Raw genomic sequence first — 886,068 nt, 5'->3', positions numbered from 1 at the left:
CACATGTGAGGAGAAAGTTGTCAGATCTTTAACATCACCAACGAAAAGCCTCATTGTATGGACAGCAAGTCCATAACACAGGAGGTGTGGACGCTCATTTATCAACAAAGCCTAAGCAACTTTCATATTAGCCGTGTTGTTGGTCACAACCGTAATAACTTTCCATGGAGCCAATTCATTGATTATATTTTCAAACTGGTCAGTTGTATATTGGGCTAGGTGGTGATCCTCAGTTGTGCACTGAAATGAGTAAAGCACTGGTTGTGGAGTTGTTACCATGACATTGACGACACCCTCATTGTGAATTTTTCTCCACCCATCACACACTAGAAGCATGTGAGAAGCTTGCACAATATGGACACCAACTTATTTTTCACATCGTCCACTTTGCCATTCAGAACTCTTCCTGCAAGCAGTTTCCTACTTAGTACTTAAACTGGATGCAACTTATGACAAAATTCTAGCATATAAGGATATGACTATATAACACGGTGTATGGCTGGCATAAATCCCTCTAGCAAACATATGATCAGGTTCATTATTCTGATCATGGGACATGCTATCCAAAAACCTAATACCAATATGATGAACATCTGAAGACTTTCCAGGAGTGGGAGTTTTCAGGGCTGATGCAGATGGAGTGGAAAAATTATGATTAGAAGATGAAGAAATGGAATTAGCTTCACTTTCATTGTCACTCATATCACTATCTTCATCAAGAGATTCTGTGCTTCATGATGCTGCTGCTGAAGATGAAGGAGAATGCACAGAAGAAAAAATTTGGTGCAGACCAGTTTTCCGTTTCTTGCTGTTTGACTCCAATAATCTATCTTTGACAACAGCTGGACACGTCACAAGAATCCAACACACGTTTCTTCATTCTATCTTCATGTGTCACATACTCACAAGAACAGAACTTGCACTTATCTTTTAACAGTTTTTCTATGTTCCTGGCTAGTAAAAATTTCCATACAAATGATTTTGGCTTTCCCTGACTCTGTATAATTTATTATGTCACTGTTATTAATATCTTACTGCTTCTGGAATGGTCTCTAGATTATGAAGTATCTCTTGTATTTCAATCAACCAGTAGCCATTCATTCACTTTTATTTCTAACTGCTGCTGTTCCAGAAGATTTCAGCCAATCATGTTTTTGGGTTTGCTGCCTCCTTCCTCCCAGGACCCTTTCAAACTCCCAGATCCCATGCAGAGTGAGGGCAGAGGTAGTCCCTCCTCCCTTCAGCAAACTCAGTGGACTCATAAGCAACACCAGGAGAAAGAACAGTGCAGGAAGGGAGAAGCCACTACAGAGATGTGATGTCACACACCCCTCATTAGCACAGACATTTTCATATCATCATCAAGGTTTGGCTGGGGATATGTGTTTGTGAGGGGCTATGAAGGGGGGTTTTGTACAGAAGGGGAGGCATGTTTATTAAGGGAGAGGCTTAATGGCTGTGCATCTTTTCTATTTGTATTGGGGAGAAAGTTTCTCCTCTCCCTCCCCAACTCCCTTCTGAGTTAATTTCTGTATGTTTATCTAGTCAGTTTAGATTGTAAACTCTTCAGGGCAGAGACTGTGGCTGGTATTTTGTAAACCACCATGTTCACTGATGACCTAGTATATAAATAAATATATACATATGTAAAATGTTTGTTCTAGAAGATTCAAGCCATTAAAGATGCTCAGCTTTCAGTTAGTTCATCTTTTCCACCTGAAAGATGTCATTAGCATGTAGTAAAGTGAGTGATCGACACATTTAAGTAGGCTTACTAACAGATGGGACCATGAGGCAATCAAAAAGCTAGACTACTGTCTACATCAGGGTATTCTTGCTGGAATATTTGACAATATTTGACCATTGTGAAATAATAGGTGATCAGTTGACCTGCTTGCCAAGTCTTAATTGGTATTGCCCAAATCACTAAGGTTTGATAAAAGAAGTCCATTCTTTTCTCAGATACAGAAATGAAATTCTCATTCATGCCAATGTAAACATCTACAAGAGGAAAAGGATTATCCTGAAAAATAGACACAGCTATTGTAGTAACAATACTACAAGAAGAGTAAACAAAAAAGCCTTACATTTGCTGCTGAGGAAAATTTTCAATTAATTTAAGAACATATGGTTGTATCTATTAGACGTGGTTTTTTTTAAATTTACTGTAACGTTTAAGAAGAGTTAAAATTCCATGAAAGACAGTAGAAAGACAAGGTGGGGGAGGTAATATCTTCTATTGGACCACCTTCTGTTGGTAAGAGAGACAAGCTTTTACACAATAAGCTCCAATAAAAGCTATTATTTCACCCACCTTGTCTCTCTAATATCCTGGAACTGACATGGCTACAACATTGTATACATGAAAGATAGTAGTCAAATATAGTACAGAGGTAATCTAGAGCATAAACGTAGCCATAGTAGAGCATCTGAACTATTCAGTTTAGTTCTATATATTTATATTAGAATGCCATTCAAAGACACAAAAAGCAGCAGTAAATTTAGAGTTTCACGAAGTCCAAACCAGACTGCTCTCATCTGGAGATAAATCTACCATCGGATAACGACGTGAAGTAAAAAGTCCAAGAAGTGATGGAAATGAGTATACACTCCCACAGAATCATAAAAACAGCATCTAGATTCTACACCTATAGGCAGATGCAGGGCCGGGTCCAGGGTGCAGTGGTCAAGAGGCAAGGAGCGGGGTGAGGCCATGGAAGGGAGCTTGGGGCAATGAGCAGGGGAGGCACCGGGGGTGGGGAGCCCAGGGAGGCAGCAGGGCCCAGGAGCAATGAATCATAGAATATCAGGGTTGGAAGGGACCTCAGGAGGTCATCTAGTCCAACCCCCTGCTCAAAGCAGGACCAATCCCCAACTAGATCATCCCAGCCAGGGCTTTGTCAAGCCTGACCTTAAAAATATCTAAGGAAGGAGACTCCACCACCTCCCTAGGTAACGCATTCTAGTGTTTCACCACCCTCCTAGTGAAAAAGTTTTTCCTAATATCCAACCTAAACCTCCCCCACTGCAACTTGAGACCATTACTCCTTGCTCTGTCATCAGCTACCACTGAGAACAGTCTAGATCCATCCTCTTTGGAACCCCCTTTCAGGTAGTTGAAAGCAGCTATCAAATCCCCCCTCATTCTTCTCTTCCGTAGACTAAACATCCCCAATTCCCTCAGCCTCTCCTCATAAGTCATGTGTTCCAGTCCCCTAATCATTTTTGTTGCCCTCCGCTGGACACTTTCCAATTTTTCCACATCCTTCTTGTAGTATGGGGCCCAAAACTGGACACAGTACTCCAGATGAGGCCTCACCAATGTCGAATAGAGGGGAACGATCACGTCCCTCGATCTGCTGGCTATGCCCCTACTTATACATCCCAAAATGCCATTGGCCTTCTTGGCAACAAGGGCACACTGTTGACTCATATCCAGTTTCTTGTCCACTGTAACCCCTAGGTCCTTTTCTGCAGAACTGCTGCCGAGCCATTGGGTCCCTAGGCTGTAGGGGTGCATGGGGTTCTTCTGTCCTAAGTGCAGGACTCTGCACTTGTCCTTGTTGAACCTCATCAGATTTCTTTTGGCCCAATCCTCTAATTTGTCTAGGGCCCTCTGTATCCTATCCCTGCCCTCCAGCGTATCTACCTCTCCTCCCAGTTTAGTGTCATCTGCAAACTTGCTGAGGGTGCAATCCACACCATCCTCCAGATCATTTATGAAGATATTGAACAAAACCGGCCTGAGGACCGACACTTCGGGCACTCCACTTGATACCGGCTGCCAACTAGACATGGAGTCATTGATTACTACCCCTTGAGCCCGACAATCTAGCCAGCTTTCTATCCACCTTATAGTCCATTCATCCAGCCCATACTTCTTTAACTTGCTGACAAGAATACTGTGGGAGACCATGTCAAAAGCTTTGCTAAAGTCAAGGAACAATACATCCACCGCTTTCCCCTCGTCCACAGAGCCAGTTATCTCGTCATAGAAGGCAATTAGATTAGTCAGGCATGACTTGCCCTTGGTGAATCCATGCTGACTGTTCCTGATCACTTTCCTCTCCTCTAAGGGCTTCAGAATTGATTCCTTGAGGACCTGCTCCATGATTTTTCCAGGGACTGAGGTGAGGCTGACTGGCCTGTAGTTCCCAGGATCCTCCTTCTTCCCTTTTTTAAAGATGGGCACTACATTAGTCTTTTTCCAGTTGTCCGGAACTTCCCCGGATCGCCATGAGTTTTCAAAGATAATGGCCAATGGCTCTGCAATCACATCCGCCAACTCCTTTAGCACTCTCGGATGCAGCGCATCCGGCTCCATGGACTTGTGCACGTCCAGCTTTTTTAAATAGTCCCGAACCACTTCTTTCTCCCCAGAGGTCTGGTCACCTCCTCCCCATGCTGTGCTGCCCAGTGCAGTAGTCTGGGAGCTGACCTTGTTTGTGAAGACAGAGGCAAAAAAAGCACTGAGTACATTCGCTTTTTCCACATCCTCTATCACTAGGTTGCCTCCCTCATTCAGTAAGGGGCCCACACTTTCCTTGACTTTCTTCTTGTTGCTAACATACCTGAAGAAACCCTTCTTGTTACTTTTAACATCTCTTGCTAGCTGCAACTCCAGGTGTGATTTGACCTTCCTGATTTCACTCCTGCATGCCCGAGCAATATTTTTATACTCTTCCCTGGTCATTTGTCCAATCTTCCACTTCTTGTAAGCTTCTTTTTTGTGTTTAAGATCAGCAAGGATTTCACTGTTAAGCCAAGCTGGGCGCCTGCCATATTTACTATTCTTTCTACACATCGGGATGGTTTGTCCCTGTAACCTCAATAAGGATTCTTTAAAATACAGCCAGCTCTCCTGGACTCCTTTCCCCCTCATGTTATTCTCCCAGGGGATCCTGCCCATCAGTTCCCGGAGGGAGTCAAAGTCTGCTTTTCTGAAGTCCAGGATCCGTATTCTGCTGCTCTCCTTTCTTCCCTGTGTCAGGATCCTGAACTCGACCATCTCATGGTCACTGCCTCCCAGGTTCCCATCCACTTTAGCTTCCCCTACTAATTCTTCCCGGTTTGTGAGCAGCAGGTCAAGAAGAGCTCTGCCCCTAGTTGGTTCCTCCAGCACTTGCACCAGGAAATTGTCCCCTACCCTTTCCAAAAGCTTCCTGGATTGTCTGTGCACTGCTATATTGCTCTCCCAGCAGATATCAGGGTGATTGAAGTCTCCCATGAGAACCAGGGCCTGCGATCTAGTAACTTCTGTGAGTTGCCGGAAGAAAGCCTCGTCCACCTCATCCCCCTGGTCCGGTGGTCTATAGCAGACTCCCACCACGACATCACCCTTGTTGCTCACACTTCTAAACTTAATCCAGAGACACTCAGGTTTTTCTGCAGTTTCATACTTTAGCTCTAAGCAGTCAAACTGCTCCCTTACATACAGTGCAACTCCCCCACCTTTTCTGCCCTGCCTGTCCTTCCTGAACAGTTTATATCCATCCATGACAGTACTCCAGTCATGTGAGTTATCCCACCAAGTCTCTGTTATTCCAATCACATCATAATTCCTTGACTGAATTCCCTTGAATTCCAATGGCGAGCCCAAGGGGTCCATGGGCACCAAAATACAAGTTAGCCCAGCGTGCCATTTTTCCTAAGGGCCGGCCCTGGATAGATGGTCAGATCCAGCCACTTCTGAAATCTAACATGTTAAGGAATACAAACCAAACTGTTTAAATTCAAATATTTAAAGGACATACCAGAAATGGAAAGAGGTTATGACACACACACACCCTTCCTTCTGTCCCACAAATTGTTGGATATGTTGGGTGGTGGGTATTTTAGGTTATGCAGCATAAATAAACCAAGGCCTGATTTTCCTCTCAGTTAGGGTCTGAGCCACAGCTCACTGCAACCAGTAGGTCTTTTTACTGATTTCAGTGGGCTTTGGATCTGACTAAAATGGAGTTATTTGGGATTTACACCATTGTATGTGAAATCACAAGCTCTTTGGGGGAGGGGGGGACACTGTCTTCTTATTCTGGGTTTGTACAGGTTCCAACACAATGGAGTCCTGGTTAATGACTGGGGCTTGTAGGCACTACAATAACAGAAATAAACAATAATTAATAAGTTTGCCCTGAGACTTATTGAAGGCTGCATGTGTGTGGTGGGATAGTAGGGATGGGAAAAGAAGTTTGCAAAAGTTTGCCACTAGAGAGAGCACAACATTTGCCAGGAAAAATTTTAAAGAATGTAACTTACTCACGGAGGACATAAATAAATAAATAATAAAAATAAAAATTAACCTTTAATGTGAGGGTTATCAAGTTCCAATATGGTACATTCTGGAATGCTTTCAAAACTCTACGTTCATGCAAAGTGTCATAGAATACAGGCTTGGTTTTGGACATTGGCTTGAGAGGATGACAAAGTCTAAGCATCAGGTTTCAAATGCTATACATAGATTCCTTGGTGCTACATGTTTAAATCCCAATAGGGCTATCTTAGATCTTCATCTTTCTTGATTACCGTGCACTTTACTTTGTGGGTGGGCCCTTTGGTCTCACATGCTTTGCATGAGCTCTGATGATCATCCGGCAATTTCTGGAAGAATGGGGTTTTCCCCCATATCTTTGGCCAACCTTCCCCCTCCTTTCATATTGTCAAGCAGCAACCTGTTTTGGGGAGTAGGTCCATACAATATCACAAAGAATAGAACCCAGTTTTTTGGTATAATCATGGCAAATAGTAACCTACCTTTCCTGGATACGACACGGTAAAGGTACTGAGCCTGTAAAGAGTTAACACGTTCCACTGGTCACATGACTGCTTGGGGCAGTGTACAAAAGGAAAGAGAAAGCAAGGTCAAAGGAGGAGGATGTCCTCTCCACTCTTGGCTGGCTAAAGTGAGGAAATCCTCTGGAGTATATTGCCCGGTGTTCTCCGTTAATTTGCTTTTGTCTCTACAACAAATGGGTGGCAATTAAGAATGCCCCATTATAAGACTGATTCTGATCCCCAAGAGTGGCCTCTCCAACACATCCTCCTGTCTTCAGAGGGTCAGGAAGAGGGAAGCAGTCATCATCATCAGCCTCTCCCCACAAACACTCCCTGGAATTTTGCCTTTTAGCGCATACCACCTCCTGCTTTTCTTACTTCCCATGTGAGCAAATCGGCTGTCATTTACAAAGAAAGCAATTACATTTCAAAAGTAACTTTTGGCAAATACTGCTTATCTGGAAGACAGATTAAAGATAAATCCAACTATCATTATCACTTCAAAAACCCAGTTGGGCATTAGACACACAAATGTGCTCTAGTTAATTATTAAATGCTATAGTAAAAAAACATGGAGCATTCAATCAAAACACCGTTTAGTTTAGCGTAGATTCCTCGTATAATAAACAGCGTTACCCTGAACACGTCCCAAAAAAGCACTGTATTTTTTTTTAAATAAAGCTTTTATTTCATAAAATATAAATAGTCCAAATAAAACTGAATATAGTGGTCTCCATTAAGCAATTATTCTTCATTGCTGCCTTAAAAAACAAACAACAACAAAACAGAAGTGACACAAGCCAACATTAGTTCAACTAAGCAACTGCATTCAACTTCATCATACTCAAGGACAAAACCTCCGTGGTATTCGACATTGCTTTGCAAATAGAACCCTTATTGCAGAAAGCTGTCCCAGCGTCATAAAAATGTCATCTAGCATCTGCCTGCATATCATGTGCACCCATCCATAATACACACACAATTTACTTTATACAAGCAGCTTAGACATCTATTAAGAACATAACATATTTGAAAGCTACATGTTCAAACCTTATACGGTTGCTATAAAATGCTCCAGCAAACATATTATGCAGAACTCTGTTCGTCTCTTTACAAAAAGTAACAGAATCACAGTAAAATAATTCTTGACAGTCAGAGTCCAGAGAAAAATAATCAACAGATACCAGTACAGCTGTAATAAGTACATTGGTAGGTCTTCCCTGTGAAATGAACATGTTTTGCTTTGAGTATTAAAATTCATGCTTTTATAAAGGAAGATGAGACTCTGCTCAGGTACAACCCCTCCTCCCCACTGTTGGTTGAGCTTTAAAAGTCCCTAACAAAAACACTCAGGGTTCACTTTTTAATACTCTTGATGCAGGGAGCTGGGATTTACTGGCAACTGGATGACTCTGACCATTACAGCCAAGGAGTTAATAAATCTAAAGAAGGGAATTTATAATTCACTTGCTTAGATTTTTCCCCTAAATAAAATGCAAAAGCTTAAACTCTACAAATAATGATGAAGCCTGCATCTGAAATTACAATTTTACCAGCATGCATGCAAAATAAGTACTTTGGCACTTATATAACACATTTCTCTAACGATCTCAATGCGTTAAGTGTCATTATCCCCATTATATATGAGGAAGTTGAGGCAAACATAGTTTACATGACTTACCCAAGGTCACACAGTGAATCACAGTGGGTAAGTGAGAATAGAATCCAGCTTTCCTGCCTTCCACTCCCATGCCCTATTTGCTAGACCAGTGTGTTTTCTGCTACCGCCTTGTGTAGGAGTAGGCACTACGGGGCAAATTGTTAGCTGGTATAAAGTGACTGCTCCACTGAATGGAGCTATGGCAATTTACACCAGCTGTGAATCTGCCCCTCTGTGTATATGCGAACATGTTGCCCCCTGCTGGCCAGCTGGAGCTTACCAAAGGTATTTCTATAGCTGACAAGTACAGATCTTCCTTTAGCTCAGGTACAAGAATCTCATGTTTATAAAGCTAGATGGCCTGTCTTCCAGCCCTGTCTCTGCAGCTGGGTTTCTACTGCAAAGAGGTGGCAATTAAAGTTGCAACTATGTTCCCATAAGATTAATTTTGATCTTCATAACAGCAAGGAAAAATCCTCATACTTTCACATTTTTTAATGTCAGCTAGAATATTTTCTGAAAACGTTGATTAAGTATGGCTCAAAAATGGCTCATTTGTGACTTTTTTTGCAAGTGTTTCTCTACCTGCCTAATTAAATCACATTACAGCACAACACTGGAAATATGGGTAGATTTTGACATTGGCTCATACAGGAGGCAGTTTTAAAGGGCAGAAATAATAAAATGTTTAAGAAATTGCCATCATTTGAAAACTAGATGAGATTCTCTGTCAATGAAGCTTCTGGAGAAAAAAAAAACATAGCAACAGAGAACATTTTTGCTGCTAGCTTCCAAGAATCAGACAGGGATAATTTTCAGAAGCAAGAGAAAACTGGATCTCATAAAAGACTTGTCCTTCTTCATTCCCCACCCAAATGCCCCTTTGGTCTATGAAAAATGTGCACTTATCCATCCGCCAAATGGAGTAACTGAGGAACGGAGAGCTTGAGTAAACTGCGCAAAGTGAATTAGTCAGACAGGAGAAGCTGGCTCAGAGAGTTTAAATGACTTGGTAAAGATTCATATAAGAGGTTTAAACGCAGAGACAGGAACAGAATCCTGGCGTACAAGGTGGAAGAAAGACCCATACCTTACTCGCTAAACCACAAAGCCTCTTATAGAAATTACTTCAAATGTCTGTATCTAGAGTCCAATCCTATGGAGTCCCACTGAAGGCACTGAAGACACCTAACTGGAAGTAAATAGGACTGCCTACACACCACCAGGCCAACATACAACTGTCTAAAAGTCTGTGTTCTAACGTTTTTCGTCTGCATTGTGGTCAGGTCAGCAGTCATAGAATCATATTAACAAACTCATCATGAGGTAGTGCAGTGGTTCTCAAACTTTTGTACTGGTGACCCCTTTCACACAGCAAGCCTATGAGTGCGATCCTCTTATACATTAAAAACACATTTTTATATTTAACACTATTATAAATGCTGGAGGCAAAGCAGGATTTGGGGATGGAGGCTGACAGCTCGCAATCCCCTATGTAATAACCTTGTGACCCCCTGAGGTGTCATGACCTCCAGTTTGAGAACCCCTGAAGTAATGGCTTGAGCCCACAATGACTTCAGAGAGGCTCCACACAGGTACAAAGACCGTCTGCACAGAGCTTGTCAGGATTGAGCACCTTCAGATGAATGAGCCTGAGGACTAGCCAGGCTGATTAATGAGCTCAGCTGGATTGCGGTCAGACCACCTGATTGGCTGAAGAGAGCCAGCAGGCCTGCTTTTAGCTCACCAGCAGGTCACTGGTTGCTCAACGCTAGGCCTGCTGCTGTGATTGCTCAGGATCCAGCCTTGCTCCAGCTTACATCCCCTTCCTTGGTCCTGACTCCCATCTCTGAGTCTTGGCTCTGGTTCCTGACTCCTGATTCTGGCTCTGGTTCCTGGCTCCTGACTTTGACTCCAACCCTTGGCCCCCAGTTACAGTTCCTGCTCCCATAGTCCAGTTTTAAACAGGGAGCCAGACGGCCAGCACCTGGACCCCTGAGAAATCTCTGCAGGATTAGAGCCATCATGAGTACGGTGATTCTCTAACACGGTTCTATAACAACTATATTGTCCTGTCTACAGTTCAAATCATGCCAGATAACCACAATGGGCACTTACACAGTATCCTGAAAGTTCATATGACAAAAAGCACTTCACACTGTATAAATCGTGAAAGGAATTTGAAAGGTTTTAATAATTAAAATGGGCATTTTTATTAATAAAGTGTCCTTTCCCTTTCCCTAAGCATTTGGGGTTCAGCATCAACAAGTTAAAAATAAATAGCCAGTATGTAGTATTCCCTCACTTATACTGCATTTGTGTATAAAAGAACCACACATTTTTCTTCATGAAAAAAATGTACACATGAAAGTAGCAATCAGTATTGTCATCAGTCTGACATTTCATATCTTTATAATGATCTTGGGAACAACACATTCTGGCAAACGAACAACATATAAGGTTTGCAGACAAACATGAAGAGATATGGGATAAGTAATCTGAATTTTAAAATACATATTTTATTATGGCACAAACATTTTAATATTAAATACATGTACAGTCTTTCTGTATTACAATCTGAGCTCTCAAGATAAAATAATCCATCCTGAAAACAGATTCAGTTTTGATTAATATAGCAATAATATTTCTTTTCCCTTCTACAACACCTTTTATCAGAGATTTTCAAAGTATTTGATGGGACCAATCCTGCATGCAAAACTCAGGCCATTTATGGGAGTTTTGCCTCAGTAAGGATGATATTATTATTATGCACTCATTTAAACTTGCCTATCACTGTCAGCTTTCAAATTGCCTTACAAGGAGTCTGAAATGTAGGAAAGTTTAAGGGAAAAAATATGGCAGCTCATAATGACAGAGTAGGCAAGAAGCAATACTTTGGAAGCTGGTCTCCAATCACTACAAAAACACCTGTAAATACCAATTTAAGGTCATATCCTGCAGTCATTAATCGGGCAAATGTAGTGTAAAATTCCTATTGAGCAATTAAGGATTGCAGGATCAGACCCTTAGCTGTTTAACTTTTATTACAATTCAGTAATGCTCCGTTTTTAGGGGAAGTGGATATAATCTGCAATGTAACTATGTCCATGGAATGCTGAACAAGACACCTTCTTCTTGGAGAAAACCAAGAAAGCAAAAAATAGCACCTTCCTTGGAGTTCATTTTGATTCCATGTCTTCATCCACAAACTCAACTAGTGGAGCATGTCTGCTGGCCTGAGAGCCTTCCTGGTAATTAACCTTCTTTATTATTCCTGCCTTTGGAGCCCTTATGGTATGCTGCATAAAAACAAGTGCATAGATAAATCAATAGAATATTTTAAAAATTTCTTTCTTGTTTTAATAACAACTCCATCTTAGTACAATCAACCATATAAATACTGAGCAGAGGTGAGATTAGATCAAATCAACATTTGCCACTTCTTTTGATACATTTCATTCTTTTAAAATGTTATTTTTGTTCCTGAAAGAACCTCATTTTCAAGTTACTTTGGTCTTTCCTCTTCAATATTTAACTGGAGAAGAAAACAAAACACTATTTGGGGTTACATTTTGAAGCACAGCTATTTCCATCTTGTTTTGCTTCATTGTTCCTTTCTAAAAATAAATTAGATATCTGTTAAAAGAACTCAATTTTAGTCCAACAATGTTAACCATTTAACAGGTCAGTTCCTTTGAAAGGACTCTGCTGATGTATTTAATATATTTTTCTTTGGTGGATAGGAAATGTTTTTATTTAACAGATCTTAGGCTATCTTAAGATGTGATTACCAGCTGCTTACACACCAAGTCCAAATTTGGCTCATATTATTATATCATGTTAATTTTCCATTGTATCTTTTGTTGCACTGATAGTTTCTAAATAGGATTAGTCTAATAATCCAAACAACAAATAATTTTTTATATCTTAGCAAGGATTCATTTAAATTAACTTCTTTTATTTTTAAAAAAGAAAAGGAGTACTTGTGGCACCTTAGAGACTAACAAATTTATTTGAGCATAAGCTTTCGTGAGCCACAGCTCACTTCATTGGATGCATTCAGTTTTTTCCACTGAATGCATCCGATGAAGTGAGCTGTAGCTCACGAAAGCTTATGCTCAAATAAATTTCTTAGTCTCTAAGGTGCCATAAGTACTCCTTTTCTTTTTGCAAATACAGACTAACACGGCTGCTACTCTGAAACCTCTTTCTATTTTTGCAATTTACCTGTTTATTTTAAATAGGACCACAAAAATGTAGGTAAATTGTCAATGAAAGACACAGAGAGCCACATATGTAACACGGATACCAATGTTACAACCACCCAGAGATACACAATTACCAAAATAAGTTTTAATAATTTTAAATATGAATTAATTTTCTCAGCATGCAGGATTTTACACAACGTTATCAAAATTTATAAATTATTTCAAACACTAGCTTAAATCTGTTCCATTATTTAGTTCAGCTCCCATACACTGCACTGTAAAAATAAATCCAAACCCAACCAGCTCAAACTACAGAAACTGGGATAGTGCTGGCAATTTTAGCCAATGCCAAGAAATGTAACAAAACATGATAGAACATCCCACATACTGCTACATTTCATGTTGACTCTTACAAAGAATCTTTAGTCTACTCTCTGTAAAGCTTTATGTAAACAATAATCAACAGGATTACACACAAGAAAACGCTGGGTATATATTTAGAGAGAGAATCACTGCTTGCTGAATTTCAGCATAAAGCAACTGTAGGTAATAATATCATGTGTTTAAATCACGGTGAGAGAAAATAAAGTAAAACATCCAGATTATGAAAGATGGTTTTGTATTGAAAATAATGGACGATTGATTTCTGAGGCATTTAAAGAGCTAACAAAATGAACATTTACAAAAATTACAGATAAAAATATTCTTTGATAATAATGTACCAGTAAACATAATTCTCTGAAATCCAGTCAGATAATGTATTAGTTTTTCAATATTTCAAGTGGTGTTGATGACGAAACAAGACTGAATTGTACAATATTCCAATAAACCAACCCTGGATTCATTTCAGGACCACTGGAGTTTGTTCGTTTTTCTTCTCAGTAATTAAACCCTTTTAATGTCACTCACCTCCATTTTCATAGCTATCATAATCATTAGTGGGTCTCCAGCTTGTACCTTGTCCCCTGCTTTCACAAATATCTACAAATTCAAAGCAAGCAAGGATTGAAAAATCATGTATGTCCATACAATCAAAATCACTTGGACAGGATTTCTACCTGGATATCTGGCTAGCAAAAGAGGTGAAAGTTTCCTTCAGAGAAAAGCTAAAGGAGAGCTGAATAATAAAGGCATCTTCTAGACTGATCCTTTTCAGTAGGCTTATCTGCCATGAGGGAATAGATCAGAGAGCCTCCAAGGTTTCAGCTGTAGGGACATGTGGCTGAAAAGCCATATTAAAAGGAAGAAATTTAATTAAAAATGGCAAGTTTAGCCAAATACTTAGAATTTTAAAAGCGTTCTTCCTGTGTTCTGTAGAAACAAGACCAGGAAGTCTAGAAAACATCTGTACAGGTGAACAAACCGAGGAATTTTCCCCAACTGGAAGGAGCCAGGGCAGCCTCAGGACTGACATGCTTCCCCTACCGCAGAACCTATTAGAACCTGGCTATGTAGGAGACGTTCAAAAAGGTTTCCTTTTCCCTCCCCATCCCACATTTCGCAAAAAGAAAAGGAGTACTTGTGGCACCTTAGAGACTAACCAATTTATTTGAGCATAAGCTTTCGTGAGCTACAGCTCACTTCATCGGATGCATACTGTGGAAACTGCAGAAGACAAATAAATGCTCAAATAAATTGGTTAGTCTCTAAGGGCCACAAGTACCCCTTTTCTTTTTGCGAATACAGACTAACACGGCTGTTACTCTGAAACATCCCACATTTGTAACAATCACCTTTTCAATTGTCCCAGTCATAGGTGCTACAGCACCTCCTTGAGTTCCTGTTGCACTCGCTCCAGATAAGTATTTAGGTATTGGAAGCCCAATTTGTGCACTGCCTTTCTACAGAAAAGTAAATAAATCAAGATTGAGTTAATGTCATAACACATTACAACTGGTACAAACCTTGATTTATGTTTATAGTGACAGAAGTTAATAAATTTGTTACTAAGTAATTAAGTAGTTTGTTTATTCATGTGGATTTCACATGACATTTATCACAAAGTAATTTTAATTTCCTTTAATGACGTTTACTGGAAAAAACGGACCAGCATTACCATGGAAGCTGGGACATTTCTTCTTCATAAGTACTACTGCTAATGCAATGCAGAGAATGCCAAAGTAAATTGTCATGTTAATCTCAATTTATTTTTCAAGGCTAAATTGGAGTTCTCCTCCTCCAGCTCCATCTTGATTACTTTTATTTTTCATTATTTTATTTTAAAAATGAAGTACATTACAATTATAAATTAATGATAATTAATTATAGTTATAAATCTAGCAAGGATCTGAAGATTATGGGTTGCTATAAAAATTTGAAATAGTGACACATCTCACCCCCTAAATTTAAGATCACCTGTCTAAGTCCACAACACTCCATTTCACACTCCTGCTTACCCCCCTCAGCTGGGATTTTAAATCTCAGATGATGAAAAAGAAACTTTACCAGTGAGAAGAGGCAAATAGTGTTGTCCAAAATGACCAGCTTAGATTTACAAACACTCCCGTTTACTGTACATCTCAGGTAAGTCGAATCTCCCTCATTAGAAATGTCTCCGGAAACATGGAAAGCTTTATCTTTTATCTGAAAAACAGTTGTTCCTGTTAAAAGATGTTATAGGCACAGAGCCTAACTGTAATTTTGTAACCAATCAGCGGCACAATTACCTTAATGGGTTACAAGCAACATAGTTCAATTTGTGTCCGCAAAGGAGTTTTTCTCCCATTCTCAGTTTGTGCGGCTATACCTACTATGCTGCATAACTGGGTTTGTATCAGTGCATTGTGGAAAATGGGGGAAGCTATCTCCATTGGGTTTCAGCAGTGGAAAATGCCCAGTGCTTCAGTACTCAGGGCTAAGAAGAAAGAATGGCCAAACTGATTATACAGGCAGGATAAGGCCGTTCTGTCTGTATTGTATGACCCAGTAAGCCTAAATGCTATGCTGTAGTCATAAAAAGGAGCATTTATAGTCATAGAAATTAAATGTTACAGTATTAGCAAATATCTAAACCCTGTTGCTGATGATTGAATATAACACTGCATTCTCTCTTTAGAATAGTATTTCCAGGACAAAAATCATTGTTATAAATGGACATGATAGTAAACATTTGCATTCAAGTGTTAACATATATATTTAAATGTCCTTAGTCACACCAGTGTGATGTGGATAATATTCAGTTATATTCTACCATGTAGTTTTTTCCCTGTGTTTTGTTTTGATTTTTAAGGGTTTTCCTCACAGTAAGCACAGATTAATTTCTTCAGTAACTCTAGAGAACCTAAGCGCTCGTGACCCTATTATCTCCCAGGTGACATAAAGGGACAAAGGCTTGCTTAACATATACATGGTTAATTTCTTGGGAAAAAAAGTTTCACAAGAAATTGCTAGAAAGAAATCCTAGTTTATGAAGAATGATTTGTATGCTGAATGAACTACCCTTGGGAAGGGATACAAGTTACTCTCCATAGTAAGTACCATTCGTCGTTGTCGTTCCCCCTTCTCCCGCCCACGCTGATGGGTAGCTCTGCCAAAGTTAGATAAGCAAGAAGACAAAAACGAAGGTTGCACTTGAAGGAGGAATACTGATAATGGAGGTTCTGAGGAGAACTCCTGGATTAGGGAAAATTTCACAGACAAAACTTCTAAACGAATTTACGGAAGCACTGTAGAATCAGACTCTCAAATTGGATAATTTATGCCTAGAAGTCTTTGGTCATTAATGACAATCCAGCCAAGGTTGATAGTAACCCAAAGTAGTTACCATATGATGGCTGTTTGATATTCCACGTGAGTAAGATGATGGTCTCAGTCCAATTCCAAATGGACAGGTGTCCCGATTAAATAACCCTCCACTCCTACAGGAAATAAGTAGCGCCACTGCTGGGAATCACAGCAGAAAGGTTAGAGATTGGTTCAGTCTCCACAGCCTGTTCAATCTGGTGCCCCTCCTCTTCCTAAGTGATCGTTCCGCAACAGGGGTGAGACAGCATGGGGAATCTTACAGTACTTCTAGCATGCTATCCCTGTTCTGTACATAGAGGATTTAACTTTTCAGAGATGCTAATCCTGTACTTTTCCAGTATGCTAAAGATGAAAAATTGTATACATGAAAATATTTATTGGTTAACAATAGTTTCTCTCAGTCTTGTTCTTATGTTAATTGCATTAAAATTAACTTCTTGAGCCAAGAGATCACACTTGTTCAAGGCCTAGATGTGCAGAGGTATTGGAAATGGACATAAAAATGAACATATACTGTTCTCATTCCATAGGTTTTACTTTCTTTAAATCCTTAACCTGGACTCAGCAATTTGCTGTTCTAATATTAGGTTATTAATTATTCAAGGAACTTGGCTTAGCTGCCTCCATTTGTATTAAAGATCATGCTATAGAACAGAAGCAGTCTGTAAGATGTTCCACGAGCCTTGAGAATCTATCATGTCTAAAGAGTGAAAAAGAGAACACACACTTGTTTCAGTGTTCGCTTGTGATAAAACCATGTAAGAATGGCTTAAATTTTGCCTCAATTTACTGCCTTGATTTTGTATGCCCCAAATCATGTCATAGACCTGAGACCTGAACAACACTCCCCGTCCCCCCACACCCCTCCATATTAAACCAGTCTTGGGTAAAACTCAGGGAGTTCACCACTAAAATTGAAAAAAAAAAAACAATGTTCTGCTGCTGATAAAGCACTCCCACCTCAGGAATGTCCCTAACGAGAGTTATAACCATCAAGGTTGCAAAGTAGACATACCCAGCACTAGGAAATTAGGAAGGATACAGAAAGAGACTCAATAAACGGTAAAACAAGCTCTAACCAGTGTTTTTATGCTGTCTGCATAAACAGAGAAGGTCACAACTAAGTTACAATTTGGGCCTGAAAGATACAAATGTAAAAAACTTGGGCAACAAGGACGACACCTAGGTGCCAGTATGGAATTGGTTAAATATTTTGTTATTTAGGAGTGCGGGATAATGTGGTAGGATTAGTAAATCTGAAGGAGGTACCGACTTTTACCTATATAATGTATATAAAGAACAATGCTCTTTGGGAACCATTTCTGGACAGCAGTTCAACATCAAGCTGCTGGAACTCTGACCTCTGCACGACCGTGACGTGTAGAGGCATTGCTGGGAACCCCCAGATGAATGGATCCTGACTGGCTATCGGGTGAAATTTGTCTGTATATTGGGAGTGGTGACCATTAGCGATTCACTTGATATACGTGATCTGTGTGTGCTGCTAATAAATAGGTATTTAGAGCACAACTGTGCAAGGCTCTTTCCCTGGGAAAAGCGTCCACAGACCCATAGAGCCCTGTGGGCAGGGGCAGGTACTTAAATTGACCAGGTTTCTTCCTGAGCCCCATGCGTAAGGATAAGTACCTTACACCCTGAGCCCTTGGAAGGGAAAGGGTGGGGGTGCCTAAATTGACTAGGTCACGCCTCGAGCCCTCGGTAGAGTATAGGCGGTGTGCCCTAAAATGAGCAGTAACAATGTGAACTCTTCTTGATTATGAGGGGTGGTGGTGAGGGAGGGGTGAAATGTTGGCATTTCAAAATACTCAACAATGATAGAGTGTTATCACGTGGATTCTTAAAATGTGTGGTCTTGAGATACAGAATCCACTAAATAACCCTTCTGTGCACCCTAAAATAAGGTTGACCGAGTGGCTATCCCACTATGATTATGAACTTGAAGACTATGTCATACAGCATATGCAAAAGGGCCAAACCTAACTTTGAATGCTTTGCAACCTTAATAATGTTCTTTAACAGCACAGGAATGGTGAGACTCAGGAATCTTGGATTACATTCCAGACTCTAGAGATGATTTTGCTCTAGTGGGCACTGACTCTTCTGCCCCATTTTCTCTAATCTTTCCTTGTCCCACTTCCTTAACCCCAGCTCCTTGTCCTATTCTCCTTGCCAACCCTGTCCCAGTCTCCAGTTATCATGTTTCTCATTGCAGTCCCAGTCTCCTTCGCTGAACGTCCTTCTCTGGACTCCCTGTCCTACTCTGCTCTCCTCCAACCTTTTTTGTCCAGACATTCCTAGTTCCCCTCTGCCCCTCATCAAATCTGTCTCTCTCCTGCACCCTTCCAGTCTCACCCACTCATGTTCTCCACCCCCCACTGATTTGATTCCCAGGCCCAATCTCTCTGCCGCGCTCCTCATCCAACCTCAGCGTCCCCTCCCCAGATCCTTGTCCCAATCTCTTTTCCCAGCCAGTCCCAGTTTCAAAGATCATAAAGCCAGAAAGGACCATAGTGGTTATCTCGTCTGACCTCCCTGAATTAATTGCTATTTGAACTAGAGCATATTTTTTAGAAAAACATCCAATCTTGATTTTAAAATTTCCAGTGATGGAGAATGCATCACAACCCTTGGTAACTTGTTCTAATGGTTAATTATCCTCACTGTTAAAAATTTGAGTCTTATTTCTCATCTGAATTTGCCTAGCTTCAAGTTCCAGCCATTGGATCTCGTTATATATTTGTGTGATAGACTGAAGAGCCCTGTGACTGTGATCAAATCCCCCTTAATCTTCTCTTTGATAAACTAAATAGAGTGAGCTTCTTGAGCCTTTTACTGAGGCACGTTTTCTAAACCTTTATTTATTCTCATGGCTTCTCTCCCATCACGTTCCAGCTTCTTGTCAAAACTGTCTCAGCTTCCCTCTATCTTCTTCCCTCCCACCCCACTGGTTCTCAGTCAAAGTTTCCTTGCCCAGCCAGTCCCAATCTCCCTCTCAGCCCCCCTCTGATTTAAGCATACACCTACAGGCTCCCAGTACGCACTCACCATTTCCCTTCCTTGCTCCTAGTCTCAGTCTCCTTCCTCAGCCAGTCCCAGTTTCCCTCTCCCATCCCATCAGCCTCCAGTCCCAGTCTTCCCCGACCCCACAACACCAGGCTCCTTGTTCCCATTTTCTCTCCACCAGTTCAGCTCTTGCTCCCTGTGCATTCAAATGAGGCAGTTTCCTCCCGCACACTGCTTGGGCCCAGCAGAGGAGGTCATTGAAAGCACAGGACAGACAGGTTCCTTGCTTTCCATTCAGCTGCCTGGACCTGCCATTGCAGGGAAAATGCTACTTAGCCCTAGACAGAAACTTCAGGGAATTTAGTTGCGAAAACATAAGAAGTCTCTACTGAGCATGTGCTATCCAAAGGTTTTTCAAAGGTTTATAATTTGGCCAAATTTGTTTGGATTTTTGTTAGGATGGCAAAAGGTACATTTCTGACACAGGCCTCCCCTCCGCCACATATCAAGTCCCTGCTACAAAGCATGGGGGAGAGAGAGTATTCGAAGATAAGACTGACAGACAACATGTTTTTCCTTAGCCTCATCCTCAGAAATCACAATCATTTTGGCTGAAACATTAAAAAAAAAATATATATATAAGCATGAGGCAGACACCCGACATGGAAAATTTCAGACCAAACATATAAGTCTGGCACAGTTAAAAGCAACTGAAAAAAGGATTTTATAATGAAAAGTGTTGGGCAACATTAATAATAGGTGATGCAGCCAGCCTATATCTAATAAGAGACATACAGTAAATTAACTTTACTCATCATTATGATGAGATCAGTTACTAAAGAGTATGAGAAAACAGAACTTTACCTGCATGTTATATGAACCGTCATGATTGTAATCTATAGTTATGTCCACATCTGTTTAATAAAATATTTAAAAAAAAAATAACAAGATTTACTTGACTTAGAGAAAAATTAAACTTAAAAACAGAGTTCAGAGCATCTTTTTCAACATAAATATAAATTTCCAAATGAGAAGGCCAACCAAAACTGTTAGACTAGCTCAGCAAACCTCGTAGAAGGTTGTCCTGACATTTAGAGCAAAATTTTCAAAGCTGGGTGCCTAACCCTAGGTTCCTAAATTCATATTTAGATACCTGAATAAACTGACTAGTGTTTCAAAGGTGCTGACCATCCATAACCCAGTGAAGTCAGTGGGAGTTGCAGGTGCTTAAGTCCTAAGAAAATTCGATCCTTTACTGAGGTGTCTAAATATGGATTTAGAATCCTAAATTTAGGGACACTTTTAAAAAAATCTGGCCAGTGTCTCCAGGAATCTGAGTGTGGAATTAACCATTATCTTTAAAAACGCTGACTGGAGTATGTGATCTTTATGGGTTTCCCCTCCCCAATCAATCTTAAATAAACTTTTTTCCTACATCTGTTTGCTCTTCCCTCTTCCAAATCTTTACAACTTTGTGTGTGTGTGCATGTTGAAATAAGCAGGTTACCCACAGCTAGTCACTTACTGTTTTCACCATCTAGGAGAGTCAGTTTTCTGGTGTAGGATATATTTATTCTTCTGCCACTGCTGGATGCAAACGGTGAGAATTTATCTAGAAGGCCAAGTACACAAACAGTTGATGCTGCATTTACTGTATTACAAATAAAGCACATAAGAACGCTTAGCACTTACGTAGTGTTTTATATCTTCAAATCACTTTATTAACATTTATTATTAATTATGATGATGATGATGTTATTGTTATTAAATATTTATGTTGCACCAAAAGGCCTGAAGCAGGCTGGGGCTCCATTGTCAGTTACTGTATAAATATATAGTAAATGACAGTCCCTGGTCCAATTAGCTTACAATCTGTAAGATAAGACATAATAAATGGATGAGGGACAGAAGTAGACTTGAGGGTAGGAGGTGGTGATTTAACAAAAAATGGTGGCATAGCACACACTAGGTGCATGTGCAATTCTTAGTCAATCATCAAACAGCAATCACAATTTGCTACCTGTCTAGCCATTATCAGCCATTTTAATCCTCTAATGTATAACTGTAAATATTCTTCTCTTCTTAGAGAGATGAAAACAGACTTCAGAGGTCACTTAAGTCAATAGAAGTCCTTCCATTGATTTCGGTGGGTGTTAGATAAGCTGTAAGTGACTTTAAAAATTCTCATGGTCACAATGGAAGAGCGAGGAATACAGTGCAGGAGTTCTTAGCTTCTAGTGCCATGCTCAATCCACTACACCATTTTGCCTCTCCATATCCTGTCTGGGATCCAGTTAGTGTTTTAATCTGAAAATCCTAGGGTTGGGTGAAGAAACAGTATCGCTGGACATTGAAAAGACTCTGAGCTAGCCCTCCTCACTGGAGAGAAATCTGCAGAAATTTTGAAGATGACAGGAACGAAGTGGAAACAACACACAAATGCAAATGGAGAGTTGTGTGTTTCTATCTGAAATACATTAGAACATTCCCTTTTTACCTAGTGAAGAACACATGCATCACAATGGTGTTATGTTTAACCTCTGTCACCTAAAGAAAGCTATCTCCTGCCCTTTCAGTGGATGGTAGTAACCAGATGTCAGGAGATTAAACAATGAAACAGTGCGGCAAAATGCGAGTGCAAAATTAATGAAGTGGACAAAAGCTCCGATTTCTGTCTCATCCCCTCAAAGAAAAAATAAACTAAAGGAAAGGGAAAAAATGATCTTACCACCAGACTGAACTCTAAAAGCATCGGTTATCATTTTCTCTCTCAGTATGAGTCCCAGAGCAGCCTGACACAAAATTTCATTTGGGGTGGCCTGTTTGGCTGGAAACAGTTCATCATGGTATTGAGAAATGAAATTGGTGTGCACGTTTCCAGCCTCAAACTGTGGGTGTCCTGACAGGCTTAGTAAGAAATCAATATTGGTGCTTAGTCCTACGATCTGTCAAGAAAAAGAAAGACAAGGTGGGTGAGATAATATCTTTTGTTGGACCAACTTCTGTTGGTGAAAGAGAAGCTTTCGAGCTCCATAAAGCTTTTCTTCAGGTCTGTAGAGCTTGAAAGCCTGTCTCTTTCTCCAACAGAAGTTGGTCCATTTAAAGATATTACCTCACTCACCTTGTGTGTCTCATATCCTCGGACCAACAGAGCTACAACAACACTGCGCAAAAAAACAGAACAAAAAAAAGCCCCCCCCCCCCCCATTCCCAAATGAAAATGAAGAGCTGCTAGCGGACCTACAGCTGTCTGCTCCACTGATACCGAAAATGTCTTCTTAAAAAGTGACATCAGTGCAGCACAGCCCTGACAAGAGAAAGAGTAAACATTCCAATTGGTATATATCCCATTCTTTAAGAAACTATCACCTTGGAAGAACAAAGGTAGGATTTTCACTTTTGGCCTAATTCTTCCTTCACTGAAGTCAACAGGAGTTTAACCTCTCATGTTAATGGGAGCAGACCGAGGTCAGCGCTGAATGCTTTTGGAAACCCTACCTCAAGTGTTTAACAAGACATAGTCAACTTGAAATGCAGTCAATTAAAGAGTTAAAAGTCTTTCAGGTGCTACACCCGCACCCGACTCCCACCATTTTTAAAATAATTATTAGATTCTCTCTCTTCTGTTGCTGTGCAAAAGACCCACTCAAACAACAGAGGAAACTGATTAGTCTGGGGAAATTACTGAAGCTGATTTGTTACAATGTGCTGTCAAATGTATAGACTAGATGAACTTAGAAAACAAAACAAAAAACCAAACAAACGTAGAAAAATGTATTTCTCTGATCTCTGTCAGTTATAATAATCTTCTGCGTTACTTCTAACAATAGCAGACAAAACATTTTCAGATGCATGATTTTTAAGTTGATTGTGTCCCTTATTTTTATATCAGTCAATGTAAATAAACTATGCACTGCAACTGGCTTCACTTTAAGGCAAACCTTTTGCATTAGAAATGCTATCTGCATTCTTCATTCTGGTTTGTTTTGCTATGTTAAATAAGTAATAGTAAAATTTTAAATACTGAACAATCCTTTATAATTTAAGGAGTTACTATTAGACAAGGGCCTGAACTAGATGACAATAGCCAAATTTTTTGAATTTTGAAAATGTGCAGACTGGAGTTTAAAACACTACAGTTTGGGCTCACTTCTTCAATGGACCCAAACTGGAACATCATAAGAGCGGCCATACTGGGTCAGACCAAAGGTCCATCTAGCCCAGTATCTTGTCTTCCGACAATGGCCAATGCCAGAGGCCCCAGAGGGAATGAACAGAACAGGTAATCATCAAGTGATCCATCCCCTGTCGCTCATTCCCAGCTTCTGGCAAACAGAGGCTAGGGACACCATCCCTGCCCATCCTGGCTAATAGCCATTGATGGACCTATCCTCCATGAATTTATCTAGTTCTTCTTTGAACCCTGTTATAGTCTTGGCCTTCACAACATCCTCTGGCAAGGAGCTCCACAGGTTGACTGTGCGTTGTGTGAAAAAATACTTCCTTTTGTTTATTTTAAACCTGCTGCCTATTAATTTCATTTGGTGACTCCTAATTCTTGTGTTATCAGGAGGAGGAAATAACACTTCCTTATTTGCTTTCTCCACACTAGTCATGATTTTATAGACCTCAATCATATCCCCCCTTAATTGTCTCTTTTCCAAGCTGAAAAGTCCCAGTCTTATTAATCTCTCCTTACACACCAGCCATTTCATACCCCTAATCATTTTTGTTGCCCTTTTCTGAACCTTTTCTGATTCCAATATATCTTTCTTGAGATGGGGCGACCACATCTGCATGCAGTATTCAAGATGTGGGTGTACTATGAATTTATATAGAGGCAATATGATATTTCTGTCTTATTATCTATGCCTTTCTTAATGATGCCCAACATTCTGTTCACTTTTTTGACTGCCACTGCACATTGAACGGATGTTTTCAGAGAACTATCCACAATGACTCCAAGATCTCTTTATTGAGTGGTAACAGCTAATTTAGATCCCATCATTTTATATGTATAGCTGGGATTAGGTTTTCCAATATGCATCACTTTGCATTTATCAACATTGAATTTCATCTGCCATTTTGTTGCCCAGTCACCCAGTTTTGAGAGATCCTTCTGTAGCTTTTCACAGTCTGCCTGGGACTTAACTATCTTGAGTAGTTTTGTATCATCTGCAAATTTTGCCACCTCACTGTTTACCCCTTTTCCCAGATCATTTATGAATATGTTAAATACGACTGGTCCCATTACAGACCCCTGGCGGACACCATTATTTACCTCTCTCCATTCTGAAAACTAACCATTTATTCCTACCATTTGTTTCCTATCTTTTAACCAGTTACCAATCCATGAGAGGACCCTCCCCCTTATCCCATGACTGCTTATTTTGCTTAAGAGCTTTTGGTGAGGGACCTTGCAAAAGGCTTTCTGAAAATCTAAGTATACTCTATGCACTGGATCCCCCTTGTCCACATGCTTGTTGACCCGCTCAGAGAATTCTAGTATATTGTTCAGACATGCTTTCCCTTTACAGAAACCATGTTGACTCTTCCCCGACAAATTATGTTTATCTCTGTGTCTGATAATTTTGTTCTTTACTATAGTTTCAACCAGTTGGCCTGGTACTGAAATCAAGCTTACCAACCAGGGTCACCTCTGTAGCCCTTTTTAAAAATTGGCATGACATTAGTTATCCTCCAATCATTTGGTACAGAAGCTGATTTAAATGATAGGTTACAGACTACAGTTAGTAGTCCTGCAGTTTTACATTTCAGTTCCTTCCGAACTCTTGGGTGAATACCAGCTGGTCCTGGTGACTTCTTATTGTTTAATTTATCAATTTGTTCCAAAACCTCCTCTAATGACACCTCAATCTGGGACAGTTCCTCAGATTTGTCATCTAAAAAGAATGGCTCAGGTTTGGGAATCTCCCTCTTATCTTCAGCCATGAAGAACGATGCAAAGAGGTCATTTAGTTTCTCTGCAATGGCCTTATTGTCCTTGAGTGGACCTTTAGCATCTTGGTTGTCCAGTGGCCCCACTGGTTGTTTAGCAGGCTTCCTGCTTCTGATGTACTTAAAAAATTTTTTGCTATTACTTTTTGAGTCTTTGGCTAGCTGGTCTTCAAAATTCTTTTTTGACCTTCCTAAGTATATTTTTACACGTCATTTGCCAGAGTTTATGTTCCATTCTATTTTCCTCACTAGGATTTAACTTCTACTTTTTAAAGGGTGCCTTTTTGTCTCTCACTGCTTTTATTACTTTGTTGTTTAGTCATGGTGGCTCTTTTTTGGTTCTCCTACTATGTTTTTTAATTTGGGGTGTACATTTAAGTTGAGCATCTATTATGGTGTCTCTAAAAAGTTTCCATGCAGCTTCCAGGGATTTTACTTTTGGTGCTGTACCTTTTCTGTTTAACTAACCTCCTCATTTTTGTGTAGTTCCCCTCTCTGAAATTAAATGCTAGAGTGTTGGGCCTCTGTGGTGTTTTCCACACCACAGGGATGTTAAATTTAATTATATTATGGTCACTATTACCAAGCGGTCCAGCTATATTCACCTCTTGTACCTGATCCTGTGCTCCACTTAGGACTAAATCAAAAATTGCCTCTCTTCTTGTGGGTTCCAGGACTAGCTGTTCCAAGAAGCAGTCATTTAAGGTGTCGAGAAACTGTATCTCTGCATCCCGTCCTGAAGTGACATGTACCCAGTCAATATGGGGATAGTTGAAAACCCCCATTATTGTTTGGTTCATTTAAGATTTTTACTTCATTTGATTCTATGCTTTATTTCACATATAGTGCTACACCCCCACCAGCATGACCTGTTCTGTCCTTCCAATATATTTTGTGCCCTGGTATTACTGTGTCCCATTGATTATCCTCATTCCACCAAGATTCAATCAGAACGAAGACACCACCAAATCTAAGGAAAGTTCAGATCCAAAACAGAACTTCACAGCTCAGGCCTGTCTTTGCTTACTACACTGATATAAATGGTGTAGCAAATTAGGAAAAATATAGCTAACAGTGTACAAAGTAATTAAGTAAAGAAATACATTGAAACAGAATTGGCTGTAGCTACATTAAACCCTTTCAAAAACAGCCATTTTTGCTTCTGTAATAGCATTTTGCTACTATAGTAATAGGAGCAGTGTAAACAGCTTATGTAGAGACTTGGAATCATACCGGGGTTCCTTATACTATTATTTGTATTTCTGTCACAGCCAGGATCCCATTGTGCTAGGCACTGAACAAACACAGAACAAAAGGATACTTACATTGTACTGATGAAGGCTGTACCGCAACTTTCTCAATGCTGCTTGGCGATCCTCAGCCCAAACAACTAACTTCGCAATCATTGGATCATAATGCACAGAAACCTCATCACCTAAAGTATAAATATATAGGAAATGATTTCTAAGGACACTGACACACACCTTCACATAGATATGTCTGATGCTATGCTTTATATGGTAATATTATCACTATAGTAGCAACATCCACTGACAGACCCAGTGGCCAGTGCTCTGCAATGGCCATGTAGGAGACAAGTTTGATTTATGGACCAATCTCTCAATTCCAAGGGCAGCCTGAGTTTGAAATGTTACAGAGGTGTCACTATTCAACATCAACCTTCTTTGCTGAATTAAAGTATAGTATTGACAAACTTTGAAAGAAATCCAATCTGCCTATCCCGTAAGGGTAATAACTGGAGTGGGAAGATGATGATGAGATATTTAGGGATCCAACTGAGATATGGTGGAATCCTCAGGGAGAGGAATTCTGTACTGTTTTATAATTATGACAATATCCTCTGGTCTCAAGCTAAGCACAAGATTAAAAAACCGCAGCCAGAGGGAACTTGCTTGAGAGCACATTTGTAATGAGCTGTTCTTTTAAACAGACATTTTCAGTTAATACTGTCTTCAAATTTTACCTTGTCTGACCCCGGTTTCTATCCTGGTAAAACTGTCAGGTGGTGGTGTAGACAAGTGGAGTAAAGGTCCAGCCCCTGGCATGAAGTTATTATTAGGATCTTCAGCATATATCCTGGCTTCAAATGCATGGCCACTGAGTTCAATTTCTTCCTGCATTAGGGGAATTTTCTCTCCTGCTGCAACCTGTAAGTAGTACAGTAATTTTCCATTCACCTGGGAGCAACCCGAACAGGTTGGATCAGAGCACTAGCACATGGATGCAGATATCTTGTGTGTACAGACACACAAACTTTTGATTGTAGCAAATAACAGATGGAAACTAAATAAGATATAAAGTTATACATATACAATCTGCACAAAGGCAAGGTACTGTTCACAACCATACAATAAGAACAACTGTCAACTTCAACGTAAGACAATAGGTCAAGGAGCTACAAAAAACACCAAGTCAGGTGGTTTAGCTGTCCTGGCTCTTGAATAAACATGGCTGAGAAAGGATTGCAATACATTGATCATTTTTGCCTTGTTTCAGACCTAGGTTTTTTCCATGACCAATATATCTTACACTTTGATGTATCAGTTGTCCAACCAGGGAATACAATGGCTGCAATATCAAGTAAGAAGAGACTTTTACATTGCAACCAACTTAAAAAACATTCATACACAAAACAATGTAGTTCACTACCCATTTTCTGTATTTCCTATTTCAAATGTGTGTATTTGGATAACAATTTACTCCTGCAACTCAGCGTCTTGTTGATCCAGAGAGAACGTCATAATCCTATGTTTGTGATATCAGTCTATTGTCCAGGAATGAGAGCAATGCCACAAATTCTATATTGTTATCTGACAGCAGGATCAAAGAGAGGGAGAAGATGGACTGGGGAAGAAGGAGGACCCTTCTTCTGAACACAAGTAACCTCACAAGTGATGAGAAACAAGTGATGGGTGAATAGATTTAGGTTTAATTCTGATAAATGTTGAACTATTCCTTCCTCTCTCCCCAGGAAGAAAGTCACAATTTAAAGGATTTTGAAAGACAATTATTTCCAAAGTTCTATAACTGTAAGATGATCTTACAACATTCCACAAAACTGAAGCACAATGAAAAATGCTTTTTCTTCCTCTTACTGCAATGGTTCAATTAAAAAAAGGTGAGCCTATAAAGCACTGAACAATAAAAGCCTGCTCATCTGGAAAACAAGATTTTATTAGGGAGAAGAAAATCCTTCTAAGTGGCTAGAAAAATTTGCTAGTTGCCACCATTGCTAGAATCTAGTCAATCATTCCCTTCGTTCATATACTCTACTCTGTACACAAGCTTAAGAAAAGGTTTCACAGGAGGCGTTTCTAATTACACAGGATTTTTAAACTAATCGGTTAACAGGGACCATGTTATTCCCTCAAAAGAAATCGGGATAGAAAGCTAGAAAAGTAAGGGAAAATACACTAGTTTCAGGGTAAATCCAGGAAGCATTTTAAGGGTAAAATGCCATGGAGAAATCTGTAGCAGGGTCATGGTAACCAGCCAGCAAGGACAACCACAATCAGACCCCTCTCCCCACACTGGTCTCAAAAGCACACACAATTTCCACCCACAAGGGGGAAGTAAACGCCTGACGATCCAAGTTGTAGGTATTTACTCCCCCTAAGAGGAGAACAGAGATTTGTGCCCTACTCTGCCTCCCACTATTGAACTCTGTGGAGAGGACTTTTTACTGTGAGGAGGACTGTGTGGGGATTCTATTGAAAGCCTTTCCACAATGCTCCTTTATTAAATGGGGAGGGAGGGAGGGTGCTGTGGAGCAATAGGAATCACTCCCAACCATGGAAGTGAGAGATCAGCATCCTGCACACAATAATGGTGAGCATTACCGCACTAGACCACTAGACAGACACCATCCATCCCTGCTACCCTTACAATTAAAATTAGTTATCCCTTACCCTAAGCTGCCACTCCACCAAGTCAGTCCCTGTGATCATCTCAGTAACTGGGTGCTCCACTTGCAGCCTGGTGTTCATCTCCATAAAGTAGAAATTATGTTGAGAGTCCATAATAAATTCCACGGTTCCTGAAATATTTAATAAGCAGACATTTCACTGAGACAGAAAGGCTTTCTACTGGGTGGCCATCTAAAGACATTTAGTGATTTGCAGCTGGACAAAAATGTTTTGACAAAACTGGAGAGGTGTGTTAATGGTCTGGGCATCAGGTCTGAAACATCTAAATTGCCTGAAACCACTGGATCAAATCTCAGCACACCTTTATTATCCCAAGACATTCTGTGCTGGTGCACTGCCACTCTTCTCTCCAGAAGCAGCTGCATTTCAGTAGTGGTGTGTGTATGATATTTATAAAGTACTTCAGGAACCTTCAGGAAGAACTGTCCTATGCTAATTTAAAAGACTTCCCTTCCAAAGAATATCTTGAAAAGAATCAGAGGTGTTAATATTTTTCTAAACTGATTTTCATCTAGTAAATATACTAGAAAATACAGCTGTTTTCCATGGGATTATTTTTAGAGAAGGCCCAGAAGTTTGAACACTGACATTTTGTTGTTTGCAAGGTGAATGATAAAACACTTTGCCCACGTAATCTGATGTGCATTCAAATTATTCACCTTCAAATATTAAACTATTTGGCTGACTTATTCACTTTCAGACTTCTTAGCTTTTCCTCTTTTGTAATCCTACACCACTCTGGACAGGGGGTTCATACTAAGTTTTGCTATCTTGGAACTTATTTACTATGTGACAACTACATGAAAGTTAAAAAAAAAAAATGCTACAAGTGTGTATCATACTCCAGAACAAGAAAATGTCATTTGACTTGAGGCTCAAGGCTCTATTAACTTAAGAGGCAGGCACGAGGAGGAAGTTAAACGTGACGTACCTGCTCCCACGTAGTTCACAGCTTTAGCTGCTTTGACAGCAGCTTCTCCAAGTTTCCTTCTCACTTCAGGCTCAATTTCTGGCTGTGAATGTAATGATAAAAAGAGATTACACATTACTGAGAGCCTCACAGATATCATGCCTACTGTATGCGCATACTATGCCATCTTTAAAAAAACTGCAGTAAAATCCTGAACCATATTATATTTAAAATCTTTGCTTCCTGACCCAAGGAGCAATCAGCTTATGTCCTAAAACTTGAAGGTAGAGAATCTTTGATAAATTGACAGAAATAAATATAACATGCAAAATGTTGGACAATTATAGGTTAAGTGGGAGTTTTTTCCCTTCTTCTGAAGCATCAAGTACTGGCCACTTCCCAAAGTAGGATACCAAGCTAGATGGCACAATGGTTTAATTCACTAGAGTAAGATCCTACGTTCTAACCTTCGGTTTTGTCTCTGGAGCTCAAAAACCAAATAAAATAAAATGCAAAAAGGTTCTGAGATTTATTTATTTAAGTAGCCGAATGGACACTGATGTAGAAAGCAGACAGATGTGTACAAAAAATTCAAAATCATATTACTTTATCAACTCCATTTAGGAACCCTCCACTTACCCCAGGAGCTTCTTCAATGATTTTCTGGTGTCTTCTCTGCACACTGCAATCTCTTTCAAACAAATAGACTGCATTGCCATGCTGGTCACCAAACACCTGGACTTCAACATGCCTGTTTCACAGTAACAAATGTTTCAATGCATTTTACTAAAGATCGCTAAGGCCTCTATTTTGCAATCCGTTTCACTGAGGCAGACACTTGCACAGCACGCCATTGACTTCAATAGGGTTCCATACAGCTATAAGGGCCTGCCCTCTTGGATCCAGTTGCAGATCAGCATGATTCTGTTAACTGATTCGTGAAACATATTATACCTCCTAAAGCCACAAGTTCAAATGAGATTTTGAACTTTATGATCATTGTATTGAAACTTCATGAGTTTGAGAAAAAAAATATTTAGAGTCCACTACTTCTGTATTAGTTTTTGGTCAGTCTAATCTCCTGGTACCTTCAGCTGAAAGTATTTATATGTATACCTACTACATGTTCAACAAGGTGTATGCCAAGAATACTACTGCTTTGCAATCTATAACACCTTGTATCTGTATATGTCAAAAGAGCTTTATGAAAGCTAATGAGCTCAGTTTACAGCATAAATGGAAATGAAGTATTATCATCCCCATTGTACAGACTGAGGCGAGAGATTAAGTGACTTGTCTGAGTACATACAGGACATCTGAGGTAGATTATGGTTCTCTTTCTGACTCCTATTTCTGTGCCTTAAGCACTACTACACATTGTTTCCTTTAGACCTAAAAGAATGGTAACGTCAGAAGGCTGATGTACCAACTAGGCATGTCATTGCCATAACATATACAGTATATGATATCTAGGTCTCTCTCCACAACACCACCATTAGGATGCTGCAAATATGTCACCAAGACAGCCAGATTTGTTATAAATTATCATTCAAAGTCACTGTCATCCACTTCACACTTTGTAAAATTAATAATTCTGCCCTATTTTTATGCAAGTGCAGAAAGTGTGCAATACTGTATAAGACACAAATTATCCCATCTTGCATAAAAATGTTGTACTATTTTTTAAAAATATTTTTAGTATTAAAAATATAATCCACTTTTCTCACCTTGGATTGTCTACAAATTTTTCTATCAGCACGGCATCATCATTGAAAGACTTCTTTGCTTCTCTCCTGGCTGATTCTAGTTGGTCCAAGAACTCCTTTTCTGACTGAGCAATTCTCATACCCTAAGATACAACATAAGGTTGTCTAAATATCTACTAAAGAACAAGTAAATCACAGTTAAAAAAAATCTCCACCAGTGGGAAATCTGGCGAATGATTAAAAACAAACAATTAAAATATGTGTTTACCAATAAAATAATTCTATTCCTTCTTATGAATCAATAGAATTATTTACTAACTTCCAAACAGTTAATCTTTGCAAATCCCACAGAAAATAAAAGTGTCACTAAAGCTATAACTTAAAGATAATGTTGTTGCCCTGGTGTAAAGTACAGAACTCAATTTGACTTTTGGATCTCATGCTGAGATTTCATCGCTGGCAGACAGAAAACACTGTTTTTCTTAACAAAATATGTACATTTGTTATGGAAATCATTGAGAGAAACCTGGAGCTCCACCATGAAACTTTTATGCAGGTTCTTTTCGCGTTTCATCAGGGAGGTCATCAGGTAATAAATAATAGCTACACTGAAGGTATCAGGTAATAAATAATAGATACACTGAAGGTATCCAGGTATTTCTAAGAATCTATTTATGCAACATTCACAAACTTAAAACCACCATTAAAAAAAATAATCACAACAGAGGCTGTCATTAAACAATGATTGACTCTCATACAACTTCACCTGTACAACACAATCGGCCAAATGTTTTGCTAGTGTATACTGCCGGAGCTCCATTTAAGTCAATGGAGCTCTACCAGTTTATACAAGCAACTTGGCCCGATTGACCGAATAAAAGGAAAGCACAATGAAAGAATTCACAATGCTGTGCTGGACATTATTTTATTAACTTCAAATTAAAATAACTTGCTTCCAGTTACCTTACCGATAAGATTCCTTTTATAGAATTCAGTTACACAAAACAGAAGGGAGGCTGTAGCAGTAATGGACATGTATTAATAGCATTAACTGCAGTCAGGTGAAACGAGTTTGCATGAGTTTTCCTTACCTTTCCTCCACCCCCACGAACTGCTTTAATCATTACTGGATACCCAATTCTCCGGGCATGTTCCTTTAGACATTCGTCAGACTGATCTTCACCATGATAACCTTCAATGACAGGAACCCCAGCAGCAGACATTATAGCCTTGGAGGTGCTTCAAAAAAATATTTTTTTTATATTTAAAATGGCAACGATAATAGCTGTTTCTTACAAGAGGCCTCTGATCTGTAAACACTGCACGCATGCTTAACTTTATGCACGTGACTACTTCCATTTACCTCAATGGGACTACTCAGATGAATAAAGTTATGCTGGTGCATAAATGTCTTTCGGATAGGGACCCTAATTTGGTGTAGTTCAGCATCCACATAATTTTTTTTAGTCTTAGGAGCATAAGAGGAACAGGAATAGAAAATATTCACATAACACTAATTAAATCACACAGTACATTAATACACATTGTAAAATGATCCTCTATGCAGGTACCAAATTAATTCAGATAATGTGTTTTATGCTTGATTAATAATGTTGATTTATTTGTCAAAGGGTTAGTGATTAAGCAGCCCTTAATTTCCATCATTCTATTTATATCTCATGCTCTGGCAAATTTTCCTTTGGCCCAAGAATGTGGCATAGGCTTCTCTTCCCATCAACACCATTCAAGAACAGCTACACGTCACTGCAGAATCACAAGATGCTTCCTTCCACCACCATTGAGAGACTCTGAGTAGAGCTCCCACAGTGCTTCCAACCCTTTTTGACCCAAAGTGTAAAGATCTGGGTATTGAACCTAGGTCCTTCCGTAGGAATATGCAAAGCACTAATCCTAGAGGATCCTAGACCAGCCTATGCATGTAATTATTAAAATCTTACTAACTGAAGAATCTTGATTGTTCCTATATTTATATTCATCCCAGAACTATGAAAAGTTTGAAGCATTATACAATAGGTTATATAGAAAAATCAACAAAAATGTAAGGAGCAAAACAGCTAAGTAAAAAATCTTCATTAATAATGAAGACAAATCCACTAAACTGTAAGTTACACATTGAAATGAGTAAAAAATCAGAAACAGATACCTCTTAATACCCATATCTCTGATAGCAGATGAAGGAGGGCCTATGAAGATGATTCCCTCTTGTTTGCACAGCTCGGCAAACTCTGTGTTTTCTGAGAGGAAACCATACCCTGGATGAATAGCCTAAAACAGAAAGAAGGTTACCAGCCTACTTTACACCATGTAACCCGTATCACCCTAAAACTACAGGTTTATATAGAAGGCTTTGTGGGGGGAGGGAGGGAGGGAAACATGGGATGGAAGATACCATGGATAAAAAACATCAGTAACCAGGAATACAATTAAGAAAAACTAAAGGGTGGGTAGGTAGGTCGGTCGAGCAATTAAGTAATGGGTGATCAGTAATAATAAGAAGACTAGCAATTAATGGTTAATTTGAAGGAAACTTTTTATGTTGCTTCGTTCTTCTGTGGCTTTGTGCATGCTGTCTATTTAGCACTTGATCCTGCAAACAGTTACATCCATGAGTATAGTTAGGCCAGGCAGAATTTGATTTTTTAAAAATAATTTTAATGGATAATATCAATGTTTATTTTTAAGCATGTTTTTCTGTTTTATCAATTTAAATGTTCACAGTTGCAAGAAATTATAGAGGGGTGTCACGCAAGAGGGTGAGTCAGACCACTTTTTAATGATCGTAGACGTTGATTTCAAAAAGTTGAAATTTATAACCATTAAAACAAATTGTCAACATGACATCAAAATAAATAAATATCAGTAAATAACAGTAAATATCCTTAAATCAAATTCTAATAGGTTCTCAAGCAGCATTTTTCTTACTTTGCCTAGCTATAAATTTCAATTATTATTGACAGAAAAAATTTTTTTTTGTCAGTTTTTATGTGTTTGGTGAAATTGATGTTTACTGACATTTACCGATAAAAATCTGATCCCTCCAAGCCTAAGTATAGTTAGTCCTATGCAGAGTCCCCCTGATGTCAGTGGAACTCTGCTCAGAAGTAAATATATCTACAGGAATAATTAAATTGTGGGACCAAGCCTTTAGATTATAATTTCAGCAATCTGGAACAGGGAGTGGTTTTATTACTTGGGCCCAATCCTGCAAATATTTCCAGAGGAGAGTAATATTACTTATGTAAGTAGTCCCATTGAGTAAAGCAAACTAGGTATGTTTTGAGCTTCAAGTCCTATGTAAAGGGCTTACAACACTTTATGCTGCTTGGATAACATTTTCAAAAGTGCCTGATTGACCAGGGTGCCTAAGTCTCATTTTCAAAAATGACTTCAGGATTTAGGAGCCTAAGTCTTATTGATGTCACTTTTGAAAATAAAACATCAGTATTTTTGAAGGTGTTACCTTATATAAATAAAATAATATCTCATGCATATAAGCTTTGATCAAAGCAGACAACCTTTAATTTAAAATGTCATTATTTTAACTATAAAAAGAAAGCATCTTAAACCTACATTGTGAGGTGAAAGATACAATAAGCTGAGAACAGACACAAAGAGGATAATACTATGGCATGTGTTGTTTAGAACAAAACAACCTGCACCTTACATAAGAACGGCCATACTGGGTCAGAAAAAAGGTCCAACTAGCCCAGTATCCTGTCTTCCGACAGTGGCCAAGGCCAGGTGCTTCAGCGGGAATGAACAGAATAGGTAATCATCAGGTGATCCATCTCCTGTCAGCCATTCCCAGCTTCTGGCAAACAGAGGCTAAGGACACCTTATATGAATAAACATTTAGGGCACTTTCCTCAGCAATTTTATCTTTACTTTTTAACTCAAACCCAAAGGTTAAATTAGAAATTGAATTTTCCCATGTACTCAGAGGAACCCTTTAACTGTTCTTAAAAGGAGAAATACAGTTTTTCATAGGGAAGCCACAGTATAAGGCAGGCCTAATCAAAGTGCATAATTTAGGAGGGGCAGCGTAGTTATATTTACCTGTGCTGTTGATATTTTGGCCACTCGTATTATTTTTTCCATAGCTAAGTAGCTCTGCTGAGAGGCAGCCGGACCAATGAAATATGCTTCATCTGCCTATTGTAAAAGAAATATACATTACTATTGGATCAGGTATTAGACAACTGAAAAGCAAATTTAAACCTTAATTCGGGGGCCCATTTTATCATTTATAAAAATGCTAACAAACAATTTAAACTGTTTGCTCTTCAGAAAGGAACTCAAATGGATGAACTTAATTTTGTCATTTTTTATAGAAATAGAGACAACTGGCCACTAACCTGGACCTTTCTTGATTTTAGAAAGCGAAATTCTCTGCTGTTTTGTGATGTATTCAGAGGCCTAGAATAAAACTCAACATATTTTTCTTTGTGATTCACGCAGAATTTGAATCTAGGTCTTCAGAAGTGAAGCGCACTAGTCCACTGACACCTCTTTTGGTATTGATATCATTTAAGAAAACTCTTCCCCATACAATTTCATTTTCATTTAATAATTAAAGGCTTGATCCTGCAAACTTATGCATGCAAGTAACTTTATTCATCTAAGCAGCCTCATTTAAGTCAATGGAACTACTCATATGAATAAAATTACTTGTGTGCGTAAGTGTTTGCAGGATTGGGCCTTACATTTTTAACTAGTATACTTCACCATTGCGACATGCATGGAATTCTTGTCTGCATCACTGTAAACTGCTACAGACTTCACACCCATCTTTCTGGCCGTCCGCATCACCCTGCATGCAATTTCTCCTCGGTTTGCAATGAGGACCTTCTCTATGTTTCTTCTTTCTATTTAAAGAAGCAAAGTCAGGTTTTACACATATATGACCAATCTATACCTTTCCATGTTACATGATATGAAAATACTGTCACAGTTTAAATTATATTACAAACTTCTATTACAATCTTTAGTATATTATTTAAATACTTCATTGTTATTTTTTAAAAAAAATGACTGGCTATTACATGGATTTTGTACCCTTTGTATCTAAAAGAGTCTCTGAGGAAAGAAAATTACAAACATAAATATGACTAAAGGCAAACGAAATTCCTTAAAATCTTCATGACATTTCCAGGTGCTTCTCATTAGATCTAATATATGGAGTATTTCTTGGGAAATTTACTCAATTGAGCACTTATAAAATAAACTCTGACTTTCTAATTTTTCCTATAACTGATGTTCTTGAGTTAATTTCAATGTTATTAATGTTATTAACATATTTACAGCATATATGGATAAAGAAAATAGCGTAATACCTGTTGTTGAAGCAAATTTCAGGCATCTTTGTCCCCAAATCAATTTTCTGCACAAAATAGTAAACAAATAGAATTATAATAAAGAAAAAACATTAAAGTAGGGTATAACTGCGCTATTTGTATTCTTGGGTGCAGCAAGGTTACTACTAATACAGTTTTGAATTTTTTGATCACTTAGTATTTATATAGTACTGTCAGCATATATGAAGTTGTGTGCCAAACATAAAACAAGTCCCTCCTCAAATGAAGTTACATGCACAATAGATCACAATCCAATCAAAACAAAAACAGAGTGCTAAGAGGCATTAAGACTGGAATACTTTGAGGAATAGATTTTTTTAAAACCTTTTAAAGGACAGTGTGGTCAAAATGTGGTTATTAAACAGGAGGTGTTTCAAGGTACACAGCACCATGTTCAAGAATGTATGAAGTCCACAGAAAAAAGGTGAGGTGGAAAGTGGTGGTGGACTCAAGAGAGATGTTGCCAAGAGCGAAGAAAGAAATACAAGCAGGATAGAGTTATCAGAACTTTGGATCAAATACAGAAGTAGTTAGCAAGGCAAATTAGAGATATTTAGGTAGAGAATGTTATATGGGCAGAGAGACATTTTAAGTAGTACACTTAAGTGTTTTAATTAGCACATAAATTAAAATTTAGATTGGATCACTGGCAACAAAGTGAAAGAGACACACTTGGAACAGATTACTAGATCCTGGTGGTTCAACTTGGGCAGTGAGTTTAAGACATAACTTTGGTTAATAATCCATGCATTTGCTAAACCACATCAGCTAAGGGAAATGAACAAAATTTTGGCAATCCCCTCTGCATGTAATCAGAAACAGTGCAGAAAAGATATTCAGCCTCCAATCACAGACTCATAGAATCATAGACTTTAAGGTCAGATGGGACCATTATGATCATCTAGTCTGACCTCCTGCACAACGCAGGCCACAGAATCTCACCCACCCACTCCTGTAACAAACCCCTAATCTACGTCTGAGCTATTGAAGTCCTCAACTCATGGTTTAAAGACTTCAAGGTGCAGAGAATCCTCCAGCAAGCGACCCGTGCCCCACGCTACAGAGGAAGGCAAAAAACTCCCAGGGCCTCTGCCAATCTGCCCTGAAGGAAAATTCCTTCCCAACCCCAAATATGGCGATCAGCTAAACCCTGAGCATGTGGGCAAGACTCACCAGCCAGACATCCAGGAAAGAATTCTCTGTAGTAACTCAGATCCCACCCCATCTAACATCCCATCACAGGCCAATGGGCATATTTACCGCTAATAGTCAAAGATCAGTTAATTGCCAAAATTAGGCTATCCCATCATATCATCTCCTCCATAAATTTATCAAGCTTAGTCTTGAAGACAGATATGTCTTTTGCCCCCTCTGCTCCCCTTGGAAGGCTGTTCCAGAACTTAACTCCTCTGATGGTTAGAAACCTTCATCTAATTTCAAGTTTAAAGTTCCTGATGGCCAGTTTATATCCATTTGATCTCGTGTCCACATTGGTACTGAGCTTAAATAATTCCTCTCCCTCTCTGGTATTTATCCCTCTGATATATTTATAGAGAGGAATCATATCTCCCCTCAGCCTTCTTTTGGTTAGGCTAAACAAGCCAAGCTCTTTGAGTCTCCTTTCCTAAGACAGGTTTTCCATTCCTCGGATCATCCTAGTAGCCCTTCTCTGTACCTGTTCCAGTTTGAATTCATCTTCTTAAACATGGGAGACCAGAACTGCACACAGTATTCCAGGTGAGGTCTCACCAGTGCCTTGTATAACAGTACTAACATCTCCTTATCTCTACTGGAAATACCTCGCCTGACGCATCCCAAGACCGCATTAGCTTTTTTCATGGCCATATCACATTGGCGGCTGTGATCAACCAATATTCTGAGGTCTTTCTCCTCCTCTGTTACTTCCAAGAAATGCGTCCCCAGCTTATAACAAAAATTCTTGTTATTAATCCCTAAATGCATGACCTTGCACTTTTCACTGTTAAATTTCATCCTATTACTATTACTCCAGTTTACAAGGTTATCCAGATCTTCCTGTATGATAGTCCTTCTCTGAATTGGCAATACCTCCCAGCTTTGTGTCATCCGCAAACTTTATTAGCACATTCCCACTTTTTGTGCCAAGGTCAGTCATAAAAAGATTAAATAAGATTGGTCCCAAAACCGATCCCTGAGGAACTCCACTGGTAACCTCCCTCCAGCCTGACAGTTCACCTTTCAACGTGACCCGTTGTAGTCTCCCCTTTAAGCAGTTCCTTATCCACCTTTCAATTTTCATGTTGATCCCCATCTTTTCCAATTTACCTAATAATTCCCCATGTGGAACCATATAAAATGCCTTACTGAAACGGAGGTAAATTAGATCCACTGCATTTCCTTTGTCTAAAAAATCTGTTACCTTCTCAAAGAAAGAAAAGGAGTACTTGTGGCACCTTAGAGACTAACAAATTTATCTGAGCATAAGCTTTCGTGAGCTACAGCTCACTTCATCGGATGCATGCAGTGGAAAATACAGCAGGGAGATTTTATATACACAGAGAACATGAAACAATTGGTGTTACCATACACACTGTAATGAGAGTGATCAGGTAAGGTGAGCTATTACCAGCAGGAGGGCGGGGGGAAAACCAAAAAACCCCACCTTTTGTAGTGATAATCAAGCAGTTGACAAGTACGTGTGAGGAACAGTGCGGGGGGAATAAACATGGGGAAATAGTTTTACTTTGTGTAATGACACATCCACTCCCAGTCTTTATTCAAGCATAATTTAATGGTGTCCAGTTTGCAAATTAATTCCAAATCAGCAGTCTCTTGTTGGAGTCTGTCTTTGAAGTTTTTTTGTTGTAGTATTGTGACTTTTAGGTCTGTAATCGAGTGACCAGAGAGATTGAAGTGTTCTCCGACTGGTTTTTGAATGTTATAATTCTTGACGTCTGATTTGTGTCCATTTATTCTTTTACATAGAGACCGTCCAGTCTGGCCAACGTACACGGCAGAGGAACATTGCTGGCACATGATGGCATATATCACATTGGTAGATGTGCAGGTGAACAAGCCTCTGATAGTGTGGCTAATGTGATTAGGCCCTATGATGGTGTCCCCTGAATAGATATGTGGACACAGTTGGCAACGGGCTTTGTTGCAAGGATAGGTTCCTGGGTTAGTGGTTGTGTTGTGTGGTATGTGGTTGCTGGTGAGTATTTGCTTCAGGTTGGGGGGCTGTCTGTAAGACAGGACTGGCCTGTCTCCCAAGATCTGCGAGAGTGATGGGTTGTCCTTCAGGATAGGTTGTAGATCCTTGATGATGCGCTGGAGAGGTTTTGGTTGCTGGTGAGTATTTGCTTCAGGTTGGGGGGCTGTCTGTAAGACAGGACTGGCCTGTCTCCCAAGATCTGCGAGAGTGATGGGTTGTCCTTCAGGATAGGTTGTAGATCCTTGATGATGCGCTGGAGAGGTTTTAGTTGGGGGCTGAAGGTCACGGCAAGTGGACTTCTGTTATTTTCTTTGTTGGGCCCGTCCTGTAGCAGGTAACTTCTGGGTACTCTTCTGGCTCTGTCAATCTGTTTCTTCACTTCAGCAGGTGGGTACTGTAGTTGTAAGAACGCTTGATAGAGCTCTTGTAGGTGTTTGTCTCTGTCTGAGGGGTTGGAGCAAATGCGTTTGTATCGTAGAGCTTGGCTGTAGACAATGGATCATGTGGTGTGGTCTGGATGAAAGCTGGAGGCATGTAGGTAAGTATAGCGGTCAGTAGGTTTCCGGTATAGGGTAGTGTTTATGTGACCATTGCTTATTAGCAACCTGGTCCAGGCTGAGGTTGATGGTGGGATGGAAATTGTTGAAATCATGGTGGAATTCCGTAAGGGCTTCTTTTCCATGGGTCAAGATGATGAAGATGTCATCAATGTAGTTCAAGTAGAGTAGGGGCATTAGGCGATGAGAGCTGAGGAAGCGTTATTCTAAGTCAGCCATAAAAATGTTGGCATACTGTGGGGCCATGCGGGTAACCATAGCAGTGCTGCTGATTTGAAGGTATACATTGTCCCCAAATGTGAAACAGTTATGGGTGAGGACAAAGTCATAAAGTTCACCCACCAGGTTTGCCGTGACATTATCGGGGATGCTGTTCCTGATGGCTTGTAGTCCATCTTTGTGTGGAATGTTGGTGTAGAGGGCTTCTACATCCACAGTGGCTAGAATGGTGTTTTCAGGAAGCTCACCGATGGATTGTAGTTTCCGCAGGAAGTCAGTGGTGTCTCGAAGATAGCTAGGAGTGCTGGTAGCGTAGGGCCTGAGGAGGGAATCTACATAGCCAGACAATCCTGCTGTCAGGGTGCCAATGCTTGAGATGATGTGGCGTCCAGGATTTCCAGGTTTATGGGTCTTGGGTAGCAGATAGAATACCCCTGCTCAGGGTTCTAGGGGTGTGTCTGTGTGGATTTGCTATTGTGCTTTTTCAGGGAGTTTCTTGAGCAGATGGTGTAGTTTCTTTGGTAACCCTCAGTGGGATCAGAGGGTAATGGCTTGTAGAATGTGGTGTTGGAGAGCTGCCTAGCAGCCTCTTGTTCATATTCCGACCTATTCATGATGACGAGGGCACCTCCTTTGTCAGCCTTTTTGATTATGATGTCAGAGTTGTTTCTGAGGCTGTGGACGGCACTGTGTTCTGCACAGCTAAGGTTATGGGGCAAGTGATGCTGCTTGTCCACAATTTCAGCCCGTGCACGTCGGCGGAAGCACTTTATGTAGAGGTCCAGTCTATTGTTTCGACATTCAGGAGGAGTCCACCCAGAATCCTTCTTTCTGTAGTGTTGGGAGGAAGGTCTCTGTGGGTTAGTATGCTGTTCAGAGGTGTGTTGGAAATATTCCTTGAGTCAGAGACATCGAAAATAGGATTCTAGGTCACCACAGAACTGTATCATCATCAGGGGGTGGAGGGGCAGAAGGAAAGGCCCTGAGATAGGACAGATTCTTCTGCTGGGCTAAGAGTATAGCTGGATAGATTAACAATATTGCTGGGTGGGTTAAGGGAACCACTGTTGTGGCCCCTTGTGACATGTAGTAGTTTAGATAGTTTAGTGTCCCTTTTCTTTTGTAGAGAAGCAAAGTGTGTGTTGTAAATGGCTTGTCTAGTTTTTGTAAAGTCCAGCCATGAGGAAGTTTGTGTGGAAGGCTGGTTTTTTATGAGAGTATCCAGTTTTGAGAGCTCATTCTTAATCTTTCCCTCTTTGCTGTAGAGGATGTTGATCAGGTGGTTCCGCAGTTTCTTTGAAAGTGTGTGGCACAATCTGTCAGCATAGTCTGTGTGGTCTGTAGATTGTAACCCATTGTTTCGTGTTCTCTGTGTATGTAAAATCTCCCTACTGTATTTTCCACTGCATGCATCCGATGAAGTGAGCTGTAGCTTACAAAAGCTTATGCTCAAATAAAATTGTTAGTCTCTAAGGTGCCACAAGTACGCCCTTTCTTTTTGCGGATACAGACTAACACGGCTGCTACTCTGAAACTTCTCAAAGCAGATCAGGTTGGTTTGGCGTGATCTACCTTTTGTCCCAATTACCACTGATCTCAATATCCTTAACTACTTTCTCTTTCAAAATTTTTTCCAAGACCTTGCATGCTACAGATGTCAAACTAACAGGCCTGTAGTTATCTGGATCACTTTTTTTTCCCTTTCTTAAAAATAGTAACTATGTTAGCAATTCTCCAGTCATATGGTACAACCCATGAGTTTACAGATTCATTAAAAATTCTTGCTAATGGCGCTTGCAATTTCGTGTGCCAGTTCCTTTAATATTCTTGGATTAAGAGTATCTCAGCCCCTCAATTTAGTCCCATTAACCTGTTCGAGTTTGGCTTCTATCTTGGACGTGGTAATATCTACCACCATATCCTCATTCCCATTTGTCATCCTACCATTATCCCTAAGATCCTCATTAAAGACTGAAGCAAAGCATATGTTTAGATATTGGGCCATGCCTAGATTATCCTTAACCTCCACTCCATCCTCAGTGTTTAGCAGTCCCACTTCTTCTTTCTTTGTTTTCTTATTTATATGACTATAGAACCTTTTACTATTGGTTTTAATTCCCTTTGCAAGGTCCAACTCTACATGGCTTTTGGCCTCTCTCACTTTATCCCTACATGTTCTGACCTCAATAAGGTATCTTTCCTTGCTAATCCCTCCCATCTTCCACTCCTTATAGGCTTTCTGCTTTTTCTTTATCACCTCTCTGAGATGCTTGCTCATCCAGCTTGGTCTACAACTCCTGCCTATGAATTTTTTCCCCATTTCTTGGGATGCAGGCTTCTGATAGTTTCTGCAGCTTTGACTTGAAGTAATTCCAGGCCTCCTCTGCCTTTAGATCCACAAGTTCTTCAGTCCAATCCACTTCCCTAACTAATTTCCTTGATTTTTAAAGTTAGCCCTTTTGAAATCAAAAACCCTAGTCACAGATCTATTTTTATTCTTCCATTTAGTTTTAACTGAATTAGCTCATAATCGCTCGAACCAAGGTTGTCCCCTACAACCATTTCTTCTATCTGGTCCTCACTACTCGCCAAAACCAAATCTAAAATGGCATCCCCTCTTGTTGGTTCAATGGTTGAGTCTGGATGAGATGGATAGAAACCATTGCTTAGAATATGTCTACACAGCAACTAGACACCCGTGGCTGGCCCGTGTCCAGACTCAGGCTCACGGAACTCGGGCTCACGGAACTCGGGCTGTGGGCTATTTCATTGCTGTGTAGATGTCTGGGCTCAGGCCTGGGCTCTAGGACCTGGTGAGATGGGAGAGCCCCAGAGCTCAGGCTCCAGCCTGAGCCTGGAAGTCTGTAAAGCAATGCAACAGCCCCGTAGCCCAAGCCCTAGTTGGCTGGCAGAAGCCAGTTGCAGGTTTTTATTTGCTGTGTAGACATACCCTTAAGGTACCACTATGAGATATGTCTTAGTAATAACCCAAAAGAGATACAAAAGTAATCACTGGGGGTGGGTTCTAAAACTAAGCTTGATGTTTTATGTTTTCTTTTATGCGACCTGTTAAACTGTACCTAGTGGATGAACTGTACAGGGTTTGGAAAAAATCATCTTTGGTGAGGGGATTATTTGTCTTCACCAAAGAGAGCAAATGTTAATGTTTTATTGAAATGTATCATCTGTGGGCCTAATGGGCACATTACATACATTCAAAAAATAAAATACTTCTCTATATGAAACCCCCAATTTAATCAGTGTCCCATTTTATCAGCTGAAGAAAGTGAGAACGGAAAGACGCTAACAAGAACTCACTACACCACCGCCAACGTATGTGCTAGAACAACATGGTCACATGAACTACCTTCAGTTTTCTGCATGCACCTCCCTTTCCACAGTCAAACACACTTTTTAATGCAAAAGTCTGTTTTATTACCCTGTTATGTCCCATGTCCTGTCTACACGACAGCTGGAGGGCCTACATTCCAGTTCCAGGAGACATCTTCAGGCTAGCTTGGGTCAAACCAGGGCACCAGAAATAGAAGTTTCAGAGTAGCAGCCGTGTTAGTCTGTATTTGCAAAAGGAAAAGGAGGACTTGCGGCACCTCAGTGACTAACAAATTTATTTGAGCATAAGCTTTCGTGAGCTACAGCTCACTTCATCGGACGCATTCCTTTTCCACTCCATACGGCTAAATTCAGTGCCTTGCATAATGACAGGTTTCAGAGTAGCAGCCGCGTTAGTCTGTATTCTCAAAAACAAAAGGAGTACTTGTGGCACCTTAGAGACTAACACATTTATCTGAGCATAAGCTTTCGTGAGCGACAGCTCACTTGAAGTGTAGCCCTGCTGAAGCCAGCAGCAGGAGCTAGCCAGCACGCCAATGGAGTCTGATGCCATCCAAGACCCTAGGTACGTACTCAGGGTGGCTGGTCCCTCCTGACCCTGCAGCTACGCTTCCATTTTCAGCCCACGAGTTTGATCAGAGCTGGCCTGGGTAGGTCTCCTCCAGGTGGAACTTACACCCGCGACTACTTGCCTCTGCAGCCCCGAGCACCACTGGGCCCTGGCTCTTTACTGGGTTTCTTGGGCGCGACCACATAACGCAGCCGCACAGACCTTCTCACTGACCGGGTCTGCACCACTGCCGCGGTCATGCCCGGGGGGCCCGACCCCACATCGATACCGGGGTCAGGGGGCGCTGCAGGGCCAGGCCCTGGCCGCAGCCCGCCACCTGTCCGGAGCGCTCGGCAAGCACCCAGCGGCGGGGAGGCCTCCCCCGAGGGGACGCGGACAGAGCCGGAGCCCAGGGAGGGGGACTCCCGGCGGGGCAGCGTTCAGCTCTGGCCCGGCGGGCTGGGGGCGGGCCGCCCACCTGCCTTGTGGGTCCCGAGCCACGGTTGGGGGAGAGGGAGGGCAAAGGGCAGCCCCCGGGTACTACGCTGCTCCGGGCCGGGGCCGGGACGCCGGAGCCGGGACCCAGGGGCCATCCCCCGCGCCCCGCACTCACTGGTGCTGCAGCGCCCACAGGCACCGGCGGCCCCGCTCGGTCACCAGCACCGTGGCCGCCATGTCTGCGCGGGGACGGGAGCCGAGCGGGGTCAGACGAGAGCAGTTGGCACGCGCAACGGGCGCGGGGGCGGGCCCGTGTCTGCCAGCGCCGGGGGCGGGGCGCACAGGGCCGCTGGCCAGTGGCTGAGCGTGGGGAGGGGGCGGGGCCTTGGAGTAGCTGGGGGCCCGTCCTGGGCAGGGAGAGGAGAGGGGGCCCTCTGGTTTCCAAGTCCCATGGAGCCTGAGGTGGCTCAATTTGATGCATCCCAGAGCCATGCATTGCTCCCCAGGGGCCCAGCCCCCCCTAGCTCCAGGCACCCCCAGGCTGGCAGCTGGAGTCCGAACGAGGGACTGAACTCCAGGGCTGGCCTTGATGGGTGGAAACCCAGCCAGCCCCAGTACCTGAGAGCCCAGAGAGCGGCTGACCCATGCTAAGGGCTGGGTTCCCCAAAGAGATCAGTGCTCCATTAGGAACCAAACTACGTGGGTGGTGGGAGCTGAGCCATTTGGAAAATCTGGCTGTGGGTGCTGAGCCCTGGAAACCTGCCCCTGCTCAATCACCTTTTTCTGCAGAAAAGGACCTGGGGATAACAGGGGACAAGAAGCTGGATATGAGTCAGCAGTGTGCCCTTGTTGCCACGAAGGCTAATGGCATTTTGGACTGCATTAGTAGGAGCACTGCCAGCAGATCGAAGGAAGTGATTTCCCCCCTCTATTCGGCACTGGTGAGGCCACATCTGGAGTATTGCGTCCAGTTTTGGGTCCCCCCACTACAGAAAGGATGTGGACAATTGGAGAGATTCCAGCGGAGGGCAACAAAAATGATTAGGGGGCTGGGATACATGACTTATGAGGAGAGGCTGAGGGAAGTGGGCTTGTTTAGTCTGCAGAAGAGAAGAGTGAGGGGGGATTTGATAGCTGCTTTCAGCTACCTGAAGGGGGCTTCCAAAGAGGATGGAGTTAGGCTGTTCTCAGTGGTGGCAGATGGCAGAACAAGGAGCAATGGTCTCAGGTTGCAGTGGGGGAGGTCTTGGTTGGATATAAGGAAACACTATTTCACTAGGAGGGTGGTGAAGCACTGGAATGGGTTACCTAGGGAGGTGGTGGAATCTCCATCCTTAGAGGTTTTTAACGCCTGGCTTGACACAGCCCTGGCTGGGATGATTTAGTTGGGGTTGGTCCTGCTTTGAGCAGGGGATTGGACTGGATGACCTCCTGAGGTCTCTTTCAACCCTAATCGTCTATGATTCTAATGCTTTCAGATTTGGAGAGAGTTCAGACCCATTCTTGGTCCAAATTGCAGCCCTGACCCCGTTTCTCTATTAAACACTAGATTTTCTGCAGCGAAAACTAGGCCTTGGTGCCAGGCTATAAAGGATCTCTGTACCATTTGGCTCTTCTGAGTGCCATCAGACAGATCAGCATTAAATACTCTGCCACATCTAAGGTAATTTTTTCCCACACCATAAAGAGCACATTTGTTTTTCTCAGTTACTTGCTATGGGTAATTCACCTGTAGTTTCCGTGAGCATCTGAAATACATCCAAAATCTCTACCTTCCTAGTATTTATTTATATTGCAGTAGTGCTCAAAATACATTAGGTGCTCTCCAAACACAGAGGAAGATGGACCCTGACCCAAAGAGCATACCTGCCATTAACTAACTTCTGATTATTTTTAAACCAGACATAATGGCACTAAAACACCTAGTTGTTCAGGTTTCTGCTGTAATAATTTGCATTGTGGGTGATCCAGGGAAGCTGCATCAGCTATGGGAATTTTTATGGTCCCTCAGACAGGCCCCAAAAGGAGGACCAGAGCACTGGCTATGTAGCTGGGATTATTTAACCAATCTATCTGTCAAGGCTGTTAATTTTGAGCATACATTTATTTTATTCTCTTTAAAACACAGTGCTTTGTACTACATTATATTGCCTTAGAAAATCCTAAAACAGATCTTTCAACATGTTTTTAATTTGCTTCTGAACACCAGAGGGCAGCATTTTATGAAGTTTACCATAAGTGGGTTTTATCCCATGAAAGTTTATGCCCAAATAAATTGGTTAGTCTCTAAGGTGCCACAAGGACTCCTCCTTGTTTTTTCCTATATAGACTAACATGGCTACCACTCTGAAACAAGTTAAATATGTATTACAAAGCCCAAGTTATAGGTGAGTGAAGTACGGTATATATTTTTAATCATAAAAATAATGTCAATGGCAGGCTAGTTTATTTTGCATTTCTTTGCTGCATGGTTTACTTAATGCATCATCACAGCATGTGTTTAAGTTATAACAAAATCAAGTGAGACCAAGTATTATGGGGCATGGCTGCTCCATGACAACCCCAGCTGGCACTGCGTGCCTCAGTTTCCTTCCCTGAGGTTGATCTTCTCCGTTTTCCAGAAACTGGTTTGTGCTGCAGATGTGGCTTAGCCCTCTGGCCAAGGGATACTTCTAGGGAAGCAAAAGTCCATCTAAAGAGTCCCAGGCAAACAAAAAAGGTTCCTCTGCCCTTCAGGGCTTTTCTTCAGCCTGCCTTCTGTGCCCTGTTCCCAGCCCCTGTTTGGCTACCTTGAAAGTCTTTTTCCCTGTTCTGGTATAGAGCCCTGGATCCCCAGGCATAACTGACCTCCTTTAGACCCTGCCACGGAGCCTTCCATTGGAGGCTACCTACTCCCTATAGTTCCACACCCAGACTGATCTTTCTCAGTTCTTTTATGAGGCCCAAATAAGAACATAAGAATGGCCATACTCGGTCAGACCAGTGGTCCATCCCACTTAGCATCCTGTCTTCCAATGGTGGCCGGTGCTAGATGCTTCAGATAGAGTGAACAGAACAGGACAGTTTATCAAGTGATCCACCCCTTTCTCATCTAGTCCCAACTTCTACCAGACAGAAGTTTAGGGACCGCTAGAGCATGGGGTTGTGTGCCTGACCATTTTGGCTAATAGCCATTGATGGACCTACCCTCCATGAACTTCTCATTCTTTTTTTAACCTAGTTATACTTTTGGCCTTCACAACATCCCCTGGCAATGAGTTCCACAGACTGGCTGTGCATTGGGTGAAGAGGTACTTCCGTATGTTTGTTTTAAATGTGCTGCCTATTAATTTCACTGAGTGATCCCCGCTTCTTGTGTTATGTGAAGGGGTAAACACTTTTTCCACGCCATTCAAAATTTTATAGGACTCTATCATATCTCCCCTCAGTCATCTCTTTCCCAAGTGAACAGTCCCAGTCTTTTTAATTTCTCCTCATATGGGAGTTGTTTCATGCCCCTAATCATTTTTGTTGCCCTTCTCCGTACTTATTTCCATTTCTAATACATCTTTTTGAGATGGGGTGACCAGAATTGCATGCAGTATTCAAGGTGTAGGCACAGTGTGGATTTATAAGTGCAGTGGTTCCCAAACTTGGTTCGCGGCTTGTTCAGGGTAAGGCCCTGGTGGGCCACGAGATGCTTTGTTTACCTTGAGCGTCCACAGGTACAGCCGCTTGCAGCTCCCAGTGGCCGCGGTTCGCCATTCCCGGCTAATGGGAGCTGCAGGAAACAGCGCGGACCAGGCCACCGCTTCCCGCAGTCCCCGTTGGCCAGGAACGGCGAACTGCAGCCGCTGCAAGCAGCTGTACCTGTGGACGCTCCAGGTAAACAAAGTGTCTTGCGACCCGCCAGAGGCTTACCCTGAACAAGCCATGAACCAAGTTTGGGAACCACTGATACAGTGGATATTTTCTGTCTTATTATCTATCCCTTTCCTTATGATTCCTAACATTCTGTAAGCTTTTTTGACTGCCGCTGCACATTGAGCAGATGTTTTCAGAGAACTATCCATGATGATTCCAAGATCTCTTTCTGGAGTGGTAATAGCTAATTGAGACACCCTCATTTTTTATGTATAGCTGGGATTAAGTTTTCCTCTGTGCATTACTTTGCATTTATCAACATTAAATTTCATCTGCCATTTTGTTGCCCAGTCAACCAGTTTTGTGAGATTCCTTTGTTACTCTTCACAGTCAACGTAACTCTGTTGAATAGTTTTGTATGATCCGCAAACTTTGCTACCCTTCTGTTTTCCCCCTTTTCAAGCTCATTTATGAATATGTTGAACAGAACTAGTCCCAGTACAGATCTCTGGGGGAACCCTGCTATTTTCCTCTCTCCACTGTGAAAACAGACTGTTTATTCCCATCCTTTGTTTCCTATATTTTAACCAGTAATTGAGCCATGAAAGAACCTTCCCTCTTATCCCATGACTCCTTCCTTCCTTAAGAGCATCTGGTGTGGGACCTTGTCAAAGGCTTTCTGAAAGTCCAGGTACACTATATCCACTGGATCACCTTTGTTCTCGTATTTGTTGGTAACCTCAATTCTAATAGAATTCTAATAGAGTGGTGAGGCATGATTTCCCTTTACAAAAACCATGTGGACTCTTTCCCAACATATTGTGTTCATCTATATGTCTGATAATTCTGTTCTTTAATATAGTTTCAACCAATTTGCCTGGTACTGACGTTGGGCTTACCGGCCTGTAATTGAGACGATTGTTTCGGGAGCCGTTTACAATTGACACATCAGTTTGGGACAATTCCTCAGATTTATCATCTACAAAGAATGCCTCAGGTGTGGCAATCTCCCTCACAGCCTCTGCAGTGAAGACCAATGAAAAGCATTCATTTAGCGTCTCTGCAACAGTGCTAAGTGCTCCTTAAGCAACTTGATCATCCAATGGCCACAGTCATTGTTTGACAGGCGTCCTGCCTCTGATGTACTTTAAAAAAAATTCCTATTAGTTAGCGTGTCTTTTGCTAGTTGCTCTTCAAATTCATTTTTGGCCTGCTTAATTATACTTTTATACCTGACTTGCCAGAGTTATGTTCCTTTCGCTTTTCCTCAGTAGGATTGGCCTTCCAATTTTTAAAGGATGGCTTTTTGTCTCTGTCTCTTTTACACTGTTTCGCCATGGGTGCTGGTTTTTTGGACCTCTTCCTGTTTTTTTTTTTTTTTTATTTGCAGTATACATATGAGTTTGAGCCTTTGTTATGGTGTTTTTAGAAAGTTTCCATACAGCTGGCAAGAAATTCGCTCTTGTGATGTTTGTTCTTTTAATTTCCATTTAAAAGCATCCCCATTTTTGTGTTGTTCCCCTTTTAAAAGTTAAATGCTACTGTGGTCAGTCTCTTTGGTATTTCCCCCCCCTACAAGGATGTTAAATGTAATTACATTATGGTCACTATTACTGAGCGGTTCAGCTATATTCACCTCTTGGACCAGCTCTTATGTGTCACTTAGGACTAAATCAAGAATTGTCTCTCCCTTGGTGGGTTCCAGGACTAGCACCTGGCACTGGCTACTGTCGGAAGACAGGTTACTGGGCTAGATGGACCTTTGGTCTGACCCAGTATGGCTGTTCTTATGTTCTTATGCTCCAAGCAGAAGTCATTAATAGCTTAAAGTCTCAGTTAAGCTGTCACCTGACCCTCCTTAGTCCTGCCCCATGAGGCTGGAAGCAGCTAATTAATTATGGCACAGGTGTGGCTGGCCCCAGCTCCCCTTAAAGGAGGCAGTCTCCCTGAGACCCCAAGAAATTGTGCATGTACTGAAGTTGAAAGTGGAAAATAGTAAAATTACAGTACATTGTAAATAATTTTTAAACACCCGCAGTGTGCTTACCACTGTATATGACACAGATAAGGACATAGTTGCAGAACCAAGGGCTTTACAATCTAGATAGATTGGGAGAATTAAGAGGGGAAAAAAAGTCTGGCATATTTAGAGAGTTGGATAAGATTAAAGATAAGGAAAGTCCAAATACTAGTCCCCTCTTTCCACACACACGTTAATATGTGTAGACTGTGAGCAGCATAGTCCATTTGAACTTTGAATACATTTTCCTTAAGAAGAGGAGAGATACTAAAACTTGTCATGTCATGACAGAGTGGACAGCATTAGAACTATTAAAATATTGGACAGCCCCATATGCATTATACGTTAGAAATTAAAGGGAAATAGGAAAGTCCCTGCAAAGATGTGTGCCAAAACCACATTTCTGTGTCCCTGATCTGTAGGGACTTTGATTTTCATGTTAAAAGCTTCGTGTTTTTCCACAACCTTATAGTGTTCTTTGTGAATGTCAGGAGAGTAAAATGCAACCTATTCATTTTTATGTCAGTCAGCCTCACCTCAGTCCCTGGAAAAATCATGGAGCAGGTCCTCAAAGAATCAATCCTGAAGCACTTACATGAGAGGAAAGTGATCAGGAACAGTCAGCATGGATTCACCAAGGGAAGGTCATGCCTGACTAATCTAATCGCCTTTTATGATGAGATTACTGGTTCTGTGGATGAAGGGAAAGCAGTGGATGTATTGTTTCTTGACTTTAGCAAAGCTTTTGACACTGTCTCCCACAGTATTCTTGTCAGCAAGTTAAGGAAGTATGGGCTAGATGAATGCACTATAAGGTGGGTAGAAAGCTGGCTAGATTGTCGGGCTCAACGGGTAGTGATAAATGGCTCCATGTCTAGTTGGCAGCCGGTGTCAAGTGGAGTGCCCCAGGGGTCGGTCCTGGGGCCGGTTTTGTTCAATATCTTCATAAATGATCTGGAGGATGGTGTGGATTGCACTCTCAGCAAATTTGCAGATGATACTAAACTGGGAGGAGTGGTAGATACGCTGGAGGGGAGGGATAGGATACAGAAGGACCTAGACAAATTGGAGGATTGGGCCAAAAGAAATCTGATGAGGTTCAATAAGGATAAGTGCAGGGTCCTGCACTTAGGATGGAAGAATCCAATGCACCGCTACAGACTAGGGACCGAATGGCTAGGCAGCAGTTCTGCGGAAAAGGACCTAGGGGTGACAGTGGACGAGAAGCTGGATATGAGTCAACAGTGTGCCCTTGTTGCCAAGAAGGCCAATGGCATTTTGGGATGTATAAGTAGGGGCATAGCGAGCAGATCGAGGGACGTGATCGTTCCCCTCTATTCGACACTGGTGAGGCCTCATCTGGAGTACTGTGTCCAGTTTTGGGCCCCACACTACAAGAAGGATGTGGATAAATTGGAGAGAGTCCAGCGAAGGGCAACAAAAATGATTAGGGGTCTAGAGCACATGACTTATGAGGAGAGGCTGAGGGAGCTGGGATTGTTTAGTCTGCAGAAGAGAAGAATGAGGGGGGATTTGATAGCTGCTTTCAACTACCTGAAAGGGGGTTCCAAAGAGGATGGCTCTAGACTGTTCTCAATGGTAGCAGATGACAGAACGAGGAGTAATGGTCTCAAGTTGCAATGGGGGAGGTTTAGATTGGATATTAGGAAAAACTTTTTCACTAAGAGGGTGGTGAAACACTGGAATGCGTTACCTAGGGAGGTGGTAGAATCTCCTTCCTTAGAGGTTTTTAAGGTCAGGCTTGACAAAGCCCTGGCTGGGATGATTTAACTGGGAATTGGTCCTGCTTCGAGCAGGGGGTTGGACTAGATGACCTTCTGGGGTCCCTTCCAACCCTGATATTCTATGATTCTATGATTCTATGATTTTTATTTTTTAAATAAACAGTGAAGTTAGCATCTGAACAGATGGGACAACAACATGTTTTAGCATGCACAGGTGTGAGGATCAGGAAGTTACCATGAGGTATGGTGAAGGAAGGGGCCAGTAGAGAAAGGGAAGTGTGGGCTCTTGGGTGTTTTGTGGCTGGCTGGGAAAGTACTGCTACCAACAGAGTTGTTCCTGTGGCCCAACATGCCTGCAGCAAAAGTACGTCGCTGCATCATTGACAATGATCTGCAGAGACTGCTGACCAGAGGAAGGCTGAGAGTAAGAAAGTGGGGACCCACAAGAAATCCTTTATGTAATCTCTTTTGGCATAGACCATATTTCTTGTACATTAGCATAATGATTTTTTGTTATATGATTAAATACAAATCCATTCTTCAAGTATTCATCTGTGTGGATCCCACTGTATGTATGCATGCATGCCATGTGCATGAGATTGAAATCTTTGCACAGCTGTGTCCATTGGACCTGTGTTCTGTATGTCTCCCCTCCCCAGCCGTGGGCTTAAACCATGCATCAATACCCTGTCCCTGCCCATGGCAGCAAGAAAGAACCAGGCTGTGTCTGCTTGCTACCCTTCACACATTCACCAAACCTAGTTTTATCTAGCTAGGTAAAACACTAGATTCTCCCCCCTCCCCCCCGCCACCTCTTTAACAAAAAAAACCCCAAACCCTTATTTTTCTCTCAGTACTCTGCACCAAAACCACTTACCTGACAGATCTGAAGCATTTGGGCTTCAATCCTGTCTGTTTTTTGACAGCCTCATTCTTCTTACAGGTGATCATAGCCCTTGTTTAGTTGCTTCAGCGAGAGCCATGTGCCTGACTGTTGCTCCATCTGCCATTTGTTCTCCTTAAAATAAGGAAAATCTAGAGACATCCGGCTAACATATTATTTGGAGCAACCTAAAAGGACTACTTCAGACTCAGAAGAACAGGCAGCAAACTCCCAGATGGGAGCTTCTACCTCTAAATCCCAGTTTGTCAGCATCCTCGGCTGCTGAGAAGTGACTCCAAAGACCAGGAGCGGTAAGAAGTTTGATCTGGCATCTACAGGCCATGAAGCAGCCACCAAAGACAGCTCAGCACTGATAGTTGCCCAAAGACAAGGTAGATCAGAGCACTAGATCATATATGGTTACTGGCACCAATCTTCCTTCCCTAAAAATGGGAAATTCGAGAGGCTTAAGAAGAACTATTCACCTTCACTTTCCTTCAGAGAACTGAGCACAAAGCCCTCTCTTACTACAGGGATAAGTACTACTAGTCCAACTTCTGGCTCAGCACTGAAGGGCCCGAAGAATATCCTGGGCCCTGCGTCCAGTACAGATTTGTCAACCCTGAAAATGGCAGTTTGGACACTCGGGCTGGCACCAACAATCAAGCACTAATGGTTCTGGCTGACTTATTGCTGTTGGAAGTTACCTCCCCTAGTACCTTCATCCGGCACTGACTCCAACATCTAAGTTTATAGTACTCACATTACCTCACAGATTGGCACTGCCATTAGAGGAGATCTATTCCTCCTCCCACTCTCCTGACCAAATCATCTCCCCTCATGGCCATGGCTCAGCAGTCTGTCTTGGGATGGCCTTGCCAGGCAATCTGAAGGCCTAGAGGTCAAATTACAGTCTGCCATCCCCTAATGCTTCCCAGGTTCCCCTGGTCAGGCAGAGCTGCAGAGGAAAAGGGGTAGGGGCATCCCAGCCCAGGACCCTAGGGGAAAGGGGGAAAGGGAATCGCTAGCTGGTACAACTGCCCAGCTTCCCCTGGGCCACTTCCTCCCCAGCCCATTCTCCCCTGAGTTTGGGGCATAGTCATGGCACTCAGATTCCCTCTCAGCAGAGGATCGCGCCTTCAGCCTCAATATTTAAAACAGTCAGTTGGGTCTTCCCAGCTCGCTTTCCAGTGTCCACTTGCTCCCCCTTAGAAGGGATGAAGAAAAAGGGGGTCAGGCCTTGGCTGCCCAGTTGGGACTTACCCAATCCAGGGTCTTCCCCTGTAAATTCCTCTGTCCTAGAGGCTTCAACTAGCCTATCCTTCCCAGTCGTCCTGCTTGCCTCTCAGACTCTCCTTTTAAGCAGGCCCACCATTTGGAGCATGCTTTGCAGCTGCTGAGGGGCAGGGCCTTCTTGGCCCAGTACTGCCCCATTACTCTTTGAGTTTTAGTGAGGGGTCTGTAAACCCCATCACAATGTAACACAGCACTCAACAGATACAACAAATTCACAAAACACACATATTTAAAATGGCTGAAAACAATCTTTATTACAGAAACTCCAACAGTAGAAAAGTACAGCACATACATGATTTTCATAACTAGGTAATTATGTTGGGACCCATTGACAATGGCAGGATAACAGTTAAGGAGATAAGTCAATAAGCTAATGGTGTCTGTATTCTCAAGAAGTGCATTTAAATCTCCCACCCCTCTCCTTGCAGCACTTTGCAGCCAATTTTTATATTGGGCTTTATTTGCTCTTTGTGAAGGAAATAAAGCTTTGCATTATAATCTTATTGGCTTTTTGGCTAAGAACAAGTATGATCTTGGTATAATATGTGATATGCCCTTTCTTGTTAGGTTGTATCTTGCATTTGCAGTAGGATGTAGTACATGATCTAGACTGTGATTTTTAGTTGGAGCCTAAGGGAGTTAGGGATTTTAGCAGGGTGTTTTTGTATCTAGTTTCTATGATCCAACATTGTGTGCGAGATGTTGAAGAGGTGGACTTTGGCAAGGAACAACTATGGCAAGGAGAAGCGGGGCCACTCGGTTAGGGAGCATTGTCAGCACTGATGATCCGTTCAGATGAGAAAAAGCAAATAGTAGAAGAAACGGATGGGGTTAAGAGTGGTATTAGTGTCACTGCATGTCCAATATACAGAATATTATATGGTCAATTCTTAAAAATCTCACTGCATGTTACTCCTGTGCAATCCTACTTTGTATGGAATGTTTCCTCAAACAGAACATTTAGCAACAAAACCCTGCAACCAAGAGCCACTAAATCTGTAGATTTCCCCCCCCTGAAGCTGGAAGCTCCTAAGAACAGCATATGAACAATTTCTCAGAAGATAAGCCACGCACCAAATATTAAGCTAAATTCTGGCAGGAAATGAGCATAAGTGCCTGCCAAAAAATTGCATGCAGCAACTCAAGCAGCAAGTTTGCTGCCTACTCTTACTCCCCATAACACTCAAGGCAACACTTCCTGACCAAGCAGTTGCCCCTACCTACATCTCTACTGCCATTTGTTCGTGCTTCTTGAAAACATCTGTTCCTGGGATTGGGTAGATTGGGTGTTACTGCTTGTCAGAGAATGGGTTCACATTGAGGGCCAGATCCTCAGCAACTGTAAAGCAGTGAAGGTCCATTGACTCCTCAGCTGGTGTAAAAATCACTGTATCTGCACTGGCTTTTTAGTTTGTATAAATGGCCATAGTGTCAATGGCTTCAATGACGCTTTGCTGATTTACACCAGCTATGGATCTGGCCCTGTGGCTGCATTTGCATTGTACACTTCATCAGTGCCAGTTGGTACAAATCTATCATTTTACTCATTGCAAGGAAAAGGATTGCATTTAACTTTTTTTTTTAAATAAAAAAGACCCTTCCCCCCCCCAACACGGAAAAAAACTAAGATAAACATAAATTCAAACATTATTCACCACTAACAGTTTGATTTATAACTCTAGTCCAAAGTATGCAATAGAATGTATTTATTTTGCATCATCCATAAAAATGGCACAGGGCACTGCACAATGAAACACAGTTAAATGATCAGTAATCAAGACTAGTTAAAGCAAGAGTAAATAGGTCTCTCTTCAACTGGGTATCAAATGTTAAAAGACTGAATAGTAACAGAGTTTCCCAGGCAAGGAGCATAACAAGAAAATGCTCTGGTTCCTATTGATACAAGATTAAAAACAGGACAGACGAGGAAACCCAACATTTGAGATTCTAACAAATGGCTAGGAACATACAAGAAAGGAGATCAGTTAAGTATACTGGGCTGCAGCTATTCATGGCTTTAACTGTGAATAAAACAAACACATTTTATACATGCATAACTTTACAAGGACCCAGTCAGAAAGGTTTACAGCCTGATCCTGTGAGCTGCTGTGCTCCGTCAGCAGCCGTCAGGATTATGCCCTTAAAATGCCAGTAACATGCTGGGAGAGTAATGGTTACATTGCATGTTCTTTGTAAATTCAGTTTTCAAATTTATGCTCTTCCGTATAGTAACCCATTTCCTACGTATGCTTCATAAACTGTGTTGTAAAAACAACAGTTGAATTTAAATAGGCCACTGAAAATCCTCTTTCTGAACACAAGTGAACTCTGAAACCTGTATTAAACCTGTTCCCCTTCTTCTCAGTTGCAGGTAGCTCAATAAACTGACCAGGTACTTGATTTCATAACTAGATACACATACTCTGGCATTTTACATTGTTCTAACAGTGTTATTAGAAGGAAAATTATGGCAGACTTGAAATTCTAAAATCTTTTCATGAAATGATTCTCATTATTTATATGAAGTTATTTTGATCCACTAGATTCTCTGGTACGCAGACGATTTACGCTTAAGGCAGACCATATAGAGGATGAGTGCCAGGATGCCGGCGATAAAGATCACGAAGAAGCCAATCGCAGGAAAAATGATGTTGAAGTCAGCTGCACACTCCTCCACTAGAAGGGGAAAAAATATGTTAGGTAAAATTTAGTGATGCTGACACTGACTGAATCTGTCAGCCCTTCATGAAGTGATCTTTGAATAGTGGAACATTAGAATCATTTGATCAGTTGTAGTCGTTTGAAAGGACCATATCTCTTCTGCTTATTACGCTACTTTACAATGATATCCAAGTACCTCTCCTTTTGCTGACTGGTTTTAAATTTAGTTTGATGCTTTTGTGGACTTAAGGGTGCTGCGAAATGGTCTTTCATTTTTACAGGCAAACCAAGAGAACATTTTTGGTAATGAACAGTTACTTTCATAGTCAGATTTTAAGGTCAGAATGAATCATGATGATCGTCTAGTCTGACCTCCTGCGTAACACAGGCCAGCCCCACATCACAGCATCCATGTGGAGGGAATTTTTCTCCCTTAATGTGTAAGTGAGTAAGCAATTAATGGTTTAACTAAGCAGTAGTAAAATATCAAAACAACTTTTAAACTTTAAACAAAATGGGCCAGATAGTGATTTGAATTACCCTGGTGCAAATCCAGAGTGAGTCCACTGCAGTAAATGAAGTTACTCCAGATTTGTGCTATTACTTAACTGATATAAAATTTTGGCCCAATGTTATCTATTTATTATTGCATTTTTTTCAAACTAAACTAAGTGATCAGGAATTCCTTATACAGCACGTTGTTCTAGACTCCCATCCTGCAGTCCTTATCCAGGCAAAACTCCCACTCACAGCAGAACGTAGCTCATTACCGTTATTAATAGGGAGGGTTTTCACTGTTCTCTTATTTTATACTGCTCTCTCATTTTAAAATATTTTCATATTTAATTTCTCCTCACTTTGATGTATTTTGTCACAGTGGGTTAGGTTTTTTGGTTTTTGTATGTTTGTCTTTTTAACTTTGTAAATCTTTTGTAAGATGAAGATTTAAATCAACCAAAAACCCTCACTTTAAAATCATCTCAAAATCAATTACTGTATATATCTCTCAATCACATGATTAGTAGGAAACAGAGACCAAAGCATTCCATACAGCATGCTTTAAAATTAAGCCAAATTATTTCCATGTGCAGATCCAGCACCTCAGTTTACAAGCATGAGATTCATCCTTGTGCAGAGGGCCTACACACCATTTAAGTCCCACAAGAACCTTCAAAATGTAGCTTAAGTGTGTCTTCATTTGTTCATAGACCTTTGTGGGCCTTCTGCAGTTGACACCATTTAATATTAAATATTCACCAATGGTGTGTTTTTAATAACCCTAGTGTCTTCCTATACTTAGAATAGGAGAAAGCACAGTATCATCATTACCTCAGCATGGCAATTGTTGAGTTTTGTGGCAATCACTGTAACTATTCTGAATAGGAAGTGATTTTATTCAGGAGCTCCCAAGAGAAAACGTCTTAAATATTGGTCTCATTGGATCCCCGAGCCCACCTGAACTCACCCCTGCCTTAACCTACACATACACAGTAGAGTCTCATGACACTACCCCATGTTTTCTGCCCTTCTGTATTAGATCTCTCTATGCTGTATTGTGACATGGGGTTAATACTGACATGCTTTTTATAGCCACAGATGGCTCATTCTATCCCCCTGGAGCTGACATTTTAAAAGAAATCCACTGTCTTAGATATATTTCTTTTTCCTTTTTATGTTTTTTTAAAAAATGGAAATAAAGCTCCCAAGAAAATAGAAAATTATCCAGCATTTAAAATGTGCCTCTGGAGTGGGCATCAAAGCAGTCTGATCTGTCTGTGAAAGTGCTACAGCACTAATATGTATATCACATTGCCACAGCAGGACCTGTCACTCTGTTTAGCCAATGGAATTAGTAGGAAAGAGCAGAGACTAATATAATACTAGCCCTAATGCTCATAGGGTGAGTGTGCACATTTTTGTAGAGGGGAGCAGAGGCAACCTGTCCAACCATGATGATTCTTGTCATAGAATCATTGAATATCAGGGTTGGAAGGGGTCCTCAGGAGTGCATCTAGTCCAAGCCCCTGCTCAAAGCAGGACCAATCCCCCTTCTGCACATGTGGCTTCCCATAAGAGCATCACCAAGCACTGGTTCTACAGAATCTCCTGTGAATACAGACTTAGTCCTGTGAGAGAGAGTGTCTTACATGCCCAATAGTTGACCATCTCCTTAGACCCTAACAGCATATCCCTAAACTCATCCATTTATCATTTGTTCTGTCTTCTAAGCATCCATAATTTTGTTGGCTCTTTTTCAGGAACACAATAGATCTTAAGTGTTACCTCTTGAACATATTGCATTCTAGCTTTAAACACATGGCCTCATCCCATTTAAAAATATAGCTCTTTGACTATAGATTTGACAACTGGAAGCCAAGATTCCCAAGGCCTCTATACTTGCTACGCACATTTTGAAGTGTGTGGGCAATTCAGATGCGTTCATATCCTCTATTTGGCTTTCTTCTGGAAATTAGCCCGAAGGCAAGTACAATGAAAAACAATCCCAGGATGCTCAGGCCCAATGCAATAGGGATTGTTCTCCTGTTTCTGTCAAGAGAGCATTCTTCCTCTGCAATCAAAGTTAGAATATAGAGTATGCATTAGATCAAAACAACACACTCCAACAACTTCTGCTTTATCACATACACACACGCAAAAAAAATCTGTTGATATACATTTAGGGCTTGAACCTTTGGAGTACTCCATGCATACAGTGCCAGATTAAAAATAATGAGCAAGACTGGTATCTGACATGAAGGAGAACCTCTGCTGTGCAGCTTTCGGTTACTCCTGCCTAATAGTCTGCCTGGTGCAAAGGTTGCGGATCTCTCGAGACATCTAGATAGACTTACGTAGTGCTAGGGAGGAGCTGGTGGTCATGGTACATGTAGGTACCAATGACACAGGGAGGGATAGGAGAGAGGTCCTGGAGGCCTAATTTAGGCTGCTAGGTAAGAGATTGAAGTCCAGGACCTCCATGGTAGTAATCTCTGAAATGCTTCCCGTTCCACGTGCATGGCCAGTTAGACAGGCAGAACTGCAGGGTCTCCTAGATTCATTAGGAACTGGGGAAACTTTGGGGAAAGGGGGAGCCTATACAGGAAGGATGGGCTCCACCTAAAGCAAAATGGAACCAGATTGCGGGCGCTTAACATTAAAAAGGTCCTAGAGCAGTTTTTAAACTAAGGGCTGGGGGAAAGCCGACAGGTGTGGAGGAGCACAGGGTTTGGACAGAGACATCCCTTAGGGAGGATCTATTAATGGAGATTCTCTATGTCCTAGAAGGAGGAGAGGATGGAAGATGATAAAATACAGGTAGGATCTGTTGAGAAACAGTCAAATGAAAAAAAGTCCCATTCAATTACATCATGTAATGGCAGACAGCTAAAAAGTAGCAAGTTTTAAAAGTGCTTATATAGCAATGCTAGAAGTCTAAATAATAAGATGAATGAACTAGAGTGCCTCATATTAAATTAGGATATTGATATAATAGGCATCACAGAAACTTGGTAGAATGAGGATAATCAATGGGACACAGTAATACCAGGGTACAAAATATATTGGAAGGTCAGAACAGGTCGTGCTGGTGGGGGAGTGGCACTATATGTGAAAGAAAGCATAGAATCAAATGAAGTAAAAATCTTAAATGAACCAAACTGTACCATAGAATCTCTATGGATAGTAATTCCATGGTCTAATCATAAGAATATAGCAGTAGGAATACATACAGACCACCTGACCAGGATAGTAATAGGAACTGAAGTGCTCTGGGAGATTAGAGAAGCTATTAAAATAAAAAACTCAGTAATAATGGGGGATTTCAACTATCCCCATATTGACTGGGTACATGTCACCTCAGGACGGGATGCAGAGATACAGTTTCTCGACACCTCAAATGGCTGCTTATTGGAACAGCTAGTCATGGAACCCACAAGAGGAGAGACAATTCTTGATTTAGTCCTAAGTGGAGCACAGGATCTGGTCCAAGAGGTGAGTATAGCTGGACCACTTGGTAATAGTGACCATAATATAATTAACTTTAACATCCCTGTGGCGGGGAAAACACCACAGCAGTCCAACACTGTAGCATTTAATTTCAGAAAGGGGAACTACACAAAGATGAGGAGGTTAGTTAAACAGAAATTAAAAGGTACAGCGCCAAAGGTGAAATCCCTGCAAGCTGCATGGAAGCTTTTTAATAGAGGGTCAACTTAATAGAGTTAAGTATATAACTTAACTCACCATAGAGGGTCAACTTAAATGTATACCCCAAATTAAAAAACATAGTAAGAGAACCAAAAAAAGTGCCACCGTGGCTAAACAACAAAGTAAAAGAAGCAGTGAGTGGCAAAAAGGCAAGTTAAATCCTAGTGAGGAAAATAGAAAGGAGCATAAACTTTGGCAAATGAAGTGTAAAAAATATAATTAGGAAGACCAAAAAAGAATTTGAAGAACAACTAGCCAAAGACTCAAAAAATAATAGCAAAATTTTTTTTAGTACATCAGAAGCAGGAAGCCTGCTAAACAACCAGTGGGGCCACTGGACGATCGAGATGCTAAAGGAGCACTCAAGGACGGTAAGGCCATTGCGGAGAAACTCAATTAATTCTTTACATCGGTCTTCACAGCTGAGTATATGAGGGAGATTCCCAAACCTGAGCCATTCATTTTAGGTGACAAATCTGAGGAACTGTCCCAGATTGAGGTGTCATTAGAGGAGGTTTTGGAACAAATTGATAAACTAAACAGTAATAAGTCACCAGGACCAGATGGTATTCACCCACTAGTTCTGAAGGAACTGAAAAGTGAAACTGCGGAACTACTAACTTTACTCTGTAAGCTATCATTTAAATCAGCTTCTGGACCAAATGAGTGGAGGATAGCTAATGTGACGCCAATTTTTAAAATGGGCCCCAGAGGTGATCCCGGCAATTACAGGGTGGTAAACTTGACTTCATACCAGGCAAACTTGTTGAAACTATAGTAAACAAAATTGTCTGACACATGGATGTACATAATTTGTTGGGGAAGAGTCAACATGTTTTTTGTAAAGGGAAAGCATACCTCAGCAATCTACGAGAATTCTCTGAGCGGGTCAACAAGCATGTGGACAAGGGGGATCCAGTGGATATAATGTATTTAAATTTTCAGAAAGCCTTTGAGAAGGTCCCTCACCAGGGGCTCTTAAGCAAAGTAAGCTGTCATGGTATAAGAGGGAAGGTCCTGTCATGGATTGGTAACTGGTTAAAAGATAGGAAACAAAGGGGAGGAATAAATGGTCAGTTTTCAGAATGGAGAGAGGTAAATAGTGGTGTCCACCAGGGATCTGTACTGGGACCAGTCCTATTCAACATATTCCTAAATGATCTGGGAAAAGGGATAAACAGCGAGGTGGCAAAATGCGCAAATGATACAAAACTACTCAATATAATTTAGTCCCAGGCAGATTGCGAAAAGCTACAGAAGGATCTCTCAAAACTGGGTGACTGGGCAACAAAATGGCAGATGAAATTCAATGTTGATAAATGCAAAGTAATGCACATTGGAAAACATAATGTCAACTATACATATAAACTAATGGGGTCTAAATTAGCTGTTACCACTCAAGAAAGAGATCTTGGAGTCATTGTGGATAGTTCTCTGAAAACATCTGTTCAATGTGCAGCAGCAGTCAAAAAAGTGAGCAGAATGTTGGGCATCATTAAGAAAGGCATAGATAATAAGACAGAAATATCATATTGCCTCTATATAAATTCATAGTACACCCACATCTTGAATACTGCGTGCAGATGAGGTCGCCCCCCTCTCAAAAAAGATATATTGGAATTGGAAAAGGTTCAGAAAAGGGCAACAAAAATGATTAAGGGTATGGAACGGCTTCCATGTGAGGAGAGATCAATAAGACTGGGATTTTTCAGCTTGGAAAAGAGACAACTAAGGCGGTATATGATAGTGGTCTATAAAATTATGACTGGTGTGGAGAAAACAAATAAGGAAGTGTTATTTACTCCTTCTCATAACACAAGAATTAGGAGTCACCAAATGAAGTTAATAGGCAGCAGGTTTAAAACAAACAAAAGGAAGTATTTCTTCCCACAATGCACAGTCAACCTATGGAACTCTTTGCCAGAAGATGTTGTGAAGGCCAAGACTGTAACAGGGTTCAAAAAAGAACTAGATAAATTCATGGAGGATAGGTTCATCAATGGCTATTAGCCAGGATGGACGGGATGGTATCCCTAGTCTCTGTTTGCCAGAAGCTGGGAATGAGCAACAGGGAATGGATCAGTTGATGATTACCTGTTCTGTTCATTCCCTCTGGGTCATCCGGCAATTGGCCACTGTCAGAAGGCCTCTTATGTGATGCTTTGAGTACAGTAGTTTCCTCTGATCAATTAAATCCTTTACATATGATCACGAATCATCACAGCTCAGCAGCCAATCCAGTTTACACCCAAAATATGCTAGTGTCCAAGTAACTTTCTTCCACTGTGAATTATGCCTAGTACCTTGGGCACAGCAGGAAGGAAAGATGTTGACTGTCCTCCAAGAAAGATAAAAGTCTCTCCATGTCTATGACATACAATACTAAATCACAGAGTGTTAGTAAAACTGTATGATTCTTTTTCCTGCTGTTAATCTTATCTTCAATTCTTTTTAACCTCCTGGTAATAGTGTCTGCATTGCTACAGGCTTTGGTGAGCTGTGGCTTGGTTTAATCTTCTCAGCAGAGGGGAATCTTTACACCAGCAACGTATAACTAATCTGGAGCATATTCTGGAGTATAAAATGTCATCTATAATTCCAGAACTACCACACTGCTTATCCCACTCCTGATCCAGTTCTTACCTGATCCTGTTGGTGGACTAGCTCGGTGGTTTCATCTGGTGCTGGGTGCCACTTTTTTTAAAAGTAAGCCTTTGGTGAATTCAGGACTGTATTAAAGCTACGCAGCTGCTGTAATCTACATTCAAACTCTCCACAAGTCTGCGGATGTCTGGATCAGGGATGTTGGTTTGGGGGCAACTCTGGGTTGTGAGCACTGAGAACTATTTCCAGTATATGGAAGTGTGATTCAAAAGTAACTTTTAGGGGTTTCCAAACAAACCAGAACAGGCCAAACTCCTCCCTAATGTAACTCCATTGTGGCTTATACAAAATCATAAGTATCTTGAAACCCACTGTCACTGCTGCTGGTGTTTTCTTTCTTCCTTTTTTTTTTTAAAGATAAGCAAATCTGATGCAATGGAAGTGAAACTGCACTGTCTCAGAGACGGAACGTAAGAAGGCAATTTGTGTGGCTGCTTTATAGAGCCAGCTTTCACTGGGGATTTTTCATGCATCATCTGCATATAGAACAGTATGTAACTTTCTCATAACTGTTTCTTAGCCATTGGGGGAATTCTTTTAACCGAAGCTACCTGCCTTCTGGCCTTTTGGCTAAGATCCAATATAACATCATTTTGGAGATGTCCTTGATTAGCAGGCTATCTCCTGTTATAGGGAGACAGACTATGTGATCTAATGGGCCTTTTCCATGTGTTACCACTGGAAATGGGGCCATACCAAAATCCCAGGTCTGAATAAACCTCTTTATTCTTTTGGGAAGTTCAGATCTGAATTTGGAGACCAACTATGATCCACATCAGCTCAGTTTTGTTGTATGGAAAAAACCTTTGTCAGAATGTGTTTACATTAAAACAAATGCCAACTAAATCTTGCAAATTCAGCTTTAATTTTAAGAACTTTTAAAAATACGTTTTTTGGGGGGGAGGGGAAACGTGAAGAAGATTATGTCTCAGGGAACTGCAGGAGGTCTATGGAGAACCCAGTATAGTAAATGTAGTGAAGTCCCAATCACTTCATTGGACCGGGCATGTTGTTAGGATGATGGAAGACACAACCAAACAAGGCATTTCTTGGAAGGACATCCTTGTGGTGTCCAACCTCATGGCTAATAAGGAGAAGATGGAGGGATAACAGTGAGCAAAGTCTAAGAGCTTTTAATGTGAATTACCCTCAACTGGAAAAATATGCCCTTGACAGAAAGGGATAGGGACAAATTTTGAGAGTGGCCAAGGTCCTCCATAGTCTACAGAGCCAGGAAGCAGTAGTAGAGAAAAACACACAGTTTCCCACTGTATTACCTTCTATGCATAATGAGAAGTACTAGCCTGCCTGGAGGAGGAAGAGGAGGAGCTGAAATGCTGAACTAACAAAGGAAGAACAACAATTTAGTTTTAACAGAGTCAAAAGAGAAAATTAGACAGGGAAGGGGAATCAAGGAAATGATCTTTTGAAAGCAAGTAGAACATCAGAGGGTAAAGGAAGAGCTATGCGCCTTTTCTTTTAATGTGTGTAAATGGCAGGAGAAATGAGAAATCTGCTTGACTGCTTAGGTTTGGGTATGGTGCCATTATCATAGAATATTAGCACCTTATACAAATTAAAAGCAAAAGACAATAGTGATCATCCTTTCTCTTTCTTCTGAGTGGGTAGCACTAAGCTACTCGACTGGTTTGTGTTTGCATGTCTGTATACAAGAGGAGCTTGTTCAAGGAAAGCCAACTTGAAGAGATGAGCTTTGCATTTAGTGCTGAATATAGGCAGGCTGGTGGTCATTCTTGCTGGACCTTTTCTGATAGTGAGTTCTATAGTCTCTAGGTCAAGACCTACTAAAAGTTCCATCTCCTGCATGCCACAGGTGTTCCCTACTGGATGGCAGTTTCATCATTCCAGTGAAGTGGAGCTGTTGTGGGAAATCGTGGTTCTAAAGGGATAGATGTTCTCCGAGGTAGCTAGTCCCAGAGACAGCTTTGACAACAGAGACCTTGAAATGGACTCTGTATACAATGGGTAGGAGGACAGGAAGCCAATGCAATGGTTGTAAATACATTTCTAGTAGCATTGGGAAAGCAAGAGGAGGTGGGGTATAGAACAGTCTCTGAGAGACAGGTAGGGTCAAGGATGGTGAATTTTTAAGGATGAAGGGAAATAGAGCATGTTTATAGGCAGAGGGAAAGGAGCCAAAAGTCAAAGAGAGGCTTTCTGCTTCATGCCCTGGCCTGAAGTATGAGTGGGAGAGACTGATGATACCAACAGCTGGCAGGTGGAAGCACTGGGGAAGCAGTTTGCCTTAGAGAGCCATTACTTTACATTGATTTTCCACATATTTAACAGAGCCACCATATCTCCAGTCTGCCAGCCGACAGTAAGAAAAGCCTCCTGGCTACATTAATAACATTGAAATGCTATCCAGTTGCAAATCTTTAGCTCCTGGAGCCACAAAATAAGCCTGAATGAGCTAACTCTCTAACATACCTTTCCCAAACTGGTTACCAACAATGGCAAAGGCTTGGAGTTGGGTGTTAACAGTGAGCAGCTGGAAGTTGTCTGCCAGGTTCACCATCTGTTTGCTGAGACACTTAAATGAATTCCCCACCGTAGCTGTAAACAGCTGCTTGCTTGTAACATTATGCCATGAACCTGGAGGCCACAAAGAGAGAGAGAGACAAATTGGAAGAGACAATAAGTCTATGGAAACATTTCTGAGGTTGAGTGGTGGCTGATTCTGAAGAGCCTTTGTTCCACAATGCTTTGGGAGGGCAGTAGCCACTTCTATGGGTGCATATTGGAACAGTCTTTGTGTCACAATGTTTATCAGGCCCAAAGATGTTTTTTAATGGCTGCTTTAATGAGCAGACCTTGGGAAGATGAGAGTTTGGGATGGGTTTGGAAAAGCACACAACAATTCACATGCTTCTTCAAACCTTACCTGAAATTCTCTGTGAAAATTGGCACTGAGGGTAGCCCTAGATAGGCATGTCCTTTGGGCCTGCTCCTTCTTTCCCTTTTGGTGTTATTAATCAGAAGTAGCTCCATTAAAGTCAATGGAATTCTCATACGTGAGAAGAGAATCGAGCACATAAGCTCAGATCCTGAAAGGCATGTTGGCACCTAACTCCCATTTAAATAAATACCTTTGAGGATCTGGGCCATAGTCTCCAGCGCTATCAGGACACCCCTGCTTGAGTGATTACTTTAGTTTCATTCTTTTTCTGTTGGCCAGAGAATAACAAGCATGAATCACAAGACTAATGAATAACATGTGGGTCAAAACATATGTAAAATTAATAATAAGGAAAATATATAATGATGGTGCAGGATTCATCACTTTGACTAAATAGCATTCTCTCTAGAATTGTTTTCCATGAGTTAGCACTTCAGATGTCACTCATTTATGGTAAAGCTGTCAGCACCAGGCCTGTGTGAGAAAGAGAAAAACTTGGGTCTGTTGTGAAGATGGGTCAGAGACAAAATTACAGATCTTGACACCAAGAGTTATTAAAAAAGAGACTGGGTTAGGATCCAAATTTTACAATTGGTTCTTATATTTATACTGGGCCAAACCAACATGCCTGACATGACCACTCCTACACTTTGGGGTGTTTGGAAGCTGTATCCAGATCTGAATTTCTGTGGTGTGTGTGCTTGTTTTTGGTTTATAAGTCACAACATTTCTGGTTTACAAGTGACAAAGTTTCTCTCTGGGTGCAGATACAAAACTTTCCCAAAGCTGAGTAGTATTTGGGTTTGGACCCTTCTCCAGTCTATATCAAGGACAGTTGAGAGGTATATGAATGAGTTGGAGACACAAGTAGGAAAAAATAATTGTGATGAGTTAACTGCAACTTACTCACATCTTTTTGATTTTTAAACCATAAAAGTTTAGGTAGAGGCTAATTTGAAAGAGTGACTAAAATACAGTCACCTATCAGCAAAATCATGGCTCTTAAGCTAAGGCAGCCTAAATCCACCCTCAGATATGTAGACCCCAGATATGTAGAAAACTGAAAATAACTGATAAGAAAAAAATCACAACAAAATTAAATCAAGAATGGTTTGGAAATGAAATTAACACTGCGAATATAAAATACACAAACACTTACCCACGGAGGGTATCTTTAAGCTGGCCTCAACTGTACTGATGTAATAGACTCTATCTTTCTGCAAAATAACAAATGAATATCGTTAGCTGCCATTGCGCCTTAATGTTTGTGAAATATAATACACTGTATACTGCAGAACAGGGAAGACAAACCCAGCAAAATGGACTCACGGAGGATATGAGAAGAAATAGTTATTGTCTTGCTAAACAAAGCAGGTGTTTTGTGGAAGAAACTTAAATTCCATTGCCCTGTGGTGCTTCGAGATTATTATTAATTTTCCAGATGCTTTACAAAAGCAAAAAGTCACAGGGCCAGGTTATCATCTGGTGTAATTTCAATTCTATTGATTTCAATGGAGCTGTGCTGATTTATAGTGATTGAGAGTCTGGCTAACAGTCCCGGCCCTGAAGAGTTTAGATTCAAATTTGACACAACCCATTGAAGGTCATTAAAAATAAACCGAGGGTGAACGAGGAAAAATGGGCTAAGGTAGCAATGACGAGATCACACAATTATTCAAGATGGGAACATATCAAAAAAATCCTCCCATCAGATCCTGAGACTCAACGCCCTCAGCCATAGGGACTTTATTTTAACATTCTGGTGCCGAAGTCTGGTACAAGCACCCTGCCATATACACTGCAGCTAATGCTCAGTTCAGTTTAAGTGGATCATGTGGGTGTGATTTGCAGGTGTTGTATGTGAGTATAAGCCATATATTTTCATATGCAGTGTTGTTGTAACTGTGTTGGGCTCAGGATATTAGAGACAAGATAGGTGAGGTAATATTTTTTATTGGACCAACTTTCGTTGGTAAGAGAGACAAGCTTTAGAGCTTACACAGAGCTGGCCTGAAGAAGAGCTGTGTAAGCACCAAAGCTCGTCTCTCCCACCAACAGAAGTTGGTCCAATAAAAGATATTACCTCACTCACCTTGTGTCTACACATTCCCCTGTCATTTGTGGTAATCGCATGTAGGTGAGGGTTCAGCAAGTTTTTCTATTACACAAGTTAATAGGCACACGATGAGACCTTTTATTTTTCTACCCAGGTTCTGCTTTTATACTTGGAGGGAGAATCTCCACACTGCTGTCTCTAGTTGAATTTATGTATGACTTACACAGAGCTGAATGGTGGCTTTAAATCAGTCTCACGGCAGCAGCTCCTGGATTCAAGGTGCTTGGGCCAGGAAGATGTCTGCAACAATTTGTGCATTTCTACTGTGAGTAGAGATCTCCTTTTTCCAGTTTGGGTTTTGCTTACCTTCCATTCAGTGTAACAACAATTTCAGGTAGAAGCACATCGCAAAACAAGAGAGGAAACTGTAACAGGAATGTTCCTTTCTGTAACTTCTGTAATTGCTCACACCTCCCACAAGGCCAGCTTGATTTCACAGGCTTGCAGCTTTGTGGAGTGGAAAATACCTGATATCGTGACAGCTGACTGTGGTATTTTCAGCTGTCCATCCTGCATGGGTATTGCACTAAAGCCTGGTGGAGTGTGATTGATTGCTCTGCCCTGGAACCCTCACGGAAATGAGAGTTGTATCTTATGAGGCTATTCCCAAGGAGCAATATTTTAAATGATAGAAATACAAGTTTCAGGTTTAGAATTTGGACCTCCTCTTGCAGCCCTGCTGCGAGGCTGAATTACTAGTGGCTTCAGCTACAGCTCTGTATGGAAGGACTGGAGGGTTAGACTGCTGGATAATTGCCAGCTGGCAACTATTCTCCTCTTGTGCTTTTCCTTCTCGAAGTAAGGAGAGTCTTAAGGCTCACAGGTTTCAACAACAATAATAGAAAATGTGTGAAACTCCATAGTCAGAAAAAGAGGAAAAATTATACCATTGCTCTTTCTATAGCACTGAAGATTTCAAGCCCTTTACAAATGCCATTTACACCTCATAACACCTTTGTGAGGGAAATATTAGAATGCCTATTTTACAGATGGTTAAACCAAGGTATAAGAGGGCTAATGATTTGCACAAGATCACACAGCAAACCTAGGAATGTTGACTCCTAGTGTCCCACTCTAATCACTATACTCCAGTGAGAAGCAGTTGTCAGTGAAGTTCCTGACAGACAAGTGTCCATATCACAAATAAGTTGCCATCTCCATTAGCAACCTTGCATTCTGTCCAGACATGGGACCAATTCTACTCTGAGGAATAAAACATCTGTTCTTACTGAGCATATGGTTGGTACATTACAGGCCTTCCTGTTTTCAAACCCTGTGCAAGGACACCTGCATGTGGGTTCATAGAAGCAGCTACTCATTTATCTGTCATCACATTTCAGCACTGCAGACATGTGACTTGAGGGTTTGATTCTGCTCTCGGTTACACACTGATGCAAATCAGGAGTGACTGGAGCTATACAAGCATAAAATAGGGTGACCAAACAGCAAGTGTGAAAAATCGGGATGGGGTGGGGGGTAATAGGAGCCTATATAAGAAAAAGACCCCAAAATCAGGACTGTCCCAATAAAATCGGGACATCTGATCACCCTAGCATAAAACCAGTTTGCCTGTGACCAGAATCAGTCCTTGAGAGTCTGAAGGTTGACTGTACCAGACTGAAACTGTAGCAAACTGAGTTCTGAACAGCTCATATTTCAAAGCCCTGACACCCTTGTGAAAGCTTATCTTTAAGTGAAGGATAGATTGTGCAATGCTGTGCCATTAATCTCATTGTTCTGAGGGTGAGAGCATGCACTACTCCCAAGGTTTCATATCAGTATCCTTAGTGCTGCTGCTCCAGCTGACGCTTATATGTACTTGAATCACAGGACTTGGTCTAAGGATCCTTGCAGGGTAGGAATGCAGCTCTCTGAGTGCAAGGAGAACACATCCAAAACAAGCACTTAAAATATTAACCGATCCTTTATTTTCAAACATTTACTTTGTATATTTTCCTTTGCCTCACATTTATTCCTCTTTCCTCTGCAGTTTTAGAAATCTGTCTCCAGTCAACCAAGGGAGATGGTTATTCACCAGAATCTAATATCGTCACATTAGCCAAATATTAACAACTTTGGGCAGGACCCGTAGATAGTATAAACTGGCATTGCTCACTCCAATGTCTCCAACAGACCTATGCCAATTTACACCAGTTGAGGATCTGGCCCTTTGTCCAAAGGTTAATTGTGAATGTTGGATGGATTAACCACTTGCATGTTCCCTAACACAGCTGTTGCTAACGGGGGCCTACGATGATTTCCCTGACCAGTGTGGAGGACAGAGATATTCTGTCCTGGAAGACTGATTGAACCAAAATCAAGGTTTTGGTTTTACCCATTTAATAGGTAAGGATCAGCTATGAAGCTCAGACCCAAACCCAAATGTTTCCAAAGTTCAGGTGTGTTCAGATTTGGGCCCCTCTTCATGTAACAATCTTGTGGGTTTGTGAAATTAAATCACAGAGGCAGTTGATGATGTTTCAGTTTTATTACAGTCTCTTTTCCATTTTAAAGACCTTTTGTCGACTGCCTTGTCCATTGCATTCATAGTACAAACTTCTCTTTGTAGCACTTCTGGTGTCACGGCACAATCCCTGTTAGCCATCATAGAATCTATTCCCTCTGCACACCAAAACCCTAGGCATGGGTGTCCCACATAAACCAGAGTCCCTTGTCTCTTTAATTGAGGGCCCAGTGCCAGATTCCTAACATGCACACAGATGTATTTATTCAGAATAACATGGTCACTAACATGCCATACTGTATTCTACATAGATGTTTGGAATAGAGATGGCCCCAAACTAAACCCCGGACCCAAACACCTCTGAAGTTTGGTGGTGGAGGAAATCTCTTGCAAATGTCTCCTCTCTTTATAATGGGCCAAACCAAAAATTCATGTATAAAAAGCCCCATATTTTGAGCTGTGTGAAATCCACATCCAGGTTTTGAGTGATACCCTGTTGTAATATCAATACTTCGCCCTTCTCTAGTGCCTTCAACCAGAGGATCTCAGAGCACTTTACTGACAATAATTTATTGAGCATCAGAACACCCTGTGAAGTCTTTGCAGCTGGAGAAAATGAGGAACAGGGAGATGAAATGACTTGCCCATGATCATGCAATGAGTCATTGAGTGTGCTGGCTACAGAACTGAGGAATTGAATCCCAATTCCCCAGCTCTGACCTCTGCCTTGCTGTAAAAAATTAGAGTGCAACAATTACCTTTACAAAGGTGAAGCTTATAAAGCCTCCGTTAAAAGTTAAGTTCAGATTTGATTGCAGATTTCCACAGCTTCCAGATGTTTGTGTGATGCTGGGATCAATATTGAAGTATCCCTTCTTCTGCTGTGGAGACAAAAAAAAAAAAATTCCAGTGTAGCTCAGTTAGAGACAAAACAAACAAAAAAAAGAAATACACAGACACTTAAGAGCTTTCTGAAATCGAATCGATGAGTCTGGATCAATAGCCTTGTGGTTGACTACTATGCAAGAGACCTTGGGCTGCATTATCCAGTCTGATCTCGTACTTCCAGGGACTTAGCACTGCAGATTGCGCTGCGTGTCCCTAACATCATTTCTGCAGACCTGAACTCTAATCTGATTTGGGTCCCTTTAAGGCTGAGAACACTTCAATCTAACCCTCTGTCGACCTTTCTCACATAATAAAACAATGCATCGCCATCTGGTAAGGAGATATCCTGGAGCAGAATAGGTCTGCAGGTTAGAAACAAGGTCCTTTAGTGGTGTGAGGCGCTATGCTTAGCTTTGGACCATAGTGAGTAACATATACTTTCATCTGCACTTAGCAGTCATCACATTTAAACAACATTTAGAATCAAAATGAAAACATCCAGGTTTATAATAGTAAGGATTAAAAACACAAAACAAGAAACCATTTGCTTTGGAAAGGATATAAATTCCAATGCTTCATGGTATAATCCAAACCTCTACCTAATGGAAATTAGGACAACCTTTTCCATATGGGCAGGTTATTCTGTAACCAACTAGTATGGGGTTTCTTGCATCTTCTTCTGAAGCATATGGCACTGGTCACTGCCTGAACCATTGGTCTGATCCTCCTGGCAATTCCTATGATTCTACAATATCAAAGAGCCCAAATCAAAGACTTCCATCTTTGAAACACTAATTGATAATTTCTCATCTCTCTTATGACTCTCCAGTTTAAGCATCTTTTTAAAACAACTCAGATTGTAACTCACTCACAATTCTGGGAAACAGGTACACTTCTTACACTGATGTCTAATTTTGCGGCATGTGATAATTGATGGGAATTGCTTTGAAGGAGGCAGGATAAACTCAAACTAATGAAGAAAGATTGGTACAAGCCTCAGATCATGTATCTCTTTAATGCTAATGAATATTGCATCTCACCGTCTTAGAATTTTGAACAATCAGCTCCAATCCCATTGATGCTTTAATGCAGTTCACACTTCCATTGGAAACATTGTAGGCTCCAGTAGTGGGTGATGATGTATTAGGTGCAAGGGTGGGCCCCACAGTGGCTGTCGTAGCGGGTCTGGTTGTTTGATTCCCTGGATGAATGGTTGTCATGTTGGTTCTGGCTGTGGTTTTTGCTGCTGTATGAGTTGTTTGTTTAGTTGGCTGCGTGGTGGTCTTTACAGCTGTCTTCTTGCTTGTTGCTGTCGTTGTTACTGCTAGGGCTGTAGTTTGATTGGTTGGTGATGTGGGCTTTGCAGTTGTCTTCTTAGCTGCAGCTGTAGTTGCTACCCTTGAGTGGGTTGTTTGGTTGGCTGGCAGTGTGGTTTTCTCAGTTCTCTGGATGGTTGTCTTGTTAGATGTTTGTCCTGTAGTTGTTACTCTTACATGGGTTGTAGTTTCATTGGTCGGCAGTGGGGGCTTTGCAGTTGTTTTCTTACCTGCTACTGTAGTTGTTAATATTAGATGGGTCACCTTGCTGGTCAGCTGGGTGCTGTTTTCTCTTGCTTGCGTTGTCATGTTAGGGGCCGATGCTGTTGTTACTGGATTATGGTTTGTTGTTTGGGTGGCAGTGACTACAGATGTTCTTTGGCTTAATGGGGTAGTTATAATATTACTTGTCCTGCTGGAGAAAAGTGTGGTGACTGCATGGCTGGAAGAAGTTATCTGATATGGGGAAACTGACTGAGCAGAAGTAGTTCTCTGTAGGAACAAAGTAGATTGTGGGGTTGATTTGAGCTCCATCTCGTAATTCCCCACATCAGCATAGCAGGATAAAAATGCTGCAAAGGAGTAAACAGGTCATTAGACTAGTAACCTTCATTGCTTATAACCTGTTGATATCTACAGTATCCCTCTGGTTTTGTAATAAGAAGTCTGATATTTTTTGATTCCTCCTGTCACCCCATTTATAATGCAAGAAACAGAGCTGCCGTTCTGTAGAACAACTCCTGTTAAAGAATCCTTTTATAACAATACCCTAGTCTGTTATATTGTTGCTAACTGGAGAGTTATGCAGCTTGGCACATTGGGACATTTCATTCTGAAGCGTGACGCAATGGGGAGCAAATAAACACCATTAAAATAGTCACAGGACAAACTCTCAGCACCACGGGTTTGCTGGGTGCTAAAGATCTGGGATTTTGATCCTCATTGCAGCCTTTTTCTAGGGAGGCGATGGGTTTAGCTGAATAAGTAATGCGAGGGGAAACAAGAAAAGAATAAAGGTATTTTTCAGGTAGGTCCGGTCTTTTTATCAAGGAAGAGGGAAGGAATCTGTAGAAGGTATGGATTTTCATAGCATTCATCTCATAACAATCTGTAGAAGGTACAGATTTTCATAGTAATCATCTCATAACATTTTGAAAGCTGCGGTTATTTGTGTAGTCCTATTAGTGTGGAGAGAATGAGGGAAGGGCATTTGCTCCATTGCACCAGCTGGTCCCTTTGGACCCACTGGGAAGGCAGTGGGGACCGGAAAGCCCAGATTTAGTTCGTGCGCTTGGTTGTTGCTATTGCTGGCTGCTCTGGGGGAAGGATCCTGAGGGTGCGGGACTTCCAGGGTCCTCCCTCTGCAAGCTGCCTTTGTCTGGAAGGTGGATGGGGAGGCCACTGAGGCTGGTGCCCCAGGCAGGTACCTCTTGTCCTGCTTCAACACAGAAATAACCTCCCCTCTGACTGTACAGCCCCGTAGTTGTCACCTACCACCACACACTAGAATCCATATGGGTATCATCAAACAACTGCAACCCATAGTCGATGGGGACCCATCCTGAAAAAAGTCTTTCCTGAACCTCCTTTTCTGGCCTTCAAACAACCCTCCAGCCTCTCCAAGCTCATCCTCAGAAGCAAGCTCCCCACAGACAAGGACCCACCAATGCAAAGTAGCACCACACCCAGATGCAACAGACGCCAGAACAACAGATGCAACACCTGCAGACATATCTCCACTGCTACAATGATCAACACCCTCCCATAGCACACCTTCCAAGATCCATGGATCTTATACATGCCTATCACCACATGTGGTGTACCTCATCCAGTGCACTAAATGTCCCAATAACAACCTCGGGGATGAAACCAGACAATCACTACACCCTCAAATGAACTCATGCAGGAAAATGATAAAAGACAAAAACACCATCTCACCTGTGGGTGAACACTTCTCACAAAGTGATCACTCTATAGCTGACCTATCAGTCCCCATCCTCAAAGGAAACCTGCACGACACGTTCAAATGACGAGCCTGGGAGTGTAAATTCATTACTCTGCTAGACACTGAAAATCATGGACTGAATAGAGACACTGGATTTATGGCTTATTACAACAACCTGTAACCCACTAACAACCCCCACAACCTGATTTCTCCCGCCCCCACCCTTACTTTCCTCCCTATGACTGGAGGGGTGTTAATGGGCCACGTCACCTTGAATGGTCCCTTGAAATATGTGCTAACTACTTATGCTAACCCATCTATAGTTAACAGTACTGTAAGTAGCATAACTACTTATTCTAAACCTTGTATTTAGCAGTGACACTTTGAATTAGGCCATGTCCATACTAGCGAGTTTACAGCAGCACAGCTGTACCCATGCAGCTGCGCCACTGTAAGATCACTCGTGTAGCTGCTCTACGCTGACAGGAGAGAGCTCTCCTGTTGACATAATAAAACCACCTCCATGAGCAGCAGTAGCTATGTCAGTGGGAGGAGCGCTCCCGCCGACATAGTGCTGTGCACACTACCACCTATGCTGGCATAATTTATGTCACTCAGGGGGGTGGAATAGTCACACCCCAGGGAGACATACGTTTTGCCAACATAAGTGGTAGTGTAGACATGGCTTTAGTTTCCCAGACCTGAGGAAGAGCTCTCTGAGGCTCGAAAGCATTTCTCTCTCACCAATGGAAGTTGGTGCAATAAAGCTATTACCTCACGCTCACCATTGTCTCACCAGTACCATAGGCAGCCTACAGTGTGCACTGGGAAGAGGGATTTTATTATCCCTAGATGGGGCATGCTGGCCAAGGACAACAGAAAAGGTTAATTTCATCAACATAGCACTCCACCTCTGATCAGGGCTCACTTTAGGAGGAGGATGGCAGGATCAGACAGGACACCTTAATGGTCAGCCATGTAGCCGCCAGTGTTGGGGTCCAGCAGACAGACTACAGAAGCTTTGGTCCTGGCAGAGTGCCTCTCTATTCCCAACCCCTTGCCATCTGCCTCTTCCCCCCCCTTTTTTTAACTGCTTAACAGACTGGGTCTGGGCAGGTCCAGCACAACTCCAGTGCAACAGGTGAAATGTCTGTGAGAGACAAAGTCCCGAGGAATGAGTGCAAACAATGTGTCTATACTGGGCAGCCTACACTCAAAAAGGGAAGTGGTGCACTGGGAGATCCAAAGAGGGATCCCAAGGAAGGATCAGGCCTCTAAAGTAGCTCTCCTTCAAGAGAAACAAGGTTCAAAGTCTAATGTTATGTTGCTTTTTAGTAAATATCTAAAAAGATTCAAAGGAGCAACAATTTTTCTCATGGGATGAGATTTCAGACTTTGTAACATTTACAGAAAGTTTATATTGTGCCTCTTGCAGAACTTATGAGTTTGCTACAATCTCACCACTTGTGCACCCACTCCACGCGCACAAAAAAAGCTCTTCAGCTCCTAAATCTACACAAGCAATTTAAAAAAGTACTTTCTGAAGTATGAAAGGGTTGTGAGTATAACTGTGTGTGTGTGTGTGTGTAGGGGTGGGGGAAGAGGACAGGCACTGTAAAAACAAAGGCAAGTTAAGAGAAGTCATAAGTGTCCTGCCCAATTATATATTCCCTGAAGTGCAACAAATCCAGGAAGTAGGTGAAGTGTTTTCCCTTCTTGTTTAGGTGAAATTGCAGAACAGAAATCGCTTCCCCATTACTGGGAGAGCAGATACCCTTAGGTCCAAAATGATTCATGTTCCAGGCAAAGCATGTGGTCTATGAGTGAAGATCTTCACTAAGTTAGCTGAGAAGTTTATTTTAACTTAGTCCATCTGGAGGAGCCATATATAAGAATCTGCACCCAAATTATACAAAAGATGGGATTTGAGATTCAGATTCTAGGTTAAATCAAGCCTAGAGGAAGGTTCAAATTAATTGGTGCTGGAATCTCATAAACTGTTCTTATGTTTGTTTGTTTGCCCAAAATGGCAGAACATCTGATCTTTCAAAATGTCCACCATCATAGGATATATCCAAACTGGATCCAGAAAATAAGACCTTTTTGGTTTTGGATCCAGTCTCGAACCAAAACAATTGGAGTGGATCCAGATATATGGGACTGATTCTGACCCCACTGCTACCCCCCAAAAAATAATTGTGCAGAGGGGTGAGGGTTGTGAATTATATGCTCCAGATCAGCCTTGCCTCTAATCTTGACCTGTTTTCATTTCAGTGTTGAAAGGACTATATTTCACTTTAGTTCTAACTATTACTATAACCTGAAAATACAATTCAATACAATAGAAGGGCCACATCTAGTTAGCATGACTGACATCTCAGATAATAAATATTTGTTATCAGTAGTGATCTAATTATGACAACATGCTTTTATAGTCATATTTGAACTTATCTTCCCAGTTCAGATTCTCCCAGACTTTAATTTATTGCTTTCACAGCAGTTGTATTATCCCCTTGCTTATGGTCATATTGACCATGGCCCATAGAGAGCAAATGCAGTTGCTTCGTTCTGTCTACTGTGATGGGGCAAGGCAGTATGACTGCAGGAAAGTAGTGAGAAACAGGTATGTTAGCCCCAGGCTAAACAAATCCCTGTTACCATGGGAACCAAATGGCAGTTGCTCCAGGTTAATCAAGACACCTGGGGCCAATTAAGATCCTTCTAGAAAGCAGCAGAGACAGCTAGGTTGATTGGGACACCTGAAGTCAATGAAGGGCTGCCTGGAACTAGTTAAAAGCCTCCCAGTTAGTCAGCTAGAGGCGTGTGTCAGGAGCTGTAGGAGGAAGCTGTGCTGCTGGAGAAACTGGGCAGGACAAACACTATCAGGCACAATGAAGGAGGCCCTGAGGTAAGGGTGAAGTGGAATTGGGGGCTGCTGTGGGGAAGTGGCCTAGGGAATTGTACTCGTCCTGTTTCAAAAAGTCAGCTACCAATAGCTGCTACTATTAGGGTCCCTGGGCTGGAACCCAGAGTAGAGGGCAGGCCCGGGCTCCCTCCCCCACTCTCCCCGATTAATCACAGAGACTGTGAGACAACAGAGACTGCGTGAGGTAGGGTTGCTTCTTTCCACCTCCCTGGCTGTCTTATGATGAAAATGGCTCAGTAGGCTGTGACCTTGCCTCTAGAGAGAGAAGGGCTACGTGGAGGGTCACAGTGAGCCTCTGAGGCTAGCGTAATCCACCTGGAAGTGCAGGACCCACTGAGACAAGGTCAGAGCTTTGTCACAACTGGTATCAGGGGTGGGATCAATTGTTCACAGTGTGGCGGAAGAAAGAGGTTAAAAAAAAGTGCACTGGGGTTTTGGGGTTGTTTTGTTTTTACCACAATGGAGGAGGTGGTGAGAGCTCTGGTACAAGCCATGGCAGCCCAGCAGGAGGGTTCAGGTGATGATGCAACAGGAATCTATGCGGCTATGCAGGAAACCAACCAATTATTAGTGGGCCAGGCGACCCAAGATCTCGCCCTCCTGCGAGAGGTAGTAGACCAGCTGAAGATCCTCACCACCCAGGCCCAGGAGTCTGATGGGACGCGAACCCTGAGGGCCACTAGTTGTTTGCCAAAGATGACGACAGAAAATGACGTAGAGGCATATCTCCTCTCATTCAAAAGGATTGCTCAGCATGAGGCGTGGCTCTAGGATCAGTGGGCCAACATTCTTGCCCCTTTTTGTGCGGAGAGGCCCAGAAGGCCTACTTTGATCTGCCTGCCAAGGACGCTGCTGACTATCCCCAGCTGAAGACAGAGATCCTAGCATGATCAGGGGTGACAGCAGCAGTACGGGCCCAGAGGTTCCATGAGTGGAAATACCAGGAGAACAAACTTCTGAGGTCCCAGCTATTTGATCTCATACACCTCGCGCAGAAGTGGTTAGAGCCCAAGGCGTGCAGCCAGAAGGAGATTTTGGAGACTTTGGTCATGGACCATTACATGCGGGGACTGTTGCCAGATCTCTGCAAATGGGTAGGCCAGAACGATCCGTCCACCTACGACGAAATGATCACACTGGTAGAAAGACAGATGACAGCCAGGGAATTGACCCGACTACCCAAGGAAGGCCCCTTACGAAGCAAGCACCAAACCCCAACCCTGGAAGATTGGGTGGCCAAACCTCCGGGGAGCTCTAGGTGGAAGAAGAGGGGGGATGAAAAACAGCTGGGAACCCAGAAGGAAGGGAATGGCCTGAATGGGGGAAACCCTGGGGCTAAACCCCCTAACCCACGTGATAGGGGAGTGACTAGAAGCAATTATAGATGTTATGCATGTGGGGAGTGGGGACACATAGCAGCACAGTGTCCCAGCACCGAGGAGCTTACACAATGTAACTTGGGGGATTGGGAAGTTCTGTGCTTCCTTATCTACCTCACAGGGGTCACATTAGCCCTGCATAACTACACCAGGCCTGTGAGAATAAATGGGGTGGAGACTACAGCGCCTGTGGACTCTGGGAGTGTTATCACCCTCATATCGGGTAAGCTGGTAAAAAGTAGCCAGCTGCTACAGGCCAAACGCATAGCAGTGACATGCATACATGAGGCCGTGAGCCATTACCCCACCATCCTGGTGGGGATGGAGGTTCAGGGGAACCCCACAGTGGGTGTAGTTCCTAAACTCCCGAATTCTGTAGTCATTGGAAGGGACTATCCAGGGTTTGATAATTTACTTCCCCCGGAGAGGCTAGAGGGAGGAGGGGACCCTTAGGGCAGCAACTCATCGCTGGGGGAATGTCAACCTCCAATGTTTTCTGAGATTTCTCAGGATCTGTCCCAGCTCCCAGAAAGACCTGGAAGACCAAAAACGAGAGGAAGGCCGCAAAGGACTTGGGAACCTGGATCCTGACCCAGGGCCAGAAGAACGCCCTAGTAGGCAGATGGACACAGGCAGCAGAAAGCGAAACTTCCACCGCGGAAGGTGAGCCAGAGGCCGGCCCCAGCCGTGACGGCGGCGAGTCACTGGAAGAAGCAGGAGCCAGCCCCTGGGACCTCGGGCAGGTTAAACCCGGAAGAGAGACTTTTGGGCAGGCCCAGGTGGAGGACACCAGGTATGATAACACCAGGAGAGAGGTGGCCGAGATCGATGGGATACCTGTGGATGGGAAGGTCTGGGGACCAGGACCTTACTTTATAGTGAAGAAAGATCTCCTGTACCGGGTTGTGCAAATGCAGGAGCAAGAGACACAGCAACTTCTGGCGCCACAAAAACATCAAAAAGCTATACTGAGCCTCTCCTACAGTCACCTTTTTGGAGGACACCTAGGGATAGAGAAAACCCAGGCACAGATCCTGCGGAGGGTCTTCTGGGCAGGAGTACATGAAGATGTCCAGTGGTACTGCACCTCCTGTCTGGAGTGTCAGCTGCATAGCCCACACCCACACGTGAGGGCCCCTTTGATACCTCTTCCAATAATAGAGGTACCTTTTGAACGAATAGTCATGGATTTGGTAGGGCCCCTAGAGAAGACAGCTCAGGGCCACCAACATGTACTTGTTGTCCTGGACTATGCAACCCGGAAGCCGCCCCCTATGCAACACGGCTTCCAAGACAATAGCTAAGGAGCTAGTACAGATCTTTGCCTGGGTTGGACTACCCAAGAAGATCTTGACCGATCAAGGGACACCTTTTGTGTCCAAGCTGCTGAAAGATCTCTGTTCATTGCTTCACATACAAGCCCTACAGACGTCTGTATACTACCCGCAAACCGATGGCCTTGTGGAAAGGTTCAATAGGACCCTCAAGGTCATGATTAGGAAAGTGGTAAGCCGGGATGGGAAAGATTGGGATACACTACTGCCTTACCTCATGTTCGCCATCCGGGATGTCCTGCAAGCCTCCATCGGCTTTTCTCCATTTGAACTACTATACGGGCGCCACCCCTAGGGCATATTGGATATAGCCAGAGAAGCCTGGGAAGAGGAACCAAATCCCAGAAGGAACATAGTCGAGCATGTACTGCAGATGAGAGATCGTATAGCCCAAGTTACGCCCATTGTACGGGAATATTTGGAGAAAGCACAGGAGGCCCAACAAACCCATTACAATCACCAAGCAAAGGTTTGACAGTTCCGACCAGATGATGGTACTGGTACCCACAGCAGATAGTAAACTTTTGGCCCAGTGGCAGGGACCCTACGAAGTGGTTAAAGCCGTGGGGGAAGTGAACTATAAGGTGTGGCAGCCAGGCCGCCGGAAACCAGAGCAAATTTACCACATCAATCTTCTAAAACCTTGGCACGACCGAGAGGCATGCTTAGTCACCCAGGAGGCCCTTCCCCAAGTGGATAACCTACACGAGCAAGTGAGGATATCACCCAACTTGATGCCTAACCAAAAGGTCCAGGCAGCTGACATGATCAACCACAACCGAAACATGTTCTCTACGAAACCAGAGTGGATGACCGAGACCTATCACCATATCTGCACGATCCCCGGAACCAAAGGAACATTGAGACCCTACTGAATCCCAGCAGCCAAAAGAGAAGAGATCAAGGCCAAAGTGAAGAAGATGTTAGAATTAGGGGTCATTGAAGAATCTCACAGCCAGTGGTCCAGTCCAATTGTACTAGTGCCCAAACCTGACGGTACCACAAGATTCTGTATTGACTTTCGCCGACTGAATGAAATATCCGAATTCGATGCATACCCCAGACCACGCATCGACAAACTGGTTGACCGACTGGATAGTGCCCGGTTCCTGACTACCCTGGATTTGACAAAAGGGTATTGGCAGATTCCCCTGACCAAAGAAGCTAAGGAGAAGACAGCATTCTCCACCCCAGAGGGGCTATTCCAGTACACTGTCCTCCCTTTCGGGCTACATGGGGCCCTGGCCACATTCCAGTGCCTCATGGATAAGCTGCTGCACCCCCATATTAGTTACGCAGCTGCATACCTAGATGATGTCATCATCCATACACCAGACTGGGTAACCCACTTGGCGAAAGTTGAGGCAGTACTGCGCACCTTAAGACGGGCTGGCCTCACTGCTAATCCTGCTAAATGCACCATAGGGCTAGCAGAGGCTAAGTACCTGGGGTATACTGTAGGAAGGGGCATAGTGAAGCCCCAAATGAATAAGCTAGAGGCAATTCAAAACTGGCCCTGGCCAACCTGGAAGAAGCAGGTCTGCGTGTTCCTAGGCGTAGTAGAGTATTACCGACGTTTTATTCCCCACTTTGCCACTAGGGCAAGTCCCCAAACGGACCTGGTAAAGGCCCAAAGTCAAGAAATGGTGAAGTGGACTGACTCTGCAGAGGGGGCGTTCACAGCCCTTCAGACAGCCCTCTGTAATGACCCCATACTCATAGCTCCAGACTTTAACAAGGAATTTATTTTACAAACAGATGCTTCTGAGGTGGGGTTGGGGGCTGTTCTGTCACAAATGGTGGGAAAAGAGAAACACCCGATCCTCTACCTAAGCAGAAAGCTTCTCCCAAGAGAACAGAAATACTCAGTAGTCGAAAGAGAATGCCTTGCTGTCAAATGGGCCATGGAGACACTGCATTATTACCTCTTAGGCCGGCAATTTACTCTTGTGATGGACCATGCACCCCTCCAGTGGATGCAGCAGAATAAAGAAAAGAACGCAGGGGTCACCAGGTGGTTCTTTTCCCTACAACCATTCCAGTTCCGCATATGGCACAGGCCTGGAAGCCACCACGGCAAGGCTGCTGGCCTGTCACGAGTACACTGCCTGGTGCCCCATGTTGCCCAACTCTATGATGTTGAGCAGAGGGGAGGGATATGTGATGGGGCAAGGCCAGATGACTATAGGAAAATAGTGAGAAACAGGTTTGTGAGCCCCAGGCGAAACAAATCCCTGTTACCATGGTAACCAAATGGCAGTTGCTCCAGGTTAATCAAGACACCTGGGGCCAATTAAGATCCTTCTAGAAAGCAGTGGAGACAGATGCGTTGATTGGGACACCTGATGCCAATCAAGGGCTGGCTGGAACTAATTAAAAGCCTCCCAGTTAGTCAGTTAGGGGGGCATATCAGGAGCTGTAGGAGGAAGCTGTGCTGCTGGAGAAACTGGGCAGGACAAACCCTATCAGGCACAATGAAGGAGGCCCTGAGATAAGGGTGAAGTAGAAGTTGAGGAAGTGGGGGCTGCTGTGGGGAAGCGGCCCAGGGAATTGTACTTGTCCTGTTTCAAAAAGTCAGCTACCAATAGCTGCTACTATTAGGGTTCCTGGGCTGGAGCACAGAGTAGAGGGCGGGTCCGGGGTCCCCCCGATTAATCACGGAGATTGTGAGACAACAGAAACTGTGCGAGAGAGGGTTGCTTCTTCCCACCTCCCTGGCTGTCTTATGATGAAAATGGATCAGTTGGCTGTGACCCTTGCCTCTAGAGAGAGAAGGGCTACGTGGAGGGTCACAGTGAGCCTCTGAGGCTAGTGTAAATCCGCCTGGAACTGTGGGTCCCACTGAGACAAGGTCAGAGCTGTGCGGTTTGGTGCATTAGGCAACAAAAATAGAAAAGAGGAAGCTGTAAGTTAACTTGTTTTCTTTAAGGTTGTGAAATAGCCTTAAATTTAAATTAATGTAGATAGAGAAGACACAACAAGAGTTCAGTACTGCTCAGCTTTTGGTACACAAAACAATTTCAATACCCATTTTGATAATATTTTCAATTTAAAATTCAGAGGAAAAAATTAAGAGGCAGGAAATTTTTCATAGAAAATGAAATCTTTCAAAATATGTTTTCCATCAAAATGTCATTTTTTATTAAAAATATTTCCTTTGAAAAATTTCAACCAGCTCCTCTAGTGAGGTTGGTAGGTTAGAAAAGCAAAAATGAAGCCATCACTTGATGGGTCTCTACATGGCCAGTCCTGGTCACTAACAAACCCCGAAATCTCTCCACCAGCCTAACGTCCATAACCAGTCCACAGTGGGGGCGGGTTTTTTCGTGTCTCTCAGTCAGAGTGTTGCTACTCTTGCACATTCAGGTGGCTCGCTCCATCTTCTGAAAAGACGTTTGGACGAGCGAGCTTCATCCCAGAAAACATGTCCCATTGCTTGTTGGGATTGCTCTCCAGATGTGGGTTTCACAGCATTCTCTGGGCCTGTTCCAGTGCCCAATAAAGCTGACCAAGTGCCCTTGGAAGGTGGCATCCACTGGATGTCCATTGCAGAAGAAGAAAGGGCCAAGCATAGGAATGCCTACCCACCCCTTCTTTGAGCCCCAGCCTTCCTCTGAAATGGTTTTGTTATACCCCTTCTCCAGGGCAAAGCTGACTGATAGAGATGTTGCTATTAACCAGGGGGACTTACACCTGTTCTAGAATCCCTGTAACAGCTATTCTGGCACAAGAAGCCATTATGCAATGATGAATCAGGCCTATGTCTCTTTCCATTGCTCCATAACACTTCAGAACATCTGCACCTGTATTTCCCGTCAGTGATCCAGCAAGGTCACCCACTCTTAGGCTTCCAGCTTCCCCATTGCCTTTCTTGGGTGGAGTCCCTCCCTTTCTGACCAGGGTATCTTCCAGCAGCATAGTTCCCTGCCTTCACGGTGTTGTTCCCAGCACAGCCAGGCTGCCCAGGCAGGCCCACTTGCTTTCTCTTCAGAGACAGTTAACAGGTGTAATTGCTACAGTTATAAGTTACCACACAGGTCTTTCTCAGCAAGCCTACTTAATTCTTAAGGTAGAAAGCACTACAGAAAAAACACATTCAAAACAATAAAAGAACCCATACGCATGCTAATAAGCTCACCAGAGTTCACCCTATAGTGGACACTGGCAGGAGCAGTTCTTCAACCCCCGCATGCTAGGGGTTTCCTTGTGGTTACGAGTTCATCACAGCTCCAGCTCAGAACAAGCACACCCAGTCTTATGGGCCTCAGTAGGCCCAGTCCTTCTAACCCTTCTCGAAGGATTGGAGCCCTCCATGAACCAGGGGTCCTGTCCATTGGCTGGATCAGGAAGAAGGCCCTGAGCTTGTATAAAATCAGCCTATTTACATCTAAAACTCCTTTCTTGGTCTGTTGGTCTCTGGAGAATCCAGTTTGAACTACCCGGGTGTGTGTGGCTTCAGTGGGCTGATAATGGAGGAAGTACATTACCATCCCCCTTCTACTGGGAGTTACATGTAATGCCACAACACAGACACAACTGCATTTTTAATACGATGTACCCCAAAGGTAATAACCCTAATTCAATCAGGTGTGACTCAATTCAATATACAGCAGTTTATCTTAGTTCTATAAGACATATTCCGGATATTGTCCGTCTGTCACAGTCCCCATCTCATTTTTGTGTCAGAATGACTCAAAGCTGTATATAAACTCGCTGCTGCTTCTTTAGACGCTCAGCACCTCAGCAGTTCATTTTTTGAAAACTTTTAACTTTTTTAAAGCGTCTCTTTCCACCTTGGCTGATGTACGATTCAGTTCGTGAGAGTTGCAGACCTTGAGAACTGCATTTTTTTTTTTTTACCCTGCAGTCCTTTCCACTTTAATAGAGCTCAAGTGTTCTGACATCGAAGGAACAGGGCAGTTTTCGAAGTTCCTTTTTACTAATCCAGGTTTGAAATCTCCATTTTCATGCACTGATGGAAGAGAAGACAGCCACTGATTCAGGCTGCGATTGTCACTGCCACCAAAGGAATTTAGACACCCAATTTTCATGAATGTCAGTGGAGACTGTGTATCCGAAGCCCCTTGAAAATCTCAACCTTTGTTCCTTTAAGACAATATCCCATGTTTTTAGAGCAATCTGAGCCCCTTCTACGCTCTTCTCCCCTACCCGTTCCCCCTGATCCCCCCTTCCTTTCCCTTATCTTTCTGTTTAAGATACCTCTTCCTAAGTAAACTCCTCCCACCAGCCCCCCTGCCAAAAGTGTGGGACTAACATGACATTTGTTTCCCTCACCCTGTGTCTGGCTGGTCTATTTAAATTGTGAGATCTTTGGAGCAGGGACTGTTTGCTACTCTGTTTGTACAGTGCCTAGCACAATGAGGCCCTGATCTTGCTTGACCCTTAGGCCCTACCATAGTAAACCTGATTAATAATAATAATAGCTATAGGGTGAGGCAATAAAGAAACTGGCCAATATATTTTTCTCTCATCCAAATCCCTTTGCCCAGCTTTACACTCAGAGACACTAACTGCTCAGTGGCCACTCAGGGTTTTCCCTTTTTATGCTGTACCCAATACATGGCTGCTTGTAAGTGATGGACTGGTAATAGGGACAAACATAAGGCCTGATCCAGCATTTATTGCAGTCCATGGAACTATTCCCATTGGTTCCAGCTGGCTTTGGATCAAGGCCTTCAGGAAGTGGGAATCCACCTAATTTAGTTGTTTTATAAAGGGTCAGATCCAGTGGGAGCTTTTCAGGCCCCCCAAACACTGGATCAGGCCCCCAGCCCTTGACTCCAGGCTTCCCTTCCCCCAGCCCCACACAGAGAAATTTTACTCTGCAGACTTTTCAAAAACTCATACAGAATTTCTAAAAGGGAGAATCTGAAATAGAAAAAGATCCTCGGAAGCAGCTTCCCTCTGCTTAAAGGCAGCACAACATTATCAGTTCATTTCATTTCCCCCCGTCTCGTTCTGCTCTCCATTACAGTGACATAAATTCAGAGCAACTCCTGTGGACTCCAGCGGAACTATTCCAGATATACCCCAGGACACCAGAAAGCAGAATTTGCCCAGGTTGATTACTGAAGTTGCTGTTCGTACAATTGATCTGATGTTTCCCCTGCTGAGCGTATTGCTGTGGTTAATGCTGCTCTGGGAAAGATTTTTGACTGTATTCTTATAAGCTTCCTGCACATTAGGTGCGAATAATCCGTGCAGAACGACACGGCAGAGCCACCAAGCCATTATTCAAAGGCCAGATAGTTTCATCTATTTCCTCAATTGATATTTCTTAGTTAATGCGGGTATTAAGAGATGTCTTAATATTTTGGGCCACATCCTCAACTGGTGTAAATCAGTGTAGCTCCACTGACTTCAGAGGAGTGGTGCTAATTTACACTAGCTCAGGATCTAGCCCTTTGACTTTTATTTAGATTAATCCCATGTAACTGTTTTCCCCTCGCTCCTGTCCTGTACCAGATAGATTAATGTCTCTCCATTAACTGGGCATTAGCCGTTTTAGGTGCCCAGCATGGTCTTTATCTAACTCTTGTAACTCTAATATTTTCCGTGAGCTCCATAGGTTTGTTTGGGGATCTCTTTAACTGAAATCATCTGCTTCTTATTAATGCATTTACCTTACCTACCATAAGCTCAGGGTTACTTTCAACACAGAATGCAAGGAAAAATATCTAAAGCAAAAACTCAGAACAGTGGCTGCACCAAAGCTTAAGCTATAACCATATTTACTAGCACATTTCTGAGCAATGGGAACATATTAATTGCATCATTATTTATAGAAGCAAATTTGTTCTCCATGTGTTAATCTGTTATTAAAAATAATGTTTTTAATGCAAAGAAACACAAACTTGCAATGACCAGAGGTCGCATTTGATGTTATAAAGCACTAGGAAGGCTATAACTCACCACAGGCAACGTTTAGCAGCACCACCTCCAGAGCACGCCTGCCCATGGTGGAGGCAGGATCGAGGCTAGCTGCAGTTGTGGGGTAAGGTGCTGCTCTTCCTCTTTGTAGAGCTGAAAGGTAAGGAACAAATGCCTGCCCAAAAGGCAGATCAATTTCAAACTGTGCAGACACCACTAAGTCACATAAACAGAGAGAGGGGGTGGAGCAGGGAGGAGCCAGTGTCTTCTCAGTGTTAAGCCACCACAGAGGAAAAGGTTGATGATGGCTGGAAAGTGAAAACAGGAAGGACTGGTGTTTTAAGCAAGGTGTTTCATTCCCGCCCTGCAGCCCATCAAGTGGGTAGCAAGAGCTTACGCAGAGTGGCTTAATGTTGTCCCTAGGTTTCCAGCTTCTAGGTATGGCTATTTGATGCTGTCTTTGAAGGCTGCAGTTTTAATGATTGAAAATACTGAGCATTAAATGGGGAACAGAGAGAGAAAGTTATTTTGCCCCAGTGTGTGGTTAAAAAAAAATTGGGGAGGGGGAGGTAAATTCTTTATTTAAATTTAGTACTGGGAGAGGTAGAGATTTGCACACTTACAGTGCACTGAATGGGGCAGGTGCAAGAAGCCAGGTCCATCCACCTCCACCCAGACAGAGCCCAGCGAGAATGAGCAGAGGGGCGGGCAAAGCCTACGGGCTGGCTAGCAGTTCTTGAGCACTATGGGCAATGCTGACTAGCGTACCCAATTGTGCTCCATGATCTCAGTGAGGTGTGACCACCTGGGCTGAACATGGCCAGCAGGGTCAAGAGCACGGCCAGGTCCCTCAACACATAGTAATGACATGTCGAGATGTCCTAATACTTCATTCTGACAACCATTCCATGACTGGAAGTTAGCCTAGTATGCAAGCTGCTAGAATGAGGAGCAGACTGCTGGAGTTCTGCAGATAAGAGCACCCCGTACCGGTGTGTGTCTGCATTTATTTCCACGGGACTCAAGACATGCCATATGCTTGGAGTGGTGCATGCTGCACCTTTCATCAGCAGGATAAGGGGTACTATTTATTGTGATCTCCCAGCAATCCCCAAGGCATATGCCTGCATCTGCTCATTGTGGGGAGAATGCTTTCTAGAAGACCACCTGGTCTCTTGAGCCCCAAACCCTCCCACTAACGCCCCAGAGAAGATAGGGGTCCCTCAGGAGCTAACCCTTTGCAAATACTGTGAACCAGAAAGAACAGGACTGGAATTTACAGAAGTAGTCTCGATTCCAAAACAGTGCCGGTATGTTTCCCACGTCTCTGTCAGACCTGGGGATGGATCTTTCCCCTTCTCAGAAGAGGTGCCATTGCATAGAGCAAAATGTCAGGACTGTGAAAACGCAGCAAAGCAAAAATTGATTCATCCCCATACGTGTGTGCAGCCTGTCACCTGAGGCTATTTATGTCCTAAAGGGCCCCCTGATCCTAGAAATGGTCGGAACAGAATGTGAAAACAGAAGCTGCAAGAGAATTTCCAGGCACAAAGGGGCTTGTTGACAATCAGCCAATCAATGGCTTAGCTGGGACTAGAACCCAGGCATCCTTTTGGCTTCTAGTCCTTTGCTCTAAGCAGGTGACAACACATCATCATTAATGGCACACATTTTAATGAAGTGCACATTATAAATGACATTGCACTAAGAAATGCTTCTGCCACATTAGTAGCTGCAGCATTCAGGGCCTGGTTCACCTCTGAGTAACCTCCGTGGTGACTTCTGATTTACACTAGCATAACTCAGAGGAGAATCAGGTCCTCCGTATACAATAGGAGAATTTAACCATCAACATTTGCATAAGATGATATGCTAATTTCACCATCGATGTACTTATAAACTGCTACTGCCCTCTAGCAACACAGACCCCACCCCCAGTTCTATTCAGGGACTCTGGAATAATACCTGTGCCCCCCATATAAATCTTTGCCAGGGAGGGCTTTAAAACTAAGCTATATTTCCAACTCCTACTGTGTTATTAACAATAGAGCTGCCACCCTCTACTGGCCTATGGGCTGTATTGCAGAGAACACACTCACTGAAAGAGGTTAACATTTATTTCTTGGTTGGTTTAATTTTTAAACAGGCTGTTTAATGCTCTCTCTCTCTCTCTTTCTCTCATACACCTTATTTTTACTTATTTAGTTGCATTCAGATTTATAAAAACAACCCACCACATAGTCTCTGGGCACATGATCAAAAGTTTCAAACAACAGAGCGTCACGTCACTTGCTGACAAATATCAACCCAGGAAAACTCACCACAAAATACCGCTCAGTTCGTTCTTTACAACTGCCTCCCTCACCTCCACGCTGCACCCTCAGACAATCCTTTGAGGAGAGAGATGAGCTATACCTCGACTCTGAGGCTCTGTGGGACCAAAATGGAGGCAAATCCTAGACCAGCGGGACCTTCACTGGAAAGTCTGTCTCCACACCTGCAACGTTCATGTGTATGGTCTGATGGCTCAGGCTCCTCAGCTGAGCTCAAGCATCAGGTTGGAGCACAGGGTGAAAGAGAGTCTCAGAGGTAGACAGGGCCCCAACCTGTACAGGTTTTATCAGTCTATTAACACTGTGAATCACGCCCATGTGTAGATACGGAGCCAGGGCAGTTTTTGGAGAACAAGGGTAAAAGTGCTCCATACACAGCTATCACTGCACTCGTCCTTCTTACCCAGAGCAGGGCAAAGGCTTCTGGGAAGTGGGGAATAGGGAGGGGAAGCCACAAAACAGGCCCCTAAACCTCACACCGGTAAGGAAAAGGACAAGGAGGAAAATGGCGGAACAGAGGGAGAAATAGAAGAGAAAAATAGCCAGAAAATAGAGAGTGTGAGGGATATGGTGTTGCCTGTGATAATTTATGACTTGTATATGTTGGTCTGGGTTTTGCTGAATGTATATTTTGAGTGAATTCAATAGTAGGATTGCCAAGGAGTGCACCAGGAAGGGGGAAGGGAATCCAGATATATGCTGCACAGCAAACACTGGAGGGAGGATGCCAGAGCCGATCGCTTTGGTGCTCTGGTGTGACCCCCCTGCTAGGATTGCCAGACAGGCTTCCTCAGGAAGGAGTCAGTACCTCTGAAGAGCGGAAATCAAAGATTCAGGAAGGTGTAAAGAGACACAAACTCCCTTAAGGCCAGAGACATAGGTTTTTGAGACTAAGAACCCACAGCCGGTTGTGTGGGTTCTGGGGGAAGTTAGACCTACTGGGGTCCCCATCAGGAGGATGGTTAGACTCTTGGTAAGACAGACGTGTGTTGTTTTAAAATCCTTTTGCTCTTATGTTTTATTTTGTTCCTACTGTGAAGATTAAACAATACCTTAGTCTTGATTTGAGACGGCCGGCTGATCACTTTATGCTCCGCTGGCCAGCAACTCCCAAAGGGAAGAACCACGGGTACCTAACCCAGTCAGACTGGCTGGGTAAGCAAGGAAGATAAACATGATACGGCAATCCTGGGCCCAGTCTAAAAAAGTGAGAGAATTGCTTGATTCCACCACAGGAGAGCAAAGCTATGAGGCCTGAGAAAGTGCACTCAGACAGACCCAGAGGGGTCGCCATCTCTCAACTGTGACAGATAGTCACAGCTCTGCCTAGGGCACCTAGAAAGGGAAGACCCATCCAACCATCCAGCCCAAGGTGGGCTCCACCAGAAAAGGTGAGTGCAGAGGTTCCATGCCTCTCCACTGCTCGATACTGTGGCTGGACCCCTTTAACTTCTAGGTTCTTTTCTGCCCTGAGAATCCCTTGTTTTGTGGTGAGGGGGGTGAATGAGTGGGAGATGGCTGACAAGCAAATCTCTTGGATAATCAGTATCTTCTTTCCTTTCAGTCACGGCAGCATTCAATCGTTTCAACCTTCTCCAGAGCAGAAGAGACATTGCTTTCCCTCTCTCTAATTAGAAGGGTTAACTGAGCAAGGCGGCCGGGGGCAATTCAGACAAAGTTGGGGAGTGAGGCTAGCATCTCTCAGTAAAGGCAGATTGCTCACCGAATGGATGTTCCTTCACTCCAGTGTAATCAAGAGAGGGACCAAATCTTTCAGGGACTTCCAGACCATTTGCTGCCATAAGCCCCCAAGTAGGTCAGCAATAGCTACTGTAAGGACTCACAAGCACAACAAGAAGGAGTCAGCTGGAAAAGCTGAGGGTTTATTTGAGGCATGCAGCTGAAGGAGGCAGAAAAGTGGATAGAAAACTCTAGCAATGGGGGAGGGAGGGGAATCTTTGGAACTGAATGAGCCCCGTTTTCCTTTGACTGACACCAGAATAGAACGGGTAACTCTACTAGGTCCCTGTATCAGCGGGTAGCCATGTTAGTCTGGATCTGTAAAAGCGGCAAAGAGTCCTGTGGCACCTTATAGACTAACAGACATATTGGAGCATAAGCTTTCATGGGTGAATACCCACTTCTTCAGATGCATGCCTAGGTCCCTGTGTGACCCTAGGCACCCCTATACTCACACCCTGCATGCTACAGGAATGGTTATTGTACAAAACACGCCTTGTGAGGTATCATTTGAAAACTAATGACACACTGGTCAGTAACGTCATTGTGAAACGTGTTTAACAAAGCGGTATGTGAAATTATGGTTACTCACTGATACAACGCTTTAAAGTCTTGACTAAAAGGTGCTTAACCCAGGCTCATCCAGGGGAGTTGGTAAACGAGTTTCCTCCAGATAAAGGAGGCAGGCCAATGCCTCAAACCAAGTGTGGCCCAAATTCAGTGGGCTATTCTTTTGTATTGGAGGTTGCAGCAGGAAGAGATAATTTGCATAGTCGCACCCACTAGTGCAGAGAAATCACCGTGAACCTTTATCTCCCAAACCTCATTGTTCCTTACTCAGCATGAACTAGTGACCTTTCTCTGGTGTACTGCCCAGAAAAATCTATTCTAAAGGCTCACCGAATTATAAAGAGAGGTGGAGCAAACCCCTAAGTGATCCTTCACTTAAGGAGACAAAGAAACCAAGCAATTTGATCTCTGTGCTCGGTCATCGCCAGGCTGGGCAATACAAAGCTGAAAAGGAGACTGTGGGTGAGAGAAACCATCTTGAACAAAGACTAATTTGATAGATTAAGTTTTAGACTTTTAGCTGCGTGTTTTCACTTCTGTTTGCTTGTAACCATCTCTACCTTTTATTTCTTTACCTTGGTATCACTTAATCCAGGCTCTTTTATTAATAAACTTGATTTGCTTTCATTATAAATCATCAGTGCTGGGTCAGATCAGTGCTAAAGTGTGTACTTCTAGTAAGCTGATAGGCTGGTATGTTTTACTGACTCTGTAGAGGCAGCAGACCTAACACTTTGTCTGTGTGGATCCAGTGAGAGGGACTGGTCCCCATAGTAGGAAGATTTGAGGGCTGGAAGGGTACCAAGGTCGGCCTGCAAGGCATAACCAAGTTGGGCAAAGGCAGGGTGAGGCTTGTGGACTGCTGGCAGGATGCTGGGGTCAGCGCTCTGGATCAAAGCTGCACAGCCAGAGGACACCTGTGGTTACCAGAGGGTGACTTGACTGAACCCCTTACTGGTCTGGGTAAACCCCATAATGGAGTTACACTAGGTGTGAGATGAGAAAATTTTGGCTCATACAATCTGGGATGTGCTCTGAAATTTTGGCAAAACATATTCCGGGTTTAGTTTGCTTAATAAATTCTGACAGTTTGTGCATTTTACCTCCCTGTCCTTTTGCAGAGTTACCCCATGCAGTTGGCTCAGGCTGTGTAGATAGCTTGCAAACACACAATTAAAGGGCAAATTATACACTGCAAATACATTGCTTAGGGCCCGTTTATAAATGTGTTGGGGAACCCAGCTACAATATGGGTTTGTTCCATGATCTGGTTACAGTCTTAGCTTACATGAGTCTTAACCATGCTGTCGAACCCTAGGTAAAGCCTTGGACTTCTCTAAGCGTTTAACATGATTCAGGGACACGATTAAGGGAGATCTGTAAAGGAAAAATGGTTTCATATCTTTTGTGGCCAAATATGTGATGGCCATAACTAAGGCTAAATTCAACATAAGCATGAATTTTTCAGCTGTGTAGATGGGATCTTACGAAGCCCCTCTCATTTAAAATGAATGACAAGCTCATTTTTCTCCTTATATTACACAGAAATACCAACTTCACAGAGTGTTTTGTACTACAGTATTTATACTTTTTATAAAGACCAAACAAAGTGTGGTTTTACACAGTTCAGAATGGCCTATTTACAGCAATTCCAGATTCACACACTTGGTGGTTGTGGGTTATAAATTCATACATTCTGTCGTGACTGGGATGTGGGGGGAAGGGGAGACAGGCAAGTTATCGAGCGAGTTCTGTGCTTTTTCCCTGTCTGATTATCACAATATACAAATACATCATCATCACCATGGAAAATATGTGAGCATTACGAACCGTACCAATTCTCAGCTGGGCAGCAGAAATCTTAGTAGCAACTTTCCACTCCAGCTGCTGGTGGACCTATACAATCTGGCTGCTTTAAATGCTTCCGATCATCTAACAGCAAATCAGACCCAAAGCACTTTTTTTTTTTTTTTTTTTTTTAAAGGAAGCTCCTGACCTTCCTGCCACCCAAGCCTGTTTGAAATCTCAAAGGCTGGCTACTAAAATGGTTAAGCAAGCGGACACCAACCACACAAATCTCGATTCCCGCTGGCAAGGGAAGCCACCGTTAGAACATCGTTGGACAACCATGATTTACTACTGTGTGTCAAGACTGTGGGCCCGCATCTCTACTCCATAAAACTAGTGGAGGCTGAGGCCTGGTTATTTTTATAGCATAGACTGGGCCTGAGACCTTGAGAGTGGAAGCCAGGGCTTAATTTGTGCTAGGGCTTGCCAGGGCTGAGCACCTCTAGGCTTGGCAGTTCATAGCCCTGGCACCTCTAGGCTTGCCGCATCAGTTTAGAATATAAAAAAAAATTGATTGAGCCCCTAATTGCTTGAGCCCTGGCACCTCTTTCCTTTCAAATTAAGCACTGGTTGAAGCCTGTTAGCAACCACCATTTTTAAACACCCTGGCAGCTACCAAACCTTCTCCAAACAGTGTAAACATGTCATGAGACTGTGATTTAGGGCTCATCTACTCAACAAATTGTCGTCAGCTTAAACTTTGACTCCTCATAAAACAAAAGCATTTGAACTTTATTATAAAACCCCAGCAATACAGAACTCAGTCAAAGGTTGATACGACAATGTAAAAACCAGCCATCTCAGGGTACCCAGCTACAACACAGCAATGGCCAAAATGGATAAAATATGGTCTGAGCTTGTAAAGTGGGTGGGACAGGACCAAACAAGAAGCCTTGGGCTCTTGATAGCAAGGGTCACGGACACAGCTAAAACACTGTTGAAGGCTTGCTAGGCAGCAAGAGCATCAAGCATCTAAGCTGTATCTGTGGCCAGCTGCGTTCTAACCAGCCCCCAACCACGACTGAAACCTGAGTGCTGTATCCAATTCACACAGCCACATGGTAGTGAATGATTCTCTCCCTCTTCAGTATGTTCATGGTATCAGCGTGACCTACAGACCTTGGTCAAACCAGGACAAACTTTGTTTGAAAAAAAGTGTCAGAAATATGCAGAAACTGTTATTAAAAAAAGGTGGTGGGGGGGAAGTAGTTAAAATCCAAACTATAATTTTGCAGCTGTTGTTGCCATGGTGCACTGAAGGAAAAGAAAACCTGTCCCCCCACTAGCCCCAGGGTGCCCAAGTAGGACCCAGGCAGGATGTTATGCGAGTGCTCCTTGAACATAAAGGGGTGTATGTGTGGGGGGAGACAGCTATCAAATCTGTTGTTGCTTCAGTCACTGCCCAAGAGGGCACAGGTGTCCAGCCTGGGTTCAGGGCCAGGGGTCCCCCCACCTTAGGTGCACCTGCTGGCACCCAGCTGCAGGGCTGAGTGAGGGAAGACTGTAAGCTGACACCTTCTGCACATAACAAAATGTCATCACCCCATTTTACAGATGGGGAAACAGAGGCACTGAGGGGCTAAGGGATTTGGCCCAAGTTAACACTGGAAGAGGCAGAGGCAGGAACAGAACCCAAAGGATTCCTGATTTCCTGTCCTCTAAAGATAGACCCCACTGGCTCCCACTCCTGGAAGACGGATATTTTATCAACAACAATAATGTCAAATCCTAGCCTTTCCTCCAGAGAGATTCCAAAGGGCAATGTTTGGCCTTTCCACAAGTCAACAATAACTGTACAAATAAATCTTAGATTTGGCAATTTCATATAAGCCCCCTCCACGTGAACATGCAATAAAAACTCTCTCCCCGCACTGTTTGGGGAAAGGTGGGGGTAAGAGAGAAGCACTGTTACCAGACAGTGCATACACTACTGACAATAACAAGGATGTCTCAGTGAAGTTATTCTGTGGGGAAGAAAATGACTTCACTCTGAGAAAATTTCATTATATTGGGGACTGGAGGGACTTGACTTTGCCTTCAAGTCGCTCACATGACTTCAGTGGACTTCAGCAGGAGTTGTGTGTGCTTGTTCCTCAGGGCAATACTGGGCCTGAATGTCATTTAGTGTAAATGAGATCTATCCCCAGGACAACATGGGCCAAATCCTTATCTCAGTGCAGCAGCACTGACTTCAGTAAAAGAGGGAAGGCTCTGTCCCACTGAATCGTGTTTCCTCTAGACAGAAATCAGCAAAATAGAAAGCAGCACAAATCAAAGGAGTTAGGTATTTGGAGGCTGGATGAGAAACTTGGTGTTCTAAGCCAGCATCCATTCTGTTTGGTACCGCAGTCAAACTCATCATTAAACCAATACGCTCTCTAGGGCTCCAATTCAGCAAGGTATAATTAAGCCTGTGCCTTAATTTTATCTTTGCTGGGACTATTCACGTGCTTCAGTGCTTTGCTGTATCATGGTAATTGCGCCATCATCCCCCTCCAAAACCTCCACGATACAAAGAAAAACACTTGTGTCCCTGCAATGAAACCATAGTTTAAAGCATTATTCATTCATCATCGTATTTTGCCCATGGTACAATTCGTAATGAGTGCTTTGCTTTTGGTTTGGCCTTTTCTCCCTTTTCAGTGCTATGATAGCCTTTAATTTATACGGGGCATCACTAATCATGGTACAGAGAAGGTCTCGTTTAGTCAAAATCAATCACTGATTTTTGAGCTCTCTAGCATAATTTCTTTCAGGCCAGTCTTTTTCTGTTTTCACAGTCCTAGGTCAATATTTATGTTTGCAAAACTTAAGGTACTAGCAGCTTTGTGGGATCTAAAACTCCCATTTTGCATCAAATTGCCGCCATGCAAATGCCATCAGACCTGCTCTGAAAGAGCTAATGATTTCTGTAGGAATTTTATGGATCTCCACGATATCCTTATGCTGCAGAGATTTGGTACAGTCCTTAATAAAATGTCCTGGAAAGAAGCATATAACGATAACACTTTATCTACTCCTCAGAGCTTCTAAAGCCCACCTGCCCATTTGCAAATGCCGAAGTATAGTCTGATACCATATGGGGATGAACCGTACCTAGTCCAAAGTCCAGCACACAAAGAAAGTGTACAGCATGCAGTCTACTCAAATGTAGAACGTTAAATGGCATTCAACAGAATTATCAGCACCAAATATGGAGGGATGTGATCCAAAACCAACAGACTGGGGGAAAGAATTTGTTTATACTGCAAAAAGACCTCAAAATGTCACAATAGTTGCCATATCTTGGTTCCTGCCTCAGTCTGAATCGCCACCTCTTAGTCAAGTCTCCTCCAAAGATCTTGTAAACAGAAGGCCATTCACTGAGAGGAAGCAGTCACACCATCGCTGTGCTAAGCTTCACTGATTCGGGACTTGTATTTCCCCCACCACTACCCTGCAGTTTTCTGTTCCTGTTAATGATCAGTTAGAAATGACTGAACACATCATTTTCTATCCAGTGGAGTTAAGGGAGGCAGCGGAAGGCACAGCAGCAGAGCCAAATGAACAGAAACAATCCAGGACATTCCCATGGTGGAGCAGTAACTGGTGACCATGTTCTTCTGAAGTAACCCAACGTCCAAGCCATGTCGCCACAAGGTGAGTGCATAGTAACTTTTCACTCTGCTGTCGACCTAATTTAGGCCACATCCTATCCAATGATTCAATAAACAATGCGAGAAGCATTTTTTCTGTTCAATACTGAAGATGATTTTGATGCCGTTTGAATTTTTAATGCTCCTTCAGTTTTCCAGCTCATGCCTTGGACCTAGCAGCTTTCCTGTCAATGAGGTTGGAATGAATTCTGAAGCTCAGAGCTTGTGGGAAAGGTGACTTGATCCAGCATCCACCAAAACAAACAAAGAAGAGGAAGGAGTCCTGAGGAAAACCTGTCCTGCAGTTCAACTCCCAGCCCTCTGTTCTGCCGTTAAGCTTCTGGCCAGCTCACTTTCCTTCATTTCAGTGTCTGCCAGGGCCATGCTGCATGTATCATTGTACACTTCTGAAAAACAAACACACACAGGTTGTCACTACAGGGATATCTCAAGGACTTGTAAGCTACAATATGGAGGTTTGCTATTAATAACCCAGAGTACGCAGCAGTAAAATAAAATTGAAAAAAACCTAATCTCAACCCTCATGCTTCATGGCACTAGCTGATCATCAGGTAGGGTCAGGAAGGAATTCCCTTGAACAACTGGTTTGGTACATCATGTGTTTTTGGTTTTCTTCTGGAGCATTGGTTATAAGTTAGTGTCAGTGGCAGGACATTGGTCTAGGTGGAACACTGATTCATTAGGTTCCAGCTTTAACTACCATGTGTGTCTCTTAAACTGCAGCAAGAAATTCTTGTTAATTTTCAAAAGTGCTTTCCTAAATCATAGCAAATTGAAAAACAACAACGAAACCATCATTAGCTCTCACCTTCAGATCTCAAGTAAATGGATCATGACAGGTTCTGCTCTCAGTTACACTTTGTTTCCAATGCAAGATGTAACTGAAGGCAGATTTCAGACTGATATTTATAAAGAGGGGCCAAAATTGTAATGTTAAACCGGATTTTCAGAGGGTGCTCAGATGCAACTCGCTAAATCCAATCACTGCCCTATGGTTTGGGTTTTGGGTCAGATCCGAAACTGGAAAAGGACTATTTCTAGTTCTGGTTTGACTGAAATCTCACCAGGACAGCCCTTCTTGAAAAAACGTTAGCCCAAGGTGGTGGAAATATTGTGAGAGCACCTGCTCCGCAACAACAGCTCATGAGATTTTGATGTCATCAAATCCAAACCTGAACCATAGCCCTGATCGTGGGTTTGAACCTTGAACTCCAACTGGGACTGAAATGCCACCTCTAGCCCTGCTCCAGTGAGACAGTTAGATTGAAGACATATCGTACTGTCATGTGTATGTTTGATCAGGTGCCAAAGTGCCTTTTCATTAAACAAAAACGGAAACTCCAGGAGCTTTTAAAACCCCATTAGAAACTCTTTATTACCTGCATTGTTCTTCCTAAGGATACTGTTACTATCGCCTTCTGCTGGCTGTAACATACTGGAAGGAACCCAATCGCTTTTCTCAGAAGCCAGCTTCTTTACTAACCTGGAAATTCAGAGTGAGCAGTCAATGCATTTCCCCACCTCCCTTCCCACTGGTACAGTTCTTCATGAAAATGCACGTTATAGGGGTAACTCCTCAGCTACGGCCAAAGAACAGCAGGGGTGGGAGGTGTAGATTGCTAGGGTGGCGATGTAAAGCTCACCTTAGCACTCCCCCAGTTCTGGGGCAGCTGTGCACGGGGCGAGCAGCCTGAGGGTGTGACTGTGCTACAGGGTCTCTGAATCTGCTCACTGCAAAGACACACACTGTGTGGCAATGAAGCTCCAGATCTGGCCAATGTTTTTGAGATGGTGGGACAAATTCAGAGGCGTCTCCAGGAGGTGTCTAAGATAAGGTATCTGACAACTTTGTCTTCCCCTTCAGTCTGAATGTGACACTGACTAAGCCCCCCTTGGCTGTATTTACTCAGACTCACACCTGACTCCGAACATGAAACTTACTCCCACCCCATCACCTACACATCACCCCTGACTTTGGCCCCCTGAGTCTGGCTGTCAGGTAGCCTAACGGAGTCTAAATGAGTGTAACTCCCACATTCAAGGACTAGTCAAAGGAGAGTGTGGCAGGAAAGGGACCTACTAGGACAGGGCAAGAAGTCAATTATAGGGGGCCACGCTATGACTTACACCATATCCCAGCCTCTTGGCATGCAAGTTACACCCGTTTAGAATTCCCGACAGTCATTCATCCGTAAGCAGGTAGAAGGAAGTCTTAAGGGCGTCCAAGTCTCAGGGAGCCTAGTGCTCTTTCTACACCATGCGCTAGGGATGTGATTCCCAGCTTGCGTAGATGGTCTCGCGCGAAGCTCGGCGTGCCACGTAAGTTCAGGCGGGTTGGTACTCAGGGCAGTAGCCTGTGCCATGGCCACACTGCTATTTTTAGTATCCTCACTTGATGAGAGCTAAGGCGAGTACGTCTGGTGAGCTGGGGATCACGCCCGTAGCTCGCAGTGCAGAGGCAGCCTAAATGACTGCAAGGGAATCTAACTTATCCCACCTTGCACGTCACCTTTGACCAATGGACTTGCACTGATGTAAGTGAGAGCAGGATGCAGCCACTGGTATATTTTCCTCTGTTCCCAAGGGTGCGCCTCACCCCTGCCAGAGGCCCAACTATTTCCCATCCCCTCTGTTTTCATGTCTCTCTCCACCCAAGCGTCATGTCCAGCCACTACTGGTCAAAGGGGACTAGGTGGGACCGGCCAGGGTCACTGCACTTGAGTCACGCAGCATGACTGCGGAGCGATTGGAGGAGCCTCTCCTGTCACACTGCGGTGAATCAGAAAAGTTACTAGTAGATTAGATTATTAAACTGTGGGGGTATTCGTAGTGACCCCTTTGTTAAAGCTGGGCTCTGATCCATAGAATCCAGAGCCAGAGGGGACCATTGCGATCATCCAGTCTGACCTGCAAACACAGGCCAGAGAACTTCCCCCAAGTAATTCCTAGAGCAGATCTTTTAGAAAAACATCAAACCCTGATTTAAAAATGGCGAGTGATGGAGAACCCACCACAACCCTTGGTAAGTTGTTACAGGGATTAATTACCCTTTCACTCTTGAAGCAGGACTAAAACCCCTCTGTTTTGTACTTTGCTGGTTGAATTTAGACTCCACATCTGACACAGTAACTTTTCAAATACATGTTAACCTCATCCTACCCTCAATACACAGCTGATCCAGAGAGGGGCTGAGCCCAGTGGACAGAAGAAATTCTTGACTTCAAGAGGAGCTGCAGGTGCTAGGCATACAATGGTCCCATTGGTATAAGTGTACAATGGTGCCAATGTATCTCCTTGGTGCAAATGGGTTATGTGCATGTATCACAGAGAGAATATATCCCTTGTACATAATAACCCATCTTTAGGCCATGTTAGACTCTGCCACAGACCGTACAATGTGGCGTTCTCTCTATTTTCTATAGGTTTCCTCCTGCTTTGGGTTTCGTTTCTGCAAATGTTTTCAGATCCTTCTAATTAGCTTTTCCACCTCCTACATGTGGTTACAGCTGTCCTAGCTGCAACTTTCTCTTTTGTACTTACCATTGTCCATTTTCTCCTTCCTGTACAAAATGCACTAAATCTCCATTTTCTAGAGTGAGAGACTCTGGAAAACAGGTTTCATAACTTCCTTCTACCCGTAAAAGATTGGACCCCTAAAACCAATGAGACAATACAGCATATAGTTACCATGAAGGGAGGAAACAAAAGAGAGAGACTTTCTGGTTAACATACTGAGCTAGGCTTTGCAGAGATTTATTCTTCTGGGAATGTCGTAGCTTTTTCATTCTTTTATTTTTGGTCAGCGCGTGAGGTTAGTGATATTCAGGTATCAGTGCAGGACTCACCTGCCTATTCAAACTCAAATTAATAAATCAGCCATCATTCTGACAGTGGGTTTCTGTTTGATTTTACGGAGTCATCAGTTTGGGTGATCCAGATGTGTTTGAATTTACTTATTTTAAAGGGAATGTGAAGTTCCCAGATGCTACAGAAAGAGGCGCTGTAGAAGAGCCCAAACGAATGAATAAACTTGTACTGCAGTTAAGGGCTTCTTTCTCCATTCCTGTGTTTGCTTCTGCTCTCAGTGACGCTGGTGTATATCAGGAGTAAGGCCCATTGACGTCAATGGACCAGTACAAAGATGGTATAAGTAAAAATGGAATCAGCACCCCTCACCCCTTTATTTATGGGGTTTATAGCGGGGCTGAGATGATTCATAGAATCATAGAAGATTAGGGTTGGAAGATATCTTAGGAGGTCATCTAGTCCCACCCCCTGCTCAAAGCAGGACCAATCCCCAACTAAATCATCCCAGCCAGGGCTTTGTCAAGCCGGGCCTTAAAAACCTCTAAAGATGGAGATTTCACCACCTCCTTAGGGAACCCATTCCAGTGCTTCACCACCCTCCTAATAAAACAGTTTTTTCCTAATATCCAACCTAGACCTCCCGCACTGCAACTTGAGACCATTGCTCCTTGTGCTGTCATCTGGTACCACTGAGAACAGCCTAACTCCATCCTCTTTGGAACCCCCCTTCAGGTAGTTGAAGGTTGCTATCAAATCCCCCTTCACTCTTCTGCAGACTAAATAAGCCCAGTTCCCTCAGCCTCTCCTCATAAGTCATGTGCCCCAGCCCCCTGATCATTTTCGTTGCCCACCGCTGGACTCTCTCTAATTTGGCCACATCCCTTCTGTAGTGGGGGGCCCAAAACTGGACGCAGTACTCCAGATGTGGCCTCACCAGTGCCACCTATAGGATGAGACTGACAATATCTGAGCTTGGGTGTAATATTAATGACAACATATTGTTCCAGTCATTGGCATGATTTCTCACTTTGGAGAAAAGCAAAATAACGGTTGGTTTTAGACCCTTCTGAGTTTTGGGAACCAAAAAAGGCGTAGGGATGAGGGGAAGGGACTATGCTATTTCCCCCTGTTTCTGTATCTAATGTATTTAAACATAATTTAAATCAGGAGGTTAAAAGTGAGTGAGACTTTCTGTGATTCTGGCTGGCAAAACAACCTAGGGAAGAATTCAATGCATCCCAAAGCAATGCCTGGGCATGTCAGTATGTTTACAGAGCTCTGGTGCTACCAGTACTGTGAAATATTAGAAGTGCAAGCTGGATGGGCATTCTGGGCACTGCTAAATCTTATACCTACATACAGTAGCCTAGCCTTAGATCTTAAGGTTCTTGAAAACCTAAGATGGTCTCAAACCAACACCAAGAATGTGTGAACTACCCTGAACTTCAGGGAGATCTGCACCCTGTTCCAGTTCTGAACTTTTGCCCCCATCCTAGAACCAAACCAAGCCCCCTAATTAAAACACCCCATAACTTCGGAAATGCATGGATCAAAACGCTGCAGTTTATGCCCATTCCAGGCTAGGCTTACAATGAGATGGGAGTGAAAAAAATTACATTGTTAGGATTGGCCTCTTCCTCCATGTCAGAAGAGTTGGAGAGTTCATCCGTGCTGGATGGGATGGCTTCGAAATCCTCAAAGGTGTCTAGCGAGGGCATCTGCCTGCTGGGCCAACCTTTGCAAAGGAAATGAAACAGCAGGATTTAACTACAGGGCATTTGCTCTTAGAGGACTCAAACATTTAAATAGGCAGTTCATAGATTCCCTCCCCCCCTGCCCCTGCTATATTACATATGTATTTCACATTGCTAAATATCTTCAGTTTAAGAATCACAGAATGTAGGAGACAAGGAGCAGAGAATTATGGCAAATGGTGACTTTGCAAAGCCACTGTGGGTTTTTCAGTAGCCTTTCAGGTGCGCTGGGTCTGTTTCAGTTTTCAAGCTTCTAGCTCACCTCCCTGTATGTCTAGTATTTGAGGCCAAAGGCTTTTGAATAACAGTTCACCCAACCCCAGCCTTCAGCTGATCTTATGCCCAAACAGCTTCCAAAAATTGGCACGTATGCCAAAGGCAGAAGTTGTGAGGGAGGGGAAGGAGTTAGAACAACAGGGGGAACAAGTCTTTTGACACAGCACTGATACAAACAGAGTTCAGGAGTCAAGAAGAGATGGTCTGATTTACATGCCTAATGTGAATAAATCTTTTTGACCGATCAGGGTAGTGGATATCTTATATCAGACAAAATCAACTGGTTCCTCTTGCTGTTATACATGGCAGTAAATAAACTGTAATGTCATAGGAGAGAAAAATGTGTAACAGCAACAAATCTGCAGCCACCTAGGATTTCACTGCTGTCATCATGGTGCACACAGCCACTTGGAACCTCACAGCTTTGGTGAGGATTGGACTCAGCTCTTCCTCTGTGCAAGCCACTAATCGTTCAGGTTGTGACGCAGCAGGGAGTGGGGAGTGTTGACCTCGGAATGTTGCAGGGGAGGTTTTCTGGGACTGTCTGCATTGGGGATGGGAGACTTTCCTTGAGGGAAGATACCTGAGCATGTAACATGAGAGCCCAGGAGGGGGGTTGGGGCCAGGTGACACCTTCTGCCCAGGAAACTGGACAAAGGCTGGAGCAGGAACCAGTGGGAGGCAGGTGAGACGGCTGGAGGGGGTTTCAGTTTGGAGCTGGCTGGGGAAACGGAGGGAGCCCCAGGGCAGGGATATGAGCTCCCTTACCCCTCCCCCCCCCACCGAAGGACTTGACTGAGGGGTCCTGGTTGTACCTACAAGCTCTGGTTGGGACTGTGTTCCTGTCATCCAATAAACCTTCCGTTTTACTGGCTGGCTGAGCGTCACAGTGAATTGCAGGAAGTGGGGATGTAGGGCCCTGACTCCCCTACACTCCGTGACACAGGTAAAGGAGAATCTCTGTTAGCAATACAGAGCCTGTGACACACAGCTGAGCCATTCTAATGCCTTCCAGCGCAACCCTCACAAATGGCAAGATGTTGCACCAGGGAAGTGAGCACTAATGTGGAATGCTCCAGCACGCTGCAATTTTTTTTTATTAATAAAAAAGGTGACTTGCTTTTCATTGCAAACTGTGGTGCAAAGGGAGAGAAGCTGCCACACAGAACCACAATGCATGGGTTTATACGTATCGAAGAAAAACGGCCAGCGTTCAGGCTAACATTCATGAGACTTACAGTAGGACCAAGTGAACAGATTCGCTGCCTCTCCCTCCCCCCCACCTCAGCTTTTGCCCAAAACTTGAACCTGAACTGAATGACTCTTTCTTGAAACAGTTTCACCTTTCTCTCTGCTATTCATCTGCATGCACCCATGGAAGCAGAAGTGACCTGATCCTGTCAGATGGGATTCTCTTGGGCTCCCTCCAACACTGCCATAGGAAGAAATACCAGGGATCTAATGTGAGAGGCAGATTTCCAGCCCAGACACAACCGTCTCGTCTTAGTGCCCTCGGACACGCAACGGGGTGTCAAGGTGCCGCGTTATTTTATATCCCAAGAGGAATCCACCTTCCCTCCCCCAGGAAGCTCTTGGGATGTACATGCTGGTGTGGTAAATCTGCCACTCTGGGACAGGGTGTAATGTGCCCCCTGCTTGGCCAACTCTGAGGGCTGGTGCGGAGGAGTGGGCGGGGCCATGGACACCCCCTTTCAGACAGGTGTGGAGTATGTGCTTATTAAGAAGAAGCAGGGACACGACTCTTCACAAGGGCACTGGGCAGCCTCTGAACAGGTGCATGCTGGGGGAGAGGTGGAAGAACCCACGCAGGGGCCCAGCAGACATTTCCTTCATGTTAACAGAGCCAAGAAGTGCAGGTAGCTTGGATGCGGATTCAAACTTTTTACAGCTTGCTCCTGTTGAACACAAATTAGTCCCATGGCAAAGACAAGATGCAAAGTCAGATGCTCTCACAATATACTTATGCACGACCCAGCCATGTATGCACGCTCTAGAGCAAAGGTTGGTTTAAAACAATACAAACCCAGAACCACGGTTTTTTTATTTATATGTTACTGAAAAAAATCCCCTTTCCCCCAAAATAGGTGGCAAATGTGGGGGGAGGAGGGAAAGGCGAAAGGAAGGTAAAGGAATGGGAGGGAACACCAGAGCGATATCTCAATTTCCATCTGTTAGAGATTAATCAAAGCATCCTAAAAAGTTAGACCAAATCTTTTCACATTTGTCTGAAGTCCCTCTTCTTCCAGATGTTACTGGCTCTTTAGCTGCCAGGTCAGCCAAGGCGTTGTGCCAAGCTTCTAACCCTGGAGATAGTCTGTTCTTCCATCATTCTAAGCAATAACCACAGTTTGGCTAGAAGCACTGCTCTGCAGAACCAAGCTTAGAGAGATATTTTAAAATGGAGAGTGGTCTGACTTAGAACAATTCAGGAAGGTACATCAGAGGCCTTGCTGACATGGGAAAGTTTTACTAGTTATTCCGATATAGTTACACCAATATAACCCCCAGGTGGATACTCTTTTTCCAATATAAGAGTGGCTTTTTGGGTTTTGCTTAAACCCCTTCCTGAGCTAAATAAACTAAACTATTGATTTAAATTCACACATTTAGATTATAGCAAAAAACCTACAACATTCCTGGGCAGACTAGTGGTGATCTCATGCCATTGTCATTCACAGCCAAGAGTCAAGATATTCACTGTAATACTTAAAGGCTTCCCAGCAATAAAGAGTCCTACAACAACTCCATCACCTGGTCCATCCTTTTCTCTGCTAATTTTCATTGCAATGACAGGATTTCAGAGACGGCCCATGTTCAGTACGTTTTCATACGCTGCAGAGATGCTATAAAATAACACAGGCCAGATTCTGAACTTACCAGAGTTAATTAAAAATAGTTATTCTGAATCCACTAAATAAAATCAGAGTCCGGTCCATTATTTCTACATTCTGCAGTGACCTAGGCTTATGGTTACATTTCTTTCAAAGGAAATAATGTTTCCTTTAAAAAAAAATGGAGAGAGAAAATAGTGAGGACTTCGCTTAAGGTAAAGACCGTTTAACATAGTCATAAATATCCTCAGATTTACATGAAGCACTGTGAACATTTTAATTCTGTTTACCTGTCTGTGAAGCAGATCTAGGAACTGGTCTTGTGATGGAACTGGCATTACATTTAGTCTGGGCTAAGATGGTGTTCTCAAAAGCATCTGTGATAGGAAGTAGAAGTTTGTCACTTACTGAGATTCTTCTTAAAAGTGAAAAACTGAACATGGACCCACTACCAAGTGTATTCCTTTACTGCCGAAAAAAAAGCAAGTTTGATCTCTTGAACGCAAACACTGCTGCAATCACATCGGCATTCCACTAAAACACAGATGCAATGTGAGATGTGCAGAGAGCAAACAGAACAAACCAAAGAGAAATGTGGATGTCATTTATTGACTGAAAAATAATTGTCAGGTGAATGGTGCAGTATTCCATTCCTCCAAAGTTTCCTTATTTTCCCCCGTAACATACTGTCCTTGCAGCATTTGCAATACTTCTGTAGCTCCTAGAGTTTGTTTTGGCTGGTTTTCAATGACCATCCAAATGACGACTAATAAAAACCATAAATTGTTCCTCCTGACCAAGAATGAATGAAATAATTCCTAATCAATGCAAATTGGTTGGGGAGGTTTAGGGTTTTTCACAGCAAAATCAATCCCTTAATGTTACCAATTGTATCTCACTTGGATCTTTGGAAGCAGCAGCATCCACAAGTAAAGATGTGACAATGGTCATGGTTTCATGTTAAGAGAGATGGGATATGCTACTCAGTAGGGGATCAGGATGATCCTGCACTCAGGAGCTGGAGTCACCAGGGAGAAGAAAACTGAACAACCCCCTTTTCATCTGTGCCCTGAACCACAGCCCCCTGACTGTACGCAGGACTGTTTCCTCCATCCTCTGAAGTCCAGCTTCCTCTGCTGGGGTTCATAAGGCAGCTGGCCCCGAATATCGGATTGGTTCCATCACTGACCAGCCACTCACCCCTTGCCTATGCAGATTTCTGCAAAGCAGCACAGATGAAGGAAGCGTTCTGCAGTTTACCTCTCCTTGGATAGCCCTGGCTCATGAGTCCTCCCTATACCCTGACTCTATGACCTAGCTTTGTCACAGCCAACCACTGACCATTAAAAGGGGACACTGTGCCATGCAAGCATGTGCTGTTCCAAGTACGTGGTGGTGAATCCCACCCTGAATTGTGAACCGGTTAGCATCCTTTGTTCAATTCAGATCTGTCTCTCCCCAGTGGAAGAATATGCTGCAGGTAATAGTCTTAAACTCTGCTTGAATGAAATGAAACACTGCACCTTTAATGGACAAAAATGCCTGCGTCTAGCCTTCTCTCTATGCAGCATGCACAAACCCCCTGCTACCATTACAAGTGTGATGTCTGGGGAGAGTGGAAAGGGACAGGGATGGCCAAACTAGAATTTGCAGGTCAAATGCAGCGTAGGGATTATCGAATGGTGTCAGTGCCGCTCTCCTCTTCAATGTGACGGTGCAGCTCAGTGAGACTTTTTATTAAAACTAAGGCAGGATGTCATTGACCCCACTTAATGCCAATTAAGTGCCATTCCCTTGATACGGTGTCAGAAGGGTTCCCATCTGGGCAGCACTGCAGTTAATTTCTCCTACTTTGGATCGATGAGATGAAGAAGGACCCAAATGGGATCCAGATTCTGCTTCTGAATAACTCTCAGCCCCCACCAAGTCAGCGGGCTCTGACCCTTATAGAGAAAGAAAACAGCCACAAAATCCAGATTTGGCACTGGGTCCGGATTCTGGAACTTCACTGCCTTCCCAAAGGGAGTTTGGACCTGGGGCTTTGATTCAGGCCCATCCCTAAATGAGATTCTTTAAACATAGCTCAACTAATGAGGTGACAAGCATAAACTGAGACACTAAACTCATAAATCCTTGTGGATTTTAATGTAATCTACCACCAATGATGAAGAGATATGGATGGTATCAATGAACTATGGAGAAGAATTCCATGCATGATGCCAATACTTGTACCTTCAAACCCCAGAGGAGTTGGATCACTCTTTATTTCATGTCTCTTGACTTTAACTGCAGAACCCAGGGGACCTGTGTGAAGTTTGCAGATGCACAAGATTATAAATGTAGTTAGAAGTACAACTTTTTTCCCCATTATCTGTTTGTGAGAAACATGATCTGGAATTACTGGAACTGACCAGTGTAAAGAGCGTAGGATAATGCATTTACTAAACAAAACAAACAAAATCCAAAAAAACCAAAACAACCCACTAAGCAATTCTGGAAAAGGGGAAGAAAAATACTTTTGTGATATGCACTAAGAAAAAACCCCCTCTTGCAACTTTGATCATTTACAGTTTAAGTAAAATTGAGAAAAAGTAACTGGCCCCAACTTTTATAGACTTTCATCTCCCGTTTGTCCAGCAGGTGGCACTAGGCCATTCAAATGTCTCAGGGAAGACACAGCTTTGAGAACCACCTCAGCAGGGCTCTGCCTTGGATCAGTGAATGTACCAGAGGTATACTCTTGAATAAGAGAGGATGCCATTGTATTCTGGGTTGCAGGGTGCCCCTTGCAAGTTGATTTACTGATAGTCATCCCGTGCCCTGCTTCACATCCCCAAGGTGAAATGATGTGATGGGGTTAGTCTGTTAACAGGGAGGATAAGAGAACAATGGCAAGTAATGGCCCTTGAATGAGCAAGTGAGAATCTTGACTGGCTCTGTACTTGGGTAAGGGCAAGGCAAAGTTTATGCTTTGGGCATGTCACCCAAAATCTTTCCTTAAAGTACCTGACAGCAATAAAATATGTAATTGAAAATCATTGACTCTGCCTTGCATCTCTTAAAATCATTCAGAATCAGGTTTCATTTCTCACCTTCCGGCCAAGAAACCTGCCCACCAATCTTGTTTTGATTAAAATCTCCATTATGATTTTTGGATTGGAAACTCTCACAATGCAATTGATATTTCATTATAATTTATACACATTTTCTTCAATAAGCCAGTCCACAAAACAATGCCAGGGATATGATGTCCCCTCTCTGCTCCTCTGTGCAGCTATGGCTTCCCATTTCCTCTCTTACTTAGTCACACTGTATATCACACCAGCCTACCCACAGCTAAAATGGCAATCAGGCATCTCTCTCCGGAGCCAAAGTCCGAATGAGGATAACAGATGAAAAGCTCTTTCTCCACACCATGTCCATTACATCCAGAGCATCACTAACACAGGTTTCAGGAGCGCATCATCTCTTTGCTCAGGCAATGGCTTAGCTCATATTCTTCAATGCAACTCAAAGCCAACTGTGCTAAGAATAAGGGGCTTGATCCCATGTAGAGCTAAGCAAGTAAAATTTACTTGCTTAGCTCTAAATTTTACTAAATGAATTTAGCTACTTTTTCTGTTTGTGAATTGCCCGCAAACAGCTTAAAGTTTGCTCCAGTTTCTTCGTTAGCTCTGAGTACTTTCTGCAAATAGCTCTTGGCCTATAAATTGTTCTGGAGTGCTGTGTTGTGAGGACTGCGTGACGAATGCACACACAGATCTCATGGTGATATGCTTCAGTTTCCTCACTGTTGGATGAACATGACTCTTACAATCATGTGTCTTGTGCAAACCCTTGCATTTGTGAGCTCAAAACTGACCACTTCCATTCATATTTTCTATTATCCAAGTCTGCTGTTTCTATGAACATTCCTGCCAGGGAATGTGTCCGATAGACTAGTCACAGGAAGAAAACGCAAATCGGGTGCAGACTCAGGCAAAGCAAATTCAATTTCTGTGAATATTGGTGGGACTTGTTTGAGGTATATTCATCCAGATAGACCATGAAGTCGACAACAAAACTCCCATTGATTTCAATGGAAAGGGGATCAGGTTCCATATGCATGCAAATGTTTCAGATACATAGGCCCAGCTGGGCCTCTCTCTCTCTGCAGATGACATATTCTGGCCCTGATCACTCTCCCTCTGCAGCCCTCTGCATATATCAGACTTGAGCCTGATGTATAGGCTTATCCCTTAAACATAAGTGTTTGGCAGTAGATGTATCACAGTCAGCGTGAAGAGGAACCAGGCTCGCCTAGCAGGCAGTATGACAGTACCTTTGGTCAGAGCAGATGTGGTGACCGTGGTGCTGATGGAGGAGGCTAGGGAAAAGCGACGGGTAACTTCTCTCTCTTTAGATTCTGGATCTGGGAGAACAGAGAGATGCAGGGCAAGGCAGGGTTAGAGGTTAGTAAGCAGAGGAGGTTATACAGGTCCAAAGCAAAGCAGCAGCTGAAAAAGGGTAAGAAGGTCAGTTGCCAAGAAATGTACAATCTCGTAAGTGACATGCATAGAAAAATATATTTTTAAAACATTTACCGTTACACCATCCTTAAGATATTGCAGGGGGGAACCAGCACCAATTAATACCTTAGCACCAAACTAGGGTGAGTACAATTGCAAACCACACAGAGATGAACAGGACAGTTAAAATGGCACAGTTTAATTGATGGGTTATGTGGATTTTTAAAAGAAAAATACTGGAACTGTTCTGCGATGACTGGTTTACTGGTGGCTGAAAAACACTGACAAATAAACACTTCTGGGCTAGGGCCCAGGTTCGGTAAGGTATTTAGCGACTCATTGATACTCAGCGGGTGTAAATCAACATGACTCCACTGAAGGCCAGGAAGTTTCATTGATTTACATCAGCTCAGGATCTGGAGCCCTGGATCTTTTCTTTCAAGGAGCCAAATTCAGTTCTGGAGAGAGGACACAACTTGCACAGATTTCGATGTGAGCTGTCTCCACCTCCTCCAGCTGACTTTGTCTTAAAGTATTTTATAAAAGAGACCCGTGGACTAATTAACTGCCAGCTCCAGAAGGCAGGTGGCATTTCTAAACGTATTGAAAACCCACAAACACTTGTTAAAGGCTTGATCCTGCGAACAAGTAGGCCTGGGAGTAACTTCGATGACACTGACTTCAATGGGACCACACTATGAGAAAATTTGCTCACTTCTGTGTGTTTCTGGATTGGGTCCTTGGGCCCTGATCCTCCAAACACGCAAGCACACAAGTAACTTGACTCAGATGAGTAGTCGCATCGATATCAATTGGACACAACCCATATGAGTAAAGCTAAACATGTGCGTAAAATCTTGATTCAGCAAAACTTTAAAGGCATGTGATTTACTTTAATGGCACATGGCCTCAATGGGACTTAGCATTCGAACAGGGCTAAAATGTTCTGTTGGAACTTTTTTCCATGAGAGGTTTTGTGAAAAAAAATCTATTTTCATCCAAAACCTGAACACGTGCTATTTTCAGATGTTTGTCAAAACCCCCAAAACACTCAAAGAAAAATTTAAATGAAAACAAAACTGTTTTATTTGCACTGAAATTTTCCATAGATTCTAAGGCAGGATCATGGCCGAAGCGTTCGCAGGATTGCAATTGTATTTCAGAGACCTTTTTGTTCCAGGATTCAGCAACTGAGAAAATCGGTCCCCCAAATCTTCTGAGGATCAAAAGGGAAGGAGTCCCTGGCTTTTCTGTTGCTATCCTACTCCTAGGACTAGAAGAACACTGGGGTGCAGTACATTTTATGGTGGTTTCCGACTTACAATGTTCTGAATATCTCAGTGTGCTCTACAGAACTACGGTACTGTAGAGATTTAGTAGTGATCTAAAAAAAAAAAAAACTTTCACTTTCCTTTCTTTTTGTATTTCCCCATTTCAGTGTCCAGACACTAGAGGCTTTTCTATGCCCTCATTTCTATTTGACAAACCTCACTTCTCACTGCGTCTTTCCCCTGGGACAGAAATTAGCATGGCTGGCGTAACAACTACAGCTTCTGTAGCACCTTTTCATGCCAAAACATCTTATGAGGGACACTAGCACAATCACAGAATCACAGAATATCAGGGTTGGAAGGGACCTCAGGAGGTCATCTAGTCCAGCCCCCTGCTCAGAGCAGAACCAATCCCCAACTAAATCATCCCAGCCAGGGCTTTGTCAAGCCTGACCTTAAAAACCTCAAAGGAAGGAGATTCCACCACCTCCCTAGGTAACGCATTCCAGTGCTTCACCACCCTCCTAGTGAAAAAGTTTTTCCTAATATCCAACCTAAACCTCCCCCACTGCAACTTGAGACCATTACTCCTTGTTCTGCTATCTGCTACCACTGAGAACAGTCTAGATCCATCCTCTTTGGAACCCCCTTTCAGGTAGTTGAAAGCAGCTATCAAATCCCCCCTCATTCTTCTCTTCTGCAGACTAAACAATCCCAGTTCCCTCAGCCTCTCCTCATAAGTCAAGTGTTCCAGTCCCCTAATCATTTTTGTTGCCCTCCGCTGGACACTTTCCAATTTTCCCACATCCTTCTTGTAGTGTGGGGCCCAAAACTGGACACAGTACTCCAGATGAGGCCTCACCAATGTTGAATAGAGGGGAATGATCACGTCCCTCGATCTGCTGGCAATGCCCCTACTTATACAGCTCAAAATGCCGTTAGCCTTCTTGGCAACAAGGGCACACTGTTGACTCATATCCAGCTTCTCGTCCACTGTAACCCCTAGGTCCTTTTCTGCAGAACTGCTGCCTAGCCATTCGGTCCCTAGTCTGTAGCGGTGCATGGGATTCTTCCATCCTAAGTGCCGGACTCTGCACTTGTCCTTGTTAAACCTCATCAGATTTCTTTTGGCCCAATCCTCTAATTTGTCTAGGTCCCTCTATATCCTATCCCTACCCTCCAGCGTATCTACCACTCCTCCCAGTTTAGTGTCATCTGCAAATTTGCTGAGGGTGCAGTCCACGCCATCTTCCTAATCTATCATTAAGGAAGATATTGAACAAAACTGGCCCCAGGACCGACCCTTGGGGCACTCCACTTGATACCGGCTGCCAACAATGGAGGACATCATAGCTGTTCAGTGAAAAGCTTAATGCAGCCTTAACTACTGTGGTGTTGCTACTGATGCCTCCGTAACATGATTGGAAATTTTACGCTTCTGAGATTATTATATGAATTTACTTGTAAAAGCACAAACACACTGTTCTGTGTCGGAGCATACACCTTTCTACACCCACTTATAATCCTGAAGAAACACAACAGGCCAAATTCTGCTGTCAGTTGCAACACATAATTATAATTGAATTACTCCAGATTTATGCTGCTGTAACTGAGAACAGAATTTGGCCTAGTATTTAGCGTGGCCAGATGCAATTAAAATTCCACTTTCCATTCATGGTCTTAGATCTTCTTTAGTATTTCCTTTTTTCAGGATACTGATGGTGACTTTTTTTCTCATCCAGGCTCCAGCACCCCTGCAGATACATGCTAGATGACTTTAAAAGATCAGGGAGATGATTGACTTCAGGGGCAGTTTTGAGGGTGGCAGGAAAGCAGAACTGGGACCTAGAGAGGTCAATGCCAAGATACCTACTTGCTTCTAAATAGGACTTTTTCCTTCCATGAGCTATGCAACCTGGCGAGAGTTGTTCAGAAAAGGTGTCTGCACAGTAGCCGCAGTGCTTGTATTGCCCAGGTCAAATCCATTGAGCAACCCCAGTATAGTCTTGTCACTGTTATTGATTATACCCCCTCTTCTAATGTGTACTGTATCTTGATGAGTCATTCTTTATAGTACTAGCAGGAGCAAAAAAAACCCTGTCACTAAACAGCGAAATGACAGTGTTCTGCAGGATATTGCATATTGCAGTTACTACCATGGGCTTCGTCCATGCCAAGAGAGGATCAAATCTCGCTCCCCTGAGCGCACAGAACAGAACAACAAACTGAAATCAATAAACACAGGCATGATGTAGCATGTTTTAGATGTGTCAAAAGAATCATAAGTCAGAACCAGATCCTGCAAGTCAACGATTTGAGGGTGCTTAGCATTTAAAAAGAGTGGACCCTAAATCAACAATAGTTTGAGTAATGCCCATGCTCCACAGGGATAGCACCGTAAGTATTTCAGTATTCTCCTTTGCCTGGAAAGAGAATAGAAGGAGAAGACAGATCCCACAAGGACTGAGATGATTGCAGACAGAAGAGGGGAAAAGGCCCAAACCAAAACCAAGGGTTCAAAAAGCCCCAAACTGAATTGCAGTCTGAACCTGAATCTGATTTTGACTTTTGCAAATGTTTCTGTAATTGACCAAACCAAATCTGAAAACTGCCAGCCCCTGGAGTCAAAATCCAGAACTGGATTTTGCAGCTTAGACCCTCTCTCTTTAGTGCTGCCTTATGTTAGCTGAAAGGACTTTGGGGCTACTTTGGTTTTTGGTGTGTTCTCCTCTGCTATGTCACTTTTTAAATGTAATGCTTCCGCTTTGCCTCTTTCTATTCAATGACATTTTCCTCTCCTGATGCGTCCACTCTCCACTATCCTACACTGACCTTTGGCCTCGTGGTGCACTTGGAAAGAAAATGTCACTTATCAGAGCAGGAGAAAAGCAAAAAACATCAAACAGTCAGAGGTTCTGTGGCCTGCAATGTGCAGGAGATCAGACTAGACGATCATGATGGTCCCGTCTGATCTTTAAGTCTATGAGTCATTTCAGAAAACTGCTTGCAAATTTTATTGCCCGTTTTCACTGTCCAAATTACTTCCTCTTCTTCCTGCTGGCATAATGGCCCCAGAAGCATGCAGCACTTTCCTTCCAGGGACCTTAAACACTGTCCAAACATTCATGAGTCAAGATTCACTATACCCCATTTCACAGATGAAGAAACGGAGGAACAGAGAGGTGAAGGAATAATTTCCAGATCTCCTGATTACCAGTCCCCTGACATAACCACTAGACCATGCTTTCTTAACCACTGACCACAGTTTCTTACAGAGCCTAAGTGATCTCACAAATGAAAGTTTAACACGTTACACCAGAAAGCAAAACATTGCTGGGTGGCTGGGTGTTCCCCACTCAAGAAGCGGTGGAAAAAGTTATTGTTGGGTGTGTGTGTGTTTGTTCTGTGATTTAATAGACTCTTTCACGATTAGGCTCCTGTGAGAGGCCTGAATGCAAAAATGAACATTTCGCATCTCGTCAGTTACGCTTTCCATCACCACACTAAAGACACAAACTTTGTCGATACTGCCATAGGAGCAATTTTGTAAAAAAGGATTGACCAGAGGAGCGTGTGCATGCGTTTGGATGGGATGCAGCAGCACCTTAGGAGGTAGTGAGGGATGGCACCATGGAATGGAGAGAACATCATGGGATTGTACACAGGAGACAGATGGCTGGAGACTGAATGCTGCATGGGGTGATTTTACCTTTAGGTGGAGCTCTGCGGTTGGAAAGACCTTGTAATGTGAATCGCTTTCTAGCAAGAGCTGAGCACTCAAGGTTAAGGCTGGTGGAAGCATCAGCTAGGAGAGAGAGGCAGAGGGAAAAGAAATAAGACAGGAAGGGTCACCCTTTCAGCTTATGGGAAAGAAAAGGGTAGAGCTGGATGACAAGCAAAAAAAAAAAAAAAAAAAATCCTTTAGATTAAGTCCAAGCTTGTGCAACAGCTGAAGAGGTGACATGAAGCCAGGTAAATTAAACTAGCTGGGCCAAGCTGATCCCTGGTATAAATCAACTGAGTTGCACCAGGGATGATTTTGGCTTGCTGAATTTCCATGGAGAGTAAAAACAAAAAACTGGGGAGGAATGTGGCTATTTGAAAAGGAAAATAAATACAGTTTAGCAGCAAGCTAATTAAACACATAACCTGGTGCCTTGTGCCGTGAAAAAGTGTCGCTGTGATTTTAATAGGCAGCAGCTCCTGGCTCCAGTGGGAAATAAGAGATGAGGCATTATCATGCAGCAAAAATATTGACAATGAGTATTTGTCGCCTCAACCCACTAGGCCACTGCTGTGGTATTTCACTTGGAAGTCTAAATCGGTTACTCAGATGCTTCGTGTGATTTAAGCCTTACCTGCTGACATCTTTCCAACAGCCTCCATGCAATTCAGCTGGCATACAATGATGCACTGTATCACTTGATTAGCTGGGATATCTTCTATGCATTCACATGCCCTTAAAACTAACAAACCAATCCCCTACCTGAATAAACAGTCAAGCTCCCTGATAATTACATTTACTTGGAGAAGTCACAATCACCCACACATATTAGTAAAAGAAATGGACCTGAACCCAGGTCCCAGATCCAAACACAACTGCCAAACTTTGCATGTCTTCTATCTGTATAATGGACATGTCACACAGGAAAGTCTATGGCAGAGCAAGGGCTATAAACCAGGTCTCCTCACTCCAGGTCCTGTGTTTTGACCACTTGACCATACAGGCCCTCTGCCTTACACTGTCACTATTTCACTGCCAATTGATTTCACCAAGGAGAAGCAAATGGAGACCTCAAGTACCAAGGAAACACAGAGAGACAATGCATCCAGACAATATCCAGACTGACAAGCAACAGACACACTGTGATTCCAAAGAAAAGCACATCCCATCACTTCCTGGTTTGCAGACAAGCTGCTACACAAAGGGAACGATACATAAGAGAGAGAGAGAGAGAGAGAGTGTGTGTGTGTGTGTACGTACTAGCATTTTGCAAGGAATATAAAAGGAATAGGTTCTAAAGATGCCAAGAACAGGGAAAATAAGGTTTTTGTACATTCAATCCTTTTAAAGCAAGGGACATTTGTTCATGGCATTTGGTCACTAAGGAGTCACAAGGAAAATTGTAAGATGTGTGTGTGTCTGGGGGTTTCACCCTAATTTTAAAGTGTTTATTAATGTGGGGAAAAGGAGAAAGAAATCAAATACTTAACTTCAAGTCATATCTCTGCACAGATGGGTGCACTAGGACATTTTGACCACAAGTTCCCATTGTTTCCCAGTGTTCTATGTTGCTTAGAAGTTGGGCTTCAAGTTGTACATGTTGTACCACCCTGAGTTGCCTCGAGACCTTCACTTTCTTCTGCAGCCACAGTGAGTTGCAACAGGCCAGGTTCCCATACTGAATGCATCCTCTTGAGCAGCTGATTTCGGCACTTCTGCTTGCGGAAGTCGTTTGGGCTACAGTGTGTGTGTGTGTGTGTGTGTGTGTGTGTGTGTGTGTGTGTGTGTGTGTGTGTGTGTGTGTGTGTGTGTCTAGATGTAGGACTAGAGTTTTCAACAAGTCAGGTGCACAGATGTATGCCTATTTTGCAAATATCACAACCGCACATGCAAATCAGGTAACTGCCTGCAGAAACTACTATATTCATCTATTTGCATGCACAAGTATATGATGTTTGGATACAACTGCATGGACAAATTAAATGCCCATTGTACATATGCCTGATTTAAAAATCAGGTCTATGCATAACTCCTAGACTTGAAAGGGTTAGATTTTTATTGGTAAATGTTGACCAATGAAAAAAATATTTCCATTGATAATAATCAAGATTCACAATTAGGTAAAGTAAGAAAAATGCAGCTTGAGAACTTATTAGAGACTGTCATTAAATAATTATGGTCTGAACCCTGTTAGCTGACAGTCCCCGGCTAAATAATCAGTCAGTTATCTTCTGAAGTTTACTTTAGCTTACACTGGGATTTTAAAAAATAACCATGGACATAATTGACTAAGTTCCGACTGTAAGTTTTGTAAAACCTTGTTTTCAATGTTAAGCTTGATTCATCCCAACAGTTTGAAGAATCCAGAGCTGGGTGTACAGAGATATAAATATCAGCGCCATGGGATAACATTCCACAGTGCCGCGGAACCCCTACCTCTCTTTTGTCTAGTGCTGGGACTGGAGTTTCTGCTCCTGTCGTTAGATGTTTCCCGGTTTGATGGCTCAGATTTATTTTCATACACGCTTGATGACTTCCTGCTATATCTTTGGGCAAAAGAAACAAAACCATTATTAGGTTATCACACGGTGACTGAAGGCACCACTTTTATGTTAATGTCATCCTCAGCGGGCTACCATGGTGTTGTAGCTATGGCATAACCAATAATTCCATCCCCTTGTTCCCCACACACATAACTTGAGCACTGACTCCAGCCTTTCGTGTTACATCCTGTTGGAGGGAAACATTAATCAGAGATGGAGTGCGACTGGAACCTCAGATCAGAACCAGTTCAAATTTGGGGTGAGGGGTTGGTTTGGATAGAAATCCCTAGATCCAAACCCACCCCTATGCTTTTGGTGAGTCAGCTCCCAAACTAGAAGGGACCCATTTCTGGCTCAGATCGTGGCCAGAATCATTCTTGACAGATTTTGGCACAAAATGGTGGAAAACTCAGGGAAGCAGCCAATCTTGTGAGATTTCCACCATTCTGGGCCAAAATTTCATCAAAAGCAGCTCAGGAGATTCTGGTGCCACTGACTGCAAGATCAGGTTCTGATTTGGCCTGTGAAGCCAAACCCTGAATACCAAGACCAAACCTAATCCAGATCTGGATCCAAATCACCCCTTCTCACCCTATTAACTTCTGCAAGCGACAGCAGAGGGGCACGGGTGTCATGATTTTTTAAGAGTGTTTATTAGTAGCAGAATGAGAATTCTGCTGAAAGAACAGAGCATTTGGTTACAAGAGGGTTCCCCTCTCTACCCTATGCTCCCTGCTAGGACACTTTCTTTCCCAACAGTGGCCAGTCCCAGCTGCTCTGGAGGATGGTGCAGTGGCCTTAAGAGTGCACAATTCTAGAATAACCTGCCCCTAGGAAAGTTTCTAAATGACCATGTCAGTTCAGTGTTGGCTTACTCTGTGATACATGAGGGGTTAGACCACTTCTACACGTCTTATCCCCCCAATGTAGCTGTAGATATTCTCATTATCCTCACTATGATTTTTGTAATCCTACTAAGGGCTTCGCCCCAATGATGTCTAGCAACATCACATGCCATCTGCATGCCTCAACTTTCCTTTCCATAAAATGGGGATGATAATAATTACCCACCTTACAGGACCTTTGGGAAACATAGCGCTTTCCAAATATCTGCGCTTTAGGACCCACACAGAAGGCACAAAGTGTTATTTTATACCCCTATGCTTTTGAACTATTGGAGATAAAGTGAATTTATTTCCTAAACTGCAGAGCATTCTGAAACCCACTCTTTTATTTAGAACATCTGACCTGCTTTCTATGGAATATCACCCAAGGTTTATGAATCTCTTTGGACTAAATTTGAATCTGTTCTTGAAACTAGATGTTGGGGATTATTTTTAAAATCATCAAGGGAACAAATCCAAAACATACTGACATTTTTGCATTGTTCTCTTCTAACAGTTTCTCTCTTGTTATGCTGAGATAAGCTGTAAATGTGCAGCTGATATAGGAAGAGGCTACCTAATGAGTCCCCTCTGACAGTGGGAAAGAGATCAGCGAAAATTTTATTAAAGCGAATGTTCAAATTATATAATATACAGGTTGAGAAAAGAGTGTTTCTACATCTGGGTATAGTGCTTAGATTATCCACAAATACAAAGTTTGTTTTTAAAGTCATAAGATACACATAGTGAATAATCAGCAATAACCCAAATTTAGGTGAATGAATTTAAGAATGCAGTTTAGATATTGAGCATCCAAGTATTTGGGTACATTACTCATGAAAAAAGTTATACAGAGAGGTTGGTGGCTGAAAGCAAAATATATCAACAAGTGAAGATTGTCCCTCAGTAACTGAGAATTTAGGATAGGTTGTTCATTTAGAAAAAACAGTCCACCAAGAAAGTATTTGAGTTACTTTCCCGACTGCGCTTACTACAGCACTTATGTCTCCAAACTTCATCTCCAGGAAAATAAAATAGTGTTTCAAAGGAGAGATGCTTGGTTTGTGTAGCCACTTGTCTTCATGTACAGTATATGTATACATGGATATATGACTAAATTGTTTGCAAATAAGCAGAAAATGAAAATAGTAATTCACTTATAGTTAAACATTTAAAGTTATGGCCCATTTAAGTTTTGTAAACTGAAATAGATATAAAAATACATAAAGGGATTGTTTCACCATCACTGAAATGTCATACCTCTTGGATGAAACACCTACTTAACAATGCACAAAAGCAGCACATAATTGTCCAGGGTAGGAACTGAAGCTGTGGGGTGAATTTAGATAAGCAGAATTTAAATGAGCAGAGTTGCAATTTAGCCAAGACACCAAGGTTAACACCATTCCTCTTGCAAAAAGTGCCCTGCGATCTTTAATTACCACAAGCATCCAGGATAGTGGTTTTGCAAGTCTTCTGAAAGAGCTGTTACAGCATTTGACTACAATCTTGAAGGTTGCAGGTTTGAGTCTCACATGATCCCATGCTGAAAGGCCACCTCCAATTCACTCAGAAGCTATAGGGCTACATCAGGTTAGGGAAGTCACAGGCAGGTGGATGCGATACTGGTCACGTCACTCCCTGTACTGGTAGCTGTGAAACTGATGTTCCTTCACTGTGTCAGCCCGATGAGCCGCTGCCTTGGGGAACTCTGACTTTGACTACTTCCTGCTGAACACTGAGTTTTCCTATGAGGTCTCTGCTCCAAATACTGACCCAGCCCAACCCGGCTTTATCTTGTGGAATCACAGCACAAAGTGGGTGTGGCTGCTTATGACTAGATGAAAGAAAGCATACTGCATAACAACACAGAGATGGCATCATCCAGTCAGACTTCTCTGATGTTGCAATGAAGGTTTACTGTGTTACTGTAAAGAACATAACAGCTGTTACATTTTATGTGTGAGCAACCCAGGATGGACTGTATTTCCATGGATGAAACAGTCTAATGAATTAATTAGTTTCTAGCCACAGCTGGGGCACTGGTGATACTGGTTGCTCTTCCGACGATACTGTTGCTGAATTGGAATTAACCAGTGCATCTTTTCCAATCACACGTTGCTCAGGCTTGTCACAGTCATAGGGAGATCATCCTCTACATGGGAGCATGTCACAGGGTGTGTCTGTCCTCTGAATCCATGCCTCCTTACCTCTGGGTCCACCCATGAAAATCCATGGAACCCCGACCATGCAGAATAGCTATTTATGGACATCAGCAGGCTCAGGGAAAGGTTCACTCCTTCTCTTCTGTTGGCTTAGGACATTTTGTACCCTAATTCCTGTGTCTTTAATCCCACTGAGCCACATAGTAGAGAGGATCATGGTCTCCTTGGTTAGGATAGCTGGTGGGGCAGATTGTGTCAGTGTTCCTTCATAAAGGCCTCTCCTTCGCCCCACTGCCCATATTAGCAATCACCATGCACGGGCCTTGCACTGTTGTGACAGTTTGGACAAAAGGTGTTTTGTCCAACATCCTCTTTCCCTAGGTAGTCAAGACAGTAAGATCCTCATTTTTCCTTCTGTTTAATCTGCTGTAGGTTAAACTAACATATGCAGCCAGTGGTTCCTCGAGTTAATTAACCATTGGCTGTACTATTATACCTAGTATTTCTGCTTTGGAAACTCAAGCATTTTACATTGCCATGTCACAGGGTTAAATATCTGGCTTGGTTTGATAAATTCTTCTGGTTGCATTTTACTTTCATTGGAATTGTTTTCTCTTTCTGTCCTCTGGACAATTTTACCCAGAGATCTTCACCCTCATTAAACCTCATTAAAGTCCATGATCCTTTTCAATGGGTCAATTTCAATTGACCCTGCTGCTGATCAAATTCATGGGTGCCTGTGGTTCCTTTGGAAAAGCAAATTCCAGTCTGTTAAGTGCATTTTGCTTTGAGATTATGGGTTTGTACAAACGCAAAATCTTTGTCTGCATTTATGTGGGTTGAAGACAGTGAAGAAGACAATGCTATGCCTGGGAAGCAACAGAGCACATTCATAATTCATCTGCACCTAAAGTTACTGAGACTGGAAAAGGTAAAAGATATTCTGATATCAATGCTTGGCAGGTCACCATTCAGTCTGTGATTACCTGGTTGAGTTGGAGGAATTCATCGGTGCATGGTAGACACTCTCTGTGATTCTTTGGTGTAGCTGGCTTGCTTCTGTTAGAGAAAGAAAAAAAAAATAGTTCCAAATTGCACTGATCATTTCCTTTTTGTGGACACATAAGAGAACATGGCAAAGAAGACTGGACTCAGGTGTTGAATTAATAATAACTAGAGAAGGATCCAAATCAGATCCCTGGATCCAAATACACCTGAAATGTGCTGCTCAGGTGAAAATCTTCAAGTTAAAACACAGGACACAATATTTTGGGAGCATCACTAATGAGTTAGAGAATCAGTGAGATACTGCTTGTATCATGGCTTAAACCCAAGGAAATTTTGATAAAACAGGCAGCAAGGGTGGGTCTACCTCAGTGACACAGATAACCCACTATACTAGCCCTGTATGGCTCAGCCCAGATTCCCTGTAGTATGTCCTATGGAACATAAGTTTTCAGACCACCACTTGAACACCTCCTCTCCACTCATGTCTTCACAGCACTATTCAACATTTTTTAGGGGGTCTGCAAATGAAAAAAGATTGAAAACCACTGTGCTCGAGGCTTCAATTATTTATAATTTCTGCCTCCCTCTGCATGCAGTACAGTTGGAGTCACAGTAAGGAAGGCAGCCTGGTTTACAGATGGAGCAGGGAGGAATGTGAGAAAAAGGCACCCATAATATATATTGTAAAACCTCTCTATGCTATTTCTAAAAGACTCTTTTTCTGTAAGATACATGGCGCAAACAGAATGCATGTGCCACCAAGGCACTCACTTGGGATAACCTGCATCCCTCACTCTTGGCTTCACCACTCACGCGTGAATCCACCCCAAACTCATACCAGTGAAACTTTTATAGCATACTGCATTCACACACCCCCTCTTTTAGAGTTTCTTTGCAAGCTACTTTTCACTGCTGAGTTCATCCATTTTCTTGGCCAATTTTTTTTTTTACCTGATTTTATCTCATTGCTGTGGCATGTTTAATGCAGGTTAAAGGACAGGTGCCGGAACTAGGTGTACTGCTGCACCCCCTGGCTTGAGGTGGTTTCTGGCATATACAGGGTTTACAGTTTGGTTCAATGGCTATCAGCACCACCCCCACTCTACAAATTGTTCCAGCGCTCCTGGGTTAAAGGCAACGGTTCCTAAGGAAGAATTATATAAGACCTCACTGTACAGTCTGCATTGCCCATAGAATCACAAAGCCTAACATATTAATGCTTCTTTATATATATATATATATATATCTCTTAGGTACTTAAATGGGCCATTACCACAGTATTTGAGCACCTCACAATCTTTCCTGTATTCATCTTCACAACACCCTGAGAGATCAGGAAGTGCTACTACTCCCATTTTAGAGATGGGAAACAGGCCCAGAGAGATTAAGTCACTCACCCAAGGTGACACAGGAAGTCTGTGGTGAAGCAGGGAATTGAACTGGGATCACCTTTATCTTAGACTAGCACCTTACCTACTGGACTATCCTCCCTCTCATTTTCATGTTTTATGAGCAAGGCAAAAGACTGATGCTCACTAGTTTAAAAAGGGTCAAACTTCAGTCATGTGTTTCACTTACAAACAATTATGCTGATTTTCAACATATTGGACCTGCTCTTGCGGATTTCATTTGGCAGCACGTACCCGTTCAATAACCCATTTTAGCTGCCCCCTGTTGAATGTCAGATACAGAGTCAATGCAACATCACGAAGATCACACACTATGTCCTACCTCTGCATGCTTCCAGTTGTCCTGTCAGGACTTTTCTAATCTCAGAAATCCAGATGTTTTTCAACTCAACGGAAGATGCCTATAAACAGAGGAAAGGTGCAAAGCAGATATAGTTCAATGACATTGGCAATCCTACTGCTGCTTTAACCTAAAATTTACTTTTAGCCCTTCCTTGTGAGAAACCTCTATGACCAGAACTGGGACCAAAAAAGCGTAGGGCACTTTACAAAATGAAAAATTACATTGGATCTAAAAGTTCCCATCATTATTTTTCTATCTGGACTCCCGAGTCATTTTCCATCATTTTATTTTCTTTTTCATCCACACCAAAGTCATGACAAATTTCCTCAAAGATAAAGGTGATGTTAGAACTTCATGAGCAGCATGACAGGGCAGGCTCAGAATCACTGTTGCTCTAGTAATGTGAAAAGAAAAGGAGGACTAGTGGCACCTTAGAGACTAACCAATTTATTTGAGCATGAGCTTTCGTGAGCTACAGCTCACTTCATTGGATGAAGTGAGTGAGCTGTAGCTCACGAAAGCTCATGCTCAAATAAATTGGTTAGTCTCTAAGGTGCCACTAGTCCTCCTTTTCTTTTTGCGAATACAGACTAACACGGCTGCTACTCTGAAATCTAGTAATGTGCTTATTCTGAGAAAGGGAGTAACATTAAAATCACAATCTAGTTTCCTTCATATTCTCTCTGTCTCCACCGCTAAAGGAAATTACAACGTTGTTAAAGGAAACATGGCTGGAAGGAAGCAAACTCCTTTAGAGAAACCATTGTCTTTACCTGAATGATATAGACCTCTTCTCGGCCATTATACCAGATCTCAAACTTCTTGTTATCACCCTTTACATTTTCTGTGATGCCAACAGTACTCATCTGTTTCAAAATAAAAAAGGAAAACCAGGAACTTAATGTTAACTTACTTTTAAATTATATCCCCTCTGAAGGGCACTATAAAAAGGACCTGTCCTATTCTGGATACCTTTACAGAGTGCATAAAATATGTTCGAATTATTTTTTAATCAACATAAAATTCACCATTGCATCCTTTTGCATCATTGCGTCATGCCCTGGCTGGGATGATTTAATTGGGGATCGGTCCTGCTTTGAGCAGGGGGTTGGACTAGACCTCCTGAGGTCCCTTCCAACCCTGATACTCTGAAACCTATGATTCTATGATTCTTTTAACTGTCAGTATTTCTCACTAACAGATTACAGAAAAGCACTCAGTAGCTGCACATTTGTTAAATTCAAATTTTGACCCTGTGAGGTGCTGATCACTGTGGTCCCCATCCAGCAAAGAACTTAAGCACGTGAATGGTCCCAGCGACTCCATCATCAAATGTAAGTGCTTTGCTGGATCAGGACCTTGCAGATCACACCCCAGGGCTCTGTGAAATGATCTCTCTTCCTGTGTGCAGGCCTGTTAACTTCAGTGGTGTTCCATGCCAATGCAGGACTCAGCCTGCACAAATCTTATTGGGGAACTGGGGCCTAAGATGCTTGTGGTAAGGACTTGAGTGCTGAGCACCCACAACTCCCTTAGCTTCCATGTTCAGCATCTCTATGGATTAAGCCCTAAGGCTGCAGCTTGGCAAATCATATCATGTAAGAACCTGGAGGCCAAAAAAAGGATTTAGGGCAAAACTGTAATACTTTTGATAGTTTCCAAACACATGAGGACAAAAGACTGAAAATATCAACACAACAAAGCTAATGTCTATAATTCTATAAAACTCTTATATTGTATTTCTCATCTCCCAGATCATCAGGTTAGATACAGAGTCTGTATTACACACTGCACTAGTGCAGTCAGCTATATACTGTAGGTGTTTTCTATAAAAGGTTACCTCCGATATTCCTGTTTTTACACGTGTTCAGACTGTATTATTTGACAAGTCGAATGCAATGATAGAAAGCAAGGCCATATTTTAAAACATATACACAGGGGAACACAGCTAAAGTTGGGTGATGAACCTTAACTCTGCATTACCTGACTTCTGAGTGCTTGGTTGCTCAACCTTAACTAGACTGTTGTCTAGCAAGTAAAGGCCTACTTGGGTGCCCTTACTACTGTAGGACTGGGTGCTTGTTTTTAATAGTGTATATACAGCAAAGCTAGCGGCTCTCCACCTCTGCCCCTCAGCATGGGGAGGGAAAATTCTTTATACGTAGGCTTGTAAGGATTCAATTTTTATCACTAAGTGTTAGTAAATATCGATTTCACTGGCCACATACAAACGGCTGAAAAAACATTTCCATGAACAATCATCAAAATTTACAGATAAGCCTTTGCCTGACAAACATTTGATTTAAGGATATTTACTTTTGTATATTTTGACATGTGATGGGGACAATTTGTGTTTTAATGGTTATAAAGCTTTAACTTTTTGAATCTCAATGTCTGTTATCATGAAATAATTATTAGCTGCCCTCCCCCAATTTTGAGCAACTGAAACATTGAAATAGATAAAAATCTTTAAAAATGCTTAAAATACACACTGATATGATCTGTCAAAATCATAAAAAATAAAAAGAGAATTCTGCCAAGTGCACTTATAGGGACGAGGCCCTCCACCTACAGATCCAAAGAGCAGGAGCTCGCTCACATGCTATAACATAACGCCAAATTGGAATTCTTATCCAATCTTAGATACAATAAACACATACTCTATTACTTTTATGTTTTTGAACAGCTGATGCCTTCATAAACAGACATGATTAATGGCTGGTGTATTGCAACGTCACACACGCTGAGCCAAATGTTGTCCCAGATGTTGCCAACTGAAGTCCAAAGGATCACACCATTGTACAGTACTTGATGGGAGAATTTGACCCCCAGTAGTGTAACTAATGTTAATAAACAATGTCAGGATTCAGGCGTTGGCACATCACCCCAGGAGTCATTTCAAGAGTCAACAAGTTTTTTGGGATTCGTTTGTAGATATTTTTGTAACAGAATATAGGTTGGAGTTCACAAGCCCAGTCCTGCTCCACTGCTAAAATCCACATCCACATTCACATCCACTCCACATCAAAATCCAGTGCTAAAACTAGAGCATGATGGGGCCCTCTATCTAGAACAATGAGACATGGACCCCAAACCTGCTTATCCCTGCTCCTCTCTATAGGACGTAGCCAGTGCAGAACACCTGAGGCTTCACTCTGTACTGAGCTAACAAACTTCCCCTGGAATCTGGGGCCCTTTCTGCTACAGAAATAATGGAGTTCAGATGAAAATTCAGATCCAGATTTCAAAAGCTTCCAGGGTTGTGGGTGATACACCAAATCATTAAGAGAGGGGTCCATTAAAAAATTCAGAGCCAGACCTGGTTTTGGATTTCGAAGACGCCTGAAGTTCCAGGTTCATTGGCCCATCTCCAACAGATGTTTCACCCAATTAAAAATAAGACCATTCCCAGAGCTGCTGCCTTATTCAACTTGCCTCAATAGAAAAGGTCTTTCATACTTCTAATCTTGTCTTTAAAACGTCCACCTCCATGCTATTTTAAACTTGCTTCAATAGTGGATATATACCTCACCTCTCCTTCTGTACCATGCCCATTACCTTTAAAGAATTCTTAAAGCTGTATGAAGGAGACTTCTCATGGCCGTCTGTGTTTTCGTCCCGTTTCTTGCAGAAGAGCAGGATCTTTGTGTAGAGAAAGAGGTGTCTCTGCATCGGTTTGAACCTAGCCAAGTCCTTCACCTTGCTATGGCCCTTCTTGTGATCAGTCCAGACGTTGAAGGAGCCCTGCATCAGCAGCTTACCAAGCTCATGCACGTCTCCCTGTCGCACAAGAGTGGGGAAAAGAAGGGTTTTCACGTGGGTGACATTCAAACCAGAAAAACGTAGGGCAGACTCATTTTCCCCACTGTTTAAATCAAAGGATTGATGGGTGTGACTAGGGAACCAAAGGTGCCCATTGGGGGCCACAGCACTGGGCTATCTAGGGCGCTTGGGCTCAGCATGCAGCCAGGGCTAAGGAGTCAGCTGAGTGCTTCACTGACCAGCTCTACTCCCCAGCTATAATATCTGCGGCTCATAGTGGGGTTCACAAGCCCAATACTGGGCACAGGCATAAGGGACAGGAGCATCTTCCCTGCTTACAGGTGATCAGACTGACCACACCCCAACATAGCTGCCAGAACGGCCAGTCATGGAGACATGCATGCACAGCTGCGACCAATAAAGAAAACAAGCCCAGCTACACAGGAGGGAGAACAGAATGGGATAGCAGAGGGGGAAGGTTCCCAGGCCAGGTTGCCCGTAAGACACTGACACAGAGACAAAGGAGGCCTGCAAGCCCTGGAGTTTAAGGGCTGATAGACTCAATTTAGGTTAAGAATTTAAGGATTGGTCTAACTGTAGGTGCATTAAAGGGGAGCAGTCAGGAGAAAGCTGGGGCCCCTAGAGAGATTCCCCCAGGATCAGTTGACAGGCTCCCTCACTTATCCATTCCCCCTGCCATTTTCCATGCCCACAATATCTACGTCGCACCCCTCCCAATTAAGACAATCAACTCCGGCCTCTCTGAGGGATTTCTTCAGCTCTGCCAGACTGGGGCTCCTGTCTGATGACCCAGAGGAGCTTTATGAGAGGGAGAAGCTGCCTCTATCAAAAACTGGCAACCTGGGCTTCAATGTCCCGCCCCTCCAGAGCAGCGTTAAGGGGCCTTAGGGCTTGTCTACACTACCCTGCAGTGTGGACCATCAGGGGACTGAACAGCAGCGTGCCTCCAAGCATTGCACAGTAACTCACCTGTGTGGATGCCGCAGGCGCAAACTAAAAGGTTCCTAGCTCGCGTTAACGTAACCCTGTTTGAAGAGGACTGTTAACGCGAACTAGGAACCTTTCAGTCCATGCCCACTGCAGCCACGAAGGGAAGTTACAGGGTAGCGCTACGGTGTGCATTGCTATTCCTACCCATAGTCTGAACTGCGGGACAGTGTAGATGCATCATTAGTGTCCAGTAATTTAAGCATGAGCCTGCGCCGTGGGCGACCGCAGTCCAGTTCCTGCTCTGCCACAGACATCCAGGCTGACCTGGGGATGTCAGGTACGGCCAGATGTGTAAAGGTTTTCACCTGCCTATCTGCATCTCTAGGCACCTAGAGTCTGGCCCTTAGTCTCTCTGTGCCTCAGTTCCCCATCTATAGCATGGGGGATAAAAGCCCTGCCCCATCTCAGAGGGGTGTGCGAGGATAAATACATTAAAGATTGAGAGGTGCTCAGATACTATGGGGATGGGCACCAGACACGTACCAGAGAGAGTGAGAATAAGCATCAGACCTTCTGCTTTAAGAGCCTGATCCAAAGCCCACTGATGTCAATGGGGGAGTATTTGTATCAACTGTAATTGAGTTTGGATCAGACTTTAAGAGCAAAAGACATGTATAAAATATGTTAGTCCTAAAGAGTGTAGGAGTAAAATGGGTGAAAGGAGTGTCAAAGCTATGTGTTAATGGACATTAAGAAGCAGAGAAGGACCCAGTTATATCTGCAAACTATTTTATAAGAAGTAATTTGTATCTGGTTTCAGAGGGGTAGCCGTGTTAGTCTGTATCAGCAAAAACAACAAGGAGTCCTTGTGGCACCTTCGAGACTAACAAATTTCATGGCTAACACCCAGGAAAGCTTATGACCAAATAAATTTGTTAGTCTCTAAGGTGCCACAAGGACTCCTCGTTGTTTTTTTTAAAATTTGTATCTGTGATACAGGATTATAGAACAAGCAATGATTACTTTGACAAGGGTAAGTTTTGGCCCCAATCCTAAAACTTGTACAGGGAGTCCATTGCAGGATCGGGGTAATGGAGGTGCTTAATTTTTGGCAACACTGATCATGGGTGCCAAGAGAGAGGCGATATCTGAGACTTCTTGGGCCAATCCCACTGAGGGTTTCAAATATCAGGACAGAGACCTTGAACTCTGTGTCTTCAATGGGGAGCCAATGCAGAGAGGGGAGCACAGGGCAAAGTGTTCATGGGCACCTGTGTTGTTCAGCAGATGGACTGTGCCCAACGGAGTTTGTTTGGGGTGCATGGTTTCATTCTGAAATGCAATTATTTCCTGATATTACAGGACATTGTGTCTCTTGTTTATGGAAGATTGGAGCTATGTTTGAACTACCATTGCATCTCACTGCCATGCAGAGAGTATACTTAATCTGTAGGGTCAAGTTTTTATGCAAAGGCAATCCAGTAACAAGAAATGCTTTTGAACATTTCTGTGCTCCCAACCATCACCCCACAAGTAATCCTTCCATGATGGCTTCCTAATAGATGTTTAGATTCCAGCACCTTCTTACACCGGAGTTCTGCCCCTCAGCTCTGCACATGCAAATCACCAAAAAGTAGAATAACCTACACAAGTCAAGGGCTCAAACCTGTTGCTCTACTGGGATAATGACACCCTCAAAAAGTATGTTACGCCAACTAGGCATGTCTATCACACCTGTTGCTTGAAGAGTCCCATCCCAAACTGGGGAGCAGTTTGACTAGAGGTGGGAGGTGTCGGCCCTGCAGTTCTCATTAGTTATCATAGCCTACTATCTGAAAAGGGCGTATTGGGAATGAATTTACTGAGCGCAATTTATTCCATACCTTATCTCCAATAAATGTCAACACAGATCTTGTATGTCTACGTTGTGGCCATTGTGGTTGGCTACCTGTGAGACTTTACACACCATTTTTAGCTCGCTCAAGGAAGCGAACACAAGTATTCTAGCCCTCAGGGATAGCGTGTGGGTTTGGTGCAATTCCCTGCAAGAGTTTGGGGCAAATTCACAAAGTGGAGGTGTGAAAGAGGCGTTAGTTGAATTCACAGTGGTAAATCTGACATGAGATTCAGAGGCAAGAATATGCAAATTAGATTGTGTCCCCACAATTCATGTGTGTGGGGAGGTAATCTTTCCATTCACAGATTGTGCCAGTATCAGGGAAGGGACGTCAGCTGCCCGTGCAGTAGCCCCCCATCCCTACCCTTCCACACTCTGCAGCATTTTATGGAGTAAAGAAAAATATTGTACATGTAAAGGTGGTAGAGGGGATTTCAGGAGATAGAATGTTAGTACCTAAATTTAAATGAGGCTAAAACAGTAAAAATGCCAATCCCCCTCTTTTCAGGCTGGACCAGAAGTACTGTGCAAACTGGAGAAGTAATCCGAAATGCTGTTCCCATGAGATTGCCAATCCAGTTTTGCAGACCCACGGGGTTCTGATAGATTGTATAAGCATCTGAACTTTTGGGTGCTCATCCAACCCAAACATGTGAACCTGGTGAGGTTCAGCCATTGCTCCTATGGTTTGGGGAGCCTTTCACAAGCCAATACCCTGAGACATGGGACATTGTAGGAGAATCTCCTCCCGCCTCGAAAAGTGAAGAGTAAAATACAAGAACTCAAGGAAATCCCTGTCTTTTACACCAACACAACTAAAATCTTCGTTCTTTCAATAGTATATATAGTAGACAAATGCAGCAGATTCAACAGTGTCACAATTCCAAGCAGGTGTCACTGCAGTCACCAAGAACTGCTGTAGGGATTTGAGAGGGTTGTAACTTCAAAAAGTTACAATGAAAAATAACCAACTCAGTTTGAGCAGCGGCCTCAGGTCAAATCTGGCCCCCAAATTAAGATTTTGTTAAAGGTTTTGCAAAAGCTGAAGCCAGTAGAGATGTGTCCAGTTTGTTTATTTTACTGCAATGGAAACAGCTTTTCACAAATCCAAAAATGTTCCCAGGCAGTGTTTGCATCCTGAACTTCCAGTAATGTGTTATTAAAGTGAGTGGGAGCTTTGCAATCAAGTCCATAGTGTATGAAAACCTGAAAGTGAAATTTACTATTCAAAAGTAAAACTGACTAGGTCAGTTGTCATTTTCTATTTCAGAGACATACAAAAAGGAAATAAACAGCATAAACGATAAAAAAAATCATTTTACCATTCAATTTTAATAATCTAAGGTGTTATTAATAACATTGTTTAAGTATATATGGACAAGATCTTCTGCTGGAGTTAACTGGTAGCTCCACTGAAGAGATGGCCTCAGAATCCAGCCCTATATATTTAATTATTATATGAATGATGAATCTGATAGTGTCCCTTTAAATCTTAAAACAAAATTAGAATGATGGGAAAGATGTAAGTCCCCTTCTGTAGGCTGCTGTCACAGATTATATAGCTCTTCCAATGAAGATTCAAAAGTTATGTAATATATTTATTTGTCCAGTCAGAATAGGATTCAGTATTGAAACCCATTTTAAAATCACCCTTTCAGTTTGCAAAGCAAAGACACATAACAAAACATCAGATCTGCGGCTGGAGAAATGTTATAATTAACAAACTCATGCAGAGGTAGTTTTTCAATCAACAAATCTGAATACATTGGGGATCTCCAGTGCCAGTAATGTAAATATAAATTACCCTAGAAAACTTCAACTTACATACAGCAGGGGGAGGGGCAATTCCCATTTTGTTACTCATGTCAATGTTGTTTTTCAGCCCAAAGATGCATACTACAATCCAGTAATTAGAAACTATTCCTATTCTAATTGCTCAACAATGAGCCCAGATCTGTTAATCAACTGATATTGGGTGAAATTCACCCATGCACAGGGCCACGCAAGGCATCACTGAAGTCCTTCAGGCTTTGAGGGCTTATGTGGGACTTAAATAGTGCATGGGCTTTGTGCCGGTCCTTTGTACAGTGGGAGAATTTGACCCATTGGAAGAGACATTATTATATAGCGTACGTGTTTGCTACTATTGTAACAAATCCATGGCAAGGTAGAACTTCACTATTGTTGCTTCACCTCCCACGCCATGGCCAACTTAAAACTTCTTTGCAACCGCAGGCTTGGCACTCAGATCCTCCTGTTCCACAAGCATTTGCTCCACTACATAAGCTAAAGGAGCATCTCCATTAGGCGTTTACAGGACATTATCTATGACACACAGCTGGGCAGTTCTAATTCCATCCCGTAAAGAGCAGCATTGACGGTAGTGTTTTCTATGTACTAGCTAATTCATTACAATACTGTATCATCTAGCGCTCTTAGCTACCAGATACAGATATAATTGGTGATATATTATGAATCACAGAATCCTAGAAATTAGAAATTGTTAAAGGCGTGTTCGGAACCTCGTCCATCCCGTCGCACAATGAAAGATTACTTTTCCGATCCAGACATTCCAGCATATTCTCCAGTGTTTTGTCCCATTATACATGACACTAATAGGCTTTCCACAACTTCCTTTTGGAGACTATTCCACAACTCAACACAGCTTCCTGTTTTTCCAGATATTCAGCCTAAATTTTACTTTAATGTCCATCCCATTATTCCTACTTTATAAATTGCTTGAACCAGACTAAATAAATTCTTCCTTAGTGTTTACATCCTTCTGATATTTCTAAATGGTGAGCACATCCCCATCAGTCCACACAGTTCTAACAATGCATTATTTAAAGTTGTTCTTTTAACAGTCATTCTTTTCTCCAGCGGTAATCACTGCTACCTCTTAATCAGTGACTCATTTCTCTTTGTAAATTAGGGCCACATTCATCCCTGGTGTAACTCAGCTGACTTCAGTGCAGTTACCACTGATTCGCACTGCTACTATTGTTATCATCAATATATTTGAGGCAATAGGGCCTCCAGCTATAAGTGTAGGCTTCTATTGCCCAATTTATACACCAACCAGCTTTTCCTGGCCCATAGCTAGTGCCCTGGGATTTTGGGGGGTCTGTACTGGGGTCACATACAGCTTTCAATCACTACCTTATTCTGGACCAGTCAAGTCTGCATCTTCCCATTTACAAATGTCAGTGTCAAACCCATTGCTCAAAAGAGCTGCATCCTGCTGTCACATCCACCTACTCCCACCCCCTGCACACGTTGCTCAGTTGAAATTTGGTCATTTATGTTTGATCACTGCTACATCTCATCCTGTGTCTTTCTGTCAGAGACTTGTCACCTGGGCAGGCTCTGAGTTAGAGATCAGAAATCTGGACTCCTGCAACCTGCAATAGTGGTGCGTATGTCATGACTGGAGCTGGCAGGAACATCCACAACTAGGGTACAAATAATAAATAATAATAATACCTCATATCCCGTGATGGCTATTTGATGCATGGAATCATTCACTGACTTGATGATATCAAGCATTGTGGCCAGCGCCTCTTCCAGTTCAGCGGTGCCTTCGGAATTCTTGCTGCATTTCAGCATTTCCTATTTAAACAATGAAGACAGCCATATCAAGGAACATCTCAGAAGTCCATATCCTTGATCAGAGAGCTATGACAAGACCACTTCACATGCTGAACACACAGAGGAGTGCAGTTATAGGAGTGGCAGGAGAGTCTCTTTAACGATCATCAGAAATAGACCTTTTAAGCTTTTGGACATTTGTAAGTTTCATGGATTCATTTATGACCAGACAGGGCCATTGTGATCATCTAATCTGATCTCCGGCTTTAACACAAATCATAGAATTTCACTAAGTGGTTCCTGCATCAAGCCCATAACTTCTGACTGAGCTAGAGCATTTCTTTTAGAGAGACACCCAGTCTTTATTTAAAGACTGCAGGCGATGGGGAATCCACCATATCCCTAGGTAGACTGTTCCAATTATTACCCTCACTGTGAAAAACATGCATCTAATCTTTAGTCTGAATTTGTCTAGCGTCAGCTTCCAGACACTGGATCTTGCCTTTGTCTGCTACATTAAGGAACTCTCTCTATTATCAGTAATCACTTCCATCAATGTATTTGCAGACCATGACCAAATCACCTCTCAATCTTTTTCTTGATAAACTAAAGCCTGGTCTAAACTAGGGGTGGGAGGGCAAGCTAAGTTGGTCTAAGTTACGTAACTTCAGCTACGAAAATAGCATAGCTGAAATCGACATCCTTAGAGCTACTTACCGCGGTGTCTTCACTGCGATAGGTCGACTGCTGCCACTCCCCTGTCGACTCCATCTACGCTTCTCACTCCGGTGGAGTACCGGAGTCGACGGGAGAGTGCTTGTCGGTTGATTTATCGTGTCTTAGCTAGACGTGATAAATCGACCCCCAGTGGATCGATCACTCCGGAGGTAAGAGTAGACATGCCCTAAGTAGGTTGAGCTTCGTTAGTCTCTAACTAGAAGGCTAGTTTTCCAGACATTGAATTTTTAGGAGGAGCAGGGAAGATGCAGAGAAATCTTCCAGCTCACTTAAACCCTACCTGCACCCCAACTATTGACCAACCCACATATGAAAACTTGAAATGTCTGTTTAAAGGATGATCACTTCAAAAGGACAACGTTAATCTCCAATCAAAAATGCATTAAAATTGTACTTTAAAAATGGGCTCATTCTCTGAGATAAGTGATCTCCCCTCTGTATGTCCCCAGCATGGGGAATGAGGGGCAAAGTCCTAGGCCTGCTGGGGAACAGGTGGCCAAAAATCAGGAAAACAAAATTTAATTAAAAGGCCAAAATGTGCAGTCTCGCCATGTATGGATCTTCTGCTTTGGACCCCAAATATCTAGAGTACACATTGCTCACTGGGTCCCATAGAAGCACCTCTCCTCACTCCTGTCTTTCATTCTCTAGTCACTGGTTATCCCTGAAGAGTTCTAAGGAAAGTTTGGGGCTTAATTCTCTTCTCACTTATTTACTACAGTTACATCTCTGTAAAAGCTGAGAGGAGAATCAGGCCTTTTGATTTTAAATTGAGCCTTCTCCCATATCAACTCTTTGCTCTTGTACATGGTGGAATCTGTAACCGTGAGACTGACGTCATTTATTCCAGTTTTGCACCAGTGCAACTCCATTGCAATTAGTGGAGTTATTCCTGATTTACACTCATCTGAGATCAGAATCAGGCCCTCTCTGTCTTCACTCAAAGTGCCTAAGAAAGAAAAAGTCGAATACATCGAGCATTTAAAAAGATTTTTTTTAAATTGGCAGGGTCAATACTGACTTGAAGCTCAAAGGTGCTGGAGGCTCTTAACTCCACTGAGGGTCCGCAGCAGCCACTCAGCAGCCCATAGGATTGAGTTGATAAAGCATAATTGTTGTATCTCATGTTGCTTGGGGGATTCACCTATTAACCTGTTGGGTTCCAGGAATATGTTTTTTGGTTACCAAGTGATGAGACAAAAGTTTCAGTGACTTACCTTAATTCTAGTGACCCACAACAAGCTCAGGCAGGTGCTTGTCTGGTAACTATTCACTGGTCTTTATGAATGTATTATCACTATGACATGAGCACTTGGTTGGGTAACTGTAGGCTTCATTTCAGAAGCACAAACAGCAAGGCTACACAATGGAATGTCACAATAGTTGTCTGCACTAAATATTATACCAGTAAACAAACAGCACTTCCAGTGAGTTCATCCAACTTGCCAACTATAAAGTCAGCAAGAGTACAGTCCATGCTGTATCTACTAAAGCAAATGGGAATAAAGCTGAGAGCTGACATGCCACTGGGAAGTCCCCCTACCAAAACCATGCCCTCATTGTTACTTCTGAAAATCCGCCCCCTCCCTGCTAATTTGTGTTTACTAAGTAGGAGACAGACTCCTTCACCACAGCTGTGTGAACCTTCACCCGGTTTAGTTACAAACCTAAAATTCAGGCCAGACTTGTGAACCTTTTGCCAAAACAGGGTCCAATTTCAGCCAAGCTGGGCCAAGTCTCAGGTGAGCAGAAGTCAAGTTGTGTGTAATATGGAGCTACCTTTTAGGTGGAAACCACACAACAGTCAGTTGTTTCACCTAGTTTTGATTCAAAATTTGGCAAAGATAAGCCACAGGTGCAAAGGCTTGAACTGGAATCCCCCTCTGTGGTTTTGGTTCAGGCTCATGTCTACTTTCCAAACTGGAGCAAAATGCAGCTGAAATTGTTCAAACCCAGAAACTCCAAGTGAAAAGGAAACTGAAGAAAGGGGTTCACACAAATCCCAACCTGCTGACATCATATGGCGCTGCCTTTAAATACGTGGCTGTCCATGCCTCAGAGGGAAAGAGCAAGATGCACTTTGTGTTACCTGTTGTGGAATCCCTACTATTATGAGCAATCTCTACGACCATCATCTCGTTAGGAGGCTGCCATTTAAAACTAGCTAAACTGACTGAAACCAAATCGAGTTTAAAAAAAACCCCGTGATCCAGGAGCTAAAAGCTGATCTGCCCATTGGTCACCAAGACTTGCTTCCTATGCATTGCCTCTTCCTTACTATCCATTTCTAATTGTGAAAGGTTCTCCGGAATCACCCTCCTGCCCTAAGTGCCCTCCTTCCCCACCCTCAGAGAAGCTCCTTTCCAAAGGGGCTTAGCATGCTACTTCTATGGAGCACTCAGAATTCTTTTTGTGTTTAGTGTCCTTCCAAATATACTGTGAGGTGTGTACAGAACTGGTCTGACCTGATTTGATCCCAATGGCTGTGCCTGTTCTGTTTGAGAACTGTACTCCTTGATCTAATCTCACTTTTGCTTACTTGCACATTTCAAATTAAAAAGAGAGCACAGTTTCTTCTTCTTCTACTGGAGACCTTGAACATTTCTTTTAAATTCTCTCCCTCCCTTTTACTATTACAGTTCCTGGAAGCACCTGAGTCAAATTTACTGCTGGAATAAGCAGGTACAACTCTATGAGAGTCAATGAAGTTGCACCACAGTGCAATCTGGCCCACTTACTGTACAGAGGATTCTTCATTCTACGTATCCTAGGGTTTCCTAGGTAGCCCATCACCTTGACAGTTAGATGCTGCACAGGTAAATGATTGGCCAGATATTCAGATGACATAAACTGGTATCACTTCATTGACTTCAATGGAGCTATGTCCTTTTGGACCAACTGAGACCCTGCTCTAGGTAATATACTAAATTCCATAGTGGACTTCATAACACTAATTAGCATTTTTTGTAGTTAAAATGCTTCATAACATCAACCAATTAACCCTCAAAACACCCTGGTAAAGGAGGTGAGAAAATATTATCCCCATTTTAGAGATGAAGTGATGGAAACAGAAATTAAGACCAAAATTTTCAAAAGGGGACACTGGTCTTGGAGCTTCAACTTTGGACCTGAATTTCAAACGTGCTAATTACCCACAACTTCAGCTGTTGTCAAATGTGAGCTGCGGATGTTTACCACGTCTGATAATTAGGGCCAATCTGCCCCAAGTTGGGCCCTGAAAAAGGGAAAACACCCAAAACGATGTCCTTTTGGGAATTTTGGTTGGGGTAATTTATTCACAGAGAGGAAGTTCAGTAAGTGTGAAATCCTGGTCGCATTGAAGTCAAAGGGAGTTTGGCCCCTGATTAGAACACAGCTTGCTGTGAAGGCCTGCACTCAGGTGGCTAGACCTTACTTCTCTCCAATTAAAGGCTCCTGTAAACTCTAATTAAAGAACTAGATCATTTCTATTCTGTTGTGAAAAACTGAAAAGTGACCTTATTGTTTATAGTGAAGCAGTGCTGAATCCAGAACCGTGCTGCACTATGTACGCTCCAGTCTTCAGTGGTCTTCAGCGCCTGTTTTTGGGCATGATCCTATAAAGTACCTTTAACTGTCGCTGACTTTAGTGAGAGTTGACAGCAAGATCAGGCTTTTATTTTGGTTCAACAAAGAGTCCTTACATTGACTATGCTTGTTCATCTACCTGGTCAACTTAACATTGCAAAAGTATTTATTTAAGGTGTCGCCTTTAAGTGGGCACTGCTGTGTAATTCCTTACCCAAAACAGACAACCAATAGGCATGTCAAAGTGCAGCAACAATCAATTGCCTTGTCACAGAGAATGTCCTTTAGTTTTATTTACCTTTAAAAGCAACTGGTACTTTGTGATCCTCTGGACTGGCTTTAAGAGATAAGCATCGAGTGAGAGTTTATGATCCAGTTTACGCTGGCATTCCTGTAAGAGACAAAAGAGGAGGAAATCATACTACAACTCTTAGAAATAGAACAGGGGTACAAAGCCTGGAACTAAGGTTTAAGATCATTTGAGATTGAATCTGTTGATTCAACAAGACATATATTCTGTTCCTCGCACACCAGATTTCACTAGCCAATTTACAAAGGGACTTTCCCAGCTGTTCTGTGTACAATACAAACATCTCTGAATGAGAGCCAAGGTCTGGATTCAGACTAGATGATGCTGAAATCCTGCAAGATCTTCTTGCGAGATTTCAATAAACCTGGTTCTGTGAAAAAGGTCCCTTCTGGTACTAGATCTGACCTGGAACCAAAACCGAAGAGACAGGTTCATATCCAGGCATTCCATCTACCAGTCTATTGAGTCTCTGAGACACTATTAATTGACATGGATGCCAAGTGCCTCCCAGAATTATAAAGTGTATACATAGATATATTTTCCTCTATAACTTTTTTTAATGTACATGTATACAGAAACTTTCTAAAGAGAGATGGATGGGAAAAGGAGTTCCAACAGATTTGCATTGCCAGTCTGTAACTAAACTCTACCTGAAAGAAGAGGCTATCTCCACATTGTCTCCAGAGGGCTTCAGATCTTAGCTTGTTCTGACAGTATTTTTCATATACTTGGAGATCCTCTTTCTGCAACAAAAAGAAAAGCTTACATAACTCAGGAGGAAACAATTCATTGAATGTTGATCATTAACCAGATCTCCTCTACATCTTCTATTCCAAATACATGAGATCGAACCAGTTCCTGGTAATAAGTCTCTATGTAAAAACCTGTTGTATAAACTATTTTTACTCTTTCAGATTTCATTACACTAGCAAGATTAGCTTGGATGGATTGCTTGGGATAAGGAAGCTACAGCGTGGGGGATGGGCGCATGATTGGACATGATGGGCGCAAGATTGGACAAATGACCAGGGAAGAGTATAAAAATATTGCTCGGACATGCAGGAGTGAAATCAGGAAGGCCAAATCACACCTGGAGGTGCAGCTAGCAAGAGATGTTAAGAGTAACAAGAAGGGTTTCTTCAGGTATGTTAGCAACAAGAAGAAAGTCAAGGAAAGTGTGGGCCCCTTACTGAATGAGGGAGGCAACCTAGTGACAGAGAATGTGGAAAAAGCTAATGTACTCAATGCTTTTTTTGTCTCTGTCTTCACGAACAAGGTAAGCTCCCAGACTACTGCACTGGGCAGCACATCATGGGGAGGAGGTGACCAGTCCTCTGTGGAGAAAGAAGAGGTTCAGGACTATTTAGAAAAGCTGGACGAGCACAAATCCATGGGGCCAGATGCGCTGCATCCGAGAGTGCTGAAAGAGTTGGCGGATGTGATTGCAGAGCCATTGGCCATTATCTTTGAAAACTCATGGCGATTGGGGGAGGTCCTGGACGACTGGAAAAAGGCTAATGTAGTGCCCATCTTTAAAAAAGGGAAGAAGTAGGATCCGGGGAACTACAGGCCAGTCAGCCTAACCTCAGTCCCTGGAATAATCATGGAGCAGGTCCTCAAGGAATCAATTCTGAAGCACTTAGAGGAGAGGAAAGTGATCAGGAACAGTCAGCATGGATTCATCAAGGGCAAGTCATGCCTGACTAATCTAATTGCCTTCTCTGATGAGATAACTGGCTCTGTGGAAGAGGGGAAAGCAGTGGACATATTACTCCTTGACTTTAGCAAAGCTTTTGACACGGTCTCCCACACTTTTCTTGCCAGCAAGTTAAAGAAGTATGGGCTGGATGAATGGACTATAAGGTGGATAGAAAGCTGGCTAGACTGTCGGGCTCAACAGGTAGTGATCAATGGCTCCATGTCTAGTTGGCAGCCGGTATCAAGTGGAGTGCCCCAAGGGTCGGTCCTGGGGCCGGTTTTGTTCAATATCTTCATAAATGATCTGGAGGATGGTGTAGATTGCATCCTCAGCAAGTTTGCAGATGACACTAAACTGGGAGGAGAGGTAGATATGCTGGAGGATAGGGATAGGATACAGAGGACCCTAGACAAATTAGAGGATTGGGCCAAAAGAAATCTGATGAGGTTCAACAAGGACAAGTGCAGAGTCCTGCACTTAGGACGGAAGAATCCCATGCACCGCTACAGACTAGGGACCGAATGGCTAGACAGCAGTTCTGCAGAAAAGGACCTAGGGGTTACAGTGGACGAGAAGCTGGATATGAGTCAACAGTGTGCCCTTGTTGCCAAGAAGGCTAACGGCATTTTGGGCTGTATAAGTAGGGGCATTGCCAGCAGATCGAGGGACGTGATCGTTCCCCTCTATTCGACATTTGTGAGGCCTCATCTGGAGCACTGTGTCCAGTTTTGGGCCCCACACTACAAGAAGGATGTGGGAAAATTGGAAAGAGCCCAGCGGAGGGCAACAAAAATGATTAGGGGACTGGAACACATGACTTATGAGGAGAGGCTGAGGGAACTGGGATTGTTTAGTCGGTAGAAGAGAAGAATGAGGGGGGATTTGATAGCTGCTTTCAACAACATGAAAGGGAGTTCCAAAGAGGATGGATCTAGATTGTTCCAGTGGTAGCAGATAGCAGAACAAGGAGTAATGGTCTCAAGTTGCAGTGGGGGAGGTTTAGGTTGGATATTAGGAAAAACTTTTTCAGTAGGAGGGTGGTGAAGCACTGGGATGCGTTACCTAGGGAGGTGGTGGAATCTCCTTCCTTTGAAGTTTTTAAGGTCAGGCTTGACAAAGGCCTGGCTGAGATGATTTAGTTGGGGTTGGTCCTGCTTTGAGCAGGGGGTTGGACTAGATGACCTCCTGAGGTCCCTTCCAACCCTAATATTCTATGATTCTATGAGTACTTAGAATAAAGGGCTGGGAGTTGAGAAATGTCAGTTCAATTCCTGGCTCTGCCACAGTCAGACTGTGTGTGACTTTGGGCAAGCCAACTAGGCCCACATTTTCTCAAGTGGCCACTAAATTTGGCTTCCTCAATTTTTGGGTTCTGAACCTGAGACAGCTGCCACATGAGCACCCACAGCTCCCACTGACTTCACCTGTGAAAAAACTGACCCTGTGAGTCTCACATTGGGCACCCAAAACTGCCTTTCATGAGTGGACATTTCTGAAAACGCTGCCTTGAATTCATGAAAGTTTGTGGCATGCTTTGAGATCTTTGGAAGTGCAAGTATTACCATTATTTGATACAAACCTAACAATCTTGGCCAAGATTTTCAAAAGCAACTAGTAATTTTGGGTGTCTCTATTTTTGGATCCTTAACTTGATGCACCTGAAAGGGGCCTGATTTTTAGAGGGCAGGTGTTCAGTACTTTCTGAAAAATTAGGCTCCCTTATGTTCTCTCAAGTGGGGCATCCGAAACCACTGCACACTTTTGCAAATCTTGACCAACTTTTCTATAAGTCCCTAAAAGGGAATTACCATGACCTGAGTGACGATCTAAATGAACTAAGCAGCAACGTCTGAACACTGCAGGAAATCTAACAAGAGTTTAGTTTAAATCCATAAGGGGGCTTTTCTTATCAAGAAACTTTTCCCTAGTCAGCCTTCAGAATTCTCTACCCTGAATGGTGCTGGAAGAATCCATCCTCCTGGGATTCAATGCGGGAAAAGTTCGATAATTACTTGGACAGCAATGTTATTTTGCAGTATACAAGGGATTAGATAATCAGTAATGCAAATTCATATATGCAATGCATGTAGTTCAATGGACTGGCACATAACAATACTTAGTATTTTTCTAGGGCTTTACATATTCACTGAGGTAAGTAATTCTTTCCCAACGTCACACGAGGCTAGGTCTCCATGACAAACTTTTGCTGTTGCCAGTTATGTTTGCATAAAACAGTTGCAGTTATTATATCATCTGTGAACATGCAAACTTGGCTCCTTGGGTCAGCGCTGTGCATAGTCCCCAGGAGTGCTTATTCCGATGCACAGCGTAGTGCACCATGGGTAGGTACCCCAGTGTGCAACTCTCCACCACCCAGTGCTCTGTCTGTTGGAAAGCTTTACCAGCACTTTGTGGGGCAAAAACGAGTCGTGCAGGGGTGATTCGGACTGCAGAGTCAAGTTCCCACCTTACAAACTTTCTGTAGCCCCTAATACCATCTCTACCCCATAATTTTGGCTCCTAATGTTAAGATCCCACAAACCCTTGTGGGACTGGTCACTGTCTGCCATCTCTAACCAGTGGTGGATTAGCCACTGGGCCCATGCCCAGTGGCCCTGGCCAACTGGGGAGCCCTGGAAAATATCTGCCACCGGGTGGCAGCAGCCCGGAGCCCTGGCCAAGTGGGCGGGGCAGGGGAAGCCCCCATGCCCTGACCCTACTCCCTGGCAGCAGAGCAGGGCAGGAAGAGGCGGGGCGGAGCAGGGGCGGGAAGAAGAGAAGTGGGGGCAGGGACTTGGGGGAAGGGGTGGAGTGGGGGCGGGGCCGCAGGCGGAAGGGTTGGAGAGGGGCTCCAAGGCCAGAGGAAACTTTAATCCGCAATTTCGCCTCTGTCTCTAACAGAAGCTTGGAGCCTGCAGAGCTCCGCATTATTGTCATGAGCATTGCAATCACAGGACACACAATCCTGCAGTATTTGCAGGCTGCAAGAAACGCCAGATCAGTGGGGAACATGATGATTTCCTGGAGGGCAGATTACTGTGGGACACAGTGAGAACCACTACGAAGTTGTTAGTGGTGCTCACAGAGCAGCTGCAAATGGTGGAGCACCACTTCTGGGCCCAAGAACAAGCACTGACAGATGGGACCACATCATAATGCAGGCTTGGGATGATGAGCAGTGGCCAAGAAACTTTCAGATGGACAAGGCCACATTCCTGGATCTGTGTGCCAAGCTTGCGCCAGACAACCAGGGCAGGGACACCAAAATGAGAGCTGAACTGACAGTGGAGAAGCAAGTGGTGATCACACCATGGACACCTGCAATGCTGGATTGCTACCTGTCAGTGGGAAATCATTTTGGAGTTGGAAAATCCACTGCTGGGGCAATTGTCACACAAGTGTGCAGGGCCATTAATCATCTACTACTCTGAAGGACTGTAATTCTCAGCAACATGCAGGACAGGGTGGATGGATTTGCAGCAATGGAGTTCCCAAACTGCAGTGGAGCAATAGATGGCATGCACATCCCTATTTTGGCACCAGCGTACCTTCCCACAGAGTACATCCAACAGAAAGGACTACTTTCCTATGGTTATGCAAGCATCACTGCTCTATGGGATGGTGGTGAGGTCTCCTCTTAGTACGGCACGTCACTTCTGATATGCCTGCCGCAGTTCCTTCACCTTCAAGCCGTACCGCCACTGATCCCTGTGACACCCCTTCTCCTGCATCTCCCAGGCAATCCGCTCGTAGATGTCCTCATTTCTATGGCTGGTCCGTAGCTGTGCTTGCAGAGCCTCACCTCTCCACAAGACCAGGAGATCCAATATCTCCTGCCTACTCCAGGCCGGAGTGTGTCTGGAGTGTGCAACCGGCATGGCCGGCTGGGCAGTTGCACACAACCGTGGAGAGCTGCTAGGTGCTTGCCAAGATGGACAATCAGGAAAAGGTATTTCAAAAATTCACAGGGTTTTAAAGGTGGGGGGTCTTCTGGTCTCCCTGACCACTAGCCAGTGGAGTTCATAACTGTGACCAGAGCAGTCAGTATAGGGCACTGCTGGAGGACTGTTAGGGTCAACATAGGTCACTCATTGTCTACATCCATGCTGCACTGACCTCAGAACATGGACCATGGCTCCATGCCGCTCAGGGAGGTGCTGTTACTATGTCAGTGTAATGGCGAGCCATGGTCCATTGATGGCCGACAAATTTAAGTGTAGACCATGCACAACTAAGTCAATGCAAGGCAGGTTACATCAACCTCACTTTGTAGCATAGACAGAGGCAGAAGCAGGAGTAAAATGCAGGAATTCCTGGCTCTCTGTCCTGTACTTAGTCCACTAGACAATGCTGCCTCTTTGGGGTTGGCAAGGAATTTCTCTCCAAGGAATAGTTTTTGGCAGGGATGTTGTGGGATTGTCACCTTTTAAGCTGGGATCACCCATTAGGCTCAGATACAAAGGGGATGGGAGAGGACTGGGGAAGGCCAATGCCACCCTTCACTACGTTTCTACGATTATGCAATTGCAACCAAAGCAATATTAGTGGTGTAATTTCAAAGTGAGGTGCAAACTTTCCTTTGCCTGAACAGGATTGTTTATGTATGTTGCCATGGAGGGAATGTGGCAGTGGGTAGAGAACACAGAACTGAAAGGAATCAGAAAGGGTAATCAAGCGTGACTACTTGCCCTTTGCCTAAAGAAAACAGATACGCTTCAGTGAGGGAGATGGTGATGGTCAATTCAAAAGCAGCAGCAGAGGGACAAACAAAACAAAACAAAACTGTGTTCAAACTGGAGAAAGAAGGGAAAGCAATCATTAACCTACCACTCACTTACCCTGATGTAGCAGCCCTCTGTGTAAACATCATACACAGCGCTGCACAAATCAAGGGGACACCAGCTCAGACAAATGTTCTGTGTCCTTAAAACTAGCCTTTCATTATGGCAAGGACTGAGAGTCGCATAGTCAGAAACGGAATTCCACAGGGGAATAATTAGGGCTGGGCTATCGATTCAGAGCCAGATCTTGAGCATCTCAAAGTTCAGGAATGTTCAGCTCCAGGGTTTCCAACCCTAGATCTGCCTATATATTTACATCATGGTCACCACTGTTGTATCTGTAAGCCTTTGCTCTTCTATGGTGCTTCCTATCCAAGGATTTCAACGCGCTTTACAAACATTCTTTAGATTTAGTGTGTTCAGGGCACATATGCACAACTCCAGTTAACTTTATTGGCAGCTGATGAGTGCCTGTATGTGAGGTAGGAATTTGGCCCTTAATGTATCACTCAAGGTGCCCTGAGGTTCAGCAGCTGACACAAACCTTTCAAACAGCTTCATTTTCTGTGCTTCCTCTCCCAGATAAGATAACCAACTGCCTACTGCAACTGCTGGTTCCTCTTAAATGCTCCTCTTGCTAGGGTTGGTAATACTGTCAGGAAGGACGTAGTCACGCCAGGTTCTGGGCATCTCCTGCAAAGAGCTGAGATTCCCACTTGATCCGACTTCCCTCCATTCCCACCTGATCTTCCCAGGGTCAGGCTCTAAGGATTCACCTACACTATGTGTCTTTAACGAAGTAGTGGCATGGCTGGCTCTAAACACGTGTCCAAACATGGTTACCACGCAGCAGTAACAACAGCAGTTCATTATGTTTCACCCCTTCCAGAGGTTCTGGCTGGCACATGATTGCTGAATGGCTCACACTCTTTTGTTTTGGGTTTTTCTGCAGTACAGACAGAGCCCTCACCATGTCTGTGGCTCGGGAATCCCTCCATCCTCCCAGCTATCTTTACGGTAAGATATCTATCATATGATAAGCATACCCTTACACATTAGAGGAATCCCACTGACTTTAACAGCGTCCACTGTCCCATGTCCTATTGATACTGCTCTGTGGGATCAATCCTGCAAGGTGTTAAGCACTCTGGCCCTAATCCAGCAAAGCACTCCAGTACATGCTTAACTCTAAGCATTTGAGTATCCCCATCCCAGACTTAAAATTAAGCACATGTTGAAATGGTTTGATAGGTCAGGGTCAGAGTGATCAGCACCGGACAGGTGCATGTCTCTGGGGCATTCTATCCCAGGCTGGCCTACTGTGGGACCATAGGCACCAACTTCTCCTGGCGCCGGTGGGTGCTCGACACCCCCCGCTCCCGACCCTGCCCCGACTCTACCCCTGCCCTGCCCCCATTCCAACCCCTTCCCCAAAGTCCCCACCCTAACTCCGCCCCCTCCCTGCCCCTACTGGACCCCTTCCCCAAATCCCTGCCCTGGCCCTGCCTCCTCCCCTGAACACGCAGCATTCCCGCTCCTCCCCACTCCCTCCCACAGCTTGTTACGCTGCAAAACAGCTGTTTTGAGACGGCAAGCACTTTGAGGAGAAGTGGGGACACGGCACACTCAGGGGAGGAGATGGAGGTGAGGTGAGCTGGGGTGGGGCGGGGACTTAGAGACTAACCAATTTATTTGAGCATAAGCTTTCGTGAGCTACAGCTCACTTCATCGGATGCTGTAGCTCACGAAAGCTTATGCTCAAATAAATTGGTTAGTCTCTAAGATGCCACAGGTCCTCCTTTTCTTTTTGCCCATCCAATAAAACCAACAACAGGCTGTATTCTAATCATACACTCATTGGGCTCGATCTGCTACTGTTTGGCTCTTGCTGGAGCTCCACTTTTCCGAGTGGGGCTTCACCAGTGTAAAGCTGGAATAAGTCATCGGTGAATCAGCACGTTGTTTACTGGGCATGGATTATGAACAGTCTAAATAATCTGCAATCAACACTTTATGAACAGCACCTGTTGTGGTTTATTTGTCTGTAAAATGCCATGACAGTGTCATATAAGTATGATTTCAGGGGGAATAAAGAATGGTAGCTGGCACGTTGAACGAATCTAATGAACTCTTTACCTGATTGAAACCTCAGTTCTTTACATACACTAGCTACCCATAATTCGGGCCCTAGTCCTGCTCCCTTTGAAGGCATTGTGAGTTTTCCCATTGATTTCAGTAGGTGCAGAATCAGACCTTATGTATGGTTTCACATATGGCAGGTGTCTCAAACACGCGGCCCGCGGGGTTATTTTCTGCGGCCCCGCCAGCTCCCCGCAGCACCCCCAGCATTTACCTAGAGGGGTTCTGGCCTGGCGCGCACTGCGGGCAGGGCAGGCTCCCTTCCTGCCCTGCCCCTGCACCGCTCCGAGAAGAGGCCGGGACCTGGGGCAGGGGGTGTGGGGCACAGGGGTCTGTGTGTTGCCCTGGCCGCTCTTCCAGGTACCTCCCCCGAAGCTCCCATTGGCTGCGGTTCCCCATTCCCGGCCAATGGGAGCTTCGGGGGAGATACCTGAAGGAGCGGCCAGGACAACACACAGACCCCTGTGTGTCCCCCCCGACCCCAGGCCCCGGCCGCTTCCCAGCGCAGCGCGGCGCAGGGGCAGGGCAGACAGGCAGGGAGGGACCCGCCCCCCGAACCCGTGCTGCAGCCGAACCCCCTGCCCTGAGCCGCCTGCTGCATCCCACACCCCTCCTGCACCCTGACCCCCTGCCTTAAGCCCCCTGCTGCACCCCTCCTGCAACCCAACCCCCTGCCCTGAGCCCCCTGCTGCACCCCACACCCCGACCCCCTGCCCTGAGCCCCCTGCTGCACCCTGCACCCCTCCTGCAACCCAACCCCCTGCCCTGAGCCCCCTGCTGCACCCCACACCCCAACCTCCTGCCCTGAGCCCCCTGCTGCACCCCGCAACCTGACCCCCTCCCCACCCTGCACCCCGACCCCCTGCCCTGAGCCCCCTGATGCACCCCACGCCCCTCCTGCACCCCAACCCCCTGCTGCTCCCTGCATACCTCCTGCACCCCCTGGAGGCAGGCAGGGGGCATAGTTGGGGTGGGAATTTCAGGGAAGGGGTTGGAATGGGGGCAGGGAAGGGGTGGGAAGAGGCAGGGCCTCACGGAAGGGGTGGAGTGGGGGCGGGGCCGGGGCAGCGGTGGGGGTGGTGGTCAGTGGTGCGGCCCTCGGGCCAATGTACTAGTCCTCATGTGGCCCACTTGGTCATTTGAGTTTGAGACCCCTGCTGTAGCTCTTGAAAGTCCAGCTAGTCTAAAAGCAATGTCTAACACATGATGCTAATTTTCCCAATATAGCCTGGAGAACACTGGTCCCAGATAAGGAAACTGCTTTGAAAGGCAAAATCTTGTCATGGTTTTCAACCCCTTTTTCTTGGTCAAACCCTCTATTTTTAATAAACTAACATGTTTTAAGACCAGTGTGTCTTAATCACGTTAACTACTTTTTAGTTTCCTTGGAGTAGAAGGCAGGCTGTTTTCCCACACACATAATTCCTGATTACTGTGTAAGGCCATGCACGTCAGCCTTAAATATTCAGTAAACAGCAGTTAGTGGCTTGTTAAAGAAAAATTAACAGTCAGATGTCTTTAGGAACATCAATAATTCATCACACACAGTTTTGCCTGATAGACCCCGATAACAAAGGAAAAGGAAAACCCAGCTGACAACGTTGTGACACAGCTGGAGCGTGTCACAATCTTTTGTGGTTAATAGATGACAGTCACTTTCACAAGCTTCCTGGTCTGAACACAGTACCCTGGTTTTGTGAGTTTGTCAGAGCAAGAAAGTGTTCAGGAGGAAACCGGCAAAGTAACTTTTTGGAATAACTGCACTGCAAGCACCACCAGCTTCTGATGTGTCACTTACAACAATAAGGCTGTGCTAAATCATGCAGGACTTGGGAAAGCTGGCAGGGGAGCTGGAATTACAGGTCGTTACCCACAAGGAGCCATTTTCTTAACTTGCTCTTCACCTTAGCGTGTAAGTCAAGCAAAGGCAGACGTGGCTATATGAATGCTGGGCTGCCCAGTGCAAAGAAACAGCACTGCCTGGTAACCTTGGACTTTCCAGTGAGTGGGGCTCACTCCACAGGCTTAAACAATCAGTTACCACCACAATACAAAAGTACAGGAGACCCCTGCTGATGGGTAGATTCCTTGTTTATTCAGGTGGAATATTGTGTACAGTTCTGGTCACGCGTGTTCAAGAAAGATGAATTCAAACTGGAACAGATGCAGAGAAAGGCTAGTGGGATGATCAAGGCAATGGAGAGCCTATGTGTATGTCTACTCTGCAATTACAAATCCGCGGCTGGTCCATGCCAGCTCACTCAGCTCACGGGGCTCAGGCTGTGGGGCTGTTTCATTGCAGTGTAGACTTCCAAGCTACGGCTGGAGGCCAGGCTCTAGGCCCCTGCATGGTGGCAGGATCCCAGAGCTTGGGCTGCAGCCTGAGCTGTAATGGCTACACTGTAATCAAACAGTAGTCCAAGCCCAAGCCCTGCGAGCCCGAGTCAGCTGGTATGGGCCAGCCACATGGTTTTAATTGCAGTGTAGACATAGCTTAAAAGAGGTTGGCTTGGTTAGCCTAGCAAAACAAAGGCTGAGAAGGGCTATGATTGCTCTCTGTAAATACATCAGAGGGTTAAACAGCAGGGAGGGTGAAGAGCTATTTAAGTCATCATGAATACAATTAGAAGGAGGTTTCTAACCATCAGAGGAGAGAAACTCTGGAATAGCTTCCCAAAAGGAGTAGTGGAAGCAAATAACCTAAATAGCTTGATAAATTTGTGAATGGGATTATAGGATGGGGTTGTCTCCGATAACAGGGGACTGGACTCTGTGATCCAAGAGGTCTCTTCCAGTCCTACATTCCTAAAGATTGCTGAATTCTGTGAACAAGGAAGAACCCAGTCTCATCTAAATTAGTGGTAAAACTCCCATTGACTTCAAAGGGAGCAAGCCACAGACCTGATACAGTTCCACTGCCTCAGGGAGGAGGCAGGATTCCAGGGGTGGCCCTAGGGGGATGAGCTTCCTGTACCCTGTGGAGCTCAACATCTCTGAGCTTGACGGGATAGGGCCTGGGTGGAGCCAGAGGATCTGCTGCTGAGCCATTCTCTTACCTGTGGTGGGGCTGTGTTTGGGGCTATTGTGACCAGGGAGTTGCCTGGGGCCAGTGTCAGGATCCCTTCCAAGGCAACCAAAAGGCTCCAATTTAAAAATCTACATTAATTAACAGCATCAATCTTTTCTAGACTCGGGCTCAATCCAGCAGCATTTAGTCACGTGAGTGTGCCTCATTCACACAAGCAGTTCCATGGATGCGAATGGGATCATTCAGGCGAGTGTGGGCCAAGCCACTTGTGTACGCAAGTGCTGTAGGACCAGACTCTTGGTTTTATACAAACCCACTGTTTACTTACTCTTTTTAAAAAGCACCGACCGAGAAGCTCAGGGTTCTCAATGCAATTTTCCAGCTCCTTAAGGAAAATTCTGAGAGGGAGAGAGGAAAGGCATTTCCAAGAGATCAATACATTTACATGGTGGGGGGGATATGACACTCTTGAACCCCCATATTCACCACTGTGATATGATTAAGTGTTTTGTACAAAGTATGCCCTTGTGAGGTAAAGTCACAATTTGCTGAAACTCATTGTTCTGTCAACATAAGTATATCACCATTGTATATGAAATTATAAGATTTTGCTATATGGTTGTTACTGAAATATGTTGTGTGTCTGGGAGACATCCACAGCTAGCTCTCCTGTGGCAACAAGGGAGGTGGCTCACACTCAGATGGGTGTTAAGCGACCATCACCTGCCATTGACCAGCCAGGGAATTGTAAACAAGAGATTTACAATTCAATAAGAGACAGTTGCTCAAGCGCTACACAATGGGGATTGCTTAAGTCTGTGACTCAGCAAGGTATCAGGACATGTGATGCTTGACTCCATGTTTGAGCCAGTATTTTTCTAGGCACATGAACTGAGTATAAAATAAGGGATAGTGGCATCATGAGCCCACCTTTCTCCTCCCCCACCTATTCTGAAGGCAACAAGAACATTTGGAAGAAAAATCTGTGAACTGGGGAGATTTGTCCCAGGCTGAGCAGGGAATTCAGCCTGTGTATTAAGAACTGTGAACCGCTTACAACACGTAGTGGGGTGAAAACTGCTTGATTCCAATCTTGCTTAGTCTGATAAAGTTTAGGATTTAGACTGTGATTTTATCTTTTATTTCTTATGTAACCAACTCTGTCCTCTACACCTCACACTTATAATCACTTAAAAGCTACCTTTCTGTAGTTAATAAACTAATTTTAATGTTTCAACTTTACCAGTGAGTTTGTCTAAAGTGCTTGGGGAATCTGCTCAGATTACAAAGGCTGGTGCATGTCCACTATCCTTTGCAGAAGTGGTGAACTAATTAATGAGCTTGCATTTTTCAAGAGAAGGTCTTGAGCAGTGTAAGATGGTACATTTCTGGGGTGTAAGGCTGGGGGGATTTGTTGGTGTTTCCCTGTGTATAGTTCATGAGTGACTTAGAGAGCATTCAGGCAATTTAGCTGTATGTTGTTGGCTGAGTGATCACAGTACCTGAAGGGATTTTCTGCTTGTCACGAGCATAGCATTGCAAGAGACAGCCCAGGCTGGAGAGTTAAGGGGGCACAGCCGTCCCACAGTTCCAGGTTGTAACCGGGGCTCTGTCACAGGAGGCCCCATCTAAATCTAGAAATAGGTGCTGTGGTTCCCTCGCAAAGGAGATTGGTGAAAAACCATGAGGTCCCTGATCCAACTACTGGAGATATACATTATTGCGGGTGTGGCGGGGGAGGGGTCCTTTGGAGAAATGGGGCCCTCTTCAGAGTTTCGTGTCTGAATCAGACAGTTGTTGGACCATGCTTTAATCTGCTAGTGATGGGGTTATGACCTGTCTGGGTCCCATAGCCATTGGGGGTCCAGTTCCAGTTGGGTGGCCCAACCTTCTGCTTCTCAGTTGGTTCTGAGGGGATGTAGGAGCAGACAGGTAGAGGGCAAAGGGGTGCAGAACACATGCAGTTGATCTCAGTAATCCATCAGGGCCAAAATGCTGTATATGAAAGCAAGAGTGGGAGTTTAGGGCCAGATCCAAAGCCCACTGAAGTCAGTGGGAGTCTTTTCACTGACTTTGATAGACTGTAAATCAGGCCTTTAAGTGTGGGGAGAGACAAGGCTTAGGGGAAGGCTGAATGCCTCTTTCCTGCTTGAACCCCAGAAAGGGAAGAACTTTCATTTTAAAAACTAACGGATAAAGCTGGAAAACATAAGGACTTTTACTGGCATAATTATTATACCTTGGAAAATGGGAGGGACTTTTCTTGTTTTGTTCATCCAGCTGTTACACCTTACGCATACCTCCTCTATGCAAGGGAATTTTGAAATCCCTGCTGTTGTTAATGTCAGTTCTGCTGCACTGGGGTTAGCAACAGTAGGAAATTTTTAATACGTTTCCTCAATCTCCTGAAAGGACATTGAACATACTTTAATCTTGTCTATTAAATTAGTGTTTTCAGCACAAAATCAGCTGCACTGATTGCTGACAACAGATGTCAGCAACTGGTATACTTCCCAGTGTAGACAAGGATTTTGGAGGGAGCATCCATAGATGAACATTTGACAGATGTAAACACCTAGCAAGGAGTGCAACAAATCAGATTATAGCTACTAGTAATGAGAAAACATAAAGACAGGAAAAATTAGGCTGAATATTAGGAAAAATTTCCTGACAGCAGAGGAAATTTAGAGTCTTATCTAATAAAAGGCTGCAGGATTTGGTTCAACATCTATTATGTTCCAAGGAAAGGGGTAAAAGACTTCTCACAAGGGACATTTAAAACTACTGAAGTTAGGACAAACCACATTACATGCATAACAGGGTACAAGCCTACACTGACAAGGAAATTAATTAGATGACCCCAGGGGTCTTTTACATTGTGCATGATTCTACAGTGGGAGGTGCACACACAGGTAAGGTGAGGACTACATTTCTTGGCTGCTTATTTGTGGGAGAGATAAAGCATTGTATGTAATAGCTTATTCATGAAAGTGTAGATTACTAGACAGTAAGCACGTGCCTGTTGTGGAATTCATAGATTTCCGGGAGGTTGCCAAAAAGAACTTCCTTTTTGTTCTGAAGAGCCGACGGGATCAGGTGAATTAAGTCAGGATTGTCCATTTCTGAAGCATAGCCCTGTGGAGAGTGAAAAAACAATAGGCCAATTTTCACCAGGAAAAAGAAATACTGTGCTTGATCCACTGAGACATTTAATATGGTGATACTGTCGCTAGGTACTGCTCATAATTGCACAGTCTGACTCAGATCCTGTTTTCTCTTTGTTTTCTAAGTACGGCAGGGGTCAAATTGAGCTGGTTCATGGTGGCTTCCCATACCAGCACTTCTCTGGTGGCCCATCAGTTCCTGTTGATTTTAAGTTTCCATTGAGTACCTCAGAGTCATGATGATACTGCTCCAACCCTGACCAGAGGCGGGGCTGAGTCTACAGATAGAATGAAACAACAGTTCTGAGAGTACATCTGTGCTTCGAGCTGGAGGTGTAATTTCCTCTTTGAGGAAACAAACCTAGGTTAGCTGTGATCAAGTTAGTACACTAAAAACAGAAGTGTAGCTGCAGCGGTGGGAGCAGCACGAGGGGCTAGCCACCCAAATGTGATCCCATCCAAGATGCCAGGTACGTACCTGGGCAGCTAGCCCCTCCTGCCACTGTGATTGCCATGGCTACACTTCTATTTTTAGTGTGCTAGCTCGATCAAAGCTAGCAAAGGTATGTCTCCTTGAGCTGGAAAATACCTCCAGCTCGAAGTGTAGATAAAACCTAAAAGTCAAAAGTTGACCCTGCCCTGTGGGAAGGGAAGGCCTTAAGCATAACAGGGTCCTTATAGTTCTGCTGCACAGGGATCTCCACACAGGAGGGTTATGTTTGTTGGGGTTTATTTGGATTTTTACAAACTATACGAGAAGAGCACTCTGGGAGCACTTGACAGGCTTTTAAAAATACACTACTAAACCAGTAAACAGACCCGTCAATTCCCCCAGCTCAAATCAAATAAAGAAGTAACAAGATAGGGTATGTCTACACTACCCGCCGGATCGGCGGGCAGCGATCGAACCAACGGGGATTGATTTATCACGTCTAGTCTAGACGCTATAAATCGACCCCTGAACGCTCTCCCGTCGACTCCTGTACTCCACCACCGCGAGAGGCGCAGGTAGAGTCGACGGGGGGAGCGGCAGCAGTCGACTCACCACGGTGAAGACACCACGGTAAGTCAATCTAAGTACGTCGACTTCAGCTATGTTATTCATGTAGCTGAAGTTGCGTAACTTAGGTTGATTCCCCCCACCCCCCAGTGTAGACCAGGGCATAGGTATGAAAGAAGTTAGTCAATCCCACACACAGTTCCCACACAGCCACCACCACCAGCCCTACCCAACCCCTATTTTCTCACAGACGCTGGAGAACAGGTGGGCCTTTCAGTGCACTCTGAAGGCCGCCAAACTCAGGCTGTTACAGACCTAAGGAAGACGTGAGTTCCAAAGGGGCAAGGGTCTGAGGCTCTAGTAGACAACAGCCAGCCAGCTGCCCTGCTGAGAAGTAGCCAGTACGTAGATCTGCCACTGTACATGGATCACAGACCCAAGCCCCACACAGAGGGAGCACACAGGGGCTTTAATAATAGCTAGGGTCCATGTCTTGAATTAGCACCAGAAGAATGGCTATATGCCTAGACACTGGATTGGGGGAAGGAGTTTTTTCCTCTCAGCCATACTTAGATCATCTGTGCAAAGATCATTTACTTAAGTTTGGCGCAATGAAGTTTAGCATTTGGTCCTATGACAGGTGTGAATTACCCCCATTCATCTCAACGGAGATGGTTTTGTAAGAGAGATGCTCTAGTTCTCAAGGAATTATTCTGGGGAAGTTCTATGGCACGTGTTATACATAGGCTTGTAAGGATTAGATTTTATCAGTAAATGTCAGTAAACATCGGTTTCACTGTACACATAACAACAACAAATATTTCCCTCAATAATAATCGAAATTTACAAATATGCCAAGTCAGAAAAATGCTGCTTGAGAATTTATTAGTTAAAATCCAGTGATTTAGACTTTTGAATTGGGCTTGGTACAAACGTACTAGCAAATGAATAGTACACAAAAAAGTACGATCTGTTGATTTAAGTAACGTCCTTGGTATATTCTGACATGTGACATTGACAATTTGTGTTTCAATGGTTTATGAGACTCTAACTTTTTGAATCTCAGTGTCTACTGTCATTAAATAACTGCCTGAACCACCCATAATTTCGTGCAACTCTGAACATTTAAATAGATAAAAATCTAAAAAAATGCTTAAAAATAAACAATATTATCCATCAAAATTATTTAAAAAAAAATCAAATTCATAGAATCATAAAATATCAGGGTTGGAAGGGACCTCAGGAGGTCATCTAGTCCAACCCCCTGCTCAAAGCAGGACCAATCCTCCAACTAAATCATCCCAGCCAGGGCTTTGTCAAGCCTGACCTTAAAAACCTCTAAGGAAGGAGATTCCACCACCTCCTTAGGTAACCCATTCCAGTTCTTCACCACCCTCCTACTGAAAAAGTTTTTCCTAATATCCAACCTAAACCTCCCCCACTGCAACTTGAGACCATTACTCCTCGTTCTGTCATCTGCTACCACTGAGAATAGTCTAGACCCATCCTCTTTGGAACCCCCTTTCAGGTAGTTGAAAGCAGCTATCAAACCCCCCTCATTCTTCTCTTCCGCAGACTAAACAATCCCAGTTCCCTCAGCTTCTCCTCACAAGTCATGTGCTCCAGCCCTCTAATCATTTTTGTTGCCCTCCGCTGGACTCTTTCCAATTTTTCCACATCCTTCTTGTAGTGTGGGGCCCAAAACTGGACACAGTACTCTAGATGAGGCCTCACCAATGCCGAATAGAGGGGAATGATCCTATAAATCCTCTACATTTTTCCTATAAATTCCTCCAACCCTAGTTATATGGAAGGTCAGAGCTGATAATCACAATGTTCTTTCTGGCGCTGGAATCTATAAAAAAAAACCCCAGGATGTAGACTCTGAAGCCTGATCGTGATGTTTCCAAGTTAACATTGTTAACTATTTCACTGCTGATCCTTTTATGAGAAACATCCTGCTCCCTGGTTTTTGGGGCAGAACTTGAATAGGGCACCACACCTGCCCCCCTATCCTAACTCCTGAAGTAAAATACGTAGAATAGCCTTAATTCTTCACCTTCTTGACTGAAGTGCCTTATAATGGAAAACCTGTGCCTTCTAAACAAGGAATGGGCATTGTGAGTGCTCGGCACCTCACACAGAGTGTCCTATAAAGGGTAAAAAAATCACTGCAAAGAGCAAGCTTATTATTCATTCATTAATAACTCAGAAGATAAATACTGGAAGTTTGCACAGAAGCATTCACCTTACCTCTATTATACTTTGAAGTTCTTCTACATAAACCCGCTCTGTTTCTATAAGTTCATTTATTATGTGGCTAAAAGAAAAAGAGAGAAAGATGGTTATAATAGTTACCAATATTGCAAAGCACAAAATATCTGTTCCTTTTATATCACCACCTCAGGGCTATCCACAAATAATCTATGACACCAAGGGTTACCCTGCTCTCGCTCTTCAACACAGATAAGCAGATAAGCTTAGAAGGGCCAAGTATCCCATTGGGTTGGTATATTTCTCCAACTCAGTTTTAATTTCTCCTCTGCTTAAAATGCATCTTGATTATTTCTGTCACTTTTAGATCTATCTGGGTCACCCTGAGGTCGCTCTGGTGGGGAGGGGAGGAAAAGAGAATTCCTCTGATAGTTTCAGCAATAACATGTTAATAGGAAATAATACAGAGGACTTTGTCTTCCTCGGTTAGGCTTATTTAATTTCTGTTTTGTTTCCATGTTATAAAATAAGAAGAGAAACTAATGATGTTTTCCCCCCAATGCACATGGAACCAATTACGTCAACATGAGTTTGTAATGCAGACATGGCTTCAAGGCACTTGTGGTGTTAACTGAGAGGGAGCTAGAGGAGGTCAGCACTTTATATACCCTACACCCTCCCACCAACCATAGCTGACTTTGCCTAGTTTACCTTGCAGGAAAACAACAATGCTCTGTTTCCATTCTGTTTATTTCAGAGCGACCACGAACATGCGTTAGATATCCTACCGTAAAAACACATCTCTTTTTTAATCCATGAAGACATACCCTTTAGCCTGGAGTACCTTTGCTGCTGGCTGCCATTGGCATTTTACGTACTGTGTTGATTTGACCTTGTGTTGCTATCTCTGAGGTATTAAAAAAAAAATCAAAACAAAACAGGACACCTGGGATAATCCTGAGCCCACACAACTGGACAGCTGGCACTCTGTACCAAGCAACCCTACAGATTTCCCAGGACAGCTACCTCAAAAAGGGGATGATCCTGGCTCAGGTGGCAACCCTAATTTCACCTGCTCTGAAGAGGATTAGATCACAATGCTTGGAATGGTGCTGGCCCATCTACACTAGGCCTCCCAACACTGAGGACATTAGTGGGGTTGAACCAGTGTTAGCAATACTGGGACTTTTTTTTCCAAATTTCACTAGTATATAGTCAAGGTTTATAGTGGTTGGCACAAATAGGGCAAATAAGATACAAAATACACTGTGACTCTCACGTTACTCAGATTGTAAAGAAAGCATAACTGGATTTTTTTCCAAATAAACCCATATTGTCACAGTCAGGTCGTGGGCAGCCAGACCTAGTAGTCAGAGCCAGCGTCTGCGGTCACAAGACTGGAGTCAGCTGGGTCAGGATGCCAGGAGGCTCAGATACCAGCTTCCTCCTTTCCCCAGGGGTGCTCAACCACGGCTCAGCTCCAGGCCCCACCCCTACTCCACCCCTTCCCCCAAGGCCCTACCCCCTCCCTGCTTCTTCCCACCCCTACCCCTCCTCTTCCCGCCCAGTTCCATCCCCTCCCCTGAGCACACCCCGTCCCTGCTCCTTCCCCTCCCCCCAGCACCTCCTGCATGCCGTGGAACAGCTGATCGCTGGAGGCGCTGGGCGGGAAGGGGAGGAACTGATCAGTGGGGCCACCGGTGGGTGGGAGGCACTGGGGGAGATGGGGGGATCTGGCTGCCAGTGGGTGCTAAGCACCCTGGAGCATCCATGGAGTCGGCGCCTAGGGACAAACTGTAGGTCAGAACCACAGCTCAGATGCCAGGAGTCACACCAGGAAATCAAGCAGCGGGAGCGAGAAGCACAAGGCACACAGTCCAGAACAGCGTGGAGCCCAGCTGTTCAGAGAGCTTCCTCTTTCTGCTGCTGGATTAAGTAGGGCCAGCACGCCAACCAAGGTCTCCGGGACTCCACCAATAGGGCTGCAGGGGCGGAGCATCAAACGGGGGCTGAGCGTGATGGGGCCCAGGTAAGCAAGCATCAGCAGGCTGCCAGATGGAAGGTTGGAGCATGTCTGCTCCTGAACACCCAGGTTCGAGACCCAGAGGTCATGACACGTATGAGTAACCAGTTCTATCTGAGCAACCCCATACGTGTAATAGCTTCATTGCTGCCTCTAAGAGACCTGGACATGCTCAATATACCAGTTCCAGCCATGCTGAAGTGCCAGAGGGAAACTGGCATTTAAATAAGACAACTCATTACTCACACCTGATCAGATATGGAAACTGGAAATTATTAACATATCTTTTTACTTCTGCTTCAGTTCTGAAAGTGTTCAGCGTTTGTAGGTTTATTATCTGTTCTGATAGATTATGCGGGCAATGTTATGACAACCATGCTGCACTCCAATGCCACCTTTAATACTGCAATCTCATCCTCCATATGGTGGTCTCTTGATCATGTTTGTTTGCTATTACTGGTATTAATAAAAAGCTTCATTTAAAAAACCCAACACTGCAATGGAGTTCAGCAGAGTTCAATAAGCAAAGATTGGGAATTGAGCCACTTGATCTTCTACACACAGTGTGGATCATCTGGCCCAAAATCCTGCAGTGCATGGGAAGTAATGGGCCACCTCTTCTAATCTTGTTCAGTGCCTATGATAGCAGCTGCAGGGCAAGTCTCAACCGGCTGCATGCTGGGGTTCAAATTACATCCCTCCCTTATAAAGATATACTACAGAAGTGATACTCAGCTCTCAAAGGTCCAGGAGCAAAACTAGCAACAAACATTACCCAAAAGAGCCACACTAGTGGGAATTCATTGTTTCATTTATTCTAGTACTATGTATTCATATGTAAACACTATGACAGGGGAATATTTAGTTTATATATATATTATTCTCACAGCAAAAATGACTGACCAAGTATTATTATTTTATCAACTACAATTGGTTAACAACATTGTAAAAGCATCCTGATTGGTTAATAATTAAATCACACAGTGTTTTAATATCGTGTGCTGCAAAGAGCTGCAGGAGATGCATTAAAGAGCCACCTGCAGCTTGCGAACCTCAGGCTGAGTATCACTGTATTACCATATTCTACTGTGATGGTATAAAATACCCCATTTTAGAACAGGGATACTTCTGTGTTCTGAGTGATTACTGTAGAATATGGGAGTAATGGTTTATAAAGGGTTCTTCAGGCCTGTGTAGCTTTTCCTGAGTGCACGCTCCTTTTGACTTGAGCCAGGCACTCTGTGACAGGCTTCTGCTTTTAGTGCCAAGTTTTGCCTCAAGATATACACATAAACCTCCAGCGGACTTCACTTGGAGCTGCACACACAGAGCTGAGTGCGGTATTTGGACCAAGAAGTGTTTTAAGAACATAGTGTGACTTGCTTTACTTACTAGTTGCGACAAATAAAGCTGTTTCTGGTTACTCTGCATCTTTCTTTTAGTGCAAGCAGTTACTGTCATTCACCTTGATGTTTTGCTAGCTTTTTAATGTTGCAAATGATAATAAAATTAGAAAGAAATAATGAAGACAGAATATGGATAGGTCTTGGAGACAACCATTGAAGACAAGTCCAAGCCACAGGCTAGTAAACCTAATTAATCTAAATGATAAGTCTCAGAGGACCAGTTAAAATTCAGCTAAGGTTACTAGTGGCTAAAAGCTGTTACCATCTGATGGCTGTTTGGTGGCCTATTTGAAAGGAGTTGGGTAGTCCCTGTTTAGTTCACACTGAACCAGCACCACATTTGGCACCCTGGCTAGCAGTCTCAGCGGAGAAGCTAAGGATTAAATTGTCCATGAAGACTGAACAAGTAATACGGCCTGGGAAGAAATGCACACACACATGATGTGCATGGATAAATGCATGTGCAAGCCCCATATCTGCATGAGCAAAATGGTGCTTGCATATGCAAACTCCTATTAAAATGCACATTCACACAGTTTGTACAAAACTGTGGGTTTTGCACATCCAACCACACACATGAATGTGTTTTTTGTGGGCACACTTTAGAGGCCAAGATCCAGGAACTGTTCTTTTACATTTGTGTACATCTAGAGAAACTTCATAAAGTCAGCAGAATTATGCCGTGTTTATTTTAGTGGTCTTTTGATAGCAGAATTTGAACGCAAGTTTTTGAAACATGTCCCCACAAAATCAGATTTTTGAAATATCATTTCTGAATCAGTTTCTAAGACTAACTCATTTTAAAGAAACCTCCAATTCTCTCCACTTCTCTCTCTCGCTCTCTCTTTTAGGGAAGGCCTAAAAACAGAATAAAAAGTCACTACATGCTAAAGAGAAAATCAAGGGCCTGGGTCTGTGCAGCAGCATTGGGAGCTTCAGGGGTTTTATTTAATATTCACAATATAGATTTTTAAAGAACTGTTGCATTGTGTAAAGATATCAGTGCATAAATGTGTCATTTGAGAAGCTGGATAAGGTCATCACAGATGACCCTTATGTATTTGCATACGGCGTGCAGTGATGCTGATTTACCTGAAAACAGGGTGCAGATTTTCCATACATCGTTTGCCCTCTTACAGAGCAGGTTTTACCAGGTCTGAATCTGAAGCTGATGCAGACACTTAGTTTACAAGTGAATCTGAAAAGCAAATTATTCGTCTGCTGGTTTCCTAGTAACCTGCCGTGATAGACAAACAATAGTAGAGTGCCTTTCAAAGGCACAAATTAGAAGAGTCCAACCAGGAAAGGAAGCCTTTAAAACATGTTATTGTCTGACTATGTATAAACGGTTGCATATGGTTTGAAAAGCTTGACTCTTTTCTGGATCATAATTTACGTAGAGATTGTCAGCTCTTAACTTCATTCTTTTGAATATTCACTGTATGAACCCAGATTTTTTTACATTTACCTATTAATTTCCCTCTAATCTTGTTTGGAGCGTAATCTCCAGGCAGAGCATTTAAAGCTACAATTCTTCACACGACGAAACAGTTGCATTAGTGGAGATTCTGCAGGGATGCCTGGGATACGTCCATTAAAATTCCGGGGACCTCACAGAATCTGACAGACTTTTCTTTAATTAGATTTAATGTTATTACTTTTATTTAATTCTATAGGTGAAACATACACGCAGATTTATTACAAATAATAAATACTTTAATATTCACAGTGCTATACACAACTTATTTAACGAATCTTTACATCACCCCATAAGAGACGAGGTCGGTGAGGTAATGTTTTATTGGACCAACTTCTCCACTTTGGGAGGGAGAAGTGAAAGGGTATTTTTTGGCTCGCTCCTGGCTGCCCAACTCCTCGGGCAGCTGCCTCTCCATGCTGCCCTACTTCGAGGAGAGACCAGAAACATAGATGACTGTCCTTTCTCCTTCAAAGACAGGTAAAGTGAATACCATGTAGGTTACTCTATGTGTGCTCTTCATGCACAGATATCAATAGGCATTCTCCATTAGAGGAGAGATTTTCCTTGTTCGCTCAGCCAAAATTTCCCACTCTCTCCACTGCAGAGCTGTATGGTCAATCCCGGAAGTCGACATGTTTAAGTGGTTTTGTGGGCATTATATATAGTCCATGGGAGTCTCTCCATTGTCTTCAATGGGACTTTGTGATTGTCACACACACAGGTGTTGGTGGTAAGAGCTAGTGGTCGGAGCAGGAGTCTAGGCTAATGCTAAAAGCAGAACCAGAGAAGAGAACTAGAGCTGTAGTCAGGAGGCAAGCCAATGCTTGAAGCCATGAGTCAGGAGCCAGAACAAAACCAAAGGGCGGAGCTGGAGGCGTGGTCAGGAGACAGAACCAGGAGTTAGGAATCAGGAGTTCAGAGGCAGTCAGGGATTAGGGCTGGAGCAGAGCAGGCAAGGGGGGAGCAAGGGTGGACAGGAAGCAGGTCTGGTTCAGCTGCGGGCATGGAACGCATTGAGCAGCCACTGTGCAGCTGTTGCTACAGGGCTTAAATGATGATCTCTTAACTCTTCTGATCAACCAGGGAGCACCTGCAGGTTTATTGGGCCCAGACAACCTCACTGGGTTGCTAGTCAACTGAGCCCAGAGGCAACTGAGTTCCTGACAGTGATCAGCATTTCTTTATTTCATCTTCTTTATTTTTCCATTACGGTCTTTCAGATCTTCGCTGTCTGGTCTGCTTAAACCTTCAATTAAATATATAATCTTCAATGATAAAGGCTTGATTATGTCCCTATGCAATAAAAACAGCCTTACTATGTCAGACCAATGGTCCATTTAGCCCAATATCCTGTCTCCAACAGTGGCCAGCACCAGAGCTTCAGAGGGCATGTATAGAACAGGGCAATTTTTGGAGGGATTGCTCCGTCATCCCTTCTTGACTTCTGGCAGTCAAACAGTTAAGGTCACCCCAAGCATGGTCCCTGATCGTCTTGGCTAATACCCACAGATGGACCTATCTTCCTGAACTTATCTAGTTCTTTTTTGAACCCACTTATACATTTGGCCATCATAACATCCCCTGGCAGTGAGCTCCACAGGTTAATTGTACGTTATGTAAAAAATACTTCCTCTTGTTTGTGTTCAACCTGCTGCCTATTTATTTCATTGGATGTCCCTGGTTTTTGTCTTTTGGGAAAAGGTAAATAACACTTCTCTATTCACATTTCCATACTATTCATGATTTTACAGAGCTCTATCATATCCCTCATTAATGCCTCTTTTCTAAACCAGACAGTCCTCATCTTTTTAGTTTCTCCTCTTAGGGAAGCCATTTCATACTCTTGATCATCTTTGTTGCCCAGTTCCACTATATCCTTTTTAAGATGGAGCAACCAGAACTGGACACAGTACTCAATGGTGAGGGCCCACCACTGATTTGTAAAGAGGGATTATGATATTTTCTGTTTTATTATCTATCTCTTTCCTAATTCTTCCTAGCATTCTGCTAATTTTTTTGCCTGCCGCTGCACATTGACCTGAAGTTTTCGGAGAACTCCCCATGATGATTCCAAGGTCTCTTTTTTGAGTGGTAACAGCTAATCTAGAACTCATCATTATATATGTGTAATTGGGATTATTTTTTCCAATGTAAGAACTGTGTAGGGGACAGGCAACTCCGCACTGTTCCCTTTCACTTAACATTCTTCTGCTATTTCTTCCATCGTGGTTTGGCCTTGTAAATAAATCCTATACTGATAATCCTCTCTGACTGCACAATTTAAGAGAGTTCACTCTTGGCCTTTTGAACTCACATTAAAGGTGCATCTGTTAGTCCTCATTAGCTGGGACAAAGAGGAGGGTGTCTGAATCATACCTCGGCACCTAGGGCATTCCCATGTTTTAAATTTAAAATAATCCAGTGAGCACACTCTCTGGTGTTGTAAACTGGAGAGTCCATAACAATTTCAGCCTACAAGATAAAGGCCATCCTCAAGCAGGGGTGTGGTGGGGAGGTGTCTGGGAAAGAAGTCTGTGACAACTGGGTATGCAGTGTGCACTCAGAGGTTTATTTAGGAGGAGTGGGTTACCAGTGAATAGCTCAGTCACCTTCACTATTCAGCTAACAAGGCAGGTCCACTGAAACCAATCATGCATTTACTGATCATTTGTTCTAGAGTTTCCCATATAAATACATTGTTTTTCTTCATCAGAGCAGCGATAAACAGGATTAAATAGAGCTGATGCTTTCTCTCTTTTGCTATCCAAAGGCTCCATTGGTTGTCACCAGACTGGACTCAGAGGCTACATGCATTACCGCCTGCTTATACAGGATTTGACACTGAAGGCACTAGTTACAGTACGTATAAACAAGCTCTGGCATGGAACAATGTGAAGTCCCAAAAGGAGGATTTGGGAAATTCTTGTTGTTTATTCACAGGACAAATGAACCATTCAGTTTACTTGGACAAGTTTATTGGTAGAGATGTCATCCAAGGACTTGAACCTTTACGGAGAAGGAGAGACATCATGTGCTTCAGCAGAGAGCTAGAGAATAATCTCATACCCGGGAGTCCTTACTTTGTTAAATTCTCTACATAGTGCATCCTAGTCCACTTTCGGAACCGGAGAATCAAAAAATCTGCAAATTGAACTTATCTCCACTGGGGTCAGGAATGCCCAAATTTTATTCCCAGCTCTGACACTGACTCCCTTTGCAACCTTGCACAAGTCTCTTAACTTCACTTTGTCTCGATTGCCCCATTGGCATTATCTGGTTGTGTTAGAGCTGCTTAGTCCTCAGCCCTCAAGAAGCAGATGGGTAGAGCATCAGCATGCCGGGCGAAGTCCATTGTGCAGTCGTAGATATGTGCAATTTGAAGATGAAAAGTGGGAGCACAGCTGGGCCAATATTGAATGTTTAGCTTTAGCGTTAGGTTTTAAATGCTGAAAATGTCAGGATGCAGACATCGCCAGAACAGGGCATATAAGGCCACACCATTTGAACTGGCCTTATCCATCATCTCTGAATTGTCCCCTCAGTTATGCAGGGAGTTTTTCATATGGAAGCATATATCAAGTAGACAAGCATGAATGACAATCCATTCAACATGTGGTTTACATAATAGGGCCGAGGAAAGCTTACTTCAGCACAATAGATATTTAAAGTCAATAAGTAGGACTTTTGATATAATTTCCCCCCTGACTTTCACTAATTAATTACTAAATGCTCAACTACCACAGTGGTGTGTGTGGGTTAGATAGTCAGAAAATATTTTTATCACCACTATACAGATGGAAAAACTGAGGTAAAGAGGTTAACAGACCAAGATCACAGTGTCAGAATCAGGATTAGGACTTGGTAGTTCCTGGCTCCCCATCCTCTTTTCAGGTGATGTAGTTAATTTGGTTGCTTATTACCAAACTATTTGTTGGTTAAGTCAGCTAATTATGAGATATAAAACAGTTCCCTGTGGCCAGGTATTTTGAGAGCACTATATGTGGGGCTACTTCTTATATGCAAAGGGATCCAGTCTCTTTGGAAAAGGCAAAGCACGGAGTGTAAAAAAAGTGGCACCTGTGGTGAGATTCAACTACAACCGAGATATATTTCTTCTCATTCGAGTTTCAGGCGCAGCCATGTGTATATCTGTCAATATAATGCTGCAGTTCATCAGGAACTGTCTGTACTGAATAGACATCATTCTTCAACAAAATCTCTTTCTGTCATTTGGGAAGAGGAATAAGTCCCAGAGAAAGATCTTCAGAAATTCTCTTGGTATTGACACCTCCTCATCAATTATTGGGAGTGGACCACATCCACCCTAACTGAATTGGCTTTCAGCATTGGTTCTCCACTTGTAAGTTAACTCCCTTCTCTTCATGTGGCATATAATACAGCCAGACTCACCCGGCGGCGCCTCCTGCTGTTTGTCCTTGGGAATTAGCTCGTCAGCCTCTGGAGCACCCTCTGCTGTCCTGTGATCCACCTTACCGCTGGCCCCAGTCCCTCCCAGGACCCGGTGCCTCCTCCCACTGGGGTGCTGCCCCCTGGCAGTAAACCCCAACAATCCCTGAGGGTCTCCCCTCCCTGGGGAACCCCCACCCATTACCCCCACCTCGCCTCAGTCTTGGCTACTGCCAGTCATCGCTTAGCCCCGCTCCCCGGGGCAAACTGCAGTGTACCACTCTGCAGTGTACCACATCACAGGTGAGGGGGTTTGGACGTGCTGCCTCTCTCTACCCATGGGCTGCCCCCTTGCAACCACAGTACCTAACAGGTCCTAATCTAGGCCTCGCAGCCTGGGGGTTTCCAGGCCAGAACTCTCCTGCTCCCAAGGCCTTTCCCCCTCAGCCCTGCTCCAATCTCAGGTTCCTGCAGCCAGTCGCTTCCCTCTCTGAACACAGAGAGAGACTCTGGCTAAGCGTCAGCCTAGCAACCCCTCTATAGGCCCAGCTGTGGCCTCACTGGGGCATGGCCCAGCTGCGGCCATTTCCCCAATCAGCCGAGTTTCTCTTGCCCTCAGCCCTGGCTCTCTCCCAGGGCTGGCTTTTAAGCCCCACAGGGCAGGAGCGAGTAACCACCCCGCTACAGACAATATATATTTATGCGTGTATCTGTCATTTTCACTCCATGCATCTGAAGAAGTGGGTTTTTTACCCACGAAAGCTTATGCCCAAATAAATCTGTTAGTCTTTAAGGTGTCACCGGACTCCTAGAAACTTTCTGTGTCTATAATTACAAGATACCAAAGTCAAAGTTCCACTTGAATGAATTTGTTAGTAGTCATGAAGATCTTTTACCCCTGTTTAAGGAGAAGATTATGTGGGACTGATCCATGACACAAGTGTCTCTTGAACGTTGGACAGTGGACAGTGTTTTTGAACTAGGAAATGAACTATTAGCACGAGGAGAGAATGCCAAACATCCCTCCTAAAAGCAACTATCTTGGTGGCAATTAATACTTGTAAACTGCTTTGAAAATTGAAAGTGCTAATTTTATTGGCCTTGATTCTGCTCCCACTGAAGACAATAAGGGCAAGTCTCCACTACAAAATTAAGTCGACCTAAGTTATGTTGATGTACAGCCCCTGCGGTTTTACATGTTCATGCTACGCTCCTTGTGTCAGCGGTGCACACCGTCACCAGGAGCTCTTGCTCCAATTTAACTGCCAGCGTGAGGCATGGTGGGATGATTTCTGAAAGGCAGCCACAGTTTGTGTAAGCAATGCAGCGTCTACAACGACCTAACGACATCAACTTAAGTGCTCTACTTCTCGCGGCTTACATTGACCTAACTCTGTAGTGTAGACCAGGCCTATGATTTTTGCCATACTACTGCACATAAGAAAGAAATCCCTCTGTGAAAGCTTTGACCTCATTAAACTTAATTTGCATCTCAGGATTGGAAACAGGGAGTCAAACTGTTAAAAACTTTGGTTCAATTCCGGGTCGGGTTTATCAATATTTCTTAACTCTCCCGTTCAGTTTCAGTTCAGACACTAAGTTGTTGGGTAACCAGTACATCCACTTTGAACCAGTTCAGATAAATTTCCTGGAGATTAATGTCTCGTGCTCTTATGTTTGCATTATAACTCCTAGAAAAAGAATACAATGATAAAGATTTCTTTCATTGCAGAAAAATTATTCACTTTTTAAACAAGGTATTTGCACGCATTGCATCCTCCAGAATTCTGTCAGTCATATTTGCCTGCTAAGGTGACAAAATGAATTTCAGCCCAGAAAATGCCCTATCTACTCTGACTTGCATAGCAGGAACAAACACTCAGCAGGAAGCAGGAGCAGAGAAGAGTCGAAGAGGGGAGGGAGGCGTTCTAGGAGGTTTCGGGCAGTCCTCCACCTGGGATTAAAAGGCAGGTGAACTACTAATCCCAGAACCACTCTCTCCCCATCTTCTCATCTCATCCAATGACTTCCTAGGAAGTGTAGTCTCTGTCCCTCTCTCTCCAGGATTGGAACAGAGAGACACCCTGCCACAGCATCCCCAAGGCCCCACCTTAGCGCCTCATTATTGAACCTCTTATTTTGAATCAGTTACCAGTTTTTGTATTTTTGGGTTCAGTTCCAGTTCGGGTTGAATACAACTGAGAGGTTTTCCGTTCTGGTTCAGTTCCAGTTCACTCAAAAAACCTCTCTGAACCAGTTTCAGGGTAAGGTTCGGGTTCAGTTCGACTCCCCAACTGGAAACCTGAGACCACTTTGTTTTGATCCTGTTAAGAGCTCTAGATGCTGAGATTTTTAACACTCCACTTGTTGATGATCCCCTGAGAGAAAGAATGGACATTCATTTTTAGGACCAAAGCTGGTGGATGTTGTCGTGTTATGGAGTATTTCCAGTAAACCACTAAGTTACCACTTTAACCTTTTTTTTCCCTCCGGCCCAACTCCATCCCACTGGTAACATTCATTTTGGCTATTTCTGTTTCTGTTGCACGGGACTTCCTTCCTTTCAATCTTTTGTCTCCCACTCTTTCTTGTTCAGCTCTCAGTTCCAATTGCCGCTGTTGAAGCCTCTTTTCTTTAAAAGTCAAAATTTTGGTTTTTACCGTGAGTCAACAACATGATACTGTTGCAGAGAGGAAAAAAAGCAAACACCATTCAAGGGTGCATGAGCAGAAGTCTCGTAAGCAAGACACGAGAAATTATTCTTTCATCTACTCAGCACTGATAAGCCCTCAGCTGGAATACCATGTCCATTACTGGGCAGCACACTTAGGGAAAGATGTGGAGAAGCTGGAGAAAGTCCAGAGAAGCAAAAAAATATAAGGTCTGGAAGACATGACCTATGAGGAAAGATGGAAAACATTGGGTTTGTTTAATCTGGAAAAGAGAAGACTGATACCAGACTTTAACCATGTAAAAGGCTGTTATAAAGAGGAGGGTGATAAATTGTTCTCCTTATCCACCAAGGACTGAACAACTAGTCCTGGGCTGAAATTGCAGCAAGGGAGGCTTAGGTTGGACATTAGAAAGAAAAAAAAACTTTCTCACTGAAAGGGTAGTTAAACTCTGGAACAAATTACCTAGGGAGGCCGTAGAATCTCAATCTGTCAGTCACTAAAGGATTATAAGAACAGGTTAGGCAAACACCTGTCAGGGATGGTCTAAATAATATTTAGTCCTACCTCAGTGCAGGGGACTGGTCCCTTCCAGTCCAGCCTAGCTACGATTTGATTTGATTTTTTAAATCTTTAATGCTAAAGTACTTCCTTAGTACTAATGCCTATGGTTTCATTCTTGTTAATAAAAATAGATTTAATGGGGCATCTGCAGTCTTGCAAGCACAGCGTCTCCTATTCAGCTGTTCCAACTGCTAAACCTATAAGGACTGGCCTCTTTCCATGAACTGTCAATATAAAAATCAAGCCTATATTTTACCTTTTCAAAAACATTTCCTAAAAGCTGTTCCTTTCTACTAGACAGGTGTGGAATGTCCATCTTTGTTGTCTGTTTCTGGCTTTACACTGGTAATGGAGACAGGTATGCTATATGATCAAATTTATTGACTTCCAGTGGTGAGTTACATTTGCTCTTTTCTAACCAACTAGTTGGCTATATTCCATTCTGAGGGGATTCCATACAGATACAGGGATCTGTGCCAGCAAATCCTGATGCAGAAACAAGGCCTGTGAATGGCATCAAGACAACTAGAAAATACGTCAGTGGGATTGCACACAGGTGCAGCCAACACCGGCTACAGATGGCAGATCTGCTTTGGCATCTGAGCAGGCCACTACAGAGGAAGCTGGTTTGAGAGTAAGTAGTGATTGTGTGATCAGAAACCAGGTGAGGCTTGGAGACAGCAGTTGGTAATTCATTGTGTTAGTTTGTAGCTATTTGAATTTTTTTTTAAAGGGAAGATGTCGGTGGATACTGATTCCTGCCATGTGACAGGGGTACCGGCCTTTGTAACCTGCCCCAATCAGGTGACAAAGTGGATTTGTCTTTTAACAGCACTCCTGTAAGACATGCTTTCATTACAAATAGTGGTGTTTTTAATAATGTAAAAAGGGCCATGGTGTGTATTCTTTAAACAGGATTCATAAAAGCCAGTCTATGCTGGCAAAAAGAAAAGGAGGACTTGTGGCACCTTAGAGACTAACAAATTTATTTGAGCATAAGCTTTCGTGAGCTACAGCTCACTTCATCGGAGGCATTCAGTGGAAAATACAGTGGGGAGATTTATATACATAGAGAACATGAAACAGTGAGTGTTACCATACACACTGTAACCAGAGTGATCACTTAAGGTGAGCTATTACCAGCAGGAGAGCGGGGGGGGGGGACCTTTTGTAGTGATAATCAAGGTGGGCCATTTCCAGCAGTTCACAAGAATGTCTGAGGAACAGTGGGGGGTGGGGGAGAATAAACAGCAAACAGGGAAAGATTAAGAATGAGCTCTCAAAACTGGATACTCTCATAAAAAACCAACCTTCCACACAAACTTCCTCGTGGCTGGACTTTACAAAAACTAGACAAGCCATTTACAACACACACTTTGCTTCTCTACAAAAGAAAAAGGACACTAAACTATCTAAACTACTACATGCCACAAGAGGCCACAACAGTGGTTCCCTTAACCCACCCAGCAATATTGTTAATCTATCCAACTATCTTAGCCCAGCAGAAGAATCTGTCCTATCTCGGGGCCTCTCCTTCTGCCCCTCCACCCCCATGAACACGATACAGTTCTGTGGTGACCTAGAATCCTATTTTCGACATCTCCGACTCAAGGAATATTTCCAACACACCTCTGAACAACATACTAACCCACAGAGACCTTCCTACCTAGACTACAGAAAGAAGGATTCTGGGTGGACTCCTCCTGAAGGTCGAAACAACAGACTGGACTTCTACATAGAGTGCTTCCGCCGACGTGCACGGGCTGAAATTGTGGAAAAGCAGCATCACTTGCCCCATAACCTCAGCTGTGCAGAACACAATGCCATCCACAGCCTCAGAAACAACTCTGACATCAAAATCAAAAAGGCTGACAAAGGAGGTGCTGTCATCATCATGAATAGGTCGGAATATGAACAAGAGGCTGCTAGGCAGCTCTCCAACACCACTTTCTACAAGCCATTACCCTCTGATCCCACTGAGGGTTACCAAAAGAAACTACACTATTTGCTCAAGAAACTCCCTGAAAAAGCATAAGAACAAATCTGCACAGACAGACCCCTGGAACCCCGACCTGGGGTATTCTATCTGCTACCCAAGATCCATAAACCTGGAAATCCTGGGCACCCCATCATCTCAGGCATTGGCACCATGACAGCAGGATTGTCTGGCTATGTAGACTCCCTCCTCAGGCCCTACGCCACCAGCACTCCCAGCTATCTTCGAGACACCACTGACTTCCTGAGGAAACTACAATCCATCGGTGATCTTCCTGAAAACACCATCCTGGCCACTATGGATGTAGAAGCCCTCTACACCAACGTTCCACACAAAGATGGACTACAAGCCATCAGGAACAGTATCCCCGATAATGTCACGGCAAACCTGGTGGCTGAACTCTGTGACTTTGTCCTCACCCACAACTGTTTCACATTTGGGGACAATGTATACCTTCAAATCAGCGGCACTGCTATGGGTACCCGCATGGCCCCACAATATGCCAACATTTTTATGGCTGACTTAGAACAACGCTTCCTCAGCTCTCGTCCCCTAATGCCCCTACTCTACTTGCGCTACATTGATGACATCTTCATCATCTGGACACAAGGAAAAGAAGCCCTTGAGGAATTCCACCATGATTTCAACAATTTCCATCCCACCATCAACCTCAGCCTGGACCAGTCCACACAAAAGATCCACTTCCTGAACACTACGGTGCTAATAAGCGATGGTCACATAAACACCACCCTATACTGGAAACCTACTGGCCGCTATTCCTACCTACATGCCTCCAGCTTTCATCCAGACCACACCACACGATCCATTGTCTACAGCCAAGCTCTACGATACAACCGCATTTGCTCCAACCCCTCAGACAGAGACAAACACCTACAAGATCTCTATCAAGCATTCTTACAACCACAGTACCCACCTGCTGAAGTGAAGAAACAGATTGACAGAGCCTGAAGCAAATACTCACCAGCAACCACATACCACACAACAGAACCACTAACCCAGGAACCTATCCTTGCAACAAAGCCCGTTGCCAACTGTGTTCACATATCTATTCAGGGGACACCATCATAGGGCCTAATCACATCAGCCACACTATCAGAGGCTCGTTCACCTGCACATCTACCAATGTGATATATGTCATCATGTGCCAGCAATGCCCCTCTGCCATGTACATTGGCCAAACTGGACAGTCTCTACGTAAAAGAATAAATGGACACAAATCAGACATCAAGAATTATAACATTCAAAAACCAGTCGGAGAACACTTCAATCTCTCTGGTCACTCGATTACAGACCTAAAAGTGGCAATTCTTCAACAAAAAAACTTCAAAAACAGATTCCAACAAGAGACTGCTGAATTGGAATTAATTTGCAAACTGGATACAATTAATTTAGGCTTGAATAAAGACTGGGAGTGGATGGGTCATTACACAAAGTAAAACTATTTCCCCATGTTTATTCCTCCCCCCCCCGCCACTGTTCCTCAGACGTTCTTGTCAACTGCTGGAAATGGCCCACCTTGATTATCACTACAAAAGGCTCTTTCCCCTCCGCTCTCCTGGTGGTAATAGCTCACCTTAAGTGATCTCTCTCATTACAAAAAGAAAAAAGAAAAGGAGTACTTGTGGCACCTTAGAGACTAACCAGTTTATTTGAGCATGAGCTTTCGTGAGCTACAGCTCACTTCATCGGATGCATAGCATATTGTGGAAATGCATCCGATGAAGTGAGCTGTAGCTCACGAAAGCTCATGCTCAAATAAACTGGTTAGTCTCTAAGGTGCCACAAGTACTCCTTTTCTTTTTTCTTTTTGCGAATACAGACTAACACGGCTGTTACTCTGAAATCTCTCATTACAGTGTGTATGGTAACACCCATTGTTTCATGTTCTCTATGTATATAAATCTCCCCACTGTATTTTGCACTGAATGCCTCCGATGAAGTGAGCTGTAGCTCACGAAAGCTTATGCTCAAATAAATTTGTTAGTCTCTAAGGTGCCACAAGTACTCCTTTTCTTTTTGCGAATACAAACTAACACGGCTGCTACTCTGAAACCAGTCTATGTTGGGTGGTTTGTGCCGAACAGACTATCCTGGCAACATTCTATAGGGGGATCCTCTTTTAATTCTCAGTTTGTACAGTGCCTAGCACAATGGGGTCCTGTCTATGACTATGGCAATAGAAATAACAATAATTGTTCCAAGAGGAAGCTAGTGTATATGCACACCCAGTGACACACATTGCTATCCAGCAAACCCAAACCGTGCCAGAAGAGTGACTTGTTAAGATTAATTTATGTTTGATTAAAGCATCACTAGTTGCTATTTGTGTAGGCAGAAGCTATATAAATAGCAACATTAAGTCCAAATGTCAGCTCAAACAAGTGAACAATCCCATCTATGGACACAGAAATGCTCAGCTCGAAGAGAGGGTGCTGAGAAATACTGGCGTCTATCCCAACTTCAAGATTTTATTTATGTCCTTGGATAAAATCAATTGATCCAATGCACCCCCTGCTGCCTCTATCCCCACAGTCTGCCCCCTTCAGCCTTCTCCAGCCGGTCCATCCTTGTGCAAAGTTTCCCCTGCCTGTCCTATCTTGCACTGTATTCCCCCAGCCTGCTTCCTTTGTTACCCTTGGGCTCTTCACCCCCGCCAGCCAGTCCTTTGTACAGCTAATTGTTTTCTCTTCCTGCTCCTGGCTTCCCATTCCAGGCTGGCGGGGTGCCAGCCGGAGGAGCACTGAGAACAGAGGAGACAGTCTCCCTGTCCCCGCTGCTGGCACCACCGCATGTCCAGAGAGGAGAAGCAGTAATCGCAGGGTACCTGCAGCCCCGCCACGTGGGTGAGATCCCAGCAGGGCTGCAGGAATGAGTGATGGAATGGCTGACAAAGGCACAAGTGTCCTGCCCACTGCATGGTGCCTGTCAGCTCACCTTCCATGCCAGCATTAGGGTCCATATTTGCAGATCCCTCTGCAGGACTGGGGCCTATAAATGCAGGATTGTTTTACGAAACAGTTCAGTGAATATGTAAGACACAGAAAACCTACAACATTCTAGAAAGATGTGAAAAGATTTTTTTTTTAAAAGATCAAGCATTCAGTTCATCATTCTTCATTTCTCATTGCTAAACTGCTTGATGGAAAACTATGCCGATGAACAAAAACCCATTTTAGAAGGCAGAAAACTGAATACCCAGACTTTCAAAAGGGTCTAGTGATGTTGGATGCATAAATTTCTGGCTACAGGCCCAGATTAAGGCATAAGTAGATGCCTAGAACCCCAGTATCTGGGATCAAGTGTCTTCAGACTCTCAGCTTTCGTTAAAAAAGGAGAAAAAGGTACAAGTTTCTAGTGTTTACTGTTGCAAATAAACTAGCCACAACTGAAATGTGAATTGAACATAACGTAGTGATGTTTCCTGAGTCTGAAGCCAGCCTGAATCAACAGTTCTGAGAAATACCCCATTCATCTTAATAGTTTCTTAACTGTGAAGCCTCCTACCCTGGGGGAAACCCCTGGCAACAGCACACTAGTGGAGGACTCCGTATGTGTATGTGTATGTATGTGAGAGCCCTCACTGTCACAACCCTATCTTAACTCTGGTGTAGAAAGGTCAGAAAAAGCCCTGACATACGAAGTCCTCTCCTAGGTTGCATGAATCCTCTCTCCTTCAAGACAGATCTCAGCCCCCCTGAAGACAGGTAGAGGTAGTCCACGGTCTCATAAGACATAGCCCAGTGCTCTATGCACTGGATCATCCTGCCCCTAGAATGCCAAAAAAAAAACCCATAGAGGGGTAGGAATGTCCATAAACTTCAACGCATGGGTTTTTTCCCCCAACTGGGAGGATCTCCTACTTGTTTCTTTTGGGGAGGGGATGAGAATACTTTGTGTCCTCCCTAGAAATAAAGATTTAATGGCAATTACGAGGCCTCCCTTTTGGGATACCCATGAAAGCCATATACCATCAACTCAGAGGTCCGAACCCTCCACCTAACTGCCTGGGCTGGCTGCTCCTCCCCCTGCTGCCTGGCCTACTCAGGAACTGTGCAGTCCCTGCTGTCAGCTGCTCCTGAAATCCCACTCAGAGGGAGTTTTATTGCCAACCCTTTCTGCCTTATGAAGTCTAAACCATATAGGATCTTCCATGGGATTAAAGCAGGGTGACCAGATGTCCTGTTTTTATAGGGATAGTCCGTTTTTTGGGACTTTTTCTTATATAGGCACCTATTATCCCCCCACCCCCATCCCGTTTTTTCACCATTGCTATCTGGTCACCCTAGATTAAAGGCAAGGGTGGGATATGCCACAGAAGTGCAGTGTCCGCACATCCTTTGATGGAGCTGATCTGGCTTCCCTCTGAATATAGTAGCCCAGGGGACCCTTGCATCCTTTGTTAGTATCTTGTCCCACAGTGCTGAGTACATAGTTAAGGTTACAAGACCCTTTCTATTCTGAATCGTAATTCTGACTCTACATGAGGGACCAAAACCAACCTCCTGATTGGTCTGAAATTCCTCATACTTATGGTGGTAGTGTGTTGGAGGTGATTTTTTTGTGGGTGCTTCCTTGTTGAAAATCTGAAGTGAATTCCCTGAGCCAGTTTTCAATGCCAGAGCTCTGGCTTTTGCAGGAAATGTCTGGCAATTATTTGTCCACACTTAACCTGAACTTGTCACGGATGCTTCTGCCAGGTCACGCACAGTGAAGGTTTCCATTCCCTTGTAGTCATGGCAATGGTGTTATCCTATTTATCAATTAGCCTCAGTGAGGAGGAAAGCTGAGGGAGGCTGGTGGTTGAGGGGATTTCCTCAGACTAGGTCAGTCTAATGAACAACTGCTCCATTTAAGAAAAGGGAGTTTTGATAAAAGTGAAAGCTTGGGAGAGGAGGGGGGGTTTAACAAAACAAAAAAGCCTAAACATTTCAAATTGCTACAAAAGAATTAGCAAAAGAAAAACCATAAGCAGGTGACATGGGGTGTACAACAAACTACATGAGTAGAAAATAGTGTCGAACATAAGGGTTAAGGCTTTAATCACACTTATGACAGAAACTTAGGGCCAATTTCAAAAGGTCCTGGTTAAGATGACGTTGCTGGCACGTCAGTGAGGGGGTGTGAGTGTGAGAGGATCTAATGCTATTCTAGTTGATATCGGTTCCATGCCACTTTCATCAGATAGTATCTCACCTCCTCCCAGTAGTGTATTAAATCAGTATTTCTCAATGACCAGTCCATGGTATCAAAAAGGTTGAGAAACACTGCATTAAATGAGGTGACTAACATCTGTAACATGTGGTTTGTTCTCTCTCCCATCCTGTCCCCAGGGGAAGAACTGTGTGCGCAGTGTAGGGCTTTGTTAGGGTTTTGTTTTGTGGGGGTTTTTTTAAGTACATGCTGCTCTGTGTTTATGTTAAGCTATATCTACCTGGCGCAGCTTTCAGCGCTAACACCTTGCCGAAAGGCACGCAGTGTAGCCACTCTTTGTTGGCAGGAGAAGGCTCTCCTGCCGACAAAATAAAACCATCCCCCAACGAGGGGCAGTAGCTTTGCTGGTGGGAGAGCGACAAAAGTTTTACCGATGAAAGTGCAGTGTAGCCATAGCTTTAGACAAGGAAGGTCGGAGAAGTGCACCTTCCACTTGGAACGAAAGGTGCTGAGGAGTGTGACCCTGAGAAAGCTTTGTCTCCTGCACAGATGAGTTTTATTATTATAGTAGACGGTTCCACTGTACCTGAGGAGCGGCGTTGTCAATCACAGTCTTTATCCCAGAGCTTTAGGCAATCTGTTAGATACCCTGGGCCAAGGGCCAGTGAGTGCCCTGAAGATAAGGACTAAATCCTTGAACTCAACTCAATAATCTCTAGGAGTCCAAAGATGTAATGTACATGCCATGAAGGGTGTAGCAGCAGGAAAATAACTAATAATAGGAGGTGCAAAGTTGTTCATTGAAGTAGGCAGAGTGCTCACTTTATTTTAACTGATCCCTTCTTCTTGGCATGTAAATTACAGCAGCTTAGATACATAAGCGATGTCCACTTGCTGACATATAGTTTAGGCCACTTTTCACATCACCTGAATTTAGCCCTCAGAATTTAGCAGCAAGCTTAGCCCTGGTCTACACTACAGGGTTAGGTCGAATTTAGCCGCGTTAGGTCGATTTTATAATGAATGCGTCTAAACAAGCAACCCTGTTCCGTCGACGTAAAGGGCTCTTAAAATCGACTTCTGTACTCCTCCCTGGTGAAGGGCGTAGTGCTAAAATCAACCTTGCTGGGTTGAATTTGGGGTAGTATGGCCGCAAATCGACGTTATTGGCCACCGGGAGCTATCCCAGAGTGCTCCAATGTGACTGCTCTGGACATCACTTTCAACTCCGATGCACTAGCCCGGTACACAGGAAAAGCCCCAGGAACTTTTGAATTTCATTTCCTGTTTGGTCAGTGTGACGAGCTCAGCAGCACAGGTGACCATGCAGTCCCCCCAGAATCGCAAACGAGCTCCAGCATGGAGCGAACAGGAGACACTGGATCTGATTGCTGTATGGGGAGAAGAATCTGTGCAGGCCAAACTCCGATCAAAAAGAAGAAATGCTAATATATATGCTAAAATCGCACAGGGCATGATGGACAGAGGCTACAACAGGGACACACAGCAGTGCCGCGTGAAAATCAAGGAGCTCAGGCAAGCCTACCAAAAGACAAAGGAGGCAAACGGTCGCTCTGGGTCAGAGCCCCATACATGCCGCTTCTAAGATTAGCTGCATGGCATTCCAGGGTGAGACCCTACCACTACCCCAATGCTGTCCGTGGACACCTGCAAGGGGGAGTCTCATGCAACATGGAGGAGGATTTTGTGGATGAGGAAGAGGAGCAGAATGCGCAGCAGGCAAGTGGTGAATCCGTTCTCCCCAGCAGCCAGGACCTTTTCATCACCCAGGAGCCAATACCCTTCCAAGGAGGGATCCCCGACCCTGAAGGTGGAGAAGGCACCTCTGGTGAGTGCACATTTGTAACTACAGTACAGGCGTTAAAAGCAATAGTGTTTAATGTTTGATTTGCCCTGAAGATTTGGGATGCATTCGCGGCCAGTACAGCTTCTGGAAAAGTCTGCTAACGTGTCTGGGGATGGAGCGGGAATCCTCCAGGGACATCTCCGTGAAGCTCTCCTGGAGGTACTCTGAAAGCCTTTGCAGAACTTTTCTGGGGAGGGCTGCCTTATTTTGTCCTCCATGGTAGGACACTTTACCATGCCAAGCCAGTAGCAAGTAGTCTGGAATCATTGCAGCACAAAACATGGCAGTGAATGGTCCTGGGTGTTTTGGTCACATTCAAGCAACATTCGGTCTTTATCTTTCTATGTTAGCCTCAGGAGAGTGATATCATTCATGGTCATCTGGTTGAAATAAGGGAATTTTTGTAAGGGAACAGTAAAAGGACCCTGTTCATGCTGGGCTGTTTGCACTTGGCTAAAAGGGATCATTCCATAGCCACGCAGCAGGGGAAGAGGTGAAGGGATCATCCCAAATAGCCACGTGGAGGGGTGGGGGGAGGTGTGTGCTGCACATCCACCCGCAAACCACAGCCCCTCCTTTTAAATGACAAACCCAACCGGCATTGCTTGCTGTGGGAAAGGAGGACGCTGCAGTTTGAAAACATTCCCACATGTTATGAAGGCGTTAGAAGCCAAACCCGCGTACCCTTTTGCTTACCATGGCTTCCTGGAAACCAAATTCTGTTGCCCAGCCGTGTGTGATGTGTCACCATAGCGGCAGGCACTCAATATAAAAGGCAAAATGCGACCTTGTATCTAAAGCACGTGCTGTCTGCTGTGAATTGCTTGATTCACTGTGAAAGAGTCTCCCTTTTGTTCTCAGAAATGTATCATCTTAAATTTTACTCTCTCTTTTTATCCCCCTTCAGGTGCAAATGTTTCTATGCTCTCCCTGTCATCTCCATCCCTGAAGTTATCGCAGATTAGAAGGCGAAAAAAATGCACTCGCAATGACATGTTTTCCGAGCTCATGCAGTCCTCCCGCACTGATAGGGCACAGCTGAATGCATGGAGGCATTCAGTGGCAGAGTCCAGGAAAGCATTAAGTGAGCACGATGAGAAGAGGCAGGATGCAATGCTGAGGCTAATGGGGGAACAAACGGACATACTCAGGCATCTGGTGGAGCTGCAGGAAAGCCAACAAGAGCATAGACCGCCGCTGCATCCACTGTACAACCACCTGCCCTCCTCCCCAAGTTCCATATCCTCCTCACCCAGACGCCCAAGAACCCGGGGGGAGGCTCCAGGCACCCAGCCACTCCACTCCAGAGGATGGCCCAAGCAACAGAAGGCTGTCATTCAAACAGTTTTGATTAGTAGTGTGGCTACAATAAGCAATGTGCCCTTGTACTTCCCTCCTCCCCCACCCCACCCAACCCTACCCGGGCTACCTTATCAGTTATCTCCCTTTTTTTTAATTAATAAAGAAAGAATGCACGGTTTCAAAACAATAGTGACTTTATTTCCTTTGCCAGCTGTGATCAAAGGGGGGAGGGTGGTTGGCTTACAGGGAATTAAAATCAACAAAGGGGGTGGGTTTGCATCAAGGAGAAACACACACAATTGTCACACCGTTGCCTGGCCAGTCATGAAACTGGTTTTCAAAGCCTCTCTGATGTGCAGCGCGCATACCTGTGCTCTTCTAATCACCCTGGTGTCTGGATGTTCAAAATTGGCAGCCAGGCAATTTGCCTCAACCTCCCAGCCTGCCATAAATGTCTCCCCCTTACTCTCACAGATATTATGGAGCACACAGCAAGCAGCAATAACAATGGGAATGTTGGTTGCGCTGAGGTCTGACCTAGTTAGCAAACAGCGCCAGCGAGCTTTTAAATGTGCAAAGGCACATTCTACCACCATTCTGCACTTGCTCAGCCTGTAGTTGAACTGCTCCTTACTACTGTCCAGGGTGCTTGTGTATGGCTTCATGAGCCATGGGAGCAAGGGGTAGGCTGGGTCTCCAAAGATAACTATTGGCATTTCAACATCCCCAACAGTAATTTTCTGGTCTGGAAAGTAAGTCCCTTCTTGCAGCTGCTCAAACAGCCTGCAGTTCCTAAAGATGTGAGCATCATACACCTTTCCTGGCCATCCCACGTTGATGTCAGTGAAACGCCCCTTGTGATCCACCAGTGCTTGCAGCACTATTGAGAAGTACCCCTTGCAGTATATATACTGGTTGGCAAGGTGGTCCAGTGCCAAGATAGGGATATGTGTTCCGTCTATCGCCCCACCACAGTTAGGGAAACCCATTGCAGCAAAGCCATCCACTATGACCTGCACATTTCCCAGAGTCACTATCCTTGATAGCAGAACGTCAGTGATTGCGTGGGCTACTTGAATCACAGAGGTCCCCACAGTAGATTTGCCCACTCCAAATTGATTCCCGACTGACCGGTAGCAGTTAGGCATTGCAAGCTTCCACAGGGCTATCGCCACTCACTTCTCAACTGTCAGGGCAGCTCTCATCTTTCAGGGTGGGGGAAAGCAACTCACAGAGTTCCAGGAAAGTGGCCTTACGCATGCAAAAGTTTCACAGCCATGGGGAATCATCCCATACCTGCAACACGATGCGGTCCCACCAGTCTGTGCTTGTTTGCCAGGCCCAGAATCGGCATTCCACTGTATCAACCAGTCCCACTGCCGCCATGATGTCCCAATTGCCACATCCCGTGCTTTCAGGAACATCTGTGTCCATGTTCTCCTCACAGTTGTCCTCGTGCTGCCGTCTCTTAGCCAGGTTCTGCACATACTGCAGTATAATGTGCGAGGTGTTTACAATGCTTGCAACAGCAGCAGTGAGCTGAGCGGGCTCCATGCTTGCCGTGCGTCTGCACGGGTAACCCAGGAAAAAAGGCGCAAAATGATTGTCTGCAGTTGCTTTCATGGAGGGAGGGAGGGAGAGAGGGAAGGGAGACTGACAACACGTACCCAAAACCACCCGCGACAATGTTTTTGCCCCATCAGGCATTGGGAGCTTAACCCAGAATTCCAATGGGCAGCGGAGACTGTGGGAACTGTGGGATAGCTTCCCACAGTGCACCACTCCGTGAGTCGATGCTAACCACAGTCGTGAGGACGCACTCCACCGACTTAGTGCGCTTAGTGGGAACATACACAATTGACAGTATAAAATCGATTTCTAAAAATCGACTTCTATAAAATCAACCTCATTTCATAGTGTAGACATACCCTTAGCTAAAGAGGAAAAGGCATCGTTTGTCAAGGCTGCAAAGGTATAAGAGGAGTGAAGATTTCTTAATCTTGGAAGATTACTTGAACCAAGCCACCTACTCTACAAAGTTAAGGTCCACCGTGGATCTGGAAGAATAAGAACACCACAAAGGTCAGGAAGCCTGACTTACCAGGCTCAGAGGGAGTGACAGATTTAACACAAGACTTGTCTACATGTTTTATGAGACATCTGCAACCGTTGCACTGCCAGCAGTGCAGCTCGGGGGAGTAGCAGTGGGAGGACTCAGGCTGTCACTGGCATTTTTATCTTTTATTTAGATAGCATGAGATTAAAAACACTGCTACACCGTCTACTCTAGTTTACCAAACACTGCTGTCAGTAGTGGAGCTGCATCAGGGGGAGATTTCATAATCATGTCTTGTGCAGACACAGATAGTGTGCCTAAGCTATAGCCAGCAGAGAAAGGGTTGCTGCTGCTATGTGTGTGTGTGTGTGTGTGTGTTTAAGCTTGAAAGCTTCTCTCTTTCACCAGCAGAGGCTGGCCCCATAAAAAAATATTACCTCACCCACCTTGTCTCTCTAATATCCTGGGACCAACACGGCTATTATAACACTGCATCTTTGTTGGAGAGATAGAGTTAAAACCTTAGTGAAATCTAGTGGGTGTCTGCTGGCTGGGTGAAGTACGCTTTACCGGAGAACAGTATTATAATTGATGCATGGCAAATAATGAACTGAAGCCTAAGGGAGAAGAGAAATATTTGATGTGTGAAATAAAGTTGATGAGTCTCTGAAAAGGAAATACAGTGTTCTAACCGTTAGATGGCTCATCTCTTCCCAACCCAACCTGGTATGTCCCTGGTTATTGAGTAGCTCCTTAAATCAAGGAACTGAATTCAATAGTGAGGTTCATAATGATGCACTTTATTGATCATTGTGTGTGGATGGGACATTCCACTCCCCAGGCAGCATATCCCCTACATACTGGGTACTTGGTGAGGTGACGTGTAAACCAAACATTTCAGGGACACAGATTAAAACATAAACTTCTTTTACTGTGGTCCTAGTCTCTTGGTGTGACTTCCGCAAACAAACAGATTGTCTGATTCTCTGATGTTTGCATGGCAGGCTGCATTCCACAGTGTGCAAGGACGGACCTAGCTACAGCACATTTGCACTAAAGATGGGCTGAGGAATTTCGGAAGTGTTTCAAAATAACCCTGTTGTCCAGTAGAAAACAGGTACCAGAGTTAACAGCAGAAGTGACAGCTTGTTCTGGATATCGTGATTGGGTAAGATGGTCTGAATAGGAAATATCATGTATGGTGAGACCATCAGTGTCATCCATTGTTCAGACTGCAAACTTTTTTGGGTAACAATTTTGTTGCCTTATGAGCATCTAGTACATTCTGGGTGCTACCACAATGCCAATAAATAAATACTACCACCTCCTCTGTGAATGGAAATTCACCCTCACAACTACCCAGAACTACTTGAAAATGTCAGTAAGAATGTAGTCCCATTTTGTTATTGTATACCCATCTCTGTCTGACTCGAGATCTCCCAAACTTGCAACACATACTTCACTTCAAAGGTTTTCCTAACCCATTAGGCTGTAATTAGAGTTGGGAATGCTGGAGTCAATCTGCCTGACAAGCAAGCTTATCTGAAAACAAAACAAAAAAATCTGTACCAAAGCTTGCAGGTTTAGGAGAGACTACGGAGAGCAGGCAATAATCTGAATATACTATATTCGGCTGTGGATTTCAAAGTCTCTCCTGCTGGCTGGACTTTGACAGAGTCTCATGAAAGAAGATAGATCTTCAGGTCAAACAACAAAGCACATAGTGCTCTTTTTACATTAGATCTAGATTCCAAGTCTTTATTCTCAACCAGCTGGATTTTCACAGGACAGGATGGTAGATATAAAAACAGTACTTTTAGGGCTCAACTCAGAAGCCTCTGTCTCCAACATTCAATCATCCCTTTCCCAAAGAAAAAAATCACCTTAAATCTAACCAGATTCAAATCAGTATTGTATGACAGTGTAAACCTCATTGCTCCAGATCCTCCTCCCAGATTTGCATGCTGGGGGTGGGGGTGGGGGGAACCCCTACACAGGGACCTCACTTCTTCCAGGTAGAAGAGGGGGCTCAGCTATCTCTGGCTCAAGCCTAGCTTCTCTCTCCTCTAATACAAAGTTCATAGTGAACACTGTGGTGACTATCACAAGTATTGGACCATAATGCTTTCATTGGTCCCTTGCACTAAATAGGCCTTTTTTGGCACTGGTCCAGGCTTAAATTTAGCAATTCCCAGAACTAAGATCAGTGCAACTTTGCAATCAATGATTCAGAATGAAAACATGACACAACTGTCTCAGTCTAAAAACAGACCTTTTCTCCCCCCCCCCCCCCCCCCGGTGGGAGAATTCTGTCCAATTCACTCATTCCAGCACTCAAAGTTCAGAAATAATACTTTGCCATTTCCATAGGACTGTACCACTATTGAGTTATATGAAGCCTCACATACCTTCTTGTGTGGTAGATCCGTGTTATGAAAGATGGACCTGATCCAAAATCCATTCATTTGAGCATCTCTGAATTTAGAGGAAGTTCCATTTTAAATGCAGATCCAAATTTTGCAGCTGGCCCCTCACTACACTTAAGAGTAAAAGTATGACTAAAGATGAACCTGACCAAAAATCCTGGATCTCAATACTCCACGGGTTTGACTCTGGATATAAACAAACTTCAGGCCCCTCTCTGTTATCTCCGTTTAATAAATGGGGAAGAATAGAGAGATTACGTGAATTGCTTGAGGACACACAATAAGACAACGGGAGAGGTGAGAATAGTACACAGAAGTCTTGTGTCTCCCAGAACTTATTTTGAAAAGCAATAATTATGCTGATGGCAGGATATGCCACCATACGGTGCTGAGCTTGTCCCTTGCCCAATAACACTTCTTTACAATGCTCCAGTCTGAGTCATTATTCAATAGTAAAGGAATGTATTGGGCTGAACTAATGATGTGATTGAAATTTATCAACAGAGGCGATCCCAAAATTCCCCAAATACAAACTATACACACATATGTATGTATAAACACAGTTACAACCTGCATTACAGGTGTTGCTATGCTCAAAATAAATCGATTCACAGGCCAGAATGATGGCCAATCAGCAGCACTACTAATATGTAGAAAAGCGAAGTTCAGAGCCTAGGTGAGATCTTGCCAATAGAAGTTGCGACCTAAGTAAAAGCAGCATATTCAGAAGCAGGTAAGCTACAAACCTCTTCAGTAGCAACCTGTGAAACATGGTTAGAAAGGGTTAAACATCCTGCAAAATAAATAACCCTCAAAAGACATGTGGGGAGATAATGTTTGTGGGTTTGAGTATTTACATATGTATGAGTAGGGTTGGCAATGGAGTCAACAGTCCCTGTCTATGCTGTATTCTGATAATTCAAAACTCAAAAGAACATCCAATCATTTAAATGAATTGTGAACATGGGATATCTCAGTATTCATCTCTCTTTGAAATGTATTGTGAATGCTGGAGGAACAAGCAAGTGGCCTTAGGTTAATTCGCATAGCTAGATACCGGTGATGGACCTCCTTCAAAGTTATCCTAATTACCTTTTGTTCCCTGAGGAACTCCAACTTGTCAAAAGACATGAAATTGTATAAGAGATCCTTGGGTCCTGATTCTGTCATCTCAGATCTGCTTTGGCTTCATCAGGGGAAGTTTGAGTTGCAAGACTGAGGTCCCAGTTATGCTGGTACGCCCTGAATATGATATTTGGACATCGGACTATAACCTATTAACTGAATTCTAAAGGAACTCTTTGCAACTACAAAGCTCACCATATCTGGTATGAATCTTAACCTCAATGGACTGAACTCATGTCTGTATGTATATTGATCTTTTAACCGTACTCTCTCTCTCTCTCTTTTGTTTTTTTAAAATAAATTTTAGTTTAGTTAAAAAGAATTGGCTGTAGCGTGTATTTGGATAAGATCTGAAACATTCATTAACCTGGGAGGTGATGTGTCCGATCCTTTGGGATTGGTAGAACCTTTTCTTTCATATGATGAAATAAGATTTTCAGAAATCATCATATTTGACTTAGGTACCTGGCTGGCAGCCTGCGGCTGGATCACTTTAAGGGAACTGTGTTGTTTGGATTTCTGAGTAACCAGTGCGGTAATAAAGAAGCTGTTTTATGCTGGCTTGCTACATCTAAGTATTGGAATATCCACCAGCTTTATGGGGATTGTCTGCCCCATTCTTTGCAGTTCACCCTAATTGAGTGACCATAGCTGGCCCCCACTAGGACCCTGGTCACACCACCCTTAGGAGAATCATGGCAGTGCTGGAAGTCCTTGCAGTCAATACAAAAAATGAATGTGACCTCCACTTGCCCTGTCCTCTTTCAAAAATCTTTCACTACACATTTGAATAGCTCAGTGGATGCTCTATTTAAAATATATTTTCCATGGCGCACACATCCTGAATAATTCAATGTATTAAGTACGCAAAGCTGGGAGTGTGTCTAGTTGCTAGAATGAGAACTGGGGGTCAGAACGCTTGGGTTCTAGTCCCAGTTGCGTGTCTGACTTCTTTGTATTTTTACTTCCTTTCTTATTGCGGAAGCATTACAGGATGAAATGTGCCTGGAAGAAGGGCCAGACTGTTGACATTTCAGAAGTTCTGTCTGTCTTGGGAAAACTCAGTCTGCCTGAATCGTCAACTTTTTGTTTGTCACACTGACCCTGTCAAGGTTCCTTCCCCACTCTGAACTCTAGGGTACAGATGTGGGGACCTGCATGAAAACCCCCTAAGCTTATTTTTACCAGCTTAGGTTAACACTTCCCCAAGGTACAAACTATTTTACCTTTTGCCCTTGGACTTTATTGCTGCCACCACCAAGCGTCTAACAAATATATAACTGGGAAAGAGACCGCTTGGAAATATCTTTCCCCCCAAAATCCTCCCCAAACCCTACACCCCCTTTCCTGGGGAAGGCTTGATAAAAATCCTCACCAATTTGCATAGGTGAACACAGACCCAAACCCTTGGATCTTAAGAACAATGAAAAAGCAATCAGGTTCCTAAAAGAAGAATTTTAATTGAAGAAAAAAAGTAAAAGAATCACCTCTGTAAAATCAGAATGGTAAATACCTTAAAGGGTAATCAGATTCAAAACATAGAGAATCCCTCTAGGCAAAACCTTAAGTTACAAAAAGTCACAAAAACAGGAATCTACATTCCATTCAGCACAGCTTATTTTATCAGCAATTTAAACAAAACAGAATCTAACGCATATCTAGGTAGGTTTCAGAGTAGCAGCCGTGTTAGTCTGTATTCGCAAAAAAAAAAGGAGTACTTGTGGCACCTTAGAGACTAACAAATTTATTTGAGCTACAGCTCACTTCATTGGATGCATTCAGTGGAAAATACAGTGGGGAGATTTATATACATAGAGAACATGGAACAATGGGTGTTACCATACACACTGTAAAGAGAGTGATCACTTAAGATGAGCTATTACCACCAGGAGTGCGGGGGGGAGGAAGGGAAGAAAACCTTTTATAGTGATAATCAAGGTAGGCCATTTCCAGCAGTTGACAAGAACGTCTGAGGAACAGTGGGGAGTGGGAGAGAATAAACATGGGGAAATAGTTTTACTTTGTGTAATGACCCATCCACTCCCAGTCTCTATTCAAGCCTAAGTTAATTGTATCCAGTTTGCAAATTAATTCCAATTCAGTAGTTTCTTGTTGGAGTCTGTTTTTGAAGTTTTTTTGTTGAAGAATTGCCACTTTTAGGTCTGTAATCGAGTGACCAGAGAGATTGAAGTGTTCTCCGACTGGTTTTTGAATGTTATAATTCTTGATGTCTGATTTGTGTCCATTTATTCTTTTACGTAGAGACTGTCCAGTTTGACCAATGTACATGGCAGAGGGGCATTGCTGGCACATGATGGCATATATCACATTGGTAGATGTGCAGGTGAACGAGCCTCTGACAGTGTGGCTGATGTGATTAGGCCCTATGATGGTGCCCCCTGAATAGATATGTGCACACAGTTGGCAACGGGCTTTGTTGCAAGGATAGGTTCCTGGGTGAGTAGTTCTGTTGTGTGGTTGCTGGTGAGTATTTGCTTCAGGCTGGGGGGCTGTCTGTAAACAAGGACTGGCCTGTCTCCCAAGATCTGTGAGAGTGATGGGTCGTCCTTCAGGATAGGTTGTAGATCCTTGATGATGCGTTGGAGAGGTTTTAGTTGGGGGCTGAAGGTGACGGCTAGTGGTGTTCTGTTATTTTCTTTGTTGGGCCTGTCCTGTAGTAGGTGACTTCTGGGAACTCTTCTGGCTCTGTCAATCTGTTTCTTCACTTCAGCAGGTGGGTATTGTAGTTGTAAGAATGCTTGATAGAGATCTTGTAGGTGTTTGTCTCTGTCTGAGGGGTTGAAGCAAATGCGGTTGTATCGTAGAGCTTGGCTGTAGACAATGGATCGTGTGGTGTGGTCTGGATGAAAGCTGGAGGCATGTAGGTAGGAATAGCGGTCAGTAGGTTTCCAGGGTGGTGTTTATGTGACCATCGCTTATTAGCACCGTAGTGTTCAGGAAGTGGATCTTTTGTGTGGACTGGTCCAGGCTGAGGTTGATGGTGGGATGGAAATTGTTGAAATCATGGTGGAATTCCTCAAGGGCTTCTTTTCCTTGTGTCCAGATGATGAAGATGTCATCAATGTAGCGCAAGTAGAGTAGGGGCATTAGGGGACGAGAGCTGAGGAAGCGTTGTTCTAAGTCAGCCATAAAAATGTTGGCATATTGTGGGGCCATGCGGGTACCCATAGCAGTGCCGCTGATTTGAAGGTATACATTGTCCCCAAATGTGAAATATAGAGGACTTTTATACAAGGAAACTCTTTCTGGTGGACACCAGGAAGACTGGCATCCTCAGAGAAAGTTGGTAGTTCCAACTAAGTACCGAGTCAAGCTCTTGAGCTTAGCCCACGATCATCCTAGTGGCCATGCTGGGGTGAACAGGACCAAAGAGCGTTTGGGGAGGTCATTCGACTGTGAGGGAATGGGCAAGGATGTTTCTACCTATGTCCGGTCTTATGAGATATGCCAAAAAGTGGGAAAACCCCAAGACCAGGTCAAAGCCCCTCTCCAGCCACTCCCCATCATTGAAGTTCCACTTCAGCGAGTAGCTGTGAATATTCTGGGTCCTTTTCCGAAAAAGACACCCAGAGGAAAGCAGTACATACTGACTTTCATGGATTTTGCCACCCGATGGCCAGAAGCAGTAGCTCTAAGCAACACCAGGGCTAAAAGTGTGTGCCAGGCACTAGCAGACATTTTTGCCAGGGTAGGTTGGCCCTCCAACATCCTCACAGATGCAGGAACTAATTTCCTGGCAGGAACTATGGAAAGCCTTTGGGAAGCTCATGGGGTAAATCACTTGGTTGCCACTCCTTACCACCATCAAACAAATGGCATGGTGGAGAAGTTTAATGGAACTTTGGGGGCCATGATACGTAAATTCGTACATGAGTACTCCAATGATTGGGACCTACTGTTGCAGCAGTTGCTCTTTGCCTACAGAGCTGTACCAGATCCCAGTTTAGGGTTTTCACCATTTAACTTGTATATGGCCGTGAGGTTAAGGGGCCATTACAGTTGGTGAAGCAGCAATGGGAGGGATTTACATCTTCTCCGGGAACTAACACTCTGGACTTTGTAACCAACCTACAAAACACCCTCCAAACCTGTCTAGACCTTGCTAAAGAAAACCTACAGGATGCTCAAAAAGAGCAAAAAGCCTGGTGTGACAAACATGCTAGAGAGCGTTCCTTCAAAGTAGGGGACCAGGTCATGGTCTTAAAGACGCTCCAGGCCCATAAAATGGAAGCGTTGTGAGCGCCTGGGAGCTGTTAATTATCTCATAGCATTCCCCACCTCAAACCGAAAGCCTACGGTGTACCATATTAATTCTCTAAAGCCCTTTTATTCCAGAGAATTAAAGGTTTGTCAGTTTATAGCCCAGGGAGGAGATGACGCTGAGTGGCCTGAAGGTGTCTACTACGAAGGGAAAAGTGCTGGAGGTGTGGAAGAGGTGAACCTCTCAATGACCCTTGGGCGTATGCAGCGACAGCAGATCAAGGAGCTGTGCACTAGCTACGCGCCGACGTTCTCAGCCACCCCAGGACTGACTGAACGGGCATACCACTCCATTGACACAGGTAATGCTCACCCAATTAAAGTCTAACCTTACCGGGTGTCTCCTCAAGCTAAAACTGCTGTAGAACAGGAGATCCAGGATATGTTACAGATGGGTGTAATCCGCCCCTCTGGCAGTGCATGGGCATCTCCAGTGGTTCTAGTTCCCAAACCAGATGGGGAGATACGTTTTTGCATGGACTACCATAAGCTAAATGCTGTAACTCGCCCAGACAACTATCCAATCCCACGCACAGATGAACTATTAGAGAAACTGGGACGGGCCCAGTTCATCTCTACCTTGGACTTAACCAAGGGGTACTGGCAGGTACTGCTAGATGAATCCGCCAAGGAAAGGTCAGCCTTCAGCACACATGTCAGGCTGTATGAATTTAATTTACTCCCTTTCGGGCTGCGGAATGCATCCACCACCTTCCAAAGACTTGTAGATGGTCTCCTAGTGGGATTAGGAGAATATGCAGTCGCCTACCTTGACGATGTGGCCATATTTTCGGATTCCTGGGCAGAACACCTGGAACATCTACAAAAAGTCCTTGAGCGCATAAGGGAGGCAGGACTAACTGTTAAGGCTAAGAAGTGTCAAATAGGCCTCAACAGAGTGACTTACCTTGGACACCAGGTGGGTCAAGGAACTATCAACCCCCTACAGGCCAAAGTGGATGCTATCCAAAAGTGGCCTGTCCCAAGGTCAAAGAAACAGGTTCAATCCTTCTTAGGCTTGGCCGGTTATTAAGGCGATTTGTACCGCAATACAGCCAAATCGCCGCCCCACTGACAGACCTAACCAAAAAGAAACAGCCAAATGCCATTCAGTGGACCGAAGAGTGTCAGAAGGCCTTTAACCTGCTTAAAGCGACACTCATGTCTGACCCTGTACCAAGGGCCCCAGACTTTGACAAACCATTCCTAGTAACCACTGATGCGTCCGAGCGTGGTGTGGGAGCAGTTTTTAATGCAGGAAGGACCGGATCAAGAATTCCACCCTGTAGCGTTTCTCAGCAAGAAGCTGTCTGAGAGGGAAAGCAACTGGTCAGTCAGTGCAAAAGAATGTTACGCCATTGTCTACGCTCTGGAAAAGCTACGCCCATATGTTTGCGGACAGCGTTTCCACCTGCAAACCGACCATGCTGCGCTACAGTGGCTTCACACCGCCACGGGAAATAACAAAAAACTTATTCAGTGGAGTTTAGCTCTCCAAGATTTTGATTTCAACATCCAACACATCTCAGGAGCTTCTAACAAAGTGGCTGATGCACTCTCCCGTGAAAGTTTCCCAGAATCAACTGGTTAAAATCATCCTTGAGATATGGAAAATACTGTTAGTCTTTATATACTTGGTAGTATATTTAGAGGTGTATGTGTCTTATTAACTCTGTTTTTTCCAAGAGCTCCAGGAAGAAATCCCAGCCAGCGTTTCACCCTATCTGTGATTTGGGGGGGCGTGTCATAAATATAAAGGGAAGGGTAAACACCTTTAAAATCCCTCCTGGCCAGAGGAAAAACCCTTTCACCTGTAAAGGGTTAACAAGCTAGGATAACCTCGCTGGCACCTGACCACAATGATCAATGAGGAGACAAGATACTTTCAAAGCTGGAGGAGGGGAGAAACAAAGGGTCTGGGTCTGTCGGGGTGATGCTTTTGCCAGGGACAGAACAGGAATGGAGTCTTAGAACTTAGTAAGTAATCCAGCTAGATATGCGTTCGATTACGATTTCTTTAAATGCCTGAGAAAATAAGCTGCGCTGAATGGAATGTATATTCCTGTTTTTGTGTCTTTTTGTAACTTAAGGTTTTGCCTAGAGGGATTCTCTGTGTTTTGAATCTAATTACCCTTTAAGGTATTACCATCCTGATTTTACAGAGGTGGTTCTTTTACTTTTTCTTCTATTAAAATTCTTCTTTTAAGAAACTGAATGCTTTTTTTCATTGTTCTTAAGATCCAAGGGTTTGGGTCTGGGGTCACCTATGCAAATTGATGAGGATTTTTATCAAACCTTCCTCAGAAAAAAGGGGTTAAGATTTGGGAGGATTTTGGGGGGAAAGACGTTTCCAAACGAACTCTTTCCTAATAATAATAATACCGGTGTTAGACATTTGGTGGTGGCAGCAAAAGTCCAAGGGCAAAGGGTAAAATAGTTTGTACCGTGGGGAAGTTTTAACCTAAGCTGGTAAAAGTAAGCTTAGTCGGTTTTCATGCAGGTCCCCACATCTGTACCCTAGCGTTCAATGATATATGCCATCATGTGCCAGCAATGCCCCTCTGCCATGTACATTGGTCAAACTGGACAGTCTCTATGTAAAAGAATAAATGGACACAAATCAGACGTCAAGAATTATAACATTCAAAAACCAGTCGGAGAACACTTCAATCTCTCTGGTCACTCGATTACAGACCTAAAAGTGGCAATTCTTCAACAAAAAAACTTCAAAAACAGACTCCAACGAGAAACTGCTGAATTGGAATTAATTTGCAAACTGGATACAAGTAACTTAGGCTTGAATAGAGACTGGGAGTGGATGGGTCATTACACAAAGTAAAACTATTTCCCCATGTTTATTCTCCCCCACCCCCCACTGTTCCTTGTCAACTGCTGGAAATGGCCCACCTTGATTATCACTACAAAAGGTTTTCTTCCCTCCTTCCCCCCCGCTCTCCTGCTGGTAATAGCTCATCTTAAGTGATCACTCTCGTTACAGTGTGTATGGTAACACCCATTGTTCCATGTTCTCTATGTATATAAATCTCCCCACTGTATTTTCCACTGAATGCATCCGATGAAGTGAGCTGTAGCTCACGAAAGCTTATGCTCAAATAAATTTGTTAGTCTCTAAGGTGCCACAAGTCCTCCATATCTAGCTAGATTACTTACTAAGTTCTAAGACTCCATTCCTTTCCTGTTCCCGGCAAAAGCCTCACACAGACAGAGAGAGACCTTTGTTTCTCCCCCCCCCTCTAGCTTTGAAAGTATCTTGTCTCCACATTGGTCATTTTGGTCAGGTGCCAGTGAGGTTATCCTAGCTTCTTCACCCTTTACAGGTGAAAGGGTTTTTCCTCTGGCCAGGAGGGATTTTAAAGGTGTTTACCCTTCCCTTTATATTTATGACAGACCCATTAAAAAAAAAAGGCTATACATAGAAGTGATTAATGTTGATGACTTCATACTAAGGCCCTGAGGGAAGCTGCATGCCATATACCTGACTTGTCACTGAGAGTGTAAAAAGCGAACGATGAAAAGAGTGAGCTTTAAGAACTGCCTTTGACAGCACTTTGTGTATAGTCAGTTTCATTTTGCCTTGCATCATTTACTTATGCAGTTTATCCCTTTGCTGAAAATAATAAACATAAACAGGGGAATAGAAAACTCTTTATAAATATGTTTTAAAAGAAATTAACAAAAAAAAATCAGAACATAAACTACAAAGGTTGCTCTGTCAGGAACTGAAATTTTTAAAAATGAGTCATTTTCAAAATATTCCAGTTGACCATGTCCCTTTCAATTTTTTAAAAGGAATCAAACCTGTAGACTAACCTAGTTTACCATTAGATGTTGGCATAGGTTCCGAAAGGGAGACCATGCTTAAAAAAAAAAATCTCTGGAGTCCTTTGTCATTAAAAAAGGGGAAATTCGGAGGAATATGGAGGATCAGAGAGACAAATATGAAAATTTAGGCCACCCCAGCTCTAACCATTTCAAATTGGGAACTAAACTAAACTAAATATTAGTTTTGGGAAGTTGTTGCTTCATAATTAAGTCAGCAAGTTTGTCAAAATAGGTCAGTGAATTAGTTATGTGCTTTTTGTAGAATGACATCAAAAACACTCTATTTTTTTTCATTTCAATGTTGTCATATTGAGTACTTCCAGACCACTCCTCTGACCAACTCAGTTCCCCTGTCATAAATATCATATATGAACTGCAAAATACTACAGTAATGCAACATTACGGTAATACAGTTGGACTAAGTCCAGAAATACACATATTTAGGTTCCTACATTAACTTGGTCACATTGCACACTTATAGTGCCAGAGCTTCAGGCCCATTAAATTACTTTGCCACCCTCATGGTGCAAAACCAATCTTAACAGGAGCTTTGCAAGCCAGTGGAGGATTTCCCCCTTTGTTAGGGATGTAGGACTGCTGCAGTGACTTTTACATTCTTCCCTCCCAGCCCTGGGTGTAGGGAGCCTTATTATGCAATGTTGTAGTTGGGATTACGAGTAGCAATTAGAAATGAGTCACACTGTTTTCACAGTTGAAAATTCCAGCTTACTGTTTTAATTTATTCTCAGTTTACCTATTTAAATGGAAGCTGAAAATAGGACAAATTGGTGTCCCTGGCGAAACTACTGATCTGAAACTTTTCAGAAATCTATCACCAAGCAAAACCACGTTCCACAAGGAAAGGAAACAGAGGAGGCGATAGTCCAAACCTATGAATCCGCCCATTAAGGAAGAGAAATGAAAAATGAAGGAAAGACTTTCTAAAAATCTTAGATAACCAAACCTATGAACTCTGACAGAAATCACAAAAAGTAAATTGGTGGGGGTAGAGGGATAGGAAAAGTGTATTTTAAATTATTTATAGATTTTTCTCTATTACTGTTATTTAAACATCACTTAGATAGCATGGTAAAATTACACAGCACTTTACAAACAAGTTCCCTGGCAGAGAGAGTTAGCCATTACAAAGAATCACATTTTGTATTGCTACAGGATCAGACAGAAGAAAAAAGTGTCTGGGAAGGAGAATACAAAGCCCTAGTAATATTAAGAAACACAGCAGAAGGAAAAAAAAAACCAAGTGAAAGGTCCTTTAAGCCTTTAAAGATTTCCCTGAATAAAATCCACCAAAGGAAAGCAACATAATTTAGCAGGCTGGAAAAGGAAATCTCACCCTGGTTCTGCCCCTACCTTGCTGTGTATCCTTGGCATGACAATTAACATTCCTAGTTGGCTCCATTTCCCTATCTGTAACATGAAGATATCACTTATTTCACAGACGTGTTGTTGAGATTGTAAAGGTATATGAGCACTAAGGATTTATTATGATCAGAATGAAAATCTCTATTAAGTTGCTGATGCTGTCAGGTATTATTCACATTCCGTCAGGTATTATTCACATCATAGTCATGTGAAAGAAATAAAGGTAGGCTAATAAGCCTGTGCTCTTATATCTTGGCATTTAATAGCACATCTCAAATTGCCACATCTACTTCCTTTTCAGAAGCACCTGGCACAGTTTTATAGAGATGACTTATGAGGAGAGGCTGAGGGAACTGGGATTGTTTAGTCTGCAGAAGAGAAGAATGAGGGGGGATTTGATAGCTACTTTCAACTACCTGAGAGGTGGTTCCAGAGAGGATGGTTCTAGACTATTCTCAGTGGTAGAAGAGGACAGGACAAGGAGTAATGGTCTCAAGTTGCAGTGGGGGAGGTTTAGGTTGGATATTAGGAAAAACTTTTTCACCAAGAGGGTGGTGAAACACTGGAATGTGTTTCCTAGGGAGGTGGTAGAATCTCCTTCCTTAGAAGTTTTTAAGGTCAGGCTTGACAAAGCCCTGGCTGGGATGATTTAATTGGGGATTGGTCCTGCTTTGAGCAGGGGGTTGGACTAGATGACCTCCTGAGGTCCCTTCCAACCCTGATATTCTATGATTCTATGAGACAGTTTAACTTCATCCCAATGAGTTATTTCCCCTATGTATTTTTCCTTTGTGAGAAAATTTGGGTCAGATCTTGTAGTGCCTTTTTTAAAAACAAAAACCAGTCTCATGGCTTTATAAAAAAAATCACATCTGAAACATTTACATGTATTTTTCTTTCTTTAAAGCAATTAATCCAAATCAATCATTGTCTGAGATTGATTTAACTCTGATCTACAAGAATTAAAAGCAATACCCTCAGGTCAATTTAAATTTAGTTTTTTGTAAAAACCAGAGGGTCAATTTCAAAAGTGCTTGGCACCTACTGTTAGCAGCAGCTGGCGCCTTTGAAAATGATGCCCAGGAAAGATCAACAGAAATATTTTCATGGGTTTTTAAAAATCAGTTTTAAAACAGTTTTTCTAAACACTCCTCTCCCTCTGAATTTGCAACCCAAACATTGCAGCACCATGCTGGTGCACAAAAGCCAGAATAAGTTAAACTGGTTTCCTTGTCTAATAAGAGGAATGCGATAAACCAGCCCCACCAACGGCAAGTTAAGGAATCTGATTGTCAAAGTCTTACCATGTAAATGATCTAATGTATGGTCACTTACACAAGGAAAGCCAATTTTCCCATATGTTTTTAACCTTGAAAGGGAACATTTTATCTTTTAGAGTTCTTTCCTGCTTGCCAAAATTGCTAAAGAGCATAAGGGCAGGGGCACAGGAATAATTGTGATAGTGGGGGTGCTGAAAGCCATTTAACCAAACTATATATAATGGAAACCAGTTCAAGCCAGGGTGTGTGGCAGCACCCCTAGTCCCAGCACCTATGTAAGGGGTGAAACAGCTTTACCCCCTCTCCTGAAAAGTACTTTAGGAAAGCACCTGGAGGACCAAGCAGGAGAATCCCAGCATTGCAAACACTGAGGGGTCTGTGAGAAGAGCAAAGGGATTTGTGTAACGCCACAGGAACCACAGCTCCATGCTGGGACTGCGATATTTTGGAAGAAAGAGATACTGTCATCTAAATTCTTGCGGCTTGCTTTCTGGAGCAAGCTGATTGGCTAATGACCTCACTGATCGTATATGCTGGATCTCTGTGCGAAGTGAACGAGCCAGACTGGCTGAGGATGGTTAAGAGGGCAGGGAGCCCGGGATTTTTGCTGTTCGGTTTTCTATTTGATCGGGAAAGGAGAGGGGGGGGAAGCTAATATCCAGCTTTGCTGATTGAAGGTAGCTGACTCCGTGTCGGGTAAGTGTCTTTCTCTCTCTCTCTATGAAGTTTGCTTGGTTTATGAAAGTGATCTTATTTTTAAAGTCCACCTAGAAAACATTTCGCCTTTGTTTAAAGCGATCACTGTTCGTTTTAAAACGCTGGTTTTCATTGAAAACCAATATCTGAAACTAACTTGAACGCACACTTTAAACTTTTACTTTTTGGGCGTTTTCATGTTCTGAGTCAAACCGTTCTACAACTCGCTTGTTCCAAGCGTTTCCTTTTAAAACTCCTCTTGTTCTTAACTTCGCAGTGAATATCTGAGTTAAAAAAAGCGTGCTCGCTCCACATTTTAAACTACTTCTTGCAGCACGTTCTGCTCGAATTACTGGGTTCAGTTTAGAGTGAATCTACTCGAACTTTATTTGGTATGGACTGCTAAAGGAGAGATGTAATAGACTAGAAGTTAGCTAATCAGACCGGCCTGTTGCTCTTCATTGGTGATCATCTAAACACCCTTCTAAAACAAACAAACAAATTTTCTATGGCCCCCTTGTGGATCCCCCCCCCCTTCCATGGAGGGAAAGCTTGCAGCTCGACAGAGAAACAAGCCATTCAAAGTGGCGGTGGAGTATGAAAATCCCTTGTTTCCTCCCTCCTGAATCCTTCTCAGCCTCCTAGCTCTTCTGATTATTTCTGCTGTTAAAAACTTCAGCGGCTGTTCCTACGTCTACCCAGTAAAACAAGCAAATCCGGCTCAGAGAGTTTCTTTGCTGCTAGGTAGATTGCAAAATACAACCTCCCATCTGAGCACGGCTGAAATCCTCCTAGTAAACAGGCAACAGTTTCTCTCGGAGAGAGACTCTCCTACCCAGAGACTGTTGTATTCCTTGAATCTTTAGAAATCTGTGTCTTTTTCCCGCTTGGAGGGGTGGACAAAAGAATCCTGCCTCTCAACTTTAGATCAAAGTAAAGCATTAAAGTGGCACTGCAATAAGGCTAAGGAAACTTTTTGTCCTTGCACGTGAACGGACACCTGATTTTGCAGCCTGAATACAGTTTCCATTGTGCGTTGTGGATATATGTGTCCCCTAGCCGAGAGGGAGGGCGTTCCCACAGTAACTTCCTTTGTTTTTTCAGAGAAAAAGGAACCGTGCCCCTGGCTGGCCACGTGGTTGCAATTTGTTCTCTACTGCTCTCTACCGATGCTGAGCGCACACCCAGAGCTAGCTCGGCAGCCTTGGTCACCACATCCAATACTTCCTTGATTGCAAAGTGTGCTCATCTTCCCAGGGATGAAACCAATGTGGTTGCTACAGAAGCTACTGTAAAAGCCTGTAGAACTTAAGGGAGTGATATATCTTTCTAGAGGGGTTTTCCTACCACCCCATATAATTTCAGAGCAGGGATACTGTTGAAAATTTTTTCAGACTTTCCCTCTAGAGTGGAGCAGACAAGGCTGAATGAAACTCAGCAGCAGCTCCCGCCAGAGTTGCAAGGACTGGGATTTTACGTGGAAATAGGTGGTGCCCCTTCATACGACCTCTAGATCTTGTTCACGACCTCTGGACAAGGCTTGGAGTTCATGGCTTCAGATTAGGGGTGGGGGAATTTGGGGGATGTGGATCAGAAAGTGTGGCGGGGCAGCACAGGCTTCTGCTAGCCTTGAATTCTTGCAGCCCTCTTTGGTCTGGGCCAATAGAAAATGGTGGGAGTTGTGGAGTATCTTTCTTAAATCCTAATCTGCATTGGGTCTTTGTGGGTTGGAACTTGCAGGAAGGCTGCTTACAATTCCTTGGGGACTTGAACCAGTCAATGTTGTTTCATACAGCTTCCCCCTCTGCTCCGTGAAATCCTGACTGAAATGGCTGACAGGCGCCGAGTGCGAGCAGGGCCCCTGTGAAAGAAAGGGGTGCCCTAAGAAGCTGTGGAGGCTTTGTTTTGTTCTTGGGACTTGAAAGGAGTGCAGGCAGACTGTGGGACCTACGAGTTTTTGGAGAGTCTAACCTCTGCCTTCTATCCCCCTGGGATGGCCAAGAGTTAGGTTTCCTTGTAATCCTATGGCTAGTGGGTGAGGAAACTAGTCAATTTTTAAACCCCCTAGGCCTGATTCTCTTAGGCCTTGCATTTCATGGAGTTAATTTACACCTGTGCAAAGTGGTTGTAAAAAGCTACTATTTTGAGTTAGCCACACACAGCAGTGGAGGATTGGGACCAGTGAGCTTTCTGCCCCTAATGGGCTTTTCCCATGTACAAGAACATGTTAGTTTTGTGACTACAGTACCCTTTGTCAGATGATGCAGTCCCTCCTAGCAGCAGTGTGTGTAAGTGCCCAAATCCATTGCAATTGCTTGAGGGGGAGGGAGTTTCTTCTGTCCTATCATCTCTAATGTTTTGTATTTTTTTTTCCCCATCCCCACCGATCTTTTTTTCTCATTGCAGTTGGAAAGGGTCATCCTAGAAAATGAAGGAGCAAACTTCTAAAATTCAAAATTATTTGCTCCTGTGAGGTGTTTTTTTAATATGCATAGAAATGCTAGCCCATACATGGGGGAACAAAAGGCAGCTAAAACCTCACTGATGTGACAAACCAGATGGATAGCATGGTTTCACGGTGAGCACAGAAAAACCTCAAAGTTCATGACTGGTGTCTGTCTGGAGACAAGTTTTCTGCCAGGCTGGACTGATTTCAGTGTGAAGTTTGGAGGTGTTTCTGCTATTAAAAAAAATCTTAGTTACAAAGACACTGTTGAAGACAACTAAAGTGAACAAAAATAAATAAATAAAACTCTGCACCCATAACTTTCAGTGGTTGTACCTACTGCTTAGTAAGGTAGAAAATCTAATTTTGAGCCTCTTTTAGTGGAACAGAGATGTGAATTAACTGTGCTGTCTTAAATTGCTGTAGAAATGTTTGTTAGAAGCAAGATGTTTGGTGCCAAATGCTGGCCACTGTGGTAGTCAGGTCACGCTATCTGAACCTGGCCAAACTGGACTAATGACTATGGGGGAAAAAAGTCAGAACATTAATTACCCAAAGGCCGGGGAGGAGTATGTGGAAATTCCTGAATTTTAGTGTCTGAAATACTGTAAACAGTGAGCTACTGCATCTATTGTTTTGTTCTACAGCAACCAAAGCATGTAAAGTTCTTTACATATGAAAACAAGTGAGATCCATGCCCTAAAGAACTTGCAATCTAAATACTGATCCTAATTGAGGGCTTCATCTGGCACCTGTCAAAAACATCGAGTTTGATAACACTGAGCTTTTTCTTAAAACCTCCCACTGTTGCATTGTCCCTGGGGTGGCCAAAACTACTACCTCCATGGATGGTAATGCAGGTGGAACTAATGCACTTGAGCTGCAAAGAAAAGGTAAGTGTAGCAAGGCTTTGGTATCCCTGAGGCCTTGTGTACGCTGCCACTTTGCAGCCCTGCAACTTTCTCCCTCACGGGGTGTGGAAAAATACCCACTCCCCCTCGAGTGCTGCAAGTTTCAGCTCTGTAAAGTGGCAGTGTCGACCATGCCCCAGTGCTGGGAGCCGCTCCCCTTGTGGGGGTGGATTTTGTTTTTTGTTTTTCAGTGCTGGGAGAGCTCTCTCCTAGTGTTGATACCGCGACTACACGGCCGCGGTAGCGCTTTAACGTTACTAGCGAAGACATACCCAGAGTATCTTGCTATCTACTTACATGGCCTACATAATTGTAGTGTCTCTCCAGTAGCTAGGAGTAATCCTGTGGAGGACTCTTGAATGAGACACCTCAAACTCAACTCTGTATTCAATGGGGAGTCAGTGCAGAAAATCTAGATTGGGTGTTGGAGATGTGTTCACTAAGCAAATGGGCTGCTGCATCTTGTACCATGTGTTTGGCTTTGCTCTGAGTTACTATAACAAAGTCCAGTGCTCACATGAGGACATAGATCACTGTGGCCACATCAGTGTCTGACAGGATGTGGGGGTAATTTTCTGGTTGCTGGCAGAAGGAAGTGAGTGCCAGATGAAAGTCGATGCCCAATTAGTGATGGAAGAGTCCTAAAAGCAGCAGTTCCCAAATCTTGTCCTTGCATGACCTCATTTTCAGATGTATTGCTTCCTGCGATCCCACGCCACATGGAGGATGCTATTTTACTTTACAAAATGGCATCCTTTGCACAGCATGACCTTATGGTGCATGCGAGGTCACGCTTACATGAAGATCACCATGGATAAAATGGCATCTTCCATACTCAGGATTGCCACAACCCCATCTGCTAAGGAAGTGACCCCATTTGGGGTTGCAACTCAGTGTGGGAACTGCCTTCCAAGAGCTGCAGATTGACCTAACAGCCTGAGGACACTTTTCCTCAAGTAGGGAATGTTCTAGAAAAGGCAGATTTTTGTGACGCATTTCCCTCTTACCAGCATCACCTCAGTCTTCCTATCCTATCTACATTTTTAGACCTATTGTGTGGCATAACATTCGAGTGTGTTGTGGCATCTAGTCCTTGGGGCACGTATACTAGTCCAGTCTGTCAACTTCCCCGGGTCAGGCTTGGTTGGCTAGTAGGTCCTTCAAATACTGACTTCTTTACAAAAACTTGGACAAAACAGGATTGTTCTTGTGAAATTGCCAGGGACGCTAAAACATGCTCTGAAAACATTCTGGACTTGGAAGGTGGACCATGCATCCCTATCAGTCACCTTGTGCTCAGCAATAGCCCCCACGCCATCTTTAACACTAAGTCCTATTTTGCTAAGGCTGTGGTAGAGGGAGATGTCCCTTCACCAGTGGCATCTTTAACTTTCCCAGGGATGGCTGGGACATGGGCAGAAGAGATTTAGATCAAACTACTGCATTGCCTTAATTTTTTAAGACACTTACTCAATCTGGGACTTCAGTCTGAAAAACCTGTCTCCCCATGTGTTCTGTTCAGTTCGCTTCTGTTCCCAGATAGTTTTCACAAGATGTTGCACAGGTGAGGCTATCATGAATTACCTTTTAAAAAAATGTAAGGTCCCTTGTTACTTGCGTTACTCCTCTTATTTGCTAAAGAACTGCCAATTATCCCACAGTTAATCAAAGGGAAGATTTTTTTTTTTTCTCCAAAGTAAAAATTGTTGTCCACATCTGACAATGTTTTTACTAGCTGCCTGCACTGGTGCCTACATATTACAATGATGGGTGCAGTATTTATACTTCTACAAACTAGACTAAGGGCATATACAGCAACTAATTTGTCATCAGATTACTGATTCATATGGGAGTGACTAACTTCCCAATGCTGGTATAGCTGCCTTAGTGTTAAGACTTGTCACTTGGTCTCGAGTAAATTACATATACTTGAATACATCATTGTTTGATGTTAAGTTTTAATTTGCCAACCTGACTCTCTCATAATGCACATCTGTTCTTGTTTAATCCTCCTCCCCTTCCTGCTGCCTGTCTCCTTCATGCCTTTCCCTTCCCCCATTCTGTATCCTTTGGCTCTCTCATCCTTGTCCCTTTCTCTCCTGCGGCTTATATTTAGTGCTCACTTCCCTGCTGCTTCTCTGCCAACTTCCCTTTTCCATTCAAATCCTTTTTTAATACATTTTCCACTAAACCTTCCCATAGTTATTCTCTTCCCCGCCCCCCCCCCCCCATCCTAAAGCAGTGCCAGTATCAACTCTTCCTGTGTATTCTGTAGCTTATTGTCTGTCTGACTTGAATTCAGAACTGCCGGTTTGTTCAGCTCCGTACAAACCTGAAGGGAGCCATAGCTCTTACTCCAAAGAGCTCACAGTCTGTCTCTAACTAATGCCTGTAGCCACAAAAATACTGTCTTCCTCTGTCCTTCACTAGCGCTCCAATTAGCAGCTCTCTAATGTAGTAATGGGAATCTAAATGCTGTGACAGAATAAGCCCGATTCAGAATGAAGTCCAGGAGGTTATTAATTTACACAGTTACGAGCTATTTCACTGTATTAGTGAAGATCATGAAGTCTCCAAAAAAACTCCCATTATTTGTGTATGTGTATAAGAATAGTGTGCGTTTGTCTCTCCTTACCTTGTGCTAGGAAAGCTCTAAGGGCTTTTTGTAATTAGGCTCAATTCAGGAAATTCAACTAACACATACTGTACAGCCAACTGCTTTATAGGGCACCACCAAGCAATAAACTGTTTGCTACCCATTAGAAATAATGGGAATACTGTGGCAAGCTGGAGATGATGAGTGCCAAAACAGGAATTGTAGAATGATGCCTTGAGACACTTTGCTGTCTTGGCTGCTCTGTCCTGGGCCTGTTCTGTTTTTTGTTCTTAGTATCGCACTCATCTACTTGTAGGTGGTACTGTCTTTGTTTGTTTTTAATATTAGGTCTACCTGTCTTGCAGAAAGGACTGGGTGAAATGGGGAATTTTGCAGCAAATTGGGGCTGTATTAAGAGAATTCACCGCACCGAACCTGCAGGTAGGCTGCTAGAAAGCCCCTGCAAATATGCTATTCCACTTTATAGGGTGGAATACTGTCTGCAACTCCTCCTTACCCCTTGTGAGGTAGGTGCAGTCTACTTGGTCACAAAACCTGTGACACCTGCCCCATGGAACGCTCTCCATTCTGGCCAATTTTGGATAAGCATAGAGACCACATTAGGTGTGGAGCCCTCTCTGCACAGCTACTCAACCTGTACCCCTTATAGGGAACTCAACTGGTGTGGAGGGCCTTGTTTGAGCCTTTGTAGTTGTCTGAATGTCATTGACATGAGAAGCAAAGAAGTCTGAGGAATTGCTGAACTAAATGGGCCAACACGCTTCTGCCGCTCCGTAGAGATTTGGCTGGTCACATGGTGTTGGCTCTGCTTGATACCAGCTGCCTCTGCAAGTGTCTGGGCACTTCACTGCAGTAAAGAGCCTAGGGTCCTGTAGAAACAGCTGGAAATGAGAGCCACCCTAGCTGCTACATAGGAGAAAACAAAATGGACTATGATTATGCCCTGTAGGTACCAGCCTCCAGTGTGGGAAGCGTATATGGGGTAGGCAGCAGAGAAGCATATATAAGGGTGCAGGAAGAGGGAGATGAGATGACATCGGCAGTATAACCCCTTTCTAAGAAGGACACAGGGCTATTGTAAGAGCTAAATGCAGATTAGTAGTAATTTCTATGCAAATAACTGCCATGGCTGATACAGGCACATATGTAATGGTCTGATCTTCTGTGTTGAGCTCTTTCCCTGTACAGCTCAACTAACGGATTTTTTTATTTTTTGGGTTTTTTTCCCCAGCTGTTCATAATTCATTTCCCCCTTCTCTCTCCACTATTCCTTTCCCCAAAAAACTGAGACTTCCCCCCCCCGCCCCCATGCTTTTCCTTCTGCAGCACTTGCTTTTAATGCTGTCTGCACTTATGCAATTCATGCTTCAGAGTAACAGCCATGTTAGTCTGTATTCGCAAAAAGAAAAGGAGTACTTGTGGCACCTTAGAGACTAACCAATTTATTTGAGCATAAGCTTTCGTGAGCTACAGCTCACTTCATCAGATGCTGCTATAGATCCCACACGCACCTCCATTATACGTGTCCCAGTTCAAGGCAGCACCTACATTTCCCCCTCAGTGGGGAATAATTCTCTTACTCCCTTCTGACCAGAGTATTTCCAGGCTACACATTTCCCTGCCTTCCCTGTGTTCTTTCCAGCAGACAGGCTGCCCAAGCACATGTGCCTGCTGTCTCTTCAGAGACTGGTAACAGAGTGATTGCCAATGTTAAAAGCACCACACCGGTTTTTCTATGCAAGCCCATTTTTTGCTTAAGGTAAAAGCACAACAGAGAAAACACTTTAAAATCAATGAAAGAACCTACATGCATGCTAATAAACTTGCCAGAGTTCACCCTAAGGTGTATTCTGGCAGGAGCAGTCAGTCAGCCCTTACTCTAGGGGTTTCCTTGTAGTTACAAGTTCATCACGATATCAGCTCAGAGCAAGCGCCTGTCTTATGGGGCCTCAGGAGGCCCAGTCTTTCCAACCTATCCTAAGATTTGAGGTGCTCTGTGGACCAGGGGTCTTATCTGTTGGATCAGGAAGAAGGCCATGAGCTTAATTAAAACCAGGCTATTTACCCAAAAATCCTTTCTTTGTCTTTGGTCCTTGGAATATTCAGTCTGAACTAGTGTATATGCATATCTCTCCGAAGGAGCGGCTTCAAAGGATTGATAAAAGAAGTACATTAGCATCCCCTTCCTACCAGAGAAGGTACCTACACAGCTGTATTTTTAATACACTGTACCCCAAAGGTATTGACTTAAATTCAATATAGTGTATCTCAGTTCCATAAGCTTTGTTCAGGATATTGTCAGTCTGTCCCAGGAGCGACCTGTAAAATACAGCCTGCCTCATGGAGTGTTGTTAGGTTTCATGAGTCAGGGTTTGTAAAAACACTTGGAGATCCATGGACAAAAGGAGCTACAGGAGTGATTTGGTGCGTTATTTATGTCTGTAGTCAGCGATCACATACTGGTCTGCTTGTGAGTGACCACTTAATATAGGGCACATCTTAAAGTGGAATGTGTAGGGTGAGGCCAAATGAAAGAGGAAATGATGGGAGGAAAATTACGTATAGGTGGTGTCTGCCTATGACTACTGCAGATAGCTGGGTAGAATTAACCTTTTCTCTGTGGGCGGCACCATATGTTTGAGCCTGCAGTAAAGTCCTAATCTTGTGGTCACTCTGTAGTCAATATTATGACTGTTCTGAAGGATAAAGTTAGGACAGTTAGGCTTTTGTACAGTCCTCCCAGAAAGAACTGAAGATGCAGCAACAGGTGTAATCAACAATAAGAAGGAATTTGAAGGGAATGAGAACAAGAACATAGTCTAGTTAATGTGCTTAGCTAGACAGAATTAAGAGTTAATCAACCCAATCTAAAATATAACATAAGATAAAGATCAGAAGGCCCTGCTGGCCATCTACCTAGCTGGACTGTATACACAGTTGCAGCTGTAGCAAAAAGAAAAGGAGTACTTGTGGCACCTTAGAGACTAACCAATTTATTTGAGCATAAGCTTTCGTGAGCTACAGCATGCATCTGATGAAGTGAGCTGTAGCTCACGAAAGCTTATGCTCAAATAAATTGGTTAGTCTCTAAGGTGCCACAAGTACTCCCTTTCTTTTTGCGAACACAGACTAACACGGCTGTTACTCTGAAAGCTGTAGCAACTTGATTCTCACGCCAGCTTCCTTGTTTTGTGTTCCAAAGGAACAGCCTGTGTGCGTACTTCCTTTACGGTGCTCTGCCAAGAGTGAATCCACACCACCAGACACAGCTGCCTGTAACTCTGGTGTATGTTGTGTGATGTAACCATCAGAGAGTAGAGTGACATGCTTTAGGAAATTCAAGAGCCTGGAGCTCTTCTAGTTTTCACGGTTGGATTAAAACTTACTGGGGATCAGAGCTACCTAATTAAATATTAATTTTTTTTTTCAGTTTATTTTTTTGACTAACATTTGAGCTATACAAAATTTACACTCTGACCTGCGATAGCTATTTAAAAACAAAGTCAACCAACAACCTGCTTGTTTTTGGTCATCTCCTTATGTCCCTAGAGAAAGACTTGCCCATTTTTCCAGTACACCTCCAGGTAGTTGTTTGCCACTTCTCAGAGAAACTCTCTGGGTTCTCATTGTTCAGTCTCCTGCAGATCACTGTGCCTGTATTCTACTCTGTTCAGGTCTGGTTTAGAATGTTCTGCATTGGTGGCACCCAGCCCACTGATCAAGTTCAGGAGCAAACATAGCTATGTAATGAAATAAACTGTCTGTATTTGCATTCTAATCGAGAAAATAAAGTATGTGGCACCTGTGATAGCAGCAGAGACTCCTCCTATGCTGCTGTCTCTTCACATGAGATCTCGGGTGGTTTGGTGCTGTGCACCAGAATGCTGCTCTGTGCAGGATTGGGGGGATTGCTCCCCACAAAGGATAACTAACTACAAAGACAAACAAGCTTGCCCCCAACCTTCCCCTAGCTTATTTCTTTGAATTGCTGACCCAGAGCTGGGTGGGGTGAGGGGGTCCATATGTGGATCAACACTGGTTCCGGTGCTGAACCAAAACAGGTGACAAGGTGCTGGTAAACTTTATGTACATAAATCCCATCTGACTGCAGCAAAAAAATTAAAGAAAACAAGATTCCATTGAAAGGCAGCTAAACCAATCTCCATACTTCAGCTGGATCCATATTCAATTCTTAAATTCCTGGAAGCCTCCTCTCTACATTGGTGTTTTAGCATAGAAAAGGTCTATGGTTCACATTTAAAAAAAAAAAAAAAAAAAGCTGGTCTTATGGTTTACAGATCTATAGCCCATGGACTGGAATAGAAATCACTTAAGCACATTATTTCCATAAATCTAACAAATCTAGTTAGGGACAAAAACACATGTTTAGATCATTAAGGACATCCTCAATTATGTTGCTGCCGCCAGCCTTTGTGCAAGTTTTGGGGTTGGGGAATGGTGGCCTTTTCTATGTTAGGGAACTTCACAGCTGCTATGAAGCTTGCTATTGCAGATGGGCACAATTTGCAGGTGGAATGGTAGGAACCTTTCTTTTTATTTCCATCTCACTGTGGGCTTTGGGCCTGATTCTTTACCGCGATGTTTAGTCACTCCTACCTGTATGATGTAGTTGTGAAATGCTCTCAAATATGAATTCTTCATGCAAACTGATCTGCTTGCATGTGTAATAAGGTTCCACGCTAATAGTGGTGTCTGGAACCAGCTGTGCCCAGATGTAAATGACTACATGGGGTGCAACGCAAAAGAGAATCAGTCTCCAGTGTAATTCAGGCGTGTCATATTATACCTCTATCTGTAAAACGGAGATAACAATACTTGCCTAATTTATGAGGGTGATGCAACTTAATTTTTTAATTAATCACTAGCAAATTCTTTAAAACCACAAATATTTTATACATAAGATATGCAAAGATTGTAAAGTGATGTTGTCATCCTCTCTAGGACCAAAACCCATCCTCTGAAATTTTAAAGTTGCCTTTTTTTTTGTTGGTTTTTATTTATGTAAACAAAATGAATCACTTACATCTCCCAAAATAACTAGAAAGGACAGTGCGAGTGTGGTCTCATCAACTTTGAAGTGCAAAAAAACCTTCTAAAACTTCACATCGGTAACTAGCACAAAAGTGGGCAAGGGGACTTAACTGAAAATATACTTCTACTTTTTTCGCTTCCAATACAAATACTGAATTTTGCTTCTAACCTTTCCCCCAAATTTGTATGTTCAATCACCGAACCAAATTTTGTACTGATGCAGGCTCTCTTGTCCTTGACCCCACCTCATTAGCTTCAACCATGTCCCACTTGTGTTAAGATGGGGCATAACTACTTTGTTTCAATTTTTTTGAACCCAGAACTACATTTATCTCTAGGATAAAAAGACTTGTCATCACTAAAGTTGGAGTTATATTAGCTTATGTTAAGGTTGAATGTGGTCCTCTCGATAGATATTTGACTGCTTAATCCTGTTTTAAATATTTTTCCTGCTGGGAACCTGATCACCTTTTATGTGCAATGATATTCCACCCTGTTGAATAGATTCCTGTTGGTGCAAGTGCTGACTTATTTACTATGAAAATTTGAAGTGTGTCTGTCTCTCTAAAGGTGACACACACCTCTATGAAGCAGGAAAAACTGAACACTATTTCTTTATGATGGGGATCTTTTTTCCCCTCTTTCATTAGAAATTCAGGTCCAGTCTAATATGGAAGACTCCATGCATGGCTTTTACACTAGTAAACTTAAGTGTAACTTCAACAGTAGTGTAGGTGCATGCTGGTAACAAACGTCTACACCCTGTGCCTATTCATTACTGCTTCTACTGGTGGAGTTGCATGGGCTGCAGTAAGGTCTAATTGACGCAGTAGTTGCCAGCCAGTGGCCTATCCCCACCAGGACTCCCATTATTGTTCGTATAACCAAAACTGAATTGGTATTAGCTACCATGAGAAACTTATGAAAAACGTTATCTACCCTACATCCCTGCAGTAAAAGCAAATTCAGATTCCTAGTGTATACAAGACTGTACTAATTTCTTTGAAAGTTGTATACTAGTGGTATTGGAATAAAAATATGAATGTTTAATTCTTCCACTCTTGTATTGCTAATTTTGTAAGAGTTTGCTCTGAGATTCCACTTGTATTTTATGGTAATACCTAGCAGATGACCTCCACTGTAGAAGGGAAAATCAGCAGTTTAGTCAAGTTGTAACAAACATGGCTGGCTTTTGGCTTTTCAGTTTTTCCTCTTTCTGTCTCGTGACAAACTTGACTCCCCTACTGCTATCTTGTCCTGCAATGGTTTGTCTCTTTTACATTGTGTATATTTGAAATAACTTTTCTAAAAAATTGTACCATCCTCAGCATCAGTATGGCCTCCCACCCAGCAGCTTCCTGAGCTATGCAGTAGTTCAGCTGTTCCTATTCCAAAGTAAACAGGAGGTGATGGACCAGGCTTGAAAATGAGCATAGGGTTTAAAAACTAGAACTAGGCCTCCTAGCTTTGTTTTGGAACACACAAAATTACCACAGGGTCTGTCTCCATTCAGCCTGCTTTGGTCTTGTAAGCAGACAAGGTAAAACTTTAGTATATATTAAGTCCTTCTACCTAGCTCTTGGAAGAAAATATGTATAGCTTTGAAGGAATGTGGTTGCAGGGAAACCTGCTGCCAAGGCTAGCAGCTGGAACTCTAAATATGTTGTTGTTTCTGTTCTGAGGAGCAGATGCTTGTTTTAACTGACAACATCCTGGCTCAAAAAGGGAAGAAATGAAAACTTTTTTTTCTTTTCTCTTCTCCCTAGTAGAGGATACTTAGGCTTGTCAAGCCTGGCCTGCCATCTTATCTTCAAATTAACATTTTTGTATGCAGTGTAGTTGTAGCCATGTCTGTTCCAGGATATTCGACAGACATGGTGGGTGAGGTAAATCTTTTTATTGGACCAACTTCTGTTGGTGAGAGAGACCGGCTTTGGAGCTACACAGAGCTCTTCAGGTCCCAGACCTGAAGCACTGCAATATCTGAGTTTAAATACAAACAATTCCTTTTTTTTTTTTTTTTTTTTTTGGGGGGGGGGGGTGAAACTCTGTTAAAGAACTTAAAGTTGTAGAAATACTTAAAGCTGAAGTCTTGCCAAAATTGGAAAGTTTGCTTTTAAACTGTGTTTTTGTTAAATTAGTACAAACCCCTGTGTTGACATTCTTCTTTAATTTTGAGTGGCTTACATCAGTTGGAGTGGTTTATTGACTGAAGCTAAACTAAAAATAAGCCTGGCTTAAACCAAAATAAGGCTGTCTACACAGCCTCTGTGCTAGTTTAGCTTCACCTTAACAATATAAGAACGTGGGGTTTTTTTTTGTTTTTTTTTAAGTGTACAGAACACATTAAGGAGCACTTCAGAGACTGTAAGCAGGAAGCGTACCCCAGTCATGCTTCAAGACTAGTCTTTTTTGCCATTCAACAGGGATAGAGACTTACTAGACCTATTGTAAGGGACATTAGGGGTTTTTTTGTTTTTGTTTTACGGTAAGGCACTTAATGTTTAAATGTTAGGCCATATTTTACTCAATACACATGCAAGGCATATGATTTATGGCTAAAGCAATGCCTTGCTGTGCCTCACTGCCACAGACCTGTAACGTAACCCCCCCGCCCCTCCCAACCAAAGAAACCCCACCCTCGTTTACTGATAAGTCTGCAATGTTGCTTCAGTATAGGCTACCAGGTTGCAGCTTAACATGGCTTGGTCTCCAGTCTTTATTGAGGACCAGTGACTGATGGGTTTTGAAGAACTGTTTAACTAGAACACTACAGTAGTATTTCTGGCTATTGAAACATTTGAAAAGGCGCTTTGTGCATGTGGCTCTGTAAACTCCCAAGTTGGTGGGGGGGGGGGGGGGGGGAGAAAGTAGGGAAAGGAAACAGCTGTTTATGTGTTTAGTTAGAGCATAAAAACATATGTGAAAATATTTTATGTGATTATCCACTCAAATTCATGGGTGTCTGTTCAAAAGCATCTAAGCCCACATGTTTCAAATGCAACTCACTCAAGTTCTCCTAGGGAGAGGATATTTATCTTGCTTTATTCAGAGATCAGGCATGTTAAATGCCAATGCTACATTCAAATAAAGCGACATAATATTCTTTTTAAGCAGGTAAAGAGTGTTGTCCTTACAGTTTGTGAAGCCTCAATCTGATGGTTCAGGAAGTGGTCCAAGGTGATAAGTTCTTCACCTACAGGCCATGCCAGGCAGAGAGAGAAACAGCTGTGCCAGTGAACGACTATGAACCAACAAAAGTGTAGGAGACAAAGTATTGCCTTGTACTGCATATGCTGAAGGCCAGTGCTGTGTTTGTGCTCAAAATTATTTATAGAGCTCCATGTTATTGGCACTTCACAGAAAAGGTCCCTGACCTGAATGACTCTGTGGTCTTACGATCTAAACCAGGTTACATGGGGATGCAACAAAAAGTTAGTGGCAACAGAGCTTGTCTTGTTTCCACAATGTGTGGTCGGTGTCTTTGCTTTATCTTTCTAATGCTTTCTTGAGGGGAGGATGGGCATTTTCTTGAGGCCTCCATGGAAACTTTGGGGTGTGTGTGTGTGTGTGTGTTAGACTTCCTTTGAAGGAAAGGGCCTGGTGGAAGAAGGCTGTGTAGCAAGAAGGCTGAAGAGCACAAAGGGGTAAGGAAGTGAAGGAAACTCCAGTTTTTGGTTATTGTGGAAACCATAGTTTGGCCATGTGGCATACTTACCATACATGTTAATGGTCCCTCTCTCCTCTGCAGAACCCCCAGTGTAGACACAACTAAGCTGACAGAGCTAATGTTGTTCAGGGAGGTGGTGCTACTGTGGGCTGGCCTACGCTAGAAAACAAGATTGACACCGCTACATCACTCAGGGGTATGCAAAATCCACACTCCTGAGCAACATAGCTGAATTGTCCTAAGTCCCTGCCTAGACAGAGCTAGGTCAACAGAAGAATTCTTCCATTGACCTAGCTACTGCCTCTTGGGGAGGTAGACTTACTACAGTGATGGCCCCCCCCCTTCACTGTAGTAATTGTCTACACTGAAGTGCTGCAATGGCACAGCTGCAGTGCTTTAAATGTAGACCTAGCCTATATCCGCAGAAGAATTCCTCCTATCCACATAGGCAGCGTCTACACTAGGAGGCCACGCCACCATAGGCTCTCTAGTGTAGATGTTACAAAGTGTCAAGATGCGTGACCAAAAAAGTCTCTAGTTGCTTGGGCAAATCTTGGTATTTTTGTTTCTTTCAAATCAGGTAAGTGTACTTGAACTATCTGACTTATGCATGCAGAGCCTACTTCTGGAGGCAAACCTTGCATATTGGATTTTGAAGATGGATTAAATTGTCTTTTTAAGCCAAATTTTCAAATACCATAATAGCATATGTGGTCCAATAACAGCAAATATACAGAGCTGAGTTTTCTCTTGAAGCCATCATTTAGCATCCCCTGGCACTCGAATGTTGTTAATGCAATACTGCACGTTGGTTGGTTGGTTTTGTTTTTTAGGGAGCTTTTTAAAAAAAAAATAAAATCAAACCTCACTACATTCCACATACAGAAGAAATGATAAATGAGTACTGAAACTAAACTGGAAAAGAAGAAGGGCGTGGCTTTTTTATTTTTTTTTTTCCTTTGGCCACATCACCAGCTGTGTGCAGTGCATACTTTACAGGAAGATATAAAGTTATGATCCTACCTCAGTAAAACAGATGCACCAAAAGTAACACTAAGGGGATGTGGGAAGTAATGGGCCTTCAAGATCTTCATGGCTGATCTCAAATATACAGAGATCAAGGGGAGGGAGGACACATGGCTTAGTGGTAGGGTGACCAGATAGCAAGTGTGAAAAATCGAGACGGGGGTGGGGTGTAATAAGAACCTATATAAGAAAAAGCTCCAAATATCGGGACTGTCCCTATAAAATCGGGACATCTGGTGACCCTGCTTGATGGGGGAAGGAGGAGCTAAGAGGCAGAAAAAGAACAGAGGTAGGAGTGAACCAGGTTGGGCAAGATCTTGTAGACAAAAATGTGAGCAGCAAAGGTAAGCTAATGAGGCCTTATCTTTATTGGGGGAGGGGAAAGTGTGTGCTTACCTCCTGTTACCCAGCTCCATGTAAAATCCTAGTGACGAGTGCACTTTGTAGCATTAGTTGGTTGAGATAAACACTATGGGGGAGCCTAGGGTTCACCTCAAGCTGCTGCTAACAACTTGAGACCACTACAAACTAGGATTTTCCCATGTGTTGTGTTAGGTCTGACCTTATGTGTTAGCCCACACATGGTAACTATTGCTCCCTAGTGAACACGTACTGAGAGGTTTTGAAGAGGGGCTTGTAGGGAGCGTGGGGTGGGAACGATGGAAGCATTCTAGACTGATTTTTAAAAGGGAGCAAGGATTGACTAAAAGCTGGCAAAGAAAGCACCGGAAGTTGTGCTGAAAAATAATCAAAAGCCTGGACAAATATCCCCTTCAGTGCTCATAAGGAAGAGCAGACCGATCCGAGAGCTGACTACTCCATACAAATTCTACCTCTACTGACTCAGGTTAAACACGCAGTGATCTGTACAGTAGATGACCTGTGCAAAGCTTTTGCTTCAAAACCTGCAGTATAAAATGGCATAAGTGACTACAAGGTGACAGACCAAACGTGTGAGTGTGAGAGAGAGTGGGGTGGGGGGTGTAATTTATCGCTGGAATGCTCCAGGGAATAGGTGCATGCAAGGTTTCTGGATAGCGTAATTGTGTTAAAAAGAGCTTTGAAGCTGAGGAAAAGAATAGCTTGGCAGCTACATAGCTTAAACAGATAGATCGACAACACACTGTTTTTGTTTCCTTTAGAAGATGATGTATCTATTTTTCATAACTTTCCACAGATAAAACTGCCTTAAACAGTTAGCTTGTTCAGATGTGGAAAATCTGTGGCAGATCATCTAAACTTTGCAGCAGCATGCAAGAAAGTGAAACTCCTGTGTGTTTAGTGTCACTCTGCTTGTAATGCTGGCTGCCACAGAGCCTGTATCTGCAATCCAGAAGGGACTATAAAGACTGCATGGCAAATACAATTGGAATAGAAAACACTGTCTCTAGGAACTTGAAGGGGTGGGGACTAAATCCTGCTCTCAACAACACCTGTGCAGTCCCCCGTTGCGTTCAGTTGGGATAATTAACAGAATTTGTCCCTTGATGATTTAAAGTGACCCTTGATTACTCCTGATCTTACGAATTTTCAGGGTGATACATTAAGTATAGATGTAGCTTACCTTAGTATCACTATAATGGCCATATGTTTATAGCAAATGTTCTACATTTTTATGTGTTTTATGCTTTGCTCTCGAGTGCTTTTGCAACTTTGGTTGTGTGGGGGTCGTAGTGGGGGGTGTAGTTTTATTTATTTATTTTTTTTGTTGGTTTTTTTTTTTCCCCCCAATCACCTTGGTTAAAGCAGGAATTCAGTGTTGAAGATGGAACAGAATAAAAGTATCCAGGGCTTTGGGGTGAGGAAATGTGCTAACTAACCAAATGTATACAAAAATGACAGGGTGGGAGACCCAACAGAAAAATCTGAGGACCATGATCTGTGCCCAGACTCTCCTCCCATCTGTTAAGGAGGCTACCGGTTTATCTGAGTGCCAACCCAGGACTCTGCTGGGGCATGTATGCTCTCTAATAGTCATACCAGCCTTTGGAAAGTAGGGTTGTGTTTTCAAGCTTTTCTCTGCAACCACAAGGGCTAGAAACTTTTTTTTTTTTTTTTTTTTTTTTTAAATGACCGCTGAGACTCTTATGGTAACCACTTGACTCCATGAACTGGAATTTTAAGAAAAAATGCTAAATAAGAGACTTTGTTAGAGTTCTGAAAAACAGCAGTGAAACCCATCTGCTGCTGCTTGGCAAAGCTGTGAGAAAGAGGAGCGGAGACACTGGGGCTGTCTGCAGTCAGCAGATTTAAACTGATAGATTATATTTGTGGTAAGGAAATATGCTCCTGTCCTGGAAGAGCTGACTCTGCCTATATTCCCCTGAGAACAGAAATATTCAACATTTTTCCCCCCCCCCTTCATATAAACACAGTCTCTTAAATTATCTGGAACAGGATGAAATGTGTTAACCTTTCACCCATAGCAAATCTTGTGTAGACTTGACAAAGGAGAACATTGTTTTGACTTGATGGTACTTGGGTAGAAAATGGCTCTTTTGGAAAATGACGCAAGCTAGTCTATGACAAAATGGAGAGGAAGAAAGAGGGAGGGAGGGGAAGGAAAAAAAAAACAAACCACACCACAAACAAAATACACGCAACAACTTCTTAGTGGAGAATGGATAATTGAATATAATCTTACCTCCTGGAATCTCACTGTCAATACAAATAAGACAAAAGGTGCTTATAAAAGTTCATATCCAAGTCGGATCCTCATCCTGCAAATATTTACTCCCAGGAGCAGTCCCACTGAAGTCATGGGGCTGTGTATGGCCTATATAAATACGTGAGATTTTAAGGGACCAGATGTCCATTTCAGGCTAATGTGACTTAAAGCTAAAATGTCAAACCTACATGTACCTAAAGTTAAGCTAGTAATGTCCTATTCTGAGCTTCAGATACAAGTCTGAAAACTTTTTTGCTCTTGGATCCTAAACTTGCTACAATTTAAAAGTGAGTTCAGCTGGGAGCATAAGCGGGCTCTGCAGGCCCTGAACTGATAAATTGCTAACTCATAAGATGAACATGGTTATAGGAAACTATCATTCTCTTCTGCTCTCCCTCCCATGCCTATGCATTTACTACATTGTTCATCTCTCTGCTGCCCATCCCACTTCTCCCCAAAGTAGGTTTGCTTTGCACTGTGATCAATTGGTCTGACATCCTCAATGTTTAATGAGAGGTTTAGAGAACACACAACTGTAATTTTTACAGTGTAACTGACCTCACACTTGGTAAAGCAACCCCCCATCCTTTCATGTATTATACGTGCTCCTGTATATTCACTCCATGCATTCGATGAAGTGGGTTCTAGCCCATGAAAGCTTATGCCCAAATAAATTTTAGTCTCTAAGGTGCCACAAGGACTCCTCGTTGTTTTTGCTGATACAGACTAACACAGCTACCACTCTGAAACATGTAATTTGATTGTGCAACAACAGCTTTTATCTTCTCTAAATTGCACAAATGTGCTACAGCCATTCAGAGAATACATGCAGTACTACAAACAATAGCTTCTGAAACCTTGCATTATTGTATAATGCCATAATCAAAAGCAACTTAAGTGGGCCTGGCCACTTCTAGATGTTTTTTAACAAATGATCGTATTCCATTATGAGGCAGCCAGAGCTACTTCAAGAACATGGTCAGCACCCTGGAGGGTGAGGAGGGGAAAACAAATGCACTACCATAGGTGCTGGAACTAGGGCTGCTGCCGTACCCCCTGGCTTGAAGTGATTTCCGTTCTATACAAGGTTAACGGTTTTTGGTTCAATGGTTCTCGGCACCCCCGCTATACAAATTGTTCCAGTTCCCTACAAATCCTAATCTGTATTTTAGAAATGCTGCCCTGTGAGTTGATGGTGTTTGCATCACACTGTCCCCTGGGGTGGAATAGGAAGTTGACAGTTCCTATTGCTCTTATCGTGCACAAAAGATCTCAATCCCTTAACACGTTAAAGGGATGTGGCCACTTACGTGCATCTAGCTGTTTAGTTCTGAGAACAAAAGGAGCAGTATAGCCTCCCGGATTCTCTTATTGCACTTTTACGTGGGTATGTCTACTGTGCAATCAGAGGCCAGATTGCAGCTGAGGTAGGCCTAATCTAGCTAGCACTGCCCAAAAACACAACAAAACAGTGGGACATGGCAGCATAGACTTCAGCATGGACTACATGAGCATGCCTGGAATCCTGGTTACATACTTGCATTCCTAGTGTGTGCCGCCATGTTGTGTCGTCTGCTGTTTTTACTGAGCTAGTTAAAGCTAGTGGGGGCTGTGCCTACCCAAACTGCCAACAGTAGTGTAGACCTACTCCCTGAGGACCTGTTGTAAAAGTCTGGTGGGCCAGTACCAGAATCCCTGCATAAATGTGTCAAGTGTACATTTAAATAGGGGCATGGCTTAAATCACTCCTGGAATACTTGCTATTGGTATACTCTGCTCATAAAAGTGTATGTATGGGTTAGAACAAGCCAGGGAAGGAGGGAGAGGTGAATTCTGATCAAATGTCAAATCACACAGGGAAGTATTTCTTCCAAATGGTCCTGCTAATTTTCTTCCAGACTGGCTAGTCTCAGAAGACTTCCCCTCCCCACACTGGGGGTGGGGGTGGGGGAGAAAAGCAGAAATGCCAGGAGTTTCTGAACAGGAAGAACAGCACTGGTATGGGGGCTTGCTCAGTTAAAAGATGATTTTCACAAAACCTTTAGCGTGGTGAGAAAGGAAGCTTGCAAAAGTCAGCCCACGCTCACAAGGACCCAGCATTGTCTTGGTCTTCTATGAAAGGTTCTGCTTTTTCACAGACTACTGGAAACAACTTTAGTGAAAAGTTAGAGACCATGTCATAAAGGGAAAGGTAACCACCTTTCTGTCCACTGTGCGAGAAAATCTCTCCTGGCCAGAGGCAAAACCCTTTCACCTGTAACCTCGCTGGCACCTGACCAAAATGACCCATGAGGAGACAAGTTACTTTCAAAGCTTGGGGGAGGAAACAAAGGGTCAGGCTGTGTGTGTGTGATGCTTTTGCCGGAAACAGATCAGGAATGCAGCTCAGAACTCCTGTAAAAAGTTAGTAAGTAATCTAGCTAGAAATGCATTAGATTTATTTTGTTTAATGGCTGGTAAAATAGCTGTGCTGAATGGAATGTATATTCCTGCTTTTGTGTCTTTTTGTAACTTAAGGTTTTGCCTAGAGGGATTCTCTATGTTTTGAATCTGATTACCCTGTAAGGTATTTACCATCCTGATTTTTACAGAGGTGATTTTTACTTTTTTCTTTAATTAAAAGTGTTCTTTTAAGAACCTGATTGCTTTCTCATTATTCTTAAGATCCAAGGGTTTGGGTCTGTGTTCACCTGTACAAATTGGTGAGGATTTTTATCAAGCCTTCCCTAGGAAAGGGGGTGTAGGGCTTGGGGGGATATTTTGGGGGGAAGACGTCTCCAAGTGGGCTTTCTCCATGTTCTTGTGTTTTAACACGCTTGGTGGTGGCAGCATAGGGTTCAAGGACAAGGCAAAGTTTTTGTACCTTGAGGAAGTTTTTAACCTAAGCTGGTAAGAATAAGCTTAGGGGATCTTTCATGCAGGTCCCCACATCTGTACCCTAGAGTTCAGAGTGGGGAAGGAACCTTGACAGAGACCACTTGTGGTAAGCTCTCCCTGGAGCCTCCACCACCGAGTCCTGTCCCCCCATTTCCCCTCCCCACCCCACCCCACCCCAGCAACCCAACCCCCTGCCACAGCCCTGATCTCCCTCCTGCCCTCCAAACCCCTTGATCCAAGCACAGAGCCCCCTCATGTACCCCAAGCCCCTCATTCCCCAGTCCCACCCCAGAGCCCACACCCCTAGCCAGAGACCTCACCCCCCCCCCCCGCCCCGGTGCACCAACAGCCTGCCCCACCCTGATCCCCCCTCCCGCCCTCCAAACCCATTGGTCCTAGCCCAGAGCACCCTCCTGGACCCCAAACCCCTCACCTCCTCACACATCCCTACCCCCAATTTTGTGAGCACTCATGGCCCGCCATACAATTTCCATGCCATGATGTAGCCCTCAAGCCAAAAAGTTTACCCACCCCTGCACTAGGCATTGCAAATCCTTTTCAGTGAAATAAACAGAGTAACACTAAGAACAAATCTCTAACATCTACTGAAAGGTGCTACTCTTGTGTGGGACGGGGTGAAAGTACATTAGTCTGGTTATAGCTGCTAGCCCCCTGTTATCTTGAGTAATATTTTTATGAGCTGGGTGAAACATTAAGGGTTGGGTTTTTTTTTGTTTTTTGTTTTTTAACAAACCTCAGTGAGATTGATTTGGTGTGAACTCACCTTCAGTTAACATAACTGTAAGTATAGGCCCCCACCTAAGACACAAGAGGTGTATGAACCAACCCAGGAATTTTTGGCTGAGTATTATTTTGGGCAGCTGTGTGTGTGCGGGGGGGAAGGGAGATCACACAGAAACTGAGAACAGACAAGATCTTGAGACAGATATGTCTCTGTCCAGCAGCAGCCTGTAAGCAGTGTGACCCTTTGAGTGTGGAGCTGGCTAAAGAGGCTTGGGGGCTGTAAGAAGAAAAGCCATTTCTTGGTTCCCTCTGCATTCAGAGACCCAGGATTTTGTACCTTCCTTGTAAATAAGCAGGATTGCATTAAGGAAAATACCAGATTACTTCCAGCTGCTCATGTTGCAAAGGGGCAACAATATAATACAAAAAAAGCTATACTCTCATGTGGTAGTAATAGTCCTACTTGAGAGAGAAAATATCGTTGTTCCTCTTTCAACCCTCAAGTCAACTTCCTTCCTAAGCAAAATGTGAATTCTCCATCTTGGAGTCCTTTTTCTTTGAGCTTTTAATAGAAATTTAAAGAATTACAACCCATCCTTCATGGGGACGCCATCCTGAAAGAAATCTTTCTCGACACACCTCTTCTGGCCTTTAAACAACCCCCCAAGCTCATAAGGAAGCTCCCTGCAGACTAGACAGAACATGACAACTCAAAGCAGCACCAGACCCTGCCACAACAACAGATGCAGAACTTGCAGATCTATCTCCACTGCTACAATGATCAATACCTCCCACAATAGTTTTCAAGATTCCTGGTTCCTATGCATGCCTATCACAACACATGGTCTACCTCTCCAGTGCATCAAATGCCCCACAACAACGAGGATGACACCAGACCATCACTATGCTTATGCATGAACTTTCCCAGAAAAATTATTAAAAAAACACCTTATGACCCATGGGCAAACACTTTTCACAAAGCAATCACTCTACATGTGTCCTTGTGCAGGGTTCCTTTGTGAACAACACCTTCAAAAGATGAGCCTGGGAACTTAAATTCATAACTCTGCTGGATGCTAAAAATCATGGACTTAACAGAGACACTGGTTTTATGGCTCATTACAAAATTTGTAACTTATGAACTCCTCTGTAGTCATAGGACAAAGTAGGATTAATTGCCCACTTCTCTTTAAGTAGTCTCCTGCAACATGTTATGTTTAACAATCTGTCCCACCTTTATTTGACTGTAACACTCTGATTACTTTTTCCAGACCTGAGGAGGAGCTCTGTGAAGCTTGACAGCTTGCTTCTTCTGCCAACAAAAGTTGGTCCAATGAAAGATATTACCTCACCCACCTTGTCTCTCTAATAGAAATCAGGTTTCTTCTTCCGTGTTGCACACGTTAGTTTATAGGGTACATGATTCATGAGTGCTATACTATTGGAAAATTCTCTTTAAGAATACTGAAGCATATTTGGGAACCTGCATGGTCATTCTCAGGATAGGAAATGAAATGGACAATAAATGCTCTTCTCTGAAGCGGGACTGACTTAATGGTTTTAACTAATCCTTGCAAAGTGTACCCAGATACTGCAATAGAGCTCTATAAATTCCAGTGCTAATCTGCGTCATCTGCTAAATAAACTTTGCTAGTATCCCTTATTCAGTTTTTGCTAGCAGCGAAGGACTGCCCTGTATGTACACTCTGATTTGATGGAGGAATTTTGTGTTAGAAGGGGGACATTGTTAAACCCGAATAAAGGTAAATCTCACCATGGATATACCCAAGATAATCTCTCTGATAGCAACAGTAATTCGACTCTGTATAATCCAGTGAGGCAAAGTTGTATCTCTTATAGGTAGAACTAATGTGTTTGTATAACGCACACAAAAGCAAAGGAGCGGGGGGGGGGGGAAGAGAAGCAAACTCTGGAGGTGGGAGGGTATAACTCCTCCTCCTCTTTCCCTCTTTCTTTCTTTCTCAGAAGGTCTTTATTCTCTGTGCTTTAAATTCACTCATGCACTAGCGGTGTTCAGTGTACACATTTGTGTAGTACTGCATAGTATTAATGATTCTCAACTAGCTCGGCTGCTGTAGCCTAGGAAGTTCATAATTGGAACCACCAAGTTCTAATTGCTCTTATGTGAATGCCTTGGTTCCTGCAGAATGGGTGTAAATGGAAGTATTTTCTAGCCTAAAGGATTAAACAAAATATCCCTTTCATCAGCGAGAGAAGGGGGAGAGGAAGAGGAAGTGACTTTGCAATCAGTGTAGCAAAGGACAAGATGATGTGTTCAACATTGTCAGCTACTTATGACTAAACCCTGACCTAATTGGATTTAATTATAAAACTTACTGTAGTTTACTGTACATGGTCTCGAAATCAAGAAAATACTTAGTTAAAAATATAGTTTGTACGCAACCTTGGCATTCCTAGGTGCTGTTTAGTGGTTCTGCAGTACCAAGCAGGTGGCTAATCTCTACAAGTATTTTCTCTCCTTCAAAACACGTTTTATGCCCTTTTACCACAAAATTATTTCCTTCTTAATTTCTTCCAAATATCGACTCACTTGGAAACTTTTCCTGCTGAGGTAACTATTTTACTTGTCATGATTATGGTATTCTCAGTTATTACAATGATAGTTCTTTTGATTACACAGCAAATTTTGTAGCTCCTTTTCATCCCACTGCATCCTAGAGTCCCTTGCAAACAAAGTATAAAGTTTTTTATATCCTTTTACCTTCACTTGACAATCAGCCATATATGAATGCCCCCCCCCCCGGAAATGAATGCAAACAAACAAACCCCACTTATTATTGAAACTTCAGGGAAAACTGTAGTTATTGTAGGAAGAACACAGTTCGTCTACCTCAGGGGTCAGCAACCTGTGGCACATATGCCAAAGGCAGCATGCAAGCTGATTTTTAGTAACACTCTGCTGCCAGCCGGGGTCCCAGCTGTCTGGGGCCGGCAGCCCAGGACAAGCGGCTGGGGCCGGCGGCCCCTAGCATGTGAAACCTCTAAATTACAGTAAGTAAATGAAGACTTGGCACACCACTTCTCAACGGTTGCCCACCCCTGGTCCACCTGGAGTTCAAGCAAGAAGATTTTGGTTTCACACATCAGCCTGGGCATCTCCAGCAACAGAATTCTTCCTAGCCCTACATCCAATGCTGAAGAATGATGGTTCTCTAGTTCTAGAGGACAAAAGCAAATCTCTTGGTGAGTTTCATATCCTAAGCATTCTGAGACTTTCCACAAAGTAATAAGTTTAGCAGTAGCATAGTAAGATCTAACTCTGATCATTCTGGACCACTTAATTGGTTAACTCCATTGATATCGGGAAAACAATTCTAGAGCATGGTTCTGCCTTCTCCATGGATAAGGTCTACCAATGTAGGCAGGGAATTTGCAGGAGCATCTCAGATTGATCATGCTGCTTTTCATCTCACTAGAGAGCTTGTCACCAACTGTCTCCCTTAATTCAGAGGGATGGGAATTAATACATTTTTCCCAGTAGTGAATCAGCTTGGTTTTATTTTCTGGGTAGTGGGGGAGAAGTGAGACCAGCTCCAAAAGAACAACGTCTGTACTTATATGTTACAGAAAGTCATGATACTGTTTTGGTCTCGTCAGGCACCTGGACCCAGAACAATAGTGGCTCAGAGGGTACTGTTACTATCCCTGAGAGGCTGTGAGTTTGATTTCTAAACTTGGTTTGCACCTGTAGCTTTGTTGGAAGCGGCATCCCCATTGGATATAAGTACTGCCTTCCCTCCTATAGGCTTGGAGGTACTTCCCTTCCATCATGGCTTCTCTGGGGGCATGGATCAGCATTCACTAAGAAGATGACTACTCTGTTAATTAGCCAGAGGAGATGACTGGCTCCATAGTGTCCCCATATTGGCTAACATAGCTCAAGACCTGAACTCTGATCCACTACAGCACTGAGCTGCCCAAGAATCTAAACTGAAGTTGATCTATATTATAGCAAGAGTAGTCTTGAAAATTCTACTACTGTGAGAACTAAACCTACCTCTCTTGTTCATAGAAAATACAAATGTGGGAGGGTCACCCATCTGCAAGAAAAGGATTAAACTCAGCCCCTCCACAGTATACCTTCTGCCCTACTAGCTTCTTAGGAGCTAGGTTATGGGACTTCTAATAGGGTGCTGCCCCTGGGTTTTCATGTGGCTCTGGTTAGTAGGCATCTGCAGCTTGACCCGTTAGCTTTCTGAGAAGCTGTTTTGTCTATTCAATTCCAGAGCCTCCTGACTATTGTGAGGGGGATGGGAGGGAGGGAGAAGCTTCTGCTATTCTACCAGGTCCCTATCTACTTTTTGTGGGGTGGGTCTTCCACCTTCAGTTAATGTTGGTTTGAAATTGAAATGTTAGTGTTTTAAATATGAAATTGACTTTGACAGTTCTTTGTTTGCAGGTGGTCCGTTTCACCATCTCTTTTCAGACCTAAATAGTGGTACTTTCAGGCTGCTTCTTTGTAAACAGACACTAAACTGCTGAAATTGATAAGGCAATGCAATTGGCTCAAAGGTTATTTGGGTCACTGTTTATGAAAACTTAAACTCTACTGGAAATGGCTACTTGAATTTCCCGTATTCACCAGAAGATCTTCTCACTGGTACATAAATTGTTCGAGCTATGGCTTAATTTTTAGATTATTGCACAGTAAGTTAACACTATTTCCAAGAAGTAAAATAACTATCTACTTAAGCTATTTAGGATTACATGCCACTTCCCGCCCCCCCCCCCCCCCGGGGGAAGAGGGACGTGGGCAAAGGATTTTTACATTACAAAAATCTAATCCTGTCACTATGATGATAGTTGCAGTATATGTCAACAAGAAATTTTACATTCAGCCTGCATATTAATAGGCTGAGAATAGTTGAGGGGGAAGATGGCTTTCTCACTAGCTGGCAAAATTTTGCACACTATACCGCACGCTTTATCAGGGTAGAAAACAATTTTACAAATGACTTATTGCTACATTACAGAAACCACTTCTTCCCTGCTTTCCCCCTCCTGCACCCCCCTTCTCCCCAACAAAAAAACACAACCAACCACCTCCATTCCAGGGCTTAAATTCTTTGAGTATTTCCTGGATCCTCTCCCTGTGTGCTCCCCCTCCCCCACCCCATGCTATAAAAACTCCAGGATGGCTTAAAATATTTAGTGGAGCTCTGCTCTGGACAGCTCCATCTGAGTTTAAGCCCTGGCTCATTTAATATCTGGATTTCAGTAACCCTCCAGCTTCTCATGTGCATTCTGCTTACCAACTGAAACAAGAGTAAGCCTTGCAATGGCATTCTGTTGTAGAGAGTTGCTGAGTTTTTAACTCAGTGGAGGTGCATTGTGTAACTTATGTATCCAAAATAAAAAGGGTTTAAACTGATGCTATAAAAAGTGCTGATTGGTTTAGTTATCAGACTGCTCATACAGCTGTTTTGTTGTGCACCACAGTCTGCAAGCCTTAGTTCTATCATCCCATGATATCATTTAGCAACCTGGCCTTTCCATCAGAAACTAAGCCAGGGAATTATACCAAGTTTTGCTCTAGCTAAGAGGCAAGTGACTGTCTACACTGTTCCAGAGTAACAGCCGTGTTAGTCTGTATTCGCAAAAAGGAGTACTTGTGGCACCTTAGAGACTAACCAATTTCTTTGAGCATAAGCTTTCGTGAGCTACAGCTCACTTCATCGGATGCATACTGTGGAAAGTGTAGAAGATCTTTTTATACACATAAAGCATGAAAAAATACCTCCTCCCACCCCACTCTCCAGCTTATCTGAAGTGACCACTCTCCTTACAATGTGTATGATGATCAAGGTGGGCCATTTCCAGCACAAATCCAGGGTTTAACAAGAACGTCGGGGGGGGGGGGGGGTGTAGGAAAAACAAGGGGAAATAGGTTACCTTGCATAATGACTTAGCCACTCCCAGTCTCTATTCAAGCCTAAGTTAATTGTATCCAATTTGCAAATGAATTCCAATTCAACAGTTTCTCGCTGGAGTCTGGATTTGAAGTTTTTTTTGTTGTAATATAGCAACTTTCATGTTGGTAATCGCGTGACCAGAGAGATTGAAGTGTTCTCCGACTGGTTTATGAATGTTATAATTCTTGACATCTGATTTGTGTCCATTTATTCTTTTACATAGAGACTGTCCAGTCTGACCAATGTACATGGCAGAGCGGCATTGCTAGCACATGATGGCATATATCACATTGGTGGATGTGCAGGTGAACGAGCCTCTGATAGTGTGGCTGATGTTATTAGGCCCTGTGATGGTGTCCCCTGAATAGATATGTGGGCACAGTCGGCAACGGGCTTTGTTGCAAGGATAGGTTCCTGGGTTAGTGGTTCTGTTGTGTGGTATGTGGTTGCTGGTGAGTATTTGCTTCAGGTTGTGGGGCTGTCTGTAGGCAAGGACTGGCCTGTCCACCTTGATTATCATACACATTGTTAAGGAGAGTGGTCACTTTAGATAAGCTATTACCAGCAGGAGAGTGGGGTGGGAGGAGGTATTTTTTCATGCTTTATGTGTATAAAAGGATCTTCTACACTTTCCACAGTATGCATCCGATGAAGTGAGCTGTAGCTCACGAAAGCTTATGCTCAAAGAAATTGGTTAGTCTCTAAGGTGCCACAAGTACTCCTTTTCTTTTTGTCTACACTGTGGTGTCTGTTTGGTCAGCTGAGGGCTTGAAAGCTTAGATGCAAAATACATGCGTACCAGGTAAAGCACGCTTGCAGGAATAGAAATAATTAGCTCAGTTTTAAGAGGCTGCGTTTGTGATGTGATTTGGTTGGTGTGGAGTCTTTCCTCTTTGAGATTAATTTAGTTAGAACTGGTAAATCTTAATGGAATGAACACACACTCTTTGCTGGATGGCTAGGTAGATTGATTTATCTAATGCAGGGGTTCTCAGACTTTTGTACTGGTGACCCCTTTCACACAGCAAGCCTCTGAGTGCAACACCCCCCCTCCATATATTAAAAAAAAAAGGTGTTTTTAATGTATAACACCATTATAAATGCTGGAGGCAAAGCAGGATTTGGGGTGGAGGCTGACAGCTCGTAGCTCCCCTCCCTATGTAATAGGGGTTCTCCCTAGTGGTGAGAACCCCTGATCTAATGGTTAGCCTCTATTTGTTTGATATCTGTGGTGAGGAACAAGAACTACATACCTACTCAGCCTCTGCTTTCTTTGTTAGATGGTAGAGAGACAGTGTTTCGTTTTGTTTTGTTTTTTTATGGAGAGAAAAAAATATTTCATTCAGCTGGGGAGGGAGAGCAGGCAAGCTTACTGTGCTTTAAAACCTTATTAAAGGAACAGCAGTGTTTGACACCAGTGGCAACTACTAAATTGTTTTCAAAAACTTTTTATAGTTGAAGACTGGAGATGCATAAGCTCAAAAATGAAAAAAAGCTACATCCACGTGTGGAAAGGGGGTGCCTGATGGATCTTTAGGAGGCGGGTAGAGTGCTTGCAAAGGTAGCACCTCTCCAGCCCAGAACTCTACTATAACAGGCCAGTTCGTGCCTCCTACCAGGTGTGTAGGGCGCCAGGTAGCGGAGAGCCCCTTGGGGCAAGCCCTATCTGTGAGTAGGGCTGGCTTGGCAGGTTTAGGACCCCCCCCCCCCCCCAAAAAAAAAAAGGAGGCCTAGGTCTTGAATGCCGTGATAGGGTTTGGATAATACCTGTAACATGCCTTGCACGTTTCAGATTACAAGCCTGCGCAGCCCTTGCCTCATTCTTCCATCAGCCCAAGAATTGCGTCCCACCCCTTCCTCTCACTTACTACAATGCCGGGTGTTGCCCCCGCCCTAGGGCGCGACAGGCAGGCGCCGCCCCCGCCCGGAGCTGGGGGCCACATCCCTGCGGGAGCACGGGACACTTCACCCCTTGATACTACCGGGGGGGGGTCAGCTTCAGGGATCCGCGGCCCTGGCACAGGCAGCGCCCCGGGGAGCCCTGCGCGGGGAAGGAGGGCTGTGCACGGCCCCCCCCCCCCCGTCCGCCCGCCCGCCCCTCACAGATGGGCTCCGGACCCCCCGCTTCGCGGAAACGCTGTCCCCTGTGGTGCGGCAGGGGAGGCAGCGGCACCGGAAACGCCCCCTCCCCACCCGAAGCGCCCCTCCCCGCCCGAGCGGAGGTAACGGCGGGGCGGCGGCGAGGAGGAGGAGGCGGCGGCGGCGGCGGCGGGGCCGTGGCCGAGCGCCCCGTCCCGCGGGGAACTGCAGCGCGAGCCGCCGCCTCAGCGGCGCCCCTTTCCCGCGCTCTGCCTGGCCCTGAGGGGAGGGGGCTGCCCCGCGCCCATCACATAGTGGAGGCGGGGGCAGGCTGTCCCGCCTCTCTGTGTCTTTCCCCCCCCCCCCCGCTTTTCCCTCAGCCCTGTGCGGGGCTGGGGGTTGCCGGCCCAGGGGTGTTCCCAAACAGGCACCATGCCCCGTGCCACCTCAGCCCTGGGGCTCCCTCCCAGCACCGGGGCCTGCAGTCGCCGCCCGCTGGACTGGTGCCCCCCAGGGCTGGCTGGGACCCTGCCTGCCTTGGGCCCAAAAGCCGCTGCTGGGGCTGTTAACCCCTATATGTCCTCAGTGGAGGCGGGGGGGGAGAATAGACAAGGGTCAGGAGTGTTTAGCACCCTGCTCTGACCAAGATTTAACGCCCCGCCCCTCCCGTGTCTGAGGGGTAGCGTTGCTGTCTGTGCCTGTTTTAAACAAAACAAAACACAACCCCTGGCTTGATTCAAGCTGGATAAAGTAACCAGGCAGAAGCCTAAGGGCATGCTCTGCATGCAGATGGTAGCAAAGAACTCCGGTATTTTAAGGAGTTAACTGTATAAAGACCATCTGTATTCCAACATCTCACGCCCCCTCCCCCCCCCCCCCAACAGTTGCTAACCTAAAAGTCACATTTCTGTCTGAATCTTTTTTACCCTTCTATTGTTGAGAACTCTTGTAAAATTACTGTAAGTGAAGGATTAGAGAGGAAATCTTCCCATTCCCCACGTTTACTTTGTGCATTTGACCCTGCTTTTGACAGCAATTTCGCTGTCCCCCCCCCCCCCATGTAATCAAATCAGTTTTTCTTCTTTTTAAGAGACCCATGTAACCAACAGTGAGAAGCTACACAGGGATAGAGGTAAGAATGAGACCTGTATAGAGACTGGAAGTGGGGGAATGTGACTCTTTTTTCTCTTTTCCCCCATAAAAGTCTCTGGGAACTGATCAGCTTTCTAGGTAAGGATAGCTCTTTTTAGAAACCCTCCATGTGTATCATTTTTACTTTCTCTTACCTTTTTCATTTTTATGACAGTTCAATGTATGTAGAGGGTGGTTCTCCCTGCTCTAGATGTACACAAAGACTAAGTGGCTTTCCACTAATAACTTACTCTCAAAAAGAACAATTGAATCTGCATATATAATTGCTTTTAGGTTAATATAGCTCCTTACTAAAACAGTTTTGTTTCTTTCCCCTTCCCACCTTTGATAGATCTCCACCTCTCTGAAGCAAAGGAGTGTGTAAGAAAACATCAGCTTGGAAGTGTACAGTTTATTTCAGCTAAAGATGGTGCAGAAGAAAAAATCTGCTCTGCAGGTGTTGTCCTTTAAACGCTTCTGCATTCTTTCACTCCTAGCAAAATGGCTTTTAGATGACTTGTGAAATCTGTGCACATAGCTGACATTACAAGGATACTGTACAAAAGGCAACATGCGTTCCAATGGACATCTCTTGTGAAAAGGAGTTTCTATGCTTTCAAATGAAAAGAACACCACCCTAAATACACTGATCCTTAACTGGAACAAGTATTAAAGGGACTGCATCAGAATGTTTGTTAGTGCCAGGAAAGTCAAAAAATGCCAGTTTGTGCAGATACTTGCCACTTGCTTTGTATTGTCTCTCATGATTTTCTGGACACCACTTGATAATCATATTGTGAGCCATATGAAGTCCTATTCTTACAGATACCTCATAAATAGCTACAACTTCGTGAATAATAGCCTGTCCGTTAGCAGGGACAACTTGGACAGGGTAGCAAGATACCAGTATTTGATCAACCACAAGGAGAAATGTCAACAGCAAGAGGTCCTCCTTCTATTGTTTGTAAAGACTTCTCCAGAAAACCGGTATCGGCGAGATGCAATTCGACAAACCTGGGGTAATGAGAAATATGTACATTCTCATCTTAATGCCAACATTAAAACTGTTTTTGCTTTAGGACGACCAACAGATCATATGCAGAGAGCACAGATGCAAAGAAAACTTCTAAAGGAAGACCAGAAGTATAATGATTTGATCCAACAAGACTTCTTGGATACTTTTCACAATCTTACCCTTAAGTTACTTTTGCAGTTTGGATGGGTGAATGCATACTGCCCACATGCCAAGTTCATTATGTCTGCAGATGATGATATTTTTATTCACATGCCAAATCTTGTTGCATATCTCCAAAGTCTAGTGGAAATTGGTATTCAAGATGTCTGGATTGGGCGTGTCCATCGTGGAGCTCCTCCCGTGAGAGATAAGACTAGCAAATACTATGTTCCATATGAAATGTACCAGTGGCCTTCTTATCCTGACTACACAGCTGGAGCCGCATATGTAGTATCAAGTGATGTAGCAGCTAAAGTATATGAGGCTTCACAGACCCTTAATACAAGTCTTTATATAGATGATGTTTTCATGGGTCTCTGTGCCAATAAAATGGGAATTGTACCACAATATCATGTATTCTTTTCTGGGGAAGGAAAGGCTCCATATCATCCCTGCATCTATAACAAAATGATAACCTCCCATGGACATGTGGCAGACCTTCATCACCTTTGGAAGCAGGCAACAGATCCAAAAGTCAAAAGCTTTTCCTCTAGATTTTTGGGTAGACTATATTGCAAAATAGTTAACATTATGCTTCTTTGCAAACTACACTATGAGGACACGTATCCCTGTTCAGCTGCATTTTCCTAATACTTGAATATCTGCATAGAGATTCACTGAGCCAAAATGGAGTGACAACTTTTAACTGTTTATCCAATATATACATAAGTAAGCATGAAAAGAGGTAAGATTAAAATGTGAAATAGATCCCAAATTATTCTGCTCAGGAACTTTATCAGAATATCTCTCTATTGCTGTATTAGTTTCCACATACTTCACCCTGTATTTTTACACTCGTTTTCAAGGGATTTAAGTCTTGAATAGATATTAACTGATTTCATTTTTTTAGATATTGAAAAGTAATTGAACTTGGGAGTACAGAATTTGTCAATAACCCTTGTTAATTACATTCTTCCATTTGAAAATGAGTATGTAAATTAAGGCACATTGTTTCAAGGCAATGACTTGCAGTTGATGCGCTACTTAAACATCCATAAATAGCCCTTTCCAAACAAAAGGAAATGATAGTTCTGGTACCATGAGTAGAAGAGTAGGATGGCAATTTAAAGTCTGAGTAAACTAGTCAAATGGTCACCATTTCTGTATACAGTTCAGCAAAATGACTCTTTAAAAATCAAAATAATCCACAAATGGTACTAGAGGTGAAAGCTTGCTAAAACATTTTGTTCTCTTGAGGTTACGTAAATCCTGCACAACATTTGGGTGGGGGGAAATGGCATTCACACTGTCCTTCTAACTGGTGCTTTCAGGTAATACACGAGCTCTGTTTAGAACAGGAATTTACAGGAAGGTACATTAATAACTTCTGCAACACTACTTCAACTACAGCAACATTTTGAAAATTAAGTAACTTTTTTTAAATCTGAAAACGCTTTCTGAAGTGGTATTTTTAAACACTCCAGTCAGTCATTAGTAAACTAAGAGCATGTGTATTGAGTATGGCCTTCCAGTTGTCTCTTTCAAAAATACACTTCTGTCTCCCTGGTTAATTTTCAAGAGGGAAGACAAGTTAAACTTCTCCATTAAATAACTCAAGGGAAGTCTGTCATAACGTAGTTAGTTCAGATTATTCAAAAAGTTGAAGAAGCCAAATTTGTGCAACATGAGCACTAACAGAGAAAGATGTGAGGAGCTGAAAGTAAGGGTAGACTGCACAAAGAAGGGATAGGGTGAAATATTGATTGTAACAGGTAAAGATGCAACATTTATTAAGAGAATTACAAAGAATCCACTAAATTGTCCTCTTTTAATCTAATTGGTTTCAAGCACAGATCTTTGTCTTATGGCCATGTGAAGAAGTCCGTGTCAAAATAGAAAATCTGTATCTTTCTCTTTAACCAAATCTATTGCATATGTTACTCTTGCCTCTTTAACATGAGCAAAAAGCTTAACCTTCAGTTTACAAAGGCTAGAAGTAGGTGCTATTAAAACCCTGACCACCACCACCACTGTTTGTAACCTGATAGTTCATAACCATGTCCAAAACCTCTAAAACTGAGCTCTGGGAGAAGGACTCAATGCTCTTCTTATCAGTCTGGTTGTAACAATGTTTCCGTGTACTTTGTGGACAACTATTTGTTAGTAACTCTAGTAGCCAAAGCCACAGTAGCTGTTTGGATACTGATAGATGTAGATGCAAGTGGTGTTTGTCTCTTATTTTGAGAGCTGTTTGACATTGGTATGAGTTCCAATGTGAACAGGGTCATAAAATCACTTCACTTCAGAATGCTTGAATTCAAATCTTCATCCAGTGGCATAGCAGCAGAAATGCAAAACAAAGGCTGGAAATGACAATGAGTCTGTCACTTTTTAAGTGGAACTTTGTCATGTTCTAGGAGGTGGACTCTTCAACTCCAAGAGAGGTGCTACTTGCTTTCTAAGAGAATATCCACACTAGCCTTTTTCCCTAAATTTCCCAGCACTGACAGACCAACAATGCTGTAGATGACCATGTGGGAGCACTAAAGTAGACCAGTCACCATATTTAACTCTAGCTTTGCTCAGGGCAGGTCTAGATGATATGCTCATTTACAATGCAGGCAGCTGTGTGCACCTTCTTGTTTAAGCTAGTGCTCGCTCTATTGCCACCATCTGTAGGGCTGCATCAGTGGTTGTACACAGGCATCTTGCAGGAGGGGGGAAAGGCTAGTGTCAACAAGATCCAGGAGAGAACTTCTGTCAGCTGGTTATTGGAGCATGATTGATATTTGCCTCTATGCAAGCTACTCTTACTCTTCCAACTGGGATAAGAGCTTGATATCTACTAGAATGAGTAATCATACAGATTAAGTGTTTCTCCAGAGTGAAGGGGTAAGGAAACCACTGGACTGACCATAGTTGGATCCAGGTGTTGACTATACAGAGAAACCTACAAAGCAAGACTTAGTCTATTACCACCAATGCAAAAGTGATGGCTGTAAAATGAGAAATTTATCCTATCCTGCTGGATAATGTTAGATAATTCTTCAGCTCTAAAATGTTTACAGCAAAACAAATCCAGTTAATCCATGCTCTTAAGAGGTTGACTTATACTACTCAAAACTAGTTTTGCTTAACCAATGTTGAAGTTAAATGGCAAAATAACTAAAATATTACAAGTTATAGATCTAAATTTCTGAGAAATCTAAAAATACATTGCACTGTGGAAATACTTTTATAACTGTTGGAAACGTTTTTGATTGCACTAGCCACTTTGAATTGACAATAACCTGTGGCAGAAATGACCTGATAGAAATCCCAGCTAGTATAAAATAGTTTAAATGCAGTATGCTTCTAGAGTATACAATTAAGACCCCAATCCTGCAAGCAAATGTAGAGATTAACTTGACTCACTTGAGTAAAGTTAAGCATATACTTACTTGTTTGCAAAACTGGGGCTTAAATTAGCATCTATAACTTGTAATTTTACTTTACTTTAAAACTTAATCTGCCATTGGGTGAAAAGATCAGTGTCCCTCTTGACCATTGAAATGCTTTTGTTTACAGCCGGTCTGTTTTGTTAGGAATATTCCTTATCTTAAAAAGGACTTTGTTTGTAATTTGGCTTTGTATTATGATGTTTTGCTGCATATTAAGAGAAAGGGTTTATAAATTTGAAGAAAATATGATGGCACTCCTTTCAAAGAATGGAGAAGCTAGAAAATTTCTTAACCTTTTGGCTCTAAACATTGACTTAAAATTTGTACTCCTTCATTTAGGTTTTTTTTGTTTTGAGAGAGAGGCATGTCAGTGCTCCAATGCAGGGCTTTCATGTTTTATTTTCACAATTAAAACATGCACCAGCCTGAATGGTCACTTCTTCTCAATTAGCAGTTTTGACATTGTTGCACAAAATGTTTAATGCTGAAATTGTTTTTACCTGTTTGTTTGGTTTGCATCAAGTTTCCTTTGATATTACTAATTTTTATACAAATATTTATTCTTGAAACTTTTTGCTCTATCACAAAAGACAATTGTTTTTGTAAAAATTTTCTGTTTAGAATAAACAGGTTTTGTGTAGTGTTTTGTTTTTAAGCTGGTAAACCTTTTTGGCTTTCAGAATTGCCCTTCTTGTACCTGACATCCTCAGCTTCCGTGCTTTAAAACTGAATTCTGAATACACCGTTTAGTCCCTTCTTGAGAGAAGACCTGAACCCCACATTAGTATGTGCTGGGTTTTATTGTTGTTTTTGTCTTTTTCTCTGTTTAATGTGTCGGCCTTTTTAACTTCTCCTTTTGGCTTGTCATCTCTGATGGAACACACATCTTTTTGCTCACCCCTGAGATCCCATGTTGCATTTACCTGTCTTCCACTGGAGGACTCTGTGGAAGACTCCCTTAATGATCCAGTGATTTGGGCTTTGTGTTTCTTGTTAACTGACAAGTGGGATTGCTGTTCAGTTTACAATAAGTTCCCTCCCTAAGATCTGAAAGCTCCCCCAGCTTGCTTTCCAACATTAACTTTTTCTACAACTTTCTTTTATGGAACTCCTCAAATAGTTGCTTTATTTTAAAGCCACACAGAGACCTTCAGTAAGAGAGGAACAAATGAATGTTCATATTTGGCAGATGACTGTTGTTCCTCCCAAATGGAAGTTTTAGGCGTCAGTGAGGTAGGTTCTTCAACTCCAGGAGCAGTGCTATTTGCATTCTAAGAGAATGTCTCTGTTAGCCTTATTGGGAACAGATAGAGTTAAAGATCCACATTACTGCTAACCTTAAAGTGGTATCCCTCTCAATACTAGGAACAAAATTAAGTTAGTTTTGAAAATTCTTTAAAATTGCTGTTCATGGAACTAGTTTAGAGTATCCACACTACTGCTTTGTTAAAAATCTCTGCTGCTCTAACTTATTAAATCTATATTCAAGACTGCTACTTGTCTTCTAGAGGCTTGAAGATTTTAATATTAGTTTTAAGAGATGTCAATATTTTTAACTCACTACCTTTTTTTTAAAAAATCATTTTTATTTGATAAAACTCCCATTGACTTCTGTGGAAGTTAGGAGCCTAAATACCTTTTGAGGATCTGGGCCTGTGTCCTGAAGCGTTTTTTGGGGGGGAAAAAAGCTTTAAATTTTTTCCCCCCTAATCCACCTGTTGATAAGGATCTTTTTAGTTTTGACATGCATTTTAGTTTCTCCTTTGCTAATGGATTATATACTGGAAAACTGACATTGCATTTGACACCATTTTGTATATAAATTAAACGAAAAGAAAATGTTTTTAACTTGAGGTGTTACAAGTAATAATAGTAAAGGCAAAATTCAGCCAGAAACATGGCTCTTCAAGTTGAACATCTCACATTCACCACAGATAACTTTCAGTCATACAACAGTGTTAAATCCATATTACTTGTGGATTGGGTTTGCAAATCTGGCCTTGAGGAGAGAAAATCACTGAGAAAACAATCTCTTCTACAGTTCTGACTTGCGCCCATCCCCAAGATAAGCATCTGACTAGGAGCTACGAACTTGGAAATGACATCAGTTAATACAGGTTCATTTCAAATAAACAAATAACCCTTACACCTTTTAAAATCTGCTGCCTTTATAATGGTATGGGCTTCAAGAACAGTGCATCTTCAGCACCTGCAATATTATGTACATGCAAATCTAGGCTTTATTTCCTACGCTCTCTTGTAAAAACTTTTGTATTGAATAGTAGCATTTTTAACAGAAGTGACCGTGTGAGGTAGTAATAAAATGCGCACATACAGTAGAGAGGATTGAAAAATGGATAGGGAATATAAACCTGACTGTCTCCAATAAAGTTTCAATTCAGCACACCCACTTAATGTTTCACAAGAAACATACTAAAATTACTTTTCAGATTAAATATTTACCTGTTTTTTTTAAATCTCTCACAAATCTAGATTAATTGCTATGAATTGCCATTAGACAATTTTGTATGAAGATCTAGAAGATATATGGACAATGAAGAGTCAAGGAACTACACCAAGAGGAAAACAGAGGGAAGGAGGGCTGGATCAGCTGAATTTTTTTTTATCCTAGATTTAATGAAAGTAATTCTATTTCACATAGAACTATTTGGTGTTTTTTTTTTTTTACTGTCTCCGTGTGGTTTGTGTTCAGGATCATGCACTCAAACTTAATTCCAAATTTATTTCACAAGTCTTCCTAAAATTTAGAGACCGCAAGCCATTACCGTATGCACTTAAAAAAAAAAAAAAAAAAAAAAAGCCACATACCTTTAACGTTTCCTGGTCTCTCACAATCTTCTCTTGCTAAGGAGTTATTTAAGCCCATGATACTTTAAGATATTTGTATGTAAACTTCTTGATGATGAATATGCAAGCTCATTCTTAGTTAAGACCACAAGTGCCATTTTATATAAATAATAATCCTAATTTTAAATTTAACTGATAAATGCAAAATGAGCCTCCTTTATTTACAAAAATATACTCTCCCTCATACCTTGGTTTTGATGACTTTTCTTGGGCAGAATCCCAAATGTGTTTTAATATGGTGGGTGACTGACTGTCCTAATGAATGATAAATCTAGTCTTAGAGAAAACACGTACTTTTGAGAGATGTACTATCCCTGAATAAAAAAACCTGCCTTCTATTAAGGCAAAAGAAAAACATTACTTTATGTCACTAACAAGACTCCTCTGCATCCTTACCTCCTCCTAGTGGAAAGATTCTCCTCACTTTCACTCATCACCAGGACTCTGCTGGACCCACCTTGACTGGCTTCATGCATCACTTCAATCTGAATTAAAAATAAATTTTAAAAATTAAATGGTTGCAATTTGCTGACTGAAGGCTTGCCTTTGTTGCTTTTTAAAAAGCAAAAAAGGCAGAATTTGACACTATATATATTTTAGTAAATCAATTGACAGCTTATATATTTAACAACTTTGACTTCAATAATGTATGAGTTTTTTGTTTTGTTTTTTTTTTTTTTATTTAAAGCTAATTTCTTACATTTTCTAGAACATTTTATAACCATATGTATTACCTGTTTTGGCTCTGAATTTTTCCATTTATCCTATTGTGAGGAAAACTACTCTTGATAACAGAGACATTCTTGGCTTCTTATAAAGTTTTTATAATCTTCATTCTTAGCTCATAACATATGAGATCAATGTTGTTCTTATATCGGGAGCAACTCTTCATACTTATCTGCCTTGAATAGGAATATCACAAACTTAATTCAGTATTTTATGGTTGCTTAGCATGTTATTAGGCATGGTGGGGTTTTTGTCTTGCCTGAATGACGTTCCCATTCTTTAACTGAATGCAGTTTAGTTTGTCTTCAGATTTCAAAATTTATATACAATGCAGTACAGTAAATTCCAAGGAATTATGGGGTTTCTTGTTTAGAATCGTTTTGCCATTCTTTTGATGATGATGATGATGATTGATGATATTATTTCAGAGGCTTCTAACACCTTGGATTTATAAAACAGGAAAGGGTGGATACTGAAATTACCCATGGTTAAGCATTGCACTGTCAATGATCTTTCAGTATTTAACACCATGAAGTAGCTTTTATACAGTGTAGATAAATATCAAAATACTTTTTACACAAAATAGCTTGGTAATTCTCTCATTGGCTTCAGTGGAAGCCTGGGGTTCTCTGTCCTTTTCTGGTTCTGAAGACATGGGCCAAAACTTGCTTACCTTACTCTCAAAAGTAATCCCCCTTAAACTGAGTGGGACTACTCCTCCTGTGAGCAGAATTTGCTCTTTCAGTAGTGTCTTCAATGAAATTCATTCTAGTAATTTAATCTCCATCTTTAGAGGTTTTTAAGGCCCAGCTTGACAAAGTCCTGGCTGGGATGATTTATTTGGGGTTGGTCCTCCTTTGAACAGAGGGTTGGACTAGATGGCCTCCTGACATCTCTTCCAACCCTAATCTTCTTTGATTTTATGGTCCCTGCCCTGAAGAGCTACCTTACTAACTAACTGAGATGAGAGAAAATAGGACAGCAGTTCAGGTAAGGGAATGTTTGGGAAGACCACTAAAGGAAAAGTTTAGGAAGATGTGTATGTTAAGGAGCCACTCAGAGGGGGACCATGTACTTAGCAAACAAAAAGTGATGCCTTATGGATATAGAGGATCACAGGAGAGGGCATGAAGCTGAGGCGAGGGAAAGGACTGGAAAAAACAGATGGCTGTCAGCAGAGTAATAGTTAATTGTACTTGTATATTGAGCTAGATTCAGGGAGAAGGAATCTTCCCTTTGCTTAGTATCCAGCTTTTTAAAATTATGTCTGGTCAGGAGTGGGAGAAAGCTCCTTGATGCAAATGAACTTACTACTAGTGCCTTTCACCTTTGAAAAAGTGAGGTCATAGTGGTGAGCCATACTTTTGCCTGCCAAGTAATGGTCTGGGGAAAAAGAAAACAAGAACTAATCCAGGGGTCGGCAACCTGCGGCATGCATGCCAAAGGTGGAACGCGAGCCGATTTTTTTTTTTTTTTTTTAACTGGCATGCTGCTGCCAGCCAGGGTCCCGGCTGCCGGCCCTGCTCAGCCTGCTGCCTGCCTGGGTGAACGGAACCCCAGGCCAGTAACAGGCTGAGCAGGGCCAGCGGGTGGGACCCTGGCTGGCAGGAGCTGGCGGACGGAACCCCAGGCCGGCAGCAGGCTGAGCGGTGCTGGCGACCCCGACCCTGGCTGGCAGGAGCTAGTGGAACCCCAGACCGACAGCGGGTGAGCCACTGACGGTCTGGGGTTTTGTCCGCCACCCAGCTCAGCCCGCTGATGGTCTGGGGTACCGGCCACCAGCCCCTTGCCAGCCAGGGTCCTGGCCATTGGCCCTGCTCCGCCTGCTGCCGGCCTGGGATACTGGCCCCGCTCACCTCGCTACTTGTCTGGGGTTCCAGCCGCCTGACCCCCTGCCAGCTGGGGTCTGGGCCTCCACCCTGCTCAGCCTTCCTGCCGGCTTGGGGTACCAGCAGCCAGCCCAGGGCTCTGCTCCTGGCCTGGGCCCAGCGTTCTGCAGCCCTTATCAAAAATGACACTACAATTAGCTTAAAAACTTAAACTTTGTATATTACAGTAATCGTTAAATTATAATAATACATAGGTTTGATTAAACAAAGTAGTTGTACTTATGTGCCTGTGCTTAATTGGTGTTTTCGATCATTTACCTTCTAAAAAAAATCTCTCATGTCGTGCACCCCCAGGAGGGGCGTCATGCACCCCGAGGTTAAGAACCACTGCACTAAACTAATAAGATGTGCATTTTAATTTAATTTTAAATGAAGCTACTTAAACATTTTAAAAACCTTGTTTACTTTACATATAACAATAGTTTAGAGATATAATATAAAAACTTAGAGAGACCTTCTAAAAACGTTAAAATGTATTACCAGCACACACAACCTTACATTAGAATGAATAAATGAAGACTTGGCACACCACTTCTGAAAGGCTGCTGACCCCTGAACTAATCCAACAACTAACACCCCATGAATGTGAATAATGCCACTTCCTAGGAGCATTGCAACAATGCAGCTGCATGACTACTCTAGTAAGTGTCCAATAAGAAGTTGCAGTTTGTGGGTGCAGCAGGAAAGAAAGTTTTGAAATACTATATATCTGGAAGGCAGATCAGAGGCAAGAATGGACTTAAGAAGAAAAAGTCAGTTAGAATGACATTCAGAAGTTAGTCATTTTCCTCTAGTTACAAAACAACGGCGTGCTAGTGTCACCTCTTGCCTCACTAATAAAACTACTTTTAGATTTTTCAGAGATGGATGTATACACAGTCCAAAGTACAAAGAAACATTGCCTAATATGGAGAAATGGGACAACTGTGATTAGACTCACCCTTTTAGGGGCCAGGCTCAAAACAAGATGAACACCACCAGCAGCCCTCTCCTGCTTTTCCACTGCCTTCTGAACCCTAGATGTCCTTGTGATTTTCCTCTTCCCCTGACCCGCCTCCATACTTTTTAGGTAGAGTCCAACAATTAATGGAGAAGAAGATCATCAAAGAAGGTAAACATTAAATTGAAAAGTCCTTACCTCCCAGTAGGCAGAGCTTTGTACAGGCAACTTTGGGCTAGTTGTGTATAGAGTGGGTTTATATTGACAATTTTGATTCTTTAATTGCCATGTAAAATCTGAAGTGAAGCCTAAGGATGTTGCTTAGCTGTATGATGTCTTAGGACAAAGTAAAGATAGACATGGACTAGTCCACATAGCTTGTTGAATCCAGTACTAGTGGAATCTACAGCAGAAAGGAGCCACCTTTCTAACGCATTTGGAGGGATGGTAGTTTTTCTAGATTTTAGTTTGAACAGGCAAGTAAGCATGCCTGCTGCTGGGTTCAATCAGGCTCTGACATTCTCTTAAGTATAAGGTGAGAAATTTTAGCTGAGTTATTTATTCAATGAGTACCCAAAAGTGTGCGAGGTACAATACTGACAAACTAAACACCATCTCTGCTCCAAGCAGATTGCAATCTCAGAAGCAAAAGGACACTGAGGGAAGACCAAACATAGGAGAAGGGCACTATAAGGGAATGGGTCAGTGTTACAAAGCTATGATTAAGTGACTGGTGGTGCATATATCTTAATATTTTTTGTAAATTTGTAGATGGCTTTGCACTTTTTTGACCTTCTTTTGCCATGCAGCAGCAGGTATTGGATTAGTTTGTTATTTTTGAAAAGTATTTAATGAGTAAATTTATCTCGGAGGGGGACTCCACTTGATATGTCTCATTGTTTAATTTTTATCTCTGGAAGGGGCTTGGATACCACCGTGATGAGTGCAATATGAGAACCTGACTAGAACAGAACACCAGTTTTACGGGGTGAATTTTACTAAGGTGACGTCAGAGTAAGATTCCCACTTTAGGCAAAAAGCTATAGTATGATACCTGAGAGCTAAGAGATACAAGGTGAGTGAGGTAATATCTTTTACTGGACTAACTTCTGTTGATGAGAGAGACAAGCGTTTGAGCCACACACAGCCCTTCTTCAGGGCCCAACACCGCTGAAACTACAGTACATACCTGTGAGCTAATGCATTGTAATATGGGAGGGGTATTCAAGATGCACATGCAATACACATATAGCCAGATATATTTTTTTTCCCTAAAGGAATTTCAGCTTTCACCAGAATGCTTATGCTCATAAAATCCAGTATGAAACTGATGTAGAACACATGAGAGTGGGTGGTAGGGTATTTTACCCTGTGTATTTTAAGAGTTTTTGTTGCACCATACAGTGATATCACCTTGCATTCTGTCACAATAGAGACTGTTTCAAAAACAAAGATGCTCCTACCTTAATTCCGCCTTTAGTCTTCTTAACACTTTTCTTTTTTGATAATTCTACCTCAGAGATAGACTTTGGTGGACAGGGACTTTCTGCTGATCTCCTATTGGTAGCTGAGGGAATCAATAGAAACTAACATTAGAAAACTTGTGCTAGCATGCCTAAATCCTAGTTTCTATTGAAATCAATGGGAAAAGTTCCAATGACTTCCCCTGGGGACTAAGATCTGGCCTTTAGTAAACTGGGCAACAGCAAGTAGTTTTAGCTTCCAGCATTATGCATAGTATTAGGGGGAATAAATCAGAGCATTGTCTTAGGTGAGCTGTTAATAATTGTAAAAGCACAAGAATAAAAACACCTGACTTAACTATCCACACACAACAGAACTGCTAGTCAGTTCCAGTCACCAGAGAATTCCCAACTATTTTAAGAGTTATTTTTGGCATGGAAGTGGAAGGGAATCTTGTTCAATTGGGTACAGTAGAATTGGTCCCAAAAAGACCTGAATACTTTAACAGGTTTTCAGTGCTTAGCAGTAAGACTATTAGTTTTCTTTTGCACTCAAAGTACAGTAACTCCTCACTTAACGTTGTAGTTATGTTCCTGAAAAATGCGACTTCAAGCAAAATGTTATGTGAATCTAATTTCTCCATAAATATTAATAGGGGGGGGGGTTAGGTTCCAGGGAAACTTTCACCAGACAAAAGATTAGAGAGAGAGAGAGAGAGTGTGCGCGCATGCACGTGCACACACACAATATAAGTTTTAAACAAACAATTTAATACTGTACAGAGCAATGATGATTGTGAAGCTTGGTTGAGGTGGTGAAGTCAGAGGGTGGGATATTTCCTGGGCACTGCCTTACTGCTAAATGATGAACTAGTACTCAGCTGAGCCCTCAAGGGTTAACACATTGTTAATGTAGCCTCACACTTTACAAAGCAGCACAAATGGAAGGAGGGGAGACAGCATGGCAGACAGAAACACACATTGTGTGTGAGGAGAGAGAGAGATGCACATTGCCCCTTTAAGTACGCTGACCCCACTCTAAGCACATTGCCTTTTTAAGTAGATCAGCAAGTTGAGGCAGCAGCTGCTGCCAGCAAGCTCCCTCTGTCCTGAGCCCTGTCCAGTCTCATCCTCTCCCCCCCCCCTCCACCCCCCTGCTCTATGGAGATGGGGTAAGCAGGGGGGCGGGGGACACCCTGACATTAGCCCTCCTCTTTTCCTCCCTACCCGTACAGCAAGTAGGAGGATCCCAGGAGCAGCTCCAAGGAAGCAGGGGGAGGGACAGCTGAACTGCCGGCAATTGATAGCCTGCTGGGCAGCTGCCCAGCAGGCTATCAAACTTAGGGGGGGCTGCTGGTCCATCCTGGTTCCAAGCCCCCACCAGCTCGCTCCAACAGGCTGTTCTTTCTGCAAGCAGTGGACAAAGCAAGCAGCAGCCAAACAACATTATAAGGGTGCATTGCACAACTTTAAATGAGCATGTTCGCTAATTGATCAACAACAAAACAACGTTAATCGGGATGACTTTAAGTGAGGAGTTACTGTATCTATGCACTAGTGAATGACCGCAGTTACCACAGCTGCTATGCCAATCAAAATGTATTTCTTTTACCGTGCACTTGGAAAAAACACGGTTTAGTGGAGTGGAGATTGTGGTCTCTAAACACTGAGCATTTAGCAGTTTGACAAGAGACTCTGTTGTGTTAAGCTGCTTTAGTTTGGCTCACAGTGAGTGAAGCTGCCAATGAGCCAACTGATGCAACGGGCAAATCATCTGCAGCCCTTGAACTGTCTCTCCTCTGGCTGCCATCTAAAAGACAACGTGTTAGAATGTGCTGAGGGAAGGAGATTCCCTAATACACATGACCCCAGTGTGCAATTATTCCTGTAGTTTAATAGTAATAAAATAAAACTAGACAAAGAAGTAACTCCTCTGTCACATAGCAAATGAAAGTGCATTTAAAAATGTAAGGTAAACATTAGTCATGTTTTCAGCACATTGATAAAGGCAAAGTTACATGTACTGTTAGAAATAAATCTGGATATCAGATGAAATGCTTCAAGGAAGTCTGTGTCAGGCAGCAAAGGCCAAACTTGCTCCTATTCTATTATGCAGCCCTTTTATTGTTTGTTCTGGGGAAATTTCTAGTTAATTCACCTGAAGTCCATCAGAAAAAATAAAAGCCATTTTTTTTTTTTTGGATGTATTCACTAATTTTGAGCACCTCCATATGTGGGTTCTCAAAAATTAAACTAATTATGCATCATGCCAGTAGGCCTGGCTTGACATCCATACTTAAGCGGGAGGCCTAGTTTGTTGGACAACAGGATTAGGGAGGTACCTAGGTCAGCAGGCCAAAAATGGAATGTTTGTGCTAAGATAAGTAAAGGGGTCAGTAAGCTAAAAGACAGAATGCCTGAGCTAGCTAATATAAGAACACCTCCCAGGGAACCATTTACAGTACTAAGAACAAGATAACAATGGGCAAGAGAAGCTGGGGGCGTAAAGATGAGATAAAGAGTAAAGCCAAACATGCACAGCCTATGGACAGAGCATGATATACAGGGAGTGGTTCTTGCAAAGTAACCAAGCCAATCCCAAAACATGCGATGCAATATATACAGAAACGCCCTTTCTTTGTATAACTTTGGATGTGGGGTCTATACCCTGTTCCCACCCGCTACGTTTGAGGTTGATCAACTCAACATAGCTTTGATATATGCCAAATAAAGGAAACTGAATGATGAGGCAGGAGTCTGAGTTCTGGGGGAACTAAGTGGAAAAGGTCTTAAAGGCTACTTCAACAATGTTGAGAGATGTTATGGACCCACAGCTCTCACTGACACCTGCCCATCCTTCTTTGTGGGAGGCTCATGGCAGATAGCCCTGGATGGAGAGGGCACACCATAATGAAATCAGTAAAGAGAAGACCTGACATGTCTTTCATTTTTCATAAATTTATAGACGTCAGGATGACCCCACCCAATTATGCAGTCAGACAGAAGGATATTGTGTCTATCCTAGAAATGTATCAAAATAAGATGAGTATTTCTTCTATCTGTATGTGCTGCCTTTCCCCTTACCCAACTGCATGGTCACTGCAATTAGCAACAAAACTTGAAATGGTCTCTCCCTTCACTTCTCTTTGCAACTCCTCACCCTGCATCCTGGCCCAAAACATACAAAGAATTTCAAGTGTACTTCTCGCGAATTTAATTATTTACACATAAAGATCTGACAAATGTCCTGCATAGAACAATTGAAGCCATTACCATGACTACAAAACAACTGAGTTGTACAGGTCCCATGACTGAGTTGAAATCCAACCACTGGGTGCTGTTTGGTTCTCCAGTAGCTCCTTATTATGAGGTAGATGGGGGAATCTTATTTGGTTTTGAGTACCATTTCCAAAAGCTGCATTCTCCAGCCTTGGAGAAAGACTAGTATATGGAAACAGCTGCTCCCTTGGGGAGGTGGTATAATTTCACTTAGAAAATGGTATAATTTTTTTTTGAGCAGGAGGAAAAATTATAAAGATTTAGTAGTAGTTAGTAATAAATAAATAAATTCCCCTCAATTTTGAAAAGACCTCCCAAAATTTTTCATTTTATTTGAAATTTTTTGTGAATACCTTCTCTCTTTTGCCCCTTCCCTCCCCCCCCCCCCCCGCCAGTTTCAGGTGTTCCCCATCCCTTTTCTTTCACATTTATTCACTTTTCTTGCAGTTGAAAAGTGCAGAGAGAGAGTGTGTGTGTTTTGTTGAAATTAAACACATTTTGAAAAATTTTGTGGACAAATCAAATGTTTCAAAAAAACCAAAACTTTTGTGAGAAAATCCTAGGAGTTTTATCAACAAGCCATTTCGTGTCCCAAAAAAAGCTTGATGGGAAAACATTTCAACTAGCAGCTTGGCTAAAATAGTTTAGAACCCTGTTCATGTTGAACTTTCCCCCTACCTGAACCAGTGGTTTAGTCATCTGGATTGCTCTGGAAGGCCTGCTCATTTTCTAAAGTTCTGTGTACTAAACATGCAAGAGCAGGATTCAAACGAGAGGAAACAATGATATGAAACATAAGACCTTTGCCTAAAGCAGCACTGCTGGTAATATCAGCTACACTGATATTGGCTAATCATCACTCTGAAGGCTAGAGAATACTCCTGTAAAAGTCCAAGCTAATAAGAAAATGCAATCAGCGAGGAGGAAGAAAAATCAATAATTCTTTTGATGTCTTGACCATGACTTGAAGATTTGGATGGCTCCAGTTGATTCAGATACACATGCCTTGGATGAGTTCCTAAAAAGCCTAACCACAGCTTGGTCTCCGACCCAGCAAATCCTAGGGAATCAGTATTTTTAACTCAGTAGTTGCTTTACCAATATAGTTTGCATTTCAGATGGTGGTCGTAGATAGAAATAAATAGAAGAAAGAAGTCCACACCATAAGCTAAAAACCAGCCCCCTGAATTTCAGGGAGGGGTTTCAGATTAGATCTTGCATTCTATCCTCATGGGCAAATTTAATTTCCACAGACTGGGGATTTAGTAAATTTACTATTGTTTTTTCCATTCCAGTTTTAAGTGTCCCATGCATCTTGGACTGCATATAAAGAGAAGTCTCAAAAGGGGGAACAGTGGAAGCCTCTTGTTTGTGCTGATCCACTGCATGGGAGTGAATTTCACCCAGGGCAAGGTGCTAGCACCCACATCCTCAAAAGTCTTAAGGCACCTCACTCCTATTGAAATCAATAGGCACCTAAACACCTTTGAGGATCTGGGCCTAGATGCCCTAATACAGAATGTCTTTTCTACCTCTAGCAAGGAGTACAGAATGAGGCCCCTCCTAAAAGTATCCTTCTGTAAGAAAAGAGACCAATCAGTTTCTCAGGGCTTGTCTACGTTACCCGCTGGATCGACGGGCAGTGATCAATCCAGCGGGGGTTGATCTATCGCGTCTAGTCTAGGTGCGATAAATCGAGCACGCTCTCGTAGACTCTGGTGCTTCACCAGGGCGAGAGGCGCAGACAGAGTCGACGGGAGAGCGCCAACCGTCTACTTACCGCAGTGAAGACACCATGGTAAGTAGATCTAAGTACGTCGACCTCAGCTACATTATTCACATAGCTGAAGTTGTGTAACTTAGATCAATTCTCCCCCCTTCCCCCCAGGCCTCAGTCATTGCCATATGCAATTGCCACAAAAATGAAAGCCTCTTTTCTTCCTCTCCTCTGTACAGAAATATTGTGGGCTGTAAGAAGCTGGTGGTTTCCCACAGAGGCACTAATGGAATTCACATATTCCTACATCAGATAATCTCTCTTTATTTTGCAGGATGTATTTGTTTTATCCTCACTCCAGATGTTATTCATTAGTGAATGAGTGTTCTGTATGAGTAAGTGTAAGGGGTGCCAAAAAGGATCCAATGAGCAGTCAGCTATATATAGATGAGATGTAGTTTGTTTAGGTTTTATTACTAAAATGACCGAAAGGGGTTCACGTGTGCTTCCTCAAATTAACTCAGAGTTCAAAGCTGCCTGGAGTATGAGTCAACTTATTTGTCACTGGTGCATAATACAGATATTATAATATTGGACAGCACCCAGCTGATCCAATATTTTGTTTTATCCGCATTGTTCAATGTGCGGCCCTCGGTCTTATTTCTGGAACATTATTCAAACCCTCCTCTGAAGACAGAATTATTTATTTCCTCATGGGCTTTTCAATGGTGCTGCTCACTATAGAATATGAGTGCTTCACAAACAGTGTATTTTCACATAATACCATCCCCTCACCTCACAGGTATAATCTTCATTTTACTTATGGGGACCTGAGGCAAAGAGATTAAGAGCAAGCATCCACTAATTTTGGGTGTCAAATGTGAGACGCCTAAGACCTGATTTTTTCAGAGTACTTAGAATTATATCATACTCTATATGTTCAAAAGCACAGGCAACCTTAATGATGGGATTTCCTAATTTTTGAGTGCTTGACTTTGCAACATTGTAATGTTCTTCTAATGTAGTGTTTTGTGTGTAGGTTCTTAGGTTTTTAAAAAAGCAAACTGAAAAAAACAAAATAGTCTATCATATGGAATCACATTTACACCCACATAGGACCTTGGTTGGTTGGAACATTTAGGCCCATTACACATACTTTGTTAGTTCAAGTGGCAGAACAACCCATAGCAGTAGTAGGTTGTTGTCCTCTGTACGTTTCACCAAAGGAGGCGGATGACACACGCACTTTGTCAGCAAATATCTCTGAAACTCACTGGCAGGAAGGAATACAAATTTTAGGAGAATTCAACTTCCAATTCTAGCAAGTCTCTGCTGAATGGGTGTAAACTGAGATTTTTTTCAAAGGCTTATAACTTGTAGACAAATTTTGGACATTTTTTAAAAACAGGAAGAGCACAAAGCACTTCCCGAATGCCCGGGCAAGCCTCTTGCCTAATTTCAAGCCCTTGATCCAAAGTGCAGAGGTGCCTGAGCTTCTCAACTAAATGGTTGTAAAATTGTTTTAACCTGGGCAAACCAATATATCTTCCCTGAATCTCATTCAGGAAATGGCCAAACCCTTTTTGTTGAAACTTTCCAAAATAATTTAGCATGAGGCAGACACCCTGTAGGGAAAACTTCAGCCCAAATGTTCAAAGTTTAGCAGCGTTATAAGCAACTGAAAACAGGGTCTTATAATGGGAAGGATCGGGCAACATTAACTGTGGACAGCACTAACAGCTCCACCTATAATACTTTGTAGCTCAGTAGGTTCCTTCCCAAAGTGCTTTACAATTGGTGTGCCAGATTGATCACAACAGCTTGACCACACTAGCCCTATGCCAGTTTACATCAGCTGAGGATCTGGTCCTCTATTTACAGGAATTCCATCAAACACTGTAGTGCAGCCAGCAAAAATTTACCCAACGTATCGGCAACTCAGAAATTGAGTTAATTGGAGCACAGAACGAGCCCATTAATTTTCTTGTCAGGTTGCATCTCTTTCTTCCCAACATGCATGCAGGGATGAATTCTGCCCTCAGTAACTCCCGTGAAACCCTCAATGGAAGTTAACCTCAACGGGGAGTAAACCAAGCTAACCTCAGAGTAACATGTATCTTTATGTAGCATTAAAATAGAAAACTCAAAAAGATTTACAGGGAAATCTGTCTGAAGTGACCACCCAAAGGGCTGTTGCCTCCTTGAGGTTGGTCTATAAGTAAAGCGTGAGCAAATTTCCACAGGCAAACCTCTCCCTCAAGAACAAGAGGACCGGACATGTTTTGTCGTGAACATCATGTCCGTTCCACTCATTGTTTTTATTGTTTTATTAAGTAGGTACAGGCGTTTGGGCCAGCCCGATGCCCACGTATAGTTGGTAGATCAATTTGTGAAATGAGATGCTTCAGAATGAAAGAGGGTATGAATTTAAATATTAAGATTTTGTCCCTGATTCTGCAGTCCAGCGGAGGAATACTTGGCGCAAGTCCGGGGGGGAAGGGGAGGCAGTTTTGAGCCACCTTTCCATGCTCTACCCTCTCCTGAAGGCTTCCCTAAGCTATGCCTCCTGCCAACAGCCCCCAGAAGCAAGGAGTGTGTGCGTGTGTGTATGGGGGAAATGTCACAATAAAATTCCCAGGAGCATTTCATGAATGACCCCCAGCACCACCACTTATGCCCTTTCTTTGAGCATTCTGCATTGGGTGAATTTCTCCTTTTGTCCCTTTCCTTGGAGAATCAGAGTGGGGAACATAGTCAGCATTTTGCTCTGGAAACAGGGACTATCTTTCCAGAGAGTTGGCAGGTGAGAAACATCTCTGGATTTTTTTTCCCTGCACAGGGGAACTCAGATAATAGTCACCGTGTGGCCCTTCTGTGGTCTAGTTAGATATGCAGGTTATAGCACACGAGCCTTACTTTCAGGCCCCCAGCAGCTATTACTCACATCGTATTTATTCACCTGCCTCCTTATTTGCATAGAAATTATATCTAGGAATGCAGTAGCTTCCTGTTGACATAATCTGCTTTGCCTGTGATCAGGAAGATTCAGGAACCTGAAACAATGATGAGTTACAATATCTGCCATAAACAGCACTGGCAGCCTCTCTTCCTTCTTCCCCAATTGGTGCTCAGTAAATCCTTCCAGTACCAAGGCCCCATCCCTGCAATGTGATCCCATGAACCCTCATTGACCTGAGCTGAACTTCACAGAGGTGCATGGGTCTGCCCACATAGATCAGATTGTTGGACCGTTAATTCAGAGAAAAACAGTCAGCTATTATATTGGCTTAAAGAAAAGACCTACATTTGAAGTAGTGTGCCTGGTAGTACTGATCCTCTTAATATGTAGAAAGGATGTTAGGGAAAGCCCAAGAGAGGACAGTTGGAAGAGACACGGGATATGAGGGAGATCCCACACCGGAGCCATTCTTTTTAGGTGACGAGTCTGAGGAACTGTCCCAGACTGAGGTGTCGATGGAGGAAGTTTTGGAACAGATTGATAAACAGTAATCAATTGCCAGGACCAGATGGGATTCACCCAAGAGTTCTGAAGCAACTCAAATATGAAATTGCAGAACTATTCATTGTGATATGTAACCTATTGCTTAAATCAGCCTCTGTACCAGATAACTGGAGGATACCTAATGTAATGCTGTTTTTTTAAAAAACGCTCCAGAGGTGACCCTGGCAATTATAGGCCACTAAGCCTAACTTCAGTACCAGGCAAATTGGATGAAACTATAGTAAAAACAGAATTATCAGACACACAGATGACCGTGATATGTAGGGAGAAAGTCAACCCAGCTTTTGTGAAGGGAAATCATGACTCACAAATCTATTGGAATTATTTGAGGGAGTCAACAAGCATGTGGACAAGGGGGATCCAGTGGATATAGTGTACTTTGACTTTCAGAAAGCCTTTGACATGGTCCCACCCCAAAGGCTCTTAAGCAAAGTAAGCAGTCATGGGATAAGCGGGAAGATGTTCTCATGGATCATTAACTGGTTAAAAGATAGGAAACAAAGGGTTGGAATAAATTGGCAGTTTTCACTGTGGAGAGAAATAAATAGTGGGGTCCTTCAGGGCTCTGTACTGGTACCAGTGCTGTTAAATATATTCATAAATGATCTGGAAAAGGGGGTAATCAGTAAGGTGACAAAATTTGCAGATGATACAAAATTACTCAAGATAGTTAAGTCCGAAACTGACTGCGAAGAGTTACGGGGGGATCTCATAACTCTGGGTGACTGGACAACAGAAAAACAATGCTGATAAGTGCAAGGTAACTCATATTGGAAAACATAATCCCCAAAATGAGGAGGTCTAAATTAGCTATTATCACTCAAGAAAGAGATCTTGGAGTCATCAGGGATAGTTCTCTGAAAACATCTGCTCAATGTACAGTAGCAGTCAAAAAAGCTAACAATGTTATAAACCATTAGGAAAGGGATAGCTAATAAGACAGAAAATATCATAAAGCCACTACATAAATCCATGGTATGCCCACACCTTGACTACTGCATGCAATTCTGGTTATGCCATCTCAAAAAAGTTGTTATAATTGGAAAAAATACAGAGAAGTGCCAACAAAAATGGTTAGGGGTCTAGACAACTTCTATACGAGGAGAGATTAAAAAGACCGGGACTGTTCATCTTAGAAAAAGACAACGGAGGGTGGATATGATAGAGGTCTATAAAATCGTGACTGGTGTGGAGAAAGTGAATAAGGAAGTGTTATTTACCCCTTCACATAACAAAAGAACCAGAGGTCACCCAATGAAATTAATAGGCAGCAGGCTTAAAACAAGAATAAAGAAGTACTTCTTCACACAATGCACAATCAACCTGTGGAACTCATTGCTAGGGGATGTTGTGAAGGCCAAAAGTATAACTGGGTTCAAAAAAGAATTAGATAAATTCATGGAGGATAGGTCCATCAATGATTATTAGTCAAGATGGTCAGGGATGCAACCCCATGCTCTGGGTGTCTCTAAACCTCCAGCTGTCAGAAGCTGGGAGTGGACAACAGGGGATAGATAACTTGATAATTGCCCTGTTCATTGCCTCTGAAGCATCTGGCAGCATACTGGATACTGGGTTAGATGGACTATTGGTCTGACTCAGTATGGCCATTCTTATGTTCTTGTCTTCAAGGCAGTGTGGTCACAACTAAGGCTCAGGAGTCAAAACATCTCTGTTCTATTCTCAGTTCTACCACAGACTCACTGTGTAAACTTGAGTGAGTGATTTAACTTCTCTGTGCTCAAAGAAGTCAATGATACCTAACTAACAGGGATGTTGTAATGTTGGTGAAGTGCTCTGGGATTCTGAGATGAAAGTCAGTTCAGAAATCCAATGAATGACATTTTATACATTGAGCAACTGTTGGAGAAGACGGTACCATTTTAAAAACTAAATTGTCACTTTCTGGCCAGGGTAGTCTAACTGTGTTATTTCCTTTTCCAAGCCCAGGAAATACTGCAGAAAGTCAAATACTGGTACATGGGCAAGTTTTATTTTTATGGCACCCACTCTGGGTCAGTACTATTTAGAGACAGAGCATCAGTATTAATTATTTGCCTTACCAATAAATCATTGAATATCAATCTTTGGTTTGACCTGTCAGGCTTATCTGTTGAAACATTCTTAGGCTTTTGTCTACAATTACCGGGGGTTCAACGCATGGCGATCAATGCATCGGCAGTCGATTTAGCGGGTCTAGTAAATTGACTGCAGATCGCTTTCCTGTCGACTCCTGTACTCCACCTGGACGAGAAGTGCAAGGAGAGTCGATGGGAGAGCGTCTCCAGTTGACATCACGTAGTGTGGACATCGTGGTAAGTAGATCTAAGCAGTGGTGAGCTGGAGCCGGTTCGCTAGAAATGGTTGTTAGATTTAGAAGCCCTTTTAGAACCGGTTGTTCCTCAAGGGACAACAGGTTCTAAAAGGGCTTCTAAATTTAACCGGCCAAAAGTGGCACCTTAGGCGCCGACTCCACGGGTGCTCCAGCCCTGGGGCACCCAAAGGAAAATTTGGTGGGTGCAGAGCACCCACCGGCAGCTCCCTGTCCCACCGCTGGCCCCAGCTCGCCTCCAGCTCCTCCCCTGAACGCACCACCCCGCTCTGCTTCTCCGCTTCCCCAGGCTTCCCGCGAATCAGCTGTTTGCGCCAGAAGCTGGGGCAGGCTGAGAAGCAGGCCGTGGTTTCCCGCTCAGGCCCAGGGAGGCGGAGGTGAGCTGGGGCGGGGGGGCGCAAGGAGGGCCGCCTGCGCCACAGCAGGTAACCCTGGGGGAGGGGGCTGGCCCAAAGGGGAACCGCTCCCCGCCCCAGCTCACCTCTGCCACCCTCGGCCTCAGCGGGAAGCCACAGCCTGCTTCTCAGCCCTCCAGGCTTCCCGCCGAACAGCTGATTCGCTGGAAGCTGGGGGAGGGGGCGGAGAAGCAGAGTGGGGCGGTGGGTTCAGGGGAGGAGGCGGAGGTGAGGTGAGCTGGGGCCGGGCGCAGGGCACGGAGCAGCCGGTGGGTGCTCACCCACCAAATTTTCCCCGTGGGTGCTCCAGCCCCGGAGCACCCAGGGAGTCGGCGCCTAAGGCGCCACTTTTGATGTGATCAGTGGGGGAGCGGCCGCTCCCCCTGCTCCCCCCCAGCTACGCTCCCCTGCCCCTAGGAGCCAGAGGGACCTGCTGGATGCTTCCTGGGAGCTGCCCCAGGTAAGCACCGCCAGGACTCCCCACCTCGCCCCCCGGCAGGTGCCTCTGGCTCTTAGGGGTGGGGTGGGCACCCACTACGGTGGCCCACGAGACCCTCCTGCCCAGTTCTGGGGGCAGTCAGGGTACAGGGGAGGGGGGTGGATGGGGCAGGGGTCCTGGGGGGGCATCAAGGAACGCAGGGGGGTTGGATGGGGCAGGAGTCCCAGGGGGCAGGGGTGGGCAACGACCCCCTCGTGGGGTGAGGAGGGAACCCATTGTTAAGATTTTGGCAGCTCATCACTGGATCTAAGTATGTCGACTTCAACTACGTTATTCACGTTGCTGAAGTTGCGTAACTTTTAGATCGATTTCCCCCAGTAGTGTAGATAAGGCCTTAGTAAGCTAATCATTAATACACACTGTATACTGCAATCTAGGTATTTAACTGGCTCTGATCACTGTAGTATATGAGCATAATCATCTGAGTAGCACTACTCTGGTCCAGTATGAGGGAGGTGGTAGTGTGACTTTCAGGACCAGTGAACACTGTACATCTCCCCAGTATATCGCAGTTCTAGAAATATTTATAAATAACCTGGGCTTGCTAACCATTTGCAACAATATGCACAGGGTTCAAAAGTCATCCGTATATCATTCTGTCTAATCAGTTGTACTTTGAGCTCTAACATAAAATTCACAGAACCACATTCTAGAATCAGTTAGGCTTTCTGCGTAAAGAACTGATGGGATCAGATGGCCTTCATGAACAAAGGATCCAGATTATTTAAAGGGTTGTAATTTACACCGCCTGCAAAGCAAATATGTGCTTTGTTATCTATATTTATTTCCCTCTGCTTCACAGTACATCTGAAATAGTATAAAATTGTAGAGTTTGTGTGCGCTCTGGAAATGACTATAAGGTGCTGATACGTAGGGAGTAAAATTGCATCTTGGTCTACACTACAGAGTCAGGTTGATAAGGCAGTTTACCCCAACCTAATTATGTCAGCGTACACGCTAGAGGCTGGCTCCGGCTGATGTAAGTGCCGTACTACAGCGACATAATAACTGCATCTCCACGAGAGGCGTAGGGCTTTGCCGATGGAGTTAGGGTGACGCAGTATTGTTGTAGTCACTGCATTACTTACATTGGCTGTTGGCTCTCATTCTTGTCAATTGCATGGCTATATCCTAGAGCTAAATTCTCCCAGCAGGGAGCCCTGATACTGCCTGGAGGCTCCTGGCTCCCCACTCCCACCGCCTCCCCAGGATCTCAGCTCCCCGCTGCCAGAAGCCTGGCTGCCCCCCTCACGCCCAGGCTCTCGGCTCTCCGTCACAGCCAGGCTCCCAGTGGGAATCCTCAGTACAGCTGCCAGGCTCCCCACAAGGAGAGGGGAGCCAGGACCCTCCAGGCAGCAGCCCGTCTGCCAGCCGGGAGTGGGGAGCCTGGACAGCAGCTGGGCTGGGAGTCGGGAGCTGGAGGGCAGCTGGGCTCCAAGTGCCAGCCTAGCTGGTAGTGGGGAACCCAGGAGCAGCTGGGCTCTAGGTGGAGCTCCCCATCTGCCCTAGTTACAGCCCGGCTTTCTTGTCAATTTCACGGCTCCAGCATGTAGCGGTGAAATTGACAAAAATGACAGCCAACAGCCAATGTAAGTAATGCAGTAGTCTACACGGACACTGCGTCATCCTAACTCCACCAACATAAACCCTACGCCTCTCGTGGAGGTGGAGTAGGGCACTTACATCTGTGGGAGCCAGTCTGTAACGTGTATGCTGCCATAATTAGGTTGACATAAACTGCCTTACATCGACTTACCTCTGTAGTGTATACCAAGCCTTAATTTACACTTTTAAGGCTCTTTGCTAAAGACTTAGGGTATGTCTTCACTACCCGCCAGATCAGCGGCCAGCGATCAATCCAGAGGGGGATCGATTTATCGTGTCTAGTCTAAACGCGATAAATCAATCCCCGAGCGCTCTCCCGTCGACTCCTGTACTCCACCACCACAAGAGGCACAGGTAGAGTCGACGGGGAAGCGGCAACAGTCGACTCACCGCCGTGAAGACACCACGGTAAGTCGATCTAAGTACATCGACTTCAGCTATCTTATTCACGTTGCTGAAGTTGCGTAACTTAGATCGATCCCCTGCCCCTAGTGTAGACCAGGGCTAAGATTTCATTTTTATAATATAGTGAGGTTCCTCTTTAAAGGGCCCAAAGGGTGGCTCTGTTAAAAAGAGGGTCCTATGAGACACAAACTAAGTGATTTTGAGTCGACTTAAGCTATGCCTTCACTGCAAAAAAATTTTAAAAAATACCTTTGCTCTTTTTAATTGAGATAGCTAACTCGAGTCAGCTCCGTCACTGCAGATCCTAGTGGAGACAAGGCAGAGGTAGTTTTTACCTCAAGATGACTACCCCAGATGAGGAGTAGAGGATTATACAGAAGAAACAGGAGTAGAAAATACTCCATGTGAGTGATGCACAGGAGTTAAGGTTGTACCTTAACGTTTGCATTGTCTGACTCTGGGTTAGTGTGATTTTAAAGCTAAGAATTTACAGTCAATTTTACAAGCAGAAATGCATGTGAATAATTTGCACACACTCAATGAACAATTAGACATCTGTGGTTACTTGGAAGGAAGAATAAAGAGTAGATGATGAGTCCTTCTGAGGGACAGACCATCCCTGGTGGGGGCTTAACTAAAAGAAAGAAACTTTCCAAGAATGCGGAGAGTGCCAGAGTGAGAATAATTTAAGACTGACTCACTGCTCTGTGCACTTGGTAAGTGTCCCCATGTGAGCCAAAGTGGTGAGATAATTGGTTAAGTACCAGGTGATGATCTTCATCTGAGTAGGGAAGGAAATAGACTTCTAGGATGGAGGCTGGCACAACTGATTAAGAGAGCTTTAAACTAGGAATTTGGGGGAGATGGTTGGGAGATGTCCAGGTAATCTCCACGCCGGATTTTAGCATTGAGAGGGAAGAAAATGAAATAAGAAAGGATACAGCTGTGGGTAGGAGAATGTATATAAGGAGGAAGGGCAGTGTGGAGACCAGTCTAATAGGTTATACTGGCTGTAGAATGACCGTGCCTAATAGGGTACAGAACGTGAGCGAGGCCAAACAGCAAAAATGAAGATGTTTGTACACCCATGCGAGGAGCCTAGGTAACAAAATGGAGGAACTAGAGCTACTGGTGCAGGAAGTGAAACCAGATATTATCGGGATAACAGAAACATGGTGGAATAGTAGTCATGACTGGGCTACAGGTATCGAAGGGTATGTGCTGTTTAGGAAAGACCAAAATAAAGGTAAAGGTGGTGGAGTAGCATTGTCTATCAATGATGAGGTAGAATGTAAAGAAATAAGAAGCGATGGAATGGATAAGACAGAGTCCGTCTGGGCAAAAATTACACTGGGGAAGAAAACTATCAGAGCCTCCCCTGGGATAGTGCTTGGGGTGTGCTATAGACCGCCAGGATCTCATTTGGATATGGATAGTGCCCTTTTTAATGTTTTTAATAAAGTAAATACTAATGGAAACTGCATGATCATGGGAGACTTTAACTTCCCAGATATAGACTGGAGGACGAGTGCTAGTAATAATAATAGGGCTCAGATTTTCCTAGATGCGATAGCTGATGGATTCCTTCATAAGTAGTTGCTGAACTGACTAGAGGGGATGCCATTTTAGATTTGGTTTTGGTGAGTAGTGAGGACCTCATAGAAGAAATGGTTGTAGGGGATAATCTTGGTTCAAGTGATCATGAGCTAATTCAGTTCAAACTGAACGGAAGGATTAATAAAAATAAATCTGCAACTAGGGTTTTTGATTTCAAAAGGGCTGACTTTCAAAAATTAAGGAAATTAGTTAGGGAAGTGGATTGGACTGAAGAACTTATGGATCTAGGCCTGGGATTACTTTAAATCAAAGCTGCAGAAGCTATAGGAAGCCTGCATCCCAAGAAAGGGGAAAAAATTCATAGGCAGGAGTTGTAGACCAAGCTGGATGAGCAAGCATCTCAGAGAGGTGATTAAGAAAAAGCAGAAAGCATATAGGGAGTGGAAGATGGAAGGGATCAGCAAGGAAAGCTACCTTATTGAGGTCAGAACATGTAGGGATAAAGTGAGACAGGCTAAAAGTCAAGTAGAGTTGGACCTTGCAAAGAGAATTAAAACCAATAGTAAAAGGTTCTATAGCCATATAAATAAGAAGAAAAAAAAGAAAGAAGAAGTGGGACCGCTAAACACTCAGGATGGAGTGGAGGTCAAGGATAATCTAGGCATAGCCCAATATCTAAACAAACACTTTGCCTCAGTCTTGAATAAGGCTAAAGAGGATCTTAGGGATAATGGTAGCATGACAAATGGGAATGAGGATATGGAGGTAGATATTACCATATCTGAGGTCGAAGCGAAACTCAAACAGCTTAATGGGACTAAATCAGGGGGCCCAGATAATCTTCATCCAAGAATATTAAAGGAATTGGCACCCAAAATTGCAAGCCCATTAGCAAGAATTTTTAACGAATCTGTAAACTCAGGGGTTGTACCGTACGATTGGAGAATTGCTAACATAGTTCCCATTTTTAAGAAAGGGAAAAAAAGTGATCTGGGTAACTACAGGCCTGTTAGTTTGACATCTGTAGTATGCAAGGAAAAATTTTGGAAAAATTGGAAAAATTTTGAAGGAGAAAGTAGTTAAGGACATTGAAGTCAATGGTAAATGGGACAAAATACAACATGGTTTTACAAACGGTAGATCATGCCAAACCAACCTGATCTCCTTCTTTGAGAAAGTAACAGATTTTTTAGACAAAAGAAAGCAGTGGATCTAATTTACCTAGATTTCAGTAAGGCGTTTGATACTGTGCCACATGTGGAATTATTAGTTAAATTGGAAAAGATGGGGATCAATATGAAAATTGAAAGGTGGATAAGGAATAGGTTAAAGGGGAGACTACAATGGGTCCTACTAAAAGGTGAACTGTCAGGCTGTAGGGCGGTTGCCAGTGGAGTTCCTCAGGGATCAGTTTTGGGACCAATCTTCTTATTACTGACCTCGGCGCAAAAAGTGGGAGTGTGCTAATAAAGTTTGCGGATGATACAAAGCTGGGAGGTATTGCCAATTTAGAGAAGGACAGGGATATCATACAGGAGGATCTGGATGACCTTGTAAACTGGAGTAATAGTAACACGATGAAATGTAATAGTGAGAAGTGTAAGGTTATACATTTAGGGATTAATAACAAGAATTTTAGTTATAAGCTGGGGACGCATCAATTAGAAGTAACGGAGGAGGAGAAGGACCTTGGAATATTGGTTGATCATAGGATTACTATGAACCGTCAATGTGATATGGCCGTGAAAAAAGCTAATGCAGTCTTGGGATGCATCAGGCGAGGTATTTCCAGTAGAGATAAGGAGGTTTTAGTACCGTTATACAAGGCACTGGTGAGACCTCACCTGTAATACTGTGTGCAGTTCTGGTCTCCCAGGTTTAAGAAGGATGAATTCAAACTGGAACAGGTACAGAGAAGGGCTACTAGGATGATCCGAGGAATGGAAAACTTGTCTTATGAAAGGAGACTCAAGGAGCTTGGCTTGTTTAGCCTAACTAAAAGAAGGTTGAGGGGAGATACGATTGCTCTCTATAAATATATCAGAGGGATAAACACCAGAGAGGGAGAGGAATTATTTAAGCTCAGTACCAATGTGAACACAAGAACAAATGGATATAAACTGGTCATTGGGAAGTTTAGACTTGAAATGAGACGAAGGTTTCTAACCATCAGAGGAGTGAAGTTTTGGAATAGCCTTCCAAGGGAAGCAGTGGGGGCAAAAGATCTATCTGGCTTTAAGATTAAACTCGGTAAGTTTATGGAGGAGATGGTATGATGGGATAACATGGTTTTGGTAATTAATTGATCTTTAAATATTCATGGTAAATAGGCCTAATGGCCTGTGATGGGATGTTAGCTGGGGTGGGATCTGAGTTACCCAGGAAAGAATTTTCTGTAGTATCTGGCTGGTGAATCTTGCTCATAGGCTCAGGGTTTAGCTGATCGCCATATTTGGGGTCGGGAAGGAATTTTCCTCCATGGCAGATTGGAAGAGGCCCTGGAGGTTTTTCGCCTTCCTCTGTAGCATGGGGCACGGGTCACTTACTGGAGGATTCTCTGCTCCTTGAAGTCTTTAAACTACGATTTGAGGATTTCAATAGCACAGATATAGGTGTGAGGTTATTTTTGTAGGAGTGGTGGGTGAAATTCTGTGGCCCGCGCTGTGCAGGAGGTCAGACTAGATGATCAGAATTGTCCCTTCTGACCTTAGTATCTATGACTCTATGAAACTAAGTGGACTCAGCTCGTCAGCTGAGGATGGTTAAAAGGGAGACAGGAAGAGATAAGAGAGGGGTAGGCTGATAGGGAAGCCCAGAGAAGCTCAGGATCTCAGGGAGATGAGAGCTCTCCCACCTTCTCCTCTGGGTCTGGGAGAAGGTAAAAGCCATAGGCTGTGGGGAACAAGCCCTTGTTTAGCATGTTGTAAATAAAACACATGGTGTTGAACTTGTCACTGGAGCACGCGAGGATTGTGTGCCACATGGAGTGCAGTGTGAGGTAACCCTGCCCTCTGACAGGGAGTTGTAGGGTGACAAGATGTCCCAATTTTATAGGGACAGTCCTGATTTTGGGGTCTTTTTCTTATATAGGCTCCTGTCACCCCCCCATCCCCTGAACTGATTTTTCACCTTTGCTGTCTGGTCACCCTAGGGAGTTGGAAGTTTTCTTGGTAGATCCGTAACCCGATTCGCCCTTACCTACCTCTGCATGTGCATGAATATTTCACATCTGATTCTGAAGCCTGGGCTCACGATGCTTGCACTGAATTGCAAGCGTAAGCTTTCATTTTGGTTATAGGACTGAACAGAACGGTGAGAACAGAATTGGTGTCTCCCCGAAAATCTTCTCTCTGAGGCTTACCTAATGGTGCCGGTCTGGTGCTCTTAGGTGATGCGCGCTTGGGGGAGGACTCAGGATGCGGGGCGACAGGTTGTACCGGCCGAGTCTGCTTGGCTGCCAGCTTCTTCAAACTCACTTGCCTCTTGTCAAACATTTCTTGCACGTCTTCTAATTTTTGTAGAACTTTTTGGGCATTGGCCTGTAGGCAGAACAGATGTGGAATAGATGTCATTCACAGATGGACAGAACACTAGGATGGGATCCTTGCACCCCAACCTCAGAACAACAGCATTAGGCGGTAGCATACCCTGCATTCGGTCTTAGAATAGTGCAGCAGCTGCTCTCTGCAGGCACTGTACTCCCACTGAGTACCTCCCTCTACACACTCCCTGACACAGGCTTTGGGGTGCTACCCCGAAGGGACTCCTTGTGTGATTAAAGACTACTCGTATGAGGAAAGGCCATTGCTCCAAGTGTCCACATTTGGGAATAGTTTGCTATCATAGATCTCCTTTCGCATTTCCATCTGAACCGAAGCCATGAGAGAATATGTGAAGTGTGTATTTTGAAATTCACTGCTGGTTTGTAGGCAGTTTAAATGGGCAGTGTAAAAATTCAACAAGCGTTACCTTTATTTCAGGGGTTAGAATCATGTCGAACTGGTTGTAGAATTCCTTAGGGTTAGACAACTGATGTTCCTTAGCGGTTCCCAGGAATTTCTCTATGTCACACAGCGCAGTTTCGGCTCCCTCTTGTGATTGGCACTTGTCCACAGCTTGAGACGCTAAGAGGTAGATTCCAGCTTCACACCATTGCCTGGCCTTTAGAAGAAAACAGAGCTATTAGGACTTTGCAATAATGGCACAGTCTGAGGCTTCAACGCTGCTGCTTCTTGCCCACTATTTGAACAGAAATAACACTCTTCAATACCACCAACATACCCATGTTGGTACAACAGCGTCAAGGCTGTGAGCAGTTCTCAAGATGCACTGTGCATTAAAAACAAGGCGCCACAGTAAAGTCTATGGGGCCAAATATGACCCAGGGTAACCCCACTGACTCAGCACTGTGCTTCAATGGAGTTGCATGCCAGCACAGAATTGGACTCACTGTATTGAATTTAAACAAAAGCAAGAAAGTCTAGTGTCTGTCATTCTATCATTAATCCACTTTGTTGTGCTACTCACTGGAGGGGTCTCAGGACAGTTCCTTCAGCAACCCACCTTCACAACAGGCTAGGCAGAGGATAAATTGACACTCAACTCTGATTCCCTCCTTACCGGCTTTAAAATATTGCACTACAGATGATGACTTCATTTTAAAAAATAAATGAATGGCCTTCCATTTTTGTAAACAGCAGAACAACGTTAAAAAATAGATTCTTTTTCAGCTAGCTACCCCAAAACATGTCTGCGATACTGTCAACATAGCCAGATGTCTCCTGTCACAAAACCAACATCCTATCTTTACTGCTGCAAAAACACTAAGTTATTGTGCAAAAGAAAAGAAACTGCCCTGGGGCTTAAGTCATGCACCAAGTTGCAAGCCAAATTGATTTTAAAGCGACAGAGTCAAATGTTTGCATTATAAATTCGCTGTTTCAAGACAACAGCTAAACCTTCACAGGCTAACTGTACCGTTCCTTGAGACATCAGATTGTGTCCTGTAACTCTGTCTGAGTAGCTATTCTGTACTCTGTGTTACTTGAAAAATACCTTGAAGCAATTAGACATACTCTTCTGTCCGATGAGTCACTGGCAGCTGAAACAACAAGGAGTCCAGTGGCACCTTAAAGATTAGTCTGTTAGTCTTTAAGGTGCCACCGAACTTGTTGTTGTTTTTGTAGATACAGACTAACACGGCTACCCCCTGATACTGGGAGCTGAGAAAGCAGGGCATGTGGGAAGATCCAACCCACAGCTTGTATGTAAAGTAGGACAGAGGATAGCTATTTTTTTCTTGATAGTGATTTATGCTAATAGAGTAAATAGCTGATATAGTAGGTAGACTCTGCTGGCTGAGGGGTTTCCATTCACTTAGAACAAGTCATCCATGAAACAACAGATTGGATTTGACAAGCACAGTGTTTAATCGCCCGATGCACTTCAGTTCCAAGGGATACTCCCACTCTGCAGGGCACATGCCTATGGCTGCACACGCAGTGAGGCCCCAGCGCCTTCTTGTGCTTGGCACTTCTCCAGGGTGCGTCTTGGCTTGCCACCCACATGTGTAATTGGCTAAGGCATGGTAGGAGCTAAGTGCACTGAGCAGGAGGCAGTGACTTGGATAAGTTCCCAGCTTTTCCTCAGGAATCTCTTTCTGGATGAAGCCTAGATCTTCTTTTTCTGCATTCCCAATCACCAATAGCAATTTGTCCCATTAATAATCAGTAAATAATTTGCACATATACCTTTCACTTGCAGGCCTCAAAGCCCTTTACAAAGGCAGATAAGTACAGGACCCCAAAGTCACACAGGGGCAGAGCTGGAAATAGAAGCCAGGTGTCCTGTCACCCAGCACTGTGGTCAGTCCATCTGACCACAGCTGTCCTCATCAAATGGAAACAGGAATATCCTTAAGTATATTAACTGTGCCCTGTACCTGAGCCCAGATCTGCAAACAATCTCTAAATTTACAGATCCATCCTGTGAGGTGCTGATCACATCCTGTGACATGCTGAGCACCCTCACCTCCCATCATATTATAGATGTAAAGAGCAGCCCGCCACAATTCACTGTCACACCCCACTGACTTCAATGAGGTTGTTGGCCCAACATAGGAACTAAGAATAATCTGCCCAGATAGTAAAGGGTGGTTACAGTATTTGCTTCAAATCTCCCTTGGCACTAGCACAAGATAGAGTAAATGGATTCGTAAGGAAGGCCAGAGGGTTTCATTAGCGCCGTCTCACTTTGTTTAACATTCAGTTCAGATAAGTACCTATGAGTCCAGATAGAGAACTGAACCTTATCTGAACTCCCCAAACCTCTTGGGTCTGTAAAGCTGGGCTAGGAATCTCACAAATAGGTTTTCTGGTAATTCTTGCCTCAAATCCGGCTGAAAATACCACAAGACCAGTCACTTTCTCATGGCATTTGAGCATTTTCCCATCCCAGCCAGGTCATGGAAGTGTAGAGAAGCTTGAAAACAAAAGAATGTAACAAGCAGCGAACTGATCATTGGCAAGCCCCAGCTGAGGCTTGGTCCACGTTTTAGGTTTAGCTGACTTCTTATTTTACCTCAAGCCCTTGTTTTAACGCTCCTAACTGTATAATTCAGGGAAACCACTGTTCTCTTTTATGCTACCCATTCTCTCTCCCCTTTCTGAGGCGGATACCACGACTGGTTTCCCGCAGCTGTGCCTAGTAGCTGATTGGGGGAAAACGGTGAACATGCTTTTCTCTAACCCCAAATATGTGATCCCTTAACCAGTTATTTTTTCATGAAGCATTACTAGTGCTTTCCTATAGGAAGACTTGCTCACCTTGTCTAACTGCTTATGCAGCTCAAGGGACTTTCCCAAAATATCGTATTTCTTCTTGGTCTCATTGGTAAAGTCATCACAGATACGCCTTAGTTCAACACACTTTGGCCTAATGGAGTCGACTGCATAATGGTTGTTTTGGATGAGCTGGTCTCCATGCAGAGCTAGTGCCTGGGCCTTTTCCAAAGGTTCCTGCACAATTAACATGAAGAAATGAAAAACCATCACACTGTAAAGGATGAGCCTAGTCTAGATGACTCCTCTATAATTTCTGATGAAGCCTAGAGCTGCAGGTTGGTTCATTAAATAATTTGCACATATACCTTTCACCTGCAGGCCTCAAAGCCCTTCACAAAGACAGATAGGTACAGGACCCTAAAGTCACACATGGGCAGAGCTGGAAATAGAAACCAGGTGTCCTGTCACCCAGCATAATCATTCTTTTGGCTGACACCTTGTATTGTTTCACACCTGCCTTGAAGACTGACTTCGTGATCTGTGAGGCTGGCTTATTTCCTTTGCCTTGCAGATGTGTAGCTGACTCTGTAGGCTAAATCCAGAAGTCAGTCTAAGGGACTCTCAGTTGCTGTAATTTATGCCATAGGCACCGACTTTCTAATGTGCCAGGAGATGCTCCTCGGCTCCACCCAAGGCCCCACCCCGCCCTGCCTTTTCCCACCCCCACTCCACCCCTGCCCTGCCTCTTACCACCCCCACTCCTCCCTGTCCCCAAGCACACCCCACCCTCGCTCCTCCCCCCAGCACCCCCTGCACACTACCAGAACAGCTGACTGCAGTGGGCGGGAGGCGCTGGGGCGAGGGAGAGGTGCTGATCGGCAGGGCCGCCAGCGGGTGGGTGGTGCTGGGGGGAGGGGGAGGTGCTGATGGGGGGGCTGCCGGTGGGTGCTAAACACCCACCATTTTTTTTCCGTGGGTGCTCCAGCCCTGGAGCACCCACGGAGTCGGCGCCTATGATTTAGGTCTTCTTCTCCCTCCTCACTGTGTACATTACACCAATTCAGACTCAATGGGCTATGCTCAGAGGTGATGTTTAAGAGGTGCAAATTGTACATCAGTATGTGTGGTATAATAAATTGCATATCGAGGAGAGTGAGAAGAAGGTGCAAGCTATGCCAGTTTGGACTCATTTACTTCCACAGCAGAACCAGGAAGAAAATCCAAGTCTACTGGATCTCAGCTGCACGCTTTAGACACAAATCATCTTGTGCTTTTGCAACTGTTCATGTGAATTTGATGTTATTTAACTGATTCATTTGTTTGATGTTTCCTAATGACGGCAAACCTAGTGATCATCACAGCTGACTGATGGAGTTATAAAGCCAAAAGATCTGGAAAAGAAAGGTTGTTTAATGCATGCTGAATCCCTTGCTGGAAATAGCTGCTCAGACAATACTGACTTCTAGTAAAACAACATTGAAAGATGTCTAACTGGAGACTCTTTCAAACTTTGCTCACCCTGTGCTTTCAAGGTCCAAGAGATCAACCCGAACCAAGACCCCAGATCCAAACCCTCCTGAGCTTTATCAGTGATTGAATTCCAAAAGCAGATTTTGCAAGTGGCCCCTATATTTATCATGGACCAAATCAAACTGCCAGATCTGAACACCCTAGGAGGTTGGAGTAGTCGACATCTGGATCCAAACTTTAAAAGGCTGAGCTCATGCCCCTTTGTAAACATACCAACTCAATAGTATGTGACTGCAGTTTCTGGTGGTGTCGCACAGAACAGTAAGTGTGGTGTGTGGACAAAGTTCTACAAGTGACTAATAGTAGCAATCTACAATAACTGAAACATGAAGTCCAGTAAAGTGCAAACCTGTCCTTTCTCTTCCAGTTGTTTCCGTTCCTTTAGGAGGTGCTCCACTCGAGTCACACTGTCTCCAATATCCGTGAAACCAGCTTGCGCTTCCATCAGATTATCCAGTTCCAGTTTTACCTACAAGAAACACAAACAGCCTCATATTATAACATCCGCAGCCTCCTAGGACTTTATGGCGGTCACTATGCTGCACGCCATGGGCACTCAGAACTTCATGGTGACGGCAGTGATAGAACTCAATCCTCCTGCTCCACAACCACCCGCCCCTGTAAGGGAGAAAATTCATGAGTTGCTAGCAGGGCTGTCCTTAGGATTTATGGGGCCCTATCCAGTATTATTATTAAACTGGTGCCCCTCTGACTGACGGCAGCCCGGGCTCGCATGTGTATTTTATATAAGGGTGGTCTTTTGAAGGATTTATTTAAAAAACTGTGTGTCTGAAGATCCAAGCATTTAAGGCTAAAGATGAATACTCAGATTGTGCATCTAAAAATCTACGCAAGGAATTTTTAGAGATGTGATTTTATAATCTTCAGAAATCTTCACACTAATGAAATATTTTTAAAGCAAATTTTAAACTAAGGTCCTGTAGACTAACATGTTCTGAGTAAATATTACAGTAATGCACAACTGGTTTTGTCAGTAAATTCAGAAACTGAGGGCTTGTCTACACTGCGAAGTTGTCGACAAAACTTTTGTCTTTCACAGGTACTTAAAAAAGCCCCCCAGCAAAAGACAAAAGTTTTGCCGATGCAAGTGGCAGTGTGAACGCAGCTTTGTCGGCAGGAGCACTCTCCTGCCGACAAAGCTAACGCCGCTCATGGGGCTGGAAGTATTTTGTTGGCAAAAGTGCCAACAAAGTACCGAAAAAAGTGTTGACACAACCTTGTCGCTAAAAGCTGCGTGGTGTAGACAAGCCCTGACAGTATATACCTGGGGGTTGGCAAATGCCTGTTTAAATGGCTTCGTTACCACTTTAATGGCTCTTTAACAGTTTAAATGTTGTGCTAATAGGTCTCGTAGGCTAGAAGGCTTTTTCACTTTAAAAAAAAAAAAAAAAGAAACCAGTAGGCGAACACTTCAACCTCTCTGGCCACTCAGTAAAAGACTTAAGGGTGGCAATTTTGCAACAGAAAAGCTTCAAAAACAGACTCCAAGAAGAAACTGCTGAGCTTGAATTAATATGCAAACTAGATATTATTAACTTGGGTTTGAATAGAGACTGGGAGTGGCTGGGTCATCACACATATTGAATCTATTTCCCTATGTTAAGTATCCTCACACCTTTTTGTCAACTGTCTAAATGGGCCATCTTGATTACAAAAGTTTTTTTCTCCTGCTGATAATAGCTCATCTTAACTAATTAGCCTCTCACAGTTTGTATGGCAATTTCCAACTTATCTGTATGTATATATATTCCTTCTTACTATATGTTCCATTCTATGCATCCGATGAAGTGAGCTGTAGCTCACGAAAGCTTATGCTCTAATAAATTTGTTAGGCTCTAAGGTGCCACAAGTACTCCTGTTCTTTTCACTTTTAAGTACTAGATCCCCTCGGGAGGAAGACTCACCAGACTGCAGCAGCCAGCTGTGGTGGGAGCCTGCAGGAAGGGTCAGATTAGAACAGGGATAGGAAGAGGCAGGACGGTGGACACTAAGACCCAGGGGTGCTCAAATTTTCAGGTGCCCTGCGCAGCTGCCTGTGCTTAAGGATGGCCCTGGTTGTTAGCAGTCCAGGGCCTATGATAAAAAGAAACTAAGCAATTCTTAGTCCTTCCAGTAGAGGATGGTGGGAGACACACTACCCAGTTGGCTGTGCAGCATTACCATGTTACTCAATCATTTAGTGAATACGTACGAGGACCCTATAAGGATGGAGCAGCTTCCACTTGAGACTTGCTTAGTATCTGGCTTCTAATGGCTTAGCCAGATCAAAACGCTCTTTTGGATCGCCTGGTGGAGCTTCCTGCTCATTCCTTCCCCCCCAGCATTTTTTAATCAAAATACAATTTTGACAGAAGTTTTCTTGCCCGCTCTGTCCACACATACTCGGTCCAATCTGTGGCTGAAGGCCTCTGGTAACTGATGACCTCCACCCTGGACTATGGCCAACATTTGGCAGAGATGGGTCGAGCCTAAAATCAATCGGGTATTTCAAAGGATTATTGGGGTCTTTAATGAACCTACTCCGATAATTTTCAGTGTGCTTATGTAGCAGGGGAGTTTGGCAGGCTTTTGCTGAACTGGGATCTGAAGCCCCTCTTTCAGTGCACCAGATTAATGAGTGGCTTGGATTCAATGGTAAAAGTCACATACGATGAACAGGCAAACATAGTCTACTCCCATCTGTACCTGCTAGAGATGCTTGCATCCTTCCCTGGACTGACTCTTCTTCCCATACTAGCATCTGTTTCTCAGACAGTCTTCCTCCCCACACATCTATCCCATCTGCCAAGGCATTCTTTTTGCTCCTTTGTCTGGGCTCTCATCCTCCACCTAACACTGAGCCTTTGAGCTACTTTCTAAATGGAAAAGCTGCTCTACGCCATGGCAGAGGAGTGCAACCGGCTATGCACAACACAGTCCACCTGCCATTCTGTTCTTGTTGCCTTACTGAGTTGGGGCCACTCAAATTTAAGGGTGTGGAACCTAAGCATTCTGCATTAATCCACCTCTAGTTGTACAATTAAGGCCTTACTCAAAGCCTATTGAAGTCCATAGAAAGAATTCTATGGATTTCAGTGGGCTTTGGATCAGCTCCTTATCAAACATCAATTCCTTCAAGATGCTAATACTTTGCATGAGGCTACCCAATAATTCTACCAAGAAGTGTATCGTTCTAATTCTTCCTTTCTTACTGTGGCTTATTGAGATACCATGTGACATTTGATAACTGGTTGGAGTTTCATTTTAGAATATGTGGTTCCTATTTCATTATGAAGATGTCTTTTTTTGATGAACAATATACACTGATTAGAATAGCTATCTGGAAACGTTTGAGATGATTTACCAGAAAAGAAAGTCTATATTTAAGAAATAAGTAAAATACCTCTCTGAAATCATGTTCAAAGTGTCGGAGCTGCAGGCACTGTTCCAGTTTTAGGTGATGTTTGGACCAAAATTGATCAAAAGCCTTTTCTGTTTCATCCAACTGAGCCAATAACCTGTTAAGAAATTAATTGGAGAGTGAAAATCACTTGATATTTATGAGTACGTTGTTGTTTAGTGAGCTAGTTATGCAGCGAAGGTGAAATTCAACCAGGTGTTTAGGGATTACAGAAGGTGTCTTCAAAGCAGAGCAGACAGACAGGGAGAGGTTGGGGACTCTTCATCACACATATGAGGCAGAGCTGGGCTTCACGCTGATTCTGGAGAAGCAATGTGGAACGGAGTTTCGCAGTGGGCTAGAGGAGGAGGAGGAGACCAATGAGTCTGTGACTACATGTATTCAGTGGCCATAAACCCTTACAGAGGGGATGCACAGGGGTTGCAGTCCCTCTTGCTGGGCTGGAGTAGCAACTGCAGAGCTGTTCCATGCACTGTGTGTGGGCTTGGGGGTGAATTCTCTCTCCCTCCTAGTTTCCACTTAGTTCTTCAACAAAGTTAATTTATTCCACCTTTGTGCAAAGTGTGTAAATTTCACTCATTCACTTAAAGAATGTTTAAAGTAGGCGCCTATAGCCTGTCATTCCAGACTCGTCCATCAAGTCCAATATCTTACCTGTGGCAGTGAACTATTCCTAGGGCAAGTACTATAGGTTAACATAGTTGGTCAGCTGTGCAATGCTGTAGGAGGGGAGCGGTGTGAAAAACTTCCTTCCCCTGATGCAATCAACTGATGCTCTACGCATGCAATTTGCCCCCTGTTTTAGCATGAAACTTTGACTAGTACTAATGTGCTCTGCTTATATATTATTGTTCTTTTGGCTTTTGCATCAAGTGCCTGTAATTTCCAAAGGTTGGTTGTTGACCACACTAACAACTTGAGAGGTGAGCAGAAGTCAATTGAAAATTCCCTAACCATCTTTTGCCCACAGCCCAGCATAAACCAGTTGTTTAAAGGTCACACTAAAGGAGACTTCAAACAATAGTCCCTGACACTGAGGTAGAACAGCTACAAACCAAGGTACAAAGAGCTTATACAGAGCAATTGGCAAGTCAGCAAGCAAGTCAGCGGGTGTTTTGACAGACGCTTCAGTGGGAACCAAGATTTGTCCCTATGTATTTAATGTAACCGGAAGGATAAACTGAAACGCAAGGAAACAAGTTCCATGCACTGTTCTACCCGCTCTCAGAAGGAATGCTGGATATATTTCCCATAGGCACAGTTTGACTCTGTTATGGCTCGCTCTCTCAGAACACAATCCCTCAGCTGCAGAAAAACCTAGGCATAACTGGCATTTCACAGCACTTGCTAGTTTCCAGTGCTATCCCAGACAACACTGCTTCACCCCAATTGGGACAAGCTGAAGTGTCTGCATGATGTTTAGTGCTTCACTTCCATTGCAGCACGGTGTGTATTACAAGCTGCTGCACAGTGACTGTCAGCTCCATGACACTAAACAGAGTCCTTTGTGGGGAACAGGGAGGACATATCCATCTTGACTGAAGCTGTGGATGAGGCGCATTGCAGATTCTTCCATACCCCTTGTGATGTTGTATAGAAGGGAAGGTGACCATCTACACTAATATGGTCACCGCTGTTGCAAAATTGTGGTAAATCTTAGCCAAACTATGCCTTGTAAGGTATCACTGGAAAAGTTGTAATCTGCTAAGTATTATTATCCTGTTTAGATGTGTGTATCATCATTGTACGTGACGTTATGAAACTTTGCTGCGTGTTTGTAACTCAAACTTGTCGTGAGTCTGGGAAACACCCCCAGGTTAGCCCTTCAGAAACAACAAAAGGAGCTGCGAATGTGAGCCTCTGCATGTTGTTTCAGAGTCTACAGCCTAAGCAGTACATAGCACGCAAAAGGTGCAAACAAAATTTGCAATTCATATGAAGAACTGGTGGCCCAGCATGTACATCATGTAGTTGCTTAACTCTGTAACGCAGCCAGGATTTTCCAGGAGAGGGGTCAACATATAAAAGACAAGAACAAAAGGTGCCCCCCTAGATCTTTCCCCCCACATCTCTGGACTGATGAACTTTGACAAATTTTTGAACAAAGGATTGAGGTCCCCCATACTATTTGGGCAAATCCAGAGATATAAAAATCTATCAGATATAACATCCCTGTTAGCATTTTGGATTTACAAGCTTGAATTCACCTGTAATGTAACTCACCCACTTTAAACCTCTGCTTAACTCTCATTTCTTTTCTTAGCTAATAAACTTGACTTAGTTACTGAAGTAATTGGCTGGCAGTGTTGTCTTTGGTGAGATCCTGAGCATCTGGTGACCTGGGGTGAGTGACCGATCCTTTGGGATTGGAAGAACCTAATGTGTGGTGATTTTTGGTTTTAATAATCTGTCACCACAGAAGTCCAGTTTATCTGGGTGATAATATAGGATGGAGTGCCTAAGGGGACTGCCAGTGGCTTCCTGGTGAACTAGTATAGTAGTCCAGAAACACACGTTTGTTGCTGGCTTGTGTGGCAGAGCACTGACCTTGTCCCTGTGGGTCCCGCGCTTTCAGGCAGTTTATGCTAGCTTCAGAGGCTCACTGCAACCCTCCATGTAGCCCTTCTCTCTCTAGGGCCAGGGATGCAGTCTACTGAGCCATAAGCCAGCAATGGAGGTTGGTGAGAGAACTCCCACAGTCTCTGTTGCTCCTACGGCCTCATGCCAAAACAGTTTAGCCTCCTGTCCTGACAGGGGCCTGTCTTCCCCTCCCAGAAGGTGTTTCTGTAGTGGTGGGTTGGGGGGAACCCGGGCCCGCCTTCTACTCCGGGTCCCGGCCCAGGGGCCCTAATGGTAGCAGCTCGTGGCAGCCAACCTTTTACTGTCAGAGTTGCTACATTTCCCTGGGCCACTTCCCCACAGCTCTCCTGCTTCTCCCTTCTTCACCCTTACCTTAGGGCTCCCTTACCAATGACTTGAGGGTGTCTTCATTAACCAGCCCTTCAGCCACACTTCCTCGCCTCTGGCTCCCTAGCTCCCCTCTGCCTGACTGGAGTGAGGCCTTTTATATTATCAGAGGGGCCTTAATTAGAGTCAGGTGGTCACATTAGCTTAATGGCCTCACCTGACTCTTTGCAGGTTAATTGGAGTCAGGTGTTCTCATTAGCATGGAGCAGACCCTGCTCTGGTCAGTCAGGGAACAGAAAACGGTTAATCCAGTGGCCAGTATATCTGCCTTCTGCTACTCTGCTGTACTTAACTGGCCTGGGTCTATCACACTTGGTTAAAGCTAATTATAGAATATACCACCAGTTTGGGAGCATCTGCCCAGTTTGGACAGTCTGACCGGAGATGGCTCTCTCAGCCAAGACCCGTTCCAGACACCGGTGACATCCCGGTTTAAGGGGAGCTCCTCCATCCACTGAACACTCCCACCAACACACACATACACATTCTGTTTGAACATGTATGCAGGAATGCACCACTCCCACCTGGATTAGGAGAGTGTGTGCGTGGGTGGGAGGGAGGGGGAGAGAAAGACTGCACATCAAGTCTTGGGCCTTGTAGTCAATAACCTCACCAAACAGGACGGAGGAGGCTCAAGGTTTCTTTGAACTGCCCTGTTAGTTTCACCAGTTAATGGCTCCTACCTAGACCTTCCTCACACCAAACATGCAGTAGCATATTTCTATAAACTCACTGTGAATTAATGATTAAAAAAACAATTACCTATAAAGAATTATTCAAATTATTCAAATTGAATTCAAATTAGGATTCAAATCACATTTGCATGTTTCAGGTCAGTTAGCAACCTGGAGGATGTAATCCCAATTCACCAACCTTTCCACCGTCGCTACATTTTCGAGCTCATCTGGACTGAGTTTGCTGGCGGAGCTCCGCGTGACTGGCTCTCTAATACACGTCAGTAGTGTGGCCCCCTGCTTCACAGCTAGTTTCAGCTCATCCTGGAGAGAGACAGGCAAACACACACACACACACACACACACACACACACACACACACCAGTTCAAATAAGGTTTTACCAAATACCAGGTTAAGTCGTTATTTTTCTCTCTCAAAGGAGAAGCACTGCCATTGCCAGTGGAGGGTATTTTTGCGGGGATTGAACATTGGAACAAAGCAGGGGTGCTTGACAAGAAAGCTGCATTTAGTGACCTGCCTAGAATCGAAGAGATGCAGCCTGACTTGATCAGTGCCAACAATGATTTTGGTGTCTCTTGAGGGACAGAATAATTCTAGAATTTTCTGGGTTTGTGACTGGCCAAAATTCTCCTTCCGTCATAGAGTTTAAGGCCAGAAGGGACCACTACATCATCTCGTCTGCCCTCCTATATATCACAGGGCACTAACACCGCTCAGCACCCACACACTAACCCCAACCATCAGAATTAGACCGAAGTATTGCAGACCACGGAAGACTAGATTATTCTGTGCCATAGGCAGAGACTAGGTGGGATTTTGGGTGCACCAGTGCTCAAGACCCCCAAAATGGCTGGAAAATGATTAAATGAGATATACCTGGATAATCCTGGCAAGTGACCCATGCTGCAGAGAAAGGTGGAACCCCTCCCTGCCTCCCAGGATCACTGCCAATCTGTCCTGGGGGGGGAAATTCCTTCCTAACCTCACATATGGCAACCATCAGATTAGTTACGATTGCTAACCTTGCCCATCTATAATCTGTTGTTATCCCCAGTAATCAACAGGTGTTACCTTCCTTTACCCAAATTCTTTTGCCCATTTATAAACAGTTAAAAAAATACCAAGAATGGACTCTCAATAATTTTGGAAATCAAACCCTGGTCTCAATTTACCAAAAAAAGGGCCCTACCACAAGTGGGCCCACTCACAAAAATGTAATCTCTGTTAAAAATTCTCCACAAAATGCATAAAAATATAACAGAGGTAAACCAGTTTATCATTTGGGTTCGGCCATTTCTGTTGTTTTGTTTAACATTTTCTCTTCCTTTCTTCAATAGTAAAATAGGTATGGTTAATAAGTGCAGTTATTATGCTTGGCTTTGATCGTGGTGTTCCCCAAGGTAAGTGAAAAAACCCTACCACTAAAATAGTAGAAGTCACAACGCAAAGTTGGCTGTAAAAAAGGAAACAATCAGTAAGAGCTGCCCTTCTGTTTCTAAACTAAATATTTTTAGTAATTCTGAAAATATAATTTCTTGGCATCCAATTGAAAACGACCCCTTTCGGACTTGTAGTTTAGACAGTTTACAGGGCCGGAAAATGTCACCATTGAGATATCCCAGCACACAATGGAACTCTGCTGAACAACATGGCAAGAAAATCCTCCAAATATTAATGATTAAACTTGTTGAACTGGAGATATTTATGAAGTCATTGGGAGGTGAACTATCTGCTTCAATTACCTTTGGAAATAACCAAACAATCATTCATTTTCTGATATCGCTGTAAAACATATCTGAGAAGTTTTCAAAATAAATCACTTTTAAAATGTATAGTATGTACCTTCTAAAAATGAAACCTACATCTATCTCTGAGTTGTGAAGAATATGTATTAAGGTTCTAACAACCAACAAGAATTCACTTTTATGTAGAAATCCATGATTAAATCGAGTCTTCCTGACTAGTGATTTAAATCATGATTTAAATCAATTTGATTTAAATCAAATCCACCCTGAGCACTGCCCTAACCTCACAGGGGGTCTGTGAGGATAAACACATTAAAGATTGTGAGGCGCTCAAGTACTGTGGTAATGGAGCCCAGATAAGTACCCAAGGTGGATGGTAAATAGAGGCACTAAGTGAGCAGTTGTTTAAAGTTTGTTTTGACCAGAGATTAAAAGGAGGTTGATTCAGAATCACCAGTGGCCTTGTGCAATTTGCGGCTGTGGCTTGGTTTGAATGATAGCATGCTCCTTTTGTGTGGGATGGCACGGTAAGGAACTAGAGCTCTGAAATGCATTTTAAAGTCTTGTGAGGATTTCCGTGAAATAGCCTTTGCTACTTTTGCATACGTTTTTGTCTCACTGGGCTTCATTCTCACTCTCGGGCTGCACAAAGGAAAGTCGCCTTCATTTTAAATTGTTGGAGGTGACAGAAGTTGTATTCAATGCTAACTGAACGGAGCAGGAGGGAGCTGATGCAATAGCTATTTGACAACACTAAAGGGAGCTCAGGGAAGGAGTCCAGGAAGGGGGAATAGCAAGATGGCAGAGAGCTGCTTCATCTTTTTTTGTGAATTAATAAAAATTCAATTTTGTATTAGTGCTTCCCTCCTTCAGACAAAATTTTAATAATAGATCTTCCTCCTCCGGTTATGTGTATGAATTAGTTTCGCTGACGCAATCTGCCTCCACTTTCTGCGGCAAAGCTCCTGAGACACTGAGTTACCTTACTTGGCATGCTCCCGTCTTTAATTATCCCCAGAATAAGGGTCTGATCCAAATCCCACTGAAATCAGTGGAAGTCTTTCCATTGACTTCACTGGGCTGTGAATCAGGCCCTATGCTTTCACTGGGGTTGCCCCCTTTCTAATGGCTGGTGACTGGACCCTCGAGGCCCCATCCCTGCCCTGCCTCTTCCTCCACGGCTCCACCCCCTTCTCCGCCTCTTCCCCCAAAGTCCCGCCCCGGCACACCGTGAGTCGCACAAGCAGCCTGGCCCTGGAGATGGCAGCGGCAGCTGCTGCACTGCCTCCTTCCTTCTGCTTAGGGTTGCCACCTTTTCCACAGATTAAAAAAAAACCAGCCAAACATCAGGGCTTGTCAAATGGCACCCGGACACACCAGCCAAAACCCAGACTGTCCGGGTGAAAACCAGATGGGTGGCAACCTGAGCTTTCATCAATCTATTCCATGCTAACTTCACGACTGATTTCAGAATGCTGAACTTCCAAGGCTGCCAAGAGGAAGGCAATGCAATTCAGCAGAGGGCCCTCACTTCAGTTCACTCAAACAGCTATTTAGCATCCTTCTAGTACAGTTACCTCTGCCAGAGCCATCTCAACAGCACACTGACTAATTAAGGTCTGCTCCTGCTTCTGCAGAAGTCAATGGCAAAGCTCCCATTGATTTCAGTGGAGCACCGTCTGGCCCTACTACGCTGCTGTTGTGTCCCAGCCAAAGGACAGAATAGATCCAAGTGAAAAAGCACGATATCCAGTTCCCTAATTTCAACCATTCCTATTAACTAGTTTCTGTCTGTTCAGTGCTTTGAAAAGCTAAAGCGCTGTCTAAATCTACATGCCATTATGAGCCCTTAAACAAACATGCAAGGGAAGGACAAAGAAAAACTGTGGAAAATATAGAGGAGTGAATTCGGTGGCAGGAGTGGCGTCAGGGAGAGAGACTCCTGTTAATCCTATTCTATCAAGAACACTGCTTTGAAGTCAGCTGCATCTGCCCAAGATCCTATCAGAATCTCCTGAAAGGTGTGGTACTGGCAGTCCAGTGGATGCAGCTGCAAAACCCAAAAGCACACAATGGACCTGTCCAACAGCTGAAAAATCCACTCAGAATGCAAGAGCTGAAATGCAGCGAGAGAATGATTCTGTTCAACTCCACGGAGAGAAAGGATCTCACTGAATTTTAAGGCAACCCCCAACAACATGTGTGGCCTGGAAGACAGGGATTTAGGTTCCCAAGAATTCCCACCAGCAAGTGGACTTCATGGCTTGCCGGAAGAGTGCAATAACATGGTTTGCAATAACAGCCACACCCCTGTTGTTTTAACTTTTGTGCATTGATGCGCAGGGAGGGTGTTTCAACCCTTATTGATGCAACTCTGGCAACCATTCAGAAACATTCAAGTGCCATCCAATTCCCAGTCGGCGTTGCCCAGCTAAACTTCAGGCTCAGCAGAGATGCAGCACAAACATTCACAGCTGCAGCCTGCACTCGTCTGCGCTGAAAACTCTTGTTCAGTGTACAATAGAACAAGAATAATTAGTAATAGTCTACACTTACGTATACGTGTTTTAACTCTACAGATCACACACCCATTACAAAGCCTCTGGGTGCATTCACAGCTTAGATCCCCTCAACATGCAGAGGCTTCAAGGATCCCAAAGCACTTTACAAATGGATCAGATCATACCATGTGCTGAGAGTCATCATTGCACGCTGAAATCAATGGGTGTTGAAGGCACATGGGATTGTGTCCTTTATACACATAGCCCCACTGATATGCAGCTACCTAGGGGATAGGACAGCAGCTGGTGTGCTTCATCTTATAAGGGAGAAGGGATGTTTTGGGCCCAAGATACCAGGGAGAAAACTCTATTCTTAAGAAATCTACCATGGGATTTTTAGGGTATGTTTACACTGCAGTGTAAGCCCAGGAGTTGAACTCAGGCTCAAGCCTAGCCCCCCTTACATCCACCCATAAATCGCTCTAACACAAGGCTCAGATCCAGGGTCCCAGGACCCTACATGGGTGGAGGATCTGAGCCTGAGTCAAGCTGGAACCCTGGGTTCAAGTCCTATTGCTTTGCAGTGTAGACACAGCTCCCCTGGACTCACACTCTGGGAGTCCACCAAAAGCATCCCACAATCCCACAGGTCGACCTTCTTTGTCCTCTGGACAGTCAAGTTTTCCCACACTGCACCACGAACTAAGGGCTAGAGTGGCCACATTTGGGGAGGAGTTCTGGGATACGGGTGGTTGGACTCGGGCTGCATAATATACTGTAGATGCTGGAACCCAGGGTTCAGCAATTCCTAATCTGGGGTTACAAATGAGTGTAGCTGCTCAAGCCCTAGCTTAACAAACCCCAGGTCTGCTAATCTGAGTTCCAACAACGTTGGACATATATTGTACTATAGACATACCCTTTGTATGAGTACACACAGCAAACAAGACCTTGTTTTTTAAGTTCTCTTCTGGAACACACACACACTCCGAAGAAGGTAGGAGGGCTCAGATGACATTGTCAGGATGTGACTGTGTGTTTTGAGGGGCCTCATCTGTATCAGCCTTTTTGGGGGAACTCTCCGCCTCTGGCACTAACCCTGGTGTTAATAACAATGGCCGTGCTGGAGTAGAGAAGCACTAGTACTTTCTACCTCCACGTCATCTACACCTGCTCTGAGCTGCCAGGTTTCCTGAAAGAAGCTAGCATAGCCAGGGAGCGTAGGTATTTCACACCCGAGTCTTAGACCACTCCGCCATAACGTGGTTAGTGAGATTGCTAATGCCAGGCCCTGCCGTCTGAAAGGAACGAGGCAAAACCGACTTTTAGAGCCAATCTACAGCACAAGGAAAAACTCGTACCCACTCTGCCTCCAAACAACACAGGAAAAGCCAGTTCTCTACCAGGCAACCCCAAAAAGTCAGGACTCTTGTTCTAGCTCATCTATCGCCCGGCCTCTAGCATTAATTTAATGCCAGCTTCTGTAGCTTCCTAAAGTGCGTTAGGTAATTACTAGTTGTGTGGCAAGTGGAAAAAAAAAATGGCACTTTATTTTTCACTCCTCCCTGGAGCAAGCCAAGGCTGAATCAATGCAGAGAGCAAACCTGCTCTTGGGAAATCCTACATTGAACCAAGTGGCAAGGCTGTCACGCAGCATTACTCACCTTCAGCTTGTCGTGGTGCTGTGTGTGGGAGGAGAGGAGTTCCTCCGTGCACTGCACATCGTTGGGAAGCTCAGTCTCTGCCAGGTTCGTTCCAAAGGTCTGTAGCATCTGTGCTGTCGTTTTCACCGTCATGGCAAAGTTCTCAATGGCCTGGAAAGGCAGCAGCATTATACGGCATCACAAGCTGGTTATTTCACAGTTCAACAGTATTTCTTAGTGGATGGTACCATGCTTTGAAGCGGTGAATGTGACATACTGGTAAAGGGTGTCACGTCTCCCCCTAGTGCAGGGGTTCTCAAACTGTGGGTCTGGACCCCATTTTAATGGGGTTGCCAAGGCTGGTGTTGGCCATGGGCCCCAGCAAGTCTGTAGCCAAAGTGCAAGCTCCACCACCCAGGCCTGAAGCTAAAGCCAAAGGCCCACCACCCAGGCTAAGGTTACATGCCCCCCACCCAGGGCAGACGCCCTTGGGCTTGAGCATTGGCCCCCCGGCCCATGGAGGAGCTCAGGCGGTAGGGCTCAGGTGGGCTCGGTCTTCGGTCCCCCCTCCTGGGGTCGTGTAGTAATTTTTGTTGTCAGAAGGGGGTCACGGTGCAATGAAGTTTGAGAACCGCTGCTCTAGTGGATGGTCCACTATGGGATAACAGGTTAATACTGCTACTAGCTAATGGAGTTAGTCCTTTAGCTCAAGCTGTAGAGTTCGGTGCTGCGGTGCTGAAGATCCCAGGTGCAAGTCCTGCTGACAAGCCAGGCAGCGCATCATTATATGGGGTAGATCAACAATTACAATCACTTCCATTTCCCTGCTGGAGAAATTCCCAGAGCTAATGTGGCTTGCCCAAAGCCACAGGGGGTCGGTGTGGGAGCCAAGATTAGAATTTAAAGAATCCTGGCTCACAGTCCTGTGTGAATATTGGAATACTGGCATATTCTGCAATGTTGAAAACATTTATGTAAGGCCTTGTCTAGGCTGAGGGGACACTGAGGTACTCAGCAAAGCTTTTTCCGGTTAACGTTTTTATAGTCAGATCCTCACTGAGGGAGAATATCCGTCTACATCTCACGTATCAGGATGTACAAATCCAGAATGCCCATCTGTACTTGAAGCAATATTCCACAGTCATCCCCTTCCATTCCTTTGCCCATATTGCAATGGTCCCCAAACTTTTCATGGTCGCGCCCCTTACCTCGGCCACGCCCACACACAGCTGGGACCAGAAGCGGGGCTGTGGCTCCTGGGGGGAGAGGGGCATGGACAGGGGCAACCGGGCTGAGGCTGGGGCCTCAGCTGAGGATGGATCTACAGCTGGGAGCAGAGCTGTGGCCGGGGGCAGGGCTGGGGCCGGGAATGGAAGCCATCACCGGGCCACGGTTGGGGGCCATGGCTGGGGGTGGGGTTGAGGCCCTGGCCGGGAGCGGAGCTGCAGATGAAGGCGGAGAGGGACTAGCTGATGCTCCCTCTCTACCTGCCCTTAGGGGCTAGCCTGGGCCCTGCAGCATGCCCTGAATGTTCCTCCATGCCCCCGTAGGGGGGCGTGCCCCACAGTTTGGGGACCACTGCCATATCATTATTGAAAACTTAACACAACTTTGAGTATTGTTGCCTCTGTATTGAAGTATTGAATGCTTCTACACAACTATTTCTCACAACCAAATTGAGACGGATCAATTTTTATTTTATTATTATTTTTTTTAAGATGAAAGTGAGAGTTATGAAGGCTATGGAAAGAAGCATGCGAACCCTTCAAACCACTCACTCCTATACTAGTCTTCCAGGGTGAAATACTTTGATCAAACTCATCCACTGTGACAAGAAGCTTTTTATCTTGCATCAAGTAGCTGCATGAGATTTTTTTCTTCATGTTACAAGAGCCCTGCCCTACTTTATTTAGGCACATGCAGAGATTGCGTTCCTTATAGCTGCTAGCGATTGTTTTCTCTGTCCCAAATGTTTACACTTGGACCAAGCTAGCTGCAACTGTGCTCAGGAAGTTGTCAAGGCCAGTTATGCAATGCATAGGTGGTGGCTGCTCGCTTGATTGCTGTGAGATTCCCCGTTCTGGTGAAGGCTGAAATTCTAGATTAACAACTCTGCTAGCGGCATGCTATGTGCTCAGTGTAAAACAAATATTGGGAGACTGCTACAAACGGGGCAGAGAAAAATTTTAACCAATAAACCCTGCCCCCCCCAACCCCCCCGACACAGTTTCTATACCACATACACACCCAGCTTAGCATCTTCTGTCCATAATGCACAATGCAAACTTTCCTTTAGCTAATTTGTTTTTAAACTGAATGATGTAGCAAGTTTGTGACCGTTTGCAAAGCCCACAAATAATCCACGTTTCACCCTCTCCTGAAGGGAGAGCAACTTCTGGTCTTTCGTAAAGGTATCTCTTCAGCACAGTTGAGACTCGGGGCCTGTTTCACTTCTTACTTAGGGTGAAATCCTGGTCCCACTGATAGGTTTCAGAGTAGCAGCCGTGTTAGTCTGTATTCGCAAAAAGAAAAGGAGTACTTGTGGCACTTAGAGACTAACCAATTTATTTGAGCATAAGCTTTCGTGAGCTACAGCTCACTTCATCGGATGCATTCAGTGGAAAATACAGTGGGGAGATTTATATCCATAGAGAACATGAAACAATGGGTGTTACCATACACACTGTAACCAGAGTGATCACTTAAGGTGAGCTATTACCAGCAGGAGAGCGGGGGGGGGAGAGGGAGGAGAGGGAGGGAACTGTTGTAGTGATAATCAAGGTGGGCCATTTCCAGCAGTTGACAAGAACGTCTGAGGAAAACTATTTCCCGTTGTTTATTCCCCCTCACCCCCCCGCCATTGTTCCTCAGATGTTCTTGTCAACTGCTGGAAATGGCCCACCTTGATTATCACTACAAAAGGTCCCCCCCACCCGCTCTCGTGCTGGTAATAGCTCACCTGAAGTGATCACTCTCGTTACAGTGTGTATGGTAACACCCACTGTTTCATGTTCTCTGTGTCTATAAATCTCCCCACTGTATTTTCCACTGAATGCGTCCGATGAAGTGAGCTGTAGCTCACGAAAGCTTATGCTCAAATAAATTGGTTAGTCTCTAAGGTGCCACAAGTACTCCTTGGTCCCACTGATGTCAGTGATAAAACTCCCATTGACGTCAATCGGGGCAGGAGGATCTCATTCTTACACTGGTGCATAGGCGCTGACACCAGGGCTATTAAATTGAGGGGTATTAAAAATAGTGGTGCTGAGCACCCATCATCAGCCCCCTCGATTCAGCTCCTCCCCCTCCCACCCAGCGCCTCCTGCCCACTGTGGATCAGCTGTTCAGCGGTGTGCAAGAGGCGCTGTGGGGGAGGGGGCATAACAGGGCAGAGCAGAGGCAGGGCGGGGGATTGAGGGAAGGGGTGGAGTAGGGGCGGGGCCTGTGGTGGAGCGGGGGTCCAGCACCCCCCAGCAACTCATAAAGACGGCGCCTATGCACTGGTGTAAGGCAGGAGTGACTCTGATGAAGTCAGTGAAGATACAAAGGTTGGGTGCCAGGATAACAACTTGTCTACACAAGGAAGTTATTCCAGAATAACTAGGATATGAATTTAAAGCACAGAATAGCTATTGCAGAATAGCTATTCTGGTCAATTTCCCCACGTAGACAAACCCATAAGAGAATGGAAAATCAGTCTGTATGGCTAGAAAACAAGATCATCATTACTTCAAGGGGAGGGGGAAAAGCTCAGCTTCATAAGGGCAGTAAAATGCACACCATGATATTAAAGTCACATGGGAATTTAGCAAACCAAGTACCTTTTCTCAGTATGGAGGTGTGACACAGAGGTCCCCTGGTGGTTCACTACTCTGTCAGCAACTCTTTGCAGGCCTGACATGCTCACTACACCTAACACACCGTTGTCATGATATTTATCCAAAAGGTAGCATCACTGGAAAACTCATAACTCAACGATTATTAACATTCTTATGTGATGTACGTATGGCAAATCCACAAAGGACTTGTTATGCTGGAAAGATGGGACCAAAATGTGCTTAAACCAACCATGTCCAGAAGAGTTGATAATCAGTTTTTCTCCAGAGGAAGGAAAGAGGCCAACACCTCAAGCCAGGTGTGGCCAAATTCAGTGGGCTATTCATTTGTGTGGGTTGCAGGAACAGATCATTTGCACTGTAAAAATTACCACTTTGGGGGAGTCGACAGCATGGAGTCTACACCAGACAGCGTGGGGACCTCACACAACAGGGAAAAGGAGCCTTGTCTTGGCTACCTTTTCACAGACTACATTTCAAAGGTTTACTGCACTATAAAAAGAAAGGGGAGAGAAACCCACAGTTATCCATTACTGGGCAGATACAAGAGGCCAGAGCTCTTGTACATCTGAGAAAAGGGGATCCTTCAACCCAGGGGGTTGAAGTCTCTGGGAACTGAATATAGGTGAGAAAGCTGCTTAGGTAAAGACTATAACTGGCTGAAATTAAGTTCCAGTCACAGAAGTGGGTTTTTTACCCATGAAAGCTTATGCCCAAATAAATCTGTTAGTCTTTAAGGTGCCACCGGACTCCTCGTTGTTTTTGTGGATACAGACTAACACGGCTACCCCTCTGATACTTAGTCACAGAAGTGTATTTTTGGTTTTGTTTGTAACCATTTGTCTCTTTATCCCTTGTACCTGAACTCACTTTTTTTACTGAATAAACTTGTTTTATGTTTTATCTAAACCAAGCAAGTGCTTTGACTGCACTGAAGTGATTATTAAAGCCAGTCAAGATAACAAGCTGCAGTGTCTGTCTCTTTAAAGGAGAAGCAAATGTAATTGCTTCTGCACGTGTCCCAGGAGAGAGCTGGACACTGCAGGGAGACAGATTTGGAGAAATTCAGGACTGGGGGGAGTGTTGGAGTCACTCTTCAAACAGTAACTGGGCTGTGGAAGCCAGGGTGTGATCTGTATGCTTGTCTGCTGGCTGTTGGTGTCTAGGTTGTGAGCCACAGCTGCACAGCACTGAAGGCACCCAGAGCTGCAGGGCAGGCAGTGACACAATCCTTTACTGGTCTGGACTGAGCCCCAGAATGTCATAGCAGGCGACATGAAAGTCCCATAAAAAAGCAGGAAGCATGAACAGCTGGAAGTCACTCTGTGTAAGAAAATCATGCCCTTCGCTGTGTGGTTTGTCATAAGGAAGTAGCCAGAAATATTCAGAGACATTTCTTCTGAGAGTTTTAAGCCTGCGTTGGTGGTCAATTACAGAGTTTGGCCAAAACCAGCCACTCAGCTCAGAACACTTCCCGACATAGGGTTTAGTTCCACACATCCCCAAAGGTCCCAATCCTACAAGCAGATCTGCCCAGATGGACCTCGGCACTGCTCACAGCCCCAGTGAAATCAATCCCTTTCCAGATCAGGGCCCAACTCTGCATCTTGCTCCTTTCTGCATAAGAAGATGAATGAACACCTTGGGTCTTAACAGTCCTGAATTTGAGATAAGGTCTTTGCAGCTGCCATCCTTTCCAAGACAATAACTTATTCGTGTGTATGGATGATTAGCCACTGAAATACATTAATCAACCCAAGAGGGGGGATTAAACATCTAAGCAAGTAACAAATTCTTTCAGGGTCAATAGAAGAGAAAAGTCTTTCTTTGTGCCTTCCAGTTCCAATTATTACTGCCATACAGTTCTTTGGTTATCGAAGAAATGAGACCCACTCTGTCATGCATTTTTACATAGTGAAGAAATGAAAACAAAGGAAAATATACTCCTGGGGGAATTCTGCGTCATTGCACATGCACAGAATTCATGGCCTCCACAGATTTCTTTGCTTCCCCGCAGAAAAATGACTTATGATGGGGAAGTAAAGGGAAGCTGCAAGAGCGATCATGCGCCCCTCCCCAGCAGTGCAGACAGGTCGGTTTGGGCACCCAGAGCAGCTCGTGGAGACATAAATCACCACCGGAATGGGGGGGCTGGGCAGTCATGTATGTGAGAGAGAGAGAGAAAGAGAGATTCTGTCCGTCTCGCTCACTACTGCGGTATGCTTAGCGTGGAGGGGCAGAGCTTTGGGGTGTTTCTGAGGAGGTAGGTGTGGGGCAGGCTCTATCCTCTCAGGCAGAGCAGAATGTAGCAGCCTGCCTGCTTAGTGAATTGTTCCCATTGTTCTTAGTGAATTCCCCCAGGAGTATAAAACAGGTGTAAAAAAATCTAAGGCTCCTTTACATTGTCAGAGTGGTGTAAAGGAGCCTTATTGTAAAGGACAGTATGGTCTTATAAATGCTTATGGTGCTTTAGCGATTAGAACTGGTCTACATTTTTGGACTGAAAATAATTCCTATCAAAATGTGCTCCATGAACTGTTTGCTCCTGACCTCTCTGGAGATGGTCAGTAGCCAATATAAATTGTGAGTTTGAGTCCCCAGCCCTCGCTTGCTCTTCAGTTGCCGATGATGTAACACTGAGCATATGGCTGCATATATTTGTTGACTAATAATAGAAGTAAAGAGGCAATACTAGCTACATTACTATTAGACAAAGGGGATTTGGGGATTTCCTCCAATGCTCCCCTCTTCCATTCTCCATCCATTGTACTGTAGGTTTAAATAAATTACCAAAATAATTGAAAGCAGCGTGATTATATTGCATTATTTTAACAAATAAAATATGCAGAATTTTAAAATATTGTGCGCAGAATTTTTAATTTTTTTATTCTGAATTTTTAATTTTGGCACAGAATTCCCCCAGGAGTAAAAATAAAATCCAGTGGCTTCAGTGCTTTTTTCCTCACAAACACAGGAATATTTGATTCTCATTAAAGTGAGGTTCTTAGGCTCTGACTCAGCAAAGCACTTAAGTACATGCTTAACGTTAACCATGTGCTGAAGTCTCATTGCTTTGCTGCATAGAGATGCTGTATTGAATTGGGGTCCTACTACAGAGAAGCATTTGGATGTAAGCTTCACAGACCAGTCTTGCCAAGCCCCTACAAGATTTTGGGAGGGTCTTTTCTCCCTCCATTGTGTAGTGGATTTGGGTGAGTAGATTCCATTAAGCTCTAATAAAAGTCACAGGCCTAACTTTAACTGGAGAATCATCCGTTAATATTTAAGTAGAAATCATCACCTGGAGACTTCAGGATGCAGAATGGAATGAATACAAGACACAATACTCACAGTTCGATGGTGTATCCATTGACTGTGGCCATATTCCAGGGTTCCCCCTAACTCCCGGGTTAGCTGACTTTTGTCAATATAGCCATGTAGATCAGAAACAGAATTTAACATGATGATCTGCAATGATGAATCCAAACACAATGTATTAATTAAGAGAGATAACACTGCAGTTTAGATCCTTCCTCCTAGGTTCCCTATTCAGCTTATATGTGTATGGCCAAATTCCATGCTGACTTCGACCCTGGGCAGTTTCAACAAAACCAATAATTTATCATTATTTATAATATACATTTGCACTTTCATCTGAGCACCCCTGTGATATATAGATAAATATTATTTATTTTACAGACAGGGAAATCAAGGGACGGGGAGGTCATACAAGTATGCCAAGGGGCGTGCTGAGACTAGACCCCGAAGGTCTGATTCTCCTCTCATTTACACCAAATTTACACCACTGTAACTCCACTAAGTTCAGTGAAGTTACTCCTCATATATCCTGGTGTCATGAGTCCTGATTCTTATTTCCCTGCTCTAACCCTTACATGAGCTACCTTCCCAGCAAACCTGAAAAACTAGAACTGCATAATGAAAGAAAGGCAGATTTGTATTAAGCTTCAGATTCATGGATTTCATAGACTTCAAGGCCAGAAGGGACCACTGTGATCACCTAGTCTGACCTCCTGTAAAACACAGCCCACAGAACTTCCCCCACAATAATTCCCATGACATATCTTTAAGAACATAGACCATAAAGCGCGAACTTTACACTGGGTGCGGGCTGACTTTCATACAGCAGGTTGAGAAAGACAGTTTCCTTTACCTTAGCCAATAAAACATAATCAGCCACAGGTCAGAAACGCATTCAAATGCAAATGAAGGCTAATCAGTAGAGGCGGCTTTGGCATGGAGAGAAGCACTTAAGAAAGGTAACAGATTAAGGACTGGGGAAACTGAAGTCCTCCTCATACAGAGCATACACAATGTGTCAATAAAGTTTCTCCTCCGTGTCCCTGTCCCAACACGCTGCCACATGGACAGAGCATCTGGGCAGAGAGTAACTCAGTCTTCCTTCACATTTGATTCTTGGCTTCTCTGCTAATGTTGCTAACAGGACTCAAGGCCACTAGGAACTCAAGTAAGATCTTCTGGTTGTAGGCCTACAAACTGCCAGCAGCTAGCAAAGTCAGCCAGTCACTATGGTACCAGCCTGGGCCAAATTCAGACCAGAGACTCCATAAAAATCTCTGAAAAATCTCCATAACCCATTTCTAATCCTGTGAACCAACCAGTCCCCTGGCAATGCTTTATTTGACACTTTTACACCTATTGGTAGTTATGCCCTTAAAACCCTCAGATGATGGATAATGTTATTTGGATAAGCCAATTAGAATGGACTCATTCAGCAAATCCTCAGTCATTAATTTTGGCAGAGTGTTTATTTCAGGCCGGTGGATCTGACCACTCAGAGCAGAAAGGGAACTGGAATGTCAAAGACCATTTTTATTGCTACAGGCTGGAGGGAAACAGGTAGTGGGAGTGGCCACTGGGTATAAATGTCCCTTGCAGAAATTGATATGTTAGACTCCTATAGAACATTCCATCTAAGGATCTGAAAGTGGGTTACAAACGTTAATGGATCTGCACAATGGCCTTATGAGGTAGGTAGCTAGCTAGTAGGTATCATTATTACTCCTATTTTACAGAGAGATTAGGTGGCTGATTTTCAGGCATCCTGATTGCCCACAACTCCATCTGAAGTCAATGGGAGATGCTCAGCATCGCTGAAGGTCATGTCCTAAATGACTCACACTGTAAAGAACTGGGAATGGAACTCAAGTCTCCTGACTCCCAGCCCTCTGTGTTAACAAAGGAAGTATGATGTAGGGACTAAAAACACAGGAGTGGGAAACTGGAGTTCTGGGTTTTATCCCTGCCACTGCTCTGCTGTGTGACCTTGGGCAAGTCACTTAACCCCTCTGTGCCTCTGTTTCCCAAGCTATACAGTGGAGATAACAAGAGCATGCTCAGGGCATGATCCTGAAATTGACTCACTGTGGATGGACGCTTGCACCTGTTTGGAGATAAATGCAGGATCATGGCCTCAGGAACTCTGTTAACTGGCACTTTATACATTCAATAGATTAGATTAGATTAGATTAGATTAGATTAGATTAGATGCTGCAAACAGGTTGTAAGGTTTAATTCACCAATCCTTGAGTGCTTTGGGATCCTCAGGCTCCTGGACCCTTGTCATAAATATAAAGGGATGGGTAAACACCTTTAAAATCCCTCCTGGCCAGAGGAAAAACCCTTTCACCTGTAAAGGGTTAAAAAGCTAGGATAACCTCACTGGCACCTCACCAAAATGACCAATGAGGAGACAAATATTTTCAAAGCAGGAGAAACAAAGGCTCTCTCTGTCTGTGTGATGCTTTTGCCGGGAACAGAAAAGGAATGGAGTCTTAGAACTTAGTAAAAAGAAAAGGAGTACTTGTGGTACCTTAGAGACTAACCAATTTATTTGAGCATAAGCTTTCGTGAGCTACAGCTCACTTTATGCGTTAGATTCTGTTCTGTTTAAATGGCTGATAAAATAGCTGTGCTGAATGGAATGTATATTCCTGTTTTTGTGTCTTTTTGTAACTTAAGGTTTTGCCTAGAGGGATTCTCTATGTTTTGAATCTGATTACCCTGTAAGGTATTTACCATCCTGATTTTACAGAGGTGATTCTTTTACTTTTTTTCTTCAAAATTCTAAAATTTTTCTTCTAAAAATTCTTCTTTTAAGAATCTGATTGCTTTTTCATTGTTCTTAAGATCCAAGGGTTTGGGTCTGTGTTCACCTATGCAAATTGGTGAGGATTTTTATCAAGCCTTCCCCAGGAAAGGGGGTGCAGGGTTTGGGGAGGATTTTGGGGGGAAAGACGTTTCCAAGCGGGCTCTTTCCTGGTTATATATCTGTTAAGATGCTTGGTGGTGGCAGCAAAATAAGTCCAAGGGCAAAAGGTAAAATAGTTTGTACCTTGGGGAAGTTTTAACCTAAGCTGGTAAAAATAAGCTTAGGGGGTTTTCATGCAGGTCCCCACATCTATACCGTAGAAGTCAGAGTGGGGAAGGAACCTTGACAATCCTGAACTCAAGGATCCTGCCATAGTCAACTTTGTGCATAGTGTGATGTCCTGGGATGTTTCACCCACCCAAATGAAACACATTAAAATGAAGCCACTGCATCCGATGAAGTGAGCTGTAGCTCACGAAAGCTTATGCTCAAATAAATTTGTTAGTCTCAAAGGTGCCATAAGTCCTCCTTTTCTTTTTACATTAAAAAGAGTAAAGTCAAAAGAAAAGCTATGCACAGAATGTTCGTCCAGAGCCTCCTTTGTGATGTTGCAAGTCAGGAGGCTCACAGAGACTAGCTCAGTTTGGATTAGCATCAGCCTGGAGCGTGAAGTCTGTGAGCTGATTGGGAACTGCAAGTCACTTTAGAAATGTCAGTCTGAACGGCTTTGCTGCAGAGTTCCCCCCTCCAGACTCCCTGCTGACTTGGTGACAGAGATCTGCTGCTCCAGTCTTCTACTGACATCACCATGGAACACTGGCATGTACTTTGAACAAGTGGGAAGGGTTTTAAAACCCTGATACACTTGTCAACACTGGGCCAACAGCAAAGCTGTTAATGTAGCCAGGCAGAGTGCCAGCCCAGAGCCAGGTAAATCATGCAGTAGTGGGTCCTTGAAACTACAAGAGCAGGAGTGGGTGATACCAGTCAGCTCTGTGTTCTTGGGGAACCAGGGCACAGTATCTAGCCTGTCTGACTCATGAAAGATACCCCTCCCCCAGCCTCTGCTTGAACCAAAACCGATCAGAGAAAAGACTTGCAGAGAGCAGTGAAGGGCGGTGGGAGTGTCAAGGTTCCTCCCCCACTCTGAACTCTAGGGTACAGATGTGGGGACCTGCATGAAAAACCTCCTAAGCTTATCTTTACCAGCTTAGGTCAAAACTTCCCCAAGGTACAAAATATTCCACCCTTTTGTCCTTGGATTGGCCGCTACCACCACCAAACAAATACTGGTTACTGGGGAAGAGCTGTTTGGACACGTCTTTCCCCCCAAAATACTTCCCCAAAACCTTGCACCCCACTTCCTGGACAAGGTTTGGTAAAAAGCCTCACCAATTTGCCTAGGTGACTACAGACCCAGACCCTTGGATCTTAAGAACAATGAACAATCCTCCCAACACTTGCACCCTCCCTTTCCTGGGAAATGTTGGATAAAAAGCCTCACCAATTTGCATAGGTGACCACAGACCCAAACCCCTGGATCTGAGAACAATGAAAAAGCATTCAGTTTTCTTACAAGAAGACTTTTAATAAAAATAGAAGTAATTAGAAATAAGAAATCCCCCCTGTAAAATCAGGATGGTAAATACCTTACAGGGTAATTAGATTCAAAACATAGAGAACCCCTCTAGGCAAAAACCTTAAGTTACAAAAAAGATACACAGACAGAAATAGTTATTCTATTCAGCACAATTCTTTTCTCAGCCATTTAAAGAAATCATAATCTAACACGTACCTAGCTAGATTACTTACTAAAAGTTCTAAGGCTTCATTCCTGGTCTATCTCCGGCAAAGACAAAATGTAGACAGACACACAAACCCTTTGTTTCTCTCCCTCCTCCAAGCTTTTGAAAGTATCTTGTCTCCTCATTGGTCATTTTGGTCAGGTGCCAGCGAGGTTACCTTTAGCTTCTTAACCCTTTACAGGTGAGAGGAGATTTCCTCTGGCCAGGAGGGATTTTAAAGGGGTTTACCCTTCCCTTTCTATTTATGACACGCCCCCCAAATCTCAGCTAGGGTGAAACACTGGCTGGGATTTCTTCCTGGAGCTCTAGGAAAACAGAGTTAATAAGACACATGCATCTCTAAATATACTACCAAGTACATAAAGACTAACAATATTTTCCACATCTCAAGGACGATTTTAACCAGTTGATTCTGGGAAACTTTCACGTGAGAGTGCATCAGCCACTTTGTTAGAAGCTCCTGAGATGTGTTGGATGTCGAAATCAAAATCTTGGAGAGCTAAACTCCACCGAAGAAGTTTTTTGTTAGTTTCTTTGACGGTGTGAAGCCACTTCAGTGCAGCATGGTCGGTTTGCAGGTGGAAACGCCGTCCCCAAACATATGGGCGTAGCTTTTCCAGAGCGTAGACAATGGCGTAACATTCTTTTTCAGTGATTGACCAGTTGCTTTCCCTCTCAGACAGTTTTTTGCTGAGAAACACTACAGGGTGGAATTCTTGATCAGGTCCTTTCTGCATTAAAACTGCTCCCACACCACGCTCGGACGCATCTGTGGTTACTAGGAACGGTTTGTCAAAGTCTGGGGCCCTTAGTACAGGGTCAGACATGAGTGTCGCTTTAAGCTTGTTAAAGGCCTTCTGACACTTTTCGGTCCACTGCACAGCATTTGGCTGTTTCTTTTTGGTTAGGTCTGTCAGTGGGGCGGCGATTTGGCTGTAGTGCGGTACAAATCGTCTGTAATAACCGGCCAAGCCTAAAAAGGATTGAACCTGTTTCTTTGACTTTGGGACAGGCCACTTTTGGATAGCATCCACTTTGGCCTGTAGGGGGCTGATAGTTCCTTGACCCACCTGGTGTCCAAGGTAAGTCACTCTGTTTAGGCCTATTTGACACTTCTTAGCCTTAACAGTTAGTCCTGCCTCCCTTATGCGCTCAAGGACTTTTTGTAGATGTTCCAGGTGGTCTGCCCAGGAATCCGAAAATATGGCCACATCGTCAAGGTAGGCGACTGCATATTCTCCTAATCCCGCTAGGAGACCATCTACAAGTCTTTGGAAGGTGGCGGGTGCATTTCGCAGCCCGAAAGGGAGTACATTAAATTCATACAGCCCGAGATGTGTGGTGAAGGCTGACCTTTCCTTGGCAGATTCATCTAGCGGTACCTGCCAGTACCCCTTGGTTAAGTCCAAGGTAGAGATGAACTGGGCCCGTCCCAGTTTCTCTAATAGTTCATCTGTGCGTGGCATTGGATAGTTGTCTGGGCGAGTTACAGCATTTAGCTTACGGTAGTCCACGCAAAAACGTATTTCCCCATCTGGTTTGGGAACTAGAACCACTGGAGATGCCCATGCACTTTCAGAGGGGCGGATTACACCCATCTGTAACATATCCTGGATCTCCCGTTCTATAGCAGTTTTAGCTTGAGGAGACACTCGGTAAGGTTGGACTCTAATTGGGCGAGCATTACCTGTGTCAATGGAGTGGTATGCCCGTTCAGTCAGTCCTGGGGTGGCTGAGAACGTTGGCGCGTAGCTAGTGCACAGCTCCTGGATCTGCTGTCGCTGCATACGCCCAAGGGTCATGGAGAGGTTCACCTCTTCCACACCACCAGCACATTTCCCTTCGTAGTAGACACCTTCAGGCCACTCAGCGTCGTCTCCTCCCTGGGCTGTAAACTGACAAACCTTTAATTCTCTGGAATAAAAGGGCTTTAGAGAATTAATATGGTACACCTTAGGCTTTCGGTTGAAGGTGGGGAATGCTATGAGATAATTAACAGCTCCCAGGCGCTCCTGGACCGTGAATGGCCCTTCCCACGATGCTTCCATTTTATGGGCCTGGAGCGCCTTTAAGACCATGACCTGGTCCCCTACTTTGAAGGAACGCTCTCTGGCATGTTTATCATACCAGGCTTTTTGCTCTTTTTGAGCATCCTGTAAGTTTTCTTTAGCAAGGGCTAAAGAGGTTCGGAGGGTGTTTTGTAGGTTGGTTACAAAGTCCAGAATGTTAGTTCCTGGAGAAGGTGTAAATCCCTCCCATTGCTGCTTCACCAACTGCAATGGCCCCTTAACCTCACGGCCATATACAAGTTCAAATGGGGAAAACCCTAAACTGGGGTGTGGTACAGCTCTGTAGGCAAAGAGCAACTGCTGCAACACTAGGTCCCAATCATTGGAGTGCTCATTTACGAATTTACGTATCATGGCCCCCAAAGTTCCATTAAACTTCTCCACCATGCCATTTGTTTGATGGTGGTAAGGAGTGGCAACCAAGTGATTTACCCCATGAGCTTCCCAAAGGTTTTTCATAGTTCCTGCCAGGAAATTAGTCCCTGCATCTGTGAGGATGTCGGAGGGCCAACCTACCCTGGCAAAAATGTCTGCTAGTGCCTGGCACACACTTTTAGCCCTGGTGTTGCTTAGAGCTACTGCTTCCGGCCATCGGGTGGCAAAATCCATGAAAGTCAGTATGTACTGCTTTCCTCTGGGTGTCTTTTTCGGAAAAGGACCCAGAATATCCACAGCTACTCGCTGAAATGGAACTTCAATGATGGGGAGTAGCTGGAGAGGGGCTTTGACCTGGTCTTGGGGCTTTCCCACTCTTTGGCACACCTCACAAGACTGGACATAGGTAGAAACATCCTTGCCCATTCCCTCCCAGTGGAATGACCCCCCCAAACGGTCTTTGGTCCGGTTCACCCCAGCATGACCACTAGGGTGATCATGGGCTAAGCTCAAGAGCTTGGCCCGGTATTTAGTTGGAACTACCAACTGTCTCTGAGGATGCCAGTCTTCCTGGTGTCCACCAGAAAGAGTTTCCTTGTATAAAAGTCCTCTTTCTACAACAAACCTGGATCGATTAGAAGAGCTGAGAGGCGGTGGGTTGCTCCGTGCCGCCGTCCAAGCTCTCTGGAGGCTTTCATCTGCTTCCTGTTCGGTCTGGAACTGTTCCCTCGATGCTGGAGACATCAGTTCCTCATTGGATTGTGGACCTAGGCTTGGTCCCTCTGGAAGCGATATAGGGGATGGAGCTGTTTCTGTTGACTGTGAACCGCTCTCCGCTGGTGCACTATGTTGGGGTTCAGGCTCCGGCTGAGCCTCTTGTGTCGGGTTATCGGCTGCTGCCAGTTCAGGGTCGGTGGGGCCCTCTGGTGTTGAGGTTGCAAGTACTGGATTCAGTGCTGACAATGGGTCTGGTGTTGGTTGTTCGGCTGGTTCCGGTTCTGGGACTGGTTCCGTCTGGGTCTCTGGGACTGGATCCACTACTGCTGTTGCAGACATTGGTCTGGGGTCCGGGTCCATCACCTCTGACCGGGTCCTGATAGAAGTTTCCGGAACAGAGCTAGGCCTCACGGCTTGTTTAGCCTGGCTGCGGGTGACCGTTCCCACCCTCTTGGCCTGCTTCACATGATTGGCCAAGTCTTCCCCCAACAGCATGGGGATGGGATAATCATCATAGACTGCAAAAGTCCACATTCCTGACCAGCCCTTGTACTGGACAGGCAACTTGGCTGTAGGCAAATCGAAAGAGTTGGACTTGAAGGGTTGAATCGTCACTTGGATCTCTGGGTTGATTAAATTGAGGTCCACTATGGAAGCATGGATAGCTGACACTTGTGCTCCGGTGTCCCTCCACGCGGTGACCTTCTTCCCGCCCACACTCACAGTTTCCCTCCGCTCCAAGGGTATCTGGGAGGTATCTGGGCCTGTGGACCTCTGGTGCGATTCCGGTGCAATGAACTGTAATCTGTTGGGGTTCTTGGGGCAGTTGGCCTTTACATGCCCCAGCTCGTTACATTTAAAACATCGTCCAGCTGACGGGTCACTGGGGCGAGGAGGGTTGCTGGAGAACGGGGTGGTGGGACGATAAGGGGTCTGGAGGGTTCTTTGGGAGGTAGGTGGGGCTTTGGGTGGCCCCCGGTAATAGGGTGTGGTCTGGGGTTGTCCCTTCTGGTCTCCGCTCCAACTGCGACCAGTTTTCTTCTTCTCTGCCACCTCCACCCATCTGGCTCCAATCTCTCCTGCCTCGATTACAGTTTTGGGCTTCCCATCTAGGATGTATCTTTCTATTTCCTCAGGAACACCCTCTAAGAATTGTTCCATTTGCATTAGGAAGGGCAAATTTACTGGAGATTCAACACTTGCTCCGGATATCCAGGCATCCCAATGTTTCACAATGTGGTAGGCATGTCGGGTAAATGACACGTCTGGTTTCCACCTTAGGGCTCTGAACCTCCGACGAGACTGCTCGGGTGTTATCCCCATTCTGACTCTCGCCTTGGATTTAAACAGTTCATACTTGTTCATGTGTTCTTTAGGCATTTCAGCTGCCACCTCAGCTAAGGGTCCACTGAGCTGCGGCCTCAGCTCTACCATGTATTGGTCAGTAGAGATGTTGTACCCAAGGCAGGCCCTTTCGAAGTTTTCTAAGAAGGCCTCAGTATCATCACCTGCCTTGTAGGTGGGGAACTTTCTGGGATGGGGAGTGGTACCTGGAGAAGGATTGCTAGGGTTTGTTGGTATATTCTGCTGAGCCTTTACCTTCTCCATCTCCAGTGCATGCTTCCTCTCTTTTTCCTTCTCCTCCTCCACATGCTTCCTCTCTTTTTCCTTCTCCTCCTCCACATGCTTCCTCTCTTTTTCCTTCTCCTCCTCCACATGCTTCCTTGCCTCCATTTCCCTCCTGTGGGCAGCCTCCTGTACCTCCTTTTCCAGCTGCATGAGTTCTATCTGTCTTTCATGTTCCTTTTGTTTTTCCTCAGCCTGAAATCTGGCTAATTCCATCTTTTGTTGTGCTGTGGATTCTGTCATCCTAACCTCTCTGTTTTTAACTAACTTTACACCCGAGGCTTAGAAATAAACAAACAAAACTTGGCTGTAAAATTTTGCTGTGCTGGAATAGAATACCTATTCTCTGATAGTGATTGTCAGCCTACAGAAAAAGACAATTCCCTTGTCTCTGCTCTGGGCCCAAATCAAAGCAAAAACTTCCAACTACTTTGAAACCTGTTTACCCAGCCCAAAGAAAAAACAAGTTTCCTTTTTAAACTTGTGCTCCTTGTAAAAAATCAAAATCCAAAAAAAAAAAACCTGCCACTTTTGTCTCCAGGCAAATGGGTAGAACACCCCTCCTTCTATTTACTTTTAGGGAAACAAAAAACTCTGGGTTGGAAGACTGTGAATTTCCCTGCAGGAGTTAAGTACCCTGCCTCCAGGCAAAGAAAACCTGCAATTCACAAAGATAATCCCCTTTTGTCTCTGCTTGGCCACAAAGCAGAGAAAAACAAGCTGCTTTCAGTTTCAGCTGCTTCTGGACTTCCTTTTTTTTTAAATCTGTATTTCTAGTTCAAAAAAATCTCAACTGGATCTCAAAATGATTTCAGGTTAATCCCACCACTCTGCCACCATGTCAAGGTTCCTCCCCCACTCTGAACTCTAGGGTACAGATGTGGGGACCTGCATGAAAAACCTCCTAAGCTTATCTTTACCAGCTTAGGTCAAAACTTCCCCAAGGTACAAAATATTCCACCCTTTTGTCCTTGGATTGGCCGCTACCACCACCAAACAAATACTGGTTACTGGGGAAGAGCTGTTTGGACACGTCTTTCCCCCCAAAATACTTCCCCAAAACCTTGCACCCCACTTCCTGGACAAGGTTTGGTAAAAAGCCTCACCAATTTGCCTAGGTGACTACAGACCCAGACCCTTGGATCTTAAGAACAATGAACAATCCTCCCAACACTTGCACCCTCCCTTTCCTGGGAAATGTTGGATAAAAAGCCTCACCAATTTGCATAGGTGACCACAGACCCAAACCCCTGGATCTGAGAACAATGAAAAAGCATTCAGTTTTCTTACAAGAAGACTTTTAATAAAAATAGAAGTAATTAGAAATAAGAAATCCCCCCTGTAAAATCAGGATGGTAAATACCTTACAGGGTAATTAGATTCAAAACATAGAGAACCCCTCTAGGCAAAAACCTTAAGTTACAAAAAAGATACACAGACAGAAATAGTTATTCTATTCAGCACAATTCTTTTCTCAGCCATTTAAAGAAATCATAATCTAACACATACCTAGCTAGATTACTTACTAAAAGTTCTAAGGCTTCATTCCTGGTCTATCTCCGGCAAAGACAAAATGTAGACAGACACACAAACCCTTTGTTTCTCTCCCTCCTCCAAGCTTTTGAAAGTATCTTGTCTCCTCATTGGTCATTTTGGTCAGGTGCCAGCGAGGTTACCTTTAGCTTCTTAACCCTTTACAGGTGAGAGGAGATTTCCTCTGGCCAGGAGGGATTTTAAAGGGGTTTACCCTTCCCTTTCTATTTATGACAGGGAGACACACCTAGACCCTTCCTGACAAGGGTGACAAGATTAAGGCAACTCCTTTAGCCTCATCTGCATCGAAGATGGGACAGGGAGACATCTCCATTAGCATACAGAAAGGAGAACAGAGATTCCAAGGCAGGAACTGCACTGAACTCTGGGACCAGAAAAGCAGGGAAGCACTGCATCCTGGGGGATCTCTGCTCCAGATGTTAATGAACCTATGCCTGCACACACCCAGCTCAGCACTTATCAGACCAATTCTAGTAATAAATCCCTGATTGATATCCAAAATACTGAAGCAGCCTAATTGCATTGTGAGCTCCCTGGAAGAAACACCACCCATAGCTAGGAGCGATCAGCCCTTTTTGTCTAATCTAAAAAAAACCCTTGAGTCATCAGTTTACCCATAAACAGATCTAGTGTTCTCCCTTGAACCATTGTTGTTTCTGTACAAAAACCCCTACCTATGTTCAAGTACGTGTTCCGATGCATGGATCCAACTCTGCATCAGGTCCACTGAGATTTCATCTTCTCCTGACTGATCGTGCTGGGGGATCTGCCTGTCTCCAGCACTCAGGACTCTGAGCTACCACCATCACCTGGGAATCCTGACCAGTTCAAGCCTCAGAGAATGGGTGAGATGCCATCTCTCTCTCTCTCTCTCTCTCTCTCTCTCTGTTTTCTTTTCTACCTCAGGTATAACTTTCTAACCCTGACTTGTTTGATCAGGTATAGTTTTCTATATATGACTTTTGTAACCTTTAATAATGTAACTATTAAGTTGGTTTAGGCTCTCCTTGTGTGGTTATCACTATTATTCAATAAATAACTTTTATGGTTAAGCTGGTTGCTTCTCTGTCTCTCTCTCTCTCTCTCTCTCACTCTCTCTGAACTTTCTCTTTTGTGTTTTTAGCTTCCCCATTTACTCTGCAGCAATGCTTCTTTTACCTAAGCTAAAGATCCCTGTAGCACCCACAAATACTGTGGGGTTTGCTCATCAAGTGGGTTACTACTAGTACCATGGTGACGTGAAAGTGGGGATAGGGACATGCTGAACCTGGGACATACAAGAGTGGCAGCTTGGAAGTGCAGCTCAACCCAGTCAGCTGAGTCCAGGGTATATAAGGGGGGTGGCTTGAAAGTGTTGCTTGGCTCAGCTTATTGAAGCCAGGGGCATATAAGGGGGGCAGCTTGAAAGTGATGATTGGCCCGGTCTGCTCAGACTTGCTCTGTTAATATGTGTGTGTGCGCGTGCGTTCATCTGGTTCTGGGGCTGGAGGAACCCAGCCCTGGGGAACCTAGGTCCTGCAGGATAGCTCCATTGGGAGGGGACTTGCAGAAGGGAGAAGTAGAGCCCCACACGAAAACAAGTGACACAAGCAGTACATTAATAAAATTACAGAACACCCCCCCCCCAAAGAGTAACCGTAATAAATGAGTGGACCCCAAAGTAACGGGGAAATCTGGTAACATGGGAGCCATCCAGCATTCTAGGGATCCAGTCCTATAATGCTCTAAACAACCCCAATTCCCACTGTCTTCAATCAGACAGCATGAAGAGGCCACCATGGCTGGTGTTGAGGAGGCAGGACAGGAGGAGAGTGTAGTAGCTTAGGTTAGAGATTACTGGGCCTGGATAAGACGATGAAGATGGGGTGGGAGGGGCATATTTTTGAGGCAAAACCATCAGTATTTAGTGCTGGGGTCTATGTGAACGGAGTCAAATTACACCGAGGTTGCAAAGCTGGGGAAGTGGGAAGTTTGTAGAATTGGCAGCTGCATGGACATAAATCAGTGTCTCCTAATGGACTGAGTATGCTGTAAAGGCAACTTCACTTTATTGAGCTTCAGTATTCAGCAGCCAGAACGAAGGGTCATTTAGCTGCACCTCCTGCCATGGAAGATCCTGGAGCTCCTTCCTGAATTCAGCTCAGTGTCCTGAACTGGCTCAGCTCATATAAACCCCGGCATAATCCAATATTGCTAAATTATGCCTGGGAAACAAGCCATGGTTCCCACCCAGCCAAATACTGGTTTAACTTGGCACACCAATTTTATTAAACATATTTGCATACTGTATGTTTGTACCGTTACGTTTTGCAGCATATTTTGTTTCAGCCTCTACTAGCGCTCCCAGTCTAACCCTAACTCAGCTGCCTCTCTGCAGAGGAAATGCACCCCCTATGAGCTGCATGGTGAAACTACTGTTGCCAGCCCAATGTCTTTCTTTAATTTATACAAATCTCCAAACAGTTGAAAGGCGAAGGGACAAGTAGTGTGACCTGGTGGGTAGGGCAACTGGGTTCTTTTCCTGGATCCGACACCGATTCACTGTGCGATCGCAAGCAGGACACTTGGGAGGAAGTTGTTTAAAAAAGTCTCCACTAATTTTGGGCACCCAACCTGAGACACCTTGGTCCTTATTTTCAAAGATGACGGACACACGTAGCTCCCCCCAGACTTCAGTCTGAGCTGTGGGTGCTCAGCACTTCCGAAAATCAGGCCCCTCCCCCCCAGCCCCCGGTGTCTGAAGCTGGGCACCCAAATCTAAAATCAATGAAAGTTGTAGAAAATGTAGGCCATAAGTGCTCTGTGTCTCAGTTTCTCCATCTGTAAACCAGCTACATCATCCTTATATTATGATACCAATAATAATGAGTAACTCAGTGCCCCATCCTGTGAGCACCCTGAACTCCCAGACGTCAAAGTTCTTAACTCTTGATTTCAACCACCACCCAGCATTTGAAGTGGAATCTTTATGTTTCTCTTAAAAGATTCAGTGAGTATGAAGGAGACTGAACTGTTGGCAAATTCTAATTCTGTAGCAAACCCTTCCCCGTCGGGGCAGGGACATCTGATGCAGCAGCTGCTGTGGAAATATCTTGCAGCTAATTGAGGATAAGAGCACGTGTTCTGTCAATCTTGCAGGGTGTGATGGGAACACTTTTCATCTTTAAATTGACACTGGAATAAAAGATAGGTATTTGTATTGGTTTTAGGACTATAATTCACCAACACAAACCTGCACCACTGCCGTCAGCGGGAGAAGGACCAGGCCAAAATATTTCAGTGAAAACTATGGCTCTAAGCTGCTGTCCACGTTGGAGTGGAGATGAGGGAAGCTTGCCCGCTAGACATCATTCCCACAGGCTTTGTGATTGGCTGAGGTAGGCACCAGGTACCCACTCACACAGTGGGAATGCAGCACCCTCCACTCCATCCAGTTAGAGGATGCAGTGTGCGCTCTCTCTGTGGGAACCCTGCTCCGTTGGTCTGGACTGAGCCACTTTCAACCCACCCTTCCAAGTCCCATTTAGAAATCCGGAGACGGTGTTGGGGCTAGATTCCACCAGTCCTCATGTACCAGTAACCCACTGGTGCGTATACGTTTACAAGTCCCCTTCCTCTGTGCCCAATCCGTGGAGGATCTGAGTCTGTTACAGCCACTGTTACAAAGTCTCGGCTCATAAACTCAAGCTCTAGCAACTCTTGGTGTTAGCTCTGGAGGTCCCCGGTTCAATCCCCAGCGTGGTGGCCAGTATGGCAGCTGTCACACTTGCCCCTGCACCTGAGCTACAAAGGGGAACAAAGACTATATCTACCCCAACCCCCTTGCACATCTATACAGGGCATGGCACAGCCCAGCCCACAATGAACACACAAGAAAGGCTACGCTTTAGTCACAGAAGTCACAGAATCCATGACTTCCAAAGACCTCCGGGACTTCAGCCCTAGCGGCTGGGAGCTGCAGGGTTCCGCAGCTTCCCGCAGCAGCAGGGAGCTGTGAGGTACTCCCGCCGCGTAAGGCAGTGATGCCCCCAAGCTCCCAGCTGCCGCGGGCGGGGGGGGTGTACCCCGGGGTTCCTGGCCCCCACCAGCGGCATGGGGGACCCCCGCAGCTCCCCACCTGCCGGCAGCAACACGGGGGACCCCCAGAGCTCTCCCCCCTGTCGCCGGTGGCGGCAGGGGATCCCCGCAGCTCCCCACCCGTCGCCGCCGGCAGCAGACGATCCCCACAGCTCCCTGTCTGTCGCCAGCAGGGGATCCCTGCAGCTCCCTGCCCACTGTCGGTGGCAGGGGGATTCCCACAGCTCCCTGCCCGCTGCCACGTGTCCCAGGGGGATTTCTGCGGCTCCCAACGCCACTGCGGGAGGCAGAGGACCCTGCAGCTCCTAGCCACAGCTGGGGCGGGAGGGGCTGGAAGCTCCCAGCCCCATGGCATCTGCTCAGCCCCTTCCCCTTTTATCATGGATATCTTTAGTAAAAGTCAGGGACAGGTCACGGGCTTCCGTGAATTTTTCTTTATTACCCGTGACCTGTCCGTGACTTTTACTAAAAATATCCGTGACAAAATCTTAGCCTTACACATAAGCAATAACCGTTCTGCTCCTGCTCATAATGAGGTCAGTGGATGTTTGCCACTATGCAATCGGGCCCAGACACGGAGCTATCAGCCAGACCTAGCAATTAATGGGGACAAGGTGGGTTCTTTTGCCAATCAATTTAAACCAAAAGTCCCATGTAAAACAATTAAATAAAATAATGATGAAAGCTCCCTGTAAAATCGTTATTACTTACTTAGTGGGTTCAGCAGTGTACAGAATATGAATTAAAACAATATGAAATAATAATAACTATCATACATTTCTATTTAGAAGAGACCCCCCCTATCCAAAGGCAAATACACAATTAGGAACAAATCTGAAAGAGGCTTAGGCAAAATGGTTTAATATGTAAACCCCAGAGCTGGCACAGAATTGACTACGTGCATCACATTATACTACACTCCACACACCCCACCCCAACTACACACATTTAACATACAATGAAGGAGATGAATAAACATGGCTTGGGTTGTGGGGAGGGCTGAGAGCCCAAGAGTCATTATAAACAGATAGAATGGCATGCAAACACAACAGGGACTCTGACAAATTGTTAGTGGATGAGAAGGCCTATGGGAAAGTACTGACTACAGGGGAAATATAATAACCCGTTGTGACGGGGTCCAGCTGGCCTTCACAGTCCCTTAAAGGAGACCCCCACACCCTGACTACACCCCGTCCCAGGAAACAGCAATGTGTCAGGAAAGGAGCAGCGAAGGTTGGTCCTTCAGGCCTGCCTAGAGAGGACTCGCTGAAGCGGGCACCTCGAAAACTACACAGAGAGGGTTGTTCATGGGATAGCAGGACAGTCCCTGGCTGGGACCGGAGGAGCAGGGAAGGATGCTTCTTTCCAGCCAAAGGAACCTGTGAATTAGCCAGGGTTATCTCTGGCTACACTTGCATAGCTGGGTTTGCAGGTAGAGAGGGAGCTGGGAACCGTGGCCCTGAACTAAGGGTGAAGGATAAAGGGGCCAGGTGGGAAGAAGTCTAGGGAAGTAGAAGCAATGAACTGAATTGAGCAGTATGTAGCTGCTGGTATAGGGTCCCTGAGTTGGAACCCAGAGTAGTGGGCAGGCCCAGGTTCCCACACCGGCAAAGTGGCATAAACCCAGAGAAGGGGGGGCGGGGAACAGGCCCAACCCACACCCTGAGAAGGGAACAGGGCTCATTTGGAAGCCCGAGCAAAGGCCTGAATTTCAAGGGCACACAGCCAGGGCTGAAGACCCTGGTGTGGGCAGATAGACTCTTGCTGAACTCTTTGCTACCCAAAAGGAGCTTATTTGACTCCATGACCTGGCCGGAGGGCTAAGCCACTGAAATGCGCCAGGGCGCACCAGGAGTGGGAAAAGGCCTGCAGTACTGCACGCAGCCACAAGGAGGCACCCCTTGACACCCTTCTAGGAAAAAAAAAAACTATTCTACAGTATTCACCCCAAATCACCCAGTATCTGGACCATTTTTGTAGTACTTGCTTTTATAAAGGAGCACTTGTAAAACAGTACAAGAGTATTTATCAGGACAGGAGATTTTATAAGGGTTTTAAGATGATGGACTGCTTTGCTGATGGTGCCATCAATATCTTTTACCTGACTTAATATACAAGGTCTCTGGCATTTATGACTTAATGGCAACAAAACCGAAAGCCTGGGTCTGCTGTGAAAAGTGATTCCATAACCATGATATTGTGGCCTTCCAGGCTGATTCATTATCAAGGATTTCTGAATCAAATGTTCTCCATTTACAAGCGCACAGACAACGATTTGTTGTAGCTTGCAGCTCTGCAAACTCTGCCTGGGATCTGAGAGTCAGGCTGGTTTCTTTCCTTCTCACGCATCGTGACCTGTAATAAAGGTTCTACAGGTCAAATCAGGCTCTGGGAGACACATGGGCAAGCCAACTGAAGACAGTGGTGTTGCAAAAGTAAAACCTGCTGGAACGTACACAGATCTGTGGGTGATCCATGAGATGGAACAGAACCCAGCTTACTCTCTCTCAGCTGCATTAGCTCTGCAGAACTAAAAATTAATTCTCATCACTTGAGTGAGACGATGACTCTGAATTTACTCTGGGAGCAGCTCCATGAAGGAAAAGGGTGTTATTTCTACACAGTTACATTTCAGAGCAAGACTGCACTTTGATGTGAAGTCATGTCCATTTATCATCTTATGGCAGCTCCCATGGCTTCTCATGGTTAACTTATTGGTATTATTGTGACTGACGGTAGCAGAATCAACAAACACTATTTAAACAAACCAATGCAAAGGTTATAACTCATTTACCCTCCCCTCCCCAATATGTGAATCTATCCCTGACGCAAAAAAAGGGAACAAAGAACCCATTTGATCAAGACAACGGGGTTAATTTGAAACACCCTTCCCACATCATGGCTTGTTTGATCTTGTCTGAGTTTCTTCTGGGGCTTTTAATAATTGACATACGCTCAGGCCTGCTTTTTGGTGCATGGAGCCCTGATTGCCAGCGCAATTAAACTGTAACAACAGGGTTAAAAGAGAAGTTGGCTGACACTCAGCAACAGAAGACACAGAAACAAAGAGAACACGGGGACAAAAAGTGCATGCTTACCGGTACCTTCATTTTAAAGTCATCTCGATAGAGTTTAATGCCGATGTCAGCGATTGTCCTTTGAATAAAGCGGGAGGGCCGCAGGACAAACACCAGCTGCAGGTTCCCTGGAAATGCTCCCTGGAAAGAACATACAAGTGTTACAGGGCAAAGCAATTAAACCTCATGCCCACAAAGGAGCCCAGGGTCATTTTGGTTACCTTCTGACTCAGAAATTCCTCAGGAAGCAAGCAAAAGCGGGGGGGATGTAATGATTCTGGAGCTGCCCAGACTGCATGGCTGTCATCTGTTCTGTTCACCATGCTCCTGGCCCATCGCCGACTGAAGTCAATGGAGTGACTCCCACTGGCTTCAGTGGGCTTTGGATCAAGCAGCACAACTAGATATGACCAGATGGGCAGTTAATGGGGACACAACTCAAAATCTTCTGCATCAAAGAACACAGACCTTTGCAGGCCACTTGAACTAAAGGAGAATCTCCCTTAAGCTACGATAATATCAGGGCTTCTCGCCTCTTTAGGCTGCAGCCACTAGAGGGCGACATAATCACACACATTTGAGCAGGGCTGGCGTTCCATTTAGTACCACAGTGGTTCTCAATCTTTCTGGGCGTAGGGCCCATTTGGAAACCTAGATGGCCTGTTGCAACCCAGTAAATCGCTTTAGCACAAAAAAATCTGGCTTACTAAATATTTCTTACCGACAATACATAACACACACTAATGCAATAAGTACACGGTGAGTACCATAGTGGCTGCTCCTGTCCTGCTGGGCGTGACCTCCAGGGTCGCAGCACCACTCAGGTTTGGCCCAGCCCACCTGACCGGGGGCTAGCCAGGCCAAATCCGTGTGAGTTGCATAATGCCTTGCCCACTCAGCTGACACCCCCACACCCCTATCATCACGATTGAGGGGCAGCTGGTCCAAACCGCTGCCATTCTGTACACCAGGTTGCAATGCCCAGAGCAGAGAGCCAAGCCCAGCCACCCCTCAGGACTGGCACCACTGCTGTGGGATAAGTGTGGGCAGGCTCTGCAAATCCTTCCCAGGGTCTCTGGACCTCACCTCACCCCCTCCCAGAGCCTCCCACCCCTCAGGGACAGACTTGACACAAACCCAGGCTTCCTGTGCAACCCTTTGATACCTTCTGATGACCCAGCTTTGGCCCACAGACAGAGAAACCTTGCAATATAGATGGAGGGTGACATATGCACATTACAGGACCAGATTTACCCTTCATATCTTGAAAAGATTTTATTTATCCCCCAGAGTTTGTTCAGATAGGTACACAACACCTTCCCCAGACATGTGGTGATATTCATTTGCTATGACATTTGTCTGTGTCACGTGGTCCTCCGGAGACCATGGGGGCAGCTGAACAGAGCAAGGAATGGAAAATATCTGTTTGAGATTCTACATCCCCAGGAATTAACTTAAGTCAAACTCAGACACCCAGCTAGTCTAAACTCTAATTCTACAGGAGTTAGAATTCAGTATTGCACAGAAGCATGCCCAGTCAGTATACAGTGCATGTTATATAAATACGTATATTCATCTGCTGCTCTTGTCAGTGCCAGCAACAACTTTCTTAAATCTGACCCTCTCAAGTGAAAGCAGAAGCAGCATTAAAGAGTTTCTACCAGATCTGCTGTCAAGAAAACACGAGCCATTAGAGACATCTCCAGTGGGCCCCTTTGCCATTCCCAGTACCACAGGGACGATCTGTTACCTCTTTCATCTTGAGCAGCCCACTTTAAATCATTACAATTTGTCACACCGTCATCCCAGCGAATGGCCTCGCATTCTAATTTAGCAAGACACAAGGCGGCCGCATTCATTATTACAGGCTAATCCACCTTTGCCGGTTAACGTGCGAGTTTGGCACAGATCTCCAGGGTGGGGAAGATGCTGCATGAACAGCTAAAAAGGCATGCAGGAGATCGTTCACTGTGCTGAAGGGGCAGCGGAGAGTTCTAATTTCTGGAAGGCAAAAAGTAAACACAAACGCCGGGCACTTACTGCTATCCGTGTCAGGGATGCCTTTACTGCACTCCATTTGTCCCGTCGTCTGTCTATAACGATGATGAATCCAATACTGGCAGCCTCCAGACTGCAAAATAGATGAAACAGGGGTGCCGGGTTACATGGAGGTAGACCATGTAATGGTGCTTTGGCACAACCCAGCCCCCTCCGTGTCATAGTCCAAGCCCATGATTAAAACACAATGTACAGCAGAGAGCGTGAATAATCGGCAGATTTGCAAGTGCAGGCAAGCCAGCAAATTTCCTCTTTCCAGCACCAGGTTAGCAGCCTCCACAAAACATGAATATTTTATCCATTATATCTCTTGGCTGCCTTGCTACTGGCTGCCAAAATTCTGTGATGTGAACAGTTTAGGATCACATATTGCTTTGTACTGGGACTGAAGCGGAAGGACAGATCTTCCTTGCTTTGCAGAATAATTCAAGTTATTAGATACCTATCCTCACTCTTAGGCATTTTGCATCATTTTCCTAAGATGCTGATGACTGACAAGTGCACTTATCTCTCACAAGGAGTGGAATTTACCCTTCCCCTCAGGATGCCCAAATAATTAGGGGGACAAAGCGGGAGTTAAGGAGATTGGAGTCTCACACCCACCCAACTCACAGGCAGGCCATGGGGCTGCAAGCCACTTAATGGATGTTATGTCAGCATACAGGCTAGAATTGTGGCTACAGTCCCTACAAACGGGTGCTGAGCTACTAAATGCGTGGAATTGCCGATCTGCCTATTCAGGGCCAGCACGGAGCCCCCCTCTGTGAGGTGCAGGCTCGCCCTGTATTCCTGGGGGGCTGCTACTCTCACCCTGCCGGCCAAGAGAGCTCCGGGACTCCTTGAGCAGTGTGGAGACTTTTCAGTGGGTGAGCGAGTTTCCCCTGCAATGCATAGACAGCACTTCCCCCCTTGTCACAAGCCAACAGTCTTACTGAAGAATCATGACAGATCTGGGGCACAAACCAGACAGGACTGAAACAAACAAGGCAGCCGCTTACAATCTGGTCAATAATGCGCTCCAAGGAATGGCTCAATATTAAAGGCGCCGCTCAGATTCCACCAGTCACACCCCCCCACACACTTAGAGTCAATTAATTTGTTTTACTGGGGAAAGGTGCCAGATAAATTTGTCCCAGAGACTGAAATCTTCTCGTCTAGTCCAAGACTGAGCGCAGCATGGGAGGCGGAAGTGAAAGTTTCCTCACACCAGCATGCCTCAGTTGTGTCCTGGAGAGATCATGACCTGGCGGGACCACTCATAGGCATGAACGGGTACACGTGTTAGTGATCGTGTTCGCGATTCGCGCTAGGATGAATGGGAAGAGAAAGAGCTTATTACCCTGCTCCAAAGAGCATTTCAATCAAAGGGCCAAACGCTGCCTGGCCCTTGTACAAGTGCAGGGCTCACCTGATTCCCCTTTGCATGATCCATGCTCTGGAGAGCCCAAAGGCTGCTCCCACCCTGCTCTGCTGGCACTGTGTGGCTCCCTCAGGGAATCAGGGAGCGATGGGCAGGAGGCAGGTTACAGGGGCCAGTCTTGTGGGTGGTTTTATGATGGCCTGACTTACCACCACCCCACCTCCGTCACATAAGTCACCAAAGAGCCATCGGATGGTAATGATTTTGAACCACAACCTATCCAGTGCAGGATGCAAACCAGCAGTCTGGAAGCAAAAGTGCCATGCATAGTTATGATGCTGTATAAGTGATCATCGCTAGGATTAATACTAAACCCCAGGAAGGATCCCTGAGCGACCTCGTCCCCCAGATCAATTGCTTTTACTGCTATCCTCTGATGAGAGTTAGGGCATTCAAAGGCCAGAAAACCTTTTTTTTTAAAAATGGCAAGGTTTTCTTTTCTCTTTAAATAAGTCAATGAACAGTCTGAACATCTGTTAATGCAGAGGAAGGGAGCGGCTGTAGCAATTATTGAGGTACCTCTTGCCTCTCACATGCAATAAAAATACTTCCCAATTGTTTCTTGTCAGTAGCTCGCCAGGTCTTCCAAGAAAGACTCTGGTGTGCATTTGCTTTAGAGCAGAAGAGAAGCACCGCTGACAATTTCTTTGTTGTTAAATTGTTACTGGAAGGCGTGTGGGGGAACTAACCCCAGATCTGCGCACTGATGCTGTTTGATCTTACCAAACCCTTCAGCCAACTGGGACTAGAAACCCCTGTAACAGTCAGTCAGTCAGTCCCGATACGTTTGGGCAAATCATCTATCAACTTCCAGCTGGAACGCGACGTACAGTGTCTATGCACGGGCACCCTGTCAGATCAGATGGAGAGGTGCAAGGATGTGTGGTTTGACCCAGTCTCTCCGCCACAATGATTGATGCTGCTGCACCACAGATGGAAAGCCAGGAAACTGGGTTACAGTACTAACATCTGGCAAGCTCTCTGGCCCGAGTGTATTGAACGCCTCCACAGCGGAAAGGGAGAAGTTGGAGGTGAGCATGTGGGGAGTGACAAGGCCAACAAAAAAGTTTGGAAAGTTATAGTAACTTCAGGTGAGGGAAGGTTTCCAGGGATACGTCCGACACTACAGCAGGAGAAGAGGCCCCTTCAGCAGCACTGTTCATAGAATACCCTCATTAGCACAATTTCTGCTTGAATTAGAAACACTGTAACACACTTGACCTGCGGAAAGGCCTCTTCACATGATTTCAATTACTTCCTCCTTTGTGTGTTTAATGCACATTAATTTTTTCTCCTTTGTTTAGTGGCATGTGGAGAAACACTCACGTCACTGTGAAAAGGAAACAAATCCCCAAATAACTGCTCAGTGCAACCCATCTAGGTGCTGCACAGAACATATGCAATTACTTATTGATCTCACACACACCGAGGGGCCAAAACTCTGATCTTTCATCTTAGAAAACCACACACCTCTACTGGAACGTGTGTAGGGAGATCCTCCTTAGCTTGCTGCCGTAGCTTGGTCCTTTATTATTCCTGCCACTCAAGGGCACCATCGCAGACTCACTGGCATACACATAGCTAATACATGGAAGCTGCAAACTGAACAAACTTGAAGTCCTTCTCTTTCATTATAAAGGGGAACTGAGAAGCCTTTTAGACGATAACAAATTTTAGCTGACCTGGGCTGGATTCAATCCACTGGCCTAGTGATTAAGATATCTATAAATTGACCCTTATTGATCCATCCCAGATCCATTTAGTAGACCAGCAACGTGGTTTGTTAAAGATAAGCCAATATTCATTAACAAACATTTTAAATTCTTCTGAAAACAAACACCCAGGCTGAGGCTAACCTGAAATGCAGACATTTGATGTTCCTGGTGCTAAATGCTGTCAAAACACAATGCTCACCAAAACAACCCCGGCAGCCTCAGATATTCATTCGTTTCAAACACTGACACGTATGGACTCAGTCTTCTAAGGAATGGAGCCTAGTTCTTTCTCCATCCGTTTTTGATATGAAAATTGAAACGAGTAAATACAAGAAGGCTCTTGTGACGTTTAGGTCCCTCTGTTCAGACCGAGGGAGAGGACCAGGGTTGGACACACATATATGAGGAGGGATCAAAAAGATTGGGACTGCTCAATTTAGAAAAGAGATGACTTGGGGGAATATGGCAGAGCTTTGTAAAATCATGAAAGCTGTGGAGAAAGTGAACAGAATCATAGAAGATCAGGGTTGGAAGAGACCTCAGGAGGTCATCTAGTCCAACCCCCTGCTCAGAGCAGGACCAACCCCAACTAAATCATCCCAGCCAAAGCTTTGTCAAGCCAGGCCTTAAAAACCTCTAAAGAGGGAGATTCCACCACCTCCCTAGGTAACCCATTCCAGTGCTTCACCACCCTTCAATAAGGAAGTGTTATTTACCCCTTCACATAACACAAGAACCAGGAGTCACCCAATAAAATTAATAGGGAGCAGATTTAAAATAAACAAAAGAAAGTGCTTCTGCACACACAATACAATTAACCTGTGGAACTCATTGCCATGGGACGTTGTCAAGGCCAAAAGTCTAACTGGTTTCAAGTTCACGGAGCAAGGGCCATCAATGGCTATCAGCCAAGATGGTCAGTGACGCAACTCCATGTTCTGGGTTTTCCTAAACCTTCCCCTGCCAGAGGCTGGGACTGGACGACAGGGGATGGATCACTCAATAATTGCCCTGTTCTGTTCATTCCCTCTGAAGCACCTGGTACTGGATACTGTCACAAGACAGGATACTGGGTTAGATGGACCATTATGGCCCAGTATGGCCGTCCTTTGTTTACCAGAGCAGCTCAAATAACTAAAATGTTTATTTGTGAATAACTATGCAATTAAAACAATGCCATAACTCACAATCAGGATTATTTATAATGTATTATTCTAACCAGTATTGATATGTATAATAGGTCTATTAATAAAACACTGAGATTTTGGCATTTAAGTCAATGCAACTTGCGTTACTAAGAAATTAAGGATATTCTCCCCTCAATATGTACATTTTTAGAGGCCCTTAGAAAATCTAGCCCTGCAAAGTGCAGGATATTTTTCTGCCTAGAAAGATGTGCTAAAGCCATGTACCAGGATGTTATTTCAGAGAAATCAAATGGCTCTATCCCAAAGAAACAGAAACAATATACCATTGCCATCAGCATCACATTCTGTCTTCCCAGTTTAGCTTCACTTAGCCAGCTCGCAATACCTGTACATCCTTCAGGCACCAACAATTCTAACTTGACACACAGAGCCAATTTCATATCTGGGGTAACTCCACTGAAACGAGTGATTTACAACAAAATGTTTGAAAAGTGGACGTGTCTTTGTGGAAGTTACCAAAATGCTAATGTTGGAATAAAACATTTTATTAAGCAGTCCTGCTTAGACTGACAGAAATGAGAGACAAAGCAGATAGCAATGAATGAAACTTGCGATTGCCATATTTCTACAAGAAAGCTCGCAGGTCACACGTACTGAATTGTGCCATTACCGAAATAGGAGCTGGTTTGGGAAATTCAGTAAAGGATTTCTATAAACGTGAGCGTAATTGTACTTTACATCCATTAGTGTAAATGAGAATCAGGCCACCCAGTGTTCTGTTTAGCTAGTGACTGTGATGTAGATCATTTGCCTCCATGTCCTGTTTACACTGTGTGAGAAGAAACAGGGGTGAAAATGGAGAAGACTGGTAAGTTAGCATGATCCAGAAGAGGAAGGAAAGGGGGGAGGTGGGGAAGATTAGAAACCAAATGCTGCAGGGAAAGCAGAGCAGAGTAAAACAGCATGGAGGAAAAATTGAGGCATCGTGTGCCTAGCTCAAGGTCATCACCGCAGACCCTTGCAAAGCAGTGACGTGGTTAAGATGGCAGAAGCTACTGACAGGGATGCAGGCCGGTAACCTTGGTTACTACTGATGTATGAAAAGCAATGAGGGTCTGATGAGAGAGGTAAGGTTTGGATGTCGCTGGGGGGGGGCAGTGATTTAAAATGATACTTGACAAAGGCATGTGGGCCATAGCATAGAGTCAGAGACGTGCTATATAACCTTGCATTTAACCTAAGTGTTCAGGACAATATCACCTGTCTTCAGCAAGATGATACAATGATACTTATATTTCTTAGGGTATGTTGACAATATATTTCTTATTTGTAGTAAGCCAGGGGCAGATTGAGAGTCTTAACTTAGCCAGGGAAATAGAGACAGTGTCACCAAATGATATCATTTCAATTTAGTACACACAAATAGAAACCTGCGTAAGGTGTCAGTGGCACTTGGCATTGAGCGATGAGGGCAGGAAATCAGGAGTTTGAGGAAGAAAATGAGGCAAAATAATAGTATTTACATGGGCAGAACATCCAGTAAACAGATCCCCACTCTCAAAAAGGTGGTTAAGAAAAGCTCACACTGGACTTTCTTAATATCTCTACCTCCCATGTCATAGAAGTGCACTGGACAGACTGATTCATTTGAAAGAGAGATTTGAAGCATACAGTACATGACAGGTAATATCAAACTTGCCTCCGAAGTAAATGAGCACACGTTGAGCCCTGTGAAGCCTGGATTTCCGCTATCTAAGAGACTCCCCATCTCTCTGTGCAATATCCCAACACACAAGATCAGCAGAGGCACTCCTGCTGACAGTCCTGAGATTTGAACTCTGGTGAGCCCTCGGTTCTAGAAGACACTTCCCTTCAGGCTATGACTACATTGCAAAAAACACATTCCCCGTGGCAGCAAGTCTCAGGGTATGTCTACACTACAAAATTAGGTCGAATTTATAGAAGTCGGTTTTTTAGAAATCGGTTTTATATATTCGAGTGTTTGTGTCCCCACAGAAAATGCTCTAAGTGCATTAAGTGCATTAACTCGGCGGAGCGCTTCCACAGTACCGAGGCAAGCATCGACTTCCGGAGTGTTGCACTGTGGGTAGCTATCCCACAGTTCCCGCAGTCTCCGCTGCCCATTGGAATTCTGGGTTGAGATCCCAATGCCTGATGGGGCTAAAACATTGTCGCGGGTGGTTCTGGGTACATATTGTCAGGCCCCCGTTCCCTCCCTCCCTCCGTGAAAGCAGCAGCAGACAATCGTTTCGCGCCTTTTTTCTTGAGTTACCTGTGCAGACGCCATACCACCGCAAGCATGGAGCCCGCTCAGGTAACCGTCACCGTATGTCTCCTGGGTGCTGGCAGACGTGGTACTGCATTGCTACACAGCAGCAGCAACCCCTTGCCTTGTGGCAGCAGACGGTGAGGTAGGACTGGTAGCCGTCATCGTCATGTCCGAGGTGCTCCTGGCCACGTCGACCAGGAGCACCTGGGCAGACATGGGTGCAGGGACTACATTAGAAGTGACTTGACCAGGTCATTCTCTTTAGTCCTGCAGTCAGTCCTATTGAACCATCTTATGGTGAGCAGGCAGGTAATACGGATTGCTAGCAGTCCTACTGTACCATCTTCTGCTAGGCAGGCAAGAGATGAGGATGGCTAGCAGTCCTACTGCACCATCTTCTGCCGAGCAGCCATGAGATGTGGATGGCTTGCAGTCCTTCTGCACCGTCTGCTGCCAGCCAAAGATGTAAAAGATAGATGGAGTGGATCAAAACAAGAAATAGACCAGATTTGTTTTGTACTCATTTGCTTCCCCCCCTCCCCTGTCTAGGGGACTCATTCCTCTAGGTCACACTGCAGTCACCCACAGAGAAGGTGCAGCGAGGTAAATCTAGGCATGTATCAATCAGAGGCCAGACCAACCCGCTTGTTCCAATAAGAACAATTACTTAGGTGCACCATTTCTTATTGGAACCCTCCGTGAACTCCTGCCTGAAATACTCCTTGATGTAAAGCCACCCCCTTTGTTGATTTTAGCTCCCGGAAGCCAACCCTGTAAGCCGTGTCGTCAGTCGCCCCTCCCTCCGTCAGAGCAACGGCAGACAATCGTTCCGCGCCTTTTTTCTGTGCGGACGCCATACCAAGGCAAGCATGGAGGCCGCTCAGCTCACTTTGGCAATTAGGAGCACATTAAACACCACATGCATTATCCAGCAGTATATGCAGCACCAGAACCTGGCAGAGCGATACCGGGCGAGGAGGCGACATCAGCGCGGTCACGTGAGTGATCAGGACATGGACACAGACTTCTCTCAAAGCACAGGCCCTGCCAATGCATGCATCCTGGTGCTAATGGGGCAGGTTCATGCTGTGGAACGCCGATTCTGGGCTCGGGAAACAAGAACAGACTGGTGGGACCGCATAGTGTTGCAGGTCTGGGACGATTCCCAGTGGCTGCGGAACTTTTGCATGCGTAAGGGCACTTTCATGGAACTTTGTGACTTGCTTTCCCCTGCCCTGAAGCGCATGAATACCAAGATGAGAGCAGCCCTCACAGTTGAGGAGCGAGTGGCGATAGCCCTGTGGAAGCTTGCAATGTCAGACAGCTACCGGTCAGTCGGGAATCAATTTGGAGTGGCCAAATCTACTGTGGGGGCTGCTGTGATGCAACTAGCCCACGCAATCAAAGATCTGCTGATATCAAGGGTAGTGACCCTGGGAAATGTGCAGGTCATAGTGGATGGCTTTGCTGCAATGGGATTCCCTAACTGTGGTGGGGCCATAGACAGAACCCATATCCCTATCTTGGCACTGGAGCACCAAGCCGCCGAGTACGTAAACCGCAAGGGGTACTTTTCAATAGTGCTGCAAGCTCTGGTGGATCACAAGGGACGTTTCACCAACATCAACGTGGGATGGCCGGGAAAGGTACATGACACTCGTATCTTCAGGAACTCTGGTCTGTTTCAAAAGCTGCAGGAAGGGACTTTATTCCCAGACCAGAAAATAACTGTTGGGGATGTTGAAATGCCTATATGTATCCTTGGGGACCCAGCCTACCCCTTAATGCCATGGCTCATGAAGCCATACACAGGCAGCCTGGACAGTAGTTAGGAGCTGTTCAACTACAGGCTGAGCAAGTGCAGAATGGTGGCAGAATGTGCATTTGGAAGTTTAAAGGCGCGCTGGCGCAGTTTACTGACTCGCTTAGACCTCAGCGAAACCAATATTCCCACTGTTATTACTGCTTGCTGTGCGCTCCACGATATCTGTGAGAGTAAGGGGGAGACATTTATGGCGGCGTGGGAGGTTGAGGCAAATCGCCTGGCTGCTGGTTACGCGCAGCCAGACACCAGGGCGGTTAGAAGAGCACAGGAGGGCGCGGTGCACATCAGAGAAGCTTTGAAAACCAGTTTCATGACTGGCCAGGCTACGGTGTGAAAGTTCTGTTTGTTTCTCCTTGATGAAACCCCCCACCCCTTGGTTCACTCTACTTCCCTGTAAGCTAACCACCCTCCCCTCCTCCCTTCGATCACCGCTTGCAGAGGCAATAAAGTCATTGTTGCTTCACATTCATGCATTCTTTATTCATTCATCACACAAATAGGGGGATGACTACCAAGGTAGCCCAGGAGGGGTGGTGGAGGAGGGAAGGAAAATGCCACACAGCACTTTAAAAGTTTACAACTTTAAAATTTATTGAATGCCAGTCTTCTGTTTTTTGGGCAATCCTCTGTGGTGGAGTGGCTGGTTGGCCGGAGGCCCCCCCACCGCGTTCTTGGGCGTCTGAGTGAGGAGGCTATGGAACTTGGGGAGGAGGGCGGTTGGTTACACAGGGGCTGTAGTGGCAGTCTGTGCTCCAGCTGCCTTTGCTGCAGCTCAACCATACACTGGAGCATACTGGTTTGATCCTCCAGCAGCCTCAGCATTGAATCCTGCCTCCTCTCATCATGCTGCCGCCACATTTGAGCTTCAGCCCTGTCTTCAGCCCGCCACTTACTCTCTTCAGCCCACCACCTCTCCTCCCGGTCATTTTGTGCTTTCCTGCACTCTGACATTATTTGCCTCCACGCATTCGTCTGTGCTCTGTCAGTGTGGGAGGACAACATGAGCTCAGAGAACATTTCATCACAAGTGCGTTTTTTTTTTCTTTCTAATCTTCACTAGCCTCTGGGAAGGAGAAGATCCTGTGATCATTGAAACACATGCAGCTGGTGGAGAAAAAAAAAAGGGACAGCGGTATTTAAAGAGACACATTTTATAAAACAGTGGCTACACTCTTTCAGGGTAAACCTTGCTGTTAACATTACATACATAGCACATGTGCTTTCGTTACAAGGTCGCATTTTGCCTCCCCCCACCGCGTGGCTACCCCCTCAACCCTCCCCCCTCCCTGTGGCTAACAGCGGGGAACATTTCTGTTCAGCCACAGGCAAACAGCCCAGCAGGAATGGGCACCTCTGAGTGTCCCCTGAAGAAAAGCACCCTATTTCAACCAGGTGTCCATGAATGATATCTCACTCTCCTGAGGATAACACAGAGAGATAAAGAACGGATGTTGTTTGAACGCCAGCAAACATACACTGCAATGCTTTGTTGTACAATGATTCCCGAGTACGTGTTACTGGCCTGGAGTGGTAAAGTGTCCTACCATGGAGGACGCAATAAGGCTGCCCTCCCCAGAAACCTTTCGCAAAGGCTTTGGGAGTACATCCAGGAGAGCAGCGAATGCCAGGGCAGAGTAATCCTTTCACATGCTTGCTTTTAAACCATGTACAGTATTTTAAAAGGTACACTCACCGGAGGTCCCTTCTCCGCCTGCCGGGTCCAGGAGGCAGCCTTGGGTGGGTTCAGTGGGTACTGGCTCCAGGTCCAGGTGAGAAACAGTTCCTGGCTGTCGGGAAAACTGGTTTCTCCGCTTGCTTGCTGTGAGCTATCTACAACCTCATCATCATCATCATCATCATCATCTTTTTGTCCCCAAAACCTGCTTCCGTGTTGCCTCCATCTCCATTGAAGGAGTCAAACAACACGGCTGGGGTAGTGGTGGCTGAACCCCCTAAAATGGCATGCAGCTCATCATAGAAGCGGCATGTTTGGGGCTCTGACCCGGAGCGCCCATTCGCCTCTCTGGTTTTCTGGTAGGCTTGCCTCAGCTCCTTAAGTTTCACGCAGCACTGCTTCAGGTCCCTGTTATGGCCTCTGTCCTTCATGCCCTGGGAGATTTTGACAAAGGTTTTGGCATTTCGAAAACTGGAACGGAGTTCTGATAGCACGGATTCCTCTCCCCATACAGCGATCAGATCCCGTACCTCCCGTTCAGTCCATGCTGGAGCTCTTTTGCGATTCTGGGACTCCATCATGGTCACCTCTGCTGATGAGCTCTGCATGGTCACCTGCAGCTTGCCATGCTGGCCAAACAGGAAATGAGATTCAAAAGTTCGCGGTTCTTTTCCTGTCTACCTGGCCAGTGCATGTGAATTGAGAGTGCTGTCCAGAGCGGTCACAATGGAGCACTCTGGGATAGGTCCCGGAGGCCAATACCATCGAATAGTGTCCACAGTACCCCAAATTTGACCTGGCAAGGCCGATTTAAGCGCTAATCCACTTGTCAGGGGTGGAGTAAGGAAATCGATTTTAAGAGCCCTTTAAGTCGAAAAAAAGGGCTTCATCGTGTGGACGGGTGCAGGTTTACATCGATTTAACGCTGCTAAATTCGACCTAAAGTCCTAGTGTAGACGAGGGCTCAGAGCCTGAGTTAACTGACTTGGGCTTGTGCTACAGAGCTAAAAATAGCAGTGTAGACTTCACGCTGGAGCCTGGGCTCTGAGACTCAAGACCAGGGGTTTGTTTTTTCTTGTTTTGGGTTTGGTTTTTGGTGTTTTGAGGTGTAGACCTACCCTAAGAGTCCGAGAGTTGCCAGGTTTGAGGATCCATTAGAAAAGGTGCAAGGCTCATCTGTTCATTGAAGCATCTGGCTGATCTGGGCTAAAAGGGAATTCTGGGTATGGACTGAAGTGGTTAAGAAGGGACTTTCTACTGACGCTCTTTATTCCAGATAGTGGGTTGGGAGGCGGGTGTAACCCACGCCCACTCATTATGGCTCTCTGTCCCCCTCTAGTGGTGGTGGGGTCATACATAGAGGTTAAAGAGCCTGCTACAGCCTTTGCTAGGAAATGGGGGTGTCTCAGTTCAGGCCGTAGCATCTCACACTTGGAAGTTCCAGGTTCATTTCCTACTGCTAACAACCCACCTGGGGCAAGGCATTACATGTGTGACAATGAATGATGTAAACGTGCCCAGAGGCTTGCAAGGTGAGCACATACTTATAAATAATTACACTGTGCCAGTACACACATACACACACCCCTTTTGCATGTTCTATACACAGTAAGTGTTACAGAAGTACAGTAATGCACGGGGGGATTTAGAAAGTCATATAGGATTAGTTATGCCATCTCCCTGATTGGAAGGAGTATTTCATCGGGGGGAGGGATAGCCCAGTGGTTTGAGCATTGGCCTGCTAAACCCAGGGTTGTGAGTTCAATCCTTAAGGGGGCCATTTGGGGCAAAAATTGGGGATTGGTCCTGCTCTGAGCAGAGGGTTGGACTAGATGACCTCCTGAGGTCCCTTCCAACCCTGATATTCTATGATTTTACTTTGGTGATCACAAACCTTCTCTGCCGGATTAACACGGAACTGCTACTGAATTCTGCAGGACACACAGAAACTGACTGTAGCGAAGCGACGACTCATCAGCGCAGCACCTCCTGCTGGTCATCTTGGGAATTAGCTCTTTTTCAGCCTCAGAATGCCCTCTGCCGGCCGGTGTCTCGCCTGCCTCAGGCCCCGAGTCCCTGCCAGACCCCCAGTGCCCCTTTCCCTGGGGGTTCTGCCCAGCAGTACCCCCACGCTCTGGGTCTCCCCTCCAAGGGGAACCCCCGATCCTCTAAACCCAACTTGCCGCAGTGGCTACTGCCAGTCATCATCTAGTCCCCCATTCACTGGGGCAGACTGCAGTCTGTAATGGTCACTCATCACTGGCAAGGGGTTAGGACCAGCTGCCTTTGCCTATACCCAGGCTGCACCTTTGTGCCCCAGTACCTTTGTAGGCCTTCACCAAAGCCTACAGCCTGGGGGTTTACCAGTCTGGAGCTCCCCGGCTCCTCTTGCCCTTCCCCAGCACTGCTCTACTTCAGGTACCTTGCTCTCAGGCAGCTAGCCCTTCCCACCCCAGGGCTGGAGTGAGACTCTCCCAGCTCCTGGCCCACAGCCCTCTTATCAGGGCCAGCTGGGGCCTGACTGAGCTGGCCACGCCTGTGGTCAGCTACTCACTCAGCTGCTCTCACTGCTTTTCCCAGCCACAGCCCTCTTATCAGGGCCAACTTTTATCTTGGAGTGGGGCAGCTGCCCCACTACGCTGACCTGCAAAGGCAGACCCTCCTCCTCTGCCTGGAATGGATACCGATCCATCCTTATCTTCTGCTCTGCGGCAATGACGCATTTTATATGCTGAATTCTCGACAAGCAGAATGTATTTCTTTTCAAAAGGCACCGTACACTAGCTGGTGGAACCATACGTAACCTTCCCCACAATCTAACAGCCTATGCCCCTCTTCCTGGTCGAATTGTTTTCTATCTAGATGTCTCCCTTGACTTTGACAGCAAAATGAAAAACAATCTATTACCAATGTTATAACATTTACAGCAAGATTGTTCTAGTGTGTATAGCCGCACTATTGTAGTTTATTGTGTAAAGACCGTACTAGAGCCCTCTGCTACTCACTCTCTGCTGGGAAATAGGGAAAGACAGTTGCTGCGGGTGAATTAACAAACTGCAGAGTAGCAAGGCTCTGCAGTGCACCAGTCTCGCCCCTGGCAGTTCCCACCTTCTGTAATCTTGCCATAAAGCACACATCCAGAGTCAGAGCTCTGGTTCTTCCTCTGTTGTGTGTGAAGAAGAGGGCAGGGCCGCCTGGGGGAAGCCTGCGCTGTATCTGTTGTGTGTGGGTGAAATTCACCCCTGTGCGGAAAACCTGCTCCAGGCCTATGCACGACTGAAGTGGGACTTAAGTCGTACGTAGGCCGTGAGCTGGTCTTTTGCACAGGGGTGAGTTCCATGCTGGATGACTAGCGGCCCTGGTTCTGCAGGGCCACCAGACTGCAACCTCTCAGAAGTTCTAAATCAGTGAACACAAAGTAAAGCAGTGATCCACTCGGGAAGTGAAACTGCAGGGAGACAGCAGGCCTTTGTGCTTTGGCTCACCTGGGAATGCTGGTTAAATACGTCAGAACGTTCAGAAAATCCTCGTCGGGTATATCGCTGAACCCCGCATACTCTGGGAAAGTTATAATGGGTGCCCCGTCCTTCCCTCTGCCTCCTGCAAATAAGAGAAGTTTTCAAGAGGTTAGAAACGTCCTGAGAGCAGAGGATCAGCCAATGCACAGTGTGTCATGAAACGTTAGCATGTTCCTCACTGAGAAGAGGTGTAACCCTGTGGATAAGGCTCCAGACTGGGACACAGGAGATCTGGGGACAGATTCTCAGTTTGTATAAATCAATGTAGCTCCATTATGCCAATTTACACCAGCTTAGAATCTGGCCCATTGGGTCTGTTCCTGGCTCTGCCACTGAATGGTTATATGACCTTGGTCAAGTCACTTCACAGCTCTGCCTCTGTTTCAAGTGATCATTTGTGAAGTTTTCAGGATTCACAGATACCTGCAGTCTTGGTTGGTGACTGTAAGCTCCTTGGGGTCTCCCTATGTATTTGTGCAGTACCTAGAATAATGGGATGTGGATGCTGAACCTGACTAGGGCCTCAGAATGCTAAATATTAAATAATATTTGAATAATAAAATTCCAGGAACAAACCAAGCTTTGGGGCTTTCATTCACAAAAATACTCAAAGAGGGGTGCTTTAAACTAATCAACAAGTTTTGCTTACTATCTATCCATCCCTTTATTAATTGCTCAATCAACACACACACCCACCCACTCCTCCTTGTACAGGCCCAGGCCTGCCTGAGGAACCTCCAGATCACACTTCATGCCTGGCTCCCGTCTCTAGGATGGGCTGATCCAAACCCAGGATCCAACCTCCCCCCAAATTTTAGGGAAGTCTGGGTGGAGATCTCAGCTTTGTGGCTCATGTCCATCTCTGGTTTTCCTGTTACATTACTCAGCTCAATGGGGAATTAAGCCACTAATATAGTGACGTACATAGCGTAGGATAGTAACTTAGCAATCAGGCTTGTCACTCTTCTGAAGGGCCTAGTGTCCACTGCACAAAGCATGAATCCCCAGGTCAGTCCCCAAACCCGGTTTCCAGATTAGCAGCTCTGCAGCTGTGCGGAGGAATAAGGATTTAATCCAAAACCCATTAAAGTTAATGGGATTCTTTCAACTGACTTCAATTGGTGCGGAATAAGAGCTTAAGTGAAAGTACAGACAAACAGGATGGCAATAAGTAAGGGAGTGAGAACGTTCAGGGTTTTTACTGAAGGTGTCCCATCCTATAATTGCAGCTAAGGATCTTCAGTGAGTCCCTCCCCTCCCTCTGCCCATCTCGATAAAATCAGCTATTTGGTCCTGACTGCAAACCCAGTAAAGGGTTAAACCCTACAGCACTCCTTCCTATCTCCCTGAGACAAGGAAAGATCTGCCTCAGCCAGGATTGTGCTCCACATCGCTCCTGCCTAAAGGTAAATGCTGTGGCCTTCTCCTTGGGGAGTTTCCAGGGAATTATCCCTCTGGGGCAGGGCTTGCCAAACCCTATGCATTCTGTGGAAGAGTCCCCATCATCCTCCCACAGCTCCTGCCTCCATGTTGCCCTACAGGCCCCCCTCTCTCCCCAACTTGGCAGTCTGGCCCCTAGAGGAGCCAAGCTGTCTTTAGCTGCAGTCACAGAGGGGAGCTGCAGCCAGCGGTTAATACATCGCCACCCAGAAACTGGCGTGAGCAACAGAGGGCGGGAAGTTCTTTGCGCTTCCCCATCCTGCCTTGGCCCAGCCCCCAAAGTGCAGCAGGTTTTATCTAGGGGATCAGTGCCCCCATGGGCAGCGGGAATCATAGACTGGGGGAGGCTGTGCCTCCCCAAATTGCCAGGCATGGCCCCACCCCCAGGGCGCCCCTCCTGCTTCCTGCCTGCTCTATGCATGGCGGTGAGGCTCCAGTCCCCCTGTGCAGCGGCCCCAGCTTGAGCTGGGACCATGCCATCTGCCCTCCCGCGCTGGGGGCTTGGGCCACATGCCCTCCCTGCGCTCCAGGGCTGGGGCCACGCCGCCCGCCCTTCTGGCACTCCGGGGCAGGGGAGGCTAGCCTAGGGTGTGGGCCAGTAGCTGCAGGGGGAGGGGCCCCCTCCGGCAGTGGGAATGTGTGGAAGGGGCATGGCCTTGGGCTGAAGGGGCGGGGCTGGGGGCTAGCCTCCCCCAGCCTGCGGTTCACACGCTGCCCACGAGTGCCCCCTTCACGGCGGACAAGCTGTGGAGGGGTATCTGTGGGACGCTGGAGAGAGAGGAAGTTTGACCTCACTCCTCTGTTTGGGGAAGGAAGAGATCTGCCCTCAGGGTGGGGGAGGGCATCCTGGAAGTGGCCCATTTTACATCATGTTTAGTTTCAGAAAGAGCTCAGGCTATTTCTGTCTGCCATACTTGCCACTAGGTTGCCAGGTACATGCCCCTGCTCCATGTCCTTCTCACGTAGGCTGGCCCCACACTTTGGCTTGAAACTATGGGACAGATCCTCAGCCAGCATAAACCAGCCTCATTCCATTGGCTTCCACGGAGATGCACTACACCAGTGGAGGATCTCGCCCCCTTTAAGACAATATTGAATGAGAAAGTGACTGAGTTTGAATGCACCCTCATTTGTCCCACCAGTGATCCCCATCCAGGCCAGCTTCTCAACACATTAACTGTTTCATTAACATAACACTGTGACGCTGGCAGACCAGGTGTCAGCTTATGCCACAGCCCCAGGCCAATTCAGGTGTATCAGTACAGATCAAAGTGATTGTTAAATGTATAAGAGTGTATTTGGTGTTTAAACTTCATAAAAACTAGAGGGATGTTACATGCATTGTTTTCACTTATCTGTATCCCCTTTATAATGCAGTAGCAAACACTGACATTGTGTTAACCCTGTAACTAAATAACCCATAAACCGAGAAAGAAGCCTTCAGGAATGCAAATGAAGAACTTTAATAGAAAAGTGCTAATTTCAAAGCACAGGGTCATTGTGTGTGATGATCGGAGGTTAAAGATTAAAAACGCATTCCTCATTCTCTGTCATCAAAGGAAAAGCCCACGTGGGTAGAGATATGGTCATCTTTTTTCTGTGAGAAGAAGCTGGATTCAAGGAAAGATCCTGCATCTCGGGACTGTGTGGACTCTTACAGGGAAATATACCAAAATGAGCTGTAGCTCACAAAAGCTTATGCTCTAATAAATTTGTTAGTCTCTAAGGTGCCACAAGTCCTCCTTTTCTAAATGCAAAGCAGATGATCATAATGGTCCCTTCTGACCTAAATATCCATGAATCTATGAATCCCCAGAGACAGTCTGGATACCCTGAAGAGACTTTTGGGAAACTGGCAATTTATTAGATCACTGTCACCATTTGGAATGACAAACTATGGCTTACTGTGCATATATTTTACCTGCTTTAACCTCTCAAAAACTCTCATTTCCTTTTCTTAGCTAATAAACCTTTAGTTAGTTACTAGAAAATTGGCTGCCAACGTTGTCTTTGGTGTAAGATCTAGCGTGCCAGTTGATCTGGGGTAAGTGACTGGTCTCTTGGGACTGGAAGCAACCTGAATGTGATGGGATTTTTGGTATAAGCGAAGCTTTATTATAAAGTCCAGTTTGTCTGACTGGCAAGATAGACTGGAGAGTCTAAGGGGACTGTCTGTGACTTCATGGTAAGACTGGCTCAGTGAAATCTAATTACAGAACACACCATCAGTTTGGGGTATCTGCCCTGTTTTCTGACAGTCTGGCCTGAGGTAGGCACTCACAGTCATAAGCCACTCCAGAGAGCCTGACAAATGCTTCCTCTTGTCTCCCCAAGTCAGTCTCCGGGAGTTCTGCATAAAAGCAGTTTTTCAGTCTAGATGCTTGGCAAAGGGGTGGCTTTGTTAGGACATTCTCAAATGTTGACCTCTTTTTGCTCCCTTCTAATCCATAGGATCATTTTAGTTACAGATGGAAAAGACCACCTACTGTATTAACTCATCCAGTAGACGCTTCCTGCCACGGGAGAATACAGTCCCACAGCTATTAAACTGGATCTCAGCCAGACAGCAAGCAAAAGTGATTATTATCAGTGCTGCACTGAACTTACTTATAGGCCACGGACTTCACATTAACCCTGGTTGATGGCAAACCTCAGTTCCCTGCTGGTTCCATCACATCCAATTTATCTGTAGGCAGCAGTGGGCTGGAATATGTCACCATCCACAATTAATCAGACTTTTCCCTGGGCAGATTGTTGCTGCAATCTGCACTGATCCAGATTCTGTTCATGGGCTTGCTTATGAGGCTGAAGCGCATCAAACCACTGGGTGCTTAGTTGCAGAGAGAATATATAGTGACATCTTGTGGGCAAGACGGGTAATGTCATAGGAAATCCAACACACTTCATAGGGTGACCAGGGGTCCCGTTTTCGACTGGAACGCCTGGTCGAAAAGGGACCCTGGCGGCTCCGGTCAGCACTGCCGACTGGCTAAGGCAGGGCTAAGGCAGGCTAATCCCTACCTGTCCGGGGGCACCGCACGGCGCTCCGGAAGTGGCCAGCAAGTCTGGCTCCTAGGCAGGGGGCCTCAGGTGTCTGCACACTGCCTCCATCCTGAGCACCAGCTCCATGCGCCCAATGGCCTGAGCACCCCCCTGCACCCCAAGCCCCTCATCCCCAGCCCCACCCCAAAGCCCGTACGCCCTTCTGCACCCCAAGCCCCAGCTCTGAGCCTCCCCAAACCCACAGCCCCCTCCTGCACCCCAGAGCCTGCACCCCCAGCCCAGAGCCCTCACCCCCCCTGCACCTCAACCCCCTGCCCCAGCCTAGAGCCCCCCCACACACACACACCCTGAACCCCTCATCCCTGGCCCTCACCCCTCCCACACCCCGATCCCCTGCCTCAACCTGCAGCCCCCTCCCACATTTCGTATCCCTCAGCCCCACCCCCCAGCCTGGAGCCCCCTCCTGCACCCCAAACCACTCATCCCCAGCCCCACCCCAAAGCCCGTACGCCCTTCTGCACCCCAAGCCCCAGCTCTGAGCCTCCCCAAACCCACAGCCCCCTCCTGCACCCCAGAGCCTGCACCCCCAGCCCAGAGCCCTCACCCCCCCACACCTCAACCCCCTGCCCCAGCCTAGAGCCCCCCCACACACACACACCCTGAACCCCTCATCCCTGGCCCTCACCCCTCCCACACCCCGATCCCCTGCCTCAACCTGCAGCCCCCTCCCACATTCCGTATCCCTCAGCCCCACCCCCCAGCCTGGACCCCCTCCTGCACCCCAAACCCCTCATCCCCGGCCCCACCCCAGAGCCTGTATCCCCAGCTGGAGCCCTCACCCCCTCCCACACCCCAACTCCCTGCCCAGAGCCCCCTCCCGCAACCAGAACCCCTCATTTCTGGCCCCACTCCAGAACGCACACCCCATTTAGAGCACTCACCCCCTTCCACACCCCAACCCCCTGCCCCAGCCCAGCGAAAGTGAGTGAGGGTGGAGGAGAGCAAGCCACCGAGGGAGGGGGAATGTAGTGAGCGGAGGCAGGGCCTCAGGGAACGGGCGGGACTAGGGTGTTTGGTTTTGTGCCAATAGAAAGTTGGCAACCCTATTCATTGCTTCTCTAGGCCAAGCTCACTGCACATCTCAGGGGTCCTGGTACCCCTCCATCAATCCCCACCCCAAGCTTTCTTGTTCCACCCTCCTCAGTCGATTTTATTTTAGCCCCACAGCTGCTCAAGGGTTCGTCTACTCTTGAAAGGTATTTTGGATTAAAGTAGGATGTGAATTTAAAGTGCAATAGCTATTCTGGTTAATTTCCCATTGTAGACAAGCCCTAATCTGCACCTGCTCCAACAACCCCACCCCCCGAAGGAGTTTGGTCATCTGAGGATCAGTGCAGTGCATGGGCAGTCAAGCCAACATTATCTTTTCCTCAGCCACATCTCTGCCAGGGGCAGCAAGGTGGTGGGGAGATAGAGCCGACGTAGCAAGGTCTGTGCTACTAGAGGATTTCTTTACATAAGGGAAATCCAGTTAAACCAGCTTCAAAGTGTGTGCGCAAAGCAGAATTAATGAGGCCAAGGAATTTGGCCCATCGCCTGAAGAGGTCATCCATGCTTCTGAGATGGGGAAAAGGACATCATAAAGTTATCTCAGGAGACAACCATGTGGCCTAGCAATCTGAGCAGAGGACTAAGAGCCAGGAATTCCTGGGTTCTGAAAAGGACTCTGAAACCAACGCTCTGTGATCACCTAGCATCTCTCTGCCTCGATCTCCTTTTCTCTGAAAAGGGGATGACACCACTTACTGGTGCATAGGAGTGTTTGGAGAATTCATGGATTAAGTAATATGTGGAGAAGAAGGAAAACTGAAATCTGCACTCGGATGCTTCCCTGCACTGAAACCAGTGAGATTGCTCAGGTGTAAGTGAGGACAGATTTGGGACCAGAAAATGCTAAGCATTATTATTATGCTGGAAGACTCAGAACATCAGGCATACGATGTGACAACTGGCAGTGGAAACACATGAAAAATGGTCTGCCTCAGCCTCACCCATATCTGAATCAGCAATAGCTTCTGGGGAGATGGATTACAAGGAAAAATCCTGCTGTCAGTTTATTTAACGAGCTAATGACGGGGAGGGAAGCTCATTACACACAAGAAGAGCTTGCAAAGCGCCCTCTGTTTCTGGCAGACGATTTCCAGCCATCTCAAAATGCCGGGACTGTCAATTTCTTTTTTTAAATTATACTAGGCCTTGCTGCAGTGTTCGCTGTGTTCACATTTTTATGCTAATTTCTGCAGATTCTGAACGGGCCAACTGCAACCTTTCTAGGGAGCCATGGGGAGGGCTTATGTTAATGTGATTTGTCCTGAAGACAGGGGCACAACCAGAATTTTGCTAAGAAGTGGGCCCAGTTTACTAGACCAGCTGCCCCAAATTTGAGTGGCGTTGCAGCCCTGTGCCCCAGGTTGCAATGCCCCTCACTGAAACCGGGCCTGGCCACTCCTCTGTCCTGATGGGGTGGGGGTCCCCCCACCCAAATTTGAACAAGTAGCATTGCGTCCTGGCAGACAGAGTCACAACACTACACAAATTTGTTCCAGGCAGCCCTTTGTTGTCCAGTCAGGGGCCCAGGCACCCATGACTAAAGTCACTGGGAGGGCTGAGGACATGAATTAAAAACCAATGGGACCATCATGAGCCAGATCCTACTGTCCTTACTCAGGCAAAATTTCCACTGAAGATCTACTGGCATGAGGACTGAGTGAGTGCTGTGGAATTCGGCCCAAAGCAGGCTAAGTACATTCTATGGATTGGTGCACAGCACCTCCCAGTACTTCATTCTAACATCACTTATACCGGGGTGAATCCAGAGTGACTCCACGTGGTGTGAAATTCTGCCCTGCACTTCCAGGAAGTGCAGCGCAAAAGACGCAGCCCAAGAAACGGGGAGCAAAGGTGGCCTGTAGCCGCTTTTGCTCCCTCTGGCTTCTGGGCTATTCCGGTGGCTGACATGGCCATCCAGCCCAAGTTAGAGAGGCCCCCAGCTGCTCAGATCTATGACAGCAGATACAGAATCTCTAGCAGCATTGCACCCTTTGGGCCTGCCCCCACCGCACCCCAACACTGGCGCTTGTGAGGTGGAACAGCTTAGGGTTGATTCCAGCTGGACCTGCACCTAAGGGACTGCTCTCCCTGTCCCTTATGAGACCTTTATGCTCTGTGCATTGCTGGAGCGAGGAGTTTGTCCCAGAGTGGACAAACAAAGGGCTATAGAGCGCAGCTGTGAAGCCAGAGCGCCCACAGCTCTCTCACCCTTTGAATGAGTGCAGCCAGGAGTTAAAGTACTGGTGTGTAGGGTGGTGCACAGCTTCCCCCCCAGCCCCTCCTTAAAAGCTGACAGGAGCTCGGTCTCGTCTCCCGGGCTTGGACACCCTCAGAGCTCCCCATCCTGTTTGCATCTCTTAACAACTGGGTGCAGATTGCGCTGGCCTGTGGCCGCAGCCGGCTCACCCCAGTGCCCATATGGGCACAGTACCCGCGTGCCCCCTTGGAACTGTGCCCAGCCCCTGTGCACCTGGGCAGAGCTGATGAAAACTGAGTCCCATGCACTGGTCAAAAGAATTAACCCCCCAAGCTAAATAAATAAGTCAGAGCCAGCATCCAGGAGCTGAGCTGGGGCAGGGGGGAAGGTTGTTGGTGAGGAGAGCAAGGGGAGTATTCCTGAGTGGTTGAAGGCGAGGTTGAGAGGAGCGAGGGGGTGCACGGCAGACCAGGACAAGGCGGGAGGCTGTTCCCGGGATAGGGGGCAGCACAACTGAGGCAGGAAGCCAAGAAGGAGAAAGCGTCACGGGACTGAGAAGAGCAAAGGTGAAGAGCGCGGGCCACCGAGGTCAGCAGGGGCTGGGATGTCGGGCGGCGAGGGGGAGTAGCGAGAGTTTAATGTGAAATGACACCAGGGAAGGCAATGAAAGGCTGGCACATCGGGAGGGAGGCAATGTGTTCTGGGCTGCCCCCACGTGATGCCCACACGTGGCAGCCCCTGTCACGCCTGCCCACAGCTCAGCTGGAATTTCGCGCACCCTGCTGACCTGGGTGTAGGCAGAAGCTGCAGCTCCCTCTGTTGCCCACTGGGTGCCAAGGTGGAGCGTGGCTAAGAGCCACCAAGCCCCGTGGCTGCCTCCCCGCGGCTGCTGCTGGATCCAAGTGGGCAAGGGCAGCTGGCAAGAGCAGCGGCAAGACCAGCTGGCCCAGCTAGCAAGGCAGGTGGTGAGGGGCCTCAACACTAGCCTGCAGCAGGAGCCCAGTCCGACTCCACACCCCAGTCCCTGAAAGAAATCCCAGCCGGACTCCTGAACCCCCTCTGCCACGCAGCTGGACCCCAGACCTCTGCCCCTCAGAGAGATCCCAGACAGCTCCCAGACCCCTGTTCTCCAGAGACACCTCCCTCAAGCGCCAGATTCCAGCTAGCACATCCCTCCAAGACAGACCCCAGCTCCCCTCCCAGACAGCACTCCCACCCAACCCCCACAGCACCCGGGCACCGCAGCATCCCCCAACACGCTCCAGCGCCCACCAACTCAAGCACCGCAAAACCCCACCCAGCAATCCCAGGCCCTCTCGCCCCCAGCGCCTCCTCCACCCCTACCGGCCCATGCCTCGTATTTTCTAAGTTTTACGCAGCTCCACGTCCGACCCTCGCCACTGCTTGGGGAAGGGTGTATTCGACAGAAACGGAAATTTACGGTCACAGGCAGCTTCTGTGCAGATATGCAAATTAGCTGACTGGATCATTTGCATTAAACGGCACACGTGTCGCTCGGCAGCCCTGAATGCGCTTGGAGGAGCGTGAGAGGGCGATTTCAGCAGCAGCATTTGGAATGGATTGGAGGGAAGGGAAGGAAGTGGTCACAGTAACCTACATGAGAGTTCGCGAGACTTAGCTGGCACAGATAACACTCCTCTCAGCCCTTCATCTTGCCCCCCGCCTTACACCTTCGTTCCCATTTCCTCCAGCTCTACCATTCTCTCTCTATGCCCCAGGCCTCTCTCCTGACTTCTCCCTTTGCGGTGTGGATTAGGGGGACAGTGAGGAAAGAGGCAAAATGAAAGGAAAAAATCAGGAAGCTGAAGTGTGAACATAGGAGGGAGGAAAGAACTGCTGGAGCAGCCAGTCTGAGGGACAGGAGGGGGTTGAGCCATCAGCACTGGAAAATCAGATGATTCCTAGTGTTTGGTTTATACTGGGTTTGGAAGATGTAGCAACAGAGATATAGGGGTAAAGTGTGAACTCCCACGTCACAGATGACCGAGGTGGATGAGCCCGCCCCGTCTCCGTGCCAATGCAGGCTTGTTCCCCGTTGCCTGTGATGAGCAGGGGGGTGTGTGACGATGTGACGCAGCAGGGAGGGGGGAGTGTTGACCTGGGAATGTGCCCTGGGGATGGGAGACCTGAGAGCCTGTCACCTGAGCCAGGAGGGGGAGGGGGAGGTAACACCTCTGCCCAGGAATGTGGACGGAGGCTGCAGCAGGGAACCTGCTCGGTGGGTTTAGTTTTCAGTTTGGGGCTGGGTGGAGGAACACAGGGAACCCCAGGGCTGGGGTCTAAGCTCCCTGCTCCCCCAGAAGGACTTCACTGAGGGGTCCTGGGTGTACCCACAAGCTCTGTTTTGGACTGTGTTCCTGTTGTCCAATAAACCTTCTGTTTTACTGGCTGGCTGAGAGTCTCAGTGAATCCCAGGAAGAGGGGTGCAGGGCCTGGACTCCCCCACACTCCGTGACAACTGGTGGCAGCGGTGGGATCTACTGCACCCCGTGAACGGCGCTTCCTGCAGTAAGTGACTGGGGAACAGTAAAACGAAGGGGGATTGACGGGGACCAGGCGTGCTGAAGATTCAGAGAGAGACGGTTTCAGGGGGCGGTTAACCCCTGGGAGTGTGTGACCAGAGAGAAGGACTTTTGCAGTAACAGGGTCCCCCGGGGGATTGCAGCGAGCGGTCCCAGGGGCGGAGGAGTCTGCAGCTCGACCCTGGCAAAGAGGTGGTGACCTCAAGAAGGACTGGCACACTAGGGGCTTTTCCTGGAAACCGTGGACAGCTGTCCGGCCTGCGAGTGGCCAGCCGGGAGATGTACGCTAAACGCCTTAAGAGCGACCTGGTGGAGCTGTGCAGGCAGAGGGGGCTGCGCGTCGGGAGGTCCACCAAGGAACAGCTGATTGCCCAGCTGGAGGAGAGGGATCGCTTGGATGACCCGATCCCTGTCCCTGAGGGAAGCCGCCCGGCGGACGCAGCGTGGGCCCTGGGGCCTGACCAGGCTGGGAGGGGTCAGACTGCTGCCCAGGACACCCCGAGACCCTTCCTACCTATGCCTGGGGGAGGGGTTGTGGGAAGCCCAATGAATACCGAGGGCCCCCTGACCCCAGCAGCCAGCAGGGGATCCTCCCAGCGGAGCTCCCCATCCCTGGAGCGGATGCGGCGGGAATGGGAGAGGGAGAGGAAAATGAGGGAGCTGGAGGATCATGAAAAACAACGTCAACATGAGGAGAAACAACGTCAACATGAGCAGGAGGAGAAGGAGAGGGAGCGTCAGGAGAAGGAGAGGGAGCGTCAGGAGAAGGAGAGGGAGCGTCAGCATGAGCAGGAGGAGAAGGAGAGGGAGCGTCAGGAGAAGGAGAGGGAACGTCAACATGAGCAGCAGGAGAAGGAGAAACAAAGACAGCATGAACTGGAGCTGGCCAGGCTGAGGAGCAGTGGGGCCCCGGATGCGGTGAGTGAGGGGGGACCCAAGACTGCAAGGAGCTTTGATAAGTGCTTCCTGGCCCAGCGGAAGGAGGGGGAGGACATAGATAGCTTCCTGACGGCCTTTGAGAATGCCTGCGAGCTGCACAGGGTTGACCCTGCAGACAGGCTCCAGTTCCTCACCCCCTTACTGGACCCCAAAGCCGTGGAGGTCTACAGCCGGATGACAGGGGCAGAGGCAGGGGACTATGAACTGTTCAAACAGGCCCTGCTCCGTGAGTTTGGGCTGACCCCCGAGATGTACCGGAGAAGGTTCCGGAGTCAGCGTAAAACGCCTGAGGTCACCTACCTACAACTGGTCAACAGGATGCAGGGATATGCCCGCAAGTGGACAGCGGGGGCCCAAACTAAAGAGGACCTGCTTGACCTGTTTGTACTGGAGCACCTGTATGAACAGTGCCCTTCCGACCTGAGGCTGTGGCTGGTGGACAAAAAGCTCGCGAACCCCCAGCATGCAGGGCAGCTGGCCGACGAGTTTGTGAACAGTCGGTCAGGGGGTAGCCGGGAGGAGTCCCAAAAGAACAGGCCCCCCCCGATGCAGAGAGAGAGTCACCAGGGGGCCTCCCAGCGGGGAAATAGGGAGAACCCCCTCCAAAGGGGAACGCCTGGTGTCGGGCCCCTCCGACCCGTTCGAGGGGACCAACGTGACCTGAGCTGCTATCACTGTGGCCAGAGAGGCCACGTACGGGCCCAGTGCCCCGGGCTCAGGGACAAACTGAGCAGACCCAACCTACCCAGGGTTAACTGGGTAGGGACTCAGCTGGACGAGGGGCAGGCGACCCAGGAAAGGGGGGCTACCAGTTTGCCACCTGCTCAGGAGGGAAGAGTACCCCCAGCCAGCCCCGCCCGAGGGCTGGAGGCTCTGGACTCAGGGTGCTCGGTTTACAGGGTGGGTGCGGGGCTGTCCCTCCGGAGAGAGTGCCTTGTTCCCCTGGAGGTGGATGGGAGGAAGGTCAATGGATACTGGGATACGGGCGCGGAGGTGACGCTGGCCCGGCCCGAGGTGGTGGCCCCAGATCGGGTGGTGCCCAACACCTACCTGACCCTGACGGGGGTGGGCGGGACCCCATTTAAGGTGCCCGTGGCAAGGGTACACCTGAAATGGGGGACCAAGGAGGGCCCCAAGGATGTGGGGGTACACCACCATTTGCCCACTGAAGTTTTGATGGGGGGAGACCTAGAGGACTGGCCAAGCGACCCCCAGACCGCCCTGGTTGTGACCCGTAGCCAGAGCCGGCGAGGGGCACTGCGACCTGACCCTGGGGAGGGTACCACACTGGAGGCGCGAGACCCTACTCGGGTGGGGAGGGAGCGCCGAGGGGCACGGCTCAGAGAGGCTGCGGCCTCAGACCTGGCCACGGAGGGGGAACCGGGCCCCATCCCTTCCCCAGCCGCTGAGTTCCAGGCCGAGTTGAGGAAAGATCCCTCCTTGCAGAAGCTCAGGGACCTGGCCGACCTCAGTGAGGGACGGACCATGAGGAGAGGCTGCCAGGAGAGGTTCCTGTGGGAGAAGGGGTTCCTGTACCGAGAATGGGCTCCCCCAGGGGAAGGGGAGTCCTGTGGGATCAGGAGGCAGCTGGTGGTCCCCCAGAAGTACCGCCGCAAGCTCCTGTCCCTGGCCCATGACATCCCCCTCGCAGGGCACCAGGGAATCCGGCGCACCCGGCAGAGGTTGCTACAGAACTTTTACTGGCCCGGGGTCTTTACCACCGTCCGGCAGTATTGCCGATCCTGTGACCCCTGTCAGAGGGTGGGGAAGGCCCGGGACAAGGGGAAAGCGGCGTTGAGACCTTTGCCCATCATAGAGGAGCCTTTCCAGAAGGTGGCCATGGACATCGTGGGGCCTCTCAGCAAGACGACCCGGTCGGGGAAGAAATACATTCTGGTGGTGGTAGATTTCGCCACCCGCTACCCCGAGGCAGTGCCCTTAGCTTCCATTGAAGCAGACACCGTGGCAGATGCGCTCCTGACCATTTTCAGCCGAGTGGGGTTCCCCAGGGAAGTCTTGACAGACCAAGGCTCCAACTTCATGTCGGCCCTGCTCCGGTGCTTGTGGGAGAAATGTGGGGTCCGGCATGACTGGGCCTCAGCGTATCACCCCCAGTCCAATGGGCTGGTGGAGAGGTTTAACGGGACGCTAAAGATGATGCTGAAAACCTTTATGAACCAGCACCCGCAGGATTGGGACAAGTATTTACCTCACCTGCTGTTCGCGTACAGGGAGGTGCCCCAGGAGTCTACCGGATTTTCGCCTTTCGAACTGTTATATGGAAGGAGGGTGAGGGGCCCCCTGGACCTGATGAGAGACGAGTGGGAGGGGAAGGCCACTCCCGATGGAGAGTCAGTGGTGGAGTATGTCCTGACCTTCCGAGAGAGACTGGCTGAACTCATGGGCCTGGCCAGGGAGAATCTGGCCAGAGCCCAGAGGAAGCAGAAGGTCTGGTATGACCGCACGGCGCGGGCCCGGGCCTACGCCACCGGGGATCAGGTGATGGTTCTCACCCCCGTGAGAAAGAACAAACTACAGGCCGCCTGGGAGGGCCCGTTCAAGGTCGTCAAGCAGCTCAATGAGGTAAACTATGTGGTGGAGCTGTCGAACCGGGCCCACCACCGCCGGGTGTACCATGTGAATATGATGAAGCCATATTATGCCAGGGGGAATGTGGTGTTAGCTGTGTGTGGTCAGTGGGAGGAGCAGGGAGATGACCCTTTAGTAGATCTATTCCCTGGGACCAGAGCTGGTTCCCCCCTGGAAACAATCCCCCTCTCGGATCAGCTCACCCCTGCCCAGCAAGCTGAGGTCAGGGGGGTGCTGCATCCGTACTGACAGCTGTTTTCCAACCAGCCTGGACGCACTAATCTGACTGTCCACCGGGTGCAGACAGGGTCGCACCCGCCGATAAGATGCTCCCCCTTCCGAGTCACAGGGAAAACTGCTCAGGACCTGGAAAGAGAGGTCCGGGACATGCTGGCTTTGGGAGTGATCCAGCCATCGGCCAGCCCTTGGGCCTCGCCGGTGGTGCTGGTCCCCAAAAAGGATGGGTCAGTCCGGTTCTGTGTGGACTATCGGAAGCTCAATGCCATCACTGTATCGGATGCCTACCCCATGCCCAGGCCGGACGAGCTCCTAGACAAGCTGGGAGGAGCTCGGTACCTTACCACCATGGACCTTACAAAGGGCTACTGGCAAGTGCCGCTGGATGCAGATGCCCGGCTGAAATCGGCCTTTATCACCCCTCTGGGGCTCTATGAGTTTCTGACCCTGCCTTTCGGCCTCAAGGGAGCGCCGGCCACCTTCCAGCGCCTGGTGGACCAGCTCCTGAGGGGGATGGAGAGTTTTGCCGTGGCATATATTGACGACATCTGTGTCTTTAGCCAGACCTGGGAGGACCACGTGTCCCAGGTTAGACAAGTGCTGGACCGACTCCAGGGGGCTGGGCTGACTGTCAAAGCGGAGAAGTGCAAGGTGGGGATGGCTGAAGTATCTTACCTGGGCCATCGGGTGGGGAGCGGCCGCCTAAAGCCGGAACCGGCCAAGGTGGAGGTGATCAGAGACTGGCCCGCTCCCCACACCAAAAAGCAGGTCCAAGCCTTTATTGGGATGGCAGGATACTACCGAAGATTTGTGCCCCACTTTAGCGCCATAGCCACCCCCATCACTGAGCTATGCAAGAAGGGGAAGCCAGACAAGGTGGTCTGGACCGAGCAGTGCCAGGAGGCTTTCCGGGCGCTGAAGGAGGCTCTGGTCAGTGGCCCAGTTCTAGCAAACCCAGACTTTGACAAGCCCTTTGTGGTGTTCACCGACGCCTCCGACACGGGACTGGGGGCGGTGTTAATGCAGGAGGATGAAAAGGGGGAGAGACACCCCATCGTGTACCTGAGCAAGAAGTTGCTACCCCGGGAGCGACACTACGCGGCCATCGAGAAGGAGTGCCTGGCCATGGTGTGGGCCCTCAAGAAACTAGAGCCCTATCTCTTCGGGCGACACTTCACCGTCTACACCGACCACTCTCCCCTGACCTGGCTGCACCAGATGAAAGGAGCCAACGCCAAGCTCCTGAGGTGGAGCCTGCTCCTGCAGGATTACGACATGGACGTGGTCCACGTGAAGGGAAGTGCCAACCTGATAGCGGATGCGCTGTCCCGGAGAGGGGGACCCGAACTTCCCCAGGTCACTGGTCACAGTGACCCCGCTCCGTTCAGTCTCGAAGGGGGGAGAGATGTGACGATGTGACGCAGCAGGGAGGGGGGAGTGTTGACCTGGGAATGTGCCCTGGGGATGGGAGACCTGAGAGCCTGTCACCTGAGCCAGGAGGGGGAGGGGGAGGTAACACCTCTGCCCAGGAATGTGGACGGAGGCTGCAGCAGGGAACCTGCTCGGTGGGTTTAGTTTTCAGTTTGGGGCTGGGTGGAGGAACACAGGGAACCCCAGGGCTGGGGTCTAAGCTCCCTGCTCCCCCAGAAGGACTTCACTGAGGGGTCCTGGGTGTACCCACAAGCTCTGTTTTGGACTGTGTTCCTGTTGTCCAATAAACCTTCTGTTTTACTGGCTGGCTGAGAGTCTCAGTGAATCCCAGGAAGAGGGGTGCAGGGCCTGGACTCCCCCACACTCCGTGACAGGGTGATGAGAGCAGCAGTGTCACGCGAGCAAAGGCAGAAGAAAGATTTTTCCATTTTGTACTTCTCTAAAAATGAACCCACATTATGAACGAGGAACGAATGAAGGGGCTGCGGCCCGCAGGAGGGCTGGATGCCGCTCGTACTGGAACTGGGAGGCAGTCCTTGGAGTTACACCGGTGTAAACGTAAAGGGAGATTAGAATTGGGCCCCCAGAAACCTCAGCACCGCCACTGATCAGCTGGGATACTCACCTGAACCTTGGAAACCCCTCCCCCGTCTACCCCAGAATATCCAGAGGCTGAACATTCTCCATCCGACATTCGAAAACATTCGGCTCGCCCGACCCTAGGGACAGATTACAATTTATTTTCTGGGTGCTGGGTTTTTAGAAATGCTCACAACTCCCATTTAGGCCCCTCGCTCAGGGCCAGATTTTCAAAGATGCTTAGCAGCCAGCAACACCCATTGGGACACTTAGTGGCCAGGATTTTAAAAGAGCTCCTTCCACGAAACTGCGCCCAAAGGCGCTGAGCCCTTTTGCAAACAAACCGGCCTGTTTTGGTGACTAAATGGAAGCCAAGAAGTTTTGATAATCCAGCCCGAGTCAAGTCAGCGGGATCCCGCACAAGAAATGAACCTGTTTCATAGACCAACCCTTTGTGCTACTAGTTCAAAAGCTTCCCTATTAATCTTGCTGCCACCTACAGGCAAACGCTCAGCCTGCCGCTCTGCCATACACACAAACTCCAAGTCGACGGCAGAGTTGGAAGTGACTCAGTTGCTCAACAGGACAGTGAGAAGGTGCTAACTTGTCTGTCCAGGGTTGTTTCACCTGCTTTTGCATTGTCTTGTACACTGGGACTGAGATTTGGATGCCTGACTGCCATTAAAATGAATGGCAATTGGGCATCCAAATTCCCTACGTTGCTTTGAAACTCCCAACTGAAGCATTCTGCCCCAAGCTTATTATACACACTAAAGCCTTCACCGTCCACCACTGTGCTCAGAAGTCCTGAATGAGCAACTGCAACATATACGGCAGAGATAAACAGAAGATCCCTGAGCAGAACCTCCAACACCCTGTGCTACCCTCAGGCAAAGTCCAAGGATTAATTTCATGAAGTCACATGCTACCTTTAGGGCATCCGCGGGACGCACCCTCATTAGCTGGAGCTCATTCTTTCCCTAGAGGTTATTGCCCCACAGGACTTGGCACAGATGTGGGATCAAAGCCCTGCCTGGTGGAGAGCCACAAGGAATGGATGTAGTGACAACAAATACTTAGTGCTTACATAGTTATTGGCACCATCCTGGCACTTAACACACATTGACAGAAATTCCCATGAGGCAGGTAGGCCTCACTAGCCTGATTTTACAGTGGGGGAAAAGGGAGGGAGAGAGGTGACATGCACAAAGCCCTAGTAAAAAAGGGGCAGTCCTATCTAAGGTGCTTATATGGTGTCCGTTACCACAGTATCTGAGCACCTCACAACCTGTTTAATGTAAATATTCTCACAACACACCTGGGTGGGTTTTGGAGTTGATGGGTGCTGGAGTGTGTCTGGAGATGCTGAGGTATCTGGAGTAGAGGCGTGGGTGCTGGGGTGAGAGTGCTGGCTGCTAGAGGGGTTGGGATGTCTGGGACTCCTGTTCATCTCCAGTTTGCAGACAGGGAACAGGGCACAGAGTCTACGTGACTTGTGCAGGGTTACAAAGGCAGTCTACAGCAGAGCAAATCTGAGGTTAAGGGCTCTAACCGCTGGACCCTCCTTCCTCCATGCTCAGACCACTGGACCATCCCTTTCTCTGACATGCATATAACCAGCTTGTCCACAATCCGGCAAAGTGTCACTGGAGCCCAGAGGAGGACTTCAAGAAGACAGCAGGGAGAATTAAGGAAAATCAGAGAATCAGCACTTCCACTTCTCAGCCCCCAGCTGAGAGGCACAACCCTAACCTGCTGCATTCCCTTCACTTAGGTTTCCTGGATTCTCTTGTATAGAGACTGCCAGGTCTGCTGAACTGTGCTGAATGTTTTCCCAGGCTTGAAGAAGAGCACTGTGGACCTGGAAACAGCCTCTCTCTCACCAGCTGAAGTGGGTCCAATAAAAGACATTACCGCACCCACCTTGTCTCTCTGAACGACGTGGTAATTCTTTGGTGCTCACCAAATGAGGACCGGGTTGAGGCTATTTCCATTTTTCTTAGCCATCATTAAGTCATCATTTGTGGATTGTAGTGTTTTCCATCTGTGATGGACAGGGCCCTGACCCCCAGTTTCACTCCCACATTGTAACATAGCCAAGAGATAGCCTTCAACAGACACACCAACTTTTTGTCTCTCTAACTCGTCACTTTAGCACCTCAATCATTGGTGACGCTGCAAAACAGCTGGTTTTCAGACTTTTAGTGTCAAACTAATGTGTCAAACAAAGCCTTTGCAACCAGTTAATTCGACATAGCATGCATCTTTTTATTCAAGGGTTATTATTCAGTTTGTGCGTCAATTACATGGACACTGTCAGCATAAAAAAAAAAAATCCTGGATAGGATTCTCCCCTACAATGCATCTTGTGTCATTTACAACTGTGCAAACGGAGTGTAAAAAGGTGCCATCCAGACATGGTAGCATTTTATACACTCACATTGCACTGGCATAAACAACTGTGCAAGGTGCAAATCAGTGGAAAAAACAGTATGTATAAAACACAAATGTCCCAGCTGGGTTACTAGACAAGAACAGGTTTCAGAGTAGCAGCCATGTTAGTCTGTATTCGCAAAAAGAAAAGGAGGACTTGTGGCACCGTAGAGACTAACAAATTTATTTGAGCATAAGCTTTCGTGAGCTACAGCTCACTTTCCACTGAATGCATCCGATGAAGTGTTCATAGAAAATTCTGTGTCTGCCAGTGCACATTATGGGTGATTCCTTAGATTAAATTGTTCGGTGTCCAGACTCCTTCAAGCTTATGCTCAAATAAATGTTAGTCTCTAAGGTGCCACAAGTACTCCTTTTCTTTAGACAAGAACAGAGACTGTTAAGTAACTAACTAATTTTTAAATCTAATTTGCAAACACTTCATATGCTCCTTGTTTGCTTCTTGCCTTTACTACTGGACTAGTCAGTTTCAGATTCTCATCCACTAGCACAATGTAGTGATGTTTGGGCTGCAAACAGGAAAGGGGAAGGTTTGTTTGTTTAAAACACTAGTTCTACTGGAAATTAATTAAAACATGCATGGGAACATTTGTATTGGTCTGAGATTTTGTTGAAGCGTATTCTTACAAAACCTAAATTTGGGGCTATAGGTGACCTGACAATGTTCCTTTCAGATTCTGAATTCATATCACAGAATGGGCACTTTTCAATTTGGCAACTACAAGACTGCACAAGGCAACAAGAAAATAGCGATTAAAAAAAAAAAATCCCAACACTCAGCTCTAACCCCTTTTCCCTTCACTCAGCCAAAAATCATAGACTAAAGATGAGCAAGAAAGTAAACAAACTTGCTTTGCATTAGCCAGCTCTGTCTATTTTAAGGCGTAATCCTTCTTCCATTGAAGTCGAATGGAGTGTTGCCATTGATTTCAATGGAAGCAGACTGGGCCCTTACCTAGGTTTGCTAAGAAAATGGAACTCTGCTAATACACTTCGTGACACTTTCTCTAAGGAGCTTGTGATTTATTAACAGGCTCTGTTATTGTCAGAACTGACAGACTGGATTCTTCTCTGACAGTAATTACAGATAATTACAACATGTGAAACAGCAGATCAAACAGAAGGAGGGCAGCAACAGTCTTTCTTTTAAACAGCATATTTGCACAGCACGTTATTAATCTATCTGCATTTCAGGAACAGATCTTACCAGTGGTCCTCCATTCTAATGCACACCTGCTTTCATCTAAGAATAGCCAGCATTTTTGTACCACCGAACTTTCTGTAATCGGTCCTCCAAAATCAGTGGAGCAAATGCAGCACTCTCATAATCTATCACATAAAAGTGCAAAAAGTTTATCTGTGTTGTTCCTGCTGTAATCACATAATGAAAGTGTTGTTTTTGAAAGAAGGAAATCATAGAATCATAGAATGGAGGGTAGTGGCTTATAATCAGGAATTTAGCCATGTGAACTTGTGCTCCCATCAGATCTCACAAGCTAAGAGTGGTCGGGTCAAGCTCTGGGATAGGAGACCACCAAGGCATCACTACATGGTGCACGAAGTGGCGTAGGTGCTTCATTACGTGGCACTCTGCAGTCCTTTTCCATAACTGCTGAGTCCCAGACAAGGCTTGTTACACTCTTCCTGGCATACGCCATACAAACTTTGTTAGTCTGGCAGCCAGAGAGCACTACAGGGTCTGTTTCCAGCGGCTTCAGTAAACAGTCTCCCTTTCATTCATTACCGTTAAGGGTTTGTCTGAACGGTGCATTAGTCCATGCTGCAGAGGTGCAAATTCTAGTGCGCACGAGCGTGTCGCACACGAACTGACATGACTCAGTGTTCCCTCATGCACATTAAAGTAGTCCTGTTTGAAATGGGCCTACATTAACATGCACTAGGGAACTCTGGGTCTGCACTGGCCAGATACTGCACAACACCCTGGCATGCAGTAGAATTTACATCCCTCTAGTGTGGACTAACACATTGTACAGACAAGTCTTTGGTCCTGAATCTCCTGTGCCATGTAATCAACACAAAACCCTCTTGTTAGTCAATGGATAACTGCTCCCATCTGCTCAGAGCCCAGACGAGAGCCAGGTCTCACTTGTGTGTGTTTTGGAGTTGTATGGGGACGGGAAAGACTGGAGTATATCCATACGAAGATGGCTCAGCAAAGGCACAGGGAGCAGCTGAATGTCACAAAGAGTCAGGGTCATAGCAGGTAACAGAAACTAGGAATGCTGGTCTCCCAGTCCTCTGCTCTAACCCCTGGACTTTCCTATTTGGATGCCCCTGTGTTTTAGATGCAGTTGCTGAAGCCAAAGTAATGCATAGCCAAAAAGTTGACATTATACCATATATACGGTCAAGAACTCAGATTGCATAAACTTCAGCTGGCCTTCCGACACACTTTTATGCTGCAGACCAAACACATCTTGTGTTGCCAAGACTGTGCAGAAGACCTCTGTAAGGAAATGGTCAGGACTTTTTTTGCAAGACGTGCAAGACTTCAAGTATTAAAGGCTTTCCTTGGCTCTTCAACACTGATGCTAGGTTGATGGAAGAAATCTTCTGTCACCCTGAGCTACCCCCTCCGGGGGAGGTGGATTATCTACACTGCCAGAAGAACCCTTTCCGTTGGCGTAGGTAGCGTCTACACCAGCGGTTCTCAACCCATGGCCACTTGCAGCCCAATCAGCACACAGCGGCGGCCCATGTGACACCCTCAGGGCCATAGAGGTAGTATATATATACTGTATGGATGCAGCCCACATAATACATAGAGAGCTGCATATGCGGCCCACAATGGTAAATAGGTTGAGAACCACTGGTCTATACTGAAGCAATGGCTCTAGTATTTGAAGTGTAGACATACCCTGAGATGACAGAAGCCTGTGAAATATGATAGGCATAGACGGAATGATGGCCCTAAAGTTTAATAATCAGTGGGCGGATGGGCTGGCTGGATTGAGCACGGGATTAATTTGGGGGTGACATTTGTATTTCAAGGTGCCACTTCTGACCACAATCAAAAGCAGAAGTCCTAAAATAGTCCAAGGAACGTTGTACCTGCTGAACTGGACCTGCCTGCGTATGTTTGTGTTCATGTCACCCCTAGTGGCTGCTCCTACAAAGGGATATATAAGACTATACCCTCACTGGTATAAATCACCATAGACCCTGGGACTTCAATCGAGATAGACCCATTCATATGAGCTGCGGACCTGACCCATAAGGCCGGAGGCTACTACAGGTAATGGAGAGATTCTCTTTTAGTGCGAAAGACAGAAGTCTGCAATTTTGGGGTAGGTCTGAATTCTTTCCCTGCTGATGGCTATTCAGCCAAGGAATTGGTACACCAGAGCATTTGGAATCAGGAAATACTGTAAACCTCAGGAGATTTCCGGTCTGAAAGCAGCCAAACGTCAAAACTCTGAACCATTTGTGGTTCCCCTATCACCAATGAAAAGCAGCACGATGGTAGGAAAAAATGGATGGAACTGCTCAAAACCCAAATGAGGTCACCTAAGTGAGAATTACTTTAACACCAGAATGGGGGGAAAAGAACTCTCAGACCTGTTTTCACTGGATGAAAAACAATCTCTTGGCGGGATGAAAAGGAGGATTGCATTTACAGAGAGAAATGCACGTTTGAGAATCAGGCCACTTTTATCTAGGTGCCTACATGTGGATTTGAGAACCTGGCCCTGGCCACCCAGGTTTGAAAATGTTGGTGTAAGTGTCAAATCCTTGCAAAGAAAACCTACAAGCTATGAACCAGGCATAATCTGATGTCTGTATGAATCTTCTGACAGTTCTGTAACAATGGCTTGGAGCAGTGTGAACTGCCTAATTTATCTCATTGGGGTGCTGCTGACTCTAGAATTTAATGAGGATAGTTGATAAGTGATCTGCAAATGGATGAGTTTCTGACTTTTTGTTATGATCATGGAAGAAAACCTGGAAAACGCTCACCCATCCCCATGTTATTGTGTTTGTTGTGAACGGTCACACACTAATTGAAGAACTGGTGTGGTGGACCTTTAACAAAGGTATCCTTTCTCCAAAATGCTCAGTAGTTGTTTGAGTTAGATAGCGGTTAAACAAAAAACCTTCCATGATTTAAAAGAGTCTGGCTTAAAAATCCTTCCCACTTTCAGTTGCTCCCAAGAACAAAGGAATGAAGTTGAATCTTAGAATTGATTTCTGCTGAAGGGGCAGAAAAAGGCATCGCTTGCTCTGACTGGTCTAGCTGGGTAAGAAATATTTGAAATGTATTCCGACACCGGCTGAGTACCTCCTCCACCGCTCTTGGCCCTGCCCCAAAGGGTGTGGTGCAGCTAGGGTGACCAGGTGTCCGGTTTTCGACTGGAATGCCTGGTCGAAAAGGGACCTTGGTGGCTCCGCTCAGCACCACCGAGCGGGCCATTAGAAGTCCGGTCGGCAGTGCTGCAGAGCTAAGGCAGGTTAGTCCCTATCTGTCCTGGCTCCGCGCTGCACCCCGGAAGCGGCCAGCAGCTCTGGCTTCCAGGTGGGGGGCCATGGGGCTCCACATGCTGCCCCCGCCCTCTGCACCAGCTCCACACTCCCATTGGCCGGGAACCGTGGACAATGGGAGCTGCGGGGGCAGTGTCTGCGGGCACGAGCAGAGCACAGAGACGCCTACTGTACCTCCGCCTAAGAGCCGGACCCGCTGGCTGCTTCCGGGGCGTGCAGCGCAGTCTGCCTCAGACCCGCTGCGCTGGTGACCAGGAGCTGCCTGAGGTAAGCCCGCCCCCCAACCCCGAGCCCCAACCCCCTACCCCAGAGCCCCGCCTGTAACCCAAACCCTTCATTCCCTGGCCCCATCCCAGAGCCTGCATCCCCAGCCCAGAGCCTGTACCCCATTCCCCTGACCAGCCCTGACCCCCCCAAACCTGGAGCCCCCTCCTACACCCCAAACTCTTCATCCCCAGCCTCACCCTAGAGCCTGCACCCCAAGATGGAGCCCTCACCCCCCCCCGCACGCCAACCCCTTGCCCTAGCCCAGAGGACCCCCTGCCGCACACCCTGAACCCCTCTGCCCCAGCCCCCAGCCTGGAACCCCCTCCTGCACCCCAAACCCCTCATCTCCAGCCCCACCCGAGAACCTGCAACCTCAGCCGGAGCCCTCCCTCCCTCCCGCATCCCAACCCCCTGGCCCCTGCCCCAGCCCCGTGAAAGTGAGTCACCGTGGGGAGAGCAAGCCACAGAGGGAGGGGGAATGTAGTGAATGGGGGGCAGGGCCTCGGGAAAGGAGCGGGGCTAGGGTGTTCAGTTTTGTGCGATTAGAAAGTTGGCCACCCTAGGTGCAGAGCAGAGCAGAGCTGAGACCAGCTGAGGGCCCGCTGCATAGGAATGGCTTGTCAGACCCATTTCCTTGTAGGCTCAGAGCAGTCACTGATTCATGGGCAGGAGCACCGTGGGACTGACCTGGGTGGACTAAGTTCACTCTTGCAGTTGCTGTGTCAGTGTTTGTCATCTGCTCTGACACTGCAATAGGAGACAATACGGAGCTTGGAGCAACTGAAATCGCCTTCGGGGTGTGGGGGTGAATGCAGGCACTTTTATGTGGGATAGGAGGGAAGGTCCTCTCATGGACCAGTAACTGGTTTGCCAGAAGCTGGGAATGGACAGAGGACGGATCACTGATGGCCTGTTCTGTTCATTCCCTCTGGGGCACCTGGCATTGGCCACTGTTGGAAGACAGGATACTGGGCTAGAACAGGGGTGGGCAAACTACGGCCCAGGGTCTGCATCCGGCCCTTCAGACATTTTAATCTGGCCCTCAAACTCCTGCCAGAGAGCGGGGTCCCGGGCTTGCCCCGCGCCCCCTATGCCGTAGCTCCACACGGCTCCCGGAAGCAGCAGCATGTCCCCCCTCCAGCTCCTACGCGTAGGGGCAGTCAGGGGGATCTGCACACTGCCCCCGCCCCAAGCACCACCCCCGCAGCTCCCGTTGGCTGCCCTCCGAACCCCTCGGTCCCACCCTCCTGCACCCCAGAGCCCACACCCCAGCTGGAGCCCTTACCCCCTCCTGCACCCCAACCCCCAATTTCATGAACATTCATGGCCCGCCATACAATGTCCATACCCAGCTGTGGCCCTTGGGCCAAAAAGTTTGCCACCCCTGGGCTCGATGGACCATTGCTCTGACTCAGTATGGCTGTTCTTGTGGGTGTGTGTTGTGTAGTTTGTTAGGCATGATAGGGGGATGCCACAGTATTGGCAACACCAGAATGAGCGAATGCAGAAGAGGAGCGAAGGCGCCAGTTCGCTCTCCACGCCGTCCTCGGCCTGCCTGCGGACTGAAGATAGTCATCAATGGTGGTTGTCAGATGAACACTGGGAGTCAGACAGAAACCCTCTGAACCAGCCCCTCTCCCATGGAGATAAGATCGAATCGTCACTCAACGACACCATTTAAATCATGAGCAAAACCCAAAGGCTGGAGTGAGGAGAATGGTTTAAAAAAGCCACTGTGGCTGAGTCACCACCAGACAGACCCCAACTCCGCCGGCTCTCAGCCATGGCCAGGCTGCTTCTCACATCACCATGCAGTGCCGTATATTACACACTGAAATAGGTCACTGGGGTGAGGGTTGGACCAAACAAGTTTAGAGTTACAGAGCTGGGCTCATGGATACCTGGCTTCCCTCTTCCCCAAAGCACAGACAAACTGACTGCTCCAGAGCCCCATAACACCGCCAGCTGGAGTGCCAGCACTCTGCCCTCTGCCCAATCCAGCCTGCTCTAGGGCCCGTCGGTCGCTGTTTGATGAACAGGGCTCTTCTTCAACCAGCCCTGTAGCTGGGGGAGGGGGGGTGTCTCTCTGCATGGCTCTGGTCCATCCTCAGGGTAGGGAGCTCTGTCCTCCGGGCAAGAGCCGACTGGGAGGGTGGCTTTTGCCCCTGCAAAGCTGCCTTTGGGCACGGAAAGAAGGGAGCACAGGAAGTCCCTTAACTACAGGATTTGGGGTGGAGGTTCTGGGGACAGGTTACAGGGCCCTATGTTGCCGATGTTGCCCTGTACAACAATTGCAGGTACTACACTTACCTGCTGGGGGAGCTCTTTGGCTCCTTTGCCAATTGACAGCTCCAGAGAGGTCAGCTGACTTCAGTGTTGGGAGGAAAGGATGGGGGTGCTCTTGACTCACAGGCTCTCTTCCTGATTGTCACTCAAGCAGGGAAACCCAACCACCCATGCAGAGATGTACATGGGGCACTGCCACCTCCTGGCATCACTTTCCAGCAACCTCACCCCCACATATGGCAGCAGAGGAGGTGCCTGGATCTCCACCTCTGTGGAGGAGATGGGGCTGGCCACAGAAGGGTAGCTGTATCTGTAGAGTGTGCCTGAGTCAAGGTTTGTCTCTATGGGACTTGCACGCACCTGCCTCCCCCCTGGAACATCTTGGGAAGTTACTCAGAAAGCTCCAGAGAGTCCTGGCTCTAAACAGCACTGAGATACAGCACTGCAACAGCAGGATAGGCTCAAATGATCTCGTTGCAATACATTAATCTCTCGTTAAACTCATCTACCCAGAAGAGTACAAAATTTCTGCAACTTGCATTTCCCACTTGCATCTTAGCTGTATTCCTCGTCACATGGTTTTAACTTACTGTAATTTAGTAATAATTATCCATGTTTCTGTCTGTAGATTATTAAAGAAGATTCTTTTTTAAATCCTGTTAACTTCATTATCATTACCCGCATTTTAGAAATGGGAAAACTGAGCCTCAAATACATTGAGTGACATATCCAAGGTAACATAGCAGCATCAGAACTCAAACCTAAGATTCCCGATTCCAAAACTCAGTCAAACCCACCTGACTTGCTAGACACATTGTTTAGGGCTGTCTGATCCAGTAAGGTGCTGAGTAGGGCTGGCTGGAAAACAAGAATTCCATTTTGTGAAAACTTCAAGGTTTTGGAATTTGTTTTTGTTCTGCATTGGAACAAAACCGAGATCTTTTGAAATTCTTCACGAAAAGAAAAAAGAAAACGGGGAGACACCCACCCAAAATAGCCTGTGGTTAAAGTATTCATCAAGTCTCCACTCCACCTGAGTCTCAGTGGCCCAACACATATTTCCCAAGTCCTTGCTCTCAATCAAGCAGAGCATAGCCTTGAACCTAGGTCGCCCACATACCAACTGAGTGATCTAACCACTGGGCTACTGATGATTCTGAGATGGGTCTCTCTCATACGTATTTTGACCATAAATTCCATCCTGGACCACTGAAACCAAAACATTTCAGTTTTGGCAAATAGGCATTTCCTACAAAAAGCATTTTGTCAAGAAATTCCCAACCAGCTCTCATGCAGAGCGCCCTCCGGTCCACTCCTCACTGGAATTGCTCAGCACCTTGCAGAACAGGGCCCTGAACTTTTCTGAGCCTCGGCTTGGTAAACCAGAAGTGGAGGTGTTTCCCTACTATGTGCGAGAGGCCGTGCTAAATCATAAGAATGCTCATCATTTGCATTGATATGCACACCCTCAACAGGCCAATCTGCATGAACAGAGCTGGATGAACCCTACAAAGTGCAAGACCATTCGTTTGAATCAAAGACACAAACTTGCCATAATGCCATTTGTGACGCTCTCATTCGGTGTTTGAGGACGTTCATAAAAGTGAATTTTTGTTTGGAGAAAGAGAAAGTGCCTTAAATTTGAGGATCTAAAAGCACATTACAGTTATGAATGAGTGAAACCTCAGGCAGGGAAACAAAATCCCTGTTTTATCAATGAGGAAACAGAGGCAGAGAAGTTAAGTGACTTGCCAAAGGTCATCCAGGCAGTCAGCGGCACAGACAATTCAAAAACCTATACCATAATTCTTAGTCCTCTGCTGTAGACAAAATATTGATGCTAAATTGTTGGTTACGTACTAAGTAAACATTTAACGATCAACTAGCTCTCTTAGGAGTCATGTCCTTTTGGGGTTCCTGTAAAGTGTCATGCAAACCTGGGGAACAATAGAAGAAATGCGAAATAATCACAAACCATTTGAAAAGATGATAGCCTTATATTTCAAGTGAATCATTCCTAACACAAAACCAGTTGGGGGATGGACACACCAAGCTCCCAAACAAACCAAATACACCATGTGAAACATATATACACCTTTTGAAAATATAAATAAATGCTACGTTAGTTTCTTGCCTTCTAAATCTAATTGATATCTAATTGATTGGAAGGGGGGGGGGCGGAGGGAGGACTGTTGCCTGAAAACCAAGAACTAGGAGGTGGTGTTTAATCAACTCCACATACTACCAAGGAGAAATATTAACCATTCTGTCCATGGACAACATTGAAAAGGTTGTTGCCACTGCAGTGCAGAGCTGGGAGGATGCGGAACAGCCAATGTGGCAAATCTCAGCAGGTTTCCAAAAGAATCCAAGAATACAATTTAAATTCAGTCCTTACCTGACAGGATGGCAAATTGCCTGTGGAGCTGCTCAATTATATCCACTGCGACCAGCGGCCTTATCTCCTGCTGCATGATTTCATCTGTACAAGTGAAAAGAGAAACCCTCACTGAGTTAACCAGACCCTTCACCCTCCATTAGAACCCAGCAAGACAAAGGATATACTCAGAGGTTAAGAGCCTGGCATAATCGTTGGCTCAAATGTTATCATATGACTCTTCACAGTGGAGAAGCTTATGATACAGAAAGTCCCATCTCCAGCCCAGTTACTTTATCTATTGTCCTGTGTTTGCAGAGCGCGCGTTTCATAAAGTGACTCCAATAGATTTAGCAGAGCTTGTCACAAGTTTGCTCAAGACGACGGGCCTCTCTTTGCAACTTCATGTTCCATATTAAGCCACTGCATCTGGGCTCCCAGATAAAGCAGCATTTCAGTCCTTTGAAACAGTGATGGCTATTTTAGATACAGTACCATGTTCCACCCCCCCCCCCTTTCCTTTGCACGCCACAGAAGGGCTTTTTGAGTAACTGACCAGCCCCCTTCCCCCCACCCCGCTTCCTTTGCTGATGTTTTTTTCGCAACAAGAAAATACATTGCCCAAGGAGGAAATAAGGAACTATGGGGCTTTCTTCTCACCAAAACAAAGCCTGCTCTTTTGAAGTAAAGATTTAAAAGTAGCTAAAGATAGCAAGGGGGAGGGTGCATCAATCTGCGGATTCTAACTGGATGCATTTAGTGGTCAGGAACCACAATCTTACACTGAACGAGTTAGATTCTTTCCTCTCCAGAATGTGGGGCCTCACGGGCTTATTTCAGCTTGGCTCTGAAACGGTTCATTTACAGGGGGATAGATCGGCGTTTCTTAACGTTTGCCAGCCAGGTCCAATTGTACTAGGTGCTGTACAAACATATAGTAGGAGACAGTCCCGGCCCTGCAGGGTGTACAGGATAAATAGACAGAACAAAGAATGAAGGAAGGAAGCACAATATTCCCATTTTACAGATGGGGAACTGAGGTCCAGAGAGACTAAGTGACTCGCTCAAAATCACTTAGGGCCTGCATGGCAGAGCTCTGAATTAAGCCTATTTCTCCGACGTCTCAATCCACTGCTTTAACCACAAGTCCATCTTTCCTCTCAATATACAGGCATTAGAATGTCAGAACTTCAAGTGCCAACTATAATCTGGGGCGAACTTGCCAATAGGGTCAGAGGGACCCATCTCAGCAGCTTTCCAAAACGCTGGGATTACGGTGCTGGTCTTTAAACTGAGCAACATCAATTGGTAAAACATCCTGCCTCCCCTCATTCTCTGCAAATATACGGCTCTGGCCTGGTTTCAGCAGATCAGTTTGAGCCCAGTGAATCCTGCCAAAGCTTTAAGACAGGCTAACTGGAGGGTGCTAGGGTCATTGCCCTCTTACAGAAAGATGAGTAAATATATGCAGAGAATGCGGAGTAGCTTCTGCTCCAGGCATCAAATGCAAAGGAAAAAAAAAAATCCATGCAACAGAACAGTCTCTCTCTAGGGACACGAGCCTGCAAACCCTCACCCACAGGAGCCAGGGTCTGCAGGACTGGGCCTCCACAGAGTCACATAAATTAGCCAAGGGGGCTATGATGTTAAATTAACCCCCCACTCAAGATCTCCAGTTGGCACAATCATTTACGATGGCTGCCGAGTGCTGCTTACCCTCATTTCTGTGGTTACTTAGGTATTCTTCTCACTGACAGAGCAAAGAGTTAGAAAAGTACCAGGATTCAGTCCTTCTCGCTGCAGGCAGACAGGAGGGTTACTATGATGATGCATCTCTCCTTAAAAATTACTTCCCAGAATAGTGTTTTGGGATAGATCCCATCATCATGGAAACACGCCAACTCACGTGAAGCCTGATTCTCTGGAGCAGCGCTGGTAGCCAAATGGCGAGATGGAAGAAGAGGCTGCCTCCATGGACAGAAGCTTAGCACAGTGCCAGGGCTGACCTGGCAGATAAAGCTCATGTAACACTGCAGAGAATAAAGATTTGGTGCAACTTTTTTGAAATCTGATTAATTCCGAGGGAATGGAAACAGAGGTCTCTCTCCTTTTCCCCCGCACCCTGGGCCCCTCTTCCCCCTTTCCTCCCATTCTTTTCCTTTTTTGGTTCTTTCAGTCTTTTTTCCAAAAACAAGGGGAGATCAATACAATATAAATTAAAGAAAAGTCGGGGGTGGGGGTCTCCTCAGAACAGCCGGGGTCACACTAGCAAGGGAGTAGAAAGTCAATCACAGGGAGAGGAGGGCTGGTGCAGGGAGGAAAACAATCAGTGTTGCCAAAAGGTGGTAGGATTGATATTAGCTGCCCTGTATTTATTCGAAGAACACAGCTTGGGCAGTGGCAATCTAAGCTTCCACACCAGGGAACCCTGCTAGTGGGCCACAACTCCACCAAGCAGGGATACCTTGAGAGTGGAGATCAGCCCCTCTGACCGGTCAGTGAATAGCCCCTCTGCTGAGGCTGGTAACAGAGTTGCAAAGACCCCCTGGACTTCAAAAGGCGCAGGATGGGATCCTCCGACCATGCAACGTCCTCCCAGGGCCGAGCGTTAGGGACAGATGCTATGTGGAATAACATGAAACTGAACTGTAGTGCTTATATAACTGGGCATGTGAGCCAGCAAGGGCACACACACACAGCTCAGCCAACTCTTGCTGCTGCAGTCTGCTAGTTTCACGGGCCACATTTAGCCCTGGTGTAAGTGGGCACAACTCATGGCAGCCAATGGGTGTCTCACTCGCTGATGCAGAAGTTTACTTTGGCCCCCATTCGTCCAAATCATCGTGGGAGGAGCTCAGCTTTATGAAATACTTCCCTTCAGATTTAGCAGCCACACCAGCTGTTAGACGAGATCATTATAGCTTGCAGGCATTGCCAGCTGGCTTTCTGGTTAACCTTAGCAAACAGGGCTCATCAGAATGTCGGTGACACAGGGGAGAGGTGTAAGGGTAGGAGAGAAGAGGGGACAAGTAAGAACTTACCAAAAAAATGTATCAACATCATCATTAAAACACTGAGTACAAAACACGGTTTTAATCGATTTTGAAAAGTACGACAAACTAGCTCTTTGGGGCAGGGACTGTCCTTCAGTTCTGTGTTTGCACAACGCTAGTACAGGGGGCCAGGGACTAGAACTGGGGCCCCTAGACTCAGCCATAATACAATTAATATATAACAATTTTTGGAAAAACCTTCCCCCCCACCCCCCCTCCATCCTCAATCCCGAAGAAATCAATACATCTGGCATGAATGACAGCAGCTGAGGCCATACATTATTGATGGATGCATTTCCATTTTGTTTACACAACCAATTAGCAATGTTATCAACCCCTGCCGCCGCTCTGGCCCTGGGCACCGTGGATGGCTGGAAGAAATCGGGAGATGATGCTAATGAATGGCTGTGGAACCAGCGTCCACCAACAGAGTGGCTGGTTTGAGTGGGGCTCATGGGGCAGGTGAGGGGAGCGGTTTCATCTATTGTAAGACACAGTCCCTGTCCCAAACACCTTACAATCTACACAGACAAGAGAGACAGAGGGTGGGAAGGAAAACAGAGGGGTGAGGTGTCTTGCTCAAGGTCACACAGCTGGGAAGAGAACCCACGTCTCTTCCTCCATCAGCTGGCAGGATCTTGCCTTTAGGATGCCAACTGAGGCACCCTGCACCATTGAATCACCACTGTGACCTGAGGCTGGCGTGATTCTGTGCCTCACATCCCCAGCTGGTATCGCAGCAAAGCAGTTTGTGGCTTTTCTTAAGCCTGGAGTCTAGTCATAGGGATAGCGCTGTGGAAGCCAGGACCGTCCTACTCAATTGGGGATGGGTAGGAACCGCCCTGGTACTGACGACAACCAGCTAAATTGGCACAGCCTCTGTGAGCAGAGACAGCAACGCAGGTTGACTCCACTGTATAACAGACGTGTTCATAGTTTGGCACCAGCTTATTTGGGTTCAACCCCCGCCCCCCATACAGACAGCAAACACAGCCTTTGATCAAACTCACCCATTAGCTTTGTAGGGCACAGAGCAGAAGGGTTTACCTTCTCTCGATGACTACAAAGGGTGCTGCCCTGAACAGCCAAGCTAGACTCTCTCTTCTATCGAAACATGCCTCCCACATGGTTTGGGGTTTAAGACACTTTATAGCCCTGGCTCCAGAATGCCTTGTCACTGTCCAGTGAAAGGAAATTTCTCCCGCTCAACGTTGCTGGAAAGCCTAGCCTGAGAGCCTCATTGTGAACTCCAGCTGAGATCTACCCAGTGTAGGAACCCAAGGAGCGGGGCCAGTCTCACTTGACATAAATTAGAGCCGACTGAGAACACATTGACTGATGCTTGGCTGCCACGGCCCCACAGTAGATATTCCAGCAGCTGAGTACACCCCGAGTGCAGCAATGCTCTGCACATGCTGTCTGCCCCCTCCCCACCTCTCCCCTCGGCCATATTGCCTGAGCCGGGGCTACCATGGAGGGTGGTAGAGATTCATTAAACCAATACTACACACCCTGGAGAATCCCTCCACACTACCCATAGGGTGGCCAACTTTCTAATCTCACAAAACTGAACACCCTTGCCCCACCCCCTTCCCCGAGGCTCCATCCCTTCCCCTCACTCACTTGCTCATTTTCACCAGTAAAAGTAGAGTAGAGTAACCAGTACAGTAACTGAGGCAGGGGGTTGGGAGGGAGTCAGGGCTCTGGGCTGGGGGGCTGGGCTCCAGGGTGGGGGCCAGAGATGAGGAGTTCAGGGTGCAGGAGTGGGCTCCGAGCTGGGGCCAAGGGGTTTGGAGTGCGGGAGGGGGTTACGAGTTGGGGCAGAGGCTGGGGAGTGGGCTCCGGGAGGGAGTTTGTGTGCGGGAGGGTGCTCAGGGCTGGGATAGGGGGTTGGGGTGAAAGAGGGGGAGCGGGGTGCAGTCTCCAAGAGGCAGTTTGGGTGCTGGCTCTGGGAGACACTTACCTCAGGCGGCTCCCTGGATGCAGTGACATGTCCCTCAGCTCTGAGGCGGAGGCGCAGCCAGGTGGCTCTGCATGGTGCTTGCTGCCTCCCCCTGCAGGCGCTGCTCCCCCCAACTCCCATTGGCCAGCCAATGGGAGCTGCAGAGCCGGGGTTCTGTGTGGGGGCAGCGCACAGAGTCCCCCTGGCTGCACCTCCACCTAGCAGCTGAGAGATGTGTCACTGCTTCTGGGGAGCCGCACAGAGCCAGGTAGGGAGCCTGCCTTAGCCCATTGTGCCGCCAACCGGACTTTTAATGGCCCAGTCAGCAGTACTGACCGGAGCTGCCAGGGTCCCTTTTCCACCAGGTGTTCTGGTCGAAAACTGAACACCTGGCAACCCTAACTACCCAGAAAGTCTCCAAGATCTGCTGACTTGTACAGTCCTTCTGTACTGCTGGAGCTGTGTAAAAACAGCACAGGGCAATGGAGAAGAGAGGCCTGAGTGTGCTGCAATCTATGGTTTGTGTTGTAGTGAAATGTGCTGGGATGAGACCGAATGAGTCGTGTGTCCCTCCTTTCTCTGTGACCCTCACAATTACATTTCATGAAGCTCCCTCAGGAAACAGGCTTTTAATTAGATGATAACAGTCTCAGAGAGGCCAAGGGCTGCAAGGGCAGACAGCTGAACCTAACTCTGTCCCCGCCAGGCAGGGATGAAACACAGAGGAGCAGAGCAAAATGGCGGACACTTGCACTGCTGCTGCCCCGCTGTACCTGCTCTGAGGCTGACGAGCCGGCTCTGAGGCTGACGAGCCGGCTCTGAAGACAGCACCCGCCACCAGAAGGAAAGTCACTCATGGTTGCTGCCCATTTACAACCATGCTACTTTAAAACCAGAGCGGCCTGAAGCAGCAACAGCACCACCACAATTGAGTGCAGACGTTTGTAGCCACCAAAGAGTCCTTGCTAGAGCCCACAAAGCCTCCGTTGTGCCCTGCAGGAGTCCCATAGCTTTGCAGCAATGACATAGCTAGCCACGGCATTTGCTATCCCCTTCCAAGCCTACATGTTCTGTTTAGTTTCTCCCCTCACCAAAACCAGTCAGCGCTTTGCATGGCGCAGAAATCTGATTTTCTTTTCGTGCCAGCAAACTCATCCACAGGGTTTTGTTTTAGATACAGAATTTGTCACAGTTATTGTGAGGGTCTGATCAGACCCATTCTTTGCTCCCGGTTTTACTAGATGCCCCTTCCCAGCTTGCACTATGCTGTGCAAATTGAGAGTCACACTGCAACAGTATAAAAGTACTCCCGAATTCCTCAGTCCCTGCTCCAGAGACCCTCATCACTCCCTGATCCCCACAAATTAATGGCCCAAGGGCCTAATTTCCCCTGAAGAGCACCTTGTGTTGTCATTTACTCACGTACACAGTGGGCATAGGATGCCACTAGATCAGAGTTCTCCACTCACATGGATGGCAGAGCTTTGCACACACTTCACACAAACTAAGGCAGGGGAAACAGAGGCCCCAAATGTTCAGAGATTGTTCTGGAACCCACCGCCATATCTTTTCGCTGAGCCGCCAAAGCAGGCCAGCTGCTCTGAATTTATTTGATATTGTGGTAGCACCTAGAGGCCCTAGCCATGAAGGTCCCTGTGTACTAGTCATGGTACAAATCTAGTGGGGGAAATTCCTTCCCCAATGAGCACACGTCCTAAGAAAAACCTAAGTCTTTCTTTCGGTATGTTTCCGCCTCAAGGTTTTCAGGGTGCCGGGGTTACAAAGGCAGCAAAACCAGCATGGTTTTAGTTATTCATAAAAGAAACAGAAATCAGCCAGTCTGATTTATATTCCAGAGCCCAGCCCCAGAGCAACGGCATGCACAGCTCCACCAGCGTACGGTCAAGCAAAGATTGGATCAAATGAACCTGGGTAGAGAGGGATCAGCAATCCCTGGGCACAGACTTCAAAATATGCGGACAAACTTCTCCAAACCTTTGGTAGTTCAAGGGTCTCTTATGTCCCCAAACCAGTCAGGGTCTCACTTCAAAGTTCCCCTTAATTTCTGAATCACTATAATAATGATCAGAAATGCATCATCACCAAAACCCACTTTGGCACCTCCAAATTTTGTGGGAATTTGGATCTAACTGAGGGACATCTCTAATGGCAACGTGAGAGAATAAAACGCAAGAAATAAATAAAATCTTACAAACAAATAAAAACCAAAACCCTCCTCCAAGCAGAATTTTGACCCCATAAAGAGGGAAGTGTCAGAGTCTCCACGAAGTCTTCTAGGAACTTCACTATTGCTACTGATTTCATATGGAAGGCGCACAGCTTGTCGACACTGTTGTGAAAATGGGGCGTAGGTTTGGGCATTGTCTGTGGCAGATTTAATCACAACTACTCACTTCCCATGAGTCTAGCTAGGCTTTGGTGGACGGATTAGATGAGCTAAAACATTACTCTCATCGCTAATACGACAGACTCTGCTACCGTTGCTCCAGGGTACTGGAGATTATAACAAACAAACAGACGACTTGCCTTCGTCGCATTGGCAAACATAAAATGCATGACTAATGCTAACCAGCCTTGGGCTGAGTGGTTTGGTGTCCCCTTTTATAGTTGCTTTTGAGTTTGTTTTTTAAAATATAATTTTTCTGGTTTTGATGCTCTTTTGCGCACCAATGGATTTTTGTGGGAAAGGACAAAATGAAGTCATAGAAACGAGGCTGGCTAGGACCTAGGTCTTGTCGATGCCACTGACTGGGTGAGATTTTTCCTTACTGTCCATACGAGATTTCCTCTGTAGTCTAACCACTGTCCAACAAATTCAGAGAGGACGGGCAAGGTGGTGTACATTACACTTTGGCAGGTAGGTGAAACAGTCTAAAGCAGTGGTGTCCAATACGTTCGCCACTAGCCACATGTGGCTAATAGGCTATTGAACTGTGGCTAATGCATGTGGCTTTTTTATAATGTAGCTAATAAGAAAAATTCAAAACCACAGGTGTGGCTAGCAGTATGGCTAGCATCGAATTTCTATTGGACAACGCTGGTCTAAAGGGAATCTAAGCAGGGGTAACTCACAGGTACAAGAAGAGACGGTTGTAGCAGGTGAAGCAGCTAACGAAAGGTTGTGAGAAGGTACAAGTTAACAGAGTGATCCAAACAATTTATTTTGCATCTTCTGGCTCTTCAACATTCAGGTATCAGGGGGTAACCGTGTTAGTCTGTATCCACAAAAACAACAAGGAGTCATCTTTAAGGTGCCACCGGACTCCTTGTTTCAATATTCAAGTTATAGTGTTGCCAACTCTCATGATTTTATTGCAAGTCTCATGAGACTTGACACTTTTCTTAAAGCTCCAGTTCTTGGAGTCAGTTAATTACCCGAGAATCTCAGCTTTCCTTTGAAAAGGAAGTTTCTACCCTTTGTGATTGCAGAGAAAAAGCTTGAAAACAGCCATCTTAAAGGCTTAAAAACCAGATGGTATCATAAAGAGAACCTCACATTTATTAACTCTTTTAAAGCCATTTTCATGTTTTTGAGAACTTCTGTGGCTTCTGCCTTTTCTCCATTCCTGACTCCTGCTCCCTCTCCCACCACTCCTATTTTCATGTCCCTCCGCTCCTGTCTCTGCCCCTAACTCCTGCTCTTCACATCTCCCCCCACACACCTCAACTCCGGGTTCCTCACTCTCCTGCATCTGAGTCAGGCTGTCTCCTGCTTCTTCTCCATGCCACCTGGGCACCAGCAGGGGATCATTGAAAGCACAGGAGAGACAAAGTCCCTGCTCTCAGTTCTGGTGTTTCTAACCACAGTGGCCCCCACAGACAGGAAGATCAATTGAAGGACAGTCCTGCTCAGTCCCCGCAGGCCTAAAATGGAATATGCTCAGTCACTGTGTGTGGACAGTGCATGCACAGTCTGGTCACACATCGGAGCCATGAGGGGAGGGAGCATGCTCAGTGCAGATGGACTGTTTGGAGAATTTAGAGGCTAAACTCTAACAAGACTCTAATGAGCAGGTGGGAGCATGGCTGATAAGTGTTGCCCAAATTTGGGCAACACTTTCACAAGGGCAGCAAAATGCATATTCCTGAAAGAGTCAGTGGGCTGGAGAGACAGTCAGAGAGCAAGTATGAAGGTGGCTCTATGGCTGGGTGGTTAGAGTAACTTACGTGAGGTGGGAGACCTGGGATTCAGTCCTCCTGCTCCAATGGCTTTACAAATTATGTATCCACAGGAGAGACTGAGGGAGTGCCACATCATCCCCCACTCAACTGAGAGGTGGCAGATCCTAGTTCAAATCCCTCCTCCCCACCAGATAGATGGGGGACTGGGCCTGAGGCCAGGGCTTTGGAGCTGTGCTCTGGCTCTGCTCCAGCCCCAGGCAAAAACCTGCAGCTCCACTGCTCCGGAGCTGCTCCGCATTCCAGCTCCGGGCTCCGCTCCAAAGCTCTGCCTGAGGCTCTCCCAAAACTCAAGTGAGTACCAATTATTGGGCTAAGAATGATAAGGGAGCTCCTTCTCTTCCTCCCAGTCACCACTGTGACACACTAGGAATTTTCTATACTATTTTTATGAAGCTTATGTGTGCCTCAGTTTCCCTGGTTGCTCTCAGGGCAGGCTGAGAGACAGCCATTTATGCCTGAGCCTGAATGAGTCATTAAAGAGGACTGGCCAAAGCCAATCACACATCAATGGAAAATCCAAGACCATGGCAAATCCATTGACACCTAACAACCAATGACCCAAAGGGAGATGGAGTTCCCCACCTCTCAGCAGGGAAGCTGAGCAAAGACCCCAGCTTGGGAACAAAATACTGGAGAGCTGTGAAGTGAGGAATAGGAGTTGGCTGCTGGAAGGAGTCAGGGCTCTCACCTGGGAACTGACCAAGGAGGTCAGACAGAGAGAGACAAGGTCTTTACACAGAGTTCACTGCAGCTTGGCTGGACTCTGAGCTAACCAGAACGGATTTAGGAGAAATGAAGATTAAAACATAGTTTAAGGACTTCCTAGGCGGTTTTCCAGTTAACTGATAAACCTGACTGTTTTGACAATGCTGCCTGAGTGTCACTACAAATACTTGGTGAGGTGCATTAATCCCTGAACAGTGGGCAAGTCTCTCCCGGGAGGCTACCTCGGCTGTACTCACTGAACGGAGTTCACACTGTGAAGCAGGGGTGTTGGAGCTGCAGACGTTTAGTCAAAGGAAGTAGTGAGGCCACGTGGCCTACCCTGAAGGGTGAGACCCCTTGGGGGTCTGGATCCTTGAAGGGGTTCCTCCAAGAGACAGTTCCAAATCTGGGGGCATTGCACAATACTGTGGATCTGTGACAACCACACCTACATTTATCTGGGAATCCAGCCCTTCGGCCCTATAGAAATGTAAGACTCGGTGGGTCTGATTCTCCTCTTACACCAACGTGAGAGCAGAGTTACTCCAGCAGAGCCACCAGAGCTACACCAACATAAGACTGGCATAAAAGTCACAGCAGAATCAGACCCCATAAATTAGTTCTGCACACACACACACACACACACACACACACACTTTTTCTTTCTGTGAAAAAAAGCAATTACCGTACTCCTCTATCTGGCCCAGCTCCTCTTTTTAATCCTCTAGGGCAGAAGCTGCAGGGATACAAACTCATCTCGAAGGGGAAAACTGCTCAGTCATGCTTTATGATTCCTCACTCTAAGGGAAGTTAGTCAGACATGGTTCTTGGTGGTGCTTCCGGCCCTTTAATCACGGTGCTGCATTTCTGATTGGGATACTTGCACATCCTCACTCCTGGCAGGTCTGGAGCAGAGCCCACAAAAAACAGCTCTCACATGAGCTGCACCATCAACAGCTGATTACAAACATCCTCTTGTCCCCCTTGCCACACCCTTCGCTGAGCAAAGCTGAATTAGTTTATATGCTAATGATAACGAATGGTTTCCAAATGAGCGTCCAAAAGGCGAGCTGCCAGAGTGAAAGACATGACTGTCTAGCAGAGTGACACAGCAGTGCCTCATTGCTTAATGAAAGACTCTGAGGCAACCAGCCGTAACAGGACACTGGGGTTTCTTTGTTTTTTAGTGTCTGGCCACTACAACTGCCCTGCCTGCTGTTGAGTATGCCAGGGAACTGCATCAACCCACCATTTCAAGCTGCTAATCTTGGACTCATGAGTTACAGATTTCCAGAGCAAAGTTCATCCCCTCCTTAATGAGGGTGGAAAGATGTATCCTGCATTTATATCATGTTATGTGGATGTGGGGGGGAGGCAGACACCCTGGGGGTGAAAGAAAACCTTTGTCAAACTCAAGAAGGATGTCATCCTAATTCCCACTCAGCTCGTCCACGATCTGAGTAGAGATCAGCCTTCTGCTCTCGAGCCAGCACAAATCTATGATTCTAATCGGAGTGTAAAATTCAGATTGACACAGTGAAAAAAGAAAAAAAAAAACAGGCAGGGATGTGCGCAGGATCAGAGATTTTGTCAGAAACAAACACGTGAACTGAAGGTTAATGTTGGACTTAAAAAAAACTGAAGTAAATTAAGATACAGGCCCTGAGTTTTCAAGGCTACTAAGCGCATACAGTTCCCAATTGACTTGGTCAGGAGCTGCAGGTGTCCAGTCTCTTTGGAAATAAACCAATAATCACACTCTATTTAGTTTGCAAAGAGAAAATAAAATGAAACTTTTTTTAAATAAAAACCATCTGCTCAATTAAAGAACAAAATTTTCCTTTGCCTTGTTTCAAAGGATTCAATCATCTGAAACATCATGGTTGAGTTTCAGAGTAACAGCCGTGTTAGTCTGTATTCGCAAAAAGAAAAGGAGTACTTGTGGCACCTTAGAGACTAACCAATTTATTTGAGCATAAGCTTTCATGAGCTACAGCTCACTTCATCGGATGAAGTGAGCTGTAGCTCACGAAAGCTTATGCTCAAATAAATTGGTTAGTCTCTAAGGTGCCACAAGTACTCCTTTTCTTTTATCATGGTTGAGATTTTCAAAGCAGTGTAGGAGGTTTTAGGCATGTATCTCCCATTAATTGTAATAGAAGATATCGATCTAAACCCCATTTGATTTTGTAAATTTCAATCCATGTATTTTAAACAAGCCATTCCCCATCCCAAATCTATAAATGCACCTTGGATTAGTAAACCAGAAAGATTTGTTTTAGAGCCCTATTTGTGCTCTTTGTTTTAAAACTCTCTCAGACCATGAAAAAAAACAACAAGAGCAGTTCCATTTATTCTTCCATTGAATCACTGATGTCATTTTCTCTTATAGGTTCCCCACGCTGCAGTATTTGGGTTGCAAATGCTGCAAGGGAATATTTATTTTCGAACGAGCAACTTCCACTATGATTTTTAAAAAAACAATTTCATGGGAGCATTGTAGGATTTGGATAGCGTAAAAGCTTCTATTTTCAAAATAATTCTGGGCCCCTTTCAAATCTTGGTTTTTTGCCAGGGCAGAATGGACCAATCCCCCCGTGGGCTGTAATGCAGCAGGAAAGCAGGTGTTAGGCTAGGAGGTTTAGAGGCCCGGTGCTGCAGTTTTTACTCAGACCAAATTCCTATTGACTTGAATGATGCATTGCAGATGCACTTATAGTCCCTTGGGAAGCAGAGGCAGCCAGAGGATAGTGTGAATGGGATTTCTATTGCGGCACTCCCCATCATGGGACGGAACCAGTGCAGTCTTGCAGGTGGTGCCATACGTTGCCCATGAAACAGAAGGAAAGGGTTAAAAATAAAAAAGCTCTTCTGATTATTCAGAAAATTGTGTCCCAGAATGACTACGTGGGCAGGAGCTGAACTAATGCCCACGCGGATCTTTCATCACAAGGCAAATCCTCTCTGAAGTTTCTTCTCCCTGTAATGCTAAATCTGGACCACCATTTCAATCATTCTGAGCAGCTAATGACTAACACAGAGCTTTGCCTCGGCTCCTCGTCGTGGGAGGATCTGCGAACGTTTCTTCCCCGCCAGAAGCTTTCAGTAGAAATTGTTCAAGTTACATTTGGTTTGTTTCACCATGTGGTCTGCCTTGCTGGCTTGGGAGCCTCGTGTTGTTCATTTTTAGCTCTAAATGACAGGGGCACAGGTCGCTTTCATCTCTGACTTCTATGTGGCGGTTATGTTTTCACATGCTCAAAGAGCAGCCATAGCCTTCAGTCTGAGTGACTTGAAATGAGTGTGTCCAGTCTAACCTGTGACCAGAGACACACCCGACTCCTGAGCACTTAATAAAAGATAGGTCATGCACTAGTGTTTTGCTTAAGTTCCTTGTGCTACGTACCCTGGTCCACTCTGGCAAAGGGAGGATCAAGAGATCTACATGCTCATATCAACCCCACAAAAGGAAACACAAAGGAGCAAGAGAGAGGTCTCTGTGAGGGAGAGCACTAGGTCGGTCTCCTCTGTCATCGGCGTTCCATCTGTTCTGCCTCACAAAATGGCAGCTGACAGCAGATGTCCAGGAATTTGATGGTGCAGTATACAGTAACTCCTCGCTTAACCTTGTAGTTATGTTCCTGAAAAATGCTACTTAAAGCGAAACCATGTTAAGCGAATCCAATTTTCCCATAAGAATTAATGTAAATAGGGGGGGTTAGGTTCCAGGGGAAAAATTTTCACCAGACAAAAGACTACATATATATATATATATAATTACACACACACACACACACACACACAAAGTTTTAATCAAACAAATACTGTACACAGCAGTGATGATTGTGAAGCTTGGTTGAAGTGGAGTCAGAGGGTGGAAGAGGGTGGGATATTTCCCAGGGAATGCCTTACTGGGAAATGATGAACTAGCACTCGGCTGAGCCCGCAAGGGTTAACCCATTGTTGTTACTGTAGCCGCACACTCTGCAAGGCAGCACGAATGGAGGGAGGGGAAACAGCATGGCAGAGAGAGAGACAGAGGGCATGTCTACGCTTATCTCCAGAACGATTGATCCAGCGGAGGTTAATTTATCGTGTCTAGTGAAGACACGATAAATCGACCGCCGAGCGCTCTCCCGTCGACTCCGGTACTCCACCGGAGCCAGAAGCGAAGGCGGAGTCGACGGGGGAGCATCAGCAGTCAACCTACTGCAGTGAAGACACCGCTACGCTATTTTCGCAGCTGAAGTTGCATAACTTAGACCGACTTAGCTCGCGTCCCCCCATGTAGACCAGGCCAGAGAGACACACCGTGTGAGAGAGAGAGATGAGCATTGCCCCTTTAAGTATGCTGACCCCACTCTAAGTACATTGCCTTTTTAAGTAAATCAGCAAGTTGAGACAGCAGCTGCTGCCAGCAAGCTCCCTCAGTCCTGAGCCCTGTCGTGTCCCCCACTGCTCTGTGGAGATGGCCCGATGGGGTAAAGGAGAGGGGAGAAGGAGTAGGGAGCAGGAGTGGGGGAAGGGGGACACCCTGACTTTAGCACCCCTCTTCCCCCCGCCCTCTCACAGCAAGAAGGAGGCTCCTGGGAGCAGCTCCAAGGCAGAGGGCAGGAGCAGCACATGGCAGTGGGAGGAGGGACAGCTGAACTGCCAGCAATTGATAGCTGGCTGGGCGGCTGCCGCACAGGAAGCTTAGGGGAGCGGGGAGCTGATAGGGGGGCTGCCGGTCCAGCCTGGTTCCAAGCCCCCACCAGCTCGCTCCAACGGGCTGCTCTTCCTGCAACCAGTGGACAAAGCAGGTGGCTGCCAAACAATGTTATAAGGGAGGACTGCACAACTTTAAACGAGCACGTTCCCTAATTGATCAACAACGTAACGACGAAACAACGTTAACCGGGACAACTTTAAGGGAGGAGTTACTGTACAGCAAATTATATCCGTTGGATGGTGTCCCTGGCCTCTGTTTGCCAGAAGCTAGGAATGGGCAATGGGGGGTGGATCACTTGACGATGACCTGTTCTGTTCATTCCCTCTGGGGTACCTGGCACTGGCCCCTGTCAGAAGACAGGACACTGGGCTAGATGGACCTTTGGTCTGACCCAGTGTGGCCGCTCTTATGTTCCACAGCTACAAACACCACACAAACTAGTGAGCATTGGATCCAAAGTCCATTGTGGCCTATGGAAAGGTTCCCTTTGATTTAAATGGGGTTTGGACCAGGTTCCCAGCTCCTTTCCTTGATCCTCTTGCTAAAGTGCTTAAATTCTAACCCACTAGTCAATGCAGGTTGAAGAGAGGGCCTGCGGGGACTCTTGTCAAGCTGATGGAACTCAGTTTAGAGTGGAGTTGGAGCACTTGAACTCTACCTGGAGGGAGGCGGGCTGTCTAGCTGCCATATGACTTGGTCCTGTTAGCTGAGCAACTATGCTTTGAGATCTTGGCTAAAATGTACTTCGGCGGTGCAAAGCATTGTCGTTAACGTCAGCTTCCAGGGAAGGCATTTGAATTCTTTCCAGGCACGAGGTCATCCAAGGTGAGAGGAACAGCGAGGAAAAAAACCTGTTGTCCCCAGAGTAATGAAGTCCTTGCGTCCCACGCACACGAGCTAACGGACACGGAGGCTTGATCTCAAAAGTTCAGCTGCCCAGCAGCCACGTCAGCTAGGTAACTTGTCACAGCAAACTGCAGCCATGCATTTCATTTTGATCAGGCCTGTTTCCCCTACTAACTGTGTGTTTGTGTTTCTACTGAGATGGGATGGAGCCACAAATTCTGGATCCAGACCCAAACTTTGCCCCCCGAGTTCAGGGGTGTTTGGATCATGACTCAAGCGTATGTTTAATTTTAAGCACAAATGTAGTTGCACTGAAGCCAAAGGAAATGCTCATGTGCTTGACGTTAAGCGTATACTTAAACACTTGGCTAATACAAGTTCTGTAGCTGTTGGGGACGGCCAGGAAGTTCAGATCTAGTACGAGATCCAGACCCAAAACTGTCCTGAAACAGTGGGGCAGATCCAGAGTTCTAGTTCAGGCTCCTCTATAATTTTAATAGATCAGGGAAATATTTATTCTTGGGTCACATGCCAATGTGAAGCAGGTGAACAGACTGAAAAGGCGGGCTGACTGACACGGACTTTGGCAAAGCAGATCATTACTGCTGCTACATACACACAGTACTGCTGCTCGTGTGCACTCGTCCAGGTTTGTTTTAGTGCTGCACGCCAGTTGCAAGAGAACCTTGGCACAGACCTCTCTTTAGTGGGAAGGAAATGCTGGGGTCATTTTTTCCAGTCTAACCATCGCTAGTGAAATGGTCTGTCGATGTCTGGCTTTTTAAAGGAGAAAAATTTGAAAGCCCTCAGTAAATCAAACTCATTCCTCCAGGCTCAGGAGGCTGCTGGAAAAAAAGTGAAAATAAATCAGATTCCTTTTTTGCTAGAGAGTTTGTGTCTTTAGGACTTGCAAAAATATTTAGCTTCTGAATTTGGGCCAGGATGCCATATGAACTTAAATATGCATCTGGAGTCTTAGATTAGTCCTATAGCAACACAATTCAGAAAAGATTTGCGATAGCGGTATACAAATTATTGTAGATTATGAAGGCAAATTAATTGTGTCCGGGTATGTATTCATTGTTCAAGTTTTACGTTCTTTCAAACTCTTTGCTTTGTGATGCAGATGCTTCTAATCATAACCAAGAGTGGTGTAAAAAGATCATACAAGGCTGTATCTGTAAAGAATGCAGGAAACTTACATATGCTTATTATGAACATCTTTATATTGTGAAGTACCTCAAAAAAGAAACCCACACCCACACCATTTCAATGTCTTTTGGCAAAATAAAATAGGAGTTAGTCTGAAATGGAGAATTCAGTCGGTTTCACAAAGTTCAAACAAACCTCTAACTAGCAGAAACTTTCCTAATTGCAAAGACATTAGAGACCAGGGTCTAATCTCAGTTACACCTTCAATGGATTTACTCCAGATTTAAAGCACTGTAACTGAGATCAGAATCTGGTCCCTAGACAAACACACATTTCCTTATGGTTTTGAACAAATTCTTTCCCCTGAGCCAGGTTTATTTTACCATCTTGCCTAAAATTCTAGCTACACAGCAATGCAGGATAGAGGGAACACTTTAAAAACTCCCTGCTCTGTAAACAGGATGCAACAAGAGGAGGCTTCATATTTCAACACCGGCTTCTTAAAGTCCATTGTGAATGACAAATAGTATCCGGCAGACTCCAAAGCTAGCAATAAATGCATAATGCCTATTACATTTGCTATATTACTTTGGCACGCCAGTCATTCAGGAGTAACAACAGACTGGACGGCAGGAGTCCTTGCACATCACTCCTGAACCTCACCAACAGATTGTTTTGCAGATGGAATGAAATCTTTAGGGATCCCCAACCGCCAGATTAGCTCTTTATCTTCCCATAAAGCATCACGGTTTTATAACCATTTTTAAAAAAGGATTCCTGCACAAGGCAGCCTTCCAGCCGGCGAGCAGAGGGAATGATCTGCTGCTGCCTCCGAAATATTTCCTTGTTCCTGCCATTATATGACACAACATTGAGCCCTAGCAGCAGCAGCCTGCAGTGCCTTTTATATATGCCTCAGTAACACGACACAGTAAGTGGGATCACACAAAGCCAACCTGTCTTCCTGAAGAGATCCAGCCGCCCTTCTTGGGATCTTCAGCTCCAAGCTGCCCCCACCGTCTCAATTCTTAAGTCCGTTTAAAAGGCTGAAAAAGGGACGCCTCCCCATTGGAGAATCTCACACACAACCATGCGCCTGCCTCATCTCACAGCTGGCTGGCTGGCTGCTTTGCAGTCTCTCTGTAGTGATGAGTTCACATTAGGCAGTCTCTCTGTAGTGATGAGTTCACATTAGGCAGAGGAGACAATCAGCCTCTGTGGAGGGCAGATCTGTCCTGGATTGTAACGGGACTGCTGGCTGCTTGGTGTACACTCAGAGAAGGAGATCACATAAAGTGCTTCCTAACCTAGTGACACAAACCGCCTGGGGGTTTGACCTACACAATACCCAACTGTTAACCCTCACACCGCCGAGAGGCACAATTGCGTGTCTTATTCCCACCTGACTCAGAATTTGGATGTTTAGAGAGGCTGAAAGGCACTGAGCTACTACGGGGATGAGAAGTATAAATACCGACACAGAATAAACTGAGCCTTTACTCAATGGATTTAGTATAAACAATTTGATGGGGGCATCATTAACAAACAAACAAAAACATTTCCTACAATGACCCCAAAATACCATGGATTTCAACAGTGCTACTACAGGGCGTGAGGCTGCAGCTGCAGTTTTCACAGTATGCATCCGATGAAGTGAGCTGTAGCTCACGAAAGCTCATGCTCAAATAAATTGGTTAGTCTCTAAGGTGCCACAAGTCCTCCTTTCCTAGTTACAGAGCAGTACCTGATGTTCTAACTACATCACTGTAGTACTGCACTTTTAGTATTTAAATAACGGCATCTCTACGCTACAAAATTAAGTAAATTAACTCACCAGGAGCACGTGCACCAATTGAACCGTCACTGTGGGACGGCTTTTGAAAGCCAGCAACGGTCGACGTAAGCACGCAGCGTCTACACTGACACTGCGTCAACCTAATTACATCGACATTGACTCTAAGCCTCTCGTAGAGGTGGAGTTTTAAGTCAGGGTAGAGGGCGATTTACGTTGGTGGGAGTGAAAACTTAGTGTAGACACTTACAGAGTTAGGCAGACGTAAGTTGCCTTGCGTTGACCTAGCTCTGCAGCGTAGACCAGGGCTAAACATTTCAAAGCATCAGTTGAATTAACAATGTCCCTGATCCTACAAACATTTAACCCCGTGCATAAGTTCACTTGTAAGTAAAATTATTCTGATGCTTAAGCAAGGGCATGATCAGGGCCAATGTATTGATACCGATCGACTGAATGACAATGTTATTACTTTAGGAGCAGTTTAATTGCCAAGGCTTTCGCTTTACAGACAGACACAAAGCTCTTGCTACCGTAGAGTTCCTTTAGATGAGGGGCACTATGTACTCTACATAACCCATAACGCGGCATGGCTCTTTGTCCCCCTCTGGTGACTAGGACAGAGATTTGAGTCTGCGACTGCCTCCATGCTGTTGGAGTGGATTCTTTAGCTTAAATTGCAGAGAAGCCTGCTTTTAGATCCAGAATTCACAGGTTCAGTCCCCGCAGGCAGACCCAGGCTGGGCGTCATTACAATACCACAGATAAATCATCATTAACTGGGTTTTATTATACATTACTGATACAGTGCTGGCGCCTAAGGGCCCCAAATCATGAAGCAGAGCCCCACTGTTTATATGCAAATCAAAAAGATTGTCTCTGCCCCAAAGAGTCCACAGTCAAAGATAACAGGTCGATAAAGACCAATAAAGGGAGCACAAGAAAACAAGGCAAGACAAATGTTATGTTACTGCATTAATTTTCTTCCTAATTTTTTCCTTAAATAGTGTGTGAAAGACATGACATGAACACGTAGTGATATACCGGCTTCTGTATATGTGAAATACTGCCCTCCACTGGTTGGTGAATTTATATCAAGCTTTTGCATATCAGCTTCAGACTAAAAGGGACCCGTTGTTCCCTGGGTAAGAGGCTCTGTTAGAGCTACAGGTACTAAGGTCTAGTCCGAATGCTACTTGCATGCAGTTAATAGACTACAGTCAAGTCTATGTACCCAGTATGCAGTTCCAGTAATTAGGCTGATCTATGTGAACCCCAAAATACTCACACAGAGGAGAAGTCTAAGGCCTGGTCTACACAGTTAGTTGAAAAGAGGCAGCTTACGTCAACCTAATTACATCACTGTACACAGTACAGCTTTGTCCTGCCGATGTAAGTCCCATACTACACCGTCATAACTCCACCTCCACGAGAGGCCCCTCACACTGCCCCTCTTCAGTCAGTGGAAGCGCTCCTAGTGAGAACACGAACCACCGAACATAGGTCAACTTAAGGCTATAGTCGAAACATGCCCTAAGTGTGTTAGGGGAAAACACGTGATGAATGCTTTGTGTAGACCACTGCCCTCTATTGGGCAGAACATATAACTTCTTCTGAAATGCTTTAATCTCCTCCACTAGTAGGAGTTACTCACTCACTCTATGGAGCACTGAATAGTTACAAATTCTACGCCAGATGCCACCTATAAATTGTTAGTTGTTGGCTAAAAAATGCACCAGATCATGGATCATTGCACACTCTAGCATTTTCCTGCCCCCCAGAGCCCAGCCTGTAATGACAGGTGTGGAGAGGAAATGACAGGTCGGGCCAAAGCATCAGAGGGTTAACCCCTATATTGCAAGTGAATTTAGTGGCTAATCTTTCAGAATGACTCCAGTAAACTGAAATGGCTTTGAATTTTGCAGACCATTAAATCCTTCAAGAAGGAACTAGAAACCTCAGCAAAGCAGCCCGCAAGCAATTCCTGTTAATCCCAAAAATACTTGGAGACCAGTAAGAGTCACAAATCTAGATGATGAAATCTGAAGGTAAGTGTCACTAGACATTCATCCTTTGAATAATTTAATAAGGACCATTTCATCGTGCATCTCTGCCATTGGATGTTTGGATCCTAATGGGCCACGTTCTCCGCTGATGTAAATCATCAGAGTTTGAGCAACTTCAAACAGAGCTACAGCAATTTACATCCTCTAACTCAGTGTATTTAAGAAGAACATTGCTTGTTCTTTAGTGGTTTGTTTCACAGATAAAAGATCCACAATACAAAAAACAAAAACAAAAAAAAAAACCCAGAACATTTTTTGTCAAAGGGCCAGATCAACTGGTGTAAATCACGCCAGCTCCATTGACAACAATGATTAACACCATCTGAGGATCTGGACCCAAATTTAAAACTCTCTAGTTTATTTTTGTGGGTATCCGTGTCATGACACACACACACAGTGCAAGCAATAAACAACAGAAAAGTAGCTACATTGTAAATGTCTAGGGTTATAGACACCAGTTTCAATCCCAATATTTTAACTATTATCATCTAGTTGTTTCTAGCAGATTCAGTTGCTTTATCACCCAGTTTTGCAGCAGTGTCATTCTGGGTGTCAACAGTGTAGTGTACTGACTGTGCTTAGTGTGTGACCTGTGGCCAGGCACTGAGCCCCTCTGTTTACTCATGTGCCTCAACCCCCATGCAGTGATGTTTCCACCATCTAAGCCAAGCCTCTTATTGTGAAACCATTACTGGAAATCTCCTTGCACATACAGGGTCAGCATAACCTTACCGTGCATGATCCCCATAGACCTGAGAAGGGTTGATGCCACAGATTAGCCATCCCTCCTACCTCTGACCCAGTGCACACCTGTGACTTGCATGGGTTTGGGGCAAGAGGCCACAGAACCAGCCCTATGAAGCATTCTGCACCCCCGCCCCGAGCGTGAGTCCTCCTGATCTGGGTCTCTACCACTCCTGGAGCTGAGGGGATGACGGAGCCCTTCATAATTAAGAGTGTAAACAGAGTTCTGGTAAGCAGAGTCTCGGACACATATATATCCCTGTGCCTCAGAGACCCAACACAAGCCAAAGCAAAGGTGCATCATTCCAGCCTGAGAGCAGGACGCATCCAAACCAATGACTCAATAGTTCTCACAAATTAGCTGAACTCAGCAGCCTCCCTCCATTATAACCAAATAAGCAGAAATAGACCTCTGAATAGGAATGAGAGGCCACTTCTGCAAGGGTTTTTGCTGAGATTTCTTGGCTAAAACCCTTCGTCAACGTCTCTTTGCCTGCTGAAAGCTGTTTCGTATGCCCTTGAAAAAAATCCAGTTATGAAGGGAATCGAAAAGTTCATGCAACTGACAGAGCATAAGGGCAGTCTAAATGTACCGCAGGTACTGCACTGCAATAGGTGGGCTTGCCCATTCATTTAGTTATGGCAACACCCACAATGCCCTAGATGCTTTCCAAACATTCAAGCGGGGATGGTCCCTGCTTGGACGTCACAGTCTCACCACAGCTAGCTCTGCAGACAGAGGTTGAGAGGGAAGAGGAACAACAGGCAATTCCTATACTGGTCAACTAGATTGACTCTAAGCAGCATGGCAGGAGCCGGTCCTTAAGGGGGACTTGGATGTGGGCAAGGTAGGGGACTTACAGATGAGTCGGGAAGTTGTACCATGCATATGGCGGCATGTGGAAGAGAGATGGAGGTGACTGCACAAGCAGCTAAATGGGCAGGCAAGGCTGAGAATGCTGGTGGGATGAAGGGGAGAGGGGAAAAACGTGAAGCTGGACTAAAGAGGTGGGCTTGGCACAGTACAGATGACACAAGAAGACACTCTCTGAGCTTGTATCATGCTCATCACCATGTTATCTGAGCACCTTACTCCAAAAGTGCTTACAATGCACTTGCGCACACTGTATGGGCAAAGCTGGAATAGGGGTGCTAATATCCAGGGGCAGCGAACTCCACAGGTTAACAAAACATTAACAGTTGTTTCCCTCCAGCCATGTTGAAGGGGTTGCCTTTTAATTTAATTGAATTATTTTTTGTTCTTGTATTAAGGGATGGAAAGAAAACCAGAAGCACTCAAAGGCTGTTTCTGTATCTCACCCAGATTTACCTTCATGGTTTCTCCTCTTACTCTTCTCCCTCCTACAGTCAGTAGTACTAATCTGTTGAATCTCTCCCCATATGGAAGTCAAGCCAAGCCTCCATCATTTTCATTGCCATTCTCTAGTCCTTGGTGAGCTATTGTTGAACAGCTGCTGTATTTCAACCCAGTGGTTGAACTCAGTGGTAGAAGAACCAATTGGTTCACACCTTGCTTTGGGACCCTAGCACTTTTCATGATTTTTTTTATTATATTCATTTCTGCTCCCCTGGGATCTGATTGGAAACAAATTGAGATTTGCCATCTTACTGTAGCCTTTTAAATTAAAAACGTTGAACACACACAAATCAAGAAAAACAAGTAGTAACTTGAAAGGCAGGAAACTAGAAAGAGTCCATGACTAAATGCTCTGTGGCTTTAGACACATTTTGTGCTTACACAGCTGTTGCAGATTTCAATCTCCCTGTTAACACATCAAACAACCACCCTCCTCCAGTAATGAACATCCTCATGAAGGCACTGGGCAGCTGGGGATGAAAGGAGCCTCAATTAACCACTGAAAGAGGAGGAGAGTTTTCAAAAAGGACTCAATGAAACTCCAACAGCCTGGTCTCATTAAGATGGGATTTCCTCCTGGAGAGAGTGACTAGTCTTTCAGACTCAGATCCACAGAGGGACTTCAGTATTGCTATGCCTAACTTTTAGATACCTAGGAAAAAAATTCACTGGAACAGCAATGCAATCCACAAAGCCTGAGTTAGGCTCCCTATAGAATGAATGAGGAGAGACAGATAATCTTCCACAGCTAGCTGGCTAGTGAAGGAACTGTCTAAAATAGCCAATGGGAGATGCTGAGTAGAGGGGTGTGTCCTAAGCCCCACCCCTCTCTGAGTAATTCCAGGCTGGAGGGGGCCACCTATCTGTGCTTACAATCCACAACTGGGAACCCCTCTCCTAGAGTTGGGGATCTAAGTCATTTCTTGAGGGAATGAGTTAGGCAGGCACCTAACTCAGCACAAAACAGCCAGAGGAGGAGGTGGTGCCTGTGACACAAATGGCAATTTCCTGCAATGTCTTTGGGAGATCTCACTGTATTAGGTTTATGTCATTGCGTGGAGTTGGGCGACCACAGCTCTCCAGGAACTAAGAACAGTGTGTGTGTGTGTGTGGGGGGGGGGGGAATTAGGCAAATTCCCTGGGGTTGTAAAAAGCCTGGAGAGGTACGTGTATACTTGTTCAAACTGGATTCTCCAGAGACCAGTGTGACAGAGGCCCACTGGTGGTTCACGACTATGTCTGCAACTCTTGTCAGGCCTGGCACACTCACTACACCTAACACACTTGTATTACATGCCACCTTTTGGGTGTGTATATAATGAGATCACTGGAGAACTAATGACTGTTTATTAATATTCTTGCATGATATATGTACGAGGTGCGTACAAAGAGATGAATATATGCTAGAAATATGTTCCTAAAGTGTGATTAGCAAGCAATGCATAAGCACAGTCCACCCTAGACAAAGGAATGGGTATTTGCTTGTCTGGCCAGCCTGGTTGTCAGCCAGAGACAATGAAGGTATATTTACGTAAAAGGTGATCAAAATCTAGGAAGTGGGAGACAACCTCTTGGGGGGGGGGTCTGAACCTCAAATCAATCAACTATTACTGTATTATAAAAATGTATTGAGTAACATCTTTTATTAAACAGCAAAACGGCAGCTCTGGGATTTTATTTCTGTGATATTCCAGCAACATCTCTCCCGATCAACTCTCATGTCTTCCTTCAGTTCTGATGAAGGATTTTGTTCAGTGCTGAGGAAGTGCTCACTAGCTATCCTGAGAAAGGATTGAGAAAATGTCACCAAAAAACCCACTCAAAAGCAAGCGCGTGAGGGCATTTTCTCTACCACCCTACAATGATTAGAAGAGCAGGAGGAAGCCAGCAGTGGTTCAGATACAGGACTTTCGGTTCCCACCCAGATCACCCACAATTGTCCCACTAAAAACAAGATATAGGGAGCAAACCCATATGCAACACCTAACCACCTGCCATCTTATTGACTTCAGTGGTATCTAGGCTTGCTCACTCCCTCTGCAAATCAGGCCAATAGCGTTGGGTACTGCATTCCAACACTTGCACTCTGTGGACAGGGATTGTCTTTTTGTTCTCTTTGTACAGCACCTAGCACCCTGCGGTCACGGCCCATGACTGGAGCGCCTATGCACAATAAACAGAATAATGAATACAAAAGCTACAAGAGGATTCTGCAATCATGGTCCAAAACCCTCCTGCTTATCATGCTCTTAGTACAGTATTTAGGTTATTACTGTCATGCCCTAGCATACGTTGTTTAAGTCAACCTGCACACAACGGCACTTAACATTCTCAAAGTGCTAACTGAGCATTAACTAATTAGTCCTGGGTGCTAGGCAGGTCTGATTCCCATTTTACAGATAGAGTAACTGAGGCACAAAGTAGGAATGCAGGCAACTGAGGAATGCAGGCAGGTGTCAAACTCATGAGTTACAGATGCCCAAACCTGCACTCTGTCCTGATCACATCATCATAGAAGCAGAGGCTTCTAAAGAGAGAAAATGTGTATGTGTTTTGAAATCTCTTGGCCTGTCCTTCACTTCTCCCATCAGCTCATTCCGTGGGTATCATGCTGTCTCTATATGACCTGTTTCTTTACAGAATACCCCCTCCAGCTCCTCTGTGGTGCATTCCCCTCACCTACTCCCCATCTCTGCAGAAACAGCAACCTTACCTGAAGGCAGACCAGCTCTTTATGGATGCTAATGGCATGCAGATTCACGACCCTTTATCATCACTGAACTCTGTGCAGCAGTTCCAGGGGGAAAAAAGCAAGTAACAGCTGCTCTTCCAGAGAGCAATCTTTGCTGGGGGAAGCAGTGGCAGCAAAAAAGAATAATAGGCCATGGTGGCAGAAGCTTAAATTCTTTGGGGGCCAGGCCAGGATCATCTTTGTGCGCTGTGTTTGTGCAGCACTTGCACAAAGGAGCCTTAGTGGTGGACCAGGAGTCCAAAGTGCTACCACAATACAAATACATCAATAACAATGTTCTGCTTATTAGCGCTGCAGTCTGATGCTAGCCACTTAGCACTTCTCATCAGAAGATTTATGAAGGTGGGTAAGTTACATTAGCCCCACTTTTCAGATGGAGACACTGAGGCACAGAAAAGTCAAGTGACTCACTCAAGGTCAGAGCGAATGTCTCAGAGCTGGGAATAGAACACTCAGGCCCAATCATTACTTCATTGTTTGCTATCTTTCTAGTTTCTTGGCCTCATTCGGAAGGGGTCATAACGTTCTGTGCAGAGTGTTGTTGCTACAGTGATGTCTCTCTGGCCAACCTGATGAACTCTGACACATGCAGCTGAAGACAACTTGACGCAAAACGGGCTCCCAAACAGCTGCTTGGTGTCAAGCCCCCAACACAGCTTCAGTGCAATGGGCCACGCTGATCTTCGTAAGTGCGGAGGGAGTGCCCAGTACATGAGGTCGCAGTGGAGATGCCATTTCTGTCCCATAGCAGATGGGACTGAAATGGTTAATGCAAACTGGCATGGGTTGAGTAAACGTAACACAACACACGTCTTTTTCTATTTGATTTTTGCGGGGAGGTTTGAGCCATAATGCTACGCCAGGTCATTTCTCGGAGCATAACCCAGGCTCAGAACGTGTTGCCCTGGGACCTGTAACCATGGTAAAAACTCTTAGAGCATCTTCCTTTGCTTGTAGCAGGGGTGGCCAACCTGTGGCTCCAGAGCCGCATGCAGCTCCTCAGAAGTTAATATGGTGCCTATGCAAAGAGCCACAACTCCGGGGCTGGAGCTACAGGCGCCAGCTTTCCAGTGTGCCAGGGGAGGGGTGCTCACTGCTCAACCCCTGACTCTGCCACAGGCCCTGCCCCTACTTTCCCCCTAGGTCCCGGCTCCTTCCTGCCCCCTTCCCTGAGCCTGCCATGCCCTCGCTCCCCCCCCCCCCATGCAGGAGGCATGGGAAAGGAGGGGGAGGTGCTGATCAGCAGGGCTGCTGGCAGGCAGGGGGAAGCCAGGGCTGGATTACCCAATAGGCAGACTAAGCACGTGCTTAGGGCACCAGCAAAGCAGGGGACACCAAAAAAAAAAATTTTTTTTTTTGGAAAAAATTTGATATTTCAAAAAAAAAAAAAAAAAAAGCATCAAAGTAGTCATCATGGGAAAAAATCAGAACTTTGTTAGACTTCCTTATACTCCACTACACACGCTTCCCCCGTTTTTCTGTTCTATTTTACCTATCCCCACCTAAACCAGGGGGGCGTCTTACTAATGTGGATCGAAATAATGCGAGGAAATCAAATTTATTGCAGTAAATGACAGGATCTATGTTTTATTTTTGACATATTCTTCTGAGTTATACGTACTTGATTCTTTTTTTTCCCCTTCTTATTTATTTTATATTACACACACACTCACACACACACACAATGTACGTCGTGTAATTTTTTTTTTAAGTTCAGCTAACTGAGATAAGGGGCAGGATGAAATGTAACCGAGTGGAGCACAGAAATGTAAACTGGTGGAAGAAAAGAAACAAAAAACTCATGAAATTTTCCAAAATCTTCCAAAGCTGACATCATTTTTCAAAGCGAACATCTTCTCTCAGTAGCACAGACATGGTTCCAAAACCGCTGGGCGTTTCAGAGACTGACCCTTCTTCTATTGGTGAAACAAACACCATTCCAGAATATATGGATGTGTCAGAGATTGTAACTGATCATCCTACTCCTGGTGGTAAAACAGACATTGTTCTAGAAGGTGTGGATATGTCAGAGACTGAACCTGCTCATGCTGTAAATAATAGGAGAAAAGATCCTGGTATGTGGGTTGATTTCAGTACCAACGATGTAGCTTACTGGATAGATCATGGACCAAATGACTGTCAACACCACACTGGGCCATTTGAGAAATCACGTCAGACTTTTACCAATGGCAAACAAACAAGATATTGTCCACAAAAAATATTTTTCGGCATGAAAGCAAATGGTGAGAAATACACTCGAGAATGGTTACTGTATTCCCCATCAACAGGGTCTGTGTACTGTTTTGTTTGCAAACTTTTTGCATATAAACCTTCAACATCCCGGTTTGCTGCAGATGGATTTAGTGATTGGTGGAATACTGTTTTAATTGAACAACATGAAAATAGCACTACTCACAGAGATTCAATGTTGACACATTTAAAATCGAAGACAGGGCTTTGGATTGACACAAAAATTGGAAGAACAAATTAAAGGGGAGCATGAATACTGGCAACATGTCTTGCAGCATGTTATAGCTGTTATTCAAACATTAGCTGAACGTGGTCTGCCTTTCTGGGGATCAAATGACACATTTGGATCATTGCAGAATGGAAATTTCTTGGGATTGTTGGAGCTTGTGGCTCAGTTTGACCCATTTTTAGCAGGCCATATCTCAAAATATGGAAATGCTGGCAAAGGTAACCATCATACTTATCCAAGACAATATGTGATGAACTCATTGGTCTAATGAATGACAAAGTTCGTTCAGCTATTGTGGATGAAATAAGTACTGCTGGGTACTTCAGTTTATCTGTCGACTCTACACCTGATCTTTCACATATTGATCAATTGAGTATTGTACTAAGATATGTGTCTCCCACAGATGGAAAACCAGTTGAACAATTTATAATATTCCTCAATTTGAAAAGCCACACTGGTGAAGAAATGGCAAATCAAGTACTGCATTATCTGTGCCAAGTTTACAAAATAGATTTCTCAAAGTGCAGAGGTCAATCTTATGACAACGCTGCCAGCATGTCAGGGCGTTATCAAGGAATGAAAAAGGAACTTTTAGAACAGAATAAATATGCCATATTCATACCATGTGCTGCACACTCTCTCCATCTTGTTGGCCGCGATACTGTTGATTGTTGTCCGGTGGCAGTAAGTTTTTTCTCAACAGTCCAGTTACTTTATACATTTTTCTCTGCCTCAACACACCGATGGGCAGTTCTTGAAACATATTTGGGCAATGATCGTGTGTTGAACTCTCTTTCTAATACTCGCTGGGACTGGGAGGCACATGCAGTGGCAACAAGTGCCATTCTGGAGTCCTACTCAAAGATTGTGGACGCATTAGAAAGTAGAGCTGAAGACCAATCACAAAAGGGAGAAACTATATGAGAGGCAGAAAACATTGCAAACAAGATGCAAGAACTAGAGTTTGTATTCATGTTGACCATGTGGAATGAAATTTTACAACACAAGTCAAGCTCTCCAAGAAAAAGAATTGGATTTGAAAACATGTGCAGACCTCTGTCAATCATTAGCAGACCACTTACACACTTTGAGGAATGATTTTGAAAGATCTGAAGACATATCAAAAGATATCTTGCCTGAAACTAAGTACAAAGAAGCCCAGTCCCACAAGCAAAACAGGAAAAAACAAGCAAATGATTGCTGTTTCTGTTGCACTGCTCTGAATCCTAGAGACAAATTTCACGTATCTACTTATTACGCTATAGTTGATACACTTGAAGCTCATACAAAGAGGAGAGGTGAAGTGTACCAAGTAGTATCAAGTAGATTTTCTTTTCTAAACGATAGGGACTTATCTGACGAACAATATTCACAAGGTTCCCAAAAGCTAGTTGACTCATACCCTGTTGACTTGAACATGAATCTCTGTAGAGACGTACAGCAGTTCCACTGTTATATGCACTCAAAGTTTAATGAAACAGGAAAAATGAAATTCAGTCACATTGATCTTCCTGACACAATACCGAAAGACGGAATACAATGTGTATTTCCAAAATGTAGAGATTGCACGATGTATTTTTCTAACATTGATGATTACTGACTGCTCCGCAGAACGCTCTTTTTCTCAGCTGAAAAGAATAAAAAACCCTCAGAGAACAACAACGTGTCAGGACGGACTTGATTCACTTTCCCTATCGTGTATGGAAGCGGTCATGCTTCGTTGAATCAGCTTCGATGAACTTATCCAGAATTTTGCAAACAGAAAATCTAGAAAGAAGCTATTTTAATTTCAGCATACATTTAAGTTTTGTGTCATTTCGAAAAATAAAATTTTATTTTATGGTATAGTATTGTTTTTATTTTGAATTACATATGGGGGGGCACCATAATCTTTTCAGTGCTTAGGACCTCTAAAGGTCTTAATCCAGCCTGGGGGGGAGCTAATGGGAGGCTGCTGACGTATTACTGTGGCTCTTTGGCAATGTACATAGGTACATTCTGGCTCCTTCTCAGGCGCAAGTTGCCCCCCCCCCCCGACTTATAGGGAAGAAAAAGAATAGCAGAAAAGGACAGCACCAGTGCAAGTCCAGAAGCTATAAGGAGATCAGAGGATAATCCTAAATGTGAAGACGCTGTCATTAATTAAGGAACTTTGAATAACTCTAATAATGAACACAATGCCTCCAACTCCAATTTGTCTCTTCTACAAATAAACGGCCATTTTTGCCATGTTGCAAAGTGGACTCACAGTGGGGTCCAACTCTACAGAGCAGGAATGGAAATGCCAGCGTTACAGGAAGATCAGTCAAACAATACAGCACATATGACAGGCCCAGAACTCAAAACTGGCACAGTCAAATAATAATGGGAACGATAAATGGAAGCAGACACAATGTGCTGGCATTTCAATTTCTAATCTTCAAGAGCAACGTCCTTTACAGTTCTATGGAAGAAGGGGCCTTGAACAGACCCAGTTTCACTGCAGAGAGCAGCTGCAAGCAGATTATCTGCTTTTGATCTATAACTGTTTCAACACAATATTCTCCACCTCCTGATTGCATGCCATATATTTTCAAATGCAACAAGTTTCCAAAGTTTGCACGCCAGCTGTGAAGTGTGGTGTTACCAACGCCTGTGATATTATTGTGAGTCTTGCAATATTTGGTGTATTTCTTTAAATACCCAGCTGCTGGAGTCAGGCAACTACAGGAGAATCTCAACTTTCATTTAAAAATGAAAAAGTTTCTCTTTCCCGTTTTGTGGAGAAAAAGCTTGAAAATGTGAACCCTAAAAGACTCAAAAACCAGGAAGCAAATTAAAAGAACCCCAAATCTATCTTTTTTTTTTTTTTTAAAGTCTCAGGATTTTTAAGCCAATTTCATGATGTTTCAGGACCCGAGTCATGATTTTTGAACAACAGGGGTTGGCAATGGAGAATTTGAGAGGAGCTGGTAGAGTTCATTAGCACGTTTATAGGCAGGATGCAGCTACCAGCGCTTTCAGCTATTTTGTGCCTTTCATTGCATCGGGGGGGCTGGAACAATGTGTATAGTGGGGGCGCTGAGAGCCATTGAACCAAACTGTAAACCCTGTGTGTGATGGAAGCCACTTCAAGCCAGGGAGTGCAGGAGCACCCCCAGTTCCAGCACCTATGTATTCCATGCTCTCAAGCACTGTATTATGATGCTTATTAACATTGGTACATACCTCTGGTGAGACAGGAAAGTATTAGTCCCATTTTACAGATGGGGAAATGGAGACAAAGCAAGTTTTAGTGACTTGCCCAAAAAACAGAGTTAAGCAAGTTCAGGGAAAGGGCTTCCTGCACACAAAAGCCCACATACCATCGGGTTTGTCCCAGATTTCAGACTGCAATACTGCAGTGTGACAGTGTTTCCTAGTGGTTAGAGCACAGCGCTGGGAATCAGGACATCTGGGATGAAACCCTAACTTCACTGAAGTCAGTGGGAGTTTTGTCATTTACTTCAACATGCCCAAGATTCCGCCCCTGGTTTCTACTCCCAGCACTGCCACTAAGAGTCTACATCACCTTGGGCAAGTTAACCAAGCTCTCTGCCTCAGTTTCCCCATCTGTAAAATGGGAACAATGCTGCTTACCCAGCTCACATGAGTGTTATGCAGCTTAAATAATAAAAGTGCTTTACAAGTTTTAATCCTCTGATAAAGTGCATTATAACTACAGATTACATTGTTAAAATCTGTGACTTCTATACCCTTGTAGCAATTGTAACTAGGCTGCGTCAGGCTATTTCACGGGAAGCAAGTTCCAAAGCAGGCCAGACCTCAATTGAGAATGCTCTGCTACTAGTCCTGGATAACTGCCCTCCAGGAAGACACCCCTCTGGATCTCGGCTGCCCTGATAGAATATAGGAGAGAAGCTCTGCTCCCTACAGATCTTCTCACTATAGTCTTTGAGCCTGTAGTTTCCAAGTCACAGTCCCCAGCACAAGGGGGCCCCAATCCTGATTGGGCCCCTGGGCACCACCATACTATTAACAGACAAATAGATACTAAACACCAACCAACCAGAAGAAGGTAGGTGAAGTTGTTTCTCCTTCCTTTCCACCTAACTGTTCTCTATGCCATTGTTTGGAGAGGATCCGAAGCCACCACCTTTGTGTCTGAAATTCCCTTAAGTGTGGAACTAGAGGAGAAGGCCCAATGGGTTGATGAACTTTGGATCTAGACCCAAACCTCAAATTTTGGAGGCATTTGAAACCAGGTTGTTTGGTTGTCACCTAATACACTCACTGGTTTAAATCAGGCACACTAACTTAAAACAAGAACCACTGTATGTGACTTATACTCTTGATATCTGCTTCCAGCACATGGTGGCTGATGGGTATTTTTATATGAAAAATAAAACAGGAGAATAACCAGGGGCTTAGAATGGTCAGCATTTGCATTAGCAAAATGAGAAAAGGAACATAAAGAGCGCTGGTGGGTTAAGGTTTTCTTTACATTTTTTCCTCCCTGATCAGGCTCTTCCCACAATCTCTGTGGAGCGGAATGCTCTGCCACAATGATCAGCCATTGGACAGCTAACAATGTTGACATTTAAATTAGCATCATTCTGCTTCAGAGTTAACACACCAGAGGGATTTCACAACTGCAAGGGCAAGAATTATTTTTAAAAACATAAAAACTTAAATTCTGCAGAAAGTAACAAGGACATTGGAAAAAGCTGGAGTGGTGCTCAGAACAGTGCCAACTTTTCTGAAAAATAATAGATTCCCAGCTAAGCAACCACACCAAAATTTAACTCTTGGGTTCTAACAATTACTGATAAGGGACACTAAATAAGGATGTCTGTCATGTTTCCTTTAAGAAAAATCAAAAAGTACTGAGCACTTGAAACTACAAGTGTGAGCTATAGGTACTCAGCACCTCTAATAAACAAGCCCTGGTATTACAAAGCTGACAGCCCATTCACTTTTTTGCCACTTGATCCTACCCAAAAGCATCTTGGAACTAGCTTAAGTTCTGCCCTTGTACCATTTACACAGTCGGCCTGCATATATAGACTAAAACTAAATTACTTTGCCTTGTACCTTAAATGTGCATTCTTTTCCTAGCAACACACATTGAGGAGGAGTGAAATGCTATCCCTAACCCACACAAGTCTGAATCATACAGAACATGGGAGTGAGGACAGTTTCGGCTAGATTCATTTCTGGCATAAGCCCATTGGGGTCAAAAGCAACACATTGGAGAAGGAAAGAAGAGGGCCAAATTCTAATTTAAGACCCAATCTTGCACCCCCTTCACTCACAAACCTCCCGTTGATTTCAATGAGAGTTTTCCATGCACAGGCCATTCGCATGGAGTCCCTAATATATGGTTTATCATTCTATTTACATCATGCAGGATGTCAAATATCTATTTATGTGGATTTCAAATACTTCGTATAACCTGCGACTATTGGGTTAGGTGACAGTCTGTCACACTCTTACAAAATCTGCTGTTGAAGTCAGTTCAGGTATAATAAAATCAGAATCTGGCCTGTTCTCTTAATTATTGACAACTAGCTCCTAGCATAAGGAGAAGATTAAAGTGCCCTTTCAAGGATACTGGAGATTTCTTTGCAAATCTGATAACAATTTAACACGGACACAACCAAGCAATGACGATCTCACTTTCAAAGAAATGGTACATACCTTTCCTCGCCATGCACTCAAGTTTAACGCACATCTTTAGGAAATCATAGTAGGATCTCATTTCTCCTTCCGTTATTCGGACAACAGCGAAGGGCAAGCTCCTGAGCACCTGTTGCCCGCATCGCTTACACCAAGAAGCCATTGACAGAGTCAAGAAGAATCTCGCGGCCAGAAATGTGCTCTGTTTCTCTGCCAGTGTCCAGCTTTGCTCGTAGGCTTTCAATCTTAGCTGGTGACTTATCCCACTTAAGTTCATTCAAGGTCATCGTAACACGAAAGCTCAGTGGCAACTGGCTGAGACTTTTACAGGCTTATTGACTGCGTTTGCTTCTCCCCCACTCACCTTCAATATCAATTTACTTTACTCTCTCATTTAAAAATAAAGAGGTGAACCTAGGCACAGCCCATGCCCTGAATGGCTTCCTTATTATTCATTTATAGCGATTACAAATTAGAATGGGAAGGCAGTAATGCAATTATAGTATTACACAGCATCTCTTAAATGAGTGTCAAACACTATCTCTAATAATTTTGCTTCAAGAGCATTTCTATTTACTAGTGTGCAACAAAACCGGAGATCACTAAAGTGGAAAAAAATTTTAAAACCTGCATTTACTTGTCACCGTTGACCCTGTTTTATTTGCTTTTACATTTAATTCAGCTTGGACAATGGAAACAGACGGCCCTGGAAAGTGGCTCGAATAATTTCAATTATGTATTTGTAGTACGGGAGCAATTAGAGGCCCCAACCAAGCCCAGAGAGCCCTGTTCTAACAACACATCGTAAGAGACAGCCCCTGTCCTGAAGAGCTTACAATCTAAATGAACGTAGACTGGCAAAGAGGCAGGCGGGAGAAAGGAAGCATTATCGGGCTATAATCTCTGCTGGTGCAAATCAGTATAGCTCTGATCAAGAGTGAAAAATCAGGTCTGAATACGGACTCAGGAGCGTCGCTTTAGGCCTCTGTTTTTGAAGATCCCAGCTGTTTACGACCAGTCCTCTCTAAGACAATGCTGGGGGTGAAGGGGATGATGGGACTCGACTGAGGTACTTTGGCGTTGGTGGACTATATAGAGGCAATGAATCCTGAGGAGGGATTTGAACGTGAAGGTGGTCAGGGCCGACGCACCGGGATAGGAAGCTCACTCCATGGACGGGGGGCACCGTGGAAGGAGGCACAAAGATGGGAGCAGGGACTGGGGATGAGGAGGCTGGGGGCATTGGGGAGCCTAATAAATAAGATCCAAGGAGTCAGCCAGAGCCCAGCAGCGCAGGGCCTCGAGAGCAAAGTTTAAATTTGACAGAGCGGGAGAGACGAGGCCAAAGGAGTTGGTGCGGTCTAACAATCGACGCACCAGGAGACCAGAAAGGAAATGGCTGCAGTAACTGAGGGTATGTCTAGACTGGAGTTGTAATTCCCAGCTGGGGGAGACATACATGCGCTTGCTAGCTCTGATTGAGCTAACACACTAAAGACCGCAGTGTCGTCACAGCAGGGTGGCCGGTGGGACAGGCTAACTGCCCGAGTACATACTTGCGGTCTTGGACGGGATTGCACTCGGGGGGCTAGCCTGCACCACCACGGCTACCCTATTTTTAGTTCGCTTAGAGCTAGTGCACGCATGTCTACACGAGCTGGAAACGACACCTTCAGCAGCCAGGTAGCCATACCTTGAGGGGAGAGATAACCAGCACATGGGCCGCGGTGGGGCACTGGTGGCTAGAACACAGAGCTAGGAGTAAGGAGATCTGTTCCCCATTCCTGGCGTGGGCAGAAAGCAAGTCACTTAACCACTCTGCGTGTCTGCGTCCTACCCCCACCCCCGTACAATGGGGATAATGCTTCACAGGGGCGTTGAGAGGCTTAGTTAATGTTCCACTTGGAGCATCTCACATGGAAGCTCCTAGGAGAGTGCAAAGTATTTAATAGATGGGAAACAGGCATGGAGAGGTACAGGGAGTTGCTCAGCATCACACCATACGACGGGGGAAGAGCTAGGAATAGAACCCAGAAATCTTGGCTCCTAGTCCCGTTTCAACCCCTGCACAGCATTGCCTCCCCGCACAGCGCTCCAGCTGCCCTTCCACACACAGGGATAACATGCTGCGTAGTTTGTACACCCAGCTACTCTGCCTGCACACGCATGCTGCGCCTCTAAGATACCCCTCGATGCACATCTCTATCCCGGAGGGCAGGGTCCAGTAACTCCGAGCCAAACTGCCCTCCCAGGTCTGCAATCCTCAGCTCAGTTATCCTGCTCTCCGCACTGAGGTCAGTGAGAGTGCACAGTCCCAAAGTGGGGTAACTCCATGCGGCTCCGCAGTGCATGGGAATGTGACTGCCAGCGCGGGGGAGGGGGTGTGCAATAGCTGTAAATCCATGGAGCATATCAAACCACAGTGCACAGCAAACATTTTGAAAGATTTTAATCCTAAACCTTCCCCAGGAAATACTGATCCTTCCTGTTATTAATGCCCATCACTGCTGATCCCCTGAGATATTACCATTGCTTCCCTTCCGCCCCCAGTTCCAAATAAAAATAGCCACAGGCTGATTGCATCTACTACGCATTTAGCAATGGGATTCATAAAGCAGCTATGGCATCCTTGGGGGATGGAAAGGCTGCTATATTTCAGTGGTTACCTGTGACGTGGCAGGCCGGGCTTCTATATTTTACAGGCGGATCAACTTTGTTCATGTTTTGTAAGCAGCTGAGCTGGATTCTCCAGCACAGTCAAGTGCCTCAAGGGTAGAGCCAGTATCATCTACTGGTTAAAGCACAGCAGTGGGAGGCAGGACTCCTGGATTCTTTCCCCAGATTGGCTGCTGGCTTCCTGCGTGAACTTGGGCAAGTCACTTTCCCTCTCTGTGCCTCGGTTTCCCCATCTCTTAAAGGGCGCTAATTCTCACCTACCTCCCCAGGAATGCTTCAAGATCCTCCAATCACAGCTGCAGAGTAAGCACTGTCCTAAGTGCTACTATACAGGACAGTTCTCCCCAAGACAGAGACTGAATCAGCTGGTCTAAATGCTTATTCAAAAGTCTGTTGCCACCCCCCTCCAAGCAACCTCAGCCCTTCCAGTCCACAGCAATGGTGCACAGCACATCCTTCTAGCAGTAGAAGTTAGGTGAGCTGCTCCCCAAGACTGCCTGTGTTTCCAGAGACGTGAATAGTTTCACTGTGTCAATACATCCAGCCCAAATGCTGCCCTTGTCTTTCACAGAGCACCTGGCTTACAGCGTGTTGAGCTGTTCTCTTGGCCTCCAGGAGCAATGCCTTTCATCACAGCTCCCTGTTCTAACAGATTCTATTTTACACTGCAGGATCCCCCAAGCACATCACAAGCCCTCACCCCCCGTGCCCAAACCCTGATCCCCCTCCCGCCCTCCGAAACCCTCTGTCTCAGCCTGCAGCACCCTCCTACACGCCAAATCCCTCATACCCAGCCCCACCCCAGAGCCCGCACCTCCAGCAGGAGCCCTGAGCCTCCCTCCCCCACACCGTAGCCCCCTTCCCCCACCTGGAGCCCCCTCCCCCATCCTGAACTCCTCGTTTCTGACCCCAGAGCCCGCACCCCCAGCCAGAGCCTTCACCCCCTCCTGCACCCCCAACCTCAATTTCGTGAGCACTCATGCCCCGCCATACCATTTCCACACCCAGATGTGGCCCTCATACCAAAAAGTTTGCCCGCCCCTGTTCTCACTGAAAGCACATTGCTCTTTGCATATGGACGAACATAGTAACTGAAATAGATAGTATAGCTACGTAGACAGATGTGCATATATTTACTTGGATTCCGATCACTTTTATAGATGTCACGACGTGGGCAGGACACCTACACTTAAATCCTTGAAAAACTAACGATGAGCATGCTTTCTGCTCCTGAACTGCTGATATTACCTAGCAACAGCATAATCCAGATCCAGGCTGCTTTGGCTCTGAACAAAGAAGTAACCGTCGGCAAGGAAGCCTTGTCAGTAAACTAAATATCTTGGGCCAGATCCTCAGATGGTGTCAATGGGAATCACTCCAATGATTTCAATGGAATTACACCAGTTTACAAGAGATTCCTCTTTAACTTGCATGAAATGACAGTTCTCATTACACCATTACATAGACTAGGGACCGAATGGCTAGGCAGCAGTTCTGCAGAGAAGGACCTAGGGGTGACAGTGGACGAGACGCTGGATATGAGTCAACAGTGTGCCCTTGTTGCCAAGAAGGCCAATGGCATTTTGGGGTGTATAAGTAGGGGCATTGCCAGCAGATCAAGGGACGTGATCGTTCCCCTCTATTCGACATTGGTGAGGCCTCATCTGGAGTACTGTGTCCAGTTTTGGGCCCCACACTACAAGAAGGATGTGGAGAAATTGGAGAGAGTCCAGCGAAGGGCAACAAAAATGATTAGGGGACTGGAACACATGACTTATGAGGAGAGGCTGAGGGAACTGGGATTGTTTAGTCTACGGAAGAGAAGAATGAGGGGGGATTTGATAGTTGCTTTTAACTACCTGAAAGGTGGATCCAAAGAGGATGGATCTAGACTGTTCTCAGTGATAGCAGATGACAGAACAAGGAGTAATGGTCTCAAGTTGCAGTGGGGGAGGTTTAGGTTGGATATTAGGAAAAACTTTTTCACTAGGAGGGTGGTGAAACACTTGAATGCATTACCTAGGGAGGTGGTGGAATCCCCTTCCTTAGAAGTTTTTAAGGTCAGGCTTGACAAAGCCCTGGCTGGGATGATTTAGTTGGGATTGGTCCTGCTCTGGGCAGGGGGTTCGACTAGATGGCCTCCAGAGGTCCCTTCCAACTCTGTTATTCTATGATTCATTATATCAGAGATTGTATAATTACTGCACCAGCTACGCTTCGGTGCATCTACACTGAAGGGGCTGCTGCACCAGTTTCACAGGGTCCATTTTTAAGTCAGTTGAGTTAAGCACTTTTTAAGTACAGACAAGCCCCACATCTCCTCTCCAGAAATGGATCTCGCTTACATCCCTGTCCTGGTACCACAAGCTGAGTCGCCATGAGTTAGCTTAGTTGTCAAGCAACGAGTGTTTCAGGTCTCAACTGTATCCCCGTCGTCCTCGTGGATTACAACTGCTGTGAAAAGTTGAGCCTTGTGGGGTTTGGCAGCAGCAGCGGGCTCTGCAGTTGATTGGATCTGCCTTCTGCTGCACATATAAGTGAGGTGGCAAGACAACACTGTTAAGTGCTCCACGGTCAGAACTTATCCTTCCCCACGATAATTAAAACAATCGGAGGGAAGGTCAGTTTTCAATTTCTCATCTCCAAATCGAGCCTTGCCAAAACCTGCATGGAAATGTACTAGCCTAGGCACAACGCAGACTCCCCCACCCCTTACCAGAATTAGGATCGTGATAATTATGTACATCAACTAATGATATCTTCCTCAGGGATAAAGACAAAAACAACTCATTCCCTCCTCCCAGGCAAGTCTATAAACAAACAAATCTAAGCCCACTGTAGATATTAACAAAGGAGATTTATTTATATGGAAGCCAAGGAAATTCCTGTTCCATCCTTTTAAATAGTTCCCTGGCTCCAAGCAGTCCTATGTATTTTCCTCCATTTTCTATATGCAATAATTCTAACAGCAGATAAATACTGTTTGTTAGGAGAGGCTGTTCACCTCGAGCTGTAACTTGATCAGGGACTTCTTCTCTGATCTTCCCCACCCCAGGAATCTGTTAAATTATTGGTCATTTTAAAAGCCTGACATAGCCATGCCTTTTCACAGTACAAACAATAATTCTCACTAGTACAAAACCCTAAGAAAGATGGGGTAGATCAGGGCGGTCCATTAAAAACCAAAACTCTCCCTTTTTTCGATTACATTCTATTGATTAATAGCTAGGACAAATGTAAAACAAACTTGGATCTTCTTTTTATTTAAAAGCAAACTGTAATTGTCGCCCCGTGTTTTACAATCACCACAGCTGACAAAGGGAAGACTGGAAAGCTGCTGGCATTAGGACTTTTGGGCAGCACTGTTTGGGTCTCCCTGCTTTGCACTCCAGTGTATAACTGCTGGAATTGCTGCCTTCTACTCCAGCACCATATGTTAGGCTCTGAAATCCCATTACATTGATTTGCTTAAAGAGATTATCATTGACAGGCAAAACATTTTTTGGTCACCTGCAGTGATCGGAATACGGAACCCCATCAGAATTCTCCCTGCATGGGCTGCCGCAGGCTGGGGTGAGGAAGACTGAAGGCCACCTAGCCAGAAAGAAAAGATCTAGAACTCTGAACGGCCATATTTGTAAAATACACCACAAGCGGACTAACGAAGTGGCTGGAAGCCGGGAATTGAGTGGAATTCATGCCAGGTGAGCAGAGAGGTCACCGCAGCCTGCAGAGGGTTTATTTTGCTCGGGTTTCTTGACCTCTATGTTTGAGTGCGTGCGGGTGAGTGCGCACGGCAAATCTGCATGTCCTACTTGGCATCCACTAGCGAGATAAGCAACAGATGCCTAAGATTACCAGCCTTGCAGGTGGCACAAAGATAAAATGCCAATAGCTCGGGGGTTTAGGCTTGGCTGCAAAGTTATCACCCTTTTCTATTGGGGCAGAGCCTAGAGGATCCAATCGTGCCCCATTGTGCTAGGTGCAGTACACATTTAATGAAAAGAGGGCTCCCAAAGTGCTTAGGGGCTGAGTATAAGCTCGGAAACGACAAGTGGGTAAAAACAACCAGATGAGAATGAAGCACAGGGTAACAGGGAGACCTACGATTAGCGAAGCAAGCAGGGGACACAACACACTAGCTCCATAAGCATGGTCATTGCTAACTACTCGAAATGCCTTGATATGGCCCAGACTCCATTGCAGGGATTGGGAATTTTATTTTCGAGCACTGACAGAGTCACTAGAGACCCCAGGTCCTTGTCTGAGGAGCTGAAAGGAGCAGGATTGCACTTGGCCCTGGCGCACTTCCACTGACTCACTGGGTAGCCTTGCGCCTGTCACTTAGTCTCGCTGTACCTGTTTCCCCATGTGGAAAAAGGGGAGGATACTCACCCCATTAAATCACATATGGGGAAACAGACTAAGGACTAGAAAACGGATGTTCCTGGATTCCAGTCCTGTGATCCAGTCACTGAGTCACAACATCTCCTGTGATCTAGAAATGTATTTGGCCACAGCTGTGCAGAATTTGCCCGGTCTAGCTCAGGATTAGCCCTGGCTTCCAAGCTTAGTTTTGATTTTCAGGCTTAGGAAAAAAAAAAAAAAGGTTATCAAAAGCAAATCATGCATTGCCAACGTATGTGCAGCCCACACGGAGGGCTGAATATTGGCATGAGTCGCAGCTAGGTCTGGCCACTCAGAAACTGACTGTACAAGTGCTAGGAGAAACTCATCTGTGTTTGAGTCCCTGTGACTACCCCCTCAGCAGGACGATGTTTCTGACCTAGGGAGGTTTGAGGCAGGATTACAGTCTATATTACTGTAGCACTTACGAGCCCTAGTCCTCTTCAAGGGTCCTGTGATTTAGAGAAACTGGCAATACATGGAGATTTCTGCCTCTTCATTTCTGAAGTTCATTTCCTTCACTTTGAAGAGGGAAGATCTGAAGCACCTCGATATCTATCTCTCTTAGGGACATATACGGCCCATATAAGCACAGCATTCAAGGGCCTCACCATCTTTAACATATGTCTGCCAACCACACCCCTGTGAAGTGGGGCAGTGCTCTATCCCCATTGTACAGATGGGAAACTAAGGCACAGAGAGGCTAAGTGACTTGCCCAGGGTCACACAGGAAGTATGTGGCAGAGGAGGGAACTGAATCCAGGTCGGCTGAGTCCCAGGCTAGCACCCTCACCCACTGCACCATCTTCCCTTCATTCCTTCTTCCCCGCTCCACCACTGTGGAGTGGCAGCAGTACTTAGGAGCTCATGGCAGCATCAGCATAGTCAGGACCATCACCATGCCTTTCCTCCCTCACTGTGCTCAGAAACCAGGTAGCCCCCAAGCTCCGTGCACTTCTTGATGGGAGCACCCTTTTTTGTGGGGGAAGAAGATTCAAGAAATGATAAAGCAATGTTATGGATAAGAATAGCCATGGCAGGAGGAAATTGGAAGGGCTATTAATACTCATGCTTCAGGACATGCACTGGGGTCAGGAAGAAACATCCCCTCAAGGTACAATCACAGTAGGTGCACTTGGGGTGTTTTATTACCATTTCTGCAGTATCCACTATTGGTCATTGTATGAGCCAAGGCTCATTGCTAGATGGACCACTGATCTTCTCCTGTTGGGAGCATCAGCGTCACCATACGTGTCCAGTCTGCAATAAGGACCACACAATTCCCTTCAGTAGTCAAAGAGAAAAGGAAACCCTCTAGCCATATGTAAACATCCAGCCTCCAGCTGACCCAACTCTGCTGCTGTCAGTAAGCAGGCATGCATCGTAGGTATCCCTTTTCTATACTATGCAACAAGCATGCGTCTCTTGGTAAAGAGAGAACTGTGGACAGAACAGATACAGAACCATGTATATCAAAGAGGAGTAACTCCCCAAATCCAGAGGGTGTTCCCACCACAGGTCTTCGATCCATACAGCTCTGGGACCCTCCCACCTCATGGGATCCCAGAGCCTGGGCTCCAGCCTCTATGTCTACACTGCAGTTTTACAGCCTGAGCCCCTCCAGCCAGAGCCAGTTGACATGGACCAGCCAAGGGTGTTTAATTACAGTGTAGACATACCCTTGGGGTTAACCATTTTGTATCCCCCCCAAACAGCATCTGATCAGACTCGTCAGCAATGAATCTTTGGTTAAAAGGGATCTATCCGATGCTGCAACGAGTCAAAGGGCCAGATCCTCAGCTAGTGTAATATTGGTGTAGTTCCAATGACTTCATGCTGGTTTACACCGGGTGAGGATTTGGCCCACTGTGTTTTGCGAAGACAAGAAACACGCCTCAGTCCATCAGGAGCTCCTAATGCAAATCTTTCTGCAAACCAGCCACGATTAACTCAATAAATTCCTTTGAGATGCACCTATCTGTAGCACCCATCCATTGGAATACCGCATTCCTCCAGGATTTAAACACACTTTGTTGAACTCAAGTGAGTATTAAATAACCCTTTGTACTTCCATGGTGCGGCCCAGCCAAATGCTCGAGAGAGATGAACAGACACAGACCCCTGTGAAGTAGGTAAACGTTCGCTCCTTTTTACAGATAGTTAGACTCTGACACAGAGGTGAAGGACAATGTTTTCAAAAGAGGCAACTGATTTGGGCTTCCCAGCTTTATGTAAGCGGGGGAATAGTCCTGCTATTGTGGGGAACTTAGCGGGGGAATAGTCCTGCTATTGTGGGGAACTTTCCTGGCTTCTGCACTACCCCGGTGAAGTGGGCTAGCGAAAGGATCTGAGTCCTCGCTCCCACTTCCTTTATCCAGTGGCCTCCCTGCCCTTGAGGACTCCCCTTCCACTCTCCTGTCTGGCAGAGTCCTCGTAACCCCAACAAGGCTGGGCCCAGGATTCCTGGGGGGCTCGACCCCCAACCCTGCTGTGGTCACCTCGGACAGGGGCTAGGGTGTCCCCACTCCGGGGTACTCTCTCTGCACTGGGCACTTCTCTGACCCACTGACCATTACATACAAGTTAAAGCAAATGCAAGTTATTTAATCCACAATTAATTTTAAAAAGAATAAGGAAAAATGGGAAAGGTTAAAGGAAACACATCAACCCGCTCTGTGGCAGGGAACATCACAAACAGTGTCTCTGGAACGTCAGGGCAGTTCACAGTCTGTTCCTTGTAAGTCCCAGGCCTTCCGCTCAGGCCCTGGCTGTGCTGCAGGGATGCTGTGGGTTGGACACTTGCTCTGGTGGTGGCCACATGCTCTCAGGCGCTAAGTGGTAGGACCCTTCTTCCCAGTGTCGCCCCCGCCCTGTCGGGGTTACGATCCAAGCCTGGCCTGCAGAGCCTCTTGGCTGAGGCGTCTCCCTGTGCTGGGCCTGCTGCCCAGGGTCCCCCTCGGTCTCCCCAGCTGCTCACCGCACCCAGCTCTGGACTGCTCCAGCTCCAGCTCCACCACTCGGTCTCAGCACTGCTGCTGCTGCTGCTGCTCTGCCTCCAGCTCCCTGGGCTGCTTCTTTGGCCCCTCTGGCTCTGGTTGCTACAACTCTCCTCCCAGGGCAAGTCTGCTCTTTCTGGGCTGTGCCTCTGGCTTTGGGGCTGCAGCTCTGCTCCCAGGACAGGGTCTGCTCTCTCTGGGCTGCTTTTCTGGTCCCTCTGCTCCCCAGCTCAGCTCTGCTCCCCAGCTCAGCTCGGGCCCTGCTTTCTCCTTAGCTCGGCCCCACTCTGTCTGACCCAGGCAATTCCAGCTCACACGGAGGACAGGACCTCCCTGGCCTCCTGACTCCCTGATTAGCCTGCCCACCCTGGCATTCAGGCTGACTTGGGGCATTGGCCTCTCCCCATTGTTCCTGGGGACTGTCAGTCTCAGGGTCCTGGTTTCCCATAGACCCTTCCCCTTTTAGTACTGGAGGCTAGCCAACCAAAACACCCCATTGAATGTTAGTAAGGGGGCAACAGACCCTCTTTAAAAAGCAGAAACAAGCCAAGCTCTAGCTCTGAGACACCTACATGACTCGTCTAGTATCCGAGCACCTCGCAAACCCCTGTGAAGTAGGGAAGCGAGACACAGACTAAATGACTTGCCCAAGGTTACACATGAAAGCTGCAGCAGAGCAGGGAACTGGACGCTGGTCTCCCAAGTACCAGACTATCACCCTAACTACTGGCCCATCCTTCCTCCCTAAACGATTTGTGAGGCCACACAGTAGGTCAGCTGCAGAACTCCCAGCTTGCGGGACTCCCAGACTGATGCTTTAACAACCCATAAGTGCCATCTTCCTCTATTCCCAGGGGTTGCTTGACCCCGTTCTCCGCCCCAGGCCCTGCCCGCACTCCACCCTTTCCCTCCAGCCCCCACCCCTGCCCCACCTCTTCCTGCGCCGCCTCTTCCCCCGCCCTCCCAGCGCCTCCTGCACACCACTGAACACTCAGTGGATTGGGAAGAAGCTGACGGGAATGGCTGCCAGCAGGCAGGAGGCGCTGGGGGGGAGGTGCTGATCAGTGGGGCTGCCAGTGGGTGCCGAGCACATACTATTGTTTCCCCCCGGTGGGTGCTCCTGTCCCAGAGCACCCACAGAATCAGCGCCTATGTAACAACCAGATCAGAAAATGCAGCCACTGAAGAGCTGCTAAAACGGTTTCTCTCATCACTGGATTTTGGTGTCTGACCATTTGATTGGCAGCTTGGGGACGCCGCACGCTTTGGATAATGACTAGGATCGCATTACTACTAACATTTTAAGCCTTGTTTGACCAATACAATGTTGTTCCTGTACTCAAAGCACTCCTGCATGTAAAAATCCAGGGCCAGTTCAACCCCAGCATACATAGGTCCAAATTCCACTGAAGCCACTGGGAAACGCACCTGTGGCCACCAGAGTTGCATTTAGCCCTGTTCTCTCCACGCTCTTTCCTAGCTGCAATTATTCCCTGTACAGAAGGGAGGCTGTGAGAATATTTAACAGCAGCATTTCAAAGGCAGGCACTACATCTAGGTCAGCAGTGTCTCTGTACTGCCCACAGCAAGGCTGTCTGAAGACTCAGCAACAGCTGCATTCAGCCAGCAGAGAAGAATGAAATACACATGTCCCATGTTTCAGGGGGGCCATATTGGTTACTCTGTGTGCGACTCCTCTGGACACCGTTGGCCCAGCCAGGGAATCCATCCCCCATCCTATCTTCTATATGCTACACCAGTGGTATATAGGAACCATAAATAGCTGAAAGCAGCGACAAGAGAACTGCCCCAATGCAAGTATAGTTGCAGGCAAGCCTAAATTCCACCCCAACCCCATCCCACCACAGGGGATCCATCAAGGGATGTGCCAGAGCACAGCCATAGGGCACAACCCTACTGCAATTCTGGAATGCGCTGCAAGCCATTGGCAGCATTCAGGAGCCTACTGTAACTTAGAGCAGCCCTGGGAACTGCTCTAAATTACACGGAGAGCTGTTTCAAACCCTGAAGAACATTGGAATCAAGAGGGCAGAAAGGTGGCTTGTTCAGGGTGATCAGATAGTAAGTGTGAAAAATTGGGATGGGTGGGAGTAATAGTTGCCCCTCATATCAGGACTTCTGGTCACGCTAGGCTTGTTCCTTTATGGTGCAGATATTTATGATGCAAAAGTGGAAGTCACCATCAGCTAACTCTGTGTCTCTCAGATTTAGTGACGTTTTAAGGGACCCTGCAAATAGCTGCTTTACCTGCCACTGGAGCACCTCCTTGTGGCCACAGCTTGGGGATTAGCTCTGCCAGTCTGACACCTCTTCCTGCAGGCGCTGACTCAGTCTCTCTCTCTCTCTGGTCTTGACCGCTACCTTTCCGTGGCTTGGCCCTCCGGTCAGGTCACTGTAGTTTTCTCCATCCAAGGGTTTGTGTACTAACGTCTCTCTGTACCAGCTGTCTCCCGGAGTCTTATAATTCACTGACCCTCAATGGTGCCACTTCCCCAGGGCTGGTAGGGGAACCTAAGCCCACCTTTTTCTCTGGGTTCCAGCCCAGGGACCCTACAGCCCGTGGCTATGGTCTGCACTGGACCACACCTTATTGCTCTTTCCCTGGGCTGCTTCCCATATTGCCTTTATCAGGCTTCTTCTCTACGGTGCTCTGCATATGCCCTTCCCTCAGAGAAAGTGACTGCAGCCCCTTTCTGCCCTCAGCTCCCTGGCTTTATACAAGCCCTGCCTGTTCCTGACCAGACGAGCTTCATCCTTTAATTAGTCCTCATTACGCCCTGGCTCCTCCTCAAGGTACGGCCCAGGCAGTTAATTGGCCCACCGAGTCATCTTAACCCAACAGGGGCAGGTGTGGGGTGAACTCCCCATCACAGATCCCAATGGAGCTGCCTTAGCAAAGCCAAACTGTTTCTTTCAATTATCCACATCTACATCAGTCATGGCAGTTTTATGCATGGACCCTGTTTTGTCAGGATGGTTTATGTTGTGCACCCAAATGAGGTAATTTACCCACAGAGCCTTTTACCCCTTAAGTCACCAATTCGTGATCAGCCAAGGCCGATACTGGCTGCTAGCAGTTCGAATTCAGGAGCCTGTGAAGAGAATTAGTTGTCAATCTAGTTCCCACATCACAATGGCCAAGGGCTGAATGGCCATAGACACTCGGCTGCCACGTCACACCCTAGATATGGGTCTTCCTGAGCCAAGGTGAGGAATGTGGCTTTTCTTAAATTAATTTAAGTCAAGAGCATCCAAATTGCAGTCTGTGTGACCCACACAATCCACCCGGCCTCCCTCTTCAGACAGCTGCTGCAGGGCAAGGACAGAGACAAAGCTAGTCAAGGGCGGGATTCTATTGCAGGTCAGCACAGACTAGCGATATTGGTTAATCCACCAGGGAAGCCACAAAGTCAAGCAAATTCAGTTCGGTACAGCAGTAACTGGATGATAGTCTCTGGCTTGTGCTATACAGGGAAGTCAGACCAGATGATCACAACAGGACCAAAGTGACAACATCTATTAATACTATTATGTGACTTTTTTATTTTTATTTTTTTTAAGATGCAAATCAGACAACACCCTCACAACCCTGGTAGCTGCCTTTGCGCTGCAATGCTTGAGCATCCCCTGATCTGCCCATGCTTCCTTCCATCCTCTATACAGAGCTACCCTGGCAGAGCCCGATAATGCTGAGGTAACAACTTTATAAAATTACTATTCTGTTCAGCCTGATTAAGAATAATTTAATTATTTAACATCTTGGCAAATAAAGCATAATTGTTGTTTGGCTCCCTGGGCTCTGTCATGTCACCTTCATGTTGTGTCACAAATAATTATGGCTCTTCCTTACTGAAGTCCCAGTCAGTGGTTCTCAAACTAGGGCCGCTGCTTGTTCAAGGAAAGCCCCTGGTGGGCCGGGCCGGTTTGTCTCCCTGGATCTTGCTCCCTGTCCAGGACCCATCAAGTCATCCCTGTAGCTCTCCTCAGGCCTTCTGAGAGGGAAAGTGCTCCCTAGTCTCATCTTTCTCCTGTATCTTCTCCCTTTGGCTGACTTCCCTCAGCTCCTTATAAGTCCCAGGTGCCTAATGGGTCCTTAGCTAACTCAACCTCATCTGGCCAGGATGAAATTAGTTAATCACCCCATAGGTGCAGAAAATGGCTTCCCCCCCCCTTCTTTTTCTAGCAGGTGATGTGGGTTCACCCCATCACAGAGGATCAATAGGATCACACATGAATCAAATTTGTTTTATAGGTTTTTTTTCCCTTGGTTTTTTATATCAAAAAAGAACCTAGGAAGCCACAAGGAAAGTGGTATTAACAGAACCTTATTAAAGTTGCACAGTCAAAGGGCCTCAGGATCTTTTATATCATTGCAAAACTTATCTGACCTTAGCTCTCAAAGTCTCCTCCAAAATATTGTGTACACAATAAACTGTACAGTGGGCCACCATTAAAAACCTCTACATTCATCCCTCCAGAGACCGGCAGTAATAACCTCCCTCACAAGCACTGCAAAGTGGCATTGGGAACCCAGTTTATCTACTGCAGAAGAACAAATGATGGAAATGAACCCCCCAGGATTTGAACCCACAGTTGGAGAGTTGCTACCCAGTCCCCAAACCAGAATTTATGCCACTAAATTAATCCCTCTGCAAATGGGGGTGGGCATAGAATAGCTACAACGGGGTAGACTCCTTAGGGTGTGTGGGAGGCTTTAGATCCAGTTTTCTTAATGTTGGGAACATGAAATAGACTGCACAACAAGCTAGAAGATATGTAAAGTCCCTGGGTTACACTTGCTGTTGGCTCAGTCAAAAAATTTTGCGCTGCTCTAATACTAATAAAGTGTGTTTCACAACTGACACTAGCATGACTGTAGTTTTTAAAATCACATCTCAAGCCTGTGGTTAAGGTTACCAAAACTTTGACACACCAATACATTTGCTGAGATGAATGCAGCTATCAGATTAGGATCTATTTCTTGTATTCACTATAAAACAAACTGAAGTTGCGCAAGTTTTCTTAAAAGGTGAATAAAAATTCAAGAACTCTGTATGGAATTTGGACTTGGTCTTTCCAAGATTAGGGCCCAGTACTGTAAGCTCTTCGTTTCTGGGATCAGGTCTTCCTACGTGTTTGTACAGTGCCCAGCTAGGTTGGGCCCTGATCCTGATGCTCCTGCAATATAACATCATCATCAAAAAATTAACAAAAAAGCCATTGCTAAAACCCTACTTGAATTGTGGGATGGTTGTCAAAAAATTGCAACTAAGTTATGGACAAACCATGGAAAAACAAAATCACTGAAAAGTAATAATGGACCTTATTACCACAAATAATAAGGTCCATTATTACTTTTCTGCCATTTTCCACTGTCGGCCATTTGGGGCTGAAAGTGGGGACACCCGCTTTCAAAATGGTGGTGGAAGCCTAAATATTGCGGTATCCACAATTTCTGCTATATTGTGAATTAAGTAGGGCCTTAGCCATTACTTTTATGTTGCCTATGCACAAAGAAGCAAGTTATACTCTTGCGCGCTCTCTAGTGGCTCAGTAGTGTAAGCAGAGTCAGGATGAGCTCCACCCTGACATCTGGTGGTGAGGTGTGGCAAGTTGTGGAAAAAAACTTCAGGGGCCGATCTCATTTGCATAGGCACACCCACTCCGCCTAGAATGAGGCCATAGCTGCCCAAATGGTCACTTTGGCTGCTGTGGGATCCCCAGTGTCTCTGTTATTGGGGCAGGAAGAATAAATTGTTATTACCCTGATTATGGGAACTGTGCTTGGAACTGAACTTGGCCTTTTGTTATGATGGAGGGACTCACCATCAACTAAGTAGTTCTCATTAGGCAAGGGTCATGGGTTCCAAAACTCTGTGAATTGAGAGAGACTGGGGACAAGTATTAATACTTGGTGGCATGGGCCCCTTGGTAAGGGCCTTACATGCTAATTGCATGTCCTTCTCTCTTCACTGTGGAATATCAGAGCTAATTTTGATTCTATTAGGAGTCTAGTTACAGGCTGCTGAGCTCACTTTGGGCTAATGGTGCACCAGCACTGAGGCTCCCCTACTACAAGCTGAATTCACCAAAGAGCTGAACAGACTAAGAGCTGAAATCACTGAGCATTGCATTAAGTAGTGGGGGAGCCTGAAGATATATTCGCAAAAAGGAAAGGAGTACTTGTGGCACTTTAGAGACTAACCAATTTATTTGAGCATAAGCTTTCGTGAGCTACAGCTCACTTCATTGGTGAAGTGCGCTGTAGCTCACGAAAGCTTATGCTCAAATAAATTGGTTAGTCCCTAAAGTGCCACAAGTACTCCTTTCCTTTTTGCGAATACAGACTAACACGGCTGTTACTCTGAAACCTGAAGATATATTGTGGAGTAGTTTGTGGGACGGCAGGAGCTGCTTGTGGGATGCGGAGCGGAGCAGTTTGTGGACTGGCTGGTGGAGCAGTTTGTGGGATGGCGGGAGCTGCTTGTGGGACGCGGACTGGTGGAGCGGAGCCCTATGGAGCTGTGGGGCAGTCAGCTTCAGATCATGTAAGGTGCCCCTTACCTCTCTTCCCCCCCCGCCGATCTCCACCCAGGTTGGGAGGTAAAGCTCTGCAGATAAACTTTCAAACTCTGGGGCTGCCCTGACCAGGGACAGAGACTTTTGGGTCATTGGACTTTTGGGACTTTGGGTGATTTCGGGTTGCTGGACTCAAGAACCAAAGGGAAAGGACATGACCCAATTTGCTTGGTGTGGGTTTTTGCTCCTGGGTTGTGTTATGAATCCTGTTGGTGGTGTTTCCCCAACATAATGCCACATTGTTTCTCTCTGTTATTAAAAGGCTTTCTGCCACACTCAGACTCTGTGCTTGCGAGAGGGGAAGTATTGCCTCTTGGAGGCGCCCAGCGGGGGTGGTATATATTTGTCCCAGGTCACTGGGTGGGGGCTCGAGCCAGTTTTGCATTGTGTTATTGGAATGGATCCCCTAGATATTGAACCCGGCCCTTGTTGCTGCCAACTCTGACGGGCAGAAGGATTACAGCAGCAACAGTGAAGTCCTATTCATCGAGCTGTACAGGTGTGTGTTGAAACACTTGGTCATCTTGGCACACAGTGCAGAGACTTCAAAGAGTAGTCAATGCAGAGCTAGGCTGGGTCCCACTTCAGTGGAAACAGGAAGCTGAGCTACAGCGTCCAGTGAAGTCAGTGGGAACTGCAGGTGTTCTGTGCCCCTGAATTCAGGCCAAGAGTGTGTGCGCGGGGTAGGAGGAGGAAATCCTGAATTTTGCCAGATGGAGAAGTATAAAAATAATAAATTATATTGATATTTAATTCTGCTTTCAACCTACAAAGGAGGTCTTGCCCAGAACCAAAGGAGGGGCTGTGCTTTCTAGTGCTCCCATGTGTACGTGATTTATTTTGTAATAACCTTTCTGAATCAGTTTGTAGAAATAGCTCAGCAGAACCTCCAGCCAGGGAGCAGGCTGGAAAGCACAATACAAAGCACAGGCTGGAAAGATGGGGAAATCTGGGGGGTCAGCAGGTGAGAGCAGAGAATTTGGGGTGAATCTGGGACCTGTGACAAGAATAATTCATATGCCAAAGTATGATTGACTGACTTCCTTTGGCTTCTGCCTACAACATGCTCTGCTGCCAGATGGCATACTTAATCACTGCTTTCCTTCCCTGATGGTGCATACGAGAAGGGGAGAGGGACTAGGCCACATGCTCTAACTTGCTAAATGGACACCAAAAAAAGCTAATTGTTTGAGGCTGTTTGACTTCAGGCATTTTTTAAAATCCTACTAAGCATCTATCAGCACCTAAATACTTTTGTAAATCTGGCCCCAGAGCAATACCCACCTCCTACAAAGCATGCCATGGGATCTTTCATGTCCACACAGAGGAGACATGACACTGGGTTTTAATGAGTCAGCTGAAAGATTCCCCACACAGTGGGCACCCGTACAGCAGGATACTGTATTTATCTTATTCGGAGAGATGATGGACTGAGTTAAACCCGTGATTCCAAACCTTGGGCCCAATTCTGATATGCTTTCCCGGTCATTCAGGATCTTGTCTATACAGCTAAAAGAGGCAATTACTTATGTGGTTCTGTTTTTAAGCATTATACCACCAGCTCAAGTCAATCTAAACTTTTATTACAGGGGGAGGCACAACACTGATATCCCTGTCTACCCCCTCACCCAAACCGAGAGGAGGCACTAAAAAAAAAAAGATCTTTAAAAAAAAATATCAAAAACAAAAAGTCTCCCCCAAGCAGAGTTGTGAGGCCTGCCAGCGATTCCAGAAAGTCCACTGGTGCCACTGATTTTAGATGGCAGGCGCTCGGATACCGCGGTGATGGGCAGCAATGTAAAAACCTTAGGGTAGGTCTACACTTCAAGCTGGAGTTGTGCTTCCCAGCTCAAGGAGACTTGCTCACCCAGTGTGCTAAAAACTGCAGTGCAGCCACAGCCGGGTGGGGGGTGGGATGGGCTAGCCGCCCGAAGGACCCACCTAAAGTTTCAGGCGGGATCGCACTTGGGAGGGGCTAGCCCCTCCCACCACTTGCGCTGCCATCTATTTTTAGCAGGCTAGCTTGATCAGAACAAGCATAGCTATGCCTCCTCAAGCAGGAAACTACACTTCCAGTTCCAAGTATAGCTGTACCCAGAGACAGACAGGCAGGCAGCGTACAGGTCTTTAAACCCTCTCAAAAAGCAAAGTTCAAGTCTGTGCATCCTGGTGCTAAGTGATCGAACTCATAATAGGGATTAAAAACAGGATTTTTCCGGCCAACCCTGTTGTACTAAAGTTATGCTTCCTAGACGATACCTAGTCTGTAACACACCTGGCAGGAACTTAGCATCACATGGAGATTAGATCAGTTTTTCAGTTTGAAATAACCTTTTCTCTGTACATTATAAGATCAATAGGACGGCTTCCCTGTGTGTCATCAGCTCTGTTGTTAGCTTTCATGCAGCAAACACCAATATTGATCAATTTAGAAATGGAGCCCTCAATTCCAAAGCGAAGTGTATTGTGTAACTGCGAACTTCAGACTCAAAGTGGGTGGAATATTTTAAATCCTCCTTTGTTATGATCTGGAGGGTTATTGATTGGTTAAGAGGCAAACGCTTGAGGGAGTAATTATAACCACAGCGATCTCACGAGGATACTGACTCCAGACCAAATATACATTTATTTAGTAATATTAAGGCTGTAACATAAGTAACTAGGTTTGGGAGAATTTGATTTTTTTTTTTAATTTCAACACATATCAATGTTTATTTTTAAGCATGTATATCTATTTACATGTTCACAGTTGTGCAAAACTGGGGCGAGGGAAATCAAACATTTAATGACGGTAGATGTGGAGATTCAAAAAGTTAAAGCTTTATAGCTATTAAAACACAAATTGTCAACATGATGTGTCAAAATACACCAAGTAAATATCCTTAAATCAGACTGGTAAGGAAAAAAATGCTGTCTGAGAACTTTTGTGCCTGGCTGTAAGTTTCCATCATCAATGAAAATAGTTTTTTGTTTGTGTGTATAGTGAAATCAATGTTCATCAACGTTTGCCAATAAAAATCTAACCTTTCCAAGCCTATAAATAATCAACAGCCAGCAAATCCAAGCCTCTGGTTAACCATCATGTCTCTGTCGCCCAGCCCTCCCTCTGCCTGTCTGCCTTTAGATTGACAGTGCTTTCATTTCTGTCTGGAAGGGGCCTAGCACATTGTGACCACTACAGAAACTTGTTTTTAATATTTATGTCACTGCAGCACCTATCACTGCTGTGCTGGGCACTGTGCAAACAACAAAAACATGGCCCTGCCCCAAAGAACTTACAGTTTAAGGCAATAATAATAGTCACCATCCTAATACTATTGAAAGGGAAACCATCTTCTGTTTTTAATTTTTGTGTACTTGCCATAGTTACAAGTAACTAATCTAATTCACTGTAACAGAAAGGCATTAGATTGGGGGGCGGCGGGGGAAGGGAAAGACAGTCTCTCTTTTTCAATTTGCCTACTCCAGGCCTTTACAGCACCTGGTGCATAGTATGTTTCATTGTTTCCCAGTATAGCCAATTTCCTTGTTTGTGCGGGTCTTATCAACAGCAGCAGGGGAAATCTTTTAAACAAAAAAAAAAAAATGGGGAAACATGACTGTAAAACTCGAGAGGTGGGGCTCAGAGGCAGAGATAGAAGCTGCCTTTAACATTTTTAATTTTTAACTGACTAGATTTGAAAGTGCCATCATATCTTAACAAATGTCCTTGTTACAACAGTTTAATGAGAGCCCCAGTCACCTGGGCAGAGCCACATTTAAACATATAAATAATTGTGTTTGTCAACACAATTTGCCCCGGGCCCCTCAGAATACTATAGTATTGCAACTTTTTTAATGGAAGGGGCCCCTGAAATTGCTGTGCCCCAGGCCCCCTGAATCCTCTGGGCGACACTGTTTTCAACTCACAAAGCACTATGTGAGCAAATTAACCCTCATGCCATCAGTGTCGAGTAGGCAAGGCTCCACTTGACAGATGAGAAGCGCGAAGGCGTTCACCGGCCCCAGGAGTAGCTCTTGGTGGCCAGGCATGGCTCTGTCCCTGTCGGGCACCCTATGCCAACAGCTGCTCCAGTAGTCTCACCTCCCATGGACAGGTCACCGTTTAGCCCACCTCTTCTGGGGTAATAATAGCCACACTCAAACTCTACCCTTCCCAGCACCGGCCCTCTGCCCGCTCTTCACCCACCCACTCCTGGGATCAGCAGAGCTCCTCCTCATTCTGTCCCTGAGCTTCTGCCTGAGGGCCTGGCTCCTCCCAAGCCAGGGACCTCCAAGCTTCTTCCCTGGAGTCTCTCTTCTCCCTGGCCTGTTTTAGGAGTCTCCCTTTAGGGTAGTGGTTCTCAACCAGGGGTCCAGGGCCCCTGGGGGGGGCCACAAGCAGGTTTCAGGGAGGCCACCAAGAAGAACCAATGTTAGACTCACTGGGGCCCCGGGCAGAAAGCCAGAGTCCCACTGCATGGGGCTGAAGCCTGGGGCCCTGGGCCTTGCCACCTCGGGCTGAATCAGAAGCCTGAGCAACTTTCCTTCACAGTGCCACCAGCTGCCCAGCTTGCTACCCCTTAATGCCAGCCCTGGCTTTTTAAATGCAGAAAACCGGTACTTGTGGCACAGGTGGGCCGTGGAGTTTTTATAGCATGTTGTGGGGGCCCCTCTGACTGGGCCTTCTTCCACAGCCCAGCTTGCCATCTCTCAGGATTTAAATTTCCTTTTCAACGCCTCCCACCTCAGCGCCTGCTGCCTGAGGGCGTTCCATCACAGAACCCAAAGACAGAGGGGTTACAAATCAAAATGTAGGCAAGTCATTTAGGTAGAAATATTCAAATGTGGGGGCTTCTAGTTAGGCACCTAAATTCAGCTTTAGGCAACGAGCGCAAGAGGCCTGACTTTCAAAGATGTAGGACGCTCAGAGTTCTACAATGGTATGGAGGGTCTTGATCTGGGACATCGTACACAGTTAGGGAATACTTGGAAAGACAGAGAGACCAAATATTGAATAACGCACAAATAGAAAGAAAAAGTGGAATGAAGTCAGAACGGGAAGATCTAACAAAAACCAAGGGAGACAGCACATTACGTTATTAAACAGAAAACACATTGGTAATGTTACATTAAATACAGTGCTTGACAAACAGTACACTACTGCTTTATTCCTTTAAATGACAATGGATGTGGCTTTGCAGGGCGTGGCCTGGGGGGCACAAGTATCTTTCATCCTGGCTCGTAGATCTAATCCTTGGACTAGTAAACGTCAGGTAAGTTTCCCAAGCCCTGGTGTGTGCATGAATGGAAACTAGAAAGAGACCGTAACATTTGTTTTTGGTTGTTGTCATAATTGTATCAGTGTTCACACCTAGACTGGCTTTGGAGGCAAAGAGCCAATACAGTCACCTATTGCACCACCTGTCCCACAGCACACTCTCAAGCACTAGCTAGTGTCCATAACCATCCGATCCTGGCCCCACCGAGGCCAATGGCAAGACTCCTAAAGACTTCAGTGGGGCGAGGACTTGTCCCTCCCTACCAATCTTTCACTTTGCTAGCAGTGTAATGAACACAGTCTGGGGCTGTCTTGCTGCTGGAAATCTGCATATAACAAGAACCATGGGGCCTGGTTCCCCAGCGTCGGTCAGGAGTAACCCCATTGAACTCAATGGAATTACATCAATGTAAACCTGACATTAAGTTAGAGGAGAATCAGATCCCATTTGTCCCGCTGGCAGAGATTGCTACAGCATCTTGCACATCAGCATTGTATTTATGAATTGGCATAGCAGACTGCTGCTCCTGTATACAGGGCCAGCTGTAAAGAATTCATTGCCTGAGCCAACCTTGAAATTGTGTGGCCCAGCCACTTGCAATAAGCAGTAGCTAAACATTTTCCAGCTCCGAGTATCTTGTTTCCCTAGGCAACCACCTATGCTGCAGATATGTCAGAGCCAACCATGCTTCTATGAAAATCTGTAACACAAGACTTAAATATGTGGATTGACATTCTGAAAGCCCTTTAATAATTATAGGTGCCCAGATATTATGGTGATGAGGGACATATTGGTAGGTGGATGGACAAATACACTCTCATAGAGCCATTGGGGGTCTTTTCTGGGCTCTGAGTCAGGCCCACAATAGCATTTTTCATCCGCACATCTCAACACCACTTCACAAAGATGAATACAACACCCCTGCCCTGCATTTTAGCATTGGGGTAGCTGAAGAGCAGACAGATTACAATCAACATTTGAAAAAGTGTCCACTGATTTTGGAAACCCAGCTTGAGAAACCGTGCGACTGACTTCCAGAGCCACCAAGCACTCACAAATCCAGTGGAAATGGGATTGTAAGTGATTTATCCAAGGTCTCAAAGCAAGTCAGTGGCAGATCTGCGAATATAACACAAGTCTCTGGACTCCCAAAGTGGCACATGCAGAGCACTGTCTCCCAAAGCTGTTTGGGCTGTAGTTATGGGCCAGGCCAACTGTGTTCAAAATCCTAATGCCTGCCTTTGCCATGGGATAAAGGGCCCAATTTGGCTAGGTGCTGAGTGCCAACAACTCCCATTGACTTGGACAGGATGTAAGGACTCTCGGCACCCTCCAGGATCAGACTCCAAGCTATGAAATGGTTATTGCCCAAACAATAAGTAATAAGATTCTGTATTATTTGTAGTGCCTAGGAGATCTAGTCATGGACCAGGGCCCCATTGTGCCAAGCTGGGAAGCAAGAAGCAGCGAGATACTGTAAATCTCTACATGCTTTTGGGAGAACATTTTAAGCAGATAGTGTGTCAGCAGCAACGTTTTGGGTTTCCTCTGAGGTTCCCTCTGTGAGCTAATTGTCCATTCTGTGGTTGCACGATCCAGGTCAGGAATCGTGGTAGCCTTCAGCATCACAGTCTGGGTTAATAAACATGGGAGAGCCAGGAATGACTAGCAGGTCTCCGTTTAAGCTGCTGGATATGGTGAGCTATGCATTCATTGTAACAGAGTCCTGTGATTCCTATAATGCATTCCTGAGAGAGCACTATATATAAAAGGCCTGGAATTGTTGTGACTGACCCTATCGCAGAGGACCACTGCACATGACTCCCTCTAGCCCTGAGGGCACAGCTCCATGTTCGCAATCAGAAGAGCAACATGGGGTGGTCCCTCTCACCAGGGACTAAAGGTGCTAGGCCTGATTCTCTTTTCAGTCACACGGGGTGTGGATCAGGAGTCAGGGTCTCAAAATTACTGGAAATATTCTAGTGTAAATGAGAGACGAATCAGGCCTGTTGTCAGTTGGGTGCTCCCCAGGGCAGTCAGTTGTAATTTTAGAGAGGGGTGTTTTCAGGACCACTCCAAAACAAATGTGTAAGAGGAGCTAGGCTGCTTTGGATTTTACAATGCCTCAGCTGGTCCTGTTGAGCAAAACGGATGATGCTGGTCACTCAGCATCCACATGCATTTTATATATGGGTAGCTTGGCCTCCCTCTTGACCATGTCAGCTGGGACCTGCAGTTTTGTACTGGCTGGGGAACATCCCGCTAATAGCTGCGATGGATAGAGGTGGAAAGTGACTGTTCTGTATATTAAGCTCTTGAGATAACCATAGCTGTCTGTATATATCTATATGGCACTTAACCTGTAATCCAGCACTGCTATCTGTGCTGGCGCTGCTGAATAACACAATTTCCAGCTCTGCTTCATTTTGCTGCTGGAAAAATAAAGAAATTTCCCATTCCTGGGAACAAACAGAAACAATTCTGCCTCTCCAAGGGGGGGCCATGTTCCTGAGGTCTGTCATCTTTATAACTGTGCAACGCTCCTTCCCACTTTCATTCTCTTCCACCCTCTAGCATTCAAGAGATTTCTGTCACTGCGTGGGTGGAGAATCAGGACGCATGATACACAGACAACAGGGCCCCAACACAGAGCAATTGATTGTTCAGCAGGTGATTTGGTTCTAGGCAGGTCATCCAAACCTTATCATCCACAAGGGTCAGAGTCTTGGGAAAAGGGAGTTTCCATCAGTGCTCAATAAAAATCTGGTCCCTGCAGCTGTTGTCCAGGCCCAGCACTTCATTCTGTTTATTACATTGCAAGGAATATAGCAATAAAGGTCAGAGGCGGGATGTTAATCCCATCAACCATGTGTTCTTTGGATCTTTCTTTACTAAAAGGGTGTCATATCTACAGTGTGACCAGATGTCCCGATTTTATAGGGACAGTCCTGATATTTGGGGCTTTGTCTTATATAGGTGCTTATTACCTCCCACCCCCATCCTGATTTTTCACACTTGCTGTCTGGTCACCCTACATATCTATTGCCTTCTGTAGGGCTGAGGGGCAGCTAGATGCCAAGAGGTGAGGGAGACAAAGGGTGTGCTTCTGATCTTAGTTAGACAGTGTAAATCCACCAAAATCAGCGGAGGTACTCTGGATTTACACAGGTCTAACTGAGTTCAGAAGTTGGACATGGATCTCCAGTAATACACAGGCTCAGTCGCTTCTCAAACATACAGCTCTTATTCTCCAATTAGCAGACATAACATATTCTGCACTCAGATAGCACATTGGATCAGAGGTACACACGGATCACACCACACTCTGCTCATTCCCCCACCAGGTAGGCCTTCCACAGCAGAACCCGGTATGGGATAGTGAAGGTTCCTCTCCCCTTATATGAGGCCAAGGAGTCTGTGTTTGCAACAAAATTCTGCCTAATAAACCAGTTCCTGCTATCAGATCAAGCAGTATTCCCCTATCCGATCCCTGGCCATTATTTGCATGTTACTGTGGTCAGTGGTGTGGGTTCTGCTGTGCTAAGAAGTGGTATTTTTCCATCCATTCATTTTAAAGGGAGCTTTAAAAAAACAACAACAAAAAACCCACAATGCCTCTTTCCCCCTCCTCTCCAGATACCTGCGCTTCATTTCCAGGTACGTCAGTTTCTTTGCACGTAACTCACATACAATAAAGAGTGATGCATCATAGCAGGAATGTTGATCCTTCTAGAACAGGGGTGGCCAACTTGAGCCTGAGAAGGAGCCAGAATTTACCACTGTACATTGCCAAAGAGCCACAGTAATACGTCAGCAGCCCCCCAGCAGCTCCCACCACCCGCTCCCAGTGTCTCCCACCCACCAGCAGCCCCGCCCTCTCCCTCCCTGCACCTCCTGATCAGCTGTTTAGTGGCGTGCAGGAGGCTCTGGGGGAGATGGGGGAGGAGTGAGGGCCCAGCAGGATCAGGGGAGGGAAGGGGTGGAGTGGGGGCAGGGCCTGTGGCAGAGCCAGGGGTTGAGCAATGAGCACACACACACACACCGGCACATTGGAAAGTTGGTGCCCGTAGCTCCAGCCCCAGAGTCGGTGCCTAGACAAGGAGCCGCATATTAACCTCTGAAGACCTGCATGGGGCTCCAAAGCCACAGGTTGGCCACCCCTGCTCTAGAAGATGCATCATTCTCTAGCACCATTTACTGTCTGTCTAGAGAGCGACATCACGGCATTGACCTCATATTCCCCTGCCCAGAATGAAAGAGACCCAATGGTGCAGTGTTATCCGGCAGACAGAACCCTAAGCTGGGAGCCTGGAGAACTGGGTTCTGTTCTCAGTTCTGCTAATGACTTTGAGCAAGTCAAGTCTATCTGTACCTCCATTTCCCCAACTGTAAAGTGGGGATGATAGTGCTCCACCACCTTTTCTCCGCCACTGTGAGATATGAGAGCTAAGTAGTATTGTGTAACTCAAGCATTCACCTTTCCTTGGTCCCTTAGCTAAGGTCTGAAGAGAGGAATTCCTGCAGCCAAAACATTTAAGGCTGAAATCAGAGAGAGGGAGCTCATTAATTGCGGTCACAAGTGTTTTTATCAGTCATCAAAGGGCGCTGGTGCAGCATGTCTCATTGTGGTTTGGATGCTGAGTCACCCATCAGGGCCTGTGTATCCAGGGCTAAGAGACTTCAAGCATGTCGGCAGAAAGGGCAGAAGAGGAGGAGACCAAGGTGTCAGCCATTAAAATACTCTTAGCTTACTTTCTACTTAGCAGGACTGCAGCTCCTTCCGCTGGCTCTACGCCCTCTCCCTACAGGGAGATGTCCTCTCAGGGGACTCCTTTGATGCAGACAGTATTGGAAGGCAAGGAAAGGGATTAAATAAGAGATGAGCTGAGAGATGGAAAAAGGCTCTCCACCTAATGAGCTGTCAGGCATTTTGATTGAGTGCTACATGGCATATTTACAGCAGGGCTGTTTCTTGAGCTTCTCTCAGACACAGAGTTTGGAACTGACTGGAGCACTGGCACCATCTCCTTCTCAAACTCCCACTGGTTTTATTTACCATTTATACCCAGGCACAGGGATGCAGAATCATCACACCTACCCTCGCACCTACCAACCCCTCAGCAAGCCCCACCCATCCAGGACTCCCCTCCCAGACACCAAAGGTGAGAAAGGGAGGTGCCGGGGGCTAAATCATCAAGTGAGCCTGTCGGCCACTGATTTGCTCCAATGCTTGTGACCCAAACTGCAGAGTTTGCTTCCCAAACTGAGCCCCCCAGTGTTTGCACAGCCCCTTCCCATAAGCTGGGAGCTCCCGCTTTCTACAGCATGAAAGCGTGGGTTCCTGTTCATCTCCAACCGATGCTTAGCAACAGAGCAAGGCAGACAGTTCCTCTCCATTATTATCTTTATGGATTTTTATGTACATGATATATCAGTAAGCACGACCGTAAGACACTGAAACGGGCTGAGATGAAATCCTGAGCCTACAACCGTGAGTTGGAGGATTTGGCCAAGGTTCTATCAACCGCCCCCCTCCCCCAGCTGAATATATATGTCCATCAGTTGTAACCCAAGTGTGCAACTTAGGGTATCAGGTTACAGCCCCATCGGCTTTTAGGTGGCCAAAGAGCAGCACCGACCAGGATCACCTTTTTGCACCTGTGTCTGGCCAAGCGCCTTCCTCTCCAATACCAATCTTGATGTCACAATTCACATGTAGGTCACCTCCAAAACTATCATGGAGCTGCACCATAAATCCATTTGGAGGTAGAAGCTAGTGCAATCTATGGGAGCTCATGGTACCTCACTAGAAGCACATTACACCAGTGCTCAAGGATTTGCATTGGTTTCTGGATAACATTAAGGTCTAATTCCCTAAATGGCCTGGAGACGTCTTACCTCACCTGTGCCACGCTGCTGCAGTAAAGATCAGCGTGAGTGACCGGGAGTAGGAAAGATGGAGCTGCCAGCCATGAGTTCTAAGTGTGGACCCCTTGGTTTCCGAATTAATTCTGCCCAATCCTGCAATGCCTTGCACACAGGTGGACCCTCATGCTCACGTGCAAAGCATTGCAGGATAAAAGTTGTCTTCTGATATAGCTCAAATCTGTTGACTTGCCAAAGACCATCTGTGGGCGTTTGGAAGGGCTGAAACAGTTGTGTGTATCTGTGCATGGCTCTGGGAGCTTATAATTGGCACTACACCTACTAAGTCTTACGTCTGTTGTTATAATTGTATTTATTTAAATTTATATGAATAAAAGACATGAAAAATGTACCATATACTACATGAAGACGAGGTAATCTGGAACAAATATTAGCAAAAACATATATGAAGGAAAGAGGATTGGTAAAATACATAGACTTTACTAATGTGAGATAGGAATGGTCCAATATCAGAAGTGGAAAGGACCTTGAGAGGTCATCTAGTCCAGTCCCCTGCACTCATGGCAGGACTAAGTATTATCTAGACCAGCGTCTCTCAAACTGGGGTGTGTGGACCCCTGGAGGTCCCAGGGGGTCTGCGAGCCCCGCTGATCAACTCTTCCCCTTCCCTCCCAGCACCTCCTGCACACTAGAAGTCCAGTGGCGCAGCAGGGCTCAGGCAGGCTTCCTACCTGCCCTGGCTCCGTGCCGCTCCCAGAAGCGGCCAGCATGACCTTGTGGCCCTGGGGGCGGGGGCAACGCGTGGAGACCCCATGGCCCCCCTCCACCTAGGAACCACTGCCAGAGGGATGTGCACCCAAACTCCCTCCCTCCTGGAGCCCATACCCCTCACACACCCAAACTCCCTCCCAGAGCCCGCACCCAAACTCCCTGCCCCAGTCTGATGAAAGTGAGTGAGGGTGGGGGAGAGCGAACGACTGAGGGAGAGGGGATGGAGTGAGCGGGGCATTGGAGAAGGGGCATGGCAAGGGCTGAGCAGAGGGGCTTCGGGGTCACCAAAAATTTTAAAATCAAAATGGGGGTTCTTGGGTTGCTAAATGTAAGCGGGGGAATAGTCCCGCTCTTGTGGGGTACTTTCCTGGCTTCTGCACTACCCCGGTGAAGTGGGCTAGCGAAAGGATCTGAGTCCTCGCTCCCACTTCCTTTACCCAGTGGCCTCCCTGCCCTTGAGGACTCCCCTTCCACTCTCCTGTCTGGCAGAGTCCTCATAATCCCAACAAGGCTGGGCCCAGGATTCCTGGGGGGCTCGACCCCCAACCCTGCTGTGGTCACCTAGGACAGGGGCTAGGGTGTCCCCACTCCAGGGTACTCTCTCTGCACTGGGCACTTCTCTGACCCAGGGACCATTACATACAAGTTAAAGCAAATGCAAATTATTTAATCCACAATTAATTTTAAAAAGAATAAGGAAAAATGGGAAAGGTTAAAGGAAACACATCAGCCCGCTCTGTGGCAGGGAACATCACAAACAGCGTCTCTGGAATGTCCGGGCAGTTCACAGTCTGTCCCTTGTAAGTCCCAGGCCCCTTCTCAGGCCCTGGCTGTGCTGCAGGGATGCTGTGGGTTGGACACTTGCTCTGGTGGTGGCCACACGCTCTCAGGCTCTAAGTGGTAGGACCCTTCTGCCCAGTGTCGCCCCCGCCCTGCCGGGGTTACGATCCAAGCCTGGCCTGCAGAGCCTCTTGGCTGAGGCGTCTCCCTGTGCTGGGCCTGCTGCCCAGGGTCCCCCTCGGTCTCCCCAGCTGCTCACCGCACCCAGCTCCAGATTGCTCCAGCCCCAGCTGCACCACTCAGTCTCTGCACTGCTGCTGCAGCTCTGCTCCCAGGACAGGTCTGCTCTGCAGGCTGCTTCTGTGACTCTGCTCCCAGCACTGACCTGCTTCGTCAGCTGCTTTGCTGGCCCCTCTGTCTCTGGTTGCTGCAGCTGTGCTCCCAGGGCAAGTCTGCTCTCTCTGGGCTGTGCCTCTGGCTTTGGGGCTGCAGCTCTGCTCCCAGGACAGGGTCTGCTCTCTCTGGGCTGCTTTTCTGGTCCCTCTGGATCTGGCCCAGCTCTGCCCCCCAGCTCAGCTTGGGCCCCTGCTTTCTCCTTAGCTCAGCCCCACTCTGTCTGACCCAGGCAAATCCAGCTCACACGAAGGATGGGACCTCCCTGGCCTCCTGACTAGCCTGTCCACCCTGTCATTCAGGCTGACTTGGGGCATTGGCCTCTCCCCATTGTTCCTGGGGACTGTCAGTCTCAGGGTCCTGATTTCCCATAGACCCGTCCCCCTTTTTAGTACCGGGAGCTAGCAACTAAAACACCCCCACTGAATGTTAGTAAGGGGGCAACAGTCCCCTTACATAAAGTTTGAGATCTGCTGACAGGTGTTTGTCTAACCTGCTCTTAAAAATCTCCAATGATGGAGATTCCACAACCCTCTCTCGGCAATTTATTCCAGTGCTTAACTATATGCAGTCAAATTATTCTGTTACTGTATAATCTATACATCACTCTTTCATACAAAGCTGTTTCAACTAGTGATGTGTCCCACTGTTTTATGCTAGGCTGTAAATCTGATTCCCAGAGACCAGTTCCACTCCTCTGTTGCTTTATAAAGAGTTAGTACCTTTTAAAATAGCTCTAGTTAATGGGCTGAAATATGCATATTAAGATTACCAGGTTACATGGCTGTAAAGAAACCCCAATGGGAGATCTGGGAAGAGTGCTTGTTTTTACCCGTCTCCTTGTGTTTTGAGTCAAGTCCTGCTGCGGAGAGGGGCCCTAAAGCCTAGCAGAAGGGAAGTCACTTCTGTGAATGATAAGCAGCATGCATTTGCAGTGCGTCCAATTCCCTGTGCCTGCACCCCAGGCACACTAGTTCCAGCTCTGAGGGGTGCAGAAGGCATGGAGAAGTGAAGGCTTCTAGGAAAGGCTTTCACTGCCATAGACTTCTCTAGTGGTATATCTGCTGCATTGCCAGAGATCCATGCCACCTTCCAGCTCTATACCCTCGCTCCCTCCCCTACCCCAAGCCCTACAGGGCCCCAGCTGCATGGAGTTCTGACCAGTGGGCTACCAGGGAGGAGGGAAGTAGTCCTCCCACTTGGTCTGAATTCAGAGGGCCACATGGGGTACTGCCCCTCCAGCTCCAAAGCCCTCACCTGCATGTCCCACTCCTCGGTGGGTGTGTCTACACTGGAGCTAGAGGTGTAAATTTCAGCTCGAGGAGACGTACCTGCACTAGCTCTGATCAAGCTAGTGTGCTGAAAACAGAACTGTAGCTGCAGCAATGCAAGCAGCAGGAGAGGCTAATGGCCTCGAGTACATCGTAGGGCAGGGGTGAGCAAACTTTTTAGGCCGAGGGCCACATCTGGGTGGGGAAAGTGTATGCAGGGCTGGGGCTGGGGGTTGGGGTGCGGTGTGCAGGAACGGGCTCAGGGCAAGGGATTGGGGCAGATGAGGGGTGCTGGGTGTATGAGGGGGCTCAGGGCAGGGGGTTGGGGTGCAGGAGGGGTGCAGAGTGCAGCAGGGTGCTCAGGGCAGGGCGTTGGGGTGCACAGTGCACCAGGGTGCTCAGGGTAGGGGGTTGGGGTGCAGGAGGGGTGTGAGGTGCAGGCAGGGGGCTCAGGGCAGGGAGTTGGGGGGCGGGGTGCAGGAGGAGTTCGGGCTTCAGCCCGGCGCTGCTTACCTAAAGCGGCTCCGGGGTTGCAGTGGCACGCACCGGGGCCAGGGCAGGCTCCCTGCCTGCCTTCCCTGGCCCCACGCCGCACCGCTCCGAGAAGCGTCCGGAACCACATCCCTGCGCCGCCCCTGGGGGAGGGGGGGCATAGAGCTCCGCCCGCTGCCCTTGCCACGCTTCCTGGTACCTCCCCTGAAGCTCCCATTGGCCGCGGTTCAAGTTCCCAGCTAATGGGAGCTCCGAAGCCCTGAGGGCTAGTTTGCCCACCCGTGTCGTAGGGTCTCAGACAGGACCATACTCAGGGCAGGTAGCCCCTCCTGCTGCTTGCACCACCATGGCTACACTTCTGTTTTTAGCAGGCTAGCTTGATCAGAGGTAGATTCATAGATTCCAAGATCAGAAGAGATCACTGTGATCACCTAGTCTGACCTCCTGTATAACACAGGCCATAGAACTTCCCCAAAATAATTCCGAGAGCAGTTCCTTTAGAAAAACATTCAGTTTTGATTTTAAAATGGTCAGTTAGAGAGAATCCATCATGACCCTTGGTAAATTGTTCCAGCGGTTAATTACTCTCACTGTTAAAAATGTTACCCCTTGTTTCCAATCTGAATTTATCTAGCTTCAATTTCCAGCCATTGGATTGTGTTATGCCTTTCTCTGCTGGACTGAAGAGCCCATTATTAAATATTTGTTCCCCATGTAGATACTTATAGCCTGTAATCAAGTCACTCCTTCTCTTTGTTAAGCTAAATAGACTCAAAGAGTTCAACCTATCACTCTAAGGCCTGTTTTCTAATTCTTTAATCATTCTTGTGGTTCTTCTCTGAACCCTTTCTACTTTATCAATATCCTTGAACTGTGGGCACCAGAACTGGACACAGTATGCCAGCAGCGGTCGCACCAGTGCCAAATACAGAGGTAAAATAACCTTTTTACTTCTGCTCAAGATTCCCCTGTTCATGCATCCCTGGATGGCATTAGCTCTTTTGGCCACAGCGTCACACCGGGAGCTCATGTTTGGCAAATTATCCACCATGAGCCCCAAATCTTTTTCAGAGTCCCTGCTTCCCTTCCCAGGATACAGTCCCCATCCTTTAAGTATGGCCTACATTCTTTGTTCCTAGGTGTACACATTTACACGTAACCATACTAAAATGCATCTCTCTAGTGCGGGTATGTGTCCTTGTGCTGCGATTTACACCTTCCAGCTCTAGTGTAGACATACCCTGTATTATTCACCACCGATAAGAAGTTATAGGGAGAGTGGTCGAGACTCCCTGGGCTGCAGCACCAGCAGTATGCATACAGTACCTAGCTCTGGGTCTTCTTTACATCAAATGCCCACACCACCACCTCCAAGCTCTTGGCACCTGGCCCAAATCAGCACCTGGGGACGCTGAGCCCAGGAGGGCAGGAAAGGGGAAGGGATTTGAGGAATTTATCTCCCACTGTCTGTTGTCAGACTGTTAAGTCAATCACAGCCTTGAGGTCCCATTTGGGCACCAGTAGCACGGAAGAGTCCAAATAACCAGGCAACAAAAAAAAAAAATCCCCTTCCACTTAGGACTGGCCAGAAGACTGTGCCCCGTCCTACCAGACACAGACCTGGCCACAGCGATCTACACATTTGTGACCTCCAGGTTCAATTACTGCAATTACTTGTTATATCGGGGAATGAAGCCACATGCCCTGGAAAAGCTTCAACTGGCTGCAAAATACAGGCCAGTGAGGGCACATGGCCCTAGTGCTCTGGTGTCTGTGCCAGCTCCCCACTGAGCACAGAGTGTAATTCACGATCCTTCCTTACATTCATTCAGGTCTCTCTATTGGATTGGCCCTGGCTACCTGAGTGATCACCTCTCCTTATGCACCCACAACCTCCCTTACAGCCTACAAGCCCCCAGAAATCATGATCGACAAGAGGAAGGTGTCCAAATATGGGAGGCAGAACTTACGCAGGAGCTGGAACCAGTGTACTCAGCTCATTGACACAGGAGAGAAGAGACTGCGAGCATCACCAGGGCTAATTGCAAGACTCAGCTCTGCCATTTAGCTTTCCCTCAATAATTGCTTCACACACCAACAAACACCCACTCACCCACGGAAACAAAAACAGCCAGAAACTAATCAACTATTTCTGCTATTGCGGAAAAGGGGGGAGAGACAGAGTGCATGCTATTGCTAATACAATGTGAGGCCTACAGAAATAGGAACACAGGCCTTGCCAGACTGGATCAGACCCCAAGGTCCATCTAGTTCAGTATCCTGTCTCTGCCAGGGGCCACGCCAGATGCTTTAGAGGAAAACAGAGTATAATCTGCCCCCATCTGTTCTGTCTTTGTACAGCACCTAGCACAAGGGGGCCCAGGTCCATTGTCACCTTTGCTGTATGTGGTCCCAATTATATGGTTAAAATAAGGAATGATGCATTTAGGGATGATCAGTCCCTATATGAGGGGAGTGGGTAAAATCCTCTCTAATGGTTCCTTGATGGCAGATAGGCAAGTCTAATCTAAAAAATCAGTGTGCTATCCTTTTTATAATCAATTATAACAACGCCCCATAATTAACACTAAAACATAGAATATCAGGGTTGGAAGGGACCTCAGCAGGTCATCTAGTCCAACCCCCTGCTCAAAGCAGGACCAATCCCCAACTAAATCATCCCAGCCAGGGCTTTGTCAAGCCTGACCTTAAAAACTTTTAAGGAAGGAGATTCCACCATCTCCCTAGGTAACACATTCCAGTGTTTCACCACCCTCCTAGTGAAAAAGTTTTTCCTAATATCCAACCTAAACCTCCCCCACTGCAACTTGAGACCATTACTCCTCGTTCTGTCATCTGCTACCACTGAGAACAGTCTAGAGCCATCCTTTTTGGAACCCACTTTCAGGTAGTTGAAAGCAGCTATCAAATCCCCCCTCATTCTTCTCTTCCGCAGACTAAACAATCCCAGTTCCCTCAGCCTCTCCTCATAAGTCAAGTGTTCCAGTCCCCTAATCATTTTTGTTGCCCTCCGCTGGACATTTTCCAATTTTTCCACATCCTTCTTGTAGTTGTGGGGCCCAAAACTGGACACAGTACTCCAGATGAGGCCTCACCAATGTCGAATAGAGGGGAACGATCACGTCCCTCGATCTGCTGGCAATGCCTCTACTTATACAGCCCAAAATGCCATTGGTCTTCTTGGCAACAAGGGCACACTGTTGACTCATATCCAGCTTCTCGTCCACTGTAACCCCTAGGTCCTTTTCTGCAGAACTGCTGCCGAGCCATTCGGTCCCTAGTCTGTAGCGGTGCATGGGGTTCTTCCGTCCTAAGTGCAGGACTCTGCACTTGTCCTTGTTGGACCTCATCAGATTTCTTTTGGCCCAATCCTCTAATTTGTCTAGGGCCCTCTGTATCCTATCCCTACGCTCAGCGTATCTACCTCTCCTCCCAGTTTAGTGTCATCTGCAAACTTGCTGAGGGTGCAATCCACACCATCCTCCAGATCATTTATGAAGATATTGAACAAAACCGGCCCCAGGACCGAACCTTGGGGCACTCCACTTGATACCGGCTGCCAACTAGACATGGAGCCATTGATCACTACCCGCTGAGCCTGACAATCTAGCCAACTTTCTATCCACCTTATCGTCCATTCATCCAGCCCATACTTCTTTAACTTGCTGGCAAGAATACTGTGGGAGACCGTGTCAAAAGCTTTGCTAAAGCCAAGGAACAACACGTCCACCGCTTTCCCCTCATCCACAGAGCCAGTTATCTCGTCATAGAAGGCAATTAGATTAGTCAGGCATGACTTGCCCTTGGCGATCCATGCTGACTGTTCCTGATCACTTTCCTCTCCTCTAAGTGCTTCAGAATTGATTCCTTGAGGACCTGCTCCATGATTTTTCGAGGGACTGAGGTGAGGCTGACTGGCCTGTAGTTCCCAGGATCCTCCTCCTTCCCTTTTTTAAAGATGGGCACTACATTAGCCTTTTTCCAGTCGTTTGGGACTTCCCCCAATCGCCATGAATTTTCAAAGATAATGGCCAATGGCTCCGCAATCACATCCGCCAACTCCTTTAGCTCTCTCGGATGCAGCGCATCCGGCCCCATGGACTTGTGCATGTCCAGCTTTTCTAAATAGTCCCGAACCACTTCTTTCTCCACAGAGGTCTGGTCACCTCCTCCCCATGCTGTGCTGCCCAGTGCAGCAGTCTGGGAGCTGACCTTGTTCGTGAAGACAGAGGCAAAAAAAGCATTGAGTACATTAGCTTTTTCCACATCCTCTGTCACTAGATTGCCTCCCTCATTCAGTAAGGGGCCCACACTTTCCTTGACTTTCTTCTTGTTGCTAACATACCTGAAGAAACCCTTCTTGTTACTGTTAACATCTCTTGCTAGCTGCACCTGCAGGTGTGATTTGGCCTTCTTGATTTCACTCCTGCATGCCCGAGCAATATTTTTATACTCTTCCCTGGTCATTTGTCCAATCTTCCACTTCTTGTAAGCTTCTTTTTTGTGTTTAAGATTAGCAAGGATTTCACTGTTAAGCCAAGCTGGGCGCCTGCCATATTTACTATTCTTTCTACACATCGGGATGGTTTGTCCCTGTAACCTCACTAAGGATTCTTTAAAATACAGCCAGCTCTCCTGGACTCCTTTCCCCCTCATGTTATTCTCCCAGGGGATCCTGCCCATCAGTTCCCTGAGGGAGTCAAAGTCTGCTTTTCTGAAGTCCAGGGTCCGTATTCTGCTGCTGTCCTTTCTGCCCTGTGCCAGGATCCTGAACTCAACCATCTCATGGTCACTGCCTCCCAGGTTCCCATCCACTTTTGCTTCCCCTACTAATTCTTCCCAGTTTGTGAGCAGCAGGTCAAGAAGAGCTCTGCCCCTAGTTGGTTCCTCCAGCACTTGCACCAGGAAATTGTCCCCTACCCTTTCCAAAAACTTCCTGGATTGTCTGTGCACCACTATATTGCTCTCCCAGCAGATATCAGGGTGATCGAAGTCTCCCATAAGAACCAGAGCCTGCGATCTAGTAACTTCCGTTAGTTGCCAGAAGAAAGCCTCGTCCACCTTATCCCCCTGGTCCGGTGGTCTATAGCAGACTCCCACCACGACATCACCCTTGTTGCTCACGCTTCTAAAGTTAATCCAGAGACACTCAGGTTTTTCTGCAGTTTCATACTTGAGCTCTGAGCAGTCATACTGCTCCCTTACATACAGTGCAACTCCACCACCTTTTCTGCCCTGCCTGTCCTTCCTGAACAGTTTATACCCATCCATGACAGTACTCCAGTCATGTGAGTTATCCCACCAAGTCTCGGTTATTCCAATCACATCATAATTCCTTGACTGTGCCAGGACTTCCAGTTCTCCCTGCTTGTTTCCCAGGCTTCTTGCATTTGTGTACAGGCACTTGAGATAACTCGCTGATCGTCCCTCTTTCTCAGTATGAGGCAGGAGCCCTCCCCATTTGCGCGCTCCTGCTCGTGCTTCCTCCCAGTATCCCACTTCCCCACTTACCTCAGGGCTTTGGTCTCCTTCCCCCGGTGAACCTAGTTTAAAGCCCTCCTCACTAGGTTAGTCAGCCTGCTTGCGAAGATGCTCTTCCCTCTCCTCATTAGGTGGAGCCCGTCTCCGCCTAGCACTCCTCCTTCTTGGAACACCATGCCACGGTCAAAGAATCCGAAGCCTTCTCCAAATCCACCTTTTAAACCACAATTCAATGTTTTCTACTTTCTCATTGGCTATTTAACATTAATCATCATCTTCATTAGCAGCTGCGTAAATTCTACATCAATAACTATCAATCTAGAAAGCATGTTCCACAACATTAACAAGTTATCTGAAACACTTGTAAAAACCAGTTTGGACCAAAACATGTTTACAACGTGACCTGGGGTTGTGTCCAAACTAATCTCTCTAACTTGCCTCTGAGCAGTCTCATTTCACTCCTGTTTTACCATGCCTTGCTTGACTGTTGTCAAGCCTATTTTTAACCAATAGATTTTTGGGGCTACTTATAGTTCAACACATTTCTACAGAACATAAACAAGCAGCATCTTTATAGCCTACACCATGTTTGGGGTTCCTAAGAGCTACAGTATCAAATCATAGCAATTAGATCCGGAGTGGTGGTTGTGAAGTTCTTGGCCTCAACGGCTTCCGATGGCTGTGAGTTCTGCAGTCTAACCGCACACTGCGTGAAAAAACATTTACTTTTATTGGGTTTGAATCTGCCACCTTTTAATGTCATTAAATGTCTCCTTGTTCTTGTGTTAGGAAATGGAGACAACATGCTACAGAGTTACCATTTCCAGTGGTTCTGGAAGCCGGTTAGCCTCTTTTTCCCCCCTACATTCCGAGTCAAAAGAACAATATAAGTCAGGCCCTCCCAACAGTGCCAGGTTTACAATGGCGCCAGGCCCATGATCGGAAGGGGCCCCGGCCTGCTCTGCTTGTACTGTGCCCTGAGACCCCGCCAGCCACTTGCTTCTCTCGGCCCGCTGGCGGAGGGCTCCTCTCTGCCCCCCGCCCCCACCCGCCGGTTTCTCTCTGCCCCCTGGCCGGACCCCAGTGCACCTCTGGCTCCGGGCAGTCTCTGCTTCCCACCACCTGTGGGGCCCCACCTGTCTCCCCAGAGCTGAGCCACCTGGGACTGGTGCAGAAGCCTGGCCAGTCTTGGTCAGTTGTGGGGAGGAAGGGGGGAAGGCTTGGCTGGCCCCCTCCAGGCAAGTGTGTCCTGAGGGAGCCTGCCCTCGTCCTGAGGGACTAGAGCAATTCCCCGCCCCGTGACCAGCCCTTGCTGCACTACTGGCTCAGCCCGACAGACACAGTTGCCTCTGAGCAGGGCTGGTGAGTGCAGCCAGTAGGCAGGGCACGGGGGAGAGGTCTCTGGAAGGCCTTGGGGGGGTGCTGGGCTGTGAAGGGGCGGGGAAAATCTGTGTGTGTTGGGGCACTAGGGAGTTCTATGTGGGGGGTGCTGGCCAGCTGTGGTGGGGCTGTGTGCAGGGGGGCGCTGGGCAGGGGTGGTGTTGTGCAGGGCACTGTGCATTTGTGGTAGGGTCGGGGGGGCGCTGGGCATAGCGGGTCCGGGGGCAGGCTCTGGCCATAGGGAAGGGGGGGGTTTCCAGTGTTGGGTGAGGGGGGGATGTGTGCCATGGCATGGGCCCGCCCCCGAGGGGAAGGGGCATGCTGGAAGCACAGGGCCAGGCAGGTTACTGTGTGTCCGGCAACTGCCAGTTTGTAAACAGTGCCCTCTCAGAGGGCTGGGCAGAGCAGGGCTGCCCTCTCCATGCCATGCCCCATTGCCCCTGACTGGCCCCTCACTCCAGGGACCAACACACCACCCCTCCACCCCCACCCACCATGGTCCATTGCCCCCATGGGGGCCCACAAATATGTTTGGAGCCGGGCCCACAGAAGATTAATCCGTCCCTGCCTACCAAATTCAGGGTCCATTTTGGTCAATGTCACAGTCATAGGATTTTTAAAATGGTAAATTTCATGATTTCAGCTATTTAAACCTGAAATTTCACGGTGTTGTAATTGTAGGGGTCCTGACCCAAAAAGTTGGGGGGGGGAAATCACAAGGTTATTTTGGGGGTGAGGGGGTGCAGAATTGCCACTTTTGTGCTGCCGCCTGCAGCCACCTTCAGTCAGCAGCCACCACTCTCCGGCCGCCCAGCAGTACGGGTGGCATGGTATGGTATTGTCACCCTTACTTCTGCCCTTGTGCTGGCTGACTGCTGCTGCTGGCCAGCGACCACTGCTCTCTGGCCTCTCAGCTCTGAGGGCAGCACAGAAGTATGAGAGACAATTCCATGACTCCCCTAAAATAACTTTGTGACCCCCCTGAAACTCCCTTTTGGGTCAGGACCCCCATTTTGAGAAACACTGGTCTGTATAGTATAGGGTAAAAGTATACAAAAGATCAAATTTCACAGGAGGAGACCAGATTTCATGGTCCGTGACGTGTTTTTCATGGCCATGAATTTGGTAGGGCCCTACAACTAAGTATCTTGGGTAGGTATAGAGAAGAACCCAGAACACTATTCCGGATCCATAGTTTTTGACAGTTTCACATGTTTTTTATTTCCGAGAGAGACTCAACAAAATGTATAAAGTGCATTTGTTTGTTTGAAGTACAAGGTGTTATTTAAAGTACCATGAATTTCTACATTTTGGGAAATACAAAACAAGTATCTGCAGATTTTATTAGCTACACTGGTTATGTTTACAAGCTTTGTTTACTGTTCAGTTTTTAAAAAGCCAGTGAATATCTTTTTAATAACTCCCCTTCTGTCTTACAACGAGTTAATCTGATTGTGCAATTAAACAGGCCCACGAAGCAGAATAGGAGAAAACAAAGAATGACTGATCTCGGAAGAAAAAACTCCACCACATTTTTGCAGATTTTGCAGGGAAAACCCCTGCAGATTTAGCAAACATTTCTTTGCAGATTTCTAAGTCCCTCTTTATGGGCAATGGAACAAAGGACACGCCCTCTGTCTGCATCAGAGAGCAAGGTGAGGAAAACCAGTGCTTTCTGGCTGATGCAAAAAGGTCAGTCATCACTAGTTGCTCACCGGGTCTAGAACAGATCCAAATAAACGTACTTGAAATGAGATCCTAAATTGCATGAATGCTCTGAGCTAGTCTGAGACCAAAGGAATGATCCATGGACAGTGTGGTTTTCTCTGACTTGACATCAGTGGGGTTGCATTTGCACAGAAGTAACAAAGGGCGCAATCTGATACAGTACGTTTAAGGAAGATTGCTTAAGAAGTTAGCATGAAGAGTGCTGTACCCAGGACACAGATTAGCAATGTTTACTATGCTCTGTGCAAAGCTGTGATATATATTAAGATAACTGGTAGTTTCACAGCACAAGACAGATATTGTGACACCAGCACGTGAAAAATGAAATCAATCTTGACCAAGTTCCATCTTGGATTATTATATTCCGCTGACCTAATTTCCTCCTGCATATTCAAATGGATGCAGTATCCTCCTTTACCTCCTGTCCTACACTGCAGCATTGCATGGCCTTGTGCTACAGACACATTTCACCCAACTGCCCTATGGCGGGGATGGAACCCAGGTGACAGGAATTGACGTCCTGTGGTGAATTCATAGGCCTGGGAGTCAGGGGATCTCAGTTCTGTTCCTGGCTCTGCCACTTGACTCTCAGGATAACCTTGGATAAGTCATGTCGCCACTCTGAGCCTCAGTTCCCCATCTGTAAAATGGGTAACATTTACTTCACTGAGTCATGAGAGGTTACAATTAATATTTGTAAAGCACTCTGAGACTGCGGATGGAAGCTGTGATATAAGTGCAGGTCCTTTTTTTTTTATTATTATTATTATTATTTCATGTATAGTTTACGTAGCAGGTTGTACACATGTTAAGGTTTTAGCTCAGTGCTTCCAAGACAAGAGACGCTAACAAAGCAGCTCATTTTGACCTGGTCCTCGTTTTCAGAGTCAACCTCACCTGAAATCAAAGGGTGCTGTGGACGCTTAGCATCTCTGTAAACCAAGCCCCAATGGTACTGAGGGGTTTAATGCAAACATAGGGTACGAGTTCAGTTGTTTCCTTCTTAAGCTGCTGACATCTGTCCTGGTGGCCTCACCTCATTGCGGAAGTCATTTTAAAGAATAAAATCTTGTGACAAAGTGGGACACTTGGTGGGTGTGCCCATCTGCATACCAATGCCCAGAGAGCTCTTCCCACTCACAGCAGAGCTGGGAACAAGCTGCCAGGCGTGGGTGGGATTGTGGGGGCATGGAGGTTTATTCCTATGGGTTTTGCAAGCCGGAAGAGTGAAAGAGTTCCCACACAAACACACAGCCACTGTCAGCCCCAGACCCCAAGCGTGGGTTCTTCTCTCCATCATAACGAACAGCTTCTCACCCAGCTACCCAAGGAACACAATCTTGCAAGGTGAGAAGTGTCACTCAAGGAAAGTGTGTAAATTTTTTTTTTTTAATCTATATCTGTCCTTGAAACAATTTCTGCAGTGAGCTCTGGGGAACATTTCCCATGCTCTGTGGATCCTAAGGAGAAAATATACAAAGTGCACCAGTTCTAGGAACCTTAGGTCCCTTTTTGTTCTCATCCACACCAGTGTAAAGCAAGAGTAACTCCACTGAAATCAGAGAAAGCACACTGGTGCCAAAAAAAAAAAAAAAAAAGATCGGAATCAGGCATCTGTTGATCAGCACGGAGAAAAAGCTGCATTACAAGGTGCAGGTCACCAAAAGGGTATGTGCAGAGGTAAACTAGTCACTGTTCCCTACATATTTGGACACTGATCCCGCAATGAGCTTTAATGTATTGACTCTGTGCAGGTGCCATCTGCGTGGAGCTCACAGAAGGATCAGGGCGTGTGTTTGGAAACACAGAGTCCCTGGAACCAACACTTAGATCCTCACAGACTTAAATCATCCTTTCAAGGCAGATAGAAGCCTCCTCCCACATGGAAATCAGCTGAACTATCAGAGAAGAGTATGGTTCTGAAACAGCCTTCCAATAGGAGTTATGGGGGTAAAAAACCTAACTAGTTTTAAGATGGAGCTTGATAAATTCATGAATGGGATTACGGGATGGGATTTCCTGTGATAGCAGGGACAGGACTCGATGACATAGGAAATCCCTTCCAGTCCTGTTCTCTATGTTCCTAGTTTCAAATGCATGTGACTCTCCCGTGTGAGACATTTAAAAATGGAGGTCTTGCCTACTTTGCATGGACATTAAAGATCCCATGGTACTTTTTGTAAGTAGAAGGAGCTAGCTCATATCCAAGTTTTCTCTTCCGCCACTTCTCACTATTGTGCTGGTTGAGTGCTGTATTTCCACCCCAGAAGTAGCTGCATTGTACTGGGGTTGAGTGTCAATAAGCGTGAATAGTGCTTTGAGTTTCTTTAGGATGAAAGGTGCTACTGAAGTAGCAAATACTATTAAGTGTATTCATAATGGTAGCTGTCCTGCTCTTGCATGGGATGGGAAGTTATCGGAGCTTTGAAAAGTTCTCAGTGCACTGAGATTGCCTGCAACCACTGCCATAGAAGGACTTTTTGATTTAATAATCAGCTGCTGATTCTGCTAACATGACTCACAGTAGAATGTGGGATTCAGAAAAAACAGTGCATCAGCAGAGGGTTATGAAAAATGTTTTTTAAAAAAGATGTATTTTGTTTTTTAATCACTTCCATTTTTGTACAAATATATTTTGGTTCCCTTATTTTATATATATTTGCACACTCTATGGAAAAATTCAGATCAGAATTGCATGCCCTGAACTATTCAGAAGCAGAGAATTTAGTTCTAGTACTCAGAGCAAGGTTTAGAAATCAGAGTTTTATTCTCCCACTAGCACTGACTTGCTGCATAATCTTGGGAAAACCACTGAATTTCTCTCACCTGGGTAACACAGATGTAATACACCCCCAGCTGTCAGGAGACATGTGAAGATTAATTAATGTTTGAGAAGGCTTTGGATGAAAAGTGCAAAGCATTAGTCTTATCACTAATGGTCAAAGCAGGTTCCTACATTTCTGAAGTTCCCAAATTGAGGCTGACATACCTCTAATTTACATATTAGCAAATCTTGGCATTCATCTTCAGGTGTATCAAAGGTTCTACTTTTGCGAGGGGGGGGAAGAATTAAGTGATAATATAGCAGATGGGGGGTTTCAAGTGAGCCTAAAGAGACAGGGGGAGGGGAGGAAATCGATGAGTGCTTAAATCCCTTAAGCACCTTTGAAATCCCAGCCTTACAAAATAATATTTGCCTCAAAATGAATGCCAGAGTCTTTAATTGTATTTTTCTGATTGACACAAATTCAGACAATACATAATTAATCTTACAGTTACACAGTAGCTTTCACATGCATCTCTCTGTCTTCTTGGTCTAATTCCTGATCCTGCAAATGCTTCTCCAAGGCCAAACCCTAGCACCCCCATCAAGCCACACTGAAGCCAGGCACAGAGGCCCATCCATGTTCCATGTGTGGAACATGTTACAGGACTGGGGCTTTAATTTAAATTCTATAGAATTTTATATTATTTTAAAATTCTATATGTAAATTTGCCTAATGCAATAATCAGCACATACCCACCACCAACCATTTAGATTCTACAGCTAAGATCAACAAACACACAAACATCTGAATCTAAAATGTTATTATACATTACTTGAAAGCCACGCTTTGAACCCACAGTATTTTAGCGCAGATATTATACAAATTCAATATGCTTTCAGTGTCCTTTGCGTTCACAATACATAATCCATTACAGAAATGGACAGCTATAGAACTATGCCTCCCTGCCTAGTCAGTTAAAAAAAATGTTCTCTTCACCTACTTTAAACAGTCACAATCAGCTTTTGCTCAATTGTACGCCTCAAGATAAAGGTGCAAAAAGCATACTCCACTGCCTTATTAACTTGATTATTTTCATCTGGTAAAATTCACGCTTTGAGACATTGCAGGTGAAGTAATTAATGGGCAGTTTCTTGCAGTTGTTTGCTCATCATTGTCAACACTTGGCTAGCAGGTTAAACCACCACCACCACCACCACCTCCTCCTCCTAACTCAGCGTGCCCGGGTTAGTGCATCACAGGATTATTAATCCTTCAGAGATTAACAAAAGAAAAACTACCCGGTGCCTGGGATCTAAAACAGCTCTTGTCCACCTGCCCTACGGTCTTCCAGAACCCTTCAAACAGCACTGACAGTAAAAATACAGAATTACATTTTAACTGGCTGCAATTTTTAGTTTCCCAAGATAGCGCTGTGAAGACTAGCCTGATACATTTTATAGAGAGCCCCTAACCCAGCCCCTGCCCTTATAGCATTTAATCGGCAGGTATTACTACCCGTGTAGATTTAATGCAATTCCATTCACAATAAGTATATCTGCATTTTTTGAAAAGCCTAAAGAATTGCACAGTGGACAAATGCATTAACCAAAAGATTTTTTGAGGGCAAGCTTTTTGCAATTTGCCAATTGCGCCGAAATCCCTCGCAAGGTGTCACAAAAAGCTGCTGCAAAAGGAAAAGGAGGACTTGTGGCACCTTAGAGACTAACCAATTTATTTGAGCATAAGCTTTCCGGAGCTACAGCTCACTTCATCGGATGCATGCAGTGGAAAAGACAGTGGGGAGATTTATATACACGGAGAACATGAAACAATGGGTGTTACCATACACACTGAAACAAGCCTAAGGCACAGCAGCCTCGCCTTCCAGCCTGTGGAGGAGGTGAAGAGAAGTGAGTCCAAAATCCATGCAAAAGGTAAGGGGAAGAAGAGAGATACCTTACCCACATGAGTGATGACTGTAGCCAGTCGCTGGGTTAGCTCCTGGTGTGACATCTCTTCTTCTTTTAACCAAAAAAGCATCTCACCGAAGCACTGCACAGCATTAAAAAAAAAAATGCAACTGGAGTGGGAGGCTACACACACACACAAAGCAAGTACCACTCCCAGGGTAGGATTCTTCCAAGCTCCTTACATCTCCTGGGCACTGGCCATCTCCTGCAGTCTGCAACCCTGCATGCATGGGAATAACCCCTTAACAAAGGTTCTTTTACATGAAAGGTAATAAAATAAAAAAGCAGAGTTGATTGCTTAGGGGTTTTATCCCCCCCTTAAGAACGAGGCAAGGAATAAAGAGACAAATCAGCTGCCCGCTACCTGCCTCCAGGGAGGCTTGGGGATGGTAATGCTTTGAGTCAGGAAAAAATCCTGGAGCTATGGACTATTGTAAAGAGGAGTGGCGCTTGCAAAGGGAAATCACACCATTGCAGCCTGAGGTCAGCTCTCTCTTTACTCAGGAGTGGCTGGAAGGAGACTGGTGCTTCTCTGCCCCCACCCTCCTCCACCTTTGGCAGTGAGAGATGTATGTCCATTTTAAGTCTCATGCTTGGTTGACCTTAAAGGATAAAGCACACACACACACACACTGAGCCTAGGGAGTTTGTTAAAATCCTCATCACGTCTCTTCTGGAAACATTGGACAAAGAGAGAGGTGCGGTGGGCTGTTTAAAACGTGAGATCACACTATGGATCTGAATATTACTCAGTCCTTGGGTTTGGCAGGATTTTTAAAGGCACCTTCCCCATTGTAGACAGTGAACAAAGCACCAGGTGAAGACAGAGGGCAGAAACTCAGCCCCTACCCCACCCTCCTGCAAGGTGATATTGATAAGCCCTGTGGCTTCGCTTTTCCTTCCAAAATCCTTCACTGATCCAAACCAGCCCAGTGTTATTCTCTGCACAGGGAATTTTCCCTGGGGAGTGGGAAGTTAATCTCAAAAGACCCTGGTTTTAAAAAAAGGAAAGAAGAAAGAAAGATGTGAAATACCAGTTTACAATGGAGAAGCCACTTCACATGCGAAATAAATATAAAACACCTAGGGAGCATTTACATTTGCTCTTCTGCTAGTGTAACGTTATCTCCCATCCTGGGACTTCCCTGCTGGTTTTGCCAGCATCTAGTGTTCCATATGTAGGTAGAGCCCTGCAGAGATACAAAATTTGTCTCTACATCTGATCTGCAGATATCCTCATTCGTGGATATAAAGCGGATATCCGCAGATTTGCAGAGCTCTACCTGTGGGCATTGGTTGGTATAAATAAACCAAACTGGTGCCTACAGGGGGCCAGCGTCTTAGATCCAGAAGCAGAGCTGAGACCACTAGATGGTGCAAGCGCAAAGCAGCTGTCTTGTGGTGGACAATAACGAGCCCCCTGAGAGTCTAGCTGCCCTTTAGAGCTGCAGTAATGGATAGAGAAGCCTTCAGCAGTTCCTGGCTATGGATCCCAGCTGCTAACCAAGAGGAGTGAAAAGGGGAAGCAATGGCCCAAAAGCCACAAAACATGATCACCCTGCTGCAGGCAATACAAAGTCTGTGCAGGGAAGTTAGAAATCCCCCCCCCCCCAATCAGTACATTTTCCTCTTTCAAAGCCTGCCTAGAGATCAATGTAAATTGAATTTTACTGGGAAAATGGGAAAGCTAAGTGCAAATTTATTAGCTATTTAAAGGTGGAAAAAATGGAATGTGTTTTCTAGAGATGGGTCCCACTCACAAGGTGTGGCTGCAGATCACATTCCAGATTTTCCCCAAACTCAGGGTTGTTTGGATCCAGGGTTTTTGTTTGGACCCACCTCTTTGAAAACTGCTAGAGCATGTAGGTAAAATGTGCCAATATCAGCTGCCACCTACCAGATCTCCCAACAGTCTTGGGCTTCGCAGCACTGTCCTGATTTGATCCCCAAAACCTCCTGTCCTGTCAAAGTAGCTCCTGTCCCCCAAGGCTGGCTGGGCTCGGCTCCCTGCTGTGGGCACTGCAACCATTACCTGGCCCCTGCTGGTGCACAGGGTCGCAGCGGGGAGGCAGTCAGGCCACATCTGATTAAGTGGTGTCACGACCTGGTGGGACAGGAGCTGCAGGAGTTCCTGATGCAAGGTGAGCATAGGGTGAACTCTCTTGCTCTTCAGCTCCCTCTCTTTGGGCCTCCCAACCCCCAGGCATCCCACTCATGCTGGGAACAGGACCTGCTTTAGCCACTTTAAATATTGGGAGAAGGAAATACATCTATGTGAGCATACATGTCAGATTACAAAACAGTGCATGATTAATGTTTATTTGATGTATTCGTTTGCACAGCAGCTACAGTATTGCTAGGGGTTTAGCATACAGATAAGATGGCCCCATCTTTGCTAATGGAATTTCTGTAACTGTGGCAGAAATGGGGTGCTCTGTAATAATCTATGAGTAGTGTCTTGTTGATGTGGTTATTGGGATATTTGCTCTACGAATATGATGGGTTATTTTAATAGCAAGGTGTTGGAGAAACAAGCAGGGACCCAGACAATGGCTCAAGATGGCTACCCATTTGCTAACACTTAATGCAGGAGCCATTTGCTTTCATGTCCTATCTCCAACCCCCTATGGAGCTCACCAAACAGGTTTGAGGTAGCAAGGTCCAAGTCCCAGAAACTGAGGAGAACAAAGGTCCTGATTCCTGACTAGTTTTAAAAGGACTCCCTCAAGCAGGGAGGAGACACAGTTGTCAAGGACCTATTTGGGAGAACAAACTGACTGCCAAAGGCACCCACCAGGGTGTCTGAAGAAACCAGGCCTTCCTAGGCTCCCTTCACAATGTGGAAGGACTTAGGTAAGACAGACTTGTGTGTAGACCATTCACTGGTTTAAAATCCTTTTACTCTTATTTTCTGCTTTGTTCCCACTGTTAAGATTAAACAATACTTGGTTTTGAGAGGGCTGTCTGGGCACTGTATTGTTCACTGGTCACAGCTCCCAAAGGGAAGAATAGCAGTAACTTACCCAGTGAGGCCTGATAGATAAGCATGGGTGGTCCATAAGGTACTGTAGACCAGGACCTGGTCTAAGAGTGGCAGCATCATAGGATTCCATGCTAGGAGTGGTAAAGGCACAGGGCCTGAAACCTGAGGGGCTGCATTGAGAGAGACCAGAGAGCAGTCAGAAGTGCAGCTAGCCTGGTATCGTGACAGTAACAATCTCCATCCCTGGGTTGGTCCGGGGGATTGAACCCTTCAGCACCAAGAAACACGGACTCCCCTCCTATGGGATAAAAGTCTTCTCTGGAAGGGATGGTTTAGCAGTATCCACGATGATGATTTGTATTATAGTTGTGGGTAGAGGCCTGAGTGAGACTTGGGCGCTCTTGTGCTAGGTGCTGTACAAACACACAGAGACAATCCCTGTACTGGCTAGCAATCCACAGGGGCAGGGTTTCTCCACCCCATTATACCTTTAATGGAAACACTATATACAAATGTAAATTTCCTACAATTCAGGAAAACAGACTGAAGAGTGTAGGAAGAAAAAGATTAATATAGATTTTGCTCTTAGGCTATTGCTCAGTGGGCCAGATTCCACACCTGTGGAAATCTGGAGTAATTCCTTTGAAGTGGATACTCTAGATTTATACCTGTGGAAATGAGATCAGAACCTGGCCTGTTTTGTTTATATCGTGGAACAGAATTTTATAACTTGGAGAACTCGGCTGATAAAATGATGTCCAAGAGGCAAAAGAATTTGATTTCTTCATCCAATGATAGCCTGATCCATTAACAATGATCTATTAGCTCTAGAATTGAAACAGATGAGGCCAAAGCATTGTAACCAGTTTTAGTAAACAATGTACCAATAAATTACACTTTGCACACAAGAAAGATTTACAAACTCCTGTGGCCTCACCAGGTAGATTTAAAAATGATTTTGAGCTGCAGGTCACTAGGGTTGCCAGTTTTGGTTGGACATATCCCTGAAGGTTTCATTACATGACATAATCTTAAATTAAAGTTTAATCTTTAATTCCTGGAGACTCCAGGACAATCCTGGAGGGTTGGCACCTCTATAGGTCAGCTGGGATTCTCATTATATTGGTGAAACATTTTAAATACCTCCATCAAGCACTTAAGGAGAATGGACTCATTCAATTTATTCTAATAAGGTCTTGCTTTCTAGAACCTAGCTGGCTACCAACATTTTAAAGGGACCTCTCTCTCACACACACATACATATCCGATGAAGTGAGCTGTAGCTCATGAAAGCTTATGCTCAAATAAATTTGTTAGTCTCTAAGGTGCCACTAGTACTCCTTTTCTTTTTGCGATATCCTTACCTGTATCACTAATAACAATTTAGAGTATTGAAACTGGAAAAATTTTAAAAATCAAATTTATTTAGATTCGTCCCTCCATCGGTTCCCCCTCCTTCACTGCATAAGGTCAAGTTTCTGTTGCCACTTTCAAAGCCCTATGTAACTATGCCCCTCTGTTAGTCGGCTCATCTGACCATTTGTTGGCTTCTCATGCAAATACCCCCATATACATGGAATGCCTTTCCTGAACAAGGCCACTACCCTCTCGGCATTCTAGTCCCTCCTGGAGATGTGTTATCCTCAGATGACCAACCACGGCAAAATGGATAACAGAATAATGTATTAATTAACCACCTATATGTTGTACCTATTCCCTCAACCTCTATCCAAAGACTGTGAGCTCCTCAGGTCAGGGACTGGGACTTCTAGTCTGTTTGGGAAGCACCTGGCACATTGTGGCCACTACAGGCACGAAATAATTTTGACCTGACCAGTTAGCCAATGTCCAGGGTCTTGCAGGTTGTTTCTGTTAGGCGGAGAAATTGATGATGAGTCAGGCATTTCTTTGATACAATCCTATTTATTTACAAAGAATGCACACAAAGTCCTATTTCCCTGAATGCAGTAAGAATCAACCAACAGGAGAAAGTTTCATTACTCACTATTCCAAGCCTTTTTTGAGCCAGTACTCTACCCCAAAAGCTCTCTGCTAGCTTTCTCTCAGGGTCATGCTACAAGTGCTTCTTTGGCTGTGTTTGGCTTTTTGATACCTCCTCTGTCTGCTTCTGTGTTGTTTCTGGCTGCTTCTCCTCACACACATACGCAGCTCCACCAAACAATACCTAACTCTCTGCAATTGTACTGAGTCCTGTAGAACTGATCGATTAAATTGTCTTCACTTTATTAATATAACTTCATAAGTAAAGTTTTATGAATGAAACTACATTCATTCATAAAACCAGGTACCCCAATAACTGGCTAATTGAGTTTCACTTTCAATCCAATTGCTGCTTAAATCACTGAAATTGCACTGCTTCAACATTGTAACTTCTGTTCACTGTTTGCCATTCCTTACACTTGTCCATGTTGTAACCCATTTTAAAATGCTCACTTCATTTTTGCCAAACCCTGCTGTAATCTTATTAGTTTAGTTTAGATGTGTGAATGAGGTATGGATGGATGATGGAATTAACCTCCAGCCCCAGCCTGTCCTGATGAAATAAAGTGTAAACACCAATGGCTGAAGATGCAGACAACAGCCCTGACAAAGTAAGAGGAGTCCACCCTCAAAAGAGAAGAACAAAAGTACAATTGAAGAAACATCAAAGACAGGTCCTAGGCTGAAAGTCATGTCTGCAATTGACGGGTGATCAATCACACCGAACCCAGAAGCAGCATGACACAGCAAGACCTATAGACTCTGGATTCAAACTAAAGCCTACAAAAAGGATGGGTGAGATGGAAGACTTTGGAGGGGAACATTCCGCTGCCAATATGGAAGGGCATCGGTGCATGCCCAACAGAGACCCAGCTCTTCCTTGTGCCTGGCCAGGTAGCCGCCACAAGCTACGAACCCAAGCCACGAACTCAAGCTACATTCAGGACTGGTAACTATCTAGAAGCTGCAGAACATTTGGGGTGTGTGTGTGTGTGTGTGTGTGTGTGTATTAGATATTAGTTATTGGTCTTAAATCAAATTGTGTTATAATAAACGTGACATCTTGTCTTGTCCCCTGAAATGATCCTGTGTAGTTTTGTCTATATAACAGTCCCCAGTGAAACCCCTCTGCCCACATAGCTCAGCTCCTGATCCACCTTGTGTGTGACCTGTATTTTAGGCAGTGGCTCTTTTGATTTCATCTATCTTATTCCAAAAGGAGTTTAACTACTTCTTACATATATCCCGAATGAAAGACAGCTATTACGCCCACCAGCTTATATGAGGTTTCATCAAACCGCCAGCATAACAATACTTTTCACCACTGTGTGTCCCATTCATTCAGTTTGCTCTTCCCGCTGCTTGGCCATTGAAAAGTGACTGGTCAGTATCACTGTCTGGTCTCGTGCACTACCATATTGCTGAAAAATCCTGGTTTTCAGCACTGAAAACCTAAAATCTAAATAAACCTGTTTTCTATTAGTTTTTTTTTTAATTCTATATAAACCTTTTTATTCACCTTCAGTTTTTCAAAACCCCCACCCTCATCTCTTTCCCTCTTTTTAGACAAAGCCTGAATTTTGGGCAAAACTATAGGACAATGTCCCTTTAATTTTAAGGGCCAGGTTGAGTCCTAAAGGCACACCCATTGTACTGTTTATCTTAGGTACTCGTATAGCCCCCATAACCTGGACACCTCACTATCTTGATTGTGGTTATCTTCACAGTGCCCATGTGAGGTAGGGACATGATATTATCCCCATTTGTAACTGAGGCACAGAGAGGCTGAGTGTCTTGCCCAAAGTCACCCAGAAAGTCTGTGGTAGAGCAGGGGACTTAACACAGGTCTCCCAAGTGTCAGCACCCAGACCATCCCTCCTCTCAGATGTAACAGGTGATAGCCCTGAAGAAGGTACCTATAGGTTGTGACTGTCCTAAAGTCTCTTTTGTGCTGATTGGATTAGTGCTGCATCCACCACCTGAAGGTAAATGTGACTGAGACTCAGGAGGGAGACCAGACTTCCTGGCTTGGCCTCTCTTTGTAGAGATAAGCATTAAAAGACAAAGGCCAGAGACAGCTACAGCTTATGAGCCCCTCAGGAGACCAACCTAGGTGGTATAAAAAGAGGAAAAGGCAGGGAGGATAGCTGGGGCTGTCAGGAATGATTGGGTAAGTACAAGTGTTTGGAAGTTACTGGCATATCAGAAATGGCTGGAGAGCCAGGGTGGTGTGAAGGTTGCCTTCAGTTGTGTTTGGCTGTCTATTCAGGCACACAATCCACATCAATTCCTTGGTGCTCACTATCTCATTGTTTTACATGTCTTTGTAAATATGTATATGTGGTGTGGGATATAGGTTTAATTGGGATGAGTTTGGAATGGCTGCAATCTCAACGGTTAAGGCCACACGTGACTGATTGATCATCCCTACTGAACACCAATGAAACTTTTATGCCACATCACACCATAATGTATTCTGTTTATGCCACATCTTAGAGAATTGTTTCAGAGTAACAGCCATGTTAGTCTGTATTCGCAAAAAGAAAAGGAGTACTTGTAGAGACTAACCAATTTATTTGAGCATAAGCTTTCGTGAGCTACAGCTCACTTCATTGGATGCATACTGTGGAAAGTATAGAAGATCTTTTTATACACACAAAGCATGAAAAAATGGGTGTTTACCACTACAAAAGGTTTTCTCTCCCCCCACCCCACTCTCCTGCTGGTAATAGCTTATCTAAAGTGATCACTCTCCTTACAATGTGTATGATAATCAAGGTGGGCCATTTAGAGAATTGAACACACATATATAGTGCCTTAGTGAACAAGTCCAGTACATGCTGGAAATTGACAAAATATTTAGAATTTAAAAATCATCTAACCTCGCTTTTCTATGCATCTGGGTGTTACAGTTATATGTAAGGCCTACCCTCTCTTGTGTGCTGATAGAACTAGATAAAAATGTTGTCTATATCACTGAAAATCCTAGGAGTCAGCTCTCGTCTTTAACTCTGGACCTTAAGATGGTCACAGGTCCAAGACAGAATGTAGCAAAAGTTATTTTCAATTCCTGATCCATAGCAAAGGGGGAAAGGGAACGGTTTGGGGTCAGAGTTCTGTTTATTTTTGTTATATAGGAATGTAGGAATTGCCATGTTGTATCAAACCTGAGGTTCATCTAGTCCATAAACTAGAATGTGTGAAGTGGCCCCATTGAGTAGAGTGGATGGTGTACAGCTAAAGAGATCATGCAGGTACGTGCAAAATAAATGCAATTTCATATTGTTACAGAAATAAAACTCGTTGAATGTAGTAAATTCTTTATGTATCTTGGGCATTTTTAAGGTGCTTTTACCATAGTGTCAAAGTACCAAATATAATCCCCATACAGAGGGTATAAACAACACTATCTTTACTATTAGAAAGAAAAAAGAGAACAATGTTAACCAGCTCAATAGCACCAAGCAGCTTCAATTGTTACAAATATGAATATCTGTTGTTAGCAAGGCTGTGATCTGAATTTCAACTGATTTAATAGTGGATGTAACTACTGTACCAGATAACAGGAAACGATTTACACCTCTACCCCGATATAACACTGTCCTCGGAAGCCAAAAAAATCTTACCGCATTATAGGTGAAACCACATTATATCGAACTTGCTTTGATCCACCGGAGCGCGCAGCCCTGCCACCCCGGAGCGCTGCTTTACCGCGTTATATCCGAATTCGTGTTATATCGGTTGCATTATATCGGGGTAGAGGTGTATTTCAAATTGCCCAAACAAAATTCTAGCCTTTTTTCCTAAGTAGAATAACACACTTTCAGTTTAATGTCTTTCCTGCAGTGTCATTTCTAATAACTGTTTTTAGTTGCCATAGAAACTGTTTCCAGGTCTACTTTCCTCCTTTGTACAGTTCCAATTCTGAATGATTACTCTTGTTGCCATCCAGGCCACTTGCTGTCTTGTGCCTTGTTTTCAGCAATGTCTTGGTGTGAGTAGTAAAACAATACATCTGCAATCAACCTTAAAGCCAATTATAACAGCAACTGACTCTCTAGGTATAATATATCACAGCCTGTGAGCTAATCAATATGTAACAGCTGCATTGTTCGATCAATATATGCACAGCTGAGATACATGGAAGCATAAAATGTAGCCATCAATAGCACAAAATGTGGGCATATGGAATGACTAACAAGAATGCTGGGATGCATTTTTGTCCTTAAAGGGGCACTGCCATATCAATTTACAAATTGTTTGTCTGATAAGTTTTCCTCCTAATTTAGTTGTACTTTCAGATTACTAGAAATGATTTTTTTTTTAAATTGTCAGTTTGTTTTGTGCATTTGGTAGCATTTTGTGTATAATCTGTCAATGAGTTTTCACTGTTATCTATGTGGGTCTTTCACAGAGCAGCAGTATAGAAGAAATGTTTTAAAAATAAATAAGTGATAGTCAAATCACACATAATCAGAGGCACACAGGTCCAGGCATAAGATCTAATATACATTTTAGCTCACTTTTTTTAAATGGACAGTATTTCAAGTTAATAGCGTCCTGTTGTAAAAAAGAGCATTTCATCCCCATTGTAGTTGCAGTCTTTGTTTACATTTTTTATTTTATATTTACAAGAGAGATCACGATTCTTAATCAAAATTAGAGTTGTTTTTTTCATAGGAAACTGTGCAAAAAGTGACATTCCACTCATGGTAAATTTTGATCGTCTGTTTTACATATTACAAATGCTTGCATAGTGCCCATCAAAACAGGATCCCCGGTACAGGATGCAATGCACAATACTACTTTCTCCATAGCAGGCCCCCACTTTTGAAATGTGCTCCCAATGGAAAAACAATTAATCACAAGCCTAGCCTTACCCGTACATTACGAGAGGATGCACCACCATTCTGTGGCAAGATCCTAGTACCATGCAGAAGTGTCCCTTTGTGCCAAGGAGGCCTGGATGGCAATGTCACAGCATAATGCGGGTGTGAACCTGTGTGTCATGCTGCAGACCCACTGGGGCATGGCCCCATCATGGCAATGCCATCATGTTACAGCAAGGGCACACTCCTGTGCAATGCCACCCAGCATCCCACTGAAAGGACATGCTCCTACTTGGGGCTGTAGTGGGCCCAGCTTCCCCTAGAAGGGCATTTTCTCTCCACATGCCATGATGGGGCCATGCCCCAGTGCATCTGCAGCATGACACACAGGTTCACACCCGCATTATGCTATGACATAATGAAAATATTCGAGAAACAAGGTGGGTGACGTAATATCTTTTATTGGATCAACATCTGTTGGTGAGAGAGACAAACTTTTGAGCCACAGAGAGCTCTTCTTCGGGTCTGGGAAAGGTACTCCCTGCGTCGCAGCTAAACGAATGGCGCAGCAGATTGTTTAGCGTAAGTAGTTGGCACGTATTCAAAGGGACCATGCAAGGCACAAACTCCTCTGCAGTCATCGTGCCAAAAAAGGGGCAAGTGGGTTACGGATTGTTGTGATATGCCACAAATCCAGAGTCTCTGCTCAGGGCATGATTTTTAGTGTCTAGCAGGTTTCAGAGTAACAGCCGTGTTAGTCTGTATTCGCAAAAAGAAAAGGAGTACTTGTGGCACCTTAGAGACTAACCAATTTATTTGCGCATAAGCTACTAATGCTGGTGTCTCTCACGAACAGCTCTCACCCACCTTGTCCCTCTCTAACCACGCTGCATATTTCCATTCCATCGCTTTTCAGCAGGGGCTCTCCAGGCGCTTCCCGCTCTTCAGTGTACCATTGTACCCTCCCAGCTGGCTGGGAGGCAGGGACCACTGCACGCATGGGGCACAGAGGGGCTAGCGCCGCCGCCTTGCCCCCGTCACACCCGGTGGAGGCGGGCATTGAACCCCGTGGGTCTCCCACCTCTTTCCCCTTCCCCATGTTACGCCGCGCAGCCCCTCCCCAGTGCGCTCAGGCGGCAGGCACACGCCTGACAGGGCGCTAGAAGCACGAAGGAGACCGAAGCCCCCAGCGCCCGCCCCGCCACGCCACGCCACGCCATCTCCGCAACGTCTCCCCCACCGCCCCCGGGCCTGAGCCGCCATATTTAGTGAGCCTGGCGCTGCGCGCATGCGCACCGCAGGCGCCGCCGCTGCCCTGCGCCATGTTGGTTGAGGGCAATCAGGGGCAGCGCCTGAGGCCATCCAATCACGTGACGTATCTGCGTCGCCCATAACCAATAACCTGGGGCGCTGGTGGTGACTCCTCCCGGCAGTCTCGGGCCCGTCCTCCCAGGCGGAAGCGGAAGCGGCCCCGCCCCCGCATTAAAAAAAAGAGCGGGTTGGCGGGAGTTGGCGGGCGGCTGTTGCTGAGGGGGGTAGGTTCCGCTCCCCTGGCCGGTTACTGGTGTGGGCGAGGGATGCCGGGGGGGGCTGGGCTGAGCTTAGCTTAGCTTAGCTTGTCGCGGCCTCCCTCCCTCCTGGGAGGGGACTCCGAGGGGCAGGGGTGGGCCCGGGGCCTGTCTCTCTCCCCCCCCCCCCCCCGGTTGTGGTGGTGCCCACCCCTCCCCCGTTTTCAGTCTGTGCGCAGCCTCTTCTTCCCGCCCGTCTCCTCAGGGCGGGGCTCGGGGGCGCTGCTCTGGGGGTGACACGAAGTGTATGGGGCTCTCCCCGCAGGGTGACAAGGCGCAGCAGCCATGCAGGCGTTTCTGAAAGGCCCGTCCGCCATCAGCACCAGAGCGCCGGCGTCCAAGGAGCGAGGCGCGGCTGCCGCCGCGGGAGGCAGCGGCGAGGGCAAGAGGCTCAAACCCATCCCTTGGGTGGAGAAATAGTAAGCGCCCTTCGGCGGGGGACGGGAGTGGGGGGTGGGTCTGATCCGGAGCTGCTGCGGCGAGCGAAGGGTATCTAGACTGCAGCAGGGCCGAGAGTGACTTCTGCCTGAGGGGGGTGGGGTGGAAGGGGCACCCGAAGTGTGCGTCGCAGAGTGTGTAGCCGCACTAGAGCGGCTGTGTTGAGTATGGCAGAATGGAGCCAGGAGGTAGCTGCCCTTCTGGGGGGGGAGGGGGAAGGACTGGGAAAAAACTGGGACTCTGGTCTCATTCTTCCAGTGACATTCTTGGGAAAATCTTCCTCCGTGTAGAACTTAAACGGTGCTCTCCCCCCACTCCCCATCAGTGTTGCAAGTTGAAAATTGAGCCCAGGTCTCTGTGCCTCTCAAATTTCCGTCAGAATGTAAATTACTAACTAGGTAGAATCCACCTTGCCTACCTGCAGGTGTATATCTGTGCAGTGGTGATCGGGTAAAAGGTTTTCTCAGCGCCTTTGATGCACGGAGCAGTAAGGTGGGTTTTTTTGTTTTTTGCGTATGCACTCGTGTTACTCTGATCGTAACTGCATTTTATCAAGACACAAACTATTCAATGTTTTCTAATAAGATTTTGGCACCAGCCTTTCAAGCAGCAAAGCTGTTCTAGACTCTAAATTGTAGTTGTGCTTCGGAAAGTACTTCTGTTTACAGTATAGATAGACTGGCATCTTCCTGAGAAACTGGGTGACTTTAGCATTTTTGTGCAAGATATTACGCAGTTTAGAGGCATTGCACAAAATTGCCCAGTCACTCTGTTACAAAGCTTTTCATAATCTCTCTTTCTCCCACCCCTTGAAACCTATAAGGAAAACATTCTTTTTTGGGTGAAAGTGATATTGAGAATTTTTAGTAGATACTAAAATACACTTCACTGTGTTTTCATCTAGTCGTCCGAAGTGTGTGGATGAAGTTGCATTCCAAGAGGAAGTTGTTGCTGTGCTGAAAAAATCCTTAGAGGGAGCTGATGTGAGTGTAACAAAGACATTTAATCAATCATAGCATGTTCAAGAAAAAATTCTGATGGTTCTGTAGCAGCAGAGAACTAGCTTTGTGCTGCTGACTTATGAGTTTCATACTCAGGGTAGTTACCAATAGCTTGCTGTAAAATTGGGAGACAGTCCCAGCCCCACCATGTGCAGGGGAGGTTGCACTCACAGGCTTGCTGTGTGAAAGGGGTCACCAATACAAAAAGTTTGAGAACCACTGAAGTAGAGTACGCTTATAAAATTTGAGGATATCACCAAGCTGGGAGGGGTTGCAAGCACTTTGGAGGACGGATTTAAAGTTCAAAATGACATTGACAAATTGAAGAATTGATCTGAATTAAACAAGGTGAAATTCAATAAAGACACATGCAAAAGACTTCACTTAAGAAGGAAAAATCAAATGCACAACTACAAAATGGGGAATATCTGACTAAGTGGTAGGACTGCTGAAATGGATCTGGGAAATATAGTGGACCACAAACTGAATATGAATGTCAATGTGATGCAGCTGCATAAAAGGCTAATAGGATTCTGGGGTGTACTAACAGGATTGTTGTATGTAAGACACAGGAGGTAATTGTCCTGCTGTACTCAGTGCCGGTGAGGCGCCAGCTGGAAAGATGTGGATGAATTGGAAAGAGTCCAGAGGAGAGTAACAAAAATGATAAAAGCTTTAGAAAAGCTGACCTATGAGGAAAGGTTAAAAAAATGGGCATATTTAGTCTTAAGAAGAGAAGACTGAGGGGGGACCTAATAAGTCTTCCAGTATTACAAAGAGGATTGTGATCAATGTTCTCCATGTCCAGTGAAGATAAGACAAGAAGTAATGGTCTTAACCTGCAGTAAGGGAGATTTAGGTTAGATATTAAGAAAAAACTTTCTAATTATGGCTTCTTGAGGTCCCTTCCAGCCCTACATTTCTATGATTCTATATTTCTGACATTTCCAGCTTTCTAGCAATTCTAAAATTAGCAGCTCTATGGTGTAACTTGGAAGCTTTACTGATTGGTGCTCTCCCCTCAGTTTGTCGTCATAATCCTACAAGATTGGAAGAACCACAGCTACCTTGATGTTCTTACCTAGCTATAGTCTGTACTTCTGAACGTTAAACTTTGAAAATATGGTGCAGAGGGGAAAAACAGTTTTTTGTTTAAGTAAACTTTTATGAATGGACTTCTAATAATTTTGAATTTATTAGCCTTCCTTAGAAGCATTAAGTACAGTTTTACTAAAACCACTTAAATAGCAAAGGAAGCTTAAAGGTATTGACATCTTACTGAAGTATAGATCTAAAATAAATTGAGAACAGAGAGCAGTTCTTGAGGGTGGCTTTTTTTTAAAAAAACACAAGTAGTTAAACAGAAGTAACTTGTAAGGTGCTGTGAAGAGTAATTTTAATTTGCCTGTCTGTCGCATTGCTGGGGTTAGCTACAAAATGCTGTGATCTATATGAACAGTTGCCATTTTTCTTCTACCTGGTGTTTGAGGAAACAGGTAAAAGGAATATGAAAATGTAGCCAGCAGGGGGCTGTATGTCTGGGCTTTGGGTCTGGGATAGTAGTCTCCTCCCCACACAGACAACCTTTTTCTGCCTCAGTGAAGTTCTAGATAAAGACCACTTAGAATTGAGAGGATAATTTCATTTTCATGATCCACTAATGATTCTGAACTGACTGACAGATATATTGGTTTGAAGTTGTCTTTTTATGATGTGGACATATTCACGAGGAATTATACTGAATAAAATAAGTTTTCTGTAGTTTTCAAAAAGGTTTTGAATTGTAATGACTTTTCCCTTAGATGCTACTTGAATTGGCAATGTGGAGGGTGAAAGCTTTTATATCCTCTTTGCTGTCTAGAATTCCATTCTTGGCCAATTTTATAAATATTTCTGAAATTATAAATTTAATCTGTCACACGTGACATCCTATTTTTGAAAACAAATACATAAATTGTAAACTTTGTGCTGCTTAATTTGTTTTACAATTGTGTAAAACCAGTTTAATGGATTAAAGTATGTTCTTTAATACATGCCAGTAACTCATACTGTCAGGTCAGTATAGCTAATGCTCTTAAAATCTAGTAGCAATTCTACCATATTTTAATAACATTACAATTGTACTGAGTATATTTAGGACATATTAATGTCAGTGAGAAATGAAATGCTTTCACTACTTGTTATAATAGTGATACTGCAGCGCATAATGTTACTTAGGTGGTGGGTTGGGCAGTTCTATTTTGAGCAATGCTATTTAAATATTTTATGGCTCTTTGACCAGCTAGGTTTCTGGGATTATGATCCTAGTTACATCAGTGTTGAAAGGCTGAAGTATAACTCCTATTTATAGTTATAGGTTTTATATTTTGTTGTAGTCACACTGCTCAAAACCAGTAAACCATTAGAGGGCAAAATCATTTAAGTAGCTTTAGTTTAAGAATTAACAAAAGTTGGCAGTTCACATCTCTAAAATAAGCAAAGATATAACACTGCAATAAAAGACTCTTCTGAATTATTTAAACCAAAGCCTGAGACTGCTGATGTTTGTTCCAGACTGGATCCCAGTGAATTTGGAGGTATGCCTCTCAAATGACTTTCCTGGCCACAAACGGCTGTTACTCTCTCCATCCCATGCTGCCAGTCAGTACTGCTATGTGGCGGATACCAAGAATAACTAGATCAGGAGTCCTTAAACTTAATGTGGACTACGTCTAAATAACAAAATGGTTTTGTAGGCCACTTCCCCTCCCATCTGCTGTCTCATAACATAATCAGTGGTAAAGTTGACTACTTCCCGGATATAACGTGGCTTTTAGGTAATGCGAACTGGCGCCATGTGACTAGCCAGCACTTCATAGACCACCAGTGGTCCCTGAAGGCATTTGAGAGCTAAGTCAGACCCTCTCAGCAACCTCAGTTTATAATGACATGCAGAGGTCTGAGCCTAACTAGTTGTGGTGTATGAACTTTGTTTCTGTCTTCGAGGACTTGAGTAGTTTCTTTGTCATCATTGCAGTGCCTGGCGTGGGTAAGAATAAATAATGTAAACCATAATAATCTGGCATGCTCAGTGCTCTAACTGGGTCTCTGGAGGCTGCATATTAGAAGGCTCATTGTAGAGCTGCCATTTTAGTTTTCATCTCCTCTTGTCCAGCTTTTGAGAATGTGCTGTGTGTTAAACTTTCTGAAACTGATTTAGGATTTGCATTATGATATGTAATTTGCCAGTAGCTGTAACCGTCCCATAATCCAGATAAGATGCCTACAGGTATCATAGTTTACTACTGGCAAGTGCTGAAACCTGCGTGGCTGGATCAGGTTACAGTTCTGCCAAAAATACTGCCATTACGTTATATAAAGGATTAGGATATACTTTGTAAGACAGCAGTGTAAATGCTGGTGATAATTTTGATGTGAAACTGAAGCACAAACAGTCTAGAGTATGGATTTAGTGTATTTAAGTGGAATTAGTAAAACGTGGAATCTCATTAAAACTTACTAAAGCCTATTCACAGGACTAGCAGAGAGTGGATTAGTGATTTGGGGTCAAATTACTGTGTATGTCTCCAACACAAAGGTCTGCAGAGTGTCTGACTGCCAATACAGTGCTCTTGTCTTCAGCCATTCACTTATGAGAACTAACACTCACAATGTTTCCCCTTCTCAGTACAATCCTAAAACGTTCTGGAGGATGTTGACAATTAGGGTAGATGATCAAATATATAAAAAGGGTGTTTAGTCTTAAATTTGACCTAAGCTTAAGCTGTTAACTAGTTAGTATGTATTGTGTTTATGAATAACCTTTGGATTCCGTCAAAGGCATAACTTCTAGACAGTGTCCCTTTTAGAGGAGACGAGGGTTTACATGTTTCACGCTCAGTTTTATTTATATATAAAAATTTACTATCTCTTTAAAAAAGCGTCCCCTCCTAAAAAGTTTTAACATGACATCTGAATTCAACCTATAAATTCAGTTCAGTGTTTTTCATATACACTTAAGCACTTGAAGCTTTATATAAATATCTATATTTAAATACATGGTTTTACTGTATGCAAATCTATTATAACAACATAGAACACTTGGTATGTACTTTAATTATGGGACTATCTAATTTTTCTTTTAACCATTAAACATTTTACTTCTGTGGAATAGATTTCTTTTTTACAAAGCATCTATCTTTTTAAAAAAAAAATGTATTTGCGACTATAAATATCAAGTCTGACTGAGAAGCTCAGCCCTTTTGTTTGTTATGGATTGGAAGGGACTCTTGTGTCCTAGGGCGCAAAAAAAAAAAATGCGTAAGTGCATAAAACAAACAGCACATGTACATTCCAGGTAGAGCCATTGCAAACCTCCCCCATGCTGTCATAGCAGTGTGCCTCAATCCTGACCTGAAGACACTGTATCCAAGTACCCTCCTGAGTGAGGGTATCACTTTTGATAGAACATGTGTTAGTATCATAAAATGCCAACTTGTTCACATATCCTTATCATTAATGGGTTGGCTTGTTCTTTTGACTGTTAGCTACAGTGCCTAATGACCTAGATGTTGAAAGGCTTTGTATTGCACAGGCATCCAGTCCCTTTTCTCTCACTCTACTATTGAACTCCCAATAGAGCGTAAAGGGTGAAGTGAAAGTTCTATACATTAAATATTTTGAATTAATAACTTGTGCTGTAAAACATCCCTTTTCTGCTACTACAGCTTCCCAATCTCTTGTTTTATGGCCCACCTGGAACTGGAAAGACTTCCACTATTTTGGCATTAGCCAGAGAACTCTATGGGTAAGTTGGAATCTAACTGTATTTACTAAGTGTTCCAAAAGCTTGCCACCCTGTGACACTTTTAGTCACTACCTGCTCCAATTTTTGTGGTGTTCTAGTCTATAAGAATCTAATATTGAGTTGAGCCTTCTCTTTGTTGCTTGTGTATTCCAAACTTGTATTTCTTGGTGATAACAGATTTCCCTCCCCACAATATTACATTTAACACTAAACCACTTAAGTAAAACATCTGATGCTATATTAAGGGAGAGAGCAGGGATGGGAGTTTTTGTGGTGATCCACTTCTGTCTGGAAATCCTCCTCACCTTTGAACGATTTTCTGATATCTGTGTACTTGTCTGTTATACCACTTTGTGTTCACACCAGGGTTTTTCTACTGTCTGATCATGTCATTGGACTCTGACTATGCTGTCTATTGGTGAAGCCTCAGTCAGTGCTGTGATTCAAATCATGCAACCATGCCCCTTCAACAATGGTGAACCTAGGTGGTTTCTTCATTTCATTTTCTGATTTAACATTCCGTATAAACCCTAGTGAAACTGAAGATTGATATTGTTTTTAATGTTTACACAAAGATAAAAAAAAATCAGTTTAGTATTTGAACTTGAATTTTATCTGTAGATCTCAATGCACTTAACAAAAATGGATAAATATCATTCTTGCCATTATACTGTTGGGGAAACTAAGGTGCAGGCTGTGGCTTCCCTGGGAGTCTAAGGTAGAAATAGAACCCAGGTCTACTGATTCCCAGTCACTGGACCACAGTTGCCTTCCCTTCCATACCTTCCTCGTAGGGTGTTGTGAAACTTTTATTGAGCTAAACTCTTAATGGGGTGACTATGGGAAGGATCTGAGGGCGGGGAAGAGGAGGAGGAGGAGGGCAATTGCTTTTGACCGCTTTTTAAAAACTTGTGATATAGTAGATAATACAGCATGTTCTATTTTTCCTTAAATTCTGTGTGCATTAATTGATTCCTTTTTTGTGGCTTTTGTGTGATGATTTTTTGAAAGGGTTATAACTAAAATAAGAGGCTTGGTTGACCTGCATTCAAATCTAATGCCACAGGAATCTTAGCTAGTTTGACTTCTTGTGTGAGTTACATAGCATCTTTTGTTCTTCTTCTTACTTATCCAAATTCCGTGGTGTAGGAGGAGAGAGAACTACCAATAATCTAAATTAACACTAGGAAGAAAACTCCTAATTAGTATTCAAACTCTCTCTGGAGCATAGATGTTTCAGGTTCTGCAACCTTACAACTGTTGATCAATCTTCGCTAAAGTGGCCTGTTGTGACTGATGTCCTGTTTTAGCTGCACTTTCTGTATCAAATTAAGTCTTCTAGCAGCATAGCTCCTGGAAGCATGACAACTGCAGAGCACTGTTGGTGGCTGCAACAGAGGATTTTACAAGTTACTGTACAACTTGATTTACAGAATATTTGTGGAAATAGACATAGCACAGAAAAATCAAGTGTCCTTGACCTTGAATGCTTTCTCAATGTTTTTGCCTGGAGCAGTGGTGTGACTTCATGTTTCAATTTTTCCATATTCTAGGGGACAAGGTACTTGGTATAAATAGGGCTTCTGTTTTCAGATTTTTGGGGTTTATTAGCAATTTGAGTTTTATGTAGATGTCCAGAAAGCACAGATTTTGGGTCTCTCTTTATATATTCTGTAATGAACAATCTTTGTAATGATTCCTAGTGCACTTTAACATAGTACTGTTTCAGACTCCATTATGTTAAAGCGCGCTAGGTAACCTTTAGTGCGCACCAGCAGGGTCTACGCAGACTAATTAGTGTGCTTTGGAAATCACAACCCCAGTCCTCATTACTGCTGCATGTAGATGAGAGCTTAGACACAAATGATGGTTTCAGATGCTTTTTGGTGTTTACTGTGTAAACACAGATTTCATTTTTTGTATTGGGGGAGTCTATTGGTGTTTGTTAAAACTGAAAATCGGAAGCCCTCAGTATAAACTAGACTATGGAATTCTAGACTTTTACAGGACCAGAATTTTAATGAACTCTTAACATATACTCTGCCGTTAGCAGGATAGTTACTGTAAAGCAGCATTAATAATACTACAGATTAAAATCCTCACAAACCTGAATGATTACTGGATAATTTATAGATTCTAATGCCAGAAGAGACCACTGTGATCATCTAGTCTGACCTCCTGTATAACACAGGCCATAGAACTTCTTCCCCCAAATAATTGTTAGAACATTCTCTTTAGAAGAACATCCAATCTTGATTTAAAAATTGTCAGTGATGGAAAATCCACCACAGCCCTTGGTAAATTGTTCCTGTGATTACTCCCCATTAAAAATGTATACCTTATTTCCAGTCTGAGTTTGTCTAGCTTCAACTTCCAGCCATTAGGTTGTGTTATACCTTTCTTTGCTAGATTGAAGAGCCTATTATTAAATATTTGTTCCCCATGTAGATGCTTAGAGACTGTAATCAAGTCACTTGCTTGTTAATAAGGCATTACAAGCGTTAGAAGCTCATGCAACATGTTTTGAACTCTTCACAGACCTGAATTGTTCCGACAGAGAGTTCTTGAGTTAAATGCTTCTGATGAACGTGGAATACAAGTGATTCGAGAGAAAGTGAAGATATTTGCTCAGCTAACTGTGTCTGGAAGTCGTTCAGAGTAAGCAAGAGATCAAAGCCAACTATCTGATGGATTGTATTTCTCAATGAAGGGTGTCATAGATTCATTTAGGTTAATTTTAATTAATTGCAGAGTTAAGCTTTGAGTCACTATGGAATAACTGAAGTTGAGCAAAACTGCAGGCCAAAGGGTCTTCCCCTTCTCATCCATGTGCAACTTGCCGTAAAGTCACTGGGGAGAATTTGTATGGATACCGGATGCAATTCCAAAAAATCTAGTCTTACACTGAATTACCAAATCTACATGTGACAGCAAATGTTGAATGAGTGAATAGCTAGTGTAGGAACAAATTTCATAGCTTGTGATTTTAAAAAAAAACAACCCACACCTCTATCTAGTGTCCATAACACAATGTATCTCATACAAAACCTCTGTCAGTTGATAATTTGTTATGGAGATTCTGGGGCTAGGGAGAGGCCCATATGGATGAGGGAGCAGAAGAGTGTGATTAACTAGAGGTAACAGAAGCCCAAGACTAGCTGGAAGGAGAAATAGTCTCATCTCATGTACTGAGATAAACCTGCCATTGTAATTTCTAAATTTTAGAAGATCCTGCAGGGATTAAGGAAGCCTGCAAAAGAAGGAATTGCATTAACTATTATAGGAAGGAATTGAAAGCATGAATAAGAATTTCAGCAGAGGAATCTTGCCGTGTTCTCAAGTGTAAGGCTTGGAGATAAGAAATGTGAAAATATTAATTGCCCTTCCTATAACTGCTAGTCCTTTGGCAAATGGTAGATAAGCAAAAGGTAATACATACCGCTTTACTTCTGCTCTTTTTTAATATTACCTATAGATAGTGGTAGTACTGTGCAACAAGCTTTGACTTTTAAATATTAATGCACATACTTGAAAACAATGAACTCTGTTTTAATTGGATGATGGGCATTTATTTTTTTAGTGGTAAGGTTTGTCCTCCTTTTAAGATTGTGATCCTGGATGAAGCAGACTCTATGACTTCAGCAGCTCAGGCAGCCTTGAGACGCACTATGGAGAAAGAATCAAAAACGACACGCTTCTGCCTTATTTGTAATTACATCAGCAGGTTTGTGTGGTTTTCTTTGCCTTCCCAGGTTTTGTCTCTACTACTGCAAACTTTTCTATTTAACTTGTAGTTTGAGAGGAGTTAGCTCTCCAGCTGTGGAAATAAATAAAAGATCTAACAAATCTGAAGGGTTTGATCTGCAATTCATTTTTTATCACTAAGGTGTTACAATTTGAAACTCTATTTTGCTTTACTGCTCTAGTAATCTAAGCTGATAGATTCCTGAGGAGTTCTCTACACAGACTCATCAATATTTTTTCCTTCCTCCTTTCTTCTAGGATAATTGAACCTTTAACATCTCGATGCTCCAAATTCCGTTTCAAGCCCCTGACAGATAAAATCCAACAGCAGAGACTACTGGCTGTTTCCGAAAAGGAAAATGTGAAAGTTAGCAATGAGGTAGCTTTATCGTCACTTATAGGTTCATTGCTTTATCGGGTCATAATTACATTGCAGTGAAAGGAGTAAATAGGCATTACCCATGCCCATTCTGCTTGGTTATAGCTATTACTAAACATAGTACATGAGCTAATTTTAGTATTATCCTAACTACACACATGAGGTAACAGTTTCAATGACCAAGGCCGGAGAAAAGTCTGTCAGAACAAGGATTAGAACAGTCTGAGTTTCTGGCTCTATGCTCAGTCCACTAAAGTGAAGCCATGTTACAACCTAGAATTGTCACAATATCAATATGAAGTTGTTAACATTAAATAGAAAATACAGGATGAATGCATATTGATGAATACATCCCGGGTTTCACTTATTATTCAAGCTTTGTGTTTCCCATGTGAATTTTTTTTATACTAGCTAACACAGGTGACATCCAGAGAATTACTACTACTCCTATCTGACTTATAGCTCCACTATACTAGGTTTAGAAACATTCATAAACTTGCTTCAAAATGAAAACCCTCTGAATTCATTTAAATTCATGCAGAACTATAGTTTTAGAATATAAAGAACAAATTACCTGGTATAATGGGCACTCTTTCCTCAACAGTAGTGTTCTGCTCAAGCTGACTATACAGCCAGCTGATGTCATGCTTGTTACATCCTTGTATTGAAGCAAATGTTGGTTAAGGTGAATATATGTCTGGAATAGATACTGGATTTGATTTGACTACTCTGGGGGAGTGTGTGCAGCAGGGAATGTGCTTCAACACATGCAAGTGAAGACTAAACCTTACTGTTGTGCCCATGAGTAACCATTAGGTATAATTTCTTTGCACTGAGTGGAAAATTCAGTCCTCTTGTGCAGCAGCTCCCTTATACTTGAGACACAGGTTAGGGCATGGGAGGAGACTAGTCTGAGACATGTGTTAAGCATGATCCCTACCATGCAAATGAGGTGTTTAATTGTCCATTACCCTCTTTGCCCTCGCTTCAGCTACAAGACAGGAGTAACTTGCAGGGTGCTCAGCCCTCTATTCATTAATACAAGATCAGGTTTTCCTGATCATTGCTTTCTACTGTGAGCTTATATACGCAGCATTCTGCTTACCTTACATGCGAAGTGCAGGATCAATCCTGCAGTGCATCCTTGTTACAGCTTCTAATATAAATGCAGTGTATGCACATACATCTCTGGTATTTATATGAAATGTTGAAGTCACAAAGCAACCTTTCTGCATACTGCTTTCTGTCTGCAGCCTTGGGCATCACGTGATATTTTTTAAATCACTTTTGCCCACAAAGTGTACTTGATTTTTAACTAACAAAATATAATTTGTCATTTTTCTCACTATTCCTCAGGCAGTATCTTGTCTTGTTAAAGTGTCAGAAGGAGACTTAAGAAAAGCAATCACATTTCTTCAAAGTGCTACTCGATTAACAGGTGGGAAAGAGATCTCAGAGAAGGTTGTCACCGAAATTGCAGGGGTAGGCTATCATGATACATGATTTTGCTTAGTTTCTCCTGTGACATTGTGGTTATGGTCAGAAAAGTGACTATGTAAACATTTCATGCTCTTACTCAATACATCCCTTCCCTAAATCTGTTCAGCCACTTCACGATTTCAGTAACTGATTTTCACTCCAATTTGTTCCTTATGTAAGATACTATACTTAATATTGAAAATTAATTTAATTCTTAGTCTACAGTTGTCAAATGACAAGTACCTGCATTTAGCAGTAAACTCAGCAATATTGTACAAACAGAAAAATTAAGTATTTTCACTTGGTAACACTGGTAAGTTAGATTTTTACCTTTAGATTATTAAAACTGAATTTTTAAATACAAATTACTTTAATCAATTATGCACTTTATTTTTTGCACATTTAGGTTGGGCATTTGAACAAATAATTGCACTTTCAGGTTCTCATGCACTAGCACAGTGCTGCAAAGTTTGGTTTGGAAATACTGCAGGGGAATGGCTCAAAGAACCATTCTAGTTCTTGTTTAACTTACACAAGCTGACTGTGTCCCTGTAAGGACCTGTGTGGCTTTTTGTTTGTAGCAATTTAAGTTTTCTCTAGGATTACTAGCTAGGGAATGCTGACAGGAACAGTAGAAACTTGAGGGAAGACCAAATTACTAAAATTTCAGTATGAAAGTGTTGCTATGGCAAAATAACACTTATCTCCTCAAGCAAGAATAAGAGCAGAGAGGAGCTGAGAAGTGAATAGGATATTCATATTGGACACTTGGTATTTGTGTTTATATGTGCTACCCTCATAGCACAGTTTCACTAGCCCTTCTGGAGCCATGCATTTTTGCCTTTTGAGAGGAAGGGAACAGAACTGCTTTCCATGCATGTTTTTCAAGTCAAGTTTAAATAAATCTTTTTTCCCTCCGGTCAACTTCATAGAAGATAATTAGTTTTTTGTATCTCCAGCTATGCAAAAATGGCTGAACTTGCACTTTCAAAATACCATCCAGTTGAAATTGAAGAACATGAAAATGAAATATTGTAATGATAGGGAAAGACCCTCCAATTAATGTTTGTGCTCTTGTGAGCATAAAGCTTCAGTTTCAACATAATCTGCTAAAAATCAGAGGAACCTAATTTGCATCTAGGTAGTATATTTAAGATCTTGCTCATATGTTACTGTTGCAGACTAGTGGTAGCCTTGGTACTGGAGACTTTCAAAGAAATTCCATGAGTGAAGAGAAATTTGCGGTTTCAGGCTGCAGGAATAATGTGTCCAAAGAAAAAGCTAATAGTGCTTTCTGAGTTAAATGACTTAATCTGTTGTAACAGTTCTCCTCTCTTCTGATTTGCTGATTGATCTAGTTGCTTCAGGCTAATTATAATTGCTTGTTTTCACATATCCATGCTGCTTAATATGGTAGAAACTATTTGGTGTTCCAAACCATAGGACCCTGGAAAAATATATAAAGACTGATCCATTTGTTAAAGTAGATGCCCCACGTAGTCACACTAAAATAGCTTGGTATCATTCACAGTTCCTAATATCAAGAACAAAATACTAATATCAATGCATACTTCTCCCCATCTCATATGATCTTAATATCAAACCTATTTGTTTGCTCAACCTTTGCCTGGGAGAAGCTTGTGGGGGGGTGGGGAAGCATGTTATCTATGTAGGGACAGTTCTGGTAACTAGCTGTAGTGTTTCTGAGTCTATACTTACTGTTCTGGTGCTGAACTGGGGTCATGGCTTAGTCAGCAGTTAACTTTTAAACTCTTTAAGTTGTAAATGTACCCAGACACTTGGACAGTATGTGCATGCTTTGTATATGTCACTTCTGTTGTAGGTTGTCCCTAAGGAAACAATTGATGGACTACTATCTGCCTGTCAAAGTGGCTCTTTTGAAAAACTGGAAACTGTAGCAAAGGTAGAGTTGCTCGCATGTCTTCTCTCATTCTGTAGTGTGAATTCAAAACAATTGAAGTGTGGGGTTTTGGTTTTAAAATGATATGCTGTTGGCTCTGAGCTAGCAGTAGTGGATAAACTTTAATAGCCCTCCTGTTAGCAGGTTGAAATTGAAAACTATTTGCTGAGGCCAATTATGGTGCAAATGTAATACAAGCTTCCTGACCTTAATCAGTTGAGTGACCTAAGCCTTGATCTGAAGGAGAGCACTACTTTAAGGTGACAAGAAATTTTTCCCTGCTAACTTGACCATGGACTTCTGAGTTAAACTGACAATGTATGAAGGTGTCCTGCTCAGTTGTGGAGAATAAGAATTTTTGTGAGGCAAACTCAGCTCTTCTTGGCTCTCCTGTGAGACCACTGTCTGCTGAAGACTGTGTTCCCAAAATGGGTAATGGTTTGAAGTGTCCCGAGCCTTTGTTTCCCAGAAGCTGGGAATGGGCAATGGAATGGATCACTTGTTCTGTTCATTCCCTCTGATGCACCTGGTGTTGGCCACTGTTGGAAGACAGGATACTGGGCTAGATGGACCTTTGGTCTGACCCAATATGGCTGTTCTTATGTCTAATCTATGACTTGAGCAAATTCATCTTCTGTTGATCACCACCAACGCTTTTTAGACCTCACTATTTCATTCATATCATCTAGAAATAGTATTCAGTGTGTACCGCAAGAAATGCTGGGTGTAAATGTCTAATCTGTGGAGAGTGCCTTCAGTTTTCATTTTCTCTGTGGAACACTGTGGGTAAGCCTAGCTGGCAAACTGCAGTGAGTACACTTCACTAGAAGAAAAAACAAACTATCTGTATATAGGTTAAGATTAAAAAATAAATCTAACTCTGCTAGGTCATATATTTTTAAAGTAAATTTTAGTTCCCCAGCACTTTGTTGGGGTAGAAGTCACATTTAAAGGGGACCCAGTCGCTAGGCAGTCCATGATCTAGGGAGGAGGAGGGTGTGTCATAGGACTGGCAGTGGTATGAGGGGCGAGTCCCCTTTTCTCTCAGGAGGGGCAGTATAGGTGAACCCACTGCACTCTTACCAGGGTCCTCTAAGGTGGTGTTGGCATGGCCTCCCACAACAGTGAGGCTTGGTGTTAACAACCCTTAGAGATGCATGGAACAGTTTTTCTTCTAGAGAGATGGGAGCTAGTGCAAACATCACTGCACTGGTTAGGCACTGTTGATATTTTTCTAAGCTTCCTTTATCACCATAAGGTTTAGAACTTAGTTTGTAATGAAATTGGATTGACATAATCATGTGACTCCAGTACATGGCACTCTAGGCATGGCCCTGTAATGCCTATGTCTTAATCAGGCCCTGATTTGATCTGTTGCAATATTTCAATGCGGTGGTACCATCCTCCAAATTCTAAATATTACAGATTTGTTTAAATATCTAGTACTTAAAATATAGTTTAGTTATAACTTACTTACCATATACAGCAAAACAAGACTGCCCCTCTCCTGTTTGGTCCAGAAACTACTACTCCTACTTGCTTGGCTGCATGAAACACTGCTCAGCACCCTTTCTTGCTACCCTGTGACAATATTTATGCATTAGATATGGCACAGACAATAGCCTCCTTACTAAAAACAGTGCTTTTTATGAAGTTAAGGAAGCCTTGCAAAACTCTACTTGCCCAAGGCAAGTGATGTTATTTTGATTGAGTAAACTACAGGGTTTTTTATTAATATGAAATGAATAAACTCTTCTGTGTTGGTTGGTAAAGTTCATGACTATTTGACAGCTTGGTTTAAGGACCTTTTTCTTGAAAACTTGCACTTTATTGAATCAACAGGAGTTTATGTATGTATCTCCCTAACAGAAGTCACAGCTTCAAAGTGGTCTTAATGACTTGATAGTGTCACTTTCAATATTACTCGCCCCCACCCGCATGTCGATGACTGACTACCACTACTTAAAAGCTTTAAATTCAGACTAATGCTACCTTGTTTCCATTCCTTCTTCCCTGTTACAGAATCTGATAAATGAAGGGTATGCTGTTGCTCAGCTTATAAACCAGCTTCATGATGATATTGTTGAGAGAGAGGATCTCCCTGACAAGCAGAAATCTCTTATTGCAGAGAAGCTTGCTGTAAGTCTCTAACTTGACTTCATCTGTTAGTGCAGCAGTTAACTAGTACTGGTACTTCCTACCTGTGCTTCCTTCCCCCGCCCCTCCCCCAAAATACTTAACTCTGGCTTGATCCTGTGTGCACCACAGCTGTTTGGGTCTCATTCCCTATCATGTTCTACATGTATACCATTAGGCTGAAAAGAAGTTGAGGTGCTGGTTGATGTGGATGAATTCTTAATTTGGTCAAACTGGTATATTTCCCTAAAAAGCGTGGGGTGAGGCATTGGTGCATTTAGATGCATTGAGAGGATATAAATGTGCAAATTAAGTAGCCATCTCTAAAGGAATGTAAATGAACAGGAGACTTTCCTGTGTTACGGCAACTTGAGATCTTGTGCCCCTTCTTGATTATAAAAAGGCTAAACTACTTCTGATGAGCCAAATATTGAGCTAATCACTTCTTGAAATATATCTCTATAAATAGGGATTTCTCTCTACAATAGATAAATGAGAAGAGATCAAGGTAAAGGATTTCTTTTAAACTTTGTTGATTTGGACCAAATGCCTCTTCCCTTGGGTTGATTAACTCCTGTGTCAGTTCCCTGGAAACTACATAAGTTGCGGCTTGCTCTCTTGCATAACAGGGAACCCTGCCATGAGTTCATGGCCGCACAGCAGCCTGAGTGCCATGCAGGTGTTCAGGGAAGCTGCCCAGCCAGGACATGCTGGGGGAGGGGCACCCCTCCCCAGACCCAAGCACCTACGCTGCAGCCTCAGAGCTGCAGCGGCGGGGAGAGGTGCCTCTCCCCACCAGCCCAGGTTCTGTTGTGGGGGGAGAGAGCTGGGGGAGCATTCTCTCTCCACTGTAGCCCCAGGGCAGCTTGAACCCCAAACCCCTCATCCTGGGCCCCACCCCAGAGCCCACGCCCCCAGCTGGAGCCCTGCATCCCAACTCTTTGCCCAGCCCTGAGCCACCCCAGACTCCAAACCCCTCAGCCCCACCCCCACCACATGAATTTTATGTGCACCAATATATCACCTCCATATTGGTGCACATAACAAAACTCATTCCACATGTGTGTGGGGAAAAATTAGAGGGAACACTGGCTCAAAGTACTGTGTTCCCCTTGCTATGGTTGATGATGATGCAGCACCTGTGGAGGTGTGGGGACTGTAGCTCCCTGGTACTATTAATTGGAATCCCAGAATCTGAATTTGAGTTAACTTTTTAAAAAGCTCTTTGCTGTAAGAGGGAGGAAAAGTGCTGAGGTTCTTGACATCTTCCACCACAGATCTCAAACCTTTACAAATTAAAAGTTAAGTTTCTCAACACTACTGCTAGAGATAGGCACCATCTTTCTACAGTAGAGGACAGATAGTGGGCACTCAGAACTGAGGCATAGAGACAAAGATGAGATGCCAAAGATCAGTCTGCAGAGCTGTAATTCAAACCCAGATTTCATAATTCCCGGTTGAATGTTCTAATTCAATCCTTGTTTCCTTATTCAGATGCATTTATTTAAACAAACTTTGTGAACTAGAACTACAACTTCCTAAAGTGGACTAAAGGTGTTGTGTTTGGACCAAAAAGGAAATGACAGATAAGCTGTTTAATCAATATGGCATATGTATGGAGGTGTGCTTGCTAAATTCAGTAAGGATTGTTACAGAACTGTTGTAAGTGCTAGCAGCTAACTCTTATCTTATGAGTAGTCACTGTTCATGGGCTGAAGTTGCAGGGTTCATGGAGAATCCCTTGAGTTCAGTTGCTTGTAGAGAGGGTCCCTGGTATGTCTGTCTCCCCCTTAACCGTTATTTCGCATATCCATCGTGCATCAATACAGAAACGTGTTCTGAATCACGTCAATCCTGATCCGCATATCTGTCGTTTGCAGTACTGTAAATTGCAAACGATGGATATGCCAACCGATGTGAATCGGAACACGTTCCCCTATTGATGAGGGACGAATCTGCCACAGATATGGGTAGGCTGTGGCCCACCCACTTAACATTGAGGCCCACCCTCCTGGAATCCTGGCTCTGCTCCTGACCCAGCGCTTGCCCCACACCACCTGCCCAGTACTCCGGATGGGGCTTGCCCAGCTCTGGTGCTCCAGCTGTGGAGCGGGGTCAGGGACTTGCCCCACTCTGCTTGCCCAGACCTCCTGTGAGGGAGTGGGGTTGGGGCAAGGGGGCTTCCAAGCCCCTGACCCTGCTCCCTGGCTGAAGCAGAGCCAGTGCTGGGTGGGCATGCAGGGGTGCACATTTTACATGCCCCCCCCATTTTTCCAGGAGTCCCTGGCCAGAGTGTCATCTCCCCCCTCCCCCCCCCGGCCTGCTGGAGGGGGAGGAGAGACTGCCAGATGGCTCCCCCATCATTGCCTGCCCACTTAAGTGTCCCCTCCTGCCTACCCCACTGCTGTACCAGTGGGTCCCTGGTATACGTTGTTTCGGTATCCATGGCCCTTTTCAAGAACACCAGCTACTCTATACTAACGTTGATAACAATGAAGCAGAGAACATGGAAACATTCCCAAGAAGATGTGTGTAACTTCTGTCTGCCCACTGTTGCCTACATGATGGGATGGTGCAGGAAACAGCCGCAGCTCCACTTCAAGCTACAAATCTTCACGAATCTCAGTAGAAATGCCAGTTCTCAGCAGGAAAACTTATCTGACTTTTTGCAATAGCTACTCCCTCTCCAACTTAATCAGTTTCAAAGCACTGAACCTCTTTCCAATTTTAATGGGATTGTTTATAACTTGTGTCTCTATTTACAGGAGGTAGACAAATGCTTGACAGATGGTGCAGACGAGTACTTGCAATTGATCAGTCTCTGTGCTGTTGTGATGCAGCAGCTAACTCAGAATGGCTAGTTCTTCAGGGAGAAATTGTGCCAGCTGAATTTCTCACTTCTGATCTTCTGAGTGATTTATTGATGTTGCTGTTCTCTCAAAACTGCAATCTGTACATCTATTTTTGTGGTTTTATAATAATATAGACTGCCAAACAACTGAAAATCATTTTTAGGAACCACACACTTGCTATTTTAACATAATCACTGCTTCACACTTGTAGCTGTACCCCATCATTCATAGGGCTTGAAAGACACAGCTGGATGAAGAATGAGCAGGGGCTGCATGCCACTAATTGAGTTCTAGTATGTGCTGTCCTCTCATAGTGGTGAGGGTCTTGGAAACTTAACTATCATAGCAGCTAAAGATGCAGTAGGGTGTTAATTACATCAGTCACTTCATTCTACTATGCAGACTCCTAAAATGTTACTTAAGCTGTTTGTCAACAGTGACAGGAACAAGTGTCTTAAATATGTCTAGTTTTAACCTGTACTGAGAAGACAACTACCCCTTCTATTTTTTAAACAAATCTGTTGTGTATGGGTGTAAATCCTGCATCCTGAGGGGAGTAGATGTCCCTTAATAGATGGAGACACCTACCCCTTGAAAACATAACTCTGGGGTGAAATTATACATTTTCTTGTATAAAATACTTTTAATATTAAAATCTCTAACCCTTATGAACTCCTTACATGCTTCTTTATTACATATTTGACAGCCTTGAGACTGCCTAAAAGTAGCTTACAGATCAGTGGTTCTCAAACTTTTTTTTTTTTTGCAGACCACTTGATATTTCCAAATGTTTGTACTGTTAGCTAATTCTTGTAAAGTGCTTTGGATAAAAGTGCTCCATAAAAAAAGTTATACAAATAAAAGCGCACAACTCATTTTAATAGCAGTAGTCTTACATTTCTAATGTGACATGCCCTCTCTCCCCTGCCACAGAGCTGAGACTGGGAAGGAAGGAGGGTCTCCCCTTGGAGCTGGGGGAAGTTGCAGCCCTGCACATCCAAAATTCCCCCACCTGCCTCCTATTCTACCTATTCTCTTATTCCTTCCAAGGCCACCACCTCATGTGTGAGTGGCTCCACTAATTAGGTGGCTTTTCATTCTCTCATGTGGTTGCTCAGGTGTGCACCTTAGAAGGAACTATCCACAGACCACCTGAATGGAGCTCATGGACACTGGTGGTCTATGGACCACAGTTTGAGTACCTCTGGTCTATGTGAATACCCTTTTAAAAGAATCAAATGAAAGCTTTTCCTTAAGTAGCACTGGGGTGTATACTAAGTCTTTCAATGGTGTACAAAATTTATTCTGGAGTATGGGCTGGATATTTAAAAGTATGTAAGTACCTAAAGATGCAGCTAGGTGACTAATAGGATTTTCAAAAACATTTGGCTCCCATAAAACCTCCCATCAGACTATTTTCAACACAGAGCAAAATTTTGTTGCTACACTACTTTTACATGTAGAATCCTTCCATATTTTGATTTCAGTAGCCAGTCAAATAGGCTTTTGTTTTAAGCTGCTACTTTACCTTACTTGTCTTATCATACACAGTGTTTTAGCTGCTAGTTCCAGGATGGTTGAGACATAAGGGGGATGAGGTAATATCTTCTTAGATCAACTTTTCTGGTGAGATGTGCTTGTGAAGTTATACAGAACTCTTCTGCAGCTAATCACTGCAACACTTGCAAGTTCAATGGCCACATGCCTGAGTCTGCAGCTTCTCACCTTGCTGTATGCTCTTTCCCCTTCCCTGTACAGTTCTACAGCCAGAGGGCCTATATGAGTTCCTGCTTCTTCTAGCAGGTGGAGAGTAAGTTACACATTTACCCAGAAGCAGCCCACAGCTCTTTAAGGGGACTTGAGGCTGTAACAAACCCCAATTCCACAGAAAGGACAACAGCTCTAGGATAATGCCAAACAACTTTGTGGTTTTCATAAAGTGTCACTAGCAATGCAGCAGCAAGGAATAAGATTCCCATATTGTGATTACAATCACCTTGCTTACTGACTGCTCAAGCAGTCATTTGACTATACAGTGCAGTGGTAGAGCAAGTTAGGAGTAATAATGCTAGTTTTATTCAATATGCCTCTTAAAGAAACATTCAAGACAGGTTCTCAAACTTCACTGCAGTACCTTCTGACAAGATAGACCTCAGGACTGGGGAACTGAAGTCTGAGCCCAGCTGCTCTCAGGCAAGGGGGCTGCAATCCTGAGCCCTGCAACTAAGGGCTGAAGTGTCCTCAGCCTTTGGCCCTACAGACCACATAAGGGGTCCAAAAAGGTTGTCATTGCTAGAGACCCATGGTTTACAACATGGGGGCTACACACCAAGATTTCCAAAGGGGTATATACCTCCATTTGCAATTTGGAGGTCCATAAATGAAAGATTTAAAACCACAAGCACTTGTCTGGACTAGGTTTTTTTAGTACCAGTTTTAAATTGTAGCTGCATGTTTGCAAAGCCCTACACTTAACAGATGGCTCTATTACAAGATATTTAAATTTGAGATTAAAAGCCATACCTATGCAAGCTATTTTAGTGTGATGTGCTCTAATAAGCATTTGCAGATGTACAAATTAACTGCATGAGGCAGAGAAGGAAAAGCTTAGGACTTATCCATAGGCAGTGGAGCTCTTCCCCAGTGAAAAAAAAACTCATCTTTAGGATGTCTAGCTACTTACTAGCAAGTGATTTAAAGAAAAGAAAAAGCTTTAACCTGATTCTCAGGCCACTTATGGAGCCCTCTAGTAGCTGCAGAAAGGAAGGTTATGGTAACCAGCATTGGTGATTATACTCAAATGCAAAACTTGGGAGGAGAAATAAGATCAGCCTAACACTAGAAGTCTGATCAAAATGATAGTTACCTCCACTCAATGACAGACACTGACAAACTTTTACACTTTGAAAGTGAATATAGAAGTATTTTATTGAACATTCAAACTTCATTAAGACGTGTGCAATATGGCAATTTTACTGGGTTTAACCCAAACTAAGACAAATAATATGATTGCTTGCTTGCTGGGGCTTAACAGGGTCCAGATCACACTTACCACTAATTAAATACTTTATTGAATAAATACATACCAAACAAAAACACATTTTAATACTCTTTATAAAAAAGTAGATATTTTAAAGGCCTTTCCAATTCAATCTAAAGTATAAGTAAAACATACAATAAATGAAGGTATGCTAGTTTAACATAATTGGCTGATTTTATACAGCACTTATATCTTTTAGTCCATAAGTAAATTATCAAATGATAAAGAACATCTAATACAACCACTTCTACTGAACTAGGAAATAAATTTCTAATTAAGAAAAAATTTACAGACCCCATGACTTTCCACCCAACCCCAACAGTCTAACACTAAAGTGGATAAAGCCAATGGCTTTCCCCACAAGAGCTCACGACAAAATGTCGCTTTGCTTATCAAAAATCTGTATTTCAGATCCGTTATGAGCATCAAGACAAGATTCAATATATCCCCAAAGAAAGAAGCACAATGCACGTTGTGAATCGCCTATTCAGCAACAGCGAGCACTGCATTCAAAAAGCTCTCATCCCAGGGATTAAATGAGATCAGCCACATTCATTGGCATCTCCTCCACTGTAGTATTGTAGAAAGTCTCAATATCCCGAAGAATTCTTTTGTCCTCTTCAGTAACAAAGTTTATAGCCACACCTTTCCTGCCAAAACGACCACCTCGTCCAATTCTGCACAGAACAGAAGACTTTTTTAAAGTGTGTTTTTCTAAACGATACTCTCCTATAGGAATTTGAGAGACATTTTATGGCCAGTATTATATAGGACATCAGACTAGATTATCACAATGGTCCCTTCTGGCCTTATCTGCCAAAGGCCAATTTATCCTTATTTACAGTACTAGATACTACTCAGTGGTATTTAGCTAAGAAAAATGAGCAGTTAGTGCCAACCTTAAGAAATATCCAACCTACAGAGAGCAGTAGAGAAAGATTACTGTTGTGCTGCAAAATAATCTCAGTGTAGCTCTTCTTGGTGTTGTGATATGAAGTGCAAAATCATTTCAACCCACCCACTCTTGCACCTTTGAAAATGGCTAGCAATGAGACTTACATCCAGCCACCCTCATCCATTTCCCAAGCATGGGCAGAGCTTGATCAGCCTAGCACAGGTAAAATGTTCAAGAATGCTAAAAAATATCAAAGTCAGCAACAGATGTACTCCAATTACATTCTGTAATGCAGAACAATAAATGTTCATATTTCATTGTGAAAACAATTTTTAATTTAAGATGCTGTTTTCAGTGGGAAAACTTATCAGTTTGACAAGGAAACCCAACCTAAACATCACTGCTTTTGTATACCAGTTTTAGGTAAGACACTGATTACACCACCACATTAGTTTGAGTGAGTTGACAGCCCACCACAGTTCTGCCTTCCTTCATGAAAAACTGGACAATGTGAAACACCTTTTCTGTAAAAGCTAAAATACACAAGAATGGCTCATGACAAAACTTAAAGTGAATAATCATGACAAAAGAAAACAAATATATAAATACCAACTCGCTCTTTATTCAAACAGTGTGCCGCTTACGAATCCACGTCCTAAATTAGGTCAACGCCGTTTCTGAGCACCATCTTGTGTCATCAACTGCTGCTATCGACTCCTGTATTTTTTTACATCAAGTAACAGAGTACAATTTACTTCATTTAAGGACAAAGCCACTAGAAGTATTTAACTAAAGCTAGGGAAACAAAACTGAAATTGCTACCAGAAAAAAAAAACCACAGAAGAAAGAATCCCACTGTAAGAGGAACCACCAAGAATAAACAATGAAGGCACAAAACATAGCACAATTAGACCTCGGAAGTCAACATATTCTTACTATACCAGCTGAAGTTGCTAATATGGAAGCCTACTAGCTGAACAGCAGCAGCAACTCAGGAAAAATTAGCTATGGCCTAAAGCCGTACGATGTGGTGGACAATCTTTTCTAACTGCAGTGTTCATGCCAAGTCTAGTTCCTGATTTTTGGCAATATCCGAGACTCCACAAGATATACTGCAGGAGGTACTAATTCAGCAGCAGATGCCAACTGGACTACACCTCAGCAATGAATATATCAGGTAACAATGCTAAGACGGACTAAGACATCTAAGTTTTCCCACTGCTTTGTTTCATTGACTAACCAAGAAGCTCTGCCCCTCCCCCATTTCAGAAATGTTGTGGAAACGGCTGTACCAGTCAGTGCTTAGTGTTTGATATTTTAGATAGGTACGCCCTTCTTGGAATGGCTGGATACACACACTATTCCAGTTCTCTTCCCCCCCCCCTCCCCCCACCGAGTGGAATAAGAAAACCCAGAGCAGTGGGTGGGTTTGTCCAAGTTATGCAGATAGAAATATGTACAAAATAGGACGCAAGTTCTTGTGATTTAGTTTGAAGCAGTGAAAAATAGGAGAAACATTCAACGATGTAACACTGCAGCAACTAACCTGTGAATGTAGTTTTCACGATTGGTCGGCAGGTCATAATTTATAACCAACGAAACCTGTTGCACATCAATGCCACGAGCCTGGAAGCCAATACAGACTCTTTAATACAAGCCCACACATTTTAGAGAAAGAAATTTACTCCTTGTTTTGTTGACCACATTATAGTGATGAACTACAACCATGTAGTAGCCCATAGTGGAGTGTAGTCTTTACTCTTCCAAGAGCTTAAGTGGTTCGGTTACAATAACCTTCACCAAGTCAAGAAGCTTTTGGCAGCAAGTGTGAACATGCTAAACTAAAACACTGGGGAGGTGCAGTATTAAGGTAATTGGATGTTGGGGGGCATGGATCAGTGTTCACATCACACTACCAATCAGTACCCGGCCCAAGCTGGGGAAGCTAATGATCCAACCCGTGGACTGAATTCGGTGATGAATTATGGTCACATGCCACCTGAAGCACACTGTGCATATGCTAAGAAGATTGGATAGTTACCAACAAGTCAGTAGTGATCAAGACACGGCTTGATCCTGATCTAAACTCTCTCATGATAACATCTCGTTCCTTCTGGTCCATGTCACCATGCTGGAGAAATCAAAAATGAGAACTTTTTACAATCTCAATATTCCAGAACAGAAAAAAAATCTGTTTTCTTATTTTAACATGTATGAGACCAAGCGTCCCCATCTGCTATGGGATCAAGGCAGGCAGGGATAGTATGAAACATTTTGCTTTGAGCAGGGGGAACGACAATACAGCACTTCACAGCTACATTGTAACTTAACCTGCTTCTTGCTTTAGTTCTAGGCACCAAAACTGGGGCTGTTTAGAGTTTCTGAATCCATCTATTTAAACACTTCTTTAGTGGGAATGATTCTATCATTGCACAACTGAATTGGAGATTTTATATATATATATATATATATATATATAAAAATAAAAAGCAGTCCCTACAAGGTCACAAGCATGAGATGTCTTAGATAAAACGAAGCATCAACTCTCACCAGAGCAGAGACCGTGAAGTCCCTTGCATGCATTTTCTCTGTAAGCCAATCCACTTTTCTCCTTGTATTCAGGAAAATAACAGCCTGTGTAATGGTCAGTGTCTCATACAAGTCACAGAGAGTATCCAGCTTCCATTCCTAAATGAATTTGCATATATTTAGGAAAAAGTGCCAGGTAAATAAATTTGTATTATCTAACAAGTTCAGTTACTAAGAAAAATCTAAATATGGGAGGGCAAGAACTACAAAAAAACCCCATAAAATTAACATTTCAGTATCTAAGATTATGTAGCTACAACATGAAAAATAAGTATTACATGCATGTTTCCATGTAGATTATTGCACCAAATCTTAAGACATAGGACACTGGACATTAAGAAAGAGGTCCACCCAAGTCATTTTGGATCTAGTGCATATTTATTCTTCTTCTTATGTGTACTCTGCTAGCATTACTACAAAAACCAAGGCTCAGCCCTGGTTTCTGTAATTTTAGCACAGTGCTTGAACAAGAAGGTGGAAAGACAAGAGATCTTCTAAATACTTCCAGCCAAAGGAAATAAAGTTAGCACCTACCTCTCTTTCAACATTAATATAGAATTGTTTGATGCCCTCAAGGGTCAATTCTTCTTTCTTCACCAGAATACGTATAGGATCTCTCATGAACTTTTTGGTCACTTCCAAGACATCCATAGGCATTGTGGCTGACAGCAATACAACCTAAGAGATACAATTTTAGAAGCATTTCTTCTCAATTTGTAGTGTAAGAAAAACACCAATAGTCAGGTATTGTACTAACCCTAATGAGACCAACACCACCAACATCCAAGAGAGCAGTTTGTGCAGTGAGCACTCAAAAGCAGAGAGAGACCACAGTTAAATATGATCATCAATTGATAAATATTGAAATTAATCTAACACTGGTAAGTGAAGACAGATTACATGTACGAGACCAAGCGTCCCTGTCTACTGTGGGATCAAGGCAGACAGGAATAGTATGAAACAATTTATTTGAGCAGGGGGAACGACAATACAGCACTTGACAGCTACATTGTAACTTATCCTGCATTTCTAACAAACTATTCATTTTAGTTATAACTAAATTCTGATTTTACCTGAATATTTGTGCTTAACTTTTGAAAAATTTCATAGATTTGATCTTTAAATCCACGGCTCAACATTTCGTCTGCTTCATCCAAGACAAACATCTTGATCCATTTAGGTGCTAGGAGAAAGGGAGAAGTGTTTCATAAACTATGCTAAGGACAACGTTTAGTGTATCTGAAATGGCTGTGAATCACTACCTCATCCTTGACAGGAGTGATCAGTATAAACTTTTATCATCATTTCTAAGTCAGTCCCGAAAGATGGTAAAACATCACTTCACTCTCCTTTAAGTTTCACACCCTGTAAGTTATGTATCTAATGTAAAGTTTCAAACATCCTTAACTTCTCCCCAAACTGGTGAACAGTAGTATTTTAAATGGAATGTTCATGTATATATCTATTGCCTTTAATATGTATTTCTTCCACAATTATTTATTTACTTGGGAAGTTGAAACCCAGAAATTACAAAGCCTGCTTTCTGTATTGTTAATTGAAACCATCAAGAAGCTTCCACCTGTGAACAGACTGGTTGCTGAAGAAATGAAACTAAATTCAGTACTTACAAAGATATCGTCTGTTTAACATATCAAACACCCGACCTGGAGTTCCAACCACAATATGTGGAGCCTCAGCCTGAAGCTTCTGCATCTCATTACGAACATTTGTGCCACCAATACAAGCATGGCAAGTTGCACCCATATAGTCTCCAAGAGCCAAAATTACCTTTTGTATCTAAAATAAAAATCCTTAAGTCAGTACTTCCAGTATATTAACTGGTTTGTTTTTTTCTGAAGTTCCAAAACACTAATTCCTATAATTCACTATTCGGTTCTAAACAAGGACCATGCACTTGTCTGGTATGGAAACTGGGTCAAAGTCACTGCTAATCTCCCCAAAATTTAAAAAATATTCACTAAAGAGCAAAGCCCACCAATGGCATCAACATAGTAATTTCTTGGGTTGGACTTATTTAAGCTAGTTCTTTCTTCTTACCAACAGAAGAGTCAGTCCCATTATCAAATGAATCCTAGATCTTTTCCTTAAGCTATCTTAAGGAATTTTCCTTTAGACGCCAAACTGCAAAGCGCCAACAGAATTGAGGAAACTATCACTGGTGTTGTGCACTAGCAGAACAGCTTGCAAATAGTTATGATATTTTGTTCTCAGGCATTCAGAGTACACAACTATGCAGTAAACGCAGTTTTATTAGGCAAGACTCAATCATCCTCAGTGTTAAGGCAAAATGATGTACATAGCATCACCTGCAAAAATACCCCATTCTGTTCCCAGTGAAGTCTCACTTTGCCACTGCCTTCACTGAGAGTAGAAATATGATTAGTAAACAATCTAATGAGAGATCCACTAACCTAGGACTGATCTAATACCACAATTTTTCCTAGATTCCAAACCCAAAATACCTTTATAACAGTCAAAATACCAAAAGGGATCATCTTTGGGCAACTACCTCCAAGCACAGTTGACTAATCTTTAGTCTGAGGCAGTAAAAATATTCTCACTTAAGAGTGCTAAGCAAATTTTATATTGTATAAAACCAAACTGCAAGACATTTTATAAGTTTGATATCTACACTTTCACTTATCACATCATTAAACCTTAAATCAATGGCCTCTTAGAGCCACTTTAACAGTACAGGATTCAATGTAGTCTGGATCTCCATTTTAAGCAGAATAAAGTACTGAACCTTTTGAGGGTGAAGTAAACATGCAACATAGCATGGGTCAGATAAATACACAAGACAATGAACTGATCACATGTGCACTGCAGTTTTCATGTTGCACAACTGCACACCAAGTTGTTTTCAACAAGTGCATTTTGTTTCCACTCAGAACATACTGTTTTAATATCATATCATTTTTAAGATTTCACCATTTGCTGGGAGATGCCCTTTCAGAACTACACAGCATATTAGCTGTTACCTGCACCTTATCCGAGCATCACCTCCAAACAAGTCACATCTGAACTCCCTTCATGTGGGTAGGGAAAACCTAAAAACAGAAGCTATTCCGTTTCCCCATTACACTCAAAGTGGCAAGGATTCTGAATGGATATTAGTTACAGACCTCTTTAAAAAGTCTGTTAACTGTCCTACACAGTTGTGAAACCTGAAACCTATGCAATGTGCAAGCAGCTTTTTTTAACTACACTATCAATACCTGTTGAGCCAGTTCTCTGGTAGGGGCCAATACTAGTGCTTGGGTCTCCTTGAGATCAATCTCCAATTGCTGCAGGATGGAAATAGCAAATGTGGCTGTCTTGCCAGTACCTGACTGAGCTTGAGCAATCACATCATACCCTAAAAAAAGTAGCATATATATTTACTGCTCCCACACAAGTCATTCATATTTAGATTAATTCTAGTCTTTTTTAAATAAGTGATCAGCAATTAAGAGCTCTCTCCATTTCAGGTCAGTCCCGAAAGATGATATACCATCATCTCACTTGTTCAAGCAAGGATTAAAAATGTGCTATCACCACACTTTAAAAATAACTACTTAGTACATACATTTATAAAGATCTCTTTTCTAGTTAACTTGTGTTGTCACCATTAGCAGACAGATGCACCAGACTTTTGTGCTTGCCTACCTTTGATACATGGAATAATAGCTCTCTGTTGAATAGCTGAAGGCTTCTCAAAACCATAAGCATAAATACCCCTGAGAAGGGATTCTTTTAAATTCATATCATCAAAATTGTCAACAATTTCATTCCAATTACTCTGTAAGAAGGAAACAAAAGGCAGGTTATTACACAGATTACTTACCTCCATACTTGGTTTGAGTCTAAAAGATTTATGCATTTGCTCACCTCAATGATACCATCAGGGTCCATTCCCTCTGGGCCGCCATGGTCTCTGTTGCCAAGAAAAAAAAAAAAAAAACAGGCTGTTAATACTCTTTGCAACTAACAACTTGCATGTAGAACAGGACCTCAGTATCTTGGATATCATTAGCATGGCCCACACCAAATTGGAACTTGAACCAGTGATGGATTACTCTAGCAAATACTTTGGTATTTTCCCAGCATAAGAACTAGTCTCCCCTCCTCATTCGCATAGAGGCCATTACTCCAACTTTCTCTGCCAGGCTCAGTCACCATTCATAACGTCTCTACCGTGCAGCAGACCCCGGAGCAAACTACAGGTGGCAGCACAGCACGCTTCCCCGCAGCAATGCGGAGACAGCAGGCCTCAACATGCAGCACTTCCTCCGCCACAAGCATAGGCACAGGGCAGAGACCACAGCTCCCAGAATGCAGCACGCCCCCAGCAGCAAAAAAAAAAAAGGCTCAAAATGCGTTGCCTGCTGGGCTGCTGTAGCCCCCACCGGGGAGAAAGCGGAAGAGCTGCCCCCTGTGGACCACCTCGTCCGCAGCGCCGGGAGTGAAGCGTTTTCCCCAGCTTCTATGCGGCGCGCCCCTCCCCCCTCAGCCAGGTCGAGCAAACTCTCGCGAGAGCTCTCCCCCCCACCCCCGAGATTGCGCATATCGGAGACGCTAAACAAGCGGAGGAACGCGCCCGGCGAGCGCCGCGCCGCGCCCCTCCCGCTCTGCGTGAGAATGGACTCGCCCGAAGCCGGTCTCATGAAGGGCCGGAGTGAACCAACGGGGCGGGGACGCCGGGGTTAAAAGATGAAGCGTCATGGCCGGCTCCTCTCGGAGCGAAATCATGCTGGGCCACACGGGTGGTTGGGGGAGGGGGGGGTCCCCGAAACGGACCAGCTGCGGGAAGCACTGGCCTACAAGGGGACAACTGGACTGAACCATCTGGGATGGTACTTCCCACCAACGGCGAGGAGCCGGCAGCACACGCGCTTCCCCCACCCCCGCGTTAATCTCGCTGCCCTTTAAAATCGCCTTAGGAGGGGAAAAAAAGCCACGAAGGCCCCGACTAGTCCCCCAATACCTGCTGTAATCCGTCGAGCCACCTGACATGTTCCGGTCTCCAGTCCCTACTTCTGTTCTGTCCTCAACTGAAAAGGCAGCGCCTCCGCCGCGCCTGGTTTATATAGCCATCCTGCCGCCGGGACTCATTCCGCCTTTCGCCGCGGAGGGATCTGTATATGGCCACACAGTCCGAGCCACAAATGTGCCCCGTTTAGGACTCGCCGGTGTCACGGATGTCCCCACTCAACCTGGGTATGATATTTCCCGTGGGGTTCGTACGGCTGCAAGGGCCAGCAGAGTGGGGCGTAGTTTGGAACTATTTTGTGTGCCGCGAAGGCGGAAGGATATTGCAGCAGTTGGAAAGTGACAGTGCCCTCGCTCCTTCCTTTTCCTGCTCGCGCCCCCACCACTCGCACACGGGGTTTCCCTGGCCGGCCCCTGCTGCAGAGTGCTGGCAGAGACTCAGCTCGGGATGGGGCGGGGGGGAAGGGGAGCTCGGCGAGGGGCTAGAGGAGGGGAAAGGGCAGCTGAGGCCCGAGGAAGGGGCATCGAAAGAGAGGAGGGAAGCGGGGGTGGGGGAAGCTGAGGGGATGGGAGAAAAGGGGGCATCAGGTGAGGATGGTTAAGGGATCAAAGCCTGAGCATCAGCTGTGAGGAAGGCAGGGTTATCACATGGCAGGATTTTATCACCAGTCTTGCCGTGTTGGTGTCAAACCCAGGCTCCAGGAGTCATGGGATTATGTGAGACTCTCTGCACGCACGCACGCGTGCACACACACACACACAGCTTCTAGCTCTTGTGTTGTGGGGACAAAGCTGGAAAACCGCCCTCTGAAAGTCTCCAAAACAAGACTGGCAGTAAAAGAACTGCAAATAGAGTCAAAAGAAAAAACCCTTTGGTGATTTTTAAATCAACCTTGTGATTTTGGAAGTGTGGGGGGAGGTGATTCAGAGTTTTGAATGTCTGGAGTAGGCAATACTGGAGAGGGACCAGGGGAAGGAGAAGGTGTGGTGCTCTGGAGAAAGGGACGTCTGGAAGCAGCTCAGGGAACAGGTACCAGGGATGCAGGAGTGAGGTGGAATAGGGGAGAAGATGGAATCTAGGGGAGACAGTTGCAGATAGGGAGATGTTGCTGGCTATATTGTTTGGCTGGATGGTGATTTCTACCGCCATACCTCTGTTTAATTCATGTGCTCAGATACCGTGGTGATGGGTGCTGTATAAAAACCCGAAAAGGTTAAATACATTAGCTTCAAACACTGTTTTACTGGTGGGCAGCATCGAGATTTATGTTTGGTTGATTGTTTTTGGGGTAGCAGAAACTGGTGACAGGATTGTAAAGGAGAGTTAAAACGTAGGTAATGTATTCTAGATCAGTTCTTCTCAACCAGGGGTCCGAGGCTTCCAGGGGGGCCGCGAGTAGGTTTCAGGGGGGCCGCCAAGTATGGCCAGCATTAGACTTGCTGGGGCCCAGGGTAGATATCTAAAGCCCCACCATATGGGGCTGAAGTGTGGGCCCTGAGCCCTGCCACCTGGGGCTGAAGCCAAAGCCTGAGCAATATAGTTTCGCGTGGGCCCCGTGGTATGAGGCACCAGACAATTGCTCTGCTTCTATCCCCTAACTCCGGCCCTGGCTTTTGTACGCAGAAAACCAGTTATTGTGGCACAGGTGGGCCGTGGAATTTTTATGGCATGTTGAGGGGGGCTCAGAAAGAAAAAGGTTGAGAGCCCCTGTTCTAGATGAAGGTTTATTTGTGTGGGAGTTAATCCGTACTGTTGCTAGGATTGCTGCAGATTTGTTCGTATGTGATGGAAACGTTGTGACAGATTGCAATTGACAGTCTGACAATGTGAATACTAAATTGTGTCAGGAAATATTGTTTTGATTATACAAACTAAAATAAAACAAGATAATACATTAAATAAATTTTTTTTATTGTGCAAGCTAGATCAAGATGGTCAATGGTATTATGCTAGTTTAGGGGTTCTCAAACGGGGTCGCAGTGTGGGGTGTCATGAGCTGTCAGCCTCCACCCCAAAGCCTGTTTCACCTCCAATATTTATAGAGTTAAATATAAAAAAAATGTGTTTTTTAATTTATAAGGGGGGTCACGCTCCTAGGCTTGTTGTTTGAAAGGTGTCCCAACACAAAAGTTTGAGAATCATTGTGCTAGTTCAGGGGCTAGCTGTGCTAGATCATGGGGAACCGTGGCCAATGGGAGCTTCAGGGGAGGTACCTGCAGGTGAGGGCAGGGCATGGAGCCCTCTGCCCCTCCCCCCCGGGGTCGCAGGAATGTGGTGCCAGCCGCTTCCGGGAGCGGCGCGGGGCCAGGGCAGGCAGGGAGCCTGCCTTAGCCCTGCTGCGTGCCTCTGCCATGCTGGAGCCGCTCCAGGTAAGTGGCACTGGGCCAGAGCCTGCTCCCTGAACTCCTCCTGCACCCCAACCCCCTGCCTCGAGCTCCCTCCTGCACCCCAATTCCTGCCCTGAGCCCCCTGTTGCACCCCATACCCTTCCTGCACCTCAGCCCCCTGCTACACTCCTCACCTCTCCTGCACCCCAACACCCTGCCCTGAGCCCCCTCCTGCACCCCAACTGCTTGCCCTGAGCCCCTTCCCACACCTCACACTCCCTCCTGCACCCCAGCCCCCTGCCCCAGCCCTGCATTCATGGCCCTGCATGCAATTTCCCCACCCAGATGTTGCCCGCAGGCCAAAAAGTTTACCCACCCCTGTACTAGGTGCTTTCATGCCAATAAAAAAGGAAAAGTATTGCTGCATTTACTACACTTATCAGGTTTATTATAATTGTTTCATACTATTACTAGTGTATACAAATGATATAACATACTCATCCCATTTGTGTTCACTTGAGGAGGGAGAGGGGGGGTTGAGTGTGGCAATTTGAGAATTTGTCTCCATAGTGAACACGTGCACAAATGCAGGTGAAGTTTTGAAAATCCAGCCTTCTCCCTCTCCAAATATTATTAAAACAAGACACTCCATTGCATGTGGAAGTATTTCTTTACGCAACACACAGTCAGCCTGTGGAACTCTTTGCCAGAGGATGTTGTGAAGGCCAAGACTATAAACATAAGTAAGTACTTCTTCATACAACGCACAGTCAACCTGCGGAGCTTGTTGCCAGGGGATGTTGTGAAAGCCAAAAGCACAACTGGGTTTAAAAAAAATAATTAGATAAGTTCGTGGAGGATAGGTCTATCAGTGGCTATTAGCCAGGCTGAGCAGGGGTGCAAAACCATGCTCTGACGTGTCCCTAGCCTCTGTTTGCCAGAAGCTGGGAATGGACAAAAGGGGGTGATCACTTAATGATTATTAAGGCTATGTTTTAGTCACGGGTATTTTTAATAAAAGTCATGGACAGGTCACCGGCTGTAAACAAAAATTCACGGGCCAGTGACCTGTCCATGACTTTTACTAAAAATACCCGCCCTGGCTAAAACTTGAGTGGGGGTTGCGGGTGCTCTGGGGAGGGCGGTCCATGGTTGCTGCAGGTGCTGGGGGATGTGCCCCAGGACACCCGCTGGTATTGGTGGTGGGGAGAGTTGGCGTGGCTGGCAGGGACTTCCTACCCAACTCTGCCTCCCTGCAGCTCCTAGGTGGCGGAGGCAGGGGCCAGGGCAGGGGCTCTGCTGCTCCTGCCACGAGCGCTGGCTGCTGCAGTTCCCATTGGCTGGGAACCGCAGCCAATGGGAGCTGCGGGGGCGGGGCCTGTGGGCGCAGGCAGTGCATGATGTGGAGACCCCCCCACCCCTCTGCCGCCTAGGAGCTGCAGGGGGTCCATGCCAGTGGGAGCTAGGGAGCCCCCCACCCTGAGGTAAGTGCTCCCCAACCCCCTGCCCCTAGCCCTGAGCCCCCTCCCACACACCCAAACTGCTGCTGCTGGCCAGTCACTGCAAAAGTCACGGAGGTAACGGAAAGTCACGGAATCCATGACTTCTGTGACCAACTCGCAGCCTTAATGATTACCTGTTCTGTTCATTCCCTCTGAAGCACTTGGCATTGGCCACTGTCAGAAGACACAATACTGGACTAGATGGACCATTGATCTGATCCAGTATGGTCCTTCTCATGTGCTTCTGCCCCAGGGAGAGGATGAGAGAACAAACAATGCGATATACTGGAAGGTGCTCAGATACGATGATGATGAGTGCACAAAAATACAGTGTTGCCCCTTTTTGACCTGAGGAGGTATTCAAAGTTTGGGGTCCTGAGGATGTCCCAGTTGAGGGAGAAATTGATTGAGTCTCATATTTTCTTTGATGCAATCTTGTTTATTTACAAGTAGGGCTGTCGATTAATCGCAGTTAACTAATGCTATTAACTAAAAAAATTAATCATGATTAATCGCAGTTTTAATCACAGTGTTAAACAATAGAATACCAGTTGAAATTTATTAAATATTTTTGGATGTTTTTCAACATTTTCAAACATTGATTTCAGTCACAACACAGAATACAAAGTGCTCACTTTTTATTATTATTTTCGATCACAAATATTTGCTCTGGAAAAATGATAAACAAAAGAAATAGTATTTTTCAATTCATCTCATACAAGTACTGTAGTGCAATTTTTTTATTGTGAAAGTGCAACTTAAAAATGTAGATTTTTTTTGTTACATAACAGTACTCAAAAACAAAACTATTTATTACTCAAAAACAAAACTATAAGCCTACAATTCACTCAGTCCTACTTCTTGTTCAGCCAATCACTAAGATAAACAAGTTAGTTTACATTTATGAGAGATAATGCTGCCCGCTTATGTACAATGTCACCTGAAAGTTAGAACAGGCCTTCACATGGCACTTTTGTAACCGGCATTACAAGGTATTTACATGCCAGATATGCTAACCATATGTATGCCCCTTCATGCTTCGGCCACCGTTCCAGAGGACATGCTTCCACGCTGATAACGCTCGTTAATAAAATAATGCATTAATTAAATTTGTGACTGAATTCCTTGGGGGGAGAATTGTATGTCTCCTACTTTGTTTTACCCGCATTCTGCCATATATTTCATGTTATAGCAGTCTCGGATGATGACCAAGCACATATCGTTCGTTTTAAGAACACTTTCACTGCAGATTTGACAAAGCGCAAAGAAGGTACCAATGTGAGATTTCTAAAGATAGCTACAGCACTCGACCCAAGGTTTAAGAATCTGAAGTGCCTTCCAAAATCTGAGAGGGATGAGGTGTGGCGCATGCTTTCAGAAGTCTTAAAAGAGCAACACTCTGATGCAGAAACTAGAGAACCCGAACCACCAAAAAAGAAAATCAACCTTTTGCTGGTGGCATCTGACTCAGATGATGAAAATGAACATGCATCGGTCCGCACAGCTTTGGATTGTTATCAAGCAGAATCTGTCATCGGCATGGACGTATGTCCTCTGGAATGGTTGTTGAAGCATGAGGGGTGTTAAGAATCTTTAGCACATCTGGCACGTAAATATCTTGCGACACGGACTACAACAGTGCCATGCGAACGCCTGTTCTCATTTTCAGGTGACATTGTAAACAAGCCGGCAGCATTATCTTCTGCAAACGTAAGCAAACTTGTTTGTCTGTGCGATTGGCTGACCAAGAAGTAGGGCTGAGTGGATTTGTAGGCTCTAAAGTTTTACATAGTTTTATTTTTTAACACAGTTTTTTTGTACATAATTCTACATTTGTAAGATCCACTTTCATGATAAAGAGATTGCACTACAGTACTTGCATTAGGTGAATTGAAAAATACTATTTCTTTTTTACAGTGCAAATATTTGTAATTAAGAATAAAGTGAGCACTGTACACTTTGTATTCTGTGTTGTAATTGAAATCAATACATTAAAAATGTAGAAAACACCCAAAAATATTTAAATAAACCATATTCCATTAACGTTTAACAGGGTGGGGCTGTTGTGTTAGGCAGGCTGCTGGGGTTAGAGTGCTGAATCAGGGTTACACAGCGCACACACACACTCAGGAAACTGAATGCTTGTCTGCTGGCTGTTGGTGTCCGGGCTACAGCATCAGAGCATTTAAGGCACACAAGGTTACAGGACAGATGATGACAACCTCTCACTGGTCTTGGTTGAACCCTAAAACATTCCACAGACACAATTAGATTTGTAGTTAGAGCTAATGGACTGTTAGAGAAAGCTAAAAAATGCTGAATATGCAATTTTTTTCAGTTTAATTAGACAAATCCAAATATACAGACTGTACATTTATGATGTAAGGAAACCACAAAACTGTATATTTTAATGTTATAATCAGGGCTTAAAAATCCATAGGCCCATGGTAAGTGAGAAGATTTCCCTGGCAGGTGGGAGGAGCAAGGAACTAAGTCATCATTTTCTGCAGAATTTAATTTGTAATTAAAAAAATATATATATGTTTCCAGCTAATAATCAGAGCCTCTGTGTCTGCCTCTACCTCAGAGATTACTATGTCTTTAAACTTTCCAGGTAGCTAAACTTCTTTGAAAGCTCATGCACTGGCTATATTTGGAAAAATAGGTGTAAATAAGCAAAGTTATTAATTTTGAATATGGATAGTTATGGACCCAGTTTTGCTCCCATTAGTGCACTGGACCCAATCCTCTTCCCACTGATGTCAAAAGGTGGTTTTTTGCTAATGATTTCAGGGAGAGCAGGATTTGGCAGAATGGCTCTAACATGCAGACCCACACACATTAACTATTTAGATGACTTTTGATTTATGATATGATTTGGTGATTATTTCTCATTTGAACTGAGCACCACTGGGCTCAACTGCCTTTTGGCACATTAGTGGGATAGAGGGTCCCTGTAGACTGCAAGCAACCACAAGCATAAGATGCATGCTGCCATTGTTCTTGGCATGCATAACCCTTGGAAGATCTGGGTCTCAAGTTATTTTGCAGAAGCCCAGCTCTTTTCAGCAAAATCCTAAAACTAAGGAGTTTGTGAGGGCTTCCAAAGAATGAAGACAGGCTTTCTCACTCCATCACGTTGGATGGTCACTGCTATCCACAGATGTGTCCTGAGCTTTTTATGATGGGGCTACAAAATTAGGTTTATAAAACAAACTCTCAGTTCCCTTCTCAAAGGAATCCTCTTTATCAGAAAGATACGTAGAAGGGAATCCAATCCCTCCTTCCAAAAAAGCCACTGTCTTCATTTTGTGAAATGAAAGGAGGAAGAGACTCTATTTCCATTACTTCCAAATTAATAAAAAAATAGGAGATTCTTAAGCCATTCTGCATCTCTGGCAGATAAACCACTATCTGGTCAAAGAAAGTTCAGGATTGTCACTTTGGTAGCCATTATGTCTCTTCTAGAGAAAGGTAACTGACAATGCACTATGGAACTTGTGGACATTAAGAGCATGTTTGAGCAGCTTCTCTAGTTGTAGGGGGAACAGCACAGCCAATTTCTCTTTTTTTCTGACATCTGATCTGAATATTTTAAAAAATGCTTGGCAGCAGTTATGGCTTGCCTGGGATTATATGTATTTATTCTTCTATTTGGATAAATAACTGGTCAGTTATCACATAGAAAGGTGCCAAAGGGTCAGTTTTTGTCACCAGAGTCTTAGACTCCCATTGGGATTTATTATTAACTCTGTAGAATTCTTAACTATCCCTACTAGACAACTTTAAACATTAATAACCTTCCAGACCTCACTCATCTCAAAGGCTCCTGCCTCGGGACAGGATGCAAGACCTCACCAGGCAAAAGAGCCACCAAGTAACAGTTTTGTCTGTGCTACCAATGTTAAGTCTCCTGGCCACAATTGTATTTGTAGTCACAGAGGATGTCTCCCCATCAGATAATCTTGGCGGACCTGAGATCACAGTGAAAATGGGCAATACAAGTTGCTATTTATTACCTCTGGATGACAGATGGACTAGGTGACTTGGCAGCAGTTTAGTATTGGACTTCCAGTCATTTACTCGTTCAAGTTGAAGTAACTAACAAAGCATCTAAAGCAAGGAATGGAACTCAACATCTACAGAGGTTGGTTTCTTGAAGAACAACAACTGCGCATCAGTAGTCAGACTACCAACTTGCCCCTGGAGAAGCCTCTCTGGTCTTTTTCCCTTTTGCCTTCTCAACCTTCTTTTCAGGCTGTTTCGCAGAGAAAAGGTACTTCCCACTTCCTCTCCTCTCCTCTCCTCTCCTCTCCCCTCCCTGGTTGGACTCACCCAGCACTTTATGGAGACAAACCCTGCTCTCCCTTATCTGGGCTTTATTTCTATTTAGGCCTGGCCTACCCTCCAGGTGCACCCAGGACTGGTTAATTGCTTTCTCAGGCCCCTATTAACCCTTTTGCAACCTGTGTGGGGAAAAAATCCATCACACAAACTCAATATAGTAGTTTGGCCAAATTCTCTGCTAGAGTAACCTTGGTGCAGTTTCATTGAAATCACAATGGAAACAAATTAAATAATAACAACTTACACATGAACTGCACCTCTGCTTCTTCACTGTTGCAGTCCAACTTTAAGCCTCACTCCTATGGGATACATTCAGCAATGATTTTAGTATATCACGAGCTACCTTTGTCTATAATCTATTTGGTCTATTTGAAGTAGGTCAGTATCTTACAGCCCTGTCATTCTGTGTTGACAGGACTTTACACTTTTTGAAACCCCAACTTTTGTAGTTCCTTGCCCTTGCATGGGCCTCAGGCATTGGAGACAACTCAGTCTCTCCCGTTCTATGCCTGTACACAACAGTTTAGTCTCCTGAAGACTGAAATACCCAAGTGTGAGGAAGTGGGAATTTTCTGTAATATTTTTATGAATCCTGGGTGTGCTTTTGTTTTCCCTATATGCTACATTGTTACCCAGAGTTGGGAAAGGGACTGGGACTGTTTGCTCTCAGGGCAGGCTAAGAGACATGGATATGGGTATCACCTGGTTGTGTGAGCATTAGTCCCCATTCAGTGTAGCCCCTGAGAAGACAATGGCAAATACAGTCACCAGACCATTGATACCTAGCAACCAACGACCCAGAGTGATATGGATTTCCCTGCCTCACCACAGGCTTGAGAACAAAGGACTGGAGAGGTGTGAGGTAGGGAATAAGAGTTGGCTGCTGGAAGGAGTTAGGGCTCGCACCTGCGAACTGACCAAAGATGTCAGACTAAGAGATAGACAGTGCTTGAACAATGGGGTTCACTACAGCTGGGCTGGGCTCTGGGCTAACCACGATGGTCTATGCCAGTGGTCCCCAACCTTTCTGTGGCCAAGAGCACATTCATGCCTGCAGAAGAGTGGGCGGGCAGCGACGCTTCTCAGCGGTATTTCGGTGGCGACGCTTCTCCGCTGGAAGCGCTCAGCTGCGGCATTTCGGTGGCAGGTTCTCCAGCGGATGCACTCCTCTCCTCTTGGTTCCTTGGTGCCAGCCCTGACAGCGGGCGCACATAAATGCCCCGGCGGGTGCCATGGCGCCCGCAGGCACTGCATTGGGGACTGCTGGTCTATGCTTTAAACTTCATTTCTCTGTGCTAACCTAAGGACTTCTTTGCTGAGTTCCAGATGACTAAGAAACCCAACTGTTTTGACAATGCTGTTAGTGTCGCTGTAAACGCTTGCTGAGGTGTATTAATTGCTGAAGCATGCACAAGTCTCCACCAAGAGTCTGTCTCAATTGGATTCACTGAATAGAGCTCATGGTGTGAAGCAGAAGTGCTGAAGAGGTCCAGTCTAAGGAGACAGTGAAGCTGCATGTCTTACCCTAGAGGAAGAATGAGATCCCTAGGGGGTCTGGCACATTGAAGGGGTTCCTTCCAGAGGATGTTCCAAAGCTGGAGGCGTAGTACTGGTCGTGTGGATCTGTGACACCAAGGCAACTGGTGAAATTTAATGGCCTCTGATATATAAAGCAGGTCAGACGAGATGATTTATTGGTCCTTTGCGGCCTTAAACTCTATGAAACTGAAATCCTTAGTTCAGTGGGGTCCTGAACAAGTTAATGAGAGCTCTTTGGTTTCAGCTCATTGAGTAGTTATGCTTTAGACTTAATAGTTAACATCTTCAAATGCAACTAAGTGATTTAGGAGCCCGCCTAAGCAAAAATCAATGTGATTTAGGCTCCTAAATCACATAGGTACTTTTGAAAATTTTACCTAATATCTATTCCAATTTATATTAGATATTTGGAATATTCCAAGAGCCTTTCTCAAGGCACTGGGCCTCACATTAACAGATCTGTCATAGTGCCAGCCTTCTTCCCACATCCACATCCCAATCCAGTCAGGCTGTCCTGCCTTCATAGACTCATAGACTTTAAGGCCAAAAAGGACCATCATGATCATCTAGTCTGACCTCCTGCATGTTGCAGGCCACAGATCCTCACCCACCCACTCCTGTAATAAACCCATAATCTCTGGCTGAGTTACTGAATTCCGCAAATCATAATATAAATACTTCAAGGTACAGAGAATCCACCATTTACTTTACTTTACACATACAAGTGATCCATGCTCCATGCTGCAAAGGAAGGCAACCCCCTTCCCATGTCCCCCCCTCCCCAGGGTCTCTGCCAATCTGACCTGGGAGGAAAAATTCCTTCCGACCCTTTCCTTCCTTAAACAAGGAAAATATCTACAGTACGTCTGGAGTATGCTTTTGAAATACTGTGTTTTCGTAAAATATATGTGGTGTTCTGTAGACATGAGAGATACAGTTGTAATAATAGCTAGATGTCTTGAATCCTCTGTTTGATTTGGGGGTCAAATTCTACCCTTCAGATTCTCACCAGAGAATAGAGGAAAAGAGTTGGGTGGTTCAGGCCCTGGACTGGGAGTTGGGAAATGTTGGCTCTATTCCCCACTGTGCCACACACTTGTGTTGTGGCCCTAGGCAAATCATTTAGGGGCTGACAATGCACTGTTGAGGTCGGTGGTTTTGTCATTGGTTTCAACTGGACCAAGACTGGCTCTTTGTATACACTTTAGTTTCCTCTTCTGTAAAGTGGGGATAGTAATAACTCCCTCACAGGGGTTTTGTGAGGGCAAATTAAATGTTTGTGAAGAATGTTGAGATCCTGAATTGGAAGGTGCTTTAGAGTGCAAAGAATAATTAGTTAATGGGAGTTGTGTGCATGTATCTGAGGGCAGAGTTTGTCCTTTTTTAGAGTGCAAAGTATAATTAGTTAATGGGAGTTGTGTGCATGTGTCTGAGGGCAGAGTTTGTCCTTTAGATTGCAATGCAAGAGGAAAGAAAGCTAGAAAAATTAAGCAAGTGACAGCTGCTGCTAACATCCTGAAAGAGTACTGCATTTACATTTATTCTGCAGGCCAAGTGGAACACTTCTGCTCTACAGTGGTACACTGTACTTCTTGTACATCTGTCAGAAGCAGTCTGCAAAAAATAAGAGTGGGGGCTGTCTCAAAAATTCTGAGAAAAGGTAAATTTGAACTTATTGATTAATTTCACCAAAATCTTGACATTGACCTGGTTTTGTTCTCAGTACAATTGAATCCTTCCTGTAATGTATTTATTCTCTTGGTTGTTCAATTTGGCATCCCCAGATGATACCCGAAATTATAATTGCCAATTTAAATTAACTTGGGGGAGGGATAGCTTATTGGTTTGAGCATTGACCTGCTAACCCCAGGGTTGTGAGTTTGTCACGGAGTGTGGGGGAGTCCAGGCCCTGCACCCCTCTTCCTGGGATTCACTGAGACTCTCAGCCAGCCAGTAAAACCGAAGGTTTATTGGACAACAGGAACACAGTCCAAAACAGAGCTTGTGGGGACACCCAGGACCCCTCAGTGAAGTCCTTCTGGGGGAGCAGGGAGCTTAGACCCCAGCCCTGGGGTTCCCTGTGTTCCTCCACCCAGCCCCAAACTGAAACTAAACCCACCGAGCAGGTTCCCTGCTGCAGCCTCCGTCCACATTCCTGGGCAGAGGTGTTACCTCCCCCTCCCCCTCCTGGCTCAGGTGACAGGCTCTCAGGTCTCCCGTCCCCAGGGCACATTCCCAGGTCAACACTCCCCCCTCCCTGCTGCGTCACATCGTCACATCTCTCCCCCCTTCGAGACTGAACTGAGCGGGGTCACTGTGACCAGTGACCTGGGGAAGTTCGGGGCCCCCTCTCCGGGACAGCGCATCCGCTATCAGGTTGGCACTTCCCTTCACGTGGACCACGTCCATGTCGTAATCCTGCAGGAGCAGGCTCCACCTCAGGAGCTTGGCGTTGGCTCCTTTCATCTGGTGCAGCCAGGTCAGGGGAGAGTGGTCGGTGTAGACGGTGAAGTGTCGCCCGAAGAGATAGGGCTCTAGTTTCTTGAGGGCCCACACCATGGCCAGGCACTCCTTCTCGATGGCCGCGTAGTGTTGCTCCCGGGGTAGCAACTTCTTGCTCAGGTACACGATGGGGTGTCTCTCCCCCTTTTCATCCTCCTGCATTAACACCGCCCCCAGTCCCGTGTCGGAGGCGTCGGTGAACACCACAAAGGGCTTGTCAAAGTCTGGGTTTGCTAGAACTGGGCCACTGACCAGAGCCTCCTTCAGCGCCCGGAAAGCCTCCTGGCACTGCTCGGTCCAGACCACCTTGTCTGGCTTCCCCTTCTTGCATAGCTCAATAATGGGGGTGGCTATGGCGCTAAAGTGGGGCACAAATCTTCGGTAGTATCCTGCCATCCCAATAAAGGCTTGGACCTGCTTTTTGGTGTGGGGAGCGGGCCAGTCTCTGATCACCTCCACCTTGGCCGGTTCCGGCTTTAGGCGGCCGCTCCCCACCCGATGGCCCAGGTAAGATACTTCAGCCATCCCCACCTTGCACTTCTCCGCTTTGACAGTCAGCCCAGCCCCCTGGAGTCGGTCCAGCACTTGTCTAACCTGGGACACGTGGTCCTCCCAGGTCTGGCTAAAGACACAGATGTCGTCAATATACGCCACGGCAAAACTCTCCATCCCCCTCAGGAGCTGGTCCACCAGGCGCTGGAAGGTGGCCGGCGCTCCCTTGAGGCCGAAAGGCAGGGTCAGAAACTCATAGAGCCCCAGAGGGGTGATAAAGGCCGATTTCAGCCGGGCATCTGCATCCAGCGGCACTTGCCAGTAGCCCTTTGTAAGGTCCATGGTGGTAAGGTACCGAGCTCCTCCCAGCTTGTCTAGGAGCTCGTCCGGCCTGGGCATGGGGTAGGCATCAGATACAGTGATGGCATTGAGCTTCCGATAGTCCACACAGAACCGGACTGACCCATCCTTTTTGGGGACCAGCACCACCGGCGAGGCCCAAGGGCTGGCCGATGGCTGGATCACCCCCAAAGCCAGCATGTCCCGGACCTCTCTTTCCAGGTCCTGAGCAGTTTTCCCTGTGACTCGGAAGGGGGAGCATGTTATCGGCGGGTGCGACCCTGTCTGCACCCGGTGGACAGTCAGATTAGTGCGTCCAGGCTGGTTGGAAAACAGCTGTCGGTACGGATGCAGCACCCCCCTGACCTCGGCTTGCTGGGCAGGGGTGAGCTGATCCGAGAGGGGGATTGTTTCCAGGGGGGAACCAGCTCTGGTCCCAGGGAATAGATCTACTAAAGGGTCATCTCCCTGCTCCTCCCACTGACCACACACAGCTAACACCACATTCCCCCTGGCATAATATGGCTTCATCATATTCACATGGTACACCCGGCGGTGGTGGGCCCGGTTCGACAGCTCCACCACATAGTTTACCTCATTGAGCTGCTTGACGACCTTGAACGGGCCCTCCCAGGCGGCCTGTAGTTTGTTCTTTCTCACGGGGATGAGAACCATCACCTGATCCCCGGTGGCGTAGGCCCGGGCCCGCGCCGTGCGGTCATACCAGACCTTCTGCTTCCTCTGGGCTCTGGCCAGATTCTCCCTGGCCAGGCCCATGAGTTCAGCCAGTCTCTCTCGGAAGGTCAGGACATACTCCACCACTGACTCTCCATCGGGAGTGGCCTTCCCCTCCCACTCGTCTCTCATCAGGTCCAGGGGGCCCCTCACCCTCCTTCCATATAACAGTTCGAAAGGCGAAAATCCGGTAGACTCCTGGGGCACCTCCCTGTACGCGAACAGCAGGTGAGGTAAGTACTTGTCCCAATCCTGCGGGTGCTGGTTCATAAAGGTTTTCAGCATCATCTTTAGCGTCCCGTTAAACCTCTCCACCAGCCCATTGGACTGGGGGTGATACGCTGAGGCCCAGTCATGCCGGACCCCACATTTCTCCCACAAGCACCGGAGCAGGGCCGACATGAAGTTGGAGCCTTGGTCTGTCAAGACTTCCCTGGGGAACCCCACTCGGCTGAAAATGGTCAGGAGCGCATCTGCCACGGTGTCTGCTTCAATGGAAGCTAAGGGCACTGCCTCGGGGTAGCGGGTGGCGAAATCTACCACCACCAGAATGTATTTCTTCCCCGACCGGGTCGTCTTGCTGAGAGGCCCCACGATGTCCATGGCCACCTTCTGGAAAGGCTCCTCTATGATGGGCAAAGGTCTCAACGCCGCTTTCCCCTTGTCCCGGGCCTTCCCCACCCTCTGACAGGGGTCACAGGATCGGCAATACTGCCGGACGGTGGTAAAGACCCCGGGCCAGTAAAAGTTCTGTAGCAACCTCTGCCGGGTGCGCCGGATTCCCTGGTGCCCTGCGAGGGGGATGTCATGGGCCAGGGACAGGAGCTTGCGGCGGTACTTCTGGGGGACCACCAGCTGCTTCCTGATCCCACAGGACTCCCCTTCCCCTGGGGGAGCCCATTCTCGGTACAGGAACCCCTTCTCCCACAGGAACCTCTCCTGGCAGCCTCTCCTCATGGTCCGTCCCTCACTGAGGTCGGCCAGGTCCCTGAGCTTCTGCAAGGAGGGATCTTTCCTCAACTCGGCCTGGAACTCAGCGGCTGGGGAAGGGATGGGGCCCGGTTCCCCCTCCGTGGCCAGGTCTGAGGCCGCAGCCTCTCTGAGCCGTGCCCCTCGGCGCTCCCTCCCCACCCGAGTAGGGTCTCGCGCCTCCAGTGTGGTACCCTCCCCAGGGTCAGGTCGCAGTGCCCCTCGCCGGCTCTGGCTACGGGTCACAACCAGGGCGGTCTGGGGGTCGCTTGGCCAGTCCTCTAGGTCTCCCCCCCATCAAAACTTCAGTGGGCAAATGGTGGTGTACCCCCACATCCTTGGGGCCCTCCTTGGTCCCCCATTTCAGGTGTACCCTTGCCACGGGCACCTTAAATGGGGTCCCGCCCACCCCCGTCAGGGTCAGGTAGGTGTTGGGCACCACCCGATCTGGGGCCACCACCTCGGGCCGGGCCAGCGTCACCTCCGCGCCCGTATCCCAGTATCCATTGACCTTCCTCCCATCCACCTCCAGGGGAACAAGGCACTCTCTCCGGAGGGACAGCCCCGCACCCACCCTGTAAACCGAGCACCCTGAGTCCAGAGCCTCCAGCCCTCTGGCGGGGCTGGCTGGGGGTACTCTTCCCTCCTGAGCAGGTGGCAAACTGGTAGCCCCCCTTTCCTGGGTCGCCTGCCCCTCGTCCAGCTGAGTCCCTACCCAGTTAACCCTGGGTAGGTTGGGTCTGCTCAGTTTGTCCCTGAGCCCGGGGCACTGGGCCCGTACGTGGCCTCTCTGGCCACAGTGATAGCAGCTCAGGTCACGTTGGTCCCCTCGAACGGGTCGGAGGGGCCCGACACCAGGCGTTCCCCTTTGGAGGGGGTTCTCCCTATTTCCCCGCTGGGAGGCCCCATGGTGACTCTCTCTCTGCATCGGGGGGGGCCTGTTCTTTTGGGACTCCTCCCGGCTACCCCCTGACCGACTGTTCACAAACTCGTCGGCCAGCTGCCCTGCATGCTGGGGGTTCGCGAGCTTTTTGTCCACCAGCCACAGCCTCAGGTCGGACGGGCATTGTTCATACAGGTGCTCCAGTACGATCAGGTCCAGCAGGTCCTCTTTAGTTCGGGCCCCCGCTGTCCACTTGTGGGCATATCCCTGCATCCTGTTGACCAGTTGTAGGTAGGTGACCTCAGGCGTTTTACGCTGACTCCGGAACCTTCTCCGGTACATCTCGGGGGTCAGCCCAAACTCACGGAGCAGGGCCTGTTTGAACAGTTCATAGTCCCCTGCCTCCGCCCCTGTCATCCGGCTGTACACCTCCACGGCTTTGGGGTCCAGTAAGGGGGTGAGGAACTGGAGCCTGTCTGCAGGGTCAACCCTGTGCAGCTCGCAGGCATTCTCAAAGGCCGTCAGGAAGCTATCTATGTCCTCCCCCTCCTTCCGCTGGGCCAGGAAGCACTTATCAAAGCTCCTTGCAGTCTTGGGTCCCCCCGCACTCACCGCAGCCGGGGCCCCACTGCTCCTCAGCCTGGCCAGCTCCAGTTCATGCTGTCTCTGTTTCTCCTTCTCCTGCTGCTCATGTTGACGCTCCCTCTCCTTCTCCTGACGCTCCCTCTCCTTCTCCTCCTGCTCATGTTGACGTTGTTTCTCCTTCTCCTCCTGCTCATGTTGACGTTGTTTCTCCTTCTCCTCCTGCTCATGTTGACGTTGTTTCTCCTCATGTTGACGTTGTTTTTCATGATCCTCCAGCTCCCTCATTTTCCTCTCCCTCTCCCATTCCAGCCGCATCCGCTCCAGGGATGGGGAGCTCCGCTGGGAGGATCCCCTGCTGGCTGCTGGGGTCAGGGGGCCCTCGGTATTCGCTGGGCTTCCCACAACCCCTCCCCCAGGCATAGGTAGGAAGGGTCTCGGGGTGTCCTGGGCAGCAGTCTGACCCCTCCCAGCCTGGTCAGGCCCCAGGGCCCACGCTGCGTCCGCCGGGCGGCTTCCCTCAGGGACAGGGATCGGGTCATCCAAGCGATCCCTCTCCTCCAGCTGGGCAATCAGCTGTTCCTTGGTGGACCTCCCGACGCGCAGCCCCCTCTGCCTGCACAGCTCCACCAGGTCGCTCTTAAGGCGTTTAGCGTACATCTCCCGGCTGGCCACTCGCAGGCCGGGCAGCTGTCCACGGTTTCCAGGAAAAGCCCCTAGTGTGCCAGTCCTTCTTGAGGTCACCACCTCTTTGCCAGGGTCGAGCTGCAGACTCCTCCGCCCCTGGGACCGCTCGCTGCAATCCCCCGGGGGACCCTGTTACTGCAAAAGTCCTTCTCTCTGGTGACACACTCCCAGGGGTTAACCGCCCCCTGAAACCGTCTCTCTCTGAATCTTCAGCACACCTGGTCCCCGTCAATCCCCCTTCGTTTTACTGTTCCCCAGTCACTTACTGCAGGAAGCGCCGTTCACGGGGTGCAGTAGATCCCACCGCTGCCACCAGTTGTCACGGAGTGTGGGGGAGTCCAGGCCCTGCACCCCTCTTCCTGGGATTCACTGAGACTCTCAGCCAGCCAGTAAAACCGAAGGTTTATTGGACAACAGGAACACAGTCCAAAACAGAGCTTGTGGGGACACCCAGGACCCCTCAGTGAAGTCCTTCTGGGGGAGCAGGGAGCTTAGACCCCAGCCCTGGGGTTCCCTGTGTTCCTCCACCCAGCCCCAAACTGAAACTAAACCCACCGAGCAGGTTCCCTGCTGCAGCCTCCGTCCACATTCCTGGGCAGAGGTGTTACCTCCCCCTCCCCCTCCTGGCTCAGGTGACAGGCTCTCAGGTCTCCCGTCCCCAGGGCACATTCCCAGGTCAACACTCCCCCCTCCCTGCTGCGTCACATCGTCACAGAGTTCAATCCTTGAGGGGGCCATTTAGGGATCTGGGGGGAAAAAATTAGGGATTGGTCCTGCTTTGAGTGGGGGGTTGGACTAGATGACCTCCTGAGGTCCCTTCCAACCCTGATATTCTATGATTCTATGAACTTCAGTTTGTACCAAAGTAGTCACATTTACTGGTGCTTATCTAACAATTGCTACAGCCTGGGCCTGCTCACGATGTTGATTCCTTTTAGTGTGGGGTCTTTTTTCCTTTGTTCTGCAGCCATGCAACTCTATCCTACTAATGGTGAAATCTACTGATTGTTCATTGGTAATTAGAATTATAATAATTTACATGTTTCAGAGTAGCAGCCGTGTTAGTCTGTATTCGCAAAAAGAACAGGAGGACTTGTGGCACCTTAGAGACTAACCAATTTATTTGAGCACAAGACTCTATAGATACAAAATTGATGGCAACTATTGAGTGAAGAAATGAAATCTTGGTACATTTCTGTAAACTATGAAGTTTAATGTCTTGTGTGACTTCTGGTTATAGTAGGTTATATACCCAATATTAATTATGAAATCAAATCTTTAAAATAGAGTGTGCTCTTAAAGTAATATATATTTACACCATAAAAGAATAAAAGTGTCCACTGAATGCATCCGATGAAGTGAGCTGTAGCTCACAAAAGCTTATGCTCCAATAAATTTGTTAGTCTCTAAGGTTCCACAAGTCCTCCTTTTCTTTTTGCGAATACAGACTAACACGGCTGCTACTCTGAAAAGTGTCTCACTAACTATGGTGCTATATAAGTAACAACATAAGTGTGAGTAGTTAATCAGACTGCTGTCAGGCTGAAAGGAACAACTGGCTAGCTCTTTATCAGCTGGTAAAACACTGCATAGAAAAGTTCAGGGTTTAAATGTCTTTCCAGGCTTTTATTGTCAGAACATAAAAAAATTAGCTTTAAAACCGGCAGAAAAGAAATGACACAAGGTATTCACCTCTCTGGATTGCAAGCATTCTTTGCTTGTTTTGCCCTTCATGTGTCAGCCAAGTGTAGCAAAAGTTTCCAGCCTCTAGAAGGACAATTTTACTTCCCTCACTGAGTATACTGCAGAGTTTATACGACCTGTCACAATGAGTAAATGTTAACAACAAAGACAGATCACTGCATCATTAACTGTAAACAAACTGTATATTCAGAGCCAAAACATGCACCATTATCAGAGCTAACCTACATTTCTACAGGATCAAAGTTTTCTGTTGAGCCTTTATTTTTCTAACAAAATGTGAGGTAGTAGATAAAGTAGGTGACTGAGGATCAGAACTCCTGAATTCTATTCCCGGCACTGTTACAGACTCACTATGAGACTATGGGTGAGTAATTTCAACTCTCTGCACCTCAGTTTCACCTGGTTTATAAAATAGGAATAACAATCCTTTCCTGACTCACGGGGATTTCTTAGATTGTGAGCAGTTCAGGACAGAAATCATGTTTTTATGTGTGTATTCTTACACCGTCTGGCCCAATGGAGCACCCCATTCTGAGTGGGGCCTTTAGGTACTACCACAATCTAAATATTAACAAATAACAATAAGGGACATTGTGAGGCTTAATTATCTGATGTTTATAAAAACTCTTTGAGATCTTTGGATGAAAGATGCTATCTAGGCTCTGTCTGTATTACATCTTTTTAACCAGTTAGTGGCATAGGTGGTGGTAAACATGTCCACAGAACTAAGAGTGTTTCCCCCAGGCTTTCAGTAGTTGTCTTCATGTAACTTTCTGGTGTAGTGTTTATGTGGTGGTGTCAAGGTTCCTCCCCCACTCTGAACTCTAGGGTACAGATGTGGGGACCTGCATGAAAAACCTCCTAAGCTTATCTTTACCAGCTTAGGTCAAAACTTCCCCAAGGTACAAAATATTCCACCCTTTTGTCCTTGGATTGGCTGCTACCACCACCAAACAAATACTGGTTACTGGGGAAGAGCTGTTTGGACATGTCTTTCCCCCCAAAATACTTCCCAAAACCTTGCACCCCACTTCCTGGACAAGGTTTGGTAAAAAGCCTCACCAATTTGCCTAGGTGACTACAGACCCAGACCCTTGGATCTTAAGAACAATGAACAATCCTCCCAACACTTGCACCCCCCCTTTCCAGGGAAATGTTGGATAAAAAGCCTCACCAATTTGCATAGGTGACCACAGACCCAAACCCTTGGATCTGAGAACAATGAAAAAGCATTCAGTTTTCTTACAAAAAGACTTTTAATAGAAATAGAAGTAAATAGAAATAATAAAAAAAAAAATCCCCCCTGTAAAGTCAGGATGGTAGATACCTTACAGGGTAATTAGAGTCAAAACATAGAGAACCCCTCTAGGCAAAAACCTTAAGTTACAAAAAAGATACACAGACAGAAATAGTTATTCTATTCAGCACAATTCTTTTCTCAGCCATTTAAAGAAATCATAATCTAACACGTACCTAGCTAGATTACTTACTAAAAGTTCTAAGGCTTCATTCCTGGTCTATCCCCGGCAAAGACAAAATATAGACAGACACACATACCCCCTTTGTTTCTCTCCCTCCTCCCAGCTTTTGAAAATATCTTGTCTCCTCATTGGTCATTTTGGTCAGGTGCCAGCGAGGTTACCTTTAGCTTCTTAACCCTTTACAGGTGAGAGGAGATTTCCTCTGGCCAGGAGGGATTTTAAAGGGGTTTACCCTTCCCTTTCTATTTATGACAGGTGGTTTTTGAAGTATAGTTAGGGCTGCCAAGAGATGCCTTTGGGGACCAATCCTCCTTTCCAGCTGTCCTTGCAGTAGGACTTTCTAGAGTGCTGCTTGTACCACACTATGTTCATGGCCTTTGGGCACAGTGGTCCTGACTGCCCCCGAACAAATAGGTGTAAATGATTACATGAGGTGCAAGGCAGTGGAGAATCAGGCCCTCTATCTGTAGCTCAGGTACTATGTAATAGCTCCCCAGATTTTCCCAGAATGCACTAATACAGACTCAGCAGTTTGGTAAGTGTAGATGCACAAACATAGTTGTCATAAGAAGAAAAGGAGGACTTGTGGCACCTTAGAGACTAACCAATTTATTTGAGCATGAGCTTTCGTGAGCTACAGCTCCGATGAAGTGAGCTGTAGCTCACGAAAGCTTATGTTCAAATAAATCGGTTAGTCTCTAAGGTGCCACAAGTACTCCTTTTCTTTTTGTGAATACAGACTAACAGGGCTGTTACTCTGAAACCTGATAGTTGTCATAGAGTTGTGTTGTGAAAAAAGCTACTGTTTGGACACAACAGTGTTTGTTTGTTGTAAGTGATTCAGATGACAGTTTCACAAACTAATTACCAAAATAGAGCACAAGAGCACAGCATAAGTCAAATAATAGACTGCTCTGATGGCTCAGTTTTGGACCACACTCATCATCCAATAATGTGAAGCTTTTTGCTGAGAGTTTTAATATAGTCATGTGCCAAATATTTCTTTGAAGCCAGGAAAACAAAACTGAAAAAAAACACGCAGTCTCTCAAACCTCATATGCTGCTATGCAGATTAGAGGGTATAGTCTCATAGTGTGCAGAACTTTTTGCACAAAATACTTGGAGTGGTGCAGCAAATTAGGGCGTTAGCAAGTAGTTACAGTGGCAATCGTTAGCGCTAACCCAGGACATGCACTTTAGCACAACATGTCACAGTCGTCAGCAGTAACCAGTAGCCTTTATTCCTTACACAGCAGGAACCAGAAATGACAATTCATATTGGACTACAGAAATGTATTAATTACTTTATCTCCTGTGTGTCACAATGCTTCCTTTAAAAGCCTCTAGTGATGTGTGTTTGAGTCTCGTATAGTGATTTTTTTGCTATCATATTTGGCATTTATTTGCACCCCATTTTTGATTAATTTGTAAGTGGGGGAACCTGGGAAATGTCCCTTTCTAACCAATCTGTTTCCTGGCTGTAGATGTTCAATAGCCTCCCAGTCAGGGAATATTTCATTTCTCTGCTAAGTACTGTTCTGTAGCTTGTATTATTATTTCCAAATATACTCTGATGCACAATTTACCTTGGTCTGAAACTGCAAGACCTTTATGTGGCTTTACACCTTCTCTTCCTCCAGGAATTTCACAACTAAATCACTGATCTCATATAGGTGTCATGGTGAATAAAGACTCATTCAATATATGCACGCAATATTTAAAACTCTTTCAGGACCTCACTGGGACATGATATTTTATCTTTTGGCTATGGACCCAAAATTGATAGAATTTCTTTTTCATAAATGTATGACTAAATCTGGGAAAGCTCAGTATGTAACACAGATGAAGATGGTTATAAATGGTTTATTCTAAATACATTAAAGGAATTTTCTCATTTCCTCTAATGCCTTTCATTAGTGAGAACAAAATTTAGCTAGCTGGGAAACACATCTTGGCAATCCTAAAGAACAAATTCACTTGCAAAATGTACATTGAAATTGTATTTGCTAACATACTGTGCAAACGAATCATGCCTCTGTATGCTGACTGAAGGAACTGAAAGTGAGAGATGCAAGGGATCGCTGCCTCCAAGTTGCTGTTGCCATAGAACTGCTGCTGCTGCTCAAGAAAAAACTGCAGCATGGATTTCCTCTGCCACTGAAGGTAAAAAGAGGGCACAGCAAAGACTGGGGGAGGGGTAGAGAGCAAGTGGGTGTCCTTGCTGTCTAAAAAAGGTCATTCAGTTTCAGTGTTTGTGGGGCAGAAATGCTGGTGCAAAAGAAAAAAAACTATCTTAACTGCTTAGGGTGGCAAGAGTGACAAGGAAGCACACCCCCCTGCTCTCTGGAGGAGACACTGCAAAGGAAGGAGGGAGAACTTAGAAGAGTTGCTACTTTATCATTTAGAAACTGTTTGCGGCTGCTTCTGAGATAATTACCATTTGACACTGCTGTACTATAAATATTATCCTAATGAGCAAAGGCAACTGTGAAAGATATCCAGTATGGTGGATTGGCAACAAGAAAAAGTAATGCTAAATACCCAATATAATGTTGAACACATCAGTGCTGTGTGTATAAAGATGGTTTAATTGTTGTTTACTATTATGGCTATTAAATGTTCAGCGCCCTGAGTGCCTCCCTAAGAAGGGTGGACACAATTTATAATACAATTGTTATGATGGATCGGTGTCTGGAAATGCCTTAGATTAGATACATGTCACTGCTAAATATTGGTGAGTACTCAAAAACACTTTTGTCGGTTGTCGAGAGTCAAGAAGTGGCTTCAGACTTGCAGAGTGGAATTCTGCAAAGTGGTTGAGGCTTGCAGTGTAGAGTCCTCAATGAGCCTTTCATAAGCGGCTTTTGTTGAATTCTCCACATCTGCTTAGCCTCTCTGTCATATCTAGCAGTTCTTTGCTCTCCTCATCTCCCATGGGCTCTCACTGGTTCTCCACTCCATCAGAGATCCATTGCAGGCAGATTTAGCTATATGTTTTATGCAACAGACCCTATATGATAGGAAGCCAGGTCTGTCCCTTGCTAAAGCCAGTGTATGTTGCTCTGGTGGCTTAATGGGGCTTAACGGGGCCTTAAAGATGGTAAAAACAGACCTAATAGAATATTTCCAGTGTACCAATTCCCCAAGCCACCCTGAGTGTAGTGGCATGCGGCATACCAAAAGTGTGGCCAAGGCAGGAGGAATCAGATGATAATTTGCTATCGTCTCAGGTCCTCTCCTTCTAGGACCTCCTTTTCTACCAGTCTGCCCCCGAGGACTGCCTTTAGCGCTGATCTCCTTCCCCTCAATCATCAATGGGACCTCCTGTTTCTGCTGGGGTCAGAGAGGGAGTGAGCAGAGCGCTGTGCATTCCAGCCATTCTGGCCTATAGATCAGTCAGTTGGCAGCTTTGGGAAGCTGCTGTAAGGGTATGTCTACACTGCAGCTGGGAGGTGTAATTCCCAGCTCAGTAGACATGCATGCGCTAGTTCTGCTTGAGCTAACGCACTAAAAGATAGTAGCATGACTGCGGTAGCTCGGGCTAGCCACCCGAGTATGTACCCAGGGAGTCAAGTGGGATTAGTATGAGTTAGGTGCCCAAGTACAAGCCTGCCTGGGGTGCTGCGTATGCACTCTGGTTGCTTGCCTGTGCTGAAGTCCATGCTGCCATGTCTGCACTACTGCTCTTACTGATGCTAGCTAAATTAAAACTAGCACGGGCATGCCTACCTGAGCTACAATCATACCTTCATTTGAAAGGCCCTCAGTGCCTGAACAAGATATTTTAGTTGAATGGTTTTATGATTGCTAAAGTGACCCAGTTTGTGTTATCCCTAGACACATTCTGTAACCCAGTTGTTTTATGAGGCAAGCACTAGGGTAGCAGATACTTTATGCATTTCTAGGGAATGGGGGCATATTCTAATATATCCTGTTTTTGTTTGTTTTAGCTAATACCCAACTAGTGGAGCTGCTGGTATGTGTGGGTGGAGGGGAAGCCAGCTACAGAAGATTTGCTGCTCGCTGTGACATTTTACAAATAAATCTCTCTCATTGAAAGTGAGTGGCAAGAAATATATTTCTGCTGGCACGCCAGGGATCAAAATAAGAAGCAGAAGAGTGTTCATCTCCATTTAAATTTCTTTGTACGTGTCTGACTATTTTTTTCAAGCTCGTGAGCTACAGAGTTTGGCTACATTAGCTAAATTGTTTGTTTAAATGTGTTATTGCTGTCACTGTTCTACTGATTATTGCTTGCACTCCTCCTTGAAGCCATTAGTAAACTTGAATCAACCCTGACAGTTGATCTTATAGTAATCTGAGCACCGCATTAAAAAAAGTCCTCTCTGGGGTAAAGGCAGATAGAAAGGTGTCCCTCTATCCCAGTCTCTTGGCCAGCTTTGTATGTTCACTGTCTACATTTTTTGCTTTGTATGTGTGGTTTCCATTCCAACGTGGGGTAGTGTTTGACAGCTGAGTGGTTTCCTTCGGGCTCCAGAAGTAAATGCATCTGGTGGAACATGTAGCATCGCTTGTTGAATCCTTTACAGCAACTTTTCACAAAAGAAAGTTGTTTTGGTTGTCAGTTCTTCGAGTCATGAGGCAAGTACACTTCTTTGGCACAGATCCTGTCTCTTCGAATGGTTCTGATATGCTGGGAGTCTCTTTGAACCAAAGCTAGGCTTATATACAAAGTAAGCACTCTGCGCTTTCGAGGGCCCAGTAATTTAATGCCCGTCTGTCAACTTGCAGGCTAGCTTCTGATTTGGAATGAAAATAGAGGTAGAATAATCAGTGCCAAGCCGCCATGACAGGCAGCAGATCTACAGTGTGGGGCAACTCATATCCATCTCCCCATAATTCATAAGGGTGGCCTTACTTTGAAGTTTGTGTCCAGTATTTCACTGAGCAGCAGACTGAGACCAGCACAGTAGCAGCATTAACATCAGTACTCATTGTGACAACATGCCTTATCTAATTAGGAAAACCCTCACTTTTTCCTGCTTACGGCAGCCTTCCTCTTTTATTTTAGTATGCGGTAGAATCATCTTGTAGTGAAGTCAGTTTTTAATAGAACAACTTCCCTTTAAGCAAACATTCTGTGCACTGTAATTGAGATTGCAGGGGCTGATTCATCCTTGTACGGTTTTGCATGAGGAATAGAATTCAGGGTTTTATTGTATGTGGCCCACATGTGTAACCAGACTCTGGAATAAAAATATCAGATCTTTCCAGTGTTTTGTAAGAGTAACTGAGAAACCTGATCACTAGTAACTGCAGGGCGGCCCCTGTCTATAGTGCAGTAGGGGTAAAATGTAATTGTGATTTGGCACCTTTTAATAGGGTGACCAGATGTCCCGATTTTGTAGGGACAGTCCCGATTTTTGGGTCTTCTTCTTATATAGGTTCCTATTACCCCCCTCCCCATCTCTATTTTTCACATTTGCTGTCTGGTCACCCTACCTTTTAAAAACCCACTTTGCACTCATGGCTGCGACTCCTGAATCAGGAGCTGGCATCCAGCTGAGTTTCTCATTCTTGAATGGATGACTGGAATACATGTTTGATTCTATGATTCCTCTTTGCGTGGAATCATGTGATGTTGTCCCTCTGATGTCATGGTCCCTCCAATGCAATTACCAATCAGAGTATAGCTTCTCAGACCGAGGAGACAGTTCAGCAGCCCTTACACTCAAAAGTCCCATCTCTGGATTTCTGTAGAAATCAGAATGTAAGCTTTCTGGTGCAGGGAGTATGTCTTAATTTTATAGTTATAAAATGACATGTACACTTACAGTGTGCAAAAAGAACAGGAGTACTTGTGGGGCTGCCCACGAAAGCTTATGCTCAAATAAATTCGTTAGTCTCTAAGGTGCCACAAGTCCTCCTGTTCTTTTTGCGGATACAGACTAACACGGCTGCTACTCTGAAACTTATAGTGTGGCATTTTGTACATAATAATTGGGCAAGCTTTCTTTGCGTGCTGAAAGAGATTCAGCATTAAACAAGGAGGTGCATAGGTGTGGTGTGTTTATCTGCATAAACACATGCTGATAACACACTGGCACAGAGGACAGTCCTGAGTGCTAAGCTTCCTGGCTTTTTACCTGTAACCAGAAAGTCCTACTAAATAGGAAATTGTCAAATCAATTCAGAAAAACTGCCATCTACTGGCCAAGGTAGAGATGTACTTGCTCAGGCATTAGGTCTTCTCCTTTGTCATATATGTACAGTTTTACGAAGCATAACTCAATAATAATAGCTTGTAGTTCCATAGAGCCTATCATCAGTCAGAAATAGAGCTGATCAAAAATTTTCAGATGGAATGTTGTTCTGTTGGCAACTGCCATTTCCCCTCATTCAAAACTTTGCAAGGAATGTCAATTTTGACAATTTCATTTTGGGGCAAAAACAATTGAAACAAAGTATTTTGATAATGATGAAACTTTTTTTTTACATTTTTGAAATATAACATCCCTGTGCCCTTTTACTCCTATTTCACCCCCAACCCCAATTCTTACCCCTTTCTTCTCCCCTACTGCTATCCCCCCTTGCTCTTGCTAGTGACCCCACCCAACTCCTGCCCCTGTCTCCCCACTCTGCTTCTATTTTCCCCTGCCCGAATCCTGTCCCTGTTCTCTTCCCTCTGCTCCTGCCCCGTCCTCATTCTCTGCTTATATTCCCCCACTCCTGTTCTGATCCCCCTCAGCTCCTAAACCCCTTCTTCTCCAGGCTCCGATTCTCTTTCCTCCCACCAAGCTCCTGCATCTCTCCCCGCACCCTGTATCTCTTCCACACACATCCCATCCCCCTGCACTCCAGTCAGGGTGCTTCCTCCTCGTCCTCCTCCTTGCTGCTTGGGGGTCAGTTGCAGGAAAATTGTGAACACAGGAGAGACATTCTCCCTGATAGCAGTTCTGGTGCTAGTTCCACAATGGCCCTGGCAGCCAGGAGGCACAACTGTAGGGAAAGTCCATCTCAACTCATGAAAACCTGGCTGGAGCATGAATAGTCCAGATGGAATCTTCAGAGAATTTCATTGCCAAATGCTAACAAACCTCTTCTGAGTATGTGCCATTTGCGATTTTTCAGAGGCTTATAACTTGGCCAAATTTGGTTGGATTTTCATGGGCATGGCAAAAGACACATTTTTGACACCAGCGTGACCCCTCCCCCCCGATCCCTGTCAATTTTTAAGTCTTTGTTCCAAAGCACTAAGGTTCTAGAGCTTTCCAGCAAAACGGTTGTAATAGGTTGTTTTTTTTAAAACATGGGCAAAACAATGTATTTTTCCCTAACCTCGTTCTCCAAAATGGCTGAACCATTTTAGCTGAAACTTTCAAAATAAATAAAATAAAAAAATTAGCTTTTGGCAGACACCCAACATGGAAAATATCAGCCTGAACAATTTACATTTGGAAGAGTTAAAAGCAACAGAAAACAGTATTTTATAGTGGAAAGTGTCAGACAGCCTTAATTATAGACTGTCACTTCTAATTAGGGCCCTACCAAATTAACAGTCCATTTTGGTCAATTTCACGGTGATAGGATTTTAAAAATCGTAAATTTCATGATTTCAGATATTTAAAAATGAAATTTCACAGTATTGTAATTGTAGGGGTCCTGACCCAAAAAGGAGTTGTTGGGGTGGGAGGTCACAAGATTATTGTGGCGGGGGGAGGGGGGGCGGGGGGTTGCAGTACTGCTCCACTTACTTCTGCACTGCTGCTGGTGGTGGAGGTGCCTTCAGAGCTGGACAGCTGGAGAGCAACAGCTGCTGGCTGGGACCCCAGCTCTGAAGACACAGCCATTGCCAGCAGCAGCACAGAAGTAAAGATGGCATGGTATGGCACTGCCACCCCTACTTCTCTGCTGCAACCTTCAGAGCTGGACTCTTAGTCTGCAGCCACCGCTCTCCGGCCGCCCAGCTCTGAAGGCAGTGCAGAAGTAAGGGTGGCAATACAGTGACCATCCTAAAATAACCTTGCCACTTCCCTGCAACTCCCTTTTGGGTCAGGACCCCCAGTTTGAGAAATGCTAGTCTCCCCAGAGAAATCTGTGCAATATAGGCTAAAAGCATATAAAAGATCAGATTTCACAGAGGGAGACCAGATTTCACAGTCCGTGATCTGTTTTTCATGGATGTGAATTTGGTAGGGCCCTACCTATATTACTGTTACCAGACCTAAAGTGTCTGAGCACCTTTGCCACATGAAAGTCTCTCAGTTGCAGTGGCAGTTCCATATAGAATAGTTAATATTTTCTATACCGAAAATAGTTATGTAGCTTTGAAAATTTATTCTAGTAGGAACCTGCATCAGTGAGAACTGGATTCTCTGAGCTGCCCTCTAACATCTCTTCCAAGAAGAGAACCTGCTAAGTGAAGTACTGGCGGAAATGTTAATTGGAGTAAAGAAATTAACAAGTCATACATTTTCCTTTTATTTTGTTATTTTGTATTCTCCAAAAATTTGTCAGTCCTGCAGAGATGAAAAATATGGTTTTAAACCTCTAAGGAAGGGATTCTCACCCTGTTTCATACTGTGCCTTCTTTTCAAGCTTCATTTGACAGGGTCTCCTCAGATGACTCCCAGAATTTTTTGAACCGGTTCCCACGATGTTTCAAACATGGTGTGATGGAATCTGTGCAGTGGTACCTAGTGTGTTTCTAACATCTGAGGTGAGGATGATGAGTTGCGAGTAACTGAATAAATCTACTTCAGCAGAAAACTAGAGAAAAGTGGCCTGACTTTCCTCTCACTTACACTTTTTCTATGCCAGTATAACTCATTGATTTCAATGGAGTTACTCCTGATCTACACCTTTGTAAGGGGAGAGTCAGGCTCAGAGAATTGGCTCATGCTCTCAATTCCTCCAGAAAACTGCTGATGACCCTCCTAAGTATCATAGCTAACAAGATGAGAACCACTGCTCTACAATTTTATACGTTTCTAAAGAAAATAATTTTTATGATTTCCTGTTCGTTGCCTAAAAAAATGGACCATAAACTGTTTGAATTACAGTAGAGAATCCATGAGGCTAAAATCATCCAAGACCTGGGGGGGTAGTGTGTATTTTTCTGTCTCTGGGTTTGTGTCTTCAGATAGATGAGGTAAAAGATCCTCATTTGTCAGTACTTTACGTTTGTTAGTAGTAGTTGAGAGGTCTGTGATTGGTTTCCATGGCTTTCCAGGACACTTTGGGACAGATGGTTCTGGGAGATCTGGCAACCCACCAAATAAAGGAATATCAGAAATAATTCCAGGGCTGTCTGGTTCTGCAGGGAGATCAGGGATCTCAGTAAAACCATCTGTTAGAGTACTAGGCAGCACATCTAGCTCTACCAGATCAGGCTTATGAGATTGTATTTCCTTTTGGTTAGTGACCTTGTCATGGGATTCTTCAGAAGACTCTTCTGTTGAATGTTCACATTTGTCCTTTATCTTATGTTTTCCGTGCCCGTGCCCACGTCCATGTTTATCCTCATGTTCTGATCCACACCCAATATCATGTCTGCGCCTGTGTTCATCCTTATGCCCATGTCCACGCTTGCATTCATGTTCTGGTCCATGCCCAATATCATGTCTGCACCCATGTTCATCCTCATGTCCACGTCTATGATCATATTCTGGTCCATGCCCAATATCATGTCTGTGCCCCTGTTTATGTGCTGATTCATGCCTAATATCTTCTCCTGACCCTTTGCCACGGCCTTGTCCTTCTCTAGGTCCCTTTTCATTTTTAATTTGGGGTGTGTATTGAACAGTTTTAGCTTCCACAGCTAGAGATCGGAAAGGAGTAAAGCCTGGAGGCCTTCTCATCAATAGATTCTAAAAAGGAACAGGAGATATTAGACGAATATATTGCAATAATATTATTATCTACACATAGTACACCATTTGGAACAATTCCGCTTGTGGTTGCAATGTAAGAGGTAGACCTCTCTTGCCAAATTTTTTTTAAAATAGTGCTTAAAAAGAAGGTGGTGGGGGAGGGGGGTACTTTGTTGACTGCCTGCCTTAGTTTCAAATATTTGAGAACTAGCAAATTGCAGATGATGTGTAAATGTGAGTCAATAAACAAAAATATGTTGTTAACAGATCTTGTGAACTAAGCTAGATAGTCATGTGTATTTATAAGGGTGATAATAACAACACTTCATAGTGTTTTAGAAATTCTAGCTAAATAAAACACTTCACCCATCACTGAAATCCAGCCACCTTTAGGATGGAATAGTACAGCATTCAACCATTGTTCAGGGAAGTTTATGGTGAAGCCAGTATAATATGATCTGCAGTGTAGACCTAGCTGGAGAGGACATCTGCAGTCAATACAGAACAAATACGATGACCCAAATTCCAGAAGTTTATTTTTATATCCTTTCTCTGAGACCACCAAGCTCTGACACAGATACAGGGCTGGATAATGGTTGGATGGGGAGGAGGAGGAGGATCTGATGGAAATGTCTCCTGAAAACAAATCTACAAATCCAGGCCCATCCTGCCAGGCAAAAGGGGATCTGGACTGATACCTGCTGCCCTACTAATGTGCAAAGATCAGCAGACATTGTGGAGATTTGTTTATCTCCCCAAAATGGTAATTCCTCCCTCCCCCCGCCCCCAGTTTGCAAACACAATCAACACTACAAAAAGAAGGATTCTGGGTGGACTCCTCCTGAAGGTCGAAACAACAGACTGGACTTCCACATAGAATGCTTCCGCTGACGTGCACGGGCTGAAATTGTGGAAAAGCAGCATCACTTGCCCCATAACCTCAGCCGTGCAGAACACAATGCCATCCACAGCCTCAGAAACAACTCTGACATCATAATCAAAAAGGCACTACTGACTTCCTGAGGAAACTACAATCCATCGGTGATCTTCCTGAAAACACCATCCTGGCCACTATGGATGTAGAAGCCCTCTACACCAACATTCCACACAAAGATGGACTACAAGCCGTCAGGAACAGTATCCCCGATAATGTCACGGCAAACATGGTGGCTGAACTTTGTGACTTTGTCCTCACCCACAACTGTTTCACATTTGGGGACAATGTATACCTTCAAACCAACGGCACTGCTATGGGTACCCGCACGGCCCCACAGTATGCCAACATTTTTATGGCTGACTTAGAACAACGCTTCCTCAGCTCTCGTCCCCTAACGCCCATACTCTACTTGCGCTATATTGATGACATCTTCATCATCTGGACCCATGGAAAAGAAGCCCTTGAGGAATTCCACCATGATTTCAACAATTTCCATCCCACCATCAACCTCAGCCTGGTCCAGTCCACACAAGAGATCCACTTCCTGGACACTACGGTGCTAGTAAACGATGGTCACATAAACACCACCCTATATCAGAAACCTACTGACCGCTATTCCTACCTACGTGCCTCCAGCTTTCACCCAGATCACACCACACGATCCATTGTCTACAGCCAAGTTCTACAATACAACCGCATTTGCTCCAACCCCTCAGACAGAGACAAACACCTACAAGATCTCTATCAAGCATTCTTACAACTACAATACCCACCTGCTGAAGTGAAGAAACAGATTGACGTACCCAGAAGTCACCTACTACAGGACAGGCCCAACAAAGAAAATAACAGAACACCATTAGCCATCACCTTCAGCCCCCAACTAAAACGTCTCCAACGCATCATCAAGGATCTACAACCTATCCTGAAGGATGACCCATCACTCTCTCAGATCTTGGGAGACAGGCCAGTCCTTGCTTACAGACAGCCCCCCAACCTGAAGCAAATACTCACCAGCAACCACATACCACACAACAGAACCACTCACCCAGGAACCTATCCTTGCAACGAAGCCCGTTGCCAACTGTGTCCGCATATCTATTCAGGGGACACCATCGTATGGCCTAATCACATCGGCCACACTATCAGAGGCTCGTTCACCTGCACATCTACCAATGTGATATATGCCATCATGTGCCAGCAATGCCCCTCCGCCATGTACATTGGTCAAACTGGACAGTCTCTACATAAAAGAATAAATGGACACAAATCAGATGTCAAGAATTATAACATTCATAAAGCAGTCGGAGACCACTTCAATCTCTCTGGTCACTCGATTACAGACCTAAAAGTCGCAATATTACAACAAAAAGACTTCAAAAACAGACTCCAACGAGAGACTGCTGAATTGGAATTAATTTGCAAACTGGATACAATTAACTTAGGTTTGAATAGATTGGGAGTGGATGGGTCATTACACAAAGTAAAACTATTTCCCCATGTTTCTTCTCCTCCCCCCCATTCCTCAGACGTTCTTGTCAACTGCTGGAAATGGCCCACCTTGACTACAAAAGGTTTTCTCCTCCCTCCCCCCCTCCTCCGCCCCCCCGCTCTGCTGCTGGTAATAGCTCATCTTAAGTGATCACTCTCCTTACAGTGTGTATGGTAACACCCATCGTTTCATGTTCTCTGTGTCTATAAATCTCCCCACTGTATTTTCCACTGGATGCATCCGATGAAGTGAGCTGTAGCTCATGAAAGCTTATGCTCAAATAAATTTGTTAGTCTCTAAGGTACCGCAAGTACTCCTTTTCTTTTTACAATCAACATAGACATCTATGGGGATTGATGGTGCTCAGCATCTCACAGAATTGAGCATGACAGATCCTGCAAAGAACCAACCATCAGGCAGGCAGAATAGTCTCTATACTCATGGTAATGTTGCTCTCTTATTCTGCACCTTCTGCAGTTTAGTGTATGTCTAAACTGCATCTGGAAGTGAGCTCCCCAGTCCAGGACCACAGACTTGTGTTAGCAGGACTCCTGCTACTGCGTTGAAAATAATATCTGTGTAGACAGTGCTTTGAAATTGTGACCTGGGCTGCGAGGCTTGCTTCTAGATGCAGTGTAAATGTATCCTTACTTAGCCCAGCATCTCATCTCAAGCATTGCATTAGCTCAGCCTAGGTCACTGAGGTCAGAGGGCGAGAGGAATGGTCACATTACTAAGATGATTAAAAGTGACCATTTCCCTTTCTTTAAAAATACAAGATATGAGCTAATCTGAGAACTGGATGTTCTGGGAGACAGATAAAGGGATATAAATATTTTCCCACTACAAATTTTGCGTCTAGCGTTGTAAGTAATCTGAAATGAAATAATATATTTATTGAGAATTCGTACCTCCTCTTCGGCGCAGCTAACCTTGGGGCGTATTGTCTTTGTCCAGGGTATCACATAAACTTGTGCTGTGCATAGCAAAGGTTTCTGTCACCAAATAAACAAACAAACAAATAAATAAAGCCAACATGGGCTCTTAAAACAAGAGTATGTCACAAACATGAGAACAGACTGATGTATGAATAAGGCTATACAATTTTAGTGACCCTTTTAAAAACCTTATTATATTTGGAGCTTTATGTGAATATCTGTGGAATCCATCTGTCTTATCTGTTCAACTCATAATGCTAATTCTCAGCACTTTCATCTCCAAAGTACTTTACAAGCATTAGCTAGGTAATCCTCATAGCACCCCTACGGGTAGGTAAATGTTGACGTCATTATAGCTATTTAAGATGGGGAAATTGAGGTACAGAGAGGTTAAGGTCAAACATTTCAAAAGTGGCCATTGTTACTGGGTGCCTCAGTGGAACTGACTTTACTGCCCCTTGCTGTAGTATTTTTCAACCCTCAGAAATGAGCTCTTCCAGGTGGGGGTGGGGGGGGCAGAGAGAGAGAGAAAGTGTGTGTGTGTGTGTATGTGAGATCCACCCACCACCACTCTGCTACAAACAGTCCCATCAGCACCATCCTCCTGACCAGGCCCTCTTCCCCAACCTTAGGAGTGCTCTCTCCAGCAGCACTAACCCATCGTTCGACCCCAGCAGCACCCAACTGGCATACCTTCCTTTGCCCCAAGTGTGCCAGCCCCTAGTCATAGGAGCACTCCACTCCAGCAACATCAGCCTGCCCACACCCCGGTAGTACCCCCCCACCTTTCTTTTTTGACTCCATAACCCATAAAATGGTCAAAAAATTATCCAATTAGCTTTGCATTAAGCAGACGGATTGCGCAGTTGGAGTGACTCCACCAAAGCAACTCTTTCTGCTGTCTTTGGCAATATCTTGGGTCACACACAGAGCTAATGATAAAGGTAAAGATAATGCTAGGGGAGAAAACTCCCTCAGTTTATTGAGGAATGATTAGCATTTATTGATCTGGCTGTCTAGTGGTAGCAAAGGCCAACTGAAGTTGTCTAATAAAAACACCAAATCTGGGTTGCTGGTTTGGTGGGGGTTATTTTTGTTTTTGTGGGGTTTTTTTTACAACATGATCATCTCTGGTGCAATTCAATTGAGTTAATTTGGAGCCATCCCTCTGACTTGATGGTCTGCAGCATCCCAATCACTTACGCTGTCTGTTGTAGTCACACAATCTTCATTCAGCTTCTTGACATCTGTCTTTGAGCAGTTTGTCTTCCTAATTTTAAATGTTATATTATAATTTTTTCCAGCAACCACCTGAAAAATCAGTAAGAAGATTTTCCTCATTAAATGTGTTTTTATTACAAGAGGTTCACAGAAAAGGCAGTGCTCTAAAAACTTAACACCACTCTAGGGAGCCAAATATAAGGGAAGGGAAGTTGGGGGAGTTAAAATGAAGAGTCTGATAAATATAACCTCAGTGAAAACCAAGCTATTTGCCAAACACATTAAAGAGCTAAACTGTAATGGTTCATTAATGTGCCTGGGACAATTGATTTGTTGTTATTACATAGTATTTTTTACCACACCCAAAAGGGTGGCAGGAACCTCACAGTAGAAACAACAGACATGGGGTGAAATTCTGGCTCCACTGAAGTCAGTGGGAGTTTGTAATTGATTTCAATGGGGCCAAGATTTCACCCACATTTCCTTCCCTGAAACTATTTATATACTGATTTCACTCATGATATAACACGGGGGTTTCTAGACAATAGGGACAGATCAATAAAATAATGTGGATTGCTCTGCAAGGCTAGTGCATGCCATGGTGGGCTACAAGTGATATTATTTAACAAATCTGTTAGCTGGCTAATTTTTTGTTGGTTTCACAGAAGAAGTGGGCTGTGGGGCTGATCCAGTGCCCATTGTGGTAACTGACTTTCCTTTGACTTCAGTGAGTGCTGGAACAGATCGATAAGGAAGCATGTCAGTGAGGAGAGAGTGGATAGAGGCCTTTCAGACCAGCTGAGGAAGGGTGAACCATGTGTCTGGGGCGATGTGGAGGAGGCTCACAGACTTTTGAGGGAGAGGCAACCAATCAGGGCATTGAGGCTGATATTTGTGGTGAAGTGGAGAAGATGAGGATTGTTTTGTTTTAATCATATCCCATGTGTAAACTAGGGCTGTCAAGTGATTAAAGAATTAATTGTGATTAATTGCACAATGAATTGTGCTGTTAAACAATAATAGAATACCATTGATATAAATATTTTTGGATATTTTCTACATTTTCAAATATATTGATTTCAATTACAACACAGAATACAAAGTATACCGTGCTCACTTTATCTTTATTTTTTATTACAAATATTTGAACTGTAAAAAACAAAAGAAATAATATTTTTCAATTCACCTAATACAAGTACTGAAGTGCAATCTCTTTATTGTGAAAGTTGAACTTACTGATGTAGAGTTATGTGCAAAAAAACCCCTGCATTCAAAAATAAAACAATGTAAAACTTTAGAGCAGGGGTGGGCAAACTACAGCCCCTGGGCCTAATCTGGCCTGCCAGCAGATTTAATGTGGCCCTCGAGCTCCCCCTGGGGAGCGGAGTCTGGGGCTTGCCGCGCTCCAGCCAGGGAGCAGGGTCGGGGGCTGCTCCGTGTGCACGTGCCGCGGATCTGCGTGGCTCCCAGAAGCAGCGGCATGTCCCCCATCCGGCTCTTATGCGTAGAGGTAGCCAGAGGGCTCTGCACGCTGTCCCCACCCCAAGCGCTGTCCCTGCAGTTCCCATTGGCTGGGAACTGTGGCCAATGGGAGCTGTAGGAGTGGCGTCTGCAGACGGGGCAGCACCGCAGAGCCGCCTTGCCACAGCTCCATGTAGGAGCCAGATGGGAGACATGCTGCTGCTTCCAGGAGCTGCTTGAGGTAAGTGCCCCCTGGAGTTGCACTCCTGAGCCCCTCATGCGCCCCAACCCTCTGCCCCAGCGCTGATCCTGCTCCCACCCTCCGAACCACTCAGTCCCAGCACGGAGCACCCTCCTACACCCCAAACCCCTCATCGCCAGCTCCACCCAAGAGCCTGCACCCCCACCCAGAGCCTTCACCCCCCTCCGTGCCCCAATCTCCTGCCCCAGCCCAGAGCCTCCTCCCACATTCCAAACTCCTTGGTCCCAGCCTGGAGCACCTTCCTACATCCCAAACCTCTCATTCCCAGCCCCACCCGAGAGCCTGCACCTCCAGCTGGAGCCCTAGTTCCCCTCCCCCCTGCACCGCACCCCAGCCCGGAGCCCCCTCCTGCACCCTGAACTCCTCATTTCTGGCCCCACCCCAGAGCCTTCATCCCCAGCCAGAGCCCTCAGCCCCTCCCGCACCCCAACCCCAATTTTGTGAGCTTTTATGGCCCACCATACAATTTGCATACCCAGATGTGGCCCTTGGGCCAAAAAGTTTGCCCACCCCTGGTTTAGAGCCTACAAGTCCACGCAGTCCTACTTCAGCCAGTTGCTCAGACAACAAGTTTGTTTACATTTGCAGGAGATAATGCTGCCCGCTTTTTGTTTACATCATCTGAAAGTGAGAACAGGTGTTCACATGGCACTGTTGTAGCCAGCGTAGCAAGATATTTACGTGCCAGATGCATTAAAGATTCATATGTCCCTTCATGCTTCAACCGCAATCCCGAGACATACGCGTCCATACTGATGACAGGCTCCGCTCAAAAACCATCTAAAGTAGAGCAGACTGATGCATGTTCATTTTCATCATCTGAGTCAGATGCCACCAGCAGAAGGTTGATTTTCTTTTTTGGTGGTTCGGGTTCTGTAGTTTCCACATCTGAGCGTTGCTCTTTTAAGACGTCTGAAAGCTCCACACCTCATTCCACTCAGATTTTGGACAACACTTCAGATTCTTAAATCTTGGGTCGAGTGCTGTAGCTATTTTTAGAAATCTCACACTGGTACCTTTTTTGCGTTTTGTCAAATCTGCAGTGAAAGTGTTCTTAAAACGAACACATGTGCTAGGTCATCATCCGAGACTGCTATAAGATGAAATATATGGCAGAATGCGGGTAAAACAGAACAGGAGACGTACAATTCTCCCACAAGGAGTTCAGTCACAAATTGAATTAACACATTATTTTTTAACAAGTGTCATCAGCATGGACGCATGTCCTCTGGAATGGTGGCCAAAGCATGAAGAGGTATACGAATGTTTAGCGCATCTGGCACACAAATACCTTGCAACGCCGGCTACAAAAGTGCCATGCGAACGCCTGTTCTCGCTTTCAGGTGACATTGTAAATAAGAAGCAGGCAGCATTATCTCCCGTAAATGTAAACAAACTTGTTTGTCTTAGCGATTGGCTGAACAAGAAGTAGAACTGAGTGGACTTGTAGGCTCTAAAGTTTTACATTGTTTTGTTTTTGAGTGCAGTTATGTAACAAAAAAACCCCACATTAGTAAGTTAAACTTTCATGATAAAGAGATTACACTACAGTACTTGTGTGAGGGGAATTGAAAAAAACTATTTCTTTTGTTTATCATTTTTACAGGACAAATATTTGTAATAAAAATAATATAAAGTGAGCACTGTACACTTTCTATTCTGTGTTGTAATAGAAATCAATACAGAAAAACATCCAAAAAATTTAATACATTTCAGTTGGTATTCTATTATTTAACAGTGCGATTAATTGCAATTTTTTAATCATGATTAATTTTTTTGAGTTAATTGCATGAGTTAACTGCGATTAATCAACAGCCCTAGTTCCTGCAGCTCCCATTGGCCGGGAATGGCAAACCTCAGCCACTGGGAGCTGTGGGCGGCCCTGCCTGCGGACGGTCAATGTAAACACTGTCTTGTGGCTCGCCAGCAGATTACCCTGATGGGACGCGTGCGGCCCATGGGCCGCAGGTTGCCCACCACTGCTCTGGAGCATTACTGGGGATGTAAGTTAACAGATTCCCAAGGAAAACAGTGAAGGCTCCATTGCTTGGGATTTTAAAAACTACTGTAGGATAGACAACAGAGAATATATGATATAGAATGATGGCCTGGAGGATGGACTGGATGATCTTACTCATAGGTCTTTTCTATTTCTGATGTCGTATGAAATGATGCCAAAAGGTTTGGTAAAGAAGAGGGGTGTAACCAGGGGTGAAAGTAAATTAAAGGACTTACCGGTATGCCGGAGTCCTGAGCAGGGGGCATGGCTTCAACCAGAATAGGCGTGGCCTCAACCGGAAGAGGCAGGGCCTTAAATCCCCAGTCCCTTTAAATCTAGCTGTGGTAGTGGTGGCTGGGAGCTCTGGGCCCTTTAAATCACCCCCAAGCTGCCAGCTGCAGAGGCAGCTGGGAACCCCGGGGCTCAGGGACGATTTAAAGGGCCCAGGGCTCCAGCTGCCACTACTGCAGCAGAGCCCCGGGCCCTTTAAATCACTGAGGAGCCCTGCGGGCTCCCGGCTGCCACCGCTACCCCAGGGCTCTGGCAGAGCTTTAAAGGGCCTGGGGCTCCACTGTGGTAGTGACTGCTGGAGCCCCGAGCCCTTTAAATCCCCGCCTGAGCCCTGCTGCCTGAGCCCTGGGGTAGCAGCAGCTGGGCTCCATTGGGAATTTAAAGGGCTCTGGGGCTCCAGCCGCCGCTACCCCAGGGCTTGGACAGCAGGGCTCCGTTGGGAATTTAAAGGGCTCGGGGCTCCAGCAGCCGGTACCGCCCCGGCCCTTTAAATCCCCGCCTGAGCCCCGCTGCCACTACCCCAGGGCTTTAAATTGCCGTCTGGGAAAGCCGGTCCAGGTACGGCAAACCGGCTCTTGCCGGTACACTGTACCGGGGCGTAGCGGCTTACTTTCACCTCTGGGTGTAACAAACATCAGATTCCTTAATCGGAACCCTGCCCTATTGTTTTGGGTCCAGGTCAGACAAAAAAAATATGTTGAAGGATTTTTGGGCGGGGGTGGGGGGGAGGGTTCCTTTTGGATGCATCCTAAGATGGCTGAAATTTGCAAGAACGGGCATTCAGATACCCTGGTGACCGAAGTGGTATAAACACTTGGGCAGATAGACCAGCTCCCAAGATTTCAAACCCAAATTCAAACCTTAACCCTGATTCATCCCTGACCCCTGTCATCACCATATCCTTTGCCCACCTCTACGAAATATGGAGAGGTGGTCTTAAATAAAACTGAACATGAAAAGGAAAGAAGAATCCCAACCTGCACTGTGGCATATAATATTACTTCAGCTTTATAATAGAAGTCATCATTGCTCTCTGCGTTATACTTCTCCAGGGTAGCCCTCAGTGGTTCCTCCAATTCTGTACTGTTAGTTGGGATGGGCCTTGGACAGCCAGCACAAATGGAAATGTGAGGAGATACAGTTTCTGCAACTGAAAGAAACATCAGGTTTCAAGTAAATCTAAGGAACAAAAGATTCAGTGTGCATTGGGCTAGGGCGAACCATTGAGGGAGAAATTTATCTCTGCCAGGCCTGGCTGTGTTTGAGTCTGCTAGGGTGGGACCTAAAATATTTTTGGGCTTGATTTGGTAGATGTTTGTGTTGTCAGATCAGTTATGTGTTCTGGAGAAGGCAGAATTTAGGCGCCAAGGGTCAAACAGTGCATTTGATCATTACACTGCTCCTCATGGAAATGAGAGTACAAATTGAGGGTGGCAAGTTTCTGTTAGAGGAGAAAGATTTCCACTTGTGTGATGGGCTGGACTAGAGGAAACAGGAGGCTCCTTTCATCCCTGAAACCTATGAGTGCACACTGTGCAGTGAGTGATTGTATTTTGAAGAATTACATAATCATTCCTTGAAGCAAAACAAGTCTATGAATGTGTGGGGAAGTAGCACATGCGACATGTAGTGATCCTGAACCCGCAGATCTAAAAATCTTGGAATGGTAACAATCTAAGTCCTAATAGAAGACTGGAAAGAAATGATAATAAACCAAATGGTCTGGTCGGAGGTATGGTGCTGGGTAATAATTAATCAGGTGTAGGTGGGATAATTTACTCCTGGAAAAAAAACTAAGTTTCCAAGTTACCAAATTTAAGAATTGAACGAAGGACAGTGGTGTAACATGAAATAAAAAAGACAACACTAGATGAATTCTTGAGTCTAGCTGACAGGCTCTGAGAGCACCAGCCAAAGTGGCTATGGCTCTTTGATTTAAGGAGGTGATGTACATACAGAATCAAGTTGTGAATGTGCAGTAATAATTTGTGCATATTAAAAGGGTTGTTCCTCTATGCCTTCCTCCTCCCCCCCCCATATATCTGTATCTTTGTGAAAATTCTTTAAATCAGTGGTTCTCAACCTTTCCAGACTACTGTACCCCTTGCAGGAGTCTGATTTGTCTTGCGTAGCCCAGTTTCACCTCACTTAAAAACAACTTGCTTACAAAATTGGATATAAAAATACAAGTGTCGCAGCACACAGTTACTGAAAAATTGCTTACTTTCTCATGTTTGCCATATAATTATAAAACAAATCGATTGGAGTATAAATATTGTACTTACATTTCAGTGTATAGTCTATAGAGCAGTATAAACCAGTCATTATTTGTATGAAATTTTAGTTTGTACTGACTTCAATAGTGCTTTTTATGTAGCTTATTGTAAAACTAGGCAAATATCTAGATCGGTGGTTTTCAACCAGGGGTATGGGGCCCCTGGGGGGGGGGGCTGCGAGCAGGTTTCAGGGGGTCCGCCAAGCAGGGCCAGAGTTAGACTCGCCGGGTCCCAGGGCAGAAAGCCAAAGCCCCATCCCATGGGGCTGAAGCCCGGGGCCCTGAGCCCTGCCACACAGGGCTGAAGCTGAAGCCTGAGCAATGTAGCTTTGTGGGGGCCCCTGTGGCATGGGGCCCCAGGCAGTTGCCCTGCTTGCTATCCCTTGACGCCAGCCCTGGCTTTTATATGCAGAAAACCAGTTGTCGTGGCACAGGTGGGCCGTGGAGTTTTTATAGCCTGTTTGGGGGGGGCCTCAGCAAGAAAAAGGTTGAGAGCCCCTGATCTAGATGAGATGATGGACTCCCTGGAAGACCTCTGGGTACCCCCAGGGTACGGGTACCCCTGGTTGAGAACCACTGCTTTAAATGATGGCCATCTCTGCAGCTCGACTTCTATTTGGAGGGGTAGATCAGAGCTCCTGGGAAAATACAGTTCTTCTGGAAACACAATAGACGAAACTGCTTGCAGAAGATACTATGTGATATTGACTTCTCTTTAAAGGATATCTCCTGGTGGTGGTGGTGGAGGAGGAGGAAAGAAATAGGGGTGTGTGTTCTACCTGGAAATAAAGTTTAGAGGGATAAGTATACCCTCTGAGCTGCCTTGCTGATCTTCATGGTGGGTTTAACCTTGAGCTTAACCCTGCTGATCCCCATTCGGGGTTCAGCGGCCTGCTTCACATGTCATAGACGAATGGCAGCATAAAGATCAGAGAAGAGAACTTTCCCCTGCATTTTAAATACTTGTAGGAAATGAGAAAATTATCTGTTAATATTCCATTGCGTGGGGGAAAGGCCTTATTGTTTTGCTGTGCCAGCAGAATAGGTTTTTCCCTCCCATGATTTTTTTTCGTCCCGTGGCATTTTTATTGTTCATCAATTTTAAAACCATTAACATTTTTGAATTGACAGATGGTTGTCACATACCTGGAAACTTGCATTTCTGTGCAACATCCACAATTGTGTTAGTAAGATCCACATAGGCCTTGGCTTCACAGCGACCTACATGCTGGGTTGGGGGGAGAAAAAAAAGCTCTTTCTTTTCTCTTAGAAATACTTAACAAGCACATTTGTAAATGTCCTGATACCCTCCTTCACAGCAAACAATGCTGGGTCATGCAGAGAGAGATGAGAGGCCTACTTGTGTTGGCTTGTATACTGGTTGGTCTCCATTGTCTCCAGTGAATTTTCTCCTCATCTACGCAGGACCCAGCCATTCAGAAGTACGGGTGTGAGTAACAACTACTGGAAATGTGCTGAAGGGTCTTGCTTATCCTGCTAATACCTACCAATGGGCAGCTATGGTGTGAATGAGATCAAAATCAGGTTCAGTGATTTCTGATCAGGAGAAAAGATGACCTTGGGAAATCCTCCTGAGAAAATGGGAAGAGCCCTTTATAGATAGATATTGAAAAAAGATTAATGGGACCAGTTTTGATTTGGCCCTGCAAGGTACTGAACAACTAACTCCCTTTGACTTCATTGGGAGGTTAGAATGCTTAGTACCTACAGAATCATACCCTTGGGGTATGTCTACACTGCAGTGTAAGCCCAGGGTTCAAGCTCAAGCCTTACCCCCTTCTGTCTGCACACAAACCGTACTAACCCAGGGCTCAGACCCAGGACCCTCCAGGCGTGGAGGGTCTGAGCCTGAGTCAAGCCAGGACCCAGGATTCAAGCCCTATTGCTTTGCTGTGTAGACGCAGCCCCACTGGACTCATGCCTATGGGGTTCTAGGAGCCTGGGCCAAGTCCTGGGTGAGTGCAATTTGTGGTCAGACAGAAGGGGAGTTAGGCTTGAGCCTGAGTTCGAACACTGGGCTTACACTGAAGTGTAGACGTACCCTGAGGGGCCAGTCTTTGTAATACTGCTATAAACAATTTCCAGGGCGCACTCTAGTAAAACTTGCAGCATAAGATAGCAATTCAGAAGTACGGGTGTGAGTAACAACTACTGGAAATGTGCTGAAGGGACTTGCTTATCCTGCTAATACCTACCAATGGGCAGTTAAGTTCAGTGGTTCAGGTATTATATGGCTAAGGCCCAGTCTTACAAGCCATATGTGGGTCAATCTTACATGCCATTACTGGTAGCCCTCCTGAATACAAGTGACATAGGCAGAGATCCCATTTGACAGATGGGGAAACCGAGGCTCAGACGGGTTAAGTGACTTGTTGAATGTTAAAGAGCAAGTCAATGTCAGAGCCAGAAATTGAATCCAGATAGTCTGACCCTGCCCCGCTCTTCTTTCACTATGCAGTCATTTCTTATCCTTTCCATCAACACTTCTGAAATTGGGTAGCATTCTCAAAGTACCCATGAGCAACAGGAGAGGTATTCTGCAGAGGCACTTGTTTGTAACAACTAGTTTTTGGTGAAATATAAATGAGTTTTGGTAGGATGGTCTTTTCCATCCACAAGACAATTTTTGCCATCACTAGCAGCAATTGGGGAGAAAAAGAATGAATGTTTCAACCATTCTCCTGAAAGATGTACCTGTAACCAAGGCTGCTGGTAACTTATGGCACAGCATAGCTGGAGTATGTGTGTTTGTTTATCATATCGTTAGAAGTTTTCCCATACAGACTGTGGTGCAGATAACAGTAATTTAGCAATTTGCTTTTCCTAAGAAATATCTGCCTGAAGCATTTTAATTTCCACATTACTGCTCTCCCAGTGCAGCTCCCTTGGCCAGGCTGCATAAGAGAATTTGCAAACGTTTCAGGGCATGGCCTTTTTAGGCTTTCATTCAGCAAAGGACTTAAACATGCGCTTAAATCCATTCCTAAGGAGCATGGCACTTAAGCACATGTTTAACTTCAAGCCTGTGGTTAAATTCCATTGGCTTTAAGGGTATGGCTACACTGCAATAAATACCCATGGCTGACCTGTGTCAGCTGACTTGAGCTTGCGGGGATCAGACTGCGGGGCTATAAAATTGCAGTGTAGATATTTGGGCTCGGGCTGGCGCCTGGGCTCTGGGACCCAGCCAGAACCTGGACAGTTGTGCTGCAATTTTATAGCCCTGCAGCCCAAGCTTCGTGAGCCCAATTCAGCTGACGTGGACCAGCCGCAGGTGTTTTATTGCAGTGTAGACATACCTTAAGCTAAGCAGGTGCTTAAATACTTTGCTGAATCAGAATCTTAGTAATTAATTACCAAGATAAGAAGCTGTTTTGATAAACTACGTGAATACCACTTACGCCTCCAACAATGGGTTTGCACTCTGGACTTAAATCCTGAAAATTATTCTTGGTGCAGTTAGTCTCCTTGACTTCATATTCAACTGCATAATTCCATCCAGCCACCACCTGGAACAAATATTTAGGAGATAATTCAATATGTATTTGAAAGAAAAACTATTAAATAAAATCACCAAATAAATAGGAAGGTGATGATGATGATAATACTTTGCACATCTGTAATGCCTTCCATCCAAGGGTTTCAAATTGCTCTGCAGTCATTAAGCCACAGAACAGCCCAGTGCAGCAGGAAATTATTATTCTCATGTTACAGAAGGGTAAACTGAGTCATAGGGGTTAGCAATGAAATTTGTAACCAGATCCAGGTTCAGATTCCAATCCCGTCCCCCGCCCACTTCACAGTGCAGGGTTTCTCACATCTTCCTTTGAAGTATCTGATACTGGCTACTGGACTAGAGGATACTGGTCTGATCTAGTATGGCAGTTCCTATGATCCTAGGTATAGCACATGGCATAACAATATCTGAATAATGCAACTTTGAGTTGCAGGTGTCATTTATTATAAGGGATGCTGCAATTATTATTTACTAGGAATTGTCTGCCTTGGGCATTTTCTTCTTTTATCTTGTTCAGGATTTTAGTCACTTTTTTGTTTGTTAAATGGCAACTTTCAATAATATCTGCTGTAAGGGTGCAGTTTACCTAATCCACCTGAATCCCAAGTACTCTGACGTTATGTAAGTGAAGTTCTGGAAAGTGAGGAGGCAAAATCCATCCTCCAGCCTGGACCCAGGATGCAAGGATGCAGCTCACTGTTTGTGGCTACTGCTCCCACCTCATGGAACAGCAGAGTAGCCTCATCCGCTCTGCATCACAGCAGACATAATCCCATTCACTTCAATGGATTTTGGATCAGGCCCCATATGCAGAAATGATAGGGATGCTAAATTAACATAAAAATACATAATATTCCTTCCCCAGTCCATCCCAATTAAATCCTTTAATTTATTCTAGTCTGACATGATGCCTGTTTAGAATGCGTAGGTGGTGTAGCAATCCCCTCTCCAGCTGCTCCAGTGCAGCCCTCCTTGGAGTAAGAAATGTGTAGACCCCTGTTTCTTGCAGCTAAGGTGACCAATGCCATTAAATAAAGGGTGAAAATGGTTTCTTAATTCAATTGATTTGGTTCATGATATTTTGAGCAAGTTAAACAGTTGCTCAAACTGACTAGTGCAACAATACAAAAAGATAAATGCATACAAATATGCAAAGGAAAAGTATACCTAGATTGCGTTAAGTTATATAATACTTAAAATCAAATCAGAAACATATCTTAGAGCTGGGTCATACTGATGCCTAAGCTGAGTCCCTGGTACAGATATGTAACCCTTTCACAGAGCACAAATTGACATGGAACTTTGGGGACTTGACCGTGCATTCCTTGTACACTCAAAATTCTCACTGAAGACCAAAATGCAAAATCCACTTCTGTCTCACAGGCAGAGTGTGGACTTTTTATTTTTCTGAATCACTTTCTTTCTTTAGCCTTGTCTAAACCACAAAATATACCAATTGCTGACAATATATGTGGGTGATGTGTACAGCTGTACCAGTGCTGAACACTGTTTAGTTGAAATTGGAGACAAGGACAAACTATGTTCAGTAGCAGTTCAGAAGCCATGGGTAAAACCACTGAAAATCAGGCATTGAGCCTTTTGTGCGTCAGTGTCCCCACCTATAGAAGTTAAAAGTGTTATTTTAATATTACATATTTTACTATCGTAAAATGGAGCTAACTACAGGTAGATAGATATAAAGAACCAAAGTACCTTCTTTTATAAAATAAAGAAAAAAAATCTGATATACAAACCTGCCTGGTGGCTTTTATTATTTCACCAACTTCAAAAAGGGAGGATTGTTCACTCTGATTATTAAAGATCCGAATAGCATATCTCAAAATGGGTAACAATTGTAGGCTGTCCCCCGGTATGGGATGATAGCATCCAAGACACTGGACATGGGAAAGAATCACCTTTCCTTCAACTGAAAAAAAACAACCAACCAAAAATTCAGCTTTTTGCTTAGTAAAACAGCCTAAATTGTTTAGTTCCCAATTTTTTTGTGAACAAGAGAGAGAGTTTAAGGAAGAATCCTCATTCCTTTTGATTGGCAAAGAGCTTGAGCAGCAAAATACAGATCCAGATTTTAGCCCCCAGTAAGGATATTCAGGGTGTTCAGAACCAGGCTTTTTGGCTCAGTTCAATATAGTTGTATGGGGCACCTTTGAAATCTGGATCCAGATCCGAGTTCAGATGCCAAACCCTTCACCCACCCAAGTTCAGCAGTCTTTGGATCTAAAGTTTTGTTTCAGGCTCTTCTCTACTTCTAATGTGAAAATACAGCATGCAGCTTTGAAACTGTGCAAGAGAGGAAGTCATCTATCAGCCCCAGCCAGCAGCTGCAGTAAAGGGAGATTCCCTAGGAGATTGTGGTTTTTACCAGAGAGTTCTTAGTCAATGTGCAGCAGCTTGTACTCCACACCACACTGCAATGGAAAACTTGACATTAAAATTTTAGCTGGCACCTTTTGAGGTGGGCCATCATGACTCGGATCTCCCCTACAGATGCAGGTCCAGCTACTCTTCAGATGCATTGTCTGAATTGCCCCTGAATGGGCTGCCAAACACTGACCAGGTGGAATCAACTTTCAGGCACCACCAAGCTGGGCTGGATTTGAATAGGCAATCTGGAAGGAGGAGGCTCCAGATTCTGTTCCCTGCCACTAATCTTGTTAACCCCCTTTCCTGCCTTGTAAGCATGGGTTGGATTTTCATAAATTAATTTCATAGTTCAGTGCATAAATTAATTTCATAATTCAGTGACCTTGAGAATCAGCATGAGACAATATCAGATCTCTGTGGAATTAAAGTAAAATCTGTGGGCCAGATCCTCTCCTGGTGGGAACTATGCCAATTTACACCAGCCAAGGAACTGGCCCAATATCTCTATAAGGACAAGTTCCATTAGTGAAGGCTGAGCAATATATTACTCACTCATTTGAGACTGAGCTGTGAAATCCTTCACCAGACTGACCCGATTGTTCACCTCTTCCTGTAGGGATCATTGGACAACATTTTGCTCTCACCAGTGTAAATCTGCAGTAACTCCACTGTCAGTAATTTATCTACTCCGAGTTTACATCAGTGTAGATGACCTTATTTTCAGTGTGTGCAGTCACAAATCAGAATGCAGCAAAACATCCAGCACATCCTGTTCTAAAGTGATTGTGGCCTTACCCACAATTTTAGCTCTTTTCACGAGCAGTGAAGAACGTCTACACTTTTTGCAAAACTGCAGCTGTGCCTCTGATATATTCAATTCAAATGTAGATTTTCAGCTTTCAAAACAACAAAATCAAATGCATCCCTTCCTTGAGTTAACCAAGGAACGCACATCCCACTTATTAACCTTCCTGGCGACTAGATGGCAGCATTGCCCCACAAATGCATCTGAAACAAAATATGATTTAGTTGGTAGTAAAACATGGACACTGAAGAAAGGAGATCAGTTGTGATGCTTTCAATCATTGTAACTTGTTTCTAATACAGGAGTTTACTCATGGATGTAATGACCACGCACGGGGGGCTGTGCTGATTATAAGCAGACCATGTGGCACCAACTATTGTTAAGGTTGCCTAAATATGTCCATTCCCAAGGGCCTTTTTCAGATTATTGTAATCCTGTCAGACTTTTGGGGATGAATTTTTCCTCATTTTTTACTCAGTCAGAAGAGTCATTGGAGGGCCGGGGGCGGGGGGGGGGGGAGAGGGGGGAGAGTAAATTTGAACAAAAACAGTTCAGCCATTTTTGAGTGTGAAGAAAGTGAAAAAGATACATTTTTGCCATATAGCAAAGCTTTTTGCTACCTTTATTTTAACCTCTGTTGTGCCTCAGGGTGTGGGGATAGAGACTTATAATTTGGGGGATATCCAGTCCACAGGTCACAGATGTACCTTGGTCCAGTGAAAATCAGTTTTGATTTGGCTGAAAAGTAAAGGATTAAAAAACATTCTTCATGCAGACTCTGGTCCTGAGCGGCAGGTATAAGAGGCCAGGGAGACTAAGCCTCACCAGATAGGATGTGGCGCACCTCCCTTTGGAGACGTGCCGCTGGCATGCCGACTTTGGAGCGCCGCTCCCAAAAGGGTGCCCCAGCCGTGGCCCTGTCCACGCTGCGCCCCAAGACCCCTCTCCCACGTCCCGCTCTTCCCCTGTGGCCCCGACCACACTGCTCCTCTTCCTGTCCCTGCTCCACCTCTTTCCTGAGGTACCCACCGCTCGTGCTTCTCCTTTGCTTCCCCCACAGTCCACCCACCTGCCTCTCGTGCCTCTTCACCCCCTCCCCACGGCCCCACCGCCTGCTGCTCACACCTCTTCACCCCCAGAGGCAGAGAGGTGTGGGCAGGGGGACCCTCAGGGAGGAATGGAGCAGAGAGGTGAGAACAGCAGGTGTGTGTGGGGTGTTTGGGGGAGGGGGCCAAGCATAAACGGGGCCTGGGGCGGAGTGGGGGCGGGCATCAGGGTGGAGCAGGGGGCGGGACCACGCTCCGGGTACCGATGGGCCCCCCCATTTCTAGGGAGCTTCCAGCGCTCGGGCTCAGCCTCCCCAGATGCGGGAGTCATATGCCACCCATGACTCTGGTTTTCATTTACATGATAAAAGGTATTTTTAATAGCAGTCTTCCAGTGTTCCATTGGCACAGCACATGCTTGCATAAGAAAGTGGAGTGGAATTTCATTTTTAATGTGTATTAGCTTATGGAAAATAATTTGTGAGGTTATGAATGGAATGATGCAGACTCCTACCTTTAAAATTACCTGAGAAACAAGATAGGTGAGGTAATATCTTTTCTTGGAACAACTTCTGTTGGTGGAGAGCAGAGAATATGCTCCAAAGAGAAAATTCAGGATATACACCTTAATGCACTTAAGTGAGGTATAAAAGACTAGGGATGCTAATCCTCCCCAGACAGGATGTGGCGTGCCGTCCTTTGGAGGCATACTGCTGGCCTGCTGTCTTTGGAGCACACTTTGCCTCACTTTCACTAAACAAGGACACTCCACCAGAGAAGTAGATTGCATCATGGAATGGGTCACCCAAATACTTGGGAGGACAGAAAAAAACCCGCCCACTAATTGCACACCTCCAGTTGTTACCTACCACCAGACACTAAAACCCATATGGATTATCATCAAACAATTACAACCCATACTTGATGGGGACTATATCCTAAAGAAATCTTTCCTGAGCCACTTCTTCTGGCCTTCAAACAACCCCCAACCTCACCAAACTCATCATTAGAAGCAAGCTCCCCACAGACAAGGACACATCAACTCAAGGTAGCACCAGACCCTTCTAGAACAACAGATGGAAAACCTACAGACATATCTCCACGGTTATTCTGGTCAGTACCCTCACAACACACCTTTCAAGATCCACAGGTCCTACATTTGCCTATCACAACATGTGGTGTATCTCATCCAGTGCATCAAATGCCCCAACAACAGCTATGTGGATGAAACCAGACAATCACTATGCTCTTGAATGAACTCACACAGAAAAATGATAAAAGACAAAAACACCTTATCACCCATAGGCAAGCATTTTTCACAGAGCAATCACTCCACAGCTGACCTATCAGTCCTCATCCTCAAAGGAAACATGCACAACACCTTCAAAAGGTGAGCCTGAGCATTTAAATTCATAACTGTGTTGGACACTAAGAAGCCTGGACTTAACAGAGACGCTGGTTTTATGACTAGGGCCCTACCTAATTCACGGTCCATTTTGGTCAATTTCACGGTGATAGGATTTTAAAAATTGTGAATTTCATGTTTTCAGATATTTAAATTTGAAATTTGACGGTGTGTAATTGTAAGGGTACTGATCCAAAAAGGAGTTGTGTGTGTGTGGGGGGGGGGGAGGGGGGTTGCGATACTGCTATCCTTACTTCTGAGCTGCTGCTGGTGGCAGAGGTGCCTTCAGAGCTGGACAGCTGGAGAGTGACAGCTGCTGGCCAGGAGCCCAGCTCTGAAGGCAGAGCCACCACCAGCAGGAGCGCCCAAGTAAAGATGGCATGGTATGGTACTGCCACACCTACTCCTGCACTGCTACCTTCAGGGCAGGGCCCTCGGTCAGCAGCTCTCCAGCTGCCCAGCTCTGAAGGCAGTGCAGAAGTAAGGGTGGCAATACCATGACCCCCCTAAAATAACCTTGCCACTCCCCTGCAATTCCCTTTTGGGTCAGGACCCCCAATTTGAGAAACGCTGGTCTCTCCAGATAAATCTGTATAGTATAGGCTAAAAGCACATAAAAGACCAGATTTCACAGAGGGAGATCAGATTTCACAGTCTGTGACATGTTTTTCATGGATGTGAATTTGGTAGGGCCCTACTTATGACCTATTACAACAATTTGTAATGCACCCTGTGGCTATTAACTTTCCATTGCCCTGTGACTGCAGAGGTGTTAATTGTTTGCTTCATTTTTAAGTGGTCTCCTAACAAATGTGTGAAACCCTTACGCTTAAAAAATCTGTCCCACCATGTGTTTAGTTTGGTCACTCTGGTTACCTTCTCTAGACCTGAGGAAGAGCTCTGTGAAGCTCAAAAGCTTCTCCTGTCCACCAACAGAAGTTGGTCCAATAAAAGATATTACATCACCAACCTTGTTTGTCTCATATCCTGGGACCAACCCAGATACACCAACCCTGAAAACAACAATTTAAAATGAGCTGGAAGTCTCAACAAAGTTCTTTTGCAAGTTGTAGTTGTTCTTTTTATTCAATACAACTATATAATGCCACTCTGAACAGTTACATACCTGGGATAATTTTGCATTCCTGTGTAACGTTACTGATTTGCTCAGTCTTGTCAACATAAACTTGAGCTGTACATTCGCCTGATTCCTACAAACATAGATGACACCATTTGTCTTTAAGCCACCTGATGCAGAAATCCAGTTAGCACCATATTTATTGCTGTGAAATACTCCTGTGGTAGTTTATTGCAATAATAAAACACAACTGGGAAGTCTAACCAACGTTTAGTGGACAAAAGGAATACAAACTGATAGCATTTACACTTGTGCAATCCCATTGACAGCAACAAGGGTTGTACAGTTGTGAATAAAGGCATAACTTGGCCTGCAGGTCCTTAATTGCTGTGATAGCATGCAAGAAGGGATTGCCCAGCTTGACTGTCAGACACCAGGTTGGGTTTGTATGGCTATCAGTTAGGAATAAAGGAGAGGAAAACCAGGCTGCATCATTTTACTTGTAAACTGAGCACATTCCCTCTGCAACTCCACTGAGACGCAGTAAATATGGAACCCTGCAATACCATTTTCAGAGTCACTTATGGCAGAAGTGCACTCTATCCCCAAGAGTCTGGTATCTTGCTGGTTACATTGCTACTTCCATAGATGGAATTTTTAACAAGAAGGCAGCTACTTACAGCTTCTGCAGATGCTCTGTAATCACAATCTTGCCAGAGTTTATCTCCCCCAACAGCACAAGAGCTCTCTCTTATTCGGTACATCACAAAGAACTGTTTGCCAGAGCCCGCCTGGAGAAAACAAAATGCAAGTCATCATTTGCATAGTGATAAAAGACAGGTTTCAGAGTAACAGCCGTGTTAGTCTGTATTCGCAAAAAGAAAAGGAGTACTTGTGGCATCTTAGAGACTAACCAATTTATTTGAGCATGAGCTTTCGTGAGCTACAGCTCACTTCATCGGATGCATACTGTGGAAACTGCAGAAGACATTATATACACAGAGACCATGAAACAATAGCTCCTCCCACCCCACTCTCCTGCTGGTAATAGCTTATCTAAAGTGATCATCAAGTTGGGCCATTTCCAGCACAAATCCAGGTTTTCTCACCCTCCGCCCCCCCCCCCACACAAACTCACTCTCCTGCTGGTAATAGCCCATCCAAAGTGACCACTCTCTTTACAATAAGAAAAGGAGTACTTGTGGCACATTAGAGACTAACCAATTTATTTGAGCATAAGCTTTCGTGAGCTTCACTTCATCGGATGCATACAAAGCTTATGCTCAAATAAATTGGTTAGTCTCTTTACAATGTGTATGATAATCCGATGAAGTGAGCTGTAGCTCACGAAAGCTTATGCTCAAATAAATTGGTTAGTCTCTAAGGGTATGTCTACACTACGGAATAAGGTCGAATTTATAGAAGTCGGTTTTTTAGAAATCGGTTTTATATATTCGAGTGTGTGTGTCCCCACAGAAGTGCATTAAGTGCATTAACTCGGCGGAGTGCTTCCACAGTACCGAGGCTAGAGTCGACTTCTGGAGCGTTGCACTGTGGGTAGCTATCCCACAGTTCCCGCAGTCTCCGCTGCCCATTGGAATTCTGGGTTGAGATCCCAATGCCTGATGGGGCTGAAACATTGTCGCGGGTGGTTCTGGGTACATATCGTCAGTCCCCCCCTTCCCTCCCTCCCTCCGTGAAAGCAAGGGCAGACAATTGTTTCGCGCCTTTTTTCCTGAGTTACCTGTGCGGACGCCATACCACCGCAAGCATGGAGCCCGCTCAGGTAACCGTCACCGTATGTCTCCTGGGTGCTGGCAGACGCGGCACGGCATTGCTACACAGTAGCAGCAACCCATTGCCTTGTGGCAGCAGACGGTACAATACGACTGGTAGCCGTCCTCGTCATGTCCGAGGTACTCCTGGTCGTCTGTGTGAGGTCGATCAGGAGCGCCTGGGCAGACATGGGCGCAGGGACTAAATTTTTAGTGACTTGACCAGGTCATTTTTTTTAGTCCGGCAGTCAGTCCTATTGAACCGTCTTATGGTGAGCAGGCAGGCAATATGTCTTTCTGCACCGTCTGCTGCCAGCCAAAGATGTAAAAGATAGATGGAGTGGATCAAAACAAGAAATAGACCAGATTTGTTTGTACTCATTTGCCTCCTCCCCTGTCTAGGGGAATCATTCCTCTAGGTCACACTGCAGTCACTCACAGAGAAGGTGCAGCGAGGTAGATCTAGCCATGTATCAATCAGAGGCCAGGCTAACCTCCTTGTTCCAATAAGAACAATAACTTAGGTGCACCATTTCTTATTGGAACCCTCCGTGAAGTCAACCCTGTAAGCCGTGTCCTCAGTCGCCCCTCCCTGCGTCAGAGCAACGGCAAACAATCGTGCATCTGAGTTGAGAGTGCTGTCCAGAGCAGTCACAATGGAGCACTCTGATTGGGCTAAAACATTGTTGCGGGTGGTTCTGGGTACATATTGTCCGGCCCCCGTTCCCTCCCTCCCTCCGTGAAGGCAAGGGCAGACAATTGTTTCGCGCCTTTTTTCCTGAGTTACCTGTGCGGACGCCATACCACCGCAAGCATGGAGCCCGCTCAGGTAACCGTCACCGTATGTCTCCTGGGTGCTGGCAGACGCGGTACGGCATTGCTACACAGTAGCAGCAACCCATTGCCTTCTGGCAGCAGATGGTACAGTACGACTGGTAGCCGTCCTCGTCATGTCCGAGGTGTTCCTGGTCGCCTGTGTGAGGTCGATCAGGAGCGCCTGGGCAGACATGGGCGCAGGGACTAAATTTTTAGTGACTTGACCAGGTCATTTTTTTTAGTCCGGCAGTCAGTCCTATTGAACCGTCTTATGGTGAGCAGGCAGGCAATATGGATTGCTAGCAGTCCTATTGCACCGTCTTCTGCCGAGCAGCCATGAGATGTGGATGGCATGCAGTCCTTCTGCACTGTCTGCTGCTAGCCAAAGATGTAAAAGATAGATGGAGTGGATCAAAACAAGAAATAGACCAGATTTGTTTTGTACTCATTTGCCTTCTCCCCTGTCTAGGGGACTCATTCCTCTAGGTCACACTGCAGTCACGCACAGAGAAGGTGCAGTGAGGTAGATCTAGCCATGTATCAATCAGAGGCCAGGCTAACCTCCTTGTTCCAATAAGAACAATAACTTAGGTGCACCATTTCTTATTGGAACCCTCCGTGAACTCCTGCCTGAACTACTCCTTGATGTAAAGCCACCCCCTTTGTGGATTTTAGCCTCCTGAAGCCAACCCTGTAAGCCGTGTCGTCAGTCGCCCCTCCCTCCGTCAGAGCAACGGCAGACAATCGTTCCGCGCCTTTTTTCTGTGCGGACGCCATACCAAGGCAAGCATGGAGTCCGCTCAGCTCACTTTGGCAATTAGGAGCACATTAAACACCACACGCATTATCCAGCAGTATATGCAGCACCAGAACCTGGCAAAGCGCTACCGGGCGAGGAGGCGACGTCAGCGCGGTCACGTGAGTGATCAGGACATGGACACAGATTTCTCTGAAAGCATGGGCCCTGCCAATGCATGCATCATGGTGCTAATGGGGCAGGTTCATGCTGTGGAACGCCGATTCTGGGCTCGGGAAACAAGCACAGACTGGTGGGACCGCATAGTGTTGCAGGTCTGGGACGATTCCCAGTGGCTGCGAAACTTTCGCATGCGTAAGGGCACTTTCATGGAACTTTGTGACTTGCTTTCCCCTGCCCTGAAGCGCATGAATACCAAGATGAGAGCAGCCCTCACAGTTGAGAAATGAGTGGCGATAGCCCTGTGGAAGCTTGCAACGCCAGACAGCTACCGGTCAGTTGGGAATCAATTTGGAGTGGGCAAATCTACTGTGGGGGCTGCTGTGATGCAAGTAGCCCACGCAATCAAAGATCTGCTGATATCAAGGGTAGTGACCTTGGGAAATGTGCAGGTCATAGTGGATGGCTTTGCTGCAATGGGATTCCCTAACTGTGGTGGGGCCATAGACGGAACCCATATCCCTATCTTGGCACCGGAGCACCAAGCCGGCGAGTACATAAACCGCAAGGGGTACTTTTCAATAGTGCTGCAAGCTCTGGTGGATCACAAGGGACGTTTCACCAACATCAACGTGGGATGGCCGGGAAAGGTACATGACGCTCGCATCTTCAGGAACTCTGGTCTGTTTCAAAAGCTGCAGGAAGGGACTTTATTCCCAGACCAGAAAATAACTGTTGGTGATGTTGAAATGCCTATATGTATCCTTGGGGACCCAGCCTACCCCTTAATGCCATGGCTCATGAAGCCGTACACAGGCAGCCTGGACAGCAGTCAGGAGCTGTTCAACTACAGGCTGAGCAAGTGCAGAATGGTGGTAGAATGTGCATTTGGACGTTTAAAGGCGCGCTGGCGCAGTTTACTGACTCGGTTAGACCTCAGCGAAACCAATATTCCCACTGTTATTAATGCTTGCTGTGTGCTCCACAATATCTGTGAGAGTAAGGGGGAGACGTTTATGGCGGGGTGGGAGGTTGAGGCAAATCGCCTGGCTGCTGGTTATGCGCAGCCAGACACCAGGGCGGTTAGAAGAGCACAGGAGGGTGCGGTACGCATCAGAGAGGCTTTGAAAACCAGTTTCATGACTGGCCAGGCTACGGTGTGAAAGTTCTGTTTGTTTCTCCTTGATGAAACCCCCCGCCCCTTGGTTCACTCTACTTCCTTGTAAGCTAACCACCCTCCCCTCCTCCCTTTGATCACCTCTTGCAGAGGCAATAAAGTCATTGTTGCTTCACATTCATGCATTCTTTATTCATTCATCACACAAATAGGGGGATGACTACCAAGGTAGCCCAGGAGGGGTGGTGGAGGAGGGAAGGAAAATGCCACACAGCACTTTAAAAGTTTACAACTTTAAAATTTATTGAATGACAGCCTTCTTTTTTTGGGGCAATCCTCTGTGGTGGAGTGGCTGGTTGGCCGGTGGCCACCCCACCGCGTTCTTGGGCGTCTGGGTGAGGAGGCTATGGAACTTGGGGAGGAGGGCGGTTGGTTACACAGGGGCTGTAGTGGCAGTCTGTGCTCCAGCTGCCTTTGCTGCAGCTCAACCATACACTGGAGCATAATGGTTTGGTCCTCCAGCAGCCTCAGCATTGAATCCTGCCTCCTCTCATCACGCTGTCGCCACATTCGAGCTTCAGCCCTCTCTTCAGCCCGCCACTTACTCTCTTCAGCCCGCCACTTACTCTCTTCAGCCCGCCACCTCTCCTCCTGGTCATTTTGTGCTTTCCTGCAGTCTGACATTATTTGCCTCCACGCATTCGTCTGTGCTCTGTCAGTGTGGGAGGACAGCATGAGCTCGGAGAACATTTCATCTCGAGTGCGTTTTTTTTTCTTTCTAATCTTCACTAGCCTCTGGGAAGGAGAAGATCCTGTGATCATTGAAACACATGCAGCTGGTGGAGAAAAGAAAAGGGACAGCGGTATTTAAAAAGACACATTTTATAAAACACTGGCTACACTCTTTCAGGGTAAACCTTGCTGTTAACATTACATACATAGCACATGTGCTTTCGTTACAAGGTCGCATTTTGCCTCCCCCCACCGCGTGGCTACCCCCTCAACCCTCCCCCCTCCCTGTGGCTAACAGCGGGGAACATTTCTTTTCAGCCGCAGGCAAACAGCCCAGCAGGAATGGGCTCCTCTGAGTGTCCCCTGAAGAAAAGCACCCTATTTCAACCAGGTGACCATGGATTATATCTCACTCTCCTGAGGATAACACATGAACGGATGTTGCTTGAACGCCAGCAAACATACACTGCAATGCTTTGTTGTACAATGATTCCCGAGTACGTGTTACTGGCCTGGAGTGGTATAGTGTCCTACCATGAAGGACGCAATAAGTCTGCCCTCCCCAGAAACCTTTTGCAAAGGCTTTGGGAGTATATCCAGGAGAGCCGTGAATGCCAGGGCAGAGTAATCCTTTCACATGCTTGCTTTTAAACCATGTATAGTATTTTAAAAGGTACACTCACCGGAGGTCCCTTCTCCGCCTGCTGGGTCCAGGAGGCAGCCTTGGGTGGGTTCAGGGGGTACTGGCTCCAGGTCCAGGGTGAGAAACAGTTCCTGGCTGTCGGGAAAACCGGTTTCTCCGCTTGCTTGCTGTGAGCTATCTACAACCTCCTCCTCATCGTCCCCAAAACCTGCTTCCGTATTGCCTCCATCTCCATTGAAGGAGTCAAACAACACGGCTGGGGTAGTGGTGGCTGAACCCCCTAAAATGGCATGCAGCTCATCATAGAAGCGGCATGTTTGGGGCTCTGACCCGGAGCGGCCGTTCGCCTCTCTGGTTTTCTGGTAGGCTTGCCTCAGCTCCTTCAGTTTCACGCGGCACTGCTTCGGGTCCCTGTTATGGCCTCTGTCCTTCATGCCCTGGGAGATCTTGACAAAGGTTTTGGCATTTCGAAAACTGGAACGGAGTTCTGATAGCACGGATTCCTCTCCCCATACAGCGATCAGATCCCGTACCTCCCGTTCGGTCCATGCTGGAGCTCTTTTGCGATTCTGAGACTCCATCATGGTCACCTCTGCTGATGAGCTCTGCATGGTCACCTGCAGCTTGCCACGCTGGCCAAACAGGAAATGAGATTCAAAAGTTCGCGGTTCTTTTCCTGTCTACCTGGCCAGTGCATCTGAGTTGAGAGTGCTGTCCAGAGCGGTCAAAATGGAGCACTCTGGGATAGCTCCCGGAGGCCAATACCGTCGAATTGTGTCCACAGTACCCCAAATTCGACCCGGCAAGGCCGATTTAAGCGCTAATCCGCTTGTCAGGGGTGGAGTAAGGAAATCGATTTTAAGAGCCCTTTAAGTCGAAATAAAGGGCTTCATCGTGTGGACAGGTGCAGGTTTACATCGATTTAATGCTGCTAAATTCGACCTAAAGTCCTAGTGTAGACCAGGGCTAAGGTGCCACAGTACTCCTTTTCTTTTTGATAAAAGACAGCAAGTCATTGGAGGGGTTGAGGGTTTCCAAGGGCTTTCATACTGTACTGTGTATAGCACGGAGTGATAAAGTGTGCTTTAAATTAGCTAATGTCTCTGTTGAGCAGATCTCCAAAATCTTTCTGACTCAGTAATCAACATATCTAATTAAGTCATTTGTTCTAGTTAACCATTTGCCTAGGTTGTTCCACATACTGTCTCTAGGATGAAAAAATAGTGCAAGAAAACAGTCATGTTTTCAACTCCTTTGTATCCTAGTATTTCAAGGACATTTCGAGCCTAGTATTTCGAGCTCTCTGATTCAGCAAATATGAGCGCTGCTTAGGTGGTCTGCAGCTCTACCATATTGGATTGTGCTTGTGTCAGCCTTTATTAATTATAGTGGGGGCTGGTCGGTAGAAGGATGGGATCCTTCTGAAGAAATCCTTGAGATACTGCTAATGTGGTGTTGGTAATTCAGTAGGAGGCATTTCCTCCTACCCTCCAAATTCAACAGTGAATCAATGCCCTCAGGTGGCATCAGAAGGCACTGCAATTCTTGAAGATGTTTCTTTTGGATGACCATTTGTAGTCACTAGGAATCCTGTGGCATTTAATAATAAAAGACGAGTTATTATATTAACTTCTGTTCTTGGCCAGATTTGAACATGGGGAACTACATTAAGCAGAATTAAACTCTCCCTGCAGTTTCAATTGGATATAGCAAGAAAATTATTGTCTTCATTATTCCACAGTTAACTGTTAAAGACTAGTTGATTTTAGTGGAATTATGATGGATTTACACTGGTGTAATAGAGAGCAGAAATTGGCCCAGTGTTCTTTCTCACTTCCTGTTGTGCACAGAATAGCAGCTCCAGCACAGTGGTGCATGAAATAATTTCCACAGGCTGTAAAGCAGGATGAAAAAAACCATAATGGGCTGAATCTTCAGCTTGAGTCATTGACTTTAATGGAGCTATGCCAATTTATACCAGCTAAGGATCTAGCCCGTAATGGGCCAAATTCTGCTCTCTGTTACATTGGTGTAAATCTGGAATAACTTTACTTCAGCGAGTAATGGATGTAAATGAGAGAAAGGGCTGGCTCCTTATGTTACGTTGTTTGCTATTTTATTTCATTATTATTGCCACCAGCTATGTCTTTAATTAGGGGAAGCTCAATCTTCCACTAGCCAGCCTTTATGTTTAATTATCTTATCAACAATTAATGTACATGAACGTGTAATAATAAGCCATTTAATTGATGAGTGCAGCACTGCAGGACTGGTGATAAGTGAAATCTAGACTATATTTAGAAGAAGAATTAAGAACAGATCAAATCTTGTGGGCTTTGGCAATCCTCCCTCTTGCTCTTCTCTCCCCCCAACATAGATGGATCAGAAATTCAAAGCAACACGTCATTTTCACTTCAGATCTTCTGTAAAATTAAATCAGTGTGTCTAACTAAGGAAAGGCAAAGAGTGACTGCAATAAACATGTATATATTAAAATTAAAATGTCCAGCATAGGCTGTTATGAATATTAACAATGTGCATTACCAGAAGACTAGAAAGGAATGGGGTGTCATTAAGGCTCTGATTCTGCAAGGATTTATGCATGTGCTTAACATTAAACATGTGAGTAGTCTAATTGAAGATGTTTGGACTAATGTGCTTAACATTAACAAATGCAGTGTTTGCATAATCGGGACTTTAGCACTTGATACTGTGTACTGGGAGTCTCTTCAAGTCCCTCCCCCCACCGTTCTCTAGCATGAACTGGCTCATAGCAAGTCTAGAAAACACAGGCAGTATTTTTGACTCTGTTTCCAGAAAAGACAATGTCATCTAGTGGTTAGCGTAAGGGGGTCTAGATGTCAGGAGATGTGGGTTCCAGTCCCACCTGTAACACTGGCTTACTGTATGACCTTAAGCAAGACACTTCACCTCTCCGAGCTCAGCTTCTTATCTGGGTAAAGTGCTTTGAGATCTTTGAGTGCTAAATATTCTTATTAATATATTGTTTCTGATTATCTACATTTTAAAATCCAATGCAGTAGAAAGATGTTAATGTTGTTCCCAAGTAAAGTAGTGCTTATCATTATCCTTATAGTAACATCATCATTGTGTGGCTCTCAGGAGTAAATACTCTTTTGTTAGACTTGTCACCATATATGATCAAGAGACTGGTTGATGTTTTAGGTAGATGTGTGACTCAGGACTGGAGACCATCAAATAATATTCACAAATAAATCAAAATGTTTCTATCATTTATCAAATCAATTATTTGCAAATATATTTTCCACATTGCAACCAGCTCTTTTCAAGACAAGACCACATCAAGTTTCTTTTAATAATAAGTATGCTTCTGCCGTAAGCCTCAAATATTTCCCCATAACGGGTAAATGTTAGTATGCCCGCTTAGTGACTTGGTAAGGTGACAACATTGGGTCAGTGGTATAGTTGTAGAAAGAAATCAGTTTTCCTGACTTAGTCCTGCAACCTACTGACCCCTTAGTACTGCAAGTGAAGGCACTTGAGAGACCCTGCCATATAGTGCAAACACAGGGCCAGATTCTGATGCCATTTCTCATGTTGAGTGTCCCCCTTGATTTCAATGGAGCTACTTTACTCATAGATCCTTTATGCTTTCTTTGACCTAATTACAAGAGTTTAAAGTTTTTTTCACAGGACCAGATTCTGAACCCTTTACTCACGTTGGTGAGCATTTCCTGGTAGGAGTAATCCCTCTGACAGGAACGGCTTACTACTGTGAGTAAGGGCTCAGTATTATTAGGGAACAGGAGAACTATACAGAACCAGATTCTGCTACCCCTTTTCATGACAATTAGAAGTGGGTTTTTTACCCACGAAAGCTTATGCCCAAATAAATCGGTTAGTCTTTAAGGTGCTACCGGACTCCTTGTTGTTTTTGTGGATACAGATTAACACAGCTACCCCCTGATACTTAGTACCTTACTCTGCAACTAGTTCCTTTGATTTCATTGGGACATCATGCAGACCAAGGTGTGATTCCACATGAGGGAGATGGGTAGAATCTGGCCATAAGTAAATAAATAAATAAATAAATAAAAAATCCAAAGATGCTTTTTGCAAAGTTTACTTACTATTCTCTTGGCTTCCATCACCATGTACAGAGCAAACTGGTTGCCATCTGTTTTGTCTCCATTATATTTTCTCAGTGCTATGTCCACAGCTTCAAAGACATCAGGGTCATCACAGTCTGCATCCTGGGTTGGGAGAGGGCTGGCTCTGCTAGAGAAAAAACTGCAGCAGAGAACTAGCACAGTGAAAAGTTTCATAACTGGACAAAGCAGCCCCCTCTGAAATTGAGGGACTCTTCCAAATACAAATGAAAACTGAACCCCCTGGCAGGGATTTAATAACCTCTTGTTTTTTTTCAGAAGCAGTCGGCAAGTAAACAGAGTATGTGGGCAATGGGGGTTGGTGGACTGTCATCATATCCTGTTTGCCTAGCAAACAACCCTTTGGGTTTATCCAAACAAACGTTGTGCAGTCACTTTAATGACACCAAGGTTGTCCACCTGCCATCAGGATAACAGGATAAGCCTCTGCACATTAGAGTCACAGGGTTAGATCCCCAGCATCAGCAGCACAGGGCCCTGAGCACAGGAGAAATCTCAGAACATTTGGTAGCCCTCTCGCTCCTGGTTACTTTTTGACATAAAAACTCCCACTCTGAATGAATTATTATATAAGGCTTATAAAAACACCCAAAAAGGTCATGGCATGTCCCAGAGACAACAAGTGCTGGTTCTGGACAGTGGCACTGTGATCGTCAGGGATCTGTTTACTAATAAGGTGCAAGAGTTCTAGGAAGTCACCCCATGTTTCAAAAATGACTCTGCACAAATGTGCATAACTGACTAATAACACTTAACATTTAAATTGTTACAATTTACAATCATTGACACTTGTCTTGCAGTTGGAACTGCTAGTGCCGACCCTTGCAACCCTGTGGATCCTGTGTCTGGGCCATAAACAAATCAGTGCTCACAACTCCCTGGTGCCCTAGATAAGCCTTATTAAGCATATGCTGAAAATGAGGCACAGAGAAGTGAAGTGACTTACTCAACGTAATGTTCTTTTAACTCAGTTTTTTTGTTGTAATTTCCGAGGTTTAAATAAAAGCAAACTGAAAAAAGAGAAAGTCCATCATGTGGCATCATAATTACATCCGCTTGGGTCATCCTCAGGACTGGAACCTTTAGTTCTATTGCACAGACCTCTCCCCCTTGAACTAACAGTAACTGATAGCAGTTGTACACTGTCATCTTCTCTGTAGACCAGCATGAGACGGGTTAAGACAAACATGGTGCCAGTGGGTTCATAGATATCTGGTGACTGCAGAGGAGCGATGAGACACAAGAATCTTGAATTACATTCCAGGCACTAAAAGGGACTATTCTCTAGAGGGCACAGACTCTTCTGCCTGTCCCGCCACAAGTGTGACCCCTTCTGTGCTCTTCCCCCATCTCAGTCCTGTCTCTCCCCAACCCCTGGCTCCTTGTCCCAGTTTCATTCTCCTTGCCTATCTGGTCCCAATTGCCATTCGTTAGTCCCAGTCTCCTTGCTCAGATCTCTCCCTCTGGGCTCACTATCCAAGCCCCAATCTCCCCCCAACTTCCATTCTGTTCCCTTCCTCACATCTCTTAAACCCCTACCCTGATCAGCCTCTTCCTGCCTCCATTCCACCCCAGGCCTCACCCTCACTCCACCTCTTCCCCCAAGGACCACCCCTGCCCGCCTCTTCCTGCCCCCACTCCACCCCGTCCCAACTCTTTCTGCCCCATTCCACCCTGTCCCCGAGCACATCCCATCCCTGCTCCTCCCCCTCCCTCCCAGTGCCTCCTGCATGCTGCAGAACAGCTGATCCGTGGCAGGTGGGAGGCGCTGGGAGGAAGAGGGAGGAGTTCATCGGAGGGCCGCCAGTGGGTGGGAGGTGTTGGGGTGGGAGGGAGGGAAGCTTGGCTGCCAGTGGGTGCTAAGCACCCACTAATTTTTCCCATGGAGTCGGCGCCTATGAAAGACAGAGAGAGCTGGATGATGAACTGCAGAGCTTTATGGGCATGAATTTGCAACAGGTGCATTTGTCATACGCGGTATACCATACATATGTATATAGAAGCATGTATTCTAATTTTCACTATGAAAAATTGTAGTTTAATATTCATTGTTAGAATATATTCTTTCTCCATGTTACATCTTTGGGGCTACATATAAATTGGTATAGCACCGCTGAAATCAATGGAGCAAGACGAGTTTACACTGATTGAGGGCTTGGAATGATGAGCATTTAAATTAAAAGAAAAACGTTCACTGTGTAGATCTAGGTGGAAATAAAGGCAAAAGGTCTGGCAGATCATACATGGGTTTTCCTGGGCATGCTTTAGATTCTGAAGGGACTTGTGGAAAAGGCTGAATTGTTGGCTTCTCACTTCAACATTTGCAAAATGGATCATGGGGAGCTGGCGGACGGTCAGGGAAGTTTTGCAGCAGGAGCTGGGAGCACATCATGCTGATTTAAAACTGGAATGTGATGGATGGATCCAACCTGTCTTTTATGGAAACGATGAGGTGTTTGGGATGAAATGTGCTCTTCTAAGGAGCTGCCCTCATCTCCTCTTTCCTGGGAAGAATTGCTAGACCCCTGACGGTGTAGATGCATATGTCTATGGCTGTGTTTGCAACCATAAGGAGGGGGAGGATAATGAGGAGGCCCATGCTGGTGTTCCTCTGGAGAGAAATTGTGATGCTGCTCAGATCCTTCAGGGTGGACGACCGTATTTTCAGGAGGTGGTGGGCATCTATGGTAATGTCTCTTAGGATGTCCATGGCCAAAGCCATGATGATGATGTGGTCTGCTAGGGGGTGGGGGAGGATAATGAGGACCTGATGGAGGAAGATGAGGAGGCCCATGCTGGTGTTCCTCTGAAGAGAAATTGTGATGATGCTCAGATCCTTCAGGGTGGACGACCCTATTTTCAGGAGGTGGTGGGCATCTATGGTAATGTCTCTTAGGATGTCCATGGCCAAAGCCATGATGATGATGTGGTCTGCTAGGGGGTGGGGGAGGATAATGAGGACCTGATGGAGGAAGAAGAGGAGGCCCATGCTGGTGTTCCTCTGAAGAGAAATTGTGATGATGCTCAGATCCTTCAGGGTGGACGACCCTATTTTCAGGAGGTGGTGGGCATCTATGGTAATATCTCTTAGGATGTTCATGGCCAAAGCCATGATGATGATGTGGTCTGCTAGGGGGTGGGGGAGGATAATGAGGACCTGATGGAGGAAGATGAGGAGGCCCATGCTGGTGTTCCTCTGGAGAGAAATTGTGATGATGCTCAGATCCTTCAGGGTGGACGACCCTATTTTCAGGAGGTGGTGGGCATCTATGGTAATATCTCTTTGGATGTCCATGGCCAAAGCCATGATGATGATGTGGTCTGCTGGGGGGTGGGGGGGGATAATGAGGACCTGATGGAGGAAGATGAGGAGGCCCATGCTGGTGTTCCTCTGAAGAGAAATTGTGATGATGCTCAGATCCTTCAGGGTGGACGACCCTATTTTCAGGAGGTGGTGGGCATCTATGGTAATGTCTCTTAGGATGTCCATGGCCAAAGCCGTGATGATGATGATGATGATGTGGTCTGCCAGGAGGTGAGGGAGGATGAGGAGGCCGATGTTGGTGTTCCTCTGAAGAGAAATTGTGATGATGCTCAGATCCTTTAGGGTGGACGACCCTATTTTCAGGAGGTGGTGGGCATCTATGGTAATATCTCTTAGGATGTCCATGGCCAAAGCCATGATGATGATGTGGTCTGCTAAGGGGTGGGGGAGGATAATGAGGACCTGATGGAGGAAGATGAGGAGGCCCATGCTGGTGTTCCTCTGAAGAGAAATTGTGATGATGCTCAGATCCTTCAGGGTGGACGACCCTATTTTCAGGAGGTGGTGGGCATCTATGGTAATGTCTCTTAGGATGTCCATGGCCAAAGCCGTGATGATGATGATGATGATGTGGTCTGCCAGGAGGTGAGGGAGGATGAGGAGGCCGATGTTGGTGTTCTTCTGAAGAGAAATTGTGATGATGCTCAGATCCTTCAGGGTGGACGACCCTATTTTCAGGAGGTGGTGGGCATCTATGGTAATATCTGTTGGAATGTCCATGGCCAAAGCCATGATGATGATGTGGTCTGCTAGGGGGTGGGGGAGGATAATGAGGACCTGATGGAGGAAGAAGAGGAGGCCCATGCTGGTGTTCCTCTGGAGAGAAATTGTGATGATGCTCAGATCCTTCAGGGTGGACGACCCTATTTTCAGGAGGTGGTGGGCATCTATGGTAATGTCTCTTAGGATGTCCATGGCCAAAGCTGTGATGATGATGATGATGATGTCTGTGTGATGGCCCTACAGGGGGATGTCCTTGCCCAGAGAAGTGGTGGTGGTGATGATGTTCTCCGGAGTGGGGGTGATGGTGGAAAGGAGATCTGTCACACTTTCCATGACCAAACCAGTGTAAATAGTCATCAAAGATGTTCATGTCACAAACACACACACACACACAGAAAGAGAGAGAAAGCAATAAGAGGAGTTATTTACAAGGCTTTCACTAACATCTATAAGTTTCAAACATAGGACCATAATAGAGGTGCAGAAGTGGAAATACCATAAGATGCCAAGTGACCAATCTGTATTACCTGGAGGCAACTAGAAATAACAAACAACAAAGCAATGAAATTAAACAATCAATTAGCCAAAATGTTCATAAACAGCTTTTAGCAAAATAATTACAAAAACAAAATTAGCAAAATTTTACTTGTGCATGGCGGAAGGGCCATGCCTCCATATGTATTTATGCAGCACCTAGCACAAGGGACCCAGATCCTGATTGACACCTCTGAGTGCGATCAGAAAATAAGTAGCAATAATGAGAAGAAAAAGAAAAAAGGCAAAATTTATTCATTCATTTCTTCATTACAACTAGTTTGCTCTGCTCTGTTCCTGAAGATTTTATCTGTGGTACATCTCAATTATAGGCTACCAAATCGCTCAACATGCTGGGCCTGAGTCTCATTTACAATAGGACCCTTTACCCCACTCTGGCAGGTAATTGTGTCTTACAGTGGATGTCAATGTAATTAGCAGTGTAAAGGTGCCTTAATGTTAATGAGAATCAGGCCCATTATTTCTATTTCTTTATCTTATTAGGTCTTCTACAGGCTGCTGTATCTCTTATGCTTATTTGGACTGAAAATCTTTTCCCTTATTACATATTTATTAAACAGTATGTGACAAATTCATGTTTGGGGTAACTCCAGTGAACTCAATAAGGACAAATGCAAAGTACTCCACTTAGGAAGGAACAATCAGTTGCACACATACAATATGGGAACTGACTGCCTAGGAAGGAGTACTACGGAAAGGGATCTGGGGGTCATAGTGGACCACAAGCTAAATATGAGTCAAGAGTGTAACACTCTTTGCAAAAAAAGTAAATATAATTCTGGGATGTATTAGCAGGAGCATTGTAAGCAAGACACAAGAAGTAATTCTTCTGCTCTACTCCACAGTGAGTAGGCCTCAACTGGAGTATTGCATCCAGTTCTAGGTGCCACATTTCAGGAAAGATGTGGACAAATTGGAGAAAGTCCAGAGAAGAACAACAGAAATGATTAAAGGTCTAGAAAACATGACCTGTGAGGGAAGATTGAAAAAAACTGGTTTTGTTTAGTCTAGAGAAGAGAAGCCTGAGAGAGGACATGATAACAGTTTTCAAGTATGTAAAAGGTTACAAGAAGGGAGAAAAGTTGTTGTCCTTAACCTCTGAGGGTAGGACAAGAAGCAATGGGTTTAAATTGTAGCAAGTACTGTTTAGGTTGGACATTAGGAAAAACTTCCTAACTGTCAGGGTGGTTAAGCACTGGAATAAATTGCCTAGGGAGGTTGTGGAATCTCCATCACTGGAGATTTTTAAGAGCAGGTTAGATAAACATGTCAGGGATGGTCTAGATAATACTTAGTCCTTCCATGAGTTCAGGGAACTGGACTAGATGACCTCTCAAGATCCCTTTCAGTCCTATGATTCTATGATTCGGGTCTTTTAGCACTCAGGAAACTAGCTAATCCCTAAATGGTTGTCACCAGGAGGAGACTAATTTCCAGGTTGTGCATGTGTATATTCTAGCAATTGGTGTGGCATGGAGTAAGGGAGTCTGTTGGGAGGCAGAGTCAGATTGGAACCCTTGCATGCAGTGAGTCATCATTGTCACTGCTGCTTGCTTTCTGGGAATCTCACATTCCTGCCCCTTCACCATACTCTGCTTACCCCCATACTAGGTCTAACATCTGCACTCACGTCAGGAAACAGCAGGAGATAGGCAAGGCGCAGCATCAGCTGAGATCAGGCTTCTGGCATGGAGTCTGTGGCTGCTTCATGAAGGTAGCTCACTCAGCCAGAGGATAAATGCATGTAAGCTATAGGTTATCTGCCCATTTATTGGGGGTAACTTTCTGGCATTCACATGGGTGTTTGTGGGAAGTGTCTCATTATGAAGGTGAAGGAAACAGAAGTGATGGGTGGGTTCATTTTGTGGGGTAGAGAAGGGGGAAGACTATATTTTCTTCCTCGATAGCTCAGCGCAGCCTGCCTTGCATGAATATTCTTGTCCTAAGGGTTAATTATGATTTAATGTTTACTTTTTACATTTAGAATATAGACTTGTACTCCTGTCACCTACTTACAATGTACTACTGAGGTTTGCATTATATCAAAGATCAGGGTTGCACTGCACACCCCTTTCATGTCAGGTTACAGTGTGTGATTTTGGTTTTCTGTTCATTATAACAAATTGTATATTGCAGTTGTCAGAAAAGATGTGATGGCATAGCTGGCCATGGGTGGGTCATTCCAGTTTAGATGGATCCCTCAGGTGGCATAGAGCCAGGGAAGGGGGCAGGAGTGAGAGAAAGGGAGCATAGCCGGGCTTCCTTGTACGCTGGTGATCCTTGGCTGCCATGTAAATTCCTTGGAGCTGTTGGCACCAAGCATAATTTAGAGCAGCCCTCAGTCTGCTTAATTTATTCCAGGGGAGCGGCCCGGTACACAGGTGATGTAGGGAAGAACACAGAAGTGGTGTACAGCCACCCTTGCACTCTTCTCCCAAGTGCACTTGTCGACTGCAGCAGTCAGTCTGGGCCTATTCAGTGTGCTTCTTTCCATGAAGCCTAAGGAGCATGCATTCGAAAGTTGCCAGGGACATTTCTGTAACGTTAAGATAATTGACTACATACCCAGGGACCGTAGATTTCACAGGATATCTCAAGTGAATCAGGATTTTTTGTGTCACTTGCAAATTTTCCCCTGCAGAATCCCACGCGCTGTGCAGGAATAACAACATACATTTGGGTTGTTATGATGCTGAAGCCAGTGGAAGCTACTGGATTCTCGGCAGTTTGAAAATCAGGCCACTTATTTAGATATCTACTTCTGGTCTTAGGAACCAAACTTTAAGCCCCCATTTTGAAGATATTGGCCAATTATGTTTACCTATTAAATCATATCTGAAGTGAAAAGAATTATTGAGGCCAGATTGTTCCCTGTAATCATGGACATCCTCTCTGCATCACTCTATAAGGCCATTACTCCATTTCTGTCAAAACCTCCTCAAGACCTACTTCTAGGTTTATGTCCATTAGCCTGCTTACTCTGGTTCCCGGAGGGGGTAGTTGATCTATTTTTCAAAGGAAAAAAATCCTTTGAATGTATGATTTTATCCTCTCCCCTTCCGTTTGCTTATCCCTTGTCTCGTTAGATTGGTCTAGGTTGACCCTTTGCTCAAAACCCTGAGTAATGGGCTGCATCTAGCCCCAGGACGGAATTGACTGCCCCTCACTCCCCCCTTGCTCCTGAGGAGAAGTAATTTACCGCAGATGTTTACAGAGGACAACTTAATGTCCCACTCATGATAGCGACACTCTCTTGGCCAGTACATTTGAGGGGGAGACAAGGTTCCCCCTACACACACCTCTCTGCCCGCTCCCTGTTCACTTGCTTGTGTATAGAGGAGTATGGAACTCTTCGAGCCTATTCTTTCCACATGGACTCATGACCCAGTCAGGCCATGAGGGGCGTGTAAGAAACACTGGGACATATTGTGAGAATTTACCCTTGTCCCCACACTTTGCAACAATTCTTTCTCCATTGCTCTACTTACAGCATGTCTGCCGGGAAGAAATTCACATTCAGACACATTTGCATGTGGTGTGGATTTGGAGCAGCGGGTCTCTTTTATAGTAAATTCAACAAAGTATTCTGCACGAGGTGCAATCTGGAACAAACAGGCCATATAAGTACCAAGTGAATAACCTAATGCATTTGAAATACGCTTTATCATTTTAAAAAGTAACATTAATTTGAGTACTGTAGCTCAGATGTTACTCGCAGTACTCTTTGGGTAGCTATGCTGTTTTATGTTTTTGAATACGCACCCACGATGAGTAAGGAGTGCAGGATTTGATACTATAGCATAATTTCCTCGCCAACACATTTTTTTGCATGAGTGTCTGCTTCTGTGTCTGCCACGTGCTGTCCACCATGTCTCCTGTCCCGTTCTTGATCAGGGCTTGTGTTTTCAGAAAGTAGAATCACTAGATTCTTCACCCGAAGCACAATTTCTACTTGCTTAATAATCCAGAGGCCCACTGAATGGGAGTTTCTTGTATCCAGTGATGGAAGAATAGGATCTGGAAGTGCTGATATTAATTTAGGACCAGATTCTGCTGCTTCAGTGTTTAATTCACACTGAAATCAATGGCACTACTTACAGAGTAAGGTACTGCTTAGTATGAGTAAGGGGGCAGAATCTGACCCTTGCTCCTGTTGAAATTTAAAATAACCCCAAAACCTTCTGAGACTATTATCTCCAAGACAGATTTTCCCATATTCAATTTCATCTGAAAAATAATATTATTTCTCCTCTATATTTGGGAATTATCTCAGCTAAGGACTTGTCTACACATAAAAATTACACTGATTTAAATAAATTGGTTAAGAAATTGGTGCAAACCCATGAGTAAGGTGAGTGGGATTTGGGCTATAGTAATGAAATTAACGTTATTTTTTGGGATACTCTGATTTCAAACTAAGTACCCTATATCAATTTAACTTAAATTGGCCAAAAAAAAAATTGATATAAAACACTCAATCAAAGTAATTATCCAAAATAAGTGTGTCCACACAAAGTGTTTGCAGTGATTTAACTCAACTGGATTCTACCCAATGCTCAGACTGTAGGTAGACCAAGTCAAAGTCTAGGGTCAGAAGCTTATCCCCAACTCCAGCTGTTTTACGCTGGGTAAAAGGGCTGGAGCAGCATGCAGGGATTCTAAAAGCCCCAATCTGGCCCAGGCAGGGACCCCCATAAAGCTAAGGGTAGGAGGAGAGGTGTGTCGGGGTGGCCCACAGCACACTGCACTATGGAGATTCCAAGCAGCATTGTGGCCCAGAGGCAGCTGGGGATGGCTTACTGTCACTTTAGGCTATCAGGGCTGCTTACGTTATTCCGAAGCTGTGGAGCAGCCTAGAAATAGGAAGATGCAGAGGTGACTTAAAGCCACTTTAGTTCCCCCTTCGTCTGGGCTGCTGCACCCCTTAGAATCTTGCATAATGACAGGTTTCAGAGAAGCAGCCGTGTTAGTCTGTATTGAAGTGAGCAGTAGCTCACGAAAGCTTATGCTCAAATAAATTTGTTAGTCTCTAAGATGCCACAAGTACTCCTTTTCTCCTTAGAATCTGTGTCTTTTACTCTAAGGGCCTTCCCTGTATTGCAAACACTAAGGGGGGCAAGGGAATAAATGTATTTTGCTGACATTTTGGTTTTCTTATGGATGGAATATAAACACAAAGAAAAAAAGGTGGAAAACTTACAATTCCTGAAAAGCCATACGCAGAACTAAAGACCAGATCCTGCTTTCACTGAAGAGAGTTTTGTCCTTGACTTCAGTGACAGGAAGATAGGTTCTCAGGTTTATTTCACAGCATGGCAAACAATCCAGGTACTACAGAGCTGATCACTAATTGACAGCTGTTCGCTCCAAGATAATAATGTACATGTTCATTATTCTCCAACAAGTTTTATATCTTAATTGTAGATTTAAAAAAAAGATTTTTAATTAAAATATTACTATGAAACAGATTGTTGACAAAAATAAAAGTACACACACAAACTGAATCTGTAAAAGCGGCAAGTGCTCCAATACGTCTGTTAGTCTATAAGGTGCCACAGGACTTTTTGCCGCTTTCACACAAATGGAGACCCTTACACATCTGCGTAACTTTAGGCAGGTGAGTACTCCCATTGTTTTCAGTGGCACAACTCACGTGCTTTAAATTAAGAACACGTGTAAATTGTTTGCAGAACTGGGGCTTAAAAACATAAAAGAGATTAGTTGCATTGAATGTTTACAAACAATAGGCTTGATCTTATGAGGTGCTGAGTGCCCTCAACTCTCTTTGAGGGCCAGAGAGTTGAGCACCTCACAGGATTTTGCCTTATGTTAATTAGCGTGAAGATATGATGCATTGTAGCTCTTTGTACTTTATTCACCTTGAAATACTGTGTGTGGTTACTACCTTCATTGTACCTCTCCAGGGGTCTCTCAACATCCCCTCTGTGCTGCTCAATGTCTTCTAAGGCTGTTGGTCTTCCAGGCCAGTGTTCACACTTGTATAACTGTGAATGATCTGTGACAGTGGCATGGTTATCAACATGGTATTATGTTAACACTGTGTCATGGATGGCACTGTGTACGTTTTTAACATCAGCTCACAATGGGAAATTGAGCAGCTGAGGATTTTCTCTCAGGTGACCCGCCCACCTTCTTCCCACATAGGAATTTATTTCTGCCGTTTGCCGACAGAAATCGATTTTGCCGACAAAATCAATTAAAATTTACTTACGCATTTTTTCTGTTCCACTTTAGCATCTTATCACCGCAAATAAGTCCCCTCCATGGGTCTATCTACCTTTTCAGGTGGTCTCCATGAGCATGTTTTGCTTTTAAAGATTCAGGATTTACATAATACTATAATGCATTCTTAACATTAATTTTACTTTTTTACTTTATACAAATGAATTGTGAATAGATTAACTAATCTGTCATATTTACCCTACGTTAGTAGCACACCTGTTTGTGCATCTGTACTGGGAATGTTTTATTACAAATATGTTGATTCATTGAACTGGTTATTGTACCTGGACTCACTGTGCAGTTATAGCCATGCAGTATTTCTTTCTTCAACGGTCTGTTTATATACGTGATAGTTTTACATTGTCCAAATACCTGGGAGGAAAAAAGAATAGTTATCGACTCTGTGTAATATTCCAGAATAAGGCATGTGATAGAATTTAAGAGAGCATGTGGCTCTTTTGTTGATTTCATTGAAGTTATTCAGATGAAACTGAATGAAGAATTTGTCCCTCTTTTATATATACTGTAAGCACATTTAAGAATTACAAGGCCCTTTAATCTGATTGCATCTGGAATTTGGTAGTTCAGATAAAATGGCACGCATTTCGAAAAGCGTTTCAGTTTTGGTTTTGCCCAACTGAAAAGGCTTTGCAAAAACCAGCTGATATCAAAACCCAGCCTTCTCAGCCCATCTCTAACTGTTCTTGCGTGTAGAATGTTTCTAGCCACCTGGAACAGTTGGAATTCCAGAAGCACACAGAGGTTGCAAAGCTCTTTAACAAAGAGTGGATATACCTATCTTCCCTGACATTAAAAAGGGCAGACGCCATCTCTACCATACGATCTTGATGCTTTCCGCCACCTACCGGCTTCACCTCTACCTTGTCTTGATTAAATTGCAGGCTTTTGGCTTCCATCCCAGATCACGACATATGGGTCTGATGTAAAGAAGGTGCATTGCTGCATGTCATCTGCAAACTGATTGCACCACAGATCAAGCCATAGCATGATGGGATCACAAAGACATTGAAAAGGAGGGGTGACAAAATGTAACCTCCCACTTCTGCCTAACGTACCAGATGTATGTGGGAAAATGCACTTCCAGTGCTGCCCTAGGTACTTGGTGCGACATCTTTGGATTATCAGGGTTCCTGAGCTGAACAAGTTACCAGCAGTGGAATATAAGAGTATAGCCCCATTTTGCCAGACTGGTTAACTGAAGCTGGATTTAGCTGATAGAGCCATATGACCTTTTCTCAGCCAATTAACTTGTGTTTGACAGTCCAAAGATATAATAGGTATTATTCTACTATAGGCAGACATTAATGCTTGGTTTCCACAAAGATTTACAGTAGAATATGATAACATTGCCCAGAGGTTCACGTGGAGGAGGTGTTTGTGTTGAGACGTGATTGACATATAGCTATGGAGAGATACTCTTACTTGCCGTTTCATTGTGCTGTGGGAGTTTACAGGCCTCCCAATGTCTCCTAGATAAAACAGAGCACTGGGTTTCCAGCACATCCAGAGTCAAATAAAGGACTGATGAATTCCCCTGGAAAAAAAGAGCGGACAAAGTACGTTTGTATGTGCCGAGTTTGTTGTGAAGGAGGCAATCTAATTATTTTTTTATGTTTGGATTACCCCTTATCCCTCAGTTGGTCTTCCCAGACTCCTTGTTATGGGCTTGCCTGGGCTGACAAGGATCCAGGGTATAGGTGGGTGAGAATGGGGGCTGTTGCATTTTATTCCTTTTGATTTTTAGCCAACAACACATTGTCCCTCGGACATAAATATCGCCATTCTTTACTGTATCTGGCCCATGCTACAGATACATCAGTTCCTGCTGAAGTCAGTAACCAGACCTCCCATCTGAGCAATATTTCCTACCCAGATTATCCGAGAAGGGCTGCTACAGAAGTGCACTCACTCCTCTAAAATCAAGAACCTGGACTCTGCAATGCGCCTAATCTGTGCTGGCCTGGAGAAGTCTGGAATCGAGATTGAAACCACCTTCCTTGTGAGGTAGCATGATGTGTTAATAGTTATTACTGGTCCACTGAAACAATCTGAAGTGAATCTTTAATGAAGAATTGCTGTAGTATAACAGAATAACTCTTTATTATTGTGATGTCCACTAGTGCAGCGGAAGTGAAACTAACACTTTTACTTCTATAGTGCCTTCCATCCAAAAGTGTTAATGTACTTTGCAAACACCAGTTTAGCTTCACAGAACACTTGTGTAGAGGGCAAGTATTATTATCTCTTTTTTACAGATGGGAAAACTGAGGTTAGATAACTTGCACAAGGTCAGAGTCTGTGATACTCAGGAACAGAACACAGATTTCTTAAATGTCAGTCCTGTACATGAATCACAAGCTCACTCTCCTTCTAAGGTTTGATTTGATTTTAATGTTTAGCCTATAAACCCCAATAATTAGAAGGTGCCAGTTTAATCTGTTGGGAAAATGCAGGTGGGAAGATAAAGCCAAAGGGAGGGAAGCGGGGGAGACCATCAGGATCAGAAATATCTTACTCTTCCACGTTGTGTTTATGGAATTCCATTGGATGAATGGCAAGAATTACTTGTATATGGACAAATCAGTCTTTTTTATAATATAATGTTCGGCAGTCTGAACCAGAAGGAACTCTCCAAAACTCAAATAATGGAATAATAAAAATCTGAGTAACTTGATAATGGCAAGTAGGCCAAATTCATCCCTGGCCAATGCCCATTAATTTCCCTGGGATGGGTTTGGTCCATTATATCTAGTGACTAAAGCAAAGGAATTAGGAATCAGCACTCCTAGTTCTCTTCCTTGTTCTGTCACTGACTTGCTGTGTGACCTTTAGCGAGTCACTCAGAAAGGATGGTTTTATAGTTAAGGCATGGGAATGGGAGCTGACTCATCTGGATTCTCTACCCGGCTTTGTCACTGACTTGCTGGGTGTTGCTTCACCTCTCTGTGCTTCACTTCCCCCACCAGCCATTGTCTCCAAAATGGAGTTAATAATATAATACCTGGCTCACAGGGGTGCTTTGAGTTAATTAATTTAATGTGCGTAAAGTGCTTAGAGATCCTCAGATGCAAGAAGCTCTATGTATGTAAAATATTTATATAATTTCAGAGACCTATCACCTAATTGCAGTTTAAATTCAGACACCAGACAAAGCTATTCAGGGTGTAGCCCAGATCCTAAAGTCCTGCTGAAGTCAATGAGAATTGAGGGCACTCAGCAAATTGCAGCATGAGGTTTATTCATAGCGAACCAGGCCATTTTTCAAATGAACATAGAGCCAGATCCCCAACTGGTGTAAATCAGTGCAGGTCTATTGATTTACATCAGCATAGTGTCATTAAACTAGGGTTGCCAACTCTGACTGAAGCTATTCCGGTAAAGTTTTTTCCCCCAACATGACATGATGTCATTTTCTTAAAATAGCCTATTAAAATCTCCTGGATTGCTTTCAATGGTCACCAGGAGATGGATGCCAATTCTGGGAGACTCCAGGCCAATCCTGGAGGGTTGGCAAACTCACATTAAATGCAATGAGCTATTCCAATTTATACCAGGGTCCGACCCATCATTTTTAAATTAGAGTACTTTGTAAGTCAACCTTTAAATTGATACTTACTGTCTGTTGTTCATGGGCGTCAGCAAGACGGAACAGAGTAAAAATGTAGCCAATTCTAAGATGTTTATTGATCAAATCCAGGGCCACCCCGCATCATTTTCTACTGTGTCACAGTCTGCAGAAGTTACAGGTGTTTGGCTTTGCACATTAGAACAGAGCAACAATGTGAGACAGAGTGTTGTAGATCACAGCTTCATTTCGTTTAAAATATGAGATCACTTTCTCCTGTCTGTGCTTTGCTAAAGCCAGTAATTTGGGTTTACATCAGAATTGCCTGTGAAAGCCTGAATAGGTCTGCTAAAAGGATGTGGTTAGATTAATTTATAGCTACTGTGTAACTAAGGCTAATACCTTGACCCTGGATTAATATCTGCAAATAGGAAGTAAATGATTAAATGACGCTTGAGCAAATATTGAGGAAAGAAGGCTAAACCATTGGTTCTCAAACTTTTGGGGCTGAGGACATATTTGTAAATGTCACTCCACATTTCAGGAAAGATGTAGACAAATTGGAGAAAGTCCAGAGAAGAGCAACAACAATTATTAAAGGTCTAGAAAACATGACCTATGAGAGAAGATTGAAAAAATTGGAAAGGAGTACTTGTGGCACCTTAGAGACTAACAAATGTATTTGAGCATAAGCTTTCGTGAGCTCATGAACGCTTATGCTCAAATAAAGTTGTTAGTCTCTAAGGTGCCGCAAGTACTCCTTTTCTTTTTGCGGATACAGACTAACACGGCTGCTACTCTGAAACCTGAAAAAATTGGGTTGTTTAGTTTGGAAAAGAGAAGACTGAGAAGGGACATGATAACAGTTTTCAAGTACATAAAAGGTTGTTACAAGGAGGAGGGAGATAAATTGTTCTTCTTAACCTCTGAGGACAGGACAAGAAAAATGGGCTTAAATGACAGCAAGACAGGTTTAGGTTGGCCCTTAGGAAAAACTTCCTAACTGTCAGGGTGGTTAAGCATTGGAATAAATTGCCTAACCTGCTCTTAAAAATCTCCAATCATGGAGATTCCACATCCTCCCTAGGCAAACACCTGTCAGAGATGGTCTAATAATACTTAGCCCTGCCATGAGTGCAGGGGACTGGACTAGATGACCTCTGAAGGTCCCTTCCAATCCTATGATTCTATGACCCAGTAAATAATCTGGGGTTGGAGGCCTTGGGGTGGTTTCGGTTGGATCCTGCACCCAGCTGGTGTTGGGTCCTGCCCAGCACTCACCCCACAGTGGGTGCTCCTGCAGTTCTTGTGCCGTGGGGCTGGCTGGGCTTGGCTTTGAAATATTCTGTCGACCCCAAGGGGTTGAGAAATCCTAGGCTAAACAGTATTGTTGAAATAATGGGTGTTGCACAGGGTAGAATTGTCAATGTGTGGGCTGCAAATAGAAGAAAAGCAAAAGTACAGTGGCCAAAGGGACTATTTTTGCTGGCTCTTATGGCAAGGGTTGTATAATGCAGTGCTATTAATATTGAGGAGCTCTCATGAGGACTGATGTTGGCTGGCTCTTAGGAGCCTTGATCCTAGTTAGCAGGTGACCTTTACGGCAAGAGAGGAACTGGGCCAGAGAGATAAGGGTAATGGCCTTTTTCCTCTAGGTAACCACTTCACTTCCAGCCCAGATTTGTGGTTATAAGTGATTATAACATCAGGACTGCATATAGACATATAGATGATATATAGATAGAAAAGGGCAACAAAAATGATTAAAGGTATGGAACGGCTTCTGTATGAGGAGAGATTAATAAGACTGGGACTTTTCAGCTTGGAAAAGAGACGGCTCAGGGGAGATATGATTGAGGTCTATAAAATCATGACTGGTGTAGCGAAAGTAGATAAGGAAGTGTTGTTTACTACTTCTCTTAACACAAGAACTAGGGGTCACCAAATGAAATTAATAGGCAGCAGGTTTAAAACAAATAAAAGGAAGTATTTCGTCACACAATGCAGTTAACCTGTGGAACTCCTTGCCAGGGGATGTTGTGAAGGCCAAGACCATAACAGGGCTCAAAAAAGAACTAGATAAATTAATGGAGGATAGCGGTGGCACCTTAAAGACTAACAAATTTATTTGGGCAAAAGCTTTTGTTGGTAAAAAACCCACTTCTTTCAGATGTATGGGTTTTTTACTCATGAAAGCTTATGCCCAAATAAATTTGTTAGTCTTTAAGGTGCCACCGGGCTCCTCGTTGTTTTTGTGGATACAGACTAACACGGCTACCCCCTGATACTTAGTACCTTACTCTGCAACTAGTTCCTTTGATTTCATTGGGACATCATGCAGACCAAGGTGTGATTCCACATGAGGGAGATGGGCAGAATCTGGTCATAAGTAAAAAAATAAAATAAATAAATAAAAAATCCAAAGATGCTTTTTGTAAAGTTTACTTACTATTCTCTTGTCTTCCATCACCATGTACAGAGCAAACTGGTTGCCATCTGTTTTGTCTCCATTATATTTTCTCAGTGCTCTGTCCACAGCTTCAAAGACATCAGGGTCATCACAGTCTGCATCCTGGGTTGGGAGAGGGCTGGCTCTGCTAGAGAAAAAACTGCAGCAGAGAACTAGCACAGTGAAAAGTTTCATAACTGGACAAAGCAGCCCCCTCTGAAATTGAGGGACTCTTCCAAATACAAATGAAAAAGGAACCCCCTGGTAGGGATTTAATAACCTCTTGTTTTTTTTCAGAAGGAGTCGGCAAGTAAACAGAGTATGCGGGCAATGGGGGTTGGTGGACTGTCATCATATCCTGTTTGCCTAGCAAACAACCCTTTGGGTTTATCCAAACAAACATTGTGCAGTCACTTTAATGACACCAAGGTTGTCCACCTGCCATCAGGATAACAGGATAAGCCTCTGCACATTAGAGTCACAGGGTTAGATCCCCAGCATCAGCAGCACAGGGCCCTGAGCACAGGAGAAATCTCAGAACATTTGGTAGCCCTCTCGCTCCTGGTTACTTTTTGACATAAAAACTCCCACTCTGAATGAATTATTATATAAGGCTTATAAAAACACCCAAAAAGGTCATGGCATGTCCCAGAGACAACAAGTGCTGGTTCTGGACAGTGGCACTGTGATCGTCAGGGATCTGTTTACTAATAAGGTGCAAGAGTTCTAGGAAGTCAGCCCATGTTTCAAAAATGACTCTGCACAAATGTGCATAACTGACTAATAACACTTAAGATTTAAATTGTGCTTTACAATCATTGACACTTGTCTTGCAGTTGGAACTGCTAGTGCCGACCCTTGCAACCCTGTGGATCCTGTGTCTGGGCCATAAACAAATCAGTGCTCACAACTCCCTGGTGCCCTAGATAAGCCTTATTAAGCATATGCTGAAAATGAGGCACAGGGAAGTGAAGTGACTTACTCAACGTAATGTTCTTTTAACTCAGTTTTTTTGTTGTAATTTCCGAGGTTTAAATAAAAGCAAACTGAAAAAAGAGAAAGTCCATCATGTGGCATCATAATTACATCCGCTTGGGTCATCCTCAGGACTGGAACCTTTAGTTCTATTGCACAGACCTCTCCCCTTTGAACTAACAGTAACTGATAGCAGTTGTACACTGTCATCTTCTCTGTAGACCAGCATGAGACGGGTTAAGACAAACATGGTGCCAGTGGGTTCATAGATATCTGGTGACTGCAGAGGAGCGATGAGACACAAGAATCTTGAATTACATTCCAGGCACTAAAAGGGACTATTCTCTAGAGGGCACAGACTCTTCTGCCTGTCCCCCCACAAGTGTGACCCCTTCTGTGCTCTTCCCCCATCTCAGTCCTGTCTCTCCCCAACCCCTGGCTCCTTGTCCCAGTTTCATTCTCCTTGCCTATCTGGTCCCAATTGCCATTCGTTAGTCCCAGTCTCCTTGCTCAGATCTCTCCCTCTGGGCTCACTATCCAAGCCCCAATCTCCCCCCAACTTCCATTCTGTTCCCTTCCTCACATCTCTTAAACCCCTACCCTGATCAGCCTCTTCCTGCCTCCACTCCACCCCAGGCCTCACCCCCACTCCACCTCTCGCTCCGGGCTCACTATCCAAGCCCCAATCTCCCCCCAACTTCCATTCTGTTCCCTTCCTCACATCTCTTAAACGCCTACCCTGATCGGCCTCTTCCTGCCTCCACTCCACCCCAGGCCTCACCCCCACTCCACCTCTTCCCCCAAGGACCACCCCTGCCCGCCTCTTCCTGCCCCCACTCCACCCCATCCCACCTCTTTCTGCCCCATTCCACCCTGTCCCCGAGCACATCCCATCCTTGCTCCTCCCCCTCCCTCCCAGTGCCTCCTGCATGCTGCAGAACAGCTGATCCGTGGCAGGTGGGAGGCGCTGGGAGGAAGAGGGAGGAGTTCATCGGAGGGCCGCCAGGGGGTGGGAGGTGCTGGGGAGGGAGGGAGGGAAGCTTGGCTGCCAGTGGGTGCTAAGCACCCACTAATTTTTCCCACGGAGTCGGCGCCTATGAAAGACAGAGAGAGCTGGATGATGAACTGCAGAGCTTTATGGGCATGAATTTGCAATAGGTGCATTTGTCATACGCGGTATACCATACATATGTATATAGAAGCATGTATTCTAATCTTCACTATGAAAAATTGTAGTTTAATATTCATTGTTAGGATATTTTCTTTCTCCATGTTACATCTTTGGGGCTACATATAAATTGGTATAGCACCGCTGAAATCAATGGAGCAAGACGAGTTTACACTGATTGAGGGCTTGGAATGATGAGCATTTAAATTAAAAGAAAAATGTTCACTGTGTAGATCTAGGTGGAAATAAAGGCAAAAGGTCTGGCAGATCATACTTGGGTTTTCCTGGGCATGCTTTAGATTCTGAAGGGACTTGTGGAAAAGGCTGAATTGTTGGCTTCTCACGTCAACTTTTGCAAAATGGATCATGGGGAGCTGGTGGATGGTCAGGGAAGTTTTGCAGCAGGAGCTGGGAGCACATCATGCTGATTAAAAACTGGAATGTGATGGATGGATCCAACCTGTCTTTTATGGAAACGATGAGGTGTTTGGGATGAAATGTGCTCTTCTAAGGAGTTGCCCTCATCTCCTCTTTCCTGGGGAGAATTGCTAGACCGCTGACGGTGTAGATGCATATGTCTATGGCTGTGTTTGCAACCATAAGGAAGGGGAGGATAATGAGGAGGCCCATGCTGGTGTTCCTCTGGAGAGAAATTGTGATGCTGCTCAGATCCTTCAGGGTGGACGACCCTATTTTCAGGAGCTGGTGGGCATCTATGGTAATGTCTCTTAGGATGTCCATGGCCAAAGCCATGATGATGATGTGGTCTGCTAGGAGGTGGGGGAGGATAATGAGGACCTGATGGAGGAAGATGAGGAGGCCCATGCTGGTGTTCCTCTGAAGAGAAATTGTGATGATGCTCAGATCCTTCAGGGTGGACGACCCTATTTTCAGGAGGTGGTGGGCATCTACTGTAATGTCTCTTAGGATGTCCATGGCCAAAGCTGTGATGATGATGATGAGGTCTGTGTGATGGCCCTACAGGGGGATGTCCTTGCCCAGAAAAGTGGTGGTGGTGATGATGTTCTCCGGAGTGGGGGTGATGGTGGAAAGGAGGTCTGTCACACTTTCCATGACCAAACCAGTGTAAATAGTCATCAAAGATGTTCATGTCACAAACACACACACACACAGAAAGAGAGAGAAAGCAATAAGAGGAGTTATTTACAAGGCTTTCACTAACATCTATAAGTTTCAAACATAGGACCATAATAGAGGTGCAGAAGTGGAAATACCATAAGATGCCAAGTGACCAATCTGTATTACCTGGAGGCAACTAGAAATAACAAACAACAAAGCAATGAAATTAAACAATCAATTAGCCAAAATGTTCATAAACAGCTTTTAGCAAAATAATTACAAAAACAAAATTAGCAAAATTTTACTTGTGCATGGCGGAAGGGCCATGCCTCCATATGTATTTATGCAGCACCTAGCACAAGGGACCCAGATCCTGATTGACACCTCTGAGTGCGATCAGAAAATAAGTAGCAATAATGAGAAGAAAAAGAAAAAAGGCAAAATTTATTCATTCATTTCTTCATTACAACTAGTTTCCTCTGCTCTGTTCCTGAAGATTTTATCTGTGGTACATCTCAATTATAGGCTACCAAATCGCTCAACATGCTGGGCCTGAGTCTCATTTACAATAGGACCCTTTACACCACTCTGGCAGGTAATGGTGTCTTACAGTGGATGTCAATGTAATTAGCAGTGTAAAGGTGCCTTAATGTTAATGAGAATCAGGCCCATTATTTCTATTTCTTTATCTTATTAGGTCTTCTACAGGCTGCTGTATCTCTTATGCTTATTTGGACTGAAAATCTTTTCCCTTATTACATATTTATTAAACAGTATGTGACAAATTCATGTTTGGGGTAACTCCAGTGAACTCAATAAGGACAAATGCAAAGTACTCCACTTAGGAAGGAACAATCAGTTGCACACATACAAAATGGGAACTGACTGCCTAGGAAGGAGTACTACGGAAAGGGATCTGGGGGTCATAGTGGACCACAAGCTAAATATGAGTCAAGAGTGTAACACTCTTTGCAAAAAAAGTAAATATAATTCTGGGATGTATTAGCAGGAGTATTGTAAGCAAGACACAAGAAGTAATTCTTCTGCTCTACTCCACAGTGAGTAGGCCTCAACTGGAGTATTGCATCCAGTTCTAGGTGCCACATTTCAGGAAAGATGTGGACAAATTGGAGAAAGTCCAGAGAAGAACAACAGAAATGATTAAAGGTCTAGAAAACATGACCTGTGAGGGAAGATTGAAAAAAACTGGTTTTGTTTAGTCTAGAGAAGAGAAGCCTGAGAGAGGACATGATAACAGTTTTCAAGTATGTAAAAGGTTACAAGAAGGGAGAAAAATTGTTGTCCTTAACCTCTGAGGGTAGGACAAGAAGCAATGGGTTTAAATTGTAGCAAGTACTGTTTAGGTTGGACATTAGGAAAAACTTCCTAACTGTCAGGGTGGTTAAGCACTGGAATAAATTGCCTAGGGAGGTTGTGGAATCTCCATCACTGGAGATTTTTAAGAGCAGGTTAGATAAACATGTCAGGGATGGTCTAGATAATACTTAGTCCTTCCATGAGTTCAGGGAACTGGACTAGATGACCTCTCAAGATCCCTTTCAGTCCTATGATTCTATGATTCGGGTCTTTTAGCACTCAGGAAACTAGCTAATCCCTAAATGGTTGTCACCAGGAGGAGACTAATTTCCAGGTTGTGCATGTGTATATTCTAGCAATTGGTGTGGCATGGAGTAAGGGAGTCTGTTGGGAGGCAGAGTCAGATTGGAACCCTTGCATGCAGTGAGTCATCATTGTCACTGCTGCTTGCTTTCTGGGAATCACACATTCCTGCCCCTTCACCGTACTCTGCTTACCCCCATACTAGGTCTAACATCTGTACTCACGTCAGGAAACAGCAGGAGATAGGCAAGGCGCAGCATCAGCTGAGATCAGGCTTCTGGCATGGAGTCTGTGGCTGCTTCATGAAGGTAGCTCACTCAGCCAGAGGATAAATGCATGTAAGCTATAGGTTATCTGCCCATTTATTGGGGGTAACTTTCTGGCATTCACATGGGTGTTTGTGGGAAGTGTCTCATTATGAAGGTGAAGGAAACAGAAGTGATGGGTGGGTTCATTTTGTGGGGTAGAGAAGGGGGAAGACTATATTTTCTTCCTCGATAGCTCAGCGCAGCCTGCCTTGCATGAATATTCTTGTCCTAAGGGTTAATTATGATTTAATGTTTACTTTTTACATTTAGAATATAGACTTGTACTCCTGTCACCTACTTACAATGTACTACTGAGGTTTGCATTATATCAAAGATCAGGGTTGCACTGCACACCCCTTTCATGTCAGGTTACAGTGTGTGATTTTGGTTTTCTGTTCATTATAACAAATTGTATATTGCAGTTGTCAGAAAAGATGTGATGGCATAGCTGGCCATGGGTGGGTCATTCCAGTTTAGATGGATCCCTCAGGTGGCATATAGCCAGGGAAGGGGGCAGGAGTGAGAGAAAGGGAGCATAGCCGGGCTTCCTTGTACGCTGGTGATCCTTGGCTGCCATGTAAATTCCTTGGAGCTGTTGGCACCAAGCATAATTTAGAGCAGCCCTCAGTCTGCTTAATTTATTCCAGGGGAGCGGCCCGGTACACAGGTGACGTAGGGAAGAACACAGAAGTGGTGTACAACCACCCTTGCACTCTTCTCCCAAGTGCACTTGTTGACTGCAGCAGTCTGGGCCTGTTCAGTGTGCTTCTTTCCATGAAGCCTAAGGAGCATGCATTCGAAAGTTGCCAGGGACATTTCTGTAACGTTAAGATAATTGACTACATACCCAGGGACCGTAGATTTCACAGGATATCTCAAGTGAATCAGGATTTTTTGTGTCACTTGCAAATTTTCCCCTGCAGAATCCCACGCGCTGTGCAGGAATAACAACATACATTTGGGTTGTTATGATGCTGAAGCCAGTGGAAGCTACTGGATTCTCGGCAGTTTGAAAATCAGGCCACTTATTTAGGTATCTACTTCTGGTCTTAGGAACCAAACTTTAAGCCCCCATTTTGAAGATATTGGCCAATTATGTTTACCTATTAAATCATATCTAAAGTGGAAAGAATTATTGAGGCCAGATTGTTCCCTGTAATCATGGACATCCTCTCTGCATCACTCTATAAGGCCATTACTCCATTTCTGTCAAAACCTCCTCAAGACCTACTTCTAGGTTTATGTCCATTAGCCTGCTTACTCTGGTTCCCGGAGGGGGTAGTTGATCTATTTTTCAAAGGAAAAAAATCCTTTGAATGTATGATTTTATCCTCTCCCCTTCCGTTTGCTTATCCCTTGTCTCGTTAGATTGGACTAGGTTGACCCTTTGCTCAAAACCCTGAGTAATGGGCTGCATCTAGCCCCAGGACGGAATTGACTGCCCCTCACTCCCCCCTTGCTCCTGAGGAGAAGTAATTTACCGCAGATGTTTACAGAGGACAACTTAATGTCCCACTCATGATAGCGACACTCTCTTGGCCAGTACATTTGAGGGGGAGACAAGGTTCCCCCTACACACACCTCTCTGCCCACTCCCTGTTCACTTGCTTGTGTATAGAGGAGTATGGAACTCTTCGAGTCTATTCTTTGCACATGGACTCATGACCCAGTCAGGCCATGAGGGGCGTGTAAGAAACACTGGGACATATTGTGAGAATTTACCCTTGTCCCCACACTTTGCAACAATTCTTTCTCCATTGCTCTACTTACAGCGTGTCTGCCGGGAAGAAATTCACATTCAGACACATTTGCATGTAGTGTGGATTTGGAGCAGCGGGTCTCTTTTATAGTAAATTCAACAAAGTATTCTGCACGAGGTGCAATCTGGAACAAACAGGCCATATAAGTACCAAGTGAATAACCTAATGCATTTGAAATACGCTTTATCATTTTAAAAAGTAACATTAATTTGAGTACTGTAGCTCAGATGTCACTCGCAGAACTCTTTGGGTAGCTATGCTGTTTTATGTTTTTGAACACGCACCCACGATGAGTAAGGAGTGCAGGATTTGATACTATAGCATAATTTCCTCGCCAACACATTTTTTTGCATGAGTGTCTGCTTCTGTGTCTGCCACGTGCTGTCCACCATGTCTCCTGTCCCGTTCTTGATCAGGGCTTGTGTTTTCAGAAAGTAGAATCACTAGATTCTTCACCCGAAGCACAATTTCTACTTGCTTAATAATCCAGAGGCCCACTGAATGGGAGTTTCTTGTATCCAGTGATGGAAGAATAGGATCTGGAAGTGCTGATATTAATTTAGGACCAGATTCTGCTGCTTCAGTGTTTAATTCACACTGAAATCAATGGCACTACTTACAGAGTAAGGTACTGCTCAGTATGAGTAAGGGGGCAGAATCTGGCCCTTGCTCCTGTTGAAATTTTAAAAAAACCCCAAACCTTCTGAGACTATTATCTCCAAGACAGATTTTCCCATATTCAATTTCATCTGAAAAACAATATTATTTCACCTCTATATTTGGGAATTATCTCAGCTAAGGACTTGTCTACACATAAAAATTACACTGATTTAAATAAATTGGTTAAGAAATTGGTGCAAACCCATGAGTAAGGTGAGTGGGATTTGGGCTATAGTAATGAAATTAACGTTATTTTTTGGGATACTCTGATTTCAAACTAAGTACCCTATATCAATTTAACTTAAATTGGCCAAAAAAAAAATTGATATAAAACACTCAATCGAAGTAATTATCCAAAATAAGTGTGTCCACACAAAGTGTTTGCAGTGATTTAACTCAACTGGATTCTACACAATGCTCAGACTGTAGGTAGACCAAGTCAAAGTCTAGGGTCAGAAGCTCATCCCCAACTCCAGCTGTTTTACACTGGGTAAAAGGGCTGGAGCAGCATGCAGGGATTCTAAAAGCCCCAATCTGGCCCAAGCAGGGACCCCCATAAAGCTAAGGGTAGGAAGAGAGGTGTGTCAGGGTGGGCCCACAGCACACAGGACTATGGAGATTCTAAGCAGCATTGTGGCCCAGAGGCAGCTGGGGATGGGTTGCTGTCACTTTAGGGTATCAGGGCTGCTTACGTTATTCCGAAGCTGTGGAGCAGCCCAGAAATAGGAAGATGCAGAGGTGACTTAAAGCCACTTTAGTTCCCCCTTCGTCTGGGCTGCTGTACCCCTTAGAATCTTGCATAATGACAGGTTTCAGAGTAGCAGCCGTGTTAGTCTGTATTGAAGTGAGCTGTAGCTCACAAAAGCTTATGCTCAAATAAATTTGTTAGTCTCTAAGATGCCACAAGTACTCCTTTTCTCCTTAGAATCTGTGTCTTTTACTCTAAGGGCCTTCCCTGTATTGCAAACACTGAGGGGGGCAAGGGAATAAATGTATTTTGCTGACATTTTGGTTTTCTTATGGATGGAATATAAACACAAAGAAAAAAAGGTGGAAAACTTACAATTCCTGAAAAGCCATATGCAGAACTAAAGACCAGATCCTGCTGTCACTGAAGAGAGTTTTGTCCTTGACTTCAATGACAGGAAGATAGGTTCTCAGGTTTATTTCACAGCATGGCAAACAATCCAGGTACTACAGAGCTGATCACTAATTGCCAGCTGTTCGCTCCAAGATAATAATGTACATGTTCATTATTCTCCAACAAGTTTTATATCTTAATTGTAGATTTAAAAAAAAGATTTTTAATTAAAATATTACTATGAAACAGATTGTTGACAAAAATAAAAGTACACACACAAACTGAATCTGTAAAAGCGGCAAGTGCTCCAATACGTCTGTTAGTCTATAAGGTGCCACAGGACTCTTTGCTGCTTTCACACAAATGGAGACCCTTACACATCTGCGTAACTTTAGGCAGATGAGTACTCCCATTGTTTTCAGTGGCACAACTCACGTGCTTTAAATTAAGAACACGTGTAAATTGTTTGCAGAACTGGGGCTTAAAAACATAAAAGAGATTAGTTGCATTGAATGTTTACAAACAATAGGCTTGATCTTATGAGGTGCTGAGTGCCCTCAACTCTCTTTGAGGGCCAGAGAGTTGAGCACCTCACAGGATTTTGCCTTATGTTAATTAGCGTGAAGATATGATGCATTGTAGCTCTTTGTACTTTATTCACCTTGAAATACTGTGTGTGGTTACTACCTTCATTGTACCTCTCCAGGGGTCTCTCAACATCCCCTCTGTGCTGCTCAATGTCTTCTAAGGCTGTTGGTCTTCCAGGCCAGTGTTCACACTTGTATAACTGTGAATGATCTGTGACAGTGGCATGGTTATCAACATGGTATTATGTTAACACTGTGTCATGGATGGCACTGTGTACGTTTTTAACATCAGCTCACAATGGGAAATTGAGCAGCTGAGGATTTTCTCTCAGGTGACCCGCCCACCTTCTTCCCACATAGGAATTTATTTCTGCCGTTTGCCGACAGAAATCGATTTTGCCGACAAAATCAATTAAAATTTACTTACGCATTTTTTCTGTTCCACTTTAGCATCTTATCACCGCAAATAAGTCCCCTCCATGGGTCTATCTACCTTTTCAGGTGGTCTCCATGAGCATGTTTTGCTTTTAAAGATTCAGGATTTACATAATACTATAATGCATTCTTAACATTAATTTTACTTTTTTACTTTATACAAATGAATTGTGAATAGATTAACTAATCTGTCATATTTACCCTACGTTAGTAGCACACCTATTTGTGCATCTGTACTGGGAATGTTTTATTACAAATATGTTGATTCATTGAACTGGTTATTGTACCTGGACTCACTGTGCAGTTATAGCCATGCAGTATTTCTTTCTTCAACGGTCTGTTTATATACGTGATAGTTTTACATTGTCCAAATACCTGGGAGGAAAAAAGAATAGTTATCAACTCTGTGTAATATTCCAGAATAAGGCATATGATAGAATTTAAGAGAGCATGTGGCTCTTTCGTTGATTTCATTGAAGTTATTCAGATGAAACTGAATGAAGAATTTGTCCCTCTTTTATATATACTGTAAACACATTTAAGAATTACAAGGCCCTTTAATCTGATTGCATCTGGAATTTGGTAGTTCAGATAAAATGGCACGCATTTCGAAAAGCGTTTCAGTTTTGGTTTTGCCCAACTGAAAAGGTTTTGCAAAACCCAAGCTGATATCAAAACCCAGCCTTCTCAGCCCATCTCTAACTGTTCTTGCGTGTAGAATGTTTCTAGCCACCTGGAACAGTTGGAATTCCAGAAGCACACAGAGGTTGCAAAGCTCTTTAACAAAGAGTGGATATACCTATCTTCCCTGACATTAAAAAGGGCAGACGCCATCTCTACCATACGATCTTGATGCTTTCCGCCACCTACCGGCTTCACCTCTACCTTGTCTTGATTAAATTGCAGGCTTTTGGCTTCCATCCCAGATCACGACATATGGGTCTGATGTAAAGAAGGTGCATTGCTGCATGTCATCTGCATACTGATGGCACCACAGATCAAGCCATAGCATGATGGGATCACAAAGACATTGAAAAGGAGGGGTGACAAAATGTAACCTCCCACTTCTGCCTAACGTACCAGATGTATGTGGGAAAATGCACTCCCAGTGCTGCCCTAGGTACTTGGTGCGACATCTTTGGATTATCAGGGTTCCTGAGCTGAACAAGTTACCAGCAGTGGAATATAAGAGTATAGCCCCATTTTGCCAGACTGGTTAACTGAAGCTGGATTTAGCTGACAGGGCCATATGACCTTTTCTCAGCCAATTAACTTGTGTTTGACAGTCCAAAGATATAATAGGTATTATTCTACTATAGGCAGACATTAATGCTTGGTTTCCACAAAGATTTACAGTAGAATATGATAACATTGCCCAGAGGTTCACGTGGAGGAGGTGTTTGTGTTGAGACGTGATTGACATATAGCTATGGAGAGATACTCTTAATTGCCGTTTCATTGTGCTGTGGGAGTTTACAGGCCTCCCAATGTCTCCTAGATAATACAGAGCACTGGGTTTCCAGCACATCCAGAGTCAAATAAAGGACTGATGAATTCCCCTGGAAAAAAAGAGCGGACAAAATACGTTTGTATGTGACAAGTTTGTTGTGAAGGAGGCAATCTAATTATTTTTTTATGTTTGGATAACCCCTTATCCCTCAGTTGGTCTTCCCAGACTCCTTGTTATGGGCTTGCCAGGGCTGACAAGGATCCAGGGTATAGGTGAGTGAGAATGGGGGTTGTTGCATTTTATTCCTTTTGATTTTTAGCCAACAACACATTGTCCCTCGAACATAAATATCGCCATTCTTTACTGTATCTGGCCCATGCTACAGATACATCAGTTCCTGCTGAAGTCAGTAACCAGACCTCCCATCTGAGCAATATTTCCTACCCAGATTATCCGAGAAGGGCTGCTACAGAAGTGCACTCACTCCTCTAAAATCAAGAACCTGGACTCTGCAATGCGCCTAATCTGTGCTGGCCTGGAGAAGTCTGGAATCGAGATTGAAACCACCTTCCTTGTGAGGTAGCATGACGTGTTACTAGTTATTACTGGTCCACTGAAACAATCTGAAGTGAATCTTTAATGAAGAATTGCTGTAGTATAACAGAATAACTCTTTATTATTGTGATGTCCACTAGTGCAGCGGAAGTGAAACTAACACTTTTACTTCTATAGTGCCTTCCATCCAAAAGTGTTAATGTACTTTGCAAACACCAGTTTAGCTTCACAGAACACTTGTGTAGAGGGCAAGTATTATTATCTCTTTTTTACAGATGGGAAAACTGAGGTTAGATAACTTGCGCAAGGTCAGAGTCTGTGATACTCAGGAACTGAACACAGATTTCTTAAATGTCAGTCCTGTACATGAATCACAAGCTCACTCTCCTTCTAAGGTTTGATTTGATTTTAATGTTTAGCCTATAAACCCCAATAATTAGAAGGTGCCAGTTTAATCTGTTGGGAAAATGCAGGTGGGAAGATAAAGCCAAAGGGAGGGAAGCGGGGGAGACCATCAGGATCAGAAATATCTTACTCTTCCACGTTGTGTTTATGGAATTCCATTGGATGAATGGCAAGAATTACTTGTATATGGACAAATCAGTCTTTTTTATAATATAATGTTTGGCAGTCTGAACCAGAAGGAACTCTCCAAAACTCAATAAAAATAAAAAAATAATAAAAATAAAAAAATAATAAATAAATAAAATAAAAAATAAATAAATAAAATAAATAAAATAATAAAAATCTGAGTAACTTGATAATGGCAAGTAGGCCAAATTCATCCCTGGCCAATGCCCATTAATTTCCCTGGGATGGGTTTGGGCCATTATATCTAGTGACTAAAGCAAGGGAATTAGGAATCAGCACTCCTAGGTTCTCTTCCTTGTTCTGTCACTGACTCGCTGTGTGACCTTTAGCGAGTCGCTCAGAAAGGATGGTTTTATAGTTAAGGCATGGGAATGGGAGCTGACTCATCTGGATTCTCTACCCGGCTTTGTCACTGACTTGCTGGGTGTTGCTTCACATCTCTGTGCTTCACTTCCCCCACCAGCCATTGTCTCCAAAATGGAGTTAATAATATAATACCTGGCTCACAGGGGTGCTTTGAGTTAATTAATTTAATGTGCGTAAAGTGCTTAGAGATCCTCAGATGCAAGAAGCTCTATGTATGTAAAATATTTATATAATTTCAGAGACCTATCACCTAATTGCAGTTTAAATTCAGACACCAGACAAAGCTATTCAGGGTGTAGCCCAGATCCTAAAGTCCTGCTGAAGTCAATGAGAATTGAGGGCACTCAGCAAATTGCAGCATGAGGTTCATACATAGCGAACCAGGCCATTTTTCAAATGAACATAGAGCCAGATCCCCAACTGGTGTAAATCAGTGCAGGTCTATTGATTTACATCAGCATAGTGCCATTGAACTAGGGTTGCCAACTCTGACTGAAGCTATTCTGGTAAAGTTTTTTCCCCCAACATGACATGATGTCATTTTCTTAAAATAGCCTATTAAAATCTCCTGGATTGCTTTCAATGGTCACCAGGAGATGGATGCCAATTCTGGGAGACTCCAGGCCAATCCTGGAGGGTTGGCAAACACACATTAAATGCGATGGAGCTATGCCAATTTATACCAGGATCCGGCCCATCATTTTTAAATTAGAGTACTTTGTAAGTCAACCTTTAAATTGATACTTACTGTCTGTTGTTCATGGGCGTCAGCAAGACGGAACAGAGTAAAAATGTAGCCAATTCTAAGGCGTTTATTGATCAAATCCAGGGCCACCCCGCATCATTTTCTACTGTGTCACAGTCTGCAGAAGTTACAGGTGTTTGGCTTTGCACATTAGAACAGAGCAACAATGTGAGACAGAGTGTTGTAGATCACAGCTTCATTTCGTTTAAAATATGAGATCACTTTCTCCTGTCTGTGCTTTGCTAAAGCCAGTAATTTGGGTTTACATCAGAATTGCCTGTGAAAGCCTGAATAGGTCTGCTATTATTTAGTGATTTTAACTGTGCAACCCTAATATTACATTAGTGGAGATTTTACATTTAGTAAGTAGTAGAGATGTTAGCAAGTGTTTAAGGCCCCCTTTCAGGAAAGCAATTAAGCATGTGCTTAAATTCATCCCTATTCAGGTTAGCACTCAAGTACCTGCTTAACGTTAAGCGTGTACTTAAATTCCATTGACCTCAGTGGGACTTGTACATGTGTTTAAGAGCTGTCCTGAATTAGGGACTAAGTATGTAGAGTATGTAGGTCTGCTAAAAGGATGTGGTTAGATTAATTTATAGCTACTGTGTAACTAAGGCTAATACCTTGACCCTGGATTAATATCTGCAAATAGGAAGTAAATGATTAAATGATGCTTGAGCAAATATTGAGGAAAGAAGGCTAAACCATTGGTTCTCAAACTTTTGGGGCTGAGGACATATTTGTAAATGTCACTCCACATTTCAGGAAAGATGTAGACAAATTGGAGAAAGTCCAGAGAAGAGCAACAACAATTATTAAAGGTCTAGAAAACATGACCTATGAGAGAAGATTGAAAAAATTGGAAAGGAGTACTTGTGGCACCTTAGAGACTAACAAATGTATTTGAGAATAAGCTTTTGTGAGCTCATGAACGCTTATGCTCAAATAAAGTTGTTAGTCTCTAAGGTGCCACAAGTACTCCTTTTCTTTTTGCGGACACAGACTAACACGGCTGCTACTCTGAAACCTGAAAAAATTGGGTTGTTTAGTTTGGAAAAGAGAAGACTGAGAGGGGACATGATAACAGTTTTCAAGTACATAAAAGGTTGTTACAAGGAGGAGGGAGATAAATTGTTCTTCGTAACCTCTGAGGACAGGACAAGAAAAATGGGCTTAAATGACAGCAAGACAGGTTTAGGTTGGCCCTTAGGAAAAACTTCCTAACTGTCAGGGTGGTTAAGCATTGGAATAAATTGCCTAACCTGCTCTTAAAAATCTCCAATCATGGAGATTCCACATCCTCCCTAGGCAAACACCTGTCAGAGATGGTCTAATAATACTTAGCCCTGCCATGAGTGCAGGGGACTGGACTAGATGACCTCTGAAGGTCCCTTCCAATCCTATGATTCTATGGCCCAGTAAATAATCTGGGTTTGGAGGCCCCTGTGTTTGAGAAATCCTAGGCTAAACAGTATTGTTGAAATAATGGGTGTTGCACAGGGTAGAATTGTCAATGTGTGGGCTGCAAATAGAACAAAAGCAAAAGTACAGTGGCCAAAGGGACTATTTTTGCTGGCTCTTATGGCAAGGGTTGTATAATGCAGTGCTATTAATATTGAGGAGCTCTCATGAGGACTGATGTTGGCTGGCTCTTAGGAGCCTTGATCCTAGTTAGCAGGTGACCTTTACAGCAAGAGAGGAACTGGGCCAGAGAGATAAGGGTAATGGCCTTTTTCCTCTAGGTAACCACTTCACTTCCAGCCCAGATTTGTGGTTATAAGTGATTATAACATCAGGACTGCATATAGATATATAGATGATATATAGATAGAAAGGGCAACAAAAATGATTAAGGGTATGGAACGGCTTCTGTATGAGGAGAGATTAATAAGACTGGGACTTTTCAGCTTGGAAAAGAGACGGCTCAGGGGAGATATGATTGAGGTCTATAAAATCATGACTGGTGTAGCGAAAGTAGATAAGGAAGTGTTGTTTACTACTTCTCATAACACAAGAACTAGGGGTCACCAAATGAAATTAATAGGCAGCAGGTTTAAAACAAATAAAAGGAAGTATTTCGTCACACAATGCAGTTAACCTGTGGAACTCCTTGCTAGGGGATGTTGTGAAGGCCAAGACCATAACAGGGTTCAAAGAAGAACTAGATAAATTAATGGAGGATAGCGGTGGTACCTTAAAGACTAACAAATTTATTTGGGCATAAGCTTTTGTTGGTAAAAAACCCACTTCTTTCAGATGTATGGGTTTTTTACTCATGAAAGCTTATGCCCAAATAAATTTGTTAGTCTTTAAGGTGCCACAGGACTCCTCGTTGTTTTTGTAGGTATAGACTAACACGGCTACCCCTCTGATACTTGACATCATGCAGGATAGGTCCATCAATGGCTATTAGCCAGGATGGGCAGGAATGGTGTCCCTAGCCTCTGTTGGCCAGAAGCTGGAAATGATCGACAGGGGATGGATCACTTGATGATTACCTGTTCTGTTCATTCCCTCTGGGGCACCTGGCACTGGCCACTGTTGGAAGACAGGATACTGGGCTAGATGGACCTTTGGTCTGAGCCAGTATGAGTGTTCTTATGTTCTTATGACATACGTGAAAAGAGCTTGTGATCTCACCCCACTTCTTAGCTGATAGTTCCTAACATCACAGGTGGTAGCAAAGTGCTTGGGACAACTTGCAGTTTTGCATATCTTTAATAATATTTGGGCAAAATTGGATGGACATTATTTTAGCCATCCATTTGCAAATTTCCATAGAAAATTAGATGGATGGCATCTTACGCCTGGACAAATTTAGAAGGAAAAAAGGTGGCTATTAATTATTAGAATTGCTATATTATATTTGTCTATGAAATACTGTGGTCATGGACACTATATGAAACCTTAAAATAGATAGGTATTTTAGATAGATTGATCTGGATAGATCTGACAAAGATAATTCTGGATTTGTCTATAAGGAGATATGAAAAATCAAAAACACAGGACCTAATCCTTGCCCATGACTGTAAAATACATTCTTGGGCTTATTTTAAACAGAAACATTTTTCAGACATTAATAATAAAAAATCCTTTTAAAAACAGTAATAAACCACTAGCTATTCATCATGTTAATATGACATTAATATGTAATTAAGAATGCAATTTTTGGGCTTTAATAGCAAAATTCTTTCATATGATTGAATTTTACAGCATAGGCCAAAATTTTCAAAAGTAACCTCTGATTGTGGGTACCCAACTAGAAACATCTTGGGACTGATTTTCAGAGGTGCTGAGCCCTCACAAATCCAAGTGGTTTAGGAGAGATAGGAATAAAGGTTAAGGTGATGGGGTACCACTGTACATCATGGAAGTGGTAAACTTCAAAGAAATACGAAGTGATAGTATGGACAAAACAGAATCTGTCTGGGTCAAAATCACTTTGGGGAAGGATTGTAAAAAGAGGTTCCGCTGGAATAGTATTAGGGGTCTGCCATAGACCCCCCCAGGGTCAGACTTGGATATGGATAGTGATCTCTTTAATATTATTAGAGAAATAAATGCTTTTGAGAATTGTGTAAGAATGGGAGACTTTAGCTTCCCAGCTATAGTCTGGAGAATAAATGCTAATAATAGTGGCAGGACCCACTTATTTCTGGATGTGATGGGTGACAGTTTTCTTCATCAAGTCATCACTGAAGCAACAAAAGGTGAATGTGCAGTTTAATCGTACTGTTAAACAATAATAAAATACCATTTATTTAAACATTTTTGGATGTTTTCTACATTTTCAAATATATTGATTTCAGTTACAACACAGAATACAAAGTGTACAGTGCTCACTTTATATTTTTTATTACAAATATTTGCACTGTAAAAAACAAAAGAAATAGTATTTTTCAATTCACCTAATGCAAGTACTGTAGCGCAATCTCTTTGTCCTGAAAGTGCAACCTACAAATGTAGATTTTTTTTTGTTACATAACTACACTCGAAAACAAAACAATGTAAAACTTTAGAGCCTACGAGTCCACTCGTTCCTACTTCTTGTTCAGCCAATGGTTGTGAGAAACAAGTTTGTTTACATTTATGGGAGATAATGCTGCCCTCTTCTTAATTACAGTGTCACCTGAAAGTGAGAACAGGCATTTGCATGACACTGTTGTAGCTGGCATCACAAAATATTTACGGGCCAGATGCGCTAAAGATTCATATGCCTCTTCATGCTTCAGCGATCATTCCAGAGTACATGCTTCCATGCTGATAATGCTTGTTAAAAAAAACAATGCGCTAATTAAATTTGTGACTGAACTCCTTGTGGGAGAATTGTATGTCTCCTGCTCTGTTTTACCCGCATTCTGCCATATATTTCATGTTATAGCAGTCTCAGATGACGACCCAGCACATGTTGTTCGTTTTAAGAACACTTTCACTGCAAATTTGACAAAATGCAAAGAAGGTACGAATCTGAAATTTCTAAAGACAGCTACAACACTCAATCCAAGATTTAAGAATCTGAAGTGCCTTCCAAAATCTGAGGGGGATGAGGTGTGGAGCATGCTTTCAGGAGTCTCAAAAGAGCAACACTCTGATGCGGAAACTACAGAACCCAAACCACCAAAAAAGAAAAGCAACCTTTGCTGGTGGCATTTGACTCAGATGATGAAAATGAACATGCGTCGGTGCGCACTGCTTTGGATTGTTATCAAGCAGAACCTGCCATCTGCATAGAAGCATGTCCTCTGGAATGGTGGTTGAAGCATGAAGGGACATATGAATCTTTAGCGCATCTGGCACGTAAATATCTTACGTAGCTACAACAGTGCCATGCAAACGCCTGTTCTCACTTTCAGGTGACAGTGGCCTCTGGCCACCAAGCCACTCCACCCCAGGGGATTGCCCAAGAAACAGAAGGCTGGCATTCAATAAGTTTTAAAGTTTTAAACTTTTAAAGTGCTGTGTGGCCTTGTCCTTCCCTCCTCCACCACCCCTCCTGGTGCTTCTCTCCTCCACCACCCCTCCTGGGCTACCTTGGTAGTTATCCCCCTATTTGTGTGATGAATGAATAAAGAATGCATGAATGTGAAGCAACAATGACTTTATTGTATTGCCTCTGCAAGTGGTGATCGAAGGGAGGATGGGAGGGTGGTAAGCGTACAGGGAAGTAGAGTGAACCAAGGAGCGGGGGGTTTCATCAAGGAGAAACAAACAGAACGTTCATACCGTAGCCTAGCCAGTCATGAAACTGGTTTTCAAAGCTTCTCTGATGTGTACCGCACCCTCCTGTGCTCTTCTAACCGCCCTGGTGTCTGGCTGTGCGTAACCAGCAGCCAGACGATTTGCCTTAACCTCCCACCCCACCATAATCGTCTCCCCCTTACTCTCACAGATATTGTGGAGCGCACAGCAAGCAGTAATAATAGTGGGAATATTGGTTTCGCTGAGGTCTAACTGAGTTAGTAAACTGCACCAGTGCGCTTTTAAACGTCTAAATGCACATTCTACCACCATTCTGCACTTGCTCAGCCTGTAGTTGAACAGCTCCTGACTACTGTCCAGGCTGCCTGTGTATGGCTTCCTGAGCCATGGCATTAAGGGGTAGGCTGGGTCCCCAAGGATACATATAGGCATTTCAACATCCCCAACAGTTATTTTCTGGTCTGGGAATAAAGTCCCTTCCTGCAGCTTTTGAAACAGACCAGAGTTCCTGAAGATGCGAGCGTCATGTACCTTTCCCGGCCATCCCACGTTGATGTTGGTGAAACGTCCCTTGTGATCCACCAGTGCTTGCAGCACTATTGAAAAGTACTCCTTGCGGTTTATGTACTCGGCGGCTTGGTGCTCCGGTGCCAAGATAGGGATATGGGTTCTGTCTATGGCCCCACCACAGTTAGGGAATCCCATTGCAGCAAAGCCATCCACTATGACCTGCACATTTCCCAGGGTCACTACCCTTGATATCAGCAGATCTTTGATTGCGTGGGCTACTTGCATCACAGCAGCCCCCACAGTAGATTTGCCCACTCCAAATTGATTCCCGACTGATGGGTAGCTGTCTGGCGTTGCAAGCTTCCACAGGGCTGTTGCCGGCACCTACTGCCGAGAGGCTAAACAACAGCTGAGGTTGGTTCGCTACCCGGTGTGCTACACCCAATAATCACAACGGGGTGGAGAAGCAGAAAAGTTTATTTGCAGCTGCAAAAAGGTACAGGGAGAATAGAATCTCAAATCCTGCACCCAGAGCAGGAAGTTACACAGGCTTTTATACATCCTTTTCCCCAGCATACTTATCCAATAGCAAGCTGCCCTAAGTATCCATATAGCCAGCCAATCCAGTTCCCAGCTAGTTCCCTTGTTCTCTGTATCATTTGTTAAACTATACGCAGAGCTGCTGCGAGTGCCTCCAGGCCGGGGGGGGTGGGGCGGTCAAGGACACCTGGGCCTAGTGCGAGGGGGCTTCATCGACACTCGTGGTCTTCCATCCCCTCAAGTTACCTAGTGGCCCTATCCCAGTGTCCCCAACAACTCCCTCCTTTGAGAACACTCAACAACCTTGGCTCTGAGTTTTCTCACTTGGGCTACTTATTTCTTTACAATAGGACTTTGCATAAGCACTTTGTGATAGCCCTGAAAAGAATGACTTATTAACTTTTGCAAAAGGGCCCTAACACATGATACTGCACAGCATAATACCAGTAATACAAGCAATACAGGAAAGAAAAGTTTCAATAACAGGCTAAATAAACCACCAAGCCAAGACAACAAACCCCAGCCTGAAAACAAGGTTTGCAACCAGTCGCTCTCTGGGGCAGTATAGGCAACCTGTGCTCTGGCTCGGGCATGGGCCTCAGCCTGTACCACCTTTTCATAGATTTCATAACTGCTATCATTTACATATACACAACAGCGAGGCCCGACGAGGGCACAAACCCCTCCTTGGGATGCCAAGAGATAGTCCAAAGCCTATAAACAAAAAGAAATAGGGTTACCCCTCGAGTTACCTAGTGGCCATGCCCCACTGTCCCTATTGCCAATCGCTTCTCAACTGTGAGGGCTGCTCTCATCTTGGTATTCTTGCGCCTCAGGGTAGGGGAAAGCAAGTCACAAAGTTCCACAAAAGTGCCCTTACGCATGCGAAAGTTTCGCAGCCACTGGGAATCGTCACAGACCTGCAACACTATGCGGTCCCACCTGTCTGTGCTTGTTTCTCAAGCCCAGAATCGGCGTTCCACCGCATGAACCTGCCCCATTAGCACCGTGATGCCCACATTGCCAGGGCCCGTGCTTTGAGAGAAGTCTGTGTCTATGTCCTCATCACTCTCGTCACCGCGCTGACGTCGCCTACTCGCCCGGTTTTTGCTTTGCCAGGTTTTGGTGCTGCATAAACTGCTGGATAATGCGTGTGGTGTTTAATGTGCTCCTAATTGCCAAAGTGATCTGAACGGGCTCCATGCTTGCCGTGGTATGGCATCTGCACAGGTAACTCAAGAAAAAAGGCGCAAAATGATTGTCTGCCCTTGCTTTCACAGAGGGAGGGAGGGAATGGGGGCCTGACGATATGTACCCGGAACCACCCGCGACAATGTTTTAGCCCCATCAGGCACTGGGATTTCTACCCAGAATTAAAATGGGCAGTGGAGACTGCGGGAACTGTGGGATAGCTACCCACAGTGCAACACTCCGGAAGCCGATGGTTGCCTCGGTACTGTGGACACACTCCGCCAACTACATGCGCTTAGAGCATTTGTGTGGGGACACACACAATCGACTATATAAAAACACTTTCTAAAAAACCGACTTCTATAAATTCAACCTAATTTCGTAGTGTAGACATACCCTTAGGTTTGAGGAGTGCTGGTGACTCAGCAGCCTGCAAAATTGGGGAAAAGGTAAAATACTGCTATTTTTGCTTTTTCTGGGAAATACACAAAGGTCTGCTTATAACTAGAGAAAGAAACTGTGGCTTTAGTCTTATCTATTAGCAGTCAGAACCATCGCCCTTCTACCTGGCCCCAACAAGAGTTCTATATCTTTTATTTTTCCTTTTCTTTCTCCTGTCTTCTCTTTCATTTATATTTGTCCATCGTCTGTGTCTTGGCTGTGTCTGACTTTGGTGAAATTGATTAACAGACCGTTTTTTCTGCATGACAAAGTTAGTAAAGCACAAAGGTTTTGAACAACTAGGGCCTGATCCTCCACCAACTTGAACCTTGTGTCTTGACATCTGTGCGAAGATAACATTTTACACCCTTTTGCCCAAGTGTAAGTGATGGCACAAGATAGCAGGCAATGGAGAATTGGGGTTATGAGTTTCAAAGCAGTCTATGGGATTTAGGCACATCTCTTCCATTGAAAATAATAGAAAATGTGCGTCTAAATCTCTTAGATTGCTTTGAATCTCTCAACGTGGTCTCCCTGTGTTATTATTAAGGAGTTAAGCTGGAAATCATCAAAAGAACCCTAGTTTTTAGCACCAGATAACAGGATCTTCTTCCCTATTTACAGACTGTTGCCATACTCAGCCAGCGTTCTGCCACTTGTGCTTCTGGAATGCTGAATAGCTAGCAAGCCCAGGTTTCACATTCTCAAAGGTCTGTGAGCAGTAATGTTGAGACTAGCCAGGGTGCCGTCCAACTTGGACTCCTGCTAGCATCCACTAACAGATGTTAGGGGACCTCAACCTGCACCTTTTCAAGGTGTCAATAGACGTTGCTACTTAGTATGCTCTCCCCTGAGGCATTTGGACTGTGTCTGTCCAGCATTCTGCCTTCTTCAGGCTCCCATGCCTTGGTCACTGCTCTGCAACTGCCCTTCACTAACGCTCTCCCCTGTTGGGAAAAGCCAGAGTTTGACCCCAAATTCTCTTGCTGGAAAATGCCTAATAAAATTCCTTATCATAACCAGTCCCTAAGATCACTTTAAGCCAACACAACACCAGAGACCATAACTATAAAGAACATTTTATTAATTGAAAGTTCTTACATGTCAATGGGAAACATGAACTTCATTCAGTCACAGTTTGTCGTGGTGATACTGCTATTTTGACGGGGTTTCTGGGAAGCAAAGGGAGGATAATGGGATTAACAAACTTGGGCTCTCCTGGGCACGCATCTGATTGCAAAGGACCTTCAGGGAAAGGGAGAATGGCTGGGCCAGTAGCAGGCTTGGTCAAGCCTGGCTTTCCTTCTGACCTGCCTGTCACATCAGCAACACCATGTGTGTCTGGAAGGGCTGGCACTGGCTTTGCCTTCTCCGGGGGAACAGGCTGTCCATCTATATGTTCACTCTGATTTTCTGGTAAGGTGTGGAGAGATACAGTCTCCTCTTTAGCAGGGAGAACTTTAACCCAACCCACTGGTTTTTCCAGATGTGGGGAGAAGTGGCTGTCTTCAGAATGGGAAGGATGCTGATGCTCACGTCTGTGCTCTTGCTTATGCTCATGGTTGTGGGGGTGCTTGTGGGGGTGGTGGTTCTCCTTCCTTCCACGGTGGTGAGGATGTTCATGCCTTTCATCGTCATCTTGATCAGGTTTTTGAGATCTACCGCCAGGGTGCTGTTCCCGTTCTCCAAGGGCAGGAGCCTAAATTGGCAAACAGCAAACACATGCATATATTAAAGCTACTTAAAAACCTTTCTCTGATATAAAGAAAGGCTCAGACCTAGTCTGTACTCAGGATCAGTCCAAATTCCAGCAGTCAGTGCCAGCCATTGATGTAGATGCACTGGTGCAAACTCCTATGGTAGACAAGCAAAGCAACTGCAGTACCCGGGGGAGATTATCCTTGCTTGGAAGTGGGGTAATTCAGCTATTTATTAATTTCACTCTCCCTGTGTTATTATTATGATTGTTGCTTTAGTTCTGTAACTGTATTATTTTCAAATGCCTTATAAAGTGTTTGGGATACAGCTTGATTTAATGACTATGGGTATGCCTACCCTGCAATCTGAAGTGTGAGTGCAGCACAGGTAAACATATCTGAGCTAACTTTGATCTAGCTAGCTCGAATAACAATCGCAGTAAAGTCATGGGCACATGGACTGTATAAACCTACTCTGGACCCTGTCTTGTATTGTATTGCCTTTTTTCACCATCTGGCAATGATCCTCTTATCACAAGTTTCTTTCTGATTTGGCCGATGCATTTCCCTTATGCATGCAGTCCATTACTTTGTGAATAATCCTAAAACAGAATGATCAGACTTTATTCATTCCAATTTTATTTTATAAAGGACCTTTTTGCAAACTTTTAGTTAGATGGAGAAATACCTGTGGATTGTAGATTTCGCAGGATATGCTGACAAACTGATGATGATCAATTTGACTGTTTATTACAGAGCCTTTGCAGAAACCAGTATGCTGGAAAAAGAAATGGCTAATTAGGAGAAGTGAGCATCAAACCACAATGTATCACTAATATTTAGATTTTAACATTGTAAAATAGGAGATTATAAGAAACATAAGAATGGCCCTACTGGGTCAGACCAAAGGTCCATCTAGCCCAGTATCCTGCTTTCTGACAGTGGCCAGTGCCAGGTGCATCAAGAGGGAATGAACAGAACAGGTAATCATCAAGTGATCCATCCCCTGTCGCTCATTTCAGGCTTCTGGCCGACAGAGGCTAGGGACACCATTCCTGCCCATCCTGGCTAACAGCCATTGATGGACCTATCCTCCATGAATTTATCTAGTACTCTTTTGAACCCTGTTTTGGTCTTGGCCTTCACAACATCCTCCGGCAAGGAGTTCCACAGGTTGACTGTGTGTTGTGTGAAGAAATACTCCCTTTTGTTTGTTTTAAACCTGCTGCCTATTAATTTCATTTGGTGACCCCTAGTTCTTGTGTTTGAGAAGAAGTAAACAACGCTTCCTTATCTACTTTCTCTATACCAGTCATGATTTTATAGACCTCTATCATATCTCCCCTGAGCCGTCTCTTTTCCAAGCTGAAAAGTCCCAGTCCAAACAGATTTAGCTCCATAAATACATTTGCATAGATGTATAGCTAGTGCAAACTTTTGGCTTTTGTGCTGGCAAAGTTACCTAGGAGGACAGATTTCCCAGATGAATTTTTTTATCTCTGAGTAGGATTAGATGACATGATGGTAAAAATGCTGGAGCTGCCTGTGCACCATCTACACTAACTCTGTTGTTATTACCAGTGTGGAACTGCTTTGGTGATAGGGGACATTTTCAGAAAATGCCATTAGAGGCCAGGCCTAAAGAAGAGTATTAGATTATGGTTCTCAGAGAAAAAAATCTCTCTTCACACTGATCAAGGAAACCTTGGTAGAATACTGATAGTAACAACAGTGGGGTGCGTCTACATGGTGCCACAGTCCCGACTACAGGGGTCTGAACTGTAGAGAGTTCTAACGTGCTGGTCTCTAACTTCCTCATGTGGACCCCGCTGGGTGTGAACTAAAAGGTACCTAGTGTGTGTGAATGTAGTCCTGTTTGGTATGGGACTACATCAGTGCAAACTAGCTGCCTTTTAGTTCACGCTAGCAGGGTCTACATTGGGCAATGAGATCGCAACACATTAGAGCTCTCTACAATGCACACCCCCTGTAGTCTGAATTCCAGTATCATGTAGACAAGCCCTAGATTTATACATGCTGGTAGGTAGCACAGTTCTAATCTCAGTGCAGGCTGAGGTTAAGAGAACAGAATCGATTGGCTAATGTGCTAATTTAACCTTTCAGATGTCTTCAGGTTCCTTCCTCTAATTTCTAAAGGTTTTCTATATTTGACTTCTTGAGCACAATGTACACATATTGTGTGTGTATTCTTAAAAATTCATTATTTGTGGCTGCTTGTACAGAAGAAGCCCTTGAGAACTAATAACTTTTGCAAAGTACTAGCTGTTGTAGGAGCAGCAGTGATCTGTATGCTCCGTATGACTACGCTATGTATAACCTGTCTGCTCAAAAGGTCTGTTACACTTTTCCCCCACTCCCCTTTTGTCTCCTCTCCCTCTTTGAATGCCTGTGAAGTGGCTTTCCCCCTCCCCCTCCCTCCTGGAATGCTTGTGGGATGAATGGGCTGGTTGAACAGCTGGAAGATCCGAAGAGCTCCCAGGTAGACAAGGTGTCTGGGACTCTAATTAGGCAGCGATTACACACCCAATGCATGGACATTGTCTGAGGTGGAGTGTGACCAACCAGACGTGGCCAAGTCATCTCCAGTCGCAGGCCATAGGAACAGGTCCTTAAAAGGGGAAGGGGCCATGTGCTCAGGAGTGCACTCACAAGCTTGTACCTCCCGTGAAGGCCCTTCGCCTGGACCGCCTGGCCAGTGGTTTTTCACCCCATTGCCTCAGGAAGAATTACCTTCATCACACCGTTCATCGCGGCGCTGTAGGACACTTACCTTGAAGAATCCTGACATCTCCAGTGCCGTGCCTGTCCTGGGAGCATAAGTATGCGAGTGTGAGTGTGACCCCCCACCCCTCTTCTTTTGAGCTTAGCTATCAGTATAATAAATGTGCTGCTTTCTGCCAAACTCTGGTGGGTCATTAGTCCTCCCTAAGCTTACCAGCTGGCCCAATTTCAGGTAACACTAGCTCCTCTGCTCATTCTGTACTGTATTTTTCTGTGCCATTTACGTTCATGCACTTCTGGACAGTTATCCAGAACTTTGTCTGGGATACTTGTCTTAGATTGTAAACAATTTGAGGCAGAAACTGTTTTCAGTTCTGTGTTTGTCAAGCCCCTGGCACAATGTGATCCTAATCCATGACTGGAGCTCTGAGGTACTACATTAATATAAATAATAAATAATAATCATATATAGGGCTTGATCCAAAGTCCAGTGAAGTCAATGAAAAGACACCCATTGACTTCAGTGGGCTTTGGATCATGTTCATAAAGAAGAAAAACAGAAAAAGATAGGCAAAATGCTTAATGCAAAAATCATAATATCCACAAAGTTACGTATTTTTGCAAGCAGAATTACTTACAGCCAATTCAGATGGGAGGGGCTTGCACTTGGAGACATCAGCAATGGATTCATTTTTGGAGCAGGATGTCTCCTGGATTGTAAACTCTACAAAGTGTGAAGGACCAACGACCCACTGTTAAAGTTTTGTATGAAAAGAGAGAGAGAGAGCATTGACCGTTATTTTTAGCCTTTGCAAATTTGCCAGGAAGAGGAAAAGAAATTCATAATCCCAATCCTGCACCTTTTGCATTGAATGCAAAACTCCCATGAACAACAGAGGGAGTAGGGTTAGACTTCTGAGTTTGTTAGCTGTATTGCAGGAGAATATATTTTCCATATTCTCCGAATGCTGCCCGACAGCCTGATCCTTACCTTTTATACAGAATTCCCAGTGAAGTATCACTCTAGTTCATGCATCAGTCAAAGATGAAACTAGATTAAAATGCTTTTTTTCTTTTAAATACTATTAATAATTGATATTTACACAGAGACTTTCATCCAAAGATCCTCATTGTGGCTCAACCAACTTTCTATCTATAGGTTTCAGAGTAACAGCCGTGTTAGTCTGTATTCGCAAAAAGAAAAGGAGTACTTGTGGCACCTTAGAGACTAACCAATTTATTTGAGCATAAGCTTTCGTGAGCTACAGCTGTAGCTCACGAAAGCTTATGCTCAAATAAATTGGTTAGTCTCTAAGGTGCCACAAGTACTCCTTTTCTTTTTTCTATCTATAGGTATCACTTGACTCTGTCCTGAAATGCAGCCACTTCTGGGTTGGAAAATGGAAAAATGTAAACAGCACACAGTGTGTCCTGCAATATGCACAAGGTCAGACTAAGATGATCATGATGGTCCCTTCTGACCTTAAAGTCTATGAGTAACACTACACAACTGTTACAGACAGAGAGTGAAGACTATCCATTTGAAACTAATTTTAGGGAGTCAAGATATAATTGTGAGGAACACATGGAATTATCCAGGACACTGATAATTAGCACCTCCTTACTGTGCAATGATATGTTTAAGCTAATTTGGTGAGTTGCAGGTGTGCGCAGAAAGGGACCTCTATGCTACACTAAATACTTTATCATCTGTGCCTTTTGTTAGAGGTAGGCCTGAATCAAAAGCCCAGGGGGTGCAAATTGCCAGCAGGGACAATGAACTGTGGAGCTCAAATCTAGATCTGAATTTTGCAACTGTCTCTTATCTCTATAATAAGATGAATCAAAGCCACAGATCTACACAGCCTCAAACTTTGAAGGGTTCAGAATCCTATCCTGAACCAACTGTTGGTGCCCAAGCCCATCTTTGCACCTTATAGAGCAACTTGTAAAAAGTGCAGCAGTTGTATCAATGCTTTCCAGGGCCTAAAGCGGCCTGTGTGAATCTCAGCCTTACCTGCATTGAAGCTTTGGTAACGTTAAGGACAGAGAAATGATGAGCTTGCTCACTTTCCTTGTTGAATTTGGCCAGGCTCACAGCAGCAGTTTCCAGGTACTTGGGCTCCGTTGGACAGCCAGGGACTGGACAGTCAGGGCAAATCCGTAAAAATGAGCTTGATGGAACTTTGTAGAAAATAACAAATACACGCTGATAAGACAGGTGTCAAAACACTACAGTCCCGTTGACAGATATAGGTAGGTAGGTAGGTTGGAGTGCATATTTCATTCTTATTTATTTCTTTAGGGTTTCAAGCCCCAGCCCCACACATGCCCTTGGCATTTCACACAATTTCAAACAACAATATTTGATACAAAGGTTATCGCCGTTGATGAAGCAATTGAACTGTCAGGTGACACCCCCCCGCCCACTAATCCACCCCCACAAATCCACCTCATCAGCTCGCCCCCTCGCCAAACACTACCAAATAAACAATAGAGGGCTTGGCTCACTGTGGAGCAGCAATTCTCAACCTATTTACCATTGTGGGTCACATTTGCAGCTCTCTATGTGTTATGTGGACTGCATCCACACAATCTGTATACTACCAGTATGGGCCTGAGGATGTCACATGGTCTGCAGCTCTGTGCTGAGTAGGCCGCAAGCAGCCCGTGGGTTGAGAACCACTATTTGTGGGGGTGGATCATGGATCTAGTGGGAAGTCTCCATCAGCAAGGGTCCCTTAGAGCACCAGATGCACTTCAAAGTTTATTTCTCCTCCTGGAAACCGCAGAGAAGACAGTGGTGCAACAACCCTTGCATTTCCCTCGGGGATGCCTCCCATGCGCCCCACATGTACACACCATCCCCTCCTCACAGAGGGCTGTGGTCCCTGCTTAGGGTGACCAGACAGCAAGTGTGAAAAATCGGGACCGGGGGTGGGGGGTAATAGGAGCCTATATAAGAAAAAGCCCCAAATATCGGGACTGTTGCTATAAAATCGGGACATCTGGTCACCCTATCCCTGCTGGCAATTTGCACCCCCTGCATCAATGGGGGCAAATCAAACCCAGATTTTGGAACTTATTGAGAGGTGTCAATAGATGAGCCCAAACCATAATGTTCCAATCTGGGTGTTTGGTTCAGCCCATTATAGACCTAGGAGTCAGTCGTGAAGGTCAGATCTAGATACAGACACTGGCAAAGATCAGGAGTGTTTATATCTGTGGTTTGGTTTGGACTCATCTCTAGTGTGAAAAGTCTATTAGGGCAGATGCTCCAAAAGGAATGAAGAGAAATAACATTAATAATTTTGGGAGGGTTTGCTATCCCACGTCCATTGCTGTCCCAGGCCATATTGATTACCAGAGGATACATGCTGGAAATAATAATAATGCATTTCATTTTTCTGCAGCACGCTAGGTGCTTTGCAAAAATATTCAATAATCTCATATTGAAATATGAGAAGCAACGCATCTAGTGGTTAAAGCAGGAAACTGAGAGTGAGGAGAAAAGGGTTCTACTCCCAACTCTGTCACCACAGGATCTTATATAAATTGCTTTGTCTCTCTGTTTAGTCTCTTTCCCTAATGGTAAAATTGGGATTGTGATATTTAGCTGCTTTCGTAAAGCATTTGGAGGTCCTTGGATGAAAGGAGCTGTGTAGATGCAAATGAATTGCATTATATTCAAAGTGCCATGCCAAACGCACATGTAAAAAGTCTTTCATCCTCTTTTCAGTTCAAAGTCAGGACCTTTCTAGTTATGATGTGTACCCATGTTGCTCCTAAAAGTCCTCAAGATCAACAGCTTGTATCCTTCTGCCTTGAGAAAGTGAGGTAGGGCAGATGCCATTGAGAGAAAAATAACATGAAACACCATGATGCCGTTTTTACAGTCACTTCTCAGAGTAGAGCCACACTTTAAGTAGAGCCCTGCACAGATACAAAATTTGTATCTGCATCTGATCCATGATCCATAAAAATGGTCCCTGGATATCCGTGGATTTGCTGGGCTCTATCTTTAAGCATTAAGAACATAAGAACTGCCTATTAATTTTACTTGGTGGCCCCTAGTTCTTGTGTTATGAGAAGGAGTAAATAACACTTCCTTGTTTACTTTCTCCACACCAGTCATAATTTTATAGACCTCTATCATATCTCCCCTTAGTCATCTCTTTTCCAAGATGAAAAATCCCAGTTTTATTAATCTCTCCTCATACGGCAGCCGTTCCATACCCCTAATAATTTTTGTTGCCCTTTTCTGAACCTTTTCCAATTCCAATATATCTTTTTTGAGATTGGGCGACCACATCTGCATGCAGTATTCAAGATGTGGGCATACCATGGATTTATATAGAGACAATATGATATTTTCTGTTTTATTATCTATCCCTTTCTTAATGATTCCCAACATTCTGTTCGCTTTTTTGACTGCCGCTGCACACTGAGGGGATGTTTTAGAGAACTATCCACAATGATTCCAATATCTCTTTCTTGAGTGGTAACAGCTGATTTAGACCCCATCATTTTATATGTATAGTTGGGATTATGTTTTCCAATGTGCATTACTTTGCATTTATCAACATTGAATTTCATCTGCCATTTTGTTGCCCAGTCACCCAGTTTTGAGAGATCCCTTTGTAGCTCTTCACAGTCTGCCTGGGACTTTAATATCTTGAGTAGTTTTGTATCATCTGTGAATTTTGTCACCTTACTGTTTATGCCTTTTTCCAGATCATTTATGAATATGTTAAATAGGCTTCATCCCAGCACAGACCCCTTAGGGGACACCACTATTTACCGCTCTCCTTTCTGAAAACTGACCATTTATTCTTATCCTTTGTTTCCTATCTTTTAACCAATCACCAATCCATGAAAGAACCTTCCCTTATCCCATGACTGCTTACTTTGCTTAAGAGCCTTTGGTGAGGGACCTTGTCAAAGGCTTTCTGAAAATCTAAATAGACTATATCCACTGCATCCCCCTTGTCCACATGCTTGTTGACCCCCTCAAAGAATTCTAGTAGATTGGTGAGGCATGATTTCCCGCTACAAAAACCATGTTGACTCTTCCCCAACAAATTATGTTTATCCATGTGTCTGGCAATTTTGTTCTTTACTATAGTTTCAACCAGTTTGCCCGGTACTGAAGTCAAGTTTACGGGCCTGTAATAGCCGGGGTCACCTCTGGAACCCGTTTTAAAAATTGGCATCACATTAGCTATCCTCCAGTCATTTGGTACAGAAGCTGATTTAAATGATAGGTTACAGGCTACAGTTAGTAGTCCTGCAATTTCACATTTGAGTTCCTTCAGAACTCTTGGGTGAATACCATCTGGTCCTGGTGACTTATTACTGTTTAGTTTATCAATTTGTTCCAAAACCTCCTCTAATGTCATCTCAGTCTGGGACAGTTCCTCAGATTTGTCACCTAAAAAAATGGCTCAGGTTTGGGAATCTCCCTCACATCCTCTACCATGAAGACCGATGCAAAGAATTCATTTAGTTTCTCCGCAATGGCCTTATTGTCCTTGAGTGCTCCTTTAGCATCTCAATCGTCCAGTGGGCTCACTGATTGTTAAGCAGGCTTCCTGCTTCTGATGTACTTTAAAAAAAAATTGATATTTCTTTTTGAGTCTTTGGCTAGCTGTACCTCAAATTCTTTTTTGGTCTTCCTAATTGTATTTTTACACTTCATTTGCCAGAGTTTATGCTCCTTTCTATTTTCCTCACTAGGATTTAACTTCCACTTTTTAAAGAATGCCTTTTTGCCTCTCACTGCTTCTCTTAATTTGTTGTTTAGCCATGGTGGCTCTTTTTTGGTTCTCTTACTATGTTTTTTAATTTGGGGTGTACATTTAAGTTGAGCCTCTATTATGGTGTCTTTAAAAAGTTTCCATGCAATCCTTCCATGCTCCCCCAATCTTTTATTATAAGAAACATATTAAGAATAACATACCTGGCTGTAAAGTGCACTCATAGCTATGCAGGTGAACAATTTTCCTTGGCTTGTTCATGTAGAGGATTGCTTTGCACTGCCCAAAACTCTAAAGGAATATAAATATGTGCTGTGAATGTAGGCGGAATTTAGTTTTGGAACCTGTCAGTAGCCATAGAGCCTCTAAACAGTGCATTCTTCTTCATACATTTATATCATTCTTTACAAAGAAAGATTTTGAATTAGTGTTCAGCTGAGAATTAAGCAAGTTTATCTCCTGAAAAGACCTTTCAGAAATAAAAAGCCAGATCCTCAGCTGGTATAAATCAACATCATTCTATTGACTTCAGTGGAGCTATGCCCATTTATACCAGTTTAGAATCTGACCAGTAGGTTCAGATTCTCAGTTGGCCACTAAGTACGGCTGAGAAGGGGGAGCACAAAGGAGATGGTTTTGGCTCCCTGATCATAGGGCTGGTGCTACATCTGTGCACTGCCAGTTAGCTGCCCAGCCTCCCCCGCAGTTCTTCTGGCAACTGGGGATTGCTGGAGTGCACTGGCACATTTCCTTTTTCCTGGCTTTGCCCCCTCTATTGGGGACCTTGAGGGATGTATACACAGAGCCCAACCATCTGAAAACAGCTGGAGCGCAGCCCAGTGGAAATGTCCTACCCACTCCTGCTATCTTCCAGCCATGCGTCTGACCCTTTTCCATGCTATGTTGGCAGCAAGGAGGGAGAATGGCATAAAAGTCCGTACATCAGCTCTATGGCTCTGGAGGATCACCCTCATACTACAGTGAGCCTGGGTTGATTATGCTGGCTTAGCATGAGTTTATACCAGCAGTTTTAAAAGAATCTCACCCAGTATGTTCATCCTATCAGTGACTTTAAATGTTAATGCTCAGGCGGCCTCTTGAGTATTTCCCCTTGTGGGATCAAGGCACCTGCGCTGGGAGCTTCAGAAATCTTCTGATGGACAGTGTCCATTGGAGCCACTCGCCCTTCACTGTTTCTCCCTTTGTGGAGGGCTCCAGAGGTATAAAAGAGGTGGAACCCAACCGCCCATCAGTTCCTTCTAACCGCCAAAGGAGCTGCTGTGGTGGTCAGAAAATTTTTATTTTTGAATTTCAGGCTTTTGTTTAAAAAAAAATAAAAATTGCTTGACAAAACCAAAACATTTTGTTTGTTTGTTTTTAACCAAAACCTGAATATTTTCATCAGATGCTTTTAAAACAGTCTTTCATGCAAAATTTCTTTCCCATGAAAATATTTTGTCAAGAAAGTATTGACTGGCTCTAGCAGTGAGCCCAGGTTGCTTGCTGCATCCGTGAGGCTTAGCTTGTTGTTTGTTCTTTCTCTTTACTTTTTCAGGCCTCTAGTTAGTTAGATTGTCAGAACAAAGAATAAGCATTAAGATGAATAAAGTGAGTCTCTTTCATTCTTCCTTTGTCAGGCTATTTTCAGAGAAACCCGTACAGGGATTCTAAACACTGCTTAACTTGCATATTTACCAGGAGCTGCTTATGAGAGCTGGTTGGGAAAAAATTGTTGACATTTTGAATTTGAGAACTCTTATAAACTGGTTGGAAAACAGTGAAATATTTTCATGGAAATGTTTTAAAAATATTTTTTATTAACAAGTTTCAAATTTTTAACCAGCCAACTGCTTGTAAGAACCATCCGTGCAAGGAGCTTTGTTTCCTTCAGTAATAGCTGAGCCATACACTCCCATGTACACTTAAATCTAAAAATAAATAAATAAAATAAATCCTTACAGTTTCATGTATAGCTCTGTTCTTACAATCCTTCCACAACCTTCTGCTGAGTACGTGGCATTCGGTTTCTACCACATCCAAGGTGAGATAGAAGACAGAACCAGTGATTTTCTAAACACAACGAAAAAGGGGTTATGTCACAATTTCACCCATCACAAAGAAAAGGGAATAACAATGAGTGATGGACAAATGTCAGAAAGTTCATACAAGCACCTGCAAAAAAGCTGGAAATGTTGTGGGCCAAATCTTCAGCTAGTGTAAATCAGCATATGCCAGCTGAGGATCTGGCCTGTAAGAACATGCTGTCTTGAAATATTTCTAACGCTTCCAGCCCTCAGTGAGGTCAGAATTATTGCAAGAACAGCCTTTCTTTGAGTTATTTTCCCCCTTCCTGTTCTGGTGCCAGCCAGAACCCAAAAATGAGGATGAACCATGGTAATGGGAAATTGTTTTAAAAATAGTTAACAGAACTTTATGGTTTGGTTGAAATTTAGGTCTGTTCTAATTTTAGTGAAAACAAAAGAATTATCTACGGGTATGTTGTGTCAGTAAATAAAGAACGTATATTGCTGAAGTTTCCTAGCATGCATGCGGCATATGACCTCAGAAGCATTCTACGGGATAGAGCACTGGACTGGGACTCAGGAGACCTAGGTTCTATTCCTCACTTGGCCATTGGCCTGCTGGGTGACCTTGGACAAGTCATTTCCCTCCTCTGTGCCCAAGTTTCCCCATCTGTAAAATGTGATATTGATACTGATCTCCCTGGTAAAGTGCTTTTGAGATCTATTGAAGGAAAGTGCTGTATGAGAGCGAGGTATTATTATGGAAAGTGGCATCGCAGGCATCTCCCATGCTTTGCCATCACTGTACAGATACAATATCATGTTTATTTGCTGCTAGAAATGTTCCACTGGAAGAAAACCATCTCAATGGTCCACCTCAGGACAATGGATGTAGTGCGAGTGGGTTAGAGAATGCTGGTCCTTCTGCGGATGAAATCAGATGTGACTTTTACTAATGTGCAAGGCACCGAGGTACTGCAGTGACACGTCTTTAAAATGTAATGGCTAGTGGCTAATTTAGATTATAGATTAGATCAGTGGTTCTCAACCTATTTACCATTGTGGGCCACATATCCAGCTCTCTATGTGTTATGTGGGCCGCATCCACTGAATATATATATTACCTGTATGGCCCTGAGAATGTCACATGGGCCGCAGCTGTGTGCTGTTTGGGCTGCGGGTTGAGAACCACTAGATTAGACAAACAGTAGAACCAGTCAAAGAGTATTTGTCAAGTTCTGAAAATTTCAGTGTTTTTTGTCTCTGTGTGCCACACTTGGGAGCCAGACTCATTATTTTTGAATATATCTTGTCTTAGAAAAACATTCTTCTGAATATCACAGGTGAGCAGATAGGAATGGAGGGATGTACAGAGAATCTGAAGTTGGTATCTGAGCTTCCAAATTAGTCACCCAAGTATTTTGGAGCACACACATTCTGCATCAAACAGGTGTATTTGCGATCAACCACATGTTCAATGTCAGATATGTCTATTCTGTGAATCACACAGACTGGTTTTGAAGCTTGGTGAATTCAGGAATATTTAAGTGCTTAAATACAATCAAACTGAACCAAAATCCTTGTTTTACCCTGCCTGGGCCAGTTCTAGCAGACAGAAGGGCTATGAGTATACTGTACAGTCCATGTCAGTTTTATGTACTGACTTTCAGATGCATCAGCCTCCAGTGGGGAAAGGCTAGTTCAGGATTTATTCAGTGGCGAGCAGATCACAAAGCATTTCATTACCCTTATTTTTTATCTCATAAATAAGGTTATTAAGTGGGAACCTTTTGAGATCTGTTTAGTATTGGATAAAGCCTGATTTCTGTTTTCTACACAGGCATATCCCTTGCTTTGATTCTGCTGACACTAACACGACCAGTCCCATGCATGCTGGCAAGTCTTGGAGCCAGAAGGGAATTGGCAACCACAGGTCAGCAACTCTTTGCAGGGGTGGGGGGACCTGTTAAAAACAGTAAAAGAAGAAGGTAAATATGTTCCAGTATCCAATGATGACTTAAGATCTAGTTAAAAACCTGTTACTGAAGTACATTGATCATCATTTCTTAGGAATGAAGGGCCCTGTCCTACTCCCATTTGAGTCAATGGCAAAAGTCTTAAAGTAGGATCAAGCCACAGATCAGGTAGGGGCAGATTTGAATCTGAAGGCAAAGTGAAAATGTTTTCATCACAGGTGATGATCACAAACATGAGGGGGAAAGAGAGGGTATGGCTTTTCCAATGATTTAAATCACAGGCAAAGAGTAAGTTTCTCAACCCTTTCTGAGGAACAAAGGTGTCAGTGGGATCTATTAACATTTTTGAATAACATGACCTATTTGAATGCACTCTGTATGTTCCATTTTCACAGAGGCACAAATGTGATACAGTCTCATTAGTCCTGTTTGTGCTTTTGGCTCAGCTGCTGGATTTAGTTGATCTATTTTGCTGTTATATGCTGTGGTTTTGCACATTTTTTAGAAATAAAAGAGTAATAATCAGTAAAAATAACCAAACAAACCAGGACACAAGCTACTCCTTCAAGGTAAAGAGTGAAGAGGCAATGGAAGTGATGAGAGCCAATATTAAAAAAGAGGCCCAGATTCTCCCCTGTGCTGAGGCATGCTTTGCACAGGAGGAGGTAGATGGACCCATCAGGGAGCAAGTGCCTGATGGCACATCTGCAGCAGCCCTGTCATAAAATAGAGTAGCCTAGGGGCTGCTCTCATTTATGTCATCTGGCAGTAGGTCCCAGTGGACCATTCTCTAGCTGGGGATTGCCAGAGCACACTGTGCTCTGGCCATACCCACAACATACCTCTGATATGTCCATTGTGATGGAGTCAGTTCAGGGAGTAGCACCGGTAATAGCTGTGCTGATTCTATGCCAGCTGAGACTGACTCCATGTGGGAAACTCTCAACTGACCTGATCTGGTTGCTTTCTGGTCACTTTGAGCCACCTGAGCAGTGCAAAGGGTAGAGAATCTGGCTCAAAGAGCAGTGGAACATGTGTGCAACTTTATTGACCCAATTCCTGATCTCTGGCAGATAAATTTAACCATGGCATTTTCCTGTGTGGGTTGCTGGAGTCTTGGTGGGTAGGAAATAGTGACAAGTCCTAGTAGATGTGGGAGATCTTTAAATATCTGGCAATGGAATTTCTGTTCAGTTACAGCGCTATAGCCATTAAACAATGCAAGGGAGTGCACAGATACGATTATATCAGTGTGCAGTAGAGGAAGGGGGTGTTACTCCCATGGTTATACAGTGTCTTACATATTGGGGCCTGGCACACTGATCCTGTCTGTGCCTCCTTCACGTTATTGCAATTCAAACAATAATAAATAAAATAGTCACACACAGAGATATACTTTCCCCTTAGATCTAAATTTATTTTTAACTCTGATTTTTACCTTTGACCTGGTTTCAAAGCTCTCTTGGCAAGTCAGTCTTCAATGAGGTGCCCAATTGTATGTGAAAAAATTCCCTGGGCCCAATACGCTATTGCTTTGCACCTTGTATAAAAGCAAGTATATCTGAGCCAAGTGGGTGCACAATGTTATTAAATGACAATGATGGTGTTTCACTCCCACTGGACAGATGCCAATGATGGTACCAGGTGCATGGCCAGAGAGAATCAGATCCTCCTGCTTCCAATTGTCCTACTTGCTTTAAATTGCTATTGTGAAATTATTTCCATTCATTTGTGGGTGAAGTTGCCACTGCCCTGAGAGCCCTAGGAAAATTTAGCTTTTCACGTTTTCTACACATCAGAATGAATTCCCAACCTTTCTGAAATGTCTTTCTGAGCATTCCTTGGTTCAAACCCCCATTGCTAGGGCAACTGGACAGTATGCACAAAGTACACCCCCCTCCCCAGGACAAACGCGACCAGAATGAGAGGGTTCGTTACCTGGGGATGTTCTTGGATGCTGAAAATTCGATAGAGACCAAGCACGTAGCCTTCTCTTTGGTTGGCATTGATCTGGCGCAGAGCCAGATCTGCAGCTGCCTCTATTGCAGAGTCATTACACGCAGGGGAAAGTAAGAGAGATGGTGGTTCCATGACTGGAGGAGAGACAGCCCAGGAGCATAGCAACTGAATGCCAAAGAGAAGCAAAACGAGCAGGGTCATTCTGCTAAGTAAACCAGTTAGGCAGATTGGAAATGCTATAACCTCTGGGAAGCCACAAGAGAGAGGCCAGGGCCAGCCTGCAAGAATAAACTTTTGAAGTGGAATCAGGACTCTTTATATACTTTGTTGTCTCCTCAAACAACACACTGACCATCACCTTTAAACCTGCGTAGATGGCAATTGCAAACACCAAGTAAATGATTAGAAGGTTGTACATTCAGTGCAGCTGCTGATAGACCAAGGCCAAATTTTGCTCTTGGTTTCACATGTCCAAGGTGGATTTCATTGGGCAGTCCACATACATTTAACCTCGCTGATTAAAATCGGTCTGTATGCTGTACTCTGAGAGCAAGATCTGTTATAAAACCAAGGACCAAACTCCAGTTGACTTTAACAGAATCAGGATCAGGACCAAAGTTTGGGTAACTGAATTTACACTTTTTATTTTATAAATTAAATATATATAGAAAAAATAAAATAACAAGCCTTCGTAAAACGTACAGAGCCATCTGTGTTTGCAATGGAGAATGCAGACCTGCCTCACAGTAAAAGATAATATAATAATAGGGATATGGCCTAAAACAGGGGTTCTCAAACTGTGGGTCAGGACCCCTCAGGGGGTCACGAGGTTATTACATGGGGGTTCGCGAGCTGTCAACCTCCAGCCCAAATCCCGCTTTGCCTCCAGCATTTATAATGGTGTTAAATATATAAAAAAGTGTTTTTCATTTATAAGGAGGGTCGCACTCAGAGGCTTGCTATGTGAAAGGGGTCACCAGTACAAAAGTTTGAGAGCTAATGGCCTAAAAAGACCTATGGGCCATACCATGTTGCTTGTTTTTAAGCAGAACTCTCCACTGACTTCAGTGGGGAGTTATGATGATAATTCATTGCAGTGAGCCTGAAGTGCCAAGTGCTTCCCAAACATATAAACGGACACAGTCCCTGCCCCAACAAACTGAAATACTAGTGGTAGACATGACGCAAAATGAGAGCTACTACCATAGGCGGGAGAAGAGAGGAAGATGAGAGGACAAAGGTTACCCAAATAAGGTCATGCAGTTACATGCCTTGTTACAAAACACATACAAAGCAACTTCTCCCCAACTCACTAATATCCCCTTCCTGGGGCTGTTGCCCTCTTAGTCAGCCCACACATCCTTCTTCACTGACACCCACCCCACTACCTGACCTTCCCTGCTTATCCCTCATCCTCCCTGTCATCATCCAATCACCTCTCCTCACTATGCAAACCTCCAGCTTTACCCCGTCCTCTCCTGCCATCCCACTCTCCACCCTCACTCCAGTGACCACCCCAGGCGATTCGTCCTGCAAACATGCCGTACCTACCCCTGACAATCAGCACAAGTTCCCCGCCCCTCCACATTACTGCTGATTGTGAAGACTGCTCCCATTTCCTCCTCTCCGCTCCCCACATGTGAACAGGCACCTGGAATTGTCTCATTGTGGTGCTGAGGTGGAGGCAGGTGCCTATTAGCAGGACACCAGATAACCCCTATACTAATAAAAACACAGCGAGATTTCTGTTAACCATGGGCCAAACCCAGTGCTGATACGGCTATAAATTACACATCAGGTGTGAGCTGGCCAGAAACAGGGTGTACATGGTAAACTGTCTAACTGGCATTGATGAATGTAAACTTCCATGCCCAGGGATTGCTGGGGTGGAGCTAGCAGAAAAATCAACTAATAGGAGAGCATAGGATAAACTAGAGGGAGGGGTTGCTTTATCTTACAGCCTTTAGGCAGTGGCATCCTGCTAACACACCCCCTTGGTGCCTATGAAAATTACACTTGTGTTACATGCTCATTTAATGCCGTCTTGGTGCAACAAACATGACTTTTGCACTTTCACTCATTTTCTGACCAATTTACCACTGCCATTTATGTCCCCACTAAATTTGGCCCACAGGCCAAATAGCAGTGGCAGCTCCTGACACCAGGTTTGGTGTTCAACGACAGCATGATTGCCCCCCTAACACCATCAGCAGACTGGCTCCCAGGAAAGACCACTACCTCTCTCCCCTCTGACCAGGCACTGACACAGCCTATCCCAGTTTAGGCTGCAGGATGCAAAAGGAATATCACAGCTTTGTGGTGTTTATAAGACTACAAGCCAGGGGATCAGGTAGATTGCTGTTGCAATGGCACTACTTTAGTTTTAAGTGTCAGCACGGATCAATGCACTGGCTTTGCAATAACACTCATATAAAAACTTACGGGCTCGTATCCCCCGTTACTGATTTTTGAGGTTTATCCATCAGCCTCAGAAGTTGCTCACTAGTTACTTATTAGCTCTCAAGTGAGTTTCAAAATACAAACAGAAGAAGGTCACAGAAATTCCTTCCAAAGCAAAACTTGTTTGAAATGACCAAGGAGTCGACTGTGGTTAGCCCTTACATGGCTGCACTGTTGGAGAGGGTTAGATGGACCATGGATCTGACCCAGTGTGGCCAGCCTTATGTTTGTAAGATCCTGGGAAGGAAGGGTGCTATGAAAGGGGAAAGACAAAAATGGTAACATGTTTTAAAAATGATTTTAGTGCAGGTGAAAAGTGCCAGAGAAACGGTCCCGGCAAGCAAAGGCAGCAGCAGCGTTGCAAACTCCCTTACGCTGCCTCCTGCCATCTTGCTTCCACCCTGCCCTGGACAGTCCTCCCTCATGGGCAAAGGGTGATAATTCACTCTCTGTTTCCATGAATTTCTTGGCCTCTCTGCTGACACTGTCGACAGGGTTGCCAATTAGTGCTGGCTGTGCTCTTGGCTCTTATGGTGGGGAATTGTTACATTCTTGGCTCTGTTCTCATTCCCTCCCAACAGAACATCAGAACGGCCATACTGGGTCAGACCAAAGGTCCATCTAGTCCAGTATCCTGTCTTCCAACAGTGGCCAATGCCAGGTGGTTCAGAGGGAATGAACAGAACAGGTTATCATCAAGTGATCCATCCCCTGTCGCCCATTCCCAACTTCTGGCAAACAGAGGCTAGGAACGCTTCAGAACATGGTTTTGCATCCTTGCCCATCCTGGCTAATAGCCATTGATGGACCTATCCTCAATGAACTTAGCTAGGTATAAACTTAACTGGGTATAAACAGCTTTTTCCTTACTGTTAAGTAGCTGATCTTAGCGTACCAACAGAAACACAGACATAGCAAAGCTCAGCACCTCCTGCTGGAATTCACACAGAATACCCAGGCAGTAACAAAGCAGCCTGGCAATTGAAACTGGTGAAAAGTGCAGTGAGTTAATGATGCGGATCTGTCACAGCTGTTCGCTCTGTTACTCAAAGAAAGGGAAAAATTTTTGGTTGATTTGTTAATTGTCGTTTCTAGATCACTCATCACCATAACATGATGCTAAGCACAAGGGCATCAGCTAGAAGCAGTTGGGGTGCGTACACTCAGGACTATATGCTGAAGAGGGAGAGAATAACAGTGTTTAAAGCCAGTGGCTTACAAAGGGGGCAGATGTCAAGGAGAGGGGAGAGAAGTTGTGGTTATTAATTGCTGCATTAGATCAACACAAACCATTTTCTGATTCTTCCATTTTACTGATAGGAAGGAGAGTGAGTGTGTACGTCAGGAGGAGGAGGGGAGCAGTTCAGAGCCTGGAAGCAGCAAATCTCCTTTGTGCCCTTGTTGTGCTACTAAGAAAATGCAGTAAGAAAATGATTCCTGCTACCATACGATTGCATAGGGACCTGCAGAGATTCCAGCTACAAACACGTGCTCAGTCCTGCTAAGGAAGGGAAGCTTTTCCCGAGCACAGGGAGCATCATATGTGCCCTCGGTAGGGTAATACACGCTGCACTATGCTCAGGACTACGGTGACCAGATGTCCCATTTTTATAGGGACAGTCCCGTTTTGGGGGACTTTTTCTTGTATAGGCTCCTATTACCCCTCCCTCCCTGTCCCGTTTTTTCACAGTTGCGATCTGGTCACCCTACTCAGGACTCCTCATTGGAGTTTAGGGACGGGAAATCCAGAATGTAAAAATACAATAATATAGTCCTGGTGCTGAGGTTATGTGAATGCAAATAAAACAGTAACAGTCTAGATAGGGCCTGCACTGTGTTGTACTGATGTGCAAGAAATGAGTGGGTGTGACGAAGGCATATGGAATCCCCCACCCCCAAAAACCAGCAGGGCAGAATCTCTTGGAAGGAAATAGCAGGAGATATGGTTATCTGGTGCACTCACTAGTGCACCACGTCACCAAGGACAGGTGTTAGTTGTGTTGCTTAATGCACTGCTAGAAGGTGCTCAGGTACTAAGGCAATGACTCTGAGCAAAGTATAGAATGGAATAGACATGGGGTCTGCAGATTTGGCAGCACGTCCAGCTGGTTAGCATGTATGCTGCAGCCAGTGCTGCTCCTCTTCTGAGAGGCACCAGTGTGTGCCCTGCACGTTCCCCCCCAGGCCTCTGGAACCCTGGCCTGGTTGGCAGGATTCCTACAGAAAATGGCACACTGGCCATTTTCTCTGATCATCGTCACTGCATTAGGCAGGGTATAATTGAGCCCTTATATATGCGAGAGAGGCGGAGAGAGACCTTGTCTATTAACACAACAGTAAATGGCAAGCACGATCCTGTTACGGTCACATGGGGCTGCATGCAGATAGCATTTACTTTAAATAGATATCCCCTCGCATACCTGCACAGACACAGCGCATCATAATCTCCTGCCAGGAGAGCGAGCGCCATCAGGTGTGCCTGTTCCTGAACTGCAGATGCTGCCAGCATGTGGCACTATGGCAGAGCAGCCTGCAGCAAATGTCAGGTGTGTTTAAGAGACTCAAGGCCTTGCATTTTTATTTATTTAACTAGGGAACAGGAGGAAGCCGGGCCATCTTATTGTTAGATTATGTGCATTCGGCTACATAGTCCATCTCTTTGTCTTTGTAAATGAACATGGATGTCATCACTCATGATGTCATGCCCAAAAATGATTTAGGTGCTTTAAACAAATATTAAAGGCAGGCACATTAAAGGCAGGCACAAAACCTCAAAGAACCTGTGAACTAAAATAGACAAAGGATGGGAGGGAAAGCGGAAGACCACACTTCCCATTTTCCCCAGAGTCTTTTCTGCCTGTGGATTCAGAGCTGTATTGGCCTGATTTTCAGACGTGCTGAGCACCCACATATCCCACTGAAGTCAATTGGAGCTGCAGGTGCTCAGCGCCTTTGAAAATCAAGCCCAATATATGACTCATCACCCCCCGAAGCAGGTTACTGAGCAATTAAGAGAGGCGATGCAGATAATGCATATGGATAGAAAGAAGGCAAAGAGGCATTCATGTTTAAAGTTTTATTTGTAAAACACCTTTGTTTGGTTTTCATATCATGAAGTTATGGGTTTTACAGCAGCCACAGTATGTGGTCACCTACTTTTCAGAGCAGATTATTGTGAGCTTTCAATCACTTTCATATATCGGGTTGAAACCCATTGGAGCTCAGGGATTTGAGCGCACTCAGACACTTATACTTGGCAGCGTGTTCTGCAAGTGGGTTATGCCACCAGCTAACCCTTTATCAGCTGGCTAATGTACCTTATCCTACACTTGGAAATGTCGTATCCTCCCGGGACACAGAGGGTGTGTAGGACCTGAACCTACAGGGGAAGGAGGGACGGTTGGATCAAGAACAGCCCCAACTGCTCTTTTGACCACAGGAATTGCTGGTTGTGGACTAACAGAAGCTTCTGCAGAGCTGGACTCTGATGTATCATCGACTGAGCCGTGGTAGAAATGCCTGAGGTCATGATGCGTGAAGCCTTGTACCAGGGTGGGAAGCTGTCCTCCCAAGTGATTGTGAATCAGCTGATGGTGGGTCACTCCAGGCTGGAAAAGAAACCCATCTGTCCTGTTTGTGTGCTCTGTGCCTTGGAGTTTATCATATATGGGTACTATGATTTTGACTAGAGATGAACCCAGAAGCAAAGCCCCAGATCCAAAACATCCCTGAACTTTGGAAAAGGTTGACTCCAGATTTGAACGCAAAGACGGGACCTGGTATTGCACATTCTTTAATAATCAGTAGCTCTGTGGGGTCTACTTGCAGTTGCACCATAATAAATCCTGAGCAATTCCTATGAAGTCAGTGAAATACTCAGATCCAGATGCTGCCCTAACCTGCACGTTACTTCCCCCCCCTCCCCTCCCCTCCCCATAAAACATCTGCCATCTGCTACCACTGGTACAGCTCTACTGCTGGCATCAATGATGGGGATACGAGGCCAGAGACCAGCATTTTGACCGCCATGTCATCTAACCCTGCTCAGAGCAACAATGTGGCTAAAACACAAGCAGACGCTTGAGCCCCAGTCTACATGGGCACTCTCGCTATTACTATCAGTGAAGCTGCACCTGTGGTAGCAGTGATGGTAAAATTTAAGAAAATATCTAATATAGATTTTATTCAACCAAATCTAGGGACTGTTAGCAAAAGCATCCCAGCTGATCTCATCTCCCGAGATGGTTCCAAGTAGAAGTGTCAATCTCATGGCCCTTTTAATGTCAAATATGGTTTACTGCTAGTCACCCCTCAACTCTAGTTGAACACAATTTGTCCACTGGTATGGACAGGACCGAAGAGTATTTAACAGCTAATTCAGAGAGTGTGATAGACACCTGTTAGAATGAGGGACTGATCATGCTTTTTAACAATGGACCTTGAGCACAGGTTGGTCCAGTTTGCGCATAATTATAACCATATTCAATCACAGTGAAGGGGACCAAAGTGAAACTATGTTTGATGTCAGGTGACAAATGTGGCTCAATTTCCAGCACAGAACACCTTAAGGCAGCTGGGAAGGAACTCAGACTAAGCTTAATAGATTAAAGTTAACCCCTGGTGTTGCACCTAGAAACTAGTGCAATCAACGGAGGAAGAGCTCGCTCCTGGACAGGTGCTCCAAATAGTTTTAAGATTGTGGAAATAGTCTGAAAATAAAGAATGTATTTAGAGTTGGTACCTGATGTTCATAAATTGCGCAGGACACTGTGATGTTGTTTTTGGTTAAAACTGCTGCATTGCAGAAGCCAAATTGCTGTCAAAATTAGAAGACAATTAGTTAAAGAATCCATAGTTAGAAAGTGGAAGATACTTGCATTACAATACCTAAGGGATAGTACAGTCTGCAAAAAACCCCTAACACCCTGTTAGCACTCTTCCAGTGCGGTGCCCAACTGTCCGTGTGTGCATGCAAGGAAGGTTGCATGGACAGCCAGCTAAAAGATCCACACTGTAAAACTGCAGTTAATTGATACAGATGAGAAAGATGAAGAGCTGAGTACACACTGTATTTGATCCTAAGGTGCTAGGGAGCTTAGGTATCAAAATAAAGTGCACTAACAACACTTAGTCTGAAGCACTTCAGGGTAGGGACCACAGGTGCCGACTTTCTTCTTTCCAGGTGGGTGCTCCACCCCCGCCCTGCCCCGAGGCCCTGCCCCCATGCCGCCCCTTCCTGCAAGGCCCCACCCTCGCTCCGCCTCTTCCCTCCCGTGCTCCTCCCCCTCCCACGAGTGCGTCCTGCCCTTGCTGTGCCCTTTCCTTCCCCCCCCCACCCCACCTGCTCCCTCCTTCCCCTTTCAGTGCCTCCCAGCCACTGCCAAGCAGCTGATCAGCGGGTGGCTGGGGGGGGGGTGCTGAGCACCCACTGTTTTTTTCCCGTGGGTGCTCCAGCCCCGAAGCACCCCGGAGTCGGCACCTGTGGTAGGGACTGTTCTTTTGTTGTGTGTTTGTACAGTGCCTGAGCACAACAGGGCTGGGTCTCTAGGTGCTAGTGCAGTACAGCTAAGAAAGGATAACATGCACCATGTTCAATAAAACGTTCCGTGCGAATGATTCCCCTGGCCTCACCCTTTTAAAATGTCTCCACTAGAGTGCATCAAAGTATAACTCCTGTATGATAAAGGGAGATAAAGATTTGATGTGGTCTTGGAAATCATGTCACGGACAGGATATGCCCAGTGATGAGCTGCCAAAATCTTAACAATGGGTTCCCTCCTCACCCCACGAGGGGGTCGTTGCCCACTCCCGCCCCCCGGGACTCCTGCCCCATCCAACCCCCCCACGTTCCTTGACGCCCCCGCCCCCAGGATCCCTGCCCCATCCACCCCTCTCCCCTGTCCCCTGACTGCCCCCAGAACTGGGCAGGAGGGTCTTGTGGGCCACCGTAGTGGGTACCCACCCCACCCTTAAGAGCCAGAGGGACCTGCTGGGGGGCGAGGTGGGGAGTCCCGGCGGTGCTTACCTGGGGCAGCTCCCAGGAAGCATCCAGCAGGTCCCTCTGGCTTGTAGGGGCAGGGGAGCGTAGCTAGGGGGGGAGCAGGAGGAGCGGCCGCTCCCCCACTGATCACATCAAAAGTGGCGCCTTAGGCGCCGACTCCCCAGGTGCTCCGGGGTTGGAGCACCCATGGGGAAAATTGGTGGGTGCAGAGCACCCACCAGCAGCTCCACGCCCCGCGCCCAGCCCCAGCTCACCTCCGCTCCGCCTCTGCCCCTGAACGCGCCACCCCGCTCTGCTTATCCGCGCCACCCTGCCCCCCACGAATCAGCTGTTAGGCGGGAAGCCGGGGAGGGCTGAGAAGCAAGCGGTGGCTTCACACTCAAGCTGAGGGTGGCGGAGGTGAGCTGGGGCGGGGAGCCTCCTGCATTCCCCCCCCCCACGGGTTACCTGCTGCTACGTGGGCGGCCCTCCTCGCGCCCCCCCCCCCCCCCGCCCCAGCTCCCCTCCGCCTCCCTGGGCCTGAGCAGGAAGCCGTGGCCTGCTTCTCAGCCCGCCCCGGCTTCCCGCGCGAACAGCTGATTCGCAGGAAGCCTGGGGGGGCGGAGAAGCAGAGCGGGGCGGCGCCTTCAGGGGAGGAGGCGGAGCGGAGGTGAGCTGGGGCCAGGGGCGGGGTGGGGAGCTGCCGGTGGGTGCTCTGCACCCACCAAATTTTCCCCTTGGGTGCTCCAGGGCTGGAGCACCCGTGGAGTCGGCATCTAAGGCGCCGCTTTTGGCCGGTTAAATTTAGAAGCCCTTTTAGAACCAGTTCTCCCTCGCGGAACAACCGGTTCTAAAAGCGCTTCTAAATTTTACAACCAGTTCTAGCGAACCGGTGCGAACCAGCTCCAGCTCACCACTGGATACGCCCTTTGCACCCTATCTCCATGTAGGGTCTAATCCTGTACAGAATCAGGTCCAATATAAGCTGGCTCATCTCAACCTCTGAGTTGGATTGATCAGGACTAAAGTCTCAGCATACTTACAGCTAGATTCTTAGGCAGCAGCTGACAGTCATCCACATGATCCTGGGCATCTTTGGCTGAGCAGTTCGTGACAACAACGGCAAACTCGACAGAGACAATGTCCGGGAAATGCTGATAAAACATTAATACTATTTAATTGTCTTTGTAGCATGAAACTACAGAACTGCCAAGGAAATATAAAGGGGTGAATTTTCTAAGAGGTCCATGTAGGTTTTAGCTCTGCGTCTCCCTCTGAAGTCTGTGGGAATCACATGGCTAGATGTCACAGAACTCTTGGGAAAATAACACCATGTTTAGCACAAGCCAAACTTGTTTGCAAACACAAGCAAATGAGTGTTGCATAATAACCCAGGAGGGATGTTCTGTTTTGTAATATAGCAAAGGATCAGAGTTTCAACAATTACCTGAATTTGAGCTCGTCCAATTTCAAGGAGTTTAACGTAGGCACCATCTGGTCTTCTGTTATACTCAGTGAGTGCAAGGTCAACTGCATTTATCACCTGAGTGTCATTTAAAAGTGCTAATACTGGACAGTCGGGGCAGATTTGAGTAATATCTTCAACTGAGTCTGTAGATGAAACAAGACAGGTTATATTTTGACAAGATTACAGGTTATACTTGAATGCGTTGTAGATCTGGTCTGTGGGATACAGTATTATTTTTATACCCTGTTCCAAACTGCGCAGCTGGTGTTGTTATGTTATGGGAAAGAATCACTGAATTCTGGCCCAGAGATGGCAACCTTTCACAGATGGGGGGATGTGCTTTTGCATGCCAGCTCCTTAAGTCTTTATTTAAAAAAATTCCTTCTGATCTTCAGTAGCTCTCCAGGTTCTTATTCATGTTTAATCCATCCTCACTCAGACAAACTACCAGTGACACCAGGGAGAGTTTGTCTAAGTGAAAATGAGTGAAATTTGCCAGGGTGGGAGAATGAGTGAATGGGGAAAAAGGTACTAGATACTGTCCATAACTACAGCTGTCCAATTCCATTGACTTCACTGGGGTTGCACAAGTCTACGTGAGGACAGAATTTGGCCAAGAATGTCCTATGAAAGTGCTGTTCAGCTGGTGGGTTGCAACCCAGGAGTGGGTCACTATGGGGCAGCAGGAGATGGTTCACCTCTGGCTGAGAAAGCAACAAAATCTCTAGGTAACTAGAACCACCACAGGGAGCCCAGGCAGTGGGATCAAGGAGCAACTTGCTTTCCCACTCTATTCCCTTTCCTGCTGCTGCTGTTCTGGTTGCTGCTTCTGACCCTGCTCTGTTCCTTCTGGCTCAACACCCAGTTCCAGAGCAGCTTCTTAGCTCTTCTCTCCCTCTCACAAAACACCCAGTTCTAATACAGGGGAGCAGCACTGTAGGAGCTCCTTGGAGCTTACACAGGACCTGAAGAAGAGCTCTGTGTAAGCTTGAAACTCTCACCAACAGAAGTTGGTCCATTAAAGGATATTACCTCGTCCATAGAGCATCAGTTCAAGCTATCCTAGCAGTGCCCATCTCCTGAGGTAAGGAACCATTATCAGCCCCATTGTACAGTTGTGGAACTGAGATGCAGAGAGGGTTAGTGACTTGCCCGAGGTCACACAGGAAGATCATAGGAGAACAAGGACTTGAATGTGGGTCTTTCACAGCCTAAGGCAGTGCCCCAACCACTGGGCCATCCTTCCTTGCTAGTGGACTTACGTCAGGGAAAAAAAGGACTTCTAAGATAGCCAGTCTTGGGAAGCCCATTAATTGGCATGTTCTTCAATCTCAGAATGCTTATACACCTCACTTTGCAACACTTTAGAAGCAGAAGGACTAGAGAACCATAAATACCCCCAGAGTTTATGATGATAATATTCCTGTTTCCTCATCACCAACCCCAACCCTGACAAACAACAAAGACTTTACCTGGAGTTGAGTGACATTTGATAGATAATACAGAAAAGGTTCCCTCCAACTTGAGCAATTTAACCTCACAGTCGCCTTCAACAACCTGGAGGTACAAAAGCAAAGGGTTACGTCATTTACATAAGTTAACAACTTCTCAGAAAGGAAGCAGGATTAGAAGGGGACAGATATTTTATAAGTGAGTGCAGGGGAATGAGGCTTGGCATAGTGTTTTCCTGGCAAACCCAGTCTGATTGCTTGAGTGCCTGCTAAACCATTCCCAGGGTGTATGGTTTATAAAAGGCAGAGGTAGACCCTGAGCTGTAAAATTTGGATCCAAATCCAGATGTCAAAATTCTTGGTAGTTAAGAGGTCTCCAGGACCAGGAATTTAGTTCAAGTCTTTCTTGAATAAAAATGGTCCAAGAAAGCAAACAATTTCAACACAGGTTTCAGAGTAGCAGCCGTGTTAGTCTGTATTCGCAAAAAGAAAAGGAGGACTAGTGGCACCTTAGAGACTAACCAATTTATTTGAGCAGAAGCTTTCGTGAGCTACAGCTCACTTCATCGGATGCATTTTTTCCACTGGATGCATTTGATGAAGTGAGCTGCAGCTCACGAAAGCTAATGCTCAGATAAATTGGTTAGTCTCTAAGGTGCCACTAGTCCTCCTTTTCTAATTTCAACACACTTATTTGTAAACAAAGGCTTCCTGCAGAGCCACCACTAACGGTCGCATAACCCTCTTCTGGTCAATGGCATGGTGGCAACGGAATGTGCTGACTGTGGATTCAGACCCAGCCCTGAACTGTATTGCTTGGGCCCATCACTAGAAACAGCAAGCGAAATTCTGGCTCTGTTTTCCACTCAACCCTCGCTCAGGCAGAACTCCCATTGACTTGTATGAGTGTTTTGGCTCAGAAAGGTTTTTAATTTGGGCCCAATGGTCATAAGAGGTGAAATTCACCCCTATGCAGAGGGTCACTTAAGATTCAGTTGAGCCTTACTTAAGGACTTTAACCTTGTCTGTACTTGGGATTTACTCTGACTCCACCGTGGGTGGCCAGCCACAGGTGTACGTGCACCAGTACAAGCCCCAGGTGCAGCCAAGGAAAGCTGTGGTTTGCACTGGTGAAGCTTACCTTAGTATCACGTGAAGGTGAGCTCAACTGGTGCAAATCACAGTTTCCCTTGTCTACAACTAGGGTTTTACTGATGGCTGAATTCTGAGCGCATGCAAGCCTTAGAATGTGCACAGGCCATATGTGGAAAGTTTCACCCAGGTTGGATCGGTATTTTATCAAAATTACTCTAGTGCCTTCCCTCCTGTTGAAAGGTGGCATAACAAGACCAGATGGAAATCCAGGAGATAATCAGGGGCAAGGGGGGGAACTATAAGGGGGTGAGGGAGGGTGAGAAGGTAGCCTCAGCATGAAGGGGTTGATTGCTCATATTTGAATGACTGGGAGAAAGAAAGGGCACCACGCTTTTAAGTGATGTTTGCATTGCAATCCTTCATGGTTCCCCACCAGTGTTGCAAGAGGCTGTGGTTGAAACCATTCCAGAAACAACAGCAGCACCAACTCCCTGACCTGTGCAAACAGAGATCCTTTCCAGAGAACTATGTTATAGTTTAGCCATCTATTCTCCACCTCCTTCCACACCCCTAGACACTTCCACAGTTATAACATGGAGGGGGGTGTGTGTGTGGAGGGGGGAGCCCTTCAGGGGAAGGGCGCTTGAAACATTTTGGTTGAGTTCACAGTTTTAACCATACGTGGATAGGGCCACTGTGTGTTTTCTTAGGGTATCTCTATACTGTAGCTGGGAGCAAGCCTCCCAGCCTGGCTAGACAGACTCACGCTAGCAGGGCTTAAGCTGGCGCACTAAAAATAGCAGTGTGGATGTTCCGGCTCAGGCTGCAGCTTGGGCCATGAAGCCTAGGGGGTCGGGTGGACTTGAAAGCCTGAGCCAGAACATCCACGTTGCTACTTTAAGTGAGGAACTTAACAAAAGATACACAGAATGGGCTCCCTGGACGGTTACAGTGCGCTACAAGGACATCAACTGCTTTTGCTGCTGACTTTGGGAAGTAAACTAGAGGTCTGCCCATTCATGCAGTAAGAAAGCCAGCTTTCCCTCACTCTGTATCAGTGTCCTGGTGTGGATATATGTAAATGTCTTTCTTAAGGCTCTAATTTTGCACTAGCTCACTTAGGGCACTGTCCTCCTGTCGGATATGCATGATAATGGTCAAATTTGTGAATCAGCTGTGTTTTTTTCTCTGATGTGTGTGGATTTGCCATTGATTTTTCCCTTTGTTTGGAGGAAGGAGGGCAGCTCTGTAGGGCAGAAGAGCTGACTTCTATTCCTGGCTCTGCCACTGAGTTATTGTGGGTTGTTCAGCAAGTCACTTTAATCTCTTTGTGCCTCAGTTTCCCCTACCTGTAAAATGAGGATAATATTAATCTGTTTCACAAAGGTATTGGAAGGTTTAACTAATTAGTATTTGAGAAGTGCATCCATCTTCTTGAATGGAAGCCATTAGAGAAAAGTAAAATGCCAAATATTATTATTATCTATGCATGTAAGGAGAGCAGAATATCAGCTTTGAACTTTACAATATGAGCTTTACAAAGGTGATCTCAGAGGATACTTTTGCCCTGTAAAAAGAGAAATCCCCAGTCAAAGCTTGTCTTGCCCTGCTATAATCAACACATACAATTCACATTTATCCACAGAGCTAATGATAATTTCAGACACTTACATGAGCTGTCCGTGGCCTTATGGTACAATTTTCAGCGGGCAGGGGGTTCACGATGTGGCATACAGTCTCTAATAAGTCAAGATCAAGCTCAAATATCTCTCCAGAAGGCCTCTGGAAGGAAAAGAAATTATTTTCACTAATTACTTCCATAAACATCACCAGATTTCTCCCATTGAGCTAAATTCTAGTCCCTGTTGCTGATTTCAGTTGAATAATTCTAGGTTTTCACTAGGGTAGCTGAGATCAGGTACTGCCCCATAGTGTTGAACTCTATAAGAAAGACGGGCCAGATCTTTAGCTGGTGTAAATCAACATAGGTTCATAGACATCAGTGGAACCATACTGATTTGCACCAGCTCAGAAATTGGCCCCACGTATCTAAAGAGACCAATCTGAATATAGTGGGTTGTAAGGAGAAGAAACCAGAAACCAAACCCAGTTCTCCTGAGTCATTTAGTTTCCTACTGTCCGACAGTCCTTTAAAAGTGACATGCAGCTTTGCTGGCACAAAAACTACAGCTGAGTAATTCCATAGTGTTAGGCAAGGTACCAGACAAACTGCATGCCAGGACAGGCTCAATCCTGCTGGCCTCACTCAGGCAAAAGAACATGTCATCAGCCGGTGAATATTGAGCCAGTTCCTTTAACTTCAATGGAGAGATGCTGAATTGCAGCTGCTGAGCATTGGCTCAGATACCCCCATTGCCTTAGGACTGCAGGATCTGTTTCAGCTACACTTATACCTTTTCAGCTACAGCATTAGTCACCTGAGCACAAAACTAGGCCTCAGATATTCCTGAGTTCTAAGCTTGGCTCTGCCAACTGACTCCATCTGTGGCACTGGGGGTCATACCTGGGGCCTGATTCTTTTCTCACTTATTCAAGTGTAAACCAAGAGTAATTCCCCTACAGCCAATGGGGTTATACTGGTGTAAAACGAGAATGAGTGAGAGGAGAATTAGGCCCTGCCGGCCCAGTGAATTATTGTGTGTATAAAGCCAGGGTGTGAAGATACAGAGCACCAGCTTGCTGCACAGTAACGTCCCGGGTGGACACTGCTACAGTGATGTAAAAGGCCCGTCACATAAATGAAAATTCAGGCCACAACTGCTTATTCTCAGTCTCCCCGTCTGCACAGGGAGGATACTGGGCCAAATTCAGACCTGGTGTAACACCATTAATGTCAGTGGAGCTACACTAGGAATAAATTTAACCAAATAACATTTACATACCTCACAAGGTTAATCCTCACAATGCGGGGGCCCAGATTCACTGGTAGGCAGATAAATGAGGATTTTATGTGTCTAAAGGCCAATCTGCCCTAACAAGGAGATCACATTTGTAAATTGGGCCCCTCATATTACTATATTAATATCGCTTAACACCTGTCTCTCTTTTTAAAAAGACACATTTCATCCGAAAGATAATGGGCCCGATTCTCATCTGGTGTAAATCAGTGTAGCTCCATTGATATCAATGAGGCCAGGCCGATTTACACCAGCTGAGGACCTCACCTATATTTATCTCATCAACCATTTCTAAGCCTTTTGTGTCCGAAGCATTCAACTTCCCAGACAACCTTTTTTCCTTTTTTTAATGTAGCACTTACCCTGGGCAACACTTTGATCTTCTCAATGATGTTCAGTGCGTACTTGTATCCATGAGGATGATGGGCATTGATGTAGTTCAGAGCTATGGCAGCTGCTTCTTCAGACTCTGGGTCATCACAGTCAATGACCCGTGGATCCAGGGGATGAAAGGGAGCCAGGGGTACAGCTCTGCAGCTTAGGAGCGGAACAAGCAACAGTAAAGCTACTACCACCTTCATGGCACAATGAGCAAAGCTGCTCCCTTTCAGTATAACAGAGCTGGGAACAATGTTCTAATGGCAAGATAGAAGAAGCTAGAGGAGAGTCTCGTTTATATAATATACCACAACAAAAATTTGCAGGATTAATATTTGTCCCAGTTCCAAGCAGCTACTGCAAACAATGAAAAAAGAAAAGTAAATATGTTAGAACATGAAACTTGCTGATTAATATTAGCCAAAGTACATTTTATCAGGTAGGACATTGCAAAATCTGCTAAAAAGAAGACAGCATCAGCAAAATGTAAGACAGTTTTAGGAACTCTGTTTACAGTGAAGTGCAGTGCATGAGAGACACAAGTCCTACTGCTGAGTTATATTGCAGAATTCAGATGTATTGTATATGGGCCCAATCCACTGAAATCCTGAGGTGTGAGGCTCATATCACCCTGGTGTAAATCAGGAGTAAGTCCAACAAGATCAGTGGAGTTAGCGTGGCATAAATGAAATCAAAATCAGTTCCATGGGGTCAAAATCAGTGATGAACTAAATTATTATGTGTGTTTTGCCACTGACTTCAATGGCAGTAGCAATCGGTACATAGGTTCCTAACTCTATGGATTACAATAAATTCAGATTTCAGTTATCCTGTGGTAAACCTGGAATAATGCCAATGACTTCAGTACAGTTACTCTAAATTTACTCTGATGTAAATGAAAGCAGAATATGATCCCGAGTCAGTGCCTTCAGTGGAAATTTTATTGGAATAAGGAATACAGACTTGAGGATTTGGCCCATGGAGTAAGACGTGTTCCCCTTTCCTCTATGCTAACAAGCCAAGGGCAAAATCTTGGAATCATTACTCACATCTATAGTCACATTTAAATTAGTGGGACTAAACATATAAGGATTGCAGGATCAAGTCCCAAGATATACAAGCCAAACAAAAACACGACACTATCAACAGTGTAGGAAGAGGCCCAGATTATACAGTAATAGGTGCAGAATAATAAACTAGACAAATAGCTTTAGATGTAAAATGGGCTGTGGAGTTATCTGTGGTGAGGTGAACCAGGTATTCTTTGAAGAAATTGGTTAGCATTGTCCAAAGTGTTATACGCTAGCAGCAAAGGGCTCGTAATTCTAGCAAACAAAAACCATAAACGGTGGTTAGGTGTGGACATACTAGGCCTCTTAAAATATTAGCAGGTAAAGGTACAAGATCCAATGACTGAAAGGTGAAGCTAGACAAATTCAAACTGGAAATAAGGAAGACATTTTTAACGGTGAGTGTAATTAAACTTGTAAACAATTCACCAAAGGTTGTAGTGGATCCTCTGTGATTTGAACTCCTTAAATCAAGGCTGGACATCTCTCTCAAAGATGCGCTCCAGCTCAACCAAAGTTATAGGCTTGAGGTAGGAATAACTGGATGCATTTTCATGCCCTGTGTTATGCAGGAGGTCAGACTAGATGATCATAATGGTCTCTTGTGGCTTTAAAATTTAATAATCTATATGTCCATTAAACCTTTTTAAGGAGTTAGCTAATTAGCTTTAGAATCAAAACACATGAGGGGTGGATTTCAAAAGGTTCAAAAATTTCATTCTGTTCTCTTCAGATAAATCTCTCTGAGTGCTTAGCTGAATCTGCTAGGTCTGTAAAACTGGGTTGGAGATCATGTAAGAATAGGCTCCATCACTGGCAAATTTTAAATCAAGACTGGACTTTTTTTTTTTTAAAAAAAGGGTGTGCTTTAGTTCAAATGGAATTATTCTGAGGCAGTTCAATGGCCTGTTTTATGAGGTCAGACTAGGCTACCACAGTGGTCCCTTCTTGCCTTGGAATCTATGAATCTTGTGAATTAACCTTGCCATATCTGTTAATCTGTCATAGTCTGAGGTGCCCAACAGGAGGAATTTAAACAACTCCCTCCTTAGCATACAGAATGCAGCTGTTTCGCGCGGCAAGCCTGGGAGGGAGGGAGGAGAAGCCAAGTGGCGGTGCGCTCAGGGGAGGTGGCGGTGGTGAAGCGGAGGTGAGCTGGGGCGGGGAGCGGTTCCTCTACCCCCTCTTTTACTTCCTGCGCTCCCCCCCACCCTTGCTCACCTCCGCTTCGCCTGCTCCCCTGAATGCGCTGCCTCTCCCTCGCCTGAGAGGGAGGGGGGAGAAACAGAGCGGCGGCATGTTCAGGGGAGCAGGCGGAGCGGAGGGTTGCAGGGGGGGAGCCGCAGGAAGCAATAGGGGGGGAAATGCGGCACACCCAGGCGAGGAGGCGGGGCCGGGGATTTGGGGAAGGGGTTGGGACGGGGCGGAGTTGGGGTGGAGCCGGGGGCGGCGCGGGGGTGGGGGGGGCACAAAAACAAAAGCAGGGGCGGCCAAAAATTTTTTTGCTTGGGGCAGCAAAAATCCTGGAGCCGGCCCTGAATGTACCCAGCTTAGTAAAACAAACTTTGAGACAGAGTGCAAACATATTCACATCACAACTAATATGCAGTCAAATGGGAAAATATTTGAGTCCAGGAGGATCACAGTGTGTGGGTGGCACTGCACAGAGCGTTGGTCCCAGCCAGTCTCTTGACGGTCACCTTTAAGCAAGGTATTGGTTTTGACCTATACACCCTTTAATGGCTTGATAGCTATCTGCATGACACACCTCTCTTTTTACCATTTGATACTGCCACAGTGGAGATCGGTGGAGGTGCTTGAGTGACAAGGCCCCTTCTTCATGGCCCCTTCCCATCTCCATGAGGGTCCTTTAGACTTTGAATTTCAGGCCTCACCTTGGTCTGAATGGCTTGAATCTGTTGACCTTTCCCACATGTTGTAAAGCCCATATATTTGGACAGGCATTTGGGGGAGGCCTGAGGTTTGTGGGGGCTAGATAGGGATGGGGAATTTTTATGGGGAGACCAGCATTTGTAGAAACTGAGGGGGGAAACGTTTGGGGGCAGCTTGTTTTTATGCAAAGAAAGGCCCCAACAGTAGCTACTGCTGTTTTTGTCCTGGTTTGATTGTATTTTAGCTATTCTGTTGGGCACCAAGAACCTGGGACAGACCTTGCTTTTGATGTTCACAGATTGAAACTGAAATAGATACATAAAACAAATAGTTCACACAGTAAAATAAAGATTATTCTAAACCCCCTTTGAAACAGCTATTGTGTCTGAAGTACTAGATAGTCTTGTGGTTGAGGCCGTGCACCGGGGCTCAGTAGATCTGACTTCAGTTCCTGCTTTTACTTCAGACCTTGTGTTTGCGCTTGGCTAAGTCATTTAGGGGCAGATTTGTAAAGGTATTGAAATAGGTGGGAATTAGGCACTTGGTCTCTGTGTGTCAGTTCCTCTCTCAGGGGTGTTGCAAGGATAAAATCAATAACAGTTGTGAAATTGTCAGATATTACACTGCCCATAGAAGTAAAATATTATCTCAGATATTATGGGCCCATATAAGTAAAATGATAAAGCCCCTACCACTCATATGGTGGTTTACATCTTCAATGCACTGTCCATTTATTTTATTTTTCAAACTTCTAAAATGTCAATATAGGTGCCTGTCACAGGGTGGCTAGTTCTTTAACGGGAGAAGGGCCTCAGTCCCACCAGTGACAGCCAGCTCTCCTCTCCAAGGGGGGAAAATGAAGAAGGTCACATGGATCTAGTGGGTCATATGACCTAGTGGAGTTCTAGGGTAGATAGGGGAGAGGCCCAGGGGAAGACTTTGTGTGAAGTAGAGGGCAGGGCAGGGAGGCTTGACACACCAGGGAAGGCTGCTTGCTTGGTGAGGTGACCCATGGCTGTGCCGTGGATCTTTTATTGCAGTGTCAACATACCCTTAGGCTTGAATCATTGGGTGATGCTTCCTACCTCAAGTATGGTAACTTTTTATAAAACAGGCATACACAATATGAGGTGTACACTAGAAAGAAGTTTAACAACAGCGCATTAAGTGGTTAATCAACTACTTGGACCATCTCCTGCTCTATAGAACACTTCCAATCCCTGCATTAGAGACTGCTTTTTCTTTGCCAGATTCTATTGGCCCTTTGTATCCGGCCTAGTGCAGTTTTGGTTTAAACTCTGTGTGTGGGGACATGTGGGGAGGTCACCTTCCCACTTTTAGATCCGAAGGACTTGGGAGCTTTAAAAATAATACATAAAATAATTGTAGAATTTCATACGTGTCCTTATGATTAGGAGCCACTCTGTGGGAGGAGTGGTTTTTGTCTGGTTACATTAGGAAAGTATGCAGAGCAATTCAATTCCTGCACTTATCCCTCCCTCATCAGAATTATCCGAGTACCTTCCAGAAAGGCATTGAGCAACATGATTGGCACTTGTCCTGGGTGATTCTCTTTTTTTTCCCAGTGAGAAAATCATATGAGGTTGTCTGGTTTGGGTTTTTGATTTTGACTTTTTTCTTCCCATTTCCTCATTTTCTCTGGCATGCGTTGATTCTGCAGCCAGTAGCAATAACATATTTTCTTTTGGGGGTTTCCAGCTCCTCATTGAGTCTTGCCACATGTTCTGTCCTGATATGTAGGTCCTGTCCTTCTGGTTTCCTTACTATAAATGCAACCTTTTCAACCTTGTCATCGAGGCATTCATTGCCATGCAACTTATGCCACGTTGTAGGGCAACCATCACCATGGCTATTGCATCAGCCCTGCAGGTATTTCAGGGTGCTATTAAGTCTTGCTCGTCCAACTTGAAGGACAGAGGGCAAGCTCCATCCATAATAGGATGAGTGGCAATTATGGCAGCAGACACGTGTCTGCCTATTGTGGCTGAAGTCAGCCTTTAGGCTGACCATCAACTGTCCTTATTCTACAGTTTGGGTTTCCAGCCTTCATGGTTGCCAATATTGATAGTTGCCTACCATCCCAGTGTCTAGTACAGTAACATGCAACATGACTTTAAAAGGGATTGCAGAGCAGAGGGGGCATTGAAACAAATCCAGCAAATCGTCAGATTACATAAAGGAGCCCGCCAAACTAAACATGCCTACCAGCTAAGCAAACAAAAACCCATGGATGCAACTGCACTCCTCCCCTCCCACTGAACAACATAGCAGCCCAAGAAAATGCAAGAGAACCTACAAATGTGGAAAATCACACAGCTTGTGAACAAAACTGGCTGCGGCGATGTCCCAAGAGACTTGCAGCTCCTTAAATTGAAACACCTTGTTTCAAAATATGGAAGGTTTCCAAAGTTCCACTCATCATAAGGCCTATCGATCATACTGTCACTCCATGACTATCCACAGATCACTGACTCATCTCCCCATTTGAAAGAGGAAGATTAGTGTTCAGGACACTTGAAAATACAATGTTAGATTCTTCTACTTAAAGCAGTTTCAGGAGACTTAAATGTGCAATTTACATGGATGCCGTCATGTCTTATGATGCAGTCAGTCTCTGATGGTGAATTCTACATGATAATCCTGGCCTTAGTGAGCCAAAGCCTGAAATTTACTAACAGTGTTAGGGAAACCTAGTGCACTGTATTGAACCACACATTGTCAGCTAAGACCGGAAAACAAGATCAACCCTGGTTTGAGCAGGTGTCATTCCCACTGAGGTCAATGGGAGGAGCAATGCACTTTTATTGCTGGGCTGGATTTGACCCTTAGTTTATTAAGTGAAATATACTACTCATAAGAATACATTGTTGCTGCTTAGATACAATGGGCCCCTTTTGTAAACTTCTCAATTTGCACATGCAGAGCTGCACATACAAATGATAGGAGGTCCCATCCTGTTAAAGTCTGTGGTGACAGGATAGACAGCAATGCTGGTGGATGGCCACAGGAAGGATGGTGAAGCTGGATTTTTTCTTTCCTGATTCCCACCCTAAAAAAGGCAATACCTTAGTCTGGAGAACCACATGCAGGACATGATAAACCCAAATGAAAACCCCTGTACAAGACTTACACAGTTCTCACAAGGGGGTTTTTGGTTTAAAAGTACTACAGGCAGAGTTAGTTTTGTAGGGGGAGGGGAAAGTGTGCAGAGTGGGTCCCACTCCTCCATCACACACGTGCCCTTTTGGTTGCCCTTCAGCCATTTGGCTGGAAAAAACTAAGAATAAAAAAGAAAAAGAATAAAAGTTATAGGAACATTTTAGTTTCCTTGGGCAGGGATTGTTTTGTTGTCTAAAAAAATATTTAGGATCCGTTGGGGGTTAGGGAAAGTGAGTCTTTTCTGCTTAGTATAGCTTTTAATTTCCATATTGACTTTTTTGCTTAGTGAATTCCCTAAGAAAATTCACATGCCAGATTTAAAGCTCTGACTCATGTTGCAGCAAAGTCATTGGACGTGTTGCTTTCCATGTTGTATTTATGAAGAGTCCGAATAACAGCAGACATGAACTCCAGGCTGTCTAGAGCAATAAACGTGAGGCACTCTGAGCGGACACTGGTGACCTCCTCCTTAGTACCTACAGAAAAAGGAGACACAGGTGTTAGTACCGTTGGCTGATTTGAGGCACCATGTACTGTTGCATTTGTACAAAGAGAGGGGCATCACCTGCTTTTCGTTGTACAGAATTGGTAATTTGTTAAATCTTGTAACATCTGGTAAATGAGATCTGCACTGTTCAGCCAGAAATGCAGAAACTGAGAGTGGTTAGGTTCTACCAACTATAATGACAGAGAGCGTATGTGTAAATGAACATAACTGGCAATAGTAGGCCACTGCCTTTATGCTCACTGGCTTCTGAATAAGATGAGAGAAAATACATCACCAGAGCCACATCTGTGAGGCTCAAGGGCTTGGCAATAGACATCTTAGCCTATCCCTTCGAGCTCTCCTTTTGGATATCTGGCTGTCATCTTAAACTGTACGTGCTCTAAAAGAGTTCCTTATCTTCCTACCCCCCATTATGTCACTGCTGACGGTGCCATCCTCCTCTCTGCTCCCCAGGCCTGTGACCGTGGGGGGCCATCTTTGATTCCTCTTTCACCTTGTCTCACCCACCCCAAATCATGTCCAAAACCTGTTCCTCTTCTTCCAAAACATCTCTAAACCCCATATCGTCTCACTCTGTAACTAAAGCTATAACTCTTTTGTCCAGACCTCTGATTGCCTCTCATTTTGATTACTGCAACTTCCTCTTCTGGCCCTCCTGACACCCGGGTTGACCTTCTCAAGTCCCTACCAACCACAGACACCTAATCTCCTCTCCCTAGCCTGTCACTGTAATCATATCCTGCCTCTCTTTGAATGATTCCCCTTTCCTCAAAATCATTGAATTCAAGCTTCTGTCCTTACCTTCAAAGCCACAAGTGACTCCACATATCTGCACTCATCTGTTTTGTCTGTCCACATTGCCCACCCTCCCCCACACACCTCCTCCTCTCTGTCACTGATGCCTTGTCAGACCATTTGTTCTCTGACAAACATCCCTGTGCCTTTTACACACAACACACATGAGCATGTCACTAAGGCCATTACCCTGTCTGTATTCAGATGCCTCCTGAAGACCCATCTCTAATCATGTTGCCTCTGAGTATCTGTAATGGCATGGTTGTAGACTTGTGTAACTTGGAATTGTCTGCTTCTTGATTTATGAGACATTTGCCTAGGCTGTGCCCTTAAGGGCATCTGTGTTTGTGCGACCAGGTTTTTCATGAGCACTTGTGTATGAATATTGGAGTGCAAAGCAGAGATGGACAGTCTTACTCCAAATGAACTTTGAGTGTGACACCAAGGACAAGCAGAAACCTTGTGCATCATTTTAACTTGCTTTGTAAAATAATGGAATATAAGCAATGTATGTAGCACTTACAGCATGCTTGACACTGTACAAAATACAGAGGAATGCCTGGTTCCTGCCTGGAGCAGCAGACTTCTGTACCATGGGTGGCGGGAGTCAAAGGCCAGGGCAGGCTAAGCCTCCCATGACCCAGGCTGTGGCCTCGCCCATGTTCCTCCCCAAGGCCCCACCTTCCCTTCCCCTCTATCCTGAAGCCACAGCAGTGAGCAGGCTATGGCCCATGGGCCACATCCAGCCAATTTAATCTGGCCCTCAAGCTCCTGCTGGGGAGCAGAGTCTGGGGCTTGCCCAGCTCCCAAGCTCCAGCTGGGAAGCGGGAACAGGGGCCACTCCATGCGCACGTGCCATGGCTCTACGAGGCTCCCAGAAGCAGTGGCATGTCCCCCATCTGGCTCTTATGCATAGGGGCAGCCAGGGGGCTCTTCATGCTGTCCCCGCCCCAAGCGCCGCTCCCGCAGCTCCCATTGGCTGGGAACTGTGGCCAAAGGGAGCTGTAGGGGCAGCGCCTGCAGACAGGGCAGCATGCAGAGCCACCTGGCCACGGCTCCGCATAGGAGCTGGATGGGAGACATGCTGCTGCTTCTGGGAGCTGCTTGAGGTAAGTGCCACCTGGAGCCTGCACCCCTGAGCCCCTTCTGTGCTCCAACCCCCTACCCCAGCCCTGATCCTGCTCCTGCCCTCTGAACCTTTTGTTCCCAGCATGGAGCACCCTCCTACACCCCAGAACCTGCACCCCCAGCTGGACCCCTCACCCACCCTGTGGCCCAATCCCCCGCCCCAGCCCGGAGCCCCCTCCCACACTCCAAACCCCTTGGTCCCAGCCTGGAGGACTCTCCTAAACCCCAAACCCCTCATCCCCAGCCCCACCCCAGAGCCCACACCCCCAGCTGGAGCCCTAACCCCCGCCCCAGCCTGGAGCCCACTCCTGCACCCTGAACTCCTCATTTCTGGTCCGCATCCCCAGCCAGAGCCCTCAGCCCCTCCCAAACCCCAACCCCAATTTTGTGAGCATTCATGGCCCGCCATACAATTTGCATACCCAGATGTGGCCCTCGGGCCAGAAAGTTTGCCCATTCCTGCTTTAGGAGGAAGATGAGGGTGAAGACTTCCGAAGTAGCACAGGGGATTTAGCTAGACATTTTCCATTGACCTGCATTATCTCGCTTGGCATGTTTACATTATGTCCTCAGTGTCACAATTGAGTGTTCAATGTTGAAAAATAAAAAAATATTGTTAAAGCTAATTTTACAACACCGGGTCGCTAACACCACTTACCACAGATCTTCAAACAAAGGGGTGGAGGTGGTAGAGTAAAAGGCTATTCGCCAGCTATTGTCAATGTCCATCTTCTGACTTCTAATACTGCCTTCCTGGTTCTCTAGGATGGGAGAGGTGGGGCAGGCTGATGACCGCTAGGTGAATAGATGAGTTACTTGGGCTTTGGGGATGTAAAGCACCACTCCATGGAAGTGCTAATCCGCAGCGGGAGGGTGGGGAGAATTCCATCTACCAGGATTTCTGCATCCCCTCGGAAAGAAAGAAACCAGCGCAGACACAGATTGTTATTACTTCACTGCTGTGATCCACCTCATCACATTCCTTCTCAGAGTAATTAAGCCAGGATTTGAACTCTGAAATACCAAGGGCTGGGGGGAAGGGGGGGGTCAGTGTGTTCATATACCTAGTGTCATTAGAGGCCATTTCAAATAATGCTGCTGATGACTGATGGATGTTGTTGGTAGCTCATTAGACAGCGCAATGACTGAGACATCACATTCCTTTCAACAAGAATAAACCTGGACCATTTGCCATTGTGCAGGAAGGGGGAGAAACATTTTTCTTTTTATGATTCCCTCCCCTCCTGCATCCTGGGTAGATTTCAGACAGCACCAGCTATCAGGCTTGTCATCATATGTGGCTTTGCTAACCTGAATAATTCTGCCTCAACAATCAAGGATTAAAGCAAAATCCAAGCAACAGGTATATTGTGTATAATATATGAAAGTATCCTACTGTTTTGACGAAAGGCCCGACTTCACAGTCCCCCCAGGGTGTGTGGCTCCTGGTACAATACTTGCTTTCTAGCACAGCCAGATCCATGTAGTACACTTTTCCTGCTGTCCCCTGGAAAGGTAGGGAACAGGCAGTAAACATGATGGAAGATGTTTTTAGGTTGCGCTCTCCTCAGGGCCTGTATCGCCTGTGTTTAGACAGCACCCTAGCACATTTTGGGTGTGACCGCAATCTAAATAATAAATCATCATCACAATCCATCCTAAGCAGCTAGTGCAGAGGTGGGCAAACTACGGCCCACGGGCCACATCCGGCCCGCGGGACCGTCCTGCCTGGCCCTTGAGCTCCTGGCCGGGGTGACTAGCCGCCGGCCCCTCCCCTGCTGTCCCCCCTCCCCCGCAGCCATGTCACCGTGTGGGGAGCATGGCTTGCGCCCGCCCACCTCCCAGGCTTTCCAATAAGCCAGTCCTGCCGCTCTGAGTGGCATAGTAAGGGGACGGGAGCAGGTGAGGGAGGGTTCAGATAAGGGGCAGGAGGTTCTAGGGGGCAGACAGGGGATGGGGAGCAGGGGGCGGGAGTTCTGGGGGGGAAGTTGGGACGGGGAGCAGGGGGGATTGGATAGCAGGTGGGAGTCCCGGGGGGCCTGTCAGGGGGTGGGGGTGTGGATAGGGGTCAGGGCAGTCAGGGGGGTTGGAGAGGGAGTGGGGTCCCGGGGAGTGGTTAGGAGCGGGGGGAGGGGGTTCTGGGAGTGGGTGGTCAGGGGACAAGGAGCAGGGGGTGTTGGATGGGTCAGGAGTTCTGAGCGGGGCAGTCAGGGGGCAGGAAGTGGGAGGGGGCAGATAGGGGCAGGGGCCAGGCTGTTTGGGGAGGCACAGCCTTCCCTACCCAGCCCTCCGTACAGTTTTGCAACCCCGATGTGGCCCTCTGGCCAAAAAGTTTGCCCACACCTGAGCTAGTGAATAGTGTACAACTTGTTAGCCCCAGTGTAAATCGAAGAGTCAAATTAGAGAGATGTCAAAGGTAAACAAAGAGCTGAAGAAGAGCTCTGTGTAAGCTTGGAAGTGTCTCTCTTACCAGCAGAAGTTGGTCCAATAAAAGATATTACCTTGCCCACTTTGTTTCTCTAAAAGTAAACCAAGTAATAAAGTAGCCTTATAATACTATGAGCAGCCTGTTTATGATCACAGTAAGTATTTATTTGGCACTTTCCCTCTCCATAGTGTTTTTGCAAACCTTAACAGGAGGAGTTGGCGAACAGGAGCAGCTAACGGGAGTTTTGCGAGGGACTTCTCCAGGTGAAGGAGGGGCGACTGGCGTGACCTGAGGTAAGTTTGTTGTCTGTTGTGTGTGTGTGTGTTTGTGTTTGTTGTGGTGTGCTTGCTGCTGGACTGAAATATACCGTGTGGTCTGTTTGTTTGGACCATGTGTTGACCGTTTGGGTGCTGAGCCTAGCTGCCTGTTAGGCAAGGCTGAGAGCTGAGAGCTTCTTAACAAGGCGTTGATCCCTAAGCCCTTTTAGCACTCATCAACCCTTAACCAGGGGGCGGGGCTACTCAGGAAAACCAGGGCTGGAAAAAGCTGGCTCCTAAGCGATCAGAGGAGCTAGCGAACAGGGGAGTTTTGCGAGGGAGTTTACAGAGGGGGAGTGGCAGAGTGGGGGGCTAGATACACTTACCATTCCTTAAACTCCTTTAAACTTAAGGCAAAAAACACCCCCTGATAAAAACAAAACCTCAACAAAGGAACTAAGATCAGGAGTAAAAAGAGAATGCAGGCAGAAGTCCAGCAACAGAGTGGGGGCTACCCAGTTTATTGCACCCAATGCACCATATATGATTACCTGCCCTTTGGACAGGTGGCGTATGTGTGCGTTCAGTGCAAGGAGCCCCTGGCCCTCAGACACCGTGTACAGCCTTTGGAGACCAGGGTGGCTCAGCTGGAGGAGCTAAGGGAGACAGAGAGGTACATAGATGAGACTTTCCGGGACATAGTACAGCGGTCCTACCCCAAGTCTGACAGCCTCTGTGCTGTTGAGGAAGATGAAAGCCTCAGGGAAGGAGAACACCCAATGGAGCAGAGGGAAACGATCCCATAATTGGGACCCTCCTTCCAGATGATGTTGTGGTATCCTCTTGCAGTGAGGGAACTCCAGCTATTAGGAAGAGACAGGTATTAGTAATGGGCAGTTCGATCATTAGAAACATAGATAGCTGGGTTTGCGATGACCTGGGAACCGCATGGTGACTTGCCTGTCCGGTGTGAAGGTTGTGGATCTCTCGAGGCATCTAGATAGACTTATGTGTAGTGCTGGGGAGGAGCCGGTGGTCGTGGTACATGTAGGTACCAGTGACATAGAGAGGGATAGGAAAGAGGTTCTGGAGGCCAAATTTAGGCTGCTAGGTAAGAAATTGAAGTCCAGGACCTCCATGGTAGCATTCTCTGAAATGCTTCCCGTTCCACGCGCATGACCAGTTAGACAGGCAGAACTGCAGGGTCTCAATGCGTGGATGAGACGATGGTGTACGGAGGAGGGGTTTAGATTCATTAGGAACTGGGGAAGCTTTGGGGAAAGGGGGAGCCTATACAGGAAGGATGGGTTCCGCCTAAAGCAAAATGAACTAGATTGCTGGCGCTTAACATTAAAAAGGTCGTAGAGCAGTTTTTAAACTAAGGGCTGGGGGAAAGCCCACAGGTGTGGAGGAGCAAGTGGTTCAGACAGAGACATTCCTTAGGGGAGGATCTACTAATGGAGATTCTCTATATCCTAGTAAAGAGGAGAGGATGTAAGATGATAAAACGCAGGTATGATCTGATGAGAAACGATCAAATGAAAATAAGTCTCATTCAATTACATCATGTAATGGGAGACAGCTAAAAAGTGACATGTTTTTAAAGTGCTTATATACCAATGCTAGAAGTTTAAATAACAAGATGGGTGAACTAGAGACCCTTCAATGACTGCTTCTTGGAGCAGCTAGTCCTGGAACCTACCAAAGGAGAGGCAATTCTTGGTTTAGTCCTAAGTGGAGCACAGGATCAGGTCCAAGAGGTGAATATAGCTGGACCGTTTGGTAATAGTGACCATAATATCATTAAATGTAACACCCCTGTGGCAGGGAAAACACCACAGAGGCCCAACACTGTAGCATTTAATTTCGGAAAGAGGCACTACACAAAAATGAGGAGGTTCGTTAAACAGAAATTAAAAGGTACAGCGCCAAAAGCAGAGGTGGGCAAACTACGGCCCGCAGGACCATCCTGCCTGGCCCCTGAGCTCCCGGCCGGGGAGGCTAGACCCCAGTCCCTCCCCCGCTGTCCCTGGCCCCCGTAGCCATGCTGCCGCATGGGAAGCACAGCTTGTGCCCACCCACCTCCAAGGCCCACCCACCTCCAAGGCTTTCCAATAAGCCTGTCCTGCCGCTCTGAGCGGCATGGTAAGGGGGCAGGGTGTGTGTGTGGTTGGATAAGGGGCAGGAGGTCTCGGGGGACAGTCAGGGGACAGGGGGGTGGTTGGATGTGGCAGAGGTTTTGGGGGGGAGCGGTCAGGAGACAGGGAGCAGGGAGGGTTGGATAGGGGTTGGGGGTCTGGGGCGTCCTGGGAGTGGGGGGACAGGGAGCAGGGGTGGTTGGGTAGTGGGTGGGGTCATGGGGGGCAGTTAGGGACGGGGGTCCCGGGATGGGGGCGGTCAGGGGACAAGGAGTGGGGGAGGGGATTGGATGGGTTGGGGATCCCATGGGGCCTGTCAGGGGGCAGGGGTGTGGATAGGGGTTGGGGCAGTCAGGGGACAGGGAGCAGGGGACAGGGAGCAGGGGGCGAGAGTCCCGGGGCGGGGGTTCTCGGGAGGGGGCGGTCAGAGGACAAGGAGCAGGGGGGGTTGGATGAGTCGGAGGTTCTGAGGGGGGCAGTCAGGGGGCGGGAAGTGGGAGGGGGCGGATACCAGGCTGTTTGTGGAAGCACAGCCTTCCCTACATGGCCCTCCATACCGTTTTGCAACCCTGATGTGGCCCTCAGGCCACAAAGTTTGCCCACCCCTGGCCAAAAGTGAAATCCCTGCAAGCTGCGTGGAAACTTTTTAAAGACACCATAATAGAGACTCAACTTTAAACGTATACCAAAAATAAAAAAACACAGTAAGAGAACCAAAAAAGTGCCACCGTGGCTAAATAACAAAGTAAAAGAGGCAGTCAGAAGCAAAAAGGCATCCTTTAAAAAGGTGGCTAGTGAGGAAAATAAAAAGGAACATCGTAAACTCTGGCCACTGGAGAATCCAGTCAGCAGCCACCACTGTCTGGCCACCAAGCTCTGAAGGCAGCAGCGCTGAAGTAAGGGTGGCATGGTATGGTAGGGTGGCTACTGGCGGGGCGCTGCCTTCAGAACTGGGCTCCTGGCCAACAGCCACCTCTCTCCGGCTGCTCAGCTCTGAAGGCAGCGCAGAAGTAAAGGTGGCAATACCACAACCGCCCCTCCCTAAAACAACCTCGTGATCCCCCTGCAACTCCCTTATGGGTCTGGACCCCCAATTTGAGAAACTTTGGTCTCCCCCATGAAATCATTATAGTACAGGGTAAAAGCACATAAAAGACCAGATTTCACAGGGGAGAGACCAGATTTCACGGTCCTGATGTGTTTTTCATGGCCATGAATTTGGTAGGGCCCTACGTATAAAAGTGTCCAAATACCGAGTTATTCAGAAATAGCTATTGCAGTTTAAATTCACCCCCTATCTTAATCCGAATTAACTTTCAAGTCAAACAAGCCCTCAGCGTATGATGGGAATAGATAGTCAGACACACTGCAGGAGCAGTAGGTAGCTGTGAGATGATTAGGAGACTGGAACACATGACTTATGAGGAGAGGCTGAGGGAACTGGGATTGTTTAGTCTACAGAAGAGAAGAATGAGGGGGGATTTGATAGCTGCTTTCAACTACCTGAAAGGTGGTTCCAAAGAGGATGGATCTAGACTATTCTCAGTGGTAGCGGATGACAGGACAAGGAGTAATGGTCTCACTTTGCAGTGGGGGAGGTCTAGGTTGGATATTAGGAAAAACTATTCCACTAGGAGGGTGGTGAAACACTGGAATGCGTTACCTAAGGAGGTTGTGGAATCTCCTTCCTTAGAAGTTTTTAAGGTCAGGCTTGAGAAAGCCCTGGCTGCGATGATTTAATTGGGGATCGGTCCTGCTTTGAGCAGGGGGTTGGACTAGATGACCTCCTGAGGTCCCTTCCAACCCTGATATTCTATGATTCTATGATTCTATGACCATGACTGGCACACTAAGTAGTGGTCACGCACACCAGCTGTCTAGCCACTGGTGAGCGATCTGGAGGTATCACAGCAGAAGTGAGCTGTAAGGAGGAATGTGAAGCGGGACAGTGTTGTGAGTTTGCCGGTTATTACCATTGGCCCTGGAGAAAACGCGAAGATGTGAATAAGGGTAACTGGGGAGGAGAACCAGGAAGGCTCTTTTTAACCCATTGAAATAGTCTGAGCCAGGAGAATGTACAGGAGGGACAGAATGGAAGCGTTACAGATATTTTGCTTCAGAATAAAAGAATTTATTGCTGCCTCTCCCAGACAGGGTTATTTGTCATGCCCACATTTTTATTTAGCTACTAGGCCATGTTATACCACTGATTTCTACATAGAACTTCCCAGGGATAACATGGTGTGGCCATCTGAGATGGGAATGAGGCACTGTGACCTACTGGTTCCAGTATAGGACTGGGATTCAGGGCTCCTGGGTTTTGGTCTCTGCTTGGTCACTATCTGGCTTTCTAGCCAAGTCACTAAACCTTCCTTTCCCTCACTTTCCCTGTCTATAAAATGGGGATACTGGTACCTTCTGCACAGTGGTGTTGGGAAATTTGTAAAGGGATCTGAGATTCTTAAATGGAAAGTACAAAGTATTTTCACTGAGCCCAACTGCTGCATTCCTGGTGTAGGATTTTTTGCCATCCACTGCGTGGGGTTTGTAAGGTAGCATTTAGAAGCAGGGTCAGATCTGTTCAAGTATTCACACAGATAAGAAGGATCATATTCCCCTACCAAAACCTCTTCCCTAGAGTCTCTACAGATGGGATAAACTCAGTCTCCTAGTCAGCTGTCCCATTCGCCATAAATTTTAATCCCACAGTTACCTGGGAGCTATTATTGCAGCCATAATGGCTGTTGTATTTGCCTACCTAAGAAAAGGAAAAGGAAAACATACCTCCATCCGTGTACAAAAACTGTTTCAGCCTGCATCAGAAGCAAACAGTACTTTTAAAAACAAATATGTACTTACTGTCAATATTTCACAAAAAAAATGTTTTTGAAAGGAACATGGGCCGTGTTCCAGCAAAGGTTTATAAGAACTTAATTTAAAATACTGTAAGAGAAAATGGGTTAATGGACAAAGTTTAAATCAACAGAGCAATTTCTTTCTTTGTGTTTGTAAAACCAACACTTTCTGATGTAATAATTAAAAGTTCATGGTCAGTTTATTCCATTGAAAATCTGAAAAATATTTCCGGGGTATGTCTCCTTTTCCTTAAACCCAGATTCTACAGCCTCATTGCTCGGACTGAGGCCGGGAGGGGCAGCAAACTGGCCGCAAAACCACCCGGAGAAGACGGAAGTACTACTTATTGGCAGGGGAAAACACTGGGAGCAGTTGTAGAGTTAGTATCTGCACCATCTATTGAGGGTGTATGCCTGCTTCCGACTGGCTCGTGATCCCCTTTGAGCCAGGGCCACACCTGGATTCTTGCGTAGCCTCTGGTACCTTTCACTGTTTATGTAGGGTGACCATAAGTCCCGTTTTAACCAGGGCAGTTCCTTTTTTTAAGTCCTGTCCCGGCCATACCAACATTTTTGGCAAAAGTGGGGCCTTTGTCCCGTTTGCTCTTGCCAACTTGATCAGGTGGCAAGAGCAAACGGGACAAAGGCCCACTTTTGTTAAAAAAAGTGGGGTGTGCAGGAACATGTGGGGGAGGGGGATGAGCAGCAATGTCAGCCCCGTGCGGGGAGAAGGGGGGGAGACAGGGCTCCAGCTGGGGGAGGGGAGACGGGGAGACAGGCAGGGCTCAAGCAAGCAGTGATTCCAGCCCCAGCCTTGTGGGAGCGGGGAGGGCAGGCAAGGTGGAGAGGGCAATGCCAGCCCCAGCCTTTGCGAAATATGGTCACTCTACATCTATGGCTCTTCTGGAGATTGTGATTAGTACTGTCTAATGCAGACCTCACAATGCTCACCCATGCCTTTGTCACCTCCCAGCTAGACCACTCTCCTGTGCTCTACGTAGTGCTAGTCTTGAAGTCTAGCTGGAAGTTCCAGCTAGTGCAGAATGCATCTGCCCAGCTCCACAGCAGGGTGTGCTACTGTGAACACATAACACCTGGCTTCTTCTTTGCTTCCATGTATTCTTCAAAGTGGGGGCAATGACTGTTGGCCCTGAATGATCTGAAACTGCCAGTCACTCTATAGCCTACTGTAGACGTTGAAGTCTGCCGACAGACTCCTGCTCTGGGGTCTGCGTGTGTGTGTCTGTGCAAGTGTGTGTGTGTGAGTGAAAACCAGCTACTCCCATTGGCAGGATGTTCTCACACAAGGTACCCTGCAGATCCTCAAGGTTTGCCAGGGGCCAAGTCTAGGGAGGGTCAGAATGCTGCTGCACAACACTTGTTTACTTGGTTAGCTCTGGTATTCTCTGGGTGGTTTTTCTTTTTAGGGTTTATCTCATTTATCCATGGTGAAATGATATGATGGTTGCCAGCATCTCTGTAGGAGGCAGTGATGATTAATGCTAATGGATAGTTTTGCATAAGTTATGGCTCCTTTGCTTAAAAATAAACAAGGATCTGCTACTGCAATTGGCATGCTATGAACTGATTAATCAAGTACATAAAATCTGTGGGCTAGGTCCTCAGATGGTGTAAATTGGTGCACCTCCATTGGCTTCAGTAGGCCTATGTCAGTTTACTGTAGCTGAGGATGTGGCTCCAAACGTATATATATATATATAGACAGAGAGTCAATGTTGAAAATGAAGATGTAGGAGTATGAAAAACATAACAAGCTTTTGATTAAAAGTGAGCTTGCTATTTTATTACAAAGTTTCCAATGTTGGGTCTACAATAAACATGGTGTGAGATTTGACAGTCTTGTTGTAAATCACGTTTGGATTGGTTAGCAGAATCTACTGCAGCCATTTCGGAAGCAGCGCACGTGCAGTAAATATTAAGGAATAGGCCACCTTCGCCTGGAGTAGGTGCATGCAATTCCGTTGACATCATTGGAGTTGCACTTGCTGGGTTTTAGCCCACTGTGTTATTTCCATGCTGGTCAGTTGCTGGGAGGAGAAATGAATGTGTTTTGTGTTCAAATCTGAACCAATGGAGGCTTTTGAGGTGGAGGAGGTGGTGAGTTCTGAGTTCTCTATTCATGCCCAATGTAGACAATGATGTTTGCCGGTTGAATGGTATTTTTGTTAAGGAAAGAATCTTAGTCAAACAATGCCAGCTACAATAAGACTAGTGGGCAGGTTGCTCTAGGTTTCACTACCACCTCTAGATTTATTATTTATTATTATTTGTATTACCATAGCATCTCAGAGAGTCATGGACCAGGACACAGAACAAAAAAGACAGTCTTTGTCCCTAAGAGCTTGAAATCTAAAGGTAAGACAAGAAACAACAGGTGGTAATGCGGACGAAAGCACAAGGAGACAATGAACTGGTCAGCAGGATTGATAGTGATCTGGCCACACCAGCTGCCTAACTCCTGTCAAGTGTTTGTAGGCACCAAAGGAGAGTTTTAAGGAAGGATTTGAAGGAGAAGAGTGAGTTAGTTTAAACTTATTTAAAGTTAGTTTAAACTTAAGGGCTGTAGCCAAGGCCTCTTCTGAATCTACCACAACAGATAAGAAATACAAATGAACATGTGTTCAGATGAATGTAAAAGTTAGGCTTAAACCCTGGTTGGCCATTTCTCTTATGTTGTATGCGAATACAGTGGCTAGGCAATTTTCCATTATGCTAGCCTTAAGAATATTATTTTTCTATATCCATAGACTCTGAAATGCAGACATGAGGCCACATTCCGGCCTCAGTTATACCAGTCTAAGTCTGGAACAACTCCATTGAAGTCATTGGGGTTACTTTGGATTTACACCAGTGCAAAGGAAATCAAAATCTGGTCCATGTTCTGCAATAGTTCAGATTAATACGTTTCTTATCTAAGGGCTTGTTTGGTCATTTATCTTTGGACTTTTATGAGCAAATGAGAGCAGATAAAAAGTTTTGTCCTAATCTTTGACTCCCGTGATGACTTAACCGGCAGTACAGACACACTTAACATACGTCTGTACACAAGGCAAAGTTAATTGGGCCAGAGCTGAGGTCAATGGAGCTATTTATATTGATTTATACCAGCTGAGGGTCTGGCCTAGTGGAATGATTCCTGACTTTCTCCACTCTGCCATGCAGTAACAAACCTACCAGAACTTTCCAAACCGACAGAAATTTCAGCAGGGATCTTTTTTCTTCCCCCGCCCATCCCAAGTCAGGTATTTAATTTCCATTTAACACTAAGAGGAATGTGTTTATAAAACAGAGTTGGTCAAATTCTTCACTGGATGCATCCGAGGAAGTGAGCTGTAGCTCACGAAAGCTTATGCTCAAATAAATTGGTTAGTCTCTAAGGTGCCACAAGTCCTCCTTTTCTTTTTGCCAATACAGACTAATACGGCTGCTACTCTGAAACTTAACAGTAGATGGCGCCAATGCAACTCTAGTAGTTTTGCTTCGCTGGGTTTTTGAACCGCAGAGAGAAAAGTTAAAAGTGCAAATGAAGGCTTGGCTTGATTTGAAGACCTAAAATCTTGAGCAAGTAGAATAGCATCTCCTCAACGTCAGCAGGTGCTTAGCAGCCCAGTCACAGCCCTGCCCCTGTCCACTGGGCGTTGCTGTGCTCTCTCTTCATCTGCTGAAAGATGCAGAAGAGCAGTAAGAAGAGCAGCGGTTGTAAGAGACTTTGTGAATTTTAAATCTATTTTCCTGAGTTTATAAAAGATTCTCTCTGGTCTGTGCTGCATCATAGAAGCACTCTGAAAAATTATTGCCGTGATCTGAAAGACCAGGCTGGACATTTCTGAGATATAGAAGGAGCACAGGGATTGTTTGCTATTTTACCTTTTTTGATCCCCTTCAGCCTTTTTAAAAATTTTCTTTGGAGCAAATTTTACCCATTCCTCTCTGGGCATACAAGGTCCTTCCAACAGCAGAAACTGCATCATTCCGCTGCCCAGGGCTGGCACAGAGAGCTATCCCGTACACCCTGTGCATGTGACTAATTTACAGACGTTGTCAAAGAGGCAACAGGCGAAGTGGCACATTGCCATTATACTAGACTACTGAAATCTGGTACACTCATTCATTCTTCATTATTCTGAGTTGGAGGTGATGGGAAGGATTTGGCCTTTGACCTTTTCATCAGAGGTCGCCAAAGTTTATCAGACTTACTTGTTGGATTTCAACCAGTCAGGTACCCTTGTGAGTGACGCTCTTTGAAATTTGGTAAATTCAAGCATTATGGGCTGCTGAGTACAGGTGGAGAGACAGCCACATTTGCAGTTTGACAATTTGCAATTTGACAGTCACAGGTCACCAAAAGGTCAAACAGTTGGAGGAGTCCTCGCCACTGAATTCTTCCTCTGTAGGTGATGAGGTGAGCTACATGCACCAATGCTAATGGCCACTTCGGTTTAAAGGCTGCACTGCTCACGGCTAGTAAGATGCATTGCTAGTAAGATACACTGCAAAAATGTCACATAAATTATCATTAAAATTTGCCAGCCCAGGCACAAAATCCACTTGGCTCATCTGTGCTGTGGTGATGATGATAGGAACTGAAAACATAAATAATATTTTACTTGTCTGTCAAAAAGAAAAAGCTGTCGAGGCCAGTACTGTTGTGCACAGCTGGTGAACGTGTACATGCCCATCTCCAGCTTGTGGGTACACACGACTAGGTAGGTGTGCAGAAGGGTCTTGCAATGTGCAGGAACTGCCTATGAAATTTGGAGCACCCTTAATTCCCAGTAAAGTAAATGGGAATTGCAGGTGCTCAGCCCCTGCTGGATTGGTCTCTTGGGCATGAACAAGTAGACTTACCTGGGGCTGAAAATCAGAACAAATAAATAATATTAATAATAATTAATGAATGAATAATTAATAAAGCCACCAGAGCTTGATCCAGCTTCCACTGAAGTCAGTGTAAAGACTCACATTGACTATATTAGAAATTGGATCAGGCCCACATGACCTGCCTCAAAACCCACTGAAATCAATGGAAAGACCCTTATTGACTTCAGTGGGTTCTGGATTGGGCCCACAGTCCACCTGTAGGTGCGTGCACACGCAACACTACAATGTCAAATAAAGAAGGCAGATCTTCAGTATGTTTCGTGAGTGATTCTTTTGAACTTACCATTAAATTTGTCCTCGAAGTGTTCTGCGTTTTTTTGGTACACTTGAAATTAACATATTTTTTCATCTATGTCGTGTTTATCTAAAGGTGTCTGCTGTCCAGTTTTCAATTTAGTGTCTTCAGTTTAGCAGCATCCAGCAGCTAATGCATCTGGTTAGGGAGCTTTAGGCTTTTCCCAGTTCTGTATGAAATTAAATAGTGCAAATATCCTCTTCTTTCCAGACAAACTAAATATATGTCAGAAATGGTTAAATCTAGCCTTGAAAATGCTGCCAATCAATTATATTGTTTTACTAGGTTTGGTTTGCATTCTTTTCTGACTAGTATATTCACGATCAGCTGATTTTTAGAAGTAGTAAAAATTCTCAAGCTTGTTTTAGGAAAGGTTTCACTTCCATGATCTGTAGTTACAGTTGTTAAAGCATTTGACGCTGTATTTAAAAACAAGACATTCACTTTTATTGCGTGGAACATTAAAGCAGGTAAATATTATTTCACTGCACATATGGACTATGGTTTTAAAAAAACTTCTGTGCAGTTAACTCTTAATTAAGTTGCAAATTAATTAACTCTTAACTGTTCTGCATGGACATTAGAAATGTCACTGGACTTGAGTGTGAGTGGGGTTGCTTCCAGTGTCCCTGAGCAATATTTCCCCTCCCCTCCCTATAGCACACAGTTCTGTGCTCTGCCTCCTCCCACCCCAGAGTTGGCTGAATTTTTGTGGCACTGCAGATACAAAGCAAAAAAAAATGGCCAAAGTCAATGTTTCCTTTGCAGGTCACCTTTAATGGGGAAGTTAGTGACATTTAGACGCAGCCCTTTCTTTAAGAACCAAACTTTGCTATTAGATATGCACTGCCTGTGTGTTGGTTTCTGTCAGTATTAAAAACAGAATTAAAAACCACTTCCTCACTTCACTTGGGATTCAACAGAATTCTTCCAGGCAAACTGCACAAACCTGCCACTCGATGATGTCCAAAAGTATGTACAGAAATTGGGAGCGATCCAGGTTGTTGCTTATCCCAAGTCAGTTGCAACTTAGAACTCACACCAAAGAGAACACTTGTAGCCAATCCTATAATAAACTGTCCAAAGACTTATTAACTAGGAAAAGGAAAGAAGAGAGTTATTTACAAGGTTAAAGCAGGTAAACGCACACACATACACAAATGAGTTAGTCTTAAGTTTCAAAAGGTAATAGAAAATTCCTTAATAAGAAAGCTCTATATGTCCCTTCGGACGAACCCAGGCTAACCACTAGAGATCTCTTGCTTATGCCTAGAAAACCTAAGCAGCATAGAGATACAGTTTCTCCTTGTCAAGGATTTTTATTCCCTTCCCCCTTCTCTGAGGACAGGTCTCACTACAAACGTATATCGGTATAACTACCTCCCTCAGGGGTATGAAAAATCCACACCCCTGATCAATATAGTTATATGGACCTAACCCCTAGCTGTAGAAGAGCTATGTCGACAGGAGAGCTTCTCCCGTCAACATAGCTGCCATCTCTTGGGGAGGTGGATGAACTAGACCGACCCGTCGGTGTAGTAATGTCTTTGCTAAAGCGCTGTCGTTCAGCTGTGCTGCTGCAGCATTGTACGTGAAGACAAGTCCTAAGCTGCCAGTTCAGCGGATGGGAGGGATTCACTTGCAGGTCTCCTCTTCATGGGGGGAGGGGAGAGGACGGACCGGAACAATCAGTGAAGTCTTTTGTCCTCTGATGTTCCACAATAGTTCATCTGGTGTCCATGGACCTTCTCCGATGGACAGGAGATAACACCTCCTGCTGGAGACGAGTGTTTCCCCCTACTTAGTGCTTCTCGCCTGTCTGGTGATTGACAGTTACAGAGGCTTATAATGCAAACACTCAAGTACTAACTTAGAACATGGGATACAGATGTTATGAGTGAGGTTAATGCATGGGGCACTGACAAAAAAATTTGATAAAGTCTAAACTCTAAGCACTTTTGTATAATTCGAATACCTATTTTAACAATACTAGCACACAGGTGAAGCAGCCTGATTCCAGCTATGTGTTTGTCAGTATTCAAGAGAGGCATGGGGACCTTGTTGGCACAGAAGGTACAAGCTTTCCAGCCACACGGGTCTGGAGAAGGAATCAGAGTGGGTTGGGACAGATTGGTAAGCAGAAGGGGTGAGGTATGTTGGAGGCACTCAGTTGAAATGGACAATTGGGGGGTTGATTGTTATGCAGACAGGGTTTGAAGCGGGCAATTAAGGGTGGCCGGCAGTGTGGTCTGTTATAAATTATTGTAATGAGCCATAAAACCAGCATCTCTGTGAAGTCCATGGTTGTTGGTGTCTAGCAGAGTTATGAATTTAAGCTCCCAGGCTTGCCCTTTGAGAGTTGTGCAGGTTTCCTTTGAGGACAAGCATTGAAAGATCAGAGATGGGGTCATTTATGAAAAGTGTTGGCCAGGGACTTAACAGGGACAGCAGCTTTAGGGCTCATTACCACAATTTGTAACACACCATACACCGCCTGCTACCCTTAATTGCCCACTTCAAACCCTTTATGCATAACATTTGAACCACCTCCACTACCCACTTCATGTCAAGAGCCTGCCTCCAACATGCCCGACCCCTTCTGCTTAACAATGGCTATGTCTGGAAAAGAGGTAACCTGTTGCCAGTCTCTTAAGGGCTGGTGGAAGCATGAAGCCTAATGGCCCAACCCAGTAACCAAACCCTGGCAAGGAATCCAGCCTTGCACCCACATGGCCCCCTGCTCCAGGTGCAGACACCAAAGCCCAGTCTTTGCTGCCCTGCCAGGGGGATAACTGGAGCTCAGCCCAGCTCTGCCCTGGAGTTGGGACTCTCAATGTGCCCAAACTCCCTGGGGTGCTGCTCAGAGCTTGCCTGGAGCGGGCTTTGCTCCTAGTCGCTCAGAGCACTGAGGCAAATGCCACAGCCCTGGGTGAAGGTGCCACAATCTCCCAGTTACTGCGTGCAGGGGCTGCCCTCCGGGCGGGTGTTGTGGGGCACCGGGGCCCTGGGAGGGGGACAGGGCTCTGCCCTGCTGCAGGGGCTTGTTGCATTGGGGAGGGTCCCTGCTCTCAGCGCGCCCCCTCCCCACCTAGCACCTGGGTGGCGAGCTACAGGCCACTGCCGCCCGCTCCTCCCAGCACAGCCCTACCCGCAGCACCGGGGAGAGCTCGCCATGCAGGGACAGCAGAGCTCGCAGGAGCTCGCCTGGTGCAAGGGGACAGACGGGCTCAGAGCTCATGGCTTGAGATGCGGGCTGGGGGAGGCAGCTCCCCGGTACTGCTGGCAGCGCCCGGTGCACCCAGTGGGAAGAGCCAGGCCCCGGCGGAACAGCTCCTGTGGCTGAGCCTGAAGGTGCGCCCGGCTCACTGCACCTCCCGGTGCCTGGCGCTGCACATCACCCAGCTGAGAGCTGCCTTCCGGAGTCTGCAGGTGAGGGCACTCTGCTCCCCCCACGCCCATCCACCTGCAGCTCCTCCCCCCCTTCCCCCACCTGTCCTCTCCTCTCCTGTGCCCTCTTCTCCAGCAAGGCCCAGCACTTCCCCAGTAGCAGGCTGTGTCCCGGAGCAGAGGAGGAACTGGCTGTAAAGCAGCCACTTGTATGATCACACACACTGCCTGCCGCCAGCCTGGCCCAGAGAGGCGCCTCCACGCGCTGGCAGATGTTCTGCTCCAGTTCCAGCTGGGCTTGGCTCCTTGCCAGGGGCTGGGGTCGGGGCTCCCCATCTCTGTGCCATTGCTGAGGGTGTCAGGAGCTGGGGGAGGAGGGGGGCAGTGGGGCGGGAGAGAGTTTTGCTAGATTCTAACTGAAGAAAAGAGAAGTTTACAGGGTCCATCACAAGGCCCCGGAATTACCTGTTGCCCATTGGGAAAGGTGGCTGGTCAAAGGCCTCAAGCTTTCTGGCTATGTAAAGACATGAGGGTGAAGTTCTAGGGCAGGGCAGCAAGAGGAGCTAGCAATCACTCTGTGTGTGACAGGGGAGAACCGGGGAATCCAAAATCTGTAAGGAGACCACCAAACATGTGATTGTACACCCCTACGTGGACATGACCACACCTCCCCAGTGAGACAATGAAAGCTGAATATTTGGGCTTTGTGTGTGAGTATAGGTTTGCTATTGTGTCCCCTAAGGAACATGACAGAGCACTGCTTTGTTTCAGCTCAATGCCAAATACAGATTCAATGGGCTGCAATTAACTTTTGTGCTGCATCGGAACAAGCAGAATAAAAATGCAGGGGTGGAGATGGGGGATCCAGGAGCGACACTAATGATTTGGAGGGCATGAGTAGGATGGTAAATAAATGCGAGCGACAAGGTACTGTCACCTTCAATTAGTTACTGCCCTTGTGACAGGATGGAGAGCAACCCACCGTGGGACGGAATGTGTGTCCCTATTTCATGCTCATTAGTAAAGCCAGCTGTAGAAAGAAAATCACTGCTTCAGTGGTTGGAGCCATAAACTTTGCCTAGGACTTTGTCTATAGAAATGCACATCCCCTTTGCTCTGAAAAGCAAGTATCCATTAGAGTGTCTCCTGTGTTGTGTGTGTTTGACATCAGTTAAAAGGTCACAAATTCTAGAGCACGGCATGCTCAGCTGGTAGTATTTATGCTATTTCATTTTCCCTGAAGGCCTGAAACTAACTCTGGGCCTGCTCCCTCTCCCACTGATCTCAATGACTAAACTCCTCCTTATTCCAGTGATGCCGGATCAGGCTTTACAGTTGTAAATTTACTCACTAGATTGGAATGAGTGACCCATTGAGATAGTGGGGCACAGCTTTCAAAGGCAGAAAATCATTTTCTGTTCAAGATGTTCACAGGTGTGAATTCAGATGACAATGAGAGAATAGTTTCAGAGTAACAGCCGTGTTAGTCTGTATTCGCAAAAAGAAAAGGAGTACTTGTGGCACCTTAGAGACTAACCAATTTATTTGAGCATAAGCTTTCGTGAGCTACAGCTCACTTCATCGGATGCATACTGTGGAAAGTTTAGAAGATCTTATTATATACACACAAAGCATGAAAAAATACCTCCTCCCACCCCACTTTCCTGCTGGTAATAGCTTATCTAAAGTGATCACTCTCCTTACAATGTGTATGATAATCAAGTTGGGCCATTTCCAGCACAAATCCAGGTTTTCTCACCCCCCCCCCCACACAAACTCACTCTCCTGCTGGTAATAGCTTATCTAAAGGACCACTCTCCTTACAATGTGTATGATAATCAAGGTGGGCCATTTCCAACACAAATCCAGGTTTTCTCACCCCCGCCCCCCCCCACAAACTCACTCTCCTGCTGGTAATAGCTTATCCAAAGTGACCACTCTCCTTACATTGTGTATGATAATCAAGGTGGGCCATTTCCAGCACAAATCCAGGGTTTAACAAGAACGTCTGGGGGGAGGGGTAGGAAAAAACAAGGGGAAATAGGCTACCTTGCATAATGACTAAGCCACTCCCAGTCTCTATTCAAGCCTAAGTTAATTGTATCCAATTTGCAAATGAATTCCGATTCAGCAGTTTCTCGCTGGAGTCTGGATTTGAAGTTTTTTTGTTGTAAAATAGCGACTTTCATGTCTGTAATCGCGTGACCAGAGAGATTGAAGTGTTCTCCGACTGGTTTATGAATGTTATAATTCTTGACATCTGATTTGTGTCCATTTACTCTTTTACGTAGAGACTGTCCAGTTTGACCAATGTACATGGCAGAGGGGCATTGCTGGCACATGATGGCATATATCACATTGGTGGATGTGCAGGTGAACGAGCCTCTGATAGTGTGGCTGATGTTATTAGGCCCTGTGATGGTGTCCCCTGAATAGATATGTGGGCACAGTCGGCAACGGGCTTTGTTGCAAGGATAGGTTCCTGGGTTAGTGGTTCTGTTGTGTGGTATGTGGTTGCTGGTGAGTATTTGCTTCAGGTTGGGGAGCTGTCTGTAGGCAAGGACTGGCCTGTCTCCCAAGATTTGTGAGAGTGTTGGGTCATCCTTCAGGATAGGTTGTAGATCCTTAATAATGCGTTGGAGGGGTTTTAGTTGGGGACTGAAGGTGACGGCTAGTGGCGTTCTGTTATTTTCTTTGTTAGGCCTGTCCTGTAGTAGGTGACTTCTGGGAACTCTTCTGGCTTTATCAATCTGTTTCTTCACTTCCGCAGGTGGGTATTGTAGTTGTAAGAATGCTTGATAGAGATCTTGTAGGTGTCTGTCTCTGTCTGAGGGGTTGGAGCAAATGCGGTTGTATCGCAGAGTTTGGCTGTAGACGATGGATCGTGTGGTGTGAGAATGTTTTATCCCTGTGTTGCAGGTTCAGTGATGTAGCGAAATATGGGCAGGATAAAGCAAGAGGGTGGAACATAAGGCTACGATTAACACATTGTGCAGCTTACAGTCAGGGCCAGATTTGCAGAAGCACTCGCCATCCAGCAGTTCCTGTTGTGACACTTACGGGCAGATATTTCACAAACCCAAGGTGCTGGGCTCTTTTGAAAATCTGGGCACTTATTTTGATGCCTAATAGGAAGCTGAGCTCGTTTGAAAATGTAGCCCTTTTTACTGTCCCTCCAGGGATGTCATTGTACAGACAGAGATTGTATACACTGGCTCTTCTAGTGTGTGATTACATGTTAGTGTGAGCTGACTTTTTTCCAGAGATGATCTACAGTAATACAAATGGAACAAGCTTCTCCTACGATTCCTCTTTTCTTCACAGATGATAAAGTTGAGGTAGTTAGAAGCTTCTGCAGCACAAAGCATAAGCCTTCTCAGATCCTTGGCTTATGGAGTAATATTAGAAACCAGTGATTTCCCTAGCAGTTTTTAGATTGAAAAGGATGATGCCTTTTCGATGTGAACCTCGCTCTGGGTTGGGCGTGTCCATGTGCTTAAAGTTAAGCACGTGCTTTGCTGAACCAGGGGCTGAAAGAAAATTGATATAAAACTAATGTCTACAGTCCCAGGTCAGCAAAGTGTGTAAGCACATGCTTAAGCACTGTGCTGAACAGGGGCCTATCTATCTCAAGGCCGCTCTGTTCAAAATGCTCTGCTTCCTGATCTAGACTGTACACTCAAACAATCCCAGCCATCTTAACTGGTAGTTCAGAGTATGTAGGCCGGGAAAGGCATCTCTAAGATACCCAGGGCTCAAACTTTAGCTGTCTCAAGTTGAGCAACCCAAACCAGTGGCAATATTTGAAAATTTGGCTGCCAGAAGATCTTATTCCTCGTCATCTCAGACTTCCTTGATGACTTTAGGCAAGTCCCTTAAGCTTTCTGTACCTCAGCTACTCCACTGGCAAAATGGAGACAATAACCCTTACGTGAGTACTGGGAGGCTTAATTCATGGACGTTGGTGCTCTGAGATCCTGGGATGCAAGGTGCTAAAGCAGCGCAAAGTATTATTGTTTATTAATACCAAAACTAGAAATATGCCAGTTATCATGGTTCAGGTAGTAGTGTGCAAGAGACAGCACATGATGGGCCTGAACCTGTTAATCATGTGCATAAGTCTTTGCAGGATCAGGACCTGTGTGTGTGTGTGTGTGTGTAAAATAAAAGTGTAAAATTTCTTGCTTTTTATAAACCATACTGAATCTTTTATTTACAGTAAATATGTTTTTTAAAATAGTAGAGGAAAGAAAATATACACCAATTTACTATAAATTGAATATTTTCCAGGTTAAAGATCCTTTATTTACTTTGATATATGTGTAGGAAATATTATGTAATATGGGAAGATTAATCAAAGTTCAGTGTACATTAAAAACAAAATAAATGATATAACTATTTACTCCTACCATGTACTTTCCAATTTCTTGAGAAGGGTGGCCTCTGCTCTAAGCAGATTACAATTTAAATACATTTTTAAAAATGAATTTGTGAAAAAATGCAGCATTTTAATATTCCTCAGCCACTGATCTTGAAGTTGGTGGAATATTCCTTGTTTAAGCATCCTAATTACATTCATGCCTTTGTGAAGATCTTTTAAAACAAGAGATGTAATTGCTGCGCACAAGTGAAAGGCTAAGGTTCGTGTACAGCCTCTGAAGTGAGCAGTCAGTTCCCATTACCACTTTTACGCCTGAAAAATACCTGGCTGCTGTTTCAAGGATGTTTTTTCAACACTCTTATGCTGAATGTAGTAGTGATTATTTGGAACATGAGCTTCCCAATGGAAGGACAGTGGAATGGATGCTTCCCAGTTTAAGACCCTTCACTTCTTGCAAACCTTTGCTCATGTGGGTAACTTTATGCACGTTAAGCAATCCCATTGTGCTGAGTTTGCAGGACTGGAGCCTGAAAAAGCCAGCATGGACTGCAAGATCAGGCTCTGAGCTGGCGCACGTTTCTTAAGCCGATGGCCAAGCTGCTGTGGCATGGAGGGGTGAATACGTTATTGTTGCTGCCCAGCTGCCACCTGTTGGTGTCACATTGGGTGCGGCAGCAAAAGAGGGAAGGGAAAACATAACCCAGTGTGTGATTGTGCAGGTTCCAACAAATCATGGGTTACTATTGCTTCCCTGCTTATGTTTTGCTGAAAACTGTGATCAGTGTATAGGAAACATATAACACTGCAGCGATTTGAAGAAGCCATACTATAGACCAGCTGGGCATTCACTCCCTTTGGCACAAAGCAATATATGTGTGTAAGCAGAGTCTGAATGAATGCTCCCCTGACAGCTAGCTGGGAGGGGGAGAGACTTTGGATGTGTTTGTATAAATACAGTTGCTCCTGCTCTGCTTAGATATTCAGCACATAGAGTGGTGTCAAAGTAATCAGTTTTGGTTGGTGTTGGGTACAAATCACTTTAGTACTGAATAAAGGGATAGTGAAATGCTGTTACCAAAATGTTGTAATTATTGTAGGAATACAGGGAAGCAGGACTGTGCTTAACGTGTCCCAAATGCGGGGGGTCACCTTCAGCTGAAAGGACCTCCTTAAGCCAGGGACTTGAATGCCAGAGCCCTGTGAAGGTAAGAGGGCTGGGGACAGATGTCCCAGCCAGGAGGTGTGTGGACTCTCCCTAGGAATTCTTGGCCTTGAAATGGGCCATCACTGAGAAGTTTTGTGACTACTTGTATGGTGCTAGGTTTCAAGTGTGGACAGACAAAAATGCGCTGATTTACCTGTTGACAAGTGCTAAGCTGGATGCGACAGGGCAGAGATGGGTGGCCGCCTTGGCTAGCTACGAGTTCAGCATGCAGTACCAATCAGGGAGAAGCAATGTAGATGCAGATTCCTATGGATGGAGTGAGAGCTATTTGCAATGGGAGATATCGAGAGTCAGAGGCCCACGAGAGTCTTCATGGTTGTGTTGCAGAAACTTTGGGCCTGCCCCCTGAGAGTGTGCCATGTGCCTCAGCGAATTATATTGTGTTGGACCAATCTCTGTTGCCCATGCTGCTGACTGGTAAAAAGTCCAACTGCAAGATACTGACATTCGTGACACACTACTTGCAAAAAGAAAAGGGTGAAACCCTGTTGCAATTATTCCATCTTCCCCTGAGGGTAAACTACTATTGAGGCAATGGAGCAAACTAAAACTGATACAGGGAAGTGCTGCACTGGATCACAGTAGACTCTTTACAAAATCAACTAACACTATTAGTGCTACCAAAAGAATACAGAGCCCCGGCCATGAGGGCCCTGCATGATGGCTTTGGACATTTGGGAACCCTGAAACTTATTCGTAGTAGGTTCTACTGGGCCCAGATAGCTGAGAATGTACACAAGAAATGCAAGACGTGCTCGGTGTGTTCAAAGGAAAACTCTGCCCACTAGAGCAGCATATCTGAAGAATATCACCAGCAGCAAACCTTTGGAGCTGGTATGCATTGGTTTCTTGTCTTTAGAAGTGGACAGGAGGAATGTTGGGAACATTTTAGTAGTGACTGACCACTTTACACGGTCTGCGCAGGCATATCCCACACGTGACCAGAGGGCCACCACTGTTGCTCGAGTGTTGTTGGAAAAATCTTTTTCAGTGTATGGATTCCTGGCTCAGATACACTCTGACTAGGGATAGGACTTTGAGAGTCACCTCCTGAAGGAGGTGCTCAGGATGACAGGAATTAAGAAGTCCAGAACAACACCTTATCACCCACAAGGTGACCCTCAGCCAGAGCAATTTAATTGGACTCTGTTGGATATGCTGGGGACTTTACTTCCAGAGCAGAAAGCAACCTGGAGCCAGCATGTTGCATTTTTGGTGCACACCTACAATGCCACAAAGAACAATGCTACAGGAGTTACCCCATATCTCTTGATGTTTGGGCGAGAGCCAAAATTACCCATAGACTTGTGCTCTGGGGTATCAGAGGATGGAGAAAACTATGAGACACATCTGCAGTATGTTTCCTGACTAAGGGAAAAACTGCAGGATGCTTATCACTTGGCTACATCTGCTGCCCACGAGAACTCAGATAGTAACAAGCACCAATATGATGCAAGGGTGTATTCGCAGGAGCTCCAGCCAGGGGACAGAGTTCTGCTGTGAAATTTGGGTGTTGCTCGCAAACACAAGATTGCTGACAGATGGAAGGCAATACCTTACCTGGTGGTGGAAAAGCTGGGAGATCTGCCAATCTACAAGATTAAACCTGAGAGGGGGCCAGGGCAAATAAAGACGGTGCTTAGAAACCTCCTACTGCCTGTGGGGGAATTGGTAGGCGTCCATTATGGAATGGACCATGACATGGGACCTGGGCGAAAGGGAGATGCTGGACCAAATCCACCACCCAGCACGAGCAGTGGGCCCTGTGGGGCTAATCCACCCATATCTAGCACAGTTGAGAGCAAGTCTGAGGAGGAGGACACTACCACAGAGCGTCCTAGAATGGAGACCAGATTCTGGACTCCCATCAGCTGAACCAGGGGAGAGCTCCACTTCTTCTGCTCTAAACCCCAGGGCAGAAGCATTTAGGCTTGTTGCTGGCAACCCCCTGTCAATGACGAGACAAGCCTGAAACAATGAGCTTGTCTCATCAACCTTCCCAGACCTCCTGGAAGAAAAACAGTTTATGTTTATGAATCCTGTCTGCGGTGTTTTCCCAAATTAACAGCCAGTTACCTCCCTCCTTTTATTAAAAGTTTCTTTTCAACACTCAGATTCTGTGCTTGCAAGAGGGGAAGTATTGCCTCTCAGAGACGCCCAGGGGTGGTGTGTAATTTTCCCAGGTTACTGAGTGGGGGCATGAACCAGTTCGGTGTTGTATTGATGGAAAGGAACCCCTAGATATTGACATTTGATCCTGAAACCTTAATGCAGGCAAAACTCCCAATGACATCAATCGTTATGTTGATTGAATAGGGATCAGCAGGATTGGGCCTCGGATAATATAACTGAAAGTTGAAAGTCAATGGCTGAACTGCCTGCACTGGGACCAGAAGCGGGCCTTTAAAGGGTGGGCCAGATACACAATAAACTTTTGTCAGCATAGCTATGGCACTTGTGGGCGTGAAAAAACCACACCCCCTAGCTGAGATAGGAATGTGGCAAAAAGCCCGAGGGTAGACACAGCTATGCTGGCATAAGAGTGCTTCTGTTGACATAGGTCTACACCACACTGGGTGGATGGGAGAAAGTCTCCCTTTGACTTACCTTATGCTTCTCTTTCTGGTGGAGTACTGGAGTCAATGGGCAAGCATTCGGCGGTCGATTTAGTGGATCTTCACTACACCTGCTAAATCAGTGGTTCTCAAACTTTTGTACTGGTGACCCCTTTCACATAGCAAGCCTCTCAGTGCGACTCCCCTTATAAATTAAAAACACTTTTTAATATATTTAACACCATTATAAATGCTGGAGGCAAAGCGGGGTTTGGGGTGGAGGCTGACAGCTCGCGACCCCCTGAAGGGTCCCGACCGCCAGTTTGAGAAAGCCTGCATTAAATAGCCCCCTGGTGGATCGATCGCCGCAGCACTGATCCATGATAAATGTACACAAGCCATAAGAGCAAAACTCCTTCTGTCGGTATAAGCTGTGTCTACACTAGGGGCCTCTGACACTACAGCTGCACTGGCAAAGCATCTGTCTCAGGCTATGTCTACACTGCGCACCTTACAATGGGGCAGCTGCTGTTGCACCATTGTAAGATGCGCAGTGTAGCCGCTCTTTGTTGCCGGGATAGAGCTCTCCCGGTAACCAATGTGACAAAGTTCCTGCCCTACCTTGGTGGGTCTTGCGCTTATTGGTGGATTTGCTCGCCTTGGAGCTTCACGGAAGCCCTCAGCTTGGCCGTTTTTCTGAACACACAGTCCAGGTCGACTCCTCCTGTGTCTGACCAGGAGTTGGGAGGATTTGGGGGGAACCCGGGCCTGCCCTCTACTCCGGGTTCCAGCCCAGGGCCCTGTGGAATGCAGCTGTCTAGAGTGCCTCCTGGAACAGCTGTGCGACAGCTACAACTCCCTGGGCTACTTCCCTATGGCCTCCTCCCAACACCTTCTTTGTCCTCACCATAGGACCTTCCTCCTGGTGTCTGATAATGCTTGTACACCTCAGTCCTCCCACAGTCCGCGTTCTCACTCTCAGCTCCTAGTGCCTCTTGCTCCCAGCTCCTCACACTCACACCACAAACTGAAATGAGCTCCTTTTTAAAACCCAGGTGCCCTGATTAGCCTGCCTTAATTGATTCTAGCAGCTTCTTGATTGGCTGCAGGTGTTCTAATCAGCCTGTCTTAATTGTCTCCAGAAGGTTCCTGATTGTTCTGGAACCTTCCCTGTTACCTTACCCAGGGAAAAGGGACCTACTGAGCCTGGGGCTAATATATCTGCCTTCTATTACTCTCCTATAGCCATCTGGCCCGACCCTGTCATACCAAATAAAACCACCTCCAATGAGGGGCGGTAGCTTCGTTGCCGAGAGAGCGTCTTCCGCTGCCGAAGCGCTGTCCACACCGGCGCTTTTCGTCGTTAAAGCTTCTGTGGTTCAGGGGTGTGGTTTTTTTCACACCCCTGAGCGATAAAAGTTTTAACAAGGAAAGTGCAGTGTCGACTTGGCCTTTGTCTCTCTGTAGAACAGAAATGTTAGAGTTCATCATACAACTCTCTCTCAAAAGTGAGGAATAAACTGTGTGCAGCGTTGTAGTCATGTTGGTCCCAGGATATTAGAGAGCCAAGGTGGGTGAGGTAATATCTTTTATGGATCCAACTGCTGTCAGTGAGAGAGACGAACTTTCAAGCCACTCCAATCTTAAAGCTCAGAGATCCAGTTCCCAAAGGTGAATGGGATAGTTAACGTACAAGCTGTACAATCCCACCCAGAACCCTGGGTACTTACTCATGTTGTTAACCTACACTGAAGTCCATGCTGCCACATCTACACTGCTATTTTTAGTCATGCTCGTGCAGGTGTGTCTACCCTACCTGCAATCACACCTTAGATTGCAGTGAGGACATACCCACAGAGGCATGCACCCTCAGAGGAAGCAGGGAGATCTGTGTGGTGGGTTCCTCCCCTGCCATTTATGCTGTGGGGTATGAACCCACCTGCTTGCCCTTGGAGGATGGTTTGCTGGTATGTTTTCTTCTCACTCGCTGTGAAGGTCTGTTTTCTCAGCCTGATTTTGAAAGCAGCAGGAGGTACCCAGGTGAAGCCAGCACAGTAAAACAAAGTACATTAAAAAACCTAGCTCTGAGTTGGAGCTCAGCGAAGCCAGATCAGCAAGAAAATAGGAGTAGTGGGGTGTTTTCTTTTGGAATTATATTCTACTTACATCCTAAAAACTTTTCTAATTATTAGGACAAACTGATGGAAAAGCCGACGTCAGCTGGGAGAACTAATGGGGAGAAATATAAATGTGTCTGTGGCTATAGGAGAGCATTACATGATGTCTCACTCCACCTTTCGCATGAGTCATTTTCCTCCTGGTCAGGATTTCGTATTGAGTTGGAGGTAACAATTGTCTGAGTACCAAAACTGCAGTGAATTTGTGTGTTTCAATGCCACTTTGAGAAGTACCAACAACCGTATTTCTCTGTGTCTAGTGGAGTGAGCACTGTGCTGAACATCATACTACTCGGGTACTAATTGCAGCTCCAGCCCATGACTCATGCTGGCTTTGGGAAGAAGACCATAGGCCAGATTCGGCTGTCACTTCCAGCTGCACAAGTACATTGATTTCAGTTGGAATTGTGGGAGGTCAGCACCTCTGAAAATCTGGCCGACACTTTAGGTGCCTCACAAGAAGTTTACTATTGATGCCTAACTTTAGGCACCAAAGTTGGAAAGCTTGGTCCTTATGTAAGAATAAGGCCTTTGTCTGCAGCCAGATTGTAAGGCTTGTAGCCATATTGTAAGGCCTAAGGCCTTCGTCTGCAGCCAGATTAAAAGAGCAGCAGCTATGAGCTGAGAAGCAGGAAGTCACATCCTCACATTCCATCTAAATTACATTAAAACAATGCAAAAAGAAAAGGAGGACTTGTGGCACCTTAGAGACTAACCAATTTATTTGAGCATAAGCTTTCGTGAGCTACAGCTCACTTCGTCGGATGCAATGTAATATCAGGCTGGCAAGAAGGAGACCCCGTCCTAATAGCACCCACTCTCACCAGATAAAGAAACAGATCTTAAGCTGGTTAAAGAAAACTTAATTTGATAGCATCCTGTCTGGCAAGTAGTTGTGGTTGTGAAATCCCCATTTCTTTATTATTTTGTCATTATGGTCCCCACTTCCCTAGTGTTTGTCTGTATGATCTATGTCTGGTTCTGTGATTGTTTCTGTCAGTTGCATAATTAATTTTTCTAGGAAATTAATTAAGGTGGTGAGGTATGATTAGTTCAAGAATTTTGTTAGGATTGGTTAGTAACATTTTAGTAAAATAATTGGTTAAGGTATAGCTAAGCCGGACTCAAGTTTCATTATATAAACTGGGGTCCAAGAAGGAGAGCAGCAGAGAAGGAACAGAAAAAGAAGAAGGAAAGACCTGAAAGAAGAAGAACTCACCCCCAAGACTCAGCCTAAGATCAAAGCTGCTAAGAATCCTTTGCACGACCGTGACATGCAGCAGCCAGAATCCAGACGAGACTGACCGTGCCTGGCCAACAGGAAAATTTCGCCTACCTGATCAGGAGTGGTGAGCATAGCATTGTTTGCTTAGCATGTGTATTCTGTTTGGTAATTGTCAATAAAGAGAAGATAAGGATGTTACTGTGTAAGGCTCTTTCACTGGTAAAAGGTCCTGCAAATCCGCAGAAAATTACGCACGGAGCTCTAGGAATTGGGTAAGGGTGGCTACTTAAATTGACAGGGTTACGCCTTGAGCCCTTGGAACTGGGTAAATATGGGTGCCCTAGAGGGTGTGTAACAGAGAATTTTGTGTGAGTAACACTTAATGTCTGTGCCCCAGTTTCCCCATCTGTAAAGTAGAGATAATGTGATTTCGCCCCTGCCCTAGGGCACAAGAGTGGAGGCATTTTTGGAAACCAAGTCTGTATCCTGCAGACCAGGTGATCTGCCTTTTCCTTTCCACCTGCTCTGCCCAGCAGCCCAATCCAACTCCCACTGAAGTCAATGGAAAGACATCTGCTGACTTCAGTGAGGACTGGTTAGGGCCACAGGCTGGTAAGAAGAATGGACAGTGACTGTCAGTGTATTGACATGGTCAACAGCTGGAACAAGTTACAAGACTGTTTAAATCTAAATCTACGATAGTTGAAGCCAACAGGCAATAGCCACAATTAATCACAGTTTTTGCTAGCATCTTCACCCAGGCAGTAATTGTAGAATCCTCCCTGATTGATAAACAGCCTTTTCAATACACAATCGTTCATGATTTGCTATCTCAAGTGTACTTAAAAGTTTAGGCCATTAAAATAGTCCAGGGCTCCCATCTTGCAGTCTTGGGCAAACCTCTTGATAGCATCAGTGGGAATTTGCCTGAGTAAGGACCAGAGAGCATGGAGATTATAAGGTGTTTTCCAAAACAGAGACATCAGCTTCTGCGTCAGTCCTTTGCACTTTTCTGATAGACAGTCAAAACATGAAACTAAACATTCAGCCTCCCGCAGTGTGTTGGTTTCCTTCTCAGCAGGTTCCTGAGCACCAGCAGCAAGTGTGAAGGTGTTGAAAAACATCCTGCTTGCTGGGGTTCAGCTGTAGCACTCTGTAGGGAACCCCAGCTGTGGACAGATTAACCTCTGATATTAGCATTGATGCCGGTGGTGCTCTGGATCCAGTGTCAAACGGAGGCGGGGCTGGGCCTAAACTCCTGCAACTGCAAGGGGCACCTCAGTAGAAGTACGGCTTACAGAGAGGTCAGTTTTCGTGATCCGGCAGTGGGTCTGAGGCCCTTGTTTCACGGCACACGGAATCCATAGTGTAGTATTATCTGGGCTGGTCAAACCTGGTTCTCAGTGGAAACCTGTGGTTTTGACAAAACAGTTTTATTTTTGGTTGGTTTGTTCTGCTTTCAGTGGGAAAGTTTCAAGGGTTTTTCGGACACACTTTCAGGTTTTGCTTTTCTAACAAAAAGTCAAATGTCTCCATAGGACACTGCCCATTTTCGGACTATCTCTAATCATGATCAGTGTAGCGCTTTAAGGGCATGTGGTCCTTCACAATAAGCAAAAAGTGCCAGGCAAAGAACAGGGGCCCAGATTCGGCTTTTCACTTATACCAGGATAAGTCCATGCCAATGTCACTGAAATTAAAAAGAAAAAAGAAAAGGAGTACTTGTGGCACCTTAGAGACTAACCAGTTTATTTGAGCATAAGCTTTCGTGAGCTTCATCTAAGGTGCCACAAGTACTCCTTTTCTTTTTTCTTTTTACGAATACAGACTAACACGGCTGTTACTCTGAAAACTGAAATTAAAGGCGCTACTTTGCATATACACCCCAGTGTAACGAAGGCCCTAATTCAGCAAAACACTTAAGCCCCATTAAAGTCAAATATGTGCTTAAAATAAAGCATGCACTTTGCTGAATTAGATCTTGTTTAGGGTTTGGTGGTTTGTTGTTAGATCTGTACCAGCAAACCCTTAATTTTAAGCACGTAATTGACTTCAGGGGTTCTTAAGAGCCTTGCTGAATCAGGGCCTTAGTTACAGTGGTGTCCATGGAAAGCTGAATGCTCTCTGGCCAGCGCTGTAGAATTTTTTGCCCTTGCTACTTACTTGTAGCAGAACAGAGGCAATTCCTCCACACACAGACACATGGTTCAGAATTCAAGGAGTAAATGTGGATTTGATAGTGAGAGCGGGTCCCTTTGTTACTTCTGTCAAGTTCTGAGAATCATGGAAACTGCTGAGGTCATAGCTCTGACCCACTGACAAAATAATGTTCTGTCCTCTTGATGATAAGCCACAGACTCCAAGTAGCTCTTCTGGCACCTTTTGATGTGAAATCTAAGGCGCATGTCAGCTCTGATTAAAGGAAAGCTTTGTAGGAGGCTGGCTTGGGCCTTGATTGCATCAGCAGCACCAGTAGTCAAGGCACTGGATCTCTTGAGCTGTCAGCTGGATGATTTAGAACAATTTGTGCAGGGAGTAACAACTGTAGTGGCAAAGTGCAGTGTAAGAAGCCGCTAAATAACTTTTATGATCTGGCTGCACTTAGAGCTGCTAAATAATAGCAGGGGTATCATGAAGTTGATTGAAGGGTGCTATCTGTTTGGTTTTTTTAAATAGACGTGGGTTGAATTTATCCTTGGGTAACTCAATTGAAATCAACAGAATAACCTCAGGGTTGATTTAAAAAGGAGAATGCCATCTGTAATGTTACACCCTTTATCGCTTTCACTAAGCAATTCAGAACCATTGGAGGAGAAGAACTGGATGTAGTGATGTTAACACTGATAGACTAGTTTTATTCATACTTAAAAGAGCAAAACAAAAAACTTGTCTTCCAGCTGCTCGTTTATCTCAACCTATTTATCAGTCCTTATGTCATGAAACCAACACAAACAAGAGAAAGACAGTTATTTATTGTGTTCTTTTATTTTTTCAGTGCACAATTCAAGACTGGGAATGTTTTTCCTGAGGAAACACACATTTATTTTAAATTCATTTGTCTACATTTTATTCTTTAATGGATTATTTTAAGAAATGGGCCCATTTGGGCTTTTCTTCTTTTTGTTTTTAAATTCAACAAACTTTCTGAATTCATGGACAATGGGAAGATGAAGTGAAAACCTCATGCGTCAGTGATAAACAGAATTAGGTCAATAAATGCTGACTTGAAACTATGCAGTAGGCTCTTCTCTGTGCCAAGCAGTATCCTAGCAATGTTTTCATTGTAAATAATTTAAGTCACTCTGAAATATTCGCTTTGGCTTTCACCCCATTTAAATGTATGTCACACATTGGGCTGGTGTTTGTATTGTAATGAGACTTATTTGGTTTGATGGCATTCCGGCTTCCATGTGCAAACGAGTTAGTTCTGGAAAATCTCACCTGGCCAAAAGTTAAAGGGTTCGATTTTTCATTGCCCTGAACTTTGTGTCGTAAGTTCCTCTAGCGCCAAGTGAGTGTAAAAATGCTCCCATTCTGATCTGCTAGCGTTTTGCCCTGATGTGACTTTCACACGCTGCTGGACAATGGAGAATTGGGCCTATGTAATATTATCAGGGCCAGTTAAAGTCAATGGCAAAGCTTACATTGACTTCAGTCAGAGCAGATTTTCAATTTGCAAATTGCGTTGAAGTCAATGAGAGTTCTGAGTGTATGAGAAATGAACACAGGTCTGGATCCTGTATAGGATCACTTGTGGCATCCCTTTGCTCCTGTAATCAGCCAGCCATGTACATTTTCAGCAGGCTGTGTTTTTCTGTCGGTTTTTTTTTAATTGGTTTGAATGAATTGAGTGCTAATGACAGGTCCTGAGCGGACAGTCCCGCAGGTTGCAGTCCAGTTACTCAGCACTCAGGTACTATGTTGGGTGCCATTCAGACACCTAGAGATAAACAGGAAGCTGGCTGCACGGGTTTCATTAACTGTTCACTCCCTGTGCAGTGCCGGCAGCCACGTACAGAGCCGTGGGATGCACAGAAGGCCCAGTGTCACAGGAAGCGCGAAGTACGTTTTCTTTTCAGGTTGCTGTAGATCTGTGATAGGTTTCAAAATTAATGCAGGATTTCTTCCGCATGGGAGGGATTTCAGAATCCAGGGCTATTTAAAAAACACACCCGTTTGTAGACATGGGGAGACCCCACTGAAACTCCCAAATTCAAATATCTTCTACCTTTGGTCTCTGGAAGCGCCATCTACAGCTGGGAGCAGGAATAACCTGTGTGGGAGCCAGGAGGGGAGTAGCTGTTCTGTCATCGTTGGGTCAGGATGGGGGTGTAGATCATTCCCCTCTGGCCCCTCAGAAAACGAGTGCTGCTGTTCACGAGGCCTGTAAAGGGGGCTTCTGTGGATTCTAGAGGGTACCCAGACTCGGGCACAGTGGTCCATCCTGTGCCCCCATGCGGTGTGCAGGATTTCTGATGGCCACCAGACGTTGGGCCATAAGCTGCAGGATGGGCAGCTGTGCAAACCACACGCTACAATTCCCTTTACAAATACTCGTTTTCGGAAGTTAATACAGAGAGCACTACATGGTAGTGTAAGTGGGCTCCTGATTCCCCCCGAATCAGTGGAAATACAGCTGAGGCCAAATAATTCACTTATTACCGCTACCTTCTTTGGGCCCGATTGTCTACAGACCTCATGTGAGCGCCGGTGCACAGGACAGGCACTCCACTAGCAGCGTGATGGGGGCTGTATCAGAACCAGAGTAGAACAGAAGCGGGTAAGTGGTCACTTGAGAGCTCATCTGCCCACACAGCTTAGCTGAGCCCTTATGAAAGCTCCTTCTGTTCCCATCTTCCATGTTCTTCAGTAACGTTTGTGCTCATGTGCCCAAAGCCATCCTGAGTGCCTGGCCAGCTGCGAGTTCCTGAGGTCTCTTCGGACAGTGAAGCAGGGGGAATGCCCCCCACCACGCCGGGCTTGGGGCTTTGTGGCTGCCTGCGTGCAGAGCTGCGGTCTTGATGTAGACTGCCCGGGGACAAAGAAGCGCTGTTCAAACCGGTGTGGATACACCTGTCAGCCCCGGCAAACGTGGTCAAAGGTAAAGCGGCCAAGTTGTCTGCAGCTCTGGGCTACCCTGTCGTTCTGCATCATGATGAATTAGTGTACTCTGCAGTAATCAGAGATCATTATTGTTACAGAAACAATAGCCGTTATTCTGTGGCAGCTCTCTGACAGCTAAAGAACGCGGCGGCCTGTGAAAAATATAGACAGCTTAATCTTTTGTGTTGAAGAATATTTTCCTGTCTTTTCTTGGTAAATGTTCACACTGACGCAGGAGAGTGGGCGCTGTGTGATCTGCTAACGGGGGGCTGGGTGTGTGCTTAGATACTGGGAACGGGATACAGAGCCCTTCAACAATCCACCTGTCACAAGGTGACTGGCCCTTAAAGGGGAGATGGCCCACCTGCGACACTCAGCTCACCTCCAGGTGGTCATGTGACAGACAGGCCTCGTGGGGTGGGTGAGGTAAAAACAAAAGCCTCTGAGAAGCAAGAGAGGATCTGCAAAAGAGGGCTGGAGTGCAGCCTGGTTACTGGAGAGATGGGGAAACTGGTCTGAACCATTGCACAGCTCCGGGGCGGAGGATGGTGGAATCCCTTAGCTGGGGGGCAGCAGGGCCCAGTTCCGGGGCGGAGGATGGTGGAATCCCTTAGCTGGGGGGCAGCAGGGCCCAGCCCCGGGGTGGAGGATGGTGGAATCCCTTAGCTAGGGGGCTGCAGGGCCCAGCCCCAGGGCGGAGGATGGTGGAATCCCTTAGCTGGGGAGCAGCAGGGCCCAGCCCCGGGGTGGAGGATGGTGGAATCCCTTAGCTGGGGGGCAGCAGGGCCCAGCTCCGGGGTGGAGGATGGTGGAATCCCTTAGCTGGGGGCAGCAGGGCCCAGCCCCAGGGCAGGGGATGGTGGAATCCCTTAGCTGGGGGTGGGGCAACAGGGCCCACGCCCGGGTCAGAGGCTGTGGAATCTCTTAGCCAGGGGGAAGAGTGTGGGCCTGGTGAGCCAAAAGAAATGGTATGTTTATAAAGACATAATAAATTGGACCTGTGGAGTGTAATCTGACTCAGTACTTTGGGCCGGGAACAAGTGATTTGGGAGAAGCAAGAGGGAACTGAAGGTGGTGTGCCTGCCAGGCCACGCTGGGGCAGGACGGGGCATGCTGCAGGTGATACCCTGCCACACGTCCTCAGTCCGAGTGCACACCAGCTCAGCAGTGCCTGCCTCTCTCCTGACTCTGAGGTGGCTCGTGTGAAGTGGCTTGGCTTATTTCATTCTAGTGTCTGTGTCACAAAGCACACTCCCAGGGTTAACGCTAAGTGTCACCTCTGCGTAGAGGCCAAGGGAGGAACTGACTGCAGGGACCCAACTATCCTCTTGCCTCCTGGGTGGTCCTTCGGTGAGGGTTTAGACCTGTCAGTGGGAACTTCCGCTGCCACGTGTCATGCCGTTCTGTGCAGGTGGAGTGGGGTCGGGCTCCTGGGCTCTCAATCAGGTGCATTTCAGCTAAAATTCACACAACCACCCAGTAGCGGATTAGCCACTGGGCCAATGGGACCTGTGCCCAGGGGCCCTGGCTAATTGGGGAGCCCCAGAGAAATGGACGCCCTGCACCCTGACCCCACTCCACCCGCCTGCCTGGTGATCCTGCTGAAGAGCAGGGGGCAGGAGCACCGGGCGGGGGGGGGGGGGGGCAGAGCAAGCCCCTGCATCCCGACCCCATTTTCCCAGCAGAAGCGCCAGGGAAGGGGCTGGGGGGTACTGCAGGCGAAAGAGGCAAGGAGGGGCCCCCACTGGCTCTGGCCCAGGGCCCCAAAACACCATAATCTGCCTCTGTGCCCACCTGATTACTACTCCACCTCCACACACGCTGCTGCAGCTGCGCTCTTGCTGCCTGTTTGTCATTTTCAGGTGTCCCATTAAAGCCTAGACCTCGCCTTTCTCGGGGACTCCAGTCGGACCCTTGAAGTGTCATGGAAATCCAAATGCAACCTGTCTGTGGAGTCTGTATTTTATATCCTGCAGAAAAGGTGGAACTACAGGATTCAGCCTGAGGAAGAGGAGGCTACAGAATGGCAGATGGAGAGATTGGTTAGTTCTATATTTGTGATTATTTATGCAGAGTGCATCTTCGTAGGCAGTAGAACATATGGGAATCCAAAGGGCAGGTGCCTGCTGTATCTACTTATCTCCACTCTTCTATATAGGAAAAGGGATTTATGAAACATCTCGAGAGAGGTGATACCCGCATTATTTAAACAGCTTCAGGGAGGATCATTTGACTAGCAACGGTAGAATTCTGGGTCACTGAGCTGGTTATTCCAGGCACTGATACTGCAGCAAGATGGTTACTTCTGCCTATTCGAACATTATCCGTACAGTCGTTAGTGGAGAAGGAAGGCTGGCTAGAGAGAGGCTGGCTGGCCTTGTGGTTAAAGCACTAAACTAGGACTTGGGAAATCTGGAGTGAGTTCGTGGCTCTGCTGTGGACCTCCTGCATGACCTGGGGTAAGTCACAGTCTCTCTGTGACTCGGTTTCCCCTTCTGTAAAGTGGAGCTAATAACACTTCCCCAGCACAGGCATGTGGTGAGGGTATGTTCAGTGATGTTTGTGAGGCATTCAGATGTTGCAGGGAAAGAGGTTACGAGAATCATGGGGTAGACAGTGTAATTGACTCGTTTTGGGTGACTCTTCCATTGGCCTTTTTAAGTCCTCTGGCTTTGTCTGTGGATGTAAACTGCTGCTGGTGGTGTCATTTTGTCTTGCTACATTTGTGTCAGAGGCAGAAATGACAAAGAATGCTAGAAAATCGGGACTGTGAAAGACCCAGAAATCCAAGATGCTGAGCAAATATTTACTTGTTAGAGCCTATTCATCCTGCTTTTTTACTAACTGAAATATCTGTGTCAATCAAACTCCAGAACTCAAATTCCTGCTGCTTGTTATACAGAAGAAGTGTAATCCTGGATATTTTGCTTTGAGGATTTCCTCTGAGGATTTCCATGTGTTTTTCAAGCATGAATGTCTGGCTTGTATCTGGCAGCAATGTGGGTATATATATGGGGGAGAGTGACAGAAACCTCTCCATGCCATTGTGCTCCCCCTGTATATGGCCAGGCACATTCACAGTGCCTCCTAGTGGCCACCCAAAGGAGGCAGGAGAGAATTGGAGCTGTGAGAGAACTGGAGAATCGGCTGCCCTCTTGGCCAGTGCACCCAGGATCTCCAGAGCTGAAAGCATGAGCCGCTATTGCGTGAGCTAAAGAGACAAGGCTCCCTAGCTGACTGATATTTCGTACAGCGAGGGGCCCTGAAACACACACTCACCAGTGGGTTACAGAGCCATGACCTACCCCTTCCCCCCCAGCCAGTAGAAGTGGTTAGGTGCAGGGAGGTGTGCAAATGGCACCATCCAAAGGAGCAGTGTGGGGGACATGTTCTGCTGTGCACCTAGATGGTCCAAGGAGGCGGGTGGGACTGTGCTAATGGAGTTCCCACTGTGTGAGCTGTGCCACATGTGTCCCACTTTACAAGCAGTCCCAGGTCGCCTGGAGTGAATGGCAGAGCCAGGGAGAGACTTTCGTTCCCTTACTCTAACAAGGAGACAAGCTCACACAGTCACCATCGTAGGGCTTGTAAAGCTGGCTGGATTGTGGAGGTATAGAATCATAGAATATCAGGGTTGGAAGGGACCTCAGAAGATCATCTAGTCCAACCCCCTGCTCAAAGCAGGACCAATCTCCAATTTTTGCCCCAGATCCCTAAATGGCCCCCTCAGGGATTGAACTCACAACCCTGGGTTTAGCAGGCCAATGCTCAAACCACTGAGCTATCCCTCCCCCTGTTGCTGCACCAACCCAGTGTCTTCTGTTCTGAAAATTCTAGACGATGGAGGACGATGTGCAGCTGGAAGGCCTAAGACCAAAGAGATGGGACCATTTCAGAGCAGCTGCAATCAGTGTCCATGGCACACGTGGTTTCATTGCTCCCAGCAAACATTTCCACTCCTCTAGAAGTGAGAAACCAAAGCACTGAGCTCTTCCTGTCTGTAGTGTAGGAACCTTTCCTAAAGAAGTAACATCTGTTTTATGTGGAGGTTTGGACCTTCTTCCTCCAATGGACTCTCTCTTTCAAACCAGCATTATCTGCTTAAGGTGAATTCAGTGGGATACTCCCTAGTGTGTAAAAGTGACTCGTGCACATAAGCATTTGCAGGATTGGTGTGACGGGTGTGGAGCTGCTTTTTCATAATTCAGGAACACTGTCTGTTGATCTGGGTGTTGTGATGTGCATGGTATGTTGACTGGGTTTAATCAACAATGTTTCTGGGAAGCAAACAGGAAGGGGAAACAATCATAGAGAAGACATCCTCCAGCAAACACTTGGGGGCTCGTACAGGATAACAGGAGAGCCACTGGCCCTGAGAAGACTGACTCGGTGTCCCATGGAGCCCAGCAAACTGGTTTTAGACAGGCAGGCCTGGGAACTGAGAGAACAAAGAACTCTGACTAGATAAAAGGAACTCTCTCTAGGGGGGAGGCAGTTGTTGGGGAACAGACTGACACACAGACACCCGCTGGGGTGGTTGAAGAGGTTAGACCTTCCTAGGCTTCCATCAGGGGATTGTTAGACTCTAAGTAAGACAGACATGGATATAGGCTGGGTGTTGTTTTAAAATCCCTTTTCTCGTATGTGATGCTTTGTTCCTGCTGTTGAGATTAAACAATACTTTGGTGTAAGAAGACCGTCTGATCACTCTATTCACCAGGGGTTACAGCTCCCAAAAGGAAGAACTTCAGGTGTTGAACCCAGCCAGACCTGCTGAGAAAGCACAGTTGACACACAGCATACTGCAGCCAAGGGCCTAGTCTAAGAGTGGGAGAATCCCAGGCAAGGTGAAGGCACAAGGCCTGATGGGGACATTCAGAGAGACCCGAGAGGGATCAGAGGTGCAGCAAGCCCTGTCACTGTGACAGTCGGGGCCTGAAGTCCCATAGCCCTGAAGGTGGTGAAGCTTTGCATGGCGTGATATTTGCAAATTCTAATGACAAATATTACCATTAGTAACTGAGTAGCTGCAGAAACATACTGTCTGAAGCACCTGGAGACAATTTAACTAAGCAGTATTTCCATTCAGCCGGAATAGACAGGATTGGCTTTGTTCTGTACTTCTTGAGACTGATAACTGTGTAGGTGCCTATTCTGTTCTATATGGGTTCTCATACCACACTAATCACCGAACTATCTCAGCACCTTCAAGTTGCGTGTTAGTTAACGTGACTAACATCTGTCATGCATGTGTTCTCTCATCCTCTGCCTGGGCGAGAAATGTCTGCAGCGGAGTGTTTTGGTTGGGATTTTTAAGAGAGATATATATATCTGCTGCTCTGTGTGTGTTAGAGAAGGAAAGTTCAAAGAAGCGTGCCTTGCAAGTGAAGCATAAGGTGGTGTGGTCTGTGATGGTCATAGAATATCAGGGTTGGAAGGGACCTCAGGAGGTCATTTAGTCCAACCCCCTGCTCAAAACAGGACCAATCCCCAATTTTTGCCCCAGATCCCTAAATGGCCCCCTCAGGGATTGAATTCACAACCCTGGGTTTAGCAGGCCGATGCTCAAACCACTGAGCTATTCCTTCCCCACTTAATTGTAAGTCTGATCTGACCCAACCTTAATTACTCTTTACTGATGCACCCGGTCCCATTGACTTCAATGGGGGCTCAGCACTTATGGAAAACATGCCACTTATTTAGATGCCTGTCACAGGGTGAAAACACCTTTTAGGGAAGGTGGGCTTAGCTTAGTTAACTAATTAACTGTCTCCCACCAGATGGGGCTGAGACCAGGAATCAGGTGAGAGCCTTCAGATTACCTAGTTCTTGGATACAAGGCCAACAACCATCTTGGTTGGTAGAGAGACCTTCAGGGAAGAGGTAGGCACCTACAAGATCTGCAAAGAGACCAGGTACCAGTATCTGGATTATCTATTTCATTTATGTTGGACTGTTTCTGAGAAACAAACTCCTCCTTGGAAAAAGTGCTTTGAGATCTTCTGTTGCAACGTGCTGCAGAAGAGCAAAATATTAGTATTATTGTCTTTGCATGACCTTATGCATTACTGTTAGCTCTGATCATTCCCCTCGGTAGGCCGGCCTGCCTCCTCCTGTAGCTAGTCTTTGCGTCTTAAAGGTTGGTGAGAAGGGGAATGGCTTGCCCAGAAGATATCCACAGGATCAGGCCTATTTCAGCAGGTAGCTCCCTGCCCTATAACATGCAAAAGAAGCATCTGAGTTAAAACCAACAACAAAACTGTAAGATACTTTTCTGCACAGTCGTTATAGCAGGGGACCTTAACACTCAACTGTAGATGTTAATTTAACCATTATGTGTCCGTTAGTCTGATTTGCAGGGACCATCTTTAACTGATTACCTGTGCTTATAAATTAATCCAAATGTCCTTAGATAAGAATTGTAGCTAGTCATAGGTCACTGCTCTGAGCTGCCATTGCATAGCTTAGGCCCTAGATGAAAGGAATTTCAGCGCTGATAGCAGGTTGGAGAATGGAAGGCTACATGACAGCTACTTAATCAGTGAGCATAAAGACAAAGGGGCCATGGTTTCAATGTAAAATTGGGCCATTGTTTTAAAAGTGGCATTTAGGAAGGGATGGAGTATGTTGATCATTAGCAGATAAAGGGACAGGCAGACTAAACGTAAGACATTTCCCATGAGCATTCCCCCTGATAGCTGGACTCCTGCTATATTCATCTTATTAAGGAAGCCAGAAATAGGGCCTTGGCTAAAAGGGATATATTCTACCAAGTAATACAGCATTTGGAATCGGACTTGGCACGGCCTGCAAATGGCGCTTTAAAGAGACATGATTATTTTGGAAAGTTACTTAAAGAGATGATCTAGGAACAGGCCTTGTTGTTATCCCCATTTCACAAGTAGGGAAAATGAGGCAGAGAGAGATTAAGAACCTGCTCCAAAGCCTGTTGGAGTCTTTGCATTGACTCCAGTGGGTTTGGATCAGGCTTTATGTGACTTGTGTAAGGTCACCCAAGAAGTCTTGCAGACATGGGAATACATCCCAGATCTCCTTGACCCCAGGCTGGTGCCACAAGTAACTCTCCTCCTTCCAGTTAGAAAATCTTAAAAACGTCCTCCTTTTTCACCTGTTCCAGGACCTTTAACCCATCACCTGTGGAGTAGATGAAGAGATAAAAGCTTTGGTTCGTCATAAGATGAAATATACAACTGTCCTCTTCCTGGTGTCTATTTTCTTCTCCACCCTCCTAGGGGACATGGTGGGAACAGATGAGAATTGCCCTCTGCTGGGTTTTTTAAAATTATTCTTACCCTAACCCATAGACATTATAATCTGAGGGAGGATTAATTGGCCAAGTCCCACTAGGTACCTACAGGGCCAGGTTCTCAGCTGCAGCCAAGCAGCACACTGTGCAGGTCCAGAGGGAGGTGCAAAGCTCCCTGTTTAAATCCTTGAATCCCAGGCTGGCTGTGTGCAGTCCCAGTCATAAGTCCCAGCAGCCTGAAGGCTGCTCTAAATTATGCTGGCTCCCAACAGACCCAAAGAGTCAGAATAACAAGCTGGGGATCAATATTTGCGGGAAGCTCCAGTCACGCCCCCTTTGCTCCATCAGTGCTTCCGACTCTGGCATCTGGAAATGAAATAGTTTAGGAGTCCCTATGCAACCTCATGCACTGGCATAATCCTCCCTGGGGCCAATTCTGCTGGCTTTACAATGTATGTGTTTTATCATCTCTCATGAGGAGGAGGTAGTTTTAATTTGCAGAACCTAAAGCAGGGGTGGACAAACTACAGCCTGCGGGCCACATCCGGCCCGCCAGCCGATTTAAGCTGGCCCTCGAGCTCCTGCTGGGGAGCAGGGTCTGGGGCTTGCCCCGCTCCAGCCAGGGAGCAGGGTCGGGGGCTGCTCCGTGTGCACGTGCCACGGATCATGCAGCTCCCGGAAGCAACGGCATGTCCCCCATCTGGCTCGTATGCATAGGAGCAGCCAGGGGGCTCCACACGCTGTCTCCACCCATAGCGCCGTCCCTGCAGCTCCCATTGGCTGGAAACTGTGGCCAATGGGAGCTGTAGGGGCTGTGCCTGCAGACGGGGCAGCGTGCAGAGCCACCTGGCCGCAGCTCCACGTAGGAGCCGGATGGGAGACATGACGTTGTTTCAGGGAGCTGCTTGAGGTAAGTGCCACCCGGAGGCTGCACCCCTGAGCCCCCCTCATGCCTCAACCCCCTACCCCAGCCCTGATCTTGCTCCCACCCTCCGAACCCCTCGGTCCCAGCATGGAGCACCCTCCAACACCCCAAACCCCTCATCCCCAGCCCCACCCCAGAGCCTGCAGCCCCAGCCGGAGCCCTCCCCCCCCCCCACAGTGTCCCAATCCCCTGCCCCAGCCTGGAGCCCCCTCCCCCAATCCAAACCCCTTGGTCCCAGCCTGGAGCACCCTCCTACACCCCAAACCCCTCATCCCCAGCCCCACCCCACAGCCTGCACTTCCAGCTGTAGCCCTCACTCCCCCCCCTCCACACCCCAACCCCATGCCCTAGCTCGGAGCCCCCTCCTGCACCCTGAACTCCTCATTAATGGCCCCACCCTAGAGCCCACACCCCCAGCCAGAGCCCCCACCCCCTCCTGCACCCCAACCCCAAATTCATGGCCCGCCATACAATTTGCATACCCAGATGTGGCCCTTGGGCCCAAACGTGTGCCCACCCCTGACCTAAAGTCATCAGCAAAAGTTTAAACCCTCCTGCGTCAGGCCATAGATTAACCATTAATTGCCTGGAATTAGGCAAAAGCTTCCCCTGCATGCCCTGGTATGTTACTGCATAATTGTTGATTACTGGGGTTTTGTATCTTTCTCTGAAGCACCCATTCCCGGCTGCTTTCAGAGGCCGGATACTGTTGGCCTGATATACCTTGGCAATTCCTTCCTTCCTATGTGGAAGCTCATCTGCTACTTTTCCTTCTGAGATTCCTCCAAATCTTTTAAAGCAAAGAAGGCCAGAGACAGTCCATCCACTGTAGATCATCCATCATTTTACAATAAAAAATTTCAAACTGTTCGCCCCCTTGATCTGTCATTGTAAGCAGATGACTGGAGTCTGTACTATGCCTTTCAGCTATGCACTGCTGTTCGTGCAGCCTGGACAGGTTGTGGAGAATTAGAGGTGAGGAGGTGAACAGAAGGGGAAAAAAAAGGATTGTAAAGCAGCTGCTTCATGAGTCAAGCTGGCGTTCCAATGGAAAACCACCTTTCCATACTTTGTCTGCTGCTGTTAATTATACAGGGGTTTCTACTGGGGAACCCATTACCACTGTTTAATATGTTTCACCTCAGGCAAGATCACTCCTCCATCTTTGTCCTGTTTCGCTCATTCCTAGCGATCATCACAAGCTGTTTGCATCCATCTTTTCTGAAGATGCCTTGCCCCTGCCTTGTGCATCTGTTGCCTTGTTGCTTTTGTTACAGCTAACAGATGTTCTTCTCCTACAAAGTCTAGGAGTGAGAGGAATTCTAAGTACAGGTGGTCCCGATCTGCACAGTTCACATGAGGGTCTAAATGGTCCCAAATGTCAGTCGTATTTGGAGCTGCAATTTGGATCCAAGCCCATCTATAGTTATGACAGTGGATCAAAGCTGCAGATCCAAATACTACTAAAATATAGTTAGGATTTACAATACTGATGTGAAGCTTCAGAGGGGTGGTCGTGTTAGTCTGGATCTGTAAAAGCGGCAAAGAGTCCTGTGGCACCTTATAGGCTAAGAGAGGTATTGGAGCATGAGCTTTCATGGGTGAATACCCACTTCGTTGGATGCAACAAATACTGATGTGTTTTATGCAGGTAGTTAGGCCCTGATTCGGTAAAGGCTTAAACACAGGCTTAACCTCTATGCCGGTATTCTGTCTTTGTCATGTGAAATATCTCAGTTGGCCTCCTTTCTTTTCCAGTGGTTATTCTCCTATTTGGATGACGTGTTCAAAATAACCCAGAACGTCCCATGTTCTATATTCCTGCAGATCCTTTGCCTCCAGATGCCGCTAAGAACCTCAGACAGGGCAACTTTACTGTTGGTCCCAATGGCTCTCTCAGTGTCGTCATTAACTGGGATGCCCTTCCCAAAGGAACTTGGAAATCCACCATTACAAACTTTACTGGAGCCTACGGGTACCAAGGAAACCCATGATGGCAGCCAGGAAGGGTAAGTGGAAAATGACAGGAGCGCATGTGATATTGTTGCATGTATTGCCTCCTTTGTTTAGTCTCAGGAATGCTAATCAGGCATCAGGAGGGGTAGCGTTACGGTAGTGGAGTTAAGGTTCAAGAAAGGAAACCATCTCCAGTGGGAGAAGAGAGAGCACGTGCATTTAATATTAATGTAGAATTGGTTCCTTACATCCCTTCTGCTCAATTGAGATCCTTGGATTGTCTTTATGCTGAGATTGTATTTGAATGGGAGAGGGGCAGGGACTTCTCATTTCAGGGAGTAAAAGGACTGGTCCAGGTTCTCTGGATGCTGAAAGCATCCTGATCTGTCAGGTAAACGGATTATATTTTTAGCTGGTCTAAGGAATCAGCTACAGAGCTACCATGGATGGGAAGCCCAGGTTTTCTGTGGCATCCTGCCCTGATGATTCACAGCCTATCAGAACTTAAATTCATATCTGCTTGATTTCCTGCCTTGACTCTGTTGAGTCCCAGCAGCACCATCACCCCTGCCCCACCCCCAGCCCCCAGCAGCAGTAAAGTTTGGTGCATGCCTGCACTGGTGAAGAATCACATCTGCTGTGGCTCGTGTTTGCATCATTTCCTGGCCAGTGACCTAGTCAGTCCTCCTGTAGATTGGGTTACTCGAACCAAGAATTCCTTCCCTGGGGATGTCTCCCAGAGTCCTTCGGTGGCAGTTATTCTAGCTCTGCCTTTGGGTACATCTATGCCTGTTTGTGCCATCTCCTTCTGACTGTTTGTTCTCTTTCCCCAGTTTGGTTGTATCTGGCTTGCCTTTAGTTTTAATATACATTTTTTGTTTGTTTGGTCCCTGCACTATCACAGATACGCTACTGGAAAATAGACGCTTAAAAATAAACCTACCTGTGCCATCAAAACAGCACCATCAAGCCCCTTTGCTTTCCCCTTCCTTAGCCGATCCCTATTCGTGGTCTGGTGTCACTAAACTGTAGTAAGAGCACAAACTCCTTGTCTTTCTACAGGTCTACAAAGTGCTATGTGTCTTATGGCACCATAGAAATAAAAAGCACAGTTATTCAGAGGCGGAGAGATCTATACGAAAATTATACACATGAGCATAACCAGGAGCGTAGGTGCTAACCAATCATGCAGCCGAGAAGATGTTTCACGTTTTTAATGACAACTAGATGTAAGCAGAGTCAGGATGAGCTCTACCCTGACATCTGGTGGCGAGTCATGGTGGGTTGTGGAAAACAACTTCAGGGGCTGATCTCATTTGCAAAGGCACACCCACCCTGCCTAGATGGTCACTTTGGCTGCTGTAGGAGCCCCAGTTTCTCTGTTATTGGGGCAGGAATAAACTGTTATTATCCTGATTATGTGAATCAAGGACTGTGGAACTGTACTCGGCCTTTTGTTATGATGGAGGGATTCACCCTCAACTAAGCAACACTTGCTAGGCAAGGGTCATGGGTTCCAAAACCAAGTGAATGGAGAGAGACTGGGGACAGGTATTAATACTTGGTGGCATGGGTTCCCCTGGTGAGGGCCTTACATGCTAATTGTACTTCCTCCTCTCTCCACTGTGGAATATCAGAGCTAATTTTGATTCCATTAGGAGTCTAGTTACAGGCTGTTGAGCTGAATTCACTTTGGGCTAATGATGCACCAGCACAGAGGCTCCCCTACTACAAGCTGAAATCACAAAAGAGCTGAACTGACTAAGAGCTGAAATCACTGAGTGTTGTGTTAAGTAGTGGGGGAGCCTGAAGATATATGGCGGAGCAGTTTGCGGGACGGCGAGCGGAGCGGCTGGTGGAGCAGAGCAGTTTGCAGGACGGCAAGCAGAGCAGAGGGGCTGGTCGAGCAGAGCAGTTTGTTGGATGCCTGGAGCAGCTCATGGGGGCAGCTGGCAGCGTGGAGCCCCATGGAGAGGTGGGGCAATCAGCTTTGGACCACGTAAGGTGCCCCTTAACTCCCCCTCCCCTATCTCCACCCAGGTTGGGAGGTAAAACTCTGCAGATAAACATTTGAACTCTGGGGCTGCCCTGACCAGGGACAGAGACTTTTGGGTCGTTGGACTTTGGGTGACTTTAGGGTTGCTGGACTCAAGAACCAAAGGGAAAGGATATGCCCCAATTTGCTTGGGGTGGGTTTTTTGCTCATGGGTTGTGTTATGAATCCTGTTGGTGGTGTTTCCCGAACACAATGCCACATTGTTTCTCTCTGTTATTAAAAGGCTTTTTGCTACACTCAGACTATGTGCTTGCGAGAGGGGAAGGCGCCCAGCGGGCGTGGTATATATTTGTCCCGGGTCACTGGGTGGGGGCTCGAGCTGGTTTTGCATTGTGTTATTGGAATGGAACCCCTAGATACTGAACCCGGCCCTTGTTGCTGCCAACTCTGACGGGCAGAAGGGTTACATATATAGAGACAGATATTTTAAGCTCCTAAATACTTGGTATCCTTTGTTCCAGGTGAAGTCTGAAATAGAACCGAGGGGACTCCAGGCCAACACAGAGTATCTGGTGGAGGTACAGGCTGTAGCTTTCTGGGCACAGAAATGTCTGGAGACTGCAAAGTCTCAGCTACTGTTAAATTCACCCCCACTGGGTACATCATCAGCCCTTGGTGAATTTTGGTTCCAGCTTTGTTGGTCATTTTACCGTCTGTGAATTTTCTCCCTCTCGGAGTGAAGATTCCCTTGAAGACTCTGACTTGCAGACTACCCTGAATTAGTAGGGAAATTCAGTGTTTTGCTCTCTCTGCTTCTTTTACTGCTGCCCTATTATCTGCCCCAACTCCTCTGCTTCCCCATTCTAATGTTCCATGCCTATGTGGAATGAATTTGGTGCTTCTCTGTCCAGTTCCAATTAGATGAAGGTGCATGTCACACAGCCACCACCACAATTATCCCTGGCTGAAACCAGTAACAATGGATTGCCGTGCTCCAGTGCCTGTCAGATTTGAGGGCTCTTTCAGCGCCAACACAGACTGCTGTCCATCCTCAGTAGCCCCTTTGTGGATTGATTACAGCCCTTTTCAAGCCACAACCTAGTGATCTGAAGTGCCTGCATGTTGGATCATATTAAAGAAGTTCTGTATTAAAATCACAAATGAGTTTGATTCCCCATAGTTTAAATTCCAGGGTATTACTAATTAAGAGGTCTCTTGGTTTTTGGTACTGTTTCTCTCCCTCTGTATGTGAAACTTGCAAGCTGCTAATTGTGTTAGTACATTCTAAGACAGAGTCTGTTCTCAAAGCAATTCACAGAGAGAGACTCAAAGCAATACTCTAACAACAGACACAGCACCCAGAGACTCCCCGCCCTTTTGTTGTATTAACAACTGTGATTAAAATAGAGATAGAGGATGGATGTGGATGGATGCTTGGTGTGGATAAGAACTGAATGATCAGGGAGGTGCCAGCCTAAGAATCCAGTGTCCATCGGCTGAAGAAGGCGTCAAGTGGAAATAACCAGAGGACCCCGGAGGGCAGACTGGAATCCACCCAACAGCCTCAAGAATGGGAGAACCAAAGAACAAGATAACATCTAGCAGCACGGAGCCGTCAGGAATGTGCTATCTGCTGATTGATTCAGCAACAGCATGATGAAGCAATTCCCATAGACTGGCATAGGAAGAAATTCCTATAAAAATAGACTCTAAAAAAGTGAGAACTTTGGGGTCTGATTCTGCAAACCAACTTCCAGGAGCATCAGATGAGCATCTGACAAGGCCCTGCTCCCTCCTCATGTCCAGGCCACCTGGCCAGTGGCTTGGCATGAGCAACTCTAAGGCTGGTAACTATGATAACAACCTTGCAGAACCTGTGTGTGTGTGTGTGTGTGTGTGTATGAATGAATGTGTGAAGAAATATAAGATTGAATGGAATGTTATAGCTATAACTAACTGCTTACTATGATAACAACCTTGCAGAACCTGTGTGTGTGTATATGAATGAATGAGTGAATAAAGATGAGATTGAATGGAATGTTACAGCTGTAACTAACTGCTTACTATGATTCTTTCTGTATTCACAATAAATGTAGTATTTTGCCTTTTTCCCTTTAATAAGATCCTGCTGGTTTTTAATTTATTGGTACAACATTTTGGTGGAGAATTGCGAAAGGGGGAATATTGGTAAAAAACCTCAGTTATTGTAAATATTGGTGTGCACACCGCCAGCTCTAGTGAGCTAGGCATTTCTATTAGGTTAACCAGACCTGCTGGCCTCCGAGAAGGTAGCAGGGGACCTGCTGGCCTCCGAGAAGGTAGCAGGAAAAACAGATTAAACCAGACCTGCTGGCCTCCGAGAAGGTAGCAGGGGACCTGCTGGCCTCCAAGAAGGTAGCAGGGAAGAACAGATTAAACTAGACCTGCTGGCCTCCGAGAAGGTAGCAGGGAAAACAGATTAAACCAGACCTGCTGGCCTCCGAGAAGGTAGCAGGGGACCTGCTGGCCTCCGAGAAGGTAGCAGGGAAGAACAGGTTAACCGGACCGGCTGGCCTCCGAGAAGGTAGCAGGGAGAAATAGGTTAACCAGACCTGCTGGCCTCCGGGAAGGTAGCAGGGGACCTGCTGGCCTCCGGGAAGGTAGCAGGGGAAAAACGCATAGATTAAGCTATGATTTCAGAATCTAGGCTGTGTCACTTGCTAAGTAATACCAGCAGTGACAAAGAGATTGAAATATCCATGTTAAGATGTTTAAAAGAAAACAGGGTAAGCCAGTACCAGAGGGAGGAATGGAGTCAGAAGGAACTCCAACCTCACCTTTTGTTAAAGAAATTACACCTTTTAAACAAAACCTTCAAAAATTTGGGCACAGTCCTTGGACTAAACAAGCCCTAGCTGATCTCTGCACTATTTCGGACCTAGAGGATAGATTGGCTCAGTATATCCTCATATACAAACCTTCTAGTGCTGCCAAAAGAGATGCAGCAGCAATTTGGTTGTGGTGGGAGGCATGTAAGGATTCTTCCCTCCGCTTGTCTTCATGTAAAGAGGAAAAGGCACAAACGGAAAAGGGAGCAGACAATTGGAAGGTGCTGGCTACAAATACCCAAAGCCAGCTGAAAATAGTGAAAGAGGCACTCCAGGAATACAAAAAGAGTGAAAAAGTTAACTCTGCAGAGGCTGGAGGGAGGCAGGTAAAGGGGGAGAAGGTCCTATGTATGGCACCCCCAGGCATAATTACAAAGAGAAAGAGTAAAAAAAAAAGTTAACTCTGCAGAGGCTGGAGGGAATTAAGCAGCTAAACTTTGTGAAAATGTTAAAAAGGAAAAAAAAAAGTGTTAGAGAAAGAGCATTCTTGGTTTCTTTGCAGCCATTCTGAGGGAAAAATGGGCCCTTTTCCAGAGGAATGTCTGTAAATTAGCCAGGCAAAAGAAACTGATTAAAATCATTTGACTGGACAATTTAGTCAAATTTGCTAAAAGAACATAAGGGGGTTCTATTGGAACTTAACTGCCTCAAATGTATAAAGGGAATGTAAGATGTAAAAAAAACAGAGCAACGTGGAAGGGATGTTAAAGAAAAGAAAATGTGTATGTATCTATCTGTGTGTGTGTAAATATGTAAAGTTCTAAGGACCAGTTGGTTTTGTTTTTGTTTTAAATAATGCCACTAAAAATCCATTTGACTCTTTAATTCAAAGTTGCAAAACTGACAGACCTTTTTGCTAGACACAGGTAATTAGTGCTGTTTGGCTTTGGGATTTGGCATTTAACCCTTAAAAGGTAACTCAATGCTTTACAAAATTTAAAATGTTTTTAAGTTGTGGCTGCAGCAGGGCAGTCAAAATCTGGAGAATAGAAAAAAAATTGAATTATTTTTGTTTGGTTGGTTGGTTTTTGTTTGTTTGTTTGATTTTGTAACAAAATAGCAGATGAGAGCTGTAGTAAAAAAAAAAAAAATAAATACGAAATTTAAAAAAGACAGTGGCCCTCTGAAGCAACAGCAGGGGTGAGGTGCACAAAACAAAAAGAAGCAATGTTAGAAACACTGAGTCTTAAAATGGCTCTGAGTAATCAGACTGTCACTTTGATAAAGGTACATGAAAACTCTGTAAGCAAAAAAAAGAAATAGTTACACCTTATGTAAAAATTGATATGGATAATGTTATAGAAGTTAAACTATGAAAGGAATGTGCATTTGCCCCAGAACATGCGCAGGGTATATTGTAGAAGGGGCAAAAGAAATGCAAACATACCATGCTACTTAATTAAAATGCTATTAGGGCTCCAAAGGGAGCCACAATAGGTTGGGTTTTCTTTTTCAGATTGCTGTGTGTTTTGGAAGCAGAAGTTAAAAGTAATCAAAACTCTGGTGAAAGTTGATTGTGTCCCTTTTAAGATAGAGTCTCTGAGCTGCTGATGGCTTTAAATCCAAAAGCAGGAAGTGTCTGTGAAAATGCAAATTACCTAAATGATAAAGGAAGGAAAGAACTAGCAGCACAAAGGAGCTGCAGATAAAGGACACACCTGGTCAGCAAACAAATTGTCTAAATAAAAGACATGGGATAACAAGATAATTTTAATAAATTTAATGATAATAAGTATCCCTGTAACAACATATAGTGTGTATGATTTTTGGAAAAACCCTTTAAGGTCGTATGGTAATGATGCTTCTCAGTTATTACCTGTAAATAAAACTTAAAGCTTAACACAGCAGGAAAAACATTATAAACTTGGTCTTCTGTATAAGAAGGAAAACTCAGGGATTTAATGACTAAACAGTGGGATAATTTCCCCATAACCCTTAAAGATAAAAGCCATTGAAACCTGGCCTGCCTATAGAACAAAAACAGGAAAATACGGGGGCAATTCCTCTGTTTTGCCTGCAATCAGCAAGGGTATTTGTAAAAGAAATATTTTAAGCAATAATCTGCCACCCCAAAAAGGGGTAGAAACATGTTCTTTTTGTCTTTCAGAAAATCAGGAAAAGCTGATGCCAGCTGAAAAGCAACCCAATACCATGAATCTACTGTCACAATAGAAATTGTGTTTTGTGTTCTATGTTTTGTCTTGTTGCTAGCACTGTTGTGTGTTTAAAAAAAAAAAAAATACTAAAGACCTGCAGGTACTTAAAAATAAATTAAGCTCTCTGACCCAGCTACAGGACAGCCTGACACAAAAACAAGTACATGCCAATGTAGACTTGGTCCAAATTGGTCTGGGTAACCTAAAAGCCCGATGGAATCTTTGGCAATGGCTTAATACTACCACATGGCTTATGCATAAGAAAAAAAAAAAATATTAGAAATAGGAAACCACACAGCCATAGCTATGGGATGCACTGAAATGCAGATACTTGCACTAGCTACTTTGGAACACGAAATGTTCTGGGTCATATTGGGAAATATTAAGGGTTTGATGCATTTGTTAAAACAAAGAAAAAGATCATTGTTTGACACTTATCAATATGAATGGATGCAATATGTTTCCAGTATTGTAAAACCAGACTTGTTAATGGGAGAAATTGTTGTCAAAATTGCACACCAACAGTCCCTGGAGGCAAAGGTATTGAAGGTTAGCCCACTCCCCATATTACACGTGGGATCCTTCTGGCTACCCTGGACCTCGAGCCAGTGGGCTGGGGAGGGAGGGAAGCTATTGGACACTAGAGGTTGTACCGAATGGACTCCTCAAAAGTGGGTGTGCCTCACCTTGCCTGTTGCCCCAGAACCTTGTAGTAAAGATACATCACTAGGATCATGTATGTGGCATGAATTGGAATCACAAACTCAAATTGCCTCACAGTACCTTCTCTTGAATTGGCTACATAGAAAGTGACACTGACGATTATAAATCTTAGTGTCAAAAGGGGGATTATGTTGGATCATATTAAAGAAGTTCTGTATTAAAATCACAAATGAGTTTGATTCCCCATAGTTTAAATTCCAGGGTATTACTAATTAAGAGGTCTCTTGGTTTTTGGTACTGTTTCTCTCCCTCTGTATGTGAAACTTGCAAGCTGCTAATTGTGTTAGTACATTCTAAGACAGAGTCTGTTCTCAAAGCAATTCACAGAGAGAGACTCAAAGCAATACTCTAACAACAGACACAGCACCCAGAGACTCCCCGCCCTTTTGTTGTATTAACAACTGTGATTAAAATAGAGATAGAGGATGGATGTGGATGGATGCTTGGTGTGGATAAGAACTGAATGATCAGGGAGGTGCCAGCCTAAGAATCCAGTGTCCATCGGCTGAAGAAGGCGTCAAGTGGAAATAACCAGAGGACCCCGGAGGGCAGACTGGAATCCACCCAACAGCCTCAAGAATGGGAGAACCAAAGAACAAGATAACATCTAGCAGCACGGAGCCGTCAGGAATGTGCTATCTGCTGATTGATTCAGCAACAGCATGATGAAGCAATTCCCATAGACTGGCATAGGAAGAAATTCCTATAAAAATAGACTCTAAAAAAGTGAGAACTTTGGGGTCTGATTCTGCAAACCAACTTCCAGGAGCATCAGATGAGCATCTGACAAGGCCCTGCTCCCTCCTCATGTCCAGGCCACCTGGCCAGTGGCTTGGCATGAGCAACTCTAAGGCTGGTAACTATGATAACAACCTTGCAGAACCTGTGTGTGTGTGTGTGTGTGTGTGTATGAATGAATGTGTGAAGAAATATAAGATTGAATGGAATGTTATAGCTATAACTAACTGCTTACTATGATAACAACCTTGCAGAACCTGTGTGTGTGTATATGAATGAATGAGTGAATAAAGATGAGATTGAATGGAATGTTACAGCTATAACTAACTGCTTACTATGATAACAACCTTGCAGAACCTGTGTGTGTGTATATGAATGAATGAGTGAATAAAGATGAGATTGAATGGAATGTTACAGCTGTAACTAACTGCTTACTATGATTCTTTCTGTATTCACAATAAATGTGGTATTTTGCCTTTTTCCCTTTAATAAGATCCTGCTGGTTTTTAATTTATTGGTACAACATGCAGACCAGTTAAGTCTCCTTGTTTTCTCTTCCTCTCCAAAGGAACAGAGTCTTTGGATGAAAATCTTGGTTGGGAGTTTTGCCATTGATTTCATCCTTTCTCGTTTCCCAGGATGGTCAGTCACCACTTGTTCCCCCCTAAATATCAACAGTCCAGAACAAATTATAGTTACGCTAAAAATATTGTTATGATTAAAGTAATATAACATAACAATCTAAGCAAAACATTTACACTTCATCTCATCTAGGCGCAAACTAGAGTGGTAAATGGTAGGGCTGGGTTACTAAGTGTAAAGGATGACAGCCCTGACCTTTATATGTTAGAAGAAGTCCATAGACTTTTTTATGTGGCATTCAGAGCTTGAAGCTGCAGGAAGTACAGTGTTGGTACATTCACCCTGGGGGTAGGTGATACCCAGAGCAGAGTATGTGAAAGGAGCAGCTGTTAGGAGATCGCACAAGGCAGTTTGAGGAGCATCAGTGGACCATGACAAAGAACTTCTACCTCATTATGCCCTGCAAAATAACTGGTTTCTATTCACCACATGCTGATCAAGGTCCCCACCTTTGCTGCTGGATGCTGTGCATTCACTACAGAGTTGGCAGGAGGGATTGGCCTATTCCTGTACACTCCGCAAAAGAAGAAATCCTTTGGCTGACCATCTGTCAGAGTGCAGATCTTTTATGCCGTGTGGATGCTGGATGTGTATTGTAGATGTGCCCTTTGCTGCACCATCTTTCTTCATGAGAGATTACTGGGAAAGCAGATTTTATACAGCTATTCCTGCAACTCCGTTAATCATGCCCTTTGAACGTTATCACTGCTGGGTTAGCATCAATATCACTCCTGTGCCCTGCATTATAAAAGGAAAAAGTGCAGCTCAGCAATCTCCTTGTTCTCTGTATATTTTCCACCTCCTTTTAAGGGTTTAAATGAATGGAATGCTGATGAACAGCAACATGGTGATGACGTTCACGCTGATATTTAATACCTCAGACACACACTCGACTTTATGTACCCTGAGCATCTTGCCCATTGCAGGCCTTGCAGAATGGGGTGTTCCGGATAAGCCAAGTGGAAAAGATCTCGGAGGAAATCCCAACACCAATAAACTGGCGTCCTCTGTCATTTCACGGGATAGATAGAGGCATGGGCCGTAGTAGTGCACCTTTCCTCACCCTGTTTTTCCAGGCTGCCACTGGGACAGAGGGTGACGACCTGTAGGGATGACAAGGTAGCTCAGTCTCCATGTGCCTGTCCATCCATAGCCCAGTCCTGTTCCTATTGAAGGCAACAGCAAAAAGCTATTATTGGCTTCAGTGGGAACAGGGTTGGGCCCTTAGTCTTTAGCTTTGCTACTATGCCAGCAAATGCATGGGATGTGTCCACCTGTCCAGTAGAAATTAGGCTGACATCCCCTCCCCCAACTCATTTCACATCAGACAGCAACAGCCTCAGTCACTGCCAATCTGGTGTGAAGTTGCACTCCATATGTTTTATGGAAATATGCTAATGAGGGTGAAAATAATGTAACTGGAATATGCTTCATGCAAAAAGTCTCTTGTAAGGTATCATTACAAAGTTTATAAGCTACTGAGTGTGTTCCTCCTATTTGTATAAATGTATCAGTCTTGTATCTAAAACTAGAAATATGAAGTATAACTCTGAAGTCCTATTGTAATGATGCAAAGTGTGGGCCATTAATGCTGGTTTAGAATCTGGATGGCTCCCATTGACCAGAACAATTGACTGTAGATGGCTCTGTTTACCTGCAAGCCTGTGCTGCATATGTGCGGGCCAGTCCTGGAAGAATGGAGGGGGACTCACAGAACATGTGAACATGTCACATGATACTGGAATCCATCTTTAACATGGTGCTTTTTCATTTAGAAGGAGGGGTGGGAACCCAGAGAGAGACACAGGATTCCCGCCTTGTGCCAAAGCTATAAAAGGGGGTGGAAAAGAACAAAGGCGGCCAGTCATGAGAAATCCCCTAGTTACCACCTTAGCTGGAACTAACAAGAACTGTACCAGGGGAAAGGATTGGGCCCAGACTAGGAAGGAGTTTAGTCTGTGAAAGAAGCTTATTGGAACATCTCTAAGGGTGAGATTTACCTGTATTCAGTTTCTTAATGTATTAGGCTTAGACTTGTGTGTTTTGTTTTATTTTTGCTTGGTAACTTACTTTGTTCTGTCTGTTACTACTTAAAACCACTTAAATCCTACTTTTTATACTTAATAAAATCACTTTTGTTTATTAATTAACCCAGAGTAAGTGATTAATACTTGGGGGAGCAAACAGCTGTGTATATCTCTCTATCAGTGTTATAGAGGGCGGACAATTTATGAGTTTACCCAGTATAAGCTTTATACAGAGTAAAACAGATTTATTTGAGGTTTTGATCCCATTGGGTGCTGGAGACAGGAGTACTTGCTGAGCTGTTTTCAGTTAAGTCTGCAGCTTTGGGGGCATGGTTCACACCCTGGGTCTGTGTTGCAGCCAGTTAGCATGTCTGGCTCAACAAGAAGGGTTCTGGAGTTCCAAGTTGGCAAAGAAAACAGGCTCAGAGGTAGTTTCGGGACATCAGGTGACAGTCCCAAGGGGGTCTCTGTGACCGAACCCATCACAGCTGGGCCAAACTGAAACCAGTGACCTGGAGTAAAAGACTCTATGTCTCATTACCAGCCAGTCCCCAATCATACAATCTACACTAGGATGTTTTTCAGTTTGTTCTAATGTTAAGGTCTTTATCCAGTCATTGTGCTGCGACTGTTCAGACTCTGTGGTATCTTTGAGCGCAAGTTTAATTTTTTTTACCTTATTCTAAACCCTGTAGTTTATGATGACCAAATCATAGGTTTCTTTAGACTCTACACATTGGTTCGAGTGTATATATATATATATATCAATACATTTTAGAAGAAACCTTTCCATGATGATGTTCCTGGAGATTATTTTTTATATTTACTAATATTTATGTAAGGTTGGAAGTCTGACATTATTGTGTTTTATTCATACTGCTTTGACTATTAATATAGCTATAGTGCCTGACCCTGTAAACCCAAACACATGTGCATAATTCCACTGAATTCGGTGGGACTACTGGCACGAGTGAAGTCTAGTCATGTGAATAAAAATTTCCACCACCACTTTCCAGGACTATGGGGTCAGTCCTACAAAATGCTGATTTGCCTGCTGGGAGGTGCTGAGCACCTTCATCTCTCACTGAAGTTGATGGGCATTAACATAAATCAGTATTTCTAGGAGGTGCTCAGCACCTTCCAGGATCAGGCCCTTACATCTCCTGTTACAATTTTACAGCAGACTGTTACTATAAATATGTGATATCTCCATATTTTTGCGTTCAGATTTGAGGTCTGACCCACTCAGTCGCACTGCGGAGGTATCTAATGAATTGTCAGCATCCCATAAAGTACGCCGCTTAAGACTAGAAGCAGCAGCCCCTTATTATTATGATTGTCAGTTGCAAGTGGAAGTGCGGTGGAAGAAAGGAAAAGGTAATGTAACACAGGAATGAAATAGCGTGCAATCCGTGTATTATGAAATTGTAACGCCGTGAGGAGTAAGTGGACTCATCTGAAGTTTGAAAATGAGGATACCTTGATGGTTAAAAGAGAAGGTCATTCGGCTTCTGGCAGTAGGGACAGAGCCTGTAATGTTTGATGTAAGAACTGCATTCTTGGCTAAGGGAATAATAGGTTGTACCATTGCGATCTTATCCCGTGAAATAAGTCTGATCAGTAAGTGGGCCCTGATTTATCAAAGCACTTAAACACATGCTTAAGTCCATCACTACTCAGCAAAGTACTTCAGCATGGACTTAACTTTAAGCCCATGCTGAAGTCCCTTTAACTTCAGTGCTTGCTTAAGTGCATTGTTAAGTCAAGGCCGTGGACATCAGCTTAAAATGTATTTGTTGCTTTTGAAATCGTTTGGGTCTATAATGAAAGTTTCCTGTGTTGTGCTATGGAATAATATTTTTGTTTGACCAGCTAATGGTTAAGGGCTCCTTGCCCTGCTAGTGCAGAGGGGGAGCTGGTTGGGCCCAGCAGAAGAGCACTTTCAGCTGAGTCCTCCATTGTGGACCCAAGATCCACAGAATCTGGTCCATGACTCTTTATAGGTCCTCAGGCTCTGCATTATTGGCAGCCCACACCCTCTGCCTTCCCGTTAAGATGACCAGATGTCCCAATTTTATAGGGACACTCCCAATATTTGGGGCTTTGTCTTAGATAGGCACCTATTGCCCCCCCCACCCCCGTCCTGATTTTTCACACTTGCTATCTGATTATTCTACTTCCTGCCCTCCAGCTGGCCTCTCCACCAGAGGGACTGGCGTGGGGGCTGGGGGGTAGGATGCGTTTATCTTGAGTTCTTTGCGAAATGAAATTCAGAGGGCCAAATTCTGCTCCTTGTTACACCAAATAAATCCAGAGTAGCTCCATTAACTTCAGTAGAGCTGTGTAGGGTTTAACCCATTGTAAATAAGAACAGTAAAGTGGGAAGAATATTGGAATTTCCATCCCATAGGAAATTCTGCTATTTCAAAATTGGTTGTCATCCCAAATTGGGACAAAAATTTGGCATATTGGATTTTTTTGAAGGACAGAAAATTCCAAAAGAATTTGATTTGGAAATGTCGAAAGGCTACATTTCAGCTAAGTGTAGCATTGAACTGTGACTGCCTGAGCTGCCACAGTGCCTCGTGGGAGTTGTAATTCTGGTGTTTCAAGCCACAGTTCTCCATGAACTGGGCTCTCAGGCTGGACTATATCTTTAATAGTGCTCCTTAGTGATGGAACTCCCATAATGCACTGTGGTAGTTCAGCTAGAGAGGAGACTGGTGCATCATGGAAGAGGAGAAGGAAGGCATGAGACAACTGAATTACAACTCCCATGAGGCCCCACGGTGGCTCGGGCAGATTCAGATTAACGTTGAACTGGCCAGAAATGAAATGTTTCAATTTGACAAACCAAAATCTTTCAGTTTGGCTTTTCCTGACCCAGAATTAAATATTTTGTTGCAATTTTCCCAATGGAAAAACCAAAAAACATTGGCAATGCTAAAATTTTTCACGGAAAAATTTCAGTTATCAAAACGACATTTTCCGTCTAAAAAAACAGTTTGACAGAAAATTCCCAACCAGCTTTAGAGAATGAGGTTTTTCCCTAAAGGTAAAATCTGGCTGCATTGACGTCAAGGGGACTGTTTTCAGAGTAACAGCCGTGTTAGTCTGTATTCGCAAAAAGAAAAGGAGGACTTGTGGCACCTTAGAGACTAACCAATTTATTTGAGCATAAGCTTTCGTGAGCTACAGTTCACTTCATCGGATGCATACTGTGGAAAATACAGAAGATGTTTTTATACACACAAACCATGAAAAAATGGGTGTTTATCACTACAAAAGGTTTTCTCTCCCCCAGGTCTACTCTCCTGCTGGTAATAGCTTATCTAAAGTGATCACTCTCCTTACAATGTGTATGATAATCAAGGTGGGCCACTGATTTTAGTCGGACCAGGATTTCATCCATGGACTCCTTTCTTTTGCAGCAAGAGGGAATTAGGTGGGCCTATATCTGGAGGTACCAGTGCATCCTTAAAGCCAATGGCCCATTTAAAAAAGGGGCAGTTATGTATCCCATCACTTCACCAGAGGTGCGGTTCCACCAAGAGTAAGAGCCACACAGAGTCGAGCACATACTTGTTAAAGTGGAAACCAATAGTATGTGTTGCCAACCGTACAGCAGCAGAAGAAAAGGCAGCCATTCAGGTAAGTCCTGGACTCCACTGTGCTGTGTTTAAAAGCATCACTGTGAACTATTTATGTGAAGGGGAATCAGTGCTGAATGCTGTAGGTGCCAGGTGAAGTCCTTACTTCTATTTTAGGAGCTGTGCTGTATATCATAGCATCTCTGTTCGTTTGGTCTCAGTGCACAGCATGATTCACCTGCTGGAGAGGCTTCCTGTCAGTACAGAAGCAGCAGATTTTATTAACCGCCAGAGAGTCCAATTTGGGAGCAGACATTCAATCCTAGGCTGCGGGCAGATTATTAACAATCTCCTATGAGCAGGGAGCAATTCCTTGTATTGCTAGGTCAGGGACTGACCCTGAGCTAGCAATTTTACCCGGGACAAAGTGATATGAGACAGAAGAATAGCCAGAGAGAGAAGAGAAATAACAAGAGTAGGGGTAGAGGGAAATAACATTTCTTTTCGGTGAAAGCTTTTTTCCCCTAAGACATCTTGATATACAGAGCTTCGGAATATGTGTTGCTAAGTTTTTTCAGAATTCTTTTATTAACAAAATTAAATAAAAATACAGATGGGTCTGGACCAGAATCCTGGATCTAAACTAGGGCTGTCAAGAGATTAAAAAAATTAATTGCAATTAATCACACTGTTAAACAATAATAGAATGCGATTTATTTAAATATTTTTGGATGTTTTCTACATTTTCAAATATATTTATTTCAATTACCACATAGAATACAAAGTGTACAGTTCTCACTTTATATTATTATTTTTATTACAAATATTTGCACAGTAAAAAACAAAAGAAATTGTATTTTTCAATTCACCTATTACAAATAATGTAGTGCAATCTCTTTATCATGAAAGTTGAAATTACAAATGTAGAATTCTGTACAAAAAATAACTGCACTCAAAAATAAAAAAATGTAAAACTTTAGAGCCTACAAGTCCACTCAGTCCTACCTCTTGTTCAGCCAATTACTAAGAGAAACAAGTTTGTTTACATTTGCAGGAGATAATGCTGCCCGCTTCTTCTTTACAATGTCACCTGAAAGTGACAACAAGTGTTTGCATGGCACTGATGTAGCCAGCGTGGCAAGATATTTACATGCCAGATGTGCTAAAGATTAATATGTCCCTTCATGCTTCAACCACCATTCCAGAGGACATGCTTCCATGCTGATGACAGGTTTTGCTCAATAACAATCCAAAGCAATGCAGACTGATGCATGTTGATTTTCATCATCTGAGTCAGATGCCACCAGCAGAAGGTTGATTTTCTTTTTTGGCGGTTCAGTTCTGTAGTTTACGCACTGGAGTTTTGCTCTTTTAAGACTTCTGAAAGCATGCTCCACACCTCATCCCTCTCAGATTTTGGAAGGCACTTCAGATTCTTAAACCTTGGGTTGAGTGCTGTAGCTATTTTTAGAAATCTCACATTGGTACCTTCTTTGCGTTTTGTAAAACCTGCAGTGGAAGTGTTCTTAAAACGAACAACATGTGCTGGGTCATCTTCCGAGACTGCTATAACATGAAATATATGGCAGAATGCGGGTAAAACAGAGCAGGAGACATACAATTCTTCCCCAAGGAGTTCAGTCACACATTGAATTAACCCCTTTTTCTTTTTTAACGAGCATCATCAGCATGGAAGCATGTCCTCGGGAATGGTGGCCAAAGCATGAAGGGGCATACGAATGTTTAGCATATCTGGCACGTAAATACCTTGCTACCTACAACAGTGCCATACAAAAGCCTGTTCTCACTTTCAGGTGACATTGTAAATAAGAAGCGGGCAGCATTATCGACTGCAAATGTGTAAACAAACATGTTTGTCTGAGCGATTGGCTGAGCAAGAAGTAGGGCTGAGTGGACTTGTAGGCTCTAAAGTTTTACACTGTTTTGTTTTTGAGTGCAGTTATGTAACCAAAAAAAAAAAATCTGCATTTGTAAGTTACACTTTCACGATAAAAGAGCTTGCACTTCAGTACTTGTATGAGGTGAATTGAAAAATACTATTTCTTTTGTTTATCATTTTTACAGTGCAAATATTTGCAATAAAAATAATAATATAAAGTGAGCACTGTGCACTTTGTATTCTGTGTTGTAACTGAAATGAATATATTTGATAATATATTTGAAAATCCTCAGATGGTATAAATAGGCATAGCTTAAATTAATGAAGCCACTCAGGTTTACACAAAGGATCTGCCCCATAATCTGGACATTGCAAACCTTAATGTGTCGTTGCTACAGGAATCCTCTCCAAAGGCAAAACTGTTCTCCTCTCCACAGAATGCTGCCAATGCAGGTTCCTTGGACTGCATCCTCCTAGGTACTATCTGTGCTGACTTCAGAGTTGTGTTTGAGCATCTTTCGCAATGACTCTGTGTTGTAATATAGCATGGGGAGAGCCAAGCAATACTTTGAAAAACTCTGTGCTGGGCCAGGCTAAAACACTGCTTTAGAGAAAGGGTTTTAACATGCTCTGCTCCATCCATATGCTAGCTGGCCAGACAGTTCTAAACTGGCCGCTCAGGAATCCTGTTTTTAGTGTGATTTTTAAACACAGCCGTGAAGCTAGTGTACATGGGGCTTGGCTGCTTTCCAGCCACCCTGACAGTCTGCTGGGAGAGATAATAAAAGCAATTGATAGCAAGCTTGTTAAAAAGGTTCAATAATACATTATAGAAGCTGAAAAGTAATTCTAACAAGCTTTCTTGCCACATTCTTCAACACGGTGCTGGCTGCTCCCCACTGCACTCCAGCCTTCTACAAATTAATGCATGCAACCTTTTCCTCCTAGTTGGCAGCAAGGCAGAGACTGTGATCAGTTATTCCCTTTGGATGGAGCAAAAAGAATTGCTGGAATATTTCTTAGGCCATCAGGACATTAATGTCTGAATTTAATGCACAGGGCTTACGGCTTCCCTGGGCAATGGAGATGTGGCTGGTTTTGAAACAGCTTTTAGTTGACAAAGTCTGTCGCCTCATTGAAAAAAGCGGTGTTGAGTGATGGTTCATGCATATTTTCTTCAATTGTCTATGAATTAGAATGAGGAGACCTATGGATTGTCTCCCATAGGTTTCTATCCTACCTGCTGTAAGCAGTGTCCAGCTATTTCCAGACACCCACAAAGGAAAGTAAACTGCATTTTTTACATGTGGGCAGAATGCCTGTGTGTAAATTTCCTCTTGAGCAGCTATTGAAAGAAGAAGCTAGAAGCAGGCAGGACTTGACCCTACAGTTCATGGCAGCAGCTGTGCCGGTTTGCAGTCAGGCTCAGTCACATCAGAGAACACTGGAAAGTATAAGAGCAATTTAAAAATATCTCTATAAAATGTTATAGCATCAAAATGGGCAGGAAAGGGACCAGCCGTGGTTGGAAGTCCAGAATTCTGTCCCAGTGCTGAGGGCTGGATGCTGTTATCTTTTGTTTTTAATAGGGCTGTCGATTAATCGCAGTTAATTCACCTGATTAACTCAAACAATTAATCATCATTAAAAAAATTAATCGCGATTAGTCACCCTGTTAAACAATGGAAAGCCAATTGAAATGTATTATATATTTTTGGATGTTTTTCTACATTTTCAAATATATCAATTTCAATTACAACACAGAATACAAAGTGTACAGTGCTCACTTTATATTATTTTTTATTACAAATATTTGCACTGTAAAAATGATAAAAGAAATAGTATTTTTCAATTCACCTCATACAAGTACTGTAGTGCAATCTCTTTATCATTAAAGTGCAACTTACAAATGTAGTTTTTTTTTGTTACATAACTGCACTCAAAAACAAACAATGTAAAACTTTAGAGCCTACAAGTCCACCCAGTCCTATTTCTTGTTCAGCCAATTGCTCAGACAAACAAGTTTTTTTACATTTGCAGGAGATAATGCTGCCCGCTTCTTCTTTACAATGTCACCTGAAAGTGAGAACAGGTGTTCTCATGGCACTGTTATAGCCAGCATCGCAAGATATTTACGTGCCAGATGCACTAAAGATTCATATGCCTCTTCTTGCTTTGGCCGTCGTTCCAGAAGACATGCTTCCATGCTGATGACACTTGTTAAAAAATAATGTGTTAATTAAATTTGTGACTGAACTCCTTGTGGGAGAATTGTACGTCTCCTGCTCTGTTTTACCCACATTCTGCCATATATTTCATGTTATAGCAGTCTCGGATGATGACCCAGCACATGTTGTTTGTTTTAAGAACACTTTCACTGCAAATTTGACAAAATACAAAGAAGATACCTGTGACGGGTTTGGGCCCTTTGGGGTGTCACCTGATGTGCTGGGGTGCCACTGAGTCAGCCTATTCTGCCAGCCTGGGTCCCTTTTACCTGGGCTTGCTGGGTTAGGCTCACAAGCCTCTTCTAGCCAAGCACACAGGCAGGGCCACACCCAGCTGCATAGAGAGACAGACATCCACTCTGGAAAGATTCAGCCTTAGGGGCTTGCCCCAGCACTCTGGTGCCCACTCCCTTTAAGGGATACAAACCCAAAGGTTTTATGAAATTTTCCCCCTCCCTCAATGTGGAGGGAGATATGCACAACTTTTCCCCCTCCCCCCGTTAGAAATGACATAAACTGGCTTATATTATAAACAAGGAATAAGTTTATTAACTACAAAAGGTGAATTTTAAGTGAATATAAGAGATAGAACAAAGCAGATTCCTGACCAAATAAAGCAAAATGCGCAAGCTAAGCTCAATATACTTAAGAAACAGGTTACAAAATGTAATTTCTTACCCTAAATATTATTGTAGGCAGGTTGCAAAGTTTCCGTAGTTCAGAGTTCCAGTTATATTTCTTTTCAGACTGGACCCCTGTTTCAGGCTGGACTCCCCCCACCCCGCCTTCCCTTCAGGTGGCTTTAGCAGTCTTTCTTCTTGGGCAGACAGGCCATGGAGAGGAGGGGTCCCGTTTGCCTTCCTCCCCACCGTTAAATAGGATTTACATAAGGCAGGAATCCTTTGTTTCCCAAACTTGACCCCACTTCCCTTCCTGGGGAAAGTTACAAGAAGTCCCAGGTAATGTTTAGTAATAGGTGACAAGCATAGGCGAGCGTACGGGGTGTGCTGGGTGTGCCTAGGTACACCCTAATGCAGGGGTGGGCAAGCTCGTCCTGCCCGGCCCGCCTGAGCTCCCGGCCAGGGAGGCTTTCCCCGGCCCCACCCCTGCCTTCCCCCAGCTCCTCAGCGTGCCATGTCCAGGAGCGGCCCTGAACAGCGCTGTGGCAGCATGGCTCCGGTGGGACCTTAGCTCTTGCCGCTCGGAGCCGCGTGGTAAGGGGGCAGGGCTGCAAGCTCCGGCAGGCCGAGCAGCAGGAGCTCGGGTCCCGCCGTAGCCATGCCGCTGCAGCGCTGTTCAGGGCCGCTCCTGGATGCGGCGCGCTTAGGCTCTGGGGGAAGGGGGGGAAGTGGCTTGGTAAGGAGGCCGGGGGGGTTGGATAAGGGGCAGGGAGTCCCGGGGACAGGGAGTGGGGGAGGAGGGGTTGGATGGGGCAGAGGTTCTGTGGGGGGCGGTCAGGGGACGGGGAACTGGGGGTTGGATCGTGGGAGTTCCGGGGGTCTGTCAGGAGGTGTGGGGGCGTGGGTGGATAGGGGTTGGGGCAGTCAGGGACAGGGAGCAGGGAGGGCTGGGTAGGGGGCGGGGTCCCAGGGTGGTGGTTGGCGGGGGTCTCGGGGGGGGGCAGCGGTCAGGGGACAAAGAGCAGGATAGGTTGGGGATTCTGAGGGGAGCAGTCGGGGGGCAGGAAGTGGGTGGGGCCAGGCTGTTTGGGGAGGCACAGCCTTCCCTACCTGGCCCTTCATACAATTTTGGAACCCCGGTGTGGCCCTTGGGCCAAAAAGTTTGCCCACGCCTGCCCTAATGTCTCAAAAAAACGTGCCTTTGCGTTTTAATTTAATTGCATGATACGCTCTATATAGAAAGCCCGTGTTCGCTTGCAGCTTGCAACCCCACGACTGCGGCGCCGCATTGCCATTGGTCCCCCCTTCCCCCTCCGAATACTATTCTAGAAAATTCTTTGACCTATATAAGCAGCTGTGTGAGGCGTGCCCAGCGCAGTGTCTACAGTGTTTGTAATCTTTGTCCCATGTACTCTACTGAAATAGCATAACAAGCCCGTGGCTTTACATTTTAATTCAATCGTATGATACCCCCTTTTAATTTTAAAATATGGATTGGTTCGTTGTTAAGATAAGAAAAGGAGCAGACAAGCTGTTCATGTGAAAGAGCCTTTTCAAAGCTAGCACACGTAAAAAACAAACTAAGAAGTACAATGTCCCAACAGCGCCTCGACTCACTCATGATTTTGTACATTGAACAAGAATTGGCTTCGTCAGTTAATTACAATGATGTGATTGAGGAATTTGAGTCCATAACACCTGGTGAGCGACGTTTCATTCTCTAGGACAGGAAGATGAAGAAACCTTAATCTGTTTTGGTCAATTTGGGTTAGCTCATTATCTGGTTAAAGATAAAGATCTTGAAAATTGACTGTATCTTTGTATACGCCTGGTTATCACTCCAGCAAAAATTTAGTATTTTGTTTCTCCTTTTTTAAGTAAAGTTTAGTTGTTAATTTAAAAAAAATTAAGTTTAGTTAAGTTTTAGTTTCATTAGTTTGTTTGATGAATAAAAATAATGCCCTTTTTGATTGAGTATTCAATAAATGTTCGCCTTAAAATAAATAAATAAATAAATAAATAAAATTTCCGGGGTGCACACCCTAATGAAATGTGCTGCGCACGCCTATGGTGACAAGACCACCTGACCTAGTAGTGTCACAGCATCCATGACTCAGTGGCAGTATGGAGCGTCCAATGGAAGGCCAAGCCTTTTCACAGTCCATTGTCCTCGCTGATGGGCCATCAGCCCTGTCTGGCTTTTCCATTGTTGTACCTGAAGTGTTAGCAGTGGGCGTCACCCAAAGTAGCATAGTTGAAATACAGATACATAGTCAATATTCCTAACTTCCGATACAGAAATGATACAGGCGTACAAATTGGATAATCACATTCAGTAAATTATAACCTTTCCAATGATACCTTACAAGACGCATCTTGCATTAAGTACATCTCACTTATGTCATATTCATATCATAAACATATTTTCATAAAGAATATGGAGTGAAACATCACAATATCAAAATGAAATTTCTAAAGATGGCTACAGCACTCGACCCAAGATTTAAGAGTCTGAAGTGCCTTCCAAAATCTGAGAGGGACGAGGTGTGGCGCATGCTTTCAGAAGTCTTAAAAGAGCAACACTCAGATGTGGAGACTACAGAACACAAACCACCAAAAAGGAAAAGCAACCTTTGCTGGCGGCATCTGATTCAGATGATGAAAATGAACATGCATCAATCCGCACTGCTTTGGATCTTTATCAAGCAGAACCTGTCATCAGCATGGAAGCACGTCCTCTGGAATGGTGGTTGAAGCTTCAAGGGACATATGAATCTTTAGAGCATCTGGCATGTAAATATCTTGCGAAGCCAGCTACAACAGTGCCATGCAAACGCCTGTTCTCACTTTCAGGTGACATTGTAAACAAGAAGCAGGCAGCATTATCTTCTGCAAATGTGAACAAACTTGTTTGTCTGAGCGATTGGCTGAACAAGAAATAGGACTGATTGGACTTGTAGGCTCTAAAGTTTTACATTGTTTTATTTTTGAATGCAGGGGTTTTTTGTACATAATTTTACATTTGAAAGTTCAACTTTCATGATAAAGAGATTGCACTACAGTACTTGTATGAGGTGAATTAAAATTTCTTTTGTTTTTTACAGTGCAAATATTTGTAATCAAAAATAAATATGAAGTGAGCACTGTACACTTTGTATTCTGTGTTGTAATTGAAATCAATATATTTGAAAATGTAGAAAACATCCAAAAATATTTAAATAAATGGTATTCTATTGTTTAACAGCATGATTAATCGTGATTAATTTTTTTAATTGCGTGACTGTTATACATTGTTTTAATTGCTTGACATCCCTAGTTTTTAATATACATTCTATCCATGATTTGACATTTTAGGAGTTTTTTCACATTGGGATGAGGGTGAATGTGTTGCAAATGGTTCAAGAAATCCCATTGCAAGCTGCAAAGTTAGACGCCTGGTCCTGCAAGGTGCTGAGCGCCCTCAATGCCTATTGAACTCAATGGAAGTTGAGGGCACTCAGCACTTGAAAGGATTTCAGTGAGGTGAGCCAAGTTTTATTTAGGGAACAATTGGGTTCACTTTTCTTATTTATACATTACCTAAAGTTCATCTGTAGATTTATATATCCATGTATTTATCTGGCCCTTATCATTGTACTGTCTGAGCATCCTGGAATCATTAATGCTTTTTATCCTCGCCACACCCCTGTAAGGTAGGGAAGGAATATCTCCATGTCACTGAGCACAGAATAGTTTAAGTGACTTGCACAAGATCACACAGGAAGTCTGTGGCTAAACCAGGAACTGAACTGGGCTGCCTGAGTCCTAGTCCCGTGCCCTGTCCAGAAGAGGCTTCCTTTTCCTAAAAATAGAATATAATCAGTATTTTAGCAAAAAAAATTAAAATAAAAAAGCTTCCATTCATTCATATCACATGTGTTCTATAGCAATCAATACTTAAATTCATCCTGAAGTACAGATGTCTGGATTTGTAATTTCTAGCTACAAGAAGTATGTTTATATAACATTGTTTTTCTCTCTGACTGTCCTGTGTAACATGGACAGCTTTACGACAATACCTGCTCCCCCATTTGTCCTGTTCTTTTAAATCAGGGCACCACCAGCTGCCTAGGAAACTGATGTTGAAAGCCGAGAAGCTAAGTGCTGCTTTCAGGAGTGTGAATGGTTCCACTGAAGGAGAATTTTATGATCAGGCTTTGCAGAGACACCGAGCACGGCAGCCAGTGACTGGCTATCAGTTTAGTTGGACAGAAATCTCTAGCATCAGTCAAAAAGCCGCTGTCCCTGATGGTTGTGCCTCCCAGAGACTAATATTTCCTCCTGTAGGGGTAATCCGTTTCAGTCCACTAAAGGATGTCATACAGCACATTCTATTAGGGCGCATTAGGAATTTTCTGTAATATGGTATTTATTGCTGGGAGCTGTAAGACCAGTCTCATTGGTGCACTGTCTTTGCAGACGGATCGTCGTCAATACAGTCTGCTCAGACATTCAGCTCAGATCTTTAATTTCCTTCCTTTACCTGTGGTCATTTGTCTTTGGCTAGGGGAACTTGCAGAATTTCCTACAGAATAGAGAAGGGATATTTTCTAAATGGCTGTTACTGCAATCACCTTTAAAATGTTTATTGGGCAAAAATTTTGCACTTGGCTAGACTGGTGTAAATCTTGTCTTCACAGTAGCTAATCCAGATTTACACCAGTGTAAATACATTGAAGTGGATCGAAAGTTTCACACAGACTTCAGTGGGCTTTGCATCAGACTCTAAATGGACTTGTGGACTAGGAGAAAAGAAGGTTTTTTTTTAAACATGTTAGCTACCAGATTTTAACTAACACTCGTGTAGACAGGGTTTAATACCTTTAAAACCGTGTTAACTGGTCATGAGCGAGACTAGGCTCTGCCTTAGAGTCAGCCATGACCAGCTAACATGGTTTTAAAGGTGTTGAATCCTGTTTCCGCTAAGTCATAAGTGATGTTTAAAAAGCGTTTGTAAAACGTGTTTTAAAAGAAGATCTTTTCCCGTAGTCTAGACAAGGCTAATGAGAGCTGAATTTGGTCCACTCTCTACTGATCTGCCCACTTAGCATTCCCTAGGAAGGATCAGACCCTGTAAATAGGGTGGGACGATTCGGACATACGCTGCCAGTTTGTTACAATTCACAAGTGCCAGAATATAAATCTAACTAAACCAAATAATAAAAACATAGAGGGGTTGGTGAGAGACACTAGGCAGATACTGTTTTAAAGCGCAGTAAAATACTTCTTGAACAGAGGTGAGTCTAGGTGCTATTATAGAGAGGCAGTGTGGCCTAGCAGACAGGGGACTCAGCTAGGAGATGAGAGTTCAATCCCTTGCCCTGCCACAGAGCTGTTGTGTGACTCTGGGCAAGCAATGTCACTTCTGTTTCTTCTCCCATCCTTCATCCAGTTAGACTTTAAGTTATTCAGGGCAGGATATAGTGTCTGTCACTGCCTGTGTGCACCATCTAACACAATGTGGGCCTGGCCGCAGCCAATGCTTCGAAGTACTACGGCAATGCAAATAATATGGTAGAGGTTTCACTTCAGTGAGATTTTTTTTTTACATATAAGAACAATCATCTGAGTGTATTCTGTAACTCATCTGTTCTTTCCTTTCTAGGAGCAATCATTTGTGATACTCAAAGAGCTTAAACCCTCAACCACTTACCAAACTGACATTCAAGTGCTCTCAGCCACTGGTCATGGGCAGCCACATGGGAAACCTTTCAAACACCAGAGGCTGAAGCTGCAAGCTAATAAGGTTACAGCATAGCAGCCGTGTTAGTCTGGATCCGCAAAAAAGAAAAGGAGGACTTGTTGCACCTTAGAGAATAAATTTGTTAGTCTCCAAGGTGCCACAAGTCCTCCTTTTCTTTTTGCTAATAAGGTTAGTTATTCATGTGGGGCCTAACTCTGCAAACTCTGATGCACATGAGTAATCCCATGGGATTACTCACATCAGTGGAGTTACCAGCATGAGTTCAGTGTTTGCAAGATGAGGGCTCATAGGCATGCATTCATTCAAAGGGCACTAATCCTACAACTGTTCTTATTTTGGGAGGGTTCGGTGCTCTGACAATGGGATGCTGTTGCTGTTTCTGCTGCTGTTGGCCATGGGGGACCGCAGGGCTGGAAAGAAAGCTCCCGTACACTTCACTTGCTGCTTCCCTCCATCCTGGACAAAGTGCTAATCTGACCTGCATTTAAAAAGCCCCTGGGTGTCAAATGACCTGGCACATCCAAGCTGCGGTTGACAATGAAAACTGATCTCCTGCCGTATCTCTTGAAAAATACATGAATATTGTGGCGAATAATCACTTAGTACCCCATCTACAAAAATGACAGGTCCCAGGTTTATACAGCCTCGAGCTCCTTATCAGAGTGTTCCTTTTTAATCTGTAACCTCACCGAAGGGGATTTCATCTACCTGGAGTTCAAAGTCCTGAAGGAACTGAATCCAGACTATGTTCAATGCAGTGAAGCCTATGCTCATGGTCACATTAAGGCTTCAAGTCTGAACACACAAAGGCTGTCAGGAGCGTAGTCAGTGTTCCTTTCCATGACTCGGTGTCACCTTGTGATATTTGGTGAGTTTCTTGAAGCCCCATTGCCTGGCGGCATATGATTATGCGAGAATCTGGCTTTTTTTTTTTAAAGTGTGTTATTAGCCATTGTTGATGCAGAAAAAGCTTGAAAACGTGACCTGAGCGCTCCCTAAAGGCTCAGAAGGCAAATACAACTAACCCCAAATGGATTAATTATTTTTTTTAAAATCTCATGATTTTTGGGTCTGACTCATGACTGTTAAATGCTTGGGATTGATCATACTAATGAGTGCTTAGATCAGGCCAGGATTTAGAGGCCAAGCTCATGTTACAGTGAGGTATAGAGCCAGGGAGAATTGCAGGGTCCGTCTGTGTCAAGCAGCTAGATAAAGAGTCCTCTTTCCATTCACTATAAGTTACAGTCCTGTTGTACTCCCTGAACTCTGCCCAGCCCATCTTCCTTTCTGAGGTTGCTGTTTAATGGATTTATGAAAGGCAGAGGATTGTGTAAACCGGAATGCTAATCACTTAACCATTCCAGGGCTGGACTTACCATACAGAAGAGCAAATGGTTGCCTAGGGCAGCACAGTGTTTAGTGAGAGAGAGCTGGGCTGGATAATTTCCAGTTTGCCTAATAGAACAGGAAAAAAGCAACAAGCCCTCAGTCTGGCACTGAACCCACTGTTTCATTTGCAGCATCACCCCATCAAGATACAACACTCCTTTGTTACAATATTTCACGATCCAGTTTCAATACCCAGAGGAACATGTACACTGGTAGATGCTGCATAATCTCAAAATATTCAGCTCACGCCCCAACCACACAAAGCTGAAGCAAAGTCCATGTGGGCTGGCTGCCTTCCAACGTTCCCTGCTTCATTGACTTTCTTCTGCTTGGAGGAGCTATTGTAGCTTCTTCTCACAAAGGTTACCAAGCCAGAGAAAATGCACCCTTTCCCATGCAGCCAAATCTCACTAAGTATATAGAACTTCCTATTTCCAAAATGCTGTACAACTATTCTCACAGCACAGCTGTGAAGCCGGTCAGTATTATCTGCATTTCACGGGTAGGGAAACTGAGACACAACGAGGTTAAGTTCAAGATCACATAGGGAGGGATAAACCATGCTCTCTCTGCTGCAACCAAGGAAATCCCTGTCTGTAGCTGCACCACAGGAGGAGAGGATTTGGAACACGCCTTGGGGCACAGTAGGTCAAAAGACGAGCCTATAAAGGTTCACAATTGTATCTTTTGGGTGCTCCCCAAAATAAACAATGACAATAATTTCTCAAAGTGAATGAATGGTTGTTAAATGATTTGATATAGGGTCTGTAGAAGGGGAAGTGTTGTAATAAACTAACATGTATGTACCACTGTCTGCTACTTGACGGGATTAGCACTGCTCATCTGTGTGTCATAGGCCCCATACTGTTAACAACTAATTGCAGAGTTGTCAGCTATCATGACTCTCATAATACGTTTCACTTTTAGTTGCTCTTGATCTCCCAATTCCCAGCATCAAACACACTCACTTTTTCCCATTTAAAATGTTTGCAATGAGCTATTACTTAGAATGGAACTGAAGCCGTAGGGTACCCTCTGTCAAGATGGCTGGCATTTCCTATCCACCTTTTTTCAGCATATGTAACACCGACAGACCCTGGTCGTTGGTGGACAGGATTGAACCCTGGACCTCTGGAACTAAATGCATGAGCCAAAAGCCAACTGGCTGTTAGCAGACTCATTTTAACTCTCTCTCTAAGTGGTCTCAGTGCCACTAGAGGGGACAGCGCACCACACCCAGATGGTGTGTGGGTTATGCATATGTCTGGGCTTTCCAGGACATTGCCTCTTTTTTGAGCTTCCATGCTCTGTCCCGGTGGATTTTTCAAATAAGAGGAAATGTCCTGGATTTTTGCAGAGCAGAGGCTGTAGCTCAGAAAGAGCCACGACTGGTCTGCTTCCCGATTGCTCCCGTCCCTGCATCCGCAGCGGGTTGGTCCATTCCCCTGCAGCCACAGTTGTAGGATCCTGCCCGCCCAGGCCCTGGGGAGGGAGTCCTGCAGGGAGGTGCTGACTGACAGCTGTTGCTGCATCCTGGGCTTGCGCCAGCCGCCCCTGCCACTGTGACAGGGAGCGACACTGCCCCCCCCCACCTCCAGTGAGTACTCCTGCCGCAGGTACCCCCCCTCTCCCCCGCACCTGCAACAGTAACACCCTTCCACCTCCCCGCCCAACTTCTCCCCTGCTGCAGTGTCCTCTTTTTGGGAACATGAAATATGCTCACCCTGTTTGTGCCTTCAGTAGAAATGTTTCCAGTGAGACAGAACCTCCCTCCCGTTGTTTCCAGTGAGACAGAACCCTGGCTGCCTTCAGAAACGATGGGTACCTCCCAGGGTCAGGAAAGTGAAGCCAAGACAGCAGGGGGGGCTGGGGAAAAGAGAGGGGCAGGAAAGAGGATGAGAAGGGGCAGGGAGATGCGGGGCAGAAGAGAAGATGGAGTAAAGTTGGCAGGAAGGAGCAATGGGGGTTCAGGAGAATGGGGGATGCAGGAGGAGTCTGGGGAATATGCGGAGCAGAAGAGACTGAAGAGATGCAGGAGGGAGAGTGAGGGAGTAGAGGGGAATGTGAGAGATAGGAGGGAGATGGGTGCAGGGGACTTGGAGGGGGAAGATAGTAAGGGGTAGGATACAGTAAAGTGAAACAGAAGGAACTATGGGGGAATTAAATGCAAAGGCCAGGTGTAAGACAGAAAATGGTGGGGGTGGGCATGGAAGGAGAATGGGGGTGGAGCAGGATACCGAGAGGGGCAGGGAGAGAGATGGGGAAGGGAGTTGAGCAGGTTAGTGGGGAGGGAGGTGGAGAAGGATGGAATGATAGTTCCCCCAACCACCAATCTAAAAGTGAGGTGCACATAAGTTCCCTCTGAACAGCTAAGTGAGAAGCCCTGCATTTTTGTATGTGCAGGTAAGAGTAAATTTTGCCCATGAAATGATCACACACACTGGGGATGTGCAAAACACACACACACACACACACACCATGAAAGGCTCAACAGTCAGAAGGCAGCCCAAAAGTTTTTGTTTTAATTGCATGATTTTTAAGCCAGTGATGCTTTGGGGTCTAAGTGCTGGTTCCTGACCGCTTGGCGTGGGCACTAGTGCCATGGGGGGGTTCTCCTTCAGCTGAGGCCCATGATTTAGGGAGAGGTGCTGGCTCTGTCCCTGTGAAGTTTGGAGCGGCCTTGTTTTGCAGCACAGTGACCACCACGAGCATCTGCCTAGGTGGCCGGGGATTGGCTCCGAGCTTATTAGAAACGCTCGCAGACTCTCGCCTCTAAAATAGCCACCCCGTAACCAAACCTACTGGAGGGGCAATAAAAGCACCCCGCGCAGGATGGATGGGGGGGGTGGAGACGGGTGCAGATGGGGGGCTGGCAATGCAGAGGTGCGGGAATCAGGGTGGTCCCTGGGAGATGAGTGGGGTTGCCGGGCATGTGGAGAAGGAAAGGCGGGGAAGTGTGTAGAGATCCTGGGGTTTTAATAATGGCAATGACCTCAGGGGCATGGAGGGTGGGAAGGACACACCCAGGTCCTTCTAAACAGAGATGGATTTAATTGTGCCTGTCCCTTTAAATCTCTAGCCCCGGCCTCTGTGGTGGGAAAAGCGTGGTGCGGTGCCCCGCCTTTCCTGCGCGCGCCCGGGGCAGGAAGGGGAGAGAGAGCGCGTTAGCGTACGTGACGCAGGCGCGCTGAGGACCAGGCCCCTTCGAGCACATGCGCGCTAGCTGAGCTGCCGGTCGTGCTCTCTCCGCGCTCCTCTCTCCCGCCCTTCGCGGCCTGTCGCGGGAGAGTGAGGAGGTCAGTGTGCGCCGGCGCAGTGCGCAGGGACTTGCCCACGTGAGGCGCTGCTCAGGGGCTGGCGGGAGGCGCTGCGCCAGCCAGGGGAGCCGGCGGCGGCGGGGGGCGGAGCTGGGGGCGCTTTGCTGCTGCCGGGATGCGCTGGACGACAACGAGGGACAGAGGTACGGGCCGGGGCTCGGCTCCCGCCCGCCTGGCGGCCGCTTGGGACAGGAGGGGCCGGTTTGGGGCCGGGGGCGGGTAGAGTTTGAGGGGCGGAAGGGGGGGCCCAGAGTGTGGGGGCGGGGAGGGGCCAGCGTGTGGGGGGGCCGGTTGGGGCCGGGGTGTGCAAGGGGGGCGGCGTGTTTGGGGGCGGGTTGGGGCTGGGGTGTGCAAGGGGGGCGGCGTGTTTGGGGGCGGGTTGGGGCTGGGGTGTGCAAGGGGGGCGGCGTGTTTGGGGGCGGGGGCGGGTTGGGGCTGGGGTGTGCAAGGGGGGCGGCGTGTTTGGGGGCGGGGGCCGGTTGGGGCTGGGGTGTGCAAGGGGGGGCGGCGTGTTTGGGGGCGGGGGCCGGTTGGGGCTGGGGTGTGCAAGGGGGGGCGGCGTGTTTGGGGGCGGGGGCCGGTTGGGGCTGGGGTGTGCAAGGGGGGGCGGCGTGTTTGGGGGCGGGGGCGGGTTGGGGCTGGGGTGTGCAAGGGGGGCGGCGTGTTTGGGAGCGGGGGCCGGTTGGGGCTGGGGTGTGTAAGGGGGGGTGGCGTGTTTGGGGGCGGGGGCCGGTTGGGGCTGGGGTGTGCAAGGGGGGGCGGCGTGTTTGGGGGCGGGGGCCGGTTGGGGCTGGGGTGTGCAAGGGGGGGCGGCGTGTTTGGGGGCGGGGGCCGGTTGGGGCTGGGGTGTGTGTTGGGGGGGCGGGGGCCGGTTGGGGGCTGGGCAGAGTGACCTCTGCCCCCATTTTGGGTGTGAAGTTGGTAAACGGTTGCTGGGAGGGGCCGTGGGTACTAGTGGGAAGCTGAGGCCCTGGTTTTGCTGTGGTGGAGGGAAGGACCCCAGAGTACAGGGACAGAGCTTCTTGCCATCTCCCCAGAGAGTGGTTTGAGTTGTTGGAGGAGGTACAATTATTTCCTGTGTCTTGGGTTCTATGTTTTCTTGAAACACTTTCTGTGACATCCATTGAGGAGGTTGGGAGGAGATGTGCCCAAAATTCCCTCTCCCAGTTTCCAAGGAAAATCTGACTAGTCTGAGCACACAGATTAAAAGGATTTTTACTGGTTAAAATTCACATTTAAAATCTACATTGTCTTTATGATGTTTAGGTTACTAGTGATTTAAATTATTATGACTGAAAGAACTTTAAAGATTTCTAACTATTTACAGTGTTTGCTTTTTGCTATATTTGTCAGGGTCATGGAAAACATACAGGGGAATTTCGGAGACATTGGTATAGACTTCCCAAAAAAGCAATATGATTTCATTGGGGAATTTTGCCAAAAACACTGAAGCCTTGCCTGGATCGAGATACTTTGTTTAGTTTGCATCTCTATTTTGGCTTATTCCTTTCTTTGCTGTCAGATGTCAGTGTAAAATGCAAGGAGTCACTCAAATGTAAGGTGTCAAAGTGAACAGGTGCTCCTGGACCAATCAGAGCAACCTTGCGAACTTTACTACAGGAGTCTAGTTGTTTGCAGCTGTCAGCTGGGTCCTACTCCCTGTTCCAGTCTCTCACTCACTAAGGAAATGTGCCCATTTCAAGCTGGTGCACTAAAAATTGATTGTAGCTGCAGCAGTGAGAAGGGCTGGTCACCATGAGTACATACCCATCTGAGACGCTAGGCCAAGTAAAGTCTTGGATAGTGTAGGGTCAAATGAGCTTTTTCTTGGAGTGCGAGGATTTTTAGATGTGCAGAAGTAAAGAAGAATTTTGGTGACTGGAAATTGTTATAGTGCTTGGGATGATTTGGTAACTTCAGAAGCAGAGGAAGACTTTGGAATAATTTTCCCTTGTCGGAAGTGCTAAACCATACTGTGCTGTCAAACCCCCTTCCTGGCCTTTCTGTCTTCTCTTGAGGAGATTTCCAGCATTGCTTCTCCCTCAATAAACTAAAGGTTCAGCTACCTTGGACCACCAGTTCGTAAGGCCTGGGCTCTACTTTCAGATCAACACAGATCTAGTGTTCAGGAGTCAGAAAAATCCAGACCCCTTCACATCGTAGCTATGCCGATCTAACCCCCAGCGTAGCCGTAGCTAGGTCAGTGGAAGTATGCTTCCTTTGACCTAGCTACTGTTGCCTGGGGAGGTGGAGTTCCTACAGCAGTGGAAGAGCCCTTCTGCCCTATGGGGTCATGCCAGCACATGATACAGTTCAGAGGCTGACAGCTGGTGCAAGGCACTGGTGCTCAGCATGGTCACTGGGGATCTGAGTTGCAAGGCAGAGGGAAGCTGAACAGAGAGCCCTGTGTGGCGGAGGGATAAAAACACAAATTGGATACATGGACACCTGTTCCAACCGAATGGATGGATCTTACAATCGCGTTGTTGTTGCTGTGTGAGCTGGACATTTCAATCGGTTTGGTGGCATTTAATTTCTCAACTGTCTTGAGAGTTAACACCATGAACATGAGTAGGGAAGCTTGCACCTTTTGGAGCTACTCTTTCATTCTCTGCATGCTTCAAAAGACAGGAAAACTTTCTAAAAAGATGCTAAGGACCAGCAACTTCACTTGAAATCAGTGGACGCTATAGGTGCTTAACAGCTCTGAAAGTAGGCTCTTAATTTTTTAATGAAAGCTTAAATTCTGAGAAAACATCAGGGAGGCCCCTCAATCCATGATAAATGCAGAGACTGTGCATGTAGATTTCTAGTTCTTCTGCTCTTTACTCTGCTAGGACAATGAAAATAGACAAATTTCACTATAGCTTTGTCAGTTGCACATTCCTGCTTTGATATAGTGACTGGGGTGGTGTTGTCAGAGTTTGTTTCATGTGATTATAAAACCAACCAAAAGTTGCAAGTCTAAACATTTTAAAATGGCATTAAAACATTTCTACTAAAGACCTTATTTGTACAAAACCTAATTTTTGGGCTAAACATGCCTGACACCATCCCTTTATTGGCAATAATTTTCATAACTTATTTTTTATGTTGATATACATATGTGGTACTATTGGACTTTGCAAGTCACTGTTTGTAATATATGTGTATAGTGTCTTTCATCCCAAAGCATGCTCTCCAAGTGTTACTTCATCACTGGAGGGTTACTTCACTATGCGATGAAACTCAGCAGTTGTTCAGTCGTGCACATAAACACTGCACAAAGGTTTAGAACAGGAAGTGAAGAGCTACTGTATCCAGTACTGTAAATTTTAATCTGTACAAACGGAATTACATCAAATTTGAGCTAAACATCCGTAGCTGCTAATGCAGTGATATGTAATTATCCCCCATTTTCATTGTGTGTATAAATTAAACTTTTCCGTTTCCATATTTCAATCATTTAGATTTTTTTAAAACTCTTCACTGCGTGGTCTTCTGTTCATATTAAGCTACCTGTGAAAGTTTTCTAATAACTTCCAGAAATGCACATAATCTTTACAAAAAGAAAAGGAGGACTTGTGGCACCTGAGAGACTAACAAATTTATTGGAGCATAAGCTTTCGTGAGCTACAGAGCTCACGAAAGCTTATGCTCAAATAAAATTGTTAGTCTCTCAGGTGCCACAAGTCCTCCTTTTCTTTTTGCGAATACAGGCTAACATGGCTGCTACTCTGGAACTTGTCATAATCTTTACAGTGTCGCAAGCTTGTAACTGAACAGAAAAAGGAAGAATATTCACAGTTAAGGATTCAAATGTGCTGTATGTTTTCCAGCACGGAGGATGGTGACATAGCTAGTTAATTTTGCTCCAACAATGAATGTCATGTGTTGACTAAAATGTAGGTGGGATGGCATATGTATGCACTACCTATGTTCACTAACAAAGTAAAAGGACCTGTTGGGGTTAAAAATTGTTGCACCTGTGCAGAATTTGGCCCTTGGTGTTAAAATGAGTTTCTGTACTTGAATAGAACTATTAATTTTACTGGTGGAAGTACTAGCTGTGCACGTCTGAGGCAAAATTGGACCTAAGTAATATTGTTTCCGTGCAATGTAAATAAAATATAGTAGAGTTTAACATCTCAGAAGAGTGGGAGTATTCTCAGAGATGAGGCAAACTGTGTGCTGTCGTCATCCTACTGTGCCTGCTTACTGCAGCTAAGAAAACATGACCTGGCAGTGAGTGATCCTAGAGAGTGTATGCTGTGTATTGCGTTGGATTTAAGGATGTAGCGTCAGATGTATCTTAGAAGTTTCTTTGATTTTTAAGCCCAAATTCTTAAGGTTGATTCCATGTAACTGTTTTAATGTAACATTATTATTTGTAGTGGTAAAGTGGTTAGCACTTTTATTTTAAGGCACATGTACAACTCTACTGAGAAATACATTGCACAGTGCAGTTTCTCTGCTATCATTAGTGCATTTTTTTTAGCTATTACCCCAAATATTTGCCTTACCCCAAATATTTTTTTAAGTTAAGAGAGAGCACGCAAAACCAGTGATGGTTCTTGCAGCACTGAAAAAATTAAATGTGGCAAACCTCTACTCTAGTATTTTTCAGTTAAAAGTTTTCATATAGAATATTGTTTTGCAGCTTTCAGGTCTACTAATAACGATGAAAAGAGGAAAGTTTTCAGCCCGTTAAAATAATACTTAACCAATCCCTGGAAAGCTTTTTCTTAAAGGGGCACCATCTTGAAATCCACACTGGATGGGAGGGTGGGGGGAGAATAGAGTATTTTGTATTTTAAAAAAATGTTTTCCTCTCCCCATTGTGTGAATGACTCAGGCAAACAGAAGAAACTGACTAGCAAAGCATGGGAAATAGTGAAATCGACTATGCGTTGTGTGCCAAATGCCTGAACTGAAATATAGGGAAATTATCATTAATCTTTGTAGTAATATGAAGTATTATAACACTAGTAAGTCAACTTTTTTGTACAGAAGTGTATTACTTTGTCCCTTTTGTCCCGTTTTTAACATTGGGACTAGTGTCCAACAGTTAGTGACACAGTTGTGCAACAATATTGCAAATTTCATTTCAGCTTTGTGAGACTTCTGCTCTGAGAACAATTCAAGTTAGCCTTGTGGGGTTTTTTTTACGGTTAGGTCTTATTTTCACTAGGTCTTTTTTCCTAGAAATTTCCCTCTGTTGCTATCACTAATTCAGTTTAGTGTGGAGAAGACAATGGTAGCTGCAGGCATTTTTAGCCACAGTTCTCTCTGCATGCTGGAGGTTAAAAAGCCAGCAGCAATCCAGAGTCCTGACAATGCTAGCGTTTCCTTGTGAAGGTGCGTCTGTGTGGAGAAAGGCTAGTGTCCGACACAATCTTAAAACATAGCAAGGTTTAGAGGTGAACCAGTAACTCCAAATGGGATTGGGCATGAGAGCTGTTCTTAAAAAAACATTGGAAGGTATGTTCATGAAGTTGTTTAGACTGACACTTCTGTGGCTCAGGCTGCAAGACACAGGCTCTTCTGTGCTCATCGTGGTATCTGAGTGTCTGAGATTGCCAGTAAGTGATGTTACAGGGATCTGAAGGAAGGTTCTGGAAGGTTCCATGTCAGTTAAAGGGAAACTACGAAGACAAAAAAGGGTTAGGAGCCATTGAATCAGAGTGAAGTGAAGGACGTTGTGGGCTGGCTTTGCACTGAATCACTACCGTGCAGCTGGCTAGTTCTGCTTTTGTTGCCTGGGAAGGTTCCGGAGTGCTGCTGCTGCTACTTGAAAGGCCCAGTCAGCTCCTCTTGCGGTTTTCCAAAAAGGATCTCTGAAGCCTCAGGCTATGTCTACACTATGGCTGGACTGATGCTCTGGCGATCGATGTACTGGGGATCGATTTAGCTGGTCTAGTGAAGAACTGCTAAATTGACCACAGATCGCTCTCCGGTCACCCCGAACGAGAAGAGTAAGATAAGTCGACGGGAGAGTGTCTCCCGTTGATCCAGCACAGTATAAACACCGCAGTAAGTCAACCTAAACTATGTCGACTCCAGCTACATTATTCACGTAGCTGGAGTTGTGTAACTTAGGTCGACTTACCGCGGTAGCGTATACAGCCTCAGACTCCAGTTAGGGTATGTCTTCGTTGCAGCTAGCCAATCCCCTATTGTTGCTGCCATCCACACACACAATACTGTGATCTGGGTTTGGTGGTGCTTCAAACTCGGGCAGGTGGACTGATTTTAAATCAGCAATTTTAATCTAGTCTTGCATTTGTACTTTTTAGTTACTTTCCCAAAGCAAGGTTGATTATCATTAGTTGGTAACCATTAAAACATGTTCATTTGCAACTAACTATGGCCTTTTACACTAAACTTTGTATTTTTTTGTTAACCAGGAGGATACGTTCAAGCTCTATAATTGCTTACATTAATGTAAACGTGTATTCATATTCCTATTTTCTCTTTTTTGATACAGTGTTAGAAAATAGCGAATTACACGTTGATTTACTAGATTAATTTTTTATTTGATTTAAGTCAAGCTACATTTGGAATGAAATTGGAATTCAATGAAATGCACGAATACAGCATTTTAAATTTTTTATTCAGATAAAGTTTATCAAACATGTTTTGCATTTAAAACTGATTTATTAAACATAGGAATATTAACTGTAATTAGTGAATTAAACTGTTTGTTTCTGATCACTGTGTCCTTCAAGATTTCAAAACTGGTATTTCTCATCCTCCGTACCTCATTTTTATTCATAGTCTGGAAGAGGGAAAACAAGCCCTTCTGCCCTTTCAACTCCCACTTGGTTTCTTAACTTTGAATGAACTAATCACTGAATTGAATGTATTGAATAACTGAAGAAAATATTCTATCTCTACTGGCAGAAGAGGCTACTGCTGTGTAAAGTAGGTTTAGCACTCCAGCAAACTCTAGTTCCAGGTGCTTAGCCAGTGACTTCTGCCAGAGTATTGGTCTTTCTTTAAAACGTCAGCAGCAAACTTGTAGTGCCTGAATACTTTTTAAATTTAATTTAAATTATTTTAATTATAAGTTTAGGCCTTAATATAGGCAGTCATAATTTCAAGTTTAATTGTAAATACATTTATTTTAAAAAAGAGGAAAATATTTAAATAAAATGTATATTTTTAAATTGGGTTTTATCTGCTTGAACATGGGCTGGCTGCTCTGGCCCAGCCTGGAAGTATATAGGCTTGAGCCTGGTTTCCACTTTAATTGGGGTTGGTAACCTACCCACATGGGATATAGGCTAATCAACAGAGGTTCTAATAGTCCTCCAGTGCCTTCTTGCAGTTCCCCATGGGCTGTATTTTCTTGCCCTCTGCCTACTCCTTTCTTCTGTACCGGAAGTCACCTTCCAGTTTGTATACACAGATTCAGCATTTGAACCCCACATGTCATGTGGTCTGCCACGTTTCTACTGCACTTCTGCATACTTGAACAGAGATGCCATCCAGCACACACACACACACGTTGTCCACAGTGCATTGCAAAATACTTCATAGTGGTGCAGTGCAAAGAGCCATGGGGTATCCCTCCAGAAGTCCTAGTGCCTCACACTGGTGACTCTAGCACCAGTGTGGACACAGTAACATGGGCTATGCTAATCTGAGTGCTGAACACCCAGGCTAACTCTGCAGGTAAGATATACTCTTAGGGAGGACCTAGCCTAAAGAGAGATGGGTGAAAGCCAGGAGAGCAAATGTGAGGAAATGACCCTTATTGGAGTTGCTGCTGTTATATCCCATTTAGGAGAACAGTAATGACTGCCTTATTAATAAGGCTGACAAAAAATAGACTACTTCCTCACAGTTGTGCTGGTGATCTGTGCTGGTTTTTACCAGTGTGTGTCCCAGTCTATTACTGCATGATTCACAACTCTCTGCAAGTCAACAGCCGACCTTTCATGGTACAGTGGGAGTAGCAGTATTAACCTTTAAATTCTTAACCCTCTGTTTGCATTTCTATCCCAACAAAATAAAACCTGTCTGTTTTTCTGATTGTTCACTCTAATAGATTTTTCAACAGTGAACGCTATAGTCAGGGTTCTGTCAGAACTCCATTGTCAACGTCTGTTTCCACATGTTCATAACTGAAATTCTCCTTTAAGGCTGACATTTCCATGCTTGATCTCAGTTTAGACACCACGCTCCCTTGTTTTTAAACTTGTGGAAGATCCCTTGGTGTCACAGTTGCTCCTCGTACTGCTGTGGATAAAATCCAAATTTTGTAGTAATCATCCTTATTGAGAAGCAAATCTTTCAGTTGGTGAAGAGGGGGAAAACAAGTCATAATAAGTGGGTGACAAATCACTTCTGAGCATGCTTGGTGTCATCTCCTAAAAATTTTAGCAAAAGAAGCCCAGCCCCACTTGTAACGTACAGTGTTCCTGGCAGACCCTGGGACAAGTTGCATAAAACAAACTGAGAGTTGCAGTGACACCTTAGCAATCATCCATTTTTTTTCCATTGGTGCTGCCCTGCTCTGTTGCTTGTTCAAATATTCTGCTATTCTTTTAATCCAGGCTGGCAGAAAAATGACTGTTGCCAAACACAGCAACAGTGATGTGAACCTTCTTCTGCATATTCCATTCACGTCTGTCAGAGGTGGACTGTACTCCCCAGGAGGTTCTTGAAATAACATTTATTTCTCCAGGCTGTACATATATTTGACGTGACTAGTTAGACCACTCATAGAATATCAGGGTTCGAAGGGACCTCAGGCGGTTATCTAGTCCAACCCCCTGCTCAAAGCAGGACCAATCCCCAATTTTTGCCCCAGATCCCTAAATGGCCCCCTCAAGGATTGAACTCACAACCCTGGGTTTAGCAGGCCAATGCTCAAACCACTGAGCTATCAGTTCCCCTCCCCCCCCCCAACTATGCCTAAGCAGAGAGAACGTAATGTGGGTGATTTGATAGTATTATGTGGCACTTAACTTTTGAATTATTTAACAGTCTTATGGGGTCCTAAACGCGCATCCTTCCTGTTTTAACTATTTATATTTGCCCATCTAAGATGCAGGTCACTTCAGTGGGGAAAGGGATTTGTTTAGAAGGATCAGTCAGTGTTTTGAGCTGGTACTATTTTGTTAGTAAAGGGTTAATTTTGGTGGTGGCAGCTTATAGCATTGCCTTTTAAATACAGAGGAACCATTTTACAGTGGACTTGGCTATAGTGAAACATCATTTATAGTGAAGAAAGAGAGCTCCTTGCCTGGAAAATGAACACTTTAGTTCCTTTTTCATGGAAGAGTTTCTGTTGAATTGACTCACCAGAGGATGGCTCCCCAATACTTAAGGTTTATTATGCAATAATCCGGCTTCATTGTGTCCCTGGTGGAATCTGTTAGTAATGCATCTTGGTGGCTAACTTTCAGACTGTGGTTTAAAACTCCTAAGATGGAAGTTAAATATTATCTATGCTTTACAGATGGGGCAGTTGAGAGATTCACTAACCCAAATTGGGTCAAAATTAAGATTAGGAGAGAGTGATCTGAGTAAGAGGTTACCTGCTCTTTGCTCTAACTAAGAGGAGCAGCTGAATAATAGAACTGGGAGGGGAGACATGTAACACACTGGTGAGAAAGCTGTTGCAACCGTTATGCTTGACCTTCTAATGCAATGTGGGGATTTGGGAAGCTCTTGGAATTTTAGACAGGCACGCTCCCGGAGGAATGTGAATTGTGTTTTCATGGCTTTGAATTCATAATTATCTGAAATGTAACATTGTGTTCCTTATTCTTACAGCTGCCCTTCGAGATCATAATGCAGCAGAAAAATGAAAGAACATAGAAGAAATTTAAATTGGAAAAGAAGTCGATTGCTGTTCCTTTCTAGAAGATGGACCACTGGATTTTGGGGGCTCAGGAAATACTGCTTCCAAAAGAAGCATTTTTTCCTAGCTAAGAGAAAAAGACAAAGTGCTCAATCAGTTGTGAGCCTAAACCGGAACAAAGTGTACCGATCTCTCCAGTGCAGAAGGAAGGCACTCAGACTCCAGAGTGAGTGGGTTCCTGAAGTGCTTCTAAATGCAAAAAACCATCAAAAACCAACTGCTGAACACAGCACCTTTTCTACAAAAACGTACAGAAGGGCAAAAAAGCCCTTTCCCGATGGCAAAACTGGAAACCCGCGTGCACAGGCAATAGAGAAGTTGGACAATGAATCCTTTCAGGGTGAAGATCTCTTGAACAGAGTCACTGGATTACAAGAAGACGCTAGTCTTAGCTGCATGCATGGCAATGACAACAGTGCCTTTTGTGGTGGGCTGTGCGATGCTATCTTACCTGTAAAGAAGGAAGGTTTCATACCTAGTGGAGAGGAACGCAATAATGATGAAGGCAATTCCGTCTTAGTAGTCTTAAACAATTGTAAAAGAAGGTGTTGCAGAGGGCTAGAGCAGAATGGAACTTGTGGCCCCTTGACTACTAAAAAGAGGTCCAAATTTAACCAATATACTGTAAAGAAGATACCTGTATTTATGATGCATAAGAAACTTTCTATGGTTAGGTTTCGGGATAGAATCATAAAATTCCCAAAACTTAGAGCAAGAGGCAGAACCTGCAAATCAAGTAAAATCAAGCCAACCTGGGTGGAGAAAGTTACCAGGGACTGTCAAGAGAATCTTCAAGGAGATTTTGAAGGTGGATTTTGTAACTGGTTTTCCTGCTGGAAATCTAAAAATAACTCCTTTTGGAACCTGTACAGCTCATCAGATATGAACAATAATACACCAGGACCTGTAGCTGAGGAGAATAAAACACCTGCATCTGACATCTGCCTTACACAGGATGCATTACAATGTGATGAGCTACATACCGAGGAACCTGCATCCAGAGATGGCAGTGTTAAAATCTGCCAACCAGAGCTGCACAAAACAGCTCCTTTGGGTACAGAAACCTTGCATGGGACGGAAACAAATGAGGCTCCTGCAGTGGACAGTTGCCATGAGGATCTTTTCCTCTCAGTAACAGAGAGAGAAATTGCAATTTCAGGTCAAGAAGATGCAGAATCTAATCAGGTTATGTGTGTTGATGAAATGATATTGTTAGAATCCTGCAAGGGGGATTCACATATGAACAATAACCTTGCAAATGGACCTTTTTCGGTGGAGCTGGCACAAAATGAAGACAGCTCTTCCCAGATGGAAGTTGAAGGCTCCATTAATCTGGACATTTTTAGTGCAAAGTTACTAGATCACCCTTACTGTAAAAGCCCCCTAGAGGAGCCTTTGCCAGAAAGCACAGGACTAAAATCAGGAACTCGAAAGGGAGGCAGAAGGAACAGTCAGAAAGTTTCTCGTGTGGCTGATGAGCAGTTATCAACATGGATTTGTGGTATACTCTTCACACGTTATAAAACTAGTCATTCTTGAGAATAGCTGGGCATAGCATATGAAGTTGAGAATATTTGAAGTTTCCTTACCACTTTAATTCCTTTATTAAAGTGATTACACACCATGAATTACAAAAAGTGTGTAGCTTAATACTCTGACTGAGATGAGAGGCTGTGAGGAGAAGGATTGTAAGGGAAATGTGGCAATACTTTCCTCACTTGGCAGGCTTGCTTATGCTAGCTTTAGAATGGTACCTTCTGAAGTATGCGTATAATGCTTAATGGACCCAAGGTTTTTATTTTTCAACAATTGTTGAATGGTACATCTTTCTACTTTGTTTTAGAGAATACAATCAAATTGGGCTGCTTGTGAAAAATATGGATCAGCATTTTAAATTTAGAAAATTTTTTTACCTTGAGGTTATAAAGGGACAATATAGGGTTAAAGTGCTTTTAAAAAATAAAAATCAGGTAATCTCACATATTACTGGCCACTTAGATCGTGATCTAATTTGCTGTTCCCTAGGCTTACTGCCTGTGTAATTTCTGCACTTCATTTCACTTTAAACAGGAGACTAAACCAGTCGATTTCACTTTTGGGTTTTCATACCCTAAATGTTTGAATAGGGAGGTAATAAACAATTATAGGGAAAAGTTTAAATCCAAACAAAATTGGTTGTAGTTGACACTTCCAAAAAAAAAAAAAAAAAAAAGCGAACACTCATATTCATAATACATGATGAACCAATGCTGCCTGATGGGGTTCCTTTTCATGTGGAGCATGGTACAAATACTTGTGTTTGAAGTGTGTTGTATATACAACTTTATCTGATGTCAGGAGATCTATATAACACTGTAGTAAGAATTAGCACTCCCTTTTGTACTGTACCATTAAGGTACTGGTACGGACTCCAGCAACACTGTGATAACTGGGTCAGCTGGTTTTTATTAGAACAGCCTGTTTTCAGTGGATTATACAGCCTGTGATATGTTCCCTTTGACAAAGAGTGTTAAAGGATTGCTACTAAATTTGACAGATTTTGCCCCAATTCTCCACTTTCCCTGTCTGGAGAAGCTATTGGGAAGCCTTTTATGGTTGATCCTCCGAAACATGATGTGAAGGGGAGAGAAGCTGGATGCAAAATATGGTCTAGCATTGAACAAAAATTTCTTTAAACCCTATTGAGACAGAGTGATTTGCTCATACTTATATGCACTGTTCCTCTACTTTCAGTTCTCTGTGAAAAGCAAGCCAGAGGGAAATGAGGAACAGACTGGCTTCCAGCTTCTCTCTCCTTCAGATCATGCAGAGAAATTCAGAACCATGAACTTGGGTGTGTCAGCTGGCTAATAGCATTTCAGTTCACTCGGAAGCAAAATTAGCGCTGGTCTATGCTTAAAATTTAGGCCAACATAGCTGCAGAACTCAGAGGTGTGTGAAATCCATACCCTTGAGCGTTGTAGCTATCCTGACTTAACCCCCGGTGTAGACACAGGTTGATGGAAGAATGCTTTTGTTGATCCACCTGCTGCTGCTTGGAGAAGTGGTGTTCCACAGCAATAGAAAAACTCCATCCATTGATGTAGGCTGTGTCTACACTATAGGGCTGAATTGACATAGCTGCATCACCGTAGCTATCCCACTGTGATTCCTGTGGTGATACATGGCCAAAGTATCTAAATAGGGCTCAACTAAATTCCATCCTTGATGTTCTAGATGGGGGAGGAGGCTTTGCGGCTAAAGCAGAGGCAAAATCAGGTGACCTGGCTTTTGTTCACTTGTTGTAGCACTGCTTAAATGGTCCTGGGCATGTCCCTGAAACAGTGGGCCTCAGTTTCTGCTTTAGAAAAAATTGATATAATTATACCTCTCAGGGATATTTTGAAGCTTTAATTCATTACAGCAGTTAGTACCAGCTGGATGTGAATTAACACGCTACTGGGGGTGGTATTCAGGTATGTTGTGAGGCAGAAAGATAGAAGGTGAGTGCCTTCTTCCAAGTAAGAAGTACACCATTAACTTACTGATTTACACCTTGGCAATATTGATTGCTAATACTCAGGTTCATTCATATTTAATTTTCTTAAAAGTTTAAAAAAAAAATTGGGGGGTGGGTATGGCATTATATGAAATCTCTTAAAAGAGGAAAATATAAACAGACTTTCACTTTCCACTTTTTTTTTCTTGAGTTTTTGGGCTCTTTGGACTCCTCTTTCCATTCCCAAGAAACCCAGCTGTGCTTTCATAAACAGTTTATGACCCAGTATCCACTTTGAATGTACTTTGTTATTAACCGGGGACCAAGTCCTGCTCTACTGGTAGTCAGTGGCAAAACACAAATTTTGGCATATGGAATTCCCAATTGAGTTTGGATATTCAATGGGTTACAAGTGCCTGCAGGGACCACTAAGTGGTGCAGAGATGGTATTTTGACAGGAGGGTCCATCAGGCTGCCTCTTAGGTCTCCAGGTCCCTTATGTTGTCTCCCCCTCCATAGCATTCTCCCCTGATCCGTTTAAGAGAATGGGTGAAGGAGTTTTTGTTTTCCAATAAAGAGGTCCTAGCTGTGTTGGTACATGTGTGACATCAACAAAGGGCCAGTCAGCCAATCAGTGTGGCTCCAGACAGTCATTCCTAGCTAGACTAACAATGTTTGTAGAAATCTTAGGACCTCAGATGGAAGGTGTAATAAGTGCACATTTGTTTTCTTTGAGCCTTGGGATATCACATGAGGGCCTAAGATCAATGTGATGGTAGGTCAGACTGAGGGAAGATAGAGATGGGGGCAGTGTCTTAATTCTCAACCCCTTTGATTTTTGTGGTTTTGTTTGTCCTTCTAATCTCTATCCCAGATTAATCTAAATCTTGCCCTATTGTTCAAAGGTGTTGCAAAAAGTAACGTTTGGCGCATCTGTAGTGCTGTCTGTCTGAGGATCTCAAAGTTCTTTTCAAGCAGTAAAGAACTTCAGCCTCCCCTCTCTCTCTCTCTCTCTCTCACACACTCACACACACCCCCTCCCCCAGTGTGGTAGCATCTTTGTTTACAAATGAGGAAGCTGGCACAGAGAGGTTGCAACCTCGTGCCAGTTTTGAACTTGGGATTGTTTTCCTCTTTGAGTTACCGTTGCTTTACACCAGCATAAGTGAGATCAGAAGTCGGCCAGAGCCAGGAACAGAACTAAGGACTCCTCAGTCCTGTCCCTGAAGCACAAGAACATGTGTATAGCTTAATAATGTCTCCAACATCGTCTAACCTAAAGACACTATTTCTTAGCCAGGGTGAAAAACACTTTTGTTATCACAGCCCTTTACAACTTAAAGGAATACAAGCTGTGCTGTTAGTGTTTGACAAAGTTACAATTAAGGACAGTCCGCAATGAACTTCAATACTTTTTTTTTAGTGTGGTTCATGTTTCTTCTCACTTTCGTTTAATATAATTTCTTTCCTTTCTTGGCTTCACTTCACCTTTCCCCAGTAATACATTATGGTGTATGTCTTCCTACATTATTTTCAGTCTGTTTTCCTCTCTGCCTTTCTCCCTCCCTCTCTTTTTAAGTATCTTCCTTTTCTTTGTGTTTTCAATCTCTTTTCCTATTTCTCCCCCAGAATCTCTCAGAATACCATGATTTTATTTTCTAACAACTTATCTCATCAGTCTCTCCTTTTCCTGCCTTGCCGTGCCCTGCCCCATCCATCTGCTTGGAAACTTGCTACTTGGAAACTTGATCAGACCCCAAATAATTAGAGGACTAGCCAAAAGGCCAGTGCAAAATAGAGAGGAACCCATTGCACTGGGGCTGTGTCCAGGTGAGAAGCGAGCTATCTGCCCCTTCCCCTGTCCCCTGGGAAAGGGAACGATGCTGGAATTCCTATTGGGGTGATGTCCCTGGTCCCTTTTCTGGGGCTCCATCTTTCTTATAAGCATTTGATTATCAGGCTTCCAATATGTTTGGAAGTGTTTCCCTCAATTCCAAAAAGCCCTCTGGCAGCTAGAAGGGAGCTTCAGGAGGAAGAGACACCAAATTCTGAACTGGCAACATTGGTTGATGGTCTGTTACTCCAATCTTCTCTCTTATGATTCTTCCCTCCTACTTACCCTGCTTCTTGATGCTGGAATGGGGTGATGTCTCCACCATTCCATTCCTGTTTCTATTCCAGCCAGAAAACATCTGTTTGCTAGACTTTCCTGCTAGACTCAATCTGTTGGTCCTTTCCAGTGAATATCTCCACTTGCTGTTGTCACTGCTGCTTAGAGCTTTCCCAAGCAACAGGAGGGTGAAATTGACTTGATTCTTGAGTTTCACTGCTGAATAGTTAGTAAAAATTGATCAGACTCTGTTATGTTTTTACTGTACTACAGTTTAAGAAAACAGTGAGCAGCAGCATAGGCATGGTAGCTGTCAGCAGACTTCGTAACCAAAGGGCTAGAAATTTAGTTTTAATGAAGGCTTTAATTCTTGCAGTAACTGGTGGCTCCCTGAATTTACAATGTTTGAATAAAATATATGTAAAATGTTAATAGAAATGGGCAAAAGGGCCTGATTCTTCTCTTGCTTGCACAAGTATAAATTGTGAGTAACTCCAGTGGGATATCTGGGTATAAATTCTGCGTAAATGAAGAAAATTGGGCTCAGTGTTTAACATTTTTCTGTAGATGATGACTTTTAAGTGATCTTTCAGTTCTGGGGTTACTTCCCCCCCTCTTTAACGGTGCGCCTCTGAGCTTTTTAACTTTTTGTATTCTATTAACTGCATGCAGCAACTTGCCACCGGGTGGGTAGGACACTGTGCTATTAAATATTTATAATATCTCGTTTTGTTGGACTAGAGAACTCACTTTTTACGTTTGCTTTTTCATTTATCTGATGTATTCAAAGGATTCCTAGATGAAGTGATGAAGAAATATGGCAGTTTAGTTCCACTCTGTGAAAAAGATGTCATGGCAAGATTAAAGGAAGTCTTTAATGAAGATTTCTCCCATAGGTTTGTGGTGCTAATATATTCTAGTACTTGTAAAAGGAAAAGTTACTTAAATCGCTAATTTGCATTCCAGATTGAAACTGACACCTGCTAGAACAGCTCCATTTGGTATGAACTGGAATATCTTTATCCATGTCTCTACCTTTTCAATTCTGTTTCAGAAAGCCTTTTATCAGCAGGGAAATCCTGAAGTATCGGACAAGGCATCCAAAATCTTCCACTTGCAATTTCCGGGTCTTCTATAACAAGCACATGCTAGATATGGATGATCTGGCTACACTGGATGGTCAGAACTGGCTTAATGACCAGGTTAGAGATGCATGATGCTTATGTTTACCTCTTCAAAGTGTTAAAAAATATTAGCTAATCCTCATAACCCCCTGTGTGAGGTAGGTCACTGTTATCCTCGCTTCATAGGTGGGAAACTAAGGCAGAGAGGTCGAGTGGCTTTTCATTGGCAGACCAAGTAATATAGAACTTGAGTTTCTGGCTCCCAGACCTGTCCTCATGTAAGTACACTGTACTTCCTCTCAAAGAAGACAGTGGTTGCAGGTGTGAAAGGATAGTATTTCCTCCCACTTAGCTAGAAGAGGGGAAAGTAACAGCAATGCAAGACCCATAGCCAAAAAAACGGAGAGAGTGGCAGTCCTCCAGATGTGCCTCAGTAGACTTGAATTGAATTAAACCAGCATTTCATACTGAGGCCATCTTTAAGCATCTGCTTATATTATGTCTGCTCTAGCAGCCCATGGTTGATTCCAGAGCTCTCGACCTGCATCAGAGAATAGTAATTAGTCAACTTCTTGTTAGAAAAAAGGTGTGTGCCCTTTAGATGCCCTCTCAGATCTTGGATTTACTTTCAGGAATACAATGTTATTTTTGTGCAAATTATAATTTTTACTAACTCTTGCAGATTATTAATATGTATGGTGAACTCATAATGGATGCAGTCCCTGACAAGGTGAGCATTTTTGTTTTGTGAAAAGGTGTCCCTTACGGGGTAGAAAGGGAAAGATGGCGTAAGAACATAGATACATGTGACAAATGGGAGGGAGGTCTGATGCAGATTAAAATGCCATTATGGTGATTCAAAGTGACAGTCTAAAAATAGCCCCTCTGTACTCACTAGTTCTGCTGCCTTTAATCAGTCTGTTGTTCACTTTACTGGCACACATGTTTACACCTCTTAGGCTCACAGAGCCACAAAAATTACGAAAGTGAGCTGGATTCTCTTCTGGCTTGTGCATCATCAACAGTGTTCTTAACTACTTTCCAGCTGTAGAGTGTCTCATTTTGGTGTTGACGTTCAGGGCAGAAGAAACCCATCTTGACTTTCAGATTCTGGATTGAGTTTGGTTGTAGCACTGACAGTTAGAAGAACCATCTGTTTACTTGTAAGCTGAACAAATTGAATATGGAATCATTGAGACCACAAAGAAACCACACAATGCCATTTTTAGATTGGCTGGCTGCACAGAGGATAGCAACCCTTTAATGTTCTCGCTCAGAATGTAGAGCACTGCTTCTTTGATTGGTGGTGGTGGTAGTGATTCCTCATCAGTATTCTCTCTGCTTTTCAGTGCATGAACCAGAACTGTGGTATTGGAGATTGTATCTGTCTGCCTGTGCCCACTTTTTATAGTGCATAATTTAAATCCTCATGGGAGATCTTGTTCTAGTACTTTGTAGTATGCAGTTAGAAGTTTCTGTTGGCATAAGTAATAGGTTTTATCCAGCATTTTCAAATGCTGAACTATCCAGCTTTTTTCAAGGAATAACTTCTACCACCTCAATACTAGCAAGATTATTAAATGCAGATGTTGTAAAGCTGCATAAGATGTGACTTATAGCTTTTCATTTTGTATTAATCTCTTCATTTAATTGTAGAGGCTAACACAAGTGTTAACCTAATGCTAAAGAATTGTTTTAATTGTAAAAAATCGACAACCTTTTGCCACAACAGTAGGTTGCAGTTACTTGCAAAAGATGTGACACCGCAGACAAAGACAAATTCAGAAGCATTTTTGTGAAGTCTGTAACTGGCCAGAGGGTTGAACACTGATGTCCATGTTTTTGTGTCTCAAACTTGTGACAATCAAATTATTTGGTTCTGAGTCACAGAGCAGAAAATGGAAGGAGTTTCCAGCAAGTTTGTCGGGAGGATGGGAAAATATAATTTCCCCCATCCTCCAGTGGTTTTAATCCCTGCAATGCGGGAGAATAATATCTGTAACTCTTCTTTAGCCTCTTCTCCCTAAACAAAATATTGCGGCTGCATGTCGTAGGCTTAGGAATGCTAAGTTCAGAAAATAAATTGCTTTGTAGCACATGGTCTAGGGAAATAGAGAGTTTATCTTCATTCTAAAGAACGGCAGTATTTAAGTTTTGCTAAAACATCTATAGACTTTCTTGTCCTTTTTACTGTTTTGCTTTTTCAGTTCTTGTTTATTAGCCAATTAGATGTTTAATTTTGTAGAAGGTTTGTTTGGCATTACTGGAAGAATTTACACACGCTTTTAACCCTCATTTCTTTTTTTTAATTTGTCTTTCTAGGTTCATTTTTTTAACAGCTTTTTTCATAGACAGCTGGTAACCAAAGGATATAATGGTGTAAAACGATGGACTAAAAAGGTACTATTTAATTCTTCTGTCGCTTATCATTTATGTAGAATAGATCACTGGATGCTGAGACTTAAAAATTTTCTTGTGAGCAGGGGAGAAATGCTAACTTGAAATTATGTTAGTACCAAGTGACAAGAGAGAGTTTTTACTGCTTGTTACTCCTCTCAGTATTGCTCAGCCAACAAGCCTGTGGGAAAGCTGCATTCTATTCCTCCTTCAGCATCCAACAGAATTGGGTTTTTTAAAGTTTCATTATCATTTGGAGCTTAGCAAAAAGGGGTTGTAGCTAACAACTCAGTTTGGATGGCAAAACCCCTTCTTGCTGGTGATGATGTTTGAGAATGAAAGAATTAAGCCTGGATTCTCGAAGTCAAGTTGGTTTGTATGGGGCTGTCGGCTGAAAGAAAAATAAATCTCTATTTGTAAACGCTTGCACGTTGGGTACGGAAATTTAAGGATGACAAACAAGAAACGCACAAAGCATTTTTAGAGACTGTGTACAGTAGAGCCACATTTTAACCCAGATATTAAACAAAAAAAAAAGCAGGCAAGTCCATTTCAAATAGGAATTGTAGTGTACTTTTGATAAATGAATTGAAAAGTTATCAAGTTTCTGTTTACCTCCCCTCTGGTGAAATGTGACTTTTTTTTTAACATACCAGTGGTCTTTAAAAGGATACTGTTTAGTTCCAAATCTTTTACTAGAGCTTATTAAAACTGGACGTATTAAATTTTAATTTGCTTTTTCACTACTGTCAGTGGTGTACTTTATATGTTTTGCAAAAGCTTGGTAAGTGAAACTAGACTGGTCACTTTCTGGTTCCCATGATCTACAGCACTATTGATTATGCTCACATCATTGTAGGGGAGTATTCAGATGGGGACAGGACTGTATTACATGAAAGTAACGTTGTGAAAGTATTTGTTAAAAAAAATCCCTAAAGTCAGGCCCTAAACAGTTCTGTGTCCCTTCCAAAGTAGATCCCTGTTTCCTACCGCACCATTGCACTGAGGGGAAACTTCATTTCATCTGGAATAAAAGCAATAGCCTGTCATACAAGATGGTTCTATAAATGCTGATACTAATTGCTCTTACAATTAAAGTACAGATATAAAGGCAGAGGGCCAGACTTTCAAGCACTGTTAGGCATATAGCATTGAAAATTGGGTTTCTGACTAAACATTTTTCAGGAAAAGTGTCTGCTTTCTGCAAAAACTTTCAAATGGTCGTCTGAAAACTCAAATATTTCAGTTTGCATACATTGGTGCAAGGCCTCATGGGAGTTGTAGTTTGGTTGCTTAATGTCCCAGTTCTTCTTTGTAGGCTGGGCTCTTTGTCTGGATTACAAGAGGGGAGACTGTGGTGCAACATGGGATATGCAGCCTGGCCTACAGAGGAACGTGAGGCACTGCTATAGTGTTTCCAAATCGAAATACATTATCACTATTAGCTGCTGGGTGCTGAGCACTGCCAAAGATCTGTCTGACCTCTTGTTTGCATCATGTGTTACCCACTAATGTTCATATGGACACTTTATTTCCTTATGACAAATGTAATCTGCCCCTCTCCCACTCATCGTTTTCTAGCATGGACACTATGCTTTGTACAAATAGTGTAGTGCTTTTAAAAATACATAGGGATTGCCTTACAGGATCAGACCAGTCCATTTAGTTCAGTGTCCTGTTTCTTCTGCATTTCTGGTGTACACAACAAGATTCTAGCAATATCACGGGCTTTTGTGGGGCAAAAGAGAAGATTGAGGGGCACAGTGCAGTTGAAGACCAAAGCGGTTCCAATGCCTAGCTTCCAAAAGAATAAAACCTGTTCTACTCTTAAAATAATGGGAGTGTTCTAAAGTTTGCCATGTTGTTTAGATCCTGCCATTCCACGTGATTTTTAAGGTGGTATTAGTCCTTGTTTACCCAGCAGCGAGGTACTGCAGTCAGACAGGCAAAGTATCATCATTCAGTGATTGCCTGTGCTACATTAATGATGCAGGATGAGTTGTTCACTGGGCCTTCCGAATGTTCCTTTGTGTGTAACAGCTCTTCATATAAACCAAAATCTAGTGCATGGGGATCTGGAAATCCACTTTTGCTTTCCATTGCAGTTCACAGCACTAGGAATTAAACAACCTAAGCACATAAAACCTTCCTTAAGGAACTGTTTGTCCTCAACATTAAGATGCCGTCATCCCTTACCCAAAACGTTGTCTGTATGCCCTCTGATTCCTCGCCTGTGGACTAGTTTTGGGGTTTTGGTATTACTGTAGCACGGCAGAGCCCTAGTTATGGCACAAGACCCTGGTGTACTAGGCACTGCATAGTATATTGGCCTCATCTTTCTTTGCCTTTGCAATGAAGAGTCACGCCCTGTTTTATATTGCTTATTGGACTCGATAGAAGAACACCGAATGTTCTAGGTGCTGTACAGACACAGGAAGACAATCTTTGCCCTGGAAAGTATCTCTGCCTCTTTATAGTCCGGGCTGCAGTTCACTGGGCAAGAACAAAGTGCCATGTTACAGTGAATAAGGGTCAGAAAAGTGCCTCGACCTGCTGTTTTTGTGGATTCTTTGAGTCCTGATTGCTTAATCTGCTGACCCATTTTTACCGCCATCGGCATTGCAGAGTCAGTACGAATCAGCTGAGTTCTCACTGCAGAAATGTCATTAAAGATGTATGAATGGCCTAGCCTGATTGTAGGTTGTGTTAGCAATGTTAGTTAAAGTGTGTGCCCACACTACCCTCCATTCTAACACACACATTGAGCATGCGCTGTTGCAATTGCAGATGAAGACTAAATGCGGAACCCCCACAGTGTTCAGAGTCGCTTTTTGTACTGCACCAATGTCTTGCATCTAGTACAGGACACACACACGTGACTGAAATGCACATGTGAAGAGCTCTTGGAGGGAGTTAAAAGAAGAGAACTTTCAGGGTCAGGAGAGGGCAAAGATGTTCTGTTTTAAAATAAATACAAAGTTGTGGGAAGCATATTTAACTTATACATGGTTTGTTACTCTGTTTGGTAATACTTATCATTTTGTTTGTCAGGTGGACTTGTTCAAAAAGACTCTCTTGTTAATTCCAATTCACCTGGAAGTCCACTGGTCCCTCATTACTGTGAACATCCCTAACCGAATTATTTCATTTTACGATTCCCAAGGCATTCATTTTAAATTTTGTGTAGAGGTAAGAGGAATTATTATAGTTACGCTTAAAGTGCTTGGATCCTTGCTTTTAAGAATTAAATTTTCATCCTCACCAAAATAAGTCTAGGTTTTGGGTGCATCATGCTTTATGGAATCTCTGTGCATGTACTAAAAATAAATACTTGGCATTTTTATTGACTTCATCCGGTTCTTAAAGCGATTACAAGGGTGCAGGAGAGTTACTAACTTTGACAGATGGGGAACCTGAGACACAGACCTTGTTCAAGGTTACAGCGACCTTGTACCAGACCTAGCAGCAAAGCCCAGATCTTTCATTGCCATATTCATACAACCAGTCTGTGTCTAGCAAACTTTTCTATTGTGTGTTCTCTTCTGTTGCACTCCCACAAAAACAAATCCTTAAAACCTAGTCCAGTGTAAGAAACCCATTGTTCAAAAAGGGCTAAGATAGCCGTTTGCACGTCTTGTGAGCCAAAGATTTTGTGTGTTTATTCTTTTGAGGAGTGCAGGTACCAGCAAGCTTTTTTTTCTTAAATGTCTGGTTGATAATATTTTGGTCATGATGGTAAAGCGTAGGCAAGTAGTTTGGCCTGGACTGACCCGTTTTAGTGGCTGTTTTGCAAAGCTGACCTAATTGCTCGCTCATACAGCAGGCTGCAGCTTTTAAGTGTGTGTAGTTGTCCTCTTTTCTCTTAAGGCAGAGTAGCAATTATTGTACTGAGAGCTCATAGAAAGTACATCGGAATTAAAATAAATGTCCCATCAGCAACTGCCAAAGATAAAGCTGAGGCCTCACCTATTCCTAAAAATTAGATCGACCTCGCTGCCTCAGTCAAGGCTATGAAAACTGCAGCTCCTTGTGCGATGTAGTTAGGTTGACCTAACCCCCACTCTAGACACAGGTAAGCCCCATTGACCAGCCTACCACCTCTTGGAGAGGTAGATTAACTCTGTCAATGGGGAAACCCCTTCTGTCAGTCTAGGAAGCTGCAGCAGGGGCTGTACTGTCAACACACCCTGGTGTTTACAGAGCTAGGGAGTTCCACGCTTTGCAATGAGCATGGCCTACAGAAGCAACAGACACCAGGGGCTTCTTGCATCTGCCCCTTCCCATTGTTCACACGCTCCCTGGGGGGCCACCCTCCCGTCCCCCTCTACTTCAGATACTTTTTGCAATCTTCGCCATGCCACGGTTCCCCATTCTCCCCTGACAGGGGTTTCATGTGACTCCCTATTCCTTCCCCCCCCCCCACACACACACATTTTTATTCTCCTTTTTCTTTTCTTTCTCTTGAAGGGTGTCAACATTTTAAGCTTAATTGGGACATGGTAAAATGAGGGAGGTTGTTATGCTGGACTGTGTTCATTTCTGCCCACAACCAGTTCTTTGACTTACAGAGGTGGTTGGAGCTGTGGCTCTGCTAACCAAGATGCTGTCTCCCCCCCCCACCTCCCCCTCCCTTTTTGGGTTTTCCGATTTCCCCCAAATCAATAGGCTTCTGTGTATTGATGCCGAGAACCTGCCCTGAAACTTTGGAATTGATCAGATGCAGCAGACAAAAGTTATCCATGACTTTCAAAGAAAGAAATGCCATCGAATTGTGTGTAAGGGCCCCGCAAGCACGGCCAGTCAAGTAAATTACAACTGGACAACGCTAGGCCATCTAGTGCATCTCTCCGCCAGTACAAAATTCTTCTCTACAGTTGTTTTCTTGCGCTTTGCACAATCTACTTTTAATTGCCCCAAGTGTGGTGGGGTTTCCAGTGTGTATCCCTGCGTTAACTGGGGGGGCCAATTTCAGCCCTGGTGCTCAATGAAGCCAGTTAGTTCTGTCCTTCTCCACTAGAGCTGGGTTAAGCACAAAGGCCAAACTCACCCTGGTTAAATGTACCCGCACGCCTTTCTCCTTGGCTTTAATTTGTGTGTAACTGTAAGGCTGTGATTTTTCTTTTTAAGAACATACGAAAGTATTTACTGACTGAAGCAAGAGAGAAGAATCATCCTGAGTTTCTTCAGGGATGGCAAACTGCTGTTACAAAGGTAAGCGCCAGCCCCTCTAAACCCCGGTGTGAATCTTCTGCAAGCTGAATCTCTTGGGGGTGCCACTTTTCACTTTTAAATCCACGTTATTTAAAGAAGCAGTAAATATTTATTTTTAAATGAACGAAAAGGAAGAAGCTGGATGACTTGGGCTTGCCAATGGACTCTTTGTTGCTGGTTCAGATCCCACCAGGCCTCTCTCTCCTGCTAAGTGAGCTGGTGGCTTCCGCCCAGACCCTGGTGGAGAAGTTATTCACGCTGCAAAGCCGCTACAGTCAGTGCCCATGTTGGTAGAGGGGTAAAGAACTGAGTGCTCAGTAGGGGCCAGCTCTTCTTCTCTTTAGAGCTGACTGCTCCCAAAGGTTGAAGCACATCAGCAGGGGACAGTATGAGGTGAAAAACAAGTACCGCTGGGGATAGACAGACGGCTTTGTCTATATGCTGTGCATAGACAGAGCGCTTTGGTCTCCAGGGCTGTCAGTCTGGCACATTTCACCAGCACTGTATTCGCTAACAAATAAACTGTGTCTGGCAGCGACAAAAGGGAACAACTTGTGTGAAGTGCGAACGAGGGAATTTGTGACTTGTATAACTGTCCTGTAATGGCTGAGGATATAAAACAGGTCACTGAACATTAGACAGTTTCCCAATGACTCCCCACTCACAGGAGATACTTCTAGGTTCCAGTGCAATGCTGAGAGGATCCCAGATACATGTCTTCCCTTTATTTCTGTTTCAGAGTAGCAGTTGTGTTAGTCTGTATTCGCAAAAAGAAAAGGAGTACATAAGTGAAAGCTTATGCTCAAATAAATTTGTTGGTCTCTAAGGTGCCACAAGTCCTCCTTTTCTTTATTTCTGTGTAGCCCTATGTGAGATGGATGATTTTTGGCTCTAGGAATGTATCATTTTTCCTCTGGCAGTGCTGTGGATTTACAGGAAATATGACTGTTGGAGAGCTAGTGAGTTGCAAGTATTTAAAGAAAAAAGAGAGAGTGAGTGTGAGCGGGATGATCTGGCAAAGCCAGGAAATTAAAGGCTGTCATTTGGGGTGAATTCACTGTCTCTTTACCAACATTGTTTCTGGCCAGCAAACATGCAGTGTGCAGGCCCACTTGGCCTGCCCACAAATTGCCCATTGCTTCCTTCAAGATCAGTGGGGAAGATGGGGATCCACCTTCTATAGCACAAATACCTAGGGAAACATTTCTTTAGGCTTGCGTGAGTTTGCTGATGTCTTTAAGTCTGACCTGAGTAAAGTAGACAGTAATGTTAAAATATTTATTTAAAGTAATTGAGAGGAAGCTATCATGAATTGGTCATTAAAAACCGGATATAGGAGGGAGAGCTGTAATTTCAGTCATAAAATATCTACTCTCAAATACTAGGCATGATCCTAACAAGGTGCTGAGTTTGCCTCCCCTGGCATGACTGGACCCAAAATAAGTAATTGCAGCTCAAGCTGTAAGTGTTGCAGAGTCACCAGTTTTCAATAAAAAGAGCTCACTAATCTTGCAAAATCTTATTTTGGGTTTTAAATAGAACTTTGAGTGAAAACGGAAGGAGGGCTAAGGATCTGTCCTTTCATGTGTTGTCTTTTTTTCCTCCCTCAGTGCATTCCACAACAGAAAAATGACAGTGACTGTGGGGTGTTTGTGCTCCAGGTAAGAGTCTAATTTTAAAGCGCTATGTGGCTTTTTTTCCTTTGTATTTCTCTTGTCAGTTTTCCTGTTTCAATTCAGCTTTTTTTTATTTTCCTCAGTACTGCAAGTGCCTCGCCTTAGACCACCCTTTTCAGTTCTCCCAGGAAGATATGCCACGCGTAAGAAAAAGGATTTACAAGGAGCTGTGTGAGCGCCAGCTAATAGATTAACAATAAAAAAACAAAAAGAAGAAAAGTTGAACTGTTTCTCTGGCATTTGTGAAGAGTTCCAGCTGGTGTTTGTGTACTTGAATTTCTGAAAACTTCCGTGAATTTCAACTGACTCGCAGCTGAGTGGTGTGGCCACTGTTACCTCAACTTTTTCTGCTCTTTCCCTGGCAGGACTTAACAGAGCTGCCCCAAAATATTCCTAATGTCAGTTTGGTTTCCTCTTTTATTTTCTTTCCTGTATTTAATATTTATTATCTACGCATGCACATAGGCAAAGCATGCGACTAAAAAAAAAAGTATCGAATTGTAGATTTGGTGCACCTTTGAAATGTAGCTAGAAATGACAGAATACAGGTTAAAAATTTGTCTGGAAACATAAAGATGCATGATCCGTTTTCTGACGCAATAATGCTTTGAATGTATCAAAACCTTTTCAATGCCATAAAAAGAGCAGCTAAACCTTTTATTTGAAAACTCAAATTATTCCATTTTTCTCATTGGCTGTGTAGTACTGAATCCCCACTTTTTGTGGGGGTGGGGAGAGGGGTGGATAAATCCGCCTATAGATTTTATTTGTGGAGACCCCCTTTGAATAGAGTTGAAGTCACTAATAAAAAAAAAAATTGTTCTCTGTTAACGTTTAGCTAGCTGTCGTTATCCCCCCTGTTCCCTGTGGTTGGAAAGCAGCCTTTGCACAAATGAGACTTCGGCACTTGACTGTATAATAAAACATGGAGATATTCAGCTTTTCAGATTGACAGTATGTTCATATGTGCTTTGGGAGCCCTGATGATTGTGCATGTGTCTTGGAACGTTAGAGGGAGAATGATGAAGCCGACCCTGAAGATGCAAAGCTTCGTTTTAACCTCAGGTTTGGTAACTAGCAACCATTCACGTCTTAGCCTGTTTATAGAATTTACCTAAGGTGAAGTACGTTTCAGGCATCTTCCTTCTGGGTCTCTCTTCTGAAACTGGATTCCCTTCTAGCTGTTCTGTCCCTCCCATTTCTCTTCCTCCCTCCCTCCACCCCATTCTATAACTTTAATTCAGTCAAAAAATATCTTTCCGCTCCTCTCCATGGTACTTGACTATCTTAAACTATCGTCATCCCCTTTTTGTTTATGAATTGTAGTGTGGTAGCACCTAGGAGCTCTCATCATGGCCCAGGGTTCCGTTGTGCTAGGCGCTGTACTTACAGAACAAAAAGACACGGTCCCTGACCCAAAAAGCGTACAATCTAAGACAGTGGTGGGCAACCTGCGGCAGGCCGCCAGACCGTTTTACATTTGCACGGCTGACCGCAGCTCCCAGTGGCTGCGGTTTGCTGTTCCCGGCCACTGGAAGCTGTGGGCCGCAGGTTGCCCACCACTGATCTAAGTAAGATATACTACAGATTTGATCCTGCCTCATGTGCTGTAGGAATGTTGCCTAGCTAAGTGCAAGACAGAAGGCAGGGGAATCTGATGCTGGATTGGTGACATCACCACACCAACTCCTAGTAGAGGTTTGAGACTGAATAGGAGAGAACATGTAACTAAACGCCTATGCATGGCATCTCCTCGCCCACTTTCTGGCCATGCTCTGCTGCTCCCCTTTCTTTACACAGTCATTTTTTCAAGTAAGGGAGTAGGCCCAGAGGGGCTGCTCTGTGCAGAGGATTATGCTGAGCACTTAGTCGTATTTTGTGCTCATGCATAGTGTAACAGCCTTGTGCTCCCAACCGTACACCACACAAGGGCTTGCAGCATCAAGCCTTGGCTCCCAATTCAGCAAGGTTCTTAAGCTTATGTTTAAAGTTAGACGCTTGCTCAAATACTTCGTTGAATTGGGCACTTGGTTCAAGGCCTAAGTAGTTGTAAGCTCAAGATTTAAACTTTGTGCATCTTTGTTTAGAAAAGTCCATGGACTTATTTAAGCATTCCCCTGTACCGTTGTGAACACAACCCCAGCACACCTGTCATAGTGTCTGGGACCAAAAATTGCATACGTTGGCCTTTAAACAAAAATGAAACTTAGTCTAGTTTCGCTATCCAAGGTGAGTGAAATGCAAAGAATAAATCACATAAATGGTGGCAAGTCGTTTTGATTTTAGATTCCGCTTTTGTAATTTAGGATGTTGGTGAGAGGCGAGGCAATTTTTAAAAAAATGAATTATGTTGGTGGTATGCCAAATGGGACACTTCTCAGAATGTGAGATTCCCAAGCAAGTCTGTTCTCCAATCAGAAATGACCGAGCAGTTTCCATAGAGGAGAGTGGAGTATTGTCCTTGAGTATTGGATTTCGTAATTCACTGGAATCTTTGGTCACTTGATGGACTGAGAGACCAATGTTTTGGAACTTTTTCTTATGATCAACCTATCCCAACATCTCTTCTCAACCCTTTCCAAACCAGGACCATCTCGGAATGCCCTCCCATTTAGCAGTAGGGGAAAGGCAGGGTGGTTATGACCCCCAGGTTGAGAACCCCTGATCTAGACTATGCCTAGATCAGTAGTCAATCTGTTTACCATTGTGGGCCACATACGCAGCTCTTTGTTATATGGGCTGCATCCCCATAATATATATACTAACTGTATGGCTCTGATGACGGATGGACCCCAGCTCTGTGCTGATTGGGCCGCAAGTGGCTTGAGAACCACTGGCCTAGATCTCTGAATTTAGGGTTTCTCATTCATGATTTAGACATCGGCCTACAGTTGATCCTTTTCCTGCCATCTTGTGGCTTGATACCTACTTGCTAAGAACCCAAATTCAATTACACAAAATCGGAGAGGGGGAAGAGTCTCTAGGCCAGCTAGCTGGTGGCATCAGCCATGGCACAGCGCATTTATAACCCTCATATTTAACTGGAAAACAGATGCATTGAAATGATTTCGTATATGCACGTTTCTTGATTTTAAAAAAAAAAATGGATCTTGCATCTTTAATCTGCAGCCTTGTGATGTTAGGAGTGAAGTGGAGAATTGGATGCGTTTCTCTAAACTGATCTATTTGCCAGCTTGTCAGCCAGTGGTTTGTTGAGAAGTATTCTAATTTCAGTTGATTATGGGGCACTGCAGAGAAGAGACACTCAGATATGCAGCTTAACATTCCAATGAGGGGAATCTGAAAAAGGAATGCAAGGGAAAGTTGAACCAAGATATTAAATGTACACTTTACTTACATAATTGTTAGTGTAGGGCTGCAATTCATCATGGGCATTCAGAACATGACACACTGGAGTGTTTACATTGTGAAACTTGGGCAGTTTAAGTCTTGTTCAAGAATGCTTCTCATCCCTTAAAGGAGATGGAGTTCATAACCTGCAGTCAGTTTGCTATTTCGTATAGTGCTTCAGATCTGTGGAGAGTGCCTTTATTATAAGAGGCGTATTTATGTGGCTGTAGTTAAGGCTGTCGGCAATTCCATTAATGTGGTATTTTAGACTTTCATAAATCGCTCTGAACTGCTTTGTCGAATACACAGCAAATATCTTGTTCTGAAGAGATTTGTCCAGTCGACAGTCAGATTGTAATACAAGCACGAAATGGGGGCTTTACCGATTTTGGGGTTCTTGGTATAACGCAAACTACCCGAATTGTAACACTTGTCAACTGATTGGCAATTGTGGTTTTATTCCCTATTTTCCGTTTGCCTGAATCTCTAGTTTAAAATGACAGGCTCTGTTGCCGACGTAAATATGCATAAAGGAAATCGATTCCACGAGGTACTCAAGAATGGGTCTAAGCCTGGGTGTGGTTGTCTTGTCGACAAGTATCTTGCTGAATGAAGGCTGAACCTTAACACTGACTGCAACGTGCTGCCACACCTTTTTGTGGGTTGCAAGTGAGACATCGTGCATATTTTGTGTATTACCCTGGTGGTGATTAGGCACTCCTGGAAGAATTTCCTTTCTTTTGCTAGTTTGCATTTTATCTCTAGTATAATACCTATGCCACCTTTATTGCCTGGGAGTTTTCAGTATTTCTTGTTGTAGCCACTGTGGTTTTTGTTCAAGTTAAGAAGGAAACTTAAAAAAAACCCCAAACCTTAGAAAGTGACTTAGATTCATAAATTTCCCAAATCACAACTATGTTTGGGTGTGTGTTTGTATTGTATGAAAGTACTAAGGTTGAGCACTGACTCTAACCCTATTGTCATTGAGCAGTGTGTTTTCACCTTTCTAATTTTTAAAACAAAATGATTTTTAAGGGAATGTTGACAGGAGCTCAGTTTGGGATCTCACTCACTGGAGAAGTATCTCAATTTGATTAGCTCTAATAACTCTGAACTGCAGACAATGACTTGGGGGCGGGGGGGGGGGTGTTCTGTAGTGGTGCAATGTTACAACTTTCTGTAGTTCGAGCTGTGACCAGTTTACAAAATGAGGCATCTTATATGCATTAAATAGAAGGCAGCTGCGTATAGTAGACATCTATCTTATACTAAGGAGATACTTTAAAAATGTAGATCTGTCAGTAGAACAGGTAGAACTTGACTTGCTTTTACTCCTTTTATATGAAACAAAAATAGCACTGCTGATTAACTTGGTTATGTAGCTCTAGAGTTAAACTGCATTTCTTGCTGAACGTTATAAAAATGTACAGGGCTTGAATGTGTGGCAAATGGGAGAAATGACGGCTTAGTAAGAAATGTCTCTTTAAGCTATTAATCATCTGGCAACATCCTTGTCTTTATTACATTCATAATTTAAAAACCCTCTCATGGAGGAAGTGTGGATGCTTGTTAAATATATTCTTTCAGTAGAGAGTACTAAGAAATCAGATCATTAAAATACAAAATCATAAGAGAGACAAGAGCCTTGCCAGAAACAGTAATTACTATTTATATGTAATAGGCATCAGGAGCAAAAGAGATGAGTCTGGCTTGCTTGTGCCTGAACTTAATGGATTTTGCAAGCAACAGACTAGAAGGATTTGGGGATAGAATTTAGTCTTCTGGACATGTAACACGCAACCTATATTGTTGGAAACTGAGTAAAATATCTTGAAAAATAAACTAACTTGTTTCCTCTGAACACAAGCAAGGAATTTTCCCCCCTGAAATTCCAGGCAATGCTCATTCCTGTGATTTTTCAGATTTGATTCAGCTGACTAGTGCTTATTTTGTCTCCTCAAACATGGCATTAGTTCACTCTTTAAGGTCCCAATTGTTTCCAAAGAGACTCTGCCGCTCTCAAGTTTGTTTCCACAGCTCTGTTAAGTTACCAAGCTCTTGAAGTGGGGGAGAGGTTTTGAAGTCATTACAGAGCCTTTAAACAAAAGTTGTAATGAGGTAAATTGGAGGGCTGGAGGATTGACATTTAAGGATGTATGAATTGTTTAGCCACATGAAGGACAGAATTTAGAGTACAAGGTAAGTCCAGTTTTGTTTCTGTTGTAGGTGCATATAAAGCCCATCCTTCCTGACTACGCAAACCTTTTTGGGAAGTAAAGTGTTATAACAAAGAGCTGTGTATTGTGGAGTTCAACGGTGCATTGAACCAGGGCTCCCCTGTTGTGTCACTAAGGTCACTTGAGAATCTTACTGGAGCAGCTGCTCCGGTTCCAGGGCCCTTTAAAGAGGGCAGATGTGCACTCCCCAAAGACACTGCCGTTCAGTCCGGCACATCTGGATTGTAGAGGAGTTCTGTTCACTAGTGAAATATTCGCTGTTTACCTCATGTTTGCAGTTAAAATAAACGGACTCCACGAGCACTGATTACAGTTGAAGAGGGAACGCTCCCTGTACATGGCTCATTAGAAATCTTGTCTCCGTCTATCATGGTGGTGTGAGGGCATCAGACCTCTGCTGCAGAGCCAGCCCAGCGGGGATGGATGGCTTCAGCAGCCCCCTCCTCTACTGGGAGCACCATGTGGGCTGGAGCCTGCCGGAGAACTAAGCAGATTCCCACTTCAGTCTCCAAGTACTCAAATGACTTCTAAAATCTTGTTTTAAAACTGTCCCACTTGCAGAGACTTTGCTCCTTTTAAAGAAATACCAACTTCTTCTCATGTTGTTCTTGGGATGTGTATAGTTGGAGACTTTTTTTTAATGGAAAAGGAATGTAACATTCTTGTGTTGCTTTGTTTCTCAGCCAATTGGTGCACCAGTCTCAAAACCACCATTTTACAGGGCAAAGAGTAGACCATCCTAGAGGCATGTTTTCGTGCAGAGCTTTGGAATGAGATACTGTAGGGGGGGTTATGCCAGTGGTCCTTACTTCAGTTAAGCATTTTTTTCCTGTTAAACTTTGAGTCTGATTTATGCATTTCAAAAATACTAAAATCTTCAGCCTAATAAAAAGATCATGCCTGAATTTGTGGTTGTCTTTAGACCTTTTCAAAGACGACGTTTTCTCATGCCTTCTAAAAATACACGTCCTCAGCAGTTAACTTCCATCTTTTTAATATTCTCTGTTTAAAATTCCAAAAAATAGGAGTGGCTTATCTAAACATCATGGCCAAGATTTTCAGAAATAACTAGTGATTTTTGCTTCATTCTTGGTGGTCCAGTCTGAGACCCCCTTAAAGGGGTCTGATTTCCAGAGGGTAGGTGCTCAGCGACTTCTGAAAATCGGGCCCTTAAATATTTTGGGTACCCAAAATCACTAGTCACTTGAAAATCTTGGGCCTACATAAACATGTTATCGATATGGCTCCAACTCTGCAGCGAGTTCATTGTGGGGGGGGGGGTCTCTCAACTGAGTTCTCGGAGGGATCAATTTGTTTTGCAATCTATGGTTTGACCACCAGATGTCACACAAGCACTATCAAGATAGCATAAGCTGAGGATTTAGGGCCATGTTGTTAGCGTATTGGCATGTAAGAAGAAAGATCTTGTGATGTTTGTAGCTTGCCATGTTGGTAATCCTGTTTTCACGTGTTTCTGAAGAAAATATGCAACAATTTGAAACTCTATTTTAAAAATCCTTTCAGCCCCATCAAACCCACTAAAAAATCCCTATGCATCAAATACACAAGCATTTGATCTTGAGAATTATTCCAGAGATGTGCTATTCATTTATTTTACAAGTGTCCAAAGAGGGAAAAAATAAATGATTTGGTAGGAATTGGGCTAGCATGCCAAAGGCTTCAGTTCAATCCCAAACCACTGCTCTGTATAGATCATGAGCGTTCTTTTTACAATGCTGTGTTACCACCTCTATAAATTCTTAAGGCGAAACCACATCAGTGGCAACTTCTGTCTAATTTGTGGTCACATGCTTAGAACTCAACATGGTTTTGCAAATAACTAAACAGCCTGGTTTCCTTTTAAAAAATTTGTATCCAAGAGTTGGTGTGTTTTATAGTCTTAACTCACAGTTGGACCTTAAAATGGAAAATTGATTAGTCCGGGAATTGGAATTAGTTACCCTCTACCATACGCTGGGGGCTGGAATATGGTTGCCTTGTGTTACTGAATCCTGCAATGCCCCATGACACCCAGGTTCGATTTTTAGGAATTTGTATTAAATTGCTGGTCTGCTCCAGCCTAAATTTATAAACAGAAATGTGTTTTTACCTGTCAGATCGTTATAATCCAATCTCTAATTTTAAAGCCACTTGTCACTTTTTTAAAATCAGGACGTATAGCTCAAAGGGAAATTTAAATTCAAGACCTACAGAAAATACATGTTGTCAAAATGTCTTTGAATTATTTTGTTTGCATAACTGACAAGCCTGAGAGAGGGGGATCTCAGCATGGAAAAACTAGCTTAAGACTTACACACATTTCAGAGTAGCAGCCGTGTTAGTCTGTACCCGCAAAAAGAAAAGGAGGACTTGTGGCACCTTAGAGACTAACAAATTTATTGGAGCATAAGCTTTCGTGAGCTACAGCTCACTTCATCGGATGCATTCAGTGGAAAATACAGTGAGGAGATTTTATATACACACATTGTTTCCTTTAGCCTTTTTGCTGAGCTCCTGTAGGCAGCTCTGAGAGGTTCAGGCAGCTCAAGAACCATCCATGGCTACAACAGGGCTTCAGTCAAAGGACCCTCTAAGTGCTCATGTGCAGAGCCCACTATTGTACACTAGGTGGCACTGTTACCTAGTCTAAAAACTTCATGCTTTGTGTGTACAGTGTTCCATTAATTAATTAGACTAAATCCACTTAGCGGACAGTAAGTGAATTGCATAGGGTAGGTTTGTCCCTTTGTGCTTTTTATCCTGTTACCAGTTAGGTAATTGGATTCCTCAGCTTCACAGAAAACTGCCCCAAACTGATCCCAGGTGTCGGGCAATTCTAGGTTTAGATAAGTTTGCTTGGGATATTTTAAAGTGCAATGTGTTGGAAAAAGATCAAACAGGTGCTGAACTTGCTCTTTGGGAATCTGAACCGAAGCGGCTCCAAATGTTCCCAATTTAATTTTTTTTAAACAGTCAACTTTCTCCCTCTGTTTTTTGACCAACTCGAATCTGAACCCCCTTTTCAAGATTTTTCTCCAAAAATGTTTCCCTTTAGTTAAGATAATGTAATCTTGAGAGGTCAGCTGAATTTTTGCCCTCCCCCCTTTTTTCTTTTTTTAATTGGGGTAGTGGGTTCATTGTATGTGTAGTCAGAACAATTAGTAAGATGTTACAGGCCTATTGGCATGAAATGCTTTCACGCATCTGAACAAACACGCAGATGGATCAGGATGACAATGGGCCATGGGTTATCAGTTACATGTTTTGATGCAGTTCTGTTTGTTTTCTTCGGTAACCCCCTTGCAATCTCCAGCTCGAGTTCTAGTGTCCTTATGCCCTTCCCTTCTGGCACTGGACTTCTTGCCTTGGTATGAGTGAGCAGGTCACGCAGACGATAAGAGAGAAAAATAAATGAGGTGGAATTTAAAGTGCCTGATCCAGTCGGTGCCAATTGAAATCAATGGAGTCTTCAATAGGCTTTGCATTGAGCTTTAAAGGAGAAGAAACACATGGTCTTTGTGGACCAAGTTCAGTACTAGAAATTCTTACTCTTTATCCCTCTTGCTATGGGGGTTAACGGGTTATTAAAGAGACAAGATGGGTGAGGTAATGTCTTTTTATTGGGCCAACTTTTGATGGTGAAAAACACAACAGAAGTTGGGCCAATAAAAGATGTGACGTCACCCACCTTGTCTCTCTAATAGGCTGGCACCAGCATGGCTATAACAACACTGCATGCAACAGCGTTTATGAGAAGTACACACTTCCGTAAGGTGGATGCAGGCCTTCTTGCCTGTGAAATCTCAAGAGACCTAACACACTGGGACTGGCATGACCTAAGGAAACAATGAATACAAAATATGATGGCGAGCAGGACCCTTTCTCCTTGGGGAGCAAAATGATAAAATATTTTAGCTCTTGCATAGTATGGTTCAACCCTAAATCTCAAAAGTTCTTTCTAAGCTGTCATAATGATCCCCTCTTTCCTTTGAAAACTGAAGAATCCATGACTGCTTTGTACTCTAGTTCTTTTCCTAAAGAGATCTTCATTCTCATTGGTCGGTGTGGCCATTAAAACATGTTGATTGGCAACCAAATATAGCCTTTATGCTACATTTGAAACTTTTTGGGCTAACCGGGGAGGATACACTATATCCATACACATTTCTTTAAGCAGTTATATAGCTTAACATATATATTTTTTCAGATTCTTAATTTGTTCATGATAGAAAATGGTGAATGATGCATTTCTTCTTAGATTTTTTTTTAAATTAAGATTTGTCAATTTGCATTTAGATGGAAATTGGAATTCAATTAATGTACAAAACTAGCATTTTAAATTTTTTATTCATTAAATAAAACTCACTTAAATATGCATGGAAACAAGGAAAAAACTAAGTATCAAAACATGTTTTGCATTTAAAACTGATTTCTTAAAGGAAATATTTAACTGTAGTTAATGAATTCGGTCTCCGGTCATCATGGGCCAGAATTTCAAGATATTTAAGTATCTTAACATGTAGATAGGCACCTAGTGGAAGTTTTAAAAGCACCTAAGTAGGTTAGGCCCTAATTCCCCTTGATTTCAGTGGGAGTTTAAGTTGTTAAAATTAGAATTAGTAGATCTCATCCTTTCCCACCTGGTTTTAATTCATAGCTTGGATGAAAATAAACTTTCTGGCTTTTTCAATTCAGTTGGTTTCTTAATTTGAACTAGTCCAAATGGCTAAACTATTCCATGCATTTGTTAACTAAACAAAGCAAAAGTGATTAAGGCAAAGGTTGTCCTGCACAACTGAAGCTGCAAGTATTTACATTTGGGGAGAGACAAATACCAGTATTTGCTCCACTAACAAGGCTGACTATTATAGATGCTTAATGCAGTAGTCACACTGTAGCATATGTATTATAAAGCTTGAGTTGACCTCAAAAGTTAGATGTTTTTCCTCTTGAATCTATAGTTAAAAAGGCTTTTTAACACATTAAAATTTGAGCGCTCACTGATGCAAAATTTTTTTTATTTTAATAAATTTGGGCCTTAACATAAATTATCACTTCAAATTTAAACAGGTTTATTAAGACTATATTAATTTTTTTATCATGTTTATTTTGAAAAAAAAATCCTTTTTTTATCCACTGTATGGGGAGACTGCTTAGTGATGGCATCTCAGCCAGGTGGGAGGCTGATTAGAAGCAACTTCCAGGAATTGGTTGGGCATGGAGGCATCCCGTTTAAAATGGTTCTTTTAGTAGGCTAATCCATCCTTCCAGTGTTTGTTAAGAGAATTACAGGGTGGTGTGGTGGGAATGGAACATGCGATAAATGGCTTCTCAAACTCTCTTTTGCACAGAGGCACTAACTCCGTGGGTGCTCCGGGGCTGGAACACCCACAGGGGAAAAAAAAAAGTGGGTGCTCAGCATCCACCGGCGGGCCCAGATGATCAGCTCATCCCCCCTGCCCCCCAGCTCCTCCTGCCCACTGCTGATCAGCTGTTCATCAGCGGGCAGGAGGCACTGGTGGGAGAGGGAGGAGTGGGGGCAGGAAGAGGCGGAGTGAGAGTGGGAAGCTCAGGGAAGGGGGTGGAGCGGGGCAGGGGTGGGGCTGTGGGGGAAGGGGTGGAATGGGGGGCAGGGTGGGGATTGAGCACCCTCAGGGAAATCAGAAAGTTAACACCTATTCTTCTGCAGAAGCGGACGTACGGAATTAGTATGGCAGCTGAGAGGCATGACCTCAACAGATCATTTGGAACCCTGTCATTGAAAGGTCCATGGAAAGGAAGCAAGCACTCCTCCTTATCCTTATGGTGGAGGTCTTGACTCTCTGTCCAGGCTGCCTGGCTAGCGTCCCCAGCAGCTGTCTTGCTTAAGTGGATGGCAATGTGAGTAAAATGGGGTAATAAAAACAGGTGCCTGACACAACTGCTTTGTCAAATAAAATGACAAAATTCAGTAATTTGCCCTGCAAGTTTTGAGGAAATAATTCCATTGGCTTGGCGCATCACATTTATCAGTGTGACAGTAATTTCAACTCACGTTTTCCAGGTTTAGGAGCTGATCTCTAAATAACATAACGATGACCCTGCTCCTTTCAACGCCTCTCTTTTTAGAATAACTCTCTTTATAGTTCTGACTGCTTCTTCATGGCTCCTGCTGCCTTGATGGCTATTCCTCGTTGATGGGACCAAGTTCAAGGGATGATGTGGGAGGGATAGCTCTGGGTGGGAGGGATAGGTCAGTGGTTTGAGCATTGGCCTGCTAAACCCAGGGTTGTGAGCTCAATCCTTGAGGGGGCCATTTAGGGATCTGGGGCAAAAATTGGGGATTGGTCCTGCTTGAGCAGGGGGTTGGACTAGATGACATCCTGAGGTCCCTTCCAACCCTGGTATTCTATGATTCTATGTGTGAACATCAGATTAGAGTTGTCCGGAGGGTGACAGTTCTGGGTGGGGTAGCAACTTTAGAGCTCTTGAAATTTGGCTTCGATTTCCACTGGAATAAAAACAAAACCCTTTGAGCATATTTGCAAACATGGAATTGTGTGAAAATGTCCATCTTTAATTGAAAGTTGAGCTTTTTGGATTGGGGAACTGACAGAGAAGGCCAGGTTCAAATCCTTACTCTGCCTGATTCAGAGTGATAAAAGCTGAAAGCCTCACAACCCAGGCCAGCTGCAAGAGTTTCTCTTTCTTTCCCCTCTTGCCTACCTCCTGCAAGGGCTCCTTAATGACTGTGTCTTCTAAACCTATTTTGGAAAATTGTCTTTTCCACATAGTATAATCTTCCATATTTGCAGGAGTTGTGCAATATGACAAAATGTCGGGAAATCTAGGCCCTATCCAATATATTTCAGAGAGACCACCTTCCATATCCACCACCTTGACCACAAGATTAATTTCCAAAGTCATCTTTCACAAGAGCCACATACGAGCTACTTCTGAAGAGTATATGCTAAACATCATGGTCCTGGAATAAACAGTCTCCAGCTGATCTGAAATGAATGCCATTTAGAGGCAGATGCTGGTGGTAAGTAGAGCCGGCTGCAAAATCTGATGGAACAGTTTCCCGGGGCAAATGCTGTTTGAATTTAAATGTTTTGCAGGAATGTGTCAAGTTTCGACAATTGCTGATGAAATGGTTTTTGAAACAATTTGGAATTGAAATGGAGTGTTTTGTTCTGACTTTTTTGTTTAGTTGATTATATTTACATTTTTATTATAAGATTTCAGCCTTGTCAAAAATGATATGTTTTGAAAAGGTCATTTCGATGTTTCCAAAACACAATATTTTAGAATATCTTGTTCCATGAAATATTTCAAGAATTTGACTTTTCAGTCCTAGTTCATGATGGTAATGTTGGAATTTCTTATGGACTGCAAATGCCATTTCCCGATCACTTGTAGTGATCAGATATAAGTAGGCTTAGCAAAACTTGATTTAAAAAAAAAAAAATCAACAAAATGATTTTAAAGCATCTTTTATCAATTGAAATGTTTACAGTTGTGGGAAATTATGGGGTATAATTATTTAATGACAGTAGACCTTAATTAAAAAAATTAAAGCTTTATTACCATTAACACACTTTTTCAATATCCTATGTCAAAATATATGAATTAAATACCCTTAAACTCTTAAGTTTTCAAGCAAGATTTTTCATACTTTGCCTATCTGTTCATTTCTATTATCGGTGGAAATATTTTTTCGTTGGGGTGTGTACAGCGAAATCAACGTTTGCTGACATTTGCCAGTAGAAACAAAATCCTTCCAAGCATAGGGATAAGTTAAAGAAGGTAAGGTTAAGAATGAGTGATGGATACAATTTATCATGTCTGTGCTATCACTATAGATATCTCAAAAGTTCATCGACCCAAAGCATGCTTAATGGAGAGCCTAAAAGATCAATATAAAGGCAATTAGTCCTGCTGGTACCTTCCCCTCTTCCTTCTGATGTTGATTTTGTTTTTAGTTTATGGGGTGTAAATAATCTTAATGAAAAATGAAGAAAATGGGGAGCAAGAATGCATCACCTAAAGTTGTGATACTCAAACTGTGGCTTGCAAGCCGCAAGTGGCTCTTTAATGCGTCTCCTGCGGCTCTTCCCAGCGCATGATATTAAAACATGGTGTGATTGAATTGTTAATTAGGATGCTTTTACTACATTATTAGCCAATTAAGTTATCAACTTGCACTAGGTTATTAACTTATTTGCTGAGAGAATAATATATATATATTTCCCATCAGACTTTTAAAATATGAATAGCACTATAGTAAATGAAACAATGAATTCACACGACTGTGACTTTTCGGGTAATGTTGTTGGCTAATTTGGCTCCTGGATCACTGAGGTCTGAGTATCGCTGATCTAAAGGGTATAGGGTTAGATTTGGTGTTTGAAGTACAAAAAGTTACTACCGTGCAATAGCCATGGTGAATAGACAACATCTAGCTGAGTTGTAGTAAAGCAGTGGATGGTTATTTTGTATTTCTATACTGGTGCCTTTGTGATGCTTCGCCTAGTGAATCGAGTCCCAGTCTCTTCCTTATCACGCTTTGGATCTAGGCCCTCGATCCTGTAATTGGAGCCACATGAGGAGACCGTGCGCCCACACACAAGGCAGCCCAAGTGTCGCGCGTCTCCCGGGACAGCCCTCACGCATTCCAGCGGAGCTGCCGGAAAGCAGCAATCACTTGGCTGCAGCTGCACCTTCAGGTCACAGGAGACCGCTGAGCAGCCGCTCTGCCTCCCCTTTCGGCAACCACGGTGGGATCCCAGCCAGGAAGGGAGTAGCCGGGAGGAGGCAGCAGCAGCAGGAGATGGCAGCAGTACGAGCTGCGGGGCCCAAGACCAGTCCTAGGCTCCCACAGCCAACAGAGAGCTGCACCAGACCGCAGGCTGCCAGCTACAACCTACCCAGCCTCTACAAACAACCCCATGTACCCCACAGGCAACCAGCAACCCTCTCCCCTCCTTGCCTAGCAGCTTCAGCCAACACAGTTACCCTGCACTCACAGGTGCCCCAGCTCCCCCAACTTCTTCCCCCAAGCTACTCCCCAGTTCATCATCGGTGCTGGGCTCTCCTCAGCAACTACTGAGTTTTGTGCAGCTCCTCAGCCTACCCCACCACTGATTGCACCAAGGTGTATTGACCACAGACTGAAGTTCATGGTGATTTGCAAATATGCAAATCGGCTCATTAACCAGTTGCATGAAGTGTCGGGCAGGGAGCTGGCCAAAGCTTGTCAGCTGTAAGTACAGATTACCACTGGCTTCCATGTGTCCACGTGGGCCAAGGGTCCCGCCACACAGATCTGACTGCAGGATGGGAGCCGAAGGGGAGTATGACACAGAACATGTGGGAAATAAAGACCAGAGAAAGGGGAACGAGGGGCATAAATAAAGCCTGGGGCTTGCTGAGGTGTCAGTGTGTATTATGGGCCCGGTTCAGCATAGCATTTAAGCATGCACTTAAGTTGTATTGGCATAGGTACCCGTTTAGTGCGTGGTAAACTGGGCCCTCTGTTAGTTCAGAGCAATTTCTCTTTTCTATCCTGTACAGGTGTTGAATGAAATCCTGCTCACAACTGTTAGCCATTGACTGGGGTTTGCCATTGTCCTGTGGACTAAACGGGCTGACAGGCCCCAGATGAAGAGAGAACCCAGCTGTCTCCCTAGGGGTGATGTCTCACCTGGGAAGCCTTTTCCCGCAAGGGAAACTCCATTGCTTGGGGCTTCTGGACGGCAGGGAATGAACTGGGTGGGACTTAGGACACCTCTGTCTCTCCACTTTTACAATTCATCAGCATTCTCTGAGGGGAAGATTGACGCTGGGATGAGTCTAGACACCTTTTTCTAAAGCCCTCAGTGGTGGCTGTCACGGAGTGCAATGGGAGTTTTACCACCAACTTCCGTAGGAGCAGAGCTAGGCCAGTGCTGAGCGCCTGTAGGATCTTAACCAAGCTTTCCGTCTGCCCTGTGATTATCTGCTGAGCCGCTTTAGCAGCACCAAAGGGTCCATCGGAAAACAGGCGTGTGAACCAGTCATCTGGACTGCAGCCTGGGAGAAGGGAGACAGCAGAGAATCCCAGGGCACAGGAGTGGAGAAGGCTAGTGATTAGTGAAAGGGGAGGGACCAGACGTGCAAACTGTTCCTAGTGAGAGACGGACCTTATTTCTGAGCAAAATAATGGCCATTCCCCAGCCCATCACTCAGGAGCCAGTGGCATTAAAAAGTGCTTCCTCCCCCTGCACCCACCCTTGCGGGTCCCTTGATTGATCAGATCTGGGTTAGGAGAGAAACCAGGAGGATGAGCAACATGCCATATACTTTTGCCAGTGACCGAGACAACTTCCAGAAGAACCTGGTGAGGTGCTAAGAAGGGGGTTGCAGCAAAGGGACATCCAACACGCTAGGCAAAGAGAGGAAAATGGAAAACAGCCAGAGAGAATAAGGAAGAGGCCAATGAAGCCCCACCCAGTTCACCTCCCTGCCAGGACAGGGTGGTATCTTATTGTACATTTGCTAGAGTTTTGTGCTAGTCTATCTTTAAATATCCCAGTGGATGGGATGTCTCTTGGGAAACAGTCACAGTCTGATGTGAAAGCTTTAATATTGCCCTTTCCTAGTTCCATCCCATTTGTCCTCGTCATGTTCCTGGGCAGCCCCCTAAACACTTCTACTCCTTCCTTAATGTTTCCATCTTTCACTTACTGGTAGACTTGTGTCCCCTGCTGCTGTAGTCGCTGCTCGGTCAAGCCACACAGCTCTACCACCTTCATCCTTCCTGATAATGCATTTGTTCCACCCTGATTGCTTTTGTTACTCTGTTCTGAACTCCCTCGCAAATGTCTGCACGGCAAATGGAGCCCAGAACTGAACCCAATATCCTGTGTGTCACACAGAAAGGATCAGTTACCTCCCTGCTTTGTGATGCCCCTACCTCCCAAAAAGACATTGGCCATAGCCCCTGTTCCAATGAGCGTTGAAGCCAGTGGGAGTCTCTTCATTGACTTCAGTATGCTGTGGATTGGGCCCATGATGTATTGCAGACTCATGTCTAGCTTTGTCTTCGTTGTTCTAAAGTGTCAGTTGCTCCTGCTTCCCAAGTTCCCCTCTCGCATTGAGTCTGTGTGTTTCAAATTACTTTCCCCAAAGGCACCGAGACAGTATTTTTCCAAATTGAATCTCATTTATTTTCCGCCCATGTTTCCGTCTCTCTGGGGCCTTCTGTACTAGTTCTCAGTCCTTACTGCTGTTTACAATATCTCCTAATTTAGTATCATCTGTGAATTATATTAACATGCCCGTTAGTTCCTCTTCTGTTAACGAAGCAAAAACATTACAACTTAAACTGTTTATTAAAGCACGGGGCGGGGAAGTCCTTAAAAATTCCTTTGTGTCTTTCCAATATGTGGCTTAAAAAATTGGAGTTTTTTTTGTTTAAGTTGAAACTGTTCAAACATCAAAAGTTGGTAAATGTATAAATGTAGAGTTGGTCTCTGTTAGACTTAAAGCTGTTCCCAGATGCAAGCTACACAGTGCATTGGCTGTGTATTGTGGAGATTACGAATATTTTCTGCAGTATTTTCCCAGCTTCGAACATATGTTTGAGTTCTTTCCAATGAATTTGTTCACTTTCCCTTTCTGACCTTTTGCATTTGCTTTCTGTGGCTGTTGTAGCAAATGTGTACTGGCAGGAATGATGCTGAAACAGCAAATTTAATGCAAATAGTACAGAAGAGTAACAGGAAGAGATTTTTTTCCCCCCCCATTCATGATCCATGAATCTTTGCACTGTAACTTTGATTGCCCAGATTTATTTTTGTTTCACATCTCCATATGTTGGTCCAAGATTCTAAGAGTGGACCTCGACAAAGAACGGAACATACTATGGAAGCTCTGTGTCCTCCCAGAACAGTGCAAATTTCAAATTGAGATGATGGAAACAATGCTGGCAGCAAGCAGTTTGCTGGAAAGTATGCAGCAAATATTGCAGTGCGTGAATTTCAGCAGTGAGCAATTTCATGGAAACAACAATCTACTTGTGAACCGAAATAAAGCCCTGACTTGGATGAATAAATTGTTCTCTGAAAATAGTTCACTAGTTCTCTTCTCGGGCAAGTACCACAGCTTCCTGGCATCTTCAGCCCTGGGTGTATCAGCGGTCGGGCCACACCCACTGATGCTGGCTAGAGACCTCTTAAACCGCATATACTTTGGGAGTTCATACTCAGCTTTTACTAGCCTACAGAGGCCCTTGCCTTGAAATCTGTCCCCTCTGATTTATATGGCTAGGTTTGCATAGCTGGACTGTGGACACTGCAGGTGGCAGCTCTTCTTCTACTGTAATTACAAGAACAACTGTGCCATAGGGATCTGTGCAGATCCACTATAACAGTGAATTTGATAAAAACTATAAATCTCCATACCCTCGGAGAGGGAATTTGGTTAAGAAATGGCTGTAGGAAGACTTGAATCCCTGACGGTAAGCTACACCTGGGCTCATTAGCTATTGGGACACTTAGCTGCGTGTATTTCTTTAATCCATCATTTAAAATGCTTTTGCTTTGTTTAGGTGTAACCAGCTTAGTCCTTGGCCCTGTTGTAGCTGCTGAGTATTCCACCCAGGCCAGGGAATGCTCAGGGGGTGCAAAGCTGGTGTATCTAGTTCTACATTACTTGACCACTGCCTCCGGGGAAGGGGCATGCTAGGGGTGGAGCTTGCAGTACTTTGCCAGATCCTCCACTGGCCCAGTGGTTGGCTGCAGCCACAGTAACTCTGAGCAGACCCTAAGGCTGCTCTAAATAACACCAGGGATGTTTTGCAGCCTGAGAAGGTGGGAGTGGAAAGCTGGCTTACAGCCACCTTCCCCGCCTCTCTGCACAATTCTCAGTGCAAATGCAGAGCAGCTGAGGACTGAACCTCGTCAGTTTAAATAGCCCACGAACAGATAATAAGAGGCCATAGAAGTTGTGTAAAGATGTGGAACCAACCAGAAGACTAATTAATCTGGAGAGGTTCTCATCCTGATGCCAAGGAAGGGCACTGCCAAACAGCCTGTGACGGAGGCAGCATGATTGGGAAGGCTATAATCAGTCTTGCTTGTGGCACTCAGCTAGCATGCACGCCAGGCCTTTCAGTTAACTGTCAAAGCCACAGGGTACAGCATCCCCTTTTCGTGTGCCGGAGAAACTATTTCTAATGCATTACGTCCATGGGGTTCAAAGTTAGTTAAAATAAAACCTTTCTCAGTTTGCCATTCTCTTGTGAAACTTCAGAGCCCTGGAGAACAGTGCTCAGCCCGTCTCTGTTTCTGGGCTAAGCACGAGGAGAGGTGCTTGGCTTCAGAAATGTCCGCTGATCTCACGGAAATGGGCACGGCTCCCTTTTAAAAACGCTGAAGCAGATGAGAGCAGGCTTACTTGTCCCTTGGTGCTAATTCTTTTCTTTTGGGGAATGGAAACCTTCCAGAAAGAGTGTCTCAAATCCATAGAATGTGAAGCGCTAATGTTTGCTCTGGGACTCGGACATTAGCAGAGACAGGTGTGGAAATACATGAATCCAGTTGTCTCCTTAGCTTCGTGTCTGGTGAGGCTCTACATCGGTTATTCCACCTCAGGCCCAGAGTCATTTTTTTTCACCTGAACCAGCTTTTGTTTTATGTCCGTGTCCAAATGGAAGAATCCAACTTAGTGGGAGGCATTATATTAAACATGCTACAGCTTCCTTTGGTGGTATCCCGCAGGCCCCGCAGAGCGTGGGAGAATTCCAGGGATCCCTGGTTTATCGGAGATCTGTCCTCCAGAGCTTCTGAGAGAATTTGGCTACGGACCTTGGGCTGAGTTTCCTTATATAGAAAAACACAGCTGCTGTACGTGGCACGTGACACCCGCTCCAGCAACAGCGGCCACTAATACAGTTTTCATTATAAAGGACGGATGCTCTGACTGCAGGGAGATTTGGATCCTTGCAACCTCATGGAGGGCCATTGCCTTCACTACAGGTGTGGAACTCACTGTGGGATCAAGGCTTTGCACAAGTACTTGGAGGACAACCTACTCTTGGGTCCAATTGTGGATTCACACAAGGGACAGACCAGCAGTCCCACCTGCTCCTGTGCTGTGAGCCAAATAGCTGGTTCTTTGGTAGACCATCCTTTCTCCTCCCTTATCAACAGTTTTAATCATTTTCATAACGATCCCTAGCACAGCTAGGATTACCATTAGAAAATGCCAGAGCCTCGTTATCATCTAATTAGACTCACATTTCAGTGCAATAGAAAGAAAATCTTCAAGTGCTTCCTTGTGCCATGAAAGGAGAAGAAAGTGATGATTTAAACCAGCTGCAAGTGGCTGCATTCCCATTCCAGGCCTACATGGCCCCAGCATTGGACACAATAAAGGAAGCATCTATGGGCTCCGGTCAGAGCCCTCAGCAGCAATCAGTGCAAAACGGCTCCCAAATCAGTTTTGCGAGACTAAAAACTCCTATGTAGTCCAGTAAAAACAATCACACTGTCACGCTTGCCTTCTAACAGCTGAGGGGGTCACAGCAGCAACACAACACAACCCAAAATAAACTCCCTCTCGCACGCTGCCAAAAGGCCTTTATCGCTCTTCTGGGAGGGAGGGGAAGGCCTTTGCAAAGGGCCTTCACTTTTCCCTTTTTTTGTTTTGTTTTAAATTTGAGCAGAGAGCTGGAATCTTTCTCCTTCCCCAGATGCCATTACTGCACAGCCTTGGGTTTGCTTAGGGGACTCATTTATTTTCCTTTATGAGAACTGAGGTAGGAAATGCAGCAGGAATATAATGACTTCAGTCCCAAATGAACACAACTGCTTAACCCTTTGGTTAACTGGGCCCCCAAGTGCAAGTTGCCTGGAACTAGCTAATTTCCTGGGTTTGGTGACAAGCCGGTAGGGTGTTGCTGGGCTGAGAGGGAGAGACTGTGGTCTTTCTGGAAATAGGGTTTTTCTGGGATTCCAGAGAGGAAGGTGTCCTGCTTTGCCCCACTTCCCTGTGGGAAATTCTTGCCTGCTCCCTGCAAGCCAGCTTAACCCCCCCCCCCCCCACACACACACACACACCCTCCGTTTTTGGTCCCCAACCCCCTACTTGGGGCTGGGGAAGCAGCAAGGGGCAGGCTCAGCACTGGAGGGAAAGGCTCATGCCACAGCTATGCTGAACACGTGTGTCCCTCTCCTGCTGACAGCAGTTCAGTGCTTTACCAGCCTTAACGTTGGGTGCCCTAGTGTAGACAAGCCGCCAGCAGCCACTGGAGCACTAGGAACCTTTTCCTTTAGTCCTGCTCTGAAAAGGTCTAATCAGTACAGCTCTTCAAATGCCAGTGGCAGCCATTATCCAGCAAACGCTACTCCCAGCCACGCTAGCAACAGCAGAGTGGCAACAGGGTGTCATGTGGGAAGCAGAGGGATAGACAGACTCTCTTCAACCCCCTCCTTCCTGGATTCCATGCACAGCACCCATGCCAGCGAGCCTCTGCAGGGCCCTAGAAATCCGCTGCTTAGCTCCCGGGGACCTAGCCAGTTTCCTAATGGTTAAATATCTGCCATAGTCCACCCTGAACTGAAGCCACAGCCCCCTTGGGTGTGAGGAGAGTGGAGTCTGTGGGCCCACTCGCTCAGGCCTTACGTGCTCTGCCGAGTTTGCAGCCATGACCTTTCTGGTGCCGGTCTGTGACGTGAACACTTGTACTGGGAGCTGGACTGAGATGCAAACGAAGTGTCCTGTAAATAATCATGATAAATACTTATCGCATATGTTGTGCTTTTCCATCTTCAAAGAGCTGTCAAAACCTTAACTGATTAATCACAGGCCAGTTGCTCAGTGTTTACAGTGAACTGGAATTTTTGGTCTATGACAAAAAATTCATTTCCTGGTGCCAAAAGCTACAAAAGGCTCCGTTACCAGGCCTGTTGGGAAAGCAGGGTAGGGCTTCTTCTGAGGTGATTAAGGCTCATGTGTCACTCCAGTAAATTAAAGGGAGTAGGCCCGTTTCCCTAGCCGGGAGGATGATACTGCCCGATACCATGAGGGGGAGTATGGTGGTTTTCTCACATTTCCTTTATTCTTCGTCCTATTGAGACTCTCTTTGAAATTCTCCTGGCATTTCATGCAGGAATACAGGAATTGCTAACCAGCTACCCTAGTACCAAATGCTTCAGTGGAGGGCCCACCCCCCACTCCAGTGCTCTTGGCCAGTGGCAGTACTGCTACATGGGAAAAATCCTTCCCTCCACAGTTAGGGGTCATCTTATGAAACATGAGGCCTGCGAGTGCTTGTAATATTACATGAGAGAGCATCACTGAAGGTGCTGACTAAAATTTTCAAAAGAGCTTAAGTAACTTAGGCCCGAGCAGAAGGCTCCACTGAGGTAGGGCCGGGCTGGAGTTCTGTGTTTAAGTGAATCCAGTGACCTCAGTGCCCTTAGCGACAAGTGTGGAGGGACTGCAGCCTTTATTCTGGCCCAGAGGCTGGAATGCCATATGTAGGAGGAATACACTGTCTTCCCACGCCCTGAGTCTAGATTGGTTAATATGGATTTTACCTCCCCAGCTGGTATGCATGCCAGTGGTGTAGACCACAAATAAGAGCAGAGTCTGCCTTTTGGGACCTTCACTCTGCATCAAGCAATCAATGGAAAGGCAAAAACTTTACTAAAATTGTGCAGGTCCAGGTCTCTTTGTGCCAAAACTTTTGCTCCCTGCACATTGCCGAGCAGGTCTTTTGAAGTAATGATTCATCGTGGAAAATATATTTGGGGTGAGACTTGCTCTCTCTCTGATGTTACTTCACTACACTAAATGTTTTCTTTTCTGCTTCCAAGAAACCCAATGTAATGCTTGTCCTTGCAGAGACTCCTCTGACAGCTTGGCGAGTTCAAACAAGGAGGTGTTTAGGACGTGGACCTTGTACCTTAGAAAGTGAATGTTGTGGACTCCGGTCTCGAGATGAATTGGGAGACGTTCCTATCTCAGACCTCCACCAGCCACCTAAAAGTTCATGGCAGTTTGAGACATTTAAAGAGACCCTGAGCCCACCACTGACTAAGAGCACCAGCGTCTCCTCCAGCAAGGGGGGTCTGCCAGCCACCACGAAGAGCATAATGTTGGATCTGTGCTCAAGAAGCCCTCACTTGCCACCAGCTATCCTGTCAGCCACCGTCCAGCTTCTCCTATTGAGAAGGTAACTCCACCAATGCCTGAGCGCTCTCACTATCCTAGACTGCTCACAGTCAGTACTGGGAGATAACCTAGAAACAGCTCTGCTGGCACTCGTGGAGACCGATCTCATGGCCCAGGGCAGAGAGCTTATCTAGCTTACAGTACCACAAAGTGTGTTTCTGTTCCCTCTACTGGTTGGTCTAAATAACAGGATAAGAGTTTATTACTGCCACCAGCTGGAAGAGTGATTTGACTCCTTTAGCTCAAGTGGGGATGCTTTTAGCTGTATGGGTCCAGGGGTCAAACCAGCCCAGGCAAGGTCATTATTCAGCCATCCAAGTTCATTCTGTAATATTGCTCATCGGCCTTTGACACTGATGCCCCACAAACTAGTCTGGCAGGAGTGGGCAATGTAATGCTAAATTGGCTTCATTGCGCCGATCCCACAACCTTATGAGTGGTAACTGTTCCTGCTCATTGTGTGTTTGCCCATGCATAAGTGTGAGACCGAAGAGCACAGAAAGGGAATACAAGTGTGGGGGAAAAAATTGGAGGTGCAAGGGGGGGAGAGGGAGGGAGAAAATATGAGGAAAGGAAGAGAGAAAAGTAGGAGGGGTGGAGGGGAGAAAATAGAGGGGAAAATGGTCACTAAAGAGACAGAGGAAGACCACTATTGCATATGATAAAGGAAAGAGAAACAAGGGAAGGAGCAGAATGGGAAAGACAAGCCAGGGAGAGACAGTAAGTCACTTTTCTATTTTAATGTTAATACCAACATGTGACAATAGATAAAGACTTTATATATAAAAAGTATGCAATCTTGAGTGGCCAAAAAATTCTGCCATAAACTCCTGCCAGACTGTCAGTCATCTGTGCATAATGGAGCTCTGTGCTTTACTAATGCAAACACGTGCAAAAAAAAAAAAAAAGAAAAAAAAAGTTAGAGTTGCAAATGACAAGAGTGTAATTTACTCCCTCCCCCCCGCCCCCCCCGGCCTGCATCACTAAAACCTGGGCAGATGCCATGTAGGCCTGGTTCTGGCTGCAGCTTGGCTATTCTGTACAGCCCACTCCCAGAATTCACAAAAGCAGGCGTGGAATAGCCATCCAGATACAGAAGCAGCTCACACTTGAGTATATTCATCTCAACTATGAGTCCACCTAGAAATCCTGCCAATCCAGACCTTCAGTCACAGTGAAAGGTTGCCTGAAGAGCTGTCTGACATGGTGGTGGCGATATGCTTCTCAACCCAGGACGCTTCAACATCCGCCCTGACTACGCCTCTGACCCCATGGCCCAAAATCTCCTAACTGCCCTCTTCACCGTGAGATCTCGTGTATACTCACAAGAACTTTGCACTCTACTGGTCACACCTACACTTGATCTTTTGTCTAGGAATGCATCTGGGTGGCATAAGACGTACCCTCTTATCCTTGTCACATCTCTGCCTCCTCCGCAGAGATGACACCTGAACTACCAAAGCAAGGAGACAGCTCTGCTACATTGTTCTCCCCACATACCCTCAACTGAATCCCAGAGCACGCTCAGCAAAAACTGTACCCAACCAAAGGACCAAGGAGCAGAGGATTTCGAGATCGGCACCCTAAATCTGCCTTAGGCCTTGCAGATCCCCATGATTCTGATGACCTGCCCCAGATAAAGCAGGAGAGAAGGAAACTCAGTCTGATGACACTGATCATAGCGTAGTACTATCTCCCCTCCGGAATGCAGCTGGGTTTACTGAGATGGCTCCAGTCCTTTCGAGACTTCGCAGGAAGTGGTGACGGACATTGCCTGTCCCGCCAGAGCTGCCTGCCTTTTGGAGGCCTATCCATGAAGCCATGGGGGTTGGTGCAGGGGGAGATCGTGAAATAACAGGCTCTAATGGATACAATACCCAGCGCGCGCTCTCCCCGCTCCCCCAGTGCCTGGCTGAGATCAGCTCCTGGATGAAGGACAGCTGGCTGATGCTGAACCTATCCAAGATGAAGGCAATGCTGCTGGGAAGAAGGAAACGCTTTAGAGACTTAGCAACCAGCAAGAGAGATTTCCCTTGGATCGTCAGATCAGCCTGCAGCTGTGGGGGCCATCTGGCCCCCTCGTTGATGCCAGATACCACAGCACACTCCTCTATTGCTGCATATTAAATCCAATTTGCAGTTGTGTTTTTCTGATTCCCATCGAACGAAGATTGCAACAGATAAAAAGTTTTATCAGGACAGCTGGAAAACGGACCACATAGCAGCTGAGTGCTGTAATGCAGCACTTTTGTAAAGAGGCATCGACAGCAGAACAGGGTAACATCCATCAGCCACTCTTGCAGACTCTTACCTGAGTTAGCAAGCCAAAGGGATGCGGTAGCAGGCGGTAACGTTATACCAACTGCACACGCTACGTACATCCACCCTTTATTTATATCAAATGTCATTTCAACCACTGTGTCCCTTTACTGCGACTAAACCCAGCCTGTGGGCATGTCTTCTCACCCTTGGCTTGCAGTAAGTCCAGCCCTTAGCGGCTGTTCTCTGTGTTAGCCTGCCTGGGTTCCTAGATTCAAATGCGAGAAAGCATCACTGCGATCATCTAGTCTGGCTTCCTGGACAGCACAGGCCACATACATGGGTGTATTTTCTCCACTCAAATGATGAAAGGTCAGTGCTCGCTTGGAGGCGCTCAGAACAAGGCGCCTCGGGGAGAACGGCATTTGCATCCTGCCTCTCTCAGAGGCTGAAAGACTCATTAACCATTTCATGAACTCTTTGAAGGTAATTTCTTGGCTCCCTTCCTCTATCACTTAAATTCCGGTCCAGGTCCTGTAGCCTGGTAAAGTTCCTGGGCTCAAGACCAGAGGGACATGATGGGCAAAGGTGGCTTTAAGATCTTGGGCTATCTGGGGATTTGCCCAGGCCCTAGAAGGTTGCTACAATTTCTGTCCAGCTGTCCATGGTCTGGCAGTCAATGAGTCACATGTCTCATACTCAGGAAAGACAGGTCCACTTTAGTTTGGCTGAGGCTTGATATTTTGATTAGTATATGGTTGATTGGTCCTGTTGGGCTGCCAGTCTGCGCTTTCCAATTCCTCGCTAAGGGCTAGATACGTCTTTTGCTCAGTGCCATGAGTAGGGGGCACTGTGTGGCTGCACTGCCTGTGAAGGAATTGTTATTCATAGGGTCACAATTTCTCCCCCCATTGCTCCTTGAGCGGGTGGGAAGTAGAATAATTTGCTATAGCCTTTTACCAGTTGTGGCCCACTGTCCTCCTTCCTGCTGGCTCAGCTCTGCTCATCTTCTCTCTAGTCCCTCCTAGGGGTGAGCGATAGATCTGTACCCCTCTGCCCTTTGCCAAGGCCCTGGGAGTCCTAACACCGAGACAGGGTCTTATTCCCCCAGAGCCCCCTGTATGGGTGCCTTACAGCCAGACTCAATCTTACCCTACGTTTATTGCACTTCTTACTCATTGGCTCTTGTGGCTGAAATTGTCAGACCTCCATACAGTACCTATGAGCCTGTACGCTTTTGCATGCATCTGGTCTAGGCAGTTGCGTGTGCTCGCGTGAAAGCCTTGTCGTTAGAACCGTGCGCGCTCGCTCAGGTGTACGTACCTTTTTAAGAGTCGCAGCCAATTTATCTAGGGAAAATTCCAGCACAGCAAGAGTCTCATTTCCATCTTCTTTCCAAGTGGTCATGTTGCCACGGGGACAGTGTCTTAGCAGGTAATTTCTTTACACGGCCTATCATCAGCCTTGGAAGTCAAGACCTCAGGAGGCTGGAGCTGGATTTCAAAAGGGGCTGGATAGTTACATAAATAATCAGATGTTCTGGCTACACCATGTGCTAAGGTAGCTGTATTCACATCCCATGCTGCAGGGTGTGAACTGATTGCTACTGGAATCTGGTGCAGGTTCAGTACTGTACAATTTAGCAGGTGCATTGTACTTTGTTTTACCGTCCTGGAATCACAGAAATTAAAGATGGAAAAAGACCTACAGAATTAGGTCTCATCTAGTCAATCCCTTGCCGATACAGGATTGTTCTCGGGTACAGCTGCAGGAGGCAGGGTATTGGGCCAAGTGTCTGATTGGTAAGGCAAATAATCTATGTTCCCATGTATAGTAATTTTCTTTAGCTGGATTCTGATTGTGAGTTAAAACAAAGAGGTTAAAAGTGTTAATTATGTGGATACATCCCTCCTGGATTAAACAACAGAATAACTAGACTACAGAGTGTGTTTTTTTTAACAAGGGAAAGGAGGCAGTGGGCTGAGAATCTTTGGCAGCTGTCACATGTTTGTCTTTGATGATGTCAGTTTCGTCTGTTAGGAGCTGCTCCTCTTGCTACTGTCAGCGTTTCCTGGGGGAGGATGAATTCATTGATACGCTCTGTTTGCTGTCCACATACTCACAGTTCATGTGTTACATTTTACATAAAGTAAACTTAGCAAGAGGAAAACTCATCCGGCTGTTCTTCAAAGCTAATGCACAGTAAATATATTCTGACACTGACAGGTATTTCTTATTAAATAGCTCTGAACTGCTGTACTAGGTTTTGCTTAAGTGGCATTATTCTTTCTGAGCAAAGACAGTTCATTTATTAGTCATCCTAAAAGCCAAATAACAAATATTATTCTCTAAGCCAACTAAACAAACCAGTTAAAAGAGGCTTGTCTGAAATGATTCAAGTGCAGTGTCTGAAAAGCAGCTGATGTTTTAGTGTCAAAATACCATATGGAGACTTGAGTGCTTTATAAGCATGCTTTGACCCGAGCTGCGAACTCTCCCAACACCTTTGAACAGAAAGGGAATATTCTTCCTCGGGTGCACGGGAGAATTCAGAAGCACATCTCTCTGCCAGCTCTAACAATGTCATTCTGGCACTGCCAAGAGTGAGCTGCAGTAATTGAGGGGGATGAATAAAAATGCTGGCAGACTTTTCGATTTCTGCAGGAGATGCATTATGAAATAACTCAGCAAAGCTAGAGCTTCCCCTTTACCCGGTTAAAAATAAATAAAAGTGGTTGTCTTGTTTTCACAGTGACTTTCTGCCCTAATGAAATATTTCCTTTCTTACAACCATCGGATTGGCTTCATTCATGTCTAATAAGGATATGCCTACATTTTTCTGTGTGGGTGTGTATGTATGCGGGAGTTTGTGCATCTGTGTCTTAGCCTTGGCATATCAGGACAGAAAATACCTCACTGCAGAAAGTCCACAAGGAGGCAAACGATTGTCAGTCAGACTAATTGATTTAATAGCTTACAGATTTTCCCCTTCACTGCAGAATCTTCCTTGACTACAGTTCTGTAAGGGAAAGGCTGGTGGCCCAGAGTGGGACAGTAAAGACATCATTAACCACTCTAATGGATCGTGGGTCTGAATTAGGTGCCAGGAAATGGGCCTGAGGAGTTGGGAAATGCAGTTTCTGGGTGTTGTGATGGGACATGCACTGGAAGAGCCATTCAAATTATTCATTGCAAATCATTTATAAAGCTGCTTTGGGCCTCTCTTTGTTTCACAAAATATTTGTGCTCTGACCCAGTTTGTACAGATGTTTTCATTATTCACAAGTAGTTTGGACAAACAAATTTTCGCCTTTGGATCATTCATGGAAAGTCGTCTGAAAATACAGCCCTTTTGGTGTCTGGGCATGACAAGATCTGAAGCAGAGAAAATCCCTGATCTGTGATGGTAAAGATGGAAAAGTAAAGAATTTAGCTTTGAGGTGGTGGGTCATTACTGAACATACAGAACCAATGGATATTGTGATCTCCTACGAACAGCCAGGCGTCCTACAGTTGGTCTTCTACAGTATGAGGTAGCTCTCAGTAAATGAGGAAGCAGTGGTACAGGTTTGCTTTCTTTCAGTGTTGTCCCAATGACGGATGATCATTCAGCTATGGAGATTAATGTGAGAGGGGCAATGGTCCACTATTGTGGGGAACTTTTCTCGCTTATGAATTACCCCAGGGAAATGGGCTAGCGAAAGGGTCTGAGTCCTTGCGTCCATGCCCTTTACCCAGAGGCCGGCCTGACCTCAAGGGCTCCCCTTCCACTCTCCTGTGTGGCAGAGTCCTTGGAACCCCAACAAGGCTTGGCCCAGGATTCCTGGGGGGCTCGACCCCTAACCTTGTCGTGGTCACTTAGGGCAGGGGCTAGGGTGTCCCCACTCCAGGGTGCTCTCTCTGCACTGGATGCTTCCCTGACCCACTGCTCATTACATACAGTTCAAAGCAAATACACTTTATTGAACAGCTGCCAATTAAAAAAAGTAAGGGAAAAATGGGAAAGGTTAAAGGAGAACACGTAACCCTGGCATGGGGACATCACAACCAGCGTCTCTGGAATGTCGGGGAAGTTCAGTCTGTTCTTCACAAGTCCCAGGCCCTGGCTGTGCCGCAGGGATGCTGCGGGTTGGACGTTGCTCTGGTGGTGGCCACATGCCTCAGGCTTTAGGTGGCAGGACCCTTCTTCCCAGCGTCGCCCCCGCCCCGTCAGGGTTACGATCCCCCTCCAAGTCTGGCCTGCCAGGCCTCTTGGCTGGGGGGGGGCCTCCCTGCGCTGGGCCCACTGCCCAGGGTCGCCCTCCCTCTCCCCAGCTGCTCACGCACCCGGCTCCAGACTGCTCCAGCCCCAGCTCCAGCCCTGGCCCCACTCTCACTCTGTCTCAGTACTGCTGCTGCTCTGCCTCCAGTTCCCTGGGCTGCTGTTCTGGCCCCTCTGGCTCTGGTTGCTGCAGCTCTGCTCCCAGGACAGGTCTGCTCTGGGGGCCGCTTCTGTGACTCTGCTCCCAGCGCTGACCTGCTTCCTGGGCTGCTTTTCTGGCCCCTCTGGATCTGGCACAGCTCTCCTCGGGCCCCCTGCTCTCTCCTTAGCTCAGCCCCACTCTGTCTGACCCAGACAATTCCAGCTCACACGCAGACAGGACCCCGTCGGCCTCCTAACTCCCTGCTTAGCCTGCCCTCCCCATCAGTCAGGCTGACCTGGAGCATTAGCCTCTCCCCATTGCCCCTGGGGACTGTCAGTCTCAGGGTCCTGATTTCGCATTGACCCTTTCCCTTACTTTTAGTACTGGGAGCTACCCAACCAAAACATCCTCACTGAGTTTTCATAAGGGGACAAAATCCCCTTACATTAAGGTGCTGATGCTGCATCTCAAGGGTAACAATTTACATGCTGATGTAATTCAGGACACTGGGTGGAATCAAGCGTTTCCTGCTTGAACTGATGTTTCCTCCCCTTTGTGAATGTTCTTGGGTTGTTGATGCTGCTGAGCCAAATGCAACTCTCTCTAACTGGGTATATTTTAAATCAGCAGCTCTTTCTCCTCTTGAAATGGGTGTGTTGCATTAGGGAAAATGAAAGCTGGTATGTTCTTAGAACAGAATGATGAGGTAGAGGGAACTAGACTGCTGTGGTTCTGGAGAAAAAAATTGGGGTCCAGGTAAAATGCAGAAAAATGGGTTCGGATAAACAAGCTGCATAATGCTGCACATCCACCATTTCATTCTTTTCATGGGTGGAGCTGAATTCATGCAGACAGTTCGCCTGGTATTATTTTCACTTTTTTTAGCTGCGTAGCAGATAACAGGCAAAATAAAAGACTGCTCTGAAGAGACACACAAGTGTAACTTGAAGAGTCTCAACAATCCTCCATCAAGGCAGCATTAAAAAGGAGACCTTTTTCTTAAATCTGACACTGAGACCAAATCTTGCTAATGAGGAACCCAGACTTCTGTTACCATGACAACTTCCTTGGTTTGCATGTATTGAAAGATAAGTTAAAGGTCCAATGCTGCTACCCTAGCTTCTGCTGAGTAGTACCTTACTCCAGGAGTAGTGGAATTGCAATCAGTGCGATTTGTTGAGGAGTGAAGGGCTAATCCGCAGGAATAAGGGATGCAGAAGCAGGCCCCTTGAGCATTATAGCTGAAGAAAATGAAAGTAAGTGCAGAAACCTGCTCATCTGAATTCCACAGAATGGGACCTGTAGCACCCTAAGGCAGGGGTGGGCAAACTTTTTGGCCCGAGAGGCACATTGGGGTTGCAAAACTGCATGTAGGGCCGGGTAGGGAAGGCTGTGACTCCTCAAACAGCCTGGTCCCCTACCCCTATCCGCCCCCTCCCACTTCCCGCCCCCTGACTGTCCCCCATCAGAACCTCTAACCCCCCCTGCTCCTTGTCCCCTGACTGCCCCCTCCTGGGACCACTGCCCCCTGGAACCCCACCCCCTATCCAATTGCCCCTTCTCCCTGTCCCCTGACTGCCCTGACCCCTATCCACACCCCCGACCCCTAACAGGTCCCCTGGGACTCCCACGCCTATCCAGCCCCCCGGTTCCCTGACCACCCACACCCAGAACCTCCATCCCATCCAACCGCTCCCTGTCCCCTGACTGCCCCTAGAGACCCCCCCGCCCCCTTACCATGCCGGAGCCAGCCACGCCTTTGCGCTGCCTGGCAGGAGCAGCAGGCCAGAGCCCTGGCAGCACAGTGCACTGAGACTGCGTGGGAGGGGGAACAGCAGGGGAGGGGCCGGGGGCTAGCCTCCCCAGCCAGGAGCTCAGGGGCTGGGGAGGATGGTCCCGCAGGCCAGATGTGGCCCACGGGCCATAGTTTGCCCACCTCTGCCCTAAAGGAGTTCTCGGGACCTAGTACTGCTGCTTCTGTGACTCCCACTGAATTATGGGAAAGTTGGGGGACAACACCACCACTTAAACCAGACCGAGTAGTGCAGTTCAGAGCTACACATCAACGCTACTAGTCCCATGCCCACATCTGTCCCTTGTCCCCACTGCATATTTGCTCACCCTGCAGCGGGGGATTCGTCATCTCCCGCTCCCAGGCCTGTGGAGCAACTGCAGCCAGGTGCATCTCCCTCTTTCCAGGCCTGGTGTTGCAGGGAGGGATGGGGGGAGCGGAGTCACTCCTCGCTGGTGGGCTCTGTCTGCCCCCTCCTTGTTTCCTGTGGTCATGGTGTCTGCCCCTGAGGGAGGGGGGCCTCCTGCAGGAGCTCTGATTGGCTGCTCTTCCCCAAGCGGTGGGAAAGTGGGGAAGGCAGCCAATCAAAGGGGCTCTCCTCTGGACAGGGAGACTGGCTCCAGCACAGGCTAAAATTCCATCACTCGTGGTGATCTTGCGTTGAAAACCATGAAAATCTCACTCTGGCACCGTGATCTCAGCCCCGCTTCCCTCAGCCTAATGACTGGCCAATAGACCCGGTCAGAAAATGTTCCAGCAGAACATTTTTCAGTCAGAAAATGCTGTTTTGTCAAAAGCAAAACGTTTATATAGAAACATTGATTTCACCAACATTTAATGTTGAATGGAAAATTGGTGGGGGGGGGAGGAGGAGGAGGAAGTGTTTTTGACTTTTTTGGAACTAAATGTTTTGATTTTTCCATCGTGAAATTACTTTCAATTTTTTTTAAATTATATTTTAAAATATAGCCATGTGTTAAAAGTCACAGTTGGAACAAACTGTTTCGGTCTTGCCCAGTTGAAATGTTTCCATTTTTTTTTTTAAGTTGCACTTTGAGGGATATTTATACTTTTGTTTTCCTTTTGGTTTGGAACAGGGAAATATTTAAAATAATGGGTTTCTGAACCGTGGCTGCACAATACCCAGAGGCTCAGCGCATGCTTGTCTGCACTGGGAATTTCCAGACAGGCAGCTATAGCAGTGAAGCATTTACAGGCACTCAGGGTCACAGGACAACCTCTTACTGGTATGGGTTGCACCCCAAATCGTGACAGTGGGAACTAGTGAGCTGGCAGTTGAGGAAGAAGAGGAAGGGCCAAGCTTTAGAAATAGAATATCAGGGTTGGAAGGGACCTCAAGAGGTCATCTAGTCCAAACCGCTGCAGGACCAATCCCCGATGTTTGCCCCAGATCCCTAAATGGCCCCCTCAAGGATTGAACTCACAACCCTGGGTTTAGCAGGCTAATGCTCAAACTACTGAGCTATCCCTCCCCCCCCCCGCACCAGGACTCGGATTGCAGGCTGGATGCATGGTGACAGAGAGGGAGGAGCACCTGCTAGCAGGACGATATAAAGCTGTTCGGTGGAAGGGAGACCAAGATGTGCTTGCGAGTCTCTTTGCAGGAGCCCCCAGAAGTGAAGAACTGGAGGAAGCGGAAGTGATGGCCTGGGAGGGGGCCCACAGGGACAGCTAAAGGGCTGGGGAAATTACCCCAAGAAAGGGAGCAAGAGAGATTTAGGTTAGATATTAGGAAAAAAACCTTTTTAACTCTAAGGGTAGCTAAGCTCTGGAACAGGCTTCCAAGGGCGGTGGTAGAATCCCAGTCATTGGAGGTTTTCATGGGCGGTGTGTGACTCCTGCATTTGGGGATGCTAGGCATGAGTGTCGTAAGCTCCCTACAAGTGGGGGCGGGCACTGGCAACCGGACCGTGGCCCCGTCCCCCTGCTCTGCACCAGACCCCACTCCCACTTCCCCGAAGCCCCACCACCCTGCCGCTTGTGCCTCTCTGCCCCCCTCACCCTTCCCCAAGTACCCCAACTCGCACCCCTCTGCCCCCTACCTGGAAGCCCCCCCACATGCCACTCACACCTCTCCGTCCCCTCCCCTGAGGCTGCCCCGCCTGCTGCTCATGCCTCTCCACTCCTGGCAGGTGGGGGGGCCATCGGGAAGGGGGCGGAGTGGGGACGGGAAGAGGCGGAGCGTGGGCAGGGCCGGGGAGGAAGCGGATGAGAGGGAGCAGGGCCTTGGGGTGGAACATGGGTGGGGCCATGGCTTGGGCACCCTTTTGGGGGCGGCACCCCAAAGGCGAGGGGCCAGCGTGCCTCCAAAGGGAGGTGGGCCGCATCGTGTTTGGGGAGGCTTAGCCTTCCCTGACCTCTCATACCTGCCGCCCATGGGGGGCGGTTTAAGAACTGGCTGGACAAACACCCATCAGGGATGGTCTAGGGCAGTGCTAATCAAAGTGGTGGTCCGTGGACTGGTGCCGGTCCGTGAGCCATCAGCTGCCAGTCTGCGTGCACATTGGAAAAAAAAATTGCCAGTCCAGATAGCTTGAGAAGCACTGGTCTAGGGTTACTTGGTCCTGTCTCAGCACAGGGGGCTGCGAGGTCCCTTCCTGCCCTACATTGCTATGACTCTAAGTAGTGATGTTAGGGCTGAAGGCCAGGGATAAAGGGCTGCTCTGTGCACCAAAGGGGAGGATGCCCCTGCATTGAGCTGCTATTCTGGTGACGTTTTAAACTTGCCAGGAGCGGGCGAAAGACTGCTTGGCCTGGGGTATTTGGAGCATTTTGGGCCTCAGGCCTAGTCAGTGGTGCAACTGCTCTTCTTATCGGTGTCCCGGGCTGGTACTTCCAGAGGGAGGGGCGCAAGCGTCCCTGAGGGGCTCAGCCCATGAGTACGGGCAACTTTCTGGGTTTGCTGGACTCTTTTGCTTAGCTTGGAAAGGAGTTCCTGTGGCGTGGCCAGAGGGCTAAATCAGCCCAGCAGCTGGAGGGATGCTGGACAGCAAGAGGACACTGAAGCATGGCACACCTGATGTGGGTCCTGGTAAGCGGAGCCTTCAACATTCTTCTTAACGCCTTTGGTAAAAGTACCTTATTCTTTTTGGCCCTGCTTGGCTGCCTCCCCTATCCCTTTATCCCATATTGTGTTTGGGATTTCTTCCCCTGTATAGGTTTTAGGAGCTACCTGAGAGAATAACTCAGAGTGGGATTGTGATCAGGTCAGAGCCTGGTAAATTTCTGAGGACTGATTAGAAGACACCATTATTTTATGTTAAAACTAAGCAGCAGGGAATCTGATTATAATCTCTTCGGGGCAAGGACTGTCCTTCTACTGTGTGGTCCTGATTCTCTGTGGCTGGGGAATGGGGGAGAGCACAAAAGGTAGGTTTAAGCCACTTTTGTGCTCCCTATATTTGGGAGCTGTGCAGGGACCTGCTGTAATCTAGTGCAAGGTTAGAGCAGCCCTAGGGCTGCTCTAACCTACACTGTACTTCCCCATACCCTCTATGGACTCTGACAAGTAGAGAGCAGCTGTAATGCAGCACATTCTGATCATACCCTGGCACAGAGGGCATATCGTGGGTATGAGCTTTCATGCCAGCTTTGCAGCAGCTGAAGAGATTCTCTGCATAGGGGACGTTCTTAGGAGATTATTTGTACCTACCCCAAGGCTCCTTTCCGCTGCTAGTATAAAGGGACTTCAGTGTACCTGAAAACTGGCCCCTGTGTTTGAGCAGTGCTCAGTATGATGGAGTCACAACCCTGGCTGGGGTTTCTAGGAACTGGTACTAATGAGTCAGAAGATGCAAGAGAGAAGAGATGTGCAGATAGTAAATCTGTCCATGGAAATAACTGAAATAATCATGCCTTTGTTCTGAAGTGCTTTGTGTTCCCAGTGGATGCTGTTTAGATGATTATGAGGAGGTCCTTAGCTGTGCTGCCTTCCTTTGCTATTGCCAAGTACTTCACAACGCATCATGGTGTGTGTCTTTCTCCTTAAACAGTGGGACAGCTTATCATTCATTATTACCCACTCATTCAGATGTTGAGATACAAGGCGAGTTTTTGGCTGCATGCAGCTTTCTGGAGGAGACTGTTAGGCTGATGGTGGCAAATTGTTACAATCTAATGGCTTGCCCAAGTTAAGTGCAATTAGTGCTAAGCATTTGGCACACCTTGGTTCATCCTTATTTAAAAGAGCAAGGCCCCTCTTCACACAGAATCCCCTAGGAGCTGCTTCATGAAACTGTTTTATATAAAAAGAAAAAGGGAAAAAAAAAGCCAAAAGCCAGTAAAAAGAAATAGGTCTGTGTTCTCTAATTGTCTTCCCCACCTGCTTTGGAGTTGCATCTTGTCCATGTCTCTGTCACCCCTGCTTAATAGGCCTCCTGTTCCTCTCTCATCACTGACAGCAGCATCCTGTCCCCACAGCCCTCTGCCTTGAACAGAATCCTGTCCTTATCCCGCCTTATGCTTCGGAGTAACATGCTGTTCCATCTCCCCTCTCACAATCCATGAGCCCCTTTCCCATCCCAGAGCAAGGTTGTGAGTGCTCTAGAAGTCAGGGCTGGAAGGCTCCACCAGTTGCCCCCCAACTGTGTTGCATTCCCCTGGCCACAGTAACTGTTACTCTGTGTGTATTTTGCTTTAAATAAGTAGTTTTCCTGAGAACTGGTGAAATATCACAGAAGCTGGGCAGCAAGTGCATCGTACCCCAATGCGCTTGTAAGCTGCTCTTCTCTTTGCTCCGTTCTGGGAGTCGATCCTCAGCAAACCCTGCGCTTATCTCCAAGAGCTGATTTCCTCAAACGCCAGCATAATTAATTTCTTAAATACAGTCTCAGCAGATCTATGTCCCTTGATAACTGAGTCGCAACAAGCTCGGGCCACGGTGCCACTTGGACAGCTTCCCGGGTCTCATGGTAATTTCAAGATGATTCATCAGACTTTTACAAAGCAATCCTCCGTGCATTAATGGGTCCAGGAGCCTGTCATCCTAAGGGCACTGCTGCTCCTGCTCCTCAGAGGTAAGAGTCTGCAAGGTCTGCCATATGTCCCATTGCCTGTGCCTAGAGCTTGTTACTGTCTGTAGCATAGTTTTCTTTCTTAAGTCTTTGCTTGTTGCTTAAGGACTTGTCTGCATAGGAACATCCAGAAAAATTAATCCAAATTAACTAAACATGTGAATTTGAACTAGATTAGTTAAACCACATTTAATCCCCGTGTGGACGCTGTTATTTAGCATTAGAGACTCTTTAATTTGGTTCAGTTTAATTCACTTTGGAAGTGAATTAAGCTAAACTGAATTAAAGACACTTTAATTCTGAGGACAGGTCTACACTTAAAATGCTGCAGCGGTGCAGCTGTGCCACTGTAGGGCTTTGAAGATGCTCTGTGCCAACAGGAGCCGAGCTCTCCCATCGGCAGAGTTAACCCACCTCTGTGAGAGGCGGTAGCTATGGCAGCGGGAGAAGCGCTCCTCTCGACATAGTGCTGTCTACACGGGCACTTAGGTCAGTATAACTGTCACTCAGGGGTGTGCATTTTCACAATGTGGTTATACCGAAGTAATTTTGTAGTATAGCCCTACACTGAGTGAGGGTGTTCACACAGGGGTTTAATGCAGTTTAATAATCCACTTCAAATGCACACCTTTATTTAATTCATATTAACTTTTCTGGATTGTCCTTGTGTAGACCAGCCCTAATTCTCTCCTGAGACCTCAGCTGAATATTGAATTTCCTCTCCCCCACACCCCTACCCCATCTAGAGCATCTACTTATTACAATTTTAATTTGATTACTTTTGGAGTTTTTTGTTTGGGGAAATTGAGGAAGAAGGAATGGAGGTTAAGAGAGTGGTAATCCATATTTAGGCATCTAAATAAATGGTGGTTTTTTTTAAAATGAGGTCTCCACTCCCACTTAAATTGAGAGACGTTAACCCTGTTGGCCAGTTTTCAATGTACATCAAAGACCATTAGAGCCATTTGTGGTTAGGCAGCTGGCCAGCAGGAATTTGGAGATCACTCATCTATCGTGTCTTAATACTTTTAATAAAACCACCCCCTGCCACTGTGCAGTCTATCCCGTGGTGTTCCCGTCACTGCTCCCCTTGTCTCCTCACCTTTCTCCAGCTGTTTGTTGCATCACTCATTGCATTTTTTCTTAATCCAGGTGGTAAGGTCTCTGGGACAGGATCTCACTGTGTGCGGGAAGCACTCAAGCACGATGGGACCCTGCTCGAAACTGGGATCCCTGGTCACCACCGTAATGATGATCCTCCTCCCCAGGCCCTCCTTCTTCAAGAAGAGTTCCCACCATTGGCCATGATAGGTGGACCCTTTCTTTGCCCTGAATGCAGCTGGGACAACAACCTCATCGTCACGCTTTACCCTTCTCTTTCAGTGTCCATTCAGAGTGCTCGACGGATATTCAGGGGTACTTTGTGAGGCAGAGAGGTGGTTTCTGCACAGGAGAACTGACACACAGTAAAACTAGGGGGTTGCACAGTCTGGAGCTTCTGGCGGCCAAGTTCATTACACACACCAGAGACTCCATGTATCCCTCCATCTTCCCCTTCCCTCTGCAGTGTCCTCCCATCCCCGATATCAGGGAAGCCTGAAATCCTCCTGTGCCCTCCATTCTCCCCATCCCCGGGGCTGTGTGACCCCATCTCCCCTGTGATACAGCATGGCCAGAGGGCAGCAGGAGAGTGACAGAGGTGAGATATGTAAGCCCCAAGATGATGAGAGCCTTATTCCCTGTAGAGGGAAGAAAGGTTGCTATAGATCAATTAGAGCACCAGAAGCCAATTAGAGCACCTGAAGCCAGTCACCTGATAAAAACCCCCTGCTTCAAGCAGATAGTTGGAGGAGTTGAAGCAGAGTGGTTTGGTGTTAGAGCAGAGAGCAGTTTGGAGAAGTGCTGTGGGGGGCCAGAAGACCAAGACTCTAGGTAAAGGGAAACCCGGCTTGTGCAGAGCAGAGGGACTCCACAGACAAGGGGTTGGAAGAAACCTGGCCCAAGCAGAGAGAGGGCAGGAAGCCCCACAAGCTGAAGGGCCAGAGAGGGAAGTAGCCCAGGGGAAGGAATCACTAGTTCAAGTGGTTTGCTGCTATCCCTAGGGCCCCTGGGCTGGGACCTGGAGTAGAGGGCGGGCCCGGGTCCCTCCCTCTCCACTCCCCTTCTCTGGAATACTAGTGGGACAGTTGATACCCCAGACTAGGGGCGAGAAACGGTGCCCTGAACCCCCCACAGGAAGAGAGAGCGCAGGACCCATCATACTAGTGCTGGCAAATTTGCCACACCCCTTTCCCCCATACTTGCAGCCCCCATTCTCTACCCATGCCATGGGCTCTGTGTGCACCCCCATGCCTCTCGTCCTTCTACCCCCAGGGCTCTGTGTGCCCCCACATTTCCTGTTCCCCACCATTGTTATTTCTTTCCTTTATGTCTGGGAGGTAAATCATTCATGCTAGCAATGTGTTAAACTCCATTAGGACGATGGGCAGAGCTGAGATGGGGGCTGCTTTGCTGGAATGGGTGCCATAAACCAGTACTTTGATCTATATACAAGCCAGGGGCTCCAAGTGGCCCCCATTTCCCCCTTCTGTTTGTCCAGTTTTCACCCAGATCAATAGGATTCTGCCCACTGTTGCCTAGAACATTCCCTGAAATTTTGAAACTGATTGGATGCTGTCAAGGCTGATTCCCCACTCTGGCACTTCGAGGGCAGAAGGTGGGGGCCCGCCAGGATTCTAAAAATTAATACTGGCCACTTCAGGCTTGTATTAAACTCCCAAGGTTACAGCTTCTCTCTGACCTTGGATTGGTAGATGCTGCCACCACCCAAGTGCAGAACTCCTTGGAGAGCCCAGGAAGGCGCACTTGGGAATTCCTTTCTGTGGGATACCCTCAAGCCCTTTCACCCCTCTCCAGGGAAGAGCTGAGAAAGAAAGGAAGGAAGGAAGAAAAAGGAAATCAGCTGTTATCACTAGCTAATTAAACAACATGCGCACAAACCTCTTAAAACACAAAAATCCAATTCTGTTCTTAAAAACGGTAAATTTTATTAATAAAAAAAAATACATCTTGGAACTCAGATTTTAAAAGAGCAACTACAAGAATTAAGCACCAAGAATCGCTTTCTTGAGGTCCAGCTTAAAGGTTACAAGCAAAACAAAAGCAACTGGGATTAGTACAGAGGAATCCACAAGCCATAACGAAATAAAAGGGATAAACCTAATCACGTCTTCCTAGACGTTTCCTGATCGACTTACATATCTGGGGTTTTAAATGAGTAGTTTCTAGGTATGATATTGATGATTTTTTTCATACCTGGCCCAAGCTTCTTACAGCATAGCTGTTGCCTGTCTGCCTCTCCCCAGGAGAACAACAACGGACAGACAAAAGGGGAGTTCTTTTTCAATTTCAAAAAGTTCTAGCCTTCCCATTGGCTCTTTTGGCCAGGTGCCCACTCCCTTCCTTTTACCTGTGCATGGCAGTGAGACTTTATAACCCTAGAGCAATTAGAGAACAGCTACTAAGAGGGATTTTATAGCTACTGGCTGGCTGGGTATCCATAAAAGGGAGATACCCCCTGCCCCTTCATTTATCACAGATGCGGTGCTCCAGAGTTATTGTGTTGCCTCCACACAGAGAAATGCCCTCCACTTGTCTGCAGGGCCTCACTTTGATCCGACAATTAAGTGATTTGCCCAAGCCGCACACAGTGAGCGAGTGGCAGAGCAGGGAATTAGAACAGAGCTCTCCTGAGTCCCCGTCCAGTGCCTCCAATGAAGTGTGGTTCTGCCCTAAAAAGGGACTGCAAACAATGGCAGAGGTCTCTGTGGTTGTTTGCATCTCAGGCGTCCAGAGCAAACTTGCTCAGTTTACAAGGTTGGGGGGGAAAAAAGCGTGTTTTTGCCAGTGCCACACGGGCGAGTCACCCTAGGCTCTGAGAGTCAGGCTGGGTTCTTTCTGGCCCACACACGTCCGCATTGACTCCACTGAGCTGTGTTACAGATGCCAGGAGGTGCCACTGAGGTGTCTGCCTCTGAACAACTTGAGGTAGTATAAAGATTTTGCTGTTGGAATGAAATCTTATTGCCTTTGGAACGGGGCCCGCTGCTTAGAATTCATTACAAATACCGATCACCTGCCTGACCTCATCCGACCCAATTAGAGGTGATGCCTGGCTGTTTCTCCCGAGGAGAGGCAGTGCTCCTGAATTGCTCAGTGCTTTGTGCCCTTGCAGCTTCCTGACGCCAGGCCGTACCATGGTCTGGAGTGATACCCTGCAGATCACCTGGGGGCAGAGATCTGTCGGCGTATGCTGGGATGCGGGAGGAGTTCAGCCGTAACCTAGTTACCTAAGTGCAGCTTTCTGTGTATACCTCGGCCTCCCTGTAATTTAGAAAGGTGGCAGTTTTCAAGTTCACCTTTTACAGCCCAAAGACAGATTACAATTAACAGGGTAGGCAGTAATCTCTGGAGCCAGCTGAGGTCTCTAGGAGCGTTTTCTTGGAAAGATCTGTCTAGGTGCCTGGTCTGAGGGGTCGTGTCATCACCAAATGTGCTGGAGACTCATTTTTTCGGTCTCATTCTTGCACTTCATTTCTTGGGCTTGATGGGCACATTTAAAAATCTGTAGAGAGATGGCCCTTGCTGGGGGAGGGGAGTGAATGTTTGGCAGCTGGATTTTGGGATGGGGATGAGGCCTGAAGAGAGGGAGTTTATGGGCAGGATTGCCAGATGATAGGATTATTAGGGGGGGTTGGGATGCCAGGCAGTAGTGACGGGGTGTCTGTTTCTGGTGGTTAGCAGAAAGAGAGAATGGGGAAGAGATACAGGAGGGTTTCCGTAGCTGGGTCAGAGGCTGGGACAATGTGCTTGTCACTTGGTTGATGCCATCAGTAAGTGATGTCATTGCTCTCTTATCCGGCAGAATGCTTTCATTGATAGTAGAATGACGCAATGCTTCTGCAGTTTGTCTGCCTGGCTGGCAGTCTCCCTTGCAGTATAATTAAGCTACTATATTAATAGAAAGGGAGTCTGTGCCCTGGTAATGTTCTTCTGTGACAGAGACAAAGCAGACGCTTCCTTTAGAAGTACTGCAGTCTGCCAGTAGGAGTCAGAGGCTCTCATCCCCTTAATGGTGTTACCGTTCTGCAGCATGGAATTGTTTGAAACGCAAACAAAGCTTCCAGATCAAGCCCCTCTGGTCGCTGAGGAAATCTGTCCCAGCTGGGACATGAAACCAACGTTGCCAGAACCATGAAAAGGGTTGGGGACCTTTGCTAGTTTATAGCACCCACGCGCTTGCTAGGGACATCGCTGAAGTCAGGTCTCTGCCCCCAGGGAGCTTACAATCTAAAAGATGGACTTGACAGGCAAGTCAGGGTATGGCTATGTTAGGAGGGGGGAAGACAAGGGTTACAGAGATTAAGCCTCCATGTGTTTACGTGGGTCAAAGGATGTGGGTTTTAGCGGAAGTGGAGCCCATTAGTTTTTTCTCGGGCAACGCTGCAGCTGGGAGCTGTCTGAACGAGAGAAGAGTGGAGCAATAGCCACAGAAGAGCTAACTAGGTGAAGCTTGGATAGGAGATGCTTTCCCTGCTCAGAGGAAGGTTGCTTAAGGCACAGCTACGCTGCACGCTTCTTTCAGCGGCGTGTCAAGCCCATACCCGTGCAGTGCCCCCTCGCGTGGCTATAAATAGCAGCATAATTCAGGTGAGCAGAGTAAAGATGCACCTGAACGCTGTGGGCAGGTAGGCAAATATATACTCTGCACAGTCTCTACTCAGCCGAGCCCTGTCTCCTTGTGTACACTGCTGGTTTTAGCAGTGTATCATCCTGCTGCCTCCCGCCGAGACTAGAAAAGACTGTCCTAGCGGGGAAAGGCTCTGGCAGGGGGGAAGGCAGCTGGGGAAAGGCTTTCCCTCACCGTGGTGAAAGGCTCTGGTGGCAAGGAGTAGCTGAAGCTTTTCCCCACTGTCTCCCCACTGCCAGACCTTTTATATGTATGTAAGTGGGGGAATGGTCCTGCTGTTGTGGGGAACTTTCCTGGCTTCTACACTACACCGGTGAAGTGGGCTAGTGAAAGGATCTGAGTCCTCGCTCCCATGCCCTTTACCCACAGGCCTGTCTGACCTTGAGGGCTCCCCTTCCACTCTCCTGTGTGGCAGAGTCCTCTGAACCCCAACAAGGCTGGGCCCAAGTTTCCTGGGGGGCTCGACCCCCAACCTTGTTGTGGTCACTTAGGGCAAGGGTTAGGGTGTCCCCACTGCAGGGTGCTGTCTCTGCACTGGATGCTTCTCTGACCCACTGACCACTACATACAGTTCGAAGCAAATACAATTTTTATTAAACAGCAATCAATCAATTTTTAAAAATAAGGAAATAATGGGAAAGGCTAAAGGAAAACACGTCACCCTGCTGTGTGGCATGGGGACATCACAACCAGCGTCTCTGAAATGTAAGTGAAATTCAGTCTGTTCCTTACAAGTCCCAGGCCCCTTCTCAGGCCCTGGCTGTGCTGCAGGGATGCTGCGGGTCGGACGCTTGCTCTGGTGGTGGCCACACACCCTCAGACTCTAGGTGGCAAGACCCTTCTTCCCAGCATCGCCCCCGCCCCATCGGGGTTACGATCCCCCTCCAAGTCTGGCCTCTTGGCTGGTCTCCCTGCACTGGGCCCGCTGCCCAGGGTCCCCCCTCACTCTTTCGAGCTGCTCACCACACCCAGCTCCGGACTGCTCCAGCCCGGGCTCCAGCTCCACCACTCGGTCCGAGCACGGCGGCTGCTCTGCCTCCAGCTCCCTGGGCTGCTGTTCTGGCCCCTCTGGCTCTGGTTGCTGCAGCTCTGCTCCCAGGACAGGTCTGCTCTCTGGGCTGCTTCTCTGACTCTGCTCCCAGCTCTGACCTGCTTCCTGGGCTGCTTTTCTGGCCCCTCCGGCTGGCAGGGCTCTGCTCCCCAGCTCAGCTTGGGCCCCTGCTCTCTCCTTAGCTCAGCCCCACTGTGTCGGACCCAGGCAATTCTGGCTCACACGGAGCGTGGGACCCCCTCGGCCTCCCGACTCCCTGATTAGCCTGCCCGCCCCGTCAATCAGGCTGACCTGGAGCAAGGGCCTCTCCCCACTGTTCCTGGGGACTGTCAGTCTCAGGGTCCTGATTTCTCATCGACCTATCCCCTTTCTGTTGGTACTGGGAGCTACCCAACCAAAACACCCCCACTGAGTGTTACTGAGGGGACAACAGTCCCCTTACATATAGCTACACACCACAGTAAAAAGCCTGCTGTATCCACACTGTGGTGTGTAGCTACACATACCCCACGTGCCGCTGCCAGTGGTGTGTAGTGTAAATGTTACCGTAGATACCACAGCATTAGGTGTTTTAAAAACACAGAGGTAGGGTGGATAAACCAGAGCGTCACTAGTAAATCTGAGGTGGCATTGGAGTGCACTGGGTACTCGAAACACCTGGGCAGTAGGACTACAAGGGATGCTAAACATCACTAGAGATCTGACAGGGAATTGGACTCGCAACTGCGGCCCTATCAGTGCTCAGCCACGTTTGAAGAAGCAAAGGGATCACCATGAAGTGTAAAATCAGATTGCTGCAGTCTCGTCTTCAGCATCGTGCTATATGTACATGAGACACGGACTTTAAGGAAACAGGACAGACGCTTTCTGCCTGTGAGCTGGAACGCTACAGACAATCTCTGCACCTTAGTCATGAGCAAAGTACAGCTAACAAGGAGGTTTACCCCCTTTTTTTAGCATAAGTGGAGTGATACCCAATGTCATCAAGACGATCAGACAAAGACAACTTCAGTTTGTGGAACAAGTGAGTCACAGGAGCGGAGGAAGATCAGCAAAGCAAGTGTTGCAGGGATGGGTACCAGGGGCACCCGCAGTGAGTGTGGTTGGACCATGTGGCTGACCGGACGGGATGCAGTGCAATGCACTTCTCAAGTCTGTGTGGAGACCGTGAAATGTGGACGAAGATTGCTGGCCAAAGGCTGTTGTGTTGTGTTTCCTGTTCTTTGCAGTGTGACTCTGTGGCATTTTGTGCTGTGAAAGGATGTTTGTATGTAAACAGCAAGGAAGGGAGAGGGGTTGTTTTAAAGTGGTACTTAAAGTTGTATAACTTTATTTTCTTTTTAAGCCTTTTCTTATTACTAATTCTACTGTTAGATTTCTACCTCTCTCTGCATTCCCCTGTTTTGCTTTACGCTTTTCATTTGGTTTCTTCCCTTCCAGGGAAGAACTTGGTGCCTAGGAAATTCCACAACTAGACACACAAAGCACCAGCCATTGTGCTATGGGGAACACAGAGTTGCCAGTGGAATTGACCTCATTCCAAAGGTACCATCCATCACATTTTTAAAATATGATTTTGTAAGTAAAAGAAGGCAGAAAAATTGTTTTCTGGTCCCCTCCAATGTTAAACTGACGTTAGACTTTGTATTTGAAATGAAATCTTTACTAAATGTATTTTCTTTAGCGTCCAGAGACCGCGGCAATGAAGTTCATTGCCTACATTCTGCTTTCAACTAGCAGTCTTAATAGGAGTCCCCAGTGGACGCTAGGAAAAGACAGTCCTGGAAAGCCCCCGGAACCACATCAGTTCTAAGTGGCAGTTAGGAGGAGAATTATTTTAATGAATACATTTCCTTTCAATTGTATGAGAAGAGCAAGATCCCATTAGAACGGGGAAGCAATTAGAGCTAATAAAGATGAACGCGCACTGCTTGGTGCATGTGGAATAACAAACAGTGAAGAAAGGATTCAGGAGAGAGCTGACTCTAATCCAAATAAATGAGCAGTGATGAAAGGAAAAACTGCTCTGGTCTCCTAGAGTGAGATGCACTTCCTCACTGGCTTCTGTCTCCCCGTATTTCACCTAATCAGAGCAGGGAAAGGAACACACTGATTCAATCATGGGAAGAGAGAGGTCAATGGTACCTGTCCGCTGGAGAATTTAAGGCTGCCCATTGGCCCAGGGATCAATGGCTTAGCAATTCAGTGGCGCTATTATTTACACAGTGCTGTGAGTGTACGTGACCCTGTACGAAAGCCAAACAAATATCAGCATCTTAGGCTTTCTTGGGAATAGCCGCAGTGTGAAGTGTGCGTGACTCCCAAGCGTGCTTCCAGCCTTGAAGAGTCAAATGGCAAAAGTAGGACAACTGCAGCGGCCTTCGGTCACTTATAAGCAGCTTTCTGAATGGGAAGGGCGCAGAGAGCACTCACTTGCCCTGCGATTTGTTCTCTGACCCCTGGCAGGCCAGCAATCATGACGGCTTCCCTGGAGGTGTTCTGGGAGCACCTCTCACACATCGGTCCACTGGGCAGGCAAGCAGCAGCTGTGTAGGCAGATGGCTTTGAAAACCGTTCCCTCCTGGGTTAAAACACAGCCAGCTGCCACAGCTTCGAATGTGTTATGGGGCATCTTGATGGGGTTTTTTGTCACTCATGTTAAGCTAACTCAACAGAGCTGACATGATGGGGCGGGGAGGAAACCCACACGTTTTTTGCCCTCCAAGACTGGGCCTTGAATACATCACTGATTCACTAGTGTCATCCTCCTGCTGGAAGAAAAATGTTCTCTAACAGCCACAGCCAAAAGCCCAATAAACCAGTCATAGAATCATGGAAGATTAGGGTTGGAAGGGACCTCAGGAGGTCATCTAGTTCAACCCCCTGCTCAAAGCAGGACCAACACCAACTAAATCATCCCAGCCAGGGCTTTGTCAAGCTGGGCCTTAAAAGCCTCTAAGGATGGAGATTCCACCACCTCCCCATTCCAGTGCTTCACCACCCTCCTAGTGAAGTGAATCCAGCTCTGTAAGTATCCCCCAGGAGGAGCTCTCCTCTTGCAGTTCACACACCCCAGCTGGGAGCCCATGAGACCTCTGCTAAAAAATAAAAAAATCCCAACATGGTTTGGGGCTGCTGACTGGTGCCAGAGTCTACAAAAGCATGATGGCCATGGGTGCAAGGGGCTTCCGATTGGATAATGGGCACTGCTGCTTTGTGGGGTGTGAAGTAAACACTAGACACTTCCCAATGGGGTATTTACAGAGGAGGCTTACAGGAAAAGTGGGTAAACTGATAATGACCCAAGGATATTATTGGCTTTGGCAGAGTCAGTAATAATTAGCACTTTTCATCTTCCAGGCTCTCTGCAGGAGAGAGTCGGTAAAGTACAAAGAGCCCAGCCACAAAGAACTGCTTCCATGTGCAGCGTTGAACGAGTGTTTCTGACCCTCTTTCTGCACTCAGACTCAAACGGGGAAGTTTTCAAAACAGATCAGGGGCCTGCCTTTCAAAAAGGAGCTCTGCGCTCAATGTGCTGAGGCCCCTGGACCGTGCAGCCTGGAGGGCTGCATTCAGGCTAGGCAGGGAATTTGGTGCTGTTGGTCCAGGGATGAGTTTGGTTCTAATGCTTTCCAGATCTCTGAAGTGGGCTTCGTCTGGGTGGGCTCTTTGCAAGTGCTTGGCCATTCCTCTTCCCATGTCAGGCGCTTCACCTTTCCCTTCCAGTGAGCACTGCATTTGCGTTTGCAGCGCAGTGTGTTTCCTTCCCAGAGGTAGCTTTTGCAGGATTGACGGTCTAGGCATTTATGCTGTGCTCCTCATCGCTCTGGGGTCTCAGCTCCTCCTTCCCAAGCTCGGTGACCCATAAAGCCAGCAGTTTCTTCTCCAGGTTGCTAGGCACACAAGACAGCTCGAATACGGCTTAGGCTGCAGCCACTGCCTTATGCCCGTACTCAATCAATGGTGAGCGCAAGCTGGAGTCCCAGTGGGTGAGGGATCCTTCCGATCACTGTAAGCGCTCAGTGACTCGTATGTGCGGGAGGGGTGCAGCGGGGGCACAGGGAATGGAGGCCCTGTGATTTTACTGATCGCTCTAACCTGGCCAAGAATGAGAATCCCATCCCTGTCCTTTGTGTAAGTCCCACTTGCTGAAATCCTCCCCGTACACTCAGAACCTTCTGTCTAGTGGGGGACGAGGAGGGTATTTACCCTCTGCCCCCTTTTCCATCTCTCCTGACTCTCTCTCTCTCTCTGTCTCTCAGGCAGCCTTCACCTGCCCCTTTCCTTGCTCCTCCAGTCTGTGCTCTCAGGTAACTCTGGGCATGTCTACACTAGAAACGTAAGTTAATCTGTGTTAGGTCGACTTACAGTCACCACAGTAATTACTGCGGTGGTTCATATCCACAGTGCCCTCCTTCTGTTGGTGGTGCGTGTCCTCACCAGGAGCACTTCCACCGACTTAAAAGGCTCCACCTCCCTCACAGGCTCTCTGCTCCCCACCGCCGGGAGTTCGACTGCTCCCTGGGCTCTTGGCTTCCTGCTACCCGCCAAAGCGGGGCTCCTGGCTGTGAGCTCCGCGTCTGGAGTCTGGGCAGCTCCTACGAGCCTCAGTGCAGTTGCCGGGCTCCCCTCACAGAGTGGGGAGCTGGGAGCCTCAAGGCAGCTACTGGGTTGTGCCTGTCCGGCTCCCCGCTCTGAGGTAGGCTGCGTGCTGGGCTCCCCGTGGGGAGCCTGGGTGCTGCCCAGAGTCTCCTGGCTCCCCTGAAGCTCCGGGCTCCCCTCTGGGTGTGGAGCTCCCTGCCAGGAACCCGGCTGTGGCAGGGAGCCGAGAGTGGAAGAGCCAAAAGCCGGAGGGGAAGGCAGCTGGGCTTCCAATGGCATGGGCCAGCCTCACATCCAGGCTCTGTCTAAATGTTGCCGATTCTTTGTGCATAACGTCTCTAAGATAAAGCCTTTCCTATCCATCCACACAGCTAAAACTCTCATCTGGGCTCTCCTCTCACGTCTCAATTACTACAACATCCTTCTCTTTGGCCTTGGCAAATGCAATCTTGTCTCCCTCGCATCCGTTCGCAATGCTGCAAAGATCATTTCCCTAGCCTGTCACTTTGACCACTTCACCCTCACTTTGCATCCCTCCACTGCCTCCCCCTTCTCTATACATCTACCATAAGCTACAGGTCTTCCCTTCCCTTTCACTATCTCTCCCCTATCTATCAGCTCTCATTCACTAGGGTGATGTTGATTCCACCTCTGATCAGCCCATGCTCCCAGCCTCTATCACCCACTTGTATTTTCAAAAATACACCTTTGTGCTTTCCCGCATGGACGGGTGCTCCTCATGCTTGGGAGGAGCTCCCTGTAAATCTCCACAGTGCTTCCTCCTTCAGTGCCCTCCTCGAAACGCTTCTCTGTCGTGATGCCTACAGAAATCTTGACAAGGGCTAGGCCCATTATGCTGACCAATACCACCTCATTGCTCCCCCATCTGTATGTCTGCATCCATCTGTTGTCTCATCTTCTACTTGAATTGGAAGCTCTTTGGGGCAGGGTGGACCATCTTTTGCTCTGTGGTCACAATGAGGTCCTGGCCTATGACTTAAGGCTCTTAGGAGGCTTCTTGTTATTATTTATTTGTATTACCATAGCGCCTAGCTGTATTCAGACCAATAAAACCCCATGGTCGGGGATCTAGGAAGCTGGAGGGTTCCGCCTCAGACTGGAGCGATCTCGGCACCATCTTTCTCTAACCTTTTGGGCAAGATGATTTAGAAGGAAGGGTGATATCTGATGAGATCATCAGCTTTACGAAGTTGCTCGAGCCAAGGGCCTAATGATAGTTTGCCTGACTGAAGCTGGTACCCTGTCTTGTCTTAGGGAACTGTTGACAAGCTCCGACAACTAACCTCATATCACCTTTGGGTCTCACTAGCCACAAGGGAAGCTCCCCTAGAATTGCTGCACGCAGAAGTGTTTGAAACTCAGCAGACCGGGAAGTTCTCATTCCTTCCAGACGTGTATCTGCCTCATGGAAACAGCCACACCAGTCTGAGCTGATGTTATCTGCCCAAAAAAACAAAAAACGGGGGTACCAGGGGGCAAAATTTCTTGCTGAGAAATATATTCAGCTCTGTTTCCCAGCAATAGCAGCCTGGATTCAGCACCCAGAATAAACCTCTCATTAGCCCTTGCTCAGATCTGGGCCTTGTGGGAATGGCAATGTGGGCCTTTCCAGGGTGGTAATCCATTGTCAGCCGACCACCTGGGACAGCTCCACTGTAAACCCTAGTGACACAGAGGCCCCTTGGCAAAGGGTCCCCCTGTTCTTTGCAAATAGCTCTCACCTCAGACCTGGAAAACTCACTACATCAAGCACATGTCTTTCAGGGTATTTATCCATAACAGTAACATATAAGGTATCTCCAGAAAGCTCGTAACTTGGGAAGATTCATTATCATTGTGCGACGTATGTACAAGGGGTATTTAAGAAAGAATGCAGCTCCTCTGAAAGTATGCTTTATGGACTAGGAGTGAAAGTTAGGCACCAGGGGATAATCTCTCTCGGTGTGGGCCCATTCAAGCAGGCGGGAGTTGTCACTCCACCCTGGCTAGCTGGTGATGCAATGCAGGGCTCAATTGTCCAGTCTTGCTCCAACCCAAGACTCTGAATGGAGAAGCATCAGAGATAACGGCAGACAATCAAAACCTCTGTTTAAAAAAAAAAAAAAAAAAAAAAGGACCATTACAACAGATGGGATCGCCCTGGCTAGGAAAAGAGACAACAGATGTGTAACAGAGGAGGAGGAAAAACACTCAGTAGCTGGGATTTCTGTGAGTAGGCAGTGCCAGGGGCTGGATCTCACAGGGGAATGACTCAGTGACTCAGGGGACTGGAGGGGGCACTTGTTAACCTGCAAGGTGAAGACAGGGCTGCCAGAGCCTAGAGGAGAGTGTCTGAGTGGCTAACAGGCTGGTGGTGGTAGGGAGCTAATACCCAGCCACCATGGGCCAGCTTCTTCACACCAGAGGCAGGGGCAACAAGGTGACTCACAGTCCTGGGTACCCTGAGAACTGTCACAACCCTTTGATTACAGAAATATTTCATATGCTGTCTGGAGCTTCTGAGAAGAGGCCCAGGAGAACGGAGCTAATGGACAAAGGTGGCAGGAAGGAAGGATGCTGCTAGAGGTCCTGGAACAATGTGTATAGTGGGGGTGCTGAGAGCCGTTGAACCAAACTCTAAACCCTGAATATGACAGAAACCACTTCAAGCCAGGAGGTGGTGCAGCACCCCTAGTTCCAGCACCTATGGATGCTGCTGTGGCTAAGGCACTGGACTAGAACTCAGGAGATGTGGGCTCCCTTCCCAGCTTGGACTCAGGCCCCCTTGTGTGGCCTTGGGCAAGTCACTTAATCTTGCTGCCTCCGTTTCCCATGTGTACAATCGGGATGACAGTGCTTTCTCCCACACTCTGACTGTCTTGTCTATTTAGACTGTAAGCTCTTTGGGGCAGGGGCTGTCTCTTGCTGTCGATGTCTGGAACGCTCACCACAGTGGGGCTCTGACTGGTTGGGACCTCCTAAGGGTCCTCTAAGAATAGTGTATTCTTGGATAAAACCCAGTTCATCCAGGCACCCTACCTGAGGTATGACTGAAGCGACGAGACTGAGGCTTGTATGATAGGTAGAAAACAAACAGTGGGTGTTTTGGTCTTGTCTCACTAGTTCCCTCTGTTAACCCCATTTCGTATCCTCCTGTAAGCAGAGACAGTCGAGTAGCTGGAGTGTAGCATGTTGACATTCTGCAAGCCTTTCAGATGGTGCTTGGACCGGTCACATGAGCTCTGCCGTGAGGTTACATGCCCAGCTGCTATAAATAGGTATAGCTCTACTGAAGTCAAAGAAGTACTGATTCATACCAGCTGAGGATCTGCCTCATAGTGGCCGTACCGTGAAACTAATTTAATATTTTCATTATGTATTTTTCTAAACACTTTCTTAGAAGTTTTCTTGAAACTCTCCTCCCTCCCCTCCACCCAAATAATGGTTAACAGGCTCGGGTGTTCAAGCCCAGTTTTCCTGATACAGCAGGATGATTGGGAAAGTTTCAGCTACAGTCTCACCTCAATAGCATCCTCCCCCTCCCTGCATTCAGACCACCGTGTCCATTACTTGTCCATGACAATCTCCAGATCCTTGAAATTGCTCACTTGGAATTTTGGAGTGAAGAGGAAATTGCGCTGTTCTTTTCTCTTAGGCTAGCACAGAAAACAGAGCCAAATGAAAAGCAGCAAGCGTGTGTCTTGTGGACGTAAACAGCAGGGGAAAAAAAATGTAGGCTGTTGGGGCCTAAATCCAGGCAGATAAATTCCATAAGGACTCAACTTTGGTGGAAGAACCAAGAAATAAAACCTGGAGGGATGGGTATTTGATGGGCCGTTACATGGCTCCAGCTACTTGCTGTGCCAGCAGTGGCAGGGAGAGGGGGCTAATTAGGTCCTCCCCACGTTCCCTTCTCACCACAGAGTGAGTACTTTGAGTGGCACGTTGTCTGTACAACCTTCTTCCCTTCTAGCATGATATTTATTCTTAATAGTTCTCCTGTCATGCAGTTTGTCACCCAATCAGGGCCCAGAAAAAATACCACGTGACTTAGCTGACCAATAAGACACCATGCACAGATGACTGACCGGCACCTCGCAGGCCAAAGTGTATTCGTCTCGATGACCTGGGAAGTAGTCACAGCTAAGGAGAACGCGAGAGGAAATCAGGACTGATTCACAAACAGGAAAAAGGGCTAAATTAATAATGAATTTTTCTACCCACTCAAATGACGTCAAACCACCACACTCCAAAAAATGACCAACTAAAAAGCATGCGTTGGGCCCCAGCCATAGGTGCGGACTCTGTGGGTGCTCCAGGGCTAAAGCACCCACCAAAAAAATAAAAATAGAAAAATAGGGTATGCGCCGCACCCACGAGCCGCAGGAACCCATACGGGGTGCACAGTGAAACTGGAAGGCGGAAAGCACCCACTGGCAAAAACAAAAGTGACCCACCCTCTTGTGCTTTGTGGCAGGCAGGATCTCCTGAGCCCAGGAATCAGCTATGGAGGGTCTGTATGAAGCAGAAAGACTCTGCTAGGCCCTAGGGCAGTGGTTCTCAAAGCCAGTCCGCTGCTTGTGTAGGGAAAGCCCCTGCCGGGCCGGACCGGTTTGTTTACCTGCCGCGTCCGCAGGTTCGGCCGATCGTGGCTCCCACTGGCCGCGGTTCGCCGCTCCAGGCCAATGGGGGCTTTCTCTTGGCCCGCGCCGCTTCCCGCAGCCCCCATTGGCCTGGAGCGGCGAACCGCGGCCAGTGGGAGCCGCGATCGGCCGAACCTGCGGACGCGGCAGGTAAACAAACCGGTCCAGCCCGGCAGGGGCTTTCTCCGCACAAGCGGTGGACTGGCTTTGAGAACCACTGCCTTGGGGTATTCATAACTTTCTCTTTGGAAGGGGTCAGAGGGAGGAACAAACAAAGATAATGAGGGTTTGGATTTGATCACTGTTTGTCACAGTGAATAGCTGCTTTTCCTGCCGGAGCTGCTGAGGGGCCGATACCACCCAGAACACATCTTACAAAACCAATTGTTTCTCCTGAACTATTGCCATGAAAGTCATTCTTTTTGTAGTGGTTCCAAACGAGCTGCTGGAGCCTGGACGCGACGTTCTCTCCGGTTCATTGTGCTCAGCAAAAGCGAAAACACTTCGTCTCTGCGTTTCTTCAGAGAAATGTCAGCTATTTAAATAAATCAATGGCAGGCAGCCAGCAGAGAGGACATGTAAAATGGAGAATCCTGGGATTGGAGTGAAAGGGCAACGCGAAGCACTCTTTCCCCTTGCTGTTCTTCCTTGTTCCTTACCAAAGCTGTGCACCCAGTCACAAAATTCTCTGGACAAAGACTAATATCATCTAGTTGGGGAAAATATTGAGATCTCTACGGACAAATATAACCATCAGAGGAGTGACGTTCAGGAACAGCCTTCCAGGAGCAGTAGTGGGGGCAAAACACCTAACTTGTTTTAAGACTGAGCTTGATAAATTTATGGAGGGGAGGGTCTGATTGCCTATGATGGCATGTGGCCTATCCATGACTGCTTTAGGATATATCGACAACAGCTGGAAATGGGACACTTAGAGGGGGAAGGCTCTGAGTTACTACAGAGAATTCTTTCCCAGGTGTCTGGCTGCTGGGTCTTGCCCACATGCTCCGGGTTAAACTGATCACCAGATTTTGGGTTGGGAAGGAATTTTCCCCCACCTCAGATTAGACAAGACCCTGGGGTTTTTTCTCCTTCCTTTGCCGTTTAGGGCCTGGGTCACTAGCAGGTTTGAACTAGAGTGAATGGTGGAGTCTCTGTAACTTGAAGTCTTTAAATCAAGATTTGAGGACGTCAGTAACTCAGCCAGAGGTAACGGGCCTATTACAGGAGTGGGTGGGGGAGGTTTAGTGTCCGACAGTGTGCAGGCGATCAGACTAGATGATCATGCTCACGGCCTTAATGTCTGAGTCTGTGAGACAATTTTACAGCATCAGCTGTGTCTATAACTAAAGCCCTACCAAATTCATGGTCCATTTTGGTCCAATTTCACGGTCACAGGATTTTAAAAATTGTAAATGTCATGATTTCAGCAATTTAAACCTGAAATTTAACAGTGTTGTAATTGTAGGGGTCCAGACCCAAAAAGGAGGGGGGTGTTGCAAGATTATTGTAGGGCGGGTGCGGTACTGCTACCCTTACTTCTGCGTGGCTGCTGGTGGCAGGGCTGCCTTCAGAGCTGGGCAGCTGGAGAGCGGTGGCTGCTGGCTGCGAGCCCAGCTCTGAAGGCAGAGCCGCCGCCTGCAGCTGAGCAGAAGCAAGGGTGGCCTGGTACTGTATTGCCACCCTTACTTTTTGTGCAGCTGCCTGCAGAGCTGGGCCCTCAGTCAGCAGCCGCCACTCTCCAGCTGCTCAGCTCTGAAGGCAGCAACGCAGAAGTAAGCGTGGCATGGTATGGTGTTGCCACCCTTGCTTCTGTGCTGCTGCTGATGGTGGGGGGCTCCCTTCACAGCTTGGTGCCTGGCCAACAGCTGCCACTCTCTGGCCACCCAGCTTTGAAGGCAGTGCAGAAGTAAGGGTGGTAACACCGTGACTCCCCTAAAATAACCTTGTGACCCCCGCCCCTGCAACTCCCTTTTGGGTCAGAACCCCCAATTTGAGAAATGCTAGTCTCCCCCGTGAAATCTGGTCTTTTGTGTGCTTTTACCATTACTATACCGATTTCATGGGGGGAGACCAGATTTCACAGTCCGTGACACATTCTTCATGGCCGTGAATTTGGTAGGGCCCTATCTATAACTATTGACTAGACAGAACAGTCAGGAACTTTCCATGTTACTTCCCATGCTATGTAAAATAACCTGATCCTCCTCTCAGATAAACACTTTTTGGGAAATATGATTCATGCAGAAAGGACTATTTCCATGGAAATTTTAACCTTTGATGTGACTCTGACAACCTGCAGTTAATACAGAAAACTGAATGAAGGCCATAAATAAAAAGATTGAAGTTTCATACACCATCAACAAAGGATCCTAGAGACCAGACTGATTCCAGCAGCACAATGAGATTACCGCTGATGAGCCATCATGCTTTTTTTCCCTCCAGGACTCAGTCTGCAATTGAAGAAAATGCCAGATGCTAACAGGAGACTGGCACACTTCCTTTATTATTACTACTGTCAGGCCCTGATTCGGCAAAGCACTTTGGCATGTGTTTATCATTACACGTGTCCTTAAAACCCATTGACTTCAAGGTGGCTTCTTTAACACTTTTTACTAGACAGCGCCCTAGTAAGAGACAGTTCCTGCCTGAAGAGCTCACTCTCTGAATGGACAAGACAAAGGGCGGGAGGGGAAACAGGCACAAAGAGGTGTAATGACTTCCACAAGGTCATGCAGTTGGTCAGTGGCAGAGCTGGGAATAGAATTGATTTGAATTCTTGCAGTGAAGATAGGCTCATACTCAACCAGAAGTTCTGGGCTCAGGGCACAGATTACTGGGTTAAAATTCCATGCCAAGTGTTATGCAGGAGATCCGACTGGATGATCATGATGGTCTCTTCTGGCCTTACTATCTATGAACTGAGGTCTTCTAATTCCCAGTCGAGAGTCCTGCCCACTGTACTACACCATTGTTTCTTCCTAGTGTAGACAGGAAGACACACACATTGCACAGATGGGCCTTCTAATCCCATCCCATAATGCAGAACCTCATGTCTGGAAATTAATCCAAACCCTTGCTCCCAACAACAGCATTGGGCACTCCGGAGTATGGGCTTCTGGAGCCCCAGAATGTGCTGGTATCGCCATGGTGTGAGGTACGCTGCATAGGAGACACACCAAAACTGTTCCGTCAAAGCCAGCATTGCTCTGCCAAGCACATGGTCTGGCTTCTTGGGCCTTGGACTGGGCTAGGGCCTTTCCCCGGAGTGGACAGATAAGAGCTTGTAAGGCAAAAAGAAAGTTCAGTGTGGGGTTTTTTGGCCACATCTACAGAACAGGTAGGTTGTCATCCCTCTCTACACAGCTTGCATGCCACCACATCTTGAATATTGTCCTCTGATCCAAGTACCTCAAGCCAGAGAGCTGTAAACAACTTTGGAAGAGATCAGAGCATTAGGAGGCTGAGGGACTGATTTACAAGGAAAGGTTGAGAAAACCAAATATGTGCAGTTTGAAGGATGAAAACACCAACGAGGGAAAGGGATTGTTCCGGACCATAAGATCTGTTGGATCCTCTCCTTTGGGATATGATGGGAGCCCCATCAATGCCATTTAAAACTAGGCTAGAGACTAGACTGTAAGTCCTGCACTAACCCGCAGAGGGGATGGGCTACAGCTAGACCCACCTCAAACATCTCTGGTTCTGTTTTATATGCCAATTTATCGGATAGCTATGAAGGTTTATTTACATAGGATTGTAATTTTAAGACCACTCATGTATTTCCTACAACAAATGGCGATGAGGGTATACAATCCCCACTCTGGGCAACAAGGGGTTAAAGAACTGCAGGCAGCTCCGCACCCCACCACACCCACAATGTATGCATAGGCTGGGGGAGGAGCTTAAAAGGGGGAGCAGAGAGCTCACTTGGCAGATGAGGGAAGGGGAGAGACCTTCAACTCCCAGCACCTGAGGAAAGGGATGACTAAAGATAGGAGCTTCCCGGGAGACCGTGGCCCCCTCCTTGAGGAAAGGGAGGGCCAGAGCTGATGCATCCTAAGTGGGACTCATTCCCCTCTATGTCCTATGAACTTAGTTTATTTCTGTTAATTCTTCTTGCTTTTTGTTCATGGACTACTCCGTAAGGGGAAAGACTTTAAAGTGACTTGGCTGGAGGACCAAGTCATAGGAAGAGGTAGACCACCCCAAGAGGCACTGCGACCATTGCCAGGAGGTGGGAAAAGAATTGCTATGCCATTCTGGAAACAAGGAGGTGCTAGCGGTGAGTCAAGCCCCTTCACTTAAACCCAAGCCTCTGTTGTAGTTTTTTAATCTGTTTGGTGGTAGATCTATTATCCCCTTGGGTGAGAACTAGGGACCAGATCGAAAGCCCATTGAGGCTGATGTAAAGACACTCACTGATTTCAGTGGAACTGGATTGAATCCTGGATGTTCTCACCAGAGCTGGGAGAAGGTTTTTCAACCAACGCTTTTGATTTTTTTGGCAAAAAAAAAAAAAAAAAAAGCAGCTCCGGTGACACCAAAATATTTCATGAATTCGTGTTGATTTTGCCAAATTGTTGATTTCGAAAACCCCGGGGAAAAGAAATTCCAAACAGGTCAAAACAAAACCATTCAATGTTTCGATTTGAAATTACTTTTCGGATTTGAAATTTCCTTTTATGTTGTATTTAAAAAAAAATTAAAATTATTAAATATCCCAGATCAAAATGAAAGGTTTTGTTTGAAACAGTTTCTCTCCCAATTTTTTTAGAAATTGCCAGTGAACCAAAATATCTGTTGTTTGACCAGCTCTAATTCTAACTTCCTGATTATAGAAGCAAAAGCCTTGAGTGTACATTAGTAAGCTATAGGTTTAGTCTTCAGTTTCATAGTGAGGGGTGAGGCCTTTGGCTCCATGCCTTCATGCATGCAAAAAATACCCCAATAACCTATTAATGTACCTCCCACCATGAGTTACTGCTATGGCTTGTGCCTTGTTAAACGAGTTAATTTTATTTTTGAGAAACCTTTTTTAAACTCCCTTTTGTAATAGTTTTGTGCAATGATTCCTTCCACTATGCAAAGTAGTTCCTAGTGAAATAATAGAGGAAAATATTAGGCGGAAGGCTTAAAAACACCTTTTCTCTATTATTTTTCATTTAATTTTTTCTAACCCTTCTTTTTTTGTAAGGCCTATTTGGCCCCTCCTCCAACTCTCTTCCCCCATAATTAAACCCTTAAGCCCTGCCAAGCAACCAATTTAAACACATTTTGCCGTGTTCTCTTCCCCTGTCCCCCACAAAGACAAATGAAATCTGGAATATTGAGCAGCTTTCTGCTGGGACTTTACACTAGAAAACACGTTAAAATGGGTGAAAGGGGACACACATTGCTGCTGAAAGGGCTTCTGGGTGGTGGGTACATTTCTTTTTAAGCTGCCCACTCTCCCAACCGAAAACCTCTTCCCCCGTCCTGTGTCCCCTAACCTTGCCCTTCCCTATCCATTTATCATAATGGGCACAGGGATATGGTGTGTGTAATTCATTAAAAAGAGGCCCCAGATATGCACCCTTGGGAGTTGGGGCACGGCTGTGACATCATCAGAAGGTCCAGCCAACCGGGGATGCCAGTGAGCCTCCAACTATTGTGCATTAGTAGCTTATGAAGATTTTGGTTCCCTGCTGGTTCTTGGGCATTTGTGCTGGAACTAGGGGTGCTGGGGATGCTGCTGCACCTCCTGGCTTGAAGTGGTTTCCGTCCTACACAGGTTGACAGGTTGGTTCAATGGCTCTCAGCACCCCCACTCTACAATTTGTTCCAGCGCCTCTGTTCTTGTGCATCTCTATTAAGGAACAAATTCTTGGCTTTATAGAGCTGCTGGACTTCTCCCGGGGGACTAGCTTGATCCCAAGTCTATCCAGAGATACTTGTTTAGTCTAATTGTTCACAGTCCAGTGGTCAGCCCTGTCAGATTTGGTGATGGTGCTTTAATGCCTGCACTATCATTGAGGAAGGTAAAAGTTAATTTGCATTACACAGAAATTGGTCATTGAGCAGGATGTGTTTTCTAACAATAATAGTTTCTCAGTCTTCAGCTTTTATTTACAAACAACCATCATCCTATTCTAATTAGAAAGGGGGCCTTGCAGGAAGTGGGGTGATGGAGTATTACCATTGAAGCACCTACTGTCATCCATGCAAAAGGCGGACAAGCAGGAGCCTAAGATCTGGGTTACATGAATGGAATGGGTTAGGTGTGCAAGGGAGATGCCCTTCTTAACTATAAACCCATGGCCTGTAATAATGCAAAGGAGTCCTTTGAGTGCCTCTTTGGTGCAATACAAATGTGTCAGGCCTGACTGTTGTTGTACGTGTCGGGTATGTTGAAGTGTGGGATAAGGAGGCCATTGTATTCTTACGGAGAGGACAGGCCATGATTAATGACTAGTCCCTGAATTCTCAGAGGGCGAGATGGAAGGAGGAGATATGGCCTTTACTGCTCCAGAGGGGCAGAACACCAGTGGACCTGTGCAGAGCAAAGCAAAGTTGTCCTCCATATAGAAAGGCATGATCAATAGACCCTACCCTGAAGGACCACCATAGTCTTCTAAGCCCATTATGGGAGCAACCAGGTTTTAGCTGAGGAGGTGCTGCACGTATTTGTAACTGTTACCTTCCTTTCCCTGCTGCTAATTCTTTTCATGCCTTTCCTTCTACTGTGTAGTGAACGATGCATCTTAGAAGCAAGTTAGATGTCAAGTTAGATGGATTGCAAACAATGTGTGTATTATCAGGGAAATCCCAATTTGTGCTTTGCCTAATTACTATTCACATAGCTAACTACGTTACCTGTTTTTCAAGTTTACATGCAAAAGGCTTCCAGCCTAAAGCTTTGCCAAAATAAATTACAATTGGTCTTATAAACAACGACTCTTCCAGGAAAGGTTTGTCTGTATTGGGCATTAGTACCATTTATCATTGCTCCACTGTTTGGAGTTGACTGCCCTTTTAGGGTGAGATGTTTCTTGGTTTTAGTGTGTGCAGAGGCATAGAAAGGACAAGGTCTTACCCCAAGAAAAATGTACTGAGAAGATGTCATTAAAGCTAATGAGAGTCCAGGCAGCTGCAGCTCATTAGAGTTTGCCTGAGGCCAATTGTAACTCAGACCTTTAAATATACATCATAGTCAAATAAACAACATCATATTTGAGCTGCAAAGTCTATATCAGTTCCTGCACAGTCCTTATTGTTCGGCCTTACGTTTTGCTGAGAAAATGTTCTCTGCTCAGTAACAAACTCAGAAGCGAATGAGACCATCACACTTAGGAGTGGTGGCAGGGGCTTGTTTCAATTTTCAGAAAACGCCCATTGAAATGAATTGATTGTGACTGGGAGTCACTCATAGCCTGATCCCTCTGCCCTCTCCCCTTCTGCATCTGACTGAATGGAAAGCAGCTTGAAGAGCAGCCTGCAATCATGCTGCAAATCATAACTTTTCAAGCAATAAGTCATTTCTCCTCCCTTTGGCTTCAGGACACGACTTTTCTGTTTAAAACAAAAATCAGCATTTTCTGGCAGTATTTTTGGTTCCTCTGAAGCATTTAGCTAAGAATTACAGATTTATGAGGTTGGGGGTTTCCTATTCAATTAGCAGAATCCAGAAGTGGCACTTCCCTTGAATGCAATGACAGAGCTCCTGTCTCGCGCAGCTGGATAAGCAAAAGGTAGTGTGACAGTGAGAGCAAGTGAAAGTAGCATGATGCTGCCTTCTCTTTCTGTGCTGACAGGTGAGGCTGTGAGGAGGCCCCAGTAGCATGAAAGTGAAGAAGAGAGATGGGAGGAAGGGAGAGATTCCAAAGGAGACAGCGGCCACTGGAGAGAGTTTATGGGTATCAGGAGTACAAGGCATAGGGATAGGTGTAGAATAAGGACATGAGGAATAACTGGACTTTTTGGCATAGGCCGTGGGGGGGGGGGGAGTTGACGTTATGGGGAGGATGTAGGTGAGGGTTAAAGCACTTCATGGAGAAACATGGGTATGTTCTTGCAACCCCATCTGCTCCTATCCAGCTATTGAAAAGCTGGAAGAAGCGTGGCTGGATCTTCGGGGCTGCCTCTCCCTGGGAAAAGCCCCGAGAAGACTCAGGGCTTGTCTAAACACAGCCTGTAACAGGCTGCTGGGGAAGCACAGTAGCTCACAGTGCTGGGTTACCTCTCCGCCTTAACAAGAGTGAACTTTGCTGAAGATTAGACTGTGTATCAGCTCCCTGCCACCCCAGTCCATCTTCCTCACCAGCAAACTCTTCAAGGCTCTCCTGGCTCAAACTTCAATTAGCAGGTAACAAGAAGGTGCAATGCACAGCTCCTATCACTGTGCATTCACAGAAGATATTAAGTTTTATGGTCTTTTAAAGAGCAAGTACATTACTGCTTATTAATTTAATTGGGGGAAATATACCCTGCCCTTCAAATACAGCACTGACCTGGCTTATAATAAAAATAAAACAAGTTTATTAACAAAAGGACATAGGTTAAGTGATACCAAGTAAAAGGGATAAAGGTAGAAATAGGTCCAAGCAAAAAACATGCATCTAAAAGATTAAAACATAATCTAGAAAGATATAGTCTTTGTACAAGATTGTGTCTCACCCACAGTCTCCTTTCCAGCTTTTACTGGCCAGGATCCACCATAGAGATCAAATCGCCTGGTTCCTTGTCTTCTGAGGTGAAGGATCAAGATGGAATCCTCTGTGTTCCTTATATCCCTAAAGGGATTGTCTGTTTTACAAGCCAGGAAGGCTTCTTGAGGATTCAGTCTTCTGTGTCTCTCCAGGAAGTGGGAAATAATTTGATATAGCCCATCACTGAATGCAGTTGACTTCCTCCTTATGCCCGTTCATTGCCACTGGCAGGCATGGTGGGGGGCAAGGAGACAGATCCAAGTCTGACCTCACTGCCTTCCCATCTCTGCCCCTTATGTCACATTGCCAGGGGGAGTGGTGAGGGTTGGGCATGCAGCTGCTGTCCTATCCCCTGCCCTGCTCCTGGCCCATGGCGCAGGAACCATAACATAGCTGTGGTTGAGTGTCTTGCTTCTCTGCCTGGCCACACTGGGGGCCAGTTACAATTTGGCTTTAATAAGGCCCTTGAATAGGTTATTTCTTTGCAAGGGCTAAGGGGAAGACCGCACAGAATTCCAGCCCAAGAGCCTGATGCTGAATATTACAGCAGGATGCTGGTGGCCACAGTATAATGGGCTTGTTCCTATTATAATCTCCACTTTCATTGCTCATAATTTTTATCATTTGGGCTGGAATTTTCCAGGCTTGGGCTCTTTTTTTCTTTTTATGGCAAGTATTCAGCCAAAGCGTTTGTGTGTATGTGTGTGTGTGAGAGAGAGAGAGCATAGTGAACAACAGACTTTTCCCATTATAAAAATATAAATAATATTGTGACCTCTGTTTGAACAGCTTTTGCACTGAAATGGCTAGTGGCCAACCAGCTGAGAGCTGATGTTTGGCAGGCAAGTAACTCCGTCAAATCAAACCCAGTTTTCTCCGGAACAGCCGCAGGCGCTACCTCTCAATAAGGGGCGACACTCCTGGATGTTCTGGGGAGGACAGGGTTTGGTTTGACTGAGTTCTGGGCCTTTCATGAAGGCCTTTTGAATATGGATAGTACAATGAGGGGTTTTTTTAGCAACACTTGGAAGGAGGTGGCTGTGCTGCGCGTTAGTGTGAGGCTAACTTAGGTACGGGCTCAAATGCTTGGCCTCCTGAATTACTCAGAGCCAGCTCGGACCTGTTTCTGGTAAACCCTGGTGCTAGTGAGAGGTAGCCTGTATCTGGTGCTTTGTCCACCAAAATGCCTCCTTCGCTTGAGCACTTAGTGGGGAACCAGAAAGGCCTGAGTTCCATTCCCACCCCAGTGACCGGCCTTAAACATTTTAGGCACTTCACGGCCTTTCTTGAGGGCCATATCACAGAAGAGGAGTGAATACCATTGCTCCCATTTTACAGATGGAGTAACCAAAGCCCAGAGTCGCATGCAGGACAGTATTCAAAGGGGACCATTCAGATGTGCAGCCGGGCACTCAGGTGCTGTGCTCTGGGTGCTGCTGCTAAAACTAGAAGGGTTCTCAAAGCTGCAGGTGGGCTTTGCAGCTCTCCAGGGAATGTGGCTATTTCTGCAGGGCCCTGACCCAGCCCCTGTGGTCGGCATCCGGGCAGCATGAGGCTCCAACTGAAGCCAGTGCAGGTCTGCTCCCTGGCATCGACCGCCCTGCCTGTGCAATCTTGCGCCCTTTTAAGCTGCCCCTCCATTGAGATGGTGCCCAGCAGTTGGTCCTGTGACCAGAACTGCTCTTAACCCCTTCTTCCCCACCGTGGGGTTTGAACACCCCATCACAGGGTCTCACTTGAACCCAAGGGGGCTGGGCTCTCTGCCATTTATATCCTTGAGCGGGCCTGACACAAACCCAAGCGCCCCGTGCACTTTGGATGCTTTCAGCTTGCAGTGGCCTCTCCTCCGCCTGTCGATAAACAGGCAGCTCCAGATGCTGTTACCGACCCACAGCTGATGCTGAGGCCACCTGGACTGCTCCATGGGCTCATATGTATCCTCATTGTCCTGGTGAAGAAGACTGTAGGGAGCCCTTCCCTGCTGTGGTCTGTCTGACCATCTAAACGTTGCTGCTCCTATCTACACAGGGACACTTACCAAATTCCTCAGCCCTCCCGCAGCATTTCCAGTGTCCTGCCATCATCCCACCATGCCCGTTGCCTAGTTAGTGCCCAACATGGGTTTCCCTTATGGCAGCACCAATTCCTCACAGGTGCCAGTGTCGGGGACAGGGGTAAGAAGACGGTGAGTTTTGAATCTGGCCTCTTCAGCCAGGCTTTTCCTCAGGAGATGCGCTCACTTCGGAAAACCACATAATCTACCACTGGGCCAGAAATCGAACCATCGTAGATAGTATTTGTATTCCAGTAGAACCAAAAGACGCTAACCAGGGTCGGTGCCCCATTATTATGATTGTCCATTATTTGTATCATTGTAGCACCTAGGAGCCCTTCTGATGGACCAGGACCCCATTGGCACTGTGTGCGCAGAGGATAGACCACAATCCCTGCCCCACAGCGTTTACGCTCCAAAAGACACGACGCACCTCTATAGACAAGCAACTTACCGGAACACAGACAGCACAAGTTCTCTGCTGTTTCCCCTTCACCTTTACCCCCTCTCCCTGCTAACCTCCCCTCTCTCCAGCTGCCGGTCAACCCTCTTTGCACTCATTGCTTAGCTTCAGTATCCTCTTTCTATCCACCCTGCCACCCCTCGGGAAACAGAGTCGTTCTGGGGCAGTGGGTGTGTCTCCACTCCAGTGCCAGTTCGCACCCTTATAAGAATGCCCGAGCTCTATGGGCGGGTACCAGAATGGTTAAAACTGACACACACACCCCCTCACACACGCACACTGTGCCAACTGCCCCACTGCGTGACTCCCGTGGGGCCTGGGTTGCTTCCTGTTTGCTTAAGAGAAGCATTTTCCACCCACTCCTCTACAGGGCTCACAGGGCGTCCATGCTGTCCTCCCCTCAGCCAATCATACTACCTCATCCAGTTAATCAGCACAGAGTGGCTGGGTTTCCAGGTGGGATGGCCTCTGGGAACTGCGAGCACTCCGCAGGTGACGGTAGGTTTGCAAGCGGGGGAAGGGATCCAGGTTCCTTGCCAGAGAGGTAGTGAGCGTGGTCGGGCCCAACGGCTGCCAGGGGCAGTTTAAGGATAACAGTCTTACACTGGTGCTTAGTGTTAACGAGAGGACTGTTCCTCCTCGGCCCTGCATTGTACCCTTAGGCATTAAAAGTGCCTTTGACGTACTATGAGCATGTGGCAGATGGGGCTATTGTTCTAAAATCTTATAGGTTTTTTTTCTCCCCTCACCCAGTGAAGAACAGGAACTGTCAAAGACCGCAGAAACTGCACTTTAAATTCTCCAGCCATTAAACTATTTGGCAAGGACATCCACCCACATTCCTGAGTACTGAAGCGTCTCTCACTCAAAGCCCCAGGCTGGGAGAGGGTGGAGGAAACACCACTATTTCTTTGCTCTCTTGTTTTAACAATGACGGCATCAGGTTATCTCAGCACCTTCTTCGTGCTAACCTCGCCCGTCATCCGTCATTTACAAGGCTTCGGCTGTCAAAGCTCTGCCATGTGTGACATTCATCCAGTCCTCGCCCAATTGGGTTCTGCAGCAGAATCCCCCCTACTTCCTGTCTGCCCTGAAGAAACCCACACAAAGAAAGATCTTGTGCATTTCTCCAATTAATGCAATTAAGAGAATTAACGTTTTGGAGAGAGCGAGCGAGAGTTTTTCATTTTCTTTTTATTCGATTAGCGAAATTCCCACCGCACAGTTTGTGCAAATGAAACCCAGACTCTGTTCCATTGTTCTGAAGGCCTCATGAGGCTGTGTTACCTTTCAATCTCACACACTAATGTGTTTATAGTTAAAGCCCCTCCAACCCCCTCTCCTCCCGGGTGGCTCGAGGAAGTATCCCAGAGTCTTGATTAAAGCAAAATTTCTTACAGAGTTCCTCAGCATGTGGAACTGCAGGGCCAAGGATAAGGGCATGGTGGAACCCTGCCATTGGAATTGGGTGCTCTGTTAGTGCGTCCACTAGCCGAGTGTCTGGATATGATTACTACAAGTTTGTCTCTCTGTCCTTCTGTTGCCAGTTTTGTTACATGGGGAGGGATGTTGCTGCTCCAGGATTGTGTCTTAAGCACCATAGAATTCCTTGGAATAAGATCAGGAAATTAGGCTATTGGCCCCAAAGCCGATCTCCCTGTCACCGCTTGGACAGAGCATCCCAGAGATGGTTTTCTACGAGCCACTTCAATGGGACGGTGGTGTCAGTGTTAGTGACGCGTCCCTGCCTCCCTCTGTCTCTCTAGCCACGGGAGATGAGTTCATGTCACTGAGCAATAGCTGTTTTTGTCAGCCCAAGTGGGAAAGCCTCTTTTCTTTGGGAGTAGCTTAAATATCAGGGTTGCTACTAAAGTAAAGAATGAGGAGAAGCCTCCTTACTATTCCATTACAGGCCTTGTATTGCCAACCCCAGGCATTCAAAAATTATAAGCCAGGCCCTAAAAAATGAGAGATAAAAATGCATTTGGGGTTCTTTTAATTTGCTTTCTGCTTTCCAAGCCTTTAGGGTGCACCTGGGTCATGTTTTCAACCTATTCTCCCCAACTGTGAGAGCTAGAAACTTACTATATGTTTTTAATGAAATCTGAGGGTCTCGTCTAATCACAGGATTCCAGGAGCTGGGACTTTAAGAAAAACATCAAAATATTACCAGACTCACTGGAAAATCACAAGAGTTGGCAACACTGCTCATTTCAAACTTTATAGGTGGATAAGCATAGTGGTGGCGGTGGTGTGGTGGGGGGTGCGTGAGGACAGGTGAGTTCCCAGTAAGGGGTAATCAACAGAATGCCAGGGGATAATAACTGTTCTAGCCTCATTCGGGTGACACCATACATCTCTCTCAGGGCCACCCTGTCCACAAGTGGGAAGGGGATTGGTGAGAGCCAAGCCACCTTGTTTCCCGAGCAAAAGTTTGCTGATCTGAAGACTTGGGCCCTCCAGATAAATAGAGTAAATTTAGGGTACAGTTGCAGGGACACTGCTGTTTCATCATCTCCCAGTCAATGTAACCACAGAACATGTCCCTCTTAAACCAGCTGTCACGGAGTCTCCGGGCAATGCTCTGGAACTGCTCCCTACAAAGCCAGTCAGGACTCTGGTGAAGTCTCTTCTCTGTGAGCAGACTGTCTTCAGGGCAGAAAGCTCACACGGCTTCCACCTTCCTGGGTCTGACCTCGGAGCATTCAGCATCCTCTGCCCCTCTGTGCGCTTCCCACAGCCAGTCCGCCCAGGGGGGGCTCCTGGGGAAGCCAGAGGGTCCTGCACCCCAACTCCACAGTCAGACATGACTCTCAGCCAGGCAGTAAAACAGAAAGTTTATTAGACGACAGGAACATGGTCTAAAACAGAGCTTGTAGGTGCAGAGAACAGGACCCCTCAGCCGGGTCCATTCTGGGGGGCAGGGAGCCAGACAACCATGTCTGCACTTCACTCCATGTCCCCAGCCAGCCCCAACTGACTCCCCCTCCAGCCCCCCCCCCCCCCCCCGGGCTTTGTCCCTTTCCTGGGCCAGGAGGTCACCTGATTCCTTTGTTCCCCAACCCCTTCAGCTCTCACCTTGCAGGGGGAAGGGCCCGGGCCATCAGTTTCCAGGAGACAGAGTGTCAGCCATTTATGTACACTGGCCCTTTGCTCTGCAACAATTACACCCCCTTACCCCACCACCTAGAGACTAAGAAATGCATAGGGGAAACTGAGGCACCCCTACAGTATTCAGAGGAAACACTAAGAACAGTCCCACTTCGTCACACCAAGTTCTCCCACTCCTCCCAGGAAACCAGTTACTTGAACCTTTTTCTGGGGTCTGATTTTAAGTTGGATATGATCAGAGCACAGCCAACTTTAAACATGCTTTCAAGAGTTAGAGGTGACCAAAGGATCTGAAAACAGAATGAAATGGAGGTAACTGGAAGAAGCTTTGATTTTATTAAGTTTATCTTCTACCCAGTTAAAACTCCAGAATCCTGTAAGAACAGACAGTCCAGCATAAAATGTTTGCTTTCTAGTTTCCTCCAACCATAGATTGGGGATTACTCCCCAGGGTGCTGTGGCTGAGTTGGATGGTTTCAAGATGATCAATTTTTGAGTTACTTTCTGATAAAGTGAACTATTTTCTCCCATAACTCAAAGAAGGCTGAATTTCTGTTCCTCAAACTTACTTACATTACAGGCTGAAAGTTATGAGCGAGAGAGGAGGAGTTATTCTGAAGCTCAGTACGTAACCTTAACTGCAGCGTTTGCTGGGGTGAACAGCACCATTAGGAAAATCACATTTTATAGTTGCAATAAACAGTTGTGGGCACTGTATGTGTTAGTATAAAATGCATTTCTAGGTTCCCTCCCGGCTCTCAGTCATGCGCATTGAGAGTGCTCTATAAATAACAATAATAATCATAATTATAGCCTGGGTCCTGGCTGTGCATGAATCTCCGTTACCTGCGCACACTGCTACTCAGCAGCAAACTGCCTCTATCTTGCGCTCTCAGTGCTGCTGACTACTCAAAGGGGATGGCTCAGGATTTCAACAAAGCCTTTCAGTGGAGAATTAACATATTTGGCTGCAGAGCTGATGCAATAAAACACCCCTGATTGCTTTTGGATTCTGCCATCCAGCTTCGAGCACACGGGAAAGGGAAAACTTCCCAGTGTAATGTGCGTGGCCTAATTGCAGCCTCTTATGTCAACAGCCTTTAATGTTTCACTTAAGCTTTGCGTTCTTAATATGTAAAATCTGTTTAGGTTTTCTAATTCTTGGAGCATGTGGTCGAAAGTCCTCAAACCTGCCTGTTGGCTTGTCTCGTTTCTGCTCTCCGAGGACCCCTGCGGGGAACGTAGTGCAGACCCCAGTGATAACCAAGTCTGAAGAGCTCTTTAGCTAAAACCCTGAAGGCCACACGTGCACTGTAGAAGCACCTAGGACCACTGTCCAGCAGCTTGAATGAGGTCACAGGCAGCTAGCTGCTACGAAGCAATGCAGCTAAAAACGGTTCAAGGCACATTTTATTAACCAACATAAATAAATAATCTGTTTAACAATAAACCCTAAAGCTGTGTCCATGCCTGGAATTTTCTTTCAAATAAATATGGAGCCAATTGCTCTCACCCTTTGTAAAACATATATTGCAAACACACACTCGGAACTGGAGCTTGAGAGCAACGAGTGGGGTAGTCCTGGGATTGCTGTAGTCTATATTCTTCCCCAGCTACATTGTTCATTGGCGCCAGCTGCTCGACCACAGTGCTGTGAGGTTCCAACATGTAGCTCCATAGCAGCTGGTTCTGCAGCTGCTGCATGGGAACGATCCCAGATGAACCTTTATGAAGATGCAGGAATGAAAGTCCCAGTCTCCATAACGGTTCAGCAATGCTGGATTAGACCCGTGCAAACAACGTTAAACTGAGCAAATTGTTCTGTGAATTTAGCTCCCCATTTTTGTGTTCATGACTATCTAACGACAAGCTGGGAATCTTTGCAGACTTGTTCCCTGTTTGGAATAGCTCACCGAGTTGTTTGTGTGAAAAAATGTGAAGAGTGGATTATTCCCCACACTGGCTGGATCCCCTGGATCATCCTGGTCCATGTGTTTGCTGACACCCTTGAAGAATTCTAATAGATTGGTGAGGCATGACTTCCCTTTACAACAGCTATGTTGAGTCTTCCCCAACATACTGTGTTCATATATGTGTCTGATAATTATGTTCTTTACTATAGGTTCCACCAATTTGCCCAGTACTGAAGTTAGATTTGCCAGCCTGTAGTTGCCAGGATCGCCTCTAGATCCTTTTTTAAAAATTGGCATCACATTAGCTACTCTCCAGTTATCTGATACAGGGACTGATTTAAGCAATAGGTTACATACCACAGTTAGTAGTTCTGCAATTTCATATTTGAGTTCCTTCAGAACTTTTGGGTGGATACCATCTGGTCACGGTGACTTATTACTGTTAAGTTTATCAAACCTACTCTGTTGACACCTCAATCTGGGACAGTTCCTCAGATTTGTCACCTAAAAAGAATGGCTTCAGTGTGGCAATCTCCCTCACATCCTCTATAGAGAAAACCAATGCAAATAATTCATTTAAATTCTGCATAACGGCTTTGTCTTCCTTGAGTGCTCCTTTAGCACCTCTATCATCCAGTGGCCCCACTGATTGATTGGAAGGCTTCTGATGTACTTACCAAAGTTCTTGCTGTTGATTTTTGTGTCATTTGCTAGTTTCGGCCTGCCTAGTTATACTTTTACACTTGACTTGCCAGAGTTTATGTGCCTTTCTATTTTCCTCAGTAGGATTTGACTTCCAGTTTTTAAAGGATGTCTTTTTGTCTCTAGTTGCATTTTTTTACTCTGTTGTTTAGCCATTGTAGCATTTTTTGGTCCTCTTACTGTTTTTTCTTAATTTGGGGTATACATTTAGTTTGGGCCTCTGTTACAGTATTTTTAAAAAGTTTGCATGCAGCTTGCAGACGTTTCACTCTTGTGACTGTTCCTATTAATTTCCATTTAACTAGCATCTTCATTTTTGCATAGTTCCCCCTTTTGAAGTTAAATGCTACTGTGGCGGGTTTCTTTGGTATTTTGTACTCTACAAGGATGTTACATAATTACATTATGGTTGCTATTACTCAGTGGTTCAGCGATAGTCATCTCTTGGACCAGATCCTATGCTCCACTTAGGTCTAAATCAAGAATTGTCTCTCCCTGGTGGGTTGTAGGACTAGTTGCTCCAAGAAGCAGTCATTAATGGTGTGACGTTATTGACATAATCTGGGACCGTATAGATCATTGTTGCAACCAAGGTCCTGTAGTGGCACTAAATCTTGTATAAAGGGAGTCAAATAAGGTGTCTAAGACAAGGTTATGGTTTGCTGGTTATGATTATGCTGTCTGTGTATGTGTATCATTTTTGTAGTTAAAGTTATGAATATTGGCTCTATACTGTCTGTATTTCAAATTTATGCTATGCTTCTGGGTGACACCCCAGATAAGTTGGTGTCAGCACTGCCTAGCCTGCTTGATGGCCCATTAAGGGCCATCAGCTATACAACTGACCCATTGAGAGAAGGCAGATACGCCTTGTGACTCAGCAAAGTATTCAGGGGCTTGCCCATGTGACTCCAAACTCCATTTTGCTGTAATTTTCCACAGTAAGAACAAAGAGGTGTTCTTACACCTGGAAAAGACTATAAAAGGCTGATGCCTCATCTCCATCTTGTCTTCAATCCTGCTTCATACCTCTGGAGGAACTTTGCTACACTGAAGCTTTGAACAAAGGACTGATGACCCATCCCAGCTGTGGATGTTCTCCAGAGACTTGATTTGAGCCTGCAGCTTATTCCATCACTGCTGCAAGCCTGAACCAAGAACTTGGCCATCACTGTATGTCATTGATTCCATTTAACCAATTCTTGCTCTCATCTCTATCTTTTTCCTTTTATGAATAAACCTTTAGATTTTAGATTCTAAAGGATTGGCAACAGCATGATTTGTGGGTAAGATCTGATTTGTATATTGACCTGAGTCTGGGGCTTGGTCCTTTGGGATCGAGAGAATCTTTTTTCTTTTACTGGGGTATGGGTTTTCATAACCATTTGTCCCCATAACGAGTGGCACTGGTGGAGATACTGGGACACTGGCGTGTCTAAGGGAATTGCTTGTGTGACTTGTGGTCAGCCAGTGGGGTGAGACCAAAGTCTGCTCTGTTTGGCTGGTTTGGTTCGCCTTGGTGTGCACAGAAACCCCAGCTTTGGGCTGTAACTGCTCTGCTTTAAGCAATTTGTCCTGAACTGGCACTTTCAGTTGGATCCTGCCAGAACCAGCATCGTTACAAATGGTGTCTAGAAATTTTATCTCGGCATCTCATCTTGAGGTAACATGGACCCAGTCAATCTGAGGATAGTTGAAATCCCACAGGTAAGTAGGGCTTTACAGGTAGAGACAAGAGTGTTGGATATAGATATTCAGGCCTGTCTGTAAAGGCCTATACTCTAAGAATTTAGGTGTATTCTTATCACTTGGCTAGTTATAGAGGTACAAAAGAGAATCAAAATCACTGTCTGCCGGTGTAAGGGCCTTTTCTTACTGTGACAGTCTGAGGCCCTGTGCTTAGGCTAAGGCCTTTGGCTAAGCAGCAGAGGCAGCCATAAGCTGGGAAGTGAACGGTCACATCCTCACATTCCAAACTAGTCATATTGAAAGAAGGTGCTATTGGGCTGTTAGGAATACAATCCTGTCCTGATAATTCCTATCACCTCCAGAGAAAGGGAAGTGCCTAGAAAATGTAAAAGGAAACAGCATCCTGTCTGGCAAGAACTCACTTATCAATACTGGGATGTGAAATCCTCACTTCTGTATTGTTTTGTCATTATAGTTCCCACTTTGCTATTGTTTGTCTGTATAATCTCTGTCTGGTTCTGTGATTGTTCCTGTCTGCTGTATAATTAATTTTGCTGGGTGTAAACTAATTAAGGTGGTGGGATATAATTGGTTACATAATCATGTTACAATATGTTAGGATTGGTTAGTTAAATTTCAGGAAAATGATTGGTTAAGGTATAGCTAAGCAGAACTCAAGTTTTACTATATAATCTGTAGTCAATGAGGAAGTGAGGGGGCATGGGTGGCTGGGTGGGTGGGTGGGAGGGAGGGAGATGGGAACAGGGAATGGGGGTAAGGAAATTGGAATCATGTTTTGCTAAAGGGGGAGATGGGAACAGGGAATGGGAGTAGGGAAACTGGAATCCTGTTTGGCTAAAGGGGGAAATGGGAACAGGGACACAGGTGTAAGGCTCTGTGGTGTCAGAGCTGGGAAGGAGGATACTAAGGAAGGAAACTGGAATCATGCTTGCTGGAAGTTCACCCCAATAAACATCGAATTGTTTGCACCTTTGGACTTCGGGTATTGTTGCTCTCTGTTCATGCGAGAAGGACCAGGGAAGTAAGTGCGTGAAGGAATAAGCCCCCTAACAAAGAAGCTTGTATCTAATGTGGTGGAAAAAGGGGAGCCAAGTGGTGGGGCTCAAAGAGGAGGTGTGACATGATGGAAGTGACCAGTTAGGAGAGTTATTTCAGCAGCAGTGTTTTGAATGGATTTGAGGAGCAGTCAAAGCCAGGTTGCAGCAGTCAAAGCCAGAGAGGGGGCAGTTACAGTAATTGAGATAATAATAAAGAACAACTTTTGTCATCTATGCAGAGAGGACAGGTCAGATCTTGGAGATGTCATGAAGGAGAAAGCAGCAAGATTTGGATACAGCCTGGATACAAGAACGCACAGAGAGTCAAAAACAATGCACAGATTATGGGCCTGAGTGACTGGGAGGATAGTCATGCTCTCAAAGGTGAGCAGGAATAAGGGAAGAGGAAGAACTTCATTTTAACCAAGTTTCATTTCTGCTGCCAGCCAGACATCTGTCAGGAGAGATCAGAGAGATGTGTGGGATTGGATGTAGGGAGATAAGTCCACAGTAGAGAGGAAGGTCTGTGACTTATGAGCGCAAAGATTGTGATTGAAGTCATGAAGGCATCAGAGCCCCTAGAGAAGGCGCAGAAGAGGCGAGCGCTCTGTGGGATGATCACTAAAGATCGGGTTCACTGAATGAGACACTGAAGGTTCCATCGGGGAGAACTGCAAGAGGACAGAGTTGCGAAAGCCAGTGGAAAACAATATTCAAGAACTAGGGAGTGGTCAGCCACGTCTCAGGCTGCTGACCATTCAGAGTTTTCGTCCCCTGACTGTAATTACTAAGCTTATAATAAAAAGAGTACCTGAAGAAATCACTGGGGGCTTTGGTACTCTGAGAGAAGGTGACTTGAGAAGGGAACGTTTGAGAGCAAGAATGCAGGAGTTTAGAAGGGCGATTTTAGGACATCTTATTATATCCCTGTTCTGTCTTGCAAAAGAAAGAGCTTTCCAAATGCAGGCAACATGAACACAATGACTGTGGTGAAGCGCACTCCTCCCCCCACCCCCTGCCCCCCAAACCACGAGTGATGTCAAAGAGGTGACTCTGGGAGACAGAGCTGAAAACACGGCACCCTAAAATGTCCACCTGTTCAATTCACCAGCACTAAATGATGCTGAAGAAGCACATCAGCGTCCTTCTCCACTGCAGAAATTGTGAGCTGATTAGAACTGGAAACCCAACCCCTGCAACAAGGTCTGTGCAGGTGTCTTTTTGGTTTATGGAAGTTCAGACCTCAGTTGGGGGGCGGGAATTAATTAAACTAGGGACTGGGGGAAAGCCAGCAGTAGTTTTGAGAAATACTCTGACCTGACAAGGACATCTCTGTGCTACAGGTGTCAGTAACATGAAGATAGCTCTGTATACGCTATAGGATAGGACAGAAATTGCAGATGAACTGAAGGAGAGCTGGCTGAGATCACAGCTGTGAATTCAGGAAAAGTAACTGGGGGTTAGACTAAGGAGTTAAACACAAATAGGCAGATGGCCAAAACTAGTGTAAATGTCTATATACAAATGTAAGAAACTTAAAACAAAAAGAAGTGAACCAGAATGCCTGGCAATGGAAGAGAATCCTGACAAGAGGCATTACTGCCACATGATGGAATGATCAATCAGTGGGATGCTGTAACATCTGGCTCTGAACTACCCAGCGAGAGCAGGCTAGAGCGCAGAGATGGGGGTGGAGAGAGCAGTGCTAAATCTAGTTCCCACTCAGAGTTTAACTTATGGGCATGGTCACTCCTGTGTCAGCATGACATCATCTCATTAGCACAGCCATGCCATTAAGGGTTATGTGAGACCTATCCTTCCAGAGTCAGACCACGTACAAAGGGGAGATCTGCAAGTCTCAGATGCACTTCTCCATCTCTCTGTCTTCAACCTTACAGTTACAAACACTCTCTGGGCGAGGGCATCTAAACAGCTGGAGGTCTGTAATTCTCCACGTGGAGCTGGGCCCTAGCCAAAATGGTGAGGTATCTACCTACTGCGTTCCAGTCTGGTTACTAGTAACCAGTGTCTGACAGTGTCCAGACAGTGCCACGTTCTCACTTGGACAAAGCCCCTTTTCATGGTGCTAAAAAGCCTCCCAGGGCCTGCGGCTTTCTGAACAATCAGCAGCAGCATTCAGCACTGTCCTTCTCCATCCTGTGCCCCTTGGCTTCCAGACACCAGCGCTGTTATCAGGTCAGGTCCTCTGTGAGTCAGCAGCAGCCAGTACCCTTCTGCTGGAGAGGAGCCAATTTCTGAGCAATGATTTCCAATACCTGGGGCTTGTGGTCAGGTTGTGTGTGGAGAGGATTAATGACAAAGGCTTCTTGGGGGCTTAAGGGATCTGGATCTAATTTAAAACCAAAACAAAATATAGGAACTTAGGAACGTAAGAATTGCCATACCGGATCAGACCAGTCCCGTATCCTGTCTCCAGCAGTGGCCAGTGCCAGATGCCTCAGAGAATGGTACAGGAAAACTCCTAGTACATAGTTATGGAATAACCAGCCCCGCAGAGGGACTTTCTTCCTAGCCCCTGGCTGCTAGTCGTTGGTTTATGCTCTGAAACACAAGGGTTTATATCCCTTCTATATATTTTTATTGTGTCCTCCTTCACTAATGTTGTAGATGTTTTTATTAGCCATATAAATGTCTGATCCTTTTAAAAATCCTACAAAGCTCTTTGCCTCGATAATATCTTGTGGCAACGAGTTCTGCAAATGAATTATGCATTATGTAAAAACATGTTTCCTCTTAGCAGTTTTCAGTTTTCTGCCTGTGACTTCAGATGACTATCCCCTTGCACTGGTATTAGAAGGCAGGGTAAACAGGAATGCACAACTTACCTTCTCTATACCATGCATTATTTTAGATCTGTATCGCAGGGTGGGCTGGCCCTTTAAGGAAGTTTGAGCTAAATTATACTTGTGCAATGGACTTGAGCTTGGGTGAGTGGGTCAGGTGACCTGTATCACCTGATATCGGCCTGGGGCAGGACTTTCTCTAAGAGGAAGTTTGCTCCAGTAATGAAGAGAGGGAGACAGACTTGCAGGGAGGTTTCTCTGGAGGGGCTGTAGCGTGAGAGAGAAGCAGGGACGGTATTCTGCACTCCAGCCAGATAGAAAGGCCTGTCTGGAGCTACCTGCAGTGAGAAGCAGAAGAGGTAAAAGAAAGAGGCTTGAGGTAGCAGGAGCTGGGGTTTTGCAGAAGAATGGGTGAGCCCATCAAGGGACAGAAGGAACTGTGGAGAAGGGGAAAGGTTCATCTTGATTTAAGTTGGCATTGAACTGTGATGTTCTAATGAACCAGAGCCTCGGAAGGGGTATTGTTTGCCTGGCAATGGGCTGGGTGCAGTTTTTGAGGAGCCCCAAATGGGGAAACTGAGGCAGTAGCACAGGGTCTGATGCCGGATCTGGTAAGACCCTGTTACGGTACCTCTATGTTCCTTCTTCATCATCTTTCTGAACTAAACAGTCCCATTCTCTCTTCACCCAAGTCTCCCCAGACTCCTATTCGGTCTAGTGGCCTGTCTCAGAACCCCTCTACTTCTGCTATGTTTTGCTGCAATAGGGTAACCAGAACTGAGTACACTCTTCCAGGGGTGGGCATACCATTGACTTATGCAACGGCATGACACTTCCTGTCCTATTTATTACGCATTTGAGCATCTTGTTTTCTCTCTTGACCACTGCTTGCACCCTGAACTAAGGTATTCATTGAGCTGTCCAGGTCTCTTTCCTGAGTAGTTACTGTTAACTTAACTGTAAGGATAAGTCATGTGTAAAGATAAGCCAGCTTATTCCTTCCCATGGGGGTGTTAACTTGCATTCATCTACAGTGAACTGCCTCGACTCATGGCGTCCATTGACCCAGCTTTGTTAGATACCAATAAGTACCACAACCCCTGCCCAGCATGCAGGAGAAGTTCCTCAGTGTGAGGCCAGTAGAACTAGGTTTTAACCGTTTTCTCATGTTTGGATAGATGCTTAAGATTGGGTGGCTACCTACAGCCAGTTGACATCTGAGGCTGGAGAATACCCCTGGTATCGGCTGGAGAGGAGAATGCTGGTTGGTTGGCAGTGATGCTTCCTTCTCTACCGCTGTCCTCTTTGACTCATCCTCCATCCTGGCTTCCAAGCACTTCTCCCATTGGCCGTAGTGATGACCCTCACCCTGGCTCTCCCTGCGCCATTCAGCTGATCACTGCTCACTTATGCTGGAGGTAAGACTGCATCTCTGTCTCCCTCCCACCCTGCTGCTGTGCTGGCACATTCTGGTTCTGCAGAACACACATATGCACCCCTGAGTAGCCAGAGGGTGGTGCCCCACTGGGACAACTTACAGTAGAGGAAGGCCTCCTCTTGGCCTGGAATCAGGGGGTTACAAAGCCTTTGCAGGGAAAGAGAAGGGAAAATGCAACACGGGCTGGACACTGGCACTCTCATGCTGCCAGAAAAATATGTACTGAACTCGTGGGCAGTTGCTCAGCTTGGGGCATTGAGTCCCTTCGAGGGAAATGGCAGTCCTAATGTTATGTCATCGGCTCAGAGGCTATGGGTAGAATCCTCTGTGAAGACCTCACATGAGCTGCTTGGTGCTATAATCGTCGTGTGCCCAAGCTCCTACCCACACATATCATGCTGGTGTAGATGTAGCTACATGGATTGATGATGCCATGTCCATATCCACACCAGGCGTTACGCTATCCCTCACTACCTCTGGTGCACAATACACGACTGATTTTGTACTCCCCTCCTCCCTTACGTCTGTCAACGCTATCCACCTAGAAGTCCCACCCCTCCTATTAACCTGTCAGGGGTGAGGCAAGTGGCTTCCTAGAGTCTGCAAGTTCCCCACCTGTCAGCATCAGCAGCCATAGGCAGCTTCAGTGCTGTCGGCCAAAAGGCCTAAGAGCTATTAGTAAAGTGCTAACTCCCTGCACTAGTACTCCAACTGATGCTGTAGATCCTGGAACAGAATGAGCTGGCCCTTTAAGAAAAGGCATTCTGGGAGTTGTAGTCTCCAGGGACCATGTGGTTATAAACTGAGGGCATGGCCTGCTGGGAGAAAATTCAGGCTATAAAAGCTAAGCCCCTGCACCAGTGCGGGAGGAATCTAGAGGAAAGTAGGCAGTCTCTTTGCTTGGAGACTTGAAGGGAAACAGCTGTGGCTTTTAGCTCTTTCCTGGCAAGCGCGTGAGATGGAACCTGGGTGGAGCTCTGGCCAGAAGCCGGTGAAAGGACCTAGGGGCTGCCAGAAACTACTGTGGACCCCTGCAGCCAAAAGGAATGAGGCTTTAGGGGAACCCGTACAGCTGCAGGGTGGGCAAGGGCTGTTGTGAACCCTGGAGGAAGAGCTGCTTGTAGGCACTAGTGTGAGAAGACTGAGAAGCTGTGGGAGGGGAGTGGGGAGGGGCTTCCTGTCTGAGGGTGGGAATATAACTAGTCTATTAATAAACCAGACCCCAGAAGAGGAGATTTGATTTGGGAGCATGAGGTGTGTGAATACTCCTCAGGAGCACAAAAGGTGGGGGTGAAAGGCAAGGAAGAGGGAGTGGGTCGTGAACCCTTCTCCCATATGACTTCCAGAGTGCTCTCCTCTGCATCCCCTGTCTAATGTTAAAATGCCTATCTGCATCACAGACCTGTTTCTCTACAGTTCACAAGCAGAGCTGGTGTCCTCTGGGTTTATTGACATGAATGTGTGTGTTTTGTGTGTGTGTGTAGGGGTGCAGGAGACTCTGTGAATAGCTAAATATCTGAGCGCCTTCACTTGTGCCCTAGGCTTGTCTTGCTTCTGAGTACCTGGAATAGTCCTGGAGCATGCCAGGGTGCTCACGAAAATACTGCCTGGGAAGCCAGCCACATACCCATGCCCGTTGGCAGGGCACGTGTCCCAGGATGAGGTGGGTGTACTCATCTCTCAGCTTTCATCCGCCCCTTCTGAGTGCCCAGTTCCTCCTACAGCCCCTTTCCGGGCACCAGAAAGGCTGTTTAAGCCTTTGCAGGCTTTTGGGAATGCTGGTCTTGATGTATGCATCTTGGCACCGAGTCTCACCTTATCATGCCAATAAACTGATTGGAACTGAATTTACGACGGGAGTGCTCATGGAATTCTTTCTATGAGCCTAAGGGGAAAGCTCTCGGTTTTTATCGTGCATTTCCCTGTTATTTCTCCCATTTAAATGGGAGAAAAAAGACATTTACAATTCTCCAATACCTCGGTCCCCAGCTTCCAAACTCGGAGCTCTCCAGTGTAGGAGACTAAAGGAGGAGAGGCCACTGAGCATGCAGGACCCACTGGGGGAACTCCACCTGTGGATACCTGCAAGGCCAGGCGGACACACAGCTCTTGGCCATGGCAGGGCCCAGCTCCACCTCAGTTCCCGCGCCCTGCAGAGTTCCTTCCCTGAGCTGCACCCAAGGAGGGGCTTCTGTCTCCAGAGGCAGCACTCCCCCTGCCGTCTGCTGGGCCCAGGTCCTCAAAGGTATTCAGACACCTAACTTCCATTGAGGTCAGTGGGAGTTAGGTGCCTAACTACCTTTAAGGACCTTATTCATAGATTCCAAGGCCAGAAGGGACCATTGTGATCATCCTGTCTGGCCTCCCGTATCACACAGGCCAGAGAACTTCTCACAATAATTCCTAGAGCAGATCTCTTAGAAAAATCATCCAATAGTGATTTAATAATTGTCAGCGGTGCAGAATCCGCCATGACCCTTGGTAAATTGTTCCAATGGCTAATTACTCTGACTGTTAAAAATTTATGCCTTTTTTCCAGTCTGAATTTGTCTAGCTTCAGCTTCCAGCCATTGGACCATGTTGTACCTTTCTTTGCTAGACTGAAGAGCCCATTGTTAAATATTTGTTCTCCGTGTGGATTCTTACAGCCTATAAGAACCAAGTCACCCTTAACATTCTCTTTGTCAGACTCAAGGAGCTCCACCTATTTAGCTTATTGCTTAAGGCATGTTTTCTCATCCTTTAATTATTCTTGTGGCTCTTCTCTGATCCCTCTCCAATTTACCAACATCCTTCTTGAATTGTGGACACAGTGTGCCAGCCATGGTCACACCGGTGCCAAATAGGAACCTGGATCTTGATGCCTCTCGGAGGAGGAAAAGCTGAGCAGACCAAGTATGTGGGGAAGGGACAGAACGTGACTTTATTCTTAAAACCCTTCCCCCACCGGCCACATTTTCATTTTGTACCCCTCTGATCCTAGTAGTTAGCCAAAATTCAGGGTCCTGCAGGTTGTTCTGGTGAGGAGACATTGATGGAGTTGGGTATCTCTGACACAACCCTGTTTATTCGTAAGGAGGGTGCACAGTCCTCTTTCCCCAAACACAACAGAACACACAACTCCAGGCCCCTTTCTAGCCACCATTCACTCCAAGAGCTCTTTCTCAGGGCCATGCTGCCCGTGCTTCTGTGGCTCTGTCAGGTGCTTCCTTGCTGCCATCTCTCTCTGCTTCTCTGCTCTTTCTGCCTCTCCTTCACAGATGTACACAGCATCACACACCAATAGCCAGGGAACCCCCTCCGTTCACATGTGCCTGTGTTTGGAGCAGAGGCTGCAATTGTTTCACCTAGCTGGTTCCATAAAGGAATTTAAATTGTTTCCGACGTGAAGGGCGGCTGTTACACCTCATGGTTTCCATGAGGTTTAACCAAACTCACAGCGCTCTCTTGGCCCTTTCCCCATAGTATCTGAGCACCATCTATCCTCTTGCCTGGACCCACCCACTCCTACACTGCTGTGTCATGATAAAAATGTCCTCTCTAGCCTTAGAGCTGAGTGTCAAGTTAGACAGTCCCTCTAAGGGAGCGATCGCCCTGGGCGTGAGGGTCCCGTTCACACTGTATGGTGGTAGCACCTGGAGACCAGGCCACTGTACAAACATAACAAAGATGGCCGCTGCCTTGAGAAGTGTATGGTCTACAGAGCACAGAGTAACAGTGAGTGAGATTGGTGTGGTAGGGAGCACACACACAGAGCGTGACAGCTGCCTTCTCCCGCCCTGGCATCAGAGCAAGTCCTGTCTCACCGACGCGGCGTTCCCATCGCTCATGTAAGTGGAGGGGACGATCCGATTTCTCTTAATGTGAAAACACTTGTATCATTTTCATTGAATAATTTAACAATTCCCAAGAAATGTCTGTCGATTGTAAGTTATTCTGAGCAGACACCAGTAAATAGCAGCCATTCATCGTTGTGTTAGGAATCGGTAATTAAAAATTATGAGGTAATTTCGACCAAAAATGGAAAAATTCTAAACAAAATTAAATAATTCTCTGGGATCACTAGTAAATGACACCATTGTTTTATTTATCAGTGGCTACAAATTACCAAGCATTCTCTGACTGCTCTCCCTCCCGCTTTGTGTCTGTGTAGCTCCCTGTAATTTGTTTAATTGCTAATTTTAATGAGTAGGGTTTTTATAACATTTTAGTGTGTTGTTTTTTAGCAGTGGGTTTTATTGCATTGTGCAGAGCCTAAAGCACCTTGGTGCAGGAGCAATTTGGCAGTTAAAATTATTATTATTTATTTAAATCCAACCCTCCAGCCTCTTTAACCATTTGGCTGAATCTGTAGTCACAAGAACTGTGTGGTGGAAATGCTCCGTGCTGAAATTTCAGGGCCACTGGGCTGGCACGAAGGAGGCCTGGTTCTGTTAGTGACTCTGTGATCTCGGGTATGTCTCTTTCCAATCCCACCCGTCTCCCTGTGTCTCCACGTAAACTGTCAGCTCTTCCAAACAAGGGCTGGCTCTTCCTAGCACAATGGGCCCTGATCTCGGCTGGGCCCTCAAGGTGCCACCATACTAGCAATTATAAATCAGTATCTTGCCGCCTAAGTAGGGCACTACTTTGAAAGGCAAAGAGTCAGCGCCGCAAAGCCAGCATTTGGCGCTGGTTTTGCAGCGCTGCAAGGAACACGTGCAGTAGTAGCATGCTGCTAGCACTGATCGTTATAGTTACCTTCTAACCAGACCTGCAGTCCGTCTTCACGTTCCCCAGCTTAATGGTGACTTTCAGGTACTGAGTTCTTATTTGATAGCACCCACAGGTGTGCTTGGAGCGCAACAGGAACACTGAGAAGTTAGGCCCCTGCCCACCGACGCCCGGAGGGCAGGAGCCAGGACAGACGTGGGTCACAGACATGATTTATGCAGCTGCTCAGCTTAAGCAGGTGGCCATCTTGATGGTTTAAAGGTGTTGTCTGTACTGTTCTTAAAAATGACGTGTGTGTGTGTGTGTGTGTGTGAGAGAGAGAGAGAGAGAGAGAGAGAGAGAGGGGTGCCAAGCAGGTGTAGTTAGAAAAGCGACCAGGACAGATCCTGTGCTGTATCTCTCAGGGGTGGTAGCTCTAGTCCACCTTTACAGCTGTGGGGTTCTCTGCTCTCCCTGGGGCACTGCAAGTTACAACAGTCCCAGGAGCTGCTCTCACTTACACTGGCTTCCCCAGAGCTGCTGGCCAGAGCACTCTGCCCTTCCCAGTTGCTCTCCTGGCATGCTGGGGCTGCACGGAGGGGAGTTTCCCAGGGGGCCACCTGGGTCCCTCTCTGATGCCCCGATGGGGGTACGAAGGAGACAAGCTAGGTAGATACACGACAGCATAGTGGGAGGAGGCAGGGGAATAGGGACAGTTAGCTCAGTGCAGCTGCATTCTTTTTATTTTCAGCGATGAAGGTTTTAGGGTGGTTTTGAATCCGATAAGGGGTCTGGAAAAGGTGCCCAGACCGGAGTGTCTCCTCATATCTACACAGAGAGGGTCTCTGTGATGTGATGATGCATTTTGTGCATTCAGCCAAAAATCGTCCTGGCCTTTTTTGCTGCCGTGTTGCATTACCAGCGCCTGTCTGTGCTAATTTGCTATGCACCATCACTCCAGGGGCACGGCTGCTTTCTACATTTCTCCCGGTAAGTGACACATAAGCCTCTGCCCACTGGCTAAGGGTGAGGGAATCTCCCTGCAGAATCTCTCTTCTCCACCCCCCTCCTCTGCTCCTTGGAGATGTAATGGGGCTGAGCTCTGCTTATGACTAACAAAGAGGGGCGGGAAATGGGCTCTGTTGGTTCATTGCTACTGTCCTTCCACTGAAAGATCAAGCACCACCTTGCTTGTGTCTGATCATTTCCCAGGTGACAGAGCTGTAATGAGCAGATCCTTTTATTGTTTCCATTTAGCCGCTTCTCTGTGGGATGCAGGAGTTGAGCTGCAGGATGAAGTTGTTGCCACTTGTCCTGGGCTTTGCAAAAAGCCCACCTCAGGCTGTTCTGCACTTTATGGGCTATTTAACCCCCCTCCGTCCTTTCCCCTCCCCAAATACAAATCTCCTTATAAAGTCCATTTACCAGGCAATTGCCCTCGGACTGTGATAGCTCCCACTTTATGATCTGACCAAATCAGACACCAGCTGGAACAAGGAAATCATTTGTTTTTATGAAGAGGTTTTAACGAGAACTTCTCCCTTCCCTCAAGTCCTAGGAAATAACTGGTTGACAAGTTTAATCCTTTGCTGGCATCAGGCCTGTCTACTTCCAGTGAAACTGCTGTTTCTCAGGTACCTTTCCAGGCTGGGAAGCACCTGGCTGCAAACGGCTCACCTCCCGAAACAGGAAGTCCTGCTCTGGTAGTGCTGCTATTGGGCAAGAAAGGACAAGAGACCCCAGAGGACCTGAGGCATGTAGGTGGATGTGTCCCCAGTTAGCTGGGGAAAGGTCTGAAAGGGAAACTGCCTGGATTTGTTGATGGAAAAATGTTTTTTTAAAAAGCAGCAAAGGCATGAGGGTGGCTGTAGTATTGTCAGCCCCCGAGCGTTCCAAAATCATGAATCCGGCCTCCCAGTGTCTGGGAATTTAAAAGAATAATAATAATTTTTGGCTCTATATTTGCCTTCATTGCTTCAAACTTTTGTCTGCAACCAGGCTGGCTAGAAATGTCCTCTTTCTTTCAATCAAAACAGAGATGCTCATTCGCATCCATGAGTGGGGCCTTATGAAAAATGCCCGATATCTCAGGAGCGGCAAGAGAATTGGCAAAGCTGCCCAGGACCCCGTCCCTGAGTTAGGGAGAGCTCAGAATGACCTCATCGCCCCAGGAAGCCAATCCTTGCCCTGGGCTAGAGAGAGAGAGCAGAGAAACCCCATTACGTGAGCCAAGCTTCCTTCAGCTCATGGCTAGACCCCATTGCCCCCGGGAGTCCATGCTGTGGAACTGGAGGAAGGGGGCAGTTGCTCCCCAGACCTCAGTTTCCCCCCCTCCCTCCTGACTTCTTGCCTTCCCCCCCACGCCCCTGACTCTGCAGGATATGACATAATCCCATATAACGTTCTATAGGCTGATGCAACTTTACCGCACCCCACCCCGAATCTTTCTGCAGTGTCGCCCCTGCATGCAGGGTTATTCAGAGTTCATGGCAGCAGTGAAAAGCAGCAGATGCTTGTTTAGCAGGGGCAGGGACCACAACTCCTTATTCACACAGCCTAAGCGCTCAGTTCCAATGGGAGTTTATATGGCCAGCATCTGCCCTCTGCTGGTGAGATCCAGACGTGCATGGCTTATTCCCAAATTTCTGGCACAGAATAACAGAGAGAAACCATATTGATCCCCTGGTGGCCCCTCCCTGGCTGCCAGAGCCGGATTGTTCCCTGTAGACTGTTCCTTGAGGCCTCATCCAGCCTAGTTTTAAATGTCCTGGCAATCGGGCCCCCCTCCGCTTCCCTTCAGAGAGACTGCTCCTCAGCCTAATACATCCTGCTCACAGGCATGTGTTTGTAATGCTTGGCATTAATTTTCCTTTGCTTAATTTCATCCCATTTAGAGCTGGTAAAACTATTCACTGTGAACAATTTATCCAGCAGGTATGGCTGGTACTTTCTGTTACTGAGCTGTCCGGGAAGAGCTACCCCCCCCCCCTTTGAATTAATCTTTTCCCATTGTTCAGCGAATACAATTTATGACCATATTTGAGCTCTGGGTTGTTTGCGAATGGTTTGTAGCAAGTGACTGGTCAACTATTTGATGTTCAGAATGGTCTAGTAAAGCTTTGGGATGGGTCATGTGGCATTGTTTCTGTTTCCTGATTGGATAGCCTCATCTCCGTAAACTACTTCTGCTTCCCTGCCAAACAAATGTAAATTAATCCTCACACAAAATTTGGCTTCTCAGTTAAATGAATCTGTGTCACGAGCCGCAATTTCTCTCTTCTCGAACAAAATTTCACTTGGATGCACCTCCATAAAGAATAAACCAATGCAAGCAGGTGGAATCCAAACCTGGTTTCTAATTCTGTCTGTTCTCCTCGGGGTTTTCACAGTGTGAAGCCAGTTTTGGAATGCCTTCCCTCTCCCCAGGTACCACACTAAATAATCTCCCATCCCTCTGAGGTGCATAAACACCTCAGATATTTGCAGACTGTTATCATGGCTCTCACCCAACACGCACTTAGTTGTTGCCTAGTCAAGCTTGACAGTTTCAGCTCTTTTAATCTTTCCTTAGAAATCAGTCCCTCAGGCCCTTTAATCTGTTTTCTCTCCCTCCCCTGCCTTCAGTTGCTTCCAATTTGTTGACATATTCTCGATGCTGGGTCGCCCAATTGAACACAGTGTTACAGGTGCAATCTCACCAGTGTCACGCAGGGGCTTCCAGGAGGGATGATCGCCTTTCTGCTCTACGATCTGATGCTTCTTCATTTGCAGCCCAAAATTACATTGGCGTCTCTTTTTGCATATTTGTTCTGTGTGGATTCCAGAGCTCACAAATTGCACTGAAGCCCTTTTTACGCTTTGCCTAATGATGACAAACATACTGGAATACTCACAATCACTCACTTGAGGATGGCTTTGCCAAAACGTTCCTATTCCAAGGAGTTTTTGTAGGGAGTGTGCGAAGTGGGGGGGGGCGGGGGAGGAGTTAGACATGGCGGGTTCTCACCATTTTTAATTAGAATTGTTCCTGTTTTGCAAGAGAGATCGGAGGTTATTATTTATGGATACAAGGCGGTTCAAAAAAATTCCAAGCACCATCTGTTTGAGAGAGAACAGGAAGAATTTCAATATGCTTCAGACCTTGAAGAGTAATGTTTGTATAACAGGCTCATAAAATCAATTTCTAATAGTTACAGGTACCCCCTTAGGAATTTAAATAGTCTGTTAACAAAGTTAGTACATCTGCCAAGCAAGTACATTAAGTATACACATAGTAGTGTGTGTGTATACACACGTGCATGAGCTTGTGTGGCCCCCAACACACTGTACAGCACACTCATGCGTGTGCACTGTGTGGACACATGCACAGTGCATGCACTCACTCAGGTTATGTACATAAAATATTCCCTCAGACAGAGGTGTATATGCAGATCCAGACAGGAACATCATGTGTCAAACCCAAGGACACTGAGCTTTTATCTAGTGCCCCTCACTAACCTGCCCTGAAATACTGAGGCACCAGGGGAAATACTTGTCCCGACACTCGGCCCATGTCCCATTCCAGTTCTCCTCCTGCCGGGCCTACCCTCTTCTAAATGGTCTCCCACCCAAGCTGTCTAGCTGTCCATCCTGTGGCCACTTAAAGACGGATGGGGCCATGACCACAGCGGACGGTTTCACTCTCCACACCCCACTGCGAGCTCCTTCCCTTTAGACTCAATGCTGGGAAGTCCCTGCCTCCTCCCTTCCTCCCTCTACCCCCAGATTCTGCTGCAGGCCCAGCTGTGTAGAAGGAGGGGCAGCACTTGGTACCCGGGCAAGATGGGTGTTGTTGAGGGGGCAGGCACAGGAGGGGGGGGTTTACCTGGTGGGTGGGAACTCACTACAGGCCGGAGTCCTTAACCAGCCTCTCTGTCAGTGGCTACAGACTTTCCCTCGTCCCCAGCACAATGCCCCCACTACCCAGACCCTGAAAACTTAGCCAGTCCCTAGGAAGCATCCATGGGCTGTAACTAGGAAGAAAGGAAGAATGTAGGTTGAGTATCAGTCTCCCATTATGTGTCCCGGTGAGGTGCGGCAACAAACTGCAGCCTCTGCAATGTGTGCTTGTTTCCCTGAGGCAGGGCAGAGTCCGGTCCTCCGCCCGCGCATGAATTTGTGTATCTGCAGAAGCAGATTCTCCCCAGTGCCTGAAAGGGGTTGATTTCCCAGATGTTGGGGGAATAATCTTGGCCCAAGTCGGTGGCAAGTACCAAGGTGGAAATTGACATTCAGGTGTGGGAGGTCGGGATAGTCTGACCCACAGCTGGACTCGGCCTTTTCGTCCAGGGGGGCTGTATTTTGCTAGTTCTTCTCTGAGCCTCACTAGGAGATCGTGGGAGCGTCTGTCACCATACTGGGGGTTTGAGGTCATGTGTTTGCAGCTCCCAGTGCCTGGTGCATCAAAGAGTTGGGCACCCTTTCCAGAGTTCATGGAATGTGATCGTGTCATGGTGGGAAATAGACTGGCTGGAGTCAGAGATTTTGGGTTTGTCTCAAAGGATCGAGGAGAAGAAGCCATGTGAGATCCAGCTACTGAAGGTTCGTCTACGCTGCACTCAGAGCTATGACTGCTGCCTGTGTTGGCAAACCCACACAAGCTTTGATCTAGCTAGCTCCAATAACAATAGCCGGCAGCGTGGCCAACTGCCATTCAATTAAAGTCACCGGATGGGCCTTGCAAAGTCGCTCGATGATGCAAAAAATTGCTAACCTCCCGAGAGTCTGCATTACGACTGCTCTCGGCACTAGTTCAGTATGGCCTGCCCCACGTCTAGCTCCTCCCCTCCTGGCCAGGGCCTGGCAGCAGCGGCTGTGGGACGAAACTTCTTCCTCAGCTACTTTGCAGTGGGCTGGTGCCTGCTGATGGTGGCATGTGTCCCTATCAGAGTGGGCCTGTGGATCACAGCGTGGTTGGGGTGGTGCCTGGGATTGAGGCTCTGGTGCTCTCGCACATGGTGTCTCCCAAATCCTAGAGGCTAATGGGTCTTCAAGGCCACTCTGTTTCCGTGGTTTGTAAGAGCCCCCAAGGGGCATTCCAGCCATACAACCCTTACCTCCCCTACACCGGGGGTCAGGCAGGGGAGGGCGTACTGTAGAATCAGCTAGGCAGGATTCCCCGGTACCAGGGAACTCCCCAGCTGCCTGCTGAGGGCAGCTTGAAGTGCTCCTTGTGCTGTTTGAGCAGGACTGAGCCCGCGGCCCAGTGGTTCATGGTGTCATTAACAATCTCTTTGGGCTAACGTTTGTCCTTGTAGAAAACGCTCCGGTGTGTGCGATGCGGTGCCAGGCTTTCCACACTTCCGACCTGACAGAGAATATATTCTGTATAAGCGATAGCGGGACATTGGATTTTTGACCACGGCTCTCTCCCCCTGGGAACAGGTGGTTTCCATTTAAGTATCGTCCATGAGAGTCAGTCAGGGTAGTTACGTCTGTCAGTTGAGCGCGGCAGGTTTGTGACTTTTGGCAGAGAAAGGCCCTGGGAAATGAGCCATTTGTGTTTTCTTGGGCCTGTTTATCCTGTTCGTTCTCGAGCCGTGTCCTGTTTTCACTGGTTGTAAGGCAGGTGCTGCTACCTGGCTGCGGGCTACTTCTCTACATGCGCAGACTTATGCCTGTTGCAGATGCTGTTTCTTCTCTTCCTCCCATTCTGGTTTGTTCCTTTCCAGGTGCTTCTGCCTTTAGTAGCCAGAGTCCTGATTTTAGCAGTTCATTTCAGCTAAACACAAGAGTATAGATCTCTGATTTCTGTTCTGATACTAGAAACTTCTGCTCATTATTTTGTAAATCTTATCCTGCCATCCAGGAGATGGCTTCTGAGTCAAGGGAGGAGAAGTGCTATGTTTCTAGAAAACGTTAATTTCCCTGAATCACGGCTGTGTTGTTGCATGAATAGAGAGAGATACTGAGGGGTTTGCTTTCCATTCCTCCTCGTTCCTCTATAATTATTTGTGGTGTTTTCCTTTCTGACTGTTCTAGTAATTGCAGACGGTCTTGTTCCAGACATTTATTCTTTCTGCGAACATCAACATGTTGGTTTTTGTTCTAGTGCCCCAGTCTGTGGCTAAAATCTGGGAATGGTACTTCAGGGTCTCTGAGAATATTTTCCTTTTGGGCTCCCTGTGTCCTGAGGGCACTGCCTTTGTGAGCTGGGTTTTGGCATTCTTGGCCATGCGTAACTGCTGCCAGGCATGGTGATTGGTGGGTTTCATATTTGTATGTATTGCTGTGTTTTGCGCTTTACTTTGTTGTTCTCCATGTCCGGTGAAAGGGCGAGAGGCTGGCAGTTTACGTAATGGAGGGACTGTTTGGGTTGTGGACAAACCCACAACACCCTTTGCGCAGAGGCTGTGCTGTGTGTTGGAGAGCGTCTTGGCGGGGCTGTAGGGAACAAAGTCAGAAGGCAACAGCTAGCTAGCTGGCTGCCCTCACGCACAGGGATTGGAGTGGGGGCCTGGCTAAGGTGTGCAGGGGTCTGAGACAGCTCTGGCAAGGAATGACACTAAGGCACTTCTGGATCTGTTTGCTGCTGCTGGGGTTTGCTGAAGGCTGGAGTCAGGGTGCTGCGCACACAGAGAGGAGGAGACCCTCCCTGCACCAGAGAGCTCTGGTCTAGGACAGGAGAAAGAAAATGTGCGGACACATCCATGGCTCCACTTGTATGGCATGCAGCCAGACCCTGGAGGGGGATGCTTTTAGTCTCTTTCTCTTGGAAGGTCTTGCTTGTTTTATTATGAGTGAGTTTTACAGCCCCACTTCCCCCCCCAACCCGTGAAGCACGCTAGGCGCTGTACGGCACAAAGAACGAGACGAGGGCCGCGCGGTGAGGAGCAGACAGTCGAACTCACCTGGCTTTAAATCATGACTCGGTGACAAGTCAAGTGAGCGAGTGGCACAGCTCCTCTTGGCCCTTTTCTCTGGCACAACCCCCCCCGGCTCCCTCCGGTACTTACAACAGCTCAGAGCTGCTTCTCCTCCCACCCCTCTCACCATCGCTGAAGTGAAGGACTGTAACCTCCCCTCCCAGGCGTGCACCCTTTAGCCCCCTCACCGGTCCCTCTCCTGCACCCCCAGCTCCACCCCTGGCCTCCGGTGACATGAAAGGCTGAGCAACTCCCTGCCTCTCCTGACTAACACGAAGCAAAGGGCTGCTGGCCTCTTCCCACCCCCCACGCTAATACAGATCCAGGGAAAGCAAGGGGCTGTCAGACTCTGGCATGGAGACACAGAGCAAACACATGCAGTGTCTGTCGCTTGGGGATTTCTGGCCTCTTCTTTTGACACTGGCCCAGCACTGCGTCTCTGCTCAGGAACATCTGTTTCTTTTGCTTGCCGTGTCTGAAGGCAGCAGGCTGCGAGGAGAGGAGACGGCTTGTGGATCACAGGGCCCTGCTCTTGTTGCTCTCTAGGCAGACTTCCCCCCTCTCCCGCCCCCTGATCCATTTCGAGGGAGGCAGCAGAGCTGGCGGGAAGCCTCACCCCGCACCCCCACCCCTCGCTGTGCTCGTCTCCTTGGGTTTCACTTCAAAGTGCTCTTGCAGCTGTCTGGCCCTTGGAAACACGATGGCGACTGTGACACAGGGGGAGTGGTGGGGCCTGTGGTACGGGGACCTGGAACGCTTTGCCTTTTTCCTTTTACTCACCTTCAATGTGGATCGCAGCCCATCCCCTCCTCGCCCGCCCAGGCTGCCTTACCCAGCAGACTCACCCGAGGCCTGGCTCCTGGCTACGTAAGCAGAGCTATGCATGGGCCCATCTCTCTGGATTTGAACATTCTCGGTTACTCAGTGACAACTATTAAGTCATATCTGCACTACGGACAAGTCTTAAGGAGCTAAACAATGGGAAATGCCCTCCAAGCCCCAGCCTCTGCCTGGGGACAGGAAAAATGGGGACCCCTGCATGCACTTGGTTATAGATCTCTGGGGACTGTGAGAAAGACGCAGGGACAGGGTGGTCCCCACTGGGAAGACAGGGAGCAAGCAGAGGAGATCTGGGTTTTGTGGGTACTCCTGCAATGCACAGAGTGGTTGTTGGGGGTAGTGTGAAAAACTGGCACAGACTCTCCACTTGCCCTGCCCCCATGGTGGTGCCACTCGGTGCATGTCTTCTGCCATGCCCTATGTTACAGCCACTTGACGGCTGCTTAGTAATGCCCGCCGGGCATCAAAGGCACAGCCTGGGTCAGCATTGCAGACTCGCAGCCTGACCATGCCTCCTCTTCGGTAACTACATGCACGTTCCTCTTATGCCAACGGCAAGGAGGGTATGTGATGTACAATCGCTTGAATCACGGTGGTTGCAGGCTACTGAAGGATCCTCCTCATTTGGGAGTGATCCTTGGTGGGCCATTAACTCAGCTTTTGTACCCAAAGTGCCTGGATGGTGAGGCACAAAGAGGGCACAAGACACCAGAGGATCATTTGTAACTAAGGGCTGCTATGTTCACCTAGACGTTCATCCCCAGCTAAACGTCCCTTGATGGTTTGGGGACAAGAAAGGCTAGAACATAAGAATGGCCCTAGTGGGTCAGACCAAAGGTCCATCTAGCCCAGTATCCTGTCTTCTGACAGTGGCCAGTGCCAGGTGCCCCCGGGGGAATGAACAGAAGAGGTAATCACCAAGTGATCCATTCCCAGCTTCTGGCAAACAGAGGGTAGGGACACCATCCCTGCCCATCCTGGCTAATCGCCATTGAGAACAGACAAGACGTGCTTGCGTGTCCTCGGACTCTTCTGCCCGCTATTTTAATTGGGTCCAGTGAAACAGGCAAGCCATGTGGGGCCACCAATAGCTTCCGTCCGTTCTTCCCAGCTGTTCTCAATTGCTGTATTTCCTCGTTCTCTTTCACCACCCTGATCCCAGGCGTTGTTTTCCTTCGCTGCTTCCAAGAATGAGGCGCCCACTGTTTGTGCATGTAGAATCTTACTTTTAAATCCAGGATCCTGGAGAGTTGCCAAGACGTGCTTGGTGTTGTCAAATATTTTGGCAACTCATGTCTCTAATTTAGTCTCAAACATCTTCACTAGGGAAACGGCATCAGCTGAGCAGCAAGTTGACTCCCTGCATGGCTGCTGAGTGAGCTGCTTCCCAGACATTCGCCGGGGAGGCACAGCCAGAACGACTTGGCTCTAGCGGGCTGAGTTAGCGCGAATATCCGGCGCACGCTGCGGAAAAAGGAGCAAATGCTTTCACGAGGGCGTCGTTCCAGTCCTGATGGAGGAGTGACCTCCCTTTGTCCCTGCCTGTCCCCTGAACCCCAGCGCTTGGGTGTCTTTGAAAAGAAAAGATGTCACGTAACTTTTATTACATCCGAAAGAAAATATCCCCTGGGGGAAACCTCAAAAACTGTCTTCTTGGCAATATGTCTTTACAGGATCTGTCTTCCTCTTCTACTCTAGTCAATGTCCCTTTCAGCTATTTGTCTTTCTGTGGTCCTGACACATGTGATATGCACAGCCATGGCCCCATTGACAGTCTCAAGAGCCTGAGAACTCGCCTGAAAGCCTGGTCTCGGGCCAAGAGCCCAAGGTTAGGCAAATATGTGGATAGCTTGCAAACAGCCCACATATGTTGGCTTGCGTGCAGCTTTAAGAATCAGGTGTGTGATCCTTTTAAAGGATCCGTTTTTTTCCGACATTCAGCAAACGCACAGTCCTAGATCAGTGCTGGGCTGGGAGAATGTTTGTTTGCTAAGTGATCAGTCTGAGCCTGCTAGGAAAATGACTCTGTGGTTGGTAAAAGACTGAAGGGAGCTAATTAATGGCCACCTAAGCAAGAGTGCCAAAGGTAAGTATCAAACTAGAGAGCAGATGTTTTCACTAGAAAATGTTTCCTCGTCTTGGATGCTGTAATGATTAATCAAACACTGCCTCCAACAGTAGGTGGTGCTGTACCTTTAAGTTAGTACCAAACTGGAGCCCTTTCGGCATGAATGACTGCTGGCCCTGTATGGGGGTTCTTGAGCCATTTCAGGGCTTGGATGATCTCTTAATAGGGTGTATGTGTCTCATGGATGCCAACCTTCTCATTCATAATTGATAATTCATAATCCCATGGGCTAGCTAGCTCCTAACCCATACCATATTCATGGCACGTATAGCAATTGCTTTCATGGAAAAGTCCTCTCAGGACAGTATTTTATATATATTTTAGCTTCTTTTAAAGCAGCTAGAAACAAGGAGGGGCCAACTCTTTGGAGACCACTTCTGGCTCACAAGCCACAGTGTGGTGTAGTAAGATGAAGTTTTTGGTGGGGGTTTCCCAGCCGCCTGCATGTGTTGTGGTGATCTGTAGTGTCCTCAATATATTTTGTCACAGACAATATTTATAATAGCTGACAGTGGCTTCAGGATGGCTGCAGCACCGTGCTCTTAGAGAAGATTTCTGGTCATGCATATATGACAGGAACTTGGGAAGATTTACCAAACCCTGAACTCTGACTCTCTGTGAATAAGGAGGCAGAGTACCTGACAGTGTTTGTGCATGGCAATGCTTGGACCCATAAGAAGGGTCTGTCCCACAGGAGTGCTGGCAAGAAACTGGTTTGAGACTGGCCCCAGTCGTATGATCTAGGCCAGGCTTCCAAAGCCAAATACCCTTATCACATGACATGAATCCGTTTTCACTGACTCTAGTGTTTACTGTTGCAAGACACCCTATATTAGGTGATAGATAAAGATTTCAACCAGGAAAATGATGAGTCTGAATCTCTCATCTACTACAGCAGATATAACCTTCCCTTTGAAAAGGAATTAGAGGAAACTTCTTATGTGGCATGCAGAGACAAGGCACCATTAAAAGTCCAGAGGGGCTGCAAAATCTCCTGAAAGCCTTGTCTCTAGCAGGAAGAAATGGTGCTGGGTTTTTAAAATCTATTTAAGATGTGGTTCTTCTCTGAAAAGGGCTCTGTCATAATGCGATCATGGGATTCTATTAAGTCTTAATGGTTCCAAATCAGAAGTGCTCATTTTACAAGTCTAAATGCTCTTTTCTAATTGTCAGCTGTCCAAATTCAACCTGGGACCTGAAAGTCAAGCTGGGTTATTTCCTTCTCAAGCAGCATTACCAGTAAAAAGGTGCATTATGCCAAATTATGCAAATAGTGCCAACCTGTGCAACCTCGCTGTAACTGATCGGCATTTAGTAAACAGGTTTATTTTTATGGCTTTAAAGAATAGAATCCAACTTTCTCTCTCCCAGAGCTTTATTGGCTCTACAGGGCTAATGGAAATAAAAAGCAGAATAACTGATTTTGTCACTAAAATCTACAAATATGGTCTGATAGATGATCTATTAAGTTAAAAAGGTACCATATGTGTACAATCACCTTTCAGAATAGAGCTGCACTTTAAGAGAGAAAGGGAACTGATTTTAAGCCAAGTCTGACACACCTGCTTAGCAGCAATTGCAGGCTCACTTGCTTTATAAGAAAACAACCTAGCGGTGGGGAGAACTGGGTCTTGGAATTCATTCTGAATCCAGGTTGGCAAGGCGAGGATTGGTGAAGAAGCACTTTCAAGCTCAAACGTGAATTGAGAAAACTCTTTTAGAGGATCATAGATTTTTAAGGCTAAAAGACCCCCATCTAGTCTGACCTCCCGCATAACACAGTCTGGAGAACTTCACCCGGAGCTGAGCTAGAGCAGATCTCTTAGAAAGACATCCAGGCTTGATTTAACGACTTTAGGTGATGAATCTACCCCATCCCTTAGAAAGTTGTTGCAATGGCTCATTACCTTTGCTGTTAAGAATGTGCACTTTATTGTGACTAAGGTGTAGACGGAGGAGGACAGAGAAGCAGGAAACTGGGGAGCAGATGTGACTGTAGCTCAGTGACAAAAGGCAGCATGGTCTGGGAGATAAGGGATTAGCTGTGAGTTGAGAGACCCAGGTTCTGCTCCCACACCTACCACTGACTTACTGTGTGAGCTTGGGAAAGTCTGTTTCCCTCTCCCATAATTTTTCTGTCTTGCCTATTGTAAGTTCTTCAGGGCAGGGACTGTCTCTCACTCTGTGGCTGATACAGCACCTAGTATAATACATTCTTTCGGGGCCCTCTGGTGCTACTATCATACATATAATTAATAATAATAATTAATAAACAGAAGGGAGAACCGAGGGCGCTGGTCAGTCACACCCAGCTGCTTGCGTGATTTCTCAAAGGTTATGAAGGAGATTAAAATAGCAAATGTTTTTTTTTCTGGCAGTGCTGCCATGGCTTTAGTGATATTGGTACGTGAGATAGCTTGATCAAAGCAAGCCAGAGATGTCTACACGTGCTCTGGTTGCAATTTAGACATACCATTAGATGCTGAATACTGCCAACCCTGAGCATTCAAAAATCATGAGGTTAAAAAAAAATAGTAAATGTTGGGTCCTTTTTTATTTGCCTTCTGGTTTCCAGGCTTTTAGGGCTCACACTTTCCTTTGCCAGCACAAGGGCAAGAAACTAATTTCTTAAAAAACAACAACCGCGAACTGAGATTCTCCCATAGGCACATGACTCCAGGAGCTGGGGCTTCTAGAAGGACACCAGATGGCATGAGTTGGCAACACTGCTTTCTGGGTTTCTGGACACACACATAGCCACTCTGCCTTCTCAGCCGGGGCGACTTCTTTCAGACCAAACACACAAAAGAACAAGTGCGTGTGAGAGAGAGCACAATGACTCACTGCTGCATTCTGCAGATGAGCGGAGCACAACATGAGAGCTGCTCGGCACGCAGCGGGAAGGTTCATCTCCGTTTGCAGGGGCTGCACAGGAGAGCAGGAGGCCAGCTCCTTTCAGCGACAAATTTGCACCCTCCACACGGGTCTGCAGCATTGCCAAAAGAAATCAGACTGCTTTACAGTCAATGTTATTTTTACTTTATGTTTGCACATGTGCAGCTCTGTGCAGATATTTTAGTCATCTACTAATTCTGTGCCCTTCTGGCTTCCTTTTGATGAGCTCATTGCGTGTCGTGGTACTCCTCACTTCCTCCCTGTGCATTAGCCGTTCTCCTCCTTTCACAGGCGGGGAACTGCCCGAGGTCGCACAAGTGGGCAGCAACAGAATTCAGGATTTCCTGGCCTTTAGTGCTATGTCTTTGTCACAAATCCATCTCCCCACCGCCACTACTGCCTGTCATGTTGAGTGTGAGGGATAGGCTTTGTAGAGAAATGCCGAAAGTATGTTGTTGGGTTTTTAAGTGGGGCATGTGGGAATTGTTAGCAGAGTTGACGACAGTTGAAAAAACACTTCCAAAGACAATCTTCCCAATGAATCAGGTGTCTGGTGGCCCCCGCTCGTGAGAGGCTGGCACTTCAGTTTCCGTCTCAGGCGCTGGAGGGCATTATCTGGGATCTCAATGCCTGGACCTTGGTTGTTAAGCCTGGGTCAGACCCAAGACTCAGCTGGAGTCAGCCCTCCTGGTTGCTCAGGGTTAATGTTGTGTTGATCATCGGCCTGTTTGTTTGTTTAACTTGCTTTCTTGTGTGATTAGCACCATGCTGATTTCAACTGAATTGCACTAAGAGCAGAAGCCTCAAGGATTTTCCCCGGACACCTGACATTAGAACTGGAAGGTAAAGCCACGTTTGCTTGTGCTTATTGGAAGTGTATGTGGAAAAACTGGAGGGGAATAGTATGGAGAATGGTGGGAGAACTTATAATTACTTTAGGTAGTGCACGTAGGCACCAGCAGGGGAAGGTTTTCTCTGAAAGGGGGCTCAGGAAATAACATTGAAGCAAAGAATAATGGCCTTTCTCTGGGACACTGAGAGCCTTAAATCCTCCATTAATAACTCACATCGTTATTGCCTTGTCTGGAAAGGGCCTTGCACACGTGCATGGCTGTATGAAGGATTATCAATAGTTTGTGGTTAAATGAAATATTCTCATCTGATGATGGGAAGGGCAGATGGGGGATTGTTTGCTCAGAAGGTACGTGCTGGGGGATTGCCTTTCTGCTCACTTTTGGGAAGAGGCACGTTCGTATCTGTCTTCTAGCACCTGGGCCTTAAGGAAGGGCTCTGGTAAACTGAAACAGTAAATAGGATAAGCATCGGAGTGGGGTCTGATCTGTCCGAGGCCCATGGCAGAGCAGCAAAGTGTGGAAGAAAGAGTAGAACAGCTGGCATAGGCATAAGCATTTGCAATAGGAGGAGCGACAATTATACTAGCAATCGTATTACTCCCACATATACACCAGCATGCCGCTTGGACACGCATGCATGAAATAGGCTTGGTTAAAATATCCCTCCTGACGCTAATTGCAGCTCTCCTGGCATGTTCCATAGGGTCCGTATCTCCCCTCTCCTACACATTGGGAGTGACAGCATGTGCAATTGTGGTCGGCTGATGGAATGTTCTATTAGGGCTGCAAATGTTCCATCATCAGCCCTGTGGTCTCAGCCATGCCAGACGGCTGCAGATCGAACACTTATCTCTGCCGTCAGCAGAATGGTAGGACTTGTGGTCGGGTAGGACTTGGGGCAGCTCTGCAAGGATTCTGTGACAGCAACAGTTGACTTGTTCCCTGTGCGGGTTGTAACTATGACAGAAGAAGACGCTGTGGTTACAGCAGATTTTCCAGTGCAGCTGGAGCAGAGATTCTGGAGCTGTTTTGTGGTACGGCTGACAGGCTGCTCTGACAGCACTGATGTATGGGGTCCTGGAAAGTGGCTCCAAAGCCAAGTTAGAGGCATGTTGTTAAGATGCTTGCCACAACTTAGCCTAGCCTTGCTTTTAGTGCGCACAACTTTTTCTGTCATCATTCTTGTCGAGTCTGCGTCTTGCTAGGCTCTCTGTGAAAGAGAGCGCTGCTATTCGTGCATGGAATCTTGTGCGTTAGGATGCATGTACCGGGAACCAGCACAGACTCGGGATTTGGGAGGAATAATTTCCCCTTGCCCCTGCACGAGATGGACTCGTCTTGCTAATAATCCTGGGCCATGCTGTTACTGCAAGAATGCAAGGCTGGTTGCCTTCGTTCTGGAGCTCTTGGGCTTCCAGGGGATCAAGACCATTGCAAATAGAGGTAAAAATCAGAGCCAGACCGCGGGCTTGCTGCTGAGAGTCAGCAGAGGTTTGAGGGGCAGAGGGAGGGCGGTAAGCACAGATGTGGTGATGATGCAGGGCCTGGCAATGGCATTGGTGGTATTCTAAATCTGTTACTGGAGCCAGGGCACATAGAGGGTGCATCAAGGGTTCGAAAAGGTTTTCTAACTTTCAGCTTTTGGGGCTAAGAGGGTGAGGTGATATCTTCTACTGGACGAGCTTCTGCTGGTGCAAGAGACCCGCTATCGAGTGACACAGAGCTCTTCTTCAGGTCTGTGTAAGCTGGAAAGCTGGTCTCACCAACAGAAGTTAGTTCAATAAAAGAGATGACCTCCCCCACCTTGTCTCTGTAATATCCTGGGACTGGCATGGCTACAACAACACTGCATGCAACCTTTGGGGGCTGTAATTGTCAAGGCCTGGTCCCTGCTGGAGGCCGAATCGGAGAAATTGAGTACAATCCGTTCAGGTGGGGTTTTTAGTGAAAAGGTGGGGGTGGGGGGATCACTTTTGCCATTCTGTTTTTTTTTTCCCTAGGTAGCTCTAGTGGTTCACCTGTTTGGGGCAAAAGCTGAAAATAGTCTTTAGATCAGACACATATCTTTTGCAGGCCTAGTGAAAATCCATTTTGTATTCGTTAGAAAGATTTAAGATTTAAAAAAAACAACATACTTTGGTCATGGGCACTTTAATTTTTTCCTACACTGTGATGGCAAGGTTCACCCTTCCCCCTGGGCCATTAACAATTTCCCAGCATTCTGTTCTGTGTATGTAAGAAAGTGGAGTGGATTTTTTCACTTAATGTACAAGAGCATGTGGAATGCATTCAGTGAGGGTGGGGATGGAATGAGGCAGACGAGGGAAGGAACCCTCCTCCATTCTATATATGATTACATCCACACGCAAAAGAAAAACACATTAAAAGAACATTAAGGTTGCAAAGTCAACTCTAAAAAGTTAGGACATGCCAGAAATAAGGTTGCTGGGGTAACCTTAATTTGGCCTCCTGGCGCACATGCGTTATGATACAGCCTTAAGTTACATCATCACATACTGGGGTTTTTTTTCCACACGACCCATTGAGTGATTGGAAAGTTATTCAACGTTCCTTTTTATCCTCCACGTTCAAGATCTGATCCCAGGCTTCATTTACTGTACGCCATCCAAACCCTGCTCTGAATACAAAATCGTGAATTTCCTCCTAGGGGTTTCTGTGGTGCTCTCATCATTGTGTCTGAGGGCCTCACAAACATCAGTGTTTGTGAGCTTCACAACACCCCTGTGAGAAGAGGTGCTATTATTATCATCCCTGTTTTATACCTGGGGAGCTGAGTCACAGAGAGATGAAGGCCAAAATTGTCCATCAGTTTTGGATGCCCAGACTGACACCTGGGGCCTGGCTTTTGTTGTCAGAATCTGGAGCGTTTTTGTAACGCGTGATATGTTCCAAGTACTTCAGTTGCAGTTGTGAGCATTCTGCACTTCTGCAAACCTGGCCCCAGGTGTCTCATGTTGGGCACCCGGAAAATGAGGAACATGCAGTTAGTGGCCACATGTGAAAAGTCTGACTCAGGTGACTCACTGGGATAGCATCCAGTTCTCAAGGGACACTTTAAACTGCCTTAGCAGGCCCTCTTTTGTCTTCCTGCAACGCCGTGCCTCATTTCAGCTTCCGCAGCAAACGAGGCAGTGGTCCTGCAGATAACAGCCTCTTCTACGACACAACCTCGATGCACTCCTAGAGCACTGTTTATCCTGTGCCTTGAAATGAGGTGGGGTCCTGTGGAAAACATAGCATATGCCCCCACAATTAAAAACTGTATCATAATGCATATGCATAGGCAAACTTGGCCAAATTTGGATGCATTTTCATTGGGACTGCAAAAGGCACATCCCTGATACCGGGGCAACCCACTGTTACATTTCAAAGCACTGAGGCCGTACAACGAAACAGTTGTAAGAATATTGTTAACATGGACAAACCAATGTGTTTTTTCCTGACCCGCTTCTGAGAAAAGGCTGACTTGTTTTAGCTGAAACTTCCCAAAGAAATTCAGCGTGGCATGAACCATTTCAGTACAAAGGGAGGAAGTCTGGCAACGTTAGGAGATGCTGGAAAAAGGCTTCTTATAATGGGCAGTGCCGTGCAACCTTAACTATAAGTGGTGCTACCAGCCTCGCCTATAAAATTGCAAAACTCCCTCTTATTCTGTGACTGTGCAATGCCCATCACAATGGGGCCCCAGTCTCAGTTGTGGCGTGGCCTCTAGACTCTGCCATAATACAAATAATAAATGGAAGGTGTATGTGGAAAGAGGCAAGGCTCCTTCAATTTCCTGCTGGCAGGGACAAGAAGCTGTTCCTTGGTCAGGCCACGTGAGGCCAGAGCTACACTGTGAGTATAGGACAGTGAATGAACCTGCTATGGGCTAACCTTATTTCTCTGAACTGGGGCTGTTTGTACCATCAACCATGCATCCCATTCTGCATGTCTGGGCTGGCTGTTTATACCACAGCCAGCTGCACATGGTGAAACCAGCTTTGCAGCCCTCAATGTTTTTGCTTTGGCACCTGCCTGTGCCTGCTGGCGCCCTTACCAAAAGGGCACAGCTAATAATTTCCAAGCATTTTTGCATCCCCTCCTCTTTTTTCCCCCCCTTCTTTTTGAAATTGGAGGGCACCCCAGCAAACCCGCAATTCCTGCTTCCAGTGGATGAGTGGACTTGCAGATTTGCCCTTTACAAAATGGAGCCTTTATTGTGTGTGAAAGTTTGCAAAGAGGCTTGTGGTAGCTGCCTTGCCCATCTATCAAGCAGATAGAAAGCCCTTTGCCCCACACAATTGTCACTTCTCACAGAATATTTCACTATATACCTTTTCTCGCCCTACTGCATTCCTGACTTATCTTTAAATTGACAGGTTTCAGAGTAGCAGCCGTGTTAGTCTGTATTCGCAAAAAGAAAAGGAGGACTTGTGGCACCTTAGAGACTAACAAATGTATTTGAGCATAAACTTGTCTTCCTCATTTACAGCTGCAACATTTGGAGTTTGCCCCCAGTGGGAAGAATGCGGCCGTCATGAGATCTGTAGGAGACAAGAGTCCGGCGATAAAATTGGGTTGCTGTCACACAGTCTGAGATGGGTGGCATGGCTAGTCTAGCGGCAGGTGTTGTCAGAGAACCTCTGTCTGTCAGCGCAGCCAGCGAGGAATCTTCCAAGGTGCAGAGAATGTAGCTTGGCAGCACTTTCAAAGACTGGGCTGCAACTAAATCAATTTCCTAGTTGCTACAAGGAATAATGACTCCCTTGCCTCCCCAAGTCAGAGTGGCAACTAGCACCGTCCCTCTGACGTACTGGAAAGCCACACTTGGCTGCGGGAAAGACTCACCACACTTCCGTATAAGACTTCCCGGCAGCTGAATAACTCTGCTTGACCTCTAGTCAAACTCTGCTTGACCTCTAGTCTGCTTGGCCTCTAGTGCCATTATCTGTGTTTTGCTGACTTGCTATTTCCATCTCCCTGTTCACCTCCTTCATTGTAGCCACTCAGAAGACTGACAGGGCTGCCATGTGTGCCATTATCACCCTCACTAAATTAATCGTCACCAACGCCTAGACCCCCCCGCCTCTGCATTACTCAGTCCGCAGAAGATGTGGTCACCCCATTTTCCTGACTCCATGCTAGAATCCATAGCTATGTTTCTCTTACAAAGGATGAAATAATCTGGATGCTGTTGCTCTCTGGAAACCAGTTAGCACAGGACGTGGCTGTTAATTTAAGTAGATGACAGAAATCTGAACTAAGCTGCAGATAAATCTTCTGGCCGGCTCTTTGGGTTTCACTCTCTGTTGTTTACACATTACAAAAATAATCACAATTTATTGATTTCTGAAGCCCTGAATATTTTGGTTGGGACTTGCTTCTCTCTTACTGCATGTCCATGGCAGATGGTTCTACTGTTCCACGAGTATCACCTTTCAGAGCTACTGCGAGTGAGACACAGATGTTGTTAGGTCTCAGGTAAAGCCATCAAAGGTGGAGGTTCAATCAAGTTTGACATCATCGTCCACTGAAATCAACCTGAAGGCAAATGGCTTGGTTTTGATTAGCAGCCTGCGGGGTTGTGCCTAACCTACATTGGGACTGCTGCTGCTACTTTACCTGAATTGCAAAAATCACAGATGGTAATTATAACGATAAGTGCTTACAGATTTCCTAACAACAAAGATAATTTGTTTGCTCTATGCCTTGTTAGAAGGGGAATTTTGTTCTGGTAACTGGGTGGCTTGTGAATCAGCCATTGGCCTTTCACCTCTCTGTCCCCAGCTTGACTGCAGCCCCAAACACACAGTGATTAGACACTGATCTGACAAGAAGGGTCTTGTGAAGGCTTTAGGTAGGAGTCTACTGTTCTCTGCTCCCCCTCTACAGTCTTTCTTTGGCCAAAAGTGACGTGGAGCCGAAGACAATTACGGCAATGCTGCAGAAGTCCTGGCCTCTTTGGAAGACAGGATCCCCCCACAGAAGAAGACTCCAGGTAGGTCACCTAGATCTTTTGCACTGCAGATTTTTGATGAAATACCTATGTCAGTCATGGGTGTGAAGAGGTGTGATCCCTGACAGCATGGATCTGCCAGAAAAAGCACAGATTTGCATAAGCAGGTTTGTTGATTGGCAAAACCATCGTTTGTTTTGCTTGAGGAGGAGAGGGAGCCTGGAATGGCTATACCCATAAAAATGCAGCTATGCCAGTGTGAACTGCATCCCCGCTAGGAGCACGTATACTGGTACAGCTAAACCAGCAAAGCATTCCTAGTGTAGACCTGGCCTTAGGTTATAAACCCCTTGAAAGTAGCAGACCATCCTGTTTCTTCTTTGTTTCCATGTAGTGCTAAGCACATGGCCCACTCTTAATAAATAATATGTGTTAATCATGTTTATGGAGGTTGGAAAGCATCCTGCATGGAGGAACCCATTGTTCAACTGACGTGTTCAGAGATCATTTCCGGTTTTGAGCTAGTGGACTTCCATGTGCCGTTCAGACACAGTGCCTGTCACGACTGCCTTTCTTTCTAGAGGAGCAGGGCATCTCTGGTCTTTGGGGACACGTCCACCACATCCGGGGCTGTGATTTGCAGCTTGTGTAGACGTACCTGCACTAGCTGCAATCTAGCTAGCTCACTAAAAATAGCAGTGAGGGTCAGAGGTGCTGGAACAACCTTTATAGCCGGGGTGCTGAAAGCCATTCAACAAAACTGCAAACCCTGTATCTGGTGGGAGCCAGGCATCCGGTTGCTATTATTACTTCAAGCCAGGAGGTGCTGCTGTAACCCCAGCACTCCTAAATCCAGCACGCAGGTGGGGGAATGGCAGTGAGGTCGCCCAAGCGAGTACGTACCCAGGAGGTTCAGGTGAGCTTGGGCAGCCCATGCTGAAGCCTGTGCTGCCATCTCCTCGCTGCTGTTGTGAGCGAGTTAGCTAGAGTACAGCTAGCATGGCTCTGTCTACCCAAGCTGCCAGCCACGCCCCCGGCTGCAGTGTGGCTGTAACCTGTGGCCGCACGGGAGCCCAGCAGTGGCTGGGGGCTGGAGCCTCAAGTGAAAAGTGCTCCGTGAAATCCCAGAGGCTGGATATGTAGACCCAGGAAGGCAGGGGAATTTTCAGCACACTGTGCCCCAGAGCTTTGAAAATTCCGAAGCTTTTCAGCACAACCAGTCCCGAGCGCTCCTCGTCCTGACTGCGTCCCGAGTACAAATCCCACAGAGTGGCTTGTTCATGGTCGCACGGGAAAGCTGTGGCAGAGCCCAGCTGAGTGACTTAATGGCTTCTTCTGCATTGGCATTCTTCAGTGGAAAAAATTTGGCCCTCGTGTGGGGAGGGGCTAGTGAGTGCTAATGTCTGTTAGATGCTTACCTGGACTTTTGCTCAGTCTCTAGCCTTAAGAAATGCTTGGCAAATGTGTCGTGTTTTGCTTCCAGTTAGAGGGGGAAGGCAAGGGGAACTGAGCTCAGAGGCGGAGGAGAGCTGACTTGTCAAAGCCCTGGAGATTAGTGTGCACCTCTGGGAGGATGGACTAAATTACCAGTCAGGCCTTTTCCATGCCTGATTTCTGTGGGCAAAACCCAGCTTTTACTCAGTCCTTACTCAAGCCCAAACTAATGAAGTCAGTGAGAGTGCGGGCATGAAGGCGGGGCCCTGTGTTCTGGAGATTCCCGTTGCAGATTAATGGCTTGTAAAATGCAGTGGTAGCAAACCCAGGCTCCTTCCTGCTCTGCTGCTAAACCACCCACCCAACTTTCTTCCAGTCTGCTGTCTCCCGGAGTGCAAGTGAGCGAGCTGGCAGGATGGCTCAGTGTCTGTCAGTGCTGAAATCTGGGCCTCTTCTCCCTTTGCTCAGGTGGTGAATGCTGGGAAGCTTCTCTTCCTGACTGACGGTGACCCAGGGCTCGAATTGTTAGAGGAAGGAGAAAAGGCCTGTCATAAACAGGCTGCTATTGATCTCAGACAACGGGGCACTTTCCCTGTCAGCTGTGACTGCTCTCCTACATTGGATGTAGGTTTACCTGTAAATTAGAACAGCTAGAGGCAGGAGTTTAGAGTCTGCAGCTGCTTGTGGAATATATCCTGCTGTACCTTCTCAGGCTAGAAATCCTGCTGTATCTGCACTGGCCACAGCTTGGCTTAGGCTCGAAGGGCAGCATTTCACCCACTTTATGGGCCCAGACATAACGGGCATGATATCCTGGGCCTTGGTTTAATCACAAGGACACAGTTTGTTGGGTGCCCGCTTTCATTTCCAGCTGCTCCTTCTGACTGCCAAGTGAGTTCGACTAACAAAGGAATTGCCTCTCTCCAATAGGGACTGGCGCACAAGGGTTTATGGTAAATAAGCTAATGAGATTAATGCACGTAACAACTCATTCTGTTACCATCTCCCTGCCCAATATATGAGAATCCTCCCAATTTACAGTTTCCTGTTACAGCATCACCATTAATAGAAGAATCGGTCAGATCGAGGGGTGTATGTGCACACGTGCGTGAGATAATTATATAGCGCCTATGTCAAGGTTCCTTCCCCACTCTGAACTCTAGGGTACAGATGTGGGGACCTTCATGAAAACCTCCTAACCTTACTTTTTACCAGCTTAGGTTAAAACCCCAAGGTACAAACTATTCCCCAAGGTACAAACTATTTTACCTTTTGCCCTTGGACTTTCGCTGCCACCACCAAACGTCTAACCGGGTTTATTTTATTAGGAAAGAGCCCGGTTGGAAACGTCTTTTCCCCCCAAAATCCTCACCAAAACCTTGCACCCCCCTTCCTGGGGAAGGTTTGATAAAAATCCTCACCAATTTGCATAGGTGACCACAGACCCAAACCCTTGGATCTTAAGAACAATGAAAAAAGCATTCAGTTTCTTAAAAGAAGAATTTTAAATGAAGAAAAAGTAAAAAAGAATCAGCTTTGTAAAATCAGGATGGTAAATACCTTAAAGGGTAATTAGATTCAAAACACAGAGAATCCCTCTAGGCAAAACCTTAAGTTACAAAAAGACACAAAAACAGGAATATCCATTCCATTCAGCACAGCTTATTTTCTCAGCCATTTAAAGAAATCATAATCTAACGCGTATCTAGCTAGATTACTTACTAAGTTCTAAGACTCCATTCCTGTTCTGTCCCTGGCAAAAGCATCACCCAGACAGACCCAGACCCTTTGTTTCTCCCCCCTCCAGCTTTGAAAGTATCTTGTCTCCTCATTGGTCATTGTGGTCAGGTGCCAGCGAGGTTATCCTAGCTTCTTAACCCTTTACAGGTGAAAGGGTTTTTCCTCTGGCCAGGAGGGATTTTAAAGGTGTTTACCCTTCCCTTTATATTTATGACAGTGTAAGTCTGAAATTCATCCATATTTCCCTGCTAAGCCAGTTTTGGTCATAGGAATTCACGGGCCCATAACATCTTGAGATGTTCCAGTCGGCGATTTTGCTCTTGCTGGTATTGGTTGCTTTTGTGATTCACAAGTTGTGACTGTAACTAGAGATACCAAGGTGTACAAGTACCAGCATGCAGGGTGAGTCTTTATTGGCTTTTGGTAGCCTATATTTCTGGAAGAGTAGGAATATCATCAACAGGTTTGGAGAACTGGTGATTTTCAGTCTGACAACTGTAACAACACTCATGTCCATCCAGAGAGTGGCCGTGATATGATCTTTCAGTATTTGCCTGTTCCATGTTCCTAAAGCTATTGTCCTGCTTCTCTGTACTGAAGAACCACTGGACAGCTGTGGTTTATTTCCCATGCAAATACTTTTGTTATTAGTTTGCCTCGCAGTTTCTGCCTGGGATTCGCTGCTGCATCTTCCAGCTGTTTATAGGGAACAGTACTACAAAGATGTTGGTTCATCAGTAGTTGGCAGGTGACGTACACTTGTCCGATCCTCAGACAGATGCTGGGATCTCACCCATCAGCACTGACTTTGTCTAGTGAGTGCATCATGTTTTGGACTGTTTTGCTTTTTCTATTTCTGTCCCTGGACCGTTGGCTTTGATACCTGAAGACACAGCTGTGCAGGTGTGTCCGTTGTCACTGTGCACTGGTAAAACTGAGGGAATGTTCATAGAATCATAGAATATTAGGGTTGGAAGAGACCTCAGGAGGTCATCTAGTCCAATCCCCTGCTCAAAGCAGGACCAACACCAACCAAATCATCAATGTTAGTGTTACACATGCTCCACATGGCATTTTTAAAAACAACTGTAATTTCATCATTTCAAATCGAATTTTTATCCACGTTTGCCAAGGCCTCACTTCTCGAAGGGCACCCCGGAGAGGCCAGATTTCGATGTTGACAGGTCAGACGTTTTCAAATGATCAGTCAGGGTGCAAAGTGGCATCACTTCTTTTTAGGTCCAAAACTACGCAACAGAATCAGGCCAAACGGAGAAATTTCCAGAAAGGCCTGAGCGAGTGAGACCAGGGTTACAGTAGAAATAGTCTTTGCAGCCTTAATTATGGGTTATAGTGGAAATAGTTTTGCAACCTTAATTGAGGCTTTCCCAGTGTACAAATAGAATTGAGCCAAGAGCCAGGGGAGGGTGGGGATGGAGGATACAGTAGCTGGCAGGCCCTTGCTAATAGGCAAAGAGAAGCCTTTAAAGACCATGGGCTAGATCCTCAGCTGCTGTAAATGGGCCCACCTCTACTGACTTCAATGCAGCTACACCTATTTCCACCAGCTAATGATCTGGCTCTATATGTGTGAATCCGAGGCTTTTACTTAATTTCGGCTTCAGAGACAAACCTCAGGAGCCTTCATAGAGCCCTCAAGTCTGTCATCACCGCCTACAGCAGAAGCTCATCTTTCAAACTGTGAGAGTGCCCTGTTTGTGGTAGCTGTAGAAGTGTACGGCCAGGCGTCTGAGATTTCGTAGGCATGCAATTGAGATACAGGGACTGGGCGAGCTTGTAATTTCCTGCTCTGATAAGCCTGGCAAACACCAGCACAAAGGGTCATTTTCTTGGTGTAGACATGCTGTTTGCCCTGCTTTATCTTTGATTGAATTATTATTCTTTGTGTTCAGATTGGCTTCCCCCTCTGGGACTGAGTCACTCTGGTTAGATCCAGAGATCAGTGACTCAGAGCTGGGTCTGGCAAGCTGCCCCTCCTCTGCTCCAGGAAAACGGTTCTCCGTTATGAATGGTAATATGATAAACTCGAGCACTGCTCTCAAAGGATAAACGGCACAGATGAAAACTGCCGACCTACAGAGAGACCAGTTTAAAGAATACAGATTGTGAAATAATGACACAGCATTAGCCACGGACAGTAATGGGATGGATTAATTATTGAACAGGAATTGGACTGGAGAGAACAAACCTACCTCCTCTGAAAATCTTCTATCCTTCCTCTTTCAATCCATTGAAAAAGGTGAATTTCTTTCTACTGTTAGACCTGGGGATGGAGCAGTGAATACTGCATGGAGCTAGTGTGACTTAAAAGCCTCCCTTTCTGAGGCTATAATCTAGTTCTGAACAATCTCACAGGAGTTCCTACTCAAATCTCTCTCCTCTCCACAACAGTCCAGTGTCCAAAATGCAAAGCCCTGAGTATGAAGTCCAGGCTGCATTGTACAACACAGATCTTAGGCCTGGGCATCTGCCTGCTGGAGTTCCTCTCACACTGGATGAGTGTCCACCAAAAAGTCACATCCAGGGGCTCAAGCTGGGTCTCAGATGCCTGGGTGAACAATGCTTGTAAAAGAGTTGCTTTTGCACTTCTATATCTGGGTGGTACAGATGATAACAGCTATACACATGAGGACATGCAAGATTCTGAGGAAGAGCTCCAGATGTCACTTGGGCATGCTGAGACGTTTTGAGATCCAGAAGGACTCTGGGAAGGGGTTCATCATCCTCTCATGACAGAGAGCTACTGTTCCCAGGCCAGGAATGACGACGGAAAGTGATTGTAACATCTCTCTGAGCCCACGGATCAGTCCTGGGATCCACAGGGACATTGGAAAAGTGTTAAATGTTGCAGTGACCTGGAAAAGGCTTCCCGTTCTATCTCTTGTGTTGCACTAAGCCCTTGGGATGTGTGTTACTAGAAAATTCTGTGTCAGAATAGTTTTAATTTAAACCTTCCTGAAAGAGAGCAGAATTGCACAGGAGCTCTGGGTTTACCCCAAGGTGCCCTTCCCAGAGTCATTACAGAATAAAACACAAGAGAAATGGGTTACTTCTCTGGCTTGGAAGGAGTTGGGCTGCTTGGACAGGCTGGGTCCTTCCAGGATCCTGCTTTGGCCCATGGGAAAGGTGGTGTTTATACCCATCCCTATTTCCATCAAGCCTTGGCAGAAGCTCAGACTACAAATCTGAGTGCCAAGATGGACTACAATTCCCAGTCTGCTCTGCACCCCTGGGTCTTGAAGATAGATTGGCTCAGATCTATACAAATCCTGTCCCTGGGTGGCCTTATTCATTCTCATGGCTTCAGTTACCACCCCTGTACAAAATATATCCCAAATCCACCTCACCCTGTCCATTCCATCACTGGATCTGACATCTCCAATGGGATGTTGTGTTGCCAAATGGAAGATGGTGAAAATGGAATTCCTTTTCTCTCCCCCATTCTCTCTCGTTATTGGTAATTCCACCGGCCTTCCTTGTCCCAGGCTTGCAAACTTGGCATCGTTGTCTTCCTTCTCTCCCTTCCCTCTCACATATGAAAGCCATTTCTAAATCCTGTCACTTCTTTCTTTACCTCCAGAATTCATCCCTCCCTCTCCATCCCTGTTGTTAAAATCCTGGCCCGTCTCCTAGTCCTCTCTCCCCTCTAGTGCAACCTCCTTTTGCCTTGACTTCTTAGATCACACCTCTGAGGTCCAGCATGCTGTAGACCATCTTCTTTGCCCATCCCTAAAGCCACATTACCCTTCCCTGTTTGAGTCCCTGACTTCAATTGGCTCTGAATCAGACCTTTGGGGAATAGCCCAGATATAGTGTGCAAGGCCACAGATCACCGACAGAAGACGCAAACTGTCAGTGAGACTGAAGTTCACCACCTACACGCACAAGCTGAGGTACCATACAACATAGAAGTACTCTGTGACCAGTGTATGGTGACCCATGGACCTATAATGGGCCCTGTTGCAGAATTTCCAAGTTCTGTTTTCCCATTCTTTCCAAGATTGATGCAACGCTTGGTTCTTTACTTGAGTGGACCATACTCCTTTGCCTTCCTGGCGGTGGTAACTTTCTGGTATCCTTCCTAACTGTCAACCCAAGTGATAGTCTGAGGGTAGAGTTTAAGGCCAGAAGGGACCCCACCAGATCATCTAGTCTGACTTACTGTATATCACAGGCCACCAACACCACCCTGCACCTGCACACTAGCCCAATCACTGAAATTAGACCAAAGCAGTACAGCCTCTAGGAGACTAAACTATTATGTGCCATAGACCCGGAATAGGAGGGACCGAGGCGCACCAATGCCCAAGGCCCCTGCAATGGCAAGAAATTAAGTCAGATAAACCTGGCAAGAGACCTGGACCCCACACTGTAGAGGCAGATGAAAAAACCCCCAAGGCTGCTGTCAATTTGACCTGGGGGAAAATTCCTTTCTGACCCCACATATGGCGATCAATTAGACCCTGAGCATGTGAGCAAGAACCAGCCAGCCAAGCACCCGAGAGAGAGCGAATGCTCGGTCGGAGCCCTGGCTCACCCTGTCCAGTGTCTCATCTCCAGCTGTGGCCATCCCTGAAGCTTCGGAGAAAGGAGAGAAGACCAAAACCAAAAAGCTCTGCAACAATGCCAGAATATATTGGGGAGTGTGACAGCATGCTGGGCAAGAACTGCTGACTCAGCCCTCTGTTACACCTCTGTCACACCAGCACCATTAAGGGAAGTAAATTGGAGCTGGCTGCACTATAATGTGGGTAGCAAGTTGGCTAGATTGTTGGGCTCAACGGGTAGTGATCAATGGCTCCATGTCTAGTTGGCAGCTGGTATCAAGTGGAGTGCCCCAGGGGTCGGTCCTGGGGCCAGTTTTGTTCAATATCTTCATAAATGATCTGGAGGATGGTGTGGATTGCACTCTCAGCAAATTTGCGGATGATACTAAACTAGGAGGAGTGGTAGATACGCTGGAGGGCAGGGATAGGATACAGAGGGACCTAGACAAATTGGAGGATTGGGCCAAAAGAAATCTGATGAGGTTCAACAAGGATAAGTGCAGGGTCCTGCACTTAGAACGGAAGAACCCAATGCACCGCTACAGACTAGGGACCGAATGGCTAGGCAGCCGTTCTGCGGAAAAGGACCTAGGGGTGACAGTGGACGAGAAGCTGGATATGAGTCAACAGTGTGCCGTTGTTGCCAAGAAGGCCAATGGCATTTTGGGATGTATAAGTAGGGGCATAGCCAGCAGATCGAGGGACGTGATCGATCCCCTCTATTCGACATTGGTGAGGCCTCATCTGGAGTACTGTGTCCAGTTTTGGGCCCCACACTACAAGAAGGATGTGGATAAATTGGAGAGAGTCCAGCGGAGGGCAACAAAAATGATTAGGGGACTGGAACACATGACTTATGAGGAGAGGCTGAGGGAACTGGGATTGTTTAGTCTGCAGAAGAGAAGAATGAGGGGGGATTTGATAACTGCTTTCAACTACCTGAGAGATGGTTCCAAAGAGGATGGTTCTAGACTATTCTCAGTGGTAGAAGAGGACAGGACAAGGAGTAATGGTCTCAAGTTGCAGTGGGGGAGGTTTAGGTTGGATATTAGGAAAAACTTTTTCGCTAGGAGGGTGGTGAAACACTGGAATGCATTACCTAGGGAGGTGGTAGAATCTCCTTCCTTAGAAGTTTTTAAGGTCAGGCTTGACAAAGCCCTGGCTGGGATGATTTAATTGGGGATTGGTCCTGCTTTGAGCAGGGGGTTGGACTAGATGATCTCCTGAGGTCCCTTCCAACCCTGATATTCTATGATTCTATGATTCTAGAGAGAACCTGCACCTTATTGGTGAATGGGAGACAGCTGCCCGCCCAATTAGGCTGGGGCTAAATAAAAGGTTAGGGGGAAGGAAGCCAGGGGAGGAGGAGCAAGGGGGAGCAGAAGCAGAGCGATAGCTCTTCCCTTCTGGGTGCAAACACTAGAGCCCAAGCTGTGTATGGCGACAAGGTGGTGGGAGCACAACCTGTCAATAAATGACACCAGGGGTTACTGAGCTCGAGGGTCTCCGAGTGACTTTGTCAGCAGAGCAGGGGCAGGAGCCAAGAGGGTCCTGCAGTGCCCTCCTACAGGGAGGAGACATCCCTTCCTGGCCCCTGCAGGTGACTGGCTGAAGTCCTGAAGCATGAGATTTTAGGAACATGACCCAGAAGGGACCCTCAGGTCTGCTGAGCACTGACCCCCACTCCTTCCCCCCCATCACAAGCAATTGTGTCATACAATCCTACATTTGTCCTGCTTTCCCTTCAAACAAATTAAGTCGTTTTCCCTCACAATGCCTACTGGTAGGCTGCTCCAAAACCTCACTCTTCTGACCGTTCAAAACCTTCTTCTAATTTTCAGTCTGAATTTGTTCATAGACCATTTATCCCATTTGTTCTTGGGCCAACACTGTCCTTTAGCTTAAATAGCTCTTCACCCTCCCTGATGTATTTATGGAGAGCAATCATAGCCTCTCTCTGCTTTCATGCAATAGATGGAGAGAGGAACAGGTACTATAGGGATGGGCACATGAGAGATATGGTAGATGGGGGCTTGTTCTCACTCTGAGCTCTGGGCAATGCGTATGAAAGGTGGCTATCTATTTTAGCAGTGATGGTGAGATTTTCAGGGGCTCAGCATCGGTAGGGCAGGACCAGAGTTTTGTGGAGCTCAGACCTCATTTAGGCACCGAAATAGGGGCAAGTGTTGTTCCCCCCCCCCAAATGCTCTGGATCCAGCAGCCACAATTGTGCCATGGATGGCCAGATTTTTAAAAGAGCTCAGCTCTCAATGGTCTGATTACTTTTGAAAATGTGGCCACTTATTTTGGTCCCCAAATAGGTGTTGCAGAAAAATCTAGAAAAATCTGACCCCAATTATGGGGGCTGAACTCTTCTGGAAGTTTTGGCCTTGGTTATAGAAGATGCACACCTGTCCATTCCCCTTTACTGCCTGTCCCTCTGGGTAGGATGCAGAAATGAAATGACAATTTAATATACAGCCAGTTAACCCTTGATAGTGTTGCATTTGTGTAGCACTAAAGAAATATAAAAGAATTGTTCAATGCATCTTGACAGTTACTGTTTTAATGTTCTTATCAGGTTTATTTCTTCTTTTATCAAGGTTTTTGCATTGTTCAGGGAAGATTCCTCTCTCTCTTTTCCTAGTTTATCTATAATTCAGTACGTTTTTACACTTAGGTTATAATTGACTTTTCCATGTTGCAGTAACTCAAACAATAACTATTAATATTCAACAGTCTATAGTGATAAAGATTTCCATTTACTCTTTTACCTAACTCTGTGAATATACTGCACGCTATCTCGCACAGTTAATATTAAATTCATTTATATTTATTCTCTATTTTCCAGTATAATAATCTTACTCTTTTAAGTGTTGTATTTTTTTTTTTTTTGGCTATTCTTATTTTTTGTGACTATTCTTAGCTGGCCAATCATGTGAATACAAGCCAGCAGCATTTTCAAGTACAAACACACTTGGATTTCTTCCTCGTGCTCCATCTGTTGGGCTTGGTGGAGTCAGCGGTGCCATTTTGTTGGCTGGCCTTGTGGTATTTTTGATTTTTGGGAGGCTCTCAGAGGGCTCTGGGTTTGCAGTACAATAAATACGTATTGCATCTGATAATGTTTTTGTCTGATCTAATAGGATCTTTGTGCCAACCCATTGCCCTGTGCCTTCCTTTGAAGAGGGCTGTTGGATTTGTTTCCTCTAGCATTGCCAACTTCTCTTGCTGGAAACAGCATCTGTAGGAATCTGAAGAAATGTCATCCAATGATGGATAGAGGTTCACGTTCCAGCAGGTAGGGCTGATCATGTGAAACGTTCATTCTCCATGGCTTGGGAATTTGATAGCCCAGTTTGGGAAAGCATCCTTTCCTATCATGCCATTGTGGGAGGTTTGTGGTGACTGCCCCTGGGTGCAGGGGACACTGCAGGAAGGTGGAAAGCCCAGCATTTGATTGGTGAGCCAAGGAGTGTCCAGTGAAAGGAGAGAGAAGAGACAGCTGAAGGGGAACGGGCAGCGGTGGCTCAGTGTTGATTGGGAATAAATAGTGAAACTAGAAAGCAAATGCAGGGACCCTGTCCCTGTTCCCCAAAGCCTGCCATCTAAATGTTAGACATGACAAAATTGAGTAGAGCAGACAGTAGGGAGGATATAGGATGAGTGTTACGGCAATCGGAACCAGGAAACAGGTTCCTTTCCCCATTTCAAAGTGACCACGAACCACAACCACTGGGGCAGGTTCAGACCGGACTATTTGGAGACTTGGGATTCAAAATTCAACGGGATTCAGATCGCCGTTCTGTGTTTGCCCCGTCTCCTAGGAGTTTAATAATGGACAATGAACAGATTCTCAGGGAATCGCTCTGTCTGAAGGACTTTTTGTACCAGAATAAAGAATATAATGCAAGGCAAAGACATGGTTCCTCTAACGCCAGTATAACAACCGGTAATGGAAAGTTAAGACATCACAAGACCCCACTAGCTCTGACCCTGGGGGGGAGAATATAATCAGGGTTCAACGGGAGGAGCAGAAAGTGGGGAGAGTGGGGAAGATGGGAAAACTGGCTCTCATCAGTTGGAGCACAGAGCAATACTGGGACTGGTTTCCCTCCTGTCACTCCAATAGACTCTGGAAACCCACCTTCCAGCTGCAGTTACTGTGAAATGGAATGGAGCCCCGAGTGGGAACACCTGGCTCTGGGCCCTTTGCCATCTCCGAGCTGCGGTTGCTATTTATTTGTGAGAGCTCACAGTAAATAGCTGATGACACGAGCATGGGACTCCTGCTCTGAGCCTATCAGGAGAGGCTGTATGGCCTCCATTTATCTCCCTAATGGAAGCTGAGACCGGGGACGCATCGGAGCTGGGATCAGTTGCGAAAGCAGGCGGCCGGTGTGGTATTAACTGCAGTTGTGTTGAGCTGTTGTGACTGAACTCTTCCCTGTAATTATGAAAAATGTCCCGCACATGAGGAAAGCGGCAGGTTTGCTCGCTGCGGCTGCTGCTCAGGAACAATGATTTTCCCAGACAGCTCTTCTCGAGAGCGATGGGGGAGCCTTCGTGATTTCATAGCCAGCCACCCACAAAGCTGGCTTGCTCCCACCGGTGCCTTTGCTGCGGCATTCCTCCTCTTCACGGCTAGTTAAGGGCTAGCTGGGTTAAATGAGCAGCCCATTAATCTTGGCCCTGCTGAGGTCAGAGTCGTGGGACACACACGCTGCACTGCAGATGATTTATCGCCTTCCTGGGCGTGTGCCCCTTTTCTTCAGAGCCGCAGCCAGAGTTACCCAGAGCTGGCTAGTCACTTGCCAAAGGCTGGGTGGATGGATGAGCAAAGAAGCTACCAAGCCATTCAGCATCCATTTTACAAAGGAGACACCTTCTGCAGCTGCCTCCCCTGTAAATTACTCTTCTGGGCATGTTGATGACAAGCGCAGAACTTCCTGGAGACACAGAATTACCATAGGATGAACATGTAATAGACTACATAGACATGAGGCTTCAGGGAGAAAGGACAGGCGTGGCACAGGCCTCAGAGTCTGGACTCCTGGGTCCTCTTCCTAGCTCCTCCACCCAGTCACTGTGTGACTGTGACCAAGTTGCTGCTGCTGCTCTGTGCCTCAGTTTCCCCAGTTGTAATATGGGGATAATTCCCTTCCTCACGGGGGTGTTTGTGCGACTAAATTCATTGAACTTTGTGCAGGACTTTGAGAGCTTGGCATGGAATTACGATGCAAAGAATTATGATGATTATAATTAATGATAATTAAGAAAGATCAGACTGGAAGCTGCAGCCATTCTGGGCCCTTCTAAGAAGCAAGATTCCTGTGAAGATCTCTGCAGACTCCCTTGGTGTGACACACATAGACTATGGCTGGACGGAGTGCCCGTCTTGCTGCAGCCGGTGGCCTTTGCTTATCAGCCACAGGAACGCAGTGCTGTTTCTCTGGTTTGTGTAACGATGTGTTTCCCTTCTTTTAATGTTCATTTTGGCCTCTGATCAGAAGTGCGCACTATCTGCCTCTTATTAGGCTGCCTGCTGCTATCTGCCCCGGGAGCAATCTCGGGGTGAATGAATAAACACAACAGCATTTAGCAGATCTGAAAGGAGATTTAATGATAATTTCTTCCTTGTAAATTGTACATGTTCGTGTTTTCAGCACGCTGGAGGCAATTAAAGTGGAGCAGAGCTGGCAGAATGAGAGGGGAGATGCTCAAGGAGCCCTCACTATGGAACTGTAATAACAATTTAGATTCTATTTAGATACAAGTGGCTACAAGTCGGATTTCTATATTGAATCAATCGACACAGACAAACGCTTTAATATGGAAGCATTTGTGTGAATGGGGGACTGGGAGGTGGGAGACTGGCTTTTAGAGCCAGGTGGGACCAGTGGGGTTGAGTTCAGCATGAATTCAAAACACCCATGCCAGCCAATGCGGGGACACCGGGAGACTTGCCTGGAACAAGTGGCTATCATTGCCGTCTGTGCATTCTGGGATGGCTTAGGCTCCCATCGGTTGGGAAGGTATTTTTAGAGCCTGGCTGGTGTTCAGATCCTTCTTTTACACTTTCCAGAGGAAAGCACCACTCTGTATGTGGGAGATCCCATCAGAGATAAAGCTGCAAGTAGCCGGCCCCAGCCAAACTCCTCCCGCAGCTGTATAAATACGCGTACGTTCCCTCCCCACTCTCAGCTGGCGAGAGGGATGGGTGACACTGGAGCATGCTTTGCTGTCCTTAGTTAATTGAGCCGCTGATGTTAAGAAAAGGTTATGTATTTCTCCTGATAGTTTTTCTTTTAATGCTCTGACACAGCTTTGTTGCAAGAGTGGTCATAAAGCCCCAGCTGGGGAGTTGGAGCAAATCTTCCCTGATGGCGGGTGTTTTTCCCAGCTGCTGTGGTGCGGCTCCAGCGCAAAGCTTGGACCTGCTCTTTATGTCTGCTTCCCTGTAACGGATCCCTTTCCCCGCTGCCTGGCGCAGGAGTGCGGGGGGACCACCAGCCACGCTGGCCCTCCGCGGCCTCAAACTTGCCCTTAGAAAGCAGTAGCAGGGTCAGGTGGGGACCTGAAAGAAACGTGAGGGCTAGTCCTTTTGCGCAGGTCACGGCATCCCCGGCAGGTACACCTACATGGACTATTCTCTTGCACCATACCCGTCGACTGAGCCTGAGTCCAAGAGGGCTTGAGGAAAACAACAGTTCTACCCTCTGAGCTAGGGGAACGGACTTTAGCTTAATCAGAGCCAGCACCTCCCTGCTTTCTGTTCCCAATGCTGGCTGGCATGCATGCCAAATCACACCAGATTGGAGGATAGCTATTCATGTGGTCTCTGAACACTGACAACTAAGCTGAGACCAGGACACTTGCTTTACTTGTGACCTAACTGTGATTTTTAACCCAGATCTCTATAGGTTAAAGCTCAACAAACTATTCCACTGAGCTCCAATAACCACATAGGTCTTGCCACCCCATAGGTCTTCCTTTGCACCTCTGCTTCCTTCCAAACAGTGAGTGACAGGCAGTTCACGTTCACGTAACTGCCCCTGCTCTAGCGACAAAGCTATTCCACTCCAGAGGGCACAGAAATTCAGTTCCAGTTCTCCTCCTGTGTGGGAGCTGGACTTGGAGCAAGAGACACAAGAGTCCAGTTTAGTGTCACTTTCCCACGGGCTGTGTGAAAATCTAGAGCAGGTTCTCATGACACGAGTTCTCTGAAAGTAGCACAGCAATGTTGCTTTGTTATTCATCTATCGTTCTAGATAATCCAGTGTGTTTCAGACCCAAAGTCGGACCCCTGGCATGCTCCAGCGAGGAGGCTGTCAGCGGAGAGGTTTTCTAGAAGGAGATTTTGGGCACATGCAATGACCTGGGAATCACTATGCAGATTAGGAGGGTTCTTGCTGGATCCGAAGGTCTCAAATTCCTTGGCTTGCTGGTATGATTTCAAGCCAGTTTCCTATTCAGAGCATTCAGGATGTTAGCTGGGCTGCCCACTCTCTTGCTTTGGATTGTTAGAGGATCAAGGCATGTTCATGCAGGATTTTTTGAGCAGGCCTGAGATGTTGGCCCAAGGAGGACACTCTCACCTGCAGTTTGGAGAAAGATGGCGGGACACAGCCTCTGTTAACAATTAACTCTCCCTTGAACCATCTGTGCAGTTTCTGATCTTTAGTGAGGAAGCCCGGTCCAGTGGAAAAAGCACGGCTGGGCACCGGGAGCTGGATTACTCCTGTATCCTCTGTGACTGTAATATCTGAGCACCTCCCAAGTGTTTATGGATGTATCCTCACAATCCACTTGTGAAACAGTGGGGAGTAGTATTAACTTCCTGTGACAGGGAGGGTGTATAAACCACTACCTGGACAGGAGGGAGGTAAGGAGCAACTCTGGGCTAAGGAGGCCCCGCCCCTCTGCCCACGCTGAGAATGCTCCGATTGGAGGCAGGGTTTAAACGGCAGTCAGACAGCTCAGTCAGGGGCTAGCAGGTGAAGGAGAAGGATGTGCTCTGGGAGCTCCAGGGAAGGACATGAGCCGAGCCCGCACCAAGCCAGCAAACGGGGGAGCCACAGCACCTGGAGACTGGGACCAGGGCTGGAAGCCCAGAAAACAGCTCTTCCCAGGATTGGCTAGTGGCCAACTGGGATGCAGAATGGGTTAGGAAGTGATCTTGGGAAGCTGACTGGAGGATGACGCAAGACACCACTGGGTGGGCAAATCCAAACTAGCCTACTAGGGTGCTGGGTCAGAACCTGGTGGAGTGGAAAGGCCCTGGTTCCCCTACCATGCCCCAGGGCTGTACCCACTGGACAGGGCTCTGGCTGGGGACGAATCATTGGGTGTGACTGCCACCATGGGCCCTAACTGCTAGTTGGGAGAACCTGCACCAGCTCACACCTCCTTGTATGGGTCAGGTCGGGCATGTAAAGTCTGCTACTGTAACCCAGTACAACCGGCCATGGGTTGGGTGCTCAGTGACTAAGCCGGGAACCACACCACCCACAGAGTGGGAGGCAAGGGGTATGCCAGATGCCCACTGGAATGAAAAACGATATCCACAAAGGAAGAACTCCGTCTGGCGCTGCAGCTGGTTTTTGTCTGATCAAAAGCAAGGAGAGAAAACGGAACCAAATCCACTGTGAAGAAAATGTCAAGGCACTTGGCACAGCAACTCAGCCCTGCCCTCTGGCATCTGCTGCCCCTGTGCTGGCTTCCAAACGTCTTGGTCTCCAAGTCTTTGGGCTTAGTCGGTACTGCTCAGAGGGGGGCCTTGGTCCTAAGACCCACCTCTGCCTCCTTTTTTTCTGCCGAGGCATATGTGTCAAAGGTTTGGGTCTGATTGTCACCGTCTTCAAACTTGTGAGGACAATGTGCACTGGTATGTCAAACCAGTGACCCTAGACAGTCCACCATCACTGACAGACGGCTGGAGAAATTTGACATTGACATAGTCACACACTCTGAAACCAGACTAGCTGACACAGGTTCTCTGTGCAAGATTCATCTCGCCTTTTTCTGGGATGGAAAAAGCAAACAAGACTGCCAGGAACACAGGGTAGGTTGTGTCGTCAAAAACTTGTTAACACCTGTGGTCGAATGTCCCATTGCAACGTCAGTAAGGATCATATCTCTAAGAATATCTACCACTGCTAGCTTTGCCAGCATCTTTAGTACATATGCCCCAACAATTTATTGCATCTCTGAAGAGAAGGGCTTGTTCCATCAGCATCATCAATAAGCTGTCACCTGGTGAGCGTCTCTGTCTGCTTGGAGACTTCAACACTAGAGTCAGTTCCAATCAGAAAATGGGACTGCTACACACTGGCCACCATGGAGCGGGGAAAAATGAATGACAACGGGCAAAGACTACTGGAGCTCTGCACCCACTCAGGGCTTTGCTTTACTAACACCTACTTCAAAGGGGTGACCTCTGGAAGGTCTCATGGACACACCCCAAATCTGGACATTGTCACCAACTGGAGTTCATTGTCACCTGTAGAAAACACCTCCTACGGGATGATCTCCACACTCAAGTCACAGTGCAGACTGGGACATGGACCCTGTGCTTGTATGCTGTGAAATAAGGCTTTCACTGTGGACATTCCTTCACACCACACAAAGCTGTTGGCTGAGCATTAATATCGACAACCCAAGAGAGTAAAAGGAAGGTGTCTCCAATTCACTCTGACTCTCAGGGAAGCTGTCTCAACAAGCACCTCCCCTGAATGCTGATGCAGCGGGGAACACAGAATGAATATCCATGCAGCAGCTTTTGATGAAGAGACTGTACAAGACAAAGGCTGGTTTGCAGCATGCTCTGAAGAAATGCCTCCAGTTATTGCAGCAAAATACACAGCATATCTCCAACGCAACATGAACCCCTCTCCTGAGACATGTTCTAAGCTTAGCGTGGCTAAGGGTGCATGGCAATGAACAGCCAGGCAAGGTGCTCAATCATGCTGGTTTGCTCTGTGCGAGAAGACATAAACGACCTTTGAGAATGGAGATATGCGAGGTAGGTATGATGCAATCAAGAAAGCGATAGATCCTTCAGCTAATCAGACTGCCCCACTCGTATGCAACGATGGGTGAAAATGAGCTTGAAGAGGTAATCACCTCTCTAGCATCAGGAAAGCCTTTAGGAAAAGAGGGAATTTCAGCTGAAGTACTAAACCAAGGAGGACAGGTTGTGTTTAAATGTCAGCACAATGTCTTGTTTTCCTGCTGGAGGGAAGGAGGTTTACCACAAGACATCAAGGATACCAACCTCATAATGTTGTATAAAAACAAATGAGATCAGAGTGAGTGCAACAACTACAAAGGAATCTTTGCTTTGTTGCTGAGCTCCCTCCAGGCCCCCAAGGAAGAGGAGTCATACAAATGGATTCCTCCCATCAGCTGAGTTAGCAGCTCAGAGCACATTGGGGGAAGGGAATAACAAGCCCTACCAAGAAAGAACTATATCTTTGTGCTGTTTGAACTCTGGGGGGCCAGGTTTATTAGGCATAAGCAGGAGGTCTCCAGTGCTTAGCCTGGGTTAGCTCTACAGGACATACAAAACTTGCTTGCAATAGAAGTGTCTATTACCTTTTAAACTTAAGACTCTAACTCACAGGTGTGTGTTTACCTGCTTTAACTGTGTACATGATGCTCATTTCCTTTTCCTATTAATACATCTGTATATATTTTATTATAGGATTAGCTACAAGTCTTGTCTCTGGTATGATATCTAAGGTGTGATTGACCTGGAGTAAGTGACTGGTCCTTTAGCAGTAACAGTAACCTGAATACTGTTGTGATTCTTGGTGTAAGGGACCATCTATCCAGAAAGGCAGGCTCACCTGGGTGGCGAGACAGATCAGAGTATCCAAGGGGACTCTTTGTGGCTCCATGTTTAGACTGTTATAGCATCTGAGGAGTTTACATTTGATAAGTGGTTGGTGAAATCTATGTATAGAACTTGCAACCAATGTGGGGGTTTGTGCCCTGCTTCATCACCGTCTGCTCTGAGCTTAATATTCTTGCTCTTGAGTCACTGCAAGGCACCCTGACAACGTCTAAGAGCAAAAAAAATTGTCAAACACCTGCTGATAAGAGAACTTCTTTTCACCTCCAATGACGTGCTGGTCACACATAGTGAAGAGGTGCTTCAGCAACTTTGCGGTAGCTTTGCACTAGCTCGTGATGATTTTGGACTAACCATCAGTCTAAAGAAGACAATGATTATAGTACAAGGTGTGCTGACTGCACCACAAGTTGTGCACAGCGTCTGCTATCTAGGGTCAAATGTTTCAGATAACTTATCTTTAGATGATGGGCTTAATTGCCTCCTCAGAAAGGCAGCCACCACATTTGGCCAAGTGACCAAGCACATGTGGGGTAATAGAAAATGCTGACATTGATCACCAAGATACAGGTCTACCCGACGTGCATTTGGTGCACGCTACTGTATGGTGATGAGACCTGGACTACACGGCCATGAGAGAAGGCTAAACACCTTCCGCTCTTGCCGTCTTTGTCATATTCTAAATATTGAGTGTGAAGCCAAAGTTCCTGCCACTGAAGTACCTGAGAAAGCAATCACTAGTCACTGCTAATCACTAGTCACTGTTCTCAAACTCAGACATCTCTCTTGGCTTGGTCACTTGCACCTGGTGGATGATGGACACATTTCATAGGCTCTCCTATATGGAGAACTTGTGGATGTCCCAAGGCTACTGGTCCAATGTGGGCTCAGGTTCAAGGACATTTGAAGATGGACTTGAAAACTTTCAACATCAACACCACAAGCTGGGAAAATACAGCTAGCAATGTGCTACACTGGAAAGCTGCACTGCACCAGGGAGTCAGAGGCTGAAGAGAAGTGGTTGAGAGAGAGGAAAGCTGAGAGAGCAAAGAGGAAGGGCAGGTCTACACTACGGGGGAAAATCGATCTGAGCTGTGCAATTTGCGTTACATTAGTAGCGTAACTCAAGTCGATGTAGCTTAGATCTACTACGCTACCAGTGGTAAGTGTAGACAAGCCCAGCAGGCACCAAGTGCTAGTAATGTGCTGGCTTCTGGCCCTGTGCCTTATCCCTGCATTATCTGTGGCTGGGACTGATGCTCGACAAATGGACTTTTTAGCCACTCGTGATGCTGCAGCATGAGACACAGCAACTGAACTGCTTTGGCGCTTACTTCATGGTCTTTTGAGATGGACGGTTGCCATTCATTTAGCAGATTGGGAACTGAGGCACCGGGAAACTAAGTGACCAAGGTGTGAGTCTATGTCAAAGCCAGGAACTGAGCCCAGGTCTCCTGAGATTTGGTCCAGTGCCTTTATCACAAGTCCTGGCTGTGACCCAGACTCGCTGTGTGAATCTGAGCACCCCTTCACCCGCTCCTACTTACTGCCATCCTCCCGTCATCCCTTCCCCCTTCTTTGTGCCCATTATTGTTCTCCCTTCCCTAGAGACAAGTCATTAATCCATCCCTGCAGACTCCCCCACTGTAGGTTGCTAATCACAGATCCTGAATGCCGGAACGAACGGTGTGATGCAGTGGACACCCACAAATCTATAATGAGGCTCCACTTCAGATTAATTGGTCATTAGACCAGAATACCAGCACGTTACCAGGAAACAACTTGTCCTCAGTACTGCTCTGACTTTTTATTTGTCTCCTTTTAAATGTCTCCGAAGGCTCCATTCTCCCTCTTTCCCTCTAGCAGGAGGAAGGAGAGACCTCCATGCCAAAGAGATCAGGGACAGGCTCTGTTCCCATCTCTGAAGACCAGCCAGAGAGTTCCTGGTTTAGGCTGGAGGGGAGGCTCTGGAAATTCTTCCAGGCCTCTGCAAATCTAACATGTGTGCTAATCTAGCCAAACGTGAGGTCCTACATCTAGGAATAAAGAACATCAGCCATACATACAGGCTGGCGAACCATGACTATGAACAGTGTTGGTGTTGTGCTAGATAACCAATGGAACACGAGTTTCTTGTGCAGTGTTGTGGCTAAAAGGGCTAACACAATCCTTGGGTAGGGGAATATTAGGTAGGAGTAAGGAGGTAATATTATCTCTCTCTATAGCACTGGGGGAATGGTGAGGGGCACCTCTGGAATACTGTGTCCAATTTTAATGTCCACACTTCTAAAAAGGATATTAAAAAATTGGAGAGGGTTCAGAAAAGGGCTCTAAGAATGATTTGTGGTATGGAAAACATGCCTTACAGTGAGAAATTTAAGGAGCTCAATCAATGTAATTTATCAAAGAGGAAGTTAAGAGGCAACCTGATCGCAGGCCGCACTGGGAGAAGATATCCGATATCAAGGTTTGCTAGCCTGGCAGACAAAGATCTAATAGGACGCAGTGGCTGGAAGTTGAAGCTCAGAAAAGAACAGATTGGGAATGGGGCACAAATGTTTAACGGTGAAGGTAATTAACCATTGGAACAGAATACCGAGGGATGTGGTGGATTCTCCATTGCTTGTAGATTGCAATCAAAACTGGGTTTCTTTCTAAAAGATTTGCTCTGGAAAGCCACAAGTAACTGGGCTAGATGTAGGACTCACTATGTGGAGTTCTCTAGCCTTCGTTATGCAGGTCAGACTAGAGTCAGGTAATCATACTAGCCCCTCCTCATTTAAATGAATCAAATGAGAGAAATTCAGAGCTGTATCACACGGATCATTTAGAGATCACTGCTGTTGAAGGAGCGGAGTTTGGGGTATGCATCTGACCAGTGGTCTGCCTCCTTATGATCCTGCTTCTGTACCTTCCTGCCACGGAGGAGGGCAAATCTGATAAGGGTCAAAGTTAGCCCCACACATGGAATTTCTGAAGTACGCCTTGTTTGAAGCCAGACCTGTTCCCTGTCCTTGGGAGCCACAAGCGAACCCGTCTCAGCTCACAGGAAATAGCAGCAAATCTGTAAAACATGTTATCAACAAAGTCAAATCACAACTGGCCCCTTTAGAGGCTTTGCGCCGTAGGTGATTCTGTGGCAGGGGGTTCAATGAATTACTCAGACTAAAGGACAGTCTCTCTCTCCGAATCACCTCCCAGGATGCTATGCTCAGTAGCTGTCAGTACCTAGGATAAGCTGGCTGGATGTGGAAACAAAGAGTTCCAGGTAAGGGCTTCTGGCTGTGGGGGAGGAGGGAAAGATGTCCTGTCCATGTCCTGCCTCTGAGAACACAACACTTGAGGCGGCTGTTTGCACCAGCCTTTCCCGAACAGGGCCTGCACCACTCGGCCTATCTCTCCTCCTCTCCCGAGAGAAAGAAGCGGCGGTGTTAAGACCCAGGACACCCCAAAGCCTAGGTGCTTGGACTTCAAAAGCATGCAGAATTGGCCCAACTCTGCTCCCATTGAAGTCGAGGGGATTTTACCTGAAGAGGATACCAGCCTGGCAACTATGTACTGGCATTGGACATTATAAATAGAGTTACTCCGTATTGTATCATTGGCATGGCAGAGGGTATTACAACTGGAATTATCTCCAAACTGTATCATGGGCATGGTACCAGCATGGCAGGTACGTACGAAGAGCTGCTGCACTGGGTCAGACCATGATCCATCTTGCCCACTACCCTGTCTCTGACAGTGGCCTGTACCAGAGCTTCAGGGGGAATGCACAGAACGGGACAATTATGCAGTGATCCATCCATCCTCCAGTCCCATCTTCTGATAGCTTCTGGTTTAGGGACACCCAGAGTATGGGTTTGCATCTCTGGCCATCTTGGCTAATAGCCATTGATGGACCTATCCTCCGTGAACTTATCTAAATCTTTTTTGAACCCAGTTATACTTTTGGACATCGCAACATCCCATGGCAATGAGTTCCACAGATTAATTGTGTGTTAGGTGATAAAGGACTTCCTCTTGTTTGTATTAAACCTGCTGCCTATTAATTTCACCAGGTGACCTTTAGTCTTTGTAGTGTGTGAAAGGATAAATAACATTTTTCTATTCACTTTTTCCACACCATTCATGATTTTATAGACTTCTATCATATCTCTCCCTTAGTCTCTTTTCTAAGATGAACCATCCTGATCCTTTCAGACTCCCCTGGTATTGGAGCCATTCCATTCCCTTGATCATCTTTGTTTCCCTTCTCTGAACCTTTTCCAGTTCCACTCTATCCTTTTCAATGTGGGGTGACCAGGACTGGAAAACAGTACTCAAAGTGTGGGTGCACCATGGGTTTCTATAGTGGCACTATGATATTTCTGATGGATCTGCACTTGCATGGTGTTGGGCATTACAAATGGGATTAGCCCCTTGGCATCCTTGGGTCGATCCTGGGAGCTTCCAAACCATTTTCACCTCTCTGCTTTCCAGATTTTACTGAAAAGCTCCAACTTTTCCCTCCATTTCCAAATGTGCAGTAACATCGCAGCCCCTCTGCTTGGAGCTCCCGGAAGGCATAGAAAAAGGAGAGGCTTGTGATAAACAGATGGGGAATAGGGGAAGGAGTCAAACCAAACCAAACCAAGGAATGAGAATGAGAAGAGAATGAAGTGCAGATTCCTGACTGTTGGGGAGAGAAGATTATTACGTTAAGAGCGGCTCCGAACTCCCAATTGTCAGGGCATGAAACCTGCACAATTTAAAGTAGTCAAAACAAACCCTTTGCCGCTATTTATACTTTAGCTGCCTCCAGGCGGCAAAAACTTGACTCTATCATCCAAGTCTAATAGATTCCAGGTGTTTTCCAATAAACTACCCTCCGCCAGTGAGAAGTCTGAGTAAGCTCACAGCACCTTTCAGTTCCCCCCTCTCTTGCGCTGTCTGGGGGGAGCTCACCCCAGGAGGCGGACAACGCTGAGCAAAACCCAAGTTGCCTCCCCTGCAGGATGACGTGCACAGGATTGCTCCAGGCCCTAGTTCCTTCCTTCCAGCCTCCTAGAGAAACCCCAGCGAGCCATTCACTCTAGTCAGATTGCATAGCTGAAAAGTGACTGAACTGAAACGTTGGCAGCAAATCAGAGACTCCTCTTAGGGGGAGCTTTTCTAATTAACGAGGGGCACGTTGCAGTTACATGATTTAACTCTTAGGAAACGGGCTCACTCCCAGGTGGATAACACCTGTGAGTAGATTGGTTTGGGCGGGCTGTGTGGGTCACAGAGGGGGCAGTAGTGCAGGAGGTCAGGGAAGGTTTCCAGCAGGAGAGTAGGGCAAATTTGGACTGTTCTCTGGAGTAAATCCCAACCTGCCCTGCCTCCCCAGTGCCTGGCTTCTCAGGTACCAGCTCTTGACCCAACTCTTGGGAAGGGACCCCATGGAAGGAAAGCAGATTGGCAGGGAGTGGAGACAGACCGCAGAGGGTGAATCCCCACGATGACTGAACCTGGTGATAGTCTAGAACAAAAAGAACGAGGAGTCCTTATGGCACCTTAGAGACTAACAAAGAGCTCCCAACCATGCTCATAGTTGTTTCCGTCACTTCACACTGGCTCAAAGCCATTTTAGGCTTCAGAGTGACGTTTCTGGATTCCCATTGTATAGTTGGAAGGATTCAATTTTTATCAGTAAATGACGGTAAATGTCGATTTCCCTGAACACACAAAACGCATCGGAAAAAAATATTATCTGAGGGGATCTAATGCGCTAATCTCAGGACTGTTTCCTATGACGCAGCAGCACCGGGATAGTGCTAACGCTAATGCCACGGCAATAGAGTGCCAAGGCAACGTGTGGTTTCCAAAGGAAATGCTACACCAGTGCCAGTGTGAATGGCTCATCAGGCCCGGTGCTCATTATTACTACTCTGGAGTATTTGTATGGTAGCCCTGACGTGCCTGGGACTTTACAGACGTGTAGCTATGCCTCCTGCTCCAAGGAGTTTATAGCTAAATTAGACAGTATTTCAGTGAACAGAAGAACGAAGTGAGTTTTGGAAGAGGCACCGAACATCAGCGAAAGCAGATGCCGATAGGTTAACAGAACAGAAGCCTTTAGACTAGAAGGCTCTGTAACAGAACCCCCCGCTTTCCGAGCACCCGCCAGGCTCCAGACCCGTAGCCTTGGGGCTGCAGAGGTAAGTCTGTGGCAAGGTGCAGAGTGGCTAGAAGGGAGCCAGTGCAGCCTCGCGGCCAACTGCAGATGGGAAAAGGCAGCCCTGTGTCATGCTGCAGTGCCACCTTAGAACCCAGATGCCACAGGTCTGAAATGACCTTCATCTCCAACAGATGGCACGCTTCCTGCTCTGGTCCCTCCCCATCATGTACCAGCTGCATCATGTGCTTTCCAGGTGCTTGTTAAACCCAACTGTTGTCTCTTGTCTGAAATTAGATTGTAAGGTACTTGGAGCAAGGACTGTCTCTTACAATGTGCCTGTATCGTGCCCAATGCAATGGGGCCCTGATCCTGACTGCGGCCTCTGGGTGCTGCAGTCACAATACAAATGTATGTTCATTATCTCTGTTGAGCCTGCACTGACCTGATCACGTCTGCATCACTGGCAGGCACAGGGAGAGCACAGCTCAACACAAAGGAGATGTAGATCCAAGTGTCATGCCCGTCTAACCACTAGACCACACTCCCCGCCAGAGCTAGGAATAGGCCCCGAAATTCCTTGTTTCTGACAGCCTACTGCTATCTAGCAGATAGTTATGTAGTCTAGTGTATGTCAAGAGCCTTCCAGGAGCTAGATAGACAAGTTGCACTGGGGTTCTTGACCATCCAGGTTCAAACTCTGCTGACAACCTTAGTCTCTAAGGTGCCACAAGTACTCCTTTTCTTTTTGCGAATACAGACTAACACAGCTGCTACTCTGAAACCCATTCAGCGTTTCCTTATGGTTGCAGTTGAAATCATTGGTGTATTTAATTCACAGAGTGAGAACATTTCCATAAAAGCAGGTTTTTGTTATTTAAAAACATAATCTGTCGATTATGGCAAGCCAGGCAGCAAAGCCCCAGACGTTCCACTTTTTGGTCGTGTGTCACACCTGTTGCTGGCTGGGGTCGTGCCCTGGGAAGTTTGTAGGTTGAGAGGCGTGTATTGGAGCAGAGGAATAGGGCATTGAGCCAGGCTGCGGAGAGCATAGCAAAAAGCTCATCCTCAAAAATAATAATTGCTGACAATCATCAATGACTCGTACATCCATGAGAATTTTTAACTATGAGCCAGAGTTGTGCATGTCTGTATGCGGGCGGGGCATATCCTGGTGGCAGAATAAACAGATGTTGCCATAGAATTTAGGGGGTATTACTGTAGGGTTTGATCCCATTATGCCGCGGAGTATGTGGGACCCGGGGCTGATCGGGGAAATGTCCTTCTTGACCTCTGCAGTGATTGGATTAGCCTCATTGTCTCACATCTGTTTTTACTTGCATATCAGTAGGGTCCGGAGCTCCAGGCATGGACCAGGGCCCCATTGTGCTAGGCACTCTACAGACACAGAACAAAAAGATGGGTCCCTGCCCCCAAAGAGCTTACACAGGAAATGGAATCAAATTGCATTGATAGAGAACGCTCGCCTAGCTGGTATCTGGCTTGGCACCGGTTTGAGGAAGCTTGCAATGCTGGGATCTTGGCTAGGGCATCAGCCTGGCATATGGATGATTGCAAGTGGGCTCCTTGTGCAGCAGGGTATTACTTGACAGGTAAGGGTGGCAGAACAGGATTCTGAGTGGGGAAGGCGCCCACAGTTCATGCTGAATCCTCCCTCGTGCTTTTGCTACACCCCAATGACTGGGGAGGAATAGAAAGCAAGAAGTGGGCGGGAAGAGGGAGAGGTGACTGAACGGCATGTCACTGGCACCCAACAGCCTGCTGAAAGCTTTATTACAGAGATAATAAAGTTCAGGTAGAAATTGTGCACAGCTGGCAGGAACTGGACTGCAAAGGAAGCTGCTAATAAGTTTTCCTTTTTCCCTGCTTACCCAGAATTTCATCTGAGCAAGGAAACCACCCCAGCTCCTCGGAGAGCAATTTCCAAGAATTCATTTCTGTTCTTCATGCTTGCTTTCTCTTTCATCCAGTTAAAGATACATAATTGCATGAAACCAGCCCTGATATTAACTCTTAATACAAAGCTCAACACAGGCCTGAGAGCGTGGAGTGTGAAGGCAGGAACGTGAGCAGGGAAACCCCATGGTCCCGATTCTCCTTTCCTCCCTCTCTGGGCTCGGTGCAGGAGTGGGGGCATGGAGGGGGAGGCAGAAGTGGTCCCTGAGTCCCGTGGCTTTGGGGTTGCAGAGGTGAGAGTCTGGGGCATGGTGCGGCGTGACTAGAAGGGAGAGAGAGCGGCCTCGGGGGGTCAGACGCTCAAGGGAGAAGAATAAACTGATGTTGCTGTGGAATGCAAGGGTTGTTACTGTAGACTTTGATCCCAGTATGCCACCACGCCATGCAGTGTGACCTGCAGCTCTAGGTTGGATATTAGGAAACTCTATTTCATGAAGAGGGTGGTGAAGCACTGGAATGGGTTACCTAGGGGGGTGGTGGAATCTCCTTCCTTTGAGGTTTTTAAGGTCAGGCTTGACAAAGCCCTGGCTGGGATGATTTAGTTGGGGGTTGGTCCTGCTTTGAGAAGGGGGTTGGACGAGATGGTCTCCTGAGGTCCCTTCCAACCCTGATATTCTATGATTCTATGTGAAAGGTCCATTCTCCAGGCTCTGTTTCCAGTTGGGAATCCCCCTACCCCAGAGGGAATCTCCAGCACCAGCTCTGTCTGCTCGATGGCCCAGCCATGTCAGTGGAGTGATGTAAAGGGGCCTCAGTGGAGTCGAGAATCAGTCCCTGGCTTTCCCCGTGGCTGTCCGACAACTTTAAAAATACTGGGATTCTGTGTGATTTTGTGTCTCCGAACTAGCCAGGTTGCAAACTTTGAGCTCTGCTGCACTAGAAATTCTTCTGGAGCCTCACTGCTACCCCCACCCAGCCGCGGATGAGCCACATCTGCACCCACTTATCCCCCAGCACAGCAGGAGACGCGTCCCCCTTGTTAGTCCCAGCATGCAGTGCCAGCTGAACACACAGGCCTGGCCCCCCAATGTGGGCGCACGGGGCAGCCTCCTCCCGCTTCTCCCTGCACAACAGATCTGTTCTCCACCCCCCCTTCCATCACCTCAGCTTGGCCCCCTCCCACTGTCCTTAACCCTAGCCCAGGCCATCTCCCCACTCGCCCTTAGCCCAGCCTACTGCTGTGGGAAATTCCTCCGCAATCTGGTTTTCTGTTACATTCCTTGTACGGTGGCTGAAGCAGGAAACGTCTTTGCCAGAAATAGCTGCTGTTCAGTGAGTACACTTTACAGACCGGCCTATTTTTAACCCCTTCGTTGATTTGCAGGGGGCTGTCACACTCCTGAATGGTGCCATGCTCCTTTAAGTGCCAGCGTCCCCCGGGAACATTAGCGCTTCAACAGGGACAAGTTTGCTGCACGTATTTGGTGCTTTACATTCAGCAGCGCTGTGGTGGTTAATTACACGCAGACCGAGTCACTCAGCCACTCCTGCAGTCTCACATTGTGGGTTTAGGTCTGTGTGTGTAGGCAGATGATCAAATATAGAGGGACACCTGGGCAGATGTATGTACATATACACACATCAACACACACACTCTGTGTCCAGGTTCTTTCTTACCCAGCCACGCCTACTCCGTGTCTGGGATCTTACACACACACACACACACACACACACAATGTCCAGGGTCTCTCTTACCCAGACACACATGCACATATACACTGTGTCCAGGATCTCTCACACATGCACTGTCTGGCTCCTTCTCTCTTACACATACAGACTGTGTCCAAGATCTCGCTTGCTCAGGCACACGTGCACACGTATCCTGTGACTGGGATCTTGCTCTCACACGTGTACTCTATCTGGGATCTCCCACACATAGAGACACACTGGGTCCAGGATCATATACAAACTGCATCCGACATCTCACACAGAGACACAGGAACACGCGCTGTGTTTGGGATATCTCTCTCTCTCTCTCTCACACACACACACACACACACACACACACACATACACGAGTGATGTCCCATAGAACTGTCCGATGCGTACACAAAACAGCTCCACATTATCTCCAGAGCAGCCTCTGCTGCTTGCAGTAGTTTGAAAAATCATGTCACAGAGCACCAGTGATGGGGCCAGGGCTTGGCAGGAGCTGGGCCCGGGATGACCGTGCACATGCTCAATCTTGTCTCCTTTCACATGGAATTCCTGTGACACAATTAAAGCATCTCACTAGATCCTATTATTTACTTAAAAGGAGCTCTTGTGCCGGATGCTGGGGCCTGGCAACTCAGCTTCTCACACATCATTTGTGTTCTCAACAGCTTTGAAGTAGGACAGTTCCAACAGCACTTCTTCCCTTTGGCGTCTCCCGCCTGCCTGCCTGGGTGGAGACAATGGAAGGAGAGTTTAGGGGATAGGCTTGATGTGGCAGGGCAGTTTGAGTCTCGTCTTAGCCCAAGTCCATATCCTGGAGAGCTTTTCCCAGTGCTGTCATCACACAAGAGCCAGAGGAGGGGTGGTGCCAGGTGTGACACTGCACCCCGTACTCTTCACAGTGATATTATTATCTTAGGATTATGGTATAATTATGATGCATTTTGTACAAGATAAGTCATGTGAGGTGTCATTGGCAAAGTGATGATTTGCTGAATATGATTATCTTATTTGTATGCATGGATCATTTTTGTATCTGAAATTATGAATATTGACTAGGGTTCTGTAATTCAAATGGGTTTGCTCTGGAAAACTCCCATAGCCAGCCTTTCAGGTACAATAATGAAGAAGCCAGATGCGGCTGATGGCCCATCAGCAAAGACAATGGACTGTGGAATAGCTTAACCTTCCTGTGGGCTTTCTGGCCAGCCTGTAAGCAATGGCTGCTATAACACTGCAAGGTCATGTGACCAGACCACATGTCTCTGGACTCCATCTTGGGATGTCAGTATTTTTCCACAAACCGGTCTGGGAACCAAGTTTTGAAACAAAGTGTTCCTGCCATATGCTAAAGCTATATAAGGCGGGGAGTGACATCATCTGTGGTTCTTCACTTCCCACATAAGAAGACTCCTGCAAAGACCCGAGGAGCAAACACTGAACTGGGGAAAGTGCTGTACCCAGACTAAAAGGATTTCTAGCCTGTGTATGAAAGACCTGGGGATTCCAAACTGTAAAGCAAATGCAGCTTCCCCCTTAAGAATCTGCAGCCTGCTTGTATCATCTCTCGGGGTGAGAATCTGCTAGTTCATATCCTATCTTTCTAGTATCTTAGAGTTAGTTTGTGTTTTGTTTATTTACTAGGTAATCTGCTTTGATCTGTTTGCTGTCACTTATAATCACTTAAAATCTATCTTTTGTAGTTAATAAATTTATTTTATGTTTTAATCCGAACGAGTGAGCTTTGACTGGAGCGCTTGGGGAAAATCTCTGCTTGGTTACTACAAGCGTTCATTGTTCTCTTCACACTGAGGGAGAGGCGGACTGGGTATTAAACCCATATACTGGCCAGATTTGACCAGGGCAGGATGGTACTGCTCTGGGGTCCTAGGCTGGGAAGCTGGTGGTTAGAGAACCTTCGTGTAACTGCAGCTGGGTGTGTCCCTACCTGTGTGAATGCTGGTGAAAGCGCAGTCTGGAGGGCTTTGCAGCTTGTCACAGCAGCACAGTGTGAGAAGGAGCCCAGCCTGGTGGGTCAGGGGGCTCAGTGGTACCCCAGTTCCAGGCGGCACCCCGGGGAAAACCTGTCACACCGGGCAGCTCACCCCGGCTTGGCTTGTCACTCCTAGAAGTGATTGTGGCCCAGATCCTCAAAGGGATTTGTGTGCTGAAGTCCCAGTGAAGAGCTGGACATTGGAGACCATCTTACAGAGCAGCAGGGACTGAGCTGTGAGACATGGGCCGTTCACTCACCGATCTGATGTACTCTATTTGTAAATGCCCAGCCTGAGCCCCGGTCATGCTACACACATTATCAATGGGCCAGCATGCCTTCAAAATCCACGGTCCCATTCCCACAGCCTCACCCTGCATGCTACCCTTCAGCCCACCGCCACCCCCCTGGGGAAGCCTGAGACTCGGATGCCAACAAATCCGAGCTCTGTGGGACCGAAAGGAAAGAGCTGATTCCAGAGCTATGGGTCCCTCGCTGCAGGTCGCCCCTTCCCATCTCAATCAGGGGGCTGTGAGTTGAAGTGCCACCGACAACTGCTACTGCCACCACAGCATCCCACACAGCAAGAAGCAGGGAGCCAGGTCCCAAACCACATACCAGGTCTTTCTAGGATGAAACCAGCTCCTTACATTCCAGCTGGAAATTGATTGGGGGCCAGAGCCAGATCTCCTAGCATAGCTGCACTGTGCCGTGGGAGAAGCACATGTGACCACAGACTAGGACTACAGTGTCTCATGACTTCCGGGAACGGGGACATGAGCCATTGGTCACAAGCTACAGCTATGAGGTCAGCATGGCAGTGGGAAAGGAACGCAGGGCTCCTCTGCTGAGCCTCTCTGAGCTCAGGTACTAGGAGCTTGCATCAAGATGCCACGTAATTACCACTGACTCATGCTACCGGCTGGCTCAAACCAGGACATAACGGGTTGGAGCTGCCCTTAGGTTGAGGGAAGTCTGCAGAGAAACTCTAGGAACAGCCAAATGTGGGGAGAAAGCAGAGGCCGATTGATATGTTTTGTTGGTGTTATTTAAGTTACCAGTAAAGCCACATTCCAGGAAGGGAGTAGATTTGGTTTGTATATGGTCTGCTGTGTGTATGCTCCATTCAGAGCCAGTTGGAACTTCTCTGCTTGCAGTTGGCTTTGGGATAAGGGCATTCCCCAGTGAGGCTATTTTTGGGGTGCCATCCCCCTCTACTTCTTTCCCCCCACAAATCCTAATCTCCCTTCTCCCCCACCAAATACGATCAATGTCTCCACTGTCCTTCTCTCCTTTCCATCTCTCCCCCTGTCCTTTGCATGGTGTATGTGCGTGTCAGGCCTTGCCTTCCCTTCTCCCTACACGTGTGTGTTGGAAGGAGGCCTAGCAGACAGGACATTTCCCAATTCAGGGCAGCACGGGACGCCCAGAGCTTCTCTCTGTTTCAGTCTAGGCTCAGCTAGCAGGAGTTTCTGTCCATGTGTTTAGACCTCAGCGTCCCTTGCACTGCCCTGAAAATTAGGGGCCTCCTTAGCCCCAGTCCCCAAAGCAGATTTGGCCTGATCATATTCATCAGATCATGTATTTGAAAAGTGTGATATTGTTCACAGTTTAAATGACTTGCCCAGCTCTCCCCAGAAGCCACGTCTGGGCAGATACAACCAGTACGTTGGCCAGGCCAGGCAGACTTCTCCACTGTGAAAACCCCTGGAAGGACTCTGCACTCATGGCAGGGATCTCCAGCAGGTATTCCCAAGTTGCTTGCCACAGGCTGCAGGGATTATTCTGATTTTTATTTAATTGTATTATAGCAGCATCTACAGGGCCCAGCCAAGACTGTAGTCCCATTGTGGTAGGGGCTGTACTACATACACCTAGCAAGAGATGGACCCTGTCCTGAAGGTCTTACGATCCACATAGAAAAGATGGACAATGGGTGGGAGGGGAAGGAGATGCACAGAGAGGGGACGTGACTTGCCCATGGTCACACAGCAGGTTATCAGCAGAGCTGGAAACAGAATCCACCTTTCATCTGGAGGCATGTGCCATGCGTTGCAGGGGTCTCTGGTGGGTTCTCTGGAGGTACTTTCCATGCACTACAGAAATCTCTGGTGGATGCTTTTGGAGTCACTGGCCATGTGCCACAGAGATCTCGGCAGGTTCTCTGGATGGAGAACTTGTCCCACCATGAAGATCACCAACAGGTTTTCTGAAATCACTCCAAACCTGATGGAGCTTCTCACAAAGTCCCGGGTTTCCGTCAGCTGCTGCTTCTCAGCTGCTGCATCTGCCAAATATTTTGGGGAGAGGAGCCAAGTCAGGCAGTTGGGAGATAAATCTAAACGCTCTTTGGCTGCACTGGGCCTTTGCTCTTGATTAATGGAACTCAGAGTTTCTTGCATGGTGCTTCTTTCTGAGTGCTGGGGAATCTGGTCACAGCCCTGGTCTAGTGTTTCTCTTAATTATACACTTTGGGTATTTTTGCACACATACACAATTGCTTGTGGATGTGCTGTGTGTGCGCATTGTGTATGTGTGTTAAACTACGAGTATGGGAGCACATGGTCAAGCCTTTCTCGAGAGGTGTCACTTTAACAGTACCTTGTAATAAAATGTTAAAAGGGGCTCGCAGTTCTCCTAACAATAGTTTGCTTTGGGATTGCTTTATTCTTAGCCAAAATAGTCACATTAAAATGAAATTTGCTACAGTAAGTCTAATGGATATTAGAAAAAAATAAATCCAGAGAATATTAAATAGGACAACACCCTAACTATTAAAAAGTGGGAAAATGAGATGTTCAGATGGTTGTTATTTTATTATATCCATGAAGCACCAAAAATGCCCTGGGTGTTTGAAAAGGCACAAAATACAATGCCTACCCACTAGGAAACCCAGAGGGAGGTATGTAAAGATTTGAATCTCCTTTCTTTTCATATACACAAATCCATGCATGTGAGAATGAACAGTATATATTCCAATAACACCTTAATTCTGACCCCCCCCCAACAGTGTCACCAAGAAACATAGTAGTTAAGAAGAAAAGGAGGACTTGTGGCACCTTAGAGACTAACATGGCTGCTACACTGATAGTAGTTAAGGACAGTTTTAAAAGACTTAAAACATTTGTTTCAAAACATAAAGTATAATACATCTACAGTAACTATGCCTTGCATCAGACTATAAAAAATACCCTTCAAGGTGCATTGCACATGCATCTTCTAACTGCAAAATGTTACCGTTTTAATTATTGAATTACATCAAGAACATTTTTTTGTATTTAATAATGATCCTAGTACATAACCAAGATACATCTTCCTACAGTTCTTCCTATATTATACTAAGTATATAATTCCTAAAATAACACATTAGCCTTGCATTAATTATTGTACTTATGTAAGTAACTTCCTGTACCATGTCAGAATTACTGGATACATTGTTGAGCAACTGTATTACTATACCAGGAAAAAAGAAAAAGGGGGAGTGAAAGTTAAGATTGTAATTGGTAATTCTGATTTTCCGATGTCTAGCTTTGTGCTGGAAAATGTCTGAACTATCAGGAAATTCAAATCTTTATGTTCACTATATTAACTTCTCGTTTCCAGGTTTAAATGGTTGGGGTTCTTTTTTTTTCTTCTCTTGGAAACATTCTTTATAGTTATTTATTTTTTCTGTTTATGTAACTTCCTCTAGCAGCCTTACCATTAAATTAATTAAGTTTTTGTCTAGGAATTTCCTTATTGTTTTTTTGTAAATCGAAATAAAAGGTATATTAAGAGCATAAATTAGACTTGTGCAGGTCAGCATGGGCTTGAGCACATCAAACATTTTTCTCTGAAGGATCCAAGTTCTTCTCTGGCTCCAAGATCCTTCTCCTCTTCCCAGATGAAGTTGGGTGTCTCTTGTGTGCAATCCCTTTCCACAGACCCAGCCCAGCTGCGGCTCCTAAGATTCATGGCTCCTAGAATAAAGCTTGGGAACTCATCAGCCCCAGCTGTTGGTAAGAGATGCAGAACCAGCACCCTACACTTGATTTCAGCTGGAGAAGTCAGTGGCTGGTGGCTGGGAGGGAGGGAGAGAAGAGTGGGCTGCATTCTGTTCATGATGGTTTAGGCACATATGTTTTTTCAACTCACACAGTCTTATGGAGGTAACACGGGGTGTGCTGACTCGCTTTCAGCAAAGAAGGATTTGTGTGCACAAAGCACTGAGTGATGGGAACAGCTGAGTGGTGCCTGCCCATCTCTCCTTCCAGCTGGCACATCCCAAGCCAAAGCAAATGTGAGATTCTGGGGCCGTTCTGCCTGCCAGCGGTTGGAGTCTATTCAGTGTTTGAAAGCTCATCCTGGACTGACATTAATCTTAGAAGCACTGCGTGGGCTGGATCTGCTGAGTTAGCCATGCTCCATACATGTCCATGAGGCTCTGCCTCGGTCATCTGGAAGGGGTGTGTGGACTAGGGACCCCGGACTTGTTTCTTTCTGGGTGGCTGAAAGGCGCTTGGAGCAAGGGTAGAACTGCCTCTGTTTGATACAACGCCCGCTTCTCTGGCAAAGTGCCGTGTTTGTAAGAGGCACTCGTGGAGGGAAGCTCCACTGTGGAAGTCAGCTCCTGATGGGCCCCTGCAGAGCGGACTGGGGCCAGGTCACGTGGTCGATGGGGCAGGAGGAACTGCTGCTACCTGGACCTTCCCTCTTCCCTCACCGACAGCAGGGGGCGTGCACTGGGACATGGAGGATTTTCTGCACCCTGAGCTCTGCAATAGCCACCACAGAGTGACTTTGGAGGCTGGGGTGTGAAGGATTCTTTCCCTGGCTCCCTGCTGAGCAGAGCTTGTAGCTCAAGGCTGAGGCTGCGAGCTGCTGCCTGGCTCCTGGGACTGACTGCCCCAGTGCTGGAGGGTGTTCCGGCAGATCCTGCGCTGGACACCAAGGTCATCTGGCTGACCCCTAGGTGCTGGGAGCTGTCTGGGGGAAGATGCAGGACAGAGTGGGACTTGGATTGGTTGTGAACATATGTACAGGGATAATGGGAGCACTTGGAAAGTCTGCTGGGTGGTTTTAACTGTTCATCTTTCCTCCTAAGCGAATCCTATTTTACTGCTCTTCTGTGAATGCTCTCTAGGCCTCTGGGGCTGAGAAGCCCAGAACAGAGCATTACATCCCAGGTGGGGTCTCCCCAGGACAGTCTCCTCCCTGCTCTGCGACTGAGGGGCCAGAACTGAGTACCCAGTGGGGAAAGGGTTCTCCCCAGAGCTGTACACAGAGGGGGGCAGCCCCTCCGTGCTCAGTACTGAGATCCTGGACAGAATACGTCTCTGTATTCCCATCCTGCACACTGTGTAATAATCTTTGTCCAAGGTATGACTCGTGAGGTATCATTTGAAAACTCGTAATTCGCTGGTCAGTATTCTCCTGATTAAATATGTGTGGCAACACTGTATGCAAAGTTATAAAATCCCCTTGTATGATGTAGAAGGAAAAGGCCTGGGTAGAGACCGTCGAATCGTGGAAGTCAACGAATGGCTACCCAGGTGGTGTCGGAGAGAAGGCTTTGGACTCTTTCACCATGGGATGGTGTTTGAAGAAGGAGGAGTGCTAGGCAGAGACGGGCTCCACCTAACAAAGAGAGGGAAGAGCATCTTCAGAAGCAGGCTGGCTAACCTAGTGAGGAAGGCTTTAAACTAGGTTCACCGGGGGAAGGAGCCAAAGCCCTGAGGTAAGTGGGGAAGTGGGATATCGGGAGGAAGCACGAGCAGAAAGCGAAAGGGGAGGGCTCCTGCCTCATACTAAGAAAGCAGGACAAACAGCAAGTTATCTCAAGTGCCTATACACAAATGCAAGAAGCCTGCAAAACAAGCAGGGAGAACTGGAAGTCCTGGCACAGTCAAGGAATTATGATGTGATTGGAATAACAGAGACTTGGTGGGATAACTCACATGACTGGAGTACTGTCATGGATGGATATAAACTGTTCAGGAAGGACAGGCAGGGCAGAAAAGGTGGGGGAGTTGCATTGTATGTAAGGGTGCTCAGAGCTCCGGTATGAAACTGCAGAAAAACCTGAGTGTCTCTGGATTAAGTTTAGAAGTGTGAGCAACAAGGGTGATGTCGTGGTGGGAGTCTGCTATAGACCACCGGACCAGGGGGATGAGGTGGACGAGGCTTTCTTCTGGCAACTCACGGAAGTTACTAGATCGCAGGCTCTGGTTCTTATGGGAGACTTCAATCACCCTGATATCTGCTGGGAGAGCAATACAGCGGTGCACAGACAATCCAGGAAGTTTTTGGAAAGTGTAGGGGACAATTTCCTGGTGCAAGTGCTGGAGGAACCAACTAGGGGCAGAGCTCTTCTTGACCTGCTGCTCACAAACTGGGAAGAATTAGTAGGGGAAGCAAAAGTGGATGGGAACCTGGGAGGCAGTGACCATGAGATGGTCGCATTCAGGATCCTGACACAAGGAAGAAAGGAGAGCAGCAGAATATAGACCCTGGACTTCAGAAAAGCAGACTTTGACAACCTCAGGGAACTGATGGGCAGGATCTCCTGGAAGAATAACATGAGGGGAAAAGGAGTCCAGGAGAGCTGGTTGTATTTTAAAGAATCCTTATTGAGGTTACAGGGACAAACCATCCCGATGTGTAGAAAGAATAGTAAATATGGCAGGCGACCAGCTTGGCTTAACAGTGAAATCCTTGCTGATCTTAAACACAAAAAAGAAGCTTACAAGAAGTGGAAGATTGGACAAATGACCAGGGAAGAGTATAAAAATATTGCTCGGGCACACAGGAATGAAATCAAGAAGGCCAAATCACACCTGCAGGTGCAGCTAGCAAGAGATGTTAACAGTAACAAGAAGGGTTTCTTCAGGTATGTTAGCAACAAGAAGAAAGTCAAGGAAAGTGTGGGCCCCTTACTGAATGAGGGAGGCAATCTAGTGACAGAGGATGTGGAAAAAGCTAATGTACTCAATGCTTTTTTTGCCTCTGTCTTCACAAACAAGGTCAGCTCCCAGACTGCTGCACTGGGCAGCACAGCATGGGGAGGAGGTGACCAGACCTCTGTGGAGAAAGAAGTGGTTTGGGACTATTTAGAAAAGCTGGACGTGCACAAGTCCATGGGGCCGGATGCGCTGCATCCGAGAGAGCTAAAGGAGTTGGTGGATGTGATTGCAGAGCCATTGGCCATTATCTTTGAAAACTCATGGCGATCGGGGGAGGTCCTGGACGACTGGAAAAAGGCTAATGTAGTGCCCATCTTTAAAAAAGGGAAGAAGGAGGATCCTGGGAACTACAGGCCAGTCAGCCTCACCTCAGTCCCTGGAAAAATCATGGAGCAGGTCCTCAAGGAATCAATTCTGAAGCACTTAGAGGAGAGGAAAGTGATCAGGAACAGTCAGCATGGATCGCCAAGGGCAAGTCATGCTTGACTAATCTAATTGCCTTCTATGACGAGATAACTGGCTCTGTGGATGAGGGGAAAGCAGTGGACGTGTTGTTCCTTGACTTTAGCAAAGCTTTTGACATGGTCTCCCACAGTATTCTTGCCAGTAAGTTAAAGAAGTATGGGCTGGATGAATGGACGATAAGGTGGATAGAAAGCTGGCTAGATTGTCGGGCTCAACAGGTAGTGATCAATGGCTCCATGTCTAGTTGGCGGCCGGTATCAAGTGGAGTGCCCCAAGGGTCGGCCCTGGGGCCGGTTTTGTTCAATATCTTCATAAATGATCTGGAGGATGGTGTGGATTGCACCCTCAGCAAGTTTGCAGATGACACTAAACTGGGAGGAGAGGTAGATACGCTGGAGGATAGGGATAGGATACAGAGGGCTCTAGACAAATTAGAGGATTGGGCCAAAAGAAATCTGATGAGGTTCAACAAGGACAAGTGCAGAGTCCTGCACTTAGGACGGAAGAATCCCATGCACGCTACAGACTGGGGACCGAATGGCTAAGCAGCAGTTCTGCAGAAAAGGACCTAGGGGTTACAGTGGACGAGAAGCTGGATATGAGTCAACAGTGTGCCCTTGTTGCCAAGAAGGCCAATGGCATTTTGGGATGTATAAGTAGGGTCATTGCCAGCAGATTGAGGGACATGATCGTTCCCCTCTATTCGACATTGGTGAGGCCTCATCTGGAGAACTGTGTCCAGTTTTGGGCCCTACACTACAAAAAGGATGTGGAAAAATTGGAAAACGTCCAGCGGAGGGCAACAAAAATGATTAGGGGTCTGGAACACATGATTTATGAGGAGAGGCTGAGGGAACTGGGATTATTTAGTCTGCAGAAGAGAAGAATGAGGGGGGATTTGATAGCTGCTTTCAACTACCTGAAAGGGGGTTCCAAAGAGGATGCATCTAGACTGTTCTCAGTGGTAGCAGATGACAGAATGAGGAGTAATGTTCTCAAGTTGCAGTGGGGGAGGTTTAGGTTGGATATTAGGAAAAACTTTTTCACTAGGAGGGTGGTGAAACACTGGAATGCGTTACCTCGGGAGGTGGTGGAATCTTCTTCCTTAGAAGTTTTTAAGGTCAGGCTTGACAAAGCCCTGTCTGAGATGATTTAGTTGGGGATTGGTCCTGCTTTGAGCAGGGGGTTGGACTAGATGACCTCCTGAGGTCCCTTCCAATCCTGATATTCTGTGATTCTATGATTCTATGATGTTATTGACACATGTTCTAAAACCCACTGCCCTGTCCAAACAGAAGTCCTAAACAAAGGAATGTGTGCTTGCTTTAAATTGCATTTAAGCGGTAAATAGAGTCATCAAGCAGGAAGGGAAACAAAGGAAGATCCAACAGGTGAAAAAAGGCAGCAGGGAACATCCTTCCACATAGGCTCTGTCTCCTGGTTCTCAGCTGGAAATGCTTTTCAAGAGGGGAACTGAAACTATGAAAAGGCGGGACAAACACACCAACGTACCTGAAAAGACAAAAGGAAACAACAGTTGGACTCTAGGGGAGGGGACCTGACCTGAAAGTTTGGTCAGTAATCTGCTAGAGCACGTGGTGAGAAAGTTTGATTTGCAACTAAGATTGTTTCTTAAGTAGACGCTAGCAGGCATTTTATCTTTGGTTTTCTTGTAACCGTTTCTGACTTGTATGCCTCATTACTTATATTCACTTCAAATCTCTCTCTTTGTAGTTAAAAACTTTTTATTGTTTTTTCTAATCTAGTGTGTTTAAATTGAAGTGTGTGGGTAACTCTATTTGAGGTAATAAGCTGGAATAATGGACTTAATATATTTGTACTGCTCAGGAGAAAGCTGGGCGGTACAGGACATATGTTTCCGGGGGGAAATCTGGGACTCGGGGTGTGTTGGGGCCACCCTGCAGTAGAACCAAGACTGGTGAGAGCCAGAGTGTAGCTGGAAGGCTGCAATTGCACGCAGACACTCAGGCTGTGGCTTGCATGCTGGAAGGCTGTTTATGAGTGACCCAGGTGAGAGCTACTTCAGCAAGGCATTGTAAGGCACCCAGGGTTACAAGACAGGGGTGACACAGCCCCCTTCTAGTCTGTATCGTGCCCCGGTATGTCACAGATCCTCAATCGTTTCGCAGCCCAGAATTGCAGTTGGGCTTTTCACCCTCATATTACCTACGAGGCCCTGTTGGATCCACCTCCAGCTCCCCAGGCCTCACCCTCCCGTGGAGCGTCTGAGTTTCGGGTTATTTTACCCCGCAGATGGATTAGCTGCAGTTGGCCAGGTTGAATTTCATTTTTTCAATACTTCTCCCCTCGCTAGGCCCCTTCGCATTACTCCTCGGTCTGTCTGCTGGTGTCTGTAACACCTCTCCGTGTAATGTCCTCTGAACATTTAATTAATGTGCTGTTTGTTCCCTCTTCTAGATAATTACTTGAAGGTGTGAGATAAAGCCAAACCTCACACAGACCCTTTCGGCTCCAAGCAGCTCTTTCCTCTCAACATGTTATTGTTACCTTTTGCTTACGGTCCTTCGGCTCGTTTTCCACCTATGTGGTACTGTGCATATCCGAACCAGTTTGAATCAGTTTTTTCAAGTAAGATGTCACGAAACAGACACACCATTAAAGGCTTCACTAGAAATCAGGATTTATGATGATACATTCTTCTATCGTCTCCCAATCTACCAGGTTTGTTCCCTCCCAAAAGAGTGACCAATTTTGTCTGGCACGATTTGCTCTCGATAAACCAAAAGCCGTGTGTGTGTGTGTGGTGGGGGGTGGGGCAGCTGGCATGTTAGGGGTACCAGTGGCCATAGTGCCATAGACGATGATCTTATGAGACCTCGCAACCTATACAGGTTTGAGGTGGATTAGAAATGTGGGAGACTCCAAGGAAATCCCAGGTGCTGTGGACATGGTGTTGGAGATTCAGAAGGAGCCTTTCTCTCTCTAAGTCAGTCTTTACCCTCGTACTTTTGTACAGTGTTGGTTTCGCAGTGGTGCTAGGATCCTCTTTCAGGGATGTGAAACCGGGGCCGTGCCTGTTTGTGGTCACTAAATGTCCTTTTAGCAAGAGGCGATGTTAGCACAGGTGTTCAGTGTGAGTAACGACCTCCTGCCTCCCTGAAATTGTCTTGCAGTTTAAACTGGAAACACAAGTCTTCACTTCCTACCCTAAACAGCAGCATGGCTCTTACGCAGCTGCCAGGTTCCTCCCCAGAGATGGCTGCGTTTCAGTGCTGGGTGAGTGATCTCTGGGATTAGAATCAGTTTGTAAGGTGCTTTCTGAGCTGTATAAAAATAAAGATAATCGGCGCTGCGTCTCCTGCTGGCTTGGAGAAGCGGGGGCCATGTGCACGTTGCGCGCAGCTGGCATTATTGGGCTGGATCCTGGCTTCGGCTGACTCATCGCACGTGCAGTGGAGGAGGGGGCCACAGCCATGTGTACCACATACTGTGTTTTCTCCAGCACTGGCCTGGAAAGCAGAGACGCAGACACTCTCCATGCTGGGCTTGTGCATTACAAATGGATAACCAGGAGGGGTGGTTCAGGCAGCCTTGAGATGGGAGTGATTAGAAGGGGGCCTATGTATGTGATCTCTAACCCTCGGTCTGGTTTATTACACAGAGCGAAAGCACAGTCTCTCCCTGCCTCCCATGGAGGGAAGGGATGTTAGTCCAGTTTGCAGGGCTGTGGAACAGAACCCCCTTCCCCTGGGAATCCCATGACCGTGGCTCTTAGCCAACCATGTGAAGCAATGGTTTTAAAGATCTCTCATGGAGCTAGGCCAGAGCACCTGGCTCACCAGGGAGCAAAAAGCAGGGTTGGAGGAGGAGGAAAAGCAGCCAGTCAGATCAGGGAAGCTGAGCGCTAAAAGGGACTCTGGGCTAACAAAGGGAGAGAAAATAGCCAGGCCCAGTGAGGAAAGGGACCAGGAGATCACTAGGTTTGCAGCAAGGCTCAGAAGGCAAAGACTAGCGCTAGGGTGGGGTCCAGAGAGCTAGAAGAAGGCAGTGACTTACAGATAGGGACTCTGTTACTTTGTCTATAGACTATGCTCCACAAAGGCCCTCAGGATAGCGGGTATGGGATTGCTGCTGCACACGAGCACAGAGACTGCCAGGAGATTAAAGGCCTGTAAGGCTCCCAGCTGGGCTTTAAGGGAGTGGGGTTTCATAATCTCAGCAGGGAAGAGCATGGGGGGACTCTATGCATTCAGGAACAGCTCGGTGCAATTGAGCAAATGCCTCCTGCTTGCATGGACCATTTCTAACACCTGCCCCCTTTGCTGTCCCGTTCCCTGTCGCTCTTGTCTAGAACCGTTTAGCCATCTGAGGATGCAGGGAGGCAAACACTTCTCTTCAGTCACACATGTGCTGCAGGTGAATAGTTTTGTGGTAGGAGAGGGAAGGTCCCATTCCAGTTTCCATTCTGCCCCTATGCCCACTGTGTTTCAGACTTATACAAGAGCATCTCTAGCCTCCAGGGAGTTTCTTTTGCCTGCTCTCATGTACTGCACAGCCTTACTTAGGCACAGTGTTGGAGAAGAGACAGCTAATTGCAAAGCTAATTTAACTGCACATAAGTGCAATTGCAGCCTTTCTTAGAGGCAATACAGGGGATGACACCGTTACTTATGAAGCTAAATTAGTTGTAAACTGAAGTGGGCTGTATATATGCCAGCAAATTTTCACTGTACACCTACTGTAATCACAAGTAACCCCTTAGATCACTTTAACTGAAAGAAGTTAGCAAAAAAAATATTTTCTCTTTTACCATCTTGTCACCTTTTGGTTGGGACTTTGGGAGGAGCCTAAAGGAGTTAGGAGCCTGTCCGTTGAAAATCGCAATTTGTCCATTTAACTGCACTTTGTGTATAGTCAGTTTCACTGGTGCCCCTGTCTCGTCAGTTAGCCCCTGGTTCAGGAGGGCAACCCTGTCCAGGAAGTGCTGTTAAGCACGTTCTTAAAGTTAAGCACAGGTTAAAGTCCTGTCCTGAATCAGGCGCTTAGTCTTTCCCTTGCTGAAAAAGATCATTACGAACATCATCAGGAGCGTGAAAAGCCATTGTAATTTTTCATTTAAAACCATTTTAAAAAAGAAAATTCAAGCCTTGCTATTTAAGAGGCTTGATCAGAAACTGAATTTTTGTGATTTGTCACTTTGCGACCATTTAAGCGGACAGTCAGTGTGCCTGTATCATTCTCTTAATGTGGGCTTTTTTAATGCAATTAATAAATATTCTACAGCAAATGTACTCTCTGTCCAGCTTACTCCTGGTCACTCTGTTCCACTGGCCCCTTGCAGACCGTAGAGAAGACGGATGGTGGCTGAACGGGTTTGGTCTCTATTCCTTGTCTCTCTCCAGCAAGGCACAATGTATCGCACAGGCACAACACTAGTTTGCTGCTCTCCAAAAGCAGCAGAGGGGGAAGCGAGATGAAGAAAGTAGGGGTGTGGGAGGAAGAGAGCTCTGTCCCAATAACAAAGAAAAGGCCGCTGGGACCGTTTTCTGAGGTTGCTTTTACATAAGTCATTTTGATTCAAATTGCTTGGAAAGCAAAGGACATATCACAAAAAAGGGCCTTTTCTGGTATAATTTACCCGTCCTCCCAGACCATCTCCATTGTGGGAGAGAGAACAAGCTTCCCTCCCCCCTTGCACTGTTCCTTGAGTCCCCTAAATGCAATGCTGACACTTGGGGGGTATTCTTTTCCAGCCCTCCCTGCGCCGCTCTTCACCCTGCATGTAAATGGAGTCCTTTCTAGCTCCTTAATAGGAACGACGCTGCATTGCTTATTGTCTATTAACTCGAGAGGCGAACACATCAGCCTGCGGAATCAGAAACGTTTACCATGAAAAGGAAGAGCTGAAATCCCATTTTCTACCCACTGCTTGATGGGAAATGGTCTGTCAGTGCCAGCCAGGACGCTCAGCGCAATGGCTGAATTCATTAGGAAGCACACTTCAGAGTCAGCACTTTTTGCTGGTGCTGAACACTCTTGTGGAAAGAAAAAGCATTTCAAAAGCAAAGGGGTCAAGGCCTGTGCAAGAAACCCACTGATTTCCTCCTGTTTTCTATTGGCAGCATCCAATTCCAGTGCCTCTGTACCAGACACATACTTCCCCTTTCACAGGGGCACCTCTGGGAAAGCAGCAGCTGGGAAATCAAAAGTCCAGCACCATCCAGAGACCACACAGAAAACCCCCCACTCCACCCCCCCAACATGCCACTTTAGTTCTGGGGATTTAAGTTTCCATTACGGTCTGTTTGGTAGCCCTTCTCCTTTACGCCGGCATTTCCATGGTTGCTTAACTTCACTGCATTTCATTAGTGCTGAGGTTTCCATCGCTATTAGTTAGTCTCTGTTATCACCAAAGTGATTTGTATGGTTGTTAGGCTGGGTGGCTTGTTACTCATTGGGTTTTTCTGGGCCTTTCCACAGCCCTCCCGTGAGAAATGTGCCAGCCGTCAGCTCTGTGCGCCCTCGTTCCTCCCCCCAACAAGCTCACTCGTTGTGTTCAGCGATCCCTCTGACAACTCCCTTCAGCACTCGGATTCGGATTGCGAGACACCAGGGTGACAGGCCTGTGAAAACGGGGGTTCTCAGGGCTGTTCAGTCACGTCTAGCTCAGTCAGAGTCTCCCCTTGCCAGTCTTCTAGCTTCCCAGCTCACTACCTCTCGGCCACTCAGAATATGGTGGAAAGATCCAGTCCTTCGCACCACTTCCCTTCAACTTCCACAGCAGAACCAGCCATGTCCTCCTCCCCTACAGGGTACTGCACAGTGCTGCGGCCGCCTGTGTCTCTTGTCCCAAATCCCCCTTTCACGATGCCCCATTTATGCTTTCTTCCGCTGTCCTCTCCTTCCCCTTCCTCCAGGTCAGGCCTCGTCTTGGAACTCCCTCCCTTCTCCACATTCCCATCCACCTCCTCCTGCATGAAGCCTTTCACTTTCAGGCCTGAAACACAAATATTCCCTGCTGCCGCTGATGTCTCCTGTGCATTTGGCAGGTGTGGGCGAGGTCTCCATCTAATTCCCTGACAGGGAGCATATCCTACCCTGTGTTCTGTACAGGGCTGAGCACGCTGACACCCTCCATACACAAGCATCATCTGCAAGACCAGAATCTTTGGTTCTTCTAAAGCAAGTCCCAGACCTTGAAACTGCCCCTTCTTCCTCTCACCAGTGGGACCCCAGGGCTCAGAGACCACAGGTGCAGTCCTAAGTGGTGGTGAGGCCTATCTGGATGCTGGGTCAGATGGCATGGGCCAGACCCCATTTGTCACTGGGATCCAAGCCTCCTGGTGCCTTCTGGCCCCGGGCCAAATCACTTGCTCATCTCCATTTTCTCTCTTTGCCAGAGTTTTATTAGGCACGATGACAGTTTAACCAGACAGAAGGAAAAGACTGCAGAAAAGGTTAGTGAAAGGGGTGTGGGGTTCAGGCTGCAGGGACGGCCGCCCTGTCCTGTCATGCTTGGTGTAGACAGGGCCTGCTCCATGGACAGTGGAGGTTCTGTTTTGTATCACAGGTTTGAAACGTCCTTGGAGAGAGCAGTGATTTATGTGAAGTCTCTTGTTTGAGGGAAATAAACCTTCGACCAGACCCGACTGAAATCTATACTGCTTAATTTTCTGCGGAATCAGGATTTTACCCCTATCTGAGGATTTCGCTTCTTTCCAAGAAAAACAACCACCCTCTTTCTCATAAACAGCCACTTTCTCTCCCATTTCTGAAGAGAGAGCAGCTGGGAAATGGTCTCTTCTTTCTCAACGGGGCCACGTGCTGCGCGCCGCATTCTTCCATTGGCCCAAAACAGGAGGCCTTTGGTTCACAAATCACTGATCTTTCTACCAATGCCGAAGCCAGAATGTCTGCTGGGAAAGTCAATAGTAATTAATTAGCTTCAAACTTGGAGATAGAGAAGAGGGAGACTCCCTCTCCCCCCCTTTAATGAGAATAAAAGGTGTTTTAGTTTGGTAGAGACGTGCCGGGATCCCCTGTGACACCCCAGTTCCTTTGTAACATGAGCAGGGGAAAAGAATTTAAACCAGAACTAAAACTCAGAAACCGTTGCTCAGTGCAATTGCTGTATGACGCCTAAAGGGGCAGCAACCGAGGTCACCCCAGGAATAAAGTGCATGGTAGAAATGCCCAGGTTGCCTCTGGACATGTCCAGATAAGCAGCAGAAAGGAGGAGCTGGCAAATTAATCACCTGCGAAGCTGCTGGAAGCCTGGTCAGGTCATAAAAAGGACAGGTAGAGCCGCAAGCCAGGTAACATGGAGCTAGTTCAGAGCCGGAGGGAGGGAGCCTGATAAATGTGCTGTGTGAATGTGAGGCAAGGAGGGATCCTGTTCGGGCAGAGAGGTTAGTGTTGAATAGGAGAAGCTGGAGGCAGGAGAAGATGAGAGGATGGGCTACCATGAGATGAAGGGAGATGGCCTAGAGTCAAAGCTGCCAATCTGACACATCCAGGGCACCCTATCTATCAGCCCAGGCCTAAATTGACAGCACAGCTGTCCGTTCAGGAGGTGAAAGCAGGAGCTTTGCACTTAGAAGGCGAATGAAGGGTTAAAGCCACAGTTTAGCAGAAGCGGTGTGTTTGCTTGGAGAGCCATGGTTCAGTGTGGAAAGCGGAACCATCAGAGGGACTACAGCTTGGAATATAGGGTGGGGGAATTGGACGGGGACTTGGTGAATTCCTGGAGGCAGAGGCTTGGAGGCCTTGGCTGAAATGGAAAAAAACAACCCAATGAAAGGCAAGGAGCAGACAGCAAAGGGAAGTGAAACAGACCCAAAGAAACCCTGACACTGGTAGAAACTGGCTTATGCTCAAATAAATTTGTTAGTCTCTAAGGTGCCACAAGTGCTCCTTTTCCTTTTGAGGAAGAGGATAAGTCACTCAACCCAGGAGGCTGCAAGGAAATGAAGATGCCAGGCTGGGAGACTGCAAAATGAGAGGGGAGAGCTGCATAAATCGTGTTTGTCTGATACATGTTCCCTAAACGCTAGGTGTTCCAGTCCATTATATACTGGGGTAATACTAGGAATGAGGGTAAAACATTAGTGGGTGACAAAAGGAGAGAGTGGTAATTATAGGAGAAAAAATGCCCAATGGACTGTCCTATGGAGGCACTGGTCATGGCTCCATGGTTAAGATGATTATTTTATTTGTATTATCGTAGTGCCTAGGAACTCTACTTATGGAGCAGGACCCCATTATGAAATGTTTTGTATGAATACAATGCATCCTCCCCATGTAAGGTGTGAACAAATGCTGGATTTGCTAGTAAACCTGTTAATTATTTACAATGTGCCCTTAGGGAATTTTTCTGAGTCTCACCTTTTCTTCTCTCTCTAGTTAATAACCAGCTTGTTGCTAACCCTGTGAACTTTCCAGATAGTTAAAACTCATTCAGAACTTAGGCATAGGCTACTTTTTCATGGGGGGACGACAAAAAAAGCTTGCTTTTGATTTTAAAAAAATGGCTTTTTTTGGAAATGAAAATTTGCACAGAAAATAGCTGTTTTGAAATTTTGAAAATTTTCTGGTTTTTCCAAAAAGAAACTGAAATTTACAAATTCCTTTCTATCTCTTTCAATCTGAATCTAATCTAAGGTATTTGTAAAGTTCCTATCACCATGACATCCAAGTATCAACATCTGGATGATCTCTGTGGAGTCCAGTGGGCCAGATGCAGCCTGCAGCTGTCGGGAGTTCTAGGATACATGGGCTCTCTCTGTATGGTAGTGTATGGAAGGGATGATATAGGATGGGCCTGAGATATTCGGTATGATAGGGACATTTTTTCTGTCTGTTTCACCTCTCCTTGATTCTGGAGTAATTGCTGAATGTGGTTCTTCAGGCTCGTCCTACTGCTGATGTTATGTTCCATTTAACCTGTAGCGTTGTCCTTTTTTAATTTCCCCTCTCTTCCTGAAATTCCTCTTGCTGTGGCCCTGGCATCAGCATGTTCCATGAAGCAGGAAAAGAGCAGCTTTGGAAGAGATGAAATATCCTGAGGAAGCTTGTGAGGTAATCCTGAAAGGACTTTCTAATTGGTGATGTTCTTATCCCTTTCAGCTCTAGGAGATGCTGGTCCCAATAGCCCTAGAAGGGGAACAGAGGGAGGGAATTACCAGGCTCCATACAAGGGAAATGATATAGTTAGAGCTGTTTGGATTTAGAAATTAAAATAATTTGGGTTTGCTCAGCAAGATTCACACAACGTCAGCCTCCATGAGGCCGATGAGAAGCAGAGGTGTCTGGGGAGTGAGAGCTCTGAGAGCTCTCCCAAATAACACCCGCTCTGATGAAGCACTCTGCCTTTATTTCCATTCTCCATTCCTGGTTTGTTGTTTTGTTTCCTCGTGTGCTAAACAAATCTGTGTGCGCTTCCCTAAAGCTTGGTGAAGAGGCTGCTTGCAGGGGCTGTTCCAGGACAAACTGCTTTCTCTTCGCAGCCTCACAGGCTTCGACTTAAACCTTCTATCCCTGTTGTGCACCCTTCTAGCCCTCTGAGTGCAGCCAGTGTGGCTCAGCACCCACTGGGGGGAACCTGTTCCTTGCTAGGATTTGAACTCTAAACCCTCAGATCCAAAAGCAGCAGCTGTTGCCTTGACCTGGCAGAGAACGTCCAGTCACTAGTGAGTGAGAATTCCATACAGTACCTCCCCTGCACTAACAATCAGCATGGACCAGACTGACCCAGCACTGCACAATGCCGCTAATGCTCAGAGAATAACCTAATACTCAAGAAGCTGATATGGTATCCAATGGCTGGGAGGGAGGGACCAGATGCCTTGCAAGCTCCTGTCTAATTTGTTGCCTACAGCTGCCCTTAGGTCTCCTAAATCTTCCCTACTCCCTAGGTTTCTCCGCCCATTGGGTATCTGTGTTTGGGATGTCTTTCCCCCAAGACCCTTGCATTTTTCCAGCTTAGTTACCATCCTGATTCCTTCCCCTATTGCTAACCTTCCTAGTTCCCTTTGTATTATTTCTGTTCTCACTGGTTTTTGCAACTCATAATCTTCAAATGCAATTAATATGCTTGTTACACTTTTCCTTGTTATCAACATTCATGGTGCCCATGACCAGGCCCGATCCTGGTCTACGTAACAGCCACTGGACTTCTCCTCCAGCTCATTATGGCGACATTGCCATTGATCCTTCTACTCTTCAGCCACAGTGACAGTGTCATATCCAAGCCAATTAATATTTTTTTGAGCAAGGTTTTTGAGAGACCCTGATCCATGAATGCTTTGGTGAAGTCCAGCGAGCTCTAATCTGCCAGTTCCCTTCCTCCTCTCAGGGTGCAAATGCTATGGAAAACAGCAATCAAGTTTGACTGGCACAGATTCTCCTTAATAAATCCCCTGTTTTTATATTGTTCATGGCTCTATTATCTCCTGGGGGCTGACATTTCTTTTTCTTAATCTCAGGTCTCTGTTGTGTTCTGTTCCGGGTGTTTGAAACTAATTTGCAGGTTATTAATTGTCAGGTTCTCTCTTCCTTTTAGTTTATTTGTTGAGAGTTTGAATTCATATTTCTTTCCCCAGGCACAAATCCTCTGAATGTTTCGCCAGCGCTCCCAGGGCCAGATTCTCTGCTGGCTAAATGGGTGTAGCTGGGTCAAAGTCAATGGCACTGAGCCCCTTTCCATCAGCAGAAAATTTGGCCAAAAATTTTTTTCTTTATGGCAGCGGTTCAGTACGTTCATTAGCAAATTCCCATAATAATTCAGGATGTCCATTGTCCGGACCAGCTGATTTGTAGATGTTTGCTTTGTCCAGAATTCCCTTACCAGCGTTTTATCAGTAAGTGTATTTACAAGATCTTCATTACTTTCTAACTGAGCGTGCCTCTTTAGTTATCTTCTTAAAGAGCAATTTAAAAAAGAGCAATTCAGTAACAGCCATTTTAATGCCATTCATTCATTCCAGCCCCTGTCTTGTTTATTATCATCTTACTGTCTCTCTAGCATTTCTTTTCCCTCGATCCCTGTAAAAGCCCATCATAGTCCGTGTAACCTTTTCATTAGCACTAACTCATTCTGCTCTTTAGTTGCATTATCTTTTCCCTGTAGCTTTAACAGACTCTGTATCCTTGTTTTCGGTTATTCCCCTGCCTTCTCGCCTTCCTCATTTCCAGTCCTGGTTTGTCCTCAGATCTGCAAGCCAGTCCCTTGAATCAAATATGGGGATTTTTTTATCCCTTGTATTTTCCTTTCTGAGAAAAAATTGTAACTGTTATCTTTTAGGATGCCCCAGCCCTCTTCTACAGCCATAGATTTAGCACTTCAGCCCTTTGCACCATGACTTTCAGGTTTAAGTTTCCAAAATTTGCTTTCTTGAAATGTACCAGTTCTCAGCCCATCTCATGTGACTGGATATTTGTCTTATCCATATAAATCTTGGATCCTTTTTGGAATAGTCTTGACTTCAATGATATCTTGTGGCAGTGAGTTCCCCAGGTTAATTGTGTGCTGTGCAGAAAAAGAATTTAAATTGGAGGGTTTTTGGTTTCAATGACTATTACGTTGTTTTTATATTGTGTTAAAGGGTAAATAGGAGTACCTGGTTCACTTTCTCCATACTGTGCATTGCTTTGTATATATCCTTGTCATATCCCCACTTGTTCTCTGCCTATCTAGTCAAAACAGTCTGAGTCTTTTCCAGCTTTCCATGCCACTAATCATCTTCATTGCCCATCTCAGATTTCCCTCTATTTCTGCTGTATCTTTTTGAGATAGGGTGACTGGAACTGAAGTTAGTATTCCAGGTGAGAATGTACTATTTATTCATAGATTCATAGAGTTTAAGGCCAGAAGGCTAGATCTAGATAGTCTAGTCTGAACTCCCTTAAATCACAGGCCATTACATTTCACCCAGTGACCCCTCTACTGAGCCCAATTACTTGTTCGGCTAAAGCACATCGTCCAGAAGGACATCCCGTCTTGATTTGAAGACAGATTTATATAATGGTATTACAGTATTTTCAGTATTATTTTCTATCCCACCCTTTATACATCCTATAACAGAGGTGGGCAAACTACGACCCATGGGCCACATCCAGGATGCTCCTGCCTGGCCCCTGAGCTCCTGGCCCGGGAGGCTAGCCCCCGGCCCCTCCCCTGCTGTTCCCCCTCCCCCGCAGCCTCAGCTCACTGCGCCGCTGGCGAAATCCTCTGGGCGGCGGGGTTGCGAGCTCTTGCTGGGCAGCGCAGCTGCAGAGCCGCGGTCTGACCCGGTGCTCTGCGCGGTGCCAGCCACCGGTGCTCCAGGCAGTGCAGTAAGGGGGCAGGGAGCGGGGGGGTTGGATAGAAGGCAGGGGAGTTCTGGATGGTGGTCAGGGGGCGGGGATGTAGATAGGGGTCGGGGTGGTCAGAGGGCGGGGAACAGGGGGATTGAATAGGGGCAGGGGTCCCCAGCAGTCAGGAAGGAGGGGGGGCAGTCAGGGGCAGGGGTTCTGGGGGCGGTCAGGGAGAAGGGGTGCTTGGATGCGGCAGGGATCCCAGGGGGGCAGTCAGGAATGAGAGGAGGGGTTGGATGGGGCAGTGGGGGGCAGTCAGGGGACAGGGAGGGGTGGATGGGGCAGGGGTCCCGGGGGGGCCGTCAGGGGATGGGGGGGGTTGGATGGGGCAGGAGTCCCGGGGGGGCCATCAGGGGACAAGAAGCAGGGGGGGTTGGATAGGGGGCAGGGGCTGGGCCAAGCCTGGCTGTTTGGGGAGGCACAGCCTCCCCTAACTGGCCCTCCATACAATTTCGGAAACCCGATGTGGCTCTCAGGCCAAAAAGTTTGCCCGCCCCTGCCCGATAACATTTCATTTCCTTTTTGAGCACTTCTACATGCTATATGGACATTTTCATGGACATCTCATCAGTGATACCCACGTCTTTTTCCTGAGTGGTCGCAGTTCATCTGGAATCAGCCAATGTGCAGGAGTAATTCAAAAGGTTCCTACCAATGGCCATTATCCTGCAGTGGTCACCATCAGCTGTTGTGCTGCCCAGCGGCTTAACTGTGTCAGGTCTTTTTGTAGTCCCGCACAGGGTTCACTAGCCTTGACAAACTCACTGCAAATAAGTTTGCAAGCTTTGCCACCTCATTGCTCGCTTCTCTCTCCAGATCAGTAATGAATAACACCAGTTCTAGTAAAGAACCTTGGGAGGCCCAATTGTTGGTTTTTTGCCATGTTGATAATTGACCATTTATTCCCGCTCATTGTTTTCTGTGGCTTCCGTTCCATGACATGACATCGGATGGTTTCTCCTGTGCTTTCTGCATCGTAGAGTGCTCCGCTGTGTGGAATTAGATGGTGGCAAATAATATTTTTTACAAGCGTATCACTTTTCAGTTCTTGAATCCTTTCTGACCCAATCCTGATTTCTGCAAAGGTACTTTTAAGCGAGGAAGGATGGTTTTGTGGTTTGGTGAAGGAAAGGGACTGGGATTCAGGAGCTTTGGAGTCAATTCCCAGCTCTACCCCTGACTCCTTGTGACCTTGGGCAAGTCACTTAATCTCTCTGCCCCTTAGTTCCCCATATGTAAAATGCAGGTACTAATACTTCCTTTCTCCTGTCCTTCGTCTCTCATGTTTACTTAGATTGTAAACCCTTTGGGCCAGGGAATGTCTCTTGTATGTGTATGTACAGCACCTAGAACGATGAAGCTCTTCGGTGCTACTATCATAGAAATAATATGTATTCTCTGAATGGTTGATGCAAACAAATTTCCTCCTATGGAGTATTCACAATCTGTTCACTTCATCTGCTCGTTATATTCATGGTGTTTGATTGATCATCTCAGTCACATGGTATTGTTACCACTCCCAGAGTGGATGCTGCCTGAAACTTTTAAACCATGATACTAATGAAAGGCATATGAATTTTCAAATGAATATATACTTGATAAAATAAGTAAAATGTTGAGGATTTATTAGTGTACTCACAAATACCTACTGGCTGTCTGCATATGCACAGACAATGAATGATAACTCTTTGAGCCTTGGTTATTATATCTGTTATGAAATAAATGTCTGGTAGTTAAGCTTCCACCCAGGCGTATTCCTTATTTACTTTCCTGCCATCCTTGGAAGCAAATGCCCTTTGTACTTTTTCCCCCCATTTCTTATATCTTCACTCAAAGTATTTGCTGCCAACTTTATCATTAAATGATTGACCCACATTGGCTTTGCAAATACATTTGACGTGTACTGCAGTGCCACAGCTCTGCCTCTCCTTCCTTTCTCGCCCTCCTGCACAGAAGAACATCTGGAGGAGGTTCTGTGGCCTGCGATGTGCAGGAGGTCAGATTAGATGATCATGATGGTCCCTTCTGGCCTTAAAGTCTTAGTCTATGAAAATTGCACCACCAGGTTTTAGCTATGGACCTAATCCCCATCAGTCAGTCTCACTCACCAGGCCTGTTTCCCATATGCCTCTTCTTTGTACAAAGCATGTAAGGACATTTCTACTCCTCTTACTTTTATTATGCATCTTCTCTTGCAGAACATCTCCCTCTTCTGTCTTGTTTTTATGTTAGACTTTTCCTTCTGAACCAAAAACAATCCCCCCTCCTCCCTACCCACTTAGTTTAAAGCCCGTCTGACAAGTGCTGCTGGTTCCCGAGCCAACCTGCTGGTCCTCTCTCTAAGTGGAGACTGTCTAATCCAACTGGTCACCTCTCATCACTTCCCAGCTACATCATCAGCACCTATGTCAGTTGGACTCGAGTGTCTGTCTTAACTTACCATTGGCACTGGGTCTCCAAAAGATACTTGCATATACCCATCCTTCCATTCTCTCCCCAGGTCACTAAAATGAGCCTGAATCTACCCAGTCTCTCTCCTCTGGGGTCACTGGTTCCAGTGCAGATGCCCCAGCATCCCTGAGGATTCATTGTGCTCTTCTTACCTCTCTTTTCCAGGCCGTAATCCTCAGTAGAGAATTGCCAGTCAGGATCACCTGTCTCTTCTCACTGCATGGTGGCTCCCTTTCAGGGTTTGTCTTGTGATCATCACCTGGGCCGCTTCAGTCCTTAGCCTCTTCTCAGTCTGATCATCCTCTTATCACTATCAAAACACCTAATGCGGGTGGCTGTTAAATGACTCCAGATGCATTTCCCTTCTTCTCTGCCTTTATTGTCCTTTACATCTCCTCCTCTGGAGTCTCGCCCTGACACATACGTCTGCTGAGTCACCGCACCCCCTTTTGTGACCTACCCAATTTGGCTTTGCTGGTGTATCTCAGAAACGCAGAGCGGCTGTTCCAGTCCCTCCATCTTCTCCTCTGGAATGGAGAGCAGCTGGTGCTGCGTGCCTGGGTCTCTGTTCAGAAATAGAGGCTTTGCACATCTTCTGCAGACTGCATCAAACTGTCTTGGCTCCATTGGTTGCCATCTGTATCTCAGCTGACACTTCATACCTCAAGTGATCTCCTTTCAGCTGTTGGAGCCTGGGAGTATCTAAGCAATTAGCTCCTGCTCTGTTACAATCTACACACACACACTCTCTTAAGAGCCTCACTGTTAGCTGCTTTCTGCTCACTGCTCAGCTGGGTTCTGGGAGCCACAGCTGCTTACCTGACTTAACTCCACCTCTCATTAGCAGTGAAGTTAATGGGAGCTGCTGGGTTCTCAGCACCTTTGGAAAATGAGGCTGTTTGTTTAGGTGCCTAGATACGGATGTAGGGTCCTAACTTGCAACACCCATTTTTTAAAAATCTCAGACTAGAACTGTACGTCTCCCTTCTATCCCCATCCTTACAAGATGCTGTTAGGCTGCCAGTTACCTGCAGGCGAGATGACTGCTGGTCATTCGGTTCTGCTCCTCTCACCTGGTGGATTCTTCAAACCTAATGAAGACAAAGGGTGAACTTAGCTGATGTTACATAAAAAAAGTATATTTAAAACAATCTTAAGGTTGCAAAGTGCAGCACTCAAAGGTTAGGAAATGCCAGAATTAAGATTGGCCAGGTGCTTTTAATTCACCCCCTTTATGCTGTATGCATTGGGATAGTGTCGAGCCCAAAATCACATAAGAAATCTCTGGCAGAATCAGGAATACAGCCCAACTCTCCTGGGTTCCAGTCCAGTGTCTCATTTGCAAGAGAACCTCCTTTCTCCTCTTGCAGCCGTCTGACTCATTCCCTGTCTATCCAGTGCCCTGAGTGACACAGGTCTTGTGTCATGTAATTTAAAACTGTGTCCTAATGTTTATAATTTCTAGGACTGGTCGAAAATTGGAATTTCTGTCCCACAGGAACTTCATGGGAGTTGTAGTTTGGGTTCCTCATACCCTCTTTCTCCTCTGTGAGCTGAGCTCATTAGCTGGACTGCATCTCCCATGGTGCATCATGGCCATGTGACTCGCATGATAGTGGTTCAAGCAGATGAGAGACTGAGGTGTTTCCCGCTGCATTTGAGGGCTCAGTAAATAATGTTCTGACGTGGAAGATGCAGGAAATAGCAGCTGGAGTCTCTCCAGAGGAAGGTGCTTCACAGGTATGGGAGAGGAAGGATGGTCTAATATTTAGGAAACTAGCCTGCGATCCAAGAGACCTGGATTAATTCCCTGCTCCTATGTGTCCTTGGATGTGTCTCAGTCTCTCTGTTTCTCAGTTCCCCATCTATAAAATGGAAGGAATAGCTCTGCCCTTTCTCAGAGGGGTGTTGTAAGGATAAATACATTAAAGATTGAAGGTTTTCAGATATGATGGTGATGGGGGGGGGGGCAGATAGTCTCTGGAGCTGTTTGCAGACCATGCGTGATCCAGCTATGCAATGGAAGCCTGCTGCAAATCTAGACACATGTCCTCGGTCTAAGAATAGCACGTGAAGTGCAAGATATTCTTGGGGGGAGGGGGAGGGGGAACTGACAGCGTATTGGTGACTTCAGATATAATTGGACTCTTAGTTAAGAGTCTTGGCAGCTTTATTATTGTTTCTTCGGAAAGCAATGATTCAGCTACCTTGATCCTGATAGAAATCACTGTTCCATGCACCTATTGACTTCAGTGGAAGCCCCACACAAGGAACAATAGGGCTGTAATTAAAGCATTTTCTCTATTACAAGCTGACACCTTCAGCTGACACCTTTTTGACACCTTCAGCCGGGCTTTGTTAGTGGAGTAGGGAAATTTAAATGGATGTGCTCTTCCATCTGAATGCTAAGGAATCAGTCGCAGAAGGGCACCATAAAGAAGAGATTCCAGGCTGAAGACATTGTTGCCTACAGGTTGAATAATGGAAGAAGACACATGTATCCATGGAAAGCAAAGTTAAGTTCCCCCTTGCCCCATCCTGCCCTGTGCTCTCTGAATTGAAGTGCTCTCTGAATTGAAGTGATTTTCTCACATGCTTTTCACTGAAAAAGACTTAGGAGAAAAGGGACAAAGGTGAGTTTGAATTAGCTATGTAGAGAAGTGATTCTTAGATTAGTGGTTTATTTAAGTCGTTTCCCCTGTTTTGTTACTGCCGATCAGAGCGTGTGCTTTTCTTTCCAGCATGTTAACTTGGATGCACTCCGTGCTAGAGTAGGGACAGAAATCTGTCTCTCTCACTCTTGTTCAATGTACCAAAACTCCAGGGCCAAAGTTTGCTGAATTATTGTGTATCTTCTGATTGTACAGCTTGTTTCAAGTTCACATTTCTGTTGGGACAGCCCTCTGATAAGAACCTTTTCCATCCATTAGAGAAACTGGGTTTGCGATCTCTGGCAGTCTCCGAATGCTGTTTCAGGTAGAAGAGATTTTTTTTTTCTCAACCGTCCTTGGGTATAATGGTTTCCATCCTGTGTGAGCCTATATTTATGTCAAGGCAATTTAATCTATTGACCCTCCCGACTCAAGGGTATTATCACAAAAGGCCCTGTAATTTAAAGGCTTTTCCATATGGAGTGGGATGCGGTAGACCCTTGGAGCAAGATAAAACTTGGGCTCCCTTCCTAGCCTGCAGATTTTTCCTACCCTGTGGTTATACCTCCTACCCCTAAGGGTAGTAGCTTTAAGGAGCAGGGGCCACTCCACCCCGTCCTCTTTCTTGCACAGGGCTATTATAGGGGTCATCGGTCAAAAGCCTCTCCTAAGAGGACAAGGTTCTGCTCTCTTCCCAGGAGGCTGAGATATCTTTCTGGTATCTGAGGTGGACTCCTAGGGACTAATCCCCATCTTCATATCCATCTTGTCCTTCGGACGCCATGGCTGTCTTCTCAGAACCATGTGATGGGTGAGTAGATGCAATGCTCTCCTCCTTCCTCTGAAAGCCAAAGCCTCCCTGCTTTGGTGGCTGCCCTAAAACCTCCTTTCTCTCCCCCCCCCCCACCAAACACACTATTTTAAAACCCCACTTTCCTTCCCTCCCTTCTTTTCGAGAACCCACACTCCATTCTGACCATCATTCTGCTCTAAAACCCACCTCGCCCCCACTGTGCTAGAGTCCCTCTCCCCTACCCTGGCAACCCACTTCCCATCCCCGTTGCTCTAGAATGCACTATAACCCCCATTGCTTTGGAACCCCCTCTTGCCTGTGCCCTTCATTTAGAATCCACACATCCCTACCACCGGCTGCCCTGGCACTGCCCCAGTACCCAGCTACTCAGCTCACTGGTGCCACTGGAGACTTTAGGCAGCAGCCACAAACAGAAGCGGAGTTTGCTACATGTACAGTCCCAGTCCCCATGGCACAACTTTGGCTCCAGATGTCTCCTGGTTATTATTAATACCTCTGCATTGCTTACCCTAGTGCTTGTAAGGTCCAGTACATTTTTAGGCCTGTCCTTACACTATTGTTTGGAAAGATTCATTAGGACTTTGGCTGGAAATTATAGTGACAGATAGAGCTGGGTAATTTATGGCTTTTCTTGAAGGTTGTACAATTATTCAAGAAGTGTCCTTCCTTCCTATCCCTCCCGCCAGCAACTTGTTGGAAATAAATATTGGATTTATTTGTAGAAAACTAGCTATTGAAGTTGAATGTCCAATATAAATCCAGGACTGGCCCATCCGGAGTCTTTACTCACTTTCTTCTGTATGCTTCTGTGCCTACAAACAGTTCCTTTCCAAACAGAATCTGGATTGACACCCCAGTGCCCCTGGGCCCCATAGCCCAGCGGGGGCTTACTGGAAGCTGGCTTCGCTCTTCGCCAGAGAATGATAATCTGATCCATTATCTCATCGTTTTAATGGCGACACGTTTGAGATGAAGCATGTAAAATGTGGCAGAAAGAGGACCTGATGCTAGGATATTTTATACATCATCCCTCCATGGTCCTGTCGGCCAACTGCCCTCTCTTGAGTCACAGCTTTTTTTGCTTTTCGGGGCAGGTTTCTTCTAGTCCAGCTGAGCCTGGGTTACATTTTGCAGGTTGTCACTAGACGCTGAAGTCGGCCATATGACTTTTCCGAGGGTTTCTGAGCACGTATTTCCAGAGGAACCTGCTGGCCACTTACACCTGTTCCAAAGAGTGGGTGACAGGAGTCTGCTTCTCCCAAAACATCCCCCCCTCTGGGCACTCTCCTCTCCTCTCTTGTACACCCATGTAGCTCTAAACTGCTGGGGAAATTGTGCTGTGCCTCGGGTTTCTGGCATCCGCCCTCACACCCAGTCCTCTGAGGTTCTGTCTGTACTGCAAGGAGTGACTGCAGCTTACCCAGGCTAGCCATAACCTTGCTAGCATGGCTAAAGAGAGCAGCAAAGACCCCAGTGCAGGCTAGCTATACGAGTAGGTACCTAGGGCTCCAGGCGGCCTTGTCCAGCCACACCATTGTGTCTTCACTGCTACTTTTAGCCGCTCTAGCTAGATGGAAGCTAGGTGGGTAGGCCTACCTGAGCCGCAGTCGCACCTCCAAGTGCAGCGGAGACCCTGAAACTGGTGCCAGTGCTGTCTATTCCAGGGGTGGCCGAACCACGGCTTGTGAGCCACATGTGGCTCTTTTACAGTTAAAGTGCAGCTCACACAGCGCCCCCCTCCCCCAACCCCTCCATTCTCTGCCTACCAGACTGCGGGGAGGGGAGAGCTTCTGCTTTGTGGTGGGGTGGTGGAGCAAGGGCTTCTGCCCTGTGGGGAGGGAGGCCCCAGGGCTTCAGCCCCACCAGGCACGCCTGCCGGGGCTCGGAGCTTCAGCAGGAGCAGGGCTGAAGCCCCGAGCCCCAGCAGGCACTTCCCGCGTCTCTCAAACTTCTGAAGACAGTCATTTGCGGCTCGGAGGGTCAATACGTTTGGCCACCCCTGGTCTATTCCCACCTCCCTTTGCTCCAGATAAGCTCACTCTGGTTCGTGCTTCACTGAGGCAGCTCAGCCAGAATTCTTGCCCTGTCCAGCCCTGACATGCCCAGGAAATGGGTTACGGATGTTCCTGATCTGCAGATTAATCAGGGACGTCCGTGTGCTTCCTGCACGATCTGCCTAATGCCATTAAAGGAGCTAATGATTCCAGAGATGTTACCGAGCAGCAGAGGGCACAGGCCACTTCTCCTTCCCCACGGCTGATGCTCCAGGCCTCGCACACGAGCCTCTTGGGGAGCTCTAATTTGGCTTTGCAGGCTGCTGCCAGCTTCAGTCCTCCAGTTGCTGAGGGACTATGCAACCTCTCCCCCACTGTGGCAAAGGGGCAGGATGATGGTAGTAGGTGGAGGCCGTGGAGCAGGGTGGGGCCCGCCATGGCACCAGAGGGATGGCAAGGGTGGCAAGCAGCATTGGCCTCTGTCATGGCACCGGGTGGTGTGGAGCTGATCGGTGTGGAGCTGATCAGTTTGAGCCCTGCCATGGCACCGAGGAAGCAGGGGGCAGGGATCATGATGACATTTCGAGGCGGGGGGAGCCAGAAGGGCCCCACAATGACCCCTGGAGGAAGGCAGAGCCAAAGAGCCCAGCCCCTGGGCAGCTGTGGGTTGGGCTGGGGAGAGGAGAGCAGAGCAGGCTGGGCCTTCAAAAGAAAAACGAGACCCTTTTACTGCCGAGCTTCTCCTCAGTGCCAAGTTCTCAGAACTGCAGCCCACAGCCTTATGTAAAGCAGGCTGGCTGCCCTGGCTAATGTCTGTGAATCCAGGCCTGTGTCAGAGGCCCAGGCCTTAGCGCTGCTTTCTATGTATGTGTGTGCGAGAGCCAAGGTCTTCGGGGACTCCATGAGGGAAGGCAGAGCCCTCAGGCGCCCCCCCCCCCCGCCCCTCTGCTGCCCTGTCCATATGTGGATTGCTCAGCACTGTTTACATATTTTCTCCTTGGTATCATTTCCACTGTATTTTCCCCATCTGCTCTGTGTGAGCCACTCTGAAAGGCCTCTGTTTACCCTGGATTGGCCTGCGGTATTTGGTTTGGCTTTACGGTTATTCCCCTCCCTGTTTGTAATGGAGAATTCCCCAAAGCCATCTCCGTGGGCCGCTTTGTCCAGATTTCAAGGCGAGGCCCCTGATCTGGGCCTGGTATCTCTCATGTGTCAAGTCTGCGAAGAGCCTTGCCAAATGAACCTTCTTCCCAGGATGCAGTGCTGCAACGTGACGAGCTGCTAATGCCGTGTCAGGGCTGATACCTTACTGCACCGCATTTCCCTCTGTGTTCCAGAGGCCTGCACCAGGCTGAATTCCAGCCCCTCTTTTCCCCCCCAGTAAACTGCCATGCTGTCCTGTCTCCCTACATCCCGACTCTCACGTCCATCCCATCCCAGGTATATGCACACTGTTCCCACGATTTGAGCTACTTTCTTTCAATATCTGCACCCATTGCAAAAACACCATAGAGGTTTGTTATTTTCAACCGAATGCTGAAGAGCTCTCTAGATTCTGCTGCCATCCTGTCACTATTATTGGATCGGTATTATTTCCAAAGGTGCCCACGCTGTGCGGGGTGCAGTACGCACGGGGGGGAAGGCAGAGGCCCTGCCCCAATGAGATCACTTGCTAAACAGAAAGTATTCAGACAGTCACTTAGCCCCCCCCCATAGCAGCCTTACCCAGCCTTAGAGGAAAGGATGACCTGGGGGTTAAGGGTCACACTGGGAGACAGCAGATTTAGGTTCAATACCTGGTCAGCTGCAGATTTCTGGTGTGACCTTGGGCAAATACTTACTCTCTCGATGCCTTGGTTCCCCAGCAGAAGAATTAAGATAATAATATTTCTTAGTCTATTTATATTGTCAGCCCTTTGGGGCAGGGAACGTCTCTTGCTGGTGTTTGTACAACACCTAGCACTATGCTGCCCCGATTTTGGGGCCTCTGTGCACTAATGCAATATGAATAACCTCCCATCACATGTATCATAGAAACATTAGCTGAGCATCTGTTTGAGATAAATGAACACAATATTCCAAGGGGGAGGGTGTATCGTTGATTTATATACTGACATTACAAATAGTTCCAGTGTTATATCTATCATATTCCTTATGCATCCTAACATTTTGTTTGCATTTCGGTCAAATTGTTCTTTGTAACGTGCATTTGTCCACGTTGAATTTCATCTGCCATGTTCCTGCCCATTCACCTACTTCCGTTAGGTCCCTCTGAAGTTCCTCACAGTCTTGTCTAGCCTTGACTAACAAAAATAATTGTGGGGGCCTTTTCAGATTTTGTTATATTACCATGCACCCCTTTTTCTGGTTCATTAATAAAAATATTTGACCACTGGGCCTAAACGAGAACCTTGGGTCAGACTGTTGTTAACCTTGGGCCATGCTGGAAAATGACCATTTATTCCTATTCTTTGTTTTCTGTCACTTAGTTGATTTCTAATCCATGATGCTACTTTGCCTTTCACCCCAAGGCTACTTAGTTTCTTTAATAACCTCTTGTGAGGAACCTTGCCAAAGGCTCTGGTTTAAAGAATCATTGTAGCTTAGAGAGGCATGATTTTCCTTTAAGGATGCCAGGCTGGCTTTCCCTCATCATAGCTCATTAATCTATGTATTTTAAAATTCTATTTTAAAATGATCATTTCAGCCCGGTTCCCTGGTATGAAGTAAGGTTTATTCATCTGTCATCTCCAGGGTCGCCCCTAACATCCTTTTAAAATTTCCACCCTCCATCCCCTAGAAGAGAGGCTGATTTTAATGAGTAGCTGATTCAAATGATGTATGATTTGCTTGTTTTTAACAACAGCCCTTTGGCCCAGTTCCTCCAAGGTATTTAGGCACTTATGTCAATGGGAATTAAGTGCTTAAATACTTAAGGATCTGGGCCTTCAAACATAAGATCCTTCAGAGCTCTTGGGTATAACCATCTGGGCTGTCACACTCATTCTTTAATTTACAAGTTTGCTCCAAGAGCACTTCCTCTTTTGACACGGTTTCTTACAGCATCTCATCTTTATTACCCGGAAGAAAGCAGGTGTCTCCCCGCGGTCCCTTGTAGTGAAGATTGAGGCAGAGAAGTCATTGGGTTTCTCTTTCCTTATCCTCCTCCATTGCTCCCTTTTCTCCTGGTTGGCCAGCAGACCCAGTGGTGTGAGAATTGGTTTGATAAGATCACCGCCGAGGCTGGTAGGTCTTTACATGAGGGTACAGGATTAAAAACCAATGCTGTATGATTGATTCCACTTTACTCCAATGAATCACTTCCACTGTAGTGTATGTTTTACACCATCTGAACAGCAGGGTTGTATTTCTGCTACATGTATAAAGCTCTACACAATTTATACCCACGCTCCCATGTTAAAACATTTACACTCTTTATTGGATGCTTTAGGATATATACCCCCTTTGCCCATGGCTGTGGAAATTGTACCACTGGTCTGGGGGCCAAGCTAGTGTTTATTGTTATCAGAAGTGATCGTATCCCGCAGTGATTTCTTACCAGAGGAAGGGGGGTTGGGTGGGGAAGCTGTTTTCTCTCAAACACCCAGGATCAATGAATCTTTAAACAGGAGAAATTATTTCCCAGAATAGCAAATGTTTGTGAAGAGGTTTAACTTTAAGAATATGTGACAGCTCATCAAAAGAAGAAGTGAAATGTTTTGCTGGAGGTGCAGAGAATGCTAAACGGCTCTCCCTGCTCAGAAAGGGAGGAACAGCCTGACTGGGGTGAATCTGTCCAAATAGACTCTCCTGGGTATGCAGCCAAGCTGCAAATCAGCTGGGTTTAATGAGAGAGAGAGAGAGAAAATCCTCTTGTGTTCAGATAGCATGGAGCCAGAGCGGTCCAGGGATTTTTAAGAATGAGCCCACTGCCCATCTTACTATTCTGGAAGGACGCTGGGCTTTGGTTTTTAACAAAACGCGGCTACTTTTACCTGAACATCACCAGAGAAACACTTTACCTCAAATTACCTGTCTGTCTAGGCTCTTATATTGGTGCCCCCATCACTGCCGTCTCTTGCTGTCAACACTGTTTATAGGGAAGGGGAGCTGCAGCCTCATTCTGCAAAATTTCCTTTTTTTTTTTTTAATCTGCTTCTGTTTCAGGCTCCCTTTCATCAGAGACCACATGAAAACCAAAACAATCCCCGTCTGTCATGCTTAGAAAACTTGGCGATGTACATTCCACTGACTCTCTTGAATGCCCTGCGTGTTCAAGCCTTGCACGGGAATGAGGAACCACCCCACCCTTCGCCCTCCCTGGGGAATCAAGTACAACCCCCCTGCCCTTCACGCTGCGTGGGGAACCAGGTACAGCGCCCCCTCTCATTTCTCTGAGTGGGGAACAAGATAGCGCCCTTTACCCTTCACCCTGCATGGGGGACATGGTACAGCACCCCCCCTTCCATCACCCTGTATGGGGAACGAGGTACAGCCTTTCGCCCTGGGTGGGGAACAAGGTACAGCGCCCCGCCCTTCGCCCTGGGTGGGGAAAATGGTACAGCGCCCCGCCCTTCGCCCTGGGTGGGGAAAATGGTACAGCACTCCCCCGCCCTTCACCCTATGTGGAGAACGAGGTACAGCCCCCTGCTCCTCCCGCCCTTTGCTCTGGGTGGGGAACGAGGTACAGCCCCCCGCCCTTCACCCTGGGTGGGGAACACAGTTCAGCCCCCCACCTTTTGCTCTGGGTGGGGAACACAGTACAGCCCCTTCGCCCTGCATGCACAGACTCTACCTGGGAGAATACCAAGCATGCTGCATGTGTTACTAACCACCTCTCTCTTGTGGGGCAGCAGCTGAGGGGCTGCAGGGCTCCCAATGAGGTATCTTTAAAACCTCAGTGAAAACTGGAATACAAATTGGCATTGAGCCCCAAGGGGCCCAAAGACAGGGTCCTGCTCTGCCCTGTGTCTGGCCTGCAAACTCGGGCCCTGAGGCGCTGCACACGTTTGGTAGAGCCCAGGCAATACAGCTTCCCCAAATTGCAAAGTCTTTGGGTATCGTGTGTGTGTGTGTGTGTGTGTGTGTGTGTGTGTGTGTGTGTGTGTGATGTCATTTACCTGCTGTAAAACACTGTGTACACAATTACAGTGGGCTGTAAAGCACACTGCCAGGGAGGGAGGCACGGGGTTGATACCGATTAGGCAGGAAATGGCTCTCTGTGGATGGCATCCGTCTGGGGAAGCTGATAGATTTGGCGCCTTGCAGGCACTGCTTGATGGATCCATTGATGACCTGGCAGCACAACAGAACTTGGCTAGCTTATTCTCTGCCAGAAGCCTAATTGAAGCCTGCTTGGTTGGTCTATATTAACACCTTCCTCCAATGGCACATGCTCCTCAAACCTGCTACCTCTGTGGTAAGGATGGGCAGCTTTAAAACACACCTCCGATCCCTGCTTTAGTTGGCTGCAGCAGGTTGTCACGGAGTGTGGGGGAGTCCAGGCCCTGCACCCCTCTTCCTGGGATTCACTGAGACTCTCAGCCAGCCAGTAAAACCGAAGGTTTATTGGACAACAGGAACACAGTCCAAAACAGAGCTTGTGGGTACACCCAGGACCCCTCAGTGAAGTCCTTCTGGGGGAGCAGGGAGCTTAGACCCCAGCCCTGGGGTTCCCTGTGTTCCTCCACCCAGCCCCAAACTGAAACTAAACCCACCGAGCAGGTTCCCTGCTGCAGCCTCCGTCCACATTCCTGGGCAGAGGTGTTACCTCCCCCTCCCCCTCCTGGCTCAGGTGACAGGCTCTCAGGTCTCCCGTCCCCAGGGCACATTCCCAGGTCAACACTCCCCCCTCCCTGCTGCGTCACATCGTCACATCTCTCCCCCCTTCGAGACTGAACTGAGCGGGGTCACTGTGACCAGTGACCTGGGGAAGTTCGGGGCCCCCTCTCCGGGACAGCGCATCCGCTATCAGGTTGGCACTTCCCTTCACGTGGACCACGTCCATGTCGTAATCCTGCAGGAGCAGGCTCCACCTCAGGAGCTTGGCGTTGGCTCCTTTCATCTGGTGCAGCCAGGTCAGGGGAGAGTGGTCGGTGTAGACGGTGAAGTGTCGCCCGAAGAGATAGGGCTCTAGTTTCTTGAGGGCCCACACCATGGCCAGGCACTCCTTCTCGATGGCCGCGTAGTGTTGCTCCCGGGGTAGCAACTTCTTGCTCAGGTACACGATGGGGTGTCTCTCCCCCTTTTCATCCTCCTGCATTAGCACCGCCCCCAGTCCCGTGTCGGAGGCGTCGGTGAACACCACAAAGGGCTTGTCAAAGTCTGGGTTTGCTAGAACTGGGCCACTGACCAGAGCCTCCTTCAGCGCCCGGAAAGCCCCCTGGCACTGCTCGGTCCAGACCACCTTGTCTGGCTTCCCCTTCTTGCATAGCTCAGTGATGGGGGTGGCTATGGCGCTAAAGTGGGGCACAAATCTTCGGTAGTATCCTGCCATCCCAATAAAGGCTTGGACCTGCTTTTTGGTGTGGGGAGCGGGCCAGTCTCTGATCACCTCCACCTTGGCCGGTTCCGGCTTTAGGCGGCCGCTCCCCACCCGATGGCCCAGGTAAGATACTTCAGCCATCCCCACCTTGCACTTCTCCGCTTTGACAGTCAGCCCAGCCCCCTGGAGTCGGTCCAGCACTTGTCTAACCTGGGACACGTGGTCCTCCCAGGTCTGGCTAAAGACACAGATGTCGTCAATATACGCCACGGCAAAACTCTCCATCCCCCTCAGGAGCTGGTCCACCAGGCGCTGGAAGGTGGCCGGCGCTCCCTTGAGGCCGAAAGGCAGGGTCAGAAACTCATAGAGCCCCAGAGGGGTGATAAAGGCCGATTTCAGCCGGGCATCTGCATCCAGCGGCACTTGCCAGTAGCCCTTTGTAAGGTCCATGGTGGTAAGGTACCGAGCTCCTCCCAGCTTGTCTAGGAGCTCGTCCGGCCTGGGCATGGGGTAGGCATCCGATACAGTGATGGCATTGAGCTTCCGATAGTCCACACAGAACCGGACTGACCCATCCTTTTTGGGGACCAGCACCACCGGTGAGGCCCAAGGGCTGGCCGATGGCTGGATCACCCCCAAAGCCAGCATGTCCCGGACCTCTCTTTCCAGGTCCTGAGCAGTTTTCCCTGTGACTCGGAAGGGGGAGCATCTTATCGGCGGGTGCGACCCTGTCTGCACCCGGTGGACAGTCAGATTAGTGCGTCCAGGCTGGTTGGAAAACAGCTGTCGGTACGGATGCAGCACCCCCCTGACCTCAGCTTGCTGGGCAGGGGTGAGCTGATCCGAGAGGGGGATTGTTTCCAGGGGGGAACCAGCTCTGGTCCCAGGGAATAGATCTACTAAAGGGTCATCTCCCTGCTCCTCCCACTGACCACACACAGCTAACACCACATTCCCCCTGGCATAATATGGCTTCATCATATTCACATGGTACACCCGGCGGTGGTGGGCCCGGTTCGACAGCTCCACCACATAGTTTACCTCATTGAGCTGCTTGACGACCTTGAACGGGCCCTCCCAGGCGGCCTGTAGTTTGTTCTTTCTCACGGGGATGAGAACCATCACCTGATCCCCGGTGGCGTAGGCACGGGCCCGCGCCGTGCGGTCATACCAGACCTTCTGCTTCCTCTGGGCTCTGGCCAGATTCTCCCTGGCCAGGCCCATGAGTTCAGCCAGTCTCTCTCGGAAGGTCAGGACATACTCCACCACTGACTCTCCATCGGGAGTGGCCTTCCCCTCCCACTCGTCTCTCATCAGGTCCAGGGGGCCCCTCACCCTCCTTCCATATAACAGTTCGAAAGGCGAAAATCCGGTAGACTCCTGGGGCACCTCCCTGTACGCGAACAGCAGGTGAGGTAAGTACTTGTCCCAATCCTGCGGGTGCTGGTTCATAAAGGTTTTCAGCATCATCTTTAGCGTCCCGTTAAACCTCTCCACCAGCCCATTGGACTGGGGGTGATACGCTGAGGCCCAGTCATGCCGGACCCCACATTTCTCCCACAAGCACCGGAGCAGGGCCGACATGAAGTTGGAGCCTTGGTCTGTCAAGACTTCCCTGGGGAACCCCACTCGGCTGAAAATGCTCAGGAGCGCATCTGCCACGGTGTCTGCTTCAATGGAAGCTAAGGGCACTGCCTCGGGGTAGCGGGTGGCGAAATCTACCACCACCAGAATGTATTTCTTCCCCGACCGGGTCGTCTTGCTGAGAGGCCCCACGATGTCCATGGCCACCTTCTGGAAAGGCTCCTCTATGATGGGCAAAGGTCTCAACGCCGCTTTCCCCTTGTCCCGGGCCTTCCCCACCCTCTGACAGGGGTCACAGGATCGGCAATACTGCCGGACGGTGGTAAAGACCCCGGGCCAGTAAAAGTTCTGTAGCAACCTCTGCCGGGTGCGCCGGATTCCCTGGTGCCCTGCGAGGGGGATGTCATGGGCCAGGGACAGGAGCTTGCGGCGGTACTTCTGGGGGACCACCAGCTGCCTCCTGATCCCACAGGACTCCCCTTCCCCTGGGGGAGCCCATTCTCGGTACAGGAACCCCTTCTCCCACAGGAACCTCTCCTGGCAGCCTCTCCTCATGGTCCGTCCCTCACTGAGGTCGGCCAGGTCCCTGAGCTTCTGCAAGGAGGGATCTTTCCTCAACTCGGCCTGGAACTCAGCGGCTGGGGAAGGGATGGGGCCCGGTTCCCCCTCCGTGGCCAGGTCTGAGGCCGCAGCCTCTCTGAGCCGTGCCCCTCGGCGCTCCCTCCCCACCCGAGTAGGGTCTCGCGCCTCCAGTGTGGTACCCTCCCCAGGGTCAGGTCGCAGTGCCCCTCGCCGGCTCTGGCTACGGGTCACAACCAGGGCGGTCTGGGGGTCGCTTGGCCAGTCCTCTAGGTCTCCCCCCATCAAAACTTCAGTGGGCAAATGGTGGTGTACCCCCACATCCTTGGGGCCCCCCTTGGTCCCCCATTTCAGGTGTACCCTTGCCACGGGCACCTTAAATGGGGTCCCGCCCACCCCCGTCAGGGTCAGGTAGGTGTTGGGCACCACCCGATCTGGGGCCACCACCTCGGGCCGGGCCAGCGTCACCTCCGCGCCCGTATCCCAGTATCCATTGACCTTCCTCCCATCCACCTCCAGGGGAACAAGGCACTCTCTCCGGAGGGACAGCCCCGCACCCACCCTGTAAACCGAGCACCCGGAGTCCAGAGCCTCCAGCCCTCTGGCGGGGCTGGCTGGGGGTACTCTTCCCTCCTGAGCAGGTGGCAAACTGGTAGCCCCCCTTTCCTGGGTCGCCTGCCCCTCGTCCAGCTGAGTCCCTACCCAGTTAACCCTGGGTAGGTTGGGTCTGCTCAGTTTGTCCCTGAGCCCGGGGCACTGGGCCCGTACGTGGCCTCTCTGGCCACAGTGATAGCAGCTCAGGTCACGTTGGTCCCCTCGAACGGGTCGGAGGGGCCCGACACCAGGCGTTCCCCTTTGGAGGGGGTTCTCCCTATTTCCCCGCTGGGAGGCCCCATGGTGACTCTCTCTCTGCATCGGGGGGGGCCTGTTCTTTTGGGACTCCTCCCGGCTACCCCCTGACCGACTGTTCACAAACTCGTCGGCCAGCTGCCCTGCATGCTGGGGGTTCGCGAGCTTTTTGTCCACCAGCCACAGCCTCAGGTCGGAAGGGCACTGTTCATACAGGTGCTCCAGTACAAACAGGTCAAGCAGGTCCTCTTTAGTTTGGGCCCCCGCTGTCCACTTGCGGGCATATCCCTGCATCCTGTTGACCAGTTGTAGGTAGGTGACCTCAGGCGTTTTACGCTGACTCCGGAACCTTCTCCGGTACATCTCGGGGGTCAGCCCAAACTCACGGAGCAGAGCCTGTTTGAACAGGTCATAGTCCCCTGCCTCTGCCCCTGTCATCCGGCTGTAGACCTCCACGGCTTTGGGGTCCAGTAAGGGGGTGAGGAACTGGAGCCTGTCTGCAGGGTCAACCCTGTGCAGCTCGCAGGCATTCTCAAAGGCCGTCAGGAAGCTATCTATGTCCTCCCCCTCCTTCCGCTGGGCCAGGAAGCACTTATCAAAGCTCCTTGCAGTCTTGGGTCCCCCCTCACTCACCGCAGCCGGGGCCCCACTGCTCCTCAGCCTGGCCAGCTCCAGTTCATGCTGTCTTTGTTTCTCCTTCTCCTGCTGCTCATGTTGACGTTCCCTCTCCTTCTCCTGACGCTCCCTCTCCTTCTCCTGACGTTCCCTCTCCTTCTCCTGACGCTCCCTCTCCTTCTCCTGACGCTCCCTCTCCTTCTCCTCCTGCTCATGTTGACGTTGTTTCTCCTTCTCCTCCTGCTCATGTTGACGTTGTTTCTCCTCATGTTGACGTTGTTTTTCATGATCCTCCAGCTCCCTCATTTTCCTCTCCCTCTCCCATTCCAGCCGCATCCGCTCCAGGGATGGGGAGCTCCGCTGGGAGGATCCCCTGCTGGCTGCTGGGGTCAGGGGGCCCTCGGTATTCGCTGGGCTTCCCGCAACCCCTCCCCCAGGCATAGGTAGGAAGGGTCTCGGGGTGTCCTGGGCAGCAGTCTGACCCCTCCCAGCCTGGTCAGGCCCCAGGGCCCACGCTGCGTCCGCCGGGCGGCTTCCCTCAGGGACAGGGATCGGGTCATCCAAGCGATCCCTCTCCTCCAGCTGGGCAATCAGCTGTTCCTTGGTGGACCTCCCGACGCGCAGCCCCCTCTGCCTGCACAGCTCCACCAGGTCGCTCTTAAGGCGTTTAGCGTACATCTCCCGGCTGGCCACTCGCAGGCCGGGCAGCTGTCCACGGTTTCCAGGAAAAGCCCCTAGTGTGCCAGTCCTTCTTGAGGTCACCACCTCTTTGCCAGGGTCGAGTTGCAGACTCCTCCGCCCCTGGGACCGCTCGCTGCAATCCCCCGGGGGACCCTGTTACTGCAAAAGTCCTTCTCTCTGGTGACACACTCCCAGGGGTTAACCGCCCCCTGAAACCGTCTCTCTCTCTGAATCTTCAGCACGCCTGGTCCCCGTCAATCCCCCTTCGTTTTACTGTTCCCCAGTCACTTACTGCAGGAAGCGCCGTTCACGGGGTGCAGTAGATCCCACCGCTGCCACCAGTTGTCACGGAGTGTGGGGGAGTCCAGGCCCTGCACCCCTCTTCCTGGGATTCACTGAGACTCTCAGCCAGCCAGTAAAACCGAAGGTTTATTGGACAACAGGAACACAGTCCAAAACAGAGCTTGTGGGTACACCCAGGACCCCTCAGTGAAGTCCTTCTGGGGGAGCAGGGAGCTTAGACCCCAGCCCTGGGGTTCCCTGTGTTCCTCCACCCAGCCCCAAACTGAAACTAAACCCACCGAGCAGGTTCCCTGCTGCAGCCTCCGTCCACATTCCTGGGCAGAGGTGTTACCTCCCCCTCCCCCTCCTGGCTCAGGTGACAGGCTCTCAGGTCTCCCGTCCCCAGGGCACATTCCCAGGTCAACACTCCCCCCTCCCTGCTGCGTCACATCGTCACACAGGTTGCTAGAACTGGACAGCTTTTTGCAAAAAACTCTTGCTGTGGCCATCACTGCTGGTTTGTTCCCTTTGAAGACGCGGCGAGAAATCTGTTAGGAGTTTAGGGAAGCAGGAGGGCAACGCGCCGAACAGCCTGAATCCTTGGGATGGAAGAGCTCTGGAAAGAATCATAGGGTCAGTGAGCTGGGAAACCACTTCTACATTGGAGACAGATTGGGAATGGAAACATGGATAAATGGGCTGGATTTCCTCCCAGCAGCTGCCCGCAGCTTTTCCTCCTCTGCTGCGGATCTTTATGTTGCTCGTAGTGTAGTTTAATTTTATGACACGTGGTTCGTGCAAACTCTTGCATTGTGCTGCACTTGGCAGCCTGCCAGAGCAGCCTCTGCCAGGACTAGTTTGGTGACACCATCTAGTCTGGCCTCAGGGATGCATTCAAGGCTGAGGACCTTGTCTGCAATCAGGATCTAGGGATCCGTGTTGAGAATTCCCCTGCGGATGATTTGCATGACCTTCCAATCACTCCATCTCACCTTCCTCTCCTCCTGTGTCCCTCCCCTTCCAGTGGATAGCAAATTAGATCCGAGTCTGCATAGATCATGGCTTCAAAAAAGGCCAGGCCAGTTTGAAGCTACATGCACAGAGGTGTTGCTTCATGGGACCGAGGTAATAATATTTCCTCTCCACATAGCTGTGGGTCAGATGCACCTGGGACATGGGCCAGATTCCTTGCAAGTGTAAACATGTGCAGCTCCTTTGAAATCAATGGCATTACGTTAGCTTACACGTGTGAAACAGATGAAGGGGGATTGCAAGGGGAGCCGGCTGCATTTGCTGAATTTGGAACCAGTTCTATACCAGTCCTGGCTCCGGTGTAGATTAGAGCATCCTGTAGACGTGCACCTATGCTAGGGGCTGTGGAGGTTGGCATACGAGCTGGCTAAGGTGGCTCTGTGTTCGCGGATGTCTTCCCCACACTGGGGAGAGCCAATGACTTTCCACTCCCTTTTTGCCTGTGAGAATCTGGCATGTTGTGTTTAATTCCAGATACCTCCCTACCCAGAAGATATTGGCAAAATAGAGGGAGCTCAGAAGAGAGAAACAAATATATAGGGGGTTGGAGGGTCTGAGTTGAAAGCCAGGGTTTGGGTACATCTTGTTTTTGCTAAGTAATGACTAAGGGGGACACAACAAGTATCTGCAGACGCCTAGGAAGGCAAGAATTATTGAGTGTGGATATGGTGGTGTAATGAAGGGTAATGAGATGCAATGAAGTTCTCAAGTTGCCCTGAAGTCTGTAGAACTCAGCTGTAGAATCATCTCCCAGGGGAGCCGGGAGAGAACGCTAATACGACAGGGAGCTGGGGCTGGGCTATTGCCCTCTCTAGCGTCTGTGGCAGCTGCAACAGGAGCCTGTTGGAAAGGGTGTTTTTATTTGCTGTGTTTGCTGCTGGATGATAGAGAAAGGTCCTGGTCCTCAGGAGCTTACAGTGCTAAAACTGACAGCAGAGTTTAGACAGCAATGGCTTGTCTACACCTAACAGCTCAGTCCAGCCTGTGCTGCTCTGTTGGTGGCAATAACCATGCGAGGACGAACACAGGCACGACTCATGGTTTTTTGAGACATGCTCTGTCTACCATAGCATTGACACTGGCTGGCAGGTCCTGGTTCAGCCAGGGTAGCTGCATCCTGATCTACTAAGGAGTGGAGGGTCCAGTCTCAAGCATCACCATCGTCTCTATTACTCAGGCTCACAACCTACGCATCTCCTCTCTCACCTATTCCCCCACACCCCTGCATCCATGGAGTTCCCATCATCCTATACAGCTTTCCTGTGGCTGCACCATTGCATGTGTAAGCAGAGTCCGGATGAGCTCTACCCTGACATCTGGTGGTGAGTTGTGGCGGGTTGTGGAAAAGAACTTCAGGGGCTGATCTCATTTGCATATTCACACCCACCCTGCCTACATGGTCACTTTGGCTGCTGTGGGATTCCCGGTTTCTCTGTTATTGGGGCAGGAAGAATGAAGTGTTGTTATCCTGATTATGTGAATCAAGGACAGTGGAACTGTACTTGGCTTTTTGTTATGATGGAGGGACTTGCCATCAACTAAGTAGCACTTGCTAGGCAAGGGGCATGGGTTCCAAGACTCAGTGAATGGAGAGAAGTTGGGGAGAGGTATTTGTACTTTGTGGTATGGGTCCCTGAATGCTAGCTGCACCTCCTTCTTTCTCCCCCCTTCCCCCACTCTCCCTCCCTACCTCCACTGTGTAATAGTAGAGTGCTGGGGCTTCCCTGCTATGAGCTGAAATCACTGAGTATTGTGTTAAGTAGTAGGGAGCCTGAAGATATATTGGTGAGCGGCTTGCAGGATGGCTACCGGAGAGGAGCAGCTGGTGGAGTGGCTCGCAGGACGGCTACTGGGGAGGAGCAGCTGGTGGAGAAGAGCGGCTGGCCGTGAAAGCTGTAGCAGATACCCACGGAGAGGTGGGGCAGTCAGCTGTCGGAGCACGTAAGGTGCCCCTTTACTTTCCCCCCACACCCATTTCCACACAGGCTGGGGGGGTTAAAACTCTGCAGACGAACTTTTGAACTCTGGACTCAGCAAGGACAGAGACAGAGACTTTTGGGTTGCTGGACTTTGGGGTTGTTGGACTTTTGGGACTTTGGGTGACTTTTGGGTTGCTGGACTCAAGAACCAAAGAGAAAGGACACGGCCCAATTTGCTTGGGGTGGGTTTTTGCTCAAGGTTTGTGTTAGGAATCCTGTTGGTGGTGTTTCCCCAACATAATGTCATATTGTTTCTCTTTGTTATTAAAAGGCTACACTAAGGCCTTGTCTACACTACGAATTTAGGTTGAATTTATAGAAGTCGGTTTTGTAGAAAGCGTTTTTATACAGTCGATTGTGTGTGTCCCCACACAAATGCTCTAAGTGCATGTAGTCGGCGGAGTGTGTCCACAGTACCAAGGCAACCGTCGACTTCCGGAGCATTGCACTGTGGGTAGCTATCCCACAGTTCCTGCAGTCTCCTTCGCCCATTTGAATTCTGGGTAGAAATCCCAGTGCCTGATGGGGCTAAAACATTGTCGCGGGTGGTTCTGGGTACATATCATCAGGCCCCCCCTTCCCTCCCTCCCTCCGTGAAAGCAAGGGCAGACAATTGTTTTGCACCTTTTTTCTTGAGTTACCTGTGCAGATGCCATACCATGGCAAGCATGGAGCCCGCTCAGCTCACTGTCACCGTACGTCTCCTGGGTGCTGGCAGACGCGGTACTGCATTGCTACACAGCAACAGTTTATTGCCTTTTGGCAGCAGACAGTGCAGTATGACTGGTAGCCATCGTCGACGTAGTCCAGGGTGCTCTTTTAACTGACCTCGATGAGGTCGGGGCGCCTGGGCAAACATGGGAGTGACTCAGCCAGGTCATTTCCCTTTTAAGTTTCGTTTCATGGCGATTCAGTCCTACCGGCAGTGCACTGTCTTTTAATCTGCAGCCAGCAGAAGACGATGGCCAGCAGTCATACTGCACCGTCTTCTGCCGAGCACCCAGGAGGTGACGATGGCTAGTGGTCGTACTGCACAGTCTGCTGCCAGCAAGATGTATAAAGATAGATGAAGTGGATCGAAACAAGAAATAGACCAGATTTGTTTTGTATTCATTTTCTCCTCCCTCCCTCCGTGAAATCAACGGCCTGCTAAACCCAGCTTTGAGTTCTACCCTTGAGGTTTTGAGTTCTATCCTTGAGGGGGCCATTTTGTTTATCGCAAAGCCACCCCCTTTGTTGATTTTAATTTCCTGTAAGTCAACCCTGTAAGCCATGTCGTCAGTCGCCCCTCCCTCCGCCAGAGCAATGGCAAACAATCGTTTCGCGCCCTTTTCCCTGGATTGCCCGAGCAGGAGCAGACGCCATAGCACAGCAAGCATGGAGCCCGTTCAGCTCACCCCAGCAGTTATGACCATTGTAAACACCTCGCGCATTATGGTGCAGTTTACGTAGAACCAGCACCCAAAAAACCAGGTGAGGAGGCGACGGCAGCACGGTGATGAGGCCCTGAACACACTTTTCTCTGAAACCGTGTTCCCCCGCAATTTGGAGATCATGGTGCTAATGGGGCAGGTTCATGCGGTGTAACGCCGATTCTGGGCCCAGGAAACAAGCACAGAGTGGTGGGACCACATAGTGTTGCAGGTCTGGGATGATTCCCAGAGGCTCCAAAACTTTCGCATGCGTAAGGGCACTTTTGTGGAACTTTGCGACTTGCTTTCCCCTGCCCTGAAGTGCAAGAATACCAAGATGAGAGCAGCTCTTACAGTTCACAAGCGAGTGGCAATAGCCCTGTGGAAGCTTGCAACACCAGACAGCTACCTGTCAGTCGGGAATCAATTTGGAGTGGGCAAATCTACTGTGGGGATTGCTGTGATGCAAGTAGCCAACACAATCACTGAGCTGCTGCTATCAAAGGTAGTGACTCTGGGAAATGTGCAGGTCATACTAGATAACTTTGCTGCAATGGGATTCCCTAACTGTGGTGGGGCTGTAGACGGAACCCATATCTCTATCTTGGCACCGGAGTACCAAGCCGGCGAGTACATAAACCGCAAGGGGTACTTTTCAATGGTGCTGCAAGCACTGGTGGATCACAAGGGATGTTTCACCAACATCAACGTGGGATGGCCGGGAAAGGTTCGTGACGCTCGCGTCTGCAGGAACTCTGGTCTGTTTAAACGGCTGCAGGAAGGGATTTACTTCCCAGACCAGAAAATAACTGTTGGGGATGTTGAAATGCCAATAGTTATCCTTGGGAACCCAGCCTACCCCTTAATGCCCTGGCTCATGAAGCCGTACACAGGCAGCCTGGACAGTAGTCAGGAGCTGTTCAACTATAGGCTGAGCAAGTGCAGAATGGTGGTAGAGTGTGCATTTGGACGTTTAAAGGGTCGCTGGCGCAGTTTACTGACTCACTCAGACCTCAGCGAAACCAGTATTCCCATTGTTATTGCTGCTTGTTGTGTGCTCCACAATCTTTGTGAGAGTAAGGGTGAGACGTTTATGGCGGGATGGGAGGTTGATGCAAATCGCCTGGCCGCTGAATACGCACAGCCAGACACCAGTGCGGTTAGAAGAGCACAGCAGGAAGTGGTGTGCACCAGAGAAGCTTTGAAAACCAGTTTTGTGACTGGCCAGAGTACTGTGTGACACTTCTGTTTGTTTCTCCTTGATGAAAACCTGCCCCCTTGATTGACTCTAATTCTCTGTAAGCCACCCGCCCTCCCGCCTTTGATCACAGCTTGCTTGCAAAGGAAATAAAGTCACTATCATTTAAAAAAACATGTATTCTTTATTAATTGATTATAAAAATAGGGATATAACTCACAAGGTAGTCCGGGTGGGGTGTGGGAGGAGGGTAGAAGGGAAGGAAAAGGCCACTTTAAAACTTGTTGAATGCCAGCCTTCTGTTGCTTGGGCTGTCCACTGGGGTGGAGTGGTTGGGTGCCCGGAGCCTCCCACCCCGCGTTCTTGGGCGTCTGGGTGGGGAGGCTATGGAACTTGGGAAGGAGGGAGGGCGGTTAGGCAGGGGCTGCAGTGGCAGTCTGTGATCCTGCTGCAGTTCATGAACCTCCACCAGATGCCGGAGCATGTCCGTTTGATCCCGCAGTAGCCCCAGCATTGCCTCCTGCCTCCTCTGATCTTCCTGCTGCCACCTCTCCTCACGTTCATCGGCCACCGTCCTGTACTCTGCTATTGTGTCCCTCCACACAGCTCTGTCAGTGCTGGATGACTGCATGAGCTCAGAGAATATGTCATCGTGCGTGCATTTTTTTCGCCGCCTTATCTGAGATAGCCTCTGGGATGGAGGAGGGAGGCTTGAAACATTTGCAGCTGCTGGAGGGAAAAAAAGGGAGTGAAGTATTTAAAAAGATACATTTTACAGAACAATGGCTGTACTCTTTCATGGTGAACAACACTATTCACATTACATAGCACATGAGATTTTGGTACAAGGTCGCATTTTGCATCTTATATTGAGTGCCTGCCGCTTTGGTGTTAGAGATCACACGCGCAGGGCCGGGCAACAGAATTCGGCTTGCAGGCGGCCATGGTAAGCCACAGTCTTTCGGCTTCTGCAACCTTCATAACAGCAGCCCCCTCCTTTCCCATACCAAGCAAAGCCCGTTGAGCTGGCCATTTACTGCTGCAGTTTTCCTGTTAACGTGCAGCAGCAGAAACCAAACTAACCCCCTCCCCGCATCCAATTCTCTGGGATGATCGCTTTTCCCCTCCCCCCACTGCGTGGCTGGTATCAGGGAAGATCCCTGCTAGCCAAACGCGAACAGTTCAGCACCAATGGCCCCCCCCCCCACCACGTGACTAACTGCGGGGAGGATTTCTTTTCAGCCACAGGCAAACAGCCCAGTAGGAACGGGCACCTCTGAATGTCCCCTTAATTAAATTCCCCTCTTTCAACCAGGTTACCATGAATGATATCACTCTTCTGAGGATAACACAGAGAGATAAAGAACGGATGTTGCTTGGATGCCAGCAAACACCGGGACCATACGCTGCCAGGCTTTGTCATGCAATGATACCAGATTACTTGCTACTAGCATGGCGTGGTAAAGTGTCCTACCATGGAGGACGGAATAAGGCTGCTCTCCCCAGAAACCTTCTGCAAAGACTTTTAGAGTACCTCCAGGAGAGCTTCATGGAGATGTCCCCGGAAGATTTCCGCTCCATCCCCAGACACGTTAACAGACTTTTCCACTAGCAGTACTGGCCATGAATGCATCCCAAGTCCTCAGGGCTACTTAATCATTAAAAAACGCTTGCTTTTATAACATGTATTATATTTTAAAAGGCTTCATTGGGTTGGGAGGGTATTTCAGTCAGGGTGATAAAAAGATCCTGGCTGTCGGGGAAAACGGTGTGCTGTGTGCTCTCCCCAAGCTCGTCCTCCTCCTCATCTTCCCCATCTGCAAAATCCTCAGCCATGGCGGAGAGTATCCCATCCTCGGAGTCCACGGACAGGGTGGGATAGTGGTGGCGGCCCCCCCCATAGAATTGCATGCAGCTCAGCATAGAAGCGGCATGTCTGGGGCTCTGTCCCGGAGCATCCGTTTGATTCTTTGGTTTTCTGGTACGCTTGTCTGAGCTCCTTAAGTTTCACGTGGCACTGTGTTGCGTCCCTGACGTAGCCTCTGTCCCTCATGGCCTCTGAGATTTTTCGAAATGTTTTGGCATTTCGTCTTTTGGAACGTGGTTCTGATAGCACGGATTCCTCTCCCCATACAGCAATCAGATCCAGTACCTCCCGTTCGGTCCATGCAGGAGCTCTTTTTCAATTCTGGGACTGCATGGTCACCTGTGCTGATGAGCTCGCCTGGCCAAACAGGAAATGAGATTCAAAAGTTCCCGGGGCTTTTCCTGTACACCTGGCCAGTGCATCTGAGTTCAGAGTGCTGTCCAGAGTGGTCACAATGGTGCACTGTGGGATAGCTCTTGGAGGCCAATACCTTCGAATTGCATCCACACTAACCCTAATTCGAAATGGTGATGTCGATTT

The 886,068-nt window shown here is 45.5% G+C and overlaps 10 protein-coding genes, 3 long non-coding RNA genes and 5 other non-coding genes across 28 annotated transcripts; 6 read left to right on the top strand and 12 right to left on the bottom strand.

Annotated features, from left to right (window-relative positions):
- Nucleotides 1-10,670: 10,670 nt before the first annotated feature.
- Nucleotides 10,671-45,926, bottom strand: MCCC1 (methylcrotonyl-CoA carboxylase subunit 1). Of its 3 annotated transcripts, XM_074963483.1 has the most exons (20): nt 45,790-45,874; nt 44,715-44,847; nt 37,286-37,332; nt 36,678-36,817; nt 36,009-36,104; nt 34,096-34,217; nt 33,023-33,170; nt 31,953-32,074; nt 30,865-30,976; nt 30,247-30,328; nt 29,298-29,425; nt 27,353-27,536; nt 26,694-26,803; nt 22,139-22,355; nt 20,936-21,022; nt 20,275-20,324; nt 15,088-15,225; nt 14,376-14,483; nt 13,552-13,623; nt 10,671-11,733 (listed from the first exon to the last, which is right to left on the bottom strand). In XM_074963483.1, exons 4-20 carry the CDS (start codon nt 36,756-36,758, stop codon nt 11,614-11,616), a joined length of 1,977 nt encoding a protein of 658 aa, XP_074819584.1. In that variant the 5' UTR covers nt 36,759-36,817; nt 37,286-37,332; nt 44,715-44,847; nt 45,790-45,874; the 3' UTR covers nt 10,671-11,613. The 3 variants fall into 3 exon arrangements, with proteins under 3 accessions (XP_074819584.1, XP_074819583.1, XP_074819585.1); XM_074963482.1 differs by lacking the exon at nt 44,715-44,847 and having other exon boundaries at nt 45,790-45,926; XM_074963484.1 differs by lacking the exons at nt 44,715-44,847; nt 45,790-45,874 and adding an exon at nt 45,200-45,421.
- A 1,305-nt stretch (nt 45,927-47,231) lies between these two features.
- LOC141993364 (uncharacterized) lies at nt 47,232-54,490 on the top strand. Its single transcript, XR_012640825.1, has 3 exons — nt 47,232-47,277; nt 48,835-48,904; nt 54,166-54,490. It is a non-coding gene; the product is annotated as an uncharacterized LOC141993364 (long non-coding RNA).
- Nucleotides 54,491-57,635: 3,145 nt separating this feature from the next.
- Nucleotides 57,636-89,238, bottom strand: LAMP3 (lysosomal associated membrane protein 3). The gene is made up of 6 exons (XM_074963506.1): nt 89,154-89,238; nt 74,361-75,208; nt 73,191-73,313; nt 69,012-69,069; nt 67,384-67,548; nt 57,636-58,077 (listed from the first exon to the last, which is right to left on the bottom strand). Exons 1-6 carry the CDS (start codon nt 89,197-89,199, stop codon nt 57,941-57,943), a joined length of 1,377 nt encoding a protein of 458 aa, XP_074819607.1. The 5' UTR covers nt 89,200-89,238; the 3' UTR covers nt 57,636-57,940.
- A 6,662-nt stretch (nt 89,239-95,900) lies between these two features.
- MCF2L2 (MCF.2 cell line derived transforming sequence-like 2) lies at nt 95,901-426,533 on the bottom strand. 6 transcript variants are annotated; one of them, XM_074963486.1, is made up of 34 exons: nt 426,112-426,533; nt 347,780-347,863; nt 319,774-319,888; nt 306,198-306,288; nt 304,185-304,298; nt 286,079-286,195; nt 278,913-279,062; nt 273,180-273,304; nt 269,322-269,436; nt 266,268-266,387; nt 264,431-264,622; nt 261,576-261,767; nt 260,968-261,145; nt 242,295-242,398; nt 237,673-237,761; nt 158,680-158,746; nt 155,282-155,397; nt 152,591-152,660; nt 141,266-141,358; nt 140,604-140,696; nt 135,896-136,021; nt 129,361-129,582; nt 126,576-126,668; nt 125,782-125,860; nt 124,029-124,101; nt 119,887-119,996; nt 117,436-117,531; nt 112,269-112,358; nt 110,180-110,251; nt 108,238-108,324; nt 104,682-104,800; nt 102,799-102,911; nt 100,638-100,741; nt 95,901-99,644 (listed from the first exon to the last, which is right to left on the bottom strand). In XM_074963486.1, exons 1-34 carry the CDS (start codon nt 426,188-426,190, stop codon nt 99,544-99,546), a joined length of 3,789 nt encoding a protein of 1,262 aa, XP_074819587.1. In that variant the 5' UTR covers nt 426,191-426,533; the 3' UTR covers nt 95,901-99,543. The 6 variants fall into 6 exon arrangements, with proteins under 6 accessions (XP_074819587.1, XP_074819586.1, XP_074819588.1 ...); XM_074963485.1 differs by having other exon boundaries at nt 304,179-304,298; nt 426,112-426,532; XM_074963487.1 differs by having other exon boundaries at nt 304,179-304,298; nt 426,116-426,191.
- Nucleotides 198,485-234,766, top strand: B3GNT5 (UDP-GlcNAc:betaGal beta-1,3-N-acetylglucosaminyltransferase 5). 2 transcript variants are annotated; one of them, XM_074963496.1, is made up of 2 exons: nt 198,485-198,619; nt 230,147-234,766. In XM_074963496.1, exon 2 carries the CDS (start codon nt 230,483-230,485, stop codon nt 231,617-231,619), a length of 1,137 nt encoding a protein of 378 aa, XP_074819597.1. In that variant the 5' UTR covers nt 198,485-198,619; nt 230,147-230,482; the 3' UTR covers nt 231,620-234,766. The 2 variants fall into 2 exon arrangements, with proteins under 2 accessions (XP_074819597.1, XP_074819598.1); XM_074963497.1 differs by lacking the exon at nt 198,485-198,619 and adding an exon at nt 229,710-229,795.
- A 10,831-nt stretch (nt 426,534-437,364) lies between the features above and the next one.
- Nucleotides 437,365-457,102, top strand: RFC4 (replication factor C subunit 4). The gene is made up of 11 exons (XM_074962902.1): nt 437,365-437,468; nt 437,767-437,920; nt 438,844-438,922; nt 443,647-443,726; nt 446,265-446,384; nt 447,307-447,450; nt 447,729-447,849; nt 449,206-449,331; nt 451,172-451,252; nt 453,272-453,388; nt 456,151-457,102. Exons 2-11 carry the CDS (start codon nt 437,787-437,789, stop codon nt 456,244-456,246), a joined length of 1,098 nt encoding a protein of 365 aa, XP_074819003.1. The 5' UTR covers nt 437,365-437,468; nt 437,767-437,786; the 3' UTR covers nt 456,247-457,102.
- Nucleotides 457,103-459,131: 2,029 nt separating this feature from the next.
- EIF4A2 (eukaryotic translation initiation factor 4A2) lies at nt 459,132-467,851 on the bottom strand. Of its 2 annotated transcripts, XR_012640944.1 has the most exons (12): nt 467,749-467,851; nt 466,653-466,698; nt 466,431-466,563; nt 466,001-466,140; nt 464,390-464,558; nt 463,835-463,944; nt 463,296-463,439; nt 462,723-462,860; nt 462,214-462,303; nt 461,719-461,798; nt 460,782-460,889; nt 459,824-459,954 (listed from the first exon to the last, which is right to left on the bottom strand). XR_012640944.1 is itself a non-coding variant. In XM_074963481.1 (11 exons), exons 1-11 carry the CDS (start codon nt 467,775-467,777, stop codon nt 459,810-459,812), a joined length of 1,224 nt encoding a protein of 407 aa, XP_074819582.1. In that variant the 5' UTR covers nt 467,778-467,851; the 3' UTR covers nt 459,132-459,809. The 2 variants fall into 2 exon arrangements, 1 of the variants encoding a protein (XP_074819582.1); XM_074963481.1 differs by lacking the exon at nt 460,782-460,889 and having other exon boundaries at nt 459,132-459,954.
- LOC141994280 (small nucleolar RNA SNORA63) lies at nt 462,382-462,509 on the bottom strand. The gene has a single exon (XR_012641070.1). It is a non-coding gene; the product is annotated as a small nucleolar RNA SNORA63 (small nucleolar RNA).
- LOC141994302 (small nucleolar RNA SNORA81) lies at nt 463,057-463,237 on the bottom strand. Its single transcript, XR_012641090.1, has one exon. It is a non-coding gene; the product is annotated as a small nucleolar RNA SNORA81 (small nucleolar RNA).
- Nucleotides 463,662-463,788, bottom strand: LOC141994281 (small nucleolar RNA SNORA63). Its single transcript, XR_012641071.1, has one exon. It is a non-coding gene; the product is annotated as a small nucleolar RNA SNORA63 (small nucleolar RNA).
- LOC141994305 (small nucleolar RNA SNORD2) lies at nt 464,038-464,108 on the bottom strand. The gene has a single exon (XR_012641093.1). It is a non-coding gene; the product is annotated as a small nucleolar RNA SNORD2 (small nucleolar RNA).
- On the bottom strand, nt 466,218-466,288 carry LOC141994304 (small nucleolar RNA SNORD2). Its single transcript, XR_012641092.1, has one exon. It is a non-coding gene; the product is annotated as a small nucleolar RNA SNORD2 (small nucleolar RNA).
- Nucleotides 467,852-478,992: 11,141 nt separating the features above from the next.
- On the top strand, nt 478,993-492,154 carry LOC141993806 (uncharacterized). The gene is made up of 3 exons (XR_012640945.1): nt 478,993-479,129; nt 489,896-490,006; nt 491,794-492,154. It is a non-coding gene; the product is annotated as an uncharacterized LOC141993806 (long non-coding RNA).
- Nucleotides 492,155-496,828: 4,674 nt separating this feature from the next.
- KNG1 (kininogen 1) lies at nt 496,829-529,112 on the bottom strand. Its single transcript, XM_074962901.1, has 10 exons — nt 528,918-529,112; nt 519,487-519,597; nt 518,855-518,939; nt 513,842-514,014; nt 511,972-512,079; nt 509,696-509,777; nt 507,252-507,418; nt 502,244-502,351; nt 501,014-501,097; nt 496,829-497,673 (listed from the first exon to the last, which is right to left on the bottom strand). Exons 1-10 carry the CDS (start codon nt 529,110-529,112, stop codon nt 496,861-496,863), a joined length of 1,926 nt encoding a protein of 641 aa, XP_074819002.1. The 3' UTR covers nt 496,829-496,860.
- A 39,113-nt stretch (nt 529,113-568,225) lies between these two features.
- Nucleotides 568,226-583,457, bottom strand: LOC141993804 (fetuin-B-like). Its single transcript, XM_074963479.1, has 7 exons — nt 583,236-583,457; nt 579,257-579,367; nt 577,501-577,588; nt 573,559-573,725; nt 572,180-572,293; nt 569,488-569,577; nt 568,226-568,801 (listed from the first exon to the last, which is right to left on the bottom strand). Exons 1-7 carry the CDS (start codon nt 583,455-583,457, stop codon nt 568,226-568,228), a joined length of 1,368 nt encoding a protein of 455 aa, XP_074819580.1.
- Nucleotides 583,458-588,783: 5,326 nt separating this feature from the next.
- Nucleotides 588,784-599,279, bottom strand: AHSG (alpha 2-HS glycoprotein). Its single transcript, XM_074962900.1, has 7 exons — nt 598,991-599,279; nt 597,382-597,492; nt 594,637-594,721; nt 593,144-593,307; nt 592,740-592,850; nt 590,458-590,532; nt 588,784-589,324 (listed from the first exon to the last, which is right to left on the bottom strand). The coding sequence occupies exons 1-7, from the start codon at nt 599,207-599,209 to the stop codon at nt 589,040-589,042; spliced, it is 1,050 nt and encodes a 349-aa protein (XP_074819001.1). The 5' UTR covers nt 599,210-599,279; the 3' UTR covers nt 588,784-589,039.
- Nucleotides 599,280-680,601: 81,322 nt separating this feature from the next.
- Nucleotides 680,602-707,818, top strand: SENP5 (SUMO specific peptidase 5). Its single transcript, XM_074963478.1, has 10 exons — nt 680,602-680,738; nt 690,361-691,949; nt 696,827-696,932; nt 697,091-697,238; nt 697,843-697,890; nt 699,483-699,560; nt 702,609-702,746; nt 704,685-704,768; nt 706,379-706,429; nt 706,528-707,818. Exons 2-10 carry the CDS (start codon nt 690,392-690,394, stop codon nt 706,636-706,638), a joined length of 2,322 nt encoding a protein of 773 aa, XP_074819579.1. The 5' UTR covers nt 680,602-680,738; nt 690,361-690,391; the 3' UTR covers nt 706,639-707,818.
- A 147,597-nt stretch (nt 707,819-855,415) lies between these two features.
- LOC141993360 (uncharacterized) lies at nt 855,416-885,364 on the top strand. Of its 2 annotated transcripts, XR_012640824.1 has the most exons (5): nt 855,416-855,780; nt 864,438-864,483; nt 864,857-864,969; nt 871,134-871,337; nt 884,977-885,364. It is a non-coding gene; the product is annotated as an uncharacterized LOC141993360 (long non-coding RNA). The 2 variants fall into 2 exon arrangements; XR_012640823.1 differs by lacking the exon at nt 855,416-855,780 and having other exon boundaries at nt 864,287-864,483.
- Nucleotides 885,365-886,068: the final 704 nt, after the last annotated feature.

This window comes from Natator depressus, chromosome 9 (genome assembly GCF_965152275.1).
Source record: "Natator depressus isolate rNatDep1 chromosome 9, rNatDep2.hap1, whole genome shotgun sequence".
Classification (NCBI taxonomy): domain Eukaryota; kingdom Metazoa; phylum Chordata; order Testudines; family Cheloniidae; genus Natator; species Natator depressus.
Note: the sequence above shows the minus strand (reverse complement) of the source record. Positions and strands in the feature narration are given on the sequence as shown.

Coding starts and splice junctions, on each gene's coding strand:
- RFC4 (XM_074962902.1), top strand. CDS start 437,787: ATGCAGGCGTTTCTGAAAGGCCCGTCCGCCATCAGCACCAGAGCGCCG. Junction 447,451..447,728: donor ATTTGTAATTACATCAGCAG/GTTTGTGTGGTT, acceptor CCTTTCTTCTAG/GATAATTGAACCTTTAACAT. Junction 451,253..453,271: donor AACTGGAAACTGTAGCAAAG/GTAGAGTTGCTC, acceptor TCCCTGTTACAG/AATCTGATAAATGAAGGGTA.
- LAMP3 (XM_074963506.1), bottom strand. CDS start 89,199: ATGGGCAGGCGTGCTCTGGAGGTGGTGCTGCTAAACGTTGCCTGTG. Junction 69,070..73,190: donor TAAGCTTCACCTTTGTAAAG/GTAATTGTTGCA, acceptor GTTATTTTGCAG/AAAGATAGAGTCTATTACAT. Junction 67,549..69,011: donor CTTAAAGATACCCTCCGTGG/GTAAGTGTTTGT, acceptor TGTGGCCTCCAG/GTTCATGGCATAATGTTACA.
- MCF2L2 (XM_074963485.1), bottom strand. CDS start 426,190: ATGCTTTTTTGGTTAAAAGAAGAAGAGATGTCACACCAGGAGCTAACC. Junction 319,889..347,779: donor GCAATTTGCCATCCTGTCAG/GTAAGGACTGAA, acceptor TCTTATTTGCAG/GAGGCAGAGGGAAGGACGGG. Junction 108,325..110,179: donor AACTCCTCTGGGGTTTGAAG/GTACAAGTATTG, acceptor TTCCTATCACAG/ATGCTTTTGAGAACACCATC.
- AHSG (XM_074962900.1), bottom strand. CDS start 599,209: ATGAAGGTGGTAGTAGCTTTACTGTTGCTTGTTCCGCTCCTAAGCTGC. Junction 590,533..592,739: donor TGCTGCCTAAGAATCTAGCT/GTAAGTATGCTG, acceptor TAATTTTGACAG/CAATTTGGCTTCTGCAATGC. Junction 589,325..590,457: donor GCGCAATTTATGAACATCAG/GTACCAACTCTA, acceptor TTTCTTTTCCAG/CCTGGAGTGACCCACCATCA.
- LOC141993804 (XM_074963479.1), bottom strand. CDS start 583,457: ATGACCCTGCTCGTTTTGCTTCTCTTTGGCATTCAGTTGCTATGCTCC. Junction 577,589..579,256: donor ACAGAGCTATACATGAAACT/GTAAGGATTTAT, acceptor ATATTCCTTTAG/AGTTTTGGGCAGTGCAAAGC. Junction 568,802..569,487: donor GCGAAATCTACAATCCACAG/GTATTTCTCCAT, acceptor TTGCCAATTTAG/GCTCCTGCCCTTGGAGAACG.
- MCCC1 (XM_074963482.1), bottom strand. CDS start 45,851: ATGGCGGCCACGGTGCTGGTGACCGAGCGGGGCCGCCGGTGCCTGTGG. Junction 32,075..33,022: donor TTCGTGGGGGTGGAGGAAAG/GTAAGGAAAACT, acceptor GTTGTATCTTAG/GGTATGAGAATTGCTCAGTC. Junction 15,226..20,274: donor ACGGTTCATATAACATGCAG/GTAAAGTTCTGT, acceptor ACTGTTTTTCAG/ATAAAAGATAAAGCTTTCCA.
- EIF4A2 (XM_074963481.1), bottom strand. CDS start 467,777: ATGTCAGGTGGCTCGACGGATTACAGCAG. Junction 464,559..466,000: donor CCAGAGAACTGGCTCAACAG/GTATTGATAGTG, acceptor TTTTTATTTTAG/ATACAAAAGGTAATTTTGGC. Junction 462,304..462,722: donor ACTTCACGGTCTCTGCTCTG/GTGAGAGTTGAT, acceptor TGATTTCTCCAG/CATGGTGACATGGACCAGAA.
- SENP5 (XM_074963478.1), top strand. CDS start 690,392: ATGAAAGAACATAGAAGAAATTTAAATTGGAAAAGAAGTCGATTGCTG. Junction 702,747..704,684: donor ATTTTAAATTTTGTGTAGAG/GTAAGAGGAATT, acceptor TTTCTTTTTAAG/AACATACGAAAGTATTTACT. Junction 706,430..706,527: donor GTGGGGTGTTTGTGCTCCAG/GTAAGAGTCTAA, acceptor TATTTTCCTCAG/TACTGCAAGTGCCTCGCCTT.
- KNG1 (XM_074962901.1), bottom strand. CDS start 529,112: ATGAAACTTTTCACTGTGCTAGTTCTCTGCTGCAGTTTTTTCTCTAGC. Junction 509,778..511,971: donor GCAAACCCATTGTTGGAGGC/GTAAGTGGTATT, acceptor CCCCCAACCCAG/CATGTAGGTCGCTGTGAAGC. Junction 501,098..502,243: donor GTGTGACTACAACAGACAGC/GTAAGTGATTGG, acceptor ATTTGGTGACAG/AAACCTTTGCTATGCACAGC.
- B3GNT5 (XM_074963496.1), top strand. CDS start 230,483: ATGTTTGTTAGTGCCAGGAAAGTCAAAAAATGCCAGTTTGTGCAGATA.